Below are 922,036 nucleotides of genomic sequence, written 5' to 3'. Positions count from 1 at the left end.
TCCTGCCCTGAAGACACCTGAAATCTGTTAGGAAGACAAAATGAATTTACATGAAACAATGAAAAAGTCTTTAAACAGGATGGCAACTATAAAGAAAAAAATAAACAGAAAATAACAAGTGTTGGTGATCATGTGGAGAGAGTGGAATCCTTGTGCACTGTTGGTGGGATTGTAAAATTGTGCAGCTGATATATGGCAGTTCCTCAAAAAATCAGAACTACCAGATGATCCAGCAACTCCACTTCTAGATATAGAAGTAAAAGCAGGGTCTTGATGAGAGATTTGCATACCTTTGTTCATAGCAGCACTGTTCACAATAGCCAAGAGGGGGAAGCAACCCAAATGTCCACGCAGATAAATGGATAAACAAAATGCAGCATATCTACACATGGAATATTAGTCAGTCTTAAAAAGGAACGAAATCCCATCACATGCTAAAACTTCAATAAACCCTGAAGACGGCATAGTAAGTGAAATAAGCTGGTCACAAAAAGGCAAATACTGTATAATTCCACTTAAATCTACTTATATTTTATATAATAGTCAAATTCATACAAACAGAAAGTAGAATGGTGGTTGCCAGAGGCTGAGGAAGGGAGAAATGATGAGTTATTGTTCAATGGGTGGGTATACAGCTTCAGTTTTACAAAATGTAAAAGTTCTGGACCAGACGCGGCGGCTCACGCCTGTAATCCCAGCACTTTGGGAGGCAGAGTGAGACCCCGTCTTGAAAAAAAAAGGTTCTGGAGATTGGTTGCACAACAAGCGAAATGTACTAAACACTACTGAACTGCACACATAAAAAATTATAAAGATGGTAAATATTATGTAATTTTTACCAAGATTTTTGTAAAAGTTGTTCATCATTAAGCAGCCTATCAGCCACAAATGCAGCAGAAGTTCAGAGACTGGAGACACTAAAGTTAGAGATTTCCCGGACTAATCTTTTTTTGGGGGGGGGAGGGGAACAGAGTCTCACACTGTCACCCAGGTTGGTGTGCAATGGCGCTGTCTTGGCTCATTGCAACCTCTGCCTCCCAGGATCAAGCAATTCTCCTGCTTAGCCTCTTGAGTAGCTGGGACTACAGGCACCCGCCACCACACCTGGCTAGTTTTTCTATTTTTGGTAGAGAACAAGGGGTTTCACCATGTTGCCCAAGCTGGTCTTGAACTCCTGAGCTCAAGCAATCTGCCCACCTTGGCCTCTCAAAGTGCTGGGATTACAGGCATGAACCACCGTGACTGGCTTCCTGAACAAATCTTTTTTTTTTTTTTTTTTGAGACAGAGTCTTGCTCTGTCGCCCAGGCTGGAGTGCAGTAGTAGCATGATCTCAGCTCACTGCAGCCTCCATCTCCAGATTCAAGCATTTCTCCTGCCTCAGCCTCCTGAGTAGCTAGAATTACAGGCTTACACCACCACATCCAGCCAATTTTTGTATTTTTAGTAGAGACGGGATTCACCATGTTGGCCAGGCTGGTCTTAAACTCCTGACCTCAAGTAATCCACCCACCTCAGCCTCCCAAAGTGCTGGGATTACAGGTGTGAGCCACCGCGCTCACCCATGAACAAATCTTAAAAGATGGGTGAGGTTGGGATTGGCAGAGGGCAGGAAACAAGAATTCCAGGTAAGACCCCTGGAAAGAGACAGGAGCTAGGAATAAACATTTTTACGTGTTGTGGAGAATAAACCTGTATGTATTTAAGTCTCTCTCTCTCTGTGTGTGTGTGTGTGTGTAGATGTATGCACAAGCAGTGAGAAGTCTGGCTTGATTAGGGAAGGTTTACATTGCATGAGAGCTAAGTTCAACTAGAGTGAGGTCAGATTATGAAAGATCTTACTGCAGCTAGAAGTGTGCACTTGATTCCATAGACTCCAGAAAGGTACTGCAGGTTCTTGAGCAAGGGTGTGCTTAAGTTTAGTAAAACTGAAAATCTCCATCAATCTCAGTTGAAATATAGGAAGCAAAAGACAGTGATTTGAAATTTGTCTGTGCTTGGGCTGTGGGGAGCATGAACCCCATAAGCTTGGTGCAGTAATGGAATTGGGAATTGAAATGAGAGGACTCCGAGAGAGGAAGTGAGAGTGCAAGGGAAGGCATGAGGACTTGTACAGCTGTCATCTTTCCTATCTTTAGGGGCTTTTGATTTTCCAAACTTGGAAAGTCATGTGCTTTGCTTTAGAAAGAGTCTTCGAGGCCAGGCACAGTGGCTCACGCCTATAATCCCAGCACTGTGGGAGGCCAAGGCAGGCAGATCACCTGAGGTCAGGAGCTCCAGACCAGCCTGACCAACATGGTGAAACCCCATCTCTACTAAAAATACAAAAAATTAGCCGGCCGTGGTGGCAGGTGGCTGTATTCCCAGCTACTTGGGAGGCTGAGACATGAGAATCACTTGAAACGGGGAGGCGGAGGTTGCAGTGAGCTGAGATGGTGCCACTGCACTTCAGCCTGGGAAACAGAGCAAAACTGTGTCTAAAAAAAAAAAAAAAAAAAGGAAGTCTTAGAAAGTTCCTTTAAAGTGCTGTACCATGAAATCCATATTTGAAGGCCAGTAGTCTCCTGGATTGGAGTGGGAAGAACCGGGGGTAGAAAGCCCCACTGCCCAATGCCAGTAGCACCTGTTGAGTCCAAAGGCCATATCTGCGAGCATGAGCTGAAGCTTCCTCTTGAGGAAAGGAGTGACTGCCATGGTGAAGGCTGTGGTTTCAGAGTCAGAGGATAGAGCTCCATTCCTAGCTTGGTGGCTGACTCCATCCATGAACCTGGCTGAGTCACTTCCCTCCATATGCCTGTTTTCCCTTCTGTGGAATGCAGCAGAACGTCTTTTCCACCTGCTTTCACAGAAGACAGAATCAGCTAAAAGAAAAAGAAATTTTCATCAGGTACTTGTAAGCAAAGGGGTGAGGCCTGGGCTGAAGCAAAGCCTGGGACGTCTGTAGCCCATAGGGGCCAGCTTTGACATGGACATGGGGGCCAGGTTTGACGTGGCCTGCTCTTGACATCAGAAGGCCATGGAGAGGATGTAACTATTAAACAACATAAACAAATGTTACCCCAGAGAGCCTGGGTTCTGGGAATATGAACAGGGACTCCTGACCAAAATTCCAGGTCTCCAAGTTCCCCTTGAGGAGTCATGAGGATTAGACAGGGTGAATCACCACACCCAGTGTCTGTCTTGGAGACCTAAACCCAGATATGAGCTTCAGCAAAGGAAGGGGCTGATTCAAATAGCATGGGGGTTGTAGCCAGAGCAATATAAGATGTTCCCCTGGGTCCTTATGGGACCAAGAAACAGTTTTGCCCAAGACTTTGGATGCTGTTCTAGTTCTGAGGTCAGTGGCAGGTCAAAGCCATAGCTGGCCTCCATGGAGTCAGCACAGTGGGCTCTGGTCTGGAAGACTATGTGGAAAAAGAAGTTCAGAAGAGTGTGGGCTCAGAAATAGAGTTAGTATTCTCCCTAGAGCCTGTATTATTTCTCAGTCCAACCCTACATAAGTGGAAGGCAGAGAGATAGCCAGCTCTTCAGAGCTTGGAAGAAACCAGAGGGTGCAGGAGAAAGAACCATGTTGGCTGCTCAGCTGCAAGGGTGATTTTGCCACCACAGGGAAACGCCAGTTCTCAGAGCTGGGAGAGGTGGGGTCTCAGGGGGAGAAGCAGACCCTGGAGCCTGAAACACTCAGGCATCTGGAGTATTGTGTTCAAAAACGATCTCACATATGACCTCTCACCCATTAGGATGGCTATTATCAAAAGTAAAAAGAAAAGAAAAAGTGTTGGTGGTCGGGCTTAGTGGCTCACACCTGTAATCCCAGTACTTTATTTTTGAGATGGAGTCTCACTGTGTCACCAAGGCTGGAGTGCAGTGACAAAATCTCAGCTAATTGGAACCTCCACCTCCCAGGTTCAATTGATTCTCATGCCTCAGCCTCCCAAGTAGCTGGGATTACAGATGCACACCACCACACCCAGCTAATTTTTGGATTTTTAATAGAGACGGGGTTTCACCATGTTGGCCAGGCTGGTCTTGAGCTCCTGACCTCAAGTGATCCGCCCACCTTGGCCTCCCAAAGTGCTGGGATTACAGGTGTGCGCCACCGTGCCTGGCCTCAATCCCAGTACTTGAGGAGGCCAAGGTGGGAGGATCACTTGAGCCTAGGAGTTTGAAGCTGCGGTGAACTATGATCATGCCACTGCACTCCGGCTTGGGTGACAGAGTAAGACCCCGTCTCAAAAAAAAAAAAAAAAAAAAGAAAAAGGGCACTGGTGGGAATATGGAGAAATTGGAACTCTTGTGCATTGCTGGTGGGAATGTAAAATGATGCAGCCACTGTTGAAAACATTTTGGTAGTTCCTAAAAAAGTTAAACATAGAATTACCATATGATCAAGCAATTCTGCTTCTAGGTATCTACCCAAAAGAATTGAAAGCAGGAACTCAAACAGATATTTTTATACCCACGTTCATAGCAGCATTATTCACAACAGCCAAAAGGTGGAAGCAACCCAAGTGTCCATCGATGGATGAATGGATAAACAAAGCTTGGCATATACATATATGAAATATTATTTAGTCTTAAAAAGGAAGGAAATTCTGGGCTGGGCACAGTGCTTCATGCCTGTAATCCCAGCACTTTGGGAAGCCAAGGCAGGCGGATCACTTGAGGTCAGGAGTTCAAGACCAGCCTGGCCAACATGGTAAAACCCTGTCTCTACTAAAAATACAAAAATTACCTGGCCATGGTGGTACACACCTGTAATCCCAGCTACTCAGGAGGCTGAGGCAGGAGAACGGCTTGAACCTGGGAGGCAGAAGTTGCAGTGAGCCAAGATCACGCCACGGCACTTCAGTCTGGGTGACAGAGCAAGACTCTGTCTCAAAAAAAAAAAAAAAAAAAAAAACCAGGAAATTCTGATACCTGCTACAACATGGATGACCCTTGAAAACATTATGCTAAGTGCAATAAGCCAGACACAGAAGGCCACATATTGTATAATTCCACTTCCATGAGGTACTTAACATAGGCAAATTTATAGAGACAGAAAATAGAATGGTGGTTAGAGGGGGTGAGGATGAAGGGGAATGGAAGTTATTATTTACAGGTGGAGGTTCTGTCTGGGATAATTAAAAAGTTCTGGAATGTGTATCAGTGATTTTTACACAACAATGTGAATGTATTTAATGTCACTGAAATATACATTTTAAAATAGTTAAAAAGGTAAATTTTGGCTAGGTGTGGTGGCTTACACATGTAATCCCAGCACTTTGGGAGGCTGAGGTGGGAGGATTGCTTGAGGCCAGGAGTTCAAAACCAGCCTGGGCAACATAGTGAGCAAAACCCTGTCTTTACAAAAAATTTAAAAAATTAGCCAGATGTGGAGGATTGTTTGAGCCTGGGAGTTTTCTTTGTTTGTTTGGTTGGTTGGTTTTTGTTTTGTTTTGTTTTGTTTCTGTTTTTGAGACAGAGTTTCATTCTGTAGCCCAAGCTGGACTGCAGTGGCACGATCTCGTCTCACTGCAACGTCCACCTCCTGGGCTCAAGCAATTCTTATGCCTCAGCCTCCCGAGTAGCTGGGACTACAGACGCATGCCACCATGCCCAGCTAATTTTTTGTATTTTAGTAGAGAAATACATGTTTCAGCATGTTGCCCAGGGTGGTCTCGAACTCCTGTGCTCAGGCGATCCACCCACCTTGGCCTCCCAAAGTGCTGGGATTACAGGTGTGAGCCACTGTGCCCGGCCAAGCCCAGGAGTTTGAGGCTTGATTGCGCCACTGCATTCCAGCCTAGGCAACAGAGTGAGACTCTGTCTAAAAAATAATAGTAATAATAAATAATAATAAATAAATAAAAAGTAGGGCAGGGTGGGTGGCAGGCACGGTGGCTCATCCCTGTAATCCCAGCACTTTGGGAGGCTGAGGTAGGTGGGTTGCTTGAGCCCAGGAGCTCGAGACCAGCCTGGGCAACATAGTGAAACTCCATTTCTACAAAAAATTAGCCAGGCATGGTGGCACATACCTGTGGTCCCAGCTACCCAGGAGACAGAAGTGGGAGGATCACTTGACCCCCGGAGGTTGAGGCTTCAGTGAGCCATGATCATGCCATTGCACTCCAGCCTGGGTGACAGAGTGAGAATCTGTCTCAAAAAAAAGTAAATTTTATGTTATGTATAATTTACCACAATAAAATAAATAATAATTTTAAAAATGGTAAATTTTGGCTGGGTACAGTGGCTCATGCCTGTAATCCCAGCACTTTGGGAGGCCGAGGTGGGTGGATCACCTAAGGTCAGGAGTTCAAGACTAGCCTGGCCAACATGGTGAAAACCCTGTATCTACTAAAAATACAAAAATTAGCCAAGCATGGTGGTGGATGCCTGTAATTCCAGCTATTTGGGAGGCTGAGGCAGGAGAATCGCTTGAACCTGGGAGGCGGAGGTTGCAGTGAGTCAAGATGGTGCCACTATGCTCCAGCCTGGGCGACAGTGCCTGAGACTTCATCTCAAAAAATAAAAATAAAATAAAATAAAATAAAATGGTAAATTTTATGTTGCATATATTTTGCTACAAAAAAAGTTACCCAAAACAAAAGGATCCCACAACAGAAGGATCTAGCAGACTCTGAGACTGAGACTCAGAGACGTGAGAAGACAGCAGCAACGACATTCAGTGATGTGAACTGAGATGGGGGTGGGGACTGGGATGGAGATAAAGAACCTGCTGGCAAGGGACAAGGATCAAGTGTGAGTGTTAGAGATGAAAAAGAAGTTGACCCAGCTGGGCACTATGGCTCACACCTGTAATCCTAGCACTTTGGGAGGCCAAGGCGGGTGGATCACGAGGTCAGGAGATCGAGACTATCCTGGCTAACACGGTGAAACCCTGTCTCTACTAAAAATGCAAAATATTAGCCGGGCGTGGTGGCGGGCGCCTGTAGTCCCAGCTACTTGGGAGGCTGAGCCAGGAGAATGGCGTGAACCCGGGAGGTGGAGCTTGCAGTGAGCCGAGATTGCACCACTGCATTCCAGTCTGGGGGACAGAGTGAGACTCTGTCTCAAAAAAAAAAAGAAAGAAAGAAAGAGAAGTTGACTCAAATGGAGTTCTGCTACGGATAGGCCTGACAATTTCCACCTTTTTTCATAATTGCCTTCTCTGTCTCCTGCCCCCTCCACACGGGGTGGCCATGTGTATGCACCTCATTTTAATTATTTTTTCTTTAGCAATTTGAAAGCAAGACATTGAGACACTTCACCCCAAACACTTCAGTTTATATCTGTTAAGAACAAAAATTTTCTCATAAATAACCACAATAATATCACATCTAATACAATTTAACATTGAGTATGGAGAAAGAAATGGGGACTGGCAGGTCTAATTTTAAAAATGAACTTTGAGTCTGAGTCTTTTTTTCTTTGGCAGGCACATGGATTTCTGTGTTTATCACCCACAGGGTTTGCGGTAGGATGCTTCTGAGACCTTCTTCCACTGGCCACTGGTCAGTCCGCAGTTGCCCTCTGAGGCTTCCTGTCTCCTTTTAGAGCTGACAGACACCACAGTGAGTCAGTTCTGCCAAGGCTTGACTCATTTTTAACCCAGTTTTGGTGATCAAACACAATACCCTGGAATTTGGCACTACAGCTCAAAAGGTATGGCGGGCCCATGGTTAGAAGACCGGGCTCCAGCTGCTTCCTGTTGCCCCATCTCATTTCTTTATAAAGATTGGAGTGAACTGCAATTAAAGTCAGAGAGACTTGGGTTGAAACTCTGGCTCAAACTCTTGTTAGCTGTGCTACCTTAAACACATAAGCCATTAACCTCCATAAGCCATGGTTTCCTCTGTGAGATGGGGCTATCAAGCTCCATAGCATTGCTGTGGGGATAAGATAGCTAGTGCATGAAGAGCTTCTTGGCACTCTGCTTGTCATGAGGGAATTCCCCAGTAAGCTAAGGTTATTGTTATCACCACTACTATTAGGACCCTGAGATCCTTTGTTTTGCTCACTCTGTTACCCATGCTGGTTTTGAACTCATGGCTTCACAAGGGCAACGGAGACCTATATGGGGAGCTTCAGCCACCCAGGCTCCTGTAGTGCTGGATTTAAAGCTGGAAGACCTGAATCTGATCTAGTTTCCCCCATTTACTAGCTGTGTGGCCTTAGACATTTTTCACAAGTCTCAGTTTTCTCGTGTGTAAAATAGGATGATTATGTAAAGTTGTAAATGTCAAATGAAATAATGTGTGCAAAAGCTTTATAAATAGCCAAAAATAATAATAAAAAAAGGCATAGATGCACAGATGTACAAGGTACTCAGGATCAGAAGCAAAGACATACCTGGGCCAAGGTTAGGGTCAAGATGGGAATCAAAGCCAGGCATGGTGGCACATCTGTAGTCCCAGCTACTCAGGAGGTTGAGGCAGGAGGATCACTTGAGGACAGGAGTTTGAAACTGGCCTGGGCAACATAGCAAGATCCAGTCTCCAAATATTTTTTTAAAATATGTATATATGGGAATCAAGGTTGGGATTGCTGGGATTGGCACCAGGGCTGTAAAAGCAATTGTGATCAAGATCAGGGTTGGCACTGGGGTCAAACAAAGCTTTGGGCGAGGACAGGGAAAGTATAAGGAGCAAGGTCACAGCAGGGAGTTGGGTGGGGTTTTTGGGTCAGGATAGGAATCCAAACTGGGAGGTGCACACTGTCTGAGCCCTGAGGGGGTACAGTAGGGCTGTGCAGTGACTCAGAGGCAGCTACACTGCCTTGGTTAAGGCTCTAATCCGATGATCTTAGTTTGGGGGAAAGTAGAGTGTGGGATTTAAAAAATCCTTGGAGATCTGCAAAAGTACAGGCCTTTGGCAAGTCAGTTCCATTGGAGTAGTGCAACCATCTCATTTCCTTCATCCTTCTTCCCCACCCCCAGTAGTTAAGTCGGATCAAGTATTAGCCTATCTCCAGGGACATCCTGCACTGTGCTGGTCCTCATGGCTCTGACCATCCCTCTTCCATCCATCATCCATTATCCATCATCCACCTAGCATCATTTATCCAACAACCCAAGATGTACTGAGTACTTACTATGTGTCCAGCACTGTGCTAGACTCTGGGGATCCAGCAATGATAAAGGCAAGCCCATAACCTGTCCTCGTGGAGCTTCAATTCAGAGGGGAGCCAGATAATTCAATGGATTTCCACCTTCTGCATTTATGGGAATAGTGGCAGATTCTAAAATCAGTCTGGGACATAAAGATAGCCAACTTATTCCTGCAAATCCCTTACATTACCAGGACCTAGGCATTCAGAAGCACAAAAGCCGAGAAATAACATCTATTTCTCTTTGTACTTTGGTTGTGACCCTGGGGCAGTAGCTGTCAAGATCTGGCTTTAACGGTGGCATGTGACTCTAAATAAAGGAATTTCTTTGTTTTGGGCTTTTTCAGCTGAGTGTGTGGTCGGGTTTGAGTAAGTAAACTGCATTCATGATGCAACCACAGTGTAAATACAAATTAAACCAATATGTAAGGAATGATTGTGAATATGCTAAGAAGGAATACAATGGCCTGTGCGAATGTACAGCAGAGGGACATAACCTGGTGAGGGGCGGAGGAGCGGATGAAGTGGAAGATCCCACTGAGGAGGTGACATTGACACTGAATCCTGAAGAATGGCCACGAGGGAGCCTGTCGTAAGGGGAAAAAGAACTTCCCAGGCAGAGGAGTTGACATGAGGCAGAAAGGAACTCAGAGCACTGTAGGAACTGAAAGCCAGTCAGGTACAAGACGTCAAAGAGATAACGAAGGGCCTCCCCTCATCAGTCCTCAAAGTGAGGCTCTATTTCACATGCTCTGACACAGTGCACTTAACTGCATAGAGGGAAGGCAGTCTGAGATTCAGGGAGCTAAATAATTCAGTTGCAGGGCTAGAGAAACAAAAATAATCAGTCAACATTTTTTCTTTTTTTCTTTTTTTCTTTTTTTTTTTTGGAGACAGGGTCTCACTGTGTCACCCAGGCTAGAGTATAATCTCAGCTCACTGCAGCCTCGACCTCCCAGATGGGTGATCCTCCCACTTCAGCCTCCGGAGTAGCTGGGACTACAGGAACGCACCACTATGACTGGCTAGTTTTGTACTCTTTTCTTCTTCTTTTTGAAGAGATGGTTTCACCACATTGCGCAGGCTGGTCTTGAACTTCTGGACTCAAGCAATCCTCCGAATTAGCCTCCCAAAGTGCTGGGATTATAGGCATGAGCCACTGTGCCCAGCAAGTCAACATATTTTGGAATCACTGGGCTAGCTGTATCATGTAATGCATAGAAGAATAGGAAACAAACTATTGGAAACAGAGACAGTGGGATTCAGAGCTGTAGTGGAGTAGAGTACACACAGACATAAACCAGGAGTCGTGAACGTGAGCACCCACGAAGCTGTACAGGTAATATAAAGAGGGAAGCAGGCTGAGTGCAGTTCTTGACTTTCCTAAAGGAGCAACTGCTGCTCAGCTTTCACTGATTATTGCCACGTGGGAGCTGAAGACCAGTTTTGCTAGGTCTTCTGTATTGTAGCAGATCCTGTCAGTGCCAGCTTCCTCTGGCCTCTGGAGCCCACTCTTCCCTCCTGCACAGTAGGCTGGAAGTTCCCCAGGAGTTACCACTGCCATTACCCTTCCTCCCCTACACCACATCAGCGCCCAACCAGTGACTGATGAGTTTGGTGGATAAATACCCTAATGTCCTTGCCTCCCAGGTGAGAAAACTTTGAGATACATGTTGGACACTTTTCCCAGAGTTCTCCAGGAAAATTAAGCTCCAGCTGCCCATATACTCCTTCCTTGAAACCTCACCCTTATTGACTGTCTCAATTCCTTTCTGTAATTTTTTTTTTCTTCAGACGGAGTCTTGCTCTGTCATCCAGACTGGAGTGCAGTGGCGTGATCTCAGCTCGCTGCCACCTCCGTCTCCCGGATTCGAGCGATTCTCCTGTCTCAGCCTCCGAAGTAGCTGGGATTACAGGTGCCCGTCACCAGGCCTGGCTAATTTTTGTATTTTTTGTAGACACAGTGTTTTGCCATGTTGGCCGGGCTGCTCTCAAACTCCTGACCTCAAATGATCTGCCCACCTCGGTCTCCCAAAGTGCTGGGATTACAGGAGTGAGCCACTGCACTTGGCCTTTTTTTTTTTTTGAGGCACATTCTCACTCTGTTGCCCAGGCTGGAGTGCAGTGGTGCAATCACAGCTCCCAGGCTCAAGCAATTCTCCTACCTCAGCCTCCCAAGTAGCTGGAACTACAAGCATGCGCTACCACGCCCAGCTAATTTTTAAATGTTTTTGTAGAGACAGGGTCTCACTATGTTGCCCAGCTGGTCTCAAACTTCTGGGCTCAAGCGAGCCTCCTGCCTTGGCCTCTCAAAGTGCTGGGATTACAGGCATGAACCTCTGCACCCAGCTCCCACTTTCTTTCTCTGTCTCACTTCCCCACTCCCTTACTGCAGTTTCCTGGAATTAATTCCCAAATAAACTACTTGGTACTGAACCCCCCTCCCAAATAAACTACTTGGTACTGAAGCCTTGTAGCAGGGTCTGCTTCTGAGAAAAATCAACCTAAGGACACCAAATGCTAAGATATTTGAAATCTGAGTTTGTTTTGTTTTGATTTTGGTTTTGTTAGAGACAGGGTCTCATTCTGTCACGAAGGCTGGAGTGTAGTGGCACAATCACAGCTCACTGCAGCCTCGACCTCCTGGCTCAAGGGATGCTCCTCCCAAGTAGCTAGAATTATAGGCACGCACTACTGCACTTGGCTAATTTTTTTTTTTTTTTTTTGGTAGAGGTGGGGTCTTGCTATGTTGCCCAGGCTGGTCTTGAACTCCTCACCTCAAGCGATATTTCTGCCTCGGCCTCCCAAAGTGCTGGAAGTGCAGGTATGAGCCACCATGCCCAGCTGAAACCTGGATTTTTTAATGTTAAATTTTCCCAATTAAAACAGTACATGTTAACAAAATCAGGTCTGGGGTCTACATTTGACCAACAGACCATCAGTTTGGGATTCTGACATAAGCTAAGACTTCATCTGTCTTTCTTATAGTAACCACCCAGCAAAGGAACACACGTACTAAAGAAGGTGTTTTAGAAAAAGCTGGAGGAGGCCAGGTGCAGTGGCTCACACCAGTAATCCCAGCAATTTGGGAGCCCGAGGTGGGTGGATCATCTGAGGTCAGGAGTTCAAGACCAGCCTGGCCGCTTTTACCAAAAAATACAAATATTAGCTGGGTGTGGTGGTAGGCACCTGTAGTCCTAGCTACTCAAGAGGCTGAAGCATGAGAATCGCTTGAGCCTGGGAGAAGGAGATTGCAGTGAGCCAAGATCAGGCCACTGCACTCCAGCCTGGGCAACAGAGTGAGACTCTGTCTCAAAAAAAAAAAAAAGAAAGAGCTGGATGAGGCCAGGCGTGGTGGCTCACATCTGTAATCCCAGCACTTTGGGAGGACAAAGCAGGAGGATCATTTGAGGTCAGGAGTTCAAGACCAGCCTGGCCAACATGGTGAAACCCTGTCTCTACTAAAAATACAAAAAATTAGTCAGGCATGGTGGCGCGTGCCTGTAATCCCAGCTCCTCAGGAGGCTGAGGAGAATCACAAGAATCACTTGGGCCTGGGAAGCGGAGGTTGCAGTGAGCCAAGATCACGCCACTGCATTCCAGTTGGGGCGACAGAGGGAGATGATGAGACAAAGAAAAGGGAAGGGAAGGGAAGGGGAGGAGAAGGGAGGGAAGGGGAGGAGAAGGGAGGGGAGGGGAGGGGAAGGGAAGGGGAGGGAAGGGAAGGGAAGGAAAGGAAAAGAAAAGAAAAAGAGAGAGAAAGAAAGAAGGAAGGAAAGAAAAGAAAAGAAAAGAGCTGGATGAGAAAGTTCTAAAGGTAGAGACTCGTGCCACATGCAAATGGCGACTTAACATCAGGTCAATTAGAGAAGGACTGGGCAATGATGAGTGTTCTGCTAGAACGGCAAGAAATGCCCGTGGCTCCCTGCTGCAAGCTTCCTCATTTGAATCAGGCCTTGGCAGCCACCACACCCACCAGGGTAAGTCATATGAAGGCCCCATGGGAAATCCCAGAGCCTAGCTAGGCCCAGTGGCCCACAGGCAGGCACTCCAGCAGCTGCACACTAAACTGGTTCTGTAGTTACAATGACAAGCCAGGGCCTGCTCGTCACAGGGTCCTCAGAATCAGGGTTTTCCGGTACCCAGTCCACAACCTTCCCTGGGGCCACAGTTGCAGCTGCTGTTCCCTGTGATATTAGCTCAGCTCACCTGGCCTCTTGGCACGAGGGAAGTTCCCAAGAGCGCAGGGGTGAGGACCTGGTCGAGGGAGCAGTAAGCCCCCTCCTCTGGCACTTCTAGCCAAGCCAGCTTTCTAGGTAGTCATCCAATTCAGCCACACAAAGTGCTGACAGGAGGAACTGTCATCCTGGGGCTGCATAAAGAAAGATAGGCCAGACCCTGGAGGGCAGAGGGCTGCACCTGGCTGGGATGCCCAGACGGGCCCATGGGTGACAGACAGCACCTTATGCCCCAAGCTCAGTTTCTAGCAGTGTTTGCAGAGCCTGTGCTATTTTAGGTTTCTTTGTCATCACTGCAGGCAAACTGGACTGGAGGAGTCTGATTAGAAGAGAAAGAACCGGTTTAACAGAGCTAGGGTGATGGGGGTTGCTTCCCGGAGCTGGCACCATAGCACCAGGCAGAAGAGCGGGTGTCAATGCTTCCGAGGCTCAAGACTGGGTTAAGATTATGGCATTGGGTTTCAGAGCAACTTGTCAGAATAAAGGAGGCAAAGAGGAGGACTTTGAGCTTCAGGAGCCAGAGGCTATAATTTCTGTCTCAGGAATAATGATGACAACAATAATACCCTTATTATAAATGTGCTTTATAATATACAAGATACCTTCATAGACATTATCTCATTTGATCCTTACTGCAGCCCTATGAGGCAAGCAGATATTCTTCATCGCATCTTAAATATAAGGAATCTAAGTCTCACCCAGGTAAGTGACTTGCCCAAGGTCACAGTCTTAAGAAAGTGGCAATGGCAGGGCCTGCATCAATGTAGAAAGGGGTTTGGGGAACCTAGACCTGCATAGCTAGAGGTCTTTGCAGGAAGAAAGGAACTCAGAGAATGAATGGGGAGCCCTGGCCTTCTGCTGATGGCCCCAGGAAATATGGGGCTTCATGGCTCTGTGGCCTGAGAAGTGACCCCATACACAGCCTGCTAGTGGTCTGGGCATGCAGGGCCATCACAGCGGGCCCCCAGGCAGCTTCATCTCCTCTCTTGGCTGGCGGGTGGGAAGGGTTTTTCTGTTCCCCTAATGCCGCCCCCTGAGTCAGCTCTCTGGCATTGCCCTGGCATGTCCTGGGCCCCACGCCCAGGCAGTGAGGAGGTGCTGGCAGATTGCCCGGGGAATGCTGCTGTCTTAACTTAAGCCAAATCCTAATTACGACCCCCTTCCCGGAGGCAACCCAATAATAGCTGCATTGGGGGCTGTAACTTATAGGCACAGGGTGAGTCTCCCCTGCCCCTTGGGCTTTCTGGCACAGGTGTCACTGGGCACCCACCTTTACCTGACGGCTGCAGCCCTGGAGGGAATGCAGGGAACAAATCCATTTTATAGACTTTGGCTGAGCCAGGCTCCCACCCCAGGGCCCTGCTTGGGTTTCTGGTCACATCCAAATAGCTACAGAGGGAGTTGCTTTTGGACAGAATGGAGGAAAACAGAGCCAAGACTCCAGCCTGAAGCCGCCTCAGCTGTTTCTGGGGCTCTGACTCAGAAGCTGCTTCTCAGGAATGTGGAGCACTGGGGCCTCTGAGACCCTTGTCCAGGCACAGCGGAATGAACAACTGGGTGGAGGGGATGTTTCACTCTTCTCTGTCTTTTCTGAAAACACCCACACACAGAAACTCACCACTGGGCAGGCTGAGAGCTCCTCCAGGAAGGAAGCCTTCCCGGACCCCCTCAGACCCCAGGGATCTATCCCTGGAAATGGCCACGGGCAGCCACAACTTGCACTTAGAAAAATGCGGCACTGCATGGGAGTCTGTCTCTATCCCTCTGTATCTTATCTCCCCCAACTCTGTTGTGACTTCCTTGACCTCATGCTTCTGAGTGAAAAAGAGTGCCCTGAATATCACATTCATTTGACAAACATGTTGACTGACAGATAATCTGAGAAAAAGGAAGAAATAAATAAACAAAAAGAGGCAAAGATAAATCAGTGAGAAAGTAAGCAGGCAGATCACAACCCAAAGTCTGGGGAATCTGCTTCACTTCCCAAGCAAAACTCCCAGGCCACCTGGAGAAGGGAGAGCAGGAAGGCTGTGTCGAGGTGGCCTGGTACTTCCTTGTCCTCAGCACCCACTCCAGCCCCAGATGCCCTCAGATCTACCAGAAGACACTGGAGATCCTTATACCTCCTGAAAGGAGGGGTTCTGCAGTGATTCTCCAAATGTGGATGATTTTCTTTTCTCTGCTTCTGGCCTTACTTCCTTGCCCTAAAGCAAGTAGGTGTCTCATGGGATAATTCACAGTGAAATGAGACATAGAGAGAACTAACCCTGGAGGAGAAATCATGTCAGCAGTTTATCACACAATGCATTGATTTTAGATTTGTCTGTGTACCTCATTAGATCATAAGAGCTGGGAGAGTAGGAAGGGAGGTCTTGTTCACCAAACTAGTCCCAGAGTATAGCACCCTGCCTAGTACACAGAAGGTGCTCAGTTGGGTGCCCCATATACATTTGTTGATTTGGCTCATTGAGGGGCACCTGGAACCTGCCAGAACACTCCTGTTATCCAGCTGGCATCAGCAACTTTTATTCTGGAGCTCATTCCATGTCTGAGATCTAGTGATCTACTGGAAGAAACCAAAGCTGGAGGCACCAATAATGGACTGTGGGGCCTTGGGTTCTAAGACAGACTTGGTGCTGGAAATGACCCCTGGGTTGGAGTGGGCTGAGTAATCTGGTAGCTCTCCGGCTCTCTAAAACTGGGTCTAAGGCGGCCTCTAGTGGACAAGCAGAATCACTGCCCGTTTGGGGTGGAGGCCTAGCCTCCTCACTTCTGTGGCCCGCACCATCTCCAGGTTCTCCATCCTTGGGCCCAGAGTGGAAAGCATTCAAGATGGCACCACCAACAATATAAGCGGCCCATATCAGAACAGGATCCATCCAACGGACAGACCCGTTAAAAAGCACTCACTGTGTATAGCACACAGTGCTTGGCCACAAGATATGAGGAGAAGGAGATATAAGGAGGAGAAGACTAGGGCTCTGCTTTTAAGGGACCTATGATCTAAATGAGAAGTTAAAACCAAAATTTTAAGAAAGCAAACAGCAAGCCCATAATTAGGTGCCAACCATTTCAAGGGGTGAGTTCAGAGAATCAGCGCAATCTCTCTGTGCCTCAGTTTTCTCATCTGTAAAATGAGAATACCAAAACTTACCCTTAGGGTTGTTATGATGATTAAAATGAGATAGTAGGAAGAAAATATGGCATTATTGTTGTTGTTGTTCAAGCAATCTATGTTCAACATAAGAAATTTATTATTTGTGGCCGGGCGCAGTGGCTCACGCCTGTAATCCCAGCACTTTGGGAGGCCGAGGTGGGGTGATCAAGAGGTCAGGAGATAGAGACCATTCTGGCTAACACAGTGAAACCCCATCTCTACTAAAAATACAAAAAAATTAGCCAGGCGTGGTGGTGGGCGCCTGCAGTCCCAGCTACTCAGGAGGCTGAGGCAGGAAAATGGCATGAACCCGGGAGGCAGAGCTTGCAGTGAGCCGAGATCACGCCACTGCACTCCAGCCTGGGCGACAGAGTGAGACTCCATCTCAAAATAAAAAAAAAAAGAAGAAATTTATTATTTGTGTTTGTTTGTTTGTGTTTGTTGTTGTTGTTTTTTGGGACGGAGTCTGGCTCTGTTGCCCAGGCTGGAGTGCAGTGTTGCAATCTCGGCTCACTGCAACCTCCGCCTCTCGGGTTCAAGTGATTCTCCTGCCTCAGCCTCCTAAGTAACTGGGATTACAGGCATGCGCTACCACGCCCAGCTAATTTTTGTATTTTTAGTAGAGATGCGGTTTCACCATGTTGGCCAGGATGGTCTCGATCTCTTGGCCTCGTGATCCTTCCACCTTGGCCTCCCAAAGTGCTGGGATTACAGGCGTAAGCCACTGTGCCCAGCTGCTAATTTTCGTATCTTTAGTAGAGATGGGGTTTCACCATGTTGGCAAGGCTGCTCTCAAACTCCTGACCTCAAGTGCTGGGACCTCAAGTGCCTCCCAAAGTGGCTTCCTGAGGGCAGGGACATCACCTCTTTTGTTCACTCCTTTTTTTTTTTGAGACAGAGTATTGCTGTGTCACCCAGGCTGGAGTGCACTGGCGTGATCTCTGCTCACTGCAACCTCCACCTCCTGGGTTCAATCAATTCTCCTGTCTCAGTCGAATAGCTAAGACTGCAGGCGCACGCCACCATACCCGGCTAATTTTTGTATTTTTAATAGAGACGGGGTTTCACCATATTGGTCAGGGTGGTCTCGAACTCCTGACCTCAGGTGATCCACCTGCCTCAGCCTCCTAAAGTGCTGGAATTACAGGCGTGAGCCACCGCGACCATCCTTGTTCACTACTATATCCCCAGCACTGAGACAATGTCCCATTAATATTTCTTTTTTTTTTTTTTTAAGACGGAGTTCTGCTCTTCTTGCCCAAGCTGGAATGCAATGGCGCAATCTCGACTCACTGCAACCTCCGCCTCCCGCGTTCAAGCAATTCTCCTGCCTCAGCCTCCTGAGTAACTGGGATTACAGGCATGCACTACCATGCCCGGCTAATTTTGTATTTTTAGTAGACATAGGTTTTCTCCGTGTTGGTCAGGCTGGTCTTGAACTCCCAACCTCAGGTGATCCACCCACCTCGGCCTCTCAAAGTGCTGGGATTACAGGTGTGAGCCACTGCACTTGGCCAATATTTCTGAAAAAGGAAGAAAAAGAGATAGGGAAGGAAGGAAGGGAAGGAAGGGAAGAAAGGGAAGGAAAGGAAGGAAAGGAGGGAGGGAGGGAGGAAAGAAAAAAAAGGTAGAGAAAGAAAGAGAAAAAGAAAGAAAGAGGAAAATGAATAAAATGGGTCAGCAAAGTTAGAAGGAGGGCTACTGCAGAAACTCGGGAGGCTGAGGAAAGCCTAGTCCAGGATGGTGGGAGGGAAATAAAAAAGAAGAGATGGATACAAGGACATGTAAAGGGAAAAATATATAGGTGTCAGTTCCTAATGATATACAGGATGATAATGATAACAAGTACCATTTATTTAGCATCAGGCATCGAACCATTCACCTACAAATACTATCATTAAATTATTGTAACAACCCTACAGTGAAAGTTACAACATCTTTATTTTACCAATGAGGAACATGAAGCTCAGGGAGCTTAGTTACCTTGCCCAGGTCGCACAAGTATTAACAGTAAGCAGCAGTCCCAGAATTCAAACCCAGCTCTGCCCTCTAAGCGAGATAAGGGATGAGTCAAGATTGACTCCAAGATTCTGAACCTAGGTCATCGGCAACTAGTCACGTCACTGTCAGAGCCAAGGGATCCTAAGAAAACTGGTCAAGGTTGGCAAGGGGTATAGTTACAATGGCTAATATTTATTGAGCCCTGACTATTCCAGGCACTGTTTTGCCCTTCACTTATACTGATAATTTATTCCTCATAAAATCCTATCAATAGATAGGAGGAATAAGTTCAAGAGATCTATCAGGAGATACAGCACAGTGATTGGCTGGGTGCAGTGGCCTGTAATCCCAGCACTTTGGGAGGCTGGGGTGGGTGGATCACTTGAGGTCAGGAGTTTGAGACCAGCCTGGCCAACATGGCAAAACCCTGTCTCCACTAAAATTACAATAAATAAATAAATAAATAAATAAATAAATAAATAAATAAATAAAAATTAGCTGAGTCTGGTGGCACGTACCTGTAATACCAACTTGAGCATGGGAGGCAGAGGTTGCAGTGAGCCAAGATCATGCTGCTGCACCCCAGCCTGGGCGACAGAGCGAGACCTTGTCTCAAAAATAAATAAGTTAGCATGGTGACTATAGTTAATAACAATGTACTGTATTCTTGAAAATAACTAAGAAAGTCGATTCTAAAGTGTTCTCAATACAAAAAACAGTATGTGAGGTATGCATATGTTAATCAGCTGCATTTAGCCATTCCATAATGTATACATATTTCAAAACAACATGTTGTATATGATAAATATATACATTTTTTTGCCAGTGAAAATAAATTAGATGCTAATTAAAAAAAAAAAAAGTCTATGAAGTGAGTACTACTATTCCTATTTTGCCAGTAAGAAAACTGAGGCGCAGACAAGTCATAAAACACAGGCCAGGCACAGTGGTTCATGCCTGTAATCCCAGCACTTTGGGAGGCCAAGGCGGACAGATCACTGAGGTCAGGAGTTTGAGACCAGCCTGGGCAACATGGTGAAACCCCGTCTCTACAAAAAATACAAAAAGAAAATAGCTGGGTATGGTGGCACACACCTGTAGAACCAGTTACTCAGGAGGCTGAGGTAGGTGGATAGATTGAGCTTGGGAAGTCTAGGCTGCAGTGAGCTGTGATTGCACCACTACACTCCAGCCTGGGCAACAGAATGAGACCATGTCTCAAAAACAAAAAACAAAAGAAATGCTCACAGGCTCCCATGGTTAGTGTGTTCTTAACCACCATGTTATCCAGCCTCTCAATGTGGTTAATTTGGATGGGGATCATGTTGAATTTGGGTGGATAGTGGGACATTCAAGTGGGAATGTCTGGAAGGGGATCATTTGTAGCTCAGGTCTGGGACCTAGCAGCCTCTGGACCTTGCCTGGAGCCCAGAGAGTTGGACATGGGTCTTTCCTTTTTTTTTTTTTTTTTTCTTTTGAGATGGAGTCTTGCTCTGTCACCCAGGCTAAAGGGCACTGGCACGATCTTGGCCCACTGCAACCTCCGCCTTCCAGGTTCAAGTGATTCTCCTGTCTCAGCCTCCCAAATAGCTGGGATTACAGGCGAACACCTGCACACCTGGCTAATTTTTGTATTTTTAGTACAGACAGGGTTTCGCCATATTGGCCAGGCTGGTCTCGAACTCCTGACCTCTCAGGTGATCCTCTTGCCTGGGCCTCCCAAAGTGCTGGGATTACAGGCGTGAGCCACCATGCCCGGCCTGACATGGGTCCTTCCTGAGGCAAGTCCCTGCCTGGCCTGTTAGCCTACCCACAGCCAGGCACGATTTCCACATGGCTGGTCCCAGCTTTATGGCCTGTTTCTCCCCTCTTCACCCCCTCCCCTCCATTTCTCCTGACCACCCCATGTCCCAAACACCTGCCAAGCCCTCAGCACCTCAACACTGTGTTTTCCACTGGCATTGCCACCTCAACTCCACCTCTATCCACCAACATCCTTCCTCTCCTTCCTCTCTGTTAAGTCACTTCTGATGGTTCCAACTGATTCCATTACTCCCATTTACATCATACTTTGCTTTTACTTTCCAAGCATTTATTGAGTACCTACTACAGCCGAGGCACTTTAGATCCTGGGGATGCCAGGATGAACATAAACAGGAATAGACCCTACCCTCATTATGCCTGTAGTCATAGAAACACCTGTATACACTTGGGACGAGTGCTTTGAAGAAGTGGCAGGTGATAGTTTTGGGGCTGTCAAGACACAAATTTGATCTGGTCAAGAGGCCAGGGAAAGTTACCCTGAGAAAATGCTGCTTGGGCAGAGAACTGGAGGACAGACAGGCAAAGAGGGAAGGGAAGAGTGAGTCAGGCAGCCACTTGTGCAAAGATCCAGAGGCTGCCTGTGGTATTAATCTTGGGGCTTGTATCCTTGTTTTATTATCATGTTTATCTTCTTGTCCCCAGTGAGTAAAGCTCTTCAAGGCAGGGCCTATTTCTGGCCTGTTGCTGTCCGCTGGAGGGGTTAAGACTAAAGCTTGCCCAGGGCAGGGAGACAGTTCTTTGAATGGACTAAGGGGACACTGCCTGTTTCTGCAGAGACCCCCAGTGCATCACCCCCAGAGTCCCTGGAATGCAGACAGGTCATCCTGTGGCCATCTCTACCACCCTTCTTTGTGGTGGCCAGGGGCCAAGGAACAGCATCACTTCTAGCTCCAGACCCAGATTTATGTCTGTCCTTGATGAAGGTGTCTTCTTGCACTGAGCTGGGATTTCAGGTCTCCTTTGTTTGTGAGCATGGAGGTAGCCTGTCCTTGTGGGCTCCCTGCGAGTTACAGAGTTTGGGGCCACAGAAGGAACATCAGGGTGGTTGTACCAGGATGTGGGGTTTATTACGACCTCTGGGCCCTATTCTCCTCCTGCTGCCCCCCGGCCCACTCTGGCCACACCAGTCTTCTTTCCACCCCTCAAATATGCCATGACCTTTTTTTTTTTTTTTTTTTTTTTTTGAGACAGGGTCTCACTTTGTTGTACAGGCTGGAGTGCAGTGGCATGATCACGGCTTACTGCATCCTCTGCCTCCCAGGCTTAAGTGATCCTCAGGCCTCAGCCTCCCGAGTAGCTGGGACCATGACCATTTTTTTATCTCAGGACTTTGTCACTGCCCCTTCCACCAGGAATGCTCTTGTTTGGATCTTCAAACAACTACCTCCTTATCATCATTTCTAAATGTTATTCCTAAATGTCTCCCTTAAAAGTTGCGTTCAGAGAGCCCCCAGGTCTGAGCACCTCGGTTAAAGGCGCCCTCTATGTTCCCTACCCCGTCACTCTCTATCCCCATTACTTGATTTTACTTTCTCTGTAGTAGGACCTAACTCCAGTCCAAAATGACCTCTTTCCAGTTACACTGCCTGCCTACAGGGATGTAAGCTACAAGAGGCAGAGTTTTGCTGGATTCCCCTCTTCTGTTTCCTAAATGACTGTAACAGAGGAGCTACTCAGTAAAATAAATGAATGAATGAATGAACAAATGTCCCCTGTGGGTACATGCCTGGATTCAGGAGGCTGGGACTAGATTGAGATAAATCCACACTGAGTTTAAGATTCCAATCTAGATGGTATTGGTGGTGTCAGCCTATCTGGATTGCTCCCCATACAATTTACTGACCCCCCTATCTCTTTCTATTCACTGCCCTTCAATCATATTCTCGCAGCTCCACCATAAATTGTATTAGCTATTTGCCCTGGGGCATGCTACTTCACCTTTCTAAACTTCAGTTTCCTCCTCTGTAAAACTCCCACACTTGCAGGGTGATGGTGAGGGTTAAATAGAGTAGCTTATTTAGAGCGCTTAGTGCATGTGCCTTGTAAGTAGCAAGCTTTCTCTAGACGTTAGCTACGCTGGTGAGTTTTGTCATCCTCACCACACCTCCCTTTGTCATTTTTTTTTGACGCTCCCCTTCCCGTACCTCCCTGTGCCCCTCACGTTTGCCCACCAGGGGGCCCCACATGCCGCTCTTCCTGCCCAGGTCGTCCACGCTGACGCATGCTGCCCGCCTGTCGTCGCATCAGTACCTCCCTTGTGCCTCTGATGACAGCTCTGTCACTGTCTCTGATGACAGATTTGTCCACTGGTTCTGCCTCTTCACTGCAAATATCTCAGCCCCTTGCACCCAATACTTCATTCATTCCATAAATGACTGAGCACCTACTATGTGCCAGGCTTCAATGGTAGGTGTTGGGGATACAAAGAGAAAGATCAGCAATGCCCTGCCTTCAAGAAGCTCACAGTCTATAGGAGGATGGCAGAGGGGTCAAGAGGCAGAGGGGGCCATGCCCTGGACTTGATGGATGAGAAGGCCAGGATCACATTGCTCTTTGGAACTAACCCGCTGGCTGGAAAATGTAAGGAAGTTCCCCCCTATCAGGCCCTCAGCTCCTCACGTTACATATTTCTACACTTACCTGAATTTCTCAGCTCAGCTCTTCATCCCTAGTGCCTCAAACTCTATTCCAGACACCTCAGTTCCTTACACCAGATGCTGCAGCCCTCGCCCCAAACTCTCATTCCAAAATCTATGTCCCAAACTTTAGGAGCTCAGCCACTCACCTCGAATATCTCAGCCCCTCCTCTAAGAAATACTGCAGTCAGGCCAGGTGCTGTGGCTCATGTCTGTAACCCCAGCACTTAGGGAGGCTGAGGCAGGAGGACTGCTTGAGTTCAGGAGTTCAAGACCAGCCCAGGCAACACAGCAAGACCTCGTCTCTACTAAAAATAAAAAAAGAAATTAGCTGGACATGGTGGCTTGTGCCTGTAGTCCCAGCTACTCAGGAGACTGAGGTGGGAGGATCACTTGAGCCCAGGAGATAGAAGCTGCAGTGAGCTAGGATCATGCCACTGAACAGTCTAGGCGACATGGTGAGACTTTATCTTAAAAAAGAAAAGAAAAGAAAAAAAAAATGCTGCAGTCATTGACATAATCTGTGGTTTCAGTCTTTTTTTTTTTTTTTTTTTTTTCAGCTTTTAGACTCAGGAAGGATGGGAAAAAGTAGTGATTTGGAGAAGCCCACTGGTAGGCTTTTTCTGATGTACCTTCCAGGGCAAAGAGGGGCATCCTTCACTCCCTCCCAGTGTGAGGATTGCTTATTTAAATACTGTGTTTACAGTGGCTCATGCCTGTAATCACAGCACTTTGAGAGGCCAAAGCAGGAGGACAGCCTGAGGCCAGGAGTTCAAGACTAGCCTGGGCAACATAGCAAGACCCTCGTTTCTACCAAAAAAAAATTTAATTAAGCTCGGTATAGTGGCATGGACCTATAGTCCCAGCCATTCAGGAGGCTGAGGCAGGAGAATGGCTTGAGCCCAGGAGTTAGAGGCTGCAGTAAGTTAGGATCACACCACTGCACCACAGCCTGGGTGACAGAGTGAGACACTGTCTCAAAACAAAACAAATGTTGTATTTGCTTTCTCACTCTTTCCTATCTCCATGATCACATCTTCTCTCCAGTTTTAAATGCCGCACCATTAATAATTCTCTCAGAGTTCCTTGGAGAGAGGTCATGATCTCATCACTCCTAATTCTCCAAAACTAATCATAGAATCTCAGAGTTGGAAAGGACCCAGAAGTCCAATGGGTTCCAAACTTCTTTTTAGTCAGGGACTCTTAACTGCAACCAAATCTTATGTGGAACGTCAATATATAGTTGACTAGCTGTTGCGGCCTGGCCTCGTAACCCCATGGATTCTGCTTAGAATATGGATTGAAAACCCCTCATGGACGTGAGACTTTGCAGGCTTCAAAGAGAAAGATCTGAATGATGGAAGGTCCCACCCAGTGGGGTGCCTCTGGTGCTTATCAGGGTATTGATATCTTTGTCATTCCCTGTTCTCTGAGCTCTGAGCACAGCCTGAGTGCTGGTGCTGCCCAGGGGACTGGCTGCAACCAGAGCAACCCAGCCCGAAGACCCCAGGAGGTTGCCATAGACACTGAAGTGGAGGGAGCTGGTGAGCTTGTTATTATTTGTGTGTATCTTCCCTCTAATTGCTGTAGGGTAGCTGGAGGTTGTGTGGGCGCTACAGCAGTGGGGATAGAGGAGGGTGTATGTGCGAGGGTGTGTGTTTGTGTGTGCACACAGAAGTGTCTATAGGCTCCAAACCACCACCGTGGATGCGTCAGAGGCTGCGCTGTTGAGAGAAGTAGTGAGGGAGGAAGGGAAAAGTGAAGTAGAGATACAAAGGAAAAAGGAGGCTGGACAAGGTGGCTCATGCCTGTAATCCTAGCACTTTTGGAGGCCAAGACAGGATGATTGCTTGAGTCTACGAGTTTGAGACCAGCCTGGTCAAAATTGTGAGACCTCATCTCTATAAAAAAATGTAAAACTAGCTGAGTGTGGTGGCACATGCCTGTAGTCCTAGCTACTTGGGAGGCTGAAGCTGCAGTGAGCCGTGACGGCACCACTGTACTCCAGCCTGGGGGACAGAGCGAGACCCTGTCTGAGGGGGTAAAAAAAAAAGACGATGGATTGAGTTTTCTTCTAATTGTGTGAATTCTAATTTTCTACTTTATTTGAATGTTTCAAAAAGTAAAAGGCAGTGACAAACCTGTGGTAGGGAGTGATATTTGTTGAAAGGCAGCTAGCTCCACTTATATAGTACTATGAGTCACCCCTGAGGCTTCACTCCAATATTTTTCTCATCACTCTTCCTTTTACCTAGAGACACAATGCAAAATGCTTTATGTGGTTACCCCAAAACACCTAGTGTTGAACCCTCCCCTCAGTCTGGATGATGTTCCTCTCACAGCAGGCACATGAGACTGGTCAGGGTTGTAGTCCTGTTTTACATTTGCCCCAGGATACTCCTAGGGGACTCCATGGCAGCCCTCCTCTGTGCTTGTTCTGACCTCTCAGGGTCTCCTCACTCCACCTTCCATTCATGAATAGAAAGTTTCAAGTATCAGCCTGGAGGTCAGGAAGCAAGTTGCCTTGAGCACTTAGGAAGGGCACATTCATGATCAACTGATATTCAAACTTGCTTCTGCTTTGGAGACGGATGACAGAAACTCAACACTTACTGGCATCCCCATGTATGCAATCTCATTGCCCTACCCCACACTGGGACTTGGGACCTGGCTCTCACCCAGGTGCTTTGAGATAGGAAGTGGCCTTACTCTTCACTTTACCTCCTGTTGCCCTGGGGAGGGGTAGGGCATGGTGCTCTGGCACTGCTACCCTTTCCCTTGGCCCTCTCTACCCTTCTCCCAAGAGAACTGCTAATGCTTTTCCTTTAGGGCTTCATGCCCTCCCATTCCCTAATCACCCCTACTGGGCAGTCTGGTTCCCAAAGCAGCTCTCAGGGCTGTTGGGTCAGGACAGGAAGGGAGCACTCCTGGAGAGCTCTGCCCCACCCACCCCTCAGGGAGGCAGCTTGGGAGGCTGGGACACCTCTCAGCCCCCTCCTCTGGCAGAGCGAGCCTGCTGGCGAGGGAGACCCGACTCCCAGTGGGCGTCCTGCTGTAATCAAGACTGAGTGGCAGCCTCTGGCTGAGCTCCACCCTGCCCAGTTGGGGCTGGCCTCAGCCTCAGGGGACAGCTGCCCAGGCAGGTCAGGAACCTGCCCAGCCTGTTTGTCCCCCATCAAGACAGTTATGTGCCTCTGTCCCGCCAACTTGTGATGGTGGGGACAGGAGAAGGGATGGTATCTCCCTCTGCCATCCCACAAATATTTACTGAGGGTCAGGGGCTGAGTGTACAATGGTGAACAAAAAAGGTGCAGAGGCCCCGCTTTATTGGAGCCTACAATTCAGTGGGAAGCTAGTTTTTTCATTTTTAGTAGAGACAGGATTTCACCATGTTGGCCAGGCTGGTCTCGAACTCCTGACCTCATGATCCACCCGCCTCAGCCTCCCAAAGTGCTGGGATTACAGGCATGAGCCACCACGCCCGGCCCAGCAAATGTAGTTCTAATTAGGCACCAAGTACTATTCTAAGTGCCTTAGACCATTTAATGCTGACAGGCCTATGAGGTAGGTAATATTATTGTTCCCAGCCGGGCGAGGTGGCTCATGAAGCCACCTCTGTACTACATACATACTTCATTACTTCATGTATGTACTACATACATACTTCATTACTACAACATAATGAAGCCCCGTCTGTACTAAAAATACAAAAAAATTAGCCGAGCGTGGTGGCGCGCGCCCGTAATCCCAGCTACTCGGGAGGCTGAGGCAGGAGAATCGCTTGAACCCAGGAGGTGGAGGCTGCAGTGAGCCAAGATCGCACCACTGCACTCCAGCCCGGGCGACAGCGCAAGACTCCGTCTCAAAAAAAAGATTCAGTGACTTACCCCAGGTCACAGAGCTGATCAGTGAGTTGCCTAGAAATCCAAGCCAGGCAGTTTGATGCAAGTTCACGCTTAGACAGCTATGAGATAGCTCTACTGCCCCTTATACCAGTCAATGCATCACTACAAAATGTGGTAGGTGCCAGAAAATAAAAGTACGAGGGTGCCTTGCAAGAAAATGGGGATTTCCCCTTTCTTCCACTTTCTCTTCTAGCCCCCACTGCACAAAGCCTTTTCAAGTCTTCCCACTTCACCCCTTTCATTTCTGGCCGGATAGAGAATACTCTTTCATCTCTGCAGTTATGGTGCAGGAAGGCAGAGTCCTACCTGTATCCTTGCCCCTGGCCTGGTCTCCCTGATCAACCCGCGCCTGAAGGGTTTCTTTCTAATAATGGCCCTGGTGCTTGCGCAAGTCTAGACTGTCAGCTCCCAGAGGGAAGGCGGCTGGCAGCTGGCTCTGCGCAGGCTGGGGGCGCCTCCCGGGCGTGCAGCCTGGCACAGGCTCCTTGACCTTGGCTCTCTCCCCACGTGCTAGGAGCCCGGTTGGGGGCTCGGGACCCGCGTGTAGGACCCGTCCAGAGAGGTCAGTGGTCCAGACTCCTACACTCCTAACACATGCACCCTCGCATGCACGTTCCCGAGCCCGCGCGGGGTCCGCCCCGGGACGAGCCCATAAGTCGCGAACCTTCCAGCTCCGTCTGCCCAGACAGGTGGCCCGGAGCGGGGACCCCCTCCCCTCGGCTGCCCCGCGCGCCTGGCCCAGCGAGGGCGGCTCCGGGGCGGGGCGGGGCCGGCGGCAGGAGGCCCCTCCCCGGGGGCGGGCCGGGGGCCGGGCGGGGGGGGTGCTGGCGGGGCTGGGGGCGGGGCGGGGCGGGCGGCGCGGGGGTGTTACTCCCTCCCTCGCTCTCCCCGGTAAAGTCTCGCGGTGCTGCCGGGCTCAGCCCCGTCTCCTCCTCTTGCTCCCTCGGCCGGGCGGCGGTGACTGTGCACCGACGTCGGCGCGGGCTGCACCGCCGCGTCCGCCCGCCCGCCAGCATGGCCACCACCGCCACCTGCACCCGTTTCACCGACGACTACCAGCTCTTCGAGGAGCTTGGCAAGTACGGCCCGCCCGCCGCGGTCCCCTGCCTGCCCTGCCGCCCGGGAGCTATGCGGCTTCTCGCCCCGCCCCCCGGCCCTGCACCGGCCGCTGCGGCTCCCCCTCGGCCGCCCCACCCCCGCCTTTCCCGCCCGCCGCCTTCGGTCCCCGCGCCCCCCGCGCACTGCCCCGCATCCCCCTCCGCGCCCTGCAGCAACTGGCGGGGCCGCTGCTCCCCACGCGCCGCCGCGGACACCGCAGACCCCGGACCGCTCCCGGGTGCCCTCCAGCCCCGCCCCTCCGCACCCTTCAGGCGCCCCCCTCCCGACCACCTCCCAAAGCTGCCCGGTTGCTCACTCCGCACCCTGAACCCAGGTCCCACGCGCCTCGCACTCAGGACCCTCCCCAGCCCTGCAGCCCTAGCTCTGCTGCGGAGCCCGGGCGTGGGGGGGCTGTTTGGCGCCCGGCCCCGCCCCCCGCGGGTGTCGCTCCAGGCTCCCAGCCCCGCGGCTGGGCAGTGCTGCGGCACCCCTGTCCCCTCCCCCCACCCCTGCAGTGGTCCCGGGAGCCGCGCCGCAGCCTCAGCATCCCCCTCCCCTCCGCACTGAGCTGGCCGCTGCAGCAGCCCCGGCCCCCCACCCCCACCCGCGGCGCCGAGCCCGGCCACTGCAGCCCCCGCCCCGCCCGCCCCCCCAGACGTTTCCAGAGCTGAGAGTGCGAGTTCCCATTTGAGGGGGACGTCAAGGAAAATAGCATGGGAAGGGGAGTTCTTGATGTCTGACTGTGTCCTCTCTTCCCTTGCTGTCAGTTGAGCCGGGATGCAGTGAGATGAAACCGACTGTGGGGGGGTTTGAGCCTCACTTTGCCCCATGGTTGAGGGAGATTTCTCTTTCAGTGGATGATACCCTCTTTTTAATCTTTCCTTCCCCGACCTTCAACTGTTCCTGCTGAGAGAAGGGCAGGGTCTCTCTGCTCCCTTCTGCCCTGGTTCTCTTGGCCGAGACCGCAGGGCTGTCTGAGATGCAGCAGGTGTGTGTTTTCAGCATCGCCCACCCGCTCCTGATGTGCAGCCTGAGGTGGAGGCTGTTGCCTTGCCCAGGGACTGGATGAGGGGGTGGGAGCGCGGCACGCCACCCACATCTGTTCAGTGTCCTGCGGTGGCCGTGTCCTTTTGCCTCATGTTGGATGGTGGTGGTCGCAGCGCCGGTGTGTGTGCATGTACGTGAGTGTGACTAGAGGTCTGGTGGTGGGAGCATCATCGTCCCCAGACTTGAAGTGTGTCTGTGTCACTCTGCCCTGCTCCGTGTCCCAGTTCTTTTCCCCTTCTCCCTCCAGGGGTGCTTTCTCTGTGGTCCGCAGGTGTGTGAAGAAAACCTCCACGCAGGAGTACGCAGCAAAAATCATCAATACCAAGAAGTTGTCTGCCCGGGGTGAGTGTTCCCTGTCTTGACCTCTTCCTGAGGGTGCCGCCAGGGGCCATGGTTTCTTTTGAGGAAGCCCCAGGAATTGGGGGTTGTGCGTTTTAGCACTTGGAGAGGAGTTGGAATTTCAGACTGGTTGGACTTTGTGTCAGGCTGAAGCCAGAAAAGGAGTTGCATGGGGGACTGGAAGCGCCCAGGTACAAAAGAATGAAGGAAGAGATGCAAGTAGCTGCAGTGGCCCCCAAAGGCTCAAGGGAGTTCGGTCTTCAGGGAGGTGGAGGATATGGGGGTAGTGGGTGGTACAGAATGGGGAGCTCTTAATTTGGGGCATTTGGAGCCTCTCCCTTTGGGGCAGTGGTGGCTACTGCAGGCCTTTCCTGGTGCCTGTGCCCCAGTGGTGACTTAGGATGGAAATGCAGTAAGTGAGCAGCTCTGACAAAGCCAGCCTCCCCTGCCCACCAGGCGGCAGAACAGACTCCCAAGGGAAGGGAATCTGTAAACATCAGGGGAGGCTGCTACTGGCGAGGGCTTCTCAGGAACAAATTCTGCCAGATGAACTTGATTGCTTTTTTGATCAAATTACAAAGTTGGTGGTGCAGCAGCAGATGTAGTCTGTCCTGGGTGGAGGGTGATGCCTCATGGTCTAGAAATCCCAAAGGCCCGGTTTGGGCAGGAACTGCACTGCCTCCGAGTCTGAGGAGCATAAAGGCCAAGGCCTTGGGGCCTCACTTGCGAGATCCTCCCAAGTACCTGAGGCTTGGAGGGTCAGGGCCTGTCTTTCACACCTTGAACCTACACTCTCTGAACTTCCTATTGGGTGCTTGCCAAACTCACCTCATCTGATAGGTGTAGACCCAGCAATGTGTGAAGTGCTCTGTGAACAGGTCTGGTGAGTACAGAGGTCAGATCTCGGAGGGCTGCAGGGTGCAGCTGGGGGACAAAGGTTGTGAAACTCAGAGAAAGGAATTAGGGCTGGGCAGTAGGATGCCATAAATATATTAGGAGCCAGGACACATGCCCTGGGGAAGACATGGGCTTTGGCCAATAATGACACGGGTTTCTCTGGGATAAGAGACATAATAGATGTCCCAAATGCTTAGAGAAGCTCTACAATTCCACAGGCTTCTGTCGTGTTGGCAGTTGTTCTGGGACCTGTTTAGCAGGGCCGTGTCCACCCCCTGACTGGGGACTCTCTCTCCATCCCTCTAGTAGGGCACTAATTGCTGACTCCCATCCAGCTCCATCTCTTGCTGTTCGTGTGCATTGCCTATAAAGTTGGACTTGTTTGTTTTCTTTCTCTCTGGGTACCTTGAGTCTGAGGATGGTTGCCATAGAGATATGTGGGCAGTCAGATACCCTGGAGTGGCGGTGGGGGGGACAACAGGGGCTGGGCTCTCTGGCAGACATCCTCTGGCCAAGGATGGAAGGTGCAGGCAGGAACAATGGCTTGAGGCTGGATACCTCTCTTGCCCACACAGCAGAGCCCTGGTGCATCAGAAACAGGGCTGGCATCTGGTGTCTCCAGTTGATGACGCAATGCTTTGCTCTCTTCATCTCACCAGTGTCCTCTGACCCATGGGTAAGAGAAGGAGAGGTGGCTGGGAGCCGAATTCTGGGATGTGAGGATAGGTGATGTGGTGACTTCCTGCAGCTGCCTGACTGGGGCTTTCATTTCCTACTCCTTCCCTACCTGCGTAAATTTCCATGACCTGTGTGATAGCCTCCCTTTCCCTTCCTCACCTCCTTTTAACCTTGTCCCATCTTTCCCAGCGGATATCTTTCCCTGGCCAAACTGGATGAGACTTGATTTCTCGTTGATTTTTTTTTTTCCCTTCAAGAATAGGATTCTTGTGTAAAAGTATATGCTTCAGACAGCAACTCCCCCTCTCCCAAGATGGATATGCCAAGACTGGGCTCTGTTGTGTGGCCTCATGTGCCAGGTTGACTTTGGGACAGAGGCACAGATGATAGGCACAGATGCCAGCCAGAGGGGTCAGAATGTGTAAGTGCCAGCCAGTACTGTGTGGAGGTGGGAAAGTGGAAAGGGGCTGTCTTGGAGATGGAGGGAACAAGGTGGGGCTGGACTATAGGTGTGGGCATGGGAGATGTGAACTCCTGGAGAGATCTGGGCCAGGGTAGCCATGGGCTGGTTCCCATGGGGTTAGGGAGTGAGGGCCATGGCTTCCCTGCAGACTCTCAGTTTACACTATATATTTTATAAAGCTGCAGCCACTGGGGCTGGGTTTCACTCATCGCTGTCTGCCTAGGTCTCCGCAGGTGTTGGATTTCTGTGTCTGGGAATGTCGTGGGCCCACCAGGGTCATCTGTGAAGGTCTGAAGGGGCTTGCTGTGTTCACCGGGTCTTCCTGCCTCCTGTCTTTCTTGTTTGTGATTCTCTGGGCTACAAACTGAAAAGATAAAAAGAGGGTATAGAGCTGTTTCTCCTTGGCATCCTTGGTGAGGTGGCTAGGAGTCAGGGAGAGGGATCACCTGTTCTTCTGGGGGGGTCCAATCGAGACAGGAAGCCTTCTTTTGGGCTGTTGTGTCTTGTCACCGTGGCCTCAGAGGCCCACATTGGCGGCTAGGTTGCAAGGTGGGGAGTTCATGCGGATATGCATTGAGCACTGTCTTTGTCTGCGGGCCTGTCTACATAAAGTCACTGAAAGTCACATAACGTCACTCTGTTTGCTTCAGAACCGTGATAGGAGTGGAGCTGGGCTCTTAAGGGAGCCCATGGTTCCAAGCTTAGCTCCACTAGGCCGAAGGAGGCATTTAAAATAGGCTTGGATGCAGGAGCTAGTGGGCCAGGTGATGGCAATGATAAGTCGTTATTTTAAGATTTAAGAGCACCCCCCTCAAGGAGCCTGAGCCCTTATGTCTTTTTTTATTTTTAAATCTTCATATTCCCTTCTTATCTTTATTCATATGCATACAGATTTTCACCTCGCAGAGCATAACATTTTATATCCTGCTCTCTTTGCTTATATCCAAAGCATTTCCCCCATATTGCTACAGTTGAAGGGCAAATGGTCCTTTCTTCTACGTCGTTTAGGATTTATCCCTAGAACAATCAGCATCACAAGAAACTTCTGTATATGTACCATTTATCTGGATTCCAGTTGCTTTTACCAAGATAGATACTGGGGTAATGCCCTTGGCCTTACTAAGAGATGCTACCGGAAACAGTGTTTTGAAATCTGTTATAATACTTTAACATATTTATTTAATCTGTACATTCCGTGTGAAGAAATTTCTTTTGAAGCTAAATGTAAGCAAAAGCTTTCCTCTTTGTGAGGACCTGAGAGGTGAGGGAAGGGTCCTTATGTGTTTCTATACTTCTGCATGGGCAGGCCCTAGCGAAGTGCCTGACGTATGCCAGCCACATACGCATTAAATGAATGGGTCAAGAGGACTATGTAACCAATCATGGTTGCCTTTTGGCTTTGGCTCCTAGGAAACTCAGAGTCAAGTTGCCAGAGCCCTTGTACCCTGCTACAGACTTGGGTCCTCCCTTTCTGATCCAGGGAGCCAAGCTGCAGACCTGATACGGCTGCTGGAAGAGAGGACAGATGAGGATAAAGACCTGTGCTTGGGGCATAAGGCAGAGTGGGAGATGTAGGCAGACATTTAGCTGATGATTCCTCCTTCCTTGTCACTAAATGGCACTATAGGGCCACTGTTGGGATCTCTTCCAGGTAGTGATTTTCAATTTTAGTGTGCGTAAGGATCACCCTGAGTACTAGTTTAAAAAATACAGACTTCTGGGCTTTAGCCACAGAGATTCTGCTTTAGGAGGTCTAGGGTGGAGCTGCAGAATCTGCATTTTTAACACATGCTCCAGTGAATTTCATGCAGGTGAGGCATGAGCCACTCTTTTAAGAGATGCCACCTAAAATCTGCAACAACAGTTGCTCTTGCCATGCCCTCTGGAATTCAACAGACACACCTTGGCCCAGCCTTCTCCAGATTGTGTGTCTGCCGCTATGTGGCCATCTGTGCACATGGGCTGTTCTGTGATTAGGGGCCTCGTTCTGGGCCTCGGGATTGGGGTGTCTGTCTGAGGCTGCGGCAAGCTGGGTGGCTCGGGTTGTGGCATGTTGGCCACCAGAAGGGTAAAGGCTGTCCCTTTCTGGGTCCAGCTGGCCCTGGGGACTGAAATGGGATCTCCTGGATGGTGCCAGCTGAGAGTCCCCGCCCCCTTAGTGTTGGCCTGAGTAGCCCCCATGACATTTGTGTCCCCTGTGGTATCTCCAAGTGAGACTTTCCTGTTAAGGATCTGGGTGAAGTGAGGGAAAGAGAAGGGAGGGGGAAGCAGTAATGCAGGGAGTGGGAGAAGGAAGAGAAATCCACACAGCACTGGAACACAGGCCTCGAGGAAGCATTTAAGGAGGCTGTGTGCGAAACCATGCTTTCCTCCTGAGGATAAAACAGGCCAATTTCTGTAAACAGAGAAATGGGCATCCTGCATATCAGTGATGGAGCGCCTCTACCTTCTCTCCTGAAGGGATGGAAGCCGACTGCAGGTCCCTCTGTGCAAAGGCTTCTGCCAGGCGACTTTTGTCATGTGGTCACGTTGAGCTGTGGGCCTTAGCGCACATAACACTGGCCTGTCCCCCTCCCCTCCCACCTGTCTTCCTAGAGTGACTTGGGGTGCTGCATCATGGTGTGGGGATGGAGGTGGGAAGGTTGCCCTGTCCTGTCAGGGAGGCCCCTGCCTTCTTCCTGCTGCTTCCTCTGGTCCCTTGTCACCATACCCTTGTTCGAAGCTGTGCTGAAACCCTAGAGGTGAGTGGCTGACCCCATTCTCTGCTGAGACTGGAGATAGGGAAGGGGAGGCTGGGTGTGACCATTCCTGCTCCCATCTCTATGCTTGCTGCTCTCTGAACAGCTTTGGCAGACCAACAAGGGCCTGATCCCATGGGTGCCAAAAGGGTGGTGACAGGAGGAGATGGGCACTTTGCACCTCTTGAATGCCTCTCTGCAGAGCCCCTTTGTCACCTACCCATGGCCAGACAGATCTGCCGCAGGACCGCTGGGGAAACCAAAGCACAAAAGCTTTGTCTGGGGTCTTTTTTTTCTTTTTTGGTTTTGTGCTGCAGGTGCCCGTGACTTTGCCAGGGCTCAGACCCAGCGTCCTCAGGCCGCGTGGCCTCCACCCACTCCTTGGCGCCTTTCTTTAAAACACAGGTTCTGGATACTTTGTTCCTGTGATGAATCTTGGCATATCACCTCACACCTCTCCATCTAGGCCCCAAGCTCCAAGCCTGGTGGAGCAAATCCCTCCTCGTTGCTGGCTGAGGCCCCATTCCCGTCTGTACCCACCTCTCTGGGCTGTGCGGTGGGGAGATTTCCAGCCACTCCTCCCCAACACCATCTCCGCTTCCTGGGCCCTATCAGCAGCAGCCGCAGCTTCCCATCTGCTCCCCTCTTTTCTCCTCCCTTTCTTTCCCTTCCCCCCTGCTTGCTGCTGCCCTGGGAGGAGCTATTTTTAGGGGCTGCTTCCTGGGATGTTTTACTTGGGGCTGGTTACCATGAAGGAAATGTCACCAAAACAGTGGGCAAAGGCTGCAGGCACCGGGAGCCCTGCCGGGGGGCATGGAGAACAGACGGCTGACCCTTTTCTGGCCCTTGAGAGCAGCCAGAGTGCCCCCAGGCAGAGCCTTGCCTTCTTGGGGCTTGCTAGTGACCCCTTGGGGATTTTCTCTGTCAAAGCTGATTGAGGGCCTTTTCGCTGTAGGGCATTTCTTGGAGCCTCTCTCCCTCCTTAGAGCTTCCCTTGCCTGAGATCCAGAGGCCAAAGTGGGGCTCAGGTCTTTGTGTCACCAAGTTAAAACTGCTTGAGTGAGGGTTGAAGATAAGGGGAGGATGCTGGGTACATGCACAGAGCCTTGGGGGTTCACATGGGACCATTTCAGGCCCCGTCCCTCTGTATCACAGCCCCCAGCTAGTCACCAGGTGTACATGTGTGAGGGCATTAGAAACCATGGTCCTGCTCTTGTGTGTCAGATGGACTTTGCTTTTAATTGGAGACTCTTTGCATCTTTAGAGTGAGATTCAAAGAGGAAGGGATGTGGCATCACAGTGTCAGGGTGAGGTCGGTGGGATCGTGGCTTGGGATTCCCACTGGTCAGTGTCCCAGGCCCAGGGCTGTGCATAAGCAGCTGGGGAAGGTGGATTATGACACCAAATCCCTGCGATGTCCTTGTTTCCGCTCCTCAGAGTGCCAAGGGGACCAGACGGTGGCCTCTGCTGCTTGGGAAGAAGATGAAAGGCACTCAGGAGGGCAGCAAGTGAGGCCGCCTCCCATGGAGCCCTGAAATCAGTGGGGTTGCAGGAAGTTTCTCACATCCATGTTTAGGGTCACAGGCACAGACCTGCAAAATACCCTTTGCAAAGTTAAGAATGTCTTTGAGATTGGAACTTGGGAGAGTCCTCAGTCAGAGTAGGAATGTGCATCCTTTCCCACGTACAGAGGGTTGTATGTTTAGGTGGCAGCAGGATCTTATTTGAAGCTAGTGCTGGCATTTGTGTTTTTTTTTAGGAAAATGTCACTAAGTCAAGCAGGCCCATCCCTGAGAGGGCCATGGAGAGTCTGTGGCCAGCCCTCCCTGCCCCCCTGACCTGGCAGAGGAAGGAAAGGGCATTGGAGTAGGCTTCTGTCTTCAGGCCAGAGGGGGAGGTGGTTCAGGGGCAGGCTTGGTGCACCCCTTGGCTGCAAGCTATCACCTCCCTATCTGCTTCCTCTTTTCTGCCTCCCCTGGTGCATCTGGTCACTTCTTGCTGCCCTTCCTGTGAAATCGTGGCACCTTGGACCAAGTCCTGAAGCACTTGGGCAGAAGGCGGGAGAGGTTGGGTTTCTAGGATCCTTGTTTCCCAGGGCCTGGCTCTGGCCTGGGCTCAGACCACTCTGGTCTAGGCAGGCTGCTGGGGAAAGGCTGGAGCTGCTTCTGCTTTCTGCTCCTGTTGCCACCTCTGCTCATGATGGGGAAAACCTGCAGAGGGCTGTGGTTGGAGCTGGGCTGAAGGCCGGCAGGGGTGGGTCTCTCCATGGCAGTAGCACACAGGCAGGCAGGAAGTGGCCCTGTGCAAAAGCGGGAAGTGGCAGTTGTCAAACAGGAAGGGGGGGGCTGGGCTGTGGGAGGGGCGGGGATGAGCCTGGTAGAAAGGTGCGTGGAGGAGGGTCCACCTTGGAAGGTCTGAGCCTCTCCCTAGTGGTTACTGGAAGGAGGGGTGTCTCAAGGGGAGACACCTTTGCAGCACCTTGAGATGCCGAGCCAGGGCCCTCCCACTGTGGACCAAGCCCATTCAGTGGCCTCGCCCTTTTTGGGGTTGGAGATGCTGCGTCCAGCTGGGATGCCCTTGCTTTTGGGAAAGATGCTCTAGAAACCACTACTCCATCCTGGAACCCCTCTGCTGCCACTGCTGCTGGGATGGACCCTCTGCTTTTTTGCAGCCGTGGGCCAGCCCTGGATGTGACTACAGGACAGGAAGTGTCAGGGGAAGAGACAGGAGACAACAGCTGGAGAGGCTGGGTGGTGGCCGGGCAGTATGTGGCAGCAGGAACGGGGAGAGCGGGGCAGGTAGAAACTGCTCTGTTCATTGAGGAGAGCTTGTGGATGGCAGGGTGCCACAGCTGCGAGGAAGAGGAGGGAAGCGGACAGTGGCACTTCCTGCGGCGTTCCCCTCTCTCTGAGGAGCCCCTGTTGCTGCCCATCACCTGCAGACTGTAGACACAGGTGGGCCCCGCCAAAACAGGGAGGGACACTCCACCTCCAGGACTGCAATGGAGGACCATGTGGGGAGCCCAGAAGCCAGGCAGGAGGGCTTAGTTGCTGTGTTGCAGACCCTGCATCTGCCTGGGCTGAGGGGACAGTGGGTCCCATTCACAGTGTCTCTGGTGATAGCTGTGGCCACAAGCCCAGCCCAGGAGACCCTGTCAAGCTTCTCACTGGGCCCTTGGAAAGGAGCTATATGCCAGACCTTATGCAAAACTCTTGACCTGTACCACCTCAGTTAAACCTCAGATCTTGCTGTCTCTATTTTAGAAGTGAGGAACCTCTTGGCCGGGTGCCGTGGCTCACGCCTGTAATCCCAGCACTTTGGGAGGCTGAGGCGGGCGGATCATAAGGTCAGGAGATCGAGACCATCCTGGCTAACACAGTGAAACCCCGTCTCTACTGAAAAATACAAAAAAATTAGCCGGGCATGGTGGTGGGCGCCTGCAGTCCCAGCTACTCGGGAGGCTGAGGCAGGAGAATGGCGTGAACCTGGGAAGCGGAGCTTGCAGTGAGCCGAGATCGTGCCACTGCACTCCAGCCTGGGCAACAGAGTAAGACTCCATCTCAAAAAAAGAGCAAAAAAAACAAACAAAAGAAGTGAGGAACCTCTTTCCCAAGATAATGTGCCTGGCTCACTGTCTCACCTCCTTTGGGTCCTAATCAAATGTCACCTCCTTACTGAGGCTTTCTTGGACTGCCCTACTTAAATCTGCACTCCCCACTTTCTCTGCTTTTTCTGCGCAGCACTTGCCGTGACATCTAACGTGCTGTTGAGTTTTCTTACTGTCCGTCCCTCCCCCATACACAACCCACTAGAGTGTCAGCTCCATGAGGGCAGGGATTTTTGTCTGTTTTGTTCGCCACTGTCTTCCTAGCATCTTGAATACTGTCTGTCACATAGTAGGCCTCAGTAAATATTTCTTTTTTTTTTTTTGACTTGCTCTGTCACCCCAAGCTGGAGTGCAGTGGCCCAATCTTGGCTCACTGCAGCCTCCACCTCCTGGGTTCTAGTGAGCACGTTTGGCTAAATTTTGTATTTTTAGTAGAGATGGGGTTTTGCCATGTTGGCCAGGCTGGTCTTGAACTCCTGACCTCAAGTGATACACCCACCTCGGCCTCCCAAAGTACTGGACTGGGATTACAGGCGTGACCCACTGCGCCCAGCCACGATAAATATTTCTTGAAGGAATGAATGAAGCTCGGGTGGGTTTAATAGCTTGCTGGATGTGGCAGTGTTGGGCTCAATCCAGGGCTGTCTGACTTCAAAACCGATGTGTTGTTAATTGCCATACTCCACAGCTTAGAATCAGAATGAGGATCAAGGTGTAGTCCTGGGGTTCAGAGAAGACCTGGGCCTTGCCGGGAACACAGGGCTCAGCTCCTTGGAGTTAAGGCTGAACTAAGAGGCTAACAAGGACCCTCTGGATGCTGGGCAGCTCCTTTGAGGAGCTGGGAGCCTGAGTCTGTGTGTCTTCTCTCCACTCAAAGTCACTGGTAAAGCAGAGTGCCCTTATTTTTAGTGCTGTTGCTGTTGTGGGACTGTAACCATTAGCTAGTAAGAGACTTAAGGAAGGAGATAAACATTAATCTTCTGGGCCTTCCCTCAGCTGCCACCTCCGCATTGCAAGATGCTGTTCTCCTGCACCTGCCCAGGCAACCAAGCCTGAGAGTTATGGGCTGGAGGGTGGTGAGGTTTGTGCCCAGAGAGAGGGCCGTGGGTCTGTAGCTTTGGGGCTGGCTGGCTTGGTACCTCCATCTCAAGTCCAGGGATGGAAGGAAGGTGGGGTCATGTCAACATCCTGCCAGATCTGGAAGAAGCAAGCCCCCCAGCCACCAGGCAAGGCTGTTACAGCCTCCTTGAGTGCCTCGCTTCTGGAGGTCACTGGCCACATCCCTGTGCCTGGGACCAAGGGATGCCAGGTGATCTGGGAGTTGGGAGTTACTTGGGGTTCTCCTGGCTGCATCCTGGTCGGTGGTCATGCTGAACCCAGGCACAGGAAGGAAGGCCTGACCCAGATCTTTGGGCAGCTGGGACGGATTAGCTGGGCAGCAGGAACTAATCTCTGTCTGTCCCCACCTCCTTCCACAAAGTAGAGCTGTTGCTAGAGGGAAAGTTTAGGACAAAGCTGGGTTTGGTTAGTGAAACAATAAATGTGAATTTCTTCTAGTCCATAATCCCTACATTATCTCACACTGACAGTCCTGAGTTTGAATCCCCCTTTTATCCCTTTCCTGCTGTGGGATCTTGGGCAAGTTACTTAACTTCCCTGGGCCTCCGTTTCTTCCATCATCTGGAAATGTGGACAATCATAGCATTTACCTAATGGGATCATTGTGAGGGCTGTGGGAAGATTTACAGAAGCTTTTTGCTGTTTAGGGTAGAGGCAGGGAGACAGGAATAGCTTGGCAGCTATGGATGTGAAGGCCCCTGCCCGGGCCTGGATAATTCAGGGTGAACTGGATTCTCTTCCTTTTGCACCCCCTCCAAAGCCTGGAGTCTTAACTCAACTCTCACCATTCTTTATCTGGCCATAATAGCACAGGGGTGGAGAAAGAGGGCTCTAGGCTCAGACCACCTGCATCACTGCTTGTTCGTGTTACCTTAGGCAGATTACTCTATCTTTTTAAACCTGTTTCCTCAGTAATATAATAGAGCTAATCAGATCCCTACTTCACAGAGTTTCTGAAGGTATGAAATATGGTAATCCATGCCTCTGCCTGACATGTAGTCAGTGCATAGTAAGCGATTGTTATGGCTACTACTGTTATTAGTAAACCCTTATTAAGCCCCTGTTTACAGAAAGAACTCTAGAAAGCACTACCTGGAAAGGTACCCCCGCCCTTCGAAGAGCTTGCATCTGAAAGATAACTGATGTAATATATGATGTGAGAATCGTGAGAAGTGCATTGGGAAATCGGGGGGGGGGGGTGGAGTAGGAGGGAGAAGTCACAGTCTACCGAGAGGAGCAGGGAAGACTTCATGAAGGAGGTGACTTTTGGCAGGATTTCAGCAAGTAGAAAGAGGGAAGGACAGTGGGGGAGGGCTGTGAGGCCTCCGTGCTGTGAGTAGCATCCTCTCTTCCCACGTACTGGAGCTCTGCCTTCCTGTGGAAGGAATTGACCCACGCAGCTCACTTGGATCTGGGGACTTGTGGATTTCTGGTTATTCCACCAAAACCGAGTAATCCTGGAGTCTGAATTTGAAGAGGTCAAAGCTTACAGCCATGGTGGCCAAGAGGGCTCTGGGGAGAAGCAGGATTTGTGTCCTGGTTTCTCTTTCTATAAAATGGGCATCATACTAATGCCAACCTCCTAGAGTTGTTATGAGGATAAATTAAAAGAAGCAGCTGCCTGGTGTAGAAGTAAGCTCTCAATAAATGTTAGCTATTATTATTTTAAGTCGTCATTATCTTGATCATCAACCTCTTTATTATCAGCATCATTATGTTTCAGGCTTGCCATCAGGACTATGTAGAGAATATATGCAAAACCCCTAGCCAGTGCCGAGTATATATTAGGTGCTCAGTATAACTTAGCTATTATTAGTGTTCCTAACAAGAAAGAGATTCTGGGCCAGGCACGGTGGCTCACGCCTATAATCCCAGCATTTTGGGAGGCCGAGGCGGGTGGATCACCTGAGGTCAGGAGTTCGAGACCAACCTGGCCAACGTGGTGAAACCCCGTCTCTACTAAAAATACAAAAATTAGCCAGGCGTGGTGGTGTGTGCCTGTAATCCCAGCTACTCGGGAGGCTGAGGCAGGAGAATTGCTTGAACCCAGGAGGCGAAGGTTGCAGTGAGCTGAGATCGCACCACTGCACCCCAGCCTGGGCAACAGAATGAGACTCCGTCTCAGAAAGAAAAAAAAAAAAGAGATTCTGGACACTCTGGACCACTGAAACCCTGTTGTGGTGGAAAGAGCACCAGAGTTTCAGTTGAATACCTGGATTCAAATCCCAGCTCTGCTGCTCACTGGCTCGAAGTGTGCAAACCCTCAAGTCACTTCCTCATCTGGAAAAGGTGGTCATAACTATCTATCTGGCCCAGGCCTGGTGGCTGGTGCCTATAGTTCCAGCTATGCAGGAGGCTGAGGTGGGGGGATTGCTTGAGCCCAGGAGTTTGAGGCTGCGATCATGCCACTGCACTCCTGCCTGAGGGACAAAGTGAGACCCTAAAATGAAAGGAAAACAAGTTGTCTCCAGGATTGCCATGACTTGCTGCATTACTTCAGCAAATCATCACAAATGCATAGTTAGTACCTGAACTGAAGGAATATGAATAACAAGGTGACCACAAGGAGAATGGATAGTTGATGGCTTTTGTTTTTTCTCTTCTGCTTTTAGATCACCAGAAACTAGAACGTGAGGCTCGGATATGTCGACTTCTGAAACATCCAAACATCGGTGAGTGCCTGGGCATGGAGCATTTTGTGGGTATTTTGTAGAAGCAGGGATAACAGATATCCACTGCTTTTGTGTGTGGGATCACCTCTGTCTGTGGACCTTCACCTGGTGTCTGTTTTTACATGAGCAGGATAGCAACTGTGTCTCAGAATTCTGGGGCATTCTGGTTTAGAGACCTGAGTATCTGCATCACTGCGGCACCTTCTCAGGGCTGGGGTGTGAGGCATCAGAATAGGTTTCAGATGCTATTTCTTCCCTTTCTCCTTCTGTCTTTAGGCTGAGGTCCAGGGTCCTCAGCGTGTGAGGTTCCGGGCTCCTAGCCTGCCAGTGTCCCTCACCAGGGGCCATCCATAGCCCTCATGCAAGGGTCAGGATTTTGTTTGTGGACCTGAAAGAGTTTTGTTCCTGCTGCGGTGTCCTGCACACTCTGGGGGTTTCCATGGTGCTCCCATTTGTATTCCCCAGAGCCAGGAAAGCAAGCTGCCCCCCTGCCTGGCTCCTCTGGAGAAGGGATGGCAGGAACCACTCAGATGGGGAAGGAGAAAAAAGAGGATTTCTCCCTGCTCCCACCCTGACTGGGGGGACAAGAGCACATTGTTGGTTGTGCTAAAGCCTGAGGAGGTTTGCCTGCCTCAACCCACTCTGGCTCAGTTTTACTTTGTTCAGCTGAAATGGTCTTTGCCAAAAGCGTTGGCCCTGATTTGGTGCTCTTTGCAGAAGGGACAGAAACTGGGCTGGCTGCAGTGTCTGAGCAGAAGCCCCAGTGTTGACTTGAGGCAGAGCAAGGAGCATCTCCTAGGTTTTCCCTGAAAGCCCTGAGTCATCACAAAAGACAACACGTGTTCTGTGCTCCTCAGGCATGGCCTAAATCTCAGGGCTCCCACCATGCCCCAGAGGTCGCCTGCTCTGCTCTGTTGGCGGCCAGGGCTGTGAGGTGACTTGCTGAAGCCTAATGCTTCCTTCAGAGCTACCCAGCCCCTGGCTTCCCAGGTCTTGGGCTAGAACAGTCAAAGTGAGCTCTGTCATGGAAGGGCTGAGGTCCTGCTCTAGCCCTCTGGGAGAGGAGCAGCTCTGAGGTAGTCAGAACGTCAGCTGTGCAGGGCTTTCTAGATGGCAATCAGCAGCTTGGATTACACCCGAAGCAGATTGGCATGGCCGGTGGTGATCGGCTTTGCCTGATGCAGTGTGTTCTGCAGAGCCAGCACCTCTCAGCTGGTGGGTTCCTGGCCTCAGAACTACTGGAGCTCCTAGGTGGTTTCTGAGGTTAGGACTTCACCTGAAAACAGCGCAGTGGGGACTGACGTGTTGCCTTTGGTAGGAGAGGGCCCACAGAGGGAAACACCTAGAACAGCAGTCACAGATTAGGCATGTTTTGCTTGGCTGACTCAGTGGTCTAAAAATATTTTTATTATTTGCCAATATTTAAAAATGAGATTTCACATTTTGAAAAAAGAAAAAATCTGTTCCCCCGCCTTTCCAGTCAGAAGGCTTGGCTCTGCTGAGCCCCCACCTTGCATGGCCAGAAGGAGCTGTGAGGAGTGGTGGCTGCCCCTGCAGCCCGCTGGCCACTGTCCTTGTCACCCACTATGAGCTCACATTTGCATTACCCACCTGGGCCCCTGTAGGCCTTGCAAGCTTGTGACCTCTAACCTAGAAGTTCCAGAACAGGAAGAAAAAACATGTGCGTGACTAAAGCCACCCATAAGCACAGAAGCATTTTGATGTTCCAGACCCGGGTCTCAATATCTGAGGAGGGTAACTTCCTTTCCTTTATGCTCCTTGTGACCAACTGGTACAGCAGTGATAATTTGTCCTCATGTAGGCAGGAGAACAGCAGCTAGGGGTCAGTGATGCAGGAAGCAGAACCACGTCCACATCACCCGCGATGCGGGTGGGTTGACCATGGGCGGGTTGACCACGGATGGGTTGGCCACGGACGGGTCAGGGTATAATGAAGACAATTGAGAAATGAGCAGGAAGGACAAAAATAGAATTCTAGCTGAAAAAAGCCCTAGGTGTCTTTTTATTTATTTCTAGAATTAAATACATACTTTTTTACCCCATAGACTTCACTCTGTTTGGTAGCCCTTTACTTTTACCATCTGCCCTCGGCTCAGAGTGGAGGCAGGCGGAGGGACCATATATCCTGGCCGTCTGCTCAGAGGCCAGGTGGGGCACAGTCACTCTTTTGGCCTCTGATTTCCTAGAACTGTGCTTCCATTTCATGACTGCTCCCAGGTCCTAAGGAGGTTGGTCCGAGGACCGATTCTGGGGTTGAGGGTGGGCAGAGGGAAGGGGGAGTCAAGACTGTGTCCTGGGAGCTCCAGCATCCGGTGGGAACCAGGGCTGTTGGAGATGTGGCGGAGCTGCAGGTCCAGGCGGCTGTGGTTGCCATGGATCTGGACCTGGCTTGTGGCAGGAGAGGAGGCAATTTTGTGCCCCTAATTCACTATTCCTCTTCTCTCTCCACTGCGCTGTCCTTCAGAACTGTGACCCTTTTGGCTCTGGCCTCTTGAACTCCATCCCAAAGGGAAACAAACGGGCCAGCCCAAGAACGGTGCACAGTCGAGGAAGCTAGAGCAGAGAGCATGTGGTCAGCCCTGCCTGTGGTCAGACTCGGAGGCACTGAATTCAGATGGAGCATTTGGTGCTAGGGGCCAGTCATGCCCAGTTTCCCCTTAATAGCTAGATATTCTGTCCCAGGAGTTAAAAGCCTGTTGGAAGAGTGAACCCTGATATAAACTCTGGACTTTGGGTAATGATGATGAGTCAATGTGGGTTCATAGACGGTAACAAATCCACCACTCTAGTGGGAGATGTTGATGGTGGGAGAGACTGTGCATGTGGGGGACGTGGGGTATTTGGGAATGTTCTCGGGTATTTGGGAACACCCTGTACTTTCCGCTCAATTTTGGTGTGAACCTAAAACTGCTCTGAAAATAAAGTTTATTAAAAACAAACAAACAAACAACAAAATGCCTGTTTGGGTGTAAGGCACACTGCCGAACTCCAAACAGCGCTGGGAGTGTGGCCAGTGGTGGGGAGTTGAGAGGAGGAGACGCTGGTGTGAAGTCTGAGGTCTGAATGAAGTCCGTTCTACCTGTGATCTGCCTGCTCCCTGCTCTCAAGTCCTCTAATGAATAGACTCCGTCTTCCTTCGTGCTGAGCTGCCCCAGCAGTTTCGATCATAGTCTAGCATTGTGGTTTAGAGCAGCACTTCTCAAACTTTTATGTGCTTATGACTCATGCAGGGATCATGTTAAAATTCAGATTCTGATTCAGGGGGTCTGGGGTAGGACCTGAGTCTCCAGCTGATGCTCATGCTACCGGTCCGCATGCCTGTCAATACTTGGAGAAGCCAAGTTTTGCGGCTTCGGAGTCGCATCCAGATTTGGGGTTTGAATCTGGGATTTGCTAATTAGTAACTGTGACCTCTGGCAAGTTATTTAACTCCTCTATGCCTGCCTCTGTTTTGTTATCTGGGTCCCTTCGTGGAGTTGTTATGAAAGGGTTCAGCCAGGAAAGGAGGCTAGGAGGGAGATGATGAAAATGGAGATTCCAGCCCCTAGAAGTGATCTCTTCAAGACCCCCAGCCTCGACTCAGTTCACAAGTTATTCAAGCCTGACCATTTACCCTTGAGCCCAGTACCCATTCAGCTAACAGTAAGTGTAGCAAAGAAACGGTTGCAAATAAAAAGAAACATTGAATCATGACTGAGCAGTTCCTACATCCCTGCCCCCATGGTGGGGGTGGGGGGAGCCCTGCCACAGTAAGCTCTTGGGGGGCAGCTCAGTCCCCCACAAGCCCCCATGGCAACAGGACCTCCTTCCCACTGTGTTATTGCTGCAGATATTTTTAACAGCAACACTTTTTCAGTGCTTTTTGGAGAAAGATTTGTTAGTTAAAATGTGGCATATTGTTGGGTGGTTTTTAAAGAATTGGAAATAGCCACAACATTTGGGTTGTGGCTATCTCAGTCCTTGAAGACATGAAATATCAAGTAAAGGTTTGTAGGTGTTTTGGCCTGTTCTGTCTTCCACGGTTTTTAAAGAACAGCAATTAGGTTTGTTGCTGAAATGCAGTAAATGCTTTATACTCCTTTCCCCAGATCTTCCTGTCTATGGACATGGCCTGGCCCTTGTTGGCCTTCATGCCCTGTCTTTACTCTGGAACGGGCTGGGTGTCAGATTATTTTATTCCACGCATCCATAGTCCCTCTGCTCCTGCCTCACAGCATGACACAGTTGTGCTTAGTTAACGCATTTGTGTAATTGCTGGTTTAAAGCCTGTCTTCCCTCTTCGCCTGGCAGCTCCAGGTGGCAGGGCCGGCTCCTCTTCTTCACAGCCACATCCATGGCATGTACAGCCTCGCCTGCTCCGGGGTAGCTGCCCAGTGGACATTGTCGAGCCAGTCAGAATGGCCACAGGTAGTGGGGACAGATTGGAGCTCCTTTGCCTAAGAATTTGAGAAGGTGACTCCCAAGCAACTCTGCAATATCAGGAATCTTGATGTTGGTTTGTCTTGGCTTCAAGTCCCGGTTCTGCCACTTAGTGTGATTTTGGGCAGGTTTCTTATGGAGCCTCAGTTTCCTCTCCTGTCAGATGGGGTTATTTATATGTAAGTAGCTACCCTGCAGAGCTGGTGTGAGGGTTCAATACAGTAATGCACGTGGAGCCCATGGAACGATGCCGGCACACGGACAGCTCAACTAAGTGTTAGTTGTTAGATTTAGATTGTTATTATCAGAATCTGATGGGGTGCGGTGGCTCACAGCTGTGGTCCCAGCCTCTCAGGAGGCTGAGACAGGAGATGGCTCAAGACCAGGATCTCCAGCCCAGCCTGGGCAACATAGTGAGACCCTGTCTCTTAAAAAAAAAAAAAAGAAATAATGAATCTGCTGTTGCTAAATAGGCACTTAGAATGGCACAGTCATTTCTCCTCTTGTCTTCAGTGTCCTGTTAATTTCTTTACAAATTAAAAAAATGTCAATAGCAGTCTTATTCAGATACAACTTCCTCCATCCCTCCTTGTCTTGGCAGGTGCCTTGCTCTGGGGCACACATCAAAGCTGTTCTCTCTGCTGGGTGGCCTAGAAGGATTAGTCTTCCTTTGCTGCTCCTTTCTTCTAATTCCCTTCCCCGGCTTCCTCCCACCTGGGCTCTGTGTGTGGCCTTCCTGGAGAAGGGCAGACGCCAATGACTCCATGTCTAGGCAGAGGCCTGGGTGCCTGCACTTCTTGCCCTGTTCTTGGCCTTGCTGTGCTGGGCGGGGGCAGGGTGGTGTGGGGCATGGGGTGGTGTTGGGCATGGGGTGGGGTTCTGGCTGAGGCAGGGCTCAGTGCCAGGCCCAGGCAGAGCTGAGTGGCTCCACTTCTCTGAGATGGTTGTCAGCATCATACCTGCTGCTGTCCCGTTAATTCCCCATGCTGCTGCTGTTAGTCATCTCCCTAATGGAGCTGGTCTGTAGCTTCTGGGACAGCTGATTTCCAGGGGATTATTTGTATTACACACTTTAATGCTTTTTAATAGCAAATTTTTAATTAAATGGAAAGTCCTTTTGGAAGTGAGGGAGCAGCAGCTGCAGCAAGACTCAGCGTGAGGCACCGACTTAGACCAGAGGTGCGCAAGTGAGTGGGGCGGAGGCAATGGCAGGACTTCGAGAGGACTTGATTGAGTGTGTATGGAGTGTGCCCAGGCTAATTTTTATGGGAGGAAGGCAGGGGCCTGGCGCTGGCTCCTTCCTCCTGTCCTAAAAGCCCCCTCTGTCATCTGCAGGCCTAGGGAAGCATCTTCTTTGCCCAGGAGAGAATGTATATTGGATATATACATTATATCCAATAATGGGAGGGATATTGGAAGTATCACCTGCCTTTGATCCCGTTCCCAGAAATACTGAGATTGGGATGGGATTTTTGGGGTTGAGTCACTAGATTAGATCAAATAGTGTAGGTAATGGGATGCGGAAACAGTCTTGAGACCCTGGCTCCGGCCCTGGCAGGCTTCGGAGTCCTCAGTCATCAAGGGAGGAGAACAAGGGGGCTATAGTGGTGGTTCAGTGCCTCGGGACTGTGCCGGCTGGGTTGTATACTTTGCTTTCTGAATGATCTTGCTTCGTGGGGAGGGGACATAGGGAAGCACCTCAGCCCTGAGGAAACGTGTGACACTGGAAATGGAAGCAGCCAGGGCCCACCCAGGAAGAGACATGGCTGTTTCTTTGTCTCCTAGCACTGAACTGGTTAGTTTGGTGTCAGGCCATTCCTGAAGTGCTCCATGAGGTGCACCTGTAACTCCCAAGGCTTGGAGCAAAGGTCAAATGGAGGGAGGCCTTTGGAACAGAAGTTCCCCATCAAGAGAGTTCAGGTGAGGGGAGGGACAGGACAGTCAGCCAAAGCGGAGTCGTGTCTGCATTAGAATGATGCTCAGGGGTTGGCATTTAACCCAGAGGTGGCTTTGTGGGCAGAAACTTGAAGAGGAGACCTCAGAAGACTTCAGGTTGGTTTTTTGCCCAAGAGCTTTGGAGGCAGGGAGCAGGGAGGGATTCCGCCTGCCAGCCTTTTCTTGCCCGAGTCTTTTTCCAGTGGCACCCTCCTGGACCTGTCTGCAATGCTGCTTTAGGGACATTTGTAAGTGGTCTTTCTTTTGGATGCCAGGGCTTTGTTGCCTGAATATGGGGGCTGCCCCACGTTTCTTATGGGAAGCAGTGGTGTAGACCACAGTCTTTGGAGTCAGGTAGCACTGGATTCACATCTTGACCCACCACTTAGAAGCTCTTTGGCCTTTGTTAAGAGACTTTGTGTCCCTGAGCCTCTGGTGCCCTCATCTGTAGAATGGGAATAACATTCATCTCAGGTGGTCGAAAGGAATAATAAACTCCTCAAAGGCAGGCACTCTGTCTGTTCCTCCTGAATCCCGCTGCCTAGCATGGGGTCCAGCACATAGTAGGTACTTGATAAATGCTTGCAGAATCAGTAATGTATGCAAGAGCCTAGCACAAGGCCTGGCATAGTAAGCACTTAATAAATTGTTATTGTTGTCATTGCCTGAATGTGTGCGTGGCCTTCCAGGCTCACCATCCATTATCCTGCACCACGTGCCTTCCTGCTGAGCTCTGCCTTTCCACCTTCTTCCCCACCCCTTAGTTCTGCTCCCATTTACTGCTCTGGAAGAGCTCTCTGGCTTTCCCATCTGGTCATTGTTGTCCCCTGCCGTCAACATTGCTAGGTGCTGCTCACGCTGCATCTCACCATCGTGCATCATATCCCAGGACCACCTTCTCGGATACCAGCCCTCTGGGAAGGTTCCGGCTTTTCTCCATCTTGACTTCTTAGCCATGAAGCTTTTCTCTCTTGCCTGAGTCTGAGGTGGCAACCAGAGCGCCAGGCTCTGGCTCCCAGGCTGCATAGCCTTGCACTGGGGGGCACTGGGCACGTCGCCACTTCCCCCCACTGCTCCTTCTGGAGAGCCCTGTGAGCCCGACAGGATGGGGCAGGGGTGGGGCTGCTGAGGAGAAGCCTAGGATTTCCAAGTTTTCTCTCTTGTTAATCTCTGTCCCCATCTCCTCTCTTGCAGTGCGCCTCCATGACAGTATTTCTGAAGAAGGGTTTCACTACCTCGTGTTTGACCTGTAAGTGCCACTTTCTGAGGGTGTGGGGGCCTTTCCCTCTAGCTGACTCAAAATGAAGGCTCAGGAAGAGGCCTAAACAGGCTCTCCAGCCTCCGCCCAGGGCCCCCTCCTTTGTCCGAGGGAAAGGATTTGACTGGGGCAGATTGCTGCCCCCACCAAGGGGGTCTCCATGTTCCCCCAGCGTCCCCCCAGGGCTCTGAACCCCAGGACAGCATTCCTCTCGCACTTCTGTTCAGCAGCACACCTTGCACAGATGACTTTGTCTTGTTTCTCAGTGTGCTGTCCTTAGTGAAGAAATAAAAGACAGCTCTTTGCATGACCTTAAAAATCCTGAGAAATCAGAGGTAGCTTTCATTAGTCGGAAACCAGGCTCCATTGGATTGGGTCTCTCCTCCACGTTGGTTGTGGTTTAATGTCTTAAAAGTGGCTCTTACCTCCTGGACACTCCTCTCCAGGATTCTCAGGGTTGGGTCTCTGTGTCATTGGTCTCATTACTCTTCAACTTCAGTAGTAGCTCTGTCCTTCCTGGGCAGCGATATTTTAGTGTTTATGTTGGTCTCAAAGCTGTGACTTTTGGGGCAGGTTGACTGTTTTCTCTTAGATCCCTGTATCTTCATCTCTGCCTGACTATTAGTGAATCTGTGCATTTTGGAAAAAGAAATGTCCGGAAGGAAGGGACGGCCCATGATACCTCAAGGAGAATCCGGGTGTCACTGAAGGATCGAGTGTGTTCTGAGCTCTCAGATGAAATGCATGGGGAGTTGGGATTTCTCTGAAAGCCATTCTACAGGGTGACCCTGTTTCTTCTTGGACATTGGGGTTAGACAAAGGACCCTTTCTGCCTCTGACCCTCTTCTTCCCGTTGGTTGCAGTGTTACCGGCGGGGAGCTGTTTGAAGACATTGTGGCCAGAGAGTACTACAGTGAAGCAGATGCCAGGTAGGATGAGGGCCCGAGAGTTCAAATGTAGCTCTGGAGTTTAGGACTGAAGGAAGTCTTGGCCACCTTCGGGGTCCAGCATTGTACCTGTTTGAATAGTCTTTGGGGAAGATCAGAATAGCTCTTGTCTGGAGAAAGATTCTGTTGAGCTGGGCTAGGGCTTGCATACTGTGGGTGATATTAGAAGTTAAAAATTCAGCACTTCCTAACCAGGCGCAGTGGCTCATGCCTGTAATCCCAGCACTTTGGGAGGCTGAGGCAGTTGGATCACCTGAGGTCAGAAGTTGGAGCCCAGCCTGGCCAACATAGTGAAACCCTGTCTCTACTAAAAATACAAAAAAATTAGCCGGGTGTGGTGGTGTGTGCCTGTAATCCCAGCTACTTGGGCGGCTGAGGCAGGAGAATCACTTAAACCTGTAAGCGAAGGTTGCAGTGAGCCAAGATCATGCCACTGCACTCCAGCCTGCGTAACAGAGTGAGACTATGTCCCCCTCCCCCCCACAAAAAAAATCACTTCCAAATGAATGTTTTACAAAGCTTTTCCAAGTCTCCTTTACCCTGTGACCCCAGAAATACTTTTTTTTGCACTACCATGTACTCGCCACCATGCCCAATGTCCCCCTCTGCCCTTTTCTTTCCTTTGACAAATTCTAGTGTGCTCAAGCCACTGTGCTGAGGCTCTGGCATGATCCAGAGGTGCAGAAGACATGGTTTCTGTCCTGAGGGAGTGGAGAGTTCTGGGCTGATAATCCAACCATAGAGCCCCGGGAGCTTTCAGCCTCTGTCACCTTGTCCCTAGACCACCATGACCAGCCTTGCCATGGGGCTCCTCCAACTTGAGGACCGTTCCCCGGCCACATGCCTCAGCCTCTGCCCTCCCTGGAATCCCTGGTGCCTCCCTCACCCACGCTCTCAGGCGCCTGTTCAGCCTGCCTTTCCCGCCTTGGCTCTTCCCCCAGCCTTGCTTTTCTCGAGGGTGATGTCCCTACAACCTGGTTTTGATCATCCTGCCTGCAGCTTATCTGGCTTATGTGGCAGCTCTGGCTGCTTCTGGAGAGTGGGGGAGTGCAGCTTCCTCACGAATTTCTCAACCTTGAGAGGCCAATGTTTGCTGATCAACTTCAGATGCTTCAGCCTCGGGAAGAATTCTCAAGTGGGGAGATGAATTCCAGTGCCAGCAGGGGAGGACCAGGCTCTGGGACGGAGGAGGCAGTGATGGCTCAGGGAGCCTGCGGGGAGGAGGGAGAGCTGTAGGGAGGGGGCCCTGAGGGGGGTGACTGTACCAGTGGGCTTGGCCTGGCTCTGCTGGGACACTTCGCACTTTTGCCATTTTTGGCCAGAAGGCGCTCCCTGCTAGCCCGGCTCTGTTCTAATTATACATCTCTGTGGAGACTCGCCTCTATAGCTCAGTCTTAAAGTTTCTGTGGCCCACTCTTGGGCTGTGTCCTATGGGGAGGCCCGAGTTTCAGCCCCCAGGGACCCAGTACGACCCCTTGGTTCTTGTGGCATCCCCAGCATCAGATTTTAGGAATAGTAAGTCCAGGCCACCCAGCCCCATACACTGGGATGCTCTGCAGATGTGCTTAGTATACCAGATAGTGCCTGATGACGGGGGTCTATATTCTAGGCCAAGTTCCTTAGCCTTGGTGCTACTAATGTTTTAGGCCAGGTACTTCCTTGTTGTGAGGCCTCTCCTGTGCATTGTGGCAGACATTTAGAAGCATCCTTGGCCTCTGCCCACCAAATGCTGGGAGCACCCCTCCTCCAGTTGTGACAACCAGAAATTTCTCTAGGCATTGCCAAATGTCCCCTGCGGTGGGGGGGCGGGCGGCAAATTCATTCCCAGTTGAAAACCACTGCTCTAGACTGCCCCCGCTCCCTGTCAGGAGTTTGATGACAGGGATGGCAGGATGGTTTGCTATGTGGACAGTCTGATTTACGTGTGTGACTGTGGCTGGGCGCAGTGGCTCACGCCTGTAATCCCAACACTGAGAGGCCAAGGTGGGTGGATCACTTGAGCTCAGGAGTTCAAGACCAGCCTGGCCAACATGGTGAGACCTTGTCTCCACAAAAAAATACAAAAATTAGCTGGGCACGGTGGCTCATGCTTGTGGTCCCAGCTACTGGGGAGGCTGAAGTGGGAGGATTGCTTGAGCCCAGGAGGTCAAGGCTGCGGTGAGCTGTGTTCACGACATTGCACTCTAACCCAGGCAACAGAGTGAGACCCTGTCTCAAAAATAAAATAATAAAATAACTTTGGGTTTTTTTCTCTACGCAAAATCATCAGAAGTGCTCCTCAAATGCCCTGTTTGGAAGCTCTTAAGTACATTGTTTCTTAAAGGTATCTTTGTACTTGTTTTAGCTGCCTTACTGGATGCCAGACCTCAGGGCAGCTATTGGGTCTTGTCCATCTTCATATCCTAGACACTCAATAAACATTTAGGGAAATGAATGAGTGCACCCACCGCCAAAGTAGCTTAGGTTGTTTAGTTGGACTCTCCTTCCTAAGTTGCCAGCACAAGCCTCTTCTCCAAGAACAAAGTTACTGTATGGAGAAAGAGAAAGAAGGAAGGGATTGGATGCTCTCTTCTTCCTCAGGATTCTGGGCTGTCTCCTGATCTCTTGGAAATGAATTGGTTGTGTTAGACCTTTCCAGTCAAAAGGGGGTGAGAGGAACCCGTTCTAGCGGTGATCCTAGAAAAACCATTGCATCTGCCTGGGCCTCGGTTTCCTCTTTCTTTAAATAGGTTGAACAAGATGATGTGCAGAGTCTAAGGTTCCAGTGGCCGTTCAGTGATTCTCTGTGAATCCGTGGCCCCTTGTCACATGCCTTAGTCTGCAGCATGTGGTTGTGGATGTGGATGAGGTGGTTTAACCCTGCGCTGACATTTCTTTTCCTTCTGCTTTTTTAGCCACTGTATACATCAGATTCTGGAGAGTGTTAACCACATCCACCAGCATGACATCGTCCACAGGGACCTGAAGGTACTACCCAGGCTCCCCTCCTTGCCTCTGCTCATGAAGTGTTGGCGCCACCTGGTGCCAGATAGTGGTACTGCGTAGGCCCAAACTAGGCTTCCTCTGGGCTGCAGGGTGGGTGCTCACAAGGTTCTCTGTGTTTCTTCTGCAGCCTGAGAACCTGCTGCTGGCGAGTAAATGCAAGGGTGCCGCCGTCAAGCTGGCTGATTTTGGCCTAGCCATCGAAGTACAGGGAGAGCAGCAGGCTTGGTTTGGTAAGGGTGATCCTGTCTTCCCGGAATGCAGCCCCCGCCCTTCCTCCTCTTCCTGATCTGCCTTCCTCTATTAGAACTAGAAGCCAGACCCTTAATGGTCCTGGCCTCCTTAGAGACTGGCGGAGGGTGGGAGGGTGCAGAGATCTCTCTTGGCCATACGTGACTCAGTACAGTAAGCTGTTGTCAGCACTGCTTTCTTGCTGCCTCTGGGAAGGAGCTGGAGTTCCTGGTAGGCATACGGCTTTGCCGTCTGGTTCAGATTCCAGGTGCTACAAGAAGCCCAGCCTGTCAGCTCTTGCTGCCCATGTGCTGAGAGTTTATGTAGCAAAAGCAGCAGGAATGAGATGGGACTTGGGGGAAATGGCTGGTGTGGATTTAACGAGAGAGAAAGTGGGTTCAGTATGCGTCTGCCCTCTCTTTTGCTACAGGTTTTGCTGGCACCCCAGGTTACTTGTCCCCTGAGGTCTTGAGGAAAGATCCCTATGGAAAACCTGTGGATATCTGGGCCTGCGGTAAGCCCATTCCACGCTCTCAGCTTTTCGCTGTTAAGGGCCCTCAACTTCCGATGATGGCAAGAAAGAGGCATCGCTATTCCTTGCAGGTCACACACGTGCCTGGTGTATGTGAAATTATGGTGTTTGCCCCTGGGATGGCTGTTCCCATCACACCCTCCTCCCTGCGTACTTCTGGGATGACATTGTATCCTTCTTGGAGAGGGATTTGCCCACGCCTTAGAGGATGGGTTGTGCCTAAAGAAATCCCTGGTGTGACTTGGTGACGTGAAGTGTGAGGCATAGCAGGAGGGGCTGGTAGCATAGCATTATCGGCTGGCATCCACTTCTGACTCTGGTATGGCCCCTGCCTTTCTAGGTGGCTCTGAGCCCTGCATGGTTTTTCTTGGTTCCTCAGGGAAGTAGGCGACTGACCCCCATGACCTGTGTGTTCTGTCTCGTAGGGGTCATCCTGTATATCCTCCTGGTGGGCTATCCTCCCTTCTGGGATGAGGATCAGCACAAGCTGTATCAGCAGATCAAGGCTGGAGCCTATGATGTAAGGACCAGAGAGCCGGGCAGCCAGGCCAGGAAGGGCAGATGTCCTGCTCCTCGGGCTCTGTCCAAGGGAGCAGGCTTGTTTAGTGTGTCACGTGATACAGGGGGTGTCAGGGGACTTTGAGGACCCAGGAATGGGCATCCAGGGCCCAATTCTTGCCACTCTATGTCCCAGGGAGCAACTTTCTTTTGCACAGCCTTCTTCATAACTAAAATTGAGGAGCCCACTGAAGTCCTTTGATCTTTACTTGCAAAGAATGGAGCGGCCTCATTGGTGTGCTGTGTAACACAGGGACAAAAGGCCTGGAGACTCCCTCCACTGCAGTGGCACCTTGGACACATTGCTGAGCCTCTGTTCCCTCCTAAGTATAGAGCTGGGCTTAAACCAGAGAATGTTGGAGTCCCCTTCCCGCTCTGATCTGATGTTCTGGCATTCTAAACATGACTGTTCTGTCTGTCTTTCCAAGTCTTTAAGTTGACACAGGTTCTGGAATAGCCGCAGGGCTTCTCCAACTCTGCCAGTCACAGCTTTAGGTACCACAGAGTATCCCAATTACAGGAGTTGAGTTGAAGACAGAGCCAGTGTTTCAGGGTGTGAAGCTCACCAATATCATATTCTTCTCCCTATTCCTGCTCCTTAGTTCCCATCACCAGAATGGGACACGGTAACTCCTGAAGCCAAGAACTTGATCAACCAGATGCTGACCATAAACCCAGCCAAGCGCATCACGGCTGACCAGGCTCTCAAGCACCCGTGGGTCTGTGTAAGTGTCTTTGCTAGTGGCCAAGGAGCTCAGGGGTGTCAGCCCTCTGTGTGCCCTCGGCACCACCCCCTCCTTCTTACCAGCAGAGATTCATTCTGGGCCCCAAGCAATAACTGAGCAGGCGGGCAGAGGACTGTTGAGGGCCAGGGTCAATAAATGTTACCAGGGAGACTCGGGAGGCTGATGGGGCTGGTGGGCCACTGCTCCTCTCTCCCCCACTCATGGCTGTCAGGCTGGGATTGGTTCTGTTCTTGGATGAGGGCTCAGGTTGACCCTTGTGGACTCCAGGTAGCCGGTGATAGAAAGCAGCTGGCAAAACCCAAAGTGAATTCCCAAGCTGGGGTTCATACTCAGATCTCAACTCCACTGGAGTGGTGACCAAGATCCAACAAATCAACAGAAGGGGTTTCTGAGTCATTAAAAGCGTAAAAGCTGAGGCATAAAGCTTCTGCGCTAAAGTCCTAGGAGAGTCCTCTAGGCTATCAGTGTGGGTTGACGTACTCTGTTTTCATACACAATTCTTTCAAGCTGAAATATCAACTTTCAGACAAAGAAGAGGATTTGGTAGAGTTAGGCATCTTGACAACCATGAGGCATTATTTATCTGTCCATTCTGTGTTTATTAAATACCTCTTTGGTGCTGGGTACCGTCTGGGTGCTGGAGATACAAAGATGAATGAGGCATGGTCCCTGCCCTAAAAGATCATCTAGGGAGACAGGCACTCAAACAGGCAGTCATGTTACAATGTGACAAGTAGGTACAAGAATCTAATGAGAGTACAGGAGCTCCTACTGTTCCTGGTGGGTGGTGGGGTTACTGAAGGCTGCATGGAGGAGGTGACACCCCTGTGCTTGTTCTTGGCAAATAACGAGGTCCTCAGAACGTTAACCTGCAGACAGAGTTTAGCACAGTGAGAGGTTATGGGAAACTATGGTGAGTTGAAGGAATGTTGAGTTGTTTGGTTGTCGATGAGGCTGCAAATATCAGAATGCAAGAGAATGAGGCAAAAGATTCCCTGACATACAGGTTTCTGCCTCAGGAGTTTGGATTTTATTCTGAAAACATAGGGAATCATTTAAGGGTTTTAAAGAAGAATGAAATTTGCATTTAAGAACACTTTGGAAGTTGTGTAGAAAATGAATTGCCAGGCATGGTGGCATGTGCCTGTAGTCTCAGCTGCTGGGGATGCTGAGGCAGGAGGATCATAAGCCCAGGAGTTTGAGGCTGCAGCGAGCTATGATTGCACCTGTGAATAGTCATTGTACTCCAGCCTGGGAAAGATGGTCAGACCCCACCTCTTTAAAAAAAAAAAAAAAAAAGGGAATTGAAAATTTTTAAAAGAAAAGGGCTGGAGACAGAGAGCTCAGGAAGCTTTTTTAATAGTTGTAATAGTCTAAGCAAGACCAGGTGAGGTCTCAGCAGAGGGTAAGGATGGGGGAATGTGCAGTGTGTTGAAATTCAAGAGATATTTGAGAGAACCTAAAGGATTTAATTCTCTCCGGTTGGATTTGGGGGAGCAAAGAAGAGAGAGGCCAGATTTCAAGTTGAGCGGAGAGTTGTACCCTCACTGACCCAGAAGAAAACCAGAGGAGGAGCTTGTTTGTGAGACAAGACGATGGTTTTCTCTTTTTTTTTTTTTTTTTTTGAGATGGAGTCTCGCTCTGTCGCCCAGGCTGGAGTGCAGTGGCGCGGTCTCACTGCAAGCTCCGCCTCCCGGGTTCATGCCATTCTCCTGCCTCAGCCTCCCGAGTAGCTGGGACTACAGGTGCCTGCCACCACGCCCGGCTAATTTTTTGTATTTTTAGTAGAGATGGGGTTTCACTGTGTTAGTCAGGATGGTTTCGATCTCCTGATCTCATGATCCACCCGCCTCGGCTTCCCAGAGTGCTGGGATTACAGGCATGAGCCACTGCGCCCGGCCAAGATGATGGTTTTCATTTTGTGCCTGCTGAGTATAGTGTCTGGCAACCTCGAGCCAGACACATTCAGTGGGTGGTTAGAAATATGGTCCTAGAGATTAGAAAAGAAGCTAAAAATTGGAAATCCACATTGTAGTCATTTCTGTGTAGTTGGTAGTGAGGCTGTAGAAATAGCCTCTTCCTATGCTATAGATGGGCCTGTTCCTATGCTGGTTGAGTTCTTACGGTGAACTTCTATTGGCTGTAGTAGAGAAGAGACGGCCACTACACACCAGCATTTAATGATAGGGAGAGTTAGGGGGCCCAGCAAAGAGCACTGAGAGTGAGACCTTCCAGAAGACCTAGAAGCTAAGAAACAGGGGGTCTCAGTAAGGGAGCGTCAGGAATCAGATGCAGAAGAGTCCCTGATTAAGTTGGGGAAGAATCCCCTGGCTCTGACCATTAGATGCCATTGTTTCATCATTTCACTGAGACAGTGGAGAGAAAGATGAAACCCTGTTTTCAGTGAGACGAAGAGGGAGTGAGGGTGAGGAGGGGCATGGGGAGCTAGGCACTGAGGTGGGAAATAAATGGTGATACTTAGATTAGGATGGGCCAGGGGAGCTTTTAATGTAAGGCTCACACCTGTAATCCCAGCACTTTGGGAGACCAAGGCAGGCGATCACTTGAGGCCAGGAGTTCGAGACCAGCCTGGCCAACATAGTGAAACTCCATCTCTACTAAAAATACAAAAAATTAGCTGGGTATGTTGGTACACACCTATAATCCCAGCTACTTGGGAGGCTGAGGCATGAGAATCACTAGAACCCAGGAGGTGGAGGTTGCAGTGAGCCAAGATAATGACACTGCATTCCAGCCTGGGTGACAGAGGGAGACTCTGCCTCTAAAGAAGAAAAAATTTCTTTTTAAAGATTATATTGGTCAGGAGCGGTGGCTCACACCTGTAGTCCCAGCACTTTGGGAGACCAGGGTAGGTAGATCACTTGAGCCCGGAAGTTTGAGACCAGCCTGGGCAACATGGCAAAACCCCATCTCTACAAAAAAAAAACTTTAAAAATCAGCTGGTTGTGGTAACATGTGCCTTAGCTATTTGGGAGGCTGAGATGAGAGGATCACCTGAGCCTAGAGAGGTGGAGGCTGCAGTAAGCCATTATTGTGCTACTGCACTCCAGCCTGGGCAACAGAGTGAGATGCTGTTTCAAAAAAAAAAAAAATTTTTTTTTTGTTTAAGGAGAGGCTTAACTATAATCTATAGAGAAGAATCTAGTCCAGAGGAAAGAGTTGAAGATCCTTGCTAATTGAGGAAGCAAAGGTTTGGACAGCAGAAAAAGAGAGGGGGCTCCTGAGCCAAGGGCAGGGGGTCCACCCCGGGGATGAGGCATGATCCCCCTGAGACTTCTATTAGTGTGGAGGCAGGTGAAGATCGGCTTGTGAGTGGAAGTCTGAGCTGAAAGGGGTTCTTGCTGATGACCTCTCATTTTGCTTTTGGAGAAATTTACACCGAGGAGGAGGTGAAATGAGAGACTTGGGGAAGGTAGAGAGGGTGGGGAGAGTTGCCTCCGGACCTGGAAAGAGTGGGCCAAGGGTGAGGGAAAGGATGCGAGGAGGCCCCGTAGTGTTGGTGGGCACCTGGCTGCAGGTGCCAGGATTTGTTTTTCTGACAGGCTGGTGAAGACAGCAACAGCAAGGGGAGACGGCAAGCAACCTGAAATAGGCACCCAAGAATGGGGGAAATATTCTGTTCTGGGGTCATTTTTGCAGGCCCTACCCTCTGCAGTCCTGTGTGTCTCGAGCCCCTGAGGACATCACTATATTCTGAAATTACATAATGATGCTGGTATTGACAGCTGAGTCATTGAGGAAGTGTAGACTGTGTTCCATGGACTCTGTTTAAGGAGGCCAGGAAGTTAGCAGTAAATACATTGAAGACAAATTTCCATCCAAAAAAGGCGGGGCACAGTGGCTCACATCTGTTATCCCAGGACTCTGGGAGGCCGAAGTGAGCAGATCACTTGAGGTCAGGAGTTCGAGACCACCAGCCTGGCCAACATGGCCAACCCTGTCTCTACTAAAAATACAAAAATTAGCTGGGTGTGGTGGGATGTGCCTGTAGTCCCAGCTACTCGGGAGGCCAAGACAGGAGAACCTGAGAGGCGGAGGCTACAGTGAGCCGAGATTGCACCACTGCACTCCAGCCTGACTGACAAAGCGAGACTCCATTGCAAAAAAAAAAAATTACATCCAGAATGATGAAAAGAATTGATGCTTCAAGGTGACGATCCTTAGCTTCTGGGATCATGGCTTCATTCAGGACCTTGCTGGGGGTGTGTGGAGAGGGGCTCTTGGAAGGAAGGAATGTCTTCTGTAGAGAGCAGGAACCCTGCCGTTCTCTCGCTGCTGAGCATCTGGAACGCAGTAGGTGCTCAGTAAATAGCTGCCTAAGGAGTGACTGAATGAGGATCACAGCCCCCAGGGTACTCTCCTGTTCGGTAGCCTCTGTTTCCCAAGGAAGAATAGGACGGTCTCTCAGCAGCCCGTCTAGCATCCGTTATGGTGTTCTCACGTTCATGTTGTCCTTTTGTAACCTTGAGTTTCGGGTAGTGCTTTTATTCTAAAAGTGTTTTCACATCTGTGACCTCATTTCATCTTCAGAGCAACTCTGGGGTGGCTGAGTGCATGACCCTGTCCTGGGCATGGTATCGGTGCCAGGACTGTGGGAGGCGCAGAGGATCTGGGCTGGGGCTCATAGCCTGTCTGTTTGGTTTCTAGCAACGATCCACGGTGGCATCCATGATGCATCGTCAGGAGACTGTGGAGTGTTTGCGCAAGTTCAATGCCCGGAGAAAACTGAAGGTGAGTGTCGTTTCTAGGCTGCCAGCCTCCTTGACATCATGCCTTGCACCAGTGTGGCTCCTGCCCCATTTCAGAAGGAAGCTCCCCTCCTGGCTGGAGCTGGGCTCTGAAGGTTGTACATGTCGCAGGGGAGGGGGCCCAGAGGCCTGATGTCTTCAGGCTCTAGCCAGGACCTGCCTTTGCCTGAGACCAGCCTGCCCTTTTCTAGGGTCTCAGTGAATTCACAGGACCTTCCTCTTTCCCCAGGGTGCCATCCTCACGACCATGCTTGTCTCCAGGAACTTCTCAGGTATGTTTTCCCAGCTGTGTACTTTGATTATGCTGAGGTGAGTGGATCAGGAATGGGCTGTTGCCGTCCCGGGCACCGCTGGGTTTCCTCGGCGTCCTGGGCCACACCTTGACCAGGGCGAGTGAGGATCCTGTTTTGAGGGGCTGCTGCTGCTGCTGAGTCCTGCTCCTGAGATTCAGGGGGCTGGACTCACATTTGTGAATTGTTTCCTAGAACTTCCCAAGGAGTAGCCTGCCCAGCTTGCTATGTACCTTGTTTCTCTGGATTCTTATTTAACTCTCTGAAGACTCTCAGCACTTTACAGATTTTAGCCATTCTAGGATCTTGGAGAATGTGCTGGGGGAAGAAAAGAGAGATGAGGTACAGTGAGTCTTCTCAATTGCCAAATTGCCACCATTCATTTGCCTGCTGGGACGATCTCTTACTTCATTTTGTCCAAGTGGAGATGACTAATAGAAATTATTCCAGATGTTTAAACCTTTTGTGGCGACTTGTGCTTAAAATACTCCCTGTGATACTAGCTATAAAAGTGAAGAAATAAAGACCAGCAGGAGAGAGGGAAAGGAACTTGCTTAAATTTGCATAAAGAATTGGGAGAGGTGGGACCAATAATTTGTAAATCATACTTGACATTTATTTTTAAGATGCAAGACACTCCACTCCCCTCTTGCCCCCACCCTCACCCCAACCCCTATTATTGTTCGCCTTCAATTGGGAAGCACAGTGGCTTTTTTGTGAGGAAAAGATTAATGTCGAGACTGAAGACAGAGAGGGCTCTGCCCAGCTTGCCATCTCCCCCGGTCCTCCCTCCCTCTAACCCCTTGCCTCACTGTTTTGGTTCAAGACCCCCCCTTCTCCTTCCCATAATAAGACTCCCTCCCTTGCTTCCCCTCTGCACCACCATGGAAAGGGGGTTGTGTGGGAGCCTAAGCCACCACTCAGTGGGAGCCACTTCTGAATACCCGTCCTGCTGGGCTCGCCTGCGCTGGCTCCAGGTAACGCCAGGGCCTTGGCTGTGAGGATGCTGCAGGCAGGGAGCCTAGGGCTTTGTGGTGTAGCCTGAGAGCCATGGAGCTCCGGAAGGCCAGGGCTGGATAGTGAGCCCGGGGCTGGTGGTGCCCTGCCCTAGGCCTTCTCCTTTGACCCTGGTTTGGGGCTTGATCTTGTGTCATGGGTACCCACGACGGGCATACTGTGGTGTGGCTCCACCTCTCGCAGATGGGAACAGGGAAGCGTGGCTGGCTGCCTCCGGTGGAGTTGCAACTGTACTCCCACGCTTGCTTCTTGTGCTTTAATGACGCAGCTTCTACTTTTTGGGTCTACGAGCCTTTCCAGAGGACATTTAAGGGCGTTTTGCTGTTGCCCCTAGAGCGAAGCTCTGTCCTCTCTCCCCTCTGAGTTGAAGAAATGTGAAGACAGTCTGCTGCTTCTCTTTTAGCCCAGCCAGTCAATAGCAAGGGCCCTGTCTTGCAGCCCCGGGCCTCCACATCAGCCTCCCCCTCCATTTCAGGAAACTGGCATCCTGGTTTCAGGAAATCGGGTGTTAGGACAAAGCATTTTATTCATCCCTGTAGAGCCTCCTGTTCTTATTGGCCAGACCTAGACTGGCCTTTGAGCTCACTTTGCCTTGGGTCAGAGGAGACAAACAATGTTGCAAGCATTCCAGGATGGCCTCTTCTGCCCTGACTCTGGGACAGGTGAGGACAGAGTCTGTCCGGAAGCTTCTGCAGAAAGAGGTGTCTATGGATGCAATCAAGAAGGAAGGGCACCTGTGTGTTTCTCTAGGGCTGTTTTTTGAGTTGACCCCCAGTAGGAGATGTGGCTTATCCTGGACTCTAGCAGTTTGGCTAACAGCGAATCGGGGCCTCCAGAGTGTATTGCTTCAGCAGCCTTTGTTTTCTTTCTCAGGGCTTATTTCTTGGGCACCTTTCACCTCAGCACACTGTGACACACAGACTGAGAATGCTGCCTCTCTCGGCTACCTCCCTTAAGACAGGGACCTGTGTCTCTGAGGGGTTGGGGGGCATGAAGCTGGGGCCCACCAGTAAACTTAGCTGCACAAGGGCCACAGACCCTCCCTGGGACCCCCACGCCAGTCCCTCTAGTGTGTGGGATGTAGAGAGGGGAGAGGGCTGCTTGCGCCCCCGGCACTCTCATCGTGGGCTCATTTAGCTTCTAGGGAGGGAAGGACTAGAAGGGAGGGCGTTTCATCACAGCCTTAAGCTAGGGCCGGGCTACCTCAGAAGGGGCACCTGCCTCTCACCGGCTCAGGCATTTCGCTGTGGACCCTCCTCCGGAGGGGGTCATGAGACAGGCACTGCAGCCCTCTCCGTCTGGTGGGGACGCAGTGTTCCCTATGCCCTGGCCCAGCCCGGTCTTCCCAGGCCCCCAGACTGCTGCAGGGCTGGCTGCGCCTACCTCCTCAGCCTGCCCCTGGCGCTCCGCTCCCCCAGCTCGGCTGGCTTGGCCACGCCGCCTGGGCTGCGCCTCGCGCTGGGGCATGCTCGCTGCTGACGGCCCCGTGGCTTTGCGGGGCTCTGTGCACTGAGAGACTGTATCCCCTCAGTTGGCAGGCAGAGCTCCGCCCCCGCCTCGCCTGCCGCGAGCGCCGCCGGCCTGGCCGGGCAAGGTACGTGGCATGAGTCCTCCCCGACCGCCTGCCTCGGCCCCCTGCCACCCCACCAGGAGGGCCAGCATGCCGGGCCCACTCACCAGGGAGGCGAGTCCCATGCTTGCGGGCTGAGATGGGCATGCCAGACAGACTACCTAACTTGGCATCTGCAAGCGCATCGTTGTTACGGAGCCCCCTAACCAGCCATGCATGCTGGGCGCTTGCCAACTCTCGGGGCAGTAGCCTGGGGGCATGGAGCTGGGCAGCGGGAGCCTTGCCGAGAGCCCGATGCCCTGGGAGGGCTGCAGCCAACAGTGGGCCCTCAGAGACAGTGCTGGGCATTGCCCTGAGCTGCCCGGTGCTAGGACTAGATTTCCGCAGCACTGTTTAAGACCCCACAGAGGAGCCGCGCTCCTCAAAATTGTGAAGTCTGGCGCTTGCTGGCCTCCAGGTCTGAAAGGCTCCAGAGTGCAGAAGCCTCAGAGCCAGCTGTTTCTGGGTTCACATCCTAGCCCTGCCACACCCTGAGCGAGTCACACCAGCTCTCCCAGCCTTAATTCCTCACCTCTCCAATGGGGATGATAAATAACATGGTGGTGCTTAAGATCACCCTGTCGAAGGCTCTCAGCCCTGCCTGTGCAGTACAGCTGTTACCTGGGAGCTCGTAAGAAGTCCTAATGCCAGGACCCCACCCCAGACAATAAAATCAGACCCTTAGGGATAAGATAGGTAGTACGCTTTTTTTAAGCTCCCAGGTGATCCTAGTGGGCAACCAGCGTTGAGAGCTGGCTGGTGAATGGAAAGCACTTAGACAGTAGGCGGTCAGGCACAGGAGTCAGCACATTTAAAAAACAACATTCAAACCCAGCACGACAAGATAAGATCAAAGGTCTTTTTCTGGAGTCAGAATTCTTGTAATGGAAGGACCCCTGTTCTCACTGGAGAGAGATGGAACACAGCTTGGGGAGGAATGGCTACCCAAAGGGCAGGAGGGTGGCAGCAATAGTGACAACGATGGTGGACACTTACTGAGTACTTGCTATATGCCAGGCACTCTAAGTGCTTTTCATGCATAATCCCACTGGATTCCCACCACTGTTTTGTGATGTCAGCCCTACTTTATCCCATTTTATAAAGAAATTGAGGCTCAGAGAGGTTAAGTAACTCACCAAAGGTCACACAGCTGGCAAGTGGTGGAACCAAAATACAAACCCAGGGCAGGCAGTCCAGGTGTATCAGACAGTTGGGCTGATTCCATCTCCCTGTGCCTCCCAGACTCTCCTCCCCACTGTCTGCTACCTTCCTGTGGCCTTTTGTGGCCAGCTGGTGTCACCAGCCTTCTGGCACAGAGCTCATCAGCCTGGAGCGTCACCCTATGCCTGGCTAGAATCTGTTTGACAGCTCATTATTCTGCCGAGTCCTTCCTGCTCACAGGTCCAGAGAGTGGACACTGGGGAAAGGGTGGCAGCTAGGACCCAGTGAACCTGGTGAGGACCTGCTCAGTGAAGGCTTCAACCCCCTGGCAAAACCCTCCTGTAGGTGGTCCTGGTTTCTGTGTCTGTGTCTGTCTGTCCTCTGGTCTCCTGTGTGAACTGTGACACTCTGCTTCTTGAGAACACTCAGGAGATGTCTTGCATCCTTGCAGTTTGGCCATCCAGAGAACTTCCATGGCACCTAGGGATGGAGCCCTCACTCTTTCACCCTGGCACTCTGCTTCCAGGCCTGGGTGGAAGCTGTCAAAGGCAGAGTCCCCAGTGCCCCAGGCAGCTCCAGTACTGAGCATGGTTTCTCCTCTAAGTGTCGTGCATCCATGCCCTCCTCCACGCAGAGGAGATCCTGAGGTGCCACCCTGAGGGCTCTGATGCCACTCAAGATCCCCTTCTTGCTGAGAGGCTATAGGAAGTGCCTCTTTTGGGGGTTTCGGGAGACCCTTGGCCCCCTTGTCAGACACAGCACTCTCTTGTGGATCTGGCTGCCGGACTTCAGGTTGGGGAGAGGGTACAATGCAGGAGACTTGATTTTCCTCTTTGTTTTCACAGCTGCCAAAAGCCTATTGAACAAGAAGTCGGATGGCGGTGTCAAGGTAAGTGTCTCCAGCCTCTGAACAGACTGGCCTCTTTCTCCCTGCAGTCACTATGGGAATTCTTAGCACCTGGTTCCCCCTTTCCCAGGGAATCTTCCTATCCTTGCTAGTCTGCTTTAAACCAGATGCCTTTGTGCTCAGAACAGAAGGTTCTGCTGGCCTGAGAGGGAAGTAGGGAGGTATTTTTCCTGGCCCTAGCTGGATGGGAATGACTCAGGGGAAGTGATCCAAATCATAGTTTATACCAGAGCTGAATCCGGAACCTGACTTCTACACGGATGCTTCATCTCCAGGGCTTGACTCTGGGTTTTTTAGGTCATTTGGTTATCTTTCTTTTTTTCCTTTTTAGAGCACAAATCCTTTTAATCAAATGAAAGCCAAATTTGCCTGAGTGATTCAGGCAGGGTATAGGGCTTGGAACCTGAAACCACTCTCCTTTTGGTCTTTTTCCTTCTCTCTACAACACTTTCAGATCCCACTGAGTGCAACAGCCTCGAGCTTTCTTGACGCATAGGCTCCTCAGAAAAAGGCAAAGGCCGTGGTGGATCACAGCTTGTTCCCACTGGGTGAGGGAGCTTTTCCCATGGGACTGGGGCAAGAGGAGGGACCTGGGACCCACCAGGAGCCCTGCTGGGAATGGCTGCTTGGCCAAGGTAGAGGAGAGGTGACTAGGGCTACCCACAGGGCCCAAGACATTCTGTAGATGCTTTGGGGGCAGAAAGGATCCTGGGGCTAGGGCATTGGGTAGGAGCTCATGCTATCTTGAAGCCTCCCAGCTTACACTCTAGACTAGATTTTCACTGGGCCTTTTCCCAAGATCTTGCGTCAACAGCTGAGATACACACACTTGCCCCGTTCCCTCCCCATTCCCTCCCCACTCCCTCCTCTTTCCCTCATTCTCTGCATGCCTGCTTCTGTGTTCTTCCGCCCCTCGCAGGGGAGCTTGGGCTCCGCGCACACCCTCTGACATGGAGCTGGGGGCATCGTGCAGTCCCCAAGCTCTGCCCCTGAGCTACATGGATGGAGCCAGGTGAGGAAAAGGGGCAGGTTTAGTTGGAGAGAGTGTTTAATAAGTACCTGTCAGTCAGATGTCCACGCAGCATTCTGTTCTGGGGGGTACACAACAGAGGTGTAAGAGGGGGTGTGGCTTTCAGTCGCCATAGGAAGGGGGCCGCACCTGGAGTCAGCTGAGCGCTGCTAGTGGACCCACGTGAGATGGTTTAGTCCAGGAAGCTCATAGGAGAGAGCGTACTGGAGAAAGCTGCAGGGACATAGGTGAGACTCACTTTGCAGTTTTACTTTCTGCTATATGGTTTCTTTAAATTGAAAATATGGGTCAGGCTTGGTGGCTCACTCCTGTAATCCCAGCACTTTGGGAGGCTAAGGCGGGTGGATCACCTGGGGTCAGGAATTCAAGACCAGCCTGGCCAACCTGGTGAAACTCCGTCTCTACAAAAATACAAAAATTAGCCAGTCATAATGACCGGTGCCTGTAATCCCAGCCACTCGGGAGTCTGAGGCAGGAGAATGGCTTGAACCTGGGAGGCGGAGGTTGCAGTGAGCCAAGATTGCGCCGTTGCACTCCAGCCTGGGCGACAGAACAAGACTCCGTCTGAAAATAGAAAAGAAAACAACATGACATTTCTATAACTTAAAAACAACAAATTATATTTGTATGGGTTCTCTTATACATATTGATGTTCTCTGCCCAGTGAGAACACAGGGTGTGTGGTAGATTGATGTCAAAAATATGGTTGGATCAGTCTTATCAGGCAGAATTGGAAGTTTCTGTGTCAGACCATGGGAAATACCATAGGCCACTGAGCAGGGAAGCTATGGTGAGAGTGCTGATAGAAATGATTTGGCAAGCCGAGTGCGGTGGCTTCACTCCTGTAATCCCAGCATTTTGGGATGCTGAGGTGAGAGGATTGCTTGAGTCCAGGAGTTTGAGACCAGCCTGGGCAAAACCTTGTCTGTGAAAAAAAAAAAAAAAAATTAACTGGGCATAGTGGTGTGCATCTGTAGTCACAGCTACTTGGGAGGCTGAGGTAAGAGAATTGCCTAAGCCCAGGGAGTTCGAGCCTGAGGTGAGCCAAGATCAAGCCACTGCACTCTCCAGCCTGGGTGACAGTGAAACCCTGCCTCAAAAAAAAAAAAAAAAAGATACCTGCTGTGCTCCTAGAAGTTGGGAAGGCAAAACTTAATCTACCTTTTAAGGTGTTTACAGTGGGAGAGACACAAGGCAGCTACTGTTTCTGTGGAGTCTGCTAAGGTCTCAGGGAGGTGTGCACCTGGCAGGTGCCTGGGGGAGCAGACAGATAAACATTCAAACCAGGACAGGAATCTTCTGGAAGGAGATGGCCAGGAATTGAGCTTGAGGGAGTAGCTGGATTTTGCTGGGTTAAGGAGGAGACAGGAGGGGAGGGATATTCCAGGCAGAGGGAAGAGCGCATGTGAAGATACACGAGGTTGAAACAGCATGATGATTCTGGGAACTTCAGTATCTTCTTTATGGCTGAAGGGAACAGCAATTGCATAAAATGAGACCTGAAATAAAGCAGTGACTGTTGAGGTGGAGGGGAGAGGATGGAAAAGCCACCATTACAGAACAGGTTTCTAGCCAAACTTTCTAGATACTACTGGTGTCAAAGATGAAGGTCATGTGCAGCCATGTAAGATTAGCCCAAGGAGCCAGCTCAAACCATGCACATCCAGGGCCCAGCTTGGAATTCATATTCTGGAGGCCTTGGCTGGGAGGCAGAATCTGTGAATTTTAAAAACACTTTCATGAATCCAAAGCACATGAAGGTTTAAGAGTCTGGTAAAGGCAAAATTTTGGGGTTATGTGTTAAGAAAGGGCTGGAACAAGAGTCGGCAAAGGAAACAGAGGAAGGACAGAGAGGTAGGGGGAAAACAGACATGTGCAGCAGCTGCAGCTCTTCCAGGGACCCTGAGGATGAGGGCTGGGCAGACACATCATTAGGTAAAGGCTTTAAATGAGGACGTGCGTGGGGAACCTAGCCCTGCAATGTGTTGTGTGTCTGACCCTGATATGTGCTCAGTAAATGAGTTTTATGCCACATTCTTTTGAGAAAAGAGCTTCAATATCATGGTGGGAACCAGAGGCCAATGATCACCCAAAATTAAAAGGCCAACCGCATATTCACAGCAGTTGTGATGGGAGGGGTTAATATTTTTATTGAAAGAGTTTCTGTGACAAATAATCCCTCTTAAAACCCAGTAGAAGCTGGGCGTGGTGGCTCACGCCTGTAATCCCAGCACTTTGGGAGGCCGAGGCGGGTGGATCACGAGGTCAGGAGATCGAGACCATCCTGGCTAACACGGTGAAACCCCATCTCTACTGAAAATACAAAAAATTAGCCGGGCGTGGTGGCAGGCGCCTGTAGTCCCAGCTACTTGGGAGGTTGAGGCAGAAGAATGGCGTGAACCCGGGAGGCGGAGCTTGCAGTGAGCTGAGATTGTGCCACTGCACTCCATCCTGGGTGACAGAGCGAGACTCCGTCTCAAAAAAAAAAAAAAAAAAAAAAAACCCAGTAGATAGGCTAGGTGTGGTGGCTCACATCTGTAATCCCAGCACTTTGGGATGCCGAGGTGGGCTGATCACTTGAGGCCAGGATTTCGAGACCAGCCTGGCCAACATGGTGAAACCCCCTCTCTACTAAAAATACAAAAAGTAGCTAGTAGTGGTGGTGCACGCCTGTAGTCCCAGCTACTCGGGAGGCTGAGATAGGAGAATCACTTGAACCTTGCAGGGGGCAGAGGTTGCTGTGAGCTGGGATTACACCACTGCACTCCAGCCTGGGGGACAGAGCAAGACTCTGTCTCAAAAAAAAAAAAAAGGAAGATAGACGATCAAAGAAAATAAACTGACAACCTGAAAACAAGGAAGTAGAACTGGATAACAAATGTGGAAAAATTTCTAGCCTCACTAGTATCAGAGAAATGCAAATTGAAACAAGGTGCCATTTTTGGACTCTAGTTAGTGATGGTAGTGAAAACCAGAATGGTCCTTTCTAAAACAGCCTGTGTGTCAAAACCATAAAAATGCTTCTACCTCTTTTTACCCTGTTAATTCTACTTCTGAGAGTTTTTCCTAAAGAAATAATTCAAAATAGGAAAAAGCTAAAAGCAGAAAAATGTTGAACATGACATTATTTATAGCTGTGGAAAGATTGGAGGCTGGGCACAGTGGCTTATGCTTGTAATCTCAGCACTTTGTGAGGCCAAGTTGGGAGGATTGCTTGAACCCAAGAGCTTGAGACCAGCCTGGGAAACGCAGTGAGACCCCATCTCTAAAAAAAAAAAAAAAAAAAAAAAAAAAAAAAAAAAAAAAAAGAAAAAAAAAATTAGCTGAGTGTGGTGGAACGTGCCTGTAGTCCCAGCTACTTGGGAGGCTGAGGTGGGAGGATTGCTTGAGCCCAGGAGGCTGAGGTTACAGCCAGGATCACACCACTGCGCTCCAGCCTGGGTGACAGAGTGAGGCTCTGTTTAAAAAAAAAAAAAAAAAAAGAGAGAAGAAAAAAAAGATTGGAGACAATTTGAAAAGCCAGTAAGGAGCCAGACACAGTGGTGCGTACCTATAGTCCCAGCTACTCAGGAGGCTGTCGCAGGAGAGAATTGCTTGAGCCCAGGAATTCGAGGCCAGCTGGGCAACATAGTGAGACCCCCAACTCTTAAAAATGTTTTTAAATTTAAAAATAAAAAGATTTTTTAAAAGCCAGTAAATGACTAAATAATTATGGGAAATCTATTTAATAAACTATTCAAAAGTTATTAATTTTCATGACCGTAGGGATATTTTAAGTGAAAAATAAAGTGCAGAAATGTTTTATATTAAGTGAAGGAAGTGGTATATAAAGGAGTACAGACAAGCCAGGCACGGTGGCTCACGCCTGTAATCCCAGCACTTTGGGAGCCCGAGGCAGACAGATCACGAGGTCAGGAGATCGAGACCAGCCTGGCCAACATGGTGAAACCCCGTCTTTACTAAAAATACAAAAATTAGCTGGGCGTGGTGGTGCGTGCCTGTAATCCCAGCCACTTGGAAGGCTGAGGCAGGAGAATCGCTTGAACTAGGGAGTCGGAGGTTGCGGTGAGCCAAGCGCGCCACTGCACTCCAGCCTGGTGACAGAGCAAGAGTCTGTCTCAAAAAATAAAAAAGAAAAGGAGTACATACACTATCATTCTAAATTTGGTTTGAAGAAACGTGTTTGTAGATATTTATTCAGTATATAATATGTGGATAAAAAAGGGACTGGAAGAAAGCCCACTGAAGTGTCAACAGTAACTTCACCAGGTGATGGGAATTTGAGAAACTTTTTTTCTTACACATTTTTCTGTATTCTATATTTTTCATCTAGATTGTGCACTACTGTTATCAGAATTTTTTTAAATACTATTTTTTTTTAAAGTAAAGCATAATACCAGGTGTGGCAACTCATGCCTGGTAATCCCAGCTACTTGGGAGGCTGAGGTGGGAGGATTGCTTGAGCCCAGGAGGTTCAGCCTGGGCAACATAAGCAAGACTCCATCTCAATTAAAAAAAAAAGAAAAGAGGTAAGACATGTGCTTGTATTATTATATCTTATAATGATATCTTTTTTTTTGTTTTTTGAGACAGGGTCTCACTCTGTCCCCCTGGCTGGAGTGTAGTGGTGTGATCTTGGCTCACTGCAACCTCCGCCTCCCGGGCTCAAGTGATTCTTCCACCTCAGCCTCCTGAGTAGCTGGGAATACGGGCATGTGCCACCACGCCCGGCTGATTTTTGTATTTTTAGTAGAGACGGGGTTGCCCAGGCTAGTCTTGAACTCCCAAGCTCAGGTGATCTGCCCGCCTCGACCTCCTGAAGTGCTGGGGTTACAGGCATGAGCCACCACGCCTGGCCTATAATGATATCTTAAAAGATTGCTTGCTTTTTTTTTTTTTTTTTTTTAGACGGAGTCTCACTCTCACCTAGGCTGGAGTGCAATGGCATGGTCTTGGCTCACTGCAACCTCCGCCTCCCGGGTTCAAACAATTCTCCAACCTCAGCCTCCCAAGTAGCTGGGACTACAGGCGCGTGCCACCACACCCGGCTAATTTTTATATTTTTAGTAGAGACGGGGTTTTGCTATGTTGGCCAGGCTGGTCTCGATCTCCTGACCTTGTGATCCACCCGCCTCAGCCTCCCAAAGTGCTGGGATTACAGGCATGAACCACCGTGCCCAGCCAATTGCATTTTTTAAAAAGACTGGAAGATTGCTAGGAGTATTAGTGGTTTTCCCATGCCCCTTCTCTGTTTTCCAAATTGCTTGTATTGTGGCTGCAGTCCTTTTATAATATGAAACAGGTAAATAACAACTTATGTTGTGGCTGCATCAAAGGGGTGAGAAACGAAAAGGAGAGGACAAAGCAAGATGTGCAGAGTTCGACCTTTCCAGGCTCTCTCAAAGTCAAGGTTTTGATCAATGTTATGAGGGAGGCCTGTGAAGTAGCTCAGATGGTCTTGAGCTTTCAGCATCATGGATTCTTCTTTTAGATCCCATCTTCCCTTCCCAACTCCCCCTTCCTCAATTCCTACCACTTAAGTGTCCATAGGGCGATTTCTTTTTCACTGTTCAGAAGCTTTCTGCAAGATGTTCAAAATACTAGCATTGGTTTGAACAGCTAGTCTGTCTTGTGTTCTTGATTTGGGGGACTTAGCTTCTATTTAGATTTCTTTGAAGCTGGATGCCAGTGACCCAGGGTCTGTGGAAGAGTAAGAGCCACTTGTGAGGATGACTGAAGAGGCCACAAACTCTCAGATCCTGAGAGTGTAGGACAACTTGTGCCTTCTGCTAGTCCCAGGCCAGAATGGCCATCCTATCTTTAAAAAAGAAAGCAAGCAAGGAAAACGAAAGGTTATAGTTATTTCCCTAAGTACTATTTGAATTATTTTGTTAAATTAAGTATGAGAAAGAGGTTTGAACGCTTTTCCAGCTTAAAATTTAAAATAAATATACAGTTTTTAAGTAAAAGTGAGATATGATTCTTTAGAAATCATCTGGCATTTAGCCAGGCATGGTGGTGTGCACCTGTAGTCCTAGCTACTCAGGAGGCTGAGGCAGGAAGGTCCCTTGAGCCCAGGAGGTTGAGGCTGCAGTGAGCCATGATCATGCCAGTACTTCAGCCCGGGCAATAGAGTAAGACCTTATCTCTAAAAAAATAATAAAAAGACCTCACATTTAGACAATGTGGTAGTGTGCTGGTTCAGAAGGAGCCCAGCTATGCATGGCTAAGGGCAAATCCCTGAATGGAGAAGGAAATTGAAAAATGTTCACTAACCTGAGAAACAGTCTTTGGAAAAGGGTGATCTCAGGTTCTCATGCAGGACAATTTAGGAAAAAGAGAGCAAGCCAGGAGAAGGCTGAGAACTTATTCCCCATTAGTCAAAAATCTGCTTTAAGTCAAGATCCTGCAATGGCCTTTGACAACAAGCCCCTGAAAATCAGCAGAACAAAGACTGGGCCTGGTGAGTGAGTGCCTGCGCAGAGTTCTTGCTGCCGTGATTCAGTGCAAGTTAGAAACCTGTGCTCTTCTTTAGCCTGGGGAAAAACCAAAGTCAGCAAACCCAGCTCAACTCAGCAAACTTTCGTCGCCTGTATGCTAACTGTAAGGCATGTTGCTAGGTACTGTGGAAATTGTAAAGACACATAAGATAGGAACCTTCCTGAAAGCAGTAACACTTTAGTTGGGTAAAGGGACAAGGAGATATACACACACATACACACACACCCCGCTACTTATATTATATATATGAATATAAGGGAACTCCCTCTTTTTGAGGGATGATTTTCGAAGTAAAATATCATATTTGAGCATATTTAAAAGGCCACTGTAAGGCTGTGTGCGGTGGCTCACGCTTGTAATCCCAGCACTTTGGGAGGCCAAGGCAGGTGGATCACCTGAGGTCAGGAGTTGGAGACCAGCCTGGCCAACATGGCGAAACCAGTCTCTCTACTAAAAATACAAAAAAAAATCAGTGGGGCGTGATGGCGGGCGCCTGTAATCCCAGCCACTCAGGAGGCTAAGGCAGGAGAATTGCTTGAACCAGGGAGGCGGAGGTTGCAGTGAGCCGAGATGGTGCCACTGCACTCCAGCCTGGGCAACAGAGTGAGACTCCCTAAAAATAAATAAATAAATAAATAAATAAATAAATAAATAAATAAAAGGCCAATGTAAAAGAGGCCTAACTATATTTAGGTTTTTCTTTTCCTTTAAATCTAATTCTAAATTATGGACCATTGTCAATATTTGTAGCCTCTTTCGTTGATTATAATAATAATCCCTGAAAATGCCTTCTAAAGAATGCTGGCCGCTTGAGGGCAGGAGCAGTTTATCAGCTGTGTTTACCTGAAACAGCCCTCAGTGTTTGCTGGGCATTGTTAAATGAATGTGCAAAAGTTGAACGACAGACAGACATATTACGGGGGACCTTACCCCCAGTGAGCTAATGATGACATTGATAATTACCCTTCATTTTTTAGACACAGTCTTCTGGGATATATTTTCAGTGTTCCACGTGGTCTTCATCTTGATGCGTCTGTTTCACATGTGAACGTAAAGTTCGTGAGCATCTAGTTGAGGTTGAGGAATCACTGCTTTCAACATTCCCTGTGGCTTACATCCCTGCATTTTTATGATCACTGTAGTTTTAATCACTGGCACTCCTGTGTTTCTATTTTCCACGAATTGCAAAATGCAATAAAAAATTCAAATATTGTAAACAAGCATGGCTATACTGACAAAGGAAGGCCAACATTTAACTGCTAGGTGATTTTCAAAAGCTCAGCATCTTTATGTAAAAAGCATAGTAGGGGTGCAGCGAAGTCAGAAGTCAAATTTTATTAGAGCTTAGGAGAGCCTGTAGTAGCTTTTGCTTTTTCCCTGGTGGCTGCTCACTTGAATTTCAGACAGTTCTAGTAATGAGAGAAAATAAATAACATTACAGGGTGAGCTAACCCTATGAACCCAGACCTGTAAATTTGTAGCAAAATGATACTTACCCTCACAGACTTGTGTCTTAATCTCCTTAAGAGGCTTTTTTTGAGCAAGGCTGAGACATCTCAGAAGATACTAAATCTGTGTCTATGAACCTGACCACAGAAGAGTTCTTCCCTCCCAGGGTCTGGAGGGTGTGAGTGCCTGTCGGTCCGTGTGCTGTTTAACCCTCTGGTGCTGGACTCCGGGTCTCCCTCCGCTCTTTTCTCCCTGATGCAGAGCCCACACTGGTGCGCTAACCTGCAGCATCTCTGTGCTTCTCTTCTTACCTCCTCTTTCCCCTTCTCTTTCCCTCTTGCTGTGGTGTGTCCAGAAAAGGAAGTCGAGTTCCAGCGTGCACCTAATGGTGAGCCTTGCCTGCCCACCCATCGCCCACTCCATGCTGCCTGTGCCCGCCTGCCAGCCACGCAAACCTGTTCTGCCACGTGCGTGTGCCTCACTCATCCTCACTGCATGTCTGTGCTGTGTGGGCAGGTGTGGCCTGTCCTGCCAGGCGGGGGCCATTGCCCAAGGTCACCCAGTAGCCTAAAAAGTGGACATTGGAAGGGGTGGTACGGCACCCCCTGCTGTGGAGCTTGGACAGACCCCAGCGACCCAGGGTAGGATGTGAAGCTGGTAGGGACTTGGGGCAAGCAAGGGAGAGACCCTCACTCTCTTGTCACCCAGAAGGAGAGGCCCTGCTTCCCAGGCATGAGGAGCTGCTTCCTACAGACTGGCAGCTGGAGGGCAACTGTGTGGTGGGCAGAGGAGCTGGTTGCAGGCTCCCACTTGTGAGTCTCGCTCTCCTGGCTCTGCCCCCGTGCAAATCCCATTCTCTCTAGCTGTGCCCAGTGGTTTATTCTGCCCACCCAGCCCTCGGGGGACAGCTAACTCATCTTTCTCACGGGACACTGGGCACCAAGGGCAACACAGCAGCCTGAGTCATTATGAAACCATCCATTAAAACCAGAGGTGGGGGCCGGGCGCGATGGCTCACGCCTGTAATCCTAGCACTTTGGGAGGCCGAGGCGGGTGGATCACAAGGTCAGGAGATCAAGACCATAACACGGTGAAACCCTGTCTCTACTAAAAATGCAAAAAATTAGCCAGGTGTGGTGGCGGGCGCCTGTAGTCCCAGCTACTCAGGAGGCTGAGGCAGGAGAATGGCGTGAACCCAGGAGGCGGAGCTTGCAGTGAGCCGAGATCGCGCCACTGCGCTCCAGCCTGGGCGACAGAGCTAGACTCCGTCTCAAAAAATAAATAAACCAGAGGTGGGGCCACTTGGGTGACATCCCAGCCCTCTGCAGGTTTTGTGGGCACCCTGGAGTCCTTGCCCCCTGTGAGGGTCTTGGCCTCAGCTGGGATTTACAGGTAGGGCAGCCCTCTCTAACCAACCCCGAACAGGTCAGCATCATTCACTGAGCTAGGTGGGCTTTGCTTCTTGGTGGGAATGAGAGACAGCAGAGCTCCCGTGAGTTTAGACCCACCGTCTCACTACTCCTGGGACCCCTCTTCTCTAGCCTGTCGCAGTCTGTGGAGTCTTGTTCAGTGGAGTCACTTGGTGCCTGGCTTGAGGTTCCATGCCTAGCCCTGGGTTTGGGGATGTCTGAGCCATTGACAGCAAGCTGGCGGTGGACGGCTTCAGGTCTGGTCCAAGAGGCCTCCAGGCAAGAAGTAGGACAGTCAGGATGCTTTCTGTGTATGTCCTAGGAGAGAAGACACACATTCTCGCTGTCGATGTATCATCTGTGCCCTGTGCAGGGATGGTAGCCACACATTTGTCTCACTGCCTATTGAAGAACTTGCAGGCATCAGGCTGCTCCTCAGTGGCCCCCAACCCCACTGGAACTCAGTGAGATGGAGTACGCGGGTTAGGGAACTATCAGAGGCAAAGAACATCACATGGATATGGCTCCCTGCCCTGGAGATCAGCCTTCTTCCTTCCTTCCATCTTCCCCTTGCCCCTCCCTTGCTGTGCCCCTCCGTGTAATGTTTTTGTTTGTTCGTTTGTTTTTGTTTTTTGGAGATGGAGTCTTGAGTCTTGCTCTGTTGCCCAGGCTGGAATGCAGTGGTGCAATCTTGGCTCACTGCAATCTCTGCCTCCCAGGTTCAAGCAATTCTCTTGTCTCAGCCTCCCGAGTAGCTGGGATTACAGGCATGTGCCACCATGCCCGGCTAATTTTTGTATTTTTAGTAGAGACGGGGTTTCACCATGTTGGCCAGGCTGGTCTTGAACTCCTGACCTCAGGTGATCCACCCGCCTTGGCCTCCCAAAGTGCTGAGATTACAGGTGTGAGCCATCGTGCCCACCCACCACCATGTAGTTTTGAAAGGCAAGGAGATATCCCTGGTGGTCATGGTGCTGTTGGGAATGTTGGCCTGTGTGTGGCCTACTCTGTCCTGGGGGCTGGATTCTGGGACTACAGCTACAGCCCCGCTGGGTTTCACCTGCCCCTCCCCGGAACACTGCCCTTCTAGCTGATCAGGCCTAAGATTTGTCAGACAAAAAGGTGAACAGCACAGTCCTGACTCTGCTCCCTGAGGTCAGTGAATGCATTTTGTGTCTGAAAGGGACTTCCACGCCCATCCTCTGGACACCATCTCTTAGGCCAGGCATACTTTTCTTTTCTCCTTCCTCTTTGTTTCAGGCTTCGAGCTGGTGTTGTAAGAAGGAAATACAGATGCTGGGTTGAAAGTGCAGCAGGAGACTGCCCACAGATAGGGGACCAGAGTTTCTGAATTTTGTTCTGCTTTCTTATAAACTACCCCCCTTTTTCCTGTACAGTGGGAAGAAGATCTTGAACTTCTTTGGGTCAGGTGTGGATTTTGCAATGACCTGGCACCTGGCATAAGCAGAGATTTCTGGAGGGATGCTTTAAAACAAGGCTTTGGGCTGGTCCCACCTTGAGGGTGCCCCCAGAGCTAGGTCTCTGGGCCCCACAAATACTTCCTCTGATCATCTCTCTAGCCATCGCTCCCATCTACACAGCGTTATGGAGGCCACCTCAGGCCTACCTCCTCCAGGCCAGACCAGGGGGCAAGGGAGGTCTGGGAGTTGAACCTGAGTGGCCTTGGGGACTCTGGAGGAACTAAACCATCTGTTTTCTTGTCTCAGCCACAGAGCAACAACAAAAACAGTCTCGTAAGCCCAGCCCAAGAGCCCGCGCCCTTGCAGACGGCCATGGTACCTCCTGACTACAGCTTCTCCGCCTCTGACCCTGGCTGCCTCCTGCCCCTTCCCTCTTCCTCCTCTTGTGCCCCCTCCCTGGCCTCCTGGCCTGTTCCTTTCTTGGTCCCCATAGAACTGACTGCTTTGTGTGCCGCCCTGTATGCCCCTTCCCCTTCATTGTCCCGCCTGGCCGCGCTCCATCCCGCATGGCAGAAGTGCTGCTCCTGCTCCTGCTCCTTTCGCTGGTGGGGGGAAGAGTGATCAGGGCTCTCAGCTGAACCTCCCAGGCCCAGCCCAGGACCCCTAGTGGGTCTGCTGTGGGGGCTGGGAAGGTGAGTTGCTTAGGAAAGGAGAGGGTAGGAGCTTTCTTGGGACCTGAACATCAGTTCTTGGAGGCCCCCTTGTAAAACCTGCCTCAGCCTCTCCTTTGCAAAGCCAGAAACAGGAAAGAGGGCTGGGGTCCCCACCTCTGGATGGTGCTGAGGTCTCCAGGCTCCTGGAGTGCTTCATGCTGGCTAAGTTCTCTCTGGGCTCCTCCAGGGGTTCTGTGTGCTCTTGGAGCTCCCTCTGCTAGTGGTGGCTAACTAGAGAGTCAGCAGGGGGGTGACTGGGAAAGAGGGAGAGGTGATGTTGCCTGCTATTCCCCTCCTTGCGGACCCTCATACCACGTGACGTGGCGGCGTGGGGCCAGGAACTAGGGAAGGCAGAAGGCGGGCGCAGTGGGCGGCTCTCTGGGCTCAGCTTGCTGAGGGGGCCTCCTATCCTGGCTCTTTCTGGGAGACCTCATTCTTCTGCTCATGTTCCTGCCTCACACATTCCCCGTGATGAACGCTGTGGGCGGGGCCCGGCCTGTGCCCTCAGTCCCACAGCTCCTCTAGTGTACCTGCCCCGTGGGAACCCCATGTGGAAAGAGCCCTCAGAACTGACAGGAATCAGGGACAGAGGCCCTTGCTGTCTCAGCCTCCTGGGCACCTGCACCTGCCAGGCCTCTCTTTCTTACCAGCCAGTGCTGCTGCCAAAATCCAGGGCTATCCCAGCTGCCCGGGACCCCAGTTGAGCCGGGATATTTTGTCTTCTGGAGATGGCTGGTGGGCAGGCCTCAGTGGTCATCATAGGGTCTGCGGGGGGTCCTGGGGTACAGGTGGGGCTCCTCAGGGAAGAGCCATAGTCTGTCCCCAAGTCGGAAGGGTAATCTTCATCTTCTCTCACAGGAGCCACAAACCACTGTGGTACACAACGCTACAGATGGGATCAAGGTGAGTGGCTCCTGAGCCTGCCTCCTGCTTTCCAGGTCAGCAGGAGACAGGTGGGCTGGATCCCAGGGGTCTACAGGCTGCACCCTGAGGCCAAGGCGTTTGCAGAGGCTCAGCTGAAGGTAGCCTGTGCCCACAGTTGCTCCATGCTGAGGAAGGGCATTATACCTTACAGAGCTCAGGCTTTGCAGTCAGACAGACCTGGTCTGAATCCTGGCCCTGCACCTTAGTATCCTTTATCTGCAAATTGGGGATGATAATAATAGAATCTTCCTCCATATGTCGGAAGTTTAAATGAGAGTAAACGTTCACTGAAAAAACAGGCAAGAGTATCTCCAGACCCTGGAGCGTTCTCCATGGCCTGACCCCTTTGTGCCCTTGATGTTTTCACCAGCATTCCTGAACATCTGTTAAGCCCAGATACCATCCATGGCTCTGGCTTACAGAGGTGACAAGACAAATTACCTGTTCAAACGGTGGGTGGGATGGGAGGCAGATAAAAAACCAATAAGCAAACAGATAAGATAAGCCGGCACCGTGGCTCACACCTGTAATCCTCACACTTTGGGAGGCCAAGGTGCGCAGATCGCCTGAGCTCAGGAGTTAGAGACCACCCTGGGCAACATGGTGAAACCCTGTCTCTACTAAAATACAAAAAAGTAGGCAGGTGTGGTGGCGCGTGCCTGTAGTCCCAGCTACTTGGGAGGCTGAGGCACGATAATTGCTTGAGCCTGGGAGGTGGAGGTTGCAGTGAGCTGAGATCACGCCACTGCACTCCAGCTTGGGCTACGCAGTGAGACTTAATCTCTCCAAAAAAATAAATAAGATAAAATCTAATGTCAATAGGTAATCTGAAGAAAATGGCAGAAAGTAGAGAGAGGGCCAGGTGCGGTGGCTCATGCCTGTAATCCTAGCACTTTGGGAGGCCAAGATGGGCGGATCACTTGAGGTCAGGAGTTCAAAACCAGCCTGGCCAACATGGCAAAACCCCATCTCTACTAAAGATACAGAAATTACCTGGGGATGGTGGCACATGCCTGTAATCCCAGCTACCTGGGAGGCTGAGGCAGGAGAATCGCTTGAACCTGGGAGGCGGAGGTTGCAGTGAGCTGAAATCGTGCCACTGCACTTCAGCCTGGGTGACAGAGCAAGACTCCATCTAAAAAATGAAAAACAGAAAAACCTCACCAAACTAGACAGAGAGAACAGGGCCTTGAATTAAGTAGTCAGGAGAGGGCTTCTTTCAGGAGGTGATATCTGAGCTAGAAACTGAATGGTGGGTGGGAAGGAGGCAGCCAGGCCAGCTCTGAGGCCGAGTGCCCTAAGCAGAAGGAACTGAAGCTCAGATGTGGCCTTTGTAATCAAGCAGAGGGAAGAGCAAAGTGAGACAGGGAGAACCATAGGAGAGTGATGAGGTTGGAGAAGCAGCAGGGCCTGCTACAGAGGCCCTTGTAGGAGTTTGCATTTTCTTCCAGCAGCAAGGAGAAGCTATTGGGAGTTCTTAGCAGGAGTAATAGAATCTAGTTGACACTTTAAAACACCACTCTGGCCTCATGATCAAGAACTCTAGGGAGGCCCGGGCGCGGTGGCTCACGCCCATAATCCCTGCACTTTGGAAGGCCGAGGCGAGTGGATCAGCAGAGGTCAGGAGCTCGAGACCAGCCTGGCCAACATGATGAAACCCCATCTCTAATAAAAATACAAAAATTAGCCAGGCATGGTGGCAGGCACCTGTAATCCCAGCTACTCAGGAGGCTGAGACAGGAGAATCACTTGAACCCGGGAGGCAGAGGTTGCAGTGAGCCGAGATCATGCCATTGCACTCCAGCCTGTGCAACAAGAGCAAAACTCTGTTTCAAAAAAGAAAAACTCTAGGGAGGAGGTAAGTGTGGAAGTTAGGGAGACCATGAAGCTGTTATCATGGTTCAGGTGTGAGATGCTGGTGGCCTAGAGTCAGGTTGTAGCTGTGCATTGGAAGTGAAGAGGTAAGACATGGGGTTTACTTTGGAGGCAGAACCAAAAGATTTTATTTTAGATTGGGCGATCTGAATATAAGGGAAAAAGAGAAAGAGAAGGATTGAGGATGACTCCAGGTTTTAGCCTGAGTAACTGGGTGGATGGTAGCATTTACCAACTGGGGGAAGACTAGGGAGGGGATTTGGGAAGAGTCAGCCAGCCAGGGTGGAAGCAGAACCTTCCACAATTCCTCATTGCACCTCTTGTAGGAGCACAAACTCTGCTTTTGTTTTGCTTTGCTCCTCTGGCTTCCAAGGGATGGAGCATATAGAAACATGTTCTTTTTGGCCTACAGGGCTCCACAGAGAGCTGCAACACCACCACAGAAGATGAGGACCTCAAAGGTAGGTGCTGGCCCTTGGAGGGGGAAGGACTCCAGCAGTGACCCAGGTACCTGGGCTCCAATGGGGCACCTGCCTTTTCTGTCCCCAGAACTGGGAATGCTGGCTCCTATGCCCCTAGGAGAGGGCTTGGTATAAAAGCTACTTTCCACGAGCCAAGATATGAGGCCCCTGTCTGGTGTTGCTGAGCTGGGCTAGAGGCTTCTCTTCTTTGACCCCAAGTCTAAAATAGCTAAGCTAGAGATTCTCCAGGGGCCGGGGCTCAGAGAACTGTTCCTGTTGCTGATAATGATGTGCCATCCAAGAACAGGGGTACCCCAAGTCCCTGTGGAAGTAGCCTGTAAGTGCTATGAGTCATAAATAGAGTGACCAATCACTCCTGGTTTTCCTCGGACACAGAAATTTTGGTTTTAAGACTGTGATGGGCCAGGAGTGCTGGCTCACACCTGTAATACCCAGAACTTTGGGAGGGCCAGGGCAGAAGGATTGCTTGAGACCAGGAGTTTGAGACAAGCTTGGGCAACATAGCAAGACCTTGTCTCTATTAAAAAAAAAAAAAAATTAGGAACAAATAAATAGGCCAGGTGCGGTGACTCACACCTGTAATCCCCGCACTTTGGGAGGCCGAGGCAAGAGGATCACTTGAGGTCAGGAGTTCAAAACCAGCCTGGCCAACATGATGAAACCCCGTCTCTACTAAAAATACAAAAAAAGGCCGGGCGTAGTGGCTCACGCCTGTAATCCCAACACTTTGGGAGGCCAAGGTGGGTGGATCACCTGAAGGTCAGAAGTTCAAGACCAGCCTGGCCAACATGGTGAAACTCCATCTCTACTAAAAATATAAAAAATTAGCCAGGTGTGGTGGCAGGTGCCTGTAATCGTAGCTACTCGGGAGGCGGAGGTGGGAGAATCGCTTGAACCTGGGAGTGGAGGTTGCAGTGAGCCGAGATCACCCCATTGCACTCCAGCCTGGGCAACAAGAGCGAAACTTCTTCTCAAAAAAAAAAAAAAAAAAAAAAAAAAAATTAGCCGGGTGTGGTGGCGGGGTCCTGTAATCCCAGCTACTCGAGAGGCTGAGGCATGAAAATGGCTTGAACCCGGGAGGTGGAGGTTGCAGTGAGCTGAGATTGCACCACTGCACTCCAGCCTGGGTGACAGAGCGAGACTCTGTCTCAAGAAAAAAAAAAAAAAAAAGAAAGAAATATATAAATAAATATAAAACCCAGATAGTCCTGGGAACACTGGGATGAGTTGGTCACTCTAGTCCTAAGATTTTGGCCTGAATGATGGAGTTGGAACCAATCTGACAACCGTGAGGCCACATTTGGTCATGTCCTGGTGGGCCCGTAAGGACCACTAGCCTAAGCTTGGGCCTGGCTAGAGTGCCAGGGCGGTGGGAGGGCTTGGCAGGCCGGACCCCTGGGAATCTCTGTCCTGCTCTTTGATTGGGCCTCCTGGAATTGCTCCCTTTGCCTGAATTCAGTAAGTGACCTTGGGCCAGGACATCAGAAAAGACAGAGGAACACTCTAGGACAGAGCTGGGAGAGCATGCCCTGGGTGGCAAGGGGGCACCAAACCTTTTGGAACCAAAAAAAAAATAGCAGAAAGCTGCGAGGAAGTGAATCATAGTAGCTCCAGGCCCCTGTGAGTGAGGTCAGATCAGTTTTGATTCCGGCACTGCTGGCAACATAGGAGGCGCTGTCACTGCTGGGCTCTGGACCCTGTGGCCTGGCCCCCTGGAACATCTTCCCCGGGATCAGGGGTCCTTGGACAGGCTGTTGTAAGGCTCGTCTGGAAGCCACAGCCCAGGTCTGGGCACCTGCCTGGTGCCCTCAGCTGGGAGGCCTCTCTGGCAGAGGCGGCGGCGTGGGATGTCGTCCAGTGTCCACAGCAGCCTGAGGCGAGGCGTCCCCTTGCCCCGGCTCTGCAGCGCCATGGGCTCGGGGCCTGTCTGGCTTGCTCGCTCACCTGCCTTGTTCTGTTTGTTTTGGCTGCTCTGCCTTGCCCTGCCCTGCCCTGCCCTGGCTGGCTAGCTGCCCCGCTCCGCACTGGGAATGGCAGCTCGGTGCCTGAAGGACGGAGCTCCCGGGACAGAACAGCCCCCTCTGCAGGCATGCAGCCCCAGCCTTCTCTCTGCTCCTCAGCCAGTAAGTGTGAGGGAGGCACATTCTGGCTTCCGTCTCCCTGGCTCGTCCTGAAGCCCCTCAGGGACCCCCACCACAGCTGTCAGTCCCACCCACCTGCCCGTGGTAGTAAGCTCTGGGAGCATGGCCTCTGCTGGGGGTGGGGGGTAGATTGGAGGTGCTGTTGAGACCAGGCAGGGGCCCCTGAGTCTGGGGCCCAAAGAAATATGAGAAGAGTGGGTGGAAGAACATGGCCTGGGATGAGGGGAGTAGAAAGCCCCCAGGATGTGCAGTGGGCCTTGCCTCAGCGCTGAGCCAGGAAGAAGGGCAGAGTCGGAAGTCAGGTCTGTGGGGGTGGGAGTGGGGTGATGGGGAAATCGTGACAGCGAGGAACTGTGTTGGGGATGTGGTGCTTCCTGAGTCTCAGCATAACAGTATTAAGAGCATGGGGTCAGAGGCAAGATAGATCTGAGTTTAAATCCCAGCTACACTGCCTTCAAGAGTGTGAAGTTTAACCTCCCAGAGCTGCAGGTTCCTTATCTGTAATGTGGAAATAAAATGGCACGCACCTCAGAGCCTTGTTAGATAAAAGACAAGGCAGTAGGAAGTCTTGATACGGTGCCTCGCTGGGTTATCGGTAGCTCATCCTCATATTTCTAGTTACGTCTGTGCTGGAGGATGCCTTTGTCTGCTGCTTTTCCTCCCACCATCTATCCTTGCAGAGTTTCTAAGCACAACCCTCTTCGCCCGTGGGGCCCCAGTCAGGTCATCCAGATGGGTCTGGTGGGGTTGGAGAGGGTGTGTGTGTTGTGGGTGCACACCTGCCTGCTGCTTTTGGAAGCCGATCGAACTCCTTGCTTCCCTTAACCTGCTGGTTGCTCACCTGGAGCTGTGGCCTAGCGGGGCTGATGGCTGTGGGGCCCCCTCCTGGATGTGCCTTTGGCTGCGCTGCCCTGTCCCAACTGTGCTGCTTGGCTGTGCTGGCCCGGCCGGGCCGTGGTGGTGCTGTTCTAACGCTTGCAGTTGTCTTGCAGCCTTTTGCTCCTGTGAGGAAAGGGTTGTGGCCTGGCCCCGCCCAGGGCTCGGGTTAGGATGAGCCCAAGCTCAACCCAAGCTCTCCCTTACCCTGGTGGCAGCCCCTGCTGGTAGTGGCATTCCCTATAAGAGAAGCCCATGCCGGCAGGACATCACCAGCTGTCCCTTGGCTTTGGATGGGTTGGGGAGGAGGGCTCTGGAGGGCACCACCTCTGCCTGCCTGTCAGTCTGAGCCCTGTCTGGTTTTCCTGAGGAACACGTCCTGGCATGAGAGCTGGTGTGAAATGTGCAGCTTTCCCAAGCCTCGAGAGGTAAATGGAGCAGCCTCTCTGGTACAGGCTGTCCCAAGTTTTTACAGTTCTGGGATCATTTCTCCCAGAAAAGCTCTGTGGAGTTGAGCAGTGGGAAGCATCCATCCTAGGGTTCTGATGGTCCTTTGGCACCCCAGCCCTAGCTGGATTCTGCTGTCAGGCTACCTGTCGCCCAGGGCTGGGTCCTGGCCACTTAATGAGGGCTACGAGTGGGGGTGGTGATTGAGACCTGACTGAGCCCCTTCAGGTGAGAGAAGTAAATTGGGGGTGGAAGCAGCCTTATTGGGAGATGCTTGTGAGAGAGGCTGCTTATACAGGGGAGGGGCTCACAGCATTCACGATGTACCAGGCTCCTCACCTGTTAAAGGCAAGCGTGTTTTCTGCAACCTGGTTGTTGATGGAAAGGGAGGCAAAGGCCAAAGAACCATAACTAATGGCTGGGCTTCAGGAGAAAGTGGTCATTGTCTCTGCAGACTGCAGAGAGGGAGACGGGAGGGAAGGTGTGTTCGCTCTTCCTGCCAAGGGCCCTAGAGACAGAGAAGAGGGATGTCTTTGTCATAAGCGATCACAGGGGACTCCTGAGGACTGGGGAGGGCTCTCTGTAACTTGGGAGGTTCCCCAGTAGGTAAATTGATGGATTTTTCTCCCCCACAGTGCGAAAACAGGAGATCATTAAGATTACAGAACAGCTGATTGAAGCCATCAACAATGGGGACTTTGAGGCGTACACGTAAGTAGAGACCCATTTTTTTTGTGACCTAAGTCATCTCCCAAGGCCTTCCCTGCTTCCAGACAACAATTAGGACCCTGGGGAAAGGGAGGTTGGACCTTGGGCAAAGTATCTGAGTTAAGCCCTCTCCTAAGCTGGGAGCCCTTCCAGGTAGATTCCCTGAGCTCACCCATGGTATCCTGGCAGTGGGCCGAAAGCACAGGGCTGAGTGGCTCAGCAGGCAGGCCTGGAAGATCTTTGCTGTCTTGTCTGGCATGGCCACAGGTAGCCTGCTGCTACTGGATAGACACCGCTGATAAGGAAGGAAGACAAGTCACTCCCTAGAAGCCTGATAGGCTGCTTTTTTTTTTCTCCCTGTAGGAAGATTTGTGATCCAGGCCTCACTTCCTTTGAGCCTGAGGCCCTTGGTAACCTCGTGGAGGGGATGGATTTCCATAAGTTTTACTTTGAGAATCGTGAGTGGGTTCGTGCTGCTGATATACTCCTGCCTGCCCCTTCACCCCTTTGTCTCTGTCTCCTGCTCACCTTCTCATCCCAGTTGCCCACTTTTCCCTTATTTGACCTTCGTGCTGCACTCCTACTCTGTATGCTTGTCCCCTTGTGCCCTGATGGTTGTAGACAGGCACCTTTGAAGGCCCTGCTCCTGAGCTCCAAGTGCCATTCATTCTGCAGCTGCCTTGTGGCAGTGCCAGTCACCACAATCAAGCTCACTTATTTCTTGCCGGGCGCGGTGGCTTACGCCTGTAATCCCAGCACTTTGGGAGGCTGAGGCTGGCGGATCACAAGGTCAGGAGATCGAGGCCATCCTGGCTAACACGGTGAAACCCCATCTCTACTAAAAATACAAAAAATTAGCCGGGCATGGTGGCGGTGCCTGTAGTCCCAGCTACTCGGGTGGCTGAGGCAGGAGAATGGTGTGAACCTGGGAGGCAGAGCTTGCAGTGAGCCAAGATCAGGCCACTGCACTCCAGCCTGGGCAACAGAGCAAGACTCCATCGCAAAAAAAAAAAAAAAAAATTATTTAAGCCTCACCTCTTTCCAAGACGGATTGGAAGGAAACCCTTTGAGATTAGGTTGAGATGATCTCAGCACATAAGAACTAAGCTCTGTGTCTGCAGGTTTCACAATAGAGGAAATTAAAACCAGGATAAGAATGTGCAAACCAGGGCACTGTTGGTGATTTGCGAGATCGGAAGTTGTGGCTAGAATCTTCCTGACTATGGAGGAAGGCAGACGTCTTGTATAGGGGGTGGGGTGTACATTCTGGACAGTTCGTGGAAAATAAGGGGATAAGAAGCTGAATCATCACCCCCTCCCATCTTTCTCTCTGCTCTATGAGACCCTCCCCTTCCTTATTTTTATCTCTTCCCACTTTATGCTGGGCCTTCCCTATCCTGCCCTGAGTTATAGTTAGTCACTAACTTCTCCGCTGGCTCCCACCCTTATCACATCTCAGCTACATATATAAACTCTCTGTTATCTAAGTAATTCTATTAGCCAGAAGCAATTCCAGAGTTTATATTAGTACTAGGAAGGTGTCATGTAGCCCCTGTCTAACATTTGAATTGAACTAAAATGTGAATCTCAATAAAAGCAACACAGTTTTCACAGCATATGCTGATAATGGCAATCCAACTTCTTTTGCCTTTTCCCCAGAGAATCCTGGGAATATCCTGAGCTTGGTGCTTTGATGATTCTATTTCAGCTTTGGTGCCTTAAAAAAAAATTACAAATCAATTTTGAATGGTTTAAGTTTATGATTTTGTTCTGCAGCCCTAGCTAGGGGTGAGCCAAGCCTTATGAAATCTAAACTCAGCCTAACAGAATAGAAAATCTATAGGCTTTAGTTAAGAGTCACATGGTCCTGAGTTCAGGTGTGTGATTTGAGCAAATTATTCCTTGAGCCTATTTCCTCATCTTATAATGAAGAAAATATTATCCACCAAGAAATACAGCTCGGGCACGTAAAACCCCAGCACAATGCCTGATTAAAAGCGCAGCAGGTACTGTCATTGTTACCCATCTTTCTGTTCCTTTTGGATAAAGGAGACTAATGTAATGTGGCATCCTGGCCTCTGGAAGGCGTTCAGGGGTTCGGGGGTGGGGGGTGCGGTACTTGGAGATTCTGGGAGTGGTTGCTTGGGAGATGGTAAGACTTGGAAGTGCAGGCTGGGAGGAAAATGCAGGTGCCCAGGCCTGATGTCCTCTTACCTACCCCACCCTGCCCTGCAGTCCTGTCCAAGAACAGCAAGCCTATCCATACCACCATCCTAAACCCACACGTCCACGTGATTGGGGAGGACGCAGCGTGCATCGCCTACATCCGCCTCACCCAGTACATCGACGGGCAGGGTCGGCCTCGCACCAGCCAGTCAGAAGAGACCCGGGTCTGGCACCGTCGGGATGGCAAGTGGCTCAATGTCCACTATCACTGCTCAGGGGCCCCTGCCGCACCGCTGCAGTGAGCTCAGCCACAGGTGCACCTGGTTGACGGGGGAGAGGGGCTGGAAGGGCCTGGGATAGGTGGGGTCAGAGGAAGAAGAGAAGGCTGGGAGGTGGTCCTGGGAGAGGAGGTGTGGGCCGTCCCAGAGGACTGGCAAAGCCTGGCAGAATGGTTGCAATAAGTTATGCTTGGAAATCAGACAGACTAGGGTCTGGCTCCGTGACTCCAAATTGGATGACCTCAGACAGGTTACTTCCCCTCCCTAAACTGTTTCCTTAGCTGTCAAAGAAAGGCAGAGAGTGGTGCCTACCTCATTTAATCATTGTGAGGATTAAGTAAGATACTATAAGTAAAGCACTTAGTTAGTGCTTAGCAAATGGGAGGCAGTTTTGTATTTAAGCATTAGCTTCACCCACTTTCCCCACCTTCTCAGGCCGACTTGGCCATGTGTTTAGCGTGCTAAAGTCGCTGGAACTCATCTGTGTGCTCATTGTCCTCTGTTCTGTTACCACATTCTGTCCTGTTTGACAGGGGCTTTAGGAGATTCCAGCCGGAGGTCCAACCTTCGCAGCCAGTGGCTCTGGAGGGCCTGAGTGACAGCGGCAGTCCTGTTTGTTTGAGGTTTAAAACAATTCAATTACAAAAGCGGCAGCAGCCAATGCACGCCCCTGCATGCAGCCCTCCCGCCCGCCCTTCGTGTCTGTCTCTGCTGTACCGAGGTGTTTTTTACATTTAAGAAAAAAAAAAAAAAGAAAAAAAGATTGTTTAAAAAAAAAAGGAATCCGTACCATGATGCGTTTTAAAACCACCGACAGCCCTTGGGTTGGCAAGAAGGCAGGAGTATGTATGAGGTCCATCCTGGCATGAGCAGTGGCTCACCCACCGGCCTTGAAGAGGTGAGCTTGGCCTCTCTGGTCCCCATGGACTCAGGGGGACCAGGCAAGAACTCTGACAGAGCTTTGGGGGCCGTGATGTGATTGCAGCTCCTGAGGTGGCCTGCTTACCCCAGGTCTAGGAATGGACTTCTTTGGAACTTGCATAGGCGCCTAGAATGGGGCTGATGAGAACATCGTGACCATCAGACCTACTTGGGAGAGAACGCAGAGCTCCCAGCCTGCTGTGGAGGCAGCTGAGAAGTGGTGGCCTCAGGACTGAGAGCCCGGACGTTGCTGTACTGTCTTGTTTAGTGTAGAAGGGAAGAGAATTGGTGCTGCAGAAGTGTACCCGCCATGAAGCCGATGAGAAACCTCGTGTTAGTCTGACATGCACTCACTCATCCATTTCTATAGGATGCACAATGCATGTGGGCCCTAATATTGAGGCCTTATCCCTGCAGCTAGGAGGGGGAGGGGTTGTTGCTGCTTTGCTTCGTGTTTTCTTCTAACCTGGCAAGGAGAGAGCCAGGCCCTGGTCAGGGCTCCCGTGCCGCCTTTGGCGGTTCTGTTTCTGTGCTGATCTGGACCATCTTTGTCTTGCCTTTTCACGGTAGTGGTCCCCATGCTGACCCTCATCTGGGCCTGAGCCCTCTGCCAAGTGCCCCTGTGGGATGGGAGGAGTGAGGCAGTGGGAGAAGAGGTGGTGGTCGTTTCTATGCATTCAGGCTGCCTTTGGGGCTGCCTCCCTTCTTATTCTTCCTTGCTGCACGTCCATCTCTTTTCCTGTCTTTGAGATTGACCTGACTGCTCTGGCAAGAAGAAGAGGTGTCCTTGCAGAGGCCTCTTTACTGACCAACTGAAGTACAGACATACTGCTGGACAATCTGCATGGGCATCACCCCTCCCCGCATGTAACCCAAAAGAGGTGTCCAGAGCCAAGGCTTCTACCTTCATTGTCCCTCTCTGTGCTCATAAGGAGTTCCATTCCAGGAGGAAGAGATCTATACCCTAAGCAGATAGCAAAGAAGATAATGGAGGAGCAGTTGGTCATGGCCTTGGTTTCCCTCAAAACAACGCTGCAGATTTATCTGCACAAACATCTCCACTTTTGGGGGAAAGGTGGGTAGATTCCAGTTCCCTGGACTACCTTCAGGAGGCACGAGAGCTGGGAGAAGAGGCAAAGCTACAGGTTTACTTGGGAGCCAGCTGAGAAGAGAGCAGACTCACAGGTGCTGGTGCTTGGATTTAGCCAGGCTCCTCCGAGCACCTCATGCATGTCCCAGCCCCTGGGCCCTAGCCCTTTCCTGCCCTGCAGTCTGCAGTGCCAGCACGCAAATCCCTTCACCACAGGGTTTCGTTTTGCTGGCTTGAAGACACATGGTCTTAGAATTCATTGAGACCCATAGCTTCATATGGCTGCTCCAGCCCCACTTCTTAGCATTCTTACTCCTCTTCTGGGGCTAATGTCAGCATCTATAGACAATAGACTATTAAAAAATCACCTTTTAAACAAGAAACGGAAGGCATTTGATGCAGAATTTTTGCATGACAACATAGAAATAATTTAAAAATAGTGTTTGTTCTGAATGTTGGTAGACCCTTCATAGCTTTGTTACAATGAAACCTTGAACTGAAAATATTTAATAAAATAACCTTTAAACAGTCCATTGTGTTACTGCTGTTGGAGGTTTACGGCCAGAGGCATAGATTTTAGCAGCCTGGGTTACCAGGTTGGAGAGAGTACCTCCTCCTACTCCCTTTGGGTCCTTTTGAGAATAAAACTTCCTCATGCCTGTAATCCCAGTACTTTGGGAGGCCGAGGTGGGCGAATCACGAGGTCAGGAGTTCAAGACCAGCCTGGCTAATATGGTGAAACCCCGTCTCTACTAAAAAATACAAAAAATTTAGCTGGGCATAGTGGCGGGCGCCTGTAATCCCAGCTGCTCGGAAGGCTGAGGCAGGAGAATCGCTTGAACCTGGGAGGGGGAGGTTGCAGTGAGCCGAGGTCGCGCCACTGCACTCCAGCCCAGGCGACAGAGTGAGACTCCGTCTCAAAAAAAAAAAAAAAAAAAAAAAAACTTCCTCATAAACAGCCTCCAACTAGCGCTCGGTGCTGCGGAGGCGACGCGGGGCGGGGAGGGAGGGTGAGTGCCCTGGGAGCCAGCTGAGGGCCTCGCCCCGCCCCTGGTCCCGCCTCCGATTAGGCCGCTCCGCCTCTTCCCCTCCGCTCCGCCTCTTCCCCTCCCCTCCCCCGAGTGGGCCGGCCCGGCTCCCCCTCCGCGGGGCTGAGTGGATGAGCCCAGGTCTGAGCCCGCCCCTGCTCCGAAGTCGTGGTCCCCGACGCTCGGCCGGCGGTGCCATCGCGCGGGGAGGAGGGGGTGCGCTTCCCCGGGCGGGGCGCGGAGCCCGCCGTCTCGGAAGCCGCGGCTCGGCCCGGCACTGCGGAGGGCCGCTTGATTTCCCGGAACCCAGGTCGCGCGGCTGCTAGGGCCGGAGCCGGTGGATCCGAGCGGGTGCCACCAGCGGCGGCGCGCCGCCTCCCCCGGTGGGAGCGGTGGTTGGGCCAGGCTGCGGCAGAGCGTTCGCTCGGAGATGGCGGAGCAGCCGCGACGCGGCCCGTGGCCCCGAAAGCAGGGAAGCCGGGCAGCCCCGGGACGCGGCGGAGCCCGGGGACAGCGGGGACGCCGCCCAGTCCTCCGGGTGAGCCGCCCCTGAGGAGACCCCCCCGCCCACGGTCGCGCTCAGGCCCCCCCAACAGACTCCCTGGATGTTGCCACCATCACCAACCGCGGGGTCGTCCCGGGCGGCCCAGCGTGCGCCGCGCCCCGGGTCCTTTCCGCCGGCCTCTCTCAGAACCGCCTCGCTCCCCTCCGGACCGGGCGGGCTCCCTTCTTCCCGCAGGGCTCTCCCAGCCCAGAGGCTGTCTCGATGTCACCCCGGAGTCGCCGCCGCGCGCCTGTGGCCCCTTCCCCTTTGGTGTCCCACATCCGGTGCGCTCTTCGTATCCACCTGTGCCCCCGTCTCCTCTCGGCGGGGCCCCTCCACCCGCCAGCCCCGGGCCCCCTCGGCGCCCGCAGCCTCCGCGCCGCTGCTCCGGCCGTCCCGGCCTCCCCAAGCCCGGGCCCGGCCCCCGTCTGGCTTCGCCGTCCTCAGAGACCTCCCGCACACACCCACCCCGCCCAGCCCTGCTGGCCCTCAGTGTTCACTGGCCCGGCCTGCAGCGCTCCCGGTGCCCCTTCCCTAAACCTTGCTGCTTCTTCCAGGTATGAAGCTAAAATGCAGCGGCTAAGAACGCGGCTCTGGAGCTTGACAGGCCTGACGTCGAATCCCAGCCCTCCCACCAACTGAGCTGTGTGATCCTGGGCAAGGTTCTAAGCTTCTCTGAGTTACTCATATGTGAAATGGGGATAATGGAGCATGTACCTTTTCCCTACCTCTTAGGGCTGGTGTGAAGATTAAATATATGTGAAGCTCTTAGAAGAATGGCTGGCAAGTTGTAATTTCTCAAATACGGGGTGATACACCCTGAGTATCAACTTCCCGTCAGTGACCTCCTCACTACAATGTTTTCTCTAAAGTTGCATCAGATTCTTAGCATTCACCCCTTCCCGTCACCATTTTGATCCTCTCCCCCAGCTGTCTTCTCGTGTCGTTTTACCTAGGCCAAAGCTGAACTGTTTTATTTTTATTTTTTTTTTGAGCTGGAGTCTCGCTCTGTCACCCAGGCTGGAGTACAGTGGCACAATCTCAGCTCACTGCAATTTCCGCCTCCCACGTTCAAGTGATTCTCCTGCCTCAGCCTCCTGAGTAGCTGGGACTACAGGCGCCCACCACCACGCCCATCTAATTTTTGTATTTTTAGTAGAGACGGGGCTTCACCATGTTGGCCAGGCTGGTCTCGAACTCCTGACCTCAAGTGATCACCCGCTTCGGCCTTTCACAGTGCTGGAATTACAGGCGTGAGGCACCACGCCTGTCCTGAACTGTTTTTAAATCATCTCTGTCAATTCTGAAGGACCTCGGCTCTGCCTTATCACCCCTGAGATGTGTGTTTGGGGGTGGGTGGTAGAGAGGGATTGCCAGCCTTACAAGGAGGCTGAGTGGGGATAGTGACAATAAAGCTTACAGAAGCAGTCGATTTAAGAAAAAGAACAGACTCAGGAGGCTGAGGCCGGAGGATTGTCTGACCCCAGGAGTTTAACACCAGCCTGGGCATCATAACAAGACCCCCATCTCTAAAAAAAATTAAAAATTAGTAGTGTGTGGTGGTGCAAAGCTGTAGTCCCAGCTACATGGGAGGCTGAGGTGGGAGGATCACTTGAGCCCAGGAGTTTGAAGCTGCAGTAGGCTATGATCACACCAGCACACAGTATCCTGGGTGACAGAGCAAGACTCCATCTAAAAATAATAAAAGAGATCCCCAAAATTAGACCTCCTTAAAACTGTTTTCTGATCACACTGTCCTTTTTCCTTCTGTCATTGGTTGGATGTGACTTAAGCTCCTGTTGCTCTCTGTCATCCAGTCCTTACTCAAGTTGTTCTGTTTGTGTAACTGGACTCAATACCTCATGTCTCTCCAGACGAGCTCAGGGACTCTTCTGAGCTGTTTAGGAATAGGGTTGTAGAACTACTTAGGCTAAGTTAGGAAGGAGAAGTAGAGTGGACTCAGCTGTATGGCTTTTCTCAGCACCCAGTGTGTGGCCTGCTCAGGGGTTACATTTTTATCTCCTGACTGGCAAAGTTGAGGTGAAGGTCAGGGGCAGGTAATGTTTCACAAGCAACGGGTAAGGGAGTCCCTAATTTCTGGGTTTGGAAACTGGTAGAATGATTACCTATCATGAGGATTGCTCTTTCCTTTTGAACTCCCCCACCATAGTGTCCACCTGACTACAAGTTCGTTAAAGCTGTTGGCTGTGATATTGGGTTTGATTGATGAGAAGATTAACAGACTCATGAGTTCCTTATCTGATATTTTGTTGGAGCATGGGACTTCTGAAGACTTCCGGGGCTTTCCGTCCCTTCCTCACAGAAAGATCAGAGCTGTTGCTGGCTGCCAGCTGCTCAGTCATGGGCTAGGAACTCCTTTCAGAGCAGGCCTGTTTTTAGCCTTCTAGGATATTTAGTCTCTTGTTGATGGGAGATTTGTTCCTTTCTATCATTTGCATATACTGCTCCATCTCTGAGCTTTGCTTAGAGAGGAGAATTTGGACATTCATTTGGGTATTCTAAGAAAGGGAAAGGGAACAAGCTGTGAAGCTAAGGTATAGGACTCAGCTTGTAGATTCTCCTAGAGGAAACTTTTTTTTTTTTTTTTTTTTTTTTGAGAACAGATTATCCAGTAAGCAGGAGGTAAGAGAGATGGGATGGGGAGGAGAATGGATTAATGACAATTTCAGAGGGAGGAGTAACCCACTGATTTCTCTGTCTTACAGGTAGAGGGGAAGAGATTGAACTTTGCTGACCTTTGATGTGAGGCGCTCAGCCAGGGCCAAGGGGAGAGCCTGGCAAGATTTGCAGCCTGAAGCCATGGGCCAGGGGGCCATGGTGACCTGAGACAAGTGGACTCTGTATAGTTGCCCCCTGCTTCCCCTTCTACCTCCCCTACCCTATGCTAAGGGGACTCGTCTCCACCTCGTAAGGAAACTCCCCGAGGGAATCCCTGTCCCCTATTTTCCTATCCTTCTACCCTTCCAAGACAGTCCTAGCCTATAGAACTCCTACCTCCCATCCCCTGAGGTGGTCCCCATTCCTCCCTCCCTTCCTCCCCCCGCCATGCTCCAGTTGTGGAAGGTGGTACGCCCAGCTCGGCAGCTGGAACTGCACCGCCTCATACTGCTGCTGATCGCTTTCAGCCTGGGCTCCATGGGCTTCCTGGCTTATTATGTGTCCACCAGCCCTAAGGCCAAGGAACCCTTGCCCCTGCCCTTGGGAGACTGCAGCAGCGGTGGGGCAGCTGGTCCTGGCCCTGCACGGCCTCCAGTTCCACCTCGGCCCCCCAGGCCTCCAGAGACAGCTCGAACTGAACCCGTGGTCCTTGTGTTTGTGGAAAGTGCATACTCACAGCTGGGGCAGGAAATTGTGGCCATCCTGGAGTCTAGTCGTTTTCGTTATAGCACTGAGTTGGCACCTGGCCGAGGGGACATGCCCACATTGACTGATAATACCCATGGCCGCTATGTCTTGGTCATTTATGAGAACCTGCTCAAGTATGTGAACCTGGATGCCTGGAGTCGGGAACTGCTAGACCGGTACTGCGTGGAGTATGGTGTGGGCATCATTGGCTTTTTCCGAGCCCACGAGCACAGCCTACTGAGCGCCCAGCTCAAGGGCTTTCCCCTTTTTTTACACTCAAACTTGGGGCTCCGGGACTACCAAGTGAATCCTTCTGCCCCGCTACTGCATCTCACACGCCCCAGCCGCCTAGAACCAGGGCCACTGCCTGGTGATGACTGGACCATCTTCCAATCCAATCATAGTACATATGAACCAGTGCTTCTTGCCAGCCTTCGGCCAGCTGAGCCCCCAGTGCCAGGACCAGTTCTTCGTCGGGCCCGGCTTCCCACTGTGGTACAGGACCTGGGGCTTCATGATGGCGTCCAGCGGGTGCTCTTTGGACATGGCCTTTCCTTCTGGCTCCACAAACTTATCTTCATTGATGCTGTTGCATACCTCACTGGCAAGCGCCTCTGCCTGGACCTTGACCGCTACATCTTGGTAGACATCGATGACATCTTTGTGGGCAAGGAAGGGACCCGCATGAAGGTGGCTGATGTTGAGGTCAGTCTTGTTACTTAAATTTTTTTCTTAGAAGCTATTCACACTCTGGCCTGTCAGACTCCCTTCCTTGATTCTGAGCTTGTCATAGGTACACTCCCTGCCTTTCCAGGCAGGAAGAATGCTACTTCTCATGTATTTCCTGTTCAGTCTGCTCTCCTGATTTCTCTTGTCCCTGCTACTCTTCCCAGGCTCTGTTGACCACCCAGAACAAACTCAGGACCTTAGTTCCCAACTTCACCTTCAACTTGGGCTTCTCGGGCAAGTTCTATCATACTGGTGAGCTTATACCCCTACTCCTTTGGCATATCATAGCTTGACCTGTCCCTTCACTGTCCACCTCCCTGGGCAGACAAGTTGGAGAAAAGGGTCAAGGTTTGGGGTCAGACTGCTGTGAGGAGCTAGTGGTGGGCATGAATTTAGGTTCGCATGGGTGGCTGGATGGCAAGTTGGCAGTGGGGCAAATAGAAAGTCTTAGGCAAGGATCAGGGATGGAAGGTGGTCAGTGTTGTTACAAAATAAAGGAGGGAACAGGGGCTGACTGGCTGTGGTCAGTGGTCAGCGTGTGGTCATAGGGACAGAGGAGGAGGATGCAGGGGACGACATGCTGCTGAAGCACCGCAAAGAGTTCTGGTGGTTCCCCCACATGTGGAGCCACATGCAGCCACACCTGTTCCACAATCGCTCCGTGCTGGCTGACCAGATGAGGCTCAACAAACAGTTTGCTCTGGTGAGACCCTTGGATCTCTTCCCCATAATTTCTCCCAGCCATGCTTCCTTTTCTACCTTCCCCTAATGGGCTACCCTTTTCCTATCCTTTACGTTTTCCTTTATTTGGAGGCTTCCCCACCCTCTTTACCCTCTACTCCCCAAACCTCACCAGGTCCTGGTGAGAGTCTATGCCATTCCCAGGAGCATGGGATTCCCACGGACCTGGGGTATGCTGTGGCCCCCCACCACTCGGGTGTGTACCCCATCCACACGCAGCTCTATGAGGCCTGGAAATCCGTGTGGGGCATCCAGGTGACCAGCACTGAGGAGTATCCCCATCTCCGCCCTGCCCGCTACCGCCGTGGCTTCATTCACAATGGCATTATGGTGAGGGACTCCCAATACAGGCTTGAATCAAACTCTAACATTTAGACAGCTTTCAACATGCATTGACCTATGTTCTCTATCAACTGCCAGTCCAAGTATGGGGGTACATAATTGGGGGTAGAAAGGTGAAAAAATTTTAACACCCTCAGTAAGAGCTTTATTGCTATAACTTCAGACTCAGTCCTCTATAAATCCCAGTGTCCTCCATCTACTTCTCATTCTATCTTTCAAATCTCATCTGTTTTTTCTTTTCCCTCCAGGTGCTGCCCCGGCAGACATGTGGCCTCTTCACTCACACAATCTTCTATAATGAGTATCCTGGAGGCTCTCGTGAACTAGACCGGAGCATCCGAGGTGGAGAGCTCTTTCTGACGGTGCTGCTTAATCCGGTAAGGTGCTGAGAGGAAGGGCTAGAAGATTGGAGAGCCAAGGTGTTTGCAGGCTGGGACCTTTATTCACCAAGGCTAATTCAGAGGTGGGGTAGGCTCTCCAAATCTGACATGCAGGTACCCCTTACAGATCAGCATCTTTATGACCCATCTGTCCAATTATGGAAATGACCGGCTGGGCCTATACACCTTTGAGAGCTTGGTGCGCTTCCTCCAGTGTTGGACACGGCTGCGCCTACAGACCCTTCCTCCTGTCCCACTTGCACAGAAGTACTTTGAACTTTTCCCTCAGGAGCGAAGCCCCCTTTGGCAGGTAAAGGTGGAGCTCAGTCTGATGAGAGACATGATAGGGGTGGGGTGTTTTTTGTTGTTGTTGTTTTGAGACAGAATCTCACTCTGTCACCCAGGCTAGAGTACAGTGGCACAATCTCTGCTCATTGCAACCTCCACCTCCCAGGTTCAAGCGATTCTCCTGCCTCAGCCTCCCTAGTAGCTGGGATTACACGCACCCGCCACCACGCCCGGCTAATTTTTTGTGTTTTTAGTAGAGACGGGGTTTCACCATGTTGGTCAGGCTGGTCTCGAACTCCTGACTGCAGGTGATCCGCCCGCCTCAGCCTCCCAAAGTGCTGGGATTACATATGTGAGCCACTGCACCCAGCCGGGGTGGGGGTTTAAGAGAAGACTAGGCCAGGCCGGGCACGGTGGCTCATGCCTGTAATCCCAGCACTTTGGGAGGCCGAGGCAGGCAGATCACCTGAGGTCAGGAGTCTGAGACTAACCTGACCAACTTGGAGAAACCCTGTCTCTACTAAAAACACAAATTAGCCGGACATGGTGGCACATGCCTATAATCCCAGCTACTCAGAAGGCTGAGGCAAGAGAATTGCTTGAACCCAGGAGGCGGAGGTTGCAGTGAGCCGAGATCATGCATTGCACTCCAGCCTGGGCAACAAGAACGAAACTCCGTCTCAAAAAAAAAAAAAAAAATAGGCCTTATCTGATTATTGGCCCTGGCTTCAGAATCCCTGTGATGACAAGAGGCACAAAGATATCTGGTCCAAGGAGAAAACCTGTGATCGTCTCCCGAAGTTCCTCATTGTGGGACCCCAGAAAACAGGTGAAGTATCCTTAGCTAACTTCTCTTGCCCTGCCTTAAACCCAAAGGATCCTTTTGTCAAGGAAATCTCTTCTCTCTCCAGGTAATCACAGGAGTGAAAAAAGTATTTTTAATTTTAATAAATTTTTTTTTTTTTTTGAGATAAGAGTCTCACTTCTTTGCCCAGGCTGGAGCGCAGTGGCACGATCTCAGCTCACTACAACCTCCACCTCCCAGGTTCAGGCAATTCTGCTCAGCTTCCCCAGTAGCTGGGATTACAGGCAGGTGCCACCACGCCTGGCTAATTTTTGTATTTTTAGTAGAGACGGGGTTTCACCATGTTGGCCAGGCTGGTCTCGAACTCCTGACCTCAAGTGATCCACCTGCCTTGGCCTCCCAAAGTGCTGGGATTACAGGCATGAGCCACCGCACCCGGCCTTAATTTGAATTTTTAAGAGAGAAAAAAAGGAACTCCTTTTATACCCACCCCTCATTGATCCAGTCTCTTGAGGCAGTGATTCCTAACCCTGGTTGTATATCAGAATCATCTGTGGTGTTTTCACAAGATCACAAGTCATTCTGGTGCACAAAGCAGAGAACCACTGTTTTAGCCCTTCCCTGGGCCTCTCTCAGACTTGCCTCCTATCATTGTAGTTTGGCCATAGGGGATTTTCCTACCCAGAGTGGTTATTTTTTCACTTCCTTCAAGCTTATGCTGTTGAGCTGGCTTCCCTCCCACAATGGCTGCCTGAAGCTGGTCTTTCTCTCCCATTTAGGGACTACAGCTATTCACTTCTTCCTGAGCCTGCACCCAGCTGTAACTAGCAGCTTCCCTAGCCCCAGCACATTTGAGGAGATTCAGTTCTTCAACGGCCCTAATTACCACAAGGGTATTGACTGGTGAGACTGGGCCCCATTTGAATGTTTCTCAGAGGAACACTCCCTTCCCCCAAAATACCCCATTCCAGCTTCCCTCAGCACAGACTTCTGGCCACTTCACTCTGCATATTTTTCTGCTTCTCTCTCTTCTGTGCTACTTCCTAGGTACATGGATTTCTTCCCTGTTCCTTCCAATGCCAGCACTGATTTCCTATTTGAAAAAAGTGCCACCTACTTTGACTCAGAAGTTGTACCACGGCGGGGGGCTGCCCTCCTGCCACGAGCCAAGATCATCACAGTGCTCACCAACCCTGCTGACAGGGCCTACTCCTGGTACCAGGTCTGCCTGAAGCTGGGGACACACAGGCTAAAGGTTGGGGGGAGGGGGGAGGGGACAGTGACTGCTAGAGAGGGAGAAAGGAGTGAGGTTTGAGAAACTTAACTAGTGCCTTGGGGACGGGTACCCGTGCTGTGCTGTCTGTCTCCAGACTAAGCGTAAGGGCAGAATACTGTCAAATCACCAGTCCTTCACCTTCCTTCTCTTTGTCCTTCAGCATCAGCGAGCCCATGGAGACCCAGTTGCTCTGAACTATACCTTCTATCAGGTGATTTCAGCCTCCTCCCAGACCCCTCTGGCACTACGCTCCCTGCAGAACCGCTGTCTTGTCCCTGGCTACTATTCTACCCATCTACAACGCTGGCTGACCTACTACCCCTCTGGACAGGTATAATCCCCACAAGAGCCCTCAGTGGGGTTCCCCTTCCCCTCTTCTTCCCTTCAGCCCAGAGGCTTCTTAGGAATATAGAGGGAACCACATCCCTGTCCCTTTAGTTGCTGATTGTGGATGGGCAAGAGCTGCGTACCAACCCAGCAGCCTCAATGGACAGCATCCAGAAGTTCCTGGGTATCACACCCTTTCTGAACTACACACGGACCCTCAGGTGGGAGAGCATGACCCAGGGGAGGAGTACTGTATGGGAAATGGGGAAGCAGGTTGACTATGTCTGTTAGAGACATAGATTTACTCTGTCTCACAAGGAGAGACATGTCCCTGTGGGCAGGGAAGGGCATTGTGCATTTATGGAACTTGAGTTTCTCTTTTCCCTGCCACCTCATGGCCTCTTCCTGTTGAGCAGGTTTGATGATGATAAGGGATTTTGGTGCCAGGGACTTGAAGGTGGTAAGACTCGCTGTCTAGGCCGGAGCAAAGGCCGGAGGTATCCAGATATGGACACTGAGGTAAGTAAAGCCAGGGGCAGGGGAATCCCTCTCCACTTCCAGGATCTGATTCTGTGTCCCACTTCTTACCATTTCTGCCTTCATTTTCTCCTGTCAGTCCCGTCTTTTCCTTACGGATTTTTTCCGGAACCATAATTTGGAGTTGTCGAAGCTGCTGAGCCGGCTTGGACAGCCAGTGCCCTCGTGGCTTCGGGAAGAACTGCAGCATTCCAGTCTGGGCTGATGTCCCAGCCTCCCATACCAGCAAAATGCCCCCTGCTTCTCTAAGGGGCAGGTCCAGAGCAGGGCCCACAAGGGGGATTAGAGTGGCCTGGCCCCTCCCCCTCTACCTCAGTAGCCCCCAGGCCTGAGATGGCTGAGAAGGGAAGGGTATCCTTTTCCCATAGTTCTGGGGCAAATAAAGGGGCTTCCTTTGGTACCCCACATAATAGTGCTAGGTACCTTTGACCCATCATCTTGGGAGGTGGGGAGGAATGAGAGGGTCCAGGCAGGGTGTAGGGGAATGTATTAGTCCAGTGAGATTTCCCTCTTCATCCGCAGCAGTGTATCTATCTATACCTGGCTATGGGAGAGACCCCTTGCATGGGAGAGACCCCTTGCATGGGAGGGACCCCTTGCATGGGAGGGACTCCTTGCTATGGCCCCTTTAGCCAGGCAGTGGGATCTACCTGTGGCCCGGCCTCCCTAATGTCATTCACATTGAATGGGGATGAGGTCGGACAGTGGCTCATAGAGCCGAGTATGAGCCCTAGCTGTGGGCTAGAAATGTCCTTAATAAACATCCTTATTTTTCTGTTTTGTCTGCCTCCCTGGAGTGGGAAAAACCTAGACTAAAGCAAGTGTCAGAAGTTTCCTCCCCAGTTGAAGGTTCATCTGCACATGGAGTTTGGAAAGAAGGGAAAGGCCCAGGTCGACTAGAGTAAAAAAGGAGTTTATATATTTATAAATGCCAAATAAATACCAGAGGCCACCCAACGCCCCCTCCCAGACAGGGCTGTCTCCCCCAGCCCTAGGCTTCTAGGGTCTGAGACATCTTGGCCCCAAGCTACAGCCCAAGAGCAGCTGTCAGTCTGGGCTACCAGGGAACTGAGTGAGGATGATCTGTCCAGCCAAGTTTCACTCCCCCTGTGTGAGGGGCCCCCATAGCCACAGGCCTGGGTCCCTGTATAGGACCCTAAGGGTGAAAGACTCAGGGGGAGAAGGTGGCCATCTCGAGTGAGACCCGCTGCCACAGCTCCTTGGTCTGTTTGCTGCGCTTGAGGTTCTGTAGGATGTCGTTGAACTGCATCATGCCCATGGGCGTCAGGCAGAAGGCGCTGCGGGCACTCCGGATCGCATTCACAAAGTCGTCGTAGTCCGCAGGAGTCAGGTGAATCAAGCGGTGGTGGATGTACTGGAGGAGGATGTGTGCAGGATGAGCCTTAGTACAAAGCACAGAAACAGGCCCTGCCTCCCTCTGGTCCAAGACCACCCAGGAAGTGCTCCACCCTGCTCCATTAATTCTAGGTTGTCACCTGCATGTATGCCTGCTGGCAGCGCTGCACCAGTTGGTGGAAGGCCGGGGCACGCAGGTGGTTGTGGGCATGAGCGGGACTCAGCCGCTGCAACGTCTCCATGACGATCTCCTGCAGCACAAACGGGCTCAGCACCCCCTTGGCTGCCCCCACACAGAACTGGTGCACGTAGTTCACTCCTGGGGGGCAGGGGGAGGGGCATGAGACGGGGGTGGCCACCTCTGCCCTAGGGACCCAACTTACAGATCTCAGCTCTGGCCTGGCAGAGAGCCTCCCTCCACCCCAGGAGCTGAGGTAACCCTCCGCCCCCCGCGCACGCACACATACCCGACCAAGGCCTCAACTCTGAGCAAGAGCTAGGAAGGAGGTCTGGGATAAGGAAGGTGGGGAGAGCAGGTGGGGGGGGGCAATGGTCCTAGGGAGGGGAGGTGTTACCCAGCTTTGCTGCCAGCCCCAGCAACCATTTGACATCATCAGTGTAGGGGGGGGAGCGGGAGAAGTTGTTGGGGTGATCGTTGTGTGCCCGGCGACCCAGCATCTCCAGTGCCAGCATTCCTGGGAGATAAGGGTGGGCACATGGTAGGGTGTATCCTCTTCACCCTTTACCCCAACCTGCCACCTGACCCCACAGTAAACAAATGAAGAGCTAGAGGAAGGGTCCTCTGAAGAGCCACTGGCACAACTGCAGGTAGGAGCACAGAAAGGGATGTCCTCTCACCGACACGGTAGGCAGCATGCAGGTGGTGCAGGCTGTGGGGATTGACTGGCTGACTGTGTGTCTCCTCCTCGGGCGGTGGAAAACCTCCGCTCACCAGAGGGCTGGGCTGTGTGGTCAGGGCAGGCAGTGAGGCACCTTGGATGGCTGGAAACGTGGATGCTGGATGGACACTGCTCACTAAGTGGGGTGAGAGCCATATAAGGAACTCAGAGCCCAAAGAGAGACAAAGAACATTCCCTCCCCACCTCCCCTGCCCAGTGTGCCTCCCCTCCATTCACCTGTTCCCTGGCCCCACAACTCACAGGCCACACTGGTGGGCAGTGGAAGCCCTGGCTCTGTGTGGTAGGGATGTACTGTGATGGGTGCCATGGAAGGAACGGGGAAAGACACAGCAGTGGCAGCAAGTGAGGGAGGAGTCACTGAATAAGGGTACTGAGCCCCCAGGAATGCAGGATGAACACCCTAGGGGCAGGGAGAAGAAAGGGGAAGATGCCAAACTTGATTAGGATGTTGCTCTCGTGCTTCACCCCCACAAGCTGCTATCCTGACATGTTTTTTTTGAGACAGAGTCTCGCTCTGTCCTCCAGGCTGGAGTGCAGTGGCATGATATCGGCTCACTGCAACCTCTGCCTCCCAGGTTCAAGTGATTCCCATCTCAGCCTCCCAAGAAGCTGGGATTACAGGCATGCACTCAGCTAATTTTTAGTAGAGACGGGGTTTCCCCATGTTGGCCAGGCTGGTCTCGAACTCCTGACCTCAAGTGATCCACCCACATCGGCCTCTCAAAGTGCTGGGATTACAGGCATGAGCCACCATGCCCGGCCATCATTTCTTTATTTTAGTTGGGCTGGGTCCCCCAGACTCCCACCACCTCACCAGGACTCTCCGACTGACCAATTATACTCCCAGAGTACCCACTCCAACCCCCTATGAATTCCCAGTATTTTCCCATGCCTTACCCCCCAGCAGAACACTGGTCTCACCTGTGGGTATGCAGAGCTGGGCACAGGGAAGACGGCAGGCCGGGGCATGTGAGGCATGGGGTGGGCAGGGTGAGCTGGGTGAGTGAGATACTGAGGGCTACAGGGCAGGTGGGGCTGTAGAGCAGTGTAGGGGTGCAGACCAGGGGAGTGGCCATGCCCCAGTCCTGGACCCGGGTATAAACTAGACCCCACCGATATGACAGGCACCACTGTGGCTGCTGCTGTCACTGCTGCCGCTGCCACTGTAACCGGCTCAGTCCCTGGGCCCCCTCTGCCCTCAGGCATACCCCGCCCAGCTTCCCCACCTGCCCTGATCCCACTGGCACTACAGCTTGTAGCCCCTTCACGGGCTGTGGATGAGCCACCTGCAGTTTGCTCATATAGCCAGAACCACTGGTGAGCAACCTCAAACAACACTTCAGGGTACACGCCCCCACCCTTAGCTGCCTCTTCCACTGCCATGCAGGCCTTCTCCAACATCAGGTTGTCCTGGAAGAGAGGGGCACAGAGTGTTAAGGGGGAAAGGCCTTTACCACACGGAAGGTGTTAGATGAGATTCCAATGTCTCCCTCAGAGCTGTCTCATTCCCAGGGAGTCATCAGAGGTCAGTGTCAATGCTTAGAGTCCATTATCAGAGCAGTGAGTGCTTCACACACTTGAGTAAATACTGACCAAAATGAGTCAAGACCCAGGTTATAGTCCCAGTTCCAAACTAATTTAACAGCCCCCTCCCATTCAAGTCTTAGATGTATGAGGCCTTCCCTAAGTTTTCTATCCTGAGTGATCATCTTGGTCCCTAAACTGTAGGCCTCCATTTCCTTATCTGTAAAATAGAGATAAACCTAACCTTTGAGTTGTAAGGTAAAGAAAAGATGGGTGTGAAAGTACATTAATGGGTAAAATGTTGCCATGAGAGGACCAACAATCATCTGTAAACTCCAGGATACGGGAATCAAGAGCTGGGCCCTTAGCTTTCCCATGCCCAGCCTCCCTGCCCAGATGCCCCAGAAGAGGTTCCCAGATTGCCCGTAGAAATACCTGTTCCTTGCACTGCACCAGGGCCCGCTGGATCTCATTAGGGTTCAATGCATGGGCGTGAGGCAGGCAGCTCAGGGCCAGCTCTGCTGCCGCCCTCACCATATTGGAGTCTCTTGCCCGTGATGCCCTGTCAGCCAGGGATGCAACCTCAGGGGGTGTCAGGTGCCCATCCCAGCATTCTACCAGTATAGTCAGGGCTGCGCTGCCTATCTCCATGGCCTGGCCTTAGGGGAAAGGAGAGAAGGGCAGAGTTGGGTTAGTGTGGGCACCATTGGGGTGTGAGAATAATGTCTTTTTATCAGATCAGTAACCCCACAAAGATAAGGGTCTTATCCCCACCAATTAATCCCCCTCCCATACCCAAGTCAGGTCAAATGATTTACCTGTAATCCAGGAAACGTGGGAAGAATAAGTACGTGAGAGCCAGTTGGGAGAAACAAAGTTGTGCAGGCCAAGGGCATAAAGCCCAATCTCGAAGGCGCAAAGGTGCAGGTTGCGGTGAGGACCCTGGTGGCCCCCTGAGGAAGATGGATGTGTGAAAATGGAAGTGCTGCTGTTGCCCCCTGCCTTGATCAGCACTGTCTTCGCCAGCTCGAAGTAGAAGTGTGCAGCTGCCTCTGATGGCTGATTGGGTACATGAGGGGCATGACTCTCGGGGCGGCGGCCCTTGTACCTGAAGGGGCAATGGGGTAGGGACGGGGGTTGGGGTTTCTTTGAAATGGGTATCCAGGTAGGTTGGGAAGGACCAGGGAAAGTGAGGATGCTGGGAGACAATGGTTGGATTGCACTAGGGGTGTGGCTCTGAGGGTGGGCCAGATCAGGGAAGATGGGGAGTTCTTCCCACTGACCTGCCAACTTCAACAGTCTTCGCCCGGGCTCCTCCACTGGCACTGGCCCGGCGACTTCCACTGGAGGATGAGGAGCCCAGGGAGTCCGAAGAAGAGCTGCTAATGCTGTCACTGTCCTGACCTCGACCCCAGGAGGTGGGGGCCCAGCCCCCTCGAAGTGGTCTCCGGCTTAAGGTGGGGGAACTATCCGATGTTGTTTCAGGGGCACTGCTGTCAATGCTGGCCATGCCTAACCCCCAAGAGAAGTCAGTCTCAGAAGTCACGAGTCCCAGATGTTAGACTCCAACCTTCAGGATTATCCTTCCCTCTATGCTAGCCCACAGGCTATCCTACCTGTGTGCTTCTTCTTAGGCCGTCCTGGGGACCCCCATCCCCGTCCATTATAGCCTCCACGACTGCCAAGTGCCAAGCGGCTAGGAACCTTCCCTTCTGGCCTTGGGGTCAAAGCTGCCTCAGATGGAAGACCCTCACAGGGGGAATGTGGGGAACTCTCTAGGTGAGGAAAACAGGACGCTGGGATGAGCCCAGGAAAGGGGACCTCAACATAGGTCCACACCATTCATCCCCCCTGCCCAGTGCCCCCACCTCACCAGGCACATTCTTCTCTGTGAAGCCCTCAGTGGGGCCTGGCCCAGCCCCTGCCACACTCCCTGGTTGAGCAGGCCCTGCAGAGCCTGAGGTCAGTGGTTGCAGGGCCCCTGGGGCAGATGGGCCCCCGTGCTTTGAAGGAGACCTCTGGCTGGCTGTGGTTGGGCGGCTAGATGAGTAGAAAGAACTCAGCGTCTGTGGCTTATGTGTCTGGCTCTCTCGGTCCAAGAGTTTGTCTAAGATCTGGAAGACAGAAGCAGTGACCTCCAGAGAAGCAGTGACAGGATGCCCTTTAGCTCCTGACTTCTATTACCTTCCTTTCTCCTTGAAACAGCCAATTGCTACATCCTCAGGGAGCCTTCCCCAGTTACAACCACAGGATGACCTCCTGGTTTACATGTCTTTTTATAACTTATTTAACCCCAACATATCTTGGTATCCTCCATTAACACCACAGGGCAGAATATACTGATAGTCAATAAATACTGAAATAAGTGAATGAATGACTTTATGCCCTCTGCTTCTCTTCTTCCACCCCATGCCCAAGCACTCCTATAAGAACCATTGGTCTTCTCTTATTCTTTATGAGATGTCCCCAAGATTCCCTACTTACCTCCTATGGGCAGAAGAGCACTTTTCTTTTTTTCTTCTTCTTCTTTTTTTTTTAAGAGACAGGGTCTCGCTCTGTTGCCCAGGCTGGAGTGCAGTGGTATGATTATAGCTCACTGTAGCCTCAAACTCCTGGGCTCAAGCAATTCTCCCACCTCAGCCTCCCGAGTAGCTGGGACTACAGGCGCGCGCCACCATGCCCGGCTAATTTTCTAATTTTTTGTAGAGACAGGGTCTCACTATGTTGGCCAGGTTGGTCTCAAACGATCCTCCCGCCTCTGCTTCCCAAAGTGCTGAGATTACAGGCATGAGCCACTGCACCCAGCCTAAAATAGCACTTTTCTCATTGTACTGGAAACTCCCTGAGAAAGGTAGTAAAATGTGCTCTCTTTCTCTGCCTGTCAAAGGCCCCAGTACCTTGCCTTTTTTTTTTTTTTTTTTTTTTGAGACAGGGTCTTGCTCTGTCACCCAGGCTGGAGTGCAGTGGCGTGAACCCAGCTCATTGCAACCTCTGCCTACTGGGTTCAAGCAATCCTCCCACCTCAGCCTCCCGAGTAGCTGGGACTACAGGCATGTGCCACCACACCCAGCTGCTAATTTTTTGTATTTTTTGGTAGAGACGGGGTTTCGCCATGTTGCCCAGGCTTGTCTCAAACTCCTGGGCTCAAGCCATCCGCCCGCCTCTGCCTCCCAAACTGCTGGGATTACAGGCATGAGCCACCGCACCCAGCCCCAGTATCTTACCTTCTTAAGCTTGGCCTGGTCGTCCTTGTAAGTGATCATTAGTGCTAATGCCAGGTCACCCTTCTCCCGACGTGTGCCTTCACATAAGAGGGGATGTTCTGCCTCACTCACTGTTGTCTTCATGCCTGTGAGAAAGAGGACCTTATGGGGATTGAGAGTAGTCATAATTCCCAAGACAGCAAAGGTAAGAGGCCAGGGTTCCCAAGCCATCAGCATATGAAGTAAGGGGTTCCCTTGGTCCAACCCACATCACCTATAGAAGTCCTCGTTGACTATTATATCCAGCCTAAGCTCTGGTGTGCTTTTCAAAACCTTCATAACCAGGTCCAATCTGCTTACCCAGCATGTACTTATCATTTTAGGGAAGCTGGCCTCCTCATTCTCATGAAAACTTGATTGCGTTGTGTATTTACTCATGGTGTTCGCTGGTCTAGGACCTACTGATCTTTTAACCCACATTCCATATTCTACCACTTCCCTTAGGCCTTTCCCTAGATTTTTGTTTCGCTGCCCTTACAATACCCAATACCCATAGCACACAATTTTTTTTTTCTTTGTTTGAGACAAGGTTTCACTCTGTTGCCCAGGCTAGAGGGCAGTGGTGCAATCACAGTTCACTGCAGCCTCAATCTCCAGGCTAAAGCAATTCTCCCACTTCAGCCTCTGGAGTAGCTGGCAGCACAAGGCATGTGCCACCACACCTGGCTAATTTTTTTTTTTTTTTTTTTTTTTTTTTTTTTTTTTTTTAGTAGAGATGAGGTCTTGCTAGGTTGCCCAGGCTGGTCATGAACTCCTGAGCTCAAACAATCCTCCTGCTTCAGCCTCCCAAAGCGCTGCGATTACAAGCATGGGCCACCACGCCCAGCCATATAGCACACATTTTTGCCCTGAATTCCTGTCTTACAGGCACTAGTTGGCTCACACGTGTCATCCTGACCTTCCCATTACCATACAGCCCTTCAGAACAAGGCACAGGTCTCATGTCCTTCAAGACCTGAACCAGGCTTAGCTCGCTGATATGCTCAAGACTCACCCAAGGCAGCAACTGCTGCTTCAAATCCCAGCTCCTCATCCCCAGGTGTCTCGCTGTTCCAGTTGCGACTTGGGGGCCGGGAACCTGTGGGAGAAACCACTGTATAAAAGTTGGGGTAAGTCAGGCAGACAGAAGTATCATGCATGGGAAAAAATACAGGGGAACCCAAAATCCTCATCATCACAGACCTACCCATGAAGCTGCCTGATGGGTCCTAAAGGTGATTCAGAAACTTGGGGCTCTTGGTCTTTCTTAGAGAAAGCTACCCCTACCCCAGTTCCCCACTTACTGTAGGGTCAGGCATCATACCTGGAGCACAGAGAACGTCAAAGATGAAACTGGCCAGCATGAGAGGCAACACAGGCCGATAGTCACAGAGTGTCCCCTCCCGAAGTTCCTCTGCCCGGCACCGCATGGTACTCATCTCGCTTGGACCCAGAGGGATCTTCTTGAGCAGGGCAGCCACCTCAGACTCCTGGTATGCCAGCTTTACCTGAGGGCACAGGAAGGAGCTCAGACCTCTGGTGTGTCAATAGAGATCAAGGTGCAAGGCTCTAAAGAGACTGAAATACAAGGCTGAGATGGAGCCTCTGACCTCCAAGGCCTTGGTAGAAGCTGGAGGCCTCTGTAGCTCCAAGGCAAACATGCCAACTCGGAAGGCCAGGTTGTGGTGCTCTGGACGCTCACTTAGCACTGTCAACAGGAAGGCCGCCTTGCTCAGGGTGTTGGTAGCCACCCAGGTCTGACGGCTCGTGGATACCTTGTTCTTCTTGCCCTAGAAAGGGAAGAAACACAGGAGACAGGCAGATGATTCTGACTTACCTTGGTGGAGGTAGAAGGATGCTCTCACTTGGGGTGGGGCATAGGAGCAGGTTGGGGGTAAGTGGGGGAGGGGAAGGTAGAGGAAGGGGGTCTCTCTCACCTTGGCAGGGGGCGGCTCTACCTTGAGGTCGGGTGGGTTGGCTAGCAGATCCTGGGCAAGCTCCACAGTGAGACGGGAGGCCTCACTGCTATAGCCATGCGCATGCAGGGCCTCAGCACAGGCAAACAGTACCTGGAGGGAGGACATGGGACCAGACAGGTTAAAGTCCCAACTTCCAGGAGCAGGACATCATGCTCACTCATGCAGCCAACATTCCTTGAACACCTGCTACATGCCAGGCGCTGTGCCGCTCCATAGGAGCTCTGGTTAGAGACACAGATACATAAACACACATGCCACCGTGATGCCAGCTATTACAGGGAAAGGTCAAGGGGAAGCAGGTGGGATATCTTGGGGCACAGGGACAGTATCAGAGAGACTCCCTAGAGGAAGTGATCTTTAAGATCCCTGAGACCTGAAGGAGAAACACGGGCTAATGGGGAAGAGCATTCCAGGCAGAAAGGTCAATCTGTCCAAAATCCTGGAGGCAAGAGAGAGCATGGCAGATACATGAGTGATTCAGCTGACTGGAGTGCAAAGGACAGAGCAGCCAAGTGAGGCTGGCAAAGCAGGCAAAGACCAGATCAAGTGGACCCTCACAGGTCATGCCAAGCACTTTCATTTTATCATAAGGGCAACAGGAACCCATTGAAGGGTTTTAAGCAGCAGAGTGACACCATCACATTTCAGGAAAATCTCGTGGAAGCAGAAAAGTGAGGAGACTGAAAGCAGGGAGACCAGTTCGGCGCCTGCAACAGGGTTCTCACAATCCTGCTGATGGTCCCGACACTCCCAACTAGAGCTAGATAGCCCCTCCCAGTTGTGGCTAAGGAGCACCCAGCCCTCCCTCCTTCCATCCCCTCACCTCCATGCGACTCTCCTGTTCCAGTGGCTTCAGCCCAGCAAACAGGTCGTGCTCCTCCCCAGCCCCGCCCTCGGCCTTCTCTTCCTCGCCCCCAGCCCCATCCTGGGCATTCAGATAGTACGCCTGGTAGTCATCATCCTCCTCTCCAACTGCAGGGGCTGCCTCTTTGGTTTTGGGAAGCCCATTGCCACTCTCATCTGTAGAAGGGAGGTCGTCCTGGGTACAGACATCCCCAGGCAGTAGGCCAGGGGGGCCAACAGAGGCTGTGGGAGGCTCAGGCCCTTCCGAGAAGTACACACCACCATCTTCTTCATAAGTATCTGGGGGCTCAGGAAGGAAAGTGGAAGGGCCTCGGGAGCCACCGTGGAGAGGACAGGGTGGAGGGCTCTCAGGGAATCCCTCGAAGGTGCTGGCCTCTGCGCCCAGGGCCAGGCTGCTGTCATCCAGGCTCATCTCAGCCAGGTCTGGCTCCAGGGAGCTGTCTTCGCTGCTCAGCCGTCGCTTGCTTCCGCCACCTGCTGAGCCCTTGCTCCCACTGCCAGCCCCGCCCAGTGCCTTGGCTTTGCCCCCACCTGGACCCATCTTATGTAGAGCTTTATCTCCCCCTTCAGCTGAGAGGCGGCGGGGACCCCGCTGTGATGAGGGGACCCCCTCACCCAAGCCCTTTCGCTTGGTCCCAGGCTCCTTGGGCCGCACAGCTGGCTCAGTAGGAAGGGGTCGGGGCCGGTCCCGGGATTCCTCCAGGCCCCCAGAGCGGGAGGCACCTGGCCGAGAGGGCAGGGCCCGGGCCCAGCACAGTGCCAGCTTCCTGTCAGTGCCGCTGTAGGTGACACCAGGAAGTGGGTAGGCCTCTTCCCAGTTGAAGTAGCAGGCCTCCACCGCTGGCCGGAAGCCAGGGAAGAGCCGCTCCAGCGTCTTCTTGTGTTGGCCCCGCTTGACGTTCTCAATCACCTTCAGTTGCCACTGCCGCAGCTGCGTACACAGTTCCCGGCGCCTGTGGGAACAAGGGGCAGGAGGCTGCTGAGGGGCTACTGGGAAAGGATGGGCATGGAGTAGGTGTACACCCCAAAGAGGGGCATGGGGAAAGGACACAGGAAAGTACTTCTTGACCCAGCCCCATAAGCATCACTGAAACACTGGAGAATTTTGAAAAGTGGGTGTTATTTAGGGGAAGGAAGGATGAAAGCCTCTCAGAAAAAGGACTCGTAAATCACTGCTAACACCAGTGCTCAGCACCTCCCGTTTCCCGAGGACTAAAATCATGGTATGTCTCTGCAAACAAGGAAATGAAGGCTCAGTCTGTCCTGAGCTGGCCCAGGCTCAGTTCTGTGGTGAGCCTCAGGGGAGACTCACCGCTGGGGGCTGAGTGCAGGGTCCAGCACGGCCAGCCTCCACAGTGTGACCATCTCGTCACACATGCTGGCACAGGCATGGGCTGCCACCTCTGACTGCCCGTTGCTACGGCCCGTGTGCCCACTGGCACTGCTGTGTGAGGCTGAGGTACGTACGCTATACCACCAACCTGTTATCTGGAGACAAAGAAGGCTGTGAGCTGCACCTGAGAGCTCAGAGAAAGGCAGAGTAGCCCTCCCAGAGTCCATTTCAGCAAGAGGAGGATGAGGCAGGGGGAGGGAAAGAATGAGCTACCACGGGGCTCCCCAACGCTGAGTGATTACCTGTTCATAGGTGAGGCACTGGTCAGTGAGGATTTCCAACAAGGGGGCAGCATTGCTGTCCCTCCGCTTGAACATCTCCCGCACGATGCTTAGCAGGTTCCAGACGCCCTCTGGCTCACGGCCCCTCAGAGGGCGCAGCAGACATGCCCATTCAGCAGCGGCTGGCGGCTCCGTGGAAGACAGATACATGGAGTTCACATCACTGTAAAAGCAGAGGAACAGAAAACCATGACAGTAAGACGGGGCTGAATGAAACCTAAAAGGGCTTCCAGCCCCAAAATACAGAAGATAGAGGGAAAAAGACATCTGTAACAAAATTTTTTTTTTTGAGACCAAGTCTTGCTCTGTCGCCCAGGCTTGAGTGCAATGGCGCGATCTCACCTCACTGCAACCTCCACCTCCCGGGTTCAAGCAATTCTCCTGCCTCAGCCTCCCAAGTAGCTGAGATTACAGGCGCCCGCCACCACGCCTGGCTAATTTTTGTTTTTTTAGTAGAGATGGAGATTCGCCATGTTGGCCAGGCTGGTCTCGAACTCCTGACCTTAGGTGATCTGCCCACGTCGGCCTCCCAAAATGCTGGGATTATAGGTATGAGCCACCGCCCCCAGCCACAAAAACTCTTTAAATCTTTCTCTGTTTCCATTTCCTGATCTATCAAAAGAAGAAAAGGAACTCTTGCTAGGTAAGAGCAGACCACTCTGTGACTGTACAAGGTCATCATCTTCCATCAATTCGTTAGTGACAACTGTGTGCCAGGCACTGTGCCAGTTCAGGGAATAAAAGGTAGGGGTCACAGGCATGAATAGAAGAAAGGATCTGTCATCAGCCTGAGGGACGCTCCCCCTCCACCACAGACACAGGTATGCAGAGATCCGATTTACCTGAAGACCACAGGGGAGGGGCCACAGAACTTGTGCAGTGTCTTTTTGATGTTGTCAGTGAGTGTCGATTCATCCAGATACCAAGTACTCTGGTCCGATGCTGAGGGCCCTGCTGTGGGGTCTGAGGATGACAGGCAGTCAGTCATCTAGAGATAGGGGCCTGGATTTGCCTGACAACAGCAAGTCTTGAGTAAATGGCGCTCTGCACTACAAGCTTGCTTTCTTCCTACTGCCAATCTTTCTCACCACACTCACCCGGAGCTCCACACACTGTATTGATGGCTGTTGACTGGGAAGACAGGAGTTCGTCCAGGAGACGCTGAGCTGTGGGGAGGATCTGAGGGAGAAAGAGACAGAGGCAGGCAGAACACGGCCTAGGTGAACCCATGGAGGCCTGGGCCTAACAGGAAGGCTGCTATGCGGCCTGGCCCGGAGCTAATTGCAGGAGGGGGTGCCGACCTCACCCACCTGCTGAGGGAGCTCACTGATGAGGTACTGAGCAAACTTTTGCAGCTGGTCCCTCTGTAGCCGGGACAGGGACTCTGAGACTGGGGCTCGCAGGCAGACTGCAGAAGCCTGAAGGGGACACAGAGAAAAATGGAACAATCTGAGAACAGGTTTGCTGGAGCTGGGGGACAGAGAGGCAGAGTAGGGGAGGCGAGGGGGCTCACATTGTAGCCAGGCATGCAGCAGAGAAGGGGGGGATGGAGTGTAGGATAGGGCCGGGATAAATTGGGAGGGCCTCACGTTGTGGATGCGGAAGAGACAGAGTGCCACGACGTGGGTGCACCATTTGGCCCCAGCCCCACAGGTACAGCTGCAGGAAGTGACCCGGCAGCGGTCAAACATCACAGCCACGTTGTAGGCCCCTTTAGGAGGGACCATCTGAGGTGGCACCACTGTAGCACTCAGGTGGAACCCTGGGGAGAAATGGGGGCATGGTCAGGGAGTGCTGTCAGGACCTGGGTCTCTGCCCTTGACCCTGGCCCTGCAGTTATTCAGACAACATGCTCCAGCTTCTTGCGGTGTGTTCTTACTTCATAAGCCAGGGGATGGGAGGAGCAGGATGTGCCACATGGCATGATGGCCCACTCACCTATCTGCAATGGGTCCTTCACAGCCCGCATGCGGAAGAGCTGATCCCCTCGCTGAAACTCATCCGCACTGCCATTGGCCAGGCACGAATACAGCCTGGGGGTGAAGAAGAGGACACAGCCACAACTCAGCAAATAACCTTTGGCAGACCCTGTCAGAGACCACAATGCCCTAGGCACTCTCTCCCTAGCCTCACTCCTTCCCCAGGGCGGGGGGTGGGGGGGAGGGAGTGGAATCCCAGGCAATCCCTCCCTTGTCTTCCTCTTACCACTGCCCCAAATACAATGTCTCCTTTGTTCTATGGGAAACCCAGCAGACAGTGTGGAGTATCAGGACCCCACTCCCCACCATCAGTCCTTTGGCCTCACCGAATGTCCTCTTCATTCTCAGGGAAGCTCCAAAAAGCAATTCGGAGCTGTAGCTGCTCAGGCACTGGTGGGTAAACTTTCTCCACCACTTCAAATGGGATATGAAATGCCACCTGCTTTGCTGACAGCTCCACCAATGGGATCACCAGTCCATCTTTGCAAACAATGGTTGGGATCAGGGGAAAGAGAACAGGAAATGAAAAGGGCCATGGTTTCTTGGCACTCATGCCAGTACAACATCCTGGGCCTCATCTTCACTATGAAAGAAAGAAGAGACCTGGATGAAAGTCCTAGGGATCCCCCTATCAGGATACACTAACCCTTAAGGCTCCATATGGGAAAGGGGAGCTGGACAATCCCCAGCCCACAGCCGGCTACACCTAAGGTCTAGAACAGAAGATACCAGAGATATCTTAAGAAACTCCTGGCCAGACAGGTGTGTTCCAGGACCCTAGCAAGTAACCCTGCTCACATGGCTCAGCACTGAATTTCCCATATTCCACGAGCATTTTAAATTCAAATTACATGGTTAATGTCTCTCCTCTGGCATTCTTGCCTCCGATTGCCTTTTTTTTTTTTTTTAACCATCCCTTTTACTCTAGATGACTGTAGGCCCCCAGCTAAGGAGACAAGATAGACCAGAGCCCACAGAAGGGATCTCAAGAAGCACGAGAGGCCAGACCACTTTTGGCGCACCTAAATGACAACTTCCCACACTGGAAACCCTCAAGGGGAGAGAGTTATCGCAGGGCACCTAGCTACTGCTGCAACTGGAATCACCTGAACTAAGATAAAGTTACCACTCAAGGTTTTCCACAGTGTTTTAACCAAAAAGTAGTGATAACATGACAAACTACATCTCACAAAATTGCTAGTCACATTAATAGATCAGAAAATCATAGAATTAAAAAGAACCTTTTTAGAAGAGTTAACCCCTTTATTTTATTTTTTTGATTTTTATTTATTTATTTTGAGATGAAGTCTCACTCTGTCACCCAGGCTGGAGTGCAATGGTGCCATCTTGGCTCACCACAACCTCTCCCTCCTGGGTTCAAACTTACCTCCCACCTCAGCCTCCCAAGTAGCTGAGATTACAAGCGGGTGCCAACACACCCAGCGAATCTTTTGTATTTTTAGTAGAGATGGGGTTTCACCATGTTGGCCAAGCTGGTCTCAAACTCCTGACCACAAGTGATCCACCCGACTCGGCCTCCCAAAGTACTGGGATTACAGGCACGAGCCACCGCACCTGGCCAACCCCTTTATTTTACAAGTCAGTGACTGAAGTGGGGGGACTGGGGTAATATGGCATGTTTTCCCAGATTTTAACCTGACCAGGAAGATACCAATATGTTAACAATCTTCATCACTATGACTTCAGTTACTTCCCTCAAAGTGAGGGAGCACTAAGCCCCAAGACCACCCACATACTCAAATATGAAAGAAGCCAGAAGGCCACAGAAGACCCACGGTAAAACTGCCTATGATCTGTGTGTGTTTGTGTGTGTGTACACAGGCCATATCCTGTCTCCAACTGAAGCTGAATGCCACCAGTCCGCCACTCCTAAAAAGTGATATATATGCCGGGCGCGGTGGCTCACGCCTGTAATCCCAGCAATTCGGGAGGCCGAGGCGGGCAGATCACCTAAGGTCGGGAGTTCAAGACCAGCCTGACCAACATGGAGAAACCCGGTCTCCACTAAAAATACAAAAATTAGCCGGGCGTGGTGACACATGCCTGTAATCCCAGCTACTCAGGAGGCTGAGGCAGGATAATCGCTTGAACTGGGGAGGCGGAGGTTGCGGTGAGCCGAGATCGTGCCATTGCACTCCAGCCTGGGCAACAAGAGCAAAACTCCGTCTCAAAAAAAAAAAAAAAAAAAAGTGATATATGTAAATTTCTCTCTGTCCCAAAGGAGCACCAGAAATCTCCACAAGCCAGTTTGGAAAACAGGACTCTTGGAAAGGCCTGAGTAGAATCACACAAATTAAACATCTCAACTGCTGAAAAAAGCCAGCTTCCACTGAGGACCAGGACAAAAACTGTGCCATGAGGAAGGCACAGCAGGCAAGTCCCAGCCTTGGCTTCTGACAGATATTTGACATGGCCAGAAGCAAAGTCTATGATCTAAACCTATGAACTATGGAATCTCTGGCAGGCCAGTTCACCTCTATTTTCCTCTGGGTGGGATCCCTTCTTGGTGCTTCTGGGATCAGAGATCATCACCCCGAATCAAGAAGCTCCCAATGCACTTTGCAATGCGGTGACAAGCCACAAGTGGTCACTTCTTCACAATCAGCCCCCTACCCACATTCTCTTCTCTCTACTTTCCGGTATGCCTCAGACTGAACTCACTTAAGTATTCCCAAGTCAAAGACAAGATTCTTCTCCCTTATCCCCTCTCTAAGGCAAAGGAGTGACGAAAGATTTACTTTCTGTCCACAGGATCTCCCTGTCACAGCGCGCGCACGCGCGCGCACACACACACACACACACACACCCCCACACCCACACACAGGTGTGGAGAAGCCAGCCCACCCCAGGAAGGCCGGAAAAGCGAGTTCTGAAGTCTGTTCTAAGCTTGGGACAGCTCCCAGTCGGGGACAGCTCCCGGCCGGGGACAGCTCCCCTTTCTTCCCCTGGTTGAAGAGAGCTCTTGGTCGGGGACAGCTCCTGGTCCCGGACAGCTCCCGAGCGAGGCCCAAGCAGGGCCTGCCGCTCCTCTTCCCCCCAACTCACTCTCACCTCGCATTCTGGTACCGCCACTGCCACCTCCGCCACCGCCGCCAGTGGGGGAATTGGGCCCCGCTGACTGTTTGCGCCATCCCCGCCAGTTCTGGCAGAGGCTCTCGGCCTCGGAGATGAAGGAACAGAGTGAATCCTCCTCAAAACGGTCCGAATCCTCGAATGAGAAGCGCTCTCCGTCCTCCCACTCTGCAAACATCAGCTCCATGGGGCCCGCACCCCCCGGGGCCGGGTCCCCCCCCGCGGATCCGGGGCCTGGGCCGCCGGCCGGGGGTTGAGGGGAGGCCCGGGGCCTGAGGGGCGAGCCGGGGCTGGGGGTGGCCGGGGCGCTCAGGGCGGCCGTGCCGGGCGAGAATCTCAGGCCTGGGAAAGAGACGGGACCGGGCCTCGCCCAACAGCGCGGTGCAAGCGGTGATCTTGGCCAGTCTCCGAGACTTAGGTCCGGGACGAAGCGCTCGGCGGCTAGGGCCTCTAGGCGGCTTGCGGAGCCGCCTCCCCCATCAGCTGATCTGGACTTCCGGCCGCGCGGGCCACCACCACTTCCGCCCTCGCGCGCTCGGGATCCGGATCGGGTACGGGCGGATGTAGGGGACACTTTTATTTAATGGCTGCATTTGCTTTTTTTCCCTCGAGCCCACCCTCAGACATCATAAGAGGAAGCCAACTCCCAACGTTATACGAAGCAACTACAGATCCCAGCAATAACTCGGAGTCCATAATGTCCCCAAGGCATAAACAGCCGCCATGCATGTTGGGAATTGTAGGCTGTCAGGAGAGGACAGGAACTATTGGATGGAGTTATTGTCTTAACTCTGGATAGGCCCCAGGGTCGCACCACCTTCTGGGAATCGTAGTCCAGAAGTCTGCAATCCAGCCGAACTTTTTATAGGGTCTAACTGGGGAAACATCAGAAAAGAATGCATTTGATTTCAGGAAATGGTTGTACTGTTTGTCCATACGGCCTTTGGATCTAGTAACTCAACCTTTTTTTGTGCCATGGACCCTTTAGCAGTCTAGGTAGGTTTCTGGACCCCCTTCTCAGATCGTTTACAAATGCACAAAATACCAAGAATTACAAAGGAAACCAGTTGTTTAAATACAATTATTAAACTATTAATAGAACAAATCTGTAACGTAATAGTGCTCCTTTATTCACACATTAAATGACAAGATCTAGGAGGAAGCGTAGTAACTATCATAATTTTGAAGCTAGTGATGAGTATAAATGCTTTTTGAGATATTTGTAACCAACTGTAACATGGTATGAAAATACCATGATTTCATATAGGTTTTGATAATGTTACTGTGGTTTGTTTTCCATAGCCCTGACTGAAATGCTAAATTTCAGTTGGAGTTAAAAATATAAATTATCCCCCAAGTTCACAGACGTCTTAACTGGAGTCTATTGACCTAGGTTAAGAACTCCTAAGGCCAGGCGCGGTGGCTTACGCCTGTAATCCTAGCACTTTGGGAGGCTGAGGCGGGCAAATCACGAGGTCAGGAGATCAAGACCATCCTGGCTAACACGGTGAAACCCCGTCTCTACTGAAAATGCAAAGAATTAGCCGGGCGTGGTGGTGGGCGCCTGTAGTCCCAGCTACTCGGGAGGCTGAGGCAGGAGAATGGCGTGAACCCGGGAAACGGAGCTTGCAGTGAGCCAAGATCGTGCCACTGCACTAGCGCGGGCGACAGAGCGAGACTCCATCTCAAAAAAAAAAAAGCTAACTGAATTATGCCTGAAAGGGCAGAGTATACATAAAATGCTATGCAATTTTTCCTAGTATCAGGGGAATCACAAAAGCGAATGCCTTCAGCAACTAGGCAGCTAACTTGAGAGAAGGAAACAGGTAATAAACAAAGTAGACATTTGTTAATTCTGTTTCACCATTTTGTAGAGTCCAGTGGTGAGGTCACTGGAGAATGCAGACAAATGATAATCAGCTCTACCTAATTACTGCCAGGTGGAAATAAGCAAATAAGGCTGCCAGAGCTTTTAATTTTTTTTATTAAAAAAAATAAGTGGCTGGGCACAGTGGCTCATGCCTGTAATCCCAGCACTTTGGGAGGCCAAGGCGGGTGGTCCACTTGAGGTCAGGAGTTCGAGACCAGCCTGGCCAACATGGTGAAACCCCGTCTCTACTGAAAATAGAAAAATTAGCCCATCATGATGGTGGGTGCCTGTAATCCCAGCTACTCAGAAAGCTGAGGCAGGAGAATCACTTGAACCTTGGAGGCGGACGTTGCAGTGAGCTGAGATAGTGCCATTGCACTCCAGCCTGGGCAACAGAGCGAGACTGCGTCTTAAACAAATAAATAAATACAGCTAAAATGTGAAATTTTAATGACTTTTTTTCCTATTTTTGAACGTGACCAGCTAATTTTAAAACTTTTTTTAACTGCATGGATCAAATAAAACATATCTGCAGAACCTCTAGGTCACCAGTTTGTTAACTTTATTATTCAGAGAGCACCTTGCAGGGACTACGCACAAAATAGGCAATCACTAAGTATTTACAGACGATGGCAACTTCAACTTCCTTATTGCATCCAAAAGCAAGGGCACTAAATGGTGTAAAAGACTTCAAATGCAGGGAAAGACAATACAATGGTATTTGTCCTGCTCCTAGGGCAAATCAGGAAGGAAAGAATTTCCAGGGTCTAGGGGAGGCTCAAGAATGAAGAGAGTACCTAATTCACAACAAAAGGCCAAGTTCTGTTCAGAGGATTTTATTTCAAGATAAATCATAACTTCTACCCATACTATGATTCCAAAGGGTGAAAAAAGTGTTTTGCCTCTTCTACCCTCCAAAGAGGGCATGGCAATGCCAATGTCTCTAAAATGCCTCTGCATAGTTGTCAGAAGCTATATTTCAGTCATTGAAAATACTTGTCCATTTTCAGCTGAGGTAAGGTTTGTTAGGAAACCTCCGTAACAACTTATTCAATTTATTTGGAAGTAAACTCCCAGACTCTCCCAGGGTTTCCTGTATTGATCTCATCTTTCGGGCTTCCTGAAAACACAGAACAAATACAAGAATGACAGCTCTACAGTTTGTCTAGTCCAGACTTTTAAGATCTGACCCAAAAAATCAATCAATCAATCAAGTTTGTCCTGACGTAGGCCCATAGTTCTCACAATGCCCTAAAGCACATGAAGATGTTAATCAGCCTGGAGAGATCTATGTCAGCCTCTTTTCAACAAAAGGGCGTTGGGACCTACAAATGAGACTATGTTCAGAAGCTACTATCTCAGCTAGCAATTAAGCCTAGACTGGAAACCAAACTATTGTCATTATTTAGTTTTAGTCTCTTTAGTTCTATTTCAGACAATAATGTCTACTTGAGCAGCAATTTACATTTTTCAAAATGGTTTTCCCATTCATTACTTCATCTGACACTCACAACATTCTTTAAGGTGGTATTAGTTAGCCTCATTTTACGTACAGTAACTCGAAAGCTCAGAGCAATGAATAAATCCGTCAAGATCACACAGCCTTCAAAACTGTAACCTTTCCCACTTTGGCGTGAATAATATGCCTCCCAAATGAATGAACGGGCCTTTCCTAGCAAAAGGCAGGGAGAATCATTACTTCTATCTCCCCCATTCTTTTCCTGAGAAAGCACCCCAGGAGCCATCGGTCACCTGAGCCCTCGCGGCACAATCGAGGAAGCCCTGGATCTCTTTTCGGCACGCATCGTCGCGGAATTCATTCTGCTTCCAGCAAGCCATCATCACCGACATCTCCGTGATGCAAGTCGCCTCTGGAGGGGCAGATCCGGGGGACCTTCAGTCACAAGAAGACCCACCTTCCTGCCCTCCTACCCACCCGCCCCTGCTCATGCTCCGGCTTCCGCTCCGGGGCCGTCCTGACTCCGACTGCTCACCGCCCTTCTCCCGGCGCCGCTCCCCGACGCGGTTAGCTAGAATGAGAGGTTTACTGGGCTTCAGCACAGGCTTCCGCGGGTTCCCAAACCGCGCCAGACGACCCCGCAGGCTGGGTGTCGCCATAGCGCACCAAGCTCCCGGCAGGCTTTGCGGTTCCGTGCGTGACCTCGCGTGACCCCTACGGGCTGGACGAATCGGCGCGGAGCTCGGGGAAGGCTCGTTGGCTTGCTGGCAGCCACCTCTTTCTTTTACTTGGCCGGGGCTGCGGCGACGCTGGGTTCGAACAGCGGCGGGTTCATACTTGTCAGCAGATTAGGAGGAGACTCTGGGTTCGTACGCCGACTGAGGCTTCTCCTTGATGGGCTCCGGGCCCCGAAGTCTGGGGGCAGTACGGGGCCGGGGACATGCAGGAAAGGGCCCTGGTAAGTGGACACTGTTCTGGTGGTAGCCGGCTTGGTCTAGGGGCGATTGGCATAGGGCGGGGTCGGGGGGGTGGCGAATCAAAATTTGAGACTTTAAGATGTTGGGTTGGGAAAGATTCGTGTTTTACTTTAATAAACCTGAAAGAACTGTCGTTTTTCACTACCTATAGGACCACTACAAAGCCGCAAAGAAAAATTAGACTCGTTTCATTTTATAACAACAACAACTGCTACTACTGCTACTAGTTAGATACCGTTTGCTCATTTATAACAATCTCAGTTGGTAGGATGAAGCTTAAACACTTGGCATTCATCGTCTTTTTTAGTCCTCTCGCCAGTCTTACAGACTTGGACCTTCAGTTGTGATGCTTAATCAGAATTTTTTTTGAGATAGGGTCTCTCTTGGTTGCCCAGACTGGAGTGCAAGTGGCACGTTCATAGCTCACTGCAGCTTTAAACTCCTGAACTCAAACGATCCTCCCGCCTCTGCCTCCTGAGTAGCTGAGAACACAGGTGCAAGACACCACGCCCAGCTAATTATTTTTTGTAGAGACGGGGTTTTGTCATGTTGCCCAGGCTGGTCTCGAACTCCTGGGCTCAAGCGATCTTCCTGCCTCGCCCTCCCAAAGTGCTTTACATGACTGAGCCTCCGCGCCCAGCTAGACTTGTTTCTCAAATGACTTCTTCTGGCTATTTACACAACTCATTCCAAAGATGTGCAGCATATTCTCAAAGCATTTCCAAATAAGCTCCAAGAAATGTTTTTGGTAATGGAAGCAGAAAACAAGCCTGTAGCTCATGACTACTTTGGAGGAAGAACATTTGGATTTGTAAATTTAGTGTGTTAAAAAATCACTTACCACAGATGTTTGGAATCTTCCCACTGATTTCTGCATGGCTGGTTATTTTTCTTCCCTTAAGTCTCAGTTCATGTCACAGAGGGCTTCCCTGACCTCTCACACCTCACCACCATCAACCTGTTTTCTCCATAGCACCTATCACAGTCTGAATTGTCTTATTATGGCCTTACCTATCCCTAACACCCATTTAAAAATGTAAGCATGAAAGAAGGAACGTTGTCTATCTTGTTCATTGCTGAATCCCCAGTGCCTAGAATAGTACCAATAAATACTTGTTAAATGAGCAAATGTTTTATTTATTTATTTATTTATTTTTGGATTTGGGGTCTTGTTCTGTCACCCAGGTTGGAGTGCAGTGGAATATTAGCTCACTGCAGCCTTGGCCTCACTCCAGTGATCCTCCTGCCTCAGCTGCTGGAGTAGCTGCGACCACAGGCTCACACCACCAAACCCGGATGGCTTGGTTTTTTTTATTTTTTGTAGAGATGGGGTCTCAGTATGTTGCACAGACTACTCTTGAACTCCTGGGCTCACGTGAGCTTCCCTCCTTGGCCTCCCAAAGTGCAGGGATTACAGGCATGAGCCACCACACCCAACCTGAAACTTTTTTACAAATCAACAACTTTATTACACCCACCCCCAAAAAAATAATGAAGCAGAAGACATTGCTTAACAAGAAGCAGTTTATTACACAAAACGAAACCTGAGATAATAGAAAATAACACTTGCAGTAATAAAGGAAGCAGCCTTGCACTCCACCTCCACACTCCAGAGTATAATTAAAAGACTCCTATCAGACATTTCTATCACCAATAACACCAACCTCTGTATACAGCAGCAGGCTGGGCCCCAAATCAGAAGATTCATGTTGCTTGCTTTCTCTATAGGGAAAGTGAAGCTTTCGGTAAGTATCATGTGGCTATTCCTGGTTCTACTTCCCTTGTGGAAATGTAACACCTGGTTTACACTGCTCTTTTGTGAGTACGTATATGGTGATAGGAATAAAGGAGAAAGTCTGGAAAGCACCAAGCACAAAGCAGGCCTGAGGCTCCAGCAACAGTCATTCAGAAACAACTGCCCACTTTATACGTAAAAGTATGAAAGGAATGCCAATGTGAGCTCATGTCATTAGGAGAGGTAAGGATAATCTACACCTTGCTTAACCATCACTTAACCTTTTTATTGCACATAATGAAATTTAAGCCCTAACCTAGGTCTGTACTTGTGTAATAATTATGCACTCTAAATTAGCATCTGCATTTAGATAGATTGCAAGCTTAGAAATCAGTCCTGCATTTGACCTCTTTTGTCAGTGCCTACTATATCAAATTTTAACAGATTTTTTTTTTTTTTTTTGAAATGGAGTTTTGCTCTTGTTGTCCAGGCTGGAGTGCAATGGCGTGATCTTGGTTCACCACCACCTCCGCCTCCTGGGTTCAAGCGATTCTTCTGCCTCAGCCTCCTGAGTAGCTGGGATTATAGTCATGCGCCACCACGCCCAGCTAATTTTGTATTTTTAGTAGAGATGAGGTTTCTCCATGTTGGTCAGGCTGGTCTTGAACTCCCGACTTCAGGTGGTCTGCCTGCCTTGGCCTCCCAGAGTGCTGGGATTACAGGCGTGAGCCAGCTCACCCAGCCCAACAGATTTTTTTTTTTTTTTAGACAGGGGTCTCACTGTGTTGCCCAGTTGGTACTCATAGGCGCACTCACAGCATACTACAGCCTCAAACTCTTGGGCTCAAGCGATCTTCCTGCCTTAGCCTTCTGAGTAGCTGGGACTGCAGACCCATGCCATCACATCTGGCTTAGATATATTTTTGAAGGTTTTTTTTTTTTTTTTTTTTTTAGTTTCTGGAGTGCAGTGGCGATCCTCCCACTTCGGCCTCCCAAGTAGCTGGATCTACAAGGCACACACACCATGCCCAGCTAATTTTTTCTGTTTTTTGTAGAGATGGGGTTTTGCCATGTTACCCAAGCTGGTCTTGAATCCCTGGGCTCAAGCGATCCTCCTACCTTGGCCTCCCAAAGTGCTGGGATCACAGGCATGAGCCACTGCACCCAGCCTGAAGGTCTGTTTTCCCTCTTGTTCTTTTCTGCAAAAGGTCAAACAGGGTAAGCAAACTTTCTGTAATTTATGAAGATCATCTTTTATTAAAGGACTAAATGAAAAAAGAACAACTTTGGCAATAAAATTCAGCCTAATTACAGCTTTTCTTGGCCGCATCCTTAGATGTCAGTATATTAAGTGTAGACCCTAGTTGTTGAAGCATCTAACATATATCTATCTATATAGATAGATATATAGATATAGGTATAGATAATATATTGATAAACTGTGGAACTTCTCTAGTGATAACTCACTAATACATTACAACTAGAGTAGCCCTAAGGTCCAAGGTATTCTTTCCTGTCCCACTGCCCCAGAAAGAGCTAATGGTCTCCCTGCTCATTAGACTGTATGTTCAAACCACAGCAACAGAAGGGTTTGGCTGCATCCCCAAATCTGACTAAGCTGCTTTTTTTTTTTTTTTTTTTTTTTGGGATGGAGTTTCGCTCGTCGCCCAGGCTGGAGTGCAATGGTGCGATCTCAGCTCACTGCAACCTCTGCCTCCCAGGTTCAAGCAATTCTCCTGCCTCAGCCTCTCAAGTAGCTGGGATTACAGGTGTGAGCCACCGCGCCCAGCTCTGACTAAGCTTTTATTTAGCCAGCCACTTGTGGCTTAAACCTCCTCATCCCCTTGAGTGGGCTCCATCAAAAAGTAGTCTCAGGCTGGGCACGGTGGCTCACTCCTGTAATCCCAGCACTTTGGGAGGCCAAGGCGGGTGGGTCACTTGAGGTCAGGAGTCCAAGACCAGCCTGGCCAACATGGCAAAACCCTGTTTCTACTAAAACAAATACAAAAAAATTAGCCAGGCATGGTAGTGCGTGCCTGTAATCCCACCACTCTGGAGGCTGAGGCACGAGGAGAATTGCTTGAACCTGGGAGGCAGAGGCTGCAGTGAGCCAAAATCACGCCACTGCACTCTAGCCTTGGTGATGGAGTGAGACTCTGCCTCAAAAAAAAAAAAGGTGGGGGCACCTGGGCATGGTGGCTCACGCCTGTAATCCCAGGACTTTGGGAGGCCAAGGCAAGTGAATCACCTGAGCTCAGGAGTTCGACACCAGACTGGCCAACATGGTGAAACCCCATCTCTACTAAAAATACAAAAATTAGCTAGATGTGGTGACGGGCGCCTGTAATCCCCACTACTAGGGAGGCTGAGGCAGGAGAATCACTTGAACTGGGAATGCAGAGATTCTAGTAAGCTGAGATCGCGCCACTGCACTCCAGCCTGGGCAACAAGAGCGAAACTCCATCTCAAAAAAAAAAAAAAAAGTCATAGGGAAGCGTATTAGTAATACAGTGAATGAAGCTGGACTATTCATTGCACTTAAAGTGAAAAGTGCTACAGATTATGAAATAATTACTAAAACATACAGCCACACTGTTTCCATAACTGCAGAAGATGGGACTTTGTAGCATATAAAAACAATAAAATAGAGGGAACACTTCATTAGGCAAACAAAAGAATTAGGACCTATAAAAATTTGCACTTTTTTTCCTGGATTTTTTTTTTTTTTTTGTCAACCTACTCACCAAAAAATTTGCACTTTGACTCATATTGGCCTATTTTAACATTTCAAAATCATTTAAAGAAAAATATGACTTTTTCTGTCATAATTCCCAGTCTTAGTCTCTATCTTTGATCAAAAAGAGGATAGGGCAATACATTAAATTGACAAGGCATATAACAGCCACTGAATCTTTCTGTTCATGAGAAGAAATCCCAGATACACCATAAATGAGATGCAAACCAGCAGTAAGAATGATGGCAAGGTTTCTGTATTTCCATCAGAAATTGTGGAAAAGGGCCTAAAACCAGGAAAGACAAGGCCATTAAAAAAATGTATTTGAGGCCGGGTGCGGTGGCTGACACCTGTAATCCCAGCACTTTGGGAGGCCAAGGCGGGCGGATCACGAAGTCAAGAGATTGAGACTATCCTTGTCAACATGGCGAAACCCCGTCTCTACTAAAAATACAAAAAATTAGCTGGGCGTGGTGGTGCATGCCTGTAGTCCCAGCTACTCAGGAGGCTGAGGCAGGAGAATCGCTTGAACCAGGGAGGTGGAGGTTGCAGTGAGCCGAGATCATGCCATTGCACTCCAGCCTGGTGACTGAGCAAGACTCCATCTTAATATATATATATAATTTGAGACGGTGTCTCGCTCTGTCACCCAGGCTGGAGTGCAGTGATCATGATCATAGCTCATTGCAGCCTTAAATTCCTGGACTCAAGTGATCCTCCTGCCTCAACCTCCCAAGTATCTAGGGCTACAGGTGTGCACCACCATGCCCTGCTAATTCTTTTATTTTTTTTAGAGACAAGGTCTTGCTAGGATGGTCTCAAACTCCTGGCTTCAAGCAGTCGCCTCTCCTCGGCCTCCCAAAGTGTTGGGATTACAGGCATAAGCCACTACGCCTGGCCAGAAAAAGCCAAAAAAAAAAAATTAGGGCTGGGTGAGGTGGCTGATGCCTGTAAACCCAGCACTCTGGGAGGTCAAGGCGGATGGATTGCTTGATCCAGGAGTTGGAGACCAACCTGGGCAATGTGGCAAAACCTCATCTCTACAAAAAATATATTTAAAAAAAAAAAAATAAGTAAAATAGAAGTTTGACATGAAAGTATATAATATAAAAAAATCCAACTCTGGAAAACCAGAATACAACTCACCAAATGTTTTGCTTCTCCACCAACGTAACAATTTATAAAGCAAGAGATGAGAAAAAGAGATTATTGGGAAATGTACTGAATAATGAGGAGTCTGGGGAATAGAACAAAAGTTGTAAGTCGTAACCTGACCCATCTTACTTCACTGGTAATCAAGTACAGTCGAAAGGATGAAATAAAGTGAGTAGTTTAAAAACTCTGTTGGACCAGCACCTTGAATCAAATGGATGTTTTAGGGTTCTGTTTCCCACTGAACCAAGAATTGTATCCCTCCATCTCTCCTTGAGGAGAGGCCCTATGTTAGACCTTGGCTACTCATCATTAAGATAAAATCTTAATAGATAAAACTGGAATTCCTTGAATCCATGAAAAGACAGTGTTCATTAAGGGTTTGTGCAGTGGATGCTCCTTATGTCCCATGGTAGAATAAGATCTCCTTAGCTCTGCCAAGTTAAAGGCTCTTGCAAGGGCACTTAGAGATGTTGCCTTTTCATGAAGATTTCATGTAGGTAATCCCAAAATTTCGTCTGCTCTGTTTCATTGTTGTGGATCATGGCAGTGAGAGCTTCCCCCTGGTCCAGACCTTGCCAATAATCTTGCAGCCACATCTCTTTCCAACTGAAATACCAAAATGGGGGTTGGATTATGGAACTGCAGCATAGTTATGAGTCCTGCCTTTTTCCGAGTGGGGCCAAAGAAATCTTAAGCAGATACAGTGGTCTCTAACTTGGACAAGACTGCTGCGAAAGGAAGACAACGTGAAGTAAATCCAATATAAGCCCAAGCGACAGGCAGTAAGCCACAAACACAAAGACATCACACAGACTACCCAATCAATTACGATTCCTGACTTGCCTGCTTCTGGCTCCCAAATGTGGAGGGGGTTCAGAGGCAGGCAAAGCAGAGGCCAGACTGGAAGTGGCAGTCTCCATAAGGAAAGCAAGGGGGCAGGGGTCTTTAGATGATTATCTTTTAAGTTTCACCTTTATGCCAATAATCAAAATGAAGGTGCATCAAAATGAAGTAGCATCCAGTATCTAGAAAAGACATAACCTGAATATTTATTTTCTTAATGTTTCATATTTTTTCATACTTTTCCTCTAGTAAATCATATTATGTTCAGATACAAACAATTTGTAATTAGATACAAATTACTTGGTGAAGGATTCCAACCATCGGGACAAAACTGCCAGCAGCATCTGTTAATAAATGGCCTTCTGCTGCCATCCACTGTCCAAGTCGGTTTCTATAGGCCATTCTAGCAGCCTTACTTCAGCTTAATAATCTTATCACCTCTCCCCCAATAGGTGTGGCTTGCTACAAGTGGTTTCAACATTTTCCCACCCCACACCACACGCTGGCCTTGTTTCCCAGTACCACCACCTTTTGCCACCTACTACAGTAGCCTATTCGCTTCCCTTCTGATGCACATTGTGCATTGTTTTGTGTGTGTGTGTGTGACAGGGTCTTACTCCAACCCAGGCTGGAATGCAGTGGCACGATCCTAGCTCACTACAGCATTGAACTCCTAGGTTCAAGCAATCCACCCGCCACAGCCTCCCAAGTAGCCAGGACTACAGGCATGTGCCACCACCCCAGGCTTTTAGTTTTTAAATTGTACAGAGAGGGTCTTATTATATTGTCCAGGCTGGTCAATATATTATATTATATATTATATTGTCTCTGGCCTCAAATGTTCCTCCCCCCTTGACCTCCCAAAGTGCTGGGATTACAGGTGTGAGCCACCGTGCCCGGCCATGCCTAGTTTTTCTAGTTACACAGGCAGTGTGTCCCCACATGCACCAACTACATGGGGCTCATCCTCAGCACAGCCGCTTAAAAAATTATGGCTGGTTAACAGGTGTAACCCCTGACTATTGCAGAAAAGCCTCTCTAAAAGTGCTCTTCTCTACTGCCCACCCCCATTTCCACTCTATAAAAAGTGCTCAAATAGCTGAGTTGATTTTTAGTGCAGTGCAAACTCCTGAGCCTGGTATTAATGATATTTATAGCGTTGTCCCTATTTATTTGCCCCATTTTCTCTCTCCCCTGTCTGCACAGGCCCTGTACTCTGGTTCAATCTTTTTGAACCACTACTGGAAAGATTGTTCACATAAGCTGATTTTCATACGTTGCCTTGAATTATATTTTACATCTATTCAGCTTTTTCAGCTTGTCTTATCCCCCCAACTAGACTGTTGACACCTTAAATACAGAGTGAGCCCATGTGATAATTTCCTCCTGCACCTGCTCAGCACCTAGTGCTACTTAATTGCCCACAGTAAACAAGTAATGATTTGATGGCTGCAGGGGACCCCAGCACTCTTACCTGTCATTCTCAGGAATCTCTTCCACATTGCCAAAGCCAGGTGTGGGCACTGGGCAGTCCATGTGTGAGGGCTGGGCAATGTGGGGCTCAAAGACGGGGCTGTCCCCGGGAGAGGCCGCGTGGGCTTTCTCGGCATCCAGCCGAGCCAGTTCGTAGTCACAGACGAAACACTCGAAGCCGTTGAGGTAGTTAGGCAGCAAAGGATCATTCACTCCCCACTCCCGATGCTTCAGACTATCCAGAAGAAATTGGTTGGTGATGCCCCCAGGTTGCTTGTATGCCAGGTATTTCATATACTCCTCATCATTCTTGTCCAGAAAGTCAATAAACTCTGCCAGCTTCTGAGGAGACTCAAAATCATCAATCAGGATGACGGAGTGATTGTTCGGCATCCAGTCCCTCACAGAGGGAGAACCGCGGTACACGGGCACAGCGCCCAGGTGCATGGGACGCCACAGTTTTTCTGTCATGTAGTCGTTACAGATGGCATTTTCCAGGGCCAAGTGGAACTTATAGCGGGACAAGAAAGCCAAGAGCTCTGGATCCTCGGTGGTGGCCGTGGCTGTGTCCTGTAGCCGCGCGGTAGGCAGCTCCCGATTCTGCAGGCATTTCCCGTAGGAGTCTACCTAGACCGGGTACAGTAAGGCTGTCATGAGGGTGCGGCCCTGGAGGCCTGGACACCTGGACTCCTGGCCTCAACCCGCCCTCTCCTTTTCCTTCCCTCCGGCCCGCCCTCACTCACCGGGATGTGGCGCATGAGCTCGCGCACGTAGCGGTCCCGGTCCGCGGGCACGTCGCAGTGTGACTGCAGATAGAGCAGCGGCGCGTAGCCGCGGCGGCGCCACTCCGCGCGTTCCAGGGGCGGAGGCACCGGGCGGCGCAGATAGGCGGTCCCGGGCAGCCACTGCAGCGACAGCGGGTAATCCGAGTGGCGACTGAAGGTGGAGGTAAGATTGAAGAGGCGGATGCCCGGGCCGTGGCTCAGGAAGAAGTTGTTGAGGGGCGACTCCTCGTGGAGGAGCGCCCAGCTCTGGTGCGCCAGGCGCGGCAGCGGGGCGGCCGACGCGCGGAAGTCTGTGCCGTAGAAGAGCAGCGCGCGCGTCCGCGAGTCCCTCAGCGCTCGGCGGTTCCGGGACGCCACGCACGCGCCGCGCGCACACTCGATGCGCTCCGAGTCTCCCGGGAAGTGGGGGAATAGCCCTGGGCTCCACCACAGCAGTACCGGCAAGTCCCCCGCCTCCTCCCTCCCTGGCCGCGGCGTCCCGGAGCTGCGCGTCACCCCCACTGCGCCCAGCGCCGAGGGCGGCCGGAAAACCGCGCCATCCCACGGTTCCGCCCACTCCGCCTCCCCGCCGGCCTCCCTCTCCGCTACGGACCCATGGCCGCTGGCTGCACAGACACTGAGCACCCCTAGAAGGACCAGCACCACCCCAATGGGGCCGGCCGCCATGTCCACTCCGGCAGCCGGCGCACCCTCGGCCAGCACCGACCGCGCCCAGCGGATAGTCGTGACCGGACGAGGCCCTACACCACGGGGGCACGTGGCGCATGCGCAGCTCGCTCAGCCGACGGCCAGGACTAAAAGCAAAGTGAGCTTTCGGGAGTAAAGATGAGGCTAATGGTTACATCTTAATTTATTTTATTTCTTTACAAATTAAAGATGCATTGAAAAATAAACCAATGAAGAGAAATGAGAGGTCCAGAGCAGGGGCATCCCAGGTGAGGAGCAGGCAAGCCTGGCCACCATCAAGCCTAGCCCTTGTCCTGCCCCCAAGCCAGTTGGGGTTGGAAGATAACTGTCAGCCACTCAGTCAATACCAAAGCCCAAGCGGTGTCCCGGCAGGAGAGAACGGCGCTCCAGCTGCCTCTGCCTCTCTCCCCAACAACCCCGGGCCTGGAGAAGCAGTGTTTCTCGTGGGAGCTCAGAGTGGGATGTGAACTGGCTCTGTGAGGTATTGCAAGTTGATGACCAGGCTCCCTAGGCTCCCTACAGAACCATCCAGTGTTGGGGCCTCTCCAGCTGGAAAGGAAGCTGGTACCTCTACCAGATCTTAATATATTTTGCAACTCAGTTCTCCGGTCACCTCTGACAGTGTGCCTCTCTATCCACGGAGTGATCATCAATCACTGCAGGAGAGAGCGAGCGAGCAGTGAAAGCAGAGAAACTTGACTGCTAACCTCCAGGCCCAAGAAGGACTGACCACTTTTCTCTCCACCACCTATGGGCTATACCCCAGCTCTTGTGCACCTATATGTTTTATCCCTAATATAGGAAGTTGTGGATGACACTGAGCCCCCTGTAGTAACCTTAGGATCCCCACTCTTTCCTGCCTGCCCCTCTCCTCTTGGGAGACTGGTCCAAAGGGACACATAATATTGCCAGGGTCTGGGTGCCTCCAAACCCCCAATACCGAATCATATACAGTGAACTGAGAAGCTACATTCATTATGACAGGATTAGCAGGAAAAAGAGGGTAGAATGAGGGAACAGGGGCACCTTCCATCAGCAGGACATGACAGAGTGGCAGGATACTTGAGCCCAGAAAGAAGGTGTCTCCTTATATCTCCCCCTCCCCCCAAAGAGACTGAGGTCAGCTTACATAAGATATGTTACTGTCCCAATTTCTCTGACATCCTGGGGTGCTTTCTGGAAGCTAGCCTGGGCCCTATGCCATTTACCCACTTGCTTTAGCTCAGTAGCTGCCGAATCTCCTTGTGCATATGACAGAGAAAGTCCACATAAGATGCTCCCCCACTCAGACTCTTGTCTTCCACCAGGAAGTGCTTGAACAGCATCTCCAGCTTGTCCTCCTGTTTCACCACGGTAAGCTATGGCCAGAATTCAGGGTTCATAAGGCAAGGCCAAAGGAAATTAAACATGCCCAGAAATCTCATTAGGCAGTCACTTACTCATTCCCCACCCAACCCCCACTTCTAGGTGAGGACTTGACAAGGTAAGAAATCCAGGGTTCAGATCAGTGTTACCTTCATGTACCGGGATCTCTGTGCCCGTAAGCTATCAATGAGGCCTCGAACCTTCTTGGACAGTGGATTATCCAGAACTGGCAGAACACTCTAGAACACAAAATTCATTTATCCTTATGGTAAGGCACTCTGAGTTCAGTCAAGGTGGGGCAGCATACATGTATGCATCATCTGAAACAGGGAAACCTGGGAAGAATGACAGCAACTGCCCTTGTCCCCAAGTGTTCCCTGATATTTGAGGGTACTAGCACACTAACTATATTGGCTCCCAATTGTTTCACAAAGTATACTTCCACACCCATATTCTCCTTGACTCCCTGCCCTCACCAAACCACTGGTGATCTGACTGAAGGAGGAGACGCTGAAAAGGCTCTGGACAACACCCTGTTGGACGCTTGCTCCCACCCAGAGGAAGAGGTTGAGCCCATTCTCCAGTAAATATATATCCCCGTTGCTTAGACGCTCTTCAGAGGCTCGAACTGCTGGTGGTTCAGTAGTACTCTCAACGGGAGACTTTGTCTAGACAAAAGGAAGGGAGCAAAAGGTTACCAAGGACCATAAGACAAGTCTGCCCCCCCACACCACACACAAAATTTTGAAAGCTAAGTCCTCAGACACCACCCCTTCTGGGGTCTCAGTAACTCTCAGTGTGAAAATTACATCAGCTAAAATACATAAAAACAAATTCCACTAGTGTCCGACTGATATTAGCCTATCCTTTCCTCCTCCTAAGAGGCCCTTTGCTCCGTGCAAGATCTCATACTCCAACCCTCAATCGCACCAAAGGTAAGAGCCGAGGGTAGAAGAAGACATTGGTCTCAGCCACATCCATGGAGGTAACTAGCTGTCGGACATAGGCACGGTCATCAGTAGTGACTTCAGCTCCAGGCTGCAGGACATCACTCTTCAACACACAGTTCAGGTAAACTGGGAGTAGCTTCATGCACTCAGGAAGGATCAACTGAGGGGATTATCAAAATAAAGTCAATGATCATGAGAAATCCCTCCCAAATGCAAACATTTGTCCCAACAACCCCACCTCCCACTAATATACTTGCCCCACCTGTCCTGCAGAGGAGGGGCTAGCACAGTTCTTTCTGTAACAGGCCAGGATCTGGGCACACTGGGTGATGAGAGTGTCACGAACAGCCTTCACAGGGCTATTCAGGACTCCCCGATATGCTGGATGGGAAAGCAAAGATAGTCACTGGTCAGCTGCCCATCATGTGTGCATTCCCACCATCACAACTACCCACTCACCATCCTGGACCTCTCAGCCCCAATCCCACCCTGCCCTGCCTCTACCCTCACCAAACTTGGCCATGTAGTTGATGAGCGTGTCAGTCTCACAGTTTCGATACAGATCAGCCAGCTGGGTGCAGCAGTTCAGGGCCAGATTATGGATGCGGAGCCGACGCTGCCCTGCACAGCTGGTGTAAAGCAGGGCACACTAGGGGAAAGGAGAAAGGGGGAACTCACACCCCTCCCTCACAAAGGCCCTTTGCTACACTATTAAACTGGAAGAGAGAAATGAGCCACTCCCGTGCCCTGTCTCTTCTTTCAGTGCTCTCTACCCATTCCTCACCCTCTTCTATACCAAGCGAATGAAACACTTCCTGCCCAGCCCCGCCTCCCGCCTGCCACCTGCAGGAGGGCTCCGCTCTCTTCATTGAGCCGATCGTCATGCTTGAACTCCACAGTCACTGTTTTGTCCCCATCTAGCCCAGCCAGCTCCACATCTGTCGTGTTGCTCATGTAGAAAGCTCCAAAGAAATCTACAGCACGGATACCTGAGGCCACATGGACAGGGTCAGGGCAAAAAGTATGACAAGTGCCACATGCCTCCCTTCCATATTTAGCCCCCCAACCTGCTCTTCAACCAGGACTGACCAGTGCTTGTCCGGACCCGCATCACAGCATCAAAGCCAACAACCTTCTGGACATCACGACGCAGGTCACTCAGGAACCGCTCCTGGTCGTTCTCCACCTGCAGGCCCCCAGGTCCAGAGTCATGTCACTGACTAGACATAGCTCATCCTGCAGACAATCTCCCTGTACCCCTTCCACTCTACAAGGCCACCTAATTATCATCATCGTAACAGTGATGATAACGATGATGACAATAATAGCTTTTAAACACTTAGACTGCATGCCAGGTACCACACAGAGTGCTTTACATATAATTATTTAATTCTGTTGACAAATCCTACTTAAGTATTTTAACCCCATTTTGCAGATGAAGGAACAAAAGAGGAAGTACTTAAGAAATTTATCCTAGGTCATGTAGCTAGTAAGTGGTGGGGCCAGAATATCAATGCAGGACTGATTCCAAGGCCCATGTTCCTAACTGCCACATTCTCGGGCTCACTTCTTCAGACTATGCAGTCTTCTCTTCCAACACTATTTCTTCTTTTTTGGAGACGGAGTCTTACTCTGTCGCCCTGGCTGGAGTGCAGTGGCGCAATCTCGGCTCACCACAACCTCCGCCTCCCGGGTTCAAGGGATTCTTAGCCTCCTGAGTAGCTGGGATTACAGGCGCCCGCCACCACACCCGACTAATTTTTGTATTTTTCGTAGAGATGGAGTTTTGCCATGTTGGCCAGGCTGGTCTTGAACTCCTGACCTCAGGTGATCTGCCTGCCTCAGCCTCCCAAAGTGCTAGGATTACAGGTGTGAGGCACCGTGCCTGGCCCCAACACTATTTCTATTAATGAGTCAGCCACTGCATATATAAGCAGATATTCCCAGCCCTGCTGCCACCTGCCGCCCCAAATCCCACACCATACCTGAAAGGAAGCATATTTGTAGACAGAGCCACCAGTGAGCTGGGGCACAACAGAGAGCGTGGCCACATCCACATACTGGTTAGGGAAGAGAAAGAGATCTACACAGCAGCCTTGGGCCACACACTCTTTGGCCAGGGTCTGATAGGCACCTGTCTGAGGCTGGAACAGAGTCTAGGGGGAAAGAAAATGGGGAGAAGAAAATGTTCAAATATCTCAGCTCCGCCCTATTTGAAAACTGTATATCTAGCATGGGATATTCAAATTCATGGAAGACTTCAGATCTACTTCCAAGGATTTTCCAATAGTAAAAAATTTTCTTTTATACTATTTTTATTTTTTTGAGACAGGGTCTCACTCTGTCACCCAGGCTGGCATAGAGTGGCATGATCTCAGCTCACTGCAACCTCTGCCTCCCAGGTTCAAGCGATTCTCCTGCCTCAGACTCCCAAGTAGCTGGGATTACAGGTGTGTGCCACCACACCTGGCTAATTTTTGTATTTTTAGTAGAGACGGGGTTTTGCCATGTTAGTCAGGCTGGTCTCAAACTTCTGGCCTCAAAAATCCGCCCACCTTGGCCTCCCAAAGCGCTCGGATTACAGGCATGAGCCATCATGCCCGGCCAAAAGTTCTTCTTTAAAAAATAAATAAATACAAGAGTCTACCAACAGCTTTGGCATCAGATGGAGTAGAGAAGTATGGCAGCAGTGGAAGTTGGCAGTCACAGATATGGTATTTGAAAGGGTGGAGTGTCTGGTCCTAGCCACCATCAAGAAAGTAAAGTCCCCACTTCCTCTGTAATGAAAAATCCTTCCCCTCCCCCGTTTTCCAGTCCCACACCTTCTCCTTGTCTGTATTGATCAGCTTCCTGTCATCTCTGTTCTTCAGTTTCCCTGGGGCCTCTGCAATGGGCAGGGATGTATGGAATAGAAAGAGCTTCCCTGCACACTCAGCAGCCTAGGAAAAAAGAGAGGACTACTTGTTTATTCTTTATTCATCCATCTCTTCCCTTGTCATTTATTAAGCACCACCTATGTCAGACAGTCTAACACACTGGACAGTCACCCACTACTGAAGAAAGAGAGGTTGTATCCCAGGGGATAAAGATGGTCAGAGGAAAATGAGTTAGAGGAGGTTGCCCGATACTCCAGCCTTACCTTCAGAGCCTCCATCCCAGCCTGGATAACTGGGACAAATACTGTCTCTGTTTCCCTTGTGTCTGCAAACATTTCTGGAATCTGATCCAATAAGCTAAAGAGATAGGTGACGGAAAACAACCAAAATTGCTATACAGATTCCAGATACCTCAGTTCTCGATTCCCTGAAGAGTCATCAAGCCTCTAGAATCTGACAACTCCTGGGCCACAACCCCTTTCCATCTGTTCAACTCCATGACCTTCTATGGTGGTACCCATGCCACCCCCAACCTTTACCTCCACAATCTGGCTCTTACCTGGTGATAACTGCCCGAGACTCATTGACGTTGACCAGGAAGCCATCCAGCAGTGGCACAAACATGTCAGCCACATCAGACACAACCATCATCTGTGGCTGGGCCAATGAGCTCTTCACATTATAGAAGTGGAGCACCTTATTGTAGGTGACAAAGCCAACGCGGATTGCTGACTCTTCTGCCCCACCCTCCCTGTAGAAGGTGACATTGTTACCTAGACTTGCCACCTTTTCCACCACCCACAACTTCATGACACCAAGCTACATTTCTTCAGTCAACCCAGACACCCTATCATTAACCCCAGGAAACACCTCAGTTCTGTAACTCTCACCTAGGTAGAAAGTCTAACAGTGACTTGAGCTCCTCACAGAGGAGCCTAACAAGACCAGTCCTGATGGCATTGTAGGAGACGTCAATCATGAAGATAAAGGCAGGAGGGCTGGGAAACTTATTGTTCTGCAGAGGAAGAAAATGTTGGGGAGAGGGGGAATGGTAAGCAGGCCAGTTGACTATAGAGAAGTCAGCATCAAAAAGGGACAAAAAAGGGGTGAGGGAAATGATAACAGCCATTCTCAGCTGTCTCATTATCCTCTCCACTCACTGCTCCTCCCATGCTACCTTCCCTCACCTTGCAGTAATCTACAGTGGCCAAGAATTCATAAGAGCCCAGGGATAGCTCAGGGCGGTCATAAGCATCCACACGTTTGCCGGTATGATCCAGGTGCTGAAAATACTGGGGGGGAACTGTGGGAAGCATGGCAGTGTGTTACTCGAAGATCCAGTTTCAATCTTAGTATTCTGGCCCTAGCTGAGCTCACACCACTATCCCTCATTCCCATGTGCCCTACTTCCCCAGCTCCTGAAAGATGGGCCCTCATCTCTCTAACTATTTAATAGAGAACAAGGAAGATATAATCAAGACCCTCCCCCAAATCCCAGCTTCCATGAACATACCATCATTGATACAGCTGCAAAAACAGCACTGGAAACGCCTCCCTCCTTCAATGAACTGCATGAAGGGACACATGTATGCTTTGCAGCGGTTGCAGCGCAAAGGGCCAGATTCCCCATGGTCCACAACATACGGTGAAGCCTAAGGCGCAAAGGGGAAGGGATCAGACATAAAGGAAAACCACAGTAGGTTCAGCCAGGAGATGAGGAAGAACAACCGGAGGAAGAAGGCGCATGGCGCAGATATTCTGTCTGCAGAGGGAGTAGGGAGCACAATGATGAAAGGGAGTAAAGACAAATCACAGGAAAATGTCCCTATGAGTAAAAATTATATAGTTCCCTCTTCCTACATCCCACCCCCAGAGCTGCATTTCTCACTGAAAGAGAAGAGGAAATGCAAAACCGGCCATATCAGACTAGGGGCTGCCATGGGCATATGAGGGAGAAAGCCAAGATTATCTAGGATTCTCCTTTCTGGCCCCATCTCTAATGCCCTTCACTCTTGCTCTAAGAATCTTGACTCCAGCTCCTTCCCTAACCAAATATCTGTAACACCTCCTCCCCTATCCCTGGGATTCTGTGCCAGTTACTGATGCCCCAGGCAAATGTCACCCTACACATAAGAGACCAGTGCCCAACTATCCCCAATGGGACCCAGATAGAAATAGACAAACGCACAGAGAAAGATGGAGAGAGAAGCAGAATATAAACTGAGCCTTTGGCTTCTAGTAACAGAGAACCCTATCGTAAGATAAGCAAGGCTGAATATGAGTATCCTACCAAGGCCTGGTGGAGCAGCTGCCTAGCTCGCTCTCTTCATGCTGGTATCAGGTACTGGGGTGACAGATCAGGTCCCAAAACAGGTGACAGAAGGATCACTGGATCCTAATCTCCCTTTTCTCTTATATGCTGTTCTAACAGCACTAACCTGGGATGACAGGACAGTCAGGAAAACATGGAATGATGTCCTTCTCATCATCTGGAGATGACCATGATACGAGAGGTTCCTACATCCAGCTGTCTTCTCCCCTACAATTTGGCCCTACCTCTTGTTTTTTTTTTTTTTTCAGACAGAGTCTCGCTCTGTTGCCCAGGCTGGAGTGCAGTGGTGCAATCTCGCCTCACTGCAAGCTCTGCCTCCCGGGTTCACGCCATTCTGCTGCCTCAGTCTCCCAAGTAGCTGGGACTACAGGCACCCACCACCACGCCCGGCTAATTTTTTGTATTTTTCATAGAGACGGGGTTTCACCGTGTTAGCCAGGATGGTCTTGATCTCCTGTCCTCATGATCCACCCGCCTCAGCCTCCCAAAGTGCTGGGATTACAGGCGTGAGCCACTGCGCCCGGCCTGGCCCTACCTCTTTTCATCCTGCTTGTTCCCTCTAGAGACACTGTTCCTTCTCAGCAATGTCTTGGGCTTTTGCTCTCATCCCTACCATCCCCTCTCCAGGCATGGGCCCTGGGATAGAAAGCCACTAAAGACAGTCTCCTCTCCTGCCTAACTAAAATATCTTCCATTGTGAAGCCGGAATCACATCCAGGAAGACACTTTAGACCCCTCTCTACCTCCCTCCCTTTCATTACACTCTAGCCCCTTCCCTGACTCACCTCCTCTGGGGGCAGCCTTGCCAGCGGTTTGATGACTGCTGCCAGGGGCACCTGAGCCTGCTTAGCCATGTCAGATGTGCAAGGGATATTATAGGATGTACATCGGATGTATCGGGGACTTGCATTCCCTGAAGAAGGAGGCAGAAGACCCGAGTCAGATCACAGAATCCTTCCAGACACCAGCTCTCCATTGGTGATCCACACCATCAACTCCACAAAGCTAGAGGTGATGGTGGCTTTTTCCCCCAGAGGGACTAGAGGGAACTTGTCTCTGGTTAAAAACTAAAAAAAAAAAAAAAAACCTAAAAAAAAAAAAAAAAAAAGGCCCAACCATAAGCTGATAATCTTGAAGAAAAAGCCCCTGTGGGAGGAGCTAATTCCATTCTCACCTTGGTCTTTCACCAGGAAGTTGGTAGTGACTAAGGGTGGCACCTGGCCCCGTACTCCAGTAACAAATGGCTCTGTACCCCGGTTGTTCCTGTCATCTTCAATGACTTGAATCTGCAAAGAAGTGCAATGAGTGAGGTGACAGAAGAAAAAGGAAGTGTGAGGTCCCAGAGTGCCAAGAGTAAAAAAGGCTAGAGCTGTAACACAAAAACTAAAAATTTGCCAAGGAACACCTCATACACCAGGCCTGTTCTCCTTCTGGAGATCATATAAAATGCTGTAATGCCAATCTTACACTCTATAGCAGCCAATCTTTCACTCCCAGCAGCCTGCTGGGCAGGCAACATGAGAATGGGCTTCTTTATGAATTGCCCCCTACCCCCCATCAATGGTGAACACCCTCTCATTCCTCCCATTCCAGGAAAAGCCCCAGCTCTGATCACAAACCTTCAAACATGATTAGATTCCATTCCCCTCCCCCATCATGCCTTCCCCGATCCTCTCCCCAAGACACATTCTGAGTCAGAGCAGGAAAACAGACAACAGTAACCACGTAAAAATGAATCTACCTGGAATGACTCTACACTCAATGAAATTACAAGGGACAGGGTGAGGAGAGATTTAAACAGCCAGAAATGATCAAGTAAGGTGAGGAAGCAGATGCTGCCTTACTTTCAGGTAAGCATCAATGTGTATATATAGGAGGAGAGGAGAAGTACCCAATCCTTATAGCTCAATCCTCAGTCCTCCACATTTGACAGACTCAGCAAAGGAAAATAAAGGACCTGCAAAGCTGGTATTCAGACCTTTATGCAGGCTCATGACCTTTGGTCAGTTACTTCAAGATGGGTTTGGAAAACCAGAAAAAGCAAAGGGCAAATAAGACTCTATCCCATAGCAGAAAGGTTGAAGCTTAGAAATATATCAGAGTCAAAAAGACTCTTCAGATGAGAAAGTACCCACACTTTCCCAAACCAGCAGTCCCTTCTCCGGTAAGAAATGCCAGTTTGGGATACTATGAATCTGTACGTTCCTACTCCAATATTTCTCCACAACAGGCTACAGACAAATCAAATCCAAAGTGGAATGATCTACCGTTCAACTTTGTCCTCTTCCATCATACATCACCTGCAGGCTCCTGGAGGTGCCAGCAGAACTAAAGCCAAAGCTTGACATGCCACCTGACCCCATCCTTAGAGCCTGACCTTCCACCACCCCATACTCAAGGCAAACAGCTTGCTACCTCTTCATTACCTGGTGACTTGAGGCATGCATATCCTTTTATCTTGTATAAGTGAGTATCTAGAAGGGCTAGGCTAAAGGAAGAGAATGGGGAGGAATGGACATGGTAGATGAGGTGAAGATGAGGTCACAGGCATGCATGGATGGCACTAACACAGGAATGACATGCACAAACACCCACCCCCTGCACTTACTGGACTAGGAATGGCATCGGGGTCTATTCTGTGCCTGGTTTTCTGCTGAGGAGGCAGCTCACTGAGTTGCTTTTAGTGTTTTAATAATAAATGCAGCAGGGGAATACAAGGAGGGAGACAAAAGAACAAGAGGCAGATGTTACTTCTCTCAACCCTGTTGAGTTAGACATGAACAGCTGGAGCCCAGCTCATATTGCTGAAATCAAGCCCCCTCTAGATATGAAATTCCAAGTCTTTCTGGCCCAACACAGAGGCTTTAATGGCTCAGACTATGATGTAGAAAGATAAGGAAAGGGGCAAACAGGAGGCAAGCAGGAGTTACACAGGGAGGGGCTGAGGCTGAATGGAAGAAACCTTAAGGAAGAAGAAGAGGAGTGTTCCCCCTAAAAGGCCAAACCTCCCATTCTAAGGACTATCTTATGCTGAAAGAAGCCTCCCTTCATGTCCAACCAGACTCTCCTTCTCACTGAAGGAGGGGGAAGGAAGGAGAGGCTGCTTAATCCTCTTGAGTTCTCCTTGGCCAGCAGGCTCCCTCACTGTGTTGGTTACCCAAAGGAGGAAGAGGGACGAGAACAGAATGGAATATGACAATGGCTAAGCATGGCAAGGTAACTGACATAGCAAATGTTACAGGTGGAACTATAAAGTGGCCCCTACTTGGCAGTACAGTCCTAGTCTCTATTCTGAGTCTGATAAGGAGGGCCTGAGGATTCTGATGGCTCCAAGGGTGCAATTCACCCTCTTCCTGGGAAAAGCAGCTCTCCAGTGGGACTTTACATACACACTGCCCTCATAAACTGTCGTTCACTCTTCCCTATCCACACAGCAGAAGCCTACCAAACAAAAGTACTGGGGACTTCCTCCTAAAACTGTCCAAGTAAGAGCAGAGAAACCAGTGAGGCTTTCCTTCTCTTAACATCTAACATCAGAGAATTCCCACCTGCTCTACCCATTAGGAAGAATGCCATCCTTCTAGATCTAAGGGGACAAGACCCAGTCACTGCTCCACAGAAGGACAAAGGCTACTATACTATGTATGTACAGTAGTGACAGAGTGCAGCCCTCAGACATCTACTGGTGCTGCTGCTCACTCTTGGTTTCCCTTCCTTCTCTGCCCAGCTATAGAGTAAAACAGCCCCCCAAGACTCCTAGAACCTCAAGTTCCAGTTCAGAATCAAATTATATGTAAGTTCTCCAAGAAGATGAACAAAAAGGGAAAATTATCAGAAAATGCTAGGCAAACATTTCATCTAGATTGACCTGCCTATCTGGCAGACACAAACCCTTCCTCAGGACCATGAAAGTTTCTACTTACAGGGCTTGGGATGGCATCAGGGTCCAGGCGCTTAGGAGGCAGTGGCTGAGGAGGCCCAGGCTGACTGCCAAAGGTGGGTGCTGCTGGGTAGGGGCTTCCATAATTAGACTGAGGGCCCCGGGCTGGTCCGAAGGAACCTGAGACAAGGACACAAGGTTGATGAACTCAAAATCCCATCCCTATCTCTTCTTAAGGCCTCAGGAAAATGACTAGACTCCTAAAAACATAGAATTATGAGGCACACTAATGCCTGGCAAAGACATTCAGAAAAATACCATGTTATCAGAACGACAAGAAAAAATAATGTCTTATAAACCCCATATCCTAGGAATAATACCCTGAAGCTACCCATCTAATTCACCACTTAGCAAGTAATACTAAAAACAACAAATAAAAAACATCAAAAACCACCTGAGTAGCTGAAGCGTCTAGCTTCTAGACAGACCTTGGGAAAGACTCACCATTTTGTTGGGGCTGATAGCCTGGCTGCTGCGGGGAGTGCATAGGTGGCAGTGGTCCCAGGGGCCCAGTCATCTGGGTGCCAGGGGGCAGAGCTTGAGGAGGTGAAGACACATGGTTGGGCTGGCTCACTGCGGGCCCTCCAAAACTCTGTCCAGGCAGGAGTGGACCAGTCATCGAAGGCAGCCGAGGACCCCCTGAAGCTGGGGGTGTGAAGCTGGAGGCCTGTGATGGGGCAGATCGCTGGGGAGTCTGGATCCCAGGATGACCTTGGGCCTGGCTAAGGGGAGAAGCCTGGCCCTGAGGATAGGAGCCATACAGACCAGAGTTAGGGAAACTTCCTGAGGCTGAAGCCAGCGATGTTGGTGGGCCTGAGAAGTAGAATAAAGGTAGAGTCAAAAGCCCAGTCATTCTGCCTCCTTGTTCGGTATATCACTTCCCTTTCCACACAAGAGGGGCAAATACGACTGTCCCATCTTCTGAGGCTCAGAGGCACAGGAAATACAAGGGAAATAAAAGAGACTCAGGTATAACCCCAGAGTCTGATGCCTCTGAACAGGGGACAGTAACATTCCTGTGTTCACAGCCACTCACCAAAGCCCAGCCCTGAAGAAGGAGGGGCTGGGGCCACAGCACCGCTGATCTGCATTCCAGACAGCTGCGTAGCCACCTGTGCACTTGTCGGGGGAGGGCCATAGGGCTGAAGCACAGCTGGCTGGTTGCCCACAGGGGCCAATGGGGACCCAAATGGCTGAGACCCAGGCAGCCTGTGAAAAGAAAGCAAGCAGAGGTGACTAGTGGGGCCAGGACACCCTTTGAAGTCTGCAGAAGTGTCACATCATACAGGAAGCTACATTGTTTTGTGACATCTTACTCTCACACCCTGAGTTCTTTTATGGCTTCATACTATTGTATATTTGTGGGTAAATTATATTCCTGATTATTCATGGCAAATCTTGTTTTCCATTAAGCTCACTCCACAAACATAAACCAAGCGCCTTCAGGTCAAGTACTATTTACTCTGCTAACTAAATTACTGCTTCCTCTGCTTCAATTCTTTGACAAACCTCTTCAGTTTTGTAATCTGAAGCCCTGAAAGCACTGAAAGGGAAGGCATGCATAAGCATGCATGAACCTTAATAAATATGAAATCAAACAAATGCAGATTGATTGTCCAGCTTTTTTTTTTTTTTTTTTTTTTGAGACAGGGTCTCACTCTGCCACCCAGGCTGAAGTGCAGTGGTGTGATCACAGCTCACTGCAGCCTCAACTTTCCAGGCTCAGCTGATCTTCCCACCTCAGCCTCTCAAGTAGCTGAAACGAAAGGCACACGCCACCATGCGTGGCTAGTTTTTGCATTTTTTATAGATACGGAGTCTCGCCATGTTGCCTAGGCTGGTCTCAAACTCCTGAGCTCAACGAATCTGCCCGCCTCAGTCTACCACAGTGTCTTTCCAATATACTTTCCATTCAGTGTCTCCCTCTCTGATTATTCCCATCAGCACAAAAACATACAAACATCTCACACACACACACACACACAAACCAACTATAGTGGAAACATCCCAAATGTCTATCAGCAGAAGAATGGATAAACAAAATGTGGCATGTAGCTACACAATGAAAAACCACTTAACCACAAAAAAGAATGGAGTACTAATATACACTACAACATAGTTGAACTTTGAAAATATTATGCTAAATTAAAGAAGTCAGTTATAAAATATCACATAGTATATGATTCTATTGTAATGAAAAGTCCAGAATAGGGAAATCTTTAGAGACAGAAAGTAGATCAGGAGTTGCTTAAGGTTGGAAGAATAGGGGAATGGGGGAATAGCTAAACAGGGGTAGTTAAAGAATGCAGTATTTCTTCTTCAGATGATGAAAATGTTCTAAAACTGACTGTAGTGATATCTGTCAATATACTAAATTGTGACAGCACATATCTGTCAATATATTAAAAACCACTAAATATACAAAAACACTTTAAACAGACGAATTGCACAGTATATGAATTATATCTCAAAAAACTTTTAAAAAATCCAACCAAATTACCTCACAGCCCCCTCAAACTTTTGCTCCCCTTTTAGCTAAACATTACAAAAGAATAGGTCTATACTCTGTCTCTACTTTTTTTTTTCTTTTCTTTTCTTTTGAGACGGAGTCTCGCTCTGTCGCCCAGGCTGGAGTGCAGTGGTGCGATCTTGGCTCATCACAACCTCCACCTCCTGGGTTCAAGCGATTCTCCTGCCTTAGCCTCCCGAGTAGCTGGGACTACAGGTGCCCACCATCATGCCTGGCTAATTTTTGTATTTTTAGTAGAGACGGGGTTTCACTATGTTGGCCGGGCTGGTCTCGGAACTCCTGACCTCGTGATTCGCCCGCCTCAACCTCCCAAAGTGCTGGGATTACAGGCGTGAGCCACCGTGCCCAGCCTTACTTTTTTTTTTTTTTTTTTTGAGACAGGGTCTCGCTCTGTCACCCAGGCTGGAGTACAATGGCACTCACTATCTGTGGCTCACTGCAGCCTTGACCTCCTGGGCTCAAGCAATCCTCCCCCTAAGCCTCCCCTCCCAAGTATCTGAGACCACAGGCACACACTACCACACCTAGCTAATTTTTTTATTTTTTGTAGAGACAGGGTCTTGCTATGCTGCCCAGGATAGTCTTGAACTCCTGGGCTCAATCAATCCTCTCGCCCTGGCTTCACAAAGTGCTGGGATTACAAACATGAGCACTGTGCCTGGCCCAACTCTAATCAAAGTGCCTTTCTCCGATAATCCCTTCCAGCCCGGACTGAGGTGTGGTTGTTCCACATTTGTTTCCAGAAGGTACTCCAATAATGACAGTGTCACCCTAGATTGATTTTTTTTTTTTTTTAGTTTTTGAGACAGGGTCTCACTCTGTCACCCAGGCCACAGTGCAGTGAAGCCATCATGGCTCACTGTAGCCTCAACCTCCAGGGCTCTAGCAATCCTCCTGCCTCCACCTCTGCTTCCCAGGCACACCAACAATGCTCAGCTATTTTTTTTTTTATAGCGACAGGATCTCCCTATGTTGCCCAGGCTGGTCTAAAACTTCTGGCCTCAAGTGATCCTCCTGTCTCAGCCTCCCAAGGTGTTGAGATTACGACAGGCATGAGCCACTGCACCTGGCCTCTAATTTAAAAAAAAAAAAAAAATTAGGCCAGGTGCAGTGGCTCATGCCTGTAATCCCAGTACTTTGGGAGGCCGAGACAGATGGATTATTTGAGGTCAGGAGTTCAAGACCAGCCTGACCAACATGGTGAAACTCCATCTCTACTAAAAAAATACAAAAATTAGCCCAGGCGTGGTGGTGCACACCTGTAATCCCAGCTACTCAAGAGGTTCAGACAGGAGATTCACTTGAACCTGGGAGGTGGAGGTTGCAGTGAGCCAAGGTCACACCACTTCACTCCAGCCTGGGTGACAGAGCGAGACTTCATCTCAAAAAAAAAAAAAAAACATTGGCCAGGAACAGTGACTCACACCTGTAATCCCAGAACTTTGGGAGGCCAACACAGGTGAATCACTTGAGGTCAGTTCAAGACCAGCCTGGCCAACATGGTGAAACCCTGTCTCTACTAAAAATACAAAAAATTAGCCTGGCATGGTGGTCATGCCTGGAATCCCAGCTACTTGGGAGGCTGAGGCAGGAGAATCACTTGAACCCAGGAGGCAGAGGCTGCAGTGAGCTGAGATCGTGCTATTGCACTCCAACCTGGGCAATAAGACCAAAACTCTGTCTCAAAAAAAAAAAAAATATTACTGAGATGTAATTTCCATACCATTAAATTCACTTCAAGTGAACAATTCAATGATTTTTAGTAAATTTAGTTATGCAACCATCACCAGAATCAAATTTTAAAACATTTTCATCATTCCAAAAAGATGTCATGTCCATTTGCAGTCCCAAGAACTTTTTTTTTCACCCATCCACAGCCAGCCTGCGAGAAACAGCACTCCTTATCTCCCCTTTCCAGCGTGCAGACTTTTTTTCCCCTAGTCGGCTTGTTCAATGAAGGTGCAGCCCAGGTCCAGACTTTATAAACAATGTCTCAGTTCCAAAACTACTCTCAGGAAAGCCCAAGGACTCATCTGCCTTCCCCAGTACCTGCTTAAATTTAAGGCCCTGGCTTCTCAAGATGATGAATCCACCCAATCTACAGGCAGCCCCAGAGTCAATTTACCACTCTGATTTTCAGTCCTCACTTGATGGCCAGGCACAGTGGCCCATGCCTGTAATCCCACCACTTTGGGAGGCCAAGGTGGGCGGTTCACCTGAGGCGAGGAGTTCGAGACCAGCCTGGCCAACACGGTGAAACCTCATCTCTACTAAAAATACAAAAATTAGCCGGGCATGGTGGCCCACTTCTGTAGTCCCAGCTACCTGGGAGGCTGAGGCAGGGGAATCCCTTGAACCTGGGAGGTAGAGGTTGCAGTGAGCAGAGATCGCGCCACTGCACTCCAGCCTGGGCGACAGAGCAAGACTCCGTATTTAAGAAAAAAAAAAAGATTTTCAGTCCTCACTTGGTCTCTAAAACTTAAGAATTTCACATTTTCTTTCAAGCTTAACTTTGCACTTAAAAATTTTTTTTGTTTCTATTTTCTCTCTCCTTTCTAGACTTTGGTAGCAGAGGGTTTTCAGATTATGTCAATCTACCACCCGGTTGAAACTTTTTTTTTTCCTGAGACGGAGTCTCGCTGTCTGTCGCCCAGGCTGGAGTGCAGTGGCAAGATCTCGGCTCACTGCAAGCTCTGCCTCCTGGGTTCACGCCATTCTCCTGCCTCAGCCCCCCGAGTAGCTGTGACTACAGGAGCCTGCCACCGCGTCCAGCTAATTTTTTGTATTTTTAGTAGAGACGGGGTTTCACCGTGTTAGCCAGGATGGTCTCGATCTCCTGACCTTGTAATCCACCCGCCTCGGCCTCCCAAAGTGCTGGAATTACAGGCGTGAGCCACCGCACCTGGCCTGAAACTCTGACTCACTCCAACTGGGTAGTTTTCTTTATCTCTACACTGAAACTGCCTTTATCAATGACGCCAACCTTGCCAAATTCAATGGTCAATTCTCCGTCTTCATCTTACAATTTGGCAGCATCTGACACAACTGATTACTCTCTCACCTTCTTGAAATACTCTCTTCACCTGATTTCAGGACACCACACTCTCCTGGCTTATCTCCCACCTCACTACTGCTCTTTCTCATTGTCTTTTTTTTTGTTTGTTTGTTTGTTTGAGATGGGGTCTTACTCTGTCATTCAGGTTGGAGTGCAGCGGTGCGATTTCGGCTCACTGCAACCTCCACCTCTTGGTTTCAAGCCATCCTCCCACCTCAGCCTCCCAAGAAGCTGGGACCACAGGCATGTGCCACCACACCCGGCTAATTTTAGTATTTTGGTAGAGACAGGGTTTCACCATGTTGCCCAGGCTTGACTCGAACTCCTGAGCTCAAGCAATCTGCCTGCCTCAGCCTCCCAAAGTGCTGGGATTACAGGCGTGAGGCACTGCACCTGGCCCCTCATTGTCTTTTAATGGCGGCTCCTCTTTACTTTTAAATGTTGCTAAGCTCCAAGTCTCAGTCCTCAATTCCATTCTTTAATCTCAATACTCACTTTTTAAATGATTTCATCTAGTCCCATGGCTTTAAATATCTATAGACTGAGGACTCCCAAATTTTTATCTCCAGTCCTAGCATCAGTCTTGAGCTGCAGATTTGTATATGCACCTGCCTACCTAACATCGCTACTTGAATAGAGTTTATATAAGGGACTTGAGCCTTTGTGGATTTTGGTATCTGTTGGTCAGGGGAGGTCCTGGAACCATTCCCCCATGGATACTGAGGAATGACTGTAGTGAGATTTGGGATACATCTTGAAGGTGGAATCAATAGAATTGGATGTGGGTTATACGGCATCATATTTGCATATAACCTCCCATATACTTTTTTTTTCCTGAGACGAAGTCTCACTCTGTCGCCCAGGATGGAGTGCAGTGGCGCAATCTTGGCTCACTGCAACCTCTGCCTCCAGGGTTCAAGCGATTCTCCTGCCTCAGCCTCCCAAGTAGCTGAGATTATAGGTGCCCGCCACCACACCCAGCTAATTTTTGTATTTTTAGTAGAGATGGGGTTTCACCATGTTAGCCAGGCTGGTCTCAAACTCCTTACCTCAGGTGATCCACCCACCTTGGCCTCCCAAAGTGCTGGAATTACAGGTATAAGCCACCACACCCAGCCTCCTCCCATGTACTTTAAATCATCTCTAGATTACTTATAATACCTAATACAATGTAAATCAGGGGTGTCCAATCTTTTGGCTTCCCTGGGCTACACTGGAAGAAGTGTCTTGGGCCACACATAAAATACACTAACACTACACTAATGACAGGCAATGAACTTAAAAAAAAAAAAACCTCATAATGTTTTAAGAAAGTTTATGAATTTGTGTTGGGCCACATTCAAAGCCGTCCTGGGGCATGCAGACTGTGGGCCACAAGTTGGACAAGTGTGATGTAAATGTTATGTAAAGAGTCCAAACTGTGGGAAATTCTTTGGGTTAACTGTTTTCTTCAACAGATAAATACTAAGAAAAAGAAGACAGAGGTGGAGCTTATAGACTTAAGACACACCAAGTGTTTTTCCTGTGGGTAAAACTAAATTGTGGTACGTGGGGTTGTACATTTGAGTGTAAACTTTTTCTTTGTGAGACACAGTCTCGCTGTTTCTCAAGCTCTGGAGTGCAGTGGCGAGATCACACTCAGTGTAGCCTCGACCTTTTGGGCCCAAACGATACCTCCACTTCAGCCTCCCAAAGTAGCTAGGACAACAAGCATGCCACCATGCCCAGCTAACATTTTATTTTTTGTAGAGATTGGGGTCTCCCTATATTGCACAGGCTGGTCTCAAAAATCTGGGCTGAAGCAATCTTCTCACCTTGGCCTCCCAAAGTGCTGGGATTATAGGCATGAGCCACCTCACCCAGCCAAGTGTAAACTATTTTTTAAAAACCACAAGAAAGTCAGCTGGGCGTGGTGGCTCACACCTGTAATCCCAGCACTTTGGAAGGCTGAGGCGGGTGGATCACTTGAGGTCAGGAGTTCGAGACCAGCCTGTCCAACATGGCGAAACCCTGTCTCTACTAAAAATATAAAAAAATTAGCCATGCCTGATGGCAGGCACCTGCAATTCCAGCTACTCGGGAGGCTGAGGCTGGAGAATCGCCTGAACCCAGGAGCTGGAGATTGTAGTGAACCGAGATCACACCACTGCATTCTAGCATGGGCAACAGGGCAGGACTCTGTCTCAAAAAAAAGAAAAAGAAAGTAATTACTGTAAGAGTCAGGATAATGCAGGATAATTGTTATTTATGAGAGGAGGGAGAGAATAATGTTTGAATTGGGGCACATGGAAAAGGCTTTTGGGGTGAGTGGCAAAGTTCTATTTCTTCATCTGGGTCGTAGTTGTAGTTACAAAGGAGTTTGCTATATAATAATTTACTAAGGCATACGCTTGTTTCGTATGGGTTTTTTGTTTTGTTTTGTTTTTTTGTGACAGGGTCTTGCTTTGTCACCTAGACTGGAGTGCAGCAGTACAATCATGGCTCACTGCAGCCTTCAACTTGTGGGCTCAAGCAATCCTCCCACCTCAGCCTCCCCAAGTGCTGGTATTAAAGGAGTGAGCCACTGCACCCAGCACGGACCAATGTATTTAAAACAGCTCCCTACCCCCTCACTATATCCTCACCCTGTTTTATAACTTTATGTACATTTGTGTACTTGTTATCTTCTATGTACCCTTGTTTGACTTACCCAGGCTTACATTCAATGCTAAAAATGTGTATTCTGGACACCCAGTTAAAGTGTCAGAAAGTGACTTTTCTATTATCATACCCCTTTCCCACAGTTATATTTTACTCTTTATTTACCAAACACAAACAACACTCCTGACCAGGTGCAGTGGCTCACTCCTGTAATCCTAGCACTTTGGGAGGCCAAGGTGGGCAGATTGCTTGAGCTCAGGAGTTTGAGATCAGCCTGGGCAACACAGCGAAACCCCATCTCTACTAAAAATACAAAAAATTAGCTGGGTGTGGTGGCGCATGCCTGTAGTCCCAGCTACCTGGGAAACTGAGGTGGAAGGGTCACCTGAGCCTGAGACGTCCAGGCTCCAGGGAGTTGTGATCCTGCCACTGCACTCTAGCTTGGGCCACAGAGTGAGACCCTGTCTCAAAAAAAAAAATTAAAAAACTTTAAAAAGCACTCTAATAGAGATGACTGCCCTCCTTTAATGGACTTTCATGCTAAGATGGGTTTATTGGGTCACTGTACCACTGAAGTTTTCACCATTTATGTGGTTTCCCTTTTAGTATCTTTCAGTTCATAACTGGCCATGCCCAAACTTAACCAATCAGTCCTACTAAGTGCCTGTTCTAGAGGAAAGGGGCAAGTCAAAAGAGATGCAAATAATCCTGAGGTTCCCTCTTCCCATTTCTCCCTTAGGGTAGTCTCAACAGGACTGCAACCATTATTGAAGATGTATGTCTAGTAAAGCAAGAAACTCAAGTTCACAGAAAATGAAGAATATGCAAAGGAACCCAGGTACTAAGATGGGTCAATAATCCACAGGGCTGGACGTCAGCAGTACCTGTAACCTGGAAAAAAGAAGACAAAGTACAAAAGGGTAGAGGGAAGAGAAAAAGTGATCTACAAGAAAGGCAAAGGAGAGAAAAAAAAAAACAAAACACAAACCCCCATACATTCCTAACCTTTCTACTTTCATCAGATCAATTTTATTTATTTATTTATTTATTTATTTATTTATTTATGAGACGGAGTCTCACTCTATCGCCCAGGCTGGAGTGCAATGGCACGATCTTGGCTCACGGCAACCTCTGCCTCATGATTCTTCTGCCTCAGCCTCCCAAGTCTGGGATTTCAAGTGCACACCACCACGCCTGGCTAATTTTTTATTTGAGAAAAGAGATGGGGTTTTGCCATGTTGGCCAGGCTGGTCTCAAACTCCTGACCTCAGGTGATCCACCCACCTCAGCCTCCCAAAGTGCTGGGATTACAGGCATGAGCCACTGCACTCAGCCTCATCAGACCAATTTTAGATTGACCAAGTACCTACCTTTGCATCTGAACAGTGGAGCTTGGCCCATTCTGTACATCTCCTTGGCCAAACTGGCCATATGCAGCCTGGCCACAAGGAGCCTGTGCTGTTGAGGCTGGAGGTGCCCCCGAGGAAGGTGGGGCTCTTGACATACCTGAGGGTAAAGGACAGAAACTAAGTGATTGGGAAATAACTTTCTCCTCCACCCTGAGCCAGGAATGCAAAGCAAGGATCAATAAACTCAGACCTTCACTGGCCCAATACCACAGTTTAGGCAGTGAAAAGGACACTACCAGCATACAACTGTAGCTACAGCAGTATTCTAAACACAGATTCCCAACAAGGGGCCTACACTCCCCTAGACAAGCATACTAGGGGTGAAGCTGTAGCCAGAGGCACAAGAATGTAGGGCTTTCCTTTGATCACCATACTCTCAGTCAATCCAAGACTGCCTGATATTCTTACCCTAGACAACAAGCCAACCCTTTTAAGGAAAAGATCTTACTCCAGAACTCAGAAACTTGGAGCATATATGAAAAAGGAGACTCAGAAGATGACCAAGTAATATACTGAACTAGGCTGCAAAGAAAGGCATCTCTTGGGGAGATTATTCTGCCACCTTCTTCTTCATTCATTCTGCTTATACTAACTATATCCTTTCATCCACTTCTAAGTGTGAAAACATCAAACAGCACGATTCAGGAACGTGTTCCTATAGATCGGAGACCTTGTTTCTGCCCAACAGTTCAGTAAGGACAGCTGGCCTGTCCTCCCATCAGCATTGCCACCTATGTCCTCACAAAAGCTGTACTCCATCCTTCCTATTCCTTAGAACCACCACCAAAGCTACTTGCACTACCCTTAGCCATTCTTCACATATGAAGTTCAGGGAGAAAGCAATTAGTTACTTGGCACATCACTTTTGAAATGTGGATGACCTCTGTTCAAAGAATGCTTTTCTTTTGCTCTGCCCTCAGTAGAGATTAGACATTATAGAACCTGCCTACAGGAACATGATTAGCCTAAACTTGCTCACCAACCATGACAGAATCAGATATGTTTTCCTCTAACAAAGCTTTCTCGTGAGAGAATGCCAAACTCGAGCACTTGACAAAGCAGAGGTGGACTCTGTCCAGCCAAAGTCTCAGCTTAGAATTAAGGTTCTTCCAAAGACCTGGGGCCTAATCTCATCACAATATTTTTTCCCCACAGTTAAAATCATCATACTTCATTATTTCCCAAATCTTACCAGTACCTCCTTGATGCCTTCTTTTTTCCATATCTCTTTATGAAAGCATAGAGTTTGGCATACCCTAAATCATCGGCTAGCCTAAGCAAAGATCTACTGTTAACTATTTCCAAAAAGCCCCTCTGGAGAATCGGTAGAGTACTAGCTGCTCTTCTTGAGAAAGTAAGGTAAGGCTGGACATGGTGGCTCACGCCTGTAATCCCAGCACTTTGGGAGGCCAAGGCAGGTGGATCACGAAGTCAGGAGTTCGAGACCAGCCTGGCCAACATGGTGAAACCCTGTCTCTACTAAAAATATAAAAATTAGCCGGGCGTGGTGGCATGTGCCTGTAATCCCAGCTATTCGGGAGGCTGAGACAGGAGAACTGCTTGAACCCGGGAGACAGAGGTTACAATGAGCCAAGATCGTGCCACTGCACTCCAGCCTGGGTGACAGAGTAAGACTCTGTCTCAAAAAAGAAAAAAAAAAAAAAAAGAAAAAGAAAAGGTAAGGTTAAAAGCCAAACACTGAACCTAGAGCAGCATCAGATTAGTATTCTCTTATTACCATGACATTACAGAGCATCTAAGAAGCAGAGGAAACTCAAGCAAAGGAAAAGGATGGATATCAGAAGACATGAGAGGCACCAAAAATCAGGCACACAAATATCACACTTTTCACCCCCATAAACTACACTGTCCCAGGGTCATTTATACATAAGAATCCTCAGTCCAACAAGAGGCTTTCTCAACATATATGAGGAATAAATTATTTCAAGGAGACTACAAGTCAACAGGAAATATTCGGTCCTGGTCACAGGATCTAGAGGGGTGTGGACCACAACCCTTCCATTTAGCTCTGAACAATGTGACCAGGTAAGGCTGCACAAGGTGATACCCACAGGAAGTGAACAGTCAGTGAACCTGGGAGATGTGTTCCCACTAGATGGCTTAAGGCAGAAACACAGTACCTTATCTAAAAACAGGGAAGACAGCTGGGCGTGGTGGCTTACGTTTGTAATCCTAGCACTTTGAGAGGCCGAGGCAAGTGGATCACCTGAGGTCAGGAGTTCGAGACCAGCCTGGCCAACATGGCAAAATCCCATCTCTACTAAAAATACAAAAAATTAGCCAGGTGTGGTGGTGGGTGCCTGTATCCCAGCTACTCAGGAGGCTGAGGCACGAGAATCACTTGAACCTGGGAGGCAGAGGTTGCAGTGAGCTGAGATTGTGCCATTGCACTCCAGCCTGGGTAACAAGAGCCAAACTCCAGCTCAAAAATAAAAAAGAAAAAATAAGGCCAGGTACCGTGGCTCACACCTGTAATCCCAGCATTTGGGAGGCTGAGGCGGGTGGATCACCTGAGGCCAGGAGTTTGAGACCAGCCTGGCCAACATGGTGAAACCCCATCTCTAATAAAAATACAAAACATTAGCCGGGTGTGGTGGCACATGCCTGTAATCCCAGCTACTTGGGAGGCTGAGGCAAGAGAATCGCTTGAACCTGGGAGGCGGAGGTTACAGTAAGCTGAGATTGTGCCATTGCACTCCAGCCTGGGTAACAAGAGCAAAATTCCATCTCAAAAAAAATTAAAAATAAGGCCAGAGGTGGTGGCTCATGCCTGTAATGTCAGCACTTTGGGAAGCCGAGATGGGTGAATCATTTGAGGTCAGGAGTTCGAGACCAGCCTGGCCAACATGGTGTAACACTGTCTCTACTAAAAATACAAAAAATGCCGGGCATGGTGGCGGGAGCCTGTAATCACAGCTACTCTGGAGGCTGAGGCAGGAGAATTGCTTGAATCTGGGAGGCGGAGGTTGCAGTGAGCCGAGATTGTGCCACTGCACTCCAGCCTGGGCAACAGAGCGAGACTGTCTCAAAAAATAAATAAATAAATAAATAATAAAATAAGTAAAATAAAATAAAAAAACAGGGAAGGGGCCGGGCGTGGTGGCTCAAGCCTGTAATCCCAGCATTTTGGGAGGCCAAGGCTGGTGGATCATTTGAGGTCAGCAGTTCTTCAAGACCTTCCTGGCCACTGGTAAAACCCCATCTCTACTAAAAATACAAACAGTGGCCAGGTGTGGTGGCTCACGCCTGTAATCTCAGCATTTTGGGAGTCCGAGGTGGGTGGATCACTTGAGGTTGGGAGTTCAAGACCAGCCTGACCAACATGGAGAAATCCCATCTCTACTAAAGATACAAAATTAGCAGGGTATGGTGGTGCATGCCTGTAATCCCAGTTACTCGGGAGGCTGAGGCAGGAGAATCACTTGAACCCAGGAGGTGGAGGTTGTGGTGAGCCGAGATCGTGCCACTGCACTACAGCCTGGGCAACAAGAGTAAAACTCTGTCTCAAAAAAAAAAAAAAATACAGGCCAGGCACGGTAGCTCACGCCTATAATCCCAGCACTTTGGGAGGCTGAGGCGGGCAGATCACAAGGTCAGGAGTTCAAGACCAGCCTGGCCAAGATGGTGAAACCCCCATCTCTACTAAAAATACAAAAAAATTAGCTGGTGTGGTGGTGGATGCCTGTAATCCTAGCTACTCAGGAGGCTGAGGCAGAGAACTGCTTGAACCTGGAAGGTGGAGGTTGCAGCCAAGAGGGTGCCACTGCACTCCAGCCTGGGCGACAGAGAGAGACTCTATCTCAAAATAAACTTAAAAAATACAAAAATTAGCTGGACGTGGTGGTGCATGCCTGTAATCCCAGCTACTGGGGAGGCTGAGGCAGGAGAAGTGCTTAAGCCCAGGAGGCAGAGGTTGCAATGAGTTGAGATCATGCCACTGTAATCCAGCATGAGTGACAGAGCAAAACTGTCTCAAAAAAAAAATTAAAATAATAATAAAAAAGAGGGAAGGGAAGGGCGCCCACGGGGCTCTCAGCTACACAGGGCCAGATTTATGTTCCTCAATCCCAGTCACCCAAACTTCTCAGGTAGCTTAGCTAGAGCAATACAACCCAACCTGAAGACTCTGCTGATTTCCCTCCCTAGCTCAAAGGAAACAGAAACAGAAACATACCTTGGGGAGGTGTTTGCTGATAGCCTGGTACTGGGCCATTGTAGGCTCCATAGGGAATGGCGGGGGCTGTGGACCCTGATTGCCCACCGTAGCTGGACTGATGATACCCTGGGTAGATGGGCTGGGGCTGCCCAAATGGTGGCACAGGTGGAACTGACTGGTTGACGTTCATTATGAAAGCATTCCCAATTTGATCTCACCTGTGAGAGAGAAGAGAAATTAGTCAAAATGAACTTTCTAAAGAGAGCAACTATTCAGGGCAGGAAGTAGAGATAAAAAGAAATTGACCTTATCAGACAGTGATTAGTTTAATAATCCTCACACTTCCACAGGATCTTAGTAATTTTCTGCCCCAGCCAGCATTCAGATTATCTCCTAAAAGCAAGGATTTTGTTATTCTGACCACCCACCCTTTGTCACTGTCTAAATAGTATAAATTTCAACTTCAGACAGACCCACTGAAATGGAGCAGCAGCCTCCATTCCCCAGTGGTATGATTTCTAGTGTCTAGTCACACAGTCTTGTGGCTGATGAACTACCTTGATGTTACAGGTAAAAGAAACAATGTTCCCACTTTCCATTCATTCACTCTAGCATCCATTCATTCAGCAAACATTGAGTACCCTCTAGTGTGCTGAACAATTGATTTAAAATCAATCAGGCTAAAAATCTAAAACAGCTCTGCTAAAATCCTTCCCCCTCAATGACAAAATTTAGGCTGAGTTACAGAAATGACATTCTTAGGTAAACTGCCATAATACAAATGATACTCCAACCCGAGTCTTTCCACCAAAAGAGTGTATGGACCTTAAAACTGAGGTTTTTTTGTTTTTTTTTGAGACGGAGTCTCACTCTGTTGCCAGGCTGGAGTGCAGTGGCGCGATCTCGGCTCACTGCAACCTCCACCTCCTGGGTTCAAACGATTCTCCTGCCTCAGCCTCCCGAGTAGCTGGGATTACAGGCGCGTGCCACCACACCCAGCTAGTTTTTGTATTTTTAGTAGAGACAGGTTTTCACCCTGTTAGCCAGGCTGGTCTCGATCTCCTGATCTCGTGATCCACCCACCTTGGCCTCCCAAAGTGCTGGGATCACAGGTGTGAGCCACCACGCCCGGCCAAAACCGAAGCATTAAAATCAATAAAAGTTGGCCAGGCACAGTGGCTCATGCCTGTAATCCCAGCACTTTGGAAGGCCAAGTCGGGCAGATCACTTGAGGTCAGGAGTTCATGACCAGCCTGGCCAACACGGTGAAACCCAGTCTCTACTAAAAATACAAAAACTAGCCAGGCATGGTGGCACACACCTGTAATCCCAGCTACTTGGGAGGCTGAGGCAGGAGAAATCGCTTGAACCCGGGAGGCGGAGGTTGCAATAAGCCGAGATCGTGCCACTGCACTCCAGCCTGAGCAATAGAGCAAGACGCCCTTTCAAAAAAATAAAAAATAAAAAATAAAGGACACCTGAAAACTCTAGCAAGGTAACAGATTAAAACCAAGTGCAGAACAGGCACCAAAACTTCTTCACATAATCTGAGGAAACAGTTCAAGAATCAGGGGCAAAGTTAGAGTTAGATTTCATGGAAAAAAATCATTCACCTCATCCCTCAAGCAGAAGACTATGAATATTCTAAATTCCAATGCACTTCTCCAACTCTCCTGTTTCTGCTCCCCTTACGATTGTTATGAATCTCAGCCACCATCAAAATTATTACAATCTTGCTCATCAACACAGGGATGAATTAGAGAGCCTTTTCTAAATAGGGTCCTTCCAAGAAAACTATCTCATCACATCTACTTTCAACAGCTGTATCATTCCAATTATCCTGTGGACAGAAGGGGCCCAGAAAGCAGGAGCACTCAGAGTTGCTGCAAAGGGAACAATGGGCCTCTCCCCCTTTGCTAGAAGGGCCACCTTGACTATAGAAAAGGAGCTGATCCTGGTCTAAAACTCTTTAAACTCAAAGTTATCTCAATAGCTGTTCTTCCAAACCCTAAACCTTACAGAGGTCACTGACACTAAGTTTAAAATATATCCTCTCCCTTTATGTTTCCAAAGCCGGGGGGAGGGGTAAAGAAAGGAGCTTCTTCTCCAGAAAATAATCCCCTCAAACACATTCAAGAGCTTGGAGTCAGACTGAAGTCTCGACTCCATTCTGGGTGGATAGTCGAGGGTGACAACCCAAGGGGGCGGGGCAAGCTTCCTAGAACTCTGAAAGTAGTCAAGCCATGGAGCCTCGGAGAGCCGAGGATCAAAACCGAGAAGCCAAGTCGGCTTCTAGGGCCACGTTAAGAGAGGGGGCTGCTCTGTTAAGCACAGAGACCAAGCGTCTTGCACCTTTTAACAGGCTCGGGGAAGGAAGCAGGAGCCGGAATCTGGGCCGGGAGACGAAGGGATGGTCTAGGACCTGCTCCTGGATGGTGGATGCGTGAGGTGAGGGTCTCTACCCAGGCCCCGCCCCCAGGCTCCTCCCTTCTTTCTGAAACCGGACCCCAATCTGGCCAGTAATACCCTGACCTCGCCTTTGCTTTCCTACCCGCCAACCTCCCGATGCCACTCCTCACCCGGCTCCAGATCCAGGTTAGACTTCGTTCCTAACGTCAAGGCTCCCAGGCTCCACTTCCGGTTCCGAGGGGGCCGTCCCGTCACCCCCGGAAGTTCCTCCTCCACGCTTTAGGGCCAGGCCACTCCTTCTGCCACGTCTGCATTTCGGGGACCCGGATGCCGCGCATGCGCCTCTTTCATCTTCCCATTATGGCTGCCGCCTGTGCCCCTCTACTGAGTCGTATGTATTTTCCTCCTGACATTTTTTTTCAGATGTTCCAGTCACTTTATGGCCTCACTAACAGAAATGAGATTAAAAAGAATTTGTCAAACTATCTTTAGTGATGCCCCTTCACTCTGCCTGTGACGTATTAGTGACCTCTGAGCTAGAGTCTTGTAGTCACTTCCTGGTGACCCCTGACCCCGTTGATTTCCGTCGGCTAGGTTGCTCTCACCCATGGCGTTTGCTGGTTATGAGATTTGCGGAACGTGTGGTGGTGGTAAAGGGCACCAACTGTTGTCAACCTGCATGTGGGGGTCTGAGGTCTGGCTCTACAGCTTGTAAAATGGAAATAATAATGCCCAGAGGATGAAATTAGGCCACATAGGCCGCTTGGCATCATAGTAAGCACTCAGTAAGGGTCAATTGTTATTAACCATTTTTATACAGCGCCTTTGTTTAGGTGCAGAGCTTTATCAGAGCCAAAAGATCTCTGCGCTCTGTTGGAAAAGTTATAGTTCCTGCAGTAATTATTAGTACCCCATTTAATGGCTAAGTAATTATAGCTAACAATGCTAGGATTTCTTTTTCATATATGACTTCATTTGAACTTTTCAGTACTATTTGTTGATTTTATAATTTTTCGAGCACTGCTGTTGAAACTGCCTTTGCAAAATTACAACTGAGGAAATTATGATAGTGGAAGAAATCAGACTTAACCGACTCCATCTTGCTTCTAACCTTTAAGCTGTCCTTATTCATTCCTGGGTGTAGGTGGAACTAACTTTGGGGAGGAATTCAGTTTATGGTTTGACTCTGAAACAAAATTGATAATAGCCCCTTCCCGAAAAGACCCCCTTCTTGCCTGGGGACCAGTCTGTCTTTACAGGACTAACAAATTAGCTACAAGATTACAAATTACAGCTTAGGGGACATGCAGCCTCTCGCTCCAAGAGTCTGAACCTCCCCAAATTGCTTTTAGGAATAACATCACTATTGTAAAACCTAAGATTAGTGCTTGAGATGTTTTGCAGACCCTGCACTCATTGGATCAGCTGACTACCTAGACCGGTAACCTGGCTCAATCAGTTCTGCCATTACACCCAGGAACAGAAAACAGCAAGAAAACCTCACTTCGACTCCCTGTGATTCCGTCTTCAGCCTGACCAATCAGCACTCCCCGCTTCCCAAGCTCCTACTCGCCAAATTATCTTTAAGAACTCTGATCCTCAAATGCTCAGGGAGACTAATTTGTGTAATAATAAAACTCTGGTCTCCCACACAGCTGGCTCTGCGTGAATTACTCTTTCTCCATTGCAATTCCCTGGTCTTGATAAATCAGCTCTGTCAAGGCAGCAGGCAGGGTGAACCCACTGAGCGCTGACATTGTGTGCCAAGCCATGTTCTTGGTTCTGGAAATAGAGCAGTGAACAAAAGTGTTTGTTCTCATATTATTGACAGTAAATATCAGTTATTCTGAGGCACAGAGTGGTTTATTCACTGAAAAATTTGCACTTTAGGCTGTGCTGGAAACTATATATTAGGCATTGAGCATGCTTTACTAAACAAGCAGATTGTTCTTGTCCTCTGTTTTGTTTTGTGACAGAGTCTTGCTCTGTCTCCAGGCTGGAGTGCAGTGGCCCAATCTTGGCTCACTGCAACTTCCGCCTCCTGGTTTCAAGCGATTCTTATGCCTCAGACTCCCGAGTAGCTGGGATTACAGGCATGCGCCACCACCCCAGCTAATCTTTGTATGTTTGGTATAGACAGGGTTTCACCATATTGGCCAGGATGGTCTTGATCTCCTGACGTTGTGATTCGCCCCCCTTGGCCTCCCAAAGTGCTGGGATTACAGGTGTGAGCCACTGCGCCCAGCCTGTTGTTTTGTTTTAGAGACGATTTTGCTATGTTGCTCAGGCTGGGCTCAAGTGGTCCTCCTACCTCAGTAGGAGTAGCTGGGTAGTTGAATAGCTAGGGCTACAGGTATGTGCCCCCACATCTGGCTAATTTTTTGTAGAGGTGAGGTCTCCCTGTGTTGCCCAGGGTGGTCTCAAATTCCTCCCACCTTAGCCTTCCAAATTGCTGAGATTACAGGTGTGAAGCCACCACACCTGACCTATCAGTTTATAGTCAGTGGTTAAGTGTGATCCTCAGATCAGCAGTATCAGTAACACCTGGAAACTTGCTTGAAATGCAAATTTCAGACCCACTTTACATAGATAAGAGCCAGAAATTCTGGAGGTGGGGCCCAGCAAGCTATCGTTTAAGGCCCTCCAGGTGATTCCATTGCTGATTGAGAACCACTAGTCTAGATGAATAATTTGCCAAAGTCAACTAAGATATGTTGAGCACCTGACCTAAACTGGTCCTCTGCTAAGCATTTTCACATGATTCATCCCACTTGACTCATATCGATATAGGAAAGTAAATATCCTCTGTCTTGCTTAAGGTTGCACCCACTAGGGCCGGGCATGGTGGCTCATGCCTGTAATCCTAGCACTTTGGGAGGCCGAGACAGGCGGATCACCTGAAGTCAGGAGTTTGAGAGCAGCCTGGCCAACCCTGTCTCTGCTAAAAATACAAAAATTAGCTGGATGTCGTGGCACATGCCTGTAATCCCAACTACTCAGGAGGCTGAGGAAGGAGAATCGCTTGAACCCAGGGGACGGAGGTTGCAGTGAACCAAGATTGCACCACTGCACTCCAGCCTGGGACACAGGGCAACACTCCATCTTAAAAAAAAAGGTTGCACCCCTGATAAGTGGTAGATCCTAGATTCAGTTTCTTTCTTCCCCCTCCCCCCACCTTTTTTTTTTTTCTATTTGAGACAAGGTCTCTGTCACCCAGGCTGGAGTGCAGTAGCATGATCTTGGCTCACTTCACCCTCTGCCTCCCAGGCTCAAGTGATCCTCCCCACTCAGCCTCCCTAGTAGCTGGGACTACAGGCATGTGCCACCACTCTTAGCTAACTAAGTTTTGTATTTTTGTAGAGATGGGGTTTCACCATGTTACCCAGGCTGGTCTCAAACTCCTGGGCTCAAGCAATCTGCCCGCCTTGGCCTTCCAAAGTGCTGGGATTACAGGCATAAGCCACCATGCCCGGACCATAGTTCATAGTTTCTTTCTTTTTTTTGTTTTTTGAGAGTCTCACTCTCAAAAGGAAGGGGTATGGGGCAGCTCCAGGGCCAGGGATGGGACGGCCGCAGTTGCGGCGGCTCCAGGACGAGCAAGTGGATCCCGGGAAGCGCTGTGAGCTCCCGAGCCAGCCGGGAGGACGCTTACTACAGCTGCTCAGAAGCACTGCTGGAAGCTCAGATGTGGGCGCCCCAGCCAGAAGCCTAGAGGGGTACGGGGAAGCTACCGAGAAGCCCCTCCTGATGCCCCAGGGAGCAAGCCAACTCCTTCCAGGCTCCAGGAACACCACAAAGCAATATGAAACCTGTTCATGAGAGGAGTCAGGAATGCCTTCCACCAAAGAAACGAGACCTCCCCACAACCAGCTGCTCCACTAACCACACACCCTCCAGTGATGCCTCTGAATGGTCCCCAGGGGTTGTGGTGGCTGGGCAGAGCCAGGCAGGAGCCAGAGTCAGCCTCGGGGTGATGGAGCTGTGGCCATCACCGGTCTGACAGTGGACCAGTATGGCATGCTGTATAAGGTGGCTGTGCCGCCTGCCACCTTCTCACCAACTGGACTCCCATCTGTGTGAATATGAGCCCCTTGCCCCCGGAAAAAAAAATTGCATATACAGTTGATTAAAGGGAATGCTCCATGGCTACTAGGAATGATGAAAATGGGTTGGGCACGGTGGCTCACGCCTGTAATCCCAGCACTTTGGTAGGCCGAGGTGGGCAGATAACCTGAGGTCGGGAGTTTGAGACCAGCCTGACCAACATGGAGAAACCCTATGTCTTCTAAAAATACAAAATTAGCCGAGCGTGGTGGCTCATGCCTGTAATCCCAGCTACTCGGGAGGCTGAGGCGGAGAGTCACTTGAACCTGGGAGGCGGATGTTGCAGTGAGCCGGGATCGTGACGTAACACTCTAGCCTGGGCAACAAGTGCAAAACTCCATCTCAAAAAAAAAGAATGATGAAAATGTCTGGGCATAGTGCCTCACACCTGTAATCCCAGCACTTTGGGAACTGAGATGGGAGGATTGCTTGAGTCCAGGAGTTCAAAAACATAATGAGACTTGTTTCCCCCCCAAAAAAAAAAAAAAAAAGTTATTATTTATTTATTTTTGAGTCAGGGTCTTGCTCTGTCACCCAGGCTGGATTTCAGTGGCATGATCTCGACTCACTGCACCCTCCACCTCTTGGGCTCAAGTGATTCTCCTGCCTCAGCCCCTCGAGTAACTGGGATTACAGGCACCTGCCACCATGCCCAGCTAATTTTTGTATTTTTAGTAGAGACGGAGTTTTACCATGTTGGCCAGGATGGTCTCAAACTCCTGACCCCAAGTGATCTGCCTGCCTTGGCCTTCCAAAGTGCTGAGATTATAGGCGTGAGCTGCTGCGCCAGGCCAAAAAAAAAAATTTTTTTTAAACTTAGCTGGGTTAGTCAGGAGGCCAAGATGGGAGGATCCCTTGAACCGAGGAGCTTGAGGCTGCAGTGACCTGTCATTAGGCCACTGCACTCCCGTCTGGGCAACAGAGTGAGATGCTGTCTCAGGAAAAAAATATTTTAAAAAAGAATGATGAAAATGTAATATGTCATTAGGGAACATGTCCTAATAATGTAATGACATATATATGTAGAATAAGTTCATTTTTATAAAGCAAGTATATAATTGTATAAGAGTACAAAAAAATGGCCAGGCATAGTGGCTCATGCTTTTAATCCCAGCATTTTTGGAAGCCAAGGTGGGCGAATCACCAGAGGTCAGGAGTTCGAGACCAACTTGGTCAACTTAGTGAAACTTCGTCTCTACTGAAAATACAAAAAAAATTAGCTGGGTGGGCATGGTGGCAGGTGCCTGTAATTCCAGGTACTTGGGAGGCTGAGGTGGGAGAATTGTTTGAACCCGGGAGGCAGAGGATACAATGAGCCAAGTTCGTGCCACTGGATGTTAGCCTGGGTGACAGAAAAAAAAAAAAAGACAAAAAAAAAAAGAATAAACCTGGTATCATATATGTAGCACACATATTACCAGTGATCATCTTTGTGATTCTATGAGAATATGGGAAATCCTCATTTTCTACATTACATATTTACATGATGCTTGAATTGAAGAGAAAACCAATACGGATATTTTTTAAATTGTGGTTGTGGAGGGCAATACTAACTTACTCAAGATTATTCCTAGTAAAGGGCTACTCAAAATTTACTGGTTTGAAAACTTTGTTATCACATGATAATTGAGAGCATTTGGGAACTCTTACAGCAAGTTGATATTGCCCAGACTTCCAGAAGTGTCATCAGTAGATGGTTCTTGTTGAACAGGGTATAGACCGCCTTGGGTTACTGAACTTGCATGGCTAGTTGCATGTAAACTAGTCACATGCAGTAAAACCACATACCACACCAGGCGCAGTGGCTCAAACTTGTAATCCCAGCACTTTAGAAGGTGGAAGCAGGTGGATCACCTGAGGTCAGAAGTTCAAAACCAGCCTGGCCAACATGGTGAAAACCCTTTTCTACTAAAAATACAAAAGTTAGCCAGGTGTAGTGGCACATGTCTGTAATTCTGGCTATTTGGGAGGCTGAGGTGAGAGAATTGCTTGAACCCGGGAGGCAGAGGTTTCAGTGAGCCGAGATTGTGCCACTGCACTCCAGGCTGAGTGACAGAGTGTGTCTCCATCTCAAAAAAAAAAAAAACAAACAAAAAAAACCAAAAACAAAAAAAAGGATGCCAAATCAAACATAACATTTTAGAAATCTATCATAGGATAGCCAGGCACGGTGGCTCATGCCTGTAATCCCAAATCCCAGCACTTTGAGAGGCTGAGGCAGGCAGATTATGAGGTCAGGAGATCAAGACCATCCTGCCCAACATGGTGAAACCCCGTCTCTACTGAAAATACAAAAATTAGCCTGGTGCAGTGGTGGGTGCCTGTAGTCCTAGCTACTCAGGAGACTAAGGCAGGAGAATCACTTGAAGCCGGGAGGTGCAGGTTGCAGTGAGCCAAGATCACCCAGCCTGGGCAGCAAGAGCGAAAACTCTGTCTCCAAAAAGAAAAAAAAAAAAAAAAAGAAATCTATCATAGGATTATATGAGGAGACCAATTTTATTTATATAGGAACTATCTGTCTTTTTACTAGATCTCTGAGCTCTGGGCAGAGCCCACACTGATTCCTGGATCTCCAAAAGGGGAGCATTATTACGAGGCTAGAATATGTGATGCTTTTTCAGTGCACTTAAAAAATTTTTTTAAATGAAGACACTTCTGTGTCCGGAATTGGTGGGTTCTTCGCCTCACTGACTTCAAGAATGAAGCTGCAGACCTTCGCGATGAGTGTTATAGCTCATAAAGGCAGTGCGGACCCAAAGAGTGAGCAGCAGCAAGATTTATTGCAAAGCGTGAAAGAACAAAGCCTCCACAGTGTGGAAGGGGACCTGAGCTGGTTGCTGCCCCTGGCTGGGGCAGCCTGCTTTTATTCCCTTATCTGACCCTATCTCCTATTACAAATAGTAGGAGGCCGGGCATAGTGGCTCACGCCTGTAATCCCAGCACTTTGGGATTCTGAGATGGGTGGATCACCTGAGGTCAAGAGTTCATGACCAGCCTGATCAACATGGCAAAACCCCATCTCTATAAAAATACGAAAATTAGCTGGGCATGGTGGCACATGCCTATAGTCTCAGCTACTCGGGAGGCTTAGACAAGAGAATTGCTTGAACCCGGGAGGTGGAGGAGATCGCACCACTACACTCCAATCTTGGCGACAGAGCGAGACTCTGTCTCAAAAAAAAAAAAAGATTTTTTTAGATGTTCCCACTTTATACCAAAATCTATGTGGCCACACAATAAAGCCCTTCTTTGCTAGCTCCATGGTGAACCTCCTTGTGATCTTTTCCAATTCATTATCCTGTAAAATAAGAAAACAATAAAAATTAAAAAAGATATAAAAATCGCTTGAGATTATTGCTAGCATCTTATTTTCTATTTATAGTACATTCTCATATGTCTTCTCTTGTAATCCTTAGAACAACTCATAAAGTAGGCATTGCCATTTTAAAGGTGAGGAAATAAGGGATCAAAAAAGTAGATTATAAAAACAGGATAGTAGAACTAGGACTCAAATTCCCATTCTATTAATTCCCCACTGAAAAATATACTAAATCTTTTTTTTTTTTTTTTTTTGAGATGGAGTCTTGCTCTCTAGCCCAGTCTTGCAGGAAGGCGCGATCTCGGCTCACTGCAAGCTCCGCCTCCCGGGTTCACGCCATTCTCTTGCCTCAGCCTCCCGAGCAGCTGGGACTACAGGTGCCCGCCACCACACCCAGGTACTTTTTTTTTTTTTGTATTTTTTAGTACAGACGGGGTTTCACCATGTTAGCCAGGATGGTCTCGATCTCCTGACCTCGTGATCTGCCCGCCTCGGCCTCCCAAAGTGCTGGGATTACAGGCGTGAGCCACCGCGCCTGGCCTACTAAATCTTAATTAAGATTAATTGAAATATAATTATATTCCATGTAAATGGTGAATTTTAAAGAGAATAAAAATCATACGCGTTTATGTTTGTATACAGATAATTTAGTATTATGTAAAGCATTGTGACAACCAGTTTGAATTTGCTTGGAACTGACAGGATAAAAAGTAAGGTTTTTATAGGCTTAGTTAAGATATTTGTCTAGAATGAGATCCTGACTTAAAAACTTCAGATCACAGTAATACTTTTTTTTCTTTTTGAGACAGAGTCTTTCTCTGTTGCCCAGGCTGGAGTACAGCAGTGAAATCTCGGCTCACTGCAACCTCTGCCTCCTGAGTTCAAGCAATTCTCATGCCTGAGCCTCCCAAGTAGCTGGGATTACAGGTGCGCACCACTACACCTGATTAATTAGATCACAGTAATTCTTAAATATGGGTTTAAGTGTCTAACAATATGAAAATATTAATTACCTTTTTAATAAGTAAGAAAATAATAATACAAAAAGCAAAAAAAAAAACACAAGACTCATAAAAACAAAACCAAACAAAACAAAATGATAAAGGATATAGATATTAAGTAGGTGACCTTTATATGGCAAAACACTCAATGAGTTAATTCTTTACTTTTTTCATTCCATTTGAAAAGCAATGGGGACCATTGATCTCACTGATATGGGGGATACAGAGAAGCCCAGTAATTTCAAGTCCTTCGTAAATGCACTGTGTGCACAAATATCACTTTGAGGCCGGGTGCGGTGGCTCATGCCTGTAATCCCAGCACTCTGGGAGGCCAAGGCGGGCAGATCACCTGAGGTCAGGAGTTCAAGACCAGCCTGGCCAACATGCTGATACCGCCCCCCTACTAAAAATACAAAAATTAGTTGGGCATGGTGGCATGCACCTGTAATCCTAGTTACTGAATCAAGGAGAATCGCTTGAATCCCGAGACGGAAGTTGCAGCGAGCCGAGATTGCACCATTGCACTCCAGCCTGGGCGACAGAGCAAGACTCTGTCTCAGAAAAACAAAAACAACAACAAAAAAAACCAAGTATCACTCTCATATTTACAGTATAGGTCTTGGGATTGATCTTAACACCAGCTTTAGCACCCCCAAATGGCACATCTGAAAGACAAGGCTGATGGTTGTTATTCCATATAAAGGTTAAAAAAGTAAAATGACAGAAAATGCCACACAATATTAGAAAAACGTGTGATGCTTTAAGCTTGAATTTCTGAAAGTTCAAGAAATAAACCTACCATCGTTTTCTAAACTGTACTTTAAACAACATTTTATTGAACAGGAATTGTTCAATAAAATTGGCTAGCCAAGTTCTAATATATATATTTTATATAATTAATAATAATTAACCAATAATAATAAATACTTCAACCTCTAATCCATAGATTGCAAATACAATGATAGCTTATTTTCTTGGGGAACAGCAGTTGGTGGGGACAGAGGGAATGGGAAAAGGACTTTTGCTGAAAGGAGGGATGACAGGAACACAAGGCTATGGGTGAAAAGAAGAACAAATAGAACAAACAGCAGAGAGGGCGGCTGGCCGGGGTGGGGTGGGCGCCTCCCTGGCCCTGCTCCAGGACTCAGGACTGGGTCCTGCCTGGGCCACCCCTCCTGCCAAGGCCCTGGCCTCTTCCCAGGGTGACTGGTCCACTCCTAGACCCTAGAACATCTGAAGGGCAGGGGTCCCAATGGCCTGAGAGGGTATGGGCCAGGGGCAGCAGGCTGACCCACCTGGGCCCAAAAGCCACCTGTGTTTGGGGGTGGCATGCTGTCTAGAGAGAGAGTGCCCTGGGAAAGGGGCACACGGGAGTTTCTCTCCTGAGAAGCCCCCATGCAGGTCGGGGCAAAGGAGAGGGCTTTATCTGCCTTGAGGGCAGCGCACCCTAAGTGAAGCAGGCCTACCCCAGAAGCACAGGGACTTGGCTGGCGCCTGAACTTCCTGTGCGAAGCAGCACCTGCTCATGGAGCCCCTCAGCCTGCTGGTGCACACCTGGTTTCCAAGTCCTGCCTGGGGACTTGCTAGGTGGGGGACGGACCTGGAACAGGACCCTAAGCCCACCCCCTCCGCATACCTGGCGGTCCAGGGCTCCCCGCCCAGTGGAGCCAGCACAGGCTAGCCAGGCCCCACTCCTGTGTCACCCCCGGAGGCCAAGCTCCTCTCCTGCACTGGTGCCGCCCTGCCTGGCAGGTAGTTCTGGGGGCAGGGTCAAAGGAGAAGGGAGGGCCGCAGCCCTCTGGGAATGGCCTTTCTGAGCCACCAGTGGCTGGACTGGGGCTCTGGCAGGAGTTGGGGACATTAACAACACCCCCATCCTCCCCTGGGCTCCACCTCATCTGACGCTCCAGAACCCCCTGCCCCAAGCCCCTACACACTCTGTTCTATTCCTCAGCCCCTCTCAACATCCTGGCACCATGGGGCCCAATGCCTGTCCTCCCTTGAGAAGGAACAGCTCTGGGGCAACGGGCAGTGGGGTGCCCTCCCTGCCACCAAGATTTGGTGCCTGGAGCTGGTGGAGGGCTGGCCGCATCTCTCTGGGGCACACCAGCTCCTGCTCCTCCAACCTATGGCTTTGGGGCAGAGCCTGAAGGGAGGAAGAAGGTGGCGGGGGGGGGGGGGTTCCGCGGCTGTTTGTGGCAAATAAGCTTTTTTTTTTTTCCTTTTTTTATCCTTTTTCTTATGTAAAAAGTGCACAAAAGCTCGGCAGCCTTTGCAAGTGTCAGCAGTGTTTCCTGGGGTGGGGGAACTGGGAGGGGCACCAGGCCTGGCACCCACCTTGCGACTGAAGGTGGCCTCGTATTGCTTAGAAAGGTATGTTTCAGTTTAAATACCAGACAGTAAAAATAGAGCTCGAGGACCACCTGCACTGTTGCCAAATCATTGCCAGAATGAATAGCTTAAATAAATAAAAAAATAGAAATATTTACTTCTCAATAAAAATAAAATAAAACCATTTACCTTTCTTTGCATTATATATAATATATATTTATAACGGGTCTGGCTGTGGGCAGCGGAGCTGAGGGCAGCGGAGGGGTCAGGACATCTCGATGACCTCCACGCTGCCCGAGAAGCTCGCCTGCTTGCCCATGGCGGCCAGCTCCTCGCCGCGAGTGCGCCCCTCCAGGATGCCCTCCTCGAACTCCATCTGGCAGCTGCAGCGCTTGATCTGCGTCTCCGTCTCCGCGGCGGCTCGTCGGGCCAGCTGGTCCGCGCGTCCCGGGGCTCAGCCCTTGCTGCCTCCGGCCGCCGCAGGTCGCTGCCGCCGCCCCGTCCCGGGGCGCCCGCCCGGCCAAAGGGTGCGAACAGCACCCCGCCCGCCCCCTGCGCGCCCTCGGGGCTGAAGCACTAGGGCCCGTCGGGCGACGGCGTGCCCGGGGAGTCGAGCGGTGGCGCCCAGACTCCGGGGCCGGCTGGCCAGGGCCGGGCAGCCTGGGCGCCAACAGGGCCGAGAGGCCGAGGCTGTGCGCGGGGGAGCGGGGAGCCGGCTGGGGGCCTGGGCCGCCCGCAGGGCCGTGGGCGCGCGGCATCCGGGCTGTCGGGGCTGGGCGAAGGTAGGCTCAGCGTGGCTCCGACGGGCCGTGCAGCTTGCAGAGCTTTGGGACCTCGCCGGGGTCGGGTGACCCGGGGCCGTTGGGCCGCCGGCCGGGGGTGTTCGCTGATTTGATGTACAGCGAGAAGGAGCGCTTGAGGCGGTTGGTGTCCTGCAGGCGGTCAGAGGAGAGGTACAGGCCGCGCAGGCCCTGCTGCAGCGCGCAGGTGTCTGGGGGCGTGGGGGGCAGTGGGGGCTCCCCGCCCGCGCTCAGGCCGCCCTCCCTGGCAGCTGCACTCCCGGTGGCAGCGCTTTCTGAGGTAGGTGGTGGCAGCCATGGCAGCCGGGCCCCAGCCGCAGGGCTGGGCGGAGGCTCCGGCGTCCCTGAGGGGGTGCCCGCATCCCCCTGCACGGTGGCCAGCAGCTTCAGGCTGCGCTCCTACTCCAGCAGCTGGCCCAGGAAGTTGAAGTTGGGCGAGATGGACTGGCGCCTATCCTTCATGAACCTGTAGGTGTCGTCGGAGGATATGCCCATGGTCTTCATGATGTAGGCGATGGCGATCGTGGCAGAGTGGGAGATACCGACCAGACAGTGGACGATGACTTGGCAGCTGGACAGCTTGCCTTTACAGATGAACTCCATAGACTTGTCCAGCCATGGCAGCAGCTTTTCACAGTAGTTGTCGTTGATGGGGACCCGCATGAAGCGGCTCTCGCAGATGAAGTCAGGCTTGGGGCAGGAGTTGCTGGCATTGAGGACGTAGCTTATTCCATTCTGTGTCGTCAGATCCTTGTTCAGAACGTCTTTCTGCGAGCCCAGGTAGAGGTGAGGCAGGATGAGGGTCAGGCTCACGCTAGGCACGGGCAGGCAGGGCTGGGAGAGGCTCATGGGTAGCAGGGCAGCAGGCTTGCCCTGGCAGAGGCTGGGGAAGCAGGAGGAGAAGGTGGCGAAGCCCCCCGTGAGGATGGCCACGCTGTCGAAGCAGCTGTCCAGCTTGCTCAGCAGGATGGAGAGGAAGCGGTCTGCGGCCAGCACACTGGCGTCCCGTGTGCTCTGGTCATAGACCACCACATCCTGTGGCTCAGTGGCCTCCACTTGGCTGCGTGTGGCCAGCCAGATGAACTCTGCAATGGTCACCTTGCCCTTCTGCAGCCGCCACTTCACCAGCTTGGAGCAGCAGATGTTGACGGAGCTGAGCACATGCCAGCTGTTGTACTCCAGAAGGAGCGGCTGTAGATGACCAGGCACCCTAGGCCCGCCCCGCAGCAGGCTGGCCAGCTTCTTGGCGTCCATCATCTTCCTCGGGAGCCGGTCTCCGGCCATGGTGGGGCAATGGGTGGTGGGGAGGGTGACCCCTGAAGTGAGGAGGGGTTGCTCAGATGGCCCAAGTGTGGCCTTGCACTGGGAGTGACCTAGCAATGGTGCCGGACCTCGTTAGCGCTCGCCTCGGGGGGCGTTCCGGGGGACCCGCGCTGCCCTCGCCATGGGCCCTTTGGTGGGGGCCCGCGCAGCCAAGGCAGGGGCGGGGTCTCTAATATAGAGTTAATCAGTGCTCTTTACAACTTCTAAAAGATAATAGCTTATTTACTATCCTTCTACTATAATTTGGTCTTATTTATAGAATATGTTGAGGAATTGAAAACAAAGATCTAGACTTAAAATTCAATAAGCTCCTATTAAAAAAAAATCCCTCACGTAAAAAAAGGCTATATATTAATTTAGACTAATTGAAAAATGATGCAGGTCTTAAAGAGGACAACTTAAAAAAAATCAGTTCTGATAAGGTATATTTCTATAGCATCTTAACAGTAACCCATGTGAGTAAACATATTTCCCCAGAGTTCTCATTAGGTAGCAAGAAAGGCGATCACTTACCAACCACTGCACACTTGTATGTTATCAGGGAAGCCAAAGTTTTTACTTCATCTACACTCACATCAATGCTGTAATGGATATCTGGTGGTGTTTTTTTTAAAAATGTGTTGGGGTAGGTGAGAAAGAAGGGGATATATTTAGAACAAACTTCAGTAAGTTTCAAAAAAGAAAGCTACAAATTGAAAATATCCACTTTTTACATTTTACACCCAAGCTATGTCCAAAAACTCTTGAAGCAGCTCATATGTCAGAACACCATAAAAAATGAATATAAAACGTTTAAAAAAGCTGCTAATAACAGTAACTATGATTTCACAAGACAAAAATCACTGTGCAATGAATTTTTTTACACTTTCCAGAAGGCTTTTTTATGTTCCTTTTACCTTTTGGTTTGGGTGACTCCGGGGTGGCCAGGACCAAATGTGTCTCCTTCTGGCTTTTTGCACCACACCAAGTAACCCGCGCCAGGCCGCACCACACCAAGTAACCCGCGCCAGGCCGCACAGCTGCCCTGGCCTTGGGGAGGACTAAGGCGAGGGCGGTGTACGCTGCTCCGGAGTCCCACCGCGGGAGTTGAGGCAGCGAGTTCCGAGGGCGGGGTGGGGCGGAATCGGGAGGGATGCGGACCCGGTGGAACGCACTGCGTAGACGGCGCCGGCGCCCGCACTCAGCTGTTGACAGTCTTACTTCCAGCTCTCCCCTGAAAGTCGTCCAGGCGCCGGTCTCTTTTTTCTGCCTTTTTGTTTCCCTCCGGAGAGTCGGCGCGACGGTGAATTTCCGTTTCCGGTGGTGTCCAATCCGACCTGAGGAGTCGCAGTTGTGAGCAGGTTCGGTGCCGCGGGCTGGGGTAGGCGGCAGTGGGGTCCCTGGCTTTGGGGCACTGGGAAGATCGCGAGTGGGAAGGTCCTGCCGCGGTCCTCCGGGTCATCTTTCCTCCTGAGGAGCAGCATATTTCGCATCTGCCGGAGGTGTGCCCGGGGTCGTTGGGAGAGTGACGGGATGAATTGCTGCAGAGAGCCCGGACGGGGAGGGAAGGTGTCGGGGAGACGTCGTTTCCTGGCGACGTGGTCCCGGCCGGCGACTTAGACCTGAGCCGAATCTGTTGACCCCAAATTGTGCTTTTCCCACCAAGAAGAAAAGGGAGAGAAACATTAGTACAAGTTCGGAACTAAAATATAGTAGAGAAGCAACATAACCTCGGAAATCACACAGCTGTTCGGTTTCAAAGCGTTCCTAGTGCCCAGCTCTCCTAACTCCCGGCCAGTGTTCCTTGACATATGGTGATATATAAAGACTTTCTGTTTCCGCTCGTGTGTGTGTCTGTGGGAAGCCTCTGACTCACTTCTGTGCCCCAGTAGCACCCTGTGCAGCCTTGCAATGTAGCCCTTATTGCATGGCACGGAAGATACTAGTTTGGATTTCCTCTGCAAGTCAGATCATAGCTATATCCATTTACTGGCACAGTGGCTAGCACATCATAGACACAAACATTTACTAAACGGAATGAATACAGGACCTTAATTGAATGAAATGGCACCCTGCCCCGCTTTTTTCCAATCAAGCTGTCAGATTTTATGCAGCTGGATATCCTTAAAAAACTCACTAATTCAGTGATTACCAATTTATTGGCCACAGATTCCCAGGTACCTCAGAAATCACTGGAAGGGTCTCTGTAAGTCCGTGGGGTCTCCAGGCATCATCTAGAACCAGTCATATCTCACACATACAGATATTGCTATTTTTCTTTCTTTCTTTCTTTTTTTTTTTTGAGACGGAGTCTGGCTCTGTCGCCCAGGCTGGAATGCAGTGGCGCAATCTTGGCTCGCTGCAAGCTCCGCCTCCGGGGTTCACGCCATTCTCCTGCCTCAGCCTCCCGAGTAGCTGGGACTACAGGCGCCCGCCACTACGCCCAGCTAATTTTTTTTATATATTTTTAGTAGAGACGGGGTTTCACCGTGTTAGCCAGGATGGTCTCGATCTCCTGACCTCGTGATCCACCCGCCTCGGCCTCCCAAAGTGCTGGGATTACAGGCGTGAGCCACCGTGCCCAGCCTCTAGATATTGCTATTTTTCAAATGTATGTAGAAGAGTTGTAATTTAGGAGTTTTGCAGAGTCAACAGGTACTAAAAGTAATACTGTGATCATGTTGGAAGTTCATAAAAGCGTTTTAAATTTTTTATTAAAATTTAAGTTTTAGTTTAAGTTAGGAAACCACTTCATTAGTCCAGTTGATACCTAGGTCTGAGCTGTCCAGTATGGTAGCCACATGTGACTATTTAGAGTTGGAATAAAATTAATTAAAAATTCATTTTTTCAGTTTCTCTAAGTACATTTTAAGTAACCACATGTGGCTAATGGCTAAATGGCTGAAAAGTACAGATATAGAATATTTCCATCCTTGCAGAAATGGATACTGCTGATGTTGACACTTAAGATGAATAGAAGAACCCGGGAGGCGGAGCTTGCAGTGAGCCGAGATCGCGCCACTGCACTCCAGCCTGGGCGACAGAGCGAGACTCCGTCTCAAAAAAAAAAAAAAAAAAAAGTAACTTAACCATAAAATGTACCCTTAGCAGAGGTAACTCATCTAATTTATAGCATAACAGAGATAAATGAAATTGGGGAGGGTTAAGCAGTTTCTACCCTTGTTCAGTGAACAAATATATCATCTCTTCATAAAGAAATAAATAAAATTTAATGTTTTTGCCCTGGTTATTGCCTGGATTGTAAAATGCTTCTCCCACCTCCTTACCCCAACCTTCTTCCTTGTAGATTAGAATTACTTGTTATTGGTAAATAGCCATTATGGAGACTAAGGACCAGAAGAAACAAAGAAAGAAAAATAGTGGACCCAAAGCTGCAAAGAAAAAGAAGCGGCATCTGCAGGATCTCCAGCTAAGAGACGAAGAAGATGCCTGGAAGAGAAATCCCAAAGCTTTTGCATTTCAGTCTGCTGTGTGGATGGCTCGATCCTTTCACAGGTATGTTTAGCTACAGTCTGATGCTTCTTCCATTGATTCTTTTTAAATAGTAGGAGCCTCTCACAGGTGACATTTGGATTCACAAGTCTAGTCCAGCTCCAAAGGACATGGAGATGCAAGCTGTGTGGCTTTTACCAAAACATGAGAGGCTTTGCTATAGAAGCTGCCTTGCCTCCAGCATCTGCACACTGGTTGGTGTTTCTTGCCCAAGATACAAGAATTTATAGAATTTGTTTCTTCCTAAACTTTAAACTGTTTCTATGGTGATAAGTGTGCTTTTTCCCTCTGGATACGTTTTACAAAGTTGTAATATAAAATACAAAAATTACAATATTTATTACTAACATAGCTTTATTTAGTGAGTCCTTGTGATATTCTTAGCAGTGTACTTTAAACGTTATTCAACTAAATCCTTCCAGCAGCCTTACCAGAGTAGGACTCATTCTTGCCCTCATTTTATGGACAAGAAAACTGAGGTCAAGAAAACAAGTTACCTCCAATAATATAACCAGTAAGTAGGAGAGCCAAATTTAACTCCAGAGCCTCTGCTCTTATCCATTATGATGCACTGCCTTGGTATTTACCTTTTGGTTTTTAAAAAACTATTAGAATCACCCATAAAACAGTCAGATTTAAGGAGTGTTCAATTTTCAACTCTATATACTATTGAAGTTGTCTTGTTACATCTTTATCCAACAGCAATTATTTGGATGGGGGTGAGAAGTTAAGTTAATAATTGACAAGTTCATTATATTTATATATTGTCTGTTGTACTCTATAAAATATACTAAAGTACTCATATCTATAAGTATACTAAGAAAATTCTACTTATAAGGTTGATACCTTTTTCTCTATTTTGAAAGTGAGTTTACTTTTTTCTTTTTTTTAATGAATAGGACTCAGGATTTGAAGACAAAAAAGCATCATATTCCAGTGGTTTATCGAACTCCACTAGAGCCCCCACCAATAGTGGTAGTGGTGATGGGGCCTCCAAAGTTGGAAAGAGCACTTTGATACAATGCCTCATTCGGAACTTCACCCGGCAGAAGTTGACCGAGATCAGAGGCCCTGTGATGATCGTGTCAGGTAGGAGATGCCGCCACAGACACAGAGTTGGCGTGGCTATTGTCATCTGAGGGACATGCATGTGTTTGTTGTTTTCTTGAGTGGAACATGTTAAATTTTGTCATATCATGTTACCTCTCTTATACTTTTACTAAGTTAGCTATAACTTCAGAAAAGGGTAAGTTCCCAGAGATAAGGATGTGATACATATCTTATCCTGAGTGCTCTATGGCTTTGCCAAGCATGTTCCTTGGAAGGGGGTAGCAGGCCTGGTCACTGTGAACATATCATTTAACAGACAGCACGTACCTCCTATGTGCCAGGTGCATGCACATCCTTGCCCTTATGAAGCCACATGCTGGTGGAAGTGCGCGTTTTCTCTTTTTCCTGTGAGAATTTGTCTGCTTTGGGAGATGGTGACCTTTCCAAGTTTGAGGAAAGATGAAACAAACTTCCAGTGGTAGAATGGCAATGTACACTCAAGTCTCTTGTTATTGCAATAATATAGTTGGATTGAGGCTTTTCTTTATCTTTGGAGCATCCATATTTTCTTTTTTGAGACAGTCTTACTCTGTGGCACAGGCTGGAATGCAGTGGCGTGATTATAGCTCACTGTAGCCTCAACCACCCAGGCTCAAGCAATCCGCCTACTTTAGCCTCCTGAGTAGTGGATGCCACCACGCCTGGCTAATTTTTCTTTTTTTTTTTTCCTTTCTTTTTTGTTTTTGTAGAGATGGGGTTTCCCCATGTGGTCAGGCTGGTCTCAAAACTCCTGGGCTCAAGGGATCCACCTACCTTGGCCTCCCAAGGTGCTGGGACTACAGGCGTGAGCCACTGTGCCCTGCCCATATTTTCTTGACCGTTTTCTTTTTACCTTAATTTAGAAATGATTATCGTTATGAATATTCTGTTGCATAATGTTTGAGGATGTTTTTAGTGATAGTGGGAATATGGGAAGTTTTGATAGAGGCAAAGACATTGGCCTACAGCTGAACAGCAGGATCATGGTTATCATGGAGCCTGTCCAGTCAGAATTTTCCCTGTTTAAGCACTTGTATTCATCTGGGTAGACTTTGGATATTATTTAAATTTAGAACACAGCAAGAAAAACAGGATGGAATTTATTTTATTTTACCGGTAAATATGAACTTCTCGTACACTCCTGTAAACGTATATGGTGTTTTACTGGATACAGGTAAAAAATGAAAGTTAGAGTTGATGCTTAGAGTTTTTTCAGGGTCTTTTTAAAGTAAAATTTTCATCTTTTCACTTATAGGTAAAAAGTGCAGACTCACTGTTATTGAATGTGGGTGTGACATTAACATGATCTATCTGGCTAAAGTAGCAGATCTGGTAAGTGAGCAGGGGCAGCCTGGGGTGCTGATGGAGACTTACAGCATTGTGATAGGTTATTTACCCCAGGATGAAGGGAAGAGAGTTTTATGATTATTAAAGGAATCATGGTCATCATCAAGGATACAATAGATGTGATTGAATTGATGATAATAATAATAGTAATAAATGTTGTTATATTAATAATACAAATGGAATGTGTACAATAAAATGTATTCTAAAATCTAAAAGCAAATCGCAGGATAGAGAAAACCTTTAATGAACACAGCTAATAAGAACTCATTAACATGCATACATATATACGTACAAATATTTCATAGTAAGTACCATTTCTTCTTGGACCCTTCCTGGCACTGTGCTAACTGCTTTCTACAAACTTAGCTTACATAAACCCTTGATATACCCTTGAGGTGAGTAGGTATTATCTGTAGTTTACATAAGATGAAATAGAGCCTCCCAGCAGTTAAGTAACTTGTGTGAAGATGGGACCCTTGTTCCTAATGGTTCTAGAATCTTTATCCTTAGTGATAATAAGTAAGTACATGAATTGCCTGAAGAAGTGGTCAGAGTTTATCATAGAAAATCTAGATAGTACTCAGTGTGTGGAAAAATGTACATGCTCTTGCATTTATGGAAATGATAATGTTCACTATTTCTGATATTCTATTAACTATCTTTTTTTTAAACTATCTTTTAAATTAACTAAAATAAAATACAAATTACCAAAAAAAAAAAAAAGAAAGAAAGAAAAAGGCCAGACGCAGTGGCTCATGCCTGTAATCCCAGCACTTTAGGAGGCTGAAGTGGGCAGATCACCTGAGGTTGGGAGTTTGAGACCAGCCTGACCAACATGCAGAAACCCCGTCTCTACTAAAAATGCAAAATTAGCTGGGTGAGGTGGCTCATGCCTATAACCTCAGCTACTTAGGAGGCTGAGACAGGAGAATTGCTTCAACCCGGGAGGCGGAGGTTGTGGTGAGTCGAGATCCCGCCATTGCACTCCAGCCTGGGCAACAAGAGCGAAATTCCATCTCAAAAAAAAAAAAAAAAAGCAAAAAATAAGCCATATTGATTAGGAAGTGTGGGATGACAGATACCTTGGTTTTTTCATTTTTATTTAGTTTTTTCTAGAGCTACAGATTTTATACTTTGGCCCAGGAAGACTCCTAAAATATAAAGTAAAAAGTAATACAGATTTTAAAGTCGTGCCATTGTAATGTCTGTAATGTCAGAAAACTAAATAACATTCAAATTTTGAACATGTAATGCTACTATTAGTAAAAATAAGTGTTATTAATGTAAAGTTGTGTAAAGATTACTAAATCTTGTATACTTGAAATGATTGAATAGTTCATAGAAGTCATTTGTTTCTCTTTTATTTAAGATGTAGCAAGTTTCTAATTTTAAAGACATATTAAGAGATGCCTTTACTTTTTTTTATTTTTAGTTATTATGGCTACATAATAGTTGTACATATTTATGGGGTACATGTAGTATTTTGATAGAAGCATACAATGTGTGATGATCAAATCAAGGTAATTCAGATATCTGTCACTTCAAACATTTATCATTTTTTTGTGTTGGAACATTTCAATTTCATTCTTTTAGTTCTGAATTATATAATAAATTATAGTCACCCTATTGTGCTGTTGGACACTAGAATTTATTCTATCTAACTGTATTTTTGTACCTGTTAACCTTTCCCTCTTTTTCCCTCCCTCCCTGCTCCCCTTCCCAGTCTCTTAACCATCATTGAGAGAGATGCCTATGTAAATCTTTTTAAGATTTTCAAAAGGAGCACACACATTTGGTAAAGCACTCTAACTGTAATGCAGGGTACACACAATGCGCATTTTCTTTTTCCTTGCTCTAACGGCTGGTCTCTCAGGTCCCTGCAGAGCAGTATCCTTCCAGATACATATAAACACACATGCCACCCTTTAAAAACGCAAATGGTAGCTTATTTTACACACTGTTCTATGCTTTGCTTTTTTCATGTAATATATCTTGGAGGTATATAATCAGTAAGTACTGTAGCTCTGCCTCCTTCTTTTTAATATAATATTCCATTCTGTGGACGCACCATAATTTATTTAGCTTAGCTTATGTTGATTGCTCTGCTCTGGGTTGTCAAAGCCTCCTGAGTACAGCAAAGGCACAAACAATATGTGGATTTGGGTGTATACGTGTGTGTGTGTGGATTATGGGAGTAACACTGGCTTAGATGACAAAGATTGGCAGCTGAGGGACTGTTTGCTCCCTGTTCTTCCTGATCCTACAACCAGCTGCTTGCCCCTTGGCACTCTGTGGCATCAGATGTGGTGTGAGGATATTCCACTTATTCTTTGAGCTGGTCCAGTGTTGCTGGAGAGCTCTGCTTGCTGCCTCGGTCTGCAGAGGCATCTGTGCTTTCCTACAAGCCCAACTTCATATATTCTGTGGTTTCGGGTTTTGAATGTTTCCTAGTTTAATCAAAGATGGGCATTTCTGTTTCCATTTTTTGTTAGTTTTAGTTATCCATGGAAAGATAAAAACAGAACTATCTTTAATATTAAAACTAGAAGTTTCCAGGAATCAATTCTGAAATTTGCATCTTTGAAGTGTCTTAATTTTAAAAATTGGTCTTATCTGCTTATATTTTCTTATAGACTACCATTCATCATAATCTTACTGTTTTTTGACTTAATTCTAAACTGGTAGCTATTTAAAGAAATTCCTGAGCAATTGAGTTATACAAATTAACATACAAGATAGAGGTGTACACTGCATACTTCCCAGCAAAAAAACAGTTTTTTTTTTGTGAGGACATTGAAAGAAGAGGTTGGTTTTCTGTACATATTAAATATATTTCATTGATTATCACTTTCTTCCCATTCTTTGGATGTCAGAGACCTGTTATTTGGCTTAAAAATACATTATAGAAAACTTCATTTCTTTAAATTAGGATTTCTTAGGTAGGGGCCTGGTTAGATCCAGCCTTTCTGAGTTACTTCTCATGCATTAGAATTCTTAAAATGGATGTTTATATCCTAGTGGCCTTGTCTTATGGTTGCCTTTTAGAGCAAGTCAGAGGGTGGTGGTTTCTCTGGGTGATGCCTGTGTAGTCATTTGATTTAGTCTGGAGTGGGACTTTTCTGTCGAGGGCCAGATAGTAGATATTTTCGGCTTTGTGGATCATATCTTTTGCAGCTACTTAGCTCTGCAGTTGTAGTGCACAGGCGGCCATAGACGATATGTAAATGAATTAATGTGGCTATGTTCCAATAAAACTTTAGTTACAAACACAGGTGATGGGCTGGATTGGGTCGATGGGCCAGTTGCCAACCCCTAGTGTAGGTGGTCTGTTTTGGTAGTTTCTTTGAGAAATAATGTGTTCTGCTTGTAGGTACTGATGCTTATAGATGCCAGCTTTGGGTTTGAAATGGAAACGTTTGAGTTTCTAAACATCTGTCAAGTACATGGCTTTCCTAAAATTATGGGAGTTCTCACCCACCTCGACTTCTTCAAACACAATAAGCAACTGAAGAAGACAAAGAAGCGATTAAAACACAGGTTCTGGACAGAAGTTTACCTGGTAGGAAGAGAAATAATTGTTAGATGCTAACAGTATAATCCTTTTAAAATAGACTGAAGAGGCTGGGCACAGTGGCTCATGCCTGTAATCCCAGCACTTTGGGAGGTAGAGGTGGGTGGATCGCTTGAGGCCAGGAGTTTCGAGCTCAGGGCAATATGGCCAAACCCCGTCTCTACTAAAGATGCAAAAATTAGTCATATGTGGTGGCGCGCACCTGTAATCCCAGCTACTCTGGAGGCTGAGACGTGAGAATTGCTTGAAGCTGGGAGGCAGAGGGTGCAGTGAGCTGAGATTGCACCACTGCACTTCAGCCTGGGTGACAGAGTGAGACTCCGTCTCAAACAAACAAACAAACAGACTGAAGAGACATTACTAAACGTCTCTCTAGGATTTGCCTCCTGAATTCCCTTTGCGTATGTGTTCCCAGTCTCTGGAAGGTTTCCCTCAAGAGAGTGGTTATTCTGGGCCTCTTGGTGTATCTCATTTGTCTCTGTACCTGCTGCACCAGGCAGTGTCTGGGTGTTTGGGGGTTGGGACTTAATGGAGTACATCAGAAGTTTCTCCCAGTTACAGGACCAGGCACTGCCCCTTCCTTTCCATACTGCTCTGGTCCATCAGCCACAGAACCGTTTCTGTGCTCAGAGGCCTCACCTCCCTCTCCTCACCATACTTAGATGGATGCCCTTGCTCGGCTGCAGAGCAGTCTGCCTCTGTGTGGTTCTAATAAGTCCTGAAAGAAGCCAGCAAAGCTCTGGAAGCCTCAGGACAGTGGCTTTGCTGGAAGTCTCCCTTCTTAGGATTGCTTCTTGTTTAGAGCTTTTATTTTGTTGCAGTATTGACAAGAATTTAGTTGAAATTTAATTTTTAATTTTCCTTTAATGTTTAGGTTGCCAAGCTGTTCTGCCTTTCTGGAATGGTGCATGGAGAATATCAAAACCAAGAAATGCACAATCTGGGCCATTTTATTACAGTTATGAAGTTTAGGCCTCTCACATGGCAGACTTCTCATCCTTATATCCTGGCAGACAGGTAAAAAGTGATTGTAAACTTTTAATTCCTGGACCATATATTTCAAAGCTAAAAAGGCTAGAAAAAGAACAGTGACAGGATTTATTTTGTGCCTATTTGAATAGTGGGGGTAGAAGTGTAGTGGATGGAAAATGTCTACTGATATCATTGCTCAAAGATGCTGTGCCTTTGGGAGTAAATTAACTATGAGATGTTTAGGAAAGTGGGAGGACTTGGAAGCACTTAAGGCCACAGGATGTGGCCCCATCCTATGTTCAGCCTCAGATTTCAGTGATGCTGCCTTCGTGCCTGGGTGCTTGAGTCCTTTGTGTGTGCCTTCAGTTTCCTTCCTTTGTGCTGTGGTTTTCTCAGCCTGGAATACCCTTTTTACACCTGCCAGAATCCAAGCCACAGTACAAATCCCAGAGCACAGGCTCACCCTCTTCCAGAAAGGGATTTTCTGAATATGTTCTTTACTCTTCCCTGACCCCAGGTGGACGTCATCTCCCTGTCTGGTGTCTTACGGAATGAATGTCACTTTCAGCCTAGAGACACAGTTGTGTGCCTGCCCCTTTTCCTCTGGTGCTTCCTTATTTCTGTATTTTCTAGTTTTCTAAACAATGTGCTTAGTGGACAAGAGTGTGATGAGTCACTGACACATGAAAGGAGGTATAGGAACTTTTGGCATTCATTTCTGCTGTATGATTGAGTTTATTTTTCTAGGGTGGAAGATTTGACAAACCCAGAGGATATCCAAACAAACATCAAATGTGACCAGCAGATGTTACTTTACGGTTATTTAAGAGGAGCGCACTTGAAAAATAAAAGCCAAATTCACATGCCAGGTATTCTCTTGTTGTAGAACATACTAGAATCACACATAGGATTCTTGGGATGGCTTCATTTCTCAGGAAAACTGAAAAATGACCAAACAAGGGAAGATGGCCTTGGTGGAGGTTTTAAAAGTAAGCCAGCTATGTGTAGGCCTGCAAAGGTGTTACCGAATGCCTCTTCTCTGACCTCTTGTCTTGTAGCTAGAGGGCCACTGTTCCAGTGTGGCACAATGCCCTTCTTTAGGGTCATGGTTTAAGCCCTTGGAGTGTGCATCGTTTTTAACCCCCCAGTCAACAGTAGATACTTACTGACTTCTTGTCAGTTGAAGCTGGCTTTTTGGGTCCTGTCTTCCAGGGGTAGAAGATTTTGCCATGAGTGACATCAGTTTCCTCCCAGACCCTTGTGCTCTTCCTGAACAACAAAAGAAGTGCTGTTTAAATAAGAAGGAGCAGCTGGTTTATGCGCCTGTTTTTGGAGTTGGGGGTGTGCTGTATGACAAAGACGCTGTCTATGTTGACCTTGGTGGCAGCCACGGTTTTCAGGCATCAGTGAGGCAGGAGTCATTGCTCTGAACTCTCATTATTCTTTCCGAATCTATTTTTTAATTAAAAAAAGTAATATACTCAGCTTTTATTTATTGAAGATTTTTCTCTCGTACTTATAATAGAGGCCCAAATGCATATTGTCAATATGTAGAATAAAAAGAATACCATTTTTTCATTGTACCAAGCAGAAGAGTCCTGTCCTCCATGCCTCCTTGATCCATGGCCCCAGCATGGGCACTGCTGCCAGTGTGGCACCTGCCCGGCTTATCTCCGTTTCTACAAAATCAGTGTGCTTTCCAGCTCTCATTGGTCTTTTTCTTTTTCTCATTCACAATGATCTCCTCATTCTTTATTTTAAAGTGGATTTCCAATATTTTTAGTTCTGAAGTGGAATTTTTTTGGGTTAAAATCAGGGTTATTTTAAAATGTTAGAAAAGCTATCATTGTTGTAGGATTGGAACTGAGATTTTTCTAGCGAGGTGTTTAGGTTATCAGGTTGTATACTCACTGAGGTTTGGAAAAGTTTAATGGAGATGGGGATCCATTTCAAACTTTGTTATAAGGATTTTCTTCTCTGGTTTTTGAGGCATTAAGAAAGGTTCTCAGGAAATGTGTCTAAGGTAATTTTGAGAACTGAGTGAAACCAGTGTCTCTCCAGGATCTTCGTGCTTTCCTCACGTGCCCTTTCTTGGTGGTCTTGACAGGACGAGGTGGGGCCCACCCATGAGCTGGTCCAGAGTCTCATCTCCACCCACTCCACCATTGATGCCAAGATGGCTTCAAGTCGAGTGATGTTGTTTTCTGATTCCAAGCCACTTGGGTCAGAGGCTATAGATAATCAAGGGTAAGTCTGCTTTTTTTCTATTTTTAATAAAAATATATATTACAGAAGATCATATCACCCATAATTCTGCCATCATAACACATTTTGGTGGAATTCATTCTATGTTGTTTTGTTTTTCTTTGTGTGTGCATGTGTCTCTGAGGGCTCTTCACTTACCTGACATTATGAGGGAGTCTTTTCTTGAAATAAAATACAGGATGCATTTTTCAAGAGACCTCAAATATTCCTCAAATACCACGCCATCTTCCATAGGTTGCTTTTTTGTTTTTTAAGAGACCTGAGGCCACTTGGCTTTCTTTTGGTGGCCAAAACACTAGAGCAGAAACAGGGAGTTTGTGGCTGTCCAGAAGCCACATGCCTTGTCTCTGAAAGTTTTATTTAGATTATGTTGTATTATCTCCTATGGGTAGGTTTCCACTGATGTGTGGCTTATGTGAATTATTTTTCAGCCTTTCTTGGGAATTTGTATACCTTTATGCTTAGTGGATGTTTGCAAAACATTGGTTTTGTTGTATTAGTTTATGACTCCCAGTAAAATTTATCTGAAAATTTTGAGATAATCTAGTATGTAATTTGTTACAATGTGCACAAACTACGTACTAAAGTTCCTGACATAATGAGTGTTATTAGCTATTTTCATTTTTGCATATCCTTCTGGTCATCCTTGTCTACAAGAATACTCTCTTCTAATATAGTTACAGGTAAAATACATAATTTATTTCTATATTCTGAGCATTTTGTTTTCTATACAGTCTTTATGTAGTTGTCATTTTGTTGTTCCTGGTGTTTTTTTTTTTTGTTACTGTGGTTTTTTTGTTTTGTTTTGAGATAAGGTCTCACTTTGTCTCCCAGGCTGGAGTGCAGTGGCGTGATCTTGGCTCACTGCAGCCTTGAACTCCCAGGCTCAAGTGGATCCTCCCTCTTCAGCCCCGCAAGTAGCTGGGACTACAGGAGTGCACCACCACTCCCATCTAATATTTTTTTGTTGTTGTTCTAGGGACGAGTTCTCACTATGTTGCCCAGGCTGGCCTCGAACTCCTGGGCTCAAGCAATCCTCCTGCGTTGGCCTCCCAAAGTCCTGGGATTACAGGTGTAAGCCACTACGGCTGGCCTATTATTGCTGTATTCTAACTTATTCATCTCCTATGGTACGATTTTTCATTTTTTCTATTTTATGTTTTCATACTTTTATATATCGTGCTATGTTAAATAGCTTCATATAGTTTTCTTTTATCCAGTGATTTTAGCCTCCTGATGATCTTCTTTATCAGTTATGGCACTGGTGACTTAAAATGGATGTTCTTCCTCTGTCATTCCTCCGACGTTTGTTAGCTGGCATTTTTAACAAAGAGCTTTCACTTCTCCTTTTTATTTTGGTATCTCTGCTGACTAATGCACTTGCATTTTATTCCATGGGTTATTTTCCATCACTGTCATTGTTCTTTCTGATGCCTGTGCTGTCCCAGATTCGGCTGTGGGAGCCTTCAGCCTGTGTCCTGTGTCCTTTCAACTGTCTCTATTAATCTTTGAGCATTTCTTACTTTCTCACAGAACAAAAGTATCCAGGCTTATGTTGCCCTCTTTCTGCCTTGGGCCTGGACTCAGCCATTTCTCTTAAGGATCATCTTAAGCATCATTTAGCTTAGAAATTAATCAGCTTTCCAAAAGATATACAAAATGCTAACTTTCCTTTTGAGCAATTTTTTTCTAAAATTAGATTTTTTTTAGAGGATTATTCCTTTATTCTTTCTATAAGTTCATTTGAAGTGTGGTGTTAGGAAACCATGCCTGAGTTTAACTCTTCCAGTGTTTATCAGATCATTTTTTCCCTGTGCTATATCATCTTAAACATCTTAAACAATTCCTTGACATTTTTATATTTCTTTATATTTTCATTGACTGTATTGCTATTTCTAGATTAGCTGGTTAATGTACAAATTGGATTATTTTGCATTTCCTTGGTAATATAGGCTGTTGATGCTAAAGGAGGAAAAACAAATGGACTTGAAAACTGGTCGAATGCATCGGAAAGCCATTTTTGGAGATGATTCTATGCTAACATCCTCTCTCCTTTCTTGATCTCTTAATTTTTTTTTTCTTACCCAAGTATATACAGGTTGATTTTGTCTTTCTGGAAGATCCAAGATCTTTGGTTTAGAGATATATTCTCTTAATGTTAACTGGTATTAGAATACTCTTTTCTGTATTTTATTTCAATACACTTGAGAATAGAAATGATTGTATTTTCTTTTAACTTGTGAAGTAGAGTGTGGCATACAAATGTTGTATTCTCAGTATTTCAAAAAATTACCTTCTTACTGTACAAGTTGTATTCAGCATATAAAGTCTATTCCAGCTTTGTTGTAGATGCAGTGTGATTATTACATGCCGATAAGGTATGAATTGGAGATGGGATCCAAAATTACTGTACTTAGTGTAATTTTTAAGCTAATTATAGGGTTGGTGGTGAATATTTTACTTCTGCAAAATGAAAACAGCATTTCATCAGAAGTTGTTTTATGGTCTTTCAGACATCTTATTGTATATCTTTGGTGCTTTTTTCCCATGAAGTATCTCTTTTGTGTGTTTGTGTGTATGTGTATTGATCTGCTGTAAATTTCACAGCGCTCATTGTCAGGGATCAGCAGAATCAGGCCTAGGCAGAGAGCTGAGCAGTACTCTCAGTACGTCTCTGTGTCCTTGTTGCCACATTATCTCTGTTGTTTATTTATAAGTTGGAGAACTCTCTGACCTGTAACAAAGGTTGGATAGGTCAGAGACAATTGGGAGAGGAATCCTCTGCTCTATTGTCACCTGTGCCTCACTCCAAAATATGCTCTGAAATCAATATTTAAATATTAAATTTGTATGGTGAATGTATTCTTTTTTAATGTTAATTAAATGATTGGTCAGCCCACTTAATATTTACAATGCAGGACTTACTTTGCGTATTCTCTGTCTTGTATTTTTGCTTTATTTAAGCTAGGCTAGCCTCCAAGCTGGAAGCTGAATTGACAGTTGAAAAATAATGACATGTATACAAGGTATGTTTGAAGGATTGCAGATGCAGGGGCACCATATGCTAAAGGAGTGTTGGAAGCTCACTGCAGAAGATGACAAAAGCAGACTGATATGTATTATTTGCTGAAATATAAGCTGGAGGCACAGGTGAAGATTGCCAAACCTAATGAACAGTTTGGCAAATAAGACAGGCTGTCAGGCCATGGCAGTTCAGCAGTGGGCGTGCTGCCTGTGAACCAAGTCATTTGTTCCAGAGGACTACACTTAAATACCACAAATAAAATCTTCCTTGTCACTGATATTTGGTATCACAGTGAAATAGATGTTGTCTTTCAGATTTCCGGTTGAATTACCAGCCATTAACATCTGGTGATTTGGGTTGTAAAATTATTTTTAGTTTTGCCTGTTCATATTTCATCCAGAAAGCCCAAACAAGATATATTTTCCCACATAAGAATGTAAGCAGTATAACGCCCCATCCGGGAGGGAGGCGGGGGCAGCCCCCGCCCGGCCAGCCGCCCCTTCCGGGAGGGAGGTGGGGGGCGCCTCTGCCCGGCCGCCCCGTCTGGGATGTGGGGGGCCCCTCTGCCCGGCCGCCACCCCGTCTGGGAGGTGTACCCAGCAGCTCATTGAGAACGGGCCATGATGACGATGGCGGTTTTGTCGAGTGGAAGGAGGGGAAGTGTGGGGAAAGGAAAAAGAAATCAGATTGTTGCTGTGTCTGTGTAGAAAGAAGTAGACATGGGAGACTCCATTTTGTTCTGTACTAAGAAAAATTCTTCTGCCTTGGGATGCTGTTAATCTATGGCCTTACCCCCAACCCCTTGCTCTCTGAAACGTGCTGTGTCCACTCAGGGTTAAATGGATTAAGGGCGGTGCAAGATGTGCTTTGTTAAACAGATGCTTGAAGGCAGCATGCTCCTTGAGAGTCATCACCACTCCCTAATCTCAAATACCCAGGGACACAAAAACTGCGGAAGGCCGCAGGGTCCTCTGCCTAGGAAAACCAGAGACCCTTGTTCACATGTTTATCTGCTGACCTTCCCTCCACTATTGTCCTATGACCCTGCCAAATACCCCTCTCCGAGAAACACCCAAGAATGATCAATAAATACTAAAAAAAAAAAAAAAAAAAAAAAAAAAATCACTGCGAGAACATCTGCCCCAGAACTGCCTGTCCAACCTGGACTGACATCATCCTTGTTATTGATCTTTGTAGCCAAATATAATTATTTTAAAACAAACAAAAAAGAAGAATGTAAGCAGTATAAGACTTTAAAACACACAAATGAAATATACATGACTACATGCTTCAGTGAACTAAAACTTTCATCTGTGATCTTTATTTTGCAACATTCTGAAGTAACATTACAGTCTTTTCAGTGTGCTGTGTCATTTATATCCCTTACTTTATCCTAGGAATCCTGTATTGCCATTGAGCATATGCAAATTGAGACATGTGCATAGCTTCTCCCCGTTGAGCCCATCAGTGGGGAGGAGCTATGTACCGGGGACATTTGGCAAAGATTTTCATGAGTCTGTTGGATGTAACAGCTCCTTAAGAAAACCTCAGTTTACCTTCCCTATTTTTTACCATTTGTAAAACTAAGGCTCAGTGATGTAAAATATAACACATTCTGTGCTGTGGCATAACTGCAGCTTAGGTTTTTATATTCAAGACAAGCAGAGGTATAGCTGAAAAGGTATGAACACTTATTATGCTTCAAGATCCCTTTGTTGGTTTAGTTGTGGCATTTTAGAACAGCGGACTTGGGACTAAAGCATCTTTCTATCTGGGATCAGTATTTCTAAGTTGCCTTTAAGCTGAATAAACATTTGGTTTTTATATTTAATTGCTTCGATGTGAAACACTGCAATTTAAAAAATTACACATATGTAATACAGTATTTTACACTAAATAATAGTGACTGGCAGTCCATTGGCCGAAGAAGTATTATTTTTCAGATATTCTGCTCTGTCATCAGCTGTAGACACTGACCTGGTATTTATCTGGAAAGGCTTGCTGTCAGGGGTTCATAGTGCTGCTTGTAGGTTATCTCCAGACCCTTTACATACAGCACTTTAGGACAGCGTGAGTCACAGGTTGCACTAGAAGTTGCCTTTGAAATTAGACCTAAACTATGTGGAACTGGAACCCTTGTACACAAAGCTCTCTATCATCCAAATCCTGCTGAACTCTCTTAGGAAAGAACAGTTTTACAGATTCATTCTTTCCACACACAAGATTTCCCCACTGCCCAGTTACTCTCACCTTTTTATTTTCTTGACTGTTATGTTTTACTTGACGCTGGAATCTTACCTTGTACTCTCACATTTACATGGAAGTATAGCTTATTTCACCAATTATACTGTCTATCAAAAGCAGAAGTAGTTACTTACACCTGAAAATTTGTACTGAGAATGTAGCTGTGAATATGTTTAAGAAAGTATACTTAAAGCAGAAATCCAAGGAAGTATATTTAAATCAAAGCAAGAAATCCCATTTCCAAATGGCAATAAAGCATGTGTTACATAGAATCAGTGCATGAAAGTGTTTTAGTAGCCCAGATTAGATTGTACCCTGGCGAATAAGCAAGAGTTCTTTTTCATTTTCTTTTTTTTTTTTTCTTTTTTTTTTTTTTTTTGAGACGGAGTCTCGCTCTGTCGCCCAGGCTGGCGCGATCTCGGCTCACTGCAAGCTCCGCCTCCCGGGTTCACGCCATTCTCCTGCCTCAGCCTCCCAAGTAGCTGGGACTACAGGCGCCCGCTACCACGCCCGGCTAATTTTTTGTATTTTTAGTAGAGACGGGGTTTCACCGTGTTAGCCAGGATGGTCTCGATCTCCTGACCTCGTGATCCGCCCACCTCGGCCTCCCAAAGTGCTGGGATTACAGGCGTGAGCCACTGCGCCCGGCCTCTTTTTCATTTTCATCTTGCAATTCAACTGGGTATTTGGGTTCTTTTTCTATTCACTCATGTCAGATAGAGACATACATGTTGTAAATTATTTTGTCAGAATGAAAGCCTGGCAGATTAAATGCTTTCTTCTCTTCTTGCTTTACTTGATATCAATCTCTTGTTCATTTCTTGATAATATGTTTGGTTATTTTTGTTTTCATTGCTTTTAGTGTCAGAGATGGCTTTGGATTCCCCGTTCTGTGTGCTGCTGTCTGGCTCCTGAACCCAGCTGTAGAGGTGTGTCAATCCCAACTGGTGAAGTACTGAGAGGAAGCTACACAAAAGGCAGCAAAGTATTAGTAAGTGTACCTCTGACATTTTAATCACCTCTGACTTTTCCATGGAATGGACAAGTAGTAGTCTCTGTCAGAGCTACATTTTAAAGGAGAAAAAGAAACGTGAAGTCATGAACTGTTAATTTATGCTGTTATTTTTGTGTTTACTCACCTCATTTATATTGACTTGTAAATTAGTAATTTGTGAACTATTATTTATCAATTCATTGCCTACATGTCAGGAAACAAATTTTCTTCTTAATAAAGAATCCGGTTGCTGGGCACAATGGTTCACACCTGTAATCTCAGCACGTTTGGAGGGCAAGGCAGGAGGATTCCTTGAGGCCAGGAGTTCAAGACCAGTCTGGGCAATATAGCAAGATTTCATCTCTACAAAAAAATGAAAACATTGGCTGGGCATGGTGGCTCATTCCTATAGTTCAGGCTACTGAGGAGCCTGATGTAGGAGGATCACGTGACCCCAGTAGTTTGAGGCTGCAGTGAGCTATGATCCTAACACTGCTCTCCAGCCTGGGTGACACACCAAGTTGCCCTCTCTTCAAAAAAGGAATCTAGAGACATCAGTGTGTGCACAAGCATGGTTTGTGAATTTGGAAGTGCGTATGTGCATAGTTGTGCTCAAGAATGTGTTGATGATTATACCTTCTCAGAATGAAGGTATTTTTTTTTCTTTTTTTTTTTTTTGAGATGGAGTCTTGCTCTGTTGCCAGGCTGGAGTGCAGTGGTGCTCTCAGCTCACTGCAACCTCTGCCTCCCGGGTTCAAGCAATTCTCCTGCCTCAGCCTCCCAAGTAGCTGGGACTACAGGCACACACCACCACTCCCAGCTAATTTTTTGTGTTTTAGTAGAGATGGGGTTTTACCATGTTGGCCAGGATGATCTCGATCCCCCAACCTTGTGATCCACCCACCTTGGCCTCCCAAAGTGTTGGGATTACAGGTGTGAGCCACCGTGCCTGGCCTGAAGGTCATTTTTATAAAGATCTCTCCACGTCTTAGATTTGATTCTTCCTTTAAATATTTTTCTCATTGACATTTGAAAGCACCTGACCTTATATAAAATGAACAATTTTCATAACTCCATAAAAGGAGAATTATGGCATCATCTACTATTTCTTTCTCTTGTCTCATAAATCTAAACCATCAACCTGCTTATTTTTGTATACTGTCACACTGTGTATTCCCTGCATTGAATGCCTTTCTATTGACATTGTCTGTAAAAATTGTGGGAAGTTTTCTGCACCCTGAAATTTCTGTTATGCGGATTAAATATCCACTATCCATGTTTTTCCAAGTCTTACAGCAGAAAGGGTAAATGCAGCCCTCACAGCAGCCTGTTGTTCGTCCTGCAGTTGTGTTTCCATCACATTACACAAAGCCTCTTTGTCTTCATGGTTCTACCCTACTAATAAGTTTTTTTAAAAATTATGTAATGTGTGTATATACAAATACCTATATGTTTGTGTGTACACATACAGCTAATATCTGCTGAGATTATGTATGCATGAACTATAGAATTAACTTGTAATTTTAAGAAAATAAATTATTTTGTAAAGATAAATCTCATGTTTAAGAAGAGGAATTACAATTGAATCATTTAGGGATGCCTCAGCCTAAACATAATATGGAAAAAGCCATAACCAAAAGTCATTTTAGAGTACTGTTAGGTTACTCAACCTATCATCACATTTAATTAAAATGTCAGTTTGAACCATGGCCAGTCTATTTTGGTTAATATGTTATTTAAATCAACTTGTGAAGTCTTCATTTTAAATATAGAATTTGTGTTAATGAACTGGAAAATAACATTCTATTGCTTGGAAGATGTGTTAAAGTCTAAAGATTTATGACTTTGTAAAAGAAGAAAACCAGCTGGTGATCAGTTGGCATTAGTATATGAGGATGTACTCATATTTGGTAATAGCCATTTTTTTCTAACTAGAGTAAGGGAGTTGGGAATGGGAGGCAGAAACAAGGACACAGACATGTAAAAAATCATAGAACAAAACTGTATTGAGTTCTGAGTATGGGTCTGTGATCCATGGTTCAGTTTGAGAGGTTCATGTGTCCCTTATGAGAAGGGACAGGAAAGCCAGGAGGACAGGAGTATGTTTGGGCCTGTGCCTCTGCTTCCACCACAGAAGTCAGCAGCTCTACCTTTCTCTTTTCTCCTCTTTATCTAATAATTGTCTCCTCTTCAAATTTGGGAAATGAACTTAATCAAAGATTTGTTGTGTTTTTTTGTTTGTTTGTTTGTTTTCGAAATGTGGCCTCAGTGTGTTTGCCCAGGCTGATCTTAAACTCCTGGGCTCACATGATCCTCCCTCTCAGCCTCCTGAGTAGCTGGGACTACAGGCATGTGCCACTACACCCAGCTAAGTTAATGCTAATGTGTAGTTTATCTGCTTCAATTTTGAAGGGTAGAATATATATAGTTATGTGTGTGTGTGTGTGGTGGGGGGGTAGTGTTTGTGTGTGTGTGTATATATATTTATATATTCCTAGTCCATTGCTGCTACAACAAACTACCACTATATCAGGGCATAAAACAAATTTATTATACTCCTGTATGTCAGAGTATGATGTGGATCTCACTGGGCTAAAATCTAGGTGGTGGAAAGGCTACCTTCATCTCTAGAGGTTCTAGGGGATCTTTTTTCTCGCCTTTTCCACATTCTGGAGTCTGCCTGCATTTTTTGGCTTTGGGCTCTTCTCCACTGTCACCATTAGCAACTTTGCATCACATGGACCTGTCTTCTATGGCCACATGTCTCTGTGGCTCTTTCCTTCCCCCTTCTCTTCCACTGTTAAGGACTCATGTGCTTACTTAGTCCTGAATGGAGACACTGTCATCATCCACATGAGCCCACTGTCGTAATCCATACAGGCTGCTACAAGGAAATGCATTAGACCAGGTAGCTTATAAACAATAGAACTTTGTTTCTCACAGTCCTGGAGGCTGAGAAGTGCAAGATCAAGGTGCCGGCAGTCTTGGTGTCTGGTGAAGGCCTGCTTTCTCATAGAGGCTTCCTTCTTGCTGTGTCTTCACATGGGGAGAGGAACAAACAAGCTCCCTTGTGCCTTTAATAAGGTGCTAATCCCAGTCATGAGGGCAGAGTCTCATGTAAGGCTTAACCTCCTAATACCATCACCTTGAGGGTTAGGATTTTAACACATGAACATTGATGGAACACACCGTTCATTCCATAGCACCAGGGTAGCCTCCTCATGTAAAGGTCTTTACCTGAATCACATGCATGATGTACCATTTTCATGTAAGGTTCTAGGAATCTGTGGACATCTTTGGGGGGGGGCCATTATTTTGCTGATCACATATTACATATATTTTAATATTCTAGACTAGTATGAAAACAATGCCACTTCCATTGCTTTATATATGTATATATATATACACATTGTCTAATGCTATAATTAAAAAAAAAGTTGTAGACACAAATATACCCATTTAAAAAAAAAACCCATTTTTTGCTATTTTACTTCATACTGCCAACTCCTTTTTCCTGAAACTGCTTCAACTCTGGAATTCTTTTTTGCTGTTAGTTTTATTTTATTGAAATATTCATGAACGAGCATACACTTGTATATGGATTTAAAATTCACAGTAATGTTCTCATGAATTCATCTGTGAACAACATTTTATAGACAAAATGTCTGCACTAGGACAAGAGAAAGATGTATAATTCCCTTGTTCTAAGGTACCGCCATTCATTGTTATTATTTTAAAATACGAGTGTTGACTGATGTTAAAACACAAAATGGGGCCGGGAGTGGTGGCTCCCGCCTGTAATCCCAACACTTTGGGAGACCGAGGTGGGTGGATCACCTGAGGTCAGGAGTTTGAGACCAGCCTGGCCAACATGGTGAAACCCCGTCTCTACTAAAAATACAAAAATTAGCTGGGCATGTGTTGCACGCCCGTAATCTTAGCTACCCGGGAAACTGAGTCAGGAGAATTGCTGGAACCTGGGAGGCGGAGGCTGCAGTGAGCCGAGATCACACCAGTGCACTCCAGCCTGGGTGACAGAGCGAGACTCTGTTCTTCCCCCCACCCCCCCAAAAAAAAAAAAACACAAAAAGGGATAATTGGCCGGGCACAGTGGCTCACGCCTGTAATCCCAGCACTTTGGGAGGCCAAGGTGGACAGATCACCTGAGACCGGGAGTTCAAGACCAGCCTGACCAACATGGAGAAACCCTGCCTCTACTAAAAATGCAAAAATTAGCCTGGCATGGTGGCACATGCCTGTAATCCCAGCTTCTCAGGAGGCTGAGGCAGGAGAATTGCTTGACTCTGGGAGGTGGAGGTTGCTGTGAACCAAGATTGCACCATTGCACTCCAGCCTGGGCAACAACAGCAAAACTCTGTCTCAAAAAAAAAAAAAAAAAAAAGATTTATAACTGGGCAGTGGAATTGAAAATCATTTTTAAAAATATCCAAAATACCTAAGGAACTTGTATAAATAAATAGGAAAAAAAAAAGAGAGAAAAACGTCAAGAAGCCCACAAAAAAGCAGATTTGTAAATGGGCAATGGATTTGAATAGACATTTAGCCAAAGAAGACATCCAGTTGGTGAAAAGGCATATGGAAAGGTGCTCAGCATCACTGATTATCAGGAAAATGAAAATCAAAACCACCACAAGTGCTTTAGACCATAGCAGCATGCATGAAAGTTTTCAGGCCTCCAGTTGTTGGGAGTGGCTGAGGAGATTGGGGAGCTTCTGTCTGAGTTGGAAGAGTGGAGTCTCAACAAGAACCAGTGTATTCTGGACATGTGTGGGCCCTGGAGTGTGCATGGCTGGATGCCTTGTCTACCTGTGCCTTACAGAGTGACACCATTGTGGTGTGGTCGATCAGAGGGCCAAGTGGCTTTCAGAGGGAGTGGGAAGTGATGGGGATTGGTTTGTTTGCCCATGGATGAAAGCAAAAGTGAGTTGGCTTCCCAAGAACTTTTCCCAGTAGCCTGTTTTGCTACAATTCTAGACCCATACTGGGGTCCCAAGGCATGATAGCCCACAGCTTCTTAGCAAGTGCATGTTCAGTTGGATCCCCCAGCTCAGCCTGGGTCATCCCCACCTTCTGCCTCTTGGGCCATAGCTCAGCTCTGCACACTGAGCCATCATCCTATGGTGAGCAAGACCCCATTCTTGGGCTTCAGTCTCTTTCCTTGCAGCAGGCAATCAAGGTGGTGGCTGGAAAGGGCCAAGGAGCCACATCTCACAGTGCCCTGCTGCCTGAACAAGGACCAGAGGCCTGTGGAACACATGGCTCTCAGATTTCTCCCATTTGATGACTCATCAGCTGCCCCCACATGGCTTTCTAGCTCACAGCAGATCTAGCCTTCTCTGAGCAGTGAAGATGGGATGTTTTATGGTCATTTTCCCTGGTGTGCAGAGCCCAAGTGGAGTTCTTCAGCACACCCTAGTCCATCCCCTCACTAACACCCCCACCTGTCCAGTCTTACCTGCCTTCATATCAAAAGCACACAGTTAACCCAGAGGGCTTCTGCCCTGCCCTGCCTGACTTTCTGGGAAACCCCCCTCTCCACCCACCCTAATCAGGACACTGTCTGAAGGTTCCCCCTCATCATTTTAAAAGGAAGAGAAATTTTTCTGCCACAGAGGTTCTGGTGAAGTGGCCTGCTCCCACATCACAGGGTGATGGCGGTTTGGGCTGGACCAGGATCAGACAGTGCTGTCCTGAGGCTGGCCGTCTGATAAGGGGCTCCAGAAAGGGCAGTGGTGGAGCCCTGGGAGGCTTTCTGCTCTCCTGATCGCAGGTTTTTGGTGAGAGGACCTATTGGCCACTAGGATGTCTGTGTGTGTGTGTGTGTGTGTGTGTGTGTGTGTGTGTGTGTGTGTGTGTGATGTGTGTTTACTTGGATTGACTTCTTTCAGCATGAAGCCCACTGTTTTGCTGAATGTATCTCACTGTTTCCTGAAACTCAGTACATTCAGCTGGCTTAAGGGTCCTGGGGCCTCGCTGTGTCATATTTGCACAAGCCTAGTGTCTGTGCAGACTGTACACTGGAGTTCAGTTGTAAGACCCTTTTGATCCCTTATTCTGTTCCTGTAATAGAAAAGCCATTTCACTCAATGGAATAGAAACCCAGATCCGATGGAGAGATGTTCTAATCTGCCATACACTGGGGCAGTGGCCAGTGATTTGGACTTTGGCATAGATGGAAATTTCCAGGTTCTCTAGGTGGTAGACAGAGGCCTCACTTCTTAACAAACTCCCCCACTCCACCCCTGCCAATGAGGATGTTGCTTAGAGGTATTTCTATCAGTGTTGAGTAGAAGAGATCATTTCTTGATGTTGAACTTCAGGTAAGGATGCCAGCTTCTGCATATCAGGGTGGTGATGCTTGGGCTGAGACAGGTCTAGACAGCACTGTCTGAAAGGGGGCTCAAGGAAGTAGCTGTGAAACGCCCCTGGGATGTTTTCTGCTCCCCTTTCTGCAAATTCCCTGGAGGGAGATCCTATTAGTCACTACAGGGTGTGTGTGTGTGTGTGTTCATCACTTGTTGCTTGGGGGTGGGAAGAGACAACAAAAGCCTACAGAATCTATAGTTCTCAGTTCATCTCCCATCCTAGTCCAATCATGGCCTAACATCCTTAGCTACCGATCGCAGAGGAGACTCTGCGCATTTGTGTTCATGTGGCCTTGGATGTTGGCAGATTCAGATTGGTGCCCCAGGCATCTGTGCCTGTAACTGCAGTTTCAGCGGGCTCAGGACCAGGCTAAAGGGCCTCCAAGCTTCCTCCAGTTTCCTGGTGCATGCATGTGCAATTTACTCCCCTGGCCTGGGTCTTTCCTAACGCTTCTTGCCAGTTGGGTCAGAACTAGCTTATTAACCAGTTTTTTCTGAGCTTTAATCGAACTGGCTCCAACCAGTTGGAGACTTGAAAAGGGCTACGTGATAGTTATAGATTTTTAAAGATATATTATTATTTTAGGGTAGTTTTGAGTGCACAGCAAAATGGAGTGCAGAGTCCAGAGATCTCATATGGCCTCGATTCCTGTACACTCTCAGGTCACTCCACCAACAACCTCCTACACCAGAGCCACTTTGAAACATTAGAAAATATATTTGAGCATTCAGAAATGTATAAACTAGGCAGCTCCAGACTGCAAGCAGCTCAGAGTTACAACAGAGAGGCTTAGGGAGGGTGGGGGAAGAATTTTATATGGTGAATGTGGAAGAAAAAATACTTGATTGGGTAAAGTGGAGCAGTGGCCTCATTTGGAACATTACGGTGGAAAGTCTCTAGTTAGATATTAGTTGGTGGTTTCTGACTGGTTAAGCTTAAGTTTCCTTTTATTATTTACACTGAGTCAAGTTTTGGTTTATTTAAGGAGGAATTGAGTGCACTGCAGCCACCTCAGCCTCATGGCCACCTGTTTATTTGATTATTTTTAAAAGAGAAGAGCCTTTTAAAAATATCTGTTGCCCTGGCTGGAGTGCAGTGACGTGATCATGGCTCACTGCAGCCACAACCTTCCAGCTCAGGTGATCCTCCCACCTCAGTGCTCCCCACTCTGAGTAGCTGGGACTACAAGCATGTGCCAGCACACCACCATGCTAGGCTAATGGTTTGTATTTGTTTGAGAGATGCAGTTTCCCTAAGTTGCTTAGGCTTCTTTTGAACTCTTAGACTCAAATAATCTGCCTGCATTGGCCTCCCCAAGTGCTGGAATTACAGGCCATCTAAATCTTTTATCTCAGATTTGCCTTGTGACAAACGGAGGGGCACTTTTTCTGACATGATGAGGCAGAGAAAGGTGAGGTGGGCGCATCCTGTGCATATGATTTTCTCAGGTGATGGGAATATGGTCGGCTCTTGCCTAATGGGATATATTTTCTCTTTGAATGATTTGGCAAGATATCAGATGAGAGAAGTTGAATAAATGTTAGAAGAACATAGAAAAAATAGGTTGTACACGTTGGGTTTCTGAAGAAATGACGTCTTTGGAGAAACAAAACTTTTATTGATTTCTGGAAACATTTAGGGCCAATTTTTTATGTAAGTAATTTGAATTTATGATGATATCTCTGACCACTTTTTGATATTTTTTCTGGTTCAGGTGAGTGGTGTCATTGAGCAAACACGAAGTCGGGCTCATCCAAGGATGAGATTTTGCCAGAGAAAGGACGAGCAGCAAGTCAGGGAGCTTAAGGTAATTATGGGAAAGTGACTATCTACAATTGCTTAGGTAGAAGGAGACAGATTGGATTTTTGTGTGTTTGGTATTTGGGATAAGAGGGATGTGGGTGTGTACTTGACATGGGTTGTTTATTCTCTCTCTCTTTTTTTTTTTTTTTTTTTGAGAGGGAGTCTCACTCTGTCACCCAGGCTGGAGTTCTGTGGCACAGTCTTGGCTCACTGCAACCTCTGCCTGCTGGGTTCAAGGGATTCTCCTGCCTCAACCTCCCGAGTAGCTGGGGTTACAGGTGCCTGCCACCACGCCCTGCTAATTTTTGTGATTTTTTTTTAGTAGAGACGAGGTTTCACTGTGTAGGCAAAGCTGGTCTCGAACTCCTGACCTCAGATGATCCACCCGCCTCAGCCTCCCAAAGTGCTGGGATTACAGGCGTGAGCCACCGCACCTGGCCTGTTTATTCTCTTAAGAGAGAAAATGAGGGGATTAATGGACTGTAGTTCTGGACAAGGTGGAAAACTCTTAAAGTGGAAGTATTGGGGCAAGTGCTCTGACAGGCTAGGATGGTGCAGTCAGTCCCTTCACCCAGAAATCAGTAGAATGTTAACAGTTCTGAAGTACTGATGGCAGCCTCCAGAGGGTATCTCAAATGTGCTCTTAAACTAGTCCTTTCGCTCCCTCTCCCTCTCCCGTCTCCCTCTCCCGTCTCCCTCTCCCGTCTCCCTCTCCCGTCTCCCGTCTCCCTCTCCCGTCTCCCTCTCCCTCTCCTTTCCACGGTCTCCCTCTCATGCCGGGCCAAAGCTGGACTGTACTGCTGCCATCTCGGCTCGCTGCAGCCTCCCTGCCTGATTCTCCTGCCCCAGCCTGCCGAGTGCCTGCGATTGCAGGCGCGCGCCGCCACGCCTGACTGGTTTTCGCGTTTTTTTGGTGGGGACGGGGTTTCACTGTGTTGGCCGGACTGGTCTCCAGCTCCTAGCCGCGAGTGATCCGCCAGCCTCGGCCTCCCAAGGTGCCGGGATTGCAGACGGAGTCTCGTTAACTCAGTGCTCAATGGTGCCCAGGCTGGAGTGCAGTGGCGTGATCTCAGCTCGCTACGGCCTCCACCTCCCAGCCGCCTGCCTTGGCCCCCGCAAAGTGCGGAGATTGCAGCCTCTGCCCGGCCGCCACCCCGTCTGGGAAGTGAGGAGCGTCTCTGCCTGGCCGCCCATCATCTGGGATGTGAGGAGCCCCTCTGCCTGGCTGCCCAGTCTGGAAAGTGAGGAGCGTCTCTGCCCAGCCGCCATCCCACCTGGGAAGTGAGGAGCGCCTCTTCCCGGCCGCCATCCCATCTAGGAAGTGAGGAGCGTCTCTGCCCGGCCGCCCATCGTCTGAGATGTGGGGAGCACCTCTGCCCCGCTGCCCCGTCTGGGATGTGAGGAACGCCTCGGCCAGGCCGCGACCCCGTCTGGGAGGTGAGGAGCGTCTCTGCCCGGCCGCCCCGTCTGAGAAGTGAGGAGACCTTCCACCTGGCAACCGCCCCGTCTGAGAAGCGAGGAGCCCCACCGCCCGGCTGCCACCCCATCTGGGAAGTGAGGAGCGTCTCCGCCCGGCAGCCACCCCGTCCGGGAGGGAGGTGGGGGTCAGCCCCCCGCCAGGCCAGCCGCCCCATCCGGGAGGTGAGGGGCACCTCTGCCCGGCCGCCCCTACTGGGAAGTGAGGAGCCCCTCTGCCGGGCCACCACCCCGTCTGGGAGGTGTACCCAACAGCTCATTGAGAACGGGCCATGATGACAATGGCGGTTTTGTGGAATAGAAAGAAGGGGGAAAGGTGGCGAAAAGATTGAGAAATCGGATGGTTGCCGTGTCTGTGTAGAAAGAGGTAGACATGGGAGGCTTTTCATTTTGTTCTGTACTAAGAAAAATTCTTCTGCCTTGGGATCATGTTGATCTGTGACCTTGTCCCCAACCCTGTGCTCTCTGAAACATGTGCTGTGTCCACTCAGGGTTGAATGGATTAAGGGTGGTGCAAGATGTGCTTTGTTAAACAGATGCTTGAAGGCAGCATGCTCGTTAAGAGTCGTCACCACTCCCTAATCTCAAGTACCCAGGGACACAAAAACTGCGGAAGGCCGCAGGGTCCTCTGCCTAGGAAAACCAGAGACCTTTGTTCACTTGTTTATCTGCTGACCTTCCCTCCACTATTGTCCTATGACCCTGCCAGATCCCCCTCTGCGAGAAACACCCAAGAATGATCAATTAAAAAAAAAAAAAAAAGTGGCAAGTTTACACTCATAATAATGTCACTTTCCTCCCTCCCTTTTAACAATAGTTGAGAGGAAATTGTGTTTCGAACAAAAACTGGACTCAAACTCTGTCTCAAGTCCTGAGCTTTGGGACCTATTGAGTAATCACTAAATGTCTGTAGTCAGCCAAGTCTCTTAAATCTTTGAGCACACATACACAAAAATTACTTTGACTAGAGTCCCTGGCTTCTTCTGAGTTCCAAAGATTTTGATATGTTAGCATATAATTCAAAAGCAGCTTTGAAGATTAATTTTGCTGAAACAAATTTCGTGCTTTTTTCCTCATTATTCTACTTTTTAGAAGTCTACTTTTGAGAGTATAGTAAGTTTTAATTTGCCACCAGCAAGTTTGAGAAATAATCATTTGGTGTATTCACTATTGGTGAAATAAAGTTATTGAACAAATTAATAGGGCAAATTGGCTTCAAGAAGATATTTTGAAAAATGTTTTATCATGAATCAGTAGTGCACTGTTGTCAGTGGGATAGGTGGAACTCGCTGAGATCACTTATGCAAGGGTTTTTTCAAAATACAAGTCTGCAAACACATGTATCTTCCCATCTCCACTTTCCCTCTGTCTCTAGGCACTGAGAAGCCTTTTAGGAAAATCGGGATGGATGTGAGGCATCTTTCTGTGAAGAAAAGCATCCCAGAAGATTCTGATTTTCACCCCAGCTCAATCATTCCAAACTTTGCTGCTGATTGAAATCACCTGGGAAACGTTTACCAAGAACCTTGATGCCCAAAGCCATACCCAATACTAATTAAATTAAAATGCCTCATGTTGAAGATGAGGCAGATATTAAAGCTTCTCAGGCGATTTTAATGTGCAGCAAAGTTTGAGAGCCACTGCTTAATTTGAGTTTAGGACGAGAAACTGCTCCTATTTGGTGGGACCTTGGGCAAGTCAGTTTTAAGGTCTGTTTCCCTGATCTGTAAAACGAGTGTTGAATTAAATGTCACATAAGGTCATTGGTCCTTTCCAGCATGTAACTTTAAATTCTGTGATTTTAAAATTATTTCAGAGATGAAAACTACTTGAAGCACTATAGACATATCCATCTCACATGCTAATGTTACAGGCTTTTTAAAAAGTGCTAATATTGTGTAGACCTATTAGTAGAATTGAGATTTACCTTCCCTCAGTTGTTTTGAGCCTCACTCTACAAAATTAGCTGGGCATGGTGGTACATGCCTGTAATCCCAGCCACTTGGGAGGCTGAGGCAGGAGAATCTCTTGAACCCGGGAGGCAGAGGTTGTGGTGAGCCGAGATCACACCATTGCACTCCAGCCTGGGCAACAAGAGTAAAACTTGGTCTCAAAAAAAAAAAAGAACAGTTATGACCTCTTAGGCCTTCTGGAAGGGGTCTTCGGGATCCCGAGAGGTCCACAGAGCACATTTGGAGAACCACTGGTTTATACACAGGCACAATGCATTAGTTTTACAAAGTTTAAAGTTCCTCAAAGACTGGCCTCTTAAAAAGGCAGATGAGTTTGTCATTCAGACAACAGAAAATACATAAATACATCATGAGAGTATACTACAGAGAACTAAAGAGAAAGGAAGCTAGGAAATCTGAATCACATTTACATTTATTAAAGTTTACTACTACTGCTTTGTAGAACATTCTTGTGTTTCAATGTGTGGTTAGAAGAGTGAAAATATGTTTGGTTTATTGCCATGGGCTGTTAGGGAGAGTCAATACTCATGGGCATTTCTGACTGGTTATCATACAAAAGGCTTCACGGTACAGGCCATGATGTGCTGAGAAAGAAGAAGTCAGGAAACCCTCTGCAAGTCAGGATCCAGGAGAAGAATTCGTAAAAACTGCTCTGGGAAAGTAAACACCAAAGCACACAGGAGGAAGTATTTTACTAAACAAATATTATACCAAGATATTAACAGTTTTTGAAGTAATGTGCTTTCTTATTTTATAGAGATGCAGATAGATCTTTGAGCAAACCTGATGAACAGTTACACTCATTTGCGGTAAGTGGCACTTTTATTGAGGTTGTATTTTCATCGTACACTTGTATCTGTTTCATGCTGAAGTCAAAGCCATCTTTTTTTAAATCTTCCCCATTTCATGTTGCATTTAGTCATCTTAAGTGTTGTAAAAAGAATGTGCTGGAGTAAGAACTGATCTGCAGCTCTGTTTAGTTAGTGAGCTAGTATGAGTAAATATACTATCCAAACAACAGAAAATGTATCTTTTTTTTTTTTTTTTTTTTTTTTGGTGGACTCTCTTTCTGTAGCCCAGGCTGGAGTGCAATCGCGCGATCTTGGCTCACTGCAGGCTCTGCCTCCCAGGTCCCTGTTCAAGCAATTCTCCTGCCTCAGCCTCCCGAGTAACTGGAATTACAGGCGTGTGCCACCATGCCCAGGTAATTTTTTTTTCTTTTTTCTTTTTTTTTTTTTTGTAAAGACAGGGTTTCACCATGTTGGCCAGGATGGTCTTGAACTCCTGACCTCGTGATCCACCCACCTTGGCCTCCCAAAGTGATGGGATTACAGGTGTGAGCCACCATGCCTGGCCCAGAAAATGTATCTTTTTAAAAGGTAATTGTGAGCTGTCTATAGGACCCTGCAAGCTACTACCCAATTTTTGAAGCCATTCCTCCTTCTGTTCCACACAGGTTTCCACTGTGCACATTACGAAGAAAAGAAATGGAGGTGGGAGTTTAAATAACTATTCCTCCTCCATTCCATCGACTCCCAGCACCAGCCAGGAGGACCTTCAGTTCAGTGTTCCTCCCACTGCCAACACACCCACGCCCGTTTGCAAGCGGTCCATGCGCTGGTCCAACCTGTTTACGTCTGAGAAAGGGAGTGACCCAGACAAAGAGAGGAAAGCCCCGGAGAATCACGCTGACACCATCGGGAGCGGTAGAGCCATCCCCATTAAACAGGGCATGCTCTTAAAGCGAAGTGGGAAATGGCTGAAGACATGGAAAAAGAAATATGTCACCCTGTGTTCCAATGGCATGCTCACCTATTATTCAAGCTTAGGTGATTATATGAAGAATATTCATAAAAAAGAGATTGACCTTCGGACATCTACCATCAAAGTCCCAGGAAAGTGGCCATCCCTAGCCACATCGGCCTGCGCACCCATCTCCAGCTCTAAAAGCAATGGCCTATCCAAGGACATGGACACCGGGCTGGGTGACTCCATATGCTTCAGCCCCAGTATCTCCAGCACCACCAGCCCCAAGCTCAACCCGCCCCCCTCTCCTCATGCCAATAAAAAGAAACACCTAAAGAAGAAAAGCACCAACAACTTTATGATTGTGTCTGCCACTGGCCAAACGTGGCACTTTGAAGCCACGACGTATGAGGAGCGGGATGCATGGGTCCAAGCCATCCAGAGCCAGATCCTGGCCAGCCTGCAGTCATGCGAGAGCAGTAAAAGCAACTCCCAGCTGACCAGCCAGAGTGAGGCCATGGCCCTGCAGTCAATCCAAAACATGCGTGGGAACTCCCACTGTGTGGACTGTGAGACCCAGAATCCTAAGTGGGCCAGTTTGAACTTGGGAGTCCTCATGTGTATTGAATGCTCAGGAATCCACCGCAGTCTTGGCACCTGCCTTTCCCGTGTGCGATCTCTGGAGCTGGATGACTGGCCAGTTGAGCTCAGGAAGGTTATGTCATCTATTGGCAATGACCTAGCCAACAGCATCTGGGAAGGGAGCAGCCAGGGGCGGACAAAACCCTCAGTAAAGTCCACGAGGGAAGAGAAGGAACGGTGGATCCGTTCCAAATATGAGGAGAAGCTCTTTCTGGCCCCACTACCCTGCACTGATCTGTCCCTGGGCCAGCACCTGCTGCGGGCCACCGCTGATGAGGACCTGCAGACAGCCATCCTGCTGCTGGCACATGGCTCCCGTGAGGAGGTGAACGAGACCTGTGGGGAGGGAGATGGCTGCACGGCGCTCCATCTGGCCTGCCGCAAGGGGAATGTGGTCCTGGCGCAGCTCCTGATTTGGTACGGGGTGGACGTCATGGCCCGAGATGCCCATGGGAACACAGCGCTGACCTACGCCCGGCAGGCCTCCAGCCAGGAGTGCATCAACGTGCTTCTGCAGTACGGCTGCCCCGACGAGTGCGTGTAGTATCTGTTTTATTTGACTGCAGTCTCCTTGGTGCAAAAACAAAATGGGAAAAGTAAGGATAACTCAGAATTTCAAAAGGAAATCACAAATTCAGCTAGTAATAGCATTTTCAGTACTTTTCGTAAACTAAGTAAATACACAAAATGTTGATTTTTCTGACCATAAGACATATTTTATGTCCTTTTGCCAAGGTGGATGTGTTAGTCTCAGGCCCTCCTGGCCACATTGCCCAAGTCACACAGGCTTCTGTATTATGTATTTAGATAAAATGTGTGAAAATATATTTGAAAAAAAGTTAATAAATATGCATTGATTTTTGTACACATGGCACCTCTTTTTCATTTTTATTTTTATTTTTTTTTGGACGATGTTTTGCTCTGTTGCCCCAGCTGGAGTGCAGTGGCGTGATATCTGCTCACTGCAAGCTCTGCCTCCCGGATTCACACCATTCTCCTGCCTCAGCCTCTCAGGTAGCTGGGACTACAGGTGCCTGCCACCACACCTGGCTAATTTTTTGTATTTTTAGTAGAGACGTGGTTTCACCATGTTAGCCAGGATGGTCTCGAACTCCTGACCTCATGATCCACCTGCCTCGGCCTCCCAAAGTGTTGGGATTACAGGCGTGAGCCACCGTGCCTGGCCCATGGCACCTCTCTTAATTTATAAATTGAACTGGATGTGAAGTAATAATGTCAGCTAGTTGAGATAAGAGAGTTACAGTTCGGCTGGGCGCAGTGGCTCACACCTGTAATCCTAGCACTTTGGGAGGCCTAGGCGGACTGATCACCAGGTCAGGAGATCAAGACCATCCTGGCTAACATCATGAAACCCCATCTCTACTAAAAAATACAAAAAATTAGCTGGGCATGGCCGGGCGTGGTGGCTCACACCTGTAATCCCAGCACTTTGGGAGGCCGAGGCAGGCGGATCACGAGGTCAGGAGATCAAGACCATCCTGGCTAACATGGTGAAACCCCATCTCTGCTAAAAATACAAAAAAAAAAAAATTAGCCAGGTGTGGTGGCGGGCACCTGTAGTCCCAGCTACTCGGGAGGCTGAGGCAGGAGAATGGCGTGAACCCAGGAGGCGGAGCTTGCAATGAGCTGAGATTGCACCACTGCACTCCAGCCTGGGTGACCAAGAGAGACTCCTTCTCAAAAAAAAAAAATTAGCTGGGCGTGATGGCGGGCACCTGTAGTCCCAGCTACTTGGGAGGCTGAGGCAGGAGAATGGCATGAACTCAGGAGGCAAAGCTTGCAGTGAGCAGAGATTGTGCCACTGCACTCCGGCCTGGGCAACAGAGCGAGACTCGGTCTCAAAAAAAAAGAAAAAGAGGGTTACAGATCATTGCACATGGAAAATATTCCCAGCAGTAAACACTTCCATTAATGTGATCTACAGCTTTTAAAAAGGAGCATCTCAGAATAAGATGGTGGTACAATTTGCTTATTGAGAAAGGAAAAAAAAAAAACCACATGAGTATATTACAAAGGGAAAAGAAGGAATGTGATTTCTCATGATTGAAAGCTTGATTTAGATTGCATACAGCTTTTGCTACCCAAGACCAAGAGGCTCTGGCAAGACAGGGTGGTTTTCCGAATGCCAGACCGAGGTGCCTTATGAAGGCAGCTGCTGATGGTTCCAGATGTAGAGAGATAGGTGATGCAGGAGGGAAAGCTGGATTGGAAAAGGGAGAGTTTTGTAGACGGGCTACGCTCATTGTGCCTTTGAAAGAGCAGAGCCGGCAGCCTCTAGTCATCATTTGGATATATAGGACTAGAGCATGAATCTGATGTAGAGCTACAGAATGAAGAGCAACAGCAGCTGTTTAAATACCGAGAAAGTGTGTAGAATGAAATTGGACAAGCCAAGCATGGTGGTTTCATGCCTTTAGTCCTAGCTACTTCGGAGGCTGAGGTGGGGGAATTACTTGAGCTCAGCAGTTTGAGTCCAGCCTGGGCCAGATGGTGAGACCCTGTATCTTAAGAAAAGAAAAAATAAGACCAGGTACAGTATCTCATGCCTGTAGTCCCAGCACTTTGGGAGGCCAAGTTGAGAGGACTGCTCGAGTGTAGGAGTTCAAGACCAGACTGGGCAATAAAGTGAGACGCATTTCTACCAAAAAAAAAAATCAAGAAATTAGCTGGACATGGTGGCACATGCCTGTGGCCCAAGTTACATGGCATGGCAGGCTGAGGCAGGAAGATCACTTGAGCCCAGGTGGTGGAGGCTGCAGTGACCCATATTCATGCCACTGCACTCCAGCCTGGGCAACAGAGTGAGACCCTCTCTCAAAAACAGATAAAGTGGACAGAAAATAGGTCAGTAAGGACTAATCATTTAAGGGACAAGCCCCCAGAAGAGTGGCTACTAGAGTGGGAGAAGTAAAAGCAGAAGGAGAAAGAGTTGAAGATAGGTGAGGCTGTGGTCCCAGTGCTGAATTCTGCCAAGCAGTGACTTGATTCATGAACACTCACTGGATGCTGACTCTGTTGCTCTTCTGAGTGCTGGGGTAGAGGAGAGGAGAGGTGGAGCACAGTTCTTGCTTTTATGAGCTTATGTTCTAGGAAGTTCAAGTATTTTTTCAGGTAGTATGAAATAGCAGGAAGAGGAAGCAGGCTAAAGGGACACAGAGTGATTGGGGGCTATTTTAAGTAGAATGATAAGGAAGAGCCTGTCTAGAGAGCTATTTGAACAGTGACCTGACTGAAGGGACAACAGAAAGCAGTGCTGACATTACAGGTAGCAGGATGACTGCCAAGACAGAAACGCATTTCATATGTGTTTGAGGAACAAACAGCAAGGTGACCAGCATGGGGAGAGTGAAGAATGAGGGAAACCTTGGATGAGAATAAAGCAATTCCATCTTGGATGCTAATCTGCCATGTTCTGATTAATCCCAGTTCCAAGAATTCATCTATGATTTCTATTTTATCTTTTTAAAAAATATATTTTTTATTTTTTGAGACTGAGTCTCACTCTGTCTCCCAGGTTGGACTGCAGTGGCACAATCTCAGCTCACTGCAAACTTCACCTCCTGGGTTCAAGTGATTCTCCTGCCTCAGCTTCCCGAGTAACTGGGATTACAGGCGCCTGCCACCACGCCTGGCTAATTTTTGTATTTTTAGTAGAGACGAGGTTTTACCATATTGGCCAGGCTGGTCTGGAACTCCTGACCTCAGGTGATCCGCCCACCTTAGCCTCCCAAAGAGCTGGGATTACAGGCGTGAGCCACTGTGTCTGGCCATACACATCCCTACTGAAGCCTGCATTACCCTTTCCCTATGCTATATAAGCCCTGGGTCAGGGAGGTGGGGGTAATGGCACAGGGATCCACCATCTTATCTTGGTGCCATCCCTGACTTGGCTTCTGTTCATAAACGCCTATTAAATGTTTCTTTCTGAGAAACTGGATTTGTCAGCCTCTTTCTTTGGTATCTCAGGTTCCTTGGCCTTTGCGGGTAGGTTTATATAGACCTGCTCAGCACAGGACAGGCAGTTTCTCAAAAAATTAAAAATAGAATTACCAAATGATCCAGCAATATCACTTCTGGGTATATAGCCAAAATAATTGAAAGCAAGGTCTCATAGAAATATTTGTACACTGATATTTATAGCAGTGGTATTCACACTTGTCAAAAGATGGATGCAGCCTAATTGTCCATAGGCAGATGAATTGATAAAATGTGGTACATACATACAATAAAATATTCTTCAGCCTTAAAAAGGAAGGAAATTCTAACACATGCTACAACATGGATGAACATTGAGGACATTATGCTAAGTGAAATAAGCCAGTTAGAAAAAGACAAATACGGTGTTCCTTCACTTATGTGAAGCGTCCAGACTGAGTAAGCAAACTAATAGAAACAGAAAGTAGAACGGGGGTTGCCAGGGACATGGGGAAGGGAGAAAATGGGAAGTTGCTTAGTGGATATAGAGTTTTGGTTTTGTCAGATGAAAAAGTTCCGGAGATTGGTTGCATGGCAATGTGAATATACTCTACATTACCCAACCCAAGGGCTCTCCTTGACCCCTGTTCCAACTGCCACTTAGAAGTGGTTAAGGTAGTAAATTTTATGTATATTTTACCACAATTCAAAATAGAATTATTATTTTTTTATTATAATTTTTTGAGATCCCTCACTCTATTGCCCAGGCTGGAGTGCAATGGCGCCGTCTCGGCTCACTGCAACCTCTGCCTTCTGGGTTCAAGAGATTCTCCTGCCTCAGCCTCCCAAGTAGCTGGAACTTACAGGCACATGCCACCATGCCCAACTAATTTTTGTATGTTTAGTAGAGACGGGGTTTCACCATGTTCGCCAGGCTGGTCTTGAACTCCTGACTTCAGGTGATCCGCCTGCCTTGGCCTCCCAAAGTGCTGGGATTACAGGTGTGAGCCACCATGCCCGGCTGTCAAAATAGGTGTTTTTTGTTTTTTTTTTTTTTTGAGATGGAGGTTTGCTTTTGTTGGCCAGGCTGGAGTGCAATGGCAGGATCTTGGCTCACGGCAACCTCCACCTCCCGTGTTCAAGCAATTCTACTGCCTCAGCCTCCTGAGTAGCTGGGATTACAGGCATGCACCACCATGCCCAGCTAATTTTGTATTTTATTTTAGTATAGATGGGGTTTCTCCATGTTGGTCAGGCTGGTCTCCAACTCCTGACCTCAGGTGATCCACCCACCTTGGCCTCCCAAAGTGCTGGGATTACAGGTGTGAGCCATTGCGCCTGGCCTTTTTTTTTTTTTTGTGTGTGTGTGTGTGTGTGTGATGGACTTTTGCTCTTGTTATCCAGGCTGGAGTGCAATGGCACGATCTCAGCTCACTGCAGCCTCTCCTCCCGGGTTCAAGCGATTCTCTTTCCTCAGCCTCCTGAGTAGCTGGGATTACAGGCATGCACCACCATGCCTGGCTAATTTTGTATTTTTAGTAGGTATGGGGTTTCTCCATGTTGATCAAGCTGGTTTTGAACTCCTGACCTCAGGTGATCCACCCACCTTGGCTTCCCAAAGTGCTAGGATTACAGGCGTGAGCCACTGCGCCTGGCCTGAAAAAAAATTTTAAAGTTTGAGAAAATACAAAATTTCCATAGTCTCCATGTATTTCTCCTAAGATCTTTCCCCCTATGAGGGGGAAAGATAGTAACTTTACAATGGAGAAACCCAGCAGAAACCTGAATCAAATGAACAAGTTCAACATCATCAGTAAGAAGCACTATCAATGCCATAACTCTGATGGAATGCACTGGGAAGGATTCCACATCATTTTTGTGCCGTAATTGCCAAAAGTTCGTAACTTCAGTCCAATCATGGAAATACATCAGATAATCCCAAATCGAGGAACATTTCACAAATACTGATCAGTACTGGTTCAAGATGTCACGGTTATGAAAGATAAGGAAAGATTGAGGAACTGTTATTGCAGTCCTACAAAACGGCGAGAGACTAAGAAATAACTAAATGCAGCGTGATCCTGGGTGGAATTTGGGAACAGAAAAAGGACATTAGTGGAAAAAGTGGTGAAACTCCAATAAGGTCTTTTGTTTAGCGAATATGTTCATTTTAAATTAGTTAAATTATTTAAATATATTTAAACATTAGTTAAATGTATTTAATTAAATTAATAAAATTGGTTATTTTGTGAAATAATTTTAATATAGTTAAATATGAGAATGTGGACTTCCTGGTTCTGATCACCGTACTGTGGCTATCTAAGAGGTGAATGTTCAGGGAGGCTGGGGGAGGAATAAATGGAAATTATACTATTAAGTTGGAAGAGAGAAACCTACCCCATCAGTCACGAAACCCTCACATTCATGGCAGTGTGTCGGAGGTTCCAGTATGAATGGCATTTCCCAGATGTCAGCGCAAGGTCCCTGTGGAGGGAGTGGGGCTCCCTGGGAATCTAGTGGAGAGCATTCGGGGCTCCCTTCCTCAGGAGCCTGCCCTTTCTGCACAGAAGTGTCAGCCTCACCTCTGTACCACTGCCCCTCTGCCTCTCAGAACCCACTCGGCTTCAGGAAGATTCTACTGTCATCCTCCTTTCCCGGATACAGCCTCCAGGGACTCAGCCCTGCCTTCCCAAGTGTTCCTGCCTCTCTTGGGAAGGGGTGCTCTCAGATCCCACACCCCTGGACTTCCCCAGGCACCACCTGCTCCTTCTTCACTTCTCCAGCTCTGCGTTCTCACTCTGAGAGTCCTCTCCTGCTGGGAGTGTGTGTTGCTGGCAACAGTGAAGATTCCCCTCTGGGTTGCCCCCCATGCCCTGTTCTTCTGCACTTCCCTGGCTTCCTGCGTTGGTTCTGCTGGTGTCTCCTGCTTTTGGTTTACGTGGCTTCCCAGCTTCCTAATTTCTCTGAAGTTGAGTTTGATGTGTGTGTTGATGATGGGCTTTTTCCTCCTCCTCCTTCTCCTCCTCCTCAGTCTTGTTGTTGTTCCATATAGTTTCCAGAAGGAGAAAAGGGACACTGTAAAATTTAACTGCTGCAGGCTGGGCACAGTGGCTCATGCCTGTAATCCCAGCCCTTTGGGAGGCCGAGGCAGGCGGATCACCTGAGGTCAGGAGTTCAAGACCAGCCTGGTCAACATGGTGAAACCTCACCTCTACCAAAAATACAAAATTTAGCAAGGCATGGTGGCATGTGCCGGTAATCCCAGCTACTCGGGAGGCTGAGGCAGGAGGATCTCTTGAAGGCGGGAGGCAGAAGTTGCAGTGAGCCGAGATCATGCTACTGCACTTCAGCCTGGGGAACAAGAGCGAAACTCCATCTCAAAATAATAATAATAATAATAATAATAATAATAATAATAATGCCATGTTTCTATCAGACCCAGAAATCCCACAGAGTGAGCTGGAATTCTGTTTCTCTGTTTCCCCTCCATACCCACTGGCTCCTCTCTGCCCACTCCCTCTTGGACTGCATCACCAGGGTGCCTCACTGTCTGGCCCTAGTGGAATTCAAACAGTGGAGGATGTCATAGGAGGTGGGAGAGAGAGAGGAGAGGTGGCTATTTGCTCAGATTCTTCCTTGCTGGTTTGGCAGTGGCCACATCTTTCTACTGATGGCTGCAGCTCCTGATGATCCTCCTCTACAGCCACAGCTCTCTTTGGGATCTGTGGACACCTTTCCTAGACCCAGGGAGATAACAGCTCCCACTCTTGCTGGTCCAGGACATTCCTCATCTCTTACTGGTTCTCTTAACTCTGTCCACACTTCTGTGAACAGCCCCTTTCCTCAAATACCCATTCGAATATGTCCTCTGGCTTCCACCAGGAGCCTGACTGATACCCACAGGTGAGTGAATGCTGGCATGCTGCTGGGCCCCTCTTCCTCTGGTGACTGGCCAGCCAAGTCTCCAGGAGTCTCATTAGGGTGGGCAGGTGGTGGGCACAGCACAAACTGTGAGCTCAAATCCACAGAGCAAAAGTGGGAGAAGACACTGGCAGGATGGACCGCCACAAAACTCTTGGCATTCATGACGTCTGTCCTTTAAATCACGCAAGGCATCATCATGCTTCAGACATGAGACAGCCTAAGTATTTAAGTATTTCAAATAAACAAATTGTTTTCCAGAATTGGTCATTTCTAAGTTGGCAAATTGCTATTGGAAACGTTGGCTGTCCTTGACTCAATGATTCAGCCAGCTAGTCCCTTGCCAAACTAGTTTGTTGGGCAAATTCCATCTTGAGAATTTATCTGCTCCTGTCAAAGCCAGATTCTCCCTGCCTGAGGGGAGGCTGGACTTGACCTTCTGACTCAGGATATGCTGACTTGGGTCCCTAGGTCCAAGGGCGGCCCTCTTGGGCCTACTGTGGGCTGGACCTCTTCCATGATGGGGTGGTGGAGGGCAGGCCCCACCTGATTCACACTTGACCTCATCCAGGCAGGTGAAGTTCCCTGCAGGAGTCACCTGAGCCCAGCCCCTAAGACCAGGATCCATCATGTTTAGGAGGATTTGGGGCTATCTCATGTTCTTTGGCTAGAAAGGGGTCCCACTCTTAGGGGTCTGCCCTCTGTGGGACACAGATGGCTTGCTGGGGCCCATGGACTGGGCTGGGTGGACGGGAATCTGGTCACAGCAGCAGCAGCTGGAAGGCCAAGAGGGAGGGCACCAGGACCTGGGACCCATGTCTGGTCCTGGGCCTCCCCGGGCCTCTTGCCTTCTCCCCAGCAGGCATTTGGGATCTGTGTCTGGACCCAGCCTTGCCCAGAAGGCCATGGTATGTTGTCATTAGAATCACAGTGCTCACACCAAGGCAGTGCATTAAATTAGCAGGGCAGGGTCTCATGGGCAGGGGACCATGTGGAGGGGGTGGGGGGAAGGGCAGTTGTCCCCAGAGGCTGTGGTGGGCCTGGCTCTGGGCTGGGCAGTGGGCCAGGGTCCTGCTGTGTGGCTGAGCTCTGACAACAGGCTGTCTGGGTCTGGTGAGCTCCTGAAAGCGGGGACTGGTGGAGAGTACCCAAGGGTGGGAGCTCATGAGGAGGGGGTCTGTGGGGTCTGGAAGCCATTCTAGAGCAGGCAGATGACATTTATCAGTGGAACAGGCATAGAAAGGACCCTTGTGCGAGTGGGGAACACACAGCCTCAGAAGAAACAGGGAAGGGGCTTTGACAGGTCCAGGGAGAATCCCTGAGGTTTCCTAGAACAATTCCCACCAGCCATGTCCCAGGTGTCCCCCCAACCCCCAGGCCTCTGCAGTGCCAGCCCAATGCCCTGGGCAAAACATCCTGGACTCTGGCTGTTACAAAAGTAGGACAGGGTCATCTGGACCCGCCTGAGCTCCAGGCCCCCGACTTTCACAGCCCCTTCTGGGTCCAGAAGTTTATACGTATATAAATGAAAAATGTGCAAGATTCAGATTATTGTATTCTTTTTCATAAAGAGGGCCCCTCTAAATTGTTTAAGCCCCAATTCACCCCTGCCCAAAGGAGATAGCAATGGCATGTGTGGGGCTGTAGTCTTGAGACCCAGAGGTCCTGCTGCCCACGATACCCACTGTCCACCCTAGGGGGACTGGCCGTAGCCCTGGAGCCCGCAAACACCATGCAGGAATGCAAGAGGGTCTCAGCTCCCGAGTCCCAGGCTGGGAGGGCCCACAGTCCAGTAAACTAATCAGGCCCCAACACACCCAGGAGAGCAGCTCCAGGAGCCTGCATTGGGGAGAGAGCCTCAGACCCCTGCCACAGGCCTGCACCCCAGAAGTAGGAGCATGGGAAGACCTCTCCTTGGCTCCTGGCCAGCGGAAGTAACATTCCCCAGCCCTCTGGCTCCAAGGCAGCCTCACGTCCCAGTCACTCCTTGGCACACCCTACCGGTTGGTCAGAGCTCACTGCCAAAGGGCACCTCAGTGATGAGTGGAGGGAACAGGTGTTTATCAGGAGCTTGCATGCTTTGTCTCAGGGACGATTAGTGACACAGCCAGGAAGGCACGCTATCCCCATTTTACAGATGAGGAAACGGAGGCTCAGGTTGGGCTGGTGACTAAGGGAAGCAGCATGTGGCAGGTGGCTTGAGGCATGTCTGTCCATCATGAGTAACTAGGGAGCAGCCCTGCCACTCCTCATGCGATGCACCAGGAGCCGGGGAAGCTGCTTTCTAGGGGATTCTAGCTAAGGCCAGAAGCATCTCCCTGAGTGGTGGTGGAGGCCTCTGTCTACTCCTCCAGGACTGCCAGGGGATAGGAGGGCACCGCTGACCTCACAGACACTCTTGGGTGAGTGAGCATCAGCTGAGCGACGCCTGGTGACTACGCTTCTGCCCAGTGCTGTGCCCCCCTCTGACTCGGGCAAGGCACCACCCTGAACACCCCACCCTGTCCCATGGAGGCCGCAAACTGCTCTGCAGAGCCAGGGTCTCCAGGAATGGGGAGGGCAGTCACCCTCACTCCACTTGTGTTCATGACCCAAAGGACTGCCTAGGTCTCCAGGCCCATAGAACCCCCAAACCTCTTACTAGGCCACACTGGGGACCTTGAGCAGCAGGCTTGGAATCCTAGGCCTTGTCTCCAGGTACATATCAGTACCCAGGCTTGGGAAGCTTTGGTCTCAGGGGGGCTGGCACTCAGGCCCTCTGCCTCAAGGAAGAGGCATGTCCAGATCTCTCCTGTCCAGCCCTGCTCCCTGGGTCCCTAGGACAGGGTTACAGAAGCTTCATGCTGTCAGGGGATGCTGCCACCCCAGTGCCAGGGTGGCTCTGCCCAGCCCCTTCCTGCTGCCACCCTCGCTGACTCACCTGTCCAGCCTCCTACTGGGCTGGGGCGAGGGCTTGTTGCCCCAGAGCCTAGATAGGCACCAGAGACAGCTATAAAAGCATGTTGGGCCAGTCCTCAGCCTCCTAGTTCACCACTGTCTGCTGCCACACGATGTTGGGAGGCCTGGGGAAGCTGGCTGCCGAAGGCCTGGCCCACCGCACCAAGAAGGCCACCGAGGGAGCCAGTGAGGACCTGGGGCTCCTTTCTACCTGGGCTGGGGGGATCTGGGGCAGACTGGGTCCATTGGAGGTGGATGTTAGTAGGCAGGCGAGGACCTGCGGGGAGGCCTTGGCCCCTCAGGAACCCTGGTCTCCTGCTCTACCAAGTCAGCACGGAGTTGAGGGGTGCAGACCTGGGGAGGTCTCCTGGGGGCAGGGCATGAGTCCTGGTGCTGGGTGAACACTGGCAGCTTGGACCCTTCCCTCTGGAAATCTGGGGAGCCTTTCTTGTCAAAACAGCCTATTCTGAATAACTTATGCAGGAAAAGGAAGATGGATTTTTATTTTTACCATAACTTTAAAGCTTCAAAGATTTCTTAACAAGTCACCAAGTCTGTTCAAAGTCAAAAAGGGCATTTTCAATTTCATCCGAGTCCCCTAAAGCATTTTTATTTTTATTTTTATTTTTATTTTTATTTGAAATGGAGTCTTGCTCTGGCACCCAGGCTGGAGTGTAGTGGTGCGATCTCGGCTCACTGTAACCTCTGCCTCCTCGGTTCAAGTGATTCTCATGCCTCAGCCTCCTGAGTGGCTGGGATTACAGGCACCCACCACCATGCCCGACTAATTTTTGTATTTTTAGCAGAGACGGGGTTTCGCCATGTTGGCCAGGCTGGTCTCAAAGTGATCCATTCCTCTTGGCCTCCCAAAGTGCTGGGATTACAGGCGTGAACCACTGCACCTGGTCCCGAAGTGTTTGTTGTATTCAGAGGTCAGCAGCTATGTGTGGGGAGGCCCAGCCAGGCGCCACTCATGGGTCATCGTGTGAAAAACAGTCTTGCCTGAGTTTGTGTCCTCTTTCTAAATGGCAGCAGACACGTATTTTGTTTTTGACTCTGCAGCTGGTGTGGACCACCTGCTTTAACCTTTCACTAGCCTCTGAGTTTTGTATGATTCCTGTTGGGAGAAAAGCTGCGTGTTGGGAGAGAAGCTGAGGCAGGGCTTGCTAAATTTGCTGGCTCCTTGCTTATAGCATTCCCATTCTCTCAAGTAGCCATATGTTTCTCATTCACTTGATACACCGTTTCCTTTCAACCTCCACATCCTCACCACCTGTTTCTTTGTTAGATCACCAATAAATAGCGTGGGCTCCCAGAACTCGGGGCCTTCGCAGCCTCCACACTCGCGATGGCGCCCTGCTCCCATTTTCTCTCTCAAACTGTCTCTTTCTCATTCCTTTGACTCCGCTGGACTTGCCGCCCCCGCGACCTGGTGTTGGGTCTCATCACCCCAACAGATTCCCATTCTAAAGATGAGGGAACCAAGAGGTGGAAGGTAGAGTTAGAATAAGAACCGTTTCTTCTGACTCTGAAATCTTTCAGTTCTAGCATGCTACCACCCACACTTTAAAAAACTCTGAAGTAGGCAGAGAATTCCCTTTTGTTGGAGGAATTGCTTTAAGAGACCTGGTTTTACTGGATGAGGCTTTGGAAACCAACCTGAGGCAGGCGCTAGCACATCCTGAGAGGGGTGTGACCTGGCACAGAGGCCCAGCCTGGGCTTCATGTCTCAGCTGGCAAGACGGCCTGCTCATTGCCATTCCAGGCCAGGCAGGGCCAAGGGGCTTCAGGGACCCATGCCCTCATGGGTGAAATATGTACATCGAGCCCTGGATTTATTCCCATTTGGATGGAAACACTAGGCAAAGTATTTTCTTGTTGATATAAAACATTTTACATATTTATGGAGTACATTTGAGCATTTCTTACATGCACAGAATGTGTGGTGATCAATCAGGGTGTTTGTGGTGTCCATCACCTTGAATATTTGGTATTACTATGTGTTGGGTACATTTCAAGTCCCCTCTTCTAGCTACTTTGTTTTTTCTTTTTGTTTTTGTTTTGAGAGAGAGTCTTGCCCTGTCACCCAGGCTGGAGGGCAGTGGCGTGATCTCAGTTCACTGCAACCTCTGCCTTCCATGTTCAAGCAATTCTCCTGCCTCAGCCTCCCAAGTAGCTTGGACTACAAGCGCAGGCCACCACACCTGGCTAATTTTTTATTTTTTATTTTTCGTATTTTTAGTACAGACGGAGTTTCACCAAGTTATCTAGGCTGGTCTCGAACTCCTGACCTCAAGTAATCTATCTGCCTGCCTGGGCCTCCCAAAATGCTGAGATTATAGGCATGGGATACTGCCCCTAGCCTTCTAGCTACTTTGAAATATACAATACATTGCTGCTAACTATAGTCACCCTAGGTGAAGTATTTCTCAACAGAAACACTTTGCATGTCCCCCGCGTCTCCTCTGCTGAGGTGGACACTGGCACTGGGGTCTCTGCTGCTGGTTGGATAGGTCCCCATGATGAATCAGATGCTTCTCTCTCACGCTAAGATCTTTCACGTCAGGAAGGGGCTCTTCTGGAAGAATAGTTATTATCTGTGCTACATTTCCTAAAAAACTGTTTCCCCAGAAACTATATATAACTTTCAGGCACCTCAGTGCTTCAAGAATACACTAAAGAAGGACCCTCATTTGTCTGGCATGTTTTTGGTATTTTTCTTGAGATGTTCTTGCAGGACTCAGGGCAGATAACAGACCAGCTTGATGAAGAATTTAGCAAGGAAGGCCCCCACTGAGCTGCTTCCTGTTCTCACAGAGATCAGATAAGCATTTCTGCTGGACAGTTACAGAATCTGGTCAAGGAGAGACTGAGTCACTGCTCAATCATCCTAGAAGCCGCTGTTGATTTTTTTTTTTTTTTTTTTTTTTGAGATGGAGTCTCGCTCTGTTGCCCAGGCTGGAGTGCAGTGGCATGATCTCAGGTCACTGCAAGCTCTGCCTCCCAGGTTTACGCCATTCTCCTGCCTCAGCCTTCCGAGTAGATGGGACTACAGGTGCCCACCACCACGCCTGGCTAATTTTTTTAATTTTTTTTGTATTTTTAGTAGAGACGGGGTTTAACTGTGTTAGCCAGAAAGGTCTTGATCTCCTGACCTCGTGATCTGCCTGCCTCAGCCTCCCAAAGTACTGGGATTACAGGCGTGAGCCACCACACCCGGCCTTTTTTTTTTTTTTTTAAAGACGGAGTCTCACTCTGTTGCCCAGGCAGGAGAGCAGTGGCATGGTCTCGGCTCACTGCAACCTCCGCCTCCTGGGTTCAAACAATTCTCCTGCCTCAGCCTCCTGAGTAGCTGGGACTACAGGCACCTGCCACCACACCCAGCTAATTTTTTGTATTTTTAGTAGAGAGGGGGTTTCACCAGGATGGTCTCGATCTCCAGATCTCGTGATCCACCCGCCTCAGCCTCCAAAAGTGCTGGGATTACAGACGTGAGCCACCGCACCTGACTAATTTTTGTATTTTTAGTAGAGACAGGGTCTTACCATGTTGGCCAGGCTGGTCTCAAACTCCTGGCCTCAAGTGATATGCCTGCCTTGGCTTCCCAAAGTGCTGGGATTACAGGCCTGAGCCACCATGCCCAGCTCGGTACCATAGTTTCTTGAGGATAGAGACTAATGTGTTGCAATTTATTGGTTTCTGTATCTGCACTCAGTGGTTCTCAACCTCGGTTGCATATTAGAATCATCTGTGGTGCTTTTTATTTTTATTTTTGAGACAGAGTTTCGCTCTTGTTGCCCAGGCTGGAGTGCAGTGGTGTGATCTCGGCTCACTGCAACCTCTCCCTCACGCGTTCAAGCGATTCTTCTGCCTCAGCCTCCCAAGTAGCTGGGATTACAGGCATGCGCCACCATGTCTGGCTAATTTTTGTATTTTGAGTAGAGATGGAGTTTCACCATGTTGGCCAGGTTGGTCTCAAACTCCTGACCTCAGGTGATCCACCTGCCTTAGCCTCCCAAAGTGCTAGGATTACAGGCGTGAGCCACTGCACTCGGCCTTGTGGTGCTTTTTAAAATGCCACTACCAGGTACCAGACCAATAAAATCTGTCCCTAAGGATGAGACCTGGATATGTGTGTGTGTGTGTGTGTGTGTGTGTGTGTGTAAAACTTCATTGCATCATCATTTAATCCTATATGCTGATATGCTGTCTTTTTTTTAGGGACTCAGTAGCTGTAAATGTTTTCTAGGTGATTTTAATATGTACTGAGGGTTAACTGAAATCCATTGGTATAGCACAATGGCTGACATGTAGCTAACACTCAATAAATGTTTGAATAGTGAATGAATAGATATTTAGATCCTCTTTTTTTTTTTTTTTTTGAGACAGAGTTTCGCTCTTGTTGCCCAGGCTGGAGTGCAATGGCGTGGTCTCAGCTTACTGCTACCTTCACCTCCCAGGTTCAAGCGATTCTCCCGTCTCAGCCTCCCAAGTAGCTGACACTACAGGCACCCGCCACCATGCCCGGCTAATTTTTGTATTTTTAATAGAGACGGGGTTTCTCCATGTTGATCAGGCTGGTCTTGAACTCCTGACCTCAGGTGATCCACCCACCTTGGCCTCCCAATGTGCTGGGATTACAGGCGTGAGCCACCGAGCCTGGCCTAAATCCTCTTTTTACTGGTGAGGCCAAGTGACTGCCCTGCCTGAGGTCACACAGCTAGTAAGTTATTGAGGAACCCAAATTCAAGCTGGGTACGGTGGCTCATGCCTGTAATCCCAGCACTTTGGGAGGCCGAGGTGGGCGGATCACCTGAGGTCAGGAGTTCGAGACCAGCCTGGCCAACATGGTGAAACCCCGTCTCTACTAAAAATACAAAAATTAGCCGGGCATGGTGGCAGGTGCCTGTAGTGTCAGCTACTTGGGAGGCTGAGACGGGAGAATCGCTTGAACCTGGGAGGTGGAGGTAGCAGTAAGCTGAGACCACGCCATTGCACTCCAGCCTGGGCAACAAGAGCGAAACTCGGTCTAAAAAAAAAAAGGCGGGGGGGCCGGGCGCAGTGGCTTTCACCTGTAATCCCAGCACTTTGGGAAGCCGAGATGGGTGGATCACGAGGTCAGGAGTTTGAGACCAGCCTGGCCAACATGGCGAAACCCCGTCTCTACTAAAAATACAAAAAGCTAACTAAGTGTGGTGGCACATGCCTGTAGTCCCAGCTACTCAGGGGGCTGAGGCAGGAGAATTGTTTGAACCTGGGAAGCAGAGGTGGCAGTGAGCCAAGATCTCCATTGCACTCCAGCCTGGGCGACAGGGCGAGACTCCATCTCAAAAAAAAGAACCCAAGTTCAATTCTTCTGACCCCAAAATCCCAACTATTTTCTTTTTGGAGATCAGGTCTCCCTCTGTTGCCTCCAATGTTTTCTCCCCTTTTTCTTTCTTTTTTTTTTTTTTTTTTGGAGACAGGGTCTCACTCTGTCACCCAGGCTAGAGTGCAGTGGCAGGATCACGACTCACTGCAGCTTCGACCTCCAGGGCTCAAGCAACCCTCCCACGTCAATATCCCAAGTAGCTGTGACTATAGGAGCATGTGACCAGGCAGGCCTGGCTAAATTTTTTTGTATTTTTTGTAGAAACAGGGTCTCACCATGTTATCCAGGCTGGTCTTGAACTCCTGGGCTCAAGCGATCCACCTGCCTCAGCCTCTCAAAGTGCTGGGATTATAGGTATGAGCCACTGCACCCAGCCCAAGTGTTTCTAGGACATAGAGGCATATGCCAAGGCAAACGGTATTTAGCATACACTAGGTGGGCAGCTATTTTATGAAACTCTGTAGCCTTTGATAATCACAGTTATAGCACCATAATGTTATGCCTTGTAACAGAGACGTTCTCGTAATGGAAACCTAGAGACAAGTAGAGATTGTATTAACATGGGTTGGTATGTTTACGCACACCTACACACCTTTCCATGACCACGTATGTATTGCAATAGGTAATTTATTTTTTTATAGTTTTTTGTTTGTTTGTTTGTTTTTTTTTTTTTTGAGACGGAGTCTCGCTCTGTCACCCAGGCTGGAGTGCAGTGGCACGACCTCGGCTCACCACAAGCTCTGCCTCCCGGGTTCACACCATTCTCCTGCCTCAGCCTCCAGAGTAGCTGGGACTACAGGCGTCTGCCACCAAGCCCAGCTAATTTTTTGTTTTTGTAGTAGAGACGGGGTTTCATCGTGTTAGCCAGGATGGTCTCAATCTCCTGACCTCGTGATCCGCCCACCTTGGTCCCAAAGTGCTGGGTTTACAGGCGTGAGCCACCGTGCCCAGCCTATAGTTTTTTGTTTTTTTTTTTTAACTTTTTTTAATAATAAGAAAATAGAGATGGGGGGCCATCTCACGATGTTGCCCAGGCTGGTCTCAAATTCCTGGACTCAAGCAATCCACCCACCTTGGCCTCCCAAAGTGCTAGGATTACAGGCGTGAGCCACCATGCCTGGCCCACCATTTATTAATTAACAGATAAATTTATATAGCGAGAGTGCATTCTTTCCTGGGATCTTGGAGCAAGCCCAGCCATTCTTTGCCAGCTATGGAATTGAAGCCCCTGCTGCTGCCACTTTGAAAGGGTCTTTGGAGGAAAGCAGTTGAGATTAGCCCATGGTCCTATTAGAGAAGGCACAGTTCCTGAAAGGGTGTACATTGGTTATAGAGCCCAGAGAGTTTGTATTCTGAGTCCTGAATAAAAGGCCCATGCAGGAGAATTGGGAACATGGAGGGCAGAAGTTTGTACTATAATTAGCTCTAGGAGTAACACAGAAGGGGGAGGGAGGGGAGTACAAGCGGCATCTATTTTGAGCACATCTGCGATTGACGGGACACGTGTGCTGGACTGTAATGATCCCAGGGCCAAGTTGCCTGCCTGTGGTGTGTGGTGTGGGGGGGAGGCCTGGGGCAGCAGGAGCAGGACAGCCGGACAGGAAGCCCAGACGGGGTTCGAGCACCTCAACTTCTCTCCCGGGGACACTGTTCAAACTCCGGGGGCCATAGGCCAAGCTGAGCGATGGGTGCTGAGGAGGAGGTGCTGGTCACACTATCAGGGGGAGCCCCCTGGGGCTTCCGACTTCATGGGGGGGCCGAGCAGAGGAAACCGTTACAGGTGTCTAAGGTAAGGGAGAGCCCCTGAAATGAGGCTTCAGGGAAAGGGAACCCAAGGGATCCTGGGAAGAGATGTGTGGTGGCATATGGCGGGGGTTGGGGGGGTGGGAGGCTGTGAAGATGGGGTGGGTGGTGGGCAGGGAAGTATGCTCAAGTCTCATAGTGGGAGTAGCGTCTGACCACAGGCTTCCTGTGGGGGTCTATTAGAAAAGAGAATTCGTGGTTTCCAGGGAGCAGAGGAAAAGGAAAGGCTCTGCTTCAGTTCCCTGCAGCACTGTGGTATCAGAGGCCCAGCTCTGGTCATCCAGTGTTCGTTCTCTTGGGTATGTGCCTCTACTCCAAACTCCAGAAATACGGGGAAGGTTCTAATTTCTCTCTGACTAAACTGATACGTGATGAACTGAAACTGCCTCGAACAGCCTAGCCCAGCCCAGCCCTACCCTGCCTCACCCTGCCCTGCCCATGCCTTCAGTGCTCTTTCCCTAGGTCAGATCCTTTCTCTCACTAGGCAAGACTTTTTTAGGTGCTAGGAGGGTTATGGCAAGATCTGGCCTCACAGATGAAGTCATTATCCTTTTGGTTTCACCCTACAGGCTTAGTTTTCCGAACTGTAAAATGTGGGTAATAATAGTACCTGTACCTACTTCATGGAACCATTCTAAGGATTAAATGCAATAATACATGTAGCACAGTGCCCAACACTTAGTAAGAACTCAATAAATGGTAGCCACTACTACTATTATTACTTTGGCATATATACATTTGTGTGTATACATGGCACACATATACCCAAATAATCACAATCTCCCAGAATACCGCTGGACTCCCTCCAACCTGGAGTACTGTTCTAAAATCTTGACTGTGTAATGGCGCCTGGGGTTACAAGGCCTAGTAGAGAATTACCAGCCAATATAGATATTGCCCTTGGAGAAAAAGCTTGTGGAGATAATCACCATTTCTTTCCGTTTTTTTTTCTTTTCTTTTTTTTTTTTGCGACAGAGTCTCACTCTGTTGCCCAGGCTGGAGTGCAGTGACATGATGGCTCACTGCAACCTCTGCTTCCTGGGTTCAAGCAATTCTCCTGCCTCAGCCTCCCAAGTATCTGGGATTACAGGCACGCACCACCACGGCTGGCTGATTTTTGTACTTTTAGTAGAGACAGCGTTTCACCCATTGGCCAGGCTGGTCTCAAACTCCTGATCTCAAGTGATCCACCCACCTAGGCCTCCCAAAGCACTGGGCTTACAGGCGTGAGCCACTGCACCCAGCCAATAACCACCATTTCTAGTTACCTACCCCATGCAGTTCTTCCCAAGCCTCTTTCATTCAATGGTTACCCTATTTCCCACCATATGATGTATTTCTTTCTCCAGTCTGTATACTTTCTTCCCTCTAGACAGGCCACTTCAACTGCAGCCACTTCCATGCATCTCCCCACCCTTCTTACCCTGCAAAGTAAAATCCCCTCCTGTGGGTCCTTCCCATCTTTTCCTTTCATTCTATTCCCTTTGGAGCCCCCTCTTACCTACAGTGTCTCCTTCAACATCTCAGATTCGAAGACGGAGCCAGGCTGGCAGAGCAGGACTCCGAGAGAGGGACCAGCTCTTGGCAATCAATGGAGTCTCTTGCACCAACCTCTCCCATGCCAGTGCCATGAGCCTCATCGATGCCTCAGGAAGTCAGCTTGTCCTCACTGTGCAGCGGTATGGACCTCCCTCCTCTTCTCTTCCCCTAATCCAGGGCTCCCATTGCCTGTCTCAGCTCTATGTCTCACTGGCCTGGCTTTAGCAACTAACAGGTACCTATTTCTGCTCGTGCGTTTCTGCTGGAGTGCAGATGGTTTGTGTCTGCCTCCCAGAGGGCTTGAATGTATCTGCAATTAAGGGATGGGGATGTCAGTGGGTATTTGACTGATGAGCCTACTTCAACCCCTGGCCTGTCTCCTCCTCATTACATCTTCCTCTAAGCCTATTTCCACTCACAGCCCTTCAAGCACATTTGCCTCCCAGTTTGTCTTCATATCTCCACTCTTCCCGGCCCACCCATTCCGACTGTATGACAGCCTTCTCTCTCCCTTACCTCTTCCCTCCATCCCTTCCAGATCTCTCTAGCTGTCAGTACCCAGCCCATCTCTCAAGCTCTGTCATCTTTCCTATCCAGGTTAGCAGACGAGGGTCCTGTGCAATCTCCATCTCCCCATGAGCTTCAGGTGCTGTCACCCTTATCTCCACTAAGTCCTGAGCCCCCTGGTGCTCCAGTTCCTCAGCCTCTTCAGCCTGGGAGCCTTCGTTCACCTCCTGATAGTGAGGCTTACTACGGAGAGACTGACAGTGATGCTGATGGCCCTGCCACCCAGGAGAAGCCCCGTCGACCTCGCCGCCGAGGCCCCACAAGGCCCACCCCTCCGGGTGCCCCACCTGATGAGGTCTACCTGTCTGACAGCCCTGCAGAGCCAGCACCTACTATCCCTGGCCCTCCCAGCCAGGGTGACAGCCGTGTGAGCTCCCCGTCTTGGGAGGATGGGGCAGCCCTTCAGCCACCCCCAGCTGAGGCTCTGCTGTTACCCCATGGCCCCCTCCGACCTGGTCCTCATCTCATCCCTATGGTGGGGCCTGTTCCCCACCCAGTGGCAGAAGATCTTACTACCACCTACACCCAGAAGGCCAAGCAAGCCAGTGAGTGCCTGAACCCCTTTTCCCCAGCCAGGATCCTTCAATCTGAGCCTTAAATCCAGCCTTCTATAGCCATACATTCTCCCTACCTTGGGACCCTTGGATACAGTCTTGGGGACAGGAGGAGTAATGAGTAGAAGGGGAGCATAATTATTCTCATGGCCACCATTATTTTTGCTGTTTGAACCAATGTGGCAAAAGGGTAAGGTGATTCAGTTCAACCCAGGAACAGGGTAAGTAGGGAAATTGGAAAGGGACACAAATAGATGAAGGGTTTGGTGGTGGTGATAATTGTTATTGTGTGTCATGATTGGGTGAAAGCAGAGTACAGACACAGGACAGGGGAGTATTTAAAAGCAGGTTGAAGGCTGGGCAAGGTGGCTCATACCTGTAATCCAAGCACTTTGGGAGGCTGAGGTGGGAGGATAGCATGAACGCAGGATTTTTGTTTTGTTTTGTTTTTTGTTTTTTTGAGATGGAGTTTGGCTCTTGTGCCTAGGCTGGAATGCAATGGCGTGATCTTGGCTCATTGCAACCTCCGCCTCCCGGGTTCAAGCGATTCTCCAGCCTCTGCCTCCCGAGTAGCTGGGATTATAGGCACCCGCCACCACACCTGGCTAATTTTTTGTATTTTTAGTAGAGATGGGGTTTCACCATATTGGTCAGGCTGGTCTCGAACTCCTGACCTCAGGTGATATGCCTACCTCGGCCTCCCAAAGTGCTGGGATTACAGGCGTGAGCCACCATGCCCGGCAGAAGCCAGGAGTTTGAGACCAGCCTGGACAACATCGTGAGACTTCGTCTCCAGTAAAAATTTTAAAATTAGCCAAACACTGTGGCACATGTCTATGGTCCCAGCTACTTGGGAGGCTGAGGCAAGAGGATTGCTTGAGCCTGAGAGGTTTGGGCTGCAGTGAGCCATGTTTGCGCCACTGCACTCCAGCATGAGCAACAGACCAAGACCCTGTCTTAAAAATAAATAAATAAATAAATAATAAAAATTAATAAATAAAAGTGGGTCAAAGCTACAGGGGTTCTTTTTTTTCTGGTTTTTTTTTTTTTTTTTTTTGAGACAGAGTCTTGCACTGTCACCCGGGCTGGAGTGCAATCTTGGCTCACTGCACCCTCCACCTCCTGGGTTCAAGCAATTCTCCTGCCTCAGCCTCCCGAGTAGCTGGGATTACAGGTGCCCGCCACCACACCTGGCTAATTTTTTGTATTTTTAGTAGAGACGGCGTTTCACTATGTTGGCCAGGCTGGTCTCGAACTCCTGACCTTGTGATCCACCCGCCTCGGCCTCCCAAAGTGCTGGGATTGCAGGCGTGAGCCACTGGCCAAAGGATTCTTTATAGTATTAATAGCAGGCACCTTTGACATTTGCAAGTTCAGTTCGGATTCCTGGGGACTGAGAGGCTATGGGATGATCATGAGATCCCGAGGAAGTGGCAGAGGGAGGGAGCTTTGGCTCCTTATCTCAGGCAAGAATGTTGGCCTGGGCAGAAAAAGCCCATTCCACTTATCTCAGGCTTTGCTATTTTTGATGTGAGCTACAGAACAAGGTCTAAGGGTAAACTTTCTCCCTGCTCTATGCCTCCCGTGCTTTCCCACAGAGACCGTTCTTGTTACCTCCAAAATCTCAGGATTCCCCCTCTAGTTATATTTCTTCCCTCTCCTCCACCATTTTGATTCCTGATCCATAGAACTTTGTGTCTCTCAGTTTGGAGTGGAGGCTAAGGACATGAGAGTTGAGAGTCTGACATCCCTGAGTGTCCAATATCCCAGGAATTCCAGATGCGTGCCTAGGATCCCATGCTTTCCTCAATTCTCCACTTATCTCCCCCTCCCTTCCCATAATGCTGGATGAGACTGTAGCTACCGGCTCAGAGATATTTTTAGTCAAGCAGACCTCATTGTCTACTGGGGTGGGGTTGGGGGAAGGGAAGGCAGGTGCCCACATCCATCACACCGGCACTTGTGGGGCAGCCCAGAGAAGGGAGAGGGCCAGGCTCCAAAAATAGCACAGTGAGCTCATTCAGCTGCCAGCTCTAGGGACAAGACAAAGGGGCTTTAAAAGGCGTGGGGGGTGGCTCAAGCTGGTCCTGCTCCAGCCAACACCGCCTTTCTCAGCATGGAGACCTTTGAGCCCATCAGCCAAGAGCCCCTCAGCCAAGCCAGCTACGACAAAGCCCCAGACCCAGTTCCTGAGCTCCAAGACTCGTTCTATGCAGGTACTACCCTCCCATATCTATGAGAGTCTGGGGTCTAGAATGGAGGGGAAGATGTCAACAGTTTAGGAAGGGCAGTCTTTGGGAAAGGTCTTACTCTCTTGTTCCTTCCTTTTTGCTGTCCTCTTCCTCCTTTTCTCAGGAGAGTTTCACTGCCCCTTTCTCAGTGATGCTGTGGTCACATGTCAAAGGGGTTTGTGACCACAAGAGCTGTAGAAAACTCATGGGAACAGAGCGTGTGTGAGTACATTATGAATACATGAAGGCATGTATGTGTGAGTCGTGGGAGAAGATATGTGTGAACAAGAAAGTATCCATACATATCAAGAAAGTATAGTGTCAAGAAGACTTCAATAGTAATGGTTATAGTGGGCCTTCACACTGTGTTAAGTGCTAAATTTACTATATTATCTCAGTTAATCCTTATAGCAATCCTATGAGGTAGCCATTGTCTACCCTCATTTACAGATGAGGAAACCGAACTTTAATGAGGTGAGGTAACTATCCCAAAAACCAAAAACCTGAACTGAACTCTGACTCTAGGGCCTGTTGTCTCATCCATACCACTATTCTGTGGTATAAACGCTGGGATGAGAGGAATGACAAAAATGAAAAAGTTCCATCTACTTTCCACTCAAGATACCACACTCATTACAAAGGAGCTCATTACAAAGCTCATTACAAAGGAGCTCATTACAAAGGAGCTCATTACAAAGGACCGTGGTACCTTGAGTGGAAAGTAGATGGAATCTCAATAATTTTTCAGGAGGAACTGGGGACCATGGACCAGAGAGTATCCATGTGCAAGGCGGGGTCCTCGCAGCAGGGTAGCCCTCCCATTTCCTGGCCCCACCTACCCAGGCCCCACATGGCATGGAAAGCCCTGCCCTGGTTCCCTTTAGCACATAGTCTTTGTGTGCCTGGCTGGCAGTGGCTGCCTGAGCTCTCTACGTAGAGACAGTTCTGACCCCTGAAGAAGCCCACCCCACTACCATCCCCAGCTTGGGGTAAATAATATATTTAGCTGGTGACCTTGAGGTATCCTAAAGATTTGGAGTGTTGCCTTGGAGAACAACACTCTAACTTTTCCTGCATCTTGGATGGAGACTACCCCTGACTGTGAGTAGCAGGGGTGTGAAGCCCAGAGGACTGCCCTGGCAGTTGGAAGGCCGAGATAAACTTTAACTTCTGTCTAAACTGTTAGTAACAGGGTCTCTGCAGGGAGGTCTCTGGGAAGAAGGGCCACCTAGAGCATGTAGGTGTGTGAATGTATTTGAGTGATGGTGTTTTGATGTGCACACATGTGTATTTACATATGTGTATGTGAATGGAGCTGTATGTAAGCTGGGGTATATGTGAATGAGAGAGAAAAGTAAATAGGAGAAAGTACGCCTACAGTTGGCTTTCACTAGATGGATATTCTTGTTGAAGTGCTGTGTGGTGGGAGTTATTTCTGTGAATGTGTATGATGTGGATTGCATGAGGAGGGTGGAATTGTGAATGAAGATCCTCATTGCTAAGGGTTCTTTGTGTTCATATCATAGGGGTAAGGGGTAGCGGAGAGGATGTGTCCTAAGCTTCATGAGAAGCCTCCTAACATGGTCCCTATGATGGGTGGAAAGTGTTCCTTCTCATCTTTCCTCTCCCTGGGACCTGCTTATCTCCCTGTCTGCCACGGAGAGTGATACATCCTTCTCCTCCCCCTCCCATTGCCAGTCAGGAATGGGAGGCAGGTGAGGAATGTGTGTGGGGTGGATAAGAGCACATCTCTTGGAAGATAGGAGCAGAATAGCAGTAAAATGGGATGGAAGAGCTGTGGTCAGAGCAGTGTCAGGGCAGCCAACTGGACTCTGCCTTATCTTTAACTGTCCTTGGTTTCACCTTTCACCCTCCACTCTGCCACTAAGTCAGAGGATTTTGTCACAGGGGACATTGTGGGTCGGGTCAGTGCAAGAGGGAGCTTGCTGGGATCGGGGGTGAAAGCCTTGGGGAACAGGACTAAAAGAGGCTGGGAAGCCCCCCTGACCATTTTACCTCTTGGCCTCCCCAGAACTGCAACGTGCAGAGAGCCTCCAAGAGAAGAGCATAAAAGAGGCCAAGACCAAATGCAGGACAATTGCATCCCTGCTCACTGCAGCCCCCAACCCCCACTCCAAAGGGGTGCTTATGTTTAAGAAACGGCGGCAGAGAGCCAAGAAGTACACCCTGGTGAGCTTCGGGGCTGCTGCTGGGACAGGCGCTGAGGAGGAGGACGGCGTTCCCCCCACGAGTGAGTCCGAGCTGGACGAAGAAGCCTTCTCTGACGCCCGCAGCCTCACCAATCAATCTGACTGGGACAGTCCCTATCTGGACATGGAGCTTGCCAGGGCGGGCTCAAGAGCATCAGAGGGCCAGGGCTCTGGGCTGGGAGGGCAGCTGAGTGAGGTCTCTGGGCGAGGGGTGCAGCTCTTTGAACAGCAGCGCCAGCGCGCAGACTCCAGCACCCAGGAACTGGCACGGGTCGAACCAGCAGCCATGCTCAACGGGGAAGGCCTGCAGTCACCACCTCGGGCCCAGAGTGCTCCCCCAGAGGCAGCTGTGCTCCCACCCAGCCCCTTGCCGGCCCCTGTAGCCAGCCCCAGACCCTTCCAACCAGGTGGTGGAGCCCCGACCCCAGCTCCAAGCATCTTTAACCGGTCAGCCAGGCCCTTTACCCCGGGCCTACAAGGGCAGCGGCCAACTACCACCTCGGTTATTTTCCGGCCTTTAGCCCCCAAAAGGGCGAACGACAGCCTGGGGGGCCTCAGCCCCGCCCCACCCCCCTTCTTGTCTTCGCAGGGGCCCACCCCTCTGCCCAGCTTCACTTCAGGGGTTCCCAGCCACGCGCCAGTCTCTGGTTCCCCCAGCACCCCACGCTCCTCGGGCCCTGTGACAGCCACCAGCTCCCTGTACATCCCAGCCCCTAGTCGGCCTGTCACCCCAGGCGGAGCTCCAGAGCCCCCCGCTCCTCCTAGCGCAGCTGCCATGACCTCCACCGCTTCTATCTTCCTATCTGCGCCTTTGCGACCCTCTGCGCGCCCAGAGGCGCCTGCCCCAGGTCCAGGGGCTCCTGAGCCCCCCAGCGCTCGCGAGCAGCGCATCTCTGTGCCAGCTGCCCGCACGGGTATCCTGCAGGAGGCCCGGCGCCGGGGGACCCGGAAGCAGATGTTCCGGCCGGGAAAGGAGGAGACGAAGAACTCGCCCAACCCCGAGCTGCTATCGCTGGTACAGAACCTTGATGAAAAGCCCCGGGCCGGGGGTGCAGAATCTGGTCCTGAAGAAGATGCTCTGAGCCTCGGGGCTGAAGCCTGCAACTTCATGCAGCCAGTAGGGGCCAGGAGTTACAAGACCCTGCCTCACGTGACACCTAAGACCCCCCTTCCAATGGCTCCCAAGACCCCGCCCCCTATGACTCCTAAGACTCCACCCCCAGTGGCTCCTAAGCCCCCATCTCGAGGGCTCCTTGATGGGCTCGTGAATGGGGCAGCCTCTTCTTCGGCTGGAATCCCTGAGCCACCAAGGCTGCAGGGCAGGGGTGGGGAGCTGTTTGCTAAGCGGCAGAGCCGTGCGGACAGGTATGTGGTGGAAGGTACACCTGGTCCTGGTCTTGGCCCTCGGCCTAGAAGTCCTTCTCCTACCCCGTCTCTGCCCCCTTCCTGGAAATATTCACCCAACATCCGTGCCCCGCCTCCTATTGCTTACAACCCACTGCTCTCTCCCTTTTTCCCCCAGGCGGCCCGAACTCTCCCTAAGGCCCAATCCCAGGGGCCTCGGGCAACACCCAAGCAGGGCATCAAGGCTCTAGATTTTATGCGGCATCAGCCCTATCAACTTAAAACTGCCATGTTCTGTTTTGATGAGGTTCCCCCGACTCCTGGCCCTATCGCCTCAGGGTCCCCCAAAACTGCCCGAGTCCAGGAGATTCGCCGGTTTTCCACTCCGGCACCCCAGCCCACTGCAGAACCCCTGGCTCCCACTGTGCTTGCCCCCCGAGCAGCCACTACACTGGATGAGCCCATCTGGAGAACAGAACTGGCCTCAGCCCCTGTTCCTAGCCCAGCCCCTCTTCCAGAGGCTCCCAGGGGCCTTGGGGCTTCTCCCAGCTCCTGCGGTTTCCAGGTAGCCAGGCCCCGATTTTCAGCCACCAGAACAGGATTGCAAGCTCATGTGTGGAGGCCTGGGGCAGGGCACCAGTGAACAGGCACAGGTCCCAGGACCAAGGAGAGGTGGAACATCCAGTTCCTGAAGTTGCTTCTCCTACCCTATCCCATCCCCTGTCACGCATCTGGAAGCTAAATTGCCTCCTGCCAGAGATGGTTTCCAAGTTGATGTCCCCTTCCCCCACCTTCCTCCTCACTCTCTACCTCCCTGCCGCTTTCCAACCAACTATGTCTGCTTTGGTATCTTTGCCTCTCTTTGTCTCTGCATTTCCTTTCCTGGATCTCTGTCTTTATTTCCAGGCTTCTCCACCCATATTCCTCCACAGATCTCTCTTCCTTGACATTTGTGCTTTTCTCCCTGGGCCTCATTTTAATGTTCAGTGAGAAGTAAACAGAGCAGAAGTGACCACTGGGACCTCAGGCAAGAAGCTTACCACCAGGCACACAGCAAAGGGACTGAACTGACCCCTGTTTGCACTAAGCCACCCCCACCCCCCACTCTGCTTTCCCAAGCTTGGCTGGCATATACCTAGGCCTGTGTGTGTGTGTGTGTGTATGTGTGTGTGTGTGTGTGTATGTGTGTGTGTGTGTGTGCTCTTCCGTCTAAGGCATGAATAAGAGGGGAGGTCAAAATAAAGACCCAATCTGAGGCCGGGCACGGTGGCTCACGCCGGTAATCCCAGCACTTTGGGAGGCCGAGGCGGGCGGATCACGAGGTCAGGAGATCGAGACCATCCTGGCTAACACGGTGAAACCCCGTTTCCACTAAAAATACAAAAAATTAGCTGGGCGTGGTGGCGAGCGCCTGTAGTCCCAGCTACTCGGGAGGCTGAGGCGGGAGAATGGCATGAACCTGGAAGGCGGAGCTTGCAGTGAGCTGAGATTGCGCCACTGCACTCCAGCCTGGGCGACAGAGCGAGACTCTGTCTCAAAACAAACAAACAAACAAAAGACCCAATCTGAGTCTTATCGTTGTACTGATAGAAGGGTCAGATATCCCCACATGGAGTTGAGTGGGAGAAAGAGATTCACTAGAGAATAACTCCTTAGAGACCAATGTCTGTAGCAGGTGTACAGCATCTTGTGAAAGTTATGGAGCATGAAAAGACTGAAGGGCCAGGACAGTTTGCATGGGCTGAGTTATACCAGCTAGACCAGGAATAGAACAAAGAATTCTATACCTCAGGATTTCAAAAAGTTAGCAACTTGAGAGGCCAGTGCTGAGCAACCCAGTACCCAGGAAATGAAAAAAAGAAAGAAAATTCCCTCCGAGAATGAACAGATCATTGGCTTCATTGCCTCATGAGCTTGAGAGAAAGGAGAAGAGAGCCAGAGTGTGGCAAGTGAGGCCAAAACCAGAAGCATGGCAGAAATGAGTGTAAGTGATTGAGCCACAGACAGAAGTGTGGCGAGGGACAATGCCATATTGGGAGAAGGTAAAGTTGAGTAACAAGAAACCAACCATGTGTGAGAGGGGGATTGGAAAAAAATTTGAGGGAGAAGAATGTTAGAATGGAAGGGAATGATGGTGGAAGGGAGGTGTGAGGGTGTGTGCTGAGTGTTGAAAGAACGGTTGGTGTCTGTGTGATTTTCCTTGAGTCTGTTCTTCAGTGTGTCTTCTGCAGCTTGCCATGACTGCCTGGGAAAGAGTAGGGAAATACCCAGAGCCAAAACCTCTTTTCAGTCCCACCCCATCCCTCAAAACCCCAGCTATTGCTTCTTTTCAGCTTCAGGTCCTGATCTCCAATCTTAGTATGGACTCCCTTCTCACCAAGACCACCACCAGCTACGTTTGCTGTGTAATCTGGAAAGTGATAATTTCCTTTGCTTGTTGGGTGTGAGTCACAATACTTTGGTTTGTGCACAAGAATAAATTTATGCCCCATACCTTCTGTTGCTGTTATCTTCTAGTTTTATTCCTAAATCCTGATCTCTCTTTAATCTTCTTTAACCCATTCCCCTGATCTGATTTCTGATCGGTCTCTTTTCCTGCCCTCCCATTTTTCATCCTTTTGCCCTTTGTTCCCAGGTCTTTTGCTCTTTTATACAAATTCTGTCCTGCTTTGATTTAGCCACCTCCATCACTCTTCTTGGTTCCCTCTCCCCACAGTCTTCATCCAAGTTCTCCCTTTTCCCTCCCTTGCCCCATACTTTCTAGGTAAGGCTTCAGTTCACAGAACTCAGAGAAGTTGGAAAGGCCCTCTGAGCCCTTTGCTATCAACATTTCCTCGCTCCTTAGAGGAAGCAACCATATTAAACAGTCTCTGGGAAGTAAATGAAGAGAAAGCAATGGCTGGAGGGCTGGAGGGGGAGGTGGGATGGGAGAGGGAAGAATAAAGCTGAATTGAGACTACTAAAGAAGGGAGGGCATTGGAGGTAGGTGAGAATTAGACTTCAGAGAAGGAAAGTGCCATTGCTCTGATTCTGCCAGCAGAGGGCACATTTGTGCCAATAATCAGACCCAGGCCGCAGACTCTTCCAAGTGCACTGTCTTAGAATTCCAAAAAAAGATCTCAGAGACCATAGGTTAAATAGCCTGTTTTCACCCACTCAGTCGTTTTGGGTACTCAGTTGAAGGAGATCAAACTTTCAGTTTGTTTTTGTTTTTGAGGGTGAGGGTGGTAGTGATGATGAAGTCACCTTTAGCTATTTATAGTTCTTTTTTTTTTGAGATGGAGTCTCCCTCTGTGGCTCAGGCTGGAGTGCAGTGGTGCGATCTCAGCTCACTGCAACCTCTGCCTCCTGGGTTCAAGTGATTCTCCTGCCTCAGCCTCCCAAGTAGCTGGGATTACAGGCATGCACCGCCATGCCTGACTAGTTTTTGTATTTTTAGTAGAGACTGGGTTTCACCATGTTGGCCAGGCTGGTCTTGAACTCCTGACCTCAAGTGATCCACCCACCTCGGCCTCCCAAAGTGCTGTGATTACAGGCATGAGCCACCACGCCCGGCCTATTTTATCTTCTAATTGCTTCCTTGGGTTGGGAGGGGATGGAGGAGGACAAAAGATGAGGGGTCTGGAGGCATAACTAGCCTGGGCAGAAGCCAACTGGGAGGGGATACCTTTTAGGGTCTCCACAGGATGGAAAAAGGACATGGTCAGGAAGAGTAAAGAGCTCAGAAGGGGACAAAGGAGGTTACAAAAGCCACTTCCTGGTGCGTGCCTGTAGTCCCAGCTACTCAGAGGCTGAGGTAGGAGGATCACTTGTGCCCAGGTGTTCAAGTCCAGCCTGGGCAACATAGTGAGACCCCCATCTCTAAAATAAAGAAAGAAATAATTTTTTAAAAAGCCAGCTAGGCACAGTGGCTCACGCCTATAATCCTAGCACTTTGGGAGGCTAAGACAGGAGGATTGCTTGAGCCCAGGTGTTTGAGACCAGCCTGGGAAACATAGTGAAACCCTGTCTCTACAAAACATATGAAAATTAGCTGGGCGTGGTGGCATGTACCAGCAGCCCTAGCTACCTGGGAGGCTGAGGTCGAAGGATTACCTGAGCCTGGGGAGGCTGAGGTTGCAGTGAGCCAAAATTGTGCCACTGCACTTCAGCACAGGCAACAGAGTGAGACCCTGTCTCAAATAAATAAATAAATAAAGCCACTTCCTCAGGTAGCAGCAACAGGGTTGTGGTGGCTGCAGCAGAAGTGCTGCAGCAACTGGTTCCAGAATCTAAGCAGAAGGTGGAGGAAGATCATGCAGCTACTGAAGAAGGGCCTGGGGAAATGATAGGCTTTCCCCAAGGGGGCTTTCAAGCTTGTGGCCCTGCCCAGAGACTCCACTGGAACAGTACAAATGGCACAGTCCAGATCCTATGTGGTATGTGCTCCCTTTGCAGGAAATCTCAAGTAGAAACCTCAGAGAGCCTGTAATCCCAGCACTTTGGGAGGCTGAGATAGATGGATCACGAGGTCAGGAGATCGAGACCATCCTGGCTAACACGGTGAAACCCCGTCTCTACTAAAAATACAAAAAAAAATTTAGCCGGGCGTGGTGGTGGGCGCCTGTAGTCCCAGCTACTCGGGAGGCTGAGGCAGGAGAATGGCGGGAACCTGGGAGGTGGAGCTTGCAGTGAGCCAAGATTGCGCCACTGCACTCCAGCCTGGGCAACAGAGCGAGACTCCGTCTCAAAAAAAAAAAAAAAGAAGAAGAAGAAAAGAAACCTCAGAGAGCCTATATGTGCTTCTCAGGGAGACATCGATGTCTATCCCGCACAGCAGGTTGAACTGAGCATCTCAACAGCAAATGGAGGTTAAAAGGCAGATCCTGGCTGGGCGTGGTGGCTAGAGAATAACTCCTTAGAGACCAGATCCTGGCGGTGGCTCACGCCTGTAATTCCAACATTTTGCAAGGCCAATGTGGGTGGATCACCTGAGGTCAGGAGTTTGAGACCAGCCTGGCCAACGTGGTGAAACCCCGTCTCTACTAAAAATACAACAATTAGCCGGGCATGGTGGTGGACACCTGTAATCCCAGCTACTCAGTAGGCTGAGGCAGGAGAATTGCTTGAACCCAGGAGGTGGAGGTTGCTGTGAGCCGAGATCGCACCACTGCACTCCAGCCTGGGCAAAAAGAGCGAAACTCCATCTCAAAAAAAAAAAAAAAATGCAGATCCAAGTGTTTGTCTTTTATTAAAACTGCCAGAGCTCAAGAGGAAAGAATAGGGAGTGAGGCAGACAGAATAATTGTCAAGTCTTCCCCACATCATTCCTTTGTAGGAGGTACTGGGTTTAGTTAATTTGGTCCCTTAACCTGCCAAGATCTAGCCCTTACCGAGAAAAGACCAACCTATCCAGGAACTTTAAAAGAGCAGTTCCACTGTGAAGACTTCCCTTTTTGTCCCCAAATATAGCACTTTAAGCCCTCCCTGCTCCAAATACACCCACAGGTCTCTCCACTCTGCCCTGGATTGGCTCTGTGTGGCCCTCAGGGCATGTTCCCCAGACTCTCTCTGACTGAATTCCTATCCAATACTTGCTGTCTACTTCCTGTCTCCCTCTCAGTCTTCAGTTTCTCCCTAAGTGCTTCTTTGGATCTCAGGCTCTAGGTGCAATGTGAAGGGGAGTCCCTGGGCAGACTGATCCCTGGCTCAGACAGTTCAGTGGGAGAATCCCAAAGGCCTTTCCCCTCCTTCCTGAGCCTCTGGGCAAGGAGGGAGGGATCTTGGTTCCAGGGTCTCAGTACCCCCTGTGCCAGCTGAGCTGCTTGCGCTCATCATCTCTATTAATAACCAACTTCCCTCCCCCACTGCCAGTGCTGCCCCCACGCCTGCCCAGCTCGTGTTCTCCGGTCACAGCAGCTCAGTCCTCCAAAGCTGCTGGACCCCAGGGAGAGCTGACCACTGCCCGAGCAGCCGGTAAGTCTCCAGCTCTATCGTTAGAAAGGCTGGAGCCCACTGTGTTGACTTCTGTGTCTGTGTCTACAATTGTGATTCTTGATCCTGGGGGAGTCTCCCCTCTCCTCATCTATGCTCAGCTCCCAGCTGTCCAGTTGGAAGGAGAGGGGAAGGAGAGTTGGAAGGAGAGGGGCCCAGGAGGTTGGGGGGAATGGAGATGTCGGGGGAGGCACTGGAAGAATGGGAAGGGAGACCCCACTAAGTCAGTAGAGTTGCAGATGTATTTTTTGAGACAGGACTTAGAAGAGGACAGCATTTCACTGAGTGCCAACTTCTCTTAAGAAGGGATTGGAGTCCATCTTATCCCAGTTTGTCCCTTTCCATTGCCAGATCCTATTACTATGTTTCTGCCCCACCTCAATTCCCCACTGCTATGATATTGCTGAATTGACATGTGTCGGGATTTGAATGCTCCCTACCCTTCCCAGTTCCACACCTGCCTCCACTCTGGGGTCTGTGGCGGGAGTGATTGCAGGAGCAGGGCCATGACTTCCCAGGCCATGTTCCAGCTGGCCTGATGAAGGAGCAACAACCTCCTTCCTATGGAGAGTGTTTTTGGCTGAATCTCCTCAACCCTGGCAGAACATTTCTCTGTCCTCCTGGGGACTGGGGGAAGACTGAGGAGAGACCAGAGCCTGGAATCACAGCCCCAGTCTGATATCCCAGTGCAAATAAAAACTTCAAATCATGCCAAGCCGATGAAACCTGGGTGCATTGCCCTGCTTGTGTTATTGTTTTTTAAACACTCCCCACACCTAGCTATGTTCCTAATTCCTGCACTGACTCTATGAAAAACAGCTCACAACAGGTTGGTAGACAACAGGGGCTGGTGTGCATCTATACTTCCTGTCCTGTATCCCAAGAAAAGAGAAGCCCTAAAGCGCAAGTTTTCACCTTTTGGGGAAATACATGCTTCTTTGAAAATCTGGGTCAGGTGAAGTGGCTCACCCCTGTAATCTCAGCACTTTGGGAGGCAGGAGGACTGCTTGAGCCCAGGAGTTTGAGACCAGCCTGGGCAACATGGCAAAACCACATTTCTACAAAAAATACAAAAATTAGCCAGGCGTGGTGGTGTGCACCTATAGTCCCAGCTACTTGGGAGGCTGAAGTTGGAGGATCACCTGAGCCCAGGGAGGTTGAGGCTGCAGTGAGGCATGATTGTGCCATTGCACTCCAGCCTGGGCGACAGAGTGAGATCCTGTCTCTAAAAAAGAAAAAAAAAATTTTTTGTCCCCTCAAGCCCTTAAACCCATGTTAAGAAGTACTGCTCTCCTACAGACACTCACTCTTCCCAGTCCCTGTCCATCCACCAACTCCTCCTTCCCACCCTGTCCAGGCTGAATCCACCTCCACAATGCCGCTCTCAGGAACCCCGGCCCCTAATAAGAAGAGGAAATCCAGCAAGCTGATCATGGAACTCACTGGAGGTAGGACATGTTTGCATCTCCCTAGTGTGGGACTTCTTAAGAGCATCCCTAACCCAAGAGTCCCAGAAATGTATATCTTAGGGTGAACAAACAAGAGAAATTAAGTGGTGGGAAGGCGGGTGATGGGGAGTGGGAGAGGGAAGATTAAGAAGGGTAAGGAGAAAGAGAGAAAAGATTCAACACCTTCTACCCTTTTCACTTCATAATCTGAGACAATACCCTGCCATGTTACCTGCACAGGTCCAGGACCACAGGACCCATGAGTCAGTGAGGTATATTTGAGGAAGAAAATATAATGGAGACTGGCACAGACTCAGGTCTCAATAAGTGGTTAATTTCCCTTACTTCTTTCCCCAGAGCTAGGGAGCTTGTGTAAGTACTTAAAATGGAAAACTGCACAGGCATGTTTCCTGGGGGTGGGCAGGGGTGCATGCAGGTGAAGAGCTCTTCAATACCTAGAGACTCTTTGGAGCCAGAGCTCACTGAGGGAAAGAAAAGGGAAAGTAGTTAAGACAGAAGTTTGGGCCAGGTGCAGTGGCTCACGCCTGTAATCCCAGAACTTTGGGAGGCCAAGGCTGGTGGATCGCTTGAACTCAGGGGTTTGAGACTGGCCTAGGCACATGGTAAAACCTCGTCTCTACAAAAAGTACAAAAATTAGCCAGGTGTAGTGGCATGTGCCTAGAGTCCCAGCTACTCCAGAGGCTGAGGTGGGACGATCGCTTGAACCCGGGAGGTGGAGGCTGCCGTGAGCCATGATTGCGACGCTACACTCCAGCCTGGGTGACAGAGTTCATCCTAAGATATATTTATTTTGTCTCAAAATAAATAATACAAATAGGGCTGGGGCTGCGTCTCATACCTGTAATCGCAGCACTTTGGGAGGCTGAGGTGAGAGGACCACTTGAGCCCAGGAGTTCAAGACCAGCCTGGACAACATAATGAGACCTCATTTCCATTAAAAAAAAAAAAAAAAGTCCAGGCGTGGTGGCTCATGGCTGTAATCCCAGCACTTTGGGAGGCTGAGGTGGGCCAATCATCTGAGGTCAGAAGTTCAAGACCAGCCCGGCCAACATGGTGAAACCCTGTCTCTACAAAAATAGAAAAATTAGCTGGGCATGGTGCCGGGTGCCTGTAATCCCGGCTACTTGGGAGACTGAGGGAGGAGAATCACTTGAACCCAGGAGATGGAGGTTGCAGTGAGCTGCGATCGCGCCATTGCACTTCAGCCTGGGCGACAGAGCAAGTCTCTGACTCAATAAATAAATAAATAAATAAATAAATAAATAAATAAATAAATAAATAAATAAAATGTAGGCTGGGCGCCACGGCTCACGCCTGTCATCCCAGCATTTTGGGAGGCCGTGGCTGGTAGGTCAGTTGAGCTCAGGAGTTTGCGACCAGCCTGGTCAACATGGTGAAACCCCATCCCTACCAAAAAATATAAAAATCAGCCAGGGATGGTGGTGCAGGCCTGCAATCCCAGCGACCTGGGAGGCTGAGGCAGGAGAATTGCTTGAACCTGGGAGGCGGAGGCTGCAGTGAGCTGAGATCGTGCCATTGCACTCCAGCCTGGATGATAGAGCAGGACTCTGTCTCAAAAAAATAAAAAAAAAGAATAAAAAATAAAAACAAATATATATATATGGCATCTGTATTTGGACTCCACACAAGATTGGCCTCAGGGTTTTTCCTGATGCCATGGTTTCTCCAATGGCCTCCATCTATGATGTTCCTTTACTCCTTTTGCTCTGTACCCCATGCCCATACCTCTTTTACCCCATTGGCCTCTCCACTCTAGTATTCCCATTATCTCCACAGTGCACCCCAGTTCCCATGCATTCTCTCCAAGTCCCAGGAAATCAAAATCCCTCACAAACTAGACAGCATTTGTTCCCCTAAATGACCTCTGCCAGGACACACATACACACTTAGTTGTGGATGAGGTCTGCATTCTGAGCCCAGAAAACCCTACTTTCCTCTTTCCCTTGATTCTTCTTCTTTGCTTCCCTGAAAGGTGGACAGGAGAGCTCAGGCTTGAACCTGGGCAAAAAGATCAGTGTCCCAAGGGATGTGATGTTGGAGGAACTGTCGCTGCTTACCAACCGGGGCTCCAAGATGTTCAAACTGCGGCAGATGAGGGTGGAGAAGTTTATTTATGAGAACCACCCTGATGTTTTCTCTGACAGCTCAATGGTGAGTCTGGAACTTTATCACTATCTCAAAGCCTGGTGCCTGTTCTGACAGCTTGTTAGTAGGCCCTGAACCTCCAAAATAAAGTCAACATCCCCTCCCTGAAAATTTATAAATTTGTTAAACCCCCAGATATATTGAGCCCGCAACAGCTCCAGGGTGAGTTACAGCCCACCTCTGAAACCCAGTTTTCATCATAGAGCCACTGAAGGGTTGGAGAATACCACACCCTTAGGGAGAAAATTCCTTCCCAGTAAAGGTAAGTGTTAAAGATAGATTGCCAGATAAAACACAGGATGCCCAGTGGGGCAGTCCAGTCTTGTATTTTGAAGTTGAGATACACAATGAATAATTTTTTAGTGAAGTATGCTCCATGCAATATTTGGGACATAAAGATAAAAATTTAAAAAAATTTTAGAAGATAAGGCAGCCGGGCATGGTGGCTCACACCTGTAATCCCAGCACTTTGGGAGGCCGAGGCAGGTGGGTCACCTGAGGTCAGGAGTTTGAGACCAGCCTGGCCAACATGGTGAAACCCCCATCTCTACTAAAAATACAAAAAATTAGCTGGGCGTGGTCGTGGGTTCCTGTGATCCCAGGTACTAGGAGGCTGAGGCAGGAGAATCACTTGAACCCAGGAGGTGGAGTTTCAGTGAGCCCAGATTGTGCCACTGCACTCCAGCCTGGGCAACAAGAGTGAAACTCTGTCTCAAAAAAAAAAAAAAAAGAAAAAAAAAAGAAAAAAGAAAAAAGGAAGAAGATAAGGCAAAGAATAAAATTGAAATTTTAAAATACAGAATATCCAATTAAATTTGAGTTTCAGATGCACAATGAATTCTTTTTAAAATATGTCCCATGCAATATTTGGGACATTAAAATAAAAATACAGGATGTCCACTTAAATTTGAATTTCAGATGCAAATGAATAATTTTTTAGTTTAAGTAAGTCCCAAGCAATATTTGGGGGCATATCTATACTAAAAACATATTTGGGTCAAGTGTGGTAGCTCACACCTGTAATCCCAGCACTTTGGGATGCCAAGGCAAGAGGACTGCTTGAGTCCAGGAGTTGGAGACCAGCCTGGGCAACATGGCAAGACTCTGTTTCTACAAAAAATTAAAAAGTTAGCTGGGTCTGGTGGCGCACACCTGTAATCCTAGCTACTCTGGAGGGTGAGGTGGGAGGATGGCTTGAGCCTGGAAGGTAGAGGATGCATGAACATGAGCCATGTTCACACCACTGCACTCCAGCCTGGGTGACAGAGAACCCATCTAAAAAAAAAAAAAAAAAAATTTGTTGTGCATCTGAAATTCAAATTTAAGTGGTATCCTATATTTGATTTGCTAAATCTGGCAACCCTAGAAAGAGTTAATTGAGTTTTTACAGCCACCTCCCATTTGAGTCATTCTTCCATTTAAAGGGTCAGTCTATTCCCTAAGAAGCCCCAGGTGTGAAGACTGAAATGGTCCTTCAAGATATATTCTAGTCAGGCTCCTTCTCCAAAGAAAGAGGAGACTGGAGAGGGGCCAGGCACAGGATGGTATAGCTGAGGAAGAAGGGCCTTCTCCATTTCCTTTCTTCCTCCTCCACCCTCTCTGAGTGGCTGGGGGAGAGTGGAAATAGATGCCTGCATGGGGCCGGGGGCAGAAGTGTCTGTCATTGGTCCTCATATAGGAGCAGAGTAAAAGTGCTGAGCTGCTCATATCTAACTTTAGGAGGCCAAAAGCACTCTTCTCTGCCTGGGTCTGGTTACACTGGGTGGAGCATTGGGGTGTACATGGTGGGATGGCCAGGAGAGCCTCCTGAAGAAGTTGGTGGGGTTATTTTTAGGCTTTGGGTTTGCATCTAATGTTGCCCTTTTGGCCACACTTCCCCCCACCTGCTACAGTGTCACTGTCAGGAAGTCCTGGTCCAACAGGCACCAAGAGGAGAGAGGGAGAGAAAGAAGGAGAGAGAAGAGAGTTCTGACTGTTGGACAAGCTGAGGAAGGGAGGGGGTGGAATTTATGTAGTCCTTGTAATTAAGACTGGGTGCTCCATGGCAACCCCATCCTCCCAAATTTTAGTTGGGGCTGGACACAGCTCATGCCTGTTATCTCAGCACTTTGGGAGGCTGAGGCAGATGGATCACTTGAGCCCAGGAGTTTGAGACCAGCCTGGGCACATGGCAAACCCTGTCTCTAGGAAAAAAAAAAATACAAAATTTAGCTGGGTGTGGTAGCATGCCAGTAGTCCCAGCTACTTGAGAGGCTGAGGTGGGAGGATTGCCTGAGCCAGGGAGGTGGAGGTTGCAGTGAGCCGAGATTGTGTCACTGCACTCCAACCTGGGTGACAGAGCCAGATTCTGTCTCAAAAAGCAAAAGAATTTTTTTTCTTTTTTTTTTTTTTAAAGCTGGGCAGGAGTGTTGGTCTTTTTTGACTTGTTAAGGATGAGAAAGGGGAGTGTGGAGAACACGCTGCCCTTACCCTAGGTATAACTGGAGGAAACGAGTCAAGGGAGTCCTACCCCTTAAGAAGAGTTTAATTCGGGCTGGGTGCGGTGGCTAACGCCTGTAATCCCAGCAGTTTGGGAGGCCGAGGTGGGTGGATCATCTGAGGTCGGAGTTTGAGACCAGCCGGACCAACGTGCAGAAACCCCACCTCTACTAAAAATATATAAAATTAGCCAGGTGTGATGGTGCATGCCTGTAATCCCAGCTACTCGGGAGGCTGAGGCTGGGAATTGCTTGAACCCGGAAGGCGGAGGTTGCGGTGAGCCGAGATCGTGCCATCACACTCCAGCCTGGGCAACAAGAGCGAAACTCTGTCTAAAAAAAACAACAAAAAATCAAACAAACAAAAAGAAGAGTTTAATTCTCTTAGCCCATGTACTACCCATCAACTGGAGGGGGAAATATCAGAAAATTCAGGGTCTTCTGGTTAGCCACTATTTCTGCCTTTGCTAAACATACCTCTGTTTTTGTATATTTTCCATACCCATTGCTAACCTTCCCCTCACTTTGTCTTCTTTTCAGGATCACTTCCAGAAGTTCCTTCCAACAGTGGGGGGACAGCTGGGCACAGCTGGTCAGGGATTCTCATACAGCAAGAGCAACGGCAGAGGCGGCAGCCAGGCAGGGGGCAGTGGCTCTGCCGGACAGTATGGCTCTGATCAGCAGCACCATCTGGGCTCTGGGTCTGGAGCTGGGGGTACAGGTGGTCCTGCAGGCCAGGCTGGCAGAGGAGGAGCTGCTGGCACAGCAGGGGTTGGTGAGACAGGATCAGGCAAGTACACTCACCCAAGAGTAATGTGTTTGGTCCCTAGAGCAGAGTTGTCCCAGGAATGATATCTACGCTGAGTGTGGGGAGCAGAGGAGGCCAGTTTAAATATCTTAATATTAAATATAATAATATCAGTTTAAATATCATAAATATCTTGGTGAATTACCTGGGTCCAGGAGTATATAGAGATGTGTCTATTCTACCCAGAAGCCTTGTTTTTCAGTTACTTTCCTGGCTTTTTGGATTCAGTCACAGATCTGCCCACAGACTATCATTATGCCACAAACCTTATACAATTACCAGGATATTATATCTTTAGTCCCTGGCTCTTGCAATTTCCCTAGTGTAGGGGCGTGGGATTACCTTTCACTGGCTACTAAATGCTATTATTTGACTGACTTTTCTCTCCCATGGCTACCAGGAGACCAGGCAGGCGGAGAAGGAAAACATATCACTGTGTTCAAGACCTATATTTCCCCATGGGAGCGAGCCATGGGGGTTGACCCCCAGCAAAAAGTGGAACTTGGCATTGACCTGCTGGCCTATGGGGCCAAAGCTGAACTTCCCAAATATAAGTCCTTCAACAGGTAGGGGTGGTGAGGAAGGAACCAGATGCATTCTAGTGTGAGGCACTGTGTCTTTAGTTAGGATGGAGACTAATTCAAATGTTTCAGAAGGAGGCTAAGGAGAGATGGCAGGGATATGGGGGTCCTAATCAAAGGCCCTGCTCTTTTCACTCTATCTCAGCTTCATCATAGCAGTGTGATGAAGGAAAAAATTTGCTGGGAGGCAGGATTTGAATTCTAGCTCAATGGTCATTTATTAGCTGTGTAGGCATGGGAAAATCACTCTACCTCTGAGCCTGGGTTGCTTTGAACATTACACTTATTTATTTTTTGTCTTTTTTTTTTGCTTCCTTTTTGTGGAGAATGGGGTCTCGCTATATTGCCCAGGCAGGTCTCGAACTCCTGGGCTCAAGCTATCCTCCCGCCTCTGCCTACCTGAGACCTGGGATTACAGAGGTGAGCCACCGTGCCCGGCCTGCTTTGAATGTTAAATGGGAATAACATTTTACATGTCTGAAGGCCTCTTGAGGCTCTCTTCCATTCAAGGTTAGGATGCCATTATTCTCCCTGTAATATGATTCTATTTCCTTATACTTTTTTCTTTTCTTTCTTTCCTTCTTCTTTTTCTTTGACTCAGTTTTGCTCTTGTTGCCCAGGCTGGAGTGCAGTGGCATGATCTCAGCTCACTGCAACCTCCGCCTCCTGGGTTCAAGTGATTTTCCTGCCTCAGCCTCCCTAGTAGCTGGCATTACAGGCACCCGCCACCACGCCCAGCTAATTTTTGTATTTTTAGTAGAGATGGGGTTTCACCATGTTGGCCAGGCTGGTCTCAAACTCCTGACCTCAGGTGATCTGCCCGCCTCGGGCTCCCAAAGTGCTGGGATTACAGGCGTGAGCCACCATGCATGGCCACCCTGCTTTAGATGGCTCTAAGTCTCTGTTCTTTTGGAATTAGGCTTCTCTAGCCCATGGAGAGGAGGTCTGTGTGAAAGGATAGGGAAGAGCTAGAAAGGTACTCTTGTATTTGGTCCTAAGGAGCCTGGATTTTCCAGGCAACAATAATTACTCTTAGCCAGGCTATCCACTGTCCACTAGGGTTGGAGAGAGGGGGTCTCTATATTGCAATTTTTTTTTTTTTTTTTTTTTTTGAGACAGAGTCTTGCTCTGTCGCCCAGGCTGAAGTGCAGTGGTGCAGTCTCGGCTCACTGCAACCTCCACCTCCTGGGTTCAAGCAATTCCTATACCTCAGCCACCTGAGTAGCTGGGATGACAGGGGTGCACCACCATGCCCAGCTAATTTTTTTTGCGGGGGGGCGGTGTTTGTATTTTTAGTAGAGACGGCGTTTCACCACGTTGACCAGGCTGGTCTCAAACTCCTGGTCTCAAGTGATCCACCCACCTTGGCCTCCCAAAATGCTGGGATTACAGGCGTGAGACACCGCACCGCACCTGGCCTTTCTACATTGTCATGTAAGGTGACCTCAGGCCCTTGGGTCTATAGTATTTGGGGTCACTTTCTCTGAAATGCTGGTCTGGGTCACAGCTATCCAAGAGTCTCTAGTACACACTAGACTCCTTTTCTCATTATTAGCTTTGGGGAAACAAGCTAACCAGGAAGGCAAAATGGGATGCTAAGGAAGAAGAAGGAGTACAGATGCAATCCCAAACTAGAATTCACAGACTTCCCTATTCTCAAAGAGGGTAGCATCTCATGATAAGGCTCTGTTTCTTTTATTCTGATTCTTAATTAAATAATGTGTCCCCTTCTCAGGACGGCAATGCCCTATGGTGGATATGAGAAGGCCTCCAAACGCATGACCTTCCAGATGCCCAAGTTTGACCTGGGGCCCTTGCTGAGTGAACCCCTGGTCCTCTACAACCAAAACCTCTCCAACAGGCCTTCTTTCAATCGAACCCCTATTCCCTGGCTGAGCTCTGGGGAGCCTGTAGACTACAACGTGGATATTGGCATCCCCTTGGATGGAGAAACAGAGGAGCTGTGAGGTGTTTCCTCCTCTGATTTGCATCATTTCCCCTCTCTGGCTCCAATTTGGAGAGGGAATGCTGAGCAGATAGCCCCCATTGTTAATCCAGTATCCTTATGGGAATGGAGGGAAAAAGGAGAGATCTACCTTTCCATCCTTTACTCCAAGTCCCCACTCCACGCATCCTTCCTCACCAACTCAGAGCTCCCCTTCTACATGCTCCATATGGAACCTGCTCGTTTATGGAATTGGCTCTGCCACCAGTAACAGTCAATAAACTTCAAGGAAAATGAACTCATTCTTCCTTTGATATTTGAGAGCAGATGAAAGCCGAGGCTAACAATGCACAGAGACTAATTAAAGCCAAATACTAAACATTAATTGTGCGAACTTTAAGACAGATCTGAGCTCCAGTTGCTTACACACCTACACCCATACGCACAAAACCACATTCATAGTTACTTACAAAGATGTTTATTCAATAGTACATGAGACAAATAATCACGCACAAACACACGTGCTGGCCCGAATGTTGGCAAAGCTAAAAAGCTGCTGTGCACCGCAGTTGGGAAATGGGTGTTGGTGACCCTGGTGTTCACCCTCTTTATGTAGTTGATTAGAAGCTGGTATAATCAGGGTTATCCTGATTGTCACAGACTAGAGCATGCCATAAAGTTTCCAGATTACACCAAAGTGGGTTTAGGAATATATGTGTCAAAGGTTACACATTCCCAAAAGGATGAAATAGAATAGGGGGCCATGTGGAATCCAGAAGGAAATGGGAGAAACCAGCTACAGTTATAGTATGCCAGGCTCCGTGTTGAACACAGCAAGAAAAGATCTAAGGGTTACAAGGGCACTACAGTGGTACCTAGAAAGCAGTATGGTTGGGAAGAAATCTTAAGAGCCCGATAGGAATGCGCAACAATATTCTTTTTGCTCATTTCAAGGATGGGGACTCTCTAAGAGTCCCAGGCCTACTGCCATGTTCCACAAAGTAAGACTAATGCAGATCAGAAAGAATGAAAAGATGGCAATAAGATCTGAGAAAATAACTTCTAAGGAGAGCTGGCTGAATTCAGTCAACTCCATGAGCTGCTAATGGTTAGATTAAGTTTGCCAGAATCTGCATTAGATGGATCATATTTTAGTGCACCTTGGGTCAAATGGCATTTACCCTGGTCATCTTCACTTATAATCTAATGAGCAAATTCCAGAGAATTCATACCCCCTCTAAGCTTTTTTTTTTTTTTTTTTTGAGATAGGGTCTCACTCTGTCGCCCAGACTGGAGTGCAGTGAAGTGGTGCAATCTTAGCTCACTGCGGTCTCCACCTCTCAGGTGCAAGTGATCCTCCCACTTCAGACCCCCAAGTAGGTGGCACTACAGGAGCTCGCCACCACGCCTGGCTAATTTTCTGTATTTTTTTGTAGAGATGGGGTTTTGCCATGTTGCCCAGGCTGGTCCTGAACTCCTGAGCTCAAGCAATCTGCCTGCCCCGGCCTCTCAAAGTGCTAGGATTACAGGCAGGAGCCACCGTGCCTGGCCTACCTCCTTTAAACGTGTATACAAAACTTTGTACCTTTTCCTTTTTTTTTTTTTTTTAAACGGAGTCTCGCTCTGTCACCCAGGCTGGAGTGCAGTGGCGCGTCTCGGCTTACTGCAGTCTCTGCCTCCTGGGTTCAAGCGATTCTCCTGCTCCAGCCTCCCGAGTAGCTGGGATTGCAGGCACCCATCACCATGCCCATCTAATTTTTTGTATTTTTAGTAGAGACGGGGTTTCACCATGTTGGCCAGGCTGGTCTTGACCTCTTGACCTTGTGATCCACCCACCTCAGCCTCCTAAAAGCGCTGGGCTTACAAGCGTGAGCCACCACACCTGCCCCTCTGTACTTTTTCCTAAGGAGAGGGTTGTCATAGTTTGTATTCTCCCACCCACCCTAAACAGACCCTGAAAGAAAGATTTGGATGCAAGACCAGTTCATTTGGGATATGATCCCAAGAAATCCAAACAGTATAAGGGAGTGAGAGGAAAGCCAAAAGTCCCTTTGAGCTATTGGGGCTGAATCCCACTGGGGAGTCTTAGAAACAATGCTACTCAAAACGTGGTCTAGGCTGGGTGCGGTGGCTCACGCCTGTAATCCCAGAACTTTGGGAGGCTGAGGTGGGCGGATCGCCTGAGGTCAGGAGTTCGAGACCAGCCTGACCAGCATGGCGAAACCCCATCTCTACGAAAAGTACAAAATTAGCCAGGTGTGGTGGCACATGCCTATAATCCCACCTACTTGTACTTGGGAGGCTGAGGCAGGAGAATCACTTGAACCCGGGAGGTGGAGGTTGCAGTGACCTGAGATCGCGCCATTGCACTCCAGCCTGAGCAAGAAGAGTGAAACTCCATCTCAAAAAAACAAAAACACAAAACAAAAAACCAAAAAAACAAAAAAACAAAATGTGGTCCATGGATTGGCAGCAGCATCAGTATTCCTAGGGGCTTGGTTAGAATGCAAACTCTTGGGCCCAAGAATCTCTATCGTTTTTCTTTTTTTTTTTGGAGACAGACTCTTCCTCTGTCACTCAGGCTGATGCACAGTGACGCAATCTTGGCTCACTGTAGCCTCAACCTCCCAAGCTCAAGTGATCCTCCCACCTCAGCCTCTGAGGTAGCTGGGACCACAGATGTGTGCCACCATGCTCACAAAGTCTCACCATATTGCCCAGGCTGGTCTTGAACTCCTGGGCTCAAGTGATCCTTCCGCCTCAACCTTCCAAAGTGCTGCGATTACAGGTGTAAGCCACTGAGCCTGGCTGGAATCTGTGTCATATTCATCTCTCCAGGTGATTATCATATGCTAGAAAATTTTGAGAAACATTACAGTAGAATATGCTTCAGAATGGCTCCACTAAGGGGATGAGGAACTGGAATATTTAGCTACCAAATCCCATCTCTCATTGATTGTAGATTGTCTCTCATAATGTTAACTCTGCTAGCACTTCCAGATAGAGTTACTCAGGTGTTTGAGGTAAGAAGTTCTGGGCCTGTACAAGATCTGTCTACCAAAGTTGAGGTGAACTCTGGGGTAGTTTGAGGGAATATGGATAGGGCACAGTTAAGATCTGAATAAGGCTTAGCCTTCATCAGATTCTCGGGTTTTAAGTCTGTGAGCCCGTCAAAAGTTTTAAGGACTATATTCCTTTAACAAATGTTTATTATGTGCCTTCTGTATACCAGGTACTGTATCAGGCAAAAGCAGTACAAAGACAAATAACTTTCCTGTGACAAAGAGCTTTCACGGTCAACCATAAAATAATTAAATGCCTTCTTGTAGGCCAGGTGTGCTGGCTCACACTCCTAATCCCAGCACTTTGGAAGGCCAACGTGGGCGGGTCACTTGAAGCCAGAAATTCGAGACCAGCCTGGCCAACATGTCGAAACCGTGTCTCTACTAAAAATGCAAAAAAATTAGTCGGGCACAGTGGCACGTGACTGTAATCCCAGCTACTTTGGAGGCTGAGGCAAAAGAATCGCTTGAAACTGAGAGGTGGAGGTTGTATTGAGCCGAGATCATGCCACCAAACTCCAGCCTGGGTGTGAGTGAGACCTTGTCTCAAAAAAACAAAAAACAAAAAACAGAAAAAAACCAAAATAAAACAAAACAAAATATATATATATATGTGTGTATATATATGTGTGTGTGTGTGTATATATATATATATATGTATATGCCTTCTCTTAAAGTTGGAGAAAAAAATGTCTGGAGTCTGCTAGTGAACAGCTTTGAAAACCTGGAAATAATTTTTTCAAGCTCAGAATGTCTAAAATTTTAACTATAATAAAAATCATGATATCAGCTTATTAATTTATAGGGAGCCCAGGTTGGTTGTAAAATTATCTCCTCAGTAGGAAACTCTACTTAGAAGTCAAATTATAATCCTAAATTGCAATGATGGCTTAAAGTGCACACACTTGTACAGGACCCAGAAATAAATGTGGTCAGGTTTTCAAGGTTTGCCATCCCTTTGCCTAGTTACTATTCTTCTGTTAAAATACCCCTTCTACAAGAATTAGCCAGGTGTAGTGGTAGGTGTCTGTAGTCCCTGCTACTTGGGAGGTGAGGTGGGAGGATCGCTTGAGTGGGAGAGGTGGAAGTTGTAGTGAGCCGAGATCACGGATGACTAGAGAGACCCTGTCTCAAAAAAAAATAAAAAACAACAACAAAAAATCCTTGTGTTTCATACATTTGAATACGACGGTTCACTGAGGCAGTATATTGGCCGCAGAGTTAGCTGTGTGTCCTACTCACAGACATCTTGTTTGGCATCACTGTGTTTTAAAACTCAGGAAAAGTGGCTCTTTTAGATAGGAGTTTGTAGTCTCCAGTGGGTCCTAGTCCCTATGTCAGGTCATCTTTTATTGTTACTTACCTAGCCTCTGCAGCCATTTGAGTTAGCAATTTCAAGAGTTTCTTTTACATACACCACACACCCATGATACCACCCCCCCGGACATCTAGAGAGCTCATTCATTACTCTAGAGTCTAGGACTGCGCTGTCCGATACTCTCGTCACTAGTTGCATGTGGCTCTTGAGCTCTTTAAATGCTCCCAGTCCTTAATGAGATGTGCTCCAAGTATAAACACCAAATTTTGAAAACTTAGTACGAAAAAAAGAATGTAAGTTATCTTGTTAATAACATTGGTTATATGTTGAAATGATATTTTGATCTCTCTCACACTCTTTCTTGAGGCAGAGTCTGGCTCTATTTGTTGGAGTGCGGTGGTGTGATCATAGCTCACTGCAACCTCCACCTCCCAGCTCAAGGGATTCTCCCACTTTATCCTCCCGAGTTGCTGGGACTACAGACGCGCGCCACTACGCCCGGCTCATTTTTTTTTTTTTCTTTTTTGAGACGAAGTCTCGCTCTGTCGCCAGGCTGGAGTGCAGTGGCGTGATCTTGGCTCACTGCAGCCTCCAACTCCCTGGTTCAAGCAATTCTCCTGCCTCAGCCTCCCGAGTAGCTGGGATTACAGGCACACGCCACCACGCCCAGCTAATTTTTGTATTTTTAGTAGAGACGGGGTTTCACAATGTTGGTCAGGATGGTCTCGATCTCCTGACCTCGTGATCTGCCCGCCTCGGCCTCTCAAGTGCTGGGATTACAGGCGTGAGCCACAGCGCCCGGCCGACCAATGTTCTTTACATCCACCTTCTGTTCTAGATGCTGTTCAATTAGTCTGCTTTTATAGTTGTCTGAGAGCAGAGAGAAAAAGCCCCACAACTAAGTGCTGAGAGTCACCAAGTAAGGGGGACGTGGCCGCAGGGCAGGAAACAAGAAGTCCAAAATTCAAATCACACACCAACGCGGTTCCTTTCTGCATCCAACGTCAATAAAAAAATTTTTTCTTTTGGTAACTTCCTATATTGCTGGGGCGAACTGATGGAGCAGGGCACCTGTGGACAAACGTTTTTATGAAGCCAAATACCATTTACAAACCAGGGTGGGGAAAGAACGATGAAAAGTTCTTGATGGAAGGGAATGAGGAGATGGGAAGGTCAGTTTCTGGCTTGCCCTCTGTCTCCAACTACTCCGCCTGGAGAAGGAAAACGCTGGGAAAATGAATCTTCAGCTAAAGACGACGCTGCTCTAAGTTTGAGGCAATTGGGAAAAGAAGGCCATATCCCTAAAGTTATCCCAGTTTAGGGTCTGCCACGCTAAGTTTCCTCAGCCCCGACGGACGCGGTCCCGCCTGCAATCGTTTTCCGACTCCCGGCCAACTCAAGCTTCATCCTCGCCTGCGCCCCACCTCCACGCCTGTCCGGGACACCCGTGAAACGCCTTGAGGCCGCCATTTTAAACAGTGCTATCGCGAGATATACTTCGCTGTTTCCAGCCTGACTCATTTACTTTCTTGCGAGAGTCTCTTCTCGTGTGCTCTCGCCATGGCCAAGGAAAGTGTCGCGAGAGCTGGTTGCCTTGGCTCCCTGTAGCTATAGCAGCCGCGGCGGTTAAGTATGCGGCGCCAGGAGCTGTGAGTGCGACACCCTCAGGGGGGCGGGGCCGGGGGTAACGGGGTGCAGGGGGTAGCGCCTGGGGAGGGGGTGCGGGGAAGGTTAGGTCGCGGGAGGAATGGACCTGAGTGTGACGTGTGGGGCAGGACCTGGGTCCTGTGGGTACAGGGACGCGGCGCCGGTCTGCTCTAGGGCACGCGGGGAGGACTAGAGCTGCTGGGAGGTCCAGGGGGAGGGACCCGGGTGTAATGGGGTTCAGGGGGCGCAGGCTGGAGCGTGGAGGGGTGTGTGTGTTGGGAGCAGGGTGTTTACGGAGACTTGGAACTGGATAAAGGGACCAGGCTACATTGGGAAAGAAGTGGGAAGAAATGGGGTACAGCGAGGAGGAGGGTATGTTGAATGAGAGCACAGACGCTGGGCCCAGTTTGCTTTTCACTGGTTAGAGGGGTGGAGGGAGGAGAAGAGATCAGACCTTTACAGATCCCCGGGCTCTGCCTGAGGCTAGTCGGGGACCGCGCGCCGGGACCTGGGTCCTAAATGGCCGTGGCGGGAATGGTGGCGTCCCAGATCGTCGCCGCCTCCTTTCCCTCTTTCCGGAGAGATACCCCACGGACACTCTTGAGATGCGAACGGAGAGTCCTGGTGAACTAGTATTAGTTGGGAAGGTTCTTTTCGCTGAGAAACTACGAGTAGGATAATGAATGATTGCTACTCTAAAATAAAGCGCAGGGTGGGGGGGCGGGAGAGAGCGATTCTTGAGAAGAAAAAAACACTAAGGTTGCTTCCTCTGAAGCGTATTGAGTTGGAAGAAGGGGGTGTGTGCTAAGCTTACGTTTCTTCCCATACTCATTCAAGTGTACAATTTCTTTACGGTGTGCTTATGAAATACCTGGAAGGTAGTCAGGTTAGATGGTATGGTGAAAAAATGTGCAATACGACACTTAAACCTTCCGCAAATGTAACTTAAAAAACAATTTTTTTTAAAATTGCAGCAGCAGGCTGAACACTAAATCTAGGGATAGTTTTAGTTATTTGGATGTAAAACCTGGTGTTCCTAAAGTGTGCTTATCAAGCTATTTGCCTTTTAAGAAATGAATGAGATTTTATTTTAGGAGACAGAACATGTTTTGAATGTCTCAATGTTGAAATAAAAGATGTCTCTCAGGAGTTAAAAATCACAGAGGGGAAAACATCTAGTCTTTGAGTCTTAAGGACTGTTTTCTGGAAACAGGTGTGGACCACTTTGCTGGTTAACTGTTATTTGTAGTGAAAACAATGGCTTCAAGTCAGGCATAAAAATAATTTATTTCAATCGACAGATACAAGTTTTCTGATCATTTTTCTATCTTTTGTAGGTATACATTTGAAAGGGATAACTCTCTTGTGATTATATAACTGGATTTTTTTATGTTGAGGTTCACAAATGCATTAATTAGAATAATGGCTTTTTGGCTGGGCGCGGTGACTCACGCCTGTAATTCCAGCACTTTGGGAGACCGAGGCGGGCAGACTGCTTGAGGTGAGGAGTTCGAGACCAGCCTGGCTAACATGGTGAAACCCCCCCCGTCTCTACTAAAAAAATATAAAAATTAGCCGGGCCTGGTGGCGCGCGCCTGCAATCCCAGCTACTCGGAAAGCTGAGGCAGGAGAATCGCTTGAACCCCGGAGGGGAAGGTTGCAGTAAGCCGAGATCGCACCATTGCACTCCAGTCTGGGCGACAGAGCGAGACTCCGTCTCAAAAAAAAAAAAAAAAAATATATATATATATATATATACACAGACATATATATATACACACATATATATATATATATATGGCTTTTAAAAATCCTTCAGCTGGTCTTAATGTGGTTAGTCACTGAACCCATTTATTTGATATATGTTAGAGTAAAACCTAATTTGTAATGTCAGCAGCTAAACATTAAAGTAGAAGTGCTTTTCTGATGCAAGATAAAGCTTTGTGTGGTGGTTGAGTCCAAAAGATTTCTGCATGAATCCAATAACAAGCTCTACTGAACTCCTGTTATGTGTAAAGTACTGTGTAAGGCATTGCAGTGAAAAAAGATTAATTCATTTACCCACTTAATATTTATTGAGACCTATTTTGTGTCTGATTGCTAAGCCTTCAGGATACAAATACAGGTAGAACTCGATCTTTGCCTTGGAGTTGCTCAGACCCTGTGAGGGCAGACTGATAGAGAAAAAAATACTTACAATGTAATAAGCACAATATATGAACATGAAAGTATGAGACAAGGTTCTGCCCCTGAAGAGTTTATATAGTAGTTGACAGGACAAAGAATTTGTTTGTTTGTTTGTTTTGCAACAGGGTCTCACTGTGTTACTTAGGCTGGAGTGCAGTGGCAAGATCATGGCTCACTGCAACTTCAACCTCCTGGGCTCCAGCCATCCTTGTACCTCTGTCTCCTGAATAGAGCTGAGACTACAGGTGAGGGCCACCATGCCCAGCTGATTTATTTTTAGAGATGGGGTCTTGCTATGTTGCCAGGCTGGTCTCACACTCCTGGGCTCAAGTGATACTCCTGCCTCAGCCTCCCAAAGTAAGAATTTTCTTTTCTCTTTTTTTGAGACAGGGTTTTGCTGTTGCCCAGGCTGGAATGCAGTGGTGTCATCACAGCTCACTGCCACCTCATCCTCCTGGGCCCAAGCTTTCCTCCCACCTCAGCCTCCTGAGTAGATAGGACCACAGGTGCATGCAACCACGCGCAGTTAATTATTAAAATTTTTTTTGTAGAGACGAGGTCTTGCTATGTTGCCTAAGCTGGTCTGGCTATGTTACCCAGCAATCCTCCTGCCTTGGCAGCTTGGCTTCCCAAAGCGCTGGGATTACAGGCTTGAGCCACCATGCCCAGCCTAAGAGTTTTCAAAATTACAAAGTGTTAACCAAACTAAACTGTGCTGCCTTAGTGAAACACATAGTAAGTTTCTCAGAAGAGATAAAAGAATGGAAGTTTGAGGAGAAAATTCACTGGTCAGTTCATAATTTAAGCCCCCCCTTTTTTTTTTCTTTAAAGACGAGTTGTCTGTTGCCCAGGCTGGAGTGCAGTGGAGTAATCACGGCTCACTGCAGCCTCAGTCTCCTGGGTTTAAGGAATCCTCTTGCTTTTCAGCCTCTCCAGGAGCTGGGACTACAGGTGCTTGGCTAATTTTTGTACTTTTTCTAGAGACAGGATCTCCCTATGTTGCCCATGCTGATCTCAAGCACCTGGGCTCAAGTGATCCTCCCACCTCAGCCTCCCAAAATGCTGGGATTATAGGCGTGAGCCACCTCGCTGGTCCTATTAGTCTTTTTTAGTACTCCTTTACTGTAGATGTAAATAAATACAGACCAGGCACGGTAGCTCAGGCCTGTCATCACAGCACTTTGGGAGGCTGAGGTGGGCGGATCAGTTGAGGTCAGGAGTTTGAGATCAGCCTGGCCAACATGGTGAAACCCCGTCTCTACTAAAAATACAAAAATTAGCTGGGCATGGTGATGCCTGCCAGTAATTCCAGCCACTCGGGAGGCTGAGGCAGGAGAATCGCTTGAACCCAGGAAGCGGAGGTTACAGTGAACCGAAATCATGCCACTATACTCCAACCTAGGCAACAGGCAAGATTCTGTCTCTAAATAAATAAATAAATAAATAAATATTACAACAGTCTTAAGGCAATAATAATAATAGATAACATTCATTGAGTGATTATTAATGTGCCAGGCACATTATCTCATTTTATCTTATAACAACACTCTGCTCTGCAGCTGGTACTAGTTACTTTAAAGAAAACCAAGGCTTAAAAAGTTCAGGAAGTTACCAAAGATTATTGAGCTAGTAGATGGTAGAATAGAGATTGGTGTTGGAAATTTATGTGATTCTAATATTCTAAGAAAGATTTCTTTCTTTTGTAGGGAAGGAGGGAGTCTTGGTATGGAGGAAGTGGGGAGAGGTTGCAGGTGGAACTGGCCAGGAGACCAGAATTCTGGGTGGGACTTGGAAGGTATAAATGGATAGGGGTATCTGTTTTTTTACTCATAGATTTTCTCCCTCAGATATTTACACTACCTATGGGGAACTAATGTGAATGTTAGCATGATGCAAAATACAAAATTTGTATTGTTATATAGAGAATTGAGTAAATTACCAAATTTCTGCTGTGTATAATTGTATAGGGAGCTATGCTTGGGAAAATAGTTGTAGCAAGCAATTATATATTTGTAAGCTTCCAGCAAGTGATCATTTTAGTAGTGGAAATGGTTATCTGTATTCATATATAGGGGAAATGTTATTACAACAGACTTTAAGGCATTTAGTCAAACATATTTTCATACAGTAGTTTTTTTTTTTTTTTTTTGAGACGGAGTGTCCCTGTGTCGCCCAGGCTGGAGTACAGTGGCGCAATCTTGGCTCACTGCAAGCTCCGCCTCCTGGGTTCATGCCATTCTTCTGCCTCAGCCTCCTGAGTAGCTGGGATTACAGGTGCCCGCCACCACGCCCGGCTATTTTTTGTAATTTTAGTAGAGATAGGGTTTCATTATATGAGCCAGGATGGTCTTGATCTCCTGACCTTGTGATCTTCCCGTCTCGGCCTACCAACGTGCTGGGATTACAGGCGTGAGCCACTGTGCCCCGCCTTCATACTGTAGTTTTTTTATATTGAGAAAAATGTATGTATGTGTCACATGTTTTTATATATTTGCTTTCAGGTTTTTTTTTTCACTCTATATTCCAAAGTCCAAAGTACGGTTTTCTGGTTGAAATTCAAATTTTACATCTTTGTATTATTTGTTTGTTTTTTGAGACAGAGTCTTGCTCTGTCACCCAGGCCGGAGTGCAGTGGCACAATCTTGGCTCATTGCAACCTCTGCTTACCAGGTTCAAGCGATTCTCCTGCCTCAGCCTCCTGAGTAGCTGGGATTACAGGCACGTGCCACCGAACTCAGCTAATTTTTGTATTTTTAGTAGAGACGGGGTTTCGCCATGTTGGCCAGGGTGGTCTCCAACTCCTGACCTTGGGCGATCCACCCGCCTCAGCCTCCCAAAGTGCTGGGATTACAGTGGTGAGCCACCGCATCCGACCTGTTTGTTTTTTGAGACAGAGTTTTGCTCTTGGCCTCAGCCTCCGGAGTAGCTGGGATTACAGGTGCCCGCCACCACACCCAGATAATTTTTTGTATTTTTGGTAGAGACAGGGTTTCACCATGTTGGGCAGGCTGGTCTTGAAGTCCTGACCTCAGATGATTGACCCGCTTTGGCCTCCCAAAGTGCTGGGATTACAGGCGTGAGCCACCACTCCCGGCCCCCAAATTTTATATCTTTGTAAATGGCTTCTTTAAAAATCTATGTGAGATTATGTCTGTAATCCCAGCACTTTGGGAGGCTAAGGCAGGAGGATTGCTTGAGGCCAGGAGTTCAAGACCAGCCTGGCCAACAGAGTGAGACCCTATTTCTACTGAAAAAAAAAAAAAAAAAAAAGAATCCCCAGAAACCTAAATGAGAATGATAAATACCATTAATGAAGTATTGATAATCAGTTCTAGACTTACTAGAATGCTTAGCGGTCAACCAGTCCATTCTATTCATTTTATATTGAGGAAACTAAAGCCTAGAGAACTTTCTTTTTTCTTTCTTTCTTTCTTTCTTTCTTTCTTTCTTTTTTTTTGAGATGGAGTCTCGCTCTGTCGCCCAGGCTAGAGTGCAGTGGCACAGTCTCGGCTCACTACAACCTCCGCCTCCCGGGTTCAAGCAATTCTCCTGTCTCAGCCTCCTGAGTAGCTGGGACTACAGGCGCCCGCCACCACGCCCAGCTAATTATTGTATTTTCAGTAGAGACAGAGTTTTACCATATTGGTCAGGCTCGTCTGGAACTCCTGACCTCAAGTGATCTGCCCACCTTGGCCTCCCAAAGTGCTGGGATTACAGGTGTGACCCACTGTGCCCGGCAAGCCTAGAGAACTTTTAAATGACTTACCCAAAGTCACACAGCTGCAATGTCCCAGATGTCCTGGTTTCCAGCTAACTGTTCCTTGTACTCTACCACATTGCCAAGTTATATTTAATAATTACTGTAGAGTTATAGATGCCCTCAGCTAATTTTGGGAAACCAGTTTTGTCAAGAGGCTATTTACTGATAGATGACAGAATACAAACTGATTACTTGTTTACCTTAAACTGTACTTATACTTCCTACTTGTACTAAGGATAAGTAATTCAGGTGTTTTATTTAGGTGCTTCCTATTTTTGATTTGCTATATTACTGTTTAATTTTTCTGTCTTCAGTTGCACTGCTGGGCCATTTAATAAACGCTTCTCTGATTTAGAAAAAAGTGGAGGAATACAACTGCGTTATAATACATATTAGGCTGGGTGTGGTGGCTCACGCCTATAATCCCAGCAGTTCTCCCTAGAGAACTTTCTTTTTTCTTTCTTTCTTTCTTTTTTTTTTTTTTGAGATGGAGTCTCACTCTGTCGCCCAGGCTAGAGTGGAAGGCTGAAGGTGGGTGGATTGCTTGAGCCCACAAGTTCAAGACCATCCTGGGTATGGCAAAATGTAGAAACCCTGTCTCTACAAAAAAAGTGAAAAATTTAGCCAGGATTTGGTGGCATGCACCTGTAACCCCAGCTACGTAGGAGGCTGAGACAAGAGGATCACTTGAGCCTGGGAAGTTGAGGCTGTAGTGAGCCATGATTCCACTACTGCGCTCCAGGCTGGGTAACTAACAGACACTCTGTCTCAAAAAAAAGAAAAAAGAAATACATGCAGTTTTGTTGTTTGTTTTGTTTTGCTTTTTTTGAGACAAGTCTTGCTCCATCACCCAGGCTGGAATGCAACCTCCACCTCCTGGGTTCAAGTGATTCTCATGCTTCAGCCTCCCGAGTAGCTGGGACTACAGGCATGCCCCACCATACTTAGCTAATTTTTGTATTTTTAGTAGAGACAGGGTTTCACCATGTTGGCTAGGCTGGTCTCGAACTCCTGACCTCAGGTAATCTGCCTGCCTCGGCCTCCCAAAGTGCAGGGATTACAGGTGTAAGCCACCTGCCTGGCCTCTACCAAAAAAATTTTTTTTGAGATGGAGTCTCGCTCTGTTGCCCAGGCTAGAGTGCAGTGGCATAATCTCAGTTCACTGCAACCTCTGCTCCCAGGTTCAAGCAATTCTCCTGCCTCAGCCTCCTGAGTAGCTGAGATTACAGGCACCAGCTACCACGCCCGGCTAATTTTTTTTTTTTTTTTTTTGAGATGGAGTCTCGCTCTGTGACCCAGGCTGGAGTGCAGTGGCACAATCGCAGCTCACTGCAACCTCTGCCTCCTGGGTCAAGCGATTCTCCTTCCTCAGCCTCCCAAGTAGTTGGGATTGCAGGCGTGAGCCCCATGCCCAGCTAATTTTTGTACTTTTAGTAGAGAGGGGGTTTCACCATGTTGGCCAGGCTGGTCTTGAACTCCTGACCTTAGGTGATCCACCCCGCCTCATCCTCCCAAAGTGCTGGGATTACAGGCGTGAGCCCCTGTGCCCGGCCCCAGCTAATTTTTTACCAAAAATTTTAAAAAATTAGCTGGGTCTGGCAGCATGCGCCTATAGTCCTGGCTACTTGGGAGGCTGAGGCAGGAAGATCCCTTGAGCCCAGGTGTTTGAGGTTGCAGTCAGCTAAATCATGCCACTACACTCCAGCCTCAGTCTGACTACACGTCAGAGTGAGAGTGAGACCCTGCTGCTAAAAAGAGAAGACAAGTGATCTCATTTTATTTATTTTTATTTATTAATGTTTTGAGATGGAGTCTTGCTGTGTCACCCAGGCTGGAGTGCAGTGGCGCAATCTGGGTTCACTGCAACCTCCGCCTCCCGGGTTCAAGCAATTTTCCTGCCTCAGCCTCTCGAGTAGCTGGGATTACAGGCACCTGCCACCAAGCCCGGCTAATTTTTGTATTTTTAGTAGAGATGGGGTTTCACCATGTCGGCCAGGCTGGTCTCGAACTCCTGACCTCAGATGATCCGTCAACCTTGCACTCCCAGAATGCTGAGATTACAGGTGTGAACCACTGCCTTATTTTTATTTTTATTTTTATTTATTGAGACAGGGTCTTTGTTGCCTAGGCTGGAGTGCAGTGCAATCACAGCTTACTGCAGCCTTTGCCTCCTGGCCTCAAACAATCCTCTCACCTCAGCCTCCCAAGTAGCTGGAACTACAGATGTGCACCATCATGCCCAGCTAATTTTAAAAAAGTTTTTTTCACCCCGCCCTCTCAACAAAGCTTTTCCTGACTCTGCTAGGAACCAGGAAGAGAAAGTCTAATTTTTAATTTTTTTGAAGAGACGAGGTCTCACTATATTGCCCAGGCTGATCTTGAACTCCTGAACTCAAGGAATTTTTCCACCTCAGCCCTCCAAAGTGCTGGGATTACACGTATGAGCCACTGCACCTGGCCAAGTGATCTCATTTTAAATTTCCATTTATTTGAGATGAAGTTGAATATTTTCCATATTTATTATTATTTTTTATTTTTATTATTATTATTTTTAGACAGAGTCTCTCTCTGTTGCCCAGGCTGGAGTGCAATGGCATGATCTCAGCTCACTGCAACCTCCGCCTCCTGGGTTCAAGTGATTCTCCCACCTCAGCCTCCCAAGTAACTGGGATTACAGGCATGCACCACCACGCCTGGCTAATTTTTTTTTTTTTGAGACAGGGTTTCGCTCTTGTTGCCCAGGCTGCAGTGCAATGGTGCGATCTCAGCTCACCGCAACCTCCACCTCCTGGTTTCAAGCGATTCTCCTGCCTCAGCCACCTGAGTAGCTGGGATTACAGGCATGTGCCACCATGCCCAGCTAATTTTGTATTTTTAGTAGAGACGGGTTTCTCCGTGTTGGTCAGGCTGGTCTCGAACTCCCGACATTAGGTGATCTGCCCGCCTTGGCCTCCCAAAGTGCTGGGATTACAGGTGTGAGCCACTGTGCCCAGCCTAACATCTTTTTATTTCTTTATTGGCTGTATTTCTTTCAGTGGAATTGCTTATTCTTTGCTTATTTTGTAACTGGGCTTTTTTCTTCTCATTCTACCCCTCCCATCCCATTTTAGTTTTTCTTTTGTATCAAAGCTACATTTATTCTCTGAAAACATTTTTTAAAATTTTGTTTTGTTTTGTTTTGTTTTTGAGACAGAGTCTCCCTCTGTTGTTAAGGTGGAAGTGCAGTGGTGTGAGCTCAGCTCACTGTAGTCTCCACCTCCCAGGTTTAAATGGTTCTTGTGCCTCAGCCTCCTGAGGAGGCAAGATTACAGGCACCTGCCACCACGCCCAGATAATTTTTGTATTTTTTTTAGAATTTAATTTAATTTTAAGTTCCTGGATACACATGCAGGATGTGCAGGCTTGTTACATAAATGTGTGCCATGGTGGTTTGCTGTACCTATTAACTCATCACCTAGGTATTAAGCCCTGCATACATTAGCTGTTTATCCTGATGCTCTTCCCACCCCCACACAGGCCCTAGTGTGTGTTGTTCCCCTCCCTGTGTCCATGTGTTTTCATTGTTCAGCTGCCACTTATAAGTGAAAACGTGGCATTTGGTTTTCTGTTCCTGTGTTAGTTTGCTGAGGATACATGAATGGAACTTGATTTTTTTTTTTTTTTTTTTTTTTGAGATGGAGTCTCGCTGTCGCCTAGGCTGGAGTGCAGTGGCGCAATCTCGGCTCACTGCAGCCTCTGCCTCCTGGGCTCAAGCAGTTCTCCTGCCTCAGCCTCCCAAGTAGCTAGGATTACAGGCACTCGCCACCACCCCTGGCTAATTTTGTATTTTTAGAAGAGACAGGGTTTCACCATGTTCGCCAGGCTAGTCTTGAACTCCTGATCTCAAGTGATCTGCCCACCTCGGCCTCCCAAAGATTACAGGCGTGAGCCACCTTGCCTGGCTGAAGTAATTTCTGTATTTTTAGTAGAGACGAGTTTTGCCATGTTGGCCAGGCTGGTCTTGAACTCCTGGCCTCAAGTAATCCTCTCACCTTGGCCTCCCAAAGTGCTGGGATTACAGGTGTGAGCCACTGTGCTGGGCCTTTTTTTTTTTTTTTTTGAGACTGATCTCTTCGTTGCCCAGGCTGGAGTGATTTCACTCACTACAGCCTCAATTTCCCAAGCTCAGGTGATCGTCCCACCTCAACCTCCCGAGTAGCTGGGACCACAGTGTGAGCCATCATGACCAGCTAATTTTTGTATTTTTTATAGAAAAAGGGTTTTGCTATGTTGCCCAGGCTATTCTAGAATTCCTGACCTCAAGCGATCTGCCTGCCTCAGCTTCGCAGAGTGCTGGGATTACAGGTGTGAGCCACTATGCCCAGCTTTATTTTTAAAAAAATATTTTATTTTTTTGTGGACACATAGTAGGTGTGTATATTTATTGGGTACATGAGATGTTTTGATATGGGCATGCATTGCATAATAATCAAATCATGTAAAATGGGGAATTCATCCTCTCAGCATTCATTATTTGTGTTATAAACAATTATACTTGTAGTTATTTAAAAATGTACAATTAAATTATTGACTGTAATTATCCATTTGTGCTATCAAATATTCCCTCTTACTCATTCTTTCTATTTTTGTTTTTGTTTTTGAGACAAGAGTCTCGCTCTGTTGCCCAGGCTGGAGTGCAGTGGTGTGATCTCGGCTCACTGCAACTTCTGCCTCCCGGGTTCAAGCGATTCTTGTCCCTCAGCCTCCTGAGTAGTTGGGATTACAGGTGGATGCCACCATGCCTGGCTAATTTTTGTATTTTTTAGTAGAGACAGGGTTTCACCATATTGGCCAGGCTAGTTTTAAAGTCCTGACCTCAACTGATCTGCTGCCTTGGCCTCCTAAAGTGATGGGATTACAGATGTGAGCCACCATGCCCAGCCTTTCTATTTGTTTTTGTACCCATTAACTATCCACACCTCTCCCCACTTTTCTCTTTAGACTAATAGGAACTCTCTCTATGTATCCCTGTATTTTAAACATATATTGCACATATTTTCTACAATCTGTTGCATCATCTGTAGTGTCCATTGATGTGCTAAAATTTCATATCTGTCTTTTTTCTTAATGGTTTCTGGGTTTTGAGGCTTGCTTAAGTAGGCTCTCTCCATCCCAAAATTATAAAAATATTTTATATTTATCCTAACTCTTTACTAGCTTATTTAACTCTTTAATTGATTTGGAATTTATCTTTATATGTTTTTGGAGGTACTCTTTTTCTCCACAAATATGCAACTGACCCAAGCCTATTTGTTGAATATCGTGTCTTTAATGATATGAAATCTTATCTTCATCATGTTCTTCATCATGTTCTCAATTGCCATATATCCACCATTTGTGTATGTATGTATGTACGCCTGTGTTTCCTTTTTTTTTTTTTTTTTTTTTGGAGATGGAGTCTCACTTTTGTTGCCTAGGCTGGAGTGCCGTGGCGTGATCTCAGCTCACTGCAACATCCGCCACTGGGGTTCAAGCGATTCTCTGCCTCAACCTCTGGAGTAGCTGGGACTACAGGTGCACACCACTACGCCTGGCTAATTTACTGTAATTTTAGTAGAGACGGGGTTTCACTATGTTGGCCATGCTGGTCTCGAACTCCTGACCTCAAGTGATCCAACCGCCTTGGCCTCCCAAAGTGCTGGGATTACAGGTACCAGCTATTGCGCCTAGCCTGCATGTGTTTATTTTTGAATATTTCTGTTCTTTTCAGTTGTTTATTCTTGGGCCAGTACCATACAGTTTTTTTGTTTGTTTTTTGAGACAGGTATCACCCAGGCTGGAGTGCAGTGGTGCGATACTGGCTCACTGCGGCTTTGACCTCCCGGGCTCAAATGATCCTTCCACTTTAGCCTCCCCAGTAGCTGTAACTACATGTGTATGGCATCACGTGTGACTAATTTTTGTATTTTTTAGTAGAGATGAGGTTTCTCCATGGCCTAGCTGGTCTCGAACTCCTGGCCTAGCTGGTCTCAAACTCCTGGCCTGGCCTAGCTGGTCTCGAACGTCTCAAACTCCTGGCCTGGCCTAGCTGGTCTCGAACTCCTGGCCTCAAGTGACCTGTCCTCCTCGGCCTTCCAAAGTGCTAGGATTACAGGTGTGAGCCACTAAATCCTTTTGCTAACTATAATTTTTTCTTCTGTGTTTTTTTTTTTTCTTTTCGAGACAGAGTCTTGCTCTGTCACCTAGGCTGGAGTGCAGTGGCACAATCTCGGCTCAACTGTAACCTCCTCCTTCTGGGTTCAAGTGATTCTTCCCTCTCAGCCTTCTGAGTAGCTGGGATTACAGGCACGCGCCACCACGCCCAGCTAATTTTTTGTATTTTTAGTAGAGACGGGGTTTCACCATGTTGACCAGAGTGGTCTTAAACTCCTGGCCTCAGGTGGTCGGCCTGCCTCAGCCTCCCAAAGTTTTGGTGTGAGCCACCACGCCCAGCCCTTTTGGGTTTTCAAGATAGTCATATTTCTAACTGTTCATGTCTTTGCCTATCTCTGTTTTGGCATATGCAATTTTTTTCTTATTTTGACGTTTTGAATCTCTTTATAGTAAAAATATTCTTTTTTTTGGTGGGGGTGACAGGGTCTCAAAAAAAAAAATGGTGGTAGGCCGGGTGCGGTGGCTCACGCCTGTAACCCCAGCACTTTGGGAGGGGGAGGCCGAGGCGGGTGGATCACCTGAGGTCCGGAGTTCGAGACCAGCCTGGCCAACATGGTGAAACCCCATCTTGACTAAAAATACAAAAATTAGCTGGGCATGGTGGCATGCACCTGTAGTCCCAGCTACTCCGGATGCTGAGGCAGGATTGCTTGAACCCAGGAGGTGGAGGTTGCAGTGAGCCAAGATCACGCCACTGTACTCCAGCCTACGTAACAGAGTGAGACTCCATCTCCAAAAAAAAAAAAGAGGCTGGAGTGCAGTAGCACGGTCATCACTCACTACAGCCTTGACCTCCTGGGCTTAAGCAATCCTCCCACCTCAGCCTCCTGAGTAGCTGGGACCAGAGGCACGCACCACCATGCTTGGCTAATTTTTTGTGTTTCTTGGAGAGACGGGGCCTCACCATGTTGCCAAGGCTGGTCTCAAACTCTTGAGCTCAAGTGATTCTGCTATCTTGGTCTCCCAAAGTGCTGAGATAACAGGTGTGTGCCACCACGCCCAGCCAAATATATTCTTTTTTTTGAGACAATGTCTCACTCTGTCTCCCAGGCTGGAGTGCTTTGGCAAGATCTCTGCTCATTGCAACCTCCACCTCGTGGGTTCAAGGATTTTCCTGCGTCAGCTTCCTGAGTAAGTGGGGTACAGGCATGCACCACCATGCTCAGCTTATTTTTGCATTTTTAGTAGAGACTGGGTTTTGCCATGTTGGCCAGGCTAGTCTTGATCTCCTGATCTCAGGTGATGTGCCAGCCTTGGCCTCCCTAAGTGCTGGGATTACAGCCATGAGCCACCTCACCCGGCCATCAAGTATATTCTTTATCATATAGCTGGCAATGTTTTTTCTAGTTTGCTGTTTACTTTTAGGGGAAATCTCTTGACCATCAGTGAGTAAAACACTAGAATAGGCTGTTATAATGCTTGTAATATCTTGACATGAGGAAAATTCTAGGATGGCTGGAATTTGTAAAATCAAGTCTGTTGAATAAATTTATGAATTAAAACAAGGGGGAAAAAGCCTACTTTTGGGTACAAATGTGATTTGACTATAAAATTCTGGTATTCATTTAATGTTTTTTACAGTTATGTGCCATCTGAGTTAGAGGAGTTGCATTTAAAATTGGGGAGAAGCTAGCTCAATAAAATTGATCAGATTAAAAATCCTCAATAGTATATGTAAATAATAACTATCTGATATTTAATTATACATATAGGATAAATTAGGTTTTCTGTCTATCTATTTTATTTTATTTTTGAGACAGGGTCGAACTCTTTCCCAGGTGGGAGTGCAGTGGTGGGATCTCAACTCACTGCAGCTTCAACCTCCCTGGGCTCAGGTGATCCTCCTGCCTCAGCCTCCCGAGTAGCTGGGACTATAGGGGCATACCACCGTGCCTGGCTAGTTTTTTTGTATTTTTCGTAGAGATGAGTTGTCACTGTGTTGTGCAGCCTGGTCTGGAACTCATGAGGTCAAGTGATCTGCCTGCCTCGTCTCCCAAATTGCTGGGATTTACAGGTGTGAGCCACTGCACCTGGCCTATTTTATTTCATTTTTATTACTGTTTTTTTGAGATGGAGTCTCGCTCTGTTGCCCAGACGGAGTGCAGTGGCGTGATCTCTACTCACTGCAACCTCCGCCTCCCAGGTTCAAGCGATTCTCCTGCCTCAGCCTCCTGAGTAGCTGGGATTATAGGTGCCTGCCACCATGCCCAACTAATTTTTTTTTTTTTTTTTAGTAGAGACGGGGTTTCACCATGTCGACCAGGCTGGTCTCGAACTCCTGATGTCAAGTGATGCACCTGCCTTGGCCTCCCAAAGTGCTGGGATTACAGGTGTGAGCTACTGCGCCCAGCCTATTTTTTATTTATTCATTTTTTCTAGATCTGGGTTCTCACTATGTTGCCCAGGCTGGCCTGGAACTCCTTCACTCAAGCCATCCTCCCACCTTAGCCTTCCAAGTAGCTGAGCTTATAGATAGGAGCTACCATACCTTGTACTTCACTAAGGTTTTTAATTTAGTTTATCAATATTAAAAAATATGGACACATTTTTAATATTTAATGAGAAGTAGTAGAAAAATGGAATTCACTTTAAGGCTCACTTTTCTGTCTTTTTCTCCCAGAGAGTATATTGGTAGAAAAGCTTATCCAAATTTTACTTATTTTAGTTTCAGGGATACTTTCATATAATAAATTTGTGAATTATTTTATTTTTATGGCTTATATCAGGCACATATATGAATATTTGTATATTAAGGAGGTATGATGGTAGAATGTACAAAAATGTTTTTTAAAAAACTCACTGTTGCTCTTCTAGAATTTTTCTTATTTCAGTTTGTCTGTATAAATATTCTCTATAGATAAGTGACTTTTAAGGAAAAGCTGTTATATTCATTACATAGCTTGTTGCAAATAGGAAATCTAGCCCTATTATTGTTGGTATGAAACTAACAAGCTTTTCTGAAAGCCATATTTTAGTGTTTTGGCACTGTGTGGTAGCATTACCTTCCCGTGCCATGTTGAAAACAAGAAACATGTTCTACAAAGCACATTTTTTTCAAATGGCATTTGAGTTTTTAAATGAAAACAGAAGCTGAGGTAAGGCTATATTGTATTCTTGCAAAATACATTTTTGTTTTATTGTGACCTGTGTGTAGGTTCATTTTTTCTAGGATGTTTGAAAAGTTTCTTTCTTTTTTTTTCTTTTTCCTGAGACAGAACTGTCTCAGAAAAGTGATAGATGTCAGTTCTTGCTCAGTGGTCCAGGCTGCAGTGCAGTGGTGCGAACTCAGCTCACTGCAACCTCTGCCTCCTGGGTTCAAGCGATTCTCCCACTTCAGCCTCCCAGATAGCTGGGACTACAGGTGTGTGTGCCACCATGTCCGGCTAATTTTTGTAATTTTAGTAGAGTTGGGGTTTCACCATGTTGGCCAGGCTGGTCTCAAACTCCTGACCTTGAGTGATCCGCCCACCTTGGCCTCCCAAAGTGCTGGGATTACAGTACAGGTGTGAGCCGCTGTGCCTGGCCAAAAGTTTCTGATATAAAGCTGGCAGGAAGTCAGTGACAATTATTAAGTCTTGGCAGAAAAATTTCTAAGTTTCTCCTGAGAAGAAATTTCTGAAGAAACATCTTGTAGATAATGTAGTTTCACAGTAAAGTTTTTTTATTTTTATTTTTTTAATTTGAGGCAGAGCCTTGTTCTGTCACCCAGGCTGGAGTGCAGTGGTGTGATCTCAGCTCACTGCAGCCTCCGCCTCCCAGGTTCAAGTGATTCTCATGCCTCAGCCTCCCAAGTAGCTGGGATTACGGGCATGTGCCACCACACTTGGCTAATTTTTTTTTTTTTTTTTTTTGGAGACAGAGTCTTGCTCTATCACCAAGGCTGGAGTGCAGTGGCGTGATTTTGGCTCACTGCAACCTCCGCCTCCCAGGTTTAAGCAGTTCTCCTGCCTCAGCCTCCTGAGTAGCTGGGATTACAGGCGCACGCCACCACACCCAGCTAATTTTTTTTTTTTTTTTTTTTTTTTTTTTTTTTGGTGACGGAGTCTCGCTCTGTAGCCAGGCTGGAGTGCAGTGGCATGATCTTGGCTCACTGCAACCTCCGCTTCCCAGGCTCAAGTGCTTCTCCTTCCTCAGCCTCCTGAGTAGCTGGGATTATAGGTGCCTGCCACCATGCCCAGCTAATTTTTGTATTTTTAGTAGAGATGGGGTTTCACCATGTTGGCCAGCATGGTCTCGATCTCCTGACTTCATGATCCACCCACCTCTGCCTCCCAAAGTGCTGGGATTACAGGCAGGAGCCACCATGCCCAGCAATTTTTGTATTTTAAGTAAAGACAGGGTTTCACCATGTTGGCCAGGTTGGTCTTGAACTCCTGACCTCAAGTGATTCGCCCACCTCGGCCTCCCAAAGTGCTGGGATTACAGGCGAGAGCCACAGCACCCAGCCTCGTGGTAAAGTTCATATAGAAAAATGCATTCTCTGTGGAAACAAAACTTATTTGTGCGCCATTGTTTCATTTCTGACCCGGGCTGAGCTTTTATTTCTCTGTGCAGATCCATTTCCTTTGATGGTACATCCTGTCTTGGATGTTGACCCCAGTCAGAGCTGTATAGTGCCAAAACAAGATAGTTCTTTGGTTCTTTTTTGCCATTTCTTTCAACTCCTTGTTTATCTTTACTCATGGTCATTGAAGATCAGAAGGGTATTTAGGAACAAATGGGAATTCTATGTGTTCCTTCAGTGTTAGGGGAACACCAGGGAGATGCAATATCATTTTAATATTGGGTTTTCACCTTTCCTGATGCCTACTAGGTCTAAGGAAACATCAAGCTTATTTTACAGCTTGATATAAGAAACTTTGTAATTACCAAATTAAGCTTTAGACACCTCAGTGTTTTAGAGTACTTACTGATATCTATAATACATATTCCTAGGGCCTATGCCTTTCCATATAAATTTTACTTATTTTTTGAGACAAAGTCTCACTCTGTCCCCCTGGCTGGAGTGCAGTGCCGTGATCTTGGGATCTTGGCTCACTGCAACCTCCACCTCCCAGGTTCAAGCGATCCTTCCACCTCAGCCTCCTGTGTAGCTGGGACTACAGACACGCGCTAGCATGCCCTGCTAATTTTTTATATTTTTAGTAGAGACTGGGTTTCATCATGTTGGCTAGGCTGGTCTCGAACTCCTGGGCTCAAATGATCTGCCCGCCTCGGCCTTCCAAAATGTTGGAATTACAGGCATGAGCCACCAAGCCTGGCCAAATTATTAAATGTTTTTGAACCTCACTTCCCTTATCTGTGAGATTAGGATAATAATAACCTACCTGAGCAAATTAAATGAAGTGATAGATGTCAGTTCTTAGCACAGTAGCCATAATGTTATAGGGACTCTAAATTTCAGTTTTCTTTTTCCCTTCCTTGAGCCGATTTAAGTTTTAAAAGATAGTGATTGTAAAATTACTTCGTAAGTGTATACAGTTATTTCAAATATTGTTCATGTTTGTGTTAAAAACAGTCAAACTCATTTTGGTTATGTTGGTATAAGACGGAAACGTAGGGAAATGAGACAATAGAGAAAGTCTGAATAACTGTTTTTTTTTTGTTTTTTTTTGTTTTTGAGATGGAATCTCGCTCTGTTGCCCAGGCTGGAGTGCGGTGTCATGAACTCGGCTCACTGCAACGTCCGCCTCCCGGGTTCAAGCGATTCTTCTGCCTCATCCCCTGAAGTAGCTGGGACCACAGGCACGCGCTACCATGCCCGGCTAATTTTTGTATTTTTGTTAGGGACAGGGTTTCACCATATTGCCCAGGCTGGTCTCGGACTCCTGACTTCGTGATCCACCCGCCTTGGCCTCCCAAATTGCTGGGATTATAGGCGTGAGCCACCGTGCCCAGCCAAATCTGAATAACTTGTTGAGCAATATCATGTGGCAGGAGCTAGGCTTAACACTTCGCACACTGCAACTCATTTAATCCTTACTACTCAATTAAGCACATTTCTTCCTCTGAAGGATTACTTCTTAGTTTTCTTTTTTTTTTTTTTTTGAGACGGAGTCTTGCTCTGTCTCCCAGGCTGGGGTGCAGTGGCGTGATCTTGGCTTACTGCAACCTCCGCTTCCCGGGTTCAAGCAATTCTCGTGTCTCAGCCTCTCAAGCAGCTGGAATTACAGCGCATGCCACCATCCCTGGGAAATTTTTTGCGTTTTTAGTAGATACAGGGTTTTACCATGTTGGTCAGGGTGATCTTGAACTCCTGAGCTCAGGCTCTCCATCCTCCTCCAGCTCCCAAAATGTTGGGATTACAGGCGCGAGCCACCGTACCCGGCCTACTTCTTAGTTTTTAAAATTAAAGTTTTCGTATTTCCACCCTTTTGAATAATAAGCCTCAGGAATGGGGCTCTTAATAACTTAATGCAGACTTCAAACTTTGTATAGAATATGACAAATAATTAATGACTTTTATTTCTAAGCTACCATCCTTTGTATTTGGAGACTATGTTCTTTAGGCTAATTCTTCTTTCTGTTTTTTTTTTCTTTCTTTTTTTTTTTTTAAGCAAACTCTAGGAATGAGTTTGTGGAAACCAGGTCTCACTGTCCTGCAAGATGGAGTGCAATGGTAGGATTATGGCTCACTGCAGCCTCCACCTCCTGGACTCAAGTGATCCTCCTGAGTAGTTGGGACTACAGGTGCATGCCACCACACCTGGCTAATTTTTGTATTTTTTGTAGTGATGGAGTTTCACCATGTTGCCCAGGCTGGTCTCAAACTCCTGGGCTCAAGCTATCCTCCTACCTTGGCCTCCCAAAGTGCTGGGATTACAGGCATGAGCCACTGTGCCTGGTCAATATTTACTTTCTAATTCCTGCCTCTAGAAATACATTAGCTGCCCTGAACATATTAGGTTTTTCAGTTGTATGAAACTGTTCAGTTAGGTAGTTGGGAGTAATGAATTTGATGCCTATTGGTCCATTTCTTTTTTTTTTTTTTTTGAGATATTGTCTCGCTCTGTCACCCAGGCTGGAGTGCAGTGGCACGATCTCGGCTCACTGCAACCTCCGCCTCCCAGGTTCACACCATTCTCCTGCCTCAGCCTCCCAAGTAGCTGGGACTGCAGGTGCCCGCCACCACACCTGGCTAATTTTTTTGTATTTTTAGTAGAGACGGGGTTTCACCGTGTTAGCCAGGATGGTCTCGATCTCCTGACCTTGTGATCTGCCCACCTCGGCCTCCCAAAGTGCTGGGATTACAGGCATGAGCCACTGCACCCGGCGCCTATTAGTCCTTTTCAACAAATATCACCAGTAAGGCTTGAATTGTTTTTTGAAATGAGAAAAGCAGCAGATTGTTTATTTGAATTTGAATTTAGAGTGTTTCTCTCTCAACACCTTATACTGATCAGGCTAAGAGATGGGCTCTCCTGTGTTGCCCAGGCTGTACTCGAACTCCTAGGCTCAAGTAATTCCTTCCCTCCTCAGCCTCCTGATTGGCTGGGACTACAGGTGAGCAGCATCACACCCCACTTTGTGTTTTGATTAGTTCTCTTTATTTTTTAAAAAATTGTGGTAAAATACACATAATATTTATCATCTTAACCATTTTAAGTGTACAGTTCAGTAGTGTTGCATACATTCACATTGTTGTGCAGCCAATCTTCAGCACTCTCTTTTTTTTTTTTTTTTTTTTTTTGAGACAGCCTCACTCTGTCGCCCAGGCTGGAGTGCAGTGGGGTGATCTCGGCTCACTGCAACCTCTGCATCCTGGGTTCAAGTGATTCTCCTACTTCACCCTCCCGAGTGGCTGGGATTACAGGACTGTACCACCACGCCCGGCTAATTTTTGTATTTTTAGTAAAGACAGGGTTTCACCATGTTGGCCAGGCTGGTCTTGAACTCCTGACATTGGGTGATCCACCCGCCTTGGCCTCCACAAGTGCTGGGATTACAGGTGTGCGCTACCACACCTGCCCACCCTGTTTCATCTCATAAAACTGAGACTCCAAATCCATTAAACACCCCCCGATTCCTCCTTCCCCAAAGTGCCTAGCCACTACCATCCAACTTTCTGTTTCAATGAATTTGACTATTCTTCATGCCTCATATAATGGAGTCATTGGTATTTGTCCTGTTGTGACTGGCTTATTTCACTTAGTATAATGTCCTCAAGTTCATCTGTGTTGTAGCATGTGTCAGATTTTCCTTCCTTTTTAAGGCTGAATCAGTTCTATGTATGTACCACATTTTGCTTACCTGTTCTCTTAGGTGGCTCCTACCTGTTGTCTATTGTCAATAATGTTGCTATGAACATGGGTATACAATTATCTCTTTATTTATTTTTTGAGACAGAGTCTTGCTCTGTTGCCCAGGCTGGAATGCAGTGGCACAATCATGGCTCACTGCAGTCTCGATATTCTGGGCTCAAGTGATCCTTTCACCTCAGCTTCCCAAGTAGCTGAGACTACAGGCACACACCACCACATCCAACTAATTAAAAAAAAAAATTGGCTAGGTGCAGTGGCTCACACCTGTAATCCCAGCACTTTGGGAGGCCAAGGTGGGCGGATCATGAGGTCAGGAGATGGAGACCATCCTGCCTAACATGGTAAAACCCCGTCTCTACTAAAAATACAAAAAATTAGCCAAGCATGGTGGCGGGGCCCTGTAGTCCCAGTGAGAGGTGAAGCCAGCTGGACCTCCTGGGTCGAGTGGGGACTTGGAGAACTTTTCTGTCTAGCTAGAGGATTGTAAACACAGCAATCAGTGCTCTGTGTCTAGCTAAAGGATTGTAAATGCACCAATCAGCACTCCGTGTCTAGCTAAAGGATTGTAAATGCATCATTCAGCACTCTGTAAAAATGGACCAATCAGTACTCTGTAAAATGGACCGATCAGCAGGACGTGGGTGGGGACAAATATGGGAATAAAAGCTGTCCACCCCAGCTAGCAGTGGCAACCCGCTTGGGTCACCTTCCACACTGTGGAAGCTTTGTTCTTTTGCTCTTCAAAATAAATCTTGCTGCTGCTCACTCTTTGGGTCTATGCCACCTTTAAGAGCTGTAACACTCATCGCGAAGATCTGCGGCTTCATTCTTGAAGTCAGCGAGACCAAGAACCCACTGGAAGGAACCAACTCTGGACACACCAGCTGCTTGGGAGGCTGAGGCAGGAGAATGGCGTGAATCAGGGAGGCGGAGCTTGCAGTGAGCCAAGATTGCACCACTGCACTCCAGCCTCGGCAACAATGCGAGACTCTGTCTCAAAAAAAAAAAAAAAAAATTTGTGGAGATGGAGTCTCACTATGTTGCCCAGCCTTGTCTCAAACTCATGAGATCAAGCAATCCTGCCTCAGCCTCCCAAAATACTGGGATTACGTGTGTGAGCCAATGTGCCTGGCAAGTTATCTCTTTGAGAGCATATTTTCAGTTCTTTTGGATATGTAACCAAAAGTAGAATTGCTGGATCATATGTCATTTTATTTTAATTTTGAAGAACTATCATACTAATTTTCATACTGGCTATACCATTTGACATTCTTACCAGTGTGCACAAGGATACCAATTTCTCCACGTTCTTGCCAACACTGTTTTTTTTGTTTTGTGTGTGGTTTTGTTTTGTTTTTTTGAGATGGACTCTCGCTCTGTCGCCCAGGCTGGAGTCAGTGGTGCGATCTCGGCTCACTGCAACCTCCGCCTCCTGGGTTCAAGCGATTCTCCTTCCTCAGCCTCCTGAGTAGCTGGGACTACAGGTGCGCACCACCACACACGGCTAATTTTTGTATTTTTAGTACAGGCAGGGTTTCACCACATTGGCCAGGCTGGTCTCGAACTCCTGACCTCATGATCTGCCCCCTTCGTCCTTCCAAAGTGCTGGGATTACAGGTGTGAGCCACTGTGCCTGGCCACCTTTTTTTTAATAGTAGCCATCCTAATAAGTGTGAGGTGATATCTCACTGTGGTTTTGATTTATTTTCCCTAATGATTAGTGAACTTGAGTGTCTTTTCCTGTGTTCGTTGGCCATTGGTGTATCTTCTTTGGAGAAATGTCTGTTCAAGTTCTTTATTTTTTAATTGTATTTTGTTGTTGTTGAGTTGTAGGAATTTTTTTGTTGTTTTTGTTTTTGAGACAGGGTCTCACTCTGTCACCCAGGCTGGAGTTGAGTGGTGTGATCTCGGCTCACTGCCACCTCTGCCTCCCGGGTTAAAGTGCTTCTCCTGCCTCAGCTTCCCAAGCAGCTGGCATTACAGGTGTGCGCCACCACGCCTGATTAACTTTTTTGCATTTTTAGTAGAGACAGGGCTTAATAGAGACAGGTTTAGTAGAGATGGGGTTTCGCCATGTTGGCCAAGCTGGTCTCAAACTCCTGGCCTCAAATGATCTGCCCGCCTTGGCCACCCAAAGTGCTGGCATTACAGATGTGAGCCACCGCACACGGCAGGAGGTCTTTATATATTGTGGATATTAGCCCCTTATCAGAATAATGATTTACAAATATTTTCTCCCATCTCATGGGTTGTCCTTTCTCTTTTCCTTTGATTCACAGTTCTGTTTTTTTAAAATTTTATTATATATTTTCTAAGACATTTAAAAGAATAATACAGTAAACATCTTTATAATCGCCATCCAGCAAATTAAATATTAGTAAATTGGTTTGCTCCCGAGTTTCCCCTTATTGATTACAAGTCCCTCACCAAAGGTAACCACTAATGAATTTGATTTTTCTCTGACATAGTTTATACTCCTTAGACAGCCTGTTAGCGTATTAGAAGCTTGTGATGACTGAAGTAAAAATACTGCAAAGGTCCTGGGGAAGGCTAATTAGGGTGGGATGAGTTCTTTCTTAGATTTTTGTGATGCTGTTTTCAAAAGCCCAGTTCAGCACCCTATCAGAGATACTTGCACATAATAGGTGTACAGAAATGTTTGTTGAATAACTATTTGGAACCCATGTACTTCTGATTGAAGATATTTTGTACCACTATTATACTATTTTCTTTCTTTCTTTTTTTTTTTTTTTTGAGACAGAGTCTTGCTCTGTCGCCCAGGCTGGAGTGCAGTGGTGCGATCTCAGCTCACTGCAATCTCCACCTCCTGAGTTCAAGCAGTTCTCCTGTCTCAGTCTCCCAAGTAGCTGGGACTACAGGCGCACACCACCATGCCTGGCTAATTTTTGTATTTTTATTAGAGACAGGTTTTCACCTTGGTCAGGCTGGCCTTGAACTCCTGACCTCAGGTGATCCACCCGCCTTGGCCTCCCAAAGTTCTGGGATTATAGGCATGAGCCACAGTGCCTGGCCACTATTATACTATTTTTTTTTTTTTTGAATCAGAGTCTTGCTCTGTCACCCAGGCTGGAGTGCAGTAGCATGATCTCAGCTTACTGCAAGCTCTGCCTCCTGGGTTCACGCCATTCTCCTGCCTCAGCCTCCTGAGTAGCTGGGACTACAGATGCCCACCACCACGCCTGGCTAATTTTTTTATAATTTTAGTAGAGATGGGGTTTCACAGTGTTAGCCAGAATGGTCTTGATTTCCTGACCTCGTGATCTGCCCACCTCGGCCTCCCAAAGTGCTGGGATTACAGGCGTGAGCCACCGTGCCCGGCTATTATACTATTTTTTCATGAAGTGAAGTTTACATATCTCTGTATTAGGATTACTGTATACTTTACCAATAAATAGACTGCTATGGCAGAATAAAGGTTTTCTTAGAGGTAGTAAAACTGAGGGCAAACCTGAGTTGGGAACATTTTAGCTCTAAATACATACAGTACATTTAGCTGCCTTGGCTAATTTAACTTTTAGACAGGGCAAATGGAATAAGGCAGATGTTGAGGTGCTACATTTTTGGTTCAGAAAAATGGTTGTGAGTTTTGAAAGAAGGCATGATTCTGGTAAGATCTGACTGTGGGCAAGGGGCTGTTGAAACAAACAGTGCAGTGTTTCCAGGGCAGTGGTGAAGGACTTGACCTCCATTGTAGCTGAAAATGAAGTCCTTCTCTAACAAAGCCATAGTAGCAGCAGCAGCAGCTGTTGCCACTGCCACCTGCGTTCAGTGGCTGTGTGAGGTGGCTAGACCAGGAAATGATTCCATGGCACTAGGCATGTATAAGGAAAGACTTACTTTGGCTCTGGCAAAGTGGTTGTACAGGTTGTGGGTGTCACTTTAAACATACAAAGATCTGCTTGCTGGAGGAGGGGCAGCTTCTTGAGGATCAGGTGTGCATCTGAAAGGGATGAGCTCATCCTTCTAACCAGACCTGCTCTAGACGCTGACTGAATGTTTTCCTAGTTCCAAGTCCCGCAGCTGGGAGAAGCAGGAAATGATTGACGCTTCAGGCACTTGGTGAGTAGCAAAAAGAAAGAAAAAAAAAGGCATTTTTGGGGAAGCTTTTGAAATGTGTGTGTGAGTATCAGGTTGAAGGTGACATACACACACATTCAGTCTTTCTCTAAGTTGAGGATTGCAGTAAAGTGTATGGTGGTATTGAGGAAAGCAAAGCTTTGGTGGTTCTAACTTTATTCTACTGCTTCTTTTTGAGGTGACTTTCCATGACTTAACAATTTTGTTTCCTACACTGTCTTGACTGGTTTCATTTCTCTAGGAAATAAGAATCCCAGGAGCTCCTTTTTTATTTTCAAGGATCTTCATGACTTGTTTTGGAGCTTTTATTGATGGAACTTATCCCACATTAGAAGACTTCTGTGTTGGATTTCAGAGCTCCTATACATGATCCTGTTTTGTTTTAATTTACCCAAACTTTCCTATTCACTTTAAATAAGGTTCTTAAACATGAAATTGGTTTAGAAAAGAAATATCATTTATTATTTATTTGTAACCTTTATTTTAGGTTCCAGGGTACATGCGCAGGTTTGCCATATAGGTAAACTGCATGTTACAGGGGTTTGATGTACAAATTATTTCATCATCCAGGTAATAAGCATAGTACCTGATAGGTAGTTTTTTGAGATAGAGTTTCACTCTTGTCACCCAGGCTGGAGTGCAGTGGCGCGATCCCGTCTCACTGCAACCTCCGCCCCCCGGGTTCAAGCGATTCTCCTGCCTCGGCCTCCTGAGTAGCTGGGATTACAGGTGACCGCCACCACACCCAGCTAATTTTTGTATTTTTGGTAGAGATGGGGTTTCACCATGTTGGCCAGGCTGGTCTCGAACTCCTAACCTCAGGTGATCTGCCTGCCTCAGCCTCCCGAAGTGCTGGCATTATAGGCGCAAGCCCCTGCGCCTGGCCCCTGATAGGTAGTTTTTTGACTCTCACCCTCCTTCCACCTTCTATCCTCAAGTAGGCCCCAATTGTTTATTATTTTGAATGGAACTTTTTATCTTGAGATAATTCTAGATTTATACAGAGTTAAAATAAATAATAATATTGACCTGATGTACCATTTACCTCATTTCCTCCAATGGCAATATCTTCCAAAATTATAGTACAATTTTACAACTGGGGTATTGATGTTGATACAGTCAAGGTACCAAATATTTTCATCACCACAGGATCTACCATGTCCTTTTATAGCTACCCCCACTTCCCTTCCACCCCTACACCTTTCTTAACTCCTGTCAACCGCTAATCAAAAAATCAATTTTTAGCAGAGAAAATTTTGTGTGCAATCCTGAGAAGTTCTGTATTAAAGATCCACATGGCCTTATGAAAAGAGCCCTTGGGCCGGGCGCGGTTGCTCACAAGTGTAATCCCAGCACTTGGGAGGCCAAGGCGGGCAGATCACCTGAAGTCAGGAGTTCGAGGCAGGCTGACAAACATGGAGAAACCCCGTCTCTACTAAAAATACAAAATTAGCTGAGCGTGGTGGTGCATGCCTGTAATCCCAGCAACTCGGGAGGTTGAGACAGGAGAATCGCTTGAACCCAGGAGGCAGAGGTTGCAGTGAGCCAAGATCACGCCATTGCACTCCAGCCTGGGCAAAAAGAGCGAAACTCTATCTCAAAAAAAAAAAAAAAAAAAGCCCCAAAGTGCAATCGATTTTGGTTCATTGTAGCTCTTTACCTTGGGCAAATAATTTTAATTTCTCTGTGCTTCAGTTTCCTTATCTGTAAAATGGGATAGTGGTATATTAACCTGTTTTGCAGGATTTTTGAGAAATTGTAAAACTCTTCCAAAAAATAAATATATAGATTATTATTAGCAGCAGGGATAATTGTTTTCAAACTGGAAAGTATATAGCAAGTTAAAAACTGGAAACTGTAGCCTAAGATGGTAAGAGTGAACATTTTTAAATGAATTTAAGTCTTAAGGCTGAAATGAATTACATTTCGGGGTGCTGAATTAACTGGCTGATGATATCAGAGCCACTGTCTTTGAGAAACCATAAAGACTAGAGAGAGACAAATGTCTTTATATCCAAAAAGAGGAAAGGAAAGTAGTTGGAAAACCATAGACATGTAAAATTGTTAAATCTTGGGGAAATTCAATTATAAAGGACTAAACATGATATGCAGTATTAAGGAGAAAAAAGAGTATGGGTTGATTGATCATAACAAATTACTTCTGTTTCTATTTTTGAATTTCATTACTTCTATTTAGGATTAAGAGGTTTGTGGATCAGGGGATTGTTCTACATATAGTGAGTAAAAATCCCGTCAGTTTCACCGTCTTTCATGTGGCTGATAATGTAGTGATACAAATTTCATTGATTGGTTAAGTGAATGTGTCAGACATCGAATAACTGTATCCACTGATCATCTTGATTTTACCAGGAAGATCCTGGTAGGTTATTCTTATTTTTTCCATGGGCAGTCAGTCTGCATGGGTTATTTTATTTTTTTTGAGACGGAGTCTTGCTCTGTTGCCCAGGCTGGAATGCAGTGGCGTGATCTCGGCTCACTGCAACCTCCCCCTCCTGGGTTCCAACGATTCTCCTGCCTCAGCCTCCCAAGTAGCTGGGACTACAGGCATGCGCCACCAAACCCAGCTAATTTGTTTGTTTGAGACAGAGTCTCTCTCTGTCGCCAGGCTGGAGTGCAGTGGCGCTCTGTTGGCTCACTGCAACCTCCATCTCCTGGGTTCAAGCGATTCTCCTGCCTCAGCCTCCCAAGTAGCTGGGACTACAGATGCACGCCGCCACACCCAGCTAATTTTTATTTTTATTTTTATTTTTAGTAGAGATGCGGTTTCACCATGTTGGCCAGGCTGGTCTCAATCTCCTGACCTCGTGATCCACCCGCCTCGGCCTCCCAAAGTGCTGGGATTACAGGTGTGAGCCGCTGTGCCTGACCAATTTTTGTATTTTTAGTAGAGATCGGGTTTCACCATATTGGCCAGGCTGGTCTTCAACTCCTGACCTTGTTGTGATCGGCCTTCTCGGCCTCCCAAAATGCTGGGAGTACAGGCGTGAGCCACTGTGCCCGGTCAAAAGTTTTAATTTTGATGAAGTCCAATTTATGTATTTTTTTCTTTTGTTACTTGTGTGATGTCTTTGCCTAACCCAGGGTCATGAAGATTTATGTCTATGTTTTCTTCTAAAAGTTTTATAGTTTGAGCTCATTCATTTAAGTTTTTGATCCATTTTGAATTAATTTTTGCATATGGTGTGAGATAGGAGTCCAACTTTTTCTCTTGCATATGGGGGATATTCAATTATTCCAGCACTATTTATTAAAAGACTACAGTAGTTTCTCCTTATCCATGAAGGATATGTTGCAAGACCTCCAGTGGATGCCTGGAACCATGAATAGTACTGAACCTGACAGCTGTTAATTGGAACATAATTCTGTTCATTTCTTCCACCCACAAATTTAGTGCCTTTTCCAACCTTTTTTTTGAGATGGAGTCTTGCTCTGTTGCCCAGGCTGGAGTGCAGTGGTGTGATCTCGGCTCACTGCAACCTCTGCCTCCAGGGATTCAGGTGATTCTCCTGCCTCAGCCTCCCGAGTAGCTGGGATTACGGGTCCCCACCACCATGCCCAGCTAATTTTATATATTTAGTAGAGACAGGGTTTCACCAAGTTGGCCAGGCTGCTCTTGAACTCCTAACCTCAGGTGATCCACCCGCTTTGGCCTCCCAAAGTGTTGGGATTACAGGAGTGAGCCACCACACCTGGCCGCCTTTTCCATCTTAACTAAGCACTTATGTAAACACTGAATGGGTTCATTCTGCCCATTGCCCCAATACAGCTGATTTATCAAGACAGGAGAATAGCAATGGAGAAAGAGTTTAATTCACATAGAGCTGGCCGCACAGGAGACCAGAGTTTAATTATTACTCAAATCAGTCTCCCAGAATATTCCAGGATTGGGGTTTTTAAGGCTACTTTGGTGGTTAGAGGGCCAGAGAGTGGGGAGTGTTGATTGCTTAGGTCAGCAATGAAATCACAGGGAGTCAAAGCTGTCCTTTTACACTGAGTCAGTTCCTGGGTAGGACCGCAAGACCAGATGAGACAGTGTATTGATCTGGATGGTGCCAGGTGATCCATTGAGTTCAGGGTTTGAAAAATATCTTGAGCACCAATCTTAGGTTTTACATTAGTGATGTTATCCCTAGGAGCAGTTAGGGAGGTGTAGAACCTTGGGGCCTTTAGCTGCATGATTCCTAAAGCATAATTTCTAATCTTGTAGCAATTTGTTAGTCCTGCAAAGGCAGTCTAGTCCCCAGGCAAGAAGAGGGTTTGTTCTGGGAAAGGGCTGTGTTTTTGTCTTTGTTTCAAAGTTAAACTATAAGTTCCTCCCAAAGTTAGTTCGCTTTATGTCCAGGAATGAACAAGGACAGCTTGGAAGTTAGAAGCAACAGGGAGTCAAGTAAGTCAGATCTCTTTCACTGTAATAATTTTCTCAGTTATAATTTTTGCAAAGGTGGTTTCACTTACCATGAACTATGGCCATGACTTTTTGCAGTTTGAGGTGTGACAGTAAAACTAGCATGAATTTCCTTTCCTTCTTCACAATGTCATGCATGGATTTGTTCTTATGGTAGACCTTAGCAGCTTTAGTGTATGATTCTTTTTCTTTCCTTATTAAGTCGATAACTTCCACTTTTTCACTTAAAGGAAGCACCTTATGGCTTCTCTATGGCCTGTTAAATTGCCAGTATCACTACTCTTGCATTTGGGAATATTATTAAGTAAAATAAAGTTACTTGAACATAAACACTGAGAGACCCTTTATTCTTTTTTTTTTTTTTTTTTTTTTTGAGACAGGATCTCACTCTGTCCAACTCAGACTGGAGTGCGATGGCCTGATCTCAGCTCACTGCAACCTCCACCTCCCAGGCTCAAGTGATTCTCCTGCCTCAGCCTCCTGAGTAGCTGGGATTACAGGCGCGTACCACTACTGCCTGGCTGATTTTTTTTTTGAGACAGAGTCTCACTCTGTCACCCAGGCTGGAGTGCAGTGGTGCGATCTCGGCTCACTGCAAGCTCCGCCTCTCAGGTTCACACCATTCTCCTGCCTCAGCCTCCCGAGTAGCTGGGACTACAGGCGCCCGCCACTACGCCTGGCTAATTTTTTTGTATTTTTAGTAGAGACAGGGTTTCACTATGTTAGCCAGGATGGTCTCGATCTCCTGACCTTGTGATCTGCCCGCCTCGGCCTCCCAAAGTGCTGGGATTACAGGTGTGAGCCACTGTGCCCAGCCTAATTTTTGTATTTTTAGTAGAGATGGGGTTTCACCATGTTGGTCAGGCTGGTCTTGAACTCCTGACCTCAAATGATCTGTCCACCTTGGCCTCCCAAAGTGATGGGATTATAGGCATGAGCCACTGCACCCGGCCTGTTTTTTTTGTTTTTTTGTTTTTTTGTTTTGAGATGGAGTCTTGGCTCTGTTGCCCAGGCTGGAGTGCGGTGGCACCATCTCAGCTCACTGCAACCTCCGCCTCCTGGGTTCAAGCGATTCTCCTGCCTCAACCTCCTGAGTAGCTGGGATTACAGGCACACGCCACCATGCCCAGCTAATTGTTGTATTTTTAGTCAAGACGGGTTTTTCACCATGTTGGCCAGGCTGGTCTCAAAATCCTAACCTCAAGAGATCCGCCTGCCTTGGCCTCTCAAAGTGTTGGGATTACAGGCGTGAGCCACCGCGCCCGGCTGATTACTTTCTGTAAGACTAGCATTTACGTAATTCTTTGGTGTGCTTGAGAGGGATTTTCATACTCTTCTTGCCTTCTAGGAGCTTTAAGTCCAGTCCAAGACTTTTAAAAACCCTTGTTCTATAGACAGGGTGGTTAATGTTCATAATGACATAATGCTATTTGATATACTTTTTAGAATTATGCAAGATATAGTTAAATAAATGAATTTAAACAATAATGATGCTATAACATTAGAAGCCCAAATGTGTGGCCCCTATCTCCCTCTCTTCTTTCTTTAGAGTCCGTTTATATGAGAAACGGACTCAAAATCTTGGATGATTTTGCTGCTCAGGTCTGTGATTAACAGCCAGAGTTTCTCCAAAATGTATTCTTTGGATCAGTTTTTTTCTCTTCCCTCTACCCTTTCTGCAATATTCCTCTTTTCAGTAATGCGTACTTGAGTGAAACAACCAACTCTTTAAGGTACACGTGCTCTGCCAACATTGTGAATAAATCTCAGAATAAAAACTAGAGTCACCTCTGATTGCACAGGGATTGCACCTGTGACTAGCCACTGCACTCCAGCCTGGGCAACATAGTGAGACTCTGTCTTTAAAAGAAAACACCAGTGGGGCTTGGTGGCTCACGCCTGTAATCCCAGCACTTTGGGAGGCTGAGGTGGGTGGATCACCTGAGGTCGGTGGATCACCTGAGGTCAGGAGTTTGAGACCAGCCTCGCCAACATGGTGAAACTCCATCTCTACTCAAAATACAAAAATTAGCCAGGTGTGGTGGTGTGCACCTGTAATCCCAGCTACTCAGGAGGCTGAGGTAGGAGAATCACTTGAACCCGGGAGGCAGAGATTGCAGTGAGCTGAGATTATGGCACTATACTCCAGCCTGGGTGACAGAGTGAGACTCTGTCTTCAAACAAAACCAAGATAAAAAAAAAAAAAGTTAAAAAAAAAAACCCACTAGACTCAAATTAGTTATGTAGTTTTCCCTGTTTTTCATCTACTTCATGGTATATTCTTCCTTACAACCTAGAGTCAAAGGCTAGAATATTTTCTCTTAGGTTCCTTATTAGCTAAGATCAAGTCCATCTCTAATTTTTGTTTGCTAGAACTCCAGTTTAACAGCTCCGAATTAAGCTTCCCCTCTCCCCAGGATCAAATGATAAAGGCTTTCATTTGATATAAAGCAGTCTCTTCCCCACCCCTCCCCACCCCAATCCTCCAGTTTATTTAAAAGTCTCAGCCTAGGTAACATACTAAGACCCTGTCTCCAAAAATCTTTAAAAAATTAGCTGGGTCTGGTTGTACACACCTGTAGTCCCAGCTACTCGGGAGGCTGAGGGTAGAAGATTGCATGAACCCAGGAATTTGAGGGTTCAGTGAGCTGTGATCACACCACTGCATCCAGCCTGGGCAACAGAGGAAGAACCTGTCTCTTAAAAAATAAAAAGTTCCCAAATTTTGTCACTACATTCTAAAATCTAGAGTCTTTTATTGGCCAGGCACAGTGGCTCACACCTGTAATCCCAGCACTTTGAGAGGCTGAGTCGGGTGGATCACTTGAGGTCAGGAGTTCGAGACCAGTCTGGCCAACATGGTGAAGCCCCATCTCTACTAAAAATACAAAAACTAGCTGGGTGTAGTGGCACCTACCTGTAATCCCAGCTACTGAAGAGGCTGAAGCAGGAGAATCACTTGAACCTGGGAAGTGGAGGTTGCAGTGAACCGAGATTGTGTCACTGCACTCCAGCCTGGGTGACAGAGCAAGACTTGGACTCAAAAAAAAAAGAGTCTTTTATTTTCCAATCTCGTGTTCCTACTGCGGAGCCACTCAGTTCCTGCCTTTACTGCCGACATCAGCATTATCATTAGCATCTCAGAAATAAAAGACAATGATGGTTTGACTTTGGGGTTACTCCAGAGGGAGTTATTTTGGTTTTTCTTAGAGAAATCCTCTGTTTCTCTTTTATGACTTTTAAGAGAAGCAAAATGTTCTTTCATTACATTGAACATTCTGTTGTACCTTACTCTATTTGCTAGTAGAAACCAATAATGAAAAGCTACGGAATGTGACCAAATAGGACTTTTCAGCCTGTGCTTTTCCATTACCCTCCCCACTACCCTCCAAGGATTTTTCTTGATTGATTTACTCAAATCCTAAATATTGTTTCTCCCTGCTAATAATATTTATATTTTTTCAGAGACCTTTGTCTATTCTGGTCTAAGGTGGACCTATTGTGGTGTTACATATTCCCTGCAAAGTACTTGAAAAATATGACTTGTTAAGTTTTGTTGAAGCACAGTTTTACAAAGTACTGTTGTAACTAGTCATCCAACTTTAGAATACCTGAACATTTAAACTAAAACCCTATTTTAAAAAATAATAATCTGAAACACTATGTATCACTCTCCCTCTTGACGTAGTTAGCAATCATGTACCCAAAACCTTTTCTTTCTATTTTTTCTTTTCCTTTTTTTTTTTTTTTTTTTTGAGACAGGGTCTTGCTCTGTGGCCCAGACTGGAGTGCAGCGACACAATCACTGCTCACTGGGGCCTTGACCTCCTGGGCTCAAGGGATCCTCCCACCTCAGCCTGGAGTAACTGGGACCAGAGAGGTGCGTGCCACCACACCAGGCTAATTAAAAACTTTCTTTCTTTCTTTTTTTTTTTTTTGTAGAGAAGGGGCCTCCCTGTGTTGCCCAGGCTGGTCTTGAACTCCTGGGCTCAAATGATCCTCCCGCAATGGCCTCCCAAAATGCTGGGATTACAGGCGTGAGCCCCTGCACCCGGCCTATAAAACCTTTTCTACAGGCAGTTCGACACTCACCTAACAAAAACTTGTAGTTACCCAATTTTTTTTGAATGGAGAAGCCCAGTGGTTGATACAGGGTTCTCTTTGTGCAGTCTTGAAGAGGGAATAAGAAATGTCTGAAAATAACTTATGCAAGGCAGAATGTGAGTATCATAGCAGAGTTTTATGGGAGGTGTTTTCTGAGGGGCCTCTGGAGAGATTACAATCTATTAGAGTGAGATTTCCCTGTGGATCACTTCCCTTACCTGGATGAGACATGAAAAGTAATGTTGTCTAGTTGTAATCAGGGTTGAAGCTCTGTAACTCTGTCCCAGTACTCTAGTTTTATTTGGTTAGTTTCACAATGAATATATACCTATATTTTAATGACTTGATTGAAGAGCTTGGTCTTGATGTTTGTATGTCTTTATTTGCAGTCAGCACTTATCAGTAGAAATTTTGTGTTTCACACTTTGAAATGGCATTACTACCTCCTCCTCCACCTAGCACCACTAGGAGACCTGAGTTAGAATGCTAATGGTTAACAAGAAAAGCAACAGTATCTTTTTTTTTTTTTTTTTTTGTGGCACTTTCCTTGTGGCCAAAGGACTACTTCAATTTAATATACTGTATTGTTAAAATGTAAGAGCTTAATTAGTTTTGGACATTGCCCATGTTTGTTAAATTTTACCAATAAATCTTAATTACATCTTTTTTTTAGTCAACTCGTATATTTTCTCTCAACCTATAGAAACACAACAGACCTTCATATTTGGCAAGGATTCTGCTGATGAGTTTTTTTCATCAGTATGCTTATAAAACAACTTCTTTCAATAAAACTGTTTTATAACCTCAGGTAATACGTAGAAGGGTGTGTGTTGGTCCTCTGGGGCCTTTGTGCCCTGCCTGCAAATGCAAGTTCTCGGTTGACTGATCACATGTTTGGGGGTGGGACTCTGCCTGCTGTTTGTTCTTGGTGATGTAACTAGGTCTCTTCCCCGAGAGAGGGGTGGAGATCTTTCCCTGTTGTGGACTTTGGGGTTGAGAACCCTTAGATCCCAAGCATTTTAAAATTGACTCAGTAGATTCCAATGGCTCAGTTTAAATAATAATTTTCTTTAATAGTGTGGCTCGTTTAAGACAGTTGGAGGAGTTTTGCCTATTAAAATGATTTGATTTAATTTAAGCCCAGTCTTGGAATTCTGAATTAGGGATTCCAACAATAACATTGTTTTGATTATTCTGTAAACAACTACAAAAATGTTGTCTTCTCGTGCTCCTTTTGACTGCAGTGCAAAGGAATTTTTTTGTGGGGGACTGGCCCTTCTTTGGAAGCAGCAGCCACCCTGCAAACCTTATTGTTTGATGACCTTTGTCATCAGGAATGCCCCAGGAAACAGCTTCATAATTGTTTTTCTTAAGCCTCAGGTGAAGTTTGTGATAACGTCCTTTCAAGTTACTTTTGGTTAGTTTCTTAAGTTTACTTTGTTTTTAATTGGAAGCTCCACCTTTTTAACTTTGTCATGAATTGTCAGTGCTGAGTTCCTGGTAGTTGGTAAAAAGAATTGCCTTCTCTCTGATATCCTGTTCTGCGGGAAGTCCTTGTGGTTTAGATTCACAGTTTCTCATTGTTGCTAGCTACAGTCGTCTCCTCCCTCCTAGCCTTCCCTCCCCACAGCTCTAGCTATTCCCATATCCCTCCCCATTCTTGTATCACTTGCCCCACAGATACCCTCGTGATTAGAGGTCTTTTGCTGGAGGTTGACTGTGCTGTCTGGTAAGTATTGTAGTTGTTGTGGTAAAAACAGATAGATAGAAGATTGCAGGAACCGGTTAGTTTTTGTGAAGTTTTCTTTCTTTTAAAAAAAATATTCCCAAGCACTGATTAATAAGCTATTTCTTTTAATAGCAGTAGTTTAAACTTTGAAATTGAGATTTTAGGACTCTCAACTTTCAAGAGGCATCTTTCAAGCTGTTGTTTGTGCTCTTTCCCCCTCCTCTCTGTTTCAATTATTGGATTTTGGAGATTTCATATTTTTTCCAAAAAAAAAATCATAGATTTTCTTGAGTTCCTTAGAATTAAAGGCAAGAATTGTGGATTTAGTATTTTAAATTTCCTTCAAACAGAAGAAGGTTATTTGTGATTTCTTTATATCTATTTTCAGTATTAACATACTGGTTAAAGTAGTAATGAAGAAAAAAGAGCCTATTTTGTGGCTAAATTGGAAAGTAGCTGAATGATTCTTTTTTCCTATCAGCAGAATAGTGTTGGCAAAATCCACTAAGATTTTGGCAATATGTTGTCAATTCTGAGAGATGGTTTGCCAAGTACTTCAGGTTAACAGATGCTTCTGGGAATGATTTTTGGGAAGTTAGATAGATTTGTTCATTAGCACCTGCTTCCTTGAGGCATGAGGCCTATGATCCTTTTGAAAGTAAAATATTTAATATTTGATATTTAAATTGAGTCAAATATCACTTTCATAATGGGCTATTTCCTTGCGTTTTGTGTTTTGAGCTTCTAAGAATATTTGTGTGTGTATTAAAAAAAATTTTTTTTTTGGATACTGGATGGTTGATACTTTGGTATTTCAAGCAGTTATAAGTGATGAGCTTTGGATTCTCCCAAACTACTGCTAGTTAGAAGTCATCTTTATGGTAGATGGTGTGAGAGGAAACTTGTTTCTGGGATTTCATTGCTGTTCAGTTGAGGCACTTATTCAAATGATGGTTGTATTCGTACAGTAATGATTTCTTGAGCTCCTAATATGAGGTAAGTGCTGGGTCCTTGCTAAGTGCTTTGCATTTACTTCTAATTCCCAGTACAACCTGGCCAGGTAGTAGTAGTAGTATTGTCCCTCTACAAAGCGGCTATACATAGGTAGAAAGAACATGGGTTTTCTTTCCTGCAAAGTGAGAAAAATAATCACTATTTGCCAGGTTAATTGTGAGAATTAGAGGATATACCATGTGTCCAGTGCCTAGCGCAGTGCCAAACATGTAGTTTGTATTCACTAAGTGGGCTACCATTATTATAATTTTACACCTGATGAAAGAGGATAAGTAATCTGCTGAAGGTCACTCAATTGTAAGTGGTAGAGCTAGGATGTGAACTGGCTCAAAGTGTGAAGTCTGGTAGCATGTTTTCATTTGAGTATTGTAAAGGCTGTTAGAGTAGATTTCATTCCTTCTCATCCCTTCACCTCCTGCCCCTACAGAGGAAATCTTCTTTATAGATATTCTCCTTTCTTTGGTATCCTCTGTTGCCCTCCCAGTCAGTCATGTGCTTGCTCTCTCACACTGGAGTTGCTTGTGCCATTCAGTACCAGTGTTCTCCCAACAGAAATGAGTCAAGCCAGTGCTGTCAGTTTGCTTCCCCTCCTTTTTTCCTCTTGTTGATAGCACTGTCATACTTTCATTATTGTTTGTACTGAAATAATTTGAGTACGGGTATATTTATAATGATTAATAAATAATGCATTGATGGAATCAAGTGTTTAAAAAGTCTTAGTGATTCATAAAATTCAGGATAAAAATCTCTGGTTCTAAATGATTAAATCAGAAGGTTATTATATAGGGTAACTTTCTGGAACTCATTGTTTTGCTATCCAGGGGCCTAATAAATTGCTATTGATTTTTGTTCCTTTAACCACTGCTGTTACTAGTTTGCTGCTATTGGCAGTAGGGTTTAGAAAGAACATTTCGTTTGTCCTACTGACCATAAAATAGAGTATCTTTCTTCTGTAGACCTTTTGGAAGCGCAAGGTATGATTTAGATGCGATATGATTTAGGCAGGAGATTCAGGGACAAGCTAAAGAGCTGTTTGGTTATGCCTGTAACTGAGTTATCTCTAAACGGAAAAATGTGAGTTTGATTGGTCTCATGAAACTTAGTTCTTCATTTATTTGTTTAACAAGGAATGAGCATTTGTTGAGTGTAAGGCAATGTAACTTTCTACCTTGTATTCTAATAAAGTATTGATATACTGGTTAAATATTGATTCATGATGTTCCTGGGAGGGAGAGAGAAGTCCCAGTTGGTGTGGAGAGGTATTTAAAAAGACAAGCATTTGGGAAATGAATTAATGTAAATGACTGCTCCTTCCTGCTGATGTATGACTATTAGTAGTTCCTATCACTGTAAGTAGCCAGTGGTATGACTTCTTCAAATAGGTTTGCTCAGTGGAAAAGATTGCTAGTATTAGGTAGGACTGGGAAGATGGGAGGAGCATTCGTTGATTGAGAAATACAAAAAACAAAGTAACTGGGCATGTGCACAGAACAAATCTTTTTGTATGTTTTAAGGGTAGATGAGGTTGGAAATGTGCAGGGGATAAGATTGTGGAAGGCCATTCAAAGCCAGAGTTTTGGCTGTATTTTGTCACTGAAGTTTTCTAAGCTAATTGTGATTCATCAGTTTGCTTTTGCAATATTGTATAGACGGGATTAGAGAGGAAAGAATAGTTAGAAAGTTTCTGCAATAGTCTAGGTGAATTGTATTGAGAATGCACTGGTTTTAGAATACATTTTTCCCAGGCTGGGCGCGGTGGCTCACGCCTGTAATCGCAGCACTTTGGGAGGCTGAGGCGGATCGCTTGAGGTCAGGAGTTTGAGACCAGCCTGGCCAACATGGTGAAACCCCATCTTTACTAAAAATACAAAAATTAGCTGGGCATGGTGGCACACGCCTGTAATCCCAGCCACTATGGATGGAGGCTGAGACAGGAGAATTGCTTGAGTCTGCGAGGCGGAGGTTGCGGTGAGCCAAGATCACGCCACTGTACTCCAGCCTGGGTGACTGCGAGACTCCGTCTCAAAAAACAAAAACAAAAACAAAAAACAACAACAACAAAGGATACATTTAAGAAAAAAAAAAGGATACACTTTTCCCCATTTTTTATATGGCCTTGGGATTTATGCTATCAATTATAGTTTAATCTCCTGAAATTTTTATAGTAGTTATATGTGTGTGTGTGTTTGCCTGTAAGAGAAAGAGAGATGGGGGAGAGATAATGCATATAGAGGATGGTCAGTCATCATAATCACAGTTACTCTTTATGGAATTCCTGTTTTGTACCTGGCCCTAAGTATTCTGCATACATTATTTTGTTGCATCCTTTCAGCAGATCACATTTATTATAGGTAGTAAATGGCCTGAATGTGATGGAGCTAGGATTGGAATGTAGATTCATCTTATTCTTCATCATCATTATCCTCACCATAATCATCATCAAAACATTTATTCCACACTTACCACATATTAGGCACTGGGCTAATTATACATATCTACATTATTTTATTTAATTCTTATAACAATCCTATGAGATAGATGTTATTATTAGTCACATTTTTTCTGATGAAGTACCTAAGAGTTAGTTCAATAACTTGGTCAATATGCCGCAGCTGTTAGATGGTGGAGCTGAGACCTGTTCTATTCCACTAACTCTGTGTCCCCAAGTTGTATAATTCACATAATGTTCTCTAGGAATGGGACCCTTTGGATCTCCACTATAAGCATGTTACCTCCCGAGGTTCTGCAATATTGTTGGCCCTGCAGAGGGTGCACTTTTTGTTTTTTTTGAGATGGAGTCTCGCTCTGTTGCCCAGGCTGGAGTGCAGTGGCGCAGTCTCGGCTCACTGCAAGCTCCGCCTCCCAGGTTCACGCCATTCTCCTGCCTCATCCTCCCGAGTAGCTGGGACCACAGGTGCCCGCCACCACACCCGGCTAATTTTTTTGTGTTTTTTAATAGAGACGGGGTTTCACCGTGTTAGCCAGGATGGTCTCGATCTCCTGACCTTGTGATCTACTTGCCTCAGCCTCCCAAAGTGCTGGGATTACAGGCGTGAGCCACCGCACCCGGCCTGCAGAGGGTATACTTTTAACCACTATGTTCTTTCTACTACCATGCTGCTTCCTTTAGAAGTCAGTAAATTATACAACTTTAGATCTTTATAAGGAAGGGCTAAGTAGCCTGCAGCTGTCATTTCTTAGTTCTTATAATTTGTCAATTATAACAAAGTGAAACGTGCCTTTTTGTTTTCTTTCCAACTACTTTTTAACAAATTTTAGACAAATTTGTTATACATGACAGTTATCTAAGTTCTTGTGCAGGAAAAATAAGACTTTTTGTCCTTTATCAGCATACAATTCTTCTGTTGTACATGATGTAATAGTTTGAAGCTGCCAAAGTCCAGCCCTCAGGAAATTGTTTGAGTTGAGTAACTATTCGCTGGAGAGTTTAAGATAACCAGCTCATAAATCAACAAATAGCTTGGCCCTTTTTATGGTTGTAGATGCTTATCTCTTTCTATTTTCCAGCTTGAATCAGAAGCAAATATTGTTTCAATTGATATAGTCACTATTAGAAAAAGTTGTCAGCAGTATCTCAAGCTAGATAAGGCCATTTTGTCAGTTCTTTTCTTTAAGGAGAGTCAGAATTTATCAGGATGTTAGAATTGGTTGTTCTAGGCTAGGTACCTTCAAACGAAAAGTTTTCTCTTTCAATGAAACTCAGTGATTCAATGCCTATTATATTCAACCTCTGTGTGGAATTAGAAAGATGCCCTTAAGATAAAATGTAGTCCACGTACCCAAATAACTGTAACATGAGGGAGAATGTGAGTATTGTAATCCAAACCCCACCATGCACTGAGAGCACAGAGGAGGATGAAATAAATTGGGAGATTGGAAAGGTGAGAGGGTGAGAGAATGATCTGGGAAGGCTTTTCCTTGTAGGATAGTTAAGATTTTCAGCAAGAATAAATGGAGAGGAAAGGCATTCCAGAGAGAGGCAATATTAGAGTCAAGACAATGAGAAAGTAAAGGACAGGGTATATTTGTTATACAGAAAGGAGTCTAGTGTACTTGGAGTGGAGGATGAGTGAGAGGCACATAATGGATGATCAATGAAATGTTTGATCAGTGAGTGAATGAGTAGATGAAGCTGGAAATGGTGGTAAGGTCCGGTGATTCTCGAACTTTACGCTGGTGCCAGACATATTTAATTCTATCTTATAATTAGGAATTAATTTTTTTTTTCTTTGAGATGGAGTCTTGCTCTGTCACCAGGCTAGAGTGCAGTGGTGCGATCTTGGCTCACTGCAACCTCTGCCTCCCGGGTTCAAGATTCTCCTGCCTCAGCCTCCTGGGACTACAGGCACGCGCCACCACGCCCAGCTAATTTTTGTATTTTTAGTAGAGACGGGGTTTCACCATGTTGGCCAGGATGATCTTGATCTCTTGACCTCATGATCTGCCCACCTCAGCCTCCTAAAATGCTGGGATTACAGGTGTGAGCCACTGTGCCTGGCCAGGAATTAATTTTATTGGCAGAATATGTGAATATCAAAACTATGCAGCATAAAAATCACAATCATGAACATGATTCAGTGATATGATTTGGATGTTTGTTCCCTCAAATCTAATGCTGAAATGTGATCCCCAATGTTGGGGCCTAGTGGAAGGTATTAGATCATGGGGGTGGATCCCTCATGAATAGCTCAGTGATGAGTGAGTTCTCACTCAGTTAATTCACACAAAATCTGGTTGTTTAAGAGAGTCTGAGACCTCTCCCTTGTCTCTCTCGCCATGTGACACCTGGGCTTCCCTTTGCGGTCTGTCATGATCATAAGCTCCCTGAGGCCTTGCCAGAAGCTGAGCAGATGCTGGTGCCATGCTTCCCATACACAGTGCAGAACCATTAGCTGATTAACTTCTTTTCTTTATAAATTACCCAGCCTTGGGTATTTCTTTATAGCAGTGCAAACATGGCTTAACACTGTCAGTTAGGAAAAAATGTGTTAAAATAGTTCCAATTGACTGCTTTGATTTTTTTCCCTCTTAATTTTGCTACTATTTGTTCAAGTTTTTGTAGTGCTAGCAGTAGACTAAGTAGGTAAGAAAAAATTATGGTAGAGAAACTTATGAAAAATCCATCTATTAATTTTCTTTCCTGTGAATTAGAAAAATACCATTGTTCTTTTCCAGCCAAAAGAATATCTCCCTCTAGGAGCCATTAAATATTTTGAAAAGGAGTGACATGGTGTGGAGTGTGTTTTAGGAGTCAGGTGGTAGTGACATGTAGGATTAGAGGACTGGCAATGAGTCAGTAATGCGGTGCAGTGGTCCAGATGTGGTGAGGATCTGAACCTTAGTAGCAGCAGCAGTGAAAATAGAATGAAAGGAAATAGAGATCCACACCAGGCCCTCTGTTTCTAAATAGGAAATAGTTACCAATTATTAACCAGCTTTCATATTGTTAGGATATTACGGGTCTCAATGGTCGGTTATCTCTGGTCTCAAGTCCTTTCACTCTATTTTTAGGGAAAATGTGTTTAAACCCCTATTTTAAGGAAATGATAATTTATAGATTATTTATAAATTATAGTTAATTTAGAAAATAGAAAAAAGGAAAAAAATCCATAATTTCATCATCCTAACAAGACCGCTATCATTTTACATTTACTTACCCCGATGTTGCTGAGTTTTAAACTTCTCTGTTAATTCATTCTGTGCACATTTAGCTCTGAGAAACAGGTTTCTGAACTAATAAAACACCCAATAATTGCCATACTGTGATATTAAACAGTAAACCAAGAGGTTTCACATATAACCCTCAGTGGATTGTAGGATCACAAACTATGTCAACGTCTCTTCTTTTTTTTTGAGACAAAGTCTCACTCCATTGCCAGGCTGGAGTGCAGTGGCGTGATCTTGGCTCACTGCAACCTCCGACTCCCTGGTTCAAGCAATTCTCCTGCCTCAGCCTCCCGAGTAGCTGGGATTACAGGCACATGCCACCACGCCCGGTTAATTTTTGTATTTTTAGTACAGATGGGGTTTCACTATGTTGGCCAGACTGGTCTCGAGCTCCTGACCTCGTGATCTGTCCGCCTCGGCCTCCCAAAGTGTTGGCATTACAGGCATGAGCCACTGTGCCCGTTCACATCTCTTCTTTTCCTGTAAATCTATCTTGGTCCATCTACCTTTAGACATATAGATATTTATTTCCCAAATGCCTCAATCCCTTTTGGGCCCAAAGTTCCACCTTCTTCAGTGAATTATTTGCATAATTTAAAATGTTTTTTATTTTGAATTTATAGAAAAGTTGGAAAAATAGTTACCTCTAATGATACCATCTTATATAACCATAATACATTTATCAGAACCAGGAATTAATAGTATTGGTACAACACTATTAACTAAAGAGCTTTCCTGAATTTCATCAGTTTGCCTACCATTATTATTTTTCCTTTTTTATTTTCAGTTTTTTTAAATTGTAATTTTTTTTATTTTTATTTTTAAAGACAGGGTCTTGCTTTGTCACCCTGGCTGGAGTGCAGTGGCACAGTCACAGCTCACTACAGGCTTGAATTTCCAGGCTCAAAAAGTCCTCCTGCCTCACCCTTCTGAGTAGCTGGGACTACAGGCAAGCATTAGCCTGGCTAATTAAAAAAAATTTTTTTTGGCCAGGTGCAGTGGCTCACGCCTGTAATCCCAGCACTTTGGGAGGCTGAGGCGGGCGGATCACCCGAGGTCAGCAGTTTGAGACCAGCCTGGCCAACATAGTGAAACCCCATCTCTACTGAAAATACAAAAATTAGCTGGGCGTGGTGGCAGGCGCCTGTAATCCCAGCTACTCCAGAGGCTGAGGCAGGAGGATTGCTTGAACCCAGGTGACTGAGGTTGCAGTAAGCCAAGATCGCGCCATTGTACTCCAGCCTGGGTGACAAGTGAGAAACTTTGTTTCAAAAAAAAATTTTCTTTGTTTTGTAGAGACAGGGTTTCGCCATCTTGCACAAGCTGCATTGTTCTTTTTCTGTTCCAGGATCCTATCTGGAATCTCACATTGCATTTTAGGTGTTTTTCTTCCTTACTCTTCTGTATTCTGTAAAAGTTTCTTAGTCTTTCTTTGTCTTTTATAACCTTGACATTTTTGTAGAGTATTGATCAATATCAGTTTGAGGGCTATTTGTCAAATATTCCTTAATTTGGATTTGTCTGATATTTTTCTGATGATTGGACTGAGATTATGGTTTAGGCAAGAATACCACAGAAATAATTGTGTCCTTTTCAGTGCGTCATATCATGGCATTCATGATGTCAATATGTATTATTACTGGTTATTTTGACCTTGATCACTTGGTTAAGGTAGTTTCTGCTGGGTTTCTCCATTGTGAAACTACTATATTTTCCTTTGTAGTTAATAAATGCCTTAGTGGAGATACTTTGATACTGTCATTTTTATTAATGTCATGGAGTTCTCTACACATGCAATTAATAGTGTCTCCTTAAAGACTTTATTGAACTTTAGTTACTGTGAAGTCAATTAGCTTAAAGAGTCCATCTCCTTGGATGGGCGCAGTGGTTCACGCCTGTGCCACCGCGTGGTTCACAACTTTGGGAGGCCGAGGTGGGTGGATCACTTGAGGCCAGGAGTTCAAGACCAGCCTGGCCAACATGGCGAAACCCTGTCTCTACTAAAAGTACAAAAATAGCCAGGCATGGTGGCGCATGCCTGTAATCCCAGCTACTCGGGAGGCTGAGGTAGGAGAATTGCTTGAACCCGGGAGGTGGAGGTGGCTGTTGCAGTGAGCCAAGATCGCATCACTGCACTCCAGCCTGGGTGACAGAGCGAGACTCTGTCTCAAAAAAAAAAAAAAAAAGTCCTTCTCCTTAGAAACTTCCCACACTTTACACCTGGTTTTATCAAAGGGTTCCCAGGCTTTGCACGAACGAATTCTATCTAGTCTTCATTGATTTCAGTTCCATTCTAGCTCTGCTCATAATGAATCTCTTATGCTAATAACCTGTAGCTCTCTGGGCCTCATTTACCCCTCTGTCTCTTAGGGCGCCAGGCTCCTCCTGGCCCAGTGTCCTTCCAGGCCTCATCTCCCTTTATGCACAAGCCAGTTCCATTTGAATGACTACTTTGGGTTTTTTCAGAAACAGAGGCTGAGAGAAGCTGACTTTGTTGGTGAAGAATACAGTGGGGGATAATTAGGGTGGCTGCAGCTGGAGCCTGGTTTATTACTTTGGCCTGAGAAAAATGGTAGCACATTAAGCTGTACTGTGTATACTTGTGAAAGAATCATTCTCTGTATTTCACTAATACAGAGAAAGTGTTTTTTTCTAAAGGTCACCAGCTTCTAGAGGTATGCCTCTAATTCTGGCAACCTTAATCTGTAATGATCTTTTCAATTTAGCCCTGTTGACTGTGGAGTTACTTGCTGTGAGCACAAGAATCCAAAATCCAAATGTGGACCAAATATTATATTTAGATCTATTTAGTTCAAACAAATTTTATACAGTGAATAACATTAGATGTTTCTTTGATTAATAAAATACAAATTTATTAGTATTACTGAATTCAAAGTAGCTTTTTGAATTATGTATTTTCTCAAGTGACATATACTATAAAAGCCCCATTTATGTAATGTGGATGGGGCAGACTTAGATTCTCTGACACTTGAAGCTTATGCAATTCAGAGGGCCTCCTTTAAGGAAAATATTTTTTGAAACAGAAAATGAGATATTGGGCCTTGAGAATCTGTGCAAGAGAAAGAGTCCTGAAGCTTAAGTTTCAGTGGCTTGGTAAATCTGCCTCTGGATGTGAGGCACTGCAAAAAGGTTGAGACCCACTGTTTTCCATCATTTCATATATGGAAAGGTTTTTGGCTTACCCACAGGAGGCTAGTGTTTTCAGATTGGGAACAGTGGGACATATAACTTAGTAACTGTGTTACACAAGGAAATACGTAATAAGATGACATGCTTCCGTCCCAGTTTTGGCTTTTACTTTCCTAGAAGTTTACCATGTTGCCCACACTCGCCTCGAACTCCAGGCCTCAAGTGATCCACTAGCCTTGTCCTCCCATTCTGGGATTTTAGGCATGAGCTACCATGCCCAGCCCAATTTTTTATTTCTTTATGGTAAAATACCTAGGAGTAGGATTGGTAGGTAAAAGTATGGCAAAAGTGCAGCCATGTTTTGCTTAACAACAGGGATGTGTTCTGAGAAATGTGTTGTTAGGTGGTTTTGTCATTGTGTGAATATCATTTAAGTGTATTTGCATAAACCTAGATGGTATAGCCTACTACACACCTAGACTATATGATATAGCCTACTGCTGCTATGCTACAAACCTGTATAGGATGTTACTGTACTAAATATAATAGATGCCAGGCACGGTGGCTCACACCTGTAATCCCAGCACTTTGGGAGGCTGAGGCGGGAGGATCACCTGAAGTCAGGAGTTGGAGACCAGCCTGGTCAACATGGTGAAACCCCATCTCTACTAAATACAAAAATACAAAAAATAGCTGAGCGTGATGGTGCGTGCCTGTAATCCCAGCTACTCGGGAGGCTGAGGCAGGAAAATCGCTTGAGCCCGGGAGGCAGAGGTTGCAGTGAGCCAAGATCACACCATTGCGCTCCAGCCTGGGCAAGAAGAGCGAAACTCCATCTCAAAAATAAATAAATAAATAAATAAAATAGGCAATTGTAACACAATAGTAATAGATGTGCACCTAAACATATCTAAACATAGAAAAGTTACAGTAAAAATAAGGTAAGTCCCATAATCCCATAATTTTATGGGACTACCATTGTATATGCGGTCTCTTCTTGACTGAAACATTGTTATACAGCTCATGACTATATATTTAAGTTTAGAAGTAACTGCCAAGTGTGTCATTTTGCATTTCTTTTTCTTTTTCTTTCTTTCTTTTTTTTTTGAAATGGGGTCTTTCTCTGTTGCCTAGGTTGGAGTTCAGTGGCTTGATCTCGGCTCACTGCAATGTCCACCTCCTGGTTTCAAGCAATTCTCCTGCCTCAGTGCCCCCTAGGAGCTGGGATTATAGGTGCCTGCCATTGGCTAATTTTTGTATTTTTAGTAGAGACAGGGTTTCACCATGTTGGCCAGGCTGGTCTTGAACTCCTGACCCAAGGTGATCCACCCGCCTCAGCCTCCCAAAGTGCTGGGATTACAGGCGTGAACTACTGCACCTGGCCTGTTTTGCATCTCCATAAACAATGTAGGAGAGTTCCAGTTGCTCTGATTCCTCATCGGCACTTGTTATTGTCAGGTTTAAAAAGTTTTTTTGTTTTTGTTTTTAACTATTCTAATAGGTGTATAGTGTAGTTTTAATTTCCATTTCCCTCATGGCTAATAATGTTGAACATCTTTCCATGTGCTTATTTACCATTTGTATATCTTGTTTGGTGAAATGTTCAAATCTTTTGCCTATTAAACAAAATTGGGTAGTTTTTTTGTTGTTGTTGTTGTTGTTTTTTTGAGATGGAGTCTTGCCGTGTCATCCAGGCTGGAGTGCAGTGGTGCAATCCCAGCTTACTGCAACCTCCACCTCCCGGGTTCAAGCGATTCTCCTGCCTCAGCCTCCCAAGTAGCTGAGATTACAGATGTCTGCCACCACACCCAGCTAATTTTTTTGTAATTTTAATAGAGATGGGGTTTCACCATGTTGGCCAGGTTGGTTTTGAACTCCTGACCTCAAGTGATCCACCTGCTTCAGCTTCCAAAAGTGCTGGGATTACAGGCATGAGCCACTGCGCCTGGCCAAAATTGGATAGTTTTTCTTATAAAGTTTTGAGGATTCTATATATTTTAGATCTAAGTCATTTATCTATTATGTGACTTGCAAATATTTTCTTTTAATCTTTGACTAATCTTTTCATTCACTTAACAGTGTCTTCCAAAGAGCAGACATTCTTATGATGAAGTTCAATTCTATAATTTTTTCCTTTTATACATTATGCTTTTGTTGTATCTAAGGAATCTTTGTCCGGGTGCAGTGGCTCACACCTGTAATCCCAGCGCTGTGGGAGGCCGAGGATGGTGGATCATTTGAGGTCAGGAGTTCAAGTCCAGCCTGGCCAACATGGTGAAACCCCATCTGTACTAAAAATACATGGTGGTGCATGCCTGTAATGCCAGCTACTGGAGGAAGGGGGTGGGGGTGAGGGTGATGGGGCTGAGGAAGGAGAATCACTTGAACCGGGGAGGTGGAGGTTACAGTGAGCTGAGACCACGCCACTGCACTCCAACCTGGGCGACAGAGGGAGACTGTCTCAAAAAAAAAAAAAAAAAGGAATCTTTGCCCAACCAAAGGTTATAAAATTTTCTCCTGTCTTCTCCTAGAATTTATAGTTTTAGGTTTTTTGTTTAGGACTGTGATGTATTGAATTATTTTTGTATAAGATGTAAGGTATGACTCAATGTTCAGTTTTTTGCATGTGGGTGTCCCAATTGTTCCAACATCATTTGTTGAAAAGACTGTCATTTCTCAATTAAATGGCCTTGGTACTTTCATCAAAAATCAATTGACTGGCTGGGTGCGGTGGCTCATGCCTGTAATCTCAGCATTTGGGAAGTCGAGGCAGGTGGATCACCTGAGGTCAGGGGTTTGAGACCAGCCCCTGGTGAAATCCCGTCTCTACCAAAAATACAAAAATTAGCCAGGCATAGTGGCATATGCCTGTAATCCCAGCTACTCGGGAGGCTGAGGCAGGAGGATTTCTTGAACCTAAGAGGCGGAGGCTGCAGTGAGCCAATATTGCGCGACTGCACTCCAGCCTGGGTGACAGTGAGATTCTGCCTCAGAAACAAAACAAAACAAAACAAAACAAAACCCAAAAAACAAAACTAGGTAGTGAGAGCCATACAGATAAAACTATAATTCCCCTCCTCACATATCTTCAGTAAATGGTATTGGAGAAGGATTACGTTGTTTAATGCTATATCTACAATTTAAGTGAAATGTTTTTGGTGTTAGTATTTCTCTGGACCACTTGTTACTGCCTCTCTTGTCTGGTCCTTTATGCTCTCACTTCTAGTTGGTGACACATTTAGAACAGGTCTGAGAACTTACTGCTTTACCCTACATAATACTGCCATTCAGAGCCTGAGAATCTTTTCTCTGCTACTGCGTTTTTCTCCTTTTGCTCCCTGTACTCAGGAGTGTGTGTCATAGGGCAGGCTGAGTTTCAGTTAGCTCCTAATGTGGATATTGGAAACCCCACCTGCCTGCCAAGTCCTTTTGGCTGTGAGCAAAGTGGAGGCTTGGTACTTGTCATTCCTTTGCAGCAGTTGAGCTGAAGGAATGCTGCATGGCTTGTTGGAAGTTGCTTAGTGGCCTTGAGTGGGGTGTGTATGAGGGTGTGTGTAGAAAGGTGAGGGTCTTATAGTCTGTGTGGGAGATATGGGTTCTTTTCTAGTGTCATGTTAATCATCAGGCAGTATTTATTGACTGCCTCCTTATGACTAGCACTGTAATAGGAGCTTTTGGAATAGAATAATAAAATATATAATTAAGTCATTGTTTAATAGTCAAACTTCTAGATCTGCCACTTACCAGTGTTGAATTGGGCAAGTTAATGTCTTTAAGCCTCTCTTTACTTTTCTGTAAAATGGAACTATTAATAGCTATCTGATAGGACTGTTGTGAATATTAAATAAAGGACATAAGTATCGTGTTTAGCACATACCTGACTGTAGTTACTATTTCATTTCATGTAGTCATATTATGACGGATATGATATAAAACAGAGAGTAATAAAAATAGAGAATAATGTGACAGTAGGCTGTATAATCAAATACTTTAATTGGGACATGTAGATTATAAATAGTCTGGGAATTTACAGAAGGGAAAGAACAGTCTTATGCAACCATTTAATATTCCTGTACCTCAGTTTTTCCATTGGACATGCTGTAGACAATGCTAGGTGATCTCCCAGAGAATGATTAAGATGTTAAAGCATTTTTGTGTTTTTAGATGGTGCATATGATGGTGAGAAGGAAGGGAGAATGAGGAATTGTTGATGTTGGCAAATTTAACACTTAACATTTAAAAATTTTTCCTTATGTAGATGGACATGGCAGCCTTATAGGAAAACTTAAAGCTGGAGATGTGGTGATTTCCTTCCAGGGAACATACTTGCTTTGGTATTACTCTCTGTTACCTCACTGGCATTTTAATTAGTTGAAAACTAAAGTTGGTCAATGGATTGCCTCTGATTGTGAGCCCTTGGATATAATCTGGAGATTAAATGATTTGTAACCCAAATTATCTCTCTGATCCTCTGGCAAAAATGAAACAAACAAACAAACAGGGCAGGAGAAGATTTAGTTCTCTTGGACTGCATGTTAAGGACATGTGGTTTACTCGCCATCAGTGTTTCTCTGGATGGAACATCTTTACTCAGAACAGATCTTAGACTGCTAACATGGCCTTCCCACCTTTAAGCACGTTTTCATAAGCATATTCATGGAAAACACCTTTTAAAAAGTGCTTTATTCACAATGTCCAAAAGAAACTTTCAGTTCCTAGTTTGTGTGTGCTTACTTGGTGATTTGTTTTGTGTTAGCCTGATACTGGAAAGTTTGTATTTTGTTTTTATTTCTATCCAGATCAACTTTCTTCTGCTTCAAGAAAATTTCAGACAATTTTCCCCTGAAAGTAAAGCTGTTCATACCTTTTTTTCCTTCTCTTTAGTTTGGGTGTCTCGCTCTTTTTTTTTTTTTTTCTTTTTTTTTTGGCATTGTTTGCCAAGGTTTCAAGTTTATAGTGAGAGGTGAGGCAACGTTGATCTTGGCAGAACAGTCCAAAGCCAGTAGAGTCATTAAGTGACGCAAGCTTTTGATTTTTTTTATTTCTGTTAAAGCTCTCTGACACAGCTGGCTATTCTAGTCCCAGAAGAAAGAGGAGAGACTTGCTGAAGATCTGGATGGGACAATAGAAGTTTGGGGCACATTAAAAAGAAGCAGCAAGAACATCAACAAAAACCTCAGATGATTCAAACAGGCTTCTTCTTGGCTTTGTGGAACCTTTTGCAGTTGCTCAGAATTTGAGTTTTTGCTTCAGAGGATGATGAGACAAGGCAATAGAGGGTGAGGAGGATTATGTTGGATTCTTGCTTCTCTGTCTGCCTCTCCTTCCAGTTGGAAAAATCTTCAGTCCATAAGAAGCATTATCAACAAGCCTGAAGAACACATCTTACCCTGATCCTGGATGCTGTTGGAGTTGAGAATTACATCCACTTCACCAGGACTTTATGGAGGCTGTTCAAGAAAAATAGAAGGAAGCAATACTTAAGGATTTCTCTGTTTGCATTAGTCCTGTGCCATGTTACATTTTGGAGATTGTTTGGAACAAGTGAGGGAGGGCTCTGTCATCTTGATCTAGGAGGATACCTGAGTCCCTTGACTACACAGATGATATTTGGAAGGTGGTAAAGTCAAAATCTTCCAAAATAAATTCACTAAATTCTGAATTCCCTTTCCTTTTAGAACTTTAGCAGACAGAAATTCCTGCCAAAAAGGCACAAATCCTTCTCCATTTTTTTTTTCAGGCTAAATGTGAACAATAATGTCTTGGAAGAGAAATTATTTTTCAGGGGGTCGTGGTAGTGTACAAGGGATGTTTGCACCTCGAAGCTCAACCTCCATAGCCCCCAGCAAAGGCCTCAGCAATGAGCCAGGGCAAAACAGCTGCTTCCTCAACAGTGCCCTGCAGGTAAGGGTCATTTCTTTATTTTTGGTGAACTTTGACTTTCAATTGCTGATGCTGTATTTCTGATAACTCTTTTTAAGTAAAATGTTTGATAGTCTCTGTTTGAGGTTAGTAACCTGAGATAATTTTTACATTTATCTGTGTGATCTTTGGCAAGTCACTTTATCTCTTTGAATCTCAATTACCTCATTTGTAAAAAAGAGGGATTAATAATGATAAGAGAAATAATAATAACTGTAACTACTATTATTTACATGCCTAAAGGGAGGTAAATGGACCAGGTGATCTTTCAGACAGAGTCTTGCTCTGTCGCCCAGGCTGGAGTGCAGTGGCGCAATCTCGGCTCACTGCAACCTCCGCCTCCCAGGTTCAAGTGATTCTCTTGCCTCAGCCTCCCGAGTAGCTGGGACTACAGGCACCCACCACCACGCCCAGCTAATTTGTGTGTTTTTAGTAGAGACGGGGTTTCACCATATTGGCCAGGCTGGTCTCGAACTCCTGACCTTGTGATCCACCTGCCTTGGCCTCCCAAAGTGCTGGGATTACAGGCATGAGCCACCGTGCCTGGCCTATCTTTCTATTTATCAACTTTTTTTCCTGAACAGTCTCTACAGGTTCCTATTTTTCTTTTCTTTTTTTTTTTTGGACAGTCTCACTCTATTGCCCAGGCTGGAGTATAGTGGCCCAATCACAGCTCCTGCAGCCTTGACCTCCAGGGCTCAGGTGATCCTACTGCCTCAGTCTCCTGAGTAGCTGGGACCATGGGCGATCTCGGCTCACTGCAACCTCTGCCTCTTGGGTTCAAGCAATTCTCATGCCTCAGCCACCCAAGTAGGTGGAATTATAGGTGTGCATCACCACACCCGGCTAATTTTTGTATTTTTAGTGGAGACAGGGTTTTACTATGTTGGGCAGGCTGGTCTTGAACTCCTAGCCTCAAGTGATCCGCCTGCCTCAGCCTCCCAAGGTGCTGGGATTACAGGCGTCTGGCCTGTTTTCTGTTTCTCCTTTCGGGAGTAAGGTGTGTTATCCTAGTTGCTTTTCTCTAGTATAGAAGCAAAATTCTTTCCACAAGTCAAAGACTTTCAGGTATGTTAATCTCGTCTCTTAATATTCAGGCTTTTGGCCCACATATTGAATGGAGTCTAGTCTTTGTCCAACTTATCTCCTCTCTTTGAGCTCTCCTGTTTTGGCTCATAACTGGTGTCTAGTCAGATACACTTGAACAGAGCTAGGGGAAAGTGAATTCCCTTAAGTTGATTATCTACCCTACATTTTCCCTTTCACTGTTGCTTGCCACTTGAGTGATCTTAGAATCCCAAAGCTTTCTGTCTGTCTGCTCTGCCCAGTCACGCCCATAGCATGTTAAGTTCATCCCCCTTGGCCTAACTTTCAAGTAATTACTTTCTCTTCTTTTCTGCTCTTCAGTGTAAAAGTAAATGAAATTTGCCACCCAAGATAATTATACTTGGGTAAAATATTAGCTTCACTCCTCAGATGTTATGAGAAAATGGGTTGCTATGAGAGAAGACAAGATATTTAGTATAAAGAACAATGGTCCTGGGCATTAGGAGGAGACCTGGGTTCTAGTTTTAGCCATTCTGTAGACTAGTCTTGTGACTTTGTACAGGTAATAGTGTCTGAGTTTCCCCATTCATAATACAAGAATGTTGCCAAGCTTATCTAGGTAATAAAAGTTTCATGCTCTTTCTCAGTTTTTATTTATTTATTTTTCAGACAGAGTCTCACTCTGTCGCCCAGGCTGGAGTGCAGTGGTGGGATCTCAGCTCACTGCCACCTCCGCCTCTTGGGTTCAAGCGATTCTCCTGCCTTAGCCTCCTGAGTAGCTGGGATTACAGGCTGTGCACCACCACGCTGGGCTAATTTTTGTACTTTTAGTAGAGACGGGGTTTCGCTATGTTGACTGGGCTGGTCTTGAACCCCTCACCTCAGGTAATCTGCCCACCTTGGCCTCCCAAAGTGCTGGGCTTACAGGCGTGAGCCACTGTGCCCAGCCTCTTTCTCAGTTTTTAAGTTTTTATTCGAAAACAATAAAAAAAAATTCTGTGCTGGCAAGCCTATAGAAAAAATTTAAGTGCTTTCCCTAATTATTACCCAAATTTCATGTAGTTAGGTGGAGTTGGTTAGGTTTTTGTCCTGGATGATGCATATTAGCTTTCTTTCTTTATTTCTTTCTCTTTTTTTGGAGCCAGAGGTCTCACTCTGTTGCCAAGGCTAGAGTGCACTGGTGTAATCATAGCTCACTGCAGCCTTAACGTCCTGGGCTCAAGCGATCCTCCCACCTCAGCCTCCCTAGGTAGCTAGGACAACAGACACATGCTACCACACGCAGCTAATTTTTTTTTTTAATTGTTTGTGGAGAGAGGGTCTCACTATAATTGCTTAGGCTGGTCTTGAACTCCTGGGCTCAAATGATCCTCCTGCGTTGTCCTCCCAAAGTGCTGGGATTATAGGCATGAGCCACCACACCTGGCCACATATTAGTTTTCTTAGTTACTTTGTATCCTGATAATACTTTTGTGATTTAGAAGCAGGCAAAATAAGGCATTGATATAAATGTGTTTGTTTACCCGTGTCTTGGCCATAGTCCCATTTTTGTAATTGTTTTTTCCTATGTGGTCTATTTATATTGTCAGTTGAAACAATACTATTTATGATTTCCCATTCTAATTTCCAGTGCCATATACAATACATAATATATATACACATACATATTTCTGTATCCATACTTAATGACTGAGGCATTGATGGTTTTGGAGTCCCTATAATAATCATGTTACATGTTGAAAATAATTGTTGTTATGAGCTAATATTCTAACTTTTGGTTTCAAAGCTGTGTTTACCACAGATGAGTTGAACCTATTACATTTGTTATAAAAAGATGTTATTTACTTGGGAGCATAGCCAGTTTCAAAGAACTTTTAGAGTATGTATCTTGAGACATATAAGTAAGAAGAAGCTCCGGAGGTGTGCTGTCATCTGGGGCTCCAAAAATTATGCTTTTTCATGTATTATGACATTAAATGTTTTCCTAGCAAGGGGGAGCTTCCTAAGGCATTATGCTATATACTACATCATTTCTTTTTTAACTAAAAATTGCAATTTATTCAGATTTCCTTAGTTTTTACCTGGTGTCCTTTCCTGGCCCAAGATTTCATCCAGGATACCACATTTAGATTTACTTGTCATGTCTTCTTAGGCTCCTGTTAGCTGTGACATTTTCTCAGAATGTTTATGTTTTTGATAAACTTTGACAGTTTTGAGGAGTACTGATCAAGTATTTTTTTGGATATCCCCCTTCCCCTATTGGAATTTGTCTAATGCTTTTCTTATGATTAGACTAGGGTCATAGGTTTTAGGGAGGAAGACCACAAAAGTATAGTGCTATTCTCAACACATCGCATCAAGGGTATATACTATAACATGATTTACCACTGTTAATATCATATTTTTTTCCCATTTCAACAAAAGTATAAAAATCATTATTTTTTACCCTATTGACTTAAGGAGATCACACTTCTCTTAGAAATGTCTGAAAATTGAGAGTCCTAACAAAGATAAAATTCCACACTACAGCTCACATTTCTACAGTTCACATTTCTAATATAAGTTTTAAAATATTTTTGCTTTTCTTGTGTGGATCATGAATATAAATCCTTATTCTTCAGCTTTAACCCGTAAATTTCCTCTTCTGGATCACATTTGATGTATATCATGTCATATTTTAACTGTATTACCTTCACTTTATGTTCAAATTAATATCTTTTCCAGAATATGACCATTTATTTTTCTTGTTAGATACCTCACCTTTTTTCACATTTGTTTTAATATACTAGAATGAAGTTTTCTTTTGGGAATAAAGACATCTTCTGCAGTCATTACCTATGTTTGTTTGAACTCTTTACTTTAAAATTAAATGGTAGCTTTTTATAGAGTAATGAAATATTTTCCTTTTCTCATCAGGTTTTGTGGCACTTGGATATCTTCCGACGTAGCTTTAGGCAGCTTACAACTCACAAGTGCATGGGAGATTCCTGCATCTTTTGCGCTCTCAAGGTAAGTACTTCCAATTAGTTTCTTCTCACTACCATTGGGTGGCCAAATGGTCAATATCAAGGTGGTTTGGTTAATCAGGATGATGCCAAAGAATTTGTTCCTGAATTATCTACCTGTGGTTTAGTGCAAAAATGGATATGATTCGTTTGCTTGCTTCAAAGAATTAGTACTTGGCTTGGGTAGTCTCTTTTACTGAACCATTTTTGCTTATGCAGCTCTGTTTGATGTGATAGAATACTATGCAAGTATGCTTCTTTGTTTTTTTTTTTTTTTTTTGGGATGAAGTCTCACTCTGTCACCCAGTCTGGAGTGCACTGGTGCGACCTCAGCTCACTGCAACCTCCGCCTCCTGGGTTCCAGCAATTCTCCTGTCTCAGCCTCCCGAGTAGCTGGGATTATAGGCGTGTGCCACCATGCTCGGTTAATTTTTGTATTTTTAGTAGAGATGGGGTTTTGCCATGTTGGCCAGGCTGGTCTCAAACTCCTGACTTCAGGTGATCCGCCTGCCTCGGCCTCCCAAAGCACTGGGATTACAGGCGTGAGCCATTGTGCCCAGCCTGCTTCTACTTTGAGTGTTTATTTGAAAAGCTAATTCTAAATTTTCATTTTGAAAGAAGATGCAACTAGGTGTTTTTAACATAATTAATTTTGTTTGTTAAAGCTAAATTTAGCAATAAACTCTTCCTATTGATAAATGCCAGTACAACGGGTGAGGTGGCACATGCCTGTAATCCCAGCCTTTGGGAGGTCAAGGTGGGAGGATTGCTTGAGCTTAGAAGTTAAAAGCTGCAGTTCTGATCATACCACTGCACTCCAGCCTGGGCAACAGAGTGAGACCCTGGCTCAAAAAAAAAAAAAAAAGAAAGAAAAAGGAAAAGAAAATAATGCCAGTACTAAAATTTTTCTATTCCCTAGTTTCCCATTACCACACTTAAAAGATTCTTTTATACCAGTTCTCTACCCCATGTATTGTTTAGTTTTAAGTTTTTCATTTCTGTTTTTTTTTTACTTCCCCCCCTGTTTCCAAGTTTTTCATTTCTGAATAAAATGAAACCAGAGATTTCTTTAGAGCAAAGAAAATGGCCTAAAGTGAGAGATTTCTGACTTAGAGATTTTAGGTATGTTGCTAAAGAGAAAGAGCTATGATGTGTAAGGGCCAATTCTGTTGCTTTCTCTGTTTCTCCAACATGTAGTTTCCCTACAGTTTCTTAGTCCAGATATATAATGGATTATATGGATGAGTCTGTCTGATTTCTGAGTAAGCTTCCACAGTCATTTTTGGTCTCATAAAGTCTGAATTCTTGGTTTGTTACAGGGATGTTTGGATGTGATCGTTATATGTTTAATTTATAATAGTTGCTTTTACATCCTGAAATAGGAATTGTAACCAAAAACTTTAGATTTTCCCAGTTATATTAGTTATTTGCAACAACTGACTCAAAATTTTTTTTGACCAGTATTACTATGGAGGGTGTTTTGTTTTTGTTTTTTTTTTTTTTTGGAGATGAAATCTTGCTCTGTTGCCCAGGCTAGTCTTGAACTCCTGGGCTCAAGAGTAGGCTGGGATTACAGGCTCATGCCACCACACCCAACTCACTTTGGAGTTTTAAGCCCATGATAGGCAGATTTTTTTTTTCTTTTTTTTTTTGAGACGGATTTTCACTCTTGTTGCCCAGGCTGGAGTGCAATGGCGTGGTCTTGGCTCACCGCAACCTCTGCCTCCCTGGTTCAAGCAATTCTTCTCCTCAACCTCCCGAGTAGCTGGGATTACAGGCACCTGCCACCACGCCCAGCTAATTTTTGTATTTTTAGTAGAGACAGGGTCTCACTGACTCAGGTGACGCCCGCCTCGGCCTCCCAAAGTGCTGGGATTACAGGCGTGAGCCATCACGCCCAGCTGGAACCATTATAACTTGTAACAAAATATAGAATATAAATTATTGATTTATTGGGGAGTTCAAATATGAATTTTAATAAAACCAAATCTTTTACAAGTTGAATATAACATTTCTTACTGTGCCCATTTAAACAGGGGTCCATCCAAAGGGCATTTTATCTGATTTTCTGAAAGATACATTAAGTATCTAATTTTAGATAAACAAGAAATACAGTAGTCCCATGGTAAGTCCAGAGGAAGTCTGATTCATGGCATTAGAGCCATGCTAGGGAGAAAAAAACAACAACAAAAAAAGTCATTCAGAAAGGGAGAAAAAAACAAAAAAACGTGTTTGGGGATACTTACTAGGGAAATGTGCATCCTGGAGAAGTCCCTATAGAAGAACTGTCTGACACTGGAAACTCTTGTCTGTACCAAGAAGGGATGAGAGCACTTACATGACCTCTGATAGTCCTTTGACTAGTCGGGACTGTGCTATACTCTTCATTGATCTGGGTGGGACTCTGGAGAACTGGCTGCCACATTCTTGTTATATTTCATTTTCCTGAGGGACAAATTGTTACTTAGTATAAATCAGTATCATTATATAAGCCAGAAAGATGAAGAAAATCAACCGCTAGACTTACCCTCTGAGACACACAAGTACAGAAGGGAAATTGTCAATTTGTTGGGCTGAGGAAATATTTTGGGACTCTTTCAGAGAGACAGTTGCTTGTGGTGGATTGATAAATGGGCTTGGGGATGTATTTATCAAAGGCTATATTTTGGGTCTTCATAACTCTGGGGATGTGTTAGAATTCTGGTACTTTCCTCATTACATCACTGCCTGATCTAACCAAGAGATTTATTTTCCTTCACTGCCTCATTTGTTGTGTTGGGAGTGTATTAAAATTTGATTTTTTTTCCCCCTAAGGGCTTTTCAGTTCCTCAGTGCTATATAGATGTTAAATAATTAGGCTCTAGTTTGAACTCACTTCACGTTTTAGATGGCATTGTTTCTATTCTTTTAATTATTGTATACTTGATTTGAAAATTATAGACTTGTAATGCAGATAGACTAATTTGGAAGTGTGGATGAGCTGAACTTGATTTTAGTAGTTAAGAAGTTTAAATTGTTAGAATAGCCAGTTTTCAAGAGCTATTCCCTCATCCAGGATGGAGGGCTTCATTTTCTGAGAGAAGGGAAAGGATGATAAACATATGAAGGAGTAAACTTGAAATGAGCCATCAGCACCTGGGTCCTCCTGTACGATGTCTCTTTTGTTCCCCACTTTAAAACTACTTTTATAGGGCTGGGAGCAGTGGCTATGCCTGTAATCCCAGTGCTTTGGGATGCTAAGGTGGGAGGATCACTTGAAGCCAGCAGTGTGAGACCAGCCTAGGCAACATAGCAAGACCCCATCTCTACAAAGAAAAAAAAATTAGTGGGACATGGTCACACATACCTGTAGACTCAGCTACTCTGGAGGCTGAAGTGGGAGGATCACTTGAGCCCAGGAGTTCAACACTGAAGTGAGCTATGATTGTGCCACTACACTCCAGCCAGGGTGATAGAACAAGATCCTGTCTCTAAAAAAATAAAAATACTTTTATTGAAAATAATACAATTCATCACTGAACTAGATTCTAGTCATTGTAAATAAGACAAAACCAAAGGAAAGATATAAAGATTATAAAGGATCAAACAAAGTTGCCATTATTTGCAGATGATATGACTGTTACAAAAAAACTCAATCTACTGATAAGTCAGAAGCAGCAATGAGAGAGTATAGTGGGTTGTTGCATCAAGGCATAACATTCAGTTCTGTTTCTTTTTTTCTTTGAGATGGAGTTTCACTCTTGTTGCACAGACTGGAGTGCAATGGCGTGACCTCAGCTCACTGCAACCTCTGCCTCCCGGGTTCAAGTGATTCTCCTGCCTCAGCCTCCCGAGTAGCTGGGATTACAGGCACCCGCTACCACACCCAGCTAATTTTTTGTATTTTTAGTAGAGCTAGAGTTTCACCATGTTGGCCAGGCTGGTCCCGAACTCCTGACCTCAGGTGATCCACCCTCCTTGGCCTCCCAAAGTGCTGGGATTACAGGTGTGAGCCACTGCACCCAGCCCAGTACTGTTTCTATAGCTGGCAACAAACAGAAAATGCAATTTAAAAGGCATTTTATAATAGCAACAAAGTATATGCAGTAAATATGAATAAATCTTACAAAAGTGGTATAAGACATTTGTGTAAAACCACAGAAATCCAGTATAACGAGTAATCAAAGTCAACACCCTTGCAGTAACTCTTCAAGTCAAAATAGAAAATTGCCAGTACCGGCAGGATGTGGTGGCTCACGCCTGTAATCTCAGCACTTTGGGAGGCTGAGGCGGGTGGATCACCTGAGGTAAGGAGTTCAAGACCAGCCTGGCCAACATGGCGAAACCCTATCTCTACTAAAAATACAAAAAAATTAGCTGGGTGTGGTGGCGCATGCTTGTAATCCCAGCTACTCAGGAGGCTGAGGTATGAGAATCACTTGAACCCGGGAAGCGGAGGTTGCAGTGAGCCAGGATCGTGCCACTGCACTCCAGCCTGGGTGACAGAGCAAAACTCTGTCTCAAAACAAAACAAAACAAAAAAACAAAAGAAAGTTGCCAGTACCATGTACATTCTCCTCCCTTTTTTCTCAATCAGATCTCTTTTCTCCCAGGGACTTCCTAATGTTTGTGGTAGTCATTTCCTTGTTGTTGTTTTTTTTGTTTTGTTTTTTTTTTTGTTTGTTTTTTTGAGACAGAGTCTCACTGTGTCGCCCAGGCTGGAATGCAGTGGCATGATCTCGGCTCACTGCAACCTCTGCCTCCTGGGTTCAAGTGATTCTCCTGCCTCAACCTCCCAAGTAGGTGGGATTACAGGTGCACGTCACCATGCCCGGCTAATTTTTGTATTTTTAGTAGAGATGGGGTTTCACCATGTTGGCCAGGCTGGTCTCAAACTCTTGACCTTGTGATCCACCCGCCTCGGCCCCCAAAGTGCTGGGATTACAGGCGTGAGCCACTGCGCCTGGCCCATTTCCTTGTTTTATCTGGTGTTTTACTACCTATATATTTATTCTTAATCTAATTTTAAAATTATCTGTTTTTGAGACTTCATTGTAAATGGAATCATTGTATGCAAATTTTGTCTGTGTTTCTTAGCTCAGCAATATGTTTATAAGAGCATCTACATTGTTGTGTGTAGGTCTAGTTCATTTTCATTACTGTATGGTATTTCTTTTTCTTTTCTTTTTTGAGACGGAGTTTCACTCTTGTTGCCCAGGCTGGAGTGCAATGGTGCGATCTCAGCTCACTGCAACCTCCGCCTCCCGGGTTCAAGTGATTCTTCTGCCTCATCCTCCCGAGTAGCTGGGATTACAGGCATGCGCCACCACGCCCGGCTAATTTTGTATTTTTAGTAGAGACAGGGTTTCTCAATGTTGGCCAGGCTGGTCTCGAACTCCTGACCTCAGGTGATCTGCCCTCCTCGGCCTCCCAAAATGCTAGGATTACAGGCATGAGCCACTGTGCCTGGCCTTGGTATTTCTTTGTGTAAATAAATCACTGTTGGTGATCTCTTCTACCAGATGACTACCAACATGACTACCAACTACCAAATGTTGGTAGTCATTTGGATTGTTTCCAGTTTTTTATTTTTATGAAGAGTATTACTAAGAACATTTTTGTACATGTTTACCTATGTGTACATATTTTGTACACATGCCCAGGACTGGAATTGCTAGATCATAGAATATGTATGTCTTCAACTTTTTTAGATAATGCCATTTCTTTTCCAATGTGGTGGTACTCATGTATACTCTGATCAGTAGGCTTATTTTGGAAGTTGAGAAAAGACAGTTCTGAAATTTACGTAACAAATGGAAAAATATGACACTGCTGAAAAGTAACAACAGAGTGAGTGGCCTCAGAGTAGGTAGGCTAAGTTATTTATTTATTTATTTGAAATAGGATCTTGTTCTGTTGCCCAGGCTGGGGTGTAGTGGGGCTATTATGGTTCACTGCAGCCTCAACCTCCTGGGCTCAAGGAATCCTCTTGCCTCTGCCTCCCGAGTAGCTGGGACCACAGGCAGGTGCTACCATGTCTGGCGATTTTTAAATTTTTGGTAGAGATGGGTTCTCACTATGTTGCCTAGGCTGGTTTTGAACTCCTGGGCTCAAGCAGTCCTTTCACTTCGGCTTCCAAAAGTGCTGGGATTACAGGCATGAACTACCATTCCTGGCCCAGAGTATGCTAAATTATATTGTGGTAACAAACAACCATAAAATCCCTGTGATTAATATACCAAAGATTTATTTCTCATTCACTAAAGATAAGTAGGGATACTACTGATTATATCACTTAGGTACCAAAGCTACAATCATATTGAGTATTATTATTTTTTAGAGATAGGATCTCGCTCTGTCACCCAGCCTGGAGTACACTGGTACCAGTCATAGCTCACTGCAGCCTCAGTTTCCTGGGGTCAAGAAATTCTGTGCCTCAGCCTCCCAAGTAGCTAGGACTATAGATGTGTGCCACCATGCCCAACTCCTTTTTTTTTTTTTTTTTTTTTTTTGGTAGAGATGAGGACTTGCTATGTTACCCAAGGCTGGTCTTGAATTCCTGGCCTCAAGTCATCTTCCCACCTTGGCCTCTCAAGGTGCTGGCATGAGCCACTATGCTTGACCACCATATAAAATATTAGTTGCTAAGCCAGAGGGCAAAAAGAGCTCTGGAGGATTTTGCACAGGCAGTTAAATGCTCAGCAGGTCATTTCACTTTTGCTCACAGCTCATTGAAACAGAATTAATCTTGTCCCACTGACCCACAAGGGAACCTGGAACTGTAGTCCTCTGGTGATCCTTGAGAGGGGTAAGACCAGAGATATTTGCCAAACAGTATTAATGACTAGCATACTTTACCAGATATCAAGAATTATAAAACTAATAATTAAGATAATGTGGTATCTACACAGTATGGCAAATAAATCAATGGAACAAAATTTGTAGTTCAGAAATAGTCATATAGGAAACTTGCTACTTGCCCTGTGAATCTAAGGAGAAAATGGATTTTTCAATAAATGGTGTTTAGACAATTAGTTCTCCCTATAGGGAAAAGAAAAAAGGAAATTAGTTTCCTATTTCATACCGTACCAAAAGTAAGAATTTCAGATATTAAGGACTAAAATGTGACTCACACCTCTAACCTCAGCACTCTGGGAGGCCAAGGTGGGAGGATCGCTTGAGCCTAAGAGTTTGAGACTAGCCTAGGCAACAAAATGAGATCCTGTCTCTACAACAAGTCAAAAATTAGCCAGGCATGGTGATGCGCACCTGTCAGCCCAGCTACTTGGGAGGCTGAGGCAGGAGGTTCATTTGAGCCCAGGAGGTCGAGGCTGCAGTGAGCTGTGTTTGTGCCACTATACTCCAGCCTGGGTGACAGAGTGAGACTCTGTCTCAGTGTTTTTGTTTTTTTTTTAAGTTTTAGAAGAAAATATGAGAGAGTATCATGACCTCAGGGATAGGGAAGTACTTATTAAATAAGACATGAAAAAAAATTTAGGAAATTGATAAATTTTACTACAAAAATTCAAAAACTTTCATTCATCTAAAGACTCCATAAAGAATGCAAAGAGACAAGGCTACAAACCTGGAGAAAATATCTTCAACATATATATGTAACAAAAGATTAGTATCCAGCATAGAACTCCAGAAAATTCCTATAAAAAATAAATAAAAGGCCGGGTGCGGTGGCTCATGCCTGTAATCCCAGCACTTTGGGAGGCCGAGGCAGGCAGATCACCTGAGGTCGGGAGTTTGAGACTAGCCTGACCAACATAGAGAAACCCTGTCTGTACTAAAAATACAAAACTAGCCGGGCGTGGTGGTGCATGCCTGTAATCTCAGCTATTTGGGAGGCTGAGGCAGGAGAATCACTTGAACCCGGAGGGTGGAGGTTGTGGTGAGCTGAGATCATGCCATTACACTCCAGCCTGGGCAACAAGAGCGAAACTCCATATCAGTAAGTAAATAAATAAATAAAAGATAAATGAGTCAAGAGAAAAATGGACAAAGCTACAAACAGGCCTTTTTCAGGATAGGAAACCCAAATAACCCCTGAGCATATGAAAAATGCTTGCCCCCATTAGTAATCTAAGAAATGTAAATTGAGCCATACCCTTCAGGTTGGTGGACATTTAAAAATCTGATAAAATTGTTACTGCCAGGCTGTGGTGGCTCACATCTGTAATCCCAGCACTTTGGGAGGCTGAGGCAGGAGGATTGCTGAGCTCAGGAGTTTGAGACCACCATGGACAACAAAGTGAGATCCTGTCTCTACGAAAACATTTTTAAAAATTATCTGGGCATGTCGGTGTGTGCCTGTGGTCCCAGCTACTTGGGAGGCTGAGGTGGAAAGATCACTTGAGCCCAAGAGATTGAGGCTGCAGTGAGCCTTGATCATGCTGCTGCACTCCAGCATGAGTGACAGATAGGGTCTATCTCTAAAAGAAAAAAAAAATTGAGTGTTACCAAAAATGTGGAATAATGAGAACTTTACATACATTGCTAGCTAGAATATAAATTGATATCACTACTTAGGAAAACAGTTTATCATTACTTAGTAGAATTGAACTTGTACCATGTAACCACCTCGCAGTTCCACCCCTAGCAATACATTGTAGAAAACTTCTTGATACATAATGTGCCAGGAGATATATTTGAGAATGTTCAAAGTAGTATATTTTGAGATTGTAGAAAAATGGAAATAACACATTCCAACTACACTAGAGTGGATTTAAAAATTATGGTTTATTCCAATAGTAAAACACTATATAGTAATGAAAATGAATTCTGCAGCTGCATGCAGCAACTTGGGCTAATCTCATAAAACATCACATTGATTGAAAAAAGCAAGTCATAGAAGACTATATGAATCATGATTCCATTTATATATAAATCAAAACCAGGCAAAACTGAAGAACATATTGTTCAGGGGTACATGCATGTGATAAGTCTGTAGAGAAAAAGGAAGTGCTTTTCACAAAATTCGGGATAGTTGTGTTCTGTAGAAGGTGGAGGGTAGATTTCATGTAAGTATGTAATCAGTTGGAGAGGTTTAAACTCGTGGTTTATTTTTCTATTTCTTAAATTGGGTGGTGGGCACATGGGTGTGTGGGTGTTTATTATTCTTTGGCTATGTATGTGTATATGTTATGTTTATTCTCTTTTTATGTGACTATTTTAATTATAAAATATAGAAAAGCACTGCAACCATTCTAGGAAGCACACTAAAGTGTAAAGAGGAAAGCTGAAAATTGCCTGAATTCTAGCATGGAGATTGTAATTTTTTTCTCTCTCTCTCTCTTTTTTTTAATGAGACAGAGTTTTGCTCTATCACCCAGGCTGGAGTGCAGTGGCATGATCTCGGCTCACTGCAACCTCTACCTCCTAGGTTCAAACAATTCTCGTGCCTCAGCCTCCCGAGTAGCTGGGATTACAGGTGTGTGCCACCACGCCCAGCTAACAGATTGTCATTTCTTTTTATGCTTCCCGTCTGGTCTGTATTTCTGGTAGTAAGTCTTTTTGCCCACTGTTTTTGTAAAAAGATTACTTTTTTCCAGATCCCTAAATTGCCCCTCTATCTGTAGTATCTTCCTACTTCATTTGTTTTTAAACCTAAGAATACCCTGGAATGCTATATTGAAGTTAGTATCTTCTCATAATCCTGAAGTGGCTCCCACTTGTTTCTTAAATCACTTAAAAATGCATGATTACAAACATTTTAAAACTTAATTTTATATTTCTTTCCTTTCCTTCCCTGGGCATTCTCCATTTCAACTGTGATAACAATGCACTTGCTATGTCTACCTCTTAGACATTTCAGATGCCATTCACTTTGCGTGGAGTGTTTTGCCTCCCTTTTGCCAAACCACATTCACTTTTCAGAACTCTGCTTCAGAAGTTAGCTTCTTCATGAAGTTTTATTTAAATTTTAAATTTTTTAATTTAAAAAAATGGAGACAGGGTCTTGCTATGTTGTCCAGGCTGGCCTTAAACTCCTGGCCTCAAGTGATCCTCCTGCCTTGGCCTCCCAAGCTGCTAGGATTACAGATGTGAGTCACTGTGCCCTGCCCTTCATGAAGTTTTAGAAATGCTATCTATCTAGAACTATGATTGTTTGACTTAATAGTATTTAGCATGGCTGAATGAATTTTTGGGAAAGTAGCTCAACTCTTCTCTCTTGGTATTTCTCACAGTGCCTAGTACAGTGCTTGGACCATACTATAAACACTCTACTTTTCTGTGTTTTCTGGGTTGATAGAATCTTTTGGTAGTTCTTGGATTTCTTTTTTTTTTTTTTTTTGAGATGGAGTCTCGCTCTGTCGCCCAAGCTGGAGTGCAATAGCATGATCTCGGCTCACTGCAACCTCTGCCTCCCGGGTTCAAGCGATTATCCTGCTTCAGCCTCCTGAGTAGCTGGGATTACAGGCACCTGCCACCACGCCCGGCTAATTTTTGTATTTTTTTAGTAGAGACAGGGTTTCACCATATTGGCCAGGCTGGTCTCGAACTCCTGACCTTGTGATCTGCCCACCTCGGCCTTCCAAAGTGCTAGGATTACAGGTGTGAGCCACCGTACCCGGGCTTCTTGGATTTTATTAAATAGTTACGGAGTTTTTGGTAGTTGCCTTCCGTTTTTCTTCCTGTCTTTTATGACCTTTCTCACTCTTGTCCTATTTGATGGAAAGAGGTTTTCATCCTGTGACTTTTGGTCTCACTTTTTTTTTTTTTTTTTTTGAGACGGAGTTTTGCACTGTCACCCAGGCTGGAGTGCAGTGGCGCGATCTCAGCTCACTGCAAGCTCTGCCTCCCGGGTTCACGTCATTCTCCTGCCTCAGCCTCCTGAGTAGCTGGGACTACAGGCACCCGCCACCATGCCCGGCTAATTTTTTTTTTTTTTTTTTGTATTTTTGGTAGAGACGGGGTTTCACCATGTTAGCCAGGATGGTCTTTGATCTCCTGACCTTGTGATCCGCCCGCCTCGACCTCCCAAAGTGCTGGGATTACAGGCGTGAGCCACCATGCCCGGCCTGGTCTCACTTTTTTTAGTAGGCCTTTCTCATTTGGTAAGGGAAGGGTGAAATATGTGTGTATTGTGGGTGAGGCTAGAGTGATGATGGAAAAGACCTGCTGAAAGAAGAAAGCAGGCCTGGGATTCTGTCAGCAAAGCATTTATCTGGTATTCTGTGGTTAAGTTACATGTTATCTTGTGGTGTTTCCAGTGTGGGTATAATTTTATATACTTAAATCCCATTTTTTCACTGCTTCCTATTTAAAAATTAGAGGGATGTTTGATGAGGCTAATAAGAATTCCTTTTTGCTGAATCCTTATGATCTGTTTGCATTCCCTCTTTTTTTTTTTGAAATGGGGTCGCTTTGTCACCCAGGCTGGAGTGCAGTGGCACGATCTCAGCTAACTGCAACCTCTGCCTCCCAGGTTCAAGTGAGTCTCCTGCCTCTGTCTCCCCAGTAGGTGGTGGCTAATTTTTGTATATATTTTTAGTAGAGATGTGATTTCACGATGTTGGCCAAGCTGGTCTCGAACTCCTAACCTCAAGCTATCTGCCCTCCTTGGCCTCCCAAACTCTGCTGGGATTCCAGGCATGAGTCACCATGCCCGGCCCTGTTTGCATTCTCTAATGTGAAGCTGATATGTAAAATACTTTTTTTCTTTTCTGAGATGGAGTCTGGCTCTGTCACCCAGGCTGTAGTGCAGTGGTGCGATCTGGACTCACTGCAACCTCCGCCTCCCAGGTTCAAGTGATTCTCTTGCCTCCACCTCCAGAGTAGCTGGGATTACAGGCGCCTGCCACCACGCCCGTCTAATTTTTTTTTTTTTTTTTTTTTAGATGGAGTTTTGCTCTTATTGCCCAGGCTGGAGTGCAATGGCGCAATCTAGGCTCATCGCAACCTCCACCTCCCAGGTTCAAGTGATTCTCCTGCCTCAGCCTCCCTAGTAGCTGGGATTACAGGCATGTGCCACCATGCCTGGCTAATTTTGTATTTTTAGTAGAGACAGGGTTTCTCCATGTTGATCAGGCTAGTCTCAAACTCCCGACCTCAGGTTATCTGCCTGCCTTGACCTCCCAAGGTGCTGGGATTACAGGTGTGAGCCACCGCGCCCAGCCTACTAATTTTTTGTATTTTTAGTAGAGACAGGGTTTCACCGTGTTGGCCGGGCTGGTCTTGAGCTCCCAACTTCAGGTGATCCACCTGTCTTGGCCTCCCAAAGTGCTGGGATTATAGGCATGAGCAACCATGCCTGGTTGTAAAATTCTTGTTTTGTAGTTTTGTTTTTCAAAACAGGAAACTCCAAACTTTCTCAATTTGAAATACAGTTAACCGTTGAACAACACGGGTTTGAACTGTGTGGGTCCATTTATATGTATTTTTTTCAATAGATATATTATAAAATTTTTTGAGATTTGTGACAATTTGAAAAAACAAACCATGTAGCCTAGAAATATCAAAAAAATTAAGAAAAAGTTATGTCACAAATGCATAACATATGTAGATAGTAGTCTATGTATTAATATTGATCAAGTATTTATATTATTGGTAAGGCTTCCAGTAGACTATTAGTAGTTAAGTTTTTGGGGTGTCAAAAGTTATACACAAATTTACAACTGTATGGGGTCAGTTCCCCTAACCACTGAGTTGTTCAAGAGTCAGCTTTATAAGGACTTGCCAATTCTGTAAAGTCAGATTTCTTTTATTTGGAGCATAATTATTCACTCTAGGAACCACTGGTAAGGACAAAAGGAAACACTAACATGTTTCTAGATGAATCAGAGGCTGGCCAACTTTCCCTTAGTCTGATGTTTAGATGAGGGACTTGCCTTTCTATGTCTGGCTTAAAGATATATATTCCTGAGGCCAGGTGCGGTGGTTCATGCCTGTATACAATTTTATACATTTGTATAGTATTGTATACTATAATGTATACTATAATACAATCCCATGCCTGTATGCAATTGTATAGTATTGTATCCAGTACTTATAATCACTTTGATTTGTACATAGAATTTATGATCCATTTCCTTTGGTTCTGTAAAATGTACTGGGTTTTTTCTGTGTTACTTGATACTAAGTCCCTACAGCAAATTCAGCCTCAAAATCTTGCATGCAAGTTACTAATTATGCCTTTCATTGAAAATAGTTTGTGTCAGTGTGTCATTCTGCTTACTTTGAACCATGATGCCTGTCAATTCTGACTTAAAAATTGAAGATTGGGCGTGGTGGTTCATGCCTGTAATTCCAGCACTTTGTGGGGCCGAAGCGGGCGGATCATGAGGTCAAGAGATCGAGACCATCCTGGCCAACATGGTGAAACCCCGTCTCTACTAAAAATACAAAAATCAACTGGGTGTGGTGGTGTGCACCTGTAGTTCCAGCTACTCGGGAGGCTGAGACAGGAGAATCACTTGAACCCTGGAGGCGAGGTTGCAAGTGAGCCGAGATCGAGCCACTGCACTCCAGCCTGGGCAACAGAGCAAGACTCCATCTCAAAAAAAAAAAAAAAAAAAAAAAAGAATAATAGCTCTTTAAATCCTTCTTGAGCTGATCTTGATGTGGTTAGTCACTGAACCCATTTATTTGATAAATAACCCATTTATTCTCCTTTTGAGAATAAAACTTCCTCAGGCCTATAATCCCAGCACTTTGGGAGGCCAAGGTGGGTGGATCACCTGAGGTCAGGAGTTTGAGACCAGCCTGGCCAACATGGTGAAACCTTGTCTCGACTAAAAATACAAAAATTAGCTTGGTGTGGTGGCATGCGCCTGTAGTCCCAGCTACTCGGGAGGCTGAGGCAGGAGAATTGCTTGAACCCGGGAGGTGGAAGTTGCAGTGAGCTGAGATCACGCCACTGCACTGCAGCCTGGCGACAGAGTGAGACTCCGTCTCAAAAAAAAAAAAAAAAAAAAAAAATTAGCCAGATGTGGTGGGTGGCACCTATAGTCCCAGCTACTTGGGAGGCTGAGGCAGGAGAATCACTTGAACCTGGGAGGTGGTGGTTGCAGTGAGCGAGATTGCGCCACTGCGCTTCTGCCTGGGTGACAGAGCAAGACTCCATCTCAAAAAAAAAAAAAAAATTGAAGAAGTTTGTGTGCTAATTACCCTGTCCCCTCAAAAGCCCCAAATTTATTCTATCTCATATCACTAAAATATTTTTTCTGACCTAAGTTACTGTTATGCCTGTAGCCCAGTGGTCTTATTTATTATTCACAATGAATCTACTCTTACACCCCTGGCCCCCAGGGTATGACTTGACTTTGGTGTTGGCTTATTTATTTATCTCTGTTCAGGATAGGAAATCCGTCCTCTGTATTTAGTGTGCCACAAAGATTTTGTTCTTCCAGGGATTGTACTAGAGGCTTTGCAGTGCCAGGATGTAGGACAGAGTGTTTTTTGTTATAGGCAAAGCAGAATGTGCATTGATTGATTAAATTAAACAAATCTCCTCAATTAGTGATTTTTCTTTTAAGAATGCTAGTATAAGGCATAAAAGCCTGGGAATGGTGCTGGTAGAGGGTGGGTGGGGAGGAAACAGAATTTTGTATATAAGGTATCCTGTAATATCTATATGTGGAGAGCGGTTAGACTGTTCTAATGGGGCAGGAAGGTATGTGTTTTACTCGTAGTCCACTTGTTAATTGGGGGAAATGTGAGAATTCAAGGAATCTCTAGTATTTTTCAAGTTATACCTTATGCCTGTTTCTCTGTTGTGTACTGAAGCATAAGCACAGAGAATAAAATGATATAAGAAATTACTCAGCCCGGGTGCGGTGGCTCATGCCTGTAATCCCAGCACTTTGGGAGGCCGAGACGGGTGGATCACGAGGTCAGGAGTTGAGGACTAGCCTGGCCAAGATGGTGAAACCCTGTCTCTACTAAAAATACAAAAATTAGCTGGGCGTGGTGGCAGGTGCCTGTAATCCCAGCTACTTGGGAGGCTGAGGCAGAGAATTGCTTCAACCTGGGAGGTGGAGGTTGCAGCGAGCCGAAATGGTGACACTGCATGATTGTTGCCTGGGTGACAGAGGGAGACTCTGTCTCAAAAAAAAAAAAAAAAGAAAAAAAAAGAAATTACCCATTGTTCATTATTAATCCATTCCTTTCTTTTGCAGATTGTAGAAATGGAAGGTTCTTCATTGTTCTTTAGTCACAGCCACTATCAGAGAAGAGAAAACTCATTATTCTGAACTGATTCTTGAAACCAGGAAATTAGATTTCTAGTATATTCCCTAGAAATTTTAGCTGGTAATAAACAGCTCTCACATAAGGAAGTATGTCCTTATATCTAATCCAAATATCATCTACTTGAGTTAACTTCATTGTTTTGATCACCTATGTATGAATATGAGCATATTTATATGGTCCTTTGATCATCCTTCCCTTAGTTTTAAGTTCCTATTAGACTGTGACTGGTTTAAATATTCTCAACTAATTTATCCATTGGCAAAACTTGAATAGTATAAAATGAATGCTTCAGCTTTTTTTTTTAATTTTGGAGTTCAGAATTGTATATGATATTCAAATAGAAGGGGTACGACTGCAAGGAAACATATAGTGAATCATCATGATTCTTTCCTTGCCAGAATTTATGGCAGATCCTACAGTTTAGACAATCTCAAAACCTTGTGCATATCCAGAAGTGTCTCCCCTTTCAGTTTTTCCTGTGGGGTAAGTGGTTATGTATTCTCAAAATTTGATTTGAATACTGTTGGTAATTTATAAGAGTCTTGCCGTTTTGATCTTGGCAAAAATTAGTAAATTGACTACTGTATTTTATAAAACCTCAACATTAGCTTATTATTTCTCATTAAAAGCAATACCTTTCTGTGGCGAATTTGGCCGATCTCTGTCTCTGTCCATTGTCTTGAAGTCTTGGTGTTCCTGTTTATCTGTGTCTCTTGTCTTTGTGCATATGTGAGTTGCCTCTATTTTGCATAGGTGGTAGCAGGAATGAGTGTGATATGTAGCTTATGATTGTCTTTAACCTCACCATTGCAAGTCCAAAATATTGTTATGAACAGAATGCAAATAAAGTCTTAAAGTTATGAGGTGATATGGTATTGATAATTGACTTTAATTTAAAGAGACTGGTAAAGGATAGGTATGTGCTTTTCTAATTGAGAGTCCAGAAGGTAGATATATGGTTAGAGAATCTCAAGGGAGAAACTAGCCAGCTCTTCTCTGCCTTCCCCAAAGTTAGATCAAGAGTTCGTATTAAATTACATATGTGATGATATTAAGACATTAATAACTTTTGGGGTGTGTGTGATAATGATATTATGATTATTTATTTAGTTATTTATTGAGACAGGGTCTTGCTCTGTCACCCAGGCTGAAGTGCAGTGGTGCAATTATAGCTCACTGTAGCCTGGAACTCTTGGGCTTAAATGATCTTCCCACCTCAGCCAACTGTGTAGCTGAAACTACAGGCATATGCCACTGTACCCAGTTAATTTTTTTTTGTAGAGACAAGGTCTTGCCTTGTTGCCCAGGCTGGTCTCAAACTCCTGGCTTTAAGCCATCCTCCCAAAGTGCTGGGATTATAGGCATGAGCCACAGTGCCCAGCCTTATGGTCATGTTTCAGAGAAAAAGTTTTTATTTTTTAGAGATATATTTTGAAATATTTACAAATGAAAAATGTTTGGCACTTGTTTCAAAATGATCTGAGAGTAAGTTAAGTGGATGGGTGGTATGGATGAAATAAGATTGGCTACAGGTTGATAATTGTTGAAGTTGAATGATAAATAAAGGGAGTTGATTTAGCTCTTCTGTCTACTCTTGTATGTTTGAAATTTTTTACAATAAAATGTTAAAATCCTATGTTATTATTTTTGAGTGCCAAAAGGGTAAAATGTTTTTCCCCTCTTAAAAGACAACTTTCAACATTCTTTTGAATACAGAAAACCGAGTGAACGTCTCTTTTCCAGTAGTCAATGATCTTCAAGGACTAGCTCCTTTAACTTACTTACAGAGGGTAGTGTTTACAAAGAAGCCAGACTGGCCAATTAAGTTCTATGATTCCCAGGAGATGTAGCGAAAGCAGTGATTATGAGAGCCAAAATTGGGAAGTCCAGGTTGAGAAGAGAAACCCTAAGAATTGAGTTAATGGCAGGGTGTAAAGTTTGTCACACCTTTGCAGAAGGTATTGCAGGGATGAAGTGGGCTGCCCACTGGAGCACTTTCCAAAGACCTTGAGCTCAAAAAGCACCAAAATTAGTGACAACCTTTCTCCTTAATCCTCACCTTCTCTACTCATGACTTCTTTTAGATATAAGACTGGGAAATCCTGAGAGAGAAAAAAAACAGCTGTTCCCCACTTAAAGACAAGAGTCTGTTTTAGGGGAAAAATACTTAAGCAACAGCTGCATTTGTAGATGTCGAAGCATAAAGACTTTCTGTTTTTATGGCACTTCTATCTTATTTACATGGTTTTTACTAATCCAAATAATTATGTGCTCATGTGGATAGAATTGTTTGCTGCTTAATCAAGAGAGATGGGTGGGGAAGCACCTGCTTTTAGTCGTTAAAATCTTGTTGCTTTTGTACTGCATCCAAGAAACTAGTTAACAGACAAAAAGTGATTTGCCTTTTCCTGAGAATGAAAAGGAAGACTTCTTTGGTTTCACCCTGTGAAGAAGAGCAGAGAGAAACTCCAAGGTGGATTTTCTCTACTTGTTGAAATGGAACCATCAGGGACCTCACAGGAAAAGTGATTCTTGGGTTTTGGTTCTTCCTGCCCTTTCTCTCTGCCTGTCATAGAACTCAGCAATTGGAAGAATACCAGTTTTTGTTCCTTATTGGTGCTGCCACCTGTTCTTACTGCTGAACTAAATGTTCTTGGCTTTCTTTGGTGTGAACAGGATCTCCCTCTGGGAAAGGTGGGAGGAGGGTGAAAAAGAGAACGGGAGGAGGCCCATTCCAGTCCCTGTGCTCATGTGAGAGGGACACACAGAGGTTAGTGTGCTGCTCTAACAGAGGGGCTTTGTGCTACAGCTTCTTCCAGAGCTCCACAGATGCATGCTGGGCGGGCTCAGTCAGCTTTACCCCTAATACACTTGCTTCTTCCTAACAATAGCAGAGCAAGACTGACAACAATAATTAAAATAAGAGAATAAAGAAGATGTAGTCAGAGGCCATTCTGAATGCATTCAGATTCTCAGTGTGTATGAGGAAGGCTGCCTGTAATTAAGAGGTGAGAAAAGATTATATTGTGGAGACGTTGATACCACTAAACTGGGGAGCCAGATCTATTGTTACAGACCCACTCTGGGTGCAGTCAGAGCTCTGACCTTAAGACCTTTCCCTTTCTCTACTGAAACCCTTGTTATCTAGGTCATGGGAAATATGCCTCCTTTGAGTGGGAGAAACAGAATGAAGAAGAGAAAAAACTGTAGTTCTTCCTACTCAGATCTCAGAGACTGAGGAAGTAGCTCAAGGTAGAAGCACCTGACTCAGATCCCTTCTTTCATCATAGGACAGTGACAGACAGGCTCTTTAGCAACGTGAAATGACTCCCAAATACAATAATAGTAATAATACCTAACATTTAGCACTTATCACACTGACAGAGATTAGTCTAGGATATATACATTTATATTTTTGTTTGTTTTTTTCCTGAGACAGAGTCTCACTCTGTCATCCAGGCTGGAGTACAGTGGTATGATCTCAGCTTACTGCAGCCTCCACCTCCCGGGTTCAAGCAATTCTCCTGCTTCAGCCTCCTGAGTAGCTGGGATTACAGGTGATTGCCACCACACCTGGCTAATTTTTGTATTTTTAGTAGAGATGGGGTTTCACAATGTTGGCCAGGCTGGTCTCGAATTCCTGACCTTAGGTAATCCTCCCGACTCAGCCTCCCAAAGTGCCGGGATCACAGGCGTGGGCCACCACGCCCGGCTGATGTATATCTTATATATATATGTGTGTGTGTGTGTGTGTGTGTGTGTGTGTACTCATTTAATCCTCAAATAACCCTGGCTGGTAAATATTTTTTTTTTTTTTTTGAGACGGAGCCTCACTCTATCGCCCAGGCTGGAATGCAGTGGCACGATCTCAGCTCACTGCAACCTCCGCCTCCTAGGTTCAAGCAATTCTCCTGTGTCAGCCTCCCGAGTAGCTGGGACTATAGGCGCTCACCGCAACGCCCGGCTAATTTTTGTATTTTTAGTAGAGACGGGATTTCACCATATTGGTCAGGCTGGTGTAAATGCTATTATTAAACTCTCTTTTAAAAGAGAAACTGAGGCCTTAAGAAGTTAAATAATTTACCCGAGATCATATAGCTGAAGTGTCAGCCTTTGGATTTTGAACCCATTTTAGCTCCAGAATCCAGTCTCTTAACCATTACACCATACCATCTCTGAGTGGAGCCCTGTCTTTCTCTAACAGGGTCATCTGAACCACAGAACACAAAGTGATTAGAGTGACTATTTTCTTAATTCTCTCCAAGATGGCATATAGCTAGTGCTATGCATAGGAGAGTTGCTATTTCATTAGGAACAGTGGAGGCCCTAGAGTATTAGGGCTTAATTCTTGAGGAAATCCAGTTGAAGAAGACTAAAGGGGCCAGAGTTTATAAATTTCAGATTTGTATAGAACTATCCTGGAAATAATTTCCTATTGGTTTGTTTTGGAACCAATTTTGGATTTTGAACAAAGGACCAAACCTCATCCATCCTTTGTTCTGTAATAGAGCCTATGTCAGCAGTAATTTCTTACCAGTAACAATTGAGAAGAGCAACAGGCTGGGATGTAATAGTGGTCACTAAATTTTGCCAAGCTGGGTTGACCTTCTTTCAACAAATCATCATGTCGTCAGGCCACTATGCAATTTGTAAAAGCAGTCACTGCTTTTTCCCCCTTCCTTTTCCTTTGTTTCTCCTTATTTCTCCAAAGGTTCAAAATCCCATAGGTCACTGGACACATATCCAATTATTTAACTGTGGACCTAGATCATTCCTTTTGGTCTAGTTTAAGAGGTTACTGATAGACATTCTTCCCCTTCCAGTAACAAATTATGGAAGGCCCTGCCCTGCCTTTCCTTGACCTTATAGTGGACTTGTGTATAAATTTCTAGGTTAAGCCAAAATAATGTGGAGTAATTATAACAGATTTCCCTCACAGCTTATTAAATAATACTAAATATGTATTGCTGGCACTGCCTCCCCCACATCATATGGAGACATTTGTAGGAACATAATAGCAGGTTACACAGTAATCTGTTCTTGAGCTGCTGCAGGAGTAGATATTCAGTGTGTATGAGGAGAAAAGGTGCTAGTGAGAGGGCAGAATGGGAAAAACAATTTTTTTTTTTGAGACAGAGTCTTGCTCTGTCGCCCAGGCTGGAGTGCAGTATGCAATCTCGGCTCACTGCAAGCTCTGCCTTCTGGGTTCACGCCATTCTCCTGCCTCAGCCTCCGCAGTAGCTGGGACTATAGGCGCCTGCCACCACGCCTGGCTAATTTTTGTATTTTTAGTAGAGACGGGGTTTCACCTTGTTAGCCAGGATGGTCTCGATCTCCTGACCTCGTGATCCGCCCACCTCGGCCTCCCAAAGTGCTGGGATTGCAGGCGTGAGCCACCACGCCTGGCCGGAAAAACAATTTTGACCTGAAATTAGCAGAACTAAATTTAGTCTTATTTTGTCCTAGCCAGTAATATTACCTTAAGAAAGTTTTTCTGCTTTTTAAGGTGATTCCTTACTTATTTAAAAAAAAATAGAGATTTTAATAATATCTCCCCCTTAGATCTACCCGCATCACATAATGATTAATTGATTCATTTAAAAATAGTTATCGGTTACACTTTGTATGCCAGTACTGTCCTAGTTGCTGGGAATATACACAGAATAAAAGGATAAAGATTTATGTCTTAAATTCTCAATATTGGAATCAGACAACAAGTAAAATATATAGTATGACAGATAGTAATAATTGCTATAGAGAAAAAATATGTAAGAGTGGGGAGTTTGGGGAAGGGAGGGTGGAGCTTACAATTTTAAAGAGGGTGATCAGGAAGTACTCTATTATAGAGAAGGTAGTATTTGGATAAAAAATCCACAGGAAATGAGTGATTGAGCCATACATATCTAGAGGAAGAATGATCCAGGCATAGAACTCAAGTGCAGAGATATACATGGTAGGTTTGGGGCATAGTGAGGGGCCAGCTGGTGTAGGGTGAACCAGAAGTAGAATAGTATGGCTGGGCGTGGTGGCCCACGCCTGTTATCCCAGCACTTTGGGAGGCTGAGGCGGGTGGATCATCTGAGATCAGGGATTCAAGACCAACCTGGCCAACATAGCAAAACCCGGTCTCTACTAAAAATGCAAAACTTAGCCGGGTGTAGTGGCACATACCTGTAATCCCAGCTACTTGGGAGGCTGAGGCAGGAGGATTGCTTGAACCTGGGAGGCAGAGGTTACAGTGAGCCGAGATCACACCACTGCACTCCAGCATGGGTAACAGAGTGAGACTCCATCTCAAAAACAAAACAAAACAAAGAGAAGTGGAATCGTAGGCCAGATTACGTAAGGACTTAGCAGTTTGGCTTTTACTGTGTATGCCATGGGAAGCCTTTAGAGAGTTTTGAGCAGAAGAATGATATGATCTGATTTATATTTTTAAAAAATCATATGATTGCTGTATTTGTCTGCTGTGTGTTTCTGCAGGGAGACAAGGGGATCAGTCAGGAAACTATTGCAATTATCCAGTGAAGAGGTGAGATGACTTGGACTAGGCTGATAGCAGATGAGGTGGTGAACAGTGTAGGGTCTAGATATATTTGAGAGTGGAATAGGGTCTAGATATATTTGAGAGTGGAAATAGGGGATTTGCCTGTAGATTGGATGGGAGTTGTGAAAGCAAGGGAAGGGTCACAGGTGGTTTCCAAGGTTTTCGACCTAAACAACTGCAAGGATGGTGGCAGTGTTTACTGAGATGGGACAAGAAGGCAAAATGTGGATGTTGGGAGGAAACATAAAACATTTAGTTTGGGGAATGTTAAATTTGAAATGCCCATTGATATTCAAATGTAGACGTCCAATATATAGTTAGATACATTAGGTTGGTACAAAAGCAGTTGTAGTTTTTGCCAACTACAAATTTGGAATTCAGGAGGGAGATTTGGGCTGTTAGTGTAATTTTGGGAATTGTCAATGTATGTGTATGTAAAACCATGTTAGATGAGACCACTAAGAATGTGAGTGACTTTAGGGAAGTCAAGAGGTCCAAGGCCTGAGTTTTGGAATTGAAAAGGAACCAGCAAAGGAGACTGATAAGGAGTGACCATTGACCACTGAGGTAGGAAGAAAACCTGAAGGGGTGCCCTGGAACCAGGGGAAGGAAGTATTTTAAAGATTAGCTGAGTTAAATGCTGCTGATAGGTCAAGTAAGAGGAAAACCAAGAATTGACCACTCAAGGTTGGTGGGGCCTCCTATTCTTAGATCACATAGGTAGGTTTATAAAATGGTCTTATTTCTGGTCTTGTTAGTAATATGTCTGAAAAATAAAACTTGGATATTTTAATATGAATAAATTACTTTTTAAATAAAATTATACTTTAAGTTCTAGGGTACATGTGCACAATGTGCAGGTTTGTTACATAGGTATACATGTGTTGGTTTGCTGCACCCATCAGTTCGTCATTTATATTAGATATTTCTCCTAATGCTATCCCTCCCTCAGCCCCCCACCTCCCGACAGGCCCCGGTGTATGATGTTCCCTGCCCTGTGTCCAAGTGTTCTCATTCTTCAATTCCCACCTATGAGTGAGAACATACGGTGTTTGGTTTTCTGTCCTTGTGATAGTTTGCTGAGAATGATGGCTTCCAGGTTCATCCATGTCCCTGCAAAGGACATGAACTCATTTTTTTTAAGGCTGCATAGTATTCCATGGTGTATATGTGCCACATTTTCTTAATCCAGTCTATCATTGATGGACATTTGGGTTGGTTCTAAGTCTTTGCTATTGTGAATAGTGCTGCAATAAACATACGTGTGCATGTGTCTTTATAGTAGCATGATTTATAATCCTTTGGGTATATAGCCAGTAAAGGGATTGCTGGGTCAAATGGTATTTCTAGTTCTAGATCCTTGAGGAATCGCCACGCTGTCTTCCACAGTGTTGAACTAATTTACACTCCCACCAACAGTGTAAAAGTGTTCCTATTTCTCCACATCCTCTCCAGCATCTGTTGTTGCCTGACTTTTTAATGATCACCATTCTAACTGGCATGAGATGGTATCTCATTGTGGTTTTGATTTGCATTTCTCTGATGACCAGTGACGATGAGCATTTTTTCATGTGTCTGTTGGCTGCATAGATGTCTTCTTTTGAGAAGTGTCTGTTCATATCTTTTGCCCGCCTTTTGATGGGGTTATTTTTTTTTTTCTTGTAAATTTGTTTAAGTTCTTTGTAGATTCTGGATATTAACCCTTTGTCACATGGGTAGATTGCAAAAATGTTCTACCGTTCTGTAGGTTGCCTGTTCACTCTGATGGTAGTTTCTTTTGCTGTGCAGAAGCTCTTTAGTTTAATTAGATCCCATTTGTGTATTTTGGCTTTTATTGCCATTGCTTTTGGTGTTTTAGTCATGAAGTCCTTGCCCATGCCTATGTCCTGAATGGTATTGCCTAGGTTTTCTTCTAGGGTTTTTATGGTTTTAGGTCTGATATTTAAGTCTTTAATCCATCTTGAATTAATTGTTGTATAAGGTGTAAGGAAGGGATCCAGTTTCAGCTTTCTACATATGGCTAGCCAGTTTTCCCAGCACCATTTATTAAATAGGAAATCCTTTCCCATTTCTTGATTTTGTCAGGTTTGTCAAAGATCAGATTGTTGTAGATGTGTGGCATTATTTCTGAGGCCTCTGTTCTGTTCCATTGGTCTGTATCTCTGTTTTGGTACCAGTACCATGCTGTTTTGGTTACTGTAGTCTTGTAGTATAGTTTGAAGTCAGATAGCATGATGCCTCCAGCTTTGTTCTTTTTGCTTAGGATTGTCTTGGCAATGCAGGCTCTTTTTTGGTTCCATATGAACTTTAAAGTAGTTTGGGCTGGAGTGCAGTGGCATGATCTCAGCTCACTGCAGCCTCAGCCTCCCGGGTTCAAGTGATTCTCTTGCCTCAGCCTCCCGAGTAGCAGGACTACAGGCATGCACCACCATGCTGGGCTAAGTTTTGTATTTTTAGTAGAGATGGGGTTTCACCATGTTGCCCAGGCTGGTCTTGATCTCCTGAGCTCAAGTGATTACAAGTATTGGCATTATAGGCGTGAGCCACTGCACCTGGCTGATTCTACTCTTTGGACATGATATTCATCAGGGTTCAGATGTAGGTAAAGATGGAAAAGATACATTTAATTACACCAAAATTAAAAAGTGATGTGCATTCAAATACACCAAGGTCAGTAGATTGGGAGAATATATTTGCCACAAGTAATACAAAGGACCCAGAAAGACGAAATTAAAGACTAAATTAAAACTAAATGGTCTCACAGTATTAATTTTTGACAAGAATATGGGGAAATTTTTACTATATATTGGTAGAAGTATAAGTTGGCATTGTGTCTTTGTAATAGCAAAAAATTGGAGACAGCCAAAATGTCTGTCAGTAAAGAAATGAATAAATAGATGTGGGTTAGTGACCTGATAAAAATGCTATACAGCAGAGAAAAGGTGTACCAGGTCTATATCTATATCATCATGGATAGATCTCAAAAACGATGCTAAATAAAAAACAAAAAACAACAAGTAAAATTCAGTGTGATACTTTTTACATGAAAAATACTAATAGGGCTGGGCGCAGTGATTCACGTCTGTAATCCCAGCACTTTTAGAGGCCAAGGTGAGAGGACTGCATGAGCCCAGGAGTTTGAGACCAGCCTGGACAACATGGTGAGACCCCATCTCTTACAAAACAATTAAAAAGTTAGCGGTGTGTGGTGGTGCATGCCTGTAGTCCCATTTACTCAGGATGCTGAGGCAGGAGGTTGAGGCTACAGTGAGCCACGTTCATGCCACTGCACTCCAGCCTGGGTGACAAAGCAAGACCCTGTTCAAAAAAACAACAACAAGAACACACACACAAAAACAAAAAACCCACAAATATACACAAAAGTATCCTATGTATTATTTAGGGATATATATGTAAAACTATTAAAAACAGATTATACAACAAATTTTTGATATGAGTGGCTGGTAGAGAGTGGGGCAGTCTTAAACAAGACTTTAGCATTATCTGTAGATGAAAGTAAACATGATAGAATGTTTATTTCTGGGTATTAGACTCACAGATTTTTGTTATATTAGTCTTTGTACTTTTTGGTAATTTTATATTAGCTGGAAATTTTAAAAGAAAGGGGGTCAAGATTCATAGGATGAACCCCCAGAAAATAATTTGTCGATAACGTTTACATGTAATTTTTCTTTTTTTACCTAACCCATTTACTTCTGTCTGTATTAGAGGAAGAGGAAATGAGGTAACTGCATTACATTAATTCATGACAGTGGTTTCTCCTAATGTGTCCTTGGCATCACACTCAGATGAAGGAGTGAGGATCTTTATTAGCACAGATCATGCCCTTCATTCTGACTCTTGATTTTATTTTTAATTACTAACTGCAAGCATGTCAACCCATGGGAAGCACATTTGGTTTCATAGCTATCATCATGGAGATGCTAGCATGACAGACTAGGATGTATAGAAGTTTAATAACAGCATTGTACTTTTTCTCTTGTCTAACCTCTTCCCTATAGGGAATCTTTAACCAGTTTCAGTGTAGTAGTGAAAAAGTGCTTCCATCTGACACTCTCCGCAGTGCTCTGGCAAAGACTTTCCAGGATGAACAACGTTTCCAGCTGGGAATTATGGATGATGCTGCAGAGTGCTTTGTAAGTGCTGGCCTCTGGCCCTCTTTGATATGGGGTGGGACTGCTGATGGTCTCCATCAGGGACTGGCTACTTTATGGTGGAATTTGCTGTGCCCTTATCTCTACAGTTAGAACTAGGAGTTTTCTCTGATTTTTCAGGGATCTAAAATGTCTCTGTTATAGCAGTGTGTTATTTTTTTTCCTTTAGGCTGGTGGTTTTGTGCTTGTCATTGCATAAAACATCAGCTCTCACCTTCAGAGGATCCAAGGCTCATTAAAATACAGATTGTACCCCCAGAGCTTCTGATACAGTAGGCCCGGCAGAGGAGTCCCGGAATATCTGTATCTTACAGGTTCCTAAGTGATGCTAATACTGATGCTGCTCCTCCATTTCTAAAGATAATTAATCAGGGAATAACTGAGTCCCTAGCATAAGTGTGATGTGCTATATAGCTACATTGCCTCCAGTGCCCCTCGCTCTTCTGAACTCTGTGTTCTATACATCAACCTTCGAAAGACTCTTTGTAAATCCATTTAGAAAATTTGAGGCCGGGCATGGTGGCTCACGCCTGTAATCTCAGCACTTTGGGAGGCCAAGGCAGGCGGATCACAAGGTCAGGAGTTCAAGACTAGCCTGGCCAACATAGCGAAACCCCATGTCTACTAAAAATACAAAAATTAGCCAGGCATGGTGGCGGGCGCCTATAGTCCCAGCTACTTGGGAGGCTGAGGCAAGAGAATCACTTGAACTTGGGAGGAGGAGGTTGTAGTGAGCCTAGATAGCACCACTGTACTCCAGCCTGGGTGACACAGTGAGACTCTGTCTCAAAAGAAAAAAAGAAAAAAAAAGAAAATTTGAGAGTGATACATATCTCATCACAGGGTAAAATGTGGCCCCAAATCAGAGGTGCTCCTGAGGAACTGGATCACTGATATATTGCTGGTGGGAATGTAAAATGGTATAGCTACTCTGGAAAACAGTTTGGCAGTTTCTTAAAAAGCTAGACATGTAAACTACCGTATGATCTAGCAATTACATTCCTGGACATGTATCCCACAAATGAAAACTTATATTAAAACAAAACCTGTTTATGAATGTTCATAGAAGTGTTATTCATAATAGTAAAAAACTGGAAACAACCCAAATGTCCTTCAGTGAGTAGACAGTTAAACAAATGATGATACTTCTGTACCGTGAAGAACTATGCAGCAATACAAAGCATTAAGTATTTTTATAAAAATAAAAAGAAACTATTGATTTACACAACTTGGACAGACCTCAAGGGAAAGTGAAAAATGCAATATCAAAAGGTTATATGCTGGCCGGGCTCACTCCTGTAATCCCAGCACTTTGGGAAGCCAAGGTGGGCGGATCACTTGAGGTCAGGAGTTCGAGAGCAGCCTGGTCAACGTGGTGAAACGCCGTCTCTACTAAAAACACAAAACTTAGCCAGGCGTGGTGGCACATACCTGTAATCCCAGCTACTTGGGAGGCTGAGGCAGGAGAATCTCTTGAACCCGGGAGGTAGAGGTTGCAGTGAGCCGAGATCGCTCTACTGTACTCCTGCCTGGGCGACAGAGACAGAGTGTGTCTCAAAAAAAAAAAAAAAGGTTATGTGGTATGTGAACCCATTTATATAACATTCTTGAAATAAAATGATGGAGATGAGAGAAGATATTAGTGATTACCACAGGTTAGGGTTAGGATTGGACGGGTAAGGCTCTAAATGGTTAGCATGAGGGAGCCTTGTGATGGAACTGGTCTATATCTTGATAAAATGGCATAGAGCTATACATACACACACACAAATGAATGCATGTAAAACTGGTGAAATCTGAATAAAGTCTGGATCCTTTCAATGTCCATTTCCTGATACAGTTATCAAAGATGTGCCGGGTGCGGTGGCTCACGCCTGTAATCCCAGCACTTTGGGAGGCCGGGGCAGGCGGATCACGAGGTCAGGAGATCGAGACCATCCTGGCTAACACGGTGAAACCTCGTCTCTACTAAAAATACAAAAAATTAGCCGGGCGTGGTGGCGGGCGCCTGTAGTCCCAGCTACTCGGGAGGCTGAGGCAGGAGAATGGCGTGAACCCGGGAGGTGGAGCTTGCAGTGAGCCAAGATTGAGCCACTGCACTCCAGCCTGGGTGACAGAGCGAGACTCCGTCCCAAAAAACAAAAAAACAAACAAAAAAAACACAGATGTTACTGTTGGAGGAAGCTGGGTGAAGGGTACAGGGGATCTCCTATACATTTTTGAAACTTGCTATGAATTTATAATTTTTTTAAACTAAACATTTTTAAAAATCAAAATATTCCTACCTTCCAGAAGGGTTGCTGTTTCTATGGGTAAGCTGCTTACCAATTTATGTATTTGTCTATCAAATATTGTTGGTATACTGCTTTTGTTCTTTCCCTGTCAGGAAAACCTCCTGATGAGAATTCACTTCCACATTGCTGATGAAACCAAAGAGGATATATGTACTGCCCAACACTGCATTTCCCATCAGAAATTTGCAATGACATTGTTTGAGCAGGTGAACTCTAGCTCCATCTTTTTTTAGACATTTCTTCCAGAACACTTTATCCTGGGATGTGGGGTGTTAAATGGGTGCCAAAACAGTTCCTGATTATGGTTGCTTGGTTTTGCCTTTTTCTCTTTTGCCCAGTGTGTATGTACTAGCTGTGGTGCCACTTCTGATCCGCTGCCTTTCATCCAGATGGTACATTATATCTCCACCACTTCCCTTTGGTGAGTCTTACAAGATTTTCTGTTGTGCATTTAGGCATTCCTCCAGTTGATTGGACTTTTTTTTTTTTTTTGAGACAGAGTCTCGCTCTGTTGCCCAGGCTGCAGTGCAGTGGCACAATCTCGGCTTACTGCAACCTCCGCCTCCTGGGTTCAAGCGATTCTCCTGCCTCCATCTCCCAAGTAGCTGAGACTTCCAGCTACTTCTACAAATAGTACACACTGCGCTAATGTTTTTGTATTTTTAGTAGGACGGTGTTTCATCATGTTGGTCAGGCTGGTCTTGAACTCGTGACCTCAAATGATCTACCTGCCTTGGCCTCCCAAAGTGCTGGGATTACAGGCGTGAGCCACGGTGCCTGGCCTATTGGACTTTAATTGGAGACATTCAAATAGTTTTATATCTTGGCCGGGCATGGTGGCTCATGCCTATAATCCTAGCACTTTGGGAGGCCCAGGTGGGCGGATCACTTGAGGCTAAGAGTTCGAGACCAGCCTGGCCAACATGACAAAACCCTGTCTCTACTAAAAATGTCAAAAATTAGCCAGGCATGGTTGCACGTGCCTGTAATCCCAGCTATTCTGAAGGCTGAGGCATGAGAATTGCTTGAACCCAGGAGGCGGAGGTTTCTGTGAGCTGAGATTGAGCCCCTGCACTCCAGCCAAGTAACAGAGCGAGACCCTGTCTCAAAAAAACCACCACCAACAACAATAAAAACACAAATAGTTTTATATCCTTATTGCTGAGTCTGTGCTATATTGTAGGAATGCAGAACAGTAATTTAAAAATAATTTTTGTTCTCCTTCTTTCCTCTCCCATCCCTCCCCTTTTCTTAGGCTCAGTACTGGCCAGCAAAGTGGGGGGAGGAGTGGGGATTCTATGAGCTTTGGATCTGGGGACAGGTAGAGGTACTTACTGTGTTTATGGGACACTGAGCCTGGTCAGGGGCTTTGGTATAGGGGGCAGAGGAAGAAAGTCAAATGTGTGAGTTAGGAATGTACATTAATGTTTGATTTAGCAGTAACTAAATACAAACCATCATCCCCCTTCTATTCCCCATCTTGAAGCAATCAGGCTATTTGTATGCTGGAAAGACGAGAGAAACCTTCACCAAGCATGTTTGGTGAGCTGCTGCAGAATGCCAGCACCATGGGGGATCTGCGGAACTGTCCAGTGAGTTAAATCAGGGGTGGGGTTTGGAGTGGGAAAGGGAACCGTCGATCAGTGGAATTGATGCAAAGCCAGTGGGAAACATGTTGAACTAGCCTTATATATGTATTTCAGAGCAACTGTGGAGAGAGGATCAGGATTCGCCGTGTGTTGATGAATGCTCCACAGATTATCACGATTGGGCTGGTATGGGACTCAGACCACTCAGACTTAGCAGAAGATGTTATCCACAGCCTGGGAACCTGCCTTAAGCTGGGTGATGTGCGTGTTAGTTACCTTTATCTCTCACTTTGAGTTCTTGCGTCTTAGTATTGCTTAGGAGCAGTGAGCACTGGACAAACAGGTATGTCCTAGATGACAAGTATTATAATGTTTTGGACAGATAAACTTATTTGTGTACAGATACCCGTGCTTGCAGGTATGTGCTCATATACCTCCTTTTATAGGTGGCAAAGAGTTTTTAAGAAGAAATGGGATGACTTGACCTTGAAAGACAGGATAGGCAGAGCTTAGCTACTGATAAAAATAAATCAGTAATTCAAAGAGTTATTATATGTTCTATTCATTGTTAGTTTATACGAGTATAAAGTAGGGAAGGGTGTTCAACCATGGGAGGTAGTAAGGTCCAAAGAGGGGCATTCCTGACTAGAACTGCTATAGTAGGTGAAGAAGTTAAAAGTTGGTGACCTGAGCCCAAAAATATGAAATTCACAGTGTGGAACTAATGTCTGGGATAATACTGGGACTAAAGAGAACCTTTGTTATTGTTTTTTAATGTCATTAAGCCATGACTGAGAATAAATGAACTTTCTGGGATCTTATTTTAGGTTTTCTTCCTAAGGAATCTTACCTGAGTAGGCTGTGAGCAATAAAATCTCCATTTTTCACCAGTGCCTACCTGTAGTCCCAGCTACTCAGGAGGCTGAGGTGGGAGGATTGCTTAAGGAGTTCAAGGCTGTAGTGTGCAATGATTCTGCCTGTGAATAGCCACTACATTCTAGCCTAGGCAGCATAGCAAGACCCTGTCTCTTAAAAACAAAAGCAATCGTTTCTTTTTTTTTTTTTTGAGATGGAGTCTTGCTCTGTCGCCCAGGCTGGAGTGCAGTAGTGTGATCTCCCTTCACTGCAAGCTCCGCCTCCTGGGTTCATGCCATTCTCCTGCCTCAGCCTCCCCAGTAGATGGGACTACAGGTGCCTGCCACCACACCCAGCTAATTTTTTGTATTTTTAGTAGACACGGAGTTTCACCATGTTAGCCAGGATGGTCTCGATCTCCTGACCTCGTGATCCGCCTGCCTCCCCCTCCCAAAGTGCTGGGATTACAGGCGTGAGCCACCGCGCCCAGCTGGTTTTTTTTTGTTTTTTTTTTAATCCAACTTTCCTGGCTCCTCTTATGATAGGCCCTGGTAAGAAAATTATTGAAAGGTATGAAGAAAGATCATCACCATACCAGTTTACTGGCCACTATCTGTCTTGCTTTTCCTTACTTTTTGTCTTTTTGGGTTAATTTCTTTCTTTCTTTCTTTCTTTTTTTGAGATGGGGTCTTGCTCTGTCGCCCAGGCTGGAGTGCAGTGTCATGATCTCGGTTCACTGCAATCTCTGCCTCCTGCCTCAACGTCTCAAGTAGCTGGGATTACAGACATGCACCACCACACCCAGCTGATTTTTGTATTTTTAGTAGAGATGGGGTTTCACTATGTTGGCCAGGCTGGTCTCGAATACCTGACCTCAAGAGATCTGTTCACCTCACCCTCCCAAAGTGTAGGGATTACAGGCGTGAGCCACCACACTGGGCCTAAAGATAGGGTCTTGCTATCTAGTCTAGGTTGTTCTCGAACTCTTGTCCTCAAGTAATTCTCTTACCTTGGCCTCACAAAGTGCTGAAGTTAAATTCTGATGATTAATCTAAACTAACAAAAATCTTAAACTGAAGGGAAGAGAAGCAAGTCAGTACCTTACTTAAGAAATGTTGGTGGAGTCTGCTGAGAGATGATGTGGAATGGTTGAATATGTGACTGTGCTTTCTTTTCTCTTCTTTCCCCTCAGCTGTTTTTCAGAGTGACGGATGACCGGGCCAAGCAATCTGAACTGTACTTAGTTGGAATGATCTGTTACTATGGCAAACATTATTCTACATTCTTTTTTCAAACAAAGATTCGCAAATGGATGTATTTTGATGATGCTCATGTCAAGGAGGTAGGAGTAGTCAAGTCCTTTTTGAAGTGTTTGGTGACTACAAAAAAAAAGAATAATCATTTGTCTTTAGTGTTTCATTTTCATAATTTTGAATGGGACCTCCCCACATTTCTATAAAACATATATATATTTTTTTTTTTAATTTTTTTTTTTTTTTGAGATGGAGTCTCACTCTGTCACCCAGGTTGGAGTGCAGTGGCTTGGTCTCGGCTCACTGCAATCTCTGCCTCCTGGGTTCAAGCGATTCTCCCACCTCAGCCTCCTGAGTAGCTGGGAGTACATGCGCATGCTACCACACCTGGCTAATTTTTGTATTTTTAGTAGAGACAGAGTTTCACTATGTTTGCCAGGCTGGTCTCGAACTCCTGACCTTGTGATCCGCCTACCTCAGCCTCCCAAAGTGCTGGAATTATAGGCATGAGCCACTGTGCCCGGCGTATTTTATATTTTTATGTCTGTCTGCCTACTGAATTCATGAAGGTATCATTTTGTCTTCCCCTGAAGATGGCTAGTTCTTCGAGGATAGGAACAATGTATCTTCTATTATATCCTCTGAATCCCCTCACCAGGCATTCAGCAGTTTTGTATTTATAGGTGACAAAGCATTTTACTTTATTTTTTGAGATAGGGTCTCCTCACTCTATTGCCCAGGCTGGAGTGCAGGGGCGTGATAATGGCTCACTGCAGCCTTTATCTTCCAGGTTTAAGCAATCCTCTCACCTTAGTCTCTTGAGTAGCTGTGACTATAGGTGTGTGGCCACCACACCCAGCTAGTTAAAATTTTTTGTTTTTTTGTTTTAGAGATGTTACCCAGGCTGGTCTGGAACTCCTGGGCTCAAGTGATCCTCCCTCCTCAGCCTGCCAAAGTGTTGGGATTACAGGCGTGAGCCACAGTGCCTGGCCCAAAGTGTTTTTTTAAACTATAATCTCCTTTTTTTTTTTTTTCTAGAAAATAGTTTTTCTTCAGTCCTGAGGAGTCAGCTCCTTACGTGGGCTTTGGTGGAGCTCATGGGTCAGCACTCGAAGGTCTAAATCTGGGTGGGGATGTTATCACCTTTTGGGCTTGGGGAGATTGATTACTGACTACCTTGCTATGAATGGCACAATTCATGTAGTAACGTAGCTTTACCTACAGCTTAGGAAGCACATAGGCATCAAAGAAATTTACTTCAGAAATGTCCTTGACAGCTGCAGCCTTTACTATGTTTCGAATGAGAAACTTTTTTTTTTTTTTTTTGACATAGGGTCTTGCTCTGTCACCCAGGTTGGGGTGTAGGGGCACGATCTCAGCTCACTGCAACCTCTGCCTCCCGGGCCCAAGTGATTCTCGTGCCTCAGCCTCCCGAGTAGCTGGGATTACGGGCGCGTACCATCATGCCTGGCTGATTTTTGTATTTTTAGGAGAGATGGAGTTTCTCCATGTTGGCCAGGCTGGTCTCAAACTCCTGACATTAAGTGATCCACCCGCCTTGGCCTCCCAAAGTGCTGGGATTACAGATGTGAGCCACCATGCCCGGCCTTGAATGAGAAACTTCTTAATAGCCTTGTCCTTGGGCATGCCTCAGGCACAGTTCATGCAGTGAGTGAGCTGCACATAGCCACAGCCCTTTTTGGCATGCCATGTTCTTTCTTTTCTTTGTCTTCTTGGAAGCTAGGACCCCAGAGAGGAATTTTTGTTTGTTTGTTTGTTTGTTTTTAATGTGTGTGTTGATTGATTTGAGTAGGAACACTCTAATGCCTCAAATGAGGTTATAAGGTTAATACAAAGTTCAGAATTTCAGATCTTGGAGTTATCAGTGGGTACTACTTTGTCTCGGGGCTGCTGTAAATTATTCTTTGTTGTCTCCCTGAAGTGCCCCATCACAGAGTAACATGTGTTTTGGGATAGTTATAAGGCATGTAGGGTTATAATGACAAAGCAGGAAAGTTGGTACTGTCTAAACCACAGAGTTTGTGGTTGAAGTGGCTTATGTGATCTGCATGAGTTAGGAAGCTGCTTGTGATAAGGTTAGCAGATAAGGAGATAAGGTGTGACTATAATCTACACCAATCCACAGACTTTAAGCAGTGTCTTCCACAAACAGTAAAGTATTTGTCAAATTCCCATATTCTTTTCTTTGTCTCTTTTGCGTTGTTGTAATTTGGGGCAATTTATTTAAGTTCTTTTAGATTTAGGGTTTTTATTTGAAAATACCCTTACAAAGTAGTAAATATGATTATATTAATATGTGAAGAGCATATAAATGTTTTAATTAATAACTCAGTTTTAAGTTTACTGGACATCTGTTGTGAACATATCACTATGCTAGTTGTCTAACCCCAAGAGCAGCACATTATCTAAGAAATGTGACTGGTTCAAGCTTAAGATGGTGTGAGTTTGAGGATTGGGTTGAATTGATTCTGTGGCTGTTTTCTCTTTTCCACTATGGTAACAGAGCTGAATCCAGCACAGGGCTAAGGCCGAGAGGTTCAATTGTCTATTCTAAGCAGTTTGACATTTTATATCCTACCATTTGCGAACTCTGAAACTGAATGTCATTTGTTCTAAGGCAGTCTGTGAAAGAGTTTCTGTCTGCTCTTCAGCTTCATGAAAGTGATTTTAATATTTGGGAGAAAACTAAGGAAATGCAAATTTCTAGTGAGGGCTTAATTTGATGTCTGTGAAAAGAAATTGGTCACCAAGGCAGCTGAAGTTCCCTCACGTAGCATATCCACCTTTGAGAACTTTTATTCCTATTTTACAACTGAGTTGATGGTTCACAGAAATAAAATTAATTTTATTCATTCTTTTATTCTCCTATAGGATTTTAGTGCTTTCTAAAAGGACTTAGCAAAGAAAAAAAAGATTTAATTAAAAAAGTGTTAGGTCTGAGATCTTTTTTGCTGCCTTTTTACCCAATTCTTATCTTTTCATCTCTTTTATTTTCTTTGGAAATACAGAACAGAAAGATATGTTGTCAATTGTGGGTATAAAGTATAATTGTCATGTTCTTCTGGTTGTTTCTGGTTCAGATTGGGCCCAAATGGAAGGATGTGGTGACCAAATGCATCAAGGGGCATTATCAGCCCCTGCTGCTGCTTTATGCAGATCCCCAGGGTACCCCAGTGTCCACCCAGGACCTGCCTCCCCAAGCTGAGTTCCAGTCATACAGCAGGACATGCTACGACAGTGAAGATTCAGGTGAGCAGCCAGGCTCTTTACCTCTCCTCTCTCCTCACCCCATGCGATCAAACAGTTGGGACTCATAGTTAATTATGTGCTTAGCTCGTAACCTAGCTTGGAGAAAGAGGATCCATTAGAGGTAAGAAAGAAGTGCCAATTTGTGCTGAAGCCTAACTTGGGCCAGCCTTTATTTCCTTCAGTTGTCAAAACAGTGTTGCCTAAATCACTTGGCCTCAACTCAGAAGTGAAAAGGAAATTATGTTTATTTAGACTGAGATACTAAGTTTGCAAGGCTCAATATTTAACCTTCTAATATTGGTGAGGATGGCTGATTTTTATTAGCAATTTAACAGCGACTTAATTGAGTTGTTTTATTTGAGCCACTACAAGGCTAGTTATTTTGTTTGGCATGAGATATTTTTGTTTTAAAATTGCAAATGTGTAGCTGGGCAGGGTGATGCATGCCTGTTATCCTAGCTATTTGGGAGGCTGAGGTGGGAGGATCACTTGAGCCCTGGAGTTCGAGCCTAGCCTGGGCAAAATAGCAAGACTCTGTCTTGGAGGGGGGAAAAATTCCTTGTCCAGTAGTAATATTCCTCTGCTTATGAATCAGTTGTTCACTTCTAAGTTAATTTTTCAGAACTTAAGTAACGACTTTCTGTAAAAACAATTTTCAGCTTGATGGCTAAAGTTCTAGGGTAGCTCATAGAATCTTATAATATATTTGAGGTATAACCTAATAGTTTTGGCTTGATTACTGAAAAGGAGGAAGAAATATTATTTTACTCTTCTGGATCTGGTACTGGCCCTTGATATAATTTTGAAAGAGAAGATACTTGACTTTGACGTCTTTCTTTCTCCCCTTTGTACCTCCCTCCTGCTTGGTACCTGGTGCTTTCTTCCACCTTTCATACCCCACCCAGACCTGTTCTACCTCTTCTCCCTTCAGTCAAATACCCATTTGTCCTATTATGCTTATCTCAGCTAGGTATTCAGAGGGAAGCAGTCTGATTGAACTAATTTATACTAATGTATGTCATATAACAGCCCCAATAATTTCTCAGAGACATTAAAAATGCATCTAATATCAATTCAAAAATTTAAGTGACATTCTTGGCAGTATAGGAGAAAGATTATGGAATAGGAGAACAACTGACTATGTATGACAGGTTGTCCTGGGACTTTCCATCTAAATAGATCTTACTTTTCACAACTTTTTCATCACTTCTGCTTTTCCCCCGATAGGTTTTGTAAAACCCTCACAGTTTTTCACAGTGGCAGGCAAAGTGAGGGCTTCAGCAGGGTAGGGAAAGGGATGGGAGGAATTTTACATGTGTCTGGGTGATCTGGAAGTTGGGTGTTGGGAAGAATGGCTTGATGGTATAGCATATCCTTCTCACACTTGTGTCTAGGAAGTTCTTGCCTTATGGAGCTTTGTTGTGTCCATCTCTTTTCCTTCTCTTTGCTACTGTTCTGTTTCCTCACTTTTTGCATATGTGTTTCCTCCTCCTCTCAGGGAGGGAGCCCTCCATCTCAAGTGACACTCGAACAGATTCCTCAACGGAGAGCTATCCCTACAAACATTCCCACCATGAGTCTGTGGTCAGTCACTTCTCTTCTGATTCTCAGGGGACAGTCATCTATAATGTGGAAAATGATTCCATGTCTCAGAGCAGTCGGGACACAGGTAGGGACTTATACAGAGGGTCCTGCTTGCCTGAATCAATTCCTGCATAGATCTCCTAAGAAAAAGAAACTGTGAGGCCAGGCGCAGTGGCTCACACCTGTAATCCCAGCACTTTGGGAGGCCGAGGCGGGCGGCCGAGGTGGGTGGATCATGAGGTAAGGAGATGGAGACCATCCTGGCTAACATACGGTGAAACTCCGTCTCTACTAAAAATACAAAAAAAAAAATTAGTTGGGCATGGTGGCAGGCACCTGTAGTCCTACCTACTCGGGAGGCTGAGGCAGGAGAATGGCGTGAACCCAGGAGGCGAAGCTTTCAGTGAGCTGGGATCGTGCCACTGCACTCCAGCCTGGGCAACAGAGCGAGACTCCGTCTCAAAAAAAAAAAAGGAGAAAGAAACTGGGGGAAGTCAGAAATGTTCGTTACGCAAAGGCACAATGGCACAGAATTTGGGCAATTCAGTGGGATACAAAGAAGCAACACAGTTTTGAATGAACCGTGATGCTCCATTGCACATACTCCTGTCAATAGCAGCATGTCAATAAAGACGATTGTAATGTGATTATTGATGTGATTATTCTGAAGTCTGCTTTTCTTCTCCTATACTCTTGATTCCCGTGGTATCCCATTAAGCCCCTGTGATCTTGCACATCATCATGTTCTCATGCCAGGCTTTGTCCTAAGTGAAGAGCTTTGATAGAAGGGGCCTATTTATGGGATTGGTGAGGGACAACTGCATGTCAGCTTGCTAAGCTTCCTGAAGGATAGAGAAGCAAAAGAATGAAAGATACCTATTTGTTATTGTGAGTTCCATGCAGAGAATATTCTTGCATTGTTTTGTTTATCTGTAGGAGAGTATGCCCATGTCAGAGGAAGAAATCAATACAGGGAAGAACAGTGAATGATTGCTGAGATGGAAAGTTTATTCTGGAAGATAGAATGCCTAAGGCATAGAACAGTGTCCATATTCTTAGGGACTGTGAGAATTTGTGAGCTCATTGTTTGAGATTGGTGGTTTATAAGCTGTGGGGGCTTTTTTTTTTAATATCAAGAATTTCAAAGATATTCAAAACTGTATAGAATAGTGTACTGCCCATTCATGTACCCATCACCTAGTTTCAATAATTATAACTCATGGCCAGTCTAGTTTTACCTGTACCTTTACCCACTCCTGGATTATTTTGAAGCACATCCCAGGCATTATATCACATTTTCCATAAATATATCTTATGTTTGCTCAAACATAAGAAATCACTTTTTAAACGTAGCATTATAACACCTTTTTTTTTTTTTGAGTCAGAGTCGCTCTGTCGCCCAGGCTGGAGTGCAGTGGCACGATCTTGGCTCACTGCAATCTCCACCTCCCAGGTTCATGCCATTCTCCTGCCTCAGCCTCCCGAGTAGCTGGGACCACAGGCGCCCGCCACCACGCCCGGCTAATTTTTTGTATTTTTAGTAGAGACGGGGTTTCACCGTGTTAGCCAGGATGGTCTCGATCTCCTGACCTCGTGATCCACCCACCTCGGCCTCCCAAAGTGCTGGGATTACAGGCGTGAGCCACCGTGCCCAGCCCAGCATTGTAACACTTAAAAATAGTAATGATAATTCCTTAAAACTGATAGGTAACCAATGAGTGTTCACATATCCACTTATAAGTATCATAATATTTTCATGGTTTATGTGTTTGACTCAGCATCTAAATGAGGTCTATGCATTCTGATGAGTTGATAAGTCCTTTGCATTTCTTTTAATCTACTGTTTTTTCCTCTATTTTTTTCCTTGCAATTTATTGCTAGAACTAGGTATTTTGTCCTGTAGATTTCCCACATTCTGAATTTTGCTGATTTTATTCCTATGGTATACTTTAACACGTTTCTGTGTCCTGTATTTCTTGTAAATTGGTAGTTGGACCTAGAGGTTTTGTCAGACTTGTGCTGGCTTTCTTTTGATGACTACTGCATTGATTGTGTCAGGTGTGAGTTTTTTAGACCCACTTTTTGAAGCTGTGAACCAGAGAGAAGCCAAGCCACAGGATAAACTAAGCATATTTTCCAGTAGAGGCAGATTTGTGTTAATGGTTTGAACATGCCCATTGGTTTAACATTTGTAAGACTTAGTTGCGGCCGGGCACAGTGGCTCATGCCTGTAATCCCAGCACTTTGGGAGGCCGAGGTGGGTGGATCACGAGGTCAGGAGATCAAGACCATCCTGGCTAACACGGCGAAACCCCGTCTCTACTAAAAAAAATACAAAAAGTTAGCTGGGTGTGGTGGCAGGCGTCTGTAGTCCCAGCTACTCAGGAGGCTGAGGCAGGAGAATGGCGTGAACCCGGAAGGCGGAGCTTGCAGTGAGTTGAGATCGCACCACTGCACTCCAGCCTGGGTGACAGAGTGAGACTCCGTCTCAAAAAAAAAAAAAAAGACTTAGTTGTTCCAAGTTATTTCCTCCTCTCTTAAATCTTTCTTGTGGGCACAGAGGTAGCAAAGGACCAAATAAAAGCAATACAAGATTCCAAGGGGCAACTGATTGAAAATATGTATCCATATCACTACACTGGTGATACTTGAATATGCATAAGGATTTTCATATGCTATCATGTGAAAACAAATTTTTGTTAGCTCTCCATGCATTTGACCTAGGTTTTTTTTTTCTAAGCATATCTTCAAACTTAATTTACCTGCTTAATTCATCTCTGGCTTCTAGCAATTTAGTTGCTTATATCCTTTAGAATCTGACCTTTGCTGTCATCAAATCATGCTCATGTATTTGCATACTATGGGCATGAAGCAGGGCAAGTTACATAAAAGAGCCCAGCTCTCCTGGTTTTCCCAGTGATTAGTATTAAGGAACTATGAAGTGTAATCTCTGGATGGAGCCAAGTTTCGTGAAGATGGGTTGGGGATAGGAATGAGAATCAAAGTTGAAATGCCCTTTAAATGATCCACAATTAAGGAAAGCTTAGAACTGGGTCTTAAAGCCATATAAAATCAGAGCTCTTGTGGGCAAAGTCTGGAGTATCCAGGATAATACCAGATGTACTGAAAATCAGACTTTATTTGATATGTGTTGCTAAATAAATAAAAGGAAAACTCTGTCTTCAATTTATGAGAGTGAAAGTATATGGCTACCTGACATTTTTATATAATCTTTAAAACTTTTGCCTTTAAAAAGTTACCTAGAAACATGTCATTAGTCCTTCTGGGTCACTGGGGAAGATTAGGAGTGGGATTGAGATTGGTCATTGCTCAGGAGACATTGTAAATTTGGATGCTCCCAGCTTCTCTGCATTTATCTTTTTTTTTTTTTCTTTTTTGAGACAGTCTTGCTCTGTCATCCAGGCTGGAGTGCAGTGGTGTGATCTCGGCTCACTGCAACCTCCTGGGTTCAAGTGATTCTAATGCCTTAGCCTCTCAGTAGCTGGGACTACAGGCACATGCCACCATGCCGGACTAATTTTTGTATTTTTAGTAGAGACAGGGTTTTGCCATGTTGGTCAGTCTGGTCTCGAACTCCTGGCCTCAAGTGATCTGCCTGCCTTAGCCTCCCAAAGTGCTGGAATTATAGGTGTGGGTCACTGCACCTGGCCCTTCTCTGCATTTATCTACTGGGAGGTTCCTACACTGAAATCAGATAGCCTATGCCCTACAGCTTCTGTTCCATGGGTACTCTAAATTTGTGGCACTCCCAAAGGGAGATTAGGTAGGTTCTCAGGAGGATGGAGGTTAGTCTCAGATACCAGCTCACCCCAATTTCCTTGTTTTTTTCAGGACACCTGACTGATAGTGAATGTAATCAGAAACACACATCCAAGAAAGGGTCACTGATAGAGCGCAAGAGGAGCTCTGGTCGGGTTAGGAGGAAAGGCGATGAGCCCCAGGCCTCGGGATACCACAGTGAAGGCAAGCCCTTCTGCACTGCTTCTCTTTCTCCTTCATTCACTCTGTCAAACTTCTGTCATGCTCCAGACTGTTGGCTTCTCCTTTCTGTTCAGAGGGCTTTTCTTTGCTTTTTCGACATTGGGGTCTAGTATCCATAATCACTTTAAACATCTATATTTCTTTCATTCTTTGTGTTTTTAGGAGAAACACTGAAAGAGAAGCAGGCTCCTAGAAATGCCTCCAAACCATCCAGCAGCACCAACAGGCTGAGAGATTTTAAAGAGACAGTCAGCAATATGATCCATAACAGACCATCCCTGGCTTCTCAGACCAATGTAGGCTCTCACTGCAGGGGCAGAGGAGGAGACCAGCCTGACAAAAAACCTCCTAGGACCCTGCCTTTACACTCTCGTGACTGGGAAATAGAGAGTACCAGCAGTGAGTCAAAATCGAGTTCTTCCAGCAAGTATCGTCCCACATGGAGACCCAAACGAGAATCTCTGAATATTGACAGTATCTTTAGTAAGGACAAAAGGAAGCACTGTGGCTATACCCAGCTTAGCCCCTTTTCTGAGGATTCAGGTGAGGAGATAATTAGGGAAGAATTGGGCTTTTGAATAAAGTTGATTTATGTCTTTTTAAAACCTGGGTTTTTTGGTACATCTGGCAAGGGGCACTTTTACTCTGATGTCGGGTGTTTTAGGGATATGAGTTCAGTGAATAAGTAGCTAGAGGGAGGAGTTAGTTAGGTCTTGATTTTAGGCAAATGCTAAATCTACCTCATTTTCCATACCTGTCTTTTGATTGGGATAGCTAAAGAATTTATACCAGATGAACCAAGCAAGCCACCTTCTTACGACATTAAATTTGGTGGACCAAGCCCCCAGTACAAGCGCTGGGGCCCAGCACGGCCAGGCTCTCACCTTTTAGAGCAGCACCCCCGACTAATCCAGCGAATGGAATCTGGCTATGAAAGCAGTGAGAGGAACAGCAGCAGCCCTGTCAGCCTGGATGCAGCCCTGCCTGAGAGCTCAAATGTCTACAGGTATTGTTTGGCCTTTGAACAGCAACATTGTCTCTTGCAGCAATGTGAGCCACCTACTTGGGGCTTTCAGGCATGGCTTAGACAAGTGGAGGGATGGCCTTTGCTATTATCTCTATGTGCTCTATCAACTTCCTATAACAACAGCACCCTCTGCTGGAAGAACAAAGGCACTTGGGAAAGGAGAGAGAACTTTCTATTTGAAATACAGTTATCATGTATAAAATAATTTTAAAAAATTAGGTTCAGGGGGTATATGTGCAGGTTTGTTATGATAAACTTGTGTCATAGGAGTTCATTGTACAGATTATTTTGTTACCCACATATTAAGCTAGTACTCACTAATTATTTTTCCTGATCCTTTCTTTCCTCCCACCCTCCACCCTCCGATAGGCCCGTGTCTGTTGTTCCCCTCTGTGTGTTCATGTGTTCTCACCATGTAGCTCCCACTTATAAGTGACAATATGCTGTATTTGGTTTTCTGTTCCTGTCTTAGTTTGCTAAGGATAATGAAATAATTGTTTAGTGCTTGCTTTGGTAGCACATATACTAAAATTGGAACGATACAGAGAAGATTAGCATGGCTCCTGCTCAAAGGTGGCACAAAAATTTGTGAAGATTTCTGTATTTTTCAGATATGTAGGATAAACAAGTCTAGGGATCTAATGTAAAACATGACTACAATTAATAAAATTGTACTGCATATGAGATTCATGGTAAATGAGTAGATTTTAACTCCTCTTGCCACAAAAACAAAAAAAATGGGTAACTATATGAGATGATGGGTATATTAATTTCCTTCAATTATAGTAACCATTTTACTGTCTCTATGTATCTCATAACATCATGTTGTATACCTTAAATATACACAGTAAAAAAATGTATTAAAGAACAGATTAGGTCAGGCATGTTGGCTCACGCCTGTAATCCCAGGCTAGTACAAAAATTAGTGAGGCATGGTGGTGGGCGTCTGTAATCCCAATTACTTGGGAGGCTAAGGCAGGAGAATCGCTGGAATCCAGGAGGTGGAGGTGGTAATGAGCCGAGCTCGTGCCATGGCAACTCCAGCCTAGGCGACAGAGCAAGGCTCCATCTCAAAAAAAAAAAAAAACAAAAACGGACTAGGCCTGCCGCAGTAGCTCACGCCTGTAATCCCAGCACTTTGGGAGGCCGAGGCGGGTGGATCACGATGTCAGAAGTTCGTGACCAGCCTGGCCAACATGGTGAAACCCCGTCTCTACTAAAGATACAAAAACAAAAATTAGCCGGGCGTGGTGGCGGGAGCCTGTAATCCCAGCTACTTGGGAGGCTGAGGCAGGAGAATTGCTTGAACCCAGGAGGTGGACGTTGCAGTGAGCCAAGATCGTGCCATTGCACTCCAGTCTGGGCAACAGAGTGAAACTCCATCTCAAAAAAACAAACAAACAAAAAAAGAATGGATTAGTGGGCCAGGCGCGGTGGCTCATGCCTGTAATCCTAGCACTTTGGGAGGCCGAGCTGGGTGGATCACAAGGTCAGGAGATCGAGAACATCTTGGCCAACATGGTGAAACCCGTCTCTACTAAAAACACAAAAATTAGCTGGGCATGGTGGCGCGCACCTCTAGTCCCAGCTACTCTGGAGGCTGAGGCAGGAGAATCACTTGAACCTGGGAGGCGGAGTTTGCAGTGAGCCAAGATCACGTCACTGCACTCCAGCCTGGGTGACAAGAGCGAAACTCCATCTCAAAAAGAATGGATTAGTGAATTAAAACTTATGTAATCCTAAAATCAGAGAAGAAACCCAAATGTTATTTTGGGACAGTGTTTTGTTGTTGTCGTTGCTTTTTTATTTTTATTTTTTTTGGTATCGATGGGGTTTCATCATTTTGCCCAGGCTTGTCTTGAACTCCTGGGCTCAAGTGATTTACCCACCTCAGCCTCCCAGAGTACTGAGATTATAGGTGTGAGTCACCACACCCAGTATGGTGGGATAGTTTTTATTTTGATTTGTTTTAGGGTCACTGGGACTTTGTGTTTTATAATGCTAATAATATTCATAATAATGATGACAGTTTCTTAGCACTCATTGTACCCTGCCCATAGGGCTCAGTTTGCTTTATAACTTTCAAATCTCCATACATTATTTTTACTGAGTTGCCACAGAGGCAATTTTTCTGTTTTCTTTTTTTTTTTTTTTTTTTGAGATGGAGTGTCTCGCTCTGTCACCAGGCTGGAGTGCAATGGCACGATCTCGGCTCACTGCAACCTCTGCCTCCTGGGTTCAAGCGATTCTCCTGCCTCAGCCTCCCTAGTAGCTGGCACTACAGGCGCCCGCCACCACACCCAGCTAATTTTTGTATTTTTAGTAGAGATGGGGTTTCACCATGTTGGCCAGGATGGTCTTGATCTCTTGATCTCATGATCCGCCTGCCTCAGCCTCCCAAAGTGCTGGGATTACAGGCATGAGCCACTGTACCTGGCCAAGGCAATTTTTCTAATAGTAGAGCTGCTTTGAAAAGCATGATTATATCTTCTACAAAGGTGATAACCACATGTTCATACTCTCTCAATGTTCTTCCCTGTCCACAGGATCCTGTTCAGTTTTACTTATGAGAAGATGCTACAAAGGTTTAGTAAGAAAGAAGGAAATAGATATGAAACCAATATGTTCATTATTACATTCAACAGATTTTGAATATGTATTATGTACCAGATACTGTGCTAGATGCACAAGACGTGAATGAGGTGAGATGAGATTAGATAGGAGAATGAGTGGATATTTCAATTCTTCAGAAGTAGTTTAGCAGAAGCTCTAATTGTGTAGTTTGATTTTTTTTTTTTTTTTTGAGAGAGATTTAGTCCTAGGAATGTTGCTATAACCTGCTTTCATGCTTTCACTAGACTCTGAGTTCTCTTTTGAAGGGATCCAAGTGCTAAGAGATCAGCTGGGTTGGTTCCTTCCTGGCGTCATATCCCAAAGTCGCACAGCAGTAGCATCCTGGAGGTAGACTCCACAGCATCCATGGGTGGCTGGACAAAGAGTCAGCCTTTCTCAGGTAAGCAGAATGACACTGAATTTGAGGACTGGATTTGACCAGCAGTTTTGTCTGGGGACCAGACTTACCTGAGCACATTTGAAATTAGAGGACAGTTACAGGCCGGGCGCGATGGCTCACACCTGTAATCCCAGCACTTTGGGAGGCCGAGGCAGGCAGATTGCCTGAGCTCAGGAGTTCGTGACCAGCCTGGGCAACATGGTGAAACCCCGTCTCTACTAAAATACAAAAAATTAACCAGCGTAGCGGCGTGCACCTGTAGTCCCAGCTGCTCGGGAGGCTGAGGCAGGAGAATTGCTTGAACCTGGGAGGCGGAGGTTGCAGTGAGCCAAGATCGTGCCACTGCACTCCAGCCTGGGCGACAGAGTGAGACTCCATTTCAAAAAAAAAGAAGACAGTTACAGTTTGAGTATTCCATCAGAATGTAAATGTAGAGTCATTTCAGTTGCTCCATCTTTGGATTTATCTATTTTTTGTTCTCCATCACAGCCTGCATGAATATTTCTTTCTACCTGGAGGGAGCCCTTGTGGGAGCAAGAAGGGACAGAAATATGGTGAACAGTGTTAATAACATCCCCATTCTTCAGAATAATAAATCCTAGGGCTTTCCTTGGATTAGGGACAGCCTCTTGGGAAATGGATTTCTTATTGTTTAGTATTATGAATTGACATACCAAAGGGGTACATGTGGCTATTTGCAAAACTTGGAAATAAGCAATTCAAATTTATCCTTACCCCTGGCTAAATATCTTAGTCTTACTACCAATTCTCTTGATAGTTACTGACAATTCTTAGAGGTAGCAGGAAGAAAGGCCTGCAGCAGCAGTAGTAAAAAGGCATGAACCCTTTTAGGTATGTATACTAAAGGTTGTGGACATCTGGCAGAGCAGAACAATGCCTATAGAGGCAGATATCTCTGGAATCCTGGGCTCTAGTAAGTTATAGTTAGAGACACGTGGAAGACATTTGGGCTTCCCATTGTAATTATACATTTGATTTATTCCCCACATTTTAATTTATTTCATGTTGAATAACATTGTTTCAAGAAACTTGTGAATCGTGCATGAGACTATTCTCCCTTCTCTTCAGATAGCCAGCATTTTTTTAATTACACTAACGACTGAGTCTCATGATCTCCTGAATAGTCCTCAATTCTGGACCAGTTGGATAGAATTCACCAACAGCGTTCTTCAACTGGTAAAAGATAATTAGCAAGGAGTTATGACAAGATTCTTCACGCACCATATCACCCCACCATCCTGTTTGTATAATAAGCCCTATTTATGCGCCACAATTTGATCTAACCATTTTATTAAGACACAGAACAAACATTCTTATATGGTAACTTTGCATACTCCTTTAAAGAACTACAGGGGTAAATCAAGTCCAGTAATTCAATAATCTGCCCTTTGCCTCCTGAAATTGAAGGAACCAGTGTTACCATTGTGGTATATATCTTTCTGTCTTTTTCTATGCTTACACAAGTACATAGATAAGTTTATGTACATATATATATAGGTAAGCACCATTTTTAAAAAGATGAAGTCATACTATGCATGTTATTCTCTCAATTTTTCACTTAATTTATTATGGACATCCTTCTGGATCTATTTAGATCCATCTAGAAAGGTTTATAAAATTGGACTTATACTGCTGTGGACATTTTACAAATTCAAAGAGGTGGTGGAAATTAAGGGTGAGAAAATGACATTCTTGAAGCTCCTCAGTCAGTCAGTGACAACACCTGGTAGAAAGTGTTCTCTAATGATTAGAGCATGATTATGAATTTAACCTACTTGACTTTAATTTAGCTCCATTATTTCCCATTTGGTTTACCTTGGGCAAATTATTTATCCTCCTGTGACTCAGTTTCCTCATTCCTAAAATGGGGGTAATAGTATCTACCTCATAAGTTGTTGTTATGATTAAATGAAATAATACATGTAAACATGCTTAAAACTGTTTCTGGCACATAGTAAGTGCTGAACAAATGTTCAGCGTAATACTATTGTTGTGAAGCACTCAATAAATGTTGTTGTTGTTGTTGTTGTTGTTGTTATTATTATTATTTTGAGACGAAGTCTTGCTCTTGTCCCCCAGGCTGGAGTGCAATGGCGCAATCTTGGCTCACTGCAACCTCCACCTCCCGGGTTAAAGTGATTCTCCTGCCTCAGCCTCCCGAGTAGCTGGGATAACAGGCGCCTGCCACCAAACCTGGCTAATTTTTGTATTTTTAGTAGAGACGGGTTTCACCATGTTGGCCAGGCTAGTCTCAAACTCCTGACCTCAGGTGATCCTCCCGCCTTGGCCTCCCAGAGTGCTGGGATTACAGGCGTGAGTCACCATGCCCGGCCTGTTGTTATTATTATTCCTGGCCCAAGTGCCATCCGGAATCTAATTATGGAAAGCATTATCCAAAATATAAGCTCCAAATTGGGCCAGTTGCAGTGGCTCACACCTGTATGTAATCCCAGCACTTTGGGAGGCCAAGGCGGGTGGATCACGAGGTCAGGAGTTTGAGACCAGCCTGACCAACATGGTGAAACCCCGTCTCTACTAAAAACACAAAAATTAGCTGGGCTTGGTGGCATGTGCCTGTAGTCCCAGCTACTCAGGAAGCTGAGGCAGAAGAATCACTTGAACCCGGGAGGCGGAGGTTGCAGTGAGCCAAGATTGCGCTATTGCACTCCAGCCTGGGAACACAGTGAGACTCCGTCTCAAAATAATAATAATAATAATAATAATAAATAATAAATAAATAAACTCCAAATTGAAAGCAAGAATTCCAAAAGGAAAGTATTGCAGTGGTCATAAATTCATCAAGTACTTAGTCTTGGTAATGGAAATGTGGTGACTTCTCCCTTGCTTATATTACAGGTGAGGAGATATCTTCTAAAAGTGAACTGGATGAATTGCAGGAAGAGGTGGCCAGGAGGGCGCAGGAACAGGAACTTCGAAGAAAACGGGAGAAGGAGTTAGAGGCAGCGAAAGGGTTTAACCCTCATCCTAGCCGCTTCATGGACTTGGATGAACTGCAGAATCAGGGTAATTGTTGTGAGCATTAGGTTGTGGGTGATGGGGACAGACAGAAAGGGTAGAAAAAAACATCTAAGCTTGTAAGTTCCCTGTCTTCTCTTTAGCAAAATAATTTTTTAAATCTTAATTCACCCATTCCAGTGAGAACAAGTTAGAGTAGGATGTGACAAGACTATTGACTGGAGACAGGCACTGATTTGGGGCACATCTATTAAAAGCCTATAGATTAGAGATAGTATATCGTTCATGAATAATGTTTCCCATGAGCATCTGTTGAAGGTGTAAATAAAACTAGCCTTGAGTCAGAAATAGCTGAAAATGGCAGTGAGCCACACTGACAGTGAGGGGAATTCTACTTGCTGGGAAGAAACATACCCATGAAATATTCCACCTGGAGCATCAGGGAAGTGGATCTGCCAAACAGGAGCAAGAACAAAGCCAGTTTACTTTTGATACCATGACAATTGATTCTGTAACCTCAAACAATTTGCATGGACTTTACTTCCACAACTGCCCCATGTTAGACTTTTTTTCTTCCTAGAATTTTTTTAGGATGTCACTTTGTACCAAAAGAGACTAGCCTTCAAAATAGTTCAGCCAAGCTGAAGTATCTACCTTAAATAGGCCGTGAAACCTATATCTTAGTTTTTTTCCTATAAAATGACTTTATTGTTTTTATAATTCGGAAACCCCACTTACAACAAATTGTGCTAAAGCAGTATGAAGGTCCCAGTTTGTAAGTGCAGGCTTTTAACTTTGCTGGCTGTTTTCTGTTGACCACTTTTCTCTTTTTATATACACTTAGAGAATCTTCTTGGGCCAAGTAATCCTGTTTGGGGGCAGCTTTTTTCCTTTAATACTACTCTCTTTTGATTCAAGGTAATTGTTGCCTTATATTTCCCAAGACATTGTATTAGTTTCCAAATTAGTTTTAAATTCCTAATACTTAGCTGTCTCTATATTTGGATAGTCTTTTTTCCCTTTTTGACCTCAAGCTGTATCACATTGGTGTCCCAGGTTTATTTTGCTTCTGAAAAAAGGGGTCTTGTCATTTCTCTCCTTTCCTTTTTTTCTCTCTCTGCCAGTTGGGCAATAGATTAAAGTTAGGAGGAGATCCCACTGGCAATATTTCATTGTCAGTTCTCTATACACTGTGGTTCAGCATTTCCTGCATGAGCAAGGAATGGAATGCTAAGATTCTGAAGGATAAGAATTAAAATTTAGTACAGTGATTGATCAACTATAGCTTGTCTAGATCTCCATAGAGTAGAGAACTTAAAAAAAATGGCTCTAGGCCCTACCTCTGATTATAAAGGTTGTATACATTTAGTTGATTACAAATATTATGAGAGAACTTCAGGTCTGGGGAGTAAGGGAAACCACACCTCTAGAGATAGAGTGGATCCTGAGTGCCAAGTTCTTCAGAACCAACCTGCTGTTTCCATTGTCTTCCCATTGCTCTCAAAAAGTCATGATGAATTAGGAAGTGAATGTTAGGGATGTGGAAGAGCCTTTCTTACCATGTCCTGCTGGAGGTAAGTGGAGGATGAGGGACATTATGGGAGAAGTGACTCAAACATTTTTTTTTTTCCCTGCAACCTTGTGAAGGCTCACTGGCAATCCCATTTGTAGGTGAACTTACATTACAGCTTGCTGCCAATGTATGATTATGAGTAAGTAGAGGGCAAGGGATACATAAACATGAGAGTTCTTTTACAAAAATTTTTCTGCCTGTACTTCCTGGCCTTTTCATCCGGTATTGTTTTTAGACTGTTCTGCACCTGCTTTGGCACACATTCACTTTGAGAGGAGGATGGAATATTCCCTGCTTGCTGTATGGGAAGGTGACTTCTTTGGGGGTAGTTTTGGTGAGGAATAGCATGATGCAAGTAAATACTTAGCAACGCTTATGACAAGTATGTATATGCAAACCAGGAATGAAGGCAGTTCAACTGCCCTGGCAGATACATTGGATTAGGAAGTGTAGACCATCTGTGACCAAGAAGTGCACTGATTTTCCAGTTTAGGGTGGTGCATAGAGGACTGTGAATTGGTGAAGTAAATAAGTGGTATGAATGGCTGTCCACAGAATAATGAAGCTACCTTTGCCATAACATAGCAGTGAACGTCTCAGTCGACATCTAGGGTGTTCTGACACTAGTTGGCAAGAATTGCACTGGGAAAGAGCAGTTCAATTCCGGGCATAAGAACCTAACCTTCTGCTATTACTTTGTTCTTTCCTTGAGGGACTTCCTCCGCTCGCACTGTCATATAAGTACCGCGCGCTAACCGATTGCACCACTGGAGCTCCTTCCTTGAGGGACTTCCTAAGGGTCTTGGTGTTAGAATATGTGGCCATTAATGGCATGCCTCTCTTTCATGGCCTTGGTAACATCTTGGTTAAGGCAAAATGGATGTCCTGCTTGTTTTCAGATAATTCTTAATAGGAATAGACAGTTGGAATAAGGGTAGACCAGTGGCTCAGCAGCAAGGATCTCTGTGTACTGAAGGGAAACAACAGTACACAGGAAAATTTGGAATGAATTGTAATGAAAATGAAAAGTGCTGGCCCTTTCAGGGAGGAGTGACGGCTTTGAGAGGTCCCTGCAAGAGGCAGAGTCAGTGTTTGAAGAGTCACTGCATCTGGAACAGAAAGGAGACTGTGCTGCAGCTTTGGCTCTCTGTAATGAAGCTATCTGTAAGTAACTCTAACTGCTATGGCTGTGGCACTTTTGACTAACTTCACAATAGGTATTATTAGTGTTGTCACTCAGACAGGATAAAAACAGTTTTTGTGTCTCCTCACTCTTGCTCTCCCAAACTGAGTCGCGTTAGCTGTTTTTGCCCTTTGATTTCTAAGTGTACCTGGCACTGGCACTGTGGCCTATGGATATTTACCAGAATAACCTCAGCAAGGAATCCATAGATGATTTCTCCAGTCATGCCTACCTTCTTATTTCAGGATAAAGTTAGACCTCAGATGTGAAATTAGTCTGTTCTTTTGCTAGTCACTGGCTAGTGAGTTGGAGCTTATAGAAGGAAAACTGAATAAATTGGCTATGACTTCCCAGGCCTGTGACTTTTTAATTCAGTATTTGATTCTTTCTGATTCTCCCCTACCTTCATAGTATGCAGCACCATAAACTTACAGCAAGAGACTAAGGCTTAGAATTGGTATCAGCTTCTTGTATGTGACCCACAAGAAGCTGTGGTCTATAAAGACAGATGCAGGTTTGGATCTTATTTCTGCTGTTGGCCATTGGGAAGAGAGGGGTGAGAGTAGAGTGTGGAGACCAGAGTCAGACAGGTCAGATGCAAAGGACAAGAGTGGCAATCTCTAAGATGGAGGCACTGGTTTATCTTCTTGATTTATTTTAGTTTTGTTTTTTTAATTTGGATTAACCTGTTTGGCCTCCATGGCTTCCATCAGTGTTCCTTATAGCCAGAGGCAGCTGTGTGCCCTGGACAGCATATGCATGGTCCATGCCTTGCGTTCCTGCTACATATTTTGAGTTTTACTGCATATCTTTGCTCATTTTTTTTCAATTTTATTCTTTTTATTTTTATTTGTGTTTTGTGTTCTGTTTCTGCTATATTTTCTTTTGCATTTTAGCTAAACTAAGACTTGCCCTGCATGGTGCCAGCTGTAGCACGCACAGCAGAGCCCTAGTCGATAAGAAGTTGCAAATCAGTATTCGAAAAGCACGGAGCCTGCAGGATCGCATGCAGCAGCAGCAATCACCACAGCAGCCGTCGCAGCCCTCAGCCTGCCTCCCAACACAGGCGGGGACTCTCTCTCAGCCAACAAGGTAGTGCTTGGGAACCATGTCAGTTTATGAATGCCAGGGGAAGAAATGACCATGAGTATTCTGTAGCAAGAGCTCTCATTGTCTTGGCGACTGAAGGGGAGAGAGGAGTCCTCTGAAAAGATTTTCTTCTTTCAGGTCAGACATACAGTGAAAAGCTCATTGTACTGCTGGTCCTTATCTTAATAATTCCTAGGATGCAAAAAGTACAGCATAATAAGACCATTTGTCCACATTTCCCATGGGTAACTTTAGCCCTGGACTTGTGTAATAACGCGATTATTATATTTGTATATATTATGTTCTTAGACATGGCAATCCAGGCTACATTTCATGTTGTAGTAGCTACCATGTGATTTATTTTGGGATTTCAGTGCTTCCTATCCTTATGGAAGCAGAGAAAGCAGTCTTTCTTGCTCTGATTGCACCATAGAGAAGAGACACAAAGATTCCCTTTGCTTTGCTTCTTTATGGTCAGGACTAGGAAAGAAGTTCCAGTAGTCATTGTTGTAGTTCTCACATCTTAGCCCTGGAATTTGGCTTTTACTTAGAATAGATGAATTTAAATAAACATTAATTTGGACCGTTAATAATTCTGAGTAGTTTTCAAAATATAAATTAGTAAAAGCAGTTAACATTTTTTTTTTTTTTTTTTTTGGAGACAGGATCTTGCTTTTTCACCCAGGCTGGAGTGCAGTGGCACGATCACAGCTTACTGCAGCCTGAACCTCCTGGGTTCAATGTTCAAAAGGCAAATGTTCAAAAATAGTTAACTGCTAGGCATGGTAGCTCATGCCTGTAATCCCAGAATTTTGGGAGGCCGAGGAGGGCAGATTATTTGAGTCAAGGAGTTTGAGACCAGCCTGGGCAACACGGTAAAACCCTGTCTCTACAAAAAACACACAAAATTTAGCTGGGCATGGTGGTGCATACCTGTGGTCCCAGCTACTTGGGAGGCTTGGGTGGAAGAATCGGTTAGCCTGGCAGGTCAAGGCTGCATGCAGTGAGCCGTGATGGCACTGCCACACTCCAGCCTGGGTGACAGAGCAAGACCTTGTCTCAAAAAAAAAAAAAAAAAAAAATTGCAGGTCTATTTGATGCTAAAGCACATGTCCTTAACCATTATGTAATATTGCCTTGTATGTTTGGGCTTCCCATATTAGTATATCATATTCTCCATAATGTTATAAGGGTGATTGGGTGACTATATCCTCAAAAGTTGATAGTATATTTTCATTCAAATTTAGGGGCTTGTTTTGAATATAAGCAATTTAGATAGGTAAACCGTTTCCAGAAAACGTATACATCCTGATGTATGTGAGTGATCGAGGCTTTATTTAAGTCCTTGTAACATTAAGTTTTTAAAGTCAGAAATACAAAACAATTAGTGAGAAACCAACTAAATACAGTTAATCCCTACTCCTACTCCTAAATCTCAAGAGAGTCATATTGCTTTGGGGAAACATCTCAGTGACTAATAGAACAAAATCCAGATTATAAAAACATATTTGAAATGGTTAATTTCTGTGTATTCCCATGAGCCCCAATCACCCTGTATTTTGTAAATGTGGCCTCATAGTTCCTTTGGCCGGGCTGCCTCTCAGGACCCCAGGTAGGACTTGCCTCCCTGTATAGCATCCTGGATTTTTGCTGTTTGGTATGAGTGATTTTCAGGCTTTGCTTACCTTCCATGTCATCTGCATGTGAGACTAGCTGATTTTGTTTCCTAATTTGCAAGTAGAATGTGATTGGAATGCGACTTCACAGGTAGTGAAGAATATTGGCAAGGGCTCCACTTAATGTTACTGTGCAACTTTGGTGAGGGCGTTTAATAAAGAGGATTAACGTTACCTATTTACCTGAGTGTGAGCTGACCATGTGCCTTTTCTTTTGTGATCCACTGAACTACTGACTCTACTTGTGCTTGTCTTTCTGTTTATTTTTACCATTCCCTGTGTGAATAGCTAGAAATGGGAATGGAATGTTCAGTTCTTTCTGTAAGTGTTCCTGTCAGTCAAGGCAGCTTATGACTAGCTCTCTCCATTTGTTTCAGTGAACAGCCTATCCCGCTCCAAGTATTGTTAAGCCAAGAGGCCCAACTGGAATCCGGCATGGATACAGAGTTTGGGGCCAGTTCTTTCTTCCATTCACCTGCTTCCTGCCATGAGTCACACTCATCACTATCTCCAGAGTCATCTGCCCCACAGCACAGCTCCCCCAGTAGATCTGCCTTGAAGCTTCTGACTTCGGTTGAAGTAGACAACATTGAACCCTCTGCATTCCACAGGCAAGGTTTACCTAAAGCACCAGGGTGGACTGAGAAGAATTCTCATCATAGTTGGGAGCCATCGGATGCCCCAGAGGGTAAGCTGCAAGGCTCTAGGTGTGACAACAGCAGTTGCAGCAAGCTCCCTCCACAAGAAGGAAGAGGCATTGCTCAAGAACAGCTGTTCCAAGAAAAGAAGGATCCTGCTAACCCCTCCCCGGTGATGCCTGGAATAGCCACCTCTGAGAGGGGTGATGAACACAGCCTAGGCTGTAGTCCTTCAAATTCATCAGCTCAGCCCAGCCTTCCCCTGTATAGAACCTGCCACCCCATAATGCCTGTTGCTTCTTCATTTGTGCTTCACTGTCCTGATCCTGTGCAGAAAACTAACCAATGCCTCCAAGGCCAAAGCCTCAAAACTTCATTGACTTTAAAAGTGGACAGAGGCAGTGAGGAGACCTATAGGCCAGAGTTTCCCAGCACAAAGGGGCTTGTCCGTTCTCTGGCTGAGCAGTTCCAGAGGATGCAGGGTGTCTCCATGAGGGATAGTACAGGTTTCAAGGATAGAAGTTTGTCAGGTAGTCTAAGGAAGAACTCTTCCCCTTCTGATTCTAAGCCTCCTTTCTCACAGGGTCAAGAGAAAGGCCACTGGCCATGGGCAAAGCAACAATCCTCTCTGGAGGGTGGGGATAGACCACTTTCCTGGGAAGAGTCCACTGAACATTCTTCTTTTGCCTTAAACTCTGGGCTGCCTAATGGTGAAACTTCTAGCGGAGGACAGCCCAGGTTGGCAGAGCCAGACATATACCAAGAGAAGCTGTCCCAAGTGAGAGATGTTAGGTCTAAGGATCTGGGCAGCAGTACTGACTTGGGGACTTCCTTGCCTTTGGATTCCTGGGTGAATATTACAAGGTTCTGTGATTCTCAGCTTAAACATGGGGCACCTAGGCCAGGAATGAAGTCCTCCCCTCATGATTCCCATACGTGTGTAACCTATCCAGAGAGAAATCACATCCTTTTGCATCCACATTGGAACCAAGACACAGAGCAGGAGACCTCAGAATTGGAGTCTCTGTATCAGGCCAGTCTTCAGGCTTCTCAAGCTGGCTGTTCTGGATGGGGGCAGCAGGATACCGCTTGGCACCCACTTAGCCAAACAGGTAAGAATGCAACCAGGGGTTGGGGGGAGGGGGGAGGATCATATAAAAGCTGAAAGCAGGGAAAGATCAGAAGGGAGTGTTCTATACAGATAGTATCCCCAGCTTAGTAGGAGGTAGTAGAACTTTTGACTTTACTCAGAAAGCCTTCAGGACAAGACCTAGACATTTTTCTGGCTAGAGTGGAGGAAGGGGCAGAATTACCACTCACAGGCAACTTCCCTCCTTCTAAAGTAAGAGATTACTAAGTATTTGCCCATGGCTTCTCCAGTATGCTGTGCTAAAGAATAGTTCAGGGCCGGGCACGGTGGCTCACTCCTGTAATCCCAGCACTTTGGGAGGTCAAGGCGGGCAGATCACAAGGTCAGGAGATCGAGACCATCCTGGCCAACATAGTGAAACCCCTTCTCTACTAAAAATACAGAAAATTAGCCGGGTGTGGTGGTACTTGCCTGTAGTCCCAGCTACTCGGGAGGCTGAGGCAGGGAAATCACTTGAATTCGGGAGGCGGAGGTTACAGTGAGCCGAGATCGCACCACTGCACTCCAACCTGGGCAACAGAATGAGACTCTGTTTCAAAAAAAAAAAAAAAAGAATGGTTCATAGGTCTTTGAGAGTGATTCAGCATGACAGCATGAAATGGAGGGAGGCTGAGAGGAAAATATATTCTTCTATGGCTTAGAATCCCAAGATTCAGCCTCCAGGTCTGCTTTGCAGTAGGATGTCCATATGCTCAGTGTGGACATTTCCAGATCATACTGAACCAGCAATATCAAGACCTTCCTGATCCCTTTAGGAAAAGTCAAGTTTGGTGTTCATGGAATTTTTAATGTACTATATGCCTACAGGGTAGCCACTGACTGAGATAGTACAGAGTGAAGAGTAGAGCCTGCACCTGAAGTGCACATCATAGTCAGTTCTGGAAATAGAAGACATGAAGAATGTTTGTAACTTACATTGATGCACTTAACTCCAAAGCCTGAACTATTTTCCTGGTTCCAACATTAACTCTCAGTATAAATTTGGACAAGTCACTTAATATCCCAGGGCCAAGGTTTTACCTGTAAAATGAGAGAACTGGCTTTTTTTTAAAAAAAGATATGTTCTAACTCTAAAATGGCATGTATGATTCTGTGAAATTGAACTTGGAGAACTTTTCCTTAGCTTGGCTGTGACAGTTTCTGTAATGGTGCAGGTTCCTTGCATGCTGACAACCAACATATAATTACAGTTGAGTAAGTGTTTATTGAGTACTTACTGTGTTCTCCAGAGCCTTTGAGGGGAATACCACATAAATATAAGATTTGATTTTTTATTCTTTTTTTTTTTTTTTTTTTTCTGAGAAGAGTTGCACTCCTGTTGCCCAGGCTGGAGTGCAATGGCATGATCTCAGCTCACTGCAACCTCCGCCTCCCGGGTTCAAGTGATTCTCCTGCCTCAGCCTCCCAAGTAGCTGAGATTACAGGCGTCCACCACCACACCTGGCTAACTCTTGTATTTTTAGTAGAGATGGGGTTTCACCATGTTAGTCAGGCTGGTCTGGAACTCCTGACCTCAGGTGATCCACCCGCCTCAGCCTCCCAAAGTGCTGGGATTAAAGGTGTAAGCCACCGTGCCTGTCCTAAGACTTGATATTAAGATACATTCCTGAGGATCCGTATCCTAATGTAGATTTTACAATAACATTTACTAAGGTGGTCTTTGATAGGACTGGTTGATATGGGAAGAATCTAAAGAATAAGGGAAAGCTGGAGTCTGCCTCAGTGAGCTTTCTATCTAAGGAAGCAAGAATACACAAATAATTTTTTTTTTTTTTTGAGACAGAGTCTCGCTCTGTTGCCCAGGCTGGAGTGCAGTGACGTGATCTCAGCTCACTGCAACCTCTGCCTCCTGGGTTCAGGCCACTTCTCCTGCCTCAGCCTCCCAAGTAGCTGGGATTACAGGTGTGTGCCACCACGCCCAGCTAATTTTTATATTTTTAGTAGAGATGGGGTTCACCATGTTGGCCAGGCTCATCTCGAAGCCCTAACCTCAAGTGATCCACTCGCCTTGGCCTCCCAAAGTGCAGGGATTATAGACGTGAGCCACCGTGCCAGGCCACAAATAATTATTTTAAGAATAATAAGGCCAGGCGTGGTGGCTCATGCCTGTAATCCCAGCACTTTGGGAGGCGGAGGTGGGCGGATCATGAGGTCAGGAGATTGAGACCATCCTGGCTAACATGATGAAACCCCGTCTCTACTAAAAATACACACAAAAAAATTAGCTGGGCGTGGTGGCCCACACCTGTGATCCCAGCATTTTGGGAGGCCGAGGCAGGTGGATCACCCAAGGTCAGGAGTTCAAGACCAGCCTGGCCAACATGGTGAGACCCTGTCTCTACTATAAATACAAAAAATTAGCTGGGCATGGTGGCGGGCACCTGTAATCCCAGGTATTTGGGGGGCTGATGGCAGGAGAATTGCTTGAACCCAGGAGGTGGAGGTTGCAGTGAACTGAGATTGTGCCACTGCATTCTAACCTGGGCGACAGACCAAGACTCTATCTCAAAACCAAAAACAAAAAAAATTTTGTTATTACCCAAAATAGCAACATTTTTCATTGCAGGTAGTTTGAAAATACATAAAGTATCAAAAATCACTGATAATCTCACTCTTAATGTTTTCATAAGCTTACCTTTGGTTTTCATTTTTATACACATGTACTATATAGTTTTGTTTTTGCAAAAAGCAGTATCCTTTACACTATATGTATACAGTTTAGTATCATGACTTTCTCATGTTATATCTGTGAGCATTTGCTGTAAAAACTACCTTTAATGGTTATAAAGTGTTTCATATGAATGTACTGTAATTTATTTCTTCAACCATCCTACTATTGTTGAATATTTAGGTTACTTACAATTTTTTTTTTTTTTGAGGCAGTCTCGCTCTGTCATCCAGGCTGGAGTACAGTTGCACAACCTTGGCTCACTGCAACCTCCGCCTCCCGGGTTCAAGCAATTCTTCTGCCTCAGCCTTCCGAGTAGCTGGAACCATAGGCGTGTGCCACCAAGCCTGGCTAATTTTTTGTATTTTTAGTAGAGAAGGGGTTTCACCATGTTGGCCAGGCTGGTCTCGAACTCCTGGCCTCAAGTAATCCGCCTGCATCAGCCTCCCAAAGTGCTGGGACTATAAAGTGAGAAGTGACTATAAGGTGAGCCACCGCTCCTGGCTTACTTGTAATTTTTAATAACATAGTACTGTGTTGAATATCTTTGCACTTAAGTGGCCACATTTCTCATGAGCTCCTTAGAATAAACTTTTGGAAGACTAATAACTAGTTGAATGTTATAAACTTTTTTTTTTTCATTTTTGAGACAGGGTCTCATGTTGTTGTCTTGGCTGGAGTGCAGTGACATGATCACAGCTCACTGTAGCCTTGACCTTCTTGGCTCAAGAGATCCTCCCACCTCAGCCCCTTGAGTAGTTGGGACTACAGGCATGCACTACCATACCTGACTAATTTGAATGTTATAAACTTAAAAAAAATATTGATACATACTGGCCAGTTAGCTTTGAAGAAGACTATACTTCTGAAAACAGTATGAAAGAGTACTTACTGACCATTAATTTTTTTGTCTAGTAGTGTAAAGAAACAAATTTTTAAAAATCTATCTAGTAGTCAATCTATTCTCAATATATTTATCAAATCAAGTGGAGCATAATGACTCATTGCCTGTAACCCCAGCTACTTGGGAGACTGAGGCAGGAAAATCACTTGAGGCCAGGAGCTTCAGGCTGTAGTGTGCTATGAGCACATGCCTGTGAACAGCCACTCTCCTCCAGCCTGGGCAACACAGTGAGACCCTATCTCTTAAAAAAAAAAAAGTAAAATCAAACTAGTCTTTATTTTTGTTAGAGTCCTTGGTTTAAAAACTGAGTCCTTAAGAAGTGACATGACAGGCTGGGTGCAGTGGCTCACACCTGTAATACCAGCACTTTGAGAAGCCAAGGTGTGAGGATCACTTGAGCCCAGGAGTTCAAGACCAGCTGGGCAACACAGTAAGATCCCCATCTCTACAAAGACTGAGAAAATTAGCTGGGTGTGGTGGTGCGGGTCAGTAGTCCAGCTACTTGGGAGGCTGAAGCAGGAGGATCAACTGAGACTGGGAGGTTGAGGCTGCGGCGAGCTGTGGTCATGCTACTGCGCTCCAGCCTGAGCAACAGAACAAGACCCTGTCTCAAAAAAAAGAGGAGTGATATGACATAGAATAAAGAAGTGATCAGATAGAATTAATTGGGAAGTAGATGAAGGAAAATGCCAATTAGGATTCACATATGAAAAAATATAATTTGGCCAGGCGCGGTGGCTCACGCCTGTAATCCCAGCACTTTGGGAGGCTGAGTCGGGTGGATCACCTGAGGTCAGGAGTTCGAGACCAGCCTGACCAACATGGTGAAACCCCATCTCTACTAAAAATACAAAAAAAATTAGCCGGGTATTGTGGCACGTGCCTGTAATCCCAGCTACTCGGGAGGCTGAGGCAGGAGAATTCCTTGAACCCAGGAGATGGAGGTTGCAGTGAGCCGAGATCACGCCACTGCACTCCAGCCTGGGTGACAAGAGTGAAACTCTGTCTCAAAAAAAAAAAAAGAAAAAATATAATTTGAGAGTTCTTTATCTTATTGTAAAACATTTATTAAGCACCAAATTACATTACTTTTTAAAATTTATTTATTTTTTGAGACAGAGTCTCGCTCTGTTGCCCAGGCTGGAGTGCAGTGGCACAACCTCAGCTCACTGCAACCTCCGTCTCCCAGGTTCAAGCGATTCTCGTGCTTCAGCCTCCCAAGTAGCTGGGATTACAGGCATGTGCCACCACACCTGACTAATTTTTGTATATTTTGTAGAGACGGGGTTTCACCATGTTGCCCAGGCTGGTCTCAAACTCTGAGCTCAAGCAATCCACCTGCCTCAGCTTCCCAAAGTGCTGGGATTACAGGTGTGAGCCACCACGCCCGGCCACCAAATTAGTTTTTCAAAAAATGCTAAAAAAAAAAAAATGCTTTATTGATATGTAATTTACATGCCATACATTTCACCTATTTAAAGTGTACAACACAATGGGTTTTATTATATCAGAGTTCTCCATCCATCACCACAATCAGTTTTAAAGTGTTTTCATTTGAGGTGGGAGAATCGTTTGAACCCAGGAGGCAGAGGTTGCAGTGAGCTGAGATTGCGCCGCTGCACTTCAGCCTGGGCAACAGAGGGAGACCCTGTCTCAAAAAAAAAAAAAAAAAAAAAAGTGTTGTCATCAGAAACTTTGTACCCGTTGGCACACTCTTTATCTCCTCCTTTTCTTCCCCCAACCCCAGGCAACCACTGATCTATTTTCTTTCTCTAGAGATTTGCCTGTTCTGGACATTTCATATAAATGGAATCATACAGTATGTGGTCTTTTGTAACCAGATTAATTTTGACATAATCGTAGTTCCTAAAGTGTTATATAAACACTGCTCTTGACCTATATTCTGAATTTCATTGTACTTTGAACTTGGGCAGACATCATCTTATAGATATCTAAAAAATAAAAAATTAACTTTTGTTATGGGAAATTTCAAATATATTCAAAAGTAAAGAATAAGAGTAGGCCGGGCACAGTGACTCACACCTGTAATCCCAGCACTTTGGGAGGCCAAAGTGGATGGATCACCTGAGGTCAGGAGTTTGAGACCAGCCTGGCCAACATGGTGAAACCCAGTCTCTACCGAAAATACAAAAAATTAGCTGGGCATGGTGGTGGTGGACGCCAGTAAACCTAGCTACTCAGGAGGCTGAGGCAGGAGAATCACCTGAACCCAGGAGACGGAGGTTGCAGTGAGCTGCCCATTGCACTACAGCCTGGGCAACAAGAGCAAAACTGCCATCTCAAAAAAAAAAAAAAAGAATAAATGTTATAATAACCCTCCAGGTACTTATAACCAGCTTCCATAGTGATTATCTTGCACAGTTATCAACATATGGCCAGTTTTTGTTTTATTTTATTTTATTTATTTATTTTTTAGACGAGGTCTCGTTCTGTCTCCCAGGCTGGAGTGCAGTGGTGCAATCTCGGCTCACTGCAACCTCCGCCTCCCGGGTTCAAGCGATTCTCCTGCCTCAGCCTCCCAAGTAGCTGGGACTACAGGCACGTGCCACCACGCCAGGCTAATTTTTGTATTTTTAGTAGAGACGGGGTTTCACCATATTATCCAGGATGGTCTCCATCTCCTGACCACGTGATCTGCCTGCCTTGGCCTCCCAAAGTGCTGGGATTACAGGCGTGAGCCACCACACATATGGCCAGTTTTGATTTAGCTATACCTCCCCCACTTTCCTTTCCCCTCTACATTATTTTATTTTATTTTTTGAGACAAGGTCTTGCTTTGTTGCCCAGACTAGAATGCAGTGGTGCCATCAGGGCCACTGCTGAGGTCCTCCCACTGCAGCTTCCTGAGTAGCTGGGACCACAGGCACACACCACCACATCCGGCTAATTTTTGTGTGTGGTTTGGAGCGACAGGGTTTTGCCATGTTGCCCAGGTTGGTCTCTACCTCGTGAGCTCAAGTAGTCTACCCGCCTCAACCACCCAAAGTGCTAGGATTACAGGCATGAGCTACAATGCCCAGCCTCCTCTAGATTATTTTAAAACAAATCTCTGAATCTCTGACATTGTATTATTTCATTCATAAATAATTTGGCATGTATCTCTCAGAAATAAAGATTTTTTTTTTTTTTTTTTTTAATGAGACGGAGTCTCGCTCTGTCACCCAGGCTGGAATGCAATGGCGCGATCTCAACTCACTGCAGCCTCTGCCTCCCAGGTTAATGCGATTCTCCTGCCTCAGCCTCCTGAGTAGCTGGGATTACAGGCACGCGCCACCACGCCTGGCTAATTTTTGTATTTTTTTTTTTTTAGTAGAGACAGGGTTTCACTATGTTGGCCAGGCTGGTCTTGAACTCCTGACCTCAGGTGATCCACCTGCGTTGGCCTCCCAAAGTGCTGGGATTACAGGCATGAGCCACTGCACCTGGCCAGATTCTTTTTTAAAAGACAAACCTATAATATTATTATACCTAAAAAATTAACAATAATCTCTTAATATAATACCTAGCCAATATTCCAGTTTTCTCAGTGGTCCCATAAATGTCTTTATACAGTTGTTTTATTTCAAGTCAGGATTCAAACAAGACACACATATTGCATTTTGATGATAAGGCTCTTAAGTCTTTTTTTTTTTTTTTTTTTTTTGCCAGTATGATACCCTATGTTTTTTCCCCTTCCATTTATTTGTTGAAGAAATTTGGTCATTGTCTTTTAACATTTCACACATTGTAGATTTTGCTGATTATAGTCTAAGTCCTTAAGAAAAAAAAAAAAAAAAACATGTTCTGGCCGGGTGCACTGGCTCACCACACCTGTAATCCCAGCACTTTGGGAGGCCAAGGTGGGCAGATCACGAGGTCAGGAATTCAAGACCAGCCTGGCCAACATGGTGAAACCCCGTCTCCACTAAAAATATAAAAATTAGTCGGGCATGGTGGCATGCACCTGTAGTCCCAGCTACTCAGGAGGCTGAGGCAGGAGAATCGCTTGAACCTGGGAGGTGGAGGTTGTGGTGAGCTGAGATCACACCACTACACTCCAGCCTGGGCAACAGAGGGAGACTCTGTCTCAAAAAAAAAAAAAAAAACATGTTCTTCTAGCCCACATTTTTCCTGTAACTTAGTACTTAGAGCTAGAGGCTCAATTAAAATCAGATACAAATTTTAAAAATAAGAATATTTAATAGGAAGTTCTTTGTATTTCTTACATCATATCAGCGAATACATAATGTCTGGTAGTCTTTCTATTGATGAGAGAGTAGACATCATCTTAACCCTATCTTCTATTGAATCTAGAAATTCCCTTACAAATGGCCACCTCTACCTCTGCTTAAATTCTTTTTTTTTTTTTTTTTTCTGATGGATTCTCACTCTATCGCCCAGTCTGGAGTGCAGTGGTACAATATCAGCTCATTGCAACCTCTGCCTCCCATGTTTAAGTGATTCTCCTGCCTCAGCCTCCCGAGTAGCTGGGACTACAGGCGCACACCACTGCACCCAGCTAATTTCTGTATTTTTAATAGAGACAGGGTTTCGCCATGTTGGCCAGGGTGGTCTTGAACTCCTGACCTCAGGTTATCCACCCGCCTCGCCTCCCAAAGTGTTGGGATTACAGGCGTGAGCCATCGCACCCTGCCTTCTTTTAAAGGAATCAGATTCTACTCCCTTCAGGAGGTTCCAGTGGCTACCTTCTTGTCCAGGAGTCACATTTGGCTTGATTAGAGGAACACCCAATTCTAAACATTACTCTGTAAATCTTTTTTCTTTTTTTTGAGACAAAGTCTTACTCTGTCACCCAGGCTGGAGTACAGTGGCACAATCACGGCTCACTGCAGCTTCCACCTTCCAGGTTCAAGTGACCCTCCTGCCTCAGCCTTCCGAGTGCAGGTGTGCACCACCATACCTGGCTAATTTTTTTAATGCTTTTTTTCTCTTTTTTTAGAGATGGGGTCTCACTATGTTGCCTAGGCTGGTCTTGAATTCCTAGGCTCAAGTGATCCTACTGCCTCAGTCTCCCAAAGTGCTAGGATTACAGGCATGAGCTACCACGGCCAGCCATAGCTGTAATTTTTTTTTTTTTTTTTTTTTTTTGCGATGGAGTCTCTGTTGCCCAGGTTGGAGTGCAGTGGCGCGATGTTGACTCACTGCAGCCTCTGCCTCCCAGGTTCAAGCGATTCTCCTGCCTCAGCCTCCTGAGTAGCTGGGATTACAGGCGCCCGCCACCACGCCTGGCTAATTTTTGTATTTTTAGTAGAGATGGGGTTTTCACCATGTTGGTCAGGCTGGTCTCGAACTCCTGACCTCGTGATCCGCCTGCCTTGGCCTCCCAAAGTGCTGGGACTACAGGCGTAAGCCACCGCACCCAGCCTTAGCTGTAATCCTTAAACCTGGCTACCTATAGTCATCTGAGGAGTGGCTCAGAAAACCCCAAAAAACACATAAATACAGAAATAATTTTATAGAAATAAGAACATAACACACATGCTGTTTTTATTATAGACAATTTTCCTGTCTCTTCTCTCACAGCCAGTCCCTACTTCCCCAGGTAATTATCTAGTGTGCATACACTGTATTTTCTGTTTATACAATCCTATGTAGACCTACATATACATAAACAAATGCTTGTCTATCATTTTACAGATTTTTTTCCTTTTAATGCAACAATGTTTCATTAAAATTCCTTCAAATCATCTAGTTTAACTCAGTTCAATCTTTTTAAGTGGCTGGACAATATTTGGTATTAAACCATAATGTATTTATTCTTCTATAGGTGGGCATTACTTTATTTCTAGTTCTTGGCTACTATAAATTATGTCAGTAGAAAATATTCTCATATATATGTTGTTATGAACTGGTATTTTTTTCTTCTTCTTCTCAGGATTAGAATCGTTGGGCAACAGGATAAATATATTTTTTATTTTATTGGAGATTACCAGGTTGTTTTTTAGGAAGACTGTAACATTTCACATTTCCCCCAATAATGTTCAAGGATATTTTCTTAGACTTTTTGGGAACCTTTCAAAAATGAAAATTCCCAGGCACCAACCACAAACCTTCTGATTCAGGTCTGTGGTAACATCCAGGAAGCTATATTTTTAAAAGTTCCCAGATGAATCTGAGGTGGTATTGAAAGCACTGCATTTAAGTACCCAGGAATACTGAAAATAACTGGTCTTACAATACTTACATGAATAATATCAGCTTCAGCCAGATATATATATATATATTAGAATCAAATCATCAAATCAAGACATGAATTGGCCATGGACATATGTATCAAATGTAGGTCAGGGGCATATACAGTTTTGGAATGGAAAACTTAATTAGTTGGATTGGGGATAGCCCCTTGGGAGTCACCAATCCAGTTTAGAGCAACTGAACAATCTAGAAAGATTTTGAAGAGAGGTAAGCATTTAGTGGTTGTTTAGAAATTCAAATGATTTGAGAGAAGCTAAGGGGAAAAGAGCATTACATATGTAAAACATTCCTGAGGAGCTCCTGCTCTCAGAGTAAAAGAGGTCACCAGGTGAGATGGTAAGAGTACTGTACTGAAAATCAAGAGGATTTAATTTTAATCCTGGTTAAACTACTAAACTCTCAGACCCTGGAACTCATTTTCCTGTTATATAAAATGAGGAGGTTTGATAGATGATTATTATGATCATTTCTATTCTGAACTACACTGGAGATAATTTCCTTTGTCACCACAGATACTTTAGAAAATCACTGTGTTAGAAAACAAAACTCACTGTGTTAGATACTTTCCTCTGTCTATAAGTCTTGAGCCTAAGTCTGACAGAAGCTGATTATGTTTACAAAAATGAAATGAAGCAAGATGGGGACATTCAGTAAACTATCTATATTCTAAAATTCTTGTTTCTTTTTTTTTTTTTGAGACGGAGTCTCGCTCTGTCACCCAGGCTGGAGTGCAGTGGCGCGATCTCTGTTCACTGCAAGCTCCGCCTCCCGGGTTCACGCCATTCTCCTGCCTCAGCCTCCCGAGTAGCTGGGACTACAGGTGCCTGCCACCACGCCCGGCTAATTTTTTGTATTTTTAGTAGAGACAGGGTTTTACCGTGTTAGCCAGGGTGGATCTCCTGACCTCGTGATCTGCCCGTGTTGGCCTCCCAAAGTGCTGGGATTACAGGTGTGAGCCACCATGCCCAGCCCCTCTTGCTTCTAAATTCCAGGAGCATGTTCCTCCGTTGAATTCAAGGATGCATATTTATTATTAAATGAAACAACAGCTCCTGAGTTTGTGCTGCTAGGCTTAGAGGTAGGCCCTAGGGGAAGAGATGGCCTCAACTTGTATTTGTGTTTTCCTCTTCAGGCTCTGCAGATGGCATGGGGAGGAGGTTGCACTCAGCCCATGATCCTGGTCTCTCAAAGACTTCAACAGCAGAAATGGAGCATGGTCTCCATGAAGCCAGAACAGTGCGTACTTCTCAGGTAGCAGCCTCAGGTGCTAAGGTGCTGGGCCTGGGGTGGTGTGTTGGGGAAGGAATTATGGAGAGATGTGACAGGGATGATGATAAGGCAGAGGCATGGTGATATGGGGCTATCAGAAGAAAATAAGGTCTATGATTGGGCTTCTTTTGAATTAGAGGAGATTGTTACATGGCCACTATTTTACCAATACATCTAATTCAGGTGTCTATTACTACTGAGTCTTCCCCTACTCTTTCCCATACCCTGAGGATACTGTCTGTGGGAAAACCATAAGTCTGGTATTATGTGTCTGCCTGTATGTGTCTGTGTGTTTGAAGGCTACACCTTGCCGAGGCCTCAGCAGGGAGTGTGGGGAGGATGAGCAGTACAGTGCAGAGAATTTACGTCGCATCTCACGCAGTCTCAGTGGCACCGTTGTCTCAGAGAGGGAGGAAGCTCCGGTTTCTTCCCACAGTTTTGTAAGTAGAATCAGGGTCCATCTATTCAGAGCACCCTCCTCCTTGCTAAGCAAAAATACAGTGCAGGTGAAGAAGCAGGGAGAAAGTGAAGGTTGTAATGTAAGGAAAGGCCCTGTGTACTCAGCAAAAATAAGGACACGCAGTCATTATTTTATTTACAAACATTCAGCTGGCGCCCAGAGGAATGTCCATTCCATGTAGCAGTTCTGAAAGGCCGTGCGTGTTCTAGGGTTTCCTGGGGTGAGAAGAGTCATAAAGCCTTGAGAGGAATCTGAGAAGCAAAGGCTGCTGATTGGGTCAGAACCCACTGCACTAATCAAAGGAAGAAGGAAAGAAATGGGATGGAGTATTGGTTTGCTTTTTCCTCTCACCCCCAGTATGTGATTGAATAGAATTCAGTGTGTTTTCAATCTAAAGTGATGCATGTGTATCAGCAAGAAAAGGAAAAAAGCCTTCTTGAGAATTTTCATATGGTACTAGTGCAGTAATGTGTAAGTAGAAGAGGCAGGAAAGCCCAAGCCATTAGAGATCAACAAACTTAAATAATATCAGTGGCTAGGTTTGTAGGTAATCATACCTTTGGAGAATTTCACTTTCTTGCCCAAGTTGAGTGTTCATCACAGTAGAGGTCAGGGTACAAAGTACCAGTGCATTGAAGGTTGTCCACTAGGTCAGTTCAGGAAAAATGTAAAAACAGGTTTTAAATACATGGTACAAAAATAAAAAGGTATAAAAGCATATATGGTGAAAACCAAGTCTGTCTTCTACCAGCCCTTCAGATTCAGTTTCCCTCCTAAGAGGTACTCATTTTTCCAATTTTTAAAAATCAGCCGAGGCCAGGCGTGGTGGCTCATGCCTGTAATCCCAGCACTTTGGGAGGCCAAGGATGGTGGATCACCTGAGGTCAGGAGTTCGAGACCAGCCTGGCCAACATGGCGAAAATATAAAAATTAGCCAGGCATGGTGGGGGGTGCTTGTAGTCCTAGCTACTCGGGAGGCTGAGGCAGGAGAATCGCTTGAATCCGGGTGGCAGAGGTTGCAGTGAGCCGAGATTGAGCCACTGCACTCCAGCCTGGGTAACAGAGCAAGACTCTGTCTCAAAAACAAAACAAAACAAACAAAAAAACCCAGCCGAATTTATAGTAAGTTTCATTCAATTTATCGTTCATAAATTCCTAAACAATTCTGATCAGGCTGCCATTCTTTTTTGGAAAAGGTGGACTCTCCTGCCTAGCATTTGTTCTCATGTACTTTCAATTCATTTAATGGCAAATTGTTATTTTCCTAGGAGAGTTGGCTTCCTTTCTTCTGACTTCTGTATCATTCATTGATTCATTCTTTTAAATAAATGCTTATTGATTCTGTACAAGATTCCTAGCACAAAAATAAACAAATAAATAAGTGCTTATTGAGTGTGTTCTAGGTATTGTGCTAGGTGCTGGAGCTACAATGGTGAGTTAGATATAGTCCCTGCTTTTATGGAGCTTACAGTCTACAGTGAGGGACGGATAAATAAACAAACAGTTATAATGTGTTAGGGATTTGATCCTATGGGAACATAATAGAAGGGATATTTAAATCAGGCTTGAGGTATCATGGAAGGCTTCCTGGAAGAAGCAAAAAGAATATAGCAGGTAAAAGGGACCTGAGCAAATATTAACTGAATTAAAAGAAGCTTATTTAGTATGGCAGGATTAGAAAGTCTGGCAAGGGGAGATGATGGAGAGTGTTGACAAGAGAGGATACAAAGAATATTATGGACCACAGACAGCCCTGTATGTCACAGTAAGTAGTTTGGAAGGATAGAGATAAGTCGATGTATTTGAGACCCAGTTAGGAAGTAAACATCAGTGGGTGTTGGTGCCTGCCTGGATGTTGGGAGTGGGGATAAAGGATGATACTCAAGTTTTATGGGTAGATAATGATATATTTGAGGGAAGATATGCATTCAGTTTTACATATATTAAGCTTGAGTGGAGGTATCTGGCAGGCTTTTGGAATGAGATATATAAGCTGCAAATTGAAATCTGGGAATCATAGCCATTGAAAAAGAGGAAAAGACTTGCAGAAAGAGAAGAGGAGCCAGGACATATCCCTAAAGAGCATCAGATTTAAGGTGGTTCTTCTGAAGAACCCTAAAAGGAGACTGAGAAAAAAAGATTAGAGAGACTGAAGGGAAACCAAGGATGTGTGGTACCATAGTCACTAAGGGGAGAGTGTTTCAAGAAGAAAGGAATAGCCGGGCGCGGTGGCTCACGCCTGTAATCCCAGCACTTTGGGAGGCTGAGGCGGGCAGATCACAAGGTCAGGAGATCGAGACCATCCTGGCTAACACAGTGAAATGCCGTCTCTACTAAAAATACAAAAAAATTAGCTGGGCGCGGTGGCGGGTGCCTGTAGTCCCAGCTACTTGGGAAGCTGAGGCAGGAGAATGGCGTGAACCCAGGAGGCAGAGCTTGCAGTGAGTGAGCCGAGATTGCGCCACTGCACTCCAGCCTGGGTGACAGAGCGAGACTCCGTCTCAAAAAAAAAAAAGAAGAAAGGAATAATTAGCTGTGTCACATGCTGAGAGGACTGGCACCTGGTCCTTAGGCAGTATGATAAATGCTTACTTTGTGCCATTTTGTAGTAGGTGCTGTGAGCATACACTGATGAAACAACACAAATTCTGCCCTTGAGTAGCTTGCAGTCTCGTAAAGGAAATTAGACATACTGGCATATAGATTATTTTATTTAATGTATTATTACTAAGTGCCCACATTGTTCTAGGCACTGTTCAAGGTGCTGCGGATACAGAAGTAAAAAGAAATAGGGGAGAAGACAATAAACAAATAAATGACATAATGCCAGACAATGATAAGTATGATAAAGAATAATAAAATAAGGCAAGAGAATAAGGAGTAAAGAGGTAATAGTGGTTTTTTTGAGGGCTATTCCTGATAGTAGGGTAGTGAGGGAAATCAGCTCTAAGGAAGTAACTTTTGATTAGAGACCTCAGTGATATGAAAGTATGAGCCATCAGAAGAATATTCTTGGTAACAGAAACAGGAAGTATAAAAACTCTAGGTAGCAATGAGCTTGGTGTGTTTGAGGAATATTAAAGTTAGAGTGTAAAAGCTCCAGGAATGATAGGAAATAAAGTGAGGAGCAGCAGGGCCATATCACACAGGACCTTGTAGGCCACAGTAAGGAGGAGTGGATGGGAGATAGGAAAAGCAGATTGAAGGCTGTTGCAGTAGTCCAGGTGAATTTAAATATAAAACCCATAGGTAGAAATGATAGTCCTTGGCAAGTAATGGAATTGTGGATGGGAAGTGGGAAATCAAGGTCATTGCCAATGTTTGAATATGGGTGATTTAGGAAAATGAGGTGCCAGGAGGAGGAGTTTGGAAGGATTTTGGTTCAATTTTGGATATGTTAGTGTTTCAGATGTTAAAGGGGAATATTTCTGGGTATTTATCATAAAAGTAGATAACTAATAGGGAGTAGAGCAGGACATAAGCATCAGTAAATACAAACTTGACAGGCAAAAGAGGAAGCTGTGGAATGTGTAGCAGTGACAGGAGAGAAGATGGGGTAGAGTTCTTGATTCTACATTTAAACATATATAGTTTCATTCCCAGTACTTAGAATAAGTGAAGGATTTTTTTTTTTCTCATTCTCTCAGGCTTTCTGAATTTCTCATATTTCGTTTTTATTTTTAAATTTCTATCTCAATCTCTCTAATTCTACTGTTAGCATTAAGGAGTTTGCTAAAGACCTGAATGGTAGGGTTGGGAAGGTGAGGGATATGAGGAAGACTGGTTAAGGGATAAGGATCTGAAGTTTGCAGTTTCTTAGAGGGCTAGCAGGGAGAGCAACTGAGTAAATTGGGTCCTGTTCCAGAACAAGGCATGTAGGCATGTTTGTGCTCTGGTTCCCTCCATTTCCCTTTGCTTGCCTCACTGTGTTTACCCAACTACATCCTGCTTTGTGTTAATCCTCATCTCTATGTTTTTTTGTCTTGTCTCATTATAAGGATTCATCAAACGTGAGGAAGCCTTTGGAAACCGGGCACCGTTGTTCCAGCTCCTCTTCCCTCCCTGTCATCCATGACCCTTCTGTGTTTCTCCTCGGTCCCCAACTCTACCTTCCCCAACCACAGTTCCTGTCCCCAGATGTCCTGATGCCCACCGTGGCAGGGGAGCCCAATAGACTCCCAGGTAACTCCCCCAAATCTAATATTATATGCCAGAATTTGGTACCTTTTCAGGGGCCTCCAAGGGTCAAATCAGTATACCTATGGGGAGGGGGGTATCCCAAGGTGGAGTGGTGTGAAGATATGAATTACTGCTTCAAAGTCATGCATTTATCTAGATAAATATTAAATCATTTGTTGGGCACCATGATTCTTAGACCAAGGGTTTAGACCAGCACCCCTAGAGTCTGTCTGCTTACGAAAATGAACTGCTTCAGTCATGACAGAATAAGCTTTTAACTGACAAAGGGGAGTTAATACCCAGTCTTTGGGACATCCCCAGAACAGAAATGGTCATCTCTCCTTCTATCCTCTGAACTAGTTTTCTCCCCTTCTATCCTCTGAGTCTCAGCTGAGGGATGGTCTAGGAAGATAAGGAATGAGTGGGAGAATTGGAAAGACCCTTTACATGGAGTACCCACACCATGTGTACAGACCCAGACAATTGTGGGGAAGGTGGGCAATATCATTTTGGCTTTCTTTGACCTTCCGAGTGAGATGTTCTCTTTTTTCCCCTCATGCACTGGATGTACAAGCTTGAGGCAGTGGTTCTCAATGGATAAAGGGGATGTACCACCGGTATCTAGTGGGTAGAGGCCAGGGATGTCCTCAACAGCACAGCCATTATTGTCACTTGCTCAGTTGTTGTTGTAAACCCTCAGAGTCAGCTGAACTATTTTAGGCCAAACATACTGTTTTTGCAAAATATTTTTCATTAATAAATCACACAATGCACAGGGCAGTCTCTCCCCAACCCCAACAAAGAATTATCAGCCCAAGATATCAAGAGTGCCAAAGTTGAATAAATGTATAAGAAAAGGCATTCCACATTAGATCTCAGAGATCAAACAAAGGCAGCTTAACTGAAGTGAAGATAACATTTTAAGAAAAGTTGGAGAAAAAAAAAAAAGCAAGGCACAGCGTCTCACACCTGTAATTCCAGCACTTTGGGAGGCCAAGATGGGAGGATGACTTGAGTCCAGCAGTTCGAGACCAGCCTGAGCAACACAGTGAGATCCCGTCTCTATTTTTTTAAAAAAGAAAAGCTGGGTGAGGTTTTGGTATGGTGGCTCTAGGAGTATAGTCATCACAAAGGGAGTATACGTTTGCCATATATTGCTATATATTAGGGAGCCCTTCTTTTGTAGGTGTGTGTATAGTGGATGAGAGATTATAGTGGAGGGAGGTAGAGGTATGGCAACATCCATGAGACTGTTTCATTTGCCCAGGTTGGAGGTATGAGATTTGATTTTGATGTATATTAAGAATTTTAAGAAATGGAATCAAAAGCACAGCTTGGTTCCTTCTTTCCCTTGTGTGTATGCTCTTGGAGGAGTAGGGAATTGGGCTACACAGCTAGGCATGGCTCTCTGGGAAGGAGAATGGTTTTCTGAAGATGCTCAGTCTTTGGGTTTCTTTTCTTTCCCCAGGAACTTCAAGGAGTGTCCAGCAGTTTCTGGCTATGTGTGACAGGGGTGAAACTTCCCAAGGGGCCAAGTACACAGGAAGGACTTTGAACTACCAGAGCCTCCCCCATCGCTCCAGAACAGACAACTCCTGGGCACCCTGGTCAGAGACCAACCAGCATATTGGGACCAGATTCCTGACTACTCCAGGGTGCAATCCTCAGCTAACCTACACTGCCACACTACCAGAAAGAAGCAAGGGCCTTCAGGTTCCTCACACTCAGTCCTGGAGTGATCTTTTCCATTTACCCTCCCACCCTCCCATTGTTCATCCTGTGTACCCACCATCTAGCAGTCTTCATGTACCCCTGAGGTCAGCTTGGAATTCAGATCCTTTTCCAGGGTCCCGAACCCCTGGTCCTCGAAGAGTAGATATGCCCCCAGATGATGACTGGAGGCAAAGCAGTTATGCCTCCCACTCTGGACACAGGAGAACAGTGGGAGAGGGGTTTCTGTTTGTTCTATCAGATGCTCCCAGAAGAGAGCAGATCAGGGCTAGAGTCCTGCAGCACAGTCAATGGTAAAGGTTATTCCTTTCCTTTCCTGGAGCTACACCTTTCTTTGTAAAACTGTACTGTGGGCCGGGCGCGGTGGCTCACACCTGTAATCCCAGCACTTTGGGAGGCTGAGGTGGGTGGATCACGAGGTCAGGAGATTGAGACCATCCCGGCCAACATGGTGAAACCCCGTCTCTACCAAAATACAAAAAATTAGCCAGGCGTGACGGTGCGTGCCTGTAGTCCCAACTACTCGGAAGGCTGAGGCAGGAGAATTGCTTGAACCCGGGAGGCGGAGGTTGCAGTGAGCCGAGATCGCACCACTGCACTCCAGCTTGGCAATAGAGTGAGACTCCATCTCAAAAAACAAAACAAAACAACAAAAAAAAAAACTGTGGCAGCGTTGGTACCCTGCATCACTGCCATGGTTGTGCTATTCTCATCTCAACATAGAATTGGTGGGTTCTCCTAAGGGTGTCAGGAACCTCTAAAAAGATGTGATTCTTTGGGAGGGGATATTTGAAATTCCAACTTCCATTCCCCCTAGCAAAAGGAAGCAGCTGCTGTTTAAGGGTTTTATCTGAGCCACTTTAAAGATGAATCCATGGTATTACTCTGGATACTAGCCATTCCTTAGGATTTTAAGGTCACATTTTATTCCTGGATGCTTTATGTCCCCACCTCCACCTGAGCCCTCATCCTCTGTTCCCTACTATACTCCCAACTTCTACTCTTTGTTTTATCCACCTATCCCTATTACCTGACCCTTTGTCTTCCCTGTCTCCCATCCTTGGGGGGACATGTAGCCCTGTGGTCATGGTTCTGATGACATCATCAGGGCAGCCCCCCTGCCCAGGTATTATGGACTGTCAGCATTCCCTGTGCCCTCCAAACCTTAGGCCTAGAACGCGGAGCTGCCAACATAACATTCACCCTTTTGAACAGATGGAGTCAGGCACACTAACACAGCCTTCTGTCCTCAATAACACAGCCATTATTGCCACTTGCTCAGTCGTCATTGTAAACCCTCAGAGTCAGCTGAACTATTTTAGGCCAAACATACTGTTTTTGTAAAGTATTTTTCATTAATAAATCTATAAGACAGTTCTATTTAATTCCTTGTCATTCTTCCCTTTGTATGCTCTTGCTTTCTTTGTATTGGGGCTGGAAGTCTGGATAAATATATGAAGTGGCTTTTGACTGAGTGGAAGTGAGGAGCCAGAGAGGAGTTGAAGGATATACAATCAAGGTGGGAATCAATGGGTCCTAAAACAGGGTGCCTTTCCTTTCTAGTATTGCTGCTAGGATGTTTCCCATCCCTTTCCTGACAGAGCATTCAGTACTCAGTACATTATACACTTCCTTCCTCCCCTCCTTAGGAAGATTTTCTGGGGATTCAAGCTCTTCTTACAGACTCACTCCTGATCAATGTACTCCAGGTGCCTTCCCTCTATCTTATAAGTTTGTGATGTGCCTCCTGTCCCTTCCTTCCTCTCCTTCCATGGGGGCCTCTCCCTTTCCCTTCCCCTGTGGTGTTATGGCCCTTCCATGCCAGAAAGATCCATTTTCACCTGTGCCTCACTCCCGAGACTCTTCCCTCTAAAAAATAGCTTGTGGGTTCCCTTTTTGGAAAATATCCATTGTTGGGTCTTTCCCTTCCTCTTTTCCTGGGGTCTCAGGATAGAAATTGACACAAAGAAGAGGTAGAAAGGTACTCCTTGAGACCTTCGGACTACTACTTACTTACCACCATGCATTATGAACAGATTCTGAGCACATGTATTATTGAGCAGTAGGATGGGCAGGAATTTGTTGTTGCATCCCACTTGGATCCTGCACCATCAAGATATATAGAGCTTAGTGGATATGCTGGTCCCTGTCCATGATTCAACATATCTCCTGGTGTCGTGGACACACTCATCTAATAATTTTTGATGAACAGTCAGTTCTTGCCCCTCTACCCCCTTTCCCATGAATGTCAGTCACCTTGGTCTCTATAAAGGTTCCATAAGTCACCTGGGCCCAGATTCTGTGCATGTGCAGAAATAAGGAATTAATTTCCAATTCCCTATTTACTCCTCTGCCTTCCAGGAGGAGGTTGTATCCTTTTCAGGTGAATTCTTCAGATTCTTTGCACATCTCTTCGTGTCATCCCCTTTATTCCCCTTACCTGTTTTGACAAACTATGGCGCCTAAATTGCTCTAGCTGCAGTCTTATTCTGTGCTTTCAGACTCTTGACAATTCCAGACTCTAAACACAAAGGCCAGAATTCTCTTTCAAACTCCATTTTGGATGGTCCCTTCTCCACTCTAGAACCTACAATGCTTCCTCTATTCTCTGGTCCCCTACCAACCCTTCAGTATTCAGATCTGGTAGCTAAATCGTTATACATTTCTCTATTAGTAGGAGATCCTGAGGTTTAATCACGTCTTCTCAGTTTACTGGGAATGCCATGAGAGCGGGTGTGTTTCCTCGCAGTCGTTCGATCGCAGCACCTCCTCATTCTTGATTCTGCATGCAAAGAATTTTAACCTGATCCCTTGGCCTCGTCCTGTTTCTCTCCTAGCTTCAGTAATTTTGCCCAAGTCCCTAGAGCCTACCCCGCCCCCACCCCCGCACGCGCAGTGCATGCCGGTCTTAGCCCCTCTGTAGGGAAAGAGGGTCCGCCATGTTCCCCGGCGGCGCCGCCGCTTGGCTCTGGTAGCCGCCGCCCCCGCCCCCAACCCCGCCCGGCCCAGAGCCTAGCCGAGCCCCGGGCCCAGCATGGCCGCCCCGGAGCCGGCCCGGGCTGCACCGCCCCCACCCCCGCCCCCGCCGCCCCCTCCCGGGGCTGACCGCGTCGTCAAAGGTGAGAGGTGGACGAAACCCTGGGGGCCTGGCCTGAGGAGCTAGCTGTGTGTGAGGGCGGGCGGGAGACCGTCCCCTCCGGAGTGGGCCCGGAAGGGCGGGCGAGTGACTGGCTGCCTCCCTTGGGGAGTGGCCCCTGGGCGGGCCCCTGCTGGGCAGGGCTGAGTCGGTGGCAGTGGTTCCACGGTCTCCCGGTTGCTTTCAGGCCGGGGCGGAGGTTTTGCTTCCGTGGCTTCCTAGCCCAAGGGGTGAGGCTGTTAGCTGCAGTGAGCCCGTTTTCTCTTCACTCGGCCTGTCAAAGCGGCGCAGGGGCAGCGATTAGCTTCCTGCCCCGCGACAGCTGCACTTCTGGCTTGCCGGGGCGAACCGAGGGGCTCGGAGACCTTCAGCCACGCGAGGCCCGCCAGTGAGCAGTCAGAAATCACCTCGGCTTTGGCCCACGCCTGCTCCCCGGTGACAGTCGTCCGCCCTATCCGCGTCTAGCTAGCGACAACCGCAGGGGTTCACTTTTGGCCGTCAGGTGCCACCCGGAGCAGAAATTAGGGGAACCTTGTGGGATTGGACCACGGTGAAGGGTCGGGGCAGGAATTGGGAGGCCAGCCTTTATAGTGCAGAAAGGGAGAAAAAGCAGCATAAACGAAAAAGAAAAAAATTCTTGTGGATAGCAAGTATTTACTTAGAAAACCATCAACACTTTGGTCAAAAGGAGTTACCCCTCCCTTACAAACACACACCCACACATTCATCCTAGACGAAAAAGTTAAATGTTTCTCAGCCAGGGCAGAATTTATGGATGTTTACCCACAACAGGTCAGCAGATTAATTTAAAATAGAGAAATTGAGGGCTAATTGAGAGTTGCTTAAGATTCCAAGCTTCCTGGGAGAGCCTACCAACCTCAAACACTGCTGTGGAGGTGAAAAACAATTGAAATGATTCTCTTTACCATGTAGCTTGATTGATAAATTGAAATCGTAGAATGAACTTTTCCTTATTTGTATTGTATTTATTTTTAAAATATAGGTACTTTTGTTTTCATTCAGCTTCTCAAATACACTGGCACAGTATTTAAACACCGTTAGCCTACTTTTTGAAATCTGACTCATATGTTTCCATTAAAATATTTAAAAACAAGGAAACCTTTTTTCCTTTTTTTTTTTAATTAAAAATTTTCAACCTGAGCCTTCTTCGGTTCTTAAAAGAATAATACTAATTTGGCCCGGCGTGGTGGCTCACATCTGTAATCCCAGCACTTTCGGATGCTGAGGCAGGCGGATCGCTTGAACTCAGGAGTTGGAGACCAGCCTGGGCAACATGGCGAAACCTTGTCTCTACCAAAAATACAAAAAATAAAAATTAGCCGGGCATGGTGGCGCGCCCCTGTAGTCCCAGCGGATCGGGAGGCTGAGGCACGAGAATCACTGGAGCCCGAGAGGCAGAAGTTGCAGTGAGCCGAGATTTGCGCCAGTGTGCTCCAACCTGGACGACAGAGCCAGACCCTGTCTCCAAAAACAAAAACAAAAACAAAAACAAAACACTGATTTGCACCTAGGCTTAAGTTAGTAGTATATCCAGTTGGGCCAGGCATTGGAATGAGCTGAATAACGAGTTTATGGAATCCTTAATACAGAGAAATCTTAAAAAAAAAATAGTAATGCAGACATTCATTCTATCAAGAAATCCTGGAGTTTTGTGGGGGTGGGAACGGGACATTGGCTACCTCTTCATTTTCTGACTGTATTTCTGTGTTGTGTGTTCATTTCCCTGGGCACTTTTCACCAGACTGTTAGATGGGGTAACCAATCACATTCCTGAACAATGAGTTTATGCTATCCTTACGTTTGTGAATCTTCTTATTCCTTGTCATATATATGGTAATGTTTTTTCTGTACTGCTTTAATGCAGTGAAAATAAGATTCCAAACATAAGGCAGATTCCTTAGGGGTGAGTTGTGAGTCCAAGGCAGTCATATTTGCAGGTTATTGGTGTGGAATAAAAGCCATTTGATTTAGATAAATAGGAAAGGAGCTTGTTAATATAGAAAATTATAGTTAAATAAAGCTCATGGTTATCATATTTCTTGTGCTTCATTGTGCCCTCTTCATAGAGACAACTTTCATTTCTTTATGGAATTTGTTAACCAGTTGGAATTCCTGTATGGATTATATGTTTTAAAATGGTGTGTAACAGACTAATTTGCACTGCTCATGGAGTCTCCTGCATTTACTGGGAAATTCACCTTTCTTACAGATCCAGAAATTCACTTTTAAATTTCATCTTCAGGATTCTTCCTTGTCTTTTATTCAGTAATTATACTATAATGTGATACCTGATGTTAGAGAATACTGGTTGCCTGATGATAAATGATGTGAGTTCAGCTTAAGTTTAACTTGTTAAAATCCAAATTTCTTTTAAGTCCACAATGTGGTGGTAGTTTTGTATCGATACATTTTCATAGTAGTGATATTATGGAGACTGTCTGTTGGCATTGAATGCAAGTAGTCTTTTTCTCCCTGGAATTTTTTTTTTTTTTTTTTTTTTTTTGAGACAGAGTTTCACTCTTGTTGCCCAAGTGGAGTGCAATGGCGCGATCTCTACTCACTGCAACCTCTGCCTCCTGGGTTCAAGCGATTCTCCTGCCTCAGCCTCCCGAGTAGCTGGGATTACAGGTGCGCGCCACCATGCCCGGCTAATTTTTTGTATTTTTTAGCAGAGACGGGGTTTCACCATGTTGGCCAGGCTGGTCTCAAACTCCTGACCTCATGATCCTCCCACCGTGGCCTCCCAAAGTGTTGGGATTACAGGAGTGAGCCACCGCGCCCGGCCTGCCTCCCTGGAACTTCTTAGTGTCAAAATTTTATACTCTATGCTTGTAGTCATAAGGCCTACATTTTATGGTCATGTAGGTTTTTAAGGGTGTATAGGTCTTTCTGTGTTTAAGATCAGATACCTGAAATTCACTTTTTGTGAAGTTTGGGAGCTTGGAATACTGTAGGTGATTCATGTGTAAATGTGATGAGCTTGTCACTAAAATTATTAGTGGTAATTCCATGTCATTGATTATGGGTCATTAGGTTTTTGGTTGATTAAATTCAGTTCTGAGCCTACTGCAGCTGCTGGCTCAAGTCAAATTCTTCCCCTGTTTGAAAGTTGATCTAACCCACCTGATTAAGCAAGATGGTATATACCCTTTTAATTATATTCTATTAAGCATTCTTTAGCTATGTAGGAAATAAGAAAGTGGAAAAAAATTAGGAAAAATATCTAACCGTATCTGCATGTGTGCTTTCTTACCACATCAGCAAAGCTGGTATAGGTAATTGAAGCACAAAATCCTGAATTTATATATATTGCTTTCCCTCCTCCCCACAAAGTTTACTTGACCTGAATTGCCCAGATACCTCCTTTTTTCCCCAGATACTTAAAAAATGTACGTTTTGCTTTGTATACCAGGTTCTAGATTTGTAAAGCTGGATTGTCCCTTGAGATTATCAAGACTGTTAGTATTAATAAAAAATTCACCTTTTTACTTAGAGAGCATTGTCAGTATTGGGCATATGTTCATTTTAGCACCTACAATGTGAGTCATTTTCTTAACATTATTTTATTTCATGGGTTATAGTAACCTCAAATTATCAGACTTTCAGATTGAACCAAAATGCTGAATTTATGTGTTTTAATTTTTTTAAGCTAAAGTATTTCTGATTGACAACGTTAGAATTCATTTGGATTCTGTTGCCAGTTGCCCTGCTTATAAATCTGAAGTCATTTGGCTAAAGTGTTTTCTAGTAGCTTTCCTTTAGGAGGATTACTTATTATTTGTTTGTTTATTTATTTATTTATTTATTTATTTTTGAGAGGGAGTTTCGCTCTTCTTGCCTAGACTGGAGTGCAATGGCGCAATCTCGGCTCACTGCAACCTCCACCTCCCGGGTTCAAACGATTCTCCTGCCTCAACCTCCCAAGTAGCTGGGATTACAGGCATGCGCCACCACGCCCGGCTAATTTTGTATTTTCAGTAGAGACGAGATTTCTCCATGTTGGTCAGGCTGATCTCGATCTCCTGACCTCAGGTGATCCACCCACCCCGGCCTCCCAAAATGTTGGGATTATAGGCATGAGCCACCGTGCCTAGCCAGATTACTTATTTTCAGATAACCCATATAGCCTTGGTGTGACATAGCTACTTCAGTGTTTCTTGCTAGTTCTATTTCATTATATTTTAAAGCAGCTTGAATTTTAATTTTTGTTTACAAAGTCTATTTTGTGGACTTATCTGTGTAAAAAGAACTAGAAATTATTTTTCTTTTACTTTCCACTCTCATTACTGTTAACCATATTAAAATAAATCTTCAGGCCAGGCACAGCAGTGGTTCATGCCTGTAATCCCAGCACTTTGGGAGGCCGAGGCGGGGGGATCACTTGAGGTAAGGAGTTTGAGACTAGCCTGGCCAATATGGTGAAACCCCATCTCTACTAAAAATACAAAAATTTGGCTGGGCACAGTGGCTCACGCCTGTAATCCCAGCACTTTGGGAGGCTGAGGCAGGCGGATCACAAGATCAGGAGTTCGAGACCAGCCTGACCAACATGGTGAAACCCCGTCTCTACTAAAAATACAAAAATTAGCCTGGTGTGGTGGTGCACGCCTGTAATCCCAGCTACTCGGCAGGCTGAGGCAGGAGAATCGCTTGAACCTGCGAGGCGGAGATTGCAGTGAGCCGAGTTCATGCCACTGCACTCCAGCCTGGGCAACAGAGCAAGACTGTCTCAAAAAAAAAAAAAAAAACAATAAAAACAAAAATTAGCAGGGTGTGGTGGCACGCACCTGTAATCCTAACTACTTGGGAGGCTGAGGCGGGAGAATCACTTGAACCTGAGAAGTGGAGGCTGCAGTGAGCCGAGATTGTGCCACTGCACCCTGCCTGGGTGACAGAGCGATATTCCGTCTCAAATAAATAAAAATAAATAAATAAAATAAATCTTCAGTACCATGTGTCCTAGTGAAAGCAAAGGAACAGAAAGAGAGAAAGAAAAAGAGAGTGTGAGGGGTTGGGGTGAGAGGGAGAGGGAGAGGGAACACTATGGTAACAAGTTACCTTAAAAGGAAAATGCCAAGTTGGAAATACAGCTTAGTAGTGAGGCAAAAGCTTCAGGTTCCAGAGCTATTGAATGAATTGGCAAGAGTTGTAAGGAAAAGTTTGGTAAAAGGACCTTGATTTATTAAACAAAGCGTGCCAATCATATGACCTCATTTCACCATAAAAAATGTTTTTTATACACAGAGATGAAATAAGCTGAAGCTAATTGGGCATCGTCTGTGTATGGTATGTAAAATTTATTTTGAAACATCACAGTCGTGAAATAGCAAATATTTATTAAATGTCTGCTGTATCACAAAACTGTAGGAGAACAACAAAAGTACAAAATATAAAATACAGACTTGGTTCATGAATAAATATTCATGAAAAATTAACAATATATGTCATAAGGACAGGTATAGTTAATAATTGCCAGGTAAGTTGCTGAGCCAGCAAGTTGTCAGTTCAAAGGAGGTAGTGATGACTCTGGACTGGAATGGTCTAGGAAGGGCTTGTGTAGAAGCAAAGGGGCCTTGAAGGATGGTTAGGATTAAAATAGAGGATTGGGACCATTTATTTGTGCAGTGTTTATTGAGTACCAGCTTTGTACCAGGCATTGTGCTAGGCATTGATGATACAGAAGTGAATAGGATATTAAGTAAGATAGATTCTCTTGTAGTGCCGGCATTCTAGTGGGGGAGACACTATTATAAATAAATAATGTAATGAATTTGGTACAAAGCGCTACTGGAGCTGTAAAGAAGGGATTGGCTATCTTACTTTGAGGGAAAGCGTCACTGAGAGGATAATGTTTCGAGGTAGTCCTTGAAGGATGAGTAGAATTTCACCAGAAAGTGGGGCTAGAGTAGGTATAACAGAAGCAGAAAGGCATGGAGTTTGAAAAAAGCATGAAATGTATGGCAAAAGTATGTGAAGTGCTTGGCAAGGAGTGACAGGAATGAAGTTAGAAAAGATCTTTTGTATTACAAGTTGAGGAGCTAAAACTTAAACTGTTAAGCAGTATAGCAGTATATAGTACCTGGATGATTAAAAGCACAAGCTCTGGAGTCAGACTGCCTGGGTTTGAATCCTAGCTCTACCACTTAATAACCTTCTTGCCATGGACAAGATACTTAACATCTCCAAGCCTTAATTTTCTTATCTGTAAAGTAGAGCTAATAAAATCTTATTGTAGGGTTTTTGGAGAATTAATAGAGACCGTGCATATAAAGTAGGTACCACAGTTCCTGGCCTGGCACATGGTAAGTACTCAACCAATGGTAACCATCACCATTATTATTATTATTATTATTGAAGGTTTTAAAGTAGAATAGTGACCCAGTATCTTGTTTTTTGATGGCTAATTCTGGCCATATTGTGTGCAACAAATTATTGGAGGGCGAGAAGCTTAAAGCAGGTTGTCTAGTTAGAAGATTAATGGAGTAGTCCAAGTGAGGGATGACCAAGGCATGAAAAACTAGATATGACGCAAATTCCTACTAATATTAGAAGGTAAGTATATTGGATGAGTGATTGAGTATGGAAGTGAAATAGGTGAGCAACAGTTTTTTAGGAAACAATAATCAGAATAATTTTGCTTTAGGGCTAGATTTAATTGGGCAATTGTAGTTAGATGCAAAGATTGGAATGATATGTAAAAGACTGAGAATGGTTAAATTGAGAAGAACCTTGAAAATAAGATCCAAGGTTTTCTTTTTCTTTATTCTTTAGTCATTAAGAAACTACCCCAAGTTTTTGAGTAGGTTAATTTACTACTTGTTCAGTCAAAGAGGAAGAAGAGATTTTTCTAGTAAATGATAAGAACTTGAACTAGTATTGCAACAGTGGAGATTTAAGAAAATTGAATTTGAAGAATCAATAGGACTTAGAGTTCAGAAAGAGAACAATGACATTAAGTGTGAGTGATAGAGAATGGTGATACCTTAACAGGTGTAAGCCAGGAAGGGGAGCCAATTTTGAGGGAAAGGTATATTTAAAAACCACCACAAATTAAAAGAGACCCAATGGATACCTTGAAATTTTGAAGACAATGCTGTTGGATTTATTGAATCTTTCCTTAAAGCATGTGGCCAATCCATACTTCTACTCCTGGCAAGCAAATGGTTATATCATTCTTCATGATGAGGCTTTTTTTTTTTTTTTTAACCCTCAAGACAGGATCTTGCTCTGTCACCAAGGCTGTAGTGCAGTGCCATGATCATAGCTCACCGCAGGTTCAAACTTCTGGGCTCAAGCGATCCCCCAACTCAGCCTCCCAAGTAGCTGGGACTACAGGCACACACCACCATGCCTGGCTAATTTTGTTTATTTTTTATGGAGACAGAGGTCTCACTATGTTGCCCAGATTGGTCTCAAATTCCTGGGCTCCAGTGACTGTCCTGCCTTGGCCTCCCAAAGTGCTGCAGTTGCAGGTGTGAGCCACCACGCCCAGCCATGATCAGCCTTTTGATGTCTCCTTTTGTCAAAAGAAAATTGTCATTGTGTTGGTATAAAGACATATGCTACAGGAGCAGCATTCTGAAGACTTCAATTTCAGCTATGGCTCTACTTCTTACTAGTGAAACCCCTGGAGAAGCAACTTAATGTCTCTGAACCTGTTATCTATCATTTGTGAAATGGAGATAAAACTTGCCTGACCCTAACCCCAGCACTTTGGGAGGTGGAGGCGGGCAGATCACTTGAGGTCATATGTTCGAGACCAGCCTGGCCAACATGGTGAAACCCCGTCTCTATTAAAAATATACTAATTAGCCGGGTGTGATGGTGGGCGCCTGTAATCCCAGCTACTCGAGAGGCTGAGGTAGGGAGAATCGCTTGAACCTGGGAGGCAGGGGTTGCCATGAGCTGAGATCTCACCATTGCACTCCAACTGGGGCAACAGAGCGAGACTCTGTGGAAAAAAAAAACAAAAACTTGCCTGACCAAACTCAAAGGATGTCCCTGGGAATCATGTAGGATTATGTATGTGAAAGTACTTGGTCAACTATGAATAAAACACTATAAATATATTGTCATTGCTACATAAATTAGTGTCTTTAAACAAGTATTTTGGAAACTATAATCATTAATTCTGTAAACATTTCTAAATACCTATGTTTTTCCTGTTTTTTTTTTTTTGTTTTTTTTTTTTGGTTTTGGTTTTTTTTGAGATGGAGTCTCACTCTGTTGCCCTGGCTGGAGTACAGTGGCATGATCTCGGCTCACTGCAACCTCTGCCTCCCAGGTTCAAGCGACTCTCCTGCCTCAGCCTCCCAAGTAGCTGGGATTATAGGCATCTGCCACCACGCCCCGCTAATTTTTGTATTTTTAGTAGAGACGGGATTTCGCCATGTTGGCCAGGCTGTTCTCAAACTTGTGACCTCAAGCGATATACCCACCTTGACCTCCCAAAGTACTGGAATTACAGGCATGAGCCACTGCACCTGGCCAGTTCTTAAGTTTTAGATAGGTTTTGATAATGGTGGAACTTAGAATGGATAAGACTTGTGGGCCAGAAACTTGAGCCTATGATGACTAGTTTTCTTTTGAGAGAAAGTCTCACTCTCGCCCAGGCGGGAGTACAGTGGCCCAATCCCAGCTTACTACAACCTCTGCTTCCAAGGTTCAAGCAATTCTCGTGCCTCAACCTCCCCAGTAGTTAGGATTATAGGAGCCCGCCACCATGCCCAGCTAATTTTTATATTTTTAGTACAGATGGGTTTCACCATGTTGGCCAGGCTGGTCTGAAACTCCTGACCTCAGGTGATCCACCCGCCTCGGCCTCCCAAAATGCTAGGATTACAGATGTAAGCCACGGCACCCAGCCTATGATTAGTTTAATAGATAGCAGGGACAAGGGTAAACTAGCCAGAAGGCATGAATCTCAAAGGAGGAGGCATTTTTTTTCCCTTAGTGGAGAGATGATGTTGGAAGTGCTAATGCGGAGCTAAGAGAATGCTGAAGCCTCCACTGAGATTAGTGGAATGCGGAAAAATGAGCACCATCCACTTTGAAAAAAGAATTTGAGAAGTGTTGTCCTTCAGGAGACCCAAGATGTAATTAAACTAGAGAGATGAAGACAGTATTCTGTGTAGAGCTAAAGAACAGAGAGGCCAAGCGCGGTGGCTCACGCCTGTAATCCCAGCACTTTGGGAGGCTGAGGTGGGTGGATCACCTGAGGTCAGGAGTTCAAGACCAGCCTGACCAACATGGAGAAACCCAGTCTCTACTAAAAATACAAAATTAGCCAGGCGTGGTGGTGCATGCCTGTAATCCCAGCTACTTGGGAGGCTGAGGCAGGAGAATCACTTGAACCTGGGAGGCAGACGTTGCGGTGAGCTGAGATTGCACCATCGCACGCCAGCCTGGGCAACAAGAGCAAAACTCCGTCTCAGAAAAAAAAAAAAAAAAAAAAAAAAAAAAACCAGTCTGGCCAACATAGTGAAACCCCATCTCTACTAAAACTACAAAAAATTGGCTGGGCGTTGTGGCTCACGCCTGTAATCCCAGCACTTTGGAAGGCCGAGGCAGGCGGATCACGAGGTTAAGGGTTCGAGTCCAGCCTGGCCAACATGGTGAAACCCCGTCTCTACTAAAAATACAAAGATTAGCTGGGCATGGTGGTGCATGCCTGTAATCCCAGCTGCTCAGGAGGCTGAGGCAGGAGAATCGCTTGAACCTAGGAGGCAGAGGTTGCAGTGAGCTCATATTGCGCCACTGCATTCTAGCCTGGGCAACAGAGCAAGACTGCATCTGAAAAAAAAAAATACACACACACACACACACACACACACACACACACACAAAATTAGCCAGGTGTGGTGGTGTGTGCCTGTAGTTTCAGCTACTTGGGAGGCTGAGGCAGGAGAATTGCTTGAACCTGGGAGGTGGGGGTTTCAGTGAGCTGAGATCCTGCCACTGCATTCCAGCCCCGGCGACGATGCGAGACTCTGCCAAAAAAACAACAAAAAAAGAGATTGTGTGTAGGGGTTGTGGGATAGATTAAAACAAAATCTTATAATAGGAATTCTGAAGGCCTCAATGAAAAGGATGGAGGGAGAACAGCAAGAAGGAAATTGTATGAGGGAAAGAAATACAGAGAAAAATTTAGAAGTATAGATGTAGAGACTGTATTTTGGATAGTTGCCAAGGATGGCAATGATGGGAAGCATGATGAGATTAACTGACCTTAGGCATCTGAATGATACTTTGGAGTCAAGTTATTCACTTGGCACAGACTGTACCCCCGTTGAAGTCAGAGGCCTCATAGGGCTAAGAATTGGGGAACAGGATCAGTTAATTCTCAGGTTTCCTTGCCCAGTGGTAGAAACAGTAAGAAGATCTCTGTACCACCACCCCCTTTTTCCCAATTCCTGATCAGTCTGTGTTCTTGGTTTCTTTTTCCAACTTCCTAAATTAAAATGTTTTTCAGTCCTTGTTTTTTTAGCCACCATACATTAAATGTGAGTGAAAATACCTTGCGAATATTATTGGTTACTATATAGATATGCCCTTCATGTCAAAATTTGGATAAAAGGAAGATTTTCAACAGAACAGTTTGGTCAAAATGAATGTTACCAAATCAAGATTTTTAGGTTTTGAGGAGATTTTGTAGCTCTCTTTTTTGTTTGATTGGTTTATTTTTTTGAGATGGAGTTTTGTTGTCACCCAGGCTGGAGTGCAGTGGTGTGATCTCGGCTCACTGCAACCTCTGCCCCCCAGGTTCAAGCAATTCTCCTGCCTCCGCCTCCTGAGTAGCTGGGATTACAGGTGTGCGCCACCATGCCCGGCTAATTTTGGGGTTTTTAGTAGAGACAAGGTTTCACCATGTTGGCCAGGCTGGTCTCGACCTCCTGACCTCAGGTGATCCACCTGCCTCGACCTCCCAAAGTGTTGGGATTACAGGCGTGAGCCACCATGCCCAGCCGATTTCGTAGCTCTTTAGGTTGTTCCAACAAATATTATTAGCCATTTCAGTTGTTGACTATTTATATTGCATTTATATACATTTGTTTTCTGGTTTTTCCCTGTCGCAAATATAGAAAAGTAAGGAAACATAGTCTGAAAATTAGGAGAAAAAAGTATATATGGAGGCAAAAAAAAAAAACTCTGGAAAAGTAGAAATAGGCCTTGCGCAGTGGCTCATGCCTGTAATCCCAGCACTTTGGGAGGCCGAGGCGGGCAGAACATGAGGTCAGGAGATCGAGACCATCCTGGCGAACACTGTGAAACCCCATCTCTACTAAAAATACAAAAACATTAGCCGGGCGTGGTGGCGGGCACCTGTAGTCCCAGCTACTCGGGAGGCTGAGGCAGGAGAGTGGCATGAACCCCGGGGGGCGGAGCTTGCAGTGAGCAGAGATTGCGCCACTGCACTCCAGCCTGGGCAACAGAGCGAGACTCCGTCTCAAAAAAAAAAAAGTAGAAATAGTTGGCTGAAGATGAATTAGAAATAAAAAAAGCAAAACCTTTAAAAAGCCTGAAAACTGTATGGAAATGCTTTAAAATGCTTTAGGAGTTGCAAAACAAAGTAGTAGTTGAGAATTAATTTTTTTTTTTGAGATAGAGTCTCTATTGCCCGGGCTAGAGTTCAGTGGCACGATCTCAGCTCACTACAACCTCCACCCCACCAGGTTCAAGCGATTCTTGTGCCTCAGCCTCCAAAGTAGCTGGGACTACAGGCGCGACACCACACCCGGCTAATTTTTGTGTTTTTAGTAGCGATGGGGTTTCACCACGTTGGCCAGGATGGTCTTGAACTCCTGACCACAAGTGATCTGCCTGCCTTCGCCTCCCAAAGTGCTGGGACTGCAGACATGAACCACCGCACCTGGCCAGAGAATTAGTTTTTGATGAAAAAAAAATTTTAACTCTCTATTGAGCAACTTATTTTAGGCCAAATTCTATTTGGACAGTTATCTTTTGCCCCGTCAGGTCTCCTGCTGAAGCTCCGTTCTCCACTTGCAAAACAACACTATATGTGCCTTTTTTCTCTTATTTGCTGATAAATTAAAATTTATTTTAGTTTTATTTTTTATCTTTAGACGGAGTCTTGCTCTGTCTCCCAGGCTGGAATGCACTGGCATGATCTCGGCCCACTGCAACCTTCACCTCTTCGGTTCAAGCGATTCTCCTGCCTCAGCCTCCTGAGTAGCTGGGACAACAGGCATGCGGCCACCATGCCTGGCTAATTTTTTGTGTTTTTAGTAGAGACGGGGTTTCACCATGTTGGCCGGGCTGGTCTTGAATTCCTGACCTCAAGTGATCCACCTGCCTCAGCCTCCCAAAGTGTAGGGATTATAGGGGTGAGCCTCTGCGCCCAGCCAAAACATATTCATTTGAAACTGCCTATTTTTATTTTCAGTGTTATGGTAACATTGATTCCCTATAGCTTTCATCTACCTTTACTCATGAGTAGGTGACGTTTTTCTACCACTCAACCTGTACACATTTTTAAAAAGCTGTCCCAGCTGGTTTTGAAATGTAGAAGTGTGCCTTGAGTTGAAAAATAAGTAGGAAAGTACAGGTCTTTAGATAACTAACTGTGGCATGGAGTCAGTTTATACTTTCTTTTTCAGGTGAATACATTATAGTTCTTCAGTGTGACTTGAAGTAGAGCATTCACAGTGTGCGTGAAAACATGCAGTACCACTTGTGTCTGGCTGAGGGGGAAGTAGGGAGTGGCCTCATAGGTGGATTTTTAGGAAGTTCTATGTTTTGAACAGAATTCAGCAATTAGTGGAATTATGTTGTTGGTTGTTAGGAAGTATATATCATCTAGGCCAGGCACAGTGGCTGATGCTTGTAATCCCAACACTTAGGGAGGCCAAGGCAGGTGGATCACCTGAGGTTAGGAGTTTGAGACCAGCCTGGCCAACATGGTGAAACCCTATCTCTACTAAAAATACAAAGATTAGCCGGGTGTGGTGGCGGGTGCCTGTAATCCGAGCTACTTGGGAGGCTGAGGCAGGAGAATCGCTTGAACCCAGGAAGTGGATGTTGTAGTGAGCCGAGATCTCGCCACTGCATTCCAGCCTGGGAGACAAGAGTGAGACTCTGTCTCAAAATAAATAAATAAATAGGAAATATTCATCATGTAGAACACAGCTTTTTTTTTAGAGACTGAGTCTCAATCTGTCGCCAGGCTGGAGTGCAGTGGCACGATCTTGGCTCACTGCAACCTCTGCCTCCTGGATTCAAGTGATTCTCCTGCCTCAGCCTCCCGAGTAGCTAGGACTACAGGTGTGCACCACCACACCCAGCTAATTTTTGTATTTTTAGTAGAGACGGGGTTTCACCATGTTGACCAGGGTGGTCTTAAAATCTTGACCTCATGATCTGCCCGTCTTGGCCTTCCAAAGTGCTGGGATTACAGGCGTGAGCCACTGCACCCAGCCAGTACGTAGCATTTTAAATAGTGTTCCTTTTCCCAAGTAGAGTGCTAAAAAAAAAAAAAAATTCTCTGACCTGGTGAAAAAACTGATTCTATCTTGATCTCAGAAATTTGTGTTTATTAGTAAGAGATATTTAACCTTCTCATTTTTGTAATGTCCCAAAAGTAACACTTGATTTATTTAGTAATCAATTCATTAAAAATGTTTATTTTTTAAACAATTACTCTACCATGAGGGCAAATTTGGTTATAGCATATATAATGGTTTGTTTAATCTTTGATTGGTAAAAACATTCTTTGAGGCTTTTATTTTATTAGAATCTTGACATGCTATATTTGGGGGTAAAATATACTTTAATGCCTTATTCTAGATGAGTAAAAAGTAATGGTAATACATGTTTCTTGTGAAGGGAAAATAAACAAGGTCCAGTTTTATTTTACTAGATAGCAAATAAAAAAAAAAGAGGGATTAGTGATTTCAGTCTTTTAGAAATGGTTGGCATCTCTCTGCCTTAGTTCTTACCTCACTTGTAAAGGATTGAGTTCTTCCTTAATGTTTTCTCCTGGTATGAGAATGTGGTTATATTCTTTCTTAGGTAATTGATATGAATCTAACCTAGTTTTTTTTTTTGTTTTTTTTAGTTACTTTAAGTTGAAATGTAAAGGAGCAGTTGGTTCTGTACATTTCCAAGCTTCTCTGTAATAATTGATCATTACAATGATGACCCTAAAGCATCAGGAAAATACTGTATACTATATGCTCAGAGATATATATATGTATATATATATATATATATATATTTGATGGAGTCTCACTCTGTTGACCAGGCTGGAGTGCAGTGGTGTAGTCTAGGCTCACTGCAACTTCTGCCTCCCCGGGTTTAAGTGATTCTCCTGCGTCACCCTCTTGAGTAGCTGGGACTACAGGTGTGCACCACCACACCCAGCTAATTTTTGTGTTTTTAGTAGAGATGGGGTTTCACCATGTTGGCCAGGCTGGTCTTGAACTCCTGACTTCAAGTGATCCACTGGCCTTGGCCTCCCACAGTCTGGGATTTCAGGTGTGAGTCACTGCACCCGGCCTATTTTTCTAAAAAAAAAAAAGAAAAAAGAAAAAAAAATCTGGAAAGAGGGAGCTGCCTTACATTTCAGTCTATATTTATTAGACTCCTAATGTACCTTTCTCTCTCACTTTCTTTATTTTGAAAAACAAAGTACTATTCAGTAAAGAGCCTGAAACTGCTTCAGTCCAAGCTGATTTTGAATGCATAAAGATTTACTTGTTGGATTCAGTAAAAAAGGAATAAGAAAAACTTACTATATAGTAATTTTTCCTAGGTATATGACCTCAAAATTGTGCTTAGATGCCATTGAAATAGATGTTCATGTTTTCCATTCCACTCAACAAATATCACTTAAAAACAGTACAGTTGGTGATTTCTTACAGAAATCATAAATATGTACTGCGGAGTGAAAAAACCAACTACTTAACTATGATGAAATGGGAACTTTTGGTTAAATTTGTAGGGATAGGCCAGGTGCAGTGGCTCATGCGTGTAATCCCAGAACTTTGGGAAGCCAAGGCGGGCAGATCACCTGAGGTCAGGAGTTCGACACCAGCCTGGCCAACATGGTGAAACCCGGTCTCTACTAAAAATACAAAAATAAGCTGGGCATGATGGCGGATGCCTGTAATCCCAGCTACTCGGGAGGCTGAGGCAGGAGAATCCCTTGAACCCGGGAGGCGAAGGTTGCAGTGAGCCGAGTTCACGCCACTGCATTCCAGCCTGGGCGACAGAACAAGACTCCATCTCAAAAAAAAAAAAAAAAAAAAATTACAGGGATAAATTTGCAGTGGTAACATTTTACACATATGCAAAAAGTGCTGTATCTCAAACAGTTTAGATGGAAATGAATATGATTTGCTTTCAGAATGTGTGTTAGGTGACTCAGAAAGTGACTCCAATGATAAGGAATGCACTGGTTTCGAATATATGCATAAAGATTTTGAATGAAAGTGTTTTGTGAAACATTAAGTAAGGTAGGAGAAAAATCAATATTTTGAAATTATGATTTATAATTTAAACCTCCTAAATTAATTTGCATTTCAGAAGTAAACATCTGGTGTTTGGTCTATATCTCTACAAGTGTATAGTCAAGTTGGTCAGAAAACATTGTTTTTATGTTCTTATTAGAAAGGAACATGGTAAATCACCTTGTATTTGGGTTTTCTTTCTAGTTAGGCTTATTTGGTATTAAAGTGTTGTGGGGTTTTTTTTGAGATGGTGTCTCGCTGTGTTGCCCAGGCTGGTCTCCAATTTCTGGCCTCAAGTGATCCTCCTGCCCCAGCCTACGAAGTAGTCGTGATTACAGACATGCTTCACTACTCCCAGCATTAAATTATATTTATTGTACTTCATTTAAGGTAAAGAATATCTAATACTATAATACAATATTTTGAGAGTTCTGCCTAAAAATGTTTTGGCTTAAACAAAAAAGTTTTGGTTATCCTGAAAGAACTTAATTTTGTGAGACAACTCATTTCTCTAATAATTCTCAACAAAGAACATGTTAGTATAAATAGCTTTAAAAGTGGTATAATTTGCTTACTATTTAGAAAAACACTTCTACCCAATAAATGAAGAAGAAAGAAAAATCCCTGCTTTACAGTTTTTACTCTTATCTAGATCCAATTATTAGTTTTTAAGTTAATGTATTTTTGGTGACTTATCTTTTATTAATTAAAAACATTTGCAGCTGTCCCTTTCCCCCCAACACATCGCTTGACATCTGAAGAAGTATTTGATTTGGATGGGATACCCAGGGTTGATGTTCTGAAGAACCACTTGGTGAAAGAAGGTCGAGTAGATGAAGAAATTGCGCTTAGAATTATCAATGAGGGTGCTGCCATCCTTCGGAGAGAGAAAACCATGATAGAAGTAGAAGCTCCAATCACAGGTAAGCTTATTCATGTTTTGGGTATTATTTTTATTATGTCATTATTTAGTTGCCTGGATTTACAACTTACTGTTTTCAATGATACTGTATGCTAAATCAATATTACTTGGACATTATCTTGAATTTCAAATTATTTTCCATACTTAAAAATGATTGCCTGTTTTCAGTGAATAGACATGATTCTAAATAATCTGAGTGTAGAAGTTAGTCTAATATGCTTTTGTGAAGGTTTCATCAGTTGTGTTGACCATACTTCAATTTGATCAATACTTACTTTGCTTTCAATTGTTAGGGTCAAGTACCTTGATGTCATATCAGATACCAAAAGTGACCATTTAGAGAGCAACAGAAAGTATTGAGTTAGAATGGATATTTTAACTGCCACCATTGTAATTTTGTCATCTTGAAACTTAAAACACATCCTTGGAGTCCTAGAGACGATCTTTATAAATGTAGATTTCAGTTTGTCACTGACCACAAATTTTGTTATTTCTGTTACATCTTTTTCTAGATCTTGAGCACATGAACACTTGGTTACACATCATCCTAATCATGACTGTTCATAGACTACTTCCTTCTCAGACATTTCTTGATAGCATTTGTACTATGTCTTATGTAAAATACGTTTTAACTTAAGTAAAATTTGTTGTTTTAGAGATTTTTTTCCCTTATCTAATAATCTTCTTGTTTCAGTGTGTGGTGACATCCATGGCCAATTTTTTGATCTGATGAAACTTTTTGAAGTAGGAGGATCACCTGCTAATACACGATACCTTTTTCTTGGCGATTATGTGGACAGAGGTTATTTTAGTATAGAGGTAATAATCATAAACTGTCATTTGATTTGCTGTTAAGTGTTAACACAGATGCTTTCACTTAATCCTAGTTTTCACAAGTACCTGTGTTAGGTTTTTTTAATAACTCTGCATATTCTGAAGTTTTTATGAAAAGCTACTATTTATTCCTGTTCTGTCTTTCAAACAATTCAAATAAATTTCTTTGTATAACTCTGTTTATATAATTATAATTGCCATTTTTTTCCCAGTGGAATTTATGAGCTGACTGAGGGGTCTTTATTGCCCTGTTAACTAGTGGCCTTAAAAATTTAGTGCTATTTATCTCTCTTGCCCCTAAAGGCATTAAACCATGTGAAAAAAGATTACTTGAATTCTGTCTGATTAAATAAAGTATATTGTGATTTTTTTATTGCTTGAGCCCTAGTGCTTCTGTTTCTCCTTGTGTAGCTATTAAGACTCAAGTATATCCTATGGAATCTTTGTGTATTTGGAAAGTATTAATTTGTTTTTAAAAACTTGAGGCATTAAAATGACCTTTTGATTATCACTTAACAGTAGATGGTTCCTTTTCTTCCTTTTTCTCTTTTCTTTTTCTTTTTTTTTGAGACAGGGTCTTACTCTGTGGCCCATGCTGGAGTACAGTGACACCAGCATGGCTCAATGTAGCCTTGACCTCTTGAGCTTAAGGGATCCTTCTGTCCCAGTCTCTCAAATAGCTGGGACCACAGGTACACACCACCATGCCTAGACTAATTTTTAATTTTTTTGTAGCAATGGAGTTTCCTATGTTGCCCAGGCTGGTCTTGAACTCCTGGGCTCAAGTGATCCTCCTGCCTTGGACTCCCAAAGTGTTGAGATTACAGATGTGAGCCACATTGCCCTGCCATCTTTTTAAATTATATAAACAAAATGCAGCAAATGTAGAACAATATGTATTTTCCAATATATACATTTTCTTTTTTTAATGAAAAGGGGATCATATTATAATATTGTCTGTAACTTGTACATCCCTACACCAAATATCCTTCCAAGTCAGTAAATATAAACTCGTAGCATCATTTTAATATCTACATTGTTTTCCATCTAATAAACAAACCATAATTAATTAATTCCTTGTTGTTAGACACTGAAGATGTTCCCAGTTTTTTTCTTTACAAATGATGCTTTAATGAGTCATATTATTCATACATCTTTACATACTTGCCTGATTATTTTTGTAGGACAAATTCCTAGAGGTAGAATTGTGGGGTCAAATTTCTACCAATAGATACCTGTGTTGCACATTTAATATGTTCTAAGCATGTTCTAGGCACTGAAGACATATCAATTAATCCTCACAATAATATTAATGAGGTAAGTACTGTTGTTTTATTCATTTTATAGATGAGGAACCTGAGGCTTAGAGAGGTTAAGTAACTTGCCCAAGGTATTATTAGTAAACAGCATAGCCAGGCAATGTGACTCCCAGCATATGCTTTTAACCACCTTCTCTAGTAGATACTGAAACCTTACCTGGTGAATTTATGTTGGTTACTGTTGTTTATATCTCCTTCTCCAGTGTTTCCAATATACCTTTTTTTCTGAGGTGTGCTAGGATTCTCAGAGTGGAAGGAAGTTCTAGACTCTGTCCGTCCTGCTTCCCTTAGGAATTTTGCTATTTTGAGTTCTTCTTCCTCCTGCTGATAGTTGATTATTAGCCTCGTCAACTTTTCCCAAATTGTCACAGGGCTTCAGGCAAATCAGAAAATGGCCCATCTTAACAAAAAAATTTCAGGCATTTGACCAAAACAATAAAATAAACAGTTTTATGAAGCTTATTTGGTAACTAAGTTGGTGTGCATGTCCTTGTGTAAGATTGTTTTGCAGCTGACTCTTTTTTTTTTTTTTTTTTTAATTGAGATGGACTCTCACTCTGTCGCCCAGGCTGGAGTGTAGTGGCGTGATCTCGGCTCGCTGCAACCTCTGCCTCCCAGGTTCAAGAGATTCTCCTGCCTCAGCCTCCCAAGTAGTTGGGATTACAGGTGCCCACCACCACTCCCGGCTAGTTTTTGTATTTTTAATAGAGATGGAGTTTCGCCATGTTGGTCAAGCTGATCTCGAACTCCTGGCCTCAGGTGATCTGCCTGCCTCGGCCTCCCGAAGTGCTGGGATTACAGGCGTGAGCCACTGCGCCTGGATGTAGCTGACTCCTTTAATACATTTTGTTGTTATAAAAGGAAAATAACAAAGAATCACAATAAGCATCGAGAACAGATTATTTCCCTGATTTTATTACTTTTTTCCCTTTTGAATAAAATGAAGGATATGAATAGTTACATGTTTAGATATACCTTAATTTATTAACAATAAAGTTTGGTTGGGTGTGGTGGCTCACACCTGTAATCGCAGCACAGGTTGGCCAAGTCAGGCAGATTGCTTGAACCTGGGAGTTCGAGACCAGCCAGGGAAACATGGTGAAACCCTGTCTCCACAAAAAAAAACAAAAACTTAGCTGGGTCTGGTGGCATGTGCCTGTAGTCCCAGCTGCTCAAGAGACTGAGGTAGGAGGATTTCTTGAGCCCAGAAGGTCGAGGCTGCAGTGAGCAGTAATTGTGCCATTGCACTCCAACCTGGGTGACAGTGAGACCTTGTCTCTAAAAATAAAAAAGTTTGTTTTTTCTTTTTGCATATGATTATATAAACCATGCTTATTTCCATATCAAATATTTCTTCCTTTTTTAAGCAAATAAGTAAAATGTGAGTCTCTTTCTTATGTTAAATCTATTTAGAGAATAGCATCTGCTATAATGTTTAATAATATTTTTATTTGAAAAATTACATTTGCATTGAATTAGTTCAGATAATAAGCACTTACCATATGTAAGGCAATATTCATAATCAATGAAACAAACATAAAACATGGACCTTCCCTTCATGGGCAGCATGGCATAATGCTTAAGATCAGAGGATCAGAATCCTATCTCCATCACTTAGAAGTTTTGTGGTTTTGGGCAAGTTACTTAAGATCTTTGCTTCAGTTTCTCATTTGTAAAATAAAGATGATATTACATACTTCATAGTGTTGTTTGAGGAATAAATTAGGGGAATTATATAGTCCTTCACATATTGTAAGTACTTAATAAATGTTAGCTGCTGTTATTTTGACAGTATTATTTACTAATACGCATCTGTAGACCAGTGTGCTAATTGTTTTTATATTGGGCAGTCTGTAAATCCAAAGTAATTAAATAGATTGTTTGACTCATTCATTCAACAAATATTTATTGCTCTTCTCCTATTTGCTAGGTACTTTTCTGGGAGTAGAGAATCAAAAGTGAATAAGATGACAAAATCTGTGATTTTGTGGTGCTTATATTTTAGTAAGGGACAAAGAAAGATAATAGAGGATGGTAAGGGTAGTAGAGGAAAAGGAGCAAAGATCAAGCAGCTTCATTAAACAAAAATACAAGATAAATTCACTAGAAAAATTTTCTTTTGCAGTGTGTCTTATATTTATGGGTTCTGAAGATTCTATACCCAAGCACATTATTTCTTCTGAGAGGCAACCATGAATGCAGACACCTTACTGAATATTTTACCTTTAAGCAGGAATGTGAGTACTGCCAGGAGAAATGTTTTCACTTCCTCAGTATTCTTTTGGACTTAAGTGGGTAGTAAGAGTTTTGAAGACTTTACAGTGCAACATGTAAGGACAGATTTCATGTCCACACATAAAGCTTTGAGGAAAGTTGTCGGGCACTCTCTGGTGTTTAATGGTATTAAGAAGTTTTTGGTGGGGCATGGTGGTTCACGCCTGTAATCCCAGCACTTTGGGAGGCCCAGGCAGGGGGATTGCCTGAGCTCAGGAGTTGGAGACCAGCCTGGCCAACATGGTGAAACCCCATCTCCACCAAAAATACAAAAAAAAAAATTAGCTGGGTGTGGCGGCACACTCTTGTAGTCCCAGCTGCTCAGGAGGCTAAGGTGGGAGGATCGCTTGAGCCTGGGAATCGGAGGTCATAGTGAGCTGAGATCATGCCACTGCACGGACAATTGCCTGGGCAATAGAGTCAGACCCTGTCTAAAAAAAAAAAATTTTTTTTCATTTCAGAATTTCTTATTATGTTTAACTTTTACAAACATACTTAGAGTTTTATATATAAGTTTTAATGTTACAATTAATTTTTCTAAGCCAGGCACGGTGGCTCACGCTTGTAATCCCAGCACTTTGGGAGGCCGAGGCAGGCGGATCACCTGAGGTCAGGAGTTCAAGACCAGCCTGGCCAACACGGCAAAACCCCATCTCTACTAAAAATACAAAAATTAGCCAGGCGTGGTGACATGTGCCTGTAATCCCAGGTACTCAGGAGGCTGAGGCAGGAGAATCACTTGAACCTGGGAGGCGGAGGTTGCAGTGAGCTGAGATCGCGCCATTGTACTCCAGCCTGGGCAACAAGAGCGAAACTCTGTCTCAGGAAAAAAAAATGTATATATTTTTTCTAACAGGAAAAAATAAAAACCAAAAGAAAAAAATGTTATTTTGCATTGGAGATTTTTGTCCTTCAATCTTGAGGCATTCCTGTGAGGAATCCTAACAAATTGTTTATCCTGTTACCATTGCAGATCATTTCAATCATGCTATTAATGATTGAAATTCTTCTTAAAATTTTTTTGTTTTTTTAAATATCATTGTTTTAAGACTAGTCAGGTACAGTTGGTGAAATTCTTAACCTGCAATGTTTATCCCTTTTCTCTCTCAAATTATTACAGCAATGGTAATCTAATACCTGTAAGTAACCATATGTTACAGAACAAGATTAGGCCTTTTTCACACCTCAAACCTTTGTGCTTTTTTATTATTATTATTATTATTATTTTTTTTTTTTGAGACAGTCTCGCTCTGTCACCCTGGCTGGAGTGCAGTGGTACAATCTCTGCTCACAGCAACCTCCTCCCGGGTTTAAGCATTCTCCTGCCTTAGCCTCCCAAGTAGCTGAAATTACAGGCATGCGCCACCACGTCCTGCTAATTTTTGTATTTTTGGTAGAGGCGGGGTTTCACCATGTTGGCCAGGCTGGTCTCTTAACTCCTGACCTCAAGTAATCCACCTGCCTCGTCCTCCCAAAGTGCTGGGATTACAGGTGTGAACCACCGCATCTGGCCTGCCTTTGTGCTTTTTAAGATAATATTTATGACTGTATTAAGTAGAGTTAAATTCTAAAAGCAGAAATAATTTCAACGTTTTGAGACTCAAAACATGATCCAATAAAGGTCATATTAAGTAGAGACTTGCAGCAAAAGGAGAAAAATACAGTGATGGGTAGTGGCAGAAGTGGCATACTCTTATAACTTCAAGGATCAGGCAGTTAACCTAAATGAGTAAGATAAGACCTGGAAAGTGCATGCTTGACCTAAAAGCAGTCAAATTAGAATTTTTATTAAACCACAGTGCTAGAAAACAGAGTCGTTAGCACACTGCCAGTGTAGAATCTCTGGTTGCTGGATATATATATAGTTTTTTAAATATTTGAATATTACAGTATTAAAACAGGAAATAGGAACTAAGTTCTTTTTCTTTGCCTAGATAAATAACAAACCACCTACCAAAATCTCATCAAAACCAAAATAGGAATTTAAAGTTGTAAAGGAGCAAATGAAAGTGCATGATATCTCTCTAAAAGTAAATGATAGTTTGATTTGGTAGAGTTTTGTCTTTCTTGTGTTTCTATATTGGTTTCCTGCTTCACTGCCCATTTTAAAGTATTCATTGTAGGCAAGAGGAACCCCTCAGCTTTTCTGACATGAGCATGCTATTATCTTTTATTTTTCAGAAAAATTGGATGAACCTTGAATTTTGTTGTGATGATGTAGTCATCTTGCCTGTAATAAGAATAAAGTAGTCATTGACTCTTAGAATAAAATAAAGCAAGTATTAAAATGATTTTAACCTCAAGTACAGTTCTAATTTTGCCTTATTTGGCCAGTAAAGGTGAAGGGTTGAGCTGTTTTTAAGAGATTTCTTTCTTTTTTTTTTTTTTTTTGAGACAGAGTCTTGCTCTGTCGCCCAGGCTGGAGTGCAAGTGGCACGATCTCGGCTCACTGCAGCCTCCACCTCCTGGGTTCAAGTGATTCTTGTTCCTCACCCATTGAGTCTCTGGGATTACAGGTGCACACCACCATGCCTGGCTAATTTTTGTATTTTTAGTAGAGACAGTGTTCTGCCATGTTGGCCAGACTGGTCTCAAACTCCTGGCCTCAAGCGATCTTCCTGCTTTGGCCTGTCAAAGTGCTGGGATTACAGGCGTGAGCCACCGTGCCTGGCCTGTTTTTAGAGATTTGACTTACTTATTTTTAACAATACGTGATGACTTTTCTGTCATCCAAAATAATTTTAGAGAGCAAATATTTTGCTTCATAAGACATAACATCATCGAGAATAATTTTAGAGAGAGCAAATATTTTGTCTTCATAAGACAGACAACATTGCATATTTTTGTTGATTCTTATAGGGGAAGATGCTTTCCTTTAAAAAATTGTGTGCGGTAAGATTTATTCTCTGTGGTATTTACTTCTGTGACTTTTGACACTGCATAGAGTTGTCCACTACCACTATCATGATACAGAAAAGTTTTATCATGCCATAAGTTCTCTCTTGCTACCTTTTTATAGTCACCCCTTCACTCACTCTGAAGCCCTGGCCACCACTTTGCTGTTTACTGTCTATAATTTTCTTGCCATCTGTCTGTCTGTCTGTCTGGGCTATTACTACAGTTGAAACTGTAACTATCTCAATTTCATTATAAATAGCTATAAGATATAAAGGAGGGGAGAGAACAAGAAATAAAAATCTAATATATATGTTTTTAAAATGGTCACACCACCACCAGTAATGTAATTTTCAATTCGTTTTTTGTTTTTCTAGGTAAAATTAAGTATTCGGAAAGAGTCTATGAAGCTTGCATGGAAGCTTTTGATAGTTTGCCTCTTGCTGCACTTTTAAACCAACAGTTTCTTTGTGTTCATGGTGGACTTTCACCAGAAATACACACACTGGATGATATTAGGAGAGTGAGTATATATTTTACTTCCGAGATTGATTTCTATTTATAGTACATTGTTGAGTAGAGCAGAAGTTTCAAACTTCACTTCACTGCCAAGATTAGGTAATGGTAAAAATTAGTATACTGATATCTTAAGGAAATAACTTCTATTTATTCACAATAATATAGTATGAACTGTATTCAAAGTTGGTATCATTTTCCTATGCACATTTTGTCCTTACTTTTTGATGAGTTACTTCTGTTCTTTCTTTTCTTTCTTTCACAGTTAGATAGATTCAAAGAGCCACCTGCATTTGGACCAATGTGTGACTTGTTATGGTCCGATCCTTCTGAAGATTTTGGAAATGAAAAATCACAGGAACATTTTAGTCACAATACAGTTCGAGGATGTTCTTATTTTTATAAGTAAGGAAAAATATCCAAGATTAATCACATTTTAGTTGTTAACATAGCATATGCTTCATACAGAAAAGCCATTATTTTACTTAATTTACTCTTTTTCCCCCACAGCTATCCAGCAGTGTGTGAATTTTTGCAAAACAATAATTTGTTATCGATTATTAGAGCTCATGAAGCTCAAGATGCAGGGTAAGAATTCTGTTTCCCTGACCCAAATTAACACCTAAAATATAAATCAAACTTAGTAACCATGATTGATGCTTTACGATGCATATTAAGCTATTTGTTTTGCAGCTATAGAATGTACAGAAAAAGTCAAACTACAGGGTTCCCTTCATTAATAACAATTTTTTCGGCACCTAATTACTTAGATGTCTACAATAATAAAGGTAAGATATTGTTGATAAAAAAAATTGTTAAACAACTTAGTATTTTAATTGACTTTTTAAAATATAATAAAAAAGGGGTGTTGTTTGAAACTATTAGTATCCAGATTTCTTTATAAATAACTGTAAGATGGAGGGGAGAGAACAATAAATAAAAATCCAAAATGTGAAACTAAGTAATATGTAACCCCATTCCACAACTTGTCTCTTGGAAAAGCCATTTTGTAAAACGTGCTCTGAGTTAAGTGCATCAAGCAAAACCAAACATGATTTTCTCAAACTCCCCTTTCTTAAATCTTTTCCCTTATTGAGGATGTTTTCTTATTTGTATAAAGCTGCTGCTGCTTTGATGATTTTATTTGCACTGTCTACTTGTTTAGTTTATCATGTTTCTTGTTTTATGTTCACTGATCTAGGTTCTCTTTCCCTTTCTTATTTCCTTCTTTTACCTCCACAGTCTTATCACTGCCCCATGAAGATTTGTATTTGAGCTTTTTTTTAATTAATTCAGTTTCATCTCATTTGAGGGATACATTCTTCTCTTTCTTTTTACTGCTTTTTTCCTTTGCCTTCCATTCCAGAGATTTTCATTTCCCCACCTTCCCTGAAAATTTGACCTGTCTATAGTAATTGGATTTCATTTTATTTTGAATACAGTTTATTGACAGAAAGTGCCAAAGGGTCTTAATCTAGTTAAGTGTGTGCCAAGGACATTGAAGATGAGATTGGGTATGTTTATGTAGTTTACATCTTTGGAAGATGATATTAAGAGGCCAGCTTCTCTTCTGTCTTGACATGTCTGGAATTCAGTTGACTATGCCATAGCTTCAGGATCAGACTGGAGTGGATGTGCCAAGAGGAAAGAACAGAAGGTTAAAGACTTTAAAAAGGACATTTAGAGAGAGAATGAGGTCATTGCTAAATAAGGGTCATGGTGTAAGTTCAAAAGAGGAACAGAGGAAGTTTTTTTGGATGATGAGAGGTGATGGTTAAAAGATTAAAACACTTGCCTGAGACCAAACAGTAGCATGCTGGATAACTTGGGTACAGAATATGCTACAAGAACTTACACTATAGATATCTTATGAAATATGACTTCATTTTTGAGAAGAAACATATCTAAGTTTTGATTCCATTCTTTCTCTCTCTAGACAGGGTCTCGCTCTGTTGCCCAGGCTGGAATGCAGTGGTGCAGTCTCGGCCGACTGCTACATCTGCATCCTGGGTTCAAGCAATTCTTTTGCCTCAGCCCTCCCTAATAGCTGGGATCATAGGCACCTGCCACCTCGCCCAGCTAATTTTTATATTTTTATAGAATGAGGTTTCACCATGTTCACCAGGCTTGTCTTGAACTCCTGACTTCAAGTGATCTGCCTGCCTCAGCCTCCCAAAGTGCTGGGATTATAGGCCTGAGCCACTGCGCCCCTGCCCTGATTCCATTCTCAAAAACAGAACCAAGTGTTAAATTTAACTTTCTACCAGTGCTCTAATTCCTCAACTGTGACTTCCTCTTGTTAGTATTAAGGGAGCTAGTGTTCAGTGTCCAGTTGAGTACTGCCTTACTGATTGTCCTTTGTTGGTTTGACTCAGGAGGTTAAGGGATGGATTTTTTTTAGCACTTAGAAAAGAGGCTCAAACCATTGACTGTCTTATCAAAAATCAGATGTCTCTTTGTAGTCCTGAGTCTGTACATAAATAGTGTTAATGGTTTGAGTGTTTACGTTGTATGGGTATGTTTGTAATTTTTCATTCTATCCATAAGGCAATTTTCTAGATTTTTCTCTCTTTTATCCCTTACAAAAGATCTGAAAGCTTGGTATCAGCTCATAATTTTTGAGACTAATTTAAAATACTCTTTTTTCCCACTTTGATTGTCAAAACATATAATTTAAAATACTTTTATTTCGGATGGGAATTTCATATGGGAAACAAACATATACTTATTAAGTTAGTAAACAGTAACATGTAGCAGGATTACTTTTGATTCTCTATTAGCCACAATCACAAATGTTGGAATTTAACATCTGCATTTCAGTGCTTTTCATTAAAATGAAAAAAAAGTAACCATAAAATTATATCTACAAGACATTTTATACTTTTATGTATTTTCATGTGAAATGCATTGTCTGATCTTAAACTTCTGTGGTAGGCAGGGTAGACATATTAGTCCTGTTTTATAAATGAGAAACACATTAGTTGAATAATTTACCAAGCATTGCACAGCTAGTATGTGCTATAGTTTAGATGAGAATCCAGCCCTTCTAACCCAGTGTTCTATACAGTAATATAACCAGTAACTGAAATCTATGTAGGTCATTTAAGATTTTAATTATATCAACATATTGAAACATCAGATACCTGCATTTGAGATGAAAATGTTATCTCTGGATTGTTTGGTTATAATATTCTCTTTTGGTGTTTCAGTGGGATTTTTTTTCTAAACAAAGTAAAATATTTCTTTGTAGTAATTTTGTCTGATTTTCCATATTAAATGAAACAAATACATTCATACATTTATAAGTAAAATGTTCCAAATGGGTGGGATTTTTTTGTTTGCTTTATTACCATTCAGCTATCCTTTTCAGGTTGCCTGAAGCTAGAAAGATCTTAAATTCTCAATTTGTTTGAACTTTAAAAACCTAGAAAATTGCTCATTGCCATTCTGTGTTTCCTCTAAAAACTGAGTTTTCACAATTTTGGATTTAGTAAAAATGTATGTTCATCATTGGATTATAAAGTAAAACAAACATTCTGGAAAGAATCTGGAAATTTCATTAGTAATGTGAAGACCTGACTATAGTTATAGTTCTACATAACAGTGTTAAAAACAAAACCTGTGTTATTATTAAAAATTAGTTCCTTCCTCCCTCTACCAGCCCTGATTCCACTCACCCCCGATCTCCCTTCCTCTTAATATTTTTCTGCTTTTATGTATTTTATATTTTTAAGGCTAATGACAAATAGTTACTTATCTATTAAGTTATTGATGTTCAACTTATCTTGCAGCTGCTGTATTAAAGTATGAAAATAATGTGATGAATATTCGACAGTTTAACTGTTCTCCACATCCTTACTGGTTGCCTAATTTTATGGATGTCTTCACGTGGTCTTTACCGTTTGTTGGAGAAAAAGGTATAATTTTTATTTTTTAAAAAAATTGTTTTATTACTGTTACATTTACTCCAGTTTACTATCATAGGCACATACTTGCTAAAGGAAACCAAAGTCTAGTTTCACTGTGGTTACAGCTCTCCTTGTGTCAGTGGGTGTGGACATAAGAGTCTCAAAGATATTTTAGTTAGCTGTTTACAGCCCCCATGTGAGGCTGTCTGGGGGACTGGGAGAAGATTTATAAATAGCCCAATGTCTTCAGCTGTTGGATTTTCTTTTTTTTTTTTTCTTTAGCTTAAATCTTTTATGAAGGGGTGGAGAGATTGCTTTGCTTGAAATGGGCCCTTCTGCATATCTTAACACCATTTTTGGGCATTCCACCGAAATTCTTGGGGAAATTTAGTAGCCTTCATTTTAGCAATATTAGTCATTTTAATAGCTGTTCTATACTTTAAGAGAAATCATAAAGAGAAATTCAGATTGTAGCCCAATATTCCTTCTCTTATATAAAAAATATGTATAAAATTTTAGTAGTGATGCCTTTCTAATTTAGAGGAACACTTGTTAGTACATAATAGGCTTTTTGAGAGAAAATAAATGCTATTTAAGAAATTCTGTTTCTGTGTTTCATTTGTAGTTCTATAGAATTCTTAGGATTTTGTTACCTATCATGTTCTTTTCCATTTTAAGTTAATTTTTTTCATAAGAAAATGCCTCAGTTTCCATATGTGGAAAATGACATTATGAGAGTACAGACATGATTATAAAACATTTTGTTCAGTATCCCCCTCTATTTTTTCTCACCTCTTCCATATTACAAAATGTTCCTTTCTGTATGAGATATGTCACTTCTGCCAAGGCAATTTGTAGTTCTGAAATTCAGAATTAATACTTAAACTGTGTATGTTAAACAGGTTTTCTGCAGATTGCATTTGGTGTTCTTCATTTACTCAGTAGGTCCAATGTTAATATGGAGATAGAATTACCCTTTAGCATTTGAGAAGGGGGCCAGTTAAGGGCTTAGGTGCAAGGGATGCATTACACTTACAACCTTCTATCTTTGGTGTATGAGAAATAGTTCAATCATAGCATCATCAGATGAATTAAATAATTCATCCTGCTCACTCTCCTGCCTTCAGGCTAGACTGCAACTCAACTATTTTAATGTAATATGGGAAGGATGGAGGGGCCAGGAAGATAAGGTAGGAGGAAAATGGACATTTCCTAGATTCTAATTTGATTCTCTGGTAGTCCCACATAAGGAAATATTTCATTATATCTAATCTAAATATTTATGCTATGAGTATTTAAACAAGGAAAGAAATAGAGATAATAGGTTTTTCTCAACTAATGCACCTGTCAAAAACCAGGGCATCATAGGGTTTTAGAGCTCATAAGTGGATTTAACAATCATTTAGCCCAACTCCTTTTGAGAGATGAGATAATTTAAGATGAATTCTGTGGATCCCTTACAAGTGAAGATGGAGAACAGTAGGCTTTTATCAGTATTCCTATATTTGAGGTCTGGTACTAAGTGATCTTTAGTTTTTCCATTGCCACTCTAAATCATCTTTTATAAACAAGGAAATATTCAAACTTTTTGACCATTTTTGTTGTTTTTCTTTAGATCTTCTCTAAATTATTCACATCTCTCTAAAAATGTAAAGCTCAGATTTTAACATTACATGCAAATAGAATTCTAGCCAGTGTTGAGCACAGTAAGAAAATCTTCTCAAACTCTTTGCATATTTTGCTATTTTAATACATGATGGCTGTTTAGATAGCCTGACTACTTCTTGATGGTAATGAGCATTTTCTTTTGGTGTGAAAAGCAGCAAGTGACATTTGTTTTACTTCGAAGAAGCCAGTTGGACTCTGGGTCTAGTTCCTGAGAAGCAACTAACCTAAGCCAGAGGCTTCCTGAAAGGCTGATTTAATCCCAAAATTAGGCGAAAGCAGTGTTTCCTTACCCTTTTGGGAGCTAAAACCCCCACTATTTTTTTTTATAGAGACAGAGTCTCGCTCTGTCACACAGACTAGAGTGCAGTGGTGCCATCATAGCCCACAGCAGCCTTGAACTCCTGGGCTTACGTAATCCTCCTGCCTTGGGCTTGTAAAGCACTGAGATTATAGGTGTGAGCCACTGCACCTAGCCAAGAACCCCTTTTCTATTTCACTAAAAATATTCCTACATTGGCCTGTAGTCCCAGCTGCTAGGGAGGCTAAGGCAGGAGGATCACTTGAGCCCAGGAGTTTGAGAATACACTGTACGACAATCACACATCTGAATAGCCACTGCACCCCAGCCTAGACAATATAGCAAAACCCTGTCTCTAAAGAAGTAAAATGACTTACATTGGGAAATTTTCAACATACACCAAGGTAGAGTGAATAATATGAATTTCCTATATACCAATTATTCATCTTCAACAATTATCAAATCATAGCCAATCTTGTATCATTTATGTCCCCATCCAGTACTCCCCACCTCATACCTCAATTATTTTGAAACAAATCTCAACTCTTTTCTATCTATAAATACTTTAGAATATATTTCTAAAAGATAAAGAGTCACAGTTTAAAAGTACACATAAAAACATTTATTAATTTTTTTTTTTTTTTTTTTGAGGCACAGTCTCATTCAGTTGCCCAGGCTGGAATGCAGTCTCATTCTATTGCCCAGGCACAATCTCAGCTCACTGCAACGTCCATCCCCCGGGTTTAAGTGATTCTCATGCCTCAGCCTCCTGAGTAGTTGGGATTACAGGCATGCTGTACCACACCTGGCTAATTTTTGTATGTTTAGTAGAGACGGGGTTTCACCATGTTGGCCAGGCTGGTCTCAAACTCCTGGCCTCAAGGGCTCTGTTTGCCTCAACCTCCTAAAGTGCTGGGATTACAGGTGTGAGCCACTGCCAAAAACATTTATTAATTTCTTAATATAGAATCCCTTTGAGAATCTGATAAAAGTTATGGACTTTTGCTTCAGAAAAATTCATGTATAAATGTATGTACTCACAACATTTTCAGGATGGTCATAGTTCTGAAATGAATCTGCAACCTTCACACTTATTGGCCCTCCTTTAAGAACCTCTGTTCTAGAGGATCTAATATATGATCTTCCATAGAAGGTCATACATGTAAGATTTATTTATTGACTAGATTTTTTTTTAAGTGTTTTATTCAAGGTACCAAGGAAATACAGATACAAGTAAGATGGGTCTTTGCAGATTAATGTGGGACCTGTGATATATATAAATAATGATAATAAGATGTAATATGGTAAGGGCTCCAAGACAAGCCTAGTTTTATAGGAATTGAGATGGCTGGGCGTGGTGGCTTGGGGCCAGGCGTGGTGGCTCATGCCTGTAATCCCAGCACTTTGGGAGGCTGAGGTGGGTGGATCACGAGGTTAGGAGTTCAAGACCCACCTGGCCACGATGGTGAAACCCTGTCTCCACTAAAAATACAAAAATTAGCTGGGTGTGGTGGTGGGCGCCTGTAATCCCAGCTACTCGGGAGGCTCAGGCAGAGAATTGCTTGAACCCAGGAGGTGGAGGTTGCAGTGAGCTGAGATTGCACCACTGCACTCCACCCTGGGCAACAGAGCAAGACTCTGTCTCAAAAAAAGAGGAGAGGCCGGGCGCAGTGGCTTACGCCTGTAATCTCAGCACTTTGGGAGGCCGAGGCAGGCAGATCACGAGGTCAGGAGATCGAGACCATCCTGGCTAACACAGTGAAACCCTGTCTCTACTAAAAATACAGTAAATTACAGGTGGCGGACACCTGTAATCCCAGCTACTCAGGAGGCTGAGGCAGGAGAATGGCGTGAACCCAGGAGGCAGAGCTTGCAGTGAGCCAAGATAGAGCCACTGCACTCCAGCCTGGGCGACAGAGTGAGACTCCGTCTCAAAAGAGAAAGGAGGTTATTTCTGTCGGAGGGATTAAAGTAGCTTTTGAACAGGGGCTTGAAGAATGGTGGAATTGTGCTGGTGGATATGAGCAACAGAATTCTAGATAAGAGAACTTCCTGAGCCTGAGTCTGAAAGCAAGAAATCATAGGTCTCTTTGAGGGTTTAATTTGATTAGTGAGTAGGATCTATGAAGGACAGTAGTAGAAAAAGAATGAAAAGTTAGGTTAGGGCTAGATCATGAGGATATTGATCACCACACAGAGAAGTTGGAACTTTGATAAATGGTGAGCAAGCCATTGAGATGGAATTTGACTGTGGTCGTCATTTAGAAAAATTACTGTGGTGAAGTAGACTGGAAGGAAGACTTGAGGTTGAGAGACCTGTTACGAAGTTACACCAGAAGTCAGGTAGAGACATAATGAAGGCCTGGTAGCATTAGGAACGGAGAGTGGGGAGAACCAAAAGAATGGTAGAAGTAGAATCAGTGAGACTTAACAAGATTACATATTTAAGGGTAGGGAATGGTTGGAGATGACTTGGATATTTTGAGTCTGGTGAGGATAGTACCATTAACACACTCCAATGAGAAAACTCTTGTTACAACAACCCTTTACTCAGGTTACTGCTGTTCTTCATGTTCATTGGAATCTCTAGGCCTTTCAGTATGTCATTTTCTTCCTTTTTTTTTTTTTTTTTTTTTTTTTTTTTGAGACAGAGTCTTGCTCTGTCACCCAGGCTGGAGTGCAGTGGTGTGATCTCAGCTCACTGCAATCTCCATTTCCCAGGTTCAAGCAGTTCTCATGCTTCAGCCTCCCAAGTCTCTGGGATTACAGGTGCATGTCACCACACCTAGCTAATTTTTGTGTTTGTCGCAGAGACAGGGTTTCGCCATGTTGGCCAGGCTGCTCTTGAACCCCTGACCTCAAGTGATCCGCCCACCTCAACCTCCCAAAGTGCTGGGATTACAGGTGTGAGCCACTGTACCCAGCCTAACTAAGTCATTTTCTTACTAGTCAAATCCCTTTTTACCTCTCTTCCTTATTAACATACCCTCAAACTCCTTTCTTTTCTGTTTTTCTACTTCATTTGTCCTATAAATCTTAGGTCTAGTCAAATCCAGCCATCCATTTTCTCCATTCCTACAGCCACAGTACAGAGTGCTGCTGGAGATTTTTACGGACTTGTGAATTGGCACCACCCCTTGATTTATAACATTAGCTGAGCTCCCAGTAGGACCCTAATACCGTTTATATCCCTAGTCTGCTTTTTTCTCCCATTTTGCTTAGGATAGAGTCCAAATTTTCCTTTTTTAAAAAATTGTATAAAGAAAAGAGGGCCAGGCACAGTGGCACATGCCTGTAATCCCAGCACTTTGGGAGGCTAAGGTAAAAGGATCGCTTGAGCCTAGGAGTTCAAGGCTGCAGGCTGCAGTTAGCTGATCACTCCACTCCACTGCACTCCAACCTGGGTGATAGAATGGGACTCTCTCTGAAAAAAAAAAAAAAAAAAAAAAAAAGGAGTTTAATTGGCTCGTGGTTCTGCAGGCTGTACAAGCATAGCACCTGCATCTCCTCGGCTTTTGGGGAGGCCTCAGGGAACTTCTCATGGTGGAAGGTAAAGTGGGAGCAGGCACTTCACGTGGTGAGAGCAGGAGCAAGAGAGCGAGGGGGAAGATGCCAGATACTTAAAAAACAGCCAAATTTCACAAGAATTTACTCACTATCGTGAGGACAGCACCAAAGGGATGGTGCTAAACTATTCATGAGAAATCCACCCCCATGATCCAGTCACCTTTCACCAGGCTCCACCTCCAACACTGGGGATTACAATTCAACATGAGATTTATAGGTGACAACATCCAAACTATATCATTCTGCCCATGGTCCCTATAATATCATGTCCTTCTGATATATCAAAATATAATCATCTCCTGCCAATGGTTCCCCAAAGTCTTAACTCATTCTAGAATTTAACTGAAAAGTGCCAACTCCAAAGTCTCATCTGAGACTCAAGCCTAGTTCCTTCTACCTATGAACCTGTAAAATCAAAGACAAATTATTTCCAAGACCTAATGAGGATATAGGCATTGGATAAAATAAACATTCCTGCTCCAAAAGGGAGAAATTGGCTAAAAGAAAAGGGGTTCAGACACTATGCAAGTCTGAAACCCAGCAGGCAGTCATTATTTTTTTTTTTTTCTTTTTGAGACAGAATCTTGCTCTGTTGCGCCCAGGCTGGAGTGCAGTGGTGTGATCTTTGCTCACTGCACCCTCCGCCTCCTGGGTTAAAGTGATTACCCTGCCTCAGACCCCCAAATAGCTGGGACTACAGGCATGCCCCACCATGCCTGGCTAATTTTTGTATTTTTAGTAGAGACAGGGTTTCACTATGTTGGCCAGGTTGGTTTTGAACACCTGAGCTCAAGTGATCCATGCACTTCGACCTCCCAAAGTGCTGGGATTAAGGTGTGAGCCATCGCGCCAGTCATTAAATCTTAAAGCTCCAAAATAATCATTGACTCCATGTCCTACATCCTGGGCACACTGTTTCGATGAGTGGGCAGTTCTGTCCCTGTGGTTTTTCCACACTGAGGTTGCAAGCTGCCGGTGGCTCTGCCATTCTGGAGGGCAGCAGCCCTTTCTCACAGCCCCACTAGGCAGTGCCTCAGTGGGGAGTCTGTGTGGGGCCTCCAGCCCTGCATTTTCCCTTGGCACTGCCCTAGTAGTGTCTCTCTGTGAGGGCTCTGCCCCTGGGCACCTAGGCTTTCTCATACACCTTCTGAAATCTAAGTGGAAACCACCAAGCTTCATTCACTCTTACACTTGCCTAGGGGTTTAACACCAGGTGGTGGCTGGTGCTGGAGCAGTCCCTGGCTGTGGGGAGCAGTGTCCTGAGGCTGTTCTGGTCAATGGGCTCCTCCCCGACCCCCAAAACTATTCTTTCCTCCTAGGCCTCTAGGCCTATGATGGGATGGGGCTGCTTCCTTTTTTCCATGGTCTTGGCTATTAGCACTTGGTTCCTTTCATATTTTTTTCTTAAACATTTTCTTCTATCCATTTCCCTCACTAGTGAAAACACATTAGTAGTTGGAGTGTTCTCTACTTACTGTTTTCTTCCTTTATACAGTACCCTTATCTTGAATTCTTCCCTTGTTGAAGAGGTGACCCTTCCATTCAAGCCAGTCTAACTTGTCTCTAGATTCTATTACCTTTCTGCTTTTTCAGGAAACTTGCTTTATCGTTTATGTCCTCTATATCTTCACATTCTCAGTACTAGTTCTTTTATAAATTATTCAAATCTATCTGATCTTTAAATAAATAACATTTCTTTCATCTGATGTCTTTTTCTAACTACTGTGCTGTGACTTTTTTTTTTTTTTTTTTTTTTTTTTTTGCTATTACTTTCTTGCCTTTCTTTCAGAAGCCAAGTTTCTGGATGAAAATGTATACTTTAAAGCTACGATTTAATATCCGTTAAATGGCTCCATGTAGCTTTCGAGATAAACCTTAACCTGTCAACACAAAGTCCTTGGACCTTCCCTACTTTCTCTTCAGCCTCATTTCCTGCCTTTCTCTTTCACGTTATCTTCGTTCTAGCCATAACACAGCAAAGCCAGTTTTCTGAACGTGTTATGCTCTTTAAGTTTTATACCCTCATACTTTTCTTTATTTTTTATAACTGCTTTATTGACATGTAATTCACATACCATAAAGTTGACCTATTTAAATTGTACAATTCCATGTTTTTTATATACTACAGAGTTGTGCAATCATTACCACAGTTTTGGAACATTTTCATCATCCCCTCCAAAGAAACCCTGTGCCCATTAGCAGTCACTCTTCATTTTCCCCTAACCACCCTTGCTAACCCTAGGTAACCACCAATCTGCTGTCCCCATAGATTCACCTATTCTGGACAGTTCATATAAATGGAATCACACAGTGTGTGCTCTTTTGTGACTGGATTCTTTCCATGGTCTCAAGGTTTATCTGTGGTGTAGCATGAAGCAGTACAACATTCCTTTTTATGATGGAATAGTAGTCTATTGTATGGATATAGCACATTTTGTTTGTTTTATTCATCAGCTGATAGACATTTATTTCTACTCTTGGACTTATTAATAATGCTGCAAAGAATATGCATGTGCAAGTTTTATGTTTTCATTTTCTTTTTGAGACAGAGTCTTGCTCTGTCGCCCAGGCTGGAGCGCAGTGGCGCGATCTTGGCTCACTGCAAGCTCCGTCTCCTGGGTTCACGCCATTCTCCTGCCTCAGCCTCCTGAGTAGCTGGGACTACAGGTGCCCGCCACCATGCCCAGCTAATTTTTATATTTTTAGTAGAGACAGGGTTTCACTGTGTAGCCAGGATGATCTCAATCTCCTGACCTCCTGATCCACCCGCCTTGGCCTCCCAAAGTGCTGGGATTACAGGCGTGAGCCACCATGCCCGGCCTATGTTTTCATTTTCTTGAGAATAGACCTGGGAGTGAAATTGTTGGGTCATATTGTAACTCTATGATTAACTTTTTAAGGATCTGCCAAACTGTTTTCCAAAACAGCTGTACCATTTTATTGTTGTTGTTGTTTTTGAGACAGAGTTTTGCTCTTGTTGCCCATGCTAGGGTGCAATGGTGCGATCTCGGCTCACCGCAACCTCTGCCTCCTGAGTTCAAGTGATTCTCCTGCCTCAGCCTCCTGAGTAGCTGGGATTACAGGCACGCACCACCACGCCCGGCTAATTTTGTATTTTTTAGTAGTGACGGGGTTTCTCCATGTTGGTCAGGCTGGTCTCAAACTCCTGACCTCAGGTGATTGTCCCACTTCAGCCTCCCAAAGTGCTGGGATTACAGGCATGAGCCACTGCGCCCAGCCTTAGCTGTACCATTTTACAGTTTCATCAGCAGTGTGTATATTCTTTGGATGAAAAAATATATATTTTTTAATAAATATACATTTTAATATATAAACATATACTTTATATATGTAAAATATATTTTAATATAGAAAATACATGTATATTTTAATATAGAGACAGGGTTTCGCCATGTCGCCCAGGCTGGTAACTCCTGAGCTCAAGCAGTCTACCCGCCTTGGCCTCCCAGGGTGCTAGGGTGACAGGCATGAGCTACCACACCCAGCCGAGGATGAATATATTTTCAAATCCTTTGCTTATTTTATAATTGGGTTATTTTTCTTAAAATTTTCTTTATTAAAAATTTTTTTTTGCCAGGTGCAGTGGCTCACACCTGTAATCCCAGCATTTTGGGAGGCCGGGGCGGGTGGATCACCTGAGGTCAGGAATTCAAGACCAGCCTGGCCAACATGGTGAAACCCTGTCTCTACTAAAAATACAAAAATTAGCTGAGTGTGGTGGTGCGTGCCTGTAATCCCAGCTACTCAGGAGGCTGAAGCAGGAGAATTGCTTGAACCCGGGAGACAGAGGTTGCAATGAGCCAAGATCACACCACTGCACTCCAACCTGGACAACAGAGTGAGACTCCGTCTCTAAAAAATAAAACAAAACTTTTTTTGTTGTTTATATAAATTTATGAAGTATAAGTGTAATTTTGTTACATAGATATATTGCATAGTGGTGAAGTCAAGGCTTTTAGTGTATCTATCACCAGACTAGCATACATTGTACTTATTAAGTAATTTCATCTTCCACACCTCTCCCACCTCTCTACCCTTCCAAGTCTCCTTTGTCTATCATTCCACACTCTACCTCCATGTACATATATTATTTAGCTTCCACTTATGAGAACATGCAGTATTTTTCTGTCTCAGTTGTTTCATGCGAGATAATTATTGAGTTGTGTTTTTTAGATATTCTATATGCAAGTCCCTTATGTATATGATTTACAAATAATTTTCTCCCATTCCACTTTCTCTTTCTTTCTTTCTTTCTTTCTTTCTTTCTTTCTTTCGTTCTTTCGTTCTTTCGTTCTTTCGTTCTTTCGTTCTTTCTTTCTTTCTTTTTGAGACAGGGTCTTGCTGTGTCACCCAGACTGGAGTGCAGTGGTACCATCTTGGCTCACTGCAACCTCCACCTCCCAGATTCAAGCGATTCTCCTGCTTCACTCTCCCAAGTAGCTGGGATTACAGGCATGTGCCACCATGCCCGGCTAATTTTTGTATTTTTAGTAGAGACAGGGTTTCACCATGTTGGTAAGGCTGATCTCAAACTTCTGGTCTCAAGTGATCCACCTGCTCAGCCTCCTGAAATGCTGGGATTACAGGCATGACCCCCGGCCTAGCTGACTTTCACTTTCTTGATAATGTCCTTGAGGCTTTCACTCCATCACCTAGGCTAGAATGTTGGAGTGCAATCGTAACTCACTGCAATCTCAAACTCCTGGACTCAGGCAGTCTTACCGCATGGCCTTCCAAGTAGGTAGGACTACAGGCATGTCCTACCATGACTAGCTTTTTTTTTTTTTTTTTTTTTTCCTTTTTTAGAGATGGGATCTTTGTGTTGCCTAGGCTGGTCTCACACAAATTCCTAGGCTCAAGTGATCCTCCTTCTTCATTCTCCCAAGTAGCTGGGATTACAGGCACATGCTTCCATGCCTGATTTTTTTTGTCCTTTGAAGCACAAAAGTTTTCTAATTTTTAAAAAAGATACATTTTATTGTGTATATTTAAGGTATACACCATAACAGCTTTATTGAAATATATATACTATGCAATTCATCTATTTAAAGCATACAATTTAGTTGGTTTTAGTATATTTCTAGAGTTGTGTAACCATCAGAAAGACTAATCTTTCTGTCTCTATAGATTTGCCTTTGCTAGACATTTTATATAAATAAGGTCATATGGTATATGGTATTTTGTGACTGGCTTCTTTCAAAAAGTTTTTTAATTTTGGTGAAGTCATATTTATCTATTTTTTCCTTTGTTACTTGTGTTTTTGTTGTTATACCTAAGAAATCATTGCCTAATCCAAGCTCATAAAGATTTGCCCCTGTTTTTTTCTGAGAGTTTTAGTTCTTACATTAGGTGTTTGATCCATTTTGAATTAATTTTTGCATGTGATGTGCAGTAGGGGGAGTGCAGTTTATTCTTTCGCATGTGACCATTTGCAGCTTTATTCTTTTGTAGTTGACCATTGTTGAAATGACTGTTCTTTAGCCACTGAATTGTTTTGGCACCCTTGTCAAAAATCAATTGACCTTAAATATCAGGTTCTCTTTCTGGACTCTCTGTTCTGTTGTGATAAATGACTACTACATCACTTTTTTAACTTCTGTTTAGAATGCCTTATCTGCCCTCTCCACTTGGCAAACTCCTAGTTCATGATTCCTCTCAAATGTTATCTAGCAAAAGCCTTGCCTTCCCCAGCAGGTCTTCCCCAGCAGGTCTTTTGCATATCTTTGAACACTTACAGCATGTTTTCCATCAACCTTTTGCAGTTGATATTTAATGTCTCCTTCAGTAGTTAGTAAGCTTTTTGAAGGTAGAGACTTTCATATCTGAATCCTAGAGCTTTAATGTAGTACTTGACATGTGGGGTGCTTTTAGTATATTTATTAGCAGGAAAAAGTGGTTTGTAGAAGTATTGAATTTTGTTTTGGATATGTTCATTTCTAGGTGCCTTCAGGACATCTAGGTGCTAATATTCAATAGACATTTTTATTTATTAATTGAAATTTGCTTTTATCTTTCTTATTTTGTGTACTTATTTGTTAAATATTTATTGAGTACCTGTCATGTGCCAGGGCACAGTGCCAGGCTCTGAAGTTATAATAGTGAATTAAACAACATCCTACACTCATGAAGTTTTCATTCTAGTAGGGGAAACATACAGTATACAAATGGTTTAAGAATGTTGACAGGCTGGGCACGGTGGCTCACGCCTGTAATCCCAGCACTTTGGGAGGCCGAGGTGGGCGGATCACGAGGTCAGGAGATCGAGACCATCCTGGCTAACACGGTGAAACCCCATCTCTACTAAAAAAATACAAAAAATTAGCCGGGCGAGGTGGCGGGCACCTGTAGTCCCAGCTACTCAAAAGGCTGAGGCAGGAGAATGGCGTGAACGCGGGAGGCGGAGCCTGCAGTGAGCCGAGATCGCGCCACTGCACTCCAACCTGGGCGACAGCGAGACTCTGTCTCAAAAAAAAAAAAGACAGTTGACAATAAAACCAGCCAAGGACAGCTAGAGCCTGAAGGAGAGGTCAACACTGGAGATACAGACTTTGGAGTCATCTTCAACGAGGTGATAATTGAAACTATAAATATGATAATAGACAGAAATTCCAAGTGATTGAACATATAGGAGGAATAATACTGCAGAGAGAATCTTGAGGATATCCAAAGTTTTGGGGAAAAATGATCCAAATGTGGGAAAACCAGAAGAGCAGAATCTTGGGAACCAAGGGAAAAGAGAAGGAAAAAAATATATAGAATAGTCAAAGAGGATTAAGCCTATGAAAGAGCCAAGGGTTCAGATTGTTAGATAGTCATTAGTAATCTTTAGAAATAAATTTCAAGAGAGTTGCTGAGCCAGTTTTTAAAAGATTAAGGCCAGGCGCAGTGGCCTACGCCTGTAATCCCAGCACTTTGGGAGGCCAAGGCGGGCGGATCATGAGGTTAGGAGTTCGAGACCAGGCTGACCAACATGGTGAAACCCCATCTCTACTAAAAGAAAAAAAAAAAATACAAAAATTAGCTGGGCGTGACGATGGGTGCCTGTAATCCCAGCTCCTTGGGAGGCTGAGGCAGGAGAATCGCTTGAACCTGGGAGGCAGAGGTTGCAGTGAGCCGAGATCACGCCACTGCACTGCAGCCTGGGCAACAGAGCAAGACTCCTTCTCCAAAAAAAAAAAAAGATTAAATCCTGAGACTTTTTGGAACCACTAAAACTCTGCCATGATTTTTTTTCTTATTATGCTATATCCATGAATGAAGATTTGAAATGTATACATTCAGTTGTTATTCATCTCTGTTCTTATCTCTATGGGGCTTCATTTTTTTTTTTTTTTTTGAGAGGCCTGAAAATTTGTTCCATAAAGAATCTCTTTCTCTCAGAGTTGTTATCCACTGAATTTCTTTCATTTTGAAAGCCTTTGCATTTTTAAATTCCATTGATCTTGGTATAAGAATGTGTTTGCTTTCTTGGGCTAAACATTATTTGACCATTTGTAAAAATAGTTGCTATGTGTATGTATAGACAGTTATATATGGTCAGCTAACATGTAACTTTTTTTTCCCAAATAGTGACAGAAATGTTGGTAAATGTTCTGAGTATTTGCTCTGATGATGAACTAATGACTGAAGGTGAAGACCAGTTTGATGGTATGATTATTCATCTTACTATTTTTTTTTTACTGTGAAATGGTATTTCTTTACTGCCTAGCCTCAGTACACACTATTTTGCAAAAAATAGTCATTGCTTTCAGAGACTATGCTATTTGATAAGTAACAAGTTACTTTTTTTGGATATTAAGATTTGAAAATAATTTCAGTGATTTCATTTTTTTTTATTGTAATATGGGGAAGAAGATGAACTTTGGGAAAGGAGAAATTTGGAAGAAAGAAGATAAGGAAAGGAAAATTGAAGTGTTAAAAGGATGTAGTTCTTGGCAAATATGGACACTGGTTAGAGAAAAGAGGATAAAAATACTATTTGTTTTATTAGAACAATATTCTTAGTGCATCAGAAGCATACCTGAACTCCCAATTTTGCTTTTCCTGCCTTTTAGACACTAAAATAGACTGCTTCTAAATTAGTGTGATTGTGTTCTAAAAGACCACTTGCTAATTTAGTTTCAGATTCTGAAAGCATTTTTTTCCACAGAAACAAAGTTATACATCGTTGTTGTTACGTAAGCCAACAAGCCTATGTACCTAATGCATGTTTATAGTAAAAAGTAATACTATAGAAACAAAATTCATTTTATTTTGTTTTGAAATTTTTATTTAAAACTTTATTATTTAAATGTTTAATTAAAACCTGAGTACATAAAAAGGTAAACAATATATAAACTGAAAACGATTCCCTTCCATATTCCCCTCACATCTTTGTTTTAGTATACTTTTTATAGTTGTAATCAATATTTCAATGTTTCCGTGTATTAAACATGGTCTATATATTGGTAAGATTTAATAGCTACGTATTTCTAAGTCCATTGATAAACTATAATGTTTGGCTAGATGTGGTGGCTCACGCCTGTAATCCCACCACTTTGGGAGGCCAAGGCAGGAGGATCCCTTGAGCCCAGGAGTTGGAGACCAGCCTGGGCAATATGGAAAGATTTCCTTGTCTGTATTAAAAAATGTATATATACACACACACACACGAAAATTTAATTTTCATAATCTCATTGGCAACTGGGTTCTAAATTATCCTTATGAATAGCAGTAAAATAAACATATTTGTATAATAGCTTTTATTTTCCTCCTTGGAATAAATTTATTGGAGAGAATTATAGAGTTATAGAATTAACTCTGTAATTCTTTTAGCTTCATTGTTTTAGCTGTGAACTACCAGATTGCTTTGCAGAAGGATTGGACCACTATGAAGTGCCTCCAGCAAGGAATCCATAAACATATTTCTCCACAGGACTACCTCATTGGATTTTGGTCATTTTTACTTATTTTCTTCATGGCTATATAGTAGTAAATTATAGTTGCTTAAGTTTACATTTCTTTGATTTCTAATGATGCTAAGAAGAAAATTACTGTTTTTCCAACTGTGTAAACCATCCATTTCATTTGATCACTTTTCGAGTAAAATCTGAATGAAGCCTATTTAGAAATTTCTTTACTTACAAACAGGTTTGATTCTTAAACATTTGAAAGCCCATTTGTTGAAAGTACAAGGTAACTGTACAAGCGCTACCATTGCCATCTGTTGGTGGTAGGCAGAGATGTGCTTTTATTCTTACACATTTGTTAATAACTGACATAGTATATTTATTATCAGTTATTTTTTAGTTTGGATAGTAAACGTTAGTGAATAATAATTACTCTTCCTTATTTTAATTCTCTTTCCTTTTTTTTTTTGAGACAGAGTCTTGCTCTCACCCAGGCTAGAGTGCAGTGGCGTGATCTCAGCTCACTGCAAGCTCCACCTCCCTGGTTCAAGCAATTCTCCTGCCTCATCCTCCCAAGTAGCTGGGATTACAGGTGCCCACCATCACGCCCAGCTAATTTTTGTATTTTTAGTAGAGATGGGGTTTCACCATCTTGGCCAAACTTGTCTCGAACTCCTGACCTCAGATGATCGGCCCGCCTCTGCCTCCCAAAGTGTTAGGATTACAGGCATGAGCCACCATGCCCAGCCGTTGAATAGTTTCAAATAGATATTTTGTTTCCCTGTTCTGCTGTCACTGTTTTAAGAATAGACCTCGGCTCAGATTCTAGTTCCTTCTAATGGCTCTGTGGCATCAGATGACTTACTTAACCTTTCTGAGTCTCAGTTTCTCTCATGTTCAAAGAAGTGACAGTAATACCTACTTCATAATGTTGTAGGTATTGAGATAATGAATAATTGAAGTAATTATTGCCACATAGCCTACTTTTTTTTTAGAAAGTGTTCTATTTTTCAAAATCTGTGAAATATTTAGTGAGAGTTTTAATTGATATTATGTTAATTCTATATCTGAATCTAGGGGGGTTTTTAAATTTTTTTTTTTTAAGAGATGAGGTTTCCAGCCGGGTGTGGTGGCTCACGCCTGTAATCCCAGCACTTTGGGAGGCCGAGGCGGGTGGATCATGAGGTCAGGAGATCAAGACCATCCTGGCTTAACATGGTGAAACCCTGTCTCTACCAAAAATACAAAAAATTAGCCGGTCGTTGTGGTGGGTGCTTGTAGTCCTAGCTACTTGGGAGGCTGGGGCAGGAGAATACAGTGAACCCAGGAGGCGGAGGTTACAGTGAGTCGAGATCGCACCACTGCACTCCAGCCTGGGCGACAGATGGAGACTCCGTCTCAAAAAAAAAAAAAAAAAAAAGAGATGAGTGAGGTTTCCCCATGTTACCAAGGCTGGTCTTGAACTCCTGGCCTCAAGCAGTCCTCCCACCTCAGCCTCTCAAAAAGCGCTAGGATTACAGGCATGAGCTACCATGCCTGGCCAAGTCTTTTGTTTTTCCTTCCTTCCTTCCTTCCTTCTTCCTTTCTCTTTCTTTCTTTTTTAAAAAATAGTATTTAGTTTTCCAAACTAAGACCAAGAACTCTTGCTCTATATAATTATTTACTATTTCCTCCATTTAAGGTTATATAGTTTTTCTTTGAAAAAATTTTGTCATTATCAAGTTAAATTAATACATCTGTATTTTATGTTCTTATTACTATTACAACTGGTGTCTCTTATTTTCTATCTGTGTAAAAGAATATACTATATATTTGTGGGTTTATCTTATATCTAACAAACTTGAATCAGCAGAATTATTTTCTATGATAACTTTAAATTTGTTTTCTATTACTTTTAAAAATATGTCATTTATAGGGGATTGATATTGTTATTTATTTTCTGTATTTTTACCTTTATTTTATTCTTTAAAAGTTATTATGAGTATTGCAATAGTATGTTAAATAGGAATGATGGTAGATAATGCTTTAGTCCTCTTCTTATAATAATAAGAAAAAAAGGTTCCTTGTTAAGTCTAATTATAGTACTTGGTTTTAGGTACCTATGATTTATATGAATAAAGATACTGAGTCATATTTTGAGATGGAACCAGAAATAAATATAAAATTTTATTATATTCTAATGAGAAGATTTTATATATCATCAGTATTTTTCCTATTAGTATGATAATTTATCCACTTGTTATTATCATTCTTGCATTCCAGGGATGAATTGAATTTGATCATTAAAGAGGCAGTGCAGTTTAATGAAAAGGATCAGTGGTTTAGGTGTCTTGTCACTACCGTTCACTAGCTGTGTAATCTTAGAAAAGGCACCTAATTTCTCAGGTTTTCTTATTCAGAAACTGAGGGAATAGAGAGGATGAAAATTCTTTCCCACTCTTAAATAATTTTAAAAATTGTTAAGCACCATTTATGACAATGTTTCTATGGGAAAATACACTGAGTTCCAGCTTTGAATATTAGAAATAGATCTCCCTTTACTGCTAACAGGGCAGGTACAATTACTCCTAATTTTTTTCACTCTTCCAGTACCACGTATTAGGAGTAGGGACTCTAAGAAAGTTTTAGGAATATGAGTCTGGGAGTTTGCATGGAGAAATGGGAATAGTTTGAAAGAGAAAAGAATGTTGAGGAAATGGAGGACAGAGGAGGAGATTCGGATAGATACTAAGGTTTAAAGTGGGGTAGGGAAAGAACTACTGGAAATAGATTTATTTCCCTTCCTTATTTGTACTCCCTGATTTCTTCCCTCTAACTCCCTCCATCTTTTCTCCTTTCCTTTCACTGTAACGGCGTGCCTTCTGTTCTCTCCTTCCTCTTTTCCTACACAACGGTGAACCATTCTATGGAACGGGTCTGGGGAGATATCTGACTTTAGAAAGAAAACTTGATGGGATGGCTGTGGAATCAGAATAAGGGTTTAGTTTTTCTTTGGGGAAAGAGAGCAGGATTGGAGATTTCTGAGTGTCAGGAAAGAAGAAGTAATTTTTGTATATTTAAAGCTAAGATGGCTGGGCGCGGTGGCTCAGGCCTGTAATCCCAGCACTTTGGGAGGCTAAGGCGGGTGGATCACCTGAGGTCAGGAGTTCGAGACCAACCTGGCCAACATGGCAAAACCCCGTCTTTACTTAAAAAACACAAAAATTAGCCAGGCGTGGTGGTGCGCACCTGTAGTCCCAGCTATTTTGAAGGCTGAGGCAGGAGAATTGCTTCAACTCGGGAGGCAGAGGTTGCAGTGAGCCGAGATCACCCCATTGCACTCCAGCCTGGTTGACAGAGCGAGACTCGGTCTCAGAAAAAAAAAAGCTAAGATTAGGTAAAGGCATAAGACTGTTGTTAAGTGGTAAATCTTTGGTACTCTGTATTGTTTAATGTATGTGTGGGGTCATTTTTAAGACAAAAATTTGCATTAACACTAATGTATAAACGCACATAGCATCCGTTTTAGAAGTGTTAATCATAAAAGAGAATTTTTGAAAACTGATTTCTGTGATATTTAGGTTGCATGCAGTTTTTTCCAGGTGTTTATCTTTTGTCTTCAGTTTGGTAAAGGGAAGTACATAATCCATATGTGTTGCAGTTTCACTAAAATAAATACATTTCCTATAAAGGAATAATATATCTCAGCATTAGAATGGAAGATATGGAAAGCTCAAATGAAACCACCCCAGCTGCCTACTCTTAGAACTGTTACTTGATTTGAAACAATCTGTTGCTATTTTTGCAAAAAGATGTCCCCCAAATTCCCAGATTGGACTGGGGACAGAAAGCACATACTGTTGCTCCTGAGTATATGCAAAAGTTCTGCAATTCAGATTTAGGAAATCATGTGCTCTTGTTAGGGAATATGGGAGGTTTAGCTTTTCCTTCGTTGGGAGGGGGTGAGGTTTTCTACTGAGGCAGTTTATAAAGTTACCTACATTTCTCTGAATGTACTACAGATTTTGCAGATGTTGATGTCCTTGAAGAACCACACAAGTTTGTATTTCATTTGTGTCATTACCTTTTACTTAACATACTTCCACAGGTGACACATTTCCTTAGGGGTATGACTATAAATGTGCAATTGTTGTTAGCAGTCTTTTATCAGTCTTATGTGTTTTCACATGTTTTTTTCTGTCCCTAATTATGTCTGCTTTCATCAGATATGATAGTTATTCTGTCCATAATTTCTTCCATGCACATGTCTTTTAAGAAATCTTTACTTTAGAGTTCTACCTAGTTGCATCCCTCTTTATTCACCAGATTCTACAGTACTACATTTTTCAAATTTCCAAATATGAGGGCCTTCATTTTTCTCCCTTTCTTTCTACATTCATTCTTCAGTACCACTGCCAAGTTAAATCTCTATCTTTTTATTTGTCTCAACCACCTTTTCTCCATCATTCACTTCCTTTTTTCTGGACTCTCCATCTGAAGAACGGCTCATATATGGCAATAAAAAAGGTACAGACCAGACAGAGTAACATTGTTTTGAAATATGACTTCATAAGTTATCCTCATGTCCATGTAAGTTAGCACATTCATTGAGTAATGTCTATGCAGAGTCCTCTTGGGCCTTGTGCAAATTTAGCTTAAGTTTTATCTGTGTTAGTGTTTGGTATTTTTAGAAGTCATATTCCAAGATATCTGTCTTTCTGTGCATGGAAATATTTTCCCTCCTTTTCATTCCTGTTTTAAAATTTCATTCTTTTGCTTATTTGTAATGTTTTGTACTTTCCCCTGCATGATTAGGGTTGTTTGATTGTCTATTATTTCCCAAAGAAATGTTACTGTGACCATTTACTTTAATATGATGCATGATGTGTTTGTAGACTGATTTAAAATCCTGATTTGTACAGTGTTTTTATATTCCTGTGAATTTTTCATTTGATATCAGTATAGTTTACATGTCATTTGGTTTTATAGATATAGAAATTAAATCTGAAAATATGAATGTACTTATTACAGCCATCCTCCCCAACACCCTACTGCTTATCCCCAGTCTAGCTACTTTAAAATTCTGTCAATTTTAAAACAAAATGTTTATAATCATTTATTAGAAGAGAATCAGACTTACCTTCTATCCTTGAACAAGTCACTTAATAACCTCAGTTTCTTTGTCTATAAAATGAGGAGATTGCACTTTATAGTATTTCCAGTGTCTCTTCAAATTCTAATATTCTATGATTCTTATATTTTTAGTTTTTGGGGCTTTTTTTGTGGGTTTTTTTTTTTTTTTGGTATTTTAAAAATACCTGTTTAGAGTGCTGTGGTACCCAGGTACCCACACAGTTTTGGACTTGTAAAAGCTGTAGCTTCAGTGCTCATAATATTTACCCTTTAGAAGATCATAAACATGTCATGGAGCCTATTTTTTTCCCCTAAAATATGTCTTTTGTTTCTATCTTTCAAGTTGGATTTCTTTTTCTCTTTTCTTGCAGTCAGATCCAGTCATTATCTTAGTTTTTAATTATATGTAATTGTGGACTGCTTGAATTTTAAATGAGATGTTCTCTCCCAGAAGACTTACAGTTGTTCAGACCTCTGTATACCTAAGGCCCCTTTTGAATTAGTGTCTTTAGCCTTTCCTTAACCTTCTCCTCAACCATGATGCTTCCATGTGTGTTTCCATTGTGTTGAAGCACGGCTCTAAGGAACCACACTTTTGGGTCCAGAGTGATTCTAGTTGCTATATATGAAATAACAGGACTGAGATTGATGTTGTTCTTTCTGGAGGCCAAGGGAAGGAAGATAAAACCTTTGAGTCATTCTTCAGCCAAGGATTTAGTTATTTTGGTTTATTCTTTTCTACATCAGTCGTAGATAGCACAGCTAACCCTTTAGAGATGAAGCAGTAGTGATCCTTTAGCCATGTTTTTCTTGTTGCTTATGTCATACTCACCTAGAGATGTAAAAGATTGTATATATTTGCATGACCTTAGGAGCACCTGGTACATTAGGCACCTGGTGCATTGTTGAAATGCTGGTATGGCCCTTAGTTCAGGATTACCTGCACAGTAGCTCCTTCATGCCATTCATTTTAGACCAACTCAAAGCAAAGAAGCTTATTCTGTCATAGTCTGATGGGATATTGTCAGCCTGCATGTCAAATACTTTGTGATAGTTAAATAAGACTACAGGACTGTTACAAATTCTTGTCTGTTAGTCTGCATGCCATAGGCTGTCATGAAAATTAAACAGAGACTATAGGATTATTATCAGTTTTTGCCCTCTGGTTTGTAATGCAAGTTGGGCTCAAGTTTGTTTGTTTTTTTTCCCCATTGCTGTTTTTCTGATTAGCCAGTAGAGTGAAATATTAAAGTTTGTGGATTACTTTTTATTTCTATATTTATCAGACCCCAGTATTAGACCAATGCTGAGCTAAACATTGAGAGAGCAAGACATTTTTTAGCATGAGTTCATCTAGTCCCCTCCATGTAAGCTGGTGGCAGGGGTCTTGGTACTGGTTTAGATGAGTGTGGAACAGGCTAATAGAATATTGTAAGCATGCATGCCCTAAACTTGAGCCTTTCTCTCTATTTATTCCATTGAAAGTAGGTTCAGCTGCAGCCCGGAAAGAAATCATAAGAAACAAAATTCGAGCAATTGGCAAGATGGCAAGAGTCTTCTCTGTTCTCAGGTAATGATATATTTTCTTGATTATTTGTTTTGCAGAAATTACGTTTATTGTACCTTGTTACAAGCATTGTCCCGCATCTAAAAGCAAAATGGGGCCGGGTATGGTGGCACACTCGTGTAATCTCAGCATTTTGGGATGCCAAGGCGGGCGGATCACCTGAGGTCAGGAGTTTGAGACCAGCCTGGCCAACATAGTGAATCCCCATCTCTACTAAATATACAAAAATTAGCCGGGCGTGGTGGCATGCACCTGTAATCCCAGCTACTCGGGAAGCTGAGGCACAAGAATTGCTTGAACCCAGGAGGCAGAAGTTGCGGTGAGCCGAGACTGCGCCACTCCAGACTGGGCGACTGAGCAAGGCTCTGTCTAAAAAAAAAAAAAAAAAAGAAAGAAAAAAAGCAACGGTATCATTCTTCCTATAAAGAAGTTACTTAGGCCTGGCCAGGCGTGGTGGCTCACGCCTGTAATCCCAGCACTTTGGGAGGCCAAGGCAGGTGGATCACGAGGTCAAGAGATTGAGACCATCCTGGCCAACATGGTGAAACCCTGTCTCTACTAAAAATAGAAAAATTAACTGGATGTGGTGGTGCATGCCTGTAGTCCCAGCTACTCGGGAGGCTGAGGCAGGAGAATCACTTGAACTCGGGAGGTGGAGGTTGCAGTGATCTGAGATCACGCCACTGCACTCCAGCCTGGGTGACAGAGTGAGACTCTGTCTCAGAAAAAAAAAAAAAAAGGGTACTTAGGCCCTTAGGCTGGGTGGCTCATGCCTGTAATCCCAACACTTTGGGAGGCCAAAGCGGGCGGATGCTTGAGCTCAGGAGTTCAAGACCAGGCTAGGAAACATGGCGAAACCCCATCTCTACAAAAAAGAATACAAAAATTATCCGGGCCTGGTGGCATGCACCTGTGGTCCCAGCTACTCGGGAGGCTGAGATGGGAGGATCACCTGAGCCCCAGGAAGTTGTGAGTAGTGAGCCGTGATTGTGCCGCTGCACTCCAGCCTGGGTGACGGAGTAAGACCTTGTCTCAAAAAGAAAAAGAAGTTTATATATTTGTATACTGAAGATGGGAACACAAGTCCCTTTGAAGCTAAGATTTTTGACTCTGGTGATTGTTATTGCTCATCTTTGGTATCTCTCTTCCGTTTGTGATAACACTAAATTCACACCTTGAAAATTAGAGCAGGATAAGAAGGAGGGGATACTTTTTAGGGTATTCTTGATGAACTTGTTCATCCATATAGGAAGTCCCTTGTGCTGGAGCCATAAATTGCCTTCCCTGGGGTTAATTCAGGAAGACCAGGTTTAAGGGTACAAATGAATAGGTCAGTCTTTAAAAATTTGTTTGCACAACTGACTACATCAGACATTTGAACTTCAGAGCATATGAAATACCATATTTTCTCAATAGTATGATGCCCCTTGATGAATCTTACCACATATTTAATAAAGCTTTTCAGGAAAAATAATATATGCCTCAGTGGTAAGGCACACCCTCATACCTGAAACACTTAAAATATAGAAAAATTAATGTCTTGAAATTGAGGAAAATATGGTAATAGCAATGAATGTCATGAATTTTATATATGGCCTATATCTAGACCCTATGTCTTCTTTTAAATTAAGTACTTGTTGGAAGTATCTGATATTTGTTATATCTCTCTGCTATAGGGAGGAGAGTGAAAGTGTGCTGACACTCAAGGGCCTGACTCCCACAGGGATGTTGCCTAGTGGAGTGTTAGCTGGAGGACGGCAGACCCTGCAAAGTGGTAATGATGTTATGCAACTTGCTGTGCCTCAGATGGACTGGGGCACACCTCACTCTTTTGCTAACAATTCACATAATGCATGCAGGGAATTCCTTCTGTTTTTTAGTTCCTGTCTCAGCAGCTGACCTAGACAGGGTACTGTATTAGCTAGTGTCTCATTAATACCTGATCAGGGCAGAAAACTGATAGAATGGGTATTCCTTTCAATTGAAAATAATGGTCAGTTCCTCAGCTTTTCATGAAATGATATGGGAGCAGCTCATATCATAATGTCTGAAATATTTATTTATTCATTTGTCTAATTCACCCTTTTCTTTTAAAAGCCCCAGTTTCAGAATGTGAATCAGGGATATTCCTGTTACTAAAATGGAAATGTAATTCCAAGTTTCTTTTTTAATTTTTTAAATTTATGTCATTGTATTGGACTATGCTTATATTTAAAACTACTTAATTTAGAGTTAACTACCTGCTTAGGCCCCAGAACATTACTTATGCCCTTCAGTTACCAAAAGATTTGTGCAAGGTTTTGTACCCTGGTAAATGATGCCAAAGTTTGTTTTCTGTGGTGTTTGTCAAATGTTCTATGTATAATTAACTGTCTGTAACATGCTGTTTCCTTCCTCTGCAGATGTAGCTGCTTTCCTAAATCTGTCTGTCTTTCTTTAGGTTAGCTGTATGTCTGTAAAAGTATGTTCAATTAAATTACTCCATCAGACACTTGTCTGTCTTTCAATGTAGAAGCAGCTTTGTAGCACCTTGTTTTGAGGTTTGCTGCATTTGTTGCTGCACTTTGTGCATTCTGAACATGAATGTAACATTAGATATTAAGTCATTGTTATAAGGGGTTGAATTTAAATCCTGTAAGTCAAAATTGAAAGGGTGTTATTAAGTGTGCCTTTATTTTGCATGAAAATAAAAAGAATTATACGTAAAGCATTCCTGTAATCTGGCTCATTGAATATTTTATACTTAAAAAACTTTTTTTGGCGTAAATATTTGTGTAAATACTGGGTTAACTTTTTAAAAGCCCATTACAGATTAAATAGAAGAGAGTGATGTGAGTATTAGTGACCATACACAGTAATTCAGTCTAGATTTCTTTTCCTGTGGTTGGAAAGCAAAAATACATGATGTGGAAAAGCCTGAATTTCTTGTAGTCACTTTTGACAGCCCTCTAAGGGTCATTGTCTATTAAAATAGCAACAGATCTGATGTTTTCCGTAGTCATAATTAGGTTTCTTTTTGGTGTTGTAATTAGTGACTTTTTTAGAGAGAAAAAAATAGGCAATTTTAACGTTTTGAATGAATTTACATTTGACTTCACAATTTCATTTCACTTGGTTCCATAATAAGTGCTCTTTCTTTTTTTTTCTTTTCTCTCTTCTCTTCTCTTTCTTTTTCTTTCTTTCTTTCTTTCTTTCTGTCTTTCTTTCTTTCTCTCTCTCTTTCTCTCTCTCTCTCTGTCTTTCTTTTTTTGTGTGCATGTGTACGTGTGTGTGTGTGAGAGAGACAGACAGGGTCTGGTTTCTTGCTGTGTCACCCAGGCTGGAGTGCAATGCAGCCTCAACCTCCTGGGCTCAAGCAGTCCTCCATTTCAGCCACCCAAGTAGCTAAGACCATAGGCACATGCCACCACAGCCAGCTAATTTTTTGTATTTTTTGTATTTTTTATTTTTTTATATTTTTGTATTGCCCAGGCTGGTCTCAAACTCCTGGGCTCAAGCAATCTTCTGACCTCAGCCTCCCAAAGTGCTGGGATTATAGGCATGAGCCACTATGCCTGGCCAATGATTGCTTTTCAATAAAAAAAAATTTTTTTCCTGTAAACAATTTTTACTTGTAGCCTATACATGTTCTATTTTAAATGTCATTGTATTGTTCACTACCACCACTGGTATATCTGAAAAGTACACTGTGTTTTGAAATTATAAATTTTCATTCTGAATGAGGTTTCTTTTTTTGATTTTCTTTAAAAAAAAAAAAAAAACCTGCTTTGATTTGCTTTACATTCCTTGCCCTCCATTTTTCTTATTATATTGTAAACATTAGAAAAATGAACTAAAAAGAATTTCATGAATGTACATTAAAACAAGATCTTAAACATTTGATAAAACTAGTAAAAATGTTAATAGAAAAGGATGAACTTTAATAGCTTCAAAAATATTATACTCTTCTTTGTTCAGAAAAGAAAAATAAAACCAAAAGGGTATCATACTTAAATAAATCTACAGTATAGTCATCTCTCAGTTATCCTTGGATATAACATTACTTTTATATTGTATCCGCAGCAAACCTTGCTTTTGGATTTCACGATTAGCCCCTGCTAATTACATGCTTTGTTGACTTCTGTTTATTCTTAATTTGTACACGGCTTGAAGCTCATTCCTTCAACTTTGAAACCACCCTCAACTGCAGGGGAGGTTTGAAAGACAGCACCTTTGCTGGAGGGACTCTCTATTCTCAGCATGGACTAAGTTACTGGAAGGAATTGAGTTTAAGGGGTCTAATTTGGGACCCCTTAAACTAGATAGCTTCTAGTTTTGCTAGCTCTTGATAGTGTGGTTTGGGCATTTGGTCAAAATTATTTTCCTAGCATAAGATAAATCCACTTTGAAACAAATAACAAAAGTCATACAAAAGCTGCATGTTTGTGATTATTTTTTAAAAAGTTATCCTACATTTTAAATTTTAGTAGATAATGTTCCCTGATGTTAGTGTGTATAACTGAGTTAGGTATTGCAAAAGGAAAAAATTTTAATTCTAAGACCTCGTGCCTATTTGTCAGAAAATAAAAATTGTCGTTTCAAGAACTTTAAAAGTTAATTTACATGATGTTTCTTGAGTGTTTTTACAAACTGCACAACTCTATTGGAGGTGGATTTTCTGTTCATCTTTATTTTATGTATGTTTTCTTTCTGGGAAATTTGATTGGGAGCTAGCACTGTAATGCTACCCTCACCAGGATCTATATGGGAAATATATGTGGCCAATTCTATGTTAGTAATACCAAATTCCTCTTGGTCATTTATCTTGCATAGTACTGAGGAACACAGTTTGAGATAGCACTATGCTCAAACTTATTAAGGCCATGACAAGATGCCCTATATAACTGAAAACAAATAGAGGAGAAATAGTGCCTTTCAGATAGAGTGTTGCAATTAGCAATCTGGGCTCAAGTGATCTTCCTGCTTCAGCTTCCCGAGTAGCTGGGATTACATATGCACACCACCATGCCCGGCTAATTTTTTAAACTTTTTTTGGGGGGAGATGAGGTCTCTCTATGTGTTGCCCAGGCTGGGCTCAAACGCTCAAGGGATCCTTCCACCTCAGCCATCCGAGAGTGCTGGGGTTATAGGCATGATCTTCCATGTCCTGCCCGATTTGTAATGTAGTTTAACAGTTAAGGAAAATTAACTCTTCCTTTATTCAGTGTTCGTCCTAATTCTTTTGGGTCCCCAATTCACTTTACTGTCTGGTTAAGATCAACATTTTCTAACTTAGTTCACTTTAATACCTTAGATTCATCAGTTTCTTTTACATTAATAATTGCTTTGGATAAAATTATTTCTAAATCATGTTAATTGCTAAAAGATCACTTCAGGAATAATTATTCTAATTGGCCTTATTGCAGAAGAAGCAAAATAGGAGAGACAAGGGCATTACTTTTACAAATATTCTGAGTAATAAGGGGAATGGACAATATTGTAAACCAGTATTGTTGTGTGCTATCTTGGGTCCTGGTCCTCAGTGTGAGCTCTTTATACAGTTCAAACCCAGAAATGAGCGAAAAAAAGAATCTTTGACTATAAAATGTTTGACTAATTATGGTGAAATTCTCTAAATGGACCAGTGACACACTATACCAATAATGTATTTCTTATTTATAATATGACCTATGTGTCTATATCATGAAATAATTAGAATTTATGCCTGTAAGACCTCACTTCTCTTCCTTAATGTCTCTTTAATTGGTAGATGAGTTTGAAAAGATGCTCAGTAGTCTTTTTCTGAGGCAAATTTGAGTTCATGATAAACTCTGTCAGTATAAATGGAATTTTTTAAGGCTATAGATGTTAATATCTGTAGGTATTTGGAACATCAGTACTAGAATAGAAAGGATGTTACTGGTAGACAGGAGAAGTCCTTTCAGGTCCCCCACAAAGAACAGAGCCACAGAACTGTTCTACTTATAGTAATTCATCAAGTTTACTGCCCTTAAATTTCACTGTAGTCATATCAGCTCTTGCAGCTTATGTTTTGCCTTATAAATTAGAAGTAACAGGTAAAGCATTGCTGACCCCTTCTAGTTTATGTCTTAGGGAACCAACTGGTAATGAGTATTGTTCTCACTGACATGAAAGAAAAGACTTTTCTGTTTGCTTTTCTGCTACAATTCTATTATAATTTTACCCTAGAGCATTTTCCTGTGATTGTGATGGATGTGATATAATAAACATAATGGAAAATTCTAAGGCCATCAAATTACTGATTCAAGATGGGTAATTAATACTGGAGTGCATTTGCATGGGTGCTGAGGTGTCTGTGTTTACCGTAGGTTTATGTGTTCTGTGCTCTGAGTGATGTTGTCATAGTGCTGTGTGTAAACTGTGCTGTGTCAGGAATTGGGGGTTTGGATGGGGCTCTCTAATTTGGGTACTATTTATGTTAAATTGTAAATGATGATGTAGTATGGGATACTGTGATATTTTAAGTGATCATTGCCTTTTCTGCTGTACAATATGACCCTTCTCATCTCTCTCATTCATTTTGCATGCCTCTGCTCACTTCTGTACAGCCACAGTTGAGGCTATTGAGGCTGAAAAAGGTATGATCAGAGTCCTTGTGCTGGGCAGAGATCTGTGGTGTGTGGGTGGGCATCAGAGAATGTCCTGTGGGTGTGTTTTACTCCTAGCTTTTACAGCCCAAGGTGAATCAGACTCACTGATTCATCAAGTTTAGAAGCCTTGCAGCCCTCTTTTTTTAATTTTTCATTTTTAAATCAGAAGGGCTGATGTCTATGGTGACAGTCTTTTTCTTTTTTCTGGTGTAATATGCAATCAGAAAGTAATGTTTCTGATTTCTTTAGAGTATAGCATGTTATGCTATACAGTATAGCTTTATAAAGTTGCCTGTTTTAATGGAAATTGCCAAACTGACCTGCAAATAGAGATCTGTTCCATATTTTGCATGATTCTATGCTACTCAGATTTTTTTTCCCTAAGTGAATCCTCCTCTAGGTATAGGTGTGAGTTTGTTTTTACAAACTAGTGTGCCTGACTGAGAATACAGGAACTGTCACTATAATGATTTTCTTTTTTCTTTTTTGGCTGCAGTTTGGGCTATAGTTTATGGATAAGATTATGTTCATATATATATGTGTTGGCTTGGTATTTCACATTCCTCAGTGTTTGTAGCCCCAGCCATTTGTTTGGTTCATGTGCCAGACTAAGACCTAAGGATTGCAGATATTAAGCAACCAGATTATAACCAGTGGTTTGAAAATATTTCCTATGAACACTAATAATGGAGGATGCATCATTCTAGATGAAGTGAATGAGAAACCATACAATTGGTGGAGAATTGCCATTTATTTTGATTTGAGTTTCCAAAGACTGTGCAGTATGGCCAATGAATTAAGGAGAACATCTTCTAAATTACGAGATTATAAATAATTTTTTGCTATCAGCCATACGCAGATCTAATTCTTGGAGGCACTTCCCACCTTTTTAATGTTATATTGGTGGTGATGGGCTGACCTTGACCTCCAAGATAGTTCTGATCTACTGTATTTTAACCTTTCTTTAACTCTTTCTCCTCCCAAGCTCTTGGTACAGATTTGTATATTGAGGATTAACCTTGTTTAGCCTCCTCACTTGCCCCTACTCTCATTGCTGCCTTACTGTGATAGTCACTGGTGATCTTAGGGACTGATGTAGGAGATAATTGGTATAGTAGAAGTCAGACTGAGACCCTGAGACGATTGCCTGGAGGTTGATTTTGGGGGCAGGAGAGGGTTAACATTTTTTTTGTATTTTTATTTTTTGGAAGGCTTTGCTAACACTTGTCACCTATAAAGCTATGATGTTTATATTTAGGTTTAAACATTTCACATTTTAAGGGAAGACTGAAATGAGGATAGGATTCAGTTAAAGTAAGATTTATGTGTTGCTACTTACAGCTGCTAATTTCTTTCTTCTTAAAAATCATTAATTATGTTTTTGAAATCTCAGAAATGTTTTTCAATTACTGACTTATCAAATTTGCATTTTATTAAGCAATACGAGGATTCTCTCCACCACATAGAATCTGCAGTTTTGAAGAGGCAAAGGGTTTGGATAGGATCAATGAGAGAATGCCACCTCGGAAAGATGCTGTACAGCAAGATGGTTTCAATTCTCTGAACACCGCACATGCCACTGAGAACCACGGGACGGGCAACCATACTGCCCAGTGACCCACGACTTCCCAGGGACTCTCACATCTCGGGCCCCAAATGGACAGATCACCCGAGGAGCTGGAGGGGTCGGCCAAGCTGACTGTAAATTTCACAGTCTCTCTGAAGAAACCATTGTGCTTCTGAGACCCTAGCCCCCTTCCTGGATGGAGGCTTGAGGGCCCTGGGACATGTGCTATCTGATAAGATTGGGTCATCGCTGCCAAGGTGGAGAGCAGTGAGCAAGGGGCTTGGGGCAATTTCCAGTGGAGGGCATCCACACCTCCATTTTATGCTTGTGGTTCACACATTTAAGTTTACAAATCAGATTTCTTTTCCCCTTCAGTAGAATTAGGTTTTGTTTTTCAATCATGATTTCAAATGCAATCCTAAGAGCTAATGTGGACTTTTCTTTTTCCATGAAATGTCTTTAAAGGATGAATTAGCATGGTCTTAAAATACATTTCTGAGGTTACTAGCTGTATTTTGAATTGTGAGCAAAATGCCGAGAAACCCAGTTGGCATTTATACAAAATGTTGACCTCAGGTCTATAGTTCTTAAATGTGGCTAATTCTGTAACATAGTCTTGGTATTTTTTAATTATGAATGCATATCCTATTTCCAGGCAGGCTCTCTTACTTGAACACAAATCCAAAAACTAATTTAGAGTCTTTTTTGCCCAGATCTTTTAAGACTTACACCCCAGAGATTTAAGAAGAAAACCTCTAAATTTCAAAATTATGAAGAATTACAGAATTACTCATTTAAGGTACTTTAAAAGAAGTTTGTACATTGTCAAAGTAAATTTTAATTCAAATCATGTCTGTAAAACTTGACGTATTTTGTGTATGCATGTTTTCATTTTGCAAATATTTAATATATAGACCTATGATGTACAGGTACGACATGTATAGGTTACCTAGATGTTATGAGAAATTTTAGTTTATTGTGAGTACTCAAGTTGCTTAAAGAGCCACCAGGGTGATTTGCTGCTGGCTTTCTATCATTTTTATGTTTTAATGCAAAGGAAATTTTAAAATGTTCTGGAAGTGTTTTTGATTAAGCAATGCAGCCTAGAAGCAATGGTTCTGTTCAGTCATTCAGATGTTAGTGGAAGCATAAAAGTCAAGACTGCATGTTGAAACCTTTCTTTTGATAGTTACTGAACTGCTTGGTTAAACTAAATGGAACCATGTGCTAATTTTTCACAATTATTGACCTGTATTGATTGCCACTGTAGTTTGGTATTTCCCTTTACTTTGGTGGCCTGCTTCCCTCATGCCCTGGAATACAACTCAGAGCTCCAGGCAGCGGAACCATCTATTGTTTTGTTTGCCAGAAAGTGCACCCTGTATGGTCTCCTGTCTAAGTTGGAAATATTATGCATGTGCAGGACTATTCGAGTATTTTATAAACAGTAGCACACAATAAATTCCATGCATGGGCCGCTGCTCCTATCTCTGTGTTGGGTTTTATTTGGAAGATGCAATCTGATTTGTCCTTTTGATGCAAATCAGAAAATCCTGTTACTAGAGCTGGGATGTCCTCCAGAGATTATCTCGTGGATAGTTCATGGTAATTTGATTAATTAAATTCTTTATAAATTTTGCCTTAAAAAAACTTTTGTTATATACTTGTTTTACATGAGCATTAGTAACTGAGCACTAGAGGACTTTGAATGCCTACTGTAGGCCTCCTAAATCTAATATTTAAGATCACTGTTTATTATCTTTTAATTGAAAGAAAATATGTTATTGTCTAGAATTTTGTTATAGTGGTATTGGGAATTTACTGGGTGTTCTAACAATAAGAAAAATATTAGTAATAATTGCATTTTCCTATCATTCCTTTCTTCTTTGTCATAATCACAATAAGTATAGGATTTTGCACATTGAGGGATATTAGGATATTGCTCAAAATTATATAATCATACAATAACTTGAATTATAGTTCTCAACAATAATTACAATGAGATATATTATAAAACATTAAGTCAAAATATAGGCAGGGCACAGTGGCTCATGCCTGTAATCCAAACACTTTGGGAGGCTGAGACAGAGGATTGCTTGAGCCTAGGAGCTCATGGTTGCAGGCTGTGTTGAGCTATGATTGTACCACTGTACTCCAGCCTGGGTGACAGAGTGAGACCCCATCCCTTAAAAACAAACAAAATATATGTAAATATATTAGGCAAGTGCGCGTGCACACACACACACACACACACACACACGCTTGCCTAATTCCAGGTAACAAACAGAACTTCTCAAATTGTTTCTTTTTTCTTTTGCTTTTGCTTTTGCTTTTTTTTTTTTTTTTTTTTGAGACGGAATCTCTGTCTGTCACCCAGGCTGGAATGCAGTGGCATGCTCTTGGCTCACTGCAACCTCCGCCTCCTGGGTTCAAGCAATTCTCCTGCCTCGGCCTCCCAAGTACCTGGGACTACAGGTGCCCACCACCACGCCTGGCTAATTTTTGTATTTTTAGTAGAGATGGGGTTTCACCATGTTGGCCAGGCTGGTCTCAAACTCCTGACCTCCTGATCCGCCCACCTCAGCCTCCCAAAGTGCTGGGATTACAGGCGTCAGCCACTGCACCCGGCCACAAATTGTTAATTATTATAACTCTCTGCTTGCCAAAATATTAACTTACAAAGCAGTCCATGAGTTGGCTCTAAAGTTATTATGCATTGCATACCTTAAAGATTGTTGTCGATGTTGTTTATGAAAGTTGCATACCTTAAAGATTGTTGTCGATGTTGTTTTATGAAAGCTATTCAGTAAAGAGTTTATCTGGCTAAAATAGACCCAATAGAAAAATTAAAAAGTAAATAAGAGTTTAACTAGTATATCAGGTGCCAGGAACTTTCCTAGCCCTTAGGTACATAACTAGCATTATATAGTGTTTGTGGGAATCATGGGTGAGCATTAAGTACTATTAGCAAAAAAACTATGGATTGATGGTAAAAATTAAGAGGAAAATAAGAGAAAGGAACCAAACTCAGGAAAAGCAAAATACCTGAAGAGTGATAAAGTATCACATAGTGCCTCACAGACCACTTCCTACATGTTGAATAGGAACCTCTTTCTAGTCTTTCTTCATAATTCATTTCACAGCATACCATTTATTAAGATTTTTTAAATGCAACTCATGATGAATACAAATTGTGAAAAGTTCAGACTTCGTAACTTTAAATGTTTACCAGAGCAAGTCATAGTGATAGTAAAATATAAGTATTCAACATCAAAGTTTTTCTATATTACTATTCTCCTTTATATTCATTGACAACTTCTGAATTAGAAAAGTCAATCTCTGATGTCTTGTGTCTTCTGCAGTTCAGCCATTATTAACAGAACTCAAAACATTTGAGGTTCTCAGATAAATTTTGAAGCCTGTTAAATTTGAAGTTGGCCTGAAACTTTTGCACAAAGTGAATTACCCCTATTTTATTTAGGGTTTTTGCCTATTGCAACTGATTTTCCTTTATCCACAGCTATTCTACATAATGTTATGCAGTGTTTGGTTGAATCCTTAACACTTTTCTTCCACCTTCCCTGCATGTAGTTTGTACTTTTTACAGTTTGGGGTTCTTGTGTGGATTTGATTTGCCACATTCCGGGACCTCATTGCGAGTGATTCTGTTCCCCAGTTTGATGATGTTCAAAGAAGCAGGTAAGTGAGAGCTGGGGTCAGATATAAGCAGAAAGTCAGAACTTTTTTATTTAAAAATTTAAAAAAATTTTTTGAGGGTAAGAAAGATCTTGCAGTCTTTTAGGACCACTGCCCTAACAACTTCAGATAGGCTAGCTGTAAGTAGAAAGAAGCTAGGACTGTGGAATTGAATTTCCTGGATCAGCTGCAATTACAAGGAGGATAAGAGAATGGTTGAGCTGATTCTTTTCTATTTTCTTTTCCTAGAAATAGTATGTATTTTTAGTCATTAACTAGTATTTTGGTTTTTTTTAATATCCCAGAAGCATTTATTCCTCTCTTAATACAGGTAAAGTGCTCCTGATGACTCTCTCACTCAGAGAGTTATCTTACCCTTCTTTCAGGGAAAGTGAATTTTACAAGTTAATTCTGCATGTTTCCCCTACAACTGATTTCATTCTGTACCATTAAATGGCCATTTATTTTCTCCCTTCTACTTAATCCAAGATTGGACATTGTTGAGTTTTGTTTGAACAATGTTTATTATGCTGAAAAAGGACACCAGGCCTGGGGGAACTCATCCTGTGTCTAGATCAACAAACAGAACTCCAGAGGGTCCTCTGGTTCCTCCCACTTGGTTGGAAAGGTGCTTACCCTTTCCAATCAAATATTGACTTCTGCACTAATCCAAAGGGTTTTCTTCTGAAGCTGTAAACTGAGAACAGAAATATTGCCTTGAGTGAGAGAAGTCTAGGAAGCAGCAGGTTTCATTTTTTGTCAGCCTGCCTGGCCTTTACTTGGCTAACACTTGGGAGTGTTGACAGTCCTGAGCCCTCTTGGCAGAGAACAAAGGTTAGAGAGAAGCCCTCAGGCAGGGGGACAGATCCCTCTTTGCCTCATTAGGGAGAATTCAGCCTTGTCTGTCTGGTTGGCAGGGCACACTTAATCACTGAGACTCAGCATTTCAGCAGTTTGCAAAGGAAAGTGATATGAAGGGACAGCTGCAAGTAAGCCACAACCTAGATCTGAAGAGATCAAGCACTCATTTCACTTGGAGGAAAGAGAGAAGGAAGGAAGCTGAGGACTTAGCAGGGTAAGTTTTTTTTTTCCGTCAACCTGTCTGCTTGCTTAGTTTATAATTGAGTAAAGTATTTATCACCCCACGCAGTGTTAATCACTGATTAAACAGCTGAATGTGGCCATAATTACAGTGTCCTTAATGTATTTCTCCTTCTCTTTTCCTACCCCCTTATTAAGGATCTCCAATGACCAGTTTCAGTCTTCCTTCTCCCTACCTCTCCAAAGACGTTTTGCATTTTTTGGTGACTTACAGAAAATTAGATGAGCACTCCTTATCTGGAGATAGTGAAAATATTACTGTAGTTTAGGTGAAACTTGGGACTCTTGGTGGTAAAGAAGAAGATGGGAAACCTAGGTCTAGGAATAGATTAATATTTTGTCTTGAATTTGGACATGAAGGATAAAAGTTTTTCTAGGCAATCAAGATCATGTCTCCTCTCCAGTTCTTGGTGTTGGTGTTCTCTCTCTTATACTGGGACTAAATTAGAGCCTAAGTCACTGGGGATGGCTAGAAAAAAATGAAAGGGAATCCCTTTCTAAGTGGAGAACATTCTAGACTCTGGAAAGTTCAAAGAGCTTACTGCAATTCTTTCCAGCTTCTCCTGTGAGTCCCCTGTTTTTTCCTTTGTTTCTCTCAGTTTATAACCTGTGAACAGGGAGTAGCCTGGGGCTCTTTACAGGAGATTTAGAACCAGGGAAGCTGTGTCTGGGCCTGGGGTATACAAACTCAAACATGAACCTGATGATGTATATAGATGCAGATCAAAGACCTGGCTTCTCACCCACCTTCTTACTTGTCTGCCAGAAAGCTAACTCATTTGTATCATGAACATTGTGCTCTAGACACAGAGGAGACTGTGACATTAGGGATTTTTACCACCACTCCTCTTCCTCAAACTGTGTGATCCTTTTGCTTTCTGACCAGTTCAGCCAACTCCCAGATTGCCAAGAGCTAATCTTCCTTTAGAGGAAGACCTCACCTTGGAAATGCGGAAAAGTAAAGCAGTACCTTTCTGACCTTAAGTGGCTTGCTTCCATTGCAGCAAAAAGGCTTATGTTTTAACTTCAGGGAGATATCTATTATAAATTCTGGGATTTAAGACCCTAGAGTTGTCTCAAATCACACTTTCCTTCCATACCTATTTAAAAAAAAAAAAAGTCATTCTTTCAAGGTTTAAGAAAGTGGTGTCTTGGCCGGGCGCCGTGGCTCATGCCTGTAATCCCAGCACTTTGGGAGGTCGAGGTGGGTGGATCACGAGGTCAGGAGTTCGAGACCAGCCTGACCAACATGGTGAAACCCCATCTCTACTAAAAATACAAAAATTAGCTGGGCATGGTGGCGCGAGCCTGTAATCCCAGCTACTCAGGAGGCTAAGGCAGGAGAATCACTTGAACCCGGGAGGTGGAGGTTGCAGTGAGCCAAGATCGCACCACTGCACTCCAGCCTGGGTGACAGAGTGAGACTCTGTCTCAAAGAAAGAAAGAAAAAGAAAATGTTATCTTGCCTGAGGCAGGTGGGTAGAGTAGATAAATGCTTTTTGTAGAATGGCAGTGATTCTGAAAATGCAATGAGAATGTGAGGTGATTAAAAGTGGAGGACAGAATGAGGTTAGTTGTTGGAAATTGGGTCCTAAAGTGTGAAGGGCAATTCCATTTACTCTTTTGGTAAAAGGACATGACCCTTAAACCCTAAGATAATCTAATATCATTAGGTCCAATTTCTTCATTGAAGGTAATATATAGGATATGGTATACAGATGAGCTTGACTATTTCTGTTCTGTGGACTCTGAAACCATCTATTCACCCATGGGATAAGGGGAGACATTAAGAGGGTGGATGGAAACATAAGGATGAGGAGATAGAAAGTGCAAAGGAAAATACAAATTTGTTCCTCCATTAACCTGAGGACAGGTTTTTAAGAGTCATGTTGTAAGATATGGATATGAGCTGGATAATTCTGGGAGCTTTTTGTTTATTTTTGCCACCTGCATACACCTCAGCTGCATGATGATTCTGAGGTTTTTCCTAACAGATCTGATCTAGAAGGATCAAATGTCAGATCATTTTTGTAACAAAACATGATCCCTGGTTTGAACTTTAACAGTTTCCTCATTCACACTGCCAGCGTTTTTAATCCTCTGTTATTTCTCTGTACCTGAAGACAATCTGGGGATTAATAACTTTTTAGCCTCTCAGTCTCTATGAATACCTTCCTTCCTTCCTTTTTTAATCGAAGTGAAAATCATATAACATAAAATTAATAATTTTAAAGTGAGCAATTAAATGGCATTTAGTGTATTCACGGTATTGTTCAACCATCAATTTTGTCTTGTTCCAAAACATTTTTATCACCCCAAAAGAAAACCCCATAACCATTAAGCAGTTACTCCCCATTTTCCCTTCCACCCAGCCCTTAGCAACTACCAATCTGCTTTCTGTCTCTGGGTTTACCTATTCTGGATATTTCATAGAAATGGCATCATACAACATGTATACAACATTTTGTGTCTGGCTTTCTTCGCTTAGTATAATTTTTTTTGAAGTTCCTCTACATTGTAGTGTGTATCACTATTTCATTTCTTTTTATAGCTGAATAATATACATCTTCATATGTATATTTATATCCCAATTTGTTTATCCATTTATCCATTGATGGACCTTTGGGTTGTTTCTACCTTTTAGCTGTTGTGAATAGTGCTGCTATGAACATTCACATATAAGTATTGGTTTGAGTATCTGTTTTTAAATATTTTGGGCACATAGCTAAGAATGAAATTTCTGGTTATATAGTAATATTATGTTAACTTTTTGGGGAACTGCCGTACTGTTTTCTATAGTGGTGGCACCATTTTACATTCTCACCTGCAGTGTACGAGGGTTCAAATTACTCCATATCCTCATCAACACTTGTTATTTTGTTATTTTTTTTTTATAATAGCCATACTAGTGGGTATGAAGTAATATCTCACTGTGGTTCTGATTTGCATTTTCCTAATGACTATTGAGCATATTTTCTTGTGTTTATTGTCCATTTGCATATATTCTTTGGGAAAATGCCTATTCACATGTTATGCCCAATTTTTTAGTTGGGTTGTTTGGTGGTTTTTTTGTTTGTTATTGAGTTGTGGGAATTCTTTATATATTTTGAATACTAACCCCTTATCAGATATATGGTGTGCAAATATTTTCTTCCATTCTTGGGGTGTCATTTGACTCTGTTGTTAGTTTAGCATCCTTTGATGCACAAAAGTTTTTAATTTTGCTGTCCAATTTATCTATTTTGGTGGTGGTGGTGTTGCCTGTGCTTTTGGTGTCATATCCTAGAAATTATTGCCAAACCTATGTCATGAACCTTTCCCCATAGACTTTTATAGTTTTACTTCTTAAGTTTAGGTCTTTATACTTTAAACATTCAAACTCGAGTCATTCTATTTCATTAATTTGCAGAATGTTTCTGTCTATATTTCTGTGTTTATTCTCTCCTCTGTGCTTAGAATTTATTTTTTCCCTATTTCCAAGTATTCAAAGTATTCCCATCTTTCAAGGTCTATTCCAACTGCCACCTGCTTCATGAAGAAAGCCACTGAAGAGATTCTCACCCACTGAAGAGATTTTCTTCTTCTGATCTCCCATTAGTGCTTTAGTTGCACTTTTCTGGTTGGATTTATATAGTACCTTATAGTCTACATCTAATCTCCCTACAAGACATTTAGATATATATTTCTCATATTTGCTTCTATATATAGTGTTTCGCAAATGATTTCATCTGTTTATCAGTAAATATATATTACATGAATGGACATTTTAATTTTTCTCATATGGTCCTTTCTGTTTACTCAGCTCTTATGGAAGGCATGGCAGAAGATGAGACAGGGAAAGAGGACAGCACAGAGTCACAGCCAGATAGTGACTGAGTGTAGGCTTACTTCTACCTCAAAACTTACCACTTTAGGAAATTTTTCTGACTTGCTTGACTACATAACTCTTAGTGCACGTTTTATATTACATTTAATTTTTACTTCTTGGCTTATTGCTTATACATGTGATAATAGGTCTTTCAAAATAAATGTTTTATCTCTCTATATTAAACTGTCTAACTCTCCAATTGGATGGTCACTTTAGAGAATTAAAACTTCTATTGCTTTTTCCTCTTTTAAATTGAGTTTTAAAATACATTAAAGCTATATTAATATTTTCTCCTTATTAAAAAAGTCAAACATTACAGGTAAGTATACAGTTCCGTTTGATCAGCCCAGTTCCTATTTAACTGCCTTCTTAAACTATTCAGAGTGAATCACTGTTACCAGTTTTCTTTTTTTTTTTGAGACAGAGTTTTGCTCTTGTTGCCCAGGCTGGAGTGCAATGGTGCGATCTCGGCTCACCGCAACCTCCGCCTCCTGGGTTCAAGCAGTTCTCCTGCCTCAGCCTCCCAAGTAGCTGGGATTATAGGCACCCACCACCACGTCCAGCTAATTTTTTGTATTTTTAGTAGAGATGGGGTTTCACCATGTTGGCCAGGCTGGTCTTGAACTCCTGACCTCAGGTGATCCGCCCGCCTCAGCCTCCCAAAGTGCTGGGATTACAGGCGTGAGCCACCACGCCCAGCTGTTACCAGTTTTCTATGGGCCCTGCCAAATCTTTTTTGATGCATTTACTTATAGATATATATGTGTGTGTGTATATATATATAATGTATAGGACTTATATGTGTAAATTATATTCATATAAAATTACTTCTTCTTGGCTGGGTGTGGTGGCTCAAGCCTGTAATCCTGGCATTTTGGGAGGCCAAGGTGGGTGGATCACCTGAGGTCAGGAGTTTGAGACCAGCCTGACCAACATGGTGAAACCCCATCTCTACTAAAAAATACAAAAATTAGCCGGGCATGGTGGCGCCTGCCCGTAGTCCCAGCTACTCGGGAGGCTGAGGCAGGAGAATCGCTTGAACCTAGGAGGTGGAGTGAGCTGAGATTATGCTGCTGCACTCCAGCCTGGGCGGCAGAGCAAGACTCTGTCTCAAAAAACAACAACAACAACAAATTACTTCTTCCCTATTTTCCACAGCTGCCTATGGTGATCAATAACCAGTAAATACTGAATAAATCTTACTGATAACCTGGGTCTGAGAGACTGGAATGAGAAATGAAAGGTCAAGCATATGAAAATACTTCACAAGTGTCCAGCTTGTAAAATTCCATTCCATGTCTATTCTGCATATAATCTCCAGGTATCACTGGACAGGCCATGGCTCCACGGTCCCGGCGACGAAGGCACAAGAAACCTCCCTCATCAGTGGCTCCCATCATCATGGCCCCAACCACAATTGTGACCCCTGTGCCTCTGACCCCCTCAAAACGTGGCCCTAGCATTGACACACTTGGCTTCTTCTCCTTGGATGATAATGTTCCTGGCCTATCGCAGCTGATCCTTCAAAAGCTGAACATGAAAAGCTATGAAGAATATAAGTGAGTGACCAGCTCTATGGAAAAGGGATATATTGTCTCTGGTAGAAGTAAATTTCAGAAGGTGGAGAGGGAGTACAGTTTGGTGAATATGGAGTATTTGCAATAAGAGATTTTCTCATCCTTTTGCCAGTTACTATATTACTATAAAAGAAGAAATATTCACTTAAGTGAAAAATGATGGCAGTGGGAGACATAGGAGTAAGTGGAAATGTGTAGGAGACAAGATGGGGGGCATGAGAGATTTTGGAGATATTCCTTTCCCCATTGTCATTCCTTCTCCATGCTGTCTCTGCAGGTTGGTGGTAGATGGGGGTACCCCCGTATCAGGCTTTGGATTTCGATGTCCTCAAGAAATGTTCCAGAGGATGGAAGACACATTTCGATTCTGTGCTCACTGTAGAGCACTCCCTAGTGGGCTTTCAGACTCCAAGGTTCTCCGGCACTGTAAGAGGTGACTTGTTGGGAGCTAATAGGGAGACATTCAGAAATGATCCTGTATTAGCCGGGCATGATGACTCATGCCTGTAATTCCAGCACCTTGGGAGGCCGAGGCAGGTGGATCACATGAGGCCAACCTGGCCAACACGACAAAACCCTGTCTCTACTAAAAATACAAAAATTAGCCTGGTGTGGTGGCACACACCTGTAGTCTCAGCTACTCGAGAGGCTGAGGTGGGAGAATTGCTTGAACCCAGGAGGCAGAGGTTGCAGTGAGCCAAGATTGCACACTGCACTCCAGCCTGGATGACAGAGCAAGACTCTGTCTCAAAAAAAAAAAAAAAAAAGAAAAAGCAATGACCTTCTACTACAACCTCATTCCAAGAGGAAAGATCTGAAAGTTTTCAAAATAACCTAAGACTTAGGTCCTCATTTTTTGTCACCCAGGCTACAGAGATTAGAACAGTGTTCTAATCCTGCTTATTTTTGGTGTTATTGGGAAGTGAGACAAGAAACCACAATACAATCCTCTCTGTCTCTCTCTCGAATACTCAAGGAGTAAGACTACATTTGTTCTGGGGAGGTGGAGGTTGAACCATACCTGTTACGAGAGGACAGCTGCAAACTCGTGGTGTTTTTTCTAAAAGTGATATAAAAAGTGAGTTGTTCCAGATAGAGAGTAAGGTATCACTCTGTCTGGCAGAATAATTATATTCCCAATCCCTCCTGCCTTGTCTGCCAAATGTAGTCCCCAAAATTGGTGCATCAGCTGTCATTCCTCTCCCTACCTTCCTTACCCATTCACCATCCTAGGTGCAGGAATATCAGTTCCTTTCCTCAGATAACCCCAATCATATTTATAGTATAAGAACTATTTCTCTCTCATTCTCTCAGGTGCAGAAATGTCTATTACTGTGGTCCAGAGTGCCAGAAGTCAGACTGGCCCGCACACAGGAGGGTTTGTCAAGAGCTTCGTCTTGTGGCTGTGGACCGTCTCATGGAATGGCTTCTGGTCACAGGTGGAGTGGTGGTGTTGAGGATCTCTGCCATAATGGTCATAGTTGATTGCATTTAAAGGAAGATACAAAATCATATTGTTATGAAAAAATGAGGAAGTGGGGCAAAGGATGGGGCACCCCCGCTCACAGGTTGGCAGAGTGAACATGGAGGGAATATTGATCATTAGTGAGGGGGAAATTTTGAAGCCAGGAAAGCATTAGGTTACTTCTTACTTCTTCTTTCCTACAGGTGATTTTGTCCTACCCTCAGGACCTTGGCCATGGCCACCTGAAGCTGTACAGGACTGGGACTCCTGGTTTTCTATGAAGGGGTTACACCTAGATGCTACATTGGATGCTGTGCTAGTTAGTCATGCCGTGACCACCTTATGGGCCAGTGTAGGACGGCCAAGGCCAGACCCGGATGTCCTGCAGGCATCTTTGAAGCGGCTGCTGACAGATGTCCTGTCACGGCCCTTGACTCTAGGCCTAGGACTTAGGGCCTTGGGGATAGATGTTAGGAGGACTGGGGGAAGCACAGTGCATGTGGTTGGTGCTTCCCATGTGGAGACATTTCTTACTCGCCCAGGGGACTATGATGAGCTTGGTTACATGTTTCCTGGGCACCTTGGACTCCGTGTGGTCATGGTGGGTGTAGACGTAGCTACTGGCTTTTCACAGAGCACCTCAACTTCACCCCTGGAACCTGGCACAATTCAGCTTAGTGCCCACAGGGGCCTCTACCATGACTTCTGGGAGGAGCAAGTAGAGACCGGGCAGACACACCATCCAGATTTGGTGGCGGCATTCCATCCAGGTTAAGAGTCATTGGTTCAGGGGAATAGAGGGTGGCTCCCCTGAGAATTTTCCATCCTGAATCTTCTGTCTTTGGAACCCCATTCATTTGGTCTCATTAAACACAATATGATGACAACTTTTCTTTTTTTTTTTTCTTTTTTTTTTTTTTGAGACAGAGTCTCGCTCTGTCACCCAGGCTGGAGTGCAGTGGCGCGATCTCGGCTCACTGCAAGCTCCGCCTCCCGGGTTCACGCCATTCTCCTGCCTCAGCCTCCCGAGTAGCTGGGACTACAGGCGCCCGGCTAATTTTTTGTATTTTTAGTAGAGGCGGGGTTTCACTGTGTTAGCCAGGATGATCTCGATCTCCTGACCTTATGATCCACCCGCCTTTGCCTCCCAAAGTGCTGGGATTACAGGCGTGAGCCACCGCGCCCGGCCTGATGACAACTTTTCTTGATAATTTGCCATATGTACTACACTTGGGTTCAGAATTTTTCATTGAAGAGTGGATGATGATGATGATGATAATGACTGGGGATAAGCAAGATGAGGGGTGGGGTACTCACAGTCAAAGAAATATCTTACTCTTAGGGTCTGCTTTAGTCTTTCCCTATTCCCATTTTCATTTTTGTTCCATAGGTTTTCATTCCTCCCCAGACTTGATGGAGGCTTGGCTGCCCACCCTGCTGCTACTTCGTGACTATAAGATTCCTACATTGCTTACTGTTTACAGGTTTTGACCTCATCCTATTTGTGATACTTCCCTGACTTTACATCTCTCTTTATATAGATGAGCTCATTTTTGCCCCCCTCTTGCTCATCTACCTTCTGGTGAGGATGTTCTTCTTTTCTGCATATGGCTTTTTTATCCCCTTGGAACAGTCCTTTGCTAGTTAATGGAATATTTAATAAGACATTTGGGAGGGAAAGATAGCCCTTGCCTAGTCCAGCCTTAGGCAATTTGGGGGATGGGTGATTACAGAAATGTCAGGCTCTTGGGCAGTTTTTCCTTTATCTCTGTCACAATCAGTAGAGTAATTTTTCTTCTCTCTCTTCTACAGCCATCAGGAGTTGGTATCCTCTTTGCAGATTCTGGTGGAACTGGATACACACATCACTGCCTTTGGGGCTAATCCTTTCATGTCCCTCAAACCTGAACAAGTCTATTCCAGTCCCAACAAGCAGCCAGTATACTGCAGTGCATACTATATCATGTTTCTTGGAAGCTCCTGTCAGCTGGATAATAGGCAATTAGAAGAGAAAGTGGATGGTGGGATTTAAATAGATCATAACTGGACATCTGGAAAATGGGGAGGTTGTGATGAAATTACCCTGCTAATGCCAGGTTCTTGCAAACTTTGAAAAACATTATATTCTAAACCTCATTTACTGTTTGGGTAAAAATTCTAAGCTGAATGAGAGTTTCTGTATAACATAACTGGTTTCTTTCTTTTTTTGAGATGGAGTCTTGCTCTGTTGCCCAGGCTGGAGTGCAGCGGCATGATCTCGGCTCACTGCAGCCTCCGCCTCCTGGGTTCAAGTGGTTCTCCTGCCTCAGCCTCCCTAGTAGCTGGGATTACAGGTGCACACCACCACACCTGGCTAATTTTTGTATTTTTAGCAGAGACAGGGTTTCACCATGTTGGCCAGGCTCGTATCAAACCCTTGACCTCAGGTGATCTGCCTGCCTCAACCTCCCAAAGTTCTGGGATTACAGGCATGAGCCACCATGCCCAGCCAATGTAACTGGTTTCTAAGAGTTTAGCCACAGTAGCTTCTAGAGATAGGAAATTAGATTTAGTGGGTGGGAAGAGGCCCTGATGCTGGTCTTTCCAGAGCTTATAGTTGCTAACACTTTTCTTTGTAAAGAAGTTTACCTTTTGACTGGAACCAGATGGCACTGAGAAAAAGAATGAGAACCACCTTATTCTTCTGAAAAAGACTTTCTTCTCATCCAGTAATTTGGGCTAAAAAATGGAAAGATGTTGATGACTTGAAGTGATGCAAGAATGGACAAGTCAGGGAAGTCATTGGGAACATGGATGAGGTTGTAAGCATTGGTACAGTGTCCTGTTTCCTGACTTTTTTGAGAGAAATGTCTACTTTTCCTGTTTTCTCTTGGGGACTTTTGACCCTAGAGTAGCCCTGGTGTTATATTTTAGATATCCCAAGCTATATCAGACTTTACCTGAATATACTGGAGTTACTTATTATCCCCCATTCTATACCCCAATAAACTCAGTTTGGGGCTTCTTAAGTCACTTGTTTTATTTCCTATTCACTGGCAAGTATTACTCATCTGCACATAACACCTCAAGACTGGAGGTTTCTCTCTTGCCAACAGAGTAATTAGCATCAGTTCTCTGGGTCTGCCACTCTGTCACACATTTGCCTCATGTCATCCTTTTCTTTTTTATTTCTTTTTCTTTTTTCTTTTTGGAGACAGAGTCTTGCTCTGTCGCCAAGGCTGGAGTGCAGTGGCATTATCATAGCTCTTTGCAGCCTCAGACTCCTGGGCTCAAGTGATCCTTCCATCTCATCCTCTCAAGTAGTTGGGACTTACAGGTACATACCACCACGCCCAGCTAACTTTTTTTTTTTTTTTTTTTTTCTCTAGAGACAGGGCCTCCTTGTGTTGCCCAGGCTGGTCTCAAACTCCTGGGCTCAAGCAATCCTCCCACCTCAGCCTGCCAGAGTGTTAGGATTACAGGCATGAGACACTGTGCCCAGCCAATGTCATCCTTTTCTCATCATACTCTCAGGATTAGGACATTTCCTGGGTATTCATTCCTACAATCTTGCCATGACTGTCTCTCACACACATATTACAGCCCATCACCCCAACACACACATACACATTCTATTGCCCACTCTAATAGGGATAATTTTAGAATTTCATATATTCATTGAAAACAGTACCTGTCATACTACAGGTACTGTATTTTGGCTTTGGGGAGATTGAAAGGTGAATAAGACATGGTGTTTATTCTTAGGAAGGGAAATAATATTTATGAATTTGGAGATACCTTTATTGCAAGGTATAATATGGAGTAAGAAACACGAGAGAGGCTTCTGGTGCTAAGGAAATAGAGTGAAAAGAGCTCTCTTCCCTCTTGCGGCCATCACTGAAGCAGGAGCGGCCAAAATGAAGTTTAATCCCTTTGTGACTTCCGACTGAAGCAAGAATTGCAAAAGGCATTTCAATGCACCTTCCCACATTCACAGGAAAATTATGTCTTCCCCTCTTTCCAAAGAGCTGAGACAGAAGTACAACGTGCGATGCATGCCCATCCAAAAGGATGATGAAGTTCAGGTTGTATGAGGACACTATAAAGATCAGCAAATTGGCAAAGTAGTCCAGGTTTACAGGAAGAAATATGTTATCTACAATGAATGGGTGCAGTGGGAAAAAGCTAATGGCACAACTGTCCACATAGGCATTCACCCTAGCAAGGTGGTCATCACTAGGCTAAAACTGGACAAAGACCGCAAAAAGATCCTTGAACGGAAAGCCAAATCTCGCCAAGTAGGAAAGGAAAAGGGCAAATACAAGGAAGAAACAATTGTGAAGATGCAGGAATAAAGTAATCTTATATACAAGCTTTGATTAAAACTTGAAACAAAGAAAAAAATAGAGTGGAAAGAGATCATTTTGCTAAACGATAGTGAAAATATTCTGAGTGAGAATTTTTTGAAACAGAGCACAAGGCACTCAAGACGGAAGGAACAACAGGACCAGAAGTTTGGAGGCAGAAAAGCATATGGGATATTTGAAGGTACCTTTGGGGATTAGTATAAATTAAGTCTGGAAGGTAGATTGAGATAAGATGATAGGAGTATTGTGGATTTTTATAGATCTGAGTATGAATCCTGGAACAGCCATCAAATTTTATATTGCAAGGGAAGCTAAACTTCTCTAAGCCTTAGTTTCTTCATCTGTAAAATGGAGATAATACCAAGTATCCCAAATTAATATTGAAGTTAAACGAAAATGTTTGCAAAGTTGGAGGACTCGCACATCCCAATTTCTTTTTTTTGTTGTTTGAGACAGAGTCTCGGGCTCAAGTGATCCTCCCACCTCAGCCTCCCTAGTAGCTGGGACCACAAGTGCAAGCCACCATGCCCAGCCAATTTTTGTATTTTTTGTAGAGACAGGGTTTTGCCATGTTGCCCAGGCTGGTCTTGAACTCCTGAGCTCAAGAGATCCACCCTCCTCAGCCTCCCAAAGTGCTGAGATTATGAGCCACTGTGCCCGGCCCCCAGTTCCAAAACCTATAATCAATTGTATACTTAGCAGTTCAATATCCCTAATCTGAAAACCCAAAATGCTCCTGTGAGCGTATCCTTTGAGTGCTATGTCGGCACTCCAAAAGTTTCAGGTTTTGGACCATTTTGGATCTCGGTACTCAAAAAGCTTTGGATTTTGGAGCATTTTGAATTTCAAATTTTTGGATTAGGGATGCTCAACCTGTACAAAATAGTAGTAGTCAAGACAATGTGATACTGGCATAGAATAGACATAAGGTCAGTGCAGTAGAATTGAGAATTGTCTTAGTCTGCTTGGGCTGCTGTAACAAAATACTGTAAACTGTGTGGCTTGTAAACATCAAATTTATTTTCCACATTTCTGGAAGCTGGAAAGTCCAAGATCAAGGCACTAGCAGATTTCGTGTCTGAGAAGGGCATGTTCGTACTGTGGAAGGGGCGACTGAGCTCACTCTTTCCTCTTTTACAAGGACACTAATCCCACTCATGAGGGCTCTGCCCTCATGACCTAATAATTTCCCAAAGATCCCACCTCCTAAAGCCAGAGGTTAGGATTTCAGCACGTGAATTTGTGTGTGTGTGGTGTATGTATGTGTATGTGTATGTATTGGGGTGGAGGAGGCTCACAAAACATTCAGACTGTAACAAGAATAGCAGGGCATGGTGGTTCATGCCTGTAATCCCAGCACTTTGGGAGGCCAAGGCAAGCAGATCGTTTGAGCCCAGGAGCTTGAGACCAGTGTGGGAAACATCCCAAAACCCCGTCTCTAAAAAAAATACAAAAAAAAATTAGCTGGGCATGGTGACACATACCTGTAGTCCTAGCTACTTGAGGGGCTGAGGTGAGAGGATCGCTTGAGTGCAGGAGGTTGAGGCTGCAGTAAGCCAAGATTGTGCCACTGCACTCCAGCCTGGGTGAAAAGTGAGAATCTGTCTCAAAAAAAAAAAAAAAGAAAAAAAAACCTTAACATTTATGGTCAATTGATTTTTCACAAGGATACATAAACAATTAATTGGGAAAAGAACAGACTTTTCAACAAATAGTGCTGGGACAACTGGATATCCAGACGCAGAAGAATAAAGCTATACCCCCACCTCACACAATATACATAGATTAACTCAAAATGGTTCAAATACCTAAAACTAAAACTCTTCAAAGAAAAAAAAGGGGAAAATCTTCGTGAACTTATCTGGCAATGTTTTCTTAGGTATGACACCAAAAACACAGGCAACCAAAATAAAAATAAATAAATTAGACTATCAGAATTTAAAATTTTAGGCCAGGTGTGGTGGCTCACACCTGTAATCCCAACATTTTAGGAGGCAAGACGGGAGGACTGCTTAAGCCCAGAAGTTCAAGATGAGCCTAAGCAACATAGACCTATCTCTACAAAAAAAAAAAAAATTAGCGGGCATGGTGGCGCATGCCTGTAGTCACACTACCTGGGAGGCTGAGGTGGAAAGATCGCTTGAGCCCAGGAGGCTGCAGTGAGCCATGATCGCACTCCAGCCTGGGTGACAGAGCGAGATCCTGTCTCAAAAAAAAAAAAAAAAATGAGAGAAAATATTAATAAATTATATATCTGATAAGGGACCTACAACTTAAAAGGACAGATAACCCAATTAAAAATGGGCAAAGGATCTGAACAGACATTTCTCCAAAAAAGATGTATAAATGGCCAATAAGTACATGAAAAGGTGCTCAACATCATCAATCATTAAGGTATACAAATTAAAATTATAATGAGATACCACTTCATACCCACTACGATGGCTATGATGAAAAAAAGAGGTAGTAACAAATGTTGATGAGGATGTGAAGAAATTGTAACCTTCATACACTGCTGGTGGGAATGTAAAATGATGCAGCCAATTTGGAAAACAGTCTGGCAGTTCCTCAAACAGTTAAACATTGAGGGCCAGGTAATGATGACTCACGCCTGTAATCCCAGCACTTTGGGAGGCTGAGCTAGGAGTACTGCTTAAAGCAAGGAGTTTAAGACCAGCCTGGGCAACGAATCAAGACCCTGTCTCTTTAAAAAAAAAAAAAAAAAAAAAAAAGTTAAAAATTGACTGACCATTTGACCCAGAAGTTTTGCTCGTAGGTTTGTACCCATGAGATGAAATCATATGTATATAAATATTCATAGCAGCATTATTCATGACAGCCAAAAGATGAAAACAACCAAAATATCCATCAGCTTATGAATGGATAAGCAAAATGTGGTAAATCCTTACAAGGAAATAGTATTTGACCATAAAAGTAATGAAATACTGATTCATGTTACAATATGAAAGCCAGTTACAAAAGACTACATATTGTACAAGTGCATTTATATGAAATGTTCAGAATAGGCAAGTCTATGGAGACAAAGTAGATTAGTGGCTACATGTGGAGGGGAAGGATGGGGGTATTGGGGGTGATGGGTAAAGGATATGGGATATAACCATTCTAAAATTGTTTGTGGTGATAGATGCACAACTCTGAATGTACTAAAAATCATTGAATTGTACACATTATATGGGTGAATTATATTTCAATAAAGCTATTACCAAATTTTTCTAATCTTAGAGAATGTAAAAAATAAGGATATTTAAATCCTTAACACAGTACCTAGCAAATAGTATGTCCTTAGTAGCTATTATTTGATAAATATCATTTTGAATTTTGCTCAGTAACACAGATTGAACTAGCAGTAGTGTGTAAGCTGGTTCGGTAATGGAAAATCCAGTTAGGACACTATTGTCATGGTTCAGACGAGATAATGTAGGTGTCAGCTAAGATTATATCAGTAGGTATGGAGAGCAAGAGGTAATTTTTAACTACAAGTAAAGTAAATAGTGACATTTTGCAGGTAGAACATGCAAGTAAAATCTAGGATTTGTTTGCTGATTGTGATGGATGAAGGGTGATGTATCTGTCAGCCAGAATATAATTAGAAACTACACAGTAACAGGTGGCACAAAAACATCCAATTTAGTAGAATGGTGGTGATAGTACACAAAAGTCCAAATGCCTAGCTTATTGTCAAATGCTGAGGATTCTAAGATGGCTTCTGCCCTTATAGGAGACTGACATAAGCAAGGACAATATAATGGAGTTATGTTTTCTAAAGTCAGCATATGAAATGAAAAAAATATTTTCAAAACTACCTTTGAAAATCCTTTAGGGTAGCACATGGGTTCTCTCAGTAGGTCTATCAGAGCCAGTTTTTCCCAGTGTTGGAAATAAATCTGTATTTGGCTGATCACCAGACGAAGTAGTTGGCTTGGGTTTTGGGGGCCCTATTGTAGTCAATCAGACAATCAATTATTTATCAAACACTCACTACTAGGCTCTAAAGATATCCCTGTTCTCAAGGAGCTTACATTCTAGATGGGGACAGAAACAGTAAACACACAGAATTTCAGATGCTTTTAAGTGGTATAAGGAAAATTAAATAATGAGCATAGCTGCTAGTGGTGGTTGTGCTGGTGGCAGCTACTAATGTTCAGGAAATACCTTGAGGAGATGACATTTTTTGTTTGTTTTTTTGAGATAGGGTCAGGCTCTGTCACCCAGGCTGGAGTGCAGTAGTGAGATCTTGGCTTACTACAGCCTCTGCCTCCCAGGTTCAAGTGATTCTCCCCTGTGAGCCTCCTAAGTAGATGGGATTACAAATGCACACTACTATGCCTGACTAATTTTTGTGTTTTTTGTAGAGATGGGGTCTCGCCATGTTGCCCAGGCTGGTCTCCAACTCCTGGGTTTCAGTGATCTGCCTGCCTTGGGCCTCCCAAAGTGCTAGGATTATAGGTGTGAGCCAACTCACCCAGCCAGGAGACCACATTTGAGATGACACCATGGAGAACATTCCCAGTAGAAGCAATAGCAAGTGCCAAGGTCCTGAGAATCTGGTGCATTTGGTCACAAGCTTGGTATGTTTGGACCGAAGGCCACTGTGTTCAGAGGTTAGTGATTAAGGAAAGTGAAGGCCAGGCGCCGTGGCTCACGCCTGTAATCCCAGCACTTTGGGAGGCCGAGGCAGGTGGATCACGAGGTCAGGAGATCAAGACCATCCTGGCTAACATGGTGAAACCCTGTCTCTACTAAAAATACAAAAAAATTAGCTGGGCGTGGCGGCAGTCACCTTTAGTCCCAGCTACTCGGGAGGCTCAGCCAGGAGAATGGTGTGAACCTGGGAGGCGAAGCTTGCAGTGAGCTGAGATTGCACCACCGCACTCCAGCCTGGGCGACAGAGCAAGACTCCGTCTCAAAAAAAAAAATAGTGAAAAGGGATTAGATGAGCGATGTAGGCAGGGACCAGATTATCTGGGGCTTAATAGACCATCAGGAGTTTGGATTTTATTTTATTCTGGTTCCAGTGGGAAGCTATTAAAGAAGTTTAATCATGGGAATTACATGACCCAATTTATTCTTTAGAAAGATCACTCTGACTCAGGGTTTCTTAACCTCAGCACTATTGACTTTTTGGGCTGAATAATTCTTTGTGTAGGGACTGTAGGCATTGTAGGATACGTACCTTGTTTAGAATCCTTGGCCTTCACCCACTAGATGCTAGTAACCCCACCACCTCCCCTCAGTTGTGACAACCAAAGATGTCTCCACACATTGTCAGGTGTCCCTGAGGGACAAAATTACTATTCTAATGGAACAAAAAGGATATGAACTTAAATACCAGACTCTGGGCCAGGCGTGGTGGCTCACACCTGTAATCCCAGCACTTTGGGAGGCCGAGGTGGGTGGATCACCTGAGGTCAGGAGTTCGCCTGGGCAACATGGCAAATCACCGTCTGTATTAAAAATATAAAAATTTAGGCCGGACGCGGTGGCTCATGCCTGTAATCCTAGCACTTTGGGAGGCTGAGGCGGGTGGGTCATGAGGTCAGGAGATCGAGACCATCCTGGCTAACACAGTGAAACCCTGTCTCTACTAAAAATACAAAAAATTAGCCAGGCGTGGTGGTAGACACCTGTAGTCCCAGCTACTCGGGAGGCTGAGGCAGGAGAATGGCGTGAACCCAGGAGGCAGAGCTTGCAGTGAGCCGAGATCGTGCCACTGCATTCCATCCAGCCTGGGCAACAGAGTGAGACTCTGTCTCAAAAAAAAAAAAAAAAAAAAAAAAAAACTGGGCGTGGTGGCGGATGCCTGTAATCCCAGCTACTTGGGAGGCTGAGGCAGGAGAATTCGTTGAACCTGGGAAGCAGAGGTTGCAATGAGCTGAGATCGTGCCATTGCACTCCAGCCTGGGCAACAGAATGAGACCCTGTCTCAAAACTACAGAAACAAAAAAAAAACCAGACTCTGATACAGTGGGATGTTCACATTAGAAGCATGATAGCTCTTATTTCACATGAACTCTGGAACATACGATGGCCTTCAGAGATGTTGACCAGGTATGGTGGCTCATACCTGTAATACATCCTGCACTTTGGGAGGCTGAGGCAGGTGGATCGCTTGAGGCCAGGAGTTCGAGACCAGCCTGGCCAACATGGCGAAACCCCATCTGTACTAAAAATACAAAAAAATTAGCTGGGCGTGGTGACATGCCTCCCAGCTACACGGGAGGCTGAGGCATGAGAATCGCTTGAACCCCGGAGGCAGAGGTTGCAGTGAGCCTAGATCGCACCACAGCACTCCAGCCTGGGTGACAGAGCAAGACTCTGTCTCCAAAAAAATTAAAAAATTAAAATGGTCCAGTTGAGTACAAAAAAGAAGATCAGGAAGAGTTTATTGGAGCAAGACAGAGATGAGCAACCTTGAAAACAAGTCTAATTAGATGAGTAATTGTTAAAAGATGAGCAGTGCTTTCTAAGCAGAGGTAGCAGGAGGAAAGGGTCTCCGATCCTGTAACGCCTTTTATGCCAGGAAGAAAGGATGAATTGAAAGGATGAAATGGCAAATGTCGTAGTAGACTATTGGACTATTCCTGCAGCTCAGTAAAGTGGGCTGGAAATAAGAGGTTTGGCAAATACCCTGTTATGGTGGTATTTAAGGCAGAGGGAGGGTTTGGAACGAGCTCACAAAGGGAACTCTAGAATGAACAGAGTAGGCTTCTCAGGGAAGGCTTAAATCCTGGAGGTCTCTGGGGTAGGTAGGACAGAAAGTCCTGTTATTTTCCAGGTAGACAGACTGTTGGGCGCCGGGGAATTAATGCTTGTCACCTAGAGAGTTGTGCATTTTGTCTACCATTGTTAAATGAGGCAATGACCTGCCTCAAATACTTTTCACTCCACACACCTATTTGGAAGCCACGTATATTTTGCTTGCTCTTCCCATTTAAAATCGTAATCCACTCTATTCCACCCCCATGAGGAAGCTTTTGGGTAGAAAAGTGTGTAGAGGAATAAGTAAGTTGATGTGCATCAGATGTGCAAACTTTAGTGTGCATCAGAACCACCTGGAAGGCTTGTTAAAACAGGTTGCTGGGCACCACCCGGGGAGTTTGATTCAGTAGGTCTAAGGTGGAGTTCAATAATCTGCATTACTAACACGTTTCCAGGTGATGCTGCTGTTCGGGGGACCACACCCAGAAGCTACCTTTTACCACTCTAAAAGGTAGCTGATTGGTTTTCTCTGTAATATAAATTCCTTAACGAGTTTAAAATATTGATCTGAGCCCTTGTAATTGCCTCAAATGTTTAATGCTAATGTGTGTTCAATGCTGTAGCCACGAGGGGAGCCTAAAATCACCTAACAACTCCCTTCGGGAGTGATTTTGATTAGTTCATCTACAGTTCCAACTAAGATTTCCCACAAATATTACTTTCACAGGAGGCTAACAAAAAACGCCGTCTTTGTCCCCAGAAAATACCTGGAGGACGGTATTTCAGAGGCGGGGAGGCTGCACCAGCCTCCCAGTCTCAGCCCTTCTCTACCGCCCGCCACTGAAGAGGCCCCGGATACCCCCAGGACTGCTGCAACTTCCTAGGTGACTTGAGGCAGCCTTAAAAGGGATTGGTGCAGGGTCCTTGCGACAGATAAATGTGATTAAAAATCCGCTGGGCCACCCGAAGAGAGAGTCTTTTTCCCTCAGGTGGCGCCTAGCGGCGGGACTCAGGGACAGCCCGCTTCCCGCAGCGCCCTCTCCGGCTCCGGGGGCGTTCCCGGCTGCAGCCGCGATCCTAACGGGCTCGCGAGACGCCCCGCCCACCCTGGGCCCGCCCCCGGCTCCATCTTGCGGGAGACCGGGTTGGGCTGTGACGCTGCTGCCCGGGTCAGGTGAGGAGCGGCGCCCCCCTCCCCTTCCCACCTCGTCTGCCTCGGTGGTCTTGCCCTCGGCCAGCTCTGGGCGCTGCTGTCCCGGTGCTAGTGGGGCGCGGCTGGAGGGCAGTGTGGGCCTCCCGGATGGCGGCGACTCGGTTTGCGCGTCTCGTAGCCGGGCTGCCGGCCGGGGTGTGTTGGGGTGGCGTGGGTGAGGCGGCCGGCCTGGCTTACGGGAAGCCCTTCCGTCCGTTTGGAAATCCCAGGGACCAGTGGCGCCCCGCCCTCGGGCAGGTGGAGGGGCTGAGGCCGGAGCGTGGCCCAGCTGCCTCGCGGGAGGCTGAGTAGGGAAACGCACGGGCAGTGCTGAAAGCCGTCTGGCTGGTAGTGGCTGTACTTTCCGGTGACACAGCGAATTTAGGGAAACTTGGGAAATTTTTACTGTGTTTAGTGAACCGTAGGACAGAATGCGCCAGGCCAAGGTCGTACACTGGTTCTCGTTTACAGTTCTTGGAAGCTATTCTAGAATAGCATTCCAGATTTGATTGCTGTTCCCCGACCAGCAGCAAATGTGTGTTGAAATTAGCTCATCCTGTGCAACCACTGCGCAAGGAAACCAAGGTGCAGAGGTAGATGGCTGATGTCCACCGTAAAGTGACAGACATGACGCTGTTGTCTTCCGACTGCCGTAAACGCCCTGATTTTTGCCAGCTGATGGCCAGCTAATCTGCTAAATGTGTCCGAATTAGATGATGAGTGTAATGAGTTACCTTCCAGGCAAGGAAAGAGTTTCAAGCACTGAATAGGTAAAAGAGATAATTTTGGCCACTGCAAACTTTCAGTCCTTTTCAGTGAGGACTGTCTTTCAGTCCTCACTGGTGGTTGGCCACCTACCTGTCCGTGCAGAGGACTAGCCATGCCTCCATGTTCTTTCTCCACATCACTGACGGATTTAAATGATCCTACCATACCTAGAAGCCGGTTTTGCAAAATTGTATTCGCTGTTGCGCGTATCTTCAGTCACCCTTCCTGTTTCGTGTATTTTTTTCCCCATAAATTTGCAACAGCTGCCTCTTGGGTTCCTGGGCTTCATGCCATCAATGAGAAACGGTGAGACCCAGCCCTTTTACTAACTGACTCACTGGGTGGAGGTGGTTTGGAAAACCAAAAATGATTTTCTAGTCTTTTAAAAGTGATTGCTAACAGAGAATGTTTAAAAAAAAAAAAAAAAAAAAAAAGCCCGGGCGCGGTGGCTCACTCCTGTAATCCTAGCACTTTGGGAGGCCGAGGCGAGAGATTCACGAGATCAGGAGGAGTTTGAGACCAGCTTGACCAACACGGTGAAACCCCGTCTCTACTTAAAAATACAAAAATTAGCTGGGCGTGGTGGCGCGCGCCTGTAATCCCAGCTACTCTGGAGGCTGAGGCAGGAGAGTCGCTTGAACCCGGGAGGCAGAGGTTGCAGTGAGCCAAGATCGCCACTGCACTCCAGCCTGGGCGGCAGAGAGAAACTCTGTCACACACACACAAAAAAAACCCAAAAAACTCTAGACTTACTATTCACATGGGCAAAGTTGAGAAATTTTTTGAGTCACTCTGGGTGTTATTTAGCTTTTTACAAAAACGTTTAAAATCTCCCTCTTGAATAAATGATATATGTACAATTCTAAAAGGGCTAAAGTACATTGAAAAGTAAGTCTCGGCCGGGCGCATTGGCTGTCGCCTGTAATCCCAGCACTTTGGGAGGCCTAGGCGGGAGGATCACGAGGTCAGGAGATCGAGACCATCCTGACTAACACGGTGAAACCCCGTCTCTACTAAAAATACAAAAATTAGCCGGGCGTGGTGGCAGGCGCCTGTAGTCCCAGCTACTCAGGAGGTTGGGGCACAAGAATCTCTTGAACCCCGGAGGCGGAGGTTGCAATAAGCTGAGATCGCGCCACTGCACTCCAGCCTGGCAACAGAGCGAGACTCCATCTCAAAAAAAGAAAAAAGAAAAGTAGTCTTCTCCATTGTGTCCCAGCTCTTCATCCAGGAAGCAGTCACTGTTTTCTACTTCCTTGAGTGTCCTTTCAGGGATATTCTATAAGTCAAAATCAGTGCATTTTTTACACATAATGGCAGCACACTATGCAGTTTTTCACTTTGCCTTTTTTTCCCCATTAATACGTGTTATAGATGGTTTCATATATGGGTAAAAAAAAAAAGCTGCCTCATTTTTAATAACCACATAACACCTCCTTGTATGGCTATCCATAATCTGTTTCACCTGTCCCTCCTTTTTAAAAATTTAAGCAATGGCCCCGCACAGTGGCTCACGCCTGTAATCCCAGCACTTTGGGAGGCCGAGGTGGGTGGATCACCTGAGGTCAGGAGTTCGAGACTAGCCTGGCCAACATGATGAAACCCTGTCTGTACTAAAAATAAAAAATTTAGCCGGGTGCGGTGGCACGTCCCAGCTACTCGGGAGGCTGAGACAGGAGAATCGCTTGAACCTGGGAGGTGGAGGTTGCAATGAGTGGAGATCACACCACTGCACTCCAGCCTGGATGATAGAGCAAGACTCCATCTCCAAAAAAAAAGATAAAATTTCAACAGCTTTTGGAGTACAAGTGGTTTTTTGTTACATGGATGAATTATATGGTGGTGAATTCTGAGATTTTAGTCACCCAAGTAATGTACATTGTACCTAATGTGTAGTTTTTGATTCCTAGCCCCCTTTCACCCTCCCCTTTCTGAGTCTCTAAGGTCCATTATATCACTTCATACCTATGTCTTTGCATACTCATAGCTTAGCTTCCACTTACAAAGTGAGAACATACGGCTTTTGGTTTTCCACCCCTGTATTACTTCACTTAGAAAAATGGCCTCCAGCTTCATCCAAGTTGCTGCAAAAGACATTATTTTGTTCCTTTTAATGGCTGAGTAGTATTCCATGGTTTATATATACCACATTTTCTTTATCCACTCAGTTGATGGGCACTTAGATTGGTTCCACATCTTTGCAGTTGTGAGTTGTGCTGCTATAAATATACATGTGCAAAAGTCTTTTTCATATAATGACTTTCTTTCCTTTGGGTAGATACCCAGCAGTGGAATTTCTGGATTGAATGGTAGATCTTTTTTTTAGCTCTTTAAGGAGTCTCCATACTGTTTTCTGTAGAGGCTGTATAGTAGTGTAATAAGCGGTCTCTTTTCCCCACATCCACACCAACATCTATTGTTTTTTGACTTTTTTTTTTTGAGATGGAGTCTCGCTCTCGTTGCCAGGCTGGAGTGCAATGGCGTGATCTCAGCTCACCCCAACCTCCGCCTCCCGGATTCAAGCAATTCTCCTGACTCAGCCTCCCAAGTAGCTGGGATTACAGTCACACGCCACCATGCCCAGCTAATTTTGTTATTTTTGGTAGAGACGGGTTTCTCCATGTTGGTCAGGCTGGTTTCAAACTCCCAACCTCAGGTGATCGCCCGTCTGGGCCTCCCAAAGTGCTGGGATTACAGATATGGGCTACCGCGCCCAGCCCATTTTTTGACTTTTTAAGAATAACCATTCCTGTAGGAGCAAGGTGGTATCTCATTGTGGTTAATTTGCATTTCCCTGATGATTAATGATGTTGAATAATTAATGATTATTTCATGTTTTTTGGCCATTTGTATATCTTTTGAGAAATGTCTATTCATGTCCTTTGCTCTGTTTTTAATGCAATTGTTTTTTTTTTCTTTGTGATTTGAGTTCCTTGTAGATTCTGGATACTAGTCCTTTGTTGGATGCATAGTTTGCAAATATTTTCTCCCATTCTGTGGATGGTCTGTTTACTCTGTTGATTATTTCTTTTGCTGTGCCGAAGCTTTTTAGTTTAATTAGGTCCCATCTATTTATTTTTGTTTTTGTTGCGTTTGTTTTTGGGGTCTTAGTCATGAATTTTTTGCCTAGGCCAGTGTTTAGAAGACTGTTTCCAATGTTCTAGAATTTTTATAGTTTCAGGTCTTATATTTAAATCTTTTATCAACTTGAGTTGATTTTTGCATTGGATGATAGTTAGGGATCCAGTTTCATTCTTCATGTGGCTTGCCATTTTTCCCAGCATCATTTATTGAATAGGATGTCCATTCCCCAATTTTTGTTTTTGTGTGCTTTGTCAAAGAGCAGTTGGCTGTATGTATTTGGCTTTATTTCTGAGTTCTCTATTTTGTTCCATTGGTCTATGTGCCTACTTTTAAACCAGTACCATGCTGTTGTGGTAGCTATAGGCTTGTAGTGTATTTGAAGTCTGGTAATGTGATGTCTCCAGATTTGTCTTTTTGCTTAGAATTGCTTTGGCTATTCAGGCTGTTTTTTGTTCCATATTAATTTTAGGATTGTTTTTTCTAATTCTGTGAAAAATGATCTTGGTATTTTGATGGGAATCGCATTGAATCTGTAGATTGCTTTGGGCAGTATGGTCATTTTCACAATATTGATTCTTTCAATCCATGAGCATGGGATGAGTTTCCATTTATGTCATCTGTGATTTCTTTCAGCAGTATTTTGTAGTTCTCCTTGTAGAGATCTGTCATCTCCTTGGTGAAGCATATTCCTAGGTATTCTATTTATTTTTTATTTTTTGCAGCTATTAGAAAAGGGATTGAGTTCTTGATTTGATTCTCAGCTTGGACGTTTTTGGTATATAGCAGTGCTACTGATTTGTGTACATTGATTTTGTAACCTGAGACTTTACCGATTTCATTTATCAAATCTAAGAGTCTGTTGGAGTCTTTAGGATTTCCTTGGTATATAGTCATAATATCTGCAAACAGTGATAGTTTGACTTCCTCTTTTCCAATTTGGATACACTTTATTGCTTTCCCCTGCTTTCCCTCTGGCTAGTACTTCCAGAACTATGTCGAATAGGAATGGTGAAAGTGGATGTCCTTGTCTTGTTCCTGTTCTCAGGGGGAATGCTTTCAACTTTTCCCCATTCAGTATGATGTTGGCTTTGTCGTCATATATGGCTTTTATTATTTTGAGTTAGATCCTTTCTATGCCTCATTTGTTGAGTTCTTTATTGTAAACGATGCTGGATTTTGTTGAATGCTTTTTCTGCATCTATTGAGATGATCATATGGTTTTTGTTTTTAATTCTGTTTATGTGATACATCAGATTTATTGACTTGCATATGTTAAATCATTCCAGCATCCCTGGGATGACACCTGTCCCTTATTGATGGACATTCACATGGTTTTTAACCTTTTCCTATTACAAAAATGCTGCAGTGAATAGCCTTGTACATATATAATTTTGTCCTTGTGCAAGTATTTCTATAAGGTACATTCCTGGAAATGGAATTGCATTCTAGTCTTTTATATAATTATTTTTCAAAATGTACCAAAATTCACTTTCTTAAAATAGCTTTAATTTTTATTATATACAGATAATCTTTGCCTTATTTTCATTTTTGTTGACATAATTCCCCCAGGCTCTTAAAGGTAAGATTTAAGATAGTAGCTAAAGAATTTAGATATAGGTCTTGTCACTGGAACAATTTCTTGAGACTTAGAAATTTAAATTGCTTATGATGTCTTTGGTACTGTAACTGCATATTGCCTTTCAAATTACTATTAATTTATCTCATAAATTATTTTCAGATTTTTTTTTCCTTTATTTTGACCCCGACCCTTTTGCCCTTGGTCTATCTACTTTTCTTTTTCTTTCTTTTTTTTTTTTTCTTTTTCCTTGTCTTGTCTTGTCTTTTCTTTCAACTGGAGTGCAATGATGCAAACACGACTCACTGCCGCCTTGACCTCCTGGCCTCAAGCAATTCTCCCACCTCAGCTTCCTGAATAGTTTGGACTACAGGTGGGCGCCGCTGCACTGGGTAATTTTTAAAATATTTTTGTAGGGACGAGGTCTTACTATGTTGCCCAGGATGGTCTTTAACTCCCTGGCTCAAGCAGTCCTCCCACCTTGGCCTCCCAGAGTTTTGGGATTATAGGTGTGAGCCACTGCGCCTGGCCTATCTGACCATTCTTTAGAGCTTTTGCCCCTCCTTTACTCTTTATACAAACCCAGGCTTAGAAAAGAAAAAAGCAAAAAAAATTCAGCCTGTCCCTGTTTTTATATCCAGCCCTTTGGGATCCCAAATGATTATTTTATAATTGACTGGGTCAGTTTTCATATCATTTTATGTTTCTTATTGACTTATAGCCTTGATTCAATCTATGTCCGTTTATTCTCAATTCAGCACATTTTTAGCTTCTATCCTGTGTTCCTGTCATAAGGGACACTATATTATCTCATTTTCCTATACTGTGTACTCAAAAGGCTGAATACTTATTCTCAATCTTCCTATCAGCACCTAGGACAGTGCTCATTACACAGTGGACTTTCATAAATGTTGAGTTGAGTTTATTTGGCATCTGATATAAAAGAAATATGAATCATTTACAGTTGTATTGATGAAAAGTGCCAAAACATAGATTTACAAATTTAGAAAATTAGGTGTAGATCCAGAAATCCCAAAGTATTCTGGTATCAGAGTGTGAATCACAGACCTGCAGAATCCGTATCACCTGAAAGCTTTAGAAATGCAGAATCTCAGGCCCCATCCTGGAGCTACTGAATTAAAATTTATCTATTTTAACACGATCCCTAGGGATTCATATACACATTAAAGTTTGAGGCCAGGTACAGTGGCTCACGCCTGTAATCCCAGCACTTTGGGAGGCTGAGGCAGGCAGATCACTTAGGGTCAGGAGTTTGTGACCAGCCTGGCCAACATGGTGAAACTCCGTCTCCATTAAAAATGCAAAAATTAAGCAGGTGTGGTAGTGCGCACCTGTAGTCTCAGCTACTTGGAATGCTAAAGGAGGAGAATCGCTTGAACCCAGGAGGTGGAGGCTGCAGTGACCCCAGATTGTGCCACTGCATTCCAGCCTGGGCAACAGAGCAAGACTGTCTCAAAAAGAAAACATTGAGAAACACTATTTTAGTCAACTACGTTGTTCAAAGAAGGAAGAGAGAAGACTTGAGCTAGATAGGAGGGGTGAGTAAGCCCAGGCTTGAGGGCCAAGTCAGTTAATGATAAGAATGGCTTAAGCAAAGGAATGCTGGGAATGGTTCAAGTGATAGAGATTTCGCGTTGAGGGTTAGGTGTTGGTAAGAAATTAGTTAAATAGATAAATAGAGGCTGGGTGTGGTGGCTCATGCCTGTAATCCTAGCACTTTGGGAGGCTGAGGCGGGTGGATCTCTTGAACCCAGGAGTTCAAGACCAGCCTGGGCAGCATGGCGAAACCCCGTCTTTACTAAAAATACAAAAAATTAGCCAGGTATGGTTGTGTGCGCCTGTAGTCTCAGCTCTTCAGGAGACTGAGATGAGAGGATCATCTGAGCCCAGGAATTCGAGGCTACAGTGAGCTGATGTCACGCTACTGCACTCCAGCCTGGGCGATAGAGCAAGAAACCATCTCAAAAATATATGTATAATAATAATAATTGGAGCCAGTACTAAGGAGACCTGTATATCAGGCCAATTAATTTTCATTTGATACTCCAGCAGTAGTCATTGATGATTTTTGAGCTGAAGAGCAATTTGCTGAAAGAGCAGCATTTTAGGAAAGTTTAGCTAGTGACAGTGTCTGAGAAAATTGGGAGGGTGACAGAGTATAAGCAAGAATATAAACAGAGGAGGAGTTTTAGTAAGACAGGCATCAAGTGATGAAACTTGGTCTAAGTATATGACCACGAGAACAGAAATTACGGAAGAGGCATTTCAAAGGATGGATAGAAAAATACTGGTTTTGGCCGGGCGCAGTGGCTCATGCCTGCGATCCCAGCACCTTGGGAGGCCGAGGTGGCCAGATCACCTGAGGTCAGGAGTTCGAGACCAGCCTGGCCAACATGACGAAACCCTGTCTCTACTAAAATACAATAAATTAGCCGGGTGTGGTGGTGGGCGCCTGTAATCCCAGTTACTCGGGAGGCTGAAGCAGGAGAATTGCTTGAACCCAGGAGGCGGAAGTTGCAGTGAGCCGAGATCGCATCACTGCACTCCAGCTGGGGTGACAAGAGCGAAACTCTGTCTCAAAAAAAAAAAGAAGAGAAAAATACTGGGTTTCTTACTATACTGGAGTATTAGGTAATTTAAGTAGTGGTGCTATTGACAGATAAAGGATGTTAAGAGTGGTGTGGTGGAGAATGACGAGTATTTTATTCTACACATACAGAAAGCCTCCTGATTGACTTCTGTCTTAATCTGCTCCTTAGTCTATTTTGGTGATCATCCGTCTCACAGTTACGTCTCACCTTTTGCCTTGCAAATAACATTGTTCTACTTTCTTGCCTATCTGTGTCTAGCACCTTTAAAAGCCTGGTTTAAGCCTTTGATCATTCACTCTCCACTTGTAGCAGTGTTTTCTTGTAGATGCCAAAAAAGTGATTACTGACTTTATATAGATGTATTTGCCAGGTATATTATATCTGATCACTAATAGTATTTTAGATTTTTGTTGTTGTTGTTGAAATGGAGTTTTGCCCGATCGCCCAGGCTGGAGTGCAGTGGCGTGATCTTGGCTCACTGCAACCTCTGCCTCCTGGGTTCAAGCAATTCTGCCTCAGCCTCCTGAGTAGCTGGGCTTACAGGCACATGCCACCACGCCTGGCTAATTTTTGTATTTTTAGTAGAGACAGGGTTTCACCATGTTGGCCAGGCTGGTCTCGAACTCCTGACCTCAGTTGATCCGCCCACTTCAGCCTCCCAAAGTGCTGGGTGTATTACAGGCCTGGGCCACTGCACCCAGCCTTTTTTTTTTTTTTTTTTTTGAGACAGTTTTGCTCTGTGGCCCAGGCTGGAGTGCAGTGGTGCAATCTTGGCTCACTGCAACCTCCACCTCCTGGGTTCAAGGGATTCTCCTGCCTCAGCCTTCCAAGTAGCTGGAACTACAGGCACATGCCACCACACCCGGCTAATTTTTTGGATTTTTTATAGAGACGGAGTTTCATTGTGTTAGCGTGGATGGCCTCAATGTCCTGACCTTGTGATCTCCTCAGCCTCCCAAAGTGTTGGGATTACAGGCGTGAGCCACCACGCCCGGCCCTAATTTTTGTATTTTTAATAGAGACAGGGTTTCACCATGTTGGTCAGGCTGGTCTCTGACCTCAAGTGATCCACCTGCGTTGGCTTCCAAAGTGCTCAGATTACAGGCGTGAACTACTGCGCCTGGCCGTATTTTAGATTTGATCAGGCTAAGAGGGTATTCTTTTGAATGTTTGTTTTTTTCTCTGTTTATTTACATTTGCTTTAGGTTAATAGTGTTTTCTTCAAATGCAAAAGATATATATATATATATATATATATATATATATATATATGGATATTTGTCTTTATCCACACTAGCTCCATTTATTTTACATGAGCCATCTTTTCAACAATGGACAGGAGAGTGTAATGAATCCCCATGTACTCATCACCCAGCGTGAGCAGTTATCAACTCCTGACTGCTGATTATGTCTAAATTCCTGCACTATATTATATAGAATATTCCTGCATATTATTTTGGCATAATCCCGGACATCGTATCATTTTGTTTGTAAATACTTAATGTGTATCTCTAAAAGATCAGAATACTTGATGAAAATCATAATACCATTATCACACCAAAAAAATAGTAATGTCTTAACATCACTTGATGTGCAGGTTATTGTTTACTTTTCCAAATGGAAATGAGCACCTTTTGAAGAACATAACTTTTCAAACTTTCTGGTACAGACTGCAGTTTTTAAAAGATATTTCCAGTGTTATGTTTGCTGATCAGAAGACTATCAACTTTTGATCACCATTATTATCACAGAATAGATAATATATGAATGCCTCCTTAATCTCAGACTAACCACACTCTACCACCCTACTTTTTCCATCAGAAAGCATTCTAATTTTAAAATTATTCTAAGTCTAATAAAATTGAGAAAGTAAATGTACTGAAAGTGTTATAATGAATTAATAAAAGCCAAACTTCATGCTAATTATTTTTCTAATATTCTTGCATTATCTATCACAGTTCTCTATGATCATAGCAGTTAACACTTACTGAGGACTTACTTTATTGCAGGCACTGCTAAATGCTTTGCCTTTGTTCTTTTACTTAATTCTTACAACAACATCCTTAAGTAGGTACGTTCACGTCCCATTTTATAGATGAAGAAATGAAGGCCTAAAAAGGCTAAGTAACTTCCTTTGAGAAGCTAAGTAACTGCCCATATTCACACAGCTGGAAATCCAGGATGTTAGATGGAAAATTCTGTTGGCAGTGCTGGTGAAAATGCAAATTGGTACAGCCCCTCTGGAGGGGAATTGGGCATTATCACATTCACCTTTACCCCTTCTCAGCAATGCCATTTCTAGGAATCTTCCCTGAAGATAGTATTGGCAAAATATACAGAGAGGTACTTGTACATGGCTGTTCATTGCAAGACTGTAATAGTTAAAAGACTAGAAATAACTCAGATGTCTGCCATTGAATAAGCCATGATACATCCACACACTGAAGTACTATGTGGTTTTTTTTTGTTGTTGTTGTTGTTGTTGTTTTGTTTTTTTTTAAGAGACACGGTCTCACTCTGTTGCCCAGGCTGGAGTGCAGTGGTGCGATCCTAGCTCACTGCAGCCTTGAAGTCTTGGGCTCAAGTGATCCTCCTGCCCAGGCTTCTGAATAACTGGCACTACAGGTGCACACCACCATGCCTGGCTAATTATTTTACTTTTTGTAGAGATGAGGTCTTTCTTTGTTGCCCAGGCTGATCTCAAACTCCTGGCTGCAAGAGATTCTACTGCCTCAGCCTTCCAAAATGCTGGGATTTACAGGCATGAGCCGCTGTGCCTGGCCTATGTTGTTGTTTTTAAAAAGGAATGAAGACTGTGGGTGATGGCCATAATAAAAGAAAAAAGCCAGTAAAGAAACAGAGTATGTGCCGGGAGCAGTGGCTCATGCCTATAATCCCAGCACTTTGGGAGGCCAAGGTGGGTGGATCACCAGGTCAGTAGTTCAAGACCAGCCTGGCCAAGATGGTGAAACCCCATCTCTACTAAAAATACAAAAATTAGCCAGGCACGGTGGCAGGCACCTGTAATCCCAGCTACTTGGGAGGCTGAGGCAGGAGAATCACTTGAACCCAAGGGGCAGAGGTTGCAATGAGTTGAGATTATGCCACTGTACTCCAGCCTGGGCGACAGAGTCAGACTCCAACTCAAAAAAAAAAAAGAAACAGAGTTTTTATGTAAGAATGGAATGGGGGAATGGGGATACAAATATAGACATATCAGCTTATGTACTTAAAGATAGGTAGATAAACTGTAAAAGTAATCATATGTAGGAGATAGTAAGGGACAGGGTTAGAAGTTAACAGGTTTCTGAACATATCTTGTTTTGTAGATTTGACTTTAGAATCCAGAAAATGTTTTACATAATTACAAAACTAAATCAAAAACTTTTTAAACCTTAAAAGTCAAAAGCAAAATGAAACAAATGGACCTAATGTGTGTCAAATTGGTAGCATAACTACACAGGAATTATTTTCAAAATGTCATTAAAACAGTAATTTGAGGCTAGGCCTGTAATCCCAGCACTTTGAGAGGCTGAAGCAGGCAGATCGCTTGAGCCCAGGAGTTCAAGACCAGCCTGGGCAATACGGTGAAACCCCATCTCTACAAAAAAAATACAAAAATTCACCAGGCATGGTGGTACGCACCTGTGGTCCCAGCTACGGGGTGGGGAGGAGAGGTGTTGAGGTGGGAGGATCACCTGAGCCCAGGAGGTCAAGGCTGCAGCAAGCTGTGATTGTGCCACTATACTCCAGCCTGGGTGACAGAGCAAGACCTTGTCTCAAAAATAAAAAGTTTATAAAAAAGAAAGCTAGGGTTTAATCCACGTATATGTGACTCCAGAATGTTAACTCTTAACCATTGTACCATTGTTTCCCATAATGTGGTTATATCACCATATGAGGGGATTTCTGTGGCACCTAGAAAGGACTTTTTATTGTAATAGCTAAGTGTTTATTTTAATATTACCTTCTATTTGTGGTAAGAAAACTACTGGAAGTTTTCCATTTAAAAGTATGCTGATATTTAAAAGTATGCTGATGATAAGCATACTTTTAACATAAATGGAATTAAAAATTGGCTTAAAGAAAAATAGATCGGCCAGGTGTGGTTCTGGAGGCTGGGAAGTCCAAGAGCAAGGTGCTGGCATCTGGTGAGGACTGCCCTCTGCTTCCAAGATGAAGCCTTGGCCGGGTGAGGTGGCTTACGCCTGTAATCCCAGCACTTTGGGAGGCCAAGGTGGGCGGTTCACCTGAGGTTAGGCGTTCAAGACCGGCCTGGCCAACATGGTGAAACCCCATCTCTACTAAAAATAACAAAAAATTAGCCGAGCATGGTGGCAGACGCCTGTAATCCCAGCTACTCGGGAGGCTGAGGCAGGAGAATCACTTGGACCCGGGAGGCAGAGGTTGCAATGAGCTGAGATTGTGCCACTACACTCCAGCCTGGGCAACAGGGTGAGACTCCGTCTCCAAAAAAAAAAGAGAGAAGAAGAATAGTTCAGTATTGGTATAGTAGTGGTAGAATTGAGATGTGACAAAAATTGTATGGCATGACAAAGTTGGAACCTTTCTAGGCTGTACTGACTCCATTGGTGTGAATGATGAAATAAGCATTTAATAAACTTTGCTTATACCCCTAATATCCACATTTTAATTTTATGCCAGACTCTTTTGAAAAGAGAAATATTTTGCATAAAACCTTGTGTGTGTGTGTGTGTGTGTGTGTGTGTGTGTGTGTTGTGTGTATGTGTGTGTATATCTGTATGTTTTCAAAGGCCTTAACCATTATAAGAAATTACAGGCTGGGCGCGGTGGCTCACACCTGTAATCCCAGCACTTTGGGAGGCTGCGGCAGGTGGATCACCAGGTTAAGAGATTGAGACCATCCTGGCCAACATGGTGAAACTCCATCTCTACGAAAAATATAAAAATTAGCTGGGCATGGTGGCGTGCACCTGTAGTCCCAGCTACTTGGGAGGCTGAGGCAGGAGAATCGCTTGAACCCAGGAGGCAGAGGTTGCAGTGAGCCAAAATCACGCCACTGCACTCCAACCTGGTGACAGAGTGAGACTCCGTCTCAAAAAACAAAACAAAACAAAACAAAAAAACAAAAAACTTACAGAGGACATTTTTTATTGTTGTTACAGAATGTCATACCCAGGCTATCCCCCAACAGGCTACCCACCTTTCCCTGGATATCCTGTAAGTATTGCCACTTAATACCTCACATCCTTAAAACAGGTGTTGTTTGGGACTGGCCCATGTCAGATCTTACAGATATGCTAGAGCAGGGGTCATAAATTCAGATGCTCAGAGGTACTATGTAGAAGTGAGGAAAGGCGATTGTGTGGGGGACTAGAGAGGTCTTGCTTTGTCTATTGAAAGCTGGCAGGTGCTTAGCACCAGCCCTGTGTAGCCATGGAGGGAGGCACACTCAGCATTGCTAGATACTCCAGCCCTTCAAGTAAAGCCAGAAACTTGGGTTCTATGTGAAATTGCCCAAAGTTTCAAAATTTAGGAGTTAGTTTTTAAAAATGTTAACTGCTGTATGAGCCAGTAAAACATGGATGTAAGCAAAATCCATCCCATGAATCACTGGTTCTTTTTCTTTTTTTTAATACCCTTGAGTCATAATATCACTGCATCTTAACCTTTGTGTTAGAATGTTTAAAATAATTAATGGCTTGGCTAGACCCAGAGATAAATTGCAGTGGATTTGTAGTTCTTAGACTTGGAGTATGTTTTATAAATGTGCTACTAAGTTCCACCTTGTTGATAGCTATACTACTCTGAGGACTAAGAGCTGAGCCATAAGTAAGAATTGTGCGTTTCAGTTTTTGTTTGTTTGTTTGTTTGTGTTTTTGAGATGGAGTCTCGCTGTGCGCCCAGGCTGGAGTGCAGTGGTGTGATCTCAGCTCACTGCAACTTATGCCTCCTGGGTTCAAGTGATTCTCCTGCCTCAGCCTCCCGAGTAGCTAGGATTTCAGGTGCCCGCCACTGTGCCTGGCTGATTTTTTGTATTTTTAGTAGAGACGGAATTTCACCATGTTGGCCAGGCTTGTCTCAAACTCCTGACCTCAAATGATGTGCCCTCCTTGGCCTCCCAAAGTGCTGGGATTATAGGCATGAGCCATTGCGCCCGGCCGCATTTCAGTTTTTTGTTTTTGTTTTTGTTTTTTTTTTTGAGATGGAGTCTGGCTCTGTCACCAGGCTAGAGTGCAGTGGTGCGATCTCGACTCACTGCAACCTCCGCCTCCTGGGGTTCAAGCGATTCTCCTGCCTCAGCCTCCTGAGTAGCTGGGATTACAGGTACGTGCCACCACGCCCAGCTAGGTTTTGTATTTTTAGTAGAGATGGGGTTTCACCATGTTGGCCAGGATGGCCTCAATCTCCTGACCTCGTGATCCGCCCACCTCGGCCTCCCAAAGCGCTGGGATTACAGGCATGAGCCACTTAGCCCAGCCCACATTTTGGTTTTATACTCATAACTGTGGGGCTGCTATCTAACCCTGGGAGAATAGGAAGAGGGGTCTATACAAGTTTATGATAATATGTATCCTTATGCAAAGTGATTATATAGCTCTCGTGAATTTATCATAGGAGAGATGAGAATTATGGATATGTTCCCAAGTCCCTATGTATTAAACAGGACTGTAGTAACTATTTCAGTCAGTGTAGGCTAATTGCTAAAACAGACAACTCCCAAATCTCAGTGACTTAACACGATGAAAAAACAAATGTATTTCTTTCTTCAGTTTCCTGGACGTCAGTGGAGGATAGGGGGTGGGTGGGACGAGGCTTTGTTTCATGCAGTGTTTTGGGTTTCCAGGCCCCTTCCTTATTCTGATCCTACCATCCTCTAGCACTTTGGAGTCCTCCACTGGATCCTCTGCTTATGAGTGGCAGATGAAGGAAGAGAGAGAGCATGGAGGATTTGTCAGAGGTTTTTAGGGGACAGGTTTAGAAAGTGGTGTATCTCACTTTTGTCTACGTTCATTTACTGATATTCATTCATGTGGTTCGACCTAACTGCAAGGGGGTCTGGGAAATGTAGTCTGTATAGCTTTGTGGCCTGGGGAGAAAGAGTTCAGTGAACATGCAACAATCTCTGCCACTCTGCATATTGCTGCTCTGAACCATGAAGTCCAAAATGTCACATCCGGTGTGTGATGTGATATACAGGTTACCTTTTTTATTTTTAAATATTATGTAACAGATCCAGATGTGTTGCAAGAAAGCCTCAAATTCCTCTGTTCAGGATACAGAGGAGGATCTTTCTCATATTTGTAGATGCTGGGAAAATGAAGGAACTGATGAGTTTTTTTTTTTTTTCTTAAAACCTTGAGGTTTGTAAAGAATCCTGTTCTGACTCCCAAATAGAGAAGCAGACCCCTCTTGCCTGACTCAAGTAGAATTAAATTTAACTGAATTCTGACAAACAAGTGTCCTTACAAACTGGTATACTGATAAACTAGTATAAGATACCAGGATTTCTAATGGGACTTTTAAAAAGTGAAAGAATGAGCTAGACCTTAATAATAACCTCTGTTTGTTCCTTATTTTTAGATGGGTCATATTTCTCTGTGATCGTATTTGTTTAAAAATTATTCTGATTTTTCAGCCTGCAGGTCAGGAGTCATCTTTTCCCCCTTCTGGTCAGTATCCTTATCCTAGTGGCTTTCCTCCAATGGGAGGAGGTGCCTACCCACAAGTGCCAAGTAGTGGCTACCCAGGAGCTGGAGGCTACCCTGCGCCTGGAGGTTATCCAGCCCCTGGAGGCTATCCTGGTGCCCCACAGCCAGGGGGAGCTCCATCCTATCCCGGAGGTGAGTTACGGGTTGCGGAATTAGTAATGATTGGGATTGCTGTAGCACTTTTTCCTTCTCCCTTTATCCTCTTCATTCCTGCTTGTTTTGTATAAGGTCAAGTCGCTCTTAGGTAACCTTAGGTAGTAAGGACCTAGCTGGCAAGATGGAGGGATGAAGATTCTCTGGGGACATGAAAGCTGGGAGCAGTTTCAAAAATTCCACTGTGAAGGGACTTGGAATAAATTTCATGGCAATAAAGGACCAATATGTAACACTTTGCTTGTTTGTAGTCTTAAGACCTGATTAAGACATTTCAATTAGCAAGACCGTGACCTTTAGGTCAGCTTTATTCAAAGGTAAAAAAGACCCCAAAAAACAACAACAGAAAAACCTTAGCCCTTTTGTATTTTAAGTTAGTAGGGAAGAGTAATAAAGTAAAATTTTGGCTGGGTGTGGTGGCTCACACCTGTAATCCCGACACTTTGGGAGGTTGAGGTGGGTGGATCACTTGAAGCAAGGAGTTCGAGACCAGCTTGGCCAACATGGTGAAACCCTGTCTCTACTAAAAATATGAAAATTAGCTGGGTGTGGTGGTGCATGCCTGTAATCCCAGCTACCTGGGAGGCTGAGGCAGGAAAATCACTTGAACCTGGTAGGTAGAGTTTGCAGTGAGCCGAGATTGTGCCACTAAACTCCAGCCTGGGCAACAGAGTGAGACTGTCTCAAAAAATAAATAAATATATAAGGTAAAAATTTAAAAACTTATTTTTTACTGGAGAATTTGAAGTTTTGAATCTAGATAAACAGGGACTGCTATTATAGCATTAATAGCATATTTTCCCACTGTTAACAATAGATATTTTTCTAAAGTTTTTTCTGCAATCATGAGAACTGTACTATAGTTTATTGACATGTTCTTTTCTCTAGTTCCTCCAGGCCAAGGATTTGGAGTCCCACCAGGTGGAGCAGGCTTTTCTGGGTATCCACAGCCACCTTCACAGTCTTATGGAGGTGGTCCAGCACAGGTTCCACTACCTGGTAGGTACCAGCTGTCCAGAAAAAAACAGTATCATGATATTTTGAGTTTTTAAATCACCATTGAGGGAACTTAGTTTATATTTGAGATAATCTGCAATAAATGTTTATATATTTCCATAAATAATTTTAAACATAATGGTTTTATGAAATATATTAAATTGATGGAAAAGTTTAATCAGTAAAATAGAGATAAAGTCACACTTTTTCTATTAAAAAAATCTGTCCCAAAGCCAAAAAGGAAGCCTTCAGGAACTTCTCTGCCCACTCCTGTACCAATAGTAAAACCACCCCCAGAACTGTATTCTGACAACCATTCCAGGTGGAATCAGATTTTAATCTGGTTCAAGTGTGAAAAAAGTATTATTTATGAGGATCTTATGTAGAACATGGAATATTAAAAAGGTTCTTATGACCAAAGTTGGTTTTAGATTCAGTAAATTATATTTTTAAAAACTATCCTCATAAGTATCATAGTGTGAATGTTCTTGTATGTTTCCATATTCATAGTCATCAATGCTGTTTTGAAAAATTAAAACATGTAAGACCTGTTGCCGTATTATTATTATTTATTTTAACATTATAGGTGGCTTTCCTGGAGGACAGATGCCTTCTCAGTATCCTGGAGGACAACCTACTTACCCTAGTCAGGTATTTTGTTCCTACCTTTTAAGCTCAGTCTAGGTAGCTAGATAAAGAAGGAACCTATCCTTTGCTGAGGTTTCCATGGGTCGGAGGAAATGGCCCATTATAGTAATGGAAGACTAAAGTCTTTGCTTCTGATAGACTCCATACTTTCTTTGGTCCATCTGCTTTAATAGTGTCCTGATGACTTTGAGAAGACAAGCATAGGTCTATTCTCGTAGGTAATGATTCTCACAACTTTATCCTAGAGATTCACCTGGGGTCTTGGTTTTAGTTCTTTTTCCTTTTCCTTGCCCTTACCAGCAGTTACACCTATGAATTTGGGTGGCTGGGTGATTGGTATTTCTGACAGTGATTTATGTAGGGTGGTTTTGTTTCCCATTTTTACCTTTATAACTTTTCACTCTTTTTTCAGATCAATACAGATTCTTTTCCTTCCTATCCTGTTTTCTCTCCTGTTTCTTTGGATTATGGCAGTGAAGTGAGTAAGGTTTTCTAATGTTTACTAATCACTAGGTCCTTTATATGTGCCTTTGTTTCTGATTCTCATGTACTTGTCTCTCACTACTTCTTAAGGGCTCACCTGTATCTATTTTATCTTTATGTTCCTGTAATAGTTGGTAGGGCTTTAGACATAGTAGCCAGTTAGTCTGTTGACTGGATTTTCTCAGTAGCTGCAGAGTTTCCTATATGTCAAATATTTGCCCTACTCCGTATGGCTTCTTTTTTTTTTTTTTTTTTGAGATGGAGTTTCACTGTTGGCACCCAGGCTAGAGTGCAGTGGCACGACCTCGGCTCACTGCACCCTCCACCTTCCGGGTTCAAGCGATTTTCCTGCCTCAGCCTCCGGAGTAACTGGGATTACAGGCGCACGCCACCACACCTGTCACATTTTTTGTATTTTTAGTAGAGACAGGGTTTCACCATGTTGGCCAGGCTGGTCTCGAACTCTTGACCTCAGGTCATCCACCTGCCTTGGTCTCCCAAAGTGCTGGGATTACAGGCATGAGCCACCACGCACGGCCTGGCTTCTTATTTTAATCCCAAATTTTATTCTTAAATTACCTTGTTAATTTTTTTATAGCCTATGCAAGTTACTAGGAACAAAATAAGCCGTATACTTGATGCTTACTTTTATTTTGATTTTCTTATTGATTTCTATATTGGATATTCATGAATGTCTAGCATTTTCAAGCTTGTTTTAGGCTGGGGTAGGAGAAGGATTCTAGTATTGGAAGAGAAACACCTTAGTGATTTTTTTAGCTCACTTTTCTGATTTGAGGTATGTGAGCTCTAGAGAGGTTGAGAAACTTGTCTAGGGCAACACAACTAGTGAAGGACAAAGCTGAGAAGATTCTAGTCTATATCTTCTGCCTTCTAGACCAGCGGTCTCTCTCTTATACAAAGTTGCTTTGCTGATACAGTAAATGATACTCCTCCCAAGCATGTAGTAAGTTGCTTTCAGTCCTTTTTTTCATTGTTGAAGTTATTTGCCAATCATATTATAAACCTGTAATCACTTTTGTTATGAAAATTTTGATTTTAGTTTAAGCATGCATATAATTTTAGAGAAATCATTTTACGACTGAATATGAATGACTTTTAAACATGAAACACTAAAAGTAAATCACATGTACTTATGCAACTTATTTTTATTTTTTATTACACTTTAAGTTCTAGGGTACATGTGCACAACGTGCAAGTTTGTTACATATGTATACATGTGCCATGTTGGTGTGCTGCACCCGTTAACTCGTCATTTATATTAGGTGTATCTCCTAATGCTATCCCTCCCCACCACCCCAACCCCACGACAGTCCCTGGTGTGTGATGTTCCCCATCCTGTGTCCAAGTGTTCTCATTGTTCAGTTCCCACCTATGAGTGAGACCATGCGGTGTCTGGTTTTCTGTCCTTACGATAGTTTGCTCAGAATGATGGTTTCCAGCTTCATCCATGTCCCTACAAAGGACATGAACTCATCCTTTTTATGGCTGCATAGTATTCCATGGTGTATATGTGCCACATTTTCTTAATCCAGTCTATCATTGATGGACATTTGGGTTGGTTCCAAGTCTTTGCTATTGTGAATAGTGCTGCAATAAACATACGTGTGCATGTGTCTTTATAGCAGCATGATTTATAATCCTTTGGGTATATACCTAGTAATGGGATGGCTGGGTCAAATGGTGTTTCTAGTTCTAGATCCTTGAGGAATCGCCACACTGTCTTCCACAATGGTTGAACTAGTTTACAGTCCCACCAACAGTGTAAAAGTGTTCCTATTTCTCCACATCCTCTCCAGCACGTGTTGTTTGCTGACTTTTTAATGATCGCCATTCTAACTGGTGTGAGATGATATCTCATTGTGGTTTTGATTTGCATTTCTCTGATGGCCAGTGATGATGAGCATTTTTTCATGTGTCTGTTGGCTGCATAAATGTCTTCTTTTGAGAAGTGTCTGTTCCTATCCTTTGCCCACTTTTTGATGGGGTTGTTTGATTTTTTTCTTGTAAATTTGTTTAAGTTCTTTGTAGATTTTGGATATTAGCCGTTTGTCAGATGAGTAGATTGCAAAAATGTTCTCCCATTCTGTAGGTTGCCTGTTCACTCTGATGGTAGTTTCTTTTGCTGTGCAGAAGCTCTTTGGTTTAGTTAGATCCCATTTCTTAATTTTGGCTTTTGTTGCCATTGCTTTTGGTGTTTTAGACATGAAGTCCTTGCCCATGCTTATGTCCTGAATGGTATTGCCTAGGTTTTCTTCTAGGGTTTTTATGGTTTTAGATCTAACATTTAAGTCTTTAATCCATCTTGAATTAATTGTTGTATAAGGTGTAAGGAAGGGATCCAGTTTCAGCTTTCTACATATGGCTAGCCAGTTCTCCCAGCACCATTTACTAAATAGGGAATCCTTTCCCCATTTCTTGTTTTTGTCAGGTTTGTCAAAGATCAGATGGTTGTAGATGTGTGGTATTACTTCTGAGGGCTCTGTTCTGTTCCATTGGTCTATATCTCTGTTTTGGTACCAGTACCATGCTGTTTTGGTTACTGTAGCCTTGTAGTATAGTTTAAAGTCAGGTAGCGTGATGCCTCCAGCTTTGTTCTTTTGGCTTAGGATTATCTTGGCAATGTGGGCTCTTTTTTGGTTCCATATGAACTTTAAAGTAGTTTTTTCCAATTCTGTGAAGAAAGTCATTGGTAGCTTGATGGGGATGGCATTGAATCTGTAAATTACCTTGGGCAGTATGGCCATTTTCACGATATTGATTCTTCCTATCCATGAGCATGGAATGTTCTTGTTCTTCCATTTGTTTGTGTCCTTTTTTATTTCGTTGAGCAGTGGTTTGTAATTCTCCTTGAAGAGGTCCTTCACATCCCTTGTAAGTTGGATTCCTAGGTATTTTATTCTCTTTGAAGCAATTGTGAGTGGGAGTTCACTCATGATTTGGCTGTCTGTTTGTCTGTTATTGGTGTATAGGAATGCTTGTGATTTTTGCACATTGATTTTGTATCCTGAGACTTTGCTGAAGTTGCTTATCAGCTTAAGGAGATTTTGGGCTGAGACAATGGGGTTTTCTAAATATACAATCATGTCATCTGCAAACAGGAACAATTTGACTTCCTCTTTTCCTAATTGAATACCCTTTATTTCTTTCTCCTGCCTGATTGCCCTGGCCAGAACTTCCAACACTATGTTGAATAGGAGTGGTGAGAGAGGGCATCCCTGTCTTGTGCCAGTTTTCAAAGGGAATGCTTCCAGTTTTTGCCCATTCAGTATGATATTGGCTGTGGGTTTGTCATAAATAGCTCTTATTATTTTGAGATACGTCCCATCAATACCTAATTTATTGAGGGTTTTCAGCATGAAGAGCTGTTAAATTTTGTCAAAGGCCTTTTCTGCATCTATTGAGATAATCATGTGGTTTTTGTCTTTGGTTCTGTTTATATGCTGGATTACATTTACTGATTTGCGTATGTTGAACCAGCCTTGCATCCCAGAGATGAAGCCAACTTGATCGTGATGGATAAGCTTTTTGATGTGCTACTGGATTCGGTTTGCCAGTATTTTATTGAGGATTTTTGCATCGATGTTCATCAGGGATATTGGTCTAAAATTCTCTTTTTTTTGTTGTGTCTCTGCCAGGCTTTGTTATCACGATGATGTTGGCCTTATAAAATGAGTTACTGAGGATTCCCCCTCTTTCTATTGATTGGAATAGTTTCAGAAGGAATGGTACTAACTCCTCTTTGTACCTCTGGTAGAATTCGGCTGTGAATCTGTCTGGTCCTGGACTTTTTTTGGTTGGTAGGCTCTTAATTATTGCCTCAATTTCAGAGCCTGTTATTGGTCTATTCAGGGATTCAACTTCTTCCTGGTTTAGTCTTGGGAGGTGTATGTGTCCAGGAATTTATCCATCTCTTCTAGATTTTCTAGTTTATTTGCATAGAGGTGTTCATAGTATTCTCTGATGGTAGTTTGTATCTCTGTGGGATCGGTGGTGATATCCCCTTTATCATTTTTTATTGTGTCTATTTAATTCTCTTTTTCCTTTTTTATTAGTCTCATATGCAACTTATTTTATGTAACAATTACCACCTTAAGCTGGAACTAAAACCAGTAGGTAGAAGTTAACAGAATGCAGAGTGTTAGATTTTGGAAGAGCTTTTAGATGGAAGTGAAATAGGCTACCCTGTGAGGGGTGAGCTTCTTGTCACTGAAAGTCCACAGGCAGATTTTGGTTGATGTTGAGTATGGATGTGTCTGTGTGTATCAAGGAAGGTGTAAAAAAAATTTTTGTCTTAGATGGGAAGTTGGGCCAGTTTATCCCTCCTGATTGATCCAGTTCTCTAATTCTGTTATAGTCTTGTTGTTGTTGTTGTTTCATTTGTTTGTTCAATTTTGAGTCAGGGCCTCACTCTGCTGCTCGGGTCAGGCTGGAGTACAGTGGCATGATCAAAGCTCATTGCAGCCTCGAAATGCTGGGCTCAAGCGATCCTCCTGCATCAGCCTCCTGAGTAACTGGGACTATAGTTGTGCACCAGCATGCCCACCTAATTTTTTAATTTTTGGTAAAGATGAAGGTTTTGCTGTGTTGCCCAGGCTGGTCTTGAACTCCTGGGCTCAAGCGATCCTCCTGCTTCAGCCTCCCAAAATGCTGGAGTTGCAGATGTGAGCCACTGTGCCCAGCTCTATGATAGTTTTTCAGCAAGAAGGTTGGAATCAAATGGGCATTAAAGAAGAATAGCAAAGGTTGGAACTTCTGGTAGCAGATTTTGCTGAGAACTCTCCCCTAGAATTTAACCTCAAGAACACAGATCCTGATTTCTCTCTTTTTTTTTTTTTTTTTTTTTTTAGAGACAGAGTCTCACTCTGTTGCCAGGCTAGAGTGTGCAGTGGCGCGATCTGGGGTCACTGCAACCTCCGCCTCCCGGGTTCAAGTGATTCTCCTGCCTCAGCCTCCTGAGTAGCTGGGACTACAGGTGCGCACCACCACGCCCAGCTAATTTTTGTATTTGTAGTAGAGACAGGGTTTCACCATGTTGGCCAGGATGGTCCCAATCTCTTGACCTCGTGATCCACCTGCCTCGACCTCCCGAAGTGCTGGGATTACAGGCATGAGCCACTGTGCCCAGCCCAGATATTTCTTTGAATTCGGTTTAATGCCTGGAAGATGACAGTATTCTTGAAAATTTACTTCAAACTTAGACTTTCGACAGAGAATACATCAAAAAAATTTTTGCCTACAGATGAAATATGAAATCAATATATATATGTGTGTGTGTGTGTATATATATATATATATTTTACAAAAGAGAATCACAGAAAATGAGAATCATCAAATGGTACACAGTGAGGGTTAGTTTATCTATTCCAGTGTATTAGAAACAATGGCTTCTGTCCTATTTAGGATTTTAGTGACAGCGGTTACATCAAAGGAAACTTAGTTTCTTGAGACATGAAGGCTTATAAAATTTTTTTATACTCGACTATTTGCTACAAGTAGAATAATTTTGGCTTTCTATTAAAACCACTATAGGTATATTTGTTAGTTCTCTGCTTACAGCCCTAGCTTGGAAACTAGTAGAGGATGGATGCTAAGGCTTACTGGTAGAAGAAAATGTTGGAGTAAAAATATATATGAGTGGGAGGAGCTATTGACCCATAAAAATGTTATCTTGAAAAGCTGCTGAAAGATGGGGCTTGTTCTCATCTCCTCAGTTGCTTTGCCCCCACAAATGCTGGTGTACTGCTGTATTCAATGTGTATAACTTTAAATACAGTTTCTGTTGTCTAAAAAGCATTGAATCATCGTTTATTTTGAAATGGTATTGATTGCATGTTTAAATGATAATACTTTGGAGGTATTGGATTAAATAAACTGTGTGTGTGTATATGTGTGTTTTCTGCAGTGAAAACACTTATTTTACAACAGTAATCTTTATTTTAGGTCAACATTCAAACATACAAGAAATGTGTTGTTACAATTAAAATTTTTTTAAAAAGTAGTGGAGTATCATCTTCATGCCATCCCTCTTAAGCCCTGACTTGAACACCCTAAGAAACTTCTTGACTTATTCTGGGCTGGCCGCACACCTGTAATTCCAGCACTTTGGGAGGCCAAGGCAGGGGGATCACTTGAGGCCAAGAATTCGATACCAGCCTGGGCAACATAGCAAGACCCCCATCTCTACAAAAGTAAGAAATTAGCTGGGCATGATGGCACATGCCTGTAGTGCTAGCTACTCAGGAGGCTGAGGCAGGAGGATTGCTTGGGCTCAGGAATTCAAGGTTACTGTGAGCTATGTTTGTGCCACTGCACTCCAGCCTGAACAACAGAGTGAGAGCCTATCTCTAAAAAATAAAAAATTGGGGGAAACTATTGAATTATTTCATAGCTTTGTATTTTAAATTGTTTTATCTTTTAATTTTGACATAATTTTAGACTTGCAAAATAGTACAAATAATTTGTATATACCCTTTACTCAGATTCTCCAAATGTTAACTTCGTACATAAACACAATACAATGATCAAAATCAGGAAATAACATCGATATAGTACTGTTACCCAACCTACAGACCTTATTTCAGTTTCACCAGTTGTCTCAATGATGTCCTTTTTCTGGTTCAGGATCAAATCCAGAATGCAATGTTGTATTTATTGTCATGTCTCTTAAGTCTCCTTTAATCTGAAATAGTTCCTCAGTCTTTGTTGTTCATGCCCTTGATGCTTTTGAAGAACACTCTCAGTTATTTTATAAAATATTTCTTAATTTGGGTTTGTCTGATATTTTCTCATGGTTAAATCCAGGTCATGCCTTTTTGGCAAGAGTACCACAGAAATGATTTTGTGCCCCCAGTGCATCATATCAGGAGACACTTATTATTGACTTATTCCATTACTGGTGATAATTAATTTTGATCATTTAAGTTGGTGCCTGCAAGGTTTCTCTGCTATAATGTTATAGGTTATACAAATATCCTGTTTCTTTATACTTTTGCCACCTAATTTTAGCACCCACTGTTGATTCTTGCCTGAAACAGTTACTACCATAGTATTTGCTAAATGGCAATTTTTAATTTTCATATAGATTTATTTCATGTATAATAATCAGGGTCCATATAGGAAATTAAGAGAGATTACTAAAATTATATTGCTGGTTTGAAATCTCACTGGGCACTCATGTGCTACTTCACTAAAGCCATTTTATATTCTTCTGTTTTTAAATCAAACATTGTCGCTCATCTCACACTATTCAGGGATCAGTCTTCTTTTTTCTTCCTATTCTACCAAAAAGGAAACTATAGTAAGATTGTGACTTTAATTTCACAAGTTTGGCCATCTTGTCTCCTGGAAGTTTGGTGTCTGGCTATCTGTTGGCAGGAGAAAAATCTGTCCTGAAGGGGGATAGGTCTTTCCTGTCTGTTCCATAATGAGCTCTGGTAATAAAATGCTCATATCCTTGCCTTAAAACCCAAACATTGGCCTTCTTACTTAAGATTGATGTCTGGGGAAGTCTTTAAGTTTCCTCATTAGAAACTTACTGGAAATGCTGACACGGATTTTATGCCTTTTATTTTCAGCCTGCCACAGTGACTCAGGGCACTCAAGGAACTATCCGACCAGCTGCCAACTTCGATGCTATAAGAGATGCAGAAATTCTTCGTAAGGCAATGAAGGGTTTTGGTAAGGAAAACAAATTTTTGTCTTTTTTAATAAGTTAAAGTAATCAATTCTAAAGTAAAAATAAACCTTATCTCATAAACCCAAGTTTATGTGTCAGCCTGGGTGCACATACCTGGATTTAATCTGATGTCTAGTGCCTTGTAAGCATTCTAAGAGATGACCTCAGGCTGGGTGTGGTGGCTTACACCTGTAGTCCCAGCACTTTAGGAGGCCGAGGTGGGCAGATCACCTGAGTTCAAGACCAGCCTGGCCAACATGGCGAAACTTCATCTGTACTAAAAATAAAAAGTAAAATAGTTGGGCATGGTGATGCATGCCTGTAATCCCAGCTTCACGGGAAGCTGAGGCAGGAGAATTGCTTGAACCTGGGAGGTGGAGATTGCAGTCAGCCTAGATCACACCATTGCACTTGCACCCCAGTCTGGGTGACAAACTCCGTCTCAAAAAAAAAAAAAAGATGACCTCAAGCAGCACCTAGCATATACTTTGTCCTTACTTAAACATGTGTGGTTCTTCCAGGGACAGATGAGCAGGCAATTGTGGATGTGGTGGCCAACCGTTCCAATGATCAGAGGCAAAAAATTAAAGCAGCATTTAAGACCTCCTATGGCAAGGTATGTTTTTCTTTCCTGGAATGAGCTCCAGCAGTGGCTGGTAGACTCTGCATTCATGTCAGATTGGATACTATATTTTGATTAGTACCTGTGGTGCAAAAGAGGGACAACTAGACTTTAGAGACCTCAAGGGTACTGTATTCCCTATTTCTGTTTTTTGTTTTGTTTTGTTTTGAGATGAAGTCTCGCACCAACATCCAGGCTGGAGTGCAATGGTGCGATCTCAGCTCACTGCCGTCTTTGCTTCCCGAGTTCAAGCAATTCTCCTGCCTCAGCCTCCTGAGTAGCTGGGACTACAGGTGCACAGCATCATGCCTGGCTAATTTTTGTATTTTTAGTAGAGACGGAGTTTCACCATGTTGGCCAGGCTGGTCTCTAACTCCTGACCTCAAGTGATCCGCCTGCCTCAGCCTCCCAAAGTGCTGGGATTACAGACGTGAGCCACCATGCCTGGCCTATTTCTCTTAAAAGGCTTTTTCATTCTAGAGTAGTCCTTGATCTCATAATCATACCTTACCCCAGTCACATATGTGATAGACATTCAGTAGAAAGTAGATCACAACTACAGTCGTGATCAAGAGGATGGTTCTCAGTCTTCTGCCTGTTACAGTGGGATTCAAGGCTTATTACATAGCCCTTGTTTATTCTTGGTCCTGGGCATCGCCTTCTGCTTCTCTCCCTTTCTCTAAACGTGTCCGATGTTAAAATTATATGGACTGAGCGTGGTGGCTTACGCCTGTAATCCCAGCACTTTGGGAGGCCAAAGCGGGAGAATTTCTTGAGGCCAGGAGTTCAAGACCAGCCTGGGCAACATAGGGAGACTTCATTTCCAACAACGATGACAACAAATTATATTAGCTGGGCGTGGTGGCGTGTGTCCATAGTCCCAGCTGCTTGGGAGGCTGAGGTAGAAAGATTGCTTGAGCCCAGGAAGTCAGGCTGTTAGTGAGCTGTGATTGTGTTACTGCACTGTAGCCTAGGTGACAGAACAAGACGCTGTCTCAAAAAAAAAAATAATATGGAAATGCTTGCCATTCTCTGTACACACCATGATCTTTTATGCTTCTGTGTTGTGTACATGCCATTCTCCTGGCCTTGAATACCTTTTCTTTTTTTCATGGCAAACTTCTTTAAGATTTGGCTTAAATATCAGCTACTCTGAAGTTTCTTTCATTAGTCTGGACAGAATTTAGCTGCTTCTTAATACTGTGTAGTCCCATAGCACTTTGTAAAACCTCTGTTATTACTAATCTCACGGCCCACCCCCAAAAACTGAGCTCCCATAGGACAAACCATGGTCATAGTCATCTTTGTATTACAGTACCAAGTATATAATGGCAAGTAGCCACTTAATACTTGTTGAATGGATGATCAGTTTCTAAATCCAACAAGATTCTATGGCTAAAAAATGCCATTGTTCCTCAGATGTAATGGGAAAACATGGATAGCACTGCTTTGCTTTTTTTTTTTTTTTTTTTTTTTTACTTTTTTTTGAGACAGAGTCTCAAAAGGCTGGAGTGCAGTGGCATGATCTCCGCTCACTGCAGCCTCCACTTTCCAGGCAAGAGCGATTTTCGTGCCTCAGCCTCTCAAGTAGCTGGAATTATAGGTGTCTGCCACCACACCCAGCTAATTTTTGTACTTTTAGTAGAGACGGGATTTTGCCATGTTGGCAAGTGTGGTCTCAAACTCTTGGCCTCATGTGATCTGCCTGCCTTGGCCTCCCAAAGTGCTGGGATTACAGGCATGAGCCACCACGCCTGACCTGCTTTGCCATTTAGATAGGAATCCTAAAAATATCCTAATGTTCTCTGCATCTAGTTTATATTTCTCAGAATGGGGTAGTGGTCCATTGATTGGTCCCACCTTGCTTATTCTATTTTGCCTTTCCCTGTCTGCCCAGCCCAGTGACTGATTATGCAACACAAACCCTAGAAGGTCTCCTTAAGCTTCAACATCAGACTCACTATTCTCACAAAGATATTTCCATGTTATGAATTTTTTATCTAGTCTGCACAATGCTGTCTCAAGTTTTTTTATATATTGCTTTAGAATTAAAACTAACAATCTAATTTCCGTACCACTAGCCACCTCTTTTCTTAACTTCCTAATTAGTAAAACACTGTTTTTCTAGCCTGCTATAGTCATCTTTGAGTCTATGTTTTTCTTTTATCATAGGGAGTATTCTGTATGCTTTGTCCTAGCAGTTGGTTATTTACTAGTTTTTATTGATCTGATCTATAAAATGGCCCTTTAAAATGTTTCTTTTGTCTACTTTGTTCCTTCTCATTTCCATTGTTACCATTCAAGTCCAAGACTTTATTACCTCTTAACTAAATATTCCAGTAGCCTAAATGTTTTCATCTATAGCTTCTTTGTCACCATCATCCATTCTGAATATTGTTGCTACATCAGTGCCATTTTCTTGCATGAAAAGTTTCCAGTGGTTCCTCCCAGCAAACAGAATCAAGTCCATATTCTTTAGCTTGGCATTCAATGTAATAATCCAAGATTTAGTTACAACTTTGTTTTAACTCATCTATTATGAAAACCTTCCTCTGTAACAAAACCGGTTGTCTTATTGTTCCATTGAACAAGCTTTGCTCATTCTTGGCTCTATACGAGTAATTCTCAACCTTAACTGAACATCGTAATTTCCTTTAAAACTTAAAAATACACAGAATCTCTGAGTCTTAGTCCTGGACATCAATGTTTTTCTTTTTTTTTTTAAAGCTCCACAATGAATGTAATGAAGAGTCAAGGCTGGGAACCCCTTCTCTGTTCCTTGGTGGTGTTCCTTCTTACCTGAAATACCTTTCTCCTTCCTCTTTGCATGCTAATTTTTACATTTTTCTCTGAGCTCTCCAGCTGACTTTGAACTTTTTCTGTTTAAACTTTCTCTATTACTTATTTCTATGCTACTTACCCAGTGCTAGAGTACAGGTTACCTTACATTATTTTTTTTTTAGATGTGTATCTTTCCAAATAAGAACAAGATCGGCTGGGCACAGTGGTTCATGTGTGTAATGCCAGCACTTCGGGAGGCCAAGGCGGGTGTATCACTTGGGGTCAGGCATTCAAGACCAGCCTGGCCAACATGTGAAACCCCATCTCTACTAAAAATACAAAAATTAGCCTGGCGTGGTGGGATGTGCCTGTAGTCCCAGGTACTCAGGGGGCTGAGGAAGGAGAAGAGCTTGAACCCAGGAGGCAGAGGTTGCAGTTAGCCGAGATCACACCACTGCATTCCAGCCTGGGCGACAGAGCGAGACTCTGTCTCAAAAAAATAACAACAAAAAACAAATAAGAACAAGATGATAATGGTTTCTACTTCCTCATAGAACCAAGAACAGTTCCTTTTACTAAGTAAATATCTGTTTATCATTTTGTCAGTTTGAATAATTCTTTGTTTCATATACCCCTTGTTTTTGTACCTGGTAGAGTGGAATAAGATTTTATTAAATGTTTATTGATAGAATGAATAAAATAGATCTGCTTGAGTGTAATAAGTGTGTAAGTGTAACAGACTTTAAATTTATTTACTTCTTTTTTATTTTTATTTATTTATTTATTTATTTATTTATTTATTTATTTATTTATTTATTTATTTTGAGACGGAGTCTTGCTCTGTCGCCCAGGCTGGAGTGCAGTGGTGCGATCTCAGCTCACTGCAAGCTCCGCCTCCCAGGTTCACGCTGTTCTCTTGTGTCAGCCTCCCGAGGACCTGGGACTACAGGTGCCTGCCACCACTCCCGGTTAATTTTTTGTGTTTTTAGTAGAGACGGGGTTTCACCGTGTTAACCAGGATGGTCTTGATCTCCTGACCTCATGATCCTCCCGCCTTGACCTGCCAAAGTGCTGGGATTACAGGCATGAGCCACCGCGCCTGGCCTTTATTTACTTCTTAGTATATAACATTCAGCTTTCAAATTTAGGTTTTTATAAAGCAATTCCATTTCTTTTTTTGTATTTTCCTTAAAAGATTTAAGTGACAAAATTTGGAGAACACATATACTTAGCTTGTATTTGTGATTAAATAGGATTTAATCAAAGATCTCAAATCAGAGTTAAGTGGAAATATGGAAGAACTGATCCTGGCCCTCTTTATGCCTCCTACGTATTACGATGCCTGGAGCTTACGGAAAGCAATGCAGGTACTACTATATGTCATTTATTATGAGTATTTTGTCCTATTTCATATGTAAAACCGTACAAATTATGACGGTTCTGAATTTACAGTGGTAATTAAAGCAATTCTTTATTTCACATCATCCATCTGAATATATAGTTTTTAGTTCTAGAGAACAAAGAAATATTTGACGAAGATTTAATTACTTGCATAAATTTCATTTTTCTTTGTATAATCTTCCCTTCATTTCATGTAGGGAGCAGGAACTCAGGAACGTGTATTGATTGAGATTTTGTGCACAAGAACAAATCAGGAAATCCAAGAAATTGTCAGATGTTATCAGTCAGAATTTGGACGAGACCTTGAAAAGGACATTAGGTCAGATACATCAGGACATTTTGAACGTTTACTTGTGTCCATGTGCCAGGTGAGTATAGTATGAATGCTTGTGCGTTGATAGAGGGAACATACTTTAAAAGCCTTTTGCCAGTGAGCATTCTTTATTCCTTTTAATATTTAGCCACCTTGCAATATTGCCATCTTTAAGAGGGACAACACAGAAACCAGTGTACAGATTTCTTTGTAGTTACTATTGAGATTTATTCCTGTAAATCTGGCTTTTGTAAGGAATTAGAGATTTAACCTCTAAGGTTGTATGGAATCAGAAACCAATTTGAGGCTCTGTGGCTGGGATGGGGATGAAACTGTACATTTGAGCTTATCACTATCCTGCCCATTATGCCCCACCATCAAGTGAAGATGTGCAGGACTGCCATAGAGGTGCTACAGGAAGTGAGGACTATGTGAGGAGACCCAGAAATGCAGAAAAATGTTTTAGGGTTCCCAGTAATAACTGTGATTAGCACCTTCTTTATTTTGATTCCCCAGGTGTGCTGGAGAATTGACAGAAAATACTCCAAATAGGGTATTTGGAATGGCATTAGAAACACACTTAGGGCCAGACATTGTGCCTCACACCTGTAATTCCAGCACTTTTGGAGGCCAAGGCAGGAGGATTGCTTGAGGCCAGGAGTTTGAAGCCAGCTTGGGTACCATAGCCAGAAACCATCTCTATAAAAAATATTTTTAAAAATTAGCCGAACATGGTGGTATGTGCCTGTAGTGCCAGCTATTCAGGAAGTTCAGTGGGAGGATCACTTGAGCCCAGGAGATTGAGGCTGCAGTGAACTGTGATCGCACCACTGCATTCCAGCCTGGGCAATAGAGTGAGATCCTGTCCTTAAAAAAAAGAAAAGAAAAAAAGAAAAGAAGCACACTTAGAATGAGATGATGAAGGTGTATTTGAAAGAGATTATGTAAATGACTAGCATGCTGATTCAATATCAAGAGTTACTGCCTATTGTGCTAGTGCACAAGATTGGACCATCTGGAGGGATCTAAAGGAGAGGAGGGGCTCTTAAGAGCCAAGGGAGGGGCTGGGTGTGGTGGTTCATGCCTATAATCCCAGTACTTTGGGAGGCTGAGGCGGGTGGATCACCTGAGGTCAGGAGTTTGAGACCAGCCTGACCCACATGGTGAAACTCCATCTCTACTAAATACAAAAAATTAGCCAGGAGTGGTGGCACCTGTAATCCCAGCTACCTGGGAGGCTGAGGCAGGAGAATTGCTTGAACCCGGGAGGCAGAGGTTGCAGTGAGCTGAGATTGTGCCATTGCACTCCAGCCTGGGTAACAAGAGCAAAACTCCATCTAAAAAAAAAAAAAAAGGGAGGTAGCTGTGGAAAGGATAGTGTGTAACAGTGAGTGGATATGGAAATGAGAAAGCAAAGTAAATGGGTTGAAGGAAATTGAATTTACCTAAATCAGAGTAACAGGAGGGCAGTAGGTTAGGATTTAAAAGAAACAAGAAGGAAAACAGACAATGCTAAAAAATGGCTATTAAGATTTTACATGAGGTGCTGAGTCTCTCTTTATGCAGAGTTCAAGGCCCAGCCCTACCTTTTCCAGGGCATGAGTAGAGGAGTAACTTCCTGGGAAAGTGTGTGTGAATCCAAAGGCAATAATCTGGGAAATTTTTTGTGAGTACCTTTTCCTGTGTTATATTCAGTCGCCCATGTAGAATGTGCCTCTACGTATTCCTTGTGCCAGTTGCTCAGAAGACAGTTCTTCAGCTTCAAGGAGGATTTTTCCATCTTATTCCAAAGATGGTCCCTGAGACTCTAAAAGGCAGCCTTTTCTTGTTTGGGTTTGTCTTTCTGTTTTTGAGAGAAACCAACTGCTCATTAAGCTTAAACTCTTCCTTCCTCCTTCCTTTCTTCCTATTCCAGGGATGAGTGTAGTATACAAATAGGCACAGTCTAACAGAACATGAGTTATTTGTAGCTGCTTCTATAAAGCTAATGTGTCATTTTTATGCATGTATTTATGGTAAATACTTATATATTAAGATTATAATTCGACGGCTGAGTGTGGTGGTGTGAGCTTATAGTCCCAGCTACTCTGGAGGCTGAGGTAGGAGGATCACTTGAACCCAGGAGTTTGAGGCTATGATCATGTCTGCAAATAGCCATTGCACCCCAGCCTGGGCAACATAGTGAAATCGTGTCTCTTAAAAAAAAGTATTATACTCAGATGAAGAAAAGAAAGTTTATGAAGCCTCCATATTATATCCTCCCTCCCTCCTGCCCTAGAGTTAAATTTCTTGAGGGCAGAGACCCTGTCTCTCCTATGTCCCTACCGCTTAACACAGTGCCTGACACAAAGAAAGTGCTTAATGTCTCTTAGTCGCATGAATGAATAAAAAGTAGAACTCAGTACGGTGCATATTGATCTTAAATTCCAGCTAAGAGAGCTGTTTCTTCATTAGAGTGGTAGTTAATATCTCCTAGTAGAGATATTTTTGTTTAAACATTTTGGGTTTAATTTAGCTCCCAAAAGCCCTCATTTTTAACATAACCTCATTAAACCATGATCTTATATTATAAAATCCAGTTGACAGTATAATAAATTACTAGTTATATTTCCATGCATAGAAATGAAGGATATGCATGACAGACATTATGGATTAGGCCAGGCCCAGTGGCTTACATCTATAATCCCAGCACTTTAGGAGGCTAAGGCAGGAGGATCACTTAAGCCCAGGAGTTAGAGACCAGCGTCTGGGCAACATAGTGAGACATGCTGTCTCTACAAAAAATAAAAAAATTAACCAGGCATGGTCGTTTGTGCCTGTAGTCCCAGCTATCTGGGAGGCTGAGGTGGAAGGATCACTTGAGCCTAGGAGGTTGATACTGCACTCCAGCCTGAGTGACAGAGCAAGACCCTATCTCAAAAAAAAAAAAAAAAGAAATAGTCTCTTTAAATCCAAAAGTGAACTAGATTGGAAAAAAAAAATTTAGTAGAACTATTATTTATTTCTTCCAATTCCTGCCTTTCTCTTTTGCAGGGAAATCGTGATGAGAACCAGAGTATAAACCACCAAATGGCTCAGGAAGATGCTCAGCGTCTCTATCAAGCTGGTGAGGGGAGACTAGGGACCGATGAATCTTGCTTTAACATGATCCTTGCCACAAGAAGCTTTCCTCAGCTGAGAGCTACCATGGAGGCTTATTCTAGGGTATGAGCTTTTCTTTTGAAGATTTGGCTTCTGCTGTAAGATACAAAAATATTTAACCCTTTAATTTTGTTTGCAGATGGCTAATCGAGACTTGTTAAGCAGTGTGAGCCGTGAGTTTTCCGGATATGTAGAAAGTGGTTTGAAGACCATCTGTAAGATATTTTTGTGCTTTGCTTTATTTTCTTTTTAAATGAGTGGGAGCTTTGAATAGTTGTTCCCATTAAATGTTGATAATATAGTCCACGTGGAATCTGCTTAGGCAGTAGCTGATCTAATCCTTTGGGGTTTGTTTTTTGTTGTTTGTTTTCTTTATTGGATAAGCCCCCAGAAACAATCCTGTGTTTTTACATACAATTTCCTATGAATGGTAGTTCTGTGATCAAACAGGGCTGTTTGGGGATTATTTGGCCTTCATCTGTAGGCCTGTCTTGATAACTGTGCCAGAATACCTGAGTTGTAGCACTTCCTTTAAAGAGAAAGGGAAAGTCCTGAGGAACTCACAGCGTCACCACGAAGCAGTTTGAGTCCTCAAAACAGATATTTCAGGTACTCAGCCCAGTGAGACTCATTTCCTTTTTGAAGTTAACCAGTTTCTGGTGGTCTAATACACAGATGTCTAACAAAGTGAAAGTTTCATTCTCATGGATATTAGGACTAAGGGGAGTATTAGTAACACTTTGGTATTAACAATGGAATGTCGGGCCACGGGCAGTAGCTCACACTTGTAGTCCCAGCTACTCAGAAGGCTGAGGTGGGAGGATCACCTGAGTCTGGGAGGCTACAGTGAGCCATGATTGCACCACTGCACTCTAGGCTGGATGACAGAGTGAGAACCTGTCTCAAAAAAAATCAAGGAGAGCATCTGAACACCCTTAACTCACCCCATGTTTCTGTGATGATTACAGAGAAAATAATCAAAGGCAGGCTATAAGTGATAAATGAAGCTGGAGGGGTACACTTCTTGTGAGATCATGATTCCATGTCTCAACCATCTCTAACTTGCAGTGCAGTGTGCCCTGAACCGCCCTGCCTTCTTTGCTGAGAGGCTCTACTATGCTATGAAAGGTGCTGGCACAGATGACTCCACCCTGGTCCGGATTGTGGTCACTCGAAGTGAGGTGAGGCAGGCCTCTCTCTTTTTGTCGGGTCTTACTTGATGTTCAATGTTGATTTCTTAAAAGTTCCCCAGTTGGTTGTCAGTCCCTCAAAAATGATAAGAAAGAGCTCTCTTTGCCACCTAAAAGAGGTGGTATAAAGAACAGAAAATTCACTTTCCTCATGCTGTGGGAGAAGCTTGCATTAGTGAAATAGGCCACTCTACCCTAATGAAGATAATACTAACAGATTTTACAACTTGAGAACGTCAATGGAGAATACAAATTTATGGGAAGTTAGACATTTGTCTTTCGATTTTCATTTTGCTTATATAAAAATTAGATGAAAGGCCTATGTAGATTAATCCTAGTGGATATCAACATTATTTAAATTTAGCATCCTTTATTAATAATAAAACAATTTTTAAAATATTCGTAATTGTCTCCTTAAGTATAGCCTCATTTTTAAAAATTGTACTTTATATATTTACTGCACTTACAAAAAATTATTTTTTTTCTCAGAAGAAATGACATTTGAATTTTTTTTTTTTTTTTTTTTTTGAGACATGGTCTCACTCTGTCACCCAGACTGGAGTGCAGTGGCACGATCTCAGCTCACTGCAACCTCCACTTCCTGGGTTCAAGCAATTCTGTCACCTCAGCCTCTCGAGTAGCTGGGACTACAGGTGTGTGCCACCATGCCCAGCTAAGTTTTTGTATTTTTTGGTAGAGATGGGGTTTCACCATGTTGGCCAGGCTGGTCTCGAACTCCTGACCTCAAGTGATCCACCTGCCTCGGCCTCCCAAAGTGCTGGGATCACAGGCGTGAGCCACCACGCCTGGCCTGAACTTTTAATTGAAAGAAAACATGGCGGGGTGTCGTGGCTTACTCCTGTAATCTCAGCAGTTTGGGAGGCCAAGGCGGGAGGATTGCTTCAGCCCAGGAGTTTGAGACCAGCCTGGGCAACATGGTGAAACCTATTTCTACAAAAAACAAACGCGCACGCGCGCGCGCACACACACACACACACACGCCGGGGCGTGGTAGCCTGGGCAACATGGTGAAACCTATTTATACAAAAAATACACACACACACACGGTGAAACCTATTTATACAAAACACACACACACACACACACACACACACACACACACACACACACACACACACGCCAGGCATGGTAGTCCCAGCTACCCAGAATGTTGAGGTGGAAGGATCACCTGAGCCTGGAAGGTCAAGGCTGCAGTGAGCCGTGATTGCACCACTACACTCCAGCCTTGGTGACAGAGACCCTGTGTCAAAAAAATACCCTAAATTATTATTATTATTGCGTGTGTTTTTTTTTTTTTTTGAGATGGAGTCTCGCTCTGTCACCCAGGCTGAAATACAGTGGCACAATCTCGGCTTACTGCAACCTCTGCCTCCCGGGTTCAAGTGATTCTCCTGCCTCAGCCTCCTGAGTAGCTGGGATTACAGGTGCGTGCCACCATGCCTGGCTAATTTTTTTGTGTTTTTAGTAGAGACTGGGTTTCACCATGTTGGTCAGGCTGGTCTCGAACTCCTGACCTGATGATCCGTCTGCCTCGGCCTCCCAAAGTGCTGGGATTATAGGCATGAGCCACCACAACCGGCCAAAAACCCTAAATTATACTAAAGAAGGTAGATTATTTTTAAAGAAAACAACCAGAATATGGTATTTTGAAAAAAACTTTGTACTTTAGCTTAAATTTTCAAAGCAGAATGTTTTAAGTTGTGATAAAATATACATAACATAAAAAATTACCATTTTTAAGTAGCAATAAGTACATTCACATTGTTATGCAACCATCATTACCATTCACCTTCAGATGTTTTTTCAACTTGCAAAACTGAAAATCCATACTCCTTAAACAGTAACTCCCCATTCTCCTTTCTCCCAACTGCTGGCAACAAACCATGTGACTTCCTGTGCCTGTGTTTGACTACTCTAGGTACGTCATATTGGTGGAATCATACAATATTTGTCTTTTTGTGAGTGTTGTCTTTTACTTAGCATAGCGTCCTCAAGGTTTATTCATGTTATAGCATGTCAGAATTTCCTTCCTTTTGAGACTGAGTAATTAAATAGTCTATTGTACGTGTATCCCACCTTTTGGTTTTTTTTTAAATTCATCTGTGACACTTGGTTTGTTTCTGCCTGAATAATGCTGCTATGAACATGGATGTACAAATATCTGTTCAAGTCTACTTTCACTTATTTTGAATATACCCAGAAGTGGAATTTCTAGGTCATATTGTAATTCTTTGGAAGTGTTTTTGTTTTGCTTTGAGGAATTAACCATATTAGTTTCCACAGCAGCTGCACCCTTTTACTTTTCCATCAACCTGTGTACAAGTGTTCCCATTTCATGGCATCCTTGCCAATACTTAATATTTTTTTGGTTTTGATAATAGCCATCCTATCAAATGTTTTTAAATGACTAATATCTTTGGAATAATAGATGAAACTAGTACTACCCTGACCAAGTATTTTACAGAGCTGTGAATCAGACCTTCATTGGGTAGTGCTAGCATTGGTATGAGTGCCAGCCATAAAATGTCAGTCACTTGGTGTTTTCCCCCCCAAGTTTTGATTATTATTAAGATCTTATTATTTAAAAAGAATTTTAATAAATGTCAGGTGTCACAGATGTTTTTCTGACAGAAATATTATTTCTTATGCAGATTGACCTTGTACAAATAAAACAGATGTTCGCTCAGATGTATCAGAAGACTCTGGGCACAATGATTGCAGGTGACACGAGTGGAGATTACCGAAGACTTCTTCTGGCTATTGTGGGCCAGTAGGAGGGATTTTTTTTTTTTTTTAATGAAAAAAAAATTTCTATTCATAGCTTATCCTTCAGAGCAATGACCTGCATGCAGCAATATCAAACATCAGCTAACCGAAAGAGCTTTCTGTCAAGGACCGTATCAGGGTAATGTGCTTGGTTTGCACATGTTGTTATTGCCTTAATTCTAATGTTATTTTGTTCTCTACATACAATCAATGTAAAGCCATATCACAATGATACAGTAATATTGCAATGTTTGTAAACCTTCATTCTTACTAGTTTCATTCTAATCAAGATGTCAAATTGAATAAAAATCACAGCAATCTCTGATTCTGTGTAATAATATTGAATAATTTTTTAGAAGGTTACTGAAAGCTCTGCCTTCCGGAATCCCTCTAAGTCTGCTTGATAGAGTGGATAGTATGTTAAAACTGTGTACTTTAAAAAAAAATTCAGCTCTTTACATCTAGAATAATTTGCATCTCATTTTGCCTAAATTGGTTCTGTATTCATAAACACTTTCCACATAGAAAATAGATTAGTATTACCTGTGGCACCTTTTAAGAAAGGGTCAAATGTTTATATGCTTAAGATACATAGCCTACTTTTTTTTCCCAGTTTTCTTTTTTTAAATTGAGTTATGACAAATAAAAAATTGCATATATTTAAGGTGTACAATATGGTGTTTTGATATCAGCATTCCTTGTGTAATGATTCCACAATTAAGGTCAGGCTAATTACGTATCTGTCACCTTGACATAGTTACCATTTTTTCATGTGTGGTGAAAACACTTAAGATCTACTACCTTAGCAAATTTTAAGTGTTCAGTACATTATTAACTATAGATACTGTGCTCTACATTAAACCTCTAGCATTTATTTGTTTTATAACTGAAAGTTTATACCCTTTGACCAACATCTCCCCATTTTCCCCACCTCTCACCTGGACAACCACCACTCTGTTTAAGTTCAGCTATTTTAGATTCCACGTATAAATGGTATACAATATTCTCTTTCTGTGTCTGGCTTATTTCACTTAGCATAATGATCTCTAAGTTTATAGTTCACATTGTCACAAATGGCAGAATTTCCTCTTTTTTTTTTTTTTTTTTTTTGAGATGGAGTTTTGCTCTTGTTCCCCAGGCTGGAGTTCAGTGGCACAATCTCAGCTCACTGCAACCTCCGCCTTCCGGGCTCAAGCGATTCTCTTGCCTCAGCCTCCTGAGTAGCTGGGATTATAGGCATCTGCCACCACTCCCGGCTAATTTTTTGTTTAGTAGAGATGGGGTTTCACCAGATTGGCCAGGCTGGTCTTGAACTTGTGAACTCAGGTGATCCACACGCCTTGGCCTCCCAAAGTGCTTGGATTACAGGCAAGAGCCACCACACCCGGCCAGAGTTTCCTCCTTTAAGGCTGAATAATATTCCATTGTGTATATATACTATAATTTCTTTATCCATTCATCCATCAATGGACACTTGAGTAGTTTCCATATCTTGGTTATTGTGAATAATGCTGCAGTGAACATGGGAGTAAAGATACCTCTTTACTGATTTCATTTCCTTCAGATACATACCCAGAGGTGGTATTGCTGGGTCATATTATTTTTAATTTTTTGAGAAACCTCCATACTGTTTTCTATAATGGCTATACCAATTTACCTTCCCACCAACAGTGTACAGTGGTTCCCTTTGCTCCACATTCTTGCCAACACTTGCTATGTCTTACCTTTTTGATAATACCTAATAGGTGAAAATTCCATGTGTACTTGAGAAGAATGTATATGCTGCCATTGTTAGGTATAGAGTGTTCCGTATGTGTCCATTAGATCTAGTTTATTGTTCTGTTTAAGTCCTCTTTTTCCTTACATCTGATTCTTCTATCCATTATTGAGAATGGGGTATTGAAGTCCCCAGTTACTGTTGTAAAACTGTTTCTCCCTTTAATTCTATCAGTTTTTGCTTCGTATATTTAGGTGGTCTGTTATTAGGTGTGTAGATGTTCATAATTGTCATATCTTCTTGCAGTATTGGATTTTTTATTATATAATGTTCTTTGTCCCCTGTAACCTTTTTTTTTTTTTTTTTTTGAGAATGGAGTCTTGCTCTGCTGCCCAGGCTGGAGTGCAGTGGCCTGATCTCAGCTCACTGCAACCTCCACCTCTCGGGTTCAAGCAATTCTCCTGCCTCAACCTCCCGAGTAGTGGGGATTACAGGTGCCCGCCAGTCAGCACGCCTGGCTAATTTTTGTATTTTTAGTAGAGACAGGTTTTTGCCATGTTGGCCAGGTTGGTCTTGAACTCCTGACCTCAGGTGATCTGCCCGCCTCAGCTTCCCAAAGTGCTGGGATTACAGGCCTGAGCCACCATGACCGGCCCCTATAACCTTTTTTGATTTAAAGTCTATCTTGTCTGATATTACTGTAGCCTCCCCTGCTCTCTTTTGGTTACTGTTTGCATGGAGTATCTTTTTCCATCTTTTAACTTTTAATCTGTTTGTGTCTTTGGATCAAATGTGAGTGTTTGGTAGACAGCATAAAGTTGAATTTTTGTTTGTTTGTTTGTTTGTTTTGAGATGGAGTCTCGCTCTGTTGCCAGGCTAGAGTGCAGTGGAGTGATCTCGGCTCACTGCAACCTCCACCTCCCGGGTTCAAGTGATTCTCCTGCCTCAGCCTCCCTAGTAACTGGGACTACAGGTGTGTGCCACCACGCCCAGTTAATTTTTTGTATTTTTAGTTGAGATGGGGTTTTACCATGTTGGCCAGGATGGTCTCGATCTCTTGACCTTGTGATCCGCCCACCTCAGCCTCCCAAGGATTTTTAAAAATCCATTTTGCTGGCCGGGCACGGTGGCTCAGTCTGTAATCTCAGCACTTTGGGAGGCGGAGGCGGGCGGATCACAAGGTCGGGAGATCGAGACCATCCTGTGGATGGTGAAACCCCATCTCTACTAAAAATACAAAAAAAAAAAAAAAAACCGGGCGTGGTGGCAGGTGCCTGTGGTCCCAGCTACTGGGGAGGCTGAGGCAGGAGAATGCTGTCAACCCAGGAGGTGGGACTTGCAGTGAGCTGAGATTGTGCCACTGCACTCCAGCCTGGGTGACAGAGCGAGACTCGTCTCAAAAAAAAAAAAACCCATTTTGCCAGTCTTTGTCTTTTGTTTTTGTTTTTGTTTTTGTTTTCAGATGGATCTCGCGCTGTCGCCCAGGCTGGAGTGCAGTGGCGCAATCTTGGCTCACTGCAAGCTCCGCCTCCCGGGTTCACGCCGTTCTCCAGCCTCAGCCTCCCGAGTAAAGCTGGGACCACAGGTGCCCGCCACCACGCCTGGCTAATTTTTTGTATTTTTAGTAGAGACGGGGTTTCACCGTGTTAGCCAGGATGGTCTCAATCTCCTGCCCTCGTGATCCACCCACCTCAGCCTCCCAAAGTGCTGGGATTACAGGCGTGAGCCACCTCGCCCAGCCCATTCTTTGTCTTTTGATTAGAACGTTTAATCCTGGCTGGGCGTGGTAGCTCACACCTGTAATTCCAGCACTTTGGGAGGCTGAGGCCAGCGGATCACTTGAGATCAGGAGTTCAAGACCAGTCTAGCCAACATGGTGAGACCCCGTCTCTACAAAAAATACAAAAATTAGCTGGGTGTGGTGGCATGCGCCTATAATCTACTCGGGAGGCTGAGGTAGGAGAATTGCTTGAACCCAGGAGGTGGAGGTTGTAGGGAGCTGAGATCATGCCACTACAATCCAGCCTGGGCTACAGAGCGAGACTCCATCTCAAAAATAAAAATTAAAAAAAAGAAAATGTAATCTATTTACATTTAAAGTAATTACTGATAAGAACTTCTGTTGTATTGCTATTTGTTCTCCATATGGCTTACTGCTTTTTTGTCCCTCATTTCCTGCATTACTGTCTTTTGTGTTTAGTTGTTTTGTAGTGAAACATTTAAATGCATTTCCCTTTGTTTTGTGTATATTCTATAGCTATTTTCTCTGTGGTTACCATGGGGATAACATTTAACATCCTAAAGTTATAACACTAAATTTATGCCAGCTTCAGTGACATACAAACTCTTCTAACAGCTGTGTCCTCACCCCTTTTGGTTGATGTCACAAAATTACATCTTTTTACATTGTGTGACCCAAAACATAAACTAATTCTTTTAAATACATTAGTTTCTTAAATTACGTAGAATACAAAATTTGGAGTTAAAAACCAAAATTACAGTTATGCTAGTGTTTAGTTTTTTTTAATGTGTTCATCTCAAATCATGTAGAAAACCAAAAGTATCGTCACAGACTATTATTACAATAACATTAGCTTTTATAATTGCCCATGTATTTACCCTTTATTGAGATCTTTATTTCTTCATGTGGCTTCAAGTTACTGTCTAGTCTCCTTTCATTTCATCCTGCAGGACTAGGACTTCTTTGAGCATTTCTTGTAGGGCAGGTCTAGTGGTAATGAACTTTCCCAGCTTTTATCTAGGAATGTCTAAATTTCTTCCTCACTTTTTAAGGACAGTTTTGCCAGATATAGGATTCTTGGGTTGACAATTTTTTTTTTAGCACTTTAACTATATCATCCAATTCTTTCTGATGAGAAATCTGCTGATAATCTTATTAAGAATATCTTGTATGTGGCAAATCACTTCTCTCTTGCTGATTTCAGGATTCTCTCTTTGGATTTAGAAAGTTTGATTAAAGGCTGGGCACGGTGGCTCACGTCTGTAATCCCAGCACTTTGGGAGGCTGAGGCAGGCGGATCACGAGGTCAGGAGATCAAGACCATCCTGGCTAACACTGTGAAACCCTGTCTCGACTAAAAATACAAAAAATTAGCTGGGCGTGGTGGTGGGCGCCTGTAGTCCCAGCTACTCGGGAGGCTGAGGCAGGAGAATGGCATGAACCCGGGAGACAGAGCTTGCAGTGAGCCGAGATCGTGCCACTGCACTCCAGCCTGCGTGACAGAGCGAGACTCCGTCTTAAAAAAAAAAAAAAAGAAACTTCGATTGATTAAAATGTGTCTTAATGTGGCTCTCTTTAAGTTCATCTGCTTGGAGTTCATTGAGCTGCTTGGGTGTTTATATTCATGCCTCATAGAACTTGGGAAGCTTTTAAGCCATTATTTCTTCAAATATTTTCTCTTCCTATTTTTTGCCCATTAGAATTCCCACAATGTGTATGATGGTCCACTTGATGGTGTTTCACAGGTCCGTTAGGCTCTGTTCACTTTTCCTCAATCTTTTTTCTTTCTGTTTTTCAGACTCAGTTTCCATTGTCCTGTCTCCAATTTGACTTACTCTTTTTTTTGCTTGTTTAAATCTGCCTTTGAATCCTGCTAGTGAATTTTTGCATTTCAGTTATTGTATTTTTCAGCTCCAGAATTTGTTTGGTTTCTTTTTAGGTTTTCTATCTCTTTACTGATATTTCCATTTTCTTCATACATCATTTTCTTGGCTTTTTCCATATCTTCCTTTAGTTTTTTGATCATCTCTTTTATTTTATTTTATTTTTTTGAGACAGGGCCTCACTCCTGTCGCACAGGCTAGAGTGCAGTGGTGCAATCACAGCTTAACTGCAGCCTCGACTTACCTGGCTCAGTTGATCTCCCATGTCAGACTCCAAGTAGCTGGGACTACAGGTGTGTGCCACCACATCCAGCTAATTTTTTGTATTTTTTAGTAGAGATGGAGTTTCACTGTGTTGCCCAGGCTGGTTTCAAACTCCTGGGCTCAAGTGATCTGCCCACCTTGGCTTCCCAAAGTGTTGGGATTACAGGCATGAGCCACCACCACACCTGGCCTTATATCTTCAAGACAGTTTTTTGTTTTTGTGTTTTGAGACAAGGGTCTCGCTCTGTCACCCAGGCTGGAGTGCAGTGGCACAATCCAAGCTCACTGCAGCCTCAAACTCCTGGGCTCAAAGTGAGCCTTCTGCCTCAACATCCCAAGTAGCTAGTTAGGACTATAGACACAGGCCACTGCACCTGGCTGGCTTATTTTTTAATTCTTCTTCTTCTTTTTTTTTTCCTCTAAGAGACAGGGTCTCACTGTGTTACCCAGGCTGCTCTTGAACTCCCAGCCTCAAGTGATCCTCTGGCCTTGGCCTCCCAAAGTGCTGGAATTATAGGCATGAACCACCACACCCAGCCTTTAAGACAGGTTTTAAAATTTTTTTGTGTAATAGATCTGTCACCAGGTCTTTTTTTAGAGACAGTTTCTGTTTATTTTTGCTTTTGATTGGGGATAGTTTCCTGTTTCTTTGTATGCCTTGTGATTTTTTTCATTGAAAATTATACATTTGGGTTTGATAATGTGGTAACTCTGGAAATTGGATTCTCCCCTTTCCCCAGGGTTTGCTGTTTTTTGTTACTGTATTTGTTTATTGTTTTTTGTTTTTGTTTTTTAATTGTTGTAGGCTGTCTCTGGGCCAAGGACCATATTGAGGTATAAACTTAAGGTCTTCTCAGGTCTTTTTGAGCCTGTGCCTTTCTCTGGGTGTGGGTGGCCACTTTCTAATTTTCCCCATATATGTAGTTGCTTTTGAATGTCCTTGTCTTTAATGTCTGCCCCCCAAAGGGAGAAAAAGAGAAAAATGAAGGGTTGGGATAAAGACACACGTACCAGACCTTTCAATCCCCTGGACGTCACTTCACCTGGAGAGGGAGAGACTTGCAACAATTGGGGGAGGTGCAACAATGGCCCCTGCTTCTTTGTCTATACCCCTGTGATCAGAAGCAGTGTTCAGTAATCAGCACAGATATCTCATATTTGGAGGATAGGATACTTCTTTTGCCTATCCTGGCTCCCACAGGCTATGTGCAGGCTCCTACAGGAACAAATGCACACTCGCCTCCCACAGGATGGGTAGCTACTACTGTGCTAAGAGCGAAAATTGAAATAGTCCAAATTGCCATCCAAGTTTTCCTCTGGAAGTTGCAAACCTTCAATAGACTCCAGAATTCCAAAATAGTTACCTCAGACAGCCTGGGTGGGGAGGCAGATTTCTGGTGCTTCCTACTCTGTCTGCCATCTTCCCAGAGTCCTTTCCCAAGCAACATATTTTTAAACTTTTAAAATATTCATATATACAATTCACCCTTTTAAAGTGTACAATTCAGCTGTGCATAATCCCAGCACTTTGGGAAGCCAAAGCGGGAGGATTGCTTGAGCCCAGGAATTTGAGACCAACCTGGGCAAGATGGCAAGACCCCGTTGCTACAAGAAAATAATTTTAAAAATTAGCTGTGTGTGGTGGTGCATACCTGTGGTTCTAGCTGCTTGGGAGGCCAAGGCAGGAGGATGGATCATTTGAGCACAGGAGTTCGAGGTGACAGTGAGCTATGATTGTGCCATTACACTCCAGCCTAGGTGACAAAGTGAGACCCCTGTCTCTCAAAAATAATGTGTACAATTCAGTGGTTCTCAGCATACTCACAAATTTGTGCAACCGTCACCACAATCAATTATCGAACATTCTCATCACCCCAAAAAAGAAACCCCGTACCCAATCAGTAGTCATTGCTCATTCCTCACCCTCCTACCCAGCCCCTGGCAACCACTAATCTGGTTTCTGTCTCTATGGGATTTGTCTATTCTGGACTTTCCAAATGACTGGAATCATACAATGTGTAGCCCTTTGTGTCTGACTTCTTTCATTTAGCATACTGTTTCTAAGGTTCATCTGTGGTATAGCATGAATCAGTACTTCATTCTGTTTTGTGGCTGAATAATCCATTGTATAGTTATATTGCTTTTTTTTCTTCAGACAGAGTCTTGCTGTGTTGCTCAGGCTGGGGTGCAGTGGCACAATCTTGGCTCACTGAAACCTCTGCCTCCCGGGTTCAAGCAATTCCCCTGCCTCAGCCTCCTGAGTAGGTGGGGTTACAGGTGCGTGCCACCACGCCTGGCTAATCTTTTGTATTTTTAGTAGAGATGGGGTTTCACCATGTTGGCCAGGCTGGTCTCGAACTCCTGGTCTCAAGTGATGTGCCTGTCTTGGCCTCCCAAAGTGCTGGGATTATAGGCATAAGTCACCACACCTGGCCATTTATATCACATTTTTAAAAATTCATTCATCAGTTGATGGGCATCTGGATGGTTTTCACCTTTTGGCTATTATGAATAATGCTACTGTGAACATTCATGTTTAAGTTTTTGTGTGGACCTTTGTTCCCAACTATCTTGGCTATACACCTAGGAGTAGAATTGCTGAATCATCACCTGAGGTCAGGAGTTCAAGACCAGCCTGGCCAACATGGTGAAACCCCGTCTCTATTAAAAATACAAAAATTAGGCCGGGCACAGGGGCTCACATCTGTAATCCCAGCACTTTGGGAGGTCTAGGCAGGTGAAACACAAGGTCAACAGTTCAAGACTGGCCTGGCCAACACAGTGGGACAACTCTGTCTCAAATGAAAAGAATTGCTGGATCGTATGGTATATCTATGTTTAACTTTTTTTTTTAAGAGACGGAGTCTCACTCTGTCTCCCAAGCTGGAGTGTAGTGGCGCCATCTTGGCTCACTGCAACCTCAATCTCCCAGGTTCAAGCAGTTCTCCTGCCTCAGCCTCCCAAGTAGCTGGGATTACAGGCACACGCCGCCACACCTGGCTAATTTTTTTTTTTTTTTTGTATTTTAGTAGAGATGGGGTTTCACTGTGTTGCCCAGGCTGGTCTCGAACTCCTGAGCTCAGGCAATCCACCCACCTTGGCCTCCCAAAGTGCTAGGATTACAGGCGTGGGCCACCGCACTTGGCCTATGTTTAACTTTTTGAGGATCTGCCAAACTGTTTACTCAGGTGGCTGTACAATATTATAATCCCATCAGCAATAAAGTTTTGAAACTGGGGGGTTAATCTGATTAGATCCACAAAACAGCCTGCCCTGCAATTTGGTCATTTGCATTTTGTTTTTTTCTATGTAGCTGAAGACCACAGCATTTAACCTTTGCTGGCTTCCTGTATAATCTATAGATAACATATGTCACCATGGTAACGGTCACTTAAGTTGGTTTTCAGGAACTTGGGGCAGCTCCTCTCCTGTTCAAACTGGTTGTGACCACTGACCTTTCAACCAGGCCTAAGCAAATGCCCAAGAGGTAGCCTTTTGACATCACAGGCTAAACACTCCACCCTCAAATGATGCTAATGTCACCATTTTCTGAACAGTCATCCTATGAAGTGCCATGAATCCTGACTACACTTGCGCAGATCAGTGGATGATTCATTTTCCCCCACTGCCAATCACCTTTCCCCATGCCTTAGACCACCCTGCTTCTCTAACCCATAAACATCTCTATGCCTTATTTTCGGGAGGCAGATATGAGAGCTATTTACCTGCCCCCTTGCTGGGCTGCCTTGTGGATAAATCTTTTCTCTTTTGCAAAATGTGTCACCACAGTGATTGGTTTACCCAGCACGGGCAGAACAAACCTGGTTGATAATTTTTCTCATCCTCGCCAATACTTACTGTCATTGTCTGTGTTTTTCACTATAGCCATGCTGGTGGATATGAAGTGGCATCTGATTGTGGTTTTCATTTCATTTCCCTTGTGACTAATGAGCCTATTTTTTGTGCTTATTGATTATTTGCATATCTTCTTTAAAAAATATGTATTCGAATACTTTGCCCATTTTAAATTTGGGTAATTTGTATTTCTGTTGAGTTGTAAAAGTTGTTTATGTATTTTGGATAGTAGACTCTTACCTGATACACAATTCACAAAATATTTTCTCCCATTTCATAGGTTGGCTTTTGTTTTCTTGATGGTGTCTTTTGATGTACAAAATTTTTAAATTATTTTTTCTTCAAGACTTAAAACATTTTGGCTGGGCATGGTGGCTCACGCCTGTAATCCCAGCACTTTGGGAGGCTGAGGCAGGCAGATCACGAGGTCAGGAGATCGAGACCATCCTGGCTAACACAGTGAAACCCCATCTCTACTAAAAATACAAAAAATTAGCTGGGCGTGGTGGCACGTGCCTGTAGTCCCAGCTACTCGGGAGGCTGAGACAGGAGAATGGCGTGAACCCAGGAGGTGGAGTTTGCAGTGAGCTGAGATCGCACCACTGCACTCCAGCCTGGGTGACACAGCGAGACTCCATCTCAGAAAAAAAAAAAAAAAAAAAAAGACTTAAAACATTTTAATTGATACAGTTGTACATATTTATGGGGACAGTGTAATGTTGTGATACATGTACACAATATGTAATAAATTAGGGTAATTAACATATCCATCATCTCAGACATCTTTTTTTGTGATGAGAAGATTCAAAATCCTCTCTTCTAGCTATTTTGAAATATGCAGTATATTACCATGAACCATAATCACCATTCAGAGCAATGGAACACCAGAACTTATTCTTCCTATCTAACTGTAACTTTGTATCCATTGACTGGCCTCTCCCTGTCCTCCCTCTTCCCTCCTCTTCCCAGCCTCTGGTAACCACTATTTATTCTCTACTTCTATTAGATCAACATTTAAGGCCAGGTGCAGTGGCTCACATCTGTAATCCATCCCAGCACTTTGGGAGGCCGACGTGGGTGGATCACTTGAAGACAGGAGTTAGAAACCAGCCTGGCCAACATGGTGAAACCCCATCTCTACTAAAAACAAAAATTAGCCGGGTGTGATGGCGTGCGCCTGTAATCCCAGCTACTCAGGAGGCTGAGGCATGAGGATTGCTTGAACCCGGAAGGTGAAGGTTGCAGTGAGCCAAGACCTTGCCACTGCACTCCAGCCTGGATGACAGAGCGAGACTGCCTCAAAAAAAAAAAAAAAAATTTAGGATTCCACATATGAATAGGATCATGCAGTATTTGTCTTTCTGTGCCTGGCTTATTTCACATAACATAATGACCTCTAGGCTCATTCAAGTTGTTCCAAATGAGAGGATTTCATTCTTTTTTATGGCTGAATAGTATTCCATTGTGTAAATTTACCACATATTCATTCATCTGTTGACGGACACTTAGGTTGATTCCATATTCTGGCCATTGTGAATAGTGCTGCAATAAACATGGGTGTGCAGACATCTTTTTGACATACTGATATATCCTTTGGATATATGGGATTGTTAGATCATATGGTAGTTCTGTTTTTAATTTTTTTAGGAACCATCTATTTTCCACAGTGGCTGTACCAATTTACATTCTCACCAACAATGCACTGCATGATGAAGGTTCAGTCAACAACAGACTACATATAGGACAGTAGTTCCATAAGATTATAACACAGCTGAAAAATTCCTATCACTTAGTACTTACTAATGCTAGATTTTTTATCATTATTTTAGAGTATACTCCATCTACTTATTGAAAAGAAGTTAACTATAAAAAGCCTAAGGTAGGACCTTCAGAAGGTATTCCAGAAGAAGGCATTGTTATAGGAGATAACAGCTCCATGTGTGTTATGCCCCTGAAGACCTTCCAGTGGGATGAGATGTGCAGGTGGAAGATAGTCATGTTGATTATCCTGAGCCTGTGTAGACTTAGGCTAATGTGTGTGTTTGTGTCTTTGTTTTTTTTAGTTTTGGAGGCAGGGTCTTGCTCTGTCACCCAGGTTGGAGTGCAGTGGTGGAATCATTGCTCACTGCAGCCTTGAACTCCTGGCCTCAAGCAATCCTCCTGCCTCAGCGTCCCAAGTAGCTGGGACTACAGGCTTTTGCCACCACACCACGCTAATTTTTAAGTTTTTTGAAGAGACATGGTCTCACCATGTTACCCCAGGCTGGTAACTCCTGGACTCAAGCAGTCCTCTTACCTCAGCCTCCCAAAGTGCTGGGATTGCAGGCCAGAGCCACCACACCTGACCTGTGTCTTAGTTTTTAACAAAAAAAGGTAAAAAGTAAATAATTTATTTTATTTATTTATTTATTTATTTATTTATTTATTTTTTTTTTTTTTTTTTTGAGACAGAGTCTCGCTCTGTCACCCAGGCTAGAGTGCAGCGGCGTGATCTCCGCTCACTACAAGCTCCTCCTCCCAGGTTCACGCCATTCTCCTGCCTCAGCCTCCCTAGTAGCTGGGGCTACAGGTGCCCGCCACCACACCTGGCTAATTTTTTGTATTTTTAGTAGAGATGGGGTTTCACCATGTTAGCCAGATGGTCTTGATCTCCTGACCTTGTGATCCACCCACTTCAGCCTCCCAAAGTGCTGGGATTACAGGCATGAGCCACCTGTAAAAATATGAGATAAATAGTACACCTGTAGAAGGCCTGTAAAAAATAATTTTTTAATAAAAAGCTTATAAGGACACACAGAAAATATTTTTGTATAGCTATAAGAGTCAAAAAGTTAAGAAGTTTAGGCTGAGTGCAGTGGCTCACGCGTGTAGTCTCAGCACTTAGGGAGGCCGAGGCAGGTGCATCACTTGAGCCCAAGAATTCAAGACCAGCCTGAGCAACATGGTGAAACCCCATCTCTACAAAAAATACAAAAAGGCAGGAGGTTTGCTTGAGCCCAAGGAGATTGAGGCTGCAGTGAGCCATGATCATGCCACTGCACTCCAGCCTGGGTGACAGAACGAGACCGTGTCTCCAAGGGAAAAAAAAAATGTTTAGGAAGCAAAAACGTTACAGTAAGCTAAATTAAATTTATTATTAAAAAGTTTTAAAATAAATTTAGTGTAGCCTAATTATATAGTGTTTGTTAAGTCTGCAGTAGTATACAGTAATGTCCTAGGCCTTCACAATTCACTCACTACTCATTCCTTCACTCACCCAGAGCAACTTCTAGGCCAGCAAGTGCCATTCATTGTGAGTGCCTTCTACAGGTGTACTATTTATCTTTTATGCCATATTTTTACTGTACTTTTTCTATGTTTAGATACACAAGTACTTACCATTGTGTTACAATTGCCTACAGTATTCGGTATTATAACATGCCATACCTGTTTGTTGCCTAGGAGCAATAGGATATACTCTATATGACTTAGGTATGTGGTAGGCTACGCTATCTAGGTTTGTGTAGATACACTATTTGCATTGCCATCACATTTAGTGATGTTGAGCATTTTTTCATATATCTGTTGGCCATTTGTATACTTTCAAGAAATGTCTATTTAGATCTTTTGTCCATTTTAAAATCAGATTATTTGTGGGGTTTTTTTTTTTTTGGATTTTTTTTTTTTTTTTTTTTTTTGGTGTTGAGTTTCTTATATACTCTGGACATTAACCCCTTGTCAGATGCATAGTTTGTAAATAAAGACCATGTATGACAGACACACAGCTAACATACTGAATGAGGACACGTTGAAAGCTTTTTCTCTAAAATCTGGAACAAGACAAGGATAGCCACTTTCACTACTTCTAGTCAACATAGTACTGGAAGTCCTAGCCACAGTAATTAGGCAAGAGAAAGAAACAAAGGGCATCTAAATTGGAAAGAAAGAAGTCAAACTTCCTGTCTGCAGATGACATGAACTTATACACAGAAAACCCTAAAGATTCCACCAAAAAACTGCTAGAAGTAATAAATTCAGTAAAGTTGCAGGATACAAAAGCAACATACAAAAATCAGTAGCATTTCTATATGCCAATAGTGAACTATCTGAAAAAGAAAACAGCAATCCCATTCACAATTGCTACAAAAAACAAAACAAAACAAAAACCCTAGGAAGTTTTAACCAAGTAGGCAAAAGATCTCTGCAATGAAAACTACAAAACATTGATGAAAGAAACTGAAGACACAAATAGTATCCTATGTTCATGGATTAGAATAATTAACATTGTTAAAATGTTCATACTTCCCAAAGTGCTCCACAGATTCAACACAATCTCTATCAATATTGCAATGACATTCTTCACAGAAATAGAAAACCCTCAAATTTATAGTTTTAGTTCTTACATTTAGGTCTTTGGTCCATTTTGAGTTATTTTTTGTATATGGTGTGAGGTAAGGGTCCAACTTCATTCTTTGCATGTGGACATTGTTTTTCCTTGTACCATTTGTTTAAAAGACTATATTACCCCCTCCCTCCCACATCCCAGTAGATCATCTTGGCACTCTTGTTAAAAATCAATTGACTGTAAATGTAAGAGTTTATTTCTGAACTCTCAATTCAATTTATTATTTTGATCTATATGGCTATCTTTATGTCTTTATTACTGTCTTCATTACTTGATTACTGCAGCTTTGTAGAAAGTTTTGAAATTGGGAAGTGTGAGTTTTCCAACTGTTCTTCTGTTTCAAGATTGTTTTGGCTACTCTGGGTCCCTTGCATTTCCATATGAATTTTAAGATCAGCTTGTTAATTTCTGAAAGAAAAAAAACAGTTGGGGTTTTCATAGTGATTGCTTTCAATCTGTAGATCAATTTGGGGTTGAGCAATACATTTGATTGTATTATTGTCAGAAATATGTTGACTTTGGAAGTAACAAATTAGCTAATTAGAAACAAGTCTTTTGGAGTAATGAGAAAGGAATTTGTTGAGCTAGTGCATCATTTAATGGAGGCCTTTGAAACTCAGACTAAGGCATTCGAATTTTATTAGAAAGATATTTTTATAGTTTTTTTCCCCTGAAATTGGTTTGCATATGTACATGATTTTATTATGATTCCAGTACTATTATATTTTCCATACCACTAAAGAGGGCTTTTTCCATACACAAGTGGATGTTTTAAATCAGTCAAAAAGTATTGAATGCCTTTCAAACAGAGTGGCCACTGCTAAGCACTGTAGGAGAATAAAAGAACTGTAACACACACACACACACGGGAGGCTGAGGTGGGAGGGTCACTTGAACCCGGGAGGCAGAGGTTGCAGTGAGCCGAGATCATGCCACTGAACTCCAGAGCAAGACTGTCTCAATAAAGAAAAAAAAAAAAAAAAAAAAAGGCCGGGCATGGTGGTTCATGCCTGTAATCCCAGCACTTTAGGCGGCTGAGGCAGGTGGATCACCTGAGGTTAGGAGTTCAAGACCAGCCTGGCCAACATGGCCCTGTCTCTACTAAAAATACAAAAATTAGCCGGGCGTGGTGATGGGTGCCTGTAATCACATCTACTCCAGTGGCTGAGGCACAAGAATCACTTGACCCCAGGAGGTGGAGGTTGCAGTGAGCCCAGATTGCGCCACGGCACTCCAGCCTGGGCTACAGAGTGAGACTCCATCTTAAAAAAAAGAAAATTGTAACATACAGCCCTTGCTCTCAGGTACCCTACAGTTGAATGGAGATTAATTATGTTTAAGGAGGTGACATCTGTTATTTATCCTTGCTTGCCTAAGACCTTGAAGCAAAGTACTAAGTAGACCAAGATCATGAGCGATTTCTGGAAGAACAGCTCCCTATTAAAGACTTGGCCTAACCCAGCTTATTATGTAGAAAGAGTCTGTCATTTGCAAGTGGGATAGCTGTCTCAGTGCAAATTCACCCAAAACTCTCACTTGGGAAAAAAATCCAGAGAGAAATCCTTACTCAGTAGTGCCACAGTAGTTTTATTTTGAGAACCTTTATTACCTGTAACACTGCAACTTTCAAAAAATATTTCTCAATATTTATAATGTTTCTTTATTCATATAAATAAAAATTTTAAAATTTGACTCTGGTAACTATTTCCTAAGCAAAGGGCTTCCCAGGGAGAGTGGTTATGCGTGTGTATATATTTTAATTGTTTTGAAATGATCTCGAATGTATAGAAAAGTTGCCCAAATCGTGTAAGGAAGTCCCATGTCCCCTGCACTCAGATTCCCAAATAGTTAACACTTTATTGCACTTGTTCCATTGCTCACTGTGTGTGTATGTGTGCAGGTGTGCATGCATGTGCATATGTGTGTGTACATGTGTATGTATCCCTTGTTAGTCTTTTTCTGGACCTTTTGAAAGTCAAGAGAGCAAATTGAAGAGATGGTGTCTCATCACTCCTAAACACACTAGTGTTTATTTTCCCCTAAACAGGGACACTCTCCTACCTAACAACAAACAAACTTCCACATCAGGAAATCAATATTGGTACAACACTACCATCCAATTCAGATGAGATCGGGCATGTTCGGGGTGGTATGCGATTCACAGAGCTAATTCACATTTTGCCCACCGTCCTAACAATGTTGTTTTCCTTTCTGGTCCAGAATGCTATACAGAGATACATATTGAATTTAGTTGTCATATAACCTCAGTCAGAGACAGTTCCCAGTCTTTCTTGTCCTTGGATGGTCCACAACCTGAGTTCCTTTCATGGTAGGAAAACCAAAAAGGATGCTTTGTGTGTGTGTGTGTGTGTGTGTGTTTTTAGTGTGTTTCACCAGGAGGCTCACAATGTAGACTCCTCCCAACACTGGTGATGTTAACCATGATCACCTGATCATGTTGGTTGCCTCCATTCACTGTTTCCCCCTCTGTAATCAAGTAGTATTCCATGGAAGCATTCCAAAATCACGCCAGTATTCTATGCCTCATAGAAATCTACCCACCAGCCTTAGCGTCCATTGAAGACTCCTGCCTGAGTCATCCTCCTTAGTAGTTGTCAAATGGTAGTTCTCTATTTCCATCCTTCTCGCTACACTTCTGGGTTGGCATCCTACTTTGAAAGAGTTTTCCTTTTTCTCTGTATCAACACGGACTTGCATATTCCTATTTTATTCAATGGGTTGTAATCCGTTATCGTCGTTGTTTACTTCATGCTCAAATTGTCCCTCATTTGGCCCATGGGAGTCCCTTCAAGCTGGCTCTTAACACTGCAACAATTTAAAGTATATATACTGCTAAAATTCATCCGTGTTGTGTGTATGGCTGCAGTTCATTAACTTTGACTGCTTGTAATATGCCATTTTGTGAATATGCCACAGTTTATTGGTCCACTCATCCACTATTCCTTCGACGGGCACTTGGGTTGTTTCCAGGTTATTGCTATTGTGTTTTGCTATTCTAGCTCTTTAATGTTAAATTTTGAATATTAAAAATTTGTATTAACATCATAAACTTCAGGTCTGTTTATTGTACAAATATTGAGCACCTAGAAGCAGGGTCATTTTGCACTCTCATCAACAGGGCGTGACGGGCTCATTTAAAAAATATTGCATATTTCACGGAGAAATATTTAAATGATGTTTTCAAATCAGTTTAATAAAGGCCTTTTTCTTTAAACTTCCTTTTGCTTTTTTCCCTCCTATTATAGAGAAATATTGAAATCAAAGAGTCGAGAAAGCAAAATGTAAAGGTGGAAACCTATGCACTTAAACCCAACCCTTGCCAAGGTAAAGCATCCGCGGAAACAGCAGGCTCTCGAAGTGAGGAGGCTGCAGCCGGCGCTAGGGCGCAGGCGCAGAAGCTCAGCGTCTCGCTCCCTGCTCCGGCCCCAGAGGGTTATCGCGAGTCTTGGAATAAAGTTGCTCGTGCGATTGCCAAAAGTAAGTTCTCGCGAGAGGTAGTTGGTTGCTATAGTTGTCAAAAACATAACTGAGGCTGCTGCAGGTAAGACAGTGATCCCTCCTGAAGAAACCCTCTCTTCCCGGCCTCCCCACCTCAGCCCTGCGGCCACACCACAGCCGTCACCCCGATCTTCTGCTCCCTTAGCTAAGGCCAGGCTGAAAACCCCGATATTTAGACCGAAAAGCCGCTCGCCCGGCCAGGTGCGGAATCTGCCGCCAACCCCAGCCCGGCGACCTCCACAGGAGCGCGGACGTAGACCTTCCTTTACCGCTTCTCGTCGGAGGCCTCCTCATTCTGCGCTGACTGCGCTTGTCCTCAGACCAGACTCAGTCACATCGCCTCCTTCGTCTAACCTTTTTCTCACTGGACTCTCCCCTTGCAGCTTCTTCCGAGCAGATGACAAGAAATGCGTGCCTTGCCGGGGGCAACAAGAGTCCCCACCCTAGCTGCCCTGACTATAACTTTAGTCCTATATCTTGCATTCATAATTCAAACACGACGCGAACGCCTCTTGTGTACAAGACATGGTGCCAGGCACTCGGGGCCCGTAAATATGCGTGAGACAGGTTACATGCCTTCAAGGGTGTAAATGAGCTCTCAGGACAAAGGCTGCATATTAATAATACCATTTGTGCAGTGCTTCATACTTAAACAGCTTTAATATCTTAGGGGATATTCACAATAAATGTGAAACAGGTTGGAAGTTATCCATTTTACAGAAGGTGAAACTGAGGCTTAGAGAAGTTAGGCATTTGCCTAGGGGCACATAGTTGTTAAGTAGGAAAGGTCTTTTGAATACCCAGTCTTCATAAACAGGACAGCTTGTGGTAATGCCACAAAAGACGTGTAAAGTGCTAAATGAATTCAGAGGAAAGGCAAGTTTTTCCGACTGGGAAGCTTCATGGACTAGGAAGCATTTGAGCTGGATTTTAAAGGATGAGTAGGATTTGCTGTAGAGACGGAGTGAGGAGAAAGGGAGAGATAATTCCAGGGGGAAGGAAAAATGCAAAGGTTCAAAAGCGACTAAATGCAGGTAATCTTTGAAAAATACTAAGCAAGAGCATAAGCTAGAAGAGGGGAGTTGACTGGCACTGCAAGATCCTAGAAAGCCCTGGATGTAGTACTACATTTAACTACAGTTAAACTGTAGTGTTACAGTTTATTTGGTAGGTGAGAGGGAACAAGACAGTGATACGATCAGATCTGTACTTTAATAAGGTATTTATCTGCTTGTCTCTTCTCATTTTCTCCCTATTTCTTCTTACTCCACCACTGCAAGCTACTTGCTATGTGTGTTGTTTTGCCTCTAAACGTTTTAAAATCTGTTTCCTTTCTTGGAATATCCTTCCCTTTATTAAGACATAGTTCCAGCGTACTTCCTCCAAGATTTTCCTGGCATGCATATGTATTCTCAAATCCAGCTAGGTCCCAGCTTCATTCAGCACTTCCTTGCTGTATGACTGCTGGTAAGATAACAAACTTCTCTGAAGCTCAGTTTTTTTCAATCAAATAGAGATTTAAGAATCTCTTAGAAGGGAGGCTACATTTAAGATAATAAATGCGAAGCACACTTGGCACACTGGCTATAGTCAGTTAATTTCCTTGCTTCTCTCATTCTTTTTATTTGTAAAAGAAAAAATAAATTTCCACCCCCCTTTTCCTCCCTGTGTGTTTCACTCCTCCCTTCTTTCCTCTGTCAGAGCACCTGTCTCACAGATTATGACTCCTGGTCTAGTTACACGTCTCTCGTCCTCACTAGATTTTAAATTTCTTGAGGTTAGAGAGTTCACATCTTATCTCTTGTATCCTCAGCACCCATCACAGTGCCAAGCTTAACAAATTTTTTCAATGAGCAATTCTGACAAAAGCAGGATGAATTAGAGTGAGAATCTGGAGTCAGAGACACCAGTTAGGAGGCTTTTGTTACAGTCTAGCAGAAGGGTAATGAAGGCCTAATGCCATATTATTGAAAAGGAAAGAAGACTGATACAAAAGGGCATTTCAAATGTACATTTGACAAAGAAGTTGTCAGTGCCACTAAAGCCCTTAAAGAGCCCAGAAATATGTTGTTGAACAAATGATTTGACACTTTTAGGTGACTGGAAAAATGCTGGAGTAGCTGAGAAGAGGCAGGATAATTATAAAGTCTGAAGGCTGTAAGATGTTGTTTTCTCTTTTGTATCACCAAGTACACTTAGCATAGTATGTCCTCAGTAAATGTTTGAATTGAGTTAGAAAATAAGGCCTTTTCAACAGGCACAGTGGCTCATGCCTTTTAATCCCAGCACTTTGGGAGGCTGAGGTGAGCGGATTGCTTGAGCCTAGCCGTCGAGACCAGCCTAGACAGCATGGTGAAACCCTGTCTCTACAAAAAATACAAAAATTAGCTGGGCGTGGTGGCGCATGCCTATAGTCCCAGCTACTCAGGAGGCTGAGGTGGGACAATCACTTGAGCCTGGGAGGTTGAAGCTGCAGTGAGCTGTGATCACACCACTGCACTCCAGCCTGGGTGACAGAATGAGAGCCTGAAAAAAAAAAAGGAAGGAAGGAGAGATAAAAGACCTTTTCCAAAAAACAAATATCCAATTTATTATCGAAATTGTTTGTGCCCTTAGTATTGTAAAATTGACAGTATATCTGACTAAATAAGAAATATATTAAGACCTTTTCCAGTGGACTACCATTTTGTGTGGCTGCTTCTTTCCTGCTCTCAAAATATATTTTTGTAAAACTGAGAAGTTAAATAATGTTTGAAGGGAGCTTTGCAGATTAAAAAAAACGGTTACCAGAGAACACTGTGAACAGTGTATGGCAGCAGTCCCCAACCTTTTTGGCACCAGGGACCAGTTTCGTGGAAGACAATTTTTCCACAGACTGGGGGCAGCGGGAATGATTCAACCACATTGCATTTACTGTGCACTTTATTTCTATTAGTATTACATGGTAATATATAATGAAATTTTTTTGTTTTGAGATGGAGTCACTCTTTTGCCCAGGCTGGAGTTCAGTGGTGTGATCTCAGCTCACTGCAACCTCTGCCTGCCGTGTTCAAGCGATTCTCCTGCCTCAGCCTCCCAAGTAGCTGGGACTTACAGGCATGTGCCATCACACCTGGCTAATTTCTGAATTTTTTAGTAGAGATGGGGTTTCACCATACTGGACAGGCTGATCTCGAACTCCTGACTTGGTGATCCGCCCGCCTCGCCTCCCAAAGTGTTGGGATTACAGGCGTGAGCCACCGTGCCCAGCCTATATAATGAAATATTATACAACTCACCATAATGTAGAATCAGTGGGAGCCCTGAGCTTGTTTTCCTGCAGCTAGACAGTCCTATCTGGGGGTGATGGGAGACAGTGACAAATCAGGCATTCGATTCTTATAAGGAGCGCACAACCTAGATCCTTTGCATGCATCAATTACAATAGGGTTCGCACTCCTGTGAGAATATAATGCTGCCACTGATCTGACAGGAGAGAGAGCTTAGGTGGTAATACAGGTGATGCAGAGTGGCTGTAAATAGAGATGAAGCTTTGCTTGCTCGCCTGCTGCTTACCTCCTGCTGTACAGCCCAGTTCCTGACAGGCCACGGGCTGGTACTGGTTCATGGTTCGGGGTGGGGACCCCTGATGTAGGGTATGGGAGGTCAAGGTGTTCCTACTTTGTCTTGTGATACTTTGTGCTTAATGGGTTAGTTACCTGTATAAACATCTTTTAGCGCTACCAGTGAAATCATCCTTGTGACCAGCTCCCTAAAGCACTGCCTGTCCAACAGCAAAGGTTGGATATGGGGAATAAAACAGTGCTGGACTATGGCATTTTCTTAGGTTTTCCCTGGTATTGGTTATGATGGAATATGGGTACTTGTGCAGCTGTGGTACATGAGGGGACAGGTTGATTCATTCTGTTTACAGAGACCAAAGAAAACAGAGGGACTTTTCCCAGTTGGTGATATGGAGCAAGTGCCATCAGCAGGCAGACTCGTGCAGATCACCGTGACAGAGGGATATGATTTGGTAAAGTTACTTTTGGAAATTTACAAAAATCCTTAGTTTGGGAGTACCTGCAGGAGGAATGGAATTTTGCTTCATTCTCTACCTCCAAACCTCCTGGCTTTATGTAGCAGTGGCATTCCGCCTCAGTGTTCCTTATTGTTAGTCTTAATCTCCAAGTCACATTACTGTGTGTCTCAAATACCCGGCAATTTGAATACTAAATTTAACAGGATGAAAGAAATAGTGGTTTTAGTTTCCCTAGACAGCAGTTCACATATAATTTTTTTCCCTTTCTCCTGAGAAGGATCTGAATTCTTCCAGAGTTTCCCTTGTGATTAATTCTATTTGATTAATTAAAAAAACAACAACAATGTGATGTACTAAAAATTAGGAATATGATGAAATGGGAAAATATTCAGTATATTAAGTTTAAAAAGATCATTCCAAAGAGGATGTAATTAATGAGCTCCACTTTATTTTAAAATGCATATATAAAAATGTATCTATGTGTGCATGTATGGGTACACACACGTACATCCATATATTCACAGCAGAACACTAGAAAATATATTCTAAAATGTTAATAATGCTTGCATGTTCAGTAAGATTGTAGGTAATTAATTTTCTTACTTTTAAAAATGTTCCTCAGTAGCTTGCAGTGAGCTGAGATCGTGCCACTGCATTCCAGCCTGGGTGACAGAGCGAGACTCCGTCTCAAAACAAACAAACAAACAGAAAAAAAAATGTTCCACAGTATACTTTTATTATTAGGTGAAACATAATAAATGTTATTTTCAAGACTCCAACATAACAGCACTTCCATGGAATGTTGCATTTAAGTAAAACTAGATTTGTTTAATGATTTTTCTACCTATTCCTTTTGTATTTGTGATGTTGCTTGTTAGGAAAAAATGAAAAATGCTATTTAGCCCAAATCAAAATGGGTTACCAGATGTGTAGGAAAATTCTCTATTTGAATATAATTGTAAAGTGGTGTGTTTCTGCCAACAGAAAGGTTTTAAAGGAGATACTCCAGTTACCTTTATTCGAGCAGAATTCAATCAAGTGGTTCTGGGAGACTCTGCAAAAATTACTGTTTCTCCAGAAGGAAGTGCAAAATACAACTTCACTAGCAGTTTTGAGTTTAATCCTGAAGGAGGAATCACTTTAGATGACCTCGCTCACAAACCTGTGTTCTGTAAGTCCTTGTGGTTCTAAAAATCAATGTCCCGATTGCCTTCTTCCCTATCATGTTGGATGGGAAAAGCACAACCAAAACATTCTTTTAAACATGTAACTAAAATCATGAGAAAGAAAGGACAGTTCCTTTGTTCCCAGAAGCAAGGCAGGAACTGAAACCTGAAAATCTTGAACAGCTGCCATTGGTGTGTATGTGTTAGTGGAAGTGTGCAGGGAGAAGGCAGTACTCCAAAACCTAGGGGCTTGGGTTTTAATGCTCTCACAAGGACAGAAAACCTTTGGCTGTTGTTGATGGGGGACTAGAGACTGAGATCACCTCCCCATCACAAGTTAAGACTCTCAGAAAGTATGGACCAGGAAAATAAAATCTGCTTATCAGCATCTCTGTCTAGATCCTGGGTAGAGGAAAAAGTCTTCCCTAGGAATAATCATAGGCTTGTACTAACCATTAAAGAATATATATATATTTAAAACACAGGAGGAGCATTTTTATGATAGCAATTGGCCACATTCTAAGCGATAAAGCAAGTCCTACCATAGATCAAAGGATCAACAGCATACAGACCACCTTTTCTGCCAAAATGTAACAATCAACAAAATTAGAAATCAATAACAAAAAGATAGCCAAAAAGCTATTTGGAAATTTAAAAACATACTTATGAATCATTCATGGGACAAATAAAAAAGTCATAATAAAAATTGCAAAGCATTTGGAAGAGATCAACAGTAAAACACCAAATATCAGAATTTGTGGGATATAGTTAAAGGTGTACTTAGAGGTACATTTATAATCTTAAGCGCATTAATTAGAAATAAAAAGGATTAAAAGCAGAACTTTTGAGAAGATGGAATAGATGTACTTTTCTCTATTCCTCCCACTGAGTACAACTACAAACTCTGGACATTATATATAAAACAAACATAAGAGACTCTGAAAGGTGGAGAGAAGGAAACTTGGGACCGGGGGAATGACACAGTGGTGAGTTCCTTGGGTTTTCTTTTTGCCTTATATATCCCATACTTCTTGCTGAAGAAGGTGGCAACCTGGAGACACCAATGGGCACAGACCAAAAAAAAGAAAAAAGAAAGAAAGCCTGATAAAAGTCTGCTCTGTTTAGCCAAAAGACTATGAAAGCGGCAGCCTAATAAGACAGAAAAGTTTTAGACAGTAATTCCCGTACTCCAGCCAAACACCGTAGGAAAAAAACCCCCACCCTCAATCAAGCTGAGTGGAGAGCCTAGACTTCCACTCTCACAAAGCTCAAAAATGAGGTTCTCCATTACCCTAGTGATGTCAGAGAAGACCAAGTAGGGAACCAGGGCTTTTATCCCCTCTAGTAATGAGTCCCCTTCCCACCCCTCATAATGTTAGTGGAGACCACATGGATCTTGGACTTCTATCCCAAACTGTCAGCAGCAAGGTGTCCCTTCACTTCCCACTGGAGTGGTGTCAGAGGAGGCCTAGTTTAGAGTCAGAACTTTCACCATCACCCAAGGGTAATGAGTCCACACCCACTGTGGTATCAGTGGAAACCAAGTAAGGAATCAGGACTCCAATTCCCCTGCTCAGCAGTAATGAGGAGCTGCCTCCATCAGGTGTCAGAGGAGGCTGAGTAGGGAACCTAGACTTCCACCCCAACTTGTCAGTAATGAGGCAGCATCTCCTTCCTTCCCCTTTTGGGGTGGTGTTGGAAAAAGCCAGCTGAAAACAGAAGGTGTAAGTAAGATCCAAAGATTCATAACAATAGGAAAAGTCCAGGTTTCAACTTAAAACCATAAGTCACTCCAAAAACTGGAAGATCTCAAATTGAATTAAAAAACATAATGGGCCGGGCACAGTGGCTCAAGCCTGTAATCCCAGCACTTTGGGAGGCTGAGGTGGGTGGATCACAAGGTCAGGAGTTCAAGACCAACCTGGTCAAGATGGCAAAACCCCGTCTCTACTAAAAATACAAAAATTAGCCAGGCATGGTGGAGCCTGCCTGTAGTCCCAGTTACTCAGGAGACTGAGGCAGGAGAATCACTTAACCTGAGAGGTGGAGGTTACAGTGAGCCGAGATCATACCACTGCACTCCAGCCTGAGTGACACAGTGAGACTTTCTCTCAAAAAACAAAAACAAAAACAAACAAAAAAACAATGACTGGGTGCAGTGGCTCACGCCTGTAATCCCAGCACTTTGGGAGGCCAAGGCGGGCAGATCACGAGGTCAGGAGATCGAGACCATCCTTGCTAACACGGTGAAACCCCATCTCAAGTAAAAATACAAAAAATTAGCTGGGTGTGGTGGCGGGCACCTGTAGTCCCAGCTACTCAGGAGGCTGAGGCAGGAGAATGGCGAGAACCCAGGAGGCGGAGCTTGCAGTGAGCCGAGACTGCGCCACTGCACTCCAGCCTGGGTGACAAAGCAAGACTCCGTCTCACAAAAAAAAAAAAAAAAAATATATATATATATATATATATATATATATATACACGCACACACACACATATATACACATATATACACACATATATACACACACATATATACACATATACACACATATACACACACACATATACACACATATATATACACACACATATATATACACACACATACACACACACACACACACACATATATACACAAAAATTAGCTGGGTATGGTGGTGAGCACTTGTAGCCCTAGCTACTCCAGAGGCTGAGGTGGGAGAATCACTAGAGCCCTCGAGGCAGGGGTTGCAGTGAGCTGAGATCGCACCACTGCCTTCCAGCCCAGGTGACAGAGTGAGACCTGGTCTTGAAAAACAAACAAACAAACCACCAAAATAAATACCACCTGGATAAAATGTGTGTAAAAAATTAAATCATGTAAGTACCATAAGAAATCATGGAATTAAAATAATCAGAGAGAGGAAGCCTTTATAAGTATTTCACAACTGTAGAAACCACAGGAAAAAAAAATATATATATATATATTCATTAGCAACTGTAAAAGACAAACCACAAACTGGAATACAATTTGCAATTCATTTCTAGACAGAAGGCAAATTTACCTTTAAAGAGCACTTGCATATTAATAAGAGCAAGAATCTAATGGAAAAGTATACGAAACATATGAAAGGAATATGAAAAGTTCATGGAAAAGAAACTGTAACTGGTCCTTAAGTATATGGAAAAAATTTCAACCTCATTCTAATACAAAAAATAAAATTATGTTTAGATGCTATTTTCATCTGTCAGGTTACAAAGGTCACAGAGTTTGATAACATACCACATAGGTAAGTATGTTATCAAACTCTGTTATCCTTGCTGAAAATGCTGAAGCTGAACCCAAGTAGGAACACAGGAATTGAGAAACAAATTAAATACTATGAGGAATAAAACAAGAGACAAATCTAGAAGGTGTGACATTCTATGTAACTATTGGCCTGGTGTCTTCAACAAAAGAGAGAAGTGTTTGAGAGAAGTATGTGGAAAGGGGGGACTGTTCTAAATGAAAAGAAACATGACAACCAAATGCAATATGTGGTCTTTGAACAGACCAGCTACAAAATAAATTTGGGGATAATTGGGAAATGTTAAATATAAACTGGACACTAGATGAATTAAGGAATTATTTAATGCTATTATCACACACTTGCTAGATGTGGTAAACTGATTGTGGTTTTCTAGGAAAATGTCTTACTTGGGATTTGTATACTTTGGTATTTAGGAGTAAAATGTCATGATGTCTGTAATTTATTTGAAAAGTACTTCAGCAAACAAAGCAAATATGATAAAAGTATTTGAGCAAACAAAGCTACACATGATGAAGCAAAAAAATTGTTAAATTTAGATTATGGTTATGTGGATAGTTGTTATACTATTCTACTTTGTGTATTTGAAATTTTGAAATTGTTATAATAAGTGTTAAGCACACAGAGTAATGCTGCAGTGAAAAACCTTGTACATACTCTGCATGCTACAGGATTACTCCAAAATATGTCAAGCCTTATGGTAGGCAATATAGGGGGATCTAGAGCAGTGCTTTTCTTTTTCTTTTTTTTTTTTTTGAGACGGAGTCTCGCTCTGTCGCCCAGGCTGTAGTGCAGTGGCACAGTCTCGGCTCACTGCAAGCTCCACCTCCTGGGTTCACGCCATTCTCCTGCCTCAGCCTCTTGAGTAGTTGGGACTACAGGTGCCCGCCACCACGCCTGGCTAATTTTGTTGTTGTATTTTTAGTAGAGACGGGGTTTCATTGTGTTAGCCAGGATGGTCTCGATCTCCTGACCTCGTGATCTGCCCACCTCAGCTTCCCAAAGTGCTGGGATTACAGGCATAAGCCACCTCGCCCACCCTAGAGCAGTGTTTTTCAAACTTCAGATTGTGACTTTTTAGCCATTCTTAAGATCAATTGATGGGCATTATGACCAGTAAGTTCTTCTGTATGAAATAGAATAGAAAATACCTAAGGATTTTGACCTAGTAAAGATTAATATTATATGAAGCTTTGTTATATAATCATATGTATCAGTTACTTTTTTTTTTTTTTTTGAGATGGAGTTTCCCTCTTGTTGCCCAGGCTGGGTGCAATGGCTTGATCTCAGCTCACCGCAACCTCTGCCTCCCAGGTTCAAGCGATTCTCCTGCCTCGGTCTCCCGAGTAGCTGGGATTACAGGCATGGGCCACTATGCCTGGCTAATTTTGTATTTTTAGTAGAGGCAGGTTTTCTCCGTGTTTGTCAGGGTGGTCTCGAACTCCCAACCTCAGGTGATCTGCCCACCTTGGCCTCCCAAAGTACTGGGATTACAGGCGTGAGCCACCACGCCCAGCCTCAGTTACTTTTATACACATGCATGTACATGATTATGATCTAAAACCCATTTCTTATTATAACTTGCAGGCAAAAAGTTCAAAAGTCACTGAAGTGGTCCAGTATTTTCCACCAGAAGTCAGTGATGTTGGTGCCTTCTGTACTTTCAAGTTTATTTTTTTTTAACTTACATATCTTTGACAATGCTTTGTTTGTTGCAGCTTGGTTATTGGATAGATGTGTTTTAAATGTCTCATTTTCTTTGTTTTGATTTTTCTAGTAACTGTGACTGAAGTTTTACCAAAGGAAAAGAAACAGAAAGAAGAGAAGACCTTAATTCTTGGTCAGGCTGTGGTGGACCTTCTTCCCTTACTGGAAGGTCAGATGTGTGCTTTGCCCAAAAGCAGAAATGGCAAAGCTCATAAAACTTAGCCCCAGAGAGATATAGAAATTAGCCTCAATGAATTTGAGGGATTTGAGGGGAAAAGTGGGCACATTTATCTCTGCCTGCAGTCATCCCAACTTAACCCTTTCTTCTTTGGCTCAACTTGGGCTTCTTTTTGCAGGACAGAGTGCATTTCAAACAACAGTTCCATTGCACCCTGTGCAAGGCTCACCCTTAGAAACTCCTAGATCAAGTGCTAAGGTAATCAGAGTTTTAGCTCTCAACATTTCAGCCTGCCATTCAATGTAACAATTCTGTCTGCTATTAAGGTTCAATTCAGTTGAGTGTAATGCATTGGGCATTTTCTTTTCACAGCACCCTTAGTGTTAGATTCTGGGAAACAAAGATAATAAGGCAGAGTCCTACTTTGAAAAGCCCACAGTCTACATATCATAGACTATAACCCAGTGTGATTAAATGGTGGAGTGAGGCACATGGGCATAGAGCAGGTATCAGTTACTTTGTCCGCAGGTAGAGGCAAGGAAGGCTTAACCATGGAAATAACTCTTGAGCTATGTCCTGATGGTTCAAGTAGTATATGAAAGCACCTCATATACTTTAGGGCATGGTAGCATGCCTCTCACTGAAAATTTCTAATCCAACAGTTCTAGCCCAGACCCCTTTCTGGAGTTCTAGAATATCAGACTTTATAAGCACCTACTGTATACCTCTATAATGTTATCCCATAGGCACCTAAAACTCAACATTCTAAAACTGAACTCAGTATCTTCCCTGAAACCTATTCTTCCTTTTATCTTAGTTTTTTGACTAGTGGCATCACCCATCCATGAAATCATGGAACATAGAACCTAAATTATATCCATGACATATATATATTCCTTCAGACCCTAACTACAACCAGTCCTCAAATCTGCCTTTCACCAAATCCCACCTTTTCTATCTTCTAAGTGTCTTTAGGTTTTCTTTTTGGCTTCATTCCTACTCTTTATTGCCTTATTACCTCTCACTTGGATAGTTACAAATAGCCTCGTACCTACCTTTACCTCCCTCTAGTTCAACCTTCCCATGGCTTGCACAGTGATTTAAAAGTGAATCTGATCTTATCTCTTCCCCTGCTTAGTACTCTGTGGTTCATGGATTCACCCACTGCTTACAAGTTAAGGTCCAGATTGCTTAGCAGGCATATAGCATCCTTTATAATGGAGGCCTCCCCCTTCAACCTCATCTCCCGTTACTCCTTTCCTTATATTAATACTTCAAGTTCCAGAATCCTGACTTACTTACATATACCTAAATGGAAGATACCATACTGTTCCAATCCCTCTTTACATAGACTGTTTTTCCCCCTCTAAGACTAGTTAAGCACAGTAGTGAGAAGTGGGGAAAGAATAGAACAAAGAATTTGATCTGTAACTGACTGTGAACAGTCAGTTGAGATAACTCACTGCCTTTGGACCAGCCCACAAAAAGTGTTCTTATCCAGAATTATTTTTTCTTTCCTTCCTCTGCTAATCCAGGTTGTAAATGCCTATTTATCCTATAAATGTCAACCCCCAGCCAAATAATTAGTTATTCACTGCCTCCTTGGTGTCCTTGACTGCAGCATTTTGTACAGGTCTCTAGCATAGATTTTGCATAAATCTTGACACTATGACATGAGTTCTATGTTGAAAGGAACTATATCTTCTTTGTCTTTATATCCCTAGTGATATAGCAAAGTGCCTAGCATTCAATACACATTCTTTTCTTTTTTTGAGATGGAGTTTTACCCTTGTTGCCCAGCCTGGAGTGCAATGGTGTGATCTCGGCTCACTGCAACCTCCACTTCATGGGTTCAAGCGATTCTCCTGCCTCAGCCTATCAAGTACCTGAGATTACAGGCACCACCACCATGCCCGGCTAATTTTTATACATTTTCTCTTTTAGTAGAGATGGGGTTTCACCATGTTGGCCAGGCTGATCTCAAACTCCTGACCTCAGGTAATATGCCTGCCCCGGCCTCCCAAAGTGCTGGGATTACAGGCGAGATCCTACCTTGCCCAGCCTCAATACACATTTAAAACCTACTTTGTATGTATCCTGAGTGAAAATGTCAGAGGTATACACATATATGTCTATACCTATATATGTGGAATATATACATATCTATTTGAAAAAAATATTTTCTTATTACAAAGCATTACATTTAAATTACAAAAATAGGCTGGGTGCAGTGGCTCACGCCTGTAATCCCAGCACTTTGGGAGGCCAAGGCGGCCGGATCACGAGGTCAGGAGTTTGAGACCAGCCTGGCCAATATGTTGAAACCCCGTCTCTACTAAAACTACAAAAATTAGCTGGGCATGGTGGCATGCGCCTGTACTCCCAGCTACTCAGGAGGCTGAGGCAGAAGAATCGCTTGAACCCAGGAGGCAGGGTTGCAGTGAGCCGAGATCATGCCACTGCACACCAGCCTGGGGGACAGAGGGAGACTCTGTCTCAAAAAAAAAAAAAAAATTTAAAAAAATGACAAAAATAATCATAAAATATAGACTAGCAAAAAAAGCACCCAATCTCACTTACTCATGTGCAACTTCTATCGACATTTCTTTTGTTTTTTTTGAGATGGAGTTTTGCTCTTGTTGACCAGGCTAGAGTGCAATGGCACAATCTCAGCTCACTGCCTCCCTGGGTTCAAGCGATTCTCCTGCCTCAGCCTCCCCAGCAGCTGGGACTACAGGCACGCACCACCATGCCTGGCTAATTTTGGTATTTTTAGTAGAGATGGGTTTTCACCGTGTTGGCCAGGCTGGTCTCGAACCCCTGATATCAGGTGATCCACCTGCCTTGGCTCCCAAAGTGCTGGGATTACAGGAGTGAGCCATCATGCCTGGCCAATATTTCAACAGAATCTTACAATTCCTGTTTTATATGTATTTATATATATACTTTACCTCAGTATGGTAGAGTGGGAAGGGATCTAGTTTAGGGTTAAGATTCTCTTCTTGGCTCTATCTCCAACTCATGGGACTTAGAGAACATGGTTTCAACTTATGGAAATAATTAAGCTTTACCTTCTTATCTTGAACAGTAATATGAGATTCAAATGAGATAATGCAAAAAAGGAAGATCTCTGGCAATTTTCAAAATGCTGCGTAATTTTATTCTTTTACAGCAGTGCAGTCTTGAAGTTAAAGTATTAGTGGCAGAGCCTTTACTGACCACAGCCCAGATCTCAGGGGGCAATCTACTGAAGGTCACGTTGGAGGCTGCTTACTCTGTGCCTGAATCCTTCATTCCAACAGGTCCTGGGCAGAACTACATGGTCGGTCTGCAAGTTCCATCACTTGGAGAGGTAAAGCCCTACTGCCAGATATTTATAGAGATTCATACATGTCTGTACTCATATGGCCATCTCTTCCTCACCTCTAAGATTTCATTCAAAGCATTGCACTGCTAATGGCTGAGATTTATTTTAGGCTTGAAAAATACAGTTTATTTCTATTTTATATACAGATTTTAATGTTTATAATTTACATATTATATATTATGCATTAAATATAATTTATATAAATATATGGTGGAAAATATGTAAGATTTAAAATGGCCAATTTTGGTGTATTTCTATACAGATTATTTTTATGTGTACATTTTGCAGATTTTGTGCAACGTGCTTTATTAAACAAAACTTTCTCTTAATTCCAGATTATTTTCTTAGGCCAAATTTCTAGGTATAGGAATGATTGGATATGGAGTTTCTTAGGCTCTTGATGGAGATTTCTAACTTGCTTGCTAAAAGGCTTCTTCTATTCAGTTAACACTTCCACTTATCTTATTTCCAGGGCCGTGTATGTGGATGACCCACTAAAGTTGTGTAGCAACTGTTCAGTTTGCTGAGGACTTAGGAGGTTCCTGGGACATGGGACTTTCAGCACCACAACTGGGACAGTCCTAGGCAAATGAGATGGCTGATCACCCTTCCGGGGAACAGCCCACATAGTTATATGAGGCAGATCTGTGCATTGCCCTCTCTCCAACTTTGAGATTGTATTGAAAATTTTCTCTTTGTTTTTGCTAATTTTGATAATTAAAAGTGTCTTTTATTTTTTTTTCTCCTGGAGGGCTTAGTATTTTTCTTGCTGATGTATTAAATTCTGGCTGGGGTGCAGTGGCTCACGCCTGTAATCCCAGCACTTTGGGAGGCTGAGGCAGGTAGATCAACTGAGGTTAGGAGTTCGAGACCAGCCTGGCCAACATGGTTAAACCCTGTCTCTACTAAAAATACAAAAAATTAGCTGGGTATGGTGGTGGGTGCCTGTAATCCCAGCTACTGGGGAGGCTGAGGCAGGAGAACCACTTAAACCTGGGAGGCAGAGGTTGCAGTGAGCCAAGATTGCACCAAGATTGTACTCCAGCCTGGGCAACGAGTGAAACGCCATCTCAAAAAAAAAAAAATTCTTCATATGTAGAGAAAAATAATGTTTTCTTTCAAGTTTGTCAATTTATAGTTTATCATATTTATTTCTGGTTTATTATTTATTTTTAATTTGGGTCATTGCTTTGGTACACAAAAGTTTTTTAATAGTTAAATCTTTTTCTTTTAGGTTTCTTACATCATTTTAAACTTGAAAAGGGCTCCTTTATTCTGATGTTTTATGAAAGGTTGCCCTACCAGGTCCTAGAATTCTTTTTTGCTTTGCTTTTGGAGATGGAGATGGAGTCTCACTCTGTCGCCCAGGCTAGAGTGCAGTGGCATGATCTCGGCTCACCCCACCCTGTGCCTCCCGGGTTCAAGCAATTCTCCTGACTCAGCCTCCTGAGTAGCTGGAACTACAGGTGCCCACTACCACGCCCAGCTAATTTTTTGTATTTTAGTAGAGACGGGGTTTCACCATGTTGGCCAGGCTGGTCTTGAACTCCTGACCTCAGGTGATCCGCATGTCTCAGCCTCCCAAAGTGCTGGGATTACAGGTGTGAGCCACCACACCCAGCCCCAGGTCCTAGTTTTACGCAGTAGTCTTAGTTCCAGCTTCCTGTCCTGCCTGAGCATGGGGCCATTATTGCTTCTCTATAATAGTGTCTGGGTCTGACGTTTCCTGGGTTGGCGCAGCATCAGCTCATGAGCTTATCCCTTGGGTACTGAGTTGCTGCTGCTGCCAGTTCTGGCACTTTTAGACTTTCTTTTTCTTTCTCTTTTTTTTTTTTTTTTTTTTGAGACGGAATCTCGCTCTGTCACCCAGCCTGGAGTGCAGTGGTGCGATCTCGGCACACTGCACCCTCTGCCTTCTGGGTTCAAGTGATTCTCCTGCCTCAGCTTCCCGAGTAGCTGGGACTACAGGCGCCCACCACCACGCCCGGCTAATTTTTGTATTTTTTTTGTTTTTGAGACAGAGTCTTGCTCTGTTGCCTAGGCTGGAGTGCAGTGGCACCATCTCGGCTCACTGCCAGCGCCACCTCCCGGGAGGGGAGCTGGGTTCAAGCGATTCTCCTGCCTCAGCCTCCCGAGTAGCTGGGACTACAGGCACCCGCCACCAGGCCCGGCTAATTTTTTGTATTTTTAGTAGAGATGGGGTTTCACCGTATTAGCCAGGATGGTCTCGATCTCCTGCCCTTGTGATCCGCCCACCTCGGCCTCCCAAAGTGCTGGGATTACAGGCGTGAGCCACCGCACCCGGCTTAATTTTTGTATTTTTAGTAGAGATGGGGTTTCACCATATTGGCCAGGCTGGTCTCGAACTCCTGACCTTGTGATCCGCCCGCCTCGGTCTCCCAAAGTGCTGGGATTACAGGTGTGAGCCACCGTGACTGGACTAGACTTTCATTTACTTCTTTTGACCTTGGCTATGTGATAAAATATAACTCTTTTTTTGTTGTTGCTGTTCTACTTTATCTAGTTTGTTGTGTTTGTTGCTGATGAAGGCTCTGTTGTACTTTAGTTTGCTATAGTGTTGGAAATAGAACTTCCTTTTAATTTAAGGGCCATTTATTTATCTTTTCCAGTAAACTTCTTGTTCCTGTTCTTTATCTATCTATATATCTCTCTATCTATCTATCTATTAATAAGAGACAGGGTCTCACTCCATCACCTAGACTGGAGTGCAGTGGCACAATCATAGATTACAGTAATCTTGAACTTCTGGACTCAAGCAATCCTCTCACCTCAGCCTCCCACGTAGCTGGGATTACAGGTGCATGCCATTGCATCTAGCTAATTTTTAATTTTTTTTTTTTTTTTGTAGAGATGGGGGTCTCACTATGTTGCCCAGGCTGGTTTCAAGCTCCTGGCTTCAAGTGATCCTCCTGGCTCTATCTCCCAAAGTGGGATTATAGGCATTAAGCCACCTTGCCTGGCTGATATCTCATTGTTTTAATGTGCACTTTACTGATTATTAATGAAACATAGCATGTTTTTATTTAAATGTTGGATGTTCTAATTTCCCCTTCTATAAATTGCCTACTTATATATTTTACCAATTTTCTACTGCAAGTATACTTTGGATAAGTTATAAGACATGAAAATGCCTATATTTTTAGCCCCTTGCCAGATTTTAGTTTGTTTTCTAAAGGATAATTTTTAAACAGGTATAAGCACAACTCTCATATAAATATAAATAACACAGAATTTGGTCCAAGATTTTATTTAACTAATTAATGAGGGAATCAGTAAAATGTGACAACAAGTTCAAAGGAGTATATAGGCATCAGGAATGCTGAAATGAATTTGCCAATAATTCAAAACTTGTCATTAGCTTCAGGGAAATAATCAGTTACATTGCCACTGGACAAACTGTATCTGCATATTTATGAACAAGAATAATTTGCATTATTATCAAATGTCTATAAGTTACAGAGTTGTAAAATAGCACAAAGAGAATGAAGGGCACAGGCCCCTCTCTAGAATCAGATTAATCATAGAGGGGTATGTTTGACAACACTCAGCATTCCATTGAAAAGACACTTGAATAATCTTCTTGTCCATTTCAAAGTCCTTTACAAATTTTCCTGACATATGGTATCTATTTCTGTAGAAGGACTATCCCATTTTATTTAAGAATGGAACTCTGAAGCTTGGAGGGGAAAGGGAACCTGTTCCCCGGCCCAAAAAGTGGCCAATTGCCAACATTCTGGCTCCAGGAGCTAATAACATTCCTGATGCATTCATTGTTGGTGGTCCCTATGAAGAAGAAGAAGGAGAACTCAACCATCCTGAGGTGAGAGCCTGATATACAGGTTTTTGTGATAAACTTAGTGTACTGACAGATGATAAAACATTTTGTGAATTACTGTAATTTATATACATTTGTCACCTGTCAAAATACTTACATGCCAAAATAAAACACATATCTAATTCTGATTCAAATATCTTCTGGCTTCTTAAGTCCAGAAAACAAAATAATTTATATCACATGTACTCTTTATTTTATTTTAAATTTACTGATTTATGAATAGGTAATTATCAGTTACTGTCAAAATTAAAAATGAAGATGTATGCAGTGAAAGTGTCCTCTAGTCATGTCTCTTCCTTCTAATTCCTCCCCATCTCATTACCCTAGTAGTGATGGCAGCAGTGGCCAGTCTGGAGCAGCTCCTGCCATGATGCTGGCTGCAGTGGGGGAGTCCTGACTGGGCCTACACGCTCCATGGAGCTGGTGGGAGCTGGGAACAAGTGCCCTCCCATGTGCAGCTGCAGCTGCCCAACCACAGCTGCATACCCAGGCATCTCTGCACTCTTGGAAGCTGGGAAGCCCTCCTGCCCCCACAGGCTTGGAAGTGCCTGCTCCTGCTGCCTGGCCTCTGCCTACTCCTGGTGCCTGCTCCAATTTTGGAGCAAAGCTGTGGCCAAGCCCGGTGCTGTCACAACCTGGCCAGGTGCGCATGTGCTCAGGGAAGTGCTGACACACCAACCCCCTGCCACCTCGATCCCCCTCCAGACTTTGGGCACCCACGAGCATGGGAGAAAGTCCGAGGGGCCACTGAGGGCAGCTTGGCATGGGCTTACAGGCACCCCTCAGCATGAACAGCCAGGGCACTGTGGATGGCAGCAGGAGGCAGACAGGCTCCTGGGCAAAAAGGGGCAGGTCCCCAATGAAACCCCACCTTCAGGCCAGGGACCGCCTTAGGTCTGGGGGCCAGGCTGCTAGTTCCATGGACTGGAGTGAGAACTTATGGTACTTTTCTGGCCCCACCCATGGCCTCCCATGGATCAGTCAGCATCTACTTCCTCCCCTCTGGAGCCTATAAAAACCCATGACTCAGCCAGACTCAGGCAAAGGATGGGATGACCTGCCGGTGGAGAGAAGCTACCCACTGTGGGTCTCCTCTCTGCTGAGAGCTGAACAGTCATTGGGATGCCCCGCCTGTAGAGAGGAGCTACCCACTGTGGGTCTCCTGTCTGCTGAGAGCTGAACACTCGTCAGGACACCCTGCCTGTGGAGAGGAGCTACCCACTGTGGGTCTCCTCTCTTCTGAGAGCTGGGCACTCGTCAGGACAACCTGCCTGCAGAGAGGAGCTACCACTACTCAGTGAGTCTCCTCTGAGTTGTTCTGTTGCTCAGTAAAGCACCTCTTTGCTTTGCTCACCCTCCGCTTGTCTGTGTACCTCATTCTTCCTGGATGCAAAACAAGAACTCAGGACCTGCGGAATGGTGGGGCTGAAAGAGCTGTAACACAAACAGGGCTGAAACATGTCCCTTGCTCATCACATTGTGGGTGACAAAAAGGGGAGAAGAGAGAAGAGTTATGGTGCTTTGGGAAGCCCAGACCTAGGAGCTCCCTGAGCCAGGTCTGTGACACCTGGGGCTCTTCAGTTTCTGGTGTCTCCAAGCTTCTGAGCACCACCACATTCCTTGGTGCCGGCCATGGAAGCCGTTTGCAATATGCCTGGTTCAGCCACAGCCTCGCAGGGAGCTGGCACCTGTGCTGATGCCTGGAGCTGCCGGCTCTGCTGCAGCCAGCATGCCTGGCTGTGCACAATGGCCAGACCCCATGATCGCTTACTTACACACCCCTCAATGATCCATGCCTAGCTCACCCTTGGCAGGCATGGGATCCAGGCCAGTAGTGCAAGCCTAGCATAGCCTGCCAGGCCAAGTGGGTGAAATGAGCCTAGCAGGCCCAAGCAAAATTTGGGCAAAGGTGTGACCAGCCACAGAGGTTTTCTGCTGGAAAAGCAACCGACCAAGGATTCTGTGACAGTTGTCACCTTTGTTACAGTTTCTTGTGTTTCCTTCTAGATACTTTCTTATGTATATAAAAGCAAATATTTAAGTCAAAGGAAGACCCAGAGACAGAAGCATTTAGAAAAGTAAAGAAAAGGTTTCCTTGGAAATTGTGAAAGGGAGTCAGACTTCAGAAGGACTGGCTCACCAAATAAAAAATCAGTGTAGTCATCTCGGCTGGGCAGAGTAGCTGATGCCTGTAATCCTAGCACTTTGGGAGGCCGAGGCAGGTGGATCACTGAGGTCAGGAGTTCGAGCTTAGCCTGGCCAACATGATGAAACTCTGTCTCTACTAAAAATACAAAACTTAGCTGGGCACGTTGGCACACACCTGTAATTCCAGCTGCTTGGGAGGCTGAAGCACAAGAATCACTTGAACCTGGAGGTGGAGGTTGAAGTGAGTCAGGATTGTGTCACTGCACTCCAGCCTGAGTGTCAGAGTGAGACCGTGTCTCAAAAAAAAAAGTATAGTGATCCCTTGGTGTACATGGGGGTTGTTGCCAGGACCCCTGCAAATACCAAAATTCGTGCATACTCAAGTCCTGCAGTCAGCCCTGTAGAAACTATGTATAGGACAAGTTGGCCCTCCATATTTGTGGGTTTTACATCCCACAAATACTGTATTTTTGATTCATATTTGGTTTAAAAAAGATCCACATGGCCAGACATGGTGGCTCACACCTGTAATGCTAGCACTTTGGGAGGCCAAGGCAGGTGGATCACAAGGTTAGGAGTTTGAGACCAGCCTGGACAATATGGTGAAACCCCATCTTTACTAAAAATACAAGAATTGGCTGGGTGTAGTGGCACACATCTGTAATCTCAGCTACTCGGGAGGCTGAGGTAGGAGAACCACTTGAACCTGGGAGGTGGAGGTTGCAGTGAGCTGAGATCATGCCACTGCACTCCAGCCTGGGCAACAGAGTGAGACTCTGTCTAAGAAAAAAAAAAAAGAGAGAGATTCACATATGAGCCAGGTACGGTGGCTGTAATCCCAGCACTTTGGGAGGCCAAGGCGGGCAGATCACTTGAGACCAGGAGTTTGAGACCAGCCTGGTCCTAAAAACACAAAAATTCGCCAGTATAGTGGTGTGCGCCTGAATCCCAGCTCCTTGGGAAGCTGAGGCAAGAGAATCGCTTGAACCCGGGAGGCGGAGGCTGCAGTGAGCCGAGACGGTACCACTGCACTCCAGCCTGGGTGACAGAGCAAGATTCTGTCTCAAAAAAAAAAAAAAAAAAAAATCCACATATATATAAGTGGACCCATGCAATTCAAATTGTGTTGTTCAAGGGTCAAATGTTTTTAGAAGAAAACAACACAAAATTACCAACGTTACCCCATTTACATTAGTCTATTCATGATGGCAAAACTGCAGGTTTCTTCACTTGATTTTCAGATATACAAAGGTTATAAAATATCTTCAGACATCAGCATAATAAACATCAGGGATAAAAGTACTTTTCTTTTTTTGTTTTTTTGAGATGGAGTTTCCTTCCTGTTGCCCAGGCTGGAGTGCAATGGCCCGATCTTGGCTCACCGCAACCTGCGCTTCCTGGGTTCAAGTGATTCTCCTGCCTCAGCCTCCCAAGTAACTGGGATTACAGGCACCCGCCACCACACCCGGCTCATTTTTGTATTTTTGGTGGAGATGGGGTTTCATCACATTTGGCTAGGCTGGTCTTGAACTCCTGACCTCAGGTGATCTGCCTGCCTCGGCCTCCCAAAGTGCTGGGATTACAGGCGTGAACCACTGCGCCCAGCAGATAAAAGTTCTTTTCTTTAGGAAGTCCAGATTTTCAGGAAATGTTCAAAGTCTTGTTATTTTCAGAACTAGAATCTGTTGGGAAAACACTGCTATTTTTCCTTTATCTCAAGGTATTAATGTTTTTGTTTGTTTGTTTGAGACAGAGTCTCACTCTGTCACCCAGGCTGGAGTGCAATGGCGCGATCTCAGCTCACTGCAACCTCTGCCTCTTGGGTTCAAGCTATTCTCATGCCTCAGCCACCTGAATAGCTGAGATTACAGGCACATGCCACCATGCCCTACTGATTTCTGTATTTACTTTAGTAGAGACAGGGCTTCACCATATTGGCCAGGCTGGTTTCAAACTCCTGACCTCAAGTGATCCACCCACCTCTGCCTCCCAAAGTGCTGGGATTACAGGCCCAAGCCACCATGCCCTGCCTGTTTTTCATTTTTTAAAACTGAGTGTATAAGGTGTTTAATCATATATATATGCACACACTAATACATACATGTATTCATTCCCCATCATTTTTATTACACAAATGTAAAGAGTACATACTTACACACACTATATGCAACTTGCTTTGTTTTACTTTGTGGTGTATTTTTGAGATTTTTCCACATTATATAAAAAGCAGTCTCACTCTTTTTCTTTATTTGTACTTGCTGTATAATGTGACATTGTATGGACATACTTTAATATACTTATTAATTATATAAATTACCAGAAATTTGTCAAGGGCATAGAAAATAGTATAACGCGGCCAGGCGCGGTGGCTCATGCTTGTAATCCCAGCACTTTGGGAGGCTGAGGCAGGCTGAGCACGAGGTCAGGAGATCGAGACCACGGTGAAACCCTGTCTCTACTAAAAAAAATACAAAAAATTAGCCGGGCGTGGTGGCGCGCGCCTGTAGTCCCAGCTACTCCAGAGAGGCTGAGGCAGGAGAATGGCGTGAACCCAGGAGGCAGAGCTTGCAGTGAGCCGAGATCGCGCCACTGCACTCCAGCCTGGGCGACAGAGCGAGACTCTGTCTCAAAAAAAAAAAAAAAGAAAGAAAATAGTGTAACACACTTGCAAATGTTTCTCGAATGAGCTGATAATCCACTGATGGAAACATTTAATAAAATAATTTGTAAAATGAGGATGGTTGAATTATTTTTCATTGTCTGACTAAATATTTAAAATAGTAGACATGAGGCTAGGAATATTGGAAAAACACTGTGCATTATCTTTTCTCATCATTGTGATTAGTGAAAATTCATACTTTTCTTAGATTTATATTTTAATTTAGATCAGACATTTTATTTTAGACATTCAAATTATATTTTATGTTTTAGTTTAGATTGTTAATTCTCAACCCTGGCTGCACATTACAGTCACCAGGAAAGCATTTAAAACAATGACAATGGCCAAGTCTTAACCCAGGTAAACTATGTAAGAATTTACTTTTAAAATAGTACCAATGCCAGGTGTTTTTTCCTTTTTTTTTTTTTTTTGAGACAGGGTCTCTGTCACCCAGGCTGGAATGCAATGGTGCGATTATTGAGGCTCATTGTAGCCTCAACCTCCTAGGCTCAAGCAATCCTCCTGCCTCAGCCTCGTGAGTAGCTGGGACCACAGGCTCATGCCACTACACTTAGCTAATTTTTAAATTATTTTTAGAGATGGAGGTCTCACTTTGTTGCCCAGCCTGGTCTTGAACTCCTGGCCTCAAGCAGTACTCCTGCCTTGGCCTCCTAAAGTGTTGGGATTACAGGTGTGAGCCACTGCACCGGGTCCAGGTGTTTTTAAAAAAAAAAAACAAAAACTCCAGATGATTTTAATATGCATCTAGAGTTGAGAATCATTGATTGAGGTTGTTAGTCAGTATTTGGATCTTAGTACTGGATCAATGTAACTATTATATATGTAATTTATCTTATCTTATATACTTTATTAATAAAGTACTCATAATTTTAAGGTGGTGGTAGTAGTTGCAATAGTAGTCATACTTATAGTAGTAATAATAGTAAGAAAAGTATTGTGAACAAATCCATTAAAAGAATGCCCTATAGATGGAGCAGAATGAAGTCATGGCACACATACCGAGAACAGAAGTATTTGTATTTTACAGGACAGCGAATTTAGGAATCAAGCAGAGTGCATAAAGAAAAGGATTATTTGGGACTTGGAAAGTCGCTGCTACCTTGATCCTTCTGCAGTGGTCAGGTAAGAAGAAGAGGAAGGACATATGTCTAACCCACAAAGGCTTGTAAGTGGGAAGAAATGTTACTTTTGTTAATTTTATTTATATTTGAGTTAAGGTGATTTTAGATTGAGACTTTCTCATTTATCACATCTATATATTAGAGTGATGTTGTGTTCATCTGCTAATAACAGAAACAGCTAGTGATGGTGGTTTAACCAAGGTGAATGCTTATTCCTCTTTTATATAAAAGAAGTCTGAGCTGGGCCTGGTGGCTCATGCCTATAATGCCAGCACTTTGGGAGGCAGGAGGATCTCTGGAAGCCAAGAGTTCAAGACCAGCCTGGGCAACAAAGTAAGACCCTGGCTCACAAAAAAAAAAAAAAAAAAAAGAAGAAGAAGAAGAAATTAATTTGGTGCAGATACGTACCTGTAGTCTTACTACTTGTGAGGCTGACATGATAGGATTGCTTGAGCCCAGGAGGTTGAGGCTGCAGTGAGCTGTGATTGCGTCACTGCACTCTAGCCTGGGCAATGGAGTGACACCTTGTCTCTTAAAAAAAAAAAAAAAAAACTCGGCCAGGTGCAATGGCTCACAACTGTAATCCCAGCGCTTTGAAAGGCCGAGGCGGGTGGATCATGAGGTCAAGAGATTGAGACCATCCTGGCCAACATGGTGAAACCCCGTCTCTACTAAAAATACAAAAATTAGCTGGGCATGGTGGTGCTCACCTGTAGTCCCAGCTACTCGAGAGGCTGAGGCAGGAGAATCGCTTGAACCCAGGAGGTGGAGGTTGTAGTGAGCCAAGATCACGCCACTGCATTCCAGCCTGGTGACAGAGTGAGACTCCATCTCAAAAAAAAAAAAAAAAGAGTCCAGAATTGGTATGTATGATGGTTACACAGTGTTATTAGGTATCCAGGCTCCGTCTTTCCTTTTGTTCTACCTTCTTAACTATGTGACTTCCATCCACAAGGTTGTATCATGGTGCAAAGGTGGCTGCTGGAGCTCCAGCTTGCACACTCACATTTCTGGCAGAAATTTGGAAGAGGAGAATGGTTATGGATAAAAAAGGACACATGCTGCCTGTCTTAACCCCTCTTCTGGAACCTTCCTGGAATCTGGCAACTTCTGTTTATGTCTCATTAGCCAACCTCTAGATGCAAGAAGGCTAGACAATAAAGTGTTTTAGTTGAACACATTGTCACCCAGGCTAAATCAAGATTTAATTACTAAAGAACAGGTACACCGATATTGTGTAGGTAACTATCAGTCTTCGTCACAGTGACCTGGTTGTTAGAGATAGATGAGAATTGAGGGATTACCAATATATATACAATATGAATGAACAACTCTGACTTTAAAAAAATGAATATCTGTTTTTTTAGGACAGCTTTAGATTTACAGAAAAATTGAGCAGAAAAACTGAGCAGATATTTTAGAGAGTTTTTATATACCCCTGGTCGCCCACTTGGTCATGGTGTATAATTCTTTTTTATACATTGTTAGCTTTGATTTGTTAATATTTTATTGAGGATACATTGTTGCCATTATTACCTTGAACAAATAGTTATCAGATCAATTAAGAATAAAAAACATTAACAAATTTATTTTACCTTCATTTATGATATTTCCTGATGCTCTTTCTTATGTTGATACAAGTTTTTTGACCCATGTCATTTTCCTTCTCTCTAAAGAACTTTTAGCATTTCTTGTAAGGCATGTCTACTGGCCAGAAACTCCTCTCATTTTTGTTTGTTTGAGAAAGGGTTTATTTCTCCTTCAGGTTTGAAGGATAATTTTATTAGGTACGGAATTCTAAGTTGGCGGGTTTTTCTTTCACAACTTTAAATAGTTTGCGCTACTGTCTTCTTGCTTGCATGGTTTCTGAAGAGAAGTCCAATGTATTTCTAATCCTTGTTCTTCTGTAGGTAAAGTGTTTTTCCTCTGGTTTTTTCAAGATTTTCTTTTTTGCAGTTTGAAAATGATATGCCTAGATACAATTGTTTGTTTGTTTTTGTCCTTATTCTGCTTGGTATTCTCTGAGATTCCTGGATCTGTGGTTTGGTGTCTGTCAGTTAATTTTGGAAAATTCTTAGCTATTATTACTTCAAATATTTCTTCTGCTCTTTTCTTTCTTCTTCTGTTATGCCTAATTACACCTTTTGTAATTGTTCCACAAGTCTTGGATATTCTGTTATGATTTTTTGTTTTCATTTTTCTTCCTTTGCATTTCAGTTTGGGGAATTTCTATTCACATATACTCACATTCACTGATTTTATTTTCCTCAGCCATGTCCAGTCAACTGATTAGCCCATCAAATGAATTATTCATTTTTGTTTGTGTTTTTGATATCTAGCATTTCCTTTTGATTCTTTCTTAGAGTTTCCATCTCTGCTTACATTACCCATCTGTTCTTGCATGTTGCCTACTTTTTCCGTAAGAGTCTTTAACATAATTATAGTTACTTTACATTTCCTATCTGATAATTCGAAAATCTATGTCATATCTTAGTCTAGGTCTTATAGTAGCTTTGTCTATTTGGACTATATTTTTTCTTGCCTTTTAGCATTCTTTATAGCCCTTTAATTTGGAAGCTAGCCATTATATATTGGGTAATAGGAATTGGGGTAACTAGTATTTTTAGTGTGAGGTTTTATGTTAATCTGGTTAGGAGCTGGGTTGTGTTTCTTGTTTGCTATAGTTGTAAGTGCCAGAGGCTTCAGTTTCCTTTTTCCCCCACCTCCCCTGTTGTCTTTGGATTTGCCCAAGAACTTCTCTAATAGAGGGGTTTGTAGCCCTCTCAGTTGTAATTCATTGTTATTATATTGAAACTCTGTTGATGTGGTGGCAAATTGTCGGGGAGAAGTATTCTATAACCTGTGATTACGTCTCAGTAAATAGGTTTGGGTAACCTGGGCTGTGACTTTCAGAAGTGTTTGATAATCTTTTTTTCCTCCTATCCCTGTGGAAGCTAGACAGGTTGGAGTTGTCTAAATGCCCTTCTCTGAGATCAGATAAGGATCTGGTAAAGTAGTTTCCCTTAAAGATCAACCCTTTGATAGGGAGAACACTGTGGCCATATTTCAAAATGGTTACTTTTCTTCTCTCCCTGCCTGAAATATGAGGGTATTTTTCTTCTATCTTCACTGTGAGAACTTGGTGGGGCTCCTGGATTTAAAACTTATGTAAGTGTGGGGACCCTTAACAGTGGGCCCCCTGGAGTTTTTCACTCCCAGCTAGTCCACATTTAGCCTCCAGCAATTTGTCAAAATTATCATTAAACTATTTCTACCAGTTGCTGGCACCACTGACTTCTGCTGTCTTTAAGCTGACTGCAGCTGTGATCCTCTGTGTTTTCCTGTCTCTCTCGATTTCAGGATGGCAGTTTTTGCCTTGTGACCTCAATTCTATGATGGATCTAAGAAATGTTATTTATTTCAATTCGATCAACTTTTTTCTTGTTGCAAGGACAGGTGGGATTACTTCAAAGCTGTATTGGAGCTGAAACTGGATACTATTTTCACAATAGAAATAACCAATTTTATACCATTTGTAAACTTGTCTGATTATTTCTTTAGAATAAATCACTAGAAGTAGAATTTGTAGTCAATGATTATGGATATTTTTAAGGTTTTTGATTCATATTGCTAAATTGCTCTAAAAATGTTCAGTTTGCCTCACTAGAAGTTGAGCAGAATTATTTTTGGAATGTTATAGATTTGGGAAAGTTTTAAAAACCACCAACCCAGTAAGAAAAAAAAAATTTTTTTTTTGAGACAGGGTCTCACGGTGGCCCAGGTGAGAGTGCAATAGCACCATCACGGCTCACTATAGCCTTGACCTCCTGAGCTCAAGCCATCCTCCCACCTCAGCCTCCTCAAATAGCTGGGACCACAGGTATTCACTGCCATGCCCAGCTAATTTTTTGTATTTTTCATAGAGATGGAATTTTGCCATGTTGCTCAGACCATCTCAAACACCTGGGTTCAAGCCATCTACCTGCCTTGGCCTCTCAAAGTGCTGGCATTTACAGGCATGAGCCACTGAGCCGAGCCCCCCAATTTTTATATATGTATATTCTATATTACTTTCTAAAAGAGAATATTTCCCTTTAACCTAAATTATACTGACTTTATTTTTGCATATAATGCTAATGGACTGATTCTTGATTTGCAGTTTTCAGAAGCGAATTGCCGATTGCCGGCTTTGGCCTGTAGAGATCACAAGAGTTCCTCTGGTCACTATACCCAAAGGGAAAGCTGGCAAAACTGAAAAGGTAAATATGCCCCCTCAAAAATATTTATATAAGAAATGTAGAATCAGACCCGACCTGTTATTCTGCTTCAATTCTGATACCAAAAGAAAATGTGAATATAGCTGTTCTCCTAAGGGTGACTAGCTCATTCTGATTTGCCTTGAACGTCACTTGTTTTAGCACTGAAAGTCTCATGTCCCAGGAAAATCCTCTGTCGTGGGAAAAACCAGGATTATTGACCACCCTAGTTCCCCATTGTTCACTAAAGACTCTCTAGGCTTTATTACCAGATATCCTATTTCTCTTTGGCCCTTCACAATAGTTTTACCATAGGTTAAACTTGCCTTCTTAAAATGTTTTAGCCTGCTAATTAGTGTAATAGGGATCTTAGATATACTACTGTTTTTAAAAGGTATAGCTTTGATGAGCCTAGTACATATTATCTATTGTTTTACCTGTGCATGTCTGGTCTTTTCTGCTTGTTCATAAACTCCCTGAGAGTAGGGGTCATGTAGTAAGCTGATTTGCATCCTCCATGGTACCTAGTATGATGTACGGCAAATAGCAGACCATTTAATAAGTATCTAAATTGTTTGGCTGACTTTAAACATAGGCTTTTTGCATAATAAAAATACTACCACTATGTAACCATTTCTCCCTTTGTAGTATGTAAGTATTGGCTAACTTTCCTTAGATTTCAAAACTACATATTATCTCATGAACATAGAAATTTTTTTTTTTTTTTTTTTTTTTTTTTGAGATGGAGTCTTACTCTGTCGCCTAGGCTGGAGTACAGTGGCGCAATCTTGGCTCACTGCAACCTCTGCCTCCTGGGTTCAAATGATTCTCCTGCCTCAGCCTCCTGAGTAGCTGGGATTATAGGCACACACCACCACGCTCGGCTAATTTTTGTATTTTTAGCAGAGACAGGGCTTCACCATGTTGGTCAGGCTGGTCTCGAACTCCTGACCTCATGATCCACCCGCCTCAGCCTCCCAAAGTGCTGGGATTATAGGTGTGAGCCACTGCACCCAGCCAAGTGTAGGACTTTTAAGTCTAGTTGCCAATTATTATTATAATAGATGAAATCAAAGAGATTATTTTTATGCTTGGAATTAAATTTATTTTCTTTCACAAAATTGATCTTTTTCTCTATAAAAATTTTCTGTGGCAAACCATACAACCATTTAAAACGCTGTTAAAATATATTTATTAACATGTTCTTCATCTTTGCAATGAAAGTTTAGATGAGATCAAGTATGGTAAATACATGACAGGAGACTGTCATTCGTCCGCCTTCATCCATGGTAGATAGTGCTAATCAATCAAAGCACTCTTTCCTTTTGAACCAAGATAAATACAGAGAATTTTTCTCAGCCAACTATGCTAAAACACCTCCACCATTAATGAGAATTTAGACATAAGTTAAAGCCTTTTTGTCATCATTGGTCCACATAATTTGTAAGGTCCCTTTTATTTGTATGAGTCTGTGAACTAAAGCTAAAAGCCATAGCTTCTGATTCCTTTTAAGTTTTTTGTTATTGTTATTATTGTTGTTTTTTATAAAGCTTCACTTTCTGCTAAGAAGCCGCATGGTGAAATTGACTTTTTGGTTGAATATATATATCAATTAATATGAGTATGTATTGATTCAACTACTGCCTTTACTATTAACACTGTTTTTTTGTTTGTTTGTTTATGTTTATTTTATTATTATTATACTTTAAGTTTTAGGGTACATGTGCACAATGTGCAGGTTAGTTACATATGTATACATGTGCCATGCTGGTGTGCTGCACCCATTAACTCGTCATTTAGCATTAGGTATATCTCCTAATGCTATCCCTCCCCGCTCCCCCGACCCCACAACCGTCCCCAGAGTGTGATGTTCCCCTTCCTGTGTCCATGTGTTCTCATTGTTCAGTTCCCACCTATGAGTGAGAACATGCGGTGTTTGGTTTTTTGTCCTTGCGATAGTTTACTGAGAATGATGATTTCCAATTTCATCCATGTCCCTACAAAGGACATGAACTCATCATTTTTTATGGCCACATAGTATTCCACGGTGTATATGTGCCACATTTTCTTAATCCAGTCTATTATTGTTGGACATTTGGGTTGGTTCCAAGTCTTTGCTATTGTGAATAGTGCCGCAATAAACATATGTGTGCATGTGTCTTTATAGCAGCATGATTTATAGTCCTTTGGGTATATACCCAGTAATGGGATGGCTGGATCAAATGGTATTTCTAGTTCTAGATCCCTGAGGAATCGCCACACTGACTACCACAATGGTTGAACTAGTTTACAGTCCCACCAACAGTGTAAAAGTGTTCCTATTTCTCCACATCCTCTCCAGCACCTGTTGTTTCCTGACTTTTTAATGATTGCCATTCTAACTGGTGTGAGATGGTATCTCATTGTGGTTTTGGTTTGCATTTCTCTGATGGCCAGTGATGGTGAGCATTTTTTCATGTGTTTTTTGGCTGCATAAATGTCTTCTTTTGAGAAGTGTCTGATCATGTCCTTCGCCCACTTTTTGATGGGGTTGTTTGTTTTTTTCTTGTAAATTTGTTTGAGTTCATTGTAGATTCTGGATATTAGCCCTTTGTCAGATGAGTAGGTTGTGAAAATTTTCTCCCATTTTGTAGGTTGCCTGTTCACTCTGATGGTAGTTTCTTTTGCTGTGCAGAAGCTCTTGAGTTTAATTAGATCCCATTTGTCAATTTTGGCTTTTGTTGCCATTGCTTTTGGTGTTTTAGACATGAAGTCCTTGCCCATGCCTATGTCCTGAATGGTAATGCCTAGGTTTTCTTCTAGGGTTTTTATGGTTTTAGGTCTAACGTTTAAGTCTTTAATCCATCTTGAATTAATTGTTGTATAAGGTGTAAGGAAGGGATCCAGTTTCAGCTTTCTCCATATGGCTAGCCAGTTTTCCCAGCACCATTTATTAAATAGGAAATCCTTTCCCCATTGCTTGTTTTTCTCAGGTTTGTCAAAGATCAGATAGTTGTACATATGCGGTGTTATTTCTCAGGGCTCTGTTCTGTTCCATTGATCTATATCTCTGTTTTGGTACCAGTACCATGCTGTTTTGGTTACTGTAGACTTGTAGTATAGTTTGAAGTCGGGTAGCATGATGCCTCCAGCTTTGTTCTTTTGGCTTAGGATTGACTTGGCGATGCGGGCTCTTTTTTGGTTCCATAACAACTTTAAAGTAGTTTTTTCCAATTCTGTGAAGAAAGTCATTGGTAGCTTGATGGGGATGGCATTGAATCTGTAAATTACCTTGGGCAGTATGGCCATTTTCATGATATTGATTCTTGCTACACATGAGCATGGAATGTTCTTCCATTTCTTTGTATCCTCTTTTATTTTGTTGAGCAGTGGTTTGTAGTTCTCCTTGAAGAGGTCCTTCACATCCCTTGTAAGTTGGATTCCTAGGTATTTTATTCTCTTTGAAGCAATTGTGAATGGGAGTTCACTCATGATTTGGCTGTCTGTTTGTCTGTTATTGGTGTATAAGAATGCTTGTAATTTTTGCATATTGATTTTGTATCCTGAGACTTTGCTGAAGTTGCTTATCAGCTTAAGGAGATTTTGGGCTGAGACAATGGGGTTTTCTAGATATACAATCATGTCATCTGCAAACAGGGACAATTTGACTTCCTCTTTTCCTAATTGAATACCCTTTATTTCCTTCTCCTGCCTAATTGCCCTGGCCAGAAATTCCAACACTATGTTGAAGAGGAGTGGTGAGAGAGGGCATCCCTGTCTTGTGCCCGTTTTCAAAGGGAAGGCTTCCAGTTTTTGCCCATTCAGTATGATATTGGCTGTGGGTTTGTCATAGATAGCTCTTATTATTTTGAGATACGTCCCATCAATACCTAATTTATTGAGAGTTTTTAGCATGAAGGGTTGTTGAATTTTGTCAAAGGCCTTTTCTGCATCTATTGAGATAATCATGTGGTTTTTGTCTTTGGTTCTGTTTATATGCTGGATTACATTTATTGATTTGCGTATATTGAACCAGCCTTGCATCCCAGGGATGAAGCCCACTTGATCATGGTGGATAAGCTTTTTGATGTGCTACTGGATTCGGTTTGCCAGTATTTTATTGAGGATTTTTGCATCAATGTTCATCAAGGATATTGGTCTAAAATTATCTTTTTTGGTTGTGTCTCTGCCAGGCTTTGGTATCAGGATGATGCTGGCCTCATAAAATGAGTTAGGGAGGATTCCCTCTTTTTCTATTGATTGGAATAGTTTCAGAAGGAATGGTACCAGTTCCTCCTTGTACCTCTGGTAGAATTTGGCTGTGAATCCATCTGGTCCTGGACTCTTTTTGGTTGGTAAGCTATTGATTATTGCCACAATTTCAGAGCCTGTTATTGGTCTATTCAGAGATTCAACTTCTTCCTGGTTTAGTCTTGGGAGGGTGTATGTGTCAAGGAATTTATCCATTTCTTCTAGATTTTCTAGTTTGTTTGCGTAGAGGTGTTTGTAGTATTCTCTGATGGTAGTTTGTATTTCTGTGGGATCGGTGGTGATATCCCCTTTATCATTTTTTATTGCGTCTATTTGATTCTTCTCTCTTTTCTTCTTTATTAGTCTTGCTAGCAGTCTATCAATTTTGTTGATCCTTTCAAAAAACCAGCTCCTGGATTCATTAATTTTTTGAAGGGTTTTTTGTGTCTCTATTTCCTTCAGTTCTGCTCTGATTTTAGTTATTTCTTGCCTTCTGCTAGCTTTTGAATGTGTTTGCTCTTGCTTTTCTAGTTCTTTTAATTGTGATGTTAGGGTGTCAATTTTGGATCTTTCCTGCTTTCTCTTGTGGGCATTTAGTGCTATAAATTTCCCTCTACACACTGCTTTAAATGTGTCCCAGAGATTCTGGTATGTTGTGTCTTTGTTCTCGTTGGTTTCAAAGAACATCTTTATTTCTGCCTTCCTTTCGTTATGTACCCAATAGTCATTCAGGAGCAGGTTGTTCAGTTTCCATGTAGTTGAGCAGTTTTGAGTGAGTTTCTTAATCCTGAGTTCTAGTTTGATTGCACTGTGGTCTGAGAGACGGTTGTTATAATTTCTGTTCTTTTACATTTGCTGAGGAGAGCTTTACTTCCAACTATGTGGTCAATTTTGGAATAGGTGTGGTGTGGTGCTGAAAAAAATGTATATTCTGTTGATTTGGGGTGGAGAGTTCTGTAGATGTCTATTAGGTCCACTTGGTGCAGAGCTGAGTTCAATTCCTGGGTATCCTTGTTAACTTTCTGTCTCGTTGATCTGTCTAATGTTGACAGTGGGGTGTTAAAGTCTCTCATTATTATTGTGTGGGAGTCTAAGTCTCTTTGTAGGTCACTCAGGACTTGCTTTATGAATGTGGGTGCTCCTGTATTGGGTGCATATATATTTAGGATAGTTAGCTTTTCTTGTTGAATTGATCCCTTTACCATTATGTAATGGCCTTCTTTGTCTCTTTTGATCTTTGTTGGTTTAAAGTCTGTTTTATCAGAGACTAGGATTGCAACCCTTGCCTTTTTTTGTTTTCCATTTGCTTGGTAGATCTTCCTCCATCCTTTTATTTTGAGCCTATGTGTGTCCCTGCACGTGAGATGGGTTTCCTGAATACAGCACACTGATGGGTCTTGACTCTTTATCCAATTTGCCAGTCTGTGTCTTTTAATTGGAGCATTTAGCCCATTTACATTTAAGGTTAATATTGTTATGTGTGAACTTGATCCCGTCATTATGATGTTAGCTGGTTATTTTGCTCATTAGTTGATGCAGTTTCTTCCTAGCCTCAATGGTCTTTACAATTTGGCATGATTTTGCAGTGGCTGGTACCGGTTGTTCCTTTCCATGTTTAGTGCTACCTTCAGGAGCTCTTTTAGGGCAGGCCTGGTGGTGACAAAATCTCTCAGCATTTGCTTGTCTGTAAAGTATTTTATTTCTCCTTCACTTATGAAGCTTAGTTTGGCTGGATATGAAATTCTGTGTTGAAAATTCTTTTCTTTAAGAATGTTGAATATTGGCCCCCACTCTCTTCTGGCTTGTAGAGTTTCTGCCAACAGATCTGCTGTTAGTCTGATGGGCTTCCCTTTGTGGGTAACCTGACCTTTCTCTCTGGCTGCCCTTAACATTTTTTCCTTCATTTCAACTTTGGTGAATCTGACAATTATGTGTCTTGGAGTTGCTCTTCTCGAGGAGTATCTTTGTGGCATTCTCTGTATTTCCTGAATCTGAATGTTAGCCTGCCTTGCTAGATTGGGGAAGTTCTCCTGGATGACATCCTGCAGAGTGTTTTCCAACTTGGTTCCATTCTCCCTGTCACTTTCAGGTACACCAATCAGACGTAGATTTGGTCTTTTCACATAGTCCCATATTTCTTGGAGGCTTTGTTTGTTCTTTTTATTCTTTTTTCTCTAAACTTCCCTTCTTGCTTCATTTCATTCATTTCATCTTCCATCACTGATACTCTTTCTTCCAGTTGATCACATCAGCTCCTGAGGCTTCTGCATTCTTCACGTAGTTCTCGAGCCTTGGCTTTCAGCTCCATCAGCTCCTTTAAGCACTTCTCTGTATTGGTTATTCTAGTTATATATTCGTCTAAATTTTTTTCAAAGTTTTTAACTTCTTTGCCTTTGGTTTGAATTTCCTCCTGTAGCTCGGAGTAGTTTGATCATCTGAAGCCTTCTTCTCTCAACTCGTCAAAGTCATTCTCCGTCCAGCTTTGTTCCATTGCTGTTGAGGAACTGCATTCCTTTGGAGTAGGAGAGGCACTCTGCTTTTTAGAGTTTCCAGTTTTTCTGCTCTGTTTTTTCCCCATCTTTGTGGTTTTATCTACTTTTGGTCTTTGACGATGGTGATGTACAGATGGGTTTTTGGTGTGGATGTCCTTTCTGTTTGTTAGTTTTCTTTCTAACAGACAGGACCCTCAGCTGCAGGTCTGTTGGAGTTTGCTAGAAGTCCACTCCAGACCCTGTTTGCCTGGGTATCAGCAGCGGTGGCTGCAGAACAGCAGATTTTCATGAACCACGAATGCTGCTGTCTGATCGTTCCTCTGGAAGTTTTGTCTCAGAGGAGTACCCGGCCGTGTGAGGTGTCAGTCTGCCCCTACTGGGGGTTGCCTCCCAGTTAGGCTGCTCGGGGGTCAGGGGTTAGGGACCCACTTGAAGAGGCAGTCTGCCCGTTCTCAGATCTCCAGCTGCGTGCTGGGAGAACCACTGCTCTCTTCAAAGCTGTCAGACAGGGACATTTAAGTCTGCAGAGGTTACTGCTGTCTTTTTGTTTGTCTGTGCCCTGCCCCCAGAGGTGGAGCCTACAGAGGCAGGCAGGCCTCCTTGAGCTGTGGTGGGCTCCACCCAGTTGGAGCTTCCTGGCTGCTTTGTTTACCTAAGCAAGCCTGGGCAATGGGGGTCGCCCCTCCCCCAGCCTTGCTGCTGCCTTGCAGTTTGATCTCAGACTGCTGTGCTAGCAGTGAGGGAGACTCCATGGGCGTAGGACCCTCCAAGCCAGGTGCGGGATATAATCTCCTGGTGTGCCATTTTTTAAGCCCGTCGGCAAAAGCGCAGTATTAGGGTGGGAGTGACCCAATTTTCCAGGTGCCGTCTGTCACCCCTTTCTTTGACTAGGAAAGGGAACTCCCTGACCCCTTGCGCTTCCCGAGTGAGGCAGTGCCTCGCCCTGCTTCAGCTCGCACACGGTGCGCTGCACCCACTGACCTGTGCCCACTGTCTGGCACCCCCTAGTGAGATGAACCCGGTACCTCAGATGGAAATGCAGAAATCACCCATCTTCTGCATCACTCACGCTGGGAGCTGTAGACCGGAGCTGTTCTATTCGGCCATCTTGGCTGCCCCCCCCCCGCCATTAACACTGTTTATATGCATTTTCTCAGTGATCATGGTATTATTAAACCCATTTTGAAGATAAAGAAGGCCCAAAATGTCTTATGTAACTGGCCCAAAGTCACATAACTGGCTAAGTAGTAGAGTTAGTTTCTAAAACCAGGCCTTTGAACTGCTGAGTCAGAGCTCCATACCTTATATTACATTGCTTATAGCACTAACAACTCTCTGGTTTTATTCCTTTAGACTGATGAAGAAGCTCAGCTTTCGTTTCATGGTGTGGCTTATGTTAATATGGTCCCATTGTTGTATCCAGGTGTGAAGAGAATTCGGGGAGCTTTTCATGTTTACCCTTACCTAAACAGTGTAGTCCATGAAAAGGTAAGAAAAAATTGCATAAAAATCATCATGGTAATTTAACCTTTATATATCTGTTTACTTACATCTTTAGCATGTACATCTTTGCAACTGATATTTAGAACCAGTTGGTGTACTAGGATATTAAATATATAGCCTTACAGTCATTCTGCATTGGACCTTAAAAAATTTAGGATAATGAAAGGACAAAAACTGAAAACCTAAATCTCTATCAACAGGTGAACAGAGAACACAGAAAAACAAATTGTGTGGTACCTCTGTACGATGGAATACTACTCAACAATAAAAAGAAATGAGCTAATGATACATGCAACAGCACAGATGAATCTAAAATGCATTATGCTAAATGAAAGAAGCCAGACAAAAGAGAGAAAAGAGAGTACTTTTTTTTTTTTTTTTTTTTTTTTAGAGATGTGAGTCTCACTTTGGAGTGCAGTGGCACAATCATAGCTCACTACTGCCTCAAATTCCTGGGCTCAAGGGATCCTCCTGCCTCAGCCTTTTGAATAGCTGGGACTACAGATGTGCACCACTGTGCCTGGCTATTTAAAAACATTTTTTAAAATAGAGACAGGGTCTTGAAAAGTACATTCTATATAATTACATTTATATGCAATTCTGGGAAAATAATTTATCTATATTGATAAAAAGCAGATTAATGGTTACCTGGGAACAGGGATAGAAGGAGGGATGTATTACAAAGGAATGAGAGGAAAATATTAGGGATGATGGAAATGATGGTTATCTTGATTGTGATGATGGTTTCATACGTATACACATATGTCAAAATTGATGAAATGATATACTTTAAATATGTATGGTTTATTTTTTATTGTACTTTAATTTTACCTCAATAAATTTGGATACAAAACTTTCAGCATTTTAAGTGTGACTGGGTGTGGTGGCTCACACCTGTAATCCCAGCACTGTGGGAGGCAGAGGCAGGCAGATTGCCTGAGGCCAAGAGTTGGAAACCAGCCTGGCCAACATGGCAAAAACCCGTCTCTACTAAAAATACAAAAATTTGCCGAGTGTGGTGGCAGGCATCTGTAATCCCAGCCACTCAGGAGGCTGAGGCAAGAGAATTGCTTGAACCTGGGAGGTGGAGGTTACAGTGAGCTGAAATTGCACCACTGCATTACAGCCTGGGCAACAGAGCAAGACTCTGTCTTAAAAAATATATATAAGAAAAAGAAAAAAAAAAGTCTGTTGTTGTTAAATATGGAAAAACTGAAATCCATGTGGTAATTAATGAACTAGAATATGAACTATAATTTTTTTTTCCATTTTTAGGTGTAAAAATGTTAAAATCATATATTCGAGCAAAAAATCAGTTTCATCATGTTGCTTCCTAGGAGAAAATGAGGCTTTGTAAAACACACAACAATAACAAAAATGTATTATTATGTCACTGTTAATAGGACAGCTATTTTTCAGTAATAAATTTATGAAAACCCCATCATCTAGTTGTACACTAACTGAGTAGTAAACTGTTTCTACATCAGTATCTTTTGAACTAGAAGCCACATTTATAGGAATTCATTTATTTGTTTTTGAGATGGAGTCTCGCTGTGTTGCCCAAGCTGGAGTGCAATGGCGTGATCTCGGCTTACTGCAACTTCTTTCTCCCGGGTTCAAGCAATTCTCCTGCCTCAGCTTCCCAAGTAGCTGGGATTACAGGTGCATGCTACCACGCCCGGCTAATTTTTTCTATCTTTAGTAGAAACTAGGTTTCACCATGTTAGACGGGCTGGTCTTAAACTCCTGACCTCAGATGATCCACCCACCTTGGCCTCCCAAAGTGCTGGGATTACAGGCATGAGCCACTGCGCCCGGCCAGGAATTTATTTTAAGGACATAATTTAATAGGTTCAAAAATCTCATATTCATGAAAACTTTTTGAAACCTATAATAGCAAAAACTAAAAATGAGGTTAAATGTTTACTAATAGAGGAAGGCTTAGTAAATCATAGTAAGTAAAAATGATGAAATATGTAGCCATTAATAATAATACTTTATAGGCCACGCCTATAATCCCAGCACTCTAGGAGGCCGAGACGGGCGGATCACCTGAGGTCAAGAGCTTGAGGCCATCCTGGCCAATATGGTGAAACCCTGTCTCTACTAAAAATACAAAAATTTGCTGGGTGTGATGTTGTGTGCCTGTAGTTCCAGCTATCAGGAGGCTGAGGCAGGAGAATTGCTTGAACCTGGGAAGCAGAGGTTTCAGTGAGCCGAGATTGTGCCACTGCACTCCAGCCTGGAGACAGAGTGAGACTCCCTCTCAAGAAAAAAAAAAAAAAAGGATAATTATTAATGTTTTATAGATAGTTAAATGGGAAAGAAGGCTGGGCATGGTGGCTCACACCTGTAATCCCAGCATTTCAGGAGGCTGAGGTGGGAGGATCACTTGAGCCCAGGAGTTCAAGACCACCCAGGGCAAAATAGCAGGACCCTATCTCTACAAAAAAAAAATTTTTTTAATTAGCAGAGCATGGTGGCACATTCCTGTAGTCCCAGCTACTCCAGAGGCTGAGGTAGGAGGATCGATGGAGCCAAGGAGGTCAAGGCTGCAGTGAGCTGTGATTGTTCTACTGTACTCCGCCTGAGTGACAGAGTGAGACCTTGTCTCAAAAAAAATCAAAAATAAAAAAAATGAGAGAAAAGAATGCAAATGTTACATATAACATAGATCAAAATAAATTTCAAATGAATTTATTAAAATAAGTTAAATGTGAAGACTATAAAAATGAATATTAAAGATATGAATTAAGAGAAAACTTCCTAGGCTTGAAAGCAGTGAAAAGTATGAAAGAAAGTATTTCGTTTACCAAAAACATCAAGTTTCTATATATAAAATAAACCTTCATAAACAAAATTAAAATGTAACTGAAGAACTAGGGAAAATATTTGAATACACATCAGAAAGATAGCTACTATTTCTGAAATACAGTAGTTTCCTGAGAGATAGCTACTATTCCTGAAATATAGTAGTTTTTTCAATCTAGAAGAATAACAAACTTTTTCTTAATGGGCAAGGTATGTGAAATAGCAGTTCACAAAAGAAGTGTCAATGGCCAACAGATATAAGAAGAGACATCTGGCCTTATTTATTAATCAAGGAATTATAAATTTAAATAACGGTAGTTATCATTTTACTTGAGAAGTTCGACAATTCTTTAAAATATGATAATGCCCATTGGTGGTAAAGGTGTGATAATGTTATAGAACCAAACTGATGTTTGCTCACCTGGTACAGTAAAACCACATATATGCACCAAGGTTTGCAGTGATAGAAAGGCTTTCATTGCAGGGTGTCAAGCAAGGAAGACCAGGCGCTAAATTATCAAATCCTGACCTCCCTGATGGCTTGCAGGCAATGATTTTTAAAGGCAGAGGTAAATTTCAGGAAAGCAGAAGCTACAGGCAAAATCATAAATCAATATATGCAAGTTACACATTGGTTTAAGCTTAAAAGGGCAGGATATGTTGAGGTGGGGGTAGGGGGGGCTTGCAAGTGGTAGGTAGATTCAAAGATTTTCTGATTTGCAATTGTTAAGGAAGAGAGGCTTTGTTTAAAAATTTGGGGTCGTAGAAAAATGTTAACTGGCTAGGGGGAGTGACTTTCTCCAAGCACCCCAGGAAGAAATTTAGAACAAAGGACCGTATAGTTGAGTCTTCACTTCCTCCTTAGCTGGAGGCTGATCCATTCAGCTGATCTGAGTGCCGGCTGATCCTTTCAGTGCTTTCTCAGTGGGGTCTGAAGCTCAGAAAGAAACTCAAGGACATATATTAAGATGTTATGTTTAGTTTCTATAAAGCAAACATCTCTTGAACTTTAACTTCCTTGGTTATTGTTTTAGGCTACTATTACCTTCTTGTTTAAGTTACTTATTTATTTCTGGGGCTAGCTAGGTGCCTAGAATTTCTCTTGAAGGAACTTCAGAATTTTCTATTATTTCCATGTCTGGGGAGCACAGGCCTCTAAAAAGAGGATCCTTGCTCCATCTCAGTAAAACAACTTTCATTCACTGCTCGTAGAAGCATAATTGGTAAAAACTTTTTGCAAAAAATGTATTGTCCATATGTATTCAAAAGCTTGAAATACTTATATCCTTTCCAATAGGACTTCTACTTCTAGGAAACTATTTCAAGGGAATAATTGGAAATGTATCCAAATCTTTCTATATGAAGATACTCTTGTTGAATCTGAGGGAAACAGTGTATCATAATAGAAAAGTTATGAGGCTTGATAACCCATTCAGGCAGCCTGGAGTTTGAATTCTGAAACTGCCATTTACTAGCTGGATGACTTCAGGCAAGTGACTAAATTTGTCTCACCTTTACTGTATTCATCAGTAAAATGGAGGCAATGCTTGTTTCCTAGAATTGTTTTACCTATTAAATGAGATGAAATATATAAAGCACTAGGAATGTAGTTGGCACACAGAAAATTTTAACTGTCGCTTTTATTATACACATATGATAAGGGAATATTGTTCATATATTAAAAATTATCCTCATGAAAAATTTTAAAACATGAAAGAATGCAAATGATAGTCTGTTAAATGAAGGTCAAAATATAAATATGATCACATTTTTTCACAATAATTTAAAAAATATATAGAAAACATTGGAAAGGAAATATCTCTGGCTATGGCCAAGTGAGGAGGTTGACAAATCATCTCCCCACAAAAGCAACCATAAAGCTGGACAAATGGACAAAAAGTCATTTTACCATCCTCAAAATTGCCCAAAAGCATCAACAAGCTGAGAACTACTAATGCATGAAAAGCTAAGGAGTTTGAGGCCTTCGTGTCTGGGGCTGCTCTGCCTTCCCCACCCTCACCTTTAGCTCAAGAATGCATGAAAGATGATCCAGTGGGGGTGAGCTGAATGCCAAGCCCCATCGCTACTCTGTCTCATTACAATCATGATGGAAGGCAAAGGGGAAGCAGGCATGTCACATGGTGAGAGAAAGAGCATAAAAGAGAGGAGAGCGGTGCCAGATTACTTTTTAACAAGCAGATCTCTTTGTAACTAACAGAGTGAGAACTCATTACTTCAAGGATAGCACCAAGCCATTTATGAGAGATCTACCCCGTGACCCTAACACCTCCCACCAGGCCCTACCTACAACATGGGATCACATTTCTTTTTTCTTTCTTCCTTTTTTTTGAGACATGGTCTTCTCACTCTGTCACCCACTGGAGGGGGCTCACATTTTAACATGAGATTTCTAGAGGATAAAGAGCCAAACTACATCAAAATGGCAATCTTGGTGGAAGGCAACCAACAATATGTAATAAGAGTCCCAAGAGGGAAGAGTATAAAGATATAATGTCTGAAAATATCCCACATTTGATGAAGACATGAATTTACAGATCCAAGGAGTTCAGAAAATCCCAGTTAGGATCAGCACACAGAGACCCAAAATATACACATTATATATAGTCAAATGAAAGAGAGAGACAAAGAGAACATCACGAATGCAACAGGAGAAAAACAACTCATCACTTACAGGGGAGAATCAATATGGTTAACCACTGATATTTCATCTGAAACAATGGAAGCCAGAAGGCAGTGGAATAACATATGCAAAATTCTGAAAGAAAAACACACATACACAAAAACTACCAACCAAAAACAAAGGCAGGGCTGGGTGCGGTGGCTCATGCTTGTAATCCCAGCACTTTGGGAGGTAGAGGTGGGTGGATCACCTGAGGTCAGGAGTTTGAGACCAGCCTGGCCAACATGATGCGACCCTGTATCTACTAAAAATACAAAAGTTACCTGGGCATGGTGGCGTGCACCTGTAATCCCAGCTGCTCAAGAGGCTGAGGCAGGAGAATTCCTGAGGCAGGAGGTTATAGTGAGCCAAGATCGTGCTACTGCACTCCAGCCTAGATGACAGAGTGAGACTCTCTCTCAATAAAAGAAACAAAAACAACAAAGGCAAAATAAAGACATCCCCAGATAAATGCTGAAAGAATTTGTTGCTAGGAAACATGTCTTGCAAGAAATACTAAAGGAGGTCTTTCAGCTTGAAAGGAAATGGCATCAGTTGCTAACTTGAATCCATAAGAAGAAATGAGGAATACCTGAAATGGTTATAAGTTAATATAAAGGAGTTTAGAAATAGATCTTTTTCATTTTTACTCTTCTTTAGAAGACATGATTGGATAAAGTATTAGTTATACTGTTGGGTTAACATATAGATTTAATTTGTATGATAATAGCATAAAGGAAGGAGGATAGAATGGAGCTATAGCAGAGCAAAATTTCTGTATTTTACCAGAATTAAGTTAGTATTGATGTGAAATAGATTGTTATTAGTTAGGATGTATATTGTAATCCCTAAGTAACCACTAAGAAAATTGTGCATGTATACATATGCACATATATATGTGTGTGTGTCCATACATATTATATATACATATATATTTATGTGTACATCATATATATATATATATATCTCAACAAAGGAATTAAATGGGATATCACAAATATTTAACATAAGGTAGTTAAAGGAAGAACAGAACAACAAAAAACAGATGATATATAGAAAACAAATAGCATGGAAAATAAAAATCTAAGTATTTCAACAATAATATTATATGTAAGTGATCTAAACACACTGATAAAAGGATAGAAATTATTAAATTGGATTTACAAAAAAATCAAGATTCAACTATATACTGTTTATAGTAGACACGCCTTAGGTTCAAATACACAGAAGTTTGAAGTAAAAAGGTACAAAAGATATACTATGGAAACAGAAAATGTAATAGCTGAGTAACTACAATAATACCAGACAAAATAGTTTTTAAGACTAGAAATACATATTACTGTAGACAGAATGGCCTGTCACAATGATTAAAGCATCAATTCATCAGGAAGACAGGACAATTATAAGTGTATACACACTTAACAGTACAACACAATCACCTCATAATACTTGAGGCAAAACCCAACAGAATTGAAAGGAGAAATAGGCAATTTGGCAATAATATTTAGAAATTTCAGTATCCTACTCTCAATACTTGAAAAGACAACTGTATGGAAAATCTGGCCAGGTACAGTGGCTCAAGCCTGTAATTCCAGGACTTTAGAAGGCTGAAATGAGAGGATTGCTTGAGCTCAGAAGTTGGAGACCAGCCTGGCAAAATGGCAAGACTCTGTCTCTACAAAAAATAAAAAAATTGTCTGGGTGTGTTGTTTGTGCATGCCTGTGGTCCCACCACTTGGGAGGCTGAGGTAGGTGGATCACTTGAGCCCAGCAGGCAATCAAGGCTGCAATGAGCTGTGATCATGCCACTGCACTCCAGCTTGAGTGACAAGAGTGAGACCCTGTCTCAAAACAACAACAAAAAAAAGAATATCTATGGTAAGTATAAACTTACCATACAACCCAACAAATCATTTCTAGGAATTTCTAAGAGAAAAGAAAACCTGTATTTACACGAAGACATATATGTGAATGTTTATTGCAGCATTATTTGTAATAGCTAAAAGCTCACAATAATACAAATGTCTGCAGATAGTGAATAGATAAACAAAATGTGGTATATGTATACAAGGGAATACTATTTTGCAGTGAAAAGAAATTAACTACTAATGATGTAAAATCCCCAAATCACTGAATCATGCACTTTAAATGTGTACATTGTATGTATGTGAATATCTCAATAAAGCTGTTTTTTTTTTTTTTTTTTGAGATGGGGTCTCACTCTGTCACCCAGGCTAGAGTGCAGTGGTACTATCATAGCTCACTGCAGCCTTGAACTACTGGGCTCAAGTGATCCTTTGCCTTAGCCTCCTGAGTAACTGGACTATAGGCATATGCCACCACATCCAGCTAATTAAAACAAAAAATTTTTTTGTAGAGACAGTTTCACTGTGTTGCCCAGGTTGGTATCAAACTCCTGGGCTCAAACGATCCTCCTGCCTTGGCCTCCCAAAGTGCTGGGATTACAGGTGTGAGTAACCGTGCCCAGCCTGTTTTTTAAAAAAAGTAGTGAACTTGGGCCAGGTGTGGTGGCTCACACCTGTAATCCCAGCACTTTGGGAGGCCGAGGTGGGCAGATCATTGAGGCCAGGAGTTTGAGACAAGCCTGGGCAACATGGTGAGACCCTATCTTTACAAAAAATACAAAAATTAGCTGGGGTGGTGGCATGTGCCTGTGTCCCAGCTACTCAGGAGGCTGAGGTGAGCTGATGGCTTGAGCGCAGAAGGTAGAGGTTGCAGTGAGCTGTGATTGTGCCACTGCATTCCAGTCTAGGTGACAGAGTGAGATTCTGTCTCAAATAAATAAATAACTAAAATAAAAAATAAAAAAGTAATGAACCAACTGACACATGCTATAGCATGGACGAACCTCAAAAACATGCTAAGTGAAAGAAGGCAGATGCAAAAGACTATGTATTGTATGATACCACTTATATGAAATACTCTTATTATAGAACATACCCCAGAGATGTTAAAATTTGAGAAAGCTTGTGTCTTTGAATCTATGAAATACAGTATTTATCACAGAGGTGGTAGGATTGTGAGTGATTTTTAGTATTTACAATTAATATTGTTGGATTGTTTTCAAACAGCTTTATTGAGGTATAATTGATAAACTGCATTTATTTAAATTGTACAATATTAAAGTTTTGACATATCTGTACATCTGTGAAACTGTCACCACAATCAAGATAATGAACATACACACATTACCCCCCAAAGTTTTTTGTGTCTTCTATTATTCCTTTGCCCACCTCTGTCCACCCCTCCCCTCTCGCCTGGCCTCCTTTGGTCTGGTTCTTTTCATTCAACATAAATTATTTTGAGAATCATCCATGTTCTTTAATTAAAAAATTGTTTATTTCAAAAAAGAATTTTTAGGGAAAAATTGTTGTAAAATCCTTTTCTGGTGGTTTATCTATAGTTTGAATTTTTCCATACAAAGATTTTTCTTTGAACTTTAAACTTGCTTTATCCTTCCAATTATAACTGATAGGTCAGTGGTAACTAAATAGATACTATTTCTTGTATAGAAGTGAATTCAGCCTGTTAATTTAATTTTAATTTTTTTTCTTTTTTTGAGATGGAGTCTCACTCTATTGCCCAGGCTGCTGTGCAGTGCACCATCTCAGGTCACTGCAACCTCCGCCTCCCAGGTTCAAGTGATCCTCCTGCCTCAGCCTTCCCAATAGCTAGGATTACAGCTGCATGCCACCACACCCGGCTAATTTTTGTATTTTTAGTAGAGGCAGGGTTTCACCATGTTGGGTAGGCTGGCCTTAAACTTCTGGTCTCAAATGATCCACCTGCCTTGGCCCCCTAAAGTGCTGGGATTACAGGTGTGAGCCACCGCACCTGGCCTTTTTTTTTTTTTGAGACAGAGTCTTGCTGTGTAGCCCAGGCTGGAATGCAGTGGTGTAGTCATGGCTCACTGTAGCCTTGACTGCTTGGGTTCAAGTGATTCTCCCACCTCAGCCTCCCCAGTAGCTAGGACCACAGTCATGTGCCACCATACCTCGCTGATTTTTTTTTTTTTTTTTTTTTTGAGACAGAGTCTCGCTCTATCGCCCAAGCTGGAGAGCAGTGGCACGATCTTGGCTCACTGCAAGCTCCGCCTCCCAGGTTCACACCATTCTCCTGCCTCAGCCTCCCAAGTAGCTGGCACTACAGGCACCCGCCACCACGCCTGGCTAATTTTTTGTATTTTTAGTAGAGACGTGGTTTCACCGTGTTAGCCAGGATAGTCTCAATCTCCTGACCTCGTGATCCACATGCCTTGGCCTCCCAAAGTGCTGGGATTACAGGCATAAGCCACCACGCCCGGCCCACCTCGCTGATTTTTTTGTTTTGTTTTTAGTAGAGATGAAGTCTCACTATTTTACCCAGGCTGGTCTTGAACTCCTGAGCTCACACAATCCTGCCGAAGTGCTGGGATTACAGGTGTGAGCCACCATGTCTAGCCTAATTCGAAATTCTGTGTCAAAGATTAAAAGCATTCTGATTACAAGAGTTATGAGATCCCAGAATCAAGCCAGGTTGTAAGGTCTCCTCTAAATCCTTTAAATGCTAGAGTAGGCAACTAACTTTCTGTGGTGGTTTTACCTGTTCTAGAAGGAGGAAAATACAATGAAGTCTTTCAAGTCCCTTCTCTCTCTCTGATATTAAATGTCGAAATTGTTTGGAAAACTAAATGGTAAAAAAAAAATAATGTGTATTTCTTTCAAGTTTGTCTCATGTATTGCTTTTTTTTGTTTGTTTTTTTGTTTTTCAGACCAAATGTTTATTGAGCTTGTTCCGGGATATTGGCCATCACTTGATTCATAATAATAAAATAGGAGGAATTAATTCTCTGCTGTCCAAACAAGCTGTTTCTAAGAATCTGAAAGAAGATAAACCAGTGAAAGAAAAGGATATAGATGGAAGGCCTAGGCCTGGGGATGTGGTAGGTTGTTGAGAAGGTGATGATTTTGCCTGTTAGATTACATTCCAGAGGCTTCACTGATTTCTCACTTGGTGACTGGTATCAATGTTAGTTTGCATTTTTTTAAAATTTTACTTTAAGTTCTGGGATACATGTGCAGAATGTGCAGGTTTGTTACATAGGTACACATGTGCCATGGTGGTTTGCTGCACCTGTCAACCCGCCATCTAGGTTTTAAGCCCCACATGCATTAGGTATTTGTCCTTAATGCTCTTCCTTCCCCTTGGCCCTTACCCCCGACAGGCCCCGGTTTGTGATGTTCCCCTCCCTGTGTCCATGTGTTTTCATGGTTCAACTCCCACTTATGAGTGAGAACATGCGGTATTTGGTTTTCTGTTCCTGTGTTAGTTGCTGAGAATGATGGTTTCCAGCTTCATCCATCCCTGCAAAGGACACGAACTCATTCTTTTTTATGGCTGCAGTTAGTTTGCATTTTGATGCAGTGTAGAGAACATTGTTCTTGTCACTATGAAGACTGTGTAGGAATTCAATTTTTGAGGTGTGTTCATTTTCTTTCAGCAGGCACCTAGTATAAAATCTCAGAGCTCAGATACTCCTTTGGAAGGTGAACCCCCTCTAAGTCACAATCCTGAAGGACAGGTAATTGTGCATAAAGTTTGGAAAATTAAGTTTAAGTTAACCAGACCTTTATTAAGCAAGGCATTTTCAATGGAAAATGCTCAGGCAGGATGTTAGTTATCATTCCATATTTGCCCATGACTAGTTGTCTATGACTTTGGGCAAATTTCTTTGTCGTGTTGAAACTCTGTAAAATGAACTGGTGCCAGGTTAATTTTAAGGTCCTTTCCAGCATTAAAATATTATATCTTTTGTTAATTCTACTATGTTAAACATTATAAGGGATGTAAAGATGCATCATCTGCAGCATTTATTCATCTGCTTTCAGGAAACTCAGCATCTGGTAGGAGAAACAGACTGGTATATAACTAATCATAGTATATAATTTTGATGAGTGCTGTAATAGAGGTACAAATAAAAGTTCTGTGTGGGCTCTGAGGAGACAAATATTAGGATGGGGAAGTCTAAGGGAAGTCTTCATGGAGGAGGTGATATCCATACTAAGTAGTGAAAGATGAAGAGACCTGTTTGCCATAAGAAGATGGAGGGAGAGGCATTTCAGAGCCAGGGAGCAGCTTGAGAGAGAATAACAGAGAATTTGCAAGAGCAGAATTTAGGCTGTCTCAGTTAATTGCAGTGTATGGTATATAGAGAAATTAAAGGAGAGATTCTATAAAGAGTTAGGAAAGAAGAAAGAGGCTGAATCAGGTAATGGAAAGACTTGAAAGGCTTATTTAAAAGTTTGGACTTCATTGTATAGCTGATGACAGATTCTTGAACCTCTTCTTGGAGATTCACATCAAAGGTTTCAAAGTCATAGAAATAAGACCTCATGTATGTTTCAGGTCGGAATTCTTGCAAGGGTATGAAAAAAAGAGATTGAAGGTGGGGTAGGGCTGCAGGCTTTTCTTGTAGTATAGATGAGTGTTGATGACAGTTTTATTTAGGACAGGGGTTGTAGTAAAGAAAGTCAGAAACCTGGAGAGGCAAGGAGTTTGCAATTGGGAAGCTTTGGGGGTATTGATGAGAAAAGTTAAGGATAACTCAGGTTGCAAGCCTCACTTTCTGGAAGGATGACAACACCATTAAGAGAAAAATCAAGAGAGATTGACATTGGGGAAATAATAAATTCAATTTTGGACATGTATTTAGGATGCTGGCAAAAATCTGGGTAGAGCTGTCCAGCACTTGGAGTTGGTAGATGGTAGTGAGGAGACTGTGAGTGGGAATATAAGAAGGTTATGAAGAGAATTTTTCTGCAGGACCACCTGAAAGAAGGTTGCTGGAAGAAAGAAAGGCATTCACTTAAAACAGTTCCTGGGAAAGTATTGAGAACAAGTTAAACAGGGCTTCAGCCCTGTTACACTGTAGAAGCTTCCAAGAATAAAACTGAAAATCCTTTCCTCTAAGAGATAACCACTGTTGCTATATTTCTTTCCAGTTATTTTTCTATGTGAAAAGTATTTTAACAGTTGAGATCACACTGTATATGTAGTTATATATGCAGTTTTCTCACTTATTATATTGTGAGCATCATCTTATGTTACTAAATTTTTCATAAATATATTTTTTTCTGGAAATAATAAGAAAACAATGTCTTTACAGCAATATGTAGAAGCAGGGACATACATTGTGTTGGAAATTCAGCTGGACAAAGCCTTGGTTCCAAAGCGAATGCCAGAGGAGCTAGCCAGAAGGTTTGTAGCTATGGTGCTTATACTAGTTTTGTACAATTTGGGTGTAAATAAGAGGAAGTCAGATTGTCCCCACGATTGTAATTTCCCTTGGGCTAAGCAGGAGTTATCTGGTTTTTTTCTAGATGAAGTTTTTGTTGTTGTTGTTATTTTTGTTACCTTATCACAAAAGCATTGCATGCTCACTATAAAAATTTTTAGGAAGCTGGGTGCGGTGGCTCATGCCTGTAATCCTAGCAGTTTGGGAGGCCAAGGTGGGGGGGATTGCCTGAGCTCAGGAGTTTGAGACCAGCCTGGGCAACACGGTGAAACCCTGTCTCTACTAAAATACAAAAAATTAGCCGGGCATGGCGGCATGCACCTGTAACCTCAGCTACTCAGGAGGCTGAGGCAGGAGAATTGCTTGAACCTGGGAGGCGGAGGTTGCAGTGAGCCAAGATCGCACCACTGCACTCCGGCCTGAGAGACAGAGAAAGACTCTAACTCTTAAAAAAAAAAAAAAAAAAAAAATTCTTAGGAAATACGGATGAACAAGAAAGTATATAAAAATACCCAAGGTCAGGTGTGGTAGCTCATTCCAGCACTTTGAATCCCAGCACTTTGAAATCCCAGCACTTTGAAAGGCCAAGGCAAGAGGATCACTTGAGCCCAGAGGTTTGAGACCAGCTTGGGCAACATAGTGAGACCCCATCTCTATAAAAAATTAAAAAATAAAAACATCCAGATCTCTACTCACCTAGTGATAACTGCTTTTAACACCTTGGTGTTGTTATCCTTCTGGAGTTATTTTAAAGCCCCCTATATTACACATACACACATAAACACACACACGCATGTTACATATACATATATGTAATTTAAAAAAACTGTTTATATTGTACCATAGTGCTTTGCTTGTGTGTTACTAGGAAACTGTGCATTCATCTGGGTTATTCAACTTGTTCGCATACAATTGTTCATAGTATTCTAATACTCCTTTTTATCCCTCTAAAATTGGTAGTAATGTTTCCACTTTCATGTCTTCTCTCTTTTTTCAGTCAGTCTTGCTAAAAGTTTGTCAATCTTGTTGATCTTTTTGAAAAACCAACTTTTAAAGCTTATTGATTTTCTCCATTATTTTTCTATTCTCTAATTTGTTTTTACTCTAATCTTCATTCTTTCTTTTATTATGTCTTCTGCTAGCTTTGGGCATAGTGTGCCCCCCTTTTGCTAGTTCCTTAAAGAATACAGTTATGTTATTGATTTTGAGTTTTCTTCTTCTTTAGTGTATGTGTAGAGAACTATATATTTCCCTCTGAGCACTGCTTTCACTGCATTTCATAATTTTTTATTTGGTTTTTGTTTTCATTTGTCTAAAGGTTTTTTTTTTTCATTTCTCTTGTGATTTCTTCTTTGAACCATTGGTTGAATGTGTTGCTTAAATTTTCTTATTTCAGTTATTTAATATTCTTATTTTATTAATTTTAAGTCTTCTGTTACTGGGTTTTAGTTCTATTTCATTGTGATCAGAAAATATGCTTCATATGATTTCAATCTTTTTTTTTTTTTTGAGATGGAGTTTCACTCTTGTTGCCCAAGCTGGAGTGCAATGGTGTGATCTCAGCTCATGGCAACCTCTGCCTCCTGGGTTCAAGTGATTCTCCTGCCTCAGCCTCCTGAGTAGCTAGGATTACAGGCATGTGCCATCACACCTGGCTAATTTTGTATTTTTAATAGAGACGGGGTTTCTCCATGTTGCTCAGGCTGGTCTCGAACTCCCGACCTCAGGTGATCTGCCCGCTTCGGCCTCCCAAATTGCTGGGATTACAGGCATGAGCCATCATGCTCAGCCATGATTTCAATCTTTTAAAGTTTATTGATACTTGTTTTGTGGCCTGACATACGGTATACCCTGCAGAATGTTCTATGTGCACTTGAGAAGAATGCGTTATCTGTTGTTATTGGGTGGAATGTTCTATATATGTCTGTTAGGTCTAATTGGTTTATAGGTTGTTCAAATCCTTTCTTTCTTTCTTTCTTTCTTTCTTTTTTAGATAGAGTCTCGCTCTGTCACCCAGGCTGGAGTGCAGTGGCATGATCTTGGCTCACCGCAACCTCTGCCTCCCGGGTTCAAGCAATTCTCCTGCCTCAGCCTCCCAAGTAGCTGGGACTATAGGAGCACATCGCTGCACCCAGCATTTTTTTTTTTTTTTTTGTATTTTAGTAGAGATGGAGTTTCACTGTGTTGCCCAGGCTGGTCTTGAACTCCTGAGCTCAGGCAATCTGCCCGCCTCAGCCTCCCAAAGTGCTAGGATTACAGGCATGAACCACCATGCCCGGCCCAAATCCTTTATTTTTTTATTAATCTCCTGTCTGGTTGTTTTATCCATTATTGAAAGTAGAGTATTGAAGTCTCTATTATTGTAGGACTATCAGTTTCTCCCTTCAATTCTATCAGTTTTTGCTTTATAAATTTTGGGGTTCTGTTGTATATGTTTATAAATGTTGTATGGGGTTCTGTTGTTATGTTTATAAATGTTGTATTTTATTGCTGTATTGAACCTTTTATCAATATTTAATGTCCTTATTTGTCTCTTGTACCCTCTTTTTATTTGAAGTTTATTTTGTCTGACAATAATATAGCCATCTCAGCTCTTTTTTACTATTTGTATGGAATATCTGATTTTATCCTACCTTTGACTTCTTTCTGTCCTTACATCTAAAGGGAGTATCTTGTAGACAGCAGATAGATGGATTCTGTGTGAGTTTTTCTAATCTAATCTGCCAGTGTCTGCTTTTTAATAGGAAAGTTTAATCCATTTACATTTAATGTGATTACTGATAGAGAAGGATTTACTTCTGCCATTTATCTGTTCGTTGTCTTCATGTCTTATTTTTTTTTTGTTCTTCAGTTCCTTTATTGCTGCCTTTTTATATTTAGCTGATTTTTTGCAGTATGCCATTTGGATTTCCCTCTTCTTTCCTTTTCTGTGTATTTTTTTAGTTGTTGTCTTAGTAATTAACTTGGAGACAACAATTAGCACCTTAAACCTGTAACAGCTTAGTTTGAATACAAACTTAATTTCAGTACTATACACTCTGCTCCTATACATCTCCATCCCTCCCCGTTACATTGTTATTGTCACAGATTACATATTTATCTATTGTGTGTCTACTAACATAGACTTATCATTATTATTTTATGCATTTGTCATCAAAAAAAAGAGAAGAGAAAGAGGAGTTACAACTTGAAAGTGCAATAATACTGGCTTTCATATTTACCTTTACTAGTGTTCTTTATTCCTTCATCTGACTTCAAGTTACTGACTAGTGTCCTGTCATTTCAGCCTGAAGGACTCCCTTTAGCGTTCCTTATGAGGTAGGTCCTGTTATCAAACTGTCTTAATTTTGTTTATCTGGGATTGTCTTAATGTCTTCTTCACTTTTGAAGGATAATTTACTAGATATAGAATTCTTTTACCTTTTTTTTCTGTAATTTTTGTAGAGACATAGTCCCACTATGTTTCCCAGGCTGGTCTCAATCTCTTGGCCTCAAGTGGTCATCTCTCCTCAGCCTCCCAAAGTGCTGGGATTATAGGCATGAGACACCTGGATATAGAATTCTTAGTTGTCAATTTTTTTTTCTTTCAGACTTTAAATATGTCATCTCAGTGACTTCTGGCCTCCATGGTTTTGATAAGAAATCAGCTGTTAATCTTATTGAGGATCGCTTGTATGTGACAAGTCACACCTCTGTTGCTGTTTTTGATATTTTTTCTTTGTCTTTGTGTTTTGACAATTTGACTATGGTGTGTTTTAGTGTGGACATATGAGTTTTTCCTGCTTGGAGTTTATTAAGTTTCTTGGATGTGTCAATTCATATCTTTCACCAAATTTGGGAAGTTTTGGGCCATTATTTCTTAAAAATTCTTTCTTCCCCCTTTCTTCTCTAGAAAGGGGGAAGTTTCTTCCAGAACTTCCATAATGTGTATGCTGGTCAGCTTGATGGCATCCTATAGGTCTTAAATTCTGTTCACTTTTCTTCATTCTTTTTCTTTCTGTTCCTCAGACTGAATTATTTTAATTGTTCCATCTCCAGTTTTGCTGATTCTTTCTTCTGCCTGATCAAATCTGCTGTTGAACCCTTTAGTGAATTTTTTATTCCAAATATTGTACTTTTAAGCTCCAGACTTCTTGTTTTTTTAAAAAATAATTTCTGTTTCTACTGATACTCTAATTTTGTTCATACATTGCTTTCCTTTTTTCTCTTTGTTTTGTCCGTGGCTTCCTTGAGCTTTTTGAGTGTGTATAGTAAAGTTGATTTAATGTATTTGTGTAGTAAGTTTGATGCCTGGGCTTCTTTAGGGAGAATTTCTATATTTTTTTCTTTGAAAGAGTCATACTTTTATTTATTTGTACTATTTGTATTTTATCATCGTTGAAAACTGGACATGTGGATACTATCATGTGGGAATTTTGGAAATCAAACTTTTCCCTTCGCTACGTTTGGCTGCTTTTTATTGTTGAAGGTGTAACTTGTGTTCAGCCAGTGTTTTGACAGATTTCCTTGAATGCCAGGATCTAAATACAAACAAAAACACAACAAAAAATCTTTTCTGCCAATCTTTACAGATGGCTCTGTGCTGAGGCATTCTTTTAACATTTAACCAGGCCATTTATATTTCTGCCTCAGCCTTTTCTTCCTGCTTATACTGAACCTGTAGATCAATCAGTGGTGAAAGCATAGGGTTTTCTCTGGTCAACTTTAAGCATACATCCTGTCCTGGGCATACATGTGGCTTTCTGAATTTCCCAGTACACACAAGTACTTTTGAATGCTCTAATTTCCAAAGAAACTCTCCAGCTTTTCTTCTCAGGCTTTAGGTGGTCTATTATATGTCTCAACCATAATGCTTTGCCCCAAACAGCTTTGGGGATTTGATAACCTTACAATGTTTTTGAACAATACTTTTCCACCCTGTGTAGGTTTCAGTGCTTTTCCGCACTGAGTTAGGAGAAACAGAGATGAGTGCCTTGCACCAGTCTCTCAGGCAGTCCCAGACAAGCTAGAACAAACACAGTAATTTGAGAATAAGGTCTGCTCTGCTTCCTCCAGAATCAGGGACCAGTGTGCCACACTAGAAATCCAGGCTGCCACCTTTGAGACTGCTGCTGAGCTGGGGATGCAGTGTGCAGCGGAGCAAGAGCAAGTAAAAATGCCAGAAAGCTTTCCTGCGGATTTAGAATTGCCTTCTTCTGGATTCAGATTCTCTTCGTTACTGTAAACCTTTTTTTCCCAACATTCTAACAAGTTGGTTCTGACAGTTTCAGTTTCTGGTGTGTTTTTTTTTTTTTTTAAGTTTATCTGGAGGGATGGGAGTTTAGAGTTACCTGCTCGGTCATTTTGCTGACATCTAGACTTTACCTCTTGATGTGAGGAGCATTATACTCAAAGAAAGATGAAAGAAAATAGCAGCTTCTACCTTGGAGACTATTTATTACATGTATTTTTAAGACTTTAGATAAATATCCCCAAATTGCCTTCCAAAAAATTTACAGTTCTATAAATGATATATGAGACTACTGTTTCTTCACATATTCACCAACACAATACTTTTTTATTTTTGCTATTTTGATGGGGAGAAAAGTTTCTCATTTTAATTTTAATCCACATTGTAAATTGTGTAGTGAAACATTTTTACACATAATTATTAATAATTTGGAAGTTTCTTTTGAGAATTACCTGCTTATAATGGCACATTCATCTTTTATACCTGAGAGTTCTTGAGTTTTTAAAAACTTTGCATTTAGTCCCCTTCCAAAAATAATCTAATAATATTTACCATAAATGGGCCGGGTGCAGTGGCTCACGCCTGTAATCCCAGCCCTTTGAGAGGCCGAGGCAGGTGAATCACCTGAGGTCAGGAGTTTGACACCAGCCTGGCCAATGTGGGGAAACCCTGCCTCTACTAAAAATATAAAAATTAGCCGGGCGTGGTGGTGGGTGCCTGTAGTCCCAGCTACTTGGGAGGCTGAGGCAGAATTGTTTGAACCCAGGAGGCGGAGGTTGCAGTGAGCTGAGATCATGCCATTGCACTCCAGCCTGGATGACAAGAGCAAAAAACTCCATCTCAAAAAAAAAAAAATTTACCATAAATGACATACAAAATAAAAGTGATAATCTAGAAATAGTCAAAAACTCAAAACAATGGAAAAGGAAGGCCGCATTAAATAGAGCTCTCATAAATAAGCATCAAATCTGAGCTGTCCAACAAAAAGGGAAGCCCTGTAAGTTATATAATTTTAATCATAAAGGAAGAAGCACATTAGTCACAAAAGAGACCACATTTATTCCTGGCATTAAATTCTAAAGCAGATTTCTCATTTGGGCTCTTACATAGGGGAATACAGAGTGACAGTATAACAGTATCCTTAATGACAGTTTTACAACAAATACAGAAGCAATTTTTATGACTTTTATATCCTGAAACTTTTTATCCACTTATAGTACATAAAGTACTCTATATAGTACTTTAAAAACTGTGGTTTATCAATGTTTAAATGTTTTTGGACTTTTTTGTGAGAAACAGTTATTAGCAATAAGTTTTTTTTTCAAAGGCATTTCTTCTCCAAGCTAGGCCAAGTGATAAAATTATAGAGCAAAAGCTAATTAGAATGGCAACAATAGGCCGGGTGTGGTGGCTCACACCTGTAATCCCAGCACTTTGGGAGGCCAAGGCAGGTGGATCACGAGGTCAAAAGATCGAGACCATCCTGGCTAACACAGTGAAACACCGTCTCTACTAAAAATACAAAAAAATTAGCCGGGCATGGTGGCGGGCGCCTGTAGTCCCAGCTACTCAGGAGGCTGAGGCAGGAGAATGGTGTGAACCCAGGAGGCAGAGCTTGCAATGAGCCAAGGTTGTGCCACTGCACTCCAGCCTGGGCAACAGAGCGAGACTCCATCTCAAAACAAAAAAGAATGGCAACAATAGAAAATTGTACTTAGGCTGGGTATGGTGGTTCACACCTGTAATCCTAGCACTTTGGGAGGCTGAGGCAGGAAGATTGCTTGACCTCAGAAGTTTGAGACTAGCCTGGGCAACATAGCAAGACCTCATCTCTATTAAAAATAAAAAAATTAGTTGGGTGTGGTAGTGCATACCTGTAGTCCGAGCTACCCGGTGGTGGGGGGCGGTGGGGGTGCTGAGGCAGGAGGATTGCTTGAGCCTGGAGATCCAGGCTGCAGTGAGCTATGATCATGCCACTGTACTCCAGCCTGGCAACAGAGCGAGACCCTCTCTCAAAAAAAAAAAAAAAAAAAAAAGAAAAGAAAAGAAAAAAGAAAATTATAGTCAATACTTATAAAAGATTATTTGCCTTTGGTTGCAGGCTGAGCCTGAGGCATGTGTATACCAAACTGCTAAATCTATGTCACTGTATAAGAATATACCTAAATTTAAAGCAGTCTTCAACATATGAAAAGAAACTAAACTATTTCCGTAATAAAATAAATGCACATTAAAACTATGCTGAAGTACCTTGTTTTTTAATTGCTGAAATAAAAAAAGCTTGATAATTTATTGTGTTGTTGAGGATGTTTGGAAACAGGTCCTCTCATATAAGCTGGTGTGAGTATAAACTGGGTAAAATTCCAGTGGAGGGCAATTTGGTAATGCTATCTAAATACAAATTCATGGATCTTTTAACTCTTTGATCAGGTAACTCACTTCAAATAACTTGTCTTCAGATAAATATTGTTATCAAGCTCATCAATGACCACCACACTGTTAAATCCAGTGGTCTGTTCTTGGGGTCATTTTGACCTGTCATCAGCATTTAACTACTCAACCCTCCTTGAGGAACTTTCTTCACTTGGTTGTAAGGACACTATACTCTCCTGGCTTTATTCCTCCCTCCCTGGCCTTCTTTATCTCTCCAGCATCTAAATGTTGGAGTCCCCCAGAGCTCAGTGCTTGAACACCTTTTCTATCTATACTTATTTCCTTGGTTTCTATCTAGTCTCGTGGCTCTAAATACCATCTATACACTGATGGCTCCCACATTTATATTTCAAGCTGAACCTCTCCTAATTCTCACATACTCTTTGGTCAGAGCCATAGTAGTCCCTCATCTGGGACTTACATGTAAGATGTAAGATATACTTAGATGTAAGTTTCCTTACATCTACCATTCTACCCTTCAATTTCTTCTTTTTTATTTTCTAATGATAGCTTTTTCGAGATATTATTCACATACCATATACTTCTCTACCACCATCACCTTTTCTTTCATTTTGTTCACCCATTTAAAGTATCCAATTCTGATCCCTTTGTAGTTCATAAGCGTGATGATTGGGTGTTCATGCTCATACATGAGCTGTGCCTCCCTCAAGCCTTGTTGTGACATCATCATATTACCTGTCCGATGTGAACTTAGAAAAATAAAAATAAAATAAAGTGTACAATTCAGTGGCTTTTAGTATACTCACAGAATTGTGTAGCCATTCCATAATCAACTTTATATATACTATCATTACCCCAAAAGTTGAAATCCCATGTACATTAGCAGTCATTCTCCTTTTCCTCTCAACCATCATGCCAACTCCTCCACCCTGAACCCCCAAGTCTAAGCAGCCGTTTATCTACTTTTTTTCTCTATAGATTTGCCAACTCTGGAATCATACAATATGTGGTGACTGGCTTCTTTCATTTAATCTAATGTTGTTAAGGTTTATTCATATTGTGGCATATATCAATACTTAATTTCTTTATTACCAAATAATATTTCATTGTCAAAACAGGAGCAAAAGACAGAGAGAGCAGGGAGGGAGTTGGGGGAGGTGCCACACATTTTTAAATGACCAGATCTTGCAAGCACTTACTCACTATCATGAAGACAGCACCAAGCCATGAGGCATCCACCTCCATGACCCAGACACTTCCCACCAGGCCCCACTTCCAACACTGGGGATTATAATTCAACATGAGATTTGGATGGGGACAAATATCCAAACTATGTCAGTTGCTTCCTCACTTCCCTCAGGTCTTTACTCAAACGTTAACGTCTCAGCGAGGCCTTCCTGGTGAAATATGCTCCTGCATTCCCCCACCCTCAACCCCCAATAGAGTCTGTCTGCCTTCCTGCATTATTTTTCTCTATGGGACATATTACTAGCATATTTATCTTGTTTGTTTATCTTATTTATTGTCTTTCTTTCCCTACTAGAATGTAAGCTCCATGAGGGTAAGAATTTTTGTCTATTTTGTTTAATGCTCTATTCCCAAACCTAGAAAACTACCTGATGGACAATAAGCACTCGGTATCTATTTTTATTTTTTTATTTTTTGGGAGACAGAGTCTTGCCCTGTGGCCCAGGCTGGAATGCAGTGGTGCGATCTCAGCTCACTGCACCTCTGCCTCCCAGGTTCAAGAAATTCACGTCTCAGCCTCCTGAGTAGCTGGAACTATAGGCACACACCACTACACCCAGCTAATTTTTTTCATTTTAGTAGAGACAGGATTTCACTATGTTTCTCAGGCTGGTCTCGAACTCCTAAGCTCAGGCAATCCACCCGCCTCGGCCTCTCAAAGTGCTAGGATTACAGGCATGAGCCACCATGGCTGGCCTCTCAGTATCTATTTTGAATGAATGAATAACATTGTCTCTGGAGAGGAAACTAGGAGGCTGGGCAATAAGGTTGGAAGGAGATATTTTGCTATACAGTTTCGTACCTTCTAAATTTTGAATAATGTAAATAGATTACCTATTTAAATAAATAGAATTAAAATTAGTAATTATGAACAGAGGTATATCATTACATAGGATCTAGTAAGAAAAATAGATTTTGTGAGTTTGATTGTGGACTTCAAGGTAGTATAATATATTTAGCAAGAACCTGAAACTAAAAGGGAGAAGAGCTATAACTTAATTCCTTCTAGGTTCTTGTAAGGGCTTCTGAAAATAGAAGGTAGAGGTTTTGACATAAGTAGTTTTGACATTGACAAAATGTGGTTTTTTACTCACATTTTGGATTAAGTTTTGATAGCATTATTGTAATTTAATGCAGCCCTATAAATTATGCCAAGAGTACACTTTTATTGTAGACGGGGAGGAAAGAAGAGGTTTTGCTTGCCTATTCCACTCAGATTTCCAAATCATTCTGCTTTCAGAGATGTTACTGAGTGCCTCTAAAATGTTGACACCCATTTCTTTCCAAAACCCCAGTCAAACAGCCCTTGTATACCACAAGTTTTTAAATACGTAAGGGTAAAGCCAGGGCTCAAATTAACCAAAAATACAACTTAGATACTCCCTGAGTAGCTGCTTCCTGACCTCCCTTCTGTATGGTCCGTAGCCATATACTTTGCTGTGGTTCACATCTAGGGTTTTACATGAGAGAATAGCACAGTGCTCAAGTGCAGTGGGGGAACAGACCTCAGATCTCCCCCACCCAGACACTTTGAGGGTAAGATAAAAGAAAATATACATCTGTAGATAATAAAATGTTTTTTAGTTTTTTTATTTTTTTTCTTTCCTGATACAGGGTCAAGGAAATGATTCCTCCAAGGCCTCCTCTTACCCGTCGGACAGGAGGAGCTCAGAAGGCAAGTGCCAAAGCCAAGTTGAAATGATAAGTAATAAGATATTGAGTGCATGCACTTGTTAATTGCATGGACTCTTTAATATGTCTTCCAGAAGGGGTGAAAACTTGTTTGAAGCTTTACGTATTTTCATTGCTGGTTCCATTTGTGATCAATGGCATATAGCATACAGTGTTTAATCTTTGGCTGGTGGTCTCTCAGCTGGGAAGAAAAGGGCATTTTACATTTAAAGTATTACTGGGTGTGGTGGCACGCACCTGTAGTCTCAGCTACTAGGGAGGCTGAGGCAGGAGGGTTGCTTGAGGCCAGGAGTTCAAGGGAGAAGTGAGCCATGATCATACCACTGTACTCCAGCCTGGGCGAGAGAGACCTTGTCTCTAAAACAAACAAACAAACAAACAAAGTATCATGGAACATAAAACCAAATCCAGTTTTAGACTTCCAATCCATGCTCTTGACCTCTCTGAGGCGTCTACCAGATGTTTTGTATTTTCTTAGGCAGTGAGTGACTACCACATACAGATCAAGAATATTTCTAGAGCCATTCTAGATGAGTACTACAGAATGTTTGGAAAACAGGTGGCCAAACTGGAGAGTGATATGGATAGTGAAACCTTGGAGGAGCAGAAGTGCCAGCTCAGCTATGAACTTAATTGCTCTGGAAAATACTTTGCTTTCAAAGAACAACTCAAGGTAAAACATTCACTTGTTTAATTACTCCATGGGTGTTTATGGAGCAAGTTCTCCACATACCCAGATCACATTTTCTCCTCTGATTATGTTCAGCTATACTCTTACCTTTCTTGGTGGGGCAAAGAGCTAAGTTCTCTACGATAGAGTGTCAGGAGAAGCTCCATTCTTTCAGTCTTGGAATAAATTATTACATATATTCTGAATGGGAGCTTTTAAGAAACTAATTATTCACTTGAGGCTGGGCCAGATTTTGTACCAGATTTCATTGTCACTATAGGAGGCAGAAACTCTGTCTGGTACTGACTCCATAATTAATTCTTCTTGCCTCTCATTCAAATCTCTCTAAAAAAATTAATTTTAGTTTTAAAATTAAAGACGAAACAGTTATCAGAAAGGAGGCCTTAATCATTAGGACTAGAGTAGCATGTCTTGAGTTAGGATACATTTAATTACTGGCATTACATTTTACTTTTTAAAATTCAGAATGTATGAACAAAAACAAAAAACTCCAAATCTTTCCCTAATCTATAGAATCACTAAAATTTGAGAAATAGTTAACTTAATAATCATTTCTTGAATAATAATGGCTAACATTTATTACATGTTTGCTGTTTTCCAGGCCAATTTATCAATGCTTCATATTTTACTAATTTAATCCATATAACAATCCTATAAAGTAGGTGTTGCTCATTTTATAGATGGGAAAATGCAATATTAGTTGGCTAAGGAATTTGTCCAAAGTCACAGAGATAGTAAAGATCAATGTTGGGATTTAAATTCAGGCAGTCTGGATCCAGAACTCACATTCTTAACTGCTACACTACACTGCCTTTGTACACACATTTACTATGTGTCCTGTACTGTACTAAACAGATATAAAGAAAGAATATGGAAGTCATAGAGTGAAAAACAACAAATGTCCATGGAAGCAAGAGGGCATTCTCAGCAGGTGGTGTCATCATGTCTCATTTTGACTCTTGGTTCCACATTTACTAGTTGGGTGACCTTGAAACGTGACTTTATCTCTCTGTGCCTCAGTTTCTTTACCTAACAACAGGGATGAGGTTAATATTATCACATATGGTCATATGAGAATTAAATAATATAATGCATGGATTATAAAACCTGGCAATAATGTTACCTTAGTGGGGAAAAAAGGAGAAGCTGTCCTGGCTATAGCAACATGCTGTGTTTATATTTGTACAGCATTTTAAGCTTCTATACTTGTCTCTCTTTGGCTTCTCAATCATCTTCTAAAGTAAAATAATAATACCAGAACTACATATCCTCTTAACAAATGAGGAAGCTGAGGTACCAACGTGTAAAATAATTTATGAAGTTGTACAGTGGCAGCATTAGAACCAGAATTCCATTCTCTGGATTCTCAGCCCAGCCCTTTCTCCCTTTCCCCTTTGAACCATATGGCCACCATGAGACATAATGCCTAAACCTAATGCTCAGATTTTCTTCAGCTTTATGATTCTCTTCATATAGTATGAGCTCTGCATTGCTTCAATTAGTAATGATGGTGATGTTAAGGAAAGAAGAAATCATACAGAGTATGTTGATTGGGGGAAATTTGGAGAGCCGATAGTCTACCACCCACCAAGGGAGAAATCAATCACTTTCTGAAATTTTGATCAGCTTTAGACCAGAAAGCCCTAGAGAGACCCGTGCTCTCAGCATGGTGCTGGACTGTATTATCAGATGGGTGATCTGTGTGTCTTGCAGCATGCTGTGGTAAAGATTGTGAGAGATAAATACTTGAAGACAACATCATTTGAAAGCCAGGAGGAACTGCAGACATTTATCAGTGAGCTCTATGTGTTCTTAGTAGATCAGATGCATGTAGCCCTAAACCAGGTAAGTGTCAAGAACTGAGAGCACTTTCTTTTCTCTGTAGAGCATCAGAGTCTTCTATGAATGATTCCTTCCTTTGTTTATTCAACGAATATTTATTGAAGTGTCTGCTCTGTGCTAGGCACTGAAAACACAAAGATGAGTAAGAAACTGCCTAAGCCTAATTAGTTTAAGACTAATTTTGGAAAAAAACAAGGAGATATGCTCTTTCAATTTCCTAGAAAAATAAATTTCACAACTTTAAAAAATGTGATGGAATTGTCAAAAATAGATTAAATAGGTTGCATAAATTGTGAAATGAAAATTATCATTCTATTTATTCTGTGAACAGGTACAATTCTTAATTTTTTATTGAAGATCATAAAAGCAGAGAAAAACTTTGAGTTTTCAGATATTATACCCAAATGACAGTGACACTTCAAACATGCCTTTTCTGTTTGACTGGTGGTCTGCTGTCCCACCCACTTTTCTGTTTATATTTGTAAGTCTTGCATCTTGCCTTCATTTGCTTATATTTATTTGTATTCAGGGGTAGTTTATTTGAAACCAGTGACAAAGTCACAGTCTTTTTGTCCCCTGGTAGTGTCTAACCATCTGTGCCTCCTCAAATTCTTTATTCTATTTGCTTTTCCCTTCCTTGTTTTTCTTCTCTACCACCATCACCTCTTGTTTCACTTTGTTCTGTCTTCCTGGAGAAGGTAGGACAGGAGTGTCCAGCATCAAAGGATTAAGAGAACAGTCCTGCCTTGGGCATGGATGATTTGATTTGAAAAGCAATTGAGAGTGGAGCATGAGAAAAAGAAGTTTTGACTTTTTCCTCACTAGTAGTTGGGAGCAATACATTGAATTATTTTACACTGAGGTATAATATGATCAGGTTTACATTTGCTAAAACACTCAGCACTATGGAGGATGAGTTAGAGGTGACAAAACTGTGATGTTAGTTGATTATTGCATAATAAGGAGGAAAAAGTTTAAGTTAAGTTTAAGTTTCAATGGGTAATTGATGCTATTCAGTACTTCTTGGTTGATACTAAAAAGAAAAGAAAAACATTAACCAGGACATGGAATGCAATTATGAGTAAATTTGGTGGGAGGCAGATGGTACTGAATTCGCTTTTGAACATAGGCTCTAGTGGGGTTTTGCCCAAGACAGAGATCTGAGCTAGAGATGAGATTTGGGGAGCTATGAAATATGGATGCTATGGTCATAGATGAGCTGCCTGAGAAAAACATAAGAGAGAAGAGAGCTGGCAGTAGAACTCTAGGAAATACCAACATTTAAGGAATGAATGAAAAATTGAAAGAGACAAGTGGGATTGTTAAAGAGGCAAAGAGCCAGAGACAATGGTGTCACAGAAGCCAAAGGAAAAGAATTTTAAGGAAAAGTGGTCAACATTGTTAAATACTCCTAGGAATTCAAGAAAAACAAATCTAAAGTCTTCACTGGATTTGACAATAAGGAAGTTATTGTTAACCTTTACATAGCAATATTATTGGGCTAATGGGGGGATTCAAATTATGATGAATTGAGTAAATGAGCAATCAAGAAACAGATGAATATAAATTCAAGTTGGATGACGAAGGAAAAAACTGGAAAAGTAGTAGCTAGAAGTTATAGGGATTTTCTTCCCTCCTTCCCTCCCTCCCTTCCTCCCTTCCTTCCTTCCTTCCTTCATTTCTTTCTTTCTCTTTCTCTCTCTCTTTCTCCCTTTCTCTCTTTCTTTCTCACCCAGGCTGGAGTGCAGCAGTGCAATCGTGGCTCACTATAGCTTCAACTTCCCAGGCTCAAGCAATCCTGCCACCTCAGCCTCTCAAGTAGCTGGGACTACAGGTGCACACCACACCTAACTAATTTTTGTATTTTTTTGTAGAGATGGGGTTTCACCATGTTGCCCAGGCTGGTCTCGAACTCTTGGACTCAAGCGATCCACCAGCCATGGCCTTCCAAAGTGCTGGGATTACAGGCATGAGCCACCCGCTCCTGGCCTGGGATTTTCTTTTTAAGATGAAAAAGACTTGAGCACATCCACAGGTTTGGGAAAAAGTCAGCAGAGTGGGAGAAGCTGAAAATTGAGGAAAGAGAGGGGATAATTGATGGCAGGCTCAGGGTATACACCTGGGAAAGGACCAAGAATTTAAATGGAAGGATTAACTTTGGAACAGTGAAGGCTGCAATACCTCTTTCTCTGAGACTGAAAAGAAAGCGATACAATAGATCCAGAAATAAATAATTTAGCTAGGGAGTATAATAGTTGAGGGATTTCTTACTTAATGATTTCTATTATCTCTGTGAAGTAAGGTCTTTACTGAAAGTGAAGGAGATGAGGATTGAATGAAAAACTTGAAGAAAGAGAAGAAAACTTAGATACTGCAAAGCATTATGGAATATGCTGCTAAGCAAAGACAAATACATAGATTACTAAGGGTATTAAAGGTCTCCAGCTAAGACTGAATGCCACAAGAGTTTGTGGCAGCTTAGATACCAATCTCTGTGTCTATGCAGTTTTCCTTAGGACCAGTTAGCTGCTCTTGTCTTGGAATGAAGAAGTCAGATTGTGCTATTGTTTTAATTTGAGAATTTTCAGGACAAATGCAGGAGAAGGACAAGGATGCCTGAGATGAAAGTATGCTGGTGAGAAAGTAGCCTGAGTGGGTTATCATGAGGTTCAGACTGATCCATCTGGGAAGTGATGGGCTTATTGGAACTGAAGGAAATAAAGTCAGCAGTTTTCAGTGGGCTAAGTAACAAAAAGGTGGAAGACAAGACATGGAGTGTTGGTTCTGGGAGTGGGATATTAGAGTATTCTGTTTAGGGTGTAGAAGTGCATCGCTGCAGGGATTTGGGGGTCAAGATAATCAAAACTAAAAAGAACAGGACAAAAGCATTAATCAATGATCAGAAACTCTCTTTGGCCTATCTCAAATTTGGCTTTACTGTCCACATTTCTTAGCAATTATCCTTATTAAAATCACTGATATTATTTTGACTTCTAATTAAAGAATTTTGTGGACTCTTTCTTGACCATAGCTTCTGACTCAGGAGATTCCTAATTACACCAGACCTGCTCTCCCAATCTTTGTGTATAGGATATATTCTTTTTCTGGTTTTCCTCCTACCTTTTTGTTTCCTTTGAAGGATCTATCAGTCTATATTTCCTACTAAAACTATAGATTTGGCTTCTAAAGGTTTACCCTTAATCTCCTGTTTTCTTCAATTTAAAGACCCTAGCAAGGGCTTGCCAACCTTTTTCATGTCATGACACAAAAAAATGATAGTATTTGTCATATACACTACAGAAAATGAAGGAAGCTGTTTGAGGTCAGAGGTGACTTGCATAGGGACTATGAATGCCCTGAGGGTTGAGGCAGTTATTTCTGCCCTAAGCAATTTTTACTTACTTCCATGAGCTCAGACTGTTGGTATTCAGATACCTGAGCTTCTCCTTCACCCTTGACATTTCTCTCCTGGTTCACTCTTATTCTTTTACTTTTTTGGCAAGACTGTCATTATAGACATCAATCAGTAACATTTTAGACGTCATAACTGGATCTCACATCGGATTTATGCTTATGAAACCTCTCTACTTGTAATTGTTTCATTTTTGTCTACCTAACATCTTGACATTGACAAGACCATGCCAGATGATGTCCAAGGCACTGTTGCAACCATTTATATAAGCAGTGAACAGCTTCAACTCTTTGCATTTGAAGCAGAAGTCAATGAGAACTTTGAGATGGCAGCAGCATATTATAAAGAGGTAATTAAACATCTTCCCAGTGATTGTTACTATTATTTGTGAAATATGGGCATAATAGTAATTTTTGATTGTTTAAAATCCAACTTGATTGGTGAAAGGGTAGACACATAGAACAATAAAGTCCAAAAATAGGTTCCCACCAATAAGATCATTCAATTTTTGACAAACCTAAAAGAAATTCAATGGAGAAAGGATAGTCTTTTCAGTAAATAGTGTTAGAACAATTGCAAAAAATAAAATAAACCTCAACCTTAAACATTTTACAAAACTCAACTCCAAATGGAACATATATCTAAATGTAAGATGTAAAACTACAAGACTTTTAGAAGAAACATAGGACAGAATCTTGACCTGGAATCAGGTAGAGTTCTTAGACGTGACACCGAAGCATGATCGATCAAAGAAAAATGTGATAAATGGATAACTTTGCTCCATAGAGCAAAGTTAAAAACATTTGCTCTATGGAGGTCATAAGAGAAAGAAAAGGAAAAGTACAGATTAGGAGAAAATATTTATAAAACATATGTATGACAAAGGATTTGTATCCAGAATATAAAGCACTCTCAAAACTAAAAAATATTTGCACATAAGCATTCATATGAGTACCTATTTTTAATTATTTTGGCTATATACTTACGAATGAAATTGCTGAGACATACGGTAATTCTGTGTTTAACTTTTTGAGAATTTTGAGGCATTTCACTGGGATTTTGATAGGGATTGCCTTGTATCTGTAGCTTGCTTTGGATAGTATTGACATCTTAACAATATTAAGTCATCCAATCCATGAACATGAAATGTCTTTCCATTTATTTATGTCTTTCTAAATTTATTTAAGCAATTTTTATAGTTTTCACTCATCATGAAGTGCATTTTTCAGATTTGTAGATAAACTTATATTTGCCATCTGAAGATTACTGCAGAAATTATTATATATGGTTGATATACAATACAATGAATCTTTAGGCTCCCAAGGTATTAGATGAGTTTAAAGTGACCAGAATACTGACACTAGGAACAAATAGCTTGATGATTCGAATTTTTAATTATATTAATACTTTTTTCAACCACCTACTAAAGGCCAGAACAGTGATTGCACTAGGCATTTGAGATTCAGTGATAAGCAAAAAAGAAGTCACAATCTGTGCTTTCATAGAACTTACAGTATTTATAGTGTTTACCATGTGATGTTGTATGCATAAAAATAGGACATAGTATCACAATAACCTTGGCTCTCCTGATGCTTAGAGATTGGTCCGTGAGCCCCAGAATCTGGATCACTGGTTGGACTATGGTGCCTTCTGCCTCCTAACTGAAGACAACATCAAAGCACAAGAGTGTTTTCAGAAAGCCCTTTCCCTCAACCAGAGTCATATCCACAGGTATAGGTGGAAGGGAGATGAGGAATCAGTGGGAAGGAACAGATAAGTTTCTACGTGAAATTGTCTTGGTTCCATAAATGTGACATGGGACCGTGTTGTTAATCATGTTGGTGATCTTTTCTCAGCTTGTTGCTGTGTGGTGTCCTGGCTGTCCTGTTGGAGAACTATGAGCAAGCAGAAATTTTCTTTGAGGATGCTACTTGCTTGGAACCAACTAATGTTGTAGCCTGGACTTTACTTGGTAGATATTTTCTTGTAATCTGAATGTGTTTTCTCCCCATTATAAGATTTTCCCTTTTTCCTTTCTCTTCTTCAATGGCTCATCATGTAGTTCTTAAACTTTGGTAAAATATGGGAAAAATAAGTGAAATACAATTCTTTAGTATATGATAGTGGGAAAATAGTCGTATGTATTTCAACATTTTTCTTTCCCCAGGTTTGTACTATGAAATTCAAAACAATGATATTCGAATGGAAATGGCATTTCATGAGGCCTCCAAACAGCTTCAGGCACGGATGCTTCAGGCACAAGTAACAAAGCAAAAGAGCACTGGTGTTGTAGAAGACACTGAGGAAAGAGGGAAGAGAGAATCTAGTTTAGGCCCTTGGGGAATCACAAATGGTTCTGCAACAGCAATCAAGGTGGAAGCCCCAGCAGGTAGAGCCAGGGAATAGAGGTGAAGAGTGGCTATTAGAAAAATTACTGCCAGGTGTGGTGGCTCACACCTGTAGTCCTAGCAACCTGGGAGGCTGAGATGGGAGGATCACTTGAGCCCAGGAGTTCAAGGTTGCAGTGAGCTGTGATCATGCCACTGCACTCCAGCTTGAGTGACCATAATCCCATCTCTAAAACAAAATTTAAAAAATAAAAAGAAAAGTACTGGCCCTAAGAACAGAAGCTGGCACATGGTAGGCACTCAGTAAATATTTGTTAAATGAATGAATACATGGAGTTTGAGTTATTTCAGGGATACCAGGAAAAACTCTGAACTTCTAAATATTTCCTCATTCATATGATTAGTGGTCTGAAACTTCTACTGTTGAGGTTCAATTGTTTTAATCTTAGAGAATTTACTGTCTTTAAAAGGGGCAACATTCTAACAGAGTAAATTTCATTTCCCCCCCTCACTTTTCTCTCTACCACATAGAGTCCCTCTCTTATGATTCTCAAATGTATTTATTTATGTACTCCCTTTCCCCTGCTGTTCTGTGATTCTCTTTTCCTCCAGTCATTCTAATGTGTGGTATGTGTGTTTTTGTTTGTGTGTTCCTTGCATGTGTGTATTATTATTTTGTGTGCCTACATTTTTTAACAGTTTGAGGTGTAATTGACATTTCAAAAACTGCACATATTTAATATGTACAATTTGATAAATTTTGACATATGTACACAATCAAGAAAACATCACCACAATCAACATAATGAACATATTCATTGTCCCTAAAATTTTCCTCATGCCCAGTTGTGGGCATCTCTTTCTCTTGCTCCCATTTCCAGACAACTACTAATCTACTTTCTATCATCATAGATAAGTTTGCATTTTCTAGAATTTTTGAATTCTAGAAAACACCTGGAATTTTCTAGAATTTCCAGAATTAAATAGAATCACACAGTATGTACTCTTTTTTATCTATGCATAATTACTTTGAGATTTAAACATGTTGTTGCTTATATCAATATTTCATCCCTTTTTATCGCTAAGTAGTATTCCATTGTATGGATATACCACAATTAGTTCATCCATTCACCTGTTGATAGATACCTGTGTTGTTTTTAGTTTGGAACTATTAAAATAAAACTACTATGGACATTCATCTACAAGTCTTTTTTCTTTTTTTTTTTTCTTTTTGAGATGGAGTCTTGCTCTGTCACCCAGGCTGGAGTGCAGTGGTGAGATCTTGGCTCACTGCAACCTCTGCCTCCCAGGTTCAAGCAATCCTCCTGCCTCAGCCTCCCAAGTAGCTGGAGCTACAGATATGTGCCACCACACCTGGCTAATTTTGTATTTTTAGTAGAGATGGGGTTTTACCATGTTGCCCAGGCTGGCCTTGAATGCCTGACCTCAGGCAATCTGCCTGCCTCGGCCTCCCAAAGTGCTGGGATTACAGGCATAAGCCACCACGACCAGCCTCTTGTTATTTTTAATATGGATTTTGTTAGTAATTACCCCATTCAACTTGCATTTTGTTTATTTGCATCCTTTGCCTTTTTCTCTTGATAAGTCTTGACAAAGGCCTAACATAATCTTTTCAAAGAACCAGGTTTTGGTTTTGTTACTCTTCTCTATATATGTTATTTAAATCATTGATTTGCCAGGCGCGGTGGCTCATGCCTGTAATCCCAGCACTCTGGGAGGCCGAGGCAGGCGGATCACAAGGTCAGGAGATCGAGACCATCCTGGCTAACATGGTGAAACCCTGTCTCTACCAAAAATACAAAAAATTAGCTGGACCCGTGGCACAGGCCTGTAGTCCCAGCTACTCAGGAGGCTGAGGCAGGAGAATCGCTTGAACCCAGGAGGCAGAGGTTGCAGTGAGCTGAAACCGCACCACTGCACTCCAGCCTGGGCAACAGAGTGAGACTCCATCTCAAAAAATAATAATAATAATAAATAAATAAATTAATTATTGATTTATGCTTCTAAAGTTTAAGTGTGTCTCTTTTTTTGAGTTTGAAATGTTGCTCTTTTTCAGTTGATGTTCATCATCTTTATGTAATCATAACAATTTTTTGTTGTAAAATCAATTCTATTAGCCTGGATTTAATATAAAATAGAGCCTGAGTCAAGAATTTAATGCTAATACTTTAATTAGAAGAGTTAATTTCAGAACAGGCAGAGTGAGGAAAAAACAGTAAGAGAGGCAACAAAGGATATGAACCAATGTAAGGTGACACCTTATGTCTACATTGGCCATTTCATTATGATAAACTGCAAAGAATGCAGCTGGTTGCTTTGCAGGTAAACTTGCTTAGTCTTGTGGGACATCTCCAAGCATTCAGGCTATATAGGGAAACCATGACTGAATAATATGGGAAGGAAGAAGGAAAGAGAATCTGTTATTTTGTCTCTTTTCTTCCGCTGGTCAAAATTAATCACCTGTGGAGTTAACTGGACCCATACTTCCAAGTTCTATAGTCTGGTCCATTTGGTACCTGCTTGAGAAGTCATATGCCATACCCTAAAGTGTAGAATTCTGTCCAATCCAGAAGTGGTGGGAAGAGCCAGGAACTCAGATTATGTGGCTGGTTGAACTAACTGTCCTACCAAGGGGTCAGGGAGGGCCTGGCTCTCTTTGGTAAAGAAATAAGTAGTTCCTAGGTAGTAGGACTCCATGAACCCAAGTGCTGGCAGTCAGCCTTAGCAGCAGGACTGTGACTGGGCCTCTCATAGAGAAGTAGTTGCCAAAGTGCCTGATACAGAGCATGCACCTGAGGGTCTATGGCATTGACAGAACCTGAGATATATTAGACAGGTAAGACACATCAATATCAATGTTTATATTATTATTTCTATAAACATACTATTCTCTGCTGAGCCACTTTCTGTATTTTTTTGTTCTTTTATAGCTTTATTTTTCCAAGAACTAAAAATTGCCTAATTTATTCAGAAAACTTAGTATTCTGTGTTCCTTTTGCCTTTTTCCCCCGCATGCTTCAAAAATATTGTCAAGTGCCCATCAATGTTTTTGATATGTTTGGCCGGGCACGGTGGCTCACACCTGTAATCCCAGCACTTTGGGAGGCCAAGGCGGGTGGATCACCTGAGGTCAGGGGTTCAAGACCAGCTTGGCAAATATGGCGAAACCCGTCTCTACTAAAAAAACAAAAATTAGCTGGGTGTAGTGGTGGGCACCTGTAGTCCCAGCAACTCAGGAGGCTGAGGCAGGAGAATCACTTGAACCTGGGAGGCGGAGGTTGCAGTGAGATCAGATTGTGCCACTGCACTCCAGCCTGGGTGACAGAGCAAGACTCCATCTCAAAAAAATAGATAGATGATAGATAGATAGATAGATAGATAGATAGATAGATAGATAGATAGATAGATAGATGTTAAAATGCATCAGTCCATTTTTCCCCCCCTAGAGATATTTCTTCCTCCAAAGCCTTCTATCTTCCTTCTTCAGTTCTCAGTGCTTACCCTCTAGGCCTGATGGGTAACTCTTCTCCTGGGATGTTCCTTTGCTGTGATTCTGAAAATCTCCTTTAACTTCAAGATGCATCATTTCTTGGATTCTGTGCCTTCCTCTTTCATACTTTGCTTCCTCATTTTGGTGGAGCACATCCTCCAGAAGCTTCCTAAGAAAAGTATGAGTAATAAACATATTGAGGCCATGCATGCATAAAATAAGTTTATTCTACAATACACATTAATAAATAATAAAATAGAAAAAATATATTTGCATATATCACCTAGGATTAAGAATATTTTCCTACATAATCAAAGCATCGCTTTTTCATACACATAAAAATGTAGTCATGTACCACATAACGTTTCAGTCAATGATGAATCACATATGTGACAGTGGTCCCGTGATATTATAATACTGTATTTTTACTGTACCTTTTCTATGTTTGGATACACAAATACTTACCATTGTATTATAGTTGCCTCCAGTATTCAGTACAGTAACAGCCTGTACACATTGTAGTGTAGGAGCAATAGGCTCTGAAATTCCCATTTCATCACTTTTATTATAGTTTACTGTTCTCTGATTAAATTCTTAATCTGACCTTTATCTTCTTGATCACAGTGACTACTGTTGGGAACAGGCCCCCAAATCTGGCCATAAACTGGCCCCCAAACTGGCCATAAACAAAATCTCTGCAGCACTGTGAAATGTTGTGATGGCCACAACGCCCATGCTGAAGGTTGTGAGTTTACTGGAATGAGGGCGAGGAAACACCTGGCCCACCCAAGGGGGAAAACTGCTTAAGGCGTTCTTAAACCACAAACAATAGCATGAGTGATCTGTGTCTTAAGGACATGTTTCTGCTGCAGATAACTAGCCAGAGCCCATCCCTTTGTTTCGGCCCATCCCCTTGTTTCCCATAAGGCATACTTCTAGCTAATCCATAATCTATAGAAACAATGCTTATCACTGGCTTGCTGTCAACAAATATGTGGGTAAAACTCTGTTTATGGCTCTCGGCTCTGAAGGCTGTCAGCCCCAATTTCCCACTCCACACTCTCTATTTCTGTGTGTGTGTCTTTAATTCCTCTAGCGCCACTGGGTTAGGGTCTCCATGACCGAGCTGGCCTTGGCAACTATAAAGTTTGTGTCCCAACCTCCTGTGGCACTATTTATATTTTCTCTCCTTTTTATTTGTTTTGGTTCATATTGTCAGGTATCCTTGTGTGTCTGGTTATTTTTAAATCATATATAGGACACTCTTGGTAAACTAATTTAGTTTGAGGGATCAAGAGGATTTTTTTGTTTGTTTGTTTGTTTGTTTTTGAGACGGTGTCTCACTCTGTTACCCAGGCTGGAGTGCAGTGGTGCGATCTCGGCTCACTGCAAGCTCCGCCTCCCGGGTTCACGCCATTCTCCTGCCTCAGCCTCCTGAGTAGCTGGGACTACAGGCACCCGCCACCACGCCCGGCTAATTTTTTGTATTTTTAGTAGAGACGGGGTTTCACCATGTTCGCCAGGCTGGTCTTGATCTCCTGACATCATGATCCGCCCGCCTCGGCCTCCCAAAGTGCCGGGATTACAGGCGTGAGCCACCGCGCCAGGCCAAGGATTTGAAGATGACTTATAATTCCTGTGAAGGCCTATTTCAGTTTCATCCTTTACTCTTAGAGTGTAGCTCTTTGGTATCTCAACTCAAATTCCTTTTGGTGGTCATTGTCTACCAGTGTCTGCCATACACATCCTTGAGAGTCAATCAAAAGTAAAGTTGAGCCTGCCAGACTCTCAGTCTCACCCTTGAAACTCATATACCCATGCAAGAAAATATAGTTTCAGGCCTGGTACGGTGGCTCATGTCTGTAATCCCAGCACTTTCGGAGGCTGAGATGGGTGGATCGCCTGAGGTCAGGAGTTCAAGACCAGACTGGCCAACAGGGTGAAACCCCATCTCTACTAAAAATATAAAAACTAGCCAGGTGTGGTGGTGGGCGCCTGTAGTCCCAGCTACTCAGCAGCCTGAGGCAGAAGAATTGCTTGAACCCAGGAGACAAAGGTTGCAGTGAGCCGACACGGTGCCACTGCACTCCAGCCTCAGCGACAGAGTGAGACTCCGTCTCAAAAAAAAAAAGAAAATATAGTTTCAAATGATGAACTGAAACCCTGGGTTTCTGCATTTCCTAGATGTGAGCTTAGAGAGTCTATCTGGTTAGCTCTCTGGTATATTCAAGCATGTTTTAAAAATATATATTTTGTTCACCTTTTCTGGTTGCCCTCAGTGGGAAATTGGTCTGAATGACCCAGTCAATAATTGCCAGAAGCAGAAGTCATTCCCATCTACTTTTCTGTCCTTCAAAGGTTTTTTGATATTTCTTGTAGTTTACTTTTCCTCTTCTGTTTTCTTCATCTTTGTAGGTTTATACATTTTAAATTCTCATTTTAGTGAGATTTTCGAAATAAGAATAAGGAAATATATATACATAGCCTATCTACTCTGTTTAACTGGAAGTCTCCATCTTCTTCATCTAGACTCATAGCCCATGTCCAACACATTCTTCTGTTGGTAATTCAAAATAGCCCAATCTCTTGCCTGCCTTAATTTAACCTAGTATTGTATTTCTCTACTTCCATATATCACTAATGGAGCAATGTACATGTGTTCCATTTAATTTGTCTCAGTTTCTTATATATCTAATTTACCTACCTCTTGTAATTTAGTTTCCATTCTATCAGCTGAAATCACATTTATAAGACTAATGTCAATTTACAGTAATGGAAGCAGCATGAAGTGGTGTGGCAAACCCTCTTACAAGTTGCAAGTATAAAATATTTTTTAAAACAGTAATTTGAAAGTGGGCCATCTGGTCTCTGTCATAAATAATCAACTCTGCTACTGTAATGTGAAAGCAGTCATAGATGATGCATTTAAAAATGGATGTGACTGTGTCCCAAAACAACTTTTTTATATATATATATAGGTGGCAGGTCATATATGGCCCATAGGCTATAGTTTGCAGCTCTGTCTTAACAGCAACCATTAAAAAACAAACCACAATTAGATATACTCTAATACACTATAGATAAGTCAAAATGGGATACTAAAAAATGTTCGCATAATTCACAGGAAGGCAGAAAAAGGAAAATAGTAGAATAAAAAGCAGAGAGAATAGAAAACAAATACTAAAATGGCAAACTTAAATCCTAACATAAATAAATACTATGGTAGGCTAAACAATGGCTCCTCCAAAGATGTTCATGTCCTAATCCCTGGGACCTGGAACTGTTGCCTTATATAGCAAAAGAGACTTTGCAAATGTGGTCAAGAATCTTGAAATGGGGAGATTATCTTGGATTGTCTGGGTAGGTCCAATGTAACCACAAGGGTCCTTATATGAGAGATGCAGGAGAAGTCACAGACAAAAAAAAAAGACAATGTGATAACGGAATCAGAGGGCTAGAGAAAGATATTTGAAGATGTTATGCTTCTGGCTTTGAAGTTGGAGGAAAGGGGCTACAAACCAAGGTATATAGGTAGCCTCCACAAGCTGAAAAGGCAAGGAAATAAATTCTCCCTTAGAGCCTCCAGAAGGAGCTAGCCCTGTCAAAGCTTGACCTTAATCCAGTGAAACTGATTTCAGACTTTTGGCCTTGAGAACTATAAGATAATATGTTTGTGTTGTTTTAAGCCACTAAGCTTGTAGTAATTTGTTACAGCAGCAATAGGAAACTAACATAATTACATTCAATGCAAATGGTCTAAACATACAAATTAAAAGACATAGACTGACTTTAAATAATAATTTTAAAAACCTCAACTATATGTTGTGTACAGGAACCTCATTTCAAATATAATGATATAGGCTGAGTGTAGTGGCTCATGCTTGTAATCCCAGTGCTTTGGGAGGCTGAGGTGGGAGGATTGCTTGAGGCCAGGAGTTTGAGACCACTCTGGACAACATAGTGAGACCCTGTCCCCCAAAATCCACAAACAAATATAGTGATATAGATAAATTAAGCATAAAAGGATAAACAATAAGAGCTTATGAACCAATAATAGTAAGCTGGAGTAGCTGTGTTAATAATGGACAAAGAAGACTCCAGAGCAAAGAAAATCAGTTGAGACAAAGAGAAACATTAAAGAACAATAACAGGGTTAATTCACCAAGAAGACATACCAGTTCTAAGTGTGTTTGCACTAAACAACACAGCTTTTTAAGATAATGAAGCAAAAACTAACAGGGCCGAAGGGAGATGCAGACAAATTCATACTTAGAGTTGGGTGTGTCTCACCCCTATCTCCATATTTGATAGAACCACTAGACAGAGAATTAACAGAATATAGAAAAATTGAACAGCACCATTAACCAGTGGGATCCAACTGATATTATAGATCACCCAACAACAGCAAGATACACATTCTTTCAAGTGCACATGGAACATCACCAAGACAAACTATATCCTAGGCAATAAAACTGACCTTAACACACTTAAATGAATTGAAATCATACAATGTATGATCTCAGACCATGACAGAACCAAACTAGTTATCAGTAATAGAAAGATAACAGGAAAATCTGGCCAGGTGTGGTGGCTCTTGGCTCACGCCTGTAATCCCAGCACTTTGGGAAGCCAAGGCTGACAGCTCACTTGAAGTCAGTAGTTTGAGACCAGCCTGGCCAACATGGGGAAACCCTGTCTCTACTAAAAATACAAAAATTAGCTGGGTGTGGTGGTGCACGACTGTAATCCTAGCTACTTGGGAGGCTGAAACAGGACAATCACTTTAACTCCGGAGGCAGAGTTTGCAGTGAGCTGAGATTGGGCCACTGCACTACAGCCTGGGCAACAGAACAAGACTCTATCTCAAAAAAAAAAAAAAAAAAGGAAAATTTCTAAACACTTAGAAATGATCAACGCATATCTAAATATTCCTCTAATGAAAGATGAAGTCACAGGGAAATTTGAAAATTTGAACTGAATGAAAATAAAAATATAACTTATTAGCTGGGCATGGTGGCTCATACCTGTAATCCCAGCACTTTGGGAGGCCGAGGGAGGCAGATCACCTGAGGTCAGGAGTTCAAGACCAGCCTGGTCAACATGGTAAAACCCCCGTCTCTACTGAAAATACAAAAATTAGGCGGGTGTGGTGGTGCACACCTGTAATCCCAGTTACAGGGAGCCCCGTGCAGACCCTGTTTTAATGTCCTTTTGGCAGCAGACTGTTGTTTTGTACCATACATTCAGATCTCTAAGCCAGTGTAGAATCCATCATGGTTTGGTGTGGCCCGCCTGGGACTATGATATTGGCATAGTTTTTGTGTGTGTGTGTGTGTGACATTCATGTTTTGTGATGTTCATTCCTTTCTCTGAATCCTGTCATTGTGTTCTTGCAGCTGTGTGACATGAGTGGTGCAGTTTTGGATATGTGTGAGGGGGATTTTCAGGGTAAGCTGGCCCTGGCCTTGCCCCTCCACCCCGATAGCTAGCCAGGCCAGCTGCCCAATCCTCCCCTCCGCTCCTCCTCTCTGCATGTGGCTCAGGCCATCCGCATGGCTGCTTCGTTCTCCAGCCTTCCCCAGCCTTCCCCAGCCTTCCCCAGCCTTCCCCAGCCTCAGCATGGATGAGTTGATCCATGAGCTTATTTGGCTTTGGGGGATCCCTGGCTTCTTTTTATTTCTTTTCATTAGGAGGAGCTGGGGGAGAACCCAGTCAGCCCCTTTTCCCCACCTTCTCTTTCACTAGAATCACGTCGGTATGTCCACAAGTACCCAGTGTTTAGCTTCCATTTATAAGTGAGAACTTGCAGTATTTGGTTTTCTGTTCCTGCATTAATTCACTTAGGATAATGGCCTCCAGCTGCATCCATGTTGCTGCAAAAGACATGATTTTGTTCTTTTTTGTGCTGCGCAGTACTCCATGGTGTACATGTACTGCATTTTCTTTATCCAGACCACTATTGATGGGCACCTTAGCTAGATTCCATGTCTTTACTATTGTGAATATTGCAAGCACATGTGTCCTTTTGGTAGAAAGATTTGTTTTATTTTGGATATATACCCAGTAATGGGATTGAAACTCTATATTCAATGACATAACATTGGTAGTTTGAAATTGGCCATGGTAGGAGAATTTACGTCATGGAAATCAGCAAACCAGGCTCTACCCACACCCCTGACAGCCAGCAGTTAAACATTTACCATCTCATCACTAGACATATAGGAAAACTTCAAGTATTTGGAAATATACACTTCTAAATAACCCACAGGTCTCCAAGGCAGGCAGATCACTTGAGGCCAGGAGTTCGAGACCAGCCTGCACAAAATGGCAAAACTCTATCTCTACAAAAATTAAAAAAAAAAAAAACAGCCAGATGTGGTGGCATGTCTGTATTCCCAGCTACTAGGGAGGCTCAGGTGGGAGGATCACGTGAGCCTGGGAGGTTGAGGCTGCAGTGAGCCATGATTGTGCCACTGCACTCCAGCCTGGGTGACAGTGAAAGTCTGTCTCAATAAATAAATACATACAGATCTAAATAAATAAATAATCAACCCACAGGTCAAAGAAGAAATCACAAAGCATATTAGAAAATAGTTTGAACTTAATGATAGCAAAACAAAGCAAAATGTGTGGAATTAGCTAAATTATTTTCTAGAGAGAAGTTTATAGCTGTAAATGCTTATATTGGAAAATAAGAGAAGTCTAAAATCAATGATCTAAGATTCTACCTTAAGAAGCTAGAACAAGAAAATCAAATTAAACCCAAAATAAGTAAAAGGAAGGAAATAATAGCCCAGAATAGAAATCAATGAAATAGAAAACAGACAAAAATAGAGACAATCAATGAAACCAATAGCTGTTTCTTTCAGAAGATCAATGAAACAGATAAATCTGATCAGGGAAAAAAAGAAGTCACATTACCAATATCACAAATGAGAGAGAGGACATCACTGAAAATCTTATAAATATTAAAAAGTTAATAAGGAGAAGTTATTAACAACTTAATGCCAACAAATTTAACAACTTAAATGAAATGTATGAATACCTTGACAGACATAAACTAACAAAATGTACTCAGGAAGAAACAATCTGAATAGCCCTATATCTCCTAAGGAGGTTAAACGGGTAATAAAAACCTCTCACAAAGAAAACTTCAGGCCCAAAATGCTTTATTAGTGTATTCTATTAAATATTTAAGGAAGAAATAATTCCAATCATACCACATGTTCAAAAAATAGAGAAAAAGAGAACACTTACAAACTCGTAATTTGAGAACAGTAATCACCCTGGTATCAAAACCAGACAAAGCCATCCCAAAGAAAGAAGAGTACATACAAATAACTTTCATAAGCCTAGACAAAATACTTCTTTATTTATTTAATTTTATTATTATTATTCTTTTTTAAGAGACAAGGTTTTGTTATGTTGCCCAGGCTGGTCTCAAACTCCTAGCCTCAAGTGATCCTCCCACCTCAGCTTCCCAAATAGCTGGGATTATAGGCATGAGGCCCCACACCTGGTTAGACACAATAATTCTTAACAAATATTAGCCAATCAATTTCAGCAACATATAGAAAAGATATATTTAAGCAGGGTTGTAAGATCAGTTTCACATTTGAAAATCAACGTAATTTACCACTGGGATAGCTAAAATTAAAAAGATTGATAAGACAAATTTATAACAAGGATGTGAAGTAGCTGGAACTCTCAAACATTCCTAGTGAGAATGCAAAATGGTGTAACCACTTGAGAAAACTGGTAATTTTTTTCTTTTTTTTTTCATATACTTACATGGCTTTCCAATAAACGGCAATTTTTAAAGGTTATTTTTCTTTTCTTTTCTCTTTTTTTAAGACAGAGTCTCGCTGTGTTACCCAGGCCAGAGTGCAGTGGCAAAATCATAGCTCACTGCAACTTCTACCTCCAAGGCTCAAGCAGTCCTCCCACCTCAGTCCCTCAAGAGTAGCTGGGACTACAAGTGTGCAACACCATGCCTGGCTAATTTTTGTTTTAGTAGAGATGAGGTCTCACTGTGTTTCTCAGGCTGGTCTTGAACTCCTGAGCTTAAGCAGTCCTCTTGCCTCAGCCTCCCAAAGTGCTGGGCTCACAGGCGTGAGTCACCTCGCCCAACTTCTTATATTTATTTATTTATTTATTTATTTAGACAGAGTCTTGCTCTGTCGCCCAGGCTGGAGTGCAGTGGCACCATCTGGGCTCACTGCAAGCTCTGCCTCCCGGGTTCACGCCATTCTCCTGCCTCAGCTTCCTGAGTAGCTGGGACTACAGGCGCCCGCCACCAGGCCCGGCTAATTTTTTGTATTTTTAGTAGAGATGGGGTTTCACTGTGTTAGCTAGAATGGTCTTGATCTCCTGACCTCATGATCTGCCCACCTTGGTCTCCCAAAGTGCTGGGATTACAGGCGTGAGCCACCACGCCCGGCCCCAACCTCCTATTTTTTTAATTGATATATAGTATTTGTACATATTTATGGAGTGATATTTTGTTACATGCCATTTAAAATGTGGAATGCTTCAGGAATCTGTGAGTCATCCTTGTGCAGGGGCCATGCTAATCTTCTCTGTGCTGTTCCAATTTTAGTATGTGTGCTACTAAAGTGAGGACGAAACTGACAAGTTTTGAAATAAGCTTAAACATACATACACATGCCAGCAGTTTCACTCCTATTTTTTTTTTTTTTTTTTTTTTTGAGACGGAGTCTCGCTCTATGCCCAGGCTGGAGTTCAGTGGCGTGATCTCGGCTCACTGCAAACTTCGCCTCCTGGGTTCACGCCATTCTCCTGCCTCAGCCTCCCGAGTAGCTGGGACTACAGGCGCCTGCCACCGTGCCCAGCTAACTTTTTGTATTTTTAGTAGAGACGGGGTTTCACTGCGTTAGCCAGGATGGTACTGGATCTCCTGACCTCGTGATCCACCTGCCTCGGCCTCCCAAAGTGCTGGGATTACAGGCATGAGCCACCGCGGCCTCACTCCTAGATCTTAACCCAACTGAAACAAACGTATCCTTGCAAAGATCTGTATGTAAATGTTTAAATAAAAAGATTTATTTATTTTTTTTAATAACTTAAAATAGGGATCTGTTTGATATTATGACTTGGACTAGCAGCATGGTTGTACTGGGGAGTCACAGTGACAGAAACTGTTTTGTCAGTTTAGCTTATACTCTTTAAATTATTCAAAAATATAAACAAGTCTACCAAACAAGTCTGTCCTTCATGAAATATTTAGGGAATATGTTTCTTATGCTTTGCAAAATGTATCTCTTACAATAATCTTTAAACACCCAATGTAAGAAGTTTTATTTTTCATTAAAATGTCATCTATTTAGGACCAGGAGCTGCATTATCTATTCTAGACAAATTTCTTGAAGAATCCTCCAAACTGCAGTCTGATTCACAAGAACCCATTTTGACTACACAAACTTGGGATCCAAGTATAAGCCAAAAACCATCTAACACATTTATCAAGGAGATACCAACAAAGAAAGGTAACTAGAAATAAAGATTTCCACTTGGAAGAGGGGCATAAGCTAGACAAGGATGAAGACTCTTACGATGATGAAATGGCAATCCTGACTTGTTTGAAGTTGATAACCAGGCTCTGAAATCCAAACTCAATGGTGTAACTCTCTCAGTAAGCAAGGATTTTATATTTAGCTCACAGAAGTAGCCAACTACAGATCTATGATTTCCTAACAGTTCTTCATTTTTAAAAAACATCTACAAACTGTGTTTCACATTCAAGAAGATCTGAATATCTTTTTAAACCTTTTTATTTGGTTGTACTTGCATTTGGAACCACAAGTAGATTTACCTTGAGAACCTTTGAGTGCTCCTTTTTGGGGACCATTGCTAGAGAGCAGTCAATTGCTTTCTAGATTATGATCCCTCTCATGTATTAGATAAGAAGACTCTCCCTGCCAAGTGAGTGTGTCTGAATTTTTTTTTTTTTTGAGGTGGAGTCTTGCTCTGTTGCCAGGCTGGAGTGCAGTGGCGCAATCTCGGCTCACTGCAACCTCTGACTCCTTGGTTCAAGCGATTCTCCTGCCTCAGCCTCCCAAGTAGCTGGGATTACAGGCACGTTCCACCATGCCCAGATAATTTTTGTATTTTTAGTGCAGACGGGGTTTCACTATGTTGGCCAGGATGGTCTCGAACTCCTGACCTCGTGATCTGCCTGCCTCGGCCTCCCAAAGTGCTAGGATTATAGGCGTGAGCCACCGCGCCCGCCCAAATGTGTCTGAATTTCTGACACTTTTTCTGTTATATCCAATCTTCAATCCTTTTAATGTAATATTTTCAGAAGCATCAAAATGTCAAGATTCATCAGCTCTTCTGCATCCCGGCCTTCATTATGGTGTTTCTCAAACTACCACCATCTTCATGGAGACCATACGTTTCTTGATGAAAGTCAAGGCTGTGCAGGTCAGAGTATTTGGAAAAGGGCAAGTAGATGGAAAGATTTTAGCAAACTCTTTATTCTATCCATAATGGTATCTTTCAAGCTTCCATATTTGTGAAACAGAAATCAAATATGCTTTTGAGAGCATACTTTAAGCCCAACGGAAAGAACATCCAAACATGAACCACTCTTTGCACATGGCAGCAGAAGACCTCGCTGCAAGTTCTGCTCCCTGTAGAATACCAACAGAGCTAAATCAGACTCTAAGGCATATGTTGCCTGATATCACTTTATTATGGAATTCATTTTGTGAGTGTTGGGGGTTCACAGGAGCCAAATCATTCCCTTCTTCCCTTCTAGGTTAGATCCAACTAGAAACATACACAGTACTATGTGGGGGAATAAAAATATTAGCTTATTTTTATTGGTAAAACTTGGCTGGACAACATAACTAGCCCCACATTTGACTTACCCATGCAGTCACAGGTAGAGCAGCTGAAGAATTGAAGCCTCCTCTCAGAGAAGAAGAGCATTCTAGGAGGTCTGCCTATCACATGGGAAGAAAGAAGCATATTCATGAGCAAGCAGTAGGAGAGATCAAGACTCAGGAGCCAGGAGTGTTTGGTTTTGATCCTGCCAAGTGCATGCCCTACTCAAGGGCAGGCAAGCTCAAGAAAGGGCAAGAATTATTAACTGGGTGGGATTGAGCCACATTAAGCAGGAGCCTTTAACACATTAACCCTCAGCAAAATAGAAACAGACTCTCTTCTTCCACAGCTAAATAAGTCATTAGCTCCCCCAGGTCAGAGACCCAGAAGGCAGGTAGAAAAAATAGCTGCAGCTGTTCCCTCTAGTATTCTCCTAAAAAGGTGTAAGTATAATGTAGAATTTTCTACATTATAGGCTGAGATGGGAACAGTGGGAGATGAAAAGAAGGATTTACCCTCGACTTAAGAAGTATATCTAACTTTGTTAAATTTGTAGGTCTTATAAAGTGTAAAAAGCAAAGATTTGGCCAGGCATGGGGCTCACCCCTATAATTCCAGCACTTTTGGGAAGCCAAGGCAGGAGGATTGCTTGAGGCCAGAAGGCTGCAGTAAGCAGCCCTGGGTGACAGAGTAAGACCCTGTCTCTAAAAAAAAAAAAAAAAAATACAAAATACAAAAATTGACCCAAACTACAAAACTGGTAAACATAACCAATGTTTGGAGGTGGATCCAAAACAGACATTTATGTTTCTAAGATTTCAAGTCTAGATTGTTAGAAAGGCAGTTTTACCTCACTTAAGTTTCCTTACAATGTCAGCTGCCTGAAAATGTTACCTCCTTTGTAAATGGGGTGGTTGATGATGTGCCTTTGTCTGCTGCATAATACATGCAGTCTAACACTCACCTAGTATGATGACCAGCAAGACCAGAATTGTACAATATTGCAAGTTATTCACTTGGTAATGTCTTCATTTGGTGACTAGGTGAATAGCTGGTAATGGAACTATGAAGTGCAGAATGTTTGTAATTCACCCTTTACCTTTTGAAGTTGAGGATAATTATTTCATTCTGTAATACATTTCGTATTATTTATTATCAGAGACAGAATCCTTCAACCGAAAAAGACGCAATGCAGCCATTTATATGTTCCTTATAATCTGATTATCCTTGCAGTATGTGCACAGAGTGCTTGCACATGAGCTGTTATGCCCTCAAGGAGGCCCCAGCTGTGAATATTACTTGGTGCTGGCCCAAACACACATTCTTAAGAAGGACTTTGCCAAGGCAGAGGAATACCTTCAACAAGCAGCCCAGATGGACTACCTGGTAATGACTTCTGCTAAAGCCTCTTGAGTCTGGAGAAGGGGCTTTATTTAAAGGTGGTGATGCCATATCACACGTAGATTTCTGGTGAACAGAAGGGTGGTCATCAGCTGTCAGTAAACTCATCTCTCTGTACCCTTCCATTTGCTTTTCTTAAGTAATCATGAGTTGGCTGGGCGCGGTGGCTCACAACTGTAATCGCAGCACTTTGGGAGGCCGAGGCAGGCAGATCACGAGGTCAGGAGTTCAAGACCAGCCTGGCCAACATAGTGAAACCCCATCTCTACTAAAAATACAAAAAATTAGATGGACATGGTGGCAGATGCCTGTAATCCCAGCTACTCAGGAGGGTGAGGCAGGAGACTCGCCTGAACCTGGGAGGCGGAGGTTGCAGTGAGCGGAGATTGAGCCATTGCACTCTCCAGCCTGGGCGACAGTGCAAGACTTCATCTCAAAAAAAAAAAAAAAAAAAGTAATCATGAGTTTTGCAAAGAGCAGAGAAAAGGATATCTTTAGCTGATAGTGTTTATTTCAATTTTTCTAGATTTCTTATATTTTCTCATGTGAACAGTATTGGGGTTATGCTTGAATGTTTTTCTTAATATTTACTCCACACCCAAAATGGCTTTGAAGAATGCAAGAAAGAAACCTGAGGGCAGAGCTAGAAAAATGTCTCCTTGTACAATTAAATGGTTATGTTTCTGAGTGCTCTTAGAAAAAGAAAACGGTTGATCTGAAAAAGAAGAGAGAAAGGAAATGGACAATCTATCTAAATTTAAACGTTAAACAAAGATCATCAAGGTACTTTTAAATACTACCTTATCCCATATACTACTTGCTTTTCACTTTCCCAGAACCCCAATGTCTGGGGCCTGAAGGGCCATCTCTATTTTCTGAGTGGAAATCATTCTGAGGCCAAGGCATGCTATGAACGAACCATTAGCTTTGTAATGGATGCTTCTGAGATGCACTTCATCTTCCTGAGACTGGGGCTCATCTATCTGGAAGAGAAAGAGGTGAGGGGTAGAGGATGGGGAATAACCCCGTGGTCTGGGAACTAATTGTAATTCAAGCATTAACATCTATCTGTGTGGACTAAAACTAGTAATATAATAATGACACTTTTACATCCAAAGGTAAAGTGACTTGCCCAACATCAGACAACCAGTAATTAGTGGAAGCAGCATTCAAACTCAGGCAGGCTGAAACCAGAGTCTGTGATTTTAACCATTATGCTACTAAACAGTTCTTAAGAACTCAGTAAATGTTATGCTAGCTAAAATTGTATTCGCAGTAGTAGAAACATCCTTAGCTTGACTTACTTAACAGAAGGTATCATGGGCTTCAAAAGGACTTCTCTCCAAACTTTCTCCTAAACACAAAGGTTTATATTTAATCTAGTTGAGGCTAACCCCATTCCATAGGGCGCTCTGACCTGACCATGGAAGCAGTCCCTCCCCATATTTTGGGAAATATTCCGAGTTCTTTGGAAAAACAAAACTTTCTTTTATGGAGAATTTCAGTACATACAAAGCAAACAGAATAGTAGAATGAAACACCATGGACCCATCATCTCACTATAACAATTATCAACATTCTGCCAAAGGCCTTTTGACTCCCCTGCTTTTGTTTTGACTTTATTCTATTTTTCCTGTCAGAATACCCAGTTGTCTTTTTATTTAATATAAAACAGCAACAGCAACAAGAAATTACGATGCTGTATGATGTTAAGTGGAAAGCTCACATAGGCTTGAGAGAAATCCCTATCCCACTGTAGTGAAGTATATAAGGAGAAGTTTTCTTTCTGATGTCATTGAAAGCTGCATCTTCAGAGCACTGCTGACTTAGGCAGACGCCGGGCAAGCAGGTCTTAGGCTGTTTGCTGAGGCTCAGCTATAGATGTATCTCATGTTGGAGATACAGGACAAGAAATTGTCCCTTCAGGGCTATGTCCTTTGAAAGTTTGTCTTCTGAGTTTTTCTAAAATTCTAAGATCTTTTACAACAAAGGTGTAAAATGATGAGGCTATATCAAGTATACCTTTTAGTCCAGAGATTGTATGTTTGTCATGCCACCACATGATGTTGCATTTAAGTGAAAGGGAGTAATCCATGAAGTGGAGGTGGAATTCAGATAATCATGATGGTTGCCCCCACTTTCAGTGTAACTCCTTGCCTCAACTCTTACAGAGACTATAAATGTCTTTGGAACTACTTCCAAGTGAAAGTCTGCTCTTTCATGTGATCTATCCATCTCCTCTCACCAATATTCTTGCGATAACTCCCTTAAGGTAGACGTCAAAGTACAATTAAAGGGCTTGCTTAACTTAGATTGTTCTGGAGAGCAATTATCAGAGATCCCATGATCATCCCAGCAATATGGGGTTTGAAGCTTCTAGAACAGTAGCTTAGTGGTGCTTTCTTTCTACAGTATGAAAAGGCAAAGAAAACCTATATGCAAGCCTGTAAGAGATCACCTTCATGCCTTACCTGGCTAGGACTGGGAATCGCCTGCTATCGGGTAAGAGGATGAAGGCTTGAGACTAGGGCTGTGGATACAGCTGACCTTGATTCCTTGGCCTTCCAAGCATCCTGGGGGTTTGTGATGACATTGGAATAGCAATCAGGGCTGTCTGCTGTAATGAAAAGTTGTTCTTCAAAGGTGTTCAGTGAACTGAAGGTCACTTAACTAGCTAGAAAAATAAAAGATCTTTTTAAAAAATCCCAGAAAAACCTGAACCAAGAAGCTACATAATAAAAAAAAATTCATGTTATTTGGTATAGACACTCCTTTGTGATATTATCTGTAAGAAAAAGGTGATATGGGAGATGAAGAATCTATTCAAGTCAATTAAAGAAATTGATTGACACTTACTAAGCACTGTGACCCTTTGATATGCAGGAGGAGTTGCTGTAACTTCTGGCAGAAGCTTTTGCTCTGCTTCTCCTAAAAACTCTTTACTTAACCTTCCCTCATTTCCTCCAGTCTTCAAAGAGGCAAACATCCTCTTGTTCCTGCCTAATTTCTTCAGGCATATTATTGATTCCATGTCTCTCCCTTTCTTTGAATAGCTTACTCACTTATTTATTTATTTATTTATTTATTTATTTATTTATTTATTTATTTATTTGAGATGGAGTCTCGCTCTGTCTCCCAGGCTAGAGTGCAGTGGTGCAGTGGTGTCACCTCAGCTCACTGCAACCTCTGCCTCCTGGGTTCAAGTGATCCTCCTGCCTCAGCCTCCTGAGTAGCTGGGATTACAGGTGCCCACCACCATGCCAGGCTAATTTTTGTATTTTTAGTAGAGATGGGGTTTCACCATATTGACCAGGCTGGTTTTGAACTCCTGACCTCAAGTGATCCACCCCAAAGTGCAGGGATTACAGGTGTGAGCCACCTCACTTAGCCCCTCATTGCTGTTTTTCAGCCATAAAGATAATATGTGTTCATTATAGAAACTTAAGAAGAAGCCAGGAGCAGTGGCTCACACCTGTAATTCCAGCACTTTGGGAGGCTGAGGCTGAAGGATCTCTTGAACCTAGGAGTTTGAGAGAAACCAACCTGGGCAACAGAGCAAGACCCCCATCTCTACAAAAACATTAAAAATTAACCAGGCATGGTGGCATGTGCCTGTAGTCCCAGATACTTGGAAGGCTAAGGTGGGAGGATTGCTTGGTGGGAACACAGAAGTTAGAGGCTGCAGTGAGCCATGATTGTGCCACTGCACTCCAGGCTGGGTGACAGAGCAAAACCTCACCTCTAAAAATAAATAGACAAATAGATACAAAATATGAAGAAAACATTAAAGTATCCATAACTCCACAAGTTGGTGATAACCACTGTTAACATTTGAATGCACTTTCCTCCCGTCTTTTTTCATATATATGAAAGCAATTTTAATGTATAAAATGTAAATATTTACTGCTTTGTAACCTTTTTTCTACTTAACAGTATAGTATTGGTATCTTCTTATAGCTCTGTCACCCAAGCTGGAGTGCAGTGGCGCCATCTTGGCTCACTGCAACCTCTGCCTCCTGGGTTCAAGTGATTCTCCTGCCTCAGCCTCCTGAATAGCTGGGATTACAGGCATGTGCCACCACACCCAGCTAATTTTTGTGTTTTTAGTAGTCACAGGATTTCGCCATGTTGGCCAGGCTGGTCTCAAACTCCTGTCCTCAGGTGATCCTCCCACCTCGGCCTCCCAAAGTGCTGGGATTACAGGCGTGAGCCACCGCACCCGGCCTGTGTTTTGTTTTTCACACATCTGTCAGTGAGCCCTTTGAGGGCAGATATTGTATTTTATTTATTTACTTGAGACAGGATCTTGCTCTGTCATCCAGGCTGGTGTACAGTGGCTCAATCTCAGCTCATTGCAATCCCTGCCTCCAGGGCTCGGTTGATCCTCCTGCGTCAGCCTCCTGAGTACCTGGGACTACAGGATTTTATTTTTTTACTCCCAGCATCTAGCATACTGCCCGACACAGAGCAAATCCTTGGCAAATGTAGGTTGATTAAATAATGAATCAATGTCTCAGAGACTTCAAAGTGTGGGCCAAAGTATGGGTGTGGGTGAAAGGCCATCTCTTGTCTTTGGCCTAGAAACCCATTATTTAATTATTTTAAAGCAGAAAAAGTAGGCTGGACACAGGTGGTTCATGCCTGTAATCCCAGCACTTTGGGAGGCCAAGGTGGGCAGATCACTTGAGGCCAGGAGTTTGAGACCAGTCTGGCCAATGTGGTGAAACCCCGTCTGTACTAAAAATACAAAAATTAGCTGGGTGTGGTGGTGGGCACCTGTAATTCTAGCTACTTGGGAGGCTGAGGCAACAGAATCTATTAAACCTGGGAGGCGGAGGTTGCAGTGAGCTGAAATCATGCCATTGCACTCCAGCCTGGGCAGTACAGCGAGACTCTGTCGAAGAGTAGGGAAGGGGAGGGGAGGGAAGGGGAGGGGAGGGGAGGGGAGGGGGGAGGGGAGGGGAAGGGAAGGAAAAGAAAAGGAAAAGAAAAGAGAAAAGAAAAGGGTGGCTGGGGAGGGGAGGGGAGAGGAGAGAGGAGAGGAGAGGAAAGAAAAGAGAAAAGAAAAGAAAAGAAAAAAGAAAGGAAAAAAAGAGCTACTTTACTGGGGAAGGGAGAGCCTTTTGGAATGTTTTACAAAGCAACAAAGCAAACTCACAGTTTTAGGAAGCAGCAACAATTTCCACGTGCGCAGAGCCCAGAGTGCACCCTAGAGTTTCTGAATACTGCATTGATTGCTCGGGATTGGGCTGTTAATAACTGATACTAGGGGAAAGAAAGCTTTCTGGACAATAGTATTTCAACAGGCAAATCAGATTTTTACCTCAAGAAAAGGATGCACAATGTAAAGAAAAAAAACTATAAATGTATCTGACAGCCCACTGTGTGTGGAGAAATCACTGAATGATGCACACATGAGAGTGAGTTCCTGTGGATTTCCAACCTTGCACCTGAAACTCCATGGTTTATAGATGTTCTGATGGGACTGCTGTAGAGGGAAGGAAGAAAGGGGTATAAGTTAAGAGCTTACTAGGCAGGGCTTCAGAATCCCCGACCTGGCTTTTTAATCAGAGCTCTTCTACTTTTAATTGGTTCATATATTGAACCACCACATAAGATTTCCTTTGAAGAAAAGAGTTCTGATGCTAAAAATATTAAAAAGTTGAAAACCATTGGTATAGGTCATATACACCAGTATTATTGGGACATAGTGGTTTCAGCTAAGCTAACTCACATGTCTCATTTTTCTGTCAAGCTGGAGGAGCTCACAGAGGCTGAGGATGCTCTTTCTGAAGCCAATGCATTGAACAACTACAATGCTGAAGTATGGGCATATCTGGCTCTGGTCTGCCTGAAAGTGAGTGTTTATTGTCCTTACACAATGCCCTTTTAGGGCACAGAGGTGAGGGGTCAAGTAAGCAAGGGGCAGCAGATGGCCATTAATGCATGGTAGCTGAAATCTGATAAGCTCTAGGTGTAATCATTATGCTGATGACAAAGGAAGGGCCAAGTCTGGGCAGGCTGTACTTGGAACATGCTTAAAAATAATATATTTAGGTGTGTTTCTCTGGAAAGGAAGTTCTAAAAATAGGAGCAATATTGTATCACAACATAAACTAGGTCACAGATTGATGAAGGAGATGTTCTACTAGTGTTTCTGAATCATTTCTTCCCATTGAAATGCTGGCTGAGGGTGCTTGTCCTTGATTTAGATGGGATATTGGGTGGAGGGTAATGTGGGAGTTCATGATAGGTGCTTTACCTATTAAAAATAACTCTCCCATAGTTAGACTTAAATAACTTGCGTATCAGTCTAAGATCACATTGGGAATAACGACAGTAGCCCTCAGTTTTCCACTGGACAGTATGACACCAAATTGGCAGGGAGTATTATTATAAGAGAAATGAACAAAACAAAAATTACTAGATTTTCTCTTTAGTGTAAATATCCCAAATATCAACATTTTAAAAATACCTGAGGTCTGGCCGGGTGTAGTGGCTCACGTTTGTAACCCCAGCAATTTGGGAGGCTGAGGCAGGTGGATCACTTGAGCCCAGGAGTTCAAGACCAGCCTGGGGAACATGGCAAAACCCTGCCTCTACAAAAAATTAGCCAGGAATGGTGGGGAGCGCCTGTGGTCCCAGCTACTTTCGAGGGTTGGGGTGGGAGGATCCCTTGAACCTGGGAGGCAGAAGTTGCAGGGTGCTGAGATTGTGCCACTGCACTCCAACCTGGGTGAGAGTGAGACCTCGTCTCAAAAAAAAGAAAAAAAAAGAAAATAAATAAAAAGAGTTCTTACCCCAGCTCTCCCCTACCTAGCTCTAGGATCTGAGGCAAGTCACCTAACTTTATTGGGCCTCAATTTCCTCATCTTTAAACTAAAAGGGCCAGTATGGAAGACCATAATATACTTCTCTTAGAAATTGATAAGTCAAATAGGAAAAAAAATAGGATATATATACAGATGTATAACCCATTCAACAGGTTTGAGTTCAAACACCAATGTAGAACTCTTCACTTAACAATGAGAGGACACATATTCTTTTCAAGTACAAATGAGTTATGTATAAAGGTTGACCACATGCAAAACCAGAAAGAGGGGTTCAACAAATACATACAGATCACATGGCAGTAAAATTATAAATCAACAACCAAAATAAAGCCCAAAAGACTCATATACCTTTGGAAACTGAAAACATGCTTGTAATTAATTAATAAGTCAATGAAGAAACCTTGTGACACTTCAAATATGAAATCTTCTGTGCTAGGTAGAATTCTAAAGATAGCCCCCTCCCCTAAGATTAATCTATTAAACACTAATGTAGGTACTGCTGTAAAATGATTTTGCAGATGTAAATAAAATACCAAATCAGTTGACATTAAAATACAGAGATTATCTGGGTGGACCTGACCCAGTCAGGTAAGTCTTCTAAAAGCAGAGAGTTTTCTCTGGTGGTGGGGGCAGAAAGGATGTCAGATTTGAAACGTAAGAATCATTCAGTATAGCATCTCTGGCTTGAATATGGAGAAGGACCACATGTCAAGGAATGTGGGTGGCATCTAGAAGCTAACAGCAGCCCCTGCTGAAAGCCAGCAAGGAAACAGGGACCTTATAGGAACCTACAAACACAAAGCACTGAATTCTGCCAACAAACTGAATAAGCTTGGGAGTACATTCTTCTCCAGAGCCTGCAAATAAGAACTCAGCATAGATGACACCTTGATTTTGGCCTTGTGAGACCCTAAGCAAAGAACTAGTTGAATAATGTCAGGCTTCTGATCTATGGAAAATGTGATATGATAAATGGGTGTTATACACAGCAGTAGAAAATTAGGCCTTATAGTAGATTTTTATAATAATGGTCCTCATTTAATTATGCTGTCATGTCCACATCCTTTGCAATGTTATGTTGCCATTCACTCCCATCAAGAGACGGAGTCTCTTTCTCATTTCTCCACCCCCTTGAATCTAAGCTAAACTTGTGACTTTCCCTGACCAGTAGAATATGGTGGAAGTGACATCGTGTGAATTCTCAGAGGTTAGGCTTTTAGAAGCCTTCAGCTACCACTCTTGAAACTCTGGGACCACTGTGCTGTGAAGAAGCCCAGTTTAGCCTATAGAAGGCTATAGTAGCCCACATGGAAGAGAACTGAACCACTCCAGCCAACAGCCAACATTAACTGCTATTTGAGTAAGGTTTTCTTGGATCCTTCAGTCCTAGCCAAATTGTCATATGACCTCAGCTGCATGAGTGATCTCAGGGAAAACCAGCAAAACAGCCCAAATTACCTGTAGAATTTTGAGAAATAACATATTATGTTTTAAGCCATTAAGTTTTGGGTTGGTTTGTTATACTTCAGTACATAACTGAAATGAGGCTGAATAAAAACAAAGCCAATATATATTAGAATTATGGGATAAAATTAAAGCAATAAATAGAGGGTAATTTATAGCCTTAAATACATATGTTAGAAACAAAGATTGAAAATCAATGAATTAATTATTTAAATAAATAAAGTAGTAAAGGGAAAGCAAGGAAACTCAAAGAAATGATAATTGAGAAAATGATAAGGAGTAGAAATAAATGAAAATTTCAACAAGGACAAAATAGGATTAACAAAATTATGAGCTGTTTTTTGCAGAGACTAGTGAACAGACAAACCTCTTGCATGACTAAGAATTTTGTTTAAAATGGAAAGACACAAATAATATTAGCAGCGAAATGGAGACTAAATTAAAATCATAGGCTATTTTTATTCTATTAATTATTTTAAAAACTAAATCATTGGCTAAAATTAACACCCATTCATGACTTTTTAAAAAAGCAAACTAGCTTTTTTAAAATCTGAAACTACATGTCCCAAAATCTAAACTATTATATGAAATGGTGAAAAGTTAGAAGCATTCCTTTTGAAGTCAGGAACAAGATAAGGAAAATGTTATCGTCACTTCTACTTGAAACTATACTGGAGGTTCCATTAAGGCAATAACACATATACATACACACATAAAAGAAACTGAAGGTAAAAGGATTAGGTAGGAACCCAAGAAAATTTACAAGCAAACTGAAATATGTAATAAAAGAGTTCACTACTGAAATGGTAGATAAAAAACTAACAATGATGGTTACTAGTCAGGGCAGTCATTGGGGAACAGGGTGTATAGGCAGACGGGTGGAAGCAAAACTCATTGTATGCTTTATTATATCCTTTTGACTTTTGAATAATATAAATTTAGTCAATGAAGATTAACGCAAAGTGGATGGACAAAGTTGCTGGATAAAAATCAATATAAAAATCAATGTCATCAAAATCAGGAACAATCAATTTGAAAGTCTGATTTTTAAAATCCCATTCAAGACCTGTGTGGGGAAAATCATAAAACTTTATTGTAAAAGAAAATCTAATAGAAAGATATACCATGTCCATGGGCAGGAAGTTCTGATGACATAAAGATGAAAGTTTTCCCTAAGTTAATATCTAAGTTTAAGGCAATTCCAATAAAAATAATAACATAAGATTTTCAAGGAACTTGATGAGATAAATCCTAAAATTCACTTGGTTGAATAAAGGCCAAAAAAAAAAAAAATAGCTATGACAGTATGAAAGAAAGAGTAAGAGTGGCTTTCCTATTAAATATCAAGCCTTATTATGAAGCTGCAACAATTAACACTGAGTGCTATTAGTGTAAGAGTAGGTAAGTGAAACAATTGGCAGACAGAAATAGACTGACATATATATGGAAACTTAGGTTTTGAGTAGATGGTATTTAAAAGTAATTGGAGTTTTCTAGAAATTTACCATGATGCGCTTCCTCTAGCAATTTGAAAATGAGCGTGCGCAAGTTATTAATTACAGCATTATTGCAATTGCAAAATAATGGAAACAACCTAAATGGAGTTCATTTATTAAACATGGGAGAATGTCTAAATAAACTATGGTATATTCACATAATGGAATACTATGCAGCTGAATAAAAATAATGAGGAAGATCTCTATGAACTGATGTGGAATGATTTTCAGTTTATATTATTAAGTAAAAAAAGTGAAGTGCAAGATTATACCACCTTTTGTATAAGAAAGAAGGAAAAAGAAGAAAATATACACGAGTCTCTTCTTCTTCTTTTTTTTTTTTTTGAGACGGAGTCTCTCTGTTGCCCAGACTGGAGTGCAGTGGCGCGATCTGGGCTCACTGCAAGCTCCGCCTCCCAGGTTCACCATTCTCCTGCCTCAGCCTGCCCAGTAGCTGGAACTACAGGCGCCGGCCACCACGCCCGGCTAATTTTTTGTATTTTTAGTAGAGACACGGTTTCACCGTGTTAGCCAGGATGGTCTCGATCTCCTGACCTCGTGATCCGCCCATCTCGGCCTCCCAAAGTGCTGGGATTACAGGCGTGAGCCACCGCACCCGGCCGAATCTCTTCTTTAGTGCAAAAAAGAAGCAGAGGAAGGACAAACCGAGATTAATGAGAGTAGATTCTACAGGACATGAGTGGGCATGGGTAGAGGAGGGAGGAAATGAGAGGGATGACACTGTGATGTCCCTTTTTGTAGAGTTCTGACTTTTGGGACAATGCTAATGTTTCGTATATTTTTTAAAAAAGAAAATCAGCAAGAAATGGGGAGACCACATAATTATGTACAAACAAAACCAAATAAAATTGTATTTCAAATGAATAACGTAATTAGACTGACAATGCAGAAAAATAATTAACTCATGGTACTTTTGAAAACATTCTTTGCAATGTAGACTAATACATACTATATATCAGGCTAAAGAGAAAAAACCTTTATACACATTTTAGAGTATAGTTTTAGGCTTCATTTTTGCAAAGTCATGAGTTAGCAGTTCTGAAATTACTAGGTATTCTATGATTTAACAAATAATTATGTTGTGGATAATGGGAGTCACATTTTTCACTGTGCTTCAAAGGAAGTTACAAATGTGGAAACAAGAAGGATAGAATGACCTTGTAGTGGTGGATTAGAATGGGAGATACTGATAAGAGCTCATTGTTTGATAGATTAAATAGATACAGGTATAAATAGGTATATAGAAATATATGTGTATTTATAGAAATATATTCATATGTGTCTAAATACCTGTGTCTCAAAAATAAATAGTGGTGGCAGGGGGCATAAGCACATCTAATGCTCAGGTCTTGGTTTCTAAATCCATTTAAGAAACTAGGGCATTTGTCCAGTTTAGAAGGAAAGGGTTTGTCGGGGGACCAGAGGCTTCTTGGAAGATGGCCAAAATTCCATAACTAGTGCATGGAAAGTAAAAGATGAGTCTGAGATCTTGTTGAGTCAGAAAGTAAAAAATGTTCAAAGAAAGACTGGCACATATCAAAACAGCATAGGGAAAAAATAAAACAAACAGAAACTAGCTTAAAGTGGGGACACCTGCTGGCTAAAACAAGGATAATTTGAGCATCCAAATAAATAATTTGTAGAAAAGGATTACAAATAAGAATCTATGAGCCCACAGTGATATAATTAAACAAATAAGTGGTAGCGAAAGGAAAGCTTACAGTCAAAGGCCAACTGCTAAATGTATGAAGAATGATGGAATTGGAAAATCGCAATTTGGAAACCATCATAATAGATTCAGTGGACAATCATCAATGTATGCTAAAATTATGGTTGAAAAGTTCAAGGAGTAAGAAAATATTTCATAGTCTCAAAGTATCTCCCCACAAGATACTTATTAATTACAAAGGGGAAAATGGTAACATTAGAGTAGAAAAACCTGGCAGATAGCAATGTAATAAATGATCAAAGTTAACATCACAAGTATTGAGATAAGCAGCTTGTGCTTCCTGATATGGTGCACTGAGAACAGAACATTTTTATGGTATTCCTGTTAAAAGTTCATAACCTGATATGATTATGAGGGAACATTAGACAATATGAATTGGGGAATAGTTTACAAAATCGTGCTCTATTTTTAAAAAATGCCAGTGTCACGAAACACAAAGACTCAAGAACTATTCCAGATTAAAAGAAACTGGAGACATAAATAATGAATACAATGCATGATCTTGGATTTATTTTCTTATAAAGACATTATTGGGCTGGGCGTGGTGGCTCATGCCTGTAATCCTGGCACTTTGGGAGGCCAATTGAGCCCTGGAATTTAAGAACAGCCTGGGCGACATAGTGAGACTTTATCTCTACAAAACATTAAAAAAATTAGCTGGGCATGATGGCACCTTGTAGTCCCAGCTACTTGGGAGGCTGAGGTGGGAGGATTGCTTGAACCCAGGAGGTCGAGGCAGCAGTGACCTGTTCACACCACTACACTCCAGTCTGGGTGATACAGCAAGATCCTGTCTCAAATAAATGAATGAGTGAATGAAGAAATGAATGAATGATATTATTGGAACAATTGGAAAAATCTTGATAAGGTCTATAGATTAGATAATAGTATTCTATCTATACTAACTTCCTGATTGTGGTAATTGTACTGTGGTTATAGAGGAGAATATCCTTGATTTTAGAAAACACACTCTGAAGTATTAAAATTGAATCATATCTCTAATTTACTTGCAAATGTTCAGGAAGAGTTAGGTGTGTGTTTATGTAGATAAACACACACATATATACTTTAACTTTTCTACATATTTTTAACTTTTCTATATTTTTCTAACTTTTATACACACACACATACAGTAATCCCTCCTTGTTCCCCAGGGATATGTTCCAAGACCCCCCTAGTGGATACCTGTAACAAAGGATAGTACTGAATCCTATATATACCATGCACAAATTTCTTTTTTAAAATAATTATTAAAAATTTTTTTCTAATAGCCCACAGGTGCTACTAAATATGCACAATTTCTTTTTCCTTCTTCACATTTTCATAGATAAAAGATAAGTTCATTATACAGATCTTAGCAACCTCAGCATACATTTTTTTTCTTTCCTGATTAAGTCAAGAGCTTTCACCTTTTCATGAAAAGGAAGCACTTTATGGCTTCTCTTTTGCATATCCAAATTGTCAGCATCACTACTTTTGTGCTATGAGTCCATTATTAAGTAAAATAAGGGTGGCTTGAATACAAGCACTGTGAGACCATGACAGCTGATCTGATAACGGAGAGGGCTATGAAGTGACTAACTGGCAGGTAGCGTCTACAGTGGGGATATGCTGGACAAAGGGATGACTCACATCCTGGGAGGGATGGCACAAGATTTCATCAGGCTCTTCATAATAGCAGTGTGCAATTTAAAACTTATGAATTGTTTATTTCTGGAATTTTCTATGTAATATTTTCAGATCTTGGTGGGCCGAGGTTGATCTTGGGTAAGTGAAGGTGTGGAAAGCAAAACCTCAGATAAGGGAGACTACTGTATATGTATTATATATATACATATATACATATATATAATATATACATATATAATATACAATATATAATATATAATATATACATATATACATATATAATATATACATATTACATATATACATATATACATATGTATACATATATATAATATGTATACAGTACATGTATTCTTTCCTGAGAGAAGAGAGAACAGTTTTTGTAACTTTTATTTAATCTGAAATTATGTCCAAAAAATTTTAAAATACCCCTTAAAATAATGCAGATTGACACCGCACTACACACCCACTAGAATAGCTTAAATCAAAAAGATAGGCCAGGCATGGTGGCTCATGCCTGTAATCTCAGCACTTTGGGAGGCTCGAGCAGGCAAATCGCTTGAGCCTGGGAGTTTGAGACCAGCTTGGACAGCATGGTGAAACCCCATCTGATATATTTTGGCTGTGTCCCTACCCAAATCTCATCTCGAATTGTAACTCCCACAATTCCCACTTGTTGTGGAAGGAACCAGGTGGGAGCTGATTGAATTATGGGGGTGGCTCTTTTCTGCACTGTTCTCCTGGTAGTGAATGAGTCTCACAAGATCTGATGGTTTTAAAAATGGGAGTTTCCCTACACAAGCTTCTTTTTGCCTGCTACCATCCACGTAAGACGTGACTTGCTCCTCTTTGCCTTCCACCATGATTGTGAGGCCTCGCGAGCCACTTGGAATTGTGAGTCCAATTAAACCTCTTTCCTTTGTAAATTGCCCAGTCTCTGGTATGTCTTTATCAGCAGCATGAAAACTGACTAATACAGTAAATAAAAAATACAAAAAAATACAAAGATTAGCCAGGGGTGGTGGCATGTGCCTGTAGTCCCATGTACTTGGGAGGCTGAGATGAGAGAGTCACCTTTTCCTGGAAGGTTGAGGCTGCAGTGAGCCCCTGTGATGGCACCACTGCACTCCAGCCTGGGTGACAGAATGAGATCTTGTCTCAAAAAAAAAAAAAAAAAAAAAAGATAGACAATGCCAAGTATTAACAAAGATGTGGATAAACTGGAATCCTCATACATTACTGGTAGGGTTGTAAATTGGTACAACCACTTTGGAAAACAGTTTGTCAGATTCTTAAAAAGTTACACATATTTACCATATGTGCCAGCAATTCTACTTCTCTATATCTAGCTAAGAGAAATGAAGACATATGTCCACACAAAAATTTGTGTATGAACTTTTATCACAGCATTTAATAATAGCACAAAACTGGGAACATTTTACATGTCCATCAGTGAATGGGTAAATAAAATGAGGAATATTTATACAATGGAGTACTACTCAGCAGTTAAGATGAAATTCTGATTCATGTAACAATATGGATAAATGTCAAAAATATTATGGTAAGTGAAAAAAGCAAAGCACAGAAGACTATATATTATTTGATTCTATTTATTTGAAATAAGGAAAATAGATCAATGGTTGCCTGGAGCTAAAGGTGAGGATGGAGAGTAACTGCAAACAGGCATGAAAGAACTTTTTGGAGTAATAGGAGTCTTCTAACACTGGATTGTGCTGATGCTTGCACAACATAACGTTAAAATTAGTGAATTTTATGGTATGTAAGTTATGCCTTAATATAGCTATTTTTTTATAAAGACACTATATAGCACCTGCAAAATGAGAAACAAATGGATTCTTCACTAAATGGTGATGGGACAACTGGCTACTATCCATATTAAAAAAAAATTAGTTCCTTACCTCACACATCACACACAATTCCAACTGGTTTAAAGACCTAAGTTTTTTTCTTAAGAGACAGGGTCTTGCTCTGTTGCTAAGGCTGGAGTGCAGTGCAGTGGGACGATCCTGGGCTCAAGGGATCCTCCTGTTTCAGCCTCCTGAGTAGCTGGGACTACAGGCATGCACCACCACTCCTGGATAATTTATTTTATTATGTGTAGAGCAGAGTCTCACTATGTTGCCCAGGCTAGTCTTGAACTCCTGGCCTCAAGTAATCCTCATGCCTCAGCTTTCCAAAGAGCTGCAATTATAGGCATGAGCCTCTGTGCCCAGCCCTAACAATCTAAGATCTAAGTCCTTTTTTTTTCTTTTTTTTTTTGAGACAGGGTCTTGCTCTGGTACCCAGGCTGGAATACAGTGGCAGGAACACAGCTTACTTGCTGCCTCGACCTTCTAGGCTCAAATGATCCTACTGCCTCAGCCCCCCAAGTAGCTGGGACAACAGATGTGTGCCACCATGCCTAATTTTTTCATTTTTTGTAGAGACAGAGTCTCACCATGTTGCCCAGGCTGGTCTTAAACACATGGGCTCGAGCGATCTTTCCCCCTCAGCCTTGCAAAGTGCGGGGATTACAGGCATGAACTGCTGCACCCAGCCCTGTGCCCATTTTAAAATCAGATTGTAGAGTTTTTTCCTTATTGTAGCAGCTACTTATATAACCTGGATGCTAATCCTCTATTAGTTATAAATTCTGCCAATATTTATAATAAGTCCTTAAACTTTATTTTAGTGTCATTTGTTATACATGAGTTTCCAACTTTAAAGTTGTGGGAAAAATCACTTGAGCCTGGAAGGTTGAGGCTGCAGTGAGCTGTGATTGTGCCACTGCACTCCAGCCTGGATGACAGAGCCAGACCCTGTCTCAAAAAAGAAAAAACAAAGGAGGGGGAGGGGCATGGGGAACAATATAGGAATATGCAGTTTGCTAATGTGGAGATTGTAAAAGGTAATACATGTATGAGAAGAAGCTCTGTGTCACTAGTAAGCATAAGAATGCAACTTAGAATAATGATGTGGCAGAAATTCACAACCATCAGATTGGCAAAAATTAAAGTATGGTATTAGCACTTATTGGGGTAACCAGCCCCCAATATTTCAATGTAGGTTTTTTTCTATTTTCCCTAAGTGTCGGCAGGTCTGAGAAATAAAGGGAAAGAGTACAAAAAGGAGAAATTTTAAATCTGGCTGTCCAGGGGAGACATCACACGTCGGCAGGTTCCGTGATGCCCCGAGCCACAAAACCAGCAAGTTTTTATTATGGATTTCAAAAGGGGAGGGGTGTACGAATAGGGTGTGGGTCACAGAGATCACATGCTTCAAGGGCAATAAAATATCACAAGGCAAATGGGGGCAGAGCGAGATCACAGGACGAGGGCGAAATTAGAATTGCTGATGAAGTTTCATGTCCCACTGGGCACGCATTATCAATGATGACATCTTATCAGGAGACAGGGTTTGAGAGCAGACAACTGGTCTGACTAAAATTTACTAGGCAAGAATTTCCTAATCCTAATAAGCCTGGGGGCGCTACAGGAAACCGGGGCTTTTTTCATCCCTTATCTACAACCATATAAGAGAGAGACACTCCCAGAGCGGCCATTTTAGAGACCTACCCCTGGGAATGCATTCTCTTTCTCAGGGCTGTTCCTTGCTGAGAAAAAGAATTCAGCGATATTTCTCCTATTCACTTTTGTAAGAAGAGAAATGTGACTCTGTTCTGTCCGGCCCTGCAGGCAGTCAGGCCCAATAGTTATTTCCCTTGTTCCCTGAAAATCACAGCCATCCTGTTCCTTTTGGATGCCCAGATTTCATATTGTTCAAACACACGTGCTCTACAAACAATTTGTGCAGATAACGCAATCATCACAGGATCCTGAGGCGACATACACCCTCAGTTTACAAAGATGATGGGATTAAGAGATTAAAGTAAAGACAGGCATAGGAAATTATAAGAGTATTGATTGGGGAAGTGATAAATGTCCATGAAATCTTCACAATTTATGTTCAGAGATTACAGTAAAGACAGGCATAAGAAATTATAAAAGTATTAATTTGGGGAACTAATAAATGTCCAAGAAATCTTCACAATTTATGTTCTTCTGCCATGGCTTCAGCTGGTCCCTCCGTTCAGTGTCCCTGACTTCCCACAACAAGCACTGATGAAGACTGTCATAATTGTAATTGGATGTAAATTGGCACAACCACTTTTAAGTACAATGTGGCATTATTTAGTTACATTCATATCTACAATTTGGCAATGTCATATCTAGATATAATCCTAAGAAAAATACAAGAAGACACATACAACATCTGTAATCCTAGCTACTCAGGAGGCTGAGGCAGGAGAATTGCTTGAACCCAGGGGGTGGAGGTTGCAGTGCTGAAATTGTGAGAGTGCTGAGATCGTGCCATTGCACTCCAGCCTGGGTGACAGAGCAAGACTCCGTCTCAAAAAAAAAAAAAAAAAAAAAAAGAAGGAGAAGGAGAAGAAGAAGAAATGTACAAGGATGTTTACTGCAGCAATGTTCATGATAGCAGAAAAATTATTTTTCAAAATTGTTTTGGCTATTCTGGATCCTGACATCATTTGGGCCTCTGCCTCCCTGTGGCAGGAGGGAAACAAAGTAATAGTGGTAGGAAAGGAAGGTGTGCTGGAAAATGCTGCTGGCAATTCAGTGAACTTCAGTTGGGAACATTTCAAAGTGTAGATTTGGAGGAAGTAAGGGTTTAGGGTGTGAAAGTTTTGTGAACTAGTAAAACTTTCATATGGACTAGCATTAATCAGAAAATTGGACTAGATATTCCCCAGGTCCCCTTCAGACACGAATATTCTGTGGTTCTTACATATTTAAGCTTTACCAAGTGACTTTGCATACTCTAAATAACTATGTAGCAAACTCAAGAAGTAGAATAGTGGATTCATATTATCTCATTTAACTTCTGGAGGAGTGCTTCATGCAAAGAATAATATAAACTGGTGGGGAGTAGTTAATGTTCTTATCTCATATCCAGATCTTCATAGAAGTAATTCTGATACCTACTTTTTCTAATTCCTAGAGACAGAGTAATGTAGTAGTTAAAAACTTGGACTCTGGAGTCAAACTGCATTGTTTTAAACCTGGCTCCTCTACTTACTAGCTTTATAACCCTGGCAAGTTACTTATCCTCTCTGTAAATTGGGAATAATAAATAACAGTAGTTATCTCCTAGGTCTTGAGGATTAAGAATGAACTTAAATAAAGCACTAAAAACAACATCAATAATGAAAACAATGTAAATCACATAGTACGGAGTGGTAAGTGTTAATTATTATTAACAGAATGGCTTCAGTCCTAAGAGGAACAAATGACTCATGGTGCTTTCAAAAAGGTGAGAGGCCAAGTTATCTTTAAGCTTTTCAAAAGGAAGGAGGAATTTTTTTTCCTTTTTTTTGAGATGGAGTCTCACTCTGTTGCCCAGGATGGAGTGCAGTGGCATGATGTCGGCTCACTGCAACCTCTGCCTCCTGGGTTCAAGCGATTCTCCTGCCTCAGCTCCCCTAGTAGCTGGGACTACAGGCGCATGCCACCACACCCGGCTAATTTTGTGTATTTTTATTAGAGACGGGGTTTCACCGTGTTAGCCAGGATGATCTCGATCTCCTGACCTCGTGATCCACCCACCTCGGTCTCCCAAAGTGCTGGGATTATGGGCATGAGCCACCGCGCCTGGCCAGGAGGAATTTTTTTTAAAAAAAACCTTTTTCTCCCTACCACCTTTCATTTGCTAGTTTTTCCTCTGAATTCAGAAGTTCTTAACTGGAAGGTGTAGAAGCCTCTGCCTTAGGTGTAGGTGCCTCTGCCTTAGCTGAGGCAATGTATTTTCCTTACCATAATGTTTATGACCTGTCATCATCACCAACTGCTGCACTTTTTTCAGGTTGGACGGCAATTAGAAGCTGAGCAGGCCTACAAGTACATGATCAAGGTATGACACAGATGCCTCTGTCATTTGCCTGCCCCATGTTAAGGGTGGGAAATTAGGAGGGAGGTACTGGCTTAATTCAGGACTTTCATAATGTGAATATTTTTCTAGAGGCTTTTCTTACCATCTTTGCCATTATCGTGGGGCTGCTGGGTTTGTAATAACAACCTACATATTACCATAGGTGATCTTTCTTCCAACTCTTTAGAGAGAATATATAATAGTTAATAGAAAGATAGCCTGGGAGTCAGTCAACCTGAATTATGATTCTGGTTTTGCCATTAACTTACTGTGTTAATAATATTGTGGGCTTCATTTTCCTCGTGTAATATGTAGGGGTTGGTCTAGTCTACGGATCAGCAAACATTTTCTGTAAAGGGCAAAATAGGAAATTTTGGGGGATTTGTAGGCCAAACAGTCTGTTGCAACTACTAAACTCTGCACTTGTAGTACACAAGCAGCTATAGGTGATACATAAGTGAATGGCTGTGTTCCAATACAATTTTACTTACAAAAAAACAGGTAGTGGCCAGGCATGGTGGCTCACGCCTGTAATCCCAGCACTTTGGGAGGCTGAGGTGGGTAGATCACAAGGTCAAGAGATGGAGACCATCCTGGCTAACATGGTGAAACCCCGTCTCTACTAAAAATACAAAAAAATTAGCCGAGCGTCTTGGTGGGCACCTGTGGTCCCAGCTACTCTGGAGGCTGAGGCTCCGTCTCAAAAACAAACAAACAAACAAAAACAGGTAGTGAGCTGGATTGGCTCATGAACAACCCCTGGTCTGTTCTATCAGTTACATATACATATATATTTTGAGACAGAGTCTTGCACTGTTGCCCAGGCTGGAGTGCAGTAGCACGATCTCAGCTCACTGCAACCTCCACCTCCCGGTTCAAGTGATTCTTGTGCCTCAGCCTCCCAAGTAGCTGGGATTACAGGTATGTGCTACCATGCCCAGCTGAATTTTTTTTTTTTTTTTTTTGAGATGGAGTCTTGCTCTGTCTCCCAGGCTGGAGTGCAGTGGCGCAATCTCCACTCACTGCAAGCTCCGCCTCCCGGGTTCAGGCCATTCTCCGCTTCAGCCTCCTGAGTAGCTGGGACTACAGCCGCCCGCCACTGCCCCCAGCTAATTTTTTGTATTTTTAGTAGATAGGGTATCACCGTGTTAGCCAGGATGGTCTTGATCTCCTGACCTTGTGATCCCCCCGCCTCGGCCTCCCAAAGTACTGGGATTATAAGCGTGAGCCACCAAGCCTGGCCAAATTTTTGTATTTTTCATAGAGACAGGGTTTTGCTATGTTGGCCAGGCTGGTCTCGAACTCCTGGTCTCAAGTGATCCGCCCACTTCAGCCTCCCAAACTGTTGGAATTACAGGTGGGGGCCAACATGCCTGGCCTGTTCTATTAGTTATGAATTGCAAGTAACTTGACTTGAAAGACAGTGGTTTAAACAAATTAGTTTTTTCTCATCTAATGAAAAGTCCAGGGCTCGTACCGCAGCTCTACAATGTCATCAGGGACCCAAAATCTATCTTTGTGCTCCACCAATTGTAGCATGCAGTTTCTATCCCTCATAGTTGCAAGACAGCCAGCGTAGCTTACTATCATATTCATGTTTCAGGCAAGATAAAGAACAATAAGGGGAAAAGGAAAAAGGGGCCATGCTACTTCATTTCCCTTTAAAGGACTTTCCCTAAATAAAGGGCTTCTCCAGGTGTCCTACCCAATGACTTTAGTTTACATTTCATTGGGCGGCAATTGGTCATGACTACCGCTAGCTGCATGGGAAGCAGGAAAATGTGGCTTTTTAGCTGATTGCATTGCTGCCTTGAAAAGAAATTAAGATTTTGTTAGTGAGAAAAAATAGGTATTCTGTAGGCTCCTAGATGTCTCTACTACATATCTAGATTCTAAAACTAAAACCAGATCTAATATAAGCCTATGATTTCTGTCTCTGATTCCCTGATATCACTTGCCAGATGGGAATACTATGCATTAGCCAAGAGATGCTGGTAATAATGTGAACACTTTTTAAAAATAAAAAAAGTAAATTTTAATGAAGTTATCTTACAAAAAAATGTACAAATCATGACCGTGCATAGTGCTTGATGAATTTTCACAAAGTAAACATATCCATGTAACCAGGACAAGGTTCTAAGGTCTTCTACTGGAGTTTTCATGAAGTAGGGAAATAGGAAGAGCCAATTCCATCCCAGGGAACTACGTTCTTTAGCCGTAGCCCCACAAAAGAGGGGTCTTCAAAGCCACATACAGTATATCACGTATGACATATATCTTTCCCTTTCTTCCTCTTTCATGTAGCTGAAATTGAAAGATGAGGCTCTGCTTGCAGAGATCCACACACTACAGGAAACAGTTGGCTTTGGAAATCCATCTTTCTGATACCCCTCCAGCTGAACAATTTTCTGCATGGGACTCTGAGTTCCTTTCCTTCCCAGAGAGTTTTACCGTATGAAGCCTGGAGCTGGAGAACGAAAGAATCTTCACTATAAACAGAGACCCATTCATTTATTTCCATTGGCTGTGTTACTGGATGTTTTACTGGTTGACAAGAAACTGGGTCACAATAAAAAAATGGAGATATGAAACTCAAAATTCATCAGCATGGTTCTGGAGTTAACGTATACTGAGTTACATGTAGGTATTTAGTTATATAAACAACTATAGTGTAATTGCTATAATAATTATATGGCATATATATACATACAATAAAATTAAGGTATAGTGGGGTCATTATTAGGGTTTCTGATGAAAGCTTATTGGATCACTCCTGGAGGAAGTCAGGTGCTAAGGTTTCTGGACAGGTTCAGTTAACTGAAATACAGGAATTAAGGCATCATTTTCAAAGGTGGCCCTGGAGGAAGACTGCTATGCTGGGTCACTGTATTAGGGCAAAGAGCATGCTAGCCCTTTGGAACTAACAGTAAACGAAAAAGCTGAACAGAGAGGTCTTTGCTGAAGGTGGAGCTATTGACACCTTCTCACCAAACACAGGCATCTTCATGGATCTAAACCACTAGGGCTCCAAGGAGACACCGTTACCCTCATCACCGAGGTCATATTCTAGGGCTACAGATTAAAAAAAAAAATCATACTTCACCTCTGCCCTGGATCACAGCACGGCAAAAGCAGGAATAACCCCTCCTTTTTTTTTTTAAGGTGTGACTGCCTCGATAGGGGTGGGACGACAACAGGAGAAAAGGTGAGAGGTAAATTTTGGTTAACGAGAAGGATAAAGTAAAATCTAGTCACTTACAATCCTTCTCCTAGTCTCGGCCCTGACACTACCTCCTCTGTGAAGTCTTCCTTAGCAAGCACTAGGTTTGCCTTCTCTGCTCGCTGTCCTTGCGCTACTACTGATCGCCCTAGTTTCTCTGCTGTCATCTCACGGTCTCCCCAGCGGACTGTGAGCTCCACGAGGAAAGAACAGCGCCCTTTAGTATTTGCGTTCTCAGCGTTGCGCCTCGGCACCAACGCTTGCAAGATGGATGGCTTTTGTAGCACTTTCCTTGGCGCGCCTGGGATTCGCCTAAAACTTCTGACTCCAGCAGGGACTCACAAGTCTGAGAGGGATCGCACCGCCACTCCCACAAGACACCACGAGAAACGCCTCTTTTGCAGCAGTATAAGGTACGTTAGGGGTCACCGTGTTGCATTGTGGGAAGTATAGGGCGGCAAGTGGAGGAGGCGTGGCGAGCGGATCATCCGCTTCCGGAGTCGAGGTTTTCGGGCTTGTACCGCTTGGCGGTGCGGCCTGGTGTCGGCTTGCAGGTTCTTTCTGTGTTTGTTCTCTGCCCTTGCCCTGCCAAGGCCGTAGAGCTGGTGCGTGCGGGTAGCGGGGCTCTCCGAGGAGCCGCAGGCCGGCGGCACCATGGTCCACCTCAGTGAGTCATCGGGCCACCGCGAGACGTTCCGGGCGGTCACGGGTCTCGGGAGTTCGGGGCCGGGTGGGGAGTGCTCTCCCAGGCGCGATGGAGGCAACCCGAACCTGAAGCAGCCACACTGCCTTACATTTGATCCTTCTCTCAGTTTTTTCCCCACTTAATCACCGCTGAAAAATTTCCACCCCATTGAAGCAGCTAAGGCTCCGACAAGGTCACAGAGCCTAGTGAATGGCAAGCCCATGCGGAGTGGGTTTGGGTACGAGGAGGAGGTCATTGCTGGCTGGAGTGGCCAAGAGGGGTTTCACAAAGAAGAGTAGCATCTAAACTGGATTGACAGGAATGGATTGGAAGTGAGACATTTCAGTGGGAAAAGGGAATTGTGCCGTCTGTGTCATTTTGTCCTTTTTGTGCTGTTTTTTGTGTCCTAACCAGCTGCTTTTCTACAGCTACTCTCCTCTGCAAGGCCTACCGTGGGGGCCACTTAACCATCCGCCTTGCCCTGGGTGGCTGCACCAATCGGCCCTTCTACCGCATTGTGGCTGCTCACAACAAGTGTCCCAGGGATGGCCGTTTCGTAGAGCAGCTGGGCTCCTATGATCCATTGCCCAACAGTCATGGAGAAAAACTCGTTGCCCTCAACCTAGACAGGATCCGTCATTGGATTGGCTGCGGGGCCCACCTCTCTAAGCCTATGGAAAAGCTTCTGGGTAACTCAGCTCTGGTCTTACCTTACTGAGGGGATTTTAAACTGAAGTCAGCTCCAGGACAGTAGGTGTAAGAATGATTTTCGGCTGGACACGGTGGCTCACGCCTGTAATCTCAGCGCTTTGGGAGGCCGAGGCGGGCGGATCACCTGAGGTCAAGAGTTTGAGACCAGAGTGGCCAACATGGTGAAACGCTGTCTCTACTAAAAATAAAAAAAAAATTAGTTGGGCGTGGTGGCACGCACCTGTAGTCTCAGCTACTGGGGAGGCTGAGGCAGGAGAATCGCTTGAACCCAGGAGGCGGAGGTTGCAGTGAGCCAAGATCGCGTCACTGCACTCCAGTCTGGGCAACAGAGGGCGATTCCATCTCAAAGAAAAAAAAAAGAGTTATTTTCATTCCCTCTAGGCTGTTCAGGACTGAAGTGGGAGCTGAAGTTGTGATCTAATTGGCATTTTGGATCTGGAGGCCCCTTTTGTGGACTCCTTTGTAAGACTTTGGGTGACTGGTATTTTATGCTAAAAATGGGAATAGTATGTTTTGAATGGCCATCTGTCAGTTTACGTTTTTTAAAGTAAGGGGAATATTGTTAGGGAAGTAGACATCCACTGTCTCCTTGCCAGGGAGAAGTAGTACAGAGTTTGGCAAGTGAGGAGCATGGTTTGCATCCATGCACTGGGTCAGATCTCAGACCTCAGTTCTGTGAGACAGAGTTCCTAGGGAAGCATTGGCTTATACTGTGTTATAATAAGTGAAAAATCTGTTACTTTTAGGTCTTGCTGGCTTTTTCCCTCTGCATCCTATGATGATCACAAATGCTGAGAGACTGCGAAGGAAACGGGCACGTGAAGTCCTGTTAGCTTCTCAGAAAACAGATGCAGAAGCTACAGATACAGAGGCTACAGAAACATAAATGAGCTGACTTCAGTGAGCATAGCAGTGGGAACAAGGTCAAGGTCCTTTTGAAACACTGCAGCGATCTTAATTTTGTTAGATTTGGAGTTCAATAAATGGAGTATCCTGAGTTGCCCTTGCTCTTCTGGCCTGGCCTGCACAGGGCCCAGGGAGAGATTTGTTCTTGTGTGACTTAGAGCTGGGTGTGGGTACTAATTAGCTTTTTTCGACTTTGTCTTGGGATAGACAGTGGCTATGGGAGGATTGGACTTTTGAGTTGGGCTCTGGGTCTCTTGGACAACTTTACAATTTACTGGCTTCCAAGACTTCCTGCTTCAAAACCCCCAGCCAGACTATTCATGGCCCATTCAGATCTTCATGTTCATCCCACAAGTGCAAGAACAGTTAACCTTTCTTAATTGATTTTTGTAATTGGAGGTTTATATTGTCTTGCCTAATGCATATTCTCTTTTTTTTTTTTTTTTTGGAGACGGAGTCTTGTTCTGTTGCCAGGCTGGAGTGTGGTGGTGCAATCTCAGCTCACTGCAATCTCCACCTCCTGGGTTCAAGCAGTTCTCCTGCCTCAGCCTCCTGAGTAGCCGGGGAGCTACAAGCATGCGCCACCACACCCAGCTAATTTTTTTTTTTTTTTTTTTGAGAGGAGTCTCGCTCTGTCGCCCAGGCTTGAGTGCAGTGGCGCGATCTCGGCTCACTGCAAGCTCCGTCTCCTGGGTTCATGCCATTCTCCTGCCTCAGCCTCCCGAGTAGTCCCAGGAGTAGCTGGGACTACAGGTGCCCGCCACCACACCCAGCTAATTTTTTTGTATTTTTAGTAGAGATGGGGTTTCACTATGTTATCCAGGATGGTTTTGATCTCCTGACCTCGTGATCCGCCCGCCTTGGCCTCCCAAAAGTGCTGGGATTATAGGCGTGAGCCACCGCCCGGGCAAATTTTTGTATTTTTAGTAGAGATGGGGTTTCACCGTGTTGGCCAGGATGGTCTCAATCTGACCTTGTGATCTGCCCACCTCGGCCTCCCAAAGTGCTAGGATTACTGGCGTGAGCCACCACTCCTGGCCTTAACGCATATTCTTAAATATACAAAGGTAGATTTGTTATGAAAATTGCTTTGGGGCTCTAATAACCTACCTTTTAAGAATGAGAAACTGCTGGGCTTAAGGGAGTTCAGTATGAATCAAGATTGAACCATTCAAATGTGGCTGTGATTTCTGCATATATCATAGATGGGATCCTTCTGAGAATACTGGAATAGGGAATTAGGACACCAAGCCAATTCAGCTGTGAACCTTATTCTTGTACTTTTCTTTCTTGCTGGTAATTTTATGGAGCAGGTTAAGAAAGCTGCTCTGTGTTAGGATAAACTGTATACCAATAATGTTGACAACCTGTAATGAGTGTTGCATTTTACTTCTTGTATCTTTTCCTTCCTACATTGATGCCAGTAATTTATAAGGGATCTTTATAGTTTGAATGTATTTGAATAACTTCAGTATACTTTAGTTCTACTTTTTTATTTGACTCACAACCATTCTTAGGTCTCAAGTATTCCCATGTGTTTTAAAAGCCTGAAGTCAGTGAGATGAAATTCAACATCAAGAATTTGAAGTAACTTGTAAGGAAAAATAATATAAAGATACCATTGGGGCAGTGGCTCACACCTGTAATCTCAGCACTTTGGGAGGCTGAGGTGGAAGGATCACTTGAAGCCAGAGTTTGAGACCAGCCTGTGCAACACAGCAAGACCCCGTCTCTACAAAAACTTAAAAAATTAGCTGGCTGTGGTGTTGCTCACCCATAGTTCCAGCTACTCGGGAAGCTGAGGCAGTAAGATCACTTGAGCCCAGGAGGCCAATGCTGCAGTGAACTGTGATTGTTCCACTACAGTCCAGCCTGGGTGACAGAGAAAAGAAAAAGAAAACATTACATAATTTGGCTAGAGCATAATAATTTGATTTTCTGGTTTTTGAAAATCTGAGTTGCAATAAAAGGATATTTCAGTGTGCGATTTCAATTTTCCGTAGCAAATGTATATATAGAAAAATGTTAAAATGGATGTATTTGAATACCTTAAAAAATACAAGAAACTGGAAGAAAGATAATATTGCAAAGCATCTACATATATCCTAGGCCTTTTGTGTACAAGGTTATTTGTGACAATTGTAAGGTATTATGAAGGCAGGTATGATTATCTCCGTTTTACAGATAGGGAAGCTGAGGCCTAGAGGTGGAAACTTGCCCAGTGATGTAAGATTCATATCCCGGTTACGCCCTCCTGGAAAGCCCTTCCCAACATATTATGTTGTCCATAGGGGGAAAAATGAGCAAAGACAGATGGCTTAACTCTGGTATGTGACTAAGATATAGGAAATTTATAGAGGAGGTTCTATCAATGTGCCGACTTACTCTGTGTTTTATGTTCTGAGAACGATTACCAGCCATCTCAAATTCTGTGGTTGTCAAAGCTCCCATGGGGTTGTTGCTGGTTGGCCCCCACTTGCTTTGAGACTTTGATGCCAGGGCAGGTTGAGAGGAACTGACTTCAGCTGAGTTTGATCTTGGATCTGGGAAAGAGAAATGCTTTGAAAATCACGGCAACTCTGGGAAGTTTAAAAGATATTAATGTATCCTGGAGAGTTTGAGACTTTGCAGAAACTTACTGGCAGAGCAGAATGATTCTGAAAAATGCTACATCAGTGAGGGGATAAGATATTTGATAAGGTATTTTCTGCCAACTCGGGTATTCACTTAGCATTGTTTATCCTTTAAGATATGTATACATATACTTCCTCTGTGAGTTTACCCTACTAACAAAGTTTTATCCCCAGCCTCAACCTTGCTTTGGGTCTCCAGGCCCAAGTTTCTCACCATCTCTTGGATGATTGCTCCAGCCCACTCTGCTGCCACCTGGGATCCAACATGTTCAAACCCAGCTGTGAACTTCACAGTATTAAAAGAAAGAGCCTTTGCTTCAGCAGTTTATGTTATTAAGACGGAGGCTTGGGTCATGTTATCTCTCTCCACCAATGTGTAAGGTGAAAGTCCTATTAGGTAAGAGTTTTTGGAAGACCCGTGTTTTGTGCTTTTTGGGTTTCAGTATAGGGTTTTTTCCTGCAGGGCTAGAGGGAAAGTACCCCAGCATTTCCAACTAGTGGGGTGCAAAATTATTTGGGTCTACAGCTTTACCTATTCCTTTCAAGAACATTTTTGAAAAAACACATCTGTTAAGTTGAACCATGTGTAACTGCTGAATGCTGATGTTTGGCCGTTTTCTACTTAAAAAAATAGGCCAGCAGTTTGTAAATTCAAGCTAATATATGAACTTTTTGAAAAAGTTGTTCTGGGACACTAAAAGGTAAGACGGACGCCAGATTTCCAGAGCAAGGGGAGGAGAGACCCGAGCAACATCACTTCTCTGAAGACCTAGCTCCTGCGCGCGGCCGGGGACTGTGACTCCACATGCCGGCGTTACTTACCCGGGCCCGCGCCTGACTCGCCACACCTCATTTTGCGGCCGCCGTAAAGCGCGGATGCGCGGCGTGGCCACGCCCCTTCAGTGCTTGTGACGCAGGCGCCCTGGGCTTTTTGGGCGCGAAAAAGCCGCAGTCCTGGGTTGTACCCGGCGCAGCTGGGAGCGGCTGCTTCCTCCGGGGTCGTATCTCCGCCCGGCATGGGGCTGCTGGACCTTTGCGAGGAAGTGTTCGGCACCGCCGACCTTTACCGGGTGCTGGGCGTGCGACGCGAGGCCTCCGACGGCGAGGTCCGACGAGGCTACCACAAGGTGTCCCTGCAGGTACACCCGGACCGGGTGGGCGAGGGCGACAAGGAGGACGCCACCCGCCGCTTCCAGGTATGCAGGGTCCCGTCCCGAAGCCGACCGGCTGCGCGGGCCTCCCCCTAGCCTTTTGGCTACCGGGCCCCGCCCCGGGGGAGCGCGCTGAGCTCCGCTTGGCGCCTTCTGATCTTTATTTCTCGCGCCGCCGTTTCGGTGGGAGGAGCAGGGGTGATTTACGGATACTCTTTGCCCTCAGATCCTGGGAAAAGTCTATTCCGTTCTCAGTGACGGAGAACAGAGAGCAGTGTACGATGAGCAGGGAACAGTGGACGAGGACTCTCCTGTGCTCACCCAAGACCGAGACTGGGAGGCGTATTGGCGGCTACTCTTTAAAAAGGTAAAGGACTCTGGAGGTTTCTTTGTGACTGTTACCATCATTCAATCAACAAACCTTTATTGACTGCCTCTAAGATCTTGTATTTTGTGTTAATTTTGTAGGAATTAGGAATTTTGAGTTTGGCCTTGAAATACAGATACACGCACGCTTACTGAAACGGGCTTTAAATTTCCCGTTAATGTGATTGTTCCACTGAAAAGGGCCGATTTATTTTTTTTGCCGGATGCGCTTTATTTTACATATCCAAATGTAAGTCCTGATTCCGGATCACCTCTCACTCTTGGAAATTTCACTTAAATTTCCCTTCCCTGGTCCCTAGTTAGCAGTTATGAAGATTGGATTTAAAAAGGAGGACTCCGGAGAAGCTTAGGCATAGAAAATCTGGTTCAATAATTTCAACTCAAGCAACTGTTGTATTGCAGCAATTCAACACCCAACTCTAGTTTTACTAATGTACGTTTTATTTAAAGCAAAATTCCCAAAGTTAAAGCAAATCTCCTTTATCATCAGATATCTTTAGAGGACATTCAAGCTTTTGAAAAGACATACAAAGGTTCGGAAGAAGAGCTGGCTGATATTAAGCAGGCCTATCTGGACTTCAAGGGTGACATGGATCAGATCATGGAGTCTGTGCTTTGCGTGCAGTACACAGAGGAACCCAGGATAAGGAATATCATTCAGCAAGCTATTGACGCCGGAGAGGTCCCATCCTATAATGCCTTTGTCAAAGAATCGAAACAGAAGATGAATGCAAGGAAAAGGAGGGTAAGATTTTGAATACTGTGGATTTATATTTTGACTGCTTCCAAAAAGGATTTGAGAGTATTTACAGCAGTAGAAGTAAACATAAAACTCCAGAAATAAGGACTAGGGTTAACTTGGTCTATAGTTTTGATCTAATAAAATGGGCATACCAGTTCATCAAGAGAAACTTTTTCTAGCATGTTGTGCTCAAGATGATTTTTATTGCATAGATTGTTTAAATATCACCATAGTAAAGTAGCACTGAAATATTTTTTCATGTGGGCCAATTCTTGTAGCATTCCTGAGGCATTCCTCAGGAGATAAAATTAGTGGAACCCGGGTACACAGGATGGGCAGTGATCCTTACTCGGTTGAGGGGGTAAGAAGAGAATGGCAGACACCGTCTTGTTAAAAGTGCAGATGTTTGGGCCTTTGCCCCGAATTTGATTCTTGAGTTGGATACAGAATTTTTCTTTTCTTTTTTTTTTTTTTTTTAAAGAAAAACTTTAGCTTAGCGGTCCCCAGCCTTTTTGATACCAGGTACCTGTTTTGTGGAAGACAGTTTTTCCAGTGACAGTTGGGGTGAGGAGAGTTGGGGGGGTGGTTCAGGATGAAACCTTAGATCATCAGGTGTTAGATTCTCTTAAGGAGCACACAACTTTTAGGACCACTGCTGCCTTCCTGAGTGCCCTCAGGGACTTTTCTGCAGCTTTTACATAAGAGACGCTGGCAGAGAGAAAGCTGACCTTTTTGTTGCCGGTGAAAATTTGAAGGGCCTGTTTTGCCTAGATAAGAGGCTGCACCCTTTCTGGTGAGCTGAGGGGAACGGTGGAGTGTATATCAAGACCATTTTGGTTCATAGGCTACATCTGCTAAGACTCAAGCTGACAATTATCTTAAGTCGTTCATCATTTCCTGAGATGAAACTGAGCACAGCTGCATTCACAGTAGACTGTTAGCTTGAGAAACTTCCCTAGAATTTGAGGAGAAAATGGCATAGTTTTGATAGACTGTTCAACAAACCTTAGGGGGATGCTGAATTTAAAGAGAGAATTTGAATACAAGGAAACGGTGTCTTATTGGGATAGGGGGTCCTAATGTATCATCATCCTCAGTATTAATAGCATTAATTGCTACTTAGAAAATTCACAAGGGGTGTTGAGGCCTCTTATAGTTGTTGCCCTAAGGTGTTCTTGTGATATTTTGTAAACAATGCTCTAGGAACACTTGGCAAAGGGAGGCTGCTTTGAAATTAGGTAAATAAATGTTAAAACTGAGTTTATTGATGTTGGTTCTTCTGACCACTGGGGAGAAGTCATTTTAAACTGGGGTTGTTCACAAGGCACCACCAGTCCCATGGAGTAAATTGGGTTTCCAGGAGAGGAATTGGAAATACCTGTATCCTGGCAATTGCATCATTTGCCTTTTTTTTTTTTTCCTTTTTCTTTTTTCTAAGAGATGGCATCTCCATCACCCAGGCTGGAGTGCAGAGGCATGATCACAGCTTATTGCAGCCTGAACTCTCAGACTGAAGCCATCTTCCCACCTCAGCCTCCCTAGTAGCTGGGACTACAAGCACATGCCACCACACCAGGCTCATTTCTTTTCTTTTTTATAGAACTGAGGTCTCACTATGTTACCCAGGCAGGTCTCGAACTCCTGAGTTCAAGTGATCCTCCCACCTTGGCCTCCCAAGGTATGGGGATTACAGTTGTGAGCCACCATACCCGGCCTCATGTTCCTTTTTATCATCATGTGATTTATGAGTGCCAAAGTACTTACTACCTCTAGCAAATAGAATTGGGTAAAAAACAAATGGTAATTGGAATCAGGATCTACTGCTTGCTGTCAGCATTGTTGCCATTTAATGAATGACATAGTTATGTAATTCAATTCATTTTGTCTATTCATATATTCATAAAATTGAAACAATTATAGATTTGCTTTTGGGAAAGAGTATGTATTTTAAGCATTTCCTGGTGGCCCTGAGTCTCATGTGAGTTCCTGTTTCAGGCTCAGGAAGAGGCCAAAGAAGCAGAAATGAGCAGAAAGGAGTTGGGGCTTGATGAAGGCGTGGATAGCCTGAAGGCAGCCATTCAGGTAAACTTGGCAGTTTGTTGCCACATCTTTAATGATCTGATTCCTACTGCTAATATTTTCTTTGGAATGTTGTATTTTGTTTTCTTCTTTTAAGACATAACCGCATACCTTCTATTTGTCCTTTTAAAGTGTACAATTTGGTGGTTTTAAATGTATTTACAAAGTTTTACAATTATTAACACCAATTGTAGGACATTTTCACCATTCCAAAAAAACTCCATACCCATTAGTAGTTACTCCACTTTTCCAGCCCCTGGCAACCACTAGGTACTTTCTGTCTATGGATAATGTTGTGAAAGCTTGTGTTTTAACTTCTCAAACAGAGCAGACAAAAGGATCGGCAAAAGGAAATGGACAATTTTCTGGCTCAGATGGAAGCAAAGTACTGCAAATCTTCCAAAGGAGGAGGGAAAAAATCTGCTCTCAAGAAAGAAAAGAAATAATGGAATTTTTCTCTTCAAAGGTCCTTAGGTGTAAATTGATGCCATCATAGGCAAGGTGCAGGCAAGATTTGAAGGCAAAAGTCAATTCAACTCTTGAGAAAAGGTGTCTTTCCAGCCTGAATTTTTCAGATTGACTAGACCAAGCAGAATCTCTCAACCTGATCTTAGTATTTCCTAGAAAGCACTTGACGTTGTGTGAGGTCTCACCTGAAGGAACTTGGTGGTGACATTTGGGAGGGTGGAGGGAGGCAGTGTCCTTCCTGACAGCACTTGCCTCCATGGATCTTCTGTACACAGAACTCTTATCTAAGATGTGGTTCTGTTCATGCTGCTTTCTGTGATGTGCGTGTCTGTTAGAATAGGCTCTCTACCCAGCTAGAACATCTTCCAGACACTTGCTGGACAGCTATCTTCCACATACTTCCCAGTTTACATTTGGTCTTAATGATCTTGAATAGATCCTCTCTTCATTTTACTCAGCCAGGTTTTGTACTGATGTACAGGTGTTAAATTACTTCAAGCATTTTTGTAAGAGCTGTATATAATTTAATAAAAAAGGTAAAACATGATGATTAAGTTCTGGGGGCTTTGTAAATGATCCCACTAAAATGTGACCTAGGAAAAATATGAATGGTGTTTAGGATGAGAGAAAAGGGGAAAACAATAGCCCTGGTCAGCTTTATAATAGAGAGCCTGGTTTCCCTAGCATGAAGAGATGTATGTTGTAGTCCTGCCACTGATTACTGAAGTCCTGCCATTAATTGCTGAATGTCTTCACTTGGGCCACTGAGCTTGTCTGGATCTGTTTCCTTTTATAAAAGAGTTACTACATCAAAACAAAGAGTGAAATCCAAACTTGTCAAACTGTATGTATTGAATATGTCCAGTTTTTTGGTTAAAAAAAAATTGCACTGGCTTTGAGGGAAAACACACAGGGTGAGGGAATTGGGCTAAATGACTTCTTACAGGCCCCTTTCTGACTCTTTAACTTTGAAAGGCAAGCCATATTGATCCAGTTGTTATAGTGAACTCATGGTAATGGTTTGTGAGAACAATAGAGATTTTCATTTCTATGTAGATGAGTTGGTATGAGAATATATGGAATTTTTAAGGGACTGTTTAAATCTTTGATTTGTAGACTATTAAATACACCATATGCATAAAGTAAGCCTTTAGCTCTAAGGTAAAGACGACACGTTTTCAGTTTGTGACTACAAATAGGTTAAAAATAGATTTTAATTTTATTAAAAATATAATTTAATACAGGTTGTTTGAAGCATCTGTCTTCATATGATGGCCTTAGAACACCTTGGTATAATAAAAAGTTACCGTAATTTATGATTATTTGAATTTATCCATTCTGAAAATTAATAAGATCTAAAACTGGCATGACAATCAAGATTTGTATTTAGTGAAATTTAAAATAAATGTAAGCCATAGTTAAAACTGTTGCTGCATTCATGAATGCCCTTAGGAAAAGGTCCACAGTAAAATCAGAAAGCTGAACCTCTCCTGCTGTTTATAGGATATGTTTATGCTGAATTAATTGCCAGGGTTTCTTAAACTTTTAGGGAATTATACTTTGGTGGCTCAATAGTAGATTCTACAAATTATTTTTAAATTGATTTCCTTTCCTTAGAGCTGCAGGAGAATATCTGGCAAGGTGCATTTAATATTTGGAAAAAAGATATGACCAGTAACCTACTTTAGGAAGAAAATAAGCATCACCTGGCATCAGGTAGGCATCGTAAGGTTGAGCTGTCCTATCTGAAAAAATATGCGATATAATTTATTACAGAAGTTACTTTATACTAATGCTTAACATTTATGTTTTTAGTTACACACCCCTTCCATTTTAATCTGCTGATAGGGTAGGACATCTAAAGAGAGTTTTAGGAATGACATCTATTTGATGAGGTCAGATTTTCAACAGCAAAATAACTTAAAACTGAGTACAACTCTCCAGAAATGAACACAGGCTGAAGTATTCTGAAGCCAGTGATATTGTCACTGATGATTTGCTGCTTTTTGTGTATGTGTGAGCTCATCAAATCCTATATGATTGAACTGATCATTGTTAAGAGACAACATGAGCAGTGATTTGGGTATTATTCACTGTTGCATCTTTGGGTACAAACTTGCCTTTCCAATGGGATAGGTTAATTTCTGCTGAAAGAGACAGTAACTGGAGATAGAAACAACACTCATGTCATTTTTGGCCGCTACGGTGTTTTGTTCTTCGGTCACTTGTGCCAAAATCACTCTTCATGAAGATGATTTCTAGTCGATCTTCTATACAAGCTCTGCATCACTTGATGACTGAATACTGCTTCATGAAATCTCGTGTTTCCTGCAGCCTGATAGATTCTTCTCATTTGCCTTATGGTCCCTGCCTGGTTCGAGAGACTGGTCTGCCTCTGCCTTGAGATTTTGTAGACCCATGTAACTGAGGACCTGTCGGATGACATAGAGTAACATTAGTAGACAGTCTAGGTTTGATAATCACTCTCAAGTTTATAGCTAAGGGCTTTTTTGCTCCAATTATGAATTGGACTTTCTTAAGGTATGAAAGCAGTAAACTAGTTTTGTAGAAGAGCCCACTAATTAAAAAGAAGCAAGATGTCTGATTTACTCACTTCCACTTCAGTGTTACGTAAGTTATACCTGAGGTGTTTTTTTTTTTTTTGGAGGTGGAGTCTCACTCTGTCCCCCCAGGCTGGAGGTGCAGTGGCATGATCTCGGCTCACTGCAAGCTCTGCCTCCCAGGTTCACCTCATTCTCCTGCCTCAGTCCCCCGAGTAGCTGGGACTACAGGCATCTGCCACCACACCCGGCTAATTTTTTGTATTTTTAGTAGAGACGGGGTTTCACCATGTTAGCCAGGATGGTCTCAATATGCTGACCTCGTGATCCGCCCGCCTTGGCCTCCGAAAGTGCTGGGATTACAGGCATGAGCCACCGCGCCCAGCCAGTTATACCTGACTTTCAATGTGGCTGAAATTGTAGCTCAAATGCAGATCTGAAAGCAGAATCTGACAAAAGCATTCAAAGACTACCAGACAATGCTACGGGGAACTGAGCTGAGAAATCACTTGGACTACAAAGATGGTTTGAGGCAGACTAGTTTTTTTTTACCATAGTTGCTGATTATTTTGATCATTAACAGGAAACATCTCAGCTGTCCATTACTTCTAAATTTACCTTCGGCATAATAAGAATGACCCTGATGGTGGTGAGAAGACTGTCACAGGAAGAATTAAGAATTAGGACATCCTGCAGCCTGGGCAACATAGCAAGACCCTGTCTCTACAAAAAATAGATTAGCTGGGCATGGTGGCACTGCTTGTAGCCCTAGCTATGTGGGAGGCTTAGGTGGGAGGATCCCTTAAGCCCCGGAGTTCGAGGCTACAGTGAGCCATGATCATGCCACTGCATTCTGGCCTGATCAGCAGAGTGAGACTGTCTCAAAAAAGACATCCCTCAATTTTCTCCCATCACTTCTTTGTTAGTACATCTACAGAGTATAATTTAAAGATAAAAAGAGTTAATGCGATAGAATCAGACTCAGCATATCCTGATGGTTTAGAATTTCTTTTCTTACCTTGGCCTAACAGATTAACTGATCAAAGCAGTTTAATCCATAGGAATATGGATTTTGCCTGCATAATAAAATCCATGCTATGTTCTTAAAGAATATTTTGAACATTACAACAAGGACTAATTTGGGTTGAACTTTTTAGATTTAAAAAAAAAAAAAAAAGGCAGTTTACCAAAGTAGTGAGGAGTTAATTTACATGGTATGAAGAAAACAGGAATCTGAAACTTTTTGGCTCTGAGCAATAGAACTCTCCTAGCTTTTTATTATACCCCATGTTCCAAAATGAATTTTAGGTGATTTACAAAGATGTGGGAAAACATTAAATCCAAGAAAATCTGAAAGAAGGGGAAACAGGTGTAGGAAAAAAGACAAAGGCTGGGTCTTAACACAACCACACAGTAGTAAATAAGGGCCATGGCCCCACCTTTACCTGCAGATCCCCTGCCAGGTCGGGCCTGATGAGGATACTCAACTGCACATGAGCGACGATACTGTGTATCCAGCTACAAGAGAAAAGAGGAGACACTTCTTATGATGCATCTTCTCACAAAGGATAATATTTTAGCAGGTTCACAGGAAAACCTTGAAATCAACAGTGGTAAAAGGCATAGACTACCAACTTGAGGGAAAAGTCAGCTGAGTGCACTGGGTTGAATTTCAAGTAGAAAATCCCAAGCCAGATGCCCACAAAGCCATTTATTGTAAAAATTGCAGATTCTTCAATGTTATTACTATGCCGTTAAGGAAATCAGGAGTTATAAATAATCCATATGGTTTAATATTTCAGTTAGTTCTAAGGGGGTTTGTCTCATTTCTTTTTGTTGGCTGCTGCATATATTTTAAATGAATGCTTTCATTTAAAACAACCAGCCTTTTCAGCAACATTGAAATACTTATGACTTTACCACCATATTGAAATTTAACTTTACATTTACTTTTTAGCATTATGAAATGCAAATATTTCACAGTTACCTCAAGGAATTAAAAAATGTAGAGATACGACTAAAATATTAAAATGCAAATATCAAATAAAGCTATATATGACATCCTGCTGGGGCTTCTGGAATAAAAACATCCCCCAGTAGTTCCCTTGAGAGAGCACTGAAATCAAGAGATTTCAGGAAGCTTTTTCTGGTGAAGCCCCTATATTTTAGAGATCAGGGGTCAGCAAACTTATTTTTTGCAAAGGGCCAGATAGTTATTATATTAGGCTTTGTGGACCATAGGGTGGTTGTTGCAACTACTCAGCTTCGCTGTTATGGTATGAAGGCAGCCATAGATAGCACATAAATGAGCTTGGTGGCACTGCTCCAATAAAAGTTTATTTACAAAACAAGGCGGTAGGCCAAGTGAGTAGCCCAGGAACTGTAGTTTACTGGCCCCTATTCTAGATGAAAACAGCAAGGAGCAAAGTGCTAGTCTGGAGTGCCAGGCCCAGGACAGCTAGCATTCTTTTTTTTTGTGGGGGGACAGAGTCTTCTCGCTCTGTCGCCCAGGTTGGAGTGCAATGGCACGATCTCGGCTCACTGCAACCTCCGCCTCCTGGGCTCAAGCAATTCTCCTGCCTTAGCCTCCCGAGTAGCTGGGATTACAGGCATGCACCACCATGCCTGGCTAATTTTCTTGTATTTTTAATAGAAACGGGTTTCACCATGTTAGCCAGGCTGGTCTCAAACTCCTGACTTCAGGTGATCTGCCCACCTCAGCCTCCCAAAATGCTGGGATTACAGGTGTGAGCCACTGCAGCAGGCTCACAGCTAGCATTCCTAATAAACTAAACAACTAGCTATCTCCCTTTTTATGACAGCAAATGGGGAGAGAAATGGTAAGTAATTTTTACTTTTTTTTTTAATAAACTTAAAGAGAAGACTGAAACATTTTCATCTGTTCAGTTTTATTCCTAAGGCAATCAAAAATTAAATGTTTTTAGCCAGGTGCAGAGGTGCACACCTGTAATCCCAGCTACTTGGGAGGCTGCGGTGGGAGGATCACTTGAGCCCAGGAGTTTGAAGCTGCAGTGTGCTGATTGCACCACTACACTCCAGCCTGGGTGATGTAGCGAGATACTTGTCTCTTAAAAAAAATGAAATGTTTGGCTGAGAGCGGTGGCTCACGCCTGTAATTCCAGCACTTTGGGAGGCCAAGGTAGGTGGATCACTTGGGGTCAGAAGTTCAAGACCAGCCTGGGCAACTTGGAGAAACACTGTCTTTACTAAAAGAATACAAAAATTAGCTGGGCATGGTGGCAGGTGCCTGTAGTCCCAGCTACTCAGGAGGCTGAGGCAGGAGAATCGATTGAACCCAGGAGGAGGTGGAGGCTGCAGTGAGCTGAGATTGCACCACAGCACTCTAGCCTGGGCGACAGAGTAAGACTCCGTGTCAAAAAAAAAAAAAAGTTTCAGAGAATCTAGCTGTGTAATATAATCATCAAGTACTACTTAATAAATGTCCTGTGTGTCAGATTATAAGAAGGCAAATTCAGTAGAAGTTCTCAAACTTTCTGGGGTTCACACTGAACCCCAAGAATCAGAAATGCTCATGTTTCCTTTTCTTGTTTTTGGTGAGTTTCTCCCTAAGTCCGCCTCGTGGGGTCTACTAGAATGAACAGTGTTCCCTCAAAATTTATGTCCACCTGGAACTTGTGAATGTGACCAAGTTTGGAAATAGGGTCTTTGCAGATAAATCAAGTTAAGGTAAAGTCGCACTAGATTAGGGTGGGCCCTAAATTCAGCGACTGGTATCTTATAAGAAGAGGGAACCCTGGACACAGACACACAGGGAGGAAAGCCATGTAAAGACAGAGGCAGGCTGGGCATGTGGCTCATGCCTGTAGTCCCAGCACTTTGGGAGGCTGAGGTGGGAGGATCACTTGAACCTCGGAGTTTGAGACCAGTCTGGCCAACATAGTGACACCCTATCTCTACAAAATAAAAAAATTAGCAGGGCATGGTGGCATGCGCCTGTAGTCCCAGCTACTCAGGAGGCTGAGGTGAGATGATCACTTAAGCCCAGGAGGTTGAGGCTGCAGTGAGCTGTGCTCTGCACTCCAGCCTGGGCAACAGAGTGAGACCCTGTCTTAAAAGAAAAGAAAAAAAAGGCCGGGTGCAGTGGCTCACACCTATAATCACAGCACTTTGGGAGGCTGAGGTGGGCAGATAATGAGGTCAGGAGTTCGAGACCAGCCTGGCCAAGATGGCAAAACCCCATCTCTAGTAAAATTACAAAAATTAGCTGGGCGTGGTGGCAGGCACCTGTAGTCCCAGCTATTCGGGAGGCTGAGGCAGGAGAATCACATGAACCCAGTAGGCAGAGGTTGCAGTGAGCTGAGATTGCGCCATTACACTCCACCCTAGGTGACAGAGCGAGACTCCGTCTCAAAAAAAAAAAAAAAAAGGCAGAAATTGGGAGTGATGCAGCTGCAAGCCAAGGAACACCAGGGATCACAGGTGGCCACCAGAATCCAGGAAGAGACAAAAAGATTCTTCCCTAGACCTTGCAAAGGGAGCATAGCTCTGTTGACACCTTGATTTTGAACTTCTCGCCTCTGGAACTGTGAGGAAAAAATTTCTGCTGTTTTAAGGCACCCAGTTGTTGGTCATTTCTTAAGCCCTAGGAAACTAATACAGAGGTCTGATATTGATTATCCTTACCACTCTTCTCATAGAAGAAAAACTTTGCAGTGCTTTAGCCTGCCGTGGTTCAAGGGTCATGAGTTGGGACAAGTGTGCTGCAAACACTACCATCCTGAAAACTGTCAGGATGTGGGGTCCCTGGTTACTTCCCCAGGCTCTCCAAGTGCTCTTGCCACAAAGCAGATTATGTGGGGTCGAGCTCCCAGCCTACAAATGGGGAAGGTCAGTGCATGACCCCATTGCTGATCAGGTTTTTTCTATTACTTAAAAGGGCTAGTAAATGCCTAATAAATGGTAGGCAGTGTCAGCATTTAAAACACCAGTAGAAAGAAAAAGTCCTAAGCTGGGTACAGTGGTGTGCACCTGTAGTCCCAGCTACTTGGGAGGCTAAGGCAGGATTGCTTGAGCCCAGGAGTTCCAAGTCTACTCTGGGCAACATGGCAAGAGCCTGCTTCTGAAAAAAATTTTTTATTAAAGTCCCAACTCACTCATCCACCAGGACTCATCATAATCTGAGACCACTTTTGATGTAATTCCAGAAGAACAGGATTACACAATAAAGTTATGCTTATCTGATGTGTACTGGGATTTAATATTCTTGCTTGTGGTCAGACATATCTTAAGTGTTAAATTGCTTAGAATTTGTGATTTCTGTATAAGGCATTAAAGAATAGGCATCAGGGACTAGTTAGAATTTGAACAAAATGTATTTATAACACTGTTTATTGTTGGAAACTCAACTTTTATTCTGAGTTAAGCCTCTAGATAAAATCTTAAGTCTGCCAAACTATTATTCCCCCCACCTTTTCTTTCCCCAACTATCAAGACCATTCTAGGAAGTATGTCACTCTACCAAAAATGATTGAGTTGTGTTGGGCCTGGGGAAAAAGTCAGGCAAAAGGAGCCTTTCTTGTGGCTGCTGATAGTTAGGTTCATCCACCACCGCACTTTGAGCTCGACTAGAGTCGCCATGGGGTTTCTGCAGAGGAGACAAAAGTTACAGAAACAGTGAAAACTATCTGTAATGTGGTATGTAGTTAAAACCCTATCGACCATGGCAGATATGGTAAGTGCAGGCCAAACAGCTCCAATTCCACGTCATAAATTAGCACTGTGTTTGTACTTTTGACAAAACACAGTATAAATCAAGATCAGGGCACAGATCCTGCAGAATTACTGCCCATTAGGTTGTATGGTAAGTACATGGAGAGGCAATATGAAAGAAACATACCATCTGTCTTTGTGGCCCCACAGTGCTCACATGTTCCACTTCAGCTGTGCCAATAGGTGGTAGCAGATTATTTCGACTCAGGGGCATCGGTGAGGGAGAGGAGAGCGAGTCGGGTGCCACTGGGCTGCAGATCCCACCAACAAACACCAGGGTATGAAAGCATGAAGTTATAACAATACCAGCAAATTGATTAGAAATCAGATAAATGAAGCAGATGAGTTTAATGTGCACAGAAAGCTTTAGGCTACCTATGTTTTTAAGTAGAGATCTCAGGATTTTTGGAAAATTAGTTTTTAAAATAGTGTTTTCTGATTTTGTTTTGAAGCTCTATACTCTGGGTACACAACAGAAGCTGGCCTTTTCTCTCCCACAGAACTGGAATAAAACATTTGTCCCTATCTGGTATTGCACTTCTCTGCTGATTTGGATTTGTAAATTCCCAGCTGATGATGGAATTCTTGACAGTTCTGGACCTTCTGGTTATCGTTTTCCCTAATAACTATAGTTCTCAGGTAAAGTTCCTAAACCTTCATTCCCTTCAGTAGGATCTGGAGCAGCTTGCAGTATTCCTTATCCTTAAGACAGTAATTGAAACTGAATGATACTTTCATGTCCCAGAAGTAACAAAGCAACTTACTTTTCAACTTTGAAAAAAAGTACTGTCAGAAGGAATGAGAGATTAATTATACATCAAGACTACTCATCCCCAAATGAATGCATTTATAGCTCTGTTGGTATAGATATAGCTACATCCACATAATAATGCTTAACTTGGAAGCCGCATTGAAAACACTGCTGTGGCCTTATTATCTCATACCTTTGAGGATATTTTTAGAAATTAATCATCCTAAGACATTTTGTGAATCAACAGCTAAAAGAATTCTATGTTTAAAATTGGCTCCTAGGTATTTTTGCATGATGAGGCTCAGAGTGTGTAGTGAATGAAGGGTGGGAAAGGCGATTACTTTTAGTGTCACTTCCTAGGAGGTGCTAAGGGATATTTTTCCTGGTATGTAAGCAACTACTTATCTGAGGTTTATGAAGTTTTCATTGTCAATGGAATAAGCAGATCCCAATGGTACAGAAAAACCTTAAAGGGGAATTAACTATTATTTTGGAGTGAATTTCACTGACTATGTTCCCACCACGGAAAATGTTTGATTAAATAAATAGGTTCTTTATTCCTTTTGTAACCCCAATATAGTATTCTAGCCAACATTTTATTTTTACAAATAGAACTCTTTAGCTAGATCAACAGAAAGATTCAATATCTATTTCATTAAAATTATTTAACCCCTGCTGGGTGCGGTGGTTCACACCTGTAATCTCAGCACTTTAGGAGACTGAGGCAGGCAGATTGCTTGAGCTCAGGAATTTGAAACCAGCCTGGGCAACATGACAAGACCCCTGTCTCTACTAAAAACACAAAAAGTTAACCTGGCATGGTGGCACCACCTGCCTGTGGTCCCGGCTACTTGGGAGGCTGGGGTGGGAGAACCACTTGAGCCCAGAAGTTGAGGCTGCAGTGAGCCATGATCATCCACTGCACTCCAGCCTGGGCGACAGGAGTGAGACTGTATCTAAAAAAATAAAATAAAATAAAATTTAACCCCATTAAAAAATTCTGTGTTGGATCTAAACCCATGGGCAATCTGTCATAAGACTACTTAATGATTAGTTTCTAGGCATAGATTTCAGTCTCATATTTAAATTAACTCTGTATGTAAAATGTGTTAGTTTTACCACGGTTTCCAGAAGTTCTGCTTTTGAAACCTACACTCGGGCTCCTCTGAGGATTTCTTCCACAGATCTTGGTGTTTCAGCACATGAATGGCTCGTGCTGATCGGATGAAGAGTTCGTGGTGGTGGATTGCGTCTCCTGGTGGACTGCACTGTGTATGACAGAGATGATGTACTAAACTCCACAGCTCGATTTGGCCAATTTCGAGTTGAAAGGATGGTACTGGACCCAGGCCTCATAAGTAGCTTGTCATCAAGATCTCTAGTAGCCAAATCAGAAACCCACAATGAAGTAAAGATCAGTATGTCAAGGAAGACAAGACTAACGGGGTAAAAAGCCTTAGACTAGAAACTACATTTAGGGGGAAATAAAGCAAAAATAAAAACCTTTCAATAAGTAACACTAGTTTCCAGATGGTACTCTAGCTCAGGCATGAGAATCTGTTCTTAAAAGTGGGACATTATTTCAATCATAAACATAATTTACTAGAATGGACATTTGGCAAAGCAAGTCCATTATCCACCTGCCATCACAGTCACTTTTTTAGTCACCAGTGAAGGCAAGCCTGAAGGACACCTACTCCAAAGTGCTTCCCAAAAATTTGCCACAGGGGCTGATTCCTACTCTGTTTGAGGCATTCTTTTGTGCTGAAAGATTGTCACCAGAAAGACAACTGAAAGACAAATATTGCTGCTTGGGAGCAGTTGTGGCACCAGTGTGGCTCCCACTGTAGCAATTAAAGTGCTGAGCAAGTTGGAGCTGGCAGGGATTTGGGTTTGGGTTCCTTGGAAAGCTGGGAGTGGGCAAAGGGTCTTGTGCTGCCCAGAGCCAGAGCTGTTGGGACCACAGTAGCCCCATTTGCATAAATAACTGAAATACAACCCTTTTCTGTAAGTCGTCCAATAAATAAAATAATACCACACCTAAACAGTTCAGTAGCTTAAATACTGCCCTACAGATTCAGGTGTGTATTTTTTTTTCTTTTAAAGCAAGTGAGAGGACATTTGACTATTTTAAGACATCTAAGAGTATCCGCACAATTAAATGGAAGAGAAGTGAAAGAATAACGCAGCTAAGCTCTGCCATTTGCTCCTATAGCTTTCAGCAAGTTCCTCAACCTTTCAGGCCACTTTGGTGTCCTCTAGTGCAAAACATGGCACCGTGCTTGGAGGACTTTGAAGGGATGCTGCCCATCAAGGAACAGGGCTAAACCTGGAGACTGTTCTGGTCTTCCTGCCTCTCTAGCAATTCACTTATGCCTTTTTTTTTTTTTTTTTAAACACACCCTAACTGCTTTCTAATTACAAAATGTTTAGGCTTTAGCTGCCCTATGTTCACCTTTATTTTGTTCTATGAACTTCCGGATTTGATTGTCTTCTCTAGCCAGGTGACTTTTAGATCGGTCTCCAGATCCGACCTCTTCCACATTTCCAGTGAGATGGCCCCTCACTGTAAACACACCCCAGAAGAAACCCATCTTTTCCGCCAACAGAGGCTTCCCTCAAGCTTGAAATCGAGATAACTTTGATTCCTCTATTTCTATAGAATTTCACTTACTTGACATTATCATCTCCCAAAATAGCTCATTTGTTTCTCACCCTGTGTGGCCGCTTGAGTGCAGACCCTTAGTAGCTCATGCGTGGACTCCTGCATTGACCCCTTACCTTCAGTTCCTTCCACTCCATCCATTTACACTATGGTGAAATCGATCTTTCAGATTCCTGATTTAAATATATGTGCTCCCAAACCAAAATTCATACATTGCTGGAAGGAGTGTAAAATGGTACAACTCCTTTGGGAAATGATATGGCAGTTTCCTATGAAACTAAACATATACCTGTGCTATGACCCTTTCATTTCTAGGTATCAACTCAAGAGAAATGAGACCGTAAAACCACAAAAAAGACCTATACAAGAATATTTAGAGTAACTTTATTATGTGTAATACCTCTAACCTGGAAATGACCCGTGTTAATTAATTAACAGGAGAGCAGATGGATAAATTGTGTGTATTACAATAGAATACTCCTCAGCAAGGGAGGAGGCCATACACAACAACGTGGATGAATCCCAAAAACATGACACTCAAAACTCTCCACAATCTGGTCCTAACATTCATTAGTTCCATAGTCACTTCTTTCCCGCTAATCACACCATGGTCTATTTTAATTCTAGAAGATTGTCAATTATCTTTGATCAGAAGCATTAAAGTTCTGACCTATTTTCCGTTCTTCTATGTCAAAAGTGATCTGCTATCTTTCCTAAATATTTTGTATTTTCTTATCTCCAAACCTTTCCCCATATCATTCCTCCTACCTAGAATGCCCTTGCTGCTCTCCTTTGCTTATCCAAAGCCCCATCTTTCAAGGACAAGTTCAAAACCTACACTTACCCACCAGAATGCTTTGGGGCTGTCATAGCACTCATTCTGGACAGCACGCACATGGCACTCAGTTACAAAAATGCCGCATATGGTTAGGTCTTTTTTTACCCACGTATGTCTTCTCTTTCCAGTTACATTATCAGCCCCCTGATGGTGGAGACCATGTCCCTTGGATGTTTTACTCCCCAGGAGTTTTTGTGGTTGCTTGGTTGGCACTCAATACATGCATACTGATAAACTGATTTTGCTTTCCCTCTATTTCCCTTTTACACTGTATAGTCTGAAAATGTTGAACTTCTTACAGGAGCTTGTCCATTAGGGAGAGATTTCTTGGCTGTAGAGGCATTCCATGAACCAAGAGATCATTCACATTTGGCTGATGTCTGCTTGCTTGACAGAGACTCATCTACGTGTTGAAAGAAGACAGTACTCTTGATCAGTTGGAGAAGATACCTGTTTGGTTTTCCAACTTTGCCAAAAGTTAATATTTCCAATTTGGTTATTTATACTTTATCCCCATGCTTTAATTTTTATAACATCTTGGGGCCCGTAGCTGGGGCCCCAAGTCAACTGTCCATGTGATAGGGTCCCTCCTTTCCTCTCCATTCCTAAATGACAGCAGGTAGGGGAAGCCTGATCAATCTGGATGAAAACAATTAACAGCCCTCTTACGGGGAGTGAGGACCTTTATTATTATTGTTTACATTAAAATAGAAGAGAAAACTCACAGACAAAATATGGAACAATAATAGAAAATAATAAGGGGAAACTCTAACTTAATCTCTTTCATCATCACACAATCCTGCACTCTGTACAAACTAATCCTTCTCTTTCACTACCTGTGGAGCAGGTCAGCCCTCAATGATAACCTAAATCCTGAAGACTCTGTACTAGGAGGTAAGCTTATCTGTTCTAATTTTAGCAGGATGTAATGTTTCTTGGACTGGCATTGCCCCCCTAGAGCCCTGCTTGTTTTCTCAGGTCATCAGCTCATTGGCTTTTCTGGCAGTCTCCGCTGCCACAGAATGTATTTTCCTTCCTCTTTCTCTTCAGAATGTTTGAATTAACTCTTCTCCTTTCTTAGGTCATCAGCGACCCGAACGTCTAACTATTCAGGGCTTAGGTCACTAAACCACGGCCACACCAGTTCCACATGCAGCAGTGCTTTACTACCACAAAAGGAACATTAATTTACCTGGTTCATCCCTGGTGTGGTGACTTACGAGCCTTCATAATTTTCTCTTCTTTTTTCTGAGACGGAGTCTTGCTCTGTCACCCAGGTTGGAGTGCAGTGGCGTAATCTCGGCCCACTGCTACCTCTGCCTCCCAGGTTCAAGTGATTCTCCTGCCTCAGCCTCCAGAGTAGCTGGCACTACAGGTGCCTGCCACCATGCCCAGCTAGTTTTTGTATTTTTAGTATAGATGAGGTTTCACCAAATTGGCCAGGCTGGTCTTGAACTCCTGGCCTCAAATGACCCGCCCACCTTGGCCTAATTTTCTTTTTAAATACCTGTTTTGTAAATCCAGCTGTATAACATCTGGCCAATATGCCAACACCTTTCTCTGGTTTTTTTTTCCACCTTAAAAGTAACACCAGGAAACTATTGTGTAGGAACTGAGACTACATAAATCATTACACAGGGATAAGACCAATCTCATCTGCCTCCTGCAAGAAATACCATCTTTGTGCTTGTTCAGACTCACTTGAAATAGCTTTTCTCTTTGTTTTTGTTTGATTTTTATACCTGGTTTATGAGTACTAAACATCCAAAAGGCAAAAAAGTTAACAGATTTAAATATTAAAAAACAAAAACAGCCTGGGTATGGTGGCGACTCAGGAGGCTGAGGTGGGAAGGTGGCTTGAGCTCAGGAGTTTGAGACCAGCCTGGGCAACATAGTGAGACTCCTCTCTCTAAAAAACAAACAGGGACCAGGTGCGGTGGCTCATGCCTGTAATTCCAGCACTTTGGGAGCCTGAGGCAGGTGGATCTCATGAGGCCAGGAGTTCGAGACGGGCCTGGCCAACATGGTGAAACTCTGTCTCTACCAAAAATACAGAAATCAGCCGAGTGGTGGTGCACATCTGTAATCCCAGGTACTCAGGAGGCTGAGGCACAAGAACTGGTTGAACCTGGGAGGCGGAGGTTGCAGTGAGCCGAGATCATGCCACTGCGCTCCAGCCTGGGTGACAGAGCGAGACTGTCTCAAAAAAAATGAAAAAATAAAAAATAAACAGGGTGGGCCAAGTTGAGAGAAAAAGGAAGGAAAAACTCAAAAGGAAGGAGGCGTTCAAAGGACAATCATAGAGAATCTAAGATGAGTCATTTTTATCATAAGGGTATCCTCCATTCTTCCCAAAACAGACTTAGGCTGACCACATGGTTGATTCTAGGTTGCACAACTTACAGATGCCTCCTTAGAAGAGCTGACTGAGAAATATTTATCAACTCTAATTTGCTATTAATATTTTAAACTGAAACCAATGCAAAGAGTCACTGGATTATTATGATAAACACATAACTGTACTAAAACATATTGAGTCAGAAATCATACAAGTAAGGCAAACAACTCTGAGCAAATTTCCTCTGGTGAGAGTAGCCCTGGGGTCTCCAACTGATCCCTCTGGGGCTTACCGGATTTGAGGTAATGGACAGCACCTTAGACTGTGGCACTCGCGGTAACACCAAAGGATGTGGTTCACTCAGCACACAGGAACTTTCTGAATCGGGTCTGGTAACTGCAACATTACTCTCATCATCTGGGCAAAGGAACAGGATATATTATCCATGGATAATCTTCTGGCCCACAGCAACAGTATTGTGAAAAAAGATCTCTCCTGAGAATTCATAATCTCAAACAAGGCTTCACTTATCTTTGCAGTACAATTTTATGCCACCTGCATGGTTCAAAAAAACCCCTCAAACCAAGACTAGTTGAAAGTGGTTTCCCAGGCTGATGATGCCTACTGGTACCTGGCAGAAAGAGAAAAAGATCTCTAGGGCACAGTTGTCCTACATACCTTTGGAGTTGACAGAAATATTTTACAACTGTGCTGTCCAGTGTGGAAGTAGCCACCACCCTCCTATAGCTATAGAGCACTTAGAATGTGGCTAGGGAGTGAGGAGCTGAATTTTAAATTTAATTTTAACTTATGGCCAAACGTGGCTGGTGCCTACTCTATTGGACAGTATAGCTCTAGGGAAACCATTAATCCAGACCTCAATTCCCACAGGTAAAGTTATGAGATTAGAAATCACTGTTAAGAATCACATCCACGAAGAAACAAGGCATCTTGAAAAAGAGCAGGCAGAAACAGCATAGTCGGATCAGCAAGGACTTCAGAAATTGGAATTGACAGATGTAGAATGTAAAACAAAAGCAGAAATAGAAAATACGACTAAGAGCAAGACACCATACAAATGACCAAGCAGGCTGGGCATGGTGGCTGACATCTGTAATCCCGGCACTGTGGGAGGCTGAGGCAGATTGCTTGAGGCCAGTAGTTCAAGACCAGCTTGGGCAACATAAGGAGACCACCATCTCTACAAAAAAAATTAAAATTAGCTGGGCATGGTGGCACGTGCCCTTGGTCCCAGCTACTTGGGAGGCTGAGGTGGGAGGACAGCTTCAGCCCAGGTAGTTGAGGCTGTAGTGAGCTGTGATGGCCCCACTGCACTCCAGCCTGGGCAACAGAGTGAAACCCTGTTTCAATAAATAAAAATAAAAAATAAATATTTTTCTTCATTAATTTAGACTTTAAAACTGTCTTGATTAAAAGTTAAAATCATTATAAAAACAAGTTATAAATAGGTGATTACATTTCACCAGAGTTTTATATACTTTGAGGTTACAGTTCACAGACCATGTAGCCCTACTGCATATATTGCAAACCTGCATGCAGTTTGGCTTTTCTCTTCACATAGAGGTTGGGAAAGTTGCTCTAATAATAGAGATAGGTTTGTACCAGCACCTGTCAGTTTGTTCTAACAACAATGAACCAACTGGTCCATGACAAAGCCAAAACTGCAAGTGTTCTCTTTCTGTACTTTCAGGTATTATAATAAAAAGTAATGACAACAGCTAACATTTATTGAGCTCTTAAATATTACAGGAACTACTCTATATACTTTCATGTAACTGGTTTATTTCTTAAACAATACTATGAAATAGATATTAGTATTTATACTCATTTTATAGATAAACTGAGGCTCAAAGAAGTTAAGCAACTAGCCAAGAATCTAAATAAAGTTAGTTTCAGAGCCAGTGGTCCAACCCAGGTTGTCTGGCAACAAAGTCTGTATCTTTTTTTTGAGACAGAGACTCGCTCTGTCGCCCAGGCTGGAACGTGGTGGCGCAAGCTCCGCTCACTGCAAGCTCTGCCTCCCACGTTCATGCCATTCTCCTGCCTCAGCCTCCCAAGTAGCTGGGACTACAGGTGCCCGCCACCACACCCGCTTAATTTTTGTATTTTTAGTAGAGATGGGGTTTCACCATGTTAGCCAGGATGGTCTTGATCTCCTGACCTCATGATCCACCCGCCTCGGCCTTCCAAAATGCTGGGATTATAGGTGTGAACCACTGTGCCCGGCCCAAAGTCTGTACTTTTAATCATTATATGCCACTGCTTCTCATGGGGATCACATTGTAGAGCAGGGTTGGCAAACTATAGCCCATGGGTCAAATCTGGCCTGCTACTTAAAAAAAAAAAAAAAAAAAAAAATTATTGTGGTAAAATACACATGACTTACCATTTTACACTCATGTTACTTAACAACAGGGATACCTTCTGAGAATGGCATTATTAGGTGATTCTGTTGTGTGAAGTCTGAGTGTATTTACACAAACCTAGGTGATACAGCCTATTACACACCTTAGCTAAATGGTACAGCCTGTTGCTCCTAGGCACAGGCCTGTACAGCATGTTACTGTACTGAATACTGGGGGCAACTATAACACAATGGTTAGCATTTGTATATTTAAACAAGCCTGAACATAGGAAAGGTACGATAAAATTATGGTACAAAAGATAAAAATGGTACAGGTACCTTGTATAGGGTACTTACCATGAATGGAGCTTACAGGAATGAAAGTTGCTCTGAGTGAGTCACTGAGTGAGTGGTGAGTGAATGTGAAGGCCTAGGTCATTACTGGACTGTCTATAAACACTGTACATTTAGGTTACACTACATTTTTAAAAATTTCTTCAAAAAATTACCCTTAGTTATACTTTTTGACTTTATAAATTTTTTATTTTTTTAACTTTTTGATCCTTTTGAAATAACAGCTTAAGGCACAAACACTGTACAACTGTACAAAAATATTTTTTCTTTATTTCCTTATTCTATGAGGTTTGCCTATTTTTTAATTAATTTTTACTGTTTAATCTTTTTGTTAAAATCTAAGACACAAACACACACATTAGCCTAGGCCTACATAGGATGAGGATCATCAATATCACTGTCTTCCACCTACACTTCCTGTCCCACCGGAAGGTCTTCAAAGGTTGTGTAACACACATGGAGCTGTCATCTCCTGTGGTAACAATGCCTTCTTCCGGAATACCTCCTGAAGGACCTACCTGAGGCTATTTTACAGTTAACTTTAAAAGACATGGTAGGAGAGCACTCTAATGATAAAAATATAGTATATACATAAACCAGTAACATAATCGTTTATTATGAAGTATATGTACTGTACATAATTGTTTATGCTGTATTTTTATATGACTGGCAGTGCAGTAGGTTTGTTTATACCAGCATCACCACAAACACATCAGTAATGAGTTGTGCTTTGACTTTACGACAACTACAATGTCATTAGGTGATAGGAGTTTTTCAGCTCCATTATAATCTTATGATACCATCATATATGTGGTCCAACATTGACCAAAGTGTCATTATGCCACACAGGACTGTATACAATTCAGCAGCATTAGTTACATTCATGATGTTGTGCAACCCTTACCTCTATCTAGTTCAATAACTTTTTATCACCCCAAAATGAAACCCCATACCTGTTACTACTGCCTGTTTTTCAAAATAACGGTGTGGCTGGGTGCGGTGGCTCACACCTGTAATCCCAGCACTTTGGGAGGCCGAGGTGGGCAGATCACCTGAGGTCAGGAGTTCGAGACCAGCCTGGCCAACATAGTGAAACCCCATCTCTACTAAAAATACAAAAAATAGCTGGGTGTGGTGGCAGGCACTTGTAATCCCAGCTACTCGGGAGGCTGAGGCAGGAGAATCACTTAAACCCAGGAGGCGGAGCTTGCAGTGAGCCGAGATCACACCACTGCACTCCAGCCTGGGCCACGGAGCGAGACTGTCTCAAAAAAAAAAAAAAAAAGTTGTAATAATCATTTGTTTATTTTCATAGTGGTATAGTATTCCATTGTATGAATATATCACATTCTACTGTTGATGGACATGTGGGTAGTTTCTGATGTATGTTTTCTAGTTATTTATGAACATTCTTGCACCTATCTTTTGGTGAACATATGTACTGAGTATGTACTAGTGTACACAGCCAAGCTCATTCATTTACATCTTATTTATGGCTGCTTTCATGCTACAAGGGCAGAGTTGAGTAGTTGCAACAGAGACTGGATGGTTGTCAAAGACTGAAATCTTTACCACCAGCCTCTGCATAGACAGTTGTTTCCTGACCCCTGTTTTAAGGTATTTCAGTCAACCTACTAAATGCCAATTAGAGATCCTCCAGCTCCATTTCATGATGTCTTGTTTTTAGACTTTAGTCTCAAAATTACAGTTACAATACAATAAAATAATCTTAATTTATGAATGCACAGAAAAATAAAAATATTAATTCACAGCCCAACACTGGTAAATTGTGAAAGGTGAAATAAGATTTTATCTGGTACGTGGTGGTTGATACACTGAAACTGGAAGGAGTTCCTTTGTTTATTACCAGGGTTTATTATTATGGGAGTCTGGGTATGACTCTGGACTTTTAATTACCACCTGTCCTGTGTCTCAAAAAAATTAACCTCATATAATATAAACTAGTTCATTTTAAAGAGAGTGCTAGTCCTATTCTCTAATACAAGCTTAAAAAAAAAACACCTAACACACATACAACATAGTGGCTTAAAAATAAAACAAACCCACAAAGACCACACATCAAGTGTGGCAAATGTGGAGCAACTGGAACTCTCACACAATACTGGAGAGGCTGTAAGTAGGTATAACCACTTTGAAAATTTTTTTGGCCATATCCACTGAAGTTAGAATAGCATATCCTCTGACCTAGCAATTCTACCCTTATGTGTCTAGTACTTAAGTTCATCAAAAGACATATACAAAAATATTCATAATAGTATTATATTCTAGACAAACCACCCACATATCCATCAACAGTAGGGTGTGATATAGTCATACAATGGAACACTATAAGCAATGGGAATAAACTTGTTGCGAGCAAAACATAACTGAATTTAACAAATATAATATTGAATAAAAGAAGCCAGATGTATAAGGGTATATACTATATGAATCCATTCTTACAAAATTTTAAAACAGGCAAAATTAATCTGTGCTGTTGGAAGTCAGGATGGGGTTACTCTTGTGGGGGTAGGGATTAAGTAGCTGACTGAAAGAAAGCATGAGAAAGGCTTCTGGAGTACTGGCAATATTCTTGATCTGGGTGCTGGTCATAAAAGCATACTGTTTTTCTTTTTAGAGACAGGGTCTTGCACGGTCATCCAGGCTGAAGTATATTAGCACAGTCATAGCTCACTGCAGTCTGAAACTCCTGGGATTAAGGGATCCTCCTGCTTTAGTCCCCTGAGTAGCTAGGACTACAGGCATGCACCACCACGCCCTGGCTAATTATTTTTACTTTTTGTAGAGACAAAAAATCCTCAAGCTTACTTGATGTAAATTTACTTTGTAATTTTCTATGTGTATATTACACTTCAATAAAAACTTTTTTTCCCCTTTTACTCTTGGCAAGCTGTGATTCAATAAAAAGTTTAAAAATGTTGGACTTCTGCTTCCAGCCAAGATGGAGTAACATGAACTGGGTTTACTCTCCTAAAACAATGAAACAATGGCTTTCAAGACCACTGTATATCAGATAATGAAAGTTAGTAAACCCTGAGATGATAAACAAATGAGACTGGACCTGCAATTGCCTTGAAAAAGTTTCCAAGATATGGCATAAAGAGTGGGAACTGAGGCACAGCCTGGTGGACTCCCTGAGTTGAGAGTCCAGAGACCAAGGCAGCTCGGATTCATAGAACAGGGTATCTTAGAGCAGAGAAATACACAGGAAGAGAACCCATGATATCTGCAGAGGGTGGGGCATCATTTGAGCATTCAAAATGTACTATCAGTGCACGTATGAGAAGAAGCCACCTGAGGCTAGGAAAAAAAAACGTGAAAGAAGGGAACAGTACTTGCTGCTCACGTGGAACAAGGCATACTGCCTGTTCCCACTCTCCAGACCAGAAAAACTCAATTCATGGAGCACTGGGCAGAATAAGATCTTGCCTCCATAGGTGGGTAATAATTAGCTCTAGACTGAACATTGCTCCAGACCTAACAAATCATAAAAGAAAGACCAGAATGGATCAAACTGTTTGCAAGTAACTTAATTGCATTTCAGAACAAAGCTCAAGAAAATATGCAGTAATAAAAAGAAATTCATCCCTTAGTAAGGTAAAATGCACAATGTATGAAATCTAATCAAAGATCACCAGGCAGGAAAATACAAGCCATAATGAAGGAAGTATCAACTGAAACCAACCTAGAATTAACACAGATATTCAAATTATTCCACATTTTCAAAATATCAAATAGAGACATGGAAAATATATATGTCTCTCTCAAATCATACTTTGAGATGAAAATGACAATATCTCACATGAAATACACTAAATGAGCAGATTCAACGTTGTAGAAGAAAAGATAATGAACACTGATGGCATAACAATAGCAATTGCCCAGAATGAAATACACACAGAAAAAAAAGAATACAAAAAAAATTTTTTAAAAGCATGAGTTACCTGAGGGATCAATGATCAAATGGACTAATTTATGAGTGACCGAAGTCCTGACGGATGATGGGGGACAGAAGAAAAAATCTGAAGAAATAATGGCTGAAAGCTTTCCAAACAATGAAAACAAACCTACAAATCTATGAAGTTAAACAAACTCCAGGCAGAAGAAACATGGGGAAAACTACATTAAGGCACATCATAATCAAATTGTTCAAAACCAGTGATACAGAGAAAATCTTAGCAGCCAGAAAAAAAAAATACATGCACAAAGGAACAAAGATAAGGATGACAACAAATTTCTTTTCAGAAACAATGCAAGCGAGAAGAAATGGACAGCATTTTAAAAGTATTAGAAGGCAAACTATTCACATAGTTCATAAAATTATCTTGCAAAAATGAAAGCAAAATAAAGGAATTTTCATATCTACAAAAGAAACAGTTAATCACTAGCAGACCCACATACAAGAAATATTAATGGACATTTTTCAGGCTGAAAGAATTTAAAAAATTTTTTTAAAAATAAGATTCATATAACATAAAATTCATCATTTTAACCATTTTAAAGTATGCAGTTCAGTGGTTTCTAATATAGTCACAATGTTGTGCAATCATTACCACTACGTAATTTCAAAAAATTTCTATCACTCCAAAAAGAAACACGGTACCTCTCAATTTCCCTCTTCATCCATCCCCCAGCAACCACTAAACTCTGTCTCTATGGCTCTGCCTATTCTGGACATTTCATATGAATGGAATCATACCATATACATGGTGCTTTGTGATTGGCTTCTTTCATTTAGCATATTTTCAAGGTTCATCCATGTTGTAACATGTATCAGTACTTAATTCCTCTTTGTGGCTGAATAATATTCCATTGCATGGTGTACTAGTCTGCTAGGGCTGCCATAACAAAATAGCACTGATTGGGTGGATTACACAATGGACATTTATTTTCTCACAGTTCTGGAGGCCAGAAGTCCAAGATCAAGGTGCTGTCCTGGCTTTCCGGTGGCCACCTTCTTTCTCTGTCCTCACATGGCCTTTTCTCCACGTGTAAATAGAAAGAGATCTCCGCTGTCCCTTCCTCTTCTTACAAGGACACCAGCCCTATTGGATTAGGAGCCCACTCTTATTACCTCAGAACCTGAATTACCTCCCTAAAAGCCTGTCTCCAAATACAGTCACTTTGGGGGTTAGGGTTTCAACATATGAATTTTAGTGGGGAAACAATTCATCCCACAACACATGGATAAACCCAATTTTGTTCATTCATCAGCTGATGGACATTTGGGTTGTTTCCACTTCTTGGCTATTATGAGTAATGCTGCTATGAGCATTCATGTTCAAGTTTTTGTATGGACATATGTTTTCAGTTCCTTTTTTATATACCTAGGAGTGGAATTTTCTTGGTCTTTTGACAATTTTGTGTTTAACATTCTGAGGAGCTGCCAAATTGTTTCCACAATAGCTGCAGCATTTTATATTTCCACTGCAATGTATGAGGGTTCCAATTTCTCCGTATCTTTACTAACACTTGTTATTTTTCTTTTAAGAAATAAAATGTAATTAAAAATATATATACACATAGCCATCCTAGTGGGCATGAGGTGGTATCTCGTTGTGGTTTTTATTTGCACTTCCCTAATGACTAACGATGTACAGCGTCTTTCATGTGCTTATTGACCATTGGTGTATCTTCTTTGGAGAAATATCTATCCAAATTATTTGCCCATTTTAAAATTGGGTTGTTTGAGCTTTTATTATTGAGTTATAGTTCTTTACCCTGGATACTAGATGCTTATCAGTTATATGATTTCTAAATATTTTCTCCCATTTCACAGGTTGTCTTTCGCTTCCTTGATAATGTCTTTTATAGCACAAAGTTTTACATTTTGATGAAGTCCAAATTATTTTTTCTTTTGCTGCTCATGCTTTTGGTGTCATATCTAAAGAATGTAATGTCAAATCCAAGGTCATGAAGAGTTACTCCTTTGTTTTCTTCTGAGAGTTTTATGATTTTGGCTCTCAAATTTAGGTCCCTGATCCATTGTGAGTTGATTTTTGTATATGGTATGAAGTCAGGATCCAACTTCATTCTTTTACAGGTGAATATACAGTTGTTCCAGTATCATCTGTTAAAGAGACTATTCTTCTCCCATTGAATGATCTTGGCACCCTTGAAAACTAATTGGCCACATATGTGTGGGTGTATTTCTGAACTTTTGATTCTATTCCATTGATCTATTTGTCTGTCCTTATGCCAGTTTCACACAACCAGTTTTGATTACTGCAGTTTTGTAGTAACTTTTTAAATCAGGAAGTGTGAATCCTCTAACTTTATTCTTTAGAAATATTGTTTTGACTATTCAAGGCCTCTCACATTTCCATGTGAACTTCAGGATCAGCTTGCCCATTTCTACAAAAAAAGGCAGCTAGAATTTTGATAGGGATTGTACTGAAACTGTAGATCTATTTGGGGAGTATTAACATCTTAACAATATTAAGCCTTCAACTCCATAAACATGGGATGTCTTTCCATTTCTTTAGGTCTCCTCTAATTTCTTTCTATAATACATAGTTTTCAGTGTGGAAGTCTTGTACTTCCTTGGTTACATTTATTTATTTTATTCTTCTTGATACTATTGTAAATGAATTCATTTCTTAATTTCCTTTTTGACTATTCATTGATACAGGTTGGAAGAATTTTGAGAAGCATGATAAAAAATGCATAAATTGCCCTGAACAGACTGAGAGCAGAAATCTAGACCTGGAACATGTTATTGGCCACTGGAGGGAGACACTTGTTATTTAGTGGCAAAAAGCTTAGTGAAATGGTCTCCTGTAGTCTCGTAGAAAGCACAACTTGTAAGTGATGACCCAATCCATGTGTTGAAAGTGAGGCCTAAGTTTTTTCTTGCTGCTTATAATAAAATGTAAGATGAGAGAGATAAATTGAGGGGAAAACTGTTCAACAAAAAGTAACCAGGACTTGATGATTTTGAAAATTCTCGGTCTCTCTAGAGGATGAAAGATGCTAATATTGGACAGAGAGATCTAGAGAAAAAAAGGTGTGAGTAGACAACCTTTTACTAATATCTCAGAAAGATCAAAAGATTATTCACTCACACAAAGGGTTCTCTCAAGAGATTAAGGGTTTATCTCAAAGATCCTCTTAACCAAACCACAGAGTCTTTATGAAACTTAAGGGCTTTGTCTCTCAGCCAGCCATTCAAGCAGGACCCTAAGATAGAGAAGAAATTATCTGAAAAGATACAGATATGGCTTTTGTCTAATTTGGTAACCCCACTGATACCATGAAGAGCCAAAAAGTTTTTAAGAAAATTATTTCAACAGAAAAACTGCCAATTTGGACTGAAGGGACAGAGTCACTACAAAATGGAAGAAGGTTGTCAGACCCCCAAAGTTCTACTGGCAAGAAGCAGCCTGATAGAACTACTTAGCTACAAACACATGCTACCTTTCATGAAAAAATGAAAGATGATTCAGAGGGTGAAACCAGGCACCCAGAGAATGGAGCAAAGAACTGCAGAGGATTAGTCCCAGGTCTCGAAACTTAGTCATGGAACTCCCAATATTTACCCAGCTGGATTTCAGAATTGCTATGAACCCTTTTTTTAACCTTCCATTCCCCACTCCTTTTAACTGTGCTATCTATAACTATTATCCTTTGCCTGTCCCACTCTTGTATGTTGGGTGTGTTGGGGTCAGACAACTTGTCTCTTTAGTTTCACAGATCTACAGATGGAGAGAAATTGTGTATAGAACCTGTACTGAATAGATTACATCTAGGAACATCATCCACACCAGGACCTGATTTAGATGATAAGATTCTGGACCTTTGAGCTGATGCTACAATGGGATGGGACTCTTGAAAACCACGTGAGTGAGGTGAATGTATTTTGCATGTGGGAGAACATGAATCATTGGGGCATGTAGTAGACAGACTCTGAGGTGGCCCATGCATGATTCCTACCTCTTGGTGTTCATGCCTATGTGTAATCCCCCCACTCTGAGTGTGGGCAAGACTTGTGACTTGCTTCAGACCAATAGATAATGGTAAAGGTAATGGGATGTCATTCCCATGATCACATTATATTATATAGGGTTTTGTCTTGTTAGTCCACTAGCTCTCAGTCTTTCTTACTGGCTTTGAAGAATAAAGCTGACATAAATACTACAGCTATAAGGAACTGTATGCTTCTAAGAATACACAAAAGTGTAAATGGCTTCTTCTCTAGTTGAGTCTCCACATGAGAGCCCAGCCCTGGCCAACACCTTAAACGCAGCCAGGTGAAACCCTAAACAGAGAACTAGCTAAGCTGTTCCTGGACTTCAGACTCACAAATATGTGAGGTATGTTGTTTGAAGCCACTGTTTGTGACAGTTTGTTAAGCAACACAGAAAACCTACATAAACAATTCTTAACAAGTGAAATGTATATCTAACTATAAGCCAGCCATTCTACTATGAAGAATTTACCCAACAGAAAAAAATATGTATGCCTCCAATTTCTTGTACAATAGTGCTCATAACACCTTTACATGTAATGGCTCAAAGCTGAAAAGAATCAAACTGGCCATCAACAGATAAACAAATTGTGATGCAATGGAATACTACTCAGCAATAAAAAGGAATAAATTATTGATACACATAATGACAGCAATGAATCTCAAAATCATTATCCTGAGTGAAAGAAGCCAGACAAAGAATGCATACGATTCCACTCACATGAAACTCTACAAAATGCAAACTAATCTACAGTGGCAGAAAGCAGATCACTCTTTTTGTGATAATCACTTTGGAGATGCAGAGATAGGCAAGGGCAGGAGGCAGGGATTATGAAAGGCATAAACTTTTGGGGGTGATGGTTATGTTCACTATATTGATTGTGGTGATGGTTTCATGGGTGTATACATATGTCAGAACTTATAACACACTTTAAATATGTAGTTTGAGGGGCTCTACCCTCCCTGGTGGCAGGCCCAAGTGCATTTTGAGAATTTAATACTGGGGTGCACCCTGTCCTTGAGCCAAGTTTGAGTTGATGTTGCTGCAGCTGCCACCTGGTAGAGTAGGGACAGGGAAGCCAAGCTCTCCTATGCGTACCTAGGACAATACCTAATTCCCTGGTATAGGCTGCTGTGAGACCAAGACTTGAGTGGACTGTACTCCTCACATCTTCTTGCTCATACTGCTCACCTAAGAGAGGTCCCATCCTCTGTGGTCACAAGGTCATAGCTGGCACCATTTTGATAGTTTAATGCTGCAATTTCATTAAACCACAAAGACAAAAGACAGAGAAAAAGAAACATAATTTATAAAACAACTCAAAAACAATCATCAATATGACAGAAACAAAGTCTCACATATCAATGTTAACCTGAATATAAGTGCATTAAATGGTCCACTTAAAAGACACAGATTAGCAGCATGGATTGAAAAAAAATAATCCAACTATATGCTGCCTACAAGAGACTCATCTTACCCATAAAGACACAAAAACTAAAGTAAACAAGTGGAAAAAAATATTCCACAGAAATGGAAATCAACAGTGAGCAGGAGTAGCTACACTTATAGCAGATGAAACAGACTTTAAATCAAAAACGTAAAAATAAGACAAAGAAGGTCATTATATAATGACAAAGGGATCAATTCAACAAGAAGATGTAACAATCCTAAATATATATGTACCCAACATCAGAGCACCCCAATTCACAAAACAAATATTATTAGACCTAAAGAAAGAGCAGACAACAATACAATAATAGTGGGGATTTTAACACCCCATTCACAGCACTAGACAGAGCAAAGAGACAGAAAACAAAGAAATATTGGACATACATTGGACTTTAGACCAAAATGGACTTAACATTTACAGAACGGTCTACTCAAAAACTACAGAATATACATTCTTTCATCAGCACATGGAAAATTCTCCAAGACAGACCAAATATTAGGCCATAAAACAAATCTTAACAAATGTTTTAAAAGTGAAATCATATCAAGTATCTTCTCAGACCACAGTGGAATAAAGCCAGAAATCAACACCACAAAGAACTCTGGAAACCATACAAATGTGTGGAAATTAAACAGCATGCTCCTGAACAATCACTGGGTCAATGAAAAAATTGACAGAAATTTAAAAACTGAAACAAATGAAAATAAAAATACAATCTACTAAAACCTGTAGGATACAGCAAAAGCAGTATTAAGAGGAAAGTTATAGCAATAAATGCCTATATCAAAAAAGTAGAAAGATGGCTGGGCATGGTGTCTCACACCTGTAATCCTGGCACTTTGGCAGGCCAAGGCAGGAGAATCGCTTGAGGCCAGGAGTTTGAGACCAGTCTGGGCAACATAGCAAAACCCAATCTCTAAAAAAAAATTTTTTAAATTAAAAAAAAGTAAAAAGATCACAACTACCTAACATTACACCTCAAGGAACTAAAAAAACAAAGCCGAGCATGGTAGCTCATGCCTGTAATCTCAGCACTTTGGGAGGGAGGCCAAGGTGGGCAGATCACTTGAGGTGAGGAGTTCAAGACCAGCCTCGCCAACATGACAAAACCCTATCTCTACTAAAAATACAAAAATACGCTGGTTATGGTGTTGTGCACCCATAATCCCAGCTACTTGGGAGGCTCAGGCAGGAGAATGGCTTGAACCTGGGAGGCAGAGGCGCAGAGGCTGCAGTGAGCCGAGATCATGCCACTGCACTCCAGCCTGGGTGACAGAGTGAGACTCTGTTCCAAAAAAACCAAAAACTGAAAAACAAACAACAACAACAACAAAAACCAGATAGATTCACAGCCAACAACAACAAAAGCCTAAAAATCAGATGGATTAAAACAAACAAACAAACAAACAGATGGATTCACAGTCAAATTATACCAAATATACAAATAATTAATACCAATCCTCCTGAAACTACTCCAAAAAAATTAAAAAGGAGGGAATTCTCCTTAACTTATTCTATGAGGCCAGTATAACTCTGATACCAAAATCAGACAAGGACACAATGAAAAAAGAAAAGCCCAATATCCCTGATGAACATATGGACAAGAACCCTCAACAAAATACTAGCAAACTGAATCCAACAGCACATCAAAAAGATAATACAACATGATCAAGTGGGATTTATCCCAGAGTTGAAAGGATGATTCAACATATGCAAATCAATAAATGTGATACATCACATAAACAGAATTAAGGACAAAAAACAAATGATCATCTCAATAGATGCACAAAAGGCACTGGATAAAATTCAACATTACTTCACGATAAAGGTCCTCAACACACTAGGCATAGAAGAAACATACCTCAACATAATAAAGGCCATAAACAACAAACCCATAGCTAGCATTATACTTAACAGAGAAAAACTGAAAGCATTCCCTAAAGCTAGAACAAGACAAGGATGCCCACTTTCACCACTCTTATTCAACAAGTCCTTGTCACAGCAATCAGGCAAAAGAAAATAACAAAAGGCATCCAAATTGGAAAAGAGGAAGGCAAATTGCCCTGTTTGCTGATGGTATGATCTTATATCTGGAAAACCTGAAAGATTCTACCAAAAAACTTAGATTCGATAAATAAATTTAGTAGTTTCAGGATACAAAATTAAGATCCAAAAATCAGTAGGGTTTCAATACCCCATTAACGATCTAGCCAAGGACCAAATCAAGAAGGCAACTCAATTTACAATAGCTATAAGAAAGTAAACTATCCAGGATTATATTTAAGCATGGAGGTGAAAGATCTCTATAAGGAGAACTACAAAACACTGACTAAAGAATTCATAGATGATACAAACAAATGGAAAAACATCCCATGCTCATGGATTGAAAGAATCCATATTGTTAAAATGACCATACAGATCAATCAGTCTACAGATTCCACACAATCCCTATCAAATTACCAATGCCATTTTTCACAGAATTGGAAAAAAAATCCTAAAATTCATATGGAACCAAAAAAGAGCTCAAATAGCTAAAATAATCCTAAGTAAAAAGGACAAAGCTGGAGGACTCACATTACCTGACTTCAAATTATACAAGGGTATAGTAATCAAAACAGCATGGTACTGGTATAAAAATAGACACACAGACCAATGGAATGGAATAGAAAACCAAGAAATAAAGCCAATCAACTGATCTTTGACAAAGTCAACAAAAATATACACTGGGGAAAGGACTCTATTAAATAAGTGGTGCTGGGAAAACTGGCTAGCCATATGCAGAAAAATACCTCTCACCATATACAAAAATTAAGAGAACCCATACCTCTCACCGTATACAAAAATGGATTAAAGACTTAAACCCAAGACCTGAAACTGTAACAATCCTAGAAGAAAACCTAGGAAAAAGTCTTCTGGACATTGTCCAGGCAAAGAATTTAAGACCAAGTCTTCAAAAGCAAAAGCAACAAAAACAAAAATAGACAAATGGGATTCAATTAAACTAAAAAGCTTCTGCATAGCAAAAGAAATAACAGAATAAGCAGACTACCTACAGAATGGCAAAAAATATTTGCAAACTATGCATCTGACAAAGGACTAATATCCAGAATCTACAAGGATTTCAACCCAATAAGAAAACAATAAATAACCCTATTTAAAAGGGGAAAAAGAATATGAACAGGCTGGGCATGGTGGCTCATGCCTGTAATCCCAGCACTTTGGGAGGCCAAGACGGGCAGATCGCTTGAGCCCAGGAGTTTGAGACCAGCCCAGGCAACGTGGTTAAACCCTGCCTCTACAAAAAAAATACAAAAGATTAGCCAGTCGTGGTGGTGCACGCCTGTGGTCCCAGCTACTCAGGAGGCTGAGGTAGCAGGATCACTTGAGCCCAGAAGGTCAAGGCCGCAGTGAGCTGTGATTGTGCCACTGCACTCCAGCCTGGGTGACAGAGAGAGAGAGAGAGAGAAACACAGAGAGAGAGAGAGAGTGAGAGAGAGAAACAGGACATGAACAGACATTTTTCAAAAGAAGACATACAAGCATCCAACAAACATATGAAAAACGACTGATGTTGGCAAGGATGTGGAGAAAAGGGAACACTGTATAAACTGTTTGTGGGAAAGTAAATTAGTACAGCCTTTATGGAAAAAAGCATGGAGATTTCTCAAAGAACTAAAAATAGAACTGCCATTTGATCCAGTAGTCCCACTCTTGAGTATATACACAAAAAGAAATCATTATATCAAAAAAATATTTACAGCCAGGCGCAGTGGCTCATGCCTATAATCCCAGCACTCTGGGAGGCTGAGGCAGGCGGATCACCTGAGGTGAGGAGTTCAAGACCAACAACATGGCAAAACCCCATCTCTACTAAAAATACAAAAAATTAGCTGGGCGTGATGGTGCACACCTGTAATCCCAGCTACTCGGGAGGCTGAGGCAGGAGAATCGCTTGAACCTAGGCGGCAGAGGTTGCAGTGGGCCAAGATCACACCACTGCACTCCAGCCTGGGTGACAAGAGTGAAACTCTGTCTCAAAAAATATATATTTATTCACACTCATATGTTTATCGCTCCATTATTCACGGTAGCAAAGATATGGAATCAGCCTAAGTGTCCATCAACAGAGGACTGGATAAATAAAATGGACTACTACTTGGCCATACAAAATAATGAAATCTGAGAAATATCCATGCTTTTTTCCATAAAGGCTGTCTTTTGCAGCAACATAGATGGAACTGGAGGCCATTATCCTAGCGAAATAACTCAGAAAGTCAAATACCACATGTTCTCACTTATAAGTGAAAGCTAAACAGTGGGTTCACATGGACATACAGAGTGTAATAAGAAACACTGGAGACTCCGAAAGGTGGGAAGGTGGGAGGGAGGCAAGGGTTGAAAAATTACCTATTGAGTACAATATTCACTATTTGAGTGAATATTTTAGTGTACCACCTGAGGTCACTAAAAACCCAGATTTCACTACTAAGAAATACATGCACATAAGAAACCCGCACTTGGACCCTTCAAATACATAAAAATAAAAAATAAAATGAAAAGAAAAAATAGTGCAGTTTATTATATATCTATTATGCTTTAATAAAGCAGTTTAAAAAAGTGCTACTTGCACATGATTTTTCTTCATAAATCATTATATTCAAAGAGAAAGTACAAGCTCTGTCTAATCATCACAGACTAGGCCTTTTTATTGATCTACTCATTCTCAAATATTTACTAAATACCTGTTAGTTTTTGTGGGAAATACAAACATAAGTCAGACCCACTATGAACTGAAATCAGGGGCAGAGACTAAATATATGGGTCATTCCATATCATATCATGAGATGATAATAAACAGATATTTGGTCTCTGCCCCTGGTTTATGGCACATAGCTCCTAAAACTGTTATAATACCCAAAGTGGTGTTTTTTTTTTGTATGCTAATATGACTGGTGGTTAGGGGCTCTTGGATAGTCTGAGGATTGGGTAGGGAGATAGTGGTTGGCAGGGGAACCAACCACGTAATTAGAAGGTTGGAACTTTTTCACTTTTTCAGCCCCACCCCTTAACCTCTAGGGAGAAGACAGGGGCTGAAGGTCGAGTTAATCAGCGATGGCCAACAATTGAATCATGCCTACAAAATGAAACCTCCATAAAAATCCTAAAGGACTAGGTTCAGAGAGACCTAGTCTCTCTGGTAGACTTCTGGTAGGTCAGATGTACAGGTCACAACTTGGAGCTTGCAACTAGCATCTGAAGTTGGGGGTAGTCTTGTGGGACTGGGCCCTTAATTTGTGGGATCTGACAATATCTCCTGGTAGACTGTGTCAGAACTGAACTGAATTATAGGATGTGGTGTCAGAATTGCTTGGGTTGTGGGGGAAAAAACCCTACCTACTGGTGTCAGACATGTTGTGGTATGTGAGAGTAGGAAAAAACATTTAGGGAAAAACATTTGGGTTTTTCCTCTCTCTCATACCCACTTTTTTTTTCTTCTTTTTTGAGACAGAGTCTCTCATCTTATGCCCAGGCTAGAGTGCAGTGGTGCAGTCATAGCTCACTGCAGACTTGACCTCCTGGGCTCAAGTGATGCTCCCACCTCAGTCTCTTGCGTAGCTGGAACTATAGGTGAATGCCACCATGCCTGGCTAATTTTTTATTTTTTTAGAGAGATGGGATCTCACTACATTGCCCAGGCTGGTCTCAAACTCCTGGGCTCAAGAGATCCTTCCCCTTGGCCTCCCAAAGTGTTTGGATTATAGGCATAAGCCACTGTGCCTGGCCCATACGCACCTTTTGCACTACGAAGCATATCATCTAATAGACTGGTTAGGGTTTAGAAATCATAAACAATTGATTTTTACATTATTTTCACAAAGATCCTTACCAGAGGCAAATCCTTCCCAGTGACTACGTGTCAACTGCTCCATACAGCTCACAACCTTGCACCATACATTGTCAAACACATAAGCAAGGACATCTTCTTTCATGCAGTAAAATGGAGCAATGGGAGGATACCCTAATTTCTGTTTCTCTGTAGCTGCTTCTGATTTCTTCCCATGAAATCCCTCTTCTCTGTAACAGAAGCAAGAAGGAAAGACTTCATGATGCTGAAGGGAAGGCTGCCTTTCTAAAATTGTCCGTGTATTACCTGAAAATTCACTTTGATTTGAGGAAAAATGGAAAATAGAATTAATTTGACAAAGGCCAAATAGAAGTAATAAATAGAAAATAGAAGTAATTTGACACAGGAGAAGTGAAAGGGAAGGAGGCAATCTTTGGAAAACCAAAAGAATCTGCTTCCAGTTCTAGCTCAGTGGTATTATGTATAGAAGCCTGGCTTATATTTAGCTGGCCCTAGGGCTGTGTGCACATGAGTGATACGTGAGTGAACATGGCTCAGCAGGAAATACAATGGGAAAAAAATACAATGGGAAAAAAAAAATGCATCCAGAATCATGTGACACAATACTAACTACTAGACCTAACCACAGCCGCACAGCCTAAAGAGAAATTCTCACTTATTTTCAAATATGCTGCTGTGACTATCAAATCTGGAACTTTTAAAGGCTTAGAGGAATAGTTTAACAGGTTAATGTCACAGAAAGGTAGCAAGGAATAGTGAAGAGAAGACTGGATTGAGAATCAGATGAATAAGGTTTTGGTTTTAGCTTTACTTTAGACAAATCATTAACTACTCTGATTCTCACCTATCCAGTAAAGAAGATAAATCATATCTATGTGATAGGTCTACTGTTAGAATATAGTTAGAATAGATATAAATAGACATTATTAATTATAAAATCTGTGCCAACCATAAGGTTTTAAACAAACTGTTTATACCTTTTTCTTTTCTTTTTTGTTTTGTTTTGTTTTTGGAGATGGAGTCTTGCTCTGTTGCCCAGGCTGGTATGCAGTGGCGTGATCTCGGCTCACTGCAACCTCCGCCTCCAGGGTTCAAGTGATTCTCTGGCCTCAGCCTCCCAAGTAGCTGACATTAGAGGCGCGCATCACCATGCCCAGCTAATTTTGTATTTTTAGTAGAGATGGGGTTTCACCATGTTGGCCAGGCTAGTCTCAAACTCCTGACCCAAAGTGATCTGCCTGCCTCGGCCTCCCAATGTGCTGGGATTACAAGTGTGAGCCACCGCACCCAGCCTGTATATACATTTTTCAAACAGAATTTATGTAAACAAAGTCCATATCTCTTCAACTGCTCTTTTAAAAGGTTTCAAAGTTCCCACTGGTGGTAATTTGCAAAAGGGTAAAATCAAACTATGTGGGGAAAAAATAAACTTATTTTAAAATCTCTAATCTCAGGAACAGGCAAATGATGTGTGAAGTTATAAAATACACAAGGAAGTCTAGTACATGGAAGCAATAAGAACATAAATTCTGGATACCTGAGAAATAACATAAAATAAATAACAGAAACTGGCATATATTTAATAATATACATTGGTAGCATCATTTAGAAAAAATAGGTATTAATACACAAAATAAGAGGGGAGTAAAAAGCTTAAAAGGCATAATACTCACATATCTATGTGATCGAATGCTAGGTATTCCTCAATTATTCCTTCTGAGATGATTATAGAGTCTTCCTCGTCTCTTTCCATAGAACAAAAGCTGGAGGATTTGGCAATGGAAGATGCTTTATGAGCATAAGAAGATGAAAAATGTAACTTCTTTCCCCTTATACCAAATCTTGGAGTGGAAAAAAGAAGTAAATATTAATTATGTAAACATAAACAGTTCTTATGGCAACACAGTTACATGAGTTTTGGCTCAAACTCCCCTTGCCCTGGCAATACCTTCGTGGACTATTCTAAGCCTCAATAACCTACCATTTCTCAGAACAGGAAGATTAAATTCTGGTCACAGAACTATTCTGCCTACATGTACTATGGACTATCTGGTACTGCTTGCTGTCTTTTCAGATGCAAACAGCTATAGCTATGTATTAGGTCATCCTTGCCTTGCTATAAAGAAATATCTGAGACCACATAATTTATAAGAAAAGAGATTTAATAGGCTCACAGTTCTGGAGGCTGTAGAAGCATAGTGCTGGCATCTGCTTCTGCAGAGGACTTACAAAGCTTTTACTCATGGGGGAATGTTAAGTGGGAGCAGGAGCAAGAGAGGTGCCACACACTTTTAAATGACCAGATGTCATGGGAACTCACTATCGCAAAGACAGTACAAAGCCATAAGGGATCCTCCCCCATGACCCAAACACCTCCCACCAGGCCCCACCTCTAGCATTGGGGATTACAATTCAGCATGAGATTTGGGCATTCTGCCCTTGGCTCCTCCCAAATCTCATATCCTTCTCACATTGCAAAATACAATTATGGTTTCCAAAAAGTCTCAAAAGTCTTGACTCATTCCAGTGTTAATTCAAAAGTCCAAAGTCCCACGTCTCATCTGAGACAAGGCACATCCCTTCCAGCTATGAGCCTGTAAATCAAAAACAAGTTATTTACTTCCAAGATACAATGGGAGTATAGGCGTTAGATAAACATTTCTGTTCCAAAAGAGAGGGGCTACAGATCCCATGCAAGTTCAAAACCCAGTAGGGGAGTCATTAACTCTTAGAACCCCTTGATGTCCCACGACAAGGTGCAAGCGGTAGGCTTCCAAGACCTTGGGGAGCTCTACCCCTGTGGCTTTGCAGGGTTCAGCTCCCAAGGTTGCTCTCATGGGTGGAGTTGAATGCCTGCAGCTTTCTTTTTTCTTTTTTTTTCTTTTTTGAGAGACAGAGTCTCGTTCTGTCGCCCAGGCTGGAGTGTAGTGGTGGGGTCTCGGCCCACTGCAACCTCTGCCTCCCGGGTTCAAGCAGTTCTCCTGCCTCAGCCTCCTGAATAGCTGGGATTACAGGTGAGCACCACTACACTCAGCTAATTTTTGTATTTTTAGTAGATATGGGGTTTCACCATGTTGGCCAGGCTGGTCTCGAACTCCTGGCCTCTAGTGATCTGCCCACCTTGGCCTCCCAAAGTGCTGGGATTACAGGCGTGAGCCACTGCACCTGGCCTGAATGCCTGCAGCTTTCTAGGTACAGGGTGCAAGGTGAATCTATCATTCTGGGGTCTGGAAGATGGTGACCCCCTTCCCACAGCTCCACTAGGCAGTGCCCCAGTGGGAATTGTGTGTGGGGCCTCCAACCCCCTATTTCTCCTCTGCACTGCCCAGTAGAGATTCTCTGTGAGGACTCCACCCCTGCATCAGGCTTCTGCGTGGGCACCCAGGCTTTCTCTTACATCCTCTGAAATCTACACAGATAGTACCAAGCCTTCACTCTTTGCCCTCTGTGTGCCCACAAGCTTAACACCACATGGAAGCTGCCAAGGCTTACAGCTTGCTTGCAACATTTGTTTGTTTGTTTGTTTTTTTGAGACAGAGTCTTGCTGTATCACCCAAACTGGACTGCAGTGGCGTGATCTCAGCTCACTGCAACCTCCACCTCCCAAGCCCAAGGGATTCTCATGCCTCAGCCTCCCAAGTAGCTGGGATTATAGGCGTCCGCCACCACACCTGGCTAATTTTCGTATTTTTAGTAGAGACAAGGTTTCACCATGGATCACTTGAGATCAGGACATCTTAGATTCTCTAAAGCGGCAATTCAAGCTATAACTGGGCCCCGCTGAGCCCCAGCAAAAAGCAGTGTCCCAAGGCTGCTCAAGGCAACAAGGTCCTGGGTCTGCCCCACAGAACCATTCTTCCCTCCTAGGCCTCTGGGCCTGTGATGGGAGGGGCTGCTGTGAAGGTCTCCGAAATGCCTTTTTCCCATTGTCTTGGCTATTAGCACTTGGCTGCTTTTTAGTTATGCAAATATCTCTATCAAGTGGTTGCTCCACAGCCTGCTTGAGTTCCTCTTCCCAAAAAGCTTTTTCTTTCTTTGTCATGTGGCTAGGCTGCAAATTTTCCAAGCTTTTATGCTCTGCTCCCCTTTTAAATATAAATTCCAACTTTAAGTCATTTCTTTGCTCCCACATCTGAGCATAGGTGTTAGAAGCAGGCATGTTACTTCTTGAACACTCTGCTACTTAGAAATTTCTGCTACCCAATACCCTACATCATGACTCTCAAGATCAAAATTCCACAGATCTCTAGGGCATGGACATAATACAGCCAAGTTCCTTGCTAAGGCATAACACACATGCCCTTTCCTCCAGTTCCCAGTAAGTTCCTCATTTCCTTCTGAGACCTTGTCAGCCTGGACTTTATTGTCCATTTCACTATTAGCATTTTGGTCACAACCATTTAACTGGTCTCTAAGAAATTCTAAACTTTCCCTCTTCCTGTTGTCTTCTGAGCCCTCCAGTCTTTCAACATCTGCCCATTACCCAGTTTCAAAGTCACTTCCACATTGTCGGGTATCCTTATAGCAATACCCCATTCCTTGGTACCAGTGTTCTGTATGAAGTCATTCTTGCATTGCTATAAAGAAATACCTAGCCAGGTGCGTTGGCTCACACCTATAATCCTAGCACTTTGGGAGGCTGAGGCAGGCGGATCACGAGGTCAGGAGTTCAAGACCAGCCTGGCCAACACAGTGAACCCTCGTCTCTACTAAAAATACAAAAATTAGCCGGGCATGGTGGTGCACACCTGTAGTCCCAGCTACTCAGGAGGCTAAGGCAGGAGAATTGTTTGAATCCGGGAGGTGGAGGTTGTGGTGAGTCTAGATCATACCACTGCACTCCAGCCTGGGCAACAGAGTGAGACTCCGTCTCAAAAAAACCCAAAAAAACAAAAACAAAAAACAAAAATACCTGAGACTGGGTAATTTATAGGAAAAGAGGTTTAATTGGCTTATGGCTCTGCAGGTTGTACAGGAAGCATAGTGCTAATAGTGCTAACATCTGCTTTGAGGGAGGCTGCAGGAAGCTTTAACTTATGGTAAAAAGTGAAGGAGGAGTAGGCATATCACACGACCAGAGCAGAAGAAAGACAGAGTGTGTGTGTGTGGAGAGGTGCCGCACACTTCTAAATGACTAGATCTCATGAGAACTCATTCACTATTGCAAAGATCATACCAAGTCATGAGGGATTTGTCCCCATGACTCAGACACCTTCCACCAGGCCCCACCTCCAGCACTAGGGATTATAATTCTACATGAGATTTAGGCAAGGACAAATATCTAAACTATAACAAGCTATACAACAAGTTTTTTAAAAACTAAGAATAATTGGCCAGGCGGGTGGCTCACACCTGTAATCCCAGCACTTTGAGAGGCTGAGGCAGGCGGATCACAAGGTCAGGAGATTGAGACCATCCTGGCTAACAGGGTGAAACTGTCTCTACTAAAAAAAAAAAAAAAAAAAAAAAAAAAAATTAGCCAGGCATGGTGGCGGGTGCCTGTAGTCCCAGCACTTTGGGAGGCTGAGGCAGGAAAATGGCGTGAACCCAGGAGGCAGAGCTTGCAGTGAGCTGAGATTGCACCACTGCACTCCAGCCTGGGCGTCAGAGCGAGACTCCGTCTCAAAAAAAAAAAAAAAAAAAAAAAAGAATAATCACATTTATAATTACATCTTAAGATATCTCACGAGGTTATATCCTTATTTCAGTAACTCCATCATTGCCCAAAATATATGCTCCTTATGGGCAGGGATCTTATCTTATTAATATTCAAATTTCTCTTCCTTCCTAGGCATTCAGTAAATATGTGATGACTCATTTGTTTCAGTGGGTTTACTCTGGAGAAAGTCAATCCAATCTGAGAAATAAAATTTTAAAAAATGGAACTCAGTTTAACCAAATGTTAAATATAACCAATTTACACTTTGTATTGCTCTTTACATTTTTTTGTGCCTTAAGTATTTTTTTTTATTAGGAAAATAGAATAAACCCATGGCAGCTGGGCCCATGGCTCATGCCTGTAATCCCAGCACTTTGGGAGGCTAAGGCAGGCAGATCACTTTTGAGGTCAGGAGTTTGAGACCAGCCTGGCCAACATGGTAAAACCCCGTCTCTACTAAAAATACAAAAATTAGCCAGGCGTGATGGCATGTGTCTGTAATCCCAGCTACCTGGGAGGCTGAGACAGGAGAATTGCTTGAACCTGTGGGGTGGAGGTTGCAGTGAGCTGAGATTACACCACTGCACTCCAGCCTGGGCAACAGAGCAAGACTCTGTCACACACAAAAAAATAATAATAATAGTTAAAAAAATAAACCCATGGCACTTTTAAACAAGGCTGGTGGGAAAATCTTACTGGAAGACTGTAGGGGTGGGTTGCCCCTACACACCTGTGGGTGTTTCTCGTAAGGTAGAACGAGAGACTTAGGAAAGAAAAAGACACAGAGACAAAGTATAGAGAAAGAAAAAAGGGGACCCGGGGAACCAGCGTTCAGCATATGGAGGATCCCATATGGAGGATCCCGCCAGCCTCTGAGTTCCCTTAGCATTTATTGATCATTTGTGGGTGTTTCTCCAAGAGGGGGATGTGTCAGGGTCACAAGACAATTGTGGGGAGAGGGTCAGCAGACAAACACGTGAACAAAGGTCTTTGCATCATAGACAAGGTAAAGGATTAAGTGCTGTGCTTTTAGATGTGCATCCACATAAACATCTCAATGCTTTACACAGCAGTGTTGCTGCCCGCATGTCCCACCTCCAGCCCTAAGGCGGTTTTTCCCTATCTCAGTAGATGGAACGTACAATCGGGTTTTATACCGAGACATTCCATTGCCCGGGGACAGGCAGGAGACAGATGCCTTCCTCTTGCCTCAACTGCAAGAGGCATTCCTTCCTCTTTTACTAATCCTCCTCAGCACAGACCCTTCACGGGTGTCGGGCTGGGGGACGGTCAGGTCTTTCCCTTCCCACGAGGCCATATTTCAGACTATCACATGGGGAGAAACCTTGGACAATACCTGGCTTTCCTAGGCAGAGGTCCCTGCGGCCTTCCGCAGTTTTTGTGTCCCTGGGTACTTGAGATTAGGGAGTGGTGATGACTCTTAAGGAGCATGCTGCCTTCAAGCATCTGTTTAACAAAGCACATCTTGCACCGCCCTTAATCCATTCAACTCTGAGTTGACACAGCACATGTTTCAGAGAGCACGGGGTTGGGGGTAAGGTTATAGATTAACAGAATCTCAAGGCAGAAGAATTTTTCTTAGTACAGAACAAAATGGAGTCTCCTATGTCTACTTCTTTCTACACAGACACAGTAACAATCTGATCTCTCTTGCTTTTCCCCACAGAAGACATTTTGGGAATATGTATTAGGAGCTTTAAAATAAACATTTTCTTTGATTCAGTGGTTTCATTTGTAGGGATTTCCTTTAAGGATATGACCTGTAAGATTTAGCTATAAGAATTACGATTGGTGGGGCACGGTGGTTCATTCCTGTAATCTCTGCACTTTGGGAGGCTGAGGCAAGTGGATTGCTTGAGCCCAGGAGTTTAACACCAGCCTGTGCACCATGGTGAAACTTGGTTTCTGCAAAAAAGTACAAAAATTAGCCAGGTATGGTGGCATGCACCTATAGTCCCAGCTACTCAGGAGGCTGAAGTGGAAGAATCACTTGAGCCCTGGAGGCAGAAGTTGCAGTGAGCCATGACTGTGCCACTGCACTTCAGCCTGGGCAACAGAGTAAGACCCTATCTCAAAAAAAAAAAAAAAAATTATGATCACAGAATTGTTTATAATTACCAAAAATAGAAACTAGCCCAACTGTTTCAAAATAGAGGATTTGGGGATGAGTTCCTTAAATAGTGATATATTCATGCAATGGAATAAAGTCCTTAAGTTAATATTGGGAAAAATAGAAGATGTCCACAATAAAAGATTAAGTATAAAGAGATTACAAAATGTATAATTTCATAAAAACCATATACATACATGGTAGAGAATGCTAGATGCCCCTCAATATCCATTCTCTCCTTCTTTTCTAGTAAAATCATCCCAATTTTATTCATGAAAACAACATATCCACCTCAAAGACTGCATCTCCCAGTTACCTTGCAGCCAAAGATAGTCAATGCAATATGAGCAGAATTATTCTGTGGGACTCTGGGAAGGCTGTTTAAAGGGAACTGGTGTGACTGCAAGGGATACCATTTGGCCCTTCTGTCTTTCCTCCTTTCTGCTACGTGGAAAGCGAATATCATGTTTGGAGCTCTATCAGCTATCTTGAACCATGAAGAAAACTTCAGAAAAAACATCGTGGGCTAACATGATATGGCAGAAGGATGAAGTGTCTCAGTCCCTGAAAACACCATGCCGCCACTCTACATTGCCTTCCTCCAGACTTCTTTTACATAAAAAGAAGTAAACTTCTCTTATGCAAGAGTTGGTAAACAGATAAGATCCTTAACCATGGCAGGTGGCACTGGGATGGAGATGGTAAGAGATGAGAGAAGCTCAGCCTGGGCAAAAGGCGAAATCCTGTCTCTATAAAAAATACAAAATTAGCCAGATGAGGTGGTGCACACCAGTAGTCCCAGCTACTCGGGAGGCTGAGGTGGGAGGATCACCTGAGCCCAGGAGATCAAGGCTGTAATGAGCTGAGATTGCACCACTGTACTCCAGTCTGGGTGACAAAGCGAGGCCCTGTCTCAAACAAACAAACAAACAAACAAAACAAAAAAAGGAAGAGGGAAGGGATGAAGGGCGGTTGGGAGGGAGGGAGGGAGGGAGGGAGGGAGGGAGGGAGGGAGGGAGGAAGGGAGGGAGGAAGGGTGGGAAGGAAGGAATCGGTTTGGAGATCCAATATGTCTAAAAATTAGCCAGGCGTGGTGGCTCACACCTGTAATCCCAGCTACTTGGGAGGCTGAGGAAGGAGAATCCCTTGAACCTGGGAGGCAGAGGTTGCAGTGAGCAGAGATCACGCCATTGCACTGCAGCCTGGGTAACAACAACAACAAAAAGCTATCAAACATTTGGAATGTATACCCAACATTCCATTACGTTATTCTGCTATCGTATTATTCCATTTATACTAATAACCAATTATATTTTTAGTCAGTGGTAACTAATGGAATTCTTTGTGTTGAAAAATAAATAGGAATTTCTAACAACTATAGGCCTTTATAACTGCTATTAAAAGAAATTTTAGCTAGATAAGAAGAAAAAATATTCCCATTTCCCCTAAAGCTGCAGCAAAAAATAAGATAGTATTCTACACCATAAAGTTGTCTTTGTAAATGTTATTTCTTTCTTTTTGTTTTTGAGACAGAGTCTCGCTCTGTCACCCAGGCTGGAGTGCACTAGCGTGATCTTGGCTCACTGCAATCTCTACCTCCAGGGTTCAAGTGACTCTCCTGTCTCAGCCTCCCCAGTAGCTGGGATTACAGGTGTGTGCCACCACGCCTGGCTAATTTTTGTATTTTTAGTAGAGACGGGGTTTCACCATGTTGGCCAGACTGGTCTAAAACTCCTGACCTCAGGTTATCTGCCCATCTCACCCTCCCAAAGTGCTGGGATTACAGGTGTGAGCCACCGCGCCTGGCTGCTATTTCCTTTTTTTTTTTTTTAAGTGAATATACAGTTTATTTAACACTAAAACTTCATTAAGACATGGGCAATATGGCAATTTTACTGGGAATTTAACCCTATTTAGGATACGATTGCTTGCTGGGGCTTAGCCATAGGGTCCAGTTCACACTTAGCACTAATTAAATATTTGATTGCATAAATACAATACCAAATAAAATGCATTCGAATGCCTTCTAAAAAATCAATTTTAAAGGCCTTCCTACTCAGGCTAATGACAAACACAATAAGGGCAGGTATGCTACTTTAATGTAATTGGCTGATTTTATACAGCACTTATATCTTTTAGTCCCCAGATACATTATTAAATAATACAGAACATCTAATACTACCATTTCTACAGAACTAGGAAATAAATTTCTAAGAAAGAAAAATTTTAGAACTCATCTTTTATACCTATCCTAACAGTTTAACTCTAAAGAGGATAAAGCCAATGATTTTCCTCACAAGAGCTCACGACTAATGTTGCTTTGCTATCAAAATCTGTATTTCTGATCTGTTATGAGAATTGAGACAAGATTCAAATATTCCCAAAGAAAGAAGCACAATGCACATTGTAATTGTCTGTTCAACAACAGGGAGCACTGCATCCAAAACTCTGTCATCCCAGGAATTAAATACGGTCAGCTACATTTATGGGCATTTCCTTCACTGTAGTATTGCATAAAAATCTCAGTGTCACGAAGAATCCTCTTGCCTTCCTCAGTAACAAAGTTTTTAGCCACACCTTTTCTACCAAATTGACCCCTCTGCCAATTCTGCGAATACAGTTTTCATGACTGCTAGGTAGATCATAGTTTATAACCGAAGACACTTGTTGGACATCAGTCCCATGTGCCAACAAGTAAATAGTGATCAGAACAGGGCTTGACCCTGATCAGAATTCCCTCATGATAGTATCTCTCTCCTTCTGGTCCATGTCGCCATGCAGAGCAAAAACTGTGATGTCCCTGGCATGTATTTTCTCAGTCAGCCAGTCCACCTTGCACCTTGTATTGAGAAAAATAACAGCCTGTTTAATGGTGTCTTGTACAAGTCACAAAGTATATCCAACTTCCATTCCTCCTGCTCAACATTGATATAAAACTGTTTGATTCCTTCAAGGTTCAAGTCTTCCTTTTTCACCAGAATTTGAATAGGATCTTTAGTGGATTTTTTGGTCACTTCCAACACATCAGTTGGCATCATGGCAGAAAGCAACACAACCTAAATACTTGTATTTAATTTTTGGAAAATCTCATAGATTTGATCCTTAAACCCTTGGCTTAACATTTCATCTGCTTCATCCAAAACAAACATTTTGATCCATTTTGGAAAAAAGGTATCTTCTGTTTAACATATCACACATTCTCCCTGGTGTACCAACAATATGTGGTACTTCAGCCTGCAGTTTTTGCATTCATTTTGAACATTTGTTCCACCAATGCAGGCATGACAGGTTGCTCCCATATAATCTCCAAGTGCCAGAATCACCTTTTGGGTATTTTTTGTTTTGTTTTGTTTTTGCGATGTAGTTTCGCTCTTGTCACCCAGGCTGGATGGAGTGCAATGGTGCAATCTCGGCTCACTGCAACCTCCGCCTCCCAGGTTCAAGCGATGATTCTCCTGCCTCAGCCTCCCGAGTAGCTGGGATCACAGGTATGCGCCAACATGCCCAGCTAATTTTTGTATTTTTAGTAGAGACAGGGTTTCACCATGTTGGCCAGGCTGGTCTCGAACTCCTGACCTCAGGTAATCTACCCGCCTCGGCCTCCCAAAGTGCTGGGATTACAGGCATGAGCCACTGCGCCCGGCCACCTTTTGGATCTTTAATACAGGGAATAATAGTTCTCTGCTGAATAGCGGAAGGCTTCTGAAATCATAAGCATAGATACTCCAAAGAAGAGACTTTTTAAAGTTTGTATCATCAAAGTTATCAACAACCTCCTTCCAGTTGCTCTCGATGACACCATCAGGGTCCATTCTCTCTGGGTCTCCATGTTCTCTGCTGTTATAATCCACGGAGCCACCAGACATGATGTGAAAAACGACTTAGCACCCGACTGAAAAGCTGCCTATGTTATTTTTAACAAAGGAATCTTTTAAATCATTGGACTTTGGATATTACTATATCTGGAAAATAACCTTTAATTTATATAATGTCTGTAATTCATTTATTTAACAAAGGAATAGGCTGGGTACAGTGGCATGTGCCTATAGTCCCAGCTGTTTGGGAGGCTGAGGCAGGAGGATCTCTTGAGCTCAGGAGTTTGAGGAAAGCCTGGGCAACATAGTGAGACCCTGTCTCCTAAAACAAACAACCAAATAAAAAGAATAACAGTTATTGGCCAGGCACAGTGGCTCACGCCTGTAATCCCAGCACTTTGGGAGGCTGAGGGGGGTGGACCATGAGGTCAGGAGATCGAGACCATCCTGGCAAACACAGTGAAACCCCGTCTCTACTAAAAATACAAAAAATTAGCCGGGCGTGGTGGTGGGCGCCTGTAGTCCCAGCTACTCGGGAGGCTGAGGCAGGAGAATGGCATGAACCTGGGGGGCGGAGCTTGCAGTGAGCGGAGATTGTGCCACTGCACTCCAGCCTGGGCGACAGAGCGAGACTCCATCTCAACAACAACAACAACAACAACAACAACAACAAAAAAAAGGATAACAGTTATCTTACCTAATACTGTGTTGCCCTGGTAGTTATAGTTATATTTAAATAGAGATGTGTTTTCTTGTGTGACAGAACTTTATTCTTCTCCCACATGCATGGAGGATAAAATGACTTTGCTAGGTTTAGGCAGGAGAATGGCATGAACCTGGGGGGCGGAGCTTGCAGTGAGCGGAGATTGTGCCACTGCACTCCAGCCTGGGCGACAGAGCGAGACTCCATCTCAACAACAACAACAACAACAACAACAACAACAACAACAACAACAAAAAAGGATAACAGTTATCTTACCTAATACTGTGTTGCCCTGGTAGTTATAGTTATATTTAAATAGAGATGTGTTTTCTTGTGTGACAGAACTTTATTCTTCTCCCACATGCATGGAGGATAAAATGACTTTGCTAGGTTTCTTATTTATACAAAGAGTTTATATTTGGAACCAGTCCTTCCAGGTGTAGGCATTAGGAAGTAGAGTTCCGCATCTCTAATGAAAGTGATTACTGCAAGGCCCTCCAGGATGATTGGAAGGAACAAGTGGCCAAGAGCTACCCTTCCTGCCTAACATCTTTTCAGGCACTTGGTGGCCATTTGCATATCTGTGTAGAATCGTCTATTCAAGTCCTTTGTCCATTTTTCAATTGAATTATTATTATTATTTTTTGAGATGGAGTTTCACTCTTGCCGCCCAGGCTGGAGTGCAATGGTGCGAACTCGACTCACTGCAACCTCTGCCTCCTGGGTTCAAGCAATTCTCCTGCCTTAGCCTCCTGAGTAGCTGGAATTACAGGGGCACACTGCCACGCCAAGCTAATTTTTGTATTTTTAGTGGAGATGGGGTTTCACCATGTTAGCCAGGCTGGTCTTGAATACTTGACCTCAGGTGATTCACCAGCCTCGGCCTCTCAAAGTGTTGGGATTACAGGCATGAGCCACCACGCCCAGCCTGAATTACTATTTTTTGTTGTTGTTAGGTTATAGATTATTCTTATATATTCTGGATATAAACTCCTCATCAGATATGATTTGCAAATATTTTCTCCCATTCCACATATTGCCTTTTCATTCTTTTGCTTCTTTTGATGTTCAGAAGTGTTTACCTTTGATATAGTACCATTTGTCTGTTCTTGCTTTTGTTGCCTGTGCTTTTAGTGTTATATCCAAGAAATCAATGCCAAATCCAATGGCCTGAAGCTTTACCCTATGTTTTATTCTAGGAGTTTTACAGTTTTACATCTTACATTTAGGTCTTTGATCTATTTTGAGTTAATGTTTGTATATGGTATAAGTAAGGGTCCAACTTCGTTGTTCTGCATGTGGGTGTTCAGTTTTCCTAACACCATCTGTTAAAGAGACTGTCCTTTACCCAGGTAGTCTTGGCACTCTTGTTGAAAATCATTTGGCCATAATTGCAAGGGTTTATTTTTGAGCTCTCCATTCTTTTAATGATTTTTAAAGGGTTATAATTCAGCATGTAGTCATGTACTTTAGCCACTCATTAGATATTATAGTTAGTTATTTTTGTTGGGATATATATCTAAGTACAGATAAGCCCCTTAGCTAACTTGAAGTAGCAGAATGCATAGTTTTTCTCAGGTGGAAATGTCTTCAAACTCATCTCTTCAGGATCCTTTTCTGGCCTGTGTTTCCCCTGTATGCTGCCACCATCTTTTGTTAAGTTCCTGGAATTTCTTTTTTTTTTTTGAGACAGTCTTGCTCTGTCGCCAGGCTGGAGTGCAGTGACGTGATCTCAGCTTACTGCAACCTCTGCCTCCCGAGTTCAAGGGATTCTCCTGCCTCAGCCTCCCAAGCAGCTAGGATTACAGGCGTGTGCCACCACACCTGGCTAATTTTTATATTTTTAGTAGAGACGGGGTTTCACTATGTTGGCCAGGCTGGTCTCAAACTCCTGACCTTAAGTGATCCACCCGCCTCAGCCTCCCAGAGTGCTAGGATTACAGGCGTGAGCCACCGTGCCTGGCTGGAATTTCTTCTTTTTGTGTGTTTGTTTTTCTCACCCTGTCTTACAGTGCTGAGGAATTTCATTTTGACCTAGACACTAATCAGTCTGTTTTGCAACCATAATTTCAATGCATACATTAATTCATTTTTGTGTCATTTTTTAAAAAATGTAAATATGATCTGCTTTTATTTAGTTAAGAAAAAAGAGTGGCCAGGCATGGCAGATCATGCCTGTAATCCCAGCACTTTGGGAAGCCAAGGTGGGCAAATCACTTGAGCCCAGGAGTTCAAGACCAGCCTGGGCAACATGGTGAAACCCCATCTCTGCTGAAAATACAAAAATTAGCCAGATGTGGTGGAGCACGCCTGTGGTCCCAGCTACTCAGGAGGCTGAGGCGGGAGGATTGCTTGAGCCCAGGAGGTCAAGGCTGTAGTCACCCGTGATTGCACCACTGCACTCCAGCCTGTACAACAGAGTAAGACCCTGTCTCAAAAAACAAAAAACAAAACCAAAAAGAAAAGGAAGCAGCAAGTTGACTGCTAACCATGTTACAGGCACTGTCCTAGGTGTTACAGATACAAAGAGGAAGATGCTGTATTACTATGTTGTTTACTCTAGCACTTTCTTCTGGCCCAAGAACTCCTAGAGAACTGCACCAAATACCTAGTTTCATGCATTTGAGGTCTGAAAGAAAGCCAGTGTTGGAAGGATTAATGAATGAGAGAGAGACTGATAGATGTCTTAGAGAAGTAGGCAGGGGCCAGCTGATAATATAATTTTAGACTTTTATCTTAAATTCAGTGGAAAGCTACTGAAAGTTTTTAAGTGGGAGACAGGAAGGATCAACCCTGAATTAAAAAAAAAATCTGATTTAATGTGGAGAATATATCGGAGAGGGCAAGAATGTATATAATTTGAAATGTTATTTTTATAGAAAGTCTTAGAGGTTGATAAATCTTATATTTTATGACAACCTGATTTGTTAAACTGTAAGATCAAAATGAATTAATGACACATTTTCTTCATACCTCTCACAACAAAAAGTGGCAAAATAGCCTAGCTACTCAGAAGGCTGAAGTGGGAGGATTGCTTGAGGCCAGGAGCTCAAGGCTGCTGTGAGCTCTGATTGTGCCACTGCACTCCAGCCTGGGTGACAGAGCAAGACCCCATCTCTTCAAAAAAAAAAAAGGGTGGGGGGGCAAAATAGCAGTAGCACAACTTACATACCCTCACCACCCAACTTGGTTCTTTAATACTACTGTATTAGCCTCTCAAAGGAGTCTCCTTAAAGTAAGGAGCATCTCAAAGTAAGTCTCCTTAAAGTTCAGCGCTGATTCCATATGTTAAAGGAAGAAAAAGTTAAGGATGGGCTTGGCACATCCTACTGTACCAGAAAACAAAGAAACAGTCAAAACAAAACCAAAGGTAATAGCTTGAAGTGGCTAAGTTGTAATAATTAGAGCATCAATACTAATTATTGCTAAGTAAATATATAAATATTTTGAAATGCTATGAGTTCATAATGGTACTCGAGTGAAAATATAAAGTATGAACAAAGTAGTTGTTACATTAAAGAAGTAAATATCATAGATTTTGTTTAATTTTTATGGCTTCCAATAAGTAGTGGTGTGCTAATATACCTGGATAATTTGTTTCTTCTAAGTATATGTCTGTGTATAAAGTATAAATAGGTATTTGTTTTACTTGTGTAAGTAAAGAAAATTATTGAGAACTGTAAGTCAAATATCCCAGAAAAAGTAGCACCAAAAATAGGAAGACTAATCAACAGTGGTGGTAGCAAGTAAAAAGGAAAGAAAGGGTATTAGCAGTATGTTGCAGAATGGTGATATAGTCAGATGTCCTAAAAAGGATGAACTAACTGCTCAGACTTGATTTCTTATTTCCTTGAAGATTAAATTTCTAAATGGGCCTACACCATTGATAGTTGTAAAATAAGGCACATATAAAGTTTACACTAACAGATTAGGTCGATATATCCTAATAACAGAATATGAGTTATGTAATTTTGATCAGAGAGAATGAAAGAATACATCATTTCTGTGGGTGACATTAGGTTGTAAAATTTTTTATATTATATAAAAGGAGTAAACTTATCGATATAATACATGAGATTTAAATTTAAAAAGAATGCCTAATGACCAGCAGCTTGAGTTTAAATCACTTCAGGAATAGCAAACAAATATCATTATCTGACCAAAAATCAGTTGATAACCCAGATCTCATAACCCTAACAGTAACGTTTCACTTTGTGGTCTGGTGAGACTACCACAAGCCCAAGGAGGCACTAAAAGTAAGTATTACTACAACTATTGGAAGGTATCAAATAAGTAAAACTAGAGCCCTGGGAAAAAGTATAGGAATAATTTTTTAAATGAATTAAAACTATGATATTATATTTTACAGTAGATTTAAGTATAGGCATAGGTTTCAAAGTAATCCTATTTGGGTTTATTTTGCTACTATTTAAAAAGTCTGAGGTGTTCAAAAGATTTTGCCATTTAAAAACTACTTTGGGCTGGGCGTGGTGGCTCACACCTGTAATCCCAGCACTTTGGAAGGCCGAGGCGGGCAGATCACCTGAGGTCAGGAGTTCAAGACCAGCCTGGCCAACATGGTGAAACCCTGTTTCTACTAAAAATACAAAAATTAGCCGGGCATGGTGCTGGGCGCCTGTAATCCCAGCTAATCAGGAGGCTGGGGCAGGAGAATTGCTTGAACCTGGTAGGCGGAGGTTACAGTGAGCTGAGATTGCACCATTGCACACTGTACTCCAGCCTTGGTGACAGAGCAAGATTCTGTCTCAAGAAAAAAAAAAGAAAAAAGAAAAAAAAAAAAGTCTGGGTGCGGTGGTTCATGCCTGTAACCCCAGCACTTTGGGAGGCTGAGGCGGGTGGATCATGAGGTCAGGAGTTCGAAACCAGCCTGGCCAGTATGGTGAAATCCCGGGCATGGTGGCACACACCTGCAGTCCCAGCTACTCGGGAGGCTGAGGCAGAAGAATCACTTGAACCCAGGAGGCAGAGGTTGCAGTGAGCCAAGACTGCGCCACTGCACTCCAGCCTGGGCGAGACAGCAAGACTCCGTCTCAAAAAAAATAAATAAATAAAAAATAAATCACTTTTTCAACTTTTTTTTCAAAAAAGTTTTAAAGTCTTTTTCTTAGACTTCGACATTTTAAAAAACCATTCTATTTACACATTTATGCCAAGAAGGAAGTGTCCATATTTTTGGATATATGTAAATATATATAGATATATAGACCTGAATAATAAGAATATCCTTAAGCACTATTATATGGTTTGAATATTTGTCCCCTCCAAAATTCATGCTGAAATTTAGTACCTAATTTGGCAGTGTTGAGAGGTGGAGCCTTTAAGGGGTAATTGGATCACGGGGGTTCTGTCCTCATGAATGGTTTAATCCATGTATGGATTAATGGGTTATCATGGAAGGGGAACTGGTAGCTTTATAATAAGAGAAAGAGAAACCTGAGTTGGCATATTAGCATGTACAGCCCCCTTGCCATGTGAGTCCCTGTACTGCCTTGGGACCCTGCAGAGAATCCCCACCAGCAAGAAGGTCCTGCCCCTTGACCTTGGACTTCTCAGCCTCCAGAACTGTAAGAAATAACTTCCTTTTCCTTATAAATTACCCAGTTTCAGGTATTCTGTTACAAGCAACAGAAAACAGACTAATCCACTACAGGAAAGGTCTAACTTTTTGAACAAAATTACATAATGAAATTTTAATATACACAAAGACTATGGACAATCTTACAGAATTTGCTATGCTTTACTAAATACTAATAAGTAGGAAGAAGTATTTTAATCCCTTAATACAACTGGTAGGACATAATACTTGCATATTAGGGCACATTGAAGTACTTACATAATGGAATACTCACATAGTAGAATCTCTTTCTTGAGACAAGGTTGTTTCATATGAAGCGGAAACAGCAGAAGGGGATCTAGGATACAATCTATAACCTTCACTTGGAGTGATTATCTGCCTACCTAGAATCCTTCAAAATGAAGAAACACAGACACAATTAAGTACCTTCACTGGCATACATACAAAATCTAGATATATTTTGGACACATTTGATGGCTCAACATAAAAGTCCAGTATACAGTCTGATACTGATTAAGAATGAGAAAATGTGAATCCAGAGCCTTACTACAGGTATATCTCTTCCATAGAATGGAGATGGAAAAGATAAACCTATAGCCCAGCTGTTAAAAAAAAAAATACAAGAAATCTAAGCAAACATCTGTAATCTGCCCTTCATGCTCTATAATAGTCCTCATTAAATCAGTCAAAATGGGATGGAGGCCCAGCCAAATTAGTAAAAACTACGAATTATATTCTTAAAAACGTGAAGCTTTGTAAATTTTGAGTATGTGCAATAAGTGGTACTACTGCAGTTTCTGAAGGAAGCTCTTGAATAGCCTATGTCTGGTTTCAAGTATACATAAGAATTTAATTGTATACAACAGTGTACATTTTCTGACCATCTTGTTCAAAAGAAGGGCTTTTTGATACTCAGATACTCAGACCTCAGCTGCTGTTGTAGAAATAGTTTTACTTGATTAGGATCACATATTGTTAGTTAAGGAAACTCTAAGAAACTTCTACCAACTTTTCTCTTAGCCGAGGCTTTATACCACATGGCCTTATTTACATTCATTAAAGTCATGCTCATACAGATTTCAGAATACAAGCTTTTTTTAAAAATCTACTTTTTAAATTTTAGTATTAGCCATGAATACAAGTCAACTGGAGGGCTTCAGTACCTGAGGTGAGGAAAGCTAGCTGTCCACTGTTGGCACTCTTCTTGTAGACTCTTGGTATGCACACTCAACTTCTGCTCATACAAGAGTTCATCAATGGCTGTGAACATTGCCTGGACTTTTTCAGTGGCATTTTGATCGAGTTCCTAGAAGAAAATATTCCCCCCAAATATTTAGGTGAGCTTCACTCTCTGTTAAAAATTATAAAGATTAAAAGCAGTAAGACTTGTTTTGTTTACATATTTAGTCTACTTGAAATACTGCTGTGTTTCCACGAAAGAAAAGTTAAATTAGTGAGTTTTCAGATCTCGGAATTTTCAGGTATCTTCTCCATTCATATTTAAAGAAAATTTAGATAAATGTCTGTTTTTTAGGCTGGTCCAAGTACAGTGGTGTTTACAGCTAATTGATCACAACCACTTTATGGATTTCTTTGTTTCCTCTCCACTCCTACTGCTTCACTTGATTAGCCTAAAAAAAAAAAAAAAAAAAAAAAAAAAAAAAAAAAAAAAAAGGCCAGGCGTGGTAGCTCACGCCTGTAAACCCAGCACTTTGGGAGACCAAGGTGGGTGGATCACTTGAGGCCAGGAGTTCAAGACCAGCCTGGCCAACATAGTGAAACTCCATCTGTACTAAAAACACAAAAATTAGCCAGGCGTGGTAGTACACACCGGTAATCCTAGCTACTTGGGAGGCTAAGGCACAAGAATTGCTTGACCTGGGAGGCACAGGTTGTAGCAAGCCAAGATTGTGCCATTGCACTCTATTCTAGCCTGGGTGACAGAGCTAGACTGTGTCTCAAAAAAAAAAAAGTCTATATTTTTAAAAGTAACATATTCTTATATACAGTATTAATTGTAAACACTTTGAAAAATACAGAAAAGTATACAGAAAAAATAAAAATTACCTGTAATTCCACCGTTCAAAGATAGATTGCTAATTTTAGTACAGTTGCTTGGTTTCACTATTTTTTAGACGGAAAATCCTGTGTATATTACTTTTTATACTGCATCTTTCACTTGACAACTTATGTCCTTGACCTCTGTAATCCAGCCTTTAAGAATAGTCAGGCCAGGCACAGTGGCTCACACCTGTAATCCCAGCACTTTGCGAGGCCAAGGTGGGGTGGATCACCTGAGGTCAGGAGTTCCAGACCAGCCTGGCCTACATGATGAAACCCTGTCTCTACTAAAAATACAAAAAATTAGCTGGGTGTGATGGCGGGTGCCTGTAATCCCAGTTACTTGGGAGGCTGAGGCAGGAGAATTGCCTGAACCTGGGAGGCGGAGGTTGCGGTGAGCCGAGATTGTGCTATTGCACTCCTGCCTGGGCAACAAGAATGAAACTCCGTCTCAAAAAAAAAAAAAAAAAAGGCCAAGGCGGGTGGCTCATGCCTGTAATCCCAGCAATTTGGGAGGCCGAGGCGGGAGATCCTGAGGTCAGGAGTTCGAGACCAGCCTGACCGACATGGAGAAACCCTGCCTGTACTAAAAATACAAAATTAGCTGGGCGTCATGGCTCACGCCAGTAATCCCAGCTACTTGGGAGGCTGAGGCAGGAGAATCTCTTGAACCCGGGAGGCGGAGGTTGTGGTGAGCCAAGATCGTGCCATTGCACTCCAGCCTGGGCAACAAAAGCAAAACTCCGTCTCAAAAAAGAAAACAAAAGCCAAAAACCAGAATAGTCAGAGGGCTAGGCATGGAAGTTCACACCTGTAATCTCAGCAACTCAGGAGGCTGAGTGGGGAGAATCACTTGAGGCCAGAAGTTTGAGACCAGCCTGGGCAACATCACAAGACTGCCATCTCTAAAAAAAATAAAAAATTAGCCAGGCATGGTGGTCTGTGCCTATAGTCCCAGCTACTCAGGAGGCTGAGGTGGGAGGACTACTTGAGCCCTAGAGTTCGAGGCTGTAGTGAGCTATGATTGTGCTACTGCCAGCCTGGGTAACCAAGTGAGACCTCATCTCTTAAAAAAAAAAAAAAAAAGAAGCAGTCAGAGGGATGGTTACAAAATGCAAATCTGATCATTTTCTTCAGATTCCTTGCTTATCCTCTACTACATCTAAATTTACACATCCTTTTACATTCCAGTGTTCCAGTGGGAGAAAAGTCATATCTATGTTTGAAAATAATGTATTTTCACCCTAAAAATGAAAGTCAACCCCTACCCAATAAAAATTATATCTATCTGTCTGGGAGTGGGTTTTTTTTTTGTTTTTTGTTTTTTAATTTGTCCAAAGCTGGGGATGGTGGCCAACACCTGTAGTCGCAGTGAATCAATCAGGAAGCAGAGTTAGGAGGACTGCTTGAGCCCGAGAGTTTGAGGATATACTAGACCATGGTGGCACTTGTGGCTAGCCATTGTGTTCCAACCTGGACAATATAGCAAGACCCCTCTCTAAAAAAATTGTCTTTCACCTGATAGACTTTTCAAACATGTCTTTCTTCGGGTCTGAAAAAAAAAAAAAATCAGTGACTACTTCTTTGAAAATTGCCTCTTTCTTATTCTCTAAAATTTCTGTTAGAAATATATTGCAGTTTCTTAATCCATCCTCCATGTCTCCTAACTACTCTTCAAATTCTGTTTTTAGTTCCCTGGTTCTAGGTGATTTTCTTAGTTTTAGCATTCAATTAGCTACTATCTGTTTCACTGGGTCCAGCTTACCTTGTATATTGAGATATTTCAAATGCTATTCATTTTGAAGATGTTTAACTGGTTCTTCATATTTGCCTGTTCTTAAGTTAATATCTTTACCTGCTTTGTTTTAAAACCTCTAATAATTTAAATAGATGTTATCTTGTCCTTTAACTCTTTGAGGACTTTAAAATTTTAATCAACTTTACTGAGGAATAACTTACATTCAACAAAATGCACATTTAAGTGTACAGCAAATGAGATTTGACAAAATATTCACCCTAGTAACTAACATTCCTTTCCAGATATAAAACATTTCTCCTCACACTCCTTTGCAGCTTTTCCAAAATGTTGACTTATTTTTATCACTGTAAGTTACTTTTGTCTGGTCTAGAACTTCATATAATTGGGATTGTGCAGGATGCACTTTTTGTGTTTGGCTTCCTTCATTCAGGAGAATCTTTTTGAGGTTCATTCATGTTATTGCATGTATTAATTATTCATTACATTCTATTGCTGAAAAGTATTTTGTTTTAAGACTATGCCGCAATTTGTTTATCCATTCCCCTGTTAAGGGACGTTTATGTTATTTTCAGTATTTGTTTATATTGTTTGTTATGAATAAAGCTGATATAAACATTCATGTACAAGTCTTTTTCTAGACATATGTTTTCATTTTTCTTGGATAATAGCTAGCAGTGAAATTGCTGTCACATAATAAATGTATGTTTAAAGAAATTACTAAACTATTTTATAGGATGGATGTACAATTTAGCACTCCTACCAGAAATGTGTGAGCATTAAACCTGCTCCACATCCATTCCAGTACTAGGTATTGTCAGTCTTTTTAATTTTAGCAATTTTTGTAAATGTGGAGTGGTGTTATCTTCCCAGTTTTCAATTTGCATTTTCTCTATAATTCATCATATGGAGCATCTTTCTACATGCTACGTGGCCATTTATGTCTTTTTCTTTCATGGAATGTCTTTTCAAGTCTTTTGCCCATTATTTCACCTTTTAATTAATTAATTAATTAACTATTTTTTAGAGATGGGGGTCTCACTTTGTTGCTTAGGCTGGTCTCAAATACTTGGGGTCAAATGATCTGGTGGCCTCAGCCTTTCAAAGTGTTGGGGTTACAGGCACAAGCCACTGTGTCTAGCCTTTTTTTTCTTTTTAATATGGAGTTTTAAGAGCTCTTTATATACTTTGGATACAAGTCAGATATTGGAAATATTCTCTCCCAATCTGTGATCTGTCCCTTCCTTCCTTCCTTCCTTCCTTCCTTCCTTCCTTCCTTCCCTCCTTCCTTCCTTCCCTCCTTCCTTCCTTTCTTTTTTTCTTTTTTCTGAGACAGAGTCTCTTTCTGTCGCCCAGGCTGGAGTGCAGTGGCACGACCTCTACTCACTGCAACCTCCACCTCCCCGGTTCAAGCAATTCTCTGCCTCAGCCTCCAGAGTAGCTGGGATTACAGGTGCCTGCCACCACGCCTGGCTAATTTTTTGTATTTTTAATAGAGACGGGGCTTCACCATCTTGGCCAGGCTGGTGTCCTTTCATTTCTTAATGAGGTATGTAAAAGTAAAAAAGATGTAAATTTTGAAGGAGTTAAATTTATCCATTTTCGTAGCTTATGCTTTTGGTGTGTCCTATTTATGAACTTGTTGCCTAATCCAAGGTCTTGATTTGATTATACATTTTCTTCTAAGGGATTTATAGTTTTTGCTCTTATATTTAAGTTTATAATTCATTTTGAGTAAATTTTTTATATGATGTGAATTCATCTTTTTGCACATGGATATCCAATTGTCCCAGCAACATCTGTTAAGGAAAAAAAAATCCTTTTTCTATTGAATTGCCTTTGTACCTTTATCAAAAATCAATGGATCCTAAATGTAAGAGTTTATTTCCGGACTCTCAATTCTGTTCTATTGACTACACATCCATCTTTTTGTCAGTACCACACTGTTTTTGTTGTTGTTGTTGTTTTGAGTCGGAGTCATGCTCTGTCACTCAGGCTAGAGTGCAGTGGCACAATCTTGGCTCACTGCAACCTCTGCCTCCTGGGTTCAAGTGATTCTCCTGCCTCAGCCTCCTGAGCAGCTGGGACTACAGGCCTGCACCACTGTGCCCAGCTAATTTTTGTATTTTTAATAGAGACAGGGTTTCACCATGTTGGCCAGGCTGGTCTCGAACTCCTGACCTCAGGTGATTCACCCACCTTGGCTTCCCAAAGTGCTGGGATTACAGGCATGAGCTGCCACGCCCTGCCCACACTGTTCTGACTAATGTTTTGATATTAAGTTTTGAGATGTGGTAGTATATGTCCTCTAACTTTTTTTTGAGACAGAGTTTCACTCTTGTTGCCCAGGCTGGAGTGCAATGGTGCGATCTCGGCTCACAGCAACCTCCACCTCCTGGGTTCAAGCCATTCTCCTGCCTCAGCCTCCGGAATAGCTGGGATTACAGGCCTGCGCCACCACACCCGGCTAATTTTGTAATTTTAGTAGAGACGGGGTTTCTCCATGTTGGTCAGGCGGGTCTCGAACTCCAGACCTCAGGTGATCCGCCCACCTCAGCCTCCCAAAGTGCTGGGATTACAGGCGTGAGCCACCTCGCCCGGCCATATGTCCCCTAATTTTCTATTTCTGTTTCAATTTTTTTTTTTTTTTTTTTTTACTAATCTGGATCCTTTGCAATTCCATATACATTTTAGGATGAGCTTATCAATTTCTATAAAAATGTCTCCTAGGATTTTGATAGAGAGTGCACTGATATATAGATTAATTTGGAGAGAAATGCCATATTATTAATATTTTGTCTTCCAATTCATGAACAAGGAATTTTCTTCATTTATTTAGATCTTCTTTAATTTCTCTCAGCAATGTTTTGAAATTTCCAATGTACAAGTCTTGTGTTGCTTCTGTTAAATTTATTGCTAAGAACTTTTTTTATTCTATTGTGATTTTTAAATTTTCATTTTCAGATTGTTCACTGCCAATGTATAGAAATACAAATTTTTAAATTTAGATATAATTCACACACCATGAAATTCACCCTTTTAAATTGTCAAATTCAGTGTTTTTAGTATATTCGCAGTTGTACAACTATCACCAGTATCTTAATTCTAGAATATTTTATCACCCTTAAAAGAAACTGTTTCCATTAGCAGTCATCCCCCATTCCTCTCTCTGCCCAGCCCCTGGCCACCAATAATCTACTTTCTGTCTCTATGGAATTGCTCTTCTGGGCAATTCATATAAATGGAATCAAACAATATGTGATGTGTCATGTCTGGCTTCTTTCACTTAGCATGTGTTGAAGGTTCATCCAAGTTGTAACATGTATCGGAACTTCTTTCATTTTTATGGCTGAATAATAATCGCATTATATGAAAACCATATTTTTGTAAATTGCTCTTGTATACTGTGACCTAACTGAACTAATTTCTTAGTCCTATTAGATTTGGGGGGTGGTAATGCAGGGAATGTAAATTTTCTGGATTTTCTTTACATCATGGTATCTGTGAATAAAGACATTTTTATTTCTTCCTCTTCAATTTGAATGCCTCTCTTTGTCTTGTTGCACTAGCTCCAATACAATGCTGAATAGAAGTGGCAAGAGTGGACATCCTTACCTTGTTCTAAATCTTAAGGGGAAGGTATCCAGTCTTTTCTTGTTACATATAATAACGTTAGTTCTAACTTTTTTGTAGATGCCCAACCTTTCAGGTTGATTAAATTCCCTTTTATTTCTTGTATGTTGAGTGTTTTTTTAATTATGAATGGGTGTTAGATTTTGTCAAATGTTTTTTCTATGTTACTGTTAAGATGATCATGTCATTTTTGTCCTTTATTCTATTAATATAATGTATTAAATTAGTTGTTTTTCTTTTTTTCACCATCCGTCTACCCAGATGAAGAGTTGTTTTTCTAATGTTGAACCAGCCGTGCAATCCTGGGATAAATCCTATTTACCCACTTGGTCAGGGTAAATAATCCTTTTATGTGACTAGATTTGGTTTGTTAATGAAGTTTTTGTGTCTAATTTCAAGAGGCATACTGGTTTGTAGTTTTCTTGTGATGACTGACTTTGGTATCAAGGTCATACTGGCTTCATAGAATGAGTTAGGTAGGAACTGTTCTTTCTTTTCTGAAAGAGTTTGTGAGGGATTGGTATTATTTCTTCTTTAAATATTTAAGTGTATATAGAAATAAGTTGATTTTTACATATTGATCTTGCACCTTGTGGCATTGTTAAATTCATATATCAGTTCTAATTTTTTTCTTTTCTTTTCCTTCTATTCCTTAGAATCTCTTATATGAAGAATTCTTGTCTTTGTCTGGTTTTGGTATCAGTGTAATACTGGTCTCATAGAATGAATTGGAAAGTGTTCTTTGATTTTCTGAGTCTGATTTCTTCTTTAAATATTTGATAAAGTTTACTAGAATTTAAATATTTGATAGAGTTTACTAGTGCATCTGTGCCTGGACTTCTTTGTGGGAAGATTTTTTATTTGTTTATTTGTTGAGACAGAGTCACTCTGTTGCCCAGTGGAATGCAGTAGTGTGATCATGGCTCACTGCAGCCTTGACCTCCCAGGCTCAAGCGATTCTCCCACCTCAGCCTCCCAAGTACCTGGGACTAAAGGCACGTGCCACCATACCTGGCTAATTGTTTTAGTTTTCATAGAGATGGGGTCTCACTGTGTTGCTCAGGCTGGTCTCAAACTACTGGGTTCAAGTGATCCTCCCTCCTTACCTCCCAAAGTGCTGAGATTACGGGCATGAGCCACTGTGATCAGCTGAAAGATTTTTAATTATTAATTTAGTTTATTTAAATAGAAATTACATAGATAGAAATAACCCAATTAGATTGGTATGGAGCTGTTTAAATTTTTAATTTTTCTTTAAGTCAATTTGTTAATTTATGTCTTTCTAGGGATTTGTCCATTACATCTAAGTTATCTAATTTGTTGCCATTGTTTACTGAATTCTCAGAGTACTTTCTGTAGGGTTGAGTTATGCCCTCTCTTTCATTCCTGATCATGTCAATCTCTCTTCTTTCTTGATCAAACCAACTAATGATTTGTCAATTTACTGACTTCTTTTCAAAGAAACAGCTTTTGACTTTATTTTCTCTATTGTTTTTCTGTTTTATTAATTTCTATCTATCTTATCTGTATTATTTCCTTCTTTCTGCTTTGCTTTGGATTTAGTTTGTTCTTCTTTAGTTTCTTAAGGTGGAAACAAATTATTGAGACATCCCTGTTTTTCTGTAGGCATTTAAAGCTATTCATTTCCTCCTAGCTGCATCCCATAAATGTTTATATTTTGCTTTTCCCTTTTCTTTCAGTTCAAAATATTTTCTACTTTCCCTTATAGATTCCTTTTTCAACCCATGGGTTATTTAGAAGAGTGATGTTTAATTGCCAAATATTTGAGGATATCCCAAATGTATGTTGTTGATTTATAATTTAATTCCAAGGTGGTTGGAGAACATACCTTGTATAATTTAAATCTTTTTATAGTTAAAAAACTTGCTTTATGTGTGCTTGAAGAGTATCTACACTGCTGTCACTGGGTGGGATGTCAGTTAGGTCAGGTTGGTTGATAGTGTTGTTCAGGTGTTTAATATCCTTGCTGATTTTCTGTCTAGGTGGTCTACAAGTATTGAGAGTGGGGTATTAAAGTTTCCAGCTATAATTGCTACAATATTTCTCCTTTCCATTCAGTCATTTTTTGCTTCACCAACTTTAAGACTTGGTTATTAGATGTTACATTTATAACTACTATATTTTCCTGATGAATTGACCCTTTTATCATTATAAAATGTCCCTCTTTGTTTCTAGTAGTATTTTTTCTTTTAAAGTTTATTTTGTCTTAGTTCAAATTCAAGCAGTTTTTGCATCTGATTTTAATTTCTGGATGCCCTCTTGTATCTTCTCTGCATTTGCAAGCTGACTCACGGTCAGCCAGGGATGTGTAGATAGCTTAGTCAGTCCTGTGTGGATGTGTGGAAAGCTTATCAAGGCCTCCTGTGACCGTCTTATTTCCCAGATATCCTTAATAAATTCCTGGATAGTTTGCCAATCCATTGTTTGTCCCAGCCAGGACTAAAACCTCAAGCTATCTGAGCAACTGTTCTTCCTACCAAGTTTACTACTGTTACTTACATGCTGTTGGGCATAGGGTCTCTCCAGGTTCACTCCAAACCTACTGAGCCTTCTCCAACAGTGAGGCTGCTAGTTTTCACAGCGTGTCCCTCTGTAGTAGAATAGTCTCTCACTGTTCTTAACCCAAAGTTCTATTGATTTTCATGAATAATTGCTTCTTTATTTGTTATATGCTTTTTGTCAATTTGCAAAGCCTTTAAACAGTTGCACCTCACCATTTTGTCCAGTTTCATTGTTGCTTTTGGGGAGGAGGATTTGCCGAGCTATTTACTCTGATACTAAAAGTCCCACCTCATAATTTTTTGTTATTACATTGTCTTTCTCAGGTTTTAGCATCAAGACTCTGCTGACCTTATTATGAACTGAATTGAGAAGTATTCCTTATACTTTTTGGAAAAAAGTTTGCATCATTGTTATTTCTTCCACAAATGGATGACAGAATTCACCTGGGCCTAGAGCTTTCTCTGTGTGAGAACTGTTTCATTTAATTTCTTGAATAATTTTACAATAATCCACAAATATAATAACCTTATAAAAGTATAATTCCACTTATAGTCACCCATTGTTTGAGCTATATTTACTTCTACAAGTATAAACTCCCTCTTTATACATTTTAGACACATTTCAGACACACACTTTATATATCATATACATATTAAATACAAGCATATATTTTGCTTTAATCAGTCAGTTGTCCTTTAAAGAAATCAGACAAAAAATATAGACTTTTATATTCACCCATTAATTAATTTCTGGTTCTCTTCTCTTCCTCTACCCTGAACTCTCGTCTCTGCTCCTCAGCACAGTGGGCTTTCAACTGGGGCTTTAATTCCTCTCTACATGAGCCTTTTCATGTGGTCTGAACTTCCTCGCAATATGATGGCTGGATTCTGAGGTCCACCATTCAGATGAGAGAGATGGAAAGAGCCAGCCAGAAGCTGTGTTGCTTTCTAACCTAGAAAGTCATGCAGCAAGGCTGGGTGCAGTGGCGCATGCCTGTAATCCTAACACTTTGGGAGGCCAAGGTGGGCAGATCACTTGAGGTCAGGAGTTCGAGACCAGCCTGGCCAACAAGACAGAACCCCGTCTCTACTAAAAATACAATTAGCCAGGCATGGTGGTGCAAAACTGCAATCCCAGCTACTCAGGAGGCTGAGGCAGGAGAATCACTTGAATCTAGGAGGCAGAGGTTGCAGTGAGCCGAGATTGTGCCACTGCACTCTAGCCTGGGCTACGAGAGCTAAACTCCATTTAAAAAAAAAAAAAAAAAAAAAAGACACAGACTGGGTGAATAGATGAAAAAACAAGACCCATTGATCTGTTGCCTACAAGAAACACACTTCACCTATAAAGACACATACAGACTGAAAATAAAGGGATGGAAAAAGATATTCCATGCCCATGGTAACCAAAAAAGAGCACAAGTAGCTATACTTGTATCAGACAAAACAGATTTCAAGACAGAAACTATAAGAAGAGATAAAGAAGATCACTATATAATGATAAAGGGAGATCAATTCAGCAAGAACATATAACAATTTTAAATATATATGAACCCAACACTGGAGCACCCAGATATATAAAGGAAATATTATGAGAGCTAAAGAGAGATATAGGTCCCAATACAATAAGAGTTGGAGACTTCAACACCCAACTTTCAGCATTGCACAGATTTTCCAGACAAAATCAACAAAGAAACATCAGACTTAATCTGCACTACACGCCAAATGGATCTAACATATTTACAGAAGATTTCGCCTAACAGCTGCAGAATACACATTCTTTTCCTCAGCACATTGATCATTCTCAAGGATGGACCATATGTTAGGTCACAACACAAGTCTTAAGACCAAAAAAACTGAAATAATATCAAGCATCTTCTCTGACCACAATGGAACAAAACTAGAAATTAATAACAAGAGGAATTTTGAAAGCTATATAAACACATGGAAATTACACAAGATCCCCCTGAATGACCAGTGGGTCAATGAAGAAATTAAGGAGACTGAAAAATTTCTTGAAACAAATGATACTAGAAACACAACATATCCAAACCTATGGGAAACAGCAAAAGCAATACTAGGAGGGAAGTTTACAGCTGTAAGTGCCTAAAACAAAAAAGAGAAAAAACTTCACATGAACAATCTAATGATACATCTTAAAAGAAACTAGAAAAGCAGCTGGGTGTGGTGGCTCACGCCTATAATCCCAGCACTTTGGGAGGCCAAGGCAGGCGGATCATGAGGTCAGGAGATCGAGACCATCCTGGCTAACGTGGTGAAACCCTGTCTCTACTAAAAAAAATACAAAAAATTAGCTGGGTGTGGTAGCAGGCACCTGTAGTCCCACCTACTTGGGAGGCTGAGGCAGGAGAATGGTGTTAACCCGGGAGGCGGAGCTTGCAGTGAGCCGAGATCATGCCACTGCACTCTAGCCTGGGTGACAATGCGACACTCCGTCTCAAAAAAAAAAAAAGAACTAGAAAAGCAAGAGCAAACCAAACCCAAAATAAATAATAAAGATCAGGGTAGAAATTAATGAAATTTATGATTACCAGAGGCTGGGAAGGGTAGTGGGGGGGTGAGGATTGGGGAGATGGGGTGGTTATTGGGTACAAAAAAAACAGAAAGAATGAATAAGACCTACTATTTCATGGCACAAAGGGTGAGTATAGTCAATAATAACTTAATTGTACATTTTAAAATAACTAAAAGAGTGTAATTGGATTGTTTGTAATTCAAAGGATAAACACCTGAAGGGATGGATTTTGTTTTAAGCCATGAAAAAGAATATTATAACATTCAATTTTTCTAAAGATAAAATCCTGACTAGTGAAGAAATGAAGGTCAAAAGTAAGATGGCTATATGTGAATATATTTTAAAAACCTGTTAGACTATAAATGCCAAAAGGAAAGCAAGGACATAGGAAACATCTGTATGACGTTTTTAAGTTATAAAGAGATACAAATCATAATATAGAGAGAACTAATGGAAATATTTAGTCAGTATACTAAATCTTCCTGATGAGGCATCTAATTATTAGAATACAATTTAAATTCTTTGGCCTGCAGGGCCCTAATGATCTAGTCCCACCTACCTCTCTAATCTCATTTGTGCTTTTCTCCCCCTGGTTTTCCATCATCCAACCACCCTGACCTTTTATCAGTTGCAAGAATACACCAAACACTTTCCCTTGGAAACATGAAGCTCTTCTCCTCCTTGGGCTTTTGCATATGCTGCCGGTTACCTGTCTGGAAAACTCTTTTCCTCACTCTTCACATGGCTAGCTCTTCTGTCTTCAAGTCTCAGATCTACCTTACCAGAGATCCCTGATAATGAATCCCCCTGATAATGTTCTATTTCAGCACCCTGTCATCTTCCTTAGAGCACTTATCACCTTTTGTATTTACTTTTGTCAATCTCCCTCATTAGACTATTGAATCATGTAAGTCTCACTCACCCCATATTCCCAAGGCCAAGTACAGGGAAAACAACCATGCTCAATAAATATTTGTTGAATGAACGAAAAAAACGTGAAAACCCAAGTATCAGATAATAAGGGAAAGATCCAATTATGATATATTAAGACAGGAAAATATTATATAACATTCAGATTGACCAGTGTGGAGTAGTAAATGTCTATATAAAATGATGGTAAATGAAAAAAATAGGCCACAAAATAGTATGTACATGTATCATACAACTATATAAGGAAAGTACATGTACATTCAAAATGATTAGAAAATAGGTTTTAACAATTAGCAGGCTTTTTGTTAAAAAAAAAAAAAAGCAGGTTTCTGGCTGGGTGCAGTGGCTCATGCCTATAACCTCAGCACATGGGGAGGCTGAGGTGGGAGAATTGCTTGAGGCCAGGAGTTCCAGATCCTACCTCTTAAAAAAAAAAAAAATAGCAGGGTGTGGTGGCATGCACCTGTGGTCCCAGCTACTCAGGAGGCTGAGGCAGGAGGATGGCTTGAGCCCAGGAGTTTGAGGCTGCAGTGAGCTATGATTGCCACTGCACTCCAGCCTGCGTGACAGAGAAAGAAGAAAGAAAGAAAAGACAAACAGAAAGAAAGAGCCTAACAATAATATTATATAAAGTCAATATTGTGGAGAAGTGTTTATAAAATATTAGGTGAAGAAATGCAGCATAATATTCTGTGTGCATCATGATTATAACTAAGCCAAATTAAATACAGATTGAAAAAAGATATAGAAATAAAAATGTTGGCCGGGCGTGGTGGCTCATGCCTGTAATCCCAGCACTTTTGAGAGGCTGAGGCGGGCAGATTACAAGGTCAAGAGATCGAGACCATCCTGGCCAACATGGTGAAACCCTGTCTCTACTGAAAATACAAAAATTAGCTGGCCATGGTGGTGCACGCTTATAGTCCTAGCTACTCAGGAGGGTGAGGCAGGAGAATAGCTTGAACCCGGGAGGCAGAGGTTGCAGTGAGCCAAGATCGTGCCACTGCACTCCAGCCTGGCAACAGAGCGAGACTCCGTTCCAAAAAAAAAAAAAACAAGAAATAAAAATGTCTATTGCATCTTGCATCAAGATGATAAAATTATGCATAAAAATTGTCTTTAAAAAATTTTTAGAGTTGTTGGTCTTTTAAAAATAATATTTTATAATGGGAAATAGCCAAAAATAAGTAAAGAAATAAAAATCACTCATCTCATCACCTAATTAATAACAACTGAACAATATTTTGAGTAAATATTTTGGTCCTTTTCACTAATATAGAAAGAATTTATATAAAACAAAATTAGAGTGACACTACACATATGATTTATAACCTGTTTGTTTTCATTACCAATATATCATAAATATTTTCCCAGGCTATAATGGCTTAATAATAAACTTTCAAAAACATTTTAAACAACAAGGTAACATTAGTGGTAAAGACATACATTACTGGACTGGGCATGGCAAAAGGAATAGACCCAGAGCCCAAATCCATATTAACCTGCAACTGTTTGTTGTTGTTTTTTTTTTCTGAGACAGTTTCGTTCTTGTTGCCCAGACTGGAGTGCAATGGCGTGATCTCGGCTCACAGCAACCTCCGCCTCCCGCGTTCAAGCCATTCTCCTGCCTCAGCCTCCGGAGTAGCTGGGATTACAGGCATGCACCACCACACCCGGCTAATTTTGTATTTTTAGTAGAGACAGGGTTTCTCCATGTTGGTCAGTCTGGTCTAGAACTCCCGACCTCAGGTGATCCGCCCGCCTCGGCCTCCCAAAGTGCTGGGATTGCAGGTGTGAGCCACCGTGCCCGGCCAACCTGCAACTGTTTAAATTGAACACTAAGCATGTCTAAGGCTCAACTACTATATCAATAAAACAAAGCAAATACTGAAAGAAGATGAGGACTGATGCTTCTTTACAGTTATTATGAAGTATGATAAATGTAAAGAAACAATGCAGGAGAGTGAAGGAATGAAATATACTGACAAATCCTAATTCCCAGAATCATCTCCCAAGCACTCTATCAGACTGATAACATATAACTCACACCATATCCCCAGGAGAAGTCCGAGCTTCCTTCAGTAGATATCCCTGCGCCTGTATAACTTGGAAAAGCAGACAGTGAATTCCCAGTGTCGGCTGATGTAAAAGATGATTCTCTTGTGATGTCAGACTTGCTAAAGGCACAATTTGGGAGGAGGAGAGAAAAAAGAAAATTTTTCATATGTCCTCAAGTTTCTGTGGCATTAACTACTCAGCAACTTACTAGGTGATAAACATGTGTACAAATATATCCACATAGGCAAAAATAAATGAAGAACTTGAAATTTGAGCATTATGGAAAAGTCCTAATTCCTACAGAATTGATGGCAGTCATTCCAAATAATTCTAGTCATAGTTTACAATGAATACTTCAACATCTCACCTATGACACACTCTTTTTTTTTTTTTTTTTTTTGGAGACAGAATCTCATGCTGTCACCCAGGCTAGAGTGCAGTGGCACGATATTGACTCACTGCAACCTCGGCCTCCTGGATTCAAATGATTCTCTTGCCTTAGTCTCCCAAGTAGCTGGGACTACAGGTGTGCACCACCATACCCAGCTCATTTTTGCATTTTAGTAGAGAAGGGGTTTCACCATGTTGCCCAGGCTGGTCTTGAACTCCTGAGCTCAGGTAATCTGCCCACCTCGGCCTCCCAAAGTGCTAGGATTTACAGGCATAAGCCACCGCACCCAGCCTATAACATACTCTTGACAACTAAAGACATTTCAGAAATGCTAAAGTAGTATCTGATCTTGTATGGCACTTTTTATTTTTTATTTTTTGAGATGGGGTCTCGCTCTGTCACCCAGGCTGGAATGCAGTGGTGCGAACTCAGCTCACTGCAACCTCCGCCTCCTGGGTTCAAGTGATTCTCCCACTTTAGCTTCCCAAGTAGCTGGGACTACAGGTGCGTGCCACCATGACTGGCTAATTTTGTTTGTACTTTTGTTTTGTTTTTTTGAGATGGAGTCTCGCTCTGTTGCCCAGGCTGAGTGCAGTGGCGTGATCTCGGCTCACTGCAACCTCCTCCTCTCGGGTTCAAGTGATTCTCCTGCCTCAGCCTCCTGGGTAGCTGGGACTACAGGTGTGCGCCACCACCCCCAGCCAATTTTTGTATTTTTAGTAGAGACAGGGTTTTGCCATGTTGGCCAGGCTGGTCTTGAACTCCTGACCTCAAGTGATCCGCCTACATCGGCCTCCCAAAGTGCTGGGACTACAGGCGTGAGCCACCGTGCCCAGCCTTTTTTTTTTTTTTGTATTTTTGGTAGAGACAGAGTTTTGCCATATTGCCCAGGCTGGTCTTGAACTCCTGAGCTCAAGTGATCCACCTGTCTTGGGCTCCCAAAGTGCTGAGACTACAGATGTGAGCCATCACGCCCGGCCTATGATTATACAATATTTTTTTAAATCACACATTGCATCTCAGACACTAATTGAAGTTCTGAGAGACTGAAGAACCATCTTCCCTGTTCTATTACTTAAAATAACTACAGCTAATATTTACTCAGCATTTACTACATGCCAAGCATCGTGCCAAGTTTTACATACATTATCTCATTAATATTTGCAACATCCTATAAGACAGGGGTCCCGAACCCCGGGGTCACAGACTGGTGCTGGTCTGTGGCCTGTTAGGAACTGGGCTGCAGAGCAGGAGGTAAGTGGCAGGTGAGTGCATGAAGCTTCATCTGTATTGACAGCAGCTCCCCATGGCTCACATTACCACCTGAGCTCTGCCTTCTGTCAGATCAGTGGTGGCATCAGATTCTCACAGGAGCACAAACTGCGCATGCAAGGGATCTAGGTTGTGCATTCCTTATGGGAATCTAATGCCTGATCATCTGTCACTGTCTCCCATCATCCCCGGATGGAACTGTCTAGTTGCAGGAAAACAAGCTCAAGGCTCCCACTGATTCTACATTATGGTGAGTTGTATAATTATTTCATCATATATTACAATGTAAAAATAATAGAAATAAAGTGTATAATAAATGTAATGCACTTGAATCATCCTGAAACCATCCCTCACCCCACTGCACAGTCCATGGAAAAATTGTCTTCCACAAAACTGGTCCCTGGTGCCAAAAAGGTTGGGGACTGCTGCTATAAGATATACTATTATCAGTTAAGTAATTTTCCCAATGTTACTCAGCTAATAAGTTGTAGGACCAGGATTAAAAATCAGATGTTGAACTCCTCCTGAGTCCATGTTCTTTTTTATTTATGTTATGTTATTTTATTGTTTGTTTTTTATAATCTTGCTCTTTCTGATATTTATTTAATTTATGTTTTTTCTTTTCTTTTTTTTTTTTTGAGAAGGAGTCTCGCTCTGTCGCCCAGGCTGGAGTGCAGTGGTGTGATCTTGGCTCACTGCAAGCTCCGCCTCCCGGGTTCATGCCATTCTCCTGCCTCAGCCTCCTGAGTAGCTGGGACTACGGGCCCCCACCACCATGCCCGGCTAATTTTTTTGTATTTTTAGTAGAGACGGGGTTTCACCGTGTTAGCCAGGATGGTTTCGATCTCCTGACCTCGTGATCTGTGCACCTCGGCCTCCCAAAGTGTTGGGATTACAGGCGTGAGCCACCGCGCCCGGCCCTATTTATGTTTTTTCTTGAAACAACGTCTTGCTCTTTCACCCAGGCTGGAGTATAGTGGTGTAAACACAGCTTACTGCAGCCCTGACCTTCTGGGCTCAAGCAATCCTCCCATGTCAGCTTCTGTAGTAGCTGGGACCACAAGTGCACATCCCCACACTTGGCTATGTTATTTTATTTATTTATTTTTTGTAGAGATGGGGTTTGCCATGTTGCCCATGCTGGTCTTAAACTCCTGGGCTTAAATGATCCTCCCACCTTTTGGCCTCCTATAGTGCTGGGATTGTAAGTACCAAGCTCCATGTTCTGTTTTTTGTTTGTTTGTGTGTTTGTTTGTGTGTTTGTTTGTTTGTTTTTTCATTCTAATCCCATGGCAGATTATCCGTGTTCTTAACTACTTTATAATACTACTTCTCAAAGGTTATGAAAATATGTATGATGTTGTCATCAGCTGTTTCAGAATGAAAACTAAATGGTACTGAGAACATGACAAAAATTCTTGCTTTGTTTTCATTAGCACAAGGCTTGACACCAATCTTAAGCCAAAAAACAAAACCTCTGCCATGAGCAAGTGCAATAAGTAAACAAGTACACTTTGTGTTATTACCTTTGGGAACTTGTGTCTTTCTCATGACTGTCACTGGTGGGGGAAATTTCCTCCAGCTTCTCTGGAGGGGGATGATGGTTAAGAGCATGTTTTGTTATTCCTTTCCTATGAAAGACAAAACAAAGTTATATTTCCTGTATAAAAAAATACATACAATTCAATAATTTAATCTAGAAGTTAGTCACCTACTTCCTCTGCTCTGGAACTGCACTATCTGATATGGTAGCCACCAGTGGTTAAAATCTGGCTAGTCAGAATTGTGTTTTAAGTGTAAAACACATTGGATTTCAAGAAGAATTTGCAATACTTCATTTATTATCTTGATTACATATTAAAATGATAATATTTTGGATATATTGGGTTGTTAAACAAAATATATTCTTAAAATTAATGTCACTACAAGTTGAAAATATAGTAGATATCACCACACACCAATTAGAACAGCTAAAATTAAAAATAATGATAACACAAAATGCAGGCATGGATGTGGAGAAACTGGATGTCTCATACATTGCTGGCAGGAATGTCAAATGGTATAGCCATTCTGGAATAGTTTGACAGTTTCTAATAAAACTAAACATATGCATTTACCCAGAGCCCTAGCAGTTGCACTCTTGGGCATTATGCCTAGAGAAATGAAAACTTACATTCATACAAAAATCTGTATACAAATGTTCACAGCAGCTTTATTTACAATTGAAAAAAATAACTGAAAACAACTCAAATGTCCTTTAACATTGATATTTCCACATAATGAAATATTATTCAGCAATAAAGAGAAATAAACTATTGATACATGCAACAACTTGGATGGATCTCAAAAGCACCATGCTTTTTAGTGCAAAAAGCCAAAGCCAATAGAAAAACCATTAACTACTACAGTTGACCTTGAACAACACAGGTTTAAACTGTGTGAGCCCATTTATATGCAGATTTTTTTCAATAAATATATTGGAAAATTTTTTGGAGATTTGCAACAATTTGAAGAAACTCAACAGATGAACCATGTAGCCTAGAAATATCGAAAAAATTTAAGAAAAAGGCATGTCATGAATGTGTAAAATATATGTAACTACCAGTCTATTTTTGTGTTGACTATGTTATTGGTAAGGCTTCCAGTCAACAGTAGGCTATTAGTGGTTAAGTTCTGGGGAGTCAGAAGTTGAACATGGATGTTTTACTGTACAGGGGGTCAATACCCCTAACCCCTGCATTGTTTAAGGGCCATTTATATAATGGTACATTGGACAAAACTATAGTGGTAGAGAACAGATTAATGGTTGCCAGGGATGGAGACAAGAGTGGATATAACTATAAAGGGATAGGGATACCCAGTGAAGTTCCTTGGTGGTGATGAAACAGCTCTCTATCTTGATTTATAGTCGTATTTGCAGTAATCTGTAAATGGGACCAAATTGCATAGAAAGAACTATATACACACATACACACACACAGGAGTGGATGTAAAAACTGGATAAGGTCTGTAGGTCTAGTTAACAGTATTGTACCAATGTCATTTTCCTGGCTTTTAAATTATACCACAGTTACATAAGATGTCATCATTGGGGGAAGCTGAGTGAAAAGTTCATGGGATTCTTGGTACTATTTTTACAACTTCCTGTGAGTCTATAATTATTTCAAAATAAAAAGGTAAAAAAATTTCACTTTTATTTTATTTTTTGAGATGGGGTCTTGCTGTGTTGTCCAAGCTGGAGTACAGTGGTGTGGTCATAGCTCACTGCAGCCTTGACCTCCTGGACTCAAGGGATTCTTCTGTCTCAGCCTCCTGTGTATCTGAGACTACAGGTACTCACCACCACACTTGGTTAATTATTTAATTTTTAATTTTTTTTTTTTTTAGAGATTGGGATCTTGTTATGTTGCTCAGGCTGTCTCTTAACTCCTGGCCTCAAATGATCCTCCTACCTCAGCCTCCCAAAGTACTGGGATTCAAGACATGAGCCACTGCACTCGGCCAATTTCACCTTTCTTTTTTAATGTGACCACCTGAAAATTTTAAATTACATATGTGGCTTATATCATATTTGTATTGAATATTGCTGCTCTAGAGACTCCAATGTATGCACTGGATTAAGCTATGGGGTCAATCATTATATGTTCCAGTAATCTATGGGGTCAATCAATATATGTTCCTAGTAATCTACGGTAGACTTTCCTCACAAAACTCTGTAGTCAAATACATTTAGGAACTGTAATAGGTTGAACAAAGTTACACAGATTTCTTTACAAGAGATCTTCCAGGTCTTTAATATGCAAATGTTTATCATAAATCTCAAATACTCTCATTTCAAAGGAAACTAAGGCACAGAGGGATTAAGTAACCTGCTTAAGGTCATTTGGTTAGTAAGCGATGAAGCCAAGATTCAAATCCTAGTAATCTGGCTCTCAGAGGAAGGCCTCTAGAAGGAAATGAAGAGTTTGAGATTTTAGTGAATTGTACCATTGTTCTATATAAAGATAAAGCTAAGAGCCCAGTCAGTGGAGCTTGCACTTTAAATTATTTCTCAAATTGTGGAGATCAATTTGTGCAGACTTACCTCTATGTCTCTCATTCAGTGGTCCTACAACCAAGAGCTTGTCTTTGAAAAAGTGGAAAGGATAAGAAATACAAATTCAAGCTATGAAATAGAGACTTAAGACATTTTTTAGTCTGCCAGGGAAATCTATGAATTGACAATTAGATAATAACAAAAAATATCATTAAATTTAATAATGGCACTATGACTACATACAAAAATGTCCATAATTTTTAGAGATGCATAATGACATATATAGGGGTGAAATGGCAGTATCTGCAGTTTTGCTTTCCTTATTTCACAGAGAGGTGCAGAGAAGTTAATAAAAGGATAAGGAGGCCAGGCGCGGTGGCTCACGCCTGTAATCCCAGCACTTTGGGAGGCTGAGGCGGGCAGATCACGAGGTCAGGAGATCGAGACCATCCTGGTTAACATGGTGAAACCCCGTCTCTACTAAAAATACAAAAAATTAGCTGGGCATGGTGGCGGGCACCTGTAGTCCCAGCTACTTGGGAGGCTGAGGCAGAAGAATGGCGTGAACCTGGGAGGCGGAGCTTGCAGTGAGCCGAGATGGCACCACTACACTCCAGCCTGGGCGACAGAGTGAGACTCTGTCTCAAAAAAAAAAAAAAAAAAGAAAGAAAGAAAAGGATAAGGAAGATAGATGAAGCAAATATATTAACTTTGTTAACTGTTGAATGTGGGGTGACAGGTAGTTCATGATACTATTCTCTATATGTTTATGTTTGAAATTTTTCATTAAAAAATGTTAAGCTGTATGTTGAAAATCATTCCTTTCCCATACTCTTTTCAACAATTATAATTTTTAATGGCTAGGTAGAAAACTAAAGTTACGGCTTCAAAGCAGGTTATCATTATTATAACATCTAAAGTAAAAATTGCTTTGAATTTGCTCCCATTAAGATACATTTTATCTTCATTATCTTCATTATTCACTTCATCCTGACTCCAGCTACAGAATCATCTTTTGGGCCTTATAGGGAGTATCAAATCAACAATCAAGAACAAGTAGGCCAGGCGCGGTGGCTCACATCTATAATCCCAGCACTTTGGGAGACCGAGGCAGACAGAGTCCAGGAGTTCAAGACCAGCCTGGGGTGAAACCCCATCTCTACTAAAAATACAAAAATTAGCTGGGCATGTAGTCCTGCGACTTGGGAAGCTGAGGTGGAAGAATCACTTGAACCTAGGAGGTGGAGGTTGCAACTGAGCCAAGATGGCACCACTGCACTCCAACCTGTGCAACAGAGACTCCGTCTCAAAAAAAAAAAATAGAAAGAAAACTGATATAACTATACTAGTTAATAATAATTCTGGCCCAACAAGTGCCTATCATTTTTTTCCATACAAGATTTTTTTTAACTTTCAGAATGGTTGGAATTAATCATAAAAGCAGATTTTTAGCTAAACCTCAGTCACTTTATTGGGAAAAGACAGTTTCCTCACAATTTTTTTTTTAAGTAGGAACAACACATCCCAAATCTAAGAGATGACTGTTTCTTCTTCCTAATTCCCAAAGAGTTTACTAGGAACTAAACTGCTACCATGTAGATATCTTATTCCTTAATAAATAATAAGCTTCTAAAAGGCAAAGAGAGGTTTTAGACTTATTTTCTTTGTATGCCTATTGTATCCCAAGTAAAAGTGCGAAGGGACAAGGAAAATACCATTTATTGAGGATGTATATGTGTCAAGCTCCACACCATCATTTTATTCTTATTTTATTTTTATTTATTAATTTTTTTGAGACAGAGTCTTCCTCTGTCACCCAGGCTGGAGTACAGTGGCGTGATCTCGGCTCACGACAACCTCTGCCTCCCAGGTTCAAGCAATTCTCATGCCTTGGCCTCCCAAGTAGCTGAGATTACAGGCATGTGCCACCATGCCCAGATAATTTTTTGCATTTTTAGTAGAGACAGGGTTTCACCATGTTGCCCAGGCTGGTTTTGAACTCCTGAGCTCAGGCAATCGCCCACCTTGGCCTCCCAAAGTGCTAGGATTACAGGCGTGGGGGTCCACACCATCATTTTAAATAAGCTTTTGGATAAGGTGTTACTCCCATATTGCAGAAACGAAGGCTCAGTGATGTAGTAATTTGCCTAAAAGTCACGTGGCTAGAAGACAGCCTAGCCAGAAACCCAAGAATGATTCAAAATAGCATGCTTGCAATTATCATGTATGTGCATAATTAATATTTAATAAATTAAATAGTTAATAATTAATATTAATAGTTAATATATTTATGGTTGCTAAAATTACAAAGCTAAATGAAAGGAAAAGTTAATATTTAATTAATACATTTATTTATAGTTAATATTTAATTAATAAATTTATGGTTGCTAAAATTATATAGCTCCATGAAGGAAAAAAAATTGGAATTTGGGGTTAAAGCCCAAGCTCAACTCCTGACTTTTTGGCTATATAATCTTAAAATATGTAACATTTCTGATATAATTTCATCTTCTGAAAGACTGAAGATAATCATACCCACTTTACAGAGTTGTTAAGATCAAAAAGTGAAGTGAGCTGGGCATGGTGGCTCATGCCAACACTTTGGGAGGCCAAAGTGGGAGAACTGCTTGAGTCCAGGAGTTTGAGACCAGCCTGGGCAACATAGTGGGACCCTGTCTCTACCAAAAAAAATTTTTTTTTAATTAGCCAGTTGTGGTGGTGTGCACCTGTAGTCTCAGCTACTCAAGAGGCTACATTGTGAGGATCACCTGAGCCCATAGGTGGAGGCTGCAGTGAGCAAGGATTGCACTACTGCCCTCCAGCCTGGACAACTGAGCAAGACCCTGTCTCCAAAAAAAAAAAAAAGTGAAGGCCCTTTTGGAAGTGTAAAGCATTAATAAATGTATGACACTATTATTACTTTCTAAATTATTATACAACACTTCGGTCAGGGTAGGGGGCGGCTCTTTTTTTTTTTATTATTTATTTATTTATTTATTTTGAGACGGAGTTTCGCTCTTGTCACCCAGACTGGAGTGCGATGGCGTGACCTCCGCTCACTGCAACCTCTGCCTCCCGGGTTCAAGTGATTCTCCTGCCTCACCCTCCCAAGTAGCTGGGTTTACAGGCCCCCGCCTCCATGCCCGGCCATTTTTTTTTTTTTTGCATTTTTAGTAGAGATGGGGTTTCGCCATGTTGGCCAGGCTGGTCTCGAACTCCTGGCCTCAAGTGATCCGCTCGCCTCAGCCTCCCAAAGTGCTGGGATTACAAGCGTGAGCCACCACGGCCGGCCGTGAGGGTGGATCTTTTTAAAGCCAGAAATATTTGCTCTTTAAAGTCTCAAAAGCAAAACTGATCTTTATGGATTCTGGTGCTTAATTGCAGAGGTGGGGAGGCAGTATGTGTGATGGTTATGACCACAGGCTTCAGAATCAGATCGACATCAGGTTTGTACCTCTCAGCTCTACCACCTTCAAGCTGTGTGATCTTTGGCATGCTACAATCTTTAATTCTGGGATCTTTATCTGTAGAATGTGCAAAATAATGTTCCCAATCTGATATCATTGATAGGAATGAGCAAATGTATGTAAATAGCTTTGCACAGTGTCAAGTGAGCACTTTCCTGGAGCCCTCAGTTAGCTATTAATAACTTCTCGAGCTACCATGGCCATTAACAATGGGACCTGAAGCACTGCGGATGCTACAAATGCTTCAGCAGACCCAGTGCTTGATTTCAGGAATTTCAGTCGAAGGGCGACACGCCCTCAGCTGGAGATGGAGGAAGAAGGGGCAGGGTCCAGCAGGGCTGAGAGGAGAGAATTCCGAAGAAAAATCTCTCCCCAGACCTGGGAAAGGAAAGGAACGAAGGACTGGTCAAGGAGGGTCCCCAGAGCGCCCGCCGCCCGCCCCGGCTGGGGTGGCTGAGCAGTCCACTCACAGCTCCAAGCTCTGTGGCACCGCCTTCCGAGTGTATCTGGAGATCATCCTCCTCCTCCTCCTCCTCCTCCTCCTCCTCCTCAGCCGCGGCCGGGGCAGGCACGCCAGGGTGGGGGCCTCCGGGCCTGGCCCTCCCGCCGGCTCCGGCCCGGCCCCTCCCGCCACCTACCGGCCCCGTCTCGCCCCGTCACCTAGACTCCGAGCAGCCACCTCCCCAGGGTCCCCACCTCTCCAGTCCTCCGACCTCCCTGCTTTGCCGCGGGGGCGGAAGTGACGAAGGCCCCCGGACGCTCGCAAAATGCTCCCGCCGACGCACAGCAGTGACGACACACAAGGTTTCGGGGACTGAGTGGGTTTCAGACTTTCTCTCAGGATTTCCGCTGGCTTCAGGTTCCGGTCAGGCGTCGGGACAGAGCCTGATCCAGGCTTCGGCGGCCGGTGGCAGCTCTCGATCAGCTCTCGCAGTCGGAGAAGCGGCTAAGGAAAGGTGCCACAGCAGAGACGCGAAGGAGAGGCCCTAGAACCGTAAGAGAAATTGGCTTCATTTTGTTAGATGGCAGGAGGGAGCCTAGACTGGGGAAAGAGCACTAGACTCCAAGTCAAGCCCCTGCTGCTTGGTCGCTTCTTTTTCTGTACTCTGGGTTTTCTCATATGTACAGTGAGGCATTAGCCTGAGTGATCATAGAGTCCCTTCCAGTTCTGACACCAAATTCTGCATGATGACGTGTGTTTGGCGTTATGGGGTGGATGGGTAGAATTACTGTCTGTCCCTCTGGGTTGAAAGGCAAAATGATGATTTGGTTAGACTGTGGTGAGTGGGTGTCTGGATAAGAAGAAGCAGGTTCCTTATGAGTCTCTTAGAAAGCTGAGTAAGATTGGAATCATGGAGTTAGGGTGGTCCATCCACTGCCATTTCTTTCTTTACCAAGCATCACCTGGCAGCAAGAATAAACTAGTACTCTTATTTAGGAAAACCCTTAGAAAATTAAGAGATAAGTAAGGAAAACCCTTAGAAAATTAAGAGGTATCAATGCAACCTCCATCAAAATACCAATGACATTCTTCACAGTCATAGAAAAAAGATCCTAAAATTTATACGGAACCACAAAAGAGCCAGAATAGCCAAAGCTATCTTGAGCAAAAAGAACAAAACTGGAAGAATCACATTACCTGACTTCAGATTATACAACAGAGTTATAGTAACCAAAACAGCATGGCACTGGCATAAAAACAGGAACAGAATAGAGAACCCAGAAACAAATCCATATGTCTGCAGTGAATTCATTTTCAGCAAAGGTACCAAAAACATACATTGGGGAAAAGACAGTCTCTTCAATAAATGATACTGGGAAAACTGATACCCGTATGCAGAAGAATGAAACCAGACCCACTACCTCCCACCATATACAAAAATCAAGTCAAAATGGATTAGAGACTTAAATCTAAGCCCTCAAACTATGAAACTACTAAAAGGAAATATTGGGGAAACTCTCTAGGACATTAGAGTGGGCAAAGATTTCCTGAGTAATACCTCACAAACAGAGGCAGCCAAAACAAAAATGGACAAATGGGAGCACATCAAGTTAAAAAGCTTCTGCACAGCAAAGGAAACAATCAACAAAGTGAAGAGAGAACCCACAGAATGGGAGAAAATATTTGCAAACTACCCATCTGACAAGGGATTAATAACCAAAATATATAAGGAGTTCAAACAACTCTCTAGGAAGCAGTCTAATAATTGATTAAGAATTGGATAAAAACTCTGAATAGACATTTCTCAAAGAAGACATAAAAATGGCAAACAGGTTTATGAAAAGGTGCTCAATATCATTGATTATCAGAGAAATGCAAATCAAAACTACAATAAGATAGCATCTCACCCCAGTTAAAATGGCTGTTATCCATAAGACAGGCAATAACAAATGCTGGCAAGGATTTGGATAAAACACTGTTGGTGAGAATGTAAATTAGTGCAGTCACTATGGAGAACAGTTTTGGAGATTCCTCAAGAAACTAAAAATAGAGCTACTTTATGATCCAGCAATCCCACTGTTGGGTATTTACCTAAAAGAAAGGAAATCAGTATATCAAAGAGATATCTGCACTCCCATGTTTATCGCAGCACTATTCTCAGTAGCCAAGATTTGGAAGCAACCTAAGTGTCCATCAACAGATAATGAAGAAAATGTGGCACATACACACAATGGAGTGCTTTTCAGCCATAAAAAAAAAAAATGAGATTCTGTTATTTGTAACAACATGGATGGAACTGAAGATAAAGTGGAACTGGATGGAAGTGAAATAAGGATGGCACAGAAAGATAAACTTCAAATGTTCTCACTAATTTGTAGGAGCTAAAAATTAAAACAGTTGAACTCATGGAGATAGCAAGTAGAAGGATGGTTACCAGAAGCTGGGAAGGGTTGCAGAGGGTTTGTGGGGGAGTATGGTTAAAGGGTACAAAAAAAATAGAGTGAATGAAAACTAGTATTTGGTAGCACAGCAGGGTGACTATAGTAAATAATAATTTAATTGTACATTTAAAAATAACGAAGTTCAGATGAGAGCATGTCCTGGCTATAAAAATTTTTTTTAATAAAAATAACTAAAAGAGTATAATTAGATTGTTTGTAACACAAAGGATAAATGCTTAAGGCAATGGATATCTCATTTACCCTGAGGTGCTTATTATGCATTGTATACCTGTATCAAAATATCTCATGTACCCCATAAATATATACACCTACTATTTACCCTTAAAAATAAAAAAAAAAAAACAGCACTTTGGGAGGCCGAGGCAGGTGGATCATGAGGTCAGGAGTTTGAGACCAGCCTGGCCAATATGGTAAAACTCCGTCTCTACTAAAAATACAAAAATTAGCCAGGTGTGGTGGCGTGCGCCTATAGTCCCAGCTACTCGGGAGGCTGAGGCAAAAGAATCGCTTGAACCTGGGAGGCAGAGGTTGCAGTGAGCTGCGATCACTCCACTGCACTCCAGCCTGGGCGACAGAGCGAGACTCCATCTCAAAAAAAAAAAAAAAGAAAAAGAAAAGAAAAAAAGAAAAGAAAGATATACCTACCATCCCATGAGACTTGAAAAAGGGGCAAATTTAGGACAGAGGTAAAATGACAGGACATGAATGTTTTGTAGTTCTGAATTCCTCTACGCCATACAATGTTCATAAAAGAGAGAGATGTACATTCTGTAGAGCAAGACAGATTGTACTTTAGAGTTTAAATAACAAAATTTTAAAGCAGGGAGAGATTTTAGAGATGGTAGATAACTTATCCTAAATTAAAGAAAAAAACCCAGAAAGAGAAAGTGAAATGTCCACAGTGGCACAACTAATTAGTGGCAGAACTGGGGTTTTTGATAGTATGTAAACAGTAGGTGTTAGTGCAGTGTTTCTCGAAATATATTACACATACCACTGCTAGTACAAGGGCAAACATTAAAAATTTCATTCTTCACTTCCAAAATAGGAAAAATATAAAAAGTAAAGATTTTATTCTTACATACTTACTAATTGGGGAATGTGATACTAGATTTCTATTCACTGTATTATATCAAGGTTTCCTTTTAACGTAATTTTAAAGATAAAGTTTTAGGTGTAAAGGGTCATTAAAAATAATATTAGGCCAGATGCCTATAACCCCAGCACTTTGGGAGACCAAGGTGGAAGAACTGCTTGAGCTCAGGAGTTCTAGGCCAGCCTGGGCAATATGGCAAAACCTTGCCTCTACTAAAAATACAAGAAAAGTTAGCTGGGCATGGTGGCATGCAACTGTGGTCCCAGCTACTTGGGAGGCTGAGGTGGGAGGATGGCTTGAGCCCAAGAGGTGGAGGTTGCAATGAGCTGTGATCATGCCGCTGCACTTCAGCCTGGGCAACAAGAGTGAAACTGCATCTCAAATAAATAAATAAAGTTTAAAAAAATTAAATAAATATTACTGTAGGTGGTGTATGGTTAAGGCAAAAACCATGGTGATGGTATGTGACTAAATTTTATTTTTTTATTTTTTATTTTTATTTATTTATTTTTTTTAGTTGGAGTCTTGCTCTGTCACCCAAGCTGGAGTGCAGTGGCATGATCTCGGCTCATTGCAACCTCTGCCTCCTAGGTTCAAGTGATTCTCCTGCTTTAGCCTCCCGAGTACCTAGGATCACAGGTGCATGCCACCACACCCAGCTAATTTTTGTATTTTTAGTATTTTGTATTTTTAGTAGAGACGGGGTTTCACCATGTTGGCCAGGCTGGTCTCAAACTCCTGACCTCCAGTGATCTGCCTGTCTCGGCCTCCCAAAGTGATAGGATTACATGCATGAACCACTGTGCCCGGCCTAACTAAATTTTAGAAAACAATGTTCATGGAACCATCTAAAAGAGTTCAGATGTTACTTCTGCATTGTTCTATGTGGTTTATATTTTGGAACTTTAAACATAGTTTTCAAAGAAGAATGGAAGAAACCATGAAGCTTCCTACGATGGAAGACACAGTGGAGTACTGCCTGTTCCTGATACCAGATGAGTCAAGGGACTCAGATAAACATAAAGAGATTCTTCAGAAGTACATTGAGAGAATAATGACTCAGTTTGCACCTATGCTGGTCCCCTACATCTGGCAGAATCAGCCTTTCAATCTTAAATATAAACCTGGGAAAGGTAAGACTCTTTTACTTGTTTGGATTAGTGTGACTTTTAATGTTATCCTGACAACAGTGATGTGTAATAGTCCACGCTTCATTCAGTGTTGCCAGGAAGAGATTAATACACTAAACTTTTTAGATGAGTAATACTTGTCTATATTCAGTTAGCCTTAAAGCTTTTTTTAAAAAAAATCATATTAATGAAAACTTTCTAAATTTGCCTTAGGAATTAGCATATACTAAACATTATTAAACTCATGGCTATTCTTTTGAACTTTAGTTACTACACTATGCCATAATGTATCTAAGTATCTATACTAAATAGTTTCAGGCATCTGGCTTTAATCATGGTTCCTTTTGCTGTTACTCAGGATTCCTTATTTTGGTGATGTGTTCGGTAGGCTGCCTTGTTTCATATAGCCATTTTGGTAAGGATCTGAGTGGCTCTGCCCGGCTTATAAAGATAAATAATTGGGCTTTATGACTAATATTTGCCACTTACAAGCATTTTGAGGTTTCTTCATTGCTTCCCTGTGTTGTTGGTGCTTGAGATCTGACCTCTGGCAAAATATGGCACTCTGTCCTGTTATGAGAAAAACCCAGGATTAAACTAGGAGGGAGCGGAGAGACCAAAGAATGACTCGGACAGGTCTATCTTGGCAAGTAGATAAGTTTATTAGGACTTACAGACAAGACACTCCTGGGCAGCATCAGGACAGCTCTAGAAATCCACCCCACCTCCCATATTTAAGTTGCTTGTAAGCTAATTTTTTGGCTCTTTGCCTACTGCGTATATGCAATGACATTGTTTTCCTTGGTATGTTCCCAGCTATGCCCTGCAATGTTTGGGTTCTCAGGACCTGCTCCTCTGCTGGGCACGATGGCTTTGGCTTGCCAGCTGGCCTTTGAAGTTTAAGCAGCAGACATGTACCCTTAAGTAGTCTGATGGGGAACTGGTCACATTACAGTTCTATCATTTCTTATAGTTTTATGAAAATAAATCATGGGTAGGTGACCAAGTCTCTCCTTACACAGTGACTTATGTGAGGTCTTATTTGGGATCAGGAGCCTGGCATCTTGTGATACCATCACAAGATATACCCCCCATGTATACATCACAAGTATACATCACTGTGATACTCTCAGTTTAGTGTGTATCTGTTATCTTTTGGCAACAGTTGCTACATATCTTACTGTTAATTTTATTGAACTCTTATTCATTGAAATACATATGATATTTATTGGCAAGAACACTGTCACATTGGTGTAGCACATCTAAAACCAACCCTTTATCCATCCTCTAGAAAACCATTTTTACTGTTTTCTTATCTTGTTTAATGGCATTGCCATCCACCCAGTTATCCAAGCTAGTCAGTAATTCAAAATCATAATCAGTTCCTCACTTCACCATGTTCAGTCAGATGCTAAATCCTGAATGCTTCTAAAATATGACCCCTTCTCTACATCTATTTGGCTTCAGTGTAGACCCTCTTTATCTCTACATCTGGAAAACAACAACAGCCTCCTAACTTACCTCTCTGGTTCCTGTCTTTCTAGTTCCTAACACTGTTGCTGGTTATGTTTGTAAAACACAAATTTGATTGTGTCACTCTCCTGCTTAATATCCTTCAGTAGTTCCCATTGCTTCAAGATGAAATTTAAATCAAAGTCTAATATAGACAAAAATAGTTACTTTAATTGGAGTTCTCTAGTTGAAGAAACTTGAGATCTGGGGTGGGGAGAAGAAGAGTTGGTTGGGCTGTTCTTCTACCTATTGTTTGCCATGGCAGCTCTTGAGACGCTCTGTAATGCACTTGTTTGACCTTCATTCTGTTAATGAGGGATATTAACTGTACATTGATTTTTATGTGTTGAACCATCCTTGCATCCCAGGAATAAATCTCGCTTGGTCGTGGTGAATAATCTATTTAATGTGTTGTTGAATTCAGATTGCCGATATTTTGTTAAGGATTTCTGCATTGATACTCATCAGGGATATTGATCTACAGCTTTCTTATATTGTCTTTGTCTGGCTTTGGTATTAGGGTAATGCTGGCCTCAGAAGGAATTTGGGAATTCCCTCCCTTTTATTTTTTTGGAAGATTTTGAGGAGGATTGGTGTCAAATTCTTTAAATGTTTGGAAGAATTCCCCGGTGAAGCCAGCTTTTCTTTGTTAGGAGCTTTTGGATTATTTATTCAATCTCCTTACTAGTTATAGATTTGTTCAGATTTTTGTATTTCTCATGATCCAGTCTTGACAGGTTGTGTTTCTAGGAATTTGTCGATTTCTTATAGGTTATCCAACTTACTGGTATACCATTGTTCATAGAATTCTCTTATCCTTCTTATTTCTATGACATAAGTTGTACTGTCCCCTCTTTCATTTCCGATTTTAGTTATTTGAGTATTTGCTCTTATTCCTGGTTAATCAAGTTAATAGTTTGTCAATCTTTTAAAAAAAACCCAACTCAGCTGTTTTGTTTTTCTATTATTTTTTCTGGTCTCTATTTTATTTCTCTCTGCTGTAATGTTTATTATTTCCTTCCTTATGCTGGGTTTGGGTTTAGTTTTTTTTTTTTTTTTGAGGTATAGGTTGTTGATTTGAGATCTTTCACAACTACAAACTTCCTTTTTAGCACTGCTTTCACTGAATTCCTTAAGTTTTGGTATGATGTGCATTCATTTTCATTTGTCCCAAGATATTTTCTAATTTCCCTGTGATTTATTCCAAGAGTGTGTTGTTGTTTAGTTTCCATGTGTTTGTGAATAGTGCACATGTTTGAAAACTTCTGCTCCATCCAAATCTAGCGTCCTGGTATTCCCAGAATACTCTATACATACATACTCTATACATCATGCCTCTGTGCCTTTGCACATACTTTTCCATTTTTCTGGAAAGCTCACCTCTTGTCATTCCTCCAGGCAAGCATAGCACAGATATCCCCTCCTTTATACTCACATAGCCCTTACTGCACACTCCTGTTCTAGAGTTCATTATCTTGTTTTGAGATCATTTGGTTGTCTTGTTTTACCCTGAGCTCCTCAGGAGTAGGCTTCTTCTTCAGGATTGCAACCCCTGCTCCCCAGTACTTAGAGCAATCAGTCAATGAATGTGTATTCAGTTGAATGATTATGTGCATTTTATTTGCAGTAACAAATTTATCTGGTTACATGGTTGCTTTTCTCTTGTTTTTAGGAGGTGTTCCTGCTCATATGTTTGGCGTGACAAAGTTTGGGGATAACATTGAGGATGAATGGTTTATTGTTTATGTAATAAAGCAGATCACAAAGGAATTTCCAGAGTTAGTAGCAAGGTATTGTAGTTATTTTAATTATTCTAAAGGAATTCTATTACTGAAACAAAGTGACTACATTTTTATCTATTTAGTAATTTATTTTTCTCCTGTAGTCTACTGGAAATTGTACAGATTTTAATAGTATCTGTGCTCTTTTTTTTTTTTTTGAGACAGTCTTGCTCTGTCACCCAGGCTGGAGTGCAGTGGTGTGATCTTGGCTCACTGCAATCTTCACCTTCCGGGTTCAAGTGATTCTCCTGCCTCAGCCTCCCAAGTAGCTGAGATTACAGGCGTGCACCACCACGCCTGGCTAATTTTGTATTTTTAGTAGAGACAAGGGTTCACCATGTTGGCCAGGCTAGTCTCTGGAGCTCCTGACCTCAGGTGATCCACCCACCTTGGCCTCCCAAAGTGCTGGGAATACAGGCGTAAGCCACCGCGCCCAGCCATATCTGTGTTTTCTTTCTCTTCTCTTGTGGCTTCCTTTTCTTGAGAAAGAATTAAAGTACACGGCCAGGCGCGGTGGCTCACACCTGTAATCCCAGCACTTTGGGAGGCCGAGGCAGGCGGATCATCTGAGGTCAGGAGTTCGAGACCAGCCTCAACATGGAGAAACCCTGTCTCTACTAAAAATACAAAATTAGCCAGGCATGGTGGTGCATGCCTGTAATCACAGCTACTCGGGAGGCTGAGGCAGGAGAATTGCTTGAACCTGGGAGGCGGAGGTTGCGGTAAGCCAAGATCGCGCCATTGCACTCCAGCCTGGGCAACAAGAGTGAAACTCTGTCTCAAAAAAAAAAAAAAAAAAAAAATTAAAGTACTGTCAAAGAGTTCAACTTCCAAAAGTACAAAGGTTTCTACTGCTCTTGCTTCCCAGAAGTAATCACCATTAAATTCCTTGTGGATCTTTGAAAAATAAAATTCCATTCATACACATACACGCATATTTCACGTATTTTTAAATATGTATTCCTCTACTAGACCATAGCTATATTTTTTGAGAAATCATACACAGAAACAATTTAAAGAGAAGTCAGTGAACACAATTGTATAGGAAGCAAAGTAGGTAACATTACGTTAAAAATGGGACCTGAGTTTTCTGTAATTACCACGTATTGCCAGCAGAGGGCGTTCCGCCCACTTATATTTTGTCCTAGTTTTCCTAGTCAGCACCCAAATTCTGATCTTTTTTTACCCAGTCAACCTCGTTCCCAACAGAACAAAATAGAAGGGAGAAAAAAACCTTTGAAAACTTATTATTTAAATTTTAAACATACATTAAAGTAGAGAGAATGAACCCACATGTTCCCATTATCCAGCTTCAACAATTACCAACTCATGGTCATTATTATTTCATCTGTAGCTGTCATTTGATCCTTAAATATTTCAGGATGTAAATCTAAGCGATAACTCATTTTATTTTTATCTTTAAATAAATTTATTTAAAATTTTTAAATGTTTTAAATTTATTTATTATTTATTTAGTTTTTTAAAGACGGGGTCTTACTATTTTGCCCAGGCGGGACTTGAACTCCTGGGCTCAAGCCATCCTCCTGCCTCAGTCTCCCAAGCAGCTGGTACTACAGGCACATGCCACTGTGCTCTATTTTATTTTATTTTATTTTTTTGAGACAGCCTCTCACTCTCTTGCCCAGACTGGACTGCAGTGGAACAATCTCGGCTCACTGCAACCTCTGCCTCCCGGGCTCAAGCAATTCTCGTACCTCATCCTCCTGAGTAGCTGGGGCTATGGGCGTGCACCACCACACCTGGCTAATTTTTGTATTTTTTGTAGAGACAAGGTTTCACCATGTTGGCCAGGCTGGTCTCAAACTCCTGACCTCAAGTGATCCACCTGCCTCAGCCTCCCAAAGTGCTGGGATTACAGGTGTGAGCCACTGCGCCCAGCCTATTTTTAAAATTGATAAATAAAAATTTTATATATTTATTATGTATAACATGTTGTCTTGAAATACATATATATTGTAGGATGGCTGAATTGAGCTCATAATGTACATTACTTCACATACTTATTTTTTTGTGTGTGGTGCGAACATTTAAAATCTACTGCCTTAGCAAGTTTCAAGAACACAATATATTGTAGGCCTGGGGCAGTGGCTCACGTCTGTAATCCCAACGCTTTGGGAAGTCGAAGCGGAAGCATCACATGAGGTCAGAAGTTCGAGACGAGCCTGGCCAACATGGTGAAACCCCATCTCTACTAAAAATACAAAAATTAGCCATGTGTAGTGGCCCATGCCTGTGGTCCCAGCTACTCGGGAGGCTGAGGCAGGAGAATCACTTGAGCCCAGGAGGTAGAGGTTGCAGTGAGTGTGATTGCACCACTACATTCCAGCCTGTGCGACAGAGTGAGACTCTGTCTCAAAAATAAAATAAAATAATAAAAATAGAAGTATAGAGCTAGAACGATATATAACAGTATATAAAATATGCCATGTCTTGTGTAAAAAAGGGAGAAAATACAAATATATATTTCTATAGCTAGATTATGTGTAAGCAAACTCTAGAAGGATATACAGGAAACAGCAGTGATGCATGTAGGGTTGAGCAGATAGGGACAAAAGTAGGAGGGAGACTTTTTTATTTTGTAACTTTTTTTTTTTTTTGAGATGGAGTTTCGCTCTTGTTGCCCAGGCTGGAATGCAATGGTGCGATCTTGGCTCACCGCAACCTCTGCCTCCCAGGTTCAAGCAATTCTCCTACCTCAGCCTCCCGAGTAGCTGGGATTACAGGCATGGGCCACCACGCCTGGCTGATTTTTTTTGTATTTTTAGTAGAGACGGGGTTTCTCCATGTTGGTCAGGCTGGTCTTGAGCTCCTGACCTCAGGTGATCTGCCCACCTCGGCCTCCCAAAGTGCTGGGATTACAGGCGTGAGCCACTGCACCTGGCCATGTAACTTTTAATACATTTTTTAAAAAAATGTAACCATGTGAATGTATAACCTATTTTAAAAAATTAAATTTAAAAAAGTGATATGGGCCGGGCGTGGTGGCTCACACCTGTAATCCTAGCACTTTGGGAGGCTGAGGTGAGCGGATCACTTGAGGTCAGGAGTTCGAGACCAGCCTGGGCAACATGGCGAAACCCTATCTCTACTAAAAATACAAAAATTAGCTGGGCATGATGGCGGGCACTTGTAATCCCAACTACTCGGGAGGCTGAGGCAGGATAATTGCCTGAAAACAAGAGGTGGAGGTTGCAGTGAGCCGAGATCATACCACTGCACTCTAGCCTGAGTGACAGAGCGAGACTCCGTCTCCAAAAAAAAAAAAAAAAAAAAGTGATGCAAATGAGGCAGAAATAATTATCTTTTCAGGCCCAAATAACACCTCCTACATGAAGGCTTTTCTAATCTCAGCTATGTGTTTCTTTTTTTTCTTTTGGAACCCTATAGTACTTTCGTATATTTTCATATTTTTGTCTAATATTTCTTTATGTAAATTGCTTATCTTCTCTCCTTATCATATCTACCTTCAACTCCTCCTTACAATCTTACAGTCTCCTTCAGTGCTTAATGTTATCTTAAATATTTTGCTTTCTTATAGCCATCTGCACATAGTACATACTCAAATATTTACTAAGATGAAGAGGAAAATGTATTAGAATGAAACTGTTTTGGTTACTAGCAGATATATGCTTTTTGAATGCAAAATTGGAAATTTTCTTGCATTAGGATTGAAGACAATGATGGTGAATTCTTATTAATAGAAGCTGCTGACTTTCTCCCTAAATGGCTGGATCCTGAAAATAGCACCAATAGGGTAAGTATACCCAAGTTTAGAAAATTTATAGAGATGAAATCATGCTGCATTACATTCATATGTACCTGCAGTTTGCCAGTGCCCACTGTGAAAATTGAAATGTACCGTTTGCAGGTATTTTTCTGCCATGGGGAATTGTGTATTATCCCTGCACCAAGAAAATCTGGAGCAGAATCTTGGTTACCCACCACACCCCCAACAATTCCACAAGCATTGAATATAATCACAGCACATTCAGAAAAAATACTTGCTTCAGAATCTATACGAGCTGCTGTGAATAGGCGCATCAGAGGGTAAGAAAAATATCACTTTCATTGCTAATTAAGGAACCTTTTGGTTTCGTGTAGTTCAGTCTTTCTTTGATTTTTGTTTGTTTTCCTTAAAGCTCTGTTGGAGTTGATCAGTCTTTCTTTGACTATAAAATACCTTTCACCTAGATTAATGCTAATTTTCATTTTGTCTTCATTCCTCTTTATGAAATAGACTAGTAAATTAAACTTACAGATTTTAAAATCAGGAAACAGATACATCTTTAAATTCCCATTCAGAAGTGTTACAATCTTGTCCCAATATTTTTGCATTTATTTACCTTAGATATTGTGGCTAAGTATTAGCTATATCCATGGGTAAAAAATTTGAGACCTTTAAAAATAGAAACTTCATGGGCCTGGAGCGATGGCTCACACCTGTAATCCCAGCACTTTGGGAGGCTGAGCAGGGGGCGGATCATGAGGTCAGGAGTTCAAGACCAGCCTGGCCAACATAGTGAAATCCCATCTCTACTAAAAATACAAAAACAAAATAGCGGGGCGTGGTGGCAGGTGCCTGTAATCTTAGCTACTTTGGTGGCTGAGGCAAGGAGAATTGCTTGAACCCGGGAGGCGGAGGTTGCAGTGAGCTGAGATCACGCCACTGCACTCCAGCCTGGGGGACAGTAGGAGACTCCATCTCAAAAAAAAAAAAAAAAAGTAGAAACCTAATGGAGCACAAACAAGGTGCTCAGGTTTTTTCTGTTGTTCTGGGTCTGTATATGGGATTCTTTGACCTATGTCAGAATTCAGTTTCTGAATAAAACTTTAGCTTTTATTCAGAAAAGAAAGGTCTTAGCCTAATTACATATTCGTTCATCCATTCAAATTTGGGTGCCTATTAAATATTAAGCACCATTCAGGTATTAACAATATTAAAAATATTTTTGGCCGGGCGCAGTGGCTCACGCCTGTAATCCCAGCACTTTGGGAGGCCAGGGCGGGTGGATCACAAGGTCAAGAGATCGAGACCATCCTGACCAACATGGTGAAACCCCGTCTCTACTGAAAATACAAAAAATTAGCCGGGCGTGGTAGCAGGCCCCTGTAGTCCCAGCTGCTTGGGAGACTGAGGGCAGGAAAATCACTTGAACCTGGGAGGTGGAGGTTGCAGTGAGCCGAGGTTGCACCACTGCACTCCAGCCTGGCGACAGAGCGAGACTCCGTCTCAAAAATAATAAAAAATAAGAAATAAAAATCTCTTTTAGCTTCAGCATACTTTGTACCATTCTTTTAGAAGAATAAACTCTGATTTTATCTTTATTCCAAAGTATAATAGGTATTTTTGTTTTGTTTTGTTTTTGAGATGGAGTTTTGCTCTTGTCGCCCAGGCTGGAGTGCAGTGGCGTGATCTCGGCTCACTGCAACCTCTGCCTCCCGGGTTCAAGCGATTCTCCTACGTCAGCCTCCCGAGTAGCTGGGACTACAGGCGTATGCCACCACGCCCAGCTAATTTTTTGTATTTTTAGTAGAGATGGGGTTTTACCGTGTTAGCCAGGATGGCCTCAATCTCCTGTCCTCGTGATCCACTCGCCTCAGCCTCCCAAAGTTGTTTTGTTTTTATAGAGCTACAGTAATCCCTTTTCTTTATTTTCCATTTCTTCCTACTTTTTTCTTTCCCTCTCTCGTATATTCTTAAGTGTATATACAGTATCTTTTTTCATCTCTCTTGTCACTCTCTACGTACTGCTCTCGATGAACAAAGAGATGTCAAAAAGAATGTGAATGGTATAAGAATTCTAGGTATTTATATACTGTAAAATGAAAGTAATTATGTTACCTGTCCCAGGTACCCAGAAAAAATTCAGGCCTCACTTCATCGAGCACACTGCTTCCTTCCAGCTGGCATTGTGGCAGTGCTAAAGCAGCGCCCCAGATTGGTGGCTGCAGCAGTCCAGGCATTTTACCTACGAGACCCTATTGACCTGCGAGCTTGTCGTGTTTTCAAGACATTCTTGCCTGAAACACGAATAATGACATCGGTGAGATTTCTATCTTGGTCATTTAATTTCTCTTACTGGAAACAGAGTTGAAACATTATTATTTTTTTCTTTTTACATTTCTCAGTGCTCAGTGAATGAAACATTATTTTAATTGTCCTCTAGAAAAAAAAGGAAATATTCTGTTTCTTCATAGCATGTTAATATAGATTGAATATTCCTTATCTGAAATGCTTGGGACCAGAAGTATTTCAGATTTCAGATTTATTTGGATTTTGGAATATTTGCATTAAACTTACTAGTTGAGCATCCCAAATCTGAAAATTCTGAAATCTCAAAACTTTGAGCATATCGTTGGGACTCAAAAAGTTTTGGATTTTGGAACATTTTAGATTTCAGATATTTACATTTGGGATGCTCAAACTATACACGTTTTTTCTTTTCTTGCACCCAGTGAAGGAAATTTTCAAGAGACCTGCCTCCCCATTTTATACTCAATGTTTTATAGCTATTTTTGACAATATGTTTCTATTTCTATAATTATTTCCCTTTTTTTTCTTTTTTTTTTTTTTTTTGAGACAGAGTCTCACTCTCTCACCCAGGCTGGAGTGTAGTGGAGCCATCTCAGCTCACTGCAACCTCTGCTTCCTGGGCTCAAGCGATTCTCCTGCCTTCCGAGTAGCTGGGATTACAGTCACCTCCCAACACGCCCAGCTGATTTTTTTATTTTTAGATGGTGTTTCGCCATGTTGGCCAGACTGGTCTCGAACTCCTGACCTCAAGTGATTCACCCACCTCAGCCTCCCAAAGTGCTGGGATTACAGGTGTGAGCCACCGCACCCAGCCTAATTATTTCCTTCTTAACAATAAAACATTTCATCTCTTCCAGAGAATTAAGAATTATTCTTGGCCGGGCATGGTGGCTCACACCTGTAATCCCAGCACTTTGGGCGACCAAGGCAGGTGGATCACTTGAGCCCACGTGTTTGAGACCAGACTGGGCAACATGGTGAACCCCATCGCTACAAAAAAATTAAAAAATTAGCTAGGTGTGGTGGTGGGCGCCTGTAATCCCCGCTACTTGGGAGGCTGAGGTAGGAGGATTGCTTGACCCCAGGAGGTTTGGGAGGCCAAGGTGGGCAGATCACCTGAGGTCAGGAGTTTGAGACCAGCCTGGCCAACATGGTGAAACCCTATCCCTGAGGCTTCAGTGAGCCATGATTGCTCACTGCACTCCAGTCTCTGCAACAGAGCAAGACCCTGTCTCAGAAAAAGAAAAAATGAATTATCTTTATCTTCCAGCCATTTAATTGCTGTATAATGTAACTAATGATAAGAATTTTACTAGCGATTACTAAAAAGTAGGCAGTAGGGTAAAATTTTTTTTTTTTTTTTTTTTTTTTTTGCAACAGCGTCTTGCTCTGTTGCCCAGGCCGGAGTGCAGTGGAGCAATCTCAGCTCACTGCAACTTCCTCCACCTCCCGGGTTCAAGCAATTCTCCTGCTTCAGCCTCCCGAGTAGCTGGGATTAGAGGCGTGCGCCACCATGCCTGGCTTATTTTTGTATTTTTAGTAGAGATGGGGTTTCACCATGTTGGCCAGGCTGGTCTCAAACTCCCGACCTCAGATGATCTGCCCACCTTGGCCTCCCAAAGTGTTGGGATTACAGGCATGAACCATCATGCCTGGCCAGCAGTAGGGTAAATTTTATGGTATGTGAGTTGTATCTCAATAAAGCTGTTACTAAAAACAAGTAGGCAATGAATAGGTTGAATCTTCTTTGCATTTCATATGAATATGAAGCTTATAAATGGACTTCTCATTATATTTAACTGTGAAGTGTTATTCACAATCTTAATTTCAGGAAAAGACTCATGTATTTTGTGTCTTGATGCCCAGGTCACATTCACTAAGTGTCTATATGCACAATTGGTGCAACAAAGGTTTGTGCCAGACCGGCGGAGTGGATACAGGCTGCCTCCTCCATCTGATCCCCAGTACCGAGCCCATGAATTGGGCATGAAATTGGTAATGTTGAACCAGAAAATGTTGTTTTCTTTCTTTATGTAAATGGGCTCTTAATAGAATAGTGGCACAATATACAAAGTCCAGAAATACACCCTGTTTATGTAAGAATGCAGTAAAATGTGGCATTTCAAATTAGAATGAAAAAAATGGATTACTTAGTAAGTGATGATGGGACAAGTCTGAAGTCATCTGAAAAATTGAAGTTGATTCCCTAATACCTATACCAAAATAAATTCCAATTGGATCAAATATTTGAACATAAAAATTGAAACTATACAATTTGAAAAAAAACCAAGAACCTTTTATAATTTGAATAGGAAAGGCCTTTCTATGCATGACTTGAAACCAGAAGCTATAAAGGGAAGACTGATGAATTTGATTATGCAAAAATTAAGCATTTCTGCACGGGAAAGAAAAACTCCATAAATAAAGTCAAAAGCAAATCTGGAAAAAGTGTTATATTTGCAATCTAAATGAAAAAGAGCTGACTTCTCTAATACATAAAGTGTTCCTTTAAGTCAATATGAAAAAGATAATACTAGCCAATTAATTTTAAAATGTTCAGAACTATGAACATAGTCCACAGAAAAGGAAATACAGGTGACCTTTAATTTAAACATATGAAAAATATTGAATCTTAACTCATAATAAAAGAAATGCACTTTAAAGCTACAAAATAGTGTTTTTCTTTTTTTTTTTTGTTTGCTTTCAAAAATGTTACAATCTAGACATTGATAGGAATGTCTAGATTTTCTTTTTTTTTTATTATTGTGCTTTAAGTTTTAGGGTACATGTGCACAACGTGCAGGTTTGTTACATATGTATACACGCGCCATGTCGGTGTGCTGCACCCATTAACTCGTCATTTATATTAGATATATCTCCTAATGCTGTCCCTCCCCCCTCCCCCCACCCCACAACAGGCCCCGGTGTGTGATGTTCGCCTTCCTGTGTCCGTGTGTTCTCATTGTTCAATTCCCCACCTATGAGTGAGAACATGCGGTGTTTGGTTTTTTGTCCTTGCAATAGTTTGCTGAGAGTGATGGTTTCCAGCTTCATCCATGTCCCTACAAAGGACATGAACTCATCATTTTTTATGGCTGCATAGTATTCCATGGTGTATATGTGCCACATTTTCTTAATCCAGTCTATCATTGTTGGACATTTGGGTTGGTTCCAAGTCTTTGCTATTGTGAATAGTGCCACAGTGAACATACGTGTGCATGTGTCTTTATAGCAGCATGATTTATAATCCTTTGGGCATATACCCAGTAATGGGATGGCTGGGTCAAATGGTATTTCTAGTTCTAGATCCCTGAGGAATCGCCACACTGACTTCCACAATGGTTGAACTAGTTTACAGTCCCACCAACAGTGTAAAAGTGTTCCTATTTCTCCACATCCTCTCCAGCACCTGTTGTTCTCTGACTTTTTAATGATCGCCATTCTAACTGGTGTGAGATTACCATCTCATTGTGGTTTTGATTTGCATTTCTCTGATGGCGAGTGATGATGAGCATTTTGGCTGCATAACTGTCTTCTTTTGAGAAGTGTCTGTTCATGTCCTTCGCCCACTTGTTGATGGGGTTGCTTGTTTTTTTCTTGTAAATTTGTTTAAGTTCTTTGTAGATTCTGGATATTAGCCCTTTGTTAGATAAGTAGATTGCAAAAATTTTCTCCCATTTTGTAGGTTGCCTGTTCACCCTGATGGTAGTTTCTTTTGCTGTGCAGAAGCTCTTGAGTTTAATTAGATCCCATTTGTCAATTTTGGCTTTTGTTGCCATTGCTTTTGGTGTTTTAGACATGAAGTCCTTGCCGATGCCTATGTCCTGAATGGTACTGCCTAGGTTTTCTTCTAGGGTTTTTATGGTTTTAGGTCTAACATTTAAGTCTTCAATCCATCTTGAATTAATTTTTGTATAAGGTATAAGGAAGGGATCCAGTTTCAGCTTTCTCCATATGGCTAGCCAGTTTTCCCAGCACCATTTATTAAATAGGGAATCCTTTCCCCATTTCTTGTTTTTGTCAGGTTTGTCAAAGACCAGATAGTTGTAGATATGTGGCATTATTTCTGAGGGCTCCGTTCTGTTCCATTAGTCTATATCTCTGTTTTGGTACCAGTACCTTGCTGTTTTGGTTACTGTAGCCTTGCAGTATAGTTTGAAGTCAGGTAGCATGATGTCTCCAGCTTTGTTCTTTTGGTTTAGGATTGACTTGGCAATGCAGGCTCTTTTTTGGTTCTATATGAACTTTAAAGTAGTTTTTTTCCAATTCTGTGAAGAAAGTCATTGGTAGCTTGGTGGGGATGGCATTGAATCTATAAATTACCTTGGGTAGTATGGCCATTTTTACGATATTGATTCTTCCTCACAATAGTGTTTTTCATCATTTATTAGCAAGTATCAAACGGCTTGATAATACATACTGGGTTGTTGAGAATATATACAGAAAAACACTCTCAGACATTGTTGATAGGAATATAAATTGATTGTATCCCTTAGGAGAACATTTTGGCAAAACAGATGTTCCTTGACTTACAGTAGGGGAACTTCCTGATAAACCTGTCAAAAATTGAAAATATCATAAGTCAAAAATATATTTAATACAGCTAACCAACCAAACATCATAGCTTAGCCTAGCCTACCTTAAATGGGCTCAGAATACTTACATTAGCATACAGTTGGGCAAAATCATCTAACACAAAGGCTATTTTATAATAAACTGTTGAATATGTCATGTAATTTATTGAATACAGTATACTATAGAGTACAGTATTGGTTGATTGCCTTTGTGATCACATTGCCAACTGCAGCTTGCTGCCACTGTGTATCCAGCATCATGAGACAGTATGCATATTGCTAGCCTGCAAAAAGATAAAAATTATAAGTAAGGTTTCTACTGAATGCATATTGCTTTCACATCATCATAAAGTCAAAAAATTGTTAAGTCAAACCATCATAAGTTGGGGACCATCTGTATTCATCAACATTTAAAATGCACAAACCTTTTTAGTCAGCATTTTCACTTCTAGAAAATGATTCTCTATGTATTTTACCTATATACAAGGACATATATGGAGCATAGTCATGACAGCATTGTTCATAGTAGCAGGAGACTGGAAACTACTTAAATGTACATTAGTAGGGGAATAGTTAGATAAATTGTGCTCTAGCCATGAAGTAAGATGGATGAATTTGTGTGTGCTCATGTAAGTGATCTCCAAGGTATATGGTTAAGTGTAAAAAGCAAGGTGTAGAGTAGTGTGTATGCATCCATTGAGCAACAAAAGGGGTGGAGTAGAAAGCTATGCATACAGAGAGGCACACACATAATACTTCAGTGTGTAGGTTACTTCTGAAAGGATGTGCAAGAAGTTGGTAATGGTGTTCTCTAGCTTGATCAGGGAAGCTCCCTGTTTGAATTATTTAGCCATGTGCATCTACTATTTTTTTTAATCAAAGGACTTTTAAAATGAAGTGATTTCCTCTCTTTACTATGTCTGAGATCATGTTCAATATATGTATAATTTCTGTTGGACAAGAAACCTTTTGTAACCCTGTTCATAATCAAACAAAAAATAAATGTAAATTTCTGGTTTTGTAATCAGCAGGAAAAGGAATCTCTTTGAAGAGAACAGGAATCTTTATTGTATATTATTTTCTTTCCTTTTATGTTTTTAGTTATCTATAATGATTGAGAAACTTGGGAATAAGTTTATATTTTTCATAAAATTCAAAAAGTGTTATAATTGTCCAAATGCCCATGTATCCAGTCACCTAGTTCTAGACTGTGGCTCAATGGAAAAAAAGTAATGTGTTATAATAAGATACGGGAAAAAAGGAACTTAGTAACAAAAATTCTACCTATCTCATCTAGGCTCATGGATTTGAGATCTTATGCTTCAAATGTAGCCCACATTTTTCTGACTGCAAGAAATCCCTTGTGACTGCCTCACCACTCTGGGCCAGTTTCCTTGAAAGTCTGAAAAAGAATGATTACTTTAAGGTAGGACTTGCAATATATTTGCTTTTAAGTATTCAATCCAGGGAAAATCAAGCCAGCGACTTAAAGTCCTATAGTCCATATTTAAATGTATGACATAATTATGGAAGCTAGACTTAAAGGAGACCTTTCTAGTTCAGTGGTACTCAGGTGCTAATGAAGGAGGTATCTATGAACTGTTTCCAGTATTAGAGAAAAACTAACACTGTTGGTATTAAATGATGAAAGTGATTATCTGTACCAGATAAAACAACTTGCAAAAACTTGATAATGCAAACATGAAAACACCAGATAGGAAAATTAGCAAAGATGTGGATTTTAAAAATTATTAAAAGATACCTAGTAAATTTCTCTTAAAATATTCAACTTCACAAGTAGTAAAGATATATATATATATGAACACAGTAATGAAGAATGTCTTTCATGTATGTACAAAAGGATATGAATGATATTCTGTGCTGTCGAGAGTATGGTAAAAATAACACTCCTATACCTTGCTGGTAACATTGCAAACTGGTAGAATCTTAACTGGAAAGTAATTTGGTAGTGTCTTCCAAGAGGTATAGAAAGGTTCAAACTTGGAACCTTCACTTTGAATAATCTTTTTAAAGGAAATATCCAAGAAGTGGAAAAGTCCCTAAGAATATGACGATGATAAAGATGGCACAGCAATACGAAAAGTACTAATGATATTATAGTATATATGGTATTTTTTTTTTTTTGAGATGGAGTTTTGCTCTTATCGCCTAGGCTGGAGTGCAATGGCACAATCTTGGCTCACTACAACCTCTACCTCCTAGGTTCAAGCGATTCTCCTCAGCCTCAGCCTCCTGAGTAACTGGGATTACAGGCCCACACTACCACACCCAGCCGATTTTTGTATTTTTAGTAGAAATGGGGTTTCACCATGTTGGCCAGGCTGGTCTCGGACTCCTGACCTCAGGTGATCCATCCGCCTTGGCCTCCCAAAGTGCTGGGATTACAGGCGTGAGCCACCGTGCCCAGCTATTACTGTTGTTGTTATTGTTGTTGTATAGGGTCTTGCTCTGTCACGCAAGCCAGAGTGTTGTGGTAGGATCATAGCTCACTGCAGCCTCGAACTCCTAGGCTCAAGTGATCCTCCTGCCTCAGCCTTTCAAATAGCTGAGACTATAGGCATGTGCCACCATTGCCTGGCTAAAGATTGTTTTTTTTTCTTTTTAGTAGAGTCGAAGTCTTGCTATGTTGCCCAGGCTGGTCTCAAACTCATGTCCTCAAGTGACCCTCCCACCTCTGCCTCCCAAAGTACTGAGATTATAGGCATGAGCCACAGTGCCCAGCTAGTATATTCTTAAAAAATGTAAAATACTAAGTATGACTATCACTATAAATATGCATTTAGAAAACACAAATGATAGTAATGGTGGGATTTTGCCATTTTTTATTCTACTTGGCAAACTTTCTGTACTTTGTTTTGTGAATTACTAGTTAATCAGCTATATCTTTAATTTATTTTTTTTTTCATAGAGGCAGGGTCTCACCATGTTGCCCAGGCTGGTCCTGAACTCCTGAGCTCAAGCAGTCTGCCCACCTCATCCTCCCAAAGTGTTGGGATTATAGGCGTGAGCCATCGCACCCAGCCAATTATATCTTAATAAGTAATTAAGTAAAAGAAAATGGTGGAAAACTTTCCAAACTGGAAATAGGCCCTTAATGGTGGAAAAGATTAGGAATCACTACATCTAGCCGCGTCCCCTCATTTGAAGAAACTGGAGCTCAAACAGGCCCATTAATGACAAAACAGGGCCTAGGACTTGGGGCACGTGATTCCTGAGTAGTAGATTATTTGCTGCCTCCCTGAAAGTTGCTGGTGAACACATTTTTTTCATGACAACTTGTGAGTAATGTTCTGATAGACCATTTTTTTTTTAAGGGACTGATAGAAGGTTCTGCTCAGTACCGGGAAAGGCTAGAAATGGCAGAGAATTACTTCCAGCTCTCAGTAGACTGGCCAGAAAGGTGAGTTATTGTTAAGACTCCTACTACAAAGATTGGTATTTAGGTAGTTCTTTTTATTTTTTATTTATTATTTATTATTCTTATTTATTTATTTTTTTGAGACGGAGTCTCACTCTGTCACCCAGGCTGGCAACCTCCGCCTCCTGGGCTCAAGCGATCACACCACTGCACTCCAGCCTGGATGACAGAATGAGACTCTGCCTCAAAAAAGAAAAAAAAAACAACGAAAGAAGTTTTGCATCCTCCTCTATGTAATTTTACTCATCATGATATCACATTTTCCATGGCATTACGAAGTCTTTATAAACATAATTTTTAAAAGCTGCACAATATGGCCAGGCGCGGTGGCTCACGCCTGTAATCCCAGCACTTTGGGAGGCCGAGGCAGGCGGATCACGAGGTCAAAAGATCGAGACCATCCTGGTCAACATGGTGAAACCCCGTATCTACTAAAAATACAAAAATTAGCTGGGCATGATGGTGCATGCCTGTAGTCCCAGCTACTAGGGAGGCTGAGGCAGGAGAATTGCTTGAACTCAGGAGGCGGAGGTTGCCGTGAGCTGAGATTGCACCTGGGGACAGAGTGAGACTCCATCTCAAAAAAAAAAAAAAAAAAGCTGCACAATATTTCAGCAAATGGATGTACCCCCATAATTTACTCAACTATTTTTTACTGTTGGGGAAAAAATTATAAGTAGCTTAAATGTCCAACATTTTAATTTACGTTGCAGGAGAGGCTCCCATTCTGCCCACCAGGATAATTTTTAAACAGTTTAAAACCAAACTTCCATCTCCCTCCAGACCTGTTGTTGAATTCCCAATGTTTGTGGTTTTTTAAAAATAGCTGAATTAATATCGTAGACTTTTATTTTAGATTTACCTTTCATTTTCACTTTTTTTCATTTATTGTTATTATTATTTATTTATTTTTTTTAGACAGAGACTCGCTTAGTCACCCAGGCTGGAGTGCAGTGCTCTGCCTCCCGGGTTCAAGTGATTCTTCTGCCTCAGCCTCCCAAGTAGCTAGGACTATAGGCATGCACCACCAGGTCTGGCTAATTTTTGTATTTTTAGTAGAGATGGGGTTTCACCATGTTGGCCAGTCTGGTCTCAAACTCCTGACCTCAGGTGATCCACCCACCTTGGCCTCCCAAAGTGCTGAGATTACAGGCGTGAGCCAATGCACCCAGCCATTAATTTTTTATTTTTAATTATTGTGGATACATACTAGTTGTACATATTTATGGGGTACATGTGATTACATGTATAATGTCCATGTGGCATACAATGTATAATGATCAAATCAGGGTAATTAAGCTTTCCATCACCTCAAGCATTTATCATTTCTTTGTGTTGGGAATATTTTTAGTTATTCCATTTTTTTAAGGTATTTGGAACTATATAATAAATTATTATTAACTGTAGTCACCCTGTTGTGCTACCAAACACTAGCTCTTTTTAATTTTTTAAAAAATATTTTTTGGGATTTGCCAGGAAGATGTTACTAAAAAGCGTTCCAGATCCAGACCCCAAGAGAGGGTTCTTGGATCTCATGCAAGAAAGAATTTTGGGCAAGTCCATAGAGTAAAGTGAAAGTATGTTTATTAAGAAAGTAAAGGAATAAAGAATGGCTACTCCATAGGCAGAGCAGCAAACACTAGCTCTTATTCCTTCTATTTAACTAATTTTTGTAACCATTAACTATCCCCTCTTTTCCCCCCGCTCTCTGCTACCCTTCCCAGCCTCTGGTAACCATCATTCTACTTTTATTATTATTATTATTTGAGATAGAGTCTCACTCTGTTGCCTAGGCTGGAGTGCAGTGGTACAGTCATAGCTCATTGCAATCTTGACCTCCTGGGTTTAAGAGATCCCCCTGCCTTGGCTTCTCAAAGTTCTGGGATTACAAGTGTGAGCCACTGCACCCAGCCAGCCATTATTCTGCTCTCTGTCTCTCAGTTTAGAATTGTTTTTAGCTCCTACATATAATATCATAGACTTTCCCCTAATTTATCAGAGATTGTAATAGTGAAAAATTATAAGCAACCAAAGTATCCATCAATAATGGATAAATGAATTGCAGTGTATTTATATGATAGCCTGCTATCTAGTAGTTAACCAGAGATTAACTATATTTACATATATCTGATTTAGGATTTTTCAACCTCAATGCTACTGACATTTTGGATCTGATAATTTATTGTGAGGGACTGGCTTGCACTTCATAGGACATTTAACAGCATCCCTGGCCTCTATCCAGTAAATATCAATAGCACTTCTCCCTCATCCCCCAATCATGACAACCAAAAATGTCTCCAGACATTGCCAGAGGTACCTGGGCGGCAAAATTGTCCCTGGTTGGGAACCACTGATCTAAATGGGAACCACTGATCTAAATGAATAGATTTCAAAAACATAATGCAGTGAAAAAAAAAAAAAAAAAAGCAAGTTATAAATACGTACAGTAATGGGTACCAAAAAAAAAAAAAAATAGAACGAATGAGTAAGACCTACTATTTGATAGCACAACAGGGTGACTATAGTCAATGATAACTTAATTATACATTTAACATAGAGTGTAATTGGATTGTTTGTAACTCGAAGGATAAATGCTTGAGAGGATGGATACCCCATTCTCCATGATGTACTTATTTCACATTACATGCCTGTATCAAAACATCTCATATACCCTATAAATATATACACCTACTATGTACCCACAAAAATTAAAACTTAAAATGAAAAAGAATAAAATATATACCGTGTGGATGTTACACATACAAAAATTTTAAATATACAAAATACAATACAGGCTGGGCGCAGTGGCTTACACCTGTAATGCCAGCATTTTGGGAGGCCAAGGCGGGTGGATCACGAGGTCAGGAGTTCAAGACCAGCCTGGCCAATATGGTGAAACCCTGTCTCTACTAAAAATTGAAAAATTAGCTGGGCGTGTTGGCATGCACCTGTAATCCCAGCTGCTCGGGAGGCTGAGGCAGGAGAATCGCATGAACCCTGGAGGTGGAGGTTGCAGTGAGCCGACATCGCGCCACTGCACTCCAGCCTAGGTGACAGAGCAAGACTCCGTCTCAAAACAAAACAATACATTATTTATAGATACATATATATTCATTTATTCAACAAATATTTATTGAATGCCTCCTATGTGCCAGGCCCTATTCCAGGTACTGGGGATATAATAAATGAACCCAAAGTGTCCTTGTCCTTATAGAGCTTACATGCTAATGTAGGAGAAAGACCGCAAGCCATTATGTAATATTAGGGGGTGGTAAGTGCTATGAAGAAAAAGCAGTGTGTGGGGTACAGGGGTAGAGACTGCTCTTCTAGATAGATTAGTCAAGGAAGGCCTTTCTAAGGAAGTTTTCTTTGAGAAGAGACCTGAATGAAGTGAAGGAGTGAGGCATTCAGGTATTTAGGAGAATAACATTCCAGCAAAAGGACAGACAGCAAATACAAGAAATAGAAACAGAAATATATATACACACAGAGAGAGAGAAAAGTGCCGAAGTATACTTGAGAAAGCAGTCACCTCTGGGGAGCAAGACAATGGATTGGGATGGGTGGCAGTGGTCATCAAAGGAAACATTAGCTTTCTCTACAATTTTTTTTTTTTTTTTTTTTTTTTGAGATGGAGTCTCTCTCTGTCACCAGGCTGGAGTGTAGTGGCGCGATCTCAGCTCACCGCAGCCTCCACCTCCTGGGTTCAAGCGATGCCCCTGCCTCAGCCTCCTGAGTAGCTGGGACTACAGGCGCGTGCCATCACACCTGGCTAATCTTTTTCGTATTTTAGCACAGACAGGGTTTCACCATGTTGGCCAGGATGGTCTCGATCTCCTGACCTTGTGATCTGCCCTCCTCAGCCTCCCAAAGTGCTGGGATTACATCTCTACAATATTTTTAAGGTACATGATAAACCTATACACTTTTTTGTCAATTAAAAATAAACAAATAGGCCGGGCACAGTGGCTCACACCTGTAATCCCAGCACTTTGGGAGACCGAGATGGGTGAATCACCTGAGGTCAGGAGTTTGAGACCAACCTGGCCAACATGGTGAAACCCCATCTCTACTACAAATACAAAAAATTAGCCGGATGAGGTGGTGGGCACCTGTAATCCCAGCTACTCAAATTAAAAATAAATAAATAGCCAGGCACAGTGGCTAATGCCTGTAATCCCAGCTACTTGCTGAGATAGGAAGATTGCTTGATCCCAAGAGTCAAGGCTGCAGTGAGCTGTGATCATGCCACGCACTCTAGCCTAGGCGACAGAGTGAGACCCTGTCTTAGAAAAAGAAAAAAAAGAAACTATGCACAGAGATACTTATGTGTTGAGTGAGTGACATAATGGTGACATGATTTGTTACATAAATTGATGGCACCCTGTCTGAACTATTAAGAATGGATCAAATCAAGTTGTATAAAGGACTTGCTTTAATTGGATAAACATTTGCATACCTTGCAAAATCACGTAGGTGATGGGGAACTGTCTCTACTCTGTATTATTAATATGTAAACATTACTAGGAGAGAGAATAACCCAAATAATCATAACAAAAGGCAAAATAAAAATCATTCTGGAATATCAAATGCTAAAGAGAGTCATAGTGAGAAGGTAATAAACTTTCACTAAGGTTGAAGCAGAGATGTTAAAAAAAGAAAGATAATGGAAGGCTTCAGGGAGGAGGTATTTGAGTTAAGTCTTAAAGAATGAGGATTTTTTTTTCTTTTTATGGAGTCTCTTTTTTTTTTTTGAGACGGAGTCTTGCTCTGTGCCCAGGTTGGAGGTGCAGTGGCGCGATCCTGGCTTACTGCAAACTCCACCTCCTGGGTTCACGCCATTCATCTGCCTCAGCCTCCCGAGTACCTGGGACAACAGGTACCCGCCACCACGCCCAGCTAATTTTTTTTTTTTTTTTAGTAGAGACGGGGTTTCACTGTGTTAGCCAGGATGGTCTCGATCTCCTGACCTCGTGATCCGCCCGCCTTGGCCTCCCAAAGTGCTGGGATTACAGGCGTGAGCCACCCCCCCGGCCAACGGAGTCTCGCTCTTGTCGCCCAGCCTGGAGTGCAATGGCACGATCCTGGCTCACTGCAACCTCCGCCTCCTGGGTAATACAGACTTTGCAAAAGTTAAAGAACTTCCCTGGGTTCTGGTTTTCTCATCTGTAAAACAGGATTATTACCTTCTATAATAGTAACAAAAGGACTCAATAAGAAAATGTATTTAAAGTGTTAGCATAGCATTTAATACATGCTAGATAAATTTTAATTGATACTTTCCTTCTGGATCTTCTTTTCCTCGTATATAAAATATATATGTATATTTTTATGTATTTTTAGTACGTGTTTTATATGTATATGTACTATTAACATAATACAACTGTATGTACATATATATACATATATAGAGAGAGACCCTGTCTCTGCATGTATGTATAGAAAGAATTATACGAGATCAGTGGCTTCATAATGATGTTCCATGGAGCCTGCTTCAGAGCCAAAAAGGAAGGCCAATTGTGTAGATCTCTGAGCCTCTATCCTCCAATTTATTTATTTTTATTTTATTTTATTTTATTTATTTATTGAGATGGAGTCTTGCTCAGTCGCCCATGCTGGGGCGGCTCACTGCAACCTCCACCTCCCGGGTTCAAGCAATTCTCCTGCCTCAGCCTCCCGAGTAGCTGGGATTACAGGCACGTGCCACAATGCCCAGCTAATTTTTGTGTTTTTAGTAGAGACGGGGTTTCACCATGTTGGCCAAGTGAACTCCTGACCTCAAGTGATCTCCCCACCTTGGCCTCCCAAAGTGCTGGGATTACAGGCATGAGCCACCGTGCCTGGCCTATCCTCCACTTTAATGAAGGCCGTTTTTCTTTGAGCCCTTCTATATTTTAGAGTTCCTGGTAAAAGTTTTGTTTGAGAAAAAGGGATCTGCAACCTAAAAATATGCTTAAAAACAAATTAGAAGGCCGGGTGCGGTGGCTCATGTCTGTAATCCCAGCACTTTGGGAGGCCAAGGCAGGGGGATTATGAGGTCAGGAGTTCGAGACCAACCTGGCCAATATGGTGAAACCCCATCTTTACTAAAAATACAAAAATTAGCTGGGTGTGGTGGCGCATGCCTGTAGTCTCAGCTACTTGGGAGGTTGAGGCAGGAGAATCGCTTCAACCTGGGAGGCGGAGGTTGTGGTGAGCCGAGGTCGCACCACTGCACACCAGCCTGGGCGACAGAGTGAAACTCTGTTAAAAACAAACAAACAAATTAGAGCCAGGTGTTTTGGCATGTACTTGTAGTGCTGGCTACTTGGGAGGATGAAGTGGAGGATCATTTGAACCCAGGAGTTCGAGTCCATTCTGGGCAACAATGAAACCCCATCTCTTAAAAAAAAAAAAAAACACTCCCCAAATTAGACTAGCTAATCCCTTCCAACCTTAAAATACTATGTATTTATGATTACTATTCTAGGTTCTCTTATGAAGAAATACTCATGTTTTTTATTTTTCATAGTTCTCTTGCTATGAGCCCTGGTGAAGAAATCTTAACCTTATTACAGACAATACCATTTGATATAGAAGACCTTAAGAAAGAAGCAGCTAATCTTCCCCCAGAGGATGGTAAGTGATGGACCAGGATACAGTGGAAGGGTTAAAAAAAAAAACTTAAAATGTTCTACTCAGTCTCACAGGATCCTCTCCTAAGAGGACTTATGTGAATGTAGAATGGCAGTATTATGCTTTCTTCTTTTTCAGATGACCAGTGGTTAGATCTCTCACCAGATCAGCTGGACCAGCTGCTGCAGGAAGCTGCTGGCAAAAAAGAATCAGAGTCTGTTTCCAAGGAGGAGAAGGAGCAGAACTATGACTTAACTCAAGTCTCAGAGAGCATGAAAGCTTTCATATCCAAAGTCTCAACCCACAAGGGAGCAGAGCTGCCTCGGTAATTTGTGTTAAAGTATAAATATATAAATAGCTAGAACCCAAATGTTGAAGTCATAGTCATTGCCATTTCCACTTTTTTTTTTTTTTTGAGTAAATGAGTTGTACTGCTTGCTTTCTTTTTTGTGCCTAGTATAGTGATAACTTACTTATTTGAAGTCAGATTTCTAGAAGTCTCATCCTTTGCAATGCTTGAAATAAGCCAGAAAGATCACCCTAAAAACCATCATCCAGAACCACACAGGGAAACCATATACTTTACTCTTTAGTAGCTTTATGGGCTCAACATTTAGCTTTCAACAAGTTCAGACCTCTGATCTCCCACCCTGCAAGCAGATTGGATACTGAAAACTCAAAGGGATTCATCAGAGGCAGAAATAATAACAGAAATATGAAACTACATTTGGCAAATAACAGGAAAAACAGGTAGATAGAATTATTACTTGTAGGCTGGGTGCGGTGGCTCACGCCTGTAATCCCAGTACTTTGGGAGACCGAGGCAGGCAGATCACGAAGTCAGGAGTTCAAAACCAGCCTGGCCAGCATGGTGAAACCCCATCTCTACTAAAAATACAAAAATTAGCCGGGCATGGTGGCGCACGCCTGTAATCCCAGCTACTTGAAAGGCTGAGGCAGGAGAATCGCTTGACCCCGGAAGGCAGAGGTTGCAGTGAGCTGGGATCGTGCCACTGCACCGCAGCCTGGGTGACAGAGCGAGACTCCGTCTCAAAAAAAAAACAAAACAAAAAAAACTGTTACTTGTGTATCAAATATATCATTATTAGTGTTGATGCTCTTGAACCTGATGAAAGATCTAAATTTATATTTGGTATTCTCTCTTTAAGAAAGCAGGGATAAGGGAAGATATGTTCTTGTTTATTTTTTAAGCTTTAGTTCTTAAAAGAACAGGCTTTATTTAAATTAACTCAAATAAATAATGGTTTTGCTAATGCTAGATATCTTATTGGGGCTAGAGAGTGGGTAGGTCCCTAAATCAGCATAAGCTAAATGTACATAAACAAGATGCAATTTTTACTTTTCATTTATCAGACTTTCCCATTTCTGTTGTCCTGCAAGGCCAGTAAACTCAAGGATTTTTAAAACTTAAACTACAACTTTTCTTGCTGTGCCTCCTTAGAAATTCTATCTTTGGTAGCTTTCCTAAGAATGGCACCACTTTAGAAAAGTTTCAAAGAGTTGTATTTAGAATAAATTAATTGTCTTTGTCCTTTAATATTGCAGAGAACCTTCCGAAGCTCCAATCACTTTTGATGCAGATTCTTTTCTTAATTATTTTGATAAGATTTTAGGTAAGTAGTGGTGTGATGTTGACTTTCATTTTGAAACTGTTAGTAGTATGGCTGTTGCTAGAGCATTGGGTTATGAGATATCTCAGAAGCCAAAATGTTTGCTTTCTCTTCCTGGTTTGAGTTGCTTTCAACCATGAATTACTACCCATGAATAATTTTGTAGAAGCTGCCTAGCTTAGTGCTTGACATATATAGTAGCTGCTCATTAAATTTTTTTTTTTTTTTTTTTGAGATGGTGTCTCGCTCTGTTGCCCAGGCTGGAGTGCAGTGGCACGATCTCAGCTCACTGCAAGCTCCGCCTCCTGGGTTCATGCCATTCTTCTGCCTCAGCCTCCTGAGTAACTGGGACTACAGGCGCCTGCCACCACACCCAGCTAATTTTTTTGTATTTTTAGTAGAGACGGGGTTTCACCGTGTTAGCCAGGATGGTCTCGATCTCCTGACCTCATGATCCGCCCATCTCAGCCTACCAAAGTGCTGGGATTACAGGCGTGAGCCACCGTGCCCGGCCTCATTAAATATTTGAGAGTGACTGAATGCTGTGTGTTTAAATAGGGTTTTACATTGGCTCCCATATTATATTGTTCTTTTTTGGAATTACTGTACTTACAAATCAGTAATAAAAAGATAACTCAAAAAATAATTATAATATGTATATATGTACAGAACTGCAGAGAGAAAGATCGGGATACCTGGAAACTGCTAAAAGATGCTTACCTCTGGGGAGAGAGTGAGATTGGATACAATACTTGTATGGCTTGAATGTTTACATCAAAATGTATTCATTTATTAGGTATTTTTAAAAATTTTTTAAGAAAAATATTTTAATTAATTGAATTCACTTTTTTTTAAGCTAAATCTTTTGATTCAGCCTGTACGCTTTTCCACAACATTAAATGCACACATATCTGCCAGCATTTGTAGAAGGGATTTTTGTGAAGTAGATTGACTGTGTGTATTAGTCTTTTTCTGTGGGTAACATTCTAATTATTTTGAGATGTGTAGTAACTAAAAAAAAATAATAATAATAATAATTACTAAGTGGCTCTTTCTTTCTTGGGATCTGTGTAGGGCCAAGGCCTAATGAGTCAGATTCTGATGATCTGGATGATGAAGACTTTGAATGTTTAGATAGTGATGATGACTTGGACTTTGAAACACACGAACCTGGCGAAGAGGCTTCCCTGAAAGGAACGCTTGATAATCTCAAGTCATACATGGCCCAGATGGACCAGGAACTAGCACACACCTGCATCAGCAAAAGTTTCACCACTAGGAACCAAGTGGTATGTGTGTTTTTAACCTCTTTCTCTTTCTGAGTCTAGTATGTCAGATAGCTAAAACCATATTTTATCATAGTTTTTCTTTTTTTGGTGTGTGAGATTTGAAATAAATAAGAATGTTAATTGTTTTCCTAACTCTGGTAGGATAAAGGATCATAGACTTAATTTTCCTAAACATAAGCTTCATTATATTACTTATTCTACATTATCTATCAGGATTTAAAATAAAAAGTCATATAATATGCTCAAATTAGAATGCGATTGTACACTACTACTTCTTAAATACATTTTTTTTTCAGAAGTAGTTTAAAAAAACTACAGCTTAAATGGATTTTAAAAAAGAGAGGGCACATGTTCTCAAGACCTTTTGAGACTATGCCTTGGGCCACAGTGGATTAAAACAAAATAACATAAGTAAATAAACAGAGAGGATCTTAAACATTCAAATAACTTTCCAGTTTTAACAGTTTATTTTGTATGTTTCCCTAATTTAGAGCCAAATTTAGGATTCACCTTCCGTTTATGTTTTCATCCTAGTTTTTAATGCCACCACTGTCTAATCCTAAACAGAGGTATTATGGAAAGAGCAAGAACCCTGGAGTCTTATGGGTTAGGGTTTGAAGTGTAGCTCAGCTGTCCACTGTGAATGTATCTATAAACCAGTAATCCTCATATCATAGAATTAACATGAGAACCAAATTAGACAGCAGTAAAACCTACAATAGGCCTTTAATTAATGTTAATTCTCCTTGCTTTGATCATCTAAACCACTTTTAAAACTATAGTCACTTCCAGAATTGTCAAAATCTAGTAGAAACCATACATTAGATTTATCTAAAGCAGTATTTCTTAAATTTTAATGTGAATATAAACCAAAAGATCATGTTACAACATAGATTCTGATTAAGTAGGCCTGGGATGAAGCTTGAGATTTTCCTTTTTTTAATTATTATTTTGTTTTATTTTATTATTATTATTATTATTTTATTTGAGATGGAAGTCTCCCTCTGTCACCCAGGCTGGAGTACAGTGGCACGATCTTGGCTCACTGCACCCTCTGCCTCCTGGGTTTAAGCAATTCTCCTGCCTCAGCCTCCCAAGTAGCTGGGACTACAGGTGCGCACCACCGTGCCTGGCTAATTTTTGTATATTTAGTAGAGACAGGGTTTCACCATGTTGGCCAGGCTAGTCTCTGGAGCTCCTGACCTCAAGTGATCCACCCACCTCAGCCTCCCAAAGTGCTGGGATTACAGGCATGAGCGACCACTCCCAGCTGAGATTTTCCATTTCTAATAAGCCCCAAGCGATGGAGACTCTGCTGCTCCATGGACAATGCTTTGGGTAGCAAGGACATAAAAGTCTATCGAGCTGTAATCTTTCAAATCCTTTCCCCAGCTTGTGGAATCAGAGGCCCAACTAACAATTTAGAATCTTTGTGGTTGGAACCACAAAGCCTTGTGTTTTTACTTTTAAGCTTTTTCACTGGGGGGAAAGAAAGGAACACTCGCTTCTTTCATTTTGAAGAAAATTTACATTATTATTTCATTTAATATTCACTTTTATGTTTGTTTCTTTTAAGACTCTTAGACAAGTTATAAATGTACCTTCTTAATTCTATTAGCCCTTGAGCTATTTCAAAATAGACATGCAATTTATTCGATTTGCAGGAATCTTTCCTGGAGAGAAATGTGTTATAATCTTTAGAACCAAGTTTTATTATGTGTGCTAGGCCATATAACTTATAGACTTCATTTTCAGTTTATATCACCAAGGATAAGAAGTCTCCTTTTTAATTTGGAATGCAAATTTACATTGTGGCTTAGTTATCTTTTTATTGTAACCACCATGCAACCTAATGATATATTAGCCCATAATTTTCTTTTCCCTCTATGAATAAGGAACCTGTATCCCAGACTACCGATAACAATTCAGATGAGGAAGATTCTGGTACAGGAGAATCTGTTATGGCACCAGTAGATGTAGACCTGAACCTGGTTTCAAATATATTGGAATCCTATAGCTCCCAAGCTGGACTGGCAGGACCTGCTTCCAATCTTTTACAAAGCATGGGAGTGCAGCTGCCTGACAACACCGATCACAGACCAACAAGTAAGCCAACAAAAAATTAACCAGCACATTTAGCTTCTCTTTTTTCTTTTTAAATAAATATTGAATATGATTCTGTTCATTTCTAGTTTAGATTACTCATTTGGTAAAAATGTTTCTTCATTACAAGTTTTACAGATTGACTTCTCCATGAGCCCCAAATGTGGCCCTCTTGGCACAAGTCTTTGTGATCTCAGCTGTGGGTTATACACAGGTTTTGAACTCGGCAGGGTAGAATCTAGCCCCTAGACAACCTTGAGATGAAATTCACACACTTCATGCTAAAGACATACCCTACCACAATATACCCTTGGAGTAATTCTAAATATTTAAATTTCTCCCTTACTGCTATTCATCCTCAGATCAAAATTTCAAGTTGACAAATTTGGATTTGAAAACTCATTCACTTTTTCTTTTCAATTTTTTAAATGAGGCATAACATGCATATGGTTAAGTGCACAAATCTTAAGTGTACAGTCAGTGAATTTTTGCATGTATGTACCTGAAGCAAGATATAGAACTTATTTACTTGTAAATAACAGCTATATTGATGTCACATACCAAAAAATTTACCCTTTAAATTATACAATTCAGTGGTTTTTAGTATATTTACAAAATTGTGCAACCATCCCTACCATCTAATTCTAGAATATTAGAAACCCCATACTCACTAATAGTCTCTCATTCCCTTCTACTCCCAGCCCCTAGAAACCACTAGTCTACTTTCTGTCTCTATGGATTTGCCTATTTTGGATATTTCATACCTGATATTGTACTTAATTGTTTTAATTAATTAATTGGTTTGATATTTAATATAACTGATATATCTATTGCTAAGATGAAATGTTTATTTCTTAAAATGATGCTCATATTCCTCCTAAAATAAATCAAGTATTATCTATATATCATAAAATTCACCATTAAAAGCAAAAAAAAAGTCTTCTCTACAGACAGCTCCATATACTGACCATGTTTTTATAATCTAGGTCTCTGGATTCTTCTTTATTATTGTATGCAGCAGAGAGATGCCTTTACTATATCTTACCCTATCCAAGTAAAAACAATGGAAATAGTTTCATACTGTTCCCTCTCCAGTGACCAAGGGAGGAATTAGGAGAATGGTGTAGTAGAGTTCTCATCTGAGAACCTACTATCACGAACTAATAAAAACTGAATATGGCCGGGCATGGTGGTGGGCGCCTATAATCCCAGCTACTTGGGAGGCTGAGGCAGGAGAATAGCTTGAACCCGGGAGCCGGAGGTTGCAGTGAGCCAAGATTGCGCCATTGCGCTCCAGCCTGAGCGACAAGAGCGAAACTCCGTCTCAAAAATAAATAAATAAAAACTAAATATACCATATCCCACTCCAATCCTTTGTCTTCCTAGTGTTCACTGAAATGAACTAAGGAAGAGGATAAGTGTTACACATTGACTAAAGTAACACATCAGATGATATTGTGCAACATTTTAACATTTTAAATAATAATTATTTTAAATATATTTTTATTGTTTGTTTTGAAGCTACATTTCTCATGTTAAAAATGGGGCCAGAATGCCGTCCCAGCTCAATTGTGAGAAAAAGGTTTCCCCCCATCGCACTTGTGGTACATTAGGTTTATCTTCATTGAGGATTAAATATTGGGTAGAGAAAGGGTGATAGGCAAAAATATAAATGAAATTTTTTTTTATTCTGGTTGCCACGGCTGACTGACTTTCAGCCAGGCTCACAAGATTTTACCTGTTTTTCTATTCTGCATCATGGACCCAGATGGGTTCTATTTATCCTTAGCACCTTCATAATTTATTGCCCACATATATATTCTCAGGTCAGGTAGGTCCTGTACCAAAGTTTCTTTTATTTATCTGCCATTTTCAGTATCCCAGGCCTGCTCTCTTCTGCCTCAGCTTTCAGATATCCTTGGGGTTCTACAGCAAAGCTCTTTTCCCACTCACTACTGAGAAGCAAAGTTCAATGTTGCAGCTCCTGCTGTTAGCCACTCTCATCTTTTCTTTTCCAAAAACACATTAATCAAAAAACAAACAGTTACTCCATGGTAAGTTTGGGAAACTCATAACCAGGAATTCCGCACACTCCCCTTTCTATCAGTATTTTCAGATTGGGGATGTGTACACATGCGCTCACAAACACACCCACATAGAGATAGAAAAGATTGGGAGATGGTAATACACATGGACCCTGAACTGTTTTCTTCTAACTGCAAGATATGAAGAAATCTCAGGACCTCTCTTTTGTGAGTGCTTTTCCCTTCTGCATGCTGGGTTCAGCCCAGGTAAAGGCAAGCTGCCAATCTAACAAGACAATCAAGTCCCATCACATATTATCCCTCAACATTTCCTGATGAAGGCACTTTGATTTCCCCAAAGCAATGATGGTTTGCTGGCAGTGGAGAGAGCAATGACCTTTTGAGATCAAAAGGAAATTCAGTGCTTTAACTTTTCTAGTTTTAGAATCTCTTTAGTGCTATGGGACTTTGGGACTTAGTCCTATGGGACTTTGACATGTAAATAACCTTAGGGTCTCTGGAGCTTTTGTCTTTAATCACAAATAAGTCCCTAGAATCTTCTGAAGATATGATTATTTCCTCTTTTCAGCAAGACCTCTAACATTCCTCCTGCACATTGCTTCAGTTGTTCCACTGACTTGAAACCTGGACTTAAATGTTTAATTGTCACCAATAGGGAACCTTTCCCCTACCCCAAAATTCTCACCTTGTAAAATTTTCTCAATTCACAGGACAGAAAAAGACATCAGAACAAAGGTGTGGAAATTTCTTTTATTTTCCCCAAATAAACTCTTCTCCCTTATGGCATCATATATGAATGATGAGAAATCCTAAATTTAGTTTATTCCATAAAGTTTAAGAAATAGGTCAGGTTTGGCATCTGTTTATCTCCACCAATCCCTTTGTTAATCAACACATTGTGGATGTGCAAATGCCAGCAACTGTTTTATTTAGGAAAACAGGCATGGCAAAGCAATAGTCTTTTCCCTGGGTCACAAACTGAGCATGTGACAGAGCTGAAAACAGCGAAAAAGATTTACTGTCTGGAGTCCCATTGGGATTCTACTTCCTCAACAGAGCCTCAGGGCATCTGATTTATTATAAAGTACTCTGAGTCATAATGACTTAATTGTGACTTTTATTTAACTACCATGTTCATGTAACTAGAATGCACCTGTACATGAATTTTAAAATGTCATACTGTGCTATTTTTCTTAATTCTGTAAGGGTAACAAGTAACTCAGTAATGACTTAAAACTTGCTATATATTTTCAATACTAAGATAAAAGTTTTAACCAAACTTACAACAGGCACATTTTGGCAGTTAGTGTAAACACAGCATTAACAAGCCATATGCCAGAAGATGTTTGCTTCCAAGGCCTTAGAGAAAATGACTGAACAAGGGCCTACATCCAAACTAATGCTTCCCCCTTCCCCCTGATTTTTGACAGTTGACAGCTCATCAGTTTTCTTCTCACACTGGCTTTTTTGATTGCCCATTGGTAGGAATTTCTTCCATTAACACTGCTGATAGAAGTGTCTTACTGTAGGCTCACCCTTTGCTCTGCCCTTCTGAGGTCTTTCTGCAGCTTATCTTTTGTCACTTCTCCTTTGTCAACTGATCTCTAGTTTGTCCCTCAGGAATACCAAGGAGCGATCTAAGTGACTTGATCCGGGCTAAGCAGGCAGGGAAGAACAGATCTGTTTTTCCACCCACTCCTTAATCAGTTGGTGGGAGATGGCTAACTTAGGGGGCAGCCAGAATGGGAAAGTCCCATTCTGTTGCTGAGTATAGGGGCCCTTTCTCTTCAGGGCTGTGGCTACCTCATCATGACTGAACCAGGCAGCTGTCTCTAATTCTCTCAAGTTCACCTGGATCTGAAAGACATAAGGAAGAAAAGGATGTAAGGTCAGGAGCTACAAAATTTAGAATACTATGGCCAAAGGTCAGAAAATGATTCTAGAACTAAGCAATCTTAGAAGATAATACCTGGGATCTTCAGGTTAGGTGAAAGTCAGTTCTAGATACTGCCCAGAAGCAAAAGAGGCATAATTAAGAAATGAGAGTTTTATATGTGTGTGTGTGTGTGTGTGTGTGTGTGTGTGTGTGTGTGTGTATATATATATATATATATATTTTTTTTTTTTTTTTTTTTTTTTAGACGGAGTCTCTCTCTGTTGCCCAGGCTGGAGTGCAGTGGCGCTATCTTGGCTCAATGCAAGCTCCACCTCCCAGGTTCACGCCATTCTCCTGCCTCAGCCTCCTGAGTAGCTGGGACTACAGGCGCCCGCCACCATGCCCGGCTAATTTTTTGTATTTTTTAGTAGAGACGGGGTTTCACCGTGTTAGCCAGGATGGTCTCGATCTCCTGATCTTGTGATCCACCCGCCTCGGCCTCCCAAAGTGCTGGGATTACAGGTGTGAGCCACTGTGCCCGGCCGAGTTAAATATATTTCTAACATAGTAAAAAAAAAAAGATAAGATACATTAAATAAATCCTGGAAGTACAAATACTAAAATGTTAAGAGTGGTTAACGTTGAGAATAAATTATGAATAATACCTATTTTTCCTTGTGTCTCTATTGATTGTATAAATTTTTCAATTAAAAAAGAACATACAAATATTACTTTTTTTTCTTTTTGAGATGGAGTTTTGCTCTTTTTACCCAGGCTAGAGGGCAATGGTGTGATCTTGGCTCACTGCAACCTCCCCTCCCAGGTTCAAATGATTCTCCTGCCTCAGCCTCCCGAGTAGCTGGGATTACAGGCACCCGCCACCACACCTGGCTAATTTCTTTGTATTTTTAGTAGAGACGGGGTTTCACCATGTTGGACAGGATGCTTTTGAACTCCTGACCTCAGGTGATCCACCTGCCTCGGCCTCCCAAAGTGTTGAGATTACAGGCGTGAGCCACTGTGCCCAGCCACTGTTTTTTTTTTTTTTTTAAATGATAAGGGTTAATGATAGTCAAAAGCATAGTCTCATCTTTGCAAGAAGCAAAGTAATGCAAACTTCATCCCAAGGAAGCTGAAATAGATTAGATATTCTATAAAAACCAAAACATACAATAGGCAAACTTTGGCAGGCAGAGACCATCAGTCAGTGATGCTAGAGAAGTGCAAGATGAGATTGGATAAAACAATGTCTAGCCGGGCGTGGTGGCTCATGCCCATAATCCCAACACTTTGGGAGGCCAAGGTGGGAGGATCACCTGAGGTCAGGAGTTCGAGACCAGCCTGGCCAACATGGTGGAACCCCCATCTCTAATAAAAATACAAAAATTAGCCGGGCATGCTGGCAGGCACCTGTAATCCCAGCCACTCGGGAGGCTGAGGCAGGAGAATTGCTTGAACCTGGGAGGCGAAGGTTGCAGTGAGCTGAGATCGTGCCACTGCACTCCAGCCTGGGCGACAAGAATGAGACTCCATCTCAAAAAAAAAAAAAAAAAAAAAAAAAAGACAACGTCTTAAGTTTCTTTCAACTACAAGTTCCTATAGTTTTATATTTTTAGTTCCCAGCATCCTGACTGACTTGAGCAATAAGACCAATCCTGCAGTCAGTCATTAAATGATGCCTGATTGTGCGCCTACTATATGTAAGATACTCTTAACTCCTGACAATAAAAGGTAAATTGTCTTATATAAACAGTGTTGGGAAAATTGGATATCCACATGCAAAAGAATGAAATCGGACCGTTATCTTACATCATATGCAAAAACCAACTTAAAATGGATTAAAGACTTAAATATAAAACCTGAAACAATAAAATTCTTAGAAGAAAACATAAAGGAATAAATTTCTAGACATTAGACTGGGCAATGGTCTCTTAGATATGATACCAAAGCACAGGCAAGAAAAGCAAAGATAGACAAGTAGGGATTCTATCAAACTAAAGCTTCTGCAGAGTCAGGGAATCAATCAACAGAGTGAAGAGACAACCTGCAGAATGGGAGAAAATATTTGCAGACCCTCTATCTAATAAGGAGTTAATATCCAAAATATATAAGGAACGTCTGCAACTTAATACCAAAAAATAAATAAGCCAATTTAAAAATGGGCAAAGAATCTGAATAGACATTTCTCCAAAGAAGGTATTCAAATGGCCAACAGGTATGTGAAAAGGTGCTCAACATCACTAATCATCAGGGAAATGCAAATGAAAACCTCATACCTTCTTTGATGGCTACTATTAACTCATACCTTCTTTAATGGCTACCATTAAAAAAGTACAACGGACAGCAAGTATTGGTAAGGATGTAGAGAAAAGGGAACCCATGTACACTGTTGTGGGGAATGTAAGTTGGTGCACCTACTATGGAAAAAAATATGGAGGTTCCTCAAAAAATTAAAAATAGAATTACCCTTTGATCTAGCATCCCACTTCTGGATTGAAATCTAGATCTTGAAGAGATATCTGCACTCCCATGTTCACTGCAGTATTCACAATGGATGAATGGATAAAGAAAATGTGGTATATACTATAATAGAATATTATTCAGCCTTAAAAAGGAAGGAAATCCTGCAGTTGCAACAAGATAGATGGGCCCAAAGGACATGCTAAGTGAAATAAGCCAGACACAGAAAGACAAATATTCCATGATCTGACTTATATGTGGAATCTAAAATAGTCAAACTTACAGAAGCAGAGAGTAGAATGGTGGTTGCCAGGGGCTGAAGGGAGGGGAAAATGGAAAAAGTTGCATGCCAGGGGCTGAAGGGAGGGTGGCCACTGGTCAAAGGGTACCAGGTTTCAGTCATGCAAAATAAGTTTTGAAGATCTGTACACCATAAGGTCTACAATTAATAATACTATATTATACACATAAAAATTTGCTAAGAGAATAGATCTCACATCAAGTGCTCTTACCACAAAATTAAAAAAAAAAAAGGGTGGGAGAAAAATAAAAGGGGTGGGAGGAAACTTTTGTAGGTGATGAATAAGTTTATGGCATTGATAGTGATGATGCTTTGATAATTTCAAGGGTATATACTTCTCTGCTGAAGCAGGAGAATCACTTGAACCCAGGAGGCGGAGGTTGCAGTGAGCCGAGATCGCGCCACTGCACTCCAGGCTGGGCGACAGAGTAAGACTCCGTCTCAAAAAAAATAAAATAAAATAAATTGTCTCGTGATTGACATATATGCAAGGGAGAATGGAGATTATTTGCTTCCTTTACTAGGTTGCAAATTCCTTGAGGGCATAAATCATATTTAATTAAATTAATTAATTAATTTACTTTCAAGACGCATTCTCACCCTGTTGCCCAGGCTGGAGTGCAGTAGCGCGACCTCAGCTCACTGCAACCTCCACCTCCCAGGTTCAAGCGATTCTCCTGCCTCAGCCTCCCAAATAGCTGGGACTACAGGCACCTGCCACCATGCTGAGCCAATTTTTGTATTTTTAGTTGAAATGAGGTTTCACTATCTTGGCCAGGCTGGTCTTGAACTCCTGACCTCGTGATCCGCCCACCTCAGCCTCCCAAAGTGCTGGGATTACAGGCATGAGCCATCGCACCCGGCCTTAATTTTTTGTATTTTTAGTAGAGATGGAGTTTTGCCATGTTGGCCAGGCTGGTCTTGAACTCCTGACCTCAAGTGATCCGCCCACATCAGCCTCCCAAAGTGTTGGGATTACAGGCATGAGCCACCGTGCTCAGCCCTAAATCATATTTTACACATGTTTATGTAATCTAGATGATGCTGGACTAGACAAGTGCTTAATAAGTACTTGCTGATGAGCAGGTTGGATGAAGCAAAAGAAATATCACAGCATAAGGGAACATGAGAACTTACTTCTGTCTGCCCTGGTTTCACAGTTGCATGGCAAGCAATCATGAGTGAGCCACTAGGGAAGGGCCAATGCTGGGATGCATAGTACTGCAGGCTTTCCACCTCCAATCCCACCTCTTCTGCAACTTCTCGACGGATGGTCTCTTCCACACTTTCACCTACAAGCACTCAGATTAATTCAGGACAGCCCTGTAGCTAGAAGGGTGATACAGACAGCCCATTTGAGAAAGGTGCACAACACTGGCTCCAAAGTTTCAATGAAATGCTCTTGGGAGTGTCCTAAAACTCTGAGTCATTCCAACAATAAGAATCAGGTCCAGAGCTGTGTGTTGAACCACAGTGCTTAAGTCTGCTAGGTCTAAAGTAAGTGTGACAGTAGGAGGGACTACTGCCCTCAGCTTTAATAAAATTCCACTTTTCACCATTTGCAAATTTGACCCCAATAGACTAGAGAAAAAAACCAACCTGTAAATAAATACTGAATTCTAGCAAATGTTACGCATGCTGAAATAGGAAGAAGTGTACTAATATCTTCAATCTATGCATCAAAAAATAAGATAGATTAATTAATGGATAGATGGACAGCTTTGTGATAAAGTAAGTGTAGTAAAAATTCATGGAATCTAGGGGTGTGCTCAGAGCAGGGGGCCTAAAGAATGGCTCCTCTGTTTATAACACACCCAACAGGAATCTGGGGTCAATGTGATGAGAGGCACAAAGCTTGTGGCCTCCCTACAAACAAATGCCTACATGTGAAGAGGAAAAAAAATTATAGAATCTGGGTAGTGGGTGTATGGGTGTTCACTGTATAATTCTTTCAACAATCTACTATGTTTGAAAATCTGCTTAAAAAAATAGTGTGGCTCACACCTGTAATCCCAACACTTTGGGAGGTCAAGGCAGTTAGGTCACTTGAAGCCAGGAGTTCAGGACTGGCCTAGGCAACACGGCGAGACCCTGTCTCTACAAAAAATTTTAAAAATTAGCCGGGCATGGTAGCCTGCGCCTGTAGTCCTAGCTATTCAGGAGGCTGAGGTGGGAGGATTGCTTGAGCCCAGAAGGTCGAGGCTGTAATGAGCCATGATTGCGCCACTGCACTCCAGCCTGAGCAACAGGGTGAGACTCCCATCTCAAAAAAAAAGGAAAGGAAAAAATTATATATATATATATATATAATGCCAGAAAGCAGTTTTCTTGACATGATAGGAAAGAATGTGCTTGGGAATTCAAGCTCTATAGCAACAAGACAGAGAAGATTGTATTAGTAAGATTGTATATCTTCCAGTGTCACCTGTATATCCCCTAAACTCCTCACCTATATCACAAAAACCTGCCAAGGCAGAATACATTCCCTTGGGAAAGGAGCTTTGGCGGGCAAGCAGGCATCGGGTCCCATCTGACACCAGCGTGATCACCACAGGAGCCATCTAGGAAAGGGGAATGGAAACTGAGATGCTGGCACTTTGGGCCCTGCCAATGAGCTAAAGCAATGTATAATTAAGGAATTGCACAGGCTTCCTTCCCCAGGACAAAGCAGCACACAGTCTTCTTGGATTACTGTCCTCTTACAGCAATACTTACCTGTGGATAATAGATGATATTATTGGAAGGGCACACACGCTTGCTGCCAGCCATGTTCTTCTTGGTGGGCTGCCCACTTCTGCTGCAGAACTGATGAGCATCATGCCAGCGGAGAAGAGCTTGAGCCTAGGAACACAATGATGGGCCTGGTGTCATTTGGAGAGAATGCGGGGCTCATCTTTAACAGCACTGGGCCTAGCGTCTGGAACAACTCACAGAAAAATGCCAATCTCTTTACAGCTCACGTAATTTAAATGGTTACTGTTTAAATTTCAGGACAAGTAAACTAACTGAACATATTCCTCTAGCATCAGAAATCTGAATAAAAGAAAGCATATTTTTAAATGTATTATTATTTAAAACATATGAAGTATATGAGGTAATAAAATGAACACCCATGTATTCACTAACCAGCTTAAAAAAACATTCCCAGTACAGTTGAACACCCCAAAATGTTCTTCTCCCTGGTAAAGTTGGAATTTTTTGCAACTAAAAAAATGTTTAGAGGTTTCTTTTTAAATTAAATGCACAATCAAAATACTTTAGCAAGTGAAATCTAAAGCTGTGAGGGCAAGTCATTAAAGCAATGTAAAGTAATTTCTCTTAGGGAAAACATGATACTGTATATGTCATGCTATGTGGGTCATTAAAAATGTTTATGAGGCTGACAGATCCTATTGCCATAGATCTGCATGTCTTTAGGAGACAATGATCTTGACAGTGGTTCTGCCAAAAACAAGGGCAGAAGAAGGAAGAATAAGCAATCTTCCTACAGCACATTGTCCTGCCAGTGTTTGTAGAAAGGACTATAATCTGCAAAAGAAGAAATCAAACGTCACTCTAGCCTTGTGTGTACACATGGATTTGCCCACACTTACTGCTCTACTAAATTTCCTACAGAATGAGAAATCAGAATCTACCGTGGACAGCAAGGAGGCATCCCTTGCATTGAGTTGAAAGAGTGCCTTTCTCAGCTCAATGAAAGACCCCTTGAGCTCTGTCTCCATTTCAGGTTTGTGTAAGGAGGCTAGAAAATTAGAAAAGATAATGAAATTAAACAATGACAAACTTTGCCTCAGGGCCTCTCTCCAGTCTATCCTGTTAAAATAGTGTTTCCCAAACTTGCCTCGTAAGATTCAGCTGGGTGTGGGGGCGTGTGCCTGTAGTCCCAGCTACTCAGGAGACTGAGGCAGGAGGATGGCTTGAGGCCATTAGGAGTTCCAGGCTACATACAGTGCGCTATGATCTTACCTGTGAATAGCCACTGCACTCCAGTGAGACCCCATCTCTAAAATTTAAAAAAGGCCAGGTACGGCACTTTGGGAGGCCGAGGCGGGTGAATCACTTGAGGTCAGGAGTTCGAGACCAGCCTGGCCAACATGGTGAAACCCTGTCTGTATTAAAAACACAAAAATTAGCCGGGCTTGGTGGTGGGCGCCTGTAATCCCAGCTACTCAGGAGGCTGAGGCAGGAGAATCGCCTGAACCCAGGAGGCAGAGGTTGCAGTGAACCAATCGCACCATTGCACTCCAGCCTGGGTGACAGCAAAACTCCATCTCAAAATAAATATACATAAAAATTTTTTTAAAAAGCAAGATTCTCAAGCCCCTACCTGGAGATTCTAAAGCAGCTGGCATGGAGTGAGGCCCAGCAATCTCTATTTTTGTTTTAACAAGCACCAGGTGATTCTTACATTCAGGCCAGTTTGGGAAACATTAGCACATAGTATTTCTCAAGATCTTCTTCGGGGCAAGAACATTTGCATTAGCTTATCCTTGGAAAAGAGATGAAGTGGGACCTCATGGCTCCTATGTGAACCTCATCCCGGCATCACTACATTTACACCTAGACCATTAAAGACAGAAGGAAAGCCTGACAGGAGCCATGAGCCAATAGCAAAGTGGTTCCCAATGGCAGGTCTGTGGACCCAGAGCTATATGGAAACATTTTTATTCACCTGTATTCAAAAAAGAAATTAGAATGATGTTATAAGTTTTTTTAACATTTCTTATGAAATACTGAAATATACAAAATGTGACCGGGCTTGGTGGCTCATGCCTGTAATCCCAGCACTTTGGGAGGCTGAGGCAGGCGGATCACCTGAGGTCAGGAGTTCGAGACCAGCCTGACCAACATGGAGAAACCCCGTCTCTACTAAAAATACAAAACTAGCCGGGCATGGTGGCACGTGCCTGTAATCCCAGCTAATAGGGAGGCTGAGGCAGGAGAATCGCTTGAACCTGGGAGGCGAAGGTTGTGGCGAGCCGAGATCGCGCCATTGCACTCCAGCCTGGGCAACAAGAGTGAAACTCCGCCTCAGAAAAAAAAAAAGAAATATACAAAATGTATAGGCCAGGTGTGGTGGCTCATACCTATAATCTTAGCACTTTGGGAGGCCAAGGAGGGAGGATTGCTTGTGCCCAGGAGTTTGAGACCAGCCTGGGCAACATAAGGAGACCCCCATCTCTATTAAAAAAAAAAAAATTAAAAATTAGCTGGGCATGGTAGTACATGCCCATGGTCTCAGCTACTCAGGAGGCTGAGGTGGGAGGGTCACTTGAGCCCAGGAGGTCAAGGCTGCAGTGAGCTGTGATTGTACCACTGCACTCCAGCCTGGGTGACAGCAAGACATTGTCTCAATAAAATAAGATAAAATAAATAAATAAAATGTATAATGGTACAGAGACTAATACCATAAATATTCATGTACCCATCACCTAACTTAGAAGGCATTAAAATGTCCTTTATTGTCATTTAAATGATGATGATCGCAGATGACACTTTTTAATGTCCTTTTTTAAAAAATAGAAAGTTGATAACCTTTTGTATTCCCCAAATTTTCCTTTAAATTTTACCATTATGTGAAATCCCAAATTCTGAAGACCACTGGGAAGTACCCGTTAGGAATAATGTCATGTACCACTTATGGAAAAGGAGCTATCCAGACCTAGATCCAGAGCAAACCATGCTTCCTGCTGCTCAGAGCATCCAATCAGCACAGAATCTTCTATTCTTTGTGCATCCTGTCCAAATTTACCCAGGAGCCTTTCCAACTCTAAGAAACAGAAAGGGGAAGGGAGAAAAGCAAAACACAAGGGTTTCTATTAAATCACTACAGCCATATTAGACTCACAGAAAATCATCTACTTCAGCTTAAAGTGGGTATACTTGGCTTCCAACTGCAGCTAATTAGCTATGTAACCTTGGTCTAACCATTTAACCTCTCCAGGCCTGTTTTCTCATTAGCAATCTGAGGACTTTAGACCAAAGAAGGAATTCTCGTATAACATTGTATTACTGTATGACTGTATCATGAAAGGAAAATATCCCCTAGTTAGTAAGATGCATGATAGTTAACTTATTAAGTCATTGAAAAAAAAATAAGTATCACACTTAAAATGGTACAGACCAAGGCTGGGGGGCAGGGAGGATCATTTGAGGCCAGGAGTTTGGGACCAGCCTGGGCAACACAGCAAAGACCCTGTCTCTACAAAAAATAAAATCAGCTGGGTGCAGTGAAGTGCACACCTGTAGTCCCAAAAACTTGGGAGGCAGAGATGGGAGGATCTCTTGAGCCAAGGAGTTCAAGGCTGCAGGTAAAGACCAATCCAGTTCTATAATTAACCTCCAGAATGTGCTACTTTTGTGGACGAGAGTAAAATACTCATCTGAGATGCCAATCTCTAAAAGATGAGTGATGTGTAGGGAGAAATCCTATACACTTGTTCATGAAGGACTCATATTTATTTGTTCATAATACAACATAACACACACAAAAACCATAATACAACATAAACATTGCTAAATCTCTAAATAATGTTTAGTGCCTTCTGATGGAGTCCTCAGATTCTTCTGCAGTGCTAGAAACTACTTATCCAAGTACTCCAACTTCTGACCTATGGGAGAAATTCACTGGCAATACAGAAGTTAGTATATAGTGACTCATATAAAACTGAAAGTTCACATTTTGTTTTCTGTCTTTGAGACACCACCAGGCTCGACTAATTTTTTGTTCTTGGGTAGAGACGGGGTCTCACTATGTTGCCCAGGCTGGTTTTGAACTCCTGGGCTCAAGCAGTCCACCCACCTCAGCCTCCCAAAGTGCTGGGATTACAGGCATGAGCCACCCAACCCAGCCAAAGTTTGCATTTTGAATGACAAACCCCAATGGCTTAGATATCTTTAGTTAAATATGCTAAAAGGGTTCTAAAAGCAAATTCATTTTAATTCACTTTTAATCTTGACCCTTCTAGTAAAAATGAAGTTATGATGGAACTTTTTTTTTTTTTTGAGATGGAGTCTCGCTCTGTCACCCACACTGGGGTGCAGTGGCGTGATCTCGGCTCACTGCAAGCTCCGCCTCCCGGGTTGACGCCATTCTCCTACCTCAGCCTCCCGAGTAGCTGGGACTACAGGCACCCGCCACCACGCCCGGCTAATTTTTTTGTATTTTTAGTAGAGACGGGTTTCACCGTGTTAGCCAGGTTGGTCTTGATCTCTTGACCTCGTGATCTGCCCTCCTCGGCCTCCCAAAGTGCTGGGATTACAGGCGTGAGCCACCGCGCCTGGCCATGATGGAACTCTGAATTAGCATAACTGTATACCTCTGTGGAGGCTGGAATTCACTGCTCTAAGGCAAAGAATGGCAAACTTTTTCTGGAAAGAGATACTAAATATTTTAGGCTTTGTGAGTCATACAGTCTCTGTCACAACTCTGCATTGTAGTGCAAAAGTAGCCATAGACAATATGTCAATGAATGAGTACGTCTATGTTCCAATAAAAATTAATTTACAAAACAGGTAGCAGATACAATTTGGACAGCAGTTTTACCAACCCCTGGTTTAAGGCATTAGTGGTTCATTTCATCACCAAATAATATTTGACTGGACAACTAGAGTTCATACAATAAATTATTAGTTGGCAGAAGCAGTTATACAAGCATGAGACTCAAAAGCTTTCTGAAAAATCTAGACTCCAAAGTTCAAGGATCTTTCTTAGAATTCATTATGGGCTGAATTCTGCGTAGTGGCCACAGGCTGGTCAACGCCACTGGTCCACTCTGGACTTACCTAACAGGCTATGCCGGGGGGCCAGGTATTGATGTGCTGAAGTCTGAAGCAGAGGAGCCAGACTATGAAAGAGGTAAAACGCTCCTGTTTGCTGGGCTTTTTTACATGCATCATCATCTTCCTTCAGTTCAAATAAATACCTGTATTTGGGAAATAATCAAACCATTACAAAACCACCCTTAGTTACCTGTATAGCATTCATCTTTGAGAATGCTGTCGCTGCATCCCTCTCTTACCATGGTTATTTCCCTTTATTTATTTACAACCTAATTTGCTCCAAAAAGGGTTTGAGGTGGCTATAGATAATCATTCATTCCCTCCTTTGTCTTACTGTGTACCTCACCCATACTTCTGTGGTTGCACTATTGGTTTATTTGTTCATTTGTCTGTCTCCTCTGAGAGACTATGATCTCCTTAAGGGGAAGTTATGCTTTATTCAGCTCTGTATCTCTGTAGTTAGCATATTGAATGGCTCGATTCAATAAATATTTATTGAATTGAACTTCAAGGGTAATAAATATTTACTGAATTGAACTTCAAGGTACTCTGCCAATATTACACTGTGAGGCAAGAATTTACATGCAGTGGAGTGAAAGGAAAACAAGTACAGTGATAAAACATCAACCACAAAATACCTAGAGATGGGAACAGACTTTTTCACAGCAGACAAAGAGTAAACACTGTATCTTCAGTGACTCTCATTCAATCTAGGGAAGATAAAGAACAAATTTTACCTTCAATGTACCCTTACTTCAGACATCTAGATCCCAAAGTAGATACCATTAACTCCTTATCTCTAGCAAAGGGAGCACCTGGCCGGGCGTGGTAGCTCACGCCTGTAATCCCAGCACTTTGGGAGGCTGAGGCAGGTGGATCACGAGGTCAGGAGTTCGAGACCAGCCAGGCCAATATGGTGAAACCCTATCTCTACTAAAAATACAAAAATTAGCTGGGCATGGTGGCACGCGCCTGTAGTCCCAGCTACTCAGGAGGCTGAGGCCGAAGAATCGCTTGAACCTGGGAGGCGAAGGTTGCAGTAAGCAGAGATCATGCCACTGCACTCCAGCCTGGATGACAGAGCGAGACTCCGTCTCAAAAAAAGAAAAGAAAACAAAGGGAGCATTGATGAAACCTATACTTAACCTATTTAATAAGGATAGTATTTTCATTTTCCTTCTTTTTTTGTTTTGAGACAGAGTCTCACTCTGTCACCCAGGCTGGAGTGCAGTGGCATGATCTCAGCTGACTGCAGCTTCTGCCTCCCAGGTTCAGGCAATTCTCGTGCCTCAGCCTCCCGAGTACCTGGGATTACAGGCATGCCCCACCATGCCCAGCTGATTTCTGTATTTTAGTAGAGACGGGGTTTCATCATGTTGGCCAGGCTGGTTTCGAACTCCTGACCTCAAGTGATCTGCCCTCGGCCTCCCAAAGTGCTGGGATTACAGGTGTGTGCCACCACACCCAGCCATAGTATTTTCAGTAGCCAAAATGAAAATGTGGAAAAAGGGAACATCCTCCTATTCTTGGTTTCTCAAAAACAGGCAATAGTAATGGGGTAAGTACCAGGCTTTTCCAGTACCTTCATTAAGGGTGGGCTGAGTCTCTCCCTTCAAATCCTTGTGATCAGCAGGGACAGAATGCAGACTCCCCTGGGGCCTTGGGATTAGCCATTTTTGCCTGTCAAAAGCCCTAAAACAGACACTCAGGTAAAAACTGGCTTCTTTTGTCAAGTGGGAAAAATAGTTTGCAGATATTTCCTGTGGGATCTGAGAACTCATGTAATACCAGTAGGCAGAGTTTGCTCAACATGAAAATAAAAAGCAAAAAGACAAATGCACCCCAGTGGTATCTTTCAGAACCTACTCTTGACTGTGATAAAAGGGGTTACGATGAGCTCTTTATAAATAGAAGACAAAAGAAACCTGATCTTTTAAGAATTGTGATATTTTTAAACTTATGAGTCACTGTAGCCTCCTGGGGCAAAGACTCAATGCATGTCAAAGGAGAGACGTGTCACTCAGAAGTTACCAAATATAAACAATAGAACAAACACTGCTGCCTTCGTAAAAGAACAGAAAGAGTGGTACAACCTGTACTTGCCCTAATGACCCTAAAAAGCAAAACACCTACAAAAACACCCAGGTTAAGGTCTTAGACCCAGGGCCTCACTGGAACTGGAATTGAGATCCAAAAGTTCCTTACACTCCTCTGGATTGGGAACTCTTATTTTTAAAAATGTATTTTCCCTTTTCAGTTATAATAGCATAGAAATTGCTATGATTATCAAAGTTGAAAATATTTAGATTATTTTAAAACAAACTTTTTCCTTATTTTAACAGTAAAAAATAGTCAATCTTTAATAATCAGAATATACAATTGTCAATTTTTTGAAAAGAAAATCATCAAAATCCCACCACTCAGGGATAATCACTGTTTACACTTTGGAATTCTCTAAGTGATTACTATTATACATCAATATATATATAAGTATATTTAGAATCCATCAAACCTACTAATTTGTAGCCTTTTTTCTTAAACATATGTAAACATTTTCACATCATATTCTTTATTGGTAGACTTTTATTCTTTTCTTTTTTTTTTTTGAGACTGAGTTTCACTCTTGTTTTCCAGGCTGGAGTGCAGTGGCACGATCTTGGCTCACTGTAACCTCTGCCTCCCGGGTCCAAGTGATTCTCTTGCCTCAGCCTCCCAGGTAGCTGGGATTACAGGTGCCCGCCACCACACCTGGCTAATTTTTGTATTTTTAATAGAGATGGGGTTTTGCCATGTTGGCCAGGCTGGTCTCGAACTCCTGACCTCAGGTGATCCACCCGTCTCAGCCTCCCAAAGTGCTGGGATTACAGGTGTGAGCTACTGTGCCTGGCCTCATTACTTTTATTCATTCTTAAATAGATTTATTTAATCACTTTAACATACTTAAATTTTAGACTCTATTTAATAATTATGTTAATATTCTTGGCCAGGCGTGGTGGCGTACTCCTGTAATCCCAGCACTTTGGGAGGTCGAGGTGGGTGGATCACAAGGTCAAGAGATCCAGACCATCCTGGCCAACATGGTGAAACCCCATATCGACTAAAAATACAAAAATTAGCTGGGCGTGGTGGCGTGTGCCTGTAGTCCCAGCTACTCAGGAGGCTGAGGCAGGAGAATCACTTGAACCCATGAGGTGGAGGTTGCAGTGAGCTGAGATCACGCCACTGCAGTCCAGCCTGGCAACAGAGCAAGACTCCATCTCAAAAAAAAAAAAAAAAAAAAATTCTTGTAGTCTGTTAAAGGAGTACACTCAACCTAAATGTCCAACAATATCTGAAACAAGTATCACAATTTTGTTGTTTGTTCACTCTTGTTCATGTAGGATTATATGCTTATGTGCTTCTAATTTTTTTTCTTTGAGACAGGGTCTCACTCTATCATGCAGGCTGGAGTGCAATGACACGATCTCGGCTTATTGCAACTTCCACCTCCCAGGTTCAAGCGACTCTCCCACCTCAGCCTCCTGAGTAGCTGTGACTACAGGTGCACGCCACCATTCCTGGCTAATTTTTGTATTTTTAGTAGAGACGGCTTCACCATGCTGGCCAAGCTGGTCTCGAACTCCTGACCTCGAGTGATCTGCCCGCCTTGGCTTCCCAAAGTGCTGGGATTACAGGCATGAGCCACTGCACCCAGCCTTTATATGCCTCTAAATTTTGGAGCTTGATAGGGCTTTATATGTAGGAATCACTGGTTGTGAGTGTGTACTTCCTAAGGAGTTTTATATTTATATTCACATGGTGCCCCAGGGGTATTTTCAGTCCAAGATTACTACTTAAATTCATTTCTTAGGCTGGGCATGGTGGCTCATGCCTATAATCCCAGCACTTTGGGAGGTAAAGGCAGGAGGATTGCTTGAGCCCAGGAGTTTGAGACCAGCCTGGGCAACATAGCAAGACCCTACCTTACAAACAATAAAAAAAAATTAGCCAGGCATGGTGGTGTACAAGTAGCTACACATGTGATCCTAGCTACTTGGTGGGAGAATTGATTCAGCCTGGGAGGTTGAGGCTGCAGTGAGCTATGATCATACCACTGCACTCCAGCCTGTGTGACAGAGCAAGATCCTGTCTCAAAAAGAAAAAAAAGAAAAAAAAATTATTTCTTAGGTTAAGGGTTCTAGAACCACACCACATAGATGGTATAAATTTAACCCCCAAAACTGTATGAAAGCAGGCTAGTGATTTCAAATTCACAGATTTCTAATTTCCCTAGGCTAAGACAAAAAAGTCTTTATCATCTTCATGTGCTATTGTAGATTTTGTTTTCCTACTCTACCTTTCACTGAAGTTTAGTTCTTGGGGGAAGGGGGTGGGGTTATCTACTTTATTTATAGGAAACTTCATGAAATATTATTCAATACAGTTTTTTTCATCTGAAGTGACAGGAATAGAACAATATAATTTTAACATGTTTATTATTCTATTATAGTACCTTAATTTACTTAATTTCTCCCTTACTGTTCATTCATTCAACAGTACTTTAGTGCCTACCATGTGCCAGGCACTGTTTTATGAAGTAGGGGTACCACAGTGGAAAGACAAAGTCTGATCTTAATAGAACTTATATTCAAGTGTGTGAGATATTTTAGATATTATTGGATATTTAGTTTGTTTAAAATTTTTCGGCCAGGTTTGGTGACTTACGCCTGTAATCCCAACACTTTGGGAGGTCAAGGCAGGTGGATTGCCAGAGCTCAGGAGTTCAGACCAGCACGGACAACATGGCAAAACCCTGTCTCTACACAAAAATATAAAAATTAGCCAGGCATGGTGGCATATGCCTGTAGTCCCAGCTACTTGGGGGTTTGAGGTGGGAGGATCGCTTGACCCCAGGAGATCAAGGCTTCAGTGAGCCAAGATTGTACCACTGCACTTCAGCCTGAGTGACAGAGTGAGACTCCATCTCTAAAAAAATAAAAATATATATTTTTTGATGTTTACTGGTTTATTATATAGGATATTACGAAGGATACAAATGAAGAGATGCATTTAGGTCAGGTATGTAGGGGGAGGGTGCAGAGCTTCCATGACTCCCTGGGTGCACCACCCTCCAGGAACTTCCATGTGTTCAGCTATCCAGAGGCTCTCTGAACCCTGTCCTTTTGGGTTTTTATGGTGGCTTCATTACATAGGCATGATGGACAACCATGTAGAAATCTGATTGGACAAAATGGTTATGATTTTATAATAATAGACTGACCGGAAACCCAGCAATGCCTGTCTGTTCAGGTTCTCCTTGGCCTCTCTGTGCAGCCTTCCTTCCTCCGGAGTATGGGGCACAACCCTCTCTGGAATGAGGGTCTTTGGACCCGCAATCAGATTAGAGTCCTGCCATGGGCAGGTAAAAGGAGGATAGGAGAAGGTAAAAGAGATTTTGTTTCCTGAGGCCTGCCCCTGAGGTCTAAAGTGCCCCACATTATAACAAAAGACTGTAATAAGGGCCATAGGAGTTATGAGCCAGAAACCATGGATGAATATATATATATGAATATATATATACACACACACACATATACACACACACAAATATAGTAATATATAATGTATATATAATAATCATAAACCTAAATATATATATAAAATCATAATATCGCAATAGTTTAATGGGCCAAACAGAATAATCAAAGCTCAGGTTGGCTAAAACTCACCGTGTCTTAGTAACATAGGTTGACAGCAGCCTATAGCACCAAAAAAATTTTCTCCTGCAAGCTATTCCACAATACAGGGACATTGTCAGGTCCTTAAAAAAAAAAAAGGAGTTTTAAAAAAAGTCATAATATGAAATTTAAAGTAATGAATTGCCAAGAGGGTTATACTTTAAGCCAGAATGGGATCACTCTGTAATATTAAGGAAAGACAAACTCAATAGGAGTCAGGTGATCTTGTTTCTAAATTGCATTTCTACCTCTAAGTAGCTATGGGATCTCAACATTTCAGTACTTCTTTCATAATCTAGAAAACTGAAACCTGTTCTACCCACTTAGAGTAAGAATGAAGTAGAAGGAATCCTGTCATAAGAATATATAAAGTCACAACATTAGGAAATTTTTTCAGAAGGCAGCTATGCAAATTCACATGGATCCAAGGTATTTTCTATTTTTTTGTCGCTCATTGAGAAAGAAAAAAAATCTGTAACTAAATAATCCATTCTGGGCAAGATGGTCCCTTTAAATTGTATATCAGTATTTTATTCCCCATGAAAAGTACCTCTCACATTGGCAGTAAAAAAAGTCAAGAATTCATTACAGTTAAATAACCAACCACCCTTTTCACTGTGTCTGAGGAAAGCCAGCTTTGACACTAAATGACTGAGGAACATCTAAAATTTAGTCCTACTTCTTGGTTGCATAATTATGAATCACTGATGATGAATTCTTGGACAGTTTTGGCTACAATCTATGTCCTAGCCATGGGTAAAATATATTTAGCAAATGACATTCAACAAAGTATTTATTGAGTACTGACTTTATTCAGAGTCCCTTAAAGAACACAAAAATGTAAAAGATGAAAATCCCTGCCCTCAAGGAACTCTAGCAGGAGAGAGAAAACAAATATATAGCCAGCTTTCACAGAAGGCAGTATGCAATATGTGGGTTGCAAAGCACTCTAGGAGATTATTAAAAGTATTATTCCTACTTTAATAACCCCAAAACTAGTGTGATATACTATAAAAAATGTATTTAAAGTCATTATTTCTGGCTCATACACCACTCAGAATGTAAACTGGTATGATATTTTTACAGGTTGATTTGGAAATATCTATTAAAGTGTCAAATAATAAGCCTCTCTTTTTCCTCAGCAATTCCATGTTTAGGAATTTACCCTAGGAAGGAAAGGATATGTACAAGAACGTTAACTGAAAATTATGATAAAATGGATTAATACGCGACTTAAGAACAAATAGAAGGGCTGGGTGCGGTGGCTCACGCCTGTAATCCCAGCACTTTGGGAGGCCGAGGCGGGCGGATCACCCGAGGTCAGGAGTTCGAGACCAGCCTCACCAACATGGAGAAACCCCATCTCTACCAAAAATACAAAATTAGCTGGGTGTGGAGGCACATGCTTGTAATCCTGCCTACTTGGGAGGCTGAGGCAGGAGAATCGCTTGAACCTAGGAGGCGGAGGTTGCAGTGAGCCGAGATCGTGCCATTGCACTCCAGCCTGGGCAACAAGAGCAAAACGTCGTCTTAAAAAAAAGAAAAAGAAAAAGAACAAATAGAAAATAATATAACAGTGAAAAAAAAATATATATATATAGTAACAGGGAGAGAGACTTAGAACACATTATTAAGTAAACAAAAAAAGCAAGGAGGAATTGGAGGTGATACTAGTCAAAGTGTACAAAGTTTCAGTTAGGATGAATAAATTCTGGATATCTATTGTGCTGTATGGTAACTATAGTTCATAATATTTATATACTTGGAAATTACTAAGAAAGTAGATATTAAATATTCTCAACACACACAAAAAAATGTGAGGTGATGAATATATTAATTTGCTAGATTTAATCATTTCACAATGTATACCTGTATCAAAACATCACATTGTAAACTATAAATATATACTTTTTTTGTCAAAAAGTATATATTATACTTTAATACCTTAATATTATACCTTAATAAAGCTGGAGAAAAAAACAGGTAACAGTTGGTTAACATGACCTAATTATTTATAAAGAAAAGGACACAGACATACCAATATACATAAATTATATGTATTTAATTATATTTTTCTTTCTTTTTTTTTTTGAGACGGAGTTTCGCTCTTGTTGCCCGGGCTGGAGTGCAATGGCGCAATCTCGGCTCACCGCAATCTCCACCTCCCGGGTTCAAGCGATTCTCCTGCCTCAGCCTCTCGAGTAGTTGGGATTACAGGCATACGCCACCACGCCTAGCTAATTTTGTATTTTTTTTAGTAGAGACGGGGTTTCTCCATGCTGGTCAGGCTGGTCTCGAACTCCTGTTCTCAGGTGATCTGCCTGCCTGGGCCTCCCAAAGTGCTGGGATTACAGGCAAGAGCCACTGCCCCCGGCCTTATTTATATTTTTCAAATGACTAGAAGTATACATACCAAACTGTTAAAGAGTGACTAATTTGGGGGAGTGGGATGAAGACAAACATTGAAAAAGGTGCCTGTAATTTTTATTTTGTTCATTTTTCTGTACTGAAAAAAAAATTAGCCATGTGTACTTATTCCTTTTAAGACAAAAGAAAAGCCTAATAAAATAGTAGTTCCTGAGACTAACTGGTTAATGAGGCTACCTCCATGCCACTGTTCCCCAAAACACCTCACCATATTCCGTGAGCCAAAGGGAATTCATTTGGTGAGTTTCTTGGACCTTGGGAACTGCTGCCTGATGTTTTGCCTAGTTTCTGCTACTAAATTAACCTTAGCCAGTTGTAGATTGTCATGGCTGCTGACTCATGAGCTGATGGTCACAGAGCTATTTATGTTTTTAAAAGTACAATGTTTGATAGAGATGAAAGGTAATAGCAGTCTTACCCAACTACTAAATGATGAGGCAAGGTGCTTTAACATTAAGAGTTTCTTTGAACTCCCCAACACAAATGATTCACACGTTTCTTATCCTGTTCATCTTTCCAGAAGAAAGATTATAAAGTACTACAGCGTGACAAAAAAGCCCATCTTGTAGTGAGCCGAGATCGCGCCACTGCACTCCAGCCTGGGCGACAGAGCGAGACTCTGTCTCAAAACAAAAAAACAAAACAAAACAAGACAAAACAAAAAAAGCCCATCTTGAATCTAGTGGTTACTTCCACCGTGAAGAGGCCAGGTTCCCTAGTATTTAAGAGACCTTTTTTTAGGCCGGGCGCGGTGGCTCACGTCTGTAATCCCAGCACTTTGGGAGGCCGAGGTGGGCGGATCACGAGGTCAGGAGACCGAGACCATCCTGGCTAACACGGTGAAACCCCGTCTCTGTTAAAAATACAAAAAAAAGTGGCTGGGCGTGGTGGCGGGCGCCTGTAGTCCCAGCTACTAGGGAGGCTGAGGCAGGAGAATGGCATGAACCCAGGAAGCGGAGCTTGCAGTGAGCGGAGATCATGTCACTGCACTCCAGCCTGGGCGACCGAGTGATACTCCGCCTGTTTTTAGAGTCCGTTTCTCCACGACTGTGGACCTCCATGGGACAGGGAAATATGGAAAACTGAGGAACCACGGGAATACAGCTTTGAAGGTCTCACTGACCTGCTTTATAGTTTGCTTTCTAAAAAATAATTTCCCCCCTTAAAAAAAAAATAAAAATTAAGGCACAATGTGAGAAGTTGGCAAGTTCCATTTTTAAATGACTTTCCAAAAAATATCAGAAAATGATGAGCTGTGGTTACTGAGGTAGCTCCACAGTTATGAGGCAAAACTATGGTTATATCCCTGGTTTCTGCAAAAAGGAAGAGATTAAGCTAAAATGTTAAAATGCTGTGACCACGACCTTTTTTCAAGTTCTGATCATGCCTCCCTGTGAAGTCCTTCCTGCACTTAGAAGCTGAGCAGGTTTCTGTTTCACTGTACTCACTCTGAATTCTTTTCGGGGCACCTTCCTAGTCCTCAGGAATCAGCACAAAAGAGGAAACTCCAAATGTTCACGTTCAACGGCTTCCGTTCCCTGGAGGGACCATTGCTTCTTCTGCCACACTTCCCAGAATCCTCCTAGAGATGCACTCTGGGAATTGTAGTTCAGTTCCCAGGCATGCTGCTGTGTTCTCCAGCTGCAAGTTAACCATGATTGTCAAAAGCATGAACATCTAAGATCTTATTACCAAGAGAACTACTGTATCCTTGGAGAAAGTAGGTTAGTATTAGATCCATTTTTTAATTAAAAAAAGATAAAGTCATTAAGTCCACCCTCATACACAGAAGGCATATATTATGAGGCTGGGGAGAGGATGAAGCAGGGGTGGGAATCAAATACCTTTTAACCTTAGTATATCTCTAGTTCTCTCTCTGCACACTTTAGAACTAGCTCTAAAATTTCATGAAGTTCTTCCAATTTAAAAGGATGGGACTCTGTATAGGTATGTATAGATATGTTTGAACTTATGGTAGGATTCATTTCTTGATCAGAGGAAGAGCATTCCATTTGACTGGAAGCAGTCTCCTAGCAGTGTGTCCGGAGTTCGTTCCTTCCAGTGGGTTCTTGGTCTTGCTGACTTCAAGAATGAAGCCGTGGAGCTTTCGGTGAGTGTTATAGCTCTTAAAGGTGGCACGAACCCAAAGAGTGAGCAGCAGCAAGATTTCTTGTGAAGAGCGAGAGAACACAGCTTCCACAGCGTGGAAGGGGACCCGAGTAGGTTGCCGCTGCTGTTGGGGGTGCCAGCTTTTATTCCCTTATTTGTTCCTGCCCACATCCTGCTGAATGGTCCATTTTACAGAGCACTGATTGGTCCATTTTATGGAGTGCTGATTGGTTCATTTGACAGAGTGCTGATTTGTGCATTTACAATCCTTTAGCTAGACACAGAGTGCTGATTGGTGCGTTTTTACAGAGTGCTGATTGGTGCGTTTACAATCCTTTAGCTAGACACAGTGCTGATTGGTGCATTTACAATCCTTTAGCTAGACACAGAGTGCTGATTGGTGCGTTTACAATCCTTTAGCTAGACACAGAGTGCTGATTGGTGCATTTTTACAGAGTGCTGATTGGTGTGTTTACAATCCTTTAGCTGGAAACAGAGTGCTGATTGGTGCGTTTACAATCCTTTAGCTAGACACGGAGTGCTGATTGGTGCATTTTTACAGAGTGCTGATTGGTGTGTTTACAATCCTTTAGCTGGACACAGAGTGCTGATTGGTGCATTTTTACAGTGTGCTGATTGGTGCATTTACAATTCTCTAACTAGACAGAAAAGTTCACCAAGTCCCCACTCCACCCAGGAAGTCCAGCTGGCTTCACCTCTCAGCAGAGCTACTTTGGTGCCGCTCTCTTCTCGTTTTACTACTGAAGTTACTTGCCTATGAGAGAAGACACTTTTTTTTTTTTGAGATGGAGTTGCTCTGTCGCTCAGGTTGGAGAGCAGTGGTATGTACAATCTTGGCTTACTGAAACCTCCTCCTCCGGAGTCAAGTGATTCTCCTGCCTCAGCCTCCCGAGCAGCTGGGATAACAGGTGCACACCACCATGCCTGGCTAATTTTTGTATTTTTAGTAAAGCCAGTGTTTCGCCATGTTGACCAGGCTGTCTTAAACTTCTGACCTCAAGTGATCCACTCGCCTCGGCCTTCCAAAGTGCTGGGATTACAGGCGTGAGCCACCGCACCCAGCCAAGAGAAGAAGTCCACTCATTCAACATGTATTTAATGAGTACCCAATGTGCCTAGGACTGTTATAGGGATAGGATACAGCAGGGAACAAAACATGAAAATCTCTGTCCTCATGTAACTTACATTCTAGAAGGGGAAACAAACGAGTAAATATACAATGTGTCATGGTTATAAAGCTTAAGAAGAAAAATAAAGCAAGATAAGTTGAGGGATTATTTTGCTATTTTATATAGGATGGTCAGCCTCATTGTTAAGATAATATTTAAACAAAGACCCTGAAGAAGGTGATGAAGAAACCAAGTTTATATCTATGGAAAGAGATTTGTAGACAGAGCAAAATAAGCATACACAAAGGCCCTGGGGTGGGAGTGTGCCATTTGAGGAAAGGCTAGGAAAGAGCATGGTGATCAGAGATGAGATCAGAGTAGGCCGGGCATGGTGGCTCATGCCTGTAATCCCAGCACTTTGGGAGCCCGAGATGGGCACATCATTTGAGGTCAGGAGTTTTAGACCAGCCTGGCCAACATGGTGAAACCCTACTAAAAATACAAAATTAAGCCAGGTCTGGTGTCGCATACCTGTAGTCCCAGCTACTTGGGAGGCTAAGGCACAAGAATCGCTTGAACCCGAGAGGCAGAGGTTGCAGTGAGCTGAGATTGCGCCACTGCACTCCAGCCTGGGTGACAGAGCGAGACATTGTCTGAAAAAAAAAAAAAATCAGATTGGTTCATTATCCTTAAGGAAGACACAGAAAATTGTAGGGAAACAAGATATAAAGTCAATGGATTCTAAGGATGCTTAGGGGGAAATTGGGGCTCTAATAATTTAAAAAGTCAAAATAACTATTTTTGTAGTAATTGTTAAGTGCTATAATAATAAAAATAGCTCAGACTGAGCATTTGCTGTGTTCCAGGCACTATGCTAAGTGTCCCACATATTTGTCATTAATCCTCACATCCTATGAAATCTGTATTAAAATTTGTACTTTAGGCTACGTGTGGTGGCACACGCCTGTAATCCCAGCACTTTGGGGACTGAGGTGGGAAGATTGCTTGAGTTCAGGAGTTCAAGAAACCAGCCTGAGCAACATGACAAAACACCATCTCTACAAAAAATACGAAAATTAGCTGGGCATGGTGGCATGCACCTGCGGTCCCAGCTACTCAGGAGGCTGAGATAGGAGGACTGCTTGAGCCCAGGAGTGAGCCGAGATCATGATGCTGCACTCCATCCAGCTTGGTGACAGAGAGACCCTGTCTAAAAAAAAAAAAAATTGCATGTTACAGATGAGAAAACATAGGCTTAGAAAAATTAAGTAGGGGAGGCGCGGTGGCTCACACCTGTAATCCCAGCACTTTGGGAGGCCAAGGCGGGTGGATCACAAGCTCAGGAGTTTGAGACCAGCCTGGCCAATATCGTGAAACCCCGTCTCTACTAAAAATACAAAAATGAGCCAAGTGTGGTGGCGTGCTCTTGTAGCCCCAGCTACTCAGGAGGCTGAGACAGGAGAATCGCTTGAACCCAGGAGGTGGAGGTTGCAGTGAGCCAAGATTGAGCGACTACATTCCAGCCTGGGCAACAGAGTGAAACTCCATCTCAAAAAAGAAAAAGAAAAGTAATTTGTCCATATTTACACAGCTACTCAGTAGAAGTGTTGGGATATTAACCTAAATCTGTCTTAAGAAAGAATCTGTACTTTTGACCACCATACTATAGACCTGGATTGTATCTCTGACTGGGTGTGAGGTAGAGAAGTTGAACATAAATATTGGAAAATATTGGAAGGATTGAAAGAATCCCATGTTCATAAATTGGAAGGCCTAATTTGGTTAAAATGGCATATTCCCCAAACTGATCTACAGATTCAATGCAATTTCTATTAAAATCTCATCTGGCTTTTTTTGCATAAGCAACAAACGAAAAAATAAGACATCAAAATTTTAAGAACTTTTGTGCTACAAACAATATCATGAAGAATATAGAAAGATAACTCATAGAATTGGGAAAAATTATTGCAAGACACGTATCTGATAAGGGACTTGTATCTGGAATATATAAAGAACACTTAAATAACACAGTAATAAAAAGATAAACAACCAAATTTTAAAATGAGCAAAGAATCTGAATAGATACGTCTTCAAGGAAGATAGAAAAATGACCCATAAGCACATGAAAAGATTTGCATGGGAAATGCAAATCAAAATCATAATGAGATATCATTTTATACCCAATAGGATAGCTACAATCAAAATGCAGATAATGACAAGGAGTGGTGAGGATGTGGTGGAATTGGAATCCTCATACACAGCTGGTAAAATTGTAAATGGTGCTGCCGCTTTTGAAAACAGTTTGGTGGTTCCTCGTAAAGTTAAATATAGAGTTACCAAATGACCCAGCAATTTAACTCCTGGATTTATATTCCCAAGAGAATTGAAAACAAATGTCCACAAAAACTTGTAAATTAATTTTTGTGAAGCATTATTCACAATATTCAAAAAAAGTACAAACAACCCAAATGACTATCAACTGATAAATGGAGAAGCAAAATGTGGCATATCCAACCATACAATGACATATTTCTGGCAACAAAGAGGAATTATATATACTACAATATGGATAAAGCTTGAAAACATTATGCTAAGTGAAATAATCCAGTCACAAAAGAGTACATATTGTATTCCTACGAAATGTTCATAACAGGCAAATCTATAGAGACAGAAAGCAGATTAGTGGTTGCCTAGGAATGGGGGCAATTTATATGAAATATACCTAGGGTTGTGATTGCACTTATGTGAAATATTCAGAATAGGCAAATCTGTAAGACAAAAAGTGCCTAGGGATGGGGATGAGGATAGTGTTCAAAGATAATGAGGAGTAACTGCTCATGGAAACAGGATTTTGTTTTTTGTGGGATTTTTTTTTTTTTTTAAGACAGGATCTTGGCCGGGCGCGGTGGCTCACGACCGTAATCCTAGCACTTTGGGAGGTCGAGGCGGGTGGATCACGAGGTCAGGAGTTCAAGACCAGCCTGGCCAATATGGAGAAACCCTGTCTCTACTAAAAATACAAAAATTAGCTAGGTATGGTGGCGCGTGCCTGTAATCCCAGCTACTCCGGAGGCTGAGGAAGAATTGCTTGAACTGGGACCCGGGAAGCAGAGGTATCAGTGAGCCGAGATCGCGCCACTTGCACTCCAGCCTGGGCGACAGAGGGAGACTCTGTCTCAAACAAAAACAAACAAACAAAAAAAAGACAAAGTCTCCCTCTGTCGCCCAGGCTGGAGTGCAATGGCGCAGTCACGGCTCACTGCAGCCTCAACCTCCCAGGCTCCGAGGAGCTGGGAACACAGGCACCCGCCACCAAACCCGGCTAATTTTTTTTTTTTTTTTCTGAGACGGAGTCTCGCTCTGTCGCCCAGGTTGGAGAGCAGTGGCGCGATCTCAGCTCACTGCAAGCTCCGCCTCCCGGGTTCACGCCATTCTCCTGCCTCAGCCTCCCGAGTAGCTGGGATTACAGGCGCCTGCCACCGCGCCCGGCTAATTTTTTGTATTTTTAGTAGAGACGGTGTTTCACCATGTTAGCCAGGATAATCTCGATCTCTTGACCTCGTGATCCACCCGCCTCGGCCTCCCAAAGTGCTGGGATTACAGACGTGAGCCACCGCGCCCTGCCAATTTTTGTATTTTTAGTAGAGACAGGGTTTCGCCATGTTGCCCAGGCTGGTCTCAAACTCCTGCCCTCAAGTGATCCACCAGCCTCGGCCTCCCAAAGTGCTAGGATTACAGGCATGAGCCACCGTGCCTGGCCAGATATCTCTTTGATGTACTGATTTGTTTTCTTTTGGGTTAATACCCAGCAGTAGGATTGCTGGATTATATTAAGATGATAGTCCTATTTTTAGTTTTTTGAGGAACCTTCATCCTGTTCTCCATAGTGGCTGTACTAATTTACATTCCTACCTACGGTGTATGAGAATTCTCCTTTCTCCATATCTTCGCCAGTATTCATTATTGACTGCATTTTGGATAAAAGCTATTTTAACTGGGGTGAGTTGATATCTCGTAGTTTTGATGTGCATTTCTCTGATGATAATGATGTTGAGCATATTTTTATATACCTGTTGGGGCAAGGTTTATTTTTTACTACACAGACATGAATACAGAAAGTGGAGAAGAATTGGATCTATTAATGCAACCAATCTGCCACAGTAGCTCCATTAAAAGTATTCCTCAAATTGGCCAGGCTCGGTAGCTCATGCCTATAATCCCAGCATTCTGGGAGGCCTAGGCAGGTGGATCATTTGAGGTCAGGAGTTTGAGAGCAGCCTGGCCAACATGGTGAAACTATCTCTACTAAAATTACAAAAATTAGCTGGGCCTGGTGGCACGAGCCTGTAATCCCAGCTACTTGGGAGGCTGAGGCAGGAAAATCGCTTGAACCTGGGAGGCAGAGGTTGTAGTGAACCAAGATGGTGCCACTGCACTCCAGCCTGTGTGACAAAGGGAGACTCTGTCTCAACAACAACAACAAAGTATTCCTTAAATTGATATAGGATATGAAGCAGTGATGTTTCACTTCTGGATTGACTTCAGAACTAACATTAACCTTAGACTAATTATAGATACCACAAGTATATATCCCTCTTCTTTACTCTTTGTCTGCATTAAGATTAGTTATAATTATTTTTTCATTTCATAATTTTCTCAAAGTCATTGAAACAGGTCTAAAACTTATCAGCTTTGGGTCTATGATTAACAAACAACAACAAAATAAAATACCACACAATTGCATATCATACAGCATCCAATAATGATTACTCATATTAATCTAGTACTTCATACTTTTCGAAGAAATTTCAAAATAACATCAATTGACTTTTATAATGTCTTTCTGTGGATGGTAGGCCAAATATTATTATGGCCATTTGGTGAATGAAGAAACTTTTGCATAAAAGTTAAAATAATTCACTCAGATACCGTTAATGGTGGACTAGAATCTGGGTTCACTGATTCTACTACTGTTTCTTCCAAATAAGAAGTTATACTTTCTACCAATTTCCGTAATTTTGAGATTTTCCTGCCTCAGCCTCCCAAGTAGCTGGGATTACAGGCTCGTGCCACCAGGCCCAGCTAATTTTTGTAATTTTAGTAGAGATAGTTTCACCATGTTGGCCAGGCTGCTCTCAAACTCCTGACCTCAAATGATCCACCTGCCTAGGCCTCCCAGAATGCTGGGATTATAGGCATGAGCTACCGAGCCTGGCCAATTTGAGGAATACTTTTAATGGAACTACTGTGGCAGATTGGTTGCATTAATAGACTCAGCTCAATTTCCCAATTTTTATTTTAATTTTTTTGAGACAGGATCTCACTCTGTTGCCCAGGCTGGAGTGCAGTGGTGCAATCACAGCTAACTGCAGCCTTCACCTCCCAGCCTCAGGCAATTCTCCCACCTCAACCTCCCCAGTAGCTGAGACAGCAGGTGGGCGCCACCATGCCTAGATAATTTTTCTTTTTTTTGTTAGAGACAGAGTCTTGCCACGTTGCTAAGGCTGGTCTCAAATTCCTAGGCTCAAGTGATCCTCCTACCTTGGTCTCCCAAACCGCTGGTGTTACAGGCATGAGCCACTGTGCTCAGCCCCAGTATTCTTATTTTGGTTGTTGATACCATTATTTTGCCAGTTTTAATTACATCTGCAAAGTTCTTTTGCCGTGTACGGTAACATATTCACAGGTTTTCGAAATTAGGATGTGGACCTTTTTGAGGGGCCATTATTCTGCCTACCACAGTGAGCATCCCCGTTGAGGCTACTTGACGCAGGTGATCTGACTACCTCACTGCAGCCATTTCCCACAATGCCAAAGTGCCAGCATGTTAGTGACTAGAGTCATTTCCAGTTTCAGCTACATTCTAGAATCCCTTATGTCTTGATTGTCATGTCCCTATTCATAAGCAAGGAAGAAGTCTCTATCACTTCTACTCCCAAGGCCCATCCACATGTCTGCTGACTTGGCATTCACAGGTAAACCCATCCTCTTACACTGAGTTTTTCCTCTGTTAAAGGTAAATAACATAAGGTTACTCCATTGCTTAAAATACTTTAATGCTTTCCCATTACTTGTTACAGTACTTAACAGGTCGGCATGACCTAGCTTTTGCATACCTCTCCAATCTTCTCTCATATGGGTTCCTTCCTTCCTTACTGCATTGTAGCCACATTGAATTTCTTTTTTTTTTTCTTTTTCTTTTTCAGACGGAGTCTCGCTCTGTCGCCCAGGCTGGAGTGCAGTGGCGCGATCTGGGCTCACTGCAAGCTCTGCCTCCCGGGTTCACGCCATTCTCCTACCTCAGCCTCCTGAGTAGCTAGCTGGGACTACAGGCACCCGCCACCACGCCTGGCTAATTTTTTGTATTTTTAGTAGAGATGGGGTTTCACCGTGTTAGCCAGGATGGTCTCAATCTCCTGACCTCATGATCCACCTGCCTCGGCCTCCCAAAGTGCTGGGATTACAGGCGTGAGCCACTGCGCCCGGCCCCACATTGAATTTCTTTAGCTCCTCAAATGCACCAAGTTTTGTGTGTGTGTGTGTGTTGCTACATGGACCTCACATATAAAGACACACAGTAATATTCTCTCTCTCTAAATGTTCTTATTCACACACTTCATCTAGCTAATCAGTTCTCAGTTTAAATGTCATTTCTATAGTGATACTTTTCTTGTGATATCAATCTAAGCCATGTCCCTCGCCTTCTTCTTTCCCAGAGCACCCTGATGATTTCATTTTTTTTTTTTTGAGACGGAGTTTTGCTCTTGTTGCCCAGGCTGGAGTGCAATGGCACAATCTTGGCTCACTGCAACCTCCGCATCTGGGGTTCAAGCAATTCTCCTGCCTCAGCCTCCCAAGTAGCTGGGACTACAGGCGTGCACCACTACACCCAGCTAATTTTTTTTTTTTTTGTATTTTTAGTAGAGACCGGGTTCCACCATGTTGGATAGGTTGGTCTCGAACTCCTGACCTCAGGTGATCTGCCCGCCTTGGCCTCCCAAAGTGCTGAGATTACAGGTATGAGCCACTGTGCCCCGCCAAACATGTTTATTGGCCATATATATATATATATATATATATATTTTTTTTTTTTTTTGAGATGGAGTCTCATTCTGTTGCCAGGCTGGAGTGCCATGGCACAACCTTGGCTCACTGCAACCTCTGCCTCCTGGGTTCAAGCAATTCTCCTGCCTCATCCTCCCGAGTACCTGGGACTGCAGGCGCGCACCACCACACCCAGCTAATTTTTGTATTTTTAGTAGAGACGGGGTTTCACCATGTTGGCCAGGCTGGTCTCAATCTCTTGACCTTGTGATCCGCCCGCCTCCACCTCCCAAAGTGCTGGGATTACAGTTGTGAGCCACCGCACCAAGCCCTTTTTTTTTTTTTAGATGGAATCTCACTCTGTTATCCAGGCTGGAGGGCAGTTGCATGATCTCAGCTCACTGCAACCTCCACCTCCCGGTTTTAAGTGATTCTTGTGCCTTAGCCTCCCGAGTAGCTGGAACTACAGACATGCGCCATGATGTCCATCTAATTTTCATATATATATATATATATATGTATTTTTTTTTTTAACAGGCATGGGGGTTTCACCATGTTGGCCAGGCTGGTCTCGAACTTCTGACCTCAGGTGATCCACCCACCTCAGCCACCCAAAGTACTGGGATTACAGGTGTGAGCCACACCTGGTTTCCTTATTATTTTCACTTGTCAAATGTGTATGTACGTATATTTGTGTGTGTATGTTTTTTAATGTTGTACATACATACATTTTTTTTTTTCTTTTTCACTCTGTTGTCCAGGCTGGAGTGCAGTGGCGTGATCTCAGCTTACTGCAACCTCTGCCTCCCAGGTTCAAGCAATTCTCCTGTCTCAGCCTCCAGAGTAGCTGGGATTACAGGTGCACACCACCATGCCTGGCTAGTTTTTATATTTTTAGTAGAGGTGGGGTTTCAACATATTGGTCAGGCTGGTCTCGAACTCCTGACCTCAGGTGATCCACCCACCTCAGCCTCCCAAAGTGCTTGGATTACAGGCATGAGCCACCATGCCCAGCTGAAACATACATTTTTATGTTGTAGGTTTTCTTCAAAGGAATCCAAATTCTACAACAGCAGGAATGATATACCCAGCACTTACCATAGTCTGGCTTATATGGGCAGGCAATTATTTATGGATGAATGAATTTCTATTGCCACAGTGCAGGTTTTAATTCTTTTCAACAAAGATTATAAGCTCCTTAAAAGCAGAGATTGTCTAATTAAAGTTTGATCTTCCACAGCTCAGTAGGCAGTGTCTTGGACACAGAAGGTAGGTGTTCTATAGATATTTATTCTATGAATCTTGAATTACTAACCTAGACTCTCTTTCTCTTCTAATTCACATAGCATATGTGATTGATTAAAGTTCACAACTCATTGTTGGTAATGTCATATAAATTATTAGGCTTGTTGTCCAGTTTGGAAAAATCTCCAATAAGCTATTTATTTATTTAGACACAGGATCTCTTTCTGTTGCCCAGGCTGGAGTGCAGTAGTGAGACCACAGCTTGCTGCATCCTATATCCTGATCCTCTAGCCTCAGCCTCCTGAATAGCTGGGACTACAGACACATATCACCACACCCAGCTAATTAAAAAAACTTTTTTTGTAGAGATAAGGTCTCACCATCTTGCCCTGGCTGGTCTCAAACTTCTGGCCTTAATGGATCCTCCCACCTGGGCCTCCCAAAGTTCTGCAATTACCTGGGAGAGCCACCACATCCGGCTTCCAAAAGATTATTTAATATATGACTTAAAAAGAGTTCAGGACCCATCAGATTTCTTTAAACTAATGACACTCTTCAGTTTGTTGTGGATGTCCTCATCAAGTTCTGAGAAAAAAATATAAATTTCTTTTTTGGGCAGGGCCCCACAGCTCATGACTGTTATTGCAGCACTTTGGGAGGCCTAGGTGGGAGGATTGCTTGAACCCAGGAGTTCAAGACCAGCCTGGACACATGGTGAGACCTGTCTCTGCAAACAAAACAAAATCCTACAGAAAACCCGGACATGGTTGTGCATGCCTGTAGTCCCAGCTACTTGGGAGGTGGGAGGATCGCTGGAGCGCAGTAGTTGGAGGTTACGGTGAGCTATGATCATGCAACTCCACTCCAGCCTGGGTGACAGAGTGAAACCCTGTCTCTAAAAAAAAAAACACTTTTTTGGCTAGGTATTGATGAATGCTAAATCTTTACAATTTTACACATCCAATAATTGGAATAATTTCCCACAGATTAGCTTCAGGTTCCCAAAATTTCAACCCTGCTTCTCTTCTACTATTCACATAGTTTTTGATGCTAGAACATTGGACACATTAAAATAACTTCAAGAGTTCTGGCCCTGCACCTTTGTTTTGCAATGCTGGGTAGATCAGCACAACGGGCAATTGGAGTATTCTTGGAAGCCACTGGGACAGCTGGCAATATCTTAACTACACATGGAAGTGACTGTGGGTTATAAAAATATATCCCAGTAAATTCAAACCAAATGTATTCCTAACTCAACTTCTCTTTAGCTAAATTTCAAAAATGTTTGCTTGCCACTCCAACACTAGACAAAGGGAAACATGGTGGAGGGAAGTCACTAAGGACTAAAGATTGCAGTTTAAAATACATTACTTTTATAAATTTTACAAAAGCATAGGACAGTGTGAACATATTACTAGGGACCCTTCCAGGGACTTGGAAAGGGCTAGTGTAAATGAGGGCACCTGAAGTTGAAGCCTCCTTAGCTTCACAGTAAATCTGCTTCAGAGTCTACGGCCATTTTAATTACTGAGTAAACTGTCAACTTTCAGAGTCAGCTCTATGTAGGGCTAGTGAATATGTTGATTACAGCTCCATTTGAGGAAGTTTTTTTTTTTTTTTTGAGATGGAGTCTGACTCTGTCCCCAGGCTGGAGTGCAATGGTGTGATCTCAGCTCACTGCAACCTCTGCCTCCTGGGTCCAAATGATTCTCATGCCTCCGCCTCCTGAGTAGCTGGGATTACAGGTGTGTGCCACCATGCCCAGCTAATTTTTGTATTTTTAGTAGAGACAGGGTTTCACCATGTTGGCCAGGATGGTCTTGATCTCCTGACCTTGTGATCCATCTGCCTTGGCCTCCCAAAGTGCAGGGATTACAGGTGTGAGCCACCGCGCGCCCTGCCTCTTTGGTCTTATAATTACTTTATACTCCTAAAAAGTATTGAGGACTCCAAAAAGCTTTTATGTGGATCATATTTATCAACATTTACTATATTAGGAATTAAAACAAACATATAAAATATTTATTCATTTAAAACAACAATAATAAACCTGTTACATGTTAACATAACATAAATAACTTTTTTTTTGAGAGAGGGTCTGGCCATGTTGCCCAGGCTGATTTTGAACTCCTGGGCTCAGGTGATCTTCCCCCCTCGGCCTCCCAAAGTGCTGGGATTACAGGTGTGAGCCACTTCATTTGGCCTAATAACATATTTTTAATGAAAAATAACTATTTTCCAAAGCAAAATAATTTAGTGAGAAGAGTGGCATTATTTTACATTTCTGCAAATCTCTTCAGTGTCTGGGCTAATAGAAGATTCTCATATCTGCGTCTGCGTTCCATCTGTATCACAGGCATGTAGTCTCTGGAAGACCTCACTGTATTGTTATTAGAGTGAAAAAGGCAGTAAGTCTTAGTATGAAAATAAAGTCTTAGTATGAAAATAATTTTGACCTTATGGAATCCCTGACTATGCTTTCAGAACCATTGATTTAGACATCATTATATCTACTTTTTAGTTGCCTAGTGCTCCCAGAGTACCCTCTCTCTCTTTCTGTAGCTATATAATCACTCACCTCCTGCGTAAGTCAAATGTTAATTATTGCTATACTTTTTAGCATACATGGAAAACTTTAGAAACCACAATTCTTAATGAATAACAAGTCTTAGCAACTCATTTTTCTCTTTAACTGACAAGGGAAAAATTATCTTCTTCATTGTATTCTCCCTCATAGTACAGGGAGATATAAAGAAACCCTTGGTTTGGGGTTACTTTATCACTAAGGCAAATGTTAGACTAAGATCAAACGCAACATTGGGTGCCTTATATAAATTAATGTTACTGGAGAATCTAATATTTACTAAGTCATTTCTGTGTGTGAGGCATGTGTTAAGTGCTTTACATACATTATCTCATTTTATTCTCACAAGAATCTTACAAGATGGGTAGTACCGTCATTTCTATTTTACAGATGAGTAAACGGATACGGAGAGGTTGTTAATGCCTAGTGTTACACACAGGATTGAGGCAGGATTTGAATTGAGATAACCTGACCCTGGAGCTCTTAGTCTATTATCTACTGATAAGGTATAAAGGTAGGAGATAGAGCACGATTAGTATAAAATGAGTGCTGAGATGTGAGAGGAACAAGACAGCTGAGATACCAAGACTGAATCTCTATTATTTTCCACCCTAGAAAAATTCTGCTTTATTTTCTACACTCCCACGTTCCTCTTCTCATTTTTAAGATACTTTATTGCCGGCGGCCTCGTCGCTTAGGCCTGACGCGGACCCTGAAATCAAGGAGGCAAACTGAACAGGAGCGGGGGAAACCCCGTGGTAACCACGGTAACGGTGGCGGGGCGAGAACCCTGCGCAGGCGCGTTACATCCTACTCCCGCTTACCCACACCACGGCGGCCGGTCCCAGCCACTCCTCTCGGCCTCAGACTCCACGGGCTGGCCACGGGTGGGGGCAGCAGGGAGGCACGGGCTTGGCGCCTGCGCAGTCGCCGGGGCGCTGGTGTGATCGAGCTCACGTAGCGAGGGCTGCAGTCGCCTCCTCCCTGGCGCTGCCATCGCGGCCTAGAGGTTATAAAAGGGCTAACGGGCTCCCTCTGCTGCCCAGTCGCGCCGCCAGCGGGCTGAGGGTAGGAAGTAGCCGCTCCGAGTGGAGGCGACTGGGGGCTGAAGAGCGCGCCGCCCTCTCGTCCCACTTTCCAGGTGAGACGCTCCCTCGATCCCGGAGACTGAGGCCACTGGGCAGCCGTGGACCTTCTCGGACGGCTGCGGCGATCCATTCCTCCCCGCTGTGGTGGTACTTCTGGGGCGGGGGTTCCCCAGGTTACCACAGCAGCCTCGGTTCCTTCCCTTCGGGAGACTCGGCCCCTCTCCCTGCGCCACGCGACTCCCGGCGCCCGCGCTCCTTCGTGTCCCCCTTCCCACCTCTGTCCCTACTGCGCCTCGGACCGCTGGGGCTGCTGCAGCCTCAGTCCCCGCCCTAGGGACCAGGACTTTCTTAAATTTTCCTTCCCGGGGAGGAATCACTCTGTTGCTTTTTTTTTTTTTTTTTTTTTCCAAGTGCCCCTGCACCTGGTCCTCCCTAACGAGGCTAAGGGGAACGCAAGCGCGGGGCGTGGGCTTTTGGCCGCCACAGCCGCAGATGGTTCGCATGTGGCGGTGGAGAGCGGATTTTAAGGCTTGGAGCTGAATCCGCAGCGCGCCAGGCATTTTTGCCCTATCGAAAGTCGCCGGGAGCTGGGGGGACCTCCCCAGAAAGTTCCGGCTGAACTCATCTGTTGCGCGCAGCGGTGCAGCATTAGCTGCCAGACGTAGCCCGGGGCGCCGAGCTTTCTGCTCGTAGCACCGAGGAAGTAGGCTCTCAGGTCACCTCGTCGTCAGGGAAGCTTCCTTCCCTCTTCTTCCCCATAACTTTTTAAAAAAAGAGACAAGAGCTCTTCTCTCAATCTCTGTCTCTCTGTCTCTCTCTGCCGAGAATTTGCAGATTTTAAAAGTCTACATCAGTCCAACAAATTCCATGGTTGTGTGAGGATTTTGAGTTGGATTACATGGCTGGCCCCCGGATGTATGTTTCAATGGGGAGGAAGGATGGTATGATAACTGTGAGACTCTTTCTCCTAAATAATCGACTCTGTTAAATACAAATTCAGTGTTTAGACACTAACATCTTACGCGTTCCGGATAGAGTGAAGACTCTTGGAATTTTGCACTGTTTTCTTTAAGAAAGGGTTGAAGAAGCAGCTAGATCCTCTTTTAGGAATTGATCTAAAAGGCCAAAGAGACTTGCCAATTTCCACTTAACTGTTTCTGGTTTCTCCGAGAGCAGTGGTTCTCGGACTTTCGCTTGGAATGCACTTGGAGGGGATGAAATAGCCACTACGTGAAGGGGGGAGGGGCAAAGACGTGGCAGCAGCGTTCTTTCATCAATTTTTTACTCTTTTTTTTTTTTTTTTTTTAAAGTTCTGGTTAGAAACGTATTTCCCCTTTTAGGTTTAGACGTAGCTTATGAATGAGGCTAGTCTTTTCCTAAAATAATCAGATGAAGAATTCAGTCTGCATAGCAGGAACGTTGGAAGTTAATTTAAAAAACATTTTAAAGGGATTTTTAGAATCAAGTTTCTATGGAGAAAATCGGTATCCTAAGACGATATATTCAAGAAGCTGAAAGTGAACAACCTCAACTATATTTTGTCTTCATGTGAAATGTGAATACACACCCCGTGATTTTTTTTTTTTTTTTTTTTTTTTAGCTTGTGAGCGTAATTTAAGAATCTGAAATGTGAACTTCAAATTTTACTTTTTTCTTTATGTGGGAAAAGAGATTTTATCACTTACCTTTAATAAAATTCATAGTCAGTTTTGGTTTTGGGACATTGTGCTTTAAGTCCTGCCATTGTTTTTGATAGCTGATGACAAATGTTTCTTAGATTTACATAGACTAACTAGGAAAAGGATTATTTCTGTCTCTTTTAAATGGGTAGTGCTGTTTTTATTGACATTTTGAAATGAGTTTTATTTTGAAGTACTGAAAACCAGGACTTTGGTAGGAGGATAATTACATTGGCCATTTTGTGTTTTGGTAACTTAGATGGTAAAACAGTTGAAAAATGTGTACAACTTTTAATTATGCCAAAAAAATTAGTGCAAAAGACTATTGAAAAGAAGTTTTATATTGCCTTGTAGTCTGGGTTGTTGCAGATGAATCTTGGCTTTTTGGCAAGGAGCTGTTAACCTTTTCTATTACTGCAGAATAAGTTGTATACTGAAAAGCAGTGTTTTTCAGTAGGGCAATTAAGTTCAAACGGCATTTATTCCAGAGATGCAGCAAGAGCTGGGACAGCCATAAAGCTTGTGAGCCTTCCTTTCTGTGGAAGGAATGCTTTATTTTACTTAGCAACCAATTATCAACTAGGATATAATTATTGCTCTTGAATTGACCTGTGAGATACATAATAGTGGTTCTCAAACTATTTTAAGGTCATGAAATCCTTTGAGAATCTGATGAAAGGTGTGGTCCTATGTCAGAAAATGCAAATACACCCTACATGGAATTTTATATGTCACTTCCTGCCCCCCCACTCAAGTCCATCCATGAACTTTATTATAAGAACCCCTAAAAAGTAAGAGATGTGAAGTTACTCTCTAAGGGTATCTAGGTGTCTTGAGGCAGTATTGAATGTTTCTGAAAATCGAGCTGGGCATGTAAGTCTGACTGGACTTGTATATGTGGGTGACCCTAATACATTTTTGCCAAAAGGGTTTTAACAAAAGTTAATAGGTTGTTAGAATTGTTGAAATGCTAAATTGTCTAATCTGTGAAAGTATATCACATTGCATGCCCTCTCCTATATATGGTAACTTAACTTTGGTTTTCCATTCTGAAAGTGGAACAGGCTTGGAAGTAAACAAAAATAAATTGCATAGGCTCTTGGCATTAAACTTTATTGCTTTTCTTGCAGTGAGATCTTGAATCTTGTAATTAAACCATAATGTGTTGTGTGTGTATAAATATATGAATATATATAAAAAATCCAAATAAAATGAGTATGTGTGTGTGTGTGTATATATATATATATATATATATATATTTTTTTTTTTTTTTTTTTTTTTTTTTTTTTTTTGAGATGGAGTTTCACTCTGCCACCCAGGCTGGAGTGCAGTGGTGCAATCTCGGCCCACTGCAAGCTCCATCTCCCGGGTTCACGCCATTCTCCTGCCTAAGCCTCCCGAGTAGCTGGGACTACAGCCGCCCACCATCACGCCCAGCTAATTTTTTGTATTTTTAGTAGAGACGGGGTTACACCGTGTTAACCAGGATGGTCTCGATCTCTTTACCTCGTGATCTGCCCGCCTTGGCCTCCCAAAGTGCTGGGATTACAGGTGTGATCACGCCACCGTGCCCGGCCAAAGCTTTGTGTTTTTATTCAAGAAAATTTATTTGTATAAATTGAAGCTGTCCTGTCATTAGGACAGCTTCAGTTTCTCTAGCTGAATAAGTAGTGTACCTAAAGAAAAGCTTTGGCAATTCAAAAGGACTCTCATTTAGGTTACTCCAGCAGTTTTTAAACTCGGTGTGATGAAAAACATTCTTTTTCCTGGTCTTCCTTTGGATGATCAGTATGACTGTTAGTATATTTGATTTGACATTTGCTAAAAATACATTATAGAGATTCAGACTTCTTACCTAGTTGTCATCAGTGAATGAGTTCTATATTGGGACTTTCTCTTCCTCATGTTTAGTGTTTCATAAAAATGTGTCCATATTACTCATTTCTTTCTTAAATAGTAATATTATGTGGAATTAGTACACTCAGCCTTACTCTCTCTTTTTTTTTTTTTTTTAAGAGATAGGATCTTGCTCTGTTGCCCAGGATGGAGTGCAGTGGTGTGACCATAGCTCACTGCAGCCTTGAACTCCTGGGCTCAAGCAATCCTTCTGCCTCAGCCTCCGGGTGTAGCTCGGGGTACAGGTGCATGCCACCATGTCTAGCTAATTTTTTAATTTTTTGTAGAGATGGGATCTTGCTCTGTTGACCAGGCTAGTCTCGAACTCCTGGCCTCAAGTGATTCTCCCATCTGCCCCACAAAGTCTTGGGATTATAGGTGTGAGCCACCATGCCTGGTCATCCTTACTCTCTTGTTGGACACTTGAGCTGTTTCTCCATTATAAGTAGTGCAAAGAGAGGACTGTAATTTAGTGGTTTATTTTATCAACCTGTATAATTACAGTAAACTTTAACCAATTTTTTAATTTTTAAATTTATATTTAATTTTTTTTTTTTTTAGAGACAGGGCCTTACTATGTTGCCCAGGCATGGTGGCTCACACGTGTAATCACAGCACTTTGGAAGGCCGAGGCAGGAGGATCAGTTGAGGCCAGGAGTTCAAGACCAGCCTGGTCAGCATAGTGAGACCCCATCTCTCTACAAAAAAATTTTTTTTTTATATTAATGGGGCATGAGGTTGCATGCATCTGTAGTCTAACTACTTGGGAGGCTGAGGTGGGAGGGTCACTTGAGCCCAAGAGTTGGAAGCTGCAGTGAGCTATGATAGCACCATTGCACTCTAGCCTGGGTGACAGTGCAAGACCCTGTCTCTAAAAAAAAAAAAAAAAGAAAAAAAAATTATTTACAATATGGCCAGTAGACTTTAGGAAAATCAAGAATGATGAGAAATGTTTCATAAGAGAAGTAGGACATAAAAATTACATGATATAGCACCATGTGGCTAACATTTTACTAGATATTAAATCTGTAGCACTGAATGGAAATGCATATCTAGATTCACATCCTCTACAACCATGAATTCATTTTTCCCTGTTCTAGTATATATGGTCTTATTTTGTCTCTCTTTACCTCAACTTGAGAAATTTGGATCTGGCATTAGAGTAAAGAGATAATTGAAGACTAGAAAGAGGTAGACTGGGTGGAAATAAAAGTGGAATTTTGACAGAATAGCCTTGGGAGGGATGAAGCTGAGTATACCTGGGCCTCAGAGCAATAATCCATTTTTTAGGAGGAAAGGGACTGCTAAAGCCAGCTTTTGAGTATTCTACTCTGACCTGAGTGGCCTTGGTCTGAATAGCTCATGTTCAGAGATAAGAGTATATTTAACTTTTTTGTACTAAGAATAGTATTTGAGTAATGTTATAGGTACATATGAGAATTTGGCCTTCATCTCTGCAGAGTCAGTTAAACACAAGTTTCTCTAGATATTTCCATTACAGGAATCAAAGCTCTTTGATTTTTGGAACTTCAGTAAAACCCAAGAATGAATAGCCGAGAACTATCATACAAGTCATAAAATTAAAAGGCATTGAACAGTGTATGAAGCATCAGATATCCTGTTACATGTGTCTGCAACAATAAATTAAATATTGATTAACTGATTGTAAGTAGGCTCAAGACTTCTCTTACAGTTCTAATCTTATATTAACTAGATTTGCATATCTAATTTCTCCAAAAATATGATCAAGAAATATTTATCTTAGGCTAGGCGTGGTGGCTCACATCTGTAATCCCAGTGCTTTGGGAGGCTGAGGTGGGAAGATCTCTGGAGCCCAGGAGTTCAAGGCTGCTGTGAGCTCTGATTGTTCCACTCCACTCCAGCCTGGGTGACAGAGCCAGACCCTGTCTCAAAAAAACAAAAAAATGTTGGTATTTCTAAAACCTACTGGTTGAATTTAGGACCTCAAAATGTTACTTGTGTGTGTGACCTTTGTTCTTGCCCTATGGTTCTGACAGCCTTCCTCCTTTTATTTATTTATTTATTTATTTATTTTTTTGGTAAACTCAGGCAACATATTCATAGTCAAAGGTTACATGAAGACATTCTCAAATTTACATGATTTCAAAATTTAGTTACTTCCTTTTTTTTTTTTTTTTTTTGAGATGGACTCTCACTCTGTCACCCAGGCTGGAGTGCAGTGGCGCAATCTCGGCTCACGGCAACCTCCACCTCCTGGGTTCAAGCAATTCTCTGCCTCAGCCTCCCGAGTAGCTGGGATTACAGGCACCCGCCACCACGCCCAACTACTTTTTTGTATTTTTAGTAGAGACAGGGTGTCACCATCTTGGCCGGGCGGGTCTCGAACTCCTGACCTGGGGTGATCCATCAGCCTCGGCCTCCCAAAGTGCTGGGATTACAGGCATGAGCCACCGTACCTGGCCTGCAGTTACTTCCTTTAACCTCAAAGATATTTTGAAAATAGACCTCAATTTACTATGCCTGAATTTAAAAAACCTTAATATTGTATTTGAAAATAGTGACTAGTGACCATTGCCACCAAGTAGAGTGATAGTGATAAGTAAAACACTAATCTTTGATAAAAGGGTGATTACTAATAAATTGAATAAATTGATATATTTTAACGACTTTATTGAGCAAAATTGACAGGACAAATTGCATATATTTACAGTGTACAATTTGATAAATTTGACAAAAATATCTACTTAAAAAAATATCAGTACAATCAAGATAAGGAACACATCCATCACCTTCAAGAGTATCCTCAAGGTCAGGCACAGTGGCTTAGGCCTGTAATCCCAACCCTTTGGGTGGCCGAGGCAGGAGGATTGCTTGAGCCCAGGAGTTCCAGACCAGCCTGGGCGACATAGAAAGACTTCATCTCTACACAAAATAAAATAACATTAGCTGGGTGTGATGGTGCCTGCCTGTAATCCTAGCTACTTGGGAGGCCGAGGCAGGAGGATTGCTTGAGCTGGGGAGGTTGAGTCTTCAATGAACTGTGATTGTGCTACTGTACTCCAGCCTGGTGACCGAAATGAGTCTCTGTCTCAAAAGAGAGTATACTTGGCCAGGCGCAGTGGCTCACACCTGTAATCCCAACACTCTGGGGGGCCGAGGCAGGAGGACTGCTTGAGCCCAGAAGTTCAAGACCAGCCTGCGCAACATGGTAAAACCCTGTCTCTACAAAAAAATTAAAAAGCCAGGTGTGGTGTTGTGTGCCTGCAGTCCCCGCTACTTGGGAGACTGAGGTGGGAGACTCACCCAAAGCCTGGAGATTAAGGCTGCGGTGAGCCAAGATCACGCTACTGCACTCTAGCCGGGGCATCGGCAGTATCCTTATGACTTTTTGTAATCCCTTCTTTTGCTCCTTACTACCCTCTCTGTATCCCTAGGAAACCATTGTTTCCTTTCTGTTGCTTAAGATTAGTTTTTATTTTCTAGAATTTTATAAAAATGGAATTGTATATACGCTTTTTGTTTTTAGCACGGGGAATCTCCTTACACTCAGCATAATTTGAGATTCATCCATGTTGTTATGTGTTCATAGTTTTTTATTGTTGAATGGTATTTTATTTTATGAATATACCATGATTTTTTTTAACCCATTTACCCTTTGATGGACATTTGGATTGTTTTCACTTTTTGACTATTATGAATAAAGCTGCTATGAGCATTCATGTACAAGTTGTTGGAGAGAGATATGCTTTCTTTTCTCTTATATTAATGCCTAGGAGTGCAATAGCTAGATGTGATAGGGAAATATTTTTTCCCAGTTGTTGGCTTGTCTTCATTCTTTAAACAGTGCGCTTCAAAGAGCAGTTTCTATTCACAGACAACATGTCTGTGACTCTTCAAAAAAGCTCTAGTGAATAGGTTAATTCAGCAGAGTTGTAGCTTAGAAGGTCAATATACAACAGTAAATTGTATTTCTATATACTAATAATGAACAATTAGAAACTAAAGTGAAAAATTCCCATCTCATTAGCACTAAAAACCATGAAATACTTAAGTATTAACTTTTCAAATGGTGTGTAATATTTGTATGTTGAAAATTATGAAACACTGATTATATCATGTTCATGGATTAGAAGACTCAGTATTAAGATACCTACTCTTCTCAAACTGATTTATAGATTCAGCACATTTCTAGTCCAAATCTCAGAGGATTTCTTATAGAAATTAATGAGCCGATTCTAAAATTAATATGGAAAACCAAAGGAACTAGAAAAGCTAAAACAATTTTGAAAAAGAATAACGAAGTTGGAAGATTCACACTACCTGATTTCAACTTAGTTTAAAGCTGCAATAACCAAGACTGTGGTATTGGAGAAAAGATAGACATACAGATCAATTGAACAAAATAGAGAATTTAGTCACACAAAAATTGTCAATTCATTTTGAAAAAAGTTTAAGGGCAGTTCAACAGAGGATCGTCTGGAACAGTTGAATATTCATATGCAAAGAAAAAACAATCTTTGTTTTATTTGGGCACCAAGTATCCACTGTTGGACACTGGGCAGTCCCTTGCCCAGGAATTTATGTGAATATTGGGACAAGTGACATGAATCCACCAGTGGATATGAAATAAAGTTTAATCACACAGTAAACAGCAAAAGGACTCCTCAAGGTCAAGGACTTAGGTTTAGTCCAGGATGAAGCAAGAGTGAAACAGGGTGGGTGGCTTTGGTTTTTATTGACCAGAAGGTGGAACTTGTTTGATGGTCCCCATGTGTGGTATTTACATGGTTTCAACTTCACACCAGTACCAAGGGAGGGAATACTGGTCCCCAAGTGTGGTATTTACATGGTTTCAACTTTACACCAATACCAAGGGAGGGAGTACCTGGGCTTTCTTACAGACTTACCCAGATGTGGGACAAAAGGGGAGAGAGGTGTGGGACCTGAAAGCAATCTGCACTCAAACATCAAAATGAAATCTTTTTATTAGAGCTTCAATCTGTACTTGACACTGTATGCAAAAATTAGTTCAAAATGGTTCGTAGGCCGGGTCTGGTCACACACGTTTGTAATCCCAGCATTTTGGGAGGTTGAGGCAGGAGGATTGCTTGAGCCCAGGAGTTTGAGACTAGCCTTGGCAAGAGTGAGACCCGTTTCTATTTTTAAAAATGTTCATAGATTGTGAAGTAAAATGTACAGCTATAAAGTATTTGAAAGAAAACATAGGACAAAAATATTTTTGACCATGGGTCAGGCAGAGATTTCTTGGACATGATGCCAAGAACATGATTCATAAATGAACAAACTGATAAATTAGACTTCATGAAAATTAAGAAATTCTGCTCTTCCAAACACACTGTTGAGAGAATAAAAAGACTTCACAGACTGGGAGAAAATATTCCCCATCACATATCTGACAAAAAATAGACTGTATAAGGAACTCAAAGCTGGGCATGGTGGCTCACGTCTGTAATCCCAGCACTTTGGGAGGCCAAGACTGGAGGATTGCTTGAAAATCCAGGAGTTTGAGACCAGCCTGGGCAACATAGCGAGACCCCATCTCTATTAAAAAAAGTAAACAACCTAATTAAAAAGAGCAAAAGATTTGAGTAAACACTATGCAGGAAGGTGTATGAACAGCAGATAAACACCCCAAAAGGTGTTAAACGTAGGCCAGGCATGGTGGCTCGTGCCTGTAATCCCAGCACTTTGGGAAGCTGAGGTGGGTGGACCATCTGAGGTCAGGAGTTCAAGACTAGCCCGGCCAACATAGCGAAACCGTCTCTACTAAAAATACAAAATTGGTCAGGTGTGGTGGCACGTGCCTGTAATCCCAGCTACCCAGGAGGCTGAGACACGACAATCACTTGAACCCAGGAGGTGGAGGTTGCAGTGAGACAAGATTGTGCCACTGCATTCCAGCCTGGGCGACAGAGTGAGACTCTGTCTCAAAAAAAAAAAAATAAAAAATAATGAAAGGCATTAAACATCATTAGTAATTATGGAATTGCAAATTAAACCCATAATGAGATAGTACTATATGTCTATTGTGAAAATTAAGATATTAAGAGAAACTAAGGAAAAAACGGCAATACAAAATGCTGGTAAGAATGGGAGCAATGGAAACTTTCATCCTTTGCTGTTGGAAGGGCAAATGGTGTAGCTACTTTGGAGAAACGTTTGGCAGTTTTTTATGAAGGTAAATATATACTTGTCATATGACCCAACATTCCCGCTCCTAGGTATTTACCCAAGTGAAATGAGAACTTAGGTTAATTTCCTTTTTTTTTTTTTTTGAGATGCACTCTCACTCTTTTGCCCAGGCTGGAGTGCAGTGACACAATCTCGGCTCACTGCAACCTCCACCTCCTGGGTTCAAGCAATTCTCCTGCCTCAGCCTCCCAAGTAGCTGGGATTTACAGGCATGTGCCACCACGCCTGGCTAATTTTTGTATTTTTAGTAGAGATGGGGTTTCACCATGTTGGCCAGGTTGGTCTTGAACTCCTGACCTCAAGTGATCTGCTTGCCTCAGCCTCCCAAAGTGCCGGGATTACAGGCGTGAGCCACCGCTCCCAGCCTGTTTTCTTTTTAATTTTTTAAAAACAGTTTTATTGAGTAATAATTCACGTACCGTGCAATTTTCCCTTTAAAGTATACATTTCAGTGGCTTTTAATATATTCACAGTTGTGTTACCACAACAATCAATTTTAAAACATTTATATCACTCCAAAAAGAAACCCCAGAGCCAGTAGCAGTCACTCCCATTGTCCCTTGCCTAACCCTGGGCAACCACTAATCTACTTTTTGTCTCTAGAGATTATTTTACTTAATGTTTTCAAGGTTCATTTGTGTTATAACATATATCAGTACTTCATTTCTGTTTATAGCCAAATAATATTCCATTGTACGGATAGACCACACTTTGTTTACCCACCAATGGATATTTGGGTTATTTCCACCCTTTTGGCTATTATGAATAATGCTGCTGCCATGAACATTCATGCAAAAGTTTTTGCCTGGGCATGTGTTCTCATTTCTTTTGGATATAGACCTATGAGTGAAATATCTGGGCCATATGGTTATTCTGTTCAGCTTTTTTGAGGAACTAAACTGTTTTCCAGACCAACTGCCTCATTTTACATTTTTACCAGCAATGTATCAGAGTTCCAGTTTCTCTGTGTCCTTGTCAATACTTGTAATTGTGTGTCACTTTTTGTTTTAAAGAGATGAAGTCTTACTGTGTTGCCCAGGTTGGAGTACAGTGGCCATTCACAGGTGCAATCATAGTGCAGTTATATGCTCAAACTCCTAGACTCCAGTGATCCTCCTGCCTCAGTCTCCCAAGTAGATAGAACTACAGGCGTATGCCACTGTACCCAGCTAGTCATTTTTTACTGTAGCCATCAAAGTGGCAGTGAAGTGGTATCTCATTGTGAAATTGATTTGCATTTTCATAGTGATGAATGATGTTGAACATCTTTTCATGTACTTGCCTCTTTGGAGAAATGTCTATTCAAATCCTTTGCCCATTAAAAAAAAATTACTGGCCGGGTGCGGTGGGTCACTCCTGTAATCCCAGCACTTTGGGAGGCTGAGGTGGGCATATCACCTGAGGTTGGGAGTTCAAGACCAGCCTGACCAACATGGAGAAACTCCGTCTCTACTAAAAATACAAAATTAGCCAGGCGTGGTGGCACATGACTGTAATCCCAGCTACTCGGGAGGCTGAGGCAGGAGAATCACTTGAACCCAGGAGGTGGAGGTTGCAGTGAGCTGAGATTGTGCCATTGCACTCCAGCCTGGGCAACAAGAGCAAAACTCTGTCTCAAAAAAAAAAAAAAAAATTATTGAGTTCTAAGTTCTTTATATATTTGGATACTAAACCTGATGCTATCGGAAATGTGATTCGCAAATACTTTTTTACATTGTCTTCACTTTCTTGAAGCACAGCAGTTTTAGATTTTGGCAAAGTTCAATTTATTTCTTTGGCTTCTTGTGCTTTAGGCGTCATATCTAAGAAACTATTGCCTAGGCGTTATGATTAATTGCCTAATCCAAGGTTATGAAAATAATTTTTTTAAAAAATGAGATGGACTCACTCTGTCACCCAGGCTAGAGTGCAGTGGCACAATCATGGCTTAGAGTACCCTCTGCCTCCTGGGTTCAAGCAATCCTTCCACCTCAGCCTCCTGAGTTGCTGGGACTATAGGAGCATGCCACCATGCCCGGCTAATTTTTTTATTTTTTTGTAAAGACTGGGTTTCACCATGTTGCCAAGGCTGGTCTCGAACTCTTGAGCTCAAGTGATCCTTCCATCTTGGCCTCCCAAAGTGCTGGGATTGCACCTTGGTGGCATGAGCCACCAAGCCTGGCCAGTTTATTGTCTTAAACTTCAAAATGGTCTTAATGTGTTAATTTTAGGGTAAATTTAAAGTTATCTTGTTTATTCCCAGGTAATTAAGTGTTGCTGTTGCAAATGAGCTTTTTAAAATTGTTTCCTGTGATTGGTTATTCTTTGTATATAACGGTCATTTTCTAAAGAGAATGCCAGTTTTTTTCCCCAAATGGTCATTTTTCAAGTAGTATAACTGCTGTATAAAATTCAATCTCGGTCTGGGCATGGTGGCTCACATCTGTAATCCCAGCACATTGGGAGGCTCAGGCGGGAAGACTGCTTGAGACTAGCCTGGAGTTGGAGTTGGAGACTAGCCTGGGCAACATAAGGAGATCCCAACTCTACAACAAATAAAAGAAATTAAAAAAATTGGCCGGTCGTGGTGGCACAAGCCTGTAGTCCAAGCTACTCAGGAAGCTGAGGTGGAAGGATCACTTGAGCCCTGTAGGTCGAGGCTGTAGTCAGCTGTGATTGCTCCACTGCACTCCAGACTGGGCAACAAAGCCAGACCCCCAAACAATACAATTAGTCTTGAATGAAGTTTCATGAAAACTTCTGAATTTGGAATTGTTTGCCTTACTTCACTTCATAATTTATATTTAAGTTTAAGAAATCTAAAGTGCATATTGTACAAAACTTTTAAACTTTTTACTTGTATCCTTAGGGTGGTGAAAAAACCAAAGGTGTCTTATCAGAACTTCTTGTTTAAATCAAAAATAGGTGAAATTTGTTTGGGAACAAAAGGGATTGATGGTGGTATTATGCCAGCTAGAAGCAGAGCTGTGGAATTCATCATTTGGGATTTTGCTAACTCTATGATTTATCTATTTACTTAAACTTTGTTTTTTTGTTAGCTTGTTTATTTACAGAAATAGAATTTTTTTAAATTAAAAATAATGTTTATCAAAGAAGTGTAGATGTTGAGGGAAGAGAAAAACAACTGTGATTCCACCTCTCATTTAACATTTTTTTGAGTTCTTTTAATTATTGTATTAAATTTAAAAAACCTGTTACATATGTAGGCAAATATATTCTTTTTTTTGAGACCAAGTTCCACTCTGTCACTTGAACTTTATGTAGTTCAGGCATTCAGAACTACTAGAACTTTGAATAGCCATTTGGTTAGGGATAAGTATCATGCTGTATGGGGATGAATTAAAGGTAGAATAGAGTGCCAGAAAAAGGTAAAAGGGGTCAGTTTCTTGAAGAAAGAGAAAAGGGGTGGAGGAGGTGTCATAAGCAAAACATAAGTGTGTATTTTTGAAATGATCTCATCTTAACGTTCTTTCTGACAGGAAAGACTTAGGAAGAACTTCCAAAAGACAGCCTGTGTAGCACTTTCAGTTAAGGGCAATATCTTAACTTAGAGCTGACTTCTAATATGAATCTTGAAATGCTTTTCATTTGGAATTATGCCAATAAGTGCTACAATACTGCTCAGTACAGTTCACTACCCTAGTACAGAAAGTGAGGGAAAGAAGCTAGCGTGATTTCTGAATTTGTGATAGAAAAGTTGGTCATAGCATTAAAGTATTTGTCCATCAGATTGTAAGTACTAGACATGTAGCTCACTGTCTTTTAAGAACAGAAGTATGACTGGAATTCATGGAGTTAAGTAAAAACAATGGCAATTTGCAGAGGGATTATAGGGAAGAACAGAAATATAACTAATTCTATTAGTAATTACTCTTACTTGTCTTGGAAGATACATCCTGTTAAGATGGAAAAGACATGCCAAGTTTTGACATAGAGCACATTATAATGGCCTGATTTAGGAGCCTGAATTTGTGGTGTTCTTTTGTGTTGACCATGAAAACTGTCAGAAAAATTAAGTCTGAAACAGATTTCAGGAGGACCAACAGTTGAATCTGTATGAGGAAAAATAAAGTTGGAGCCTTCTAAAAGAAGGTTTGGAACAAATGTCGAAGGTTAAAAGAACCCCTGTGGAAAATTTTAAGTGTCAGAGAAAGTTTAGTTTAGAATATCAAGCATTCTTGGCTGGACCAAGTGCAATGGTGTTTACAACTAATTGATCACAATGAGTTACAGGTTTCTTTGTTTTTTCTGCACTCCCATTGCTTTACTTGACTAGCTTAAAAAGAATATCAAGCACTCTTTAGTCTGCCTTATTAATTTTTGAATGATTTGTCTGGGAGATATAAACTTTTGAAAATTTTACAACTTTTTCTTGGAAGAAAAATATTTGACCAAAACGCTGATAGAATTATTTACCAGATGCCCTGTCCTAGTAATTCACTGGATAACTTGTACTTAAAATTCAATGACTCCTCATAACTCAATGTAAATATAGATGCTCCTTGACTTATGGGGCTGTGTCCTGATAAACCAACTGTAAGTTGAAAATACTGTAAGATGAACATCATAGCTTAGCCTAGCACACCTTAAACGTGCTCAAAACAGAACACTTAAATTAGCCTACAGTTGGGCAAAATCATCTAACAAAGCCTATTTTATAATAAAGTGTTGAATAGCTCGTGTAATTTATTGAATATTGTACCGAAAGTGAACCACAGAATGGTTGTGGGGTCAAAGTATGTTTTGTTTTTGTTTTGAGACGGAGTCTCGCTCTGTTGACCAGGCTATAGTGTGGTGGTGCCATCTTGGCTCACTGTAAACTCCACCTCCCAGGTTCAGGCGATTCTTCTGCCTCAGCCTCCTGAGTTACTGGAATTGGAGGCACACGCTACCACGCCCATAGTAGAGACAGGGTTTCACCCTGTTTGTCAGGCTGGTCTCGAACTCCTGACCTCGTGATCCGCCAGCCTCCGCCTCCGAAAGTGCTGGGATTACAGGCGTGAGCCACTGTGCCCGGCCCAAAGTATGTTTTTTATTGAATGTTATATCACTTTTGCACCATCATAAAGTTGAAAAATCCTAAGTCAAACTGTCCTATGTTGGGGATCATTTGTATTTACTATATGGTAGAACTTTTAAGATCTGTTCCCAGGTTTGATTGACCTGTTGAGTCTGTGGGACTGGACTTCCCTGGAATAAGAACTGTAGGAAAGTTTTGTGTTTGGATGAATGTAAACTTCACATTTATTTTTATCCAGGCCTACCTGAAAATGTTTTCTGGTAGGATTTCTTCCATACTGCTTTTTTTCTTATAGTTTAAAAAATTTAATATGCTATCAAACATTATAAGTAATATACATGTATGTTACAAAAATTATATAATAAACACTTCTGAACCTATCTAACCAATAACCTAAATATTATCAATAACTTACTCATACTGTTGCAACACCAAGTTTTATTCCAGTGTAAGTTTATCTTTGGATCTTTGACTCTTCTTGGGTTTTCTTTTCTTTCTTCCTCCTATTCCTCCTCCCTCCCTCCTCTTTGTCTTTTTAAAAATTAAGACAAGTCTTTTCAGGGATGCTGTCTGAGATTAGTCTTTCTTTTAAAGGAGATTGCATCCATTTTGACCCATTAATTTCTTTTTCAAGCTTGTTTGAAGATTTAGAACAGGAGGCATTTATATTTTATAATTTTTGATAAAGTCATAATGTCTTTTGGGATACTTGACTCTTAAATGTTCTATAATGATTCTCTTTGCAAGCTGCTTTCTGAATGAAGGTAGAATAAATAGAAGCGAGACACCATAAGGAAACCATTGTTTGTTTGTTTTGTTTTTGTTTTTGAGATGGAGTCTCGCTCTGTTGCCCAGGCTGGAGTGCAGTGGCGCAATCTCAGCTCACTGCAACCTCCACCTCCCGGGTTCAAGTGATTCTCCTGCCTCAGCCTCCCGAGTAGCTGGGACTACAGGTGTGTGCCAACATGCCTGGCTAATTTTTTGTATTTTTAGTAGAGACGGGGTTTCACTGTGTTAGCCAGGCTGGTCTCAAACTCCTGACCTCAAGCAATCTGCCTGCCCGCTTCTGCCTCCCAAAGTACTGGGATTACAGGTGTGAGCCACCATGCCTGGCTAGAAACCATTGTTAAAAAAACCTGTGATTGATACGTTTGGCTATTAACATGTCACTTAAAGTTTCTGAATGAATGTGGATGAATGAGACATAGTGCTAAAACAGATTAGAGAACCATTCTCTAGAGTAATTAGACATTCAGTTATACTTTTACATAAGATAAATTGAAGTAAAATCTATTTTAAATGCAGAGGTGATTTCATAGGGTTGTTTGCTGTATCCAGTGGTTCTCAGACTGTGATCCCCCAGCCAGCACTATCAGCATTGCCTGGAAACTTGTGCAAATTATCTCGACTTTTCAGACCTGTAGGTGATTCTGATAGAGCTAAAGTTTGAGAACCACTGCCATATAGGTCTATCTTCATTTTTATTATCTAGCTTGGGTAGGCATGTTAGTTTGGAATAATGTTGTATGGGTCTGAACTTCCTATTGTAAGTGACAGAAATCCAACTTGAATTAGCTTAAGCAAAAAGGAATTTAAAGGCTTTCTTAGGTGGGCTGGGAGATTATTGTAGTAGCTTACAGATTCAAAGCAATAGTTGCAAAGAATCAGGGCCCTGGGGCTTGAAACTGTTTGTCTCTGTATGACTTTGTCCTGTTTATAGATCCTAGACAAGTGAGAAAGATGGTCACAGGAGAGCCCCAAGTTCACATCCTCTGAGCTTAGCAACTCCAGAAAGAGCTGCTTTCTACCATTCAGGAGGCCATCCCTCAACCGTTATGTTAATGAGAATGAAAGTCAATGATTGACCTAGTCTGGGTCTTATATCTAAGTGTAGGAGGAAATAGAATGGGAAAGTGTGCTACTTTGGCAGCCTAGTTCACTGCTAGATAATAGGGTTGCTTTCAAAGTATCGTTATTTTTATTTTTATTGTTATTTATTTATTTATTTATTTTGAGACAAAGTCTCACTCTTGTCTCCCAGGCTGGAGTGCAATGGCGAGATCTCGGCCCACAGGAACCTCCGCCTCCTGGGTTCAAGCGATTCTCCTGCCCCAGCCTCCTGAGTAGCTGGGATTATAGGCGCCTGCCACCACGCCCGGCTAATTTTTGTATTTTTGGTAGAGACGGGGTTTCACCATGTTGGCCAGGCTGGTTTTGAACTCCTCACCTCAGATGATCCATCCACCTTGGCCTCCCAAAGTGCTGGGATTACAGGCGTGAGCCACCGCTCCTGGCCTTAGTGTTGTTTTTACGGGTATAGAGTCTCTGTCACCCAGGCTAGAGTGCGGTAGCACATTCATGGCCCGCTGTAGCCTCTACCTCCCAGGCTCAAGTGATCCTCCAGCCTCAACCTACTGAGTAGCTGGGACTACTACCACACCTGGCTATTTTTAAAAATTTTTTATAGAGTTGGGGTCTCCTTGTGTTGCCTGGGCTGGTTTCGAACTCCTGGCCTACAGTGATCCTCCCACCTTAGCCTCCCAAAGTGTTGAGATTACAGGCATGAGCCACTGCACCCAGTTTAGGCTTAAGTATCTTTGAAAAAGAGAAAGTGAAATGTAGAGGCTTATAGAACTACAAGATGGAACATGCTCAAAACCTTATATTATTTGTTAGCTACTCTTTTGTTAGAGAGTAATTAACTACTTCTTTAAAAGTTTAGGGTATCTTAATATGAGAGTTAATGCTTTAGGTTTATTATTTTGTACGAAGTTAATTTTTTTGTCACTATAAAAATATATTATAGGAGGTCTGGAAAATACAGAGATATAAAAGAAAATTACCAGCCGGGCGCGGTGGCTCACGCCTGTAATCCCAGCACTTTAGGAGGCCGAGGCAGGCAGATCACCTGAGGTCAGGAGTTTGAGACCAGCCTGGCCAATGTGGCAAAACCCCGTCTCTACTAAAAATACAAAAATTAGCTGGGCGTGTTGGCAGGTGCCTATAATCCCAGCTACTTGGGAGGCTGAAGCAGGAGAATCGCTAGAACCCGGGAGGCGGAGGTTGCAGTGAGCCGAGATTGCGCTACTACACTCCAGCCTGGGCAACAGAATGAGACTCTGTCTCCAAAAAAAAAAAAATTACCTACTGTTTTGCTAACCAGAGACAATTACACTTTGGTGAATTTCCTCTGCATATGTTCTTGCATAGTTATGACTGTATTATGATGTTAATTTTTTCTTTGTTTTGACCAGTGTTAATTTATTTATAACTTTGTGTTGGGGTAATGAAAACATAATCTTAGTCAATATAGATTCCACCAAGGTTGTATGATAATTTTAAAATCTTGTTTTTTCATTTAACTCTACAAGTTAAAGGATGTGTTCATTTTAAGTTTCTTGGCATATAACAACATTAAATAATTTTGTTTGTTAATTGTTCACTTGATGGGCAAAAATGGTTCCTTATTTTGTGTCATTAATTACTAATAAGTTTGAGCATTTTTTGTTGAGCTAACTACTTTTCCTTTTTGTGAGTTCCAAGTTCTATATCTACTTGTCTATTAACATCTTAGTGGTTTTCTTATTGATTTGTATGAACTCCTTAAAAGTGCTCTATTTTCTTTAAATGGTTTTCTAGTTTGAGTTTTAAAGGTTTTTTTTTTTTTTTTTTTTTACACATAAGCTTATTTTGTGTATTCAAATTCCATCTGGCTTTTGACAGGTTGTTTTCTTTCTCTCTTTTTTTTTTTTTTTTGAGATGGGGTCTCACTTTATTGCCCAGACTGGAGAGCAGTGACAAGATCATGGCTCACTGTAGCCTCAACTTCCTGGTCTCAAGTGATCCTCCTACGTTAGCCTCCCAAGTAGCTGGGACCACAGGTGTATGCCACCGTACCCAGCTAATTTTTTGATTTTTTTTTTTTGTAGAGATGAAGTCTTGCTATGTTGCCCGGTCTGGTCTCAAACTCCTGAGCTCAAGTGATCCTCTTTCCTTGGCCTCCCAAAGTACTGGGATTACAGGTGTGAACCACTGTGCCCAGGCATTTTCTTATTTTTAAGTTTAGAAATTCTCTGCTTTTAGAGATCTGATAACTATTCTGTTGTTGCTATTTGTTTTACTTTGTTTTGTTGATTATAACTATTTAATCCATCCTAGAATTCATTTTGAAACATGATGTAAGGTAAAGATATTTATTCTTTTTACGATTGTTTTGAATTTTTATGTAGGCTCTGTCATTCTTAAAATATTTTCAAGCTATTCGAAGAAAAATACCATCTTAAGCTGCTTTTTAGTTATTTCTGTAGGCTAATGGTTTTTAATTCCTTGTGAGATTTAAGGACAATGAAAGATGACAAAAAAACTTTAGTGACAATATATTTTAGCAATGGCAAAATAACCTCTTTTCTGACAAATCTAAACTCTCTTATCAGAGTTAAAAGTTTAGACAACATTTGTGATTAGCCTTCTGTTAACAGTGAAAACATTTATATTTTCTGCAAATAGCATTTATCCATGAAGAAAATTAGAATAGAAGTCTGTTTAAACAGAAAATTCTAGACTCTTCAGACAGCTCAGGCTTTTCAAAAAGCCTTGTGCTTTGGCAGGAGCCCAGGAGAGGAAGTGTCTACATCTGCTACATTCTAGAAGCCTTCCCCAAATCACTGTAAGGTAGCCAAAAGAGCAGTGTATTTCCTTACTGTGTGGTTCTGGAAGTATCTGGAAGTTTGCAGCAAACTCGAGGGAGGAGACTAAGGAGTACTTCCAGTTTTTGTGGTGATCTGTTTTTATTGAGATTCAAGTTAGGGGGCAGTGGGGTTATTTTTTAGCTCTTGTAGAACAGGGAGCTTTCAATTTGAACCTGAGCCTTTTGGTTTAGCTCACGTCACATAGGAAGACGAGTCAGAGGGGCCTGCACAAAGAGAAACAGGTTGACAAGTCAGGGTAACTAATGGGAGCCTGTTAACTGGGGCAAACTATACTGTAATGGTAACTTATTCTCCTGTAAGGTAATAAGAAAGACAAAGTTCATGTTTGTAGGGGAGAAGGAGCAAGAGAAGAGTGCTAGCAGGGCATCTGGGAAAGTGAGGTAAAGCCTTTCTGTTGGTTAGTTTATATCCTCATCTGCCATGAAGAATCCTCACTAGAAAAGACGGTGCTATCATGGATATAGAGGAAAAACACAAATGGGCTTTGCTGCCAGGTTTAAAAAAAGAAAAGAGGCCATAGACATGTCTTAGGCTAAGTTTTTTTTACATAGAACACAGTTGATAAGAGAAACAAAACTGAAGGCTGGGTCCTTTGAGAGAAAATACTAGTTTAAATGGACATGGCTGTTTATTCGTTTTGGATTCTCTACAACTTAAAAAAAAAAAAAACAGGCACAGTGGTACAGACCTGTATTTCCAGCTACTCAGGAGGCTGAGGTGGGAGGATGATTTGAGCCCAGGAGTTTGAGTTCAACTTGGACAACATAGCAAGACCCCTGTCTCTTAAAAAACCAAACTAAGTCAAACCAAGAGAACAGTGTCATTGCAATATAATTCATATACCTTATAATTCACCCATTTAGTATTCATGATTCAATGGTTTTTAGTACTTTCACAGAGTCATTCCACCATCAGTCACCACAGTCAATTTTATTTTATTTATTCATGTTTTTTAGAGATGGGGTCTTGCTATATTGCCCAAGCTGGCTTTGAACTCCTGGGTTCAAGTGATCCTCCTGCCTCAGCCTCCCAAGTAGCTGGGACTCCAGGCACCTGCCACTGTGCCTGGCCAGTCAATTTTAGAACATTTTATTGACCCCAAATCTACAACTTTTGATTGAATTTATTTTAAAAAGTTAAGCTATATAGGAAAAAGATGGGCCGGGTGCCGTGGCTCACGCCTGTAACCCTAGAACTTTGGGAGGATGAGGTGGGCGGATCACCTGAGGTCAGGAGTTTTGAGACTGTCACACACACACATACACACACACACACACTATATATATATATATATATATATATATATATATATATATATATATAAAATATATATGAAAAAGATGGAACAAATTAGGAATTTTAAGGATTAACAGAAAGCTCTGAAATATTTTTCCTTTAAAATGTATTCTAACATTTTGAAAATGTATTGGTAATATTTAATATTTAAATTGATAAGTTGGTACATTTTTATGAGAAAGTCATAGGATAGGTCTAAGTCACAGAGAAAACTTATTTTTCAGGCTATATGAAAAAGCCACCTACTATTCAATTACTCTAATTGTAATAGTGACTAAGGAGAACAAACTCAGCTTGAATTTTTAAGCATAAATTATCAGGTGATAACAAACATACATTTTTCTCTAATATGGGTGCATTGGCTCACACTTATAATCCCAGCACTTTGGGAGGCTGAGGCGGGTGGATAACTTGAGGCCAGGAGTTTGAGACCAGCCTGGCCAACATAGCAAAACCTTGTCTCTGCTAAAAAGACAAAAAGTTAGCTAGGTGTGGTGGCACACACCTTTGGTCCCAACTACTTAGGAGGCTGAGGCATGAGAATCGCTTGAACCCGGGAGGTGGAGGTTGCCGTGAGCCAAGATCACACCATGGCACTCCAGCCTGGGCGACAGAGACTCTGTTTCAAAAGAAAAAACCACAAAAAAGAAATGTCATGGTAGTACTCTCATTATATGAAAAACAAGATAGTAGCTATTATTAAACAATTGATAATAACTAACATCAATTTTATGGGCAACCTTGGAATCTTTTACTTTTTCATAGAAATAATAGATAAGGAACTTTTCCTTCTCTTTGTATTTTTTAAGTAATGGCTGCATTTCTCTCTTTCTTTTGTAGGTGTGTGATCCTGTAAAATTAAGTCTTCCAAGATGATCTGGTATATATTAATTATAGGAATTCTGCTTCCCCAGTCTTTGGCTCATCCAGGCTTTTTTACTTCAATTGGTAAGTCTTACTACTTGTTGATTTTTGTTGGTTTTGCATTTTTTAATTTCCATTTTTTAGTGTTTTAAAATCAGCAAAAACAAATACAGTGTATTCCCAGAGTATAGGTTTATTCCCTGCCCCCTAAAAGGTCCTTTTTTAATAATTTGACATTTTCTTTATTTTTTATTACAAAAATGATACATATTGAAGTTAAAATAATTTAATGCATATACTTAGTCTTTTTCAGTGCACAGATATACAAGTAATATACTGCATATATATCTAATCTGCTTTTTCCACTTAATCTACTGTGAACACAAGTTTTTTTTTGTATTTATAACTTAAAAAATATTTTATCATTATTATTTTGAATAGAGACAGGGTCTCACCATGTTGACCAGGCTGGTCTTCAACTCCTGGCCTCAAGGGATTCTCCTGGCTGGGCCTCCAAAGTGCTGGGATTACGACAGGCATGAGCTGCCACGCCTGGCCCATAAGTATTATATACTTATGACTCTTGATTCCAGTATATAAAATGATGGGTTCTTGCATCCTGTTATAAATAACAGATTATTTGAAACTTTTTTAGTGTGGCTTTTATTTATTAAATAAAAATTTAATTCTAATTAGTCTCAAAAACAAAGGTAAGGTAAAGGGGAACTAAAGAAGTAAAGGTAAAGGTGAAGAAACATTAATCTTTGGAAAGTAGTGTTGATTTGCAATTTAAAAATACATTTGTAGATATAAAGACAATTTGCTAGCACAGTCTAAAGCTTGCAAAATTAAGTGGCTTAAAAATTAGAACTGGAACAGTTGATTAGAAAAGTTTTTGGCTTTATTTTGGTTTATCTGGTAAAAAGGAAGAAAAGATAGTCTCCAGCATATCTGATTCATGCCAGTTAAATTGTCTCATAGAATGAAACAGTCTCAATCATTCTTATTCTTAACATACTTGTGTTGAAGGATATGAGTATTTGATAACCTTCTTCCCCTTCTAGGTCAGATGACTGATTTGATCCATACTGAGAAAGATCTGGTGACTTCTCTGAAAGATTATATTAAGGCAGAAGAGGACAAGTTAGAACAAATAAAAAAGTAAGCAAAATGTTTGCTTATTATGACTCTGACTCAACCTGGATGTTTTCTTTCTCAAGCTAAAATATTCTTTAAGTAGAAATGAAACCCATTTTTGAGTCTTACAAAGCCAGTTGAAATGGCTAAAATAGGAGTATAGAGAATAAGTTAGGCTTGGGCCAACTTTCACATGGAAGAATATGGGTTGAGATAAGAATATGGATAGATACCAGCCGGATGCGGTGGCTCATGCCTGTAATCCCAGCACTTTGGGAGGCCGAGGAGGGTGGATCACTTGAGGCCAGGAGTTCGAGGCCAGCCTGGCCAATGTGGTGAAACCCTGTCTCTACTAAAAACACAAAACTAGTCGGGTGTGGTAGCATGTGCCTGTAATCCCAGCTGCTTGGGAGGCTAAGGTGGGAGAATCACTTGAACCCGGGAGGTGGACCAGGCTGCAGTGAGCCAAGATTGTGCCACTGCACTCCAGCCTGGGCTACAGAGCCAGACTCTATCTCAAAAAAAAAAAAAAAAAAAAAAAAAGAATATGGATGGATACAGGAAGCTGACTGATACATTTTTTTTTTTTTTTTTTTTTTTTTTGCGACAGAGTCTTGCTCTGTTGCCCAGGCTGGAGTGCAGTGGCATGATCGTGGCTCACTGCAACCTCCACCTTCCAGGTTCAAGTGATTCTCTTGCCTCAGCCTCCCAAGTAGCTGGGATTACAGGTGTGCGCCACCATGCCCGGGTAATTTTTTAGTAGAGACGGGGTTTTGCCATGTTGGCCAGGCTGGTCTCGAACTCCTGACCTCAGGTGATCTGCCCTCCTCAGCCTCCCAGAGTGCTGGGATTACAGGCGTGAGCCACCGCACCCAGCCTGACTGATAAATTTTAAAAGTATTGCTAATATCTTCTATCCTCCTCTAACCTCTTAGTCAAGCCACCTGCTGCAGCAATTTTCCAATTCTACTTATCCTTTACTCCCATGGTTCCATTGTAGAGATTATAGTGATGGTATCGTTAGTGTTATTTAATTGGTACAGTTTTTCTCAAATATGAATTTATTTTTAATTGACTCATGTTCATAGTTAATCCTGACCTGAGAATTCCTGTCTTTTATTTAATGAGTAGCTAAGTGTTCAGTTTTTCATTTTAAGATACAGTTTCTAGAAACTGGATGTAAAAATTTAGTATAAGTTGATTTAAATGAACATGTAATTGAATTTGGGTTGGGCTAATTTGTAGTTTGTAATAATCAGTTATTTGGCCCTGGGACCTAAGTCTAAAATTTTTAGACTTTTACTGGAGGGATTCAGTCACAACTTTTACTAAGACAGGGAGGTTCCATTTACTGTAACCATTTGGGAGAAACAAAATTAAAACATAAAGTCCTATAGTTGTATTGATTCTGCCAAGAGGATGTCGCTTTTTAAAGAGACCGTATACTTTTACTTTAAAAAGAAACTACAGATATAGTTGAACTCAGAAACTTCTAGTCATTTTTTTTCTGAGCGTTTCATTAAATTGTGTTTTTCCCTATGAAATATAAATATTCAGTTTTTATGTTTTACATCTGTAGATGGGCAGAGAAGTTAGATCGGCTAACTAGTACAGCGACAAAAGATCCAGAAGGATTTGTTGGGCATCCAGTAAATGCATTCAAATTAATGAAACGTCTGAATACTGAGTGGAGTGAGTTGGAGAATCTGGTCCTTAAGGATATGTCAGATGGTAAGTCTGAAGAGATTCCTGAGTAAGGTAATATTGCCACCATATGTAGAAATAATAAAATTAATGATAAATTCAGTTCCCAGGAAACCAGTTCAGTTCAGTGTTGTAACTGGATTATGCCTGGGTGCATTTGGTTTGAATAGAGTTAATTTAGTCAAAATCCTGAATTCTTTGATTAAAAAAGAAGTAATTTCTTTTTTTGTTGACTTTTGTTTTGAAATCTGCAAAAGTGAATAGATTATTTGGCATATAGCTTCATTTCTGAGGGTAATCATTTTTATTTTAGGATTACCTTCAAACTTTAAAAATTTATGTCTTTATCTGCAATCAATTTAAAAAAATGATGGGAGTGTTACTATAAAGAGAAGTATTAGCTGTGTTCTATCTAGTATTTTGAAGTTTAGAATTAGTTTGCTCAATGTGGACAATCAAACTGAGGCTGCAAACAGTAAAAATGAGTAAGTGATACAATACAATTTGTAGTTGGAGCGTTGAAATGTTTTAGATACTTTAATAACAGACGTAGAAGACTAAATCTGGACTTTATTAAGGAGGTAAAGGGATTATGCCTCGCCCCCCGCCGCCCCTGCCCTGCTCCGCCAAGAAAAGAAGAGAGAGACGGAAAAGAGCTGAGCTAGTTGTGTAGATAAAATACTCCAAGGGTACTTACCAGTGTTTGTAAGCAGTGAAGTAAACTTATTATGCACAGGGATCAGGAAGCCTTGAAAAGAAAAATATGGCAAGTACTTGTGAATACTTGTTTACTGTGAGAGGGAAATGCCTGTGATTATTTTCTGTACTGTATAACACCTTGGGAACTTTTTTTTTTTTTTTTTTGGAGACAGGGTCTCACTGTCTAACTGTTGCCCAGGCTGGAGTACAGTGGCACAATGGTGGCTCACTGCAGCTTTGAACTCCTGGGCTCAAGCAATCCTCCCACCTCAGCCTCCTCAGTAGCTAGCACTACAAGCATAGACCACCACGCCAGGCCAATTTAAAAATTTTTCTTTCTTAGAAACAAGGTCTTGCTATGTTGCCCAGGCTGATCTCAAATTCTTGGCCTCATGTGATCCTTCCACCTCAGCCTCCCACAGCGCTAGGGATTACACGCGTGAGCCGTGGTTCCTGGCCCCTGAACACATTTTTTAAAGGAAATCGATATATTTATTCTCAAGTAATGAACTAAGTTGTTTTATAATGTGAACCTTGGCACTTTGTTGTTTTAATCTGTAGTAGTCATTCTATAATGCTATGAGAGAGTATATATATTTTAATTTTTCTTAGAATTTTGTTTGTAGCATAAGAAATATTATAGCCTTCTATAAAACTTATAAAACTTGCTTGTAAAATTCCATATAGAGATTGCAACTGAGAGTTGGTCGTAAAACTAAAAATATTGTTGGGAACAGAGCAGGTCAAAACTCCCATGATTGATCTAATAATGGAATTATACCGGTAAAAAGCCACTGCACTTCAGCCTGGGCAACATGGCAAGACTCTGTCTCTAAAAAGAGACAAAACAGCATAAAAATATGCTTGATATAAACTCTAGCCCGCTTCTAGTTATTTGTTCATTTGTACATTTTCATTTCACGCCTGTAATCCTAGTAGTTTGGGAGGCTGAGGCTGGCAGATCACTTGAGGTCAGGAGTTCGAGAGGAGCTTAGCCAACATGGTGAAAACCCGTCTCTACTAAAAATATAAAAGTTAGCCGGGCCTGGTGGTGGGCACCTTTAATCCCAGCTAGTCGGGAGGCTGAGGCAGGAGAATTGCTTGAACCGGGAGTCGGAGGTTGCCGTGAGCCAAGCCGTGAGCCAAGATTGCACTGCTGCATTCCAGCCTGGGTGACAGAGCGAGACTCCATCTCAAAAAAAAAAAAAAAAAAGGCCTGGTCTCTTGCTGTTCAAAATACGTAGCTGGCTGGACACAGTTGCTCATGCCTGTAATCCCAGCACTTTGGGAGACCAAGGCAGGTGGATCGTTTGAGACCAGGAGTTGGAGACCAGCCTGGGCAACATGGTGAAACCCCGTCTCTACTAAAAATACAAAAATTAGCCAGGTGTGGTGGCACATGCCTGTAATCCCAGCTACTGGGAGGCTGAGGCAAGATAATTGCTTGAACCTGGGAGATGGAGGTTGCAGTGAGCTGAGATCATGCCACTGCCACTGCTCTCCAGCCTGGATGACAGAGTGAGACTGTCTCCAAAAAAAAAAAAAAAAAAACCAGTTGATTATAAGTTAATGAGAAGAGAGGGAAGTCTCATACCTAACTTTTATTCACAAGTAATGATACTGATATTAAAATTTTAAACCAATTTTTTGTTTCTTAAGGAGTGTTCAGCATCCATTCTTCTTGGGGTTATATAGTTATCAGTAATTGGTTTGTTTGATTTTTGCATACTTTATATAAATCCTCTAAGATTAGGTTTATATATTGTAAATTTTGGTTGATCAACATCATGTTTGATAATTAAACTGATCTAAATATATTTTAGTAAACTAGCTTGGCTGTTGATCTTAAATATATAATTAATATCTCTTCCTTCTCCTTGAAGAATTCCACCAAACTTTATATATTTACATATTTATATAATGTGTAATACATGGAAGAAAAAAACAACTTTAAGAGTACATATTTTACTTACCATCTGTTATATGGAAGTATAATTGATTGTCAATGAATGTCATTTTAGACCCATAAATGTGTTCATTTCTCAAACTTAGTGGATGCACTTTGTTTTCTTGCTGTGTTATATAACTAAAAACTCATAACTATTATGTTAGGTGATCTTTACCTGCTAATACAGATACAATTTATATAACAGTGTCACAGTCCTTAAGCAACACTAGGCTTTTGGAAGATTGAACAAGTTAGAAGTATGCCAAGTCTTATTCAGTGTATTTAATTTTTTCTTGTTGAGTATGTAGAACTTTTCATGGTGTGGTAGAAAATAATAAAATAGATTTTGAACAATCCTTATTAAGTCGCTTTATGGGAAGTTTATGAGGTTCTACAGTCTTTTTTTTCTTTGATTTATCTATTTCAAGGCTTTATCTCTAACCTAACCATTCAGAGACAGTACTTTCCTAATGATGAAGATCAGGTTGGGGCAGCCAAAGCTCTGTTACGTCTCCAGGATACCTACAATTTGGATACAGATACCATCTCAAAGGGTAATCTTCCAGGTAAGATCATTCTTCCATTCTATAAAATACCTATCACGTAGCTTCTCTGTTGAGTCCATTAACACAATATTAGTATAAAAAAGACTTGCATTTTAAGATTTTAAATTGTAGTTTGTTTCATAGCCTTCGAAGACTAAAGAATCACCTTCCCTTTCTCTTAGGGCTTAATAGTTACGGGTATGCTTCTAGCTTCTAGCTTGTTACTCTGAAAGCTTGTATTGATAGAGACTAACTTAAGTAGGGAATTTTAGTGTGTAAGGAAAAGAAACTATCATTTCACCAAATGTTTTTATTCAGAACACCTAATACTATTTGAAAGCTTTGTATGTAAAGCTATAAGGGATTGATAGTCAAAGTTTATATGTTAAATAATTAAAAGCCAAGATGTTTTGGGTATCCACATATGTTTAAAGTGTTCCATAGTATGGAACATCCTACTTTCTGACCTATTTTTGGCAAAGTCCTCTTTTTAAGTTACAGTTGCTTTCATGATAATTTACTTCTGCCGTCCCTCACTTTTTCAAAGTTTGTGACTCATTACCACTACTATCTCCTGTTATTGTCAGCTGCAGAAATAAAATATGTTGTCTGTGTCTTCACATTGAAATTGATTTTCTCCGTAAGAAAAAATCAGTGGGATGAGTTGTTAATCAAAATGTTTTCTTGCTCATCTCCCTTTATTTGAGGTGAAGGTATCCGTTGGTAAAAACTAAACATGGTATAATAGTAAATAAAATTTCTGTTAAGATGGAATATAATTCCATTAATTTGAACTTCCAGAAATGTACAAATTTGCAAATTTTCAGTTTCTACTAATATTATACATTATAACGCTTTTGATAAGATTATAACCTTATTTTTAAAATTGGTTTCAGGTTTTAATAGATATTAAATACTTAATATGTGCCAGCTATTATGTTAGGTACTGGGGACACATAATGAACAAGACATACACTACCCTCACCATTAGGGTATTTAACATTCTTACAGTATAGTAAGATGAGTGCTTGGATGGGAGAAATTCAGGATACCATATGAGCACATCAAAAGAAACCTATTGCTGGACCTCATAAGGGATGTAAAGGAAGAATTCCTGGAAGATACACATTAAAAAAATTGAGATCTAATGGACCAGGAATTAGCCAGAAAAATGGGGGAGAGGGAGACAGGAGTGGGTGTGGGAAAAGTGTTTCAGACAGAGGGAACATGTAGAAAGGTCAAAAGGAGAGAGCATATCATATTCAGATAACTAACATGTAGTTTGTATGGCTTAATGTAGAGTTCAAGAGGTGAATGCACCAGGTGGATATGGGGGTTTGGCTTTGTGAGAGTAGTGAGAGCTGAGACTAGAGAGGTAAGCAGAAGCCATCTCTTGGAGAGCTTTGTAAGCCATGTGGAAGAGATTGAACTGTCCTGAGTGCAGTGCGGAGCTATTAAAAAGTTTGTAAGGGAAATTTATGATTTTTCCTTTTAGAAAACCATTCTGGCTGCCGAATGGAGATTGGGTTGGGGCCAAGGGACGAAGAACCAGGGAGGAGGCTGTTGCAAATATTTAAGTAAGAGGTGGTAGTGGATAGATTATCAAGCTACTTATTAGAGTAGAATAGTAGAATTTGATGATGTACTTGATAGGAATTTCTGGCTTCATCAACTAGATAGATTCCATTTAACAAAATAGGGCTGGCATGGTGGCTCATGCCTGTAATCCCAGCACTTTGGGAGGCTAAGGTGGAAAGGATCCCTTGAGGGTAGGAGTTCAAGACCAGCCTGGGCAGCATAGCAATTCCCTGACTCTACAAAAAAATGAAAACTTAGCTGGGTGTTGTGGTGCTTGCTTGTAGTCCTAGCTATTTGGGAGGCTGAGGTGGGATGTATTCACACTGCTATGAAGAAATACCCAAGACTGGGTAAGTTATTTTAAAAAAGAGGTTTAATTGACTCACAGTTCTGCATGGCTACGGATGTCTTAGGAAACTCACAATCATGGCAGAAGGCACTTCTTCACAGGGTGGCAGGAAAGAGAATGAGGGCCAGCAGGGGAAATGCCAGGTGCTTATAAAACCATCCTATCTCATGAGAACTCACTGTCACAAGAACAGCATGGAGGAACTGTCCCCATGATGCAGTTATCTCCACCTTGTCCCGCCCTTGATAGGTGGGGATTATTAAAATTCAAGGTGATATTTGGGTGTGAACACAGAGCCAAACCATATCACGGGAGGATCACTTGAGCCCAGGAGTTCAAGGCTGCAGTGAGCTGTGATCACGCCACTACACTCCAACCTGGGCAACAGAGTGAGACCCCTATCTCAAAAAACAAAAAGCAAAAAAGAAAACATCCCACCTCAGCCTCCCAAATGTGTGGTGGTGGGTAATAAATGTTATTTAGATTACTATATGTGTTTTGTTTAAAAAATGATTATATTCCCATCAAAATGGTCCTGAATATTATTTAACCCTGATTTCACTGTGTTTAGTCTTAGGGGCAATATTCATTCTTTCTCAGGTGCTTTTTATCTCCTTGTTGACTTTTTTCCTCTTTTATCACAGTTTTGGGCTAGTTCTTATTGACTTCTTTCAGGCAAATTCCTTATAAGTAGAATGACTGAAATTTCCTAATCACATTATACCCTATAAGTGGTAAAAATAATAGCATGAATACTAGCATAAGAGTTTTTAGGCTCCCCCAACCCAGATTATTTTCTGTTGTTAATAGTCAAATATCACAAATGTGTTCGAAGGCTTCTTGTGCACCTTCCCTTGTTTAGAGGTAATGACTGTTCTGAACTTGGTGCGTATCCTGTCATCTTTTTATACTTTATCATATATATTTTCCATTGTATTGTGTTTTTAAATTTTATGTCAATAGTACATCATACTCTATGTATCTTTCTACAACCTTTTTTTAACCTAATATTTTCAGTAAATTTATCTGTGTTGATCAGATTCATCTAACTGCTAATGTGGTATTGTATAACATTATTTATTCATTCTTCTGTGGATGGATGTACATTTAGATTTTGTCCAATTTTTTGCTTTATCAAATGGAAGTTTGATACATCTTTGTTGATTTCTTTTTGTGGCCATGTACTCACGTGCAAGGCTTTCTCTTAGGGTATAAGAAATCATAGGGTATTTGGTTTTTCATCATACTTACCAGATGTGGCCAGATTGCTTTCCAGAGCATGTATTTATACTGTCACCAGCATTGTATGAGAGTTCCCATTTCTTCATATCCTTGCCAGCTCTTGGTTTTGTCAGACTTTAAAAATTTTAGCAATCTGGGTGTGAAATGGTGGGGGTGAGGGAGGAAGGATGCATGTATTTTAAATTTTCTTCAAACAAAAAAGTCAGAGAAATGCTTAGTGAATTTATATTGATGCCACATCACTCCTTGATTAGTTTCATCTGTTTCTTTTGCCTCTTTGGGCCTATCTTTTGAAATGCTTTGTTGATATTTTAATGAAAAATCTGATAGGTTACATGCATTTTGACATTAGTGTTGTCCTTATAGTTCTTAAGGACTTCCTTCAGTTTTCAGATTGTTTGTTCCCAACCCTGATTTGTTGAATAGATCCATATCTGCCAAAGATATCATGCTTTTTTTTAAGCTGTGATTTTTTTTAGGGGGTGGGGGTCAGTAATAGAAAATGTCATATGTATAAAATTCAATTTGCTTCATGTGGAAGTTGAATGTTCACCCTTCTGGTCACTTGCATCACTGTCTTGGTAAGTTAATAAGGTAACTATAGCAAACAGTAGATTCTCCAGACATCTCTGGAGCTCACTCAGCTATGAGTGTACCACACTGCCTCAGAGGTGGGACATTAACTTCTAAGTGTGTGCATTTTAAACATAATTATCCCTTACAAATTAAGTTTTGATCCATTAAGTGTTCTTGTGAAGTGCAAGAGTTTTTGGATTACGTGTCTCTCTCAGTTTAACGGATGAACCATAAAAATCGATTTCTTTTTCTTTTTTTTCTTTTTTGACATGGAGTCTCACTCTGTTACCCAGGCTGGAGTGCAGTGGCGCAGCTCGGCTCACTGCAACCTCTGCCTCCTGGGTTCAAGCGATTCTCCTGCCTCAGCCTCCCAAGTAGCTGGGATTACAGGTGCCCACCACCATGTCCAGCTAATTTTGTTATTTTTAGTAGAGATGAGGTTTCACCGTGTCAGCCAGGCTGGTTTTCAGCTCTTGACCTCAAGTGTTCCGTCCACCTCAGCCTCCCGAACTGCTGGAATTAAAGGCATGAGCCACTACGTCTAGCTAAAAATGTATTTCTAAATAATGTTTTTCCTATAGTGCCTATGATATTATAGTTTATTTTCTTTCTTTTCTTTATTTTGTTTTTTTGAGACAGGATCTCACTCTGCTATCGCCCAGGCTGGAGTGCAGTGGCACAATCACAGCTCACTACAGCCTCAACCTCCCAAGCTAAGGTGATCCTCCTACCTCAGTCTCCCAAGTAGCCAGGACTACAGGCATGTGCCACCACAAGCAGCTAATTTTTGTATTTTTTGTAGAGACAGGGTTTTGCCATGTTGTCCAGGCTGGTTTCGAACTCCTGAGCTCAAGCAATCCACCCCCCCCTACCCTGCAGCCTCCCAAAGTGGTGGGGTTACAGGCAAGAGCCACCGTACCTGGCCTGATATTATAGTTTCTATTGTGACAATAAATTAAAAGACTCTTTAGTGTTAGTTTACTTTCAATTTGGTTTATTATATTCAATTTGGTATGTTCATGTCAGTCATCTATGCCTCTTCCTTTGAACCAAAGGAATTTACAACTTATTCTTGTTTCTCATCAAACTCGGTTTGCTTTTTATATGAAGCTTTTTACAGTCTCTTTCTGCCCATACCACTTTCCTTATTTCATTTTCTTCTTTGTTTTCTTGCCTACTTTTTCTTCTCATGTTCTCTACTTTGGAAACAGCCTTCCTTTTCAAATGCTGCATTACTTTTGATTTATTTTAAAATCAGATTCCCAGGCAGTCTGCCTTTAATATTGTTAATAGATCAGTAGGTAAGACAAGCAGAAATACTTTACCAAAGCAGAATAGCTAAAAATCTTCTACTATCTCTGCCATGCATGTTCAAATAATGTTGCCAGAATATCAAGTCATGTAAAAAAAATTATTGGTGCTATCTGCGTGGATTAATGGCATACTGTCATCTTATGTGTTTTGCATGTCCCTAAGAGAAACATTTATAATTGCTGCATTATGAGCTTGTCTTCTCAGTTTACTAGTTCTCGTAACCGAAAAAATAATAGCATTGTTAAAATTTAATATGCATCTTTAGTTTCTGGAACTAACTCATGTTAAACTATTAAGAAGTTAGTTTCTTAGCATCTGCTGTTGTTGGACTATGTCCATCCAAAATTTAGGTGGTGAAACTTCATGGCCAGTGTGATGGTATTAAGAGGTGGGGCCTACAGGAATGGGATTTAAGGCCCTTATGAAAGAGGCTTTATGCAGCCACTAGCTCTCTTGCCCTTCAGCCTTCACCATGTGAGGACATAGCATTCTTCCCCTCTGGAGGATGCAGCAACAAGGTGCCATCTTGGAAGTGGAGAGCAGCCCTCACTAGACAATTGAACCCGCTGGTGCTTTGAATCTTGGACTACCCAGCCTCTAGAACTGTGAGAAAATAAATTTGTTTTTTTATAAATTATCCAGTCCTTGGTATTTTGTTATGGGAGCATAAATGCACTAAGATAGTATCCTTTCCTAGAGTGGAAGGCGGGATAGAGAATTATTTAAGGGAAAAACATCAAAACGTGGGTCTTCATCTTCATTTTAGGAGTATACTGATAATCAGTTACTGCCTGTAAGTGACTAATGGGGGGCCAGAAAAAAAAAAGTGAATGGAGATGATTGTATGATTTGAATATTTGATTATATTGGGTCATGTGATCCTCCAGTGCATACACCTCCAAGCTTGGACTCTGTTCGATACTGGAATTCAACAGCTCATTGTCAGACCAGGGCATGCTTTTCTGTAGTCTGCAAATGTCTGATCACTAGCAAAACGTGCCCATAATTTTACTTCCTTTTGATTTATTTCTCATAAATGCCTTTTCTGTTAGCATCTTTTTAAAAACATATGTGACCACCATTGGATAGGTTATAGCTAAGTCCGGTTCTGGCCATTTTAGTGACTCTTTGAAGTGTATTCAATCAAAATTTATTAAAGAAACCACCATTGTGTTTGTTTCTCTACCAGTTTTCTTTGTGATGTTATCGGACACTTAATAAATATATACAGTTTTATGTGTTTTATCAGAGAAAATGTAGGCTAGTCTGTCTTTGACCAGTAGTTTCTGGTCAAATACAATATTATACTAGTATAATATTGACTTAGTCTCAGAACTGTATATTCTGAGAGAAATGTTGTTGGAGAAGTCATATTTTCTTGTGTAGTCTTGTTGTTGTTTTTTCACATACCTGTCATTTTTTTTTTATAGTGTCAGAAAGGGAACTATGTGATTTTCTGTGTAACAGCATAAAAAGAGCCCTGTAGGACATGACTTTCTCCTTTTTCCATTATTTATAAAACTTCTTTTATTATGGAAAATATCAAATGTCACACATACACAAAAATAAAGGTAATAACATAATGAACCTATGCCATCACCAAGCTCCAGACGTTTTAAACATTTTGTCATTCTTGGTTTATCTACTCCTTCCACCCTTTCTTTCTGTCATTTTTGTTGGAGTATTTTAAGAGCAAATCCTAGACGTCATGTCATTTTATCCATAAATAATTCAACATGCATATCTAACTGATCAGGTCTTTATTAAAATTTATTTTTTTGAGGCAAGATTTCACTCTATCAGCCAGGCTGGAGTGCATTGGCATGATCATAGCTCACTGCAGGCTTGAACTTTTGGACTCAAGCCATCCTGCTGCCTTAGCCTCCTGAACAGCTGGGACTATAGGTGCGTGCCACCACACCTGGCTGATTTTTAAATTTTTTGCAGAGGTGGGCTATTGCTATGTTGCCCAGTCTGGTCTTGAATTCCTGGCCTCAAGTAGGTCTTTGTAATTTATTTTTAATTTTTTTTTAGAGACAGGGTCTCACTTTATTGCTCAGGCTAGAGTGCAGTGGTACCATTATAGCTCACTGCAGCCTTGAACTCTTGGGCTCAAGTGTTCCTCCTGCCTTAGCCTCCCAAGTAGCTGGGACTATAGGTATAAGTCACCTGCGCCCAGCTGGTCTTTTTAAAAAAGTAACATAACCACTTACTATCTCCCTGCTTAACAAATTGACAGTATTTCCTTAATATAATTTAATACCCAGTCAATATTATTTCTCTGGTGATCTCAAAGTTGTTGTTTTACAGTTGTATTTTTTAAAATTATGTCTGTTAAGTCCCTTTTATTCCCTTTTCCTTTTTTTTCTTTCTCTTTATGACATTGGTTAGCTGGGGAAACCTAGTCATATGTTATGTGGAATGTTCCACATTCTGGAGTTGACTACTTTGGTGGTTAACATGTTCCTTTAATGCCTATGTTTCCTACACACTGGTTAGAGCTTGTGGCTTGATTAGATTCGAGTTAAATTTTAAAATTAACTCCATAGGTGGCGCTATGAACTTTCTTTTGAACTGCGTGAACCAACACCTAATGTCCTGTCCCACTTTTTATGATGCTGATTGATGAGTGAGGTTCAGGTGATGAGAGCCTGATCCCTCCATATAAAGTTCTCCTTAAGTTTTATCTACTGGTTTTGGCAGCCTTTGATGATCATTGCCTAGAACCACTATTTCATTAGGGGTTACAAAATGATGATTTTTTTCATTCCATTATTCCTTTTACTTTTATTAACTGGAATTCTATAAACAGGAACGTCCTTCATGAACCATTTGGTTACCCTGAACTATATATAGGAAAGGCAGGGTAAGTCTATAATTAGTCGTCTTTATCAGTTTTCAGAGTAATGAGTTGGTGTCCTAACCATTTTTAGTAGTGATCTGTAATTTTCATGACATATCATGAATATGGATATTATTATTTTTTTTTGTATTTCAGCCTATTCAGTATTACTTTGATCTCAGATTATCCCATTTTAGGCCAGTGGGGAGCATCTTTAGATAGGCTTGTTTTTTTGAATTGACTGTGTTATTATTCTTTGATAGAGAGGAAACTTCCTTGCTTTCTGGCACAGTTTTTTTTCCAGGTTTCTATTCCAGAGTAGGAACTAGGCATTTCTTCAATGAGCCTTGGCCCTTCTTTTTCCCCCCTTAAGAGATAGGTTCTTGCCATGTTGCTCAGGCTGGAGTGCAGTGGCTATTCACAGATGCGATCATGGTGCACTACAGCCTGGAACTCGTGGGCTCAAGTGATCTTCCTGCTTCAGCCTTCTGAGTAGCTGGGACTACAGGTTTTCCACTCCTTGCCTGGCAAGGCTTGATTGCTTTGAACAGGGATGACATTTAAGCAGCAGAGTCTAGCTAGGTTCTAGGGGTGATTATTGCTATATAGTTTGTCATAAACAGAGACAGGAAATATGTAAGTTCATATGGTTCAAATTGAAAACCACAGGGTTTATATTTATATCTCTTCTGAAAATTTGGTTCCTAAGGATATTAACATGATTATTCTTTTATTCATACTATTAACTCATACTATTTTATTCATACTATTAATAACATTAAGACTACTGAATACAGGTTTTTTTGTACTTTATATCCTTAAAATATATCACTCTAGATATGATCAGTCAAAATCTTGTTTTAAAGACATCTGAGGTAATTCATTTCTCTTTGTGGCTATGCCCTTAACATGTTATACAGTTGAGTTCATTTATTTCATTTCCTCAGATTTTTAGGGATTGTCCTCGTTTTTTCTTTTGATTCATTGTTTTCATTTGTTTGTTTTAGAAACAATATCTTGTTCTGTTGCCCGGCCTGGAGTGCAGTGGCATGATCATAGCTCAGTGCAGCCTTGAACTCCTGGGCTCAAGGGATCCTCCTGTCACAGCCTCCCAAATAGCTAGGCCTACAGGCATGCAAGTACCACCATACCTGGCTATTTTTTTTTATTTTATTTATTTTTATTTTATTATTTTTTTTTCAGATGGAGTCTTGCTCTGTCGCCCAGGCTGGAGTGCAGTGGCGTGATCTCAGCTCACTGCAAGCTCTGCCTCCCGGGTTCACGCCATTCTCCTGTCTCAGCCTCCTGAGTAGCTGGCACTATAGGCGCCCGCCACCATGCCCGGCTAATTTTTTGTATTTTTAGTAGAGATGGGGTTTCACCATGTTAGCCAGGTTGGTCTCGATCTCCTGACCTCATGATCCACCTGCCTTGGCCTCCCAAAGTGCTGGGATTACAGGCATGAGCCACTGCGCCCAGCCTTTTTTTTTTTTTTTTTTAAATATATTGTCTCATTATTTTGCCCGGGGTTGTCTTGAACTCCCTGGCTCAGGAGATCTTCCTGCCTTGGCCTCCCGAAGTGTCAGGATTACAGGCTCTAGCCGCCATGCCCAGCCAATTTATTGTTTTTAATTATGTAAAACTTTTAAATTCTTTGACAGTCCAAACTAGACTAATAAGGTACATTAATAGAAGTCTCACTTTCATTCTTATACTTTTCAACCTATTCCCTTCCTTTTTCTATGTGACCATTCTGTTAGTTTTACTATTTCCAGTTTTTTAAAATACAAGCAAATATATATCTACTCCTATATTCTCTCAACATAAACACAAAAGATAGCATACTGGCTGGGCGTGGTGGCTCACACCTGTAATCCCAGCACTCTGGGAGGCCAAGGTGGGTGGATCACCTGAGGTCAGGAGTTCGAGACCAGCCTGGCCAATATGGTGAAACACCATCCCTACTAAAAATACAAAAGTTAGCTGAGCGTGGTGGTGGGCACCTGTAATCCCAGCTACTCAGGAGGGTGAGGCACGAGAATTTCTTGAACCCGGCGGGGCACGGAGGTTGCAGTGAGCCATCGCACCACTGCATTTTTAGCCTGGGCAACAGAGTGAGACTTCGTCTCAAAAAAAAAAAAAAAAAAAGCATACTATAAATACTGTTACGTACTTTGGTGCTTTAATTTATTGATATACCCCAGTCATTACTTCATGTATAGAAATCCTCATTTCTTTTTATAGCTACGTGTTATTACTCTATTTTGTGGAGGTTCTACAGTTTTTTTACTTATTGTCAGTAGAGGATGATTTATTGGGAAACTTAGAGATGGAAGCATGGTCTTGGGCAGTAGCAAGATCTCTGCACCGTTAGTCCCCAGACCCATGACTTAAGTGCCATAGGGAAAGGATGTACATGCTCTGTAGGGACAAAGGCAAGCTCCAGAACAGGCCAGAATGCTATGCGTGTCATAGCCTGTAATTTTTGTGATAACATCAAGGTTGCTTTGCTCTAAAGGCAGGATTTATAGTGGGTACATGTTCCTACACTAAGGACAGCAAGTAAAGCAGAAATCAGCAGGCATTCGTGGGACTGAGGTTAATCAAAAGTGAACATGGTAGATTAGCATGCAAGATGGAGTCACTGTTGTCTTCACGCCCATCAGTTTCTACTTTTTTCATCCCATTTCTTAATAACCATCTAAAGATTGCCACCCTGCTAGAGCGCGTCCCATGACCATCCCCTTTCTTTTTTCCCTTAGTTTCACCCCTATCAATGTTGTCTTTATTCACCCCCCTTTTTTTTTTTTTTTTTTCCCCTGGACGGAGTCTTGCTCTGTCACCCAGACTGGAGTGCAGTGGTGCAATCTTGGCCCACTGCAACCTCGCCTCCCGGGTTCAAGCGATTCTCGTGCCTCAGCCTCCCCAGTAGTTGGAATTACAGGCGTGTGCTACCATGCCCGGCTAATTTTTTGTATTTTTAGTAAAGACGGCCTTTCGCCATGTTGCTCAGGCTGGTCTCGATCTCCTGAGCTCAAGTAGTCCGCCTGCCTCCCAAAGTGCTCAAATTACTGGTGTGAGCCACTGTGCCCAGCCCTTTTCTTTAATTTAGACTGGCATTTATGTATACCATTTTCATTTTTCATCATTCTTTATTGTACCTCAGACTTTCCTTTTGGAATTTTCCTCCTTGAAACACATTGTTAAGAAGCCCTCAAATGTGCTTTGTTTGGCTTGGAATTCTTTGTTTCCTGAATCTGAACTTCCATGCATTTTAATTTTGGAAATTTTTCTACCATTATCTCTTTAAATACTATCTTATCTATATTCTTTCTGTTCTCTTCTTCTAGAATTCCAAGTAGACAGACTTTAGTTTTTTTGTCTTTGTGTGTGTTTTGTTTTTTTTAAGAGATGGAGTCTCGCTCCGTCGCCCAGGCTGGAGTGCAGTAGCGCGATCTTGGCTTACTGTAAGCTCCACCTCCCAGGTTCATGCCATTCTCCTGCCTCAGCCTCCCAAGTAGCTGGGACTACAAGCGCCCACCACCACGCCCGGCTAATTTTTTCTATTTTTAGTAGAGACGGGGTTTCACCATGTTAGCCAGGATGATCGCGATCTCCTGACCTCATGATCTGCCTGCTTCGGCCTCCCAAAGTGCTGGGATTACAGGCGTGAGCCACCGCGCCCGGCCTTGTCTTTGTGTTTTAACTAGCATTTCATGTTTTTATCTCTCTCTACTGCATTCTGGGTAGTTTATGCCATGATAATTTATTCAGCTCTCTCTGCTGGATTTATTATTTTCTTTTTAGTTGTGTTTAATCTATTTTTTTTTTTTTCGAGACAGCGTCTTGCTCTGTCACTCAGGCTGGAGTGCAGTGGCGTGATCTTGGCTCACTGCAAGCTCTGTCTCCTGGGTTCACACCATTCTCCTGCCACAGCCTCCTGAGTAGCTGGGACTACAGGCATCCGCCACCACGCCCGGCGAAGTTTTTGTATTTTTAGTAGAGACGGGCTTTCACCGTGTTAGCCAGGATGGTCTCAATCTCCTGACCTCGTGATCCGCCTGCCTCAGCCTCCCAAACTGCTGGGATTACAGGCGTGAGCCACGCACTCGGCCTTAATCTACATTTTAACCAGCCTAATGAGTTTTGAACTGTCGTTGATTATCTTTATGATTTTTGGAAGGTCTTTTGTTTTTCCCATTCCAATATGCCTGCTCTTTGTTGGGGTATTTTTAATTTTTATTTATTTATTTATTTATTTTTTGATGGAGTTTCACTGTTGTTGCCCAGGCTGGACCGCAATGGCGTGATCTTGGCTCACTGCTACCTCTGCCTCTCAGGTTCAAGTGATTCTCCTGCCTCAGCCTCCTGAGTAGCTGGGATTACAGGCACCCGCCACCATGCCTGGCTGATTTTTATATTTTTAGTAGAGACAGGGTTTCACCATGTTGGCCAGGCTGGTCTCGAATTTCCGACCTCAGGTGATCCGCCTGCCTCGGCCTCCCAAAGTGCTGGGATTGCAGGCGTGAGCCACCACGCCTGGCCTAGGGTATCTTATTTGTTCATATTTTTTATTTTTAAATTTATTATAATTTTCTCTATAGCATTGAAATTATCTTTCTTAATGAAAAATGCTATTCCATTAAATTGATATATCTGCCTATATATTCCTTATTTCCTCGCTTTTAGCTTATTACAGTTTTTAGCTATAATATATTTCAGCCACAAAAATCTTTTATACAGGAAGGTCCCCAACCCCTAGTACTAAATCTCAATGAAATAACTGAAAAATAGTAGTATTAAGTCATAGAGTTTAAATTCTTCTTTTCTCTTATTGCTGAATTTCTTAAAAGCAAAGTTACCAGTTTACATTGCTGCTTCCTCCCACTATTAGGTTTTGCCATTTAATGTTATAACATCAGGAGCACAAACTTCTGGAGGTGTATGGAACAGATTCCATTTCTTACTTTTAAACATGTGACCTTGGACATATTAGTTAACCTCTATTTTAGTTCCTCATCTGTAATAAGATGGCTTTGAGGATTAAATAAGTGACAAATACTTGGCAGATAGTAAGACCTCAATAAATCTAGGCCATTATTTTAAAATATTTTTATTTGTGGTGGTTTTAATTTCTTCAGTGATGAATGAGACTAAGTATTTTCTGAAGTGTTTTCTATTTATATTTTATCTCAAGTGAACTATCAAATACCTCCTTTTCTTAAAATAGAAGTTTCACTGCAGAAGTGAGTTGACATAATAACACCAAAAGCACAAGTGCTGAAAGATTAATAAGTTGGACTTCATCACAGTTTCAAAAGTGCACCATCAAGAGAGTGAAAAGACAACACATAGAATGGGAAAAATATTTTAAAATCATGTAGCTGAGCCAGGCACCTGCAGTGGCTCACACCTGTAATCCCAGCAGTTTGGGAGGCTGAAGTGGGTGGATCACATGAGGTCAGGAGTTCAAGACCAGCCTGGCCAACATGGTGAAACCCCGTCTTGACTAAAAATACAAAAATTAGCCAGCATGGTAGCACACGCCTGTAATCCCAGCTACGTGGGAGGCTGAGGCAGGAGAATCGCTTGAACCTGGGAGATGGAGATTGCAGTGAGCTGAGATCGTGTCACTGCACTCCAGCCTGGGTGACAGAGTGAGACTCTGTCTCAATAAAGAACTCTAACAGAGTGCAAGCAGTGGTGCAGTCATAGCTCACTGTAACCTTGAACTCTTGGGCTTAAGCATTCTTCTTGCCTTAGCCTCTCAGCTAGCGAGGACTACAGGTATGCACCACAATGTCTGGCTAATTTCTAAAATTTTTTTTTTTGTTAGATATGAGGGTCTCATTACGTTGTCCAGGTTCGTCTCAAACTCCTGGCCTTAAGCAGTTCTCCTTCCTTGGCCTCCCAAACACTGGATTACAGGTGTGAAACCACCGTGCCTAGCCACCAAATTTTTTAAATGTGCAAAAGCTTTGAAAAGGTATTTTTTCCAAAGAAGATACACAAATGGAAATAAGCACACGATAATAGGCCCAACATAATTAGTCACCAGGGAAATGCAAATCAAAACCACAATGAAATGCCTCTTCATACTCACCAGAATGTCTACAATAAAAAAGAAGGACAATAACAAGCATTAGCAAGGATGTGGAGAAATTGGAATTTCATACCTTGTTGGTGGGAATGTAAAATGATGTAGCCACTTTGGAAAACAGTTTGGCAGTTCCTCAAAACATTAAGCGTAGAGTTGCTATAGGACCAGTCGGTTCCATTCATATGTATATACTCAAGAAATGAAAACATGTTCACATAGAAACTTACACACAAATGTTCACAGTAGCATTATGTCCAGAATAGGCAAATTTGTAGAGACAGAAAGTAGATTAGTGGTTGTCTAGGGCTGGGGCAAGGTGGGGAAGTTAATGGGTAGTGACTGTTAATGGTTACAGGGTTTCTTTTTGGAGTGATGAAAATGTTCTAAAATTAGATTGTGGTGATGGTTGCTCTACTCTGTAAATATACTAAGAACTACTGTAATCTTTCAATGAGTGAATTTATGGTATTTAAATGACGTATTAATGCTGTTTAAAAGAAAGAATCCAGTTGACGTATTTACCTCTCCTCCTGTACATTCATCTCTTGCCCAGATTGTTGGTTAGGGGTGAGATAGATATATCTCATATGGTGGCCGGGCGCGGTGGCTTATGCCTGTAATCCCAGCACTTTGGGAGGCCAAGGCGGGTGGATCACCTGAGATCAGGAGTTCGAGACCAGCCTGATCAACTCCATCTCTACTAAAAATACAAAATTAGCTGGGCATGGTGGCACATGCCTGTAATCCCAGCTACTCAGGAGGCTGAGACAGGAGAATCACTTGAACCTGGGAGGCGGAGGTTGTGGTGAGCTGAGATTGTGCCATTGCATTCCAGCCTGGGCACAGAGCAAGACTCTGTCTCAAAAGAAAAAAAAAAAAAAAGAGATGTATCTCATATGGTAATTCCTACTGTTAGGAAATAGTATATTTCAACTTAATGGATGTTTCATTTTGGTATGATGGCTGATAATTTCAGTCTTGGGTTCTCTAGGTTCTGTGTCCCCTAATACCAGCTGTGTGATTCTTGTTTATCTACATTATATTATAGATTGTTCCATTGTTTATAAAATTAGGGTAATTTTTGCTTATCCAGAGGATTATTGTGAACTTCAAATAGAAGTGAGACAGCATTTTGAAAGCTGTGTAGTCCTAAATAAATACACAGTAGTGTTAAGATTCCTAAAGTTCTCTGTATTTTCTTTTCATAGGAGTGAAACACAAATCTTTTCTAACGGCTGAGGACTGCTTTGAGTTGGGCAAAGTGGCCTATACAGAAGCAGATTATTACCATACGGAACTGTGGATGGAACAAGCCCTAAGGCAACTGGATGAAGGCGAGATTTCTACCATAGATAAAGTCTCTGTTCTAGATTATTTGAGCTATGCGGTATATCAGCAGGGAGACCTGGATAAGGCACTTTTGCTCACAAAGAAGCTTCTTGAACTAGGTATGTTATCTGGGCCTAATTTAAGGTTATAGTTATATTGAGGGATATATATTCTCTATTTTTCTGTCTTTCCCTCATTTATATATGGTATTTTCTTACTTGTTAGAAGTCAGGAGCTTTACTTGTTAAATATACATTATCCTCTTCTTTATTCTCAAAGTAAATGATGGCTGATTTTTCTCACCTAATAGTGCTATAACAGTGGTTGTGTTTCTTTGCTCTATATTCTCCAGGAATTTCAAAATTGAAGCTAACGTAACTAAGTCAAAAATGTTTGTTTACCATGTTGCCATTTTAATCAGTTTCCTTTGAAGGGTGTTATGTTTTATTGCATTTCATATTTTAAAATAAAGTGATTTAAAATAGATGGGCTGAAAATATATTTATCATATTCAAATGTTGGAAAAATACACCTTAGGAGAATTTTATCAGTAGTACTTTGAACAGAGATGTAGTGTTTCTTCAAGTATGGCCCAAGCACCACGTGCATCAGAATTACTTGGATACTTGTTAGAAATGAAAATTTCTTGATCTCTACCCTAGATCTGCTAAATTGTAATCTCTGGAGATGGAGTCCAGAATTTGTATGATAATAAGTTTAGGTGGCCTTTGGTATATAATGAAGCTTTAAAACTTTAAAAATTATTTTTACAAAATAGGAAAATATGTGCATGTTAGAATCAAACAGCTCAAAAGGATTGATCTGCTGCAAATGAACTTTGGATAATTGGGTTATTTCTTAGTTGGGTAATAATAAATCAAGATATTGGTTCAAGTAATCTTTTTTCCTTTCAGTATTTTCCAGTGGTATTTCCTCTTGACTTAAAATATACTTTGTACTCATTATAGAAAATTTATTAAAACAGAGAAAGATACAGAAGAGTCATCTATAAGCCAGTCACTCAAAGACACCTACACATTTGTTTCCTTTTAGTGTATACGCCTCTTCCCTGCACACACTTTTCCTTTGCTTTTACAAAATTAGGTTAATATTGGATATCGTAACATTTATTGTGAGCAGTTTCTGAAGGACAAGAAGTATTTTACAATCTAAGCCTAGGTATCCTAAACACTTAGTTACTGTCACAAGTGAAGTCTCTATATATTCTTCTGCCTTTTTATTTTTATGTGTGTGTGGTTCTTTAGTTTTTTTTTTTCCCCTCTCAGATGGGTAGCGTAGTCATCTTTTCTTCTACTAAAAGGTAGTTCAAAATTATGACTAGCAATTCTGAGGCAGTTAGTGGATTCTAGCTTATTCGAAAATTATATCTTTAGTTTCCCTTTTCCTTCTTACTTAGAAATTTGGGACTGAACTTCACTCAGCCCTTAGAAGTAGGCTACATTTATAATGTATCTGTGGTAAAGGTTGCTTTTGAATTGCTTATCCCCTGTCTTCCTCATGTGATTGTTTTTCTGTCTTGGAAAAATCTTTTTCATTTCTTAAAATAAGTAGGATGAGTAAGATTTTAAACTTCATTTGACATCAAATTGAACTTAGTTCCTTTAGCTGATTAGCAAATTCTCAAAGTAAAAGCACCAGTTGCCACCTTTAAATAAATAGCTGTTTCTGTCTCCAGAACTGTCTTTTTTGAGACAGAGTTTCACTCCTTTTGCCCAGGCTGGAGTGCAATGGCATGATCTCGGCTCACTGCAACCCCCGCCTCCCGGGTTCAAGTGATTCTCCTGCCTCAGCCTCCTGAGTAGCTGGGATTGCAAGCACCCACCACCATGCCCAGCTAATTTTGTATTTTTAGTAGAGACGAGGTTTCACTGTGTTGGTCAGGCTGGTCTCGAACTCCTGACCTCAGGTGATCCACCCACCTCAGTCTCCCAAAATGCTGGGATTACAGGTGTGAGCCACCAGGCCTGGCCCAGAACTGTTTTTATATAGGTGACTATATGTCCTGATTTACTTGGGGGCAGTAGTAACTTATACCTATTATTTTGGTATAATAATTTTTATTAGTGCCTCCTTTCACTCACAAAAGCAACCTGGTTTGGAAGATAAATTATAATGTCTCCTATTTTTATATTACTGTATTCTGATGCTTGAACAAGCATGAACTTACCCACGGACATGCTTTGTTTCTCTTCTAATAGATCCTGAACATCAGAGAGCTAATGGTAACTTAAAATATTTTGAGTATATAATGGCTAAAGAAAAAGATGTCAATAAGTCTGCTTCAGATGACCAATCTGATCAGAAAACTACACCAAAGAAAAAAGGGGTTGCTGTGGATTACCTGCCAGAGAGACAGAAGTACGAAATGCTGTGCCGTGGGGAGGGTATCAAAATGGTAAAGTGGAAAAGCCAATTGTGTGTATGTGAATGTGTGTGTGTATGTGTTTGTACACAGTTCTGGAGAGAATCAGTTATTTTATATTTAAGCCTATGTGATAAAAATCAGAATGACTGCATAAAATATTACAGTATGTCAGCTTAGGCAACATAGACCCCATTACAAAAAAATTTAAAAATTAGCTGGGCATGCTGGTGTACACTTGTAGTCTTAGCTACTCAGGAGTCTGAGGTGGGAGGATCACTTGAATCCAGGAGTTCAGGGGTACAGTGAGTTATAATTACACCACTGCACTCCAGCCTGGGCTACAGAATAAGACCCTGTCTCTAAAAAACTTTTTTTTTTTTTTTTTTTTTTGAGATGGAGTCTCACCCTGCCACCCAGGCTAGAGTGCAGTGGCATGATCTCGGCTCACTGCAAATTCCGCCTCTTGGGTTCAAGCGATTCACCTGCCTCAGCCTCCTGAGTAGCTGGGATTACAGGTGCCCGCCACCATACCCGGCTAATTTTTGTATTTTTAGTAGAGATGGGGTTTCACCATGTTGGCCAGGCTGGTCTCAAACTCCTGACCTTGTGATCCACCTGCCTTGGTCTCCCAAAGTGGTGGGATTACAGGCGTGAGCCGCTGTGCCCGGCCTAAAAAACTTAAAAAAAAAAATTACAGTATACCATTCTCTCTCTGTGGGTGCCACATTTAATATGTTCCAATTATTAGTAAAATAGCTTTAAAATAAAGCTTGTGAATCATATACTATTACATATGTTTGGGGCAATATTACCTTTTTCATTTGATCCTTCCAGGGTGAAGGATCAAATAAGTTTAAAGGAAGTGATAGTTTTTTTTTATATTTAATGCAAGAGATTTCAGCAGTATTTTTTTTTTTTTTTTTTTTTTTTTTTTTTGGAGACAGAAACCCACCCTATCACCCAGGCTGGAATGCGGTAGCGCAGTCTCGGCTCACTGCAACCTCCGCCTCCTGGGTTCAAGCAATTCTCGTGCTTCAGCCTCCCAAGTAGCTGGGACTACAGGCATTCGCCACCATGCCTGGCTAACTTTTTTGTATTTTAGTAAAGACGGGGTTTCGTTATGTTGGCCAGGCTGGTCTCAAACTCCTGACCTCAGGTGATCCTCCCGCCTCGGCCTCCTAAAGTGCTGGGATTACAGGCGTGAGCCACCACACTCATCTGTTCAGCAGCCTTAATTAGAGATAATAACACTACTCTGTGCATCTTATGAGATACAACAGATTCATCTATACAATAATCCCTTGTAGTTTTGCTCCTAGTTAATCTTCACAAGATTGCTTAGTGAAATGCTTTAGTCTGTTTAATACTGAAAATGCAGAAAGTTTTCAACAGATTTTGTCTTTAATATTTCTTTAAAATATATCTATAAATATTACTTTGTTTATTGTATATGTATTTATAACTCAGAATTCCAGTTCTATAGATGTTAATAGATATTAGGCCAAAAGCAAAAAGAACAAAGTCTGGGGAACATTTGTTAAACAAAGTTGAACATAGGTTTTTGTTTAGGCTCAAAACTTCTCAGAACCTTTTTATGATAATGTGCATTGTGATATGGTATACATTCTTTCTCAATATTAATTGATTATGGAATCTTTTGAAAAGGAATTTCATGTGGTATTAGTTTTCAGTTGAACACAGGCTCGCATAGAAGGAGTTAGTGAATTTTTGGAGTAAGTACTTTTAAGTGTAAACATTTGAAAAGTGTGTAACATTTTCTTTACTACTGGTAAACTCAAGCTGGGCTTTGCATTTCGATATTGATGACTGTTGACAGCTTAACCACTAACAGCAAAGTATACAATACGTATGGTGACACTTTCGATAGATAGGTTCATGGAGTCCTAGGAGGACATGCTTGAGCTAATGAGTAAATACAAAGATGGTGACACTGTTAGACTCATTATTTTCTTCTTTTTTTTTTTTTTCTGAGACGGAGTCTCGCTCTGTTGCTCAGGCTAGAGTGCAGTGGCGCCATCTCGGCTCCTGGGTTCACGCCATTCTCCTGCCTCAGCCTCCTGAGTAGCTGGGACTATGGGCACCTGCCACCACGCCCATCTAATTTTTTGTATTTTTAGTAGAGATGGGGTTTCACCTTGTTAGCCAGGATGGTCTTGATCTCCTGACCTCGTGATCCGCCTCCCTCGGCCTCCCAAAGTGCTGGGATTACAGGCGTGAGCCACTGCACCTGTTCCCTCATTAAACATTTTCTTTTCTGTTTCATTACTAAATATTTTAGTATGTATCTTTTAAAGATACAAATTCAAAATAACTACAATACCATTATCACCTAAAAATTCACAAGTTTTGTAATATCAAATATCTAGTGTTCAAATTTCTGCAGTAAGCAGAAATTTTTATTGCTCTTAATAACTCTTAAGGAACAAAATAAAACTGTAGATATAAAACAAGAGTCTGCTAATTTCCCGGTTTGTTAATGTAACACATACTCAACTTTGCCTAAGATCAAAAGAACATTCTTGCCAGGCACGATGGCTCATGCCTGTAATCTCAGCACTTTGGGAGGCCAAGGTGGGTGGATCACCTGAGGTCAGGAGTTCAAGACCAGCCTGGCCAACATGGTGAAACCCCATCTCTACTAAAAATACAAAAAGTTAGCCAAGCATGGTGGCAGGGGCCTGTAATCTCAGCTACTTGGGAGGCTGAGGCAGGAGAATTGCTTGAACCCAGGAGGCAGAGGCTGCAGTGAGCCGAGATCAAGGCATTGCAGTGCAGCCTGGGTAACAGAGCAAGACTTTGTCTAAACAAAAACAAAAACAAAAAATTCTTTTTCTCAGAATAGCTACATTCATCTCATCATTATATAAAAGACTTATAAAAATTAAAGCCTTGGATTTGACTCTAGGTAAAGTGCATGGAGAATAAACATGAATCATTATTTGTTTTAGTATACTATTAGTATAATAGTTGAAACAGACTACTCATATTCCTGCTTATGTGACATACTTGTTTTTGTTTTGTTTTGTTTTTTTGAGACAGCTTCTTGCTCTGTCACCCAGGCTGGAGTGTAGTGGCATGATCATGGCTCACTGCAACCTCTACCTCCTGGGCTTAAGCAATCCTCCCATTTCAGCCCCTCAAGTGTGTGGGACTACAGGCAAGTGCCCTCATGTCCGGCTAATTTTTTAAATTTTTTGTAGAGACGAGATTTCGCTGTGTGACCTAGGCTGGTCTTGGTCTCCTTGGGCTCAAGTGATCCTCCTGCCTCAGCATCCCAAAGTGCTGGGGTTATAGGCATGAGCCACCATGCCAGGCCTGACATACTTGTTTAATTAAGAGAAGTAGGCAACAAAATAACTTATTAATATAATACATAGATGATTGAAGGGAATTTGTTTTGTTGACTGCTCTATTTTTATACTGCCTAATAAAAGCATCTGGGATCTTTGTTTAATAACTTATTTTTTCTTTTTCAGAGCTATCCATTTTTTATTTTGCCCTTAAAAAATTCCTTTTTTTTTTTTTGCCACAAGCATTTAACTGTGAGGTATTTAGGAAAACCTAGTTTTTTTTTTCTTCTGGAAACTTTTTGTCTCTGGGTACTTTCCAGTTACTTTGTGCCATTTAGAGCAATGCCGGGCATTCATTTAATATTTTCATAAACATGGCTTTTTTTTTCATATTTAAACAGTTGAACTTTATTTTGATGAGTGAAGGGTTAAAAGAGATAGACTACCTTTTTCCTTATTTAAGACCTCGCCTCTCTCACCCAGAAAATAATCATTAATACTGTATTTAAAATTCTGAACATCCTGTTTGAGGCAAAATATTTGCAGAGTACTGCTTCTTTTGTATGTTTTTCCAGAGATACTCTGTATATGCAAGCATGATTATTGTCTCTTATCTGCATAGGAATAGATATTAAAAGTATTATTACTGTAATATATTCATCATATTCTTAACTTTATGTTTAGACCCCTCGGAGACAGAAAAAACTCTTTTGCCGCTACCATGATGGAAACCGTAATCCTAAATTTATTCTGGCTCCAGCTAAACAGGAGGATGAATGGGACAAGCCTCGTATTATTCGCTTCCATGATATTATTTCTGATGCAGAAATTGAAATCGTCAAAGACCTAGCAAAACCAAGGGTAAATAATGTTTTCTTTCTTTCTCCTCAATTTACTGTACCTTTGTATCAGTTTTTCTTTGTAAAAAAATAGGATAATTGATATACGAATAATGCCACAGACTTTTTAAAGATATTTTGCCTCAGCATAATGGAGTTACTAATGATGCTGTGTTTATGCCAGTTTTTCCATTTGTTATCAACACGAGTAATGTACCCTTCAACTGGGTTTTAAGCACTGAATTATGAAAATTATTGTGAGATTTTTATTCACCATTAACAAATTTGTGTTTCACTGTCTTCCTGATAAACTTTTCTCTGTATTTTGGAGTCTTTTAATCTCAGAGGCTACTCAAAGCCCAGCTTTTTCACTTCTGTATTTTTACTGAAAGAATACCGTGGAAGTATTTTTATTCCCTTTTAGGCACATTGTTACTATTATAAAAAGATATAATTGGGCACAAGTATTATGTTAATTTGAAATGGTGATAGTTTTCTGACTTTAACCCACAGAATTTCTCTTAAAAAGAAAAAGAATCTAACGTAAACCCAATCTATAAGCTTAGTGTTGAGCATAAAAACTCTTTAGTGAGAATGTGGAAAAGACTACCCTTTATGCTCTTGCCTTTTCCCCCATCAGCTTGTTCTTAAAACATATTTGGTCTTCTTGATAGTAAAATACAAGCTGCCATCACTTTCATAAAGAGATTGTTGAATAAATTCTAGGTATGCTTTGCTGTCTTACACAGGAGTTGGCAGATTTTTTCCATAAAGGTCAATATTAGATATTTTTTAGGCTTTGGAGGCCATATGATCTCTGTCATGACTATTTAGTTCTGCCATTATAGTGCAAAAGCAGCCAAAGAAAATATGTAAATGAAAGAGTGTGGCTATATTACAGTAAAATTTTATTTCCAGTGACAGGTGGTAGCAGGCTGAATTTGGTCTGTGGCCATAGTTTGTTGACCCTTATTATATCAAAGGTTTGAATTATCTGGATATCTATACTACAAAATGAAGTTAGAATTTCTTTTAGAGTTTTTCTGCTTCTCCAAATTGGTGGTTTTTTTTTTTTTTTTTTTTGGCCAAAGATTACATTATAAATGCAAAAGACTGGTCTAACATTAATATATATTATTGGTGCCATCCAAGGTAATTAATTCATTTCAACTTGGAGATCAAGTTATATTCTGGAGATTCCTCAATTTGGATTGTTTTTGATCAATAAATTTAATGGCAATAAAATTTCATGCTCTCACAACCTCAGAATCATCGTTCCATTAAAAAAAATTGAAATTATTATCTAGGCGGTCACCTCTTTCTTGCTGTTTTTAACATTTATGAGCTCTTTTCCTCTGCCTTTGTTCTCAGTCCAAGATTATTTCACTGTATATGTTAATGAGTGGCTATCTTGAAGGGACAAAAGATTGACCTTAAAATGAATTTTAAACATTAACCTGTGCAAACAGTTCCATCACTAAAAAAAATTAAAGTCAAAGGTTTTGGAATGGATCATTAATTGCAAATAGGCATTCTTCTTTTTTTCTCCTTCTCTCCCCACCCCCAGATGGCTATTCTTTTAACTGTAAATTAGACTTCAAATTCTAGATATGTCTCTTTTTCTTACTGTCATGTCCTTTCACCATTGAAAGAAATTTAATTTCCAGTCTCTTTTGTTTGTATGTCCTCCATCTATGCAAAACAAAAAATTGAAGGAAAAAAAAACCCCCAAAAACCTAAAAAACTAACTGGCTTTCAAGGCTCAGCACAAGGTGACTGGAAGTGTATGGAGTTATTTTCTCTTTTTAGCCTCCTTTGTAAAAACCCTGGAATTCTGACTGGTTGGGTAAATGTGATTCAGTTTTTTGTTTTGTAATGCAACTATTTTGATGGTTGGCTTCACAGCTGAGGCGAGCCACCATTTCAAACCCAATAACAGGAGACTTGGAGACGGTACATTACAGAATTAGCAAAAGGTAAGAGATGTGTATGCTGCATATTTTGCCCTCTAATGAGTGTTTTATACATCTTACAGGAATTATTCATTTAAGGAAAGTGGGTCATTTTCAGTCACCAGCTCAAGTCACCACCCTGTATATAAACAGGATAACGCATGGATAAACTGCTTTGTGTTTCACAGGTCTTTCTCCTTCACTAGAAGTTCTGTTTTTAATCTTTAATTGGTATGTTATTTTTAGGGAATTAATATGCTTTTTATCTTTCTTCAGATCAGGTGTCAAATATCCAGGAAGTGGCCTGATACTTGTTTTCTTTTTCCCTTTTGTTGCCAAAGGGGGAAATAAAGCAGCAGCCTCCTGAATCTGGGAGTAGTAGTCTTCACCTATGCAGTTTTCTCATATTCATAAATGCTGCGGTGATTCATGTCCTCCTTCATGGTGATTATGTTGGCATTTGTTCATACATCTTGTAAAATACCATTGTCATTATGTAGTAATCTGTATTCCTCCTGTTTGAGTTTTTTATTTAAAAAAATTCGCTGACTCAAAAGTTGGCAGTAGGAAGAACAGAGTTACGCTTCTGAGCTCTGTCTTCCAAAAATTAGTTGTAAACTTAGTTGCCTTTTACTTTGCCAGAGAGATTTAAAAACAGTTTTATCTCAGTGAGAGGTTTGAAAAATGAATTTAAGGAGTCTACTATTTTTTTTCAAAATATTTAAATAACTTCTAGATCTGAGAAAGTTTCTGTGAAACCCAGTGCTATAAATCATTTACATACAGCTTCAAATGATTTTTTGTTTAAAAAAAGTGAAAGGACAATAAATCTACAACAAAAATCTGTCTACTCATTTTCTCTTGATTTGGAAGTGGCTGTTCTTACTGCCACTTTTCTAAATGTTTTTGTGGATTCGAGACGATTACCCACCATCCAGACCAATCTGAACCCTTCCAATCACCTGTGGCTTGGCAAAACAAAACAAACAAAAAGCCCAAAATTGCCTGCTACTGGAGTAAGTCCTTGTCCTTTCTCTTTTTTTGTAGCTGAGCCGAGCTACAGTACATGACCCTGAGACTGGAAAATTGACCACAGCACAGTACAGAGTATCTAAGAGGTAAGGGAGTAATGGAGAGAACTTTAGTCATATTTGGACCATTTCTTTCTTGGGAATCTAATTTTCTGAAAACTCATGATATGGTTTCTAAGACCTAGGTGGTTAGGCATAGATGTTTGATAATATCTGTGCTGGAGTTTTCATGACGGACTAATAAACATGGTTATGGGGCAGTTAATAGGGGTTTTCCAAAGTAACATTAACTTACATAATGTCTGTTGAGGCTCCCCAAACTTTGATAAGTGAAATGTGTTCTCATATTGAACTAAGAGAAGTTCCCAAATTCCCTTCATTAAACAAGGCCTCTTTTGGACTCTGCAGTAAAGCAGGGGTTTAAAAATCTCAGGGTCACCTAGTAGCTGCAGGTATTGTGTAAGTAAGTGCCTTTATAACAAAGCCTTTGCAAGTTCCTTGCTTTTAACAGTGTTTAAAGATAATCTTATTAGGTTATTAGTTGATTGATCACTAAAATGTTTTTTAAAAAGAGCTCACTGTGTAACTTAGAGCTCACAGAATTGGGTGACAGTATTACAATAGAACTCCTTTTCCATCTACTTGTGAAGGTTTCTCGGCTCTCATGAAAATAGAAATATCTTCGTGCTGAATTTTTATTCTAACAAGTAGAATATTTATCCACAGACACAATAACTAATGAAATATAACAAACATAAGCCCCATCCATCTCATTAGGAACATCTTAATACATTTTCACTTGTTTATACTTGATAATGATTGTTTAGTCATGTTATTTAGATTAACAAATGTGAATAATAATTATAGTAACAATCCAGAAGATACTATCTTTAACACAGCCTTTTTATAGGTCTTTAATACAGGCTTTTTGTTTTAGGAAATTCATATTTTTGTTAATTGTATAAATATTTTTAATATAGATAAGTATAATGTGATAAATAAAAGATTTTCAGGCATAAAAATGTGTCACTGTAGGACAAGGTTTCTTAACCTTATCAGTAGCACTATTGACATTTTGAGTCAGATAATTCTTGTTGTTGGGGGCTATCTTCAGCTTTGTAAGATGTTTAATAGCATCTGTGGTTCACTGGATGCCAGTAGCACCCTTCCTTAAGTTGTGACAATCAAAAATGTCTCCAGACATTGTCAAATGTCCCCTGATACGTAAAATCCCCACCACTACCTCTAGTGACTCCACCCCTGTTGAGAATTAACTGTTCTAGGATAAGAATGGAATGAAACTATAACATCAGGAAAAAAAAAAGATGTAAAATGTCCAAGTATTAAAAAATATTTTGTTCACATATTTTAAGTGGATGATGGTGGATATCAAATCATTATGGTATTTAGATTCCAGTGGATACATTTAAAGTAATCATTTTTTAGAAATTACCAACGTTTTCAATATGACAATTCAATCATTCGAAACTAAATTATGAAAAAATTTAGTTGTCAACTAAAAAAATTATGCAAAGGCAAACATAGATTTTAACAGGCATTTTAGGAGGTGCTCAGAGAAATTTTGAAGATTACTGCTGTCTTCAAAAAGACAAAAAGATTAGGCTGGACCGAATGCATTGATTCAGCATTTCCTTTTTCTTTTTTGGGCAGGACCATATGCCTTTTATATATTAACCTTAAACGTTACTATACACGTCTTGGTTTCTTGTCTCTGCTGTATAACACCACCTGCCCTTTTGCCCCAGTAAGAGAGAAAAATTTTTTTTCTTGCCTATCACTAGCTTCATAGCTGAGACCCCTATACCAAAAGACAGATTAACAAGAGAAAAGCATACAAATTTATTTAATACAAAATTTACTTGACAAGAAGCCTTTAGAAATGAAGACCGCAGCCTGAGCAACATGGTAAAACCCCATCTCTACAAAAAATACAAAAAAAATTAGCCAGGTGTGGTGGCATGTACCTGTAGACCCAGTTACTTGGGAGGCTGAGGTGGGAGGATCACCTGAGCCTGAGGAGGTTGAGGCTACAGAGAGCCACAGTGAGCCATGAGCATGCCACTGCACTCCAGCCAGGGTGACAGAGTAAGATCCTGTCTCAAAAAAAAAAGAGAAAAGAAATAGAAAAAAATGAGAACCCAAAGAAACAGGGAAACCTGTGTATTTTTATGCTAGGTTTGATGAGTGGATGGTCATACAGAAGTATGATGAACAAAGGGGATATGATCTAATGGTAATAAACTGGGGGAAACTTAGCAAAGCCTGTTTGTTCACATACCTCTTGGTATCTCTGTGTCTCAGGATAAGGATGTTCCTTTCTTCCAGGTAGAGAGAGGATACTTCTGGATTGAAAGTCTTATACTACTTTAGAGGAAGGTCAGAGAATTCTTTTTTTTTTTTTTTTTTTTTTTTTTTTTGGGATGGAGTCTTGCTGTCGCCCCCAGGCTGGAGTGCAGTGGCGCAATCTTGGCTCACTGCAAGCTCCGCCTCCTGGGTTCATGCCATTCTTCTGCCTCAGCCTCCTGAGTACCTGGGACTACAGGCGCCTGCTGCTGCCCGGCTAATTTTTTGTATTTTTAGTAGAGATGGGTTTCACCGTGTTAGCCAGGATGGTCTCGATCTCCTGACCTCGTGACCCGCCTGCCTCGGCCTCCCAAAGTGCTGGGATTACAAGCATGAGCCCGTGCCCGGCCTAGAGAATTCTTTTATAGTCTGCTTAAGGGGAAAAGAGTGGGAGAAGGTCAGAGAGACCTGCTTCTGCTCAAATGCTACAGTGCCATATTTTGGGGTTGAGTGTCCTGAACCCCATTACAAGACATGAAGAAAATTTAAATTTGCCGTAATATGATTTTCATTTTAATCACAGGAGCAATTATCCTTAAGGAACACTAATAGATAGTAAGGATTTGCAGAAACTAATTTGCATAGACATGTTTTGAGATATGATTTACAGTGCTTCTGAACATTGCAATTAACCCGATTTTTACATTAAGCTAATTTTCCATTCTATTACAGAACCTAATTCATATCTACAAAAAACCCCTTCTTTAAAAAAAATAAAAATTAAACTGTTAACAGATTTTATCAGATTATTGCATGGTTTTACACATTTTTTGTCCTAAAGTTTGTAAATAGCTAAATCCTCTAGATTTGCATGCTTCTAGGAAGCATATAAAACAAAATTACAGCCAGGAGTGGTGGCTCACGCCTGTAGTCCCAGCACTTTGGGAGGCCAAGGTGGGTGGATCACAAGGTCAGGAGATCAAGACCATCCTCGCAAACATGGTAAAACCCCATCTCTACTAAAAATACAAAAATTAGCTGGGTGTGGTGGCGCGCCTGTAATCCCAGCTACTCGGGAGGCTGAGGCAGGAGAATGGCTTGAACCCGGGAGGTAGAGATTGCAGTGAGCCGAGATCATGCCACTGCACTCCAGCCTGGCGACAGAGAGAGATCCATCTCAAAAAAAAAAAAAAAAAAAAAAAATTCATGAATTCAGTGTTTTGGAAGACTGTTTTTTGGAAATTTTCTATGTATGCAATGGCCCTTTTGAAGAAATATCCAGCCCACAGTCAATGGACTGTTGCCAATAAATCAAAATAAATCACTGTAGGAAAGTGATCTATACACTTAAAAAAAAAAACTAAATATTGCTAAACATTTCAAACCTATTTTTTAAATATTCTAACTTTGTAGCTCTTAAGCAGTTTTATTGGATTTTTGAGAAAGGTACAACCATACTTACATATTATAAATGATAGCAGAAGGTATTTAGCTACTAGCATTAGAAGGCCGGGCATGGTGGCTCATGCCTGTAATATCAGCACTTTGGGAGGCTGAGGTGAGAGGATGGTTTGAGCCCAGGAGCTTGAGACCAGCCTGGATAGTATAGCTAGACCTTGTCTCTATTTACAAAAAATTAAGAAAAAAATTAGCTGAGAGTGATGGTGCACGTCTGTAGTCCCAGCTACCCAGGAGGCTTAGGTGGGTAGATCACTTGAGCCTGGGAAGCAGAGATTGCAGTGAGCTGAGATTGCACCACTGCACTCCAGGCTGGGTGACAGAGCAAAAACTCTGTCTCAAAAAAAAAAAAAAAAAAAAGGGCATCTCAGTTGCCAAATGGAAGAAAATTTGTGTTCTGATGTCAGTTAATTTAATCCCTTGTAGCCTGGGAACATCTGTATTTTGAATGATTTAGAAAGGAATTTCAAATATCTGTATTTAGAGAACTGTCTAAGCGATGACATCACTTTCAGTGGAAGTAATAATTTGTTCCAGCATTTCAGCAAATAGAATTTTTTTGGCAAAATATTTTTGGAACTCCTTTACTATTTAAAAAACATAAAACAGGCTGGGCACAGTGGCTCACGCCTGTAATCCTAGCACTGTGGGAGGCCCAGGTGGGCAGATCCCGAGGTCAGGAGATCGAGACCGTTCTGGCTAACACAGTGAAACCCCATCTCTACTAAAAATACAAAAAAATTAGCCGCGCATGGTGGCGGGTGCCTGTGGTCCCAACTACTGGGGAGGCTGAGGCAGGAGAACGGCAGGAACCCAGGAGGCGGAGCTTGCAGTGAGCTGAAATTGCGCCACTGCACTCCAGCCTGGGCAACAGAGCGAGACTCAAAAAACAAACAAACCCATAAAACAAACAAACCCATAAAACAAAAAAGGCTTTTTTTTTTAAGAGGCAGGGTCTTGCTCTGTCATCTAGGCCTAAGTCCAGTGGCATGATCATAGCTCACTGCTCCTTCCAACTCCTGGGCAGAAGTGATCTTCCTACCTCAGTCTCCCGAGTAGCTGGGAATACAGGTGCTCACCACCATGCTTGGATAATTTTTAATTTTTTATTTTGTAGAGACAGGGTTTCACTATATTGCCTAGGCTGGTCTCAAACTCCCGGGCTCAAGTGATCCTCCCAGAGTATTGGTATTACAGGCGCGAGCCATTGTATCCAGCCAAAAAAGGCTTTACTTATGTTACTGACCATCTGTTAACTTTTGGCAAGTCATCTCTGTCTTTTCCACTATTAAAAAGCAAATAAAAACCCTAAGAATTTACTACAGCTTGTAAATGAAAAAGCTAATAATTTTGGGTAGATCAGAGAAATGGAATTTGAAGTTTTTGAAATGTAAACATTCAGTTTTGTGCTCTGAAAAGATAGTTAAGTGAACTCATAAAGTCTAGTTAAAGTAATATAAATAATGACCTATGCAAATAAACAATAATCTGTTTAGAGTGGTAGAAAAGCTTTTTTGATTCTGGTGGGAAAGTGATTTTCATTTTTTTACTCTGAAGTGATGATTTCCTACAATACGGTATTTATGATATCATGAATGTAACATGATATATATGTATATGTGTGTATTTATTTTATTTTACTTTATTTTCTTTCGGAGACAGGGTCTCACTCTGTCACCCAGGCTGGAGTGCAGTGGCACAGTCATGGCTCACTACAGCCTCCACCTCCCAGGCTCAAGCAATCCTCCCACCTCAGCCTCCTGAGTAACTGGGGCTACGGGTGCACACCACCATGCCCAGCTAAGTTTTGTATTTTTGTAGAGATGCGGTTTTGCTTTGTTGCCCAGGCTGGTCTTGAACTCCTGGGCTCAAGTGATCATCTCACCTTGGCCTCCCAAAGTGCTGGGATTACAGGCATGAGCCACCATGTCTGGCCTTAAATATATCATAAATATGTTATTTAGGCTTAAGATTTTGTTTACCCTTGTTACTAAGGAGCAAATTAGTATTAAAGTATAATTATATAAACAAATACAAAAAGTTTTGAGTGGTTCAGCTTTTTAATTTTTTTTTAATGGCATAACTTTTAACAACACTGCTCTGTAATGGGTTGAACTGTGGTACTCAGACTGAGATAACTGAAACGAGTGGATGTATAGTGTTATTGCATAATTATCCCACTATGAAGCAAAGGGACTGGATAAATTCCCAGTCTAGATTATTAGCCTTTGTTAACCATCAAGCACCTAGAGAAGAATTATTGGAAATTTTGTCCTCTGTAACTGGCACTTTGGGGTGTGACTTATCTTTTGCCTTTGTAAAAAAAAAAATATATATATATATATATATATATAGTGGTTTTCGATTAGCTAATCATAGAATATTCTTATGTGTGTGTCGGGTTAGAAGAAGGTAGTGATCATGTTCAAATTACATTACTGACATTTTTCTTTGGAGCTTTCCTTACTCACATATTAGAAGTGTAGTTTTGCAGTGTGAGAATGTTGCTCCCTTACTCTGCGCATTCTAGTGGTATTTTACAAAATCATGAAGTTTTTTTGTTTTTTTTTTTTTTTTTTTTTTTTTAACAGCGGAAACTCAGTAGAAAGGAAAAAAGCATAGAAATGTTACTCTAATTGAATGCACAGCTTTGGCTTCAGGTCCTGTCATTAAGGCCAAAAGGAAGATACTTTGGGCTATTTAATTTTTAATGGAAAAAAAAGGACACATATAAAGTTATCTGAAGAAATAGTTCTTTTTTCTCCTGGCACTAAATTGTGTTTTATGGGGAGAAACACTGTATAATTAGTTGACATTTTCAATTACAGTTATACAAAAGATAAATGATCTTCAAATGATTTTTCCTATTAAATGCTATAACATTAAAAAAAAAATCCCAACTCAGTTAAAGCACTGGGTACTAGAAAGCAAAACCTCTGGATTTCTTATGATTTAATCTAACACAGGAATAAGACTTCCAGGTCCTAGAAGAATGGACAGTTAACATACATTACAGTATAATGGTCTCCACTGAATTTTAGTAATGTTACAATGTAAATTCAGAGCTGAGTTTTTAGATAACCTATTATGTCTATAATAATGTCACTGAAGACAGATTAGCAGTAATTGTTAAGGATGGGATCCAGATGAGTAACTTGAAGATAGTTCTTAAACTAAGGAAAGTCTTAATGTATTTTGGGCCAGGTGTGATGGCTCACACCTGTAATTCCAGCACTTTGGGAGGTCAAGGCAGGTAGATTGCTTGAGCTCAGGAGTTTGAGACCAGCCTGGGCAACATGGTGAAACCTCATCTCTACAAAAAAATACAAAAATTAGCCAGGCGTGGTGGTGCATGCTTGTAGTTCCAGTTACTTCAGAGGCTGAGGTGGGAGGATTGCTTGAGCCCGGGAGGTAGAAGTTGCAGTGAGTCGAGATAGCGTCATTGCACTGTAGCCTGGGTGACAGAACCAGACTCCATCTCAAAAAAAAAAGGGAGTGTTACTATATTTTGGAGGGGATTTTACATGAAAGTCAAATTAAATGAAATAACTTCCCATGCATCAGTAGAATTCATTTTCCTCTGTAGTGACTACAACAGAACTACAATTAAGATGACAGGTTGACAGTTATTTTTTTTTTTAACCTACAATCAACATTGGTTTTAACTGCTAAGCCTCAAACCCTTCATCAAGATTTTTTTTTTTTTTTTTTTTTTTTTGAGACGGAGTTTTGCTCTTGTTGCCCAGACTCGAGTGCAATGGCGTGATCTCGGCTCACTGCAACCTCTGCCTCCTGGTTCAAGAGATTCTTCTGCCTCAGCCTCCCAAGTAGCTGAAGTTACAGGTGTGCACCTTCACACCTGGCTAATTTTGTATTTTTAGTGGAGGCGGGGTTTCACCACGTTGGTCAGGCTGGTCTCGAACTCCTGACCTCAAGAGATCCACCCGCCTCAGCCTCCCAAAGTGCTGGGATTACAGGCGTGAGCCACTGCGCCTGGCCGAGATATGTTATGATATAACAAGAAATGCAAATAAAAATTTAAAAAATTTAAACCATTAAAATATTTTTGCCTTGCTAAGATTGACAAAGAATAAAAGGATTGAAACTGGCAAGGGTTTTATGAAATGGGTAGGTGTAAATCATTGCAACTGTTTTGGAGGGAAATTTGACATTTATCAAAATGTAAAAGTCATTTAGCAATTCCACATCTAGGAATTTATCGTACAGAGATACTCCCACAAGTGTGCAAAGATATAGCATTTTGTTACAATATTGTTTATAATAGAGAAAAATTAGAAATAACCTATTATTTAACCAGTACTTAATTGGTAGACTTTCATGGCCATTCCTGGAATTAAAAGTTTGTGGTGGTGTTCTGTTGTTTTTTTAAGAGATGAGGTCTCATTCTGTTGCCAAGGCTGGAGTGTAGTGGTGTGGGCATAGCAACCTCGAACTCCTGGGCTCAAGCAATCCTCCTACCTCAGCCTCTAAGTAGCTGAAACTATAAACATGTGCCACCACACCTTGCTCATTAATTTATTTTAATTTTTTTGTAAAGACGGGGTCTTGCTATGTTTCCCAGACTGGTCTTGAACTCCTATCCCCAAACGATCCTCCCACCTTGGCTTCCCAAAGTGCTGGGAGGTTATTAGATTTTTTTTTTTTTCTAAAAGCAGTAGTTTAAAAGGCAGTGAGGGATGGGAATATAAAGTGGTGTCACTGCTGTGGAATATAGTCTGCCAGCTCCTCAAAAAGTTTAGGGTTACCATGTGATCTAGCAATTCTACTTCTAGGTACATACCCAAAATAATTTAAAGCAAGGAGTCACATACTTGCACACCAATGTTCATAACAGCATTTATTCACTATAGCCCAAGGTTAGAAGCAACCCAAATGTCCATCAACAAATGAATGGATAAACATGTGGTATATATAGATAATGGAATATTATTCAGCCTTAAAAAAGGAAATGAATTTCTGATACCCTGCTTATAACATGGATGAACCTTGAAAACATTATTTTGGCTGGGTGTGGTGGCTCACACCTGTAATCTCAGCACTTTGGGAGGCTGAGGCAGGCAGATTGCCTGAGTCCAGGAGTTTGACACCAGCCTGGTCACCATGATGAAACCCCGTCTCTACTAAAAATACAAAAAACTATGGTGGTGCATGCCTGTAGTCCCAGCTACTTGGGAGGCTGAGGTGGAAGAGTCACCTGAGCCCAGAAGGTTGAGGCTGCAGTGAGCCAAGATTGCATCACTGCACTCCAGCCTGGGCAACTGGAGTTGAGACCCTGTCTCCAAAAAAAAAAAAAAACCACACACACATGTTAAGTGAAATAAGCTAGAATTGACAAATATTATATGATTCTTCTTACAGGAGATACCTAGAATAGGCAAATCCATACAGACAGAACGTAGAATAGAGGATTACCAGGGGTTGTGAGGAGGGAGAGATGGGAGTTGTTGTTCAGTGGGTACAGTTTTCTGTTTGGTTTTGATGAAAAAGTTCTGGAAATGGATAGTGCTGATGGTTGTAAGGTATTGTAAATGTACTTAACACCAGTGAATTGTACACTTAAAATAATTAAAATGGTAAAATTGCTGTTATATATATTTTACCATAATTTAAAAAATAGTCTAAATGGCTAATTTTATGTTACATGTATTTTACCACAAATTTTTATTTTTTTAGAGATAGGTTCTCATTCTGGGGCCCAGGCTGGAGTGCAGTGGTGTGATTGTAGCTCCCTGCATCCTTGAACTCCTGGGCTTAAGTAATCCTTCCGCTTCAGCCTTATGAGTAGCTAGGACTACACAGGCACACGCTACCATGCCTGGCTAATTTTTAAACTTTTTTTGTGGAGACAGGGTCTTGCTAGGTTGCCGAGACTGGTCTTGAACTCAAGTGATTTTCCTGCCTTGGCTTCCCAAAGTGCTGGGATTACAGATTTGAGACACTGTGCCCATCCTGTTTAACTTTCCTGATGTTATTCTTTGAAGCATAGAAGGTTTTTATTTGGATAATGTCCCATTTATTTATTCCTTTTGTTGCCTGTACTTTTGATGTCATAGCTAAACCATTGCTTCGTCCAACGTCACAAAGATTTGCTCCTGTGTTTTCTTCCCACAGTTTTTATAATTTTAGCTTTTACATTTAGGTCTTTGATCCATCTTGAGAAATTCTTTTTAATGTGAAGCAGAGGTCCAGCTTCTTTCTTTGCATGTAGATAACCAGTGTCCCATGACCATTTGTGGAATGTAACAAGCATTTCTTGCTTTTGCAGTTTTAAAGGAGTAAAGTGAAAGACTGGAGTGGTAATTTGCTAGAATGGCTAAAGTGAAGGTATTTTTCTTGGTAGCAGGAGACTTCAATAAGCAAGCATTGACAAGGAGGAGATTAAAGATAAAAGGGAGGCAGTAACTGCTGGAGTAAGGCATCTAGAGTTAGAAAGCATAGAATCAAAAGCATAGATAGAAAGTCTGCCTCTATAAGGCTGAAGGACGATGATTCTACCAAAGTACAAGAGGAAAAGATAAGACTAGATATTTAAAAGTTGTTGGTAGCAGGGAGGGAAGTTGAAGATATCAGAAGACACGTTCTCTGTGGGTGATAGGTTCCAGGATGGAATAGGAACAGTTTGTTCATGAGGCATTTAGTTCGAAGCTTTATTAGAATGCTTTCCAATTTAGCATTGCAATTACCTGTAAAAATCAAGTCAGTAGTTGGTTGGTTGCTTATAAAGTTCAGACATCCATCAAATTGTGCTAGGCAGGAAAGACAGGTACATTGACATATACCAGATTAGTTCTACCAGGAACTTGGGCAGAATTAGAAGAAAAAAATTCTTAATATACTTAATCAGCTATATTCTTTACAACAATAACACTTTGATTCTTCCCATTTTTGCTACACTGAGGAATTCTGTAATACTCAGCCAGTCCCAAAAAATTTGCAAGATATCACCAAGCAAATAATTTTAGTAATATAGGATAAATCTTAGATTCATCTAAGAATCCACCCTGTTTGTCATGTTAGTTTCATGTTGGTAATGATTAGTAAAAACTTCTTTCTTCTCCATGTCTTTCTCTTGTTAAAGAAAAACCCACACACTCTCTCTTGCTCTCTCTCTTACGCTTGCTCGCTTCCTTTGTCTGTCTGTGGAAGCTTTGGCTTCGTCTGGCAGCGGGAGAGGTAAAGGAAAGCTCCTCTAAAGAAGTGGTAACTAAGGTGATATCCAGAGTCTTAATTTTGCAAAGTGAAAAAGAATATTCTGGGCAGAGAGAAGAGCATACGCACTAGCCTTAGGGCTAGAGGAAATACGTTCTTGAGGAAATGTTGCTGCTGTCCTGAGAGGGAGGCAGAATATAGTGTTGGAGGCTGTAAATTAGGAGACCAAGAAAAAGCAGCCTGAGATACTAGAGGAATTCCTGGAGAATGAGTGTTTGAGAGAGTTTCCAAAAGGATGAGTATTGTCACAAATGTTACCAAAGGAACAAATACAATGAGAATTGAAAAATGTCATTAGATTTAGAAGCACAATAGGGCTGTGGGTAAGATTAGCAAGAGCAATTTTGAGGGAGTGATATAAGTGACTAAAGCTAGATTACAGTGGGTTCAGAAATTAGGAATCTGACAAAGTTAGCTTGAAGAGGGAAAAGAAAGATTGGTAACTGGAGGGATATACAGATTTGGGGAAATAATTTTTAATTGTAAAGGCGTTTATTTGCTCTATGAAGTAGGAGATACATTATCTACTGAGTGAAGGGAGAGGCTGAAGTGAGTTAGGGTACAGAGTGGAAGAGGAAGTAAAAGTGAAGAGCCCATTTGAAGTTGGTATTCATGAATTTTTAGTGGAACATATCTGCCCTATTTCATGACTTCTCCAGTAGGGTTTGGTGACAGAGATATACGCTTGGATAAAAGAGATTCATCCAGGATTGTTTTTGCCAGACAGTTGAGTTTAGGCATTTAGAAAGAATGTTAAAATGATGAACTATGGAATCAAAGCTCAGTGAGAGGAGAAGTGAAGAAAGCGAAGGACTGATTGACTGCTTAAAAGCATATGTGAAAAAGGGATATAGCTGAATTTGGGAGTACCATTTAAAATTGAGATATAGTTCCCGTATCATAAAATTCACGCTTTTAAAGTATGCATTTCAGTGGTTTTTAGCCTTGTGCAACTATAACCAATGTCTAGTTCCAGAACATTTTTGTCACTCAAAAAAAATCCTGTACCCATTAGGAGTCATTTCCCATTCCCCCCAGCCCCATCCCCATCCCCTGGCAACCACTAATCTATTTTCTATTATCTATTGATTTGTCTATTCTGTATATTTCATAGAAGTGGCATTATATAACATGTGGCCTTTGTATCTGGCTTCTTTGACTTAATATGATGTTCCATCCATGTTGTAGCATGTATGTAGAGACAGGGTCTCACTCTGTCACCCAGGTTAGAGTGCAGTGGTGTGATCATAATTCACTGCAGCCTCAAACTCCCATGCTCAAGCAGCTCTCTTGCTTCAGCTGCCAGAGTAGCTGGAATTACAGGTGCATGCCACCATGCCCAGCTAATTTTTTAAATGTTTTGTAGAGTTGGGGTCTCACTGTGTTGCCCAGGCTGGTCTCAAACTCCTGGCCTCAAGTGACCTTTCCACCTCAGCCTCCCAAAGTGCTGGGATTACAGGCATGAGCCACTGTGCCTGGCCAGTACTTTATTCCTTTTTGTGACACAATAATATTCCAGTTTATAGACCTATCACGTTTTATGTATCCATTGATAAATTGATGGATATTTGGGTAGTTTCTACTTTTTGGCTATTATATGTAATGATGCCATAAAAAATTCTGTACAAGTTATTGTATGGACATAAGATTTAATTTCTCTTGGATATATACCTAGAAGTAAATTGCTGGGTCATTTGATAACTGTGTTTTAGCATTTTGAGCAACTACCAAACTGTTTTCCAAAGTGGCTGCCCCTTTTACATTCCCATTAGCAATGTATGAGGGCTCCAGTTTCTTCACATCCTTACCAACACCTGTTATTGTCCATCCTTCAGTAGGTGTGTTTGGGTAACTTTTCAAAACTTAAGCAGTAAGCAGAATTTTTTTCTTATAAAATATTAGCATTATGTAGCTCAGACTAAAGACCCCATGACTTCCACCATAGTCAGTTCCCATACCTTACCTGGAAAGAACGTTGTTTTGTTTGGTATGGTTTTTTAAAGAATTTTTTGAAGTTCTCAATGTAGGTGGCTTTCAATATAGCCTCCTTACATTAATCCAACTGTTTTCATAGAAGCATTATAATAAATTTGATTAGTTTTTTCCTTCCGAACCTCTAACAGTAGAATGTGACATTTAAAAAAAATTACAATATCCATTAATAAAGATGATACTAAGCAAGAAAATGAACTAAATGCCTTCAGTAAAGGTTTATTGTCCTATATATTAAATATTATGGCTTTAAAAATAACAGCTATTAGTCTCCATGTAATGAAACATTATCAATAAAACTAATATTCCTCTTATTCTTAGTGCCTGGCTCTCTGGCTATGAAAATCCTGTGGTGTCTCGAATTAATATGAGAATACAAGATCTAACAGGACTAGATGTTTCCACAGCAGAGGAATTACAGGTAGGTAATCACATTATCCTTAAGTCATTTTTACACTTCAGGAGATGCTTCAGAGGAGATTTCCTGACACTGAACAGGCAGTCCTCAATTTGCATGATAGTTTGGGACCTTAAAAAGTGACCCTGTAAGCTGCAACCATGCAAAGTGATTTTAATAATGGGAAAAATTGTGATTGTTCTGTGACTTTTAAATTTCTTGTCAAAACATGAAAACTCTTATCTAGGGAAATGAAAAATATATATCACTAATACTTACTAAGTACACTGTAATTTTTTTTTTTCTATCCCCCAGGCCTCACTTTGCCTGTCAAGTGGCCAGGGTGGGTTTTAAAAAATAGTGTTTTTTTTTCCTTTTTATTTATTTATTTTTAAGCAAATAGTTTTCCTTTATTTGTAATAGTGAAACATAGGACTTTTTTCATCACTTCTCTTTTTCTGTTACTTTTATGTCTATAAATCATTTGTTATCAAAAGTAGCTGTCCCAAAATAATTCTTCTTCACTCCGTCATAATCACAACTTGACTCAAAATATCTGTAGTAAACAGGTATATATAGGAATGTTAGTTATAGGGAATAAACATAAAATCCATGTATAATAATCTCACTTGGTTTCAATAGTAAAAAAAAAAAAATAAGCATAGGCCTATAAACCAGAGAAAAGAAACAGCTTAGTCTTCCCCTTTGTCAGCGTTATTTACTATTCCTTAGTCTTTTCCTGTAGAAAAATACTTTTTAAAATATTTGAGTTCCCTTTTCTGTATTAGATTTTTTTTTTTGAAGTTATCAAAATGTGCACTAAAAAAACCAATGCCTTTATTTTAGCCTTTCTGGTTGCAAGTTTTTTTTTTTTTTTGAGATGGAGTCTGGCTCTGTGGCCCAAGCTGGAGTGCAGTGACATGATCTCGACTCACTACAACCCCTGTCTCCTGGTTCAAGCAATTCTCCTGCCTCAGCCTCCCAAGTAGCTGGGATTATAGGCATGCGCCACCACACTGAGCTAATTTTGTATTTTTAGTAGAGATGGGGTTTCACCATGTTGGCCAGGCTGCTCTTGAACTCCTGACCTCAAGTGATCCACCTGCCTTGGCCTCCCAAAGTGCTGGGATTACACAGGCGTGAGGCACTGTGCCTGGCCTGGTTGCAAAATTCTAAGACAGATGCAGTCAATATGCAGCTCATAAATTCATTAGAAAGGTGATACTTTTGCTTCTTTTCAACCTTTGTTTTTCTTTTTGAGACAGTCTCACTGGAGTGCAGTGGTGCAATCTTGGATCAGTGCGACCTCTGCTTCCTGGGCTCAAGTGATTCTCCTGCCTCAGCCCCCCAGGTAGCTGGGACCACAGGCACATGCCGCCACGCCTAGCTAATTTTTGTATTTTTAGTAGAGATGGGGTTTCACCATGTTGGCCAGGCTGGTCTTGAACTCCTGGCCTCAAGTGATCTGCCTGCCTTGGCCTCCCGAAGTGTTGGGATTACAGGCATGAGCCACTGTGCCTGGCCTCTTTTCAACTTTAAATAATAAACTGTTGTCCGGGTCTGGTGGCTCATGCCTGTAATCCCAGCATTTTGGGAGGCCGAGCCAGGTGGATCACCTGAAGTCAGGAGTTCGAGACCAGCCTGACCAACATGGAGAAACCCCGTCTCTACTAAAAAATACAAAAAAATTAGCTGGGCGTGGTGGCACATGACTGTAATTCCAGCTACTCAGCAGGCTGAGGTAGGAGAATTGCTTGAACCCAGGAGGTGGAGGTTGCGGTGAGCTGAGATTGCGCCATTGCACTCCAGCCTGGGCAACGAGAGCAAAACTCTGTTTCAGAAATAAATAAATAAATAAACTGTTAATTTATCAGAAGACCAAAATGTATTCTTAAAGACAGTTAATTCCCTTTTTCTAATTAAGTTTTAAAAATGTATTTTGTGTGTGTGTGTGTGTGTGTATGTGTTTTACAGTGACACAGTCTGATGCCATCCTACTCCGTCTTTGTCAGAACACGTGGTCTTCTCTTCTGTTTTTTTTTTTTCTATCTCAAAATTACGAAAGCTTTTATTTATAGCACTTGCAGTTTTTTAAAAGTGAGATTCATAAAACTGTGTTCACCCAACACACTGAATCCTATCATGACTTGGCATGAAAAACAGCAACCCACTCAGAGTCCAGTAACACTGTGCCCTCCCCTGTGATGCAAACCTGCCAGGTTTATTCAGTGTTTGACTGTTGTTCAGTATTCATCCAACAACATTTTTGATACATGTGGTGCTAAATGTTGGGAATGCAAACCTGAATAAGGTATCGTCCTGATTCCTGCCTAATGGTTTTCCTGGGTTTCACTGGCTATGATTTCTGATTCTTCCCTCCCTCCCCTCCTCTCTCCCTCCCTCCCCTCCTCTCTCCCTCCCTCCCCTCCTCTCTCCCTCCCTCCCCTCGTCTCTCCCTCCCTCCCCTCCTCTCTCCCTCCCTTCCTTCCTCTCTCTCTCCCTTCCTTCCTTCCATATTTCCTTCCTTCCATGTTTGCTTGCTTCCTTCCTTCCTTCCCTTCCCTCCCTCCCTCCATCCATCCTTCCCTCCTTTCCTTTCTTTCTTCTTCTCTCTCTTCCTCCCTCCCATCCTCTTTATTTCTTTACTTCCTTCCTTCCTCTCTCCCTCCCCCCTCCCCCTCCCTGACTCCCTTCTTTCCTTCCTTCCTTCCCCTTTTTTTTTTATACTTTAAGTTCTAGGGTACATGTGCACAACGTGCAGGTTTGTTACATAGGTATACATGTGCCATGTTGGTTTGCTGCACCCATCAACTCATCATTTACATTAGGTATTTCTCCTAATGCTATTCCTCCCCCAGCCCCCCACCCTCCGACAGGCCCTGGTGTGTCATGTTCCCTGCCCTGTGTCCAAGTGTTCTCATTGTTCAATTTCCACCTATGAGTGAGAACATGTGGTGTTTGGTTTTCTATCCTTGTGAGAGTTTGCTGAGAATGATGGTTTCCAGCTTCATCCATGTCCCTGCAAAGGACATGAACTCATCCTTTTTTATGGCTGCATGGTATTCCATGGTGTACATGTGCCACATTTTCTTAATCCAGTCTATTATTGATGGACATTTGGGTTGGTTCCAAGTCTTTGCTATTGTGAATAGTGCCACAGTAAACATATGTGTATATGTGTCTTTATAGTAGCATGATTTATAATCCTTTGGGTATTTACCCAGTAATGGGATTGCTGGGTCAAATGGTATTTCTACTTCTGGATCCTTGAGAAATCACCACACTGTCTTCCACAATGGTTGAACTAATTTACACTCCTACCAACAGTGTAAAAGCATTCCTATTTCTCCATATCCTCTCCAGCATCTGTTGTTTCCTCACTTTTTAATGATTGCCATTCTAACTGGCATGAGATGGTATCTCATTGTGGTTTTGCTTCGCATTTCTCTTATGACCAGTGATGATGAGCATTTTTTCATGTGTCTGTTGGCTGCATAAATGTCTTCTTTTGAGAAGTGTCTGTTCATATCCTTTGCCCGCTTTTTGATGGGGTTGTTTTTTTCTTGTAAATTTAAGTTCTTTGTAGATCTGGATATCAGCCATTTGTCAGATGGGTAGATTGCAAAAATTTTCTCCCATTCTGTAGGTTGCCTGTTCACTCTGATGGTAGTTTCTTTTGCCATGCAGAAGCTCTTTAGTTTAATTAGATCCCATTTGTATATTTTGGCTTTTATAGCCATTGCTTTTGGTGTTTTAGTCATGAAGTCCTTGCCCATGCCTATGTCCTGAATGGTATTGCCTAGGTTTTCTTCTAGGGTTTTTATGGTTTTAGGTCTAACATGTAAGTCTTTAATCCATCTTGAATTAATTTTTATATAAAGTGTAAGGAAGGGATCCAGTTTCAGCTTTCTACATATGGCTAGCCAGTTTTCCCAGCACCGTTTATTAAATAGGGAATCCTTTCCCCATTTCTTGTTTTTGTCAGGTTTGTCAAAGATCAGATGGTTGTAGATGTGTGTTGTTATTTCTGAGGCCTCTGTTCTGTTCTATTGGGCTATGTCTCTGTTTTGGTACCAGTACTATGCTATTTTGGTTACTGTAGCCTTGTAGTATAGTTTGAAGTCAGGTAGCATGATGCCTCCAGCTTTGTTCTTTTGGCTTAGGATTGTCTTGGCTATGTGGGCTCTTTTTTGGTTCCATATGAACTTTAAAGTAGATTTTTCCAATTCTGTGAAGAAAGTCATTGGTAGCTTGATGGGGATGGCATTGAATCTGTAAATTACCTTGGGCAGTATGGCCATTTTCACGATATTGATTCTTCCTATCCATGAGCATGGAATGTTCTTCCATTTGTGTCCTCTTTTATTTCGTTGAGCAGTGGTTTGTAGTTCTCCTTGAAGAGGTTCTTCACATCCCTTGTAAGTTGGATTCCTAGGTATTTTATTGTCTTTGTAGCAATTGTGAATGGGAGTTCACTCATGATTTGGCTCTCTGTCTGTTATTGGTATATAGGAATGCTTGTGATTTTTGCACATTGATTTTGTATCCTGAGACTTTGCTGAAGTTGCTTATCAGCTTAAGGAGATTTTGGGCTGAGACAATGGGGTTTTCTAAATATACAATCATGTCATCTGCAAACAGGGACAATTTGACTTCCTGTTTTCCTAATTGAATACCCTTTATTTCTTTCTCTTGCCTTATTGCCCTGGCCAGAACTTCCAACACTATGTTGAATAGGAGTGGTGAGGGAGGGTATCCTTGTCTTGTGCCGGATTTCAAACAGTGCTTCCAGTTTTTGCCCATTCAGTATGATATTGGCTGTGGGTTTGTCATAAATAGCTCTTATTATTTTGAGATATGTTCCATCAATACCTAGTTTATCGCGTTTTCAGCATGAAGGGCTGTTGAATTTTGTCAAAGGCCTTTTCTGCATCTATTGAGATAATCATGTGGTTTTTGTCATTGGTTCTGTTTATGTGATGGATTACGTTTATTGATTTGTGTATGTTGAACCAGCCTTGCATCCCAGGGATGAAGCTGACTTGATTGTGGTGGATAAGCTTTTTGATGTGCTGCTGGATTCGGTTGGATTTTTGCGTCGATGTTCATCAGCGATATTGGCCTAAAATTCTCTTTTTTTGTTGTGTCTCTGCCAGGCTTTGGTATCAGGATGATACTGGCCTCATAAAATGAGTTAGGGAGGATTCCCTCTTTTTCTGTTGATTGGAATAGTTTCAGAAGGAATGGTACCAGCTCCTCTTAGTACCTCTGATAGAATTCGGCTGTGAATCCATCTGGTCCTGAACTTTTTTTAGTTGGTAGGCTGTTATTGCCTCAATTTCAGAGTCTGTTATTTTTCTATTCAGAGATTCAACTTCTTCCTGGTTTGGTCTTGGGTGTATGTGTCCAGGAATTTATCCATTTCTTCTAGATTTTCTAGTTTATTTGCATAGAGGTGTTTATAGTATTCTCTGATGGTAGTTTGTATTTCTGTGGGATCGGTGGTGATATCCCCTTTATCATTTTTTACTGTGTCTATTTGATTATTCTCTCTTTTCTTCTTTATTAGTCTTGCTAGCTGTCTATCAATTTTGTTGATCTTTTCAAAAAACCAGCTCCTGGATTCATTGATTTTTTCAAGGGTTTTTTATGTCTGTATCTCTTTCAGTTCTGCTTTGATCTGAGTTATTTCTTGCCTTCTGCTAGCTTTTGAATTTGTTTGCTCTTGCTTCTCTTGTTCTTTTAATTGTGATGTTAGGGTGTCGATTTTAGGTCTTTCTTGCTTTCTCTTGTGGGCATTTAGTGCTATAAATTTTCCTCTACACTGCTTTAAATGTGTCCCACAGATTCTGGTACGTTGTGTCTTTGTTCTCATTGGTTTCAAAGAACATGTTTATTTCTGCCTTCATTTCGTTATGTACCCAGTAGTCATTCAGGAGCAGGTTGTTCAGTTTCCATGTAGTTGAGTGGTTTTGAGTGAGTTTCTTAATCCTGAGTTCCAATTTGATTGCACTGTGGTCTTGAGAGACAGTTTGTTGTGATTTCTGTTCTTTTACATTTGCTGAGGAGTGCTTTACTTCCAATTATGTGGTCAGTTTTAGAATAAGTACAATGTGGTGCTGAGAAGAATGTATATTCTGTTGATTTGGGGTGGACAGAGTTCTGTAGATGTCTATTATAATGGTCTGCTTAGTGCAGAGCTGAGTTCCAGTCCTGGATATTCTTGTTAACCTTCTGTCTTGTTGATCTAATATTGACAGTGGAGTGTTAAAAGTCTCTCATTATTATTGTGTGAGAGTCTAAGTCTCTTTTTAGGACTCTAAGGACTTGCCTTATGAATCTGGGTGCCCCTGTATTGGGTGCATATATATTTAGAATAGTTAGCACTTCTTGTTGAATTGATCCCTATACCATTATGTAATGGCCTTCTTTGTCTCTTTTGATCTGTGTTGGTTTAAAGTCTGTTTGATCAGAGACTAGGATTGCAGCCGCTGCTTTTTTTTTTTTTTCTTTCCATTTGCTTCGTAGATCTTCCTCCATCCCTTTATTTTGAGCCTATGTGTGTCTCTGCACATGAGATGTGTCTCCTCATGGGTCTTGACTCTTTATCCAATTTGCCAGTCTGTGCCTTTTCATTGGGACATTTAGCCCATTTACATTTAAGGCTAATATTGTTATATGTGAATTTGATCCTGTCATTATGATGTTCGCTGGTTATTTTGCTCGTTAATTGATGCGGTTTCTTCATAGCATCGATGGTCTTTATAATTTGGCATGTTTTTGCAGTGGCTGGTACCAGTTGTTCCTTTCCATGTTTAGTGCTTCCTTCAGGAGCTCTTGTAAGACAGGCCTGGTGGTGACAAAATCTCTCAGCATTTGCTTGTCTGCAAAGGATTTTATTTCTCCTTTATTTACAAAGCTTAGTTTGGCTGGATACGAAATTCTGGGTTGAAAATTCTTTTTTTTTAAGAATGTTGAATATTGGCCCCCACTCTCTTCTTGCTTGTAGGGTTTCTGCAGAGAGATCCACTGTTAGTCTGATGGGCCTCCCTTTGTGGGTAACCCGACCTTTCTCTCTGGCTGCCCTTAACATTTTTTCCTTCATTTCAGCCTTGGTGAATCTGACAATTATGTGTCTTGTGGTTGCTCTTCTCAAGAAGTATCTTTGTGGTGTTCTCTGTATTTCTGAATTTGACTGTTGGCCTGCCTTGCTAGGTTGGGGAAATTCTCCTGGATAATTTCCTGAATAGTGTTTTTCAGCCTGTTTCCATTCTCCCCGTCACTTTCAGGTGTACACCAATCAAACATAGATTTGGTCTTTTTAGATAGTCCCATATTTCTTGGAGGCTTTATTTGTTTCTTTCTACTCATTTTTCTCTAAACTTGTCTTCTTGCTTTATTTCATTAATTCCATCTTCAATCACTGATACCCTTTGTTCCACTTGATCAAATCGGCTACCGAAGCTTGTGCATGCACCATGAAGTTCTTGTGCCATGGTTTTCAGCTCCATCAGGTCATTCAAGGTCTTCTCTACACTGTTTGTTCTAGTTAGCCATTCGTCTAACCTTTTTTCAAGGGTTTTAGCTTCCTTGCGATGGCTTAGAACATGCTTCTTTAGCTGGGAGGTTTGTTATTACCGACCTTCTGAAGCCTACTTCTGTCAGCTCATCAAAGTCATTCTCCGTCCAGCTTTGTTCTGTTGCTTGTGAGGAGCTGCAGTCCTTTGGAGGAGAGGAGGTGCTCTGATTTTTAGAAGTTTCAGCTTTTCTGCTCTGGTTTCTCCCCATCTTTGTGGTTTTGTCTACCTTTGGCCTTCAATGTTGGTGACCTACAGATGGGGTTTTGGTGTAGATGACCTTTTTGTTGATGTTGATGCTATTCCTTTCTGTTTTCCTTCTAACAGTCAGGTCCCTCAGCTGCAAGTCTGTTGGAGTTTGCTGGAGGTCCATTCCAGACGCTGTTTGCCTGGGTATCACCAGCAGAGGATGCAGAACAGCAAATATTGCTGCCTGATCCTTCCTCTGGAAGCTTCATCCCAGAGGGGCACCCGCCTGTATGAGGTGTCTGTCGGCCCCTACTGGGAGGTTTCCCCCAGTTAGGCTACACGGGGGTCAGGGACCCTCTTGAGGAGGCAGTCTTTGGTTCTCAGAGCTCAAATGCCATCCTGGGAGAACCACTGCTCTCTTCAGAGCTGTCAGACAGGGACGTTTAAGTCTGCAGAAGTTGTCTGCTGGCTTTTGTTCAGCTATGCCCTGCCCACAGAGGTGGAGTCTACAGAGGCAGTAGGCCTTGCTGAGCTGTGGTGGGCTCCGCCCAGTTTGAGCTTTCTGGCCATTTTGTTTACCTAATCAAGCCTCAGCAATGGTGGACACCCCTCCTCCAGCCAGGCTGCAACCTCTCAGGTCCATCTCAGACTGCTGCACTAGCAGTGAGCAAGGCTCCATGGGCATGGGACCCACTGAGCCAGGCACAGGAAAGAATCTCCTGGTCTGCCAGTTGCTAAGACCGTGGGAAAAGCACAGTATGTGGGCAGGATTGTCCCGTTTTTCCAGGTACAGTCTGTCATGGCTTCCCTTTGCTAGGAAAGGGAAATTCCCTGACCCCTTGTGCTTCCTGGGTGAGGCGATGCCCCGCCCTGCTTTGGCTCATTCTCTATGGTCTGCACCCACTGTCCAACCAGTCCCAATGAGATGAACCAGGTACCTCAGTTGGAAATGCAGAAATCCCACATGTGAGTGAGAACATGTGATATTTGTCTATGCTGGGCTTATTTTACTAATGAACTCCAGTTCCATCCATGTGATAAGATTACATTCTTCTTATGGCTGAATAGTGTTTCATTATATATAAGCACCACATTTTCTTTATCCATTCATCTGTTGTTGGACACTTAGGTTGATTCCATATGTTAGCTGTTGTGAATAGTCCTGCAATAAACATGGGAATGCGGATATCTCTTCATGCTAATTTCCTTTCTTTTGGATATATACTTGGCACTGGGATTGCTGTATCATACGGTAGATCTATTTTTAGTTTTTAAAGGAACCTCTGTACTGTTCTCCATAGTGATTGTACTAATTTACATTCCCACCAGCAGTGTATGAGCATGCCCCTTTCTCTTCATCCTTGCCAGTGTCTGTTATTTCTGGGTTTGTTTGTTTGTTTTTTCTTGAGATGTAGTCTTACTCTGTTGCCCAGGCTGGAGTGCAGTGGTGTGATCTTGGCTCACTGCAACCTCCACCTCCTGGGTTAATGCAGTTCTCCTGCCTCAGCCTCCTGTGTAACTGGGATTACAGGCCCCTGCCACCATGCCCAGCTAATTTTTATATTTTTAGTAGAGACAGGGTTTTACCATGTTGGCCAGGCTGGTCTCGTACTCCTGACCTCAGGTGATCCATCCACTTTGGCCTCCCAAAGTGCTGGAATTACAGGTGTGAGCCACTGTGCCTGGCCAGGATGCTGAATTTTTTTGAAAGCTTTTTCTGCATTTGCAGAGATGATCATATGGTTTTTAATTCTGTTTATGTGGTGAATTACATTTATTGAACCAACCTTGCACCCCACAAATAAAGCCTAATTGATTATAGTAAATTAACTTTTTGATGTGCTGCTAGGTTTTGTTTTCTAGTATTTTTTTGAGTATTTTGTGTCTGTGTTCATCAGGAATATCAGCCTGAAGTTTTCTTTTTTCATTATGTCTGTGATGAGTTTTGGTATCAGAATGATGATGCTGGCTTCATAAAATGAGTTAAGGAAAGATTCCTTCTCAATCTTTTGGAATAATTTCAGTAGGATTGATACTAGCTCTTCTTTGTATGTCTGGTAAAATTCAGCTGTGAATCCATCCAGTCCAGAGCTTTTTTTGGTTAGTAGGTTGTTTTTTTGTTTTTTTGTTTTTAATTAAAATTGAATTTCAATTTCAGAATTCCTTATTGGTCTGTTCAGGGTTTCAGTTTTTTTCTGTTTCAGTCTTGGGAGGTTGTGTGTTTCTAGGAATTTATCCATTTCTTCTAGGTTTTTTATAAAAGTTTGTGTGCATAGAGGTGTTCATAATAATCTCTGAGGACTTTTTATATTTCTTTGGGGTCAGTTGTAATGTCACCTTTGTTATTTCTGATTGCGCTTATTTGGATCTTTTTTCTTTGTTAATCTAGCTATCTTGCTGTTTCTAGAATTCTTTATTTGTCTTTGATGTTTGACAATCTGACTGAAATGTGCTTCAGAGGGGACTTTTTTTGGTTGAATCTATTTGGGGACTTTTGAACTTCCTGGAGTTGGATACCCTTATCTCTTCCCCAGACTTGGGTAGTTTTCAGCTATTATTAAATAGGTTTTCTGTGCCTTTTACCTTTCTTCTCCTTTTGGAACTCCTGTAATACAAATGTTTAATGGTGTCCCAGAAGTCTTGTAGGCTCTCTTTATCCTTTTTCATTATTGTTTCCTTTTTTTTTCCCCTCTGAGTAATATCAAATAATGTGTCTTCAGGTTCAGAGATTGTTTTGCTTAATCAAGTGTGCTGGTGCAGCTTTGTATTGTATTTTTAATTTCATTCATTGAATTCTTTTTTTTTTTTTTTTTTTCTGAGACAGAGTCTTGCTCTGTCGCCACGCTGGAGTGCAGTGGCAAGATCTTGGCTCACTGCAACCTCTGCCTCCCAGGTTCAAGCGATTCTCCTGCCTCAGCCTCCCGCATTCATTGAATTCTTCAGCTGCAAGTGTTTTGTTTGGTTCTTTTTTATGATATCTTTCTTTGTTGAAATTCTGATTCATATCATGAATTGTTTTCCTGATTTCATTGAATTATCTATCTGTATTTTCTTTTATCTGTTTGAGTTTCCTTAAGATCATTATTTGAATTTTTTTCTAGCTAGGTGTTGATTTCCTTTTCATTTGGGCCTGTAACTAGAGAGTTACATTCTCAGCAGTGTCATATTTCATTGCTTTTTAATGTTTCTTGTTTCCTGCATTGATGTCTGTGCATCTAGTGGAACAATTGGCTCTTTTAAACTTTCCGCTTCTGTTGGGCTGTTTGGGAAGGGTGTGGTGACTCTGTTTCCAGGTAGGTTCAGTACTGTAGTCTCTTATAGCCTATTCAGTTGCATTCATTGTCAGAATAACTGTGGGTGCCTCAACAGCCTAGGCTGGAGAAGTTTGCAGTGGTGGTAGCTGTGGAGTAGATTGTTAATATCTTCAGTGGCAAGAGCTTTTGGAATCCCTCCATTCTTGTTTTCCCCACAATAGGGAGTTTTAGCCAGTGGGAGTCTTCTTGGTGGCAGGTCTTACATATCCTACAAGCAGCTGCCATCGTGCTGCAATCCAGGTGCAAGCGTTTGGAGTGGCTGTGGGGCTAGGATCCTGGGCTCAGGGTCTTGCATACTATTGTAACACCTGGGTGTTAGGGTACAGGGTCACTATGGCAGGGTTGGATGTAGGTTGCCTATAGTGCCAGGATCTGTGACTCTGAGGCACCCTCTAGCTGCTTGGGAAAAGAGTGTCAGGTTGTAGCTGTGAGTCTACCCCTGGTGGACAGGGCACAGCCCTGGCCCAACTCCAGGGAAGAGAGGATGCTCTGGAGGTTTGAGTCTGGGATGCAGGGTTTGGCTCTAATTTAGGAGCCTGAGCCAGTAGGGCTTAGTGGCAACTCCTATCCCTGGGGATGAGGCACCAGGTTCTAGTAGTCACTCTAGAACCTGGATTGGTGGAGCTCAGATGGATCCCAGACTCTGAGGCCAGGTACAGCAGGAACAGGCACCCCTGAATGGCCAAGCATGCCTGTTGTTTGGGCCCTGTGGGGCAGAGAGCAGCACAGCAATGACTTCACTCCCTAGAAAGAGAAGTGTCTCAGCAGCGCAGACTCTCCAGGGAAGCAGGGTACTAGAGTTATTTGCCCTGCAGGGCACATTTCTCAGCTTAGCCACTGCTCTGTTTCCCTGGGTCTCTGGGTACTACTTCAGCCCTGGGATGTGCAGCTGCTCAGCTTGGCCAGTGCAACAATTCCCCAAGGGTGATGTGCTGTTTCAGCTCAGGCTCAGGGGACGTGACTGTTCTGGGTGGCCCAGACATCTCATGGGATGCAGGGTTCTGCCAAAGTACTATTTTCTTGGGAAGGGAGTAAGTACATGGCTGCAGCTCCTGCCTCAGGGAGTTGGGGGAGGGGTGGGTAGAGCAGTTCCACCTCTCTTGACCCCACCAGGAAGGGTGTAACAGCTGCTGGCAGCTCTGCTTGGGAATGTCAGGCCTTCAAGTAGGCCTTCATTCCTGGCTTAGCTTCAGGGATGAAGGGGTGCTGTGGCTACTGGCCCCCAGAGCAAGACACACTCCAGCAGTTCCAGTTCCACCAGTATTCTCCTTCTGGTTTCATCAGCAGCACTCTTAATTATGTTCTCCTTTGATTTTGTCAGCATTTTATTGTGTTGTGTGATTGAGGGAAAGAGTTAAGTATCATTCTCTTCACTTTAACAAATAAGAAAACTGAGATTATATCCAAAGTTACATTGTAATTAAGAGAGCTGGAACTTGAACTCAGACCAAATATTTTTCTTAAATTTTGGTGCGTCACACTGGGACATTGTCGTAAGCAACTGAAGTTGTTAGGGCCCTTCAACAGGAATAATTAAATTGGTGTTAATTTCTTTCCTTTTTTAGCAGGGAAAAAATATGTAAGAAAAGATATTTTATTAAAGTGGATTGCGAGTTCAGCAGCATTTGGGGCTTTGGAAAACATTTTTTGATTTAAGTTCCAAAGGAAAGTGTTTAGTGAAACAAAATAATAGAAATATCAAATTTTAGCTTATGTATTAAATTTTTAAAAATTAGCTGGGTGTGGTAGCATGCACCTGTAGTCCCAGCTACTCAGGAGGCTGAAGTGGGAGGATCACTTGTGCCCCAAAGGTTGAGGCTGCAGTGTGCTCTGATTGCATCACTGCACTCCAGCCTGTCTCTGGTGGGGGGTGGGGAGGGGTACATATGTAGATATAGATCTATATATGTAGATATCTATATATGTAGATCTATATATAGATATAGATATCTATATATACATCCGTAGATATAGATATCTATATATACATCTGTAGATATAGATCTATACATAGATATATAGTAGCTGTCCTTTGTTTTTCATCCCTGTTTTCATAGGAACTCTTGTTGATTTTAAATACTTTTCATTTCTCTGTAAATACCTGACCATGGTCTATAAAAGTCCAAAAAATGAGGTTCATAGATTTTTTTGAATAGTAATCTTTATAGTTCTTTTCTTTCATGCTTTGTGTCTTTCCTTCAGGTAGCAAATTATGGAGTTGGAGGACAGTATGAACCCCATTTTGACTTTGCACGGGTAAGTGAAAAAGAAATGGAGAAATTCACTGAGGCTTATGCATTACATTGTTTGTCTCAAAACAAAACAAAAAAACAGTCTCACTCTGTCACCCAGGCTGGAGTGCAGTAGCACGATCTTGGCTCACTGCAACCTCTGCCTCCTGGGTTGGAGCAATTCTCCTACCTCAGCCTCCCGAGTAGCTGGGATCACAGGCATGCGCCACCATGCCCTGCTAATTTTTGTATTTTTAGTAGCGACAGGGTTTCGCCATTTTGGCCAGGCTGGTCTTGAACTCCTGACCTCAGGTGATCCACCCACCTCAGCCTCCCAGAGTGCTGGGATTACAGGCGTGAGCCACTGTGCCCGGCCGCATTACATTGTTAAAGAAAAAGTTATTCTTGACACTTGTTAAAGATGGTAAGGCAGACTTCATTCAAGGGGGGACCATTGCAATAGGTATAGGGACCACTGCAAATGCAGTGGGATTTTGCAGTAAGGGAGAGAGGTTAAGCCCAATTCCAAATACAACAAGGAAAAGTGGGAATTTATAGCCAATGAGCAAGGGTGGGTGTTAGTAGATGGAAAATTACTAAGAGGTAAGGGAAGATTCTGGCTAAACTGACCTAACAGGATTCTTGCTGAAGTCAGGGCAGAGTGATCATCATCCAGGGGATAGTGGAAGATGAAGAACCCAGTTAGGTTTTGAGGGTGATCACATGGCAAGGACGGGGAATTCTGGCTAACCTGACTTAGCAGGGTTCTTGCTTAAATTGGACAATGCAGAGGTAAATACCAGAAGCCCAAAGTCAGGGCCTACTTGAGAAGAAAGTTCAGAGGAGCCTGAGTAGTTGGGTCAAGGAGAGATTCTTTGTCAACATGTTAATTCTGTTATTTTAACATTAAAAATTCATAGCCTATTTGGAATTATGGAAATACGGTGTGGCAGATATTCTGTGAAACCTTTTTACCAGTTAAAAAAAAAAAACCAAACACCTAGATACCCAATAAAGTCACTTAAGATACTTTAAATGCATTGGCAAGCCTGGAAGAAAGTAAAGGGTGTTCCAAAAGGCAAACTGAACAATGATCCCAAACTTAGAGAATTAAAGAGGGGACAAAACACAGAGGCTGGAGGTATGTGCCTCCAGGAACTAGAGCTTTGGGAATAACAGCTCTGTAAGAGGAGGATCTGCCACAGTGTAGGCTGCTGAATTTGAGACCCTGGCATAAACTCTAAATCTCCACAAGGATTACACCTTCAGTAAAGAAAGAATGGGTTTGAAAATAAATCTCTTGTGATACAGGAGCCTTATGGGGAACTGTCTGTTTCCATCCTGGCTGGGGCATAGTGTGTATGATAGGGGAGCTACCTCAGGGAGTACTATGTATGGAATTTTCCACTTGTGTCATGTTAGCACTAAAAGTTTTGAACTTCAGAGCATTTTGCATTTTGGACTTTTGGTATGCTCAACCTGTATTCCATGTTACTGATATACCACAGTTTAGCCATTCACCCATCGAAGGACATTTGGATAGTTTTTAGTTTTTGGCTATTACAAATAAAGATGTGTTTACATTTCTATGTGAAAAATGCATTTTCATTTTTCTGGGAGAAATGCCAAGAGGTTGTATTGTATTTTAATTTAGATATAAATATTTAGATATTAATTCTTTAGCTTGATTATAGTGCTGAAAGTCACTTTACTAGCATTATTAGAAAAATAATACTAGGGGCCAGGCGTGGTGGCTCATGCCTGTAATCCCAGCACTTTGGGAGGCCAAGGTGGGTGGATCACTTGAGGTCAGGAGTTGAAGACCAGTCTGGCCAACATGGTGAAACTCCATCTCTACTAAAAATACAAAAAAATTAGCCAGGCATGGTGGTACATGCCTGTAGCCCCAGCCACTTGGGAGGCTGAGGCAGAAGAATTGCTTAAACCCAGGAGGTGGAGGTTGCAATGAGCTGAGATCATGGCACTGCACTCCAGCCTGGGCGACAGGGCAAGACTCTGTCTCAAAAAAAAAAAAAAAAAGAAAAGAAAAAAGAAAATAATACTAGGAAATATTTCAGTAGGTCGTGAGTTCAAAGTAAGTCTCAAGGTAAATTAAGCTTCAGGAATATAGCTAAGAGATGGCTGTCAAGTCATATTTTTTAGAAGCTAAAATTGTGGGTATTTGTTTTTAAAATAATATGTAGCTTGCAGATAATGGCTGTTGTTTAGGCTAATAAGTCTGCTTTTTATCCAGTAATCTTGTCTAAAGTATCCAGTATACAAGTTCAGTCATCAAGTATATGAGGCCAGGTACAGTGGCTCACACCTGTGATCCTAGCATTTTGGGAGGCTAAGGCAGGAGGATCGCTTGAGGCCAGGAGTTCAAGATCACCCTGGTCCACATAGCAAGACTCCATCTTACAAAAAGAGTGCCTGATGTTTATAGTGCACTGGACATTACAAGGGAAACTTTTGCGGTTGTTGTTGGCATATTCTTCAGGATATTACTACTGATGTTTAGTTGCCACTAGAGTATTTGTATTACTGAATTTTTACACCATTGAATTTACTGTGTTTTTATTCACAGAAAGATGAGCCAGATGCTTTCAAAGAGCTGGGGACAGGAAATAGAATTGCTACATGGCTGTTTTATGTAAGTCGTCACTAAAATTTTTAGATTAAGTTGGGATTTGATGACAAGATTCATTTTAATGTTTTAAGTTTGTTCTGTGTAGCTCTGATTCAGCATCCTAGTTTAACATTTTTACAACTGAATAAAGTGAGTTAAGAATTATTTTGCACTTGCAACTTTTTCAGGCTATAAGATAGATGTTCATTATAGACACTTCTGGACAAACTTAGAATTTATAGTGCCACTACCTGCAGATAATCATTAATATTTTAACATATAGTCTCTCTGTTTAGTAATATATAATATGTGTATATAAAAATCTCTATATATTTGAATTTCTATACATACACATACACATTATTTCAGTAAACTTCTGAATTACTTTTTTTATTGAAGTATATCAGAAGAGTGCGCAAATTAAGTATTATAACTTAATTTTCACAAAGTGAACACTTCTGGTGTATTAAGTACTAAGATGAAGAAATAGCATATTACAACCCCCAGAAACCCTATCTCAGAGTTTTAAAACAGTATGATCATAATTCAATATTTAAAATTGTTTATATATTTTTATATATGGAAAAAAGTTTTGATTGTAGTGTTTGTTCTAGTTACCCCAAATAAAGCACTCCAAAACTCTCCTTTCTGAGTGGTTTAAAATAACAACGATTTTCTTTTTTTTTTTTTTTTTTTGAGACGGAGTCTCGCTCTGTCGCCCAGGCTGGAGTGCAGTGGCGCGATCTCGGCTCACTGCAAGCTCCGCCTCCCGGATTCCCACCATTCTCCTGCCTCAGCCTCCCGAGTAGCTGGGACTACAGGCGCCCGCTACCACGCCCGGCTATTTTTTTGTATTTTTAGTAGAGACGGGGTTTCACCATGTTAGCCAGGATGGTCTCGATCTCCTGACCTCGTGATCCGCCCGCCTCGGCCTCCCAAAGTGCTGGGATTACAGGCGTGAGCCACCGCGCCCGGCCACGATTTTCTTAATGTATCTCTAACAGTTATGAGGTTGACTGGGCTCAACTCATGGTTCCTGCTCCAAATCTGACATGTATTTGCCGTCAAATGCCTGGCACTGGGGTATCTTGAAGGCTAAGGTTGAGGCCTAAATTCTGGCCAATACATGTGGCTGAGCTTCTTCACAGCATAGTGACTGGATTGCAAGAGGAAGCATCCCAAAAGAACAGTGCAAAAGTACATGGTATTGTTATGACCTACCCTCAGAAGTCACAGATGTTAATTCTGCTGTGTTCTGTTACAGCAATTACAAAGGTCTGCCCAGCTTCAAGGAGAGGGCACACAGACCCTACCACTGCAGACGAATGTCAGCGTCACATAAAAAGAGCATGTAGGATGGGACATATTGGGATGTATTATATTTGGAAAATGCAATCTGCCATAATGTCATAACCTTTGTTAACTTAAAAAAGATATTTTAGGCCAGGCACAGTGACACACGCCTGTAATCCCAACACTTTGAGAGGCCGAGGCGGGCAGATCACTTGAGGTCAGGAGTTCGAGACCAGCCTGGCCAACGTGGTGAAACCCCTTCTCCACTATAAATACAAAAATTAGCTGGGCATGGTGGCACACGCCTGTAGTACCAGCTACTCAGGAGGCTGAGGCACGAGAATCACTTGAACCTGGGAGGCAGAGGTTGCAGTGAGCCGAGATCGCGCCACTGCACTCTCCAGCCTGGATAACAGAGCGTGGCTCCATCTCAAAAAATAAAAATAAAAAAAATATATATTTTTTATATGTAGACTTAATTTGGGTTATTTCATCACTTTTTCCATTCCTTAGCCCTATTTGAATTACATCTTTTTGCTGTCTGTAGTATCTCACTCCCTACCAAAATCTCTCTGTTCAGTCGATTTCCTTTTTCTCTTCCTGCTACCTTCCCTGTTTCTGTTTTCTTTCCCTTCTTCCCTATCTCCTTCCTCTCCGTATGCCTCCTTTTCTCCCCAATTCCCAATCTGTATTTCTCTCACAACTCCATCTTGTTTCCAAAAGGAGGTAAGGTACATTACAAAGATTCATATAAAAAAAGAGAAATACCACAAAGGGAAAACCAGGAGAGGGTTAGTACGGTATACAAATTCATGCTGCAAAGGCTTGCATATTTTCTAGAGGTGAGTCTTAGAGGTTGTACCAGTTTATATCCCAATTTTAAGTGGGATATGTTTGTGAAGTATGTTTGTCAGACTTTTTGATCTATGTATCTTTCACTTATTAAATTAGCAGTTATTGTGGCTTTAATTTGCATTTCTCTTATTAGAGAGGTTGAGCATCTTTTCAGATGTTTAAAAGCCATTAGTGTTTATGTGTTCCTGGTTCTGCTTATATTTCTTTGTTTTATGAATATTGATGCTGTATTATTTGGCCCACTATCTGTTTCTCCCTCTTAATGTAAACACCCTTCCTGTTTTTCTAAAATAGTTGTACAGCATTTTAATTGATTATCATTTTTTCCGTTATTTAAATACCATTCCCAGAGGGGCACATAGAATATCTCAAATTACTTTTCCTCTCATGCACAACTTTTTAATTTCCTCAGAGTTTAATTTTTTCATTGGTTAAGTGTTCTTAGTTCTTTACTATTAGTTATGTATTTATCATTGTAAAATACCTTCTATCTCATTTAATGCTTTTTACCTTGATTTAAACTGTATCTCATACTAAGATCATATCCTGTTTTCCTTGGATAGCATTTGCCCAAAATCTTACATTTTTGTGTTCTGTGTTTGTAAGTCACTTGTTTTAGATGCAGCTCTGATATAATATGTAGCTGGGTTTTGCTCTGTGATCTAATCAGTCTATACATTCTACTTATGTTGCTTTAAAAAAATCTTTATGATCCATGTTTCCTTTGCCTTGTTTTTTGTGATTCTTTGGTTAATTTAAAAGGTTTCCATTTTTATTCTAGGTTATCTTTATGACTATAACTTTATATAATCCTTTAACTTTCTCACTTTTATTTAATATGTTTGATTACCTTCCATGAGAGATGGCAAAACTGAGTATTTTTATTTTACATTTATTTAAATATTTCTTGAGCACCTACTGTTCTTGAGGTACTATTGTTCTAGACATTAATGATCAGTAATGAACAAAACAGATGAAAATTTCTGCCTCCATGGAGATTACATTCTAATACAATAAAATACATATTTATATCTATGTATTGACTCATTAGTTTTAAGTCATTACTTTTTCCCTCTGGCTATAAATAAGTTCCTATCTCAAATTATATCCCCAGTCTTCCATCCTGATAGTTTTTTGTTAATCATTCCTTTGCTTTTTGTAGTTTTTTTTACTTATGTATATAAACCTAAATGGCATTTTATTTTTGAAAAACTGAGTAGCATGTACCAACCCTGCTATATAAGAGCAAGTCCGTATGTTCCCAATATTCTAGTATCCAATATCAAGTCTATATAATGGCATGTTTTACTTTATTCTACCAGCACTTTTGATAACACCCTCTTGTTTCTTATAGATGAGTGATGTGTCTGCAGGAGGAGCCACTGTTTTTCCTGAAGTTGGAGCTAGTGTTTGGCCCAAAAAAGTAAGCCTGTTTGTTTTGTTTTTGGTTTATTAATTTTTTCCCTAAGGAAGAGATGCACTTGTATTCATGGTCTAATTAATGAATTACATTTTTTTTTCTTTTTCATTTTTTGAGACCTGTTCTCGCTCTGTTGCCCAGGCTGGAGCCCAGCAGTATAAACATGGCTCACTGCAGCTTTGACCTCCTGGGTTCAAGCCTCAGCCTCCCAAATAGCTGGGACTACAGGTGCATGTCACCATGCCCAGCTAACATTTAAATTTTTTGTAGAGACAGTGTCTCCCTGTATTGCCCAGGCTGGTCTTGAACTCTTGGGCTCAAGTGATCCTCCCACCTCAGCTTCCCAAAATGTTGGGATTACAGGCATGAACCCCTGTGCCTGACCAAATTACATTTTTAAAGGTATTTTTATGGTCCTTGCCACGAGTACTTAGAGGTAATGAATGACCAGGAATTAGTATTTAAAATTTTTCATTTCTAAAATGGGTTCTGCATTGTGTTTTCCCCTCCATCTTGCTATGTAAGATATGTTAGCTTTCTTTTGGCAAATACCTTTGTTGTCAAACATTTTTATGGTATTTTTCATATGATCAAAAATGGTTCTTAAAGTGATGTAACCATATTTTCAGAATTATATTAGCGGAAAATAAAATACTGCTATAGAGTTCTTCCGCAGGAACAAAGGGAAAATTACTGCTGAAAACGGCCGGGCACGGTGGCTCACGTCTGTAATCCCAGCACTTTGGGAGGCCAAGATGGGCGGATCATCTGAGGTTAGGAGTTCGAGACCAGCCTGACCAACATGGTGAAAGCCTGTCTCTACTAAAAATACAAAATTAGCCAGGCCTGGTGTTGCACGCCTGTAATCCCAGCTATTTGAGAGGCTGAGGCAGGAGAATCACTTCAACCTGGGAGGTGGAGGTTGCAGTGAGCTGAGATCGTGCCATTGCATTCCAGCCTGGACGATAGAGCAAGACTCTGTCTCGAAAAAAAAAAAAAGTAATAACTACCGAAAGCAATTACCTGGCATTGTATACTTGGGGATAATTGTGAATTGTTCTCCATAGGGAACTGCTGTTTTCTGGTATAATCTGTTTGCCAGTGGAGAAGGAGATTATAGTACACGGCATGCAGCCTGTCCAGTGCTAGTTGGCAACAAATGGGGTAAATATTTCATATATTCTGCGAAGATAATGTAATTTTTGTTTCTTATTTTGAAACTATTATCTGTGTCTTAAAAACAAAAGCCCCCATGTTTGCTTAATATGATTTTAACATTGTACAGGATTCAGCCAAACAAGTGCCTAATCATAATACAAATTTGAAATCAGAATTTTGATGACAGATTTTATTTTTAACTCTATTTTTACTTATTCCAAGAAACAATGACTGACTCAAAATTGAATAAGACAATATCTTCCCCTCAAAGGGTTAATAATCTGATTGAGACATACTAATGGATTATAATGTAGTACATATTAATACAAAAATGTAAACAGAAGATGGTGACTGCCTAAGTTTGGGGAGTCTTCTTCAAAGCTTTTTCTTTAAATTTGGTCCTGAAGATAGAACAGCAGTTTTCCAAACATGTTAGATACCAGGTTCTAATGTGAGGCTCGAGTAGCACCTAATGTGCAAAATTTAAAGAGGCACTCACTCTCAGTCAGGGACATGCAAGTGCAGGACTGGCCACATTTTTAAAAAGTAAAAAGAAACACGTGAAATTAGTTTTAATATCTATTAATTAGCCCCATGTATCCATTTCAATCCGTGTTACTAGCCACATGTTTAGTGGTTACATACAGGACATAACAAGGTTAAGGAGTGAGGCCTGATCAGGATTTAAAAATCTCCCCTTATGATTATAGTGTTTAAGAACCACTGGACTAGAATGAGGAGAGGCTAGTTGGTGAGAGAGAGTTTAGAAAGCTGTTTTCTGTTGTCTAAGTGGGAGATGATAATGGCCTGGATTAAAGCATCAGTGAAAGGGTTGGAGAGCAAATAGATTTGAGAGAGATGTAAGGAAAATTGTCAGGGTTTGATGAATAAAGTGTAGATACAAGGGTTGAAGAAGGAAAAAGAGTTAAGAATTAAGGTTCCTGCTTTAGATATTTTGACTGGGTTCTATGGTACCAGAGACAAAAAAAAAATAGAAAATTAACTGCTTTTGGGATACATTTTTACATGGTATACATTTTTTAAAGGTATTTTGGAAACTTGATGAGCATACAATAGCAATGGTTGATAAGAGAGTTGTTCCTTTAGAGTGGAAAGTTTGTGTTCATTATTGTCTTTGTATTTTGGAGGTTGTACTTTGAAAACAATACATAAAGCAATATTCTACTCTTACCTGTACCTGTATCTTAGGTCCATTTGTGTCTCATTTCAAGCCTCACATTGAACATTGGAAACTGTAAGAAATGCACATAGACTTGCAAATATACATGTGTATACATACATGTATGTACATAAACGCACACAAGTGTGTACACATATGTATATAGGTATATAAGATCTGTGTTTTCAGCATTTAGCCAAGTTTTTAAGTAGCATCTGCCTTTATCCGGTTTTGGTGTTGAACTTTTATCCCATGATGAAACTTTGTTATAGACCCAGCTTTTAGAAACTAATTAAATACTGATTAGATTAAGGGGGAAAATTAATATATTACTTTTCTCTCACAGTATCCAATAAATGGCTCCATGAACGTGGACAAGAATTTCGAAGACCTTGTACCTTGTCAGAATTGGAATGACAAACAGGCTTCCCTTTTTCTCCTATTGTTGTACTCTTATGTGTCTGATATACACATTTCCTAGTCTTAACTTTCAGGAGTTTACAATTGACTAACACTCCATGATTGATTCAGTCATGAACCTCATCCCATGTTTCATCTGTGGACAATTGCTTACTTTGTGGGTTCTTTTAAAAGTAACACGAAATCATCATATTGCATATGTAAAACCTTAAAGTTCTGTTGGTATCACAGAAGAGTTTAAAGTGAGGAATTTTATATTTAAAGAACTTTTTGGTTGGATAAAAACATAATTTGAGCATCCAATTTTAGTATTTCACTACATCTCAGTTGGTGGGTGTTAAGCTAGAATGGGCCGTGTGATAGGAAACAAATGCCTTACAGATGTGTCTAGGTGTTCTGTTTACCTAGTGTCTTACTCTGTTTTCTGGATCTGAAGACTAGTAATAAACTAGGACACTAACTGGGTTCCATGTGATTGCCCTTTCATATGATCTTCTAAGTTGATTTTTTTCCTCCCAAGTCTTTTTTAAAGAAAGTATACTGTATTTTACCAACCCCCTCTCTTTTCTCTTAGCTCTTCTGTGGTGAATTAAACCTACTTGAGTTAAAATATTTCGGGTTTTTTTTTTTTTTTTTTTTTTTTAACGGAAAGTCCTGCATAACAACACTGGGCCGTCTTAACTAAAATGCTCACCACTTAGCCTGTTTTTTTATCCCTTTTTTAAAATGACAGATGATTTTGTTCAGGAATTTTGCTGTTTTTCTTAGTGCTAATACCTTGCCTCTTATTCCTGCTACAGCAGGGTGGTAATATTGGCATTCTGATTAAATACTGTGCCTTAGGAGACTGGAAGTTTAAAAATGTACAAGTCCTTTCAGTGATGAGGGAATTGATTTTTTTTAAAAGTCTTTTTCTTAGAAAGCCAAAATGTTTGTTTTTTAAGATTCTGAAATGTGTTGTGACAACAATGACCTATTTATGATCTTAAATCTTTTTTAAAAAAAGTTTGTTTTCTGTGTGGTGTTTTTCGTATTTAAATCCGAATGTATGATGTGGCAGTAACAGGTTAACTTATGTAATTTCTTTAGTACATAGGGCTTAGGTTTATACTCTTGGTTTCCACTCACACTAATGTCACATGGTTAAGAAAAATTTAGGCTCTCTGAAGTTTCAGATATTTCATGAATCAAGATGTGCTTCCTTCAAAGAGAGCTCTAAAATACTTTACTGTGGTTATGAAGTTATTATGGGCCAGGCATGGTGGCTCACGCCTTCAATCCCAGCACTTTGGGAGGCCGAGGCAGGCGGATCACCTGAGGCCAGGAGTTCGAGACCAGCCTGGCCAACATGGTGAAACTCCATCCCTACTAAAATTACCAAAATTAGCCGGGTGTGGTGGTGCATGCCTGTAGTCCCAGCTACTTGGGAGGCTGAGGCAGGAAAATCGCTTGAACCTGGGAGGCAGAGGTTGCAGTGAGCTGAGATTGCACCACTGCACTCTAGCTTGAGTGACAGAGTGACTCTGTCTCAAAAAAGAAAAAAATTATTACAATAGTGGTACTTAAGACTTTCTCCTATTAAGAAATATGATGCTCTTTCCTAAGTGGCCTGAGGTAATCTGAAAATGGTTCGCTATTCACTTGACCTGGAGAACCCCACAAAATCATGCAAATCAAGAGGTTCCAATCTTCGTGTTCACTTTAAGAACACTCGTGAAACTGCTCAGGCCATCAAGGGTATGTATATACAAAAAGGCACGAAGTATCTGAAAGATGTCACTTTACAGAAACAGTGCATACCATTCCGACATTACAATGGTGGAGTTGGCAGGTGTGCGCAGGCAAAGCAGTGGGGCTGGATCTTCTAAGTTGATTTTTTTCCTCTCAAGTCCTTTTTAAAGAAAGTATACTGTATTTTACCAACCCCCTTTTCTCTTAGCTCTTCTGTGGTGAATTAAACCTACTTGAGTTAAAATATTTCGATTTTTTTTTTTTTTTTTTTTAACAAAGTCCTGCATGACAACACTGGGCCTTCTTAACTAAAATGCTCACCACTTAGCCTGTTTGGGCCACAAGGTCGGTGGCCCAAAAAGAGTGCTGAATTTTTGCTGCACGTGCTTAAAAACACAGAGAGTAATGCTGAACTTAAGGGTAGATTCTCTGGTCATTGAGCATATCCAAGTGAACAAAGCACCTAAGATGCATCAACAGACCTACAGAGCTCATGGATTAACCCATACATGAGCTCTTCCTGCCACATTGAGATGATCTTTACTGAAAAGGAACAGATTGTTCCTAAACCAGAAGAGGAGGTTGCCCAGAAGAAAAAGATATCCCAGAAGAAACTGAAGAAACAAAAACTTATGGCACGGGAGTAAATTCAGCATTAAAATAAATGTAATTAAAAGGAAAAAAAAAGAAATAATGGTGTGGTAATAGCTGTGAGCTTAATGAAGTAAGTTAATTGATGCTTTAGACTATTTACATTACTTATGGTGAATCCTAGTTCACACAAGAGTTCTTTATACTTTATGCAGTATTTAAATACTGAAGGAAGAATTTGGTTTGATTCTCTGGGAAAGTAGGTATTTTTACCCACTTTAAGTGAACTCTGAAGTTCCTTTCTTCTGACTAGCCTTTGTTCCAACATAAGTGTTTTAGAAATATGGAGAATTAAGTTCAGCACTTTGATCCACTCAGATTTTGTGACCATTGATGATTTTTAAAAAATTTTTTTAGTAAAGTGGATGGAAGCAGAAAATTCAAAAATGTAGACATAATATAGGGGTTCAAAGAATGGAAAATACTGTTTATTGCCATGTGTGTTATAGAAAGTAGAATACAAGTGTCTTTCAGAAGGAAATTACGTATTCCATAATCTTACAAATTTCATTATATTCAACTTGGAACCCCATGTGGGAATTATTAAACTCTTTCAGAATTAGATCATACAGAACCCTTTAAAGTTTTATAATTACCAATGATTTTTCTTTCCAAATGAAAAGAGGGAAAAATCCAATATGAAGCTTTTAGTTCCATTACTGCAATTCTGTTATTTCTTTTAATGCTGAACTTTCACATAAAGGAGGGCTGGAACTACCCTGGAAAATGTGGAAACTGTTGTTTCCTCACCAACCCTAAGCCTTTCCTTCCATATTGGAAGTTTCATCATTCATTAACTAACTTTTATTCTTATTAACTTTAAATAGGGAGTTATCACCAATATGGAGTTAACTGAAGTATCCACCAGAACATCTTAACAGTGGGGTAAGCAAATGTGATAACTAGGTGGTAATAACCTAGTAATATTATAAAAAGAGCAGTGAACTGACTTTATGATTCTTTGGAAAGCTGAATGGTAAATGCAGTAATAAAAGAAGCAATCATCTACCTCAGTGAAATTATAATAAAATGGTTATTGGGCAGGCATGGTGGCTCATGCCTGTAATCCCAGCACTTTGGGAGGCCGAGGCAGGTGGATCATCTGAGATCAGGAGTTTGAGACCAGCCTGGCCAACATGTTGAAACCCCGTCTTTACTAAAAATACAAAAAATTAGCCAGGCATGGTGGCAGGTGCCCATAATCCCAGCTACTCAGGAGGCTGAGGTGAGAGAATCACTTGAACCTGGGAGGCAGAGGTTGCCGTGAGCTGAGATTGCACCAGTGCGCTCCAGCCTGGGCAACAGAGCAAGACTCCATCTCCAAAAAAAAATAAAATGGTTATTACAGTGTGAGAGTGTGGAGAAGTTACAAATAGTAAACCAACACATATATATAATTTATAAACTAATATATGTGTGTGTATATAAATGAAATCTTATTGCTGCTTAAAAGAATCTAAGTATCTTTACATAGCCATGTGTTGACTGCTATATGTAACTTCCATACCACTTAAGTCCATATAACTGAAAAATGAACAGCTTCTATGCAGAGCCCAATGGACTAAACTATTGAATGACTGGATTGCTGTTAAGAAATTTATAGGCTGGGCATAGTGGTGTATGCCTGTAATCCCAGCACACTGGGAGGCCAAGGTGGGAGGATCTCTTGAACCCAGGAATTTGAGACCTGCCTGAGCAACATAGCAAGACCCTATCTCTGCTAAAAATAAAAAAGTTACCCAGGTGTAGTGGCATATGCCTGTGGTCCCAGCTACTGAGCAGGCTGAGGTGGGAGGATCCCTTGAGCCTGGGGGTCAAGGCTGCAGTGAGCTGTGCTTGTGCCACTGTACTCAAGCCTGGGCAACAGAGCAAGACCCTGTCTCAAAAAAAAAAAAAAACTGTGATTCTAAAACACATACACCAAATTATGATTAATTATAAATCACTTGAACAGACAGAATTATGAAATGAAGATTGCTGGGAGAAAGCAGAATGGGAAAAATGACATCTTAATCCAGATGGCCAGCAACACAAGGACCAATCTCTTGGCAGTGGTTATTTTTACTATAGTAAAAGTTAGTGTTTTAGAGGGAACAATATTGGGTAACTTAGACAAAAAGGAATGAGTTAATAGAGTACCATAAATTACCAGATTTATCAGAATAAAATTTCAAAATCCTGTGCTCCTAATGTCCTTGGATATTATTCAACCACTTTAATGATGTTTTGCAAAATTAACTGTAGTAGACCAGTAAAGGTCTTTGGCTGCCTACTTTCTGAAATTTGAGGACTATGAAGTTTACTTTCTGTGTAAATGTAGCCTTAAGTTAAATATAAATTTCTACTCAGGAAAACTGATGAGAATGCCTTACTGTAAATAACATATACAAGCAGATGTTAAGTAAAAGGAGCAACCAAAAGGAGTGGAAGTCCTCCATCGTCTGCTTTTGAGGTCTTGTTGAACTTTCATTGTAGCACTGTTCTGTTGAAATTAGTTATGTGTTGCTTAATGAGAGGAAAATGCATCATCATTAGAAGATTGTTGTTGTGGGAACATCACAGAGTGTACTTACACAAACTTAGATGGTATAGTCTGCTACATACCTAGGCTATATGATACAGCCTATTGCTCCCAGGCTACAAACCTATACAGCATGTTATTGTACTGAATACTGTAACCAGTTATAACACAAAGCTAACAATGTATGTATCTAAACATAGAAAAAGGTACAGTATAGAGTATTTTAATCTACAGGACCACCACCAGATAAGCAGTCTGTCACTGACTGAAATGTTAGGTGGCACATGACTGTAGTGTTATATACAAAGCAGGATAATCACATAAGAAATAAACTCTAAAATCTGAAAAAGGAAAACTTCTCAAATTTTGTCAGTTGGTCTTTTCAATTCATAATAGGCTTATTTCTAAAATCTGTTTTAGGCTAAGCACTTCAAATTTGGAATAGAACATTTTAAATATAGATTGATGTACACTTTTACATTTCAGTGCTTTTTAGGGAGAAGGATTGTGTTTCAAGTTAGAAAAGGCATTCACGTAAGTCCAACAAAGAGTCAGAATTATCATAATATCTACTTTAATAAGTATAGTTGAACTCCATTCCAATGTGGGTTTTACCCAGGTTTTGATATATCATGAGTCATATATAAAATAACTACGTATGGTTAACTTATAATAAAAATCTCATCTTTTGATACATGCATGATAAATCATTAAGTCTGAGAAGACAAAATAACTTACATAACAGTTGAATTTAGTTATGTTCTATTTTTACTTTGCTTTTAAAAAGCAAAAAAGTGAGGTTCTGTTACATGAAACACCTTTTGACTTATGAGATAGATAGAAAAAAAGTAGTCCTTACTAAAAATAATCAGTGCTATCTTTCCCACATTCTTTTCTTATTTCTGCAACTATGGAGAAAATAGTCCATGAAAAGTTCAAGTAAGGTAATATTAAAAGTGCTCTGAAACAGTGCTAGTCAGTGTGGCTTATAGATGAGCTACCATGGGGTTTCTTGTCCACAAAGGCATTTACATCAAAATAAAAATAAACTACATCAGTAAGTACCTCCTTCATTTAATTCAGTTGACTTTTTGTAGCAAGTCTTTCTAGATGAAGAAAGCAGTGTTATTTACATTATAGTATAAACTTCTAATCTCAGTGTAAACCAGAACTTTTCAGTAGTGTTGCTCATTTCCCTCCCTTGAATGGGAGGGAATAGAGCAGAACTTATTTCCAGCATTCTAACTCATCTGGGGGCTTCTTGAAAGAGTGTGTTTCACTTAACAGAGGGCTCACATGGGGAAAGGCAGCATGTCTGGGAAAAGCCGCACAACTTGAAGCTGTCACCCCAGGCTGCTCCCAAGGCTCAGAACACGCCTGCTAATTAGTGAAGGAAGGTTGTCCTCATCATGAAACCAGTCTGCAAAAACTGGGAGAGATGATTTTTTTTTTTTTAATTCCCATTTTTCCAACAGAAAACCACAAGGCAAAAACAGGAAAATGCCCATTCAAAGGGAGAAAAGGTGACAGAAACTCTCTCTGAAGAAACACAGGTATTAAATACTTAGAACACCTGTCTTAAGTATGCTGAACAAGCTAAAAGAAAACATGGACATCATAGAACCAGAAGAAGTCAGGAAAATATATGAACAAAATGAGAATATCAACAAAGAAATAGAAAAGGAGCAAAACGAATTCTGGAGCTGAAATATACAATACCTGAGTTGAAAAATTCACTTCAACATCAGGCTAGAATTCAGATTGTTCCAACATTAAGATGTAATCCTCATAACTGCAAAGAAAATATGTATAGAATATAGACAAAAGGAAAAGGGTATCAAAAATACGTTACCAAAAAAAAAAAAAAAAAAAAGGGGGTAGGAGGAGCCAGTAATGAGGCCAAAAAAAAAGCTGCCAGGGGCAGCAGCTTACACCTGATATCAACACTTTGGGAAGCTGAGGCAGGAAGATTGCTTGAGACCAGGAATTCGAGACTAGCCTGGGCAACATAGATGCCATCTTTTCAAAAAAATTAGCCAGGCGTGGTGGTACATGCCTAGTCATAGCTAGTCTGGAGGCTGATACGGGAGAATTGCTTGAGCCTGGGAGGTCAAGGCTGCAGTGAGTTGTGCTTGTGCCACTGCATGCCAGCCTGGGCAAGAGAGCAAGATCCTGTCTGAAAAAAAAAAATCTTAAGACATGAAAACAAAAAGGCAAAGAAGTTCTTCCCCATCAGTGACTAAACGGATTAAACCCTGTGATCAAAAGATACACATTGGCATAATGCATCAAAAAAAAAAAGGAGCTAACTAGATGCTGTCAATAAGAGACTCACTTTAGATCTAGAGACACAGGTTCAATGTAAAGGGATGGAAAAACATATTCCCTGTGGAAATCCCAATGAGGGTGCTATGGTTTTGCATGTGGTTTGTCCCCACCAAAACTCATGTTTAAATTTAATTGCCAATGTAATGGTTTTGGGAGCCTGGGCCTTAAGAGATAATTAAGATGGATTAATGTCTTTCCCATGAGACTGGGTTAGTCGAGACTCTTGCAAAAGCATGTTGTCGTTAAGTGGGTCATCCTCCTTTGTCCTGTCTCTTTTATATACACTTCTTTCCCCTTCTACTTTTCCACCCTATTATGAAGCACCGTGAAGCCCTCACCAGATGCCACCACCATGCCCTTGTAATTCCCAGCTTCCAGAACTGTAAGCCCAGTAAATTTCCTTATAAATTACCCAGTCTTAGGTATTCTGTTACAGCTACAGAAAAGACTAAGATTTTTTGCAGAAATAGGAAAATCCATCCTAAAATAAGGAATCTCAAGGGATTCTGAATAGCCAACAATCTTGGTAAAGAATAATATTGGAGGTCTCACATGTCCTGATTTCAAAACTTAAACTACAAAGCTACAGTAATCAAAACTGGTACTGGCATAAAGACACATAGACAGATTAGAGAGCCCAGAAATCCTTGTAATTCAATAGCAAAACAATTAAAAATGGGCAAAGGACTTGAATAGGCATTTCTCCAAAGAAGATACACAAACATCCAATAAACACATGACAAGATGCTCAACATCACTAGTCATTAGGGAAATGCAAATCAAAACTATAATACCACGTCAGGATTACTATTATTAAAAAATAGATAAGTGTTGGCTAGAATGTGGAAAAATTGGAACCTTTTCATTACTAGGGGGAATGTAAAACGGTGCAGGCACTGTGGAAAGTGGCATGACAGCTTTTCAAAAAATTATACAGTTAACATATGATCCAGCAGTTCCACCTCTGGAATTGTATACCCCAAAGAAATTAAAACAGGGACTCAAAGAAGTATTTGTACATCATGTTCATAGTAGCATTATTCACAGTAACTGTAAGTGGATGCAGTTAAGTTGTACATAGACAGGTGAATGGATAAATGTTGTGTATACACATACATAATACAGACAATGTTCAGCTAAAAGAGGAAGGAAATTCTAACGTTTCTTTAACATGCATGAACCTTAAAGACATGCTAAGTGAAATAAGCCAAACACAAAAGGACAAATATTGTATGATTCCACTTACATGATATGCCCAGAGTAATTGAATTCATAGAAACAGAAAGGAGAATGATGTTTACCTCGGGGGAGGGGGATTGTGAGTATTTAATGAGTACAGAGTTTCAGTTGGGGAAAATGAAAAAGTTCTGAAGATGGATGATTGGTGATGGTTGCATAACAATGTAAATGTACTAAAAGCCAAAAAACTGTACACTTTAAAATGGTTAAATTGATAAATTTTATGTTACACACTTTATTGTGATTATAATATGTACATAAATTCTGATTTTTTATTGTGATTATAATTTTATTGTGATTATGTATGGATACATATAATCCCAATAAAATATGTATCCAAACATAATCACAATAAAAATAATATACATACATAATCACAATAAAAAATTAATCAGAATTACAGTGTGATCCTGCAATTCTGCTTTTCTATGTATACCCTACATAATTGAAAGCATGGACTTGAAAATATATTTGTACATCCATGTTTATAGCAGCATTATTCACAATAGCCAAAAAGTGGAAGCCACCCAAGTGTCCATCTACAGATGAAGAGATTAGCAAAAATCTTAAAGGTGGAAAACAGGATAATTTTTTTAAAAAAAGTAAAAGACCTCAAAGAGACAGACATTGAAAATAAGCAAAGGCAGCCTGGGCAACGTGGTGAAACCCCATCTCTACAGAAAACTAGCTGGATGTGGGTGGTGCATGCCTGTAGTCCCAGCTACTTGGGAGGCTGAGGTGGGAGAGTCACCTGAGCTGAGGAGATTGAGGCTGCAGTGAGCTATGATCACAGCACTGCACTCCAGCCCCAGGCTGGTTGATGGAGTGAGACCCTCCAATGGGTCTCAAAAAAAAAAAACAAAAAACCAGATTTAACATACAGATAATGGAAGTCCAAAACAAAACCAAGGAAAAGAGCAAAGCTTTAAAATTATATTTTAAGAAAACTTTCCTAAAATAACTGTTTAAAAACCAAATATTGGAGAGCATATTATATATGTGAGAATATTGAGTCAGAATGACCAACACGAATTGATTCTTACAAAATTACCAGATATTAAATAGGAGGAAAATTCTCTGGGAATTGAGGCAATAAAAGCACGTGACTGGGCCAGGCACGGTGGCTCACACCTGTAATCCCAGCACTTTGGGAGGCCGAGGTGGGTGGATCATTTGAGGCCAGGAGTTCAAGACCAGCCTGGCCAACATGGTGAAACCCTGTCTCTACTAAAAATACAAAAAATTAGCTGAGCATGGTGGCAGACACTTGTAATCCCAGCTACTCAGGAGGCTGAGGCAGGAAAATGGCTTGAACCCAGAAGACAGAGGTTGCAGTGAGCTGAGATCACACCAGTGCACTCCAGCCTGGGAGACAGAGTGAGACTCCATCTCAAAAAAAAAAAGCACATGACTTATAAAGAGGAGAAAATTAGATTATCAGATATTGACAGCAATACTTTATTCCAGAAGAAAAATGGATTAATATGTTTAAGATAAGGAAAGAAAATATGAAGAATTTTATATCCAGCATAACTAACCTTTAAGTATAAAGCATAGACAAATCTATTAACATGCAGGAATTCAGAAAATATTCTTCCTATAATCCCTTTCCAAGGAATCTACTAAAGATTGAGCTTCAGACACTCAAATGGAAATTATGAAATAGATGTGAAAGACAATGAGAGCACTCACTAGTTATCAAATCTTAATGTTTTTGGTATGCCATAAACATTACTTAACATAAACTTTATAGTATAGTAAAAATTTAAAATTTGTGTATTCTATTAGAAAAACCCAAAGTAGGTTGAAAATAAGCAGTGCTTTGCTGAAAGTTTACAACACTAAATATCCATGTTAGAAGAAAAATCAAAATTATTTCTCTAAGTTTCCACCTTATGAAGCTAGAAAAACCATATAATGGAATGTTATTTGACTATAAAAAGAAGTGAAGAAATAAGGTAGTCGTCATGGACCATGCAGTGAATGATTCCTTATATATGAGATGTCTAGAAAAGGCAAATCTATAGAAACAAAGTAGTTAATGGTAGCCTTGGAATGGAGGAGGGAAATTAGGAGATGATAGCTAAGGGGTATAAGGTTTCTTTTTAGGGTAATGAAGATGTTTTAAAATGGTGATGGTAGATGCACAGTTCTGTGAATATACTAAAAGCCATTAAATTGTATACATTACGCTGGTAAGTTGTATGGTAGGTGAATTATATCTAAATAAAGCTATTTTTTAAAAGCTAGAAAAAGATCAAATTAAACCCAAAGTAAGCAGAAGGATGGTGACAAAGTTAAGAACAGAAACAAAAGAAATTGAAAATGGACAAACCATAGAGAAATGAAACCAAAAGTTGATTTATTTTTTTCAAGACAGGGTCTTGCTATGTTGCCCAGCCTAGCCTCGAACTTGTGGGCTCAAGTGGTCCCTCTGTCTCAGCCTCCTGAGTAGCTAGGACTACAGTAAAAGTTGATTTCATAAATAGATTACTGGTAAGGAACAGAGAGAAGAAACAAATTGCCAGTATCTGGCATGGAAAAAGGGACATTACTACAGAGTCTACAGACATTAAAAGGATAATAATGGAATTTTTAAAAAATAAGAGCACTTCTTTTTTATATTTTTATTTTTTTGTAGAGATTGGGTTTTGTTATGTTGCCCAGGCTGGTCTCAAGTTCCTGGGCTCAAAGAGATCTGCCCACCTCCACCTCCCAAAGTGCTGGGATTACAGGTGTGAGCCACTGTACCCGGGCAATAATGGAATATTATTAACATATTTATGCCAATAAATTTGACAACTTATATAAAATGTACAGGTCTTGAAATAAACTAATTACAAAGTCCATATATAAATTTACTCACAAAGAAACAAAGTCTGAATAGCCTCACATCAAGTAAAGAAATTAATAATTTAAAATATTACCACAGAGCAAAGTTGAGGCCTAGATGACTTTACTGGTGAATTCTATCAAACATTTGAATACCCATTCTATAGAAACCGATTCAGAAAATAGAGAATGGAACGCTTCCCACTCGCTTTAAGAGATGAGCATTATACCAATACCAAAACCAAAAACATTCAAAGGAAAAAAAACTACCAATCAATATTTCTCATGATCACAGATGCAAAATACCTTAAAAAAACATTAGCGGCCGGGCATGATGGCTCATTCCTGTAATCCCAGCACTTTGGGAGGCCAAGGCGGGCGGATCACCTGAGGTCAGGAGTTTGAGACCAACCTGGCCAACATGGTGACACTCCATCGCTACTAAAACAATACAAAAATTAGCCAGGCGTGATGGTGGGTGCCTGTAATCCCAGCTACTCGGGAGGCTGAGGCAGGAGAATTGCTTGAACCCAAGAGGTGGAGTTTGCAGTGAGCCGAGATTGCACCACTGTACTCCAGCCTGGGTGACAGGAGGAGACCCTGTCTCAACAAAAATAAGTAAGTAAAATAAAATAAAATATTAGCAAGTCTAGTCTAACAATAAACAAATGACTAAGTTGTATTTATCTCAGGCATACAAGATTGGTTTAACATTCAAAATTCAACCTGTGTGATTTACCATAGTACCAGGAAAAAAAAGGAGAAAAAAATACATGATTACTTCAATAGAGGCAGATAAATAATTTGACAAAATTCAATATTGTTCATGATTTTTTTATTATACTTTAAGTTGTAGGGTACATGTGCACGATGTGCAGGTTTGATACATAGGTAAACATGCCATGTTGGTTTGCTGCACCCATCAACTCATCATTTACATTAGGTATTTCTCCTAATACTATCCCTCCCCCAGCCCCCCCACCCCCCGATAGGCCCCAGTGTGTAATGTTCCCCATCCTGTGTCCAGGTGATCTCATTGTTCAATTCCCACCTATGAGTGAGAACATGCGGTGTTTGGTTTTCTGTCCTTGTGATAGTTTGCTGAGAATGATGGTTTCCAGCTTCACCCATGTCCCTGCAAAGGACATGGACTCATCCTTTTTTATGGCTGCATAGTATTCCATGGTGTATATGTGCCACATTTTCTTAATCCAGTCTATCACTGATGGCCATTTGGCTTGGTTCCAAGTCTTTGCTATTGTGAATGGTGCTGCAATAAACATACGTGTGCATGTGTCTTTATATATAGTAGCATGATTTATAATCCTTTGGTTATATACCCAGTAATGGGATTGCTGGATCAAATGATACTTCTGGTTCTAGATCCTTGAGTAATCACCACACTGTCTTCCACAATGGTTGAACTAATTTACACTCCCACCAACAGTGTAAAAGCATTCCTATTTCTCCACATCCTCTCCAGCATCTGTTGTTTCCTCACTTTTTAATGATTGCCATTCTAACTGGCATGAGATGGTATCTCATTGTGGTTTTGCTTCACATTTCTCTTATGACCAGTGATGATGAGCATTTTTTCATGTGTCTGTTGGCTGCATAAATGTCTTCTTTTGAGAAGTGTCTGTTCATATCCTTTGCCCACTTTTTGATGGGGTTGTTTGTTTTTTTCTTGTAAATTTGTTTAAGTTCTTTGTAGATTCTGGATATTAGCCATTTGTCAGATGGGTAGATTGCAAAAATTTTCTCCCATTCTGTAGGTTGCCTGTTCACCCTGATGGTAGTTTCTTTTGCCATGCAGAAGCTCTTTAGTTTAATTAGATCCCATTTGTGTATTTTGGCTTTTATAGCCATTGCTTTTGGTGTTTTAGTCATGAAGTCCTTGCCCATGCCTATGTCCTGAATGGTATTGCCTAGGTTTTCTTCTAGGGTTTTTATGGTTTTAGGTCTAACATTTAAGTCTTTAATCCGTCTTGAATTAATATTTGTATAAGGTGTAAGGAAGGGATCCAGTTTCAGCTTTCTACATATGGCTAGCCAGTTTTCCCAGCACCATTTATTAAATAGGGAATCCTTTCCCCATTTCTTGTTTTTGTCAGGTTTGTCAAAGATCAGATGGTTGTAGATGTGTGTTGTTATTTCTGAGGCCTCTGTTCTGTTCCATTAGTCTATCTCTCTGTTTTGGTACCACTACCATGCTGTTTTGGTTACTGTAGCCTTGTAGTATAGTTTGAAGTCAGGTAGCATGATGCCTCCAGCTTTGTTCTTTTGGCTTAGGATTGTCTTGGCTATGTGGGCTCTTTTTTGGTTCCATATGAACTTTAAAGTAGATTTTTCCAATTCTGTGAAGAAAGTCATTGGTAGCTTGATGGGGATGGCATTGAATCTATAAATTACTTTGGGCACTATGGCCATTTTCAGGATATTGATTCTTCCTATCCATGAGCATGGAAAGTTCTTCCATTTGTTTGTGTCCTCTTTTATTTCGTTGAGCAGTGGTTTGTAGTTCTCCTTGAAGAGGTCCTTCACATCCCTTGTAAGTTGGATTCCTAGGTATTTTATTCTCTTTGTAGCAATTGTGAATGGGAGTTCACTCATGATTTGGCTGTTATTGGTGAATAGGAATGCTTGTGATTTTTGCACATTGATTTTGTATCTGGAGACTTTGCAGAAGTTGCTTATCAGCTTAAGGAGATTTTGGGCTGAGACAATGGGGTTTTCTAAATATACAATCATGTCATCTGCAAACAGGGACAATTTGACTTCCTGTTTTCCTAATTGAATACCCTTTATTTCTTTCTCTTGCCTTATTGCCCTGGCCAGAACTTCCAACACTGTTGAATAGGAGTGGTGAGGGAGGGTATCCTTGTCTTGTGCCGGATTTCAAACAGTGCTTCCAGTTTTTGCCCATTCAGTATGATATTGGCTGTGGGTTTGTCATAAATAGCTCTTATTATTTTGAGATATGTTCCATCAATACCTAGTTTATTGAGAGTTTTTAGCATGAAGGGCTTTTGAATTTTGTCAAAGGCCTTTTCTGCATCTATTGAGATAATCATGTGGTTTTTGTCATTGGTTCTGTTTATGTGATGGATTACATTTATTGATTTGCGTATTTATTTTTTTGAGATGGAGTCTCACTCTGTTGCCCAGGCTGGAGTGCAGTGGTGCGATCTCGGCTCACTGCAAGCTCCACCTCCCATGTTCACGCCATTCTCCTGCCTCAGCCTCCTGAGTAGCTGGGACTACACGCGCCCGCCACCACGCCTGGCTAATATTTTCTATTTTTAGTAGAGACGGGGTTTCACCATGTTAGCCAGGATGGTGCCCATCTCTTGACCTCGTGATCCGCCCACCTCAGCCTCCCAAAGTGCTGGGATTACAGGTGTGAGCCACCGCGCCCGGCAATTTGCGTATGTTGAACCAGCCTTGCATCCCAAGGATGAAGCTGACTTGATCGTGGTGGATAAGCTTTTTGATGTGCTGTTGGATTCAGTTTGCCAGTATTTTATTGAGGATTTTTGCATTGATGTTCATCAGGGATATTGGTCTAAAATTCTCTTTTTTTGTTGTGTCTCTGCCAGGCTTTGGTATCAGGATGATGTTGGCCTCATAAAATGAGTTAGGGGAGGATTCCCTCTTTTTCTATTGATTAGAATAGTTTCAGAAGGAAGGGTACTAGCTCCTCTTTCTACCTCTGGAAGAATTCGGCTGTGAATCCTTCTGGTCCCGGACTTTTTTTGGTTGGTAGGCTATTAATTATTGCCTCAATTTCAGAGCCTGTTATTGGTCTATTCAGAGATTCAACTGCTTCCTGGTTTAGTCTTGGGAGGGTGTGTGTGTCCAGGAATTTATCCATTTTCTTCTAGATTTTGTAGTTACTTGCGTAGCAGTGTTTATAACAATCTCTGATGGTAGTCTGTATTTCTGTGGGATTGGTGGTGATATCCCCTTTATCATTTTTTATTGTGTCTACTTGATTCTTCTCTCTTTTCTTCTTTATTAGTCTTGCTAGCTGTCTATCAATTTTGTTGATCTTTTCAAAAAAAAAAAAAACAGCTCCTGGATTCATTGATTTTTTTGAAGGGTTTTTTGTGTCTCTATCTCTTTCAGTTCTGATCTGATCTTAGTTATTTCTTGCCTTCTAGCTTTTGAATGTGTTTGCTCTTGCTTCTCTTGTTCTTTTAGTTGTGATGTTAGGGTGTCGATTTTAAATCTTTCTTGCTTTCTCTTGTGGGCATTTAGTGCTATAAATTTTCCTCTACACACTGCTTTAAATGTGTCCCAGAGATTCTGGTACATTGTGTCTTTGTTCTCATTGGTTTCAAAGAACATGTTTATTTCTGCCTTCATTTCGTTATGTACCCAGTAGTCATTCAGGAGCAAGTTGTTCAGTTTCCATGTAGTTGAGTGGTTTTGAGTGAGTTTCTTAATCCTGAGTTCTAATTTGATTGCACTGTGGTCTGAGAGACAGATTGTTGTGATTTCTGTTCTTTAACATTTGCTGAGGAGTGCTTTACTTCCAATTATGTGGTCAATTTTAGAATAAGTGTGATGTGCTGAGAAGAATGTATATTCTGTTGATTTAGGGTGGAGAGATCTGTAGATGTCTATTAGGTCCGCTTGGTGCAGAGCTGAGTTCAAGTCCTGGATATCCTTGTTAACCTTCTGTCTCATTGATCTGTCTAATATTGACAGTGGGGTGTTAAAGTCTCCCATTATTATTGTGTGGGAGTTTAGGTCTCTTTGTAGGTCTCTAAGGACTTGCTTTATGAATCTGGGTGCCCCTGTATTGGGTGCATATATACATGTTTAGGATAGTTAGCTCTTCTTGTTGAATTGATCCCTTTACCATTATGTAATGGTCGTCTTTGTCTCTTTTGATCTTTGTTGGTTTAAAGTCTGTTTTGTCAGAGACTAGGATTGCAACCACTGGTTTGTTTTTTTGTTTTTGTTTTTGTTTTTGCTTTCCATTTGCTTGGTAGATTTCCTCCATCCCTTTATTTTGAGCCTATGTGCATCTTTGCACATGAGATGGGTCTCTTGAATACAGCACACTGATGGGTCTTGACTCTTTATCCAATTTGCCAGTCTGTGTCTTTCAATTGGGGCACTTAGCCCATTTACATTTAAGGTTAATATTGTTATGTGTGAATTTGATCCTGTCATTATGATGTTAGCTGGTTATTTTGCCCATTAATTGATGTTTTTTCTTCATAGCATCAATGGTCTTTACAATTTGGCATGTTTTTGCAGTGGCTGGTGCTGGTTGTTTCTTTCCATGTTTAGTGCTTTCTTCAGGAGCTCTTGTAAGGCAGGCCTGGTGGTGACAAAATCTCTCAGCATTTGCTTCTCTGTAAAGGATTTTATTTCTCCTTCACTTACGAAGCTTAGTTTGGCTGGATATGAAATTCTGGGTTGAAAATTCTTTTAAGAATGCTGAATATTGGCCCCCACTCTCTTCCGGCTTGTAGGGTTTCTGCCGAGAGATCCACTGTTAGTCTAATGGGCTTCCCTTTGTGGGTAACCCGACCTTTCTCTCTGGCTGCCCTTAACACTTTTTCTTTCATTTCAACCTTGGTGAATCTGGCAATTATGTGTCTTGGAGTTGCTCCTCTCATGGAATATCTTTGTGGTGTTCTCTGTATTTCCTGAATTTGAATGTTGGCCTGCCTTGCTAGGTTGGGGAAGTTCTCCTGGATATTCTGAACAGTATTTTCCAACCTGGTTCCATTCTCCCCATCACTTTCAGGTATACCAATTAAACGTAGATTTGGTCTTTTCACATAGTCCCATATTTCTTGGTGGCTTTGTTCATTTCATTTTATTCTTTTTTTCTCTAACCTTGTCTTCTTGCTTTATTTCATTAATTTGATCTTAAATCACTGATACCCTTTCTTCCACTTGATTGAATTGGCTATTGAAGCTTGTGCATGCATCATGAAGTTCTTGTGCCATGGTTTTCAGCTCCATCAAGTCATTTAAGGTCTTCTCTACACTGTTTGTTCTAATTAGCCATTCATCTAACCTTTTTTCAAGGGTTTTAGCTTCCTTGCTATGGGTTCAAACATCCTCCTTTAGCTTGGAGAAGTTTGTTATTACTGACCTTCTGAAGCCTACTTCTGTCAACTTGTCAAAGTCATTCTCCATCCAGCTGTGTTCCGTTGCTGGCAAGGAGCTGCGATCCTTTGTAGAAGAGGCACTCTGATTTTTAGATTTTTCAGCTTTTCTGCTCTGGTTTCTCCCCATCTTTGTGGTTTTGTCTACCTTTGGTCTTTGATGTTGGTGACCTACAGATGAGGTTTTGGTGTAGATGACCTTTTTGTTGATGTTGATGCTATTCCTTTCTGTTCGTTAGTTTTCCTTCTAACAGTCAGGTCCCTCAGCTGCAGGTCTGTTGGAGTTTGCTGGAGGTCCATTCCAGACCCTGTTTGCCTGGGTATCACCAGTGGAGGCTGCAGAACAGCAAATATTGCAGAACAGCAAATATTGCTGCCTGATCCTTCCTCTGGAAGCTTCATCCCAGAGGGGCAGCCGCCTATATGAGGTGTCTGTCGGCCCCTACTGGGAGGTGTCCCCAGTTAGGCTACACGGGGGTCAGAGACCCTCTTGAGGAGGCAGTCTTCCATTCTTAGAGCTCAAATGCTGTGCTGGGAGAACCACTGCTCTCTTCAGAGCTGTCAGACAGGGACGTTTAAGTCTGCAGAAGTTGTCTGCTGGCTTTTGTTCAGCTATGCCCTGCCCACAGAGGTGGAGTGTAGAGGCAGTAGGCCTTGTTGAGCTGTGGTGGGCTCTACCCAGCTTGAGCTTCCCGGCTGCTTTGTTTACCTACTCAAGCCTCAGCAATGGCTACGCCCCCTCCCCCTGCCTGGCTGCAGCCTAGCAGGCCGATCTCAGACTGCTGTGCTAGCAGTGAACAAGGCTCTGTGGGCATGGGACCCACCAAGCCATGCGTGGGAGAGAATCTCCTTGTCTGCCGGTTGCTAAGACCTTGGAAAAAGTGCTGTATTTGGGTGGGAGTGTCCCTTTCCAGGTAGTCTGTCACGGCTTCCCTTGGCTAAGAAAGGGAAATTCCCTGACCCCTTGTGCTTCCCGGGTGAGGCGATGCCCCGCCCTGCTTTGGCTTGCCCCCACTGTCCAACCAGTACCAATGAGATGAACCAGGTACCTCCCTTGGAAATGCAGAAATCACCCATCTTCTGTGTTGATCACACTGGGAGCTGCAGACCAGAGCTGTTCCTATTCAGCCATCTTGGAACGCCCCTCATGATTTTTTTTTAAATAGCAAGGGACAGAAATTTCCTTAACTTGATAAAAGGCATTTATAAGAATTTTATTTTAGCATATTTAAACGGTAAAGGACAGAATGCCTTCTCCCTATGTTTGGAATAAGTCAACAATATCTGCTTTCCTCCATTCCTACTTAACATTGAACTAGAAATCCTGGTTAACGCAATAATGTAAGAAACAGAAATAAAAGGCACACACCTCAGAAAGGAAGAAGTAAAGTAGTAGCCTTTATTCATATGTGACATGACTGTGTTGCTTAGAAAAAAAATTCCTAGAGAATCTACAAAAGAGTTTTTAAAAATGAACAGAGGTTAACAAGAGTGTAGAATACAAAGTCCATATACAAAAACGAATTAAAAACTGAATTTAAAAAACAGTATGATAGCCTGAAAAATGTTACACTTAGATTTAAATTTAACAAAATATGTATAAGAACTGTATATTGAAAACTATAAAACATTGCTGAGAAATATTAGAGAAGTTCTAAATAAATGGAGATAGGTATCATGTTCACAGATCAGAGGACTCAATTTTGCTTTCCCCAAATTAACCTATATATTCAAGACAATCCCAATAAAAATCCAAGCAGATTTTTTTAAAATAGTCTCATTCTAAAACAAAAAATTTATTTAAAGAGACAGGGTCTTGCTCTGTTGCCCAGACTGAAATGCTGTAGCACGATCATAGCTCACTGCAGCCTTGAACTCCTGGGCTCAAGCAATCCTCCCACCTCAGCTTCCTGAGTAGTTGGGATTATAGGCATGAACTATCATGCTTGCCTCATCCTAAAATTTATATGGAAATACAAAGGATCCAGAATAAAGATGACAATTAGCGGGGGAAGAAAAGGAATAAAGTTGGAAGATTCACATGACCTAATTTAAAGACTTTTTTTTTTTTTTTTTTGGTGAGACAGAGTCTTACTCTGTCCCCCAGGTTGGGTGCAGCAGCGTTAGCTCACTGCAACCTCCACTTCCCGGAATCAAGCAATTCTCCTGCCACAGCCTCCCAAGTAGCTGAGATTACAGGTTCCTGCCACCACGCCCAGCTAATTTTTGTATTTTTAGTAGAGATGGGGGTTTCACCATGTTGGCCAGACTGGTCTTGAACTCCTGACCTCAAGTGATCCACTCACCTTGGCCTCCCAAAGTGCTGGGATTACAGGCATGAGCCACCGTGCCCGGCCTAAAGACTTTTTATAAAGCAACAGTAAGTGAAGATGATAGTGTTATTATTCTAAGAATAGACATATAGATCAATGGCACAAAATAGAAAGTCCAGAAAGAGACAAACACATACGCGTTCAACTGATTGTCCACAAAGGAGTCAATACAATTCAGTAGAAAATGGATACCTTTCAACAAGTGTAACTGGAACAAATTGGTTATCTGTCTACCACCTATGTGTCTATCAAGCCATAACCTTTACTTCATGCTATATACAAAAAATAAGTTGAAATGAATTATATACCTGAATGTGAAAGTTACAACTATAAAAACTTAGGAAAAAAAATACTTTTGACTTCGGGATAGGCAGTAGTTTCTTAGGACATAAAAAGCATTAAGCTCGGCCAGGTGTGGTGGCTCATGCCTGTAATCCTAGCACTTTGGGAGGCTGAGGCAGGAATGTCACTTGAGGTCAGGAGTTCAAGACCAGCATGGGCAATATAGTGAGACCCTGTTCTATTAAACAAACCAGAAAACAACAACAACAAAAAAGCATTAACCATAAAAGAAAAAATACACTGGAGTTTACCAATATTTGAAAGTTCTTCTTTTTGAAAGTCACTTAAGAAAATGAAATGGCAAGATGCAGACTAGAAGAAAATTTGTGTGTGTGTGTGTGTGTGTGTGTCTGAAAAAGGACTTGTATCCAGATTGAGACAGTTCAATTTAAAAAGGGCAAAGATTTTAATAGGTGCTTTCACTAAAGAAGATATGTGAATAACTACAAAGCATATGAAAAGATGCTTAAGATCATTGGTCATCAAGGAAATGCAAACTGAAATCACAGTAAGATACTACTACACACTCACTCTACTGGCTAAAATTAAAAAGACTGACAATGCAGGATATGGAACCACTGGAACTCGTACACTCTTGGTGGAAATGCAAAATGGTACAACCACTTTAGCAAGCAGTTTTGCAGTCTCTTACGAAGTTAAATATACAGTTGACCCTTAAACAACATGGGTTTGAACTGGATTTTTTTTTTCAGTGAAACACAGATGGAAAATACATATTTGCAGGATGCAAAACCCACATATATGGAGGTCTGACTTTTCAAATATGCGTGTTCCACAGAGCTGACTGAGAAACTTGAGGATGCATGGATTTTGGTATACATGGGAGGTCCTGGAGGAATCCCCTGTGTATATACCAAGGATTGACTGTGTACTTCTCATATAACCCATGAATTCCATTCCTAGGGTTTTTCCCTGAAGAGAATTGACAATGTGTGCATATAAAGACTCATGAGTCTTCACAGCAGCATTATTCATAATGGCCCTGAACTAGAAACAACCCAAATTTCTATCCACAGTGAAATGAGTAATCAAACTATGGTATTGCCATTTAGAGTAATACTCAGTAATAAAATGAACTAGTGATATATACAATGATATATATGAATCTCCAAAAATGCTGAGTGAAAGAAGCCAGGCATGAAAGAGTAAATACTCTGTAGTTACATTTGTATGACACTGTAGGAAAGAAATTTATAGTGATTAAAAAGTAGATCACTGTTTGCCACGGGCAACAGTGGGGTGGGAGTAGGGTGGGAATTGACATGAAAGGTGCACAAGAGACATTCTGGGGTGATTAAAATGTTCTATATCCTGGTGGTTCTTCAGGTGCATACATTTAACAAAGCTCATTTTATAGTATATTTAAAATATATGCATTTTATTCTATGTAAATTATTCATTAAAATCTACTTTTTAAAAATTAGCAAACAACCAGGCAATGTAAACCATGCATCAAAAATATTGTGACCAAGTATCATGTATCCCAAGAATGTAAAGATGGTTCAACGTTTTAAAAACCTGTTAATGAGGCTGGGCTTGGTGGCTCATGCCTGTAATCCCAGCACTTTGGGAGGCTGAGGCAGGAGGATCACTTGAGGTCAGGAGTTTGAGACCAGCCTGGCCAACATGGCAAAACCCCATCTCTACTAAAAACAAAAACTTGCTGGGCATGGTGGTGCATACCTGTAATCTCAGCTACTTGGGAGGCTGAGACAGGAGAATCACTTGAACCCAGGAGGCAGAGGTTGCAGTGAGACGAGATAGTACCACTGCACTCCAGCCTGGGGGATAAGAGTGAAACTCCGTCTCAAAAAAAAAAAATCTGTTAATAAAATCCACAATATTAATAGATATGTTGTTAGGGAAAAGTATTTGACACCCATTTATGATTTTAAAACTAAAACAAAATACTCCTTGAAAACTAGTAGAAGGGAACCTCCTTAACTTGATTAGCGGGATCTACCATAAGCTTCTAACGAATATCACACTTGATTGTGAAACTAATTTTGAAACACTTTAGATAATGCCAGAAATAAAGTCAGAGTGCTTGGTAGCACTTCTTCCACTCAAAATGGTTCTAGATGTGTTGATAATATAAGAAAAAGAAAAGAAGTATGTGGCAGATAATTTAGAAAACCTCACTCTGCCTATTCCAATTCTTACTTTCATATACCAAAGAAGCTGAAAGCTAAAATATTTAAAAGACTTCCATATCTGTAAGAATCTTCCTAGGCTTTGTCAAGCAAATGTACCCCAGAACAATATATGGCAGCAATTGCAAGAGGAGACTGGATCTTTTGTGGTAAGCCTCATGATGGTGGCACCTGGTTCTTTCAGAGCTTCTGTGACACAGTTTCTGGCATCTATCTATCTATCTATCTATATATAGAGAGAGAGATGAGGTCTTGCTCTGTTGCCCAGGCTGGAGTGCAGTGGCACAATCATAGCTCACTGCATCCTTGAACTCCTGGGCTCAAGTGATCCTCCCACCTCAGCCTTCTAAGTAGCTAAAACTACAGATGTGCAACACTTTGGCTAGTGTCTTAAGTATTGAGTGGCAGCAGTAGTAGGTTGGAAATTTTATTTGCCATATAGCATCCAAGTTCAACACTCGCATAGATTTTGTGACCTAATTGATCATTTTTAACAAACTACTTTTTGCTTAAATTGTTGTGTTCTAAGCAGTAAGAGTCTTACTACTTAACTATTCTTGGAAATAAAAAGTAAAACACACTCAGCATCAGGCCAGGCACAGAGTAAGCGCTCAGTAAGTGGTGGTCACTGTTATTACAGTTAAGCTAAATAAATTTCATAGAAGAATGAGTGAAACTGAGCCATAAAGGATGCATCAGATTTAACCAGGCAGAGGAAGCGTTTCAGGAGAGGAGTGTGGTAATTAAAGACTGTGTGCCAAAGACAGTGTGCTATGCTTCTTTAGTCTGGAGGTGAATTTAAGTTACATGAAGCAAAGATAAGGTGATACCTATGAAGTTGAATATTTAAAAAGCCTCAAGTGGTCAGGTTATCTATTATAAACTTGTGGTTTTTTAAAAAGTATTTTACTATTAATACAAGAATTATATATTCTACTTCCACTTAAGTTTTTTTTTTTTTTTTTTTTGAGGTGGAGTCTGGCTACATTGCCCAGGCTGGATGGTGACATAATCTCAGCTCACTGCAACCTCCGCCTCCTGGGTTCAAGCAATTTTTGTGCCTCAGCCTCCCAAGTAGCTGGGATTACAGGCGTATGCTACCACATCTGGCTAATTTTTGTATTTTTGGTAGAGGCGGGGTTCCACCATGTTGGCCAGGCTGTTCTTGAACTCCTGACCTCAAGTGATCCATCCACCTCGGCCTCCCAAAGTGCTAGGATTACAGGTGTGCACCACCACACCCAGCCCCACTTAAGATTTCAATTGAAGAGTGGCTCTGCTGCTTCTGGAATAGAGAGTATGTGGGGCTGTGAATTGGGAGAGCTGAGTTTTAGTCCCAGCCAGGGTCAGCTTCGTGGGTGCCATCCCCCCAGAAGAGCCCCATGCTTGGTTTAATGTTCTGCTGTCACCGTCTTGAAGTTCTTAAAATTTTTATCTTTGAACTCGTGTTCTGCACATGAAATCTAATGGGCGAGTAGAGCATGTAGGTGAGCAGTGGAGACACAATCGGATCTGTGGGCACAGGAGGAAGCTGAGGTACCCCTGACATGTCTACTATACATGCCTCAGGGCTGTTCAGGTCTCTGCAGGAACTCGAGGCAGCTGGGATTAGCCTCAGTAAGATTATCTTGCCAATTTCTCAGCAGAAATCTTAGAGGCCAGAAGCAGTGGGATGATTTATTTATTTGTTTGTTTATTTTTATTTACTTATTTGAGACAGAGTCTTGCCCTGTTGCCCAGGCTGGAGTGCAGCAGTGCAATCTCGGCTCACTGCAACCTCTGCCTCCCAGGTTCAGGCGATTCCCCTGCCTTAGCCTCCTTGGTAGCCAGGATTACAGGCGAATGCCACCATGCCCGGCTAATTTTTTGATTTTCAGTAGAGACAGGGCTTCACCATGTTGGCCAGGCTGGTCTCAAACTCCTGACCTCAAGTGATCCACCCACCTCAGCCTCCCAAAGTGCTGAGATTACAGGCATAAGCCACCACACTCGGCCTGAGATGATAAATTTAAAGTGCTGAAAGGAAGAGAAAAAAAAAAAACTGATGGCATCTTTGATTTTCTTGTTAAAAAATTATATATATATATATAAATTAAAAACTTTTAAAATTTAAAAACATAAACTGAGAATTATCCGGCAAAGCTGTTCTTCAAAAATGAGGGAGAGATTAAGACATTCCCAGATAAATAAAAGTCGAAGGAGTACATTACCACTACACCTGCCCTACAAGAAATGCTCGAGGGAATTCTTCAGGTTGAAATGAATAAATGCTAGACAGCAACTCAAAGCCACATGAAGACAGAAAGATTTTTATTAAAGGTAAATGCATGGGCAAATACAAAAGATTACTATAAAAGATTATTATAATTTTGTTTTGGAACTCCACTTTTTATTTTCTAAGGGATTTAAAAGATAAACACCTAAAAAGTGATTATAAATCTATGTTATTGGGCATATAGTACATAAAGATATAATTTGTGACATTCATACAAGGATGGGTAGAGCTAAATAGGAATAGGGTTTTTTTGTATATGATTGAAATTAACTTGGTATCAACTTAAGTTATATTGTTGTAACTTTAATGTGTTGTATGTAATCCCCGTGGTAACCACAAAGAAATATCTATAGAATATACACAAATTAAATGAGAATGGAATAGAAATGTGTCACTACAAAAAAAAAATCAACACAAAAGAAGGCAGTATGGAGGAAATGAGGGACAAAAAAAGTTATCAAACATACACAGAACAAATAGCGAAATGGCAAGAGAAAATCCTTATCAATAATTAAATGTAAAGAAACTCTCCAACTAAAAGGCAGAGATTAGCGAATATGGATTTAAAAAAAAATGATCCAAGTACATCTTGTCTATAAGAGACTCCCTGTAGATTTAAAGATAAAGAGGTTGAAAATGAAAGGCTAGAAAAAGATATTCCATGAAAACAGCAAGTAACCAGAAGTGATTTGAGGTGACTGTCCTAATTTTAGACAAAATAGACTTCACGTAAAAAAAAAAACTGTTACAAGAGACAAAGGACACTATATTTTGATAAAAGGGTCAATTCACCAAGAAAGTATAACAAATATAAACATATATGCACCTAACACAAGAATCCAAAAAAAGTAAGTATTGACTGAATTGAAGGGAGAAGTATACAGTTCTACAGTAATAGGTATAGAATTCAATATCTCTCTTTTAATAATGGATAGGACAACCAGACAGAAAATTACTAATGAATTAGAGGACTTGAACAATACTATAAAACAATGGACCTAAATACACATACAGAACGCTCCACCTAACAGTAGAATACACATTTTCCTGAAGTATACATAGAACATTCTCCAGAATAGACCACATTTTAGGCTACAAAACAAGTATTAATAAATGTTAAAGGATTGAAAGCTAAGATTTGACTGGAGTGTTGATGGGAGAGCACTAGAGTGCAGCAGGGGAGGGGAGATGCAGCTGTGGTGATTGAAAGTTCAGGAGGACAGTATGGAGGCATCCGGCCACTACAACCTTGTACCCTACTCCACCTGGCCACTATTCCCCAGATAGGATCTGCTCAGAGTTAGTAGGGACTTTGTGTTGCAGGGAAAAGGTAAGCAGAAGATCTCCACCAGCCTCCTTTGCCACCAGAAACACCTACAGTCCTTACAACAGGAGAATCCCATAGCCCTCACAAGCCTTGAGCCCAGTTTGGAGAACTGCCAGGAATTCATGCAGCTGCATTGCCCCAGATTAGGTGCACTCCCCACCCCCACCCTCTGTGAACCAAGCTTCTGCAGCATGGCACCATCTTGAGACAACAGCCACCTCTGGTGTGCTTCCTGCCCTGGGGGCCAGTAGCCATTGCACTTCTCCAGTACTGGGACTCCCTCTTCATTCCACCAAGCCTATAAGGGTAGCTGAATGTCACAACCCCAGCTGTGTGGAACCTGGGCCCAGGATTGGCTGTGACTCTGACCCTGCATAGCAGGGAAACCAACCCCTGCCAATGCACTTCCAGCTGGAAGATCAGCCTGGCAGTCTCACTCAGTGCAAACCTTCCCTTGACCTGGCCAAACTGTGGCATGCTCTCCCCTAAGCAGTAGAAGCCCCTGAGCAGCTGATACACCCCTAGGCCAGCGGAGGAGCTATGCATATGCACCGACACTCAGGACCCAAGAAACAGCTCTGCAGAGCCCCCAATCCCCACAGATACACCCCTAGCCTGCCCAAAGGCCCTATTCTCACAATCAAGGCCTGAGAAACAGTCCTACAGGGTGCTCCTAGAAGGCATTCCCCCAGGCTGGCCAAACAGCTGTATGTGTACCTGTGATCGAGGCTTTTGAAGTAGCCCCATGGGCTGCCCCTAGCAAACACATCTGCAGACCACCTGAACTGCCATGCAGCTGTGTCTGTGGCCTGAGAAAAAGCCGTACAGGCCATCCTAGTTAGGTACACCCCTAGCAGCCTTGCAGCAGTATTCCAGATTTGAGAAGCAGCCTCACAGGACACCCTCAGTGGACTCACCCCTAGGCCAGCCAAGTAGCCCTGTGCCCACATCCCAGGCCTACAAAACAGCCCTATGGGCCATCCCCTGCAAAAATGCCCCCAGGCTAGCTGAGCAGCTGTGCAGCTGTGTCATGAGACTTAGAAACAGTCCTGTACCTGCTCCTGACAAACACGCCCCCAGGCCAGCCAGGCAGCTATGCAGTCAAGTCCTGGACAAGAAAACAGTAACATGGGCCACCCTCAACAGATACCACCAGGCCAGCCAAGCAGCCTTGTGCCTACATCCCAGGCCTGAGAAGAAGCCTCGTGGGCCACCCTTGTAAGACATATTCCCAGGGCAGCCAAGCAGCACCAAAGTCCTGGATCATAGAAACAGCCCTGTGGGCCACCCTCAGCAAACATGCACCCAGGCCAGCCAAGCAGTCATATGCCCACCCCTGAGAAGCAGCCTTATGGGCCACCCCTGACAGACATGCCCCTAGACTGGCCAGTCAGCCAAGAGCTCATGTCCTGGACCTGAGAAATAACCCTGTGGGCCACCACCAGCAGACCTGCACCCAGGCTAGCTGAGAAGCCACGTGATGATGTCCCAAGCCTACAAAACAACCCTGTGGATCATTCCTGGCAAACACACCCCAGGCCAACCGAGCTGCCATGCTATGTCCCAGGCCTGAGAAACATCCCCCAGGCCAGCCAACTAACTTTGTGCCTGTGCTTCTGGCCAGCATAACAGCCCCATACCCTCAACCCCAATGAGTCAGACTCCAAGTTGGCTGACCCACTGCATGCATGCACATGCCCCTAACCTGAGAAACAGCCTGGCAAGCCCACACTTGGCAAAGCCGCACCACAATCACCACAAACTCTCTCAGCCTAGGCCACTAAGAAATATACAAGCATCATTAGTATGGATTACAGCTGAAGCAACTACATAGAGACTATACTACTACTGCATCCCCTAGAAATCAATGCACCCCACCAAACCAATAGCCCAAGACTCATTCATACAAATAAAATTTTCCCTATCACACCAACTCCATAAAAATGGAAGAGGCAACTTCTGTACCAGAGGCGTAGAAATCAATGTAGGGATACATCAACCATGAAAAAGCAAGGAAACATGACACCTCCAAAGGAAAACAATAATTCTCCAGCAACAGACTCCAATCATAGGAAAATATATGAAATGCCAGAAAAAGAATTCAAAATGATAATATTAAGGAAACTCACTAAGCTACGTGATAATACAGATAGACAATTCAATGAAACCAGGAAAACAACTCATGATTTGAAGGGCAAATTCACCAAAGAGATGGACAGTTATAAAAAAAAAGAATGAAGCAGATATCCTAGATAATTTAATGAATGACATAAAAATACAATTGAGAGCTTCAACAGTAGACTATACCAAACAGAAGAAAGAATTGCTGAAGTTGAAGACAAGTCTTTTGAAATAACACAAAAATAGACAGGAAAAGAAAAGAAAAAAGAAAAATGAAGAAAGCTTACAGGATTTGTGGGACACCATTAAGTAAACAAATATTTGTATTATGGGCATTCTAGAAAAGAAGGGGAAAGGTGAGGATAACATATTTAATGAAATGATAGCAGAAAACTTTTTCCAAGTCTTGGGAGAGAGATGGACATCCAGGTCCAGGCATCTCAAAGAATAAATATATTTCACCCCACACAGATAATCTGAGGCACATTCTAGTCAAATATCAAAAGTCAAAGCTAAAGAAAGAATTCTAAAAGCATCAAGAGAAAAGCAGCAAATCATGTATAAGAGAGTCCCCATTAGGCTAAAACTGGATTTCTCAACAGAAACCTTATAGGCAAGGAGAGAATGGGACAATATATTCAAAGGACTGAAAGGAAAAAAAAAAAAAAAAAAAACACCTGTTGGCCAAGAATATTATACCCAGCAAAGCTATCCTTCAAAAATGAAGGAGAAATACAGTCATTCACAGACAAGCAAAAACAAAGTGAATTCATCACTAGACCAGCTTACAAGAAGTGCTCAAGATAGTCCTACATCTGGAAGTGAAAATATGATTATCACCAGAATGAAAATATGAAAAATATAAGACTCACTGGTAGTGCTGATATACAGAGGAAAAAGGAAAAGGAATCAAACCTTATCACTACAGAAAACCACTCAATCACTAAAATAACAGAGGAAGTAAGGAACAAAGGATATATAAAACAGAAAACAATCAATAACGTTATAGGAATTAAGTCCTCACCTATCAATAGTAACCTTGAATATAAATTGATTAAATTCTCCATTTAAAAGATATAGACTGGCTGAATGGATTTAAAAAAATGACTTAACTCTATGCTGCCTACAAGAAATTAATCTCACCTTTAAAGATACACACAGATTGAACGGGAAGGGATGGAAAAAGATATTCCATGCAATCGGAAACCAAAATCATGCAGGAGTAGCTATACTTGTATCAGACAAAACAACTTCAGTCAAAATCTGTTAAAAGAAAAAGAGAGAGAAGGACATTATATAGTACTAAAGGGATCAATATAGCAAGAGAATATAACAATTGTAAATAAATATGCACCCAACACCAAAGGACTCAGAAGCAAATATGAGATCTAAAGAGATAGACCCCAAAACAATAATAATTGGGGACTTCAACACCCCATGTTCAGCATTAGATGGATCATCTAGACAGAAAATCAACAAAGAAACATCAGATTTAAACTGTACCATAAACCAAATAGACCTAACAGACATTTATAGAACATTTCACCAAACAGCGGCAGAATATACATTATTTTCATCAGGACATGGATTGGATTTTCCAGGACTGACCATATTTTAGGACACAAAATCGTTCTCAAAAAATTTTTTTTAAATCAAAATATATCAAGTATCTTATCTGACCACAAATGGATAAAACTAGACATCAATAACAAGAGGAACGCTTGAAACTATATAAATACACAAAAATTAAACAGCATGCTCCTGAATGACCAATGGGTAAAGGAAGAAATTAAGAATGAAAATTAAAACTTCCTTGAAACAAATAAAACTAGACATCAATAACAAGAGGAACACTTGAAACTATATAAATGCACAAAAATTAAACAACATGCACCTGAATGACCAACGGGTAAAGGAAGAAATTAAGAATGAAAGTTTAAAACTCCTTGAAACAAAATGAAAATAGAAACACACCAAAATCTATGGGACACAACAAAAGCAGTATTAAGAAGCAAGTTTATAGAGATAAATGCCTACATCAAAAAAGTAAAAAGGTTTCCAATAAACAACCTAGTAATATACCTCAAGGAACTAGAAAAGAACAAACCAAGCCCAATATTGATAGAAGAAAAAAAAATCAGACCAGAAATAAACAAAATTGAGACTAAAAATACAAAAGATCAGTTAAACAAAAAGGTTTTTTTTTTTGAAAAAATAAAATCAACAAACCATTAACTAGACTAACAAAAAAAAAAAAAAAAAAAAGAGAGAAGACCCAAATAAAATTAGAAACAGGCCTAACATGGTGGCTAATGCCTGTAATCCCAGCACTTTGGGAGGCCAAAGTGGGTCGATCACCTGAGGTCAGGAGTTTGAGACCAGGCTGGCCAACGTGGCGAAACCCTGTCTCTACTAAAAATATAAAAATCAGCCAGGTGCCTATAATCCCAGCTACTCAGGAGGCCAGGGGAGGAGAATTGCTTGAACCCGGGAGGTGGAGGTTGCAGTGAGCTGAGACTATGCCACTGCACTCCAGCCTGAGAAACAGAGCGAGACTCTATCTCAAAAAAAGAAAAGAAACAAAAAAGAAGTTGTCACAACACAACAGATACCACAGAAATATAAAGGATCATTAGAGACTAATATGAACAACTATTCCAATAAATTTAAAAACCTAGAGAAAATGGATATATTCCTGGACACATACAAACTGTCAAGATTGAACCAAGAAGAAATATAAAGTCTGCAAAAACCAATAACAAGTAATGAGATTGAATCAATAATAAAAAGTCTCCCAGCAAAGGAAAACACAGGAAGAGATCTACTGAAGCTTTAAAGAATTAAAACCAATTTTGTCAAACTATTTTAAAAAATTGAAACAGAGGGAATTCTTCCTGACTCCTTCTGTGAGGTCAGGATAATCCTGATAACAAAACCAGAAAGGACACAACAAAAAAGAAGACTACAGGCCAATATCCCTAATGAACATAGACACAAAAATCCTCCACAAAATACTAGCAAGCAAATTCAACAGTACCTCAAAAAGATAACACACCATGATTAAGTAGGATTTATCCTAGGAATGCAAGGATGGTTCAACATACACAAATCAATAAACATCATACATCATGCATCAATAGAATAAAAGACAAAAGCTGTATAATCATCTCAATAGATGCAGAAAAAACATTTGATAAAATTAAACATCCCCTCACAATAAAAACGCTTTTTTATTTTTTGAGACAGTGTCTCACTTTGTCACCCAGGCTTGAGTGCAGTGGCATGATCTTGGCTTACTGAAGCTTTGACCTCCCAGATTCAAGTGATCCTCCTGCTTCAGCCTGCCAAGTAGCTGGGACTATGGGCACATGCCATCACACGTGGCTAATTTTTTAAATATTTTTTGTAGAGACAGGGTTTTGCCATGTTTCCCAGGCTGGTCTTGAACTCCTGGACTCAAGGGATCCACCTGCCTCAGCCTCCCAAAGTGCTAGGATTATAGCTGTGAGCTACCATGCCTGGCCCACAATAAAAACTCTTAAGAAATTAGATATACGAGGATATTATCTCAACATAATAAAGGCCATATGTGACAAACCCATGGCTAACATCTTACTGAATAGAGAAAACCTAAAAGCTTTTTCTCTAAGAACTTGAACAAGACAAGGATGTCCACTCTCACCATCTTTTTTTTTTTTCTCTTTTTTTGAGACAGGGTCTTTTCTGTCACTCAGGCTAGAGTGCAGTGGCATGATTATAGTTCATTGCAGCCTTGACCTTTTGGGCTCAAGTGATCCTCCCACCTCAGCCTCCTGAGTAGCTGGGACTACAGGCACATGCCACCACACCCAGCAATTTTTTTTTTTTTGGTATTTTTTTTTTTTTTTTGTAGAGATAGGATCTCACCATGTTGCCCAAGCTGATCTTGAACTCTTGGGCTCAAGTGATCCACCCACATCAGCCTCCCAAAGTGCTGGGATTATGGGTGTGAGCTACCATGCCCAGCCTACTCTCACCACTCTTATTCAACGTAGTACTAGAAGTCCTAGCTAGAACAATTAGGGAAAAGAAGGAAATAAAGGACATCCAAATTTGAAAGGAGGAAGTCAAATTGTCTGTTTGCAGAGGACATGATCTTAAATACAGAAAAACCTAAAGACTACTAAAAAACCCTTGGAACTGGGAAAAAATTCAGTAAATTTGCAGGTTACAAAATCACTATACAAAAATCAGTAGTGTTTCTATACACCAGCAACAAACTAGCTGAAAAAGATATCAAGAAGGCAATCTCATTTGCAATAGCTACAAAAAATAAACACCTAGGAATAAATTTAACCAGGGAAATAAAAGACCTCTTCCTACAAGGAAAACTGAAAAACACTGATGAAAGAAATTGAAGAGGATACAAATGGAAAGACATCTCATGCTTATAGATTGCAGAATATTGTTAAAATGACAATACCATTCAAAGCAATCTACCAATTCAATGCAATCCCTATCAAAATGCCAATTGCATCCTTCACAGAAACAGAAAAAATAATCCTAAAAAGTGTTTGGAACTCCAACAGATCCCAAATAGCCAACGCAATCCTGAGCAAAAAGAAGAAAGCTGGAGAAATCACACTACCTGATATCAAAATATACTACGAAGCTGTAGTAACCCAAACAGTATGGTACCCAAACAGACAAATCTGTTGATCTCAACAGAACAGAATAGGGAATCCCAGAAATTAATCCATATTACAGCTAACTGATTTTTAATAAAGGTACCAAGAATACGCATTGGGTGAAGGACAGTCTCTTTAATAAATGGTGCTGGGAAAACTGGATATCCACATGCAGAAGAATGGAACTGGAACCCCACCTATGTACCTTATAGGAAAATCTGTTTAATAATAAAAATGGATCAAAAACATAAATGTAAGACCCAAAACTATCAAACTGCTAGAAGAAAACAGGGGAAACACTTCAGGACATTCATCTAAGAAAACATCTTACAAATAAAACCTCAAATGCACAGGCAACAAAAGCAAAAATAAACAAATTGGATTATATCAAATTACAAGGCTTCTGCACAGAAAACCACAAAACAAAACGATCAACAGAGTGAAAAGACAACCTATAGAATGAGATAAAATGTTTTCAAACTACTCATCTGATAGGAGATTAATATCCAGAATCTGTAAAGAACTCAAAGAGCTCAACATAAAAAAAACTCAGTCTGATTAAATAATGAGCAAATGATCTGAATAGACATTTTTCCAAAGATGACACACAAATGGCTACAAATATATGAAAAAATACTCAGCATCACTAATCATCAGAGAAATGCAAATCAAAACCACAATGAGGTATCATTTTACCCCAGTTAGAATGGCTACTATCAAAAAGACCAAAAAATAACAAATACCATCAAGGATGTAGAGAAAACGGAACTCTTATACATTGTTGGTGGGAATGTAAACTAGTTTTGGAGAATAGTATGGAGATTCCTCAAAAAACCACAAATAGAACTACCATGTGATCCAGCAATCTCACTACTGAGCATTTATCCACAGGAAAGGAAATCAGTGTATCAAAGAGACGTCTTCACTCCCACTTTTATTCCAGCACTATCCACCATAGCCAAGAGATAGAATCAACCTAGGTGTCCAACAACAGATGAATAGGTAAAGAAAATGTAGTATATATATATATATATATATATATATATATACACAATGGACTGCTATTCAGCCATTAAAAAGAATAAAATCCTGTCATTTGTGGCAACATGGATGGAACTGGAGGACCTTATGCTAAGTGAAATAAGCCAGGAATAGAAAGTTAAATACTTTCTGTTAAGTATAATAAATGAATATGTTCACACTTTTATGTGAAAACTAATAAATGTTTATCTCACAGAAGTAAAAAGTAGAAGAGAGGATACTAGATACTGGGAAGGGTGGGAGGAAAGGAGAGATTTGTTAAAAGATACAAAATTACAGCTAGACAGGAGGACTAAGTTCTAGTGTTCTGTATCACTGTAGGATGACTCTAGTTAATATATTATATAGTTTCAAATAGCTAGGAGGAGGATATTGAATGTTTCAAGCACAAAGAAATGATAAATGTTTGAGATGATGGATATGCTAATTACCTGGATCTGATCACTATATATGTATCGAAACATCACTATGTAGCCCCCATGTATATATATAATAATAATAATTATTTTTAGAGATAGAGGTCTCATTCTTTTGCCCAGGCTGGAGTGCAGTGGAGCAACTATAACTCACTGTAGACTTGAACTCCTGGGCTCCAGTGATCCTCCTGCCTCAGTCTCCCAAGTAGCTGGGACTACAGGTACATGCCACCACATCCAGCTAATTTGTATTTGTTTATTTATTTATTTATTTTTAGATGGGGTTGGGGGACTTGCTATATTGCCTAGGCTGATTTCGAACTCATGGCTTTAAGCAATCCTCAGCCTCCTGAGCAGCTGAGATTACAAGCATGAGCCACCAAGCCTGGCCTATTATTTGTCAATTTAAAATAAATAAAATTAAAACTGGAAAATTCATAAATATACGGAAATTAAACAATGTAGTCTTAAACAACCAATGGGTCAAAGAAGCAATCACAAGAGAAATTAGGAAATACTTTGAGACAAATGAAAACATAAATACAATATATTAAAACTTATGGGATACAGTAAAAACAGTGCTGAGAGAGAGATTAATAGTTGTAAGTAAACATATTAAAAAAGAGGGAAGATCTAAGTAAATAACCTAACTTTATACCTTAAAGAAATAGAAAAGGCCAGGCGCAGTGGCTCATGCCTGTAATCCCAGCACTTTGGGAGGCTGAGGAGCGGGGATCACCTGAGGTCAGGAGTTCAAGATCAGCCTGGCCAACGTGGTGAAACCCCGTCTCGACTAAAAATACAAAAATTAGTCAAGCGTGATGGCACATGCCTGTAATCCCAGCTACTCGGGAGGCTGAGGGAGGAGAATCACTTGAACCTGGGAGGCGGAGGTTGTAGTGAGCCAAGATCACACCACTGCACTCTAGTTTGGGCAACAAGATTGAAACTCTGTCTCAAAAAAAAAAAAAAAAAAGGAGAGCAGGCTGGGTGTGGTGGCTTGTGCCTGTAATCCTAGCACTCTGGGAGGCTAAGGCGGGTGAAATCACTTGAGGTCAGGAGTTTGAGACCATCCTGGCCAACATGGTGAAACCCCGTCTCTACTAAAAATCCAAAAATTAGCCAGGCATGGTGGCACACACCTCTAGACCCAGCTACTCTGGAGGTTGAGGCAAGAAAATCACTTGAACCTGGGAGGTGGAGGTTACAGTGAGCTGAGATTATGCGCCACTGCTCTCCAGCCTGGGCAACAGAGTGAGACTCCGTCTCAGAAACAAAAAAAGAAAAGAAAAAGAAGAGTAAACTAAACCCAAAGGTATAAGGGGGAAGGAAATAATAAAGATCTGAACAGAAAAAAATAAAATAGAGAATAGTAAAACAATGGAGAAAAATCAACAAAACCAAAGCTGGTTCTACTAAAAGATTAACAAAATTGAAACCTTTAGCTAGAATGACTAAGTAAAAAAGAAGACTCAAATCACTAAAATCAGAAATGAAAGTAGGGACATTACTACTAATTTTACGGAAATAAAAAGAGTTATAAGGGAATACTGTGAACAACTATACATAAGCAAATTGGATAACCTACATGAAACATACAACTTCCTTAAAAATGCATGATCTAGTCGGCCGGTTAGCTCAGTTGGTTAGAGTGTGGTGCTAAAAATGCATGATCTGCCAAGATTGAATAATGAAGAAATAGAAACAGACTTATGAGTATGGGATTGAGTCAGTAATCAAAAATTTCCCAATAAAGAAAAGTCTTGGACCACATGGCTTCACTGGTGAATTCTACAAAACATTTAAAGAATTAATACCAAACCTTCTCAAATTTTTCAAAAAGCTAAAGAGGGGAGAATACTTTCTCACTTATTCTTGAGACAGAATCTTGCTCCGTCACCAAGGCTGGATACAATGGCACGATCTTGGCCCACTGCAAACTCTGCCTCCCGGGTTCAAGCGATTCTCCTGCCTCAGCCTCCCAAGTAGCTGGGATTACAGGTGCCTGCCACCAGGCCTGGCTAATTTTTTTTTTTTTTTTTTTTTTTTAGTAGAGACGGGGTTTCACCATGTTGGCCAGGCTGGCCTCGAACTCCTGACCTCAGGTGATCCACCTGCCTCGGCCTCTGAAAGTAACTTTCTCACTTATTCTAAGAACCCAGCAAAACTCTAATCCTAAAGCCAGACACATACTACAAGAAAACTACAGACCGACATCCCTCACAAATAAAGATGCAAATATCCTCATCAAAATACTAGCAAGGCTGGGTATAGTGGCTCACACCTGTAATCCCAGGACATTCAGAGACCAAGGCAGGAGGATTGCTTGAAGTCAGGAGTTTGAGACCAGCCTGGGCAACATAGTGTGAGACCTCTTCTCTTAAAAAAATAAAATAAAATAAAATAAAATTAGCCAGGCATGGTGGTGTGAGCCTGTAGTTCTAGGTACTTGGGAGGCTGAGGCAGGAAGATCACTTAAGCCCAGCAGTTTGAGGCTGCAGTGAGTTATGATCATGCCAACATACTCCAGGTTGGGCAAAAGAGTGAGACCCTGTGTCTATAAACAAACAAAAAGTACTAGCAAATTGCCAGGCTCAGTGGCACACATCTTTATTCCTACTACTCAGGAGAGAGAAGCAGGAGGATTACTAAAGCTTAGAGTTTAGAAGCTGTAGTATACACAATCATGCCTGTGAATAGCCACTGCACTCCAGCCTGGGCAACATAGTGAGATTCTGTTTTTTTATTATTTTTGTTTTGATTTTGTATTTTTAGTTTTTGGGTTAAAAAAATTTTTTTTTGAAACAAGGTCTTACTGTTACCCAGGCCACAGTGCAGTGGCATGGTCGTGGCTCACTGCAGCCTTGACCTCCTGGACTCAAATGATCCTCCTGCCTCAGCCTCCTGAGTAGCTGGGAATATAGATGCATCCACTGCATCCAGATATTTTTAAATTTTTTTTTAGAGGTGGAGTCTTGCTATGTTGCCTATTGTCCAGGCTGGTCTCAAACTGCTGGTCTCAGGTGATGCTCTTGTTTTGGCTTCCTAAAGTGCTGGGGTTACAGGCATGAGCCACTGTGCCCAGCCAAGACTCTTAAAAAATACTAGCAAATCAAAATCAATAATAAAGTTTAAAGGATTATACATCTTGATCAACTGAGATTTATTCCTGAAATACAAGGATGGTTCAATGTATTAAAAAATCAATTAAGGCTGGGTGTAGTGGTTCATGCCTGTAATCCCAGCACTTTGGGAGCCTGAGGTAGGCAGACTGCTTGAGGTCAAGAGTTTAAGACCAGCCTGGCCAACATGGTGAAACCCTGTCTCTACCAAAATACAAAAATTAGCTGGGCATGGTGGCAGGCACCTGTAATCCCAGCCACTAGGGAGGCTGAGGCAGGAGAATTGCTTGAGTCCAGGAGGTGGAGGTTGCAGTGAGCCGAGATGGCACCACTGCACTCAAGCCTGGGCGACAGAGCAAGACTCCATCTCGGGGGAAAACAAAACAAAACAAAACAAAACAATAATGTAATACCCCACTTTAATAGAATGGAGGGGAAAAACTCACACAATCAATTCACTTTATATAGAAAATGCATCGGGCAAATTTCAATACCCTTTCATGATAAAAACACTCAACACACTAGGAATAGACAGAAACGTTCTATAGAGGCCATGTGTGAAGAACCCACAGCTAACATCATACTCAAGGGTGTAAGACTGAAAGCTTTTTCCCTAAGATCAGGAATAAGACAATAATACCACCTTATATCACTTCTGTTCACCAGAGTATTGGAAGTTCTAGCCACAGCAATTAGGATAAAATAAAGCAACAAAAGGCATCCAAATTGGAAAAAAAGAAGTGAAAGAATCTCTGTTCACAGATGACATAATCTTATATGTAGAAAACTCTTAAGATACATGTGCACGTGTGCACAGACACACACACACACACACACACATTGTTAGAACCAAAGAATGAATTCAGCAAAATTGTAGGATACAAAATCAACACAAAAAATAAGTTGCATTTTATACATTAATAATTGACAATTGATAAGGAAATTAAGAAAATAATTCCATTTATAAAAGCATCAAAGAATAAAATACTTAGGAAGAAATTTATTCAAGGAAGTGAAAGTCGTTTTTGTTTTTGTTTTTTGTTTTTTGTTTTTTTTTTGAGATGGAGTCTTGCTCTGTCGCCCAGGCTGGAGTGCAGTGGCGCGATCTGAGCTCACTGCAAGCTCTGCCTCCTGGGTTCATGCCATTCTCCTGCCTCAGCCTCCCAAGTAGCTGGGACGACAGGCGCCCACCACCATGCCCAGCTAATTTTTTGTATTTTTAGTGGAAACGGAGTTTCACCGTGTTAGCCAGGATGGTCTCAATCTCCTGATCTTGTGATCCGCCCACCTTGGCCTCCCAAAGTGCTGGGGTTACTTACAGGCATGAGCCACTGTACCCAGCATGAAAGTCTTATATACTGAAAAATATAAAGCATTGCTAAAATAAATCAAAGGAGATGTAAATAAATGAAAAGACATCCTGTGTTCATGGACTGGAAGACTTAATATTGTTGAGGTGACAATATTACCCAAAGTCGTCTATAGATTTGATGCAATTCCTATTAAAATCCCAATGATTTTTTGCAGAAATAGAAAAGCCCATCCTAAAATTCATGTGGAATCGTAAGGATCCCCAAACAGCCTAAACAGTTATGAAAAAGAACAAAGTTGGAGAGCTCATATTTCCTGATTTACAAAACTTGATATGGCGCTGGGCGCAGTGGCTCACGCCTGCAATCTCAGCACTTTTGGAGGCCGAGGCTGGGGGATCGTTTGAGGTCCGGAGTTTAAGACCAGCCTGGCCAACATGGTGAAATCCCATCTCTACTAAAAATACAAAAATTAGCTGGACATGGTGGTGTGCTCCTGTAGTCCCAGCAATTTGGGAGGTTGAGGCAGGATAATTGCTTGAACCCAGGAGGCGGAGGTTGCAGTGAGCTGAGATCATGCCACTTCACTCCAGCCTGAGGGACAGAGTGAAACTCTATCTCAAAATAAATAAATAAATAAATAAATAAATAAATAAACCAAAAAACTTGATATGGGTTTGGGGAGAGGTGTGGAACAAGATGGCAAAATAGGAGGTACACCATTTGTCCTCTCTGAAGGAACACCAAATTTTAACAGCTAACTTGACACAAAAAGCGTCATCACAAGAACCAAAATCAGGTGAGCAATTGCAGTACCTGGTTTTAACTTTATACTACTGAAGGAGGCACTGGAGAGGGTAGGAGAAACAGTCTTGAATTGCCAATGCCACCCCGCACCCCCACAACCACCATTCGGCATGGAGAAATCTATGACCTTGGGAGAGGGAAAGTACAGTAACTGGGGGAACTCTCTCTCTCTTTTTTTTTCCTGAAACAGGCTCTCGCTCTGTCACTCAGGCTGGAGTGCAGTGGTGCAATCTTGGCTCACTGCAACCTCGACCTCTGCTCAAGCAGTTCTCCTACCTCAGTCCCAAGTAGCTGGGACTACAGGCACACGCCACCACGCCTGGTTAAATTTTATTATTTTTTTTGTAGAGATGGGGTTTTGCCATGGTGCCCAGGCTGGTCTCAAACTCCTGGACTCAAGTGATCTACCCACGTCGGCCTCCCAAATTTCTAGGATTACAGGCATGAGCCACTGTGCCGGGCCAACTGGGGGACTTTACATTGGACTTGGTGCTTTCCTGACACAGCAATGAGCAAGCTGTGCTGGGCTCAGCCAGTGCCCATGCACAGAGACAGATTTAGGACCAGCCCTAGCCAGAGGGGAAGTGCCCATGCCAGCAGTAAGAACTGAGTTCTCACCACCATGGCCAAAGTGCTCTGGGGTTCTAGGTAAACTTGAAAGGCAGTCTAGGACACAAGGATTGCAATTCCTAGGCAACTCTTGGTGCTGGGCAGGACTCAGAGCCAGTACACTAGGGTGGCATGTGACTTAGGAAGATAACAGATGGGGCAGCTAAAGGTGTGCTTGTGCTACCCCTCCCCACACCTCAGGCAGCCCACCTCACAGCAGTGAAAGTGTTTCCTTCCTTCTGCTTGAGGAGAGGAGAGTGAAGAGTTAAGAGGGCTTTGTATTGCATCTTGGATACCAGCTCAGCCACAGCAGGATAGGGTACCAGTCAGTCATGAGGCCCCTGTTCCAAGCCCTAGCTCCCAGACATTTCTAGACACACCCTGGGCCAAAAGGGAACCTGCTGCCTTGAAGGGGAGGATCCAATCCTGGCAGGATTCATCACCTGCTGACTGAAGAGCCTTTGGGCCCTGAATAACCAACAGTGATACCCAGGGAATATGCCGTGGGCCTTGGGCTCTGAGAAGGGCTGGATTCACGTGTGACCCAGCACATTCCCAGGTATGGTGTTACAGTGAAAGACTCCTTCTGTTTGAGGAAAGCAGAGGGAAAAGTAAATAAAACTTTGTCTTGTACCTTAAGTACCAGCTCGGCTACAGTGGGGTAGAGCACGAAGCAGGCTCTTGGGGTCCTTGAGTCCAAACCTAGGCTCTTGGAAACCATTTCTGGACCTGGGCCAAAGGGGAGCCCACTGCCCTGAAGGGTGAGTTCCAGGCCTGGAAGCATTCACCACAAGCTGACTGAAGAGCTCTTGGGCTTTAAGTGAACATTGGCAGTGGCCTGGCAGAACACCCCTTGGGCCACTGGTGGTGATGCCCAGAGAGAGGCTCCTCTGCTTGCAGAAAGGGGAGGGAAGATCAGGTGGGACTTTGTCTTGTGGCTGGAGTACCAGCTTAGCTGCAACAGAACAAAACATCAGGTAGATTTCTAAGGTTTTTGACTCCAATCCCTCACTCCCAGACAGCATCTCTGGACCCATCTGGGGCCTGGGGAGCTTGCTGCTCGGAACAGGGAGGGACACAAACCTGGCTGGCTTTGCCACCTGCTGATTGAAGAGCCCTAGGTCCTTGAGTGAACATAGGTGGTAGCAAGGTAGTGGTTACACCAGGCTTTGGGCAAGACCTAGTGCTGTGCTGGCTTCAGGTCTAAACCAGCACAGTCCCAATAGTGGTGACCACAGGGGTGCTTGTGTCCCCCCAGCCCCAGTTCCAGGCAGCCCAGCACAGTGAAAAAGGCTTTGTTTGGGAGAACAAAGTAAGAGAAAGTAAGGGGAAAAAAAACAAGTGTCTCTGCCTGGTAATCCAGAGAATTCTTCTGGATTTTATCCAAGCCCACCAAGGCAGTACTTCTGTAAGTGTGCAAGAACCACAGTGCTACTGAGTTTAGAGCCCAAGTCCCTTCCAATCCTGGGAAAGCTTTCCTAAGCAGAATGGGCACAAACAAGCTCAGACTGCAAAGACTACAATAAATGCCTATCTCTTCAATGCCTAGACACCCATGAACATCTACAAGCATCAAGACCATCCAGGAAAACATGACCTCACCAAACAAACTAAATAAGTCACCAGGGACCAATTCTGGAGAAACAGAGATATGTGGCCTTTCAGACAGAGAAATTATTAAAATGAGTCAAGCAGAAATTCTAGAGTTGAAAAATGCAATTTAAATACTAAAGAATGCATCAGAGTCTTGTTTGTGTTGTTGTTGTTGTTGTTTTTTGAGACAAATCTTGCTCTATTGCCGTATGGAGTGCCAACATGTCTGACAGAAGACTTTTCAGTAGAAACCTTACAGGCCAGGAGAGGGTGGCGTGACACATTTAAAGTACTGAAGGAAAACACTTTCACCCTAGAATAATATATCTGGTGAAAATATCCTTCAAGCAAGAAGGAGAAATAAAGACCTTCCCAGACAAACAAAAGCTGAAGGCTTTCATCAACACTAGACCTATCCTACAAGAAATGCTAAAGGGAGTTTTTTAATCTGAAAGAAAAGGAGAGTGATGAGCAATAAGAAATCATCTTAGCTGGGCATGGTGGCTCATGCCTGTAATCCTAGCACTTTGAGAGGCACAGGAGGGCAAATCACTTAAGCCCAGGAGTTCAAGACCAGCCAGGGTGACATGGTGAAACCTTATTTCTACTAAATAATAAATAAATAAAGCAAGTCAGAGTGGTAACATGCACCTGTAGTCCCAACTACTTGGAAGGCTGAGGTTGGAAAATTGCTTAAGCCTGGGAGGTCGAGGCTACAGTAAGACATGATTGTGCCACTGCATTCTAGTCTGGGTGACAGAGTGAGATCCTGCGTATCTATATAAATCATCTGAAGGTATAAAACTCACTAGTAATAGCACACAGAAAACACAGAACATTGTAACACTGTAATCGTGGTGTATAAACTAGTCTTAAGTAGAAAGACTAAATGAACCAATCAAAAATAATATCTACAACTACTTTAAGACAGTACAATAAGACATAAAGAAAAACAACAAAAAGTTAAAAGTGGAGTAATGAAGTTAAAGTGTACAGTTTTTATTAGTTTTCTTTTTGCATGTTTGTTTATGCAATCATTGTTAAGTTGTCATCAGTTTAAACAGAGGATTATAAGATAATATTTGCAAGCCTCATGGTATCTTCAAATTGGAAAACATACAACATGGCTGGGCATAGTGGTTCTCGCCTGTAATCCCAGCACTTTGAGAGGCCGGGGTGGGTGGATTGCCTGAGGTCAGGAGTTCAAGACCAGCCTGGTCAACATGGCAAAACCCTGTCTCTACTGAAAATACAAAAATTAGCCAGGCATGGTGGTACACGCCTGTAGTCTCAGGTACTCGGGAGGGTGAGGCAGGAGAATCACTTGAACCTGGGAGGCAGCAGTTGCAGTGAGCCAAGATTGCACCATTGCACTCTAGCCTGGGTGACAGAGCAAGGCTCCATCTCAAGAAAAAGAAAAGAAAAGAAAAACATACAACAGATACCCAAAAAATAAAAAGAAATTAAATCATACCAGAGAAAATCACCTTTACTAAAAGGAAGATAGGAAGGAAGGAAAGAAGAAAGAGAAGACCACAAAACAACCAGAAAACAAATAACAAAATGACAGGAGTAAGTCCTTACTTATTAATAACACTGAATGTAAATGGACTAAACTCTCCAGTCAAAAATGGCTGAACGGATAAAAAAGCAAGACCCACTGATCTGTTGCCTACAAGAAACACACCTCACCTGTAAAGATACACATAGACTAAAAATAAAGGGATGGAAAAAGATATTCCATGCCAATGGAAACCACGAAAGAGCAGCAGTAGCTATACCTATATCAGACAAAATAGATTTCTTTTTTTGAGATGGAGTCTCGCCTTGTCACCCAGACTGGAGTGTAGTGGGGCAATCTCGGCTCACTGCAACATCTGCCTCCCTGGTTCAAGCAATTCTCCTGCCTCAGCCTCCCAAGTAGCTGGGATTACAGGCACATGCCACCATGCCCAGCTAATTTTTGTATTTTTGTAGAGATGGGATTTTACCATGTTAGCCAGGCTGGTCTCGAACTCCTGACTTCAAGTGATCCGCCCACCTCAGCATCCCAAAGTGCTGGGATTACAGACATGAGCTACCATGCACCTCTATGCCCAAAATAGATTTCAAGACAAAAACTGTAAGGAGAGACGAAGAAAGTCATTATATAATAATAAAAGGGTCAGTTCAGCAAGAGGATGTAACAATTTTAAATATGTATGCCCCCAACAGTGGAGCACCCAGATATATAAAGCAAATATTATTAGAGCTAAAGAGAGAGAGAGAGAGAGAGAGACACCACAATACAATAATAGCTGGAGACTTCAACACCCCACTTTCAGCACTACACAGATTTTCCAGACCGAAAGTTAACAAAGAAACACTGGAGTTAACCTGCACTACAAAACAAATGGACCTAATAGATATTTACAGAAAATTTCATCCAACAGTTGCAGAATGCACATTCTTTTCATCAACACATGCATCATTCTCGAGGATATTCCATATGTTAGGTCACAAAACAAGTCTTTAAACATCAAAAAAAACTGAAATATAAGCATCTTTCTGACCACAAAATAAAACTAGAAGTTAATAACAAGAATTTTTGGAAACTATACAAACACATGGAAATTAAACAATATCTACTGAATGATCAGTGGGTCCATGAAGAGATTAAGAAGGAAATTGAAAATTTTCTTGAAACAAATAATGGAAACATGACATACCAAAACCTACAGGATATAGCAAAAGCAGTACTGGGAAGGAATTTTATAGCTATAAGTGTCAACATCAAAAAAGAAAAATTTCAAACAAATAACCTAATGATGCATCTTAAAGTACTAAAAAGCAAGAGCACAGCACACCAAACCAAAAGTTAAAAAAAAGGAAATAAACATCAGAACAGAAATAAATTTGAAAAGAATACAAAAGATCAATGAAACAAAAAGTTCATTTTTTGAAAAGATAAATAAAACTTACAAACCTTTAGACAGACTAAGAAAAAAAAAAAGAAAATCCAAATAAATAATCAGAGCTGAAAAAGACATTACAACTGATTCTGCAGAAATTCGAAGGGTCATTAATGGCTCCTATGAGCAACTGTATGCCAACAAATTGAAAAATCTAGAAGAAATGGATAAATTCCTAGACACATATAACCTAACAAGATTGAACCATGAAGAAATCCAAAACCTGAACAGATCAGTAACAAGTAACAAGATCAAAGCCACAATAAAGTCTCCCAGTAAAGAAAAGCCTGAGACCTGATGGCTTTACTGCTGAATTCTACCAAACATTTAAAGAAGAATTAATACCAATTCTACGTAAACTATTCTGAAAAATAGAGGAAGAAGGAATACTTCCAAACTTATTCTTTAAGGCCAGTGTTACCCTGGCTTTAAAGATAAAACACTCAAAACCAGACAAAAACATTAAAAAAAAACTACAGGCCAACATCTCTGATGAATATTGATGCAAACATCCTCAACAAAATACTAGCAAACCAAATTCAACAATACATTTAAAAGATCATTCATCATGACCAAGTGGGCCAATATATGTAAATCAATCAATGTAATACAGCATATCAACAGAATGAAGGACAAAAATCATATGATCATTTCAATTAATGCTGAAAAAAGCACTTGATAAAATTCAACATATCTTAGTGATAAAAATCCTAAAAAAAAAAAAACAAACTGGGGATAGAAGGAACATACCTCAACACAATAATAGCCATATATGACAGACCCACAGCTAGTATCATATGGAATGGGGAAAAACTGAAAGTCTTTCCTTTAAGATATGGAGCATGACAAGGATGCCCACTTTTACCACCATTATTCAATATAGTACTGGAAGTCCTAGCTAGAGCAATAAGACAAGAGAAAGAAATAATGGGCCTCCAAATTAGAAAGGAAGAAGTCATATTATCCTTTTTTGCAGATGATATGATCTTACATTTGGGAAGACCTAAAGACTCCACCAAAACACTATTAGAATGGAAAAATTTAGTAAAGTTGCAGGATACAAATTCAATATACAAAAATCAGTAGTATTTCTACTACAGTGAACAATCTGAAAAAGAAATTTAAAAAGTAATCCCATTTACAATAGCCCCAGATAAAATTAAATACCTAGGAATTAACCAAAGAAGTAAGAGATCTCTATAATGAAAATTATTAGACACTGATGAAAGAAATTGAAAAGGACACAAAAAAATAGAAAAATATTCCATGTTCAATGATTGGAAGAATTAATATTGTTAAAATGTCCATTACTATCCAAAGCAATCTACAGATTCAATGCAATCCCTATCAAAATACCAATGACATTCTTCACAGGAGTAGAAAAAACAATCCTAAAATTTATATGGCACCACAAAAGACACAGAATAGCCAAAGCTATCATGAACAAAAAGAACAAAACTGGAGAAATCACTTTACCTGACTTCAAATTATACTACAGAGCTATACTAACCAAAACAGCTTGGTACTGGCATAAAAACAGACACATAAACCAATGGAACAGAATAGAGAATCCAGAAACAAATCCACATACCTATAGCGAAATCATTTTTGACAAAGATGCCAAAAACATACATTGGGGAAAACAAAGTCTCTTCAATAAATGGTGCTGGGTGAACTGGATACCCATATGCAGAAGAATGAAACTTGACCCCTGTCTCTCACCACATGCAAAACTCAAACTAAAATGGATTAAAGACTTAAATCTAAGGCCTCAAACTATGAAACTACTACAAGAAAACATCAGGGAAACTCTCCAGGACATTGGTCTGGAGTGATACCCTGCAAGCACAGGCAACCAAAGCAAAAATGAACAAATTAGATCACATCAAGGTAAACAACAACAACAACAACAAAATTCTGCACAGCAAAGAAAACAACAAAGTGAAGAACCAACCTACAGAATTGGAGAAAATATTTGCAAACTACTCATCTGACAAGAGATTAATAACCAGAATATATAAGGAGCTCAAACAACTCCACAGGGGGGAAAAAAAGTGAATGATTCAATTTTAAAAATAGACAAAAATTCTGAGTAGCAATTTCTCAAAAGAAGATATATGAATGGCAAAGAGGTATATGAAAAGGTTCTCACATCACTGATCATCAGAGAATGCAAATAAAAACTGCAAAGAAATATCTCACCCCAGCTAAAATGGCTTTTATCCAAAGACAGGCAATAGAAATGCTGGCAAGGATACAGAGAAAAGGGAATCCTCGTACACTGTTGGTGGGAATGTAGATTAGTACAACTATTATGGAAAATAGTTTGGAGGTTTCTCAAAAAAAAACCCAAAAAACTAAAAATAGAACTACCACGTGATCCATCCATCCCACTGCTGGGTATATACCCAAAAGAAAGGAAATCAGTATATTGAAGAGGTATCTGTACTCCTCTGTTTTTTGCAGCACTGTTCATAATAGCCAAGATTTGGAAGCAACTAACTGTCCATCAATAGATAAATGGATAAGAAAATACAGTATATATATATATAACAGAGCACTATTCAGCCATAAAAAAGAATGAAATCCTGTCATTTGCAACAACATGGATACAACTGGAGATCATTATGTTAAGTGAAATAAGCCAGGCATAGAAAGACAAACTTTACATGTTCTCACTTATTTGTGGGATCTAAAAATAAAAACAATTGAATTCATGGAGATAGAGAGTAGAAGGATAGTTACCAGAATCTGGGAAGGGTAGTGGGCATAGGGGGAAGTGGGGATGGTTAATGGATACAAAAAAATAGCTAGAAAGAATAAGACAAAGTATTTGATAGCACAATAGGGTGACTTTAGTCAATCATAATTTAATTGTACACTTTAAAATTAACTAAAACAGTATGATTGGATTGCTTGTAACACCAAGGATAAATGCTTGAGGGGATGGATACCCCATTTTCCGTGATGTGATTACTATGCATTGCATGCCTGTATCAAGGTATCTCACGTATTCCATAATTATATACTTGTAGGTACGTACTACGTACCTACAAGAAATAAAAATAAAACGCTAAAATTTGATACAGAGCTAATCAAAATAGTATGGTATTGGCTTATACACAGACATACAGACCAATGGAATGGAATAAAGAGCCCCTACATATATGGTTAAATGATTTTGACATGGATGCCAAGACTTTTTGATGGTGGAAAGGACAGTCTTTTCAACAAATGGTACTAAGAAAACTGGATACCTATGTGAAAAAGAATGAATTTGATACCTTACCTTACACCACATACAAAAATTAACTCAAAATGAATCAAATCCCATATAAATTAATCAGAATTTCTAGGGGCGGGCCTGGACATCATATTTTTAAAGCTCCCTATGTGATCCTAATGTGAAAGAAGGTTGAGAACAACCAATCTAGCCTCAGTGCAGTGGAACAGGCTATGTGGCTCATAAAGTAGTTCTGAAACATCTTTGAGCTATTTTTAGCAGTGACAACACTGGGCCCCCAAGACAAGTTTTAACTAACTTTGAAGGTCAATGTTCATTAACATGTACATTATTGATGAAATTGGTCTCATTACTTTTCATCCTTTCTCATACATAAAGTAAGGGTATTCCAAAAACTTCTATATGGAAATAGGGAGGAAAACTTTGTGAAAGAATAAAGACATTTGGAACCCAAGAGTTTGATGAAAACAGATGTAAAGTGTAGCTAGAATTCATGAGACTGATATTCAGAAATACCCTGTTCTCTTCACTAAATTTCTAACCAAGTTGTTGAGTTGGAAAACCCATGGTATAAAGAGGCCGATTTCTAAAATATGCTATTAATTTAGGTAGTGAATGCTGGTTGTCACATAGAGAAAAGCATCTTGTAAATAAGTAATGCTCAATTTTTCTCTATGTGTTCCAACAATATTCTTCTGTTTCTCATTCAGAACTGACAGCATCTCTCATCATAACAATGCCATGTCAGCAACTGCAGAAGTCAAACCTTAGAGTCTAGGTAGAAACAACTCAGGAAGGGAGTGTGTCATATTCTTTCTCTAGAAATCCATTTGCTTCATTCTTTACGATTTTGAGAAAAACACTGGGGGTCACAATAGGCTACATTTTCTTTTTATTAAGAGGAAGCATTGCTTGAGCCCGGGAGTGAAGGTTGCAGTGAGCCATGATCAAACCACTGTCTCCAGGTGACTGAGTGAGACCCTGCCTCAAAAAAAAAAAAAAAAAAAAAAAAAGCATATTTAAATTTTCTAACTAAAACGTATTCATTCTCTCTTTACATATTAAAAATGTAATAGCTAACTCTGAAGCTACAAAGAAAGCTGATCAGCATAGAGGGGATTCAAGTATTAGAAGACCTGCTGGACAAGATTAACTTTCATATTCCTGCCAACACAGAAGATCCATAATTCCAGGCTGGGCACCGTGGCTCATGCCTGTAATCTCAGCACTTTGGGAGGCTGAGATGGGCGGATCACTTGAGGTCGGGAGTTCAAGACCAGCCTGGCCAACATGGTAAGACCCTGTCTCTACTAAAAATACAAAAATTAGCTGGGCATGGTGGTGGGCACCCATAATCCCAGCTACTTGGGAGGCTGAGGCAGGAGAATTGCTTGCACTCAGGAGGTGGAGATTGCAGTGAGCCAAGATTGTGCCACTGCACTCCAGCCTTCACTCCAGCCTGGGTGACAGAGTGAGACTCTGTCTCAAAAAAAAAACAAAAAACAAAACAAAACAAAAAACAAACAAACAAACAAAAACCCTATAATTCCAAAGAAATATACTTGGATCTCAATCCTAGCAACATAAATAAAACTATTATTACTATTATTTTGAGACAGGGTCTTGCTCTGTCACCCAGGCTGGAGTGCAGTAGCACAATCTTGGCTTACCACAACCTCCACCTCCTGGGCTAAAGCAATCCTCCCACTTCAGCCTCCAGAGTAGCTGGGACTATAGGCAAATGCCATCATGCCCAGCTGATTTTTTGTATTTTTTTGTAGAGACAACGTCCCTATGTTTCCCAGGCTGGTCTTGAACTGTTGGACTTGAGCGATCCGCCCCCCCTTTGGCCTCCCTAAGTACTGGGGTTACAGGGGTGAGCCACAGCTCCCGACCGTGTTATGTCATTTTTTAAAATGGATCAAAGACATAAGAGCTAAAACTCTAAGATTCTTAAAGAAAATATAGGGTCAAGATCTTCATGACCTTGGATTTGCCAACACTTTCTTGGCTATGACACAAAATCACAGTCAACAAAGAACAAAAAAATAGATAAATTGGACTTCATCAAAATTTAAAACTTTTGTGCAAAGGACACTACCAAAGAGTGAAAAGGCAACCAAGAGAATGGGAGAAAATGTATGCAAATTATATATCTGATAAGAGATTATTATTATTATTATTACTTGAGACAGGGTCTTGCTCTTTTGCCCAGGCTGGAGTGCAGTGGCACATTCTCAGCTCACTGCAGCCTCAACCTCCTAGGCTCAAACCATCCTCCCCCCTTAGCCCCCTGAGTAGCTGGGACTACAGGCACACACCACTCCATCTGGCTGATTTTTGTATTTTTTTGTAGTGGTGGGGTTTTGCCATGTTGCCTAGGCTGGTCTTGAACTCCTGAGCTCAAGCAATCCACCCACCTCAGCCTCCCAAAATGCTGGGATTACAGGCATGAGCCACCGTGCCCGGCCCTGATAAGAGATTAATATCCAGAGTATATAAAGAACTTCTGACACTCAACAATAACAAAAAACCCAATTGAAAAATGGACAAAGGTCTTCTTAAATAGATGTTTCTCCAAAGAAAACATACAAATAGCCAATAAGCACATGAAAAGATGCTCAACATCACTAATTATGAGGGAGATGCATGAGATACTACCTCACATTCATTAGGATGACTATTGTCAAAAAAAAAAAAGGAAAACAACAAGTGTTGACAAGGATGTGGAGAAATTAGAAATCTTGTCCATTGCTGGCAGGAATGTAAAATGGTACAGCCACTGTGGAAAGCAGTATAATGGTTCTTCAAAAGTTAAACATAGAATTACCATCCAGCAAACCCACTTCTAGGTATATAATACCCAAAAGAATCGAAAGCAGGGACTTGAATGGGTATGTGTACACCAGTATTCATAGCAGCAGTATTCTCAGTGAAGTATTGATACATACCACATGGATGAACTTAAAATTATACTAAGTGAAATCAGCTGGACACAAAAGGACACATATTATATTATTCCATTTATATGGGGTACCTAGAATAGGCAAATTCCTAAGAACAGAAAGTAGAATAGTGGCTGCCAGGGGCTGGGGAAAAGGGGAATGGGGACTTATCACTTAATGGGAACAGAGTCTCGGTTTGGGATGATGAAAAAGTTCTGGAGATGGATAGTGGTGATGGTTGCACAACAATGTATGAATGTTCTTAATGCCACTGCATTGCACACTTAAAAATGGTTAAAATGGTAAATATGTTATGTATATTTTACCACAATTTAAAAATGTATAAAGTTTCAAGAAATGGGGGGACAATACTATTAACAGCTCTAGTAACAGTTGCGTCAGCAAAAAGATCCTTCTCAAAACAAAAAAGTATCAAATATTTCTTGCCATCTTACAATTGCCAAGAGCAACTGACATCACTTTCAGTTACACTGATTGAAAATTAGGTTGTTAGAAGTATAAACTTTGATGACCTAATCAATGAATTTTCAGAAAAGTCAGAAAAATCCTATGATCAAAATATTGCATACTTATAAAGTAATATATAGTATTATATAAAATTATGACACCAATTTTTAAAAAATTTATGTATATATTGATACTCATGTATCTCTATTAACCTTATTATATTTTACAAATAATAAAACATTTTTTAAAGGAAAAAGCTTTATAGTTAGCTTTTTTTTTTTGAGGCAGAGTCTCACTCTGTCACCCAGGCTGGAGTGCAGTGGCACGATCTTGGCTCACTGCAACCTCCACTTCCCTGGTTCAAGCAATTCTCCTGCCTCAGCCTCCTGAGTAGCTGGGATTATAGGTGCACGCCACCACGCCGGGCTAATCTTTTTGTATTTTTAGTAGAGACGGGGTTTCACCATATTGGCCAGACTGGTCTTGAACCCCTGACCTCAGGCAATCCACCTGCCTCGGCCCCCCAAAGTCCTGGGATTACAGGTGTGAGCCACCGCGCCCAGCCTATAGTTAGTATTTTAATGGCAAGTTCCCCTGCTTTTGGGGAAATGCTCTGCATTTGCAGTTTTGTTTTGGTGAAGCCCTACAAATTATGTAGCTGGCCCTGGTGCCAGCTTTCCCATTGATAGCCTGTCCAGCTTTGATCAAGTCACTTACCCTCTGCATCAGTTTTCTCACCCCCAGATGGGACTATTTAATCTGCTTCATGAAACTGGCATGAACATTTGTGCATATGTGCATATGTATGTGTGTGCCTCTGTGTATGTGCATATGCATGAAAGTGGTTTGAAAAAGTATAGATGCTTTAAAATATTGGGTGGCATTGTTGTGACTATGAATAATTTTTAACCACTGCCCTTCCTGGAGTCTGAGTCTTCAGCCAAACACATTTACTGAAAATGAAGAAATTAATTCATTAATTCATTATTTTCCATGGGGCTTTCCAGACAAACATTTGAGAAAGGAGCTAAATGATTCATGTGGTCCATAAAGGTATCATTTTTATAGACTGGTGATTATTTTATTATTACTATTTTTTTGAGACAGAGTTTCGCTCTTGTCGCCCATGCTGGAGTGCAATGGCGCGATCTCGGCTCACTGCAACCTCCGCCTCCTGGGTTCAAGTGATTCTCCTGCCTTAGCCTTCCTAGTAGCTGGGATTACAGGCGGCTGCTACCTTGCCTGGCTAATTTTTGTATTTTTAGTGGAGACGGG

The 922,036-nt window shown here is 42.7% G+C and overlaps 21 protein-coding genes, 4 long non-coding RNA genes, 4 other non-coding genes and 5 pseudogenes across 189 annotated transcripts; 21 read left to right on the top strand and 13 right to left on the bottom strand.

Annotated features, from left to right (window-relative positions):
• The first annotated feature begins 27,719 nt into the window (after positions 1 to 27,719).
• CAMK2G (calcium/calmodulin dependent protein kinase II gamma) lies at positions 27,720 to 89,851 on the top strand. Of its 50 annotated transcripts, none has more exons than XR_008619953.2 (23): positions 27,725 to 27,928; positions 29,242 to 29,336; positions 41,448 to 41,507; positions 49,077 to 49,131; positions 50,004 to 50,069; positions 52,982 to 53,054; positions 53,200 to 53,302; positions 53,731 to 53,814; positions 54,258 to 54,352; positions 54,993 to 55,115; positions 59,805 to 59,888; positions 60,135 to 60,177; positions 62,744 to 62,806; positions 64,828 to 64,871; positions 74,225 to 74,257; positions 77,006 to 77,074; positions 78,271 to 78,315; positions 80,624 to 80,672; positions 82,703 to 82,816; positions 84,793 to 84,868; positions 85,229 to 85,331; positions 87,101 to 87,345; positions 87,843 to 89,851. XR_008619953.2 is itself a non-coding variant. In XM_034930830.3 (23 exons), the coding sequence occupies exons 1-22, from the start codon at positions 27,864 to 27,866 to the stop codon at positions 87,331 to 87,333; spliced, it is 1,767 nt and encodes a 588-aa protein (XP_034786721.1). In that variant the 5' UTR covers positions 27,732 to 27,863; the 3' UTR covers positions 87,334 to 87,345; positions 87,843 to 89,851. The 50 variants fall into 50 exon arrangements, 44 of the variants coding, with proteins under 44 accessions (XP_034786716.1, XP_063463806.1, XP_063463805.1 ...); XM_034930830.3 differs by having other exon boundaries at positions 27,732 to 27,928; positions 85,229 to 85,323; XR_008619954.2 differs by lacking the exon at positions 82,703 to 82,816 and having other exon boundaries at positions 27,724 to 27,928.
• A 381-nt stretch (positions 89,852 to 90,232) lies between these two features.
• On the top strand, positions 90,233 to 100,458 carry NDST2 (N-deacetylase and N-sulfotransferase 2). Of its 3 annotated transcripts, none has more exons than XM_034930820.3 (15): positions 90,233 to 90,886; positions 91,450 to 91,554; positions 93,619 to 94,963; positions 95,152 to 95,239; positions 95,536 to 95,690; positions 95,873 to 96,058; positions 96,319 to 96,447; positions 96,578 to 96,760; positions 97,471 to 97,567; positions 98,323 to 98,446; positions 98,591 to 98,765; positions 98,980 to 99,150; positions 99,258 to 99,367; positions 99,563 to 99,665; positions 99,763 to 100,458. In XM_034930820.3, the coding sequence occupies exons 3-15, from the start codon at positions 93,959 to 93,961 to the stop codon at positions 99,886 to 99,888; spliced, it is 2,652 nt and encodes an 883-aa protein (XP_034786711.1). In that variant the 5' UTR covers positions 90,233 to 90,886; positions 91,450 to 91,554; positions 93,619 to 93,958; the 3' UTR covers positions 99,889 to 100,458. The 3 variants fall into 3 exon arrangements, with proteins under 3 accessions (XP_034786711.1, XP_034786713.1, XP_063463803.1); XM_034930822.3 differs by having other exon boundaries at positions 99,258 to 99,330; positions 99,763 to 99,808; XM_063607733.1 differs by having other exon boundaries at positions 99,563 to 100,458.
• A 122-nt stretch (positions 100,459 to 100,580) lies between these two features.
• Positions 100,581 to 116,819, bottom strand: ZSWIM8 (zinc finger SWIM-type containing 8). 17 transcript variants are annotated; one of them, XM_034930814.3, is made up of 27 exons: positions 116,294 to 116,638; positions 113,548 to 113,701; positions 113,181 to 113,275; positions 112,832 to 113,004; positions 112,553 to 112,660; positions 112,340 to 112,421; positions 112,085 to 112,205; positions 111,204 to 111,405; positions 110,881 to 111,056; positions 109,827 to 110,521; positions 109,528 to 109,724; positions 108,663 to 108,794; positions 108,336 to 108,515; positions 108,050 to 108,233; positions 107,741 to 107,839; positions 106,708 to 106,832; positions 105,357 to 105,597; positions 105,100 to 105,258; positions 104,767 to 104,995; positions 104,302 to 104,591; positions 103,919 to 104,142; positions 102,881 to 103,369; positions 102,176 to 102,359; positions 101,898 to 102,074; positions 101,615 to 101,734; positions 101,180 to 101,290; positions 100,581 to 101,058 (listed from the first exon to the last, which is right to left on the bottom strand). In XM_034930814.3, exons 1-27 carry the CDS (start codon positions 116,499 to 116,501, stop codon positions 100,598 to 100,600), a joined length of 5,616 nt encoding a protein of 1,871 aa, XP_034786705.1. In that variant the 5' UTR covers positions 116,502 to 116,638; the 3' UTR covers positions 100,581 to 100,597. The 17 variants fall into 17 exon arrangements, with proteins under 17 accessions (XP_034786705.1, XP_063463795.1, XP_054948981.1 ...); XM_063607725.1 differs by having other exon boundaries at positions 107,741 to 107,824; XM_055093006.2 differs by having other exon boundaries at positions 101,180 to 101,358; positions 102,200 to 102,359; positions 116,294 to 116,637.
• Positions 116,820 to 119,004: 2,185 nt separating this feature from the next.
• CHCHD1 (coiled-coil-helix-coiled-coil-helix domain containing 1) lies at positions 119,005 to 120,347 on the bottom strand. The gene is made up of 3 exons (XM_003812986.5): positions 120,179 to 120,347; positions 119,937 to 120,055; positions 119,005 to 119,304 (listed from the first exon to the last, which is right to left on the bottom strand). The coding sequence occupies exons 1-3, from the start codon at positions 120,300 to 120,302 to the stop codon at positions 119,191 to 119,193; spliced, it is 357 nt and encodes a 118-aa protein (XP_003813034.1). The 5' UTR covers positions 120,303 to 120,347; the 3' UTR covers positions 119,005 to 119,190.
• A 1,783-nt stretch (positions 120,348 to 122,130) lies between these two features.
• On the bottom strand, positions 122,131 to 130,178 carry FUT11 (fucosyltransferase 11). Of its 6 annotated transcripts, none has more exons than XM_003812985.5 (3): positions 129,304 to 130,178; positions 128,562 to 129,187; positions 122,131 to 126,972 (listed from the first exon to the last, which is right to left on the bottom strand). In XM_003812985.5, the coding sequence occupies exons 1-3, from the start codon at positions 130,009 to 130,011 to the stop codon at positions 126,876 to 126,878; spliced, it is 1,431 nt and encodes a 476-aa protein (XP_003813033.1). In that variant the 5' UTR covers positions 130,012 to 130,178; the 3' UTR covers positions 122,131 to 126,875. The 6 variants fall into 6 exon arrangements, with proteins under 6 accessions (XP_003813033.1, XP_003813032.1, XP_054949000.1 ...); XM_003812984.5 differs by having other exon boundaries at positions 122,131 to 126,850; XM_055093025.1 differs by having other exon boundaries at positions 122,131 to 123,554.
• Positions 130,179 to 130,183: 5 nt separating this feature from the next.
• SEC24C (SEC24 homolog C, COPII coat complex component) lies at positions 130,184 to 158,134 on the bottom strand. 6 transcript variants are annotated; one of them, XM_063607731.1, is made up of 24 exons: positions 157,858 to 158,134; positions 155,325 to 155,524; positions 151,091 to 151,226; positions 142,532 to 142,704; positions 141,940 to 142,308; positions 141,479 to 141,615; positions 140,164 to 140,232; positions 138,730 to 138,841; positions 138,341 to 138,468; positions 136,737 to 136,875; positions 136,411 to 136,526; positions 136,114 to 136,238; positions 135,783 to 135,974; positions 135,487 to 135,580; positions 135,170 to 135,286; positions 134,333 to 134,503; positions 133,437 to 133,533; positions 133,191 to 133,336; positions 132,858 to 132,996; positions 132,610 to 132,728; positions 132,328 to 132,507; positions 131,874 to 132,065; positions 131,547 to 131,636; positions 130,184 to 131,390 (listed from the first exon to the last, which is right to left on the bottom strand). In XM_063607731.1, the coding sequence occupies exons 2-24, from the start codon at positions 155,494 to 155,496 to the stop codon at positions 131,250 to 131,252; spliced, it is 3,354 nt and encodes a 1,117-aa protein (XP_063463801.1). In that variant the 5' UTR covers positions 155,497 to 155,524; positions 157,858 to 158,134; the 3' UTR covers positions 130,184 to 131,249. The 6 variants fall into 6 exon arrangements, with proteins under 6 accessions (XP_063463801.1, XP_014201964.1, XP_014201965.1 ...); XM_014346478.4 differs by having other exon boundaries at positions 157,886 to 158,134; XM_014346479.4 differs by lacking the exon at positions 157,858 to 158,134 and adding an exon at positions 155,613 to 155,635.
• Positions 158,135 to 158,365: 231 nt separating this feature from the next.
• On the top strand, positions 158,366 to 159,367 carry LOC117974639 (uncharacterized). Its single transcript, XR_004664718.3, has 2 exons — positions 158,366 to 158,500; positions 159,120 to 159,367. It is a non-coding gene; the product is annotated as an uncharacterized LOC117974639 (long non-coding RNA).
• Positions 159,368 to 164,580: 5,213 nt separating this feature from the next.
• Positions 164,581 to 168,231, bottom strand: LOC134731071 (uncharacterized; annotated as a pseudogene).
• Positions 164,581 to 170,720, bottom strand: LOC117974638 (dual specificity protein phosphatase 8-like; annotated as a pseudogene).
• A 351-nt stretch (positions 170,721 to 171,071) lies between these two features.
• Positions 171,072 to 198,559, top strand: LOC100976089 (ribosome biogenesis protein BMS1 homolog). Its single transcript, XM_063607748.1, is given in 13 exon segments — positions 171,072 to 171,933; positions 173,880 to 174,088; positions 174,985 to 175,082; positions 175,085 to 175,174; positions 176,430 to 176,506; positions 179,892 to 180,080; positions 180,967 to 181,109; positions 181,812 to 181,933; positions 182,277 to 182,464; positions 183,172 to 183,311; positions 184,309 to 184,459; positions 189,461 to 189,589; positions 197,694 to 198,559. Coding segments are annotated over 12 exon segments (1,614 nt in total). The 5' UTR covers positions 171,072 to 171,933; positions 173,880 to 173,912; the 3' UTR covers positions 197,805 to 198,559.
• A 53-nt stretch (positions 198,560 to 198,612) lies between these two features.
• On the top strand, positions 198,613 to 204,486 carry AGAP5 (ArfGAP with GTPase domain, ankyrin repeat and PH domain 5). Of its 4 annotated transcripts, none has more exons than XM_055093022.2 (4): positions 198,613 to 199,219; positions 201,989 to 202,040; positions 202,312 to 202,435; positions 202,688 to 204,486. In XM_055093022.2, exons 2-4 carry the CDS (start codon positions 202,018 to 202,020, stop codon positions 204,161 to 204,163), a joined length of 1,623 nt encoding a protein of 540 aa, XP_054948997.1. In that variant the 5' UTR covers positions 198,613 to 199,219; positions 201,989 to 202,017; the 3' UTR covers positions 204,164 to 204,486. The 4 variants fall into 4 exon arrangements, with proteins under 4 accessions (XP_054948997.1, XP_063463817.1, XP_054948996.1 ...); XM_063607747.1 differs by having other exon boundaries at positions 198,613 to 199,336; XM_055093021.2 differs by lacking the exon at positions 198,613 to 199,219 and having other exon boundaries at positions 199,434 to 202,040.
• LOC134731136 (uncharacterized) lies at positions 204,142 to 223,740 on the bottom strand. The gene is made up of 3 exons (XR_010113258.1): positions 223,089 to 223,740; positions 209,953 to 210,587; positions 204,142 to 204,189 (listed from the first exon to the last, which is right to left on the bottom strand). It is a non-coding gene; the product is annotated as an uncharacterized LOC134731136 (long non-coding RNA).
• Positions 221,351 to 232,729, top strand: SYNPO2L (synaptopodin 2 like). 2 transcript variants are annotated; one of them, XM_003815999.5, is made up of 4 exons: positions 221,351 to 221,573; positions 223,115 to 223,266; positions 223,724 to 224,238; positions 228,511 to 232,729. In XM_003815999.5, exons 1-4 carry the CDS (start codon positions 221,469 to 221,471, stop codon positions 230,673 to 230,675), a joined length of 2,937 nt encoding a protein of 978 aa, XP_003816047.2. In that variant the 5' UTR covers positions 221,351 to 221,468; the 3' UTR covers positions 230,676 to 232,729. The 2 variants fall into 2 exon arrangements, with proteins under 2 accessions (XP_003816047.2, XP_008967281.2); XM_008969033.4 differs by lacking the exons at positions 221,351 to 221,573; positions 223,115 to 223,266; positions 223,724 to 224,238 and adding an exon at positions 224,305 to 226,463 and having other exon boundaries at positions 228,511 to 232,724.
• MYOZ1 (myozenin 1) lies at positions 229,925 to 245,750 on the top strand. Of its 3 annotated transcripts, XM_003815998.6 has the most exons (7): positions 230,017 to 230,053; positions 235,886 to 235,987; positions 237,363 to 237,453; positions 239,469 to 239,647; positions 242,659 to 242,908; positions 243,327 to 243,492; positions 245,243 to 245,750. In XM_003815998.6, the coding sequence occupies exons 3-7, from the start codon at positions 237,381 to 237,383 to the stop codon at positions 245,472 to 245,474; spliced, it is 900 nt and encodes a 299-aa protein (XP_003816046.1). In that variant the 5' UTR covers positions 230,017 to 230,053; positions 235,886 to 235,987; positions 237,363 to 237,380; the 3' UTR covers positions 245,475 to 245,750. The 3 variants fall into 3 exon arrangements, with proteins under 3 accessions (XP_008967282.1, XP_003816046.1, XP_054948968.1); XM_008969034.6 differs by lacking the exon at positions 235,886 to 235,987 and having other exon boundaries at positions 229,925 to 230,053; XM_055092993.3 differs by lacking the exons at positions 230,017 to 230,053; positions 235,886 to 235,987 and having other exon boundaries at positions 236,790 to 237,453.
• Positions 245,751 to 249,523: 3,773 nt separating this feature from the next.
• USP54 (ubiquitin specific peptidase 54) lies at positions 249,524 to 379,966 on the top strand. Of its 40 annotated transcripts, none has more exons than XM_055092959.3 (24): positions 249,525 to 251,481; positions 301,142 to 301,367; positions 301,829 to 301,992; positions 305,974 to 306,066; positions 331,809 to 331,943; positions 334,348 to 334,461; positions 334,594 to 334,676; positions 335,742 to 335,847; positions 335,959 to 336,105; positions 337,892 to 338,041; positions 341,054 to 341,222; positions 342,721 to 342,891; positions 346,659 to 346,790; positions 346,971 to 347,351; positions 347,583 to 347,814; positions 350,715 to 350,848; positions 353,726 to 353,893; positions 356,463 to 356,582; positions 357,498 to 357,693; positions 359,744 to 361,116; positions 372,075 to 372,193; positions 372,511 to 372,651; positions 376,670 to 376,853; positions 378,319 to 379,966. In XM_055092959.3, exons 3-24 carry the CDS (start codon positions 301,846 to 301,848, stop codon positions 378,876 to 378,878), a joined length of 5,055 nt encoding a protein of 1,684 aa, XP_054948934.1. In that variant the 5' UTR covers positions 249,525 to 251,481; positions 301,142 to 301,367; positions 301,829 to 301,845; the 3' UTR covers positions 378,879 to 379,966. The 40 variants fall into 40 exon arrangements, with proteins under 40 accessions (XP_054948940.1, XP_054948934.1, XP_008967268.2 ...); XM_008969020.5 differs by having other exon boundaries at positions 301,142 to 301,705; XM_055092960.1 differs by lacking the exon at positions 249,525 to 251,481 and adding an exon at positions 251,554 to 251,851.
• On the top strand, positions 348,337 to 348,443 carry LOC112441135 (U6 spliceosomal RNA). The gene has a single exon (XR_003029096.1). It is a non-coding gene; the product is annotated as a U6 spliceosomal RNA (small nuclear RNA).
• Positions 366,453 to 387,299, bottom strand: LOC134731135 (uncharacterized). The gene is made up of 3 exons (XR_010113257.1): positions 381,688 to 387,299; positions 377,820 to 377,912; positions 366,453 to 373,317 (listed from the first exon to the last, which is right to left on the bottom strand). It is a non-coding gene; the product is annotated as an uncharacterized LOC134731135 (long non-coding RNA).
• On the top strand, positions 381,480 to 440,659 carry PPP3CB (protein phosphatase 3 catalytic subunit beta). Of its 2 annotated transcripts, none has more exons than XM_008969014.4 (14): positions 381,480 to 381,700; positions 397,928 to 398,128; positions 398,822 to 398,946; positions 402,406 to 402,517; positions 405,827 to 405,972; positions 406,231 to 406,370; positions 406,476 to 406,553; positions 406,659 to 406,753; positions 409,757 to 409,882; positions 422,997 to 423,074; positions 430,916 to 430,997; positions 432,671 to 432,768; positions 437,564 to 437,593; positions 439,044 to 440,659. In XM_008969014.4, exons 1-14 carry the CDS (start codon positions 381,616 to 381,618, stop codon positions 439,220 to 439,222), a joined length of 1,575 nt encoding a protein of 524 aa, XP_008967262.2. In that variant the 5' UTR covers positions 381,480 to 381,615; the 3' UTR covers positions 439,223 to 440,659. The 2 variants fall into 2 exon arrangements, with proteins under 2 accessions (XP_008967262.2, XP_008967260.2); XM_008969012.4 differs by having other exon boundaries at positions 430,913 to 430,997.
• Positions 440,660 to 442,024: 1,365 nt separating this feature from the next.
• MSS51 (MSS51 mitochondrial translational activator) lies at positions 442,025 to 453,887 on the top strand. 2 transcript variants are annotated; one of them, XM_055092989.2, is made up of 7 exons: positions 442,025 to 443,943; positions 449,159 to 449,396; positions 449,692 to 449,847; positions 450,729 to 450,853; positions 451,083 to 451,649; positions 452,270 to 452,363; positions 452,692 to 453,887. In XM_055092989.2, exons 2-7 carry the CDS (start codon positions 449,176 to 449,178, stop codon positions 452,909 to 452,911), a joined length of 1,383 nt encoding a protein of 460 aa, XP_054948964.1. In that variant the 5' UTR covers positions 442,025 to 443,943; positions 449,159 to 449,175; the 3' UTR covers positions 452,912 to 453,887. The 2 variants fall into 2 exon arrangements, with proteins under 2 accessions (XP_054948964.1, XP_063463827.1); XM_063607757.1 differs by having other exon boundaries at positions 442,025 to 449,396.
• Positions 451,656 to 461,860, top strand: LOC129393222 (large ribosomal subunit protein uL24-like; annotated as a pseudogene).
• Positions 461,861 to 462,922: 1,062 nt separating this feature from the next.
• On the top strand, positions 462,923 to 516,618 carry ANXA7 (annexin A7). Of its 11 annotated transcripts, none has more exons than XM_055092988.2 (14): positions 463,022 to 463,119; positions 476,325 to 476,379; positions 478,799 to 479,003; positions 479,913 to 480,023; positions 480,607 to 480,671; positions 481,081 to 481,146; positions 488,747 to 488,849; positions 489,369 to 489,463; positions 493,504 to 493,617; positions 493,849 to 494,019; positions 496,998 to 497,168; positions 497,245 to 497,320; positions 498,174 to 498,286; positions 511,549 to 516,618. In XM_055092988.2, exons 2-14 carry the CDS (start codon positions 476,326 to 476,328, stop codon positions 511,558 to 511,560), a joined length of 1,356 nt encoding a protein of 451 aa, XP_054948963.1. In that variant the 5' UTR covers positions 463,022 to 463,119; position 476,325; the 3' UTR covers positions 511,561 to 516,618. The 11 variants fall into 11 exon arrangements, with proteins under 11 accessions (XP_003816038.1, XP_054948963.1, XP_003816039.1 ...); XM_003815991.7 differs by lacking the exon at positions 511,549 to 516,618 and adding an exon at positions 500,968 to 501,407; XM_055092986.2 differs by lacking the exon at positions 511,549 to 516,618 and adding an exon at positions 499,619 to 499,740.
• Positions 516,619 to 518,192: 1,574 nt separating this feature from the next.
• On the top strand, positions 518,193 to 623,575 carry CFAP70 (cilia and flagella associated protein 70). Of its 2 annotated transcripts, XM_055092975.1 has the most exons (28): positions 518,193 to 518,424; positions 522,359 to 522,460; positions 523,451 to 523,637; positions 528,700 to 528,798; positions 528,986 to 529,065; positions 531,980 to 532,159; positions 535,833 to 536,015; positions 541,886 to 541,980; positions 546,139 to 546,238; positions 554,311 to 554,445; positions 564,723 to 564,893; positions 565,452 to 565,532; positions 567,117 to 567,208; positions 577,732 to 577,796; positions 578,292 to 578,482; positions 580,214 to 580,345; positions 583,978 to 584,103; positions 585,352 to 585,485; positions 585,611 to 585,726; positions 585,922 to 586,143; positions 598,961 to 599,119; positions 599,935 to 600,056; positions 601,695 to 601,847; positions 602,699 to 602,860; positions 604,275 to 604,364; positions 607,618 to 607,719; positions 620,915 to 620,962; positions 623,285 to 623,575. In XM_055092975.1, the coding sequence occupies exons 1-28, from the start codon at positions 518,245 to 518,247 to the stop codon at positions 623,363 to 623,365; spliced, it is 3,588 nt and encodes a 1,195-aa protein (XP_054948950.1). In that variant the 5' UTR covers positions 518,193 to 518,244; the 3' UTR covers positions 623,366 to 623,575. The 2 variants fall into 2 exon arrangements, with proteins under 2 accessions (XP_054948950.1, XP_054948952.1); XM_055092977.1 differs by lacking the exons at positions 604,275 to 604,364; positions 607,618 to 607,719 and having other exon boundaries at positions 623,285 to 623,422.
• On the top strand, positions 575,511 to 575,614 carry LOC112441093 (small nucleolar RNA U13). Its single transcript, XR_003029069.1, has one exon. It is a non-coding gene; the product is annotated as a small nucleolar RNA U13 (small nucleolar RNA).
• Positions 598,130 to 598,236, bottom strand: LOC112441041 (U6 spliceosomal RNA). The gene has a single exon (XR_003029024.3). It is a non-coding gene; the product is annotated as a U6 spliceosomal RNA (small nuclear RNA).
• Positions 622,991 to 624,378, bottom strand: LOC103785630 (uncharacterized). Its single transcript, XR_611329.4, has 2 exons — positions 624,240 to 624,378; positions 622,991 to 623,447 (listed from the first exon to the last, which is right to left on the bottom strand). It is a non-coding gene; the product is annotated as an uncharacterized LOC103785630 (long non-coding RNA).
• Positions 624,379 to 624,727: 349 nt separating this feature from the next.
• On the top strand, positions 624,728 to 629,934 carry MRPS16 (mitochondrial ribosomal protein S16). 2 transcript variants are annotated; one of them, XM_063607763.1, is made up of 3 exons: positions 624,728 to 624,867; positions 625,314 to 625,574; positions 629,837 to 629,934. In XM_063607763.1, the coding sequence occupies exons 1-3, from the start codon at positions 624,855 to 624,857 to the stop codon at positions 629,932 to 629,934; spliced, it is 372 nt and encodes a 123-aa protein (XP_063463833.1). In that variant the 5' UTR covers positions 624,728 to 624,854. The 2 variants fall into 2 exon arrangements, with proteins under 2 accessions (XP_063463833.1, XP_003816037.2); XM_003815989.6 differs by lacking the exon at positions 629,837 to 629,934 and adding an exon at positions 626,343 to 628,495.
• Positions 629,935 to 630,151: 217 nt separating this feature from the next.
• Positions 630,152 to 700,121, top strand: DNAJC9 (DnaJ heat shock protein family (Hsp40) member C9). Of its 8 annotated transcripts, none has more exons than XM_055092998.3 (6): positions 630,152 to 630,331; positions 630,513 to 630,653; positions 631,164 to 631,418; positions 633,411 to 633,497; positions 659,291 to 659,444; positions 699,772 to 700,121. In XM_055092998.3, the coding sequence occupies exons 1-5, from the start codon at positions 630,152 to 630,154 to the stop codon at positions 659,405 to 659,407; spliced, it is 780 nt and encodes a 259-aa protein (XP_054948973.1). In that variant the 3' UTR covers positions 659,408 to 659,444; positions 699,772 to 700,121. The 8 variants fall into 8 exon arrangements, with proteins under 8 accessions (XP_054948973.1, XP_054948970.1, XP_054948974.1 ...); XM_055092995.3 differs by lacking the exons at positions 659,291 to 659,444; positions 699,772 to 700,121 and adding exons at positions 642,775 to 642,913; positions 644,139 to 645,070; XM_055092999.3 differs by lacking the exons at positions 659,291 to 659,444; positions 699,772 to 700,121 and adding exons at positions 635,580 to 635,678; positions 642,727 to 645,070.
• On the bottom strand, positions 635,159 to 710,266 carry FAM149B1 (family with sequence similarity 149 member B1). Of its 7 annotated transcripts, none has more exons than XM_055092981.1 (14): positions 710,152 to 710,266; positions 703,479 to 703,583; positions 700,281 to 700,408; positions 685,957 to 686,099; positions 685,068 to 685,184; positions 668,563 to 668,730; positions 666,911 to 667,098; positions 649,159 to 649,283; positions 646,828 to 646,931; positions 644,179 to 644,403; positions 642,402 to 642,525; positions 642,024 to 642,149; positions 637,969 to 638,041; positions 635,159 to 636,394 (listed from the first exon to the last, which is right to left on the bottom strand). In XM_055092981.1, the coding sequence occupies exons 2-14, from the start codon at positions 703,564 to 703,566 to the stop codon at positions 636,321 to 636,323; spliced, it is 1,683 nt and encodes a 560-aa protein (XP_054948956.1). In that variant the 5' UTR covers positions 703,567 to 703,583; positions 710,152 to 710,266; the 3' UTR covers positions 635,159 to 636,320. The 7 variants fall into 7 exon arrangements, with proteins under 7 accessions (XP_054948956.1, XP_003816035.3, XP_008967254.3 ...); XM_003815987.6 differs by lacking the exon at positions 710,152 to 710,266 and adding an exon at positions 709,926 to 710,058 and having other exon boundaries at positions 700,279 to 700,408; XM_008969006.5 differs by lacking the exon at positions 710,152 to 710,266 and adding an exon at positions 709,926 to 710,058 and having other exon boundaries at positions 668,563 to 668,652; positions 700,279 to 700,408.
• LOC129393221 (eukaryotic initiation factor 4A-II-like) lies at positions 675,701 to 685,061 on the bottom strand (annotated as a pseudogene).
• Positions 710,267 to 710,282: 16 nt separating the features above from the next.
• Positions 710,283 to 803,130, top strand: ECD (ecdysoneless cell cycle regulator). Of its 6 annotated transcripts, XM_034930782.3 has the most exons (16): positions 710,311 to 710,449; positions 714,371 to 714,588; positions 717,770 to 717,887; positions 721,566 to 721,653; positions 721,768 to 721,946; positions 723,751 to 723,943; positions 725,800 to 725,928; positions 729,805 to 729,933; positions 731,843 to 731,928; positions 738,458 to 738,564; positions 738,700 to 738,886; positions 740,128 to 740,195; positions 741,267 to 741,481; positions 743,377 to 743,587; positions 746,340 to 746,364; positions 747,771 to 748,174. In XM_034930782.3, exons 2-16 carry the CDS (start codon positions 714,384 to 714,386, stop codon positions 747,874 to 747,876), a joined length of 2,046 nt encoding a protein of 681 aa, XP_034786673.2. In that variant the 5' UTR covers positions 710,311 to 710,449; positions 714,371 to 714,383; the 3' UTR covers positions 747,877 to 748,174. The 6 variants fall into 6 exon arrangements, with proteins under 6 accessions (XP_003816029.1, XP_034786673.2, XP_054948955.1 ...); XM_055092980.2 differs by lacking the exons at positions 746,340 to 746,364; positions 747,771 to 748,174 and adding an exon at positions 803,028 to 803,130; XM_055092979.2 differs by lacking the exons at positions 746,340 to 746,364; positions 747,771 to 748,174 and adding an exon at positions 775,638 to 776,012.
• Positions 725,980 to 775,628, bottom strand: NUDT13 (nudix hydrolase 13). 6 transcript variants are annotated; one of them, XR_010113256.1, is made up of 10 exons: positions 767,641 to 773,695; positions 763,757 to 763,848; positions 758,052 to 758,191; positions 755,902 to 756,036; positions 753,902 to 754,008; positions 752,982 to 753,107; positions 752,716 to 752,827; positions 751,404 to 751,558; positions 728,597 to 728,791; positions 725,980 to 728,489 (listed from the first exon to the last, which is right to left on the bottom strand). XR_010113256.1 is itself a non-coding variant. In XM_055092990.2 (10 exons), the coding sequence occupies exons 3-10, from the start codon at positions 763,837 to 763,839 to the stop codon at positions 747,286 to 747,288; spliced, it is 1,059 nt and encodes a 352-aa protein (XP_054948965.1). In that variant the 5' UTR covers positions 763,840 to 763,848; positions 767,641 to 767,833; positions 774,973 to 775,628; the 3' UTR covers positions 746,361 to 747,285. The 6 variants fall into 6 exon arrangements, 5 of the variants coding, with proteins under 5 accessions (XP_054948965.1, XP_008967241.1, XP_054948967.1 ...); XM_055092990.2 differs by lacking the exons at positions 725,980 to 728,489; positions 728,597 to 728,791 and adding exons at positions 746,361 to 747,486; positions 774,973 to 775,628 and having other exon boundaries at positions 767,641 to 767,833; XM_008968993.5 differs by lacking the exons at positions 725,980 to 728,489; positions 728,597 to 728,791 and adding an exon at positions 746,361 to 747,486 and having other exon boundaries at positions 767,641 to 773,678.
• Positions 752,027 to 752,154, top strand: LOC112441086 (small nucleolar RNA SNORA11). The gene has a single exon (XR_003029063.1). It is a non-coding gene; the product is annotated as a small nucleolar RNA SNORA11 (small nucleolar RNA).
• P4HA1 (prolyl 4-hydroxylase subunit alpha 1) lies at positions 803,028 to 870,190 on the top strand. Of its 2 annotated transcripts, none has more exons than XM_055092983.2 (14): positions 803,028 to 803,135; positions 804,116 to 804,212; positions 805,768 to 805,919; positions 808,968 to 809,105; positions 824,294 to 824,533; positions 826,634 to 826,830; positions 830,796 to 830,972; positions 833,950 to 834,020; positions 847,239 to 847,342; positions 860,601 to 860,650; positions 863,213 to 863,278; positions 866,757 to 866,825; positions 867,890 to 867,986; positions 869,507 to 870,190. In XM_055092983.2, the coding sequence occupies exons 1-14, from the start codon at positions 803,060 to 803,062 to the stop codon at positions 869,575 to 869,577; spliced, it is 1,605 nt and encodes a 534-aa protein (XP_054948958.1). In that variant the 5' UTR covers positions 803,028 to 803,059; the 3' UTR covers positions 869,578 to 870,190. The 2 variants fall into 2 exon arrangements, with proteins under 2 accessions (XP_054948958.1, XP_054948959.1); XM_055092984.2 differs by lacking the exon at positions 833,950 to 834,020 and adding an exon at positions 832,856 to 832,926.
• Positions 870,191 to 871,066: 876 nt separating this feature from the next.
• Positions 871,067 to 879,011, top strand: LOC112440990 (large ribosomal subunit protein uL22-like; annotated as a pseudogene).
• The last annotated feature ends 43,025 nt before the right edge of the window (positions 879,012 to 922,036 follow it).

Source organism: Pan paniscus, chromosome 8, assembly GCF_029289425.2.
Source record: "Pan paniscus chromosome 8, NHGRI_mPanPan1-v2.0_pri, whole genome shotgun sequence".
Taxonomy (NCBI): Eukaryota; Metazoa; Chordata; class Mammalia; order Primates; family Hominidae; genus Pan; species Pan paniscus.
This window is presented reverse-complemented; position numbering and strand designations above follow the sequence as displayed.

Bases quoted from the DNA above. Each gene is read 5' to 3' on its own strand.
- CAMK2G (XM_034930824.3), top strand. From the start codon at position 27,864: ATGGCCACCACCGCCACCTGCACCCGTTTCACCGACGACTACCAGCTC. The intron at 49,132-50,003 runs GTAAGTGCCACT...CGTTGGTTGCAG, and splicing joins CACTACCTCGTGTTTGACCT to TGTTACCGGCGGGGAGCTGT. The intron at 50,070-52,981 runs GTAGGATGAGGG...CTGCTTTTTTAG, and splicing joins TACAGTGAAGCAGATGCCAG to CCACTGTATACATCAGATTC.
- NDST2 (XM_063607733.1), top strand. From the start codon at position 93,959: ATGCTCCAGTTGTGGAAGGTGGTACGCCCAGCTCGGCAGCTGGAACTG. The intron at 96,448-96,577 runs GTAAGGTGCTGA...TACCCCTTACAG, and splicing joins TGACGGTGCTGCTTAATCCG to ATCAGCATCTTTATGACCCA. The intron at 98,766-98,979 runs GTCTGCCTGAAG...TTTGTCCTTCAG, and splicing joins GGGCCTACTCCTGGTACCAG to CATCAGCGAGCCCATGGAGA.
- ZSWIM8 (XM_034930817.3), bottom strand. From the start codon at position 116,501: ATGGAGCTGATGTTTGCAGAGTGGGAGGACGGAGAGCGCTTCTCATTC. The intron at 108,795-109,527 runs GTGAGGGGATGG...TCCTCCCTCCAG, and splicing joins AACAGGAGAGTCGCATGGAG to GTACTGTTTGCCTGTGCTGA. The intron at 106,833-107,740 runs GTGAGTCTTGAG...TCTTTCTCACAG, and splicing joins AGCAGCAGTTGCTGCCTTGG to GCATGAAGACAACAGTGAGT.
- CHCHD1 (XM_003812986.5), bottom strand. From the start codon at position 120,302: ATGGCGACACCCAGCCTGCGGGGTCGTCTGGCGCGGTTTGGGAACCCG. The intron at 120,056-120,178 runs GTGAGCAGTCGG...CTGCCCCTCCAG, and splicing joins GCGGCGCCGGGAGAAGGGCG to AGGCGACTTGCATCACGGAG. The intron at 119,305-119,936 runs GTGACCGATGGC...CTGTGTTTTCAG, and splicing joins ATTGTGCCGCGAGGGCTCAG to GAAGCCCGAAAGATGAGATC.
- FUT11 (XM_008965521.4), bottom strand. From the start codon at position 130,111: ATGCGCCACGTGCCCCCGTGGTGTAGGGCCTCGTCCGGTCACGACTAT. The intron at 129,184-129,303 runs GTGAGTGAGGGC...CGGTCTAGGTAG, and splicing joins AGCTCATGCGCCACATCCCG to ACTCCTACGGGAAATGCCTG. The intron at 126,851-128,561 runs GTAAGAGTGCTG...TTGGTATTTCAG, and splicing joins GAGATTCCTGAGAATGACAG to TTGGAAAGAGATGTGGCTGC.
- SEC24C (XM_063607731.1), bottom strand. From the start codon at position 155,496: ATGAACGTCAACCAGTCAGTTCCACCTGTGCCACCATTTGGGCAGCCC. The intron at 136,527-136,736 runs GTATGTTCATGG...TGCTTCCCACAG, and splicing joins TTGCAGCTGTATCAATGATG to TTCCCCCCCAGTATTTTCAG. The intron at 135,581-135,782 runs GTAAGAGCCAGA...CTATCTCTTTAG, and splicing joins TCTCGGGCAGTTATCACCAG to CTTATTGGATCAGATTCCAG.
- AGAP5 (XM_055093022.2), top strand. From the start codon at position 202,018: ATGAACAGTTACACTCATTTGCG. The intron at 202,041-202,311 runs GTAAGTGGCACT...TCTGTAGCCCAG, and splicing joins AACAGTTACACTCATTTGCG to GCTGGAGTGCAATCGCGCGA. The intron at 202,436-202,687 runs GTAATTTTTTTT...TGTTCCACACAG, and splicing joins GCGTGTGCCACCATGCCCAG to GTTTCCACTGTGCACATTAC.
- SYNPO2L (XM_003815999.5), top strand. From the start codon at position 221,469: ATGGGTGCTGAGGAGGAGGTGCTGGTCACACTATCAGGGGGAGCCCCC. The intron at 221,574-223,114 runs GTAAGGGAGAGC...TCAACATCTCAG, and splicing joins AACCGTTACAGGTGTCTAAG to ATTCGAAGACGGAGCCAGGC. The intron at 223,267-223,723 runs GTATGGACCTCC...TTTCCTATCCAG, and splicing joins CTTGTCCTCACTGTGCAGCG to GTTAGCAGACGAGGGTCCTG.
- MYOZ1 (XM_008969034.6), top strand. From the start codon at position 237,381: ATGCCGCTCTCAGGAACCCCGGCCCCTAATAAGAAGAGGAAATCCAGC. The intron at 237,454-239,468 runs GTAGGACATGTT...CTTCCCTGAAAG, and splicing joins GATCATGGAACTCACTGGAG to GTGGACAGGAGAGCTCAGGC. The intron at 242,909-243,326 runs GCAAGTACACTC...CATGGCTACCAG, and splicing joins GGTTGGTGAGACAGGATCAG to GAGACCAGGCAGGCGGAGAA.
- USP54 (XM_055092959.3), top strand. From the start codon at position 301,846: ATGTCTTGGAAGAGAAATTATTTTTCAGGGGGTCGTGGTAGTGTACAA. The intron at 334,462-334,593 runs GTGAACTCTAGC...TCTTTTGCCCAG, and splicing joins CAATGACATTGTTTGAGCAG to TGTGTATGTACTAGCTGTGG. The intron at 376,854-378,318 runs GTAACTCCCCCA...TTCTTTCCCCAG, and splicing joins GGAGCCCAATAGACTCCCAG to GAACTTCAAGGAGTGTCCAG.
- PPP3CB (XM_008969012.4), top strand. From the start codon at position 381,616: ATGGCCGCCCCGGAGCCGGCCCGGGCTGCACCGCCCCCACCCCCGCCC. The intron at 406,371-406,475 runs GTAAGGAAAAAT...TTTCCCCCACAG, and splicing joins GGATGTTCTTATTTTTATAA to CTATCCAGCAGTGTGTGAAT. The intron at 423,075-430,912 runs GTATGATTATTC...TTCCATTGAAAG, and splicing joins AGGTGAAGACCAGTTTGATG to TAGGTTCAGCTGCAGCCCGG.
- MSS51 (XM_055092989.2), top strand. From the start codon at position 449,176: ATGGCTCCACGGTCCCGGCGACGAAGGCACAAGAAACCTCCCTCATCA. The intron at 450,854-451,082 runs GTGGAGTGGTGG...TCTTTCCTACAG, and splicing joins GGAATGGCTTCTGGTCACAG to GTGATTTTGTCCTACCCTCA. The intron at 452,364-452,691 runs GTTTTGACCTCA...TCTCTTCTACAG, and splicing joins ACATTGCTTACTGTTTACAG to CCATCAGGAGTTGGTATCCT.
- ANXA7 (XM_003815991.7), top strand. From the start codon at position 476,326: ATGTCATACCCAGGCTATCCCCCAACAGGCTACCCACCTTTCCCTGGA. The intron at 497,169-497,244 runs GTATGAGCTTTT...TTTTGTTTGCAG, and splicing joins CCATGGAGGCTTATTCTAGG to ATGGCTAATCGAGACTTGTT. The intron at 498,287-500,967 runs GTGAGGCAGGCC...TTTCTTATGCAG, and splicing joins TTGTGGTCACTCGAAGTGAG to ATTGACCTTGTACAAATAAA.
- CFAP70 (XM_055092975.1), top strand. From the start codon at position 518,245: ATGCACTTAAACCCAACCCTTGCCAAGGTAAAGCATCCGCGGAAACAG. The intron at 567,209-577,731 runs GTTTGTAGCTAT...TTCCTGATACAG, and splicing joins CCAGAGGAGCTAGCCAGAAG to GGTCAAGGAAATGATTCCTC. The intron at 600,057-601,694 runs GTCAGAGTATTT...TTATCCTTGCAG, and splicing joins TGAAAGTCAAGGCTGTGCAG to TATGTGCACAGAGTGCTTGC.
- MRPS16 (XM_003815989.6), top strand. The intron at 625,575-626,342 runs GTAACTCAGCTC...TGTTACTTTTAG, and splicing joins GCCTATGGAAAAGCTTCTGG to GTCTTGCTGGCTTTTTCCCT.
- DNAJC9 (XM_055092995.3), top strand. From the start codon at position 630,152: ATGGGGCTGCTGGACCTTTGCGAGGAAGTGTTCGGCACCGCCGACCTT. The intron at 630,654-631,163 runs GTAAAGGACTCT...CTTTATCATCAG, and splicing joins GGCGGCTACTCTTTAAAAAG to ATATCTTTAGAGGACATTCA. The intron at 631,419-633,410 runs GTAAGATTTTGA...TTCCTGTTTCAG, and splicing joins TGAATGCAAGGAAAAGGAGG to GCTCAGGAAGAGGCCAAAGA.
- FAM149B1 (XM_003815987.6), bottom strand. From the start codon at position 709,972: ATGATCTCCAGATACACTCGGAAGGCGGTGCCACAGAGCTTGGAGCT. The intron at 703,584-709,925 runs GTGAGTGGACTG...TGTCTTTCATAG, and splicing joins GTGCCACAGAGCTTGGAGCT to GAAAGGAATAACAAAACATG. The intron at 686,100-700,278 runs GTGAGTTATATG...ATTTTCTTCTAG, and splicing joins ACTTCTCCTGGGGATATGGT to GAACTCGATCAAAATGCCAC.
- ECD (XM_034930782.3), top strand. From the start codon at position 714,384: ATGGAAGAAACCATGAAGCTTCCTACGATGGAAGACACAGTGGAGTAC. The intron at 725,929-729,804 runs GTAATGTTGAAC...TATCTCATCTAG, and splicing joins ATGAATTGGGCATGAAATTG to GCTCATGGATTTGAGATCTT. The intron at 729,934-731,842 runs GTAGGACTTGCA...TTTTTTTTTAAG, and splicing joins AAAAGAATGATTACTTTAAG to GGACTGATAGAAGGTTCTGC.
- NUDT13 (XM_055092990.2), bottom strand. From the start codon at position 763,839: ATGTCCCTGTATTGTGGAATAGCTTGCAGGAGAAAATTTTTTTGGTGC. The intron at 753,108-753,901 runs GTAGATTCTGAT...TTGTGTTCCTAG, and splicing joins ATGCCTCCTTGCTGTCCACG to GCTCAAGCTCTTCTCCGCTG. The intron at 751,559-752,715 runs GTGAGGAGTTTA...GAGTGCTTGTAG, and splicing joins GGCAGGTTTTTGTGATATAG to GTGAAAGTGTGGAAGAGACC.
- P4HA1 (XM_055092983.2), top strand. From the start codon at position 803,060: ATGATCTGGTATATATTAATTATAGGAATTCTGCTTCCCCAGTCTTTG. The intron at 834,021-847,238 runs GTAAGGGAGTAA...TCTTATTCTTAG, and splicing joins CAGTACAGAGTATCTAAGAG to TGCCTGGCTCTCTGGCTATG. The intron at 866,826-867,889 runs GTAAGCCTGTTT...TGTTCTCCATAG, and splicing joins CTAGTGTTTGGCCCAAAAAA to GGAACTGCTGTTTTCTGGTA.